Consider the following 1,153,433-nt stretch of genomic DNA (forward strand, 5'->3'; position numbering starts at 1 on the left):
AAAGCGGGCTCACTCTACTGTGGCAATATTCTCCCAAGCACTAGCCAGGTCTGTGAGAATTCTCTCAGTTCCTTCAATGACCTGAGTACTATCCGTAGGCTCACTTCTTAAAAGGCTCCACACTACCTTCCTAAATCACAACAGTGGGGACCATTGTAGCTTTCAATACATTCACTCTTTAGGGACACACTCAAACTACATCCACAGCCATTGCAAGCACTACCCAATGTGCAGGCCAAATTTGAAATCACCAGTTCTCAGAACATCAGGAGTTAGTATTCTCCCCAAGGTACAAGCAAAAGACCTTCACAAAAGGTCAGGTCAAAATGTTTTCCAAGCTACTTTTCATAAAGTATAAAAAGATAGTAATGTGGGGGCTGGAAATATGGCCTAGTGGTAAAAGTGCTCGCCTCATATATACATGAAGCCCTGGGTTCGATTCCTCAGCACCACGTATATAGAAAAAAGCCAGGAGTGGCGCTGTGACTCCAGAGGTAGAGTCTAGCCTTGAGCAAAAAGAAGCCAAGGACAGTGCTCAGGCCCTGAGTCCATGCCCCAGGACTGGCAACAAAAACAAAACAAATAAACAAAAAGATAGCAAGCTGGATTCCAGTGGCTCATGCCTGTAATCCTAGCTACTCAAGAGGCTGAGATCTGAGAACTGTGGTTCAAAGCCAGCCCAAGCAGCAAAGACGGTGAGACTCTTATTTCCAATAAGCTACTCAGAAAAAAACTCAGAAGTGGCACTGTGACTCAAGTGGTAGAGCACTAGCCTTGAGCACAAAGAGTTCACGGATGGTGCCCAGCCCTGAGTTCAAGCCCCTAGATGGGGGGAAGGGGAAAAACACATGGGATGGGATAGAAGGGGGTAGGGAGTAAAATGTTGGTGATTATTTAAAAACTAGCAAATAGGGCGGGGAAGAGCAGAGGGACAGATGTGAACAACAAATGATAATTCCAGTAGACAGCTTTGCAGGGAAAAGTGGATGGAAGCCTCCACCCAGGAAGGATTCTGAGGCTATGAGAAGAAGCCATCACAGAGCCTTACAACGCCTCCCCGCCTTCACCTCTCCCCAGTGCAACATCTGGACAAAGCAAAGGCCACAGCTTCTTGTGGGCTCTAGGGCTAAGGGAGCGTAGAAGCCCTGCTGTGTGGTGTGTACACTGTGAAAGTTTTTCCCTAGAGCTCAAGCTTTTCCTGTCAGACAGGCCTAACAGAATGGTAGAACACAGTTTGCCTATTTCCAGGTAAGGGAGAAAACAAAGTGCCTTTAAGGGCTAGGAATATGGCTTAGTGGGTAAAGTGCTCATCTTGTATACATGAAGCCCAGGGTTCGATTCCTCAGCACCACATATATAGAAAAAGCCGGAAGTGGCGCTGTGGCTCAAGTGGTAGAGTGCTAGCCTTGAGCAAAAAGAAGCCAGAAACAGTGCTCAGGCCGAGTTCAGGCCCCAGGACTGGCAAAAAAACAAAACCAAACCAAGTGCTTTTAAGTGGTTACCTTCCATTTAGCTAAGATAAGAGCAAGCAGAATTTGATTTCGGGGAAGAACAGAAGCAACCACAGTACACTCAAGCTGTGGGACCTGACCATGGATAACGAGGTTCAGATGCACCAGGTGAAAAGCAAGAAACAAATCTGTCCAGGCCTACACACCTACAGGGGACCAGGCCATCCCAGGGTTCTCTGCCACTCTACCTCAGGTCCTAGCCCTCCCTACCTTCCCTGTCATCCAGCCATCATGGATGGGGAATTGAAACTCTCCACGACAGGTACTCATTAAAACAAGAGGTGCTTGAATACAGACAGCAATGGCTTTTGAATGAAGAAAACATCATACCCCCCCCCCAAAAAAAGAAAACATCATACCCCAATATAATCATTTGACTTTTAGGGGAAGGAAAGGCAGGGAACTGACAAAAATCCTAAGGAACAATTTTAAACTGTAGGTTCTACTATTTTATGTTTACTCTCAAGAACCTAACAAGAAAGGTATGATTATTCTCCTTGCTAAAGAGGTCTATTGGAGACCTACCCAGTTTTTATTAAGTATCTAACATGTACCAGGTCCAGTAGGTAACATAAATGTACAGAGGCATGTGACATGGACTGGTTTAGCGTAGCAGTTCTTAGCCTGGACATTCGGGGATCTATAAGCTTTAGAAAAAATTAATGGGTCTTTATTTTTCACTAACTTCTAAATGAATATTAGCACTTCAATTATGAATGATAGCCCAAAAACAAGTAGCATTAGCCACGATACTTATGATTGGTCATGAAAAAAATCAGACATTTTCATTACTTATTACAATAGCCTCAGACATCTCCAAATACTAATGCTCATCACTATGTTAAATAACAACCATTGATACAACTAATACCCAGATCCTTTTATTAAAGGTATCAATAAGCACTATACTGAAAGTGTAGGGGGCTTATAGTATGCTGAAGATGTCATTTTAATTGATTTCTGTTTTAATGCTACATAGCGAATGTATTTTAAAACACTACTCTGAGAAGGGCCAATTGACTTCACCAGAATGCTGATGCGGACCATGGCCCCAAGAGTTAAGAAGCTCTCACCAGTGGTTGGAAAGAAAATACAAAAATTAAACTCTACCACTATGACCCATGGTCTAAAGTATGTTGGCTAACCTTTTATGGCCTTCAAGAAGTATTTTCAAGTACTTCTGAGGGATATGAAAACTCATAAATGAGCATGAATCAAACGTTAGTCAAGTCCAGACTAGGGGAGAGATGCTAGAACAAATGGCATATGTGCAGTCAGTGTGATTTTTTTTAAAAAGAAAGAAAAAGACCTTAACAACAATTAAAGAAAAAAGTTTCAGAGTCAAAGCAAAGGTAAAGAAAACAGTTTATAGATGCAATATGTGTTATGTATATAAAATAGATACACAGATAAGATAGATAATCTTGACCTTAGGTAAACTTAAAAATGTAATCAAAAATAACAGTAGGGCTGGGAATGTGGCTTAGTGAGAGTGCTTGCCTAGCATGCATGAAGCCCTGGATTCAATTCCCCAGTACCACATAAACAGAAAAGGCTGGAAGTGGCACTGTGGTTCAAATGGTAGAGTATTCATTCAGCCTGGAGCAAAAGAAACTCAGGGACAGTGTACAGGCCCTGAGTTCAAGCCCCAGGATTGGCAAAAAAAATAAAACAAATTAACAGGGAAGATATGAGCCAAAGTCAGAGTCACAGCTCATTAATTCCCATAGTCACCAAAGAATGCTTCCTGAAATGCTTGATATTCCAGACATAAAGGAAATGCAAATCAAAACAACACCGAGATTCCATCTCACTCTTTGGCCAGCATTGAGAATCTGGACAAAATCAAATGCTGGTAGGGATTCATTATTATTACACTGTTGGTGAAAATGCAAACTAGTATAACCACTCTGGAAGATAGTTGGAAATTCCTCAAAGTGTAAACATAGAACTACCCAATGATCCAGCCACGTCACTCTGGAGCATCTACCCAGCGTATTCCAAGTCAGGATATGGTGGAGACATTTTCACATCCCTGTTCATTGCAGCATATTCACAAAAGCCAAGTTACACAGACAATCCAAATGCCCTACAATGAGTGATTGGATCAAGAAAACGTGATACAAGCCAGGAACCAATGGCTCAGATCTGTAATCCTAGCTACTCAGGAGGCTGTGATCAGAGGTTCACAATTCAAAGCCAGCCCAGACAGGGAAGTCCATGAGACACTTATCTCCAATTAACCACCAAAAAGCTGAAAGCAGAGCTGTGACTCCAGTGGCAGAGCACTAACTATGAGCCAAAAAGCTCAACGACCACACAAGCCTTGAATTCAGGCCGCAGGTTATAGAAAATAAAAATAAAATAAAATATGGTATCTATATACAATGGAATTTTACTCATCAATTAGAATGAATAATATTATGTCATTTGCAGGGAAATGAATGGATCTAGAAAAAGTTATATTAAGTGAAGTAAGCCAGGCTCAAAGAGACAAATGACATGTTTCCCTCATATGTGAAAGGTAGATATAAAATACAAGCAAACATGATAGGGTTTTAAGCATATACATACAAACTGACTAAAGGATGGTGTACTTAGGAGAGGAATCCAAGGTGTAACTCTTCTGAACAACTAATAAATGGCAAAGGGAAAGGGAGCGGGGAGAGGCGGGGCACAGAAATGAAGGGTGAGCAAGTGCAGCCATTATATCATTGCACATTACCTAAAAAGTTGGAACTACATAACTTGAGGGTAGGGATGGGAGAGAGGGAATGAGGAGAACAATGGAAGGAGTGGCATTGATCAAGATGTGTTGTACTCATAACCTGATACATGGAATTACAACCTCTTTGTGCAACCTTACGATAATTATACCAACAATAATAAGACAAATGCTTCCTGACCTAAGTGGAATCCAGAGAAAGAAAAGATTAACAGTTACAATGAAGATATAAGTGTGGTATAGCCTTGAGCAAAAAAAACCAGCCTCATTATTATATGTTTACCACAGAAAACAACAGATTTATACATTGTGTTGATGCCACTTTGTTCAAATGTGCTTTATCTGTTTTAACAATCACAGATCTCATTATAGGTGGGAAAAAAGTTTATTTGTGATAGTAAATTTATAAGTAATGAACTTGCTACACTATGAGAATACAATTCAATTAATCCAAGATAAACAGATCCAACCATTTTATCCTATTTAGGTATTTGAGTTTAAGATCTATGATGTTTGATTTTGGTTTGGGTTTTTGTTGATAATGATGTTTGAATGCTAGGCCTCATGATTGCTAGGCTGGCATTCTACCACTTGAGCCATTCCTCCAGCCTGCTTTTCCTAGTTATTTTGGAAATGAAATCCCACAGACTTTTCCTAGGTAAACCTGAACCCAACAAAGCTTACTTAAACTTAGTTAAAAATGTGAAGCATAGGGCTGGGAATATGGCCTAGTGGCAAGAGTGCTTGCCTCCTACACATGAAACTCTCAGTTCGATTCCCCAGCACCACATATACAGAAAACGGCCAGAAGGGGCGCTGTGGCTCAGGTGGCAGAGTGCTGGCTTTGAACGGGAAGAAGCCAGGGACAGTGCTCAGGCCCTGAGTCCAAGGCCCAGGACTGGCAAAAAAAAAAAAAAAAAAAAAAAAAAAAATTGAAGCATAGTAAGTGCTTTTTAACACTTACTTTAAAGGGCCAGAAGACTGCTGAAGTCTTGCTAGCTGTGTTCCCATTTCTCCTTTAACTACCAGCACCCTGAAAGAAACTCATCTTTGGATTTGAAGGGTGACCTATGTTAAATATAGTTCAGAAATATTTGAAGGGGAAAGTGCATTGGATGTTTGAAAGGTAACTGAACGGGACTGACATTGAAAACAGGACTATTATTTCCAGATTAAAGTCTCTGTTAAGATTCATTCTCCCTGAGGAAACAAGGAATGGCAGTCCACTCCTGTAATCCCAGCACTTAGGAAGGAAGATGTGGCAGCAGAATGAGTTTGAGCAGAATGAGTTTGAGGTCAAACGAAACTACACAGGGAGAACTCGTCTCAAAAAAAAGACTGTTTTAAGCTGGGAACCATAGCCTATGCCTGTCATCCCAAGCTAGGTGAAAGGCTGAGACTAGGAAGTACCAGTCAGGCAGGAAAGTCAGCAAGACTCAGTAATCTTGGGAAGCTGAACACAATGGCATATATCTATGATCCAAGCTACAACCTTACAAACAGATCACAGGTCCCATACATGCCCAGTGAGCTGAAGGTATGGCTCAACAATGCAAGGCTGAGTTCAAAGCCCAGGACCACAAAACTAAGATAAATAAATAAAAAGGAAACTTGCATGGAAACCATAAGTATAACAGTGTCAAACAGGACAAACTATGTCTTTGGAGATTGTGTTTTGTTTTTGTTTTAGCAGTACTGCAGTATGAACTCAGGATTTTCTATTCTTACCACTTGAGCAATACTTCCAAAATACTTGTATTTTGCTGGTGAATATGGAGATGGAGTCTAGTGAAAATTTCCATCCAACTGGCTTCAAGCTGTGATCCTACAGCCTCAGCCTCCTGTGTAGCTAGTGTGACAGGCATGAGCCTTTAGTGCCCAGCCTCATCTTTAATGCTGATGCATGGTAACAGTAGTGCTACTGTTTGGGTTTCACTCTGGCTTTCTTTTACAGTGCTAGGGTTGAACCCCCAGCTTCACCCATGCTGAGGAAGTGCTCTACCACCTGAGCCACACCTCCTAGAGCATGACTTCGTTGCTCAAGGCCAGCAATCTACCACTTGAGCCACAGCTCCACTGGTAGCTTTTTGGTGGTTAATTAGAATCAGAACCTCATGGACTTTCCTGCTGAGGCTGACTTTGAACGTGGATCCTCAGATCACAGCCTGCTAATTAGCTAGGATTACAGGCACAAGCCACCACCACCTGTCTTACAGCTCTGTTTTGAAAAACAGCTACCTCACTGGCCAATGCTGCAGACGGCTAGAGTGCAAAAGCCACTGACATGGACAACTTGCGGTCAGAAAGTGCACTGGCCAAAAGACCTGGACTCCAAATGGAAGTTTCAACAATAAAGCTGCCAATCCATTCCACTTATACTTTGCTTTAGCAGTCTGTCATTGCTTAAATGATCTTATTGGAACATAAAATAATGGCATACAGTAAAGTTACTGGCAGCTTAGACATGAATAATACAGTTTTTCAAGCACAGACAATGCTGACCAATATTCTCAGAAGTACTGTGAGAAAGAGACGCCAGCCACGGATACCACCACATCTGCTAACCATCCCAGACACTAGGAAGGTTCTTGCAAGCTCGCAGTGCCTGCCCCATTCAATCAGCCATTCCCACGGTCTGTACTATACAAGGCAGTGTCTTCATCTCCTCGAAATGGGCCTCTGGCTCCTAGCAGGGCCGGCAAAGAGCCCAGCATGGGAGACAGCAGGACACACACCCCACACACCAAAACACAGCTGGGAGGTTAAATTGACATCTACCAACCTAGATGGTTCCCTTTCAATTGCTACATTTTCCCCAATTCTCTGGAGTGGCTTTTTTTTTTTTTTAACCTAGAAGCTGCCAGCAGCAATTTTCTGTTGGCCAAGTTACTCTAAGCATAATATGCAAATAATAAAACAAATTACTTTGTAGTAACAGATCTTTTAAAATGCAAATTCTTGTACTTTAGTTTATCTTTACGTATTGGTATCCTATTTTTTTAATCGTATTCATTAGATAAGTATGGCAATACATATCTGTGTATATATATGCATATATCTGTGTATGAGTAAGTATATATGTGTACATACCGAAAATATAAAAATGAATATTTAATGACGTATTACAGATTGGAAATGAATCTTAAAAGAAGACAATCTTTGACAAATGTCCACAGACATAGACAAATAAGCTCATAATTATAACATTATATATTATGATTCAGGTAATAAACATAGCTGGAAACTCATTCACTCAGTGTTTGCCAGGTTAGCAGCATTTGGGCCAAAGACAATGAAAATAGCTCTTATCAAAAAAGCTCACAAAGGAATCTCAGAGGTAGCAGTCTATTCCACCATTGACAAAAAAGAATACTGGAACCTAGAGACATTTAGAAAAGAAAAGAAAGAACCCTTGTCCAAGGTAAAAATGTCTTGTTCGGTAGAAGAGCTTCACTAATTTTATCTCTATTTTTATCTCTACACATGTTGTGTGTGTGCTCATAGTACCAAGGCTTAAAACTCAGGGCCTCAGTACCTTGCTCAACTTTCTTGCTCATGGTTGGCATTCTACCACTTGAGCCACACACCACCAGGCTGTTATTTTGCTGGTTAAATGGAGACAGAATCTTCAGATTTCTCTTCCTGGGCTGGCTTTGGATCACAATCTTCTATGGTCTCAGCCTCCTGAGCAGCTAAAATCACAAGCATGAGCCAAGAGCATGAGGGTCTTCAGTCACTATTCAAGTAAGTTCTAGGGATTAATTAGGTCAGCTTCCACGGAACAATGACATGGCACAGTAACACAGCAGTTCCATTAAGGTGTACTAAATCTTCCCTCCTACTCTTAAGTTTCATGGTGGTGAAATGCCATAGCTAATACGCACAACGGAAACAAAAAGAGCACTTTGAAAAAAGCACAAAACTGAATAAACAAAATCTAATCAAAATTTTATAAGCTCATAAACTTTAATTACCACAGCCTCTTCACTTCACTCTCCAGCCATAGTAGCCCACAGCAAACAAGCAATGGAAGAAAGCATGCACTTGATTATCAGCCTGAACCACAAGGAAACTTCAGTGACTACTACATGGTTAAAAATGCAAGGTTTGCCAAAAAGGAAACCCGCCACATGGTTCAGGCAGAAAAGAGTTTATTGGGGAGAAAGCAAACTGCCAACCCAGACAAGATGGAGACGTGGGGAGACACAGGGGAAGGAAGGGAAAAAGAGAGAAAAGAGCAAGAGAAAGGAAAAGAGAAAGGAAAAAGAGCCGGATTATATAGGGAAAGGCAAGAGCTATGGCCAGGTGGGTTGGGGTGAGCTCAGAGGAGGAGGTAACTGCCTCCAGGTGTGCCAGTTACCTAGGTAACTCAGGTACTGGGCGCAGACTTAAACAGATGGGGGGCATCTGCATGGAGCCCTCCCAGGGGTGGACCTTACAAAAAGTATCTGTTAGGTTGACATATGAGTTAACATCTGAACCCAAATGCCAGAGACCAAAGACAGTCTTTCAAGTCTTCTCACCAGGCATATCGAAACCCTGTATAGGAAGGAGTAAACCTTCACTGCAAGCTGGGAAGAGGCACCGACACCTCACTTCTATATTCATCAGTAAAAAGTGAATCGCTATTCATCTTCCCAAGTTAACCCAAGAACCTGCGAAAAGCCTGAAGAATTATTTCCTGGACATCACATACCATGAGGGGCAGAGCAAAGGAGCCGGGTTCAGTCAGGTCAGGGCCTCAAGACATCAAAATCCAAGATCCTTCAGTCCAACCATGGTATTGGCCGGGCACTTACTTGATGGATGTTTCTCGAAACCTCCCACAAAATCTTGCAGTTTATGCCTTGCTCTGTGACCTAGTACGCCCTCCCCTCACACACGGAGAGACTCACAGATCCAAATCAGACCAAAGCACTGAGCAACACACGCTACTTATAAAAGAAGTCAAGAGAAATCAAATATAATGCGTCTGCTATTACAGCCTCTTAAGAAACTCCAGTAACAATCAGATCCAGCATGAGAAAGCACTCACCACCACTATTCCTTGAAAGTTAGGGTGAAAGAGTTTATATCAGCCACCCCAAAACATTCATCTGCAGCCTCCTACTCTTCAAGGTTGGCAATCATATAAAAAAGAAAAATGTACATACAATAATGGTAAATGTCCTAAAGGATTACTCTGGTGATAGAGTGTCAGGAAATAACTGTTATATTTAAGTTATTTGATGATGAATTCATTCACAATTTCTTGTGGATAGATTGCATGATGAATTCCTTTTGGCTATGATCTTTTGTTCATTTTTCAAGAGGGCTACATTTTGCATGAGTGAGCAAACCAGAATAGGAGCTCCCTGCTGTTTCATCAAAACAGAACCTACCAGTCCCTACAAAATGGAGGAGCACCAGAAAATCACATTAAACAATGTACTTGAGGGCACATGTTTTATTAATCTGTATGACTTCATAAATGCTTCAGTATGAAATACATTAAAAGTAAAGTTAATGACAAAGATCAACTACCTAAAAAAAAACTGCAACTACCACTCTTATTCTGAAAACAACAGAAAAATATCAAATCCTTCCTACTGCCCATAACCATGTCTTTTTATTTTTCAAAACAAAGCCATATATTTCTAAGGACAAACTTCCTCGGTGATTCATAAGATGAAAATGGAATACCCAACATTACTACTCTGCTAAATATTAAATTAAGTTACTGCATCATTTCTATGGCAAGGAGAATGAAGTTGTTGCAATGGCTCACCAGGTCCTTGGTCCCCCAACACCAAGCACCTCTGAAAGAGCCAAAGACTTCCCAGAGCTCATACAAGGAGAATTCACAAAGCACTGGGTTGGATCTCTACTCCTGCATACTATATATAGTAAACATGAGAACAGGAGAAAATGCATTTGAAGACACTTGTAAATCAAGTATTCAACAGCCTTCCTGAGATGAAATTTATACCGAATAACATACACACATTTATGATGCAATGGTTGATAGTAGACTCGGAGCTGTGTAGCTATCAGCAGCCCCAACCGTAGATGACAAATCTATTGGATTTGACTGTGCTGGGCATTTCGTATAAATGTGGTCATGTGGCACTGGAGTGTCTCAATAAGCAAATGTTTCTGAAGTTCCAGTTACTGCAAAGAAGCTGAGACTGGCATAGAACCCTTGCTTTCATCCACTCCACTGTCTTCATGCTTGAGCACTTTGAGCAGATGCATAAGGGGTGGCAAAGGAAACAAAAGTTTAGGTCTGTCCTCAAGGAGCTTAATGTCCAATAAAAATGCTATCACAGCCATAAATAAGCATCTATTTTATCACCTGTAGGACCAGAGATACAGACAAAATAATATAAACATCCAGAAAAGATAAGACACTTGCTCTTTGCAAAAATTACACAAGCCAGGAATTGCTATAAGCACAAACCCCCTTCCTCTTATGTGGAAGGACATGCTTTTCTCAGCATTTGCACTAAAGCAAAAGCTTCTGGTAAAATCTTTTTTGTGGGGGAGCGGGTTGAAGGAGGAGTACTGAGGGTAGAATTCAGTGCTTTGCACTTGCTAGGCAAGCACTCTACAATGGAGCCATACCCCAGTCTGGATAAAATGGAATAAATTTTCCTCAAAAAGCAAAAATGAGAAAAAATAATTTTAATGTACAAAATAGTGACATACTAGAGGAACATACATAAAATAACATGTGAGTTTAGAGAAAGGAAAAATAAATACGATCAAGAAAAAGTACTAAAAAAGCAGCTTTTACTGTAAGTCAGTCTCTTTCTTGTCTCTTCAAGTGTTTTAAAGATGTAGGAATGGAAGCATTCCTTCAGCAGCAAATCTCCATCTGCATCTGCATTTAATCCTTATACCTTCATCTCCCACTGCTTATGTGAATTTTAACAATATATAGGCATAATTTCTAGAAACCCCTTACAATTCTAACCAATACAACCTACATTTCCTCTCTCAAGAAATACCCTCCTTCTTTCCCATAAACCTCTACCACATATCCATCCTGCCTGATTGTAAACTCCTATTCCGCCCTTCAGTACTCAACTCCAACATGGCCACTCCTGCTCGTAGGGAGGAGGACGGAGGAAGTCTACTCTGCCTCCCCGTTAACCAGTCCTCTGAGCTCCACGTGCGTCACCACTGCAGCTCGTGCTGCATCACTCTGCTCTCTGCATCTGTGAAACCCAGCCACTCACTGTTACACAAATGTTTCCTGGAATAAGGGCACAGAAAAACCTAGTGGAAGGAAAAGAGGTAGACAAAGCATTTGGCAAAGGTCAGCCTGGAGAGGATAAAAAGTGTCAGTAAAGTTGCAACCGTGGCGGCTGTGCTAATAAAGAAAAAAAAAGGTGGGGGGAGACTCTATTGATCTCCTGGTATATTTCTACACCTGCATGGTATCTCATTTAGTCTCTATGACAACCACGTGAAATTGGCATTAGTCTATCCATTTTATCCTGGAAGAAAATGAGATCACTTGCTCAAGATCAGACAACTGTTAAGTAGCAAAAGCTCTCTCAACACAAAACATACACCACACAAACACACACACACAGACACACACAGACACACACACACACACTCCAAATGCACTCTTCCATTCAGAGGTAATTCAACTACTAACTTTTTTCATTTCCCATTGGAAGAACTGGATTTCTTTCCTCTCTGGACATGTTTGTAAACCACACATCACATTTCATCATGGCCAGCAAAGCAGAAGGGATGATTACAGTTGGCTTTTGTCTGGTTAGAATGGTACAAATCCTACCCACCTGGGTAAAAGAAGAGATGCTATAGCCCTGAGTACAAAGGTGGTCTTTGTCGCAGTTCAATTCTAAGTATTCTACTTCAATAGAGAAGAAAGTGGTTTTCAAATAAAAGACAATGTGAAGCTAAGTGGCTCGCATCTATAATACTAGCTACTCAGGAAGCTGAGATCTGAAGATCAAGGTTCAAGGACAATACAACCCACCAAGACTACATCTCCAGTTAATTCTCAAAATGCATGACTAGAGGCATGGATCAAGTGGTAAGAGCGCCAGCTGTGAGCAAGCCAAGCAAGAGCACAAAGTCCTGAGATCAAACCATGGTACCAGCACCAATAAAAGAAAGAAAGAAAATATAACATACCTTCAAAAAGTTTGAGCAATTAAAATGAGTAGCAAAAAGATTACTATGCTTAAAAAGTTATATTTTGTTATTTTGCTCATGTCATTTTTGCAAAAAGATGGCCATGGGTTATGAAACACTATGTCGCTAAAATTATTGCATTTAATAGGGCAGGAAAAAAAAAAAGAACAAGAGGAAGTAAGTTATCATTTGAATGTTTATCTGGCTTGATAAAAACATTTTTAATTATATAGCTTATGTTTTTCTTAAATATTTTTATTAAAAAACTAATAAAACATGTCAAAGGTCAAAGAATAATCATGAAAAGAGGATAACTTCCCATAATCTTATAGTAAACACAGCAAAACGCTTCTAAGATAGAATATTAATGCTATTATTTTTTTGAAAGGTTTAAATAGATGTCACCAAAGCAGCTTATGGCCCCAGTCCCCTGGGATTCCAGAGAAGTTAACATGTTACTTAGAAAACTTACAGAAACACATTGTACTTAATCAGTCTGTGCTGTCCCACAAAACTAAACAATGTTACTTACCCAGCCTTGTTTCTTCCTTACTGTCCTTAAAGTAATTGTATTTTGTTAAAATAAGTTGTTTAAATCATTAAAAGGATAACGTTCAGATTCCATATCCCCGCTGGTTACATGACAAAACAATACAAAGGTTTTCAGAAAGCTGTTGATCTTCACTTCTGTTTTAATGCTTTTGGTGTAAGAAGTCATGACTGTCCAGAGGACAGTGGCTTTTCATTCCTCAGGTCTACCCTGAAAAAATAGCACACCGCAATTATATATATATATATACATATATATATGTATATATATATATTTTTTTTTTTTTTTTGGCCAGTCCTGGGCCTTGGACTCAGGGCCTGAGCACTGTCCCTGGCTTCTTTTTGCTCAAGGCTAGCACTCTGCCACTTGAGCCACAGCACCACTTCTGGCCGTTTTCTATATATGTGGTGCTGGGGCATCGAACCTAGGGTTTCATGTATACAATGCAAGCACTCTTGCCATATTCCCAGACCATATTCCCAGCCCCTATATTATTTTTAAAGTCACAAGATAACCGTTGTGGAGACAGTAAGGTAATGACACCTGATAGGTACAGTGCTAACTACCAAAAGTAAGTGTGGCATGAAGCCAAGCAGATCATGGATGGGAGGTGACAATGGGAAGCCACAGCAAAAGCCCATGTGAGCTAATTCAAATTCACAGTGGTCTGGCTTTTTCTTTGTTAGTCAGGACTTAGGTGAGTTTCAACGCATTGGGAAGTGAGTCTCCCCAGGCTGACCTGACCAGACACAAGCAGCCAGAGAGACAACTCTAAGGTCAGCTAAGGTCCTTGATACAGAAGCTGAGGTCCAGCAGAACGCATGATAGGGAAGAGCTCTGTTCTCAAGGGTCCCAACATTTCAGCAAGAGGAAGGAAGGACAGCAGTGGTCCAAAGAGAGCAAGAGGTCAAGGAACCAGAGCTCTAGGTCAGAACCTACTAACCTACCTCAACATTTCAGGGATAAAACATTCATGTGAGGTATATTTTGCCCTGATGGAAAACAAAGTAAGGAGGGCACAAGGCAACAACAGTACAAAGACCCAAGAAGGGAAACCCCACACTTGCTTCAGCCATTCCCAAATCTTGGCAAGTCTATAGCAAGGCTTATTCCCTTTCTAAATCAAATCAATAATTAGAAGTTGGTTCACCATCCCCACATCAGTATTTCCAACTGAGAGCCCTACTCTCTAGCTACCACCTCCCCAAGCTCATCCTTTTCCCACAATGGTGTTCAAACCCCATGCCTCGTCCAACAGGGCCTCTGTCAGTCTTCTGCAATTGAGACCTGAGACTGCCCAAAAGATTGTGCCTGGTGAAGACTCTCACATTCATAATACAACCAATCCACGAGAAAGACCACTTTTCTTCCGATTCTAGAAGATTCATGCACTTACACACTTATCCATCAGGCTTTCTTCTCCGACTTGATTTAGTTCATTCATCCCACAACCACTTATTGAGCTTCTAACGTTATAGCACAGTTCCTGTGGTTAAAAGTACAGAAGATGTGTACCAAACATTTCCTGCTCTCAAAGGCTCAAAACCACATTTAAAAAAAAAAAAAAGGCAAGAATACATGTGATTACAACACAATAAATAAACTCTACAGCAAAGATCTGAAGAAGTGATTGGTTCCCAGTCCACAATGGGAACATGAGAAAATGCCCCTTGAGAAGAAATGTCTCTAACCTACCATGATATTCTGCTATCCCACCGCTCCTAACCATCCAGCCTCAGCAAGCCCCTATTTCCTGGTATGATAAGCAGAGTTCTGAGCCTGCTCTTCACCTCCACGAGAAGAAGAACACAGCAAAGCAACAGGAAATGCAGGGGGGAGAATGTCACTTCTCAAGCAAACACATAAGATAGCAGCTATGCCATCTGAGGGAAAGGGATTAGGAAAGGGCAGTTAAAGTACTATGTGCTACGCATGGTAAGTCTAGATTTGATAGGAAGAGTACAAATAGGGCACACTGCAGTCCAGGCAGGAAAGGCACAAAACCTAGACTGGGTGTCAGGAAACATTTCCAGTATAGTTTCTAGGCAGAAGTCTGAGTAACAAGCAAAAGTGGGCTAGACAAGAAGAGTTAGCTAGTAGAAAGTGAATGGATGGAAGAATAATGTTGAGACAGAAGAAAATAATCAAAACCCCAAAAGGGGCAAGTTCAAGGACTCTCAAGAACTTCAATATGACTAAATGAAGAAGTTCAACAAGAAAGAGGAAAGTCTGGAAGATAATGTAAAAAAAAAAAAAAAAAACTACAGCAGGATATAAACTGCTTAATAAAAGGATTAAGATTTCCTCCCAAGTCATGGGGAGCCTCTCAAATTTTGGATGAAGGAATATTGATTGGTTTCACACTTAGGAATAGCTATCAGATTGCAGTGAGAATAAAATGGGAAATACAAGGCTGAAGATAGAGTCCCCAAGTGCTAGATCAAAGCAAGAGAGAGATGACAGTAACCAGGCTGGGCAGTGACATCAGAATGGGGAGGGGGAGGGGTGGTTGCAACTTGAGACCAGAAAATAGAAACTGCAGACTAAGACTCTACTGTTAACTCATCCAACACAGCAAGGTCTGGTAGCACTGATAGGGAGAAGGGAGGAAAGAAAGGGAAGAAGGTAAAAAGGGAAAGGAAGGAGAGAAGACAGAGGAAAGAAACAAGGATGGGGCTAAGAGGGGGAGGACACACCAGTGACAAGCAGAGCAGCCCCACTCGTGAATCTGAGGAAGGAAATCAGTTCTGCCAAAACTCGAGTGCACAGCAACTGGCCTTAAGCAAGTAAGTACTGCCCACCCAAGCCAAGATGTTCCAGCACCTTCTATCTTTACAGGAACAAGAGTTACCACTACTTTCTGGAACTTAAAAGTAATTGCAAGTTCAAAGCATTTGATGCCGGCTAATTAGAAGCCCTATCTCAAACAGCCACTCAATGAAAGGAATGAAGACACAGAGCTTCATGAAACATGGTTAGTGGGGCTGGGGATATGGCCTAGTGGCAAGAGAGCTTGCCTCGTATACTCGAGGCCCTGGGTTCGATTCCCCAGCACCACATATACAGAAAACGGCCAGAAGTGGCGCTGTGGCTCAAGTGGCAGAGTGCTAGCCTTGAGCAAAAGGAAGCCAGGGACAGTGCTCAGGCCCTGAGTCCAAGGCCCAGGACTGGCCAAAAAAAAAAAAAAAAGAAACATGGTTAGTATGCCACAGGCCCTCCATAAAAGAGAGTAGAGCCTTACCTTAAAGGTCCATGGGGGTACCTAAGGCTTTCTGGGGACCCTGGCGGCTGTCAGCAAAGGGTCAGATAGCCCTGGCAGAACAGGCTTTTAGGGGACATAAAAGCACTTGCTGTTTCCAGGTAGCAGGACCGGGTCCTTGCACACAGCTCTGTAGGCGTACAGTAACTAAATAACCAGGGAGCCAGGAAAGGGTGAAAGGAAGAAATAAAATGCTGTGTCAGGCCTTACTTTTTAAAATGTTTCTCACAAGGAAAAACATCATCATCAACAATAACCTACTATTTGCCTGACAGCTGGAAAGCCAATGAATTGTGAGTACCTCCACTTGCATTCAGAAAAATGCACATTTAAAAGTACTGTAGACATTTTTTAAGAGCTTTAAGGCCATTCCAATGATGCACTCAAGGTCTGCCAAATTCCAAGAAAAACAAAAATATTGTCAACTGTTTATTTTACCATTGATATATAAAATTTAAGCCAAAAACTGTATATTGTTATTATGTATTGTTATGTCTTGAGCTTTATATTCCATTAGAGTAGCTTATATAACAACCAGGATCAGTTATTTTGTTTTATACATCCTGCTGCATAGTCATAAAATTCCTGTTCTATAACTGTTTTCTCCTGAATAATATCCATGATTTACTCATTTGTACCCTAGAATGACATTTGCTCTATTAAAACAAAAATCCACTATGCTTCAATTCACTTTAAAGTTAGCATCCAAAAATCTGCTACAGGAAAAACAGTTTCCTTAAAATACCAGAGACAAACCCCTGCATTAACTTCCAGTTCCTGAGACTGCGGCTCCTGGCTTTACCACATTTCTAATCTCCATAGGCAATGTACCTCCCTAGCTGCAGCTCGGTACCAAGTCCAGCACAACCAGGAATGTCTAACCCTCTTGACTTCAAATCACATGCAAGTACTTACATGCAGTAACTTAAGTAGAGATAGTCAGAAGGCAGGGACCACTGAACATTTCATGATAAAGCAGCTGAGACCAGTGATAAATCCCCTAACTGGAAAAAAATCAATGGGCGGAAGTTCCTAGTAGCAAGAAACTTATAGGCAAGTTTGACTAAGGGACATTTGAGAAGCTACTAAAAACTTTTCCTCCACAGTCCTTCCCTAACCATCCCAGCTTTTTACTTTACATGATGCTCTTTCATCATCCCAAAATGCATTGAATATTAATAGGGCCAATCATTTGTTATTACATAAAAGGGTTTTTTGTGTCCTCCTCTTAAAGCTACAAAAGTGGGTTTGCATTTTTATGGATTTCTCAAAAGCCAAGAATGAGTTATTAATCAGGTGGCACCAAGGAAAGAAATGAAGGACTGCCAGCCATGTAGCTCAGTCCCCACCCCCCACCCCCCAATTCTTCTGTGCCTTTGCTACTTCCATAGGGAAAGTATAATTGCTTTCCTTCCCTATCTATTTCTCAACTTATCCTTACATTATCCTTCCATCACCCAGTCAACTCTCACTTTCCCTGCTCAGACTCATCTGTTACACCCTATACTGTCATACTGCCTCAACCCATGTTCTATGTTTGTTTTGCTATGAGGAAAATTAAGCAGAACTAAAAGTGTTTACAGGGCTGATTATTTTTGTCATTTTAAAGTGAAGGTTGGAATTGGAGGCGTGGCTCAGTTAGTAGAGCACTAACCAATGAGCAAAAGCATCAGTACCAAGTTCTATTCCCAGTTCCAGTCTGAATCTTAGACAAGAAAGGAAAGAAAAGGAGTGAAGGGAAGAAGGGGGGGAGGAGAGGGGAAAGGAGAGAAGAAGTGGGAAAGGAAGGGAAGAGGAAGGAAGAGAGGAGAAGGGAGGGGAGAGGAGGGAAGAAGGAAGGGAAAGGAAGGGAACAGAAGGAAAGGGAAGGGAAAACTGACTTTATTGTGCTACAGTAGAACACACATATTCTTACTGCTCAACTTCTTCATTGAATATAAAAATATCAGAGAAAATCAGAACTTCATTTTTATCCATAAAAATTTTATGAATGAAACCAGACGCTAGCAGCTCATGCCTGTAATCCTAGCCACTCAGGGGGTTGAGATCTGAGGATCATGGTTTGAAGCCCAGCCAGGGAAGAAACGTCCATGAGACTATTACCTCCAACTCACCACCAAAAAGCTGGAAATGCAGCTGTGGTTCAAGTGGTAGGGCATTAGCCTTGAGTACAAGAGCTCAGAGATAGCACCCAGGCCCTGAGTTCAAGCTCTAGGAAGAGCACACACACACACACACACACACACACACACACACACACACACACACATACACATAAAAAGTCTATCAATATTTTGGTATGTTTGAAGAAGGTACTAATGCAACTTTGTCACCTTGTATGCTAAAACTGAAGGGAAGTGCTCAGTAGCTGCTTGGGGCCTATATGGTAAAAATTAAACTCCTTAGCTTTCCTCAACCTACCCATCCATTTGATCCCAAGAACCCTTCATCTGAACTAGTGTCTATAACTCTACTGGGAATGCCAGCACCCTTCAGAGCCCCTTATCCTACCGGTTAGGTTCAAGTGCATTTCCTACACCGGCAGGAGAAGCTCCCCTTTTTTAATTCCTAGATCACCTTCCAGACCTCTTGGCACATGTTCCACTTACATATTTATTCTTTTAATCAAAAATGTTAACAGAGCAAGTGAAAGGTACTATGTTAGTATTCATTCACTACACACTAATATTGAACATGATTTGACCAAACTGATGGCTAACCAGAGTCACAGATCACTATGATGCCAAAACTTGTTGATAGATGGAACTAACCAAGTGAGTTCTTTAACCACCCATTATATATGGACTGTTTAAAGACTAGAATATACTGACTAGGATCAGATTGAATAACTTTAGAACCTATAGGCAAATTTCCCATTATACAAAAAAAGTGCAGAATTGAGATAAGGGTATCAACAAAGTCTTACACATTAGGAGTTGGAAACCTACCTATTACACCTCCCTTCAGATGGTAAAACTCCAGTCAAAGGAATAGGTATACCTTATTTACTCTGAACTCTTCCCCACAGTGCCATGTCTAAATGAGCCTTAAAGAGCTGTTTAAAAATAACTAGGAAAACCAGATTCTGGGAGAAAAATACATAGAACATATAGATGAATCTTTTTCCTTAAATTGGCTGTTTCATTTGGGCTGTGCTATTTCCTGCTCAAATTGGTTTCCTGCAATTTGTTAAGGCTGCCAAATTCTTAGTGATCGCGGTGATATACTTAACACAAATCGGCAAATCTTTCTTATTTTTCACAATGACAAGAAATTTGCAGAGGAACTTGCAGAGTGAGGATAATAATAAAAGCGAGTTCATTTGTCCACTTTTCAAGATTTGTCATTTCCATCTGGTTGTTAGTGGTTTAGGAAATCAACAAATAGCCTGCTAATCCCACTTCCTGTCTAATTTTTTTCATATTGATTTGGGACAGTTTTGAGTATTCTATTATCACTATAAGCAAGAAAAAAGATCAGGGTGAAAAAGGAAAACATCAGTCCTCAACATTGATCTTTAAAATCAAAAAAGGCAAAATGTTAATAAAAAGGTAAATCCCATACTATATACAATGGCATCCCTATTTCAGCCTAAGAAAAAAATTATCTGCTGAAAGAGCAAACCTATATAGTCTGAGATAATTCAGCAGAGAGTCTAAGCAGCCAGCATACAATTTAAGTTCTTAAAGAGCACATTCATTTATTAAAGTGACATTATAATCTGTGGCGTGTCACACAGTATATTATTTTGCCCAAGCAGCTTTACATGCAAATACTTATTGCAACGATTCATTGATCTGGTTCAAGGTTTAGCAAAAAAAAAAAAAACCATAGTTTCAGTAGTCTTCAAAGAAACTTACTTTCTTAAGAGTATAAATTATACTCTCAAAACTATATATATATATATATGACACAACTTAGTTCCTATATTCAGAAATCCTAAAGACTTCAGTCCTTCAACTACATTGCCCTATATTCACACCTATGAATAGCCTACAGCTGCTATGAATAAGAGTCCTGGGAGAAAGAAAGCATTTTAATAAATATTAAAAATTCCAGGGCTGGGGATATGGCCTAGTGGCAAGAGAGCTTGCCTCGTATACTCGAGGCCCTGGGTTCGATTCCCCAGCACCACATATACAGAAAACCGCCAGAAGTGGCGCTGTGGCTCAAGTGGCAGAGTGCTAGCCTTGAGCAAAAAAAGGAAGCCAGGGACAGTGCTCAGCCCCTGAGTCCAAGGCTCAGGACTGGCCAAAAAAAAAAAAAAAAAAAAAAATTCCAAGTTTCATTTAATACAAAATTTACTTCACACTGAAAAATGTAGAAAAGCCTGGTGACAGTTTTTATCCATATATTTTTTGTAGATGTGAAAAAATATTTTGCCACACATCTAAGTTATAAATCATAAAAAAAACAAATGAGTACCAAGTAAAAACCCAAATGAGACAAAAGAGAAGTTTTCTACTTTTACCAACCTATCTTTTCAATTCTAAGAACAGAGCTCTGCTAATTTGTACAAGTATAATTGCATTCTTAACTGAAAGGCAAGATACTTTCAAAACAGCACATCAGTTTTAGTTCCTTTCTCGGCTTAGGTTAAAATAGGCGAAAGGCATGGCACTGTCCTCCAGCCTTGCAGTCTTTTTCATACCTTGGTACAGACAGAAAAAAAAAGCATCTGCATGAAACATGGGTTATGTAAGTGATACAGCTACTTCAGATATAAGAAGTCAGTTTGCTCCTTAATATGCAAGCTGGGAAACTGGGCCAAAGACTGAAGTACAGATACTACATCTTAAAATGTCCCCAGAAGCTTCCATTTATTGCTAGTCCTGAAGCACTGGTAAGGGTCACAAACGTGGCAACATCCAAAGCCATCTAGCTCATAACCTCAGTCACATCATCAAAAGTACCTGATGAGGCCCACAGTGCCAAGCACTGCTGTACAGAAGACAAGAGTTGTTCAACAGAGCCCTCTGCAGTGACAGAAACGCACCTGCTCTGTCCAATAGGGTAGGAGGCACTATCCATATGCAATTAATGAGCATGAAATGTGGCCAATGCAACCGAGATAGTTGCATTTTTATTTTATTTCGTTTCAGCTAACTTTTAGGTCACTTGTAGTAACTAGTGACTGCCCATTCTGAGAGAAGAGGTCTACGTTAATTCCCACATTACACATTCCAATGTGGCTTTCTAAAGTCTTTTGGTGCCCAGGCTGGTGGTTGCTGCCCATGGACCAGAGTCCATCAGTCATGCCAAATGGACTTGGCAAAGATGGTTTCAACAAAGCCAGAGCTTCTCATGCCACTGGTGTCCCACTCTGCAGACCATACACACCACGAGCAAGGCTGCTGACCGACACCTACACTCAAAGGGGCAATTTAAAAGGCCATCCTTAGGAAGGAAAACACTTTGTCTTTTGCAAGGTAGTTAATATGGGAAAAAGCCAGATGAACCAACAAGTCCCTAAACACAGAAGGTTCTTGGTAAAAAAAAAAAAAAAAAAAAAAGGAGAGCATCTCTACCAGGCTCCCCCTTCCTTCCAACTAGTTTCTGCAAGTTATAACATAACAGTGGTTAACAACACTTACTATGGAGCCGCATGGACTTAAACACATCTGTTGCTTCCATTGCTCACAATCTATGTAGACTTGAATCAAAATGATCATTGCAAGTCTCAAGATGGGTTAGTAATAGCTCTTTCTCAGGACTATGAGAGTACAATCGGATAGGGGGTATATAAAGAATGTAGCAGAAAACTACCACATAATAAACATTATTTGTTATCTGTCATATTTAACCATCCAAACTTTATTAGCACAGTAGGTAGTGGTAGCAAATAATAAATATATCTACCTAGAACCATTCAGAAACTTTAATTTCAAAAATACTCATGTATCAAAACATATGCTTAAACCAAAATACTTACAATTTCAGTATCTTTTAGGATTTGTTTCATACTGTCTCTATGTCCCTCATAGTCTTATTATTCTATATTTAGTTCTATCTGCCCCAAATCTCTAAACTCTTTGAAAGGACAGGTCATAGGTCTGTCTATTGTGTCCACTCAACATAGCTTGAAAAGCTTAATTACTTAAAAAGTAAATATTCAACTGTAACTTAAATTTATAGAATTATGTTCCAGAATAATCAAAAGTAGTCACTTTTTAAAGGTATAATGAGATCGGTTCCAAATTAATTCAAGGAACACTTAATAATCAGCACTCACTCAGAAGCCAGTACTACCCTAGGATAACATTTGGGAACAAACAGGCCAGGAACAAAGGGATGAAAGCCTCTGAGCTTATCTTCTGGTGAGAATAACAGCTACCATGGGTGGGAAGAAGGGTGGCAGGCAATGGTAACTGATGGCATGATATTGGAGAGGCAGAAAAGAGCTAGTCATGGTGCCTCATCGAGGCCAGGGGAAACAGCTCTGAGGCATGGACATGACATCTATCAACTGTTTTCTAAAAAATAAATGGAAACTGTGAGAGCCTCTGTGTACACAGTACAGTAGGGGGTGGGAGGCCAGTTAGGAAGATTGTACAGAAGCAATAAGAGATGGTGGTTATCTGGACTGGACCTGAATGCATACATTCAAACCCATTTCACAGATGGAGTTCATAAGATTAACTAATGGCTTGCTATGCATAAGGAAAAAAAAAAAGGCATAGCCAATTTGGAGATCTACCTGTGCCCTTTCTGGGGAAGGATAAAGAGGAGAATAGAGACTGAGGAGGAAGAAAATGGTTTTATGGAATGTAGGCTAAGTTGGAGTTATGCTCACTTGCTACCTAATGTCAATTAACCCTGAACTTTCACAACTCTCCTACTAAACCACACATTTTGAATGAACAATAACTGCTTCCAATTCATGTTGGCATGCCCTACTCTGAACATAAGTTCAATTCACATTTACCAATTTAATCATCAAAAAGGAGGTCACAGAGGGAAAGGGGGAGGGGGAGGGGGGAAATGAGGGAGGAGGTAACACATTGTACAAGAAATGTACCCACTGCCTTACATATGGAACTGTAACCCCTCTGTTCATCATTTTGACAATAAATAAGTAATTATTCAGAAAAAAAATGAGGTCACTAGAATAGCTAAAGCATTCCTAAGAAACCAGTGTAGGTGGTATCACAATACCAGACCTCAAGCTCTACTACAGAGCTATATTAACGAAAACAGCCTGGTACTGTCACAAAAATAGACCCAAATATCAATGGAACAGATTAGAAGACCCAGAAATAAAATAAAACACTTACAGTTATCTGATATTTGATAAAGGAGATAAAGATATACAGTGAGGAAAAATAGCCTCTTCAATAATTGGTGTTGGGAAAACTGGGCATCTATATGCAGTAACTCCCTGTTTGTCACCATGCACTACTATCAAGTCAAAGTGGATCAAATAACTTATAATCAAACCCAAAACTTTGGAACTACTGCAAGGGAGAGGAAGAAAAACATCAGAACTTACAGATAAAGGCAGAAACTTCTTGAAAAGAGTCCCAAGGGCACAATAGATAGCAGAGAGACTTGACAAGTGGGACTACATCAAAATAAAAGATTTCTGCACAGCTAAGGCATAGTTACTAAACTACAAAGACAGCCAACAGACTGGGAGAAGATCTTTACCAGCAATATTTCAGACAAAGGTCCAATATCTAATATATATACAAGAAGCTCAAGAAGCAACCCCTCCCAAATCTAATAAACTAATCATTAAATGGACAAGGGAGCTAAGGAGAGACTTCTCAGAAGAAGAGGTAAGAATGGCAAATAAACACATGAGGAAATGCTCATCATTCCTGGCCATAAAATAAATGAAAATCAAAACAACCCTGAGGTTCCATCTTACCCTGATTAGATTGGGCAACACTGTGAATTTGAAAGACAACAAATGCTGGCAGAGATGTGGAGGGAAAAGGAACCCTACTGCGCTGCTGGTGGGAACGCTAACTAGTACAACCACTCTGGACAGCAGTATGGAGATTTCTAAAAAACTAAACAAACTACAACCCAGGCATACCACTCCTAGGCATCTACCCTGAACATGAGCCAGGATATAATAAAGACATCTGTATATCCATGTTCAATGTCACACTATTCACAATAGCCAAGATATGGAAACAGCCCAGATGCCCCACAATTGATGAGTGGATCCAAAAAATGTACTTACGCACAATCGAATTTTACACAGCCATTAGAAAGAATACAACAATTTCATTTGTAGGGAAATGGATGGAACTAGATAGAACAAATCATCTCAAGTGAGGTAAGCCAAGCTCAGAGAAACAAATGGTGCAGGTTCTCTCAGATTTGCGGAAGTTAGATCCAAAGCACAATGAAATATGATAAATTATACAGGATTCTAGATATTCACACAGTGAGATCATAAGAAGATAGAAATACAAAGGCACAATGCCTACATGCATCTTGATATTAACATAAAGTTATATATGTAATTTTGTGTATATATGTGTATTAAAAGAAAAAAATTATATATATGTGAATATACATACACACACACAAACTCCAAGATATAGAAGCAAGAGATCTCTTTTGTCTTTTAATTTTTTCTTTTTTATGTTTTTATTTTTTATATAATATATTTTATTTTTTGATGATTCTGTCTTCTTTTCCTTATGCATGGTGTAGTCAAGCATATATCTTCGGGAAGGTTGGGGAAAGGGTACAGAACTCAAGGGGAAAAGGGTGAAAAAGTGCCACAGTGTAACTCACTGGACACCGGTGAGAGTGAACTACACAATTTGTGAATAGAGACGGGAGGGAGAGACTGGAAGAAAGCGAGGGAACAGAAGACGTTGTGTGAAAGGAAATGTACTCATTACCTAACACATGTAATCTGTACATCACCTCTGTACAACACCTCTATAATAACAATAAAGTAAACTAATTTTTAAAAAGGGGGGGTCACAACCTCCAAATAAATGGCATGTTGGCAGCTTTTATCTCTTTTGATTTCAAAATCTAATGCCATATTTTCCCCTTTTCAAATAAACACAGAAAATTCTCAGCCCAAAACTAATAATCCCAATTATTTCCCTAGGCATTATCAAGAATACTATTAGACACATGGCAGGTACTAGGTAAATGTTTATTGGATGAACAGATGCATAGGCCATAGGAGAGAGTACAGTGAAGGGAAATAGTACTTAGTCTACCTCTTTCTTATCCAGCAAGACCACCTGATGAATACTGATTCTCTACACATTCCATTTAACACAATATTTTCTCAGACTAGGATTGACTATAATATATCTTTTTTAACTTAAATTTACTAGAAAATAAAACCAGGCCAGATGCCATGGGCTTACATCTGTAATCCTAGCTAATTAGCCAGGCCAGTTAGAAAAGTTTACAAGACTCCATCTCTAATTAACCAGCAGAACCCCTGGCTACAGGCATGGTTCAAGTGGTAGTACACATCAGCTTTGAGTAGGAGAGCCAAGCAAGAAATGAGGCCTCAATTCAAGCCCCAGAACTTGCACAAGAAAGAGAAGAGAAAAGAGAAGGGGAGGATGAGGAGGAGCAGCATTTAGTAACTATCGGTATTTTCTAAGTTCAATTGTTATATATTTACTCCTAAAATTCCATTATTCCTATTCTTTTACACAAAAATAGTACCATGTAGCCTTTCAAAGCCTAAGAGAGTTCAGGAGTCAGCTGAGGAATAAAAATTTCCAGAGACTATTTGAAAGCAGTGTTAAATATTTTAAAAGAAACCCTCAAGCCAGGCTCTCACCCATTATCCTAGATAATTGGAAGGCTGCAATTGAACAGATCACAGTTCGAGGCCAGCCCAGGTAAAACATTTAAGAGACTCCCCATCTCAACCGACAAAAGTGGGGCCTATGCCCCACTTTTGGTGGCAAGCACCAATCATTCCATATACAGTACGAAGCATAAATAGAGGATCACAGCCCAGAACAACCTTGGTGTTAAGTCCTTATTCAAAAAATTACTAATGCAAAAAGGACTGGAGGCATGGTTCCAGTGATAGAAAGCTGGTCTAGCAAGAGCTAGGCCTTGAAATCAAACCACTGTACCACCAAAAATGAATGAATGAATGAAAGAAATCCTGAGATTCATGTCTAACATTTCCTATAAAAGCTGGCCATCTAAATAACAAATGACAGGGAGCAGTGGAACTTACTTGAATGTATTTGTACTTTCTTTTACTTGTTTTTTTTTCCTTGAACTGATATAAATTTAGTTGCACTTATAATTTTTCAATTAAAAAAACAAACAAAATTAAAATGCTGCAATACCTGATGTACCATAAATACCAGAATACCGCCGAGGCTTCGGGCCAGGTGGAGAAGAGTCTTTCATTCGATCAATCACATTTTCCGAAAGCTGCAAAGCAACATTAAAATGAAATCAATGCTAAAAGAACAAAAAGGAAAAATAGTACAATAACATCCAAGTCACTCAATCAATATGTACAAAACAATGGCCTTCAGGAATCAGGCAAACTCAAACAGCTATAAAAGTAGAAGCAAGTAAGAATGGTTTTAAAATTTTAAGACACACCCTGCAGCCCCACTCCTTTATTTCCTCTAATGCACTGCTAATTGCTCATTACATCTTGCTCTTCTTGTTTTATGCTGTGTGGTAAATTTTACTTTCAGAAAAAAATATGAGCCATAAGAACTCCTCCAACTTTTCTCCCTTAGCCCAACTAATTTATTTTTGTGCTAACAGCCCTTAGCTCCTTCCTTTTTGTCAGTCCCTAAGTGTCCCCTTCTTTCTCCCTTCCTTTTGTTGAGGACTAGGCATATATAGATCAATCCTTCAACAGATTTTATTAGGCACTAACTCTGGGCCAGGAACTAAGCTAGACATGAATTCAAGATGATCACATTGCTTAAAGTGGAATAAATAGACAACGGTTGGGCATTTAAATACAACACAAGCTAAGGGTGCTTCAGGCTGGAAGCCTGTGACGCAAGTCTACAGAAGCATCATGGGCAGCACTGCCAGTGGAGCTGTGTGGTATGAAGGAGTGGAGCTGTGTGGTACGAGGCGGGAGCAGAGGATCAAAGAAGACTTCTTACAGAGGTTAGGAAGAAAATGTTCCCAAACAAAGAAACCACATGAAGAATTGATGAGGATTGATGCCACCATTAGACATCTAAATGAAGATCCAAAGGGAGAAGCTGGCAGCAGGCTGGGAGCTTTGAGGCGCACAGAGACCTAGAGATTTCAGTCATCCACCCCAGTTACTACTATACCAATGGTTATGTACTTTCCTTATAGTACATACCCGTACCTGATTTCTTGTCCTCTGTCCTGTCTTTCACACTAGAAAGTTTCATGAAAGCAAGGATTTAGCTGCCCTATTGAATATCCCTGAGATTCAAGAAGCCTGATTAATAGAAGGAATTGTTAAACAACAAAGAAAGTGCACAAATGAATGAATTAATTAATTAATTTAAAAAACTGAAGTGGGGCCATAGTGAGAGAGAAAATGTAAAGGGAAGGTATTCCAGTTCAGAATTCAAACTCTTAGTAAACTCTGTAAAGTGCTTGAGCCAGTTTCATGGGGACAATGAACACTACTGAAGGATTTTAACAGGATGATGACCAGATTTACATTTCACGAAGATCACTCAGGCTACAAGAGAGAGAACAGATTGGAGAGGGATAAGAACAGAAGAAGAGCCCTTGAAGGAGGCTAAAGGACCATTTAAGAAGCTATTAAGCATATGTCCACATGAAGATTTGCTCAGGGTGTTCAAGGCAGTATCATTCATAATAGCAAGAATGGAAACAAACATCTATCAAGCATTTATTTACATCAGAATATAGTTCAGCAGTAAAGAGGAATGCAATTCTAATACAAGCAATAAAAAGGATGCGCCTAGAAATAAACTAAATGGAAATAGCCAAATACAAAAAGATTACATTCTGTATGATTCTTTTTTCTTAGTTTTTGTTTATGCATTTTGAGACTAGGTCTCCCTATGTAGTATAGGCCTCAAACTCACCATCCTCCTACCTTCATCTCCTGACTCCTGGGGACTACAGGTGTGCACCACCATACCTACCCCTATGATTCTACTTAGATGGAATGGCCGGAAAAGACAACTCTAGAAATATACTGTATATTATCTAAACATGTTATCAATATACCATATCGTATACTGTACTATTACATATCCATATATGTATATGTAAATGCATAAAGCTGGTATATAGAGCCAATTGTTTATATAAAGCCAATGATTCCTTTTTTTTTAAGTAATCCTGAGTTTTGAACCCAGGCCCTCATGTTTGCTAAGCAGGTACTCAACAAGGCCACTTGGGCCACCCCAGCAGCCCCTTGGTTTACTATCTACTTTTTATAAAGTTATTTAATTTTGTTTAAATTTTAGATTTCAAGTCAAAAATCAAAGAATTCCAACATTAAAAATGTATTCTACTTAATTAGGAAGTCAGCTATAAATCAAGTTAGCTATAAACCTCCACCTGTTCTAAACACAGGCCACATCCTAATGCCACTTTATTTCTCAAAACCCACACCTTACTATTATCTACTTCTGCTATGAAAAGTCCTTTCAGTCCCTAATGTAGCCTCGAAAACATTACCCCTTCAGAGTGGGGGAAATGAGAGCTGGCCCAGAATAGATGGAAAAGCCTGTCTACCTACTAACCATAGAACCCCAGAGAAGTGACCTCACGTCTCTCATTCAAAAAATGAAAATACTCACCTCGAGGAATAATGAGAGCTACAGTTCATGCACCATCCAGTATAATTGGCTGCACAGTATTTGGTGCCGTTATTACACAGCTGTAGCCATGGGGACTTTCACTAATTTTTATTTCTTCTGGGTTCATCCTCACCACCTGAGCCTGAGCGTGTACTCTGTCCTCTGATCATGGAGTGCAAGGACTTGGCCTACAGCTACGGCTGGCAGCAGCTATGTAAGTCCTGGTGAGGGTATGGAAGATGCCATCCTCTTTGAGTGAAAAACATGGACTGTCTCCTTCAACCTAAAATGTCACTAAAATGTTTTCTCAATTTCTCACCTGATTTTGTGACTTCTCTGATGCACTAGAATTTTAGTGTCACTTTTGAGTATCAATCAAAACATTTCACAGCCAGTAGTTAGATGTAGTTCGGTAAATTTATCTGCACATCCCTAAGGATGCAGGTATCCCAAAGGAACTACAACATAAATATATCACAGAAGGGCTGGAGATAAAGCTGGAGCCACATCTAGAGTTGAGTGCTTTCTGGGAGACTTAGCTCCAATTAACTAGCCCAAATCTGGAAGGACAGGTATGGCTCAAGTGGCAGAGCATCAAACATGTGTGGGAAAACTGAGGTGTCATTCATGCCTCAGTATTGGCACCAAAAAATATTTTTAAAAATTTTAAAAGGCCATGTGTCCATGTTTACACCTGTAATCCTAGCTACTCAGGAGGCTGAGATCTCAGGATGGAGGTTCAAATCCAGCCTGGGCAGAAAAATCCATGAGACACTTATCTTCAATTAACTACCAAAAGATCAGAAATGGCAAAAAGCCCAAAGTGGTATAGTGCTATCCTTAAGCATATAAAGCCTTGAATTCAAGCCCTAAGACTGGCACCAAAAAAAAAAAAAAAGTGGGAGGGGGGGTAGTCTGTCTTACCAGTAGTCAACCTTTTGTTCTTACCATAATACCACAACTAAATCCTCAGGCCCTGCAGAACACCAGTGGTAATGGCAGCCCTCAGATACAACTCTGGCTTTGAGCATTCTTACCTTTCCCCAGTATGAATGCAATTCTGATCCAAGACAGCAGTGATTCTGTGCTATCATTTGTACTGGAAGTCTATGCTGTCTGAGCTGAGCTGATCTTCACTGGCAGTAGTAAGTTCAGACCTGCATGCACCCCTGATCTCCACTGGGAACAGAGGACACTTACTCAGGGGGCAGCTGACAACATTTAGAGAACTAACAGTAATCAGGGTGATAAACACAATCTATAACTGCAGAACAGCTCCTCGGTATAACAAAAATAAACCCATACAGGGGTAGTAAGGGATGTCAACACTCAAGAGCTGGATAAGCAGCCTCCAGTAAGAGGCAACTTTGCCAGCAAAACACATTTCTCCTTAAATAGGGCACTTCTTTCACAAAAGCCTTTTTCCCACATCTATGACACCTGCTTTCCAGCCACCTCTCTGGATCCTACATCAAGACAAATAACAAATGTAATTTATAAAAATTATCAATATTAACAGTGAAATAACCCCCCCCCCCCACACACACACACAGATGAGAAGAATTACAATCAGAGGCCCATAAACTGCATAGTCCATGGATTCATTCTTCAACTGTGGACTTACACTGCATTGCTTGGGGCAGAGTCCAGAGCTTAAGACTCACAAAGTTCTGTGCGTTTGAAGTTAACAACCACAGTTATACTATGAGGAGAGGTGATCTTTGTGTGATCTTCCAGTCTTCCCATTCCTCTCTTCCCACCCACTTTGGTCTCATTCAAACTTAGCACAAAGAGACCATCCCCAGGTGCTGAATCCAGTATTTTCTCAGAGACAGAAGACTGGATGAGAAGCACAAACATAAATAAAGGACAGAGTAAAAGGAAAAGAAACTTTTTTAAGTTGCTCTTCTCAGAGGAGAAGCCAGGAACCATGAGATAAGAAACAAACCAGAACGCCAGCCCAACAAGTTCTCCAATCTTCTAGATATGTCTTAACAAGTTGATTAAAGAACTCAGACTCATTTTCATCCCTTGATCTTTCTTCTGCATAGGAATGTCAATATAGGCTTCCTTTTCAATTATTTTTGTAAGAAACAGGCTCTAGACGGGCACCAGTGGCTCACACCTATAATCCTAGCTACTCAGGAAGCTGAGACCTAGAGAATCATGATTTGAATCCAGATTGGGCAGGAAAGTCTCCAAGGTCCCATCTCCAGTTAGCCAGAAGAACACCAATGACAGATGTAGCTCAAGTGATAGAGGGCCAGTTGTGAGCAAGACAGCCAAGCAATCCTATTAAGCACGAGCATGAGGCTCTGAATACAAGCCCCAATTCTAGTTTAAAATTTTTTTTTAAAGCAATAGGCTCCCAAAACTGCCATTATTATTTGGAAGAAATTACTCCCATAAACTTAAGGACATAGAGTGCTGTGGAGAACGAATACAGATACATAATTATGAAATAATTCATAGCTTATGTTTACAGTTTGTCACAGTGTTCCTTTGCACTTGTTATTAGCAGATAAAACATGAACCTCTGTCTTTCCTAGATTGTCAAAGCTTAAGAGGGTAGCATGCTCCAGAGATTCACAGAATCTAAAGTTAAAAGAGTCCAATCATCCATCAGTTAAGTGAATTACTTCTACAACTCACAGCAACTGACAGAATGACTCTGTAGTCTTTACTATTTTCTCCAGACTCTTCCTTAACACCCCACATTGAGTAATTCCTTCTTTAAGGAGCTTATAACTGCCAATACCTCCCATGTAAGTATTCATCCAGCCACATTGGTTCCTGTGAATTTTAACTTGCAACTTCAAGGCCAGATGCAGAGATCCATCTATGCCTGGAAACCACGATAAGTAGTACTTTGAAAACGAGACTCAGTGAAGTTGACATTTACTCTAGAAGAGTTCACTCACAGCTTTGATGTTTAAGATAAACTTGTGAGATTGGGTGCTAAGTCTACCTTCCAAGCAGACACAGCAGGTGGTCATGAAAATCCTATTAAGCACATGTAATGGGAGTAATAAAAATGTTCCGTCTTTCTATCACTAGAAATTAATCGTAGACTTTCGAGAGGAAAACAAACCTTTCAGCCAACCTAGGAATGACTTGAGATTTGAAGTTGAAATCAGGTGCATCTACACCAAGTGTGGTACAGCATATCTGTAACCCTCACAACTCAGGAGATGGAGGCAGGAGTTTGAGGCCAGCCCAGACTACACAGAAAAACCCTGTCATGAAATGCCAAAAAAGTAACTAAATAAATAAGCCAACAAACAAACATGGAAGGGGGGACAAAAGAATTTTTAACCCTGTAAATATCATGGAAATAGGACCTGACAGGTGAAAAGCCTATCTTTAAGCTTAAAACTGAAAACAGGTTCATTAGTTGCTACCTGTTAAGGACTTCTATAAGAAAAACATGATTTAATAATAATCTTGATCTAGTTACTGGAGGTTTTATGTTGCTCACTAAATGATATTCTTTCTACATAACAAAGATGAAGCCGAGCATCAATGGCTCAAGCCTATAAACCTAATTCCTCAGGAGGCTGAGGTTTTGAAACTGAGCAGAAACATTTATCTCCAAAATAACCAGCAAAGAGCAGAACTGGAGGTGCAGGTCAAATAGCAGAGCACCAGCCAAGCCAGCAGGAACACCAGTATTGCAAAAATCAAAAAGGAAGGAAGAAATGGAGGGAGTAAAGGAGGGATGGCAGGAAGGAGGAAGAAAAGAGGGAAGGGGAGAGGAGGAAGGGAAGGAGGGAGGGAGGAAGGGAGGGAGGGAGGGAGGGTGGGAAGGACTAGTATTCTTTTTTTTTTTTTATGGGACTAGTATTCTTAATGAAACAGAATTAGTTTTCCAGCAGTGACTATTGAATTGTTGGTACAAATCTGGTTTCTTAGAACTGATGGCATAAATGTTAGAAAATTGATCAAAGTTGGAAATTTTTCTTCAAACAGAACTTTGCAATTTAATACTGAACCTCAGGCCTCATCAGTACTGTCTTAATCAACTGAGATTTAAACTATGCCTTGCTTACATGCTGAGAATGCTGTTCCCGGGCTGCAAGGAGAAATACGATGATTATTTCAAGCCAAGAAAAATATAAAGATTAGCTAAAAGATATCTACAAAAAAAAAGGAAGGAAGGAAAAGAAAGGAAGGAAGGAAGGAAGGAAGGAAGGAAGGAAGGAAGGAAGGAAGGAAGGAAGGAAGGAAGGACCTAGACAAAATTCCCACAGGCAATGGTGCAGCACCTAAGATTCCCCTCCCCTCTCCCCATCCAAACCCTGTTAGGTGAATTCTAAGTTGCCACGTAGGTGTATGCATCCATTCTACCGAACAGCTCTAGTAGGTGCTACCGATTAAGTGTAAATGCTGCCATACATATACTTACATACGTGTCAGGTTCTCACCAAGGTGCAGCACTCCGATACACTAAATTAGAAACACCACTGAAAGAGTTACACAGCTACTGAAAAGTACAGCTTTGTTCCAAACTCAGGTCGGTTTGGTTCCAAATCACACACGTTTTGTACATGAGTCATTTTTCAAAGAATCCTACGGATTTCAGAGGTGAAAGGAACCCTAGAAATGGCTGCCTTTTATTTAAAAATCTATGAATTATCAGATGCTTTATATACCTTTCATCATCTTCTTACTCTAACCAATCAAAGGAAGTAAATGATATTCCCCTTTACAGATAAAAATGTCTCATCAGAAAAGCAATCTGTTGAAGATCACAGACTAAATTCTAAGGTTAGAACTGAAGGTCTACCTAAGTTCAAGTTAACATTCTTTTGACCATGACCTTCAGGAAATCTTAATGACCTCTAGTATTCACAACTCAATAACATGACATTTTTAGAGGAAACTTCACTACGTTGAGTGTGGCTACACAAAAGTTATGGTGTCACTGGGCTCACTGTTCAGAACTGGAAAAAAAAGACCAAAGACTTGAGAGATGTTCTCAGCTCCACCATTTTTCAGAGGAGAAACACAACAGTCAGGGAGGCTGTAAACCATGCTTGGAAAGGGATTTGAAGCAAAGCAGAGTGCAAGGGTAGCCTAGGTGAAGAAAAGCACACAGCCAAAATGACAGAGGGGTTTACCAGATAAAATGTATATATAAAAAAGGGAAAAATGAAAGCTTAAAATAGTAACAATGTGGATAAAATGTATGTACAAGGGGGGGGGGGAATAAAAGTTTCTATCACAGTGTTTGGTTAAAGGACACAGTTTCTTTTCTTAAAAAGAATAAGAAAGTCTTCTTGAAAATTAGTTACCATTTTAGTCATTATGTATCCTTATTGCCCTGCTTACTCTACTCACCCTTGTGTAGTACTTGGCATAAATCTCTGTGCTGGGGTCAAAAATTTCTTATAATTAAGTTGCTGTCATCACCAGACTAGAGCATGAGAACATGGATTTATACGTTCTAACCAATATCTCACCCAAGCCTCCTTTTTTTTTTCTTTTTTAAGCCTTTACACCTTCCAGTGGGGAAGGCAACACCTTTTAATCTCTGCATAAAATTTAAGAGCTTATAATAATTTTCATTTTACTCCAAGGAGTACCAATTAAACCACAATATACCAAAGCATGTAAAGTCTGTTATTTTAGCACAAAATATAGTCCTGTGGTTTGTGAATACGACAGAGAAATAAATGTTGGTCATAGACCAAAAATTGAGTTCAACAGTCTTGAGTTTCTATAAAGAATACTTTAATAAATTCTTTCCAAGATAACAATTTCAGAAGAAAAAGTTTGTAAACACTTTAAATATTGGAAAACTTTTATTTCCTAATAACAAAGGCTGCAAATAGTTTACACATTTACCAACACTGGCTGTGTAGTAACAGAGGAGGGGGAAAAAAATGTAGTTATAAAACTTTCTCTGAAGTCATAAAGCTTTGTTTACTAGGTTCAGACATCAAACTTCCAAAAAATGTGCAGCTCCAAATTCAGGTGCAGCGGGGAGAACCTGTATGGTACGCTGACACCCTAGAGGAGAAAAAAAATCAAGTTTCCAGTTTATGTATAAAGTACACGCACAGAAGGTATATAGTTATTCTCTACAATGTGTCACAGTCAGAACTGTAACTTCAACTAGCCTGAAGAGCTGCACTCCTAAGTCAACCCCTATTCAAGCTGGCAGAGGAGAGGCCTGTGTAGCACCTGGGGCCTAGTCCAACGGGAAGAGCCTGGGGAAAAAACGAGATATCAGGTGAAAGTGAAGAAGCTAGAAGTCAGCCAGCCAGGTGGGCCAGAAAAGAGCGTGTGTGCGTGTCTGTGTGAGTGTGTGTGTGTACACACACGCAAGTGCAGGGGGGAAGAGGTGGTATCCGGAGAGCATTCAATGACACAGGGTAAATGAAGGCCCTTGATCCTGACTTCATTCACCCTGGGCAGGCACTGGGACAGTGAAAAGCAGGGTCTGGGTCTTGAACACGGAAAGCGTTAAGGCAAAAACCCATTCCACGGCCGGCAAGGGGATGGCAGGCGGTGGGTGGGAAGGAGGGGGGGTGTCCAAGAGTGCCCTGCAACTAGTGATCTGTGGAGACTCCAGCATGCGTGCGCTCCTGGCAGCTCCAAGTCCCACCCCCCGCCCCCCGGCACCCCACCCTGCGCGCCCCAGAACCCCGCCTGGCACTCGGCGCACCACCGAGACCCGTCTCTCGGAGTGAACGCTCCAAGTTTGGAAACTCCAGAATTCTTCCCCACCCCGCCCCCACGCCCAAAGCCTAGGACGGTGGGGGGGACCGACCCAGCAAAGGCCCGGGATGGGTGACAGAGGGTCGGCCGGGTCCGGGGAACGTCGGGGCGCTGGGGGAGGGGGGTCCATCCGAGGGCTGGCCCCCCATCCACCCCCACCCCCACCCCCCAAAAACTCACCCGGATGCCCTTCACCACCGTGATGTTCTCGTTCTCGTCCGCCTCGAAGGTGACCCGGCGGGTGCTGGCGGCCCCGCCCATGGCTCCTACTTCGGTCCCCGCGGTCTCGGCGAGGACGCACTGGAGCAGCTAGGATCCCGCGCGCACACCCGCGCGTGGAACCGCCGGGGACACTTCCTCCGCCCTGCGGGGGCAAGTCGACGACCCCGAGAAGCAAGGAGACGGCGCGGGCCCTGGGCTTCCCGCCTCCTCCGGTCACATGCCATCGCTAAAACACCTCGGAGTGGTTGAAAAGGAGAAGGTCCCGCCTCCCCCAGGTTAGGATGCTCTGATTGGGTCTTTGGGACCCGGATGCTATGGCAACAAGTGGTGATTGACAGGGTTTCCGGAGCCCCTGAGGGTAGTGGGAATTGTAGTCTGGGTCTGGCGCAATGGGCTCCGGGACAGTCTCCTTTTACTCTGGTGTACTGAAGCAGCAGGGTATTCTGGGAGTTGTGGTCTTTAAGAGTCGAAAGGCTTCTAACCCCACAACCTTCAAAAAAGTTAATAGAATGCACTGTTGGGTGTAGGAGACACACTCACCTAGTCAACTCATGCCTGCATTCCCTTGACACAAAAAGTTTCCTATTTTACTTGTAAACATTGTCTTATGAAATAAAAAAGACAATTTTAAATATTACCGTTTTAAATATTACAGTTTTTTAAATATTACAGTTTTCAAATCTACATATGAGAAAACTCAAGGGAAAAAAAGTATTTCCTGAGCGCCTACAGGGCATGCATTTGTGTACACTTTAATTTCACTTACACAGAGAGACAAAGATATTGTTAGGCAGAGAAAAGTTTAGTGATTGCCAAAGACGGCTCAAATTAATGAGGAATAAAAGTACATCAAACAGGGTTAAGATTCCCTATTTTGGAAAGCTTCCTGTTCGATATTTCACATTTACATGATAAACTTAAGATTTTCCATGTATATATTTCACCATGTTTTGTTAAATACTGTTAATATTCGGTGTTTTGTTATTTGAGCTTAGACTTACAAAGACGGGGTATCTCCTTTAGAAACTGGATGAATGGAGGCTGCAAGTGTAGACCAATGATGGTGTGTGCAAGGTCCTAGATTCAATCCCCAGTACAAAAGAAGACTGAAAGAAATTAAGTGAATGATGACAGGTTCTTTTGTTGTTTTTTGTTTTGTTTTGTTTTTGCCTGGGGCTTGAATTCTGCCTAGGCTCTATCCCTGAGCCTATTTGTGCTCAAAGTTAGCACTCCACCACTTGAGCCACAGCACCACTTCCAGCTTTATCTGAGGAGTTTATTGGAGATAAGAGTCTCATAGACTTTTCTGCCGGGGCTGACTTTGAACTACAATCCTGAGGTCTCAGTCTCCTAAGTAGCTAGGATTTCAGGTGTGAGCTGCCAGCTGCCAGCAACAGTAGTTTCTATTGCTTTCTTTCAACATTTAAAGCAGTTAGCCACAACATACCATGGCATCCTCTTATACCCAAAGGATCCACACCAAAGAACCTTTTTGATCTTCAGCTATGATCTGATTCAGAAATGATGTCTTCATCTCTGTATTTCCATATCGGTAGCAAAATGCTGGCTATATATAGCTCATCATGTTGTTCTTAACAAATGCATATCTAAACCTCCCTATGTGGTTTTGCAGTTTTAAGAATGCCTGCCACTTCGTACTTGTTCTCAAGTTACATGATATGTTTAAATCCTCTTCTACAGGGAACTAACACACCCATGAATTGTCTGTCATCACCTGCTCTACAAGCACACATTCACGAATTACCTAATGCAATAGCATTTATCAGAGGTTCTCCATTCATGATGCTTAATAAATGTTTTCCACAGCAAAGAAATGAGAAAGTAGAGAGATAAAGAACACTCTTTATTTTGAATATATTTACCTCCTTAGACTATTAAAATGTGTTCTTTTAACCAAATATATTAAAGAGAATAAAGCCTCGTCCTGGGAAGGAAGTGGGGTAGCATGCAAGTAATATTATAAAGTAGACAATCTAGAGATGCTTTGGAATTCCTAACTCTTTGCAATCAGCAACACGATGAAGCATTCCTAATCTAAAAAAAATAATAAATCTTATTCTTGCAAAAATGTCTACTATAATAATATTGCAATGTCCATGTCGAAAGTTCAGTTCTGCTTACAAATGCTAAGTCACCTGAAACTGTGACCTCTTTTTTCCTATAGCTTATTAATAGTGATCTAACCCAAAGGCAGCACTAGTAGCCAGAAGCCTACAAGCTAAAATGCAAAGCTTTGCACAAACAAAAATAAGAGCTTATCATGAGACACTCAGGATTCTCCCTGTCTTCCATTTCTTTATTTCTGGCATCACTTTCTCAATTTGAACTTAAAATCCAAGGAAGAGAGACGTGGTTCAAATGATAGAACACTTGCCTAACAGGCATACTGCCCAGTATTAGCAAACAAAAAGGAAAGAAAAAAGATGAATTTGAAATTCATAGCATACAAAAATACAGAACAACAAGAAGATGTGAAGTTTTGAACCATGAAACATCATGACAAACTAAAGATCATTGAAAGAAGAAATGGTAAGAAGACTAAAAAAAAAAAAAAAATTGGAAACCGATGCTGGATGTAGTGTTACACACCTATTTCAACTACAAAGGAGGCAGAGGTGGAAGGATCACTGTTCAAGGCCAGCCCCAACTAGGGAGTATGACAAAGGAGAAGGAGGAGAAAACTATGAGAAGCCTTAAGCCTACCAAAAGGGATAAAAAGCATAGTTCAGACCCTAAAGAGTTAACTTAGTCCTACAAAGTCAGAGAACTGGTAGAAGGAAGACTCGTGGCCAGAGTTATCTAGCCATCTGCCACTGTCTTCATAACTGTTCGTGCTAGCAAGGCTTCTGATTGTCCTGAGGCCCAGTTATGCTACCTTTTGTAGATTTAGAGGCATACAAATAATTACCAGGTAATCTTTCTCACCACGGAGGCTACCTAAATATCAATAACAAAATAACTCTACTTCCATCTCCACCAAAGAAAGCAGCACTCTAAGGAAGAATACCAGATGTCAACTGGGCCCTTTGATACTGAGCTAATAACAGTAGTAGCTTGATTCCTCACAAGTTTAGGAAAGAAGGAAGGGAGTGAGGGAGGAAGGAAGAAAAGGAGGGAAGAAGGGAGGTCTGGAGGGAGGGAATTCCAATCACCTCTAATTACCTATCTCTCTTGGAAAAGTATCAGCTGACACTGGCAAATAGTTCAAATAGATTTTGAGAAGTTTCAGATGGGAAGAAAGTTTGAATTGTATACTTTCGTGGTTTTAATCCTAACTTAAATTTCCCTCAAAGCAAAGTCCTCTCTTCAACCACCTCCTCCCTTATCAGTTGACCATCTGTGATACACTGGATTGGGAATGTAGAAAGAAATGGATGGAAAAGAGACTCAAAAACAAAAAGGGAAATACATGAGGTACTGAGGAGAGAGACCTACTCCTGGTTCCCAGCCAGAAAAGCTAACCACTGTGTTGTTCATCAAAGCCCAAGAGCCCTCACCCTAGCTCTTCTGAGCCACATTTCAGCTGCATGGTAGAGCACTTGGATTTTATGACCTCTGCTAAAATTGAATATAGATCTAACAAGCATAGTGTCTGTGCTAAAACTTCAAGCAATTGCTCTGACATTATTTGTGTACTTATAGAGGCAATTAATAAGCCCTTGAAATCAGGATTGTCCTAGAAAATCTAAGCCATATAGTTGCCATAGTTATAGCAAACCAATTAAAATTACTGACAAATGCGTAGGGTGTAGTACAATCAATAGAAAAGCACATTGTGAAAACATGGACAAAGACATATTCGGTAAGCCGAAGCAGAACATCAGCTTTAAACCATTTCCCATCAATCCTTGTATACAGGCATATAAAAACAATGAAGTACAGAAACAGTAACTCGTGCCACATGCATGCATTTGAATAAGGCTGTGGTCATGTGCTTAAGTGATGTGCTTTGAATACACAAATTCTGAGCCCACGTTTGAAGAGATTAAAAACTCAGAATAGCACAAAACAAGTCAGCAGTATGAGAAAGCATTCTTCCAAGTACAGTAGAACAATGTGTCTTTCAGGATAAAACAACAGCAATCTCAGTTAACAGTGTAAATCACATAGTCTCCTGTTAGTATCCCACTCCTGCTAGTGTCCTGCTGCTACTAGAGACCTACCTGGTCACAACTACCTATGTATCTAGTGAAATCAGGAAGAACCCCACTCCCTCCCAGAAACCTTCCCATCTGCTTTTACTCGTATCTCACAGTACCTTCGCTATTGACGAAATTCATATTCACAGCAAAACGTAGATGCCATACCCTACCATGTGGTAGGATGGGGCTGGTGACCATTCTGCCAAGTAGACATCACTTAATGTGATATGGCTAAAATAAATTTTACACATGGGTCATAATTTGGCAATGCACCAAGATTTCCTGGTACCTCTGGAATGAAATTCATTCTCGAAGCCTCACTAAATTTATAGCAGGTTTCTAAATGGCCATCTTCTGTCACTGCTTGGACATTCTTTAGTATTGCTTTTATTCATTTTAATGTGTTTTTCCCTGACATCTCATCTCATTTCTCCTCACTCTACGTTCATCAAAATATAATGGCTTGAAATATAGAGTGTTGGCGTAAAGACTTGGAAGAAGGGATGACATAGCGAGATGACTGCATGGGAAGTGAGAACCGAGTTTACCTGAGCAGTGTCTTCCAGACTCAAGCTCTGCCAGGGTCCAAAGGCCCTTTGATGTCCCTTGTGTTGAATTTACACTGATCATCTCTGACAAGTAGAGCACAAGTCAGAAGAGATTCATCTCTCATCTTTGTTCCTTAAACAAGCACAAACATTCCATCTGTCATTTCTCCTGAATGGCTCCTCTGGCCTTGATGAATTTTCAAGCCATTTTTACTCGAGAGCACAGGGACATTCTCCTAGCCTTTTAACGATATCTGCCTGTCACAGGATTTGAGAGATTTCTGAAATGCAGGCTGTTAGCCACTTTACTTCCAAATAATAAATGTTTGAAATGCATCAAGGTTGTACGAGCACTTCTGCTGTGATGTTGGCGATGCAGGGAAATGCCTGTTTGTCAAGTCTAATGGGGGAGAAGGTCCCCAAGCACACATTCGACACAAATGGTTCCCCACTCTGACGTGTGGAGTTGTTTTGAGTCTGCTTTTGTCTCAGTTCAAGACATTCAAGGTGGGACCTCTCAACTCCAGTGAAACTCCATTTTTTGCTCATATGTTCTGAAGCAAAGTGTGTTCTAACCCTCAGCCCAGAACAAGAGGCTACACGATATATTCTTTTTTTTTGGCCAGTCCTGGGCCTTGGACTCAGGGCCTGAGCACAGTCCCTGGCCTCTTCTTGCTCAAGGCTAGCACTCTGCCACTTGAGCCACAGCGCCCCCTCTGGCCGTTTTCCATATATGTGGTGCTGGGGAATCGAACTGAGAGCTTCATGTGTAGGAGGCAAGCACTCTTGCCACTAGGCCATACTCCCAGCCACAGCACGATATATTCTTATGTGTGAGAAATCATGGGATTTCAAATAGAAGCAACCTTGACAACCATCTCACCTCCTCTGTGTTTCCTCTTTGTGGTTGTTACATGGATGTATATCTCCCTAAAACTTCACTGGGTTGTATTCTGACGATGTGTGCACTTGTCCGTAAGTAAGCTTCTCTGGAGGACGCATTCAGCGTCCTCCAGAGACACAAATGAGTTCCCCACACATCAGAACCTGGCAAGATTCTAGATCTCCAGTCTAGCACTGCGCCACCACCTCATGTTCCCTGAAAGCATAGGTCCCGGCCATCCCAGAGGACTATGCAGAGATAATCACAGGCAAGAGAAGAAGGTTCATAAGGAGGTTTAATAGTGGGGCCATAGTTCCCACGGGAGAGGGAGCTACATGGCATCTGCACCTTATCCAGGGGGCAGCTTCTCTCTGGGGGTAAAGGGGAAGTAGTTAGGTAGTGAGTAGGAGTGGCTCATTAGGTATGGGTGGATCTGGGGGCTAGTGGGAGGAGCTGAGGACCTGAGGCTAGGGAAAAGCTAACATTCCCCTCTTATGGGAAACTGCCTTCATAGGTCCCACCTGTCAGGACTCTGATACCAGATAAAGGAGACTGCAGTGGCCACGGAAACCAAGGAAAACATGATTATTAAGTGGAGCTGGTTGGTAATATGCATGAGATAGTAATGTAGCACTTCAGGGCACAGGTGACTAGATGAGGCATTAATCAGGGTACCTACCTCAGGGGAATACTAGCAGTTTCACCCAATTCACCCATTAACCATATGTGAGCTAACAAACAGCAATTTCATTTCTGGGGATACACATAATAGAAATGAGTGCTTATGTATACCATGTAGACATGTGCAGACATGTTCCCACACATGTAGAAAAACCCATTACAGCTTTATTCACAGAGCTCAATGGAACGAATAGCCCAAATATGTATCAGCTTTTGGGTGTGTATGTGAATGGCCATAAATTCACACAATGGAACACTGCAGTACTATAAAAAGAGAAGAAACTACTACTATACCTAACAACCTGGCAAAATGTCCTAGGCATAATGATGATCAAAAGAAGGAAGATTCACAAGAATCCATAAAGTATTTCATAAGGCTATTTACACAGCATTCAAAAACAGTCTAAGCACTAGGGGAGCTAGCATATACAATGTCTTGGGTTTGATTACCAAATTGGGGAAAAAAAATACAAGGAATAGGGAAAAATTCGCTTGCATAAATCACTTATCAGGGAAGTAATGTGCTTTGTGAATGGAGCTGACCTGCAGAAAGGGAAATAATGGAGTCTCATGGAATGGAGCTGACCTGCAGAAAGGGACATAATGGAGTCTCATGGAATGGAGCTGACCTGCAGAAAGGGACATAATGGAGTCTCATGGAATCCTGGAAATATTTCTAATCATAAACTTTGTAGTTGTTACATTGATGTATATAGCTCAAAAAAGAAATCACCACACTAGATGCTTAGGATTTGTGCACTTGTCTGTAAGATAAAAGCTATTTTTCAATTAAAAATTAAATTTAAAGGGAGAGAAAGAGAGGGCTTTGCTTGGTGGAACATATCTTAGGGGATGAATGACTCCTCTGTTGGAAAGCTGGGGTCCAGAATATTTCATAATTAGCAAGAATATTCTGAATCTAATATGCTCATTCATCTGTGAAAAGAGAACATTGTGAGATGGAAAAAGAAGGAGCAGTAGGGCAGATGTGTGGAAGATAATACCAAATTAGGGAAATGTCACAAGGAGACTAAAAGCAGAGGCATGCTGGAGCCAGTTACCATTGCCTTATGAGACCCAAGCTGCATTCCACGATTCTCATCTGTGCCTTTAGAGATGACCATGGTGGAAACACTTTCACTATCATGGAAGAGGATATATCACAAAACAAAGAGCTTTCATCATGCACCGGTAGTACATGCCTGTAATCACAGCTACTCAAAAGGCTGAGGTCTGAGAATCCAGGTTCCAAGCCAGCCAAGACAGGAAAGTCCATGAGACTTTTATCTCCAATTAACCACCCAAAACCCAGAAGTGGAGCTGTGGCTCAAAGTGATGGAGTGTTATCCTTGAGCAGAAAAGCTCGCGGACAGCATTCTGGGGCCCCAAGTTCATGCCCCACGACCGATTAAAAAAACAAAAACAAAACACAAGATGCTCTCATCTTTTTCAAGATGACTATGAATGTTGTCAAAATTGATTTAACAGCAGTCTATGTGGGTTGGTAATGCACATGTGTCTTAGGCATCCAGGATTCAAGGACTAGGCATCCAAGAATAAGTACAGTTGATCCTGTGTTCCACAGGTTCTCCATCCACAGATCCAACCAAGTAAACATCAGAAATACATTTTTAACAGTGCATCTAAGCCAGGCACCAGCAGCTCACACCTGTAATCCTAGCTACTCAGGAGGCTGAGATCTGAGGATTACTGTTTGAAGCTATCCTGGGTAGAAAAGTTTGTGAGACTTTTCTCCATCAAACTACTCCCCACCTTAAAAAAAAAAAAAAAGATACATGTAGAACTCTTTCCTTGAGTTTCTTTTGCTCAAGTAGTAGAACTCTAGCCTTGAGCAAAAGAAATTCAGGGAAAGCTCCCAGGCTCTGAGTTCAAGCCCCAAAATCAGCACCAATAAAAAAAATGCATCTGCATGAACATGCAGAGGCTTAATTCTTGTCTTTATTCTCTAAATAATAGAAGACAACAATGTGTGTGTGTGTGTGCACTCACACGCATGGGCGTGCAGGTGCACACATGCACATGTAGCAGACCTGGACACTTGAGCCACAGCTCCACTTCAGGCTTGTTTGTAGCTATTTGTAGATAAAGTCTCAAGTATTTTCTGGCTTGGGTTGTTTCCATCCTGAGATCTCACCCTCCTGAGTGTAGGATTACAGATGTGAGGCATTGGCATTCAGCGAATATAACAATTATTACATATCATTTACATTGTATTGGGCTATTATGAGTAGTCTATAGATGACTTAAAGTGTACTTAAGGATATTTGTAGGTTATAGGAAAAGACTACATTATTTTATTTAAGGAACTTGAGTATCCTCAAACTTTTGTATCTAGAGGGGTCTTTGAACCAACAGATACTACTTGCAATACTACTACCCAGTAGATACTGATTGACATAGTACCAATAAATAAACTGCATCTGCACTCTGTTCCTTGGCTACTTACCAATGAGTTACGGATTGATCCTAGATAATCTGTCTTCCCAAATAACCACCATTTCACCAAACACTTTTACCATCTCAAAACAGTCCAGAGCCATTCATAGCTCCGAACCACTCATCATGCTGGTACCTCCATCTATGTTCACTCTGGTCTTTCATTCTAGGAAATATTTTCTATTTCCTTCTGGTCTTTAGGTCATGAATTTCCTTGAACCTCCAGCTTAAACAGACCCCACTCAATGAACTCTCCCCAGTTTTTCCAAGGTGTTGGGAGACAATGTTTAATGTTGCTTCTCCAATATCTTTTTATACCCTCTATATTCTTATTTGCTATTCATTATCTTCCTTGATAAGCCTTCAGAGTTGAACAAGATTGCCTCCACCCTCAACTCCAGCAAGAGATTTGAATAAGTAAGCCCAGGGATTAAGCCTATTAGCATATCTCCTGGTGCCTTTAGGAGAGAAAAATGCCCTTTTTCTGAGAAAAACTATTGAAATAGACACCCAATGCCCAGAAAGGAATATGTGTAGCTGAGGGTGTCCCTTTTTTGATCCTCATAGTAACCTGCTTGGAAATGGAGCTAGGAAGACAGAACAGAACAAAGAACTAGAGGGAGAAACAGCCCTGGTTCTATCACTTGGCTCCAAAGTCAGATTTCTTCCTGGAATTTAAGTTGTATGATCAAATAAACATCAGTCTTCTTTTTTGTAAATGGCCACAGATAACATACCACTTATAAACATTTTTTTGTGAACCATCATCCACAATTTTTAGCATAGCATTGGAGGTATTATTGAAATAAGGAGACTGGGTCTAAGTAATAGGCCTTGTCCTCAGAGCCATACTGGTGCTTGCTGGGTGCAGGGGACCTAGAGTCTTTGAGTTGTAGGTGTCATGCTGTTTAGCCCCAGGAAGGCTTTGCTACAGGGTGCTCAACCAGGACTGTTTCCTGTGTGGAAAGGTTTGCTTGTGCTGGGCTCTGAGTATTTCCTTATATGATCTGCTTTTGTTGGGTTTGGGTCTTCACCCCAACCATGTACTTTTTGTCTTGAAAAGTTTTGTTCAAGCTCAATTCTGGGATTCAGGTTTTTGAGACAGGAGTCTAACTGCAATTGCCATCTCTCCAATAAGGACTCCCAATTTGACCTCTCAAGTTGTGTCTCCTCTCTTTCTTGAGACTGGACTCCCATACAAAATTATCATTATGCAAAATCAGGTCAATTTTGTCTCCTAAATTGCTTATGTGGACTGGAGAATGGATTAGGAGTTAGCTAGGGAGAGGGGAAAGAGATCATAGGGATCTGAAAGGAGATGGAAACTATTAGAATGAATTGGAGACTAAGAAAACATTGGCATGTATTTCTTCTTGAAACATGGTGAATGACAGAGAGTCATTTACCCCCAAACTTGACTGTGATAGGAGCTTCTCCTAGAGGAATGGATCATCAATCTAGAAGCTGCTATAAGCTAAAATACCCATGACATGGCACATGATTCTGCCTTTTTCTCACTATTAGCCAATAAATCATGTAACTAAAGAAATACTGTATCACACAGATTTTAGATAATATATGTAAAGCACCTAGCATAGACGACATCTGGCATTCACTAAAAACTCAAAAAGTAGTGATTTTTGTGTTATTCTGGAAATGCTTATTATATTTTCCTTGATTTCAAATACATTATTAATGACATTTCCAATCTCTCCAAGTTGTATTTTGTTTGTATGTTTAAGATATCTAAGTTCTAAATGGATCCTATTTTTAAATTCTTAATTTATAATTATTTGTAAACTGTTTTTCTTTGTCTTTCTTAAGTAACTTTTGCGTATTGAAAATAACATGTGCTCACCATAGTAATCATAGATAAACAAAAGACTGAAAATTTCACAAAATCTACTGACAACTTATAAATAAAATAATGACTACTAATATATTAAGTACATACACATACTCTTTTTTCTCTAAAATAGATGTGGTTACAGAGTATATTTTATTCTTTAGCTGCTGAGTTTTCTGCTTATCATGTTATAATTCTCTTTTATGTCATTAAATATTCTTGAGAAAAGGGAACATCAAAATGGAGACACAAAGGGTAAAAGGCGAACCAATATAACAGCAATACTTACAAAACTATTAGGTGTAAACCAACTGTGTACAACTTATGGGGGGAAAGGAAATCGGAGAGGAGGGAAGGAGGGAGAAAAATAAGGGAGGAGGTAACAAGCTTGATAAGAAATGTACTCACTGCCTTATGTATGAAACTGTAACCCCCTCTGTACATCACTTTGACAATAAATAAAAAAGGAAACAAATAGTGTTTTTAATGATTGATAGCATTCCTTTGTATTAGAAACCTTAATCTATTTGTCAAATTTGCTACCATCAAATATTTAGAATTTTTCCACCTAATTTTTTAAAGTATCACAGCAATGATGATGATGATACATATTTGTGATTGCCTACATAATTTTTTTTTTGTCAGTCATGTGGCTTGAACTCCGGGCCTGAGCACTGCCCTTGAGCTCTTCAGCTCAAGTCAAGAACTCTACCATTTGAACCACAGCACCACTTTCAGTTTTCTAGTGGTTAATTGGAGATAAGAGTCTCACAGACTTTCCTGCCCAGGCTGGCTTTGAATCCTGATCCTCAGATCTCAGCCTCCTGAGTAGCTAAGATTACAGGCATGAGCCACCGGTGCCCAGCTTTATTTAATTTGTGTGCTAGTTCTAGGGCTTGAATTCAGGGCCTTGGTGCTATCTTTGAGCTTTTTGCTCAAGGCTAGTCATCCATCACTTGAGCCACAAGCTCCACTTCTAGCTTTTTGGTAGTTGGTGATAGGAGTCTCACAGATGTTTCTGCCTAGGCTGACTTTGAACTGCAATCCACAGACCTCAGCCTCTTGTGTTGCTAGGATTATAAGCATGAGCCACTGGCACCTGGTTATATTTTTATGTTATGTTATTTATTTATTATCATCTGCTTGTAATAAGTTTCTAGTGATGAAGTTACCTAGGAAAACAAGATGCATATTGTGGGCTCTCTCATATCTTGCCTGCTTCTGTATGCTGGAACGATTTGCAACTTCACCTGTGGGACATGAGGTAATTGTTTCTTGTATCCTTTCCTGCATTGACCATCATTATTTCTCAAGCTATTACCACCTTGAAAGCAAAACTCAATGGCTCATAGTTTAACTTGTACTTATTAATAATGAAGCTGAACATTTTTCCATTTACATGTTAGTTGAATTTCTGCCTATGTAAATTCACGTTCTTTGTCCATTTTTCTACTGGTTTACATGCCATTTCTAAAATACACTTTAATTAATTATAGTTTTTAAACTTAATACTATTTATCTCTACCTTTTTGATTGTTAATCTTCAAATGTATAATTAATTGTAATTTACTTTATGACTAACATTCGTTGCAATTTTGCCTTCTGTTGTTAATTATGACTTTTTACTTGAAGCTATTTTATATCTACTTTGATTGCTAATCTTACAAATTTGTTCCCTTTTTTAATATAATTGCTGTTATCTAATTTGAGTCTTTCTAAATACTTCTTCCAATCATTCTCATTGCCTTATATAATCCTTTTTTAATCCCCCTCCCTATTTCTCTTGAACATTGTCTCTGCTTTTAATTATCTTTCAAAATGAGTTTCAAATTAATACAAAGAAGAGTGGGAACAGCAATTGGGAGGCTGGGAGAGTCCATGAAGCTCATGGGAGTCTGGAAGCCTTTTTACTCAGACCCCTGAGGTTAGTCTTCTACTGTGCTTTCTTCTCTTCCAAGGTTGATTCCTTGGCCCTTTGGGGGGAGCTAACAGTACAGTGCTTCTGACCACAGAAACAGCTTGCTTGTGCTTGAGGAGGGATGACCCTACCTCTGAACTCCGGACCCTGCACCCACAGTCTTATGTACAGCTATGAGATGATACATGGAGTCTCTGACATATTTTTGGGTAAGCTGATTTTTAACAACAATATTCTATGATGGAAGAGGTTGAAGAAAAGAAAAGGTGGAATATAACATCTAAAGGACGGCCCTGCGCAAAGTGTCTCCCTCCCAACATGGGTGAGAAAGTAGAGGTCATTACACAATGTCTGTTCCCACTTTCTCTCTCTTTCACCCATGAACTCTTTGAAGGTAGAACTATGTCACATAGACCTTTGTATTCTGCCCAGAGAGGGTCCCTAATCTTTGTAAATGACTCGTAAAAGTTTAATGTGAACTAAGTGTAGTCTCTTTTGTAAAGAGCCCGCATGGTGATGGAGAACCTTAGGGTAACCACAACTTTGTATATAGAAAGGTAAAACCCAAGCTGAGACCTTGGGTATTGCTTTGAATTTCTGAAGCTGGAGGTCTCCGTAGCTCTTATGAGGGTAAAATATGTGTAGCTTTATCAACAGTTATGCAGGTTCCAGGAAAGTTCTCTTTAATTAGTTGATCTTAAAAAGCAGTTTTTTTTAATTACATAGAATTTAATATGCCTTATCCAGACACAGTACAATAACAAAATTCAGGCCCAGTTTGATCTAAAGTAACGCAATAAACATTATTTCTGATACTAAGATTAGGAATAATATGAATTCATGTGTCCATACATATCAGCAGTACAGAGGCATGGAGCTGCAGCCAAGGCCATTCCAGTATCACATTCCAGGTGTCATACGTTTTCCTGCATCACTATGCTCTCTCTGGAAACTAGGCTCCTGGAGGAAAGGAGATGTTTGCTCGGTTTGGGATTTGCTACAACACAGAGCAGTATTCAGTAAAGAGTCTCTTATGGTCTAGATATAGTTTGTTCCGCACATGTTCATGTGCTGAAGGATTGGTCCTTGATAGAATGGTAGGATTTTTTAGAGGTGGGCCTAACGGAAGGTGACTAAGGGTTTTCCAGCAGGCCCATGGCATCATGGGACCGTCATACACAGTGCCATCGGCCATGTTTTGACATTGCAGGAGGCTAGAAGCAACTAGAGGTTGCCTGTGAACCAAACTCTGAGCCAAAATGAACTTCTTTTCCTTATAAAGAAACCAATCTCAGGTATTTTGTTACAACAATAAGAAATGGACTAAGATACGCCATAGAATTTGTGGTATTTAGTTAAATGGGGAAACAATATAAAAAGCCGACAATCATTAATATGACAGTGGATCTAAATTTAGATATTCAAACAAAGTGATTCTTGCCTATTCTGGAGTAAACTGTTAGGGGAAAAGGGAAGAGACCATTAGACCAAGTAATAGCACTAAAACCTTCAAGACTATGGAATAGTAGAAAGAATCATGGCAGCTTTCGTCAGTGAAAATGACTGGAATTTAAAACATACTTTAATGAGAATACTTTGTCATTGACTTTAGATGAAAGACACTTGCATTTTTAATCTGCAACTGTTGTGTCGTCAGGACTCTGCTCCTTGCTCAACAGGCTTTAGATGCCACTGCACTACTAACTCTCCTGTGCTTTTGAGACAAGTGTTGGACATATTCTCTTCTGTTGGAAGTCCTTGTGGCAGCTTCAGGGGCTTGATTCTTATCAAGTGCTTGTCTATTTTCAGTTTTGCATTCACCAAAGGAATGTTCTTGTGGACTTGAGGGGTATGTGCCTTTTGTAATCCAAGCATCTTTATAATATCTTTTTCCCAATATGGACGTCTTTGTGTACTTCTTATTCTAGTAACAATGTGTAGCTTGTGAAGATGCTGTGGATCCCCGCTATACTTTTCATAATCTTCAGGTGAAGCCTGAAACACTTTATCTGGAATTCTTGATCTGGTAAATTTATGACGAATCCAATTTGTACAAATGAGAGACTCCACGTCTTTTGTCCCAGTCTGTAGTTGGCCTGGGGGTATCTGGACTACTGAGCGCAAAATCCCTGCCATAAAGGTAGTACTGTTCTCTTTAGAGGGTCAGGGTGAAGAATGCAGCATTTACAGAGCCCAGCGGGCCGCAAGTCCAACTGCCATTGCCCACCGAGGGGACGCCAAACAGAGGCCAGGCTGTGCGTCTTAAAAAGCAGTTTTTATAGTTTAATAGAAGACAACTAAGATCTAGGCACCCTCTTTCCTCAGCCTTCCTGAGTGTATGAGTGGCTGGACGCCCAGAAGCTTCTGCTACCGTTGTCCTTATGTTCATACCTGGACTAACAGGCCTGGTCTGTGAAGGCAAAGGCACTAGGATGGCTGGCCTTCTGTGAGTAAACTATGGCTTGACTCCAAGAGAGACAATAGAAGTGGGAGAAAGGAAGAAAGGGAGGAGGGAAGCAAGGAATGGTAAGTACTGAAGAAGGTTTCTTTGAGGGAGAGGCAGTGCTACCCCGCCTAACATAATATATGTGGGGATTGGAGAACAGAGTAACAAGAGAACAAGAGCAGTAGGAAAATTCAGTGAATGTATGTGTGGAGTATGCATCTTCTCCACTTTATTCTCTGTCAGTGGATGCCTCTCTAGAGACACAGAATATTAGAGAGACAAACAGATGGTGTGGATAGGAGAAATGGATGTAAACAAACACAGGAACATAGACATACAGATGTACTAAAGAGATCATACATGTATTACTACGTATTTCAAAGAATTCTCTTCTATAATTGTGTGTGCCACCAAATCTGAAGCGCACAAGATAGATGCGCTATCTTTAAACTCTGTGTCAGGAACTGATGCAGCTTGTCCAAAAGCAAGATTTCTCCTTCCTCTAGAAATCTTCTGCTTTCCCCTGAGGCCTTTCAATTGAGGCCCATTGTTGAGAAAAATTTTCATTACTTAAAATCATCTCATTATAGACATGCTACAGAGTACCAACACAGCAAAATGTCTAGATGAATGTTTGGATCCTAGGCTGCTAGGACCTACTCCAGTTGGCATATGAAACTCCCCATCCCACTGGGTCATTTGGATATGCTTCACCCTTTTGTAGTGAAGTGGTGTCTTTAAGTGGGACACTGACCTGAGACTGTACTACATAGGGCCACAGGACTCATTGCTGATAATAAATGTAAAGGCTCACCCTTCCTACTGTCTCCCACAGACCTAAGTACCCAGCACCACTCTGAGGATAAAGAGACGCTGTGCAGGCATTCTTACTGATGACGACTGTGGGGAAGGGAAAGATGAGAAAGGAGTTGGGCAGGTGGGCATTTTAGCTCTTCTCATACAGGATTCTGGGGACATAGCCTTCCTTCAAGCAAGCTGGCTATGTACATTCTAGAGAGAGTTGCTGGCTGGAGACAGTACACTTGGGTGCCTGGCATGTATTTTCCTGCACAGTGACTAAGCTCATGTATCTGCAGAGTCCAAGTTCTGGGTCTACTTGTAAATGAAACCACTTCCCAAGGGGAAAGAAAGGCCAAGAGGATGCTGGGAAGCAAGCATATTTCAGCAATGGAGGGGAAAAAAAAACTGTGCTAAAGGTTTCTTTGTGTAACTAGGTCATCTGAGGCAACTCCACTACATGTCGTAATGGCTCTGGTCTCTACCACCAGGTATGTAGGCTGAACAAAGCTCTGTGTTCCATGGCTGTCTTCATTGTGGCAGGCTGGGGAAAGGGAGCAGGTATAGCCTGGACCTTGACTCCACCCTTCCTCCAATTCCCAGGTAACCACGTCCTTCCAGTTAAGCCCTACATCATCCATCACCAAGGGAGCACTGACACTCTCTCAGACCTGCTGGAGCAGATTTCCTGGATGGAAAACAGTCTTCCAGGCACCCCACCCCCAGGCACAGACTATAAACTGAATCCTGACCATGGCACATGCAAGCTTGCTAGCTCACAAATCACTTTTAATGATCCCTGAAAAAAAAACATCAGTAAACCTCAGGCAGAGAGCTGGAAACCTGGAGGTAGAGCCCCACGAGTGCAAGGTGAGAAAGGGGACATACACTGGCTCATTTCACGTGGGCAGCATCTCTGTTTCTTTTACGGATCATTGTGTCCGCCTTTGTCTGCTGTGAGGTGGAGTTGTATCTCACCTACACACATTAGGAGTTTGCAGTTCATCTTGAACGGGGACAAGCCTTATCAATCTCAGTATTGGTGCTTGCCCATGATTGCACTGCCGGTGCATTAGGATAGAAGGATTTAATTACAAACAAAATGCTTGTGACAAATGCCAGCTTTCTCCTGGCATCATGGTAAATGGTTGGTGTATATGGGACTCTGTCAATCCCCCTCCCCCTCCCCTCTACTTTTCTTTTGTCCTTTCTTCCCCAAGAGAGGGGCGATATGGTGATAAAAACTAAGTCTCAAGCTGCACCTCCCCCAGCCGCTGTCTCCTCCCAGTTAAATGCCCTTCCATTCAGGAGCCCATCTGACAGTGGGTACAAATGGATCAAGGGTTACAGCACTGATTTATGCAATGATGATGCCAAATTGGGTTCTGAAACAAAGGCCACACAGCCAGGCACAGTGGTGCACACCTGTAATTCTAGCACTAAGGAGGCTGAGGCAGGATGATCAAGAGTTTAAGACCAGCCTGGGCCACATAGGTAAAACACCTTTCCTAAACACACACACACACACACACACACACACACACACACACACACACACACGCACACACACACACACACCAAAGAAGCACAAGAGGTCTGTGTGTGTGTGTGTGTGTGTGTGTGTGTGTGTGTGTGTGTGTGTGTGTTGCCAGTCCTGGGGCTTGAACTCCAGGCCTCAGCACTGTCCCTAGCTTTCTTTTGCTCAAGCCTAGTGCTCTACCACTTGAGCCACAGCGCCACTTCTGGGTCTTTCTGTTTATGTGGTGCTGAGGAATCGAACCCAGAGTTTCATGCATAATAGGCAAGCACTCTACCACTAAGCCACATTCCCAGCCAAGAGTACTTTTAACATTTCTCATCCCATGTGTTTCTCCAGTCCCTAGAAAGAGATAGACTTGGTTCCTCCTCCCCTTTAACTTGGTTGGGTTTGGAGAGAGCCGCAAATGAAACATTAAATGACTTCTAAGAGGCTGGGTCATAAAAAGAAGCACAGAAAGCCAGGGATATAGCCCAGTGGTAGGCTGATTGCTCAAATTGGGCAAGGTCCTGGGTTCCATCCTCAACATCACAGAACAGCATAGCTTCCATCTGACTCTGTTTTTCAAGTTGCCAGTGTTTGGAACCAAGCTACCATGCTTCAAGGAAGCCCAGCCACACAGAGAGGCTAGGTGTAATTGATCTAGCTTCAATCCCAGCCACTCGCTAGCTTTGAGAGCCAAACCCAAGAGCAAGACTTCAGTGGACTCTGGCTTTGGCCCAGGGTAGAATAGACTGAGAAGAGCAGAGACGAGCCCTCCCGGCTATGCCTTAACCAAGGGGCACCTAGACAGTAAAATGAATGCTATGTTGTTTAAGTTATTAAGTTATAGTGATGATGCAGACATCATGGTAACTGGAACACTACCTCTTCTAGATCTGGAATCAAGGGGCTTAGAAAGACTCCTACACTCCACACTAACTCAAAATTCAAAATTGATGGTACCACAGCTTGGCCTTATTCAAGTCAGCAAGCTCTGCAAAAACACTGCTACAAATAGCAGGCATGAATTCATTACTGAATTGAATTCAGTATTGAATTCATACTGAATTCATTCATTCATATACACACATACACACACACACACACATATAGAGAGCAAATGCTATTTCAGAATTTCCAAAACAAACAAAATTACAACTCAATATGTGGAAAAGGTTGACACTTTGATTTCAAGATTAAAAGACCTCATTCGACTACCTCCTCTGGCCTTTGGTCTTTACCTGGATAGGGAAGAAGGGGCAGTATGGGGAAATTCCCCTTAGACTTCCATCTATACAACACTTAAATACTGAGTGTCCTGTAGTCCATAGACCCTGGGGTCATTGAAAACTCTCAAGTAGAAGCAGCACTAGGCAGCCACCTGAGGTTTCTAAGAAAGTATGATAACAATGTGATAATATTTTTCTTTGAAAAGGAGGACAAAACTTGTACTTATTTGTAAAAGCTAGTAGATAATTTACTTCTAATTGTTGATTCAAAAATAGGAATGATTTTTTATAGAATGCCTAGAAAATAATCTCCAGGTGTTTTTTTGCTTGTTTGGTTGCTTGGTTGGTTTTGATTCTTGTGGCAGTACTGGGGTATGAATTCAGGGATTCAGGGCCTCATACTTGCTTGACAAGTACCCTACCACTTGAGCCATTCTCCCAACTTTTTAAAATCTGGACTGGCTTCAGAATACATCCTCCTACCTGCATCTCTTGAATAGCTAGAATTACATGCATGCACCACCCTCCCCAGCTCTTCAGATTTCTCTCTGATAGTCACAGGCTCCATTTGGAGAGACAGCTGGCTAGAATGAGGAGCAGTGGTATAAATTCAATAGCAACAGTTGTTGGTCATTTCAAAGTGAATTTAATAAGAAAAGATATTGGATTTCCCCCTTGTTCATTAAAAAAAACAAACCAAACACGTGGGTGTGCTCCCTTCTGCCCCAGAATGTCTTGCCCCTAGGAAAACAAAGATGAGAACATAATAATGCTGATAGATGAGTGGCTTGTAAACCCCAAACTATTGCCTTTTGCCTCAAATGTGCCTTGCCTGGTCTTAAGGTAGTTCAAGTCAAGTCATGGCTGCTGAGAGGGAAGCTTCTATGTGCAGCAGGCAGGCTGTGCCACAGAAGTGGTAGCATCAGGACTAAGAAGTTGACCGGTTCTCTTTTCAGGCTATAGCTAGAATTTATCTAAAGAGAATTTTGACTGCAAGAAGGGTACTGAGACTGAGTTGAGTATTATAAACCACCATGAAACTCAAACAAAACCACTTTTCTGTCAAACCACATTGGCAATTTTAGAAAATGATGCCATTAATGAGCACCCAAACCACCTGAGGTGCTTGCTAAACAGGTGTCTATCTGGCTGTGATCCATTAGTTCTGTGGTGCAGCCCAGCATCTACCCGTTCATGGATGAGACATCTAGAGTTCACCTGCACAGAGGCACAGTGGAGTGACAGCTGTGGACAGGTAACAGCCAGTTTCTCTGACTTGGCATTGCACCGAGATGGAACCCTTCCATAAGGGTTTTTAACATAGTTGCGTATCTGATCTTGTGATGCCGCTTAGCTAAAAATTGGAACACTTGGTTGATACTTAAAAACTGTGCTTCTTTGAAGAATATATTTAAAATTTCCTCCATTCTTTTATTTATTTTACCCGTTGAAACACAATCTGGGTGTTTCCTGATCAAATAACATTCTTAAAAAAAAAAAAAAAGAAAAAGAACTAATCTCATGCTAAGCATTTCTGGCTGTCTTTCTACAAAGTAATCACATTATGAAGAATGAAATTGCATTGCTAATTTCTTTATCTGTTCTTATGAAGGTTGAGCTTTGCAAAGCATCCTAAAATTCAAGTGCTAAGTGGTTGTTACATACCCTTAGTAGGATATTGTGTGTGTGTGTATGTGTGCGCGTGCGCGCCAGCACATGTCATTGGTGGTGGGCAGATAGAAGCATTAACTTCTGGCAGAATCACATAGGGGGCTTCCTTACCTGGTCCCATCCTCAGAGCTCTGATTCGTTAAGTCTAATGTACAGCCCAGCACCTACCTTTAATAAGCATCTTTGGGGATTGTGATGGAACTGTTTATAGTCCATGCCGCTACTTCAGTGGTTAAAATCTCTCACGGGGTACTTGCCTTACTAGGCTAAAAACTGTCACCACACAGCATTTGACATCCAGTTGCCATTTTTTTTGCCTTTCAGTACCAGTATACATAATCATGACATTTTAATTTTTGCCTTCATGTCCTACATATCCAGACTTGAGATGAGAAAGGTTAAGGGCAGCAGGACAGTAAGACAGTGGTGTTGAATGTCTAATTAGTATCTAATTTTGTGGTCAGGTAGAATACTTATTCTCTAAAACAGCAGCTTAGGTATTCTGTTCTAGGAAGTATTCATTTGAAGAGGAAAAACCAAAAATCTATTGTGAAAGAAATGACTTAGGTGCTATTTTCTGAAAAATCATCCTCCAGTTCATTAAGGCATTTAATGCTGGAGAGAAAATAGTCCCGAGGCCTGGTGATGAAAGTGTAATTGCTAAAAGTTTCCTAACAGAGCATTTCATCCCTCCAGCCTCCAGGTTCCCCTCAGCACACATTAATAACCTAGCTGACTGAGCACACCACTTGAACACTGAAAAGGCCATTACACCCTGATTCAGGACCTCAGTGCTAAGGAATTGATTGTCTTATCACCAGGTCAAAAAAATTTTACGTCTATTTTGACCTCCTAGTCCTTTTCTCTCCCTAGACTTCCTCAACATAAAACAGAATTGAGACAAATTAAGTGGAACTAGAACTATCACTTCATTGCCATTCCCTGAGTTTCTTAAAGATGGCAGCCAAAGTAAAGACAATTGCCATTTCTCCTGAACTGGAGTATATAGAGATGTGAATTTCCCCTCTGTAAGTAAAGGTCTGCCATTGAGAGAATACAGCGAAGTAGGAAAATGGATGGTATTGGATGATCATTGTGGTTTTGCCCAGATAGCACCCCTTTCTCTGTCAGATTACTGATTCATCTGTTACACATGGTTGGATAGAGGTATTCCTGCCTCTCTTCCTCTCTCCTTATCCCTTCCCCACCCTAAGCCTACATTTGGGTTGATGAGAAAGAGATATGTCAAGAACCACCAGGGCTGGGAATATGGCCTAGTAAAGTGCTCATCTCATATACATGAAGCCCTGGGTTCAATTCCTCAGCACCACATATATAGAAAAGGCCAGAAGTGGAGCTGTGGCTCAAGCAGCAGAGTGCTAACTTGGAGCAAAAAGAACCCAGGAACAGTGCTCAGGCCCTGATTTCAAGCACCAGGACTGGCAAAAAACCAAAACCAACCAACCACACAAACAAAAGAACCACCCTACGACTTTTCTGCCCAAGTTACAAGATGCCTCTTCTTTGTTTCTGTTTTTTTTTTTTTTTTTTTTTGACCAGTCCTGGGGCTTGGACTCAGGGCCTGAGCACTGTCCCTGGCTTCTTTTTGCTCAAGGCTAGCACTCTGCCACTTGAGTCACATCGCCACTTCTGGCCATTTTCTATATATGTGGTGCTGGGGAATTGAACCCAGGGCCTCATGTATACGGGGCAAGTACTCTTGCCACTAGGCCATATCCCCAGCCCAAGATGCCTCTTCTTTCTATTGGGATTGTTAAATCAGCCAAGTTGGGAGTCTTGAAGGTTCAATTCATCATTGTCACTGCAATGAAACAGACAGGGAACGACAAATGGATTTGAGCCCTGAATGTAACTACATTTGATCTTTAATTATGAGTTTGTGGGGAAAGAAATCCTTCCTTCACTTTATTTGTGTATAGGTTCATTAAAGGCAATTTTTCTGTTACTAGTAACCAAAAGAACCCTTGATTAAGACAGATTATATATTTATCCTTGAAGATTGCATATTTACCCTTGAGACTGATGCCATTGTGGTTACATGCACTGGATGTCTTGCCCTGATTCCCTTTCCAGAAGTACACCCAGTCCCCAGTTGCCATTAATGGTACCTATGAGCTTGATGTCCTTAGTTGACAAAGCAATATTACACTGAGATGCCTGTAAAGATACATCCTATCTGGAAGATGTATCTGTCTAGGACAGTTATCCTGTCCTTAAGGCAAGACAATTTTGTAGAGCAACTTACTGCCCATCACCACTCTATGGATCTGAAAAGGCAGATTTTACCTGAGGTCACATGCTTGTTCAGTGTCCCTCTTCCTTAACCTGTTTTTCTTGCTCCCTTTTAGAATTGTCCTGGAAATTTTTCCTTTGTAAAGAACCAGACACCTTGATAACTGCTTTTAGAAAATGCAATCTAAAATATGCAGTATTGACTTTTAAAATTAGTTCCTATTTTGTCAAAAGAAGTATGTCCCATGGGTAAGAAGTTAAAAAGTAGGGCCAAGAATGGTGACTCATGCCTGTCATCTTGGATACTTTTTTGAGACCATCTGTCTCAACAATTAAACTAGGTATGATGGTCACATCTATAATCTAAGTTACATGGAAGGTATATGTAAGGTATATGTGAAGTCCAAGGATATGTATCAAGTAGTAGAGCATCTGCCTCACAAGCAGAAACCCTAGTAGTATAGACCCCCAAACCTAAAAGACCTCACCCCCCTCAAAGCCTAAAAAGATGAAAAGGTTTTTACTAGTAAACAGCAGCCCCTGTACAACTCTTCTCCACCACTCTTCTAGTCTTCTTGTATTTACCTTGTCCATTTCAATATTATACCTCTTTTATTGTTACTACCTTTATTCTTACCTCTCTCTATATATTATTACCTCTTTATTCTCATTCTTCTCCATGCCCTGGTACACTAGAACTTTTCGTTCTATTAATAGTTATTTTTATATTCCCGTGAGTATTATGAACTATAAATAAGTGTCTTTTATCAAATAATATAGGCACTAATAGTAAGGGATCAGGAGTAAGTAGTACTCTACAAGAAGAGAAAAAGTCACCAATTAGGCATAGCATGGTATTATCGATTATATGGTGTCTTCCAGTTTGAGAAATAACATGAAAAGTTTCATCAATCTACATACGTTAGACTATCCAATTCACAGAAGCAAGATCTTGTACTGGGTTAATCACTACTGGAAGTATAGTGACACAGAAAAGGAAGAACTCAGTGAAGGACTTAGAATGAATATGTGAATATTGTCTCTTTTTTAACCAAACCACTGACCATTCACTGTATAGCTTGATACTGCTATAACCCATTACCTAATTTCCTAGAAACCTGTCATTGGTACTGTTAAAGAACAAAACTACAATAACCTTAGCTTAAAGATCTTAATTGGCTTTATATTCACTTCCAGATTCAAGCAACATTTCATCCCATAAAATAAACTAAGTGTTCCAATGAACATAAGTTGTCTTTCTAGATAGGAAAGGGTTAAAGACAACCAAAACAAAGAACAACAAGCTGATTGTTCATTTCAAAGTTACTTTATAAGTAAGGGATAGAGCAATAGAAAATTGCTTATTGGATAACATCAAATTAGCCTTGATAGGAGGAAGGAAGGCAGAAGGAATTTCATCACTATATCAACCAGAAGTAGCCAGTTTTGGGAGATTAGTTATTTACCTTAGATTTTTTACAAGGTCAGATAAAAACTTAGTTTGGGTTTGGTGACACTTTAGCATAAGTAGCTATGACTTTCATCTTTGTCTGGTCTCTCCAGTAAAAAAATGTCTTGTCCAACACAATGGCATTCTATATTTTGCCTATCACTTGCTCCCAAATGTCCCAACACCAGTGTTACATGTCCAATCATTATAGTCTCCTGTACTCAAATGTAACAGCCCTCTTTTCTCTGGGATACTTAATAGGTCCCATCTTTTCTCACAAATCTCTACATCACTTCCCTCATCCAAGATTCTCTGTACTGCTGTCTGTGTAAGATGCTGTCCTTGGTCCCATGTCTTCCCTGCTTTTGAGTTCCTACCTCGTTCTCAAAAAGAAGCAAAAAGGTCTTCCTGATCTTCACCTTTTTCTCCAGCTACTCCTGGTTGGTTACTTGTCTGAAAATATCTTTATTCTTTCATCACACTTGATGGATACTTTAGGATAGGGAGAGAATCCTCCAGGCATGAGGAGAGTTTTCTCTGCTAATCAGTCACGATCACTCCATCTTCTTGACATTCCCCCCCCCCAAAGAAGTCTTGAAATCTATTTATTCTTGTTTCACCTCCTATTCATTTTTGTCTTGGTGTTATGAATTTAATGAGTTCATTTTTTAAATTCTTTATTATTTTACATAGTTTTTTGAGAAAGATCATTTCTGATCAATGTTTTCATGATGATCTATTTTAAATAACATTTACTTATTTCAAAATCAATGTGTTTATTGAATAAAACACAAATAAGCAAAAGTAGGAAAATTAAAATGACCCATAATCTGACTGCCTAGAGAAAAATAATGATTAATATGGGCTATATTTTTTTCACCATTTTTTTCCTGTCACGCACAGAAAAATTGTTATTGCTGTTGTTTCCCATTGCCACTGTAGCTACTAAGATCTGCAGAACAGGGGCTGGTAACAGAACACCCTTTTCTTGATCACTATATTGGGAGGAAGATGCTGAAGCAGAGAAGATTATTCTGAATAAGTAAAAAAGAGACAAATTATTTGGGGCAAAAGGGAAAGCCAAGGGGATAGATAGTTATATGACAGAGAGATAAATTGATTGATTGATAGCTATACAATGAAGTGTGTTAGCACTGTTAAAGGGCAAGTGACAATAATTATATTGACATCATGGAAAAAAATATGGGCAAAATCGGTGTTTGCTTAGGGGTACAAGAGGTAAAACTGTTCTCTGTGCTTATGTTAGTGGTTGTTCACTGATACTTACATAAATGGATTCTTCACAGAAAATTCAGGAATTACATAGGCAAATGCTAAATTTAGCCTGAGCCAGGCATGGTGACACATGTCTGTAATCATAGCATGCAGGAAGACAAAACAGAAAGATCACAAGTTTAAGAACATCTTGGGAAGCATAGCAAGATCTAGTCTTTAAAACAAACAAACAAACCAGAGGGACTAATATGTAGAAGATGATATGGCATATTGATATAATGGATATTCAATAGCACCTGTATGCTTTCATAACAAAAGTGAGGCAGGTTTTGTACTGTGATCTTGAGTGTCATGGTTTTTTTTTCCCCACTAGTAATTCAAATCAATAAAAGTTCATCTGCTGTGCTGGTAGCAGTGGTACAAGCCAATTGTCCCTGTTAACTCAGAAGGCTAATGTGAGAGAATCACTCGATTCTCAGAGTTTAAACCAACCTGGGAGAATAAGATTTTGTCTCTTAAAGTATATGAATGAATGAATGAGTATCTCCTTACTGGGACAACTGCATGCAAAAGAAGGTAAAAAGACAACATATAAAATGAAAGGAAAACAATTGCAAACAGTATACCTAATATTCAGAGCATATTAAAATATTAGAAATTAATAACAAAAGTAATATGTAATTAAACTTAAAATGACTGCAAGCGACTTGAATAGACATTTCTCTTAAGAAGATATGTAAATGTCCAAGAAACACGCAAAAAGATGCTCAAGTTCACTAATCATTAATGGAATGCAAATCAAAGCAACAGGGCAATATTCTTTTATACCTGCTAGAATGGGTATTATAATAAAAAAAAGTGTTTAATGGGAAGTAAATGTCAGAAAGGGTGTAGAGGAATTGGAACCCATATATTGTTCTGATTGCAATCTGTGGAAAAGAGTTTTACAATTCCTCAGAAAGTTAAACATAGGATGTGTTAGGTTTTTAAAGTAGGTAGCCGGTAAAGGAGAACACCACGCGGTATTCAGGCAGGAAAGAAAGTTTATTACCGAACTGCTGGCCTATGGCCCGAGAGAAAGGAGAGAGAGAGAGAGAGACCCCCACCCAGCCCTGCCTTATATCTAGGGCAGGGGCAAGGGGTTTGGCCAGGTGGATTAGGATGTGACCTCAGGGAAAGGGAAGGTAACTGCCTCCAGGTCTGCAGGTTACCCAGGTAACTGGGTGGAGACTTAATGAGGTGGGGGCATCTACATGGAGCCCTCAGGGAGAGGACCTAACAGGATGCAGCAATTCTGCTTTTCTAAATATACCCGAAAGAATGAAAAACTAATCCATAGATATCCATGTCAAAGTCACACTGTTCACAAGAGCTAAAAAGTGGAAACAACTCCCAATGCCCATCGACAAATGAATGGATAAACAAATTGTGGCAAGTGTATTAGAATGTCATTCAACCATTAAAAAGTAGTCATGTAGTAGTTTATAGTACAACACGAGGAAACCTCAAAAACACATGTGATAAATGAGAGAAGTCAGACATATTGCAGGATGAATAACCCAGAACAGGTTAAATCTACCAATAGGCACATAGAGATCTTACGCTATATCCCACAGTAACTGGTGAGGTCAAAGCAAAAATTCAGGACTTCTATATCCCTTGGTTGGCATCTACCATTCATTTCCCTCAGCTTTGCAGAAAATTGTGTAAAGCCAATCCCACTTTCCAACTTTTTTTTTTTTTTCAGATTTCTTGAGACAAGGACAAAGCACTGAATAGCCTGCTACCATACAGAACACACACGCACACGATGCTTATTCGAGAGATGTTTAGGGGTTTGAGTACTCAATAAAAAATTATTATGGTTAGCATTGTTTCCACTTTTAACAGCAGAAATGATAATAACCTCTCAGCAGTCTGCTTTAAATAGGTTCAAGACACTGAAATACAATTTTAACAGTGTCTTTCATCAGCTTGCTCCCCGGAGAGATGAAATGAGTTCATAATGAGATTCCTGCAATGAGTCAAAAAGCAGAGGGAGCGAGTGGAGGGTTTGGCTGAAGTAGGCACAGATGTCTCACTGGCATTTGGGAGTCCATTTTATCCTTGGTTACTCGGAGCTGGCACTGAGCCCCGGGCAGTGGCAGTAGCATTAAGATCCTGTCCCCAAAACTGAGCTTATGCTCTCTTTTCTGTGCCTTTCCCCTTCAGATCCAGTTAACTGTGGTGGGGATTGATAGAGAACTGCTTGTCTCCAGACTAAATGGAGTTTGCTACCAGCTCAGGGAAAACATTGAAATCCCTCCCAAAATAACCCTGATTAATTGCCAGCCACAACAACAGGTTATTTTCTCAGCAAGAGAGTGGTGTTGAAGACTCTTTATTTCAAGTCTCTGCTGTTAATATGTTCAACTTGGTTGGTTTGAATGTGCTGGTTAACACTCTCTGGAGTTGTTCTGCTTTGGGAATGAAAGTGTGAGTTCCCTAGACTCTGGGTAAGAGGGAACCAAAGCAACAAGTGAATGAATGGCGTTAGGGTTTCATCATTTCCCTTATGCAACCAGCAGATCATGGGGGAAAGGAATAGAAAGCAGAAAACCAAACAAACAAGTTCAAGCAGTCACCTCATCCTCACCCAGCAATACCCATGCTGCTTCTCCATGCTGGAAGGTTCCTGATACAGTATCTTTTACCCTCAAAATCAAGCTTGATCAAAATCAAGCTCATCAAACCCGTTAGCCACAGACACTTGAAATAACTATTCTGCTCAACGACAAACTTTCACAATGCTACCCTATTTTTTTTTCAGTTCAACAAATCAGTTTTTAAGTTCAAGGCATCTTGACCAAAGTCATATTTTCATTCTCTTCCATCTTTCAATACTGTCCTATTTAGGCCCAGTACTGGGGTACTGTATCCAGGAGTCTTCCTTACCCTAAATGACTCTTAAATAAAGAAAGGCCACCAGTCTGGGAATGTGGCTTAGTGGTAGAGTGCTTGCCCTGCATGCGTGAAGCCCTGGGTTTGATTCCTCAGCACTGCATAAACAGAAAAATCCAGAACTGTTGCTGTGGCTCAGTGGCAGAGTGCTAGCCTTAAGCAAAACGAAGCCAAGGACAGTGCTCAGGCCTTGAGTCCCAGCCCCAGGACCTGCAAAAGAAAGGGAGGGAGGGAGGGAGGGAGGGAGGGAGGGAGGGAGGGAGAGGGAGGGAGGGAGGGAGGGAGGGAGGGAGGGAGGGAGGGAGGGAGGGAGGGAGGGAGGGAGGGAGGGAGGGAGGGAGGGGGAGGGAGGGAGGGAAGGAGGGAGTAAGGAAGGCAGGCCACCATTGCCTGGACAACTTCTGCAATCTTGCCACTTCCTTTCTGGCTTCAGCTAAGGTCTCCAAACACTGAGCAGCTTTAGGTTCTTGCCAGGGTAACAAGGTTGTTTCCTCTGTTTGGGAACCCTGCCCGCCCCCATTCACCCTTATTGCCCCTCAAGTCATCTCAGCACTTTACTGCCTCCCCTCACCCCATAAAACATGCAGCAGAAATACAGAAAACAAGTCAAAGTCTCAAAGCTCTGGCTAGTTGTATCAATTTTGTCAATTCTTCTGATAAGAGAATGCTAGCCCATGGGGAAATCTGACAAAGATTCCCCTCTAATTTCTTCTCCGGAATCATTGTCCTGTCTGTCCTACTGAGGAAACTCTGCAGTGATTCACAGAGCAGCAATTTAGAGTTCCTCTGCCTTCTTCACTTTACATTCTCACAGAGAACTTCCTTAGGCATCCATCTTCCTTAGAAGAGAAGAGCACTGAAAATGGCAAATATTTCCTCCTTTGTCACATTAACTGAAGGGGAGTTGTTTCCGTGGATGTTAAGTATAGGGGACTTAGAATTGAATGATATATGGTTCCAATCTAGCTAGAGCAATGTTCTCAGGGCTTTTGAGTTCAGAGATAAGCTATTAGCCGGAGCTAGTCTGATGGTACACACTATAATCTCAGCACTCAAGAGACTGCAATAGTTCAAGGCTAGCCTGAGCTACATAGCAAGATCCTGTTTCAAGAACAAATAATATATATTATATATGATATAGGCAACAACAACCACAACAAAATAACTGCCTGGGAGTTTAGACCCATGTGAAATGACTTTTCATCCCTTCCTCTTCATAGAAAAAGTGATGCTCATATTCTTTTCCCTTCCTTATCTTCTTTTTAAATTAGGATTCTAGATGAGAAAGCACTAGCGAAATAATTATCAGAGCTCATGAAATGGCATTGCCCTGGAGATTCTATGAATCCTTTCCATATAACTTGTAGTGGTTTATTTATATTGATTCTAACTGTCTCTTTTGTCCATCATGACCCAAGCAATCAAACCCAGAAACATACTCCAGACAATGGAGCTTCCGGAATTATAAACCCATTGTGAACTATGAACACCTTGGATCATGTCAGGGAACCACTTTTCTGACCAGCTTCTTTCCCTGGCCTCTCTTATTTCCATTCTTAGTTCAATTTCTCTCCACTAAGACTGCTTTTTCCTAAGGTTTCTAAGGAAAGTGCCTGGAATAATAGTTACAGTGGTAAATTGAATTGCTTTTCTAGTGGAATGAGGGTGACTCTCAAATTTAAAAAAAGTAACTATGTAGGGATATCTTACATTATTTTTAGCAAAAAGGAAATCTTTCTTAAAGGAGATTTCACCCACAGAGTTTTCTATTAACTCGATACCTGATTTTGACATAACACACATGCAGAAGACAACAAAATGAGGAACCAAAAATTAAATTCAATTTTGAGGACCTTATTTCTCCCTCTGTCTTTCTCTTAGGTTTGCTGTGAGTTATTGTGCTGATGGTGGGGAGATGAACTTGTGTCTCAGCATTTCTCACTTCTAAGACAGAAAAAAAATGATGGCGGATAGAACTTTTTCCTTGATGCCAGATTCTTTGTCACTGCCTCTCAGAAGGACATTAATGCTTTCTTTCATTTCCAGAGAACTCTTCTAAAAAACATAGAAGCTTTCCACACTACCCAAACAATATTCCCAGGTATCCTGGGATTCAGTATGAATTCGGAGACCAATTCCTAGTCATTGCTTTCACACTCAATAGACCTGTTGATTCTACAACATGCCAGCACACGAATCCATCTGTCATGGTGGCATAGTGCCCTTTCTGCAGGACAATGTGCCAATATCCACCAGCCCTGGTGCCAGCCAAAGTGGCATTAGCAACAATGCCCTGCACGACATAATAAACTGTATACCGATTCAGCAAGAGAAGGTCTTCGCTGGAAAGGGGTGGGCTGCCAAATGAGGAACATTGTGCTCATTACAGCAAGTCACGCGTGACCCATTTCAGCACAGACTCTGTCCCAGGGGGAGCATGAGCTCTGGCTGTATGGAGTTTCTCTGATAGAAGGCAATTCCTTCTTCAAAGAGCGCAACCACACAGCAGAGCATACCCTAGAGAGGGAACTAACCATTGTTAAATGCCCCAGTGTGTCAGGGACTGGAGGACTTCTTGGCATGCTGGATTGCAAGTGCTACAAACAAGAAAGTCTCAAACTAGAATAAGTTGGCCACCCTGCCCCACCCCAGGCCTCATTAGGCAAATTCCTCCTTGTCCTGTATCATCATCCAAACTTGTTTTCATTTCTTGCTTATGCTAGGCATCTGAAATTGTCCCAACGATTCCCACAATGCTTGGTACTCGTATCCGACTACAATCTCCTTCACTAGATTGAGTGGACTAGAAGTGTTCACTCATTTCTGATTAGGACACATGTAAAAGGATGTCTCTTAGATTACCTTAGGGGGGAAAAACCACACTGTGGCTTCCATCTTGGCTATTCTCACATCTCCTTTCCATTTCTTTCTTCCCTTCATTCCCATCCTCTTTCCTACCTTCTTTCCACCCTCCTCTATTCTGAGGGCAACTAATATTGAAGCAGCACAGATAAATCCATGCAGATGATGACTGATGTCTGCATCTTATAGCCAGCAAGGATTCAAGCCCCGCCAGCAGCCACTTGCCTGATGATGTTGGAGGTAGAACCACTCTCCTTCCAGCCTTGAGATCTCTAGCTGCTTCTCTCAACATCTTGATTGCAGTCTTTGAGATATTTTTAGCCAGAGCACTTAACTGAGTCTTATCTGGATTTGTGGCCCAAGAATCTCTGAGACAATGAGTATTTGTTGCTTTCAGTTACTAAGTTTGGAGGCTAGTTTGTTACATAGAAGAAGAAAATCTTGACACAACCTCAAGATGTGAAGCAGCAGCAACAAGCTGGACTCCAAATACCACTCATTGCTTCAAAAGACCAGTGGCTTTTAGAGATCAGTGTCTCAATCCCTTCATTTGGCAAAGGAGTTCAAAGGAGGCCAAGTGATGTGATATAAAGCTGTCAGCACCCGGTAGACTTGGGCCTGGATCTTATGAGTCCTATTTTGGTGCAAAGTCTGCTCAGTCCTACTGCACGGAGAGCAACCTCAGACCCCAGAGTTCCAGGCTGCACTTGGTGTCAGAATCCTGCTACCCAAGTAACAGGTTCATAAAAAGAAAATGAAAAAAAAAGTAGATTGCCTTAAAAAGATAATCAAAAAAAATTTTAATAGATAAGGAAGGGCTAGACATTGGAAAACTCGGTATTTGGCACTGAGTAAAAATTTAGAGCCAGAATTTAAAAAAAAAAAAAAGCAAGAGAATAGAATGCTGAATGTAGTATATCATTAAGTGGTATTCTTCACATAAAGAATACAGGGTAAATATGAGTGGAGTTACTCAGGAGGCAGGAGTACATTGTAGAAGTCCCTACCTCCATGTTCCCATAAGGTACTAATGGAACTGAAAAATCCCTGTCACTCGGTGACACCTTAACACAGTAGTACAAGCGTTAATCATGTGTGTGGTGGTGCTGGCATGAACAATCTGCTTCTCTGCCAGTCACATAAAAGTGGAGCACATACAATTAGGCATAGTCCAGAATACTTGAAAGATCATATGTGATGATGTTACTGGTTTGTGACCTCCTACTATACTTTCTACCATTACTTTCAAGCATGTTCCATCTACTTTATTGTAAAACTGAATGTCTGTTGTATCATTAGCAATTTCATCCACCTTGTGTTTACCATTTCTCTTGATTACACCCAGCGGCCTCACTGAGTGACCTACCATCTGGGTCTGGGTAAATCTAGTTGATGCTGCCACCCGAGGATGGAATTGTCTAACAGTGAGTTTCTTAGAACATAATCTAGTTGTTAAGCGATGCATGACTATGGTTCATACAAACCATATGGAACCTTTATCTCAGACAGCGGGACTTGAGTACAGAGCGATATCTGAGTGATATTGCAAAGAAAGAATTACTCCTTCAACCCCAAGAGCAAGGACTTGGGTTACACATTGGGAAAGCTCTTGGTTGGGAATGGCAGCCTTGTTTTTTTGTTCAACATTTCTGGAGAATTGAGTTGTTCTGGTCTGTTGATGCATGAACAGATTGTGAACATGATCTCTCCAACTTTTTGGTCTTGGACTTGCAGTGGAAAGTTTGATCTGAGCTCCTTAGTCGGATAAGTAGGAGGATCACGTGCAGGACTCAAGCTTCCGGGGGCAAAGAGCTGCTGCACAGATGGAAATTTCACAGAGTGCACAGTACAGCTCACTCCAGCATTTACAAGATTTCCGTCCTCCCTGAAGTTCCTTCCACTCTTTGAGAAATAACAAAAGAACTTGTGCCATATGCTTCAAATATCACTGAATTCTCCAGGACTTTCCAAAAAACATTTAAACTACTATCCCTTCTCAGCTCTGTATTTCACACCACATTCCTTCATAGGTAGTTTAGGTTTTGTTTTAAAAGAATAGAGATTTGTGAATGTTACCTCTGGGGAAAACAGGGAAGAAGGAAGAATGACAAGACTTAGACTATAATGTACAAATTCTAGTATATGTGTATATGTGTGCATACATACTTATCTAGTATACAGTGTGATAATTTGGCAAACACTCACAAGCAAATTAGTATGGCCACAGAGCTACTTTTTGAGGGAAGGATCACAGCCCAGGCAGACCCTGGCAAAAGAAAAAAAAGCAAGATTATTTGTAAAAAAAAAAAAAAAGAGCCAAAAGGTATGGTTCAAGTTGTAGAGTGCCTGCCTACAAGTGCAAAGCCTTGAGTTCAAACCCCAGTGTTACTGAAAGCAAGAAAACAAACAAGAAAAAAAATACTGAAGCCTACTCTGAGTAAATTTAAGTATACAAATATAATACAGTATTAACTATAGCCCTCATATTGTATATTAGATCTCCAGGCTTATTTTCCCACATAATTGAAACTTTGTGCCCTTTGACTTCTACTTCCATATTTCATTAGAGGAAAATGTTCATCAGTGACTCCATTCAATTTATTTGATGCTTCTAGGACCATCCTGATTTTTAATGCTCTTTTTCAGTTAGCTTTTCCCTCCCAAAATGCTATTTTATTAATTGCTAGCCCTTTTTCTACTTTTAAAAAATTGAAATCTAATTTACATGGCATAAAATTCACCCTTTTGAAGGATACAATTTAGTGGCTTTCAGGCTATTCTTCAGGTTGTTCAACTATTACTCTCCACAGGAAACCTGGCCCTATGTTCCCATTATCATCACACCCCAGCCCAGCCCTGGCCACCAGTAATCTCTGTGGATTGGTCTGTTCTGGACATTTAATGTAAGTGGACCCATATAATAGGTGGCCTTTTGTGTCTGATTTCACATAGTGTTTTCAAAATTCACCCTGGTGTGGTGTGAGGTAGCATTTTTTTTATAATGCCTGAATATATTTCATTGATGAGCATTTAGGATATTTGAGCACTTTGATTCTTGAGTAATATACCTAGGTGTGGAATTGCTGGGTTGTATGGTAACCCTGCAATAACTCTTGGAAGAAGTTTGCAAGACATTTTCTAGTGTGGCTCAAGTAGTCTTCCCCCCCCCCCCTTTTTTGAGCACTTGTCCATTCTTTCTAATTTTTTAAATACAGTGTTACAATATTGTTGGGAATATCTTATCTACTCCTGCAGGAGCCGTAATTAAGTCCCTCTTCCCAGCTACCCCAACCCCATTGTCATTCTTACTTATTTGCTCTCTTTTTTTATATTTTTCTTTTTTATTAATTAGTTTATTTATTGCCTAAGTGATGTACAGAGGGGTTACAATTTCATACGTAAGGCAGTGAGTACATTTATTATCCAACTTGCCCAATTCCCCTCCCCTTTCCATATTTTGCTTGTTCCAATGTTTTCAATGAAGCTTGTCGGTTTTATTGGTCTTTAAAATCAAGTTTTGTCTGTGTGGACTTTTTATTTCATGGTGTGCCATTGTTAATTTCTTTACATACTTTTATTCTAATTTTCTTCCATTCTACTTGAGTTTATTTTGCTTAACTTTTCTAATTTTAAGTTACTTTAAGTTAATTGCCTGACTAAATTAGTTAAATTTCTAATTTGATTCTTTTTTATGGTTATATATATTTTTTTCAGTCCTGGGGCTTGAACTCAGGGTTGGGCGCTGTCTCTGAGCTTCTTTTGCTCAAGGCTAGTGCTCTACCACTTGAGCCACAGCACCATATCTGGCTTTTTCTGTTCTTATGGTACTGAGGAATCGAACCCAGGGCTTCATGCATGCTAGTCAAACACTCTACCACAATCCTAGCCCCCGATAAATTTTTCTGTTGTGTTTGAATGATATCCAATACTTCAAATTATCCAATTGAAAAATATCTTCTAGTTTCTCTTTTGATATCCTCTGGGGTCTATTGATTACTTAGAAGTGTAATGTCTAGAAATGTGTTTCTTAATTTTCCAGCACATGAGGACCTTTGCTATGATGCTTTTTAAATTGATTTTTGTTGCGTGTTGAGACAGGGTCTTGCTAGATAGTCAAGATTAGCCTCTAACTAGAGATTCTCCTGCTGTAGCTTCCTGGGCCTGTCATCATGCCTGACTCTAATTAACTTGTTAAGTAATTGATTGCAGAGTAAGAATCTGCTGTGAAGTAAACATTGGGATGTATCTTCCAAATCATTCTTTTAGTTTCCATTTTCTTTTCATGTCTAGTAATTGTTAACCAGATGCTAACATTGTATATTTTATCTAACTAGATGCTAGATGTAAGATAAATAGATAGATAGATAATACAGACATACAGATATATTGGTATATAGATATAGATATACAGTACCCGCACTGGAGCTTGAACTCAGAGCCTTGGCACTGTCCCTCAGCCTTCGTGCTGAAGTCTGGCACTCTATCACTTGAGCTAAGCTCCATTTCTGACTTTTTGGTGGTCAGTTGGTGATCTCCTGGATTTGTCCACCTGGACTGCCTTCAAACCACGATCCTCAGATCTCAGCTTTGTGAGTAACTGAGATGACAGGTGTGTGCCATTGGCACCCTATCTGTATTTCTGTAAAGAGTCTTTGAGCTTTTTCTCTGGTGTATAACTAAGGAACACAGGAACCATTTGATCTGTTTTGCTCTTGCTGTACATGTTGTTAGGGAAGACCAGAGCCAGATTCATTCTAGCACTAATTATTTCTCACTGATGAAGCGACGCCATTGTTAAGTTCTCTATCCAGTTATCTGTGAACTGTCGAACTTCAAGATAAAGGTACAAACTATATCCACTTCCATAGGAGAGTTTGTGCTGTTTTCTGTTGTCTTTTCACATGGTTCTTTTGCTAACCATTTCTGTACACACATGTGATCCAAGCCATGTTGAATATGTCCGTACCCTCTGGAGACACCCAGAGCTCTCAGCTCTTTCCAGCACAATTCTTGTCCTACAAACTCTAACTACCTTTGTCGCCCCATTTCATTCACACAGAGTCATTGACTCTGCCAGCGTTCTCTCTCCCTCCCTGGCAACCTGGGAGCTCTTGAGATGCCTTGGCCTCATTTGTTTACTCATTTTCTGATGTCCAGTGAAGTGAAGGCAAAATTGTTTCAGATGTTGTGGTTATTTCTGTTGTTCACTTCAGATGAAGGGTTTCCCTGACCCATGTTAATCCGTCATAGTGGGAAGCAAAAGTCTTTCTCTTTTCCTTTTGTATGTTTTTGTAAATAATACGTATCTGGATCTTTAAGAGATAGCTTCAAAGTCTTTATGTTTTGGTTGGCACATTAGTCCTTCTTTTTTAAAAGCAATTATTGATCCATTTCTGGTTTCTATCTGCCATCTCATCTTTGTATTCTTCCTCTCTGTTCTACTTCTTTGTTTTTATCATTTACCCCTTTGCATTCATTTAAATCGATTGCTTTTTGCTTTTCTTTTTTTCCTTTTTTTCCAGTCCTGGGGCTTGAATTCAGGGACTGTTCTTGAGCTCTAGTGCTCTACCACTTGAGCCACAGCACAACGTCAGGCTTTTTCTTTGTATGTGGTACTGAGGAATCCAACCCAGGGCTTCGTGCATGCTAGGCAAGCCCTCCACCACTAGGCCAAACTCCTGGCCCTGCTTTTTGCTTTTCTTATGGTTTCCTTCTGAACTAGTTTGGATGGTACTGAGACCTTAGGAAAGCAAATTAGATGAAACTGACATTACTATAACTAGATTTGGGATTAGGATTAGCTCCGAATCATAACAACAGGCCTCCGAAAAGAGAATGTAAGGAACCAAATGCATACAGCACAGGTACCAAGTACAATATGGGTTAGTAATAGGATTGAAGGTGGCTAGAAGAAAAAAAAAGAGCAACATTTTGTATCAGCAAAGGCTCTGGAGGAGAGGTAAAATAGCTACTGCTGCTGTACACGTGTACACGTCTGACAGGCATGAAGCAAGCAAGGAATTCCTGAAGAAGGCCCAGGATGATGTGAAGTATGTGTATAAAAATCCAAGCTATCTGCTCCTTGCTCTTCCCCTAAATAACCCATCTATTCCTCAGCAACAACAACAATCACAGAAATGGCAGAGAGCCAACTGTTAATTCTGCAGTGTACAATGCAGTTTGATGTGGTTCTCTCATTAAACCCTCTCAACAATCTTTTGACTTGGGTACCATGACTTGTACCACTTTATACTCCCTCAGCTAACCCCATATCACCAGTCCTGAAGACTCCAGCCAGCTTCATACAGACGCTCCCTTGTGTCCTGTCAGACACCTCTCCCTTGCTTTGTGCCCTTGTGGATGCTGCAACGTGAGATACTGAGAGAAAGCCTGTGAGCATGTCATTTGAATAGATGGACTCAGACCTGGAAGAATCGTCAGCTAGAGCTCTAACTCATAGGAAATATTCTAGAAATAACCACATAGAAGCTGTGGTGACTGTTCTGTTTTGTGCAATCGTGCAGAGATTAATGCTACCATCAAAGACTTAGAAGATAGTGGGGTCATGGTCCTTATAATTATTCCATTGAACTAATCTGTCTGGATGCTGCACACAGCAATGCAAGAAGATAGATGGTGGTGTATGGCGATCATAAGTGCCATCAGGTGGTTGCCCCAAAAGCAGCTGTCGTGCCAGCTGTCCGGTCTTCACTAAAGCAGATCGTCACAGCCTCCATCCCCTGGTCTGCAGCTATTGATCTGGCAAATGTCTTCATCCCTGTCCAGGTCAGTATGAGAAGGATCAGAATCAGTCTAAGTTTGCATGAGAGATACAGAAATGTGTGCATTGTCTTGCCACGGGAAGACTTTAGCTTTCATGTTCCTTACCCAGTACAGTTAGCAGAGATTGCATCTTTTCTTCTTCCTCCTTCGTGGGGGTTGAATTCAAGGCCTGGGTGCTATCCCTTAGCTTTTACACTCAAGGCTGGCACTCTACCACTAGAGCCACAGCTCCACTTCTGGCTTTTTGGTAGTCAACTAGAGATAAAGAGTCTTGTGGATTTTTCTTCCTAGGCTGACTTCAAACCGCAATCCTGATAGCTCAGCCCTCTGAGTAGTTAGGATACAAGCATGAGCCATTAATGCCTGATGTATAGTCTTTCTTTTGTTTTGTCGACTGGGACTCAAACCCAAACTCAGTGCCTGACACTTTCACTCTTTGGCTAGTGCTCTACCAACTGAGTCATGCTTCCAACCCCAAAGTACAGTTAAGGGAGTAAGCACAGTGAGAAGCAATAAATGACTTAATCACCCCATTTGTTTTCTAGAAGGAAAGGTGCTTTAAAGTGTGGATTAACACAGATTCCTGAGCAGTAAATGCTCTACTTGGTTGGTAGTAACTTGAACAAAACCATAAGCTATGAAAGAAGAAAACGTGAGGAAAAGTCACATGGATACCATTGTGGGACCTTTGTGTCTTGTAAGGTGAGAATCAGAGAACATCCTTTGCAGAAGAGAGTCTCAATAACCAAGTAGAGACACAGGACGACTTGTCTTATCAGGCGTGTCAATAGCCAGGTGGAGGCACGGAATGAGTTGGCATACCGATGCCAGCCAGCTTCTCCCCTAAGTTACTCCAGCTCACAAACTTGGTAGTCATGTAGTAGGGATGAAGACAATCCATGAGTTCAACAGCATGGGCTCCCTGTCACCAAGGCTAATAATATTACTGAATACAATACTATCACCTGCCCATCCAACAAGGACTGACCTGAACAGCTTGAGATGGCAGCTGTCTTCAAGGAAACCAGTCAGATACTTGACAAGAGGCTAATTACATCAGGCCCTTCCACCTGAGAGAGAAAAAAATTTGCTCTTAACGGAATTGATGCTTACATCATTTTGCATTCCCACTCCACAGTCATCCCCGCCCACCTCGCCCCCCCCCACGAGCAGAGCTACCATGATAAGTGTTGGGGTCAGCTGCACCTTTAAGGGGCCACAGCTGACCTCAGCCTGTCCCTCCCCTTCCTGTCTTTAACCAGAAGAGAAGGAAGTCTGACATCACTTGAGGGACAGCTCCTTGGGACCAATCAGGGGCCCCTCTCTTGTGCCCGCCTTTGGAGTATATCTTGGAGGTTCCTCATTTGAATAAACAGAAGCCCTAGAGGTTTTCTCCAGGGACCCACGCGCCTGTGTCATTCTTGGCGGCTTTGGGGCACCCTGCGACCACACGCCACCGAGGCTACCTGTGGCCATCGCTCCCACATGAGCAATAATGGACCACCCAGGAAGGGGCGGACAAGCCCCTTCCCCCCCCCAAGCGAGGGGAAGTCGAGAGAGAGAGCCCACAATAAGTCTGCATGATGTTTGAGCTCTCAGCACAGTGTGTGTAGCACCACACGGTTCAAAAGAAAGGGTCTAGTTTTCAAGCAGAGAGATGTAGTACTGGATAGCTGGCCACAGGGCCTTCTGACATGAATGTGTACACTATTTTTCAGCCTAACTGCATATTCGAGTGTGCCATCCCCAGTAAGGCTTTATCTCAGGGCTGGATTGTGACATCTTGATTTAAGTTGAAATATGTATAGTGAGCCCAGAGGAGATGAGTACTACAATCTCTCCAACAGCTAGTGTAGCTAGCTGGTAGTGGGGTAGGTAAATGAATGCCGGATAAGCCAGTCTCTGAATTGAAGGCTGTTGGTTCCACCTGATCACCTTGGGATCCTCCAGCCAAAGGGCAGTCATGCTAGCAAGGCTAATTGATCCTGATTGCCACAAATAGCTTCCACTACATGATTAAGTGGAAACCCAGAGGATTCGGTGGAACATTACTTGGTGAATGGTGGATGGGAATTTTAGTGATTCCTTGCCTGGCAAGGCAACGAAAGCTTAGACTATTCAGAAACAGATATCAGACACAAAAAGGTAGACACTAAGGAAGAAATGTTTCCTTCCCCTTCTATTTCCAAGGTGACTAAATCTGAGATGCATTCAACATAGCTTTTCTGATAGATATGTAGTCACCCACAGTGGCAACCAGCACTAAGCTACATCGGCATGTGGCTGAGAACAGCTCTGCACATCTGTGTGTGTGGCTTCTTCCTCCTGTCCTACTTCAAATGTCCCATGCTTTACTTCTGGTCTTTGAATGACACTCCCCAATCTAGTATTTTCCCATTGGTCTCTCTTTTTTATGAGACAGTCAGGACACCTGTTATTTCCATTCTGTACACGGCAATTAATTACTTCTCCACTGTTATTGACTACTGAGTAGGGGAGCTGGGATTTGGCTCCATTCTCCATAACACCTAAGCCCAGGCTCTAAGCCAAATGCTGTCCCATGGAATGTTCCATGATAACAGACATGTCTTCTACCTTCTTGGTCCTGTGGAGAAGCCGGTGGCAACTGTAGCTACTGAAGCTTGAAATGTGATTAGTACAATGGGAAAAAAATGGAATTTTTCTCTATTTTAAGTTGAAATTTAGTTACCTATGGCTAGTGGCTATCATATTAGACAGAACAGCTCCAAGCCACTATTCAATTGCCTCCTGAGGGAAGGTTTACTGATTACATATTTATAAAACATTCTGCAAGCATAGTAGCTAAAATCCATAAAGGTGCATTTGATTGTTGTGGCTGAAATCTAATTGCAGAAAGAAAAAAAAAGCTTTCCATCAGAGACTAGAAATTCATTTGAAAAGGTAAGCACAAATTTGGAGCCAGGCATTGTGCTAGCACTGGGTGAAAGGAGTCAACGTGACAGAGGAGATCCTATCGCATTCACTGGAGAAAACCGAGGCCAGATGTGATATGAACAATATGCCTCCCTTTGTCTTCTCCTATCACCCATCAAGTAGTCTGTGTGTATTATCCATCTTGACTGCTTCCTTGACCTTCAGGGGACTCATCATTGAGTTATCTCACAGACCAGACTTCTCTAGCATATATGGGGAAAGGAGTCGTGCTTACCAAGGCAGGAGTCAGGTACATCTTGTAAGGACCATTCTATCCTAGGTGATTACTTATTTCTCATAACCTTGGGTTTCTCATCTGTTAAATGAAATTGTGAGGATTAAACAAAGCAATATGCATCTTGGCATACAGTAGCCCTACAAAAATATCAATTCTGTCTTTTTTTCCCCATTTTGATCTTTACATTTCTATCTAGGTCTCCTTAAACATTTATAAGATATTTTTTTTCTACAAAGCCAGCAGGAGAAGCCAATTCTAAGAGGCCATTGGCAGTGATCGGTTGGCAGGAAGATAATATTTAGAAGTAATTTACAAGGGGAAATGAAGTTATAGTCCTGATGAGGACATAGTTTTTTTTTAACAGACTGTAATCCAAAGTCTAGCATATTCCTATGTTGGTTTATTAACCATGCAACCATGGTTTATTAACCATGTTGGTTTATTAACACATGCAAACTCCACTAAATAATAAAAAGTAGATGATACTGGAAACTTTGAACATTTCATTTTATATGCATAGCACTATTCACAAATGATCTTTGAGTACAACTGTGTGTATATCACTATATACTTCCCTGAGGATGGAACAATCAGTATGATCGTACCTTTTCTTCTGATTGAGGTGTTGAACTAGCATTAGAATGGGTATCACAGGTTACATAGGACAAATGCCAAGCTAGTAGAACACCTGCTTTGCCCTGGGCTGCCTAAGTGGAAGTGGACCAGAAGCAGGATGGCCAAGTTGACAGATCATAGCAAGACTCTGGCTTAGAACTACAATGATACTAACAAACGGTTGTTTGAAGAGACTTAGTTTGCAGAGATTTGAATAAATTTAGCCATAGCTCAATTAAGCCTCTATCCTCATGGCTTCCAAAAGCGTTGGCCAGAGCTGTTAGAAAATTCTGGTAGAAATCTTATTAGAACTTCAAGCTAAGCCTCTCAGTTGATCTCTCTTGATATGGAGTGGCTGGCTGCATCTGAACTTCCATTTTGTTCCCTTATGGCAATGGCTGAGTCCTTCTCGGCCCACCGTGAGGAGGTTTCCCATGGGTGTTTGGTATTGCTGAGGGGACTGGATTTTGTTTGTGGAGACAAAGCTCATCTGGGGTCTTCAGGGTTTGCTACTGAGAATCTTTTGGAGGAATATGGTTGTTTTAGAAGATTGGTGGCTGGGCTCTAGTGGCTCATGCCTATAATCCTAGCTTCTCAGGAGGCTGAGATCGGAGGATCACAGTTCAATGCCAGCCCAGGTAGGAAAGTCTATGAGACTCTTACCTCCAATTAACCACCAGAAAACTGGAAGTGGTGCTGTGGCGCAAAGTGATGGAGAGCTAGCCTTGGGCAAAAAAGTTCAGGGATAGTGCCCACTCACTGAGTTCAAGCCCCATAACCACCACTACCACCAACAACAAAAGAAATTTGGATCAGAGGAATCTTTGATAGCATATTGGAATACACCTTAAAGGGACATATACTGAAGACTGAGGAGATCATGAAAGGCTTCCCAGAGTTGGTTAGCCAGTCACACTATGACCTGTCCAAATGGAGCCCTAACCTGTGTGGTATACAATGCATTTGACTGCTTAGGGTATCTCTGTGGCCATATGTAATGAAGAAGGGGAGTGAACACTGCAGGAAATGAAGAAAGCATGAACAAAGACACCAAATATTCTCATTTTGATCTGCATTCCTTTGTTACTACTTTAATCTAGGGGACATTCCATAGCTCACAGATGTATTTAACTCATTATTACATCATTAAGTCCCTCCATGTCACTGGGGGCTTGGTTTATGGAAAGTATTATCACCCCAACAAACAAATCTCTGTAGCGACTTGGATTCAGAGAATGGATTACTGGCAGAAGTCGGGAATGAGGGCTTCTTATTCTCAGGTTCTAACTCCTCTCCTGTCCGAAGCTTGTCTTTTGTCAGATAAATGATTTCAAATCCACCCACCCGATCTCCTCCCAGAGTGATGGAAGACAAGTAGGCTGGCCAGAAGTGCACTCTACTAAACAAGGGCCAATGCTGGGGAAAAGCATTTAAAAATCACTTATCCTTGTGCACGGACACACTCAAGTTGCTATAAATGCCAAGAGAAAACAATACAGAGGAAATGGATGGGGTTCCTAGAATGTGTTCATCAATTTATGCAGTAAAAGCACTGCCTATTCTTCAATTGGCAAAAGTCTGATATAAACACAGTATTAAGCTACTGTAAAAATCTCAGCGACTATAATATTTCCCTAGCATAGTGTTTAGATTTATTGCTCAAATTTTATGGGTTTTAAACAGCTTTTTCTTGACATTAAATATTTAGCAGTTCACAGTTAATTTGTCATTTTAATCTCAAATTGTTTCAGACTACATAATGTGAAAGGAGTTGGGAGAAAGAAGTGTGGTGTGGTTATGTCTTAAATTTGTGAGCTAGCTTTGGAGGGGATAGCAGATTGGAATATTTCAATGTTGTCAGAAAGCTCTTATACTTGCATTGATGAGTGGGGTTGGGAGCCGTGCAAGGTCTTCTCTAGCATTGCTCCTCCCTCCTGTAGCCAGGAGAATAGGCATTGGTGATCTCTTTCCACATACGGCAAAAATTAAGGGACCACAAGCAAGTTTCACATGGTTGACAAAATACTACACCATTGCTGGAGCTGGATGATAATAAGTACATAGATGGTGGATGATCACATCCTCTCCCCCCTTATGTATTTTAAAGCATTCATTGTGAAAAGGAAAGAAAGTGAGCGAGAGAGCGAGAGAGAGAGAGAGAGAGAGAGAGAGAGAGAGAGAGAGAGAGAGAGAGAGAGAGCACCTAGAGAAGAACCTTACAAAAGAAAAGGAAAAAGCTCTTTTCATACTGTGGCAAGTTTTAGCTGAGTCCCAATACCTCTCTCTCAAGCTTCTCCTCCAATTTGTTGACAGTTCCCGGTGCTCTTCCTCTAGGTCTGGAGTCACATCCCATCACCAGCCCTGCAAATCTAGGATGGAGTCTCCTTTAAAATGTCAAGAAGAATTAAAAGTCATCACAGTTGCCATGCTTTGAGCTCTTGCTGAGCTCTTAGTGAATACTAAACTCATGCTACTATATATATATAAACTATAAATGCTCTGATAGATCTCTGGGTGAGAATAGCATATCATTATTTTACAGATAGAGAAACTGAGACTTACAGAGGTAATTAATGTGCCCAAATTCACAGAAGGAAGTAGATATAGCATTAGACTCTGTATTTGCTACCCCTAAAGCCCTAGCTGAACTCCCATGTTAAAAGTGGTCCAAAAATTATTATCTAAGGACAGAGTGAGGGGGAACTATCTGGGCTTAATATTTGAATTTGAAATCACCATCCCATCCAGTGTTGAAAAAACACGAGGATTCAGGTTTCCATCCTCCACAGTCACATACACAGGAATCTGGGATGGGAGGATAGAGGGAAAGGCATGGTACAGATGACATTAAAATGTTGTTTCCATGGCAAAGGCTAGATTGGATCAGGTCGTCACAATGGAGACTTGTCCAGAATGCATCTCAGCTGCAAGTTAGATAAAAGGGGAAAAGCCACACACAAGTTTGCTTGGAATTGAGTTATGAATTAGGAAGTCTGGTTGATCTTCAAGGAAGGGTAATTAGTAGTACTATTCCTGAGAAAAGAGCAAAGGAAGGAAGGATGGGAGGGAGGATAAAGAAAGAAGGGAGGAAGGAAAGGAAGGAAGAGAACTTTGTAAAACTGGAGCTTCAGTCCAGTCCTCAGATCTCCTGTTGTAGACAAAGCTTCAGTCGCTGGGATGAAGAACTGGACAAGACATAAGAGTGATCAGAATTGCTCTCTGTGGATCTGTTTCTCCTTCCCAGAGTCAGTGATCTCATTTCATGAGCATCCATTGTATGACTACCAGGATCCAGGCTCCAGTCACACTGAGGGTAAAGAGTTTTTAAAAAAACAACTCAAGAACCTTGAATCCTTCTTGTTTCAACAAGAAAAATCAAGGGAGCAATACCCGAGCTGGGTTCAACTCTGACAACATAATTGAAATCTTAGTGAATTTCTTTTTTGCTACTTACCACATTCCAGGGCAGCTTTGAGTTAAAACCAATCTGAACTCTGCAAGCAGTTTCCTTAGCAACAGTGAGGCCATGTTACTCAGAGTCAGGGCCCTTCTGCTATGGAATCAATATTTGAAGCTGTGCCTGGCTTCCTGTTTCAATTGGACATCCCCTGTTTATCAGAGTCAGGGCTGTGTGGCCACCAGAGGTGAGAAGATTTGGGCTTCCACATGCTAGCTTCTGCCAGGTATCTTCTCTTCGGATGTATGGGGCGAGCAGATGTATGGAGCAAGCATCTTGACAAAGGATTGTGGAGGGGTTGGAGTCACTAGAGAATCTGCTATGTCCCACCATGCAGTAAAGGAGCCGCTGCCCAGCTGCTAGAAGCAGTTGGCAGCTTGCAGATCCCTTTGGAAATTGCTAAGGAAAGCCACCTTGTACAATGTTGTGCTTCCTTTCTAGGGCAGACTGCATCCCATGACTGATCAGAGTTGAAAAAGCAAGGCCCTATTGCTCCAACTAGAACAGCTCTGAAGATCTTTCCAGGTTCCCACAGGGTTAGCTAAACGGCTGTTGATTTGCATCATAGTTTTATGCCCAGATGTTCCTTTTTTTTCCCCATCTTTGTCAATCCTGACAGAATGCCCTATGAAAATCCCTGGACAATCTGTGACCATTCTCAAACCCCAGGTGGTATTAGACTTGCAAGGGCCAGCTGCTGATGGTCACCATTAGGGCATGCTCCAAAGGGACCGGGCTTGATGGAAGAGATCATCAGACATCAATCCTCAAAGCCACCCCAATGCAATCCCTTGTTCTCTGTTCTCCTTTGGATCCACTCCATCTCTCTGTATTCTAATTCCTGAGACATCTGAGAGTCTTCCTGAAGGGCCTAGGAAACCTGAGCAGGAAAAAATTGAGACAATGCTTCTTTCTAATAAGTCCATTTCAGTGATGTTAAAGGCCCCTCTCTTCCTTGGTCTTCTGAGTTACTTGCACTAAGGATGCATCTCAACTGAATTTGAAAATTGACTTTTGTTTCATTTCTAAGTCATGTGAGCACCTGGCAGTCAAATTGTAGCTGAGACAATAGAGATGACTGTCCCCAGAAGAGAAAGAAAGCAGAGGGCTACCTTGTGTATGCTACCACTGTGCTGAGCCTCTCCAACAATCTGGTGTGCTGATGTGTTTGAAATTCTTTCCTTCCTTCCTTCCTTCCTTCCTTCCTTCCTTCCTTCCTTCCTTCCTTCCTTCCTTCCTTCCTTCCTTTTTTCTTTTTGGCAGTCATGTGGCTTGAACTTGAGGCCTGGATGCTGTTTTGAGCCACAGCTCCACATCCAGTTTTCTGGTGGTTAGAGATAAAAGTTTCACACACTTTCCTGCCCAGGTTGGCTTTGAACCACGATCTTCAACTCCCAGCCTCCTGAATAGCTAGGATTATAAGCATGAGCCACCAGAGCTACATTCTGCCTCAACTGTTTCTGAAAAAAAAAGTAGTATAAAAGAGGCTTTCCATGCCTCTGCAGGGAAAGAGATAATGGAATTAAGTATACTTAAAATTTGGGGCTGGGAAGGTACCCTAGTGCTAGAGTGCTCGCCTTGCATGCATGAAGCCCTGGGTTCAATTCCTCAGCACCACATAAACAGAAAAAGCCAGAAGTGGCACTGTGGCTCAAGAGGTAGAGTGCTAGCCTTGAGCGAAAAGAAGCCAGGGACAGTGCTCAGGCCCTGAGTCCAAGCCCCAGGACTGACAAAAAAATTACTTAAAATTAATATTTAACAATATGTGCCCAGGACTGAACTGTGCATGTCAGTTTATAAATAAACACAAGAGAAGGCCAAAGTTAATCTCCATATACTGACTCTTGACTTTGACAAGAGCCTAAGAAAACCCATTAGCTATTTCTCTGTTTTAGGGTATCTATTAAAGAAGACATAGGGGATATAAAACAGGCTCTGTGGTTGGGGAGAGGGGGTGCATATTTGTTAGATTGTTATTCTCAGGAATAGGGAACATCAAAGAAAGAGAAAGCAATTGACATGAGACATGTTGCTTACCACAAACTCCAAATGCAGCAATGGTAGAAAAATCTTAAGTAGCAGATCTGTGACTGGGGGTTTAACGCTCGCCTTTGATCTGTGCTTTTCTGTAAGAATGGTGAGTGCTTCCACTCATCAGTGTCTAAAACAACAAGGAAACTTAAGAGATTTATTCTGGGTCGGAGGGTTTCAATGCTTCAAAACATAACAACAACAAAAAAAAGTGCTTTCTCCAAATGGCAGAACCTCAGTAGAAATGCTCCTAATTTCCCTGAAGGAGAAAACGCAATTGGAAGGTGAAGGAGTGAACTGGTGAACTGGTAGAGCAAGAAGGGAAGTGAGATTGTTTCAAAGTACTAATGGCCTCAGCAATGGCCATTTCTGAATTCTCACTCCAGTTCACTGTGAGAACACTAGGTACTTATGCCCTGTATCTCCAAAATGGAATTAGTTAGACATGATGGCTCTCTCAGCTGAGGTGAAGATGGATTTGAGAAAAATAGATCTTTCTACAACATTTTCACTGAGATGGAGTCAAGAGAATGACAAGTGGTGAATTCTAGATGTTGCCTAGCTCCTACTGCTCTCCTTTCTCTTTGTACCTGGCTCATGTGTGAATACCTAGGGTACAAGCAGCATCCAGAGATGCTTCACTGTTCTCCACCTCCTCCTACCCCTTCCCCTTCTCCATCTTGCTTCTTCCCTTTTCCTCTTCCCTGTTTAGTTTTCCTTTGGATGCGCCTGCTTTCTGTCTAGGGGAGGGATTTGGCTTATGTTTAAGAGCAACAAGATATTGTTTTCTCCCCAGATAGTGCACAAGTAACAAACACAATAAAACATCAGCTGCTTGGAAATGTGATCAGGGCCATTTTAAGGGTCCCAGGAAACAGCATGCTATGACATGAAAGGGTTCACCATCTGCCACTTCAACATTTCCTGATCTCCATTTTCAGAAGATAGAGTAGCTTTGGGCTCAGAAAAGTCTCACATGTTCCTATTTTGTTTTTTAAATTTCAAGGAAAAAATATGATTACGAGCTGGGCACCAGTGGCTCACACCTGTAATCCTGGCTACTCAGGAGGCTGAGATCTGAAGATCATGGTTCAAAGCTAGCCTGAGCAGGAAAACTCATGAGACTATTATCTTCATTTAACCACAAAAAAGCCATTAATAGAGCTGTGGCTCAAGTGGCAGAGTGTCAGCAATGAGTAAAAAAGCTAAAGGATAACACCCAGACTCTAAGTTCAAGCCCCAGTATTGGCACATACACAAAATTGCACCCTAGCAAGAGTTTACGTGAGGGAGAGGGGAGACGGGGTGGGGGGAATAGTGGGAGAAAAATGAAGGATGTGGTAATCATGCTCAACAATAAATGCACTCATTACCTTACTTACGTAACTGTAACCCCTCTGTACACCACCACCACCAAAAAGAGTTTACATGATTCAACAATGTTCTCATAGATGATTATTGGTGGCTCATACCTGTAATCCTTGCTACTCAAGAGGCTGAGATCTGAGCATCACTGTTCAAAGCCAACTGGGAAAGAAAAGTCCTCATGAGACTCTTATCTTCAATCAACCACTCAACAATTGGAAATAGAGCTCTGGCTCAAAGTGATAGAGGCAACAGAGCTTAGGGACAATGTCTAGGTCATGAGTTCAAACCCCACAACTGACAATCTTTTTTTCAAAGATAGCAATATTTCTTGCAGGTTTTCATAGAGACCTGAAGTTTTTGATGCCTGGAAGTTGAGCTGATCAATAAAGAGATGGGAAATCACAAATGTATCTAATGAGGCTGCCTTTGGATGGTTCACACCTGTAACTCTGGAGTTACTAGCCACTCAGGAGGCTGAGATCTGAGGATCAAAGTTTGAAGCCATCCTTGGCAGGAAAATTTGAGATTCTGTGTCCAATCAACCACGAAATACTAAAAGGCTGGAATAGTAGAGCAACATCTTGAACAAAGAGGCTAAGAGACAGTGCCAGGACCCGAGTTCAAGCCCCAGCACTGGCACAAGAGAAAAAAAAAGTATGCATCCTAGTTCAAGCAAACCCCTCAAGCTCACAGAGGTCAACTTCCACTGCCAAGAAGCACGGAATGCACAAGCGTAGGGGCTCTTGGCCAGCAGCTAAAATGTCTTCTGTATTCAACAGGAGAAACAAAAGGGGACCCCTGATTGAAATAGTAGCAAGCATATTATGTTTTATGTGACACGCTGCTCTTTTGAAAAGTTTGAAACACGTTTAATCTTTATCACAAATGTATGAGTTAGAAAGGGCAGTATTTTTGTAGTCAGAAAAGCCACCTGGCATACTCGTGTTAGATGGAATCAAGACCTTCCCTTTCCCAGAACTGTGTTCTCTCCGGCACAGAAGGCACAGGGATGCCCTCCAGAGCTGCAAAGGCCCATGGCATAGCTGAGCAACCAGCAGCCGGAAGCCTTAGCCCATAGCCTAGGGTGAAAGCTTGTCCCTGTTCCTTTTGGCCCTGTGGACATCTCTGTAGCAGATGGTGCAGATGCCACACCTGCTTGATCCACTTCCTTTCAGCACAATGATGGTGGACAGTTCCGCACATGCAGCAGCAACCCACTCCATTCAACCCAGGGTCTCTGCTGCCTTGTTGACTCAGGATGTCTGAGGCCTAGGCCCTTAGCAGCCACCTGCAGGTGTGACATGAAATGCAGAGGGATAGTGGGAATTTAGCCAATGAGTCAAGGACCTGAGATGAAATGGTCCAGCATTTGGGACCTGCGGGCAATGGAAGGCAAGGGAAGGTTCGTTTTGTTCTCTATACCCTCTCACTTTTGGTTTTTAATCTCTCTCTTTCAGACTCGCCCATTGCTCGTGGCAGTTGTAGATGACTGACTCAGTGTCTTTACTGTCTAGAGTCCTACAGACAGGAAGTTGTGGGCCTGTACTTTCTATCCTCTAGTACTTCAAAGTGGTCCTTAGATCATGGTTGTCAAGCTGTTCCTTTTCAGGGCTAGAGAGTAAACGCTGAGGCTTCACCAGCCTGTACAGTCTCTGTTGCAAGTATTCAACTCTGCTACTGTTACCGAAGAAAGAAAAAGAGTACGCGGGGTGGAGGAGGGGCATCCCTCAACCCCAATTCCCATGGAATTCATGGGGGCAAAAATCTCAGTAAAAAAATTCCCGGTACTCACTTTGACAAGGACCCACAGTGAAAGCAAAATGAAGAGTTTCATAAGGTATAAATTTAGCCAGGATCTATCTTAGACAGGATTAAAAGGTAAAAATGGGAAAGACAAGGAGAAACGCCTCTTGTTGCAGAAGCGGGAGATGCGATTGGAGAAGACTCACAAGGTGATTCTGGTCTGGAGTCTTTATTCTTTCTGAGCTGGAAGACTACCTGTGTCCATAGGAAGCCACCAATTTGCTAAGTTTCTAAATACTGCGACAATGGGTTCAGGGTAAGTCTTTATGCAAACATGGAGACTTCTATTTATCACACACCCTCTTTGTCTCCTACCTATTCACAGCTGGTAGCTTCTTAATACCTAAACAGAGAAGGGAAGGTGATGGGAATGGCAGCTAGATTACTGCTTCGGGTTCTATTTTATTATCTGACCTTTTAATAAATATTTTATTGCATTTAATATCCCAGTGACTTCATTCATCTGTTCTTTGTCTCGTTATAACAATGAAGAGCAACTCATTCCTTACACAAGAGTAAGGCCGTGATCTGGTCAAACTTTCCTTACAGACATTGAAATCCATATTTCATATCATTACACAGACCATGAAATATTTCTGTTGCCCCACCCTCAGGCTGTATGACAACATAAGGGGAGACAGACTGGTTTAGTGTACCCCCCACCCCCACTCCTTGAGCTCCTTGCAAGAGGGAATAACTCAAGCAGCTTTCCATGTGTGGTCAGCACAGTGCCTACCACACAGTTCACCCTCAGCCCTTACTGGACAGGTCAATAATGGATAAAATTCTAGTCATTTGCTTCCTAAAACCACTCACAAGTTTAGCCTCACACCCTGTCTCCGTGTAAAGTGTCCACTAAGATAGATACTTTCCCAAGCTTAATGCCCCTCAGGCTGCCAAAATACATTTTTCTCTGCACCCAAGGCTCTCTGAGAACTACCTACATCCTATGAGTTCATGTTCATTGCCAGAAGCATAAAACTTCTCTCTAAGCCTTGATTCGTTAAAAAAAAAAATCCTAGTAAACACATAGGTAAACAACGAAAATGTGGATGTTGTGAAGAACAAAGGTAACAGGTGCTTCTGTTTTCACCTGGAGAAGGGGGCAAATGAAAGCTTTGTTACTGGAAACACACACACACACACACACACACACACACACACACACACACACACTCCAACATAACCATCACAATCAGATCAAGCAATATTACCAGCCAGCTTTAGTACATTCCCCTTAGATGACTCCCCCATTGATTTCATCCTCACTGTTAGGATAACCATCTGTGGACTCAGCCTGGAGGATTTATCACCTCCTGGTTCTTCTGCCGCTAGAACAACTGCCCACCGTTGATAAGATCAAGAGGCTGATTTAACGAATTGAACTTTAATATGATTTTCCTAAGAAAATTTATCATCTCCGGGTCCCCTCTGGCTTATTGAAACAGTCGCCAATGGAGATAAAAAGATAAGCAAGTACTGAAGCAGCATGGCCCTGGGGCTCAGCACTACCCAGATTCTTGGATGGCTCTTGGTGGCTGTGTGGGCACAGGCATGACCAGAAGCACCCTGAGAATCTGGGGGAGCTTGGGAAAAGAGGTGACTCAGAGACATCAAAGCTCAGGCAGGACATGTCCTGTCTTCCCTTCTTGACCTCAGCCAGTCCTGGAGTTTTTGCTATTCTCTCTTTCCATCCAAACTTGCTCTCAGTGAGAGTAGCCAGTGGACTTATCAATGTGCGATGTTAGGCCCAAGAATGATGGCAACTAATTGCTCATGGTTTGTACCTTCCCATTAGAATATAAACTCTAGATACTAGCATGTATATAGGCCTTGACTTAACAGATTCTCCATAAATCTTTTTTGAAAGAACTCATGATAAGCATTTCCACCAAACTATGTTTTACTTTTTTCTCATTTAAGGCTAGAGCTACTGTTTATTATTAAGCTTTTGTAGAGTGGGCATGTAAGGAGTGGGAAAGGCCACAGCCTCTCTGCCCTTTGGGAGCAGATCTTCTAAAAAGCCCCATGATTAATAAGCTCCTGAGCTAGTCCTGCTGCATTTTAACAGGCTTGGACTAAACAAATGCCTCCCTGAAGGGCTAACTTTGGGGACAGTTGATGGAGCCCAATTTGTCCCTTTGAGTCTCACCAAAAATGTCAATACTTTATTTGTAAGATCAGGTCTCATGAGTCACTTAGGAATTGATTTCCTCCCTAGCATGGTGATTGCTATGATGTAGACAAGAAGATGATGGCAAGATATAGTAGTGAATATCTGTCATCTTAGTACTTGAAAAGTCTGAGGTAGGATGATCATAGGTTCAAGGCCAGCCTTGGCTATATAATGAGCTCAAAGTCAGCTTGGGGTATGTTACAAGATCTTGTCTTATATCAAACAAACAAAAAAACATGCTAAGAAAGATGAAGACAATGATACCAATGCAATGTGTTAAGTTATACATTTTTTTCAGTACTAAGAGATCTTTTCTGATTGGTTACTTCGCTTAATTCTAGAAAATGGCTGCCCTTTCTTATATCCTTACTTCATAGACTTAAAGAAGCTTCTAACTCTCTAAGCTTTTAACAGCTTGTAACTGACAAGCAGAGATTCCAATCCAGTTCCATCTTCATTCATGCATTCCCTGCACAGGGCGCTGGGCTAAAGGACATGCTTACATTATCTCCAAGGCTTGCCAAAATACAGCAAGAGGTATTGGTGTCCCTTTTTGTGTATAGCTGTGACAAATGAGGTTCAGAGAATCTAAGTGACTTGCGCAAGGTTATAGCTGCAGAGAGATGAAGTGGGTGTTTGGAGTCAAAATGCTCAAGTTCCTTCAACACGTTGTTTTGTTGCTGCAGGACTATGGGTCATTTTTATTTTCTCATTTAAAATTTTCGAATGTTTATAATCACACATATTACTTTAATTTTCATCTTTTTATGGTCTTTTAATTACAAAGCAACACACAAGTATATGTTTATTATAAACCATTGGACACTGTAGAAGTTATATATTGAGAAAGAGAGATTGTAAAATGATGTTATTGCATATGCTTTAGGCTAGTTCTCACTAGCAATCCTTTCACAGAAAAATGGAGTAGGCCTGTGGCCATCCTCCCCATTATTCAAATGAAGACCCTGATAAGCAATGAAACTTCACCATTCGTTTATATTGGGAGATTAAATACGTATCCAGTTCTACAACTTCTACCTGGTCTGGAGACACTGGGGCAGGTAGGGTTGGCTTCAAGAGTGTCCAGTGGCATAGTGGTGCATGCCTGTAAGCCGAGCTACTCAGGAGGCACAGACTGGAAGAACTCAAATGGCAGGCCACTCTGGGCAAAGATAGTGAGACCCTATCTCAAAAGCAAAATAAAAAGAAAGGGCCCAAATGTTAAGAGCGGTTGCTGGAATAAGTAAGACTGTGAATTTAATCTTCACCATTGAAAAAAATGCAAGGCACCCTTTTCATTTTCCCCCCCACAAGCTCGGAAGACTATAGGCTTCTAGATGTGGATGTGGGTGATGGACCGAGCATGGAGGGGAGTCCTTCCTACTGGTGAGCGTCAGGTTTCAGAAGCCTTTGTATCAGTAGGATCCAAGCTGGACACAGGTGGGTGGCACAGTGGGGAAATTGGGGTGATTTTAATGAAGCTATTAGTTCTAAAACTTTGGGAAGGGGTTAAAAAAAAAAAGAAAACAGTAAGTAATGGTAAAATAGCTAAGGTGGCCATATTTACCAGCCTAAGCCTGAAGGAGCAAGAATAGGATAGGAGGTAACGGTTAAGGAAGGCTTGAGAAAGTCCAACAGTGTGTTTCAGATGGAGCTCTGGCTGTTAGTAATATAATGGTTCTTTTTTTTTTTTTTTTGCCTGTCCTGGTCCTTGGACTCGGCCTGAGCTTCTTTTTGCTCAACGCTAGCACTCTGCCACTTGAGGCACAGCGCCCCTTCTGGCTGTTTTCTGTATGTGTGGTGCTGGGGAATTGAACCCAGGGCTTCATGTATAAGAGGCAAGTTCTCTTGCCACTAGGCCATATCCCCAGCCCCAGTATATTGGTTCTTAACAACCAATAGTACTCTCTTCCCTCCTATTTAATCAACCACCCCCTTCCATTTACAGAAATCAAGGGGCAAAGTAGCTAGTTGGTGCTATTTGTAGTGGTTATCCACCAGAGGTAAAGAGAATGGCAATGAATGGCTCAAGAGAGGCAGGCAGAATTACATGCAGCACCTCCCTGTCATTCTAGCCCAAGGTAAGAGAGAGCAGAGAAAAAAAAGCTGGAAGTTCCTGGAATGTGAAGCATGAGAGACAAACACCAAGATGGTAGTCCTGATGACACCAGAGCCTGCCATTTTTTATTTTTTTATTTTATTTCAAGCCTGAGGCTTGAACTTAGGGTCTAGTGCTCTCCCTGAGATTTTGGACTCAAGCCTCGCACTTGAGCAACAGATCCATTTCTGGTTTTTTGGTGGTTATTTGGAGGTAAGAGTCTCAGGGACATTTCTGTCTGGGCTAGCTTCAAACTGTGATCCTCAGATCTCAACCTCTAGAGTAGGTAGGACTATAGGCATGAGCCACCAGAACCTGGCCTTTCTTTTCATTCATTCATTCATGCATGCATGCATGCATGCATGCTTTTTTTTTTTTTTGCCAGTCCTGGGCCTTGGACTCAGGGCCTGAGCACTGTCCCTGGCTTCGTCCCGCTCAAGGCTAGCACTCTGCCAGCTGAGCCACAGCGCCCCTTCTGGCCGTTTTCCATATATGTGGTGCTGGAGAATCGAACTGAGAGCTTCATGTGTAGGAGGCAAGCACTCTTGCCACTAGGCCATATTCCCAGCCCGCATGCATGCTTTTTTTAAGGCAGGGTCTCCTGAGATACCTAGGGCTATTCTGGAATTCACTGTGTAGCTCAAACCAGCCTCAAGCCCCCAACCTTCCTCCTGCAGCCTCCTGAGTGCTAGGACTACAACTGTATGCCACCGCCCATTTAAAAAATAGGCTAATTTTTAGAAATATTTTTAAATGACACAAAAATATTGAAGATAGTTTAATGACTTCTTGTAGTAGGTAGTTAGAAATTGCTTTTGGTAAAAAGCACGAGCTCTTTACTTTGGCCTATAAATTAACTGAAAGCAGGAGAAAAACTTGATGGCCCTGTGTCCATTTTTGAATTAGTCTTTGCTCTGAGCCATTCACCTTACCATCTTGGGAATCCCAGGACAGGACTGATCAATCAAATGTTTACAAGAACAGCTGGAGAAAACTATCCCCAAAGAAAGAAACACAAAGAAACAAAAACAGCATGATTGAATGAGAGACTTAATTGAAAGAAGGACAGACCACTCACCAGGCAACAATGGGTTGCTTATTTGACCAGATTGCTCTACTCAAGGGATGATAGTGAAAACAGCTTCTCCCTAACACTCAATGATGATCAGCTAGGCCAGGACTTTGGTAATTGTGCCTGTCTTTGCCCCCTTCCTCCATTCTTTCTGTAGCCAAAGCTGAAGTGCTTATTTTACCTCTTCCTATATTAGATAGGCCTGCTCTTCACCATTCTTTATGTCTTTATTTGGTGTGTTAGAGTGGGTGATCAGATCTAACATGTGGAACCCATGAAGTTTGGCTTGGGACACAAGATTCTGGTTTCATTCTCATATACCCTGTAAACAGCTTCTCTTATTATTAACATCATACTTCAGGATGGAATTTGGGTTAGAATTAATGAACTAATATTAATAGATTATCATTGACTAAGGTCTATAGGTTTTTTTTTTCTCTCTCTCTCTTGGCTATCCTTACTTTTTCTCCAGTGCTCTTTTTCTGTTCTGTGACCCCATTCAGTATATCACACTAAATTCAGTTGTCATGTCTCCTTAGTTTCATTTCAGCTGGGACACTTTCTCAGACTTTCCTGTTTTTGATATTCTTGACAGTTTTGAACAGTATTAGTCAGGCCTTTTAAGGAATGTTCCTTTTACTGATATTTTTCTGATAGTTTTCTTGTGCAGACTGGGTTGATAAGACTATTGGAAAAGCAAGCCACATGGGAAAGTACCATTTTCATCATATGATGTCAAGGATCTTTATGTATGTTGATGCTGATCTTGATCACTTGGCTGAAGTAGTATTGGCTAAGTGTTTATGTGTAAAGTTACTTTCTCAATATTATACTCTTTGGAAGGAAGTCACTGAACGTAATCCATACCTACAGAACAGAGAATTGTGTCTTCCTCCTTAAGGATAGAATATCATGTAAATTGTTCCACACAGATTTTGCCTTGCTTCTTTCTTCTTTCCCACTCATTTAATTAGTTATTTCAGCATGGCCTTTTGATTAGAAACTTCGGTTTGTAATCTATTACTACCTTATCAATCTTTTTATTCAAATCATTTGAGCCTTGGCCATTGGAAACTCTTGTTGGATCCTGATTTCCATTGATATATTCTTATCAATGTCTCTCTCTCTCTCTCTCTCTCTCTCTCTCTCTGTGTGTGTGTGTGTGTGTGTGTGTGTGTGTGTGTGTGTGTGTGTAATTTCTCCCTTCATGTTATTACAAGATACTTAAGGCTGATCTTGTATACTTCTTGCCCTAGTCCCAGAATCTGTCACTTCTATGAAAATCTCTGGGTTTTTTTTGTTTGTTTGTTTTTCTTCTTCTTCTTCTTCTTTTTGATCAGTCAGGAGGCTTGAACTCTGGGCCTAGGTGCTATCCCTGAGCTCTTCAGCTCAAGGCTAGCGCTCTACCACTTGAGCCATAGTGCTACTTTTGGTTTTCTTGTGGTTAACTGGAGATAAGAGTGTCATGGACTTACCTTTCCAGGCTGGTTTTGCGACTTTCCTTCCCAGGCTGGTTTTGAGCCACTGATCTTCAGATCTCAGCCTCCTAAGTAGCTAGGATTACAGGCATGAGCCACTGGTGTCCAGCTTCTGGTTTCCTTCATTGGAAAATACTAAAATTCAACATCTAGCAACTAGATTGTTTATTCTTTGAGGCTCTCCTGGCTGACAAAGTAAAACACACCATCCAAATCTACATGGAACTAAATGTGAATTTATACTGATGTCTCTAACTTGAACCTTCCTGTGTGATTCATCCTAAGTTCTTCTTTTTCTGATCATTTCCAGTGGAAATTAACCTTGACTCTCACCATCATTCCATCACACTATTCATTCCATTTATTGTTCACCTGAAATTTTCCAGAAAGTAGTACTAGAGCTGCCTAGTCAGATCCCCATGGTTAACACTATAAAAAAAAACTGGCATATGTATATATTTATATTTATCTGTTAGACCATACAGCATTTAAATATTGCAGATTCCTCCAGTTTCCAAGTTCATCAGGGTCAACACATTTTCCCCTGTCCCCATCAATGAAATAATTTCAAATATTTGCAGAACAGTTGGAGTTTCCCAACCCAGTCTGCACTTCTTCACATGACCCTTTAGCTCCCTGTGTGAGTTGTTTCATTTACATACACTGCAGTTTACTCTGTGCTATAAAGTTCTATGACTTTTGATGCTTGTACAATGTCATGTATCTATTATAATAAAATGCAGAAATTTTCTATTGCCTTAAAAGTCCCCTGTGTTCACCTATTCATTGCTCTCCTCCTCCCCCTTTACTTCCTAGGAACCTCTGGTCATTTTACTGGCTGTGTATAGTTTTGCCTTTCCCAGAAGAATATCATATAATTGGAATCATACAATATGTAATCTCTTTAGCTGGCTTTTTTATTTATGAACTCTAAGGCTCCTCTGTCTATTTTTCCTTCATACATTTGTCTTGATAGCTCATGTCTTGTTATCACTGAATAGCATTCCAGAATATGATATGCCATAGTTTGTTTACCCATTCACCTATTGAAGGACATCTTGGCTGTTTTCAATTTTTGACAATTATAAGTAAAGCTGCTATAAACACTTATGTGCACATTTCTGTCTACACATAAGTTTTCAAATCAATTGGGTAAATATCCAGGAGTGTGATTCCTAGGTTGTAAGGGAAAGACTATGTTTAGCCTTGCAAGAAACCACCAAGCTATCTTCCAAAATAAATGTACCATTTTGCATTCTAACAATGAAGAACAGTTCCTATTCCTCTGAGCCTTCTCTTTCTAGTTCAAGCATGTATCTTGCAACAGAAGAAAAAGCTCCAGGCTCATTTGCTTTGTTATAGAATGCAGACTTTCCCTAAGAAGGGATTGTGAGTCCTCAAGATCTACTATGACTATAGTTCTAAGGCTATCAGTTCACAAAGACATTGGAAACAACAATATCATTGCAATGATATTGCAATGAGAGGATATGTAGAGTGCATTCAAGATATTTGGTATTCTCCTTACACAGCCAAATAGTACTTCTGTAATATAGAAAGGTAGCTTCACTGACTAATGCTTAAGCTGGACCTAGATAACCCATGTTCCAACATATCTTCCGATGTAACATCAGTCAGGACAAATTAACTTGCAGGAGTTATCAACACATACATATGTGACATAGCAGAGAAATTAAGAACTTGCACCAGATTTTTTCATTTCCTTGAACTTAGCCACAGAGATCCACTGGGTCTGTAATATAGGCCAGTCTCTGTGCTGGGTGACTAGCCCTCCAGGACTTACAGGATGATGGAGGAGAGACCACACGCCCGCAACTTATCTCTGTCCAGTGCAGTATTCTTTTTAACAAAGGGACATACACTGATTTTGGAGCTGATAGTACGAATCTGGTTACTAAAAGTAGAAGACATTAAGCGACAATTTCAACAACAGCAATTGCATCCAAGGAACCAGGCCAGTCAACCTAAGAGGCTATAATTACTTTTCCAGGCTTATGTTAAATTGCTGCAACAAGCTTTTTGTAGATGCATGTGAAAGAAGGGATAAATTCCCTTGTGGGTTTTTTTTTTAGGCTATTGTGGTAGAAAAGATGACAGGAGGCAAAGGAAGAAGCCCAGAGTTAGAGCAGCCCTGGGCAGAGACAGAGAGGCAGGGATGTTTTTATTACAGCAGCAGCTGCACCCCACACTTAGCTGTTCCCAAAGTCTCCCTGTCATTTGGAGAGAAGACAGCATACATTTGAAAGACACAGTGGAATGCAAGCGATTGATGGGTCAACACGGCTGGCTGGGCTGGTGATTTTGTAATTACGAAGCAGATTTTTTAGACAGAATGGTTACCCCAACTGTGTAATTAAGAGGATCGTTAAGGAATGTAGCTGGGCCTGTGCACCACCCTGGGGCTAGAGCTACCACATGGTTACAATAGAAAAATGCAGTCAGGCTTCATCATTGGGCCATTGCTAATTAATTGAAACAAATATTTGTAATAACAATTCCTATAGATGATGTATTTGTAACAGTTGAGTGCTGTTGAAAGAATCTTAATAGGTGGATCTGATCAGGGATGAATTTAATAGAAAAACAGGTGTTAGGCCCCAGGTTAGAGAAAAACCAATGGGCCAGTTGAAATGAGATGGCCTTGGTACAGATTTAGTTGAATCTAGCTCTGTAACACTGGATCTTATTTTGTCCAGCATATTTACCCTAGAACAAGTGTGGGTAAATTGGAAACTTTCCAGAAAGTAGCAACAGTGATTTGAGTAGGAAAATAATATGAGATACAGAGGTGAAAAAGATGATTCAGCATGGGCTAAAGTCTGAAATTTTTGATTCACTAAAATGTTTTAAATTGTGAGAAATGTTCTTGTTTTTGTTTGTTTGTGTTTTCCACAAGAATAGAAATGAGAAGCTCTCATCTCTTCTGAGCACCATGAAATAATAAGCTTCAATTGCAATATTTTAGATTCCAAAACAAGAGAGGGAGACTTTGATTTAATTCTCTTCACACTTTAGAGTTATACAGGAATTTTTGTCCTAACATAATACCTTCCCCCTTTCATGTCTTGTACAAATTTTCATTTTTCTTAATATTGTATTCAGGGAGTCTTCCTAGAAATCATTATGTGGTCTTTGTTACAAGACTGGAGTTTGGACAAAGTAAGCCAAATGGTAAACAAAGAACCCAGTCACATGTACCATAAATGTGAAGTCAGTCCATAGATTACAAAAGACCCAGCCACATGCACCATAAGGGAAGTCAGTCTATAGATGACAAGGGAGTCTATTTCTGGCTTAGGGATGGTTTGTGTATTCTTTTAGATTGTTTACAATCTTAGGGTTCTAGAAACAGTTACTTACTTTATATCTCCAGTGTCTACTACTATACTCAACATATAGTAAATAAGTGTCCGTTAACTGGAGTCCATGGGTAATATTATTACTCAGGACTCTTGTTTACTATGTAGATTAAATCAGGATCTCAGGGGATTTCCAGTTTTAATAACTTCCCTGGGCGATCTCGAAAACTCCTGCCCCAAGTCAACTAAACTTCAGCACTGGGCTAGTCAAAATCTTCCTAGCAGCAGCATCTGGAAAACAATGTCAGGATATCAGGGATCCATTGGGCCAGACTCTGTTATGTGGTTAACAAGTTCAATCTCTGTCTATTCAGCCAACGAGGTTATCATAGCAGGAGAGGGGAGAAATAGCAAGGACTTGCTGAAATGACTCTAACTCTTCCCTGTACTTTACAGTGCCTCAGTGGGTATGGATGGAGGTTCTGGGAGAAGTTGGCACATGGATCACTCTTAGGGACTAATTATGAATTGCTTCCTTCCAACAGTCTCTTCCCTTCTGCAGTAGTTGGCAAGGCAGGAAAGCTTATGACTGGTGACAGACAGACAGCAGCAATACCCTCAACGCTCCATCAGCTGCACTTCCTCCAGCTCACTCCAATATGCCACGGAACACACCCAACACCTCCCTGCTTTGTTAGTTGTATTCAAAGTTTGACATTTAAATCCTTTTCACATTAAAGCAAAGATATATATCTATATAACATATTTATGCTATACTATACTATACTATAGAATGAAAACTTCACATGAGCTTTTAGAAGAAAACGAGATATCAAAGAAATTCTTCCCCTGCTCAACTTCTGGCAGAAACACCAGAATCCCAGGGATAGGCATTTATCCTCCTCTATCAAAGAAGTATTTTAAGCAATGTTGTACGTTGTTCTCTTCATCCCATCAATGTTCTATATAGACACATGTGCTATTGAGCACTTAAAAGGTGGCTGGTGAGACTGAAGAACTGAATTTTTAATAGTATTCCATTTTAGTTCATTTAAATTTTAATAACCACATGTGGCTAGCAGCTACTATACTGGGAAACTGACTGAAATAAAAAGTTTACACTTTAGCCCCAACTTCCCTTGAAAAAGAAAATATTGGACAGGTTTGAGATGAATTAAGGAAACAGAAATAGGGCAGTGCGTAAGGTTTCTGTGGCATTTTCCCCTTTGATGGTTGCCACTCCCTTCTGCATTCAACCCAAGGCTCACCTGAAAAGCCCTTTTCCAACTGTGTAGAAACAACATACTTGAGGTAGAAAGACACAGTGCATAGTCTAGATAGGTTTGTTCCCCCAGGGTTCGTGTATTGTAGGTTTGGCGTTGTTGAGGTGCAGCCTAGTGAGAGGTCCTTTGAAGTGTGCCCTTGTATGGGATTACATTAGTTCTGACTACGTTTTCAAGTGCAGGTTGTCATAAAAGAACAGGTCTGGCCACTTCCTAGCCTCCTGGGCTTTGTGTTTGGTGATGTGATCCCACACACTGCCATCCACTATGGAAAGGTTGTTGCCAAAGCCAACACTATGCTATTGGACATGAAGCCTCCAAAACCATGAGCTAAATAAATCTCTTTTCTTTATAATGGTCTCAAGTATTTTTATAGTAGTAGAAAATGAACTAATATAATCTGTTTCTGTGGAAGAAAAAAATAGAGTATAGAGGAAGTGGGAGGAAGCCTGGAATGGCGTTCTGGTGTCCTGTGATGCTTTGACAAGGTGTTAGGGAATCCTAGAGGAGTCCTTATCCAGTTCATCTCACAGAGAGGACGCTGGGGCTTGCAAGGGGAGATAGTATTGTCTCAGTGAGTTGGTGGATGAAACAGGAGTGGCACGGCTGGCTTCTAGGCACCAGCATGAACCTGTGTCCTCAGGGGAGAAGGTCTGAGAGGTTGTGAAGATTTCAAAGCAAGATAATATCCTTGTAAATTTGACCGTATGTATCATATCATTTACAAATTCCCTTCTGACCAGCTGACTCCCGAGATAATAATTTATCTACAACAATGCACAGAGAAATGTTAACAATGTTACATTAAGTAGAAAAAAGAACACAATTATATGTGTGTATACATATATACATATAAATGTATATATTTTACATATGTAATCTCAGGACGTTCTTAATGTGATTATTTCTATTATAAAAATTAAAAGAAAATATTCAGTTATTGTCTGAATAATAAGATCATATATAATTTTAGTTGTTTAAGGACTTTTCAATTTTTTTTTTGGGTCGGTTGTGGGGTTTGAACTTTGGGCCTAGGAACTGTCCCTGAGCTCTTCAGCTCAAGGTTAGCACTCTCCCACTTTGAACCACAGCGTCACCTCCAGTTTTCTGGTGGTTAATAGGAGATAAGAGTCTCATGAACATTCCTGCCCAGGCTGGCTTTGAACCACTGATCCTCAGATATCAACTTGAGTAGCTAGGATTACAGGCATGAGCCACCAATACCTGGCAAGACTTTTCACATTTTTCTTTCTTTCTTTTCTTTTTTTTTTTTTTTTTTTTACAAACATTACATGTATAATGAAGAAACAGGGACATTTCAGAGCCTGCAGCATTCTCTCCACTGTGCTGGACAAATATTGGCCTGTGCTGGTGTTGCTCTTATCTTAGAGGGTGGGTGTTCTAGAGTATATGAAATTTTAAGTATCTCTTTTATTTGGTGCCTTAAGCTTTCTCTGAAGAGGGCCCTGCACCAAGGTAGGAATGCTCAGGCAACAATTCTAACAGGCAAGAAACAGGGGGGCTGGGAATATGGCCTAGTGGCAAGAGAGCTTGCCTTATATACTTGAAGCCTTGGGTTCGATTCCCCAGCACCACATATGTAGAAAATGGCCAGAAGTGGCGCTGTGGCTCAAGTAGAAGAGTGCTAGCCTTGAGAAAAAGGAAGCCAGGGACAGTGCTCAGGCCCTGAGTTCATGGCCCAAGACTGGCCAAAAAAAAAAAAAAGAAACAGGCACTTGAGCAAGAAAAGTCTTCTGGAGAGAGATTGACTAGAGACCTTTTCAAGGGACTGAAACCTACAGTTGCTCTGATTAGCAATGAGCTGTTGTCAGAAAGTGTGCAACCTCACAGTCACCTAGAAGAAAAAGAATATTCTCTTCTAATTTCTACAAAGGTGGCTTCTCGCCTCCTGTGCAGGTTCTTCTGTGCAGCATTGGCGACTTGATCATATTCAGGGTAAAATACAAACTTGAAAAACACATCCAGGAGCTATGTGTACAAAAAAAAAAAACCCTTCACAAAGTCAAGGCAAAAGCCCATCTTGCAGGCTCACTTAATTTCTAACCACAGATGTGCAATTCCAGGTTCATCTCTTTCCTGAGGTAGCTTTAGGTTCAAGCGGATGGGCTTCATTTGGGGAAAGCAATTGCTGATAGAAATGGGTTTTTTGAAAACAGTTGCTGATAGAATGCAACTTAGAATGAAGCGGTGGTTTCTGAGATGCTGAGAGAGCCCATTACCAAGGTGAGTGTGCCCCCCCCCCCCAGCCACTGACAAATGCAGAATGGGTTGAGAGAAGAGCTTTCTGTTGCGGTATGCTGCTGCTCCCAGTGAGAACACATTGCTTTGCAGGCAGGACACGTAACATGGCATTATACATCTCCCAGCTTGCCACATCCTGTTACGTTGCATCCCATCAGCCTAAACCATGATGGAGGTGAATACAACCTGGGGTGACATGTAGCACTTTGTAATGCATCATAGCATTTAAATCTACATTGGCTGAGTTGCACACATCAGCTTGGATACGAGATGCCTGTTATTCGCAGAATAGGATCTCTTGGGCAACATTTGTTGGCTGAGGGCAAAAAAGGCATCAAGGGGCAGCTATGGTGTCACAGTCTGAGAATCAAAGTTTATCTTTTAGTCCTTCACTGGGAAACACTACAACCATTGCTTTCTTAAACATGGGGGGTGACCAAATTTGGGGGAAGAGGTGGTACCTTTAAAGTACTGTGGGGTGGCTAAGGCCCTGAGGAGATCTTCAAGCCTTGATGTTGAGAAATGTCCAAAACAAGTCATTGATGAAGCTTAAGATTGGATTGGGAGGCAGGCGTTGGTGGTTTACATCTGTAATTGTAGCTACTCAGGAGGCTGAGACCTGAAGATTGAGGTTCGAAGCCAGCCTGGGAAGGAATGTCTGTGAGATTCTTATCTCCAACTAATGACCAAAAAGCTGGAAGTAGAGCTGCTGCTCAAGTGGTAGAGCACCATCTTTGAGCAAAAGAACTTCAGGGACAGCTCCCAGGCCCTGAGTTCAAGCCCTACAACCCACAAATAGAAAAAAAAAAGAGACTGGATTAGTAGCTGTTGCTTCAATTCATAATAATATCTGAGAATTAACAATAATGTGGGGTTTAAACTTAGGTCTTTGTTATCACCTTTAACCAATATATTTATATTCATGAGAATTTTCACATTCAGTGACAAATGGATGAATTAATGGCCTGGATCCCTAAGCCAACCTTTTACTAAAGTTTCACACCAGATTCTACAGCTATTTTCTCCACGTGCTTTCTGTATAACTGGAGCCCAAGAGTCATGGAAAAACTCATGTTCTCCAAATCCAGGTCACACAGAAACAAGCAGTATTCAGCCTTCAGAGATGGAGCGGTGCTGGTATTTAGTTCCAGATGTCAATTTTACAGCAAGCTGGGAACCCTCATTGGTTCCACTTAAGAAAAGAAGATTACTTCAAAGAGATCTTTAGAAGCTCATAATCTCCCTCTAAATTACAAGTGTTTCCTAGTATAGTCTTTAAAAATGAAAATCCTGTGCTCTCCCAGGTATAGTAGCTCACACTTGTAATCCCAGCAATCAGGAGGCAGAGACAAAGGATGGTGAGGCCAGCCTGGCCTGCAGAGTAAACACAAGACCTACCTGAGCTTGTGAGACTGCCAAAACAAACGAACAAGGGCTGGGGACTTAGCTCAGGGGTAGAGCACTTGCCTAATATCCTCAAGGTCTTGGAAGAAAAGCTCTAAGAAGAGGAACCAGGGCTATACGTCTAAGGAGAAGTATACTTTTTTATTACTAGAATTAGAACCCTCCAAATGGCATATGAATGACTACGGGGTTAGTAGAAAGCCCAATGCCATGGTAACTTTAGGGAATACTCTATCTTGCATGTCTTTCCTCATGTGACTTGATTCTTACCTTCTTCTTCAATTAAGACTACTCATCGACAATAACAGGAGCCTGCTGGAACTACATCATTTGAGAAAGCATAGCTTGGCTTGTCCACCAGTAGTGACAAGCCCTCTCTCTAGGGCCACATGGCTGGTCACATTGACCTTTGCTTTCCCAGTGATGGCTTGTCACCTTCCCATCCTCCAGTTTTCTGTCCGTCCGTGTGCACTTAGATAAATGTGGCTACCTTAGCCCATGTCAGTTCTTTTCAACTGGCTGACAAAATAGTACTAGTGTCTTGTACCAGTACTACTCCCCAAGCCCAATCAGTATTGTCCATTTGGATGGCCAGGATGATAAGGTCATGCAACAAATATAAGAGCTACTTTCCTTTATTTCTGTCTATAAAATGTTCTCAGGAGCCAGGCACTGGTGGTTCATGCCTGTAATCCTAGCTACTCTGGAGGCTGAGATCTGAGAATCATGGTTTGAAGCCAGCCTAGGCAGGAAATTCCTTGAGACTCTTATCTCCAATAAAGTATTCAGAAAAATTTGGAAGTGGCACTGTGGCTCTCATGGTAGAGTGCTGGCCTTGAGCAAAATGAACCTCAGGGACAGTGCCCAGGCCCTGAGTTCAAGCCCCAGGATTGGCAGGCGTGCTTACACATGCGCGCGTGCGCGCGCGTGCGCGCGCGCACACATACACACACACACACACACACACACACACAAAACAAAACAAAACAAAAAAACTGTTCTCAGGCAAGGGAACTGTGGACTGCCAGGCACTTCGATAGGCAACTTTCTCATGTCTACTTCGCTCTCCTTCCTCTAATAACATCCTCTATCTTCTCTATCTTCTGACTTCTAGGCTTGGAAGTCACACAGACTTGAATTTAAATTCCTTCACTGCAATTCCCAGCTCTACAACTCCAATTAAGGAACATAAACCTCAATTTCTCCATAAAAATAGTGGAAATAGCATTGTCCACATGTGGTGATTTCTAAGGAATAATGATTCATTTTGGAAGGTCATATAGATTCTGGATTCCTGCATCTTCATCTTGTGTTTACACTTACTTATGTCTAGTATCTGCTTCTATTGTGACCTTGAAGAATTGTTTTCATTAAGGTAAGCTTTGTATGTTGCTAATATTTGTCCCAATCAGTTTTCATCCTATTTTAGTATTAGCATTATCAACCATTACTACCTTCTGGAAAATAGTCTTTCTACACTTCTAAAATAACATGTTCTGCTTTAATAAGCCCACATTGGTTTCTTTAAACTTATTTACATATGCAAATGAACAAAAATATCAATCCTTTGTATCATCACCTCAAATTAATTACTTTTAATATTTTTATTCATTTCTTTTTTAAAAAATCACTCCATTATTTAATAAGAGTTTATGTTTCTCTGTGATATACTCAATTAATATGAACATGTAAAAATTACTTAAAATTTTTAAACAGCCCAAATTTCTCCTGCTTTATTAAAGTGAACATAATAAAATCTTTTACTCAGCGCATTTTCTAAAACTTCAAGGCAAAACTTAAAGTCAAAGTTGGAAAATATATTTTTATATGTGTGCTAGTCCTGGGGCTTGAATTCAAGGTCTGGGTACTGTCCCTTAGCTACTTCACTCTTCTACTTGAGCCACAGCTCTACTTCCAGCCTTTTTTTGTTCTTATTTGTCATGGGGCTTGAACTCAGGGCCTAGACACTGTCCCTGGGTTCTTTTGCTCAGGAATAGCTATCTACCACTTTGAGCCACAGTGACACTTCCTGTTTCCTGGTGGTTAATTAGAGGTGAGACTCATGGACTTTCCTGCACAGGCTGGCTTCAAACTACAACCTTCAGATTTCAGTCTCCCCCCGAGTAGCTAGGATTACAGGCCTGAGCCACCAGTTCCCACCTTTACTTTCAGTTTTTGGTTGTTAATAGAATCCATGAGTCTCATGGACTTTCCTGCTTGGGCTGACTTTGAACTGTGATCCTCCAATCTCAGCCTCCTATGTAGCTAGAATTGCAGGTGTGAGCCACCAACTCCCAGCTTGAAATATATTTTTAATAGGTTAACACTATTTTAAATGGAAAGAATTAAACTTAATTTGACTTTATTTTAATAGATGTTGAACAGAAAAATTTTTGCACTTCTTGTGAGAATTTTCTTCACCACATTAGGAACAATTTCTTTTTTTTGTTTTTACATTTTAAAATTTGTAGTCACTCTTTTTTTTTTTCAAATTTTTATTATCAAACTGATGTACAGAGGTTACAGTTTCATACATTAGGCATTGGATACATTTCTTGTACTGTTTGTTACCTCGTCCCTCATTCCCCCTTCCCTCCTCCCCCTTTCCCTTTCCCCCCATGAGGTGTTCAGTTCATTTACACCAAACAGTTTTGCAAGTATTGCTTTTGTGGTTGTTTGTCTTTTTTTACCCTGTGTCTCTCGATTTTGGTATTCCCTTTCAATTTCCTAGTTCTAATACCAGTATAGACGGTTTCCAATATACTCATAAGATTACAGAGATAGTGTAGATACAACCGCAGGAAGGTGAAACAAGAATATCATCAATAGTAGAAGCTACAGATATACATGGGATGTTGAAAGTAGTTACAACTGTGATATAACAATCGTTTCCATAACATGGAGTTCATTTCACTTAGCGTCATCTTACGTGATCATAAGGGTATAGCTATTGGGCTCTTGTGATCCTCTGCTGTGACTTTCCTAAACCTGTGCTAATTATTCCCAATAAAGGAGACCGTAGAGTCCATGTTTCTTTGGGTCTGGCTCACTTCACTTAGTATAATTTTTTCCAAGTCCTTCCATTTCCTTACAAATGGGGCAATGTCATTCTTTCTGATAGACGCATAAAATTCCATTGTATATATGTACCACATTTTCCTGATCCATTCGTCTACTGAGGGGCATCTGGGTTGGTTAGGAACAATTTCTTTAAAAAAAAAAAACTCCCTCGAAATGAAGGATACAACCAATATTCAAATGATAGTAGGAGGCGAGAGTCATTACACCTCTATTTCAGAAATCAGCATATACATTTTTGCCAGGCTTTCTTCTTCTACCTCTTGATTTTTGTTTGTTGTATTATTATTATTATTTTTATAGTGCTCATATCAATAACTTGTGGTTTAATTGATGTACACCTAATTTGCAAGGTTACTTGGAATCTAGTTTAGTTTGTATACTAGGCTCTACATTTAGATGTATTTTATGGTCACAATGTGTCCCTTTAACTTGGAATGCTCACTCTTGAGGTTTTTGTCTTGGCTGGTATCCTTGGGGAATTTTGCTACTAACAGATTTTCCAGCAGGCTCCTGAGACTTCCATGTGCTGAGAGGTCTGTCTGAAATTTTTCAAATGTAGGCTTACTGGATGACGGCATTGTCATGGACCACACTTATCCATACAATTTTGATGATGCTTCTTCCTTGTCTTCTAGTCCTGAAAGCTTTTGTGTGAAAGTCCGAGGCAGCTTTATTTACTACTATTGCCTGGTGATCCACAACAGGAGCCTTTATATGTGTATTATATGACTTAACTAGATTGTGGTTACGTTGGCCAATGACCTATGTGTGTGTGTGTGTGTGTGTGTGTGTTTGTGTGTGTGCGCGCACTTGTGTGTATATATATCCTTATTAGACATAGCATGTTAATGATATATTTATACATTAATTATATAGTATGTAAGTATATATTATATAATATATTAATAATGTAATATGTTATATATAATAAGGGCATATATAATATACACTCCTTGTATAATAACCTTATATGTAATATACAACCTTATTGGATATAATAGGTTATTGTATATAACATATACATATTATAACTTCATATATTATATGTTATATAAATATGTATTAGATATATAAGATATGATAGATTACTATGTGTCATATAATACATATAGTAGCACATTATATAGAGAGGTTATTTTATATATAATACTGTTATATATTTTATACATATAAGGTTTTCTTAGCATACACTTATGCTCACTCCTTTATGAATTACTTATGGCTATCATGCTGCCTCAATGGTACAGTCAGGTATTGGTGACAGAAAGCAATTGATCTGTCAACCATGAAACATTTCCTATCTGTTCCTTGACAGAAAATATTTACCAGCTCTATTCCCCAGTACATATACTTTGTCCTGTAGAACCAGAAAAACTGGCTATGCATTAAATACATATTTAAATCTTTTCAGTATATGGTATTCTTTTCAGTATATGGTATTCCTTAATGTTATTTGATTAATTTTAGATTGTGAAAGAGCAAGGATTTTGTTTATATGTATAAAACAGTTCTTTCATCTTGAGTATGTTGTGCTAACATAGAAATTGCTGAAATTTTGATTTTTTTTTTAAGATTTCATATTGATATGCTCTGGAAAAAAACAAAAACCTAACTATGGAAAGCAACTTTTCCCTTCACTTTCTTGTCTCACATTTTGTTTCCTTCAAGAACAGTTTCCATAACATATCTAGATGTCCCAACAATCTTAACGACCTCCAAAGAAGAGAAATCCATGTACACACCATAGTTTCCATTTGACATGCTATTATCTTTCTTATCTTCTTTTATTTTTTCTCTTCAGCAGTCCTGGAGTTTGAACTCAGGGCTTCATGCTTACCTGGCAGGTACTCTACCTCTTGAGCCATGCTTTCAGCCCTCTATGGTATTCTCTTTCAAAGATAAGCCCACTTCCACATCCAGAGGCCCATTCACAATTGAAGCAGAATGTTGAATTCGAAACTATCTACATTCAGAAACTCTCCCTATTACCTTGACATGGTCAGGTAGATGGCACCAATTATAAACCACAGCATGGTTGTGGCATTTCAAAAATGGGATGTGAGGGGAGAGACATTACTCCTAATTTGAGTAAGATCCAAGAAAATAAAATGATAGGTTCTAATAATGGTGATTTTGAAATTGCTCATGCCACTACTGCTCCTATGGCTTTGAAATGTATTTGAGCAGATTTATCCAGGCCTTCTTCATGAAGAATGGCAGCTTTCTGTACCAGGAATACCAGTAGAGGTGGTTTCTGGCTCTGTGAATTGCCATCTGCATTCTCTCATGTACCAATTTGTGGAGAGTGATGAAGGTGGTGAGATAGGAGAAAGGATTAATAGTTTGCTTCCCAGTGACTGGGAGTGTAAAGAATAGATATTTAACAGAGGGCAAGATAAACAATCTCCATGCTTTATGTGTGTTTGTACATAGGAGACATTATGGCTACATCAGCCTTTCAGATATCCACTTGCCGTGGGTCAGTAAAAATTAGTTGTGGGAATTTTATTAAATCTGTTGTTAACAGAGTTAATAAATTTATTAATTTTGTTATTAACTTTGGTAAGTATTCTTTGCAATCTGAAGTAGAGGTAGGTTAGTTAACATGAGTTATATCTTGATCTGACTATATATTTCATATGTACACAAAGGTCCATATTTTAGTCTAGTTTTTCTTAAGACAACAGCATATATATACATATATATACACATACACACATATTATATACAATGTACAGCCTTGGACAAGTTTCTTAACCTTCTCTGTCTTCATTTCTGCATCTTCAAGATGGATTAAAAATAGTAGGAACTAACATTTTTCAGCTACTGTCTGTGTACCAAATATGGCTCTAAATGCTTTCTATGGTTATGGTTAGTGCTCTTATTATTCCCTCTTGATGAGAAAATGGACGGACCTAGAGAGGATCAAGCCATTAGAAAGAGGTAAACTTGGCACATTGGCTCTGTATACTTAAAAATAGCTAAAAAGGGGCTGGGGATATGGCCTAGTGGCAAGAGTGCTTGCCTTGTATACATGAGGCCCTGGGTTCGGTTCCCCAGCACCACATATACAGAAAACGGCCAGAAGTAGCGCTGTGGCTCAAGTGGCAGAGTGCTAGCCTTGAGCAAAAAGAAGCCAGGGACAGTGCTCAGGCCCTGAGTTTAAGGCCCAGGACTGGCCAAAAAAAAAAAAAAAAAAAGCTAAAATGGCAAGTGTTATGTCATGTATATTTTATAACAATAAAATATACAGAAAAGCATATAACAATAAGATACACAAAAATCTCACAATAAAAACAGTGGTCAAATACAAATAATAGTGACAGGAATTGTGGCTTACACCTATAATCCTAACTCTTTGGAAGGCAGAGTTTAGGAAGTTCTAGGCAAGTCTAGCAACAAGCTCATGAGACCCTCATCTCAACTAATAATGAGCTGACTTCAGTGGAACAACCCTGTCATCCTAATTATTTATAGGAAGCATAAATAGAGGACTCATGACCCAAGCTGGCCTGGGCATAAAAGCATGGTCTGAAAATAATAGAGTAATAGAAAATAATAAAAGCAAAAAGGACTGTGAGTATAGATACTGGTATTAAAACACTTGCATAGCAAGCACAAGACAGTAAGTTAAAATCCCAGTGCCACCCAAAACTCTGTGTGTGTGTGTGTGTGTGCGTGTGCATGTGTGTGTTAAGACTTAGTTATAGCAGTTGCCTTTTCATGCACATCTATTACTTACACATAACTTCATATGTACATTCACTAATGGGTAGGGTAGACAGGAGCCTGGCTAAATGTGTAAATCATCTTTTTTTCCCCCAACTGATCTATATTCTAGGACCCAGAGATTGGACCTATAATTTATCCCAAATTTATCACAAATTTTGGGCAGTCCTGCCTTGCAGCCAATCACCTGAGAGCCCAAAGGAGACCAGCTGAATGGTGTCATCAGCAAATTTCTTGATGACTAGAGCTGGCAAGATGACATCAGAATGGACATAGGCACGCGGAGAAGCCATCTGGGGCCTCACAGAGACTTCATTTGGGATGTGGAGAAGCCATCTGTATGGCTGGCCTTGCAGAGAACTCAAGTGCCTTTTTATGTATGAACACCAAGTGCCTTCTTATATATGAACATCGGAGTAAAAGATGTCAGTACCATGGTGTTGCACTGAGCCTTCTAGAAACCAAATCATGAGACTCTCATTGACCACCCCCCACCCCCAGGCTCCCTCAGGTTGGCAAATCAGGATATGATGGCATGCTAGTCTCCCTACAATTAAACCAAGAATTAAGAAATAAGGATGTAAATTGATAGCTAGTGATTGGCAATATCTGCATCAGGAATAAAGTGAACAGTTATCTGCAAAGGATGTTATTGCTATTATAAAAATAAGGTTCTATCTTCTAAACCAATCAATTCGACAGATATAGACCAACAATCAAATTGTTAAAAAAATGATTTCTATAAATTACCCAGGGTACCATCTAATGGTGCCAGAAACAGCTGGGATATAATTTAGGGCTGATATAACCATACATCGAGAGTGCTTTTTCATTCTGATGTTTTTCTTTGTTTCCCTTCAAAGCAGTGTGCATGGGCTTCATTTAGTGCACCCAGGTGAAAACAAAATGTGTTTTATTCCATGGTCAGCAAAGCCATTTTGGCAGAAAAACTCAAGAATATATGCATTTAATGGGAGAAGAATAATTCAATTTTCTTCCTATTATTTCAGCTACAAGGTTGCAATATCCTTAATTCTTCATTGAACCTTCTGGCTTGTCAGGATGTTCCTCTTCTTTATGAACTGCCATACTTCTTTTCAATGAATGTGGAAAACACCCACCAAGGGCTAGTTATAATCATGTATTTTTCAGTCTTGTCTAACAGCCATTTCAGTGAAATCAAAATGATTTAGTACCTTGGCTTGATACCTGCAGCATTAGGAGATTCCGTCTGTCCACACTTTTTCTCTTAATGTCTAATCACAAAGCCGTGCTAGCACCTGCTGGTGGCCTTTTTTTTTTATTCTTTGCATATTCATGTCAGCTGAAAAAGTAGTTAAATGCTGGCTGAACTGAAAGCAATTTTCTCAGCTGGGAGCCCTGACACAATAGGAATCCATCTTTAGTATAACAATTCCAAACTTAGTCCTTATATTGGAGTTTGTCTAGGAAGCTTAGAAGGTACTCAAGCTGAGATATGGTTTGTCCAGACACAATCAACAACAGAAGCAAAAATAAATAAATAAACAATAGCCATTGGACTCCTATTGAGTGCTAAGTTCTTTCAGAATAATGGAGAAGTAAACATATGCTCTGTCCTCAAGGAACATAATATAACATAGTGAAGGAATAAGCTAAGATTTTGAATGCCTTGTCATAACTCAGGTAATATCAACTGGGCTGAGTTTCAAAAAATAGACCTTTGGGGAAGGGGGTAGAGAAAGTTGCTATTTCTCCATAACATAAAAATAAAGAGATTCTACACATGATATTGTAGAAGACACTAAAGGAGGTATGACTTTGTCAAGGATTTAACAACCTAATTGAGAAAAAAACGTAAAAAACAAGAACTGACAGAATAAGGCAAGAGAACTAGAAAAATTCAGGGGCAGGGACAAAAGAAAACCACTGAAAGAACCTGGAGCTGTGGACAAGGTTTGCAGACCCACGAATGAGACTACTGGCTTTGACATAGCAGTGATGTCCAGACATAATTAAAATCTGAATCTGAAACTCAAGAGAAAAGATAAGAATTAAAATCCAGATTTAAAAGTCCCCATTTTTATTATGTTTGTTTGGGAACTGGTCAGATACATTGCAGAATATCCCTGATGTCCCGTTTCTGATTCTCAAAAATAGTCAATTCTTTACCAATAGGCACTCACTATGAAATTCTAAATTAAAAAAAAACAACACTTCATCTTTCAGTAGTGTTTGACATGCTAAAAATGTTGATAATTCCTAACTGCTCCTTGTAGTGGAGATTCTGTAGGTATAGTTCCAGATTCTCTTTCCATCCTTTTCCTTCCTAGTTAGGACTCGGAGGCTGAGCTCTGTAGATCATCTTGCCCTTGTGATGCTCAATGGGTTGGCCCATAGGAAGAGAGTGAGGTTAGGGTGTACTATTCACCCTGGATCCCTCCTTGCCTAAGCATGGTAAATGTGCTACCTCCTCCTGCACAACTACTTGCTTTAGGTTGTAGTACCCATTCTCTCTGTTTGCTAGCTTGGCCTAAAGGTTGAAAGCAGCTATCCATTGTAGTTTGTCTCTGGAGTATGATTCTACCCTACAAACCCTGCCTAGACTTCTGTAACCAATGCTTTTCATGAAGCTTCCTTAACTTTTAACTTTTAAAAACTCTTGTCATTTACCTAGCTTGAATTGTAAGATGTGCTTTGTGGTTCACACCCCTCCCCTATGGGCTCTGCTGGCACATGCTGATTGATTGACTGATGGATGAATAAATACTGTTGAATCTTCCCTTTAACATACCTTCCTTTAAAAAGTTCTACAACCCAGTTAATGGCATTTCGATTGATTTCTTTTCATGAAAAAAATGCTTAAGATAGCTTTTCCTATCCTAAATAAATTAACAGGCAAATGGTTAAATAAATTATAACTCATCTCTCTATATGATACAGAAAGAAAAAAGAATGAGACCATTCTGTATGTATGAACACAGAATTATCTTCAATACATACCAAATGAAAAAAAAAAACTCCAAGCAATAGAAAAAAAAGACTCAGTAGAACTTGATTTAAAAAAAAACCTACATTAAACAAAATAGAAGTATACATTTCTTTTGAATTTACAATTCCAACCTCTTCCCTTGTTTTATCTCCTTCCAGAATCCTGCTTCAGCCTTATACCTCAGCTGCATTATATAGTAGCTCAGTTAGAGTTTGTGTCCAATGCTTGTTGGATGGATGAACCTACATTTTCAAAAATTCCTGAACTTTCAAGACTTTACCATAGTTTTTGTTCATACTACTCCTTCAGCTTGCAATACCTCGAACCAATTTCATACCTATTGCAATTCAGTTAAGTCCTCCAAGTGCCCCTTAAATATCTAAGAAGTCTCCCCTCAAGTTAAAATTTCCAGGTCTCCACTGTCATTCTTTATAGCAAACTGTAACTTCATCTGAGCATGTGTATTCAGATCCAGCTTCGCCTATTAGATGCTAAGAGCCTCAAGGGAATGTGGGCAATTTGACATTACTACTATGTTGCATGGTGTGTCCCATACAGTAGGCACTCCACCAACAGTTGATATATTGCCTTGAGTTAAATCTAATTGGTTATCAGGGTCCGGTGGGCCAGATCTTTCTGACTACTGTAGATCATTAGTTGAATGACTCCCAAACAAACCAAATTCATTCATTTAATTATGAGCTTGGGTGCCATCAGATTTTAAATAAGTTGCTCAAAACTTCAGGTAATTTAAATCTAAGATGAAAAGCAGATGTAGAGTATTAGAGTCCAACTATAATCAAATTATGTTCATTAGATACCACAATCAATACAGAGTAGGGGAGGATCACCCCCCAAATCTGGCATGGACAATGTAGGAATAAGCAACAGAGGAGAAGTTAGCACATATTTGGCCAGCTTCCTCTTCCCCTTGCCTCTCTCCAGAGAAATAAGCACATTCTCCTGTCTGTTTCAGCAGCAGTTGCTCCCTGGGCAGCAATGAGCGAATTGAAAGCTGCCTCCACACAAACCCACAAAAAATCCACAGCTTCTCAATCCTAATTTATTAAAAACTCATTTATTTTCAAAATACCAGATTTCTGAATAATTCCCAGTACCATAGTTATTTAATGCAGCATATTTCATTGTCATTTCCAATCCTCCAAAGTATTTGATTGATAGAAGCTATTGTGGCTTTAGTCTGTCAGTATATTGTTCACTTGTCAAGTGACAACAAAAAACTTTATTGATGAAATTGCTGGATGTCTCTTTAAAAAGGTAGAAATGCATTATGGCATTGGAGATTCACAGGTGCTAGGCATTCACTAGGGAACCTAAAAATTATGCTTAGAAACTAAAATGCAATGCAGATATTCCTGTCTCTGCTCCATCTACAAAAGTCTATGGTTAATGTGTGCTCATCTGAAGTCAAGGAGAAAAGTGCTTTCTTTTTTCACCTGTTTATGAAGGTGAAGTAGATTCAGAACCATCAATCAACTTTAAATGAAAGCAATCATCATTTTTTTGTCTTTTAAACGCTTTAGAACATTAAAGTCACATTTAAGTCTTAGAAGACAAGAGACAGTCATTAGGATTCAAAAATTTAATTAATTAATTAAACCATGCCGTAAATATAAGCTAGCCACAATGACAAATTGGATAGAAAAGCTGCCAATATCAATATAAGGGAAAGAAGTAGGCTACTTATACGCACTAGTAAAATACTTTTACAATAAGGGTACTTAGTTTGTCAAAGTATGGATACTTTATCTCAGTGTTCTAAATATCAAGGCTACTCAAGGAGGAGAACTGGTCTTTAAGTGGAAAGTCCCATATCACATATTTTTCAAAATTTGGGAGATAACTTTCTAATAAGATCTTCCTTCCTTCCTTCCTGCCTGCTTGCCATACCAGCCTGCCTGCTTGCTATTCGTGCCTGTCCTGGGGCTTGAACTTAGGGCCTGGGTGCAGCCTCTGAGCTTTTATGTGCTAGGCTTAAAGTTCTACCATTTGAGTGTCATTTCCACTCATAACTTTTTATTTGGTGGTTATTTGATGATAAGAATCACAGACTGGTCTATCCAGGCTGGCTTCAAACTACCATTCTCAGATCTCAGCCTCCTGAATAGCTAGAATTACAGGCATGAGCCACTGGCACCCAGCTCATATCTTTATCTTTTAAACATCTCCTTCCACAGTCTTCAGTGACTATAGCCTAGTCATTTGGATTTCCTTCTGTACCATTATTTTTTCTTTTGCATTGTATCTGACAGCTACGATGTTGTGATGTTTATGAAATGTTCACTGTCAAAGAGATTATATAGCACCTTGAACAGCTTAGAGGACACATACTGTGTAAATCTGAGAGCTAAGAAGGCAGGAATCTGAGAAGAAAGCATAACGTAGGATCTGTCTCCCACCTCTGCCTGCCTCCTGGGAGGAAATTCTAAAAAAGCAAACTAAGGAAGAATGGCACAGGATCTAGAATTCTTAAGATTCCGCTTTTCCTGAGCCCTTTATTGTGCACGAACAAACCCACTCACATGCAATCTTCAAGATAGTTCCCAACAAGGGTCTTACAGTCATTTATATACAAATGATTGTGTGCAAGGAGATGCATTTACTGAATGGCTAAATTTAGGATGAATGAGGTATTAGTGCCCTTTACAATACATGTAGTTAAAACTGTGCCATCTTCATTTTTCATTAAGACTGACATTTAACAGCTAAATAGGTTAAGATGGAGAAGGGACACTTTTTAATACTGTTACATATAAATTGGTGCAGAGTTTTTAGAGGGCAATTGGAGACTATCCAAGTTTAAACACGCAATCAGAGATTCTCAACCTTGAGAAGGCAGAGAAAATAATTTTCCCATCCTCTTTTTGACACAAAAATCACCTCCAACTAACAAGTGTAATGAGAAACAAAACATGGATACTATGATTTATGAAATCAGGGGAAAAATTGAAATACATTGAAACAGAGGAAGGAATTTAAATAAAGTAGCAGAGTGAAAGAAGGCTGCATTGTTGGTTAACAATAAGATGTTTAAGACACTAAATAACACAGAAACCGAGATTACAGAAGGGGCTAAAAGTGGGGAACTGATTAAAAGTCTATATAAGGAAAACAAGAATCCTCTAAGGCCAAGCTCCACCATCCTGAGCCAATAGGCGATTACTCCTCACATAGCCTGTACCAATAAGAAATTAAACCGTCGTAGCTTCAGCACCAAGGACACCAGCCCAGAGGAAGGCAAGTAATAGACACCTACACCAAAACCAAACTGTATGTATGTTAAGTAGCCATGGAGATAGTCACTCCATGGCCCATGCCCAGCTGCCAGACAAAGAGCAAATCTTATTTCCGTGGCCCCTCTCTCTACCCAAAGAAAGTACGTTGTAGAATTCTTCTGTAAGATTCCCCAGAGAATACACCTACAGATACAGATAGGTATGGATTCTACAGTAAAAATCAAGCAGTCTGATGATCCATTAACCCACAATAAAGCCAACATCTTTGACCTCACAAAGAGGAACTTCTATTCAGACATTTAATGGTTCTTTTTAAAATATGAACTGGCACCCTGGGGTTATTTGCAAGCAATGTCTTACACTACGAAACACACATATAAATGCACACCTGTGTACACACACACACACATATATAGATAGGGTGGGGAGGGACTAGAAAGAAACAGAGAAAAGGGAGATATTAACAATTATTTTCTCCAGAAATAAATGTAATCGATACTCTTAGAATTGCTGGAAAAAGAAAATATGAACCATGAAAAGACAATCAAGAAACAGAACTCTTAAAAATTAAAACTGTTAAAGCCAAAATCTAATTTTTTTCAATAAAAGGACTTTAGAAAAAGTGCAGGAAATCTCTGACAGATCATAGCAAAAGACAAGTTAATTAAAAAAAAATAAATAACAAGAGAAACAGGGGCTGGGAATATGGCCTAGCGTTAAAGTGCTTGCCTCATATGCATGAAGCCCTGGGTTTGATTCCTCAGCACCACACATGTAGAAAAAGCCAGAGGTGGCCCACACTGTGGCTCACATTGTGGAGTGGTTGCCTTGAGCAAAAAGAAGCCAGGGACAGTGCTCAGGCCCTGAGTTCAAGCCCCAGGACTGGCCAAAACAACAATAACAACAACAAGAGAAACAATTTCGAAATTAAAGTTTCAAATTAAGAGATCCAACATCTGATTGAGTGTTACTTGAGAATCAGAGAACACGGATCATCATGGAAAGGAAATCATTAAAGAAATAATACAAGAAAAGTGCAGGACATGTCTCTAATAATTAAAATGTCCCACAACAAAGGATATCACTGTCAAATTTCAATACTTCAGGAATAAAGACTCTATATTTTAGAGATTTTTTTTAAGTCATGTACAGAAGATCATAATGGTCTTCTGATACAAATGTTACTGTACTTCTTGAGAGTATCATTGGGGATTAAAAGATAATGGTAAAATGCCCTTAAAATTCTGAAAGAAAATTACATCCCACCTATGCAAGCCAAACTGTCAACTAAGAAGGTAAAATAGAGTAATCTGCATGTGTGCAAAGACCTAAAATTGTTTCTTCTTTTTAAAATTAATATCAAGAAGCCACTAGAGAATGTTTCTCATAAGAAGGATCAAAATAATAAAAAAGAAAAAGAGCCATAAATTGAGAAGCCAACATAGGAGAAGGGCACACAGAGAATTGTTCAAATGGTGGTTAAAGTTCAGGTATCTCAGAGAGCTAAGTTGTAACAAGAAGATGGAGGGTTCCAGAAAAAATAAATAAATAAAGGAACAAAACTGATGAATGTGTCAGCATAGAAATTGGATTGAGAGGTCAGAGAAAAAAAAGTAGATTTTTTACAAAGAAAATAGGAAATGAAAAACACAAGGCAATCATTAACAGCAAGGGAAATGCCTGAGAAAGGCAACAATCAGAGATACTCACTGGTGTGCCTACTCTGAACAGCGTCCACACAATCAGAAGAACATGGCGTAAATACAAATGTCCATTTAACCTTAAATCATAGTGTGACCTCTGTTTTTTTAAAAGTAATGATAGCTTTGGGTTATTAGGTAATCTTACAAACTGCCCCTTGCTTTAAAAGGTACTCACTGCAAACTTTAACGGAACAAAACTATTTGAAAGAGAAAAGTCTGAAACGTAACTAGCATGTTCATTTTTTTCTGCATAAGCTTATTCTTTATTCTGCTCTTATGCTAACTCCATAAGGTTTGAACTATTAAAAATGTTTGTATGAAGAGGACACATATAGGATAACTTCCCAAAGAGTAATTTAAAAGAACATAAACAGAATTAACTACTCAGTAATAAAAGGGAACAAGGTTCTGATACATGTCACAACAGGGATGAATCTTAAATAAATTAAGTGAAAGAAACCAAGGACATAGACTGTGGTTTTCTATTTATATAATATTCTAGGAAAAGCAAACTACAGAAAATGTACTGAGGTTAACCAATTAAGCAGTTGTCAAGCTCGTGGGTTTGAAAAGAATGAATTTTATTTTATGTACATTAAATTGGAGAGAAAGAGGAAAGAGAAAGATGAGGAAAGGGAGAAAGAGAGGGGCGGGTAGATAATGGTTTCAAAATAATTCTGGCGCCACAGGTTGTCAGAGGAGACTGAAAAAAAAAAACAACTTTGTACCACCTGGGGCTTCTCTTCTTACTACAATGAGTATATTAACCAGCATTCTATAAGATCTTCTCTCCCAGATTTCTCAGATGGGATATAAAAAACAAAGCCCGAAGTATCAAGCAGGAATCTGTATTAGCTCCACAATCAACACAGCTTTCCTTAGAACTTTCTCCAAAAGTCAGACCTTAAAGAGTACAAACATCACTATGGTAGGAGATACAATGACTTCTCTCTCTGAGTTGATATTACTTTTCCGCGTGTCCTTGCAATTCCTTTCATCAAGAGAAGCCAAGCTCTCTGCAACTTGAATCCAGGCTGGATTAGTGAATTGCAATGCCAAGAGCACAGGGAGGAGGTAACTTTATTCAGGTGGTAAACATGGATCTTCCAAGTCTTCCACATCTCTTGCTAGTTCTCTTGTTCACCTACCATCCTTATAAGCTTGTGCACATGGCAGAAACACAGCCTCATCACAGCTAATAATGGGCTGGCTTCCAGACATTCTACACCCAGTTAATCCGACCACAGACACATAATCAAGCCTTGGCAAGATCAGCCAAGTCATCAGTAAAACCATAGAAAGCATAAAATTCAGAGCAATAACAGAACTGGAACTGTAGCTCGTTGGTAAAGCATTCGGTCTCACGTGTGCAAGGACCTGGGTTGTATTCTCAATACCATAAAAACAATAAGTGATTATGGTTAAGGCTTTCAGTCACTTCTTTGTCATGAAGCAGAAACTATCTGATACAGTATAAAAATAATATAATATTGTGAAAAAAAAGCTTACCTAGGAGTCTTTATAATATTAAAAATCAAGTATTTTAGTCGACAGATGAGTCATCCTAAAGTAAACATAAATAAGACTTCATAAATGAATTAAGTGAAAGTAATATTATATTTTACCTTAAAAATTATACTTTCAAGAATTACTGAGTACATATTACCCATTTATGGGTCCATTTTAGTTACAAAAATGTATTCTATAGATATACTGGTATGCATTACTTTCATTGACTTGTAGTCTAAGTAAGGTATATTAGTTTAAGCCAAACCTCACTAGAACAGGTCCTTAGCCATTCCCCCACATATTTTCTACAGTTGTTTTCATGCTGAAATGGCAGAGTTGAAAAACATTGAAATTGTATGGCTCTCAATGTCTAGAATATTTCCGATCCGGTCCTTTCCACAAAAAGTTTGCTGACTCTCTGGTTTAAGCCAGTGGCTCTTCAGCTTTAAATAGTGTATACTGGATTTACTTGAAGAACCTGTTAAAACATAGATCATTGTACCTGCCTTTGAGATTTCAGATTCAGCATTCTCAAAAGGCCCAAGAATTCACTTTTCAAATCATCCTTGGTAGGCACCTACCTAGGGTTCAGTGTCATCTGTGAGTGGGTAACTGAAGCACCTCCATTCAGATGCCAGACATAACCTGCATGGTGTCCAGTGCCGCCATGCCTGCGCACTCTGCCTGCCAAGCACTGAGATCGAGCCCCAAGCTCTTTGTCTTGTCATTACCCATCTAGTCTTTCCTCCCACACACTTACAGGAGGAACCACAAGACCTGGAAAAGAATGAAGAGAATTGGTTTCAAGTTTCGACTGCACATGCTGTGCCTGCCCTGGGCATAATACAATGCTTTCACTAGGCATCTGTGGCCCACGCCTGAAATCCTAGTTACTCAAAAGGCTGAGATCTGAGGATCAAGGTTGAAATCCAGTGCAGGTAAGAAAGTTTGTGGATACTCTTATCTTCAATTAACCAGTCAAAAAAAAAAAAAAAAAAGAGCCGCAAATGGAATTATGGCTCAAGCTTTTGAGTACAAAAGCTAAAGGATAGTGCCCAGAGCTTGAGTTCAAGTTCCAGGACCAGAAAAACAACAACTACAAAGCCATCACCTTTCAAGTCAAAACTACACTGACGTTCCATCTCATCTCCATCAAAGTGGCAACCACAAGAAAGCAAATAACAAATGCTCGCAAGGTTGTAAGGAAAAGGAACCATTATACACTGTGGATGGGAACATAAATTCTTGTAGTGAATAAGGAAATCAATATGGAGGTTCCTCAAAACTCTAAAAACATAGAGCTACCATGGGAGAAAGCTCTACCACACATGACTATACAACCAAAGGAATCAGGCAGCATGCAATAAACTTATGTGTACCCTATGGTGATTGTGGCACTACTGCTCACAAGAGCCAAGTTATGGAATCAGCCCAGGTGCTCTTCAAAGGTGAATATAAAGCATGTAATATACATATATACATATATATGTAATATATATAAACAAATGCTATACACACACCTGAGTATTATCCAGCCATAAGAATAATAAAATTTGTCATTTTCAGTAATGTTAAGTGAAATAGGCTAGAGTGAAATGAAAATACAGGTTCTCATATGCAGAATCTAGGCTAAAAAATGATGTAAGTATAAAACAAGGGGGTGGGGGGCTTCAAGGGTGGGAATCAGTGGGAGGGAAGTGTGAGAAGGTGAATAGGGGATCAGTATGATCAAAGTACATACACACAGTAAAAGTAGAATAATGAAACCTGCTAAAATTGTGTTTAAAAAGTCTAGAAGGTGCCAGGAGCTGGTGGCTCACATCTGTTATCCTACCTTCTCAGGAGTCTAAGGTCTGAGGATCAAGATTCAAAGCCAGTCTGTGCAGGAAAGTCTCCAATAAGCTACTCCGAAAAGCCAGATGTGGATCTGTGGCTCAAGTGGTAGAGTGCTAGCTTTGAGCAAAAGAAACTTAGACAGCTCCTAAGCCCAGAGTTTAAGCCCCAGGACTGGCCAAAAACAAAAACAAAAACAAAAAAAAAAACAAAAAAAACAAAAGATGGAGGAAAAGAAGATAAATAGAAGGGGTAGATATGAACAAAGTACATTATTTTTATGTGTGGAATTATTACAATGAAACCCTTTTGTCCAATTAACATATACTGAGACGGAGAGACGGGAGGGGGGGGAGAGAGAGAGAGAGAGAGAGAGAGAGAGAGAGAGAGAGAGAGAGAGAGAGAGAGGTGTCATTGCCTGCTAATGACCCTCAGCTCTGTCGCAGACCAGCCTGGAAGTTGATGGAGAACTTGACATCCCTGGCCTCTCCAGCTGTCCAGCTCCTCAGCGGCTGACGGCCACTGGCTGGCTGGTCTTCTAAATGTCTTTTCTCCCGTCTCACTGCTGTGCTTCTTGGGAGGGGAGCCAGAAGTGGATGCTTCATGTTTGCTCTTTCGCTGTTATTTCAAGGTCAAGGAAACCCACTAATATCCAGGCCCCCAGTGACCTAGAAGTTGACCTAGGTTGCTGCTGCCCCGAACTGAAGCAGAGTGCCTACCCATGCCACACTTCCCCAGGAACAGACTCACTAATCCTGGTGTTTGTGGCCTCCTAGCAATTGTTGGTGCCACCTAAACAGTAAAATCAGGTGCCCTCCCATCTTAGCATGGAACTTGAATAAGCTTCCTTGAGGACTCTTGGTGAAGGCCAAGCCATTCAAATCCCAACAGCCTGTGCTAAAAACCCTGAGAGCCCACCAGGGCTGCCAGGCTACATGGGAGAAACAGGAGTGCCAGCCCAGAGGGAGGAGAAGCCTCTGATCCAGCCTCATTAGGAAGTCAGAATGCAGGCAGCCTTACTCTTGGAAGGCACTAACAAGATTGTCCTGACAAGGGCAGGCCACTCTGCAAGGCTTCTAATTAACAGTGGTTTTCTCCTCTTGGAATGAGGGAGGGAATCAGAGACCTGGATCTGGTCCCAACTCTGCTACTAGTTTACTCTGGGACCTCACTTCAGTCACATGACCTCCCTGGGCTTTGCTTGCTTCCCTCTTTAAAAAAAAAAATGGAGGAACAGGCCATGGTGGCTCACACCTAACATCCTAGCTACTTAGGAGGCTGAGGTTAGCAGTTCAAAGCCAACCAGGGCAGGAATATAATTGAGATTTCTATCTTCAAGTAGCCACCAAAAGAGCCACACATGAGGCTGTGAGAAATAGTCTTACATATGTAACTGTAACCTTCTGTACATCACCTTGACAATAAAAAAAAAAAGGAGGAGGAACTTGCTTTATGATTTCAAAGGCTCCTTTCAGTGTCAAGTTGTTATAGTTCTCTTGAACTCCTGGGATACCATTCCTAGTCCTCCTCTCCCCCATATGTATGGGTGCATGTGCACGTAAGTGTGTGCATGCACACACACACACACACACACACAAGTCATGGAGAATGCAAACAATTTTTTAATATGAATCGGAGCAAAATGTAATAAAGAAAGTAAATTTGCTGCCCTAAATTTGCATAATGTATTCTCAAGCCAAGCAGAAATGGCATTTGGATTGTTTGCTGTTTTGAATTATCTGCACCACCGCATTCCTGCATTTGTGCAGATAATTGGGAGGTGGCTACATAGGAGGAAGCTACACCATTGGCGTGTATGGATCACGTCACAGTAGCGTTTCTCACAGTGTGGGTTAATATGATTAACTCAGTCACTGGAACTCAAGGAAGAGTCTGAGTCAGATTTCTATTATTCTATATATAGAAATTTAATTTTTCAAATGTCCCTCATTATACCCAATGGCAAAAGAAATAAAGAGGGTAAGAAAATACATATTAACTAAAGTCTAAACAAGTAGACTTTTGCACTCATGAATTTTTGGCTTGTGATCAAAGTTACTCCAAAAGGAGGGGAGGAAGTGTATCATTTTGTTGAAGCCTGGGTTTAGGTCATGAACGGTGGGTGACAAGTTGTACAACAGAGATGGTGATGGCACTTAGCCAGTCCCCAAGCAGTCACACTGCAACTCAGCATTGTCTCCTAGACTGTATGTAACACATGTGAATGCTGAGAACAAATGATTTCGTCTGATGGTTTAATAAAGCTAAAAAGTCCCTAAGCTTGTCTGTGAAGATATGCAAAGGAAGTAGGTGATTGGGAATGCACACCAGAAGAAAGCCTGGAGCTGGTACAAATGTTCCCATTCACTCACATTCAGAAATGCGAACAAATCCTGGTAGTGCAGGTCTCGGGGGCTATTGAGGTAGAACCAGAAAGCTGTCTCAGTTAGCTGGAAAGGGGTGGTTTTAGGACAAATACAACAAATTACTCCTCAACAAAGCAAGTAGTAAAGCAATGAAACATGTTGCCCCTGAAGGCTATATAGGCTGGAAATCGAAATAGGTTCAAAAATTGCTCTGGATAAATTCAAGACGTATAAATCTACAACCGAGGTTTCCTTTGTAATAGGAAAGCAAGGTGCGCTTGACACCTGACAGGGAATTGCTGTTGCTTGCCTGTAAAGCATCCTGATTGCCACTCAAACCAGCTGCTTACCAAGACCTCCAAGAGCATTATCTTATTTAATCCTCATGCACCAAATATAATTGTCCCCATATCACAAAAGAGGAAACTAGTTTTACACACCTTCTGGATATGACCCCAAAACTCTACTCCTACTTATATAGGCTACAGGGAGACTCAAATATTCAAATACAATTCATATTTATAGTGATATTATTCACGATTACCAAGAAGTAGAAGTGACTGGAGTATCTACCAACAGATGAAAGGATAAACAAATTGTGATATATCCATCCAATGGAACATTAGTCAGTTGTATAAATGGATGGTTCGGATATATACTACACTATAGATAAATTATACAAAGTAGAATGAGCCATACATAAAAAATAGATACTAATTCCAATTACATAAAATATCTCCCTATAGTAGGTAAGTTTCCATTATTGCATACAAAGGTTCTGATGAGGGTGCTGGAAGTTTGGGGGAAACATTGTGGTTATGGTTCATCCACATTGCAAATGTAACTCCTGCCACTGAATTATACAGATAAAAACAGCAATGCTGTATATGTAGTTTACCAAAATGAAGAAAATGACAATCCAAGAAACACTTTCTTCAGCTGGCTCCCTAGGGCTGCCTTCGAATTTATCACTGGATTGTTTAACTGACAGGACTTAGTATCATTGCAAAATTTTTCTTTTGCCATTGAATTGGCCCAACTAATCAGAAGGGTCCAGGTTTTGTAAAAACAACTTGCCCATAGTCTCACACCTTCAGAGTGTCAGAGCAGGATGGGAAGCTACATGCTCTGGCCTCAGGTAGACCTCAGAGTCCAGGACTTTAACCACTGTATCACTGTGTCAGTTCTGCAGTGCTCTGTTCCTGCCCTCTTCATCTTCTAGAATGCAAACACTCCAAGAGCATGACAAATGAATTCATTCATCCATTCCCCCAGCCATGACAGACAATCTGTTAAAAGCCAAGTATTTATTGAGCAGTTAATGAATGTGCAACACTATACAGTTCATTCACAGGGACAGAACAGAAGAGGACAGGAAGGGAGAGGAGTGGGGAGGAGAAGAAGAAAGGAAAGAAAATAGGAAAGAATGAGAGAGAAAGAGAGAAGAGACAGAGACAGACACAGAGAGACACAGAGAGAGAGCGAGAGAGCAAGCCCATGTTCCAGCTGTGTGATCAGCTAGGGACAAGCTCATGTGTACACAATGCTAAAACAACTAGGCAGTGTAACCAAGGCTTCAAATCAAAGCATCTAAAGGAAGAGGAACTGCATGAAAAGAAAAATCCATTCTTTATGGATTAGCTTCAGCAATAAAACTTCATCTTGGTGAACAGTCTAGGCCTGATGGAGAGGATTATTTCCACTTGGCTTTTATAGCTCAAGAACCTTAATTATTGTCCCCAAAGGTATTACTAAGATTTACCCTTTGCTGCTTTCCCTCAGTGGTCACTAGAGTCCCTTGTACAATGCTTCAGCCCCACCCATGTCCTAATGTGTCCGCTTATTACTTCTCTTTTCTCTGATTTACTGAGTCTTAATGTAAAATGTCTGGACCAGATAAGATTTTAGAGACGGGGCATTCAGTCTTCAAATCAAGTAAAGGCCTGCTTTATTTCATGAACAAAATTGATACCGAAGCTAATGACATTGCATTTCATTGTTTATTTAATAAAAGGAAGCTCTCATAACTCATGACACAGGACCTCTTCACTTTGGGGCACCCTTAAGCCCAGCCTTTGCTCTCACTTATTACTTTGGATGAGCCTGATTTATCAGTGAGACAGCTCAGCAACCAGTTAAGAGTAATCTCCAAAGTATATCTTAAATTTAACCTGATAAGTTTCACTCATAACAGACACAGGAAAACATCCTGGTCTTTGGCTCCAGAATGAAGAAACAATGGTGATGTCTGACAATCCGATGTCTGTCTTCTTTGTTCTGATTGGTAAGTGATTGATTGATTGACAAAAGAGTTCACCACTGTCTTCTTCCTTGGCTCCTCCCACCGTGGGAGTCTCTCTTGAGGCTGAGACTGAGTTTGGCCATTGAGATATGGGTGGGTAACTTCTAGGCCAGGCGTGGGGGAATTCTGAAAAAGAAACTTGTTTTCCTAATCAAAATCACAGTGCCAGTACTGAGATCAGCACTACCTAGAGGACTGTGGAGGTAGTCACATGCTATGACAGCCTGAAGGAGATGGCAGGCAATTGCTGAGGATGCAGAGTAGATGTATGCAATGAGATTTCTGTGCCATGAGTGAACACTAGACATCATATAAAAAGCATGGCAGGGTGCCCGTCCTGCTTTTTTTCTGTCTTGATTTCTAGAAAATGACCCTCTTTGCCTCTAACACTACAAAAGTGCTGCACTATAAGATCACTTTCACTTGGTTTTGCATTTTATCTTAAGTGAAATTGTAAGGTGTGCATTATTTTGTGTTTAGCCTCATTGGCTCAATATTTATGAGAATCCTCCATAATGCTGTGGGTAATTTTATTGTGTTCATTTTCTATTATATCTCATGTGAATACATCATAATTTATATATGCATTCAACTATTATTGATGAGCATTTCGTTATAATTTAGTTGCTGGTTATTACTGGCGAACACTTTTACACAGTCCAATGATAAAACACAAGTAAGACTTTCTATGGGGTGAGTGAGCTTACTAAGTCACAGGCTATGCATTAGCAAGCACTTTTGCAAAAAAATGATTATGTCAGAAATCCTTTTATGCAGAAAAAACTTTGTTTAAACTTGAAGGTAAATGCATTCCTAATCAATATAGCCTTGGCAATGTTTTAAAATATTTTTTACAATTAGTTCAAATATACAAAAATCACGAAACATAACATGAAAAATTATATTTCGACCTTGTCTTGAAATAGTATATGATCTAACAAGACAGCAACCTTTCCTAGATGAATACAACTGGCTGCTTTAAAAAGAATCATCAATCCAAGTGCTGCTGGATCATGCCTGTAATTCTAGCTACTCGAGAGATTGGGATCTGAGGATTGTGGTTTGAAGCCAGCCTGAACAGGAAAATGTCCATGAGACTCTTATCCCCAATTAACCACCCAAAACTTGAAAGTAGAGTTGTGGCTCAGGTGGTAAGGCACTAGTGTTGAGCAAAAAAGCTCAAGGACAGTGCCTAGGCCATGATTTCAAGCCCCAGGACTGGCACACATACAAAAATAATCAATATTTATATTATTTACTACATGCCAAAAACTATTCTAAAGGCTTTGCATATTTTGAGTCGGTGCATTGTGAATACAATGATCCCACAAGGTAAGTGCTAGTGAGTGGCATGCCCATTTCACAGGGAAGAAACCGAGGTGCAGAGATCAAATGGCACACGATCCCACTGAGAAGGAACAGTAGAATCAGAACTTGAACCTGTGCTCTTCCCCACCCCACCCCATCAGCAAAAAGGTCAAGAATGCTCAACTTTGCTATAACCCCTCTCAGTCATAGTATAGTAGCTAACTCTGGTCTCGGTTCTATCAGCCTGCTATGTTGTAGATATTTTAAGTGTGTGCCTTCAAATATGATCTTTTTAGAAAAGATAGCCCATACTATGATCTTTAGGAGACTTACCATACAAATTCCAAGGATATACCTAAGTGAAATAATTTAAATTTTCTTATTAATACCTATTATAGTAAAACTCCCATCCCCAACCAAGCATCCTGTGGATTTTTGTTTTTGTTTGTTTCTGTTCCAGTACTGGGGCTTGAACTTAGGGTCTGGGCACTGTCCTTGAACTCTTTTACTAAAGCCTACCACTCTACCACTTGAGTCACTGCTCTACTTCTGGCTTTTTGGTCGTTAATTGGAGAAAACAGTCTCTCACACTATTCCTTCCCAGGCTAGATTCAAACTGCAATCCTCAGATAGCTTTCTGAGTAGCTAGGATTAGAGACGTGGGCCACTAGTGGCCGGCCTTGTGGATTTTTTTAAACTATAAATAAATTAAGAATATGATGTATGATTTCAGGAAAATACTTTTCCTGGTAAAATTTATCTTTAGTTATTCTAATAACCTTTCCTTATTATAATTTAAATTATTGCTTATTATCCTAACTGAAGGCAATGCTACGAAACCCCTCCCATTGTAACAATGCTTATAGAATCCTCTCGATTATTAGTTACATGTCAGTCTCTCTATTGATGTGTCAGAAATGTCTGGAAGCAATTGGATACTTCTTACAGTCTTAAATAATATATATGTATATTAGTCTTCCTTTTCATTGCCACTGTTTTTCTCAAAAATCTGAAGTAACTTGAGTCAGCCATTCTTTTGTAAATCTCTTTTCCTCTGTTCTCTCTCTCTCTCTTTCTCTCTCTCTCTCTCTCTCCATTTATTGAAAGCCTAGGTGCCAGCATTGTTAATTCAGAAATGACACTAAAATGTCCCTTACAGTTAACTGATAGTCACTCTTGTTCCCTATTATTTGATTTAATCTATTGAGGGACTAGTTTTTTTTTTTTTTTTTAATTTCATTGCTGGAAATTTCTTAGCCTCTGATTTCCCCAGGGGATTACGTGTTAAGTAGAAAAAAAATAGCCTTTCCCCCAACTCCCTCTATCTAAGTGAGTTTGAAGGCCGATATACATCACTGAGGTTTGCTATTAACGTTAAGTTAGTTAATTATAGCAAGCACATAGTTGGCATGCTGTGATGATGAAAGAGAAAAAGAACAGCCTATCCGTCATAGGCGCTTCTGAATGATTTTTCCATAATCTCGGGATATTGAAATTGATGGGTCTCAGCCTGTCAACCAACCAAACATGGCACCCGGCTCTTACTGAGGAAAGGGGTCTAGAGTTTTAACATGCAAAAATCAAAAGGCTTCAGGGGAAGGGATGCGCACCCTGCTTCGCCTGAACAGAGACCCATGTCCATCTCTATCTTCTAGTTACTGTGCTTGTCATTGTCATCAGAACAAAGCCACCTGTAGTTCCCACTCTGCTTATGTTGCCTTCTGTCTTTTATGTTTATTCCATGGCTTAGACATTTGGCTTTGGTCCTGAAACTTCTCATCTGAGATATGAGTGGTCCTGACACTGAAGATGTCCCCGCCTCTGCCTCCACACCAAGTCACAGGAGGAGCCCAGCCATTATCCTGTAAATCCTGAGTCTCTTTCAATTCCTCCCTCTTCACAGAGACTTGCTGTCTCTTGCTGTGAGCCAAGTCACTCTCCTCTTGGTAGAAAGCTTACACCTAACAAGGTAAACAGGTGCAGAGCCTAAACTGCATTGAGCTCAACGACTGGCATAAAAAACTACTTTTGAATTGCTAAGCATAACATCAGTGAACAGCTGGAAGTTATTTGAGAAGAAGGAGATGGAGAATACAGCCATAATATCTAATGTGAAAATGAAACTAAAAGTTGAGGGGATGGGGGGGGGAGGGACAGACTGAGGACAACAAGGGCAAGTGTGACAGTGACCAATACATTGTACTCAAGACTGACATGTTGATGGAAACCAGTTTGTACAACTACTAAAAGATCATAAATAATAATAAGATAATAGAAAAGAGAAAACCCAGTCTCCTACAGGCCTTCACATTCTCAATATCCCTTCTTTCCCTGTCTCTTCCTTCTGTCAACTCTTTCTCTTCGTTGCATGCAAATGAGTGCATATAGAACTTCCTGACATGCTTCTGGAGTCCCTGGCTTGAGCTCAGTGCTATTGCAGTGAGCTTTATTAGCAGCCTGGAAACCCATAATGGTCATTTTCCTATCAGAAAAAGGGTTTCGTGTTTTGGTTTTTGTTCCCCCCAACCTGTCTGTCCCAAGAGTTTTTCTCAGAGCATGTCCTGTCTTCCTCTGGTCACACTTTGTATCTTTAATCAGAGCTTTAGCCGCCTTGAGTGGTTAATTTTTCCTAAGCTGACCACTTCTAGCAATAGTTCTCATTAAAATTACTGCAGATCATTTTCTCTGAATAAAACCGAATATTAAACAACGTAGAGAGGGTTTGCACTGAACAAGATGACAGTATTTCATCTGCAGAGACACAGTGTGTTAAAATGTTCGACAGTTGTGTACCAAGGAAATTTCTTTTCCCTCACACCTCTGTGAAGCCCAGAACTGGGTCTAACAAGCTTTCAGTGCCACATTTAACACATATTTACACTCTCACAGCTCCTATGCGGGCATCTCATCTCATGTGAAAACAAAGTCAAGCCGGATTGGACCACCTTATCCATCTGACCCTATTAAATCTTATTTATTTCCCAGCTGCTAGAAATTCAGGTAATGGTTATTTATGTAGGAATTTGGCAAATGTCAGACAAACCCAGTGATGCTTGTCTGCAGTCTTATTTGCAAAGGATGGCAGCCAGAGGGTTGTATTGCCCAACCTTTTCTCTTCAAATAATCTTCCTTGAGGTTTTAGGCCACAAGGTATCTGACCCAGAGTGACACGAGGAGCCCAAACATTGCACTGAATACTGAGCACTTCAAGAAATCATTATTTACATCACAAGTATATCAATTCAAGGCACAAGTATGTTCACAGTTGTTCTGTTTTCACATTATTATTTGCCCTACAGCACAACTTCCCCATGGCAGAAAGCCTGGGATCTCTGTCTTGAGTTCCACTCTGATATCTTGAGACTGTCAATGTATGCCAAAGACTTAATGCCTGGGGAAAGTGTTGACAATGGCAATGACAGTCCTTCTAGACAACTAGTTTACAGCAGGCCACCACCCAGGAGCCAAGTTGACTGTGCTTTGACAATCTGTAATTGTGTGAGAGCCAAGCCTTCCCCTGAGCGCCATCCTACTTCCTCCATCTATGTTTTCCTTTCAGGGCTGTCTCTCATCTGTGTCTGCGCCCCAACCCTTCCCTCAGAGACCCACCTTATCCAAAGACATATCGACTTGGAGCTGTCTTGCCAGAGTGCCTCAGAGCCACAGGTAGCCTTTCTCCGAAATTTACAAGTGTTTTTGCAGAAGTAACTCTTCTTTGATAAGACAAAAACTGTCTCTCCAGGAAAGATGCCACTTTCAGTGGCACAGTGATGGGTACTGTGAAATCTCTACCTTTCTGGGACACACTCTTCTTAGCACATCACATGGACAGGCTTGTAAAGTAAACCTAGGACCGAAAAGCTCCCTGAAGTATCCAAAAGGATCAAAGCCATAAGCGTATGATCAAAAAATAAGCTTCCATTTGTTTAATACCTTAGACCACCATACCTCTGAGCCCTACTTGCCAAACCTCAAGATACCCATTATTTCTCTTGGGAGGCTGTCACAATGTTTACAGTTGCCAGAAGCCTGAAAAGATAACACAGACCTTGAAGCCATCTGCCAGCCAGCGGCAATGGGACATAACAGTCCATCTTGTTGACCTGAGTCTCCCCCTGCCTCCTTGCCATAAGGCTAAACAGAATATCAAGTCATTGATTTCATAGTCATTTCACCATGGAGGTCTCTGAGTGTTTGGAAGGCCAGGTGAGAAATAGTGATACATGGATTCTGCTCTAAACCAATGCTTTCTTCTGAAAGCCAAGCTGCTCATGTTAAGGCCAGGCTAGCATCCTAATTTTGTTTTCTTTTTATCATGATTTTCTCTGAATGACTTTGATATTCTGTATCCTGTCCCTTATGCTAGCAGCCATGTCTACCTACTAGACTAGTCTGTCACATGTCTTTTATTCTAGGATGGAAGAGGATAGGATGTAATAGAGTTTTCCTGTGTGGCTATGGTGCCTCTTTTGTTTATTCATTTTTTGTAGTACCAGGGTTTAAACTACGGGTCTTACACATTGTTAGACAGACACTCTATCAGCTAGCTATGCCTCCACCTTTGTTTTGTTTCATTTCATGATGATACTGAGGCTTGAACTCAGGGCCTCATTCTCTTGCTTGGCTTTTTTTGGTCAAGGATGGCACTCTACAACAGTTGAGCCACAATGCTACTTCCAGCTTTTGGCTGGTTAGTTGGAAATAAGAGTCTTGGATTTCTTTGTTTAGGCTGGCTTCAAACCTCAACCCTCAAAAGATTCCAGCTTCCTGACTAGCAAGTATTATAGGCATAAGCTACTGGTACATGGCCACACTTTCGTTTCTTATCTTGTCTTTTTTTTTCTTTTCTGTAAAATAACCACCACATGCAAAGTGGCAAATAATACCTTAAAGGTTACCAATTATAGGAAAACATCATAACTATAGAAAACATTTCTCACCTATATTAAAAGAAATATCTACAGATTTTGTAATATGGTAGTGCAGTTTTAACTCCAGGCACTTTTTGAGTGGTAGCTGTCTACAATGCCTGGATCTCAAGGTTAGTTTTTGTCACAGATCCAGAACAAACTGGGCCTGTAGATAAGAAGAAAGCCAGACTCTTCTGGAAGCAAATATGCTCATAAAAAAGTTCAAAAGAAAGCCCCTTACCCTCATTTGGCAGAAGATTGCTTTCACTGCAGTGTGGGAAACTCACTGAGCTAACATCTTTGACCAGTGAGCTTCCAGGGTGTAACATAAGTGTAGAATTAATACTCTCCTTAGAATTAATACTCTTCTTAGAAAAAATGCCCAACATTTCATTTATTGCTGTGTGTGGCAAGTGTTTTTGATAGCAAATACAAAAAAATTCTCTGGTGAAATAAGTTCACAAAACTCTGAGCTGAATCAAATTTGCTGCTCTGTCTTTGGTATATTATAACTCACCAGGAGCTAAGATGTGGCATACCAATTTCCAAACTTTATTTGGCTAAAGAAAAACCTTTTCCTTCTGGCTTTACATGGATTCATATGACATGCTCTTTGAGTGGACTTTGAATCTAAAGGAAGTTATTTTATTTTAATAATATGAAAAACTATGAACCAAATTTCCTTTTACTTTAATTATTGTGCATTCTCTCTTTTTTTTTCCTTTCATAGCTTGTATCATGTTGGTGTTTGTTCTTGCTGAAATGAATGGCATAAATATGATCCTATCCTACTTTCCTCTTTACCTTCTGGAGAGTCCTAAGGGGAGAAATGGGCCATCCTGTGGCTTAGTAGCACCGGTTCTCTTAGTAGAATTAATTCTTTTCCTAGTCCCTGAAACTCATGCTGGATATATTGGTGCAACTTTTAGATGAACTGGGTGCATTTATCTTCCCTAGGCAACAGGGAGATAAAACATCATTTTCTTTGATGATAGCATAGTCTTATGCTCTACTGTAATCATTCTAAAGCAAATAATCCCATTGATTAACTAATAGGAAAAATCTCAGCTTGGGGTGTTGCTCAGTGGTGCTTGCCCTAGGTTTGATGCATAGTGCTGCAAACAAAAAATAGTTCATCAATTGTATAAAATTCAATATAGAATCTACCATGGACAGGTGGACTTCAGCTTCCAGACTCGCCAGTTTCCTTATTTAATGTAGTCATCAGAGATACTTAGTTTTCCAAAATTGATTTTTGAGAAAAGCTGGGCACTGCTGATATGGACACCTGAAACTCACCCAGGGCACAGATATAGAAACACCCTCTCTCTAGATGATCATCTTAATCCAGGTCTTTAGTTTCTTGCTAAAATTTCAGTTTAGCCATAAATACAAGATGCCTGAGGCACACAAGCCTTCTATCAACAACATGGAAAGTCTAAGCTTTTGTTTGTTTATGTATTTATTATTTATTTATGTATAAGGGTTTGAACTCAGGGCCTTATCCTTGCTAGACAGGTGCTCTGTCACTTGAGACACACCCTTTTAGGTTTAAATTACCTGGTCTTTATTGTTTAATAATTACTGATATAAGAAAATAAGTAATTGGAAGGAATGTTCAGCCTAAATTCTATCCCCATACTAAATCTAAAAACCAACAAATAACATACCTGTGTGCCACCTATGAGGAAATCTTAACAATGCCATGATACAACATTATTCTTTTGGCATTGATACTTGAGAAAATTCCACATAAAAGAGTTCTTATTTCTCAAGTAAAACTAAAAATAATAAATCCAACACCTTAGTTGGATATTTCCATGACATATAAATTCATTTTAGGGCATAGTAATAGCAAAATCATTTCAATTGATATAATTAATTCCTCAAGTAATAAAGACGAATATTGTTTTCATTCTTATCAACTCTCTTTTTATTTTTTTTTAATCTTGGCTTCCAGGATGCTCAGAGCTATCTTTTGAGATCAGTTGCATTTTTGTTATGTCTACATTTTTATGACACAGCTATAATCCACCTAGTGGCTGGCTCTCATTTTGTTGCTATCTTCCACTGGTTCTTTAGGATTTTAGGCTTTGTTGTAAATCATTTAAAACCCTGTGGGGCAATAGATAAAAATCAAAATAATAAGTAAACAACACATAATTCTTACATTACCATTCTAGGAATTTGATAGAGTTTAGTTAGATTGGGGAGATGATGAATTACTATAGATAAAGAGAAGGAAAGTATAAAAGTAACTTGTGCGGAGGGAAAAGCAGGAAGAAATAATCTGATCAATAAAGCTCACTTGTTATTTTTTTTAATCATTAGTATTCGTACTCAGTCTGAATAGAGAAAACTTCCTACCACAAACTATTAGTCTTTTAAGAAAATGTAGCTCATTTTTATTTAAGGTTTTAAATGGTATAGATGGGTTGCTTGCTTGTTTATTGAGAGGTGGGAATTCTTCCTTTCTCTCATTTAATTCCATGGTTTCTTCCTTGGCTTGTTGTTTCTAATGTCTTAGAGACCTGAAGTAAGAGATACCCTCTCAGCCCATTGGTCCCCATGCTGCCTCTGTGCCCAGACTTCTCTAAGTCACACCTCCCAGGCCAGAATGAATTGGCGAGGTGGCAAGTATTTCTGACAATTCTCATTTGACTTGGGCTGCAAGGCTGGGCTGTTGCCAGTCAACAAACTGGATGTCAGGCTCAGCTGTTTCAGCGGAAGAGATTGATCCTTTTTAAATAAAATCTGTTGAGGTGAAGAGTACAAGGCTGTCTGGTGGCTGTGACAAGGAAGAATCCCTCTAGAAGAGCAAAATCAGGTCACAACCAGTGGGGGAAATTCATGCAACAGCTATAGACATCACTAATTGAAGAAAAGGGATCTCAGACAAGTTGGGTGTGGGGGGGGGGAAATTGCAATAAAGTTGTTTTTTCTTAAAAAAAATACTGGGCTAACAAGCCAGCTGACTTTGTAATATAGTGATAATATAGAACTGAAATGATACACATAGTAATCAAATTCAGGTTATATTAAGTGACATTCTATGAGATGCCTCAAAATTGAAAGCAGTATTCTATGAGTATGTGCAAATGTTCATTTTCTTGGAAAAAGGAGTCATATTTTCATTAGATTTCCCAAGAGGTCAACAATCAAAAAAAGAAGAAAAAAAGATGTCCAGAACCTCTCACTGAGATAATTCAATGCCCTCATTTTCTCTTGGCCACCCAATCATAACTAACTCAGGTTACCGTGCTCACACCCGGCTTCCAGGTGAGGGATTAGCCAAGATCAAGCACAGCAAAGGAACTTCTCTCATAAGATTTTCTTTGAAAGCCCTAGAGCTTGCAGGGCTAAGAGATATTGTGAAAGGACAAAGAAGGCCTACACCAGCTAGAGCTCTGTACACAAGGCTTTGGGTCATAGTATTTTACACAGCCTCTTTTTCAGGGATCATTTTATGAGTTTACAAGTATCATTTTCTTGGCAGGCACTGTGTCATTCATAATTCAGAAGTCTGCAAATAAGAGACACTGGTGTCAGCTGGTAACAAGAATACATGGAGGTCTCACTCCATATGATAGATTTCTTAATTGCCATAACATCAGTACATATTTGTAACCATTTCTGTGTAGCCATCTACTTACAAGGTCTCATCCCTAGATCTTGTTGCCACCTGGCATTTCTTCATTTTGGAAAGGTCTCCTTCATTCAAAGTGCTTATTCCCTGGCCATCTTTGCTCTCCTCTTGTTTCTCCAACATCTGTTAGTTGATTACCATTTTCCCCTTATCCAGCAGATCCAATTCCCTGTCTTCAATGTTTTCACTTTCCTCCAATCTCGTGTTGTACAGTGTCCAGTTCCACCACCTGAGCCAATAGCATCCATCAATAAGGCACCCTCTGTATTTCTGCATTCTCTGTTTCTAGGCCTGAACCACTAATAGACTTTAACTTCTAGTAGGTCCTCAAACATTTCTCTTCCATTTTTACTTGTAAGAAACCTACTTCAGACCCTCCAATCTCCCACTACTGTACCTCCCACACTATCCCTCTGCATTCAGCTGATCTCTCTCCCTCCTTCCCTCCCTCCCTCTGCTCCCTGAACTCAAGCCTAGTACTTGCTAAGCAGATGCTCAACCACTTGTGACATGCTCAGGTGACCTGGAATGTAATCTTCCTGCTTATACATCCTGCTTTCCATAGAGCTGCAAAATAATCACAGGTCTCTGGGCACAGATTTTTATTGGTTGAAATGAAGATGTTGCTAATTGATATATTTGTTTACTTATTTGCCCAATCTAGCCTCAAACTACCATCCTTCCAATCTCTCCCTCAGGAGGAACTATGAATGCAGGCATGATCCACTGCACCAAACACCTTGTCTTTTACTATGAAAGAAAATAGAGGCTGTCAGGCAGGAAATTTACCAATGTCTTACATCTACACTGGGTTTTTCTTCTTCCCTTATGACCCAGTAGAAGAGATGTTTGGTCTTCTATTTAAGGCTAATTCTTATTCCTTAGTTCTAGATACATTCTCTTTACTTCTCTTAGAATTTCATTTCATTTACTATTCTACTTTATCTTCCAGGAGCATCTACCTGCGTTACTCCTTCCTTGACAAAGTACTCTGATCTAAAAAGTAAAAAAAAAAACAACACTCGACCTCAGATGTAACAGAAATCAAGCAACCTTGAAATCCTGTGCCTCCTAAAGTCACGTAATTAGACACCTACAGAATCAGATGTTGATGTTCCTTCAATTTTATTTCATTTTCTTTTTTTAAAATTTTTTATTATAAAACTGATGTACAGAGAGGTTACAGTTTCATACGTTAGGCATTGGATACATTTCTTGTACTGTTTGTTACCTTGTCCCTCATACATTTTCTAGCTGATCCTTTTCTCCATCTTTACTGTGGCTTCCTAGGCCTACTTTTTTTTTTTATTACATACTCATTTCTCTTCCTCTTTCTCTTCTTCTTCCTTTTCCTTCTTCTCTTCTTCCTTCTCCTTTTCTTCCTCCACTCATTCCCTGCTTCCTGTCTTTCTCCCTCCCTGTTATTTTCAAACTTCTTGAAGGTGGAGCTGGAGATCCTATCTTTTCACCTTTCTAGCCCAATTCCTTTTCATGGGTCTAAATAAATAGATGCTAGCTGAGCATCCAATTAAATTAATGATTCACTTATTGCTTGGACTTCTGCAACATGTATTAACTAGTCTACTAGCTAGTTTCCTCCTCGATTGGTCCCTCCAATAGTCTTAACAAGGCAGCTAAAATAGTTTTGTTCAGCAAATATGATGAAGTGCATTTCCTTTTTCTGTTTTGTTTTGTTTTGGGGTATTTTTTTTGCCAGTCCTGGGGCTTGAACTCAGGTCCTGAGCACTGTCCCTGGCTTTCTTTTTGCTCAAGGCTAGCACTCTACCACTTGAGCCACAGCACCATTTCTGGCTTTTTCTATATATGTGGTGCTGAGGAATAGAACCCAGGGCTTCATGTACATGAGGCAAGCACTCTACCACTAGGCCATATTCCCAGCCCTGCCTGAACTGGCTTTGCTTGTTTGGTTTGTGGGGTTTTTTTTTTTGTTGTTGTTGTTGTTTGGCCAGTCCTGGGGCTTGAACTCAGGACCTGAGCACTGTCCCTGGCTTCTGTTTGCTCAAGGCTAGCACTCTACCACTTGAGCCACAGCACCACTTCGGCTTTTTCTATATATGTGGTGCTGAGGAATCGAACCCAGGGCTTTATGTACATGAGGCAAGCACTCTACCACTAGGCCATATTCCCAGACCCAGTGCATTTCCTTTTTAAACTTCGTGAATAGCTCCTGATTATCTTCAAGGTAATGTGCAGCTTCCTTAAATTCATTTCCACTCCTCTTTTTGATCAGGCCCATACTTAGTTCCTAAGCATAACTCTTATTGGTAGCTACATCCTTAACATGGTACACACATTCTGTTTCAGCTTTTGATGTTCACACATAATATTTGCTGATGAAACCAATGTTTTTCCTCACCTATTTGTTCCTCCTTTCTGTCAAGTTAATACCTAGTCCTTCTTTAGGCTTCAGTTGAAAAGCCATCCTTGAATCTACCACAGCTAGGTTAAACGTTTTTCAAAGTTGCTTCCAGAGCACCAGGGATCTTCACTTCTAAAAATAAAAAATCTATATACTTATGCATCAAATGGAAGACTCTGTGGGAGCAAGACCTGGGACCATATGTAGCCTCTAATGGCGCATAGTGTCGCATATCCCGACTGACATGTTGTGTGGATTCCACAGTAACACTGTTTTGAATTACTCTTCTATAGGTGCAAATTTACAACTTTTTTTGTTGATATTATGGTTGTTTTGGAGGTGAGTTCTCATGGATTTTTCTGGCTTTGAACCATGCTCCTCTGAATCTCAGTCTCCTGAGTAGCTAGTTTTACAAGCATGAGCCACTTGCACTGGCTCAAAACTTTTTTGAACAGTTCCTCATAACACAATCATAACACATTTGATAAAAGCTTGGTTTTGGTATATGGAATAACTTTTAAAGAAACCAAAGTCCAAACCAGTGCTATTTAAATATTAGTGTACACAGCGTCACTTGTCTTGGACTCTATTTCAAGAATCTCTGACCCAGTATATCTGGGACTGAGACAAGGGACCTACAATTTGAATTACCTTTGTATTAATTAAGGTAACCTAGCCAATACTAACTCACAAAAAAAGATGATCAACACAATGAAAGCCTCACTTCTTGTTCAAAGCCTCATCCAGCTTTCTATGCAGAGATTTGGAGGTCCACTCTACTTACATTTCATGGTTTTCCATCTTTAGGGGAGACATGGAGTCCTTTATGATGAACCCTCTGTCTCTCCTTAAGAATTAGAGAAAGATTGAGAATGCAATTGGATCGTACACAAGAAGTTCGGGAGAATTATATAGGACACCATGTCATTGACCATAATATGTCCAGAGCTAAATTCAGACAAGAGGTCATGCCTAACTACTAATTGGGAAGGAGTTTATAGTCTCATGGTCTGCTCAGGTAGAGCAGATGAGGCTTGGCTATTGGTGAACACTAACATGCCCTTTGCTTCAGATGTACTGACCAGTAGGAAACAATTGGAAAGCAATCTGGTATATAATAAAGCTCAATTCATTATTATAAATTCCAAGCTTTGTCACCAATGTCAGTTACTTATCCTAAGACTTGATGATAATTTTGGACTTTCACTTCAATCTGTATTTAAAAATGGGTTCCTATGCCACTTGGGTTTTGTTTATGGTTCTGTAGGTTGCCTGAGGAGGAAAATTGCTTTTATAGCTTCCATCAACTATTTGCTTTATCTTAGGAAATTATTTCAGCGTCTCTCCTTTTCCCTAGTTCTGCTGAAGTAGCATCGTGTATGTTTCAGGTCTTATCATTGATTCTTTCCACAGAGCAAGAAAAGAAAACTCTGAGCAAGTAAGGCAGCTTTAGCTCTTCAGAAGAAAAATCCTCTTGGTAATTAATTCTACTTCTAGGTATCTCTTCACTTGAGTGCCTTTACATCTTTGCATTTCATTTTTCTTTTTATGGGAGAGCTCACTCTAAGTTATAACCATTTAATCGATATTTTATTTTGCACACAAATGATTTTCCTTAGTAACTTCTCAGCAACTTACAACTTTTATAAACTATCTCCTTAAGTAATCTACTTTCTGAGGAAGATTACATATGAAAACTGTTTGTAAAGATTAAATGTGGTAAAAGAGTCCTAAAAAAAGTCATTGTGCGCAAGTAGTTTTTTTTGCTCTCAGAATTGACATTTTGGATTACCATTTTAGTACCTCAAAACACTATTCAAAGGAAATGTAAAGCTTTTTTCAGAAAAAAAAATAAAGCTTTTTTCAGGACTCAAGGAGGGCAGTAATTATTCGGATAATTTGAAGTGGAGGGAGGAGGGGGTGTGGAAGTGTTGTTTTAGCCTCTAACTTATGTTCCCATCTTCTTTTCTGCACTGAAGAAAGAGCTTCAGATGGAGTCTGGAAGTAATCATTGTAAGTTGCTGAGGAATCACTGAAGGGAAGAAGGGCAAAAACAATGTGACCCACCTAGCTATATTTCAGCTCATTGCACAGCCGCAGGCTTTCAAATTCCCCTTCCAACAGTCTTCAGTAACTTTGACTCTATCCTGCCCCGCACTCTCCACTTTGCTTTTCCCATTTTATGAGCCAAAAAGTTCTGAACTAATCTGTGAATCATAGATGAGAGCATCATAGGTCAGAGGAATTATAGGGAATCTGAAAATCTCTTTGAATTCTGTTTGTTTTTTTAAAAAAGAAGGAAAATGAAGGATGAACATATTGTTGGCAAGATGAAATTCTGTCTCCATTTATTAAAGGAATCCTTCTCACTCTCAGACCTTTCTCAAATAGCCAGGGAAAAGGGTCATGAAGAGGCTCGGCCTCCTTCCAAATGAGCAAATGTTAGCTCTTCTAATGCAATCTAAAGTTCAAAGGATAAGCAGGTGGGACACATCTGAGACACAAGGGCAGGGCTCTGTACACATCTCCAGGAAGGAGAGTCCCTTAAGCCCTCGAGAGGGTGAGAGCCCAGAAAGCTGTTAGCTTGTCCCTCTCTCTCATTGCTTGGCTCACAGTTGTAATGCCTTTCTGCACACCAACAGATGAAAATCTCAACAGTATTTCAGATGAAATATCTTCCCAGCTCCCATGCTATGGACCGCACTGAGATTGGGTGTCAATAACTTTGGATTCTGGTTCTGGTTATATAGCGTTAGTTCTGGTGGGTCGTTGAGAGTAGATTCTACACAATGGAAAGAGCTTTGACCTAGAAGGTTCTAGCTTCTCACTCATCACTGATCCTGAGGGCTTAACTTCCTTCTCTCTGCCTTTGTGTTCTCGCTGAAGAATATGGAGGGCACTTTCTGCTCCTCCAAATCTGACAGACAGATGCATCATCTGGCGCAGTGCCAGCTGCATCCCTGAAGCAGCCATGGAAGTCGAAGTCAATGGGTCTGGCCATCTTTGACACCTGATAACCAGGGCTGATTTTAACGATGGCAAACTAGACCTTACCACCATGGATGACCCCCTTCATTAAGTGCAACTTCATGGGCTACATGTTCTGGTATGATGCTGCCCATGGCAAGTTCTATGTCACAGTCAAGGCTAAGGTCAGGAACCTTGGCATCAATGGGAGTGAGATCCATCTTTTAGGAGTGAGATCCCACCAACCAACATCAAATGGGGGTGATACTGGTGATGAATATATTGTGGAATCCATTAGGGTCTTCACTATCATGGAGAAGGTCAGGGATCACTTGTAGAGACCAAAAGGTCATTATCTCTATCATTTTTGCTGAGCCTCCCCCCAGCTATGGTTTGGGGGAGTATAAGCTATGAGAAGTTGGGCAACTCCCTCAAGATCATCTGCAGTGTCTCCTGCACCACCAACTTCTCAATCCATATGGTTAAAGTATACCTGGGACATCAAGGAGGGATTCATGACCACAGTCCATGTCATTAAACTCCCTCAGAAGACCATGGATGGTCACTCTGGGAAAGTGTCGTCATGATAGCCATGGAGCCACTGAGAACATCCTCAGCCTAGCCTCCAAGCACTGCCAAGATCGCGGGCAAGGTCATCAGGGGCCAACAGGAAGCACAATGTATGTTTTCTGTATGCCTACCCCCAACATGCTAATCATGGATCTAATCTACCCGCTGAGAAAGCTGCAAAATATGATGACATTAAGAAGGTGGTGAAGAGGCATCCAAGAATTCTTTTTTTTCCAAAATTTTATTATCAAACTGATGTACAGAGAGGTTACAGTTTCATACATTAGGCATTGGATACATTTCTTGTACTGTTTGTTACCTTGTCTCTCATACCCCCACCCTCCTCCCCCTTTCCCTTCCCCCCCATGAGGTGTTCAGTTCATTTACACCAAACAGTTTTGCAAGTATTGCTTTTGTAGTTGTTTGTCTGTTTTTACCCTGTGTCTCTCGATCTTGGTATTCCCTTTCAATTTCCTAGTTCCAATACCAGTATACACGGTTTCCAATATACTCAGATAAGAAGATTACAGAGATAGTGTAGGTACAACCACAGAAAGGTGATACAAGAACATCATCAATAATAGAAGCTACAGATACACATGGGACGTTGAAAGTAGTTACAACTGTGATATAACAATTGTCTCCATAACATGGAGTTCATTTCACTTAGCATCATCTTACGTGATCATAAGGGTATAGCTATTGGGCCTTGTGATGCTCTGCTATGACTTGCCTAAACCTGTACTAATTATTCCCAATAAGGGAGACCATAGAGTCCATGTTTCTTTGGGTCTGGCTCACTTCACTTAGTATAATTTTTTCCAAGTCCTTCCATTTCCTTACAAATGGGGCAATGTCATTCTTTCTGATAGAGGCATAAAATTCCATTGTGTATATGTACCACATTTTCCTGATCCATTCGTCTACTGAGGGGCATCTGGGTTGGTTTCAGATTCTCGCTATGACAAATTGTGCTGCGATGAACATTGTTGTGCTGGTGGCTTTACTGTGATTTTGTTTGTGGTCTTTTGGATAGATACCCAAAAGTGGGGCTGCTGGGTCATAGGGGAGCTCTATATTTAGCCTTCTGAGGAATCTCCATACTGCTTGCCAGAGTGGCTGAAGCAGTTTACATTCCCACCAACAATGAAGTAGGGTTCCCTTTTGGCCACATCCCCTCCAACATTTGTTATTGTTAGTTTTCTTGATATAGGATATTCTTACTGGGGTGAGATGGAATCTCAATGTTGTTTTGATTTGCATTTCTTTTATGGCCAGTGATGTAGAGCATTTTTTCATATGTCTCTTGGCCATTCTCATTTCCTCATCAGAGAAGTCTCTTTGTAAGTCTTTAGCCCACTTGATGAGGGGGCTATTGGTTCTTTGCGGTTTTGTTTTGGAAGAAGGTAAGTTTTTTAGTTCTGCATATATTTTAGAGATGAGGCCTTTGTCTGTTGAATGTCCGGTAAAGATCTTCTCCCAGTCTGTGGGCTTTCTGTTTATCTTGCGAGCTATGTCCTTTTCTGTGCAGAAGCTCTGCAGTTTGATGTAGTCCCATTTGTCCAACCTTTCTTTGATTTGTAGCCTTTCTGGGTCTTTGTTAAGGAAGTTCCATCCTGTGCCAAGGAGCCCAAGTGTTTCTCCTACTCCTTCCTTTAGTGTTTTCAGGGTGTCTGTTTTGATTTCGAGGTCTTTAATCCATTTGGAATTGATTTTGGTGCAGGGTGATATATAAGGATCTAGTTTTTTTTTTTTTTTTTTTTTTTTTTTGGCCAGTCCTGGGCCTTGGACTCAGGGCCTGAGCACTGTCCCTGGCTTCTTCCCGCTCAAGGCTAGCACTCTGCCACTTGAGCCACAGCGCCGCTTCTGGCCGTTTTCTGTATATGTGGTGCTGGGGAATCGAACCTAGGGCCTCGGGTATACCGAGGCAGGCACTCTTGCCACTAGGCTATATCCCCAGACCCAGGATCTAGTTTTATTTTGTTGCATGTGTTGAGCCAGTTTTGCCAGCACCATTTGTTAAAGAGGCTATCTTTCTTCCATACTATTGTTTTAGCTCCTTTATCAAAGATTAAATAGGCGTAGTTCTGTGGGTACATTTCTGGGTCTTCAGTTCTGTTCCATTGGTCTTCAGGCCTGTTCCGGTGCCAATACCAAGCTGTTTATATTACTATAGCTTTATACCAAAAAGTCTTTAAGGGGCATCCTGACCTACATGCAGGACCAGGTTGTCTCCTGTAACATTAACAGTGATACTTGTCTTCCTCCTTCAATGCTGGGGCTGGCATTGTCCTCAGTGGCCCTTTTTTAAACTTCATTTCCTTTGACAGTGAATTTGGCTACAGCAACAGGATGGCTGACTTTACGATACACTTGACCTCTAAGGAGTAAAAGCTTCTGAACTACCTACTCTAGCAAGAACTTGAGAAGGCCCTCAGCTACAGTAGAGTCTCTACCCCAAATCAATTCTCAAAAGCAACTGAGAGTCACCCTTCCATCCACAGTTTCCATCCTGGACCACTAAAGAAAGGAAGGATTTTGGAAAGCCCTACTTTGCCACTTACCATCAATCACGTCTACTGAACCCAGACAACCCAAAAACCCTTGGTACTGTCCAATTATGGTTATCCAAGTACTTCAGTATGGTTGCACAAAATGATAAGCCCACATTTTGTCTGTTTAGAAAATGTGAGTCAACACATATTACATTTACTGCCCTCGTTTTAAGTGGATGTATCAACAGTATTAAGTATATTCACACTGTCACCCTATTAGGTGATTCTTAGGTTAAAATAGAAATTCAAGTACCCCTGAGATATCACTTGGATATTTAAATAATTTCTTTAAAATATTTATCTAGCAATATTTTTTAAATTTTCATTGTTAGAAGGGTTACAGTGTATGTAAATCAGATAACAAGTACATTTTTTTGTACATTGTCATCTCTTCCCTTGCTCTTTCCATGATTTCCTCCCTCTACCCACTTACAAGTTGTATGGTTCATTTTCAACATAGTGTCCAGTGAGTACCATGGCTAATTAAATTACTAATATTTCTATCTAATAAGTCTAATTTTAAAAAAAGACATCAATACAGAGATCACAAATTTGTGAGGAGTGGCCATAATAGCCCACATGTCAGATGGATGAAAGGAAAATTTTTAGACTTAAATCATACTTTGGAATATATTAATATATATTGGAATAATATACTGTATTTGGAATGTATAGTAATTGAAAACGTGAAAAGTAGAAACAAATGAACTAGCCATTCATTACAGGAACTTTAGAAGTTAACAAAATACAAAGAGGAACTATAAAAATAAAAATAGAAATTAATGAGACAGAAAATATAGAAGACTTGATCAATATAAACACAAATGAATTGTTTTAAAAGAACAATGAAATAAACACATTTTTGCATTCTTATAAAGACAAGAGAAAAAAAGAAAGACAATAGGGCTAGGAATATGGCTTAGTGGTAGAGTGCTTGCCTAGCACGCATGAAGCACTGTGTTTGACTCCTCAGTACCACATAAACAGAAAAAGCTGGAAGTAATGCTGTGGCTCAAATGGTAGAATGTCAGCCTTGAGGAAAAGAAGCTCAGGGACAGATCACAGGCCCTGAATTCAAGCCCCAGGACTGGCAAAAAAACAAACAAAAACAAAAACAAACAAACAAAACCGACAATAAACCTTAAGGGAAATTCAAAAAAGAAAAATAGTGTGACAGTATAAGCATTTTATAGCCGTATGCTTGAAAACATTGGTTAAATAGGTGGTTTTCAAAAATATATATAAATCCACCATAGTGACTTAAGGAGACATAGAGGAAGAAAATTTAATAGGAGAATACTTTTTAAAAAAGTAATTTTTTCAGATAATCAAATACCTATACTTTAAAAGGCTCAGGCTCAGGCTCAGACGATTTTTGACAAACCCCATGACATAAATAATTCCTGTCTTATGTAAATTTTTCCAGGAATAGGAAAAGATGTAAAGCCTCCCAACTTATACACACATAGATAGGACAAGACATAACATGACCACAAATGAATGTAACCATTCTAAATGATTTATTATAAAGTAAATGTGCAATCCCACATTATATGACTTAGTCCCATGCATACCATAGAATATCTCTTTATATAATGTTACTCACTAACAAATTAGGAAATTGATATGAATCTATGCTTTAGAAACCTTCTCGAATTTAACTCCCGTCTGTTAGTCATAAAAAGTATATCTTCTGTGGAAATAATAAAAGAAGAAAACACTTTAATCTTGGCAAAAGATACCTGCCATCAATCCAGCACAAGCAATGAAACATTAGATCAATTCAAACCTCACTGACAGCAGAGACAAGCAAAAGCTAAGCTACTCAACTTGTGCTGAAGCTCAGAGCCAATACAGAACTGATTATTTTAAGTATAATACTGAACCATAAAGTGCATATATTCGTGAGAGATACTCTACTATTTTCCCTATCATAGTACTGTGTCAAGTCTGTCTTCAGTATTCTGAATATATACATTCTGTTCATTTTCCTGAACACATTTTTGTTTCACCTGTAATTAAAAATATAGTCACAGTCTCTTGTACTTAATAGTCTTTGATTCTATACTTAAGGTAGTCATGCAATCAGAGAAATGTAAAATGCCACTATAGGGACTTTTCTGCGTAATGTGTTAGGAAATTGATCCATTATATTTTTTCTTTCCCAGAAATATTTCTTTTTGAGCTGCCCACTCCAAATCAGATGCTCTCTAGTTCAATTTCTCTAGAGAATAATCTCTCATCTTATGCACAAACAGAAGAGCGTCAGTGTCTTGGATTTGAAGTAGAAATGGGGACATGAGTATTGCTTAGAGGCTTTAAAACTGTCTTCCTGCTATTATCCTTCCAAATTGTGTGATACTGTTAATTCTTAGCTTCGCTAAACTTTATCAAGCCATTTGTATTTCTTTAGCTGTATTTCCATCTTTATGTAGTGTTGCTTGGGGTTATAAGTGACATGATGGGATTTTTCATGGTTCTCATTGTATTGGGGTGATTCTCAAGAGGAAAAGAGAGGGATGTTTTATTCAGGGTCTCAAGAGGAAACCTACAGCATAGTTAACTTAGGGTAAATGGAATGTCCAATAAATTAACTATCCATGAAGGTATAATTTGGGTGTAGGTAACCAAGGGGTTACTGTAGAATAGATGCTATTCACTCATAGCCCAGGCTGAAAGGGAAAACAGGAGAAAAGAGAAGAGAGAAAATCACCCCCAAGAGAGTAGCAACACTTTTGATTGAATTGGCTCCGGATAGTGACAACTCACAGACAGCCTCATCTTCTCCTCTCCTATCTTGAGTGTGAGGCAGATAAAATTTCCCCACAGGTGAAATTCTAATAAGAGCTAGATGATAAAAGAAGTCACTGAGGGCTCTACATACACATTGCTATAGTTTGGATGTGATGTATCCCACAGAATTCATCATAGTTTGGTTCCAATCTAACATGATGGAGATGGCAGAAACTTTAGGAGATAGGACCTAGGGAGAGATGATCTAATCTTGAGGGCAACACCCCCAGAAGAGCTTCACATCCATTTTTCAGGAGTAGGCAAAGTCTTCAATGACAGGATGCAGAACTGAAGAGCCATGTCAACCCCCGTTACGCAGAAAGTACAGTAGCAAGAAGAGAGTGGCTCTGGAGTCAAGTAGAAGATTTCTGGTACAGGCATAGAAATCCTTTCCACAACAGAATTAAAACTAAAAGTCTAATCTCCTGGCTTTAAATAATATCTCCCAGTTGACACCTAAATTAGTGTTATTAAGGCCTAAATTTATACCTCAAGCCAGACTTCTGTAAAGTTTGGATTTATAGCTTTCACTGCCTACTGAATAGCTTCACTTGTGTGACTAACTGACATCTTGAATATAAAATGTAGAAAACAGAATGTGTGATATTTTCACCCCCAGATGAGTACCTCACCTCTGCAGCCTTTCCAGAATTAGAAATAGCACTTTCAATTTTCTCAGTTTTTCAAGTCAAAAGCCTAAGAAACACTATTGATTACCTCCTTTACTCACTCTTTATAATACTGTTGACGTTACCCTCACAACACTATTCTTCTCTCCATTTTTGTGGCTGCTACCCAACCCTGAGCTCCCACTATCTTTTGTCCTCATTGAAAATTCAAATCTCTATAGTTCCTATACTGCCTTCCCTGCAATTTATTTTCCAACACAACAGGCAGTTCAATCTTGGAAAGCTACAAATACAAGCCAGATGACAACCACATTAAACTTACTTGATGGCCAATGCTTCATGGTGTAGAATTCTTGAAAGAAATTTCAGAATTTCAAAAATAAAACTCCAGCTACCCATCAGCTTCCCAAGTCCTTGCAAGCTCTAGTTCTCTCATTTTTATCATGTGCTTCCAAATATAAGGTCAATTTTTATTGATTGCCTGAGAGCAAGTCTTAAATGATGACTATGCTCTGTGTGTTCTGTATCATTTCCCAGAATTTCTTGATGAGATTCAGTTTCTGTCACCCAAGTAGTACCCTTTATTGCATGATTTACCTCCCCTGTTGCACCTCCCTACAACCTTGTAGAAGTTTTGTGCCCTTCAGAAATACACTGCTTACGCGTGAATGCTTATCTCAAGGATTATTTCTGGTAAAACTCGAAGTACCAAAGACAACACAGAGCCAAATTATACATTTCCTTTTTTTTATTGTAAAGGTATTATACAGAGGGATTACAATTCCATAAGTAAAGAAATGAGTACATTTCTTGTCCTTTGTCTTGCTTTCCTTGTCCCATTGACTCCCCTCCCCCCAAGTTGTAAAGTTCATTTCCAACGTAGTTTCTTGTATCACTGTTGCATTGATTACGCTTTGTCCTTTCTCTCACCATTTCTGTGACTTCCCTTCCCCAAATCATAAAGTATATACTTCTTAATCTTCTGACCCACTCATCTGTCCCTCCACAGAGGTTCTGTACAGTTTTGTTTTTTTTCCAGTAATGGGGCTTGAATTCAGGGCCTGAGCACTGTCCCTGGCCTCTTTTTGCTCAAGGCTAGCACTCTGCCACTTGAGCCACAGCGCCACCTCTGGCTTTTTCTATATATGTGGTACTGAGGAATCGAACCCAGGGCTTCATGTATACGAGACAAGCACTAGGCCATATTCCCAGCCCTCTGTACATTCTTAAGACTGAACTTACAGTAGATCCAGCTGCCAGGTATATATAGTAATGTCATAGTGGAGCTAACTGGACTCTAGAACATATCTGCTTCTATATGCCACGGGTACATATGTCTACCTCTGTGTATGTGCATTTTCTGATTTCTGTAGTGTCAATACATCTAATCCTAGCTAAGGTCAGGTAATCATTGTGATGTGACTGGATCTGGCATTGAGCAGCTGTATGATAATTTAGTGCATCATTTAGTGGCTTTTCCACTGTGCCTGGCAGCCTCTAAGATGCCATCCTGGCATTTACGATGTGTAGTTCCTTCCCATGTTGTTCCAGGCTTGGCTTGTATAACCAATAAAAGGTGGCATAAATGATGGTGTGAAACTACAAGTTTAAGATAGAAAAAACACTGAAGCTTCTGTCTTGGTTTCTTTCTGTCTTAGATCACTCACCTTAGGAGACATTAGCTGGTAGGCTAGGAGCCACTTGCTGGAGCAGCCCATTGGGGGAGAAACTGGGGCCTCCAGTCAACAGCTACACGAGTTAATGTTCTTAGAAATAAAATCTCCAGCTCCAGGCAAGTCTTGAGATGGCCACGTTACCCAGCTGACTGCCACCTTATGGGAAATCCCAAGCCAAAGACACCCTGCTAAGTCATTCTCAGGTTCCTAACTTTAAAAGTATGGGAAAGAATTACTGTCCTTTCCTTTAAGCTGGTTAATGGCTTATTTTTTATACACCAACAAATAACTAATAAACCCAATAGAGATTAAATACATGTAAATAGCCTCAAGGGCATGGATAATAGTAGAGCAATTAGGAAATGCTGAACATCAACTATACACAGCATAAGTTATATAATTATATTTCTATACTTAAAAATTTAGTAATAGCCATGTTTAACAGTTTTGAGTTTTCCTAAAACTTTCACAATTAGATCTCCTGAGTCTATACAACTCTTGTTTGTTTGTTTGTTTAGCAGGATTGGGGATTGTACATGCCAGGCAAGTGCTCATGAAATTACGAAAGCTAGTTCTAGCAGGCCACTGGTTTTCACCTAAAGACTACTAAATTGTTTAGTTGAACAGACTTATGAATAATTATTCTTTGAGCTTACAAATTGCAAAATATTTGTAGTTACTTTTATGTGATGTTCTCTCACTAATTTAGCTATATATGTGCATATATGCATATGTGCCTATATTTCATATAATTATATATAATTACTGAGTTATATTTTTGGTGGTCCTGGTTTGAACTCAGGGCCTCACATTTGCTAAGCAGGTTCTCTACCACTTGAGCCATGTTCCCAGCCCTTTTTGCCTTAGCCAACTTTTAGATAGGGTCTCATGATTTTGCCTAGTCTGAGATCCTCCTATTTATTTACATCTCATGTAGTTATGATAACAGGTGCATACCACCATGCACAGCTTATTGATTTGAGATGGATCTTGCTAACCTTTGCTTAAGGTAGCCTCAAGCCTCAGTCTTCCTCATCTCTGCTTCCTGAGTAATTGAAGTTATAGACATCAAGGAAAAATAATACTTTAAAACAAGATTTCCTTTATTTTTCTTGTCAGTGGAAACATACTCTTTTAACCCAAGAGGAACATGCCCTTTATATTAGACCATCAGTGTCTTTACCTGTAAGTGGGCTGAAATTGAGTTCCAGGAGTAAAAAACTATCAACTCTGCCAACGTCTTGTCTCCTTATGCTCTTATTATTAAAATTCAGCTCACTTCAAAATCTCTCCACAAGACTATCTTGAAGGGACTTCTTCATTTTGTGGATTAAAAGTAAATAACATAATCTGCAAAACCATGTAACTGTTTACGTGCAAATTGCAACATCATTAAAGAATTCTATTTCTAGGAAGAATGAGAATGGGACCCTTGTCCAGGCCAGCTCACCATGGAATCCACTCTTTCTAGGACACTGGGCACATCACTGCTGACAAATGATTGTGTAGAACAAGTGTGGAGTGGTAGTGTCAGTTCGTATGCTAAATGAGAAAGCTTACCTCTTTTCATTTAAAAAGAAGTTGATGTTTTATTCTTCCATGTATGGAAGAATATGGATGGATCATTTTACTCAATCTCCAACTCCTTAGACATCCATGATCTTATTCTTTACTGGCAACCATACTGACAAATGGTGTTAAGTGGAGAGTCTCCAACAAGGGCTCATCAGAGGTAGGGAGTCACTATATAAATCCAGATGAAAATGCAAGGGATCTAAGAACATAAGTAAGTAGCCAATACAGATCCATCAGTAATGTTGCAAACAGGAGACCACAAGAGGATGGTGTGTGTGTGTGTGTGTGTGTGTGTGTGTGTGTGTGTGTGTGTGTGTGTGTGTGTGATGTGAATATGTGCATGCATGTTTGTTCTTACTAGGGCTTGAACTCACACCCTGGGTTCTGTCCCTTAGCCTTTTCTCTCAAGGCTGGTAATCTACCACTTGAGCCATACCTCCACTTTTTGGTGGTTAGAGATAAGAATCTCATGGACTTTTTTGCCCATGCTGACTTTAAACCACAATCCCCAGATCTCAGCCTCTTGAGTAGCTAGGATTACAGGCATGAGTCACAGGTGCCCAGCTGAAGAAAGATATTTTAAAATAAAAATAAGTAAACGTATAGCAGCAGAGACCCACCATGGCTGATGACTGTAACCATTACCATTGTGGTGCTTTGTTAAAGTGAAAATCTAAAAGAGCCACTGAGATAAAGAAGGAAACTTCCTAGGCATCTTTGGGGTCTCTGAAGTTTCCTTTTCTGGGAAGATTTAATAGAAGGAGAAGGAGGAGATGAAGGAGGAGGAGGAGGAGGAGGAGGAGGAGGAGGAGGAGGAGGAGGAGGAGGAGGAGGGCGTCATCATTCACCCTCTGACTTGACATCTTGACATCTATAAATGTGTTATTCTCTCTCCTTCAAAAAAAAGGTGTTTTAAGATGATCATTCAAATGCGTTTTTCTCTGCATATTGTAAGGCAATTTGTCACTTTCTTTTTGTGTTTTGATAAAAGTTCCCTGGTGTTTAGCTCCAGAATATTTCTTTTCAGCCCTCGGAAACATTGTACTTTCGTGGAGTCTCAAATACAGCTTTAAAAAGAGAATATCACTGTTTCTTCCTGACTATCCCTGTTCTCCTCAAGAGAACAACGCAAGGAAACTGAAAGGTCCTAGAACTTTGACTAAGCTTTCTTATCACTGCTACAATACCTTAGACCAGCAGTTAAATTTAGGATTTGGGGAAAGAGTATATTGACAGCTTTTCCTGTAATGACCTCAAAGCCTGTACTGATTATAGTATTGCAACAAGAAACGAATTCCTGTAATCATAACCCTTATCCTTTTAAAAAGTACTTTCCTACCCTTTTCTCCATGGAACCTACCTGCAGTTCTAGGTTGAGATTATTTTTATTTACTACTGAAAAAAAATGAGGTCAAGTGGCTTATCCAATTTATACAAAACCTGTTTCCACAGTAAATATCATAGACACAGCAGGTCCAGTATTCTGTGATATATGACAAAGAGACAAATAAAACACATTTTTTTCCTCTTCTCTTTTGCTTCCTATGTTCACTGTTCCTTTAACTCTACCTGGCCCTGCTTGCAGTAAGTTGACAGTTCTCATTTACTTTCTGCTTGTTTTGAGAAGACTCCTAAACAAAATTAAACCTCAGGGGCAGGATAAGAAAACAGAGAGAAGGAGACAGGTTTGTGGGAAGGACATAAACCAAGAGGATGATTGTCAAAATGGGGACAGAGGAGGTTAACTACATGTCTATGTGGCTGCAAGGCAGAAAAGATAGAGACAGTTCAGGAGACCAAAAGAGTCTGACTAAAATAAACCCAATGCTTCACACCACAATATTATCTTTTCCTTTTTCTTTTTATAGTATCTTATGGTAAATGAACAATGATCTTGTTTCACCATGGTGGACTATATCTCTGAACCTCAGCTTTTCCCTTAAATGTGCGCGTGCGCGGGCACACACACACACACACACTCACACACACACACACACACACACACACATTTAGAGGCTTGAACTCTGGTTAACTTTTTCACTCAAGGTTGCCACTCCTTCACTTCCAGGTTTTCACTGGTTAACTGGAGATGAAGAATTCCCTGGACTTTTCTGCCTTGGAAGGGGCTTCAAACCATGACCCTCAGATCTCAACCCCTTTAGTATCCAAGTTTCATTGAGAGAGAGAGAGAGAGAGAGAGAGAGAGAGAGAGAGAGAGAGAGAGAGAGAGAGAGAGAGAGAGAGAGGTGCTGGGTATCAAATCCAGGACCTCCCACATGCTAGATAAGTACTCTCTCCCTGAGCTGAATCCCCCAGGCCCCAAGGTGCATTTAATGTTCAACCTTTGAGTATATCTGCAGCTTTGGAGGCTGTTACTATAAATCTAGGTTGGTTCGGAGGTGGGTCTCTCTTCGGTGGTTCCTTGCCTGTCCTTCAGTTGGACCACACAAGGGGACTCATCACTTCTTGCCTGGTTATTGAATAAGTGGCCATCATAGGCAAAGCAAGGCAAAGATCTGAGATCCACCAGACTTCGTCCCTGACATGGACTTACAATGTCACCTGGATCAGGGATGTTTAGAAAATGCCTGGATTTAAAACTAGGAGTACTCATTGCAGCCCTAAGACAGGTTTTATCTCATTATCCCTGAACTATCAGGTTGCTATGGAAAGATGTTGTCTTCTAAGTAAGAAAAAAAATGGAGCTTTAATTTTTTTTTTTTTACCATAGAGTATTGGACGGGTTTGTTGGAGTGAAAATAGTTTAAGACAGAAGGCAAAATAACAAAGCGTTCTTACCTCCTCTCACAGCACACAATTCCCTTCCAGAACTATTGCCTTATAGACTTAGTGCACAGAGCAAAGCCTCTGGGAATGAGCACTTACCATGAAAAATGGTTTATTACCATAATGGAGTATTCAATTAGTTGCTCTGACGAGAGGTGTTGGGGTTTCTAAATTCATTGTATTAATTTAGAGTTTTGGGGGGGGGATAATTAAAAAAATATAGGCCACCTATGGGTGCTGCATAAATGTGGATGATATAGTGTGATTATAATGGGAATATGATGTATTTTATTTATACAGTCTCTAGCTACAAAGAGTATATTAGGCATTTTGCAGTGAGGCTTAGAAGCCTAAAACAAACAAGATTAAAATCAGCAATAAAGCAGATCAGGAGAAGCCAGTGAAATTCAGCAATAAATTTGATGCAAAACCAATGCGATCTGCCTAAGGCCTTTTAGAATTTGATGTAGGCTGATGCTTCTGTTTTCTTATTTTAGTGATAGAGGAAGATGAGGAGGTTGATGACTGTGAGGGAAAGGTCAGCTTGGAAGAGCTTCTTATTGCAGGAAACACAATTCTACTGTTGTTGTTGCAATCAGACTTTTCCTAGCCTAAACACAGTTTCCCATATAAACTCTCTCTTTGTGTGTGTGTGTGTGTGTGTGTGTGTGTGTGTGTGTGTGTGTGTGTGATTATGTCACTCTTCATAGTCACTTACATCCTATTTTCAGTCATGAAGATCTTCCAACAAGCCACCAAAACATTTTGTTGTGGTTCTTGGTAGAATCCTCTTTGGTTTCTCCTAAGCCTAATCTTACTTCCCAATCTTTATAAAGTTTCTGTACTCTGGCATTGTACAAGTACATTTCTGTACATGGACAGAAATAAGGCTGTAGAGGTCAGATCCTGTGAGGGAAGCTTCAGAGCCCTTTGTTTGCCTAGAAGATTACGGACTTAACAATGATATGGGGTTCATTGAGTCCAAGTAGCCCATTGTAACAGTATTTAGAAAAGAGCCTCATTTCAGAACTTTATGCGAATGGCCACAGGATTTGTTGACAAGAATAAATGTGTTCTCTGTAAGGAAAAACCATCATTTTTCTCTAGGCACTTGTACTAAACACACACTAAATTGTATTGCTTAAGGCAATAAGGGGAAATCCTTAATTCCTGATGTTGAAGAGGATGGTTTGGGTCCAGTCTGTGCTCTGTTCTATGTCTTAGTTTTGTTTGTTTTTTTTCCCTTTTGCTGCAAATGCATGTGCATTAGCTTGGCAATGCATCATCTCTAAGGACTGAATAGTACATATCTTCTGCAGAAGATCTGCCTACCTACCATGTATTATACAAAATTATTTGCTAGTTTCCAGCTCTCCTGTTGAAAGTGGCACATGGTAGGAAACAGAGCTCCTCTCTCAGTCTGTGTTCATTCTTGCACATGGTCATCCTTGGTCTCTTTAGCCCCTGTTCCAGCCTTAGCATAGTCCATGTTCTCTTTTTTTATTATATTTTATTTTTTAAGTTTTTATTATAAAACTGATGTACAGAGAGGTTACAGTTTCATACGTTAGGCATTGGATACATTTCTTGTACTGTTTGTTACCTTGTCCCTCATACCCCCCTCCCCCCTCCCCCTTTCCCCCCTGAGGTGTTCAGTTCGCTTACACCATACAGTTTTGCAAGTATTGCTTTTGTTGTTGTTTCTCTTAATTTACCCTTTGTCTCTCAATTTTGGTATTTCCTCTCAATTTCCTAATTCTAATACCAGTATACACGGTTTCCAATATACTCAGATAAGAATACAGAGATAGTGTAAATACAATCCAAGAAAGTGATACAAGAACATCATCAACAGTATAAACTACAGATACACATGGATGTTGAAAGTAGTCCATGTTCTCTTTCCCCTGGCAATCTCAAAACTCTGTGAGCACATGGGTGGGAAGAATTGTTCTCAGTTTGAAAGCTATGGCTAAAGATGTTGCTTTGAGGTTTATGGGTGGTACCTATAAACATCATCTTCCTCTCTGTGCCAGTGACTCTAGGTGTTAATGCTTAAATATTTCATTTCAAGCCAGGTCAGAACATCAAATTGTAATGGTGTCTCATGCTTGCAATGGTCCCCAGCTTGCTGGGATTCCTCACTAGGGCAGAACTACTTTCACATTTCCCTAAAGAGCCAGACCTGGTTGTTATACAGGCAGTAGTAATCAATAGCTACATGTTTTCCATCTATAATTTATATATTTTCTTCCTCCCTCAACATCTTATTTGGAAAAAATTCAAGCCTACAGAGAAATAGAAAGAACAGAATGGTGGGAATCTGTATCATTTTTACCTAGACTTACCAAGTATTAATATTTGGCCACATTTGCCGTATCTGTTTATAAACACTTCGTTTTTTCTAAACTGTTTCCATATCATCTGTACAAATCATGATGTTTCGCTTGCAAACACTCCAACACACATTTTCCCAAAATAAAGATAGTATATATCTCATATAGATGTAATCTTGTATACACAAAAGATAGCTATAAGAGATAGCTATCTGCCTATCATCTGTATCTACCGTCTCTACAAAAACATTTCTCCAAAGTAGAAGACATTTTCCATATAAAGAACACAACATTCTCCTGGGTCCCACTGGCTCATCACCGTCCCTAGCTATGCCTGTGGCTGAGATTGTAAAGTTCACAGTTCCAGGAACGTCCAGGAAAAGTTCATGAGACACTGTCTCAACAGACAAAGCTGGGTATGGTGGCATGTGTTAGTCATTCCAGTTATAAAGCGAAACAGAACATAGGCAAATAACTGCACACATTTAGGCTGAAAATGAGACATGACCTCAGAAGTATCCAATACAAAAAGAGAACTGCAGGTGTGGTTCAGGGGTAAAAGTGTCTGCCTAGGAAGAAAGAGGCCCTTGGTTCAAATCTCAATACCACAAAGAAAAAATAAATCAATAAAATAACTCAACATTCAGTTCTCAGGTAGACACTATATTTATTAATTTACAAATGTTGGCACTAAACAGGTAACAGGTGGTAATGACTGTTATTAAGATGTGTGTGTGTGTATGTGTGTGTGTGTGTGTTAGATCATTTATTTACTTAAAATTTTAAACTAAATTTAGGCATTTCACAAACCTATAAAGCAAAACAAATGCCAGCTATTTTGCATGACTCGGCACATTCAGGTGAAAAGTGGTGCCCTGGAGAAATGATGTACACAAATGAAAGCACTTGGTGAGATTTCCCCCAACATTCCTCACTACATTTCAAAAGGCTTTTTTTTGGATGGGAAAGTGACTGGCCCGTGTGTAGGAATCCTGAGGAGGCTTTTCAGAAGTGCAATTAAATATTGCTAGAGGTTTTTCAGATGGAACATGTAAGGATGAAGGGCTGGAAATAAAACATGAGATGGTGCTAAAGGTCAACAGGCTGTCCCCACCTCCTGGAGCACAGGAGCTCCTGGAGGACTGACAAAGTGAAATTCAGTCTGTCAAAGCAAGAATGCCGAACATGTTCAGTCTGTCCATAAAGTTGTTGTAATGACTTATTTAATTATAATTTTTTGTTTTGTTTTGTTTTGTTTTTGCCAGTCCTGGCGCTTGAACTCAGGGCCTAAGCACTGTCCCTGGCTTCTTTTTGCTCAAGGCTAGCAGCAATCTACCACTTGAGCCACAGCGCCACTTTTGGGTTTTTCTATATATGTGGTGCTAAGGAATCGAACCCAGGGCTTCATGTATACGAGGCAAGCACTTTACCAGTAGGCCATATTCCCAGCTCTTAAATTATAATTTTAAGAAAATAATGTCTATGTGCTTCAAAGTTTAAGAAATACACCACTTCCCTTTAGCTAATAATTCCCTCCCAAGGAAGGCAGAATTATTGTTTTGTCAGCATAATATGCATCTATACATACTTGTATAGAATAAGATTGTGGTTTTTCATAGTATCTACAGTTTTGGTCATACATGTGAAAAATCTGACAAAACAAGGCTTTTACCTGAGACAATCTGAGAAAGTTCAGACGTGAAATGATGTTGCTGATTCTGTTTTAATATTCTTTCTAATGTTATCCATTGTAATGAGTGGTAATTCATGAATCAATCAAACATGAATTCTGTTTTTGCTATTGTTCCCAAAGGCAGCTTCTGTTTGAATTAATTCATGGGAACAATGAAGTCTTTTTAAAATGGCTAAAGAAAACACTATGTTTAAATCACTTATCATTAGTTGGATGACTGCAGTGACTTTTACCAGTCTCTCTGGTGTAATTTGCCTTAAAAATAATGTTTTTAAAAAAATATTCGATCTTAGTCCCATGGTATATTAAAGCAGTATAGAGAATGCTTCTGTTCAACAAATTCTGTACTTTGTGGACGCTCTGCTTGCTGTGTGGACATTAAAGGATGAGAATAAATGATTTCACGAGAATAATTTCATGAGAATCAATGCTTTCATACTCAAGTTCATGAATGAATGAGACACTTCCTCTATAATAATACCAACCAATCACAAGTAATACTACTGGTAAACTAAGAAGTCCATGCTGTGTACTTGTGTAGTATATACACACTAACAGATGTGAGGGTGTGAGCACATAGGTGAGCTATTGACTTTTGGCACTTACATAGACATTTAAGAAGAGAAATTGAAAGACATTTTTTTGTTAAAATAGAACCCAAGTGAAGGACATGCTGTCTAGAAAAGTGTCAGGTGACAATACCATGACCACTTCTGGATGTGTCTGGTTAACCAAGCACCCCAAATGATTCCTGATGACTCTGAGACCACGCTCAACAGCAAAACCAATGACCTGATAACAGGGTCCTTCCTGGACAACCTTACACAGTCCCATATCACCCCCAAGGGAAACCTTGTCAACCTGAGAATGGGACATCAACATTAGCACACCAAGGAGGGTGGCCGAGTTGCAAATGAAAAACAAAACAAAAAACAGAACCCATTGTTGACTTTCCCACATGTGTATCTTAGCATTTCCAAATCTCATAACCATGTGGAAGCAATTTTAACATGACCACATTTTAACAGACAACCTGAACTTCAGAGACGTTTTATGTTGAGTGGAAGTATGGAAAAACAAAGAAAATATAACAATGCCTGGCATTTCCAGGACTTGGATAGAGAATGGCAATGATTAATTATTCTCCAATTAATAAGCTGGAAAAGGAGGAGGAGGAGGAAGAGGAGGAGGAGGAGGAGGGGGTGGAAGAGGAGGAGGAGGAGGAGGAAGAGGAAGAGGAAGAGAAGAAAAAGTAGGAAAGGAGGAAGAGGAGGAGGTGGAGGAGGAGGAAGGAGGAGGGAGGAGGAGGAGGAGAAGGAGAAGGAGAAGTGGGAAGAGGTGGAGAAGGAGAACTAGAAAGAGGAGGAGGAGGAGGAAGGAGGAGGGAGGAGGAGGAGGAGAGGGAGGAGGAGGAAGAGGTGGAGAAGGAGAAGTAGGAAGAGGAGGTGGAAGAGGAGGAGGAGGAGGAAGAAGAGGAAGAGAAGGAGAAGAAAAAGGAGGAAAGGAGGAAGAGGAGGAGGTGGAGGAGAAAGGAGGAGGGAGGAGGAGGAGGAGGAGGAGGAGGAGGAGGAGGAGAAGGAGAAGGAGAAGTAGGAAGAGGTGGAGAAGGAGAAGTAGGAAGAGGAGGTGGAGGAGGAGGAAGGAGGAGGGAGGAGGAGGAGGAGAAGGAGAAGTAGGAAGAGGTGGAGAAGGAGAAGTAGGAAGAGGAGGAGGAGGAGGAGGAGGAGGAGGAGGAGGAGGAGGAGGAGGAGGAGGAGGAGGAGGAGGAGGAGGAGGAGGAAGAGGTGGCAGGAGGAGGAGAAGGTGGCAGTAGGAGGAGAAGGTGGCAGCAGAAGTGCTGTGCATGCCGAGTCTGGTGGTGTACATGTGTTATCCAGTCCTTGGGAGGCTGATGCAGGCAGATCATGAGTTTGAGACACCATCTCAACTCCTCATCCCCCCACCCCAGGCATTCCAAGGAAGTAGCACTGTGTAATTCTGCTTATATAATTCCACTCCAAATACAATACAATAGGTGTGTGTATTAAAGTAAATTTACCTTTAGTTAAGTTTTATTGGAACCCACGTAATTGAGTAGGTTGGTATAAAATGTACGTTGTTTTCCTGTGATATTACCATTGGCTTTTTCCTTTAGTTTATAATCTATGTCTCATGTATAGATTTACTCATCCTTGATGACAGCACTTAAAAAAATAGGTCAGCTGAGTTGCTGCTCCCAAGCAGGCAGTGTTGATGGGGGAAAGAAATAGCTCCTTTTCTAGAGTTCTGTCCCCACGTGGAAGTCTCGAGGCTCTGGCTTTGCAATCAGCTTCTACACTGGATTTTCTGCAGATACCATGGGGCTGGATGGACTCTTTTTATGAATCTCTGGGAAGCCATTCTGCTGCTCAGCTAGCTTTACTCACACATTCCATTTATCCACAATAATAAGAATATCAATATCCTGGATTTATATAGAGCTGCACATTCAAAGAGGTCAAAGTATTTTCATTTAATTGAAATGTTCCTGTAGCTTTAAGAGCCTCTGGGTATATTTACAAATGTAATCATAAAAATATACAGGCTCTCCTAGTTTACAAAGTAATAGACATCATAAAGTAAGACCTGCACATACTCCATTTCTTGCCCTCACTGTACAACCTTATCCAGTTTGGGGGATGGGGTACAAGGTCTTTTCTGAGATGAATCTCATATGATGTCTTTGTGTCTTTCAGTTGATGGCATCATTCACATGTTTGTTCCAGGCAAAGTAAATCCCTGAACATAGAATACATGCCTTTCACATTGTCCTTCCATTTGTCTTATGATCTAGGATTCCATGAAAATGTCTCTAGTCCTTCTCACCTTCACTGATGGTTTTCCATCGAAATATCTGAAACATTTATGATCTCACTCTTCGAGCATTCAATAAATATTTTTGTTTATGACTGTTTCTACAGTTTCTTCACTTTTTATGTCCTTCTTATAACATGTCAATGTCTTCACACAGCAGCGTGTGTAATTAATCTTTCAGCGATTCATAAATATTAGCTGGCTTCAAGTAATCTAGTGAGTTTGGGAGTCTGTGTTAAAGGTGAATGTTTGTAAGTGGTATACTTGTTTGTCTTGCCCTAGAATGAAAAACAAAATTGTTTTCATAGTCTAGTGCAAGTGGGAAGTTATCCTGTGAGTTCACTGACAACAGAAGTGGTATTAAAGAGTATGTTTGTACCAGGTACAGGGGCTCATGCCTGTAACCTTAACACATGGAGGGCTGAGATCAAGAAGACTGTGGTTCTAGCACAACCCTGGCAAAAAGAAAAATACAACTTACCCCACAGAAACAACAAAAAAAAAACCCCAAAACACCTACAAACAAACAAGTAAAAAATGAATTTGTGAGACACCTGATCTCAAGAGAAAAATCATTGTGTGGTGGCATGTGCCTGTCATTCCAGTTTTGGAGGAAAACATAACTAGGAAGATCACAGGCCAGGAGCCTAGGCAAAAAGTGAGACCCTGTCAGAAAAATAATGGAGAGCACAAAAAACTGGGGCATGGCTACATGCAATGCCTGCCTAGAGCTAGAGCAAGTCCCCGAGTTAAAATTCCAGTACTGACAAGATAAAGGATATGTTCATCACTTAAAGATGAAAGATACATTAGGCAAAATTTCCTGAGGTGAGATGTGGAGGTAGCAAAAATATCAAAACAATTTATTTAATGAAGATTTTATTTTGATGTGCTAACTTAATTACACTTGATTGCATTTCCAATATGTAATACAAGTGGCTATTAGTTTTGACACTTACCTAATTCTTGCTTTCAAACAAGTATTTCTGTATTCCTGTTTATAACCACTGGGAACCACAAGTAAGTATGGAGCAAAAGGAAGACTTAACCACACCATTGTGCATTATTGCACCTCAAACAACTTCGTGTAACTGACAGGTGAATTTTCAAATTAATTATTAATACTACTAAGTAGTTGTACAAAGGAGTTATAATTTACTAAGTCAGGTTATGAGTACAATGCATCCTGGTCAATGTCATTCCTTGCTTGGTTTTGCCTCTTTCCTCCCTGCCATGTAATATATTTTAAACAAAATTAGTACCTTGTTTAGTAACGATAGTCATTATTGCCATGTGCTGCCATTCCTCTCACTTACCTAAATGAGGTAGTGCTTTTAAAGGCTCAACAGAAAGCCTGGTGCTCATAACTGTAATCCTAGCTACCCAGGGGTTCTGAGATCTGGGGATCATGGTTCAAAGCCAGCCAGGGCAGAAAAGTCCCGAGGGACTTTTTTTTTTTTTTTTTTTTTTGCCATTTCTGGGCCTTGGACTCAGGGCCTGAGCACTGTCCCTGGCTTCTTTTTGCTCAAGGCTAGCACTCTACAACTTGAGCCACAGCGCCACTGGCCATTTTCTATATATGTGGTGTTGGGGAATTGAACCCAGGGCTTCATGTATATGAGGTAAGCACTCTTGCTACTAGGCCATATTCCCAGCCAACCCCCCCCACTCCCCCACCCCCGCCCAGGGACTCTTATCTCCAATTAACCACTAAAAAAAACCGGGAAATGAAGCTGTGGCTTAAAGTGGTTGAGCAAAAGATCTCAAGCACAGTGCTTTGGCCCCCAGTTCAAGCTCAAAAGAAAAAAAAAACAAAACCCAACGGACAAGGAAACTAGAACACAGAATGGCTTTCCAAAGGTATGCTAGCCAATATGTAGAGGCTTGAGATCAAATCAAAGCAGTCCTACAGTTATGTAATTATCAACACTGATACTGTGAAGTTCTAGAACATTTTAGCACCCCAAAAAGAAAACTTGTATCCATTAGGCAGCTCCTCCCAAGCTGGAAGCAATGACTAACCTGCTTTCTATCTGTATGAATTTGCTTCTTTTCAAAATCCTGTTTTTCCATAAATAGCACCAAACACAATGCAGCCTTCCTTTCCAACTTCTTTGATTTAGAGCAATATTTGAAGGTTCTTTGCTGTTGTAGCCTGTATCAGTAATTTTAAAGTCATTGTAGGGGTACTGCAAATTTGTTTATACCACAATTACAGGATATATACCAAATTCTATTGTGAATAGTGCTGCTATGAATTTTCAGTTATTTTTTGAACACTCAACTTATTTGGGAATATGAGTGAAATTACTAATGAACATGGTCATTTTATGTTGAACCTGTGTGAGAAGCCACCAATTGTTTTCTGAACAATGGCTGAACAATTTCACATTTTCAAAAGCAATGCGCAAATATTCTGATTTCTTCATCTATTTGCAACATTAATTTTCTGTTTTTAAAACTGTAACCAACGCAGTGAATATAAAGTGGTGACTCCTTAAGTGTTTTTAATTTGTATTTCCTTAATGTTCACTAATGCTGAGCATCTTTTCAAGTGCCTGTTGACCATTTATAATTCATGTATTTCTTTCGGAGAAAGGTCTATCAAGCCTATTTCCCAGCTTTATTTATTTTTTAAAATCTTTATGTTGAGTTGTAAGGATGTTTTGTTTTACATAATCTGGATAAAAGATCCTTACTGGATATATGGTTGTCTCATTCTGAGGTGGTTTTTTTTGTTTTTTTACTTTTCTGCTAGTATACAATGATGCATAAAATTTTAATTTTCTTAGATTTAATTTTATTGTCATCGTGATGTATGGAGGGGTTGCAGTTACATATGTAAGGTAGTGATTATATTTCTTGTCAAATTTGTTACTTCCTACCTCATTTCCCCCCCACTCCCCCTCCCCCAACAATTTTAATATTGTTGTACCTAAATATATTTCTTTTGTTGCTTGTTCCAAATATATGCTAAGCAAGATTTACTCCATTATTTTCTTCTAAGAGATCCATCTTCTAAATTTACATCTTTGATTCATTTTGAGTACATTTTTGCATATGGTATGGGATAGATGTTCAATTTTGTGTCTTTGCATGTAGATATCTAGTTTTCTAGAAGTATTTGTTGAAAAGAATTTGGTTTCCCATGGAGTATTATAGGCAAGCTTGTCAAAATTCAAAATTCAATTGACTATATATTAGTGTATTTCTGGGTTCTTAATTATATTCCATTTACCTATGCAATTATCTTTACATTAATATATCCCTAATTGCTATAGCTTTTTGGCAAGGTTTAAAAATGGAAAAAATTGAGTCTTTCACATGTATTCTTTCTCAAGATTACTTGACTATTGGACTCTTCTCATTTCCACAGGAGTTTTAGGATCTACTGTTCCATTGATATAAAAAAGGCCATTGAATTTTGATAGGGATTGCATAGAATTTGGAGATCATTTTGGGGTTTTCCTATCTTAAAATCAGTGTTATCTGACTTTCAAATATGTTTTTCTATTGATTCTTAGTTATTTTGAAATTTCTATCAGAAGTGTTTTGTGGTTTCTGACACCCTTGTCTTTAATATCCTTGATTGCATTTTCCTAAATATCTTATTTAGGTAAAGCTGTTGAATATGGATTTGCTTTGTTAATTTTTATTACTGATATCTGTAAATCATCACTGATTTTCAGTTGTCAATTTTGAATACTGAAATTTTGCTGAATTCTTTTGTTAGCGCCAATAGTTTTTCTTTCTGTATGCTTTATGATAGTTTCTATGTAAGAGCATGTCATATGTAGAGATTATTTGTGCATATTTCTTTGTTTAAAACTTTGATGCCTGTATGTTTCTTTCTTGACCAATTTTCCTGATTATACTTCCTGTACTTCATTTAATAGAATCCTTGGAAGTAAGCATCCTTGTCTTATTTCTGATCTTAGTGAGAAAGTTTTCCGTTTTTCATAATTGAGTATAATGTTCATCATGTTTTAAAGAAATTTCATTATTATATGTAAGAAGTTCCCTTCTATTTCCATTTTTTCTGAGTATTTTTATTATGACAGAGTTTTCCATACAATTGATTATATTCTACCTTTGCATTCCTAACCACTAGGAAAAATTCCTTTTTCTTTCTCTATGAATCACTTAATTTATAGTCTATTTTAAAATTTATGCCATAAAAATCATCTTTTAACTGAGGAATATTAAAATAACAACTTCCCGTGGCTATATGTATTTTTACTCATATGAATTTTCCATAACTTACTTAATACATTTATGTTTTCAAAGGTTTAGTATTTTATCCATATTTCGATTTATTTTTCAGAACTAAGTTCCCAGGACTGGAATACTAGGAATACTTTTAAGTTATGATATATAGATATAATTTCCAAAGAATTTGTAAAAATAGTCAAAGTAGCTGTGTTCTGAGCTTAGTGCTGTACAACTCAGGACCTCTAAGTCTACTTACTATTTGTCTCTATAGTTCCCTAGTTTTTGCTGCTACTAGGCAAATGTTCTCCACTTTCTTTTCAATAATTTTTCCTCTTCTTGGTCTTTATTCTGCCCTCTGCCCTTTAATCATTTTGTCTATTTAGTCTTTGAAATGAATGATTAGCCAACAGATGTCAATGCAGTAAATACTATTATCTCCTGTAAAATATTAATTGAACTATTTATAGTAAAACTTACCAGTGAATCTATAAAGAAAGCATTAATACGCATTACCACGATCTGTATTTTACCACCTTGGAAAAAAAATGGAATCTGCAATCTGGTTATCCTTGTTTTCCAGTTTTAGCTATATTCATTTGTGTGTTCCAGTGTGCATTAAAAAATATTATCTAGAAAAATAGGCAGAATGGAAAAAAAATCGAATTCACATATAATGTGAATCTAGAAATATTTAATTTGGAAAATACCGAATAAAAGAATTTCTATGCCTATTAATTTTTGCATTAGATTTTAAGAAAAGGTTTTAAAAATCACTTGCTTCGAAGGCGTATCAAACATGCAGCCCCTTATCTACAAATACATTAGATTAGCACTATCATGTAATATTTGACTGAAAAACTTGACAGCACTCTAAAAGAGAGTGAACTGAAAAAAGACCACGGTCTATGCAAGTGAAGGTGCTCTTTAGACACTTGAAGTTACCTTTGATTTACGTATTTGTAAAAGAAAGAACTACAATTCCCAGAGTGCCTAGGAGCAAACACGCTTGCCGCGGTCAAAGCACTTGCAGCCTTAGTCCCACCTCCTCCCTTCCCTGATTGGGTTGTTCACTTCCGCATGTCTGGAATTCTCTTCTTCCCATTGGCTTCTACTCCAGTGGCGTCAAATACGGAATTTACGTTCGCCAGGGTCTGTCAAGCCCACCGGCTCTCTCACCACCCGTACCAAGATGGCGGCAGAAGCAGCTGGTGGGAAATACAGAAGCACTGTCAGCAAAAGCAAAGACCCTTCGGGGCTGCTCATCTCAGTGATCAGGTGAGGGTGGCAGGAGGCAGGGCCAGGGGTCAGGGGACAGCGGCTCGACCTCCGGTTTGGGAGGGAGAAGGGAGCCGGGGTCCACCCTGCCGACTCTTCTCTGCGCTCCTGGCCTCCCCCCACCCCTCTCCCAGCCCCTTCCAGGACTCCCGTGGTTACCCCCTTCTCGGACCTGGGCACCTCCGGCGCCTCCCTTGCTTTTAACCGCTGGCCTTGGGTTCCCGTGGGAGGAGCCTGGCCTCGACTGTCTTCTGGAGCAGGGAGCGTTTTCCAAGGGTCTCAGGGCCCTGGCAGTGGAAAGGCTGGGGAGGGCGTGCTCATTGACGACCCAGTGATCGGTTGAGGACACACGTATCCACACACGAAGGCGTCCCGTGGCCCCTGGGCTTCTGGACTTCCAGAAGTTGAGACACTTGTGTCACGAGTTTCAGAGTGTCCAAGTCCCGACACGCTTCCCTTACCTGTGAGTGGTGGCCCCGGCCTCCACTTCAAGCTCTGCAGCAGCGAGCTGCTTACCACTGTGGGTGTTGAAGGCACGCACTCGGGTGTGATTTTCCTTCTGTTGTTTTCCTGTCCTTCCTATCCAGGTCTTTTCCTTAAACAACAACAACAACAATAACAAAAAACTAAACTGCTTTCAAATTCTCTGTGCACTCTTCTTCTCCCCGCCCTGGAATATGAAGGTGTGAATGGAGTGGGGGGGTCTTTTAGAGAATCCTTTTGTTGTTGTTGTTTAGAAAGTGAAAATAAATTGAGCACCGGTAAAGATGACACAGGAATAACTAAAAACAGTTTGAAAGAAATGTGTATATGTGACACATGTCACATTGTTGGCACTGGAATTTCAAGTTTGTGTGCGTGTGTGTGTGTAAAATGTACATCTCATCTTCCCCTCACAACTTTTGTTTGAGGATCCTGTCCAGTCCTGATGATTTCTTTAAAACCTAGGGCTCAACAGCATTTGGTAGGTAGTAAGCATTTGAATGTATGAGTTTATCAAACTTGAAACAACTCTTACCAGTCATGGACTGATAAAAGAACTACCCTGTGGATTATTATGAAGGGACTGTAGTTTAAGATTATTATGGCTGTTATCAATTGTCTTTTACAAGTAATAGTAGTTCTTTATTGAAATAATATACTTGATAGGCCTTGCAGAGGGAATGGTTGTGTGTAACTACGGGCCCACTTTCTTACTTGGCAATACATAGCTAGTAGAGGTGGATCTCATGGTACTAAAACTCCAGCCAGAGTACTTGTAGTTTCCTACCTTAATCCTCTGTGGAATTACATTTCATGTTTTTGTATTCTTTGAACTTGCTTATTTTTTTCCTCTGTCTTATAGTTAACATTTACTTAAACAATAGGTTTGCAGTTCTAGTTTACAGTATGGTGCCTGGCACTTATACTACATACATACTTAATAAATGTTGAGTGAATAATTGGAATGCCCTGAGTTTTGCAGAGATATTTGATAATTATATTACTCTTGAGGAAACTATATTTTACTTGGAAATAAAATATGTATAAACTTTATGATGTAAGACTGTCACGGAGAGATGAAATGATAGACTTTTTCCAGTTCTTGGGGGAAGGTACTAGAGTTTTGAACTCAAGGCTTCAGGCTTCCTAGGCAGGTGTTTTCCTGCTTATGCCAGGGCTCTCCCTTGACCTTTTTCATTTCTATTATGCTATGTTTGTTTTCTTCAGCACTATTTAAACTTAGTTTAAATAAATGTCTCATCTTACAAAAACAATCTGGAAACCAGTGTAAAAAGTTTTTACTGATAGGGATTCAAAGATATTCATTGCTTTTGGTGGACCATTCATTTGTGTTCTCCAGGGGGTATCTCTCTCTCTCTCTCTCTCTCTTTTTTTTTTTTTTTGCCAGTCCTGGGGCTTGGACTCAGGGCCTCATCACTGTCCCTGGCTTTTTTGCTTAAGGCTAGCACTCTACCCCTTGAGCCATAGCGCAACTTCTGGCTTTTTCTGTATATGTGGTGCTGAGGAATCGAACCCAGGGCTGCATGTATGCCAGGCAAACACTCTACCACTAGGCCATATTCCTAGCCCCAGGGGCTATCTCTTATTGCTGTCTGCTGCATACCATGATTTTGTGGTTATCCATCCATCTCTTACGCTCATCAGTATTATCTTCACTGTATCACCATGATTTTGGCCTAGGTATCTTTTACTTGGACCTTTGTTATGTATTGTTTTAATTTTTTTCTTCCTTAGCTTTAGCTATTCTGAACATTTGACTAACATCTTTATCTTATCATATTTGTTACAAGCTTCGTATTAGGGAATATTCAGACCTAGATTCTGGGCAAGTTTAGTAAAGATTGGTTACAAATGAACATAGTCTGATATTCTCATAGCTTTAGAGTAGTTGTTTGTCTTTTACCTTTGTTTATTTTTTGAGTCAGAAAAGTTTTGGTCTGGAATGAGGATGTTGCCAATACAGTTTCCTTTCAGATTTGCTTTTGCACTTACTCAGTTGTTTTCATTTTATAAGTAGTGTCAGTGAACAAGATTGATAGAATGACTTTTTCCTTTGTGATATGGGGTGAAGGATCCTGCTTGGAAAAATGGCACTCTGAAATGTATATTTATTAGGGAATTGGGTTAGCACTTTGAAGTTGATCCTCTTGTGCCTCTGTTTAATTTGTATCCTTTGTGTTACACGTCTTACAATTTTATATTAATTATTGTTCTGTTTTGTGTACTTTGATTACCTTACTCTGCACTTAAATCTTTTAAGTTCTGTCAAAGCCTAGTTTTCCTGGTTGCTTTGGCAACAGTCCTCAAAAAGGAAAGCTCATAGTAGGCTTTATAATGTTTGAATGTTCCTGAAGATACACCTGGTACATTCCAGTTCTCTTTGATGTTTCCATGGACCTGTTATTGTCACAAAGTATATTGCTTCTTAGTGATGGAGCACAGTGTTTTAAAAATGTTTGATCAGTTTAGCTTTATTATTTATTTATTTTGTTTGAGACTAGGACTGGAGCTCAGTATCTGGTGCTTGTTTTCACTCATTTAACTGGCGCTCTATGATCAGAGCCATGCCTCTAATCCCTTAGTTTTATCTTTTTTAAATCACTGAGCAGTTGTTGGTTTGAAGAATGTTAGAAGTTATCCTTCAGTTATCTTGCAGAAATTTTTGAGACAGTGTCTTTTTGCCCAGGCCAGTGTGAACCATGGACATCCTATTAACATTTCTTGCTGTGGCTGAATGTCAGTTGTGCACTACCATGTTCAGATGTTTTTGTTAAGTTGGAATCTTAGAACTTCTTTTGTCTGGGATGACCTGGAACCTTGCTCTAACTCTCAGCCTTTGGTAATTCAGATACATTAAATACTGCTTTAAACATGCTTTTCCTAATAGCTGGAACAGCACTTACTGTTGCAGACATCTTTTAATATTGGATTAGACAAACCTTCAGGTAGACAAAAGTTTATCTTCAGGACAGAGTAGTTATAGACAAAGGGAAGGAATATCCAAATCTTATTGCTGTGTCTCATCATAGTATTAAATTATTAAATGATGACTTTATATTTTACAAGCATGAGAGTTCATTACCTTTGTGTGCTCATCCTGGGACTTGAACTCCGGTCCTGGGTGTGGTCCCTTAGCTTTTTGTTCAAGGCTCTATTCTATAATAGGAGCCACACCGCCACTTCCAGCATTTTGGTGGTTCATTGAAGATGAGTCATTGACTTTCTTGCTGGGGCTGACTTCAAATCATGATCCTCAGATCTCAGCCTCTTGAGTATCTAAAGTTACAGGCATGAGCTACCAGTACTCTACTCATAGTTCATTGTGTTAAGATATTTATAAGCCAACTTTTAGCAGTGATGAGGCTGAGATTGGGAGGATCACAGTGTAAGGCGAGCATGAGTAGAAAAGTTTGTGAGACCTTTTCTCAATGGAGAGCTGGGTGCAATGGCATGGGCCTGTCATCCTGGCTATGATGGAAAGCCTAAAATAAGTGACTGAGACTCAGGTGTGCACCTGGACAGGGAGACTCTATCTCAAATATCATTAGCCACAGAAAAGCATGGAGATATGGCTGAGCATATCAAACATAGAATGTTTGCTTGGCAAGTGAGAGACCCTGAATTTAAGCCCGAGTCCTGAAGAAAAAAAAAGAAACCAGAATTATTTAGTATAACTTCATGAATTATGTTTGCTAGATTGATAGATTTTTTTGGTTGTTTGGATAGTTTTTTTTAAAGGCAAAGCTTATTTGTTAAGTATGTTGGCAAAGAATTTCACTGGATAGATGTTTTGAAAGTAGATTGAGACTCAAAAGTAAAAAAAAAAAAGAAATCATCTAAGAAGTACTGTGTAAAAGTATTTCAGGACAGTGCGTTGTATCAAAGGTAGACTCCTAAGGTTTTACAGCAGTTCTCAGACTTGTGCGAAGGGCTCTGATGTGGAGGTAGATACTGGTTGGGTTATAGTCTGCAGGAGGTCACTGCTGACTGCCACCTTTTAAGTTTTGCTACTGGCCCTTTAAAATAGCTCACTGGGTGGACAGTATCTTGATCACTTGTTGATGTACAATTTGGACAGTTTTACACATACGCACACACACATTCTATATTTTCCTTCTATTGATCTTACCAACACCAATCTTTTGTTTGGGAATAAGCCAGGTGACATTTTTGAGAGGTTATTTTATTTTGTTTTTGTGAGTTCTTGTCAGATTTTTAATTGGGAAACGAGTCCACCACGTACTGTTAGGTGATCTGCTTTCCAATTATATGTTGTCCTTCTCTCCTTTGTAAGTTGGCCTGTAATAGCCAGTTTAATTGGGAGACAAACTTTGGTTGTGACTTAGGAAGACCTAATTGAAACTTTGCAGCAGAGCTTTTGTAGATAGACATTGGCCAAAGATGTAAGGAGAGTTGGCGGCAGTGGAAAGCTCATGTTTTCATCAACTTTTATGTCTTCTCACAAGTTGAGATTTCAAAAATGTAGGAAATCCTTTATCATAGATACCTGTTAAAACTTCCTTCCTCTGCAGAATATATTTTGGTCAGCCAGTAGTTAATTCAAAGTCAACTTTGTTGAAGGGGTCCAGGCTTTGATGCGGACTTTGAACAGATTGCTTTGAGGTTTGTGACAGTTTGTGGCAGGAAAGGAACATGGTCATCCCCTTCTGAGCCAAGTCCTAGAAGGTGTGGCCAGGAGTTCATGCTGCTTCCAGCACCATCTCCTCTCTCCATTTGAACCCAGATCATAATGATTTTTAGGTTTCTAGCCTGCAGAGTATAGGTGCTGGTGATGAAGCTGTGTGTTGTTCGAACATTAGTATCAGAAAACTTTGTAGACTATTATCAGGAAGTTCTAGCACATTGAGGGGAGATCACTTTTTTTTTTTTATTGGCTATGCCGAATTAAATTAGAGACCCATGTCTTGGTTTTAAGCACCATGTGTAATTAGTTATGTTGACATGTCTTGAGAGCTTTGAAGCATGCAGTTTTAGAAGTGGATGATAGGAGCAAGTTTTTCAAGCCATTATTTGAACATAGTTATGGGTATACCCTTCAGCCAGAGGTTCAGTACGTATTTTAGTGTAATAAGTAGAAAGTTAACATCTTACTCATGGAACTTGGAATTGGTTACTTAAGATCTCTTTCTCATTTGTAAAGTGGGATAATAACATAATCTGCAGTGGTAGATGATAATAAGAACATGTTAAAAGTGTCAACAATTTGGAATAGAGAAGGTGCTCAAATGTTCATTTCTTCATTTCTAGTATTTTAGTTTCTTTGACTACAAAATTGATTTGGGGATAAATTCACATGTAATGTTTTCTATCAGAAATATCCTCTTTGATGATCTGAAATAAAGCTAAAGAAGCTAGGTTTAAATATGTGTATGTATATATATATATATATATATATATGCTGATCTGTATGTGTGTAAAACATAGAAAATATAAACACCTAATACAAAAAGTTTCATGGCAATCTTTTTCTGTTGTAAAATTATATTGTAAAAACTTGTGAAAAGAGTAGTCATAAAAGAAGAATGCCGTGCAACAATTCCATTTCTCAAAATATTGTTTTCCTTTTTCCATTTTCACATAGGTACTACCTTACAGATACAAAAGTTTAATAGTCATAAATATAACAAAGTTAACAGTTTTTGGCATAACAAAACTTTTAATGTCCTTGTTATTTGATAGTGTACTGTTTTAAGTAGAGGAATTAAAATAAGTAGAAAATTACTGAGAAGGACTTCCTGTCCTCTTTTCCACTCCTCCCATTATTATGTATCCCTTATTTTTCACTTCCTCCTCCCCTTCCCCTTTTGGCAGGATCTTGTTATGTAGTCCATGCTGTCCCTGAGCTTGTGCTCCTTCTGCTTCAGCCTCTCATGTGCTAGGCTAACAGCCATGCCCCATTGTGCCCAGCTTCTCCCAGCCCAGAATTAAACACTGATAAGACTTTTTTTTTTTTTTTGGCCAGTCCTGGGGCTTGGACTCAGGGCCTGAGCACTGTCCCTGGCTTCTTTTTGCTCAAGGCTAGCACTCTGCCACTTGAGCCACAGCGCCACTTCTGGCCGTTTTCTGTATATGTGGTGCTGGGGAATTGAACCCAGGGCCTCATGTATATGAGGCCGGCACTCTTGCCACTAGGCCATATCCCCAGCCCCCCTGATAAGACTTTTCAACAAAACTTCAAATAAAAAAATCAGTCTACTATAAAAAGATCACACTAATGAGAAATAAGTCTAGAAATGAAAATGCCAAAAAAGGGAAGATAATACTAAAAAGGTAGATGGCTAGATAGAAAAACATTTTAAACAATTATGGACTCTAACCCTGTACCCTCACCTTATTTGCCTCTTTTTGAGGCATACATATGTGTAGAAATGGGTGTGTGTGTGTGTGTGTGTGTGTGTGTAAGTAAGATGTAAGTATACAATCTTAGTATATGACTTGGTGAAGATAAAGAGAAATTCTAGCATTCTACAGTGTTCTTTCTTGTGGCTTTTTTCTTTTTCATACTCTACTTAGTGCCCTATGCATTATGAGACTTTTCACTCTGGCTGAGGGAGAATAGGCACTATTTGCAGCCCCATGTAGATTTAGATTATTGTTTCCTCGAATCTTTCAGGGTATTCTTTTTTTTTTTTTTTTGGCCAGTCCTGGGCCTTGGACTCAGGGCCTGAGCACTGTCCCTGGCTTCTTCCCGCTCAAGACTAGCACACTGCCACTTGAGCCACAGCGCCGCTTCTGGCCGTTTTCTGTATATGTGGTGCTGGGGAATCGAACCTAGGGCCTCGTGTATCCGAGGCAGGCACTCTTGCCACTAGGCTATATCCCCAGCCCCCTTTTCTTGACCTTCTGGAGTTCCTTCTCATACATGTGATGCTCCATTTTAAGTTGAGGACCCACTGCAGATGTAAGGGTTCTCTGTGTACCTCTCTTTCTTCCCCCTTACTTCCAGTGTTTGGAAAACTTTTTATTTATTAATTGCTTTGTTAATCCCTATACCCAAAGCAGAAATCCATGAATAAGTTTTATTTTAAGAGTATCTTTAAGATTCATGTTCTTTGGGCTGGGAATATGGCCTAGTGGTAAGAGCGCTTGCCTCCTACACATGAAGCTCTCAGTTCGATTCCCCAGCACCACATATATGGAAAATGGCCAGGAGGGGCGCTGTGGCAGAGTGCTAGCCTTGAGTGGGAAGAAGCCAGGGACAGTGCTCAGGCCCTGAGTCCAAGGCCCAGGACTGACCAAAAAAAAAAAAAAAAAAAAAAAAAGATTCATGTTCTTTGATACCATTTTCGGTTTCATATGGTCTGAGAGGAAAAAATAAGACATTTAAGTGTGGTATTTGAAGTTATGGTGTGAGCGTGAACTAGACTTATCAATGTGGAGGGTCCTTCCTAAGTTTTTACGGTATTGAACAATTGAACATGTTGGCTTCCTTTAGTACTTTTTCAGGAACTCTTCTTTTAGAACTGAGAATGCCTTGAAACTATCATGCATGTTTGTTTCTTTAGTTTTATAGTTCTGTTTTATTCAACACCTGTAATAGTATTGTAAATTGTTAGCCTGCGGTTTAATGTGGTTGGAAATGGGTTTTCTTTGGGCGGTGTAATATTTAAGAATCCATTTGTTGGGGCTGGGGATATGGCCTAGTGGCAAGAGAGCTTGCCTCGTATACATGAGGCCCTGGGTTCAATTCCCCAGCACCACATATACAGAAAACGGCCAGAAGTGGCGCTGTGGCTCAAGTGGCAGAGTGCTAGCCTTGAGCAGAAGGAAGCCAGGTACAGTGCTCAGGCCCTGAGTCCAAGGCCCAGGACTGGCCAAAAAAAAAAAAAAAAAAAAAAAAGAGTCCATTAGTGTTTTTGTTTTGTTTTGTTTTTGTTTGCCATGAAATGTAATGCTGCACTCTGCTCTCTGTTACAGTCTTATACTTTGCTGCTTCTTACATTTTTGTTAAATGCTTTTAAGCTATGAAATGAGTTATGGTCTTGACCCTTACTCTAGTAGCCAGTCTTTGTTTCCTGGAGATTTTGTCTTGAATAACATGGAAAGTGATAACTTGAAGTAGTAAAGGAAAATACGTTACTTACCCCCCTCCTAAAACAAAACAAAACAAAAAACAGTTGAACATTTCAAGATTCTTATGAGGACCTTTTCTGACTTTTACTTATTTTAGCCCTTGTCAAAAAAAGTAAAGTAGAATGCAATTCAAAAGGTTAAACATAATTCTTTTAAGACTTGTTCTCTGTCAGTTTGTTGGGAGACATTACCTTATACTCAGCAGGTGCCTTGGAGAGCTTGCTAGGAAGGCAGTCCCAGGCACTGATTGACCTCATGGTGCATTTTAACCAGAGTTCAGGTGATTGATTACAAAGCATGATTAAGTTGAAATAGTCATGGCTGGGGATATGGCCTAGTGGCAAGAGTGCTTGCCTCGTATACATGAGGCCCTGGGTTCAATTCCCCAGCACCACATATACAGAAAATGGCCAGACGTGGCGCTGTGGCTCAAGTGGCAGAGTGCTAGCCTTGAGCAAAAAGAAGCCAGGGACAGTGCTCAGGCCCTGAGTCCAAGCCCCAGGACTGGCCCAAAAAAAAAAAAAAAAAGTTGAAGTAGTCTTAAAAACATAATTTAGGTGGAGAATTGCTTCCCATATAAGAAACCAAATGGAATTGTTAAGTTTTAGGGTTATTGTGCCTATGCTTAAAAACATTCTTTTTTTTTTTTTTTTTTTTTTGGCCAGTCCTGGGGCTTGGACCCAGGGCCTGAGCACTGTCCCTGGCTTCTTCTTGCTCAAGGCCAGCACTCTGCCACTTGAGCCACTTGAGCCACAGCGCCACTTCTGGCCATTTTCTGTATATGTGGTGCTGGGGAATCGAACTCAGGGCCTCATGTATACGAGGCAAACACTCTTGCCACTAGGCCATATCCTCAGCCCCTTAAAAACATTCTTAAGATGTATACATATATACTGAAATTTATTCCAATAAATAGTTACGTTCACTTTGGAAAGCAGTATGGAGGTTCCTCAAAAACTGAATGTAGAGCTACCCTATAACCTAGTAATTCCACAAATTCCAAATTCGGCATTTATCCAACAGAACACAGACAAGGCTGGACTAAAGTTACCAGCACAACCATGTTAATTACAGCATTTTTTGCCATAGCCAAGATAAAGATAATTCCAGATGCCCCTTAATAGATGACTAGACCAAGAAAATGTAGTATGTATACACAATACCATTCTGTTCATCCATCAAATACAATGATATTGTACCATTTATAAGGAAATGGCTACAAGTAAATTGACTTAAGTGACTCTCTGGAGAGCACAAATAGTGTACTTCTTTAAAAGGACTAAGTCAGAGCCTAACAAAATAACTATCAGGAAATGGTACTTGCAGGAGGGTAGGGTGGGTCCCAGGGGAGAGGGGTAGAAGAATGAAGGGCAGAAGAGAGGAGAATGCAGGCAAGAACTCATTTTGTATGCCACAGAGTTGAGAAATACAAGGGAAGTGGTGTGTTGAAGGGGGGGGCAGTGAAGATGTTGAAGCGATGACACAGATTAAGATGCATTGTACATATAAGTTGCTTGGCTAAAAGACAAAAAATTAATACATAATCTAAAAGTAAGGTTAAGTGGGTTTGGTGAGGTGGATGAGAATGTTGAAAGGGATGACATTGATGAAGGTGTACTATATTCATAAACTGCTTTATTGAATGACAACTCCTTTCTACAACTACTTAAGAAGAATAAAAATACTAAAAAAACCCACATGTCTACAGTTTGCAATGAAGTAATTGGAGAGGAAGTTAGAGTCATTCCAAGATAAGAATGTGTTGGTAGGAAGCTGGGTTTTTTGTTTGTTTGTTTTGACAAGTTCCTTAATTCTCATACATGTCCCAATAAAAATATGTGTGAAAGGGCTGGATGGAGTACAGCTCAATGATAGAATGCTCGTCTAGCTGTCCAAGGCTTTGGGTTCAATACCTGAGTTCAATGTCCAACACTGGAAAAAAGAGGCATTTGTGTTTATATGTGTACATGAAGATGGGGAAGTGGATGAGAAACAAGGTTCTGTTTTAGCCCCATGACACTGACATGGTGAAGTCTCATGGATATTGGCAGTTAATAAACCTGCTTCATCTTGTTGTAATCCAGAATCTTCAAAATCGATTTGACTGCTTTATACTACATCTCCTAATGACTTATTTCTGAGGAACTCACCAGAAAACAAACTTCTATGATGTAGGGCTTAAAAGGGAGGTGGAAGAAGAGGTAGAGCGTGGCTAACAGTTGGGGATAAGTTTTAAATTCACTTTGTTAGTCTTGAACTCAGTGGTATGCTTGATTGAGGGTGATTTTACTTCACTTTAGGCAGTGGCCTTCTTTGTTGACTAAAAAATTTATAGATTTTTGTCCTCATGAGTTTTCTGTATAAATTCGTTAACTGAAATGTTGAAAAAGAGAATCTCTGTATGTATGTGTTGGATGTAGTAATTGACTGTAATATATAGTGAAGCATGACAGTGAATTTTCAACTAATTTTAAAAAAGAAATTGTTCATTGTCATTTGATATTACACAAATCTGTTTATTTGCATTAAAACTTTTTCAGAGGGACTTGTCATTGTTAATTGCTATGAGTTGGGATGGGATTATCTTGTATTTTTTTTGGCTCTAATAGGACATAATTAAGAAGCAAGCAATTGGTGTATAATTGAATAGAATAAAATCTGATTTGTTTATGCTTTGAGTGAAGCCATATCTTATGTGATTATTTAATGATACACATCTCAAGCATTTCTTTAATGTATGATCTTTTATGGAAACTCAGAATTATGATGAGAGTCTCTTGTTTTTATAATCCACTGAAAGCATTTATAGGCTATTCCTAGTTAGTATAATCATCTTGGAAGTCTTGTGTCCTAGCTTCTGTAGTTAGTGTTTAAATACTCAGCAGCATTTTTTCTTCCTCTGCATTTTTTTTTTTTTGCCAGTCCTGGCTCTTGAACTCAGGGCCTGACCACTGTCCCTGGCTTCTTTTTGCTCAAGGCTAGCACTCTACCACTTGAGCCACAGTGCCACTTCCAGCTTTTTCTGTTTATGTGGTGCTGAGGAATCGAACCCAGGGCTTCATGCCTGCTAGACAAGCACTCTACAGCTAAACCACATTCCCAGGCCTTCCTCTGCATTTTGTACTCATACTCTACTCACTTGAAAAACTGTCTTAAGATCACCTGCTGAATATAGCTATATGTTGTCATTGGGCATTTCTTAGTTGGGATGTTTTATATTTTAAAGGAAAAGAAAACTTTGAAATAAGGATTTCACCAAATATCTTCTGGTTAAAAGCAGTTTAGAATTCTCACTTTGGAGAATCTCCTTGGCTCAAGATTTTGGCTTTGTATTGGAATCAGTAATACAAAGGAATATTATCTTCTGGAAAGAACAATAAACTGATACTTAATCTTTTTCCTGAGAGAGAGGTTCTGAACCTAGTTAATCCTTGAACAGTTGTTAAAAGTTTAACCATGATGTTTGTTTATCTATCTTTGGGAGGGTAATGGGACACAGAAATAGAAGGATAAAGGGTAAACAAATGCAGCTGTGGTACTCACTAGATGCTGTGTTGAAAACTATACAACTATGCAACTGTGGGTGGGGATGGGAGGGAAGAACTGAGAGAGAGTGAAAGTAGGGGTTACATTGTCCAAAAAGAAATGCACTTATTACGTGACTTATGAAACTGATCTCCTCTGTACATCACCTTTATAATAACAAGAAATACCTTAAAATGTTTAACCATGCTTAGTTTCTGCCTTGTGATTATGTGTTAGAAAGTAATGTTGACTGGGGTGCTGAGGTGCTTGATAGATAAAAAAATGAGAGACTCTGGTATCTAGTTGGTCTCTTAGGCCTATTCTGAGTGCCTGTCAGAACGGAGGTGACTGAAGAGGTTTGATTCTTACTGTAGATTGTGCTCTGTAGAGATGTCTGTTTGCTGATACTGATTTTTAGATATGTGAAGACTTCCTCGTAATTAGGTTTTCTCAGTAGCTTGAAGGGATTTTCATTAATTGTTTTGTTAGTCTTTATTATTTCTGGAAGACAGGTCAGTGGAGCCAACAAGAAATGCTCTTGGTAGACAATTTAATCTGTTTACAGAAAACACGATTTAATTGAATCATTGTACAGGTGTCACCAGAATTCCAGGTGTATCATGTTAAATATTTCTTGTAGCAAGTTAATTAATTTAGTTATCCATGGTGTATCAAACAGCTAATTCTTGTGTATTCCCTAAATATCCGTATGGGTTTTGGCTAAGGAGGTTGACTAAATACCATTTGCCTTGAGAATTTAACCAAACTGGATATGGTATAAGCTCAGCACTTGGGCGGCTGAGGCAGGATTGCTAATTTCTGGCCAACTTGGTCTACATAGACTGTGTGTGTGTGTGTGTGTGTGTGTGTGTGTGTGTGTGTGTGTAGGAAGAGAGAGGAAGAGAGAAATATACAGAAACACATACACAGAGAAAGAGAGAGTGGGAGAGAGCGAGAGCGAGAGAGTGAGAGCTTAGTCGTAGGCTCCCTGTTAACTTTGCAAATGTCAAATACTGTCATATTGAGGGTTGAGCTTTATACACATTATATGGAGAGAGACAGTTAAGGTTGTAACTGAACCAGATAATTTTTCATCACTTTTGTAAAATACCATAAACAGCCAAGCACTGGTGGCTTATACCTGTAACCCTAGCTACTCAAGAGGCTGAGATCTGAGGATTGCAGTTCAAAGTTAGCCTTGGTAGGAAAGTCTGTGAGACTCATCTCCAGTTAACCACCAGAAAACCTGAAGTGGTGCCGTAGGTCAAAGTGGTAGAGAGCTAGTTTGAGCTGAAGAGCTCAGGGACGGCACCCAGGCCTAGAGTTCAAGCATAAGGATTGACAACACACACACACACACACACACACACACACACACACACACACACACACAAAACACTATAAACAACTTCTCTCAGAGCATAGTCTGTTATCACCACTTACAAGTAATCTTGAGGCAATGTCATACATAATTTGTCTCTTAAATTATCTAGGTCAGTTTTTCAACCTTAATGCATGCTTTCTAGTTGATGTGATATTTTGAATGTTGTTATTACCAACACACCCTTGAAAGACTTGCTTGCTTGAACTATTAAAATGTTTACCTAGAGGAGGATATTAATAAGTGTGTTCCATTTAGTTCTAAAAGTTCCCCAAGTTCTGCTCTTAGATTAAAATGATTCATTGGTAAACTTTATAGTTGGATTAAATTTAGAGACTTTCAAAATCCCTGGGATTGAATTATTTTCCTTTGTTCCTGAAGAGATTTAGAAATAGTGATGTAAAATTTATTATTTTGTTTCCCGAAGATTATTAAGAATGTCATTAAGTGTATTGTACAGTGTCTCCCTTGTTGTAAGCGAAAGATAATCTTTTGGAATCTACTACTACATAAATTTGTTTTCCGTAGAGGAACTAGAATCTGTCTTTTTTTAGGATAAAAATTATAGTACTCTGTGTTCCTTTTTGTCTGGGCTAATGGGAAACTCCAAATTTAGATTAGGGACTCATTTCATATAAACTCTGCTTGGCCATGTGACGTGCTGTACTTTGTTTTATCCTACATTTCCTTAGTTCTACTTTTTTGTGCATATTTTGCTTTTATTATTTACATTTTTATAGAAAACATAGATTTTTTTAATTTTAAAGAAGTAACCACATTTAAGACAAGACTAATGTAAATATTATTTAGTTTCACCAGTACTGGCTGATAAATTTTACTTTTAGGCCAGGTGCTAACCTTCTAGTGGCTTAACAGAATATGTAGGGTAAAAACCCATCAAGTTGTGCCTGGCCTAGTTCCCACTTTCTTCCCTGACCTCATCTCTCTCTCTCTCTCTCTTTTTTTTTTTTTTTATCATTACACAGGTATTTTTGTTGTATATGTATATATTGACTACACTGTTAAGAAGAATAAAATCCTTTCCACAAGAACATAGTAAATAAAGTTATTACACAAATGAAGTGTTTATAAAGAATCATATTACAGTTACTGATATCATCTTTACAACACCTATTTGAAACTATAGAATTGTTAGAGGATGTTTATCATTTTAATATTAGTTCGGGGCTTTATAAAACAAATTTATTGGTGGTATTTACATGTGGGTAGCAGAAAACGGTGACAATCATGTCTCAAACAAACATTATTTAGCAGTGACACTTTTTTTTTTTTTTTTTTGGCCAGTCCTGGGCCTTGGACTCAGGGCCTGAGCACTGTCCCTGGCTTCTTCCCGCTCAAGGCTAGCACTCCGCCACTTGAGCCACAGCCCCGCTTCTGGCCGTTTTCTGTATATGTGGTGCTGGGGAATCGAACCTAGGGCCTCGTGTATCCGAGGCAGGCACTCTTGCCACTAGGCTATATCCCCAGCCCGACACTTTTTTTTAATGACGAAGGAAACAACTGTTTTTTATTTTAAACAACTCCATTTCAGTATAGTTCCATTTAGCTTTAAATGAAGCCAAATAGAAGTTAAAATTTTGACATTCAATGTAGTCAAGCTTCAAAAGGAATGACTAGACTTTGAAACTTTCTTACACAAGGTACACTTTCTTAGAAATGGGTAGCTAACTTTTCTTTGAGGCCTCAGTTGTGATGAAAAGATTGACCTCATCTTATTACCTCCATTCTTCCTTGCCTCTCTAAAGTTACATTGACCTCCTTGTCATTCCCTTTGTGCTGAACAGGCCAAACTCATCCTCCTTCAGGCCCCTACCTCTTCTGTTCTCTCTGAAACAGCTTCCCCAGATAATGTATGTATTTCCCCTCACTTCCCAGTAAACTCTGTCCACATGCTGTCTTCATCTAAGAGGTCCCCTGTGATGTCATCTAAAACACCTCTCATCTTCCTTTCCTGTCTTTACTTTTCCTTAGCTGCTACCTTCTCTGTCTTCTCTTGTCCCCCACCCCCATTTGCTTTGTTGCCTGCCTCTCCCCACTCATGAGGGAGAGGAGGGTTTTGTTCACTACGGTATCTCTAGCTGCTTAGAAATATTCCTGGTAATAATGAATGAATCAGTACCCATTTAATTCTTTTGCTTTTCCTTTCCTAGGAATTTTCAAACAGGTATTCTTTGTGTGAGACAATTTCATAGCAGTTGTTTGTTAGGGCAGCTAACTGTCCTCGATGACCTCTCCCCAACCCTGTAGCGTCTGCTGCTCATTGTGTAGCTTTTCCTAAACATCTAATAGATCAGGCAACATAAGAATCTAGAGCAAAGATCTGATCTCAGCCCATAAGTAGATATCCCCAGGAACTTTTTAGAATGAGGGAGGCTAACCATATTGTGATTCATACATTATTTATTTTGATTCTAGTAACAGATCAATCAACATCTTCACAGCACATTCATGCACTTCTCCACTTCTTAAAACATCCCTACGAGCCAGGTGTTCTTATCTTTCCTGTTTTACAAGGGGAAAACAGATCCAGACAGGTCAAATAATTCAGTCTTGGTCCAGTAGCTTAAAGTTGCAGATCCGTGTGTGTGTGTGTGTGTGTGTGTGTGTGTGTGTGTGTTGATTAGGGGGCTTGAACTCAGGGCCTGGGCACTATCCCTGCGCTTTTTTGCTCAAGGCTAGCACTCTACCACTTTGAGCCACAGTGCTACTTCCGGTTTTCTGGTGGTTAATTGGAGATAAGAGTCTCATGGACTTTGCTTCCTGGGTTGGCTTTAAATTGTGATCCTCAGACCTCAGCCTTTTGAATAGCCTGGATTACAGGTATAAGCCACCAGCACCCAGATTCTATTTGTTTTTCTTTTTCACATTTATTTGGTTTTGTTTTGTTGTTGAGGCAACGATTTGTTATGGAGTCCAAGCTGGCCCGAAACTCAGGATTCTACCACCTCAGTGCTGGGATGCCTGGTAGCAGAGCCCTGTTGGAGCCTGGGTTTTTGCTTTCCATACCTGCCATTCTCTCATATTTACATAAATACCTCTTGTTTGACATGTGTGATGATGTAGCAAGGAGGTTTTCTTCTGTATTCATAATAGCACTCATTTAGATCTGTGGGGTTTTTCCTTTTTGCATCCTTTTATTCTGTGTTTGATTGAAAGTTATTGCTCCCCTTGAGTGTTGGGTCACCTTTTGGTCACTAACCTTATTTTTATAGGTGTACTTTTTCCTTTATTTGATCTTCCTTTTGTCTTTTTAAAGGATGATATTGACTTTTATGTGCTTTCTCCTCTCTGGACTACATTACTCTATTAAGTCCAAAGTGAAAACAAAATTGCTCTGTAGAAGGAACCAGGAATGGTGACTGGTTATTTTCCTTTCAAACCATTTGATGGGCCAACTGAAATACAGAGACTGGTATTAAAAAAGGAAACTGACAAACCGTTTTCAGTCTTTACTTATTTACTCTTAAGTTTAATGCTTGTACCTAGGACTTGTCTGGAGCTGGTGGCTTGTGAATCCACTGGAATCACTTAATAGCCACTTATTCAATTAGATGCTGTTAACAGTAACTCAACACGTGTATAGTGGCCCTTTGAATCTATTAAGTAAATAAATGCCTTTCTTGGGATTAATTAGTCATGGTTAGGGATGTAATTCATCATGCAAAATACCAGTGCTGTCTTAGTGAAAAATTCTTAGTGATCCAGAAATGTCTCTGTGTCCACCTTAACTGCAGTTTAGCTTACCCCTCCCCCCTTTTTTTTGTTCTTTTGTGAACTTGAAAGTAGTTTGTAAGTCATAATAATTTTGAAATTGGGGTGGAGGAAACCTAAAAAGAGTGGTTCAATAACTTGAATTTGTCTCAGAGCAGTAACTATAAACCATTTGCCATTTACTCATTTCTTTTAGCTCCTGCTTTCTGGAACCTTTTTATGTCGACTTAAGACTGCTCATATTAAAGAGCTGCTTGTATACTGTGTCCATTGCTAGCTGTCCATGTGATTGGGGCATGGTCCTACAGCCTGGGACCTGAACGCTGGAAGGCAGAATTTTATAACGATGATGGTAGAAAGAGTGTGAGATATGAAGTCAAGTATACTTTGCTTTAATTCTGCTTTGATATTATTAGCTGATATTATTTGATTGTTTATTATTTGATATTGCTATGTGCAGATCACCTCTCTGAACCTCTGATTCCTTACCTGTAAGTGGGTGTTACCACTATCTAATTCACTGGGCCATTTTGAGGATATTTTCGATTACGTGGGCTAAGTAACTACTGACTACTGTATTTGGTTACTCCCAGTAATTTTTACCTCGTGCCCTCCCTTTTCTTAGTGTGGAGAACACAGAGAGGATATGTGAAAGCTTGCTTCCCAGTACTCACTCTCAAAGGGATCTTGGATAAGTTTTGGACTCTGTTCTTAGAGCTATCATGTCCATGTTGTGAGATGTGAAACCTCTTTCCAATTGGAAATATTTTGTGTTCCATTTTGAACACACCTTGAGAGAGATGCTAGTGAGGCCATTATGAGCTGAACTTTGAAGCCAGATTGTTGTAGGTTTGAGGCTAGCTCTGTTACATACACTTCTGTGCCTTGAGCAGTATAATATCTTCATTTCTAGAAAGAAGGAAACTATGGTACCTACCTCATAGGGTTGTCAGGGGTTAATGAACATTTGTGTTTAAAACACTTAGATTAGGGCTGGGAATATTGGCCTAGTGGCAACTGGGTTCGATTCCTCAGCACCACATATATAGGAAAGGCCAGAGGAGGTGCTGTGGCTCAAGTGGCAGAGTGCTAGCCTTGAGCAAAAAGAAGCCAGGGACAGTGCTCAGGCCCTGAGTCCAAGGCCCAGGACTGGCAAAACTAAACCAAACCAAACCAAAAAACCCACTTAGATTAGTGCATAACCCTTGTAAGTTTTGTGTGTTCTGTATTTCTGAGAGGACTTCGGTTGAAAGCAACAAATACCTGGGGTGCTCAGAACCATGATATGGAAGAAACAATGGGAGGAACAGGACATATTTAACTTGAGAAAGGAAGAGCTGTTGCCTAGTGTCCTTTTAAAAGGAAGAGGAAATATACCTACTTTGTCTTACCACAAAAGATGGACCTAGGATTCATGGGTAGAAATTCTAAAGATCCTGATTTTCTGTCATTAATTTATTATTTTTTTTGAAAGGCTTTGTCACAAGTAGTGCGGCTGAGTATTTCAGTGAATTGTGTGAGTTACTGAGCTTTTTGCATCACAGGAAGGCTTAGAAGGCTGAAGAGAGGTTCCTGACCTGGCTGGTGGGGTGAGCTAGATGACAAGTGTTCTCTTCTACCCTGCTCTTAGTTCAGGTCAAGTGACAGGATTAAAGTAAGATAATCACATACTGAAACTTACTTTTTTTTTTTTTAATAGCATTTGCATCTTTTTTATGTCTAGACTTGTCTACTTTTTCAGTCTCCTGTGATCTATCATTCAATCATTTTACAAATATTTGTTATCTGAGGCATTTCTGGATTCACTTTGCAGCGTAGGGGAAACAGTTTAGGAATGAATCTTTGTTGCCTGCTATTGCTTGGTGCACCACACCAACATTCCAATCCTTGAACGATTTTAGTGACTTTATGTTTCATTTTTGTGTAGGGGCAGTTTTCCTTGTGTCTGTGTTTTTGGGAGCGTCTTAAAGTTTTGGGAGCAAAGCACTGAGCATCGTTTATATCGGTCTCTGTTTCTCAAGAATGGTTGTTAGAGAAGAGCCTTGGTAGATAGAGTGGGTCCTTCTTACTGAAGTCATTATAAAAAATTTGCCTTCCTGGGCTCTGGATTCCTCTCTGATAAGTGCCTGCAATGGGGAAGGCATTTACTTTGGGTCCTTCTTTCTGTCTGAGATGCATGGGGACTAGTGGACAAAGAGACCTGATGTTGATGACACTTGCTTTTGCTGTGGGTAATGAGGCCTTTAGTCTCTGATCTGGGAGTTTGGTTTCTTCTTTCAGCACCCATAAAACTATGGCAGGTCCTGTGTTAGACGATAGTGTAAAATCTCAGACTCTTCACAGTTCTTAATATTAAGGAAAAGTAAGTAGAACTCAGAGAGGTTAAATCTTATGTCCAGAGATACCTAATCTAGCATTTGTGGGTCATGAAATTTGAACGTTTTTCTCTAGAGGATGTGCTTTTCATTTTTATATGGAAAACTGCTACTGCTTTTGTTGTGTTACAAGTTAAGCATCTCTACTGTAAAAATCTGAAATCCGAACTATCCCCAGATTCCAACTTTTTTGAGTACTGACCCACGATGCTGCAAATAGAGTTCCTTTGCATGAAACCTTGCTTCATGAATAAAAATTTTAAAATACTGTGTAAAATTACCTTGGGTTATGTATATAAGGTATATATAAAATATACATTTCATGTTTAGACTTGACTTAATCCTCTGCACATCTCATTGTGTGTAATTACTATTCTAGGATGTAAAGACAAAATTAAAAATCCAAATCACTTCCAGTTCCAAGCATTTGGAACCAGATGGACACTTGATCTGCTATCACAATAATAACTACCACTGTTATAACAATAATAGCCTACAACTACAACTGACATTTGTTGCATGATAACAAAACACTAGGGCCTATTTGACCCTATTTAAATACTTTCCAGTACTCCTAGAAGTGTTTCTTTCCATTTTGTAGATGAGCAAAAATGAGACGTGATTACCAAGGTCATATGGGTGATAAATATGGTAGAGCAAGTCTGACTCTAGAGCCTACAGCACTGCAGTAGTTCAAAACATCATCTGTGAACAGACTCAGTTGGGTTTAAATCTCTGTACTGTCCTTGCCTTCATTGTGTGAGGTGAGGCGATTTAATTTAACTTCTTCAGTCTTACCCACTTCCATTGCAAAGAGGGGGAAGGGAGAGAAGGCAGGACTGCTCCAAAGGGATTTTACATACATTTTATAAAACATTCAGCACAGCTGGATCCTGGCAGCTAGTAAGCCTCTCTAAATATTAGAGGCTATTATTGTTTTTATTATCCTTACTGCCTTCATTTTCTGTAATTAAAAAAAAGACATTATAGTTTTGTATTCAAAGTTCCAAAATGTAAGTATTTTTAATTCAGGACAATTGCCATTTATTCCTGGTTATGTGACGAGGATAGATTTCTAGTGTGGAGCACAGGCTGTTCCTTGTATAAATGTTTTCTCTGAAAATGAAAACAGTAGCAAAAAATCCCCTATGGACTCAGTTTACTCTCTAATCTTCATGATAGTAACCCTTTCTAGTTTCTAAATAACTCCTAATGACCCAGTAATGTGTTGCGCTGACAGCTGATGCCAGAGAAGGGATCCACTGTGGGCCTGACATTTTCCTTAATGGTAATGCTACCTAGTTAAGGTAAACAATGTGAGATGCTTGGCAGGTTTGGTAGTGGAGAGAGGAAATTATGAAAAGCCTTGCAAATGTGGCAGACAGACACAGTGTGAGTTCAGAAACCTGCTAAAAGAGGAAGTGATAGAGTTGACTATTTAGGAACGCTTACCTTTGGGGCAGTTGATAAATTGAAGGCATTTTTTCTGATTGTGTTTTACTTTAGATTCACAGCCTGGAAGGTTTCAGATTTAAAGTGCAAAGTTATATATCATTAAAACAACAAGAAGATATACTAAGCTATTCTATATTCAAATATTACTAGTAATCTTGGTACTCTGTCAGGTTTTATCCAAAATTCCCATTTTGGCTTACGTTACTAGTGAACTATTTGCATGGCGTTTTCTACTTGAAAATAACCTTCAGTTATTCTGGTTTAGGATCACCAGTTTGCGAACAAGGAAACAGGATCTGGCACAGAAAAGCCTTAATTTAAGTCTTGTAGTTTTAAGTGATAATTGCTTTCCTGAATTTCTCACACTGTCCTTTGTAGCTTTTGCATTTTTATTCAGTGCATTTCTCTTACCCATGATTTCATGCAATACATGATCTCTTGGCATTCCTAATACTTTTGCAAAGTTTATTTTGGAGGTTAGATTGAATGCAAAGACTGGTCTCCTGAATTCCCCTCTAAATTGAAAAAGGAGTTTTATGTATTGTGTGGCACACGAATTAAGATCTTGTGGTGTGACTGACAGTTTGGAGAAGACTGTTGTACAGTATTTTGCTTGCTAATATCAAGAGGTGTATATGTGATTGATTTGCTGACAGTCCATCTTTGAAAGCAGTTCTAATGATGGACTTATAATTGATTGCATCCATCACTGAGAGCCTAAAATGCACCCCCTCCAAATTAAAAAAGATAAATGAAGTAAACTAGAGTGAATGTATAAGCTGACAAATCTGAGGGAATTTAATGAAACTCTAAATTACCTCAGCCAACAGATAAGAGGAAAAGGTTTCTATGTTACTGATTATAATACTAAATTAAAAAAATCCAGGAAAGATAATAGAGGAAACAAAAATCTGTGGCTCATGTATCAAACCAAGTTATTGAAATATTTTTAATAAGTGTATCTCATTCCCTCATTATCGTTGATTCATATCAATCTTGTTAGTGCTGTTTGAAGAATAGTAAATGCAGTCTGTCTTGTAGCATAGCTTAAATTATTCCTGTTGTAACCGATTTTAGAATAAATATAACCTTATTTGCAGGCTGTTCAAGTCTTCATATCAAATTTAGGTAGTTCAGATGAGCTCTTTGGAAGGTCATTCCTTAGTGTATGAATGATTTTTCCATTGGCACACTGCAGCTATATAAAAGAAAGTTATGTAAACAGTGTATTTATTATCTTCCCTAACAAGAAGTTTTGAGGTAAGAGGCAGCGTCAGCCCTAGCTCCTTCGATGGCTCCATGAGGTAATTTCAGTAGCTTGGCATTTCTCTTGGCTTTTCCTTCCATGACCATGAGATGGTTGAGTATCTCAGCTTTGTGTAACAACATCCAGGTTTGGGGAAAAAGTACCTTTTTCCGTTATTCTTCTTGTAAGAAAAATAAGAAGTATTCAGGAAGAAATCAAACAAGGTTTTAAGTTTCATTGCCAGCTATATTTCTGGTTAAAACATTGAATGATCAGAAGTTACTGTGATTCCCATAAATGACTGAATCAGCTGCCCAGAAGTCCAGGCTCACCTGCTATCTGACTGAAATCATTCCACAGGTTAAGGGAACCTGGGAAGGACTCCTTGGAGTGGGAACTAACAAAACCACTTAAATGGCCCAAATAGAATTGACTAGTTAGTATGTTATTTCATCTCCTACTTTGTGTATGGACTGAATTACCTTTCTTTTGCTTTTTAAGTTTTCTCAGCTTTACATATTCTCTCTTCTTCAGGACTCTGTCTACCAGTGATGATGTTGAAGACAGAGAAAATGAGAAGGGTCGCCTTGAAGAAGCCTACGAGAAATGTGACCGTGACCTAGATGAACTGATTGTGCAGCACTACACAGAATTGACAACAGCCATTCGCACATACCAGAGCATCACTGAGCGCATCACTAACTCCCGTAATAAAATCAAACAGGTAAGCCTGTGGTACCTTCCATTAGTACAGGTGTTGTGGCTTGAAGAGGTGTCGCAGTGACTAGTGGTCCTTAATGAAGGCTTCACAATGACAGTTTCAAGAGTTTTGCAGATATCTAGAAAGCCCATCTGAGGAAGACCACTGAGGGCATCCTGGCCTGGCTCCTGCTCCATCTCTGTCTCATCCATGACTTCAGCCATTTTTTCCTCATTGCAGAATGAAATGGGATCAGGCAGACAATCTCAATTTGAGAAACTCTTAAAAGAATCTGAGCCTAAGAGGGGTCCTCCTTAACACTTTAGACATCTCATTAGAGTCTAGCAAGTGTAGTTAATATGTGCACATTCCACTTTTTTTTTTACAAGTGTTAGTGTATTGCTGTAGCAATTTAATTTTTCGAATCAATGCATTTTTTAATGTTTTTGAGTTTTGACATTGAGTATGTAACTGAATTTAAGGTTGGTTGTAATTTCTCTGTAGTCTTGGTATTTTTTTGTGAAGAAAATCTTACAAATTACTTAGGTCTAATATAAACATTTCATGCTGTGAAAGGGAATGCAAAATATGAAATATTTCATATCATGAAGTATTTATGAAAATAAATTCTGTTTAGTTGTTTGTTTTTTTGGGGGCTTGAACTCAGGACCTGGGTACTGTTCTTGTACTTCTTTGCTCAAGGCTAGCACTTTACTACTTTGAGCTCTACTTCCAGTTTTCTAGGAATAAATTGGACATAAAAGTCTCTTGAACTTTCCTACCTAGGCTGGCTTTGAATTGCCATCCTCAGATCTCAACCTTCTGAGTGGCTAGGATTACTGGCATGAGCCACCAGTGCCTGGTTAAAATTCTTGAATATGATGCTTTAGCTGTGCTGAACTGATGCTGATTTTCATTTTGTTTTGAGGTTGTTTGTTTTCTATTTTTCACTCCTTTTCTCTTTCTCCCTTTCCTTCTTTGCCCTTTTTTTCTTCTTCTTTCCTTCTTCCTTGTTCTTTCTCTCTCAGCTCTTCCTTTCCTTTTGTGGTAAGTCCTTGAAAAGCTCATGGTTACTGGGTATCTGGCCTTTAGTACCTAAAGGATAAAGTGGGCTTCTAAGAGGTATTTTTGTATTTGGCTAAGGAGATGAACTGATCAAAGATGGCTTACGTACTGTCATGTCACAGTTATATTTCTCTCGGCTGTGTATTTTGAGTACTACTCCTTTAATTCTTTTTTTTTGGTACTATTTGATAAGCTGCAATAATTACCACTTAGAAATACTGATTCTTTGCCAGGCATAATTGTGTCTTTAGGCTCAATAAATTTAGAATTTGAATTTTGGCCTCTCACTTCTAAAGCTTTTGCTGCTGGAGATTTTCATTCATTTTTAAGGCAGCACCCTTTTCTCCTTTAAGAATATTCCCTTTTAAAAACATTAGGAGGGGCAGTGTTCTCCGCTTATTTGGGGTTAGATGTAGGGATCCAGATAACATACTTAGTTTCCTACTAGCACGCAGTGACTGCCTCTCAGGTACCTATTGGGGGTGATGGGCTTCACAGACCATTATATAAAACTTGCCCTCATTATCAGCAAATTGAGCACACTGGCCTGTTCCTAACTAGAAATGGCTGTGCTTATGTCCTTCCATGTTTTATTTCCTGTTCTCTTCACCTTATATTGTGATTTTGTAAGTAGACACACAAGCTGTATTTCTAACAACACTGTTGATATATCAGTATCATGTATCTACCGCTAGGAATCCAGTTCCAGAATTAGTAAGCTTTTAACCTTTTTTTGTGCAATATACTGACCTCTTTACATAAAAAAAAATAACTGGGAATTTTTGAAAGGAATACTATACTTCTTAGCCTTTGCAAGTGGCGAGTTCATCCTATGGATTTATCTGTGACATTGGGTAAAGCTATAGATCAGTTGCTCTAGATTTAAAGTAAACTGTAGTCCATTGTGATCCAATATAGTAAGCTCAAGAGGGGTCAGAAAATGAATGTATAGAGCTGCTGACCTCTGGCTTTGCCTCAGGTAATCACAGCAAGGGTGAAAGACCTTTTGGTATTTGTGTTTTTTGATTAGTTTGACTGAGTGAAAGGACTTTGTCCTAATCTCAAGGGGAGCACCAGCAGCGATTTCTGTTTTGCTCCCTACCTCTCTGAGTCGATAGCATCTTTGCTGCAAACAAAGAGTGTTCGCCTGGTACTGGTACTGAAAAAGAAAGCCTCTTCTTGAGGATTGTGTGTACGGTTTAGCAGCCACAGCCTTTTTACCAGCCTTATTTTCAGTATTCTGGGGTTGTGAGCAAAAGAAAACAAACAAAAGAAACCTTTATTCTATCAGACAGTTTGTCAAGAAAGTAAATGTCACCTAATTCAGTATTATGAATTAGCTTCAGTTGGGAAGAGAAAGTGTGAAAGCTCTTTGCAAAAAAGCCTTTAATAATTGATTAATAGGAAGGGAAACATGATGGGGAAAAATGAAAGTGAATTTGTTTTTATTGCATAATTTGACGGTTTGTACTATGAAAGTCCATTTCTTATCACCAAGGAAACACTGATGTTTCCTCAGTGATCTTTTCTTGTCATTTTTGTTTTTTAATTATGCTTTGGGTTATACGCTAAGTATATGCACACATTTTTCTAAAGTAAAGATGTGGATAATTTAGTCATCATTAAGTTACATTTATACTAGAGCCAAATAAGATGTTGAGAGTGCCGAGATATAGTTAAAAGTTTCTTTCTGTGTTCTACCAAGTGACTCTAAAGAGGCATTCAATAAGTATTTGTCAAGTGGAAGCTCTGTGCCTGGTTCTGTTTTAGGTGCTGGTGCCATGCAAGTGGAAAATACTAGTTTCTGTCCTCATGGACCTTCCACGAGCACAGGAACAGATGGAGAAACAGGTAGCACTCGCCAGCATTTACTTAGTCTATATATCTGGAGTGTCTGCCTTGTGCTGAGAATATTGTTTTAGGCTCTGGTATTTAGAAGTAATGGAAACAAAAATTCCTCTCCTTGAAGGGTTTTCATGGTTTTCATGGTAATCTGGAGAGACAGACTCTAAACTAACAGATAGGAAAATAGATGGAATAAAGATGATAGGAAGTGCCTTGGGGTAAAAAAAGCAAGCAAGAAAGACTGAGGATTCCTTATTTTAACTAGGTTGTTCAGGGAAGGCCAGTACTTGAAGGAATGAGGCAGAGGGCCAGCGAGGACACTAAAAAGAATGGATAATGGATGCGGAGATCTTGAGGCGGGGCATGCTTGGAAGTTAGGAAGAGCCAGTGCAAAGGCCAGTGAGATTAGGGTAAAATGAGGAGTAGGGAGAGTGCAGAGAGTGCAGAAAGAGTCAGTATGTAAGATGGGCTCAGGGGGTCAAGTCTGGTGTGTGAGGGGTCTTGTAGGACTGATTTTAACTCTCAGTAGGATGGGAAAGGATTGTAGAGCTTTGTGAATAGAAATGGCATAATAAGAGTATAAGCTTAATAAGGCCACTCTAGCTGATGATCTAGGGATAGTTTTAGAGGAGAACAAAGCAGGTAAAGATTAGTTCATATTCATGCATCCCCATAGAAATGTTTATACTTCTTAGTCTTTATTAGCAAAATTAACTGTACAAAGGGATTTTATTATGATATTTATACATAAGCACATAATATACCACTCTGAACTAAACTCCTCATCTTTTTTAAAAGATTTTTTTTGTGAATTGCATTATGCTATTTTCACACACTCACATACACATATATGTATGTGCATATATATATATATATATGGAGAGAGAGAGAGAGAGAGAGAGAACCTTTATAATATTTATCACTTTATCCTTTTCCTTATCCTCACCCGCTGGTTCTGCCCCCAAAAGCCTTTCTTTTAAAATCATGGGAAGTTATTATTTAATTTTTTAAGGTCTATCTTCAGCATATGATCTTAACATGATCTCCAGTTCCATCCATTTTTTTCTGAAAATAACATCATTTCATTCATGTTTATGGCTGAATAGCATGCCATTGTCCATATGTGGCACATTTTCTTTATCCATTCAATGGTTGTTCCCTGTCTGTTGTGTTGTAATGAATATGAATGTGCAGGTAGCTCTCTTATAAGTTGGTTACATTCCTTTGGATATATGTCTGAGTGGTACAGCAAGACCCTATGGTATTTCTGTTTTTATTTCTTGAGAAATCTGAATGTCTGAACTTTCTTTCTCTTCCCTCATCCTTACCAGCATTTGTTGTTGTTTTTTCTTTTTCTTTTTTTTTCGGGCAAAAGAGAGAACTTTATTTGGCCGAACTGCTGGCCTGCTGCTAAATCCAAGGCACGTGTGACAGGCTCTGTTGTTGTTTTTTTCTTGATGATCTTCATTCTGACTATGGTAGTTTAATCTTGAATTGTTTTCATTTACATTTCCTTTATGGCCAAGGACATTGAAGATTTCTTCATGTCTCTTGGATTTATCTACTTTGTCTGGCTTCAAATCTTGATCCTCAAATCTCAGTCACCTGAGTAGTTAGTATTATAGGTTTTTAGCAACTTTTTCATACACATATTTATGTTATACTGTCAGAACCTGTGATCATGGGGGTCTATCTGTAAGATAGATTTGAATTTATCCTACCTGGCCAGATCCATTAAAAAAAAAAAAGTTTTTAGTTTAAAAAAATATACAGGGGGCTGGGAATGTGGCTTAGCAGTAAAGTGTTTACCTAGCATTCATGAAGGCCTGGGTTTGATTCCACAGCACCACATAAACAGAAAAAGCCAGAATGGTGTGTGGCTCAAGTGGTAGAGTGCTAGCATTGAGCAAAAAGAAGCCAGAGACAGTGCTCAGGCCCTAAGTCCAAGCCCTAGGACTGGCAAAAAAGAAAAAATGTACAAATGAAAATCATGGATGGATTATAAGATAATGTGGATAATAAGTAATATACTTCAGTGGTTTTATTACTTTTGAGTATAGTAGAAAATGGTGAAAACAGGATGCTGTTTGCATTAGGAAACCTCATAATCTGTAGATCCTGCAGATGAATATGAATGAACACATATTGGAGAGGTGGGCCATGTAGGTGGTGTTTATTGGTATTTGAACTTGAAAGTTTTTCCTTGATGTACAAGGTAGACCAAATGAGCTCAGCCTAAACTTCTTTAAAGATAATAGCCTAATACTGTTTTAGAGGAATAGGGTTGGCTGAAAGGAAGGCACAGACTTGGCTCTGCTGTGATATATGTACACAACTTTTAACATTTCACCCCATTTTTGCCTGTCCTCTTGCTACTAGATCCATCTCTGAAACTCATTAACTAGAAACTCCCTAACTAGAAATAACTACTTCAGGTGAAGTTGTTAGGTCTTAATTATTCATTCCTTAACATTTACCTAAAATAACTTTTGGGTTTTATATAAAAGTGTACCTTGAAAGGTAGAATTAAAGTGAAAAATAGTCTTAATTAATATAAAGAATGTCATAGTAGAATACTGTGGTTTTTGTAGGAAGTTATTTACAGCCGATATATGATATGAAATTTCCTAGCAGCTTATATGAGAAAGGGATAAAAGCCTCACTCAGGTCTTTAGCAATGGATGTGCCAAACATTGGGCAATAATGAGATGCCATAATTTTAATAGCTGGACAGTAGTCTGGAGTCCATTAATGTTGTCTTAAGAATCATGAGATGCTTGTACTATTAAGTTCCACTATTTCTTCATTTGTATACTGAGTCCAGACTCAGAAAGGCATTCATTGCCTTTAGATTGGGTTGAGAGAAGATTCTCAGAGAACTTAAGACATTAGAATGTCAGCTAAAACCAAACCAAACAAAACCTAAAGTGGGGGGAGAGAAAACATGGGAAATAAAAATGTGGAGGTAATTTAAAAATGATTGTAATTCCAAAGGGCTTTTAAATAGAACAGTAGTCCACGTTTCTAGGTGCTTCCTATAAAACTCTTTGGAAAACATTCAGTTTGACAGTTTTTGCAGGCAGATACATGTGGCAGCACTTATCAGTGGGTTTCCTTTCATTACCAAAAGAAAGGAAAAAGTAAAAGATATAACAATATTTTGTGCCTTTAAGATTAAGAAAGGTAATGACATTAATTTGCAATGACTATCCCTTGCTCCAAGGGAACTTTTCAGGATCTTTCTGTTCTCCCAGTACAATAAGCTGTTTGTGCATTTGTGTTTTATTATAGATAGTATGCAGACTTAAAAAGGAGACACTTCTCACCTGTTTATTTCTCCTTGGTCTAGATTCAGTGCTTTTTTGTTTTTATGACTTAAGGTTTATGGCCTTTCATCATTTCCTCTGGGCCTATATCCATCAGCTACTTTGAAGTGTGTGTCTTCTCTTTGGAGAAAGCTAAGGGAATGCTGCTTACAAACTATAGTTAGTTGCAAAAATCTCTGCCTTCTGTATCATCTCTCATTTCTTTTTACTTTGGCTTCTTGGGCCCTGCCTTCCTGATGTCTTATTTTCTAAAAGTCTGTAATTAGGGTGACTTGCAGTTCTTGTATATTGATGGAAATTCCTAGTACTGTTGAAGAGGTGAGTAGGAGCAGGTATGAAATTACTAAAATTCAGAGAAAGCAAAGGATAGTTGTCTCTTAATATGATGTCCTAATTTGAAGAGCTTGATTTTGATGAATTTTTTTAAAGGATGGAGCAGACAGTCATGTTAATTTTATTATCTTAATTATTCTTCTAAATTAAATAAATAGAATGGAAATACTGTCATCGCATTTACAAGAGTAAATGTTTCTCTCATTTGGATGTTACTAATCAGTGGATAGATTCCTTTTTTCCCCTTGCCATTAAAAAACTTCATTAATTTTTACTTGAAATTTTGTTAATTAACAAAAAATATAGATATATAGCATGAAACATGGCTTTTGGAAATATTTATACATCGTAGAATGCTTACACAAGTAGCTACATTACCCTAATGTATTTATTTCCTTATATATTTTACATTTCTTTGTATTGAAAACACTTAAAATATCTCTTACACCATGTTTCTTTTTTTTTGTTGTTGTTGTTATGATCCTGGGGCTTGAACTCTGGAACTGGGACAGTCCCTAAGCTTTTTGTGTTCTACCACTTGAGCCACAGTTCCACTTGTGTCTCTTTAATTGGAGATGCGAGTCTCATGGACTTTTCTGTGGGGGCTGACTTTGAACTGCAGTCATCAGATCTCAGCTTACTGATGACATAGAATTATAGGTGTGAGCCACTGGTGCCCAGCTACCATATATTCTTACACACTTTAGTTCATATGTTTTCCAGTGGATTTCTTAAAGTTATTTTCTCTTATTTAACTTAATTTTGTGTTCTTTGACCAACATTTCTCTAGTTCTGTCCCTTGGTAACTACCATTTTATAGTCTCTGACACTTTATTTTCTTGTGTTGATGACCATTTTAGATTAATTCTCCATTGAGGTTATTTGGAATCGGAGTGCATGAACATGGGAGTATACTGACTACATTTCCTTTGGATGCCAGATATTCCTCAATTTATGATGGGGCTGCATCCTGATACTCCCATCATAAATTGAAAACACCAGAAATCAGACTTACTTCATACATCCTATCAAACATCCTAGCTTAATGCAGTGCACTAGAAGGATCTGGTGTTTACTTTTGTGATTAAATGACAATGAGAGCTGCTGCTCACTGCTGCTGCGCATCATCTTCAGAGACTATCAAACAGCATATTGTTTGCCCCAGAAATGATCAAGATGATATAATTTGGACTATGGTTTCTATTGAATATGTACAAATTCTTCACTACTGTGAGGTTAAGCTGGCCACTGTCTGTATGTGATTATTGTGTGATACTATTTTAGTACTTTAGTACTTTTAGTACTTTTAGGAGCCTCTATACTATTTTCCTTAATGGCTTTATTCCTATCTTTATAGAGGTATAAATTACATATAATATTTTGTTGAGAATTTTCGCATCAATGTTCATCAGGGAAATCAGTCTATAGTTATCTTTCCGTAATGAGTCCCTGCCTGGTTTTGGGATGAGGTTTATACTGGCTTCATAGAATGTGTCTAGTAGTGAACGTTCTCTTTCAATTTCATTGAAGAGTTTGAGAAATATTGGTGTGAGTTCTGTATTGAAGGCCTTGTAGAATTCCGCTGTGAATCTGTCTGGACCTGGGCTTTTCTTGGATGGGAGATCACTTATTGCCGTTTCTATTTCAATGCTGGATATGGGTCTGTTTAGAAAGTTTAAATATTCATGGTTGAGTTTGGGGATATCAATTTTTTCTAAGAAATCATCCATTTCTTCCAAGTTCTCGAATTTGTTGGCATAAAGGTTTGCAAAATAGTCCCTTATTGTGTTCTGAATTTTGGTTATTTCTGTGGTGATGTTACCTGTTTCATCTCTTATCTTGTTTATTTGAGTGTGCTGCCTTCGTTTTTTGGTTAGGTTTGCTAGGGGTCTGTCTATCTTGTTGATTTTTTCAAAGAACCAACTCTTTGTTTTGTTTATTCTTTTGATGTTTTTTTTTTCTCTAATTCATTTAATTCTGATTTGATTTTAATTATTTGCTTCTGTCTATTGACTTGGGGTTTGGCTTGTTGTTCTCTTTCAAGGAGATTAAGGTGCTTCCTTAAGTTGTTGAGTTACTGTTTTTCCAGTTTGTTGATATAGGCACTCAGAGATATAAATTTTCCTCTGAATACTGCCTTTGCTGTGTCCCAAAGGAGCTGGTACTTTGTGTACTCATCTTGGTTGAATTCCATACACATTTGAATTTCTGTTTTAATTTCTTCAATGACCCACTGATGGTTCAGCAGTGTGTTGTTTAACCTCCATGATTTGTAGGATTTTCTGTGGTGGCTGTTTGAGTTGCACTCTAATTTTATTCCATTGTGGTCTGAGAGAATGCAGGGAATGGTTTTGATACTTCTGAATTTGTACAGATTTTCTTTATGCCCTAAGATATGATCTGTTTTGGAGAATGTTCCATGTGCTGCTGAAAAGAATGTGTATTCTGTTGTTGCTGGATGGAATATCCTGTAGATGTCGATTAAGTCTAGTTGGTCTATGCAGTTGTTTAGTTCTGTGGTTTCTTTGTTCAGTTTTTGGTGTGTTGATCTTTCCAGAGGTGACAGTGGAGTGTTAAAGTCCCCAGCTATCAATGTGTTTGGGTCTATGAGTGTTTTTAGAGTCAGTAGTGTTTGTTTGATGAAGTTGGGTGCTTCTATATTTAGTGTGTAGATATTTAGGAAGGTTATATCTTCCTGTAGGAAAGATCCCTTTATTAGTGTGTCTCTTCTTACATTTTTTAATTTGAAGTCAATTTTATCTGATACTAGGATTGCAACTCCAGCCTGCTTATGGGGGCCATTTGCTTGGTAGATTTGATTCCAGCCTTTCACTTTTAGAAGATGTTTACTTTTGCTGGATAGATGTGTCTCTTGGAGGCAGCAGAAAGATGGATCTTGATTTTTTGATCCAATTTATGAGCCTATGTTGTTTGACTGGAAAATTAAGTCCATTAATGTTGAGAGTTAAGATTGAGAGATGATCATTTGTTCCTTTCATTATAGCTATCTTGTTAAAAGCTGTGTCTTCCCAATTCTCAACAAAATTCTGGCCCATCGACTTCAACAGGTCATCAAAAAAATCATACACCACGATCAAACTGGATTCATCCCAGGAATGCAAAGTTGGTTCAATATATGCAAGTCAATTAATGTAATACACCACATCAAACGGAGCAAGGTAAAGAACCACGTGGTTATATCTCTGGATGCGGAAAAGGCGTTCAATAAAATCTAGCACTCATTTATGCTAAAAGCCCTGGAAAAACTGGGATTCCAGGGAACACTCCTGAATATAATCAAGGCAGTTTATGACCAACCAACAGCAAACATATTTGTAAATGGTGAAAAACTTAAGCCATTCCCTTTAAAATCAGGAACAAGACAGGGATGTCCGCTCTCTCCCCTTCTCTTCAACATAGTACTAGAATTCCTAGCCAGAGCAATTAGGCAAGAAGAAAATATAAAGGGGATCCAAATAGGAAAAGATGAAGTTAAACTTTCTCTCCGCAGATGACATGATCTTATACCTAAAGAACCCCATTGACTCTACTCCCAAGCTACTAGACCTGATCCAAAACTTTGGCAAAGTTGCAGGATATAAAATAAACCCTCAAAAATCAATGGCCTTTCTATATGCTAATGACCCGAACGCCGAGGCTGAAATCAGGAAAGTAACTCCTTTTGCAATAGACTCAAAAAACATAAAATACCTAGGAATAACCTTAACCAAAGAAATGAAAGACCTCTATGATGAGATCTTTACAAACATGAAAAAATGAAATTAAGGCAGAACTAAGGAAATGGAAAAACCTCCCATGCTCCTGGATTGGGAGGATTAAAATAATCAAAATGGCAATATTGCCAAAGGCTATCTGCAAGTTGAATGCAATACCCATGAATATCCCAACACCATTTTTTAATGAAATAGAGGAAGCAATCCAGAAATTCATATGGAACAATAAAAGACCTAGAATAGCAAAAACAATCCTAAGCAGAAAGAACAGTGCTGGAGGAATTACAATACCCAACTTCAGGTTGTAGTATAAAGCTATAGTAATAAAAACAGCTTGTTATTGGCACCAGAACAGGCCTGAAGACCAATGGAACACAATTGAAGACCCAGAAATGAACCCACAGAACTATGCCTACTTAATCTTTGATAAAGGAGCTAAAAAAATAGTCTGGAAGAAAGATAGCCTTTTTAACAAATGGTGCTGCCCAAACTGATTCAACACATGCAACAAACTAAAACTAGATCCTTATATATCATCCTGTACCAAAATCAATTCCAAATGGATCAGAGACCTCGAAATTAAACCAGATACCCTGAAAACACTAAAGGAAGGAGTAACACTTGGGCTCCTTGGCAACAGGATGTAACTTTCTTAACAAAGACCCAGAAATGCTACAAATCAAAGAAAGGATGGACACGTGGGACTGCATCAAACTGCAGAGCTTCTGCAGGGCAAAGGACATAGCTCGCAAGATAAACAGAAAGCCCACAGATTGGGAAAAGATCTTTACTGGCCATATGATGGACAAAGGCCTCATATTAAAATATATGCAGAAGTAAAAAAATTACCTTCCTCCAAAACAAAACCGCAAAGAACCAATAGCCCCCTCAACAAGTTGGCTAAAGACTTAAAAAGAGACTTCTCTGATGAGGAAATGAGAATGGCCAAGAGACATATGAAAAAGTGCTCTACATCCCTGGCCATAAAAGAAATGCAAATCGAAACAACATTGAGATTCCATCTCACCCCAGTAAGAATGTCCTATATCAAGAAAACAAACAAGGGCTGGGGATATAGCCTAGTGGCAAGAGTGCCTGCCTCGGATACACGAGGCCCTAGGTTCGATTCCCCAGCACCACATATACAGAAAAAACTGCCAGAAGCGGCGCTGTGGCTCACGTGGCAGAGTGCTAGCCTTGAGCGGGAAGAAGCCAGGGACAGTGCTCAGGCCCTGAGTCCAAGGCCCAGGACTGGCCAAAAAAAAAAAAAGAAAACAAACAATAACAAATATTGGTGGGAATAACATTGTTGGTGGGAATGTAAGCTGGTTCAGCCACTCTGGCAAGTGGTATGGAGATTCCTCAGAAGGCTAAACATAGAACTCCCTTATGACCCAGCAGCCCCACTTTTGGGTATCTACCAAAAAGACCACAAACAAGAACACACTAACCCACCAGCACAACAATGTTCATAGCAGCACAATTTGTCATAGCTAGAATCTGGAACCAACCCAGATGCCCCTCAGTAGACGAATGGATCAGGAAAATGTGGTACATATACACAATGGAATTTTATGCCTCTATCAGAAAGAATGACATTGCCCCATTCGTAAGGAAATGGAAGGATTTGGAAAAATTACACTAAGTGAAGTGAGCCAGACCCAAAGAAACATGGACTCTATGGTCTCCCTAATAGGGAATAATTAGCACAGGTTTAGGCAAGTCACAGCAGAGCATTACAAGAGCCCAATAGCTATACCCTCATGAACACATAAGATGATGCTAAGTGAAATGAACTCCAGGTTATGGAAACGATTGTTATATCACTGTTGTAACTACTTTCAACGTGCTATGTGTAACCATAGCTTCTATTATTGATGATCTTCTTGTATCCTGTCTGTGGTTGTACCTGCACTATCTCTGTATCTTATCTGAGTACATTGGAAAACATGTATACTGGTATTAGAACTAGGAAACTGAAAGGAAATACTGAAATCGAGAGACACGGGGTAAAAAAGACAAACGACTACAAAAGCAATACTTGCAAAACTGTTTGGTGTAAATGAACTGAACAACTCATGGGAGGGAAAGGGAAAGGGGGAGGGGGGAATGAAGGAAGAGGTAACAGTACAAGAAATGTATCCAATGCCTAACGTATGAAACTGTAACCTCTCTGTACATCAGTCTGACAATAAAAATTAAAAAAACAATATATATAATACGATGCACATATTTTGATAGTGCAGCTCTGCAGTTTTGGTGAATGTATATATCCTTGTATCCTTGAGGGTTTTACCATCATAACCTGAGAATTCTTTCTTCTGTTTTTATTTTTTCAGACTGAGAAAGAGTTTTGCTAAATATCACATGTAGGTCTTTCATTTGGGAAACTCCTGCCTCAGCCTCCTTAGTGCTAAAACTAAGTGATTCACCTTTATACCTAGCCTCCTCCTGCTCTCTACCACCAATGACGTCTCTTCTACAAGTGGCTCAAGTGGTGACTAATTTGGATTCTAATGCTATGAGCATCTAGCTTTATCTAGCTTCTTTTATTTGGCATAGTATTTTTGAGATTCTTTGTTTCTTTTCTGTTAGTGACCCTATCTCCCAAGTTTTAGAATATCATTTCATAACTGTAGCTTTTAATAAAAAAATATATACCCTCAAGACAACTTAGTAATAAAAAGTGTTGTAGATTCTCCTGTCTGCGACCTCATTATCTCTGTTAAGGAAATAATTTTGATGATGCTCATTTCCTCCATAGCCGTATGCCAATGTATCTTCCATAAAAAAATTCTACCTTTTACTTTGCTTTCCTATAGTGAGCAAAAATAAGAAATGAGCTTATTTTTTTATGCTAGTGTGAAATTCCATAGTGGTCCTTTGCCAATCATACAGCAGTTTGCCAAGTTTTATTGACACTTTGTAAGTTTATCCCTTGCTTTCTTGATCAAGAGCCTAGTTGAGTGTTGTATGACATAAAGTTTAGTTTTATCTGTTTTCATAGTAACCATTCACGTAGGAAAATGCTGAGAATTATAGAACTGAGATGATAGAAGTACAATACTAGAAAACAAATGCTAACAGATTTTAACTAAGATTTAAAATGCATTAAATTTAGTATCTGAATTCTTGACCTAGAGATCAGTACCTCCACTGGAATCTTGGCATGGCTTGGGAGATATGCTTAAAGTCCAATAAACCACAAGTGATAATAAAACGAGGATTTCTTTATCTCATACTACCCTATTCCCAATTCCAATAATTCAGAGAAACTATCTTTTATTGTTCTAGTTTTTCCCTCTAAGTATTCCCGTTTCCCCCAATGCCAGTACTTGAGCTTGAAGTTAGGGCCTTACACTTGCTCAGTTTTTTCTGCTCAGTGCTGGCACTCTACCACTTGAGTCACACCTCCACTTCTGACTTTTTACTGATTAACTAGAGACAAGAATCTTTCAGATTTGTCTGCCCAGATTGTCTTATTTAATATCTGTTGTTCAAAGTCCTATTTTGAGGTAACTCTGAATGTACCCTTTTTAGATAACTGGGTTATTTTTGTTGTAGTCAGTTGAGAAAAGTGCTCTGATCCTTGCTCGTCAACTTTTCCTAGAGTTCTAGAGCTAGAAGCATGGACCAAGTGGCTTATCAGTTGAATAGGACATCTGCCAGGGGGATTGGGGAAATAATAATAGCTTTGTACTTTCAGAACCATAATTCTCCTCTTAAATATATTAACTTTCACGTGAAGCTTTATAGCTATCTGGAGCTTTACATTTATTAAATGTTTATGTGGAGTTCTTTGTATACTTAGTAATTATTTGTGAGTCCACTCAAAGGCATGTTAGGAACAGTTTCCTCATTTCATGGAAGAGAAACTACAGGCACAGAGAGGTAGAAATGCACTCAAGTGAGTCAGTGCCAGAACCAAAATTAGAATTTTTCAAGCAGACCAACTAAGGGAAGTAAATGGGAGTAGGTATTAGAAACTGTTACATATAGTAGGGCCAATTAAGAATGCTAAGCAAATTATGAGTTTAGGCTGCTAAGATTGCAAACTGACCCCAAACTCAATCTGCTTTATTGTAGGTGAAAGAGAATCTGCTTTCATGCAAGATGCTGTTACACTGCAAACGGGATGAACTTCGGAAACTGTGGATTGAAGGAATTGAACATAAATATGTCTTGAACCTGCTGGATGAAATTGAGAACATCAAGCAAGTGCCTCAGAAGCTGGAACAGTGCATGGCCAGCAAGCACTATCTCAGTGCCACAGATATGCTGGTAAGGGAACAGTCTGTGTGAAGGGCCACTTCTGCTAAGATGCAAAGACAAAGACACTCTCTTTTTTTGTTGTTCCCTCTTAATCCTGTAATACATATAGCACAATAAACAGTCCTCTGGGACTCCCAAGTCCTTATGGAAGATACTTCTTCTTAATTGCTGTATTTGAAATGGTAGGTAGTTATTAATTATGTCTTGTCTGACTTTGGAACGAGTGGTTAGAAATATAGCGGAAAGAACCAATACTTCAGTCGTATTGGAATGTAATGAGAAGTGTTTTTAAAGGATGAAGTCTACATGATTTGAATAATCTGAAGATTTATAAAGTAGGTATCTCACAGTTTTTTGAAGTTATTCTTGCATGATAGCTTTGTTCTTTTCAATTGATAAGAAAGAAAATGGATTAAATAAAGAATCATAGAAGTATCTTGGTTGAGCAAGAGAACTTTACAACCTACTTTTTATTAAGTCCATTGGGTCTACTTTTTGAATTAGTGAACGTTCCTAGAAGGTTGCAATTAGTGGTGAGTGTCAAGCAGATGAATTGAAATACACATTTTGGTACCTAAAGAGAGCCCATGCTGTCTTGCTCCCCATTCTGCACTTTATACATGCTCACTTTCATCTCATTCCAGTAGACAAGGACTGCAGAAGTCCCAGCTGTATTAGAATGTGTTTAAACTGTTTTCTTCTCTAAATGCTGCAAAGCCCTTTATCGTTGTTTCACCAAATTAGATTGGTTCTAGCACTGGTAAAAACACTGAAGGGTATTGGAGACACAAGTTAAATGCTGTGGTTCTAATTAATTCAGATTTCCAAGAAGTTTGCCAAGTACCTTACATAAGACATTTTTAAGGAATTGGGTAGCCAAAGGGTAAGAAGCACTGTAGTATCCTGGTTTTTCCAACTCTCAGTGGTCAGTTTCTATAGACAGATGGAAATAGGGTAATAATGGCCTGTTTAGGGAGTAGCAAAATAATTGGTTGTTTCCAGCCTTTTGTTTCAGGTGAATAGTAATTTTACTTAATATGACTTAAAGTTGTTTGACGGAAATTAGTTTACTTTTCAGTTTTAGTGTTGATTTCTGCATATTTGTGCTGAACTATTAATATCCAGAAATCAGAATAGATATGATTTATACATATTTATATAACATTTATATGTTTATTCGGAGAATGATATTTTGGAATGTGCTTGCTTGTAACTACCAATAGGTTGCTAACATGCATTTCTATTTATTTAATCATATTAATCTTAGTATTCCAGATTTTTATATTATGGTTTTATTATGTAAGGGCTAATTTATTTACTTAAATATTCTTTTTCAGAACTTTATTAAATAGTTTCAGTATTTAGGGAACTTTGACTCTAGTTGTGTTAGTTAGCTCTTCACCAGTATAATAGATACCTGAAGGAAATCAACTTATAAGGAGGAAAGGTTTTGTTTTGGTTCATGGTTCCATGGGCTCTTTGCTGTTAGCGTCTGGTGAGGCAATATTTCACAGTGAGAGCATGTGGTAGAGAAGGCAACTCACCATATGGTGGGCAGGAAGTAAAGAGACAGGAAGAGGCTGAGATCATGACATGTCTTCAAAGGCATGCCCCCAGTGGCTTAACTCTCTTCTATTAGGCCCCACCACCTAAAGGTTCCATCATCCATGATTTTCCAAAAGTGCCACAGACTGGGGACCAAGCTTTCAGTAAAGGTTAGGGAAGAAAACTTCTTGACACATAAATAGACAGGAATGTGAGTGCCACTTACATGTTTCCTCTGTGTCTTCATCCTTGTCCTGTAGTCTGGTCTTTCCCAGATGTAGGGAAAGCATTAGGTCTTGGAGAAGAAGCTGTATAGTATAGGCTGTGTTTGTTTTCTGTCTTCAGCATAGTAGAAGAAAATATCTTCCTTTTTCCTAGTTAAAAAAAATCTAGGTTTTAATTGCAGATTTATTTTTCAAAGGGAAAGAGTCTTCTTAAAAATTTTGTTTTGTTAATTAAAAACACCCTTGGTATTGTATATATGTTTGTCTAAATCAGGGAAAGGAAGGGGGACATCAAAACGGTGAGACAAAGGGTAAAAGGCGAACCAATGCAACAGCAGTACTTATAAGACAATATGTAGTAAACCAGCTGTACAACTGGTGTGTGGGGGGGGGGACTGGGGAGGAGGAAAGGTGGGAGAAAAATGAGGGAGGAGGTAACAAGTTTGTCAAGAAATGTACCCACTCCCTTGTGTACATAGCTGTATCCCCTCTGTACATCGCATTGACAATAAAAATTTAAAAAAAAATCCCTAGATCTAGGATTGGCTTGAGGCAGTTAGGAACTGTGATCATCAGTTCTAGCTGAAATCATGTTGGGGCACTGTGAGGAAGAATGGGGAGGAAGGGTACTTCTGTCATGTATATTTGCCAGCAGTTTTATTCCCTTTTTTTTTTTTTAACTATTTGTAGTTGTTTATGTATTACTACTATTAATAATTCCTTGTCTGCTAGATAGATTTACAAGTATTTTCTTACAATTGATGCTTTATGTTTTTACTTTGTTTATGGTCTCTCTTGGTACACTTTTCATTGTAATTCAGTGGAATTTTTTTTATGTTGCATTGTTTTTGCTTTGAGAAAAAATTTTAATCCCAGTTGAGAATCTATTGTTTTCTTCTGTAATCTATTGAAGTCCATTTTTTATATGATATGAACTAGAGATCTAATTTTACCTTTTTCTTTACAAAAGACAAGGCAAAGAGAAAGAAAAAGGGGGAAAAAGAAAACTTTTTATTTGAACTCAGGGCCTTTTACTTGCTTAGCTTACTTGCTTAGCCGGCAGTCTACCACTTGAGCCCTGCCTCTAATCCTGCTTTTTTGTTGGTTATTTTGGAGACAGGGTCTCATAGATTTTTCTGCTGTGAGTGGCCTTCAACCTCACTTTTCTGGATCTGAGTGTCCTAAGTAGCTGGGGTTACAGGGTTAAGTCATTGACACCCAGTGGGGGGGAAAAATATTTTTCAATTTTGTAGCCAGTTGGCTCAGAATGGTTATTGAATCCTTTTTTCCGTTGATTTATAATGTCATTTCTCACATTCCAAGTGTTTACATATGTATGAATCTATTTCCAGGTTTTTTATTTTGTTCAGTTGGATTCATTTATATACCAAAACCATGCTACTTTAATTACTATGAGTTTATATCTTGATAGGAGGTAAAGATGTTTTTCTTGGCATTTTACTTTTCCACAGTAGTTTTGGTTTTAGTTTGTTAAATTCCACAACACGCATGATAGGATTTTCATTGCATTTGAGAGAATCACTATGTTGGCAATATTAGCTTCCTGTAAGTGGACAGGATATGCCTCACGCAAACTAAGCTAAGCTCTCATTCATGTTCTTTGATAAATTTAGGGATCTGTTCCTTAGAGGTAGTACATATATTTAATTGGATTTAATATGGATATCACTTTTTTGTGGGCTTTAAAAATAATAGCTCATATTTAATAATTGCAGTTTCTAGTTATTGCTGGCTTATAAGATTGTATTAGGCTTTTCTCTTTCAATTGACTATTTATTTCCTTGGGCTGATTCCTAATATTTGTCTTTTATACCCAGATGCTTTCCCTTATATTTTCATAAGCTACCTTTTCTCATAGTAATACAGTTGCTTTATTTATGTGGTAGGTCATTCAGTGTAGGAGTTGTGTCTTAACTATTTTTTTTCTGCCTTTACCTACCTTAGTGTAGATCACATTGAGTTTACAAATCATTAGCTAAATGTGTAACTATGTGAACCTTTACTACTAGCATGTGAAGAAAAAGCTATTTCTTTCCCAGGAGCACTGCTTTGTATTTTTGCTTTTGCTTTTGCTTTTCTTTTCTTTCCACAAATTAAAAAATTGTTTATTATATTTAAGTAGTTGTACAAAGGAGTTTCCATATAACAAAGCAGCTTATGAATACAATGCACCTTGACCAGTGTCATCCTGTCACACAGTTTATCTTTTTAGCTGACATTAACTATACAAGTGAGGAGTTTCTTTGTGACATCCTAGCTATGCTTACAATGTGACATCCTAAGCTATGCTTACAATGTGTCCTAGCCAAACTGAGGGCCTTTGCCGCGCTCTTCTCCTTTGCCCCCTACCCTTTTCTGACCCTCATCTCATTTAAGCTTTTCTGTTTGCCCCTAGACCCCCATGATACTACCTTTCAACACAGCCTGTCATTTTTTCATTAGTGTATATTAATTTTACCAAGGGGTTTTATCATGGTATTTGAATGTGCCTTTATTCAATTTTAATCAGAACAACCCTCTCTATTGCTTTTTCTCTGCTCCTCCAACCCCCTACTGATCAACAGCTTTCATTGAAATTCTTCATGCCATCTTTTTCTTTTTAAATGACCAAGTTCTCTCATGAGTCCTCTCATCCCTTTTATGGATAATATATAAATGAACAACATTTATTATGTGCTGATACCATTTTAAGTATGTGACATTTGTTGACTCATTTAATTCTTACAAAAATCCATGAGAGAGAAAGAGAGAGAGAGAGAGAAAGAGAAAGAGAGAGAGAGAAAGAGAGAGATTTCTTACATCTTTGCCATTTTACAGTTGAGTAGATTGTTTGCATGATCTGGGAAGTTGAAGTCCCAAACAAATGATGATTTGTCTATCTCAATTCCAAAGATTTTATAGAGGTAGGATTTAAAGTGTACCTAAAAGGTTGTAAGTATTCTCTTGCTCCTTTCTATGTAAGAGTGAAGAGTAGGGTGAACAATTACCCTCTCACTGGAATTGATATATATAAAAAAATCACATTTTCTTTCCCCATGGCTATGTGATATTAGAGGTAAGATCTACTTAAGTAATCTTGAGGACCCAAAAGGAAATCTTTGCTAAAGTGCATCTTAGGAAAGTAAAGACAAAGCGATCTAGTCTTTTAGGCCCCCCATCCCCCTAATTCCTTTGGATATGTTTGTCAGAAAATTTTGCATTTTCATCTTAGGGCAGGTGCAGATTCAGATATGTAGTAATTTGATCCCTACTCAGTATTGGTTAATAAACCCAGAGTATATAAATCAGTGGTGACCCGTTCTTGCTATCCTGATTCACCGTCAGGCTGGTCTAGTAGCTATTGTCTTCTAGGTGGGAATATTTATTTCTTCTTTTGATATGATAACCTTAGCATTGCATAAAATAATTAAATTGTCATGACTGGGAATGTCTGCAAATAGGCCTGGCCTTTTGTTTTCTTCTGCAAGGTAAACAGCTGCTGTTGGCTTATGAAAGGCTAAAAGTGATCCAACAAGAAGCCTGTATCCGTCACATTGAAATCAGAGACTTGATTAATATTGTAGCCTGTAGCTTTGTGATATGTATGGTTTAAATTAGACCTTTGCAGTCATTGTGCTGGGTTGATGCAAGCACATTAATGACATAATTTCTGGTTGCTGCATCACATTTCTGCAGTCTATCCTTTGTATTCCACTCACATTAATTGAAGTAATTTTGCCAGTGAAGCGTGTTTCAAACCTCTGCATTTAAATTGAAATTTTAATTCCCTTATTGTCTTGAAACGACGGCTGAAGATGCCTTGTTACAGGTTTCATTATCACTCAAAACACTCCAGCTGCTGGTTCTAATGTACAATGACTGATTAATTCTTGGAAGAATTATTAATATTAGAATAGCTGCTTCTTCCCAGTGGCATGAGCTAACCGGGAAGGTATTTCATGATAGTTAATATTTTTATAAACTTTTTCCCAGGGAAAATTTGTGTGTAGAAGTCTGCATCATACTAAATTGCACAAGAGAGCTCTGAAAACCACTTATACAAGTTCTGATTTATCAGCCCATAGAAGTCAATTCATAATTGCATTCAATCAGTAGAAACCAAGCTGGTGTGAGTAGTTTTGAAGCACTTTAGCTGACAGTCACAAGACTTGTAAACTAAAATACTTTTTTTTTTATTGCTAAGCCTTCTTGAGATTACAGAGATTTTGAATGTCTTTTTAATCATTTTGTCTTTATATATAGGTCTTAAGAAAGAATCCATATCAGAGTAGTCAGAGAAGGATGATTATGATAATTGTAATAATAACTTATATTTATCTAGCTGCCTTCTTTCCAGTGCATCTCAGAGTGCTTTTCTGAGAGAATTATTTGACTTACACCTTGAAAATGGGACATATCTAGGATAAAGAGAGTATAGCAGCTATTTAGTTGAATAGAATTCTGCAATAAGAATAAGTGCATTTGTAGTATTTTCAGTTCACAAGATTATTGGATCACATTGAAGGTTGAGAATGTCAGCAAGGATCTTTCTTTGAGTTTGAGTAGCCCTATGCTAGAACCCCAGCTTTGACTCTCTTAACTAGCTGAATTAACTCATAGCTTATTGTTTATATTTGCTGACATTTGGGGTGAAGAACAATATAATTATATACCTCCAAAGGTAATTGAAAGGATTAAAGGAGATATTGAACCATACATAAAAGTATTTGCACTATACATGGTAGATTCTTTGAAATTTTGTACTTTGTTTATTTTTATTGGCACTGTTAGAAAGGATATGGAAATAACTTCAATGTTATAATCTTGAAAACTGCTCTGTAGATAGACTTATTTAAGCAAATAAGAGAGGTGAAATAAGAGTAGGTTAAGTGTTCTTGACTTCCTTTCTAGTTTAGCACTTAAAAGATTATTTTAATTGTACATGTTTATGACATACAGTGTGATTATTATACATACATATATTATGTGAAAGATTATTTTAATTGTACATGTTTATGACATACAGTGTGATTATTATACATACATATATTATGTGAAAGATTATTTTAATTGTACATGTTTATGACATACAGTGTGATTATTATACATACATATATTATGTGAAAGATTATTTTAATTGTACATGTTTATGACATACAGTGTGATTATTATACATACATATATTATGTAAAATGTATAATGATCAAATAAGATGTGTTAGCATTTCTGTTTTAACATTTTTTCACATACTTTTTTTTCTTCTTCTTTTTTTTTTTTGTCAGTCCTGGGGCTTGAACTCAGGGCCTGAGCACTGTCCCTGGCTTCTTTCTGCTCAAGGCTAGTATTCTTCCACTTGAGCCACTGCATCACATCTGCCCTTTTCTATATATGTGGTGCTGAGTAATCAAACCCAGGGCTTCATGTGTACGAGGCAAGCGCTCTTGCCATTTGGCCATATTCCCAGCCCCTCACTTACTTGATTATCATAATTGTACACATTTATGAGGTACATTGTGATATAACAATACATGTATATGATGTATACTCATCAAGTCAGGTAAATAGTATTTTTATCTTATTACTGTGTATTTGGAGCTTTTGAGTTCCTATCTTAAGGGTATACATGAATATATGCATATATTATAGTCATGCATAAAAGCACATATTAGGTTATTGTAAACCCTAGTAACTTCTTTGTGTTGTTGACCTCTAGAACTTCTTCTTTTTTTTTTTTTTGGCCAGTCCTGGGCCTTGGACTCAGGGCCTGAGTACCTTCCCTGGCTTCTTCCCACTCAAGGCTAGCACTCTGCCACCTGAGCCACAGCACCCCTTCTGGCCATTTTCCATATATGTGGTGCTGGGGAATCGAACCGAGAGCTTCATGTGTAGGAGGCAAGCACTCTTGCCACTAGGCCATATTCCCAGCCCCTCTAGAACTTCTTACAACTGTATGTTAGTATTGTTGCCCAATATTCTTCTCCCTTCACACTTCCCAGCGTCTAGTAACCTCTTCTGTTTTCATTTTTTTTATTTTTTATTTTTTTGCCAGTCCTGGGCCTTGGACTCAGGGCCTGAGCACTATCCTTGGCTTCTTTTTGCTCAAGGCTAGCACTCTGCCACTTGAGCCACAGCGCCACTTCTGGCACTTTTCTGTATACGTGGTATTGGGGAATTGAACCCAGGTCTTCATGTATACGAGGCAAGCACTCTTGCCACTAGGCCATATCCACAGCCCCACGTCTTCTGTTTTCAGACTGACTTTTTGTATCCACATATGAGAAAAAAGATGACATTTGTCTTTCTGTGATTTGTTTCATTTAAGATAATATTCTCCAGTTCCATTCATTTTGCTGCAAATGATAGTACATCAACGCTTTTATGGATGAATATGAACAAGGAAGTATCTTTCTTTGATATGCTGAACCTCATTGGTTTAATAGTCTCCGTATGTTGCTCAAGGCTTGTCTTGAGCTCCTGGATTTCAGTGATCCTCTTGCTTCAGCCTCCTGAGTAGCCAGAAATATAGTTGCACACCATCACATCGGGCTTATTTTTAGGCTTCTGAGGAAACGGTTCACCAAAAACCATGTGTAAGCATATCAATTATGTGTAAGAATTCCCTCTTTGTGTCCTCACCAGTGCTTTTCTTTTTCTGTCTTTTTTGATAATAGCTATTATAACTAGATGAGTGATATTGTGGTCTTGGTTTATTTCTGTAATTGTTAATGTTGAGCATTTTTCATAAATTTGTGGACTTTGAATACCCTCCTCTCCCCTCTCTTTATTTATCTTCTTTTGTGGTATAGGGTATGGAACCCAGGGCCTCACACATACTAAAGAAATACTATGGTTTGAATTCATCTGTAACCCACCCCTGAATGATCCCTTTTCAGAAGTGTGCATTTGTTAATCATTTACTTGTTTTTAAAATGGATTTTTTGTTATTTGTTTTAAGTTCTTTATATATTCCAGTTATGAATCTTTAATGCATCCAATAAAGAAAGAATGGTACATATTTTGAAGAGTGGAGAAATGATTTGGCATTTTTGATCACTTCTGTTATTGGTAGATGTTTTCTACAAAAGTGGGCTTAACCTTTAAGGAACATATATGATAGTAGGGAGAGACAGATGGTGAGCAAATAAACATTGACTCATGGTAAGTATAATGTGGAAACCTGAAATTAGAAAGCAGACTGGGAGGACTAGGGGTAAAGGAGTATGGTTTTGAATCCCCTTATTCCCTCACACTTAAATCTGATCATCTGGTTAAAATGAATTAATAAAAAGGAAAGTTATTAAACCTTGGGTTTGTGTCCTACATTAACAGAGTAGGTTTGTGCCAGCTTTATTTTTATCTTACAGATTAAGAGTGCAGAGCTCTGTAGGAACTATTTTTCATGCTATTCAAAGCCTTTTTTAAATTCGTATTTGTTTTTGAAGTCTGAAGTTTCTAAAAACTAGGCTGTTTGATGGATACCTGTGTATGTCATTAGTTTTTCTACTCTTTTATTTTGCTGTTTTATTTACTATTCATTTGCCTCTTAATTTAAAGCCAATAGAAATTCTGTTTTATTGCACTAAACCTAATAAAGTTTAGCAATTTTCATTTAGCTTGCTTGGCTGTAGGGCAGTGATTTCCAAACTGCACATTAGGGGATCTTTCAAGAATTCTGAAGCCTAGACCACATCACAGACTTACTAAATAAAAATCTCTGAAGGTGGAACACTGACTTCAGTAAATTTTGAGTCTCTAGGTGATGCCAGTGTGCAGGGAAATTTGGAATTGTTGGGGTAGACTTTAGCTTGTCCTGTACAATGGAGCCAGACTCATTGTCCTTGTCTTTATTGAATACTATCTCTGAGTTGTTGGACATCAAGTATTTGTGTATGACACACATAATGATATTCACTTTTGGGTAGAAATATTGCTTGAATATTTTCCTGTGCTGATCCTGGGGTTTGAACGTGGGGCAAGGCTAGTGTTCAACCACTTGAGCCACAGTGCTTCTTCTGGCTTTTTCTCAGTAATTTATTTATGGTAGACTTTTCTGCCTGATCTGGCTTTGAACCATGATCCTCAGATCTCAGCCTCCTGAGTAGCTAGGATTACAGACTTGAGCCACTGGTGCTTGACTTTGAAGGTGCTTTATTGCCATTCTGTATTGCACAGAATGGTTAGTACTTGGTTTTAATTCTGATTACTTGTCAAAATAAGCTTTGCTTAACAGTTCAGCTAGATGACTCTGAAGGTTTGGTTGCATGACTTGGAACTCCTAGAGCTGTCATCTTGATGATCTGATTCTTGGTTCTTTACTGTTTGTCCTCCTCTTACTCATTGTAGGGTTTTCATAAATTAGCGCCCAAATTTATGAATTGGCAAATGGTGGCTATGTGCATTTTGGAGAAGTGGAAGCAAAATGGATTTAAATGTAAGATGTTCTAGCTTTGATTCAACAATTCACCAGTGTGATCTTAGATAATTATGTTCTTTCTCTGTTTTTCAGTGTCCTTATTTGTAAAGAAGATAGACATATATTTACATTATTAAATGTTTATGAGACTGAAAGTGAGCTTTTGTGTGGAAAAAGTGCTTTGTTAAATATACAGCATTGTACAAATTTAAAATGGTGTAGGCACCATTGTCATCAACATTACCTAGTGCCAGGAAAAAGAAAAGGCAGGAAGGAGTCTTGGGCTTGTTTATATTGAGCAGCATTTCCAGTCTGTGCCTCTGTTACTAATGCATATATATCTATATTGTTGTGTAGGAGGAATGCTCTTGATCAAGATTAATACTCAAGTCAGGAAAATGGAACCCTTGCATATTTTTAATGGAAGTATAAATTAGTCTAGCCACTGTGGAAATCAGTATAGAGGTGCTTTGCAAAATGAAAAATGCAATCCAGCTTTATCCTTCCTGGGCATATGCCCAAAGGAATCAAAGTTAGCATAGAGTAGAGGCACTTTGACACCCATGTTTATTGCAGCACTGTTCACTACAGCCTGGTTCTCAAATCAGCTTGGAGTGCCCATCAGCAGATGAATAGATAAAGAAAATGTGATATATATATATATATATATATATGTATATTGGTATGCATATGTGTATGTGGGTTAACATGCAATGGAGTATTATTTAGCATTAAAGAGTGAATGTTGTTTGCAAGAGAATGGATTGAACTGGGAATCCTCATGTAAAGCAAAATAAGCTAGACTCAAAAAGACAAATAACATATTTTCTCTCATTTGCAAAATCTGAAAACAAATAAAACAATGTAACATAATAAGGACGGTACTGGAGGAGGACAAGAGAGCATAATGGGAGTTGAATATAATTGAAGTCCCTTGTATACATATATGAAAACACAATGAAACACATTATTTTGTAAAAGAAAAAATAATACTCAAGTCATTTCCTGTCTTCCATCATTCTTCTGACTTCAACTTCATATGTGGGCTTCTTGATCAGGTTTTTAATCGATCTGTCTTTGTCGATGTGCCAATTGCAGCAATGATAACCTATGTTATTGATAGGAGTCTTCTGTCTTGATGGTGGTTTAAGAATGCCCACTAGTAGCTTTTGTGAGCTTGACAGGATAGGAGGAGTTTGCCAGAATCTATTTTCTTGAAGGCTCATTCCAGTACTAATTACTTGTGGTTGCCTAGCTCTTAAAATGAATAGTCACATTCCGCCTGTATTCTATTATCGGTTTTTAAGAGTTCATATTAATAGAGAGTATATAAGTGCCGAACATTTCTAATGATTTGGGGGCTCTTGCTGAATGTGGGTGAAATTGGCTTTATTTAAGTATGAGCCTGAAGTGATTCTTAGAGACCTCGTTTGCCAATTCTTAAGAAGAGAGTTGTTCTGAAACTTTTTCTTGTCCCAAAATAATAAATACAATGATAGAGGAAGTGACTTTGGGATGCATGTTGAATAAAAATGTCTTTTTCTGATGCTCTCATGAAATTTGGAGGACAAATTAGGTTTTAATGCTTCCTTTATAGAGTACTAACAAGAACTGCAAATTGAAGGGATCATGAGGCTTGGAAAAAGGGAAGCACTTTTCCCCTGAGATTTTTCTAAAAGCAGTTTGCAATGTGTACCTATCTCATAAGATGTTATAAATAGTTTAATTTCCTCAAGAAAATAATTGGGAACAGGTCTGTTTTAAGGTCTTTTAGATAAATGAAATTCTCAATTTGCCATTATACCTTAGAGCCCCTAAATATGTGCATGATTTTAGGCTTAGAATTCCACTTGTAACTTTTTTTTTCTTTTTTTTTTTGGCCAGTCCTGGGGCGTGCTCAGGGCCTGAGCACTGTCCCTGGCTTCTTTTTGCTCAAGGCTAGCACTCTGCCACTTGAGCCACAGTGCCACTTCTGGCTGTTTTCTGTATATGTGGTACTGGGGAATTGAACCCAGGGCTTCATGTCTACGAGGCAAGCACTCGTTGCCACTAGGCCATAACCCCAGCCCTACTTGTAACATTTTTTTGTTTAAGGAAGAAATAATATTTTTGGTTATTCTGGGTTTAGAATTTTATTGTCAGAATTATAAAAGTTAAAAACAGCAATAAGTTGAAATACAGAGTTTAAGTTCTTTGAATATTCACATTGTTTTGCAGATACACAAAAAATCATGTATTTTGAGAATAGACACATGTTGCCAATGTATTGCCAAATGAGAAGTATTTAAAATATTATTATTATTTTGGTAAAAATTGTTTGGAAAGAGAATTGGATGGAATGAGGTTAAATACTATAAATTATTACATCTGATAAATGAGGTTATATGTACATGATTTTTTTCCTTTGTGTATTTCTGTGTCTTTTAGGTTTTCTTAGTTAAGCATGTATTTTTGGAATTTGGAACAAAAATTAAGTTTAAGAAAAATGTCTCATTGTAGGCATTGCCTTTTTTTTTTTCTTTTTTCTTTGTAAAATTGAGGTGGAATCGTAGTCTTGACCACTTTTAGAGATCTTCTACAGTATAGTTAGTTCTTCTCTCAGGACTCTAATTTTGTTTATCTTGGGCTAATGGATTATCTTAGAAGATTTGGTGGTCCCTACTTTAGTAAGAAACAAATGGTGACTTTTGTTTTAATAAAATGTTGGAATTACTTGTGGTAGCATGCTGCATGTTTAATTGGAACAAATAATAAAAAGAGGTAGTGAGACAAAGAAAGCTTAAGAATAGCATAATGAAATGATATGCTTTTTAGAACAAGTCTGTTTTTCATGTCTGTAATGGGATGAGATCTTTGATGAAGCTGGAACTGTTTGATCCCTTGAATTTTATTGTGTAAGATAGACTTGAAGAAGCTTTAGAAAGTAATTCACTAGTAAAAAGGCTCTTTTCTTTGACAGCATTTTATTTTACAGACTCCCCTTCCTTCATTCACTTATCAATAACTCCATCTCATTTGCTTTATCCTGTAAATTCCATTATCTCCTGGGCAGTCTATGGCTTTAAGCCCTTAGTACCTAATATCTTCTCATTTACATTGACACATGCTTGACCTCAGCCCTTGTTCTTTGTTAATGCACCAACAAGCACTGAGGTCTCTCTGGAGCATTATCATTTGGCTGTTAGCTCAACTAATAACAACCCTTCATTTGGGCTGATGAAAGTTTATTAAATAAAAACATGCAATAACCCTGCCCTTAATGAAGGGAGACTGGAAGTAGACAGCTTCCTGTTTCTAATGGTGAGGAGAGCTGGCCGAGTCTGCATTATAGGTATTGGGTTTCCTGAGGGAGATGGGGCACCTGAATGGGTCTGATCAATATTATGTTATCAGACTGATTTAAGAATGGGCATTTTTGATTGCCCATTTGATCAGCGTTGATTAGAATACAGGCTGTAGAATTGGGGGGAAAAGGGTGTTCTTGCTCCAGGCACTTGGCCTTGCTCTGTGATATAGCTGTTATTTTCTTGGGGAGCCCATCTTAAGTACCATATTGTCAATAGCCTCCAGGCTTTCAAACTCTAGCTAGGCCCAGACCAAAAAAAAAAAAAAAACCCTCCTTAGTTGTCCTCAGTAAAGCTAGGATCAGAGATTGTTTTTTCTGTAGATCTCTTAGGACTCTCTTAAACCTTTGGCTATAGCCCAGAGCCTTGAATGGATTCTCTTTATTCTTCTTTACATGTCCCTCTCTCCCTCCCCTCCCCCCCTACGATTTTTTTTTTTGCATGAAATGAGTCTAGCCTCTGTCAACCCCCTTCCCCAGTCGTGCTATAAACAAAAAATTTAAGGATTACTGAGTTCATATTTAACTGTTAGGATTTTTGTGAAAGTTAATTCACTTGCTTGTACTTTTATGTCATTTACAAATACTATGGTATTATATTCCTTTAGTAAAATTGTTCTCAATTTATATGTTGCAGTTAAACATTCAAGAGTTCTCTAAAATCTATAGTGTTCTATATGAGTGCGATAATGTCCCAGATTTACCTGAGCTTTCTGCTTATCCCTAAAACTTTGGTGTGTCAGCTTTAGAGAGTGGCTCTCTAAGGAAATGAATTTATTCAGGAAGAAACAGACGATTACAATCCAGGGTAGTGCATGTTATATGACAAGTCATAGGCACATCCAAGTGGTAGTGGAAGTCGAGTTTTTAAAAGTAAAAGGAATAACGTTATGCCTTGTTTTGAAACAGTTATTGTTAGTTACAAAGATCAGTAACAAGAGTATTGCCAGTCCAGGTTTAAAATAGGCACCTACTGGGAAAGTGTCCTTTCAGAAGTATTCTTTGTGTAAATGCTGTAACTTGGAGCAAGGTTGTGCTTTTCAGTCTCCAATAATTTTTATCAGGCAGTTGTTTGTGAGATGGTCTCCTTTATTGGCTCCCTATTCTTTTTAGTGAAGTTTGCCATAAGTGACTTCATTTTCATTCTGACAATTTTCACAGGTTAAGCAATGTGAAATAGCCAATATTTGATCACTTTCAACCTGTAAAAATGTTTTTCATATAGTTGAAATTAATACATGAAACATGCAGTGTTTGTTATCTTTCTTAACTCTTCTCTGCTTGCTTAGAGGTGCTTTGACTGACAGTGCTTCACAGGGAATGTAGGGAACTTTGTGTGCCCCTCTGGGACTTCCTGTGTTTGGAGGCAGGCACATTGGGGCAGAGGGTAAGCTAGAAGATAGGGGCCTGAAGTCACTGGAGATTGCCTGCACATTCATGAGTAGAGAAACAGCAAACAGATCTGAGCACTAAGTTGATCATAGTTGATGGTGTTTTAGAGTTCTGATTTCATTGAGACTGTCCAGAAAGGTTGCTTGTTTAACTTGTGATTTAGATGGGCCTAGGAAGGGAGAGGTATGAGTTCTCTAGAGTAGTGAAATTTCATTTTTAAAAAATTTCAGTCATATGCTGGACACTGGTGCCTCATGCCTATAACCCTAGCTGCTCAGGAGACTGAGACCTGAGGATCACATTTTTAAGCCAGCCCAGGCAGTAAAGTCCATGAGACTGGTACCTCCAGTTGGCCACCTAAAAACTACAATTGGAGCTGTGGCTCAAAGTAGTAGAGTGCTAGCCTTGAGCAAAAGAGCTCAAGGATAGTGCCCATGCCCTGAGTTTAAGCCCTACACTGACAAAACAAAAACAAAAACAAAACACCCCAAATTGAAAACATCCATAAACTAGAACTTTGATAACATTTTCAGAATGGTTGTTATCTTACTAAGAAAATGCTCTTTTATGGAGGACTTAATGCTCTATTTTAATAGGTAAGTGTTAAAACATTTTGGAGCTATATAATTATCATAGTCTTTTTTTGTCTTTTTTTCTTTTTTGGTACTGAGGATCGAACCTAGGATGTTGCAATTGCTAGGCAAGTGCTTTGCCACTGAGCTACATCCCAGCCCTTATCACAGATATTTTTGAATCATTTATGGCTTTCTTCTTGATTCCACAGTTGCTTTCTTCCAGAACATTATTGTCAATATAAGCTTTGCATTAGCTAGCTGATGGTTTCATTGTCATGTTGGTTTATTGTTTACTTACTTTGTTTACATATGGGGAAAGAGAGAGAGAATTTTAAGTTTTGTCCATTTTAGTAACAGTGATGTCATTTAGCCTTGTGAATCTCACCTATTCCCCCCCCCCAAAAAAAAAGTAAAAAATGACAATAGTTTTTGTTTTATTTTAACTAGCATTTTTTCCCAGTCAAACAGCTGCTGGGAATGGCTAACTTCATTGTTTCTTCAACATATTCCATTGGTTCATGACAGCACAAAATTAGACCTTTTATCATAAACCTTCACTTGGACTGGTTGAAGAGAAGCACTTAAGTATGAAATTGTCATTTCCTATTCATTACTCTAAAATTCAGTTGAGAAATGAAATTTGGGAAAGAACTTACCAGTATGATTGTTCCTAATTATAACGATTTTCCTTTGTTGTAAATTTATATTTCAACTTGAGACAAGCATTTAAGAATTCTCGATTAAATACATTTTAAATGTATATTTGATTCTGATTTTTTTGTTCTTACACAGATTTTTCCACCCAGAATTTCTGTTCTTTATATGGATAAGTTTCTAAATAGCAAAAAATATGCTATCTGCTCAATATCATGCATTAAAATATTTTGAAAAGGTTTGCTTATCTTCATAATCCTAGAGGAAATATTTGTTTTCAGCTCTAAGCCAGATTTTTGTTATCTCTGTGTGCAGTGTCTAACTGTGTTCAGAACACTAATTCTGGTAGATGATAATGGTAATAAGTATTCTGTGAAAAAATTCTCTGGTAGTAGTGTCTTTTTTTTCTGCAATGTTCATTTGAATACATAGATGTGAGAAAAATCTCAAATGTAGTTAGTTGCCTCATATGATGTAGTAATCTCACTTTAAGGCATGGAGATCATTTGGGGTGTTGAATGCACAGTGTTTGTTTTGTGAATAGATGCCATAAACAGCACTGACCAATTCACTGTACTCTGTAGGGTGTCTCTGATCTTTTATCTGCTGAGTCTCATCATTTTAAAACTTGTAATGTTAGTCAGTTGTTGGCTGTCATATTTATGAACCCAATGTTGATAACTTTTTATTAGCTTATGTTAGTTATACAGGAGGTTTTCATTGTTACATTTCCATGCATTTACAACGTATTCCGACCAATCTCACCCCCTCTATCAGTCTTTTTGCCCTCCCTTGGTAATTTTTTTTGAAATAGCAGATGACCTGTTGGAAGCCTTTTGTTTGATTAAAGCTTTCTTCTTTAATCCAACAGCATCTCCTAAATACTTGGAGATTTATCAGCATGTTATTCAAAAAGTACTCTTTTGCCATTAAATCGAGAAAACCCAAGTGTTAAGATGTAGCTCTTGAATGTCCCCAAAGGCTCATATCTAAAGGCTATTAGTAGCTTGTCTCTAGCACATTTGGGAAGCCTGGCCTGGGATGCAAGCCTCCAATTTGTGTCTGCCCTTGTCACTGAAATGGCAGGGGAGCACCGCTGTACACAACCATTGTGTTTTCCCCACAGTTTGGAGTGACAGGCCCATGCCACCATGCCCAGCCACTGACCGTGACAGAGTCGTGCCAACTTGTATGTTTTGGCTGACTTTTCAGCTTCTATCCCTTAACCTCTACCTTCCAAGTAGCTAGGATTACAGGCTTGAGCTACTGTACCTACCTTCTTTTTCCTTCTGAGAACTATCTTGTTTTTCTCAGGGATTTTTTCTCCTGGGCTAGAAAGCTGACCCATACGCCCAGTGAAATAATTTACAAAATAACCATATCACATATATTAGAAATAATATTTGTTTAGTATATTTTTACATAAAGATCATTTAGTGACTTCTAGTAAACCTTAATACTTGGAAAGATGTAGGAAATCCTGGGACACAGTAGAGTTGACCATCAGTGTTGGTTTGTTGATTGGTGCCTCTCTAAGTTTTATGTGTACGCTTTGTACTGGATACTTAAAGTCGGACAAGAAAAATGTCAGTTTTTCAAACTGATATTCTAGAGATCAAATGTTGCATTGGTAACAATTTTTCTTTAAATTGACTTAAGTACCATCAAGATAGGGACAAACCTTGCCTACCTTCCATAATACTAGGTTATAAATATGCTTTTAATAAATTAAGGCCAGAAAACAAAGTACTGTATTTTCTTACAGAAATAAGAAGTGCTTTTCTATTATTTCTTGAGGCAAGGTTTTTCAAATTTTAAAGATCTAAGAATGTACTTGATCATATATATATATACACACATATATTATTGGGCTTATGTTTTGTGTCAGAAAGTTTGTTATTTGAATGAGCATGGTGGCTTGGTGAAGGAAAGAACAGTTGCTGAAAACAATGCATTAAAACGTATGAAACTGTAACCTCTCTGTACATCAGTTTGATAATAAAAATTTGAAAAAAACACACACCATGCATGTCATTTCTATATGAGTTATTAATTTCTGAACACCTAGTGTGTATAGGCTTAAGAGTTTAACTTCAGTTTAAGACATTTCAGTTAGGTTTTTTGAAAGTTGACATTGTCATATAAAATTTTATTTGGAACAAGAGCTGTTTGGTTTAAAAATCTTCATGCAAATTCCTGCAGACAAATCAAATGTCGATGTGCAGTGGGTGGTTTTTAAGCTTAAACATCTCAGCTGGATTTAATTACCTTAAGGGATAAGGCTACATGATGGGCCAGTGGTTTGCCAAATTATTTTTCATTTTCTAGATCTTGATGTCACTGAAGGTTAATGCATCCTCTTTTCTTCACTAGAGACCAGAGTTAAAATCCATTTTAGGCCATAAGTGTAAATGAATTTGTTGTTGTTTTTCCTCCTTGGGGACATGTTGGTCATTTTGTGAGGCTGTTTTTCCATTTGGAATTGCTGGCTTCTCCCACAGAGCCCAGGGGCTGTCGTGGCAAGGGCAGTTGCAAGTCAGCATGAAAATGAACTGGCAGGCTTCAGAGGGCAGCGTGGCCCACGGCTTGTCACTCTTCCACTCCTCAACTCTTTCTTGTTTAACTTAAGGGAATTCACTTTGCTACTGACATTTGATTATAGCCTATCACAAAGCAAGTGATGTGTTTGTTGGTAAGACATTGCACTTTTTTTTTTTTTAAAAAACATTTCAGTCTGGTTTGTATTTGGCTCCTAAAAGCTATCCATAAATTCCTAGATGACTTCTTAAACTATTGTGGATTTGTGGTCAACATTACTGATCACCAGTGTGGTTCATGGCTTTCTCTATCTGTTTTACATCAGTGGTTTTTCTTAAGGGCTTGTTGGTATCCATAGTTGTGTCTGACAGTTTTACCCTGAAGTAGGTAGTGTTCATTAGTTATTGCCACTACCTATACCTGAAACCAGAGTTTTAGACACCTCCTCTCCCCTGCCCCCAAATCCAGAGGTTTTATTAGGTCTACACATGGTGAAGGACAAAGGAGTTTTATTATGTGGCAGCCATGGGAAGCCAGCACTTTAGTACATCTTCAGCCATTTTCAGGGGTACAGGCATTGGTTCAGGTTATATAGAATTGGGGATAGGCGGTAAGAAATATATGCTTAGTTAAAACAGTCATAAGTTGTATGTATGGCCTGCCTATTAGGTCAGCCTTTGTCTCTATAGGTGTTCTAGAGAAGCTGTTATGATATTATTATTGGGGCAGAGAAGGAATAAGTTGTCCAGTGAGTGATTTTCTGAGCTTTTGGTTGTTTTCTTTAAGATGATAAGAGTATGTCAGTGCTTGTTTGAAGATACTTATTGGTGAATGCCACTCTTTCTGGAGTCCAAGGTGATGATAGAGTAACTGCAACAGGGAATGGCTTTGATCAAAGAGCACAGATGAAAAGGATAGAGGTGAGGGGGGGGGGCAAGTGCCTGGTTAATTCACAAGGCCCAGCAAAAGCATATTTCAAGTTGCCTCTTATATTACCTATTAGGAGTATTTAGAAGCATAACCTGAGGGAATAGCAATAGGTGTTAGTTTCTTAGTGAGGCGATTTTCTTTCCAAATCTGGCTAGTAATTTCCCCTTTTGCTTTCTTTTTAATACTTTAAAAATAGTTTTATTATCCTTAAGTAGTTGTACAAAGGAGTTGCCACTCAACAGTGCAGTTTATGAATACAGTGCATCTTGATTAATGTAACGTGTTTCAGCATTCTCAACCATCCCTTCCAACCCAACCCTTCCTATGATTTTCTTAATTTTGTAGGATATTTATTGATTTTTTTCCATTTAACAAAGCTGTTTATGTGTACAAAGCATCTTGATCTCTGCCATTCTTTTGGCATTTTCACTCCCCTTCAACCTACCTGTTTTTTTGTTACATACAAGAGTTTTTCTCTGCGTTCTCTCCACTTCCCTCTTTATTATTCTTTCCCTCTTTCCTTGGCCATACCCTTCCCTCTTGCCATTGCCCATTTCTTGGTATTCATTTTGTTGGGCTTTGACTTAGTCTTTCTAAAGAATTATAGTGTTAGTGAGCTATCAATAGTGTCTATTATACTTCAGTTCATGCTTTTTAAAAGAAAGTTCTTTATGTTGTTCTCTCCATCTTGTTTTTTCCCTCGTAACTAATAGTACCCACAGAATGCATTTTACTTTTCCTTTTGAAAGATATAAGAGGTCTATCTGTGCATATATGCATACAAACATACAGAGACATAGTTTCATATACATGAATAAGTGAGATTATACCATACATGCTTTTTTCCTTTTTGTACTAATCCTTAGAATCTAAAAATTAGTGACTTTAGGTTCCTAAAATCTTTCATCTTTCCCTTTATTATGGGCATCCTATACCAATTTGATTCATCCAACTTTTTCCTTTTAAAACATTTCTCAAGCCACACCAGGAGTGTCTCTCTGTAGTTTTTCTTCTGTTACCATTCAAATCCCATATCTTCTATCACATTAGGCCAGGAAGAGGTGACGATTGCTATTTTCAACCTATAGTATTGATGTACAAAAAAGTCATTCCAGTCTGTGTGTATTGTACATGACAAAAGGTAGGAGCTCACACTAATCAAGCTCTTTGTTGGTCACCAGGAGAATTAGCTGTCAAGCCATTCATATAGTGTGTCCTCATCAAGCCTAAATTTAAAAGGCTAACTTTGATTAAAAGTTGATTTAAACCATTAGAATGTAGGATTCTTGAAATAATAGGAGTGACATATCATTTAATTGGGGAGCTTGTCTTTTGACAAGCTGTGTGTGTGTAAATAAATATAATTTGTAGCCATTTTTTTATAGCTTGAGGTTGGTCTATTTATTTTTCCCTTTATTGTCAAAGTGAATTAGAGGGGTTACATTTTCATATGTAAGGCAGTGAGTACATTTCTTGCTCAACTTGTTACCTCCTCCCTCATTTTCCCCTGCCTCCCCCTCCCCCTCCCCCCATGAGTTGTACAGTTGGTTTACACCAAATGGTTTTGTAAATATTGTGTTTGTCTTTTTATCCTTTGTCTGTCGATTTTGGTATTCCCTTTCCTTTCCTGTTCTAATACATGTATATACAGTATCCATGGTACTGAGATCAGATACAGTGATAGCAGGGGTGAAACCACAGGAAGGAAATACAAGAGAAAAAAAAGGGTACAGTTTCACATGACATGTTGAAAATAATTACAACAATGATATAACACTTGTTTCCATAACATGGAGTTCATTTCACTTAACATCATCTTATGTGTTCATAAGGGCATAGACCTTGGGCTATTGTGATTTTCTGCTATGACTAGCCTAACGTGCTAATTATTCCCTATGACGGAAACCATAGAATCCTTGTTTCTTTGGGCCTGGCTCACTTGACTTAGTATAATTTTTTCCAAGTCCTTCCATTTCCTTGCAAATGGGGCAATGTGGGCTGGGATGTAGCTCAGTGGCAAAGCGCTTGCTTAGCAAGTGCAACGTCCTGGGTTCGATCCCCAGTTCCAAAAAAATAAAAAATAAAAAAAGGCAAATGGGGCAATGTCATTCTTTCTGATAGAGGCATAGAATTCCATTGTGTATATGTACCACATTTTCCCAATCCACTTGTCTATTGAGGGGCATCTGGGTTGGTTACATATTTTAGCAATGACAAATTGTGCTGCAATGAACATTGTTGTGCTGGTGGCTTTAGTGTAGTCTTTCTTGTAATCTTTTGGGTAGATGCGCAAAAGTGGGGCTACTGAGTCATAGGGGAGCTCTATGTTTAGCCTTCTGAGGAACCTCCACACTGCTTTCCAGAGTGGTTGAACAAGTTTACATTCCCACCAACAGTGAAGTAGGGTTCCCTTTTGGCCACATCCCCTCCAGCATTTGTTATTATTAGTTTTCCTGATAATGGACATTCTTACTGGGGTGAGGTGGAATCTCAGTGTTGTTTTGATTTGCATTTCTTTTATGTTCAGTGATGTAGAGCACTTTTTCATATGTCTCTTGGCCATTCTCATTTCCTCATCAGAGAAGTCTCTTTTTAGGTCTTTTGTCCACTTGTTGAGTGGGCCGTTGGTTCTTTGAGGATTTGTTTTGGAGGAATTTAATTTTTTGAGTTCTGCGTATATTTTAGATATGAGGGCTTTGTCCATTATATGGCTGGTAAACATCTTCTCCTCATCTGTGGGCTTTCTGTTTTTCTTGCAATCTATGTCCTTTGCCCTGCAGAAGCTCTGTAGTTTGATGCAGTCCCATTTATCCAACCTTTCTTTGATTTGTTGTGTTTCTGGGCCTTTATTAAGGAAATTTTGTCCTGTGCCGAGTAGCCCAAGTGTTTCTCCTATTTCTTCTTGTGTTTTCAAGGTATCTAATTTTACTTCAGGTCTTTGATCCATTTGGAATTGATTTTGGTGCAGGGTGATATATAGGATCTAGTTTTAATTTGTTGCAAGTGTTGAACCAGTTTTGCCAGCACCATTTGTTGAAGAGACTGTCTTTCTTCCATCCCATTTTTTTAGCTCCTTTATTAAAGATTAAGTAGCCATAGTTCTGCGTGTTCATTTCTGGGTCTTCACTTCTGTTCCACTGGTCCTCAGGCCTGTTCTTATGCTGGTACCAAGCTGCAGCCATTTTTACATGTCTTTATGTTTTTCTTTTTGAAGAGTTTTATTTTTTTCTTTGCTTTATTTTTGATGATAAATCCTGTAAGGACAAGAGTAGTTCTATCTACATGGTACTCTATAAAGTCTGATGTATGCTGACGTTGTGATAAACTCTCTGGTAGTATCTTAAAAGTTGTCTTTCTTCTTTTCTATTGTACAAAACAGTAGTTTAAAAAATGACTTGATACATATATATGATGTAGTTTGATCATGTCTTTCTTGCTTATAACATTTTTTCTTGTAATCATCATTTTTATTAAAAATGTAAGAAATATCACCGCAGACCCATTTCGCTGTCACAATCTTCAATTTCGTTGCTTATAACATTTGTAGGTTATTTACTTGTAATTTGATGGCTCTCTTTCCTTCCCTTGTCAGGTGTCAGCAGTAGAGTCTTTGGAGGGCCCCCTGCTCCAAGTAGAAGGACTAAGTGATCTCAGGCTTGAGCTTCACAGCAAGAAGATGAACCTGCACTTGGTTCTCATCGATGAACTACACCGACACCTGTACATCAAATCCACTAGCCGAGTTGTACAGCGGAACAAGGAAAAAGGGAAAATGAGGTTGGTCCAGAGCCTTTTTGCTAGTGGCTATGTCATGTACTCTATATTTTCTTTAAAGCTAAGTCTCTGAAACATGAAGATGGTTTTATAGTAGCAAATAGTCCATGTTCTGTGGCTGACATCAGAGTTTGCTCATGTATCTAGTGCTCATTTACTGTGAGGGCATATAAGAACCATTTTTTATGGGTCTCTTACATTCTGTATTAGAGATACTCTTGTATATCTCAGAAGGATGTGAAAAGAAAAGTCGTTAAGTTGGACAATAAGTTAGCCAAATTATAAACTACAGATAAAAATGAACTAAAGTTATAAGATTGTTTGTTACTTAGAGTTATGTTTAGCTTTAGGCAATAATTCTTCAGAAATAGTTAAGGAGAGGTTTAGAGAGAACACTTTTCTTTGATTCTGTGGCTGCTTGTATCATCATTACCTTAATACTTAAGAATATAGATGGCTACAAAACATTCATTAGGTTAGTATAGACCTAGGGAATGACTGGATCTTAAGATTTGTTCATTGGAGTTATTATATATATCAGGTAGCTGATATGTGTTCTTCCAGCATATCTTTAAGTAAACATTAGATTTTTTCAGATGGGATTTTAAGCATTATCTACTGAAATACACATGTTTGTGCCTTTTCATCCAGCAATATATCAGAAAATCACTGGAAGCAATGTATGCTGGGAATGAAGTCTTTCAAGTCCTATATTTCAACAAAAATTGCTAACTTCATGTGTGATACTTCAGTTTAGTCAGATACCCTGGCAGAAAAAGAAAAGTTTCTAGCTCTTTTCAGCAGATGCTCACTAGAAAAATTGGACTAGGCACATAAATTTTGCTAGGTACTCTGTATATACCTGAGACTTAACTTCAAATTTAGATCTGAATAGGGCAAGTGAATAGGTAACTTGAAGATTAAATCTAAGTAGTGTTATTCTGTCAATATTTCCTGCAGCAGAGTATCAAGTAGTCTCTGTGGATGTAAATAATAAAACAAAATCATTATGACCCTTGTGTGAATTTCTATAGAAAATGAACATTTCCTTGGGATCTCAAAGGAAGAAAATTTATTTGAATTTTGTTAATAAAGAAAATAAGGACTTAGAGACTAAGCTTGAGGTTTCTCAAATGATTCAAGAAACCTGTTGTGGTACATAAGATGATTGTTCCAAATAACCTCACATTCCCTCTCCATTGTAGTAAAAGAAATCTATTTCCTACCCTTTGCTTTTGGAGCTTTTGCTTTTGTGGATCATTAGGACATTGGACACAGATTTGAAATGTGCTGGAAGGTGTGCTTTCTCATGCATGACAGTGAGAGTGGAGGAGGAGGATGAGAGACATGTGGAACCATTCACAAACCAGCAGACCTTCACAGCCTGGTTCAGATAGCCATCACTGTAATGTGCTTATTGTCACACGTCATTGAATTTTTGTAGTTTTGTGCAGCAAACAGAGTTTTGTGAAACAGTAATGAGGAACTATAAGAATGGTGTACAGAGAGATGCTGATAGACATAGATCAGTAATGCATTAAAAATTAGAAAATGTATATCTTGATTTAAAAGACCGAGATATGGGTAGAAAATGGGGCTCATCATAGAGAGGAAGAGGACAACGTGATAAAGGTAATAAATATGAAAAAGAAAAATGTAGTGGTTGATTGATTTTTAGAATTTCTAAAGGATTACATTAAAACAGTGGGTTGAATTGTGTCCCTCTGAAAATCACATGTTGAAATCCTAATTCCAGTTATCTCAGATTATGACTATGTTTGGAGACACAGTCTATCAGGAAGAACTAAGAAAGAGATCATTAGGGTGGCTTCTAATCCAATGGGAATATGAAAACAGATTGGGAAACTGGCATCAGCCTGTGAAGACTGAGAAAATACACATCTATATGCAAAAGAGCAAGAAGCCAACTCTGATCACATCTTCATCTCATATTTCTAGCTTTCAGAAATGTGATGAAGTCCTGGTTTTGTTTTTGTTTTTGTTTGTTGTTGTTTTATAGGCCACAGGGTATTGTCCCTGAGCTCTTTTGCTCAAGACTTGAACTCTACCACCTTGAGCCACACCACCATTTCTGGTTTTGTGGTGGTTAATTGGAGATAAAAGTCTCATGGACTTCCTTGCTCAGGCTGGCTTTGAACTGTAATCCTCAGGTCTCAGCCTCCTGAGTAGCTGTGATTACAGGTGTGAGCTCCCAGTGTCTGGCTCAAGATCCTCTTGTTTACCACCCAGGCTGTTGGGCTTAGTTGTGGCTCCCTGAGAAAATTAATGCAAAGAGATGTAGAAGCAGTCATTGGAATGTATTTACATAGAGGAGGGAGACTCAGACAGGCAGGAAAGGACACAGAGAACATCTCTAGTCATGAGATCTGGATTTTTTTTGTTTTAAATTAAAAATGAATTCTAGGGGCTGGGGATGTGGCTTAGTGATAGAGTGCTTGTCTAACATGCATGAAGCCCTGGGTTTGAATCCTCAGCACTGCATAAACAGATAAAACTGGAAGTGGCACTGTTTCTCAAGAAGTAGAGTGCTAGTCTTGAGCAAAAAGAAGCCAGGAACAGTGCTCAGGCCCTGAATCCAAGCTCCAGGACTGGCAAGAAAAAAAAGAAAAAAGAATTCTAGCCAGCCTGGAGGAAAATATTGAGCAAGCCCTTCCCTCCATATCTACTTAAACTGGTGGGACAAGCCATTATCTCAATGATGCATCAGCTTAGGTAGGAGTATCTTAGTTTGAGGCCAGCCCCTGCAAAAACTCAAGACCCTGTTTGAAAAATAACTAAAGCCAAAACACTTAGAAACATTTCCCAGTGGTAGAGTGCCAGCCTACCAAGTGTCAGTTCCTGAGTTCAAACCCCAGCATGACCAATCTTCTCCCAACAAATCATTTGCATGAAAAGAAAAATACCTTCTGTATATGATATAGTTATTTGCCTAGCCAGTATCCATTTCCCCCTTCATTTTAAATAGTATTCCTTCTTTTGATCCTGACACCAAATGAACAGCCAGTAGACTTCATTTTCTATTCTCTTATGTGGTTAGAAGGACTGTTATTATTGGGACTTATACTTGAAAATAATTCAAGACTCAGAGACAAAAGTTGTAAAGATGTCAACCAAACTGGTTGGTATGTTCCCTCTTTTGCCCTTGCTTTGTCTCTTACCTTTCTAGTCTGGAACACGGACTGATACCTTGAAATTGTCGTAGAAATGACATGGCCTTGAGGATAGAAGCTACATCCTGAACTTTTTGATAACATCTAACCTCTTTTTGATTCCTAGGTGGGCTGCCTCATTTATGAGAGGAAAGGAAAATCTTTTTTGTATTCAGAACACTACTATTTTGTAAAATATAATTAACCTCAATTTTGATATATAAAGGAAGCTGAACTCAGGTGTAAGAGCATTTAATAAACATTAAACATCAAAGACAGTAAAGTCAGCAGTGTTGAATAAAGAAGTTAGAATTACAGATTTCTATACCTTAGCTAAGTATACATTGATAAGCGTAGGTAGCAACAAATGTTTATCTAATCTTTAGATAGATATTTACAAAAAAGAAAGAAATTACTAATGTTTTTATTTCTAAGAAAAATACCCAAGATGAACTTCAGACATAAATTTATAACTTAAGAACAATAAAGTTATAGGTAGGTTAAAAATTGTGATGACCATACATATGTAATTAAATATGTATGTTTTCTGTGTTTGTGTGTATGTCTATGTATGTAAATGGACACATTTCTGTACAAGATCAAAAACATAAACTGAAAACTATTGTTGAAAAAGAAAGTCTACATGGTCAAGGAATACTCAACATAAATAAGATTTATATACCTATATTAAAATAGTAGAGATTTGGAAATTTGAGTAGGCAAGAAATAAAAAGGAATGTGTTTTTTTTTTTGTTTGTTTAAAGTGAATCAGAGGTTGATTTATTTTGGATTTTTAATATTTAAAGAAAATATCTTTCATTTGTTTAATTATATTCCATATATATATTTAGAAGTTTCTGTATTACTCAAAGATCAAATTATAGCAAGTACAATATAGATGGAATACTTTTCAGCTAGAAAGAGAACTGATTGATGTATTTGTAGAAAAATGGGTAGCATTGGAGATGATCATATTAAGTGAGATAAGCGAATCTTGGAATGACAAATACCTTGTTTTCACTCATATGTGAAATCCAAACTGAAGAAAATAATGTGATGTGATTGTAAAAAGGGACTATTGAGAGGGGAGTAGAGGGAGGGCATAAGGGGGAAGGAGAAGATGATGAAGAGTCCTGTGGGAGTGAATATGATAGAAGTTTGTTATATGTATCTATGAAAACAGCAAAATGAAACCCACTAAAAATTTACTAAGGAGGGAGGACAGGATGGAAAGTTAAGTGTAGTATATATAGCATGGATTTTATCCAAGTACATCACATGCATGTATGTAAATATCACAGTGAAACAAAATGTAAGAGTTGAAGAATCAAGTAGAACGACATAAAGCATACACTTTCAAAGGGATGGTGTGTTTGCTAAAGTTCTTGATTACAAATAGTGGAAATGACTCTAGATAACAAACAAGAAAGAAATTTGTTGGAATGTTACCAGGTATTATACAAAATTGATGGGAAATTTGTGTAATTAGGTTTTCAAATCAGTAGGGTCAAGGTAGATTAAAAAACTGAGCAACAGGACAAGGGTAGGTAAGAGTTACTGCTTCTGTGGATAGCATGCACATGCCTACAACAGCTGGATTTTAAACTCCCTGTAAATGATGCTAATGTTCTGCTTCTTTCCTTTATCCCTTCCCAATTCAAATCCTGGGTAGAAGCCTCTAGTTTGCTGAGCCACCTTGGCCAGATCTGGCTTCCTTGACTTGTCATAGGAGGAAGTGGGCCCTGATATTGTTTTGACTTTGACAATGGGGATTCTGTCCAAAATACACACTGTTCAGATGGTTGGTTCACAAAGGAATAAAACACATGACGACAGATTTCTATTGCAGAGAGAAATAGAAGAAATCACATGAGTAACAAAGATTTTTGAAGTATAAATTATATATCCATTAGAATTGACAAAACTCATATTTAGAATAAATTAATGAACACTCTGTTCTTAGTACATAAAGATGTGAGTTCTAATAATATTATAGTTGAGATTTTTGAATCTCAAGTTTTTCATAGAAGTTCATAAAGAAGAATAAATATGAATGACTAAAAATTGAGAAATTATGAAGGAAGCTCTTTTTTTTTTGTTTTGTTTTGTTTTTGGCCAGTCCTGGGGCTTAGATTCAGGGCCTGAGCACTGTCCCTGAAGGAAGCTCTTTTATGATATCAAAGTGTTTAATAAAGTTGCTTTTATCAAAATAGTACTAGCATGCACCTAGAAAATGAAATTGCTAGGACTACATTGAGTTAAGAACCCACCTCCCAGAAATCATGGCACTTCAGCATTTCTTAGACAGTATTTGAGACCAGTAGGTAGTGGGATAGGAGATGTATTGGTTATTTTATCATGATTGTATCAAAATGCCTGAAAACCAACTTCTACGGGGAGGAAAGACTTATTTGTATTTTATCTTAGCTCGTGGTTTCATTCCATCATAGTGGGGAGGGAGTGGTGGGACAGAGCTGTTATGGCAGTCATGAAGCAGAACAAGGAGCCTGGCCCCTAAGGATATGCCCTAATAACTAGGCTGCACTTTCCACAGCTCTCTCACCTCCCAATAGACTGTTCAGATTTTTGAATCCACTATTCATTGTGTCAGAGCCTTCATGATCTAACTTCTGGAAATTACCACATGTATGTCCAGAGGCATGCTTTACTACTCTAGCTGCTTCTTAATCTTTCCAAGCTGGCAATTAAGATTAACTGTCACAGGAAATGAGCCCAATTTGGCTGCTTATTTGAAGAAAACATGTACGATACACTGTTGAAGGGAAGAACAAGGATTTAGAACTATCAGGATGATTCAAAGAATGTTGACTATGGTGTGTGTGTGTGACTTTTGTTTGTGTGTGTGTATTTGTGTGTGTATTGCCTAAGGGTAAATGGATGCTTTTCTTCTAATGTATTTAAAATGACATTTCACCAAAATGATATTAGTGGATTAAATTTTTTTTCCCTGTTTTCAGAACAGAACTTTGACCTATATAATTGCATTAAGCCATATAAAATGAGAACAGGATTGTTTTGAAGTTAATCCTTTTACCCATTGCGTGCTCCCTGGGTTAGTGCTTGTTGTGGCCTTGCTTTTTTGGACATCCTTAGACATCCTTCGGTATTATTTGTTACCTATTTTTAAAGGTTTTTTTTGTTGTTGTTTTTACGATCTTTTAATTCTTTTTTAAGAAAATTGCATAGATTTGAAATTTTAACTGCACTTAATTTTCTATCACTGTGTCTTCACTCTTGGTTATTTGAACATTTGGACATTTGAAATCATGATTCTGTTTTTTCCCCCTCACCTTTATATCCTCTAGACCACTCAGTGTTCTTTCTGTTATGTTCATCTAGATCTTAGAATTGTACAGAATCACTGCACCAGCCATTCCCATTTTCATTGTCTAGTTAAATTTTCTTACTAAGGGCATATTATCTCTGACAGGTATTTCTCAGTTCAGTTTGATTTACCTCACTTTTATGAGCATTTGCCTCCTTGACAGGCACTGCACCAGCTGCTCTGGTTATAGAGGTGAATGTTTTAGTTTCTAGATTTACAACTGAAAGTTCAAACCACCTCTGTCAATCTTTGGTTTGACAATAAAATCAGCCAGATGATGTGCAGGTATAAATTTTGGACATAATTGAAACTACTTATTACTAAGGGAAAGAACAGAAATGCACTCTGATTAAAAAGCAAATGTTTAATAAGCTGAAGAGCAAATGTTTAATAAGCTGTCAGCACTTATAACTCTTGTTTTAAAAAAGAAAAGAACAGGGTTGGGGATATAGCCTAGTGGCAAGAGTGCCTGCCTCGGATACACGAGGCCCTAGGTTCGATTCCCCAGCACCACATATACAGAAAACGGCCAGAAGCGGCGCTGTGGCTCAAGTGGCAGAGTGCTAGCCTTGAGCGGGAAGAAGCCAGGGACAGTGCTCAGGCCCTGAGTCCAAGGCCCAGGACTAGCCAAAAAAAATAAAAAGGTCAAAAAAGAAAAGAACAGTTTTCATGGGTTGAAATTTTGAAATCAAACATATTTAGAAGCAGATTCTAATGAGCTGGGTTGTTGTTTAATGACCATAAAGTTCTTAGGGTTGTGGTGGATGTGGCTGTTGTTGTTTTGGTTGTTCACCATATTGTTAGTAAATAGTGATACATTATCTGCCACAGCACAGATACTGGTGGCTTTGGTGGCACTGTCTTACACTAGGAGAGATGTAGTCTTAACTTGTCATTTTCATCTCTTGACTATGAGTCTGAGTGGATTTTAAATAAAAATTTCTAATGTCATTATTTAAAACGAAAAAAAAATCCTATCAATATTTCGTTCAAAGTTAATCAGCCAGAGCATTTGAATTAATCAAAAAATTCAAAACAAAACTATTTTTATTTCTTAAAATACTTTGAGAGATTTATAGGTCTTTGAAGGAATCAATAAATACCTTTCCAACTTTATCTCTGATATATGGCTAGAGGAGGCCTTTTTCTCTCTTCTGGGATGAAATCTAAGGCAGAGTATTTCAGTGTGATACTTTGTCACAGCACCTAGCTCTCTGCTAAGCCTCCTGTCTGTAGTCACTAAATGAGTGGGTGTGCCCTATTTCTCTCTGGACTTTTAAAGCCAAGTCCTCCATAAGAGAGTAAGGGGAAAAAAAAGAAAATCATTTCCAGAGTTACTTGCCTTTGGGTTAGTGTTCACAAAGGAGAAAATTGAGGCCTGAGGGAAAATTTTAGAGAGAGAAAGATGACTCTATGAAAATAGTTTTGCAGTAAATTGACTTTCTAAAAGTTTATTGGAGTTTGAGGACCCTTCTGGCTCTGATTATAAAGTTGGGAGGTTATGTTTTTCAAAGTTGAAATGGCAAGTCATTTATCACCCTATGTTTAACTGAAATAGATTTTTTGGTTAAAGATGAGAAAATAATAGCGGGTTTTAATCTACTGTGAATCATGTGCACATCTGTGTGCAGAGAGGTATTCACCATTCCTTGCAGTTCTCGTTCTGTGCGTACACAGGTACTGTGTTGCTTTATTATTAGGCATGTTAGGCTGTTTTCTAGTAGTACTCTAGCCTGAATTTTTCTAACTGATATCTTTATTTATCTTGCTTTATAAATAGCTTCTTTGTTATTTAACTATTTATAAAACATTACATATTATTCACATATTTCCTGTCATTTAAATTGGAAATTAGTGATGTACACAGAGGTTATAGTTTCATATGTTAGGCATTGGATACATTTCTTTCTTTCTTTTTTTTTTGACAATAAATAAGAAAAGAAAAAGAGAAAAAATAAAAAAAATTAAAAAGAGATAAAAAATAAAATAAAATGACGAACAAAAAGTAAAAGAAACTTCTAAATTAATTTTTTATTAATTAGCAGGGGCACTGTATACCTCAATGACAATACTGTCTCTGTGGGCTTGTTTGTTTAAGGAACTAAGGAGCTCGCTACAGCTGGTTTTCCAATAGTGGTTAAAACAATAGTGGCTAACAAAAGTAGTTGAGAATAGGAAGTTCAGAAGACAAGTGTGATGGCACATACTGGAGGATGAGATTTGTGACTTGTAGAAAGTGACTTGCTGAGATCCTGCCTTAAATACCTGTGGGCCAAGGAGGAGAGGGAACACACAAAAGTAGTCATAAGAGATAGGTAAATCTGTGATCAGATTGATTTTTATAGAATACATAAACTGTTGCAAAGCCATTGGATTTGAAGACTGTTGGATTTATGTAAGATACCTTAGGCAATTAGAAATTTGAAGCTTTATGTTGCTGGCAAAGAGTTATTAAGAATAACTCAGTCTTATAATTCCTGATAATTACCCTTTCTGTTACTTGTATATCTTATTCTTCACCTGAGTTTCAGATTAACCTGGGAGTGACTGTAAGTACTAGAATTCTGCTAAGTTTAGTTTAGCTCATATCTTGGTTGTACTTGTATTCTCAGTATTGATCACCAACCATTCATAGATGATCAGGAATTGAGTCATCCTCCTTTTAATTGTCAGTTATCTTCAAGTCCTCAGACAGTGGATCACACCTATTCACACTTGACAAAAATAATATTGCTTTAAGTGGTAATTTCATTTTTATTTGTTTGATCGTTTCTTTTTTTTGCCAGTCCTGTGCTTTGGACTCATGGCCTGAGCACTGTCCCTGGCTTCTTTTTGCTCAAGGCTAGCACTCTGCCCCTTTGAACCACAGTGCTACTCCCACCTTTTTCTGTTTATGTAGTGCTAGGAATGGAACCCAGAGCTTCCTGCATGCTACATGCTAGGCAAGCACTCTTACCACTAAGCCACATCCCTAGCCTGATAATTTCATTTTTAACAAAGCTCTTTTTTTCAGAGTTTCTGAAAATAGTTTTTAAAATTAGTTAAAAAGTAAATATACTGCTGGTGTAGTTTAGTGGTACAACCCCTGCCTAACATAAAGTTTGATTCCTAGCACTACACAGAGTAAAATAAATAAAATAAATTCCATGAACAATTAGTACTTTTATTCTAAAAGAGACTGTTGGAGGTAGCGTGGGCAATTTACTGTGGGTGAAGGTCCTTACATTTTTGCATTCTTTTATTCATTTTTATTCTCTTACTTCCAGCACACCCTGTAAACAAAAATCCCACTTTGAAAATCTATTCCATAGTCATTCATTACTCCTGATGGACTTTGGGACTGAAATAAATGAGAGCTTTTCTGTGGTATATGAAGTGAGTCTCGATGATTCTCTGTGTGTGTGTGTGTGTGTGTGTGTGTGTGTGTGTGTGTGTGTATGTGCACATGCTTGAGCACCTGTGATTGTTTGTGTGCTGGTCCTGGGGCTTGAGTGCTGTGTCTGACCTTATTTGCTCAAGGCTAGCCCTCTACCACCTGAACCTCAGCTCAATTTACAGCTTTTTTTTTTTTTTTTGACGGTTAATTAAAGATAAGAATATCACAAGCTTTTTCGGCTAGGCTGGCTTTGAGCCATGATTCTCAGATCTCAGCCTCCTAAGTTACTATGATTACAAATGTGAACCACTGGAACCTGGTTAGATGATTCTTGGTGTTTATTTTCTGTTTTGTCTGTCCTGGGGATTGAACTCAGAGCCTGGGTACTATCCTTGAGCTTCTTTTGCTCAAGGCTAGCACTCTACTACTTCAAGCCATAGGTCCACTTCTGGTTTTTACTGAAGAGTTTATTGGAGATAACCGTTTCAAAGACTTTCCTTCCCAGGCTGGCTTTGAACTCTGATCCTCAGATCTCAGCCTTCTGAGTAGCTAGGATTACAGAGATGAACTACCAGTCCTCGGTGCTGATTCTGTTTCTTAGAAGCAGTGTGGCGTTTATTTGTCTTAGCATTGCCTAAATTCTTGTACTCAGCAGGTGCATTCATAAATGTTTGTTACCTTGAAAATTTGTTTGTATTCTTTATGTCATTTAAAATCAGTGTGTTATCTTGACAACTTTAAAGTAAATCATTAAGAAGAGAGGCTAGGTTTTTTTTTTGTGTGTGGGGGGGTGGAAGGTAGTAAATGTTAAATAAACTTGTATGAGATTTTTTTTTATTTTTAAGAAGGCTAAATAACTTTTATTTATTTATTTATTTTTAAATTTAATTTATTTATTAATTGAACACAAGTTTTTTTGACAAGGTGTTGTGCAAAAAGGGTACAGTTACATAGTAGGGCAGTGTGTACATTTCTTGTGATATCTTACGCCCTGTTTTTCTTTCCCTTCTCTACGCCAGGTAGACATATATACAATATACAATGTATCAAGAACATATACAGTAGCCACGTGGCCAGGCCCAGGAAAATTCGCCTAGGGCTTTAAATGTAATATCGATATTAGACAATATGTTGACAGTAGTCTTATATGAACGTATATACATAACTTTTGAGCTATTGTATTCCACTCAGAGGTCAATTTTTGACCTTTATATGTTGAGTAGTTGTTTGGTTTTAGTTACATACTGTTGGGTTGCTCCCCTAATCCTGTGGGAAATACTATTTGACAAGCAGTTTTTGGTTTCACAGACCTGGTCTCTACTGTCTCTCCGTCTCCCTTTCTTAACAGTCATATATCAGGGAGATCATGCCCCTTTGTTTTCTGTGTTCTAGGCTTGTCTTGCTCAACATTATTTGTTCCAAGTTCTGACCATTTCCCTGCGAATAACAATATTTCACCATTCCTAATCGCTATGTAGTATTCCATTGTGTATAGGTACCATATTTTTTGGATCCATTCATCTGTGGAGGGGCATCTGGGTTTCCATATTTTGGCTATTGTGAATTGTGCTGTGATAAACATGGAAGTACAAAGGACTTTTTGATATCTTGGGACTTGCTGTTTAGGATAGATGCCTAGGAGTGGTATGGCTGGGTCATAGGGTAGGACTATATTGAGCTTTTTGAGAAACCTCCATACTGTTCTCCAAAGTGGTTGTACTAATTTGCACTCCCACCAACAATGGAGAAGGGTTCCTTTTTCCCCGCACCCCCTCCAGCATTTGTTGTTGCCTGAGTTCAGAGTATAGGCCATTCTAACTGGGGTGAGGTGGTATCTCAGGGTTGTTCTTATTTGCATTGCCTTTACTACCAGGGATGTTGAACATTTCCTCATATGTTTCTTTGCCATTTTTATTTCTTCTCTTGTGAGGTCTCTCTTTAGCTCCTTTGCCCATTTCCTAATTGGTTTATTGGGCTTGGAGGGGCTTAGTTTTTGAGTTCTCTGTAGATGACAGATATTAGGCCTTTGTCTGTTGCTGTGCTGGTAAAGATCCTTTCCCATATGGTTGGCTGTCTTTCTGTTTTGGTGGCTATGTCCTTAGCTGTGCAGAAACTTTTTGATTTGTAGTAGTCCCATTTGTCGAGTCTTTCCCCTATTTGTTGTGCCCCTGGGACTATATTCAGGAAGTTCCTTCTTGTGCCTATAAGTTCTAGCGTCTTTCCTACTCTGCCCTTCAGTAGTTTCAAGGATTCAGGTCTGATATTGAGGTCCTTGATCCATTTTGAGTTGATCTTGGTGCATGGTGATAGGCTTGGGTCTACTTTGAGTTTTCTGCATATGGCTGCCCAGTTCTCCCAGCACCAGTAGTTGAAGAGGCTATGTTTATTCCATTGTATGTCTTTAGCTCCTTTGTCGAATATTAGCTGACCGTAAGAGTGCGGTTTTATTTCTGGATCTTCAATTCTAATCCATTGGTCTTCCAATCTGTTTTTATACCAATGCCAGGCTATTTTTGTTATGATGGCCCTGTAGTAGAGCTTGAAGTCTGGTATTGTGATACCTCCTGCACTGCTTTTTTTGCCTAGAATTGCTTTGGCTATTCTAGGTCTTTTGCTGTTCCATATGAATTTATGGATTGCTTTCTCTATTTCAGTGAAGAATGTGACTGGGATTTTGATGGGGATTGCATTGAATTTGTATAACAATTTGGGCAATATGGCCATTTTCACTATATTGATTCTGCCTACCCATGAGCATGGGAGGTCTTTCCATCTCCTTGTATCTTCTTTGATTTCCCTTATTAGATTTTTATAGTTTTCATTAAACAGGTCCGTCACGTCCTTGGTTAAGCTGATCCCTAGGTACTTTATTTTTTTTTTGGCTACTGTAAATGGAATTCTTTCCATAATTTCTTTTTCTGCTTGTACATTGCTGGTGTACAGAAACGCTGCTGACTTTTGTGGATTAATTTTGTATCCTGCTACTTTGCCAAAATGGTTTATTAGGTGTAGGAGTTTGGGGACTGAGTTTTTTGGGTCCTTCAGATATAAGATCATGTCATCTGCAAATAGAGATAGCTTTATTTCTTCCTTGCCGATGTGGATCCCTTTGATGTCCTCCTCTTGCCTTATTGCTATGGCTAAGGATTCCAGCACTATGTTGAACAGAAGTGGGGAGAGTGGGCATCCTTGTCTTGTTCCTGAGTTTAGGGGGAATGATTTAAGTTTCTCTCCATTTAATATGATGTTAGCAGTTGGTCTGTTGTATATGGCTTTTATTGTTTTGAGGAATGTTCCATCTATTCCTGTTCTCTCCAAAGCTTTTAATAAGTATGGATGTTGTATTTTGTCAAAGGCATCAACTGAGATAACAATGTGATTCTTGATTTTAGTTCTGTTTATGTGGTGAATTACTTTGATTGATTTACGGATGTTGAACCATCCTTGTGACTGTGGGATGAAGCCTACTTGGTCATGATGTATAATTTTCTTGATCAGTTTCTGGATCATGTTAGCTAATATTTTATTGAGGAGCTTTGCGTCTGTGTTTGCCGGGCTAGATTTACCTCCCCTGGTGCGGGGATGCTAAGCTTACTCCCTTATCAGTGCTCCCCTTTTCACCCTCTCCCCTGGGCACCTGACCAGCAGGTGGCCAATGTGGAGCGAGGGACACAGGCTAGCCTAAGGTGCACGTGGCTGAATGAGATCCCCTTTTCCTCCCTCCTTACCCACCAAGGAAGCCAGGCGCAGAGGGATCTCGGAGACGCTTCGGAGAGCAATCCAATTTAATTGGGAGCGACTCACAGTAATATAGTAGTGATGATGAGGATTGAGCATGAGCTGGCGATAGGCTGGCGAGCTTGTCGAAGAGCAGCTCCAAAGGACCTCCCTCATGGGCTAACGTCACTTTCCATAGTACTGTGGCAAAGCCCACCAAAAAAGGAGCACACTTGCTTGCTGGCGCAAGGTGGGGGATGGTCTCAAAGCTACCCCTTCTGGTTCCGGACCCAGAAGGAGATAGGTGTGGCTCACTTCCACACTGCCCCAGGGCTGGGGGAAGGGCGGCATCTTGGGAGTGCTTCCCCCCTTAAGGCCAAGATGAATCCCCAACATGTGTTTATTAGTGATATTGGTCTGTAGTTCTCTTCTTTTTGTTGGGTCTTTGCCTGGTTTGGGAATGAGTATGATATTAGCTTCCTAGAATGAGTTTGGGATTTCTCCCTCTGATTCTGTTTCGCAGAAGAGTTTGAGGAGTATTGGTATTAGCTCCTCACTAAAGGTTTTGTAGAATTCGTTGGTGAATCCATTTGGGCCTGGGCTTTTCTTTGTTGGGAGGTTCTTTTTTTTTTTTTGGCCAGTCCTGGGCCTTGAACTCAGGGCCTGAGCACTGTCCCTGGCTTCTTCCCGCTCAAGGCTAGCACTCCGCCACTTGAGCCACAGCGCCGCTTCTGGCCGTTTTCTGTATATGTGGTGCTGGGGAATCGAACCTAGGGCCTCGTGTATCCCAGGCAGGCACTCTTGCCACTAGGCTATATCCCCAGCCCCATGTTGGGAGGTTCTTGATTACCTCCTGTATCTCACTTTAAGTTATTGGTTTATTTAGTTGATTTATTTCTTCTTGGTTCAGTTTGGACAGTTTATACTTCTCTAAGAATTGATCCATTTATGTAATATTATTGTTTTTACTGAGTAGAGGTTCTGGAAATAGCTCCTTATGATTGTTTGAATATTGTGTGTACTTGTTGTAATTTTTCCAGTGGAGTCCCTGATTTTACGTATATGAGTCTCTTCTCTTTTTTGTAAGTCTTGCAAGGGGTCTGTCAATTTTATTTATTTTCTCAAAGAACCAGCTTTTAGTCTTATTTATTTGTTGAATGGTCTTTCTATTTTCAATCAGATTTATCTCTTCTTTAATCTTTGTGATCTCTCTCCTCCTAGTCATTTCAGATTCGGTCATTTCTTGTTTCTCCAATTGTTTTAGTTTCATAGTGAGGTTATTCACCTGCTCTGCTTCCATTCTTTTAATGTGAGTGCTGAGGGCAATGATCTTGCCCCTCAGTACTGCCTTAGCTGTGTCCCATAGGTTTCTTTGTGATGTATTTTTATTGTCATTGTGGCTTATGAATTCGTTGATTTCATATTTAATTTGGTCTGTGGCCCAAGTGTTGGATAACTGTGGGGTTTAGCCTCCAAAAATGTGTATAGCCTCTGTGGTAACCATTGTTATTGAGGGTTACCATTAATCCACTGTGATCAGATATAATACATGGAATGATGTCAATACTTTTGTATTTGCTGAGGTTCTTTGTGTGGGCTATGACCTGGTCTATTTTGGAGTGTGATCTATGGGCTGCTGAGAAGAAGGTGTATTGGGTCTCTGTAGGGTGGAAGATTCTGTATAGATCTCTCAGATCCATTTGGGATATGGTGTTACTTAGGTCCTCAGCTCCCTTGCTGATCCTCTGGGTGTTGGATCTGTCTCTTGGAGAGAGTGGGGTATTAAAGTCACCCATTATGATTGTGTTTGGGTCTATCTTGTTCTGTAATTCTGTGAGAATTTGCTTGACATATGTAGGGCCTCTTTTGTTCGGTGAGTGTACATTTATCACCGTGATGTCTTGATTTTGGATTTTTCCTTGTATTAAAATGTAATGCCCTTCTTTGTCCTTTTGAGTTGCTTTAAAGGAAAAGTCCAGCTTGTCTGAGATCAGGATGGCTACACCTGCCGTTTTGGTAGGTGCGTTTGCTTGGAAGATCTTGCTCCATTCTTTCATTTGGAGCCTGTTTTTGTCCCTTGCTGTAAGGTGGGTCTCTTGTAGACAACAGATGCCAACTTTTGTTTGCAAATCCATTCTGCCAGTCTGCTCCTCTTTATCGGAGAGTTTATACCATTTATATTCAAAGAGACCAAGGATAAGAGTATTTTTTGTCCTTCCATTTTCTTGTTGGGCTGTTCCCCCCCCCCCCTTTTTTTTTTCTTGTCTTTAGTGAGCTGCTCTTTCTGCTGGGCTCTGGCTATTGTAGTTTCTATCTGTTTCTGTCTGTGTGTCTTGTACGATCTCTGTTGGGTGGGATTCCCCTCTTAGAATTCGCTGTACGGCTGGTTTTTTATTCACATACTCCTTTAGATCCTCTTTGCTATGGAACGATCTGGGTTTCCCTTCGAATGTGAACTCCAATTTTGCTGGATATTTAATCCTGGGTTGCATATTGTTTGCCTGTAGTACTTGGATGATGTTCTTCCACTCACTTCGCGCTTGGTAGGTGTGGAGAGGTCTGCTGTTATTCGGATCCTCTTCCCATTGTAGAAAATTTCTTTCTTCGCTGTGGCTGCATTTAGAATTTGCTCTTTATTCTTGAGATCTGAAGTCTTGAATATTATGTGCCTTGGGGTGGCTTTTCTGGGGTCTAGCCTGCCAGGTGTCCTATAGGCTTCGGTTACCTGGATGGGGTCCCTTGTGAGAATGGGGAAGTTTTCTGCAATAACTTTATTGAAAATATGATGAAGCCCTCTGCTCTGGTATTCGGCTCCTTCTTCTATTCCAATTATGCGCAGATTATATCTCTTGTCTTTGTCCATTAGTTCCTGGATTAGTCTGCCCTGAAGCTTCACTGTTTCTTGGAGTGTGGTAATTTTCTGGTTGTTGTCTGCTGCTTCAACGTCCAAGGGAGAGATTCTGGATTCCATATGGTCAATTCTTTGTGCTGTGGATTCAATTGCAGATTTTATGGATGACAGAGAGCTATTTATGGTTGTCAGATTAGCTCTGATCGTGGAAATTTCTTGCTTTAAAGAGTTGTATTTTAAATCTACTTTTTCATGCATTTCACTTCTCAGGATGTTAAGGTCTTCTTTAAGGGAGGTTTGCATTGTATCCATTTTTGCTTCCATTTCTTTCTTGGCTTCCTGGATGTCCTTCAAGACTTCCACTCTAAACTCCTGGAATTGTTTTCTGATTTTGTTTCTGACACTTTCCATCATTTCTGTTAACATGGCCTCATTTGCTTTTTTATTCTCCATCTCCTCTTCAGTTGTGCTGCTTTTTGGAGCTGGTGAGTTGGCTTGCCCTTTGATGAACTGTGTTATATTTCTTTGTGATTTCCTCATCTGGAGATCTGTGGGTGGTTTCCCTGGTTTGGTTTTGTGCTGGTCCATCAGTGGGAGCCTTGTGTCCTGGTGTCCTGGCTCTGGGTTTGGGTTTGGCTGTTGCACCTTGCTTCCCAATGGGTGAGCGTGACCTTCTCGGTTGTTGCTGAGGTGGTCACTCTCCCTGCACTTGGGGGCCGGTAGGTTCTGTGTCTTTCTCTGCGGCACAGTGTCCTGCCGCTGTGCTGTGCTGACCCTAGTGTGCCCCTGTTGGGGGTTTGCTGGTCGCTGATTCAGCATGGTGTGGAGGCTTATCTTTTCTTTGGTTCTTTTTTCCACTCTGTATCTTGGCCAGAGGAGCTCACCTCTCAGGCAGTTTGCCTTCCTGTGTGGACCATTCTGGGGCGGGTGTTGTTGAGGGGCGGCCCAGCCACTTGTGCGAAATGCGCCAAACTGAGTGGGCACGGGCCGATGGAGAACTCTGCCCTCCTGTGTAGGCGCGCCTACCAGAGCGGGCGCTGCCGCTGTGGCCCCACCCACATGAGCAGGGTACGCCTACCAGAGCGGGCGCTGTGGCTGGGCCCCTGCCCACCTGTGTGCTGTGCGCCCACTACAATGGGTCCTGCTGCTGTAGCTTCGTCCACCTGAGTGGAGTACGCCTAACAGAGCAAGCCCCGGGTTGTTGGGTTGTGCTTACGCCCTCCCGCGAGTCTGCTGTTGGGGGTGGTATGTGTGGGACCCAGTGGGATCAACTGTCTGGGCGCGGGTTAGCACCCTCAGACTGGGCCTCCGCTGCGATGGCGGCGCGTGATCAGGCCCAGATGTCCCTGCTGTGCTGGTATTGCCCACCAGCGCCTGTGATTTTAGTTGTAAAAGTCTGCAAGGTCCAGGTGCCTTGGGTGGGGCTTGCACTGCCGGCCGTCCCCAGGGCCCCTGTTGGGAAGGGGGTAGGGCCGATTTGGCCAGTTCAGGCTCCTGGGCGGCCTTGGGGCTGCTCCGCCCTTCCCCTGCTAAACTCCTGTGACTTCCCAGTGCCTGATGGGAGCTTTCCTCCTGATTTGGGGGTTCTTTGTTCCCTCTCAGTGGGGAGGGGGAGGGAGGGAGATCTAGCTTCTTTGTAGGGTTTTGGCCTCTGATAGCTGGTCTCCTGTTGGGGGAGGGGGTAATGGGGGACTCACTGGTCCTGGATTGTGTGTGTGTGTCCCGCGCCGCCGTTGGTCCTTCGGGGGTGGAGTTCTGTGGTGTGGTGAAAGGTCGTGGTGGCATCCCCGGCTCTCCCCTTCTGCACTGCTGGGTTCCCCAGCCGCTTAAGTTCGTTCCCGGTGTGGACCCAAACTTCCCGTCGCTGCCATATGTCTTGGTCCACATTCTCCCTGGTGTCCGTGGAGTCCCACTGTCTGGACTCCGTGCTCCCGGCAGTTGGTCTGCCGATTGCCTGGTCCCCTTTCCCAGCCTGGCCCTGTTTGGGCCAGGGTCGGCTGGTGGGGGGAGGGTGCCCTGTAGATTCTCCGGCTACGTGTAGGTTTTTGGCTCTTCTTTTTTGCTCCTTTTTGTTTTCCTGTGTTTCTCCACTGCTTCTGGCTGCTGGTTTTGCTGGGTTCTTGATGGGGTCTTGGGTGCTGGAGTTCCCAGCTCGCTGTTCAGTTGGAGCGAGTCGGGGTGCCTCCCTACTGTGGCAGCGCCATCTTCCTCCAACTTTTGTATGAGATTCTTTAAGTCAACCTTTTTGTTGAAATTTAGAAGCTTCTTTTAGAAAAAAAAGAAAATTTCTGAATTCAATTATGTCAAAACTCTAATGAGAAAAACAAACTTGAAAGAGGTTTAAATACTGTTAAACTGATGGCTCATGCCTGTAATCCTAGCTACTCAGGCGTCTGTGAACTGGAGGATCAAGGTTTAAACAAACAGGACAGAAAAGTCTGGGAAATTCCATCTCCATTTAACCAGGGAGAACAAAAAGCTGGGCTACCAGTGTGGCTCAAGTAGAAGGATACTAGCTGTGAGCAGGCAAGCCCATCAAGCCCCTAAGTTCAAGCCCCCACTACCACCACCACCACCACCACCACCACCAAAAACCCCTAAAGTACTATTAAGTTGGATGCTGTTGGATCACACATACAATCTTAGCTACTTAGGAGGCTGATATCTGAGGATTGCAGTTAGAAATTAGTCCAGGCAGGACAGCCCATGAGACTTTTATCTCCAGTTAACAACCAAAAAGTCAGAAATGGAGCTGTGGCTCATTGGCAGAATGCTAGCCTTGGAAAAAAAAAGGCTCAAGGACAGTGCCCAGGCTCTGAGTACAAGCCTCAGGACCTGGACACACACACACACACACTCACACACACACACACACACACACACACCCCTCAGTTATCATGATATGATTAGTATTGCTTTTTTTTTTTTAAACACATTTTTTATTTCAGAGTAGTAAGGCACAGTAAGGAGTAAGGCCTACTTTCATTATAAGGTAGTCAGTCATATGGAGGATCTTGATTGCCTTTATGTGTTAAACATAGCATTGGAATGAAAAGAGAAAGCAGTTTAAATACTTCAAAATCTCAGAATATATTTTTACACCGTTATCTGTGACAAACAAATACCACTTTGCTGGAAAGATGCTTGGGAATTGTTAAAACTCACAGTGTAGAGGTCTTCTGAGGAAAGGAAAGTGAGAAGGGTTGGCGCTGAGTGGACTTGAGTTGGTTTCGGGCGAAGCAGTAATGTGCTTCTTGTCTCTGCAGCTCCCATGTGAAAGATGTCTCTCCTGGTCCACTGATGGATGTTACAAACCTTCCTACTCCACGTAAATTCCTTGATGCCGCTCAGTTTTCTGCTGCTGGGAGCTCAACTGGTGAGTTTTTTTATTCTTTAGCCACGAAACTTTTTATATAGTGCAAATCCAACTTGAAAACCTGTTGAGGTATTGTGGGGCTGGAGCTGGGGCTGGGAAGGCCTGAACTAAGTTAGTGCCTTGGAGCCTGATGAGTCTGTCACCATCATAGGAAATAAGATATAAAACCATGGGCTGGGCCTGTTGCATTATCTAGGTTGAAAACGGGCTGCTAGTTCCAGCTTTTCTGCACATTCCAGCTGTTGGATGGGTTTTATTACACCAGCACCATTTAATTTCCTCAAGTTGCATTTGGGTGTTTTTTGGAAGAGCCTGTACTTTTTGCTGTCACCTCTAATACTCTTATTGATACTGGATGGCAGGATCTTATGGCATGGAAAATTAGAATTGAGGGCAAACCTTGTATTGTGAACAAAGGTAGGCAAGTCTCCTTTCTTGTAACTTTAGATCCAACCAGTCAACTTGAGTTAACAAGGAGTTAGCATTGACCAGAGGAACTAGGTTACTCTCAAGAATAAGAAAAGCAGCAAACTTGTATTGATTTATTTGGGATAGGCTAAATTTGGTAACTGTCCATTGGTCTTGGGCATGGCTTTTAAAAATATGTTTTCCTCTCTTTGTGCAAGCATTCTGCCTTGAAGTTTGTAGGCTAGCAGGCAGAGACTTAATCCAGGAACTGAGTTCCTTCTGTTGCTAGCTAGCATCATCATCATAGGGCAAATATACTGCTCTTAGAAAGAAACTTTATAAGGATGAAGAACTTCCGTTGCTTGAACTGCTGAAAAAGTATAGCAGTGGGGTAGAAGAAACACATCCCAGCTCCACCATGCAGTAGCCAAGTTAACCCTGCATTATAGTCTTGAACAAAATGTTTCCTAAATTATCACTATATCTACATGCAGAGGTGGGTAGGGTCTGGATGAGAAGTTGAGGCAGCAAAAGGGATAGATAGTGTAAGACCGAGATGCCAAGTCTTTTATCCCATTTTAGTCACTCAGGAGAGATTTATAGACTTGGGAATGTTTTTTCCATGATCTAACAATTCTTTCTTGTTTTTGTTGGTCATTTTTGTAGCCATCTTGAACCCCATGGGTTTTAGTTTGGCTTAGTTACTAGGGGTATTGAGCAATCTGTTACCATTCTGACCTTGGACCTAATCTGGTGTTTGATGGTAAAGCTATTGAAAGCATATTTTTTAATGGGTTACAGCTTAAGGGCCCAGAGTTTATTTACCTTTTGTTCCCTTATGGTAGTTTTTACCTGTCTCACTATGAGCTTTTACCCAATTGTTTAATGTACTACATTTTATGTCTGGTCCTTGAGAGTGAGCATGGTTCCTGTCCTATGACCTCATTCATGTTCTGTCTTCCAGTGGCCTCACATTTGCCAAAAATATCTGCATGCTCATACATAATACATTTTAAGGCAAGATCCACAAATTAGTAGTTTCTTTTATTGGGATAACTCAGTATCTTGTTGAGTAACAGAAAGGAAGGCCATTTTGATCCAGACAGATTTCTTTGATTTGGGGTGTGAATAGTTAGGAGAGTGGCTCACACTTGCCCCTGTTGCACAATTCAGCTTGCCTGAGTTCAGAAAGCTTCTGGAGTATTTCTGCTGTTGTATCATTGAGATGAGGAGAGCAGCATCAAATGTCTTGTACCAGGCTTTCTAGGTGCCCGTATTGCAGCCAAACTCTTGAACATCTTAAAAAAAAAAAAAGCCATAATGTCTGTTATTGCCTTTCAGCTAAAAATTAGTTCTCATAGTTCTTATTAGTTTTATGATTCTACGCAACTTGGAATTATGTAAAATTAGAAAAGATAGAAAAATAATTTAGATTTAATAAATACATTTTTACAACTAATTGAAAGTGTTTCTTTTGAGAACCTAATAATATATTGTTATTTCTGGGGCATATTTCATTATCTTTAAAATGTCATTTAATTAAATTATGTTAGGATTATTTAGACTTAGAGTCTTAACATTTATTAGTTTTACTCTAGAAAAACGTAAGAATTGCTTTATAATAAAGTTTTGCTAGTTTGCTTAGTTACTAGTTTTTAAAAATCCTAGACACTTAAGATACTTTGCAAAGGAAAAATTTGACATCATTTGAACTGTTGCAGAGTCTAAAATTATGGAACAAAAATATATGTATACTTAAAAAATTAATTTTATTTACTTTTTGTTTATGTGGTACAAAGGAATTGAACCCAGGGCCTCATGCATGCTAGGCAAGTCTGTATGTATACTTTTGTTTGTATTTGACCTTTTTAAAGAAATTACAGCTATTACATCTTTCCATTTTTGTAGTGAGCCATTATTATTGCTTACCCTGGATATATTAATTTATGTAAATGTTACTGAGTCAGTGCTCAAGTAAAAAGAAACTGGTTTTTGAAGAAGTGTTAAGGTAGGCTTAACAAGTGAATGTACTGCATTAATATCAAATAAACAGAAAATTCCAACTATGGCAAATTCAAATAGAATTAATTTTGCTTCATTTATTATTCTTATTAACACAATCTTTGCTTTTTGATGGGTCCATTTTAGTTCAGATTGAAGTTAGCAATGATACATAGGGGAGTTCTGGTAATACATTTGACTTCAGCTTTATTAGGAGTAATTCTTGAAGAACTTCAGTTTAATGGAACTAGGACTATTTTGAAAACTCTTTTTAGAGGTGTACAAACCTTTCTGTTTGATGAAAGATTGGAGACTTGATACCATGCTTTTTCTGTGATTGAATTTAAATAAGGGTTTTAAAATTAATACTAGAGCTGAAGATGTGTTTACTATATGAAGATTGTGTTTAAGGTGTGAAGTAATGTCTTTAATGCTTTTCATGAACTTAACTCAGTCCATCAACAGACTTCTGAGATAGTTCCATGTGATAGATGAGAAACTGAGGCACAGGGAGGCTATTAATTGACTTAAGTCTACAACTGTTAAGGAGCAGAATGATTTCAACTTAGGAGCTTGTTTTCAGATGGTTCTTTTCTACTTAGTTTGTTTTGCTGAAAATAAGCTAGGTATGCTGTGTGTTAGTTTTTTAATCACAGTTATGCAGTAGTTTAAGCAATGTGAATTTATTATCTTCCTGTTTTGTAGGTTGAGTTCAGTCAAAGTCAAGGTGCTAGCCGAGCTGTTCTCCTTCCTGGAGGCTCTTGAAAGTGGTCACTTTGTTAGGTCATGACCCTTTTCCCCTTGTTCAAACCCAGTGAGGATTTGCATTTCTCGGACTCACCTTTATGTCTCCTAATTTCTTTTAAAAGAACTATTGTGATGAGATTGAGCCCACTTGGATAATTCATGCTGATCTCTTTACTTCCAAGTCTTTATCCCTAATCATATCTGCAGAGTCTCCTTTTCTATGTACAGTGACCTATTCACAGACCAGACTTTGAGGTTAGGAAATACTTGGAGGAACTACTGTGCTTATCACATTCTTCACTACTGATTAACAGACCTAAGTTGTCTTTAAAAGCCAATGTGTGAAAATTTTGATTTTCTTGAAATAATGTACCGTAGCCTTTTAAAGTCATTGCAGTTCTAGTTTTTATGACTGTATTAATGTAGATCACATTATTAAAGGGGTTACACAAATGAGGAAGATGTAAATCATGTAAAGACTGCATAAAATGTTACTAAGTACATATGAAAGTATGGGGAAGAAATTTTGTCTCAGTCCTAATAAAATGGATAAGTCCTAAGAGTCTGTTTGTGGAGTGCTCTGTAAGTCAGTCTGGAGTGTAACAGACATTTCCAGCAGGGAATTTAACATAGGCTGTTAAACCTTCCCCTCATCTTGTGAAACAGTAGGATTGAGGGTATAATCCATTAGAATGGACACTTTTATAGAACAAATTCCAATAGGGAATCCCTGGGTGGAACCAATTTCCCATTGGGGTGCTATAAATTAAGGTTAGAGGTGATTCCTGAAAACGTCCATGTCATTATTAATTAAATGAAAATTTTCATAACCTTCAAATGAGTCCTTTTTCAGACATCGTATTTAGAGCTGTGGTTGTGAGTGATTTCTCTGCGAGGGATTTTTCTATCATAGTTTCTGAGTGATCATTTGCAAAATATATTTTATTATTTAATGGGTGCAGCAGTCCTATGAAGTAATTAGGGTAGATGCTGTTGTCAGCAGCATTGTGATATATTTGCATTTAAAAATTGTATTATTAAGTAGTTCTACAAAGGGGTTACAAGTCCATAAGTAAGGTTATGAGTAAAATACTTCTTGGTCAGTCTCACTCCTTTTTCTCTACCCTTTTCTCCCTCTTGTCTCTGCCCTCCAATTATATAGTTCATTTTTACATAATGCACATTGAATATAATGACTTCATTTGCTTAACCTTTTTACCTCAACTTATGGGCCCTCCTTTTGCCCACTCCCCTAAAACAAGTTTCTATTTTCTGTAATAGCCTTTAAAGAATACTTTGCATTGAACCTTATCAAGGCGGTACTTTTACAATGACAATTATAAAACTTTGAAGAAGAAATTGAAACAGACAGCAGAAGTTGGAAAGATATCGCATATTTCAGATTTGGTTGAATGAATACTGGGGAAATGACCACACTGCCAAAGGCAATCTTCCAATGCAGTGCAGTACCCAGCAGAATCCCAATGCCATTTCAGACACAGAGAAAACAGTCCTTGAATTGTAGGAGTGGAGGTGCAGGGAAGAGTCCCCTCAGCAAGGATTGGTAAGCTGGGCCCAGGTCCCAAGCTAGAACTAGGCCCAGAGGTCAGACGGCCATCTTGGTTGTGCTCATCACTAGGGGGTCACAACAGTGTGTTGTATCTTTTATAATAGCTTTTATGTTTTTTATTGTTATTTTTTTAAAAAAGGGGAGAGGCTTCAGTGTCTTCCTTCTGAGCACTTCTTATATAAGTACCGCGCGCTAACCGATTGCGCCACTGGAGCTCCGTAAGCACTTCTTTTTTTTTTGGCCAGTCCAGGGCCTTGGACTCAGGGCCTGAGCACTGTCCCTGGCTTCTTCTTGCTCAAGGCAAGCACTCTTGCCACTAGGCCATATCCCCAGCCCCGTAAGCACTTCTTATACACTACTTTGTGTTAACATTTTTTTTCCTCCTTCCTTTTTTTGTACCATTACCCTCGTTTGAACTTGACCTCATGCTCACTTAGGGTAATAGTGTACTTGCTTGGGTGACACTCTACCACTGTGTGTTTCTATCCCAAGTTCTTGATTCTTTCGTTCTTTTTTTAAACTTCATTTTATTGTAGAGGTGATATATAGAGGGGTTAGAGCTACATAAGTACTGTAATGAGTAAATTTCTTGTTGAACAGTTTTACTCCCTCCCTAGCTTTCTCCCACTTACCCTCCTCCCCCAACTCTCCTCTCCCCACTATCTCTGTATCTTAACTGAGTATATTAGAAACCGTGTATACTGGTATTAGAACTAGGAAATTGAAAGGGAATACCAAAATAGAGACACAGGGTTTAAAAAAAAAAGACAACTACAAAAGCAATACTTGCAAAACTGTTTGGTGTAAATGAACTGAACAACTCACAGTGGGGGGAGGAAGGGAAAGGGAGGGGGGGGGAGGGGGAATGAGGGGCAAGGTAACAAACAGTACAATGTATCCAATGCCTAATGTATGAAACTGTAACCTCTCTGTAATTCAGTTTGATAATAAATACTAAAAAAAAAAAAAAAAAAAAAAAAAGAAGTGGGTAGATAATGGTCATTCAGTAGAAAGAAAAATCCAGGTACATGGGAAGATTCACATTTATCTGATGGAGATGAAATAATCTAGATTATACAAAGTACCCCTGCTAATCAAATAAGCTAATCGAGTAATAGGCATATGTATATGAGTATTCAGTTTTTCTTAAGGCAAAACTCATACCAGGAAGTATGCAGAAAAAATACACACATGGATATACATATGTATATATGATATACTACATATATTAAAAACTACTTATACTGCATTTTAGTTAGCCATTATTTTGAAAACCATTTTATAAAAATATAAGTTGATTTCTGAGACATTGAATGATTGGTTCAGGCTCAACTAAGTGGTAATTCTTGGATCCTGGCCTCATGCTGTCTCTACATTTTGCAAGCCTTTCTCTTGTTCTCATCAGCCACTGGATTTCATAATTTTAGGGAAGCAAGCATCAAATTTAGATAAAATAATTCTACTATGACTTAGGTGGAAGGAAATATGGAAAAAAGCCAATAATTGTAGTAAAAATGTTGGTTTAAGCTTTCAGACTTCTTGTCCTTTCATTTGGCAAACTGCCTTTGGAAACATTTTGAGTGAGCAATTACTCCCAGGGTACATAGGCATTTCATGTGTAGCTTCTTTATTCATTTCATTCATGTTCCTGCTGAGATTTCTGCGATTATGACTATAATGAAACTGGACTTCTTGTTTTCTTTTTTATACTGGCATAGGTTAAGTCGTAAAACCTAAGGAGAACACAGCTTAAATTATATATTTTTTTCTTTTGCTACTGTTTTCTTGAGGCTTATTTTTTTTAATTGAAAGTTGTACTTGAGATTTATTTTTTAAGAATTGAGGATCTGGGGCTGGGAATATGGCCTAGTGGCAAGAGTACTTGCCTTGTATACATGAAGCCCTAGGTTCGATTCTTCAGCACCACATATATAGAAAAAGGCCAGAAGTGGCGCTGTAGCTCAAGTTGGCAGAGTGCTAGCCTTTAGCAAAAAGAAGCCAGGTATAGTGCTCATAACCAGAGTTCAGCCCCAGGACTGGCCAGGAAAAAAAAAAAAATTGAGGATCTGGCATTTAAAAATTCTCCCTGCATTGAGGAGGAGCTACTGGTTCCAATATAAGAGAAAAATGATAGTGTTCCTCCTAGAATTCATGTGTATATGACAGTGAAGATAGAACTTACCAAAATATTATGACACAATTTCAGTTACTTTAGCTCTTAGGTCAGGCTTCCCTTGGTATAAGTCAATAGTTCTTAAGGTATCCTTGCATCTATTCTTATATAAATCTCTACTGGTTTCTTATGATGGATCATAACTGTAGCTTAAATATATAAACAAGGATATCCAAATAGAACCTAAAATTAATAATTCATTCACTTCTAAATAAAAATAAAGGCCAGATATTTATTTAAATATGTATCATAAGAATATTACTTTTGGTTTGTTTCTTTTAACTGTATTTTTTTTTTCTTTTCTTTTTTGGTACCGGGGATTGAACCGAGGATGTTATAATTGCTAGGCAAGCACTTTGCCACTGAGCTACATCCCAGCCCCAGAATATTACTTTCTATTCATATTTTAGAGATGAAAATATTCATCACTCTATCAATTTTTATTAAAGTGATGCATTTTAATATTAATTTCAGGTTATACTTTTCATAAAAAATTACACATTACTCTTCAGTAGGGTACAGTTGCAGATCCCTTTGAGCAGTTGACTCCTTCCTCAGTTCCTTTCCTCTGTCTTCTATGCCAGACATGGTTATTTGGAAGTTCTGTATCTTTTTCCTGTGTATCATCATACTTTTGTTACATATGTGTGTGTGTTCACATGTGTATGTTAAAAATATATAGTTTATATATTCATGGTTGTGTGTTTATTGCTTAGATATGTGTGCAAACTCTTGTTTGGACTACTTGAGGGTTAGAAAATTATGACGGAGTGTGCATCACGCTATTGCTTGCATTTTCCTATGTCGTATTATATTTAAACATTTCTGTCAAATAAGTTTTGATAAAATTTAACATCCTTTCATGATGAAAGCCCTTGAGGAAATTAGGAATAGAAGGAACATACCACAGCATAATAAAAGTTATCTAGATCCAACTTACAGCCACATTGAACTAAATGGCGTGTGTGTGTGTGTGTGTGTGTGTGTGTGTGTGTGTGTGTGTGTAGAACTAAAAGCCTTTGTTCTAAAGTCCTAAATGAAACAAGAGTATCCACTTTCTCCACCTTTATTCAATATAGTGCTTACTTCTTGGCTAGAGCAATAAGGTAAGAAACAGACATTACAAATGATATAAAGAGGAAGGGAAGAAATTAAATTATCATGACTTGTAGATGCTACGATCATATACTTAAAACCCCCAAAGATTCCGTGGAAAACTCTTGGATCTTCAGTAAAATAAAAACATAGAAAGTAAACCTATAAAAATCCGTGGTATTTTCTATATGTCAATAACAAAAGAGCTCCCCTCCAAAAAAGAGTCAGCAAAAACAATCCCATTGAAAATAGACTAAAAGAGTACTTGAAAGTAGTCTGACCTCTTCTATATATAGGTGAGACTCAGGTATATTGTGATTTGATTGGTATTTTATTTAACCTTGAAATAACATCTTTATTTCTTTAAGTCGTGTGTTGTGTGTCTTTTATTAGCTGCATTTTTGAGTTCTGTACATTTGAGGATTTTTTGTTATATTTTTTCTATTTTGTATATGAACAGCTGTACTGTCTACAGTTAAGAGCAGTTTTCCCTTTGGAGCTTAAACATTTAAAATCATTTGCCCCTCTGCTTTTCTTTGTATTTATTTATTGATTTTTGCATAGCTGGGAGTGTATGGTATAACTTTCAGTGGTAAACACAGTAATGGGTCTTACCTTTAATGGAAATGCTTCTAAAATGTCACCATTGAATATGACATTTTGCTTTTCGTTTTTGACTGATTATCCAACTTTAATATATTGGGTGAGAAACATATTTTTATTCTTTTTCATTTTAACCTTAATGTATTAACATCAACTGAACTACAGAGATACTTTCACTTTATGGACTTTTTCTTTTCCTTTTTTTTTTTTTTTTTTTTGGTTATTTCAAATGTAGTGCATAGTCCAAACTGATTCTTACCTACAGCAAAAATGAGGCATTAAGGAAGTTGTGTGTGTGTGTGTGTGTGTGTGTGTGTGTGTGTGTGATTCTTCATTGTAGTAGGTACAATTCTCTAGTGATGTACATTTGTAGATTGCTGGTATTACAACCTCATTTGTGGCTGAATATTTTTCTTTAATCTTAGAAATTTCATAGATTTTTTCATAAGATATGTTTCAGAGTTGATTATTTTGGATACATTTGCCCACATATTCAGTGCAATTTTTATTTTCTATCTTCAGAAAACTTTGTATCTGCTAAATTTTCTTGGTTTATAATTTTATGTATTAGTTTTGTCCCATTGTTTGTTTCTTTTGTCTTCTTCTTTACCGTAATGCTGTTATTTTTCATTTTTCCATTTCCATTCCTTTCTTTTGATCTTTTAAATTTCTTTTAAAAAATATCTACTTTTTACCTTGTTCCTCTGTATTTCCTCAATTAGCTATGAATTATTTTTTAGAGCCTATTCTTTTACAGTCATTGTTCTTCATTTGTGAGAGTTTTCTTCCCCATTTATTCTCCAACTTTATTCATTTTTTTATGTCTTCCTATTTTTTATCCATGTCTTGCCTTTGAATTTCTGGCACAAGGATGCATTTTTATAATGCCAAAGTCTTTTTGGAGTATTGTCCTGTTTGGACTATTGCCTTCTAGTTTTCTTCTGTTTCATGGTTGGTTTTTGGAGGGAATTTACCATTATGTACTTGTTGGGTTTTCTGACTTCTAAAATAGTACCTCAATATAAATCTGTGCATCATCTTATTTTTCTGTTAATTTTTATGGTATTGGGAAATTTAAGATTTTTAGCTCATTGGCTCCCTCTTCTGTTGATAGAGCAAAGTCTAGATACTTTTTTTTTTTTGAATTTTTACATTTTTCAATTCTTTTGGTTTCATTGGTAGGGAAAGGTTATACATTCTGAATTTTGTAGGATTCTTAATTTTTCCTTTATGCTCCTTTTTTCTTACTTGCCCAATAGCCAAAAGACATTTTTTTTTCCTTTATTGTCATATTTCCTTCTCAGAAGGTATGTTCTTCAGATAGTAGTGGCCTTTAAGTTTTGTCCCTTAAGTCAGGGCTTTGATATGTTCAGATATTTTATAGATGTTTAATCTTGGCAAGAGTACTCTCTTAGGATTATGGCTTTAGATCAATGTTAACATCACTAATTCTTAGCATTAATACTTTAACTCCACCTTGGTTTGGAGCAGGCCTAGCCTGGGAGATCACTTACTGGGTTTAGATTTTTTTTGTTCCCCTTTTTTATTTATAAGTATTTTGAATTTGGTGAAATTCATTTCCACGTTATTTCAAGAACATGTTTTTATGTAGTCTTAAAAATTCTTCTACCACCTTGCATTTTTTTGGGGGGGGAAGGGAATATTGAAAGATGGAGAACTAAGTACCCATTATTGCCACTTTGACAATGCCCAATGTGGAAAGAGTTTTTAAAAGAAAATTTATCATGCATTATTTATACTGGAAGGAGGGGGATTTCCTCATCAAATTTCTACTCATATATATAATGTATTTTAACCAGTTCACTCTATTACTCTCCCTTCTCCTCTTCCTAAAACATTTCAACCAGTTTCATTGTTCTAGTCCTCCTTCACTCTCCCCACTCCTGCTGGGACTACTCCTTTCCCCCTCTTATTTTCCTGCTTCCCCCCTCCCCCCATTAGTAACTTTCATTAAGGTTCTTTTTTTTTTGGCCATTCCTGGGCCTTCAACTCAGGGCCTGAGTACTGCCCCTGGCTTCTTTTTGCTCAAGGATAGCACTCTGCCACTTGAGCCACCACGCCACTTCTGGCCGTTTTCTATATACATGGTGCTAGGGAATCGAAATCAGGGCATTGTGTATGTGAGGCAAGCACTCCTGCCACTAGGCCATATTCCCAGCCCCTCATTAAGGTTCTTTATGCTGCTTTCATGTATATTTCAAAGGCACAAAATTACATTTTTGAGTATTTTTCTTCCTTTTGAGTTTTAAAAAATTAAATACTTATACAAAACAGTGACCATTCAACAAAGTAGTTTATGAATACAATGTGTCTTTCAACATTCTCGCCCAGATTCTCTGAGTTTTGATGTCACATTATCTCATTTATTATGTACAATTCTGTGTGGTAGTAATATCTCTGCTTTATGGGTGAAGGTGAGATTAAAGATTAAATGTCCCTCAATTATAAATTGATAGGAAAGCTAAAACTGTATGACATTACTCTCATATTCTTTTTTATATCATGCCTTCTCCCTGTGTAATCAGATGTAAAATTGGCTAAGTACTGCAGTGCAATATGTTTTAATGATTATCATTTGAACAATTAATTTATCTACTCTTGTCTCTCCTTTTATCCAGTTTCATGGTTCTATTTCAGTAGCTTTTTTTTTTTTTTGCCGGTCCTGGGGCTTGAACTCTTGAACTCAGGGTCTGTGCATCTTTTTGCTCAAGGCTAGCACTCTATCACTTGAGCCACAGCACCACTTCCAGCTTTTTCTGAGTAGTTTGTTGGAGATAAGAGTCTCAAGGACTTTCTTGCTCAGCCTGGCTTTGAACAGCCATTCTCAGATCTTAGCCTCCTGAATAGCTGAGATTACAGGCATGAGCTACTGGATCCTGGCTTTCAGTAGCCTCTTCTATACCCACTGTTACTCTTTGGCGATGAAGTGTCCTTGCTCTAAATGAGCTAATACACTTTAAATGCTGACTCAAGAGAGAGAAAATATTTGCTTGCTTTTGTTCTAATATAACCGCCTACTTTTCTGTCCTGGTAACATCATTTTCCTCTTGCCCTACTTTTACTTATGGGAGGACCACTCCTTGTGCTTCCAAAAGTTAGTGCAGTGAGAAGGCTTCTCCATCATTGAATTGAAAGTAGTCACCCTGTGGCCTTGTAAACTCCTTCATTCATGGAAATGATAGCCCCCAGTTGCAGTTACCACAGCCTCCAGTAGCCTCTTTTTTGGAGTGAGTGTTATATTGTCTATAGGTTTCTTTAAAGTAATTTAATCTGCACCTTTGGGGTGCTTAGTTAACATTTTTGAAGTACCTTAATCAGGAATCTACACTCCAGGGGTAGTTAGTTAACATTTGAAAGACCCTAATCAAGATTCTGTACTCCAGAGGCTACCTCTGCTGTAGACACTGCTTTCAGTCTGTACCAGTGGGTGTGTTAATTAGAATAAGAGATGTAAGAGTAAATTTTCACTGGAGAAAGGAATGGTATTTAAGACATACTCTTGACCAAGAATTTCCATAGAGACTAGAATAGGGGATAAGGATTTTGAGAGAGGCTTGTAGCCTTCCAGTCCACACCAGAAGCTTGATTTGGTCCTGGCCTTAAAGCACTTGATGAATTTCCATGACTTACCTGGCTTGTGGAGCCAGTCTCTATTAATCCACACTGGCTAGATCCACCATGCTTTTGTCTGCTTCTCTGCCCATACTCTAGCTCTGTTCATCATCTGTTCACAGATATGTTACTCTTCATTTTGAGCCAGACTATTTTAATTTCCTAAATTGTATTTTAGATGTAATTGGAACCACAGATTGGCTACCTTAAGTATTGTGTCATTTTGATCAGAAACACACAGATTACTTTTTAGTAGTAACTTTCTTATACTCTCTACCTGTGAATATTATCAGTGTTCTGAGAATGGATTCCTGTCTGTGAAGATAGTGTTGTAGATAACAATTTGTTTGATACTTTAGTGATCTTATTAGGCTTGGTGATTTGTATTAAAGGTTCCTTTTTATACTGAATTCTGTTAGATAGACAGATTGTTTACATAAGGGTATTAATTAATTAATTACTTCTGGTACTATTCCTGGAGGTTGAATTCAGGGCCTTGTGCTTTCCTTCACTTTTTCTATTTAAGGCTGCCACTCTACAATGTGAGCTGCACCTCTACTTGTGGCTTTTTCTGGTTAATTGGAGATGAGAATCTTTTAGATTAGTCTGCCTGGTCTGGCTTCAGACTTCAGCCTCGTAAATAGTTACCAGCACCCAGCTATGGATAATATTCTTTTTTTTTTTTTTTTCCAGTGTGGGCCTTGAACTTGGCCTGAGCACTGTCCCTGGCTTCCTTTTGCTTATGGCTAGCACTCTGCCACTTGAGCCACAGCGCCACTTCTGGCTGTTTTCTGTATATGTGGTGCTGGGGAATTGAACCCAGGGCTTCATGTATACGAGGCAAGCACTCTTGCCACTAGGCCATATTCCTAGCCCTGGATAATATTCTTAAATACAAGATATTCCTGACTACAACATCAAATTTAAATTAAATAATTGAAGTCATATGAACTTTGCATAATTATATATTATATATAAGGAATGGCGGGGCTGGGAATATGGCCTAGTGGTAAGAGTGCTTGCCTCCTACACATGAAGCTCTGGGTTCGATTCCCCACCACCACATATTTGGAAAACGGCCAGAAGGGGCGTTGTGGCTCAGGTGGCAGAGTGCTAGCCTTGAGCAGGAAGAAGCCAGGGATGGTGCTCAGGCCCTGAGTCCAAGGCCCAGGACTGGCCAAAAAAAAAAAAAAAAAGGGAATGGCATCTGCTGAATGTCTATAGTAAATGTTACTGTTGTTTCATGCTTTCACTAGCATATATAAATATAAATAATAAAGCTAATCTGGTGATATGTTAAAATGTGAAATGTCTTTTACAGTTTGATGTATATAAAAGGTATGGTACTTTGAGGTTTCCAGTTTTGTCTTACTATACATACTGATGAAAAGAAGGCAATCTTGGTCTAGTGCTCTACTTACCTTTTTTGTACTTACTGGAAAAGTAGAATTTTACATAAAATATTTACCTGCATGAATGGATTATTCACTTTATTTACTTATTATTTTTTATTTATTTATTGGAGGTAGGATGTTACTATGTAGCCTTAAAGGCACATTTCTGTCACAGTCTCTTGTGTAGCCATTATTTCAGAGGTACACCACCGTGCTCAACTTTACCTGTTATTGTAGAATATACTATCTATAATATAAATGTCCATCCTTCCATCCATCCATTCAGACAGACAGATAGATGTAAACTAATATTTAAGCTGAAAAGTGTAGATTTTAATCATAGTTTTTAGAAACAGGAAATTACAGAGCTTGAAGAGGTTTTAGATACTGTAATTAATTTGTATATATAGTCACACATAAAGAGATGTCTATAATAAGAAACACTTGAGATCAGTAGGATTCTAGTAGAAATACAATGGTTTCTTGAGTTCAAAGGAAGTAGTACCCTGTTCTCTCCCTAGGATTGCTTGCTTATGGCTGGCACTGTACCCACTTGAGCCATACCTTCTGCCTAGCTTTTGGGCTGCTTATTTTGGAGACAGAGTCTTGAGGACTTCTCTGCTTGGGCTTACCTTGAATTATGATCCCCTGGGTCTTGGCCTCCTGAGCAGCTAGGATTAGAGGTATGAGCACTGGTGCCTAGACCTCAAGGTTTTTAAATATTTAGCAATTTCCTATCAGTCAGAGAGAGTCTTCTAATCTGGATTCAAGAAATTTTCACTTTATTTGATCATCAGGGCACCTCCCCCCGCCCCCCCCAAAAAACCCAAAAGAAACAAAACCAAAACAAAGGTAAAATAATTGGCAAAGGAATAAAGTGTTTTTAATTTCAAAGTATTCAAAAACCTGAATATTGAGTAGATATTTTAGCAGTATTGATACTAGGGAATGATCTGGGATTCAGTAGTTTGGGAAGATGTTAAAAGTGTTGTGTGAAGCCTTACTGAATTATACTTAAATGATTTTTGTGCAGAACATTTTCCATAAAGTTTAAGGACTGCTATCTGACCTCACAGGGTTTTTGTAAATTTTAAACTTGTCATGGTTGATTATATTATCCTTTTATATTGCCTTTTAATTTTTCCACTGATGTTAGTGAAATAGATAATATAAATTAATTAATATTAGATCTCTTCAATGTTTATGCTACAGGAGATTTCAGGAGACAACCCAAAGCTATGACATTTTATTATTCACATCTTGCTTATTTGTTGCTTTTTAATGGGCTATCTATCATATTAGTGTGCATATAAGTAGCAACCTCAGTTCTTATTGATTCAAACTACACTTACCTTCCCACCAATCACCCCTGTGTCAAGTAGCTTTGATGTTTTGGTGGCACTTTGTATATGTCCTATTTGTGATTTCTGTGTGCTCTTTTTGTGATGAACATTTTGTCTCAATACAATTTTTATTACTTTTTTCCCCCGCCTGAAGATCTGCTTATGCTTTAGCTTCATTTTCCTCAGTAACATGTTGAATTGAGATGGCATCCTAGTGCTTTCCTTGCTTGCTGTGGGGTTGACTTTAGAGAATAGAGAATTCTTGTAGTCTGAGGTGTCTAGCTTCTTCATGTTAAAACAAAACCAGCAACTGAAATGTCTCTTCTTAGAATCTCACACTTGGAAATATTGATGATTTCTTTTTCTAAGTGCAGATTTGTTACCTGCTGAGGCTTTAAGGCTTCTGGATTTTGCTACCAGTTTCACTGGTACTAAAAAAGTGTAGTCACTAAGAACCATATTGTCAAGTGTCATCTATATAATTGAAAACCAGAAAACCACATGACATGATCATTCTTTATGTGCTTTTATTTCCTTGTGGCTTTTGGGGGCTTAGGACATGAATAAATACATAGAAGACACGCAAAAAAGTGAATGTATGTAAATGATTGTGCCACATAAATAATTGAAATGCCTTTGGTTCTTATTTAAGTACATGGTTGGGCTGGGATATAGCTCAGTGGCAAAGTGCTTGCCTAGCAAGTGCAACGTCTTGGGTTCGATCCCCAGTACCAAAAGAAAAAGACCAAAAAAATACAGTTAAGTACATGGTTTCATTGTGACAAAATACAGATAATGTTAAATGTACTGTTTGAACCATTTTAAGCCTAAAGTTCAGTATTAAATTCATGCATAATGAATACAGCCATCTCCACTTTTTCATCTTGTAAAACTGAAGCTCTGTACCCATTCTATAGTAACTCTCCCTTTCTCTTTCTCCCTAACCCCTTATCAATGAGCATTCTTTCTATTTTCTAGACATTGCCCACTTTTAAGTGCTTTATTATAAGGGGAATCATACAGTATTTTTCTTTTGTGATTGTTTTTTAAAATTTTTATTTAACATTTCATTCAACTTTCATCTATGTTTAGAATGTGTTAGAATTTCCTACCTTTTTTAAAGCTGAGTGATATGTCATTTTCTGGATGCATAAATTTTGTTTATCTACTCATGTGTTGGGTTCATTTGGTTGCTTCTAAATTTTAGCAATCATGAATTATATTGCTATGAGTGTACATTTGAGTATCAGTGTTCAAAATATAGGGGTTTATGGCTTTCTTGCAGTGACTTTGGTTTTGTTATCAAGGTAATGCTGACCTAAGAATGAGGTAGGAAATGTTTTTCCCTTCAGTGTTTTGGAAAAGTTTGAGAATGATTAGTTTAAGTTCTTTAAATGTTCCATGGAATTCTTTGTGACACTACCAATTTAGGGTTTTCTTTGTCATAGAACTGCTTAGAATTTGTGTTTCTTTATGATTTATTGTTGGTAGAGTTTATGTTTCTAAGGATTTGTCCATTATATCAAAGTTGTGCACATTGTTACACATATTTGACCATTATTACATTGATATACTTTCTTTTTTTTTCTTTTTCCAATTTTTATTGTCAAACTGATGTACAGAGAGGTTACAGTTTCATATGTTAGGCATTGGATACATTTCTTGTACTGTTTGTTACCTTGTCCCTCATACTCCCCTCCCCCCTCCCCCTTACCCTTTCCCCCCCCCTGAGGTGTTCAGTTCACTTACACCAAACAGTTTTGCAAGTATTGCATTGATATACTTTCTTTCTGTTCTTAGTTTATTAATTTTTATCATGCAATGGCATTAAAATAGTCAGATACCTTTTATATATTAATGCTGATGATCATGTGTAACTCTTTCCCTGTAGTCTCCTAATGTGGTATATTATATTGATTATAGTACAGGAATAAGCCCTATTTGGTGATGGGTACATAGTGTTTTCTTTCTCATCCTTCTTTACCCCTCCCTCCTTCCTTCCCTCTTTCCCTTCCTGTCTCCCTTCCCTCCCTCCTTTTTGCTTTATATATGTTGTTGGTCTTTCATTAGATGGTATTCATAATTGTTACATTTCTTTCTATATTAATATATATTTTTATGTCTCTTGTAATCCTTTTTTACTTGAAAATTTATTGTATTTTGTATTAGCACAACTAGTTCTGTTCTCTTTTTGTTACTATTTCCATAGAATATATTTTTCTGTTCTTTTACTTTCAGTTGTTTGTGCCTTCATAGCCAGCATAAAGCTGGCTTATGATACTTTAGTTCATTCTGCCAATCTGTGTTTTATAAATATAAATGGAAAATTAATCCATTTATACTTAAAGTTATTGCTGATAAGGAGTCTTCTGTCTTTGGGTGTTTATTTTCTATGTGCTTTTTAAAGCTTTCTGGATTCTCATCCAAGATTCCTTCTCTCTTTTGTATTTAGTTGTTTCTTTTTTTCTTTTTTATGTAGTGACACATTTAAATTCCCTCTTTATTTCCCTTTTACACATTCCATAGCTATTTTTCTTTGAGGATACCATAGGGATCAGACATTCTCTAACTGGAGCACTATCACTAGCACTAACTGGAATCTATCAGTTTAACTTCATTCAATATCATGCAAAATCTCTGTTCCGTTAATAGTAATGTCCCTATCCGTTTCTTGATGTCATAAAATTGCAGCACTGTATGTTATGTGCCCCAAATCATAAACTATTAATTCTTTTAAGTGCATTAATCCCTTAGATTATATGAAAACAAAATGTGACTTTACAAAGTAAAGTTAAAACAGAACTAGATTGTATTTATTGTATTTCATGGATATTTTTATCCTAATACACATACAAACAAAAAGTAAAGTTGCCATTTTAATTATTGACTTGTACCATTGTCAGTTTTTATTGAGAGCTTTCTTCATATATCTTCTAGTTGTAATCTAGTCTTCTGTTTCAACCATTAGAAATGCCTTGAGCATTTATTTCAGGGAAGATCTAGTGTCTTAGCTTGTATTCATCAGAGAATGTCTGAAAATTCTCTTCATGTTTGAATGACAAATTTGCAAGCCAGGATTTCAGGTAACTATTTCTTTTAGCACATTGCTTTAGCTCAGTCAAAAGTTTTTGATGAGAAATCTGTGGATAATATAATTCAGAATCCATATAAAAGATAAATTACTTTTCTTTTGCTGCTTTTAAGATTTTTCTCATCTTTTGAAAGTTTGATTATAATGTATCTTTGATTTCTTCTTACTTGGAGTTGTGAGTTTCTCAGATGTTCATAATATTTGGGAAATTTTTAGCCATTATTTATTTAAACGTGCTCTTTGCTCCTTTCTCATTTCTCTTGGACCTTCTTCAATTCATATGTTGTTCTGTAGACTTTTTATATTTCCTGTGTCGGTTTTTTTTTTTTTTTAAAGTCCTTTATGGGGCTTGAACTAAGGCCTGGGCACTGTCCCTGAACTTTTTTGCTCAAGGCTAACTAGCAATTTTCCACTTGAGTCACAGCTCTTCTTCTAGCCTTTTGGTGGTTAATTGAAGATGAGAATCTCATAGGCTTTCTTGTCTGGGCTGATTTTAAACCATGGTCCTCAGATCTCAGTCTCTGGAGTAGCTAGGATTACAGATAGATGTAAGCCACCAGTGCCAGCTCTAGCAAGGTTTTTTTTGTTTTTTTTTGTTTTTTTAACTTCGATTACTGTACTTTTCAGCTCCACAATTCTGTTTTGTCTTCTTTTTAGGTTTTGCTTTCTCTTTGTTGACATTGCCTTTTGTTTATCCATCATTTTCTTGACTTTCCACATTCTTTTAGTTGTTTGAGAATCCTTAATAGTTACTTTAAATAGTTGAAAATATTCATCATCAAGTGTTATTGCACAGTTTGTATTTAGTTTTTATTTGAATGAGTTATGCTTTCTGTTTTTTTTTTCTTGTTGTTGTTGAAAATTGGGCATTTGAATCTAGTAATTAGATGATACTGAAAATTAGATTCTCTTCCTTTACTAAGGTCGACTGCTTTTGGTCTCTCTTGTTATTTGTGTTACAGGTTCTCTGTCCCAAGGATCAGCCTGGGTATAATTTAGTGTCTTTTAAGTATTTTCTGTGCCTGTACCTTTCCATGGTTATGCATACAATCTCTTCCTCATTTTTCCTATACATGTAGACTTTACTTTCTAATGCTTTTCTTGAGATAGGGCTTCATTGTATAGATGAGTCTCATACATGGTATCCTCTTGCTTCAGCCTCCATAGTGGTGGAATTATAGTCATATGCCACTGTACCTGGCTTATATGTCATTTTTCAACATCTGTATGCCTAATGTATATGTATCGTGTAGTGGTAATGTAAACTAAGAAATGCATCCTTAGGTGATTTTGTTCTTGTATAAAAATCAGTATACTTAGACACACACATTGAGACTGCTGCCACATCATCAGGTAATACAATTTTATAGATGCACTGCCTTGTATGTAGTCTGCTGTTGACTAAAAACATTTGTGGCACATGTCAGTATTATGCTAGAGATACTGCCAGCCCATTTACTGCCTAGATAAGGAGAGATATTTGTGGTACTTTTTACTTTCCCTTCTTTCTACAATCTTCTTTAGGTACATTTTATGAGTTGGTAGTCCTCTCTGAGGAGGCTGAAAATGACCTACATGTCATTAGAAGTAGAAATTTTAAAGACTTTGTGTAGCAGTCTTACTCCATATACTAGGATATTCTTAATCTTCCCTAAGTGGCTTTCATAGCAGTTCCCTCGTACTGAACAGCAAAGAGTGGCTTACAGGGGCTGGGAATATGGCCTAGTGGCAAGAGTGCTTGCCTCGTATACATGAGGCCCTGGGTTCGGTTCCTCAGCACCACATATACAGAAAATGGCCAGAAGTGGTGCTGTGGCTCAAGTGGCAGAGTGCTAGCCTTGAGCAAAAAAAAAGCCAGGGACAGTGCTCAGGCCCTGAGTTCATGGCCTAGGACTGGCCAAAAAAAAAAAAAAAAGAGTGGCTTACAGCCCGTTTGAACTTACATCTATTAAAGAATTTTAGACCAGTACATGTTGTAAAAAACTTTCCTTTTGTGTTGAGGGATGTAGGGTGCGAGACAGACAGCTTTTAATGGTTAGGCTGTAGCTCCAGGCTTGTGCTCCCTTTTGCTTTTGTCTTCATCTAGCCATTTGTAAAATGAGAAAGTCATTTTTTAGGGTAATGATTTGTAACCTATGATTCTTTTGGCAACTGTGGAACTCCTAAATCTTTATACAGAGTTTCTCAGTATTTGGAAGGAAAATCTTATACTTCTGAGTAAAGCCTCATGTAACCAGCTAATCTCTCTCTCCAACTACCCTCAAGGATCAAGAGCCACTGTTTTAGGAAATTTTTACCTCCTATGATCAGATGTGTTGTCTGTGATTTAAAGATCTATGGATGCTTTTGACATGTAACATTACTTCTCAGATCATTTCCATGGATTATTAGCAAGCTCTTTGTGTAATAATACCCTCCTTCTCATGCTGCCACAGCCTTCCAGTTTCTGGAATTAGAGGCATGTGCCATCATACCCTGCCACATGTATGCTTAGAGAAAAATAGGAGGTGGTTCTTTTGACACTTATGAAATATCTCATCATTCCTTTTTCTCAAAGCTTTGTCACTTGCGCATAATGTTTTTGCCTGTATTTGTCTTCATTTTTTAACATTGATTATAATTTAAACACATTTTTCCAAATGCATTTATGATATATCTCACTCCAGCTGTTTGTCACTTCTAACCAATGACTGAGAACTGGAAGTAGGGCCTGGCTCTTTAGCATTCTATTGCATCACCATGGATAGCATCTTACAATCCATGGTGCTTAATAATACCAGTGGGCTTATCGCAAAGTCATTTGTCAGAAGCTAAGATCCTACCTCTTATTACTAATGGGTATGATTTGATGAATATGTATTTTTTATGACTCCTGTACAGTTATGATATAAATTAATTTAGCCCAAAAGTTTTTTAATTCCTGTAAGGCAGTAATCAAAGCATTGATTATTTATTAATTGGCTTGATTTTGAATTTTATGGTACAAAAATAATGTCTTCTTTATTTTGCAGTGAGGGAGATCAGTCTGCAGGATATCAAGGAGGACTTAGAATTGGATCCAGAGGAGAACAGCACCCTTTTTATGGGAATCCTTATCAAGGGGCTGGCCAAACTGAAGAAGATCCCAGAGACAGTTAAGGCAATCAAAGAGCGCTTGGAGCAGGAACTAAAGCAAATTGTGAAGCGGTCTACTACTCAGGTGGCAGACACTGGCTATCAGAGGGGAGAAAACCTCACTGTGGAGAACCAGCCAAGGTAGATGGGGTACAGTCTGGGTTTTTGAGAACTATTTATTGTTATTGAGCAAGGGCTTTACGGAGCAGATCTGAGTTGGTTATCTGTGAAAATAGTTTCTGTCTTATGGGGATGTATGCTTTAGACAAGATTAAATGATAATGGGGCTTGATAGAGTAACACCAGCATTCCAATGTATACATACATCTGTATACATTTTTGTTTATTATTGGTGCCTTCTTCAACTTCCATATGGGGATCATTTATGTCATGATCCAGAGAAGACAGGAAATGGTTCTAAGTTTGAACTTTGCTTTTGTTCTTTCATTGCCTAGTGCCTGGATTTCCGCAAAGACTTTTTGACTCCTTACTAATGAATACTCAAGAATTCTGCTTTACTATTTGCCCTGTTTCCTCAACTCCCTAGACGAATAGACTGAACTTTCACAGGGAAGTAGCATTACTATAATATATATTGAAAGTAAAACTCAAGGGCACAGATCAATACCTTTTTTGCAGATCTCATTACAGAACCCTTAAAAACACTGTGTCTTCCATAGGATTTGACCTCTTTTCTTCTGTCACCTTAGCCCCTTCTAAGATTCAAGAGTGAAAAATCCCAGCACTTGAAGTAGAAATTTTAGCTCTCTGCCCTAGGAAATACTAAATGATTCTTTGTGAGGAATGAGCAGCAGCCTGGATGTTGGTTGTCTTGTTTTTTGCATTTCCCCTCTTTAAGTTTAAGTCAGTATTTTAAAAAGCTTTTGTAGGCAGGATATATTATTAGGCACAAAACAGTGAGCAAGCTGTTTGCCTCAGCTTCTTCTCCGTAATAGAATCTTATTTTATAAAACTTTTAAATCTAAGAATTTTGGTCCCAAACCCTTTACTAGGAGATAAAATAAAATATCATCAAGGAAGCAAATACTTGGAGTGGGAGAGTCACTTCCTTATAAGATGGAAGATTAAATTCTTGTGCCAAGTTTTCCCATGATGGATTACTTTGAGCTAGTCTCTGATTGCTATCAAATGCCTTGAAATACTTCAGGAATTAGTGCCCTTTAGTTAATCACAGTCATTCCAAAATGATCACAGTGCTTGGCATCAAGACCATCACCACAACCACCACCGCCTTCATTGTCATTGTTCAGTACTGAGGATGGAACTCAGGGTCTCAATCTTGCTAAGTGATAACATTACCACTTGCGCTAAGACCTTACTGTTTTAGCGTTTAGTTTGTTTTTCAGATAGGGTCTCACTTTGGCCTGGGCTGGCTTCAAATGTTGATTCTCTTACCTCTCCTGCTATGTAGCTGGTTTAATACCTAATTGGCCACCAAGCCTTGTTTTTGAGACAGAGTCTCACTAATATTTGTTCAGGGGTCTTCAAACAGCTATCTTCATACCTGCATCTCCCAAGTAGCTAAGATTACAGATATGTAACACCATGTTATCGCTTTTATTCTTTAGCTACTTAGAGAATCTTTTGGTTTAATGTTTAAGTTTTTTTTTTGCCTTAAACAAAATTATAGGCAAGAATCGTATAACTTTCTACCCCATGGTGCATATTCCTTGTCCCTCTCTAATGAAATACTATAACACTAGCATGCCTCTCTAGGCAAGAGACCAGTACTGTAACTCTCTGTAAAAGTTTCATTGTTTATTATGCCTTGTTAACTATATTCTGGTTGTGTTGTGTTGCATTGCAGACCTTTTTCCATTTGTCTTTATGTAATGTATGTCATTTTACTAAAAAATCCTATCTTACTTTAATTCCTATGGAGGCAGAACACTTTCAGAATACTTAGCCAATTTTCAGAAAACACATTGGTGATCCACTTCTTTTTTGTTTATTTATACAAGTTATTTCAACATTTCTGTTCTTTCTTAGCTTATTGATGTCTATAAGCCCTCACATACTACTAAAAGGAACTCTTCAACAACCATTATCTTCAGCATGGCATTAGCATAATATGTACCTTGCTAATCTAACAGAATCACCTGCTACCCATTATTTCCCCACATGTGTTGGCAGTATCTTCAACATTTGATAGCAGATATGGTCTGCAGCCTATGTGGTTCAGAATCAGATCCTTTAATCATGCCTCCTAATGATCGATTCTTTTCCCTATTTAGTTCACATGTATTTTTATACCATTTTCTCGTGTGTGTGTGTGTGTTGAAGAAGCCAGATGAGACTGTAATATTTAACAAAGAAGAAAAACATGCAGAAGAGTTGTAAGCAAAAATTTATCTCAAAGTTGTGAAATCTTATCAAGAATACAGAAAAGAGAAGCATGTGGGGAAATGATTTGATATGGGGAAAGCAACTACTCCATCTATTTTAAAATGGTGTTTATATGTGAAGGCAAAACTCGATTGGATTGGGAGATGCTGAAGGCCTACTCCACTAAAATACTGTTGTCCTCAAGAGGGCAGAAAGAATTGAATAAGATGGAGTCATGGCTGCCAGGGAGCTCTTTGTCCCTATTGGAAAAAGACCATTTTGCAATGTTCATTGACCTTTATTTTAAAGAAGGAAGATTAAATGTCAGCTATGAAGGCAGAGAAAATTACATGTTTTGTGCTCACTGTGGTATGGAAGAAAGTTCATGGGAAAACTAGAAAAGACAAAATTTAACATTAAAAGTAGTATTTGTGGTTTTCTCTCTTTATCCCCATTTTACTGTGTGTTAAAGTATATTAAAACAAAACTTATTGTTTAATAATAAAGTTGTTCAAGTTATTTTAATCAGTGGAAATCATCAAAAACAAAAATACTTCTTGGAGGTCTGTCTACATGTCCATAAAACGAAATTTTGGTAGGGATATGGTGCTAATTGGATATTATTCTTTAAATTTCATTTTATGATAAGTATATGTATCTGTGTGTGTCTGGTTATTTCTTGACTGTTTCTAGAAAGGAAGAGAAGAGACAATCATTTTGCCTCATTTAACATTATAGCTCTAGAATCTAGCAGAGTGCCTTGCCTCTTATCCATACTTAATATTTGTTGGTGAGAGAATGAATTCTACATAGAGTATCATGGACCAGATACTGGACTAAAATGTCAAATAAATCAAACATGTTCTATGTTCTCATAGAATTTAAAGGGAAAAAAGCCTATGCAGACAACTCTGATAAATATTTTACTATAAACTATGGTTAGAGCTATAGAGAACAAACAAAGTCTACAACAAAAATATATGACCTTAGAGAGGTACCTTTTCTAAGTCTGAATAGATGGGCCTTAGGGATAGCTTTATACTAGCTATGGTTGAAAGGCGTTACTTATTTGATAACATTTAATATTTGTTCTTCTGGTTGTGTAGTTAGCATGATGTTAACATCCCAAATGTGAGAAAGCAAGTGGCTAGATTCTTATAATGCCATTTGCACAGTTTTTGCTGACTTCTGTGGTTAAGTGAGTTTTGATGTGTATTGCCAAGTGTACTCATGATACCATGTTTTCATGTCATGGATAAAGTTTGAAGGTGCCTATGTACCTCTGCCAATAGTTTTTTTTTTATATCAAATGTTTTTGTCTTTGTCTATCTGAGGGGTGAAACCTGGTATTTCCTACATTATTTACATTTGCATTTTTTATTACGAATTAGGTTAAGCTTTTAATTGTATAAAAATAATTTGTAGCTGCAATGTCTGCTTCATGTATGGCTATGTTGCTTCTAAAGATTCAGAATGAATAAAGAAACGGACAAAACAAGTCACAAAAAAAGACAATTTTCTGTTGAATAGAGTAGAGGTTTCAGAGTGGTTCATTATAACCTTTACTTTTTTGATGTTTGACACTTTCAATACTATAGTATCTAACTTTTTTTAACTGTTTATTTTCAAAACTTCAGTATATTTGTAGAACATCTTTATATGTTTGGAAAACAATTTTTGCAAGTTATTTTTACTGCTTCTCAATTTCTTTTGTTTGATGATATTTCTGGTCACATAGACATCTCTTTTTACTTTTAAAAGGCTATATTAATCAATGATTTTTTTATTGCTTTCTAGATTTTGTGTCAGATCTATATTTAAATTATGAATAAGCACTTCCACAGTTTTCTTTTAGTCTCATTCTTAGTACGGGAGCTTTGTGAGTGTGATGTTATGTGCGGGTAAACCCATGCTAAATTGAAAATGTCATACACCAAAAATGCATGTAATACATCTAAGCTACTGAACATCATAACTTAGAACACAGTATACTGGAGAGCATCAGTTGTGCTCCCGGTGTTTGGCTGATCACTACCACTCAGTCTGACAGGCCGTCATAGGCAGTTCAGGACAAGATCAAAATTCACAATCTGAAGTTAGGCCATTGAACACATATCACTTTCACACTGTAATGGAATAAGAAAGATAACAATATTCACTGGGTACCAGTGGCTCATGCCTGTATTCCTTGCTACTCAGGAGGCTGACACCTGAGGATCATGGTTCAAAGCCAGCCTGGGCAGGAAAGTCTCTGAGACTCTTATCTCCAATTAACCACCAGAAAAACAAAGTGGCACCGTGGCTTAAAGTGGTAGACTGCTAGCCTTGAGTTGAAGAGCTCAGGGACAGACAGCCCTCAGGCCCAGAGTTCAAGCTCCACGACCAATCAAAAAACAAAAAAAAGAAAGATAACAATATCACACCTTTGTTAAGTTGGGAAACCTTCTGTATTTACAGTAGTACTTCCTTAGCCACAAGGGATACCATGAACCCTGATGGATGCTTGAAAGTATGAAAAACCCTATGTATGTTACATACATTTGCTTTCCTACACACACATATTTATAATAAAGTTTAATTCATAAGTTAAAGATAATAAGGATTGACAATAAGAAGTAAGAAAATAGAATAGTTAGAAGAATATGCCATAAGGTATCTGAATGTAGTTGCCCTCTCAAACTCTTTTATAGTGTTTTTTTTTTCTTGTAATGTGAGATGACATGTAATGAGAAGAGTGACATAAATGATGTATGTAGTTGTGACATAGTACTAGGCTGTCTGTAAAGGTTACTTGACTACAAGTACACCATGCTAGTTGATCGGATAACTAAGGCAGCTACACAGTGACTAATGAGTGTTTTGTATATAGAGTATGTAGGCATAGGCAAAGAGATGATTTCATCATGCATTTTGAAATGGCGCTCCATTTAAATACTATACATTATTTTGGGAATTTTCTTTTAATATTTTAGGATTGCAGTTGAAAAATGAGCAACTGAAACTACAGAAAATAAAACCTTTAATCTTCACTAGATCTGGAATGGAAAGGAAGGCTCACATACTTTTGCTCAGATCTGACATTTCACTGTATTGTAATGGGCTGTTCCTCCCTTTTACTCTGCCACCTGTGTATCTGTCATGTAATTGATTGTCAGGAGTAGCTGCTTCTTGCTGAAATATTCTAATACGGAATCATTTACTTTCATTATAGTCATGGCTCTTTTCAAGGTTAATACTTGCCTCATTTCCCCAAACTTTCCTCCCCAGTTTTCTCACCCTATGAAGGCTCTAGGTTTTCAGAATTTTATTGAATTATTTCTCCTAAGATTTGAAAAAATATACTTACCAACATTAAAAAATGGTAACCTGGATGTCAGTAGAAGGTCACAATGATGTAATAGTGCATTTTTATAAAATAGTTATGTCTGGGAGGAAGTCTGAGGTTAATTTTGTAATGCAAGTATAGTAGCTGTGGAAAGAGAAAGAAGTGAAATATTTCCCATGATTTCTTTTGGACCTGTGGCTTGAGTCATGCTTCTGTTTCTTTTTCAAATAGGTGGTGTTCCCTTTCATCTTTTCTTTCTATATTAGTTACTCTTCTCCTAAATGTCTGAAATGTAGGGCTTGGTAGAAATTGGTCATTTCATTTTACAGAAAAGTCATTTAAGAGAAGCTTGGAAGCAAGGTCAGGCATTTGTCCTTGTGGTTTCTTGTAGCCATTCCCAAGCCCTGCATGTCGCACCTGGACATGCTTGGAATCAGGAAGGGCCTCTATGTAATTTAGATGAGTAGTTAATTCGAATCAAAGCAAGCGGGAAGCAAGTAAATTTAACTTCAGTGATTATGATTCCATTTGATTAAATCTCTACTTTTGATTACACATATCAGTGAGAACATGCTTTAAATACACCCGACTATTAAATATTGAAGGGTATGAATAGGGTGAACTAGGGACATACTGAAAAAATTCCACTGTTCTTTAAGTAGGCTATATCCCCCACAGCTTTACTGAAATATTTTTAAAACAAATGAAAGAAATTAATTCCTTTTCATATGGGACTTATTACTTACTCTAATTGTTAACTAAGGCACACACTTCATTACCATGGATGGTCCCAAGTTTATGTACTTTCTAGTAAGACTTAAACTAACTGACAGTAGCTTGAGAACATGGTAAATTAACAATATCAATAATGTTTACAGTTATTTTGTAAATATGAAATTTGACAGGTATCTCCTGGAATACATGCTGTTCTTTACTTATGGTCTCTAAATAAATAATGTTTCTAATGTTGCAGTATTTCATAACGTTTTGTTTTATATTTGATAAATCTGCTCTTGATTTGTTATTTTACATACAAGACCAGATTCAAATTAAAGATTGGGATAGTTAAGGAAATAATAAATAAAATCTATTTTACCATTTACTTATTTAGGTGGTCCCCTTCATACTTCATTTCCCTACTTGACAGATAGTGGGAACTGCTTCAGTTTTGGACATTTTTTTGTGTACTTGTTAGTGTCAGAATATAAAAGATACCATAAACTCAAACTGATATAGAATTTTCTAATCAAAAACAAACCACATTGTATTAAATGAAACTCTTGTCCTGGTGATGTGTAGGGGTGGTGTCAGGTCTGATGAAAGCATCTTCATTCATATCTTGAGTTATCTGAGCCCTTCTAGTTCATGGCCTTTGTTAAGATGTTATCAGACTGGATTGTGAATTTGTAAAGGGTTAGCTTTGTGTTTGTAGCCTGATTGAGGGTTGTGCCTAAGAATTTTATCAAAAGAATAAATACAAAACTGATGCAAAGAAGGTAATATTTTCATAAGATGAAGTATTCTCCTCCACCCCCAAAATCTCAGTATTATTTGTAGTGCAGTCTAGGACACACTACACCAATGTTACCTAAGAGATAGACATGTAGATTGTCCCCAGGGGACAAGCTCAGCTGACCCAGTATCTGCCATAGCAAACACGACATAGATGTTGCTGATTTCACTAGAATTTGTGAGTGAAGGACCATAGAACTCTGTGCTTTAGATGATTCTCGTGCATGTTACAGTTTTAGAACATTCTTTTTTTTTTTTATGAGTTCAAAATAACTTGTTATATTTTTTTTTAATTTTATACATTGTTGAACTCTCATTGTGCCTGGTTTATCATAGGTGTGTCTGGGAAGGAAGAAGCATTATGGACAGACTCTGCTATCAGTGGTTTCAGGCAGCCTCTAGGGGTCATGGAAAGAACCCCCTGAGGACACATGTATCTAGTTTGTTTGAGCTAACTGTTGCCACCTTTCAGCCTTAGCTCACTCACCATTAAGAGTGCAGTTGCTGGCAAAAGGCTGCACCAGAGCCCCAAGAGCCTGTGTCTTGGTAGCAGCAGCGCCCTGGTTTACCTGGGGGCTCCCCTCTCCGGAGGACTGCTGAGGTCATCTTGCCTCTTGCTCTCCTGGAGCTCTGTCCTAACTTTAGAACATTCTTTATAAGATCACAAAAATCAAAGTTTTGCAGTCTGCCTTCAGTATCTCACCTGAGTGAATCTCACTACAGGTAGAGGCATCATGATTAATCCCCAGATTTATCCAAGGAAATGAGAAAACTGAAATAATTTGATGGTTCACAAAGTGTGTTGCTGGTAGAATTAAGATTAAAAACAATCTCTTTATGCCATATAATTTTGCTATCCATTTATATTCAGATGATGTTTCTAACATTTCCTGGACCTAGTATTAGTTTTTCTCAGAAAAGGGAAGTATATGTACTGACATATATATTCTCTTCCCCATAACCTCCCTCTCCCACCCCCACCCCCATTGTTATCACTAGCAGTCCTCTTAGGATATAGCAAGTAATGGTAAAAATTGGGATTGAAACCACAGAGTAAATGGACCCTAACTAACTCACTTGAAACCCAAGTGTAGTTACCCACATAATTCCTCTAGAGGCCTTCTACATTTTCATACTAAGTAAGAACAATACATAATAATGTAATAAATATGCACATAAAATCTTTCCTTATATTTTTTAATGCTTTACTATGATGAACTACTGTTTTTGAAATAAATAAGAGAAAAGGCTTAAAAAAACAACAACACAGAACTTTGCTACATTCTTGGTGGGAATGTAAACTTGTTTAGCCACTCTGGAAAACATTATGGCGGTTTCTCAAAAGACTAAACATAGAGCTTCCCTATGACCCAGCAATCCCACTCCTGGGCATGCATCCAATAAAACACAAACAATGCCACACCAAAGCTACCAGTACAACCATGTTCATTGAAGCATTGTTTACCATAGCCAAGATATGGAATCAGCGCAGATGCCCCTCAGTGGACTAATGGATCAAGAAAATGTGGTAGAGATAGACAATGAAATTTTCCTCTTCCATCAGAAAGAATGTTATTTTACCATTTGTAAGGAAATGGAAAGACTGGAAAAAAATTATACTAAGAAAAGTAAGCCAGACTCAAAGAAACTTAGCTTGCATGATTTCCCTCATTTGTGGTAACAAGAATATGCCTATATGTCTAAAAGTAAACACACTGGATGGTTTAAAAAAAATACAATACATGGCTGGGGATATGGCCTAGTGGTAAAGTGCTCACCTCGTATACATGAAACCCTGGGTTTGATTCCTCAGCACCACATATATAGAAAAAGCCGGAAGAGGCGTTGTGGCTCAAGTGGTAGAGTGCTAGCCTTGAGCAGAAAGAAGCCAGGGACAGTGCTCAGGCCCTGAGTTCAAGCCCCAGGACTGGAAAGACACAAAACAAAGCAAAAAATACAATACATTGGGACATGATAAATTATACAGGTTGCTAGACATTCACACAGTGAGACCCCAGGAGGATATTCTTAGAAGTGGATCACAAAGACTATGTGCATATCATATATAAATATTTTTTGGAATGAACTCCAAGAAATGGAAACAAGAGAGTTTTGTTGTTGTTGCTGCTGTTTTTGTAGACTTTGCCTTTTTCTTGTTTGTTTGTCTTTGGGAGGGTAAGGGGTAACAGAAAAGGTGGGACAAAGTGTAAACAAATACAGCAGTGGTACTCCCTAGACAGAATGTGGAGAGTGAACTATACAACTTGAGGGTGGGATAGGAGGGAAAAACTGGAAGAGAGTGAAAGAGAGGGTGACGGGGTTCCAAAAAATGCACTCATTACCTTACTGTAACCCCTCAGTACATCACCTCTACAACACAATAAAATTCATCTACAAAAACATAAACAAATACCACGAATACTTTTAATCTGTAGAAAGAAAACCTATTTTTTTGTTTAATTTTAGGCACTGATTGTCAAGATCATAATTACAAGTTCATTTGAGGTCAGATCACTACTCCTGACATGACAGGGAGGGAAGTAATGCAGGAAAGAAGTGACTAGAACTGGTCCCCATTCAATGTTCTTGTTATTTTTACTGTGTTTTACTCTGTATTCCTAATAATTTTTTTCCTGTTCTTTTCATAGTGCAGATGGGAGAATTAGTCAGCAGTCTTCAAATAGGAACTTCTTTTTATATGAAGCTGATTATTAATAAGTGGTGTAAGTTATCTCTTTCCCTTGAAAGCAGGTTTTCGATAACCTTGAAGATGAAAGGAGGTTTGTGCCCTGTTCGAAATGAAAGATATTAGCTCAGCTGAGCTTATTAAGAAAATATGTATGTTAGACACAAGCAGATGAAACTAAGACTATTTTGGTATAATTGCAAATTGATTTTTGTTTTGTTTTGTTTTTGGCCAGTGCTGGGGCTTGAACTGAGGGCCCGAGCACTGTCCCTAGCTTCTTTTTGCTCACTTGAGCCACAGTGCCACTTCTGGCCTTTTCTGTTTATGTGGTGCAAGGCAAGCACACTACTGCTAAGACATATTCCGAGCCCTGATCAATTTCTTTTTTCATGTAAAGAAAAAATGTAAACTCAATCAGTACTTTGTTACCTTTTAGGGCATGTTTTGTGGATATTTTCTTTGTTTGTCAATGGGAAAATATAGAACTCTGATATTAAGGTCTCATCAGACAAGTAGTAGAAGTGATTTTTACCTTGTGTTGTCTTTGCTTCATGACCAAGTAAAGCAGTTTCTTGGCTCTAACCCTGGGTTTTCCAGCCAAAAGACTAATTTAAAGTTTCCTGGATGCTAACTTTAGAACCAAATAATCCTAGCTCACCTTAAATATTGAACATTTTTTCACAGCTTGATGATGTAGCTTTATATACCATGGGTACTTCTCTTTTTTCTTTCTTTTTTTTTGCCAGTCCTCGGGACTGGACTCAGGGCCTGAGCACTGTCCCTGGCTTCTTTTTGCTCAAGGCTAGCAGTCTGCCACTTGAGCCACAGCACCATTTCTGGCCTTTTCTATGTATGTGGTGCTGAGGAATCGAACCCAGGGCTTCATGTATACAAGGCAAGCACTCTTGCCATTAGGCCATATTTTCAGCCCCCATGGGTACTTCTTGACTTGTGCAGATAACCACTCCTTAACTTGTCTTTCATAGCCATTCCTTTTTCATGGTGGCCTTTCAAGATGGGCATTTACAGGGATGGCTGCAGACAGAAAGTTAGAAGTAGGAGAGTAAATTACATTTTATTTATTTTTTAAAGAAGACTTTAAAAAAGTCTACCAGGTAATTGTATGTGTGTGTTTAAAGGAAAAAAATTCTTATTAAAAAATTTTTATTGTCAAACTGATATACAGAGCGGTTACACTTTCATACGTTAGGCATTGGATACATTTCTTGTACTGTTTGTTACCTCCTCCCTCATTCCCCCCGCCCCCCAAAAATTCTTTCTTTACATTGCTATTTTTGTTTTTTCACATAGAATAGATTTTATTGCAATATTACTAATGATAGTTCTGAAAGTGTTTCTCTTTCAGGTTGTAACTGTCCTCCCCTATGTTCTCTTGTTCAGGTTGATAATGTTTCTTGTTAAAGAGCATAGTTTTGTTTTTTTTTTTTTTCTTATGGATTTCTAGAAGTTGAGAGAAGTAGTTCTGTTTGTACTCTTTCCTGCCTTTATTTCCCTGGAATTGCAGAGTTTTGATATATCTCTAACCTTCTTCTCTGGAATTTGTTTGCTAATACCCCTATAAGGGATATTCTCAAATATTTTCTCTTCTTGTTTCTGAGCTTCAGTTTTGTTGTCCATAAAATGGGGAGAAGGGTAATATCTCCCTTATAGAGTTGCCCTGAGGATCTAATGAGCTAATCCAAAGAAAGGACTTTTAACACAGCACTTGGCATGTTGTGTGTCATTGGTGACCGTTATTACCACACATTATTGCTGTTCTTGTTTATCATAATAATCATCATCATCTCTTTTCATTTCACTTTCTTAGGGATGTTTACATAATCATAGCTTTAGTTCACAGCAAAGACCCTAGGTTGGTATCCTGAATCTTGGACTTTATACAAATTAGTCTTATTCATGCACCCAGTTGCCCATAAAACTTTGATTGATTTCTGCATTCTTCGCATTGGTCCACATGTTGGCAGAGAAGTGTGGTTACAAAGAAACATAAAATAGGGAACGATTGTCTTTGCCTTTTGGCCCAGGAGGCTATGCTTTATGTTTATCTCTTATCTAAGTTTTATCTCTTGTCTAAGATCCTTTTAATCATCTGTTTTCCTTTGAAAGGAAAGACTATAGAGTATACCTTGGGAATGTATTTGGGTTATATGGGACAGAAACTCAAATCCTACTAAGTTATAAGGAGAGGGTTTCAATTTATTTTTGTTGGAATGACATAGTACATTGTGAAGTACAAGCAGACCTTTACTAAACAAGTTTGGAAGGACAGAGACAAGTGGGCCTGGGAACAATCTGGAGACTCACTTTTCCCATTAAAGATACAGAAATCTACTTAGTATGCCAAGTTCTTGCTTATGACCTTCACAATCACTTTGAGCCTGGGAAATTGTGATTGAGGAACCTGGGATTTGGAGAAGTCCCATGCCATATTGGAAGTTCCATGGCTGTTTAGCAGACACCTGGCATTCAAATCTATGCTTCTCACGCCTGTGCATTCAACACTGGCTGGCACTCGTAACCATTGCAAATCTCAGGATTAGCTGTATCGTGTCTTACTGTGTACTAGTAGTTTTCTGACTTGAGAAATAGCCTAAAAGAGGAGTATATGTGTGTGTTTTTTCCTGAAGGATATAAATTGCACTTAATTGATATTCAAACATTAAGTTTCTTAGGCCTGTTCCTGTAACAGGCCTTTCCTAATTCAAGTCAGCTTAAAGAATCATCAGGTAATTTAATCATCTTGCCTGCTTATTGTCTTTTAGATCAGTGGCATAAACCTTGATCCACACTGGATTTAGGCAGCTGAGCTCACTGCAAAATAATGTCCCACATTTTCTTTCTTAGTATTCTTTCTTAGTGGCTGTGGGATAGTGTTTTCAGTGATACTTCGTATATTCATTTCATCCTCAATGTCTAAAGCTGAAGGCAAACTCTTGTTTTCCTAATCCTGTGTGGGCAGTGGAAGAGTGCCTATGAATATTGATGACATATTTCAGCTTATTTCTAGTAGCTTTAATTGGGCCAGACTGATACAGATTTATGTCCTGTTTATGTGGGTGATTCCTAATCTCTTTTGTTCTTTGATGCATTACAGAAACATTTTACTCTTTCTTTCCCTGTTTTCAAAAGTGCACATGCTGAGCACCCATGTGCCTTTGATTGACTTTGGCTTCGTTTTCCTTATTAGCCATTCCTGGCTCATCCCGCCTCTCAGTTCACCTTCCAGTGCTCCACTGAAACTCTTCTTGCTCAGGTCCCTGCACACCTGTGAGTTGTCAGTTTCTCTCTTTCCCATGTTTGACCTCTGTGTAGCCCCTGGCTCTGCAGATAAATCTCCCTTTTTCTTTTCTAAAATACTTTGTGGCTTCCTTTCTCTTTAGCAGCTTCTTAAATATCCTCTCAAGATGCAGTTTCCAAAAGGGTTGGCTCCCTGGCCCTTGCTTTTCTGACTCTGCATTATATCTCTTGGTGATCACATCTTCTCAAATATTTATACTTAAAAAATTTTCTCTATCTTTCTCCTGAACTCCTGACTTCATATCCAAGTACCTAAAGGCAAACACCTTAAATTTAACACACCAAGATCTGAACCTCAAACCTCCTCTAAATTTCTGTCTTTAACTTAGACATAAGTTATTTCACTTTCTACTTGTCCCCCTCCTTTTCAAGAAAGATAGTCATCATGATCACTGTTTCTCAAACCAGAAAGCCACAAGGAATCCAGAGCCCCCTGCTTTCTTTAATATTGTAGTTACTTCAACTCATTCTTTCCATTTTCAGACTTGGTTCCTCTAGCAGCTCTACCAGGCTCTTGGAAGACATGCTATTTCTTTGGCTTTACAGATGGAGACACTTGAAGCAGAGATTTTCAATTTTTTAAACTTATTTTTAAATAATGAAAGGTTTAAGAAGCATCAGTTTTTAGAAAGAATGTAATCTTTGCTTCTTACATGCTACTTTTGTAAGAAGGAGAAGCAAACAGAAGCCAAACAAACCAAAAGAGAAATGTTAATATCTTCCCAGTAGTAAGAATTCAAAGGACTCTGCTTTCAGGATACTTCCCATTTTGAGGTCCTAGGCTTCTTTCTTTACTTTTCTGTTTATTCTTGCTCACCACAGGAGATATGTTGGTACTTCACTGATCTCACTCAGAGCCATAGTTAAGATTTTTTTTCTCAAACAACTATATTAAGATGGAATGGACATATCATATAATTACCTATTGAATATATAATTCAGTGTTTTGTAGTATATAGTTTTGTAGTATTCAGGGTTTTGTAACCATTACCAGTGACTAGTTCCAGAGCATTTTTGTCCATTCAGAATAAATCCTTTGTACTTTATCAGTCAACTACTACCTACTCCAAGCAACCATGAATGTGTTATCTATTTCTGCACACATCTCCATCATGACATTTCACTGGAGTCCTACAATATGTAGTCTCCTTTTGCTCTTTTAACAGCGTAATGATCTCAACCTTAATACGCTGTTGGTGGAAATAAAAATTGGTACAACCACTGTGGGAGGCAGTTTGGAGATTCCTCAAAATATGAAACATTCAACTACTCTGTCATTCAGCGATACCACCCTTGGGTTTCTTTTCTTGACAAAGCAGTGCTCCGGATTGCTGAGCTGCTCATGTTTCTAAGTAAAAGACTAGATTTGCTATGTGGAGCTCAGTAAACCTACTCACACTAGAAGGGGCACCAAACTGCTTTCCATTTAGAGCAGCCACAATACCTCCAGTGGGTTTTTTTTTTTGTTTTTTTTTAACTGTCTCTAGACCTTCAAACCACTGGGAAACAGGGTCCTAGTGTCTGAATGTTGTGAATCAATATGCTTTCAAAAAATGGTGAGTATAACATAGACATAGTAAAATTTAACTTTGTCAAGTAGGGACATTTGGGCACATCATTGTCACTAGGATAGAAAATAACAGAAGTTTCCCTCAAGAGAGTATGAGAGGGGCTGGGGATATAGCCTAGTGGCAAGAGTGCCTGCCTCGGATACACGAGGCCCTAGGTTCGATTCCCCAGCACCACATATACAGAAAACGGCCAGAAGCGGCGCTGTGGCTCAAGTGGCAGAGTGCTAGCCTTGAGCGGGAAGAAGCCAGGGACAGTGCTCAGGCCCTGAGTCCAAGGCCCAGGACTGGCCAAAAAAAAAAAAAAAAAAAAGAGAGTATGAGAAATACATCCTTTGTGAAAAGTCAATGTACAATTTGAAAAAAAAAAAAGTAAATAGTAACATGAAAAAGAAAAAAAAAGTCAATGTACATTGTTTTTTTTTATTTTATTTTGGTATTTACCACTGAAAAATACACATATTCTGAAGACATACATCTGGGAACCATGGTCTTATATAATCAGCATCAATCTTAAGTGGTATCTAGTGTAACTGGGTGTTTACTGTGCGTGATGCCACATTTATACCTATTGTTTTCCAAGACTGAATTAACTATTTAACCTGTTATGCTCATATACATAGTTCTGTATTTTGTACTTCCTCTATGTTACTGTTTGAGTAGTTCTGCAATAACACAGATGAAAAAGAAAAAAAAAAGGCATCTGTGAGTCTAAATATGAACTGGCATTTAGCAGGTTAAAGAAAGTACTACTTGAAAGGTAGAATGGTTCTCAATTACACTTTGTGATTTCTAGATTATGGATTGTAGACTAGACATACTACATACTTTTGATTGATTCTGTCTCATTCAAATTACAATGTCAGATATTAGGAATTTATAAGATACTTATGGGTTGTCGCATTGGCACATTAATTATAATAATTGGGCAGTAAAGGAACTATAGGAATAGATAATATGATATATGTTTTGATGAGGTTGTAGTTAGAATCCCTTATTTATGGTAATAATAAGATCTTATTACCTGACACGGCTATCAAGCTCTTTTGCCTCTTCTTTTCTACTTTCAGGTTATTTTTAAAAATCAGCTTATTCAGGAGCTATACATTGAAAGCCACCCAATCAATCTGAAGTTCCAAGATAAATCTGAAATTCTAAGATTTTCTGTGCTTGTTGTTCATAATATAAATATTAAATTCATTCAGAAAATATTTGCTAACCTTGTTCTAAGTGTTCTTGACTACAGAAATGTATAATGCAAGGCCTGCCATGAAAGACTAATAATAGAGAAGGGAGGCAAAAATTCTGCATATGCATACACATGACCCACATTTACTGAGCCAGGTAATGTAAGCCACATATAACAAGTTCCTTCAAAGTGGGATAAAATATTATACAAATTTAGAGGAAGAAATGATGATCCTAGGCCAGGGTGATCAAGAAAGATGTATGCATCAGTAGTTGAGGAATTGCTTTGTATATATGATATAAAGCTGTCTTTAAATATATATCTGTATTCAAGAATGGTAGTGAGAAGTAGGTGGCTAAAAGCAGTGACATGGAAATCAACTTTTGCCCATCTGCCTTGCAACCTCATTTTGTGTCCTTGAGTTCATAAAATCAATGTAGAAATATGTGTCCTGCATATCTCACTATGATAAATGAGATAATGCAGGATGTCTAAGCTGCTCCCTGTAGTGAAAGTCAGATTGCTTGACAGATGTGTACTTTTTTTTCTTAGGCACCTTAGGCCATATATTGGAATGGTAGTTAAGCACAGCTTTCCATGACTAAAAGGATTAGTGTCCTTACCAAAGTGCCTAATTTATTACTAGGGAGTAACATATTCTATGTAACATCTGAATGTAGTCTGAAAGAAATGGCCTGAATTCCTTGGAGAAGCTGCCTATCTGAACAACCACTAAATTAATGTTTAAAGGAAACAGGTGTTTACTGAGTTGCTACTGCTGGCTTAGGGGCTTTACTTTTGCTTTTTTTTAAAGTATAAATTAATCATACAAAGGGGTATTGGTATTGTAATTATACATGTGCACAGTGTACTTTGAACAAGTTTATACTGTCACTTGTATTCCTTTAAACACCTATTATTGGTATATAAAATCTTTTTTTCTTTTCCTTTTTTTTTTTTTTTTTTTGGTTGTGAGTCTTGCACTCAGGGCCTGGATGCTGTCCTGAGCTCTTTTGGTCACAGTTAGAGCTCTAGCACTTTGAGCCACAACTCCACTTCTGGTTTTCTGGTGGCTAATTGGAGATTAGGGTCTCACAGACTTTCCTGGCTGGACTGGCTTTGTACTGTTACCCTCAGATCTTAGCCTCCTGAGTAGGTAGGATTATGGGTGTGAGCTGCCATTGCCCAGCTATAAAAATCTTTAGTTATGTTTATTTTATTTACTTTCTCCAAAGTAGCAGGGTTTGAACTCAGAGCTGTTTGCTTGCTGGCTCTGCTACTTGCTCAGCTGGCACTCTTCTTGAGCTACATCTCCATTTTGGCTATTTTTTGCTAATTGTTTTGGAAATTGAGTCTCATAGACTTTTCTACCTAATCTGTCTTTGAAATTTAGCCCTTCAGATCTCAGCCTCCTGAGTACCTAGGTTTATAGAGAAGACCCACCAATCCTCATCTAATCATGTTAACTTTGTAGCAGAGGATCTGGGTCTTAGATACTAAACTATGAAATACTTAGGCCATGCAACTGTTTGAAATCACATCAGTTGTAATGTGATATTTGTACTGTTTATGTTTTTAGAGTGCTACATCATCTGAGTTTGATGTTTTTCTTGTATTCTAATTATTCTAGTGTAAACCATTTGTGTTTGTGTGTGTGTGTGTATTTGTATAAATATTCATTATTTGTTGGTTTGTTTTGCTATAGGTTACTTCTAGAGCTTCTGGAACTGCTGTTTGACAAGTTTAATGCTGTGGCCACTGCCCACTCTGTGGTCCTGGGGTATCTGCAGGACTCAGTTGGGACTCCTGTGACCCAGCAGGAAGAGATCAAATTGTATGATATGGCAGATGTATGGGTGAAGATCCAAGATGTGCTGCAGGTAAGGACCTTTTACAAAGGCCAGTGTCTTGATTCACGACAACTATTACTAAGTTTTGAGAATAACAAAATACTCAACTACCTAAAATACTAATGTAAGAGTCATAAAGAGGTGAGAAAGTAATGCTTCCATGAATTAAGAATGCCGTTTTGCCATCTTCTGAAAGTCTTTCAACAAACATTCATTTTTCTAGCTTAGGCTTTAAAAATAGAAACATATTCTCAAAATGTAGCAATCGAGGTTGTACAGTATCTGACTTTGTGTTCTAATGTACTTTATTTCACTACAACCAGCCAAATATGAAGATAGTGAAGACTTGAGAGGCAGAGGGAGGATATTTTTGATTGAGAACATGCTGGGCTATGTAGTAAGTTTTCTACTAGCAATTAATATAGAGTATATAGAAGGAGATTTTGTCTCAATAAACCAAACCATTAAAGAATTAAAAAACATAATAAATATGTTCTTAAGCACTATTCTATAAAGTGAGCTAACTTTATTGACTTATTTTCTTATAACTTTTCCCTATACTGGGTTAAATGATAGGTCAAGAGGTTAATTTGAGGAGTGAAAATAAATATGTAAGATGTAAATGCGCCACTTTGATTGGTTGATTGAAACAAGAGAAAATCATATTACCTTTTGGAATGATACTACTGAGATGGCATTTAGAATTGTGTTATATTTTCTTTCCATATTCCAGCAAAACATATTTTATTTGGCCAGGTGAAAATTAGAAATACAATTAAGAGTTAGCTGAAACAAGTTTGACATAGCTAAATAGGAGTGACTTGGTTAGCAGTAGCTACTAATGTGAGAGAAATTAAGTATATGGAGGGAATCGAAAAATGTAACTGTGTAGGAATGAAATTACTTAGATAGCAAATAGGAATTTTTGTGCTAAAAATAAATCATGAATGTAAATTGCAGTTATTTTTGAGAACATAGGCTTGCTCCTGATGGATTGAATGATTGATTCTTAGTTAGGAATTCATTAGATTTTTTTTGGTACGGTGCATTTGCTTTATTGATGATTTGGTGGAAATAGTGTGGGTTGAAACTACATTTTCTGAGTTCCTGTAACCAATATGTCAATTACTATGTGCCTGTAATAGGTGTTTGATAAATATTTCTATAAATATCTTTTATGGGTTGAAGGTAGGTTATTTAACACATTATGTCTTGATTTGTTAATCTACCACATGGAAATAATATTTGTCATTTATGTTACCCGTTTAAGTGTAAGATAATATATTTTAAGTCCATTTAAAAAACAGAATTAGGGACTTGCAATGCTGGCCACAATGAAGTTATCTTTTGCCATGAGCACCTATGAGCCTGGTGGACCCAGATATCGCAGTCAGCAGAGGAAAGAGAACACATGAGATGAGCTTCATTTTCTTCCCTGCTTCTTTTTGGGGCACTTGCCAACCTATAGTGCAAGGAAGTGGTCAGGCAGCAGCAGGGGAGCATAGATCTGAGTTTAGGGATGCAGAGAAGAGTAGGATTCAGAGAGGAGGGAATTGAATTAAAGAGTCCCAGAAAATGTAAAGCACAGTACCAATGAACCTTTGGTTATATATGAAGCTGTGCACATCACAACACAGTTACCGTGGGACTGTGAGCTGAATGGAGATTGAAGGATACCTGGAAGTGTTTGAATTCAGACCAGGTAGTTTCGGTGGGGGAGCATATTGAATATTGTATGCTGTCATCTATGACTTCAGAAAGGTCATGCTTTAGGAATACCCCTGCTTCTAGCTATAATGGAAAGGTTAGTGTATATTGCAGAGAGCAAAACCTCAAACCAAGTCCCTTTGGAATTAGCCTTATCCACTTATAAATAAACTGTCTGATAGAGGAAAACTGTAAAGTAAGAACAACGTAACTACAATTCTCAATAATGAACCATCCACAGTGTCTAGAGTACAATTGCTATGCTTATGAAAAAGCAATACAATATGACACATAGGCACAGTAAAGAAGCTCACAGAAATTAGTATCTGAAATTAAAACCACCAGATGAATTTAGTTAGGAACACTCTAGGTGAAAGGATTGGTGGAAATGAAGACTGATGAAGGTAAGCCATCTAAACGAAATACCAGAAAGAAAAATGGACAAAGCCACACATCCTCTGAGACAATATCATGTATCTTCACAGTCTAATCATCATGGGGTTAGATGTAGGATACTAGAAGAAATAATTGCCAAAGAATTTCCCAATTTGTTGAAAAGCCCTCAGAGCCAAGAAGTTCACCAGATCCCAAGTAAGATTTAACAGGAAAATCAAAATCTAGAAACAGCGTTATCAGTTTGCTGAAGACTAAGAGAAAAAAAAATCTTGCAGAGTCAGGAGTAAAGGGCACATTGCTCATAGAGAAACAGTGATATAAATTATCACTGACTTCTTATCAGAAATAGTGTAAGCCAAGTATCAGTGAGTTTCATCTTAAACATGCAGGAAACCCCCAAAATTGTCAATCTAGAATTTTGTTATCAACTGAAAATATCCTTTGCAATGAAGATAAAATAGACTTTTTTTTTTTTAGCTTTTACATCAGCTTTATTCTCAAAGCTGTGTGAGTTAACAAACCCTCACATTGCTTACTATTGTGGGAATCATATTCTTTCTTAAATGTACCAAAATCTTATATTCAACAGTGAGTCCTGGGTTGCAAAAGAGGATTTACTATTTGCACTTGTCTATAAGGCTTTGTTATAAATTAGTCAAAAGACACACACACACACACAAGTGCTACAAATAGAGACTTTTTTTCAATAAAGCTGAAGCTACACTTCATGAAACAGTTTTTCATGTGGAAGAAGAATAAAGAGCTAGAAAAATAGTCAGAAATGTGAATATGTGGGCAAAGGTAAAGTGCTTTTTTCTTATTATCTATTTATTTGTTAAATTTTTAAACAATTTCAAGCTTGTTGAAAAGTAGAAGTATACATGTCCCTCTTTACTCAGATTTAGCTATTCTTAACATTTGACTACTTTTTCTATTTATTTTCTATGTACATACATAGTATTTTTACTTAAAAAATTGACATCCTTTTATCTGACCTACTAGATGTATTCTAGTTTTGTCATATGACCTAATAATGTTGTGTATAACAGAGTTTTTGTTCCTTCAGTTGAGAAGCCAATCCAAAATTACATATTTCATATAGTTTCCTTTAGACATGAACATTTCTACTTTTTCTTGTCTCTCTATAATAATGATGTTGTTGAAAAATAAACTCTCTTCCTCTTAACCTGTTTTCTGTTTAAAAACATAATTAGGATGTAAAAATATACATAGGTTAAAAGGATATTGTAGGAAAATTTATCATGAGATGCCAGTATATTATTACCTAAACAAAGTAGGCATTACAGTATCAGATGGAATTATGTGTATCATATTGTGACATTTAAATCTTGAGAACTTAAACCCTAGGGAGAAGTGTTGGGTAGACTATGTAACTCTTCTCTGGCAAAGTTGTAATTTTCTGAATGAGTTTATGTTCTTTGGCTAAGTTGGACTAGTACGCTAAAAACATTGAAATGAATAATGACCTTATTTATAATACTATTATGAAGAAGAGATACACCTTTTCTATATAGTTTGAAAAGAGTGATTTTTGGTTTCTGTCTCTGTATTATAGAGTCAGTTATTTTTACCAGCTTTAATGATACTAACTTAATAGTTCAAAAAGTTCACTTTTTTAAAGTGCTGTTCAGTATATTTATGGAGTTGTACTACTATCACCTCTATATAATTTTTAGACATTTTTTATCACCCCACAAATATCATCTGTGTCTATAGTAGTGTTTTCCTATTCTCCAATCCCTTTAACATAGTCCTCGGCTACTAGGCATTACTTTTTCTAAAGATTTCTTATTCTTTTAATTAGTTTGCTTTATTGTTACTATAGAGGAGATATACAGAGGAGTTAAATTTACGTACGTAAGGCGGGAGGTACATTTCCTTTCATATAGTTCCATCACTCCCACTCCCTTCCTCCCATCTCCACCCATGAGTTGTGTAGTTCACTTTCATCAATGTCCAGTGTGCTTCACTGCTGCACTTTTTACTCTTTTCCCTCTGATTCTGTGCTCATTTTCCACCCTCACACAGATAGCATGTGAATATTCTGAATACACGGTATATAAGGTAAAAAATACAGAATCATTGGCAAAAGAAAAAACAAATTACAAAGAAGTCCTTTGTTGCCATATCTTTGGAGCTCATTTCAGTATGTATATTATTTTATATACATAGGAAGAGGCCCTTGATTTTTACACTTTTGTGATTCTCTCCTAATACTGTCCTCTTTTGGTCTCATTGTATGTGAGTATCTAGAATCCTGTGTAATTGGTCATATCCCAGTGCGTTTCAAATCTAACTTTCGCATATCTGAGAGAACATGTGCTGTTTATCTCTCTAATCTATTTCCATGCAAATGACATTGTTTTATTCTTTCTTTGTAAAATTCCATTGAATTTAGTTACCACATTTTTTTTTGGGATCCACATATCTCTTGTGGATATATCTTATTTTTTTTTCATGGATCTAGGTGTTCATTCTTTTTTTTTCTCTAATGCAGATCCTTAAAAAATTTTACAGTTTAAGAGACAGTAGACAAGATCTATTTTTGTGTCTTGAAGAGCCACTAAAGAGGTATCACTTTTTATGTTTATCTGTTAGTAATTTGTAATCCCTGAATAGTGCACTTGGTAAAATTGCTGCTCTTTCACATTAATGCATACTTGTAATAATTCCATAAGCTGTTTGACAAGTATAAAGCATATAAAAACTATTCGAATAAAAAGTTTAATATAGAAAGAATATTTCCTATATTTTATAGTTTGTTTAAGGTTAACATGAATATATTCTTGGTCTTTTCTTTTTTGTTTTCTCTATTTTTCTTCATTGATTTCCCCGTCTTAGGTATGCACTCTTCTGCCCTCTTTTATTTTTCTTCGTAAACATTTTGATAAAATGTCTTCATCATGAATTGAATAGGTCTGTTGTTCTTTTTCAAACTTATTTTACTTATCTTTATTATTTATAGATTTGATAATTCAAAAGTTTTTTCAAACGGAATTCCCTTAATAAAAAGCAAATATTGCACTTGCTATAGAAACTAATTTTTACCTGTTCCTTATCTTAGAAGAAAACATTTACTCTGAGAAAAAGCAGTTTTGAATGAGAAATTCATCTAAATGTTGTTTTTTGGGTTTTTTTTTTTTTGGCCAGTCCTGAGCTTTTTGATGAAGACTAGTATTCTACTACTTGAGCCACAGTTCTACTTCCAGTTTAATCTAAATGTTTTAAATTATTGTTATACAAAAAATGGTTTTACAGCTTTTAAATTATTTTTAAATTTCTGTCTCTTCTAATTCTCATAGTTCTTTCAGGTTGCTTAGTACTGAGAATATTAGTACATCATTAATAAGCTGACTATGTAATGGCATACACTTGTCAACTAACACTGCTAAGTATAAAAAAACAGTTGATGTAATGCAAAGTATAATACATCATTATGATACATGTTGGAGGGATTAGGAGGATTTTTTGGACTGATAACAAACTGTATCAGCAGAAAAATTATGGAGGGAGAGAAATTGGGGAGTGGCACTGTAATGCAGTAGGAAACCTAATGAGATAATATTGGTAGATAGTACAAAAAAAGTGAATGGCCCAGATCTTTAGAAATAAGAAAAGGGAGAATTTAGCTACAACTGAAGGCTTATTTTGCGTACTAGAAGAAAAGGTTCAGTAGGTAGATCCAGATTGCAGTTTCTAGGAGACTTTTTAGTGCTATTTGAGTGGTTTGGAATTTAATTGTAGTAGTTCTTGAACGTGCTACATATCAGATTTATCCCTGGATTGATTCTTAACCCCCTTCTGAATAAGGCATATGGTGGATAATGACTAGATTCTGTGTTGTGTAGCTCCTGAGATGATTCAGATATATTTGGGACTAGTGATGCTTCAAATATGTTTCTTGAATCAGCAATAATGGTATTACTCTGGAACATATTAAAATGCATAATTTCATCCCATCCTTGACTTATTGAACCAGAAACACTGGGGTAGGACCCATAGGGGCAGGGTCTCATAATTTTTTTTTCTTCTTTTAAATTAATTTTATTGTAAAGTTGATGTACAGAGGGCTTACAGTTATATATGTAAGGTAGTGAGTACATTTTTTGCCAAACTTGTTACCTCCTCCCTCATTTTTCTCCCACCTTCCCTCCTCCCCAATTTCCCCCTCATTGTGCATTTTAACAAGCCATTCAGGTATTGTTACTTTGGGGGATTTTAGCTGGGGAGTAATGAGTTGAAAGGAGATTCATGTGATAGCAATGAAAAGAACTGATGGAGAAGTCAACTACCATAGAAGCTAATGAGTCTATTGCTTGCAGTATTGTCTAATAGTAATGTAAGACATTCTTTGATGGTGAACAAACGTAAGAGAGAGAAATGGATTTATAAACTTTTTGAATGTTCTAGAAAATTGGCGAAATGATATAGTTGACCTATCAGCTTAGTTTCCAGTGGACACATGAGTTAGTTTTAAATTACTGGGACCAACTATCTGTTACTAACCGGGGAATGAAGCTGAACGAAAGCTATTCAACGAGAGTACTCCAGTGAGGTGAGGGAGAGCCTGAAATAGTATACACTGTTGTTTTTTCTTTTTTGCCAGTCCTGGGGCTTGAACTTGGCCTGAGCACTGTCCATGGCTTTTGCTTTTGCTCAAGGCTAGCACTCTGCCACGTGAGCCACAGTGCCACTTCTGGCCTTTTCTATATATGTGGTGCTGAGGAATCGAACCCAGGACTTAATTTAAGCAAGGCAGGCCCTCTACCACTAGGCCATATTCCCAGCCCTTAGTATATACTTTCGTATTACATTGCACATTGCACATTGAGTGTGCAAGTGGTAACACAGGAGGACTCTGGCTAGGAACCAATTAATGTTTGCCTGTGTGGAGGATTTAGGACAGAGACTTTTGGTTTGTTTTCATGTAGAGTGTTATACATAGGGCCTATTTAGTTTTCATATACTTGTCGGAGGAATGATCTTTAGGTTAAAATTATTTCTGAATAAAATAATCGAGAATAACAGACACCTGTAATTAAGCATATGGCAGTCTGAGTGGAAATGAGGGCATAATATGTTGAATAGAGTTGTTAGTATTGAGAAATCTAATTTCAATGTTTATTTGAATGGAATGTATTCTGCATATTCAATATTGGAGAAGAAAATAATTGTTGATCTTTTCAGGACTTCAGCAATTTTTGTCCACTTTTGTTCACTAGAACTTGGACTATCCCTAGCAGGCAAAACCTAGGTTTTAGTTGGTAGCCTCATTTGTCTCAGCGTGTTTGTGTCTGGAGACAGACAGTGAGGAGACAAGGCTATAGTTGTCAGAGTAACAAGGTGTCACAGCTTTCTCTTAGTGTCAGCCCTGTGACCACACACCGTTGCACTCCTCTCTGAGTTTTACACTCTTTTGAAATTGTGATAATAGAAATACATGTTTTTGCCCTTCTGAGCAGCAGCAGTACCTTCCAAAATGTCACCTACATGGTGACATACCTGTCATACTGATGGCTACACTTTTTCAAGTGGATAAGATGGTGCACTAGAAACGCAAAATACTCATTTCGAGTTGAATGCTGCATTATGTTAACCCAACCCAAATGCTTCAGCTTTCATAGTTCTGATAAATTTCCAAACCAAATGTGTCCACTTAGGTATTGCTGGGTGACTTGTTTAACCACACCTTGGTGTACTAAACAGTGTCTGCAGATGCAGACAATGGGCTCTGAATGCTTTGTTTACCACTAACAGTTACTTCCAGAGCAAATCTTTTCATAGTTTTAGTTGCCTTGGTTCCTTTTTTTTAAGAGAGTGACAGAGACAGAATGTACAATCATTTTACTTTTGTTAACTGCCACATTAATGTTTAAATAGTGATAAAATTAACCTCATGCAGGGACAACTTACTGCTTGCTGCCTGGTAAGAAAATCCACAAAATGAGTGGTACTAATTGTGACATAGAAGGGATTTGCAAGGAGACATACAATTTCCATTTTGAATCCAGGTTGGCAAGCAGGTTATTCTTAGGTATTGTTGCATTCAGTACTTTAGTTATTTGATGATTCCCTACCTTAAAGTAAAACTGGCTTCCCCCCCCCCCCAGTGTTCTAAGCCAGATAACTTGTGAGAGGTGTTATTTATTTATTTATTTTAGAATCTTCTTTTAGAAGCAGTTATTTTTCGTTTCTTAGCCTTTACAACTTCTTCATGACCTCTGTTTTGGTTGGCCTAGCAAAGCCATACTGTCAGCTAGGCCATAGAGTCTACAATAAGGTACGCCCCCCCCCTTTCCCCCCCACCCCCAGAAGTTTTGTTTTATCTTGTCAGTAGCTAGGTAGCATGCTGCAAAGTGAGTTAAAGTTCATGAGCACAGTTTAATTAACATTTGAAGCTAAAATAAAAAAACTTTTCTCCAATTCAGAGAGAGTTTCTGCAGCCCCAGGACTCTCCCTGTGTTGTTTCATGTTTACTATTAACAAGGAGATTGCTCTGGCTGCTAGTGCAGATGTGGCAGATGCCCAAGTCAGAGTGCTAGGATATCTAATGCTCAGTGAAGCTTGACGTAAATGTGGACAGCTTAAGGCACCGTGCCAAACTTCAGAAAATAGTAGCTTGGCAGGGGATAGCTAGAATAGATAGATCTGGTGGCAAGTCTGTTTTTCTTAAATTTCTAGATGTCTGACATGGCCCTGTTTGTTCCTGATTACATCCTGTGTAGTTTTCCTTCCAATTCACCACCTCCATTGCTTATCTCTGTTTAGTTTTATCTCAGATTTTAGAGGATGGACAGTTATAACCAAGTGTCCCTTCAAGATTTGCTTATCAAGATTTGGCACCTAGGCTTAAGCAAAAGAGTTCCTAGGGACCAAGAGACCACAGGGAGTAGTGGTCATCGATAGTCATAGGTAAAATTCTGTAATAATGGAGGGATCATTCTATGAGTTGAATGAATTTAAAGCAGCAGTCATGACATTTACTGGCATTGCTAATGTTTTACCAGAAAAGAGTTTAGAGCAACACAATGATATTTTTCTGGATTGATCATCTTTTTAAAAAGTTTGCTTTTTTTTTTTTTTAAACCTATTCTGATTGTGGAGGAAATGCATATATCTCAGTTCTTGGCAAGAGTGATAGCTCTTTTGGCTTCATTATCTATCCTGCAGACAAACTATTCAGAAACTTTGTCAAGATAATCACTTTTTATTTCTCCAAGTTCTGTTGAGTAAGGAATTTGTGAAGGTCCCACTGCCCAGTGCTTCTTCTTCAGCTAGTATTGCCATGCATTGCAGTGTGGACTGGGCTAGAAGGAGCAGGACAACTTTGCTATGTGTCTGGTGCCTTCCTCTTCTCCATACTGTCTCTTCCTCCATATGATCTTGTAGCGTGTTGGTCTCAGGGTAGTTGGACTAACATGATAGCTGGATTCCAGACTTGGATGGTATACAGTATCACATCTGCCTCATTCTTTGAGTCACAAGAGCAGCTGAGATTCAGTGGCAAGGAAGAGTAGCAAAGCCATTGTAGCTAACTTTACTCCTGACAACATTGAGGGGTTTGTGAGAATTTACTTTTGTAAATTCTCCAGAGTCCAACATTAGCACAAAATATTGTTACCGAGTCATTGTCACAAGGTAGAAATCAACATTTTTCCTTGTTAACTTTGTTTAATTGATTAGGGAATACTTAATGACTTAAAACAGATTCAGACAAACTTTCCAATTTGATCATATGAAAGATTATCCAATAAAGAAAATACAAGTCTTCACAAGATTGCTTTATTTCTACTTACTGAAGTAGGTAGGGAAGTCTTGTTGTTGTTGGTCCTGGTCATGGGGATTGAACTCAGGGCCTGGGTGCTGTCTCTGAGCTCTTTTTGTTCAAAGCTAGTGTTCTACCACTTTTAGCCACAACACCACTTCTAGTTTTCTGGTGGTTAATTGGAGATAGGAGTCTGTGAAAACTTTCCTGCCCAGGTTGGCTCCAACTGTGATCCTCAGATCTCAGCCTCCTGAGAAATTAGTACTATAGGTGCAAGTCACCAACATCTGGCTAGATTGGGAGATCTTTGAAAGAGAAAATGGACTTGGTTCTTCAGGAAGTAAGCCACCACTGTAGTTCATCCATCCCACCTTCATTATAGAAAGAATGATCAGACCTAGGTAGAGCAGTACAGTGAATCCTCATCATCTCACCAGTTGTCAAATAATAACTAATATTTATCTCTATCCCTCCCTATTTTGAAACAATCTTATAGATCACATAGTTTTTTCCTCCATTTCAGTTTATATCTAAACAATAAGAACTTTCCTTAAAAGACCACATGAATACCTAGAAAAAATATTCTTACAAGTAAATATACAGTCATCATTGTTAATATTTGCATTTTATAAAACATGATAATTATGTTTTTTACAAGTTGAGTCAGGATTCAACTAAGATTTATGTGTTATATAGTTTAATAAGTTTTTAGGACCCTTTTAATCTATAAGTTTCCTGTACATCTCTCATTTTATTTTTGTCCTTGAAATTTATTTATTGATTTATGAGATTATTTATTCTGCAGAATTTCTTACAGAATGGCTTTCATTGATTAGTTAGTGTCATTTGTGATTTACTTTTGTCTTGTGACTTGGGTAGAGAAGATCAGATTTAAATTGATTTGAGATGGACATGATTGTACTTCATAGATGATGGTAGATATTATCCTCTTTTGACCATGGGATAATATGGTGAAAACAGTGTTTTTAGGATGATTTATCTGCCAACAGTGTGAAAAATAAATTGGTGGTAAAAGAAATGGATGGAGAGTTTCTAGTCAAAAGGCAAGTTCGATCCTAGGAAGGAAGACAGAGCAATGAAAGAAAGGGGATAGAGAGATTAGAGAGATTTTGAAAATAGAATGAACTTTCATAACTTTGTTGCATTGACTCTAACAAATGAAGAGCCCTAAGTCAAGGTGAAATTTTGAACCTGAACGATTGAGAATTAAGATTTGAAGACTGGAGGGCTGGGAATATGGCCTAGTGGCAAGAGTGCTTGCCTCGTATACATGAAGCCCTGGGTTCGGTTCCTCAGCACCACATATATAGAAAATGGCCAGAAGTGGCGCTGTGGCTCAAGTGTCAGAGTGCTAGCCTTGAGCAAAAAAGAAGCCAGGGACAGTGCTCAGGCCCTGAGTCCAAGGCCCAGGACTGGCCAAAAAAAAAAAAGAAAAAGATTTGAAGATGGTGCTCTGCTGATGTTAAATTGAGGCATTGTCATAAGAGAGGCTAAAGGAGATAGTAATTTAGAGGATAATATATAGAATTATTAAATGGATTCTTCAAAAATATATACTGGTGAGATGAGGTGTGCATTGGTGAAATAGTTCATCAGCTCAGCCTTCCAAAGCTGTTAAAGACAGAGACAGTGGCCAGAGGCTGGAATTTCTTTTGATGATGGCCACATTTTCCCATTCTTTTGTATGGCTAAGAGAATGTATAGGAGATTTGGCAGGTGAATTTTTTAACAGGACCAACATTCTGCTTAAACTGTATGATCTTTTAGAAGATTGCTTTGGAGATGTAGAGTGATAGCTTGGGAAAGGAATTAATGCTAGTGAGCCTGGAACAAAGTGAAGAAGCAAGCAAGACAGAAAGTATGAGACCAGTCATACAGTAAAAAATGTTGTGATTGGGGTGTTTGATACACTAGACTTAACACTAGTTGTTTCCCTTGTAATCCCTATATCCACCAGCCTGACAAATATTTTAAGAAAATATTCCTTCAAAATATCTGTTGAATTGTTTAACAGCATCATACTCACTCCTCTGTGTTTTATGTATACTTTTGCTTAGTTATAAAAAGATGAGAAAATCAAATTTTACTATCAAGTCTATACCTATAAGTTAATGAAGTGGCGAAGAGAACTGATGTTTCCTTATCAGAGTCAAATTGTGTTCAAATCATTCTCAATTTTTTTCCTTCAGTAAGATTGTATCATAAATCTTGTACCACTCATTCTTTATTTTAAATTATTCTAGGCTTTCCATAAATGTTTGTTGATATTAAAGTATTGTTCACTTAGGTGAGAGTAGCACACGCTTGTTTTTGGTTAGCTACCTAAAAGTTTTGAAGGGTTTTTAAAAACACCAAGTGAGCAGCAACAAAATTTACTGCTTTGGAGATGATTTCTTTGGAAGACAAGTGACAGCAAATGACGAAATCTCAGCACGAAGTAGCCAGCCTCACAGGGGTGATAAATGACAGCACTTAGATATGTGTTAGCAGCATGATATGGCAGTGAAAAAGGCCAGCACTATTCTTGGGTCTTCTGCGCAAAACAGCATCTCACACTGAGCTGGGCTGAGCATCCCTTTCTGTCTAAGTCCTCAGGAGGCAGCATCTGGGAGGCTTCCTTGAGAGCTGGGTGGGCATGTATGCACCAGAAAGACAGACAACTGGGTGGGAGTCCCGAGCAGAGCATCTGCAGTGATTTAGGACTTTAGATGAAGCCAAATATGTTGCTTTTAGAGGAAGTGACATGTTTAGGAATGAGCGCAGCAGCAAAAAGTTGTTAACCTTTGCTGAGATGGGAAAAATCTTGAGGAAATAATCATCATTGGTTACTAAGATGAAAATTCTGATCCTTGTAGTTGATACTGGCTTACTTCAGTGCTCTTAGAAGAAGTTGTACCCACATTTACTGTTTAAAGATCATAAAAAAGCAGCTGTACAAAACATAGTACAAATCTAAGAGGACACAGAATGAGTGGAAAGTGTGTGAGGATAGTAACAACAAAAACAACAACAATAAAATAGCAGAGGGAACCATCCCTACATCGGACACTGAGGAAAGGGAACCAAGCATCTCATGGTGGTATTGGGAAGGAAGGAATGAATGAAGGAGGGAACAGATGCTGCTAAACAAAAGAAACGTAAAGCACATATCACCCCAAATGGGGAAAGTGTCTGTATGGTTAAAGATCATAGACTTCATAAGCTAGAGTAGAACAATTTTCATCATTGTGAATGTCAAAATGTATACTGTGAAATATATATAATAACTTAACCTCCCCCAAAAAGAAAAGAAATGTACTTGCCTTACAAATGAAACTGTAACCCCTCTGTACTTCACTTTGACAATGAAGAAGGAAAAAAAAAAAGCAGCTGAAAAGCAAAACTAAGCAAATATGCTGGTTGGTGGCTTACTCCTTAATACTAGAAGCCAGTCTACCAAAAAGCCAGAAGTGGAGCTATGGCTCAATGGCTCAAGTGGTAGAGCTGCTAGCTTCAAGTAAGAAAAGGTCAGGGACAGTGCCCTATGCCCTGAGTTCAACCCCAGGATTGGCACAAAAACTAGAACAAATATTTGTCTCAAAGGATCAATATTGACAGTGCTTACTATAGTGGGAAAAGGGACACAAAAGAATAATGAATCATGTAGGTGGGGTGCTTTTGATAGAAATTTTGTTGAAAATGTTAAACTTGAGAACAATGGGGATGAGACCTTGAAGCAGTCTTTAGGAATTTATATATGAAATAAAGGAATTATTTATTTTCCTCCACACTACAGGTGAGCACAGCAGAAAGAAATGAAGAAATGAAGAAAGTAAATAATATGTCAGGGAATATTTCTGCAGTAAGAACCATTGGACCATAGAACATTCTTCTTGGAAAATAGCATTGAATTTCATTGGATGTTTGATCCTGACACAATTGAATAAATAGGGAAATAGATAGAATACACCTGTAGGTTCTTTTCATTTATCTTGTATCCAACTCCAGGCTATGTTGATGATATCTTTACCTGCTGTGATTAGAAAGAAATGGCATTTTTTTTCTTTGACTATACTAAAGAATAGTCTAAATGCTTAGTTGATTGACATAGGTATAAAGTGGAGCTTCTTGCTCTGAGATTGACCTGGCACTGTCCCCTCTGATTTTGTAAAATCACTCCTCTCTGTTTGAGATGGACTGTTCAGGATTCTTACTGAGGGTGGCCAAATTTTATGGAATGAGCTGATACGTATACTGTCAGTGTCTTTTTCAAAGATACCTCATAACCTACCAGGGTTGCTAGCTAGTCTCCCTGGCCAGCTTTGGGATCAGAAGAGCATTTGAAGTGAATTCCACTTTTATTTTCCTCAGGATTTTACTTCTAGCAGATTAAATGTTCTTAGACTCCTACCTTGTCCTGTAGAAGAGTGACAATTACAGGTTCCTGGATAGGAAAGGTCTACTGAAAACAAATCTGATTTCTTAGGCAGGGTAATGATGTATGTGTTAGTCTTTGTAGTGGTGTCATTATATAATTAAAGAAGTTACTGAAAAGAAAATTTGTACTCAGATTCAGTTTTATTACAAATAATCTATGTTTTGCATGATAATCCATTCTCTAGGATAAGATTGTTTTCTTAAGTAGGCATTCAGATGTCTCCACAATTTGTGATGTTTATTTTTCCAAGCTTACTTTCAAGCTTCCTACCAAAAGGCCCCTTGTTAATCAAATCAATCTTTCTCTCTGTCCTCCAAATATGACTCTGCTTTTTTCTTATCCCAGTACTTTCGTTGGAACTATAAATCTTTCCTCCTGCCTTTGCCCTCATCCCTGAATACTTTTTCTGATGTGCTACAATCCTCTATCTGATCTGTATAAAGCATTCATTCATCATTTCCTTTCAGAAACTTGATGTTCTTTTGTTTTTTACTTCAACATCTCTTGGTTTTAATCAGGTCACAGTTTCTCTTGAGGACCATTTCTTACACTTCTTTACCTTTCAGTGTTTTTTTTGTATTTGCATTTTTAATTCTTTACTCAGCTTATCTTTAGGCCTTTTGAGAAAGGAGACTGTAACTTGTTTATTATGTACCTTCCATTTACCCACAGACTTTGGTACAGGTTCTTAAATTCACTATTTACCTAATAAATGCTTTTGGAATGAATGAGTAGTAGATATCCATACCTAGTACTGATTGTCTGATTTAAGATTTACAAAAGAATATTTCTTTATTTCACCCTTCAATTCATATGTTGATGTCAAATCCCCAATGTGATGGCATTTGGAAGTAGGGCCTTTTTACAGGGATTAAGTCATCAAGAATAGAATTAGTGTTCTGCCATGTGACCCAGGAAACAGACTTTTGCTAGACAGGGAATTTGCTGGTGTCTTGATCTTGAATTTTCTAGTTTTTAGAATTGTGATAGAATAAATTACTGTTTATAACTATCCATCTATTTTTTTGTTATAGCAAATCAAACAAAAATAAGATAAAAATTTAAAATTTTTATAACTCTGTTGAGCTTTGTAGGTTTAAAATATGTGTAGCATAGAATCATAAAAGAGTTACTAGAATCATAAAAGAATTTCCAGGAGACCAATTCCTCCTACCTTTGCTTAGGATAGCTAGTAGTTAGAGTCTCCTTTTGTGAAGTATTTCTTAACTTGATAGGTTTCAATAAAAGGGGAATGAAATAATGTTGGTAAGAGAAACCACTAATATTTGAGACTACCACATATTATATAACACTCATTGACACATCTTATTATCATCACTAGTATAATAAAAATAGACTTGGAAGAACAGTAAAATATTTGAAATTTGATAGTGAAGTTAAAGTAAAACTAGCTAAGTTTTCCTCTTTTGGAGTCATTCAAAATTTAGGTTTTTCATTTTGATTTTCTTAACCTTATTAGAATTTTTTCTTTTAAATAAAATTGCAAATTCAATCTACTTCGTTCAGTGATATTGTTGGTATGCAATTACCTTCTTAAAGTGTTAGGACTTTCTTTGGTATCACCAGAGCTTCTATTATATAATTCTTTGGAGTAAGTAACTAGTTAATCAAGGCCTGCATTTCACTGGAGGGGCAGCTTCCAGTGAGTGGTCTGGAGGTGTTTGAGAAGCATTTTTGGTCCTCTGAGAGGCAAGGTACTGTAGAAATAAATCTAAGGCTTTTCATTACAACTCCTGACCTACTACACAAAAACGTGCTAACAACTTTGACGATTCTTTTCCATAGTCAAAGAATTAAACAAAAAGGTCCTATTAATTTTCAGCTCCATTAGAGATGCAAGAGTCAAAAAAGATATTTGGCAAATGGAAAGGGACTAAATTAGTAAGAGAAAGCAATTTTAATTTCAAGCTTCAAGTGAATGTTATAAATAATCTAGCATTACAAAAAGACTGCACCATTAAAAAAAAAAAAAGACCATGAAAACTAACAGTGCCCTTTCTATAACACTAGCTATGTTCAAAGAGAGAGAAAGTAGAAAAAAGAAGCTATACAAATTTGAAACTAAAAGAGCTAGAAATGCTTTAGTTTATTGTGGTACATTGTTTCTGAGAGCCTCAATTTAAAGGTGTCCAGCTAGTCTCTGGTAATTACAGTAATTTTGCCATGGCCAACATCTTTATATCATTGTTGCTGATCAAGCAGTAGTACTTCTGCCCTTTTTTTTTGTCTATATAGTTGCAATTGAAGATAATAAAAAAGCTGTTTTGTTTGTAAAAGAGTAAGTGCAAAATTACTTCCTGAGTAGATAGATGTAAAGTGCTCATGCTAAGAAGAGTTTGTATTTTTAATATAAAATAGACTTATAATGTTCTTCTCATCACATGCAAATACCACCCTTTATGTTTAAAGAACTATTGTTCATCTTCTTAAGTAAGTTATTTATCAGAGGTCAGGGAGATGAGGAAGTATTTGCAATCAAGGGCAGTGCTACTTTCTTTGAAATGAAAAGTCAAAGGCAGCCAGAAGAGCTTGGGAAAATTTTTAAAAATTATTTTCTTAGTTTTGTTATGGACTATACTTTATTTCATTCATGCAATGCAAATAGGACAGGAGTACTCCACCATATGGAAGGAGCAACTGACTAGAACCCCAGAACTGGTTCACTTTTACATCCTGTGTGACTCTGGAAGCAGTGGATTGTATTTCTCAAATAAAACAGACAGGCATCCAAACAAATTTCGCCCCCTCACCCCCCCCTCCACACACAGTATTTATGAAGGAAAAGATCATCTGTTCTTTCAACTGCATTTCTGTTTGTGTTTAATGTGACAGCAAAATCACTTAGGCTTTATGCAGAATAAATGTATGTTAACAGTATGTGCAAAAGGGTGGGGGACAACAAAATTTTTAAAAACGACATGTGCCAATATGATGATTTTTTTTTTTTTTTTTTTTTTGTTTTTTGCTTTATGCCAGTCCTGGGCCTTAGACTCAGGGCCTGAGCACTGTCCCTGTCTTCTTTTTGCTCAAGGATAGCACTCTGCCACTTGAGCCACAGCGCCACTTCTGGCTGTTTTCTATATATGTGGTGCTGGGGAATCGAGCCCAGGGCTTCATGTATACGGCCAGGCACTCTTGCCACTAGGCCATATTCCCAGCCCCTATGATGATTTTTAATGTTAATTTTTTTGTAATTCTTTATGGGAGATAGTCATTTCTTTTATTATGGAAATTTCCCAAGGTAAATAGGGGCAGGAGGGGTGACCTCAGACAGACCACTGGTTCTCTGAGTGCGGTTTGCAGATAGATCATCAGGTCACTTGGTAACTGGTTATAGATGTGAATTGAAATCTACTGCTCTCCCTCTAACCTACGGATTAAGAACCTATGGAGGTGGCACTAATGATTTTCCTTTGTCATTTTGATATGCAGGAGAATAAGAGATGGTAGTAAGGAAATGCTAGTGCCATTTCAAGAAACTGCAACCTGCAAACTTGTGCTGGTGAATGTGACCTAGTCCAATATTTAAATGTATTATTTCCTCCAGGCCCGTCCCCCAGCACTTCGAGGAGCTTGCTATGTTCTGTTAGTGACCTTATGTACTAGCTCATATAATTTGTAAGCAAGACTGGATATCACTTCATTGTCTTCTATTGAACAGAAAGATTTGAAGGGGAATAATTTTAAGGGAATGTTCTTGTACTTTTTTACAACTCAGTATCCATCCATTTGGAAAGTACTAAGATGTTAAGCAGTCAAGTTTGTACCAAGAGTAAAACAGTATAAAGTTGGAACTGAGTTCTAGCTCCAGTTATGCCTGTACTTTCCTTCATTCAGCTAGTGTCTTTTGAGTGCTTTGTTCATGGAAGGTAATCATTTCCTCCTGGCTTTTCTATAATTGATGTCAGTATTAGCCAGGAAATGTTGCTATGTCTCAAATTATAATACAAAGGGAGGGATAAGAACAGTCTTTTCTTAGTTTATTACTTCTTTCTGGGATTTTAAACAATTATTTTTTTAAACCATACAATTATTTCACTTACATATATGTATTAGGAAGGTTTATTTATCCACATAGACATGGTAGAAAGTTACTGATTTTGTGTTGTTAGTGTAAGTAACAAGATTCTGCTTTTCCTGTGGCAGCAGGTTAACTATCATAGCTTCATGTTACTTCATCATTTGCCTAATTGACATTGAACCACATTCTGTTCTCAACAACATAGTACCACCATGCTGTCTGTATTCACAGGAGGCAATGGTCTCATACGTTATAAAATGGTTCATATGTGTAATTGTATTTCTGTCATGCTAATCATTAATAATTTTTAAAAGTTTTATGCTATTAAATTTAGATGAAGTTTTTTACTGGCCAATTGCATTGTCTTTGTGGAACATATTCATTCACAACTTTGTCTTGAGTAAGGCAGAGTTTCAGTAAATATATTTGTATTTTTGGCCAAACAGTTTCTTTCAGTCCTGGGCATTTTCTTTTTTATTCTTTCTTTTGCGGGGATGGAGATTGAACCAAAGGCTGTGTACATGCTGGGTAAATGCTTTACCACTGAGCCATACCCCTGCCTCTCAATCCAACATCCTAACTTTTGCACTGGTACATAAACCTTTTACTTTACTTTGTGTTCACTCCTTGTATTTGCTTTATTCAGTTGAATTTTTACTTTTAGCGCAGACATTATTAAATTTTCTCTTCCAGTCTCTCCTTGGTAAGCTTTCCTTAAACCAGTTTTATAGAAGGAATTAATGTCAGAACTAAAAAGTTAATTTGTATTGTAACTTTTGTCTGTTTCAGTATTTCCTACTTCTCAAATGTCTTTTTGTTTTGCTTTTTGTTTGTTGTTTGATTGATTGATTGATTGATTGATTTTCTGGTGGTTCAAGTCAAGGCCTCATGCTTGCTTACCTGGCACTTTGCTTATTTCAGCCCTGCTTTTTGCTGGTTCCTTTGGAAACAGAGTCTCATGGGCTTTTCTGCCTCAGCTGGCTTTGAACCTTGATTCTATGGTCTTTTCAGTAGCTAGAATTACAGATGTGAGCTACCAATCAGCTCATTTGTATTTCTAAGCACAAAAATAACTAGATTGCCTTTCTTTTTTTCATTGCAACTATACCTTGGTGATTTGGTTTTATATTCTGTAGCTGGAAATATTTACATATATTTTGGTGAATGCCTTGTGGCATAATTAGTAACTCTAAACTGATTAGAGAATGTAAAGTGATACTTAAGTGCTTATTATTTTTTAATTACATTTACAAAGGTTAAAATATAGGTAATTCAACCATCATAATCATCACTTAGAATTTGTATACCATTTACATTTCCAAAGTGCTTTATTCATGTAAATTACCTGGTCCTCCTGGCATGCCTATAAATTAATGTCAGTATTCTCCATGAAATGTTGCCATTATAATTTTAAAGTTTTATTTTTATTGTAGTCATACTGCATCTTATTATAAAGGTGAAATGGTTAATAAAATTTAAACGACATAAGATAAACATTCTTAATGACAGTGCTAGTAGTAGTACTATTGAGATGGCTTCCCAACTGACGTTCAAGAATAAATTCACTTACGGGGCTGGGGATATGGCCTAGTGGCAAGAGTGCCTGCCTCATATACTTGAGGCCCTCGGTTCGATTCCCAAGCACCACATATACAGAAAATAGCCAGAAGTGGCGCTGTGGCTCAAGCGGCAGAGTGCTAGCCTTGAGCAAAAAGAAGCCAGGGACAGTGCTCAGGCCCTGAGTCCAAGCCCCAGGACTGGCCAAAAAAAAAAAAAAAAAAAAAAAAAAAAGAATAAATTCACTTTCTATGAACAGATTTTGATGTTAAATTTTTCTTCTCACTCCCTCTTGCACTTTTCTTGTGATACTCACAAGACAATATGTTGGGGAAATTAACTTTACAACTTGGGGTTGGGACAGGGGAATGGGAAAAATGCGAGAATAAAGAGGGAGGGGGGTAACAAGTGTGACAAGAGATATACTCACTGCCTTACGTATGTAACGGTAATACCTCTGTACATCACCTTGACAATAAAATTAAATTTAATTAAAAAAGAAAAAAATTTTAGAACATTTACTTTCATAAACTGAAAAACCCATACACTAAACACATAGGCCAGGAAGCAACCTACACTTCCCTGAATCTCACTGATCATGTATTGTTGAATGACTATGTGGATGCAAGATTCTATCTCACACACTACAGAATAGTAGGAATAGGAGGGTTCATGTAAGGGCATGGTCATTATTTAAATTTGAGAAGTAAATAGTGATCAGAATTTTCAGGATAATGAGTGTCAGCTAAGGTTTCATAGTGAGTGAACCTTACACCATCTATATAGTATCCTCTATACATAGTGAACCCCTATACAGTCTGTCAGGAATAGCCATTTTGTGTTTATGAGGCAAGCACTCTACCACTAGGCCATATTCCTAGCTCCCATTTTGTGTTTATAGGTAAGGCAGTTGGGGTTGTGGAGTAGAAGTTAGTGACGTAGAAGATAGGAACAATTTGTATAGAGGAATGGAGAAACAAATAGGAAAAGCGTAGAACTACTGTGGTTGATCAGATGAGAGATGACACATTTGTGGGTCCTATAATTCCATTATTCACTTACTAGAAGACCTAGACTAAGGATTGAGATACTGGATTTTCTTTGCTATTCTATACATAACCTTAATTTGGGCAAAGTATTTAATGTCACTTCCTAGTATTAATTTGGGCAAAGTATTTAATGTCATTTCCTAGTAGAGTACATGACCATTTGTTTGAGAGTCATCTGACTCGCTGAGGATTTTGCTGTTCATAATGATGTCTTGTACATTTTTCATCTCTTAGGATTTATTTATTTATTTATTTTGCCATTTCCTGGGGCTTGAACTCAAGGCCTGAGCACTGTCCCTGGCTTCTTTCTGCTCAAGGCTAGCACTCTACCATTTGAGCCACAGCACCACTTCTGGGCTTTTTCTATATATGTGGTGCTGAGGAATTGAACCCAAGGCTTCATGTATGCGAGGCAAGCACTCTACCACTAGGCCATATTCCCAGCCCCTCTTAGGAATTTTTGTATGCCATTTTTACAATATCATCTTTATATCCTTCCCTCCCTCCCTCCCTCCCTCCTTCCCTTCTTCTCTCCCTCCCTCTCTCTCTCCTTCTCCTCTTCATAATCTATCCTTTTTGAAACAAAGCCAGATCTCTTTGTGGAATTAACTTTGACCTCTTCCCTTTTAGCCCTTCAGGATCACAATAACTAAGATTCATTTTGGCTTTTTTCTATTTTATCCTCACCGTGAGAGGTCTTGTTCTTCAGTTTTGCATGACATAGTAGGTCAATACACTGGATAGTAAGAATATAAATTTAGAAATAGTTGAGGTTGATGTAGATTGTTGGTGTAGTGTTGGGAAAATGGACTGTGTAGGAGCTATAGAACTAAGAAAAAGAAGCAAGAAATAAAACATTTACGTGATAAAAAAATATGTTAGAGAAAAAATATAATACCTCAGAGTGGTGGTCCAAGGAGAGTTTATAACCAGAGTGCTTGTCAGAGTTCTGACTGTTAACTGGGTTGCTGTAGGTAACAATAAAAGTTATTGAAATGTCTTAAACAAAAACAAATTAGAATATTTTCCTAAAAAAAAAAATCATTGCTCTGAGGTGTCTAAGGTATCCCAGTTAACATCACTGTTTGTGTACAGTTTAGTTTCTGTTGCCTTTGCCATATATTTTCTTTATTTGGTGTCTCGAGAGAGATTGAGCTTCTTTACAGTGGCTTTACAGTACTAATATCAATCTGAATTCAGATGTATGTCTTCTCTCTTCTCTTAATGTGTTCAACTTCTCAGTGATTTTAGTTGTCCTGAAATTTAGTCTTAATGTTTTAAGTTCTTCAATAATTAGAGGATAAACCATTTAAAGGATTAAAAAATAATTAAAGATAGTAGCATGTGTGGAGATTTCTGTATTTTGTTTTGTCCATATTTCAAGTTTAGCTTCCTCAACCTTTTAATCCATTCCTGAATGTATTATTTTAATAGATGTGCTTTTTGTTTTGAAACTGGAATATTAATTACCCTTTTTAAGGCAACTCACTCCAAAACACATTAATTGTGCCTTCTCTAAAAACCCTGGTGACACATTTTTGCCTGACAAAAGGGGGCGGGAAGAAAATTAGCTAATGAAATAGTTGTTCCAGACTGGTATATAATTAGGAGCTTTGCAAAACCTTTGGGGAGACTATAAAACTGGGAATGAGTAGCAAGTATATAAGTTACCTAATGCTCTATTAAGTAAATGTTCAGTGGAAATGGATTTTTCCTGGGAAAAGTATTGAAAACAAAAGCAGACTGTAGTTTTATTAGTTTGCTTAGATATTCTAGCTTACTGAATACTGAAAATTCTACATTATTATTATTACTAATTTTGCCTTATATATGATTTTGTTTTTCCCTGGGCCAGCTTTGGACCTATGCCTCCCACGTAGCTGGAATAACAAACATACACCACCACATCAAGCTTATTAATTGAGATGGGGTCTCTAACTTTTTGCCCACATTCACATTGAGATTCTTGGCTGACTACGGTAGCCGATGCCAGTAATCATGGGATGTAGATTTTTGGGAAGGTTGAGGTTTAAGGGCAGTCCCAAAGTTTGTGAGAACCCAATCACAACTAGTAAAATCTGGGTATGGGGGCCTGTGCCTGTCATTCCAGCTATCTGAGAAGTGTAAATAGGAGGATTATGGTTCAGGCTGGCCCGGGAATAAATGTAAGAAAAATCTGAAAAACGGATTTGGGATAAAGCACACATGGTAAGAGTGCTTGCCTAGCATATGTAGGGTCCTGAGTTTGTACCCCAGTGCCACCAAAAAGTAAAGCAAACCAAACCCCATGTCCTCCAGAGTTTTTAACTCTGGAGCAGCTAGGATTCTAGGTCTACACCTCAGTCTCAGCATTACTTTTTGATTATTTCTACTTGATGCTAAGTACCTGTGTGTAATGCTTTGTAAATGGCATGATTTGAAGGCTGTCGTGGAGTGACTCCTTCAGCTAAGTATACTTTCCTATTGTCCTTGGGGACTTACGTGTGGACAAGTTCCCTATCTAATTCAGTGCCTCTCAAGCTTTTACAAGCATGAGTCACCTGGGATGCATTTTTGCCAAGGTCTCATGCTTGGACCATACTTAGAGTAGCAACACCTGAAGTGTATTCTTGGAACAAGGAAAGCAATTTTCTTACTCCTGGGCAGGATACATGCATACCTCCCTGCTATCTTAGCATTTGTTGCCTTGGTAGCATCACATTTGACCCTGAACTCAATCACATTGTTGACTCTGTCAGTGCTACTAGAAATGTAGTTAGCTTATTGTAGTAATTAGCCGTTAGATTGATGCCACCATTATTTATCTAGTTTTGCCTGTTTGCTTTACTTCTAGATGAGTGCTAAACTAGCTGCATTCTCAAGCTTAAGTTAACTTTTGAATGTTGCTATGCTGAATGTCCTATGTTAAAAATGTCCCACATCTACCACAGAAATCTTAACATTTCAACTTTGTGCATCTGTGATAACTGCTTATTTCTCTTTTTTCACGACAGTGGCTCTAGTTTCAGGGACCCTTTTCTTTTTACAGGGCACTGTAATTTCCTGCTCACTGATCTGACCATTTATTCCCATCTCCATTTATTCTTTACAACCGGGCTCATCTTTGTGAATGACAAATCTCTACTTAACATCAAACATCTTCGGGTTTGGTTCAGACTCCTTCCATGGAGCTTCAAGGCCTTCTTCCAGCCTGGCCTCGAGAACTATACAACTCATTTTCATTCGTTTGAGGCATTTCTCTTTTTCTTCCCAGATTTTGCCTATTCTGACTCTTCTACCTAGCATATTTTGCCTACCTTCCTTCCCCGGGCGTCTCCTTTTTCTTCTACTTCTCAGCTTTGATGTCAAGCTTTCCGGAAGGCAGTTCCTGAGCACTCGGAGCATTTGGTGTCTTTGTTGTGGACTTCTCTAAAATCTTATGTGTACTTTCCTGTTCTTGGCTTCTTGGGCCCTTGACTGAATCCTGTAGATCTGTAATCTTAATTCACAGTGCAATATTGACTAGGTAAGAGACTAGATAGATAATAAAGTTAAACTTTAGGTACTTTACTTTGCTCAAGTTTGCAATGTTTCTGAGGCCATGGGAAGTTTATATTAAAATCACACATTGGGCAAAGTTGCAGAATGCTTGCAACCCTGGGTTCATTCCCCAGCATTGAAAAAAAAATCATAAGACATCGATTCAGTAGTCATTTTAATGATGTAGGAACAGGAAATGTCAATAAAATGAATTTTGTAATTTTGCGTTAGTATGTAGGCAATGAGCCATATTAAATATGAAGGAGGGGGAAAAGATCTGGAAGAGTAATCATAATACCAATAATAAATATTTGAGTTGAGATAGATTATGTGAATTGTTAAAAATGAACTTCTCTTTTTGTGGTTACTCTTTTCAAATTATAATAAAATAATGCAAATATTATTTATAAATAATGGCATTATAGTTTTTTCATTTTTCAGATGTGTGTGTGTGTTTTTTTTTTTTTTTTTTGCCTGCCTTTTGGAGCAACTGCACCAAATATTACCCTAAGGTAATTTCGGATTATCATTTAGCACTAGCCACATTCACTCTTCCATCTGTGTCATGAGGAAATATTTGAGTGTCTGTTATGAATCAGATGCTGTATTAGGTATGGGGATTATGAGTAAGAGGTACATGATTTTAAAGATCTTAGTTTAGGCTGATAATCATTTATATTGACAGTATCAGTTGATAAAAATACCTGGTTTGATAAATGTAATGCAATATCAATGTAAAGTTATATTTGAACACCTCCGTCTTTTGACAGAGAAAGAAATTGTCCATTGCTGCCTCCATGGATTGCAGAGTGTGCAATACCTTCATTCTCTTAATTAGGGAGCGTCCTCTGGCCCACATTTAGCTCATTTTTCCCCCCTCTTTGGTTTGACACAGACCAATCTCCTTGATCAAATTTCAGCTAGACCCCACTGAGCCTTGACCTTCCATGGCAGTTTTTAGAAAATAGCCTCATATCAGATTCCTCACCCTCCATCTTAATATGTAAGTTCTTGTCTTGCCATTAAACAAGAGTCTCATTTGGTTAGTGTAGCAAGAATCTCCTGACCCTTAATGTGTCTCCTCTTAGTAATTAATACTGTTCCCTTACTCATTGCCTGTCAGTCCTCAGCTGTATTTGTTCTGAATGGATTTGAGCCTAGTCTCTCTCCCATAGTGCAGTAATCTTGAATAAAATCTGTTAATGTTTGAACAAGTGTCAGTAGTTTTTTTTCCTTTTAATAATATAAAATTATTTAAATAATCAGGTTTATGACTGGGTTAAAGTCACTGTAGCTTATGGGGTCATTAGACATTTGAAAATATGTGATGTTTAATTAAGCTATGAGGAAATAGCAGTCAGGCTCTGTCTCTTTTTTACTACTAGTCTATTAAATGACAGAGCTTGGATTTGAACCCAAAGTAGTCTGACATCAAAGTTTATATACTCTATTTAAATGTTACTCTACTTCTCAAATTCTCTTCAATCAACCATGTGTAAATTGCATATATTTTTAGATTATAGTGAAAGTTGCCATGAATTCTGGGCATGGTAAGCCTGTAGAAGAAGGTTAAATGATAAGTGTTTCTTTTCATTTATCTTTGTATGTCTTAAAATATATCACTTTATAAGACCAAAAGCCCGTTCTAAAACCACAACAGCTCTATCCTGTGTTAAGACCATCTTATATAAAAAATTTGTTTGTCTGGAGTGACTGCACTAAAAAACAAAAGAACTGTAATCAAAATCAGATAAGACTCCCAGTTGGTTAGTAGAGAGATGAATCACTGTTCTTGCTTATAGGCTGTACCTTTATTGTTCCTAAGGGATTGTGCATTTAACTAGCAAATTTATAAACGTTTAGCTAAAGTACAATAACAAAATAATCAAGTTTTATCACCATATTATTGAGGCTTTGTTTTCCTACAGGACAGCTACCATGTTTATAGTCTGCTAAAACCACAAAAATTTTAGCTGCCTTAAATTTCATCTTTCACTTGAATTTATTCCTCTTACAGAGATTCCTACTACACAGTGAGAAAAGGATTCCAGGATATAGTCTGCTCTACACTCTCCAGTAAATGCAGTGATTATTTTCACTTCATTCCTCTCCAAATTCAGCCTTTAGCTGAATTTCTTGGTTGTTCTTCAAAACCCTTCCAGAAATTGCCAGAGGTGTTGATCTGCTTTTATTTGCTTGACTGTTTTCATTGTAACCTTTGGATTACTAACTCTGAGTAGTGAGTATGACTTTCTGCTATCCTCCTGACCCTGCCTCAGCTCTTCCTATTGTAGAACATATTAACAACTGGCCCTATTCACACATTTGCCAGGCTGAAGTCATTCAATTATTTTTTTTTTCTTTCATTTCTATATATTTTAATTACCCTAGGGATCTGGTACTCTGAAGAATGTTCCTATTGACCAGCTCAGTAAATGTTGGAAATATTTTCTTCTTCATAGCTCTAAGCTAGTTAGCCTTGTAGAGCTGGGAAGGGGAATTGGATTGAAGAATTGAAAATTATAAGACCTTACTTTAGGGAGGCCTGTTGTCCATTAACATTTTAAAATAATTTTTCATTTTCCAGATTCTTTATTGTTAATTAGCCTATTTCTATGATTTTCTTAAGACACTATTCAGAATTATTAGGCTTATTTTATAAATAAAAAGAGACTGAAAATATAGATTTATAGGTGTTCTTTTTGTGGGGGTGGGGCGGGCAGGGAAAAAATGAAACCATAGTTCACGTGGGCATGCCTGCTTAGTGCATTTTATTTCTTCCCTATCTTCAGACAGACCAACCTGCTGAGCCCATCCATAGCAAGTGTACTTGTGAAATGGTTTTATGTCTGTGAGCACCACATGGCTAGCTGCAGGAATCACAGTAATGTGCCAGTAGCACATTAATGTGGTTTCAAGGTAGCTCACGGTCTTCTTATCCACGACTTATATCTCAAAGGATATTTCTCAAGGAGGGAGGGGGAAAAACATTATTAGAGGAAATAGCTTTATAAAAGTTGTACATAAGGTTATCAAATTAAGTTTAAATTTGAGGAAGTGTATCTGTGGGTATGTTATTTTCTCTCTCTGCCTATGGCTATATGCATATATTCCCAGTGCATACACATAGATATCTTATTTTGTATTTATTTGGATGATTCTTCCCCCATATAGTAAGTAAGTTTATTATTTATATATTTTTACAATCATTCAATATAGATTATTTGAAATATGCTAGGCCAACTTCTCTGACCTTATTTTCTTAGAGTTTAAGAGAGACACTACATTGGATGGAACTATGATCTTCAAAGGCTAAAGTTACAGAAGCCAGATATGTATGTTTTAATTAACTTTGGTCAGAATTGTGTGTGTGTGTGTGTGTGTGTGTGTGTGTGTGTGTGTGTGTGAATACCGTGGCTTGGACTCAGGGTAGTGAGCATTCTTACTCAAAGCTGGGACTCCACTATTTGAGTAATACCTCCAATCAGGCATTTATTTTGCTGGCTAATTGGACATGGAGTCTCAGAGACTTTTCTGCTCAGGCTGGTTTTGAACTGTAATCTCCCAAATGCCAGTCTCCCGAGTAGCTAGTATTACCAGGTGTGAGCTACTAGAGTACTTGGATAAGTCCAAATTCTTGATCCACCATCCCAAAGATACTTATCTTTCCTGTGGAAAGGAATTTAGTGAAAGAATGTTTGAGTATTGTAAGCTCATCTACTTCTGTAAAATACACAGTTGGCTACATTTATGATCTTACATTTATAAAGTCAGTATTGCACACAAAGGAAGGAATCTTATTAGTTAAGCTAGATATTGTTGGCTTACATCTGTAATTCTAGCTACTTAGGAGGCTGAGATTGGGAGGATAGCAATTCAAGGCCAGCCAGGGTACAAAGTTCCTAGGATTCCTTCTCAACCAGTACTTGGATATGGTAGTGTACACTTGTCATTTCTGCTACGCAGAAAGCTGACATTAGGAGGATGGTAGGTGTAGGCCAGATCATAGGGGTCAGATCTAGAAAAGGAATTTGTTTTTAAAAATGAGATTCCATCTTAATGGAAGAAGTTGGGCCTGGTGGGGGAGCTTGTCCTCTTCGCTGTGGGCTGTAATGTGAGATAGTTGGATTGAGATCCATCTGGGCATAATGCAAGACCCAATCTCAATCAATCTTGGTACCATCTTAAGTCATAGATCCTCTCTGAAATTACTCTGTCTATTATAGTATATTTTCTAATGATTTATAATGTCTTTAGAAACAAGTTGGGGAATTCTTATCATTAAATAGAATTGTTGTTAGCCATTCGTGCATTACAAGGACACTTCCCATTTCCTGTGTATCTCCTGACCTCTGCCAGTACATTTGGAACATTCTCTTGCAGAATTCTAAGTCTTATCACAGACTGTGTATTTGTAGATTTAATATCAGAATTCAGCATCAGCAAAAGTAGAATACCTTCTTGATCTTTACAGTCTGTTTAAACCCCATATTGACATTCCCAAGAAAGTTGTTTCAACAAAAATCTCACTGTCAAAATACTGTAGTGAAGGTATCTCTGGTTACAAATTATGATCATATTATGAGAGACTTATCTTCAAGGGCACAAAGTGTCCTGGTGTTGGGGAAAGCTGTGTCACAATGTCAAGTGGAACATGCCAGTTTGTATGAAACTCATGCAGTGTTGTTTATATGGAAAGTCTTGTATATATGTGCTTACCAGCTGGCTTTTCTTTTGCCTTAAAAAAATGTGGCTGGGGGTTGGGGATTTAGCTCAGTGGAAGAGAAGAGACTTTCCTGGCAAATACAAGGCCCTGAGTTTGGGCCTTAGCGCTGAAGAAAACAAACACACACACACACACACACACACACACACACACACACACACACACACACACACCACCCCCCCCACCCCCCCCCACAACATTGTGGCCAGGTGTGGTTAACCACCAGAAAACCAGAAGTGGCTAGCTTTGAGCAAAAGACCTCAGGGACAGCACCCAGGCCCTTACTTTAAGCTCCATGACTGGCAATAAATAAATAAATATTATGGACCAAATCAACAATGCAATTTTTTTTCTTGAGTTTTTGGCTACAAATGTCTAATAATATAATTTACCCTTTCCCTCTGTTTCTCTGTCTCCCCCTTTCTCTCCCACCCCTGTGTGCACGGGATTGATCCCAGGGTCTTGTACTTGCAAGGCAGTTGATCTACCACTCGAGACATGCCCCTAACCTTTTAGTTTTTTTTTTTTTCTTCATCTTCTTTCTTTCTTTTTAACCTTTTAGTTTTTGAGATACAAAAGTTTGTGACTGGCATGTTCCCCTTTCCTCTATCTCCTGAGTAGTTGGGATTACAGGTGTATAACACCATGTTCTGCTCTTTGATTTTTTATTAGAAATCCTGAAGGCATTGCTGTTGCTCATGTTTTAATAATAATATTATTCTGGGTTGAAATGTGACCAATACACTGTGGTTAATGCTGGTGCTCCTAGGAGAAGGGTAATTGGCGTTTTAATCATAGCCAGTTTGCAGAACATTTGTGTGAGCGATTGTAGTTTCTACAGTTTAGATTTCCTTGCTTTGTGATTCAACAACACTTCAAAGGGGAGAACTTCATCTACTGAAGATCCATTTCTGAATGCTTCCTTCTGTTGAGTTCAATGATATTCCTTTTCCATAGCTCTTTTCCTTCTGATTTTTGAGCTCTAATGAAGATTATGTTACAACTGGTAAATTTGATCATTTCAAAACCAAATTCCTCATCATGATGCTTAGTGCTTACATTCAAAGGAGTAAGGAGGGAGGGAGCATTTTTCATTCCCTTTGTTAGTGATTTTTTTGAGACCCATGTAAATGGTAAGATGGTTCTTAGGAAACCATTGTTGTAGACAGTCTTTCTTTTGTTCTCTTGCTTGGATCTCCTTCCATGCAATCACCTTGACATTTCACTAGTGATGTTATAGGAATTGCTGACTTCGGTGTCAGATTTAAGGTTGACTTTCACTTTTGCTGTTTTTACTCTAGGAGAGTGTGTTAATGACTTAATGACCTAATTTTTGTAAACTTCAGTTTTTCCATGGGATTTTATGGGTCTTGCTTCATGGGTTTGGCTTTAGTTGAAGGCCTTTGAAGGATCTGACATAGGAGGTGTTGAAATTGTGGTCAAATTGGAATGATTAGGCCCCAGAATTTTAGCTGCCAGTCCATTCAGAGATTGTGGAAACTGCAGCGAGCACATTGCCCAAGACCATGAAAGATGAAAGGAGTAATTAACAAAAGACATTAAAAACAAAATGAAAAAGAAGACCATAGGCTAGGAATACGTATTTACACCTCTTATAAGCGACCAAATGTAAGTCTCTAAATTTGAAGGATGTCATACAAATTAAAGAGAAAAAGACAAAGGACTCCATAGAAAACATGTAAAACATGTAAAAGATGACAAGGCAGTTCATATAGGAAGAAGATTGAGGAGCCAATTATGAAAGATGTTCAACCTCTATTGGGGAAATGAGAATTTACAAACCCTGGTGGGATCCCATTTTACACCTATTGATTAGTACCATCTAATCAGCTTGATAACACCAAGTGTTGGCAAGGATAAGAAGAAACCAGGAACTCTTGTATATTACTGATGGGAATAAATTACTACAATCTTTTTAGCAAGCAGTCTGGAAGTACCTGGTAAAGTTGAAGATGTGTATATTCTGCAAATCAGACATTCAGCTTTTATGAGTTAGTTTTGGAAATGGTCAAATATATAAATATATAAAACAAAGAGACATTTGTAAGAATATCCATTGTAGCCCTACTTCAAGTAGAGGAGTTGATTAGTGCAGTGTAATTTAAAAAAAAATACACTGGAACAGTTAAAATTAACTAGTTGATGTGTATATATTTACATGAAGGAGCCTCAGAAACAATTCTAAGTGAATATATAATATAAATTGTAAAAGTATGGTAATGTATTTATAATTATGCATGTAATATAAAATTATACATACTTTGTAAGTAAAGTTTTTTTTTTTTTTTGGCCAGTCCTGGGCCTTGGACTCAGGGCCTGAGCACTACTGTCCCTGGCTTCTTCCCGCTCAAGGCTAGCACTCTGCCACTTGAGCCACAGCGCCGCTTCTGGCCGTTTTCTGCATATGTGGTGCTGGGGAATCGAACCTAGGGCCTCGTGTATCCGAGGCAGGCACTCTTGCCACTAGGCTATATCCCCAGCCCCTGTAAGTAAAGTTTTATTGAGATATTCTTATGCTATATAGCTTACACATTCAAACTGCACATTTTAATGGCTTTTTGTATATGTACGGAATTGTATCTGTTACCTAGCCAGTTATAGGATATTTCATTACCCCACAAAGAAATTCTACTCTGCTTAGGCATATAACTTGCCTTTAAGATTCCTATCTGTCGTAGCCATAAGCAGCCACTTTCCAGCTTTTTATGTATATTTGTCTTGTGGTAGACATTCATATAAATGAAATGATATGCCACAGTCTTTTGTGGCTGCCTTTTTTTTAGATAGGTTAAAATTTCAACGTGAATCCATATTTTAGAATGTATCCATACTTTATTCTAATTGCAAGATAATTTTTCTTTGCATTTTATTTATCCACTCATTTGTTGAGTATTTGAGTTTTTTTCACTGTTCGGTTTTTAAAATTATTATAAATAATGCTGCTATGAACATTATGTTTTTGGGTGAATATAAGTTTTCATTTCTCTTTTGCTTTTATTTGCTTAATTGTCCTGAGGGCTGAAAATCAGGACCTTGCTTGAGCCACATATACATAGTCCTTTTCCTTTTAGCTTTTTTTAAGAGATGGGATTGTGTACTTTGTTCGGTTCTGCCCTTGAACCACAGTCTTCCTCCTTTCTCCTTCCATATCAGAAACTATAAGCTTTGCCCACTATGCCTGTTCTTTAAAAATCTTTTAGTTGTTCAAAGGAGTTCAATTCTACACATCAGTCTATAAGTACAATGCATTTTGACCAATGTCACCCCTTTTACTACTCTTACCCAGTCCATTTACTTTTTAGGTAGAATCTCACTTTTTTTTTCCTGAGCTTGCCTTCAACTGTGATCCCCCCACATCCCATCCCCAAGTGGCTGAGATTATAAACATGTACCAACATACTGAGTTCTAAATTTTCATTTCTCTTGGATATATGCCTAAGGAATACAATTACTGGATTACTGGCAATTGATGTTAAAATTGGCCGAACTCTTTTATAGAATGGCTGCCTGCTTTAACTTTTCCACCAGCAGCATAGGAGAGTTCCAATTGCTCCATATCCTTGTTACTGCTCAGTGTTTTGATTACAACCTTCATATATATGTGTGTGTGTATATATATATATACATATATATATATATATACAATATCTCATTGTGGTTTAGATTTGCTGTTCCTTGATAGCCAGTGATGATGATCATCTTTTTCACATGCTTTCCCGACTATGAACATTTCTAAAGTATATAAAACATCGGTATTTGTTGTTTTTGAGTAGATACATGTGTAGTCAAAGAATAAATAATAGGATAAAATAAGAAAATGGGAATTTGACTATACTTGTGTCATGCTATTTCTTCAAAAAAGGTATGATGCAGATAATATAAAACTTTACCCTTTTTTATAATCATAATGCTAGATACATAGCTGTCACACATGATTTGTAATCACACACACACACACACACACACACACACACACACACGCGCGCGCACACGCGCGCCACCAGTTATCCAAAAGTGATAGTTGATGCAAAGAGAAGAGAAAATACGTTGGAGAAAGAATCATAACGTAGCAGAAGTCCCAGAAATGCTTTGGTACATGCTTTCATTTTGGAGAAATAGGATGTATAAGAAAGTTTGGTTAAAAAGTTTAAGTTGAAGAATAATTTATTAATACAGAGAACAAATAAGGGCTAGTATTAATCTCAAATGTTCTAGTGGAAGGGGGTGTGGTCTTTTGGAATATAAATAACAAACCTTCATACTTGATAATTAGTGCAATAATGGCTTCCTATATTTTCATTTTGGAAGCTAGATTCAAGTACAACTTGTAGAAGTTATGCAGCAAATACATGGTTTTTGAGAAAAATAGAGACTCAGTGTAAAAAAACCTCAGTAAGGTATAAGTGAATTGAGGGAAAGAAATAGAGCAGTAACTTGAAATGAAAGATGACAAGTTTATTAAAACTTGTTTTGGACCTCTAGCTTGTAGTAGTTGGCAATCATCTGTAGCATATGTGAACAATTTGGAATCTTAGAATGGGCTAGGAACTTAGTTCTGATTTAGGAACTTAGAGTAACCATTTTTTAAAATCCATACCTTCCTTTTTTTCCTTCTTTGTTTATGTCATCAATTTGCATATGTGACTAGTTCTCTTTTGGGTAAAGATATAGTGGATTATTTATTCATCTTGTATCACTACTACCACTTTGCATAAAGAACAGGCACCAGTAATCTACTTAATTTAAAAAGGCACTTCATTCAACATATGGGAACTCTGTGTGTTGGGAAGCCATGAAAAATATGGAGAGTAAAGGCAACAGTGGTTCCTAACAATACCTAAGTCATCATAAATACATATGAGTATTCCTTCTCATTTCTGCCCTTTCCAAGCAGTTGGGAAGACTTAATTGTAACCAATTCCAATAGGCTCATAAAGCAGTGGAAGATGGAAGGACTCTTCCCTGAAGGAAGGGAGAATACAGTGTTGGAATGGAGAAGGAACTGAAGAATCCATGCTTAGGGCCCTTGAACTGTGAGTTGGGGGCAGTCCTACGGTTGATAGAGGGAGCATTTGCAGCACTGCAGGCATTAAAGAACATTTGGAAATGTGGTGGATAAATGCAGAAATCAAAGACGTAACTAAATGCACTGTCTAGCAACATTTAGATGGGATAAGTGATGGTGCCTATCAATTATGTGATTTTTATACATTGGAAACTGGGAGTAAAGAAGACCACACAGTGCTACAAAGGAAAGATTTCATAAAAATACAGTGATTTCCTTTAAGTGTTTTGAACAGTTTCCATATGGAGAAGCAGTTCCTTCAATTCCGTTTTCATCAGAAGACAGAATTCAGGCTAAATATCTGATAGATATATTCCTGACTAATATAAAGAACTCACCAATAATTAGAGCTAGTTACCACTTGGAATATCCTCTTTGGAGAGATGCAGTTTCCTATTTGTAGAAGGATTCAAGGAGAGTCTAAGATGTGAAGATGGAAGGTCTGACTGCATGTCAGTTAAGAAACCTTTTAGCACTCACAGTCTTACAAGGTTTTAAATCAGAACATTGATGAGGTAAGAAGATTTTATTTGTAGTTAGGAGCAAAATAAATTTAGTAACAGAATCCAGGCTAGATTAGACAGCATTTTAGCCAGAAAACAGCCAAGGATGGAAGACGGGTAGGGAATAGTTTGCCACCTTTTTTTCCTGCTTCTATTTTCATGGTATCAAGGAAAGGTCTTTTCAGTAATATCTCCTATTATTGGCTATGATCTTCAACCAGTCTACTAATCAGTGGGTTTTTACCCTCCTTTAAAGTTTCACTCAGAGTGAATCACTATAATTGCCTGTGTTGAAACAGTTTTAAGTACTTCCTGTCCCCTCCCCCCATGATTTAATAGATTTTTGGTTTTGAATAAAAGTCATATTATGACCAACGAAATGTTGTGGGTTTTTTTTTGGCCAGTCCTGGGACTTGAACTCGGGGCCTGAGCTCTGTCCCTGGATTCTTTTTGCTCAAGGCTGGCAATGTATAACTTGAGTCATGGTGCTACTTCTAGCTTTTTTTTTTTTTTTCCAGCATATGTCGGGCTGAGGAATCGAACCCAGGGCTTCATGTATTCGAGGCAAGCACTGTACCACTAGACGATATTCCAAGCCTAAATATTTTTTGACTTGCTCTATAACATAATTTCCCCCAAACTCTTTGTTGTTTTAATCCCCCTTCATCTCCTCTTAGAACAATTTTATCACCTTCACATTTCTCACGAAGAGAATGCCATCAGACATGTCATGAACTGTACAAAAAATAACTATATTAGTTTCTTTTTTGGCTTAGTGCATAACATACTTTCTATAGGATATAAGCTTGTAGGTTTATAACCTCAACACTTTGTGTTTGTACGTGTGTGTGTGTGTGTGTGTGTGTGTGTGTACATTAGTGCCCAGAAGTTCAGTATTGATTGCTGTAGTTTCTCCTACTTTAACTCACTGAGAAAGGAACATAAAGATAGCTTGGTTTATAATGTTGATCTGTTAGCTCTTTTTGCTTGCTATGGTTGTGAATAATCAGTCTCAGAATAATTTTCACACTGCACTGCTGAGACACTACTGAATTAAACATATAGCCTTTCTAACAAATAATATGTCAGAAACTACTAGGAAAAATGTCTAAAATTCATATGTATTGGTGAAGTGCCCGAGAAGAAAAAAGGGTTACTGCGTTGAATGTCTTGGTGTAGGAGTAGTGAGCAGTCTTCAAGGGGCTTTAACAAAATATCTAGTTAAAATATCTAGTTAAAATATCTAGTCATCTCCTGAGGGTCTTCAACTGTCATTCCCACCATTTAACCTTTTCCTTTATCCTACTTGGTGTCACTTCCTATGACTGCCTTTAAGATTATTGTGAATATTAAGAACTGTAATTGTGGCAAACATTCATTAGGGATAGCAGAATAATTGGTGAATTATTTTATATTAAAATAAGATGTATAATATACTATCAGTCAAAGACTTTATCCCCCATAAACTTTTAGATTTTATAAATGAAAAAGCAAATGGACATGACAAAAGCCACATTTGATTACGTTTAGAAGTCATAATGGTTCAGCGTGTTTCTTGTAAGTGGGTTCAGTGCATGCTGTATAGTGGACAAAAACAGGCACGTATGCTGAATGACAGTGATATTTCAAGTAGTTTTGTAAGCAGAATCAAAGAAAGTGAAAGTAAAGAAATGGTTTTCAGAAGACAGCAAGGTGGTTTCAGCTTGAGGGAGCAGCTGCTGAGTCATCTGATGAGAACTTTGGGTTCTCACCAACAGTCAACAGCATGAGATGAAGTTTGGTGGTTAACAGGGTTGGGAAAATGTCAAGGAAGTAAACAAAAGAAGGCTCATTATATGGAGGGTTTATTTTCAGATGCACTGAACAAGTAAGTATAAAATCCTCCTATTCTTTAGGTATGTGTTTATTATTGAAAGAATTTAGTCGTTAGTTTGGAGAACCAACAGTAAAGGAATAAACCACCTAATGCAATTGTTTCACTGTGAAGCAGATTTGAGAGATAAAGCAAATCTAGAATAGATCTAAAAGGGAATCTAGGCTTTCACTGCTTTTTTTTTTGGTTGTTGTTTTTTTTTTTTTTTTTTTGCCAGTCCTGGGGCTTGAACTCAGGGCCTGAGCACTATCCCTGGCTTCTTTTTACTCAAGGCTAGCCCTCTACCACTTGAGCCACAGTGCCACTTCTGGCTTTTTCTGTGTATGTGGTGCTGAGGAATTGAACCCAGGGCTTCATGTGTACAATGCAAACACTCTACCACGAGGCCATATTCCTAGCCCCCCAGAAGAATGCATCTTAAAAGTATTATAGATACTGGATATATGCCAAAGGTTTTAGAGGGAGCAAGTATTTTGGCTTGGATTGATCAGGTAGATTTTTTTTTTTTTTTATGAATAACGCAATGCTTTGTGGTATAAGAGCTCATTCACAGCATTGCTCCCCTTAATAAGTATAGTGTGTGTTGCTTTGGTTATACTGTTGGTCATCTCTCTCTAAGAGTATGGGTTCTTCTGACTTCTTAAAAAAGTTATTCTCTTTCACTATTCTATTTTAGTGTTGGAGGTTGGTAGAAAGTAGCAGATTTGTCCCCCCCCCCACCCCCATGCCCTAATAGCAGATCAACCTCATCGAATTCACCAAACTATCTTTAGGAAGAGTTAGCTTATATATAAATTTTTTTTTGGAGGGTCAGTGTGTGGGTTTGAACACAAGGTTTTTTGTGTTTGCCAGAAAGGTGTTCTACCACTTGAGCTACACTCCCAGCTCTTTTTGTTTTTGTTATTATAGAGTCTTAACTTTTCACCCAGTTGCCTGAATCATGACCCTTCTATTTATATTTAGTCTTCCCAATATCTAGGATGATGGGCATGTGCCCACTGTTTATTGGTTGAGATAAGACCTTGCACAAATTTTTTATGTCCCAGCTGGCTTCCAACTCTGGTGTTCCTTGTATCACTTTTCTGAATCCTGAGATTTATGGATGTGTGCCACAGGGCTATCAGTTTGGTTCCTCTTTTGTTAACAGGATGGTTCTTTGGATTGAGTGAGTGAAGAAGTTAGTTCATTATAAAGTGTTAAATATCATGTAATGTTGTAGTGGACTCCTTTTATGATAGTATGCCTACTTTACAATGCACATATAATTGGATATTAAAAGTCATGATTGTACTTTGATGTGTCTTTCTAACCACAGGCTATCAGAGAAGAGTTAGTTGCCTTGTTGGGGAGTTGAATTTGGTATCAAATGATGACAGTTAAGTCCCTGCAGATCTAATGTAAGGAGTCTGTTTATATTTCTATATCTGTATCTTGTATCTGTATCTGTATCTATGTCTATATCTGTGTCATCTGTATCAAATGAACAGCACAAATCTTGTTGCAGAGTTAGTGAGAGGACTCAGGTCTGCAAAGTAAAGGAAAATCATGGAGAGGGAGGAGACTTGCTCTCAGGGGTTTGTCTCCTTTCCATTCGGTGTTCTTGTTCTGGCTGCATTTGTACCTTTGAGTATATAATATATAACTCCAAACCTGTATTAAATTGCCTTTTTTTTGTTTAATCTATTTTTAGTTGTTTTTTGTTACTTTCAACTAGAGAGCCAGTGAGTATGGTACTTAAAGTGTTTTTAATCCTCTAAGTACTCATTCATTTTCCTCCCTAATGGCTACTAATTTGTTTTTAAAGGCCAATTATATTCCTTCATTTATTGAACAAACATTGGGTATTTTTTTCTTTTTTAGCATACTTCAGAGGTGCTGAGATGAAGGAACATGATATTAGTACCCATAGCTATTTTTAACTTATTGAGGGAAAAGGCCATGGAAATGACTACATATAACATTGGGTAGAAGAAATAAATACGTATGTCAAGCCCCACGACCTTAAAAAAATAAACTTACTAGAGATAAATTTGATATGCAACTTATTTGAAGTAATTTTAATCTTATACTTAGTGTCCTTCCCTAAGGTCATTCATTTTTTCTCCTCCCTTTCTCTCCCCTCCTATCTCCTCCCCTCCCCTCCCCTCCAGTCTGTCTCTCACTAATGCTAAGGTCAGGACTTTTACCTGTGCTTCTGAGCATTCTAAGTAGGTCAGGCAGTATGACTACAGAGGGCTTTATTGAGTAGGTGCAGAGAATTACAGTGATGTAGGAAAACTTAAAACAAAATAGAAGCCTATCTGTGGACTTTGTTGTTGTTTCATTAAACTTGCTTAGCAAGTCATCTTAGCAAGTCACTTATGTGTGGTTTGAACATATCAGTATTTGTGTTTAGGATTAGAGTCTGCATATCCTATAACTTGAATCATGTATAGGAAGGGTAGTTTTTTATATACCTTGCATTATGTAATAAAAAAGGTATTTCCATATGAGATCTGTCCTATAGCTTGCCTTATATAATACAATGGATGCTTCAATTAGATGCAAACCTCTGAAAAGTACTGTTAAAGTGCACAGGGCTGATTTTAGAACCACATTTTCATAACATGGAGGTTATGTAGGTTACATGTTTTACTAGCTCATACAGCTCTTCAAAATGACCCACTTCAGAATGACATTCAACTTTACAAGAGCTGATTGAAATGGGCATTGGAAGAAAATCTCTTAGGGGTTTATGGAGCAATTAAACAAAATAAGCCTGAGAATCCCATTCTTTTTTAACAATAAAATATGTAAGTGCAATTTTAGGAAAATATGGAAAGTTCTTATTATATAAAGACATGATGACAAATACATATATTTTTAATAGGAGGGATGGAAACAATTCTCATTTACAAAATCTCATTAGCATAAGTAATATAATTACTGCAGTGATCCAACTATGAGCTAAATCATTTTCTTGGTGAGAAATCTTCTAGAGACTGACTCTAGAAACTTCATAATACGGTACAACTGATGGTCACTTCATATTCTACCCTGACAGCACACACTCCTGAGGGCTCCCCGCACCTTTGAGCTAGCCAAGCATGTTCTCTCAAGTACTCTTGTTCCTAACTCACAATGCTCACTTGGTAATTGGATGCACATTTCTGTGCACACTTGCAGACATTTTTCAGTTTCATTCTTTCTAGATTGGAAGGTCAGTAAAAGCAAGCACTTTGTTCCTAGTGTTGTCTTTGAATATAAAATGTTCTTAGTAATTGTTGAGTAAATTAATTAATATTTCATACTTATTCATATATCTTTTACGCTACTAACATTACTTACAGAAAGCCATGCCAAGCATATTTTTAGATTCTCAGACGACTGTTGTTTATTTGACGTGAAGTTTAGCATTGAAAATGATCACAAATAATAAAAAAAGTTATCATTTTTCTTTCTTAAGAGGGAAGGGAATCAATGAAAGAGCCATTGAAAGATTTGGAAGTTACACTTTGAAGTGTGATGAGATTGAGATGTGGAGTTGGGATGGGAGATGGTTGGTACCCCTTCCCCTAGATGTGTTTTGTCTCTGGAAATGATGCTTTGGGCAGTGAGTGGATTACTGGTAAACATGCCTGCCCAGACAGGAGAGGTGTTAACTGAATTCAACTTTGGCTAATTCCAGGCTCACTTCACAGTGACTGACATCATGCCTCGGTTGGGGGTTAAATCCGTAATTGCCACAGTCATAGCACTGTGTGTTGTGCCTGCAGATGGCTCTGAATCTGTCAAGGAAAGAACAAGATAAATATTTTCTTATAAATATGAAAGGAAGAGTTAAACATTTATTGTTTAGAAACCAAGCTGATAAGCATATTACATTGTCTGAGGCACAAGAAATAAGCAAATTAATTGCATGCAAATAGCTATTTCTTACAAAGCGTGGGATAATAATAGTATCTGTTTAGATGTTTATGGCAAGTTTATTTACATGCCATAATTTTCTGCTAATTTTCCTGTGCAAAATGATAACTGTTGGTTCCTTTTGTTATTCTGACATAAATACTTTGTTGATATTATGAAAACAGTTATCCCATCTTTCTGTCTTTGCCATGCCAAGGGCAAATTTAAAGAATGTGTTTGTGAATTCATGCTAAAGAAAGAACTGTTCAATATGTGCGTTTTTTTTTAATGCTTTCAACAAATGGTTGCCATCATGAACATAACTATGTAATACAGTTATTATTGGAGATTAGCACTCGATAGTTCTGTTCAGATTGACTTTTTGTTGATCTCTTTCAAGAATGTCTTTTGATGCCAACTTCTTGGTGAGCTTCAGAGGTTTCCTCTCTTAAAGCAATACAGGAATTGAGCAGTTTATATTGACAGTGTGATCCGTAGTGTGGCCTTCTGCCATTTCCAATTATGAGTAATTGCATTCATTTTTCAAGGATGTTTCTAATCTCTGCTGAGTATTCCTCCTATGATAAAAGGAAGTTTGGATTTTTTCCTGCTGTGAAACTCTAGTTGTTGCTTTGTTTATGTTCCTGGAGGTGTATTAGAAGTAGTGAGAAAAGTTCTTTTATTTTTCAAGATAATCAATCTTCTGAGTAATTAGCTTGGATTATATGTCAGATGCTTAAAAGGCAATGTAACCTTTCACTTGGGGGAAATGTTACTGCTTTTACTTTGTATACAATTTTCTAGGCTGGCTTTATTCACTCCCATCCTCCTCAGCAGGGTAAGACACATCTCTACTGTATGCGAAGTCTCCAGCATTTTGCTCCATTCCATGCATTTTCATCAGCTACTCTGACATTTTGACATGATAATTTGGAGATCATTATGCTATGGAATGCCAAACACCGTGATTGTGATTGATTTTTAAAATTTTATTTTTGTTCACAAAACAGAAAGTAGAGCAGAGATGTGATTTTTTTTTTTTTTTTGAGTTTTGGTAGAGCCAGAATTTTTAACATTCAGTCTTAAAGGACAGCAGAACATTTTGTATCTTGTATTAGTTTGTGTCCGCTACTTACTCTCTCTTATAGGAGTGACATAGGAAGGTTGAACCATTGAACTGTGCAAATTACTGTCTTGCCTTTGGGAACCCTCTTTACTACCCTTTCCATTGATTGCCATTTGCAGATGAAAGTTCTAGAGGCTGGTTGCCAGACATTATTGTGGATTTTTTTAGAGGGGCAGGGAAAGGAGTTAGGAGGCACAAGCACACCTTTGGGGCCTTCTGTTCCTTGTTCTTTCTTTCAGATTGCGATTCTCAGGAAGAGAAATCATACTACCTTTCAATAATTCTGATTTAAAGGGAGGAGAAAAATCAATTGGTAGATTTTGAGGAGAGAATCAATTTTTCTTACTATAGAAAAGGATGAGAGACATAACTACCTTGTGTTTGCAAATTATTTGCTTTCAGTCTGTGATGCTTTCAAGATTTTGAGAAATAGGATATTTAACTTTTCAACTTATGACTGATAGGATCATAGGAAAAGTGCTCCAGCCTAATGGAAGGTTAAAATGGAGCTTTCAAAATTGCTGGATCACACTTGACAGCGATTTGTATGTCTATGGATTATTAAACCTCAGCATAGAAAATGCCCTTATTTAAAAATTTCCAATTTTATTCACTTGGTCTAATGTGTGGAACAGCCATCCTTCCTGTTGTTTTATGTGGTACTGTGTAAGTTTCTTAACCACAGTTAAATTTCTGGTCAAGGCCAAAAAAATTGAGCTCTAAGATTTCTCTCTTGGACTTCTCAAGAATTGCTCACATTTCCTTCACCCTTGACCTGCTTTCTTTTGACATCTAGATGTAGCTATTTTGTTATTTCAGCAACCTTGGGCATGTGTCACCAACTGGCACATATGGCTTAGAAAGAATACTCAAGAAGATATCTCAAAAGGCACAATAATCACTTGTGCTATATTTGATTTTATTTACTATGTGGACCCTCATACTGCTCTGTAAGAAATCCCCAAGGGTTATTTAACTTTGACTAATTATATGCAGACTTAATGTTCTGAAATTACTGTTTTAGCATTTATAAATTGTGACATGGATTCAGTAGTTGGGGATTGAAATTAGTTTATACATTTCAGGTTTCTTTAGTCACTTATATATTAGAATATTTTATTGTTATATAATATTTATTCCACAAACACATATTGTGATTATTGTTCATATTTTGTTTGACCTAGGTTGAACCAGGACTTCAAGTTACTTTTGATAAAATAGTGACTATCTTTAGCCTTCTTTTTTTTTTTCCTCCAGTACTCAATTTTGAATTCAGGGCCTTGTACTCTGTTGCAGTTCTGTTTGCTTTTTAGTTAATTTTTTTGTAAGAATTTTGTTTTGTTCTTGTAGGTCACTAATTTTGATTCTTCCAATCTCTGCCTGCCAGGTAGCTGGAATTATAGACATTCGCCATCATGCCTGACCTAGCTTTCTCAATTTTGTGTTTTACCTTTCCTTTTTTTCATTGTGATCAAAAGTTACTTTATAGAGATTATGCAGATATGATATATGAAAATTCTAATTTATAATGAGTCACTAGAGGGGGATTGTAGAAATATTATGTGTTGGAAATGCTGAAGGGGCAAGAGAATATCAACTGAAAGAGGTAAGACTTGAGGTTTGGGAGTTAGATAATTACTACTTTGGATTGGAAAAACAGTGATGATGCTAAGTGGGGAGAATATTAACTTCCTAAGGGCAAAGGTAATGAAACAGGGAAGTCTCAGAATACCAAAGAAAGACCTAGAAAAGAAACATGTCTGATCATAGTGTTTTGATATATTCAATGAGGTAAATTAATGTACAAAGTATAAAATTAGCTAAGTTAGCTTTCAGTACACATTTGAACAAGGTGTTTTTTTTTTTGGTAAGTTTAATTTTTTTTAAATTTAAAATAATTGAGAGTACTAATTTACTTACAGTGAAGTTTACCATATTAAATGATACTGTTAGTAGTTTTTACTATATTCACAAAGTTGTAGGACCATCACCACTTTCTAGCTCCAGAATGTGTTTATCAGTCCAGGAAGGAACTGTCATCCTTGGGTCCTCACTATATCTGTCATTCCCATTCCCCTTACTCAGCTTTTGGTGATCACTAGTTGATTTTCCTTTTGATGGATTTGTCCTTTCAGAGTACTTTATGTAAATGGGATTATACAACATATGGCCTTTGTGACCGGGTTCTTTTACTTAGCACAATATTTTAATTGTATAATAACACAGTTTGTCCTACAGCATATATTGCTACTTAATTTCTTACTATAACTTAATAATGTTACATTTTTTGGACATTTTACTTATTTGTTCATTAATTGGTAGACATTTTGGTTGTTTCTACTTTTGGTTATTATGAATATTGCTCTGCTATGATTTTTTGTTAGTTGTGGGGCTTGAACTCAGGGCCTGGGCACTTGAGTTTCTTTGTGCTTAGTTAGTGCTCTACCACTTGAGCCATAGCCCCACTTCTGGCTTTTGAGTAGTTGATTGGAGATAAGAGTGTCAGGGTGACTTCCATCCACAGGGTGATTAGAAAAGAAGAAAGTATACTAAATGACAAGCTTGCATTAATGATGTCTTCCGTCTCGTTCTCAGCTAATTTGTTCAGAACTTTTTTTGGTTAGGTAAGTGACTCACAAGGAAGGGCACAATTTGACTTCCACAATTTAACAATCTTGGCAGCTATGAAGGTTGTTTATTTATTGATAGGCAACTGCAATTTATCTTCCTTAGGTAAAATGCAGTTATTTAAATGATCTTTCTCTCTTTTTATGAATGCTGGACTCAGCAGTAAACATGTAAATGACTTCACAAGAACAAAAACACTCATTAAATGTCAATAAACTCTCAAAAGCACAGCTATAAAACTATCAGAAAAATTCAGTACTTGGTCAGCAAAGACCATCAAGCTTACTTTAGGAAAGGAGTAAATAGGGGTTTGGAAAAGAAATCAAGAACAGGAATCTAGTCCTTGTTCTCTGTGGGCTTTGGAAAGTCACTTGGCTTCTCTGAGCATAATTTATTTTCTAATTACAAAGCAAGGACATTTGAGTCTGTTTATTCATTCAGATACACCAGCTAAGCACCTATTGTTTACAGTGCTGATCTAAGTAGAGTGGATATAGTAATAAACAAAATGGACAAGGTTCTTCACTCCAGATACCTTTCATCCCAGTAGGAAAATAATCCATTAGAAAGCCTCCAATTCTAACACTATATGATCCTCCAAAGCTTCAGACAATAACTTATCTCAGAATACATGAAGTCCCACAAGGCTGGAAAGAAAGGGCACACTTATTTTTCAACTTTGTATCAGCTACATCTCAAATAATGTGCCTAATGTGATGGGAATGTAAAGTAGTACAGTCAATTTCAAACAAATAGCTAACTACAGAGCTACCATATGGATCCAACAATTCTTTTTTTTTTTTAAAGATTAATTTTTTTGTCAATGTGATGTACAGAGGGGTTACAGTTTCATATGTAAGGCAGTGAGTACATTTCTTATGAAACTTGTTACCTCCTCCCTCATTTTCTCCCACCTTCTCCCCTTCCCAACTCCCTCTCCCCCCAGTCGTACAACTGTTGGTTTACAGCATATTGTCTTCTAAATATTGCTGTTGCATTGGTTTGCCTTTTATCTTCTGTTTCTCCATTTTGATGTTTCCCTTTCCTTCCCTAGTTCCAATAAACCTATATACAATATCCAGTGTAACAGAAGGTGGATCCAACAAGTCTGTTCCTAGGGAATGTGAAATTGTAAATATGTATTCACTGAAAGACATGTACAAAAAATTTCATAACAAACCAGGCGCCAGTGGCTGACACTTGTAACTCTAGCTACTTAGGAGGCTGAGATTTGAGGATCATGGTTCTGTATCAGTCCAGGAAGAAAAGTCCCTTTAAGACTTTTATCTCCAGTTAACCACTAGGGTTTACTCACCATCCCTTTGTAACGGCTATTTACTACCCTTTATTTGTCAGCTGCTTCTGAGGCACCTAGAGCACTAATTTTTAATCATTTATATTTTGAAATGCAATGTAACCCCAAATTTACAACTTGTCATCTTAATTTGTAATTTTATTATACTCTTAAAATAAACATATGCACATATATGTATGCATATATACATACATATACATATACATACATGTATGCATACATACACACACACATATATATATAAATAAAAACTTATGCATTGTTTTATAGATAGTAAAAGCAGGATACCAGATACGGGCAAACAAAACCCTCTTTACATCTAGATTATTGTTCAACAGTTGTTCATTCCTTAACCCATCTTATCACCCATCTCCAACTTGCCCCATTGTAGTGGGCTTAGACAGTGTTACTTTCTTTGGAGTAGGCATTTTTTTTGCACATCTGTCAGTTACCATAAGAACCTGCTTCTAAGTAGCAAAACACAGAGTCTTTTTTTTTTTTTTTTTTTTTGCCAGTCCTGGGGCTTGAACTCGGGGCTTGAACTCAGTGTCTGAGCACTGTCCCTGGCTTCTTTTTGCTCAAGGCTAGCACTCTACCACTGGAGCCACAGTGGTACTTCCGGCTTTTTCTATATATGTGGTGCTGAGGAATCAAACCCAGGGCTTCGTGTATACGAGGCAAGCACCCTACCATTAGGCCACAATTCCAGCAAAACACAAAGGCTTGACCTGATCTGTATCTTGTTATCAATCCCAACCTCACTTACAGTTGACTCCCAAATACCCAGCATACTTGTAAGAAGACAGACATGTTTACTGTTGTATGCTTCCAACTTATGGGGAGGCTTGTTATTCAGTATTGTGGCAATAACTAACAAATACAAAGGGGTCCTGATACTAAGATTTTCTTTGGGTGCAATACTTTGGGAGCTTTAGCTTCCCTGTAGAATCAAGACCTTTGTTGATTCACAGCATCTACGTTCCTGTTTTGTGTCACCAGACATGAGTACATCTACTCAGGATTGAAAGCTTACTTCAAAGCTAGCAATTAGATCAGGAAAAGACTGAGATCTCTGCAAATCTGCTTATCCTTGGAAGTTGTTATTAAGAGAAGGTAATGACAAGTGGCTGCTTTAGTGTTGGATAAAGTAGCTGTATTTTCTTAGTGGTAAAAAGGGTAGTAACTACATATTGATGGTCACTTTAATTATGGGAAAAACCTATTAAAATTCCATTTTTGTCTTTAGAGGTAAACATATAAGGAAACTGGAGGAGGCCAAACACCTCTTTGAAATAATGATTGTCTTAGGCCAATTTCTTCACTTTGCTTTGGGCATCTTTAGATGCCAGTCCTAAGTGTGTAGGCACATTTACACGCAAAACTGCTTTGGTGAGGAGAGGTTGTAAGTCTGAGACCTCTTTAAAAGAGAGGTTTCAGATATCTGGCCATTGTTGAAACTGCTTAGCCTCAGCAGCACTTTTACTTGTTTTCTTCTTTTTTCTCACTATCTTGGACAAGATGAAAAGAAGTGTTTATTTCAAAGGGTTTTGGAACCCATCCTTCAAAAAATAGTGGACAAAGAAAAAGGACAAAAAAAGATACTGTATAAAAACTAGGAAGATTCTCAGCAGTTCCCTTTCTTGCCCATTTTAAATGTGATCTTTCCCTTTGCTCTGAGCTCCCCCCTCTGGCATTCCTGGTACATTTCTCTTTATGTAATTATGGACGTCAAAGCTCCCCCATCAAGTCATTTTGCAGACCCTCTAGACTGCAGGTTTTTTTCCACTGTAGTATTGAGTGGGGATCATGGAATGTAGCAGAATAGCTTGCAACATTTGTTAACTTGCAAGTTAACAGGAAGAAAAGAAAGGTAATCCAATATGCTATTGATGTTGCTTGGAAGGTTCTTTGGTTCGTTGACCATATTTGAGTCTATGTGGGAGTATTAAAATGAAGTACCTTTTTCACAGACCTCATGGTTGTGCTATTATAACAAGCTTTGAATTCTGGGCCTAGGCTGGCCTTGCACCATGATTCTTCTGATCCCTTTTTAAAGTAGCTATGATTACAGAAAAGATGAGCCATTGTGTTCATCTGTTTTCCTGTTGTTTTTTAAGTTGTTCAACTAATGTGTAATTTATAAAGGACGAAACTAAGGTAGTTAGAATTGTCTATAGGAGAGGAGCCAGAGAAACACTGGTATAAAATGTATGAGGTAAAACTATGCATTTTGTAGTATAATTAAAATTTCTAAGTGATGTTTATCCCTCCCTCTCCCCTCCATTCCCTCCTTTCCTCTCTTCTTTTTCTTTAATTCTTATTATTCTGAGTGATCTGAGTTGACCAGCAGTAGGTATTATTGTGCTAATAATTGCACTCAAATAAAACATCTCTACTCAGAGTTCCCTCCTATTCCTCTCCATCTATATTTGTATTTCACTTAAGTTTTAGATAATCCATGGACATGTATTTCTGGGGAAAATGATCCTTTATCTTGTTAATTTCTACAAGTTTCGGGGTTAGGAATGTAGTTTTTTTGGTAAGCCTGCCTTGATTTTGTTAAATGGGTAAGTGAATGAGTATTATGTTTCTTTTGGCAGTGAACCACATGGGTGTTTTCCTTTTGAGTAGAATATTTATTCTTCTTTTAATTTGTTCTTATTGATTTTTGTATTCCTTCTGTTAGTGAAAGGAAGAGTGAAATAGCAAGGCATGGTTACTAAAGCCGGTAATCCTAGCTACTTGATAAAGTAGGGATTGTAGTTGATGTCCAGCCCTGGCATAATTGTAATTTTTTAATGTAAATTTTATTGTAAAGGTGATATAAAGAGGCATTACAGTGAACCTAAGTCAGGTAATGAGTACATTTCTTTTGAATAGTGTTACCCCTCCCTCATTTTCTCCCACTTTTTTTGTCTGCCCACCCCATTACCCCTCAAGTTGTAAAGATCATTTCCCAGATAGTGTCTAGTGAGTATCACAGTTGAATTGGTTCACCTGGCATCATCGCTCTAGATACTCCATGTCATCCAGTGAGTGGGTACAGTGGAATGTGCCTGTTATCCCCGCTACCAGAGGAGCACAGTGGTTAGGTAGAGTTGTCTGTGCTGTCATCCCCAGTGCAACAGGGATGGATAGTAGGAGGTTCACAGTCCAGACCTTCCAGGTATAATGTTAAGACCATATCTTGAAAAATAACCAGCAGAAAAAGGGATTGGAGGTATGGTTCAAGTGGTATGTCTGCCTAGAAGTCATGTAGGCCCTAAGTTCAATCTCTAGTACCTCCCGAAAAGGGTAACGTAGCAGCATCTAGACTATCTTAGTAGTTATTTGTTTTTAGAACATAGAATTTACACTTGCCAGTTGATTCAAGAGATATGTGTTCTTTATATCATTTTTTGTTGTTGTGATGGTTTTTAAAGACAGCTTTGATACATAGCTCTGGATAGCCTGCAAATGGCAATCCTGCCTTCCTGAATGCTAGGATTATAGGCATATACCACGAAGGCCAGCAGCTTTGTTGTATTTGAAGATTCTTTTTTCCTTGGCATGTATACAAATTGTCTGTCTTCAAAGAGAGTCTAACTTGCAGTCACTTGGGCCTTCCTTGTATCCTTTTCTTGCTGTTTCAGCTGGCATGTCTGTACTTAGCCTTCTTTCCATCTGAGTTCTGCCCTGTGCATGAGACCTTGCATTTGACCCTAGTCCTCTTAAGGATGGAGTTCTTATTAATATACAAATGATATTATATGTATAATTCTCCTTTTCTCTATATGAACCAGTGGCTTCTGATTTAGTTTAATCAGCATGTAGTTATTATTGTATTTTGTTGCCATGCCTATGGTTTGCACATAAAGATTCCCAGAAATGAAGTTTCTTCCAACCTCCATTTATTAGTTTAAAATATAAGAAATGAAATGGAACATTTAATCTATTGCATTATTAGAAACTTGCTTATGATTTTTCCCCACTAGCTAGTATCAATCTCTTGGGACCATGTGACTCTATATAAACTTACCTATCTGCCATGTTTACACATTGAGATTGAATCAATGGCAATGTAATTGAGTTTGTAGATGATATCTATATACCTATTGTATGTGTATTGTGTATGTGTTGTAAAACTTTAGTGATTCATTAAACTAGATAATGCTTATAGTTAAAAGTGCTTTTAAAATTTTATTCTACTTTTCATGTTCTCCAAATGCATTAGAAGATGTATTTTTTAAAAGAAAATACTGAAAACTTTTGCCAAACTTAGTATATATATTTTTCCTTTCATTTTAAAGTTTGTCAGAGATACTATTGTTCTAGTCTTTAGGTTTTAATTGTGACTATAGTTTATGATTTAATTATATACCTGATGCTTATGTATTTTGCCTTTTTCATTATCTCATGTCATTTGTGAGAAAAAAGATTGGCTTTGTGGTGCAGGTTTCTATAGAGAAGGCATGGTAAAGCTTGCAACCCTCACTTTGTTCACCACGTTCTGCCTGGACTCATTGAATTCACAGTGTGATGGGAAAAATGTCATAACCATCATTTTTTGTATTCTCACTTTGTAATGGCTTTAAGATTGAAAGAGTATTTCATTAATTTTTTTCTTTCACTCCAGATCTTCTGTTTCTCTATTTTTCTGTGATATTTCCATAATGATGGCAAATGATTCTGCACGTATATGAGTGAATTCCCCTACGAGGCTAAGCTTGCCATCATCCAGGCCTACTGATTGGTATGGGTTCAGTTTTGTCAAGTGTTCCACATCTGCTTTTTGTCAGTCGCTATTTTTGCAAAGTCTTCACTCTCTCTAATTATACAAATATGTCTTCTTCATTTTTCTTGTCAAAGACAAATTAAAAAGAATTAGTTCAGTTTCTGAGCTAGCTTAGTCTTCGTTAATTCTATACCCCACTCCATTTTTAGTAGCATTTTTCTTTTCCTAGTCTATTCCCCGCTCCCTTGATAATTTTAAAAGTTTTCTTCTGTGTCTTAGTTGTGTAGTAGGAATTAATTTGCTATCTCTGGCTTTTTTTCTATATGTTTTAGCTGACTGTAACAAGATACTTCTTCACTTTTCTTAACATTTTTGTCAGATCTGTCTTTGTAGATATTTGAAGACTCATTTGTGAAACTACATTAGGTGTTTCTTGTTCATTATCATTTTCCCCAAGAGGAATTTGAATTCTGTGTGTTAATTATTTAATTATCCTAATGATGTCTCATTTGGTACTCTTAGCCTCTTGTACACGGACGGAAACACTCCTTCTTCCTAGGGCTCTGCAGAATTGTTGATTTTTAATGTTTATATATTTGTATTTAAAGGGTTTGGGAAATGTTGCTGTGGCTTAAAGTGGTAGAGCACCAGCCTTGAGCAAAAGACCTTAAAGACAACGCCCAGGCACCAAGTTCAAGCCCCATGACTAACAAAAAAGAAAGAAAGGAAGGAAGGAAACAAGAAAGGAAGGAAGAGTTTGGGTCTTTGTTTATAACTTTTTCCTGTTTTCTCTCTTTCCATCTAGGTTTAATTGCCTGTGTTCTTTAAATTAACATTTTAAAATTTGTGACATGTACTACTTCCTTTCCATTGCTTCCACTCCAGGTTGTAATTATCTTATACACAGTGCTTTGAAAACTTCAATGGCCAGAATCACCTGGATTGCTAGAAGTCCAGACCCTGCAGGTCAACCCCAGAAATCTGCATTCAGTTGGGTGTGTTAAAGTCTTGGTATTTTCATTTCTAACAAGCATTCCTAGTGGTTTTGATCACACCACTGTTTGCAGCTACTGCATGCTAATGGAGGCCCTGGCTGCCTACATTTGTCAAAGATGGATTCTCTTCACTTGGTCATTCCTTCATAGACTCATTTATGAAATGCTATCTGTAAGGCACTGTGTTAGTCAATGAGCAGAATGGATATGACTCTAGAACTTGCAACACTTAGAACTATTTCATGCCTTTCTCAACTTGAAACATCTCTGATTTATTTTTATTTTTTTTATAAATAGTAGTGGGTCAGTTCATTATTGTTTTACTGAGGTACTGATATCAGGTAAGGACTGTGCACTAGGAGACTTGATTTCAGGGGTATTTTTTTTTTATGCTTTCTGTCTCTGTTTCTCTGTTGGTCCCATCCCCCCATGTTTCACTTGCAAAATGATAATTCTATTAGATCATCTTGTGTTTCTTTTTTTAACTTAAAAAATCTTTCCTTTTTTGGTACTGGATATCTAACCCATGATGGTATACCTGTTAGACAAGTACTTGGCCACTGAGCTGCATCCCAGTCCATCTTGTCTTTCTTTAAGTCAATGTTTGAGCCTCAGTTGTAGTATATGCCCTTCAGTGTCTTTGCATCAAATTTAAAAGAAATCTATCATGTTTTATCAGGTCTTATCTAGGAAGACATTACTTAGAAACCCCTCTCAGTTTTAGAGATGTTAAAATATAAAATAATGTGCACAAAATGATCCATGAAGGAGTGTATTTATTTGCATATGAGTATTTATATTGATGAGGATAATAATATAGAAAACCACCTTCTGATTTCCGATATTTGGTTATCTGGAGCCAAGAAAACTGTACTGCTAGGTTGACACTCTTGACTCCGAATTTATGAAAGTGAGAAAAGTAGCTAAGATACAGGTAGACAGGATTAATGCCTCAGCCCCGATGATTCTTCTTCCCATGTTTTCCCTGGCCTGACTCACTCTAAATTGTGGGTGTCTAAAGTTTGCTAACAGTATCATTGCCAGTGTGACAGTTATTCACCAATTGACTCTTGTGTTTGCTACTCAATTCTGTCAGCTCCAAGAAACCAAACTCAGGTTAACACAATGCATCTTGCAGATTACAGCATTTCTATTTGCTTTTCCTTTAAGTTACTTACATTCACTGAATATATTAAAAATCAAGTTAAATAAGAAGTTTAGTGATCAGATTCAATAATCACTTATTGGCAATACTGTCTGTGTTCTCCCCCCTCCCCATTTCCCCCCTTTCTTCTTCCATTTCCTCTTCCTTTCTTTTTCCCTCCTTCATTCTCTCTTCCTCCCCATTCCAAAGTCAGGCCTAATGGTGAGTAACATCAACTTCCTTTTGAATTTTCAGAAAGGTGTGTGTGTGTGTGCAACTACAAGGACTTTCTTATTTTTCCTCATATTTTCACTGGGTTGTCTTGTTTCTCTGACATATTGAGGGAACCAGGAGAAAAAGCTAGAATCAACTGTGCCTTTGTTCAGCGCCTGTTCCATTATTCATTCTACTGTTTCCATTCCATTCACTTCTCTCTATCTTTTAAGCACTTTTAGCCTTGGAATTAACTTCTTATGCTACATTTGGTCATCAATGTTCATGATAGAACTGGAAGTACTACAGGGGGATTTTGGCTGAAATCTTCCATTTCAAAAGTCATAACTTTTTAACAGCTAGTGGTAAATGCCAAATAAGTGACATGGAGTGTGATTACCATGGGAGTTACAGGAGAACATTTGGAAAATGTTGTTGGAAAATACTTCAGCAGGCGAGGAGTATTTGCAGATGGGTGAGTCAGATCTGGGGAAACAGTATTGGAAGAAGACATCCAGGCAAGTGTGAGTTGTGGGGTGGAAGTTTACCACAGAAGGCAGAATGTGGTGAGTAAGAGATGTATGTCATTTGTGCCACAGAAAGTTCATGCATATGAAGTGTGAGGATGGTGCCAGATAAGGAAAGCTTGGGGTTGTCTCTTGCTGTAGTTTTGCCTTCTGCCAGGACCAAGAACAAGTAACAAACGTCAAGAACTATGTGGTTCACTCAGGAGATAGGGGCATATTCACATGCTAGCCAAAAATATGAGCTAGCATGTAACACATCCATATCCAGTGTATTCAGCAAGTGCTCATTCGTGGGCATTGGGTGACTGAATGTTCTATCTCAGTGTTTTCTTTGTTCAAACAACAGAACCAAGCTGTCTGACCAAAGGATAGAAGTCCCAAATGAGACTCAGCAAAAGAGACCTAGAAGAGGAAGTATGAAAAGAGAGGGTAGCTAACATTCTAATGGGGAGATGGAGACAGTAAAACCACAACACTACATGGGATCAAATCATTGTATGCTTTTTGTGGGAGATGTCATGTTTTAGATCTTTGAAGAAGACAAAAGAATCACATTAAGGTTGGGAGAAGGGAGATTAGAATTGGGGCTTATATTTTGGGCCATATTAAATTGGGAGACATAAGATACTGAATTTGAGGAGAGATCTGGGCCAGTAAATCGACAGGTCTTATCAGATAGATTCCATATTAAGTGAGAGGACTGGATGGATCCTTGTATGGACTCATGCAAACAGCTCGTTTTAAGTCATACCCATGTGCTTAGAGATTAGCTACATAAAATTCTTTCCCTTCCCCAGTGTTGAGGATTGAACCCAGGGGTTTCCACATGTCAAGCCAGTGCTCAACCACTGAGCAACATCTGTAGCCCTAAAGTTCTTACCTTAAATAAACTTTTAAAACATTAAATAGAACTTTATTGGCATAGGTATGATTTGTGTATGCCTCTTCCCTCCCTCCCCCCATTCTTTCTGGATCATATGCGTACTGAAAGATAAATTTCTATGATGTAGCTGATGGTGGAAAGAAAACATTTCTTAAAGATATCAACTTACATCCTGATATAGTGAAATTTTTGTAAACTCATTATAAAATTTACTCAAGTGTGCCTATGCAGTCATAGGTTTCTGATCTTCAGATTTATGGAGAGTCCCTGAAATATTTCTCGGTGTAAATATTGTATTTAAAAAGGACAGCTGGAACATGTGTGAGTGCTTTATAGTAAACACACAGCTGAGGTTCTGAAGCCCTGTGAGCAAGGAAGATGTTCTGTTTTCTCTGTAGGTGTGTCAAGGAAGGCTTTGGATGACAGAGTGACTCACACTGGGCAGCAAAAGTGAAAATTGTTGAGCCAGTCTTAGAACCCAAGACTCTAATTTATCTGCTGGGGCTTCCATTATGTTAGTGATTCTCATCCTTGGATACACGTTACAGTCATCTTGGAGAGTTCAAAAACAAAGCAAAAATAAGGTGCAGGTCCTGCACCAAGGGGGTGTAAGGTCTGGGGTCTCTGGAAGGAGTCTCTGAAGGTTGCAAGAGATGAGGGGCCCTGGGCTCTGCAAGGGGAGTGGAATTGTATCAGAGACTGCCTTAACTTCATCCTTACCCTTTTCACACTAACTCTTTGGAAACACTGTTTTGGAAATTTTCTCTCAGTCCCAAACTTTCTTAAGTTTTAACCAGTCCCTTACTTATGGGGTAGAGGCACCTAAAGGAAGAGACCCTCCCTGGTGGCCATGTAAGTAGGCTTTCTAAAGATGTGGAGGTTGTGCGAAGAAGAAACTCAGAACTCTCTAGAGCCTAGGGGCAGCTGCCCAGGAGGGCATCTGAGAGGAAGCTATGATTTCTGGGGAATCTGAATGCCCCCTCCGGCTTTTCTTTCCCTTCTCCCTTCTGTCCCCATTTCCACCTGCTCTGTCCTTAACACCCCCCACCCCCACCCCCTTTTTTCGTTTTTCTTCCCTTCCTCTTCACTCTTGGTCTTAGGCTCTTGGTCTGCTTTCTCATTCAAAGCTGATGTTCTACCACTTCAGCCATGCCTCTAGTTCTAGTTTCTTGCTGGTTACCTGGAGATTTTTTTCGCCATGCTAAAATATGCCAAAATTTTTACTATAGGATCTGAGAATTACAGGTAACTATTCTTTTATTTTTTTAATTTAGTTTTTATTGTCAAGGTGATGTACAGAAGGGTTACAGTTACATACATAAGGTAGTGACTACATTTCTTTTCAAACTTGTTACCTCCTTTTCCATTTTTCTTCCACCTTCCCTCCTCTCTACCCCTCCTCACCTTGAATTGTACAGTTAATTTCTAGCATCTGATGCCTGCAGGAATGTGACTAAAAGGGAATGCTACTGCACTGTTGGTGTGAGTGTAAACTTGTTCAACCACTCTGGAAAGCAATATGGTGGTTCCTCAAAAGGCTAAACATAGAGCTCCCCTGTGACCCAGCAACCCCACTTTTGGAAATTTACCCAAAGGATCACAAACAAGGCCATATAAAAGCTACCAGCAAAACCATGTTTATTGCACCATTATTTACCATAGCTAAATATGGAACACAGATATCCCTCAGTCAATGAATGGATCAAGAAATTGTGACACACACACACACACACACACACACACACACACACACACACACACACACACTGGAATTCTATGCTTCTAATCAGAACAAATGACATTGCCCCATTCATAAGGAAATGGAAAGACGTGGAAAAAGTCATACTAAGTGAAGTGATCCAGACCCAAAGAAAACATAGACTCTATGGTTTCCCTCATTGGTAATAATTAGTACATGTCTAGGATAGTCCTAGCAAGTGATTGCAATAGCTTTTTAGCTATAGTGATCGCATAGCTTAATAGCTATGTACATAGGATCACATAAGATGATGCTAAGTGAAATGAACTCCAAGATATGGAAACAAGTGGTTTGTCATTGTTGTTGTTATTTTTAGTGTACTACAGGCAGGTATTCTTAAAGAGTAAAGGAATCTTAGGAGAAACAGCAAATGTATCTTAAGAGAAAGCTGATAACCAAGTCACAACCATGCTATGAGCATCTAGAAAGATTGAGTCCTTTATTCTCAATAGTCCCTGCCATTGTTCCTCCTCACCCAGCCTTAAGTATTCTGCCCATCTCTTATGTCCAGAATTGCTAGTGCCCATCAATTTCAGACAATAACTTTCTTCTATAACAGTTATTTTTAACTATGCTCTTTTGATTGTGTACTGTTGTGGATCATTGACAGCAACTGACAGTCTAACAAATGTACCCTGTGGAAACATGTTCTTAGTAATAATGACAGAATGGCCAACAAAATGTTACATATGTGCACTACTAACCTTTGTGCTTTCTGTGAGCGAATGAGCAATGTGTGGACCTTTGAAATATATATCTGTTTAAAATCCTGTCATATGAGGATAGTTGTTCAAGTCTGTGGTGCATTTTGTATTTTTCCCCATGTTAAACTGTTTATAATGGCGTCACCAGTTGTTCATCAATCTCCTTTCCATTATGTAAAGTCTACCAGTGTCCACCCTCTGTCAGTCTGTAAGTTAATCATGACATATATACATGGAAAAGGCTGTTATTTTTTCTAGGAAGAGAATAAACCATAAATATGAACAAGACTTTAAAAGAGCCTAACATAAATCACTAAGAAAAATCTGTACTGGACTGTGAGAATATAAAAATCACCATGAATTATAAATAATATAGCCAGGTAATAGAAATCATTTTATGTGAATGCAAAAATATATTTCTACTTGTTACAATAAGGCTCAATGATTTTTTAAAAATCGTTGGCTGACTACAGTCTATGGTGGAATACTGTATAGGAGACAATACATGGAATACTGTATAGGAGACAATACATGGAATACTGTGTAGGAGACAATACATGGAGACAATAATGTGGAACACTGGTGCTTACTTAGTAGTGCATATTATATTTGCTTTGTATTGACATTAGGTATCAAAATAAATATCTACATTTTTCTTTTTATATTCTTTAATAGCAGTTTTAGTTTTTACAAAATAAAAATTTCTATTGACTATTTCAAATATCTCAACAACGGGCATGCAACTATAATTCCAGCTCTGTGGAGCATTGTGGATTGAGGCTGGCTGTAGGCCCTAAGGCCTAGAGATGTGGCTCAAATATTAGAGTGTCTACCTACCACATCCAAGGCCCTGAGTTCAAAACCTCAGTACTTAAAAAAAAGAGCAACATTTTTATTTTTACTTAATTAAAAAGTAGAACAAAAGACCTTACAAATAATGTCTAAAATCACAATAAATGATGTGCTTAAATAGCAAGCATGAAGCCCTGGGTTCAGTTCTCAGTACTTCTACAAAAGGGGGGAGGGTTACCACCCCTTCCCCTGACGGATGTATCTTAGTAATATTTTAGAGGAAAGTTGATCATAAACTAGGGTATATTACATATCTAATAGGTTAAGAACTATTTTTCTCAATGTAATTTTAAAATTTTTGTTGTTGCAGTACTGGGGCTTGAAGTCAGGGTCTGGTATCTCCCCTTAGCTTTCCCCCCTCAAGGCTGTGACTATCACTTGGGCTATGCTTCCACTAAGAGATTTTTAATGTTTAATTGAAGGTAAGTGTCTTAGGAACTTTTCTGTTCAGGCTGGCTTTGAACTGTGATGCTCAGATCTCATCCTTCTGAATAATAAGGATCACAGGTGTGAACAACCTTTCCCTGACCTATTCATGTACTTCTACCAGATAATTTCTTCCATACTTATATAACATTTTTTGTTTGCTGTCCTGTTTTAAGTTATTTCTACAATACTACATTAATTTTTTGGCTTTGGTTTGTTGTTAGGCTAATGATTGTGACAAATTTTCTTTCCGGCTAAGAAGATATTTCTAAAATGGCAATATATGATTATTATTTCAATATTATTTTCTTACAGATTTTCAACTCATCTATGACAAAAAAATGCTACCGCCCAGAAATAAAGTAACATGTCAAGCATAAAGAACACAATTATATTTACTTAATTTGTTACTCACAGAACATTTTTGGTATTATTAGTCTTAGGCTTCTTTGCAAGTTGTTGCAGAGTTGAATATGAAAACTGCAGCAGTAGATTTAGAAATGAACCTATTGCAGTGGGTATGGTTGAGCCTGTGCCTGTCTAAAACAGATACATTCAGACTCCAGTTTCAGAACTACATATATGGTATGTATAACTTCAGGGCCATTATTTATGGCTGTAAATTACTGCTATTTTAACTGGAAATGGAATGATCTATCTATAATCTTGGTGAAATTTTAAATATTAAAGTAACAGAATTCGTGCAACATAGCAGAACAGTTCTTACCTTGTCTATACTTTTCCAAATTATAAACCTGTATTATTTATTAGTTTTAGAATTATTGACTATAGTAGATTTAATTTAACATCTGAAAACAGGACCTATAAGAAATAAAAGTATATATCCTCCCTTAAGGTAACTAGTATATCTTTGGGTGATTATATTACATTCTTTAATCAGTCAAGCCACATTTTCCATTTATTCATTTAAGGTATTGTTTAAAGATAAGTATCTTTGTATCAATTGAAAGTAAATGCAAATGAAATGAAAGCCACTCCCAGCCTATGCATTGTTGACAATTCTAATTTGTCCTCCAATTTATTATAATTGAATTGTAGCATCACGGTATTTATAAGAGTTGCCAGATTCCCGAGAGGCCAAGAAAGTATTTGGAATCAGGAATTACAGAGCCCAGGGTGAAGGATATGAACAACGGTTTGAGGAAATGAATCAACTCCATTAACACTGGTGATGAATGAAGTACTTAGGTTAGTGTCTAGCACTACCATTGAAACAAATGAAGGGAATTACAGAAATAGGCCATTGACTACAGAGAACAGAGGGAAGCGTAAAGCCAGTGGGTGGAATCTGGTGGTACTTTGAGGTGTATACTTTTTTTGTAATGGTTATTACACTTTGAAGATTAATAATTTGTGCATAGTTATTTGCATAAGCCAACAGAGAAGCTAATTGATACAAATCAAAGAAATAGAAGAATACTGTGTAGTACTACGAACTCCTTATTTATGTGTATGAACAGCACCTAACACTATACCTTGTGTTCAATATATGCTTGCCCAGTGAACACAAAGCATTAACAAAAGGTTGATATAATGTTGAGTCCTAAGAAGAGGCTGAATTCGATTTAGTAGGGCTTAGTAGAGCTTTATGAGTAAAAACAAAGATGGTAGAATGATCTTTGATTTTATGAGACACTGATTGCCAAGTCTATTGGTGGCTTGTGGTAGATACTGTGGTAATAGTTTAAAGAAGTTGTTTTAAAAGACCAGTTTGTAGGAATATTGTGTTCTGTTTTTATTGAAGCCATATGTAGATTATTTATTTTCTTGGGTAGAACTGATTTTTAGAATAGGGTACTAAATCAGACCAGGCTTGTGGGTTTCATCAATGTAAAAACCACTTATTCAGTGGGTATTGATTGAATACACACATCATTCATGACTCTCTCTCTCTCTCTCTCTCTCTCTCTCTCTCTCACACACACACACACACACACACACACACACACACACACACACACTTATGCCAGCTTCTTTGGAAATACAAAAAAGAATAGGACACATTTAGACGGAGAAGTTCTTTCTTTCTTTTTTTTTTTTTTGGCCAGTCCTGGGCCTTGGACTCAGGGCCTGAGCACTGTCCCTGGCTTCTTCCCGCTCAAGGCTAGCACTCTGCCACTTGAGCCACAGCGCCGCTTCTGGCCGTTTTCTGTATATGTGGTGCTGGGGAATCGAACCTAGGGCCTCGTGTATCCGAGGCAGGCACTCTTGCCACTAGGCTATATCCCCAGCCCCGAGAAATTCTTTCTTAAAGACTAGCCTTATAATTCTTAATAAACAGCCTTTCTATTTTGTCCCAAAGGACTCCAGAAAGAAGCATGTGTAGCAACTCATAATGCCTATATTCTGGTCGTTTAGACTAGGATAAGTTTCTTAGTTGGATACTTGTCAAAGCCTACTTGTTGGTTTGAATCAAGTGTAAAACCCTGAACACTGCTTTGGAAGAGGGAAATCCATTTTCCTTTAGTTGGCGTATCATTGTTCTTGAGAGGCAACAGTCTGTTGATAGGATCTCACAATTGATCAGTGCCATTTTTAAAAAGAATCATTTAGGATTCTTTTCTTCCCTTCTTTATTTTTATCTCCCCAACTGTATACCTATTATTTTGTATTACTTTATCAATTATAGATTTCTCTATAACTCAACGCATTGTTCAGTGGCCAAATTTAACCATACTATGTATCTATACTATATCTCATTTTATAGTTACTATATCTGATCCTCATATATATCTAATCATAATAACAATAGCTCCAAAATTTATTCTAAGAACCCATGCTTTAAAATTCATGTCCTGCATGTACTTTGTATTGAACAAATATTAAATTATTTTCAGAGTTTAAGGAAGAAGGAAGAATTTAAAGTATAATTGGGTACAAGCAGTAGGGATTTTTAGAAGTGATTTTCCCCCATTATTCTTTTCATGGGTTGCATAATATTTCTTTTCTTTTTTTTTTCTTGCCAGTCCTGGGACTTGGACTCAGGGCCTGAGCACAGTTCCTGGCTTCTTTTTGCTCAAGACTAGCACTCTAACCACTTGAGCCCTAGCGCCACTTCTAGCTATTTCTGTATATGTGGTTCTGAGGAGTTGAACCCAGGGCTTCATGTATACCAGGCGAGCACTTTACCACTAGGCCATATTCCCAGCCCCCGCATAATATTCCTTTTTACTGATTAGATAGTATACTACAAGATATTTTGTGATGTTAAGTACTGCAGTTTTTCACTTGGAGCACTACATAGCTTTTCATGTTCATTTTGGCACTCAGTGGTTGTATCTATCATCTCGTAACTGGAGAATCTGAGATTGTGTATTAAAGCTGGGATAAGGACCTGACTTTGGGATTTAGGATTGCCTTTTATCCTATCATAAAACACAAGCCTTCACAAATTTTGTGAAGTGCACTCCAAAGACATCATTTTGCTTTCAACCGTGATGACACTATAATTGATCAAATGTATTCTTTCTAGGAATCATAAATTCTTATTGGAGTTTGAGGAGTTGTCATGTTCATTTGTCAACATGTCACTCCAGGGACACAGGTGCAGCATATTTATGGAGGAGTCATCTTGTGTTTCTCCTGAGCCACATAAATAGGAAACAGAGTTGATTGAAAACGTGTGGCTTTAGATTACTCCTCAGGTGGAGAGCAATTAAGATCTTTCTGTAGAAGGCATTCCAGTGTGACATTCAGGTTTTCTTTTAATGTAGTCAGGGGTCAGGTGTGAGAGGACACCGGAAGAATTTTTGGAGACCTGCAGCTGTCTTCTCAGAAAAGAATACTAAGACATTCTTCTCTTGCCCAGAGAATGTTGCACATTTTTAGTCAAGTGCATGATTAACTTTGACATTTGGAAATGGAACTTCACATTAAAATAAGCATGATATTTCTGCATGGTTAATTAAGATGTTTAGTTCCTGTCAAGGCTCATTTTGTGTGTGTGTGTGTGTGTGTGTTCGCGCATGCGTGCATGCGCACCTGTACACATGCGTACCCGTGCATGTATGTGTGTGCATATGTATGTATGTGTAGGGAAATATATTCTCAACTTCTGAAATTGCAGGAACCTATACTTAACCTTTAATCGTCATTCCATTTACATGGAAATCTGCTTAACAACTTTTAAAGTTCACAAGCTTCTGATAAATGCAATTAAGACCTTTTTGGAGTTTGTTATTAAGAGCTGGCATTTAAAGAAGACTGGGGTCTGGCTACTGTTGCTGTCTTCTGTATAGCAGGATGTCTTAAGTAATTAGCAGAGAACATGCGGTACATGAATTGTTCTGTATTGCTTCTGCGTTAACATGGTTGGTATTTAAATAGCATGCTGTCTTTTTCTTCTCTATAACTTGCTTTATGGTATGTGGTTGGTACTGCATGGTAGAGTAGTGCTGAGGTTAATTAGGTAGTCATCCGGCAAGTTTCCTGAGGTCCAAGAGTTAGCACAGTTGTGCCTTCTCTTGTTTTCAAGTCATGTTTATAAACATTCACTCATGTCACATGGCATCAGATTAGCAGTCCTACTTCATTAAATTTATTCAGTCTTTACTGGGTGTGGTAGTTTTTTTTGAGAGTGAAATTTAAAAGATGTGGTTATTGGAGGAATAATTAGACATCTACCTGTTTTCACACACTTAAGCATTTCAGCTATTTGACCATTGCACTTGGGTCATGCAGAAGGAGGGACTTAAGTTTGTTGGAGCAGAAACATATAATGTAATTTAGAAACTGAGATGTGTGCTGATGTGTGGGAAATGAAGGACGAATAATTTACAGTGGAAAGGATCCTCTGGGATCATATGTTGTGTACAAAGCACAGCCCCCCTTCCTACTTGGGAATAGAATTGGGTTCTCTTTTGTTATGGGTGCACACTGTGCATTTCTAAAATTCTTTATTTGTTCAAGACAATGCTTATTAATATTTAGAGTATGGCAAGAGAAAATTTAAAAAGCAAAATATCAGGAGCAAATCAATACATTGCATATAGCCACACTATTAAGGTGAATATATATTTCTGTGCTGTTAAAATTTAAGAACATAAACCCCTCTTAAATCAGAGGTCAAAATAAAACAAATATTTTGAGAAAATACTTTAGTAGAAAAACCATTCTAAAAGAATTAAATTTTATGCCAGAAGTTATCAGTTCTCTATTTTTAGCCTTTGGAGTTTCTTTGTTTATGAAAACTTACCTAAACCAACAGTGTATTTCATTTGGTTAACTTTTAAATTATAGTCTAACCTCAAGTAGAGTAGGTAAATAAAGTAATTTATTCCTTTGTTTTGAATTAATGCAAAACATTTCCGCAGAAATAATGTGCATCAACCATAGACATTTTGTAGATAAGGGATGTTTTCCTAGAAACAAAATGAATACAGAGGGATTTCTTTTGAAATCCCTAATATCACTAACTTGTGATAATTACTTTTTATCCTTTTAATGTCTTGCTCAAGAGGATGTGTGTGTGTGTGTGTGTGTGTGTGTGTGTACATACATATAATACTATATATAACTACTTTCAGATAGAAGAGTTTTATGTTAGAAACATCTTGTAGGTGAAATCAAGAATGGATACTATTAAATGGTTATTTTAGTTATGAAGAATTTTACTAAAATATTTCAGATTGATATGAAATGATGGCAATGTAGCTTAACATTAGACAAAGTTTTCATATGTCATATTGGAAGAGCAGGAGAAAAGTATAGGAAAAGTTCAGTATCTATATTTATGATTCATTGTCAAGTTTAGATACTCATTGATGGATGGTTACTAGAAATCCTGTAAAAAGTTATATGGTAATTTTAGATTGATTGATCAGGATAGATTTTGTGTACAGGATAAGAGCTGAACTGTTTGAGGGAAGTTTAGGATTTAGGTGTATAGGGAGATCATTCTTATTGAATTTAACCAGATCCCGTAGAACCTGACACTGATTAATTCAGTAGAGATTTTTGTGTGTGTGCACTCCTGAAAGAAAGGAACCACTTTATTTCTCTCTGTACCTTGTGCCTTCTATTGTTAGGCTAGGAATCCCATTACTTCCATGTCTTACAATGTTCTATTGTTAGGCTAGGAATCCCATTACTTCCATGTCTTACAATGTTCTTAAAGTCCATGGAAATGTATGCAACATAGTTCCTGGCACTTAACAGATACAAAATAAATATTAATTGAATGTGAATCTGCACTTGTTATTTCTGAAGATTCTATTTTGAAAGAATGACAAGTAAATTTTTGTGTCAATATTCACATATTGTAGATATAAAAGAGTCTTTAGTAACTAAACTGCTAATTGAAAATGCTAGGTCTTAGCCACTTAATTGAATAAACTGTCTCCAGAGAGCAATTTGGGTCTTTTCCAAGATGCATTAACTCTTTCAGGTCATTAGGGTTGTACTTATCTCATTGGAGCAGAAATTTAATAAATGGTATTCCTGTGATGTGAGTAAATTAATGTACCTCAAAAAGCTTGAAGTTTCTCCATGGGTGTTGCAGTTATACTCTGGGGAGCTCATCTGTGAATGTGGAACATCGGTAAGTAACTGCCCTTTAGACTGCCTTACTTTTTTTTTTTTGCCAGTCCTGGGCCTTGGACTCAGTGCCTGAGCACTGTCCCTGGCTTCCCTTTGCACAAGGCCACTTGGGCTACAGTGCCACTTCTGGTCATTTTCTTTATTTGTCTATATATGTGGTGCTGGGGAATTGAACCCAGGGCTTCATGTATACAAGGCAAGCACTCTTGCCATTAGGCCATATTCCCAGCCCCTAGACTACCTTACTGTCAATTTAGGTAACCTACTAGAGATTCTGTGTTTCAATGTTGACAGAGTTAAAAAGAGACTGCAGGGATTGTAAGTAACTGCAAGATATCGTTCTTGAGAGATCCAAGCTGCTGTGTAGGTTTTAGTTACAGTGAGAAAGCAGAGTTGAGTTACCAGTTAAAATCTTCCTTAATTTTTTAGAAGGTAAAAGTCATGACTTGTCCACACAGTACATATTTTCTTAGCACATATGCATTGCAAATATGAACTAGTATATACATATGTATGGAACTTAAAGCATGATCAATAAAAAACATTAAAAATCCTCACATGTCACTTTTCTCTGAGAATATGACTTATTAATTTCTGACATTCCAAAGTGACTATATTCAGGATGAGAAAACCAGAAAGAAAGCCCAGATTTTTTTTTTATTGTGTTTTCTTTCTTTCTTTTTTTTTTTTTGGTACTGGGGATCGAACCCAGGACGTTGCACTTGCTAGGCAAGCACATTGCCACTGAGCTACATCCCAGCTCAATCTTTTTTTTTGGCCAGTCCTGGGACTTGAACTCAGGGCCTGAGCACTGTCCCTGGCTTCTTTTTGCTCAAGGCTAGCACTCTGCCACTTGAGTCACAGCGCCACTTCTGGCCGTTTTCTATATATGTGGTGCTGGGGAATTGAACCCAGGGCCTCATGTATACGGGGCAAGCACTCTTGCCACTAGGCCATATCCCCAGCCCAGATCTTTTTAAAAAATATATTCTCTCTTCCTTGTATCTTCAGTCCAAGAGTCAAGTGACTGGTAAGAATGATCTACTCTACACACCGTGTTGCTCATGTACACTTAATGGGGAGAAGGAAACCACTTATTGTAATCAAAAGACCAAAGACAAGCAACATAGATCACTGCCAAAAGGACTTTCACAAGAAGATGACTGAGATAACACTTGTTGAAAAAGTTAAAACTTCAAAACTGCTGTACCTACTTATTTCCTCATGCATAGTATGGCGTCTCCATGCATATACACTCTGATTAGTAACATCTGACTGGAGCTAAAGTGGCATATTAAACTACTTAGTCACTTTCTTGATCATTCCCCCAGCTTGGAATGGATAAGATACAAGCGGAGAAGGAAAGAAAAAGAGGTAAAATCAGACATGATAAAATCTTTTGAGAGTTATTTAGGAAATGAGAAATAATATAGTTTAATTAGTTTTTAATAATGTAAAACAGCTAAGGAAACTAACTTTACAGATGTTGGTTGGACTATGTTAAAGCAATGCAAGATTTGATTAGAAGAATGATGACTGAGCTAAATCAGGAAATAAGTTGTGTACATAGTGTAAAGTGGGAAAACTATTTGAGACTTGTCATCTATGTGAAGATAATGAGCATCTGATTTAGAGGGGTGAATATAGAATGAATATACTTAGGAAACAGACATGACTTGTATAGTATAAAATTTGTTGTACTTGTTAGGTGTTTTGGAGAAGACTGAGAGGAGCCCCAGCTAATTAAAGATTTTGATGCAGTGGGCTAGAAGTGTAGCTCAGCAGTTACATAATAACAGTAGCATTAGCAACAACAACAATTACAAGGAACTAAGGAAGCTTTCCTTTGTCTTGTCTCTGTAGAGTGAAGAATTTTCTTTGTTGAATCCATGCTTTAGCATTTCCTAAAACTCTGCTATGCTGTATATATTGTGAAAAGGATGTGAAAAACCAGGCACTCTTGTAGGCAGTGGCCATGATGTGAGTAGGATGGAAGAAGCAGATTTGGGTATCATCTGAAATATGGAAGCAATAAAAGGGCAAGAGAAGAACAAGAGTGAAGGTATAAAGTATTAAAGTTGTTAGTATGGACAAAGTGGTAGTCAAAGTCACTGAAGTTTAGAGAATGAATATTAACAGACCTGGGCTTAGTGAATGGGCCTTTATGTAGAACATTAGGATCAGAAAAAAATAGAACAGTACACATGAAATGATGAGGACTTTGTGGAGATAATTCCATATTTAATTCCATATTTAAATATACATATAAACTAAGACAGTGTTCTGAGTGATTTATGGAATGAATTTAATCCTGATCACCTGTATATATTCTTATTTATAGATCAGAAAATTGAGGTTAGAAATCATAGAGAGAGATAAAAAATTATTGAGTGCCTAGAATGTATTAAGAAAGAGCCTCACCTTTAAAGATTAGAACAGTGTATTAAAGGCTAAGCATTTTAGATGTATTATTTCTTTGAATTTTCATACCAGTTTTAAGAAATTGTCTCTGTTGTTATCCCTATTACATAGTATGGTTATTATTATTATAGTTGAGGACAACAAGGTATCAAGAGAATAATTTGGCCATGGTCACTTGCTGAGAAGTAGCAGAGCTGATTTCAAGCCCAGACTTTGTATGTTTCTATATTAGTCTCTCATTTTGTAGTTCTAAAGAGGATACATGATCTCTGTTTCACAGCAGTTGTCCAACTGCTTCCTGTATGCAAATCAGTTTTCCCAGAATTTTAGCACACACTGAAAAGGAAAAGACACATTTGTTTGGATGAGAATAAATAACATTAGTCAGACAAAATGCAGAGTTAACCTCAAAGATGAGGTACTTCCCAAGAACAAAGAATGTTGGAGAATGATAGAGTAGGTCATTGGAATTGAGGAAATGGAAAAATTCTGTGATGACAGGATCATTAACATGGTGTGCTGAAGCACAGGGGTCTTAATACAGAATAAAAGTATATGTGTTAGTTAATTACAGAATTAAACACCAATAGGGGCAGAGAATATGGCCTAGTGGCAAGGGTGCTTGTCTCTTGTACATGAAGCCCTGGGTTCAATTCCCCAGCACCACATATATAGAAAATGGCCACAGGTGGTGCTATGGCTCAAGAGGTAGAGTGCTAGCCTTGAGCAAAAAGAAGCCAGAGACAGTGCTCAGGCCCTGAGTCCAAGCCCCTGGACTGGCAAAAAAAAAAAAAAAAAAGAAAAGAATTAAACACCAATAGCTGAAGTAACCTAATGGTGTAAGCCTTTAAGAAAAGCCTGCAACCTGAGGAATCCTGTTAGTGAGAAAAGAGGAAGAAGAGATGTGACTAAGTAGAATGAACTTCAGCAATTGATTGGATGAAGTAGCTAGAGAACAGATCAAAGTCACAGTTATAAATGAGATTGCATTTTTATTTTCTTCTAGCATGTTCTCTTTTAATTTTCTTCTACTTTTAAGTGAGAAGTTGAAATAACAAGGAACAAAATGTTATAGGATCTAAAGTACTTGTAAGGGACACCGATAGGACTGAAAGAAGTGAAAATTTCAATAATTATATTTGGGGATTTAATACTCTTTTAAAGATAATTAGCAAAACAACTAGACAGACACTGAAGACGTAAACAACCTATGAGCCATTTTGACCCAAACTGATATATGTTGCGTACTGCGTCATGCAGATTACCTCAGAGTCACATTTTCCATAACAGGTCATATATATACTACACTATAAATTAAACCTCAATACATTTTAAATGGATGATCATATAAAGTATATCTTCAGAAAGTAATAGAATTAGACAAAAAGCAGGAGATACATTGTTTCTCTGCAAAATATTTAGAAATAAAAACCTAATTACATCATAGAGGAACAAAAGACATAATAACAATCTCTGTATACCCTAAGAGCTAGCAAACAGTATAAACACAAACCCAAAATCAAGGAGCAAACAGGAAAAAAATAAAGGTTAAAGTAAAAATCAGCAAAATATAGACCAGTACAGTAGAGAAAAAACAACGAAACCAAAAGTTGGAAGTTAGGCAGACCAAATAAAAGAAATGAGAGGTAGGTCATTAGAAATGCCATAATCAAGGTGATAGAGGGGACATTATGAAAGACCCTACAAAAATTTTTAAAGGATTATAAGGGAATATTGTAAACAACACCAGTTTACTAGAAATGCGAAAAGCAGACAAATTCCTAAAAAGACAACATATCAAAACTTACTTAGTAGGAAAATTGAATTTTCATGAAACAAGTTAGTATTTAAATATTTTCCCTACACATTCATAATTTACATGGGTAAGCTATCAAATACTTAAGAATTAACTAATATTAATTCTTTGCAAACTCACAAAATAGATTGAGAGTCTACTTTATAATACATCCTGTTAGATAATATTGCTCTAATAACATAGGTAAACTTACCACAAAAAACTATGCTATACTCTTAGGAACATGATATCTTGAACACAACACTATCACATTGTATATCTATCAACACATCAACTATATTATATGCTGTGATGAAATTTGAATCAAAACAGTTTATGTAGTACACTATATTAATATACCCAAGGTCCAAATTCACATAATCGCCTTAAATTCAGAAAAGTATTCAATCCTCATTGATGATAACAATAAAAAAGAAAAGACTTTCTCAATCCAATAAAAGGCATCTGTGAAAAATGGGTGGTTAACATTAATTCATAACAGGTTTAAAAAATTCAGAATTGTTTTTTTTCTTGAATGTAGTTTTGGGTCTCTTTTGGCTTCAGGTAACTGAAGGAAGCAAAATCATGGATTGGGAGAGTGGTCAGTAGGTGAAGAAACTGAGAAAGATTTTGCTGGGTAGCCTGTTGTTACAATGGTAGTGAATAGCAGAATCTGGATCCAGACATCAGCAGCTAACTCCAGATTTTGGGTTCTTTCTCTGCCACATTCTGCTCTACTTGGCTTTTCTCTGACACCCAGCAACATTTTTTTTTTAACTCATTTTTTAATGAGTTGGAAAAAAGAATTCTAAAATCATTATGTTGATGGTTCCACACTGTAGATTTGCATTAGAATCTTGGATGACTTTTATGATACCTAAGTTATATTACCCATTCTTCTGCATTCCTGATTATTGTTGCTGGCCCTCCTTCACATATGGTACCTTTTGGCCATTGCTCTTTTTTTTTTTTTCTTTCCTTTTCAAAATAACTAGTTGATTATTTCCCTCTCTGTTGACTCTCAGGCTTATTCCTAATTGTATAACCTCATCACCACCACTTTAACTTAAAATTTCCATTATGAGGATACAGTGTTATCATCATCATTATCACCACCATCATCATTTTATTTTCTGTAACTACCTTGTGCATCTCCTTCACTTTCCCTCCTTTTATAATAATTCCTCAATCATTTGTGTTCCCTTGTTCATTGCCTTGTTTTTAAATCATCCTCCCTTAAATACTCTTAGTCATTTCTTTGTCCTGTGGATGTGCCACTTTCTCCTTTGTTTTTTGTCACAAAAAAGTGACTTTTGCTGGATAAACGTATTGAACAAAGGGTGGTTTAAAATTTTGTTTTTATATTCTGCACGATACTTTGCGTATTTTGTGTTAAATAAATGTATGCTTAATTTAACGTAACTAAAAACATTGTTTTGGAAGCAGTTACAACTGTATTTCCTTTTAAAGAGCTCATCTGCTGGAAGAAAAGAATAAAAATAAAAGCAAAACATGACTCTGATCTAGGCTTTGCTGTTCAGATGTTTTGATGCAGCGCCAGAAGAAAAAACATGTGGAATTTTTTAGTGTGTAGTGCTTTTTATTATTTTTCCTTTGAGCACCAAAGTAACCAAGTATTCACAAGAATATTCTAACAGTGGCTTTAATGTTACAATTGCCATTGATAATGAGTATAATGAAACAGGAAGCCATGGCATTTTCAAGATGTTTATTTTTCTTTTGGTTTCCTTACTGTAGATTATTTTAGTACTTTTCTAATAGAGCTGTTAGGCTGTTGTATCAATAACTTAGGTTTTTGTTACCATTCCTTTTTCTATCAATTTTTTGAGGAGAAAACCTGATAGTTACTAGTTATAATAACTAGAAAAATCTCTAGTTGCTAGTTATTAGTAACTAGATAGAAGAATTCATTTAAAATTATTGTTTTATTATTTTACTAGCTCTGTTGAAACATTTCAGGAATCAATGTGGTATTTTTGAGAGATATGTTATATAGGTTTTGTGTCTCCCCCTCTCTGGGTTTTCTTCTAGATGTTTCCCATCCAGTTTCACCAGATTTCCTACTTGAATTTTTTTTTTTCATCCTTAAAGCTGGGATGTATCTTCTGGGAGGAAACCAAAATAACTCAATTATCTTGGTACCTTTCTTCTCCTAGCCATCATAGTTTCCATTTTCTGCCTATTTTTCTCTCTTCTAATCCTAATTTTATTTATTTTTTAAATATAGTTATGAAAGGGAACTAGTCCTTATAAGAAGTATTTTCTAGTTGGATCTTAAGAGGATCAGGAATAATTTATTTTTCATCGTAAGCAAAATTATACATTATGGTCTACACATGACTGTTCTAGTTCATGTGGAAGGTTTCATATTTTGTTTGATTTAATGTTTGTGCCTGACAGAGTATCCCAGCTTGGATAATAAATCATATGTACACTTATTTGTGAGTATTTTGAGCTGGGTGCTGGTGGCTCATGCCTGTAATGCTAGCTACTGAGAAGGCTGAAATCTGAGGATTGTGATTTAAAGCCAGCCTGGGCAGGAAAGTTCAAGACACTCTTACCTGTAATTAACCACTAAGAATCCAAAAGTGTTGGTGTGGCTCTAGTAGTAGAGTGCCAACCTTGAGTGAAAAACCTAAGGTCTAGGACCTAGGCCCTGAGTTCAACTGCTGTTTTGGCCTCATAATATTTTTGGTTTAAGTTGATCTAAATACTTATAATAACATAATATATGTATATAATATGTGTTTATGTGTGTATATATACATATACAAATAGTTATATATGTGTGTATATATACATATATGTATATTGTATACACACATTATTCTTTGGAACTCTGGTGATTTGTGTTCTAAATTTATTATTTTCTTTCATAACAGTGGGGATTTATGTATAAACACGCACACATGTATATGCATATATGTATAGGTATATATATATTCCTTGTTATATATTTTAAAATAAAGATTTAAAAGGAGAATGAAAAATAAAAATACTTTTACTGTGCCTAGAGCACAGATTCTTGGCCATCTGCATTTAAAACTGTGAAGTCTTTAAAATTCTTCAAATTACAATATTTCAAACACACCAAAGCAGAATAGTTCTCAAAAGAAGTTGAGTCTTTGTTCATGTTGGGAATTGGGAGTGACTTTTCACCTTCTTATTGCTTTTCTCTTAGTAGCCTTCTAACTCTCAGATTTGTGAGGACAACTAAAGTGCTGCTTTATTTTAAGTCATTAAATGTGTGAAAATTTGGAAAGCAGGAGTGCTTTCATAAGATACCAAGATTTTACAAAAATGGTAATTGTGGCTTTGAATGTCACACATCTGTCCATTGAGATAGTAATAAAGGAACAAAAATAAATTTATTTAATATAACATAAAGAAAGTGTGTTAGAGAGATATTTGGAACCAAAGTATATAAAATCTAATACTTAATCACTGACTACACATTTGAGATACCAATTTCATGGAAAACATGTAAAGATTCCAACCTTTTAAATTTCTCCCTTGTCGGTCTGTGGCTATCTAGTTTTCTGTGGCTATCCAGTTCATTTCACCTATATTTTCTCTTTGCTGGTTGACTTAATATATTTGATGTTGAAGTAATACCTTATACTTTCAAAATTTTCTGATATGTGTAACCAATGTTCATAACAGACACATACTAACTTTTAAAACTTGTCACCTAATGTTAATGGGTTGTTTCATACGAGTCCCTTGATCACAATGCTTAAAATTGGAATTACTCTTTTATTAAATGAACTAAATAGATTAAGTGAATAAATATGACTCAGAGTTTCTTAAATACTTTTTTATTTGACATGTCACGTAGATCTGTGTACCATAAAATTTTAAGTGGTTAGTGATTTTAAAAGTAAGTTGATTTGCTTAGTCGGAGCTTAGATAATTTTTGGAACCTTGGTAATTGCTATTCTGAATCTGTTATTTTCATTCATAACAATGGGGATTTGTTTTTTATTTTTATTTATTTATTTATTTTTTGCCAGTCCTGAAGCTTGGACTCAGGGCCTGAACACTGTTCCTGGTTTCTTTTTGCTCAAGGCTAGCACTCTACCACTTTAGCCACAGAGCCACTTCTGGCCATTTTCTATAAGTGGTGCTGAGGAATCAACCCCAGGGCTTCATGTATATGAGGCAAGCACTCTTGCCACTAGGCCATATTCCCAGCCCAGATTTGTTTTTTAATTTAGGTCTTAGAAATACTAGAACAGAGTCTCCACCCCAGGCCTTACCTCTGTGGCTCTAAAGTGTATTTGTTTTTAAAAGTAGGAGCTGTTTGCAGTAGTTGATTTGATTTTAAAAAGTTGTTTTTTCTTCTCATCTCAAGATGAGTAGTATCCTTTTAAGTCTTTGTAGATTTGGAGCCCTTAGCTTCCTTTGACCTCACGTTCTATACTGCTCCCTGGCAGATTAGTTGGCGTGCTTGTTACTGTCTTGGTAGACTGAGTAGTAAGAGTTTATACTTGAACAGTCCACCAGAGACCATTTTACAGCTCTCAATGCCCCCCTTCCCCACCAGTGTCATTTCCCTTCTTATAATTGGAAAAGTTAGTAGATAATATTTTCTTCAGTAAATGAGGTAATACATCCAAATGGATCAGCACCTTGCCTGAAACTCATTAAGCCCCCAAGGAAATACTAGAATGTTACTGCTAAGACTGCATAATGAGAATCTAGTTATGATTAAAGAAGAATGTTGTTTAACTCTTCACAATATCTGGCACATAATAGACACTAAATAAAACTGTTCTCTTTATTTCCATGTTCACTTGTCTACCACACTCTGTTACCCATAACTAGGTAACATGGATAGAGCTAGATGTCTAAATCTTTCCTTCAGTCTCTAACTGTAAAAGTGAATAGCCAGAGGTGAGGATTCTTAGGAATATTAAGGCAGAGGTTTCATCGCATTGTAATTAAATATGTAAATTAAACTTTTAATTTGTTTTTTCAGATGCTGTTGACTGAGTATTTGGATATGAAAAACACGAGTACAGCCTCTGAACCATCAGCTCAATTAAGCTATGCCAGTACCGGACGAGAGTTTGCAGCCTTTTTTGCCAAGAAGAAACCTCAAAGGCCAAAAAATCCTCTTTTCAAGTAAGTGTCACTCTTCCAATAAGATACCAAGGTGTCAAGAAGTGTTAGATCCAAGAAGAATGGCTTCCTGTTTTATTGACAGTCATTATTTTCTCAGCTGAGATTGAAGTAATTTATAGAAAGTAAATATATATTCAATTTTGTTTACTTTATTTTTGTGAGGTGAAGTAGCTGTTTTGGATGTTGTCCAAAACAGAACTCTTAATCAAAAATTCTTAAAGTTGCTTCTTAGGAGTTTTATATAAAATTAGGGAAATGAAATTCTTTGGTTGTTTCTGAAGAGGTTTATATGAAATGAAAGAAAGTATGTGTGCCTTGAGAAAGCCCCAAGTGCAAAGAAGTAACCTTTTTTTTCATATTTTTATTATCAAACTGATGTACAGAGAGGTTACAGTTTCATACGTTAGGCATTGGATACATTTCTTGTACTGTTTGTTACCTTGTCCCTCATACCCCCCTCCCTCCTCCCCCTTTCCCTTTCCCCCAATGAGGTGTTCAGTTCACTTACACCAAACAGCTTTGCAAGTATTGCTTTTGTAGTTTTTTGTTTTTTTACCTTGTGTCTCTCAATTTTGGTATTCCCTTTCAGTTTCCTAGTTCCAATACCAGTATACACGGTTTCCAATATACTCAGATAAGATTACAGAGATAGTGTAGGTACAACCACAGGAAGGTGATACAAGAACATCATCAATAATAGAAGCTACAGATACACATGGGACGTTGAAAGTAGTTACAACTGTGATATAACAATTGTTTCCATAACATGGAGTTCATTTCACTTAGCATCATCTTATATGTTCATAAGGGTATAGCTATTGGGCCTTGTGATGCTCTGCTATGACTTGCCTAAACCTGTACTAATTATTTCCAATAAGGGAGACCATAGAGTCCATGTTTCTTTGGGTCTGGCTCACTTCACTTAGTATAATTTTTTCCAAATCCTTCCATTTCCTTACAAATGGGGCAATGTCATTCTTTCTGATAGAGGCATAAAATTCCATTGTGTATATGTACCACATTTTCCTGATCCATTCGTCTACTGAGAAGTAACCTTTATTAATAAAGTTATGCAAATATCCCTAGCTAAGTAGTATTGGCTTTATGTTGAGAGATGTTTAATAGAGGAAGAAACTGGAAGATTTTTTTTTCTTAATTACTGTCTTAGCCCCATTAGGCTATGTGCCCAGTGTATAACTCTCTTAGCAATGGCTAATAGTTAAAAAATATGACTGTTAACATTGATAGTGCCAACAGCTACCATTGATGTGGACTTCCTTTTTATAAGGCTCTATAGTAGTTTTTCTCAATCTCAGTAAAACGTAATTTAATTTAGATTATGCCAAGTCTCAGTGACAGCAATTTGTAACTTACATTAACCAAGTCTTTACTAAGTGGGAGGTGAAAAATTAAGCCATTTTCATGTTTTATCTCATTTGTTCATTAGAGCAATCTCATAACCAAAGGTTCTGTTTTTAATCCTTTTATACGCACACAAATATTTGGCATACAGAATTGAGATACAAAAGAATTTAAGTAAATTATATGAGGTCACATAGCTAACCAGTAGTAGAAGCAAGATTTAAATCCTGGCAGTCTAACAGAAGAGCTGTGTGTCATGAGGGATTAATAAATATTAAATAAATGATTTTTTAAATATAAGCAGAAGTATCACCTCAGTGGTTTAAATTAGTTCTTTTTCAGTAGCTGTGGCTCTAGTATCTTTTGGTGGCTCACCTTTGATATTTGTTGTTAACTTGGATTGATAGCATAGTATTGATAGTAATTAAGGAAAGTCTCAACAGTTAATTATTTTGTAGTTTAATGGAGAAGAGATTTGCAGTGTCCCTGCCTGGAAAGAAGCCCATTTTGTTTATTGAATAAAGCACTTTTTAAAGAGTATTATTATTCATGAGGTAGCCACAAAGCAGTTAAAATACTTTAGGCTGCAAGTAACATAAAACCACACACTGAACAATGACACTATTGGACAGTTATGTTACACATTGAAGATAAATATGGAATTTTCATTGTTCATTGCTACAATAAGGCCCAGCCCTTCCCTTCTCTGTATTTTCTATTGTAATGACTGGTGTTTCCATTAGTTTGACTGTGATAAAGATGGTTCCAAGGAAATAAAAATAGGACATGATTCTTCCTTGATTTTTTTATATTTTATTTTAATATATAGGCTTTATTTTTTTAGTGTGGTTTTAAGTTTACAGAATAGAAGTACATAAGTGTTTAGAGTTACTTTATACCCATCCTCAGTTTTTCCTATTAACATCTTACATTAACATGATACATTTGTTTAAATCAATGAGCCAGTATTAATACAGCCTTATTAACTAAAGCCCATCATTTATCCTAATTACTTCATTGTGTTACTTGTAAGTTATTTTTTGTTTTGTTTTGTTTTTTGCCAGTCCTGGGGCTTGAACTCAGGGCCTGAGCACTGTCCCTGGCTTCTTTTTGCTCAATGCTAGCCCTCTACCACTTGATCCACAGTGCCACTTCCTGCTTTTTCTATATATGTGGTGCTGAGGAATCACACCCAGGGCTTCATGCATACGAGGCCAGCACTTTACCACTAGGCCATATTCCCAGCCCCTACTAAGGGTTTTGTCAGATGCATAATATCAGAATAGGTTCGTTGCATTAAATAACTTCTGTACTATATACCTACCCTTCCTTACCCTCCTCCTTTACCTCTGGGAACCACTGATCTTTGAAGTATCTTCAACATTTTGCATTTTCTAGAATGTTCTATAGTGAATCACGTAGTCTTATTGACTCTACATAGCATAAAGCATTTTTAGACTGGCTTCTTGCATTTACCAGTATGCAGTTAAAGTTCTTTTGCCTCTTATTATGACTTGTACTAATTTATAACTGTTGATTATCTGTTCAATATTATTTGCCATTAGCAAATCCCCAGCAAATCCTGAAGTTCTAGGATTGGAGCTTAGGTATGTATGAAAGCAGTCCCTGGCAAGGGGACGCAGACCACATGGTCGTCGCATACAAGGCAGGCATATCTCTGGAGCTTGTTCTCCAGCTGGAGAGAGACCCACTGTTCTGAGCACATAGCTGAGTAATAAGGGAGTAAGGATGAATAACAGTCAGATGGAATTGCAACATGAGCCACAAGCTTAGCAGTGGAAGGAGATGGTTGATAGCAGCAACCAAGACCACTCAGATGCAATCCAACCAGGCCCTACCTTCCATTTCCCTTTCCCTTTCCCTTTCCTGCCCCCTTTCTGCACCAACAACCATTCTAGGCCCAGGATTTTTTCTAAGTTTTTTAAATTTCATGCTTGTACTCACCACTCCTAGCTTTTAACCTTTCAGCTTTTGAGTTCACATATACAATACATTCAGCCAGTACTTTGAAGTTGTGTTATTGGGAAAAATTCCAAACCCTAATTTGTTGGAGATGAACAAATTAACTTAAATAATTATTACACAGTTATTATTACTGGGCAGTAATAAAACCTTTCTGACACAAAATTAGGTGGTCACTGAAGATTTGCCTCTTTCTAGTCTTGGTTCCACTATTAATGAGCCATAAGTAGGTAAGTCTCTTGTGTTAGCAAGCCTCGGTGCCTTTGGCTATAAAACAAGGAGGTGAGACTGAATGATCTCCAGTGCCTCTTTTGCTATAAAATTTTCTCAATGTGTGACTTGTTACAAACATAAAAAGAATTCCTGGGTAGTGAAAATATATCAAGTCATAAAGGATTAAGATTTTGGAGAGCTGTAATCTGTTTTTATCACATCTGTGAAGGACTTTATTACCTTCTTTAATTGCCCTTAGCCAAGGTTAATTAAGTGTGCTTAAGTTCTCTGCTTTTGTACAACGTGTGCTTCTCTATTTTTGCTTGTCTTTATTTTTTTCTTTACCATCCATCCCTCATCAGTAGTTGGCAGCATATCTTCAGGAGCTCACTGGCTTCTTTTCTGCACTTGACTGGCAGGTGGCACTTTTGAAGTACTGCACACTTTACCTTCCTTTCAACTGTTCATGTCTCTTAGTTCTTGGTAAGATTCAAAGAGGGGATCAGGTAACCCAAGTAATTCCCTCACAGACAAGAGCTTCATCTCGGTATTCATCTTCCTTATCAAGGAATAGGCAAAGGAACATAATTAAGAAAAATGCCTATATTCCTTTCCTTTATGCCAGAGACCTGTCTCATTGGACTGTTGCTCTTGCATTATCCTGTTTACTCCTTAGTGCTAAGACTTTTAAGACAGACTCCTCCTTTTTTTTCAGACTGTTAACCTGCCTTTGAAAATCCCAGGTTTGAAATGAAATCTCTTAGTACCTCAAAGGATTTCCTGTTTGATACAGTAATACCTGTTCTTTCTTCTAATTTTACCCATCCCTTTTTGTTTTTTCTTTCATGAAAGCCTCTTTATAAGACTGATTTGCATTCATTGATTTAGCTTTTAGAGACCCATTCTGTACCAGGAGCCTATCTCCTGTCTTTCTGACAATTCAAACTAGAATGTAATTGTATGAATGAGCATTGTGTAGCTTGATATTTTTGTAATCTTTTGTGAGGTGGCAGATTACAAACCTAGAGCCACTGGGGAACAATATTTTTAAGACTTTCAGAGAGACACCAAAGATGCCTTGCTTCTTTGATGTCACTATCTAGCATCATTTCTACTATATATTGCATACTAGTCCTCTAGCTGAGGGCAGTAGGAAGGCAGGCATATCTCTGTGGTGGCAGCTACAGTCACTGATGATTTTGAGCTGGATAGTAGCATTATCGGAATGACTTTATAGGATCCAAATGATCTTATTGCTGTATGTATAGGAGTTCTTACAAATGATGATGATGATCTGAAGGCAAAGTGGAGTGGGAGCAGGTCAGAATTGTACTAGTTGAAATGGAGAATAAGGAAAAGATCCAAATATTATTTTAGAGGAATATTGACTGGAAACATTGTCCTTACGTCAGGGTTTGATGCATCTGTCTTTGGCCTTTTCATAATCTGGCTAAAATGTCGTGATTGAGAAATATCAAGGAGGGTCACATAGACCACAGTAGAATATGTGGAGACATATATCTCCAGATACTTCCTGTAAGGCTACTTTCTCTCCATTTATTTGGCCTGTTTTCCTCTCTCCTTACAGGTTTGAATCATCTTCCCATGCTATCAGCATGAGTGCTTACTTGAGAGAACAGAGACGGGAGCTCTATAGTCGGAGTGGAGAACTTCAAGGTAGGTGATTGGACTTCCCTGGAACAATTAATTTTCTGGAGGATCAGCTGAAGCATTTGTAGTATGTGAATTTGTGCTCTGTATTCACAAAACAGTTTGAGGACTTGATTATTTCTTTTATCATATCTACCATCTGCTGCCAAGCAGATACAACTAATCATTGCAGAATTGATAGACTTGCTGCCATCCAAGTAAAAATTCTAAGTGGTAGAGGCGAAGCCATATTCTTTGCTTAGATAGCAGATGAGTGCAGTCATATCTTAGCAGAATGGCAGTTCTGTGTGGTGGCCACTGTTACTGTTTTCTAGTTATTATATTTCACCCCTTTGGGGATGTAGCAAACATAACTGAGAATTGGAAAAGGGCACATGCAGCCTCTGTCATTATTTAAAGGGAAGGGAGTGGTGGTGCTTCTAATAGACATGACTTTTATACACAGGGTATTTCATACTTGTTTGTGGTTACGAACAGTTACAATTTACAGAATACTTAGAAAGTAAACAATAAATAAATGAAAGTTAATTCAGTAGCATTTTCTCTGTGGCAGATTTTAATCATGGTAAGCGTAATCTATTAAGAAAGACTTGTGAGAGCTAGTCAAGTGTAAGACACGATAGGTGTTAGAATGGGTGGAATTAAGTTGTAAGATATATAAGATAAAACCTTAAGATCTAGTTATGAAGTATAATGTGTGTGTGTCTGTGTAATGTCAGCCATCTATACCTACTGGCTCTGTGTGTACTTGTATCTGTTATATCTGTTATATCTGTACAATAGATTTTTTTTTTTTGGTTGCTGTTTCCTAAACACTACAGTAAGCTATCATTTCCATTGTACTAGGTATTGTCAATTGTCTAAAAAGGGTTTAAAGTATACATGAAGGTGTATATAGCTGATGAAAATCCATACCATTTTAAATAAAAGACTGGAGCCTCTATGGATTTTAGTGTCCGTGGGGGATGATAGTATGTGTACACACACACACACACACACACACACACACACACACACACACACACACAGAAGTACAGGGACACAGAAAGAAAAAAAAATGTTAGCATCTCAAGTGAATTGTATGCCTTGGATTTTTCAAAGAGTTAAGACAGTGATTTTTAAATTACCCTGGAATTCTGGATGGTATGGAAATGTTTATAATTTCATATACATTGGGAGTGCTTGGAACATTTTGCAGTGCCTAAACAACATAATTAAACATTTAGTTTTTAAGACTCATCCTAGATATACAGCAAAACATCTACAATAACTGTCATTTTGTATTTGAAGGTTATTGCCTAGTTCTACTTCCACCTTTACCATTGATCTAGTAACATGTATAAGTTCCCCAAAGCCCTGTTATTTTGCTCATACTTATGTCATATAGTTCCACACCTCATGTTGTACTCAAAAGTAAAGACCTTAGAAATACATTCTAGGGTCTTAAGAAAACCAACACTTTCCTCAATATTAAAATAGTGTTTTCATACATTCTAGGCAATGTATGGTGAGCTTCCTGTAGGAGTACAGAGCACAGTTGGGAACAAATGCAGGAATGATCCACTCTGTGGTCAGACAGGGAATGGAAAGAGGAAGGTGACCCAGGCTGTGGCAGGTAGCTGCTTCCCAGAAGAATAGGATGAGATAGGGTATAGCATGGAACAAAATGATGGTACAAAAGATGCATTCTTGCAGGTCGTGGGTTTGTACTTGAATTGTCACAGGTGCAGCAGGCTATCTAGGGCTGGCGAATCTTCTTTACTCAAAGGTGTTCTGATTTCTATTCTCTTCCATGTTGAAAAGCAATGCTTTATATTTGTTTCCAGAATTTGTATCTACCTGTTTTCTACTATAATACATTTCTTTCATGGTGACAAAGCAAGCCTACTTTTTTAAAGAAGGCTCCATCCTGATGATTTGATACACATTTTTAAAGAGCAGCTTTAGGTTCCCTTCAGGTCTGAATGGGAAGTTCACATGCACAGCCTCCTCCTCTCTCCCTATCCTGCGCCACCAGGAAGCCTTTCATCTGGCACTTCAAGATGGAAAGGTAGATCGCATAATCAATGGGGCAGCAGTACAGCCTGCCACTCACCCATACTCAAGCATTATTAGTCAACAGAATAAATGACTGATAGTACATTTTTTTCTTCTTTTTTAGACAGGAAGAATAATGAACACTCCATTCTGTAGCCTCATGGAAAGATTTTTAGTTCTCCATTACTGGTCCATGATCTCCTAAGAGACCACATAGTATGGCAATGCAAAATAGGGGTTCTGGGCCCAGATTGCCTACATTAGAAAACAAAACAAAACTGAACTCCCAACTAGCTGGCTTTGTAGCCCTGGGCATATTATGCATCACCATCTAATGCTTCTTTTTCTTTTTCATTTTCTCTAAATGGGAATGTAAATAATAGTAACTACTCACCAAGGAGATTGCTAAAGTTATAGGAATTCAGATGTAACCAATGGCTAAAAAATTGTGTGACATTTAGAGAACATTATGCCTTCCTTGTTCCTCCTCCAGTGTTATATTTCTAGTATTGTGATTTAGTTTTCATACACATTGTTTGTCCTTCATCTTTTATGTCTAAGTCCTGTTTGGCTTTCTAACTTAACTTTAGGGATCATTTATTTCAGTGAGCTTTCCTGCTGAGTCCTCTCTCCAACCTACTACACCTGTATCAGAGCACACAACACATATACACACAAACACACACACATGCATGCATGCACCCCCCCCCCCACACACACACACTGGGGTTGTGGTCCCTGCTATGCGTTCCTACCACATTGTTACTGTTCATGGGTATATGCCATGCCATAGTGGGTCAGTGCTCACATGCCTGAGTTTGCTGTAAAATCACAAGCTACACACATATTTTTTTTCCTGTACATTATTAGCAGTGGTCGGCACAGTACATGTTCCATAGGCACTGGTCAGCTCAGTGACAGGATGAATGTGGGCTGTTAAGGTTTAAACTTGGATAGAGAGATCCCTTGAGTGAGAGGAAGGGACCTGGCAGGAGATAGGGGCCACTGATGACAATGATTAGACAGGCAGGCTTCCATGAGCTTCTAAATTTATCAAGTGGTGGTTAGAGCAGACACATCATGTGCTTGATGAGAGAATGGATAAATGGATTAGATTTTATACAAGTTTGATGTTGTTTCACTCAGGGTAAAAGTCTTTCTGATGAATCCTTTTAAAATTTCAGAACAGAAACAAAAAAAGAAGAGATTATACCTAGCTTCTATTAAAAATAGCCATGCAGTTAAAACACTTTTTTTTTTTTTCATGAATCTGTCTGGCCCAAGGACCATAGTGAGATCTGTATTTTCGCTCCCTGGAAAAGGCATCATTGAATAGTTCAATCCAGACATAAAGAGACTGAGAAGATTTTTGTCTCTTTTCTTAATGCCATATAGCAACAGGCTGCGCTTCCTAGTTGTTTGGTTCATGGGGTCATCTTTTCTTTCTGTGATTCAGGGGCTTGACAAAGAAACCTACCAGAAAGACCATGACAGTAACATTAAAAAGCTCAAAGTTTTTATAGGTTACATCCCTCCTAATGTTTTCAATTTATCATGCAATTAAAAATGTTAGTCTAACAATGCAGAAGGGGATAATGAATGTAAAAATGAGATTTCTTTGATATTATCAGCCCATCTCAATTGGCTCTTACTGTTAGGGTGCAGATGGTTCATTATATAGTCTACTGTTGTCAGTTGAGCTAAAGAGGTAGGGAGGCTGCTACTTCAAAGTGTGTGAGATAACAAGTGGAAATCATAAGTTGTGTATGTGTCTATGTTAATCACTGACTTCCTGTTGTTTTGAGCCTCCCTATTGTTGCATTATACTGCTTAGAATGCAATGTTGTAGAAAGATATTCGTTTTAATGAATATTTTTCTTGAGTATAACTTCTCAGGTAAATGTGTAATTCTTCAGAAGAATAAAGTAATTGATGAACACATTATCTTGTGATGGTTAAAAAAATAAAAATACTGCCACAAGGAATGAAAATAAGTTCATAGATTAACCAGTTTCTTTGTGCCTCAGTTTTCTCAAGTAAAAAAAATAAAGCCATTACTAGTCTTGTCCATTTTAGGGGCTAGTAAGAATATTCAGTTAGATATTTGAACTCTGGAACAATTAGAAGAACTATATTGGTTTAAATGTAAGTAGTGGTTTAAATGTTGTCATTGATGGAGTAGAGCAGCGCATCTACTTTACCTCTTGTTTTCTTCTCAACTCCAGTGCATTGAGTTGACTCTCTTCCACATCACTAGTGACTTTCGTCATGGCAGACTCTGTATATTCTTTTCATCTCACCTGCTCTTCCAGCAACCCTTTTCTTTTTATTCTGCTTTTGGTCTCTGTGAGCTTTCTCAAGAACCTTTTGTGTCAAAGTTTGGTCCTGTGATTTTTTTGTGTGTGTGTGTTCTACCCAGAATTATTTTCTTTTTCTTATAACCTCCTCCTCTCCCCTCCCCTTTCCTCAACATTAGGAGGAATCCTGTCATCACATCTTGTCTCATCATCACTGACTCTCTGTAGTTCCCCCACTGTGTTCACACTAGCAATACATAGACTCCTCGCCTGCCTTGTACTGGCTGTCTTCTGAGTCATATCAATACAGGCAGATGGTCCACAGACAGCTTATGAAAAGCATATGTGGCTGGGCCATCATGTACTCAGTCGTATATTTCCTATCTATTCTGTAATGGATATTTCTTGATTGTCCATTAAATTTACTTTAATTTATTATTATGATTTACTTAACATAAATTTATGATGCTGTGAAGATGCTCCTAGAGTTATTGAATCTTCTGTTACCTTGACAGGGACAGATCAAATGGTTTTGTTGGCTTTATACAGTAGGTGGGTTGGATGTTCCTGTACCATGGTTTCAGATAATACTTGCCTCAAATTAGGCTCATAAAAATATATGGTGGGAGACATATATTCATATATGTATATACAGCTATATATTTATATATGTGTGAGGAATAAGACTCCATCCTTATTTCCTTATTTTCCAGCAGAAGTTAAGAAACTCTGCTTGAAAATGAGGGAGGAGGTAACAAGTTGGATAAGAATTGTACGCACTGCCTTATGTATGAAACTGTAACTCCTTGTACATCACTTGGACAATAAAGAAATGAAAATTAATAAATTATTTAATTTTAAAAAGAAAACCTGCTGGAAGCTTTTGCAAACCAAGTAGAAGTCATTCTCTTGGTGTGTGTGTGTGTGTGTGTGTGTGTGTGTGTTTTATCTTTATTGAAAAGTGATGAGCAGAGGATTTAAAGTTACATAAGTAAGGTAATGATTAGATTTGATTTTGAACAGTTAGCCATCCTTCATTTTCTCCCGCTTAGCCCTTTCTGCTCCCCTCCCCTCCAAGTTGTAAGGTTGATATCCAACCTAGTGTTAAGTGAGTGTCATTGTTGCATTAGTTGGTCCTGTTTCTGTGATTCCCTTTCCTTTCCTGTGGTGGAATAATCTTATGTACCAGACACAGGGTACAGAAAATTAAGAGAAATGAAAGGGGAAAAATAAATTAATTAAAAAAACTATGTACAGGACATAGAACCTGTTTCCATATCTTGGAGTTCATGTTGATATACTTCATTATATATGGTCCTTTGTATTAAGCAATTGGGTTGTTGAGATCCTCTGTTAGGAATACTAGATATATTGTAGTTCTTACAAATGAGGGAAACCATGCAAACTACTTTTCTTTGGGTTTGGTTTACTTCATTTAATATAATTTTTTCCAGGTCTTTCCATTTCCTTATGAATGGGATAATGCCATTCATTCTGATGAAGGCCCAATAGTACCATTGTGTATATATACCACATCTTCTTGATACATTCATCTATTGAGGGGCATCTGGGTTGCTTCCATTTCTCAGCTATGGTAAATCATGCTTCAATGAACATGGTTGTGCTGGTAACTTTAGTATGGACTTGGTTGTGGTCATTTGAGTAAATCCCCAGAAGCTGGATCATAGAAGGGTTCTATGTTTAGCCTTTTGAGGAACTTCCATACTGCTTTCTAGAGTGGTTGGACAAGTTTGTACTCCCACCAACAGTGTAGCAGTGTTCCTCTTTGGACATATCCTCATCAGTATCTTTTGTTGTTACATTTCTTGATAATGGCCATTCTAACGTGTGAGGTGAAATCTCATTGTTGGCTTTTTTTACACAGCTGCTGAAACTCATTTTATTTTATCATATTAAAAAAAATTCTTATTGTCAAGATGAAGTACAGAGGGGTTACGGTTACATACATTAGGTACTGAGTACATTTCTTGTCAAACATGTTCTGCCTCCTCCCACCCTTCTTTTATGGTTGAGAATTTTTAAGAATAATGAGACTCACCAATAGGTAGAATTCAGTAATGTCCATTGATTCTATTAGAAACGTATACTCAGTTTTCATTATAGCTTCCTTTATCTTGGGACTACTTAGGCTTCTATTTGTACTCAATGATATTACCATCAGAGTGGCATTTTTATTCTTGTTAGTTTAATCAGTGGTGTTTCTAGAGCCCTGGCATTAAAATATTCTGTAAAGCTCCAACCACTTGAGAATTGACCTTACTAACAGGATTTGCTTTACACTGTAAATATGGAAGTAGCATCATCAGGGTGAACTAGGCTTTTCCACTGATCTGACTTGAATTTTCTGATCGTTGGTGACTGGACTTGTTCATAAATGACATTGTATGCAGTTAATCTATTTGGAACTATCTTAAGGTAAGACAGTATTTGAGATAAATTAACCTGGGTTGATTATCCTCACAAAATTATTTTTTACCAGGAATTTATCAGATAACACTATGTCGTATAATGGAGCATGTAAAGCAAAATTTTACCCACGTACATATTTTCAGGTATATTTTGGCTTAAGTGAGGTATGGTATTTAGTACAGCAATTTCACACTCACAGCACACATTTGTTCCAAGGCTTTAAATATAAGAATTACTTGTAAAGATTTAGATTCAAAAATTTGATTAGCGAATTCATGCAGCCTTTTAAATCTTTCTTAATATCTTTCTTAATAACTTTGTAACAATATGCAGAGAACATGAAAAGAAGTGCATTTTTTTCTTTAGAAAAATTTGTTATTGTTTTAAATCTTATATGGTTTTTAAATCTTTCATAGTTATTGCTTCTGTTGTAGTCTATAATAAAGTATGTAAAAATGGATTCTTCTTTGTAAAATATATATATATATATCCTCACTTTTTGGAAAGAATGATCTTCTATACAAGATTTGGTTTACAATGAACTTATAATACAAGTTTTATAAATGCTAATTTTTTATTTTATTGTAAAGGGATTGTGCAGAGGGATTACATACATAGGGAAATGAGTACAAATCTTGTCGAAGAGTGTTACCTCTCCCTTTTTTTCTCCCACTCTCCTTTCCCCCCAACTCCCCTCTACCCAAGTTGTAAAGTCCATTTCCAACAATAAATGCTCATTTTTCATCGGTTCTAAGAAGTAGCTAAATTACTTTTTTCAGGTCATGATCAGATTAATTCACTATTTCAACTCATTTAAGAAAGAAAAATATTTTTTGTTATTAGGCATAGCTCATTAGACTCAATCTATGTGACATAGAAATTTATTTGAAAAGTCTTGTTAGTTGTAGATTTAATTTATACAAAATGGATATATTTTCTGAGAAAGTCTTAGCTTACTTCTTACCCTGTGTACCTCATAGACAAATCACTGTTAGTTGAACTACGTACAAGATAGCCTATATTATGTGAGAAAATGGATCTTGGAGGTACATAATAGACATCACAATACCCATTTGTAAAGCCAGAATATATTACTTGAGCTATGATCCTTGGTTGTGTTTCAGTACCAATTGGTGACATGTAAACTCATTTTTTATCATATTTCATTATATTCATCCATCTGTCTATTCATATGCCTAGGAGGAAGGAGGAAATGCTGCTATTAAATGAAATATAATATGTTTGATTTTTAAAAATGATAAAAATGCATTTCTTCAATTCTATATTATACTTTAATCTTAAGGTTTTTAGAGAAAAGAAATATAGGAAGCAACAATAACTTCAAACGTGACAACACTGAAAAGTTTAATATAAGTTGTCTTAAATCTTATGTTTTCCATCATTGGGTTCACATTGGAGTTTTAATAACATAAAAATAACTGCTTTGTTTATATTCTTAGACTTTGTTTAGGACTGCAGAGATTTTATTCTTGGCAAATTTAATCATTTATATAATGCCATTCATTCGGAGTTTTAATAAAATTAAAAAGGTCACAATCATGTGTGACACATAGTAAATAAAATAATTGTTTAAAAGTATAAAATCATAAATAGCACATTTATCTTTGCCTTGATAGAGTATTATTTAGAAGATAATTTTGTTTTCAAAATGAAATTTTGGGGCTGAGAATGTGGCTTAGCGATATGGTACTTACCTAGAATGCATAAAGCCCTGGGTTTGATTCCTCAGCACCACATAAACTGAAAAAGCCACTAGTGACGCTGTGGCTCAAGAGGTAGAGTGCTAGCTTTGAGCAGAAAGAAGCCAGGGACAGCGCTCAAGCCCTGAGTCCCAAGCCTCCAGGACTGACCAAAAAAACCAAAACAAAACAAAATTTGCTTAAGGTAGGAATTATCTTGTATCAAGCAAGTGATCTATTATCAATCCCCAGAAAAATAGATAAAAACAGTCACACAGAATAACACTTAGCAAAAAGAGCAGTAGATTTTAGTAGTAGAAAGTGTTTTAGAACTCATGCTTTTCAAACTTGTTTTGTAGTTGTGCAGTCTTCTATTTGAAATCCTATTGTTTTATTTGAAGATTGAAGTAGAGATGGTTGGAGCTTTTGGTTCAGAATTGCACAGGTCTTCACTTTACCTGGTTCTTTCCATTTCTCTGCTGTGGGCACCATTTGTCACCTCTAAAGACTCATATGTAGATCTCACAGATGGAAATTTGATACAAGAGGTTGATGGCATTATACATTGTGAGGGAAACAATAGACTAATCAATAAAAGTGGCAAGAGAATTGATCACTTCAAGAAAATGAAATGCATATGTAATTCAAATCAGTGTTGTTGTTTTTTTTAATGGATTGAGAACTCAAATGTGAAAGGTAAAACCTATTGAAAGAATGTTCATAGCAGCATTGTTTGAATACTGAAACCTAGAAACTACTCAAAGGTCTATAGATGGGGCTATTACAGTAGAATCCTACGTAGTGATAAAAAAAAAACCTTACTATACGTTGTCTTGGCTGAATCTTGGACCTAATCAAAGACAGAACCAAATAGTTCTGTGATACATCCTATGTGGTTAAGAATATGCAAGGACAAATAATACAAAGACAAACCATTTAAAAAGCAACACTTAGAAACTCTGTGGGGTTTCTTGGGGGGGGGAGGGATAGGGGGAGGGGGGCTATGAGTGAGGAGATAACTAGAACAAGAAATGTACTCACTGCCTTTCATATGAATCTGTAACCCCTCTGTATCACACTTTGACAATAAAGAAAAAAATGTTAAAAACAACAACAAAAAGAATATGTAAAGAGTTAGATAATGGAGCAGATAAATGCGAAACTTAGGAAAGAGATCTACTGGAGACTAGAGGAGGGCATGAGCTGAAAGAAGAGCACTTGGCTCTTCATTTAAGCTAAGTTGTAGAAATACTAGCTTTGGTATATTTTAAAAAACTATATAAATATACTATTTTTGTATATAGTATACAGTTTATAAAAAATTGAAATACAAACAATATTTTTAAAGTTTTTTTAAGACTCCAAAGAGATAATGAAATGTAGTTTATTATCCTCATTTAGAATTCCAGACCAAATTCAAAGTTTCTGCGATAATGGGAAAGTATTTTTTGGCTTATAACATACCAGAAATTCTAGGCCCAAGGCAAAACTAGAGTTGCCCCGAGCTAATACTGTATTGTGGTTTACAAAAAGATTAACTTTTGGGTAAGTTCTTAGCTGATATTCCTAGTCCGTTCTCTTTCTCATCCTCTGAGTAGAATATCAAACATACCTAGCAGCAATCAGTAGCTATTCTGCCTTTTTTCCTTATCTTTTCTAGAGCGGCTTGCTTATTGATTGAATACAATCTCATTGTATGCTTATTTGTCCAGTATATTTTACTAGACCTTTTTGATACTATATTGAACAGAACCAAGGTTTCACTTTGAAGGGGAAAAGAAAACACTATTACTGATTTGTAATTTACATTTGTCTTCTATCATTGTTCTGTCTTTTTTCAGTGTTAATACTGTGCTTGATTTTTACCTAAGCACACGGTCACAGAAATGAACATTTTTAAACTTTTCTTGGAGCCAGCCATGGACATGTAATTTAATTCTGGGAAATAGGCTGTGAGTAAAGGTGATGTGTTTTACTTCAGGTGGTGTTCATAGACGGAAGAAATGTTCTCTTCCAACTCTACAAATGGGTGAAGAGAGTATTATGAGTGAAATGAGAGACAACTCTGACCATGCACTACAGGCCTAGTACTTCTACAAGACAGAAAAAGCTTGGGCCTCTGATAGGCAGGGTTTTGTATATATTAAGCTCAGATATAAGGGAGGGAAAGGGAAATGTTCAGATAAACAAAGAACATTCCGGCATTTCATGCATTGGGCAGGTACAGCACTGAAGAATGTGTGAAAGTGTTTGAGTTTAGGCTATTCTCTCATAATGTGAGTTTCAGAGTACAAATCAGATATGGAATTTTCTACTAATAAGAAGCTCATTATATATACAGACTGCTACTTATTATAATTTGTCACTTTCAGAAGCCAGAAATGATGGGAAGGACACCAAAGCTATTGGCAAACTTTGATCCTACCAATTAAAAAAATTTAAGAATCAGGAAGAACCAACTGTGTGTTAGTGCTGATTAGAAGATAAAGCCATTATCATATGTGGGCAAAAACAAATGGTTACCTCATACTGCATTTTTTTGAATGGTGTCTAAGAGTTTACTAAAACTCCTATAGGAAACATAACTTCATTTTATTTGCATCCATTGTAGTGTGTCCTTTTAGCTTGTGCCTGATAGATGAAGCTGGTTTGGTTGACAAGGACCGGAAAATGAGGGACCCATTGAATCTGTTTCTGAAACACGATGGGTTAAAACAAGACTATTGAGTTTAAATTGCAAGTGAGGATGGCAGCTTGGTTCTCTATGAAGATTGTGGAATTCTGTGTGCTTACATCTGATTTTCAGCTTGTGATTTTGGTGTAGATGAAAATATGCATCAAGTTAGTTTTGGCTTTCCCACAAATTTAAACTCAAGAAGCACATATTACAGTAATATATGATAGTATGTATGAATGCAACATGAATATTGTAATAGTCATAATATAGGATGTTCATTCCTCGAATTGTGATGACATCTACTGAATTGCAGCCAGTTCATTTGCATATTCATGCCCACTTAGCTCAAATAAGTCTCTATTTGTTTGCACATTAATGTCTGATTTCTGCACCAGTTAACTAATTTACATATCCCTGTTCAGTTGGTTAGTGATGTTCATATGTGGAATATTGGTGTGCTTTATTTGTGCTGGGATTAGCTTGGGTAGTATTGCGGCTTAATGGGAAGGAGCACCTATTTCTCATTTCAGTTGTTCAAAATGGACAGGTCACTTTAACTTTCTGAGCTGTATATTACTTCTCTGTAAAATGAAGTTAACAATCCTGCCCAGCTCATAGGGTTATTCTATCAGTTGACACACTGAAGGTCAGACGGTACAGTCAACATTTCTCGGCCAATTTTATTCTTGGCACTACTCCTGGAACATCTCCGGCATAAGAGAGAGCCCAGGTGCTGTGAAAGACACGACAGTCCAATAGTTCCATTTCCAGTGAATTTTATAAGTACTTTGGGAGCATGAAGGAGAAGGCATTTAACATTTCCAGAAGATGAATTAACCAACCAACCAAAGGAAGGGAAGTTAGTGCTGTAAGGAGAAGTTGTAAATCAGCACACAGACAAGGGAGAGTTTCATGAAAATGCAAGCATTTTATTGTAGTTGAAGCATAGAGTATATGAGTAAGATTGAACCTAAATAAGGGAAAGAGGTAGTTAGGTCTCAAAAGACAAGGCATGATGCAGCAAGGTCTGGGTTTTTCCTCTGTGAATATTAAGGACTACTCTAAGGGAGAATAATAGTCAAACTTCCATTTTTGGAAAAAAAATAACTGATGACTGTGTGGAGTATTAAATGAGACCAATGAGCTTGCTTACAAGGAGGCAGGTTGTTTTGTTACTTCAGGTAAGAGCTTGTGGAGACAATGCCAGCTTTTTTAGGACAGGTGGGAAGAGATCCAAATGCTAATTGGAGGTAGAATTAGTTGGACAGGAAATTCTTTGTGGGGTTAGAGGAGGAGATACACATTTTGGCTGATTACCATTTTTACAATCTGGTAACTTGGGTTGATAATGATGTTATTTGTTAAGAATGGAAAGAGTAGTTTGGATGGGGTGTTAGATAAGGATGTAGGTGGTTTTGCACAGATCTATCTAATCTAATTTAATTTCACTAATCTTATGTCCACTTCTTGGTTGGCTTTTCTTGCTAGATATTACCTGCTAATTACCCTTTCTAGGTCAAAGTTAATAGTATTTTCTTTCTTCTCTCTTTTTCTTCTCTTCCCTTTTTTTCTTTCTCTTTCTTCTCTCTTTTTCTTTCTTTTCTTTTTTTTTCTATTGCCTCTCCATGACTTCCTATTTTGAATGATGTTTTATTGATATTAACACTGGTAGAAAGTAGAATTCTGTATGACTCTACCAAAATCTTTTCTCTTTGTGTACAGGATCTGTGACTATGATAAATTGTCACTACAATAATTAGTATATACTACATGTGTTATGGGTCTGGGGGAGGTACCCCAATTGGGACTCAAATCCATGTCCCTCCAGATTCCACCACACAGAGACAGTCTTCAAGCAAAGATGGATTTATTGGGGAAGTAAAAAGCGAACTAACCGGCCAGGGATGTAGCACAGACTCGAGAGCTGAAACTTTGACAGTAAAAAAAGTGAACTGACTGGCCAGGGACACAGTGCAGACTTGGGAGCTAATTCTGTGACCCCTAACAGTCCTCGAGCTGGGGTTTACAAAGGTAAAAGGGTAGCACAGATGTAGGGGGTTGACGCAGGGGGTACAACAAGCAGCAAACGAGTTAAGCAAGCCATTTACAGAAGCAGAATTTGGGGGTCAGGTTGATGTAATATTTAACTTTATTTTAACAATTGCTACCATGTTTCCCTAATCCAGAAGGAGTCAGCTCTACTCCCTCCAACACATGGCTGCTGTGGAGGTTTCTGTGTAATGTGTTTGAAGCATCTAATAATTTGACTTTGAATTAACCAAAAAGGAGATTCTCCTGTCTGGATCTGCTCCAACAGATGAGCCCTTAAAATAAGTAAGAAACAGTAGCGTATGCTCTTTGCCTGGGGTTGAAGAAATAACTTGTGTGATGAGAGTGGGGCATGTGATAAGGACCTAGATGACCCCAGTTCTACCACAAGGGCCAGAATTCTACCAATGACCAGAAGAAGCTAGGAAGTGAGTCTGTGACCTGAGCGAGGATTGTGACCCATCCCTGATTCCTGATCTCAGAAATGGGCCTCCAACATAGGTCTCACCTAACTCATATCTGACTCCTGAACCACAGAAATTGTGAGGTAGCCAAATTATGTTGTTTTAAACTGTGCATTCACAGTAATTTCATACCCATCACTAGAAAAACAATGCACTACTCACTCTTGATATTCTGTGATCCTTCCTTTATGACTCCCTCAGGGTAATGGATGGAAGTTGATAAACTGTTTCTCTTACTATAAGAAAGGAAAATAGGCTGGCTTGATGGTACATGCCATAAATCCCAGAATTTAGGAGATTGACATAAAAGGGTTGCTATTTTGAGTTGAGGGAGATGTTATCTCAAACAAACAAACAAACAAACACCCCTCAAAAAACAAACAAGGAAAAGGAGGAAAAGGACAAGGAAGAGATGGAATCAGGAATCTGAGTAAGAGGTGGAGGAGGAGGGGACAATGGAGGGGGAGAAAGAGGGAATGAACAACAAGAGGTAGAGGAGAAAGGAAAGAAATCAGTCACCTCTTTTTATCCTGTTGTCATTGTATACTCCAGGTATCAGTTTTGCATTTGCTTCCTGTCCTTCTCTATGATTTATGTATTTGCATGGTGAGAGAGACTTTGGGAAGTCTGATAGTCTGTGAGACTAATTAGTTCTTGTTTCTGTGTATATGATGGTATGAAATAATAATTTTGAAAATATCCAAATTTAAATATAATCATAATCCCCTGAGGAAGACAAAACAGATTCTTTCCTTCCTGGGCAGATTCAAAGTCATGAGACTGAATGTGTTTACATTAAACTCAAGGGTCTCCTTTGCTCCCCAATACACCTAACTTTTTTCCCAATTTCAGAAACAGTACCGTTGCCTTACTAATTTCTGATTCTGGAAGTTATCCTTTGTCTTGCACAAGTGAGCTCTCAATAGGTCTTAATGATGCTGCTACCACCTAAGTGTCTCATAAACCCATCTTTTAGGATTTCTTGCATCCTGTGAAGTCAGGGCTGAGGTTTGCAGTCTCCTTAGGCTTTTTGTCTCAGTTCATGGTCTTTATATACTATGGCTCCAGGTCAAAGTAAGATGAGTTCATAGTGTGACAATGGTATAACCTCTGTCAAATGAATACTACCTAGAATGCAGTGTCAAATGAATACTACCTAGGATGCAGTTGCCCTGCAATTATATTTGAGTCAGACTTCTTTGAGTTCTTTATCTTCTAACTTTTTATGGCATTGGGAATAATGAATACTCATTAAATATTGTCCTTGCATATTTTATCACATCTGATCAGTGCATTTAAATTCCACTGCTACAGTCCAGTGTCAATCCTGCATTTAAAGAAAGTTTCCAATAATTTTGTGACAAAAAGGAAAGAGGATAATAGCTATGAAATGACCTAGGGAAGAGATATGCTCCTTGTCCTATGAAGTTGAAGAGTTGGGAATCCATCCAAGAGTGCCAGCTAGGGACAGTTATCCCTTTGGTGCCATAAAAGTCTTCTGTGAAATGCAGGAATTAAGCTATAAATTGTGGATGGTGAAACAAGGTTCCTAACCCTGGTATGATGGCTACTTGCGTATTTCATTGCCTCTTAGGAGTAGGACTAATGCCTATGGATTTCATCTTTTATCATTTACAACATGATCTTTTTAAATGAAAAATTTGCTACCTGTCCATATTTCTAATTTCTTAGGGAACAAAAAGGACTTCTAAAATTGGTAGTAAAGAGAAATAAAATGTTGCAATTCTTTTTTTTTTTTTTCCAGTCCTGGGCCTTGAACCCAGGGCCTGAGCACTGTCCTTGGCTTCTTTTTGCTCAAGGCTAGCACTCTGCCACTTGAGCCACAGTGCCACTTCTGGCCATTTTCTATAATGTGGTGCTGAGGAATCGAACCCAGGGTTTCATGTATACAAGGCAAGCACTCTTGCCACTAGGCCATATTCCCAGCCCAAAATGTTGCAATTCTTAAAAATAAACTTGTTTCTTTAAAACATGTCCCTGTATTTATTATTTATTTTAAATTCTGTGCATTCAGGTGCTAAGTCAAATTAGTTTACTGTAGATATGTGTATTGTACATTAATTATCATGGAACTGTTTGTGTTGGGTGAGAAAGGGGGTGAAAGAAAATGGAGAATGATTTAGGGAGGATAATACTGAAATATACATGGTATCTATTCATGAAGTTGGCATAGGAAGGAGACTGGTTGCAGAAAAGATCAACAGAGGAAGTAAATTTGATCTTAGTATATTTCGTACATGTGAGAAATACCACAGTGAACAGTTAATATAAACTAATAATCAACATCTAATTTAATAAGACCCCATAAAATATTCATGTTTTTTACAAATGGAAAGTTCAATATTATACAGTAACTAACTGGCTGAAATAGACAGAAGTTTAAGTCTTTTGTTTCCAAGTAGGCTTTCTCTAAAATCTTAATACTTGGTAGAAGTACATGGATATATCATAGATTAAATTATATTAAGGTGGAAGATAAGGGAGCTAATGTTATTTGAGAGAATAGGATAAAGTTACTGAGATGGCACTTTTGAGTACATATGTAATTATCATTTCATTCTCCTAATCACTTTGTCAAGTATGCCTTATTATCTAATTTTTTATGGCTAAGAAAACCAGGGCTCATGGAGGTTAAGTAACTTGACCAAGGTCACAGAACCAGTAACTGACAAGGTTGTTCTATATTAGTTTCTATTATGTAGCATTTGCAAAATAGCTTGCATTTGAAATGGCTTTGTCTTTTTCTACTTTTTTGAGATGATTTACATATTGTAAGCTACATTTCTTTAGCATGAGCAGTTCAGTGAGTTTGGATAGATGTATAGACCTGTGAAAATAATGTCAGCAGCAGAATGCACAACATTTTTATCACCCAAAAGTCTGGTTCTCACTTTACCCCATGCCTTTGGTAACTCCTGAAATTCTTTTTTTTTTTTTTTTTTTGGCCAGTCCTGGGCCTTGGACTCAGGGCCTGAGCACTGTCCCTGGCTTCTTCCCGCTCAAGGCTAGCACTCTGCCACTTGAGCCACAGCGCCGCTTCTGGCCGTTTTCTGTATATGTGGTGCTGGGGAATCGAACCTAGGGCCTCGTGTATCCGAGGCAGGCACTCTTGCCACTAGGCTATATCCCCAGCCCCTGAAATTCTTTATATCACAATCAATTAGCCTGACATTTCTATGTAAAAAGATATCCTCTAATATATACTGTGTGACTGGCTTCTCTCATTTCACATCATGATTTTGACATTCATCTTCACCTTATGCATATCAGTAGTCTATTTTCCTTCATTGCTAACTTGTACAGTCTTGAATAGTATACCACCTACTATCTGTATAGTTATGTATAGATGTATTGTTTTGAGCTTTTATTTATTGTGAATTATATGTCAAGAACACTAGTGTACAAGGGTTTTTGTGTGTGCGTGCGTGCGTGTGTGTGTGTGTGTGTGTGTGTGTGTGTGTGTGTGTAACAAATATTTTCTTCAGGTCCACTGAAAATAAAGACGTAGGAGAGCCAGGTCATATCATTAGTTTAATTTCTTAAGAAACTTCCCGTTCTCTCAAGTAAGTTTATTATTTTTTTCATTCCTACATGCAGAGTATTCCAAAACTTGTTGTTTCCAGTCTTTTGCAGATATCAAACTGAGTATTTTCTGGTATCTCATGATGGTAGCTTTTACATTTACAATGTCACATTTTTAATGTTACATCTTACTCATATAGGAAGCTATGAATTTGAGCCTTCTATATCTAAATTAGAATACATCTCAAACTAACTTTGCTTTTTATAATTATTTCAAATCTCCTATTCTACCTTGAAATATCTTCATCAAAAATTTTACATACTTCAAGGTGCCTGTGGCTCATGCCTGTAATCTTAACTACGCAGGAGACTGAGATCTGAGGATTGATGTTCAAAGCCAGCCCATGCAGGAAAGTCATGAGACTCTTAACCACCAGAAAACCAGAAGTGGCACCGTGGCTCAAATGGTAGAGTGCTAGCCTTGAGCTGAAAAGCTCAGCGACAGTGCCCAAAGCCAGAGTTCAAGCCCCATGACTGACAATAAACAAACAAACAAACAAAATAAATAGCGTGAAAATAATGTAACTGTTTTATTAGTCATTTAGAAAGTCACATCTGAACGTATTTGCATGCTAGAAAAATTAGTTCTTAGTAGTCAGTCACGGATGTCTCTGGCTAGTAATACTACCAACTCAGGAAGCCAAGATTCAAAGTTGAAGACCAGCCTGAGCCGAATAGTCTTCAAGACTCAAACTCCAAAATAACTAGCAAAAAGCCAGTTTGGAGGCCTGACTCAAGTGATAGGCTGAGCAAGTGTGAAGCTATAAGTTCAAATCCTAGTAACACACACACACACACACACACACACACACACACTAAAACCCCATTAAAAGTGCCCATGTTTGCCTATTTCCAGAATCTCCTGAAAATCCATGGATTTGTTTTGAAGAAGTTTTGTAAAGCTAAAAATTTTTAATTGTTTCTCTATTAATCACCCCAGGGCTCACACAGAATGCTACTAATTAAGACTTTTCTTTTTATTTTGAGTGCCACCGTGGCAGCAAATGGTGTCTTAAACCCACAAGCTGTAAATTAAAACTTGCAGAATGCGGGGTCTGGTATAGGGGAAATGAAGTTATGTATAGGTGACTTGTTCTATTTGAGTTAATCAAAGGGCTGCTGCTGTAGACCAGCTGTGTACTGTGATGACAAAAACGAATCTTGACATTTTGGATAATGAAAATTCAGTTCAGCACCTCTTAGAGTTATGTATGATAATATATTGTCAGTCAGAAGCATAGGAAAGGGGGAAGCACAAACCTTGTCTTATTAAAATAGACAATGTGACAAGTGGACATTGCCCAATCTCTGGTTTCTAAAAAATATTGTCAAGGGAAACCTCTTTTCAAAAATCACGGTAGGCATAGCTGTTTTATGGAGAGTGTGAAAAGACTTGACTTCTGATGCATGACCTCTTTGACAGTTGCTTTGTTCATGATACCTAGTTTCATGGTTTATTTTACTAGAGTTCAGGGTAAGGCAAGAAAACCCTGGAAAGGAGACTCACTGTTTTGGTTAATGTACTCTCCTGCTTTATACCTTGTAAGCCCACTTATTATTTCTTCTGCGTGTGTTTTTTCTAGTTTAGCAGATTAGCTGCACTGTCTCTTCAAAGGCTATCCAATCAAGGAGGGGTTATTAAAACCAGGGCGATTTATGACTGGGAATTAATTAGAGAAGCATTTTCATGCAAAACATCCAATTTTTTGATTAGCAATGGAGCAGGGCCGCAATTAACACTCTAGGAAGCTTAAATTTCCAGCTTTTTGATTCTCAGGAAATGAGATTATCAAGCCAGGGTCAGGCACTTGACAGCAATGTAGGAGGGGTGGGGTATGAAATAGTATGTTTTATAAAAAAAGGTCTTTTGATTTTGATTCTGATATTGCTATTCAGGCAATGGAAAATTCATAGAAGAAGAATAAAAATACTAAAAAGGCAAGAACCTGTGAATGGCTTGATTCTTTAGGGGCTTATTTTCTATTTAAAGTATCTGTCATAAATGTTTGCTCAGAGAGTGTTTTAGAAGCACACCAATATTTTTTGTTTCATTATTACTTATTATTCAATCTTTCTCTTATAAATTTCTTTTGGATATTCATTGCCTAAACAAATACTTAAAATGTTTATATGTGTTGGAGGGAGGCCAACATTTTTTTCTCCCTCTGGAGAAAGAAGCTCTTTTTCTAAATGATTGTTTGCTACTTTTAGAGTCTATTCATTTTGTTGTGTTTTAATTATTTTAAATCATTTTATACATAGTTCAAGTAGGGATTTATGTCAAGCCATAGATTACCTCAGATTGATAAGAGACCTTAGTCAAGGTAGGTGCCTAAAATTACAAGTAAGGCAGCGCAGATCTGCTCTAGTAAGCAAAGTATATTCTGTCATTAGTATAATTGGTGTTCCCCAAGGATATGAACTACGATGAAAATTCATTTGTTCTGGAAAATATTTTTTACCTTCTCTCCTCTTGATTTAGACATCAAATTTCAGTTGAGAAATAGAGGAGAAATACATATGTATATATTTTTTCTTAGCCCCCTCTGCCAAGTTACAATACATTCATTTTTCTTTCTTATTCATGAGATTACAAAAATCTTAAGTAAATGAACTTTGTTAGTATTTTTCTTTTTATTACTATTATCTTTAAGCAGTTGTACAAAGGAGTTGCCAGTTTATGAATGTTTATCTTGATCAGTGTCATCCCAATATTCTCACCCATCCATCGTTGTTAGTGTTTTTGAATTATTACCATCTCTTTGCTGCCCTCTTTTCATTTTTGTACTAATGATACTCTGCTTATATATAAATACTACAGCATTCATAGTACAATAGTGACATGAATTATGTATATCCAAATATCATAGTAGTTATAATAACAGGGGCATTGTCCACATTACATTCAGTGCTGTGGTGAACTGGTAAAGCCTTCCTTGGTGTGTGTAAGGGGAGAGTTGAAGAGTGGTTAGTAGAGCTGTGTTAATCTGTCATCTCTCATGTTCCCTTAGCCTTGGTATTTCAATTTAATTAATTTATTTAATTTATTTATTTATTTATTTAGGCAGGCCAGTCCAGGGCTTTGGACTCAGGGCCTGAGCACTGTCCCTGGCTTCTTCTTGCTCAAGGCTAGCACTCTGCCACTTGAGCCACAGCGCCACTTCTGGCCGTTTTCTGTATATGTGGTGCTGGGGAATCGAACCCAGGGCCTCAGGTATACAAGGCAAGCACTCTTGCCACTAGGCCATATCCCCAGCCCTTGGTATTTCAATTTAAATAAAAGCTTTCTTTGATATGTGACAGGAACTTTGAACACTGGTTAGTAGACCCATGTTAATCTGACTTCTTTCTTGCCCTCCGGTCACCACCCCCCACCAGCCATCACCTCTGTATAGAATCTCTATTTAAATAAAAAAAGGAGCTTTTGTTTGAATCCTGACAAATAATGTCCTAAGTAGTGTCTAGATTATGCTAGACATGAATAGGAGAGATCATATAGCATCTATCTAAACAGATGTTTGGGGCTGCATTTTTCTCCCTAAAGCATTTCTGATTGTGGGACATGATTCATTGATCTGTTCTATCATTCTTGCAAACCCACTATGGATCCTTAGCTTTGTATATTAGTCTTGCTTAATCTCATTGTTTTGTTGGTGAGAAGGGCCCATCACTGGCTGGATGAAAATTGGCTGCTGTTAAATCTTGGGGAAAGGAAAGGAAGGATAAATTGCCAATCAGAGAATGACAAGTTGAGTTTATCAGATTTGTGCTTTTCCTGCTCAACGCTAATATTCATGTTTTGGGATGTTGTTAATTGTGTTTTAAGTATCCAATGAAATGCTTGCTGAAACGTGTAGTTTTCTAGTTTATAGCTATTTTCTTTGTTTCTACATTTTATGTTTATAACATGAAGGGTTTAAATAGATGAATTGTTGAGTTTTAAGTGTTCTGTGGTATATGTATGGAGGGGTGTTACATGTGTAGCCTCAAAGGTATCTGACACGCCAGCACTTTGCTGATTTGTGAAGAAGTAACAGTGTCTAATTCTCATTAGCTCTACCAAATGCTATTGTAGTGTGTGGATAAAAACACAAACATTGATTGAAAACATACAGAAATAGTTCCTAGCTTGCATCTTAATGTCTGTGAAAAAAATGCAACTTCAGTAAAAATGCTTTAAATGAGATCCATGATTCCTTAATGTAATTAAATGCATATATGTAAATATTTACTAACATTTAATATTAATGATATTAATATCAAAGGTAGGCAGAAGTAATTGAATTTATAAGAATTGAGAAAATTTTAATCAGAACAGGCATATTAATTGTGATTCCTTTTAAATAAAACACATTAGTGGAGTGGAAAACTAAGGCAATTTATTCTAAGCTCTTTTTCCTCTTCTAGTGTGAAGTTTTAAGAATCTGCAGTTAGAAATTGCTCAATTAATCAATTAATTAAAGAACTTGATTTACTTTAAGAGGGTCACATTTGATAATAGCTACATTATCATGTGGAATTCCCAGTGGAGCAGTGGTGGAATCTGCTACTCTCCAAGCAGTATTTCTGCTTTGTTTGATTATCTTTGTGCTTAGTATATAGAGATAGGTGCAGGAGAAGGCTATTTAAAAACATGCTGACAAATGCTTGTACTTTTCATTATATAGCTAGTTTTTAATAATAATAGAGACATTTTATGTATATATGATTATTAAAACCTTTATATAAATACAGATCTTGAGCTGTTGATTTAACAGAAATTTAAATATTGACTTTGTGTGTGTGTGCTGGTCCTGGGGCTGCTTGAACTCACAGCCTGGGTACTGTTCCTGAGATTTTTTTTTTTTTTTTTTGGCCAGTCCTGGGCCTTGGACTCAGGGCCTGAGCACTGTCCCTGGCTTCTTCCCGCTCAAGGCTAGCACTCTGCCACGTGAGCCACAGAGCCGCTTCTGGCCGTTTTTTCTGTATATGTGGTGCTGGGGAATCGAACCTAGGGCCTCGTGTATCCGAGGCAGGCACTCTTGCCACTAGCTATATCCCCAGCCTGTTCCTGAGATTTTTGTTGTTGTCTTTTCTACCTTCCTTCCTTCCTTCCTTCCTTCCTTCCTTCCTTCCTTCCTTCCTTCCTTCCTTCCTTCCTTCCTTCCTTCCTTCCTTCCTTCCTTCCTTCCTTCCTTCCATTCCCTTTCTTTCTTCCTTCCTTTCTTTCTTTCTTTCTTTCTTTCTTTCTTTCTTTCTTTCTTTCTTTCTCTTCCTTTCTTTCTTCCTTCCTTTCTTTTTACTTTTTTATTTTTGTTTTTTGTTTTTTGGTAGCTGAAGGCTAGTGTTCTTCCCTAAGAACCATAGCCCTCACTTCTGGCTTTTTGTAGTTTATTGGAGGTAAGAGTCTTACAGACTTTTCCTATCTGGGCTTGCTTTGAACCAAGATCCTCAGATCTCAGCCTCCTCAGTAGTTCGGAGTATAGGCACGAGCTGTTGACACACAACTATTCACTTAAAAAACAACAACAAAATGTTTTGTCAGTACTGGGACTTGATATCTAGGCCTCATAGTGGCTCAACTTTTTCACTCAGCTTTTTTTGCTCTGAGTTTGTTCCTGGCTTTTTGCTGGTTAGTTGGAGATCAGTCTTTAGATTTATCTGTCTTAATTCACTCTCACCTTCAATTTTCAGATCCTGTCCTCCTGAGATCTAGCAATATAGGCACAAACCACTATTGCCCAGATAATGATTGAATTTTTGTTAGGAGAAAATTATATAACTCTGAAATGGAGTACTTTTTGTTGAAATATTTGGTTTAATAAGGGTAGTCTTAGCAAAATAGTGTAGGAATAAAATCTACTTTCTCAGGACTATGATTAATCTAATTAATGAAATTAGATGGTAATCAGTATAGATCAGTAAAATGAGAGTCTGTTACCTCAAGGTTCAAAACAATGTATTAGAAGAGATTCGAATCAGGTATTGATACACATGGACTATTTATGAAGTAGATGGAAATGTTGGGGTTATTGAACTTTTAAATTAGAACTCAATGGGAAGAAGCACTAAAGACGAGCCAGCAGGAAAATGTTAAAGAAAAAGGCCACTGTTTGGTTGGAGAGGAATAGCTCCTGAGGTATGAAGAGATGAAGAGTGTTTGGAATTAAAAAAAACAAACACAAGAGTGACTGGAATAAGTTACGGAAGGACAGGCAAGTGGACACCTAAAGCTTCTAGTATAAAAATCATCTACCATTACCTTTTCAAAAATTCTCACAAATGAGTTCTAAATGATTTCAAAAACCTAACCATTTTTCCCATTAGGACCTTTCTCTTAGTTTTTGATAAATTTGTTTCTGAGCCTAATATGCTCATACTTACAAGTTTATTTGAATAGTTTTATAGTCTGCTGTTAACTGCAGACTTCTGAGTTAGAATTGGATGACTTTTGCAGCCATTATTGAAATTATCACTGAAAAAGAATCCTTGGTTAACTGTGACTTCATTTCTTTAATAGAGCTGTTTTGTTCCAATGTGATGAGCCAGAACTGTGAATTTTTTTCTAATGTAACACTAAGAATTTTGCTGTCCATCGTCTCCAAACCTTTTCTGAGGCCCAGCTAATTATAAGACCTGCTAAATTAATGAGCAAGCTCATTCTTGTTCAGATTCTTTTAAGAATTTGGTACTACTGCAGATTGCATTAGTGTTTTCTACTTTTGTTGTAATTACTTGATAGTATAATAACAAAAGCTTGATTTCCGTAGCTGGATTCTCTTAAATAATGTAAAAATGGTATAAATGATTAGTAGCTTGGATGACTTCCCACATTCCTCTGTGGGAGTTTTAATTGCTATGATTTTGTGGTCATGTTCAACTTAATTGCCATTAACTACTGCTAAACTCTCCTGCTTCCTTACTGTGCAGTTGGAGCCCACCAGCAGCATTCAGAATGAACAATCTCCTCTTTGTAACTGAAGTGAAATAGCTAAATATTTTAAATGGCCTTCTTCACCTAGAGATTATTTAAAATGGGACCTATGTGAAAGAAATATTTTCGAATATACTCTTTCAGTAGTGGTTGGCTTATTGGTGGTTGTGTTGTATTTGACAATTGGGAAGCAAGTTATGTTTTAGAATATCCAAATGATTAAGAAAGCAATACTTCTTCATATTGGTATATGATTCCTTTAGAATTTAAGTAAAACTCTGTGCTAGTGTTCTAGGTCATCTGAGCGAACTCACATAAGTGTAAAGTTTGAATGGATTCCATGATATAGTCTCCGGTGGGACTTGGAAACACATCCTGAGTTTGTTTAGTCAAGTGGTTTTAAAACTGTATATGCTGTCCAGAACTCTTAAAGACAAAGGCATACGTATTGTGGGAGTAAAGGCATAAGTATTGTACAGTTCCCATTCCTCCCTTTTTATGACTCATCTTTGCTTTTATGTTTGAATTTTCACATGTTGGTAATTTCACTGTTTTAAAAATTCTGCAGTGAGGGGCTGGGAATATGGCCTAGTGGCAAGAGTGCTTGCCTCATATACATGAAGCCTTGGGTTCAGTTCCCCAGCACCACATATATAGAAAATGGCCAGAAGTAGCACTATGGCTCAAGTGGCCGAGTGGTAGCTTTGAGCAAAAAGAAGCCAGGGACAGTGCTCAGGCCCTGAGTCCAAGGCCCAGGACTGGCAAAAAAAATTTTAAAAAATAAAGTAAAATAAAAAAATTCTGCAGTGAGTATTTTTTTTAATACTCTGTTAAATGCCTGATGTGCACGTTGGAGGTAGAGCAACTGCCTAGCTGCATAGAAACCAGAGCTTAAACCTCATTAATAAGAAAAAAATAAATGAAAATAACCTAAAGTGAGTATATAGAAGCGGCTATAAAATACTGATTAAAATTTGATAGATTCCCAAGTTACCCTTCATGAACTTGTATCAGTTTATAGTCTTTTCAAAAGGTTCTTTTAAATAACTTTACAATTACTTACTGTAGATACTTTAGATGGTATGGTTCTTTCAGATGAATTTGTAGAGTTATTTCAAAGATTTCTAGGTAAGTAGATATTCTAATTTCCCTTGGTTTGTTTGTTCTAATATTTTTCTGCTTAGAAACTATATCTCAAGTTCATTATTTAATATGGTAATTATCATCATGCACTAGTTTTGATACTTATCCAGATTTAATAGTTTAACTTTTTTTCATAACATAAAAATTCAAGATCTTATTAAGTCTTTTAATTAATATCAAATCTTTAAAAATTTTTTATTAATTTCTCTTTTTCCCTTTCTTTTTATTTTAAGTTTTTATTATCTAACTGAATTACAGAGAGGTTACAGTTTCATACATTAGACATTGGATACATTTCTTGTACTGTTTGCTACCTCGTCCCTCATTCCCCCTCCCTCCTCCCCTTCCCCCCCCCCCCCATGAGTTGTTCAGTTCATTTACACCAAACAGTTTTGCCAGTATTGCTTTTGTAGTTGTTTGTCTTTTTTTACCCTGTGTCTCTCGATTTTGGTATTCCCGTTCAATTCAAAGTGATGTATGAAGGGGTTACAGTTTCATACGTAGGGCATCATCTCTCCTGTTCAGAAGTGAAGCTGGGATGCTCAGTGACTTGCCGAAGGCCATGACACAGCTGAAAAAGAAATTAGAATCTCAGTGTGGTAAGATGTTCACTCAAGAACAAGTACAAAAATGCCACGTGAATAGCATATCTTTCTTATCAATATATTACTCAGTATGTGCCTTCAACATGTGTCTCTTATAGGAGGCCTGTGAATCATTTCTGTGTTTTGTTCCTGCGTGCTTTTATGAAGAGTTCTCATATGGATTTTTTAAAATTGTTGTTGTTTGTTTTTCTGCCAGTCCTGGGGCTTGAACTAAGGGGCCTGAGCACCCCTGAGCTCTTTTGCTCAAGGCTAGTGTTTTTCTACTTGAGGTACAGCTCTACTTCCTGCCTTTTTTTTTTTTTTTTTTGGCCAGTCCTGGGCCTTGGACTCAGGGCCTGAGTACTGTCCCTGGCTTCTTCCCGCTCAAGGCTAGCACTCTGCCACTTGAGCCACAGCGCCGCTTCTGGCCGTTTTCTGTATATGTGGTGCTGGGGAATCGAACCTAGGGCCTCATGTATCCGAGGCAGGCACTCTTGCCACTAGGCTATATCCTCAGCCCCATACTTCCTGCCTTTTTGTGGTTAATTGGAGATGAGTCTCTTGGATTTTTCCTGTTTGAACTGGCTTCAAACTGCTATTTTCAGGTCTGAACCTCTTGAGTAGCTAGGATTGGATGCATGAGCCACCTTCTAGCTCACACAGTCATTTTTATTAGTTCAGTGACAGTTCTTATCTCATTTGTCTTCAATGAAAGATATGAACTAGGAAGACTGTCCCGAGACAGTGCTCTCTAGTCTTCAGGGTATATCAAATACTTTGAAGAGCTTGTTTCAACATAGACCTCAAGGCCTCGAGTTCCTGACTTTGCACATCTGCGAACTTCATTTCTAAGCTACATAGTAGTTAGTGGTCTGCTTGTCCATGTAACACATTTTGAGAACCACTGCTCCATATTGTAGAATAATATAAAGAAAAAGGATAAAATCAGGATAGTCCTGTTGCCTTTGAGCAGCTATTTTTGTTTCTTCTTTAACAGTATAGCTTAGAAATTACCTTAATTCCCCTGGAGAATATCAAACCTAATAGAATTATACATGTGCAGTAACAGACCATCAACTTTACACCTTTTCCCTTGAGCCTGAGAGCAATTTGAAAAGAGACAGTCCTATGAAATGACAGAAGACCTGTAGCTATAGCAACAAATTAACAATTAGCAGACTCTGTAATTGGATGTTTGCACTAATCTTTTTGACTTGAGATTTACACATAAATCACAAAACTGAAGATGAGAGAATGTTTAAGAAAAAGATGTGAAGGACCCAGTTTCTAAACTCTGGTATTCCAATAGAGAATCCAGACTAAAATTTACTTGACAGTAAGTAGACAGTTATAGTTAGATATAAAGCATTCTTTCTCTTCTTTTTTCTCCCCATTCCCTGGAGTTCCTTTTGATACATATTATTTTATATGATCAGATGCACATGGGCATTGCACCTTTGTGTTCCTCTCTTAAAAACATCCTTCTTTTCTCTCACTGTGTATGAATGCCTAGAGTACTGTATGATTTATCGTGTCTGTGTATTTTAGCTTTAGCTTCTGCATATGAGAGAAAACATGCCATTTGTGATAAAGTATTCTTGAATACAATGTGATACTATACAACAGAAATAGTCTTTGAGCTAGGTATTTACTTGTACTTTAGTGTGAACTCTTTTTTTTAAATTTATTTATTAATTAAAATTTTTTTGACAAGGTGTTATGCAAAAGGGGTACAGTTACATAATAGGGCAGTGTGTACATTTCTTGTGATATCTTACACCCTGTTTTTCTTTCCCTTCTCTAGATCAGTTAGACATATATGCAGTACACAGTGTACCAAAAACATATACAGTAGCCACGTGGCCTATGCCAAAGGAAAGTCACCTAGGACTTTAAATGTAACGTCAACAATAGAGTTTGCTTATCCTTGTCTTATATGAACATGCATACATAGCTTTTGAGTTATTGTGATCCACTGAGAGGTCTATTTTTGACCTTTATATGTTGAGTAGTTGTTTGGTTTTAGTTACATAATGTAGGGTCGCTGACCCAAACCTGTGGGAAATACCATTTGACAAGAAGTTTTTGGTTTTGCAGTCCTGGTCTTTACTGTCTCCCACTCCCCCCCCCCCCCCCCACCTTAAGAGTCATATATCAAGGAGATCATGCTCCTTTGTTTTCTGTGTTCTAGGCTTGTCTCGCTCAACATTATTTAAGTTCTGTCCATTTCCCTGCGAATACCAATATTTCACCATTTCTAATCACTATGTAGTATTCCATTGTACTTTTAGATTGTAAGCAATGTTAAAGGGCATCTCATGGACACCACTAGAGGCGTCATCAGTATCCATTTACTCTCCTTCTCTCCTTTATTTCACATGTCCTCTTTCTTCATTCTAGGTGGTAGTGTTCCCACCATTATATTGCCAAGTGGGTGTGACTAACAAGCTTCCAAGAAGTCTCCTTAAAGCAGGCTGATTCAGCTGTAAGATAACCTTTCATAACCCTTCCTCTTCCTATGTCTTTGGAATATGGGTGTTTTGGCTGACATTTCCATAGCTATCCTGGGCTAGGAGGCCACCCTGTAACTGGAAGCCGACCACTTATGTTGGTATAATTGCAAGGATGTTTAGTCACTGGTGCTCAGTCAGCATTTCAGCCCTAGACCAGGTACCTTAAATGGAGCCAAAAAGAAACCACTAACTCGCTTAGCCATTTTAGTTGGATTATCTGGCACTTGTAAGCAAACCTTACTGTTCATATTAAAGATCACATTTTCTCTCTTTTTACAAAATATATCTTTAAAATCTATGAGGTATTTTTCCTGTTGATCTCAAGATAATTATAAATTACTCCAGTTGTATACTAGGCCACTGTCACTTTACACCTTTTCTTTGTTTCCTTCTGTGTGTAAATACCATGTTTACTTTCTTTCCTTTGTTTTTCTCCACCTGATTTATTTTTATTTTTAAGAATCTTCTTGAGGTATAATTAAAAGAACACAAATTCACTAATTTTAAGTGTTCAATATATTTTTTAGTGAACCAACTGCATTTTATAAATATTATAGCCAAGTTGTAGGAAATAGTTCTCATCAACTTATATGACCTCTCATGCACAGTAAACTCACATAAACTCTCACCATACTATACAAATAATCACAGTAAATTGTGACAAATATTATGAAGGGGAGGTAATTGAGTGCTTTCAAAATGCATAGTTCAGGACTTACTCTATTCGTTAGAGTCAAAAATCCCCTCAGAAGATGATCTCTGAAGAATTCTAGGAGATGAGCAAGTAACGGAAAAGAATTATGAGGGTTCCAAGTTGGGAAAGAGACTGGGGTGTACTGGAACTTTGAGAAGAGGTAGAACAGTGGGGAAGAAATTGAAGACTTTGGGTGAGCTTAGTTCAGGACCATGGTGTTTTGGACATTGTCTTACTGTTCATATAACTTGTGGCGAGTTATTCTTTCTAAGCTTTAGTATATTGTTTTAAGGTAAACAAATCTCATCCTCAGGGAAATAGGATTTAAGAGAAGTACATGAAAACTTCATCTCAACACTGAGTGTTATTTTTATCATTAAAAGCTTTATCTCGGGGCTGGGGATATAGCCTAGTGGCAAGAGTGCCTGCCTCGGATACACGAGGCCCTAGGTTCGATTCCCCAGCACCACATATACAGAAAACGGCCAGAAGCGGCGCTGTGGCTCAAGTGGCGGAGTGCTAGCCTTGAGCGGGAAGAAGCCAGGGACAGTGCTCAGGCCCGGAGTCCAAGGCCCAGGACTGGCCAAAAAAAAAAAAAAAAAAAAAAAAAAAGCTTTATCTCTGTCACTTTCTAAGATATTTCATGTGTTTTCCTGTCTCCTTGAACAGTAGGTATGTGTGTAAATAATTTAAGTTTTTACTGATAACTTCAGGTAGTTATTGAGCAGTGTTCTGCACCTAACTTGGGCCTATTTGTATGATTCCAATGATTTAGCTTCCTGTTGTTCTGTGTTTTGGATCTGATTTTTATTTCATTTAATATTTTTTCCTTCTGTCCGTTTTTCTTATTGCATGACCTCTTTTCACTGTCTTTTAATGCCATTGTCTCCTTCTTTTCTTCAGAGTTAAAAATTGTATATTAGAATTTATTCCATCTAAGTTCCATATAAGTAAAAGTAAATACACCGTGGTGAGTAATAATTATGAAATCTGTAAAATCTATCTTGCTGTCTGTCTCAAGAGACCATTTTTGTTTGCTTTCAGTTCTCAATTACTATCTGGATTCATGAAATTGTTGATTGCGAGCTGTATTTGATTTTAATTTAATGGACAATAATTGGTTAGAGGAGACAATTGGATATTGCATTGAGTGGTATTTTCTTAGCATGTTTGTGGCTGGCTCTGGCATGTTCATTAATTCATGAATATACTGTGATACCTAACATTTACTGAGCAATTATTTCACCCATATTTGATTATCTCTCTCTCTCTCTCATTGTGTGTATGTGTGTGTATATGTATATATGTATATTTACAGTTAAAAGGTTATGCTATTATTTTTCTGCTGTAGTATAAACAATCTGTTTAATTGCCTTAGTTCTAATCAGTTCAGAGGAACATTGATTCACGTAAAACAGGTGGCTGTTTTTATCCTGTATTTTTTCAGAAAGCTGTTTCTAGAATGAATGTTCCAGAAATTTTTATGGAGGTACTTCCAAGCAAGATCAGGTTTCTCTTTAGAATCTAAACAACAGCAGCAACAACAATAATAATAAATGCCTTTTTGCACATCTAGAGATAGAAACTAGGGCTTCACGCATGCTAAGAACATTCTCTACCAATGGACAGTATCTAGGTAGTTAATGAGAGAGTCCCAAGTCTATGTTTAGAGACTGCTGATATAGACAGCAAGAAGCACCAAAGTTCTTTAAAAAAAAGAGACTAATGAAAATATGAAATTTCATACAGGAACACAGAATAATACATTTTTAAATTAATTATTGTCAAAGTGATATACAGAGGAGTTGCAGTTTCCTACATAACGCAGTGAGTACATTTCTTATCAAACTTGTTACCTCCTCCCTCATTTTTCTCCCACCTTCCCCTCCCACCAATTCCCACCCCGAGTTGTACAGTTGGTTTGCTGCATATTGTCTTGTAAATATGGCTGTTGCATTGGTTTACCCTTTGTCTCTCCACATTGATGTTCCCCTTCCCTAGTTCCAATAAACGCATATAGAATATTCAGGGTACCAAAATCAAGTACTGTGACATCAGTGGAATATTCATGGGGAAGAAAGACAAAAGACAAAGGCATAATTTGACATGGTATGTTGAAAATAACAAGAACAATGTTAAACCACTAGTTTCCATAACTTGGCATTCATTTCACTTAGCATCATCTTATGTGTTCATATGTAGTGGCTATTGAGCTATTGTGATCTTCTGCTAGGAATATCCTAGACTTGTACTAATTATTATCAGTGAGGGAAACCATAGAGTCTATGTTTCTTTGGGTCTGGCTCACTTCACTTAGTATGATTTTTCCCAAATCCTTCCATTTCCTTATGAATGGGGCAATGTCATCCTTTCTGAAAGAAGCATAGAATTGCTTTGTGCATATGTACCACATTTTCTTGATCCTTTCTTCTACTGAGGGGCATCTGGGTTGGTTCCATATTTTAGTGATGGAAAATTGTGCTGTGATGAACATAGTTGTGCAGAACATAGTGTGGTCTTGCTTGTAATCCTGGGGTTGCTGGGTCATAGAGAAGTTCTATGTTTAGCCTTTCAAGGAACCTCCACACTGCTTCCCAGAGTGGTTGAACAGGTTTACACTCCCAGCAACAGTGTAGTAGTGTTCCCTTTTGGCCACCTTTCCACCAGCATGTGTTGTTAGTAGTTTTCTTGATAATGGCCATTCTTACTGGGGTGAAGTGGAATCTCAGTGTTGTTTTGATTTACATTTATTTTATAGCCAGTGATGTAGAGCACTTCTTCATGTGTCTTTTGGCCATTTTCATTTCCTGTTCAGAGAAGTCTCTCTTTTCAGATTTACCCCATTTTATTAAGGGGGAAGAAGTTTCTTTGAGGATTTGTTTTGGGGCAATTTAATTTTTTGTGTTCTAAATATATTTTAGATATGAAACCCTTGTCTGTTTTATGCCAGTTAAGATCTCCCAATCTCAGGGCTTTCTAGTTATCTTGCTAGCTGTGTCCTTTGCCCTGCAGAAGCTCTGCCGTTTGATACAATCCCATTTGTCCAACCATTCTGTGATTTGTTGTGCTTCTGGGCCTTTATTAAGAAAGTTTCTACCTGTGCCAAGGAGCTGGTTAGTTAACAACCCTGAGGACTTAGACAAAGGTGCTAGTAATTTGGTACAATAATGAGAAAAAAATCTAAGTCCTATAAGAGAATGTGGTTCATGTTTATCCAATATCTCATGTCCATTGTACTATGGCAAGTCATATCCTTTACCTATAAATATGTTTTTCTCTGATGCATTTTCCTAAGCACATTCTGAATGTTTTTGTTGTTACCAACAGTTTATCATTATGAGAAATTCACATTGATAATCAAGCATTGAAGTATACTTGTTAACACATTAATTTGGAAAGAATTAGTTTTTCTGAACATATTATGTAGTTTTTTGGCACTCTTATTATTCTGTTGCTGATTTTAATTATTATATTGGGAAAGGGAAAATATGGACTTGAATTTTTATGATAACTTCAGGACAAACTTCTTTCAGATGGTTGTTAAATCTTTATGTCTTCCAGTCTTGGAAGTTATTCCATCAGAAACACGTGACACTGAATTTTTCACTCTTGTTTGTTTTTTTCCAACCCAAGTTTTCATAGTTGTAAAAATAGACAGCCTGCCATGGCCATATTCCAGAGTTTTCACTAGTAACATCTCTTCTTTCCATTTATAATCATGATCAAAACAGTGAACTAATGGTATTGATAAGCCTTATTGACAGTAACTGTATCTGAGAGTTGGTGAGCAGCAGACTCTGGCTTCCACCCCAGCATTGGAAAACAAAAGTTAAAATGTAAAATTTTCTGTTGTATATACTGTACCACCATTAGAAGCATTTCAACTCCAGCCTTGAATTCTTGACCACTATCTAAATTGTAAATGGTGGGGTAATTGTCCTTTGGTAAATGTTTCATCTAAGCTTTAGAACACATCATAAGAGAAAATACTTGTATTATAAATAAAGTAGCTTAAATTTAAGCAATATAAGGTCAGTGATCTAAACAAAATATGTGCAGATAAGTACATACCTTCCAAACCAGAGAAAAATTGTTTAAAAATAATCACAGAGGAGAAAAATAGCTAAGCCAAAGAGGAATCCATGTAGACATTTTCCCCACAAAAGACAAAATACTCTGACTGTACCTTCACTGCACCTTAATCTGCTTCTGATGCAGATTGTTATTTAGAGAAATGGAACATTTGTAGGAAGTCATCTCTACCAGTGCCATTAAGAAATAGTTTTTGAAGTTCCAGTGTAAAACAAATCACTACATCAAAGGAAATGTAATCTGTATACCCCGTTATTCTATATTTCAAGTCAGGATGGAATGGATATAGTCACTGTACAATATTATAACAAGTTGGTAAAATTATCTGATTTTTTTTATTTTATTGCTGGTCCTAGGCTTGAACTCAGCTCCTGGGCACTGTCCCTCAGCTTTTGTGTTCAATGCTTAATGTTAGTACTCTTCCACTTTGAGCGACAGCTCCATTTCCAGATTTTTAGTAGTTAATTGGAGATAGGTGTTTCATGGATCTTTCCTGCCTCAGATATCTTTAAACAAGGGTCCTCAGATTGTAGCCTCCTGAGTAGCTAGGATTATAGATGTGAGATACTGACACCCTGCTAATTTTTATTTTTTTGGTTCCTAGGCTTGAATTTGGGGCCTTGTTCTCTCTCTCGCTCAGCTTTCTTGCTCTACCACTTGAGCTACACCTCCAGTCCCAAATTAAGTTTTGGTGGTTAAAAAATAGTAAAGTAGAACTAAAAAGAATGAGAAGGTCACAGTAAATGTTTATTTAGTGCACATATATTTCATGCCTAAAACAATGAAAGACATTAAAAAGACCAAGGATTGTGATGGGTGATTGTATTCTTAGCACTATGAGGCTGAGGCAGGTAGATTGTTTGGGCTTATCCTGGCCGTAAGCCAGCTTATTCAGTGAAGCAGCCAACCAATCAACCAACCAACCAACCCAAAATATACTCTGATAAAAAGGGGAAAATCTCATTTAAAAATCACAGTCAACAGTTAAACTGAATAATTTTGTAGCCAATATGATAGAAAGCCTTAAGTTCTTGCTAGAAACAAGCACCACAGATGAATAAGTGGATCTTATCCCTGTATCTGTCACATTGTTTGATAATTAGTTTTTTCTTTACTTTGACTCTCTTGCTGTTTTTTTTTGTGTATACATGTATATTTATATATGTATGCATGTGTATATACACACACAGTTATGTTTTGATATTTTCTTGGACAAAAGGCTTAGGCCATGAAAGGATTCTGACAAACGTATTCATTACTTGCTGAAGCAGATTTGAGAAAAGTAGAGAAAAGTGTTCAGGTAACTTGTGAAAGTAGAGCATGCATTAACTTTCTTGAGTTGGAACATTTTAAAAGATGGAGTATATATTCTGGTAAAAAAATTCATTGGTTTATTGACAAATGATTAGTCTACACTAATTATGGGAAGATAATTTCTGGTACCACGTTATGTTTTGCCTTTCAATAATGAAACTTTTCCTTTATTCCTCCTGTTGCACTGCTTCTCTCTCTATTCTCCCCTCCACTTCTCTCTTCCTCTTTTTTTTCCCCATTACCTGCTTTTCTCTTTGTTTCTCTTTCCTCTCTTTCTCTTTCACTTCCTCTTTTTCTTTCTTGACAACAAGCTCAGCAAAATAGTGATGTTTTTGAATTTCATTTATGCCTTTTCCTGTTTAGACATTAAAATCAACCAAGTGTGCATTTCGGATAGCATTAGTATGATAGGAAATAAGCTCCCACTGCAGGGTGATTACTGCTGGTGATGATGTATAAAATAAGAAAAGAATGTTATGTGGGATGTTGACCCTTCAGGGCCTGTAAGTGCACATTACATGGTCTGGATGGTAAACTGAGCCAGTTTGACTCTGGCTACTGGAAATGATAATGTTTGTACAATTTCAAAATAATATTCAAATTGGTCAAGTTTTAACTTTTATTGCATTGAATATAGTTACTAACTATATTTTAATAGTGAGGGTCCAATGTTCTTTTCTGCCATGGGAAATACAAGTTAAAGGTTCAAATCCTTAGGAATTACTTGAGTTTTATTGTACCTGGTCTTTCTAGTACTTGTAATTAAGATTTTATATTTGCAACTCAATCTTGCCAAAGTAGTACATGAGAAAAAGGTTGCTCCTTCGTGATTTTTCTCCCTTCAAATAGTTTTTTCATACTGTATTCTTAAATGTTTGAAATGGTAAAAATGGCTCTATTTAAGGCTGGCTGAAGATTACTTATTTGTTAAATTTTATTTTTATAGATTTTGCTCCAAATGCATTTCAAGAATAATGGGGAAATGGAAGATAATCTAGAATTTTATCCCCAGAGCTAAATAAAATCAACTCTTGTGATTTCCAACTCACTTTCATATATTTCTGTAACTTTAACAATATGAAAATAATGAGATGTATTCAGTTTGACTTTAAAATGGAGTATTAGTTGTTTATCTCATGACTCCTCTTGAGTAAATCCAAGTCTGTAAAGATATTTTCTCAAGGCTAATAATCAACCTCTTTGTCTCATTTAAGTAAATATTAAGTAAAAACCTAGTTTAGTACTGGCCTACAACAGTGTATTATAGCTTAAATTTTAAAACCATCAAGCTAGTAAAAGGTTTTCTAAAACATATAAACCTCATACTGAACATATGGGCCATTATTACTGAGTCTTGTGCCTCTAATGTGCTTGGAGTCTCTCTGTGGTGAATAATATGTATTATTTGTTTGAATTTCAGCCATAACTTAGTTGTGATTTTTCTCCATTATGGACTTTATACATAATGAGTTTCAGGAAATACGCAGCAACAGCTTTTTCTGCTTGTAGATAAAGACAGTAATATGATGGAGTGATCAAATACAAATGTTCCTTTAATTTATTTTACCAAGTCATTTATCGATGTTTTATTTATAAGGCAATTGAAGTTATTTATTTTGTATGGGACTCTTCTTCTGAATAACAAATAATACATTATCATATATACTGTATTTGAGGAGGGAATTATGAAAGCCATACTTGAAAATAAAAGTTTAATATTGGGGGCTCATTGGGCACAATTATAATGGTACTATCTTTGTTCTCAACAGGATCATAATTGTGTGTGCAGATTTTTATAAAGTTAGGATGGCATGCAACACAAAGGACAGTGGAAAACAGAAAGTTCTTTGTTCAAGGAGAGAAATACTTGTTTGTTTTTTTTAATCTTCAGCTACATAGAATTTTAAATGCACAGAAATCTGTCTCAGCAAAATACCTCTTCCTAAAATCTTTCCATTCACATGACTAAGTAGTTTCATTTTATGGGTAACTAGAATGGAAGGGGAGCCTGTTTCCAAAGAATCTTGGACATGACCTTAGGAAAGCCATGGGCAGCGGTGTTTTTAACTCTTTTTAGAGACTAGCCCAGTATTTGAATGGTATCAGTGACACATCATTTGGGAATAAGCTTGACCACCAATGTTTTGCTCAGTCACTACTATGTGTTTACTATTGTCCTATGCCAGCATACTATCCACCAAAGCTGCATTGTAGTGATAGTTTATTTTGCCTCAGGGAAAATTCTGCCTAATCAGTATAATATACCAAAGAATCACATATGCTGAATACTTGAGCCTTCTCATTTTTAGGATGTTGTAAAAGATGAAAATCAGCCCACAAAGAGAAGTTTAAAGTTCAGAATTCTTAAAACAGTGACAGATGATTAGTTTGCTAGGTCTGTTAAAGCAGACTCTACATGTTAAAGTCATTAAAGATTTAAGTATATTCATATTTAAATGTGTAATAGTTAACAGCTTTGTAAAAATTAGTTTGTGGAGATTCATAAAACGATGAGATTATAGTTTACTCTTTTCTGTTTTTCAAAACATGATTTGAAACACCTTTAGGAGAGGCATCAAAATTGGAGTATATGCAATCTTTTTTTGGCCAGTCCTGGGGCTTGGACTCAGGGCCTGAGCACTGTCCCTGGCTTCTTTTTGCTCAAGGCTAGCACTCTGCCACTTGAGCCACAGCGCCACTTCTGGCCATTTTCTGTATATGTGGTGCTGGGGAATCGAACCCAGGGCCTCATGTATATGAGGCAGGCACTCTTGCCACTAGGCCATATCCCCAGCCCAGTATATGCAATCTTTCAAATCTTACTATATGATTTACTTTACTAATAAGCTTCTTGTTAGCATTATAAAATATTTGTCATAAGTGCTACTATTTGGAGATGTCTCTTAGGTGCAGAAATTGGATTGCCTAAACATACATGATAATTATAAAATTACTGAGTTTTGACTGTTTTAATATTATGTGGGTCTTCCACACAATTATTCTGCCAGTTTATTTGAAATCCATTCTATACAAAGAGCTTTTGACATAAGGCATATTGAGTGTAAAATGAGCATGTGAATTGTCCAGCATATGTTATTTGCTAATTCCTGCTTTCATATCGTGTGGGTTTTGGTTCTTGGAGTGCTTCATCTTTCCCCTTCATTGTGCCTTAGGTAGGATTCTGGACTAAGGGAGATGTGGTTTCTCATAATGTGTTTGCTGAATTATCACTGAAGCTGCTTTTTTCTTTCCCAGAACAGCCACTGCTAGTGGGGTTAATATTTCTGAGGTCAAACTGATTGCTGGAAATTATTGCTATTGAAACCAAATGGGCCATCTCAATCTTTTTTTAGGAGTTATTGTAGTTTCCAACTGAGAGTAATAAGATAATATTGCTTCCTAACTTGTTTGTTACATTTCAGAACAATATGATATGTATTTCTTGGAGAATTTAAAAAAAATAATTGAGCTTATGATACATTTTCTTCGGCTCTTGCAGCTATCTTTCTATTTTGTGTTTTCTAAAGCATAGTTCTGAGTTGCAGATTCTTCTTGAGTCCTCAAAGAATTTGTTGTTCAATGTATTTAAAATGCATAGGTGTACTAAAGTAATCAGCTACATTGAAATGCAGTTCTTAAAAATAACAGGATATAGTTGCACATATAACCAGGTCATTGCAAAGTAGTTATGAGCATACGTGAGACTTACTTGCTTTTTGTTCCTAAAGAGTAGACTTCTCTAAACCTTAGCAGAAGAGGTTTATAATGCTACCATATTTTTAGTGTCATCTGCCAGAAGAGACATGTAGTTTATGCATTATTATCCTCTCCTCCAATAACTGGCTCATTTTTCACTGAAGATAATAATAGAATACCGTTACTTATGATGGTGTGAAATGTTTTCTTGAGGTGGTAGAGACTAAAGTGTAAATTTTTCAGAAATTCCTAATTCCCTTGGTCCGTCTGTCACTCCTTTCTTCCCTTCTTTCCTTCCTTCCCCTTCCCTCCCTTCTTTTCTCTCTCTGTTTTGTTGCTGGTTCTAGGGCTTGAACTCAGGGCCTAGGACTGTTTCTGAGTTTTGTACTCAAGGATAACACAATGCACCACTTCAAGCTTTTTTGGTGGTTCACTGAGATGAGAGTTTCATAGATTTTCCTGCCCTGGCCCCAAAGCCAGATCCTCAGATCTCAGCAACTTCAGTGGCCGAGGATGACTAGCACTCTGCTTAGGTTTCTTTCTTACGCAAGTATATTAATTTCATTTTATAAATGTTTTCCTTTTCTTCTTTCTAAGTTGATGCAAGGCTAGGAATTTGTTTTTGCTGTAGGATTAGAAAATCAAAATAGACCAGTTTTTCACTGGATTTCTCAATATCTCTTAGAAACAGCAAATTGATTGGTGGAGTATATTGCCTCACTCATTCATGGTAACTATTTTTAATATTTTACACCAGCTATGATACATAAAATGCCTGGAGAGAAGTATTTGAGCACTGTCTGTACTATTGCCTTAAATTCTATAAACCTTAACTTGCTCTAAAAACAGTCAACTTACAAAAAGTACTCAGTACCAACGTATTTATCTGAATGAAATAGAAGAGATTAAGGAATGAAAGCATGTACATTTTGACAGTCGATGGAAGAAAAAGGTCCTGGATGAGAATTATTTTTCTCCTCAGGTCCCATTCACATATGCATCTAACCATCAACAGATACATGACTTAGCATTTGCCCTGGACCTCACTCTAGGGAATATGGAGGTTTTGCATGTGGATTCTCTACTGCAGTGAACTCTGTCATTGTTCTGAACAGCTGGGAATAGAGTATTGCCCTTTAACATTGCAGATGTTACCCAAGCTTCCCCTGGCATCCTGAAGTGCAATGAGTAAGCTTTGCTTTTCTAGATCTAAGTAGATATTTCACTACCACCTAGTGTTCTCTTGCTTTTCCTGAAAAACTCTGTTGGCCCATTGCCTCTTTGAAGGATGCACACAATTTATACCAGCTGTTTCTTTTATCCTCCATCTTTCCCCTTTGGCTTTTTATTATGTTTATGGTATATATTGTAACTTTTATTAAAAAAAGAAAAGCCATGTGTAACTAGTGCATATCATAACATAAAGGGCATATTTTTTATAACAAATCTTTATCATTCAGGTACCCCTTCTCTGTTGGGAATAAAAAGCACAATTGCTGGAAAGGGTGTTACAGTTTACATTCTTCATATTGATTCAGAAAGGGGGCTTATATATAGGCTTTTGTATCTCATGCTTTAGTCATATTACATCATTTGATTGGAGCTGTAAATCAATAATAGAATCCTATTTTGCAGTGGGGTCAGTAAGTATGAGAAAGGTCCCAAAACTCAAACACTAAATTGTGCAGTTAGGATTGAAACCTTGTCTTTTAAAACCTTTTAGTAAGTTAAAGAATGACAATGAGAAGACTCATGTTAAAAATATCCTTTTATCTGGACATTCAGGTTCATATCTGTTATCATTTTTCTGTTTGGAGAATTACTCAATTTTGCAAATGAAATAGGCATGGATGGTCAGAAACAGCAATCCAGGGCTGGGGATATGGCCTAGTGGCAAGAGTGCTCGCCTCCTATACATGAAGCCCTGGGTTCAATTCCCCAGCACCACAAATACAGAAAATGGCCAGAAATGGCGCTGTGGCTCAAGTGGCAGAGTGCTAGCCTTGAGCAAAAAGAAGCCAGGGACAGTGCTCAGACCCTGAGACCAAGCCCAGGACTGGCACCCCCCCCCCCAAAAAAAAGAAACAGCAATCCAGAGGTTTCTTTGTATTTAGACAGAAGAAAATATCATTCTCTACACCAATCTGTATTGAGAGTAGATGTTGTGCTAGCTTTAAACATGAATTACTTCATTTGTTCTCTAGGAGATGTTTAAATAGATGAGGGAAATGATGTCCAGAGCAATTATGTAATGTGCCAAGAATGCATAGGGTACATGTATGCAGTTGGGGCTAGAAGCACTATCACATTGCAGTGTCCAGATTTCAATTACTTGGCTCTACTGCTATGTAATATCAGTTTAACTGTTGAGAGGGTGTGACCAAGGGAAAGAGAGGTGTGTGAGAGAAAACACGTAGCCTCTGTCTTCTTGAACCTGGCCTACTTCACTCTACACGAAGGCTTCCAGTTCTATCCATTAATGTATTCATGTCATAATTTTAGTTTTCATGATAACTGAGTAATACTCCATGATACATCTATACCACATCTTTTTCATCCATTCATCACTTGTACATCATCTAGGCTGCTTCCATATCTTGGCTATTATGAATAGGGCATGCAGAGGTCTCAATGGTATTCTGACTTTTTGGATATATGCCCAAGAGTTCTATTGCTGGATGCTGTGGTAGTTCTATTTTTGTGTTGTGAGTAACCTCCATATTATGTTCCTCCTCTACCAACCATATCCTTTTCCCTTTATGTTCTCTCCAGAATATGTTGTTTCTGTTCTAACTACAGTGAAATGGAATTTAGTCTTAAAAGATGTACATATACACACATAATACATGTGTGCATGTGTGTATACTTCTATGTACACATATACATGTACCCAAATACATAGATCATTATTATAAACATGGGATTGTTTGGGAGGATGTGGGGGAAGAGTAGGAGATGTTGGAGATAAATATTAATAAATACATTGTGTTTAGCCAGGTAGAGCCAATCACCAAAAGCTATTGAATAACAGCAGGAGAGAGAGGTCAGTAGAATGGGGTTAATCTGACTAAAGTATAATATGTATATTTGCCAAATATTATGTTGAAATTCCTCAATATATACACAATAGAAATTTATATGTGCACCATAAAATTTATGTACACCATAGAAATAAATGATAGGAATGTATAATTGATTCTAGATTAGGATTGGTTTCAATAGCAATGGAGGACATGAATGAGGCGGGTGAAGAACAGTAACTGGTTGAAATATTGTATCTGTGTGTATGAAATAGAATAATGGAGCCCGTTGAATTTATTTGAAGAAGGACGATAAGGAAGAGTGGTAGAGGCAGTAAATTATATCAATAATGGCATATGCATTCATGGAAATGAAACCCTGTGCCACCAATATATGCTAAGAAAAATTAACAATAATTTAAAAAATAGAGATAAATTATTTTTAGCAATTGGATACTTTTCCTTCTCCACCAGGAAATAAAAATACTGAGAAAATGGACTGTGCACTTTTTATTAACCAAAGATATTAATTAAATGATTTCTAAATCTTTCTAGTTAGACGCACATATAAGGAGATGGAATTTTGAGAATGAGAAACAAAAGCTAAAGCCATGACAGAGAAAGGCTAGACATTTGCACTTGTAAAGCTTTGGCAAAGGTACAGTGACTCTGTACAAGGTCTCTGATTCAGTTTGTATGCTAAGGCATTCATAAGAAAAGAGGGAACGATTCACCTCTTTTAGCATATTAACTGTTTGACCTTGAGTGTTGTGAAGAGGCTCATGTTTATCTTTTTTTTCTAGTTCAAGCATCTCTCAGGCTATTTGACATTTTGACATCATAGCAAGTTTCATGAGACAGGGCTTGGTAAAAAACAAAATCATCAAATGTGTGGATGGGGTGATAAACATGTCTTGGTTAATACATACAGATACTTTTTAGCATCCATAAAAAGTTTAGGAAAAGCATAATATATTAATAATAGGGAAAGATTTTATTTATGGTATAGTACTCCATTACTTTAAAAATATAGTTGATACTGTCTTTGCATTTTGTTGTCCAAAAATATTCTTACAAATTCTTAAGTGACCTAATCCACCTTCGGTTGCCAGTATTTTATGGAATCTGCTCATCCACATTAAGGAGTGTTCATACTTCCTTAATTAGTTTTGATGTAATACGGGATTTGCTGTTTAGCATTTTAGATTTGTAAGATAATTTACTTGACTTTGCTACAAATTTATTGACTGAGTTGATAGTCTACTTTTGAATTTTTGAAAGTAGGTGAAAAGTAAAGAGGGTAATAAAATAATGTTAAAATAAAATATAGAAGACTTGGTTATGTCTATGGTTAGTCTATGGCATAACCATTTCTTTTAGACCAGTGTAAGAGTTGGAAGCAGATCTACCAAACTGGGTGCCAAAAGGAACAAGACAAAAAGACTTATAAAAATGCTATGTGAAAACTACGGTAGTCCTTATGAACATTATTTTTTTTGAGTTAGGTTTGAAAAATTAGTTGTTTTGCAGTGAACCAGGATTTTTAAAATATGATAGATTTCTGAGTTTAAAAAAAGAACCCTGCTATTGAATTATTTTTAGAAATGAGTTATGGGGAAGAGAGGAGTCTGATAGATACCTAAGTTCTCAGTACTTTGTTATTTCATTTAGAAGATAATTCAGTTTCTTGCAAAAACATTAAGAATTTTATTTCTATTCTACCTTGGCTCTTTTTCCTTGTCATTCATTACCATCTGACCCATCATTATTCATCCTTTTGGGAAAATAACTGGAAAGATGAGTTGAGAATGACATGATTTGGCAAAATATAGTATGTATTCTTAATAAGTGTCTTTCAGTGCCTTTTTCCCACTGTAAATGGAGAAGAGCACAATAATGATAATAACAATAATAATACTGATGATGATGATGATGATGATGATGATGATGATGATGCTGATGCTGATGATGATGATAAATGAGCCACATCTGTTTTTACATTTGGAATAAATATTTTAATTTGGACCTTAGAAGAAGATAGGGAAGTGAAGAGGAAGAATTAGTTACTCTACTATAGATTTGTTTGTAGTCTACAGTAATTGACTTATTTAGCATCAATAAAGTAATTCAGATTATTTTAGAAAACTTACCTTCAGAAAGGAACTCTAATAAAAGATAATTTAGACAATTACATTACTCATGAGAAATGGCTATTTGCTTAAAAGGGAGTAAGGTTACTAATGATTTTTAGAGTTTAGAAGTAGAGATTTGCTATCAATATGGTGTTTTTTTTTCCGTGAGATTTCAGGGTGAAAATTACATGGATAGAGCATGACCCAGAAACAGCCCTGTCAATGATTGCCACTGGGAATACAGTAATTGAAGATTTGCCTGTGTTGATTGACTTTCCCTATCTGATTATAGAACCTCTGAGCAGTGTATCTTGTCATTTTATCTCCTTTGTTACCTCTTTTCAGAAATGCTTGTCAAATATGTCTGATTTATCTATAGATTTTTGGATTTTGTAGAAGTCCTTGTCTGTTTCTGGTTTTTACCAGGAAACTATTTCAGACAGTATCAATATTAATGTACAAAACTTTAATTAGAAATTACCAAAATCATGAAACTAATTTCTGATACATTGATATTCTCTTGTTATTGATTCTTGTTAGACTCTCCTCTATGTGAATGTTACCATTGAAATTCTTCTTGGCCCTAGAAGCTAGAATGATGGCTTACATCAGAAAAAAACTTGTAGATGACAAGACTTAAAAAATAAATTTATTTCGTATTGTTATTTTTCAAAGGAGTTGTACAAAGGGGCTTCAATCCCACAAGTCAGATTACTAGCAAGGTGAAACTTGATCAGTGCTATTCTTTCCTTTTTTTTTTTTTTTTTTCTCTTGGCCTGTCCTGGGCTTGGACTCAGGGCTGAGCACTGTCCCTGGCTTCTTCCTGCTCAAGGCTAGCTCTCTACCATTTGAGCCACAGCGCCAACTGTGGCCGTTTTCTGTATATGTGGTGCTGGGGAATTGAACCCAGGGCTTCATGTATATGAGGTAAGCACTCTTTCCACTAGGCCATAACCCCAGCCTATTCCTTCCTTTTTTTCTCCTACAAATTCTTTTTTCAATGACTCATTGTTACAGATTAATGCTTTGAGTGAATCTATGCTGAAAAATTCAGTATTACTATCAATATGAGTCTGGTCACCTTACTTAGAGCTTAAACAGAGCTGCAATATATAATTGGACTTTTCTTTCTTTTTTTTTTTTTTTAAAGAATACAAGTATGGTATTCTATTCTGTTCTTGCTCTGGGAGCAGCCTGTACAGTCTGGAACAAGTGTGTGTGTGTGTGTGTGTGTGTGTTTGTGTATTTGTGTAGTTTTATGATAGTATTCCTGTATTAGTTGCTATAGTAATACCACAATTGTATATGTTATTTCTGCGAAGGCTTTCTGTTTATTGTGGGATTTTTTTGGGGGGGAGGGTGTGTTATTGAAACTACTATAGAGTCAGAAACATTAGTTAATAAACTATGTACTTTATGTTGGATAACAAGTGTTTTACTGCCTTGACAGGAGTGCTTTAAGTTTCTTATTAAAGGTCATATTCAGTGATCTGTCCCCTTACATGTTAAGTGTTTAACTTGGCTCTCACAGCATGGGAGAAGGCACTGAGAAAAAGGAAGGCGAGGAAGATGATATGCTTGACCAGAAGGCTATGGATAAAATTTCTCATTCCAGGCCTTAGCAAGTGATAATAACGGGAGAACTCCGCATAGCATTTGGTAGTACTTGTTTATGTTAGTAAGATTTGATCAGAGAATTTTATTTCATCTATGACAAGCACTCGGTTTGTGTCTAGTCTGTCTTGCATTTTCATAATCAAACTGTAGCTTCCCAAGACCTCCCATGTTTTGTTCCACCCAGCACTTTGTTCTGTGTATTCCTGTTTTCATTGCCAGTTTTGATTTAGCAATGAATTTGATTAATGGCTGCATACATTTTAAATGATGCCACAGTGAAATGTATATTTGCTTAAATTCATGTCTAATCAGCAAACGTATGTTTTTAGTGTTTCCTTATTCTTAAGGGACATGTGTTTAGCTGCAGTTATTTTCAAAGGCCCTCCATTTTGTCCTAGGTTGAAGAACCTTAGCTAATTTTAATCAACCCTGAGCTGTCATTCTTGTTCATCACTGTCACATTAGCATCATTCCTGTTCATCAATGTCACATTAGTAGCAAATCTGAACTTGCTGATTAGTAAAGTGGATGGAAATCACAGCTCTGTGTGTGTCCAAATAGCTACTCATCAGCAAGGCTTGTGATGGGATCTGATGGTTTAATGCAGGCCTTAATCAAGGGCTGAGGAATGTTTTCTCTGCCATTTAACCTAGTAGTATTGAATTACATTAACATGTATATACACATGCATGCACATACACAGAAGCTGTCTTAGATCAACATTCAAAGACAATCAGGCTGAATCAAACAAAGGAAGAAAATAAATAGATTTTGAGCATGGGTTCTCTTTTTATTTTTATTCACTAAACATGAACAACATATTTACCTACAGTCTCCTTGAGTCCCATGCCACTGAAGAACTACTTGATTAATAATATATATATATATGTATATATGTATGTATGTATGTATCTTTGGAAACACGAGCTACAAGAATATGCAGTAAATGAGGCAGATTTTATGTTGAGAGCAGTCATTATCCCCAAGGTTTAGTTACTTACTTCTCACTGACACTGATGTGGAGCTAGTAATAGATCTGGATTCTTTTGCTTATGAGTACAGAGACTCAGAGATTCCTTATTTGGAGATAACACAACAGATGCATTATACAGGACCTCTGCTGGAGCACTTGCTATAACTATATTTTAGTTTTTGAAAAAGAACCTTTTTTGTGTGTCATGCTCAAATGCTATGCACTGAATGTCCACTATGCAGCCTAATGTCTTGACATTTGGCTTTTGGCAGGCTATTTTTGTAGTACCTGTGGAAGATAATTATGACAAGAACTACATTTTAATAAGATTTCTTATACCTGGATGTTTAAAATGATGTAGAAAGCAAGGATGACACCAGCATTTCCATTAGTGTTTTGTAGAATTTGCCTTCAGACAGAGACCATCATGGGAAGTTGGATTCTTACTGCTTTATAGAAACTATCTGAATGCATTTTTTAATATCAGTCATTTCATACCATTTACACATTTTTTTAATCTTACAGATTTTTATTTCTTTTTGTAGATCCTAACTGTGGAATTATCCTTATGTATTCTTCAAATATATTTTCCTTTTTTCTTTCAAAGCTAGTGGTAAATGTTTAAATATTTCTAATATTTTGTTGCTGTTATAAACTCTAAATAAACATATTCATTTTCTTCCAGGTTTTATATTGAAGTTATGTCATCTCTCTTATTTTTTAATAGCCTAGACTAAAACAGTGTTAACACCTTTGCATCTTTTTCCTATTATGCCCATCTGAGCTTTTTACTTGGCTTCTCTTCCAAATATAGTGAATTTTGCTCCATAATGCAACTTTGAGGAACCATGGTAAGTTACTAGAAAGGTGGGCTTTTGAAACAAACGACTGAATTTAGAGTTTTGTTCTGCCACTTACTAGCATTTTTGAGTTTGTAAACTATTTTGAGGCACATTATGTTACCCATAATGTCACTTGCATTATTGTGAGGTTTAGACAGGGCATCCTAAGAGAAATGAACACCATAATCCTCCCGCCCCCAGAGTAAAAGTTATTCTTTATGTGAGTACTGTTTCTCATGTATTTTCATTAAGTATTTTCTTCCCTCCCTCCCTCTGTCCCTCTTTTTCTCTCCCTCTGTTCAAAGTCTTAGTGATTCTTATGTGATTCACTTACCTACTTGGAAGTTTGCCTTGACTGTGCTCTGGTCATTAGTAATCGGCAAATAGATTGTTAATACTCTTCTTTAGCAAAAAATTACTGGAAGCATTTTTAATTTACTGCTTATTTTTCCCATCATACCTTTGTTTTTCCTGCTACCTTGTTTTATCTAGTCCTGTTTTTTGTCAATCTACTTTCGAGCTCCTGTTATTAAGTTGACAGGCTTCCTGTCAGACATCTTTCTCTGGGCTATAAGAGTAGGTTTCATTATGAATAACCAAGACTCACTGTAAACAAGTTATAATTTTATTTCTGACTCAAAAGTCTGTTAGACTAGTGCTGACTTAGATCAATGGTATCCTCAAATAACGAGGTCATCTGAATGTTTCTATCCTAAGGTTTTCTTGTCTAAGGTAGGTTTTAGAACTCTTATCATCTGATCATATTAGCCAGCTGAAAGTAGATGGGTTCAAAGTAGAATATATTCCTCGAAGTTGTGCACTTTGACTTTGTATTATATTTTGATATGCAGAATTTTATTATACGCCCATACTCAAATGCAAGTAAGACCTAGAAATGTATTTTTTTGCTTCTTCATCTATATGCCTAGATGGAGAGAGGTGTTTGAAGATAGTACATAGTTATCTTGTTAGTTCATGTGACACATGCTGTGTCCTCAACGAAAGTGTCAGGAAATCAAGTACTTCTTCAAGTAACCACTGTGTACTTCTTGTCCCAAACTCCAGTATTTAAGGTAATAGGGAGATACTACCACTTCCCAACTTTATCTTGCTCCTTTTACTTTTTGCCAACAGGTGTGTGTCTTTCAGTCAGATTCTTTGTTCCTGTGTGACACAGTCTTTCTAACTGATGATTGTGGTCTCTCAGTGTGGAGATCCAACATCCTTGGTGGATTTTTCTTCCACTTTCCTCATTGCACATGTGGATTTTAATATTATTTTTAATCAGAGGATTAATGGTAGAGCATGCCTCCGTTTGTTTGTTTGTTTATTTGTTTGTTTATTGCCAGTCCAGGGGCTTGAACTCAGGGCCTGAGCACTCTCCCTGGCTTGTTTTTGCTCAAGGCTAGCACTCTACCACTTGAGCCCCAGCGTCACTTCTGGCTTTTTTTTTTTTTTTTTTTTTTTTTTTTTTGGTATAGGTGGTGTTGAGGTATAGGGCTTCACGTTTGCAAGGCAAGCACTCTACCACTCGGCCATATTCCCAGCCCCAGTTTTTGTTTATTTTTATAAAGGCATATATGGAGATATATCCCTTGAAATGTATATTTCAAGCATATTTGTATTTGAGTGAAGTTGTGATAATACTGAAATTAGTGAATCGCCAAGTGTTTCATAACCACAAGAGACAAAATTAAAAAAATAAACAAATATTGCATTTCTTAAGTGTTAACTATAAGAATCTCCTCTATTTTCCTCATATTTTATTGTAATAATTTGATATGTGAAATCTTACGAATATTTTCTTTTTAAGAGATAAAGCAACTAGGCTCAGAGTTTAGCTAATTTGTCCAAAGGCATAGAAATTCCAGCTTAATTGCTTTCCTGTTGCATTCTTTGATGTACTACATAATTTAGCTCCCCAACTCCCCATTGCTGCCTTTCACTTTGAGGAGTCACTCTTTGTGAACTCCCATGTCCAGCACATTCTTCTGCTGGGGTAGCATTGCTTTGCATTTGCTCTTTGCTTCCCCACTTCTCCCAGCCTTACATCTATAGGTTAAGGAACATCTTCTGTATTTTTAAAATCTTTTTTGTGTCAGTTCCTTATTTTTAGATTTTCCTTCTATGATTTACTTTATAATATAAAAATAAAAATGTTACGTCAGTGCCCTCAAAGAACTTGAATTTCCTTTAGGGTTACGTAATGTATTTATGTATGAAGAAAGGGTCACTTGTCTCATTAAAGTTGTGTCTTCCTTCTTTTACTCTCCCTTATTCAGTACAAGTTTACTATAAACTAATATTTATCTCTTATATTCCATTTTGCAGATATTTATTTAGTACTTCTTTTCATTTTTTCTCCCTTCCCTCCCCTTCCTTTCCCTCCCCTCCCCTCACCTCTCCCTCCATTTTCCCTTTCCCCTCCCCTCCCCTCCCCTCTCCTTCCGTTTTCCCTTTCCCCTCCCCTCTCCCTCCTTCTTCCCTTTCCCCTCCCTCCTTCTTCCCTTTCCCCTCCCTCCCTCCCTCCCTCCCTCCCTCCCTCCCTCCCTCCCTCCCTCCCTCCCTCCCTCCCTCCCTCATTCTCTTTCTCTCTCCCCCCTCCCCCCTTGTACTAGGGCTTGAACTCACCCCAGAGTCTTAAGTGCTTTTGCTAAAGGCTGGTGCACCAACATTTAAACTACAGCTTCATGTCTTCCCTTCCTAGGTACTTTCCATATTCTACTATTTCTGTAGAAATGTGTTTGTGGTGATAGGGTAGGGATCAAACCCAGAGGCTGGCTCTGTCTCAATGAGCTATATCTGCAGCCCCAATTTTAAATTTGCACACATAGGTGTTCTGATACACATACATAAACACTTCATTATCTCATGAGTTACAAAGATTGACACAGAAGGCAACAGCAGGGACATAATCCATTGTTATTGAAAATCTAGGCAAAGACAATGTCCTGCTCTTTGTGGAAAGGGGCATAGTACAATTGTTCATTTTGTCCTACTTCAGCTCTCAGATGTTTTCATTAGGTAAAAGATTTTAAAAAGAAATACAGGGGCTGGGGATATGGCCTAGTGGCAAGAGTGCCTGCCTCATATACAGGAGGCCCTGGGTTCGATTCCCCAGCACCACATATACAGAAAATGGCCAGAAGTGGCGCTGTGGCTCAAGTGGCAGAGTGCTAGCCTTGAGCAAAAAGAAGCCAGGGACACTGCTCAGGCCCTGAGTCCAAGCCCCAGGACTGGCAAAAAAAAAAAAAAAAAAAACAACCAAAACAACCAAAAAGAAATACAGGGTTGTTGTTTGACACCGGTAGCCATGACTCTTGTATCACACTTTCCCCTGAATCTTGTCTCTGGGGTTTTATTTTTCCACTTTTCATATTAGTAATATCTAAACTTTAAGGTGACTGCAAACATGAACTTAAGATCCAAGTTTTTTGGCAAGACTGAGTTGTTTGAGATCTCAGTTACATTTTCTATCTTTGTGGGATTTAAGTGAAACCAGGCTATCTTAGTACTTCATTAATCAAGAACAGGAAAAGCAATTCCCAAATGCATATCCTCTGTAAAAGCTCACTACAATTTCAGTATGGAATGGATAATTTAATAATTTGGAGCTTTTCCTTTCTTTGTGTGTGATATAGAAGCTTTTAAGGACAGGAAAGGAAATTGTATCATTTCGTAAGCATTGAAACTGTCCTCCTGTTTCATTATGGACTTAGCTGGAATTTTCAGCTGGTCTTCAGGAAGAAATTCATTATTCTTTGAAGTTTATGACTCTATGGGCCCAAGAATTACAAACATTATCTTACTAAGCAGAATTATCAGACTTTTTTTCCTCCAGAAGATTGTATAGAAGTCATGCCTATGGGGTAGATCTGTTACAGAGATGATGGATCTTCTCTAGGTAATCTCACAAAAGCCTCTGTGTCTTATAGTTCTTTGACAATTCTACAACTCAAGTTTGTGTGTGTGTGTGTGTGTGTGTGTGTGTGTGTGTGTGTAAAATTATACTCAAAACCTCTACAACTTGGGAGGAGCCTTGAGCTATTTCTTTTCCTGTTCATAGTTTTGAGTACTTTGGAAGGAAGGCATGGATAAACATAAGGCATTTTTTGTTATTACTCTTGCCATTACTTGTTATCATTTATGTAGCACCTGCTTCACTAATGCAATTGCTCAGAGAGCTGCAATTTTACTCCTGATGGCTATTTTTTGTCATTATATCATCTGTGACAAACCACATACCACAAAATGTTGTCATTTTATTTATTTTTTCTTAAAACTCCAGCCCTAGAAACTGTTTCTGTCCCATTTGTCAGTGAGCCCTTAATGGAAAAATTTTAGGAACATATGGTATAAGGTGTCTAGGAAAAGGAAACCAGGGTAATTCCCACTGATCACCACTCATAGTTCTTATTACCTCAGATGGCTATTAAAAGAACATTAATAAGTTATCCATGCATGACCTTTTTTTTCCTTTTATTGCCAACTGCTGAATTGCAACATTGCTTTTTTTCAATTCACTTTCAAATTTAAAAATACAATTTCCAAGTCTGTGCTCTCGTTTACTAATGCATAGGTCGTTGAGTGTATGCATGTGTATGTGTTTTGGGTAAATTGTCATCTCTTCCTTATTTAGGAAGAAATGGGTCTGTTACCCTGAAAGATTCATGCTGGCAGTAATCAGGTTGTAGATTATAAAATCATATGTTGCACTAATAGAATTTGCCAATTTAGCCTCCCAATATAGCTTCCCAATGTAGAATAAAGATTGACTTCCCCAGACATGTTTATCAACTCACAACTTCCTTCTCATAAAAAAAGAAAAAAATTAAAAATATTTTTTCATACAACGTGGAATCTTTTATGTGTGATTAAAAAATATACAATGGATTAAAGCAATCCTCACTAAGTGATTCCCCTTCTCTGACATTTTCATCAATGTTTTGGAAATTCTAAGAGAAGGGAAAGCTTCATCTTAAAATAGGCAACAGTAAGGGACAATCAGAACCAATTCTCTGCTTATTTAGATCTACATAAACATACTAGTTGAGGGAGCAGATACCTTTGCATCGTTGACATTTGTATTCAAATGTATTTAGGTTTAATTAAGTTAATCACAATCATTATTTACTGTCTTTCTTTTTGGAAACGTTTCTCCCCAGTTTGTGCAGCTGTTTGAGATCTGTGCTGACATGGCCTTTCGTTCCCCTTTTCATGCTTCGTGCCCTTTACTGCCCCCTGACTGTTGTACAGCAGTGCTCAGTGGAACTGAGAAGTAGAAGTCAGCAGAACTATCATAACTTTGAAAGCGCTACCTTTTCCCTGGTCATAAACACATGGGAATATTCATATAAGGCGCCCCATTAAACACTTTCCCCATAAATTCATCACCCTCGTAGGCATGACTCATCTACAAGATACACTTACTTTTTAAAGAATAAATCTTGCCAGTCTATATGGGCTGTCTATTTATTTTGGAGAGAGTCGTTTCCCCAGGTACTGGCTCATTATATCATGTGTGAGGCAGTCGTTACTAAAGCAGGGGCACAAAATCCTTTTGGGGTGGTTTTATCTTTGCTCCCTGGTTGACTTGAAGTTCTTCAACTTGGAATTCCTTTTTTTCTTTAAAATATTGAGAATAAATGCATTTTAGAAACTGGGCTGCATTGAGGGAGGGTGAGGCAGGAAGATAGTGAGTTAAGGACAGACCTGGCTGCATAGTAGCGCTGTGGCTCAAGGGGTAGAGCCATAGCCTTGAGCACAGAGAGACTCAGAGACAGTGTCCAGCCCTGAGTTCAAGCCCCCAACTGACAGAAAACAAAACAAAAACAACAAATGTATACACACACAATACAACTTATATAAGTAAAATAATATGTCATATATATTATGTATCGATATGTCATTTGTATTTTTTAATATATTACGGTTTGAATTCTGGTCTTCAGATTTGCCAGTCAGATGCTGTACTTCTATGCCACATCTCCATCAGTTTTTTGCACTGGTTATTTTTTTATTTTGATAGTACTGGGCCATTTGAACTCCAAACTCAAGCTTGCTCAGCTTGACTGCTCAGTTGGCATTCAACCACCTGAGTTACTCCTGCATCAAGCCTTGTTTTTTTTTGCTGCTAATTTTGGCTGCATAGTCTTAGAATTGTCTTCACAGGGTTACTTTTCACTTCAGTCCTTTGGATCTCAGCCTCCTGAGCAGCTAGAACTATAGGGTGAGCCACTGGTGCTTGGCTACAGTGTTTACTTTGGAGGTAGAGTGCATCCTCCTTCCTGTGGTCTCTATTTTACTTGGGATAACAGCTTCTTTCTGTTGTTGCTGTCTCATGGAATTCGCTGCCTGGGCTGCCCTGAAACCTTGATATTTCTAGTCTCAATCTCCCACATATCTAAGATGATACACACATTCTGCCATTCTATGAGTAGAAGGGGTCTTGAAAACTCGTCTGTCTGAGATATAATCCTCCCATTCTACATCTCCCAAACAGCTAGGATTTCAAGAGTAAGCCATTGTTGCTCAGGTTGAGAATGCTAATTTAAATGTGTTCACAAGATGATTTTTGAAATGGTCTGAAATGGATTTAATGGGTGACTTTAAATTTTATATTAGGGCCAGTTTTGTTTTTATTCTGAGTATTCAGAAAAAATGATTTTTTCAAAAAACTTTGATGGGTGCAGAATTAGACATTAGATGTTATAAATATTAATAATAGTAAATGTGCTTAGTCTGGGAATATGCTAATTTTAATAATAAAATGACCACAGTTCCCAAAATGTTTTACAAACATAACAGCTTGATTATATTGGGAATATCAGCTTTTTAGATTTGTCCCTGAACTTTAGCTGCATTTGCAATAGGTTTTCTGAACAATATAATAAAGGATTTTGTATTCCTGGGATTGATGTTAAAAGATATAAGAAGATTAAAGAAATAATTCCTCCATAATTCACCTGGCAAATTGGGCATCCTAAAATAAGCTCTACAGCATAAGATTTTATCCTAAGGTGAACTTTTTAATGTTTCTATTTAATTTAACATTTTTTGGATCTTAGATTACCTTTAGTATCCTCATAAAATTAATTAATTTTGCTGATTTTACCCAGGCTCTTATCAGTTGATATATTTAGTGTTAAATTTCAGATGAGTGCATTCATATATTCAAAGTCTAGCAGTAATAAAAATGATAAAAATCAAAGTGATCCAAATCCTTAACACATTTAACCCAGTTCCTTAGTTCCATTACTGTTTGAGTTACTTTCTTGAACAGCTTCTTCCACCCTTCATACAATAAACAGTCATGTGTGTATGTAATAACTATAATTTGGTTATGTATACTTTCTTTTTTTGGCTAAAATAGTTTCAGTTCCTTGAGGCTTTATTTTTTCCTCTATTATATGGGCCTGAATGATTTTAGTGCCTCTTCTAGATTTTTAGAGAACAGTAGAGTGAGATTATAAAATGAACCTTTGACTAGCAATATGCGTATCATTTATCCTGTGTTTCAGTCAGATTCTTTGAGATCCTCAAACTGAATCTTTCAAGTGAACAGTTATTACTTGTTCAAATATGGCTATAAAAATTGGCTTTGCCATCATATTGAGTCATCCTGAGTTCTGTGAGTGACAGACACTAATCTTATCTGCTGGCTAGCATTTTAAAAATGATAAATGGACCCTAAGTCTTTAGTTGGCCTATAAATGAAATTAGGTTCATCTTATTTCTCCAAGAAATAGTATTATTTAGAAAATGTTGAATTATCTTTTTCAGAATGAAATTAAATAGCAAAAGCTAGGTGCTAAATTTTGATTATTATTGCATATGTATATTATATTTGCCTGGCTTTTATCAAACTAAATAATGGTACTTTGAGAAAATCAAAGTGTTAAGAACTCAGCATATGTTTTTTGAACAGAATAAAAGATTGCGTATCATCTGGGCTTGAGACTTAAAAATTTTATCCAAGTAGACTGAATAATTCATGCTCAAAGCAAATAATACTACATATTCTGCTTTGATTTTCTATTTTAGATCTAAAGTAAAATTTAAAATCCTTAAAGCCTTTGTTATTTTATCTGTCTTTTTTCTACTTGTCTAATCATTTGAAGATCAAGTTAAAATCTCATCCAAGTCCTGCTGCTGAAGTGACTTTTAAAGCATGTTCCGCCATTCATTTATTTTCCCAGTAGGACATTGATTTACCTTACTTTTCCATGTGTCATCTTTGTTTTCAAATTGTCTTTTCTTTGTCAGTTAAGATAAAGGGCATGAGAGCCCATTTTTAGCAATTCTTATAACAAATTAAATTAGGTCATTTCACAGTATCTAATGCCCCTTTTTCCTGTGCATTAGCAGAGGTTTTAAAATCTCCACACTTACACTTTTTTTTGGTCTATTTTTCTTGATATTCAGGACCAGGATAATAAGATTGTTATATGCTGTTTTGTCAGATGTGACATTTCACTATATCAAAGTCATTAAGCTACCCATTTTTTCAATTCTTCCTAAAACAATGGGATATTGATGTGTTGGGTTGATTGGTTGTGGGGAATTTCCTTCTTTTTCCCTAGTCAGTGTGACTAAGGCTTCTTTGTACCTGAAATAATATGGGGAGAAAGTTTGAATAATTATGAAAGTGACTCCTCACTTTTTGTTTTATTTGTTGATTTTTTTGTTTTATTTTAAGCCTATAAATGTTAAAGGGTGTGTGTTTCTCTTTGCAGCTATACATATGCATATAAATGTATTTGTGCATGTTTGTCATTTGTAAATTTATTAGAAGTAGAAAGCTTATTTCTCTGCCAAATACTCATTTTAGTTTCTAGACTCAAATGTAGAATAATGCTTAATTTTTTTTATGTCATTGAGGCATGATAAGTCTCTCAAAAGTGAAATTTACTAGCCAGGTGCCTGTGGCTCATACCCATAATCCTAGCTATGCAGGAGGCTGAGATTTGAGGATCAAAACTCAGAGCTAGCCAAGGCAGGAAAGTCTGTAAGACTCTTATCTCACAGTTTCGCACCTGGAAGCTGGAAGTAGATCTGTAGCTCAAGTATTAAAGCACCAGTGTTGAGGGAAAAAGCTAAGGACAGCATCTAGACCCTGAGTTCAAGGCTCAAGACTGGTTTACATGTACACACGCTTACACTCTGCTTTGCAGATACCTGAATCCTGCCTCCAACAGTCCCACAGACTCCAGGTTTAGATGTTGGACAAGGTATTGGATGTCAATGAGCCTCAAATGCCTCTTTTCTAGAGGTGGTTTCAGAATGTTGTTTTATGATTTTGCTGAGGATTAAAAACATATAAAGTACTATTTATTGCAGCACTTGGCATTTCTGTCTAGTCAGTTTAAAAGTATTACTTTCTTTCTCTTTTCCAATTAAATCCAGTTACTTCTCTTTCTGTTCTTTTTCTTTTTTCTTGTTTCTTTCTCTTCTTAAGATTTTTACATTGAAATAAAATACTTAAAAGTTCCTGTCTGTGTTCACCACAGGTCCCCACTTCTGGCTTTTTCATTGCTTAAGCACATCGTTTTCAGAAGTAAACATTCCTTTCCTTTCCTTCTTTTTTTTTTTTTTTTAAATGCATAGACATAGTTGCTGAAGTTGCTACTTATAGGTTATTCCCAGTTAGGCACACCCAAGCTTTTGCCCTTCTGTGTTTTGAACCACCACACCAGCTTGGCTGACTGAGTATCTCACTGACTTTTTTTTCTCCTAGGTTAACCTCCAATCATTATCCTCTCTGCCTTTGAGTTGATGGGATTACAGGCATTTAATATGAGAGATTTTTATAAATGATCTCGCTTGACCCTCTCAGGCACAAACTCCAGCTTCACCATTTCTTCAAGTTGTTTTCTACTCTGCACCTATTACTTAAATGTACTGGTCCCACTTTGACCCTCTATGAAAGCCACAGAGAATGTCTAATCTCTGCCATATCTGGCCGGCCTTCTAATATATGAGAATGCCTGACATATTTTCATTAAAACTCCATTTTGCCAAGTGAATACCCCAGTTCTCATTTTTATTTCTGGATTTCCAGCATCCTTGACATTCTAGTTTGGCTGTTTCAGTTGGTTTAAATTGCTCTTAAAAGTGTATCTCTATTCTTGATATGACTCCAGAGGAGACTCAGATCATTACTTTTGTTCTGATACTCCTATTAATGTAGCCTCATTTTACTTTGTTTTATAATCAGTAACTGTGATTCATCATAACTTCAAAGATTTCTTTATTGGCTCTGTTCTGAACTACACCTGTCTAATTCTATGTTTTTGTTATGACGGGACTTCTTGGGAGAATTATTTACACACAGTAAAAGTTACCTCTATTAGATGGACAGTATGAGGACTTGATACTGTCATTTAAGTCTTACCACAATTGAGATAGAGTGTTCCCCTCACTTCCTTCCAGCCTGTTCTCTTGAGCCTCTTTGTAGGTAGTCCGTTCCCATCAACCTTGGGAAACCTGATTTCTGTCCTTGTAAATACAAATTTTGTTGGTAATGGCATTTAAAAGTTTGAAATTTATATGAGTGGCAACTATTCCTCATGAATACACTTCTCTATAGTGTATTTTAAGACATTTTTGTCTATGAACTGAAGCCACTTTTTGTTATAGAACACTTTTGTTATGTATGAAACAACTCTTACTGTCAGGTAAGAGGTCAAGTAATAGTTAATTTACATTTAATAGATAAGCTTTCTGAATACTGGCAGCATATCTCCCCTCGATACTGTTGTACCTTCAGGATTAAGAAGAATTCCAGGCAGATAGTAGGTGTTTTGGAATAAGAATCTAACTCTCTTGTAGCAGGATGTTCTGCATTTAGCTGTACCAAAAATCAGAGCCTATTTAGCTTTTTTAGTTATACATTTAGAGCCATTACTTACAGTAACAAAATTAAATTTTCTGCAGGAATTTAAATAATCAACACCTCTTTTAAAATATAGCTGTAAGCTTGAGATTATGAAATGTCCATCTCTAACAAATCTAACATTTAATAGCATCAAGCTTTGTCCAAGGGTAATAACCTTGATGTATTTTTAAGTACCAGCAACTATTATTAGTTGAGGATCTTTTGTAACTTTTTAGACCCCGCTTTTTACAAATTATAAAAGAAGCATCATATGTAGCCTGAGAGGCACCTGCGTGTGTGTCCTGTGTACCTTCCTACTGCTCTGCATGAGGGCATGGTGCCACCTCCATTTCACCTTTGATGGCCTCTTGATGTGTCACCTTGGTTAGGATTTACACACCATTATTCAAGAAAACGCAGGATGTTGCAACATATGTGATTTTTCACATGCGGTTAAATTCCATCATAAGCTGATAGAAGTACTGAGATGATCCTAGATAAGCTGAGAGTGTCCACAGTGAAAGGCCTTTGGCATGAGCTATAGCTGTGGACAGCTGTCTCCACTCCTCACCAGGGCCGAGCTCCTTTCCCGTCTGCCTACCTTGTGGCTTGAAGCCTGGACAATGCACACATTGAATAAGCCATTTCTACGTGATTCAGTTCTTAATGTATCTCTCACACTGTCCCTGCTTCTCTGGTTAAGCTCTGGCTGATACATTACCCTATCAGAGTGGTGCTTCATGATAATTTTACAGGAAGAGCATAATGTAAATCATACTTCCTAATTTGTTAGTCTGTTTCTGTGTCACATGTTGTGCAAGACCCTGGCTCTATGATAAATGTCTGTGTCATACCTACCTTTCAGTTGCACAGCTGTTATAAATGACACTATTTGGGGTGGGAATGTGACTCAAGTTCTAGAACACTTGTCTAACAAGCTTGAGGCCTGGATTTCAGTTCTCCATTACACACACACACACACACACACACACACACACACACTTGTATATTCTCTTATTGATTTTGTTGTTGTAATTTCCAGGTTTTCCTCCTTAAGGGAAATTTCTTCATGTTCTTTTGAGGGACTATAGTGGAAATAATCTGATAAATGTTCAAAATTGCTCTGTTTCTTCTTTAGAAGGAGAGAAGTAGCTACTATGCACTTTGGTTGAGTGTCTCCACTAGTTAGGTGTATGATAGATATGTTAGCATGCGGTTTGAAATGTGTTCTAGAGCAGAGCATTGATACAAAGGGGCTGCCAGTTGCTCCAAAGTTGTGTTCCAGGATTCTGTCACATGCTGTCATAGTGCCAAAGCATATGGGTTTCCAGATGGTGTTTCTTTTGGGGTTTATGCCACCTGTAATCTAGCTGATTTTCATTCACTTAGATTTATTCAAGAGGTAAGCAAACTAAACTTGGAAATGAAAATAATATGCCGGTGTTTAAGTGCTGAAGTTTAGGATGAGCCTACTGTTAGTACAGTAATTACTAAGAGAAAAGTAATTCATTAAACAAGTGAATTGGTTGTAGAGCAGTAGTGTTTCTATCACCTCATTAACATCGGGAAGCTACATAACCATTTTTTACTTTGGGAGTGGAGAGGAATGATTTATTTTATTTTATTTTATTTTGTTGGATCTTCATGAGAAGATGGAGTTAGATCATTTTGGACAATTTAAAAAGCAATAATAGTAATGAATTTAAATATGTTTTCATGGTTCAGGAGTAATGGTATTGTGAATGGCATTTGGCATTTTGATTGAATATAAAAAGTAATAAAACAGATTCTTTTCTGACTGCCTGATATTGAAGTTGTTTTATGTCATTAAGAACCTTTGATTTCAAAAACAAGGAAGAAAAAAACCCATGGCTCTATTGAACCATGGTTTTCAGACCTCATAAAGATGCTTCTCTGAGCTTGAGGCAGAGTTATTGGTTTATGTGTCAGCTTGTGTTGTTTTACATTCCATCTTAAATGTTTTAGCCTCTCCTTAAAGCAGCTTTTTTTAAATAGACAGGGCAGAAATTATTGAAGATGTCTTTGTGTTACTGCTGTCATGTAAAAACAAAGAAGTGCTTCTTGCTTACAGTCTTAATATACATTTAAGACTTTTAACTGAAACTGTTTAAATAATCCCCTGCCTGTTTGGGAAGTCAAGGCATAATTATTGTGTTTGAAATTACTTTAGAAGCTAGATTAGGCGTTTCCTTCTTTGACAGTAGCCACCACAAGGAATGACCACTAAATTCTGGTCTTCTTGGCTGAGATTCAACATGACTCAGCTTGGAGGTAGGAAGAAGATGTGGGGAAAGCTTTGATGCATGAGTGTGGTGAGTTCGAGTTTTCCAACAATATAGAAATAAAGGCCAGGAACACCAATCATAGTTATAGTAGGGTAATAAAGAATTTATTTAAGGAAGAGGAAATAAATGCTACTGAGAAGAAGGAACAGTGGGACGGGAAACTGGTTGTCTGCCTCATGGTCCTGGGCTGTTGCTTTGTGTTCCCCCTACCCCTCCAACCTTTTTCTCCCCCCTTAGTCAGTTTGTCAGATTGTGGTTGGCTTATCTAAAGTAGGCCAGACCCTAACCTAGGCCTTAGCCACAGGACGATGGGCTAGCCTTGCTACATGAGGCTTGTTTCCTTCAGGTTCATTAGCAAGTACTAAGTTCTAGTTTGATAGTATGAAGAAGTTCTGCTTAGTCATTATATATATTATATGTATTAAAAGCTAGAAGATAGGATTTTGAACATTTTGTCATAAATGATAAATTTTTGAGTGAGGAAACGCTTTCCCTGATTCGAACATTATACATGTGCACATATTTGGGAATGCCACTTTGTACCCATCCCATAAACAGGTACAATTTCTATTAATATGAGATTAAAAAAAAAGGGTAAGTGTTGTGAGGGCCGATGGTTCCTTGTGGTGCGGAAGTGATCAAGTGGAGTCAGCAGTTCAGCCAACGTGCCGTGACTGCCACTGTATTCAGAGCACTTGGCATAGCATCTGACTCAAGGCACGTGCCACAGTTTCTCTCCACAGAAGAAAGCTTTTTCACACTGGAAGTTATTGGCAATCAAGGTGCCTCCTATCTTGAATGTAAATGTATTATTGTGTTCACTCTTCTACTAAGTTTTTGATATAAACAAGTTCGAGAAATTGATACACAGAGGAAGAAAACTAATCCTTTATATCTCCTCTTTCCATTGTGAAAGGATCATTTGATAATCATATTCAGAACTCTGGATGACTCGCCATTTGCTACTGGGTTGGTGCTGCTGGCAAGTTACAGAATCTAAGATACTGATTCTTCATCTATAAAGCAGGGTTAGCATTATATGTCCTTTTGACACTTTAAGATGGTTATGAAACTCCAATAAGACAATGGAGATAAATCATTTATAAGCCTATCATATGACAGGTATGTAGAAGTATATTTTAAAATTATTCTTCCTTTTCTCCCTAATTGAGACCTCTTGTTTCCCTGCAGTTGGATTGTGCTTTTGTTTTTTAAGTAAAAATCGTATAGGGTGTGTTGAGTAGTCCTGGAACAAGGTTCTAGATATGTGACTTTCCATTCCCACACACTTGCTGTGCCACTTGTCTCCTCTTCCCAACTTCTCCTCTCTTTATGCTGCCTCCTCCCATTTTATTATGTGGACAGCTTGCTCTTTCTCTTATTGGTGCTTTTGCACCTGCCTAGATGACACTGACCCTGCTAACTAAGTTGTGTCTCTATGTCTCTTCTCTTTAACTTGGTATATCTTTCACTGCCAGTCTCAAGATGACTTTTTTCTTTACTTTTCCCTTCTTTGCTAGACCCAATTGTTGTCTTTTTGTTGTTGTTGTTGTATAGAAGTAGAATGGAAGCTAGGAATTGGAGGTGTGACCAGAGGGAGAATTATTATCCAATTTGATTTGATTTCCTCCTATTCCCAACACATTGTCAGATGATCCTAGGCTTTTGTATTGGTGAAATGAACACTGTGGTAAGATTTTATCTGTCATGTGCTATGATATGACCAGTGTCTCCAATTATATCTATTCTGGGGTGGTAGAATTTGTATTTTACCTAGCAAGTTAACTTTATATAGACCTAGAAACATCCTTATTTTGTAGAATATATATAATAAAATTTTTAAATAAAGTATGTGTAAATTGCTTAGGACATGTGCTGTTTTGAGGAATGGAGAGATGTGCTATCTTAAAATGAAGCACTCAGTTTTTATACTGAAAACTTCACACCAACCATTACGTAAATTAAGCCTTCTGTATCTCAGCTTTTCTTATCTTAAGCTATACTTTACCCCATATTATGTGATAACAGCAATAGGGAAGTAGAAATATTATAGCTGAGGCCTATTCCTGAAAGCAGAAGATCTTCATACTCTTTCCTCCCAGATGGATGAAATTTTGAGTTGTCTCTCTTATTTGTTTACTAATTTAATACCATTCTCTAAAAGGAGTTTCATTTCTTTTCATCAATGCACCTTAGTTGGAAGTTGAGGCTTCATTATGGCATTTCCATACACATCAACAATGTATCCTGATCAACCTAATTCCCTCTGTCACCTCCCATTCTGCTCCCAAACTTTTCCTTTTTGTATGTACAAGAATCTTGTCAGTTGTCCCATTCGTAAGGAAATGGAAGGACTTGGAAAAAATTATACTAAGTGGAGTGAGCCAGACCCAAAGAAACATGGACTCTATGGTCTCCCTTATTGGGAATAATTAGCACAGGTTTAGGCAAGTCACAGCAGAGGATCACAAGAGCCCAATAGCTATACCCTTATGATGACATAAGATGATGCTAAGTGAAATGAACTCCATGTTATGGAAATGATTGTTATATCACAGTTGTAACTACTTTCAACATCCCATGTGTATCTGTAGCTTCTACTATTGATGATGTTCTTGTATTACCTTCCTGTCATTGTATCTACACTATCTCTGTAATCTTATCTGAGTATATTGGAAACCGTGTATGCTGGTATTAGAACTAGGAAATTGAAAGGGAATACCAAAATTGAGAGACACAGGGTAAAAAAAGAGAAACAACTACAAAAGCAATACTTGCAAAGCTGTTTGGTGTAAGTGAACTGAACACCTCAGGCTGGGGAAGGGTAAGGGGGAGGGGGGAGGAGGGAGGGGGGTATGAGGGACAAGGTAACAAACAGTACAAGAAATGTATCCAATGCCTAACGTATGAAACTGTAACCTCTCTGTACATCAGTTTGATGATAAAAACTCAAAAAAAATAAAAATAAAAAAAGAATCTTGTCAGTGTCAACAGAAAGGCTTTTTATGTTTACATTCTAAATTTCTAAGCTCTTTACACTTACAATAGAATTGCTAAATATGTTTCTCAATTTTTAAATACATTGATCACTGGTGGTAAAGTTTTTTGCTTGTACTCTCCATCTTTCATCTAAGGTTGGGCTAATAGCTGCCTTCCCGGTCTGCAGTTAGATTGCCTTATTGTATTGGTATTCTTGCCAATCTCTGGGCTCACTTGAGGTTTTAGACTTTGTGGCCATTGCCCTTTCCTCCTTGCTGCTGTTCTTGAACCTGCTCATCCTGGGCCTGCCTCATTTCAGGCACCGTGCTGCATGCATGCATGACTAGGGATCTCAGACAATTTCATGTCCTTGCTTTCCTATTCTAGGATCTCTTGATATATTAGCAATCATCACACTGCATTGTTATCTTTTATTTATACGTTTTTCTTCCCACCTACACTGTGAGGTCTTTACAGACAAGAGAATTATGGTTTACTAATTTTGTACAAGTCTCTGCCGTGTACATTACATTTCATTCTGTAGAATGAAAAGATGGATTAACAATCATAAGGTATCTCATCTTCTGTCTTCCCTTAGGTATAGGAAAGGAGTGTGTCATTAAGTCTAGAGAAACTTCAAAGACTGCTATGTACAGAAAATAATTGGGGAGGCCACGGATTAGAAATTATTGGAAAAATTGAATCTAGCCTGTAATTCCCCTTGGGGTATGGATTAATTCACATTATACAGAATGGTCTGGGTAAGTTATTTGTCTAAATAATAAAGAACAAATATTTATTGAGTACCCATCAGCCTGAGGGACTGTACTAGACTTGAGTGTAGTAACTAAAATGATTGTAAAACTCTCAGTAATTAAAATGCTGCTCACTGAGTGCATTCTGGTTGAAAGAATGGTAGAACATTAGTCATGTGGTAACTCCCTTCACATGCTAACTGTAACTTCATTCTTTTAAAATTGTCTTTTTATTTATATTTTTAACTTTCCATTAGTCATGCTTATTTGTTCTTTTCAGAGTGTTTAATAAAATGCAAAGATCCTGGATTTGTTTTTTTGGGAACCCAGGATTAGGTTCAGAAGTCCTGTAGTCATGCGAACTATACTGAGGGAGAGAGCGTAGATGGGACTATCAGACTGCCTGGATTTGAATGTTTTTGGCTTTGCTGCCTTATCTGTATGATTTGAGACAGGATTTCTTTAGCATCACTTTGCTAATTGACATGTACGAAATAAGTATACTTGTGGTACCTATCTCATAAGGTAATTCTGAGAATTAAATAATGCCCACAAGACTCTTCTGCCATTTTATATAGCTTTCATGACATACCAACTTTTTGCTTTGGTGGTATTTGAATATTGGAATTTAAATTCAGAGCACTGTGCTCTCACATAACTCTCCCTCCCCTCCCCGCCTTTTTTTTTTGCCAGTCCTGAGGCTTGGACTCAGGGCCTGAGCACTGTCCCTGGCTTCTTTTTGCTCAAGGCTAGCACTCTGCCACTTGAGCCACAGCGCCACTTCTGGCCGTTTTCTGTATATGTGGTGCTGGGGAATTGAACCCAGGGCCTCATGTATACGAGGCAAGCACTCTTGCCACTAGGCCATATCCCGAGCCCTCTCCCCCTTTTTTTGCTTTAGTCTTTCAAACTCAGTATCTGATATTTTCACTTGAAAGTTGCCACTCTCAGCAACTACACCAACAACCTCTTAGTTGTTTTTCAGTAGGGTAGCATTTTTTCCCCCTTCAGCTGACCTAGACCACAGTTCTCTATTTAACATCTTCCACCATAGCTGGGATTACAAATAGGAACTAACCATACCTAGCTTGTTTGTTGAGGTGAAAGTCATGAAATCTTTTTTATAGGCTGGCCTGAAACTATAGTCATCCCAGTCTTTGTCTCCCAAGTACTTACAAGCATGAACAACTACATGTCACCAATTTATAAGAATAAAATCTCCTATATAACATACCCCCTTATATAATAATAAAAGCAATTTTTAATGCTCAAAAACTTATTGGTTGATTGTAATCAGGGCCTGGGCACTGTCCCTGAGCTTCTTTTACTCAAGGCTAGCACTCTACCACTTGAGCCATGGTGCTACTTGTGGCTTTTTCTGAGTAATTTATTGGAGACAAGAGTCTCATTGACTGTCCTCCCCAGGCTGGTAGATCTCAGCCTCCTGAGTAGGTAGAATTACAGGTGTGAGCTACAGCACCCAGGTATTTATTTATATTTTGCTTTTTATGATTAAGCATGTCAATTAGTTATGCTGTTTGTGATAGAAATGGCCTGGAATGTTAGATTATTTCAGCTAGAACTAGGATGGATGCATCATTTAGAAAATTATAATCACTTTAGGTGATTTTTCATTAATTTCATTTTTCCTGTTGCTGTTATTGTTCATATAAGTTAAGTTGTTGCATTGCTGTTCAGAACCTCTGTCTGCTCTTTAACTTGTTACCAGATGTGTTCTTAATGGATTGTTGTAACTTTAATGAAATCTGGTCTGGCTGAATCACTGAACCTGCTTTCTTATAGAAGGCTCTTTATTGGGACCTGACAGATCACCTCTCCAGAGCCTTCAGACGTCCTGACTCTCTAATTCTTCTCCATAACCAGTTTGTGCTGCCTGATAAAATATTCATGTTAAAATAGCTTCTAAACTAATTATGTGCAGTTGCCACTGCAGTCCTGTGCTGTTAGCTTGGCCCAAGTTAATGGCTTGTATTTCAGTACAAATAGTCCCTTCTGGCTCTTTCCCATCGCTGATTTTTATCCTAAAAGGAATTTCCATACATATCTGGAGTTCATTCTTATTTTGAAAGGAGATTTTTTTGCCTTACTTTTCCCATCCTCTTTAACCTGATTTCAGAGCCCACTTCCTTATAGTTCATCTTCTGTCTTCAATTCCTTCATGAGTTTCTGAATTCATAACTCCTACACTGCTGGGAAAGAAAAAGACAGATAACCACCAACCTTACACTTATTGAAACATACCATGTCATAGCTTGAAACAAACCAAAATAATATGCCATCATGAGAACATCGTTTCAGTGTATAAAATGAGCAATTCTGCTTAGGTGCTGGAGACCTACGGATAGATTGTTAGGAAGGGAACAAATCACTTTGGGAAGAACTGTAGGGCTGGACCCAAATGAGATAAAACACAATGGAGTATTTTCCCTATGGATCTTGGTAGGATGATGGATAGAAAGTCTTAAGAGTGGCTGGGTTCAAGAGCAGAGGTCTGAGCACTTGATCATAGGAGAGCTAGATTCTGGCCAGGTAGGAGACTGCCTGACACTCAGTGTCTGAGAGTGGGATGCAGGGTATAGAGTGATGTTAGGAAAGTAGAGGGGGAGCGTCCTTTAGGATTTCTAAAGTGACATAGTCTTTCTGGTGTCATCAACTTGGAAAACTGTTAACATACAAGATGATGCTAAGCATAATGAACTCCACATTATGGAAACAAGTGATATATCATTGTTGTAATGATTTTCAACATGCCATGTGAAACAGTACCCTTTTTCTTTTTCTTTTTTTCTCTTGTATTCCCTTCCTGTGCTTTCACCGCTGCTATCATTGTATCTGATTTTAGCAGTAGTATCTGATTTTTACAGTAGTATATATGTGTATTAGAACTAGGGAAGGGAAAGGAAATATCAAAATAGGGAGACAAAGAATAAAAAGACAAACCATTCCAAAAGCAATACTTAAAAAACCATTTGGTGTAAACCAACTGTACAATTCATGGGGGGTAGAGGGAAATGGGGACGGGGGAAAGTGGGGGAAAAATGAGGGAGGAGGTAACAAGTTGAATAAGAAATGTGCTCTCTGCCTTGCATATGAAACTGTAACCCCTCTATTTTGCATTGACAATAAAGAACTGCCTTACATTTGAAACTTCAACCCCTCTGTACTTTGCATTGACAATAAAGAAAAAAATGTTTGAACCAGGAGAAATGCACCTGTGTTTTTCACAGAAATAATACGGCTTGTATTGAACCTGTAGTCCTCTCTTAAACACTACATGGCCTCCCTTTTTTCACCCTGCACCACCTCCCCAAATGAAGCAAACACAGCAACCTTAGATTGCATATGGATTCTCAGTTCTCCAACTGTAGTCCTGATACCTGCCTTTAGCTGGGATTACGGGTGTCAGCCTCCATGCTTGACCACAGAACTTTACTTTATTAAATGTAATTAAATCCATGCTCATGTTGAAAATGTAGATGTGTATAAATTAAACATGTGTTCTATTTATGGAGTCCTAAATAATAGAAAAAAATCTTCCTGATATCATCTACCAAATCCACTAGACATTCTCTTGTATTTAAAACAGCACAGACATGAAGAATTATTGCAAGTATTTTCTTCTCACAAATTGTTTATCACCTGTGTTATATGTTTGTGAATTCATCTACTCTTTATTCCTAGAACAAAGCAGGAATTTACTTGGTAGAACACCCATGGTGAAATGTTTCCTTAAAGGAACTGTTAGCTGACACTTGGGTCTTTTTCTTTCCTTCTTTCTCCCCCCCCACCCCCCCCCCCCCGCCCTCCTGCCCTCCCTCCCTCCCTCTTCTTCGTTTTTGGAGAAGCATTTTTGCCATGAAATTTCTTCTTCATGTCTTTGCAAATATGTAAAAGGGAAATCTAATCAGAGTATTAGAACAGTGGCTTATTTGATTTCTGCTATACGTGGAAATTATAAGACATGCAATATATTACTTTTTAACATCATTTTCTAGGTACAGAATAATAATCAGTTTAATTAAATGTATAAATAACCATTTAAGTTCATGACATTTCTTAGGCATTAGGGAGACAGGTGTGTCAAATATTGACTAATGTAATTGGAAAATGTATTTAAATTCTCCTCCCTTAATGTAGACAGTGAACTTGAAAATTATACATGTGTTACACATATTCTTTATTTTCTTATTCATTTTTTAGTTTTTCTTGTAAGGAATTGATATAAATTGTAGTTTTTTCTGTTAATTTTCCCCATAGTCTTGGGCTCTGCTCATTTAAGAATTATAAATTGTATTTAACAGTATCTTGATAATGTAAGATATCTGAAAGCTAGTACTTGAAATTCTGTTATAAAATTTGATTTGCTCAGAGAGGAAAGCTACTGTTTCTATTCTGTCTCCACCAAAAAAAAAAAAGCCTTGGGGACAGTAATAGGAAATGCAGTGCCCAGGTATTTCCCAGAGATTCTTCCTTACTATTAACTTTAACTGTTAACTTTCACTTCCTTACTATTTTTAAGGCTACAGATCATCACAAGGAGAAACATACAATAATGTACAGTAGTTACTAAAAATGCTTTTTAGAACAAGATTATGTATATGAGCATTTGAAGCAGTTACCTCAAACTTTGATTCTATTTGATTTACATTTCTACTCTTTTTTTATATACATTTAACATTTTATGTCAGTAGGTCTTATTGATTTATGTATGTTTATTGTTGCTTTGTTTTTCAACCTTACATATGTATAGTATCTGTTATCAGACACGTCCCACCACCTTTTCTTGGCCTCTTGTGCCATTTTCCAGCGATTCCAAACATGTACTGGCTTCCAAATTTACAGTTTCTTATTTTCTCCCTTCTTGATTTCTCCCTTTTGGCTTTAATTTTCTTTTTCACCATAGACTGCTTTTTTAAAAAAATGATTCTAGAAACTCTCATTTGCTGAACTAATTTTTGATCTCGAAATATCAGATTTGGGCCAGTTGCCTTCAGTATGTTCTGGAAATGAAGTCATATGAGACCGTCGGGAGCCCTAACCATACCCGGGAAGATAAAAAACTAATGTTTGCTGAGATATCATGTGCCTAGTACATGGACCTTATTCTAGGCTATCCGGAAATTATATTTCTCTGTTTATTCATGTCTGTTCCATTTCACTGCTGTCAGTTGCAGTGTTTTTCTATTGTGCTTACAAAACTGGAGAACAAGTACTTTCCCCTGCTTTTCCCCCCCTTCCTCCTTCTTTAAAAAAAAAAATATTGTCTGGCACTTATTCTTCCAGATGAAATTTCCAATCAGCATGTCAAGTTCCATTACATATCCCATGTTTTTTCAGGGGAACATATTGAATTTATAACTTTATAAGTGGAAAATTGCTTTTCTTTTTTTTTTTTTTGAGACTTATTTTCAATAATCATGGTTTACTGCTTTACTTTTTTTTTAAAAAAAGCTTTCCTTTATGATATTTACTGGCCTGGCTTAAATATTAGTCCCATTTAAATAGCCATTACTAATTCCTGCTTAATCAAATATAGCTTTAGATAATAATAATATAGAGAACACAAGGGAATAAAAGAAGGCAATGTAAATATAGACTTTCACTAGCCCTGCTTGGTATCCATCCAAGGACCGTTGTTTACATTTACACTGTGCATGCTTCTGTGTCCCCCACCATGCTTACATGTTTAACACACAACACACTATAAGTAGCAGGAAATAATAGTATAGCGCTTTATTATTTTTACTCAAATTCAAGTACATCTGAAGATACTGAGTCAATGGCTTGAAATCATAACTGATTCTGTAAAATTCATTGGTCCTTTTCTGGTGGCCAGTAGATGGGTGCTGCTAGGACAGTCCTTTGTTCTTCCTTGAGCCAAGGTAGTAGGGGACATGCTGGCTTGTCTCCTTGGTAGTGAAATGAATGTTTTTTGGAGGGGGAGGGGTGGGAACTGGGATTGAACTCAGGATGTTGCACTTGCCACTGCTTTGCCACTGAGCTACATCCCAGCCCAGAATGAAAGGTTCCTGTGGTTTATGTCTGTTCACATGACCATTTATTTCTTCATGCAAGTAAGATTAACAAACAAACACTTGGCTTTGTACACACCATTGATGAAAGAAAGGTTGGAGTGAACTTCTCTAGTCAGCCCCATCTGTCTATAAAAAGCAAAGAAAAAAAAAAGGTATATTTCTTATATTGTACATGATTAGTTTTATATCATTGAGAGGTTTTCTATATTTTAACTGGTGTTTCTACATCTTCACTAATTCTTCATCTCCCCACCCCCCCACCCCGAAAGACTGTGAAAAGCTCATCACTCTATCTTCCATTTATAAACAGCAGGAAAGGGGCCTATGATCTTTAAAAATCATTTATGTTTTGTCTTTATTATCTTTAAGTGCTATCCTTTGACTCTTTAAGACTAGGTTGCCTTGGCCATATCTCACCATACTGGAATTCTGACTCTGTGTTTACTTTTTCTTTTTTTTGGTGCCACTTTTAGGGCTTGAACTCAGGGTCCGGGTGCTGTCCCTGGTTTTGTTGTTGTTTTTGTTGTTTTTAACTTCAAGAATAGTGTTCTACCACCTGAGCACACAGCTTTAAATTTTTTGTGTGTGAATATTAGAGTCTTATGAACTTTGCTTACCCGGGCTGGCTTCAAACCTAATCCTTAGATCTCAGCCTCCTGAATAGCTAGGATTGCAGGTGTGAGCCTTCAGTGCCCAGCTGTTTGCTTGTCGTTTACTGTGAAGAAATAGTTGAACATCAGAATGGTGAATTTGCTTAGTCAGCTCTGGCCTGCTCTGGGCAACCAATGTGCAGAGTTGTTCTCTGTTGGGAAATATGTCTTACATGACCTCAGGATTAGACTCCCACCAAGTGGCTCCAATTCGAGTTACATTTTACAAAATTCCTCAGTTTCCCAGACATCATTGTCCTGGTGCTTCTGATCAATATAATTTTCTACATTTCTTTCATTTGGCACTTCCAGACTTGACATTTTTATTAGTTCTCATTGTTTCAACAGATATGTCCTATCCATGACAAACAGAATTCATTCCTAGGAAAAATATTAGCTTTACTTTATCTGTGGCAGATCACTAAGAGTGCAAATAGATGGAAAATTGCAATTAGTTTCAGATAAGCACAGCTGAAATACTCTGAACAATAAACTGGAAAAAAAGATTGCGGCCATTGAGTCATTGTAGTCTCTAATGATACAAGTAATGCATGATGAGATTCATGTATCAGATTGGGACTTTGTTACTTATAAAATAAAAAATAAAGGGATCTTAATGTATCCTCAGTAACCTTCATGCTTCTTAATTTTAGTCCCTGAGTCATCAGAATTTCTTGTATTACTAGCCCTCCTGTGGCCAAATGAAATAATTTTCTAATTAATGTTAGTAATAGAGAGACTCATTAGCAATGCACAGGTCTGCTGGGGTAGACTGTAGTGACGCATGAAATCATGAAATCATGAAAGGAAAATGAGGTCATTTGGGGGCATTTCAGTGCCACTTTTAAATTTAAAATGGCTGTTTCAGGCCTAGGAGGACTATATGTGGTCAGCATTCAGGAGATTGAGTATTAAGTTTCATTTGTTTGATTTTAATTGGTGCATTGTCCTAGTCTGGCATTAGTGGCCATTTTTAATGGCTATTATTCATAGCATATGAAATTGAAAGAGGCTGGGGGAAGGAAAGAAAATGATGTGTTTTAATTTTGAGATATCTTGAGTGAAAAATCAAGTTTAAGATGAAAGAAGTATATGTTTTTAAAAATGTGAAGCAAAATTGGACAAATTAGCTTTCTCTCATGAACATCTATGAAGCATTGAGTATAATTGGCCTGCAGCTGCTAATGGCTGTGAAATTTCTAGTTTTATTCCTCTAGTTCGCATCCATCTTTACATTTATTTCCTTTCCTACTGTTGTCCAGGTCAGAAGCAATTGCTTGTGTAGAAAAATTAAGCTGCTCTAGTTGTTCTTAAGAACCTAAAGACAAGTGTGCTTATCTGTTAAAGACTTTTCCTCCAAGCACCTGTTAACAGTTGAATTTAATGTGCACCAGCTGTAGCCTACTTGTAGCACGAGTAGGAGATTTCTGATACATTATCTGTCTTTCTGTTTTCCTTGAAATGGACTTGGTCAAAGTAGATGTCACTAGTTAGATGGAAAAATGTAGATGAAACCTCCTGAAAACATAGTGATTCAAATGTACTGGTTTTTACTTTTAATATGAATTTCAAATTGTGTGGACACAGAAATTTATTCTTACAAAATTCTCAGGAACGAAATTGCCCATTAAGACCACTGTCTTTATCAACCATTTTATCCCTCTGAATTTCTCACTGAGATACTCTTTCCTTTTGGCATAATAATGTAGAATATAGGTATTTGAAGCATGTTTAGTATTTAGAATATTTTATTCTTGTGTTTGAGTCAACTGGAGCTTTATGGGAATTCCATTTGCTTCAGCATTTTCTTTTTCCTACTTTTATTTTTTATCAAACCAACAAAGCCATAGTATTTACCTAGATGAACTAACTTCTAGTGAACAATTTTAAATAGACAGGGTCTTAGAAAAGTAGTAGAATAAATTTTCATATGATAAGTGAAAAGAACTTTAATTGTGTGGGGGAAATAACAAGCATTTGTTATATTCACTGAAGGTATACAGAGTTTTAGCCACTCTATAGCACTTAAATTCAAGGAAAATAAAAGATTAGATAACTTCAGAGAATATATTAGATGACTTGATAACTTTTAGGAAAGCAAATGACATTCCTATATTATGTACCAATTTGCAGTCCCTCCCTCTCTCCGTCCTCCCTTTCCCTCCTCCCTCCTTCCCTCTGTCCTTTTGCTTTGGGGTTTGAATTCAGGGCCTTCAGTTTTCTAGGCTTGCATTCTACCCTTTGGGTATGCTTCCACTTTTGAATTTGGAAATGGAGTCTAGTAAAGTTTTCTATCCAATCTGGCCTCAAACATTGATCCTTCAGATCTCAGACTTCTGAGTTGGTAATGTTATAGGTGTGAGCTACTGGCCCCCAGCTGCATTGGTTATTTTTGAAGTAAGGTCTTGCTTTATACCCAAACATGCCTGGGCTGAGATTTCTCCTATTCATGCTACCCAAATCATGGGGCAGGACATGGACATGGGAAAATGGGAAGTCATTGTTGAGATGGAGTCTCAGGATCTTTTATGTCCCGGTTGGCCTCTTAACTGTGATCTCCTTATCTCTGCCTCCCAAGTAGCTAGTCATATAGACCTCATCTACCGTACCCAGATAGGCAGTTTCTTTCAACTGGAAAAAGTTATCAAATTATTTTAAAAACAAAGTTTAAATATATATTCTGCATACCATGGTTAAACAAATGTGAGTCCAGTGTCAGTGGGTAAATAATGAATGAAAAACACAGGGCTGAGAATATGGCCTAGTGGCAAGATTGCTGGCCTCATTCATATACATGAAGCCCTGGGCTCAATTCCCCAGCACCACATATATAGAAAACGGCCAGAAGTGGCGGTGTGGCTCAAGTGGCAGAGTGCTAGCCTTGAGCAAAAGGAAGCCAGGGACAGTGCTCAGGCCCTGAGTCCAAGGCCCAGGACTGGCAAAAAAAAAAAAAAAGAATGAAAAACACAGAAAATTGAATAAGGCCAGCCCAACAGTTTTCACCAGTGCTTTTGGTATAGGTCTAATGGAAAACTGAAGGAAAGCTTGAGGAACTGGAGGCAATTGAATAGGGAAACATTTAGTGCAAGCACAAGCAAAAATGGTGCAGACTGGTTCTAGGTTTATAAAGTAGAAGAACAAAGGAAGCTCATGGCCAAGTCCTATAGCATACCAGGCTGGCATTATATAACATTTTGGCCATGAGCTGGGCCAGTGATCTGATGTGTGTATGTGACTTGTGTATTGGCTCCCTTACAAGAAATGTTTCTTAAAATACATGAAAAGTATATTTAATATACATATGAATGTATGTATGGGAATGTGTAACACACCTGTACATACTTATAATATGAGATAGGTTTTGGACTTTTATCATTTTTTTTCTTTGGGGCAGTCTTGGGGTTTGAACATGGGCCATATGTGCTTCTCACCGGGCTTGGCTGGTCCTGTGTCATTGAAACCATGTCTCCATCTTACTGAGATTACTTCTGTTGCTTTTACAGTTTCATTTTTACATGTAAATTTGAATCTATTTGGAAAGCAAAAAGAATGATACACTAATTATTCTTCACATTTTGATAGTCTTCTATGTTTCATGTGTGCAGATTAATACTACTTTTTATTATGATTATCCAGGTTTCCAAGTTTCTTCCAGAGAATGTGTGGCTGCATCTAGAGACTATGTTCTTTTATATGCATAATATTTTGCATTTGTCCCAGCCTTAGTAGGATACTTGTGTTTATCACCTCCTTGCATACTTGTTTTTCTGTTTACCACTAATTTTTACAATAGCAAATTGCATAAATATCAATAATTGCCTCACCACCTTTGTACCAAGATAGCCTCAGATAATTAGAAAGGTGGCAAATTCTCAGGTGACAAAGGGGGAGAGACTTGATAGTATGGGGGAAAGGATAACAAGTTGTACTCTAGTGAAGGTAGGAAAAGTTTTTAGACACAGGACTTACATATGGGAACAATAAAGATATCAGATAAACTCAGAATGTAAGTGATTAGAGAATAGCTTTGCTTTAAAAGAAACATGGAAGTTGACATAGCTTTCGGGAAAGCAAATGACATCCCAGCATATTAGATACAGCATGCTGTTAATTTTATCTGGAAAAGATAAATTCTTTTTAAAGTATGTGTGTATATACATAGATGTATATACATATATATCATGGTTAACATATATGTATATACATGTGTGTATATATACACATCATAGTTAACCATGACTTTTTCCTAGTGTTATTAAAATGTAAAGAAAGAATTAAAAAGAGAACTTAACATTGTACAGTGGAGGGAAAGGCCTCTGTGGATTATCTGGGAAACGCTTGACAGTTCAAGCTTGGTAGGTATGTCAAGTTGGTAGTGTCAATTTATAATGTATAATAGATGACACTGAATTAATGTGGATGCATACATTTTGAGCATCTGTCGATTTTTCAGGTAAGGATATGGGCCACCCAGTCTCCCTAGACCGAAGTTTGAGACTCTGAGGTCATAGAGCCTCAGCAGTTGATCATTACCCAGTTCAGTCACACTATCCTTTAGTGGAGGAAAGTGAAACCTCAAGCACTAATTCTTCTGTGTGTGCATAAGGCAAATTTGGTGCCAGAGATGAATAATTAGATATTCTGCCTTGCTTTATTGCTTTCTTTCTGCATCTTTTGCTTCTTAGCTATAGTGCTTCTCAATTTGATTGCTCCCATAAGATTCTGGGTAAAAATGCAAATTTCTTATCTCTGAACTCAACAGATTTGTTTCAAATTTGGAAAGAATGCTCAAGAATCTGTCGGTTTGTGCAAGTATCCATTCTGATACAGGTGGCCTCATGCCATTCTTCCACAAAGGTGGACCATGCCATGCTGAAGTTAAGGTCATACCTGTGGGGAGTGGGTACTTTACACTTCACTTTCTTTCTGATGTATGATTTTTCATGTTGTAGGATGTTGAGTAACCCTATCTAAGTATATAAGAAGTCAAATCAAGGTGCCACTTTGTATGTATGTATGGTATGTATGTATGTATGTTTGTATGTATGTATGTATGTATATATGTGTGTATGCATGCATGTTTGTATTCTTTGATGGTCATGGGGCTTGAATTCTGGGCCTGAACACTGTCCCTGAGCCTCTTTGTGCTCAAGGTTAGCACTCTACCACTTGAGCCACAGCACCACGTCTACATTTTTTTTTTTTATTAGTTTATTGGAGACAAAGAGTCTGACAGACTTTCCTGCATGGGCTGACTTTGAACCAGTATCTTTAAATCTCAGCCTCCTGTATAGGTGGGATTATAGGTATGAGGCACCAGTGCCTGGCCGATATGTGTATTTTTAATAACCAAAGTAAAGTTGAATAGCAAATCCAGCTTTAAGTTGACATTTAAAAGAAGGCTATGATAACTAAACTGTTGACCGGATCTAATCTGATTAGGTATGCTAATTTAAAGATTGGAATCTCCATACTCCTGCCTTTTCTACCCAGGTACTAGAATTTAGAATTGTTTAGAAAGCCTTTAGATAATATTGTAATACAACATAAATTATGTTTTTCATTAGTATAATTATAATATTTTGTACATCTGAATGTACAAAAATAAATATGCTATGAAAGTGATGATTAAATGATCACTTGTGTATCTCTCGGTCATTGAGTGGTTTGGAAGAGGAAGTATGAGTCTCATTATATGAGCCCCTTTGAGCTTGTACACAGATAAAATATCATCAAATCGAAGTAAGAAGGAGACTGTGGAAATTGCTAGTAAAGTGAACTGCTGTAGTCTTATTTTGATGCTTTAAAAGAATACCATATGCTGGGTAATAGCAAATTTATTTCCACACATGTGATTGAGAAGTCCAAGGTAAGATGCCAGTTGTTTTCGCTGTCTTGTGAAGCTGGTCTTTTGTAGAGGTGGGATTCACCCTGTGCTCACAAGAGAGAAGGCTTTGAGCCCAATCATTTTATAAAGATTCCACTCCTTTTTTTTTAATTTAAATTTTATTGTAAAGGTGATATATGGAAGGATTACTGTTACGTAAGTAAGGTAATGAGTACATTTCTTTTTGAAATGATACCTCCTCCCTCATTTTTTCCCACTTCTCTCTCCCAACTCACCTTCACCACAAGTTGTAAAGTTCATCTCCAATATAGTGTCTAATGAGTATCACTGTTGAATTGGTTCACCATTTGTCTTATGGTTTCTGTGATTCCCCTTCCCTTCCCCAAATCAAATAAACTTATATACAACATGAAGGGAACAGAAACAAAAAGCAAGGACAATGGGAATAAACCAAAAGGGGAAAAGAAATAAAAAGAAAGAACTGCAGAACAGTACAATAGAAAAACCTCCTGTTTCCATTTCTTAGAATTCATTTCAAGAAGCATCATTTTGTGTGGTCATACGCACATAGTTATTGAGCCATTGTGATCCTCTGCTAAGAATATCCTAGATATCTTCTAGTTATTACAAATGAGGGAAACCATACAGCCTGTGTTTCTTTGGGTCTTGCTTACTTTGCTTAATATAATTTTTTTCTAAGTCTTTCCATTTCCTTTGGAATGGGGCAAGGCCACACTAAAGCTTCCAGCACAACCATGTTAACTGCAGTATTATTTACCATAGCTAAGATATAGAATCGACCCAGATGCCTCTCAGTAGATGAATGGATCAAGAAAATGTGGTATATACACACTATGGAATTCTATGCTTGCATCAGAAAAAATGACACTGCCCCATTTGTAAGGCTCCACTTCTTAAGGACATCATACTGATGTAACTATTTGCAGGAGATACATTGAAAACATAGCAGAAATTTAGTGACTTACTAGAATTCACCAGGAAAATAGACATGGAAAGTGACTTTGTTGTTTAGTCACTGTATAAAAATAAACAGTGATTCTGGCCATAAATGAAATGCAAATCAAAACAACATTGAGATTCCATCTCACCCCAGTAAGAATGTCATATATCAAGAAAATTAACAATAACAATTGTTGGAGGGGATGTGGCCAAAAGGGAACCCTACTTCATTGTTGGTGGGAATGTAAGCTGGTTCAGCCACTCTGGCAAGCAGTATGGAGATTCCTCAGAAGGCTAAATATAGAATTCCCCTATGACCCAGCAACCCCACTTTTGGGTATCTATCCAAAAAACCACAAACAAAATCACAGTAAAGCCACCAGCACAACAATGTTCATTGCAGCACAATTTGTCATAGCTAGAATATGGAACCAACCCAGATGCCCCTTAGTAGACGAATGGATCAGGAAAATGTAGTACATATACACAATGGAATTTTATGCCTCTATCAGAAAGAATGACATTGCCCCATTTGTAAGGAAATGGAAGGACTTGGAAAAAATTATACTAAGTGAAGTGAGCCAGACCCAAAGAAACATGGACTCTATGGTCTCCCTCATAGGGAATAATTAGCACAGGTTTAGGCAAGTCACAGCAGAGGATCACAAGAGCCCAATGGCTATACCCTTATGATCACATAAGATGATGCTAAGTGAAATGAATTTCAGGTTATGGAAACGATTGTTATATCACAGTTGTAACTACTTTCAACATCCCATGTGTATCTGTAGCTTCTACTATTGATGATGTTCTTGTATCACCTTCCTGTGGTTGTATCTACACTATCTCTGTAAACTTATCTGAGTATGTTGGAAACCGTCTATACTGGTATTAGAACTAGGAAGTTGAAAGGGAATACCAAAATCGAGAGACACAGGATAAAAAAAGACAAACAACCACAAAAGCAATACTTGCAAAACTGTTTGGTGTAAGTGAATTGAACACCTCAGGGGGGGAAAGGGAAAGGGGGAGGAGGGTGGGGGAATGAGGGACGAGGTAACAAACAGTACAAGAAATGTATCCAATGCCTAACGTATGAAACTGTAACCTCTCTGTACATCAGTTTGATAATAAAAATTTGGAAAAAAAAATAAAAATAAACAGTGATGGAGCGAGTCAATGGAAAAGACTGTAGTGCTCTGAAAATACCAATTACTTAAATGTGCATACTTGTGTTTAGAGTTGCTACAATGAAACATCTCAATCTCCTTTATTCCTACACTATTATAATATTAAATTATTCAAATTCTGGTCTGGAATGGTTTCTCTGTTTTTTTCTTAAATGTACAGCAATAAAATCAACTAAGTCTGAATTGTATCAGTTAATAATTGAGTGGGCTAAAGCATGAACTTGACTGGAAAAGAAGACTGGAACTGAAAAATCAATGAGCTTAGGAAAAAACTAGTAAGAGCTCATTCAATATAAAAACAGCAATAAATCAAGAATAACAAACATCCAAGTTGCTTGGATAATCATTTTACTTTGAACTATAGAAGTAAAAAATTGATAGTTTCTTAAAGATTTCTATGAAAGACTTCTAGCATTTAAAAGGCTATGGCAGACTATAGGAAGTACAAGTAAAATTTATATAAAAGGAATTCCTTCTGGTATAACAAAAATCTCTTTGGTAGAGTTAAAATAGTAAACTTAAGTATTGATGATATTTACTGATCTAAGAAGGTATTGGCTTTCTCACGAAGCTTGAGGACATTGCTAAAATGTGACTCTATAAAATACCATGATTGCAGTTATATGATTATCAACCCATGTATAGTATTATCTGAACATAATCTGTAATGGACAGCATATAAAGAGGATGTCTCCCACTAATAGAACTACTAAACACTTCCAAATATAATAAACTGAGAACCTAACTATGAAAATTGTGATTCTAGGGAAAATTAGTGGAGTTTTGAGCTAAGTGTCTTGCACTCACTAGGAAGCATTTGTAAGATTATAAGATCATGTTTAAGCATATGTACCACAAGTTCAGTGCCAGGTGGTACGGATAGGGCTGTGCTTCAAGCTGTTCTTAAGCAAACTGTCTTCACAATCCCTGATAAGACATTAGCTCAGACCCTGGACCTGAGCCTATCCAGAAAGAATCATTGGAGGCAGCTCCCATAAGGGGGAATTGGGGAATTAGGAGATAGTGGTTAATGTACCCCAAAGTATACAGTCCTGTAGAAACTTGTGGACCTAGAGGCAGGTCTTTAACCAGCCTGGAGGTCATTCATAGTTGTTGGGTTTTATTTTCCTACAGGATGTATGAAGTAATAATGTTGGGGATTTCATACATTTTCTCAAGCCACCTGTGGTTACATGTTATAATGTTTGTACTCATTATTTAATATATTCAAAAATTATATTTTCAAAGCACATAATATTCTTAGATAGTATGTAAATTTTCAGTAAGTTAATGTTCTTAATAGTTTATATGATCATATAAGTATCTGATATAAATAAATAGTGTGTTTACAAAGCAGCTCTAGCTCTTGAATGTGTGTTTGTGGGTGTCTACATGGGTGAACAATGTGTGTTTGCATCTATACAAATATATAATGTATAGTTATATGTCATATAGTGATGTAAATATCACTACATATATAAAATCTTTATATATATATAAATGTATGTTCTCTATTTTCCAGTATTCACCTAGTTATGTGTATGCTTCAGCCTTTAGAGGATTAAACTATCTAACTCATAAGTTTCTTTTCTAGACTAAGTGCTTCCTTAGAGTACATATTTTCATAATCTTTTTGTTATTTGAAAGATGCTAAATGAAAATATTCAGTGATGGCCCTGACTTTGGTACTATGCAAGATGTATATTTTCCGCTAAGGGATAAAACCAGGATGCTTTGTATGTATGTAGGCAGGCCATTTACCAAGGGGACTGCTAAACTGCCCCCACTGTTGATGGCCCTGGTAAGGAAATGTCATGCATTTCGTGAACTTAATGAAAGATGTGTGAAGGATGAAGCTCATGGTTAGCACAGGCATTGCTCCTTAGAAAAGTAAATGTTCTCATTCTTGTTAATATTGTAGTAATGCCTCACATTGGCTCCTCTCTTCTTTTCAACTTTTCTTATTATAATTTTGCTACTTCCTTTTGCACTTAGATGGTCCAAAAAGTCATTATCTATGGATATACTATTTGATGCAGATTTAGATCCTTCTAAGAGTTAAACTTCATCGTTTATATTCAGATTTATTTGATATCTGTTAGAAATAAGTTGTTGGAAAGATTGTTGTAATAAAATGATACCAATATTGAAATGAATTACCTGGTTGTTTCTTGTGATTTTGAATTATCTGTACTGATGAAGGGCTCCATAGGATTAAATAATTGATTATGTGCACTTGTAGAAAAGAAGTAAGCTCAGATCTCAGTGAGGGAAGTTAAAAAAAAATTAAGTAGGTGTACAAGGGAGAAATTACTCAACAAAAAGAAAAGTGATTATTTTCCCAAAACAAAGTAAGTATGTATACATTTTCCCTGTCATTTCCTCTTTCATTTTGATGTGCTTCTTGTGGGTTCCAATTTCACTGCCATGATATTGTCCAAGAGTTCTTAACTGCAAGCTCAACTTATTATATACCTAATACCTGTCTCTCCTAATTAGGATACATTCTATGTACTATATCCTTCAGTGCACATTTATTTAGTGTGACAATATGGGTTGATTATTAAAAAGACTAAATCCAGTATGATCCTTGCCCTTCGTAATGAATTCTGGGAGTGAGTTGACAGTTTCTTGAAATTAACATTTAAATAAGTACAATAGAGCAAAGCTGGCTTAAATCAAATTAGTACCTCTCTCCATCTATTCCTCAATCTCTGATGTTGTAAAATTGAAAATATATTCTGTCCTGTGCTTAAAATTTTCCGCTTTTTTTTTCCCTTCTCTTTCCTTACCTCCACATTCATCTCAAATGAACCTTTCCTTGGTCCCATAAGGCCAGTATGTTTTTGCATTCCTCAGTTCTGATTTCTTTTGGCAGGACGACTATGTGGAGTTGACAGATTATATCTGAAAGGGGCTTTGGTAATTGCTCGTTCTGTCCTGCGCCTGTGTTGCTGACAGATGGGCACAGAGAATATTGAACGTGTTCTGGACCTCCGCATCCTCCATCAGCTCAAGAGTGAGGAACACTGCCAGGAGTTGTGGGGTTTGTTTTTTTTCTATTAGCAAATTTTAAAAGAATCACTTGGATCTTCATATCACTTTTGGAGCTATAACTAACTCAAATTTACGGCTAGATTTTCTCCCCCTTCCAAACCCCCCTTGTTATATGCTCTTTGGTATAAAGAAAATCTCAAGATGTTAGTGCAGGCTGTCATGAATGAGTGCCAACACTTCTTACAGACTTGTTAAAAGATTTATTTTTTGCCTGAGAATTACACATATGGTCTAGAATGATAATATTAGGATCTGTGTTGGTTGAGATAATTGGCAGATCACACCTTAAGAAAAATGATTGGCTGGCTTGTCTCTTTCTCTTTAATATGTTGCCTCCATCACAGTCAAATTACCATTATGTAGTATATTACTATACTTTATAAATGTCATTTAACCCACTTCATAGGGGCATCTGTTCATTGAGTTTGAATTATTTAAAGTATTCTCTTACTTTGTCCAATTTAGTAACAGCCAGCAAAATTAAACTGAGCAAACTAGAGGATCCCAGTAACGACAGATCTATGTGGCTGTCTTTTCAAGGAAGAAAGAATCCACAACTCAAATTGTTTAAAAAGGTAATCTCACTAAGTATAAAATTGAACAATCTGAAGTGAGAAATGAAACCTTGAAACTCACTTTAGTGAAGACTCTGTATCACGCACATGGAGTCAGCATGGTGAACTGCATTGTGCCCTTGGAGGGGTAACCAAAGCATACTTACCCAGACTATAGCCGTTTCACTTTTAGACAATGAGAGGATGACAGTAAAAACACCCATAGTTGTGATAAGTATTGATTCAGCATTGTGAAAACATTCTTTTGTAATAAAACCTGTTATCTTATGATGGTGATGAAAGACATTTATTTTTGCTTACAAAATGAGTGACAGAATAATTTCATACAGAAACTACTTCTGTAGCTACTTCTGTACAAAAGCTTTGACTTGGCCATCTTTTTCATAATATCATCTATAGTAGATATAACCAAAATAAAAAAAATTATCACAAATTATGGAAACAGGACAGACCTATGTTAAAGTCTGTATATTACAAATTAGCAAAGGAAAATGTGCTGCTTGTATTTGCCTTAAAACATTTACTCAATGTATTTCTCAGATTTTTTTTTTTTTTTTTTTTTTTTGGCCAGTCCTGGGCCTTGGACTCAGGGCCTGAGCACGGTCCCTGGCTTCTTTTTGCTCAAGGCTAGCACTCTGCCACTTGAGCCACAGCGCCACTTCTGGCCATTTTCTGTATATGTGGTGCTGGGGAATCAAACCCAGGGCCTCATGTATATGAAGCAAGCTCTCTTGCCACTAGGCCATATCCCCAGCCCCTATTTCTCAGATTTTAAGAAACCAGCAAATATATAATAAGCTTACCAATTATTGTTATTTTTCTTTCATCCTAATGATATTTTTCTTTGGGAAAAATTGTAAACTATAAAGGGCTGGGGATATAGCCTAGTGGCAAGAGTGCCTGCCTCGGATACACGAGGCCCTAGGTTCGATTCCCCAGCACCACATATACAGAAAACGGCCAGAAGCGGCGCTGTGACTCAAGTGGCAGAGTGCTAGCCTTGAGCGGGAAGAAGCCAGGGACAGTGCTCAGGCCCTGAGTCCAAGGCCCAGGACTGGCCAAAAAAAAAAAAAAAAAAAAAAAAAAGAAAAGAAAATATAAAAAAAAATTGTAAACTATGAAAAAACCTGTTAAATCACAAGATCACCATCATAAGGATTTTCATTGTCTTTTTCTGAATCTGACAGCTGTTCCTGTAGTTTATTCACATAATTGTTATAGAGTGAGGTGGTTTCTTCAGTAATGTCTGGTTCAGGTTATAGATGAAATAAGTGAGGGCCCTGAAAGTTGAAGGATTTGTTAAAGATGGTACAGCAAGTTAAATCTCACTCTGGTATAGAACCCAGTTCTTCTCATTCTGCTCCATACTCAGGCTGTTTCATTGTCAGTCTGGGTGGATGGATGCCTGTGAAAGATCAAGACTGCAGTTTTCAGTGTAATTCAGCAGTTGATGTCAATATTTTCTTCACGTTGTAATAATAGAATTATAGAGCTCTAATTTTTCATAACCACATATATAAAAATCTCAATACATATTTATTGGATGAGTGAATGAAACTGGTAATTTTGTTGTACATGTGCTTTTTTATGAGTTCCAAGAACAAGTGGAAATACAAAACAACATCTATCCATCTGGCCTACTTGGAAAGGCCTTGTTCATAATGAAATGGCAAGTCAGCGTTCACAATCGAGCCAAGTCAATATGGTGGAGATGATCGATTTTCAGAATGGTATAAGCCTTCCTTTTGCAGCCACCACAATAGATAATGCAGATGCTTTCCAAATCAGTGTACATTTGAAGTTGTTTTTATATTGTCTTATTTACTTAAATTCTAGTACTTATAGTTAGTTCATAAAAAGATTGTCACATAGGATTTGAGCAGAAAACTTCCTGATTCTGTGTTCTTTTGGTTATATTTTCCTCGGTTACAGTCTCACCTGTGATCATAAAATATGGGACTTTTCTGACTTACCTGGAAAGACTCAATACATAAAAAGAGGAATCTTTTCACTTTGTTTTATGCTACTGAATCTCTTGAATGTAGTTGCTAGATTGCTAATCATTGCGCAATTACAAATCTCACCTCTGGTTCTCAGTCACATACTTGTTTTGATTTTTGGATGTATTTTTATAGTTTAAAATCAACAAAAATTGAATTTGTTACAGAATTTTATACATTATATCATCATGAATACCTTGAAATAATAATCCCTTTATCCATTTAAACCTGGCATGGTGATATACTTTTGAAAGCTCTTTGAATTAGTAGGTCATGAGAAAAAAGGTGCTTTACTTTGGGGAGCTATCAGCTTACTTACATAAATGTAGTTATGGTAAAAATTGAAGTAAAGCACTATTAGTCTTATGAAAGAGTTGGTATGGCTGTCAAAGTTCTCAACAGTCCTTGTATTAGAGCTGGGATTTCCCAGGATATTGAAAGAAAAAGCAAAGAAACAAACCTTTAATAGCATTGCATTCTGCCTGCCTCTCTTGGGCTTGTAGTGAAGAACAGGTGTTGGGGTTATGTTGAAATTAGTTGGAATCATTGAAAAAATAAAATTCAACTCTTTGTGACAACTAGGGCAAAATGACTTTGCAACACCACAATTACTTTGCTCCCATCTGAGAAAAAGCTGCTTGTGTTCAATAGATCTTGTTAACCCGAAAAACTCTAGAATTACATAAATAATGAATAGGCCCAAAATGCAGCAGTATTTTTTGTAATGCAGATGAAGGTAAGATGTCATATCAGGATTGGAATTTGCATATTGGAATAATTTAGTTATCTTGTTCTATAAAGAAAATAAATGGCTATGAATATTCATAGTTCAATTAAAATATTAATGGCATACTGATACTTTAGTTTTAGGTCTCTAGCCATCCATAAAGAGTTTTATTTAAACTTGATTAACAGCCAAGGGATACTCTAGCATACAATAAAATATATTGGCTCTTTGTCTCTGAAATGAAAATGTAATACCTGACATGTATAAATAATTTGTTTATCCATGCAATATATTCTCTCTTCTAAGAAGGATATACTATTGTTTTATAGTTTGGAGCAAGATAATGTACATAGTAAGTTTTCAGTAAGACATGATTGAATGGTACTGAAATCATCTTTTTGTAGATCTAGTCTTCATTTGTATTATACCTTATTTTTGTTAACTTGTTTGCCTCAATTGACTCATTCAATCTGGTCTATCTATCTATCTGTCTGTCTATCTATCTATTTATCTATCTATCTCTATCTATGTCATCACCATATCTATCTCCTTATCACCTTTCTGGTACTGGAAATTGAGCCTGCTGAACAAAGTCTATCACTAAGCTGCACCCCTCTGCCCTAATTTTTATTTTTATTTTATTTATTTATTTATTTTTTGGCCAGTCCTGGGCCTTGGACTCAGGGCCTGAGCACTGTCCCTGGCTTCTTCCCGCTCAAGGCTAGCACTCCGCCACTTGAGCCACAGCGCTGCTTCTGGCCGTTTTCTGTATATGTGGTGCTGGGGAATCGAACCTAGGGCCTCGTGTATCCGAGGCAGGCACTCTTGCCACTAGGCTATATCCCCAGCCCCCTAATTTTTATTTTTGTGGTAAAATACAGCTCAATATTGTATCTGTCCCTAAACCTATATTTATTTTGTTGTACAACCATCACTATGGCCTGCTTTTAGAACTCTTTGTATCTTGCAAAGTGCAAACTCTGTAACTACTTAGCAATAATTCTTCATGACCTCTCCTTGTAACCCCCAGAGAGTTTTTTTGTTTCTATGAATTTCATTACTCTACTTATTTCATGTAAAGTGGGCCATACAATGTTTGTCTTTATTTGAATATGGCTTATTTCACTTAACATATAACTCAACATTCATCCATATGGGGCACACACGTGTGTGTGTGTGTGTGTGTGTATGGGGGGGGAAGGAGGGAGGGAGAGAGGGAGGGAGAGAGATAGACAGAGAGGGAGAGAGGGAAAGCGAGCGAGAGAGAATTGTGTTTTAGGACTGCATAATATTCCCTTTGTATATGTATATATATATATATATATAGTTTTATTCATCCATCTATTGATGGATATTTGGATAGCTTCCTGCTTCATGCTGTGACCATGGGTATACAAAAATCTGTGTATCACTGCTATGAGCATGGGCATATAAAAAACAGATGGATATCCTGATTTTGTTTCTCTTAAAAACTGTAATTACTAGATCACGTAGTACTTCTACTTTCATTTTTTTGAGAGAACACCATGCTTTTACCCCTATATCTGTACCATTTGGCTTTTCATTAATGGTGTATATCAGTACCAATGTCTCTTCATCTTCATCAACATGTGATAGTTTCTGTTTGACATACAGGTTTTCAACTCATTGAAGTTGTAAATTCTTATTGGAGAGACCAAACAATGCAGAAAATTGTGAAACAAAAAATTTTTAAAAATCTGCTTCGCTCTTCCTTTAACTCTTTTTCCAGATGCGGTTTCACATTCTTCTAAAATTCTTCTGCAGAATACTCCTTTCCTCCACCCACATTGTAGGTAATTTCTTCTGTTTTCTGAGCCCTTTCTTAGGTTAGTGCCCCTCTCTAGTAACGTTTGTTTAGTAAATGTTAAGAACATGACAATTTGTGTCATGACTTATATCACATTATATTCAAAATAGACCTCAAAATACTTTGTTAATAACAGCATTTTTAGTAGTAGTATTTATCTGAGTATCATTTTAAAGAATCCTGTGTCCTAGTTATTTCAAATAATGGCTATGAGTTTCCCTGCCAACCAACAAGAGTTTTTCAAGGAGTGAAAGGACCTGCTACATATGGAGTAAGGTGAGTGGTATGTCTATCAAAGAAAAGGATGTGAGGTCACAAGAAGAGATCTGGTAAAGACTTATTGTTTGGAAGGACTAAATGCCATGTTAAAGAATATTACCATTATCCCTAACGAGAGAGGACCTTGGGAGGCTCTTATATGAAAAAAGAAGTCATAAAGATAATGTTGGTTTTTAAATAGAGTTTTGATTTTAAGCAGAGTTTAATCAGATTTTTGTGAGAATTTTGAGGACATATTTAGATAGCTACGGCTAGTGGCCTCAGTGCCTGTGGAGGAGGCTATTGTGGTTGCTCCAGTTTGAGACGGCAAAGTAAATGTGTCTGCAAGGAGGGTGATTGGGCCAGAAAAGAAGAAGGGATGAAGGACAGGGAGGAATGTGAGATGACTCTGGGTAGTGGAAGGGTTGACTCTGAGGAAGAGTGACAGGATCTTATTAAAGAAGAGGAGCTCAGATTGGGCTTATTGAATTTCCATTGTGTGAGATAAGCAATGAAATTTGGAGTTAGGGAGAGTTGGTTGAGTCCAGTGTGGATTTGGGTATCATTAGTAGTTGGATGCTAGTTGATAGCATGCATGATGGTGTATCGATCATTTGAGGAGAGAATAAGAAGAGCAATGACTTGAGAAGAGAACGTTGGGACATTGAGTCTATAAGGGACATTGAAGCTGGAGGAGCCCATACATATTGTCACTGTCTTCATCATCTCAGAATGCTTCCTAAATTGCCTTGTTATCTCAATATAGCAGCAGTTCTCACTGGAGCTGGGATCTAAAATTGGAAGTGCTCTCTGGCAATTATCTTCCCTAATCTGTTACCGAGTTCTTTTGCTTTTTTCCTTATAATACCTTTTCAGGTCTGCCTACCCTTAATTTTTTTCCCCTTTAATCATGATTTTTTCGGGCCTTTGGTTTTTAACCTAGTGCAGTCCTTTCCAACTTTCTTTTTTGTCTTAGACTTTTATTTATTTGATATAACATTTCATATATGGTTTCAGAGGACGTTGAAGAGTTCTGTAGTATAAAAAATAATTTTAAAGCGTTTATTGTAAAAACACAGAACCTAGCATTCAAGGCTACTTGGAGATTATATCTAATTTATCCTTTTGAATATAAATCTCAGCATAAAGTTTAGGTTCTGGCCATTCTGTAACATTGAATCTTCTAGAATTATCATGTCTGCTTTTTAATTATGGTATTTTCGCTAACTATTTATACTTACTCTTGCAAAGGTAAAACTCAGTAATTCTCAAGGCATTTCCTCTTTGAAGTGGAAACAGTAGGTATTATCTAAGAGCTTTATACTGGTCCTTGGGGAACTAGTTATTGTCCATGTAACCTCACATAGCTTCCTTTGGGGAACTTCAGTTCCTACATTTTTAAGATATGCCATATGTGGGTTAAATGTATAAGAAAATATAGGTATAACAAATATGATCACTCGTTTAATCTTCTTATTCATTCAGTTTCTTTTTTTTAAAATTCAAATGCTAGCTTTGGCACTATTCTGGGCAATAGGAATGCAGAGGTGGACTAAATGAAAAGAAATCATTGTGACCATGTAGCTTTATGTTGTGGAAGAAAAGAAAGATGGTAAAGAGACAAATACTATTTTAATAAAAAAAATGTTAAGTGGGAAAGGCAGAATTATCGAGAGAGAGAGAGAGAGAGAGTAGAAATTTTGGGTTAGTTGAATAGGGAAGGATTCTGAGATGCTTTCTCTGTGGAAATCCAGAAGTACCTGATATTCCCTCCCTTGTCAGTCTTTCCATGATGCTGTCTGCACATGTTTATTTCATCTGCTTTGCCCCCAGTTCCATAATTTATGGGCTCCTTGAGCTGACGAGTAATTTTTTTCAGCTTATTGTATTCTTCAAGCCATTTTTATGGCAATGCAACTATATTAGACTATTACGGGATTGATACAATATCAAAATATGGAAGGCAAGATCTCAATAGCTAATTGGAAGTTGGTGACATTCTGTGACACTTAAATATATGGGACTTTTATATAATTTTTTTGTCAGGACACAATTTCAAATGAAAACTAGGAAAGTGGCTAATATCAGTTTTATTACTTTCCCTTTGAAGATATGGATTGGAATGATAGTGCCTTTGAGTTTCATAATGAAACTGATTTGGGGAGAAATTGAACCAAATCAAGTTCCAGCTCAGAGGTTGAAACTGTACTAAATTGGCTTTTAGAAGACAGAATGGATGGCCAGTTTTAGTCCATCATTTGCTTACAAGGTGTTTGCATGCCACTCTGAACAGAAGCCATCAAGGAAAATGCTTAAGTTTTAGCATCATTGTTTGAACTCATCAACAAAATCAGATGGCTTGATTGAATATGTAATTAGCAGTCCAGTTTGTCCACCAGATTTCTTGAGCCTCCAACATACTAGGCAGGAAATTGAAGTCAGAAAAAAGCACTCAGATTACTTTTCTTAAATAAATCCTGAGAAGAAATATGCTTTCTGCCAACAATGACATGAAAGCTGCTTTTGCAACTGGTTTTGTTTTGGACTTTGCAAAAAAGAAAATCAACCATTGATAGTTTTATCAGGTTTTGCTTTTGTTTTTATTTTATCCCCTTAGGGGAGACTACAGACTATAATTCATCACACCAAAAAGTGATGCCTGAGCTGTAACCAAAGTTTGAGTTTGTTTTCCCCTTGGAGATTAGACATTTTCTGTTTCTTGACATTTTTGCCATTGTTTGATACACTTCTTTGTATTCTTGCCCTATATTCATTATCTAAGGAAAATTGAATTTTATCTACTAGAAGGCAGGAATGCCTCTGTCGTGGACAAGCCATTTAATTGTTCAAATAAATCCAACTGTAGGGTAATGACCACTCATTAGGAACTGGGCCATGTGGCAGCATTTAGATTCATGAGACTCAAGTCCTCAGTTCATTCCAAAAACGAAATTACATACCATACAATGAATAACTTCCTTTTCTCCTTCCTTCTTTCCTCGCCTGTTCCCACTGTGCCCTTTAAAAATATTAAATGGCATTCTAAAAGCAAACAAGATGTTATTTGTTTCACTATGATTTGCTGATTAGTGCTTTTCTGTTTGGGGAATGATAATTTACTTACTATATATAAAACATTAATATGACTTTTTGCTATTATACTCTCCTTATTTGTATAAGACAAGATACCCTGATGGAAGGGAAATGATGACCTAGTGTTTTAATGTATTTTAAAGCTATTTTGATATGCTTCCATTCTAAATAACAGTTAATGGCATACACACAGTTATCATATTTCCTAGCAACACTGTTGATTTTCTGTTTATTTTGGTAAAACATATACTTCTAGAACTAACTTGCTGACATAGATTTGTTAAGGATGCTGCTTAACAAATTCTTTGTGGAAGTGCATTCTTCTAGTTCTGCCCATAATGAGTGTGGACATAATGGGCAGCTCTCCAGATTATAAAATGTAATGTTTGTGTTGGAGGGATTGGATGAATGTAGATTTGAGAACTGGTTTGTCTACTTCTGATCCTGGGCTGCAGGAACACTGCAGACAACAGTAGACCTGGGTCAGTGATGGGTGCTATCATAAGAAGTTACTTGGAGACATGTGAGAGATAAGTAATTGCTCTGTATTTTCCATTCAGCATTCTCAAATTCTCTTGGGCAAGAAATTTGTGGGTCGTTCTGAGTGACTTGCAGGCTAATTGTAAAGCATTATGCTTTGGCCACTATAGTGGGCTGCACTGTCTCAAAACAACTTGAAAGAGCTACTGAGGCACTAAATGGCTAGATTTTATCCAAGCTTAAACATTTCAATTTTAGGAAGGTCTTTGCTTTAGTCCTAGTAATTCTTCTCAGTCTTCATTTGTTGTGAAACATAGAAAAGAAAACATGGTATCAACAGTTATCACTCCTCTACCATTGTAGAACTACCAGGCTAAAGTTTTGTTTCATTTTTATAGTGAAGCAGGAGCTGGAATCACATTTAGGCAAGAAGAATTGTCAGGACAAGATTGGAGATGCTTTGTATCATTGTGGTTGTGGGCTGAACGTTTTTTCATTAGTACTTTGGGATCTTCAGTTTACTGTCTGAAATGAGCTTTCATAATCCTTACCAGCATGCATAACTTTCAGAGCTTGAGATAATCCAGCTGGAACTCTATAAACCATAAGCCATATTGCTCCCTGAATCTTTGATTTCCTGTATAATGATAAAGACCTTTCCTTTCTCACTTTATTACTTTTAGCAAGTATTATTGAACTCCTACCCTTACTAGACGACATGGTATAAACAGGGTAAATCAGTTGCTTCCATGGGGTTTTCGGTTGTTTTGTAGACATGAATCGCCACTAAGAAAATGAAGCAGTTAAGTGATGTTGATTTTTTTGTTGCTGTGACAAAATACCTACGAGCAGTGGGTAGGAGGTAGGGAATAACAATTTAAAGGAGGAAAGATTTAGATTCACTGAGTGGTTTCTGTCCGTGGTCATTTGGTTCCATGCGTCTGGGTGTTTGGGGAAGTAGCAGCATCTAACTGTGTTACATGATGGAGGAAAGCTCCTTACCTCATGGCAACCAGAAAGCAGAGACAAACAGACAAGGTGGGTTTGGGGACAAGATGTACTATTTAAAGGCCTACTTGTTCCAGGTAGGAGGTTAATGCATAGAAGTAGTAAAGAGGAGACAAGATGTCTTAACAGTCATTTGCTTTCTTCTCTCTCCTTCTCCATGATGTAGAACACATTTAGTGTTCTCTCTGCAGAATCAGCTGAGGAAGCTACTTACTGTATTTTGAGAGTTTGTTATTGCTTTTGCCATTTCTTCAGGATATTGCCTAAAAACAGAGCTGGTGGTAACATTATGTCAAGCTGCCTGGCACCCTGAACATCTGGCACTTGTGTCTATGGCAAGCAGAGCCTTGGCACTGAAAATACTCTGCCCCCAATTTCTGTTTTGAAGATAGCCTCCAGACCATGTCAGGAGCACGGGAGCAATCTAATCCAGATCCACACCTGCCCACCCAGCTGGCCACCGGCTTTACAGGTTCACATCGTCTAGTGCTGTGGTTGACAGTGTAACTTCGGTCATATGACTCCACACCTGAAAAATACATATGTAAGCAGAGTATTTATGTAGGTGTGCCTGTGTGTTTATGTAAATACACAGTCCCAAATATAGAGGTGCTGCGTAGATTCAGAAACAAATTTGTATCTATAGGGTTTGTTTATGTGTAGAGTGTCTGGAGCTTTTGTAAATTGGGTGCAGCATGCTGCTGACGCACTGACTCTCATAAAATTGGTTTTCATTAAAGTCTGCAGGTTGTTCTTATACTGGCAATGGCTTTGATTAAGCACTGTATTAGGGTCATATCCTAGAATAACAGCATTTTGAAATCCCTGGCTGATTTTGAAAGAATTGTGATTAAAGTTCTGGCTGTTTTCCCGTGATTACTAATGTCTGCTGAGGCTTGAGTTTCCTGGTTGTTATTGGCGATTGAGTCGCGTGGCAGCCCCTCGTGCTTTCTTGCCAATATCAGTGGCATTCTCCAGGGAGAAGTGATTTTTGCATTGAAATGTGAGAACTAAAAGCTGTAACGAAATTAACACAGGGTCTAGGGTGTCTGATGTGACTACAGAGCTAGAATGGGAATGTTTCCTAAAGCCTAATTCATCTGTGATTGAATTTCAGACTAAACAAAGCAGCCATGATGAGAAGGGAGACAAACCCATCTCAAAAAGATTATGGATGAACAGGCTGAGGAATTCGATATGGCAGGGTAAAGTCTAGGGAATCAGATATTTGGGCTTCAGCTGGGCCTTTCTTCTTAACAGATGTATTCTGTGCCTTGGCACACTTGGGAAAACCCTGCTTTTAAACAGAAGGAGTCTTTTGCCCACCAATGGGAAATGGAAAATGAGCACCTTTCTTCTGTGTGTAAAAAAAAAAGTGTGTGTATGTATGTGTGTGTGTGTCAGAGGGGTTGCAAGGAAGATGCAACCAACATTGATTATCTATTGCTACCCCAGTTAATAATATATTGCACATTGGAAAAATTGCTACGTTTTAGGAATTAATAATATATTTAATATGTAATTTTTTCATTTACTACCGAATTATTTTCTGCATAGTTCTATTTTATTTGCTAATTTTTATCTGTAAATATTTTAGGATATAATTATTTCTATTTCTGTAAGCTATCATGCTTGAGAATAAAGCATCCTATCTTGGACTTCTTTTCTCTCTTTGTTCTATATACAAAATATTTTGTAATGTCTCACTAGACTGATAAAGAACCTACCATTTATGCTTTACCAAAGATAATTTGAAACCTGAAGTGCAATGTCATGTAAACACCTATATCAGAAGAATTACTTTAACTTGAGAGAGACCCGAACTTAAGGAATTGAATCTCTTGGTACTCCTCATGAAGCTCAGATTGTCTATTTACATTAACTTTTGGGGCTGATGCCAGGCTAGAACAATGAACTTCTGGTCATACTGCTACTTTGCCTCCACACATTGTTAGATTTCTGTTCATGCTTCTTCCTCTTTCCTCTGTGTTCTCCTTTCAGGTTCCCATACTCTCATATTGATTGTGCCAGCTGTTATTTCTTTTGTACTTACTTATAGTAGTTGTATCATACAGCATGTATTTGCTAGTACCAAAGTACTTTTTTCCCCTCACTTTTACCAAGCACCATTATTAAAGGTTGGTTTTTGTTGTTTTTTTATGATAGCAAAGATGGTTTTTCTCAAGACCAGTTCTTTTGAAACACTAGTAAATATGGAAGATGACAAATGCATTAATCAAGCCTCTGCAGCGCATGCCTGATCTTAAAAAAAAAAGGTGAGAATTTCAGGTTGTTTATGTAGTTGAAAACTTAACACATGTGTCTTGACAAGCTGATCAAATGATAAAGTGAAAAAAATTTGGACCTCAACCTTTTGGGCAACCAGTGAAAGTAAAGCCGAATTGCCGTTTTCTGAGGCAGATGGAATGTGAACGACTAATAAATCAGGTTTTGAAACATTGAAGAACAACTTATTTCAATGCATATGGTGTTGGATCTTAGACAACACAGTATTAGGAGTATAAAGGGATTGGGCAGCAACAGAAAGATAGTTTTGTACCTACACATCACTGTATAACAATATTTAAATTCATTTCATGACATCTAGCTCAGAAATTTAGTAAATAGGTAATTATAGAGTACCAGAAGACACTGTCAAGATTCCCATGGAATTACACATAAAGAAAGAGATGAGTGAAATTGTAGGACCACAATGTTCTCTGATCATTCTAATATTTTGCCTGTTGTGCTTTAAGAAGATCAAAAAGCTGTATTCATTTTATGAACTCATAACAAGCATAAATAATAGAAGTTCAGATTATTATAATAAACACATTTGCATTGAGTGCTTGCTACATGGTGCATCTTCAAATCTTTTGGCCACAGACTGACATCAAATGGAACTGCATAAACAACTTGTGGAAAAGAAGAGATTTTACAAAAGCAAACAGGCATGGCTTTGGAGATTGAATTTAGTATGTGTCAAGAAAAGCTTTGGGGAAAGCACCCCAGCAACAGTTGGTATCATTAAGTGATTTTTAAGTTGTATTATGTTGACTTTTAAAAGTTGTAAGTGGAATTAGATTTGCTTTAAATTTTTTTTAAGTTTTTCTTAAAAAGTATAGTATACTTCAGAATGGAGGTATTTGGGGTTTCATAGTAGAATTTTCCTCTGAGTTTGCTTTAAGCTAGCTTTTGGTGTTATAGAAAGTGTGAAACACTTTAATCTGAGGGGTTTTTTTTCATGGGAAAATGGAAATACATTTTCCCTTGAATAGAAAGCTGAGTCCAATGAATGTCTTCATATTCCTTAGTGGCACAATATCCAAGTTCACCTATGTGGTTGGTCCATTTACATTTATGGTAATAAATTGTACTGAACTTCAAAACTTAAGACAAAAAGGTTGTGAAACTTACATCGTGAGGGACAAGCATTGAGAGGCAGAGGGAACAGAATGTTCAGGAAGCCTTGAATAGAAAACATTTACAAAAAATGTAGAAAACATTTACAAAACATCACAAAGGCCCTGTTACCAGAACAGAGCAAGAGAGGGAAGGAATAAGAAGAGTTGAATTCAGAAAATTACAGGAGGCAGGTAAGCAATTTGGCTTTTATGTACTAGGAAAGAAGGGAAACCCTGGAGCATTCTAGAAGAGTAACCAGATTAAACCAACAATGCATTTATATCATTGTGGCATTTATTTTGAGATTTGACTGAGGTAAGGGAAAGATATATGCAGGGAGGTGAATTAGGAGACCAGGGCATTAAGAGAGAGATGATTGTGCCTTGGAAGGGCATAATAGCGAGGCTGGTGAAAGGACTGGGATTCTTTTCATTTTGAAGTGTAAACCAACAGGAGTTACTACCTGATTTGATAAGATGTATCAGCAAACTAGAAACATGAAGTTCACTCCAAGGTTACGGACTTAACCATAAGAGGGCAATACCTGTATTCAGTTGACACTTAATGAATACTGGATGTATTTGGATTTAATCCACTTCTCTTCTTTTGTTCTAGCCTCTCCTTAGCTCTCCATTGCTGGGGTAGTGCTTGATTGTTGAGACAAAGAATGTTTGCATTGAAGCTGTATTCCATGGACTATTTATATCTGTGTTTATGTTACTTTGTTGGATATCTGCAGAACCTTTTTGTTGGCAACCTCTGCCCATTGTTGCTACCTCCTGAGCTGAACTGACAAATAATTCTTGGGTGCATTCTGTTTTAATAAAAGCCTTGTGTATATTTTAGACTTTTGAAAAACAACAGTTAAAAGAAGAATGCCCACTCTTTAAATAAATACAAAAGAAGAGTACTTTTCCAGGAAGAGATTGTAGCAGTAATTTTATATGATGTATTTAGAAAATGTTGATAAGTAGCTCCTTTGTTCTGTGATTGAGTCACTATTTGTGATCAGCCCAGGAGAGTATTTATTGAATACCAATATTAAGAAATATGTATTATCTTTGATAGTCTCTTCTCTTATACTTTGAAAAGCAGGCTACTTTATAGAGGAACAATGTCATTTTCTCTATCAAACAACTGTGGCTTCCCATTTTTCCATCGAAATATTATTGTGCTTTTATAAGTTGGTTTCCAAATCCAAGAGCAGTAGTTTTTTCTTTCCCTCTTTAAGTCTTTTTAAACCATTTTCTATATAATAGTTTTATAACTTTTGAAATGTCTTTTTATATCTTATCTTTCTTGTGATCATTAATTATGTCCACCATTTCTGTTTATTTTACTATGTATGAGTATACTGCTATGCACAAAGATGCTGAGTGGCTCATTACACATGGTTAATTCAAGGAAAGCATGTTTTCCTGTCAGTTTTTTTTTTCCAGAATTGCTTTTTTGGAAACCATTGATTATAGTGACTTGTTAAAATTCAGATACATTTGGAATGAATAACTGAAGGGTATTCTTAACCAAAATTGCAAAGACATGCCATGACCATCCTACTTTGGTTTTCTGTATTGAAGAATTCTAGTGACAATCCTGGAAGAATCTGAGATGCCTCTCCATAAATACAGGGACTAGACAATAATTATAATTAGATCATATAAAAATGTGAGTCCCAAATGATGCCAATTATTTTTCTTGAAGCATAACTAATATCACAAAACAAAAATACAGTTCATTCTCATTTAAGATCTCAACATAACTATTACATTTGACACTACAATTATTATAACAATCATAATAAATTTCTATTTGAATTTACTATTTTATGCACTATCAGAAAAACATAAATAAAGTATTTAATGGGATATTACCTGATAGAAATGTTATAATCAAGGTAATAAAAATTCATAAGTGGCAGGGTTTTTCAAGAGCATACTTTATTATTCATTCTACTTCCTTTTGGGAAATAGAATGCTCAGAGAGGTTAAGTAGCTTACTTCATACCATAATATTAGCTGATATCAAAGTCAGAAAGATGACTTTATTCTCCTAATATCTGATTTTAAAATCTGTGAACTTACATTTTGGTATATATTGTTATATGTCACATTGTCACTACTGTTATATGTCATTATGTTGCATTACTAGAAATATTTAAGTCAAGCACTATATTCAGCTTTATTACTTCATAATCTTTGTTGAGTTGGTTATAATGGTTACCTTAAATTTCCTATGATAATTGATTGAAAACAAGCCACAGTAATAGGGATCTATGTGTAGAATTCAGATACTTGTACTGAAATATTTAAATTCTGAAAGATAGTTATTTATAGACGGTTCTGTACAGCCAGATTATGTAGAGATTTCTTTCTTAGCAGTGCGATTAGTACCTCAATTGATCTTGCCATAAAAAGCACTAAAAATACATAAAACTTTCAATATACTTTGAATTGCTCTAATGAAGTGGCAAGAAAGGTAGGATCATTGGAGAACATAACCAAGAAGGATATTAGAGGAAATACTGCTAGGCGTGTTAGTATGCACTTTTAATCCCACCACTCTAGAGGCTGGGGCAGAAAATCTTCAGTTTGAGGCTATGTTGTGCTATATTGCTTATCTTTTGTCTCTGCAATTGTTACTGCTATTTTAATTGTAGTTAAATGAGAGAATTTTTTTTTTTTGCTGTTGCTATCAATATAGTATTCAGAGGGCATAAAACTAGTAATAAGATCAGGCATGGTGATGTAGGCCTCTAATTGCAGTGTCTCCAGAGTCAGGGATGGGAAAATTGTGGATTAAAGCCAGCCTAGGAGAATTGGTGCATCTTTGACTCAAAACCAAGTCAGGTATGGCAGAAATAGGAGGTTGGTGGTCTGAGACGGGTGCAGGCAAATGCAAGGGAAGCTATCAAAAAAACTTAAAGAAACAAAGCCTAGCAATTTGGGGGAGGTTGGATAAGCATGGCTCAAGAGTTCCTGATTTCCATCTCCAGTATTGCCCCTACCCCCAGAAAAATATTGAATATTAGAGAGCTGCTGCAAGGCGGATAATAGAGACAAATGATTAAACACACATTAAAAAAAATTCAGTTATATGCTAAACATAGAGTATGCAAAGCATCTATTAATCTCTCTATGTAAATGCCTGTTTAACTAACCGGGTAGACTGATTTTAGTTGCACCAGAATATTGCAAGAGTTACAATATTGCAATCTGCAGTGCCTAGAAAGTTGAATATTACAAACTAAACCTAAACAATGACTATGTTTTGCTGCTAAAATTATTTAAATACACCCGTGTTTTAGTAATCTAGATGCTTCAAGTGAGCCATAGAACAATGCCATTTCTATTGGGATATTAGCAACAATTTTCCTCATTAAGCTAAGTGCAACTCATATTTTGACTCTTTTCTTTGTGCTTAAAGAAACCACCATCTCTCTTACTCTTGGTCCTTTTGGGTTATTATACCTTATGGCTATTATGTTGAACACTTCAAAATAAATGTTTTCCAACTTTGCAAGTATTTTAAACACAACTCTGAGTGTGAAGACAATGGAAGTATTTCACACCATTTCTTCTACAAAACTAGTTTATCTATGAATCATTTATTCTCAGTAAGTTCCATTGGACCATTTATTTCCTAGGCAACATAGGACTGATTTGCTCCACTCCGTGTCTATTGATGCTTTCCCTTGTCACCAATCTATATCATGCACCCTGTTAGCTATCATTGGAAAGCTGCCATTGTCCAAATACATGTAAACACTGAGAGGGGATTAGCTGATTCAGAAATGTTATTGCATTCTGTTGTGTTTCATTCAATGTTGCTTCATTTTAACAAGAACTCGAGCAACTAAAATCTTTTGGAATTAGGAGAGAAGACTCATTGCCTGTTTAAATCATGGCGCTGAAACACCACTGCCACTTGTTCATGCCATGCAGGTAACGGTGGTAGTGTCTCATTTGTGCCAGTTCTTAGAGCGATCTAGTCCAGCCTTTATCTGTTGCATCTGGCAATGCTTCCTCAAGAATCCTCTGGAATAAGCAGGGCTCCCTCTATAGGAGATCTGCTGGGATGCTGGTGGGAAGAGATTCTTTTTGGTACTATAGTGCTCTTATTTTCTGTTTTCTAATCACACTCACTGTAATCCCAGTTTTTTTGGTATTTAAAAACAAGCACCCAAACACTAATATTGGGGTATACTATCTTCAGGAAAAGTCTTGTATTTTTTAATTTAAATTTTATTTTCAAGGTCCTGTACAAAGGGTTTACAGTTATATAAGTAAGGTAATGAGTACATTTCTTTTTGAACAGTGATAATCCCTCCTTCGTTTTCTCTCTCTTCCCCCTCCCAACACCCAAAGATATAAAGTTGATTTCCAACATAGCGTCTAGTATCACTGTTGCATTGGTTCACCCTTTGTGCCACCTTTTCTGTGATTCCTCTTCCCTTCACCAAATCAGTTTAACTTATATCCAAGACAAAGGGTACAGAAATCAAAAAGTGACAACAGGGAACAAACAAAAGGAGATAGAAGAAAGGAAAAAAATTAACTGCAAACAGTACAATAGAAAATTTTTGTTTCCATTTCTTGGAGTTCATTTCAATAAGCATCATTTTATATGGTCATATGCACATAGCTATTGAGCCATTGTGACTCTCTCCTAAGAATATTGTCATTTGTTCTCAGTATGTGACCAGAGTACTGTTTAATAATGTCCAAGTGTAATTATTTGTCTTTTACTGTCCATTGAATTAACTTGTTGATTTACAAACATAGTCTAGTTATTACAACTGAGGGAAATCATGCAGCCTGTATTTCTTTGGGCCTGGCTTACTTTACTTAGTATAATTTTTTCAAAGTCTTTTCCTTAAAAATGGGGGAGTATCGTTCTTTCTGATGGAAGCATAGAATTCTACTGTGTACATATACCAGATTTTCTTGATCCATTCAGCCACTGAGGAGCATCTGGGTTGATTCCATAGCAAAGCTATGGTAAATGATGCTGCAATGCATATGGTTCTGGATCAGAGACCTCAATGTAAGACTAGATACCTTGAAAACATTACAGGAAGGGATAGGGGAAATACTAGGGCTTCTTTGCACAGGCCAAAACTTCCTAAGTAGGGCTGGGGATATAGCCTAGTGGCAAGAGTGCCTGCCTCAGATACACGAGGCCCTAGGTTCGATTCCCCAGCACCACATGTACAGAAAACGGCCAGAAGCGGCGCTGTGGCTCAAGTGGCAGAGTGCTAGCCTTGAGCGGGAAGAAGCCAGGGACAGTGCTCAGGCCCTGAGTCCAAGGCCCAGGACTGGCCAAAAAAAAAAAACAAAAAACAAACAAACAAAAAACTTCCTAAGTAAAGGTCCAGAAACAAGAAATCAAAGAAGGGCTGGATAAATGGGATTGCATCAAACTGAAGAATTTCTGCATGGCAAAGGACATAGCTAGCAAGATAAATAGAAAGCCCACAGAATAGGTGAAGATGTTTACTAGCCATACAACAGACAAGGGCCTCATATCAAAATTATACTTACAGCTCAAAAAACTAACCCCTCCCCAAACAAATCCTGAAAAACAACAACAACAAAAAAATCCACCCCATTAATAAGTGAGCTAAAGAATTAAAGAAAGACTTTTCCAAAGATGAAGTATGAATGATCAATAGATACATGAAAAAATGATTGGTCAACATCTCTGGTCATAAAAGAAATACAAATCAAAACAATATTGAGATTCTACTTCGCTCCAGTTAGAATGTTCATTATCAAGAAAATTAATAATAACAGATGGTGGTGGGGTTGTAGCCAAAAGGGAATGTTACTACACTGTTGCTGGGAATGTAAACTTAGCCAATTTGGAAAGCAGTATGGACGTTCTCAAAAGACTAAACATAGAGCTTCTCTATGACCCAGCAATTCCACTCCTGAGCATTTACCCAAATGAACACAAACCACCCTGTACTAATGCCAATAGTCTTGGATATTTTTAAGGTTAAATATAGACCAATGCTCAGTTGAAAGCATACTTTCACATAAAAATGTTTACATGCATGTTCATAGCAGTATCATTCACAGACTCACAAGGGAGATAACTGGTCAGCTGATGAACATTTGGATAAATTACATATTATATATTCATACACTGAAATATTATATCATATAATATCAATAAAGTACTGATAGGGGCTGGGGGTATGGCCTAGTGGCAAGAGTGCTTGCCTCGTATACATGAGGCCCTGGGTTCGATTCCCCAGCACCACATATACAGAAAATGGCCAGAAGTGGCACTGTGGCTCAAGTGGCAGAGTGCTAGCCTTGAGCAAGAAGAAGCCAGGGACAGTGCTCAGGCCCTGAGTCCAAGCCCCAAGACTGGCAAAAATAATAAATAAATAAATAAATAAAGTACTGATGTGCTACAGCCTTAAAATATACTAAGTGAAAGAAAAAAACAGGAGAGTCATGCTTTCACAAATGCAAATCTCAGTTAGATATATCTGATTAGCCTTTAGAATGCATTTAATAGATTCATGAACATTAAGACCAGTTAACGAGTACAAGAAAGGATCAATGGAATATCTCCATGGAGCCTTAAAATAAAATGAGTTGGAGAATAATGTCACTAAGATAGAAATGTTCTTCAAATATGGTCAATTAAAATTCCCTTGTGCCTTATTGATCAGCCTTTTTAAAATATACATGCAGTGGATATGAATTTTTTGGTAATTGGTTCATATCTTACATTTTTGTTCTTCATAGAGCTTGCCACTTGAGACTCCATTACAGAAACATTCAGTACGGCTACTAATGGGCCTTGAGGAGAGGACCAGGCAAACACATGATGGCCCAGGAGAAGCTATTAGTGATCTTAAATTTTTCTATTTCACTGTATGGGCCATGGCATGGACCAACTTTATTGGGTTGGTCCTTCCTGTTTTATTGTTGGGAAGATAAGAATCTCTCTCTTTTCTCTTTCTCTTTGTATGTTTTCTTTTTTTTTTAAACACCAAGAGAACACAAAAAAATGCTAGATTATTATGAAATTTACTTTTAATTTAGAATATATTCAATTTTAGAACTGTAAAAGGATAATTTTATAAGAATTGTTTCATGGACTTTAAGCAAAAGCTAGGAGAGATGGTCTTATTTGAAGCAAAACTCTGGCAGTCTTCTCAGGAAGACATATCCAGTAGATGTGATACTTCACATCTTCAACCATAGTGTGCTGTTACTTTTGATTTGCTTTTATTATCCTTAAGTAATTGTGCAAAGGAATTTCAATTCACCATGGCACTTTATGAGTAAAATACATCTAGATCAATACCATCTCTTATTCACAACAGTTAATATACAATAACCCTTAGAATAACCCATCATTATACAGTCCCTAGTTTATAATTCCTTTTTTTCCCCCTGATGTCTCCTACTTGGACTTATTCTAAGAAGGATCGAAAAGTCTCACTGTTTTCCTCTGGACTGAGATCTTTGAACTTTATTTCCTTCATTTCTTTATCTTACTCTCACGTCCAAGCTTTGTCATTGAGTGATTCATTGTATATCAGACATCCAATTTCCTCTTCCACTTCTCCACTTTTAACTCAGGAGAGGAGATAGGGTGGTTGCCACCACATGAAACGTGAGGAAGCATCTAACCTCCACTTCCCATTCCCTTTCTGAGTCCTGCCAAAACTATCCTGACCTTATAGAGATCCCCAGGTGTCCATTTCTTCCTCTTGGAGAATGCTCTTCCCGACTTCACTTATTTTCTTATCAAAGACTCCTCCATCTATAATAGTCACCTGAATTTTTCTTTTACTAGAACCTTCCATTCCCTTTCCCTTGTTCTTCTACCTAGTGACAGATAGTAACTCTGGCTCTGAGTCTCTTTTCCTTCCCATCTCCTATTCTAGAATACTATGTATTTATTGTGATGCTACAAATTCAATACTGTCTCTGAGCTCGGCTCTTGGTAGTGTGAAATGGCGATCAAAAAAATCTGTTTTCTCCCACTTTTTTCAAAGCTTAATTCAATTCATTACAGCGCTCCATAAGCCTCCATGGCACTAGAAAGAAATTAAGCATGCATTTACTTAGTTTTCATGTACTCTTTATCCTTGCCTTTTTTAAATCCCACCCCCGTGTTATATGGTAAAACCAATGAGAAAATTTGCAAGGGAGAGTTTTGTTTTTGTTTGATTGTACTGTCTTGCATATGAACCATGATAAAGGAAGACTATTAAACAAGGCATATGGTATTTCCCTAACATAAGGATGCCACTTCACAATTCCCAATGACTACTTTGGCTTCATATAGCACAAAAAATATTCTCATGCACTTTACAATGACTGCATTGCCTGCGAACAAATAACAAAACAAACAAAAATGCCATCCTGAGTGATGTTTATTATCCATACTTTACTGTAACTTTTGAGTGTGAAAATAACCCACAAATATCATTAGTTTTTAATAACAGGGCTGGCATATCCATATTAAATTGAAGGTATTTGGGGTGGTTGGACGTGGAGAGTTATGTCTCATGAATATTACAGTAAGATTCATGTTTAATATTCTCAAAGGTTGATGTGGATGGCAGAAATAGAGACCAGTTTTAGGAAGAAAGCAGGGGAGAGGAGGGGAAAGGAGAGTAGGAGGTGGGGGGAGAAAAGGGAGGTAAGGAAAGAGGGACGTGGGACAAGAGAGAAAGGGAAGGAAGGAACGAACCAACGAATGAACGAAGGAAGGAAGGAAGGAATGAACAAACGAACAAAGGGGAATAGATTATGAGAGCATACATACCCAAGGTAACACTTGGCACCTGTCTTAATTACTGTAGCACAACATTATAGCTAGATATGAAGAAAATATAATTGATCAGAGCAGTCTTGGCAAGGTACTAACTTGAATTGTGGTGTAAATACGTAGTTTATTTCTATTTGAGAGATTTTTCTTCTACATGCTATTGTAATTAATAGATCCTTTCAGCCTCTTTGTAAAATCTCACTGAGTATGCTTCATGTAAAAACACATCTGCTGTTTATTCATAGGCCATTTGTAGTTAGAAATAACTTGATCTAGACAAGAGTTATTCAGTTTCATGTTTGGCCATTTGTTTATTCATATATTCATTCAACAGATACTAAGTGTTTACCCTGTTTTGGAAACGATTTCAGGCACAAGGGGATACATCTGTGAACAAAACGGTATTCTTAATAATAATTATATCCTAGTAGAACTTGAGTTCCTTGTAGGGACTTGCTGGACTTTCTACTCAGGTCTAGAGTTTTCTGCTTACCCTAGAATTAAACAATAACATTGTCATATTTTATTTGCTTGGCTGTACTGTAATAGAAAGCCATCTGAGTATAAGGCTACGTTTTTTACATTTGTTTTCCTCTTGATATAGTGACAAACCACAGGGTTATTGTATGTAGACTCTTATCAGATGTTTTATAGTTGTGGAAGCAGCAGTTGTAAACATACTGATATTTTAGGCACATCATAAAAATCTTTATCTAAACGAACCCCTCTACCAAGACAACAGCTATGAAAACAGGTACCTCTTAGACCATTCAACTAGACTTAAACTCAAAATAAAGACACTTACTAATATGGTACAATAGACCCAGCAGTCCTGTATACTCTGCATGCAATTTATGTATTAATGAGGAAATACATTTATTTTAAAATTCAGTGTACATAGTAGTTCTTTTCTTTCTTGGAAGCCCATTTTAAATCCATGTCACATGAAAAATGTCACGTATTGATAATGTTAGAGTTTATACCTTTCATTTTTGAGTATTTTTATTGAAAAAAGAGGAAAGGCATTTGATTTTGTATGTATTTAAGTAGTTTTCTAAATCTCACACTGTACTAACATTACCTTCAAAATCTAATAATGCAATAAGAGATATCTTTTATACATTTTATTCCAAAGTTGGTCTTACTAATAATAATTATGTAGTGCTTTGCTACCCAAAGTAATAAGAATGGGCTCTGTTGTTTATTTTTACGAGTTCATATTCATATGTTGGGTTTTCTTTGTATGTGCGTATGTGTTTCTGTGTCTTTGTCTGATCAATTGAATCCTTCCTTGTTTAATAATTCTCAACAGGAAATAGTTGGCAGGTTACTCTTGATACTGTATGTCAAACACTGTACCGGATGCCCTTATGTACATTATCACCCTTAAATATCACCACCAATCTTTGTGTTGACTGCACACTTTATATTATAAATAAGAAAGATATGGCTTAGGGAATTTAAATAATTTTATCACAGTTCTACTAAAAATAAACAGGTCAAGTATCTGTCACAGAACATATTGATTCCTCCCACTGTACCATGGTTGTTTCAAAGAGAACATTTGTTTCTAAGGTTATGGTTTCCTTTTCCTGCTTTATTAAGATGGCTGTATTCATTATCAATGACAGGAAATCCTTGTGGGAAAGAATTAAGGAATAAATAAAAATGGAAGCTAATTTCTCCTAAGTAAATGAATTGTAAAGGAAGGGACTAGCCTGCAATCACTTATATCCTGTCACTTCTCCAGTCACTAAGTGGCCTTGGTGCTCCTTGCCAATCATCTGGGAGAGCCTGTCAAATCATCTTCATTGCTAAAAGCAAGAAATACAGCGAGGGCATTCCTTCCCTCCCTTTACACAGTATATTCTATTTGTAATACTCTCATCTGTTTCCCTTCCATTCCAACCATCCATCATCATTCAGCATTTTCTCTGGTACCCATCACTTGGCCTCCACACCTGAGATTAGCCTGCATGCCTGTTAAATGGAGAGCTGTTCCAACCTAGTTGATGCGCTTCTCAGGATTGAGCAACATGCTTCTAACAGTCACTCATGACAGCAGCTCCCAGGCTACCTGATTGTAGAAAGGCAAGGAGAAATGAACTGTGTTTCTCAGTAAGAATACTGAAATGCTAGAGTCTAGCTCAGAAGTTGAGACTCAAGGACTTTGTGAGTTTTTAGTTTTGGCAGATTTCTTCTCAAGAATATTCTCACTATTTAGTCCACTTTGTGCTGTTATAGTAGAGTACCACAGACTGAGTATTTTTTAAATGAATAGCAGTTTATTGGTTATAGTCCTTGAATATGGGAAATTCAAGAGAAAGGGGAGATAGGTCCACCCCCCTTTCCCATCCATTGTGCATGCTTGAAGAGATAGGTTCAAACTCAGTTGCTTATAACCCTCACGTTCCTGGTATAATGGCTGTAATCCATTCATGAGAGTGCTTATAGCAAAGGCTCACCTCCTAAAGCCCTTCACTTGGGGATTCAAGGGGGTGGTCTTTCACACAATAGCATTAGAAAGCTGAATTTTCACATCTGGTTTGTAAAGAAGAAATCCCACATTTGCTGTAGCATATATCTCCTATTACTGGAACCTAGAGAGAGAATGGGGTTCCTGTAGATGGATTTTAGTAAATAGAGGTAAGGAGAACAATCCATTGTTTTTTCTTTTCTTTTCTTTTCTTTTTTTTTTTTTTTTCTGGCCAGTCCTGGGCCTTGGACTCAGGGCCTGAGCACTGTCCCTGGCTTCTTTTTGCTCAAGGCTAGCACTCTGCCACTTGAGCCACAGCGCCACTTCTGGCCGTTTTCTGTATATGTGGTGCTGGGGAATTGAACCCAGGGCCTCATGTCTACTAGACAAGCACTCTTGCCACTGGGCCATATCCCCAGCCCCAATCCATTGTTTTTTCTTAATTTCTACCCAAACTTCACTTTATATTTAGCTTAAACACAGTCTATGCACCAGTCATCAATATCTGTATCTACTAAGGACTTAGAGCAAATGAACTTTCTCTGAGTTTCTACCTAATGTACTCTGATCATACTTTAGGTTTCCCAGCAAAGCCTTTGGTGGACTAGCATTTCTAGTGCTCTCTGCTTTTTTTTTGGTATTATACATTATCTTTTTGTTATCTTAATTCTTAAATCATTGTCATCAACAAGTATTTATTAAGTATTCCTTCTTACTAGATTTATTTGTATTTGTTAGTTTCTTGACAGTGTACATAGGACTTCCACTTATACTGTCTCATCCAATTCAAATAACATTCTTTCAAAGTAGTACTCTGTTCTTTTATTCATCCAGCAATTATGTCCTTGTCTGACCACTTTCTACCAAGTTATATTCCAAATGGGAAAAGGGGTATATAAAAAAAAATTCTAATGTAACAGTAGTAGAAGTGATCTGTGTTATGGAATTTCTCTCTTCTTTCCCAGTAGATAAAAATGAGATTGAAGACAGGGATTGCAATAATTGAATTTCATCTTAATAGACCATGAAAGTGGTGGTAGAAATACTTCTTTCAGTGTTCAAACCTATATATATCTTTTTCACATTTTAAACTCTGTGAAGCTAGGATTTATCTTAAATTGGGTTGTTTGTCCACCTTCATATAGTCATGATGTATTGTTAAAGTATATATGAATTTGGTGGTTACTTTTTGTGTCATTACCTTTTGATATTTTAATTAATCAGAAAGGATAAAAGAAGTCATACAGATCCTGGTCAACATTATATTTAAACTTTCTGGTTAGACATCTAGCTACTCAGGAAGCCAAGATCTGAGGATCATGGTTCAAAGCCAGCCTGGACAGGCATGTCTGTCAGACTCTTGTCTCCAATTAACTACACAAAATCTGGAGATCGGGTTGTGGTTCAAAGTGTTAAAGCACTAGCCTTGAGCATAAAAGCTCAGGAACAGTTCCTAGCCCCTGAGTTCAAGCCCTAAACTGGCAACACAACAGAAAACTTTCCTGGTAGCATAAGAAAGCGTCAGCTGGGAGTATGGCCTAGTGGCAAGCATGGTTGCCTCATAAGAAAGCATCAGTCTTAAACTCTACAGAATGGCTTGCATCATACATCATGGAATAAAATACTGACTATAACTTGGAACATGCCTTTAAAAAACCCATACTCACAATGCCATAGGATGAAACTGTACAGAAAACAAGAACATTAGCAATGCTCAGGCAGAATCATTCAGAAAAGGTGATAAGTAAATAATGTTATAAATGGTTTAATGGATTTTAAAATAATTCCTTATTGAATATGCAAGGGAAATTGATAGCAAACGTTTATTTTTTAAAGTTGTGGAAGCTTTTCAATAAGAAAAAGTGAAAGCTTTAAAGATGCATATATATATATTTTAATACGCAAGATGTTTTTTCTGTAGTGTAACATGTCATAGATAACATAGGGTGTCATGTACTAGTGTGGTCTTAATTACAATGAAACATTGTAATTTGTGTATATGTAACTTTCTCCTCACAGATTTACAAGCTGGCACAACTTTGTCACTTCTTCCATTCTTGAAAGTTTCTTGAAAGATGCTAGTAAACAGAGATAAAAAAAAAATTTAACCTTAACGAAGTAATAACCTTGAATAGTTGCTTTAAGTAGGCTATTTATTTTTCCTAGGCTTCCAACTTATTATCTTTAGTGGACTGTTGAATCCATCATTTATTGGAGTGAGAAAGACTTGAACATTCAAAGCAACTTGGTAGATTTTGAAAAGGGCTTCTCAAAGATGTTTCTTTTGACGGCATGACTTATGTGCATAGCCTTGCTTTTATTTATTTGTAAGAGTCGAAGTGAATGGGGAGGGGGGAGGCAGGGGGAAAATGAGAGAGAAGGTAACAAGTTGGATAAGAAATGTACTCATGGCCTTACATAGGAAACTGTAACCTTTCTGTACTTCACTTTGACAATAAAGAAAAAAGAAAAGAGTTGCAGTGAGCTAAATACCTCTAACCTTTCATCTACCCCCTCCCTTTTCTTTTTTCCTGTTTTCTGAAAAGGAGGCCCTGATGACAATTTAATTGAAGGTGGAGGAACAAAATTTGTCTGTAAACCTGGAGCCAGAAACATTACCATCATATTCCATCCATTGTTAAGGTAAGTGAAATCCTATGATGTTCTTACTGAGTATCAGCATTTTCATTATTAATGCTGGTGTACAAAAGGCCAGTAGTTTAGTCAGAATTGAAATCAGTCATTAAAAAACAGCAATGACAATTTTTTTAGGGCCTCATAATCAATGTTAGTCAAGAGAAGAGATTATGTCAGCCCTACAAATAGTTACTTGTTCTCAGGAGTAATAGTTTCTAAATACTTTTCATTTTATTTTCTTTCTCTCCCATTCTCTTAGCTTGTTTCTCTCTCTCTCTCTCTCTCTCTCTCTCTCTCTCTCTCTCTCTCTCTCTCTCTCTCTCTGCCTTGTTTCTCCCTTCCTCCCCCTCCCTCCCTCCCTCCCTTCTTCCCTCTCTCCCTCTTTCTCTCTTCCTTCCCCTCTTCTCTTTCAACCCATCTCAGTGGTTGGCAAAGTATGTTCCACTAGAGAAATCTAGGCTACCACCTGTTTTTCTAAATAACATTTTTATTGACCACAATCATGCTCATGTATGCAGCAATTATAGTGGTGAATCATTTGGATGGTCCATATGGCCCACAAGCTCAAAATATTTACTCTGCTTTTTTTTTATAGGAAAAACTACTGACCTATATTCTGTCTCACTCATTTTCATCAGTGTCTCAGTAGCCTCTGAAAATTGGCATGTGACTCAGCAAATATAATTTACAAACACTGAACTATTTTATCAAATATGTGGCTAAATATTATGACAGTTAATTTCAATTAAAGTGTATTGTAATGCTCAGTTACTTATTATACTATGATTGTATGTTAATAAGAATGTATGATGCTTCTCTTTTAAAAAGAGCTCTAAATCTTAAATACTTTTAAATGGGTTCTTTTTAAAAATACATAATAAGAATTAGAGATGGAATTTATTTGTACTAATTGGAGAAATTAACCTAATTGTGGCGTTAAAGGCCAATGATTCATGGTTATAAATGACAAGGTTTTGTAATAATCAAACTTCTGGATATGATACATAAAAGTGTGCATATAGCATTTCATAATAACTATACTGTGCCTTGGGAAAGATTAGGATGGTCAATTTAATATTATGAGCCCTTCACATTTATTTTTAGCATATACAAAAATGATAAAAATTATATTAATGGGGCAATGTAGTATTTATATATTGTTTATAATTCAGGTAATGTTAAAATCATGTTATAAAGGTCTGTGTCATTTATTATAGTTTTGAAAAACTTCCAAAATCCTCTAACATTTTGAAATCTATGGTACATAATTGTTACCCATAACTGTCCTGCTTTGCCATAGTACGTCAACAATTCATTCTCCTGGCATAACTCATTCAATATTTGCCTATTCTTACCTCTCTCCTGTTCTCTCAAACTGCTACCACCATTGCACTCCCAGCCTCTATGAGATCAGATTTATATATTCCATATCTAACTGAGATCATGGACCTTCTTTCTTTGCTGGCCATTTTTCCCTTGATGTAATGACTTTCAGTTGCATCCATGTTGCAATGATAGTAATTTATCCTTCTTATGGCTCAATAGTATTCCACAGTGTATGTGTATCATTTTCATTATCCATTCATCCATTAGTGGACACTCTAGGTTAATTCTATTAAACTATTAGATCATTATAGAGTGAACATGGGAGTACAGATGTCTCTGACATTCTGATTTAATTGATTTTGATTATATACCCATTAATGGGATTGTTGGATTATATTGTAGTTCTATTTTTCATTTTCTGAGGAACTTTGATGCTCTTTCCTATAATGGATATACAAGTTGACATTTCTAGTAATATGTGTATCTCTATATATGTATATGTATATATATATATGACACTATTCTGTATTTTTCAAAAGATTAGTCTGGAAAATTTAATATTGTTTTAACCACAATTTATAACAGGAACTTTTAGATCTGGATATCTAATGTAATATTAATAGAATGTTTTGTCCCTAAAGAACCACTCTATATTGCTGTACTTTCATATTAAGGAAGAGACACTTAAGGGTTGACTCAGATTTAGGATTATCTCCGAATGACACGCTAATTTCCTAAGATAAATTTAACACATTCAGATAATGGTTAACCTGAAGCTACCAGATTGGCCAGAAATAATACAGAGTATGTTTTCCCAAAATCTACGTAGATTGTTACTGGAAAATGTCTAGCTTCTTATGCAATAAGACTTACTAAATTGATGTCATAGTGACTAGCTAAAACTCTGAGCTCTCATTTAAGTAATTGTTTTCTTCAGTTATACTGAATTATTTCCCCAGTTGGTTTTAAATGTAAAAACACAAATATATAAATTAAAATAAAAATCTACTTTCATAAAATATGGCATTAAATTTCATAAAGCCTCTTAATAAGCATTTGTAGCAAGTAAATTTATATAATTTACAGCTTACATTAAGGCTAGGAACCAGTGGCTTACACCTGTAATACTGGCTACTCAGGAGACTAAGATCTGAGAATCATGGTTCTAGACCAGCCCAGGCAGGAAACTCTGTGAGACTCTTAAGGCCAATAAACCACTCAAAAAAAAAAAAAAAAAACAGGGTGGCGTTGTGGCTCAAGTGGTAGAGCATTCACCTTGAGCAAAAGAAACTTAAGGACAATGCCCAGGCCCAGAGTTCAAACCCCAGAATGGGCAAAAATAAACAGAAAGTTACGTTAAGATAATCAGCACTTTGTTGGTTTAGTTAATATGTATGTATTGGTTATATACATGATAAATTATAATGTGATATTTGTGTATTAAGTGACACTGTTTATATATGTCAAATGACTTTGGTAATTAGTATTCAGTCTCTTATCCAATTGTAATTGATTTCTACTTAGTGTTGTTAATTGTTGGGAACATAGGAAAATGCCTTAACTGTAATGGTTAACTACTCACCTAGATTTAGTGTCATAATTTACTGCCTGATTATGCTACAGCTTGGACAAATGGATTCCTTTTGCCTGTGTTTGTTTCAACTATGGAAGAAACTCTGAAAGCTTCTTAGAAGTGTAGTCAGTACCCATTGTTTCATGGGATTTTTCTTATAGAATTTTTTTTAATGCGGAGAAAAAAAGAGCAAAATATGTATTTGCACTTGCTCTGTACCCATAATGCATTGATTATAGTAGATTGATAAAGTTTAATAAATTATAGTTCTCTTTTTATAATTATACAAGAGGTTTATTGTGGCATATACATATTGCTGCACTAGAGTTCTCAACAATGGAGATTTTTTGTGTGATATTTATTTTTCTTTGCTAGGGAGTTATTCTAAGTCTTGGTAGTACTATCACTCATGTATTTGGCTTCTGTTTTCATTCAGAATTTTATTATTTGATGAGACCTGAAGAAAGTGTGTTATATGCTACAATTTATTATTCATTCTTTCTACGTGTATCTTCAAATGGAAATACCAGGAATATTATGTCTATGTTAAATCTTGATAGTATATTTTCTGGTGTTGGAGTTTGAATGCAGGGCCTCATGCTTGCTAACCTTGATATGCGTACTACTCATTGGAATCATTCATTGTTCCTATCCCATGCCAGTTTGAGGTGAATGTGATTTTGCTTTTATTTATTTGTTTGTTTATTTTATAGATAGTATAACAGTGAAAGAGGCTGAATGAAAAAGTGAGGGAAAAAGCTGATTTGAAATCTAAAATGTAAACAGCAGGATATCTTTGTTCAAGAGTAGGCTCCTTCACTTAGTTTTACCAACCAGTTACTTGTTGGACTCTGATTCTATGTGAGGTCCTAAGGAAACACAGTAAGGTCATGTTCCTTGTCTCCAAGGTACTCACTGGGATTACTTAGACTGCAGAGGTGGTACCACTGACCAAGTCTGGAAAAGGACAGTTAAGCATGAGTCATGAGGGTTCTTACTCCTGTGAGACAACTCCTCAGACTAGTTGAAACCATACATCTCGTTCCCGATTAGCCACTCACAAGGCATTTGTGTTATTTCTTATCCAATTTTTCTAGACACTTTTCTTAATTGATTATGTCACTTACTTTTATTTATAACTTAAAATGGAGTTTAAAAGTTTAAGAGAAAACTTAACAGAAGTTGACTTATATCATTTCTACTTCAGCATAGACCATTACTTTCTTTTTATATATCTTAGTAGGCTGAACTGCATATTTACTGAACATAGGAAACATTTCCTGTGTTCTGCTCCTTTCCCCATACATATAGTAACATTGGTATTATGTCTTCCCAAACATTTACATATAACTTTGTAGAGTTTATTAAAAGAACTCTTTTCCTATTTTTCAGTCAGCTGGCATTATATTCTTTCCAGCCTAAAGGGTTTTTTAATATTGAAAACCTTAAACTATCCTTCTGGGAACACTAGAGATCAGATTCCTGTTATATTGTTCTTTAGGTTCCCAGTGATAGTGTATACTGTCCTTTTGTAAATTTTTTGTACAGGTTCTCAGTTTTGGTAATCTTGCAAAGTTATATCTGTGCTGTGCTTGTAGACAAGGCAGCTTCATCTCCCAGAAGTCTTTATTGGATGGAGGCAAGTGTACCGGCCTCCAATGTACTGACTGGCTGTTAACTTGTTTCTTAGATATCATGTTTCCTTTCTGGTCACTTTCATCTCTGCCAAAAAGGAAGTATGGTATCATCCAACTTGCTTTAATCTTAGACTTCATTGCATATATTATATTCATAAACTGTACTTAAAGACAATAAAAAGATTTTTTTAAAGCTTAGGGAAAAAAACCCTCAATAAATGTAATAAACCACCTAGTCAGTTTTCCTGCCCCAAGGTGCATCTAAATAAACAAAAATATACTAAAGCAAATAAGTGTCTAGCTATGTCCAGGTAGATTCTAAGACTTTCACAATATGATTACTAATATTTTCTTCATCAAATGCTTTATTTGCTATTGTTCGACATTCTATGGAAACTTTCAAGAGAAATGTGTACATTATAATGAACATAACTTGTTTTATGGACCTTCAGTTTGGAAAATGGAGGAGGAGATGTTAAATGATGAAATTTTAATGATGTAATTCCTCTTTTTGCATAGATCTGACATTTAGGTATCTTCAAAAGTTGCTACTTTTGAATAATTACAGTATGTAAATATTAATCATGATCTAATTATAACTATTCTCTTGGAAATGAAGTACATTTTACTACAGTATTAAGCTCTTTTATAGAGTGATACTTTTTTATTGCAGTTAGTATACCATATAGTCATTACAAGAAATTTGAAATTACTTTGTAGCTGGACTTTGTGGGATTGTCTGGTCTTTGACTGTGAGGAGTGAGAAGTTGTTTTACTTTCACTTTTTTTAAATTTTTATTGTCAAACTGATGTACAGAGATGTTACAGTTTCATACCTTAGGCATTGGATACATTTCTTGTATTGTTTGTTACCTCCTCCCTCATTCCCTCCTCCCCCGCTTACCCCCCTCATAAGCTGTTCAGTTCATTTACACCAAACAGTTTTGCAAGTATTGCTTTTGTAGTCATTTGTCTTTTTTTTTAACCCTGTGTCTCTTGATTTGCTTTTCTTTAAAAAATTAAATGCCTACATACATGTAGATGTTGTGAAGATATAACGCCTGTTACTGACTTCCAAGGTAAATGATTTTATGAGACTTCTTACTGCATTTATACTCTGAAATCCTGATTTTCAATAAGAAATCCTACTATTTTTAATTCTTGAAAAGAGTATATTTTAAGAGTGCTTAATATTTTGTTTGTTATCTGATATAAATAAAACACAAAGAAAAGAACTGTCTTTAATAGTGCATTGAAATCTATCAATTCAGACTTAAAACACACTATGTAGTTTACCCCTTAATAGCTAAGGATACATTCTAAGACCCTAAAGTGGATGCTTAAAATCACAGACAATATTCACCATATATGTGTGTGTTTGTATATATACATATATATGTATATATGTACATATTTACTTATATATACATATGTGTATATTTATGTATATATTAATTTTTCCTATGCACACATTCTTATGGCAAAGTTTAATATATAAATTGAGCACAACAATTTCCTGGGCTCCATCCTCTGCACTACCAAAAACAATAATAAATTGGGAACAGTGATTAACAAAATAGAGGGTTGAGAATGTGGCCTACTAGTAGAGTGCTTGCATTGTATAGATGAAGCCCTGGGTTTGATTCTTCAGCACCACATATACAGAAATAGCTGGAAGTGGCACTGTGGCTCAAGCGGTAGAGTGCTAGCCTTGAGCAAAAAGAAGCCAGGGACAGTGCTCAGGGCCTGAGTTCAAGCCCCAGGACTGGCAAAAGGGGGAGGGGGCAGAAAGGGACAACTTGCAAAAACAAACTGGCCACGTCCAACATCTCTTTTTGCCCAGAGCTGCCCCTCACACAGTTGGTGTGGTGTGCCATTAAGGGACTGGGGATGTGGCTTAGTGACAGAGTGCTTGTCTAGCATGTATAAAGTCCTGGGTTCAATTCCTCAGCACCACATAAACAGAAAAAGCCAGAAGTGCCTCAAGTGGTAGAGTGCTAGCCTTGAGCAAGAAGAAGCCAGGGACAGTGCTCAGGCTCTGAGTCCCAAGCCCCAGAAATGGCATGCATGCATGCATGCATGCATAAATAAATGAATGAATGAATGAATGAATAAATAAATAAATAAACAGATTGTATATGCATGATTTATTTCTGGAATTTTTCATTTATTGTCAGATTGCACTTGACTGAGGTAATTAAAATGATAGGTGAATGTGAGTATTGTGAGTATTGTAAACCAACATTATCTTTTGATAGTCACACTTTTGAACCACACCTTTTCCCCTAGCTATTAACTACTGTGGGCTACTTTCTTTTAAAATGCTTCTGTTTCTATTGTAAATATCTAAATAAAGTTGTTTATTATATGTAAAGTATAGAATTAATATGATTTTAAAACAACTTTGTTCCTACACTATTATCCTATATGTTTGCATTTTGTCGTTAGTAACTATTAGACCCTGAAATCCTTTCTACTTTTATCTTTTCCTTCTCTTATTAATGCATTAAAAAGTTTTTGTTTAAATAAAGTAACTTTTCTTTCATGAATCATGTGAGCTTCTTCTAAGATGCTAAAATACTTGTGAAAATGTCCTATTTTAACCTCACCCTTATTTGGCTTTATGTGGACTTTACTCTGTTTGACTCTAACTTACTTTCACTTAGAAAGTTTATCATTTCTTTTGGGCCACGTGACACATTGATGTGTTTGGGACTGCTTTAAAAGGAAGATTTTATTTGAATATTTAGAATATGCATAACTGCCAGGAGTTGAAATAATTCAACTATTTTTCTTTTCCTAATATTTTTTTCTTTGCAAAATGTAAAAACGTCATTTCACCCATGTCAGTTGGATGTGTACATTCATATTTTGCAGACTATTAAACTGACTTTTCACAGGTATGTGATATTTTCATACAGATACATGTTGCCCTTAATGAGCTAAAGCTTATATAGACATTTTGAAAGATGTTGGTGATTAGACTGTCTAGCAAATAACATTGTGGATCATACATTATTCATGCATGAATGGGAATGTGGCCACTGTGTTGCATTTTTATGAAACACAATGGTTTTATTTCTGTCCTTAGAATCATGAAAAATATAGCTATGTTTCCAGATTATCTGACCTACAAGGCCTGTGAGGCATTGAGTAGGGCTACATTTAGATTCCAAACTCCACATATGAGAAACCGCCCACAAACTCACATTATAAATGTTAACCACTTTTTTATCTTTTTAAAATAAAATTTTACTTTACTGTAAAGGTGATGTACGGAAGAGTTATATAAGGGTTATATTTCCTGTCGAACAGTGTTACACACACCCCATTTTCTCTCACCTTTCTTCTCTCCCCTAACTCCCTTCCCTCCCTACTCCCCTCTCCCCCAAGTTGCAAAGTTCATTTTCAACATTGTGTCTTATCAGTACAGCTGTTGCATTGGTTCACTCTTTGTCCTTTGTCTCACCATTTTGTTATCCCCTTTCCCTTCTCCAAATCAGATAAATGTATATACAAGACACAGGGTACCAAAATCAACAGTGACAACAGGGGATAAACCAAAGGGGGGGGGGAAGAAAGAAAAAAATAAATGATTTCACACAGTACTTAAAAAAAAACAACACCTCTTGTTTCCATATCTTGGAGTTCTTCTGGTTATTAAATAAAATATTCACTCAGTCTTTTTGTATTTTCATGTTTTAAAAATATGTGTTATGAAATATGACTGAATAGTGATTGCAGCTAACATGTGAGTTGAGAACAAATCAAGACTCCATCCCAATTACATATGTACATTTTATCAACGTCAGAAGGTATTAAGACATTCCAGTCCAGTTAGCAGAAAAGTATATTAGACATGGTAAGAAAAACTGGAAGTATTAGTGAAGACTGGAAGATTTTTCTGTTTTCAAATGCCTAAGCATTTATCACTAGGAAGAGAGAATGCAGTTTTGTTCTTCATTGCTTTGTGAGTCTGAATGAGAACAAATTGAATGTCCAAAAGATGTGGCTCTATATTGTGAGATTTTATGTTAATGTGAGAGTTCTGTGATGAGCAAGGCAACAGAAACATCAGCCTTTCCTTGGGATGCAGTGTTCTTCATGAGATGATCAGCAAGGAGTTAGATTCATGGTGTCATTAGAAAAAGGCTGAACTGTTAGGTCCATATTCTTTAAATCTGTGACTATACATATACCTTTCTAATATAATATGTCACTGTAAGTCTCTCTCCCACTCAATCCCTCCTCCTTCCTTATTTCTCTTTCCTTACCTCCTATTTTTTTTTTTTTTTTTTGCCAGTCCTGGGCCTTGGACTCAGGGCCTGAGCACTGTCCCTGGCTTCTTTTTGCTCAAGGCTAGCACTCTGCCACTTGAGTCACAGCGCCACTTCTGGCCATTTTCTGTATATGTGGTGCTGGGGAATCGAACCCAGGGCTTCATGTATACAAGGCAAGCGCTCTTGCCACTAGGCTATATCCCCAGCCCCCTTCCCTCCTATTCTTTCCTTGCTTATGATTTTTACTTTTTTATTTTTCTCCCATGTTAGTAACTGGTACATGTAGTGATAACTCTTCTAGTGACTCTTAAGACAAAAAGAAAACTGTCATCCTTCTTTATTATAACGGCTTAACAAAAGTCCAAAATCATACTTAAAGTCATCTTGACATTTGGAGCTAGATTAAATTGGTATTTTAAATGCTGATTTCCTTTACTATTTTTTAACTTTATCAGTTGTATTATTTTTAATTACCATAGGAAGCTTATATATAAAAAAAAAGTATAGCAAAATATTTAAATTACAAAATACTTACTTGGTTTATGCCTTTTGTTTTTCCACAGATACAGTAATTCTGATTATTTGGGTGGTATGAAGTATTCTGAACATTTATTTGTCTTTTGGACTGCAATAGCCAAAATATGCCTATTCAGCATTCATTGAAATATGTTTACGTCCAGCCACAGGTCCATTTACATATGATTTTGAAACCTAAATTGATAACGCAATTTGGTACCAGAAATAACATAAGCATCCCTAGAGGCAAAATACAGTTTCTTTCTTTAATAACGTACATTTCTTTGAGTATCAGTTGTGTATTATTTCTCTATATATTTTAGAAAGTTATATTGCCATCCACTTCCTTGCTGCCTCTGTACTGTGCGGATTTTCTTATGAGGACTTCTGTGTAATATTAATCTCCTTCCATTACCATTTTCAACCTTTTTACTTTCACTATTTGCCATTTGAATATTTGCTCATTAGCCCTGTCTATTGTTTCTTACTGTGTGCATTAATGTGTTTTCCTTTGCTGTAGCAAAGTGCTTGAGGCTTGATAATATATATGAAGGAAAGCCATTCATTTAACTCCCAATCTTACAAACTCATGGGCATAATGACAGCATCAGCATGGCTCTGCTGAACAGCTCAGGGCAATGGTGGAGCACATGGAAGGAGAGTGATGGCAAAACAGGAAGGCAGAGAGCAAGGAAATCTAGCCTTGCTCTTTTAGAATATGCACTTCTCATAGAAACTAACTGGGGTCCTATGGGAAATGCCTCCATTTATTATGTTGGCAGCGCTTGCAACCATTCCCAAAGGTTCGCTTCCTACAAGTCCAGCATCTCTCATGTAGCCACACTGGAGACCACCTCTCCAATGCATCCACCCTTGGGGAGCAAACAACACACAAACTGTAGTCATGTATCACACAGGCCAAGAGTTGTTTACAACATGGTCAAGAAATCTTATTATTCCTCCTGTAGTTGTAACCAAACAAACCCATACAAATTACAAAAAAGAAACCAACTCCAAACCAAGCAACAGTGTTTTCGTGAGATTTGTTATTTAGTTTAATAAGTGAGGATAGAAAGTTCTTTCATTCAAGTAAGATGAGAGCGATGGAAAAAAACAACATAAAAGATGTGGTTTTTAAGGGCCTTAATTTTATTTTTTGATGAGTGGTTCTGATTGGTTCTTAATTTTGAAATTCTGAATTTCTCCTGCCTGTTGTTTTCCCACATGAAACGGATGCAGCAATTCGTTTCTTGGGTGGTGTAGTTAGGAGTATCAAAGCCTAAGGCCAGCTTGGGCAAAAGCAGGATATCCTGTCTGAAGCATAAAAGACTAAGGTTGTGGCCCATGTGATAGAGTGTGTTCTAGCAAATTTGAGGCCCTGAATTCACCCTTCAGTGATGCGTTCTCTCTAGTGTCTTCCATGTTTAGTCATCAACTTTACTGAAAGTCTGAGAGTCTTAGCAGTTGTTGGTTTGCTAACACTAGTATGAGTATACTACTGAATTTTTGGCACATAAAAGTACTTCATAGATCATTATTTTGGAGTAAATGAGAATTGATAGGATTTTATCGTCCTCACAATTGCATACTATTTAAACTTCTTCAATATGACTTTCCCAGAACTGTTTCGATTTTCCTATCATTTGTGACCAAGAAGTTTGTTAAGCTAGTAAGAGATCTTAAGGATTGGGACAGCATTTAACAAGTCATTTGCCAGGGGATTCAGAAGTAAGGTTCCTTTATCCTGAGAGAAAAAGATAAAGTCAATTAGTGTTTTTTTAATTTCCTGGACATTGATATTTATGGATCAGTGATAAATGATTGACAGGGAACATTACAGTTTAATGCAAGCAATGAAATTTCAACACTAACCAAAGCAAAAAAAAAAAAAACAAAACAAGAAGAAGAAGAAAAAAGAAAGAAGGAAGGAAGGAAAGAAAGAAAGATATTTTAGAATGAAGAACCATTCTGTCCAAAGAGAGGTATTGTAGTTTGATCACTTTAAGTTCATATGCTTCAGCAAGTATTAATATATAGTGTATTAATATACCATATATTATGGTACATAATTACATAATGTTGATATAATATATTAATAATTAATATCTATATAGTAAATCACATGGTAGGGACCATAGTAGGCAATACGTAAAAGCATTTTGAATAGATAATCAGATGGATCATTTCTAAGCAGTGGGGTAGTTTTAGAAGTGCAAGATGAACTTGATGGATACTGAATGTCCTTTCAGCATGACTTTAGAATCTTGCATTTTCATTCACACATATTAAAATTATGTGACCTATTTATGTTCTTCTGATACAGGTTATTCATTTTATTCACACTGGCAACTTGGTTTGTTAGAATACAAGATATTCTGTGTATAGGGGCCCCAGAAACACCTCTCCTGGTGGCCCGAGGGACCACAGCCAACTGCTGTGTAGTGTGTACTGAAGCACCCTCTCAGTGTGTCCTGTGGGATCAGGGTGCGGGCATAAAGGAAGTGCCAGGATCTTATTTGCATAGGTTATTTGTTGTTGTTTTTTTATATCTCTTTAAAAATGGTGGAAATGTTAAAATGTGAAAGTGGAAATAAGAATAGCAAAGAAGATTCTGAGAAAAGCAGTCCTTGAATGTATTCTTTAGAGTGAAATTAGAAATGCTGAGCAGGTTTGATAGAGGTGCATCAATGTTCAGAAATGCATCTAAGTGAATCACCACTTCTTTCTTATTTTGAAGCTCTTAAGAAAATGGAAATGGAGCTTTCACTAAAGAATCAAAAGAAACCAACACACTCCTTGGAAAGTTGGAGGTCTCTCTACTGCATAAGCTTCAACTCATTACCTTTTCTTTCTGCATGTTTTTGATTGACATGTGATTTTCAGGGGCAGGAGGAGTTGCGTATACTTTAAATAGACTGGTTTTAGAAAAAATACTTTTTATTTTGTTACTTTTTTATATCATTTTATTCTTCAGTTACTTATTTCTTTCTTCTCTACAAATACTCATGGAACACTCACTGTGTGCCACACAATGTCCATGCCTTTATAGAGCTGAACTTTTGATTAAGATACTCTAGTAATTTGAGTATCAAAGCAACTCTGTGACAAAGAACTGCATCATTTTATCAACACTGAATTTACTCCATTTTTCTTCTCTACCTTTAGGAAGTTACTTATTACAGAGATACATTTCTTTCTGTGCCCTTTTCCTTTTTCAGAGGCAGTTCCTTCTCTAACATTAAATACAACTTCCCCCCTCCAACTTGGGACTCAGAACAAACACATCTCAGCACCCACATGAAGCACTCTTATCTCAAATCTCTTACATATCCTTTGTCACTAGTTTATTTTGATCCTGTTTCTTACAGGTCTCAAATCACTCCTTCTTTTCCATATCTCTTGGCATTGCTCTCATCTCTCAACTCCTGAACTCATCTACTCTGGCTCCTTCAGCTCTGCCGGACCATTTGATCATTTCTCCCCTCCTTCTGTGTCCATGAAGCTGAATTGCTTATTCTGCAGCACAGGGGCTGGTTCTGACCTTGTCCATGTGAAGGCTCTCAGGCTCACCTTGTGTACTCTAGATTCTGGAGCTCTCTTTTTCCCTATGTCTATCAATGCTGGCATCCATATTTACTTCTTTTTGACACAAATCTATCCACCAATACCAATCTTCTGCCCTTTACCTTTCAGCAGTCAGCTTATATGACATCATGGTTTCCTACTTTCTGAGCTGACTCCCACCTTCCCTGATAAGATATATCTTTTAAGAAGATGATTGTGCTTTAGGCATGTTTTATTATAGTACTTATCACATTGCCTTGAGATGGTTGAAGTCAAAACCCAGTTCTTATTTTGAAAGGGATGTTTCTACCCCTAAAGAACAAGAAAGTAACCTCCCTATCTGGAGGAAATGGTATTTTTTACATCTGTAATTATTAGTGATATTTGAGAAGGAGGTAGAAGGATGGAGATGAGAACAGTATTTGGATTATGTTCAAAAATAAGATTTGCTTAGAAGGTGGCATTGAGCAGTTAGAAGACGGAGAGTGGAACTTTTAGCAAAGTCTTATGAATGGCCACTGTCCCTTCTCCGTTCCCCAAACACATTTGTATCCAGCTCTCTGTTTTGTTTGTTTGTTTTTGTTTTATGGTTGGTAACGGGTCTTGAACTTGGGGCCTAGTCACTGTCCCTGAGCTTTTTTTGCTCAAGGCTCGTGCTCTACCACTGAGCTGCATAGTCCCTTTCAGTTTTCTGGAAGCCCTGGCTGGCTTCAAACTGCGATCCTCAGACCTCAGCCTCTTAAGGATTACAGATGTGAGCCACAGGCGCCCAGCTTCAGTTCTCCTTTGGGGGGTTGCTTTTGATACCCAAATAGGCCAACCAAAAATACACTTCACTAGAGGAGCTTTAAGATGAACTTATCTAAGGTCAAATTCTTGTTTAGGACATTGGGAAGAGGAAGATAAAGCAGAGGAGCAAGTCACTTCTCTTGCTGCCTTAGAGAGTTATATTTGCTGGCAGGCTGCCTCTGTTTGATTTAAGATGATAGTCTGTAAACTTCTTAAGATAGACTATTAATTTCCCATGACAGCACATGGAGCTTGTCCTCCCCCTCTCCCTCATGTGCAAGCACATGTATCAGAGGAGCCTGCTTTTTGTAACATTTGTTTAATGTCACCTGTCAGAGGAGGTTCCACAGCAAGTCAGTCAGGGTTGAAGTTTGCAAACATGCTTCTACCTTACTGAACATCACAAAGGCTGTCAAAATGTTCACTTCCCTATATTTCCTCTTCCTTTCAGAAGAAGTGCCATTATAGAGGTAAATGTTAGGGGAAGTTTTGTGTTGTTTTTTTTTTCCAGGCCTAGAGCTTCAGCAGGAAGTTTTATGTGTAGTTATGATTGATTGTAAGATTAGCGGGAAAGGAAACCCACCACATGGTTCAGGAGAAAAGAGGTTATTGAGGAGAGAGCAAACTAGTAACCCTCACAAGATGGAGGTGTTTTATCCTGTGAGCGAGAATAATCCATGGAGGCACAACTAAAGGGGGGAGGGGTTTTATTTACAACCTAAAACCCAGAACCAGGGTAGCCCTCCACCTCCAAATGCTGGCCTGCGACTACCTTATCCTGGGCTAATTACCCAGCACCCAGACCTGACCTCAGAACCTCCACTTCTTAACCTCCAACCGCTTCAACCTCCAAACCCCCAAACCTCCAGAGGAGCAAGCTTCTTCCTATTCCTTCTTCCTGTAGGCCTTGCCTTTCCTCAGGCCTCCCAGCAGGCCTTAGGCCTCAGGCCTCTCTTCAGACTTCAGGCCTCAAACCTCTCCAGAAGCCTCAGGCTCCAGACTTCCCCACAGGCCGCAGGCTCTGGGCTCCACTGCAGGCCACAGGCTCTGCGCTGACTAGGCTTGGCTCTGCTCTGCAGGCCGGCTCCGCTCGGCTCCCTCTTCTAGCAGACACTGCCCTCTTTCTCTTCCCTCTCCTCTTCCTCTTCTCCTCCTCCTCCTCCTTTCCTTCCTCTATTTCTCCCCCCCCCTCCAAACAGGCAACATACACACACACATACGTATACATACATATGTGTGTGTGTGTGTGTGTGTGTATATATATATATATATATATATATATATATATATATATATCTCCCCTGCCCTCTGAGGCCCACCTCCCCTCCAGCCTTGGGGCCCATTTATAAGTGCCACAGTAGCAGTGAAGCTTTGGGGGGGGGGGGGCTTCCTAGGCTGCCCCTCCCATACTCCTGATGCTCTAGCAGCCTAATGCCACACCCATTCCCAAGGCAACAGCAGCCTATGCCACGCCCTCTCCTAGGGTCCATGGGTCCCTGGCATCCTGCCCTGCTGGTTATTACAGAGGGGAAGAAAGAAGAGAAAATGAAATAGAGAAAGGAGGCAAAAGAGAGTAAGAGAAAACAAAATTTAGCAGGGACTCCTGTTGAGCCAGGTTATATAGGGAAAGGTGGGATTTATGGCCAGGTGGATTGGATGTGATCTCAGAGAAGGAGGAGGTTATTGCATCAGGTGGGCCAGTTATCTAGGTAACACAGGTACTGGGTGCAGATTTAAAACAGGTGGGGGCATCTGCATGGAGCCTTCCTGGTGGCAATTGGAGAGGAAAGAAGCCTTAACTAATACTTTTTTTTTTTTTTTTTTTTTGGCCAGTCCTGGGCCTTGGACTCAGGGCCTGAGCACTGTCCCTGGCTTCTTCCCGCTCAAGGCTAGCACTCTGCCACTTGAGCCACAGCGCCGCTTCTGGCCGTTTTCTGTATATGTGGTGCTGGGGAATGAACCTAGGGCCTCATGTATATGAGGCAGGCACTCTTGCCACTAGGCTATAGCCCCAGCCCCTTAACTAATACTTTTGTTCTATGACATTTATAGTTTTCTACTCTACTAAAGACCAGATATCTTTTTGTTCCAAATGTTAATTTTATCTTATGCTCTGTTTTTGTTTTTATGGAAAAGAAAATGGCTTTGATGTTTATAATAATATCTTTTTAAGTTTCTCAGTTTTATAGATTTTCTACCAACCCCACTCTTCAGAATGGTCTGCCTAAGTGTTCACTTGGGAGCTGGAGGGAATATTGCACATGTGCTATGTGTTCTATACATAGCTCAGGTACTGTTTCTTTTGGTGGATGATGAATATTCACCAAGAGAGAAACCACTTGCCCTTTAAAGTGTGAAGTGTAAGTTGGACTCCGGGCCTGCAGGTACTACTCATGATTATTACTATACCAGGGGCATGCCTTCTGCCACCAGAAGGGTAAGGTAGATGTATTTTAATGAAACCAGGAAATCCCTTTAGAATTTAAACCTACTAACATATTCCATGTAATCCTGGCATTTGGATTTCCCTAAGAGGGCTCAAAGTCTCTCCCAAATAAACACTACTGACCTACCTGAGGGAACACAATTAAGATAGCACTTATTATCCTTAGTAGATTAACATTGTCTCTACTCATTATCACAGATAAGTCCAGACAAACCATCTCTAACATGATAAGGAGTCCAATTACTGATGCAATCCTAGTGATTTTACTAGCATGGCTCATGTCAAATTTGTCATCAAATGTTAATACCACGCAAACCCTGAGTTTTGCAAGTATAAATATATTTCCTGCTTGTGTCTAGAAATAGGAATAAGCACACATATTGAATTTGTCTTTTATCATATAAAAGGGAAATAAAAGTTTTAATTGTGTATGATATATAAAATAGATTATTTTTCCATGTCTTGAATTCTAGGAATGTTAGAATAATACGTCAAGGAATTAATTGTGTAACTCTAAATTTTGAGTCTCATATTTGTAATCCATTTATGGATTGCTCAGGTCTCAATTAATAAGTAATAATAAAAGTGGCTAGAAGTTGTGAGTCCTAATGCTGGGTTTAGCTATGTCATAAATACTTTCTGCTTATTGTTTACTTTAGTCTTTCCAGAAAGTCTCCATGAAACATACTGTCAACATCCCATTGTTTTCCTAGGGACCTAAGTGGTAAAGAGATGAAGTATCTTGAACAAGATTGTGCTATTTGTAAATAATGAAGTTAGGATTTAAGCCTAGGCAGAAGGTCCTAGGGTTCTGAATTCTTACCCCCTGATATGAATAACTCCATTAAAATAGGAAGTTTCTCAAGTTTGAGAGATGTTTTCATGACAGCTCTCACTGGGCTATTGGACTTTAGAATTTGATGTCATTAGGATACTTTGGAAATACCTCATATACCTCATAAATATACTTATTGTATGGGATTGGATTACTTTTTTTTTTTTTTGCTTTAAAGGCTTAAGTTAAAAAGATTTTAAAAAAATATATGACCAGCTCTGAGTCTCAGCAACATCTCAGGCCTGGTCTCATCTAGTCCTCAGCCTTTGCTTATAGTACTCTAGCTAATCACAAGTTCCTTCTTTTCCTTGTTTTGCAAAAAGGTATGTATCTGAAAGGCTGAGCCAATTTAGAAGAAAACACTATTGGTTTAAATGGTTAATTTGGGTATAATTATTTGTATAAGTTAAAGAATTTCATTATGTAAATTTACCAGAGGTAAATTTTAAAGCCTGCTTAAAATAAATTTTAATTTACTTCAAAGGAAATTGTCTATACAGATTATTGCAGGGAGAGTACTCCTAAATATTTTAAGAATAGCACACTGGCATTTCCCAATTAGCTTTGGCTGTTGGTATGCCACGGGAATGAAAACTTCCAAGAATCCCTTAAGCTTCTGGCGGATGGTCTCCTTTATCAACTCATGCTAGTGACATCCTCTGGACAACATTCACTATTACTGTGTTGTGGCATTGCATTAGTGTTCAAATGATTTATTCCTTTGTGGGCTCTTTTTTCCTATAAAGTACAACAAACGTAAGACTGCTCTCAAATATTTCAGTCTTTATAACACATGAATTGTGTTTAAACATACATCTACTGTTGTATGGCATTATTTATTCCTTATTTTATAATATGATGATATAGTTAAGAGTAGTAAGAGGGAAGAAAGGGAATTCTGTCTTACCCAGACAATTTGTTGGAATCATTTTGGTAAATTTTAAAATTTGAGAAATGGATAAATCTATATGCTTACTTAAAAATGCTTCATTAGAGGATTAACTGCAGATCAATTCTTAAACAGCACTGTTAAATTAATTTATTCGTGTATCCTACATTTGTACCTTTCCAAAATGCATGTGACAGTTTACTAAATATGTATTTGAAAAATGGATAAAAATTGAAATTGTGGTAAAAGACCCCCAAAATGAAAAAAAAAAAAAGGAAAAGGAATGGAACTGTGTAATTGTTCACACTTGTTTCTCCTAATCTATTCTGGTTTCCATTTGGTGTCTTTAATACTAGGAAGAGAACAAGGTGAAATAAATGATTGGTCTCCTGGGTGTATTGCAATATCTGTAAGGCGCCTTATTTTATAGAGATGGAAGTCTCTGTTTAACGCCCCCCCTAAAGGAATAGACATTTGAAGCTCATAAATTTAGCTGTGCACTTTTTAACTTATTATTTTTGAAATAATATCACCACTTCCTTCAAAATACTGCTGTCCCAAACTCCTTGTGTAATTTCTTCCCAATACTTGCAAAGTCTCCTGAGAATATTTCTGCTTCTTGGGAATCCCATTTCTACTGATTATGACAGAATCATTAAAGAAGCCTAAAACTTCACGGTTACTTCTCCACCACTTTGCTTACTCTTCACCTTTGTGTTTAGTGACTTTTCATTTAACTTTTCAATGTAAGTGACAGAGGTCATAGCCTAAGAACTCTGAATGCAACTGAGCACCAAGAAGATCACAAGTTGGTCTTGCCCCCTCTGCTAGCGCTGCCATGCATGAAACCTCCCTTCTTACCACTAACACATATTTATTACTTCAATTTCTTCCATACTTGTTTATGTTCTGAAGAAGGGAGGGGATCAAGGGCACATTTAGAGTATGCTAATCGCATTCCTCTCTGTCAATCTCACCCTTCTTTGGGTCAACACCTTCTGTTTCTCCTTTTGAGCAAAGGAGGAAGCTATGGACTTGCTTTGAGTGCCATGCTTCCCTGGAAACTCATTCAGTTACTCCCAGTTATTTCTATGGTTGCCTATTACTAGCTTTAAAGGGGACTAAGGGAGAGTGGTTTATTAGGATTGTACTTCAATGAGTATTTTCCTTATCATTGAAATAGGCCTAACTGGAACAAAAATAAATAAAACTGTGGATGTATTTATACTTCATAACTTTAAAATATAGTTTATATGTAAACTTGCCTCCAACTGACATATCTAAACATTTTAATTAAAAATTTAAATAAGAAAAACAACACAACAACATCAGAAAAAAAGATACAGGTCTAAATAAATAAGCTTTGCTTATTTTGTTTATTTTATTTGCCAGTACTGGGTCTTGAACTTGAGGCCTTGAACTCTCACTTGGACTGGCTCTCTATCACTGGAGTCATATCTCTAATTTGACATTTTTGATGAACTGGAAATTGAGTGACACACTTCTCTACTCATTATGGCTTTGAAAAGCAATCTTCTATACCCCATCTTCCTGAATAGCTATGATTACAGCTGTTGGTGACCAGCATAAATAACTTCTAAAGAATTTGATCCTTTCAAGACGTAGTGAAAAATGATTGAATGGGAATGCATTTAATATCACTACTTTGTAAAGAAAGTTTTAGCTAAGCATTTCAGAAACAAGATGTGTGATGGGGGGTGTGTGATTTCACTCTTTTACATATGGGCAGAACTATCTAAAGTTTACTTTATTAATACTCTCAACAACCTTAAAGTACACTCTTCTGGACAATTTTTTATCTATTAATTTCATAATCTTCTAGCAGTAGATTTGTGATCTCCGACTGAGAGATTTCCCTCATGAGGTATAGTCAGCAGCCCTGTGTTAAATGCTTCTGGAATGATATTACTGGTGAATTACAGCTTGTCTATATACTGTATCTTTTGGCTTGAGAACACTAGCTATAGAAAATATTTCTTCCCCTATGAAAATAGTCTTAATTCTAAATAAAGGCAGATTGTAATTTGTGAAATGGGGCTTTAAATTCAGTTGTTCCCCCCTGGTAGTAACTTAAAGTTGCTGTTTCTTTTCCCTTTCTAGACTGAAAACAGTATTCTCTGAGGAACATTTATAGCCTTGATTTCAAATCTTTAATTTGAAATTTTTCTTGTAAAGGAACTAAAAGTTTATATGGTATGTGTTTATGTTTGTATACGTAGGGTATAAGCTATAAATTATAATTAGTATCTGTTAAAATGAATGGAGTGGCTATTTCAAGGTCCCCAATTATGGTAGTTATCCCACAGAATTCGTTCATAGAACAAATCTTAAGTGCTTGCACTAATAATACTAGCTGACTTTTCATGTAACATAGAAGTCCAAATACACCATTTTATCCTAGCTAAAGATGAACCAGTTAGCAACTGCTGATATGTTGCTGTTTGAACATCTACTAGGTAACATAACTTCAGTGGAAGAAATTTAGAGAGAAAGAGAAGTTAGGACACATAGCCTTATTTCCTAAGGTATTTTATTCTACAGTAGAGAGAAATCATTCACAAGCTTACAAATAATGTTTACTTAGTATTTTGTCATTTCTAGAATCATCATTCATTGCATATTCTCAAAGAATATACTGAGTGAATTACAGACATTGTACAGTGTTATTTGAAAAATTTTGATGCAAGAAAGAAGGCAAGTGGAAAGAACTCGTATACCATGTTTCTTCCCTTTGTTTCTTCCCATCGAGGGCTTGGTGAATTCACATGTAGTTAGACCAGGGTGAGTAAGAAAGCTTCCTGCCTTTCAAATTGATAGAAGCAGTCATGGCAAGAAATGAGTTTCTTCTAAATTCCATGTAATTTTTCCTTTTCTTGGGATCTCATAAAAATAGTTTCTAATATATAGTTTTTCATTAATGAAACTAAAACAAAGAGTACAGTGACTACATCTGGGCATTTGTGACTAAGGCTTAGTAGGAATTTAAAGAATGGCCCTAAGTTCATTAGTTCAGAATAAAGTTGAATAGTCTTGAAGGCAAACATTCTGTGGAGACTCAAGGTTGGAAGTCATCCAATCTAAGGATCTCACTAGTTCTGTTTCTTCCTCTTTAATATAGGAATATTCACCTTTGTTCTGTGAGATTGTTGGAAATCAGGGCAGAAAGCCTGCATGGATTATAATTGCATGTAAAACACAGTTATGGTTTTTGCTTGTTTGTTTTTTCCAGTCCTGGGGCTTGAACACTAGGTCTGGGTGCTTTCCCTGAGCTTCTCCTCTTTTTGCTCAAGTCTAACACTCTACCATGTTGGCCACAGTTCCACTTCTGGCTTTTTCTGAGTTTAATTGGAGATAAGAATCTCATGGACTTTCCTCAGTTGACTTCAAACTCCCTATCCTCAGATCTCAGCCTCCTGGGTAGGTAGGATGAAAGGTGTGAGCCAGTGGCCTACAGTCAGGTCTTTATAAATAATGATTGTAGCTATTGGTGTTACAGCAATTTAAAATAAATGTTTTGGGTGCACATTTTATATGACTTACAAGGCATTGCTTATTGATACATTAAACCGAAGTGAGGAGGGGAATATCTCTTCCTGTTCCTATTAGCTCAATACCAGGCCCAACATTGCTCTTCTGTTCTTTTTGCTATTGCTCAGGGCTCATTCATAGTCAAGTAGTAAGATTCATTGCTTCACTGGTATATTTGTAGTATAGAAGAAAATTGCTTGCATATAAATTATTAAGGGCTAAATTTGAAACTTTCATGGAAATGATATAATGTGGAGGTATTGCATATATTGCATATATATATATATATTTATCTTTACTCTTCCTGTCAAAATAAATTAGCAGCTTTGGAATATCGGAAGAAGAAAAAAAGTTTCATCTTTTGTAAAGTACTCAGCGTATGGGACTCAAGTTTTGAGAATTATTATTTTAGAATTCTGAAAATGCAAAGGTAACAACTTCTAACAGAGAAAAGCTCTAGTAAAGTGAATTGACCCTTGTTAATTAAAGTAACAGTGGAAATGAAATGGCAGCTGAATACTGATGAAACTACTGATTATAGACCTATTTTATATTAAACAAATTAATTGAAAACTGTAGTGAACCCTTACAGATACAGCTTTAAAAAAATTAGGTTACCACTTGTTTTAAAATGTTTGACCCTTAAGCAGAAAATATTTCCAAAAAATAATATCATGTACTAATTGAGTTGGGCCTGACTCGCAATATGATGAATATCAAGTAAGTGCACACCAATTAGAATATTAAAAAATAATATAGTATAGCTCTGTAGCAATTTTTTTAAAGTTTCATGTACTTACCTGAATTTTACTTTTGAAATAATTAAGTCATGATTTGAAATAACAATTCAAATGAGCTTTCCAGGAAACAAAAGATACTTGGGGAAAAACAACCTTATTCATCTAATTTAACACATGCTATGTAGATGTGCTGACAACCCAAGAGAAGTCTAGAAAGTAGCAGATATTATTCCTGCCTTTCTGTTCCTAGTTTGGTACAGTGATATTTCTTCTAGGAACTGAGACATGATTAATATAAAAGAAAGGTATCCAAGGGCCTACAGCTTGTTACCATTCTCTCCTGGTGTCTAATATATTACCTTAATGATCAGGAATTAAAGTCCGCAAATGGGAGTCCTAGGCATCCATGTCTTTCCAGTTGTAATTCATACTGAAACAGAAAAGAAGCTGCAGGTCCCACCTACTATTAAGGAAGCTTTTGAGTTTTGTTTCTGACCACAGAAAAATAACCTTTGAATGCCAAAATTTTACCCTAGAACCTTTTTTCCCCCTGCTATGGGACTTGATCTCAGGGCCTGAAAGCTGTCTCAGAGCTTTTTCTGGTTCAATATTAGTCCTCTACCACTTTGAGCTACAGTGACACTTCCAGTTTTTTGGTCCTTAGTTGGTGCTTAGATAACAATCTCAGGACTTTCCTGCCTGGGCTAGCTTCTAACTGTGCTCCTCAGATCTCAGCCTCCTGAGTAACTAACTCAGGATTTGGTCTGGAATATTTTAATAAATCTATCCCAAGTCTTTTGATAAACATAGTGAGTTTAGTGATATAGGTAAACATAAGTGAGTTTAGTGATATAGGTATTGTAATGAAGGGAGTCATATTTTCAGCATAAGTTGTAGGTATGAACGGAAATTATTTTGAGCTTCTCAAGGACAGCATTTTAGGAGCAAGTTTTGAATTACTTCATTATGTTATTATTTTATTTTGTTTTTTGTAGGGCTAAGGACATAACTTGAGGCCTTGCATTTGCAAAGCAAATGCTCTTCCATTAAGCTAAATCCCTAACTTCACTGCTGTATTATTTTAGATATTTTTGTGGATCCTGCTGTTCAACTCAGCTTTGGGAGATAACCAATTTCCTAAGCTACATGGGGAAAGCTAAATCCAGAGATATGAGCTCTCTTTAGGTATATTTTCCTTTCTTTTTCTTTTGAGATACTAAAAAAAGTCCTAGCTACTCAGCAGGGTGAGATGTAAGGATCACACTTCAATGCCAGCCTGGGAGGAGAGTGTTATCTCCAAATGGAGACTCTTATTTACAGGAAGCCACCACAAAGCCACAAGTGGAGCTGAGATCCAAGTGGTAGAGTATTCGCTTTGAGTGAAAAAGCTAAGGGACAGCACCCAGGCCTTGAGTTCAAGCCCCAGTACCAGCAAAAGATTAAAAATAAAAGGAAAGGATAGCAGTCACTTTCCTCTTCTTACTTATTGTACATGCTTTATAAAACCTCCACTCCTAAGTGATATATGTACACTTTTAACAGTCTTCATTTACATAGTATTTCCTAGAGAAAAGAAGTAGCTAGATGAACTCTATTCTCCAGATAAACTTTTTCCTACTAGCATCCATCTCTCTCAAACTCAAGAGGTCAACACTTTTCTGCCACCAATCTTTGGTGTATTGTGGTTAATAAGGCACTTTTCTTTTCCCTGCCATGGAGTTTGTTATACCCTTGAGGATTATGTCCAGGACTCATGGCCTGAATATTAATAACAAGGTTGCAAAAGTACTGAAACTTCTTTCTATTTTTCCTTTTCTCTTCCTTTTCTTTTCTTTTCTTTTTTTTTTGCAGCCTTGAATTGATTGTTTCAGTTTCCCTACAGCACACCCAGTGTGACCCTGATTTCATGTGGCTTAATTAGTAGTCTGCAGAATGACCAATTTGTTTCTATTTGTTTCTTTACTGAGTATTTTCTTAAGCAAAGGTAGGTAGGAAAAACCAGCCATTCCTGAGGGGGCATTGAGAGAAACCTTGAGGAAGAGTGTGGCAGCAAGTGTGCTTTTTTTGCTGCAATATTGTTTTAAAAAATAAGGAGGAAAGCAGCAAAGATGGTAAGGAAGATGTCTGCCTTTCTAAGATCTTGTTGCTTATACTATAATTGTATGTATGAGATATTTCTCCAGTGTATCTTGTTTTTTTTTTTTTTGTTTCTTGGTTATATCTGCAAGTCATGGGAAATAATATATTCCTATTGTATAGGCCTAGTAAAACTCTACAAATGAAAAAAAATCCAGTACTTAGTGGATTTTATTGTTATTATTTCAGTTGATTACTTAATAGAGAAAGCCAGTGCTAATCGTATTTTGCAGGGCTAAGTAAATATGTCATTAAATCAAGAAGGAAGGATGTGTCGATATGTGCCGCCACCTGCAAAAGCTAAGGCCTAGAAATGGGATCTCCCATATATTCCTATATTAACTGCTTGTTGTATGCAAGCTCCTTGTCATAACTTGCCTTGTTTTAATTTTCTGATTAACTATCTTTAAATAAATCTGAAAAAGACATAAACTGATTTTTCTCAGGATCATATAAAGAGTACCATGGGTGAATTTGAGATCTGTGCTCATGTCCGTCTGATGTTAAAAGGGTTTTTTGGTGTTGTAGTTTTCACCATCATACCTCTCAATCCAACCAGGGAAGTTTTCAAAGGATAGTAGCTATAGCTGAAATAGCAGCTATATCTTGCTTCTGGGACCTTATAACATCATCTGCAGTGGGGCTAGGGTAGTGAGCTCCCTTTACAGTACTACCCTTCCTAGGTCTCTTGCCACATAGTAGCAGAGAAATCGTATATCTGCAGAAGGAAGCTTTAGGAATTACTACTTTCAGAGCCACTCTGCAAGGGAGAGAAATACAGAATTGCAAGGAACAACACACACGTTTTACTATGTAGGTCATTAAGTTCCTTTTTTTCTTTATATAATAAAAATATGTGAGGCAATAAACCTCAAAAGAATAAATCATTTGGACGCTAAGTTTTAGTTTCAGCCCACAATCTTTTTGGCTCATAGCAGGGAGACCATTATGATAGGCACATGTGGCAAATGTAGAAGTAACTTCGTGATAGCCAGGAAGCAAATGGGAGAGAAGATTATTAACATCTGTAAGATGTTGTTATCTTACTACTGTACAGTGGAGAATGAGAGAAACTGTTGGATATAGAGATTCTGCAGTGTTTGACAAAAACAATCTTGAATAGAGCATTTAAATCATATCTTAATATGCCATTCATTCTGAAACTTTAGTTTACTCAGTGATCATCCTTCTATATCACTTCAGGCTAATTCAAGAGCATAATTAGGATAAAAGGTCTGAATCTTTTTGTGTTGTTTTTTTTTAGCGAATTAAAACTATATGACACTCCCTTTACTTCTTTGCCCCATCCTCCTTTCCTCAAATAAATAAAGTACATCCATAAAACAAAGAAAATAATTGTAATGTGGTATCTGCCATGCTGAGAACAGCTGAACAATATCAGATATTTTTCTTCTGTTTTGCTAGAAAAAAGTTTATTGAGAAGTAGAAGATAGGTACTATAGCCATCAAATTTATGGCTTCTCCCTAAGTAGAATTTACTGTTATTTTTACTAAGGTACTCAAAGTATTTCACAGACTTGTTTAGTTATTATCATAAGATATTACATGTGTGGTGTATTTATTTCATTTGTTAATTTTCCTTTGTTTTCCCCAATGAATGAGTTGAATTCAATTCTCTTTTTTTCTGTGCATGCTTTCCTATTGTCCTGTTGGTCCCATCAAAGTATTACTATTGATTTGTTAGAAAAACCATCTGTAGCATTTGTTGGGAATTGTTTTCTTCAAAGACTTCTTTCATGACTCCAAGGTGATTATCTTCTACTTTTCCATCTTACTGGCTGATCCTGACTTTCCTGCTCATGCACCTGTTTACTACCCTGTAGCTCTCAGGGCTTAGTCCTTCTCTACTATAAATACCTAGTCCTTTCTCACTACATTCCCTTAATTAATCATCCTTAACTCCCTGATGACCTTTTTCAGTCTTAGTGCTTTAAATATCATCTTAAGCTTACAACTCCAAAATATCCAGACTAGACCACTTAACTCATCTTAGACATTCCTCTTTTTTGTCATGAAAAATTCTAAAGCTTAAAAATCCCAAGTTGAGGGGCTGGGGATATAGCCTAGTGGCAAGAGTGCCTGCCTCGGATACACGAGGTCCTAGGTTCGATTCCCCAGCACCACATATACAGAAAACAGCCAGAAGCGGCGCTGTGGCTCAAGTGGCAGAGTGCTAACCTTGAGCGGGAAGAAGCCAGGGACAGTGCTCAGGCCCTGAGTCCAAGGCCCAGGACTGGCAAAAAAAAAAAAAAATCCCAAATTGAGATCTACAGTATATATTCAACAAATAGCTCTCCCTTTATCTTTTTCATCTCAGTAAATGGCAATGCCATCCTTATAGTTGTTCAGATCTAAACCTGGGAGCCATTTCCTGACACACCTCAGAAGCTTTCTCTTATTGTTTCCTATGAGCTTATAAAAAAAAAAAAAGCCAGAATATTTTGGGACATAATTCATAATTCATGGAATCCCAGCACTTGAGGGGCTAAGAGGAAAAGTTTGAGGTTATCTTGAGCTGTTGAGTAAGACTGTCTCAAAAATCTAGAAAGAAAAGTAAACAAACATGCTGGTAATGACTGCTTACCACCTTCATAATTACCACTTGGTCTAAGCCACTGTCTAGGCCTCTTACTGGTCTGCTGCTTTGACTCTTGCGTTTCTCTGTTAATCCTAATAATGCTGTTAAAATGCAAATCACATCATCTGTAATTTTGGGGGGAAAGTAGGCTTTTTTAGTAGAATACTTTTTTTTTTTTTACTGTCGGTGACTAGGCTTTAAGTAATGTGACCAGTTGTAGCTAAGTGCATTATCCACAGCTGAATGTTGTTACACTGTCTGCCACCCCGAACTAGCTGTTGGTTGAAATTTCCACATATCTGCGCTACTTCTTCTACTAGACTTCTGTGACTTTGTCTCTAATATCTTTGTAGATGTTCTCCAATACTACCTTCCTACTACTAAAGCCTTCCCTAGTTTTTCCATTGAAATATATACCATCACCTTCCAGAATTCTCTTTTATTACTCACCTTTCCCTTATGAATGTCTGCACACTTTATCTTTTCGTGTTTATTGTCTTTCTTTTCTTCTAAAATACAAGGTGGACAAAGACAGAAACTTCAATGTCTTTGAACACTATTGTTTTCCTGCTACTTGGAGAGGTACATGACATAAAGTAAACCATCAGTTAATTTGTTTAGTGACTGAAGTTTCTGAACTTGGAGTTGTGGAGCCAGAATGCTATATATATTTTGTTAATAAGATCTCTGAGCTACAGTCTAAAGAGAACACTTTTCCTCCTTTGAATAAATTGCTTCTGATGACTAGATCTTCATCTGTGAACAAGCATTGCCTATTAGAACCACACAGGAGAAGCTCTGTTTCCATCTCCAGTTCTGTCTAGTTCCTTTGGCACAGAATGACTTCAAAATGCTATTCCACAAAGGCAAACAAACCCAAAGACCTCTGTAGTTTGTCTTAGCCTCTGCTGCATTAGCTGAAGATAAATCTATACAGAGTTCACTAAAGGGAACAGACAACTGCATTAAGCTGTGTAATGATGAACATTAATGGCCTGTGACAAAATGGGTCTCTATAGGCTGAGCTTCTATTTGAGGTAGGGATGTTTTTCTCTTTTAGATAATGGTAATGAAAAAAAGTAAAAATAAAACCACCTTGAAACATGCAAGCAACAACCTGTAGACCAAATTTAAGGTGATTTTCATGATATCTCTTTTTTTTTCTTTATAAACATGACTTTGGGAAACGATAGATGTCATGGCTGAAAAAAATGCATCTATTGAACTTGGGTAGGAATCACAGTTTATAAACTAAAACGGTGGAATGTGCTTTACACCTACTTACAAACTACCATAGTGCTTGTAGTTTTTTTTCCTGCCACATATTCATTATCCTCCAGTTAATAGATTGAGATTTTTCACATTTACCATTGCAATGCACACTGTTATTTCATTTTCTGGGTGTTTCTTCTATTCTTAAGAGAGAAGTTTATTTATTTCCCTTCCCCACTTGATCTTTGCACTTTTATCTGGATGATCTTCTGTCGGATCTTTCAATGGCATATTGTCCTGAGGATCAAACATATATATGATCTTCGTAACCTTTTGTTAACATTTCAATTAGCACTGTTAATATACATGTTAGACATGTTAGATATCTAAAAATGCTCTTAAGAAAATTAGCAAACTTTCTTGCAGTTTCTATAAATTCTGGTAATTGGTTGTCTGTGTGTTTCTAGGAATGACCAGGAAATAGAAAATATTCTGAAAAGGTTTAGAAATTTTTTTAAAAATTTTTTTCAGAACTCTAGTGTGACCTATACATGTAATGTTTTTAGTGTTTACCTCTAAAATCTTCAGAAACACATTCTTATATGCAGCAGAATTCTTTAACAACACATTTTTTTGCCCTCTGCATATCCATGTGTGACTATGTAAAGCCCTAGTATGTTGCTTTCCTATAAATCTATTTTTATCACCTTCTTCATAAGCAATTCCTGATAATGTAGCTTGAACCCTTTTGTTTATACTTTGGAAAGCAAGTGTTTTTAAATGAAAATGCTTCTCTTATTTTTGAGCTAAGAACAAAGGGTTACCAGGCCACTTTCAAGATTATGATTTTGCTGCCAAATCTACTAAATTAATACATTTTAGGAATTCACTTTTTCTTAAAGATTTTTATTCTTGTATACAGCACCATTTCATTTCCTCCAGCTTTCCCACATGCATGACTTTTATAGCCCCGTATAAAGTGGAGTGCTCTGCCATATTGATTTAATGGTATGTTTCAATAAATTTCCCCTGTTACAGTGCTTGCTCCATCACAGGCAGCCAAAGAGGAAGCAGACTGATATGCTGGTTAACTAATTTTAAAAGAAAAAAAAATTCATCCTTTAATGTCATAGCTGTCCTGCCAATGACCTGATACTGAGATGTATTAGGTCCTAGTGACATATGTTACAGGAAGTAGTGACCCGACCTTTTAAAGCATTTTATTAACATTTATAAATTTGTTTTAGTGTATTACGTTAGGACCAATGATTTTCCCCAGAATGGATTGGGCTGTCCCTGTACAGATTGATACCTATACTATATTTTTAGCTAAGGGACATCCTGTAGCTTGTGCAGATGCTGGCTTCTTGCTTAATCCCTTGCCTTTATGGTTTATGCTAATAGGGACAGAAACATTTAAAAAATGTTCTTCACATATTTAATAAGAAAATGGGCATTTTTATTGTCAGCTGTTGGCTGGGCTTTGATATTTCTTAATAAACATTGAGGCATTGGTATTTATTATGTCTTCCCTAGATGCCTAATGTGTTCTAGATACCATGCCAGTCGTGAGGGATATAAGAGTGATTGCTGCAGTCCTTGCCCTAAAGTAGTTTATGAAGTGATGGATTAGGAGTCTGTGGTATACAGTCAAGATCATAATCAAAGATTTTATTTCTTTTTCAATATTGTGTGCAAAGCCCAGATGAGTTCCTTTATTTCCTCCCTCCCTACTCCTCCTTTCTTTCCCTCCTTCCCTTTTCTCTCTCCCCTTTTCCTATCTCCCTTCTTTTCTCTATCCTCCATGTTCCATCCATCTGTCCCCCTCCTTGCCTGCTTCCTTCCTTCCTTCCTTCCTTCCTTCCTTCCTTTCTTCCTTCCTTCCTTCCTTCCTTCCTTCCTTCCTTCCTTCCTTCCTTCCTTCCTTCCTTCCTTCCTGCCTTCCTGCCTTCCTCTCTTCCTTTTTTCTTTCATTGAACTTTGTAAAAATCATTTATATTCCCTTGTGATTTATAGACAAAAATATTTACCAGAGATTAAAATAAAATTTTATGCAAACCAGTGGAACCTAACTGCATCTTCTGTTTATTGCTTTAGTGATTCTCATCTTTCTGTGCATCCTCTAAGAAACTGAGAAGTGTCTGGCTTCATCAGCCACATGCCTTCCTAACCTGCCTCCTGCAAGAGCAGCTGTGAACAGTGGTCCACATATCCATCCATCATTTGCCTTTTCCAAATATTTCTGAAACTTAAACCTTCCAACTCCTCACTGAGTATAAATGACTGTTTCATTTTACTGTAAATATTTATTTTCTGGACAGGGAAATTGAAGCATTGAGAACTGAAGTGGATGGATTAGTAAGTTCTGGACACTGCTGGGACACATCAGCTAATGTTTATTGAGCTCCTGTGTAGCTTAATACTTTTCTGAGCCCTGTGCAATATATTTTGTTTCTGGATTTTCACTTTGCTATCGTTTTCTTGTTCATTTCATGTTTGCATTTGCATTTTTGTTATACATATTGCTTTTCACATTTGCTATAGAAGATCTGAATAATAGAGAAATTAGCCATATGTCCAGGTTCAATTGCTTGGTTTCATAAAAATCTACTTATATTGTCACATGCCAGTTATCATGCATGGGCCAGAAAGGTGAATTAAGAAATGTTTTTGTTTAAAAAATACTCTAGAAGAGACACTTTCTAGTAACAACAACAGGTAATGCCCCATTTGTTTTCTTGTTTTTAAGGCAGCACTTTTCTGTATTGCATAACTTTTCAGAGCCTTTGATAAAAAATGCTTTGTAAATAGCTAGAGACAAATAGTGTATTCCACATTTTCTGAGCTGATATGTAGAGTATATATTGGGTTGCAGTTTTTTACAACACATTCTGAAGAACTGATGACATAGCTATTTTTTCCCATAACCTTGTCAGCCTGGGCAGACAACCAGACTTTCCTATAACAGCTGTGGAAATCTCATCTAGTCACTCCTGGATGCTGCCTCTCCCCTCAGAGTGAGTATCAGCCAAATAAAAAGGAAGGCACTCCTCCTCTTAGTTCATATTCATGTTTCATCTGTGTAAGGAACTTTTATGCATAAAGGATTATCAGTCTTTCCACCTGTCCTCTCTCTTCAGCTCAAATGACATTGTAGCCAGTGAGTGAGGCTTTGTGATTTTGACCTGGTAGGCCTGCTTAGCAAATGAGACTGAATAAGGCTCAAGTCTTTTGACTCTTCTATTGTCCTACTCTATATTAGATGATACCTAGGTAGAAGTTTGCTACTTTAAAACAGCAAGTCATTTGGTACAGATTCTGACATAACCTTTACAGTGAAATAGACCAGAACAATCTATGGTCAAATGTATTTTCTCACAAAAATGTCTGTCTTTGTCAGCTTTTCTTTTTTGGGGGGGTGGGGTGGGGGGGAAGTTCTGTTATTTGCTTTCACCTCAAGAGTCATATTATATTTGAAGCAATGCTGGGCCTCCTTCTTTCCTGCTCCCTGACACACATTAAGTGACTCCAGGTTAAAATCTGATGTGCTCCAGAGCCCCAAGTAGGTTATTTTCATGATGGCTTTTTATGTCAAGGGAAGTGCAGTAAATACAGGCAGGAGAATAAAAGCCATTATGCGTATGGATGGGAAATAAGTCATAAGGAGCCCTTGTGTTTCTCATAAGTGTGTTCCTAAGAAACATATAAGTGGAATTAAAAGGTATATTTAGGCTGGCCATGGTGACAAATGTCCCTGATCACTGCACTTGGGAGACTGAGGCAAGGGGATTGTGAATTCTAGGTCAGCCTAACCATATGACAATATACACATGTGACTGCCACACACATATTCACACATACATATGTTGTAGAATATTATCTGGGCATCTGTAGGTCATATTCATTGTTATGTTCCAAATTGCTTGTTTTTTCCCCCCAGATTTTCTTTTACATTGTGCTCTGACCTGTCCATAGTTGCATGCTTATAAATAGATTGCACACCTTCAACATTTGCAAGTCATTTGTTTGGAACTAAGATGCAATTTCTCCTCGAAATAATCTTAGCTTATTTGGTGCAAACATCCACAAAACAATTTTGTCTGTAGTGTATTGCTAGTAGTATCTCTCACTTTAACTTTATCAGATTTAACCAACATGAATGCATATGTCCAAGAGTAGATTTATAGTTTGACTTGAGATTCTAGCAGCACACTTCTTCCTATTGAAACCTGAGAGATCACAAAGCCAGAATACAGTTCCCAGAAGACTGTGAGATCATCTAGTCCAACCTTCTTTTTTTTTGGGGGGGGGGGGGCGGTTTTGGTTGTTGTTTTTTTTTTTTTTTTAGAATAAGAATATCAATTCTAAATACACCTGAGAATAATTGCCAATGTTTATGGGCATATAAGCCCCTTTCTAAGAGAAACACAGTGAAAGTGAGAATTTTGAGATGCTCAGTGTGACCTGAAAGGGGTCAGAGATCTGGAGAGAGTTAGAATGGGAAAGGAGGCATAGTGATGTGGGACTGAGGACAGCAGTTCATATGTATGATCCCTCATCCTAAGCAAGATAGCATTGCACCCTCATTATATACCCAATTTCCCTTCCTGGGTACACAATTCCCTTTCTTGTGACAAAAAGCTATTCCCTTCTCTTCACATTGTGATTACCAGCACAAGAGAGCTGATTCTCCTTGAAGAATAAAGCAGAGGTGGCCTCTGATAGCTGCCATCTCAAAAGCAGGAATAAGGAGGAAGAGTTTCTGGGGTGATTCCATAGAAAATGGTGAGGGGGCCTAAATCCAGGGGTGGGCTCAGCATCACCATGCCCCAGGAAGAAGTGTTGAGGTGAGGGAGAAAAATGATGTTTCCGCCATGGCTAAGTCAGTGCCTGTGTATTAACAGAGTTCACACACAGTGAAGTGTTGAAGGGAAATTTCTTTTCTGATGAAACAGAATTTGTTATTTAGTAAAGAAAAAAAAAACAAACATGAGAAACGTAATGAAAAATTGAAGTCTAGTACCCAAATAAATAATACCCAAGCACCATATCCATTGTGACTAACACACAATAATCTGTAGGAATTTATCCCGAGCTGCTAAACATTACATTTTAAAAGAGATATTAATAGGAAAAAGTACTTGTGTTGGCTTGCAGTAAGATGGTGGATGGCAAGAGGAGGGTGCACTGACTAAAACAAGAAGTGACCTGGGCTAGTGTAATTATCCTGGTCACATGTGGTTAGTGGTGACTGTATGATTCAGTATAAAAGACTGCAGATATTAATTTGCAAGTCACAACATTGTGGTACTCTGTGAGGTTGTAAAACAGGGCAAATCCATTTGGAAGGAAGCCTAGGTAAGGAAAAGACTTGTAAATACTCTATGCCTTCAGATGTAGAAGTTATAAAGATAGCAGAACTGTCAGCACAGATTTCCAAAGGCATAAGGAGGAAGGAAAAGGCAGAAACCAAAGGGCTCCCAGGAAACCAGTTCATTAAGGAAAGGGCTAACTGTGTGAATGTTGTCACACTGGCCATCTCCTCTGCAGTGAGTCACTTAAGAACTCAGCTCACAAAGTGTGTGGCTTCCAACCCAACCAAAGTGTTACACGTGAGCAAAGCAAACCAGCTGAGGACACTTAAACCTAACAGAAAAGCAAACCTTTTAGGGAAACAATCCTTTTGGAATTCCTTGTGCTCAACCCTTCTCTTATCTCAGGACAAATTTGATAAGAGACCCACACATCTGCCTTGCCCTAGATGTTCTCGTTTCTCCCGTGCTTTGCCTGGATAGTTTTGATTCTTTCGATGTTTCTAGAAGCCATGTATATACACTTGGCTTCTGTCAAGTTTTAGGGTCAAACAAAGTTAGTGATAAGAAACAGATTGTCAGCCTAATCTCTCATATTATGCTCTGTTCCCCCCCCCCAATTCTTTTAATTATTCTGGACTTGGGGTTTTATAGGCAAATAAGTACTTTTTCTTTCTTCTTTTCTTTATTTCTCTATTTTTCGAAGTCTGTCATTGTTCCTATGTGTGCCTTGACTCAGATTCTTACTTGATCTAGACACACATAGCCTAGCCTGTGCCCTGCCTTTCCTTGATATGCCTTCATTTGGAATTCCTCCTGTGTGTCCAGGCTTCTGAGTTCATTCATGGCACCTGGCTCTAGGTTAGTTTTCATTCTGTATTTGATATACTGTTCCCCTTGATCCCTGAGTTATTAAACCAAAGAGCTAAGGGGCATGCTTCTTTTTTCCCTTGCATTTTTTACTTGTCAGTTATAATTTGTTTGGTAACTCATTTTAGTATGACTATGACATTTTTTAATACTCATTTTCTGTCTTTTTATGTTTATATAGTATCATCTTATAATACTAAGTGAATATCATTTTCATTACAATTGTTAACAGTACTCACAGTGGTGTGGGCATTTTTGTACAACAGTTTGAGGAGGAGCAGATGGGTTGGGTAGTATGGGACCTGACCCTTAACACCCACAGTGACTTTCTCCAGTGAAGTGCAAGGGAGGCAAGGAATTGGTGTCATTCTCAAGCTCTCTGGAGTTTAAATCTGCCAAGGAAAAAATGCAGAGCTGTAGCTTGCCTTGAATCATTAAAAGTCACATGAGGAATGGGGGAAAGAAAATCCCAAGAGATTGGTAGTCAAAACCTACACCAAAAGCAATTGCTTGAAAGTAGAAATGAGAGTGGATTATATATAATACAAAAGACACATGCACACACACTTCCTGCCCAGTGGAGTTTTAATATAAAGACAAAGTGATAAAGGGAAAAATCCACAAAAATTAAAACACATCTAATAAGAGTCAGTGTTGCTGAATTCTCCATTCACTTAATTTATTTCAGATTACTTAGTAAAAATAATTATTTAAGGTATGAATTTTTAACACCCAGCAACATGGGGATGACAGATTGCTAAATGAGTGTCCTGTGTTTAACCTCATCATTCACTTACATCACATTTATATACCCGGAATGTTTGCCTTCTAATGTTTTTCTGTGTTAACCCAGCTGCCTCCCTTTATTGCCATGTATTACAATGAATGTTTTCTGCATTCTTATGAAGAGCCTATTAACAGAGTAGACTTGATTTAAAGAACTTCTCCTGTGTTCCTCCCTGTGAATGAATTTAGCATTTTAATGCTTATTTATTTACCCTACAACATAAAATGCACTATAATAAATAGTTGGTCCTTTGGGCTTATGGTATAACTTAGTGATCATCCTCTCAGCAGGGAGATGCACACCACTTGAGTGGCGAAATAATGATCAAACTTCACCATGCTCACAAGGATCCCATTTATATACCTGAATCTAATAAAGGCAGAATTATCATGCTTACCGCTAGTCTTAGTACTGGCTTCTGAATATAATGAGACTCCAAAAAGGGAAAGACTCTATCATATGAGCAACATCCTAGAAGAGTATATCAACTTCAAATTGGTAATTCAGGTAATAAAATGTTTTGTAAAAGTATGTAACACTTAATTTCATTTGCTAAATAAATGGTAGGTTTGCATTCTTTCCTTTTTACCCATAAAACAACCCTTTACGTTCATTTCACTTGGGAAGATTATTGGTCCCAAATCCCCTCATTGCCAGTTCCATTTGGAGTTACTAAGATAACCCTAACAGTCAGCCATTGATACATCTATAAGCTGCACATCTACAGTCAATTGGTCAGTGTGGTCATTGGTCAGTACTACTGCTCCTTCTCACAGTAGAAGCACAGAGTCAGTTTATGAGCATTTAAATTTCTGCATATAAAGATGTACGCTTGTTGTTCAGAGTTTTAAATATTTATTTACTTGTGTGTTATCTTTGCTTTTATTTGGTATTATTTGCTTCACAAGAAATAAAGATTCACAAATTCAAATGACTCTAATAACCCTATGGGTGACTTAAGCATGAATGGAACCTTAAACCAATAGTCTGCTTACTTAAAGGGCTCAGCTGAAATTGTCATCTAGAATTTAGTCCCAGCATCCTGTGTTTTAGATTTTTTTTTTTTTTTGGCCAGTCCTGGGCCTTGGACTCAGGGCCTGAGCACTGTCCCTGGCTTCTTCCCGCTCAAGGCTAGCACTCTGCCACTTGAGCCACAGCGCCGCTTCTGGCCGTTTTCTGTATATGTGGTGCTGGAGAATCGAACCTAGGGCCTCGTGTATCCGAGGCAGGCACTCTTGCCACTAGGCTATATGCCCAGCCCATGTTTTAGAATTTTTTAAAAATCCAGATAACTGTAATTTTCATGTGAAATTCTCATGTGTTTAATCTTCAACTAGTCTTAAAAAAAATTAAATATATGGTCATAAATCAGATGTCACCATTTTAGCTTTAATTCCTATATCCCCAGTTTGTTAACTTTGTTTTAAATTATCAGTTCATGAAAATGTTTATACAAATAAGGCAAGGCTCCTACTGAACTGTTAGTTGTTGAGTTACAGTGTTACTCAACTCTTGTTCTTTTCTTGCAAGAGGGATGTTGAATAACGTTAGATATTACAAAGAAGAGGTATTTATTTATAGATATTCATTTGTATGTATAAATGTAAACACATTTATATTCATGACTGTGTGTATACATATACCTAAAGATAATCATGTTTCTTTTGTACTAAGGCTTTCACCGGCATATATTCAGTTGTACATACATTCAGCACTACACTTACATACATTCTTTAGTCATACTTACCCCCTGTTTATTCTTTCTAATCTTTCCCCTGCCACTTTTTCTCTACCCTTAGTTGCCCCCTCTTTACTTGTTGTAGATTTACTTGTTTTTTTTTTTCTTGCTTTATGTTGTTTTCCTTTAGCTCCTGAAAATGAGAGAATCCATGTGCTACTGTGTATAGGAGACTGGCTTAATTTACTTGATCCCAAGCTCTGTCCATTTTCTAGCAAATGGTCTATTTTCCATCTTCTTTAGGGCTGAGCAAAACTTCATCAGTGTGTTACCACATACCTGTCAATGTGACCTAGGCTGACTTCCCAATTCAGCTACTGTGAACAGTTCTGGAATAAACATGGAACAGGTATTTCTGTATAAGATGACTGATTATTTGGGGCATATATGCAGAAGTGTTATAGCTAGATCATATGAGAGGTCTATTTTTATTTTTCTTGAAGAAACAGCCCATGGATTTTCATAGTTTCCCAACTCATTTACATTGCAGCTAGCACTAAGAGTTCTACTAAAGCATTGTTGTAAGGTGGACTTTAAAAATCAAAATGTTTGGGCTGGGGATATAGCCTAGTGGCAAGAGTGCCTGCCCCGGATACACGAGGCCCTAGGTTCGATTCCCCAGCACCACATACACAGAAAACGGCCAGAAGCGGCGCTGTGGCTCAAGTGGCAGAGTGCTAGCCTTGAGCGGGAAGAAGCCAGGGACAGTGCTCGGGCCCTGAGTCCAAGGCCCAGGACTGGCCAAAAAAAAAAAAAAAAAATCAAAATGTTTATATTTTATTTTAATGTGTACTAATATGGATAGTAGAGGGAAATACTAAGGTTTTCCTTTATGGTACTGGAGTTGTAGATACGTGATTCAACTTCATTGTTTCAGTATGAGCAAATGATATAAAGATTTGCCACCAACTAGTGTGTGTGTGTGTGTGTGTGTGTGTGTGTGTGTGTGTGTGTATGTTATTTATGCTTGTGCCATGCATATGCAGTGTGTCACCTCTGTTTGGCAAGATTGTATACTCCATAAGCCTACACCTTTGAAGAGGAACATGCCAGACAGAGCATCTGATGTCAATCAGTCAGGAAAGAGATCACAAAATTAGTTCCATGAGATTTATCCACCCCCACCCTGGGGCAGAATCTCAGTATGTAGCCCAGGCTAGCCTTGAACTTCTTGTCCTCCTAGGTAATCAGAAACTGAGTCTCCAGAATTACAGGCATGCAGTACTATGCCTGTAAAGAGTATTTATTCAAAAGTATTTATATTGAGTACCTATAACAGTCACTATTCTAAAACCTAGATTATAGTCATTTTCTCTATCTTACTTTTTGTTCTAGTGTACACTTACAAAAAGAGGGTTCTCATCTAAAACTACCTTTGTCTCTTCCATTTCACCTAAATAACTGTTAGAGTATGATTTGCTTTTTAACCTCTTAAAATTTACTTTTGGAGAATGTGAGTCTGATCAAGGCATGATGTTTTCATATATGGACTTGTCAAAATTAAACTTCCTCGTTCTACTCATTGATACTAGTAAAAATAATAAAGACTCATTATGCTCACTTTGAACAACAGCATAGAGTAGGGCTAATCCTTTATAAGTCACTAAATATTTTAATCACATTGACCTTGTATTAAAGCTAAATAGCAATAATTCTTCTTTTAAATAGTTATTTGTCTTTATACATCTCTTCAATGTTACTGTCCCTTTTTAACTTGAAGCATCAGGATGGGACACAGTATTTGTGAGAGGCTCTGGCATATACAAAGTAGAAGAGAGGAAACTACTTTGTGTGATTTTTTTCCAGAGGGTAATTTAATTAACTCCTAACACCTTCATTTTCCCTAGGTAATCTGCTTTTTTTCTTTCTTACTATGAAAATAAATGATCACCTTTTATATGTCATATCTAAGTACCTATATTCTTATTTTATTGTTGCTGCTGTTGTTGTTGTTGTTTTGCTAGTACTGGGTCTTAAACTCAGGGCCGGAGCACTGTCCCTGGCTTCTTTTTGCTCAAGGCTAGCACTCTACCACTTGTGCCACAGCACCACCTCTGGATTTTTCTAAAAATGTGGTGCTGAGGAATTGAACCCAGAGCTTCATGTATACGAGGTGAGCAATTTACCACTAGGCTATATTCCCAGTCTCAGTACCTATATTCTTGTGCTATGTATTTTCTTATTTTCTTGTTCAATTTCTTTGATGAAAAGAAGTTGGTTGAGACTCTTATTCACCACGGACTTTCTTATCATGTGTATTAGAGATCGCCTTACAAAAACCATATAGAAATAGAACAATGAAACATGCTAGTTGTTTTAAGAATGGGAGGGGAATAAAGGAAACAGATAAAGGGAAAGAGTTTAATACGAGCATACTGGATATATGTATGGAAATGTCACATCTTTTATAAGTCAAAATGTCAATCTTTTACAAGTAATTTATGTTTATAAAAGTCTTAAAGTATTATGTAAAATTATTTTGAGTGCAAATATTCAGTGTATGTGTATGTAAGGCATGAATCAGAGTAAAGTAATGTATCACCAAGGCGAAATAATTCCTGACTCTTTTATTCTGACATTTTTATTTGTACTGATAATATGGCTCATCTTTAAAAGATTTTTATAAGATTAGCCCTTTGAACCTTCTATTTTATTTGAATTCCTGTTTCCTATGTGAAATGTTAAACTTATTGTTTTGGCCATTTTTCGTATCTCCTTTTTCTCTCATTCTTACATTTTAGCAAAAAGAATTAGAAGTCTCTTGTTAACATCTTTTTTGTGCCTAAGATGTATTACTGTTTCTAGGAACAAGTGCCAAATCCCATGTCTTTTCCATTTCACAAGGCTTCTACCAAGTCCTCGGGTCAGAGTGTCGTATCCAGGTGATTTACTATGCCTGATTCACTCCATGATTTTGTCGGTAGACATTTCCATCTTTGTCAAGGCCATTCTGACCTCACCAGGAGGAATATGCACTAGAATTGCTCATCTGTCTTTATATTGCATCAAAAGAAGAAAAAAGAGATTTTCCTTCAGGTTATCAACCCAAAGTCAGATTTCGCAGCTTTAATTTAGAATTACAGGCTTCTGATTCATTTTATTGCTTGTTTGAATATACTTGTTTCGCTTTCAGTTTTGTTCTTTTCCTGATTTAGAGCTTTGAATTCATTCTTTAATTTTGCAAATATTAAATAAATGTTCACAATATCCTAAAGTCCATGGTAATTTCAACAATAGTGGAAATTCTTTCAACCTTCTTTAATCCATTGCCATTATCAGTCAGTCTTAAATCATTTTCATTCTACTGAATAGCATCAGAAGATAAACCTTTGGAGCTGGGAATATGGCCTAGTGGTAGAGAGCTTGCCTCTTATACATAAAGCCCTGGGTTCGATTCCCCAGCACCACATGTATAGAAAACGGCCAGAAGTTGAGCTGTGGCTCAAGTGGCAGAGTGCTAGCCTTGTGCAAAAAAAGAAGCCAGGGACAGTGCTCAGGCCCTGAGTCCAAAGCCCAAGACTGGCAAAAAAAAAAAAAAAGAGGAAGAAGATGATAAACCTTTGGATAAGTTTGAACTGAAAGACTGTATTTTAAGTTTCTTTCATTAGAGGATAAATATATTTGCCAGAGCTTAGTCAATTCGGATACCTTTGGAACTTCATCAAATATCCTACAAAGTGTTTGGCATTGCACTGGAGTTAAAAAAAAATCACAGTAATTGTATTCTTAATTAATTCTTTCAGTAATAAGCATCAGAAAAAGGTCAAACTCTAGTATATTTTTGAACCTAAATAACAGTTCTGTATGTTAAAAACATAAATATTCTTTAGTTAGATTTAATCTTATGTCTAACAAATTTGTTGTACTCCTTTATCCCACATGCTAACTCTAATACATGGAGAGATCTTAGTTAGCTAATTAAAACACTCATTTGTATAAGAACTTTAGCAAGGTTCAGTAATTCTCAATTTCCCACTTTGCTTGCAAAACACAATGTAAGTATGGAATTACTCTCTTCACAGCTTATTACACTGTGTTCACTCACAAGGAAATAATTTCATGCAATTTACTCCCAACTGTTTTCCTCATACTGACCTCATTATTAAAGTAACTAATTCCTTAAGGTTATTTTTATTTTGAGACTATTTTATTCTCCTAGAAGTCATAAATTTAACCACACCTGTTTCCCTTTCCTTTTTTCTCCATGTGTCCCCAATCAAGTTCTTGATGCTTCCTGTCTCTCTCTTCCTACATGCTTGATCTTATACTTTTTGCACTTAGGTGTTTTATTTTTGTATTTTCCAGGCTGTTGTCTATGTGTTTAAATAAATGCTGAAATAGTTAAGACCTTTTGCATACTAATAATTTAGGTTCCTGCTATAGAATGCTTTCCTTAATACTCCCTGAATAGGAAAAGCAGAGCAAGTTTTTAACTCATGGCCCTGTAAGTCTCTTGCTTCTTTGAGTCATTTTGAAAATGTTAAGAAATTCGATTTTCAGAAAATTACAAAGCCTTTTTTTTATTCCTTTTGTGTCCTTCAAATCCTGCCTTTTAACTTTCTCTCAAAGCACTTTTATTAGTGATGCTGTGTTGAAGTTCTCATTCTCATGTCTGGTTCTGACCAGTTCCTGCCTCCTCTCTTGCTGTTCGGTCACCTTGGACATTTCTGCTCAGAGTCCGTGCAAGGGCAGAACCCTGGGCCTGATTTTTTGAAGCTCTTTCTGCAGCTTCTTTATCATGCCCTAGAGCTGTCCCATCAAATGTATTTAGTTTTATTTCCTACCTTCTCCTAGAGTCATACAAATACCATATAAACTATACCATTTCATAATCAATTGACATTGCTAAGAATTATTTGAGATAGGTGTTTGTTGTGTTTACTCACTACACAACAATCTGAAGCTGGATTAAAAAAACCTGGCATTAGATCATAATATATGCATACAAAACTAGTTGCTATTTGTCTATAAAAATAAAGCTAAACTGAAAGGAAGTTTAAATATTCCATACTTGTGGGATTATTCTTTAAATTAGCTGAAAGTTCCCTGTACTTTTTTGTTAATTTTATTTGATATATTTGTGTATTTTCTCCCTTCTACAGAATAACCTGTATTGCTAAATCTAATCCCTGTGAGTAAAAGTCTAAAACAAAAAATCTTTGTTTCACATCTAGAGAAGAAATGGATGTTCTGGTGTCAGTCTAGACAAGAGTGTGATTGATGGCTTTGGTATCAAATTCTGAACTGAAATAAATTTTGTCTCAATTTGAAAGAACATAGTGATAACAGAGGTCCTTGCTGCCGCCCAACCTCAGCATATGTCTTTTGTTTATTTATTTATTTTTGCCTTTCTTCATGCACTTCTACTGAAGATTGCAAAATTTTACATTTTCTCCTAAGGTTAGATAGCAGTATGGCTTATGTTGAAAAAACTCTAAAATAAATACTATAGCACATCTTACTTAACAGACAGCCAACACTTTATACATGTTAGGTCTACTGTTCACCTTCCATAAATCTCCAGAAAAGCTAGAGGAAGGAAACACACTCCCCCAACATGACAGGTTATGAGATGGATATAAAGCAATTACTCTTTGCAGTTCTTAGAGCAGTCTCGGGAATGCTGACCCTCTGACTTCATTTTCAAGCAAGAACTCTCCAGCCCCGTCTTGCAAGGAAAAGTCATTGAGCTGAATTCCTACTAAGAAACAAATCAAAGTTTTGAAAGAATAATTTAGTTGGGGCCTATGGAGCAAATCACCTCACAAACATGCCAAAAGGTAATTCTTTAAATACACTTAAGCCCCTAATCACAAAGGTCTTTGATGAACTTTCCTCACTTTATATACATCAAAGGAAGTAAAGGGAGTAGAGAAAGCCATTAGAAAATCATTATAATAAACACCAACATTGATCCCCTTCCTTCTCCCTGGGAGCCTCCCCCTTTTTTCTCTTATGCTGTTTAGGTGGGCTTTATATAGAGAGGTAATCAAACTCTCATGGGCTATTAAAAAGAAATTTAAGTAATTAAAAAACCTTTTCATTTAAGATCTCCAGGAAGCTGAGGTGTGTGTGTATATGAGTGTCCAGTTTGGGGCTGTGACTTTCAGGTTGAACCTTTTTGATGGTAAATTGCCTCCTGCTTATGCCTGTGTATTTTGGCTTAAAAAAAAAAAAATCAATCTCTGAGAAAATGGGCTTCCATCTTCCTTTCAGCCCTGTCTCCTTTGATGATTGATTTTAATTCAGTAAGCTGCTGACCCAAGAAAAAAGAATTGTTTGTGCTGTTGTTTTGAATAAATAAACTTAAAAAGAATCAATGGCTGTAGCTTAGAGAAATTAGGTTGTGGAGAGCTTCAAGTCTTTTACTGTCGTGTTTCTCATGTAAATAAAGCAGGTAAAGGGCACTGCTGTTCCAGATATCTTTTTGAATGATGGAAACTTGCCTCAAGGGGAATTTTTTTTAATTTAAAAATAAATGTTCTCTCCATATCAATAGTCAAAGGTCTGTATTTGTGACAAAACAAGTACATATTGGCATAATAATTCCAAACTGTCAGTAGCCACAAAATTTGTACATTCACTGGACTTTGGCTTATTTAAAGTTATTGGGTGTGAACATCAGTCTTCCTCTTGTCTTCTAGTGAAACATTTTGAAGGATTATAGAACAGTTTTTGTCCAGTTCTAACATTGGAAGGCAGTGTCATCTGCTAGATCAGTAGAATTAACTCAGTAGATTTTCAGAGTCTGAACTAGCTGTGTCCTAACTGATCATACTTGAGTTATCTTGCTTTTCGAGCACCATTTCCTTTACCTAAAGCATACCACCAAATGTGGGATCATAGAGTGAAAACTGACAGACAGTACCTAAAATGACTGTTCTTTAAGCAAAGCAAATGTAGTTGAATGGAATCCTGCCCATGGTCAGTGTTCTTATAGCATTATAGGCATTCCTGAATGACTGAACTATAAAGGCAGTCTTGGTGGTTGTTTTTTTTTATTTTATTTTTATTTTGGTACTACTTATTCAGCAATGCCTACTAAGGACTTTATTCCTCTTCTCAGTTCCCCGAATCTACAAGACAAAAGAGCAATTATATGTTCACCATACTTGCAGAGTTGGAATTTAACATTAGGCAGATGTACTGCAGTTTTATAAGTTGCAAACATTCTGTACAGCAATATCTAGTGAAGCCAGACACAGTGGCACATCCCTATAGTCCTGGCATATACATAGGCTAAGGCAGGAGGAAGGCTTGAGCCCAGGATTTCCAAGGTAGCCTGGGTGAGACCTTGTCTCAAAAAAGAAAAAAGATGGTATTTTTCAAAAGGACATGGCATGAGTTCCTACCTCATAGGACTAAGAAGACTTGTAAGTTCATCAGTATTGAGCACTTTTTGCAAATATCATATAATTTTTTGCTCATTAATAGTACATTTAAATTATGCTCATAAAGAACTTTTATAAGCAAGGAATATATATGCTTCAGGTAAATAGGAGATTGTGAACACATTGTGATCCTAGTTATATAAGTATTTCTGTAGTTTAACAAATAATGAAAATGATTCTTTCTGGTTATTGTTTTGTACTATTTTTCTGTGTTTTTGTTTTCATACAAGGAACCCGTATGTTGTGATTTTTGTTTAGCTAGGTATGCTCAGGGGGAAGTTCAAATATAAATAAAAACAGTGGGTACACATTAGTTTATCCAAATGTAGATTTGTGGCCTAATTTAGTTCTTTCTTGTGGCCAGTACCTACCACTCTACTAGTTAGTACATACTTGATCCCTTTAACTCTTACTTCTATGGTCACAAAGATGTAAATCATTAGTTTTTGTTTATCTCATTGTATAATGGAATGGTTAAATGGAAAATATATGTGTAAGAACTTCTAAATATTATGGAAAATTGGCCAATATTGTAGAATTTTCTATGTTTTTAGAATTTAAAAGTTATGAAATTTCAAATATAAGTGGTACTACTAAATATATGCACTAACTTTTCACAGTACATGATGACTCAACTTTTATGAAAATAAGTTCATCAGTGACTATGGTAGGCTTCATTCTGAGCTGCGTTCCTCACGGGATTCAGATGTCTGAAGAACACTAGATAGTCCAGAGAACAATTTGGTATTCAGCAAGAGAAACATACACATTTCTTTTGGTTTAAAAGGGGGATGTAGATCGTATGCATGTCTCAAACATCAAACACTTTACTGTCTCCTAACTCATCCCTCCTCATTTTCTGCAGTTGACATTTGGTCTGAAATAGAGTTTCTTAGAATAAGTAGATGCCCACTTTTATCCCAATTTAGTATGAAGGAACTGAAATCTCCCATAATGCTCACGCTATGTAACAGACTTAGCACTGTTGCTTAGTTTTATTGTTCTAATGTGAAATTGGGCATCTAGTTTTTTACTTACAGTAAGTAAAGGATTTTGCTATGCAGGGTGGCTTCTGCCTATAGTTCCAGATACTCAGGAGACTAAAGCAGAAGGGTCACTTGATTAAAACACATATTAAATTAAGTTGAAGATTCTTGTGATGGTTAAATGAAGACTTACATATGTACATATAAATCTTTTGATAAAAATCTAATTTGAAAAAATAATATATAACTTTGAAGTTCATCTTTCAAAGTAGTTATTAATTACTCTGGTAATTTAAACATAAGTCAGCCATTGCTGCTACTCCCTCTAGAAGGTAAGACCTGATTTGCTGCTGTGGACTTGATTAGGACACTGAAGGCATTTAAGAAAACAGCCAATTCAGAAAAGTCACTCTTGTCATATCATTTGTGATGTTGAATGTACTATACAGAGTTGTAAATTATAGAGAATACTTACATGATCTATATAATTAAAAATCTGAGAAGTGGTGGTGTAGCTAGTGTTAGAGAAAGCATTTGGCATGCTGAAGGTCCTGGGTTCAATTCCCAACCACAATGACAACATAGCAATAGTAATAGACAATGATAAATTTGATGAGATTTTTAAATTTTGTACTGTACCAAATTTTGACTGAGTTTTCATTGTAACTACTGTAGGGCAATTATTCTCTCATATTTTGCTGGAATTCTTTACTTCTAGCAGATTTATTATACTTTACCTTTAATTTTATTTTCTTTTGGAAATATACACATGGAACACAGACTTCGATTTACTATGAGGGAGGAAAGTTATACTGAATAATTGAAAGGGAAAGTTATAAAAATGAAATTTACAAGTTTGACAAATGATAACATGTTAGAAGATCAGATAAGTCAGTTATGACAAAGCTAAAGTTATTAAAATAGCCATTTGGGGATAGGATATATCTCACCCTGTTTTAAGAAACTTAAATGAATTAACTTACTAGTGCACTCTTAAAAGTACTTCCAACTCATCAGGAACTGTTGATAATTGAAATACAGAAAATGTCCGAATTCACTACACTGCGAGGGGGCCCTTTACTAGGTTCGTACCCTGGGATTTACTGAAGTAACACTGAAATAGATAATTGCATGGTATATTATTTAAAAAGAATATACCCTGAGTAATTTCATAAGTCACCTATCTCCTAAATTTATGTAATACATTGCCAGCTAGTTGCATGCTAGACTCAAGTAGTTGTTAAAATCAGACCCTTTTACCACTACCTTGGGCTTGAAGCTCAAAGTCAAAATATTTCAAAAGTGGCCCCTGCTGGGTCCAGGATCACATTATTACTACGTTTCTATGCTTTTGAAAGAAAGGACATGGTCTAAACATGGCTAAGGAATGCATGGATTCCTGCTCTTGTGCTGAGCACCCTGAAATGCTTTTGTTATATAAAAGCATTATAAATGTGATTTCCTCATCTTGCAGAGACTTTGTTATTGTGACATGTGTGTGGAGGGGCAAGTGGAGGGTTGTAGCGTTTAAAAGACCACCATTCCTGTCTGGATTTTCTGAACACTATGATAATTTTGAATATCATTTCTCCTCTTCTTTTACTCTGGTCTTGCTTTGTGGAGGCTGCCTCCTTTCCTCCCTCCCTCCCTCCCTCCCTCCCTCCCTCCCTCCCCCCTCCCTCCCTCCTCCCCTCCCTCCCTCCCTCCCCCCTCCCTCCCTCCCTCCCTCCCTCCCTTCCTTCATTATTCCCTCTGACACATTTTGTTAGTGTTATCCAACAGATTAGAAGGAGTAAAATCACTGTGAGTGTTATTTTTCATTCTTCCAGGTCAACAAGCGTACTTTCAAAGATAGCACTCCTTGATTGCTCTGCTTGGGGCAGAATTGATCCGTATCAGCTTTGCAGTTTATTCTACATCTGACTTGTTAAATTAACTCACTGTGGACTGATTCCATGTTCACTGTTGGTTCATATCTTGGGGCTCCTCTCTGACACATATTTTTAAATAGTCACAAGACTAGCAGTACAAATAGGAATGGTTCATAATTTGTTTATCTGAACTGTTATAATACCTGGCATGGGGCATTACCAGGCCTGGGATCCAGAGCTTCACACTCACTTGGCGTTTGCTCTCAAGGCTGGCATTCTACCACTTGAACCACATCTTTATTTCCAGGTTTTTGTCCTTAACTTTTCAATAACTTGATTTGATGAGATAAAAACTTTTCCCATGATACATGAAAAATTTGTGGTTCTAGATTTTTTAAGGGCTGCACAAAAATATTAGAAAGAACCACATAAAAAGAAAATGAAAAGATTTGGTTTCTGGTAAAGTTGAAAGCTAAAATGTATCTAGAAATTTTTCTGGCACCGAACAGTTTGAAATGCTGGATAAAATCTAATAAACTTCCTTTTAAATGTATTGCTGACCTTGTCAGAGAGTAAGAAGTCTCCTGGGGAGGAAAATAAAGAGAAAAGTGGAAAGCAGAGAGTGAGCTGACATTGATACTGCAGCTGCCCTGGGCATTTGTCAGTCTCAGTAACCCTGCAGTTAGTAGCAACTGCGTCAGTTCTGGAGATGGCCTCAGCCTGTGCATGAGGGGATGTACAATTGAAACCTCCATAGAAAGCATAAAAGTTTGGGGAGCGGGGAGATGGCGGGAAAATGAGGAGGTAACAAGTTGGATAAGTAATGTATTTGCCTTACATGTGAAACTATAACCCCTCTGGTACTTCACTTTGACAATAAAGAAGAAGAAGAAGAAAAATAAATAAAAGTTAAATTTTCAAAAAAAAAGTATAAAAGTTTGAGAAGGTTAGAAGAAAGCAAGATCTGCAGTACCACTATGCTTCCAGAGATAGAGATGGATGGAGGCCAATGGGTGGATGGATGGATAGATGGATGGATGGATGGATGGATTGAATATACTACTCAGCAAAAGTACATGAAGACATGACTATAACAGCAGTTCTTGAGGTGTACACTTCAGATTAGGCCTTGGATTTTGCCATGAGTAAAACACATGAGTTCACAACCTCTAATGACAGAAACACACAAGTAACTGCTAAAGTCAGGAGAAACAGTAAACAGTTTGATTCGTTTCTGACCACTTTATAAATGAAATGACTGATTATAGAATACAAAATGTATATTTCAATAAATAAAACGAAGAGAGCAAGGAGCTGATGGCCTATGTTTGTTGTCCTAGCCAACTTGGAGGCTGCAATTGTTTGAGACCATGGTTAGAGGCCAATCAGGGCAGAAAACAATTCTGAGAGACTTTCTCAACTAAGAGCCAGTCGTAGTAGTACTTGCCTGTTATCCTAAATACTAGGAAGCCTAGCAAAGGAGACTATATTAGAATTAGAACAAATATCAGAGCTGGAGGCATGGCTCAGCAGTTAGAGCACCTGCTAAGCCAGCACAAGCTCTAAGTTCTATCAGTGCTATCTTTTTACAAAACCAAAGTACTGAATAGGAACTTACACCTCAATGTTAATTAATCTCCCAAATCTAACACATGGCAAAAAAAATATGCAAGATGCTCCCAATTATGCCATGATTGGCATTTGAGAAAACATTATGTATGTATGTGCATGCTCTAACAAGTCATTCACATAAAGATGTAGTTTTGAATAATAGACATTAAAGTAAATTTAATAGGGAAGCAAAAGAAATATAATCAAATAGGACTGTACTTCTAGGAGGAAATATCATTAGATTCTGGATCATGCAGGGTCTAGGTCCATGGATTTATCCAAGTAAAGATTAAAAGTAATCCAAAAGATGTAATCTGTACTAAATGTGTTCAGCATTTTTCTTGTACAATAAGCATTTGCACATCATTTACATTGAGGAATTGTAAGTAATGTTGTTCTAAAGTGTAGGAAGGGTGCACATAGGTTATTTATAAATATTGTACCACCTTGTAGAAAGAACTTGATCTTCCACAGAATTTGATATCATCAGGGGGTCTGGAACCAATCGCCCTTGGTAGATATCAAATAGTAGAGAAAGAAAAAAAATACAATTGGGAAGAAATATACCATAGTCTTTTGAGACATACGAATGCAGAAAAAGGGAGCTGTGGAGATGGCAGCTTACTTGGAAACTTAGATTTTAAAATCCACTGACAAACTTTTGCCCAGTTTCTTACGGCATTTGTTCTTTGTGAAGAATAAAGACTCATTCTAATGATTACAAGTGTTATAGCAAGTAAAAAATGTAGTTAGAGGCTATTAAAAATTCAGAGGAAGCACAAGAATGGTAGTAAACATTGTTAATCTGAATGGAAAGAGACAGTAAGATCTGAATGACGACTACTCCACACGGTAGTCATCTTCCTTAATGATCTGCCTAATTTTCATGCCTGCTTCCTTGTGGCTTCATTTTTTTGCCAATTAAGGTTTCCTTTAAAAATTCAGCATACTCATTGTGATATTTCCTTCATTTCCCTATGTCATAATCATTTAGGTATCCTTTAAAAAAAAGAAGCTAATTATATCATTTCAAATTTAGTTTTCTGGGACTCAGATCTTAGCTTATTGCCACCCCTTGAGTGACCGCTATTGGATGTCTGCTCTTGGTCTTCCATTAACCATAGTTGGATGATGCCACCTGTGTGGCAGGAAGTCTCCTGCTGGAAGCCATCAGCAGAGACTCTGTGTGGAGCAGATATGCTCAGTGATTGGACACTGATGTGATCCAGTATACCTAAGTATGTATCGTCAGAAGCCTGTGATATTCATGCCATCAGCCAATACCAGCTGACACTTGAAAATTGTAATTTTCGTAAGTCTTCTGGCAAGGTATAGGCATGTTTTGAAGCAAGGGTTTAAAATTTGACTTTCTCTGATGTTCTTATTTTTCCATTTATTTTTGAGTTCTTAATTTTTTTTAATTTTGGCATTTGTTCCTCTCCCGATTGCCTCTTGTCACTATTGTTCCTGATTCTTCAGGACTAAATTATTCAACTTGGCCTTAAAAAATAACTTAAGCAATTGTCCTTTATTTTAGCTTAACTAGATATGAATCCGCTGCTAGAAAATATGATATATATACTGTTAGCTCAGTGTATTTATTAAACATAAATATTACATTGAATCATGAAATGCTAGCTCATGAAAGTAGCAAATTATCCATAGACAGGCATGTATGAATTTTTCTTTTTCAAGATAGGATTAGAGGACGTCTATATTTGCCTTAAAAAATCTCTTAAAATACTTGATGGAGAGAGGAACTGTTTAGCATCAGTTTATATGCCATTGAACTTGGGGTTAGAATCATGATTGAGACACCCCAATAATGCAAATAGAAATGTCCTGGGGTCATTGTGTAATTTTATAGGGAGCTTCGCCAGAGCCAGGAAGGAGAAGGCAATAAGTTTTATAACATGATTAACTCTGAGGCAGCTGGCCTTTATGTGAAGTGGGTTTAAAACAAAACTCCCTATATAGAGACAGAGGCTGAAACAGGAATTCCATTATGTGCATATTTACCTGCACTTTTCATTTGACCAATATTTGTGATTAACTAAGTAGAACTAAAATGGTCTACAAAGTAAAAATATGCATTGAAAAATGTAGAAGCAGTAAAATAATACTTTGGCACCTCTTCACATCTCAATGAATTAATGATTTTACTTAACATTAGAAATCACAGGATTGCTCCTTTGAGACTGATAAGAAATTATATCTTGTTATATTTGGTTATAAGTAATCTCTCTTGTAAGTAGTTTGAAAGCTGTGGAACTAGAATACGATGGCCTGAATATATATTTTAAACAGTAAATTATCTTGTATTGGCAACAATGGCTTAGTAAAATGAAACTGTTGAGCTCTGGTGGTATGTACCTTTCATTAATCTCATCAGTGGGGAAACAGGCAGAAAGATGACAAGTTTGAAGCTAACATAGACTGTATAATGAGACCTTGCCCCGCTTCCCAATTAAAGCCTTTGTACTTTAGTTTTTGTTATTTTAAATATTCCAGAAGACATAGCTCTATGGTCAGAGCCCATTTTTTTTCAAAAGATAATTCATTTGTTCCTGTGCAAATGTCTGACATTTATATCATACTCAAGGAATTCTAATTCCTTTAGAATTAACCAATGATATCTTACGTACCAGTCAAGCAGTAACAGCGTTCTCTGTACACCCTGAAATTGTACTAATGCCTTCTTTCCTATAAATATATTTTTATATTACTATTCATCTCTATAGTTTCTGCTATGTCAGTCAGCCCTTGTCATCTTTTGTTAGCCTGTTCCAAAAGGATTTTGTGGAAAATAAACAATCTTAAAATTATGTTTTCATACCTAAGCAAAGATCCAACTTATCCAGCAATTTTTGATAAATGGCTGTTCTCGTTTAGATAAGAGAATATAGACTTTGTGGGTAATGATGAGACATATCATTCTCTCAATCTTAAGAAACTTAATATTATGTGATACATTGTTATTATTAAATAATGAATTATTTGCCAGTGAGTTGACAAACCATGCCATTAATAGCTGCCATGGGTCTGTATTAATAACTGTGATAGTGGTAGGAACTGGTTTTTTTTTTTACTCATTATTGTTAATGATGTCCATTTAAGTTGTCTAGGCATTTTAAAATTTGTAATAATTCTAAAGGCATCTGAATCACCTTTTTCCTAACGATTATGTTGATCAAACCTTGTAATGGTAGAAACCATGGAGCCATCCAAATCCTTATTACACTGAAACATGGCTATAAGAGGCACTGAATAAATTACTATTGTTTTATTATATGGGGATTAATATATAAATATGTGTCACATATATTCTTCTTTCAACAGCTTCTTCAGACTGTTATAAATAATACATAGTACTGATTAAGGGATATATAAGGCATGGCAGTCTAAATGCAGAATATTCATATATCCACCTAAGTTTTCATCTCTTTTTTTTTTTGTATATTCTGTAGGGTTTTGTTTTGACATTAAAATAACATTGTTTTCTTAAGGCAGTTTTAGACCAGCACCATAATCCCACTGTACTTTTTGCTGCATTTCTATTATTGCATTTATGATCACTATATTTTGTTTTGTTTATATGATATCATCCCTTATTAAACTGTGAAGGCAATAATACCATACTTGTTTTCTCCTGGGACATTATTAGTGTCATTTTGTTGTTTTATTTTCTTAAATACTATTACACATGACAATCGTATGTAATATTTTCATGTAATGAACACTTATGGAACGCCAAATTTGTGTTAGGATTATCTGTTTCAGAAAATCTCTTAGCACAGGGCTGAAATTGGATGAATCTAGGGATCTTTAAATAAAGTTCCCAGTGCTGGACTCTGTGTGATTCTGAGACTATAGGCTAAAGCTTAAGTCCCTGTGGAGATACATAATGAAAGCTCTTAGAATAATCCTAATGTTACTGTAGGAATGAAAGTCTTTTCCCTAGTCATGCTAAGTCTCCTGACTCCTTCTATTTTATCAACATTTTTGTTTGTATTATCTTTTGTTTTATTTTCACTTATTAGTAAAGAAACAGAAAATGAAAGTTGAAGTTGCTTTTCAAACTTACAGGAAGGCTTGGCACTCTAACATCAATCACCTTATTACCTTACAAAAATAATGCTATGATAGTTGGATGAGGCAAAAATTATTCTGCAACATTTCCTCATAGCACATTGATTAAAAGCTTATACAAGGTACAGGCCCTACGCCTTATAATGAAACCCATAGCCCTCTAAGTCCAGAGTGTAAGATTAGCCGGAAAGGAAACCTGCCATGTGGTTCGGGCAGAAAGGAGTTTATTGGGGGCAAACAAACTGCCAGCCCACACAAGATGGAGGCAGAGGGAGAAAGAGGGGAAGGAATAAGAGAAAAAGAGAGAGAGCAAGAGGGAAAAGGAAAGAGCATGGACTATGTTGAGCCGGATTATATAGGAAAAGGTGGGAGATATGGCCAGGTGGATTGGATCTGACCTCAGAGAAGGAGGTGGTAACTGCCTCTAAGTGTGCCAGTTACCTAGGTAACTCAGGTACTGGGTGTAGACTTAAACAGGTGGGGGGCATCTACGTGGAGCCCTCCTGGGGGTGGACCTTATATTCCAGCCTTTTAATAATTATGAAAAAGGGTGCCAACTTTCTCTGGCTACTTCCTGCTGGCAAGGGGCATTGACATTAGGGGTAAAAGGCGGAGATGTGGCCCCTCTGGGAGAAGGCAAGCAGCAGCTGCCCCTTGGTGGTCCTTGAATGAAGCCTGGAAGAAGTCTCATGAGGCAGGGGCTGTAACTTGTTAGGAATTGATAACAAATACATGTCAGCACTATTTCTCTAAAACTACCGGCTTTCTCCCTTGGCTTGTGGAGTAGGTCAAACCCAGAATGTCTAGCCTTTAAGAGGGAACCTAGAGGGGTGTCCCTGGAACCCAGCCCGTGTCTGTCATACTCTCGAGGGCACAAGCCAAAAGGTGGGGCCATTGAGACTGATTTTCTAGCCTATGAAGCATTTTGACTTTATGGAGTAGTCTGGTGAGGACATAGGAGTACATAAGGACGTAGATGGGGGTCCACAAGAACATAGACAGGGGGTCCGCAAGGTCGTAGAGTCATATTCTCGATTCAGGCATCCCTGAAATGAGAACAGATGGCCAAAAAGGCTTAAGGCATCCCTCTGGTCAGACAAACCAGAGGACCTGTAGACAGGAGTCACTCACCAGACGTAGAGAAGAGATAATGTGCTGGGTGCATAGCCAGCAATGGTAAAGGCGAAAGTCTAAGGTGACATTCCTCTGTCTTTTGGCAATTTGGTCCGAGGAGGGATGGTCAAGGAGGCAGATTAATCCTCTGAAGAACAGAGGGAGGAGGGAATCCAGTGACTCCTGACTCTTTCCCCTTCCAAGTCACTGCACCAGATGTAAGGTTCCCTAGAAAGGAAACCTGCCACATGGTTCAGGTAGAAAGGAGTTTATTGGGAGGAAAGCAAACTGCCAGCCCACATAAGATGGAGGTGTGGGAAGACAGAGGGGAAGGAAGAAGAGAGAAAAGAGAGCTGGGACAGGAGGTATGGCCAGGTGAATTGACGTGACCTCAGAAAGGAGGAGGTAACTGCCTCCAGGTATGCCAGTTACCTAGGTAGCTCAGGTACTGGGTGTAGAGTTAAACAGGTTGGGGGCATCTGCATGGACCCCTTGTGGGGGTGGACCTTACACTGAACTCCTCATCTTTTCCCTTGATGTAACTTGTATTAAGGAAACCATTATATGCTTAGCATGTACACATTCAAGTTCCTGTGTTCAGTCCCTAGCATCAAAAAGGAAAATAGAAGAAAAGAAAGACTAACTAACACAACTATTTTAACAATAATTTCAGATAAGTTTATTAGTTCAAAAAAAAACCAAGATTCAACTGGTTTTGCAAACTTTGCCATTTTTTTTTGTTTACTCCCCTGTGTGCCATGGCTCTCTGTGCAAAAAGGAAATTTAGGCTATTACTCTTTAAAATCATTGTGTATATTTAGATAGTGACTTCACTTTTGAGAAAATAGTCTTAAGGAAAATGCCTAGAGATAGTATATAACTTTATTTTTACTACTAGAAATGGTATAACAACCAACCTGCACTCAGTGACCACATTATTGTTTTGTTTTTATGTCAACTATGTTGGCCTTTGTTTTCATATATGAATTTTGAAATTATGTACTAAAAATTTTCACAGAAGGTTAAAGTTAAGAAGATGGTGTTTAACTTGGTATGATGTGATCCTTAGATTTGAGAATTGAAAACGGTTCCATTATAGTAAACTTTTTTAAAAATTTAAAACATGATCATAAAAATACGTTTGTTTTGCCAGTTGAATGCCATGTATACAATAGTTATAATAATATATTTTAACCTGAGATTGCTATTACTGTTATCCTGTTATCGTTTTGTATAACACCTTTATATGCCCTATGAAGTGAGATTCATGCCCCTAAGTAGAACAGAGCCTGACAGCTTGAGAGTTTGTCACACTACTTAGTATGGAGTGCAGTTAAAAATTTAGAAATTATTTATTTCTTAGGTCTCCATTTTATAGTTTGGACTATAACTGCTGGTAACTGGAGCTGCACAAAATGAAACCTCAGGTAGAGGGTACTACTGCATTTGTTCTTCTAGATTAGCAGAAAGACCATCTCTAGAAACTCTGATAAATATAAAAGCCATTACTGAACTGTTGCATATTCAGTGAATGTTTGATTGTGATTGAATGACTGAAATGAATTATTTCTCCTCACATTGAAAAATGTTACAGAGCCACTGATTTCACATTATATGGCTGACATATATATTGTGACTGTTGAGAAACTGAGATATAAGGGGCTAAATAGCTTGCTAAAGCCATACAGATTGTTTTTTGCATTTGGTCTGACACTGTGTTCATTTGTTTCAATCCTGTAGTGTTTCAGTAAACCAACATTTGCCAAATTCTTTTACAGAAGACATTATTTCCCTCAAGAAATGAAACTGGACTCCTGGTTAGTAAGGGAAAGATAGATTTTTCAGGAGAGGATTGAAGGAAAAAAATTACCTTGTTTAATGTAAAGCTTTAATAGTTTTTTTTAATTAGAATTTTCCTCAACTATATAATGTATTAATGTTCTACTATGAGACAGACTAATATAAACATGCAAGGTTTGGTGTTTATTTTTCAAAGCTGATGACCTTTTAAAATTACTCTTACTTTCTGCAAGCATCTTTCTTAAAACATAAAATTTGGGCAAGGTGCACTAATCTATTTTGTGTGATGTGATTGAAGTTCTTTATGTCAAAGTCATCTTGACTTTGTACGTTAACAAAAGAAATGAAAAAGGTATTGGTTGTGGTGTCCTTTCTTGGATTTTTCTCGGATTTGCTCTATGCACTTTAACAAATTCCAAAATTGCAGAAAATTGTTTTCATTCATTCATTAGGAAAAGGATATCTTTAGTGACACATGATCAATCAGTCAATCTTTGGACATGTGATTTTTGTGGCCTTTGTTGTGCTAATAGGCCCTGGTCAAGATGTCTATGTCAGATCATATTACATACATAACAATAGACAAGCTTGTTTTGCTGGATTCATGTTTTTATTGCCTGAAGTAAGTTGACTTGGTAATTATTTTTTTATCTGAACAGTTAGTTATTATTGGTGGTCCAAGAAATATTGCAATAAATTTTGTTAGTATTTTTCTTTTTTGGTCTGTTAAAGAGAAAAAGAGACCCTTCTCTGTATTAAATATTCACCTAATACTGTCTATTTTTAGAAAAGTTAACTTGGTAATAGGTGTAAGCTCACTATAAATTAAAGCTAGATCATAAGAGGGCATTTAGAACTCAGCAAGTCACAATTTGAGATGGCAGCCTCAGGAAACTAACAGAGATTGTGCAATTTGCAGAGAATCAGCAGCATTAGTTGAGGAATGAACTAATTACTGTCCAGCATTGTCAGTGCCAGGGGGTATTTGTGTCATCACTATGAAATTTGGCAAAACATTGAAGGAAGGGGAAAGAGAAGGTGGTGATGGTGGAGGAAAAGGAGGAGGAGACGAAAAAGGAGAAACAGGAGGAGAAGAACATAAAACGAAAAAGATAGATTTATTGATAATGTAATGTTTGAGATGGGGCCTGATAGAGGTAATTGGATTAGGTCCTCTGAACACCACTGTCATGAATTAATTGATATAAAAAGAATAGTGTTGTGTTTTTCTCCCCTAGGACTTGGCTTCTCATACATATAAGTCTCTCCCCTTCCCTCCCCCACCCCCACTTTCTTCTGATCTCTCATTTACCCTTCCACCATGTTAGAATACATCAAGAAGCTCTCACCAGAATTCTTTTAACCTTAATGTGGAAATTCCAGCCTCCAGAACTATGAGAAATAAATTTCTTCTCTTTATAAACTTGCCAGTCTATGATATTATACTGTGATAGCAAAAAGTTCACTAGACAGTGACATTGATTTAAACAGACTTAGTCCTAATTCTAAAATATCTCTCCATATCAGTTAAAAAAATTGAGTTGGCGTTGATGGAATTGACAGTAGATTGGAATGAAGATAATAGCATGGTTATTCATTTATTTCTTCAGTAAACATTTATCAGTTGTTTATTATTGTGTTGGAGAACAGCTACAATTCCTTGATATTGTGGTTCTTATATTCTGATAGGGCAGAAATTTCTGTTTTATTATAGGTGCTATTCTGAGTGCTTTTAACTAATTAATTAGTTGAATTTAATCTTTTGGAGGCAAGGACTTGCTATGTATCCAAAGCTGGCCAAGAACGTGCTGTCCTCCTGATTCTCAAATGCTACGATTGCACTATCATGCCTGGCCTACTGTGTGCTTTCTGTATTCTCTCATTTATAAGCTATGGTATTATCATTAATTCTAATTTGGAGATGACGTAGGGATGGATGGATGTTGGTGGTATAGCACTTGCTCAGCATACATGAGGCCCTGGATTTGATCCCCAATTCTACCAAAAAAATAAAAATGGGGGCAGTGGCATCGAAAACAACAGAGTAAAGACATAGAAAGTTGTTCAAAATTATACAGCGGGTAAACTCTAAACCCATGAAGTATATGCATTAACAACAGATAGCTTTTTGTATGTTAATCACACCTCAATAAAATGATTTTTAAAATAATCTTTAAAAATAAAAAAACAATATCAAGTGGCCTGACTCCATAGTTCCATAATAATACTACTCTACAATCCTCCAGCCAGTGTTTAATGTCAATTTGTACACTAAGAATGGTGGTTCATACCTGTAGTTCTAGCTACCCAGAGGCCACGATCAGGAAAATGTCATGTTTGGTGCCAGTCTGGGCAAAATGTTCATGAGACTCCATCTTTACTAACAAAAGCTTTGTGTCAAGTATGTATCTGTTATTCTAGCTACTCAGGAAATTTATAGTTCACACCAACCTGAGCATACATGCAAGAACTTATTCAAAAATTACCAAAGCAGTATAATTATAAACTGTTATGTTGAAGTAAAACCTCCTTGTACAATTAATAAAGATATTTTTAATTTAAAAGAACAATGCTAAAGCACAAAAGGCTAAGGGTAGGGCTCAAGTGGAAGAGCACCTGAGAAAACAGAAAGCCCTAACTTAGTCTCACAACCATCAACATAGGGAGAAAAATAGTATGTTTACTCATCATCCAGGTTCCTTTTTTTTTTTTTTCAGAGCATTCTGGAATATTAGGCTGGGTTATGTCTTTAGAAGAAATTAGATCTGATCTGCTTTCTTGATCAGGTAGCACAAATCTCTGCTTTCCCTGGGTGATAAGAGGGGCATGTTGGTACCATCTTCAGAAGGGGAACTGTGATAAGTGATTGCCTCTTTAATCGTGCAGTTTGTGGACTAGCAAAGGACAGCCCAATTATGATCAGGCACTGGCTGCCAAGCCTGACATTGGTGGGGGCACTTTTGAAATATATAATTTAACATAGGAACAGACTCCAGGAGTTGACATCAGGAAGGGAAGCAAGTGTTGTTGTTGTTGTGTTGTTAAGGCAAGATAGTTGCATGCTTTACGGATCAGCTACAGCAAAATGTTCCACAAACTGATTATCAGCCGCCACCTGTCAACAGCCTCTGGCCCAGCAGGTTAGAGTTGTTACCTGCCAATTTGTGTAGACACCTCATTTCTTATCAAATTAAGGTGGGAGTACATCTGGTCCAGCCAGAGGGGGGCATGATCATAGTTTTTATCTTTTTCATATTATTGTAATGGTGATGTGCAGAGGGGTTACAGTTACATTAAGTCAGGTAATGAGCACATTTCTTTTTGAACAGTGTTTTAAGGACAGGTTTGGCCAAATCACAGTCTCGGTAGCTGGAGGATTATGTCTATCTACTGCCTATAGTGAGTTTAGCATTATTTTATGATTTTGCCTGATAGATTCATCACTGTCATAATCTGCTTTCTATTTCCTTTTAGAATGGTATGGATTTTTGATGTAGCTGGGGAAAGCCCGTAGTGCTATAGACAGAGTGCTTTGGTGCCATTCTCCAAGTACCTGTGAACACTTGAACAAAAGATGTGATCTCCTTGACTGTTTCCTCCACAGTAAAATGAGCAAGCTAGAAAAACTGACTTGAAATGATTTGTGTGTCTGGTGTGTATGTGTGTGAGAGAGAGAGAGAGAGAGAGATGCTAGGGAACAAAGCCAGGGTTCTTTCATAATAGGCATGTACACTGTCATTTAGCTAGCCTACAGCCCCAAGCACTTGATTGAATTTGTGGATGATGCAATTAGACAAGTGCTTGGTACACCGTTAAGTCATCTGTATTAGCTTGACTGTTGTTATTATTTTCATTGTTCTTTCTGTTATTATCATTACAGAAATATTATATAAACTTCAGATGGTCACTGTTACCATCTTAGCATCAAGTGGCAGATTCTTTATACGTTGTCTATGAATGCTGTTTAGTTTTTATCATCCATAAAAGACCTTGTAGATTTAATAACATAGTGTGTGATAGTAGTCACTAGGCTTCTAGAACAGAACATGTGGAAAGAAGTGGAACAGGAAGGTAATAGTAAGGGTTTTAGGTTACAGCAACAAGTCCAAGGTCTGCGCTTCCACCACCAGTTGGAACAGCCCTTGGGGATCTGCCATGACTGCATCTCATTATTCAGCCTCTTTCCCATATCTTACCTCTTGTTCACTGCCCTGAGCAACTTAAAGGACTCACATTGTGTATGGGGATTTTACTCTGTGGTGAGATGTTTTGGACAAGGAAACTAGTTGGAATACAAACTGGCAATTGCAGATATAAAATGCATGTAAGACTGTTCCAATAGCTTATATTCATTGTATAGTCTGAGACCAAAAAAATGTAGTCCAGGGAGCCTTAGTTAATTTCTTTTTCACTTGTCTTGCTTTTACATGGTTGCAACATTCTTTCTCTTTTTATTATAGAGTAATCACAATCAGAAAACTATTATCATGTTATCTGGATTCATTTTAACAGCAAGGATAAAAGGAGAGAGAGAAGGAAAAGTAAAATCCATGAGCACCAGTTACCAGTATGGCAAACACTTGGCAGAACGAAAGAAGGGATGGGTATATTAAACACTATCGGTAAAGTGGAGTTCAAGGGATGAGGGGTACCATAAGTCATGCTGTCCCCATGGAGCAACAGCAATAGAAAATGAACTATATCATTTTTTACAGACTTGTTCTGTGGGTGATTGAGGCATTTCAGCACACAACCAGGAAAATAATAGGTTACTTTCACAATGGTAGAAGTTTAACAAATGCTCAATCATTCACCCTACATCAGCGCTGTCATTGGTGAGAGCTTTACTGTATGATATTGATGCCTTGCTTCTTTCTTATTGCTGTATTCTTTTCAGATTCAATCTGTCTGCAATGGGCCACTAAACATTTCAATTTGCTACCTGTAGAGCAGGATTGCAATGCTGAGACTGAAATGAGAGAGAAATGGATTTAGTGAAACTCAAAATAGAGAGTTTCATGGATTTTTGTAGAAGGATGCACAAACTGAAACCCACTGATAAGATACACACGATCACTTTTGAGTGTCTCATAAAAGTACATGGTATTAAGCAATTCCTGGATATTTATAGGGAAAATAGACTCCACTGGATACTGATAAGACCCCCTGCATTTGGAGGAACTCAGACTGTCAGCCTGGGTGCACCTGCCTATAGACAGTGTCAGGATAATAGCTTCAAACACTTGTAAAACTCTGCTTCTTTGGGTGTTGTTCAGTGAGCTGAGCTAGCAAAAAATGAGAGAAAAGTCAAACATATTTTCTGTCCCTACCCTAGCATTCAGTCTTTCCCTTGCAGCAATCATTCTGAAGATTGCCTGTCTGGAAGAGAGGATTCCTTTCCTGCCAGTGCCTCTCATTGTGGCCATTTCCTGGCTGCTGCCTAGAGTTCTTTCACTCGCCATTGTGTTCTCTGTCTTACCCCTCCTCCCTGCTTTTGAAAATTAATTTATGTTCCTTTTGAATTTGTCCCTCCTCTGCTCATTGTCAAGATACTCTAAAAGATTCTCTACTTAGCCCTAGTTTCAGCTTCGTAATGTAGAGTAGATGATAAACTTAAAGGATATTCAGAAGTACCCAGCAAGAAATGGAAGTACTAAAAATTAAAGCATTAAAAAAGATTCAAGTAGCACAATGTGGCCTCGCTATATGCACACTAGGATGCTCTAAGGAAAGACTAGAAACAAGCAAGGGTTGACAAGGATGACTGAAGTTGGAGCTCACCTATATTGCTGGTAGGAATGCAGAATGTTTCAGCAGTGGAAAATTTGTTATTTCCAAGTTAAACTTAGAACTAGCATATGATTTCACAATTCTACTCCTAGGCTTGTATATGTATGTGTTTGTGTAATTGGACAAAGGCATACATGGACACACGTTTTATAACAACAACTGTTCCTAGTCGCCAAAGGTAAAAATAGGTTAATGCCCATCAATAGATACATACATAGATAAGCTCATGGAATATATATACAAGTACTCACCCATAAAAAGTTATGAACAACTAAAATGTACTACAAAATGGGTATGCTTCCAAAACATACATTATGAAACTAGAAAGACTACACTGGATCATCTTTTTTTTTTCTTCAAATTTTTGTTATCAAAGTGAGGTACAGAGAGGTTACAGTTTCATACCTTAGGCATTGGACACATTTCTTGTACTGTTTGTTACCTCGTCCCTCATAGCCCCCTATCTCCTCCCCCTTTCCCTTTCCTCCATGAGTTGTTCAGTTCACTTACACCAAACAGTTTTGCAAGTATTGCTTTTGTAGTTGTTTGTCTTTTTTTACCCTGTGTCTCTCAATTTTGGTATTCCCTTTCAATTTCCTAGTTCTAATACCAGTATACACGGTTTCCAATATACTCAGATAAGATTACAGAGATAGTGTAGGTACAACCACAGGAAAGTGATACAAGAACATCATCAATAATAGAAGCTACAGATACACATGGGACGTTGAAAGTAGTTACAACTGATATAACAATCGTTTACTTAACATGGAGTTCATTTCACTTAGCATCATCTTATGTGTTCATAAGGGTATAGCTATTGGGCTCTTGTGATTAGACTGGATCATCTTTTAGAAGCTGGGGGTGTTGTTCAAGATGTAGAGTGCCTATCTCACAAGCAGGGAGCACCCTGAGTTCAAACTTCAGTACTGCCAAATAAAAACATGGTATAATTTTTCTAAAATAAATAAATATGTAGACACAGATCAGTGGTCAACAGGCACAATTAGGGGGAAGTACCTACTAAATAAGAAGTTTTACTTAGAGTGATGGAAATGTTTTGGGATTAGACCAAGGTAGTAATGGTGCAATATTATAAATGTTGATTACCCCAAAACTTTGCATTTTTTATTTTATTCTTTTTTTTAATACTTATTTATTGTCAAAGTAATGTACAGAGAGGTTACAGTTTCCTACGTTAGGCCTTCGGTACATTTTATGAATCTCATTTTAATAAAATGCTTTTGAAAAGAAAAGCTTAAAAATTTTATCCATATGGAAAAGTAAAGGATTATTAAAAACCAAGCCCTCAGGGGCTGGGAATGTGGCTTGGTTGAGTGTTTGCCTCGCATGCATGAAGCACTGGGTTCAATTCCTTAGTACCACATAAGCAGAAAAGGCTGAAAGTGGCTGTATTGCTCAAGTGGTAGAGTGCTAGCCTTGAGCAAAAGCAGCTCAGGGACAGTGTCCAGACACTGAGTTCAAGTCCCAGGCCTGGCAAATGAATGAATGAATAAACAAATAAATAACAAATAAATAAATAAGTCCTCACAAAGCGTGTTTTTGTAGTTATTTATTTTGGGGTACTAGGGATTAGCCAGCAGGTTTCATGAAAAATAACACCAGAAATTGCTTTGCATAGAGTATCAGCCTTTATCTCAGTATATTTGAGTGGCTAACATGTGTAGGGAAAGGTACTGTAGTGGAAGTGATGATGATTGTATAGAAAAGATTCCATCTGTATCTCCAGTTATCCTACACTGAAATCCAATACATACCTACCTAGGAGAAATGAAGGCATAGATTTTCCTGGCCATGGGAAATCCTATTTTTTTTTTTTTTGCCAGTCCTGGGGCTTGAACTCGGGGCCTGAGCACTGTCCCTGGCTTCTTTTTGCTCAAGGCTAGCACTCTACCTCTTGAGCCACATAGCACCACTTCTGACTTTTTCTGTGTATGTGGTGCTGAGGAATTGAACCCAGAGCTTCATGCATTCTAGGTGAGCATTCTACCACTAAGTCACCATTCCCAGCCCTGCCATGAGAAATCTTATAAAGTTAAGTCCAAGTTTTCTGAGAATGTCAAGTGCTTTGTTTCTCCATACCTTCTGAAGCATGGAAGTCACCAGTGCTTGAAATAACTAATCTGGCAGGAAGGTGTTCATTTGACCCGGCCAGTTTGTTACCCTGACAACACTGAATAAGTGCTGGGGTCACCATCAGATAGTTGTGGTTTTTTTGGCTAGTCCTGGGCCTTGGACACAGGGCCTGAGCACTGTCCCTGGCTTCTTTTTGCTCACAGCTAGCACTCTGCCACTTGAGCCACAGTACCACTTCTGGCCAATTTCTATATATGTGGTACTGGGGAATCGAACCCAGGGCTTCATGTATAGGAGGCAAGCACTCTTGCCACTAGGCCATATCCCCAGCCCCCATCAGATAGTTCTTGAGCGGCTAATTGTTTGGCTCTCAGAAGGAGTTACATTAATTAAAATTCTCGTTTGCCCACATAGTGGCTAGGTAACCTTAAACCATTAACTTTTCTAGATCTCAATATTTCGGTATGTGTAGTTGGAGTAACAGTCTATTTTTCACAGAATGACAGTGAGGATTAAGTAGGAATTTAGGGCAGAGTTAATGTTCAATAAATTTTAGCTAATATATGAAAGACACTGAGAAGGAAAATAGTGAGCAAATGTGTTGGGAGATGTAATTCATGGATGATGGGTAGATAATCTTTTGGGAGAAGGAATAGGCCTGGGTATATGGAGGGTGCTTAATGAAAGACTATAGAATCTTTCTCCAGTACATTTAAAGCCCTGAAGGTTTTCATGTCAAACCATGACATGTGATAGGATTTTTATTTAGAAAAATAATATGGTAGTAGACATTCCACATTTATTAAAAGGTAAAGAAACAAGAAGCAAGAGGCTTTCTTAGGCTAGAAGTAATTTATTTTTCAGGGAACTATAAATTGCAGTTGTTTGAACTCTGATTTTGTTCAGTCTGCCATCAACTTTTCTGCCTTTGGTTATAGCCCTAGTTGCACTATGCACCCACACTTGCGCCATCTGCTGTCATTCTGCATTGTGTGTTTAGCGTTGTAAAATGAAAAGTTAAAAATAATACAAAAATTTTAATAATGCATAGTGACACATACAAACAATATAGATGGAATTTCTCGTTGACGATTTCTCAATTTTAAATTGTTTAAAACTTCGAAATAATGCATCTCCTTTTTAAGGAATAAGAATTTTTTGGTTAATGAATCAAGTCATGGTTCTCTAAAGCCATAGCTGATAATACTTTGTTTAGCATTTTCAAAACCTGCCCTGGCATCCAGCTTTCTAGAAAATGTTTGCTTCTCAAGAAATAATGAGTAGATGATAGATAGCCTATAAATGAGTTGAGAATTATTGGCCCTTATCCCATGGGATTGTCACAGAGCTATACTTGATTGTCTAATCTGTCTCCTACTATCATGGCAGTAGATTTAGAACTTACAGGGAAAGCATCCTGGAGCCTCTGTTTTTCTCATTGTATTCACAGTTTCTATCAAAGTGCCAAGAATAGTCTTTTGTGAAGTGAATAAGCGAATCTGTCCCCAAAATAAGAGTTAAGTAAGGATTTTAAAATAGCACAACATCATTAAGAATTGGCAGTATAATCTTGGACCTTGGACCTTTCCTGTATGATCTGTCCATGATCCGTGAGCACTGTTTTTCTTATCTATAGGAATGTGTATAACATCTACTTTTCCAATAAATAATAGGTTAAAGTATAATACAAACTTCTGCACAGTTGCAAGAATCTAATCAGTTGTACATGCAACAGTGGAAAGAATTATGTCATGAATGTTGGTAAGAGATATGACAATGAAATTCCAAGGCCCAGCTACCAATAAGAAAACAAGTATTTTATACTAGGAAACCATAGGATCTTCTTTTCTTTTCTTATTCATGTTAAAATAAAAGAAATCTGGGATATCTCAACTTATAAAATTAGACAATCTTAGAGTATACTGGATTTTGGACCCCTAGTCCAGCAGCTTTGCCCAAAAAATAGACTTTCAGAATGAGAGCAATGGTTTGCTTAATTTGTTGATAATACTTACAGGAACACATTGCTTTGTTTTGCAAACAATAATATTCTCTTCATAGATAAACATAATACAGAGCATTGGCCATGTAGAAAATTCCCATTCTAACAAAAAGATAACTGGGCCAATTGGCCCATCTACCTTCTTCAGCATGCCCCCATAAGAGGGATGTTTGTGATTTGGGCTTAAATTTGATCTGGTAAGTTGAAGAAAGAAATATTTTTCAAAGTGGACTAGAACCTCAGAATGTTAAATAGCAGCTTTCTATTTTCCTAAAGTAAATATGTGGAAAGGAGCACTGGATGTTAAGATGGTAGCTCGTCTCTATTCCTCTACCTTCTGAGGGAATGGGTCTTAAATTTCCTATCCGCATCCAATTATGGGAAAATAGAGAACTTGGGATTCATTCTTCCTGTCACTAAATTAATGAACTAGTTTGAGTTTTTGGTAAAGATGGGGAAATATGGAATTTCACTTTTTTTTTTCATGAGGGTTAGAAAAATATGTCTATTTTGCACATTTATCCACAACAACCTCACCTTGCTATCAACTCTTTTCCATACTCTTAGGGGCTTGTTAAAAAGAAAAATATCATGAAATATCACCAAACATACTTTCTGTGTGTTACCTATTTAGATCTCACATAATACCCTTAGGAAAAGAACCAGTAATAAAAAGTAATAATTGGAACTATTAATATGATAGAGAATCTCCTCTAATACATAGGCCTAATGGCATGGCAGGGGAAAAAAAAGAATATGTTTGGAAGGCAATAGGTCTCATTACTATTCTTAATAGTGTTACTATGTCAGAGGTCATATTTTGACATAGACCATGTAAGATTTGGTGAACTGGAAATATTGATGTAATATAATGCTTGGTACAAGACAGAATCAAGTTTCTGAACCTCTGTAGTCAATCAAAAGTGCCACGTACTTTCCTCTTTCTCTTGCATGCAATCACTGGTCAGATTACCTGATGTAGAGCTTACTTGGAGACAGTTCTCTTCATTTCTTCATGTCTCATTAACGGCCTTTTGTTGTGTACTATCTTCTTTTTTTTTTTTGGCCAATCCTGGGGCTTGGACTCTGGGCCTGAGCACTGTCCCTGACTTCTTTTTGCTCAAGGCTAGCACTCTGCCACTTGAGCCGCAGCACCACTTCTGGCCATTTTCTGTATATGTGGTGCTGGGGAATCGAACCCAGGGCCTCATGTATATGAGGCAGGCACTCTTACCACTAGGCCATATCCCCAGCCCCAATGTACTATCTTCTTGAGGAAGGTTTTGTGATGAAAATCCTTAGAAGAAAGCTAATTGTGTACTATCTCTGTCATGAAAGCAGTGTCTCCTATGAAAGTGATGGAGTAAATTTGCTTCTGACATCCAGTATGAAGTACCATGTTTCCCTATTCAAGCTTTCTCTCTTCGCATGCAAACCAGTAGACAGACAAACTGGCCCACCTCATGTGCCATATGGGCTCTGGGTCTGGGAGAGCCAATACAGGAAATACTTGGCTACTACCCTTGCTCATAACCATAAAATAGGCTTTGTCCTTGAACCCAGTGCTTTTTTTTCTAGCTTGAGTATTTATTTTATTTTTAATTCTGCCAGTGTCCTTGGTAATGTTCAGACTTTTAGCTGGCAGGCAGGGTATAATTTTGGACTCTTTAGAGCTGAGTTTGAACACACTAATTTTAAAATCATTCACATAGATGAAGTTCTACATCTGAAGTCTATTGCAGCTGTATATATGTTCTGCTACAAAGAGGGACGGTTCATATCTAAAGATATGAAATATGGGTTTATAGTATCATGCTCAGTGACTCTTCTATATCATTTAGGACTTGAATGGCTTAAAACTATTCTTGTATAGCAAAGAAAAATTGTGAATTCATTGATAGTGAACTTTGATTTTGAGATTTTTTATAAGCCTAATTTGTACCATTTGTTTGTTTGTTTATTTATTTATTTTGGCCACTCCTGGGTCTTGAACTCAGAGCCTGAGCACTGTCCCTGGCTTCTTTTTGCTCACAGCTAGCACTCTGCCACTTGAGCCACAGCGCCACTTCTGGCCGTTTTCTATATATGTGGTGCTGAGGAATTGAACCCAGGGCTTCATGTATATAAGGCAAGCACTCTTGCCACTAGGCCATATTCCTAGATTTTGAGATTTTTGAGCTTTAAAACTCTAGCCAGGCACTGTGGCTCATGCCTGTAATCCTATCTACTCAGAAGGCTACAATCCTGAGCCTCTTAATCTCAGCCACTAGAAAATTGGAAATGATGATGTGGTACAAAGTGGTAGAGCATTAGCCTGTAGCAAAAAGAACTCAAGGACAGTACCTAGGCCCAAAGTTCAAGCTCTGTGATCGACCAAAAATAAAAATAAAAAAGATATTAAACTCTAGAGTAAACCAATTTTCTCTGGCCATGCATATTCTTCAACTGAGGGTATTAAATTCTTGTCATCTTTGCAATTCTATAGAATTCAGTGAGGAACACGAGGCTCTTTAAATGAAGAGAATAGTTAACTTTTTTCTGCTTTATGAGAGTTCAAGATTCTGCAGATTGGGAAATGGTAAAGAAACAAGGCAGCTTTTCCATAGGAAAGGGGACACTGGCTGTTGGAAACCGCTGTGGACAATCATGCACCTCTTTCTTTTTTCTTTGTTTTTGTTGGTTGTGGGCCTTGAACTTAGGGCCCGAGCCCTATCCCTGAGTTCTTTTGCTCAATGGCTAGTACTCTACCACTTTGAGCGACAGCTCCACTCCCAGTTCATTGGTGGTTAATTGAAGATAAGAGTGTCACTAACTTTCTTGCCCCAGCTGGGTTGGATCCTCAGAACTCAGCCTTCTGAATAATTTGTACTATAGGCATGGGCCACCAGCACCTGACTTTGTGCATCTCTTTCAATAGCCAGTTTGGAAACAATTTTGAAACCTGAGGTCTGTAGTCTAGTACAACTGGTACAACACACAAGAGATTATTGTGCATCCAAAAAGTCATTGTGAATGGAAAAAAAATCCATAAATTTTTACTAGAGTGTGCACTTGAGTCTTTCATGAAAATCAATGTACAATTTCACCACCATTCAAAGTACAAAATGGTGTATATTATTGCCACTCCAAACTTCCCTAAATTGTTGTATTTTTTTAAAAGCATGCTTTGAGTTTTGTCTGTACCACATTCATTCAGCTTCTCAAATAGGATTATTGCCACACAGATGCAGCAGTAGAGAAAACAAATTTGTCAGTCTGAATTGTTCTGCATGTATTACTTAGACTGCTCTTAACCTTTTCCTAGGTCAGTGAGCATCTTACAGATTTGTTTTTATTCATATGCTTCAGAGAATACAAATTTCTTTCCTTATGGGTTTTATTCATAAGTTAAATGTTACTTCTCCATTTACATTAGTAATCTTAAATTATTTACCTGCTTTGGAATTCATACATTAAACTTGCCAGTTGAAAGCTGTCAGATGAGTGAATATATTTATGCAACTTGTCTTTTGCCTATACCAGTGGTTCTTTTGTGATTCCTGTTAAAAATAAAGTGTTGTAGAGAGCAGTGAAGAGACGAGTGGAGGTCAAGTTGTCCATATCAAAGTTTACTCTGTTGTATTGGCACCTCCTGGCCTTGTAGAAATTTCCACTAAACTTTGAACAATTGTATTCACACAAACCCTTGTTTATTATGGCTTTACCATCACTCCCTCTTAGGTAGAATTGGTTAGATTTAAGAAATAGAACACTGCTACTTAAAATAAGAAAAATGGTATCTTCCTGTCTGGCAGAGAATAGTGATCTGACACCCTCCCTCCCCTTGTATTTGCTGGTAATTAGTACCTTGACTTACTAAATACAGTATTTTCCCTAGTGACTTAATCAAAAAAGTGAAGTCCTGAATTGTATAAAGAAAATCATTGATGTAATTGCTAGTGATTCCAACCTAAATTATTTCTAATTATCTCACATAAGTATTAATTATTTAGTTTAATTAGTGATTAAAGATTATTTCTTATAGATTCATAACTAAACCCTGGCTAGTGGACTTATCAATGGTAAGTTCCATCTGGAGTGGTAAAGTTAGTCTGAAACCTTGGCTTGCTAGGTTGCTTTTTATACTTTCTTGTTCTGTATATCCCTCGAGGCAGAATTGATTCAGTTGAAATAGTTGAGGATCCGTTGCTTTTTCAGTTATTCCAAAATCAATTGAAAGGGTATCACAGTCAAACCAACCTTTGGTGGAAACACTGATTTGTAAAAGACAAAATCCCAAACCCTTATCTGGGAGATAGGTCAGTGAAATCAATTTCAGTGTAGAAATTGAAAGTGTAAATCTTGGAAGTGTAGCTCAAGAATGACTCAAATGGTAGAGAAGCAGCCATGAGCAAAACAAATGCTAAATCCCTGAGTTCAGACACCAGGACCAGCACACATACAAAGTCTCAGAGCTTTTCATTCTTCTCGAGCCTCCTTTTCAGGATGTTTCTATCAATCCGTCCATTTAGTCTTTATTTTTCAAACATTTAGGGATACCTCCTATGTATTGTTTTGGGTGTTGTGAGTATATCATTGAAGAATACAGACATTCTTTTTTCTTTATTGGAACTTTCACTCTGAGAAAATGCAGATGTTAATGGCATAATTATCTATTATTTGATTAATGAATTATAAAATATAAATAATGTGTCATTTGATGGAAAGTGCCTTAAGATAGATAAAGTTGACTGGAAGAGTAAGAAAGGAATAGGTACTCAGGAGGATGAGATCTGAGAATCATGGTTTGAAGCCAGCCTGGGCAGAAGAGTATGTGAGATTCTTATTTCTGATTAAACAGGGAAAAACCAGAAGTAGAGGTGTGGCTGAAGAGGTCGAGAGCTACAGCCTTGAATCACAATGACAGTATGAAGTCCTTAGTTCAAGCCCTAGTACTAGCACAAAAAAATAATTAAAGAAAGAAAGAAAAAGTTCTCTGATGGTGGCATCTGAAGTGAAGCCAAAGAAATTATCAGGATGATTTAAGAAGAGATTTGAAGGTAGATGTTCTGGAAAAAGAAAATGGTTACATAGTGCTTGAAGGAAACACATCCTGAGCTTTTTTTTTTTTTCGCAACTATGAAGTGTGTGAGGTGATGAGAAGTGAAGGAAGATGAGGTCAGAGAAGTGGTAAGAGTTCTGGGAGGACTGGAATGATTGTGTAAAGGGCCATAACAAAGCCTTTCACACTTGACAATACAAGAGCAAAGGGACTTGTTCTTACTTAAGTTTTAAAGCACTGCTATACCATACAACTTTTTTCCAACATGGAATCCACTTACCACTTGTGGCTACTGCATGCTTGAAGTATGATAAATGAACCTAAGAAACTATTATTTTTAATGTGACAAAGTTTAACTTGGAACATTTAGCTACTGGCATACTGGAAAGTATGTGGTATTTTTTTCTTATTTATTGTTAAAGTGATGTACAGAGAGGTTACAGTTTCATATGTTAGGCATTGGATACATTTCTTGTACTGTTTGTTACCTCGTCCCTCATTTCCCCGTCCCCCCTCCATCTTTCCCTCTCCCCCCATGAGTTGTTCAGTTGGTTTACACCAAACAGTTTTGCAAGTATTGCTTTTATAGTCGTTTGTCTTTTTATCCTGTGTCTCTCCGATTTTGGTATTCCCTTTCACTTTCCTATTTCTTTTTTTTTTTTTTTTTTTTTTTGGCCAGTCCTGGGCCTTGGACTCAGGGCCTGAGCACTGTCCCTGGCTTCTTTCCCGCTCAAGGCTAGCACTCTGCCACTTGAGCCACAGCGCCACTTCTGGCCGTTTTCTGTATATGTGGTGCTGGGGAATTGAACCTAGGGCTTCATGTATCCGAGGCAGGCACTCTTGCCACTAGGCCATATCCCCAGCCCACTTTCCTATTTCTAATACCAGTATATACAGTTTCCAATGTATACTCAGATAAGATACAGTGATAGTGCAGGTACAACCACAGGAAGTTGATACAAGAACATCATCAACAATAGAAGCTACGGTTCCACATGGCATGTTGAAAGTAATTACAACAGTGATATATCACTCATTTCCATAACATGGAGTTCATTTCACTTAGCATTATATTATTTTTTTGTTTTGTACTTTTTTTTTATTTTGCATTTTCATTTTCACTGGCTGTTTTGAGAAAACTAGTGTGCGTGGCAGCAAGTTGATAAAAGTAGGAAGACTTGGGGCATTATTGTAGTAATGTAGTCCAAAAGTTTTCCAAAAGAATATTTTGTTGGTTTTATTTTTGTTTTTTGCCATTCCTGGGGCTTGAACTCAGGGCCTGAGCACTGTCCCTGGCTTTTTGTTTTTGCTCAAGGCTAGCACTCTACCACTTGAGCCACAACACCACTTCTGGGCCTTTTTCTATATATGTGTTGCTGAGGAATCGAACCCAGGGCTTCATGTATACGAGGCGAGCACTTTACCACTAGGCCATATTCCCAGCCAAGAATATTTTGTAAAGCACTAGCTAATAAAATATTTTAGGTTTTACATATCCTATGAACACTGAAAACTAATAAACATGATTGGCTTTCAATAAAAGTGTTGGTGGTCCATGTGCTGCTGTTTGCTGACCCCTGGTGTAATTAAGCAGTGACAACCAGGCTGTACCACAAAGTTGGAACTGACAAGTTTTCTTGGCCAAATGTGAGGAGTGAATGAGTGGACTAACATAACTTGAAGATGTTTGGCCTCTACATCTACCAAACTGGAATTGCCATATAATCATATAAGAGCAGGTTTTGGAGGAGAAACTGAGTGGAATTGGGCCCTAATTTAAAGGTGTAATTTAGGCATCCAAAGGAGCTTAAAGAGAAGGACCTGGCCTGCAGATATATATGTATACATATATGTGTATATGTATAAATATTAAATATATTAGTATGTAAACCATGGATTTTTACTGTAGTAGAATGATATTTTGACAGAGGACTGATTACTAAGCTAGGAATACCCCTGTATGAAGTAAAACAAATGAGAGCTCAGTGAAGAATGCAAGAGGACGCATGAAGGAAACCAGAAAGTGATATCCTAGCAGCCAAATGAAAGCATTTTAGGACCTATCAAGTGCTGCCTTTATCACATAATCACACAAGTACATGTCTTGAATCTATGCACCATTGAATATACCCTACTCTATACTGACTTCTGTTGAATTGTAATACACAGCCCCTCAATGTTCAGAAACTTTGAATGGCTCCCCATTGCCAACTCCTTGACTACTTTAATATGACTGGGAGCCAAAATCTTGATGGGCCCTGCAAGTTTGCATTTCTCTAGAATCTTCCTTTATGATTGAAATGCTATTTTGTCGCTCATTACCTATTGAAACCTTTGGCATCTATTAAGGGCCATTTCTGATGCTTTTCCTCCAGTAGTACCTGTGGCTCCCAGATCTGAGTCTTCTAAGCAGTCAATAAGCCGTCAGTGTATCCAACTTTAGATTCACTTCCACTTGTTGAATTTAATTTGCACTTATTTTAGCCTCTATATGAACGTTTGCATGACACTACAGTGAAAGGACTGTGAGCATGGGGAATGGCGTATAACAGACATGTTTTTAAATACCAGCTTTTCTTTTACTTGTGACTTTGCTAAGTAGCTTAAATTCTTGGCAGCTTTATTTTTACACCTGTAAATTAAGATAAATAAGGTTTTCTGGAATTAGAGATGTTAGTCTTGTTATGTATTCATTAATTGCATTTACTCTGTATCAAGCTAAAGCTAAAATTTTAAGTGTACATGATTTAACTAACAAGGATATGCACAGGATAGACGTAAAGATTGTTCTTATTCCTGTTTCTGTTCTGTGTAATGTTTGTTTTGCATGTACTTGTTTTAAATTATTTACACTAAAAGGATTAAGCATTAACTTTTATGCCTTAAGTTAATTACAGTCCCATTTCTCTTTTTGCATTTTATATTCCTTTCTGAGGTTCAGGTAAAAATCCTTACCACTTGATAAGACCCATGACAGCCATGACAATCTGGTTCTTCCTTCACCCCAAATGCTACTTATGCTGTGGATCCACAGAGTATCACTGAGAGGAGCTGTATACAACCAAAGTCAATATTTATAACTTTTTCCTCAGACCTTAAAATGCTGCCTGAAAAATGTATGACACTGCAGCAGGTAGTGAAAGGGGAAGTTACATTGGGAGGCTAAACCTACAGGTAATGGCTTTGTGAACCTTGAGCATCAAGAAACATAGGTGCCTTTTTCTGAAACTAACCACTGCAAAGCTATCTTGAGTAGATTATTTCTGTGGGAAAATTTTTATAGAGTCTTTCCATTGATGTTGTCACACAGTGTTTATTGAAGACAGCTTTTTATTTCAGAACAGTAGATAGCATTGGGAGTTATAGACTCAAACCTTTTTGAACATGTTGAATCAATCAAAGAGTACTTGCTTTGTCAGATTTAAGTTGAATTTTCTCTGCTCCCACTGGAAAATGGTAGAATTTGTTGCTGATTTGTTTTGATATTTATTGCTAGCTTCTCTTGGTAGCATTAGTAAAACTTCTACTACATTCTACTATAATGTGATATAAAATATCTCTGTTCCATAAACTCCTTTGGTGCTTTTATAGTTAATTTTAAAAAAAATAGTTAATAGCATACACACCATTATACTAAAATCATTGAAATCTTCTAGTCTATTCACTCTTAACATGCCATGTTTTTCCTGGAATTCTTTTATCTTGAACTTTGTATATTCTAATAGTTAGATTTCTAGTTTCACTACACTCACCACCTTTTGTCTTTCAATGAAATCCCCACTGGAAATTTCTGAATTTAAAACATTCTCACCTGTTGACTTCAGTTAGTTTGGCTTTCCTACAAATGTAGGCTAAAATTTGTCTTCAACAAAGCAGTTTCTCACATATTTGAATGACAGGAGAATTGTTATATTCTGTAAACTTTGTAGTTCTCACATAATGTTGGTTATTGATGAGTGCTCCCTACTCTTATTTTTCATTAGAATGACTTTCAAGAAAAGCTAAAAACAACAAATAAAAACCCCAATTTCCAACTTAAAGCTTGGAGCAGGTGGTTAAGAAAAAAAATGAAGGAATGAATGACAACTGTCTTGGCTGCTCAGTATTGAATTCATACATAATTATGCCTTTTAATTTTTTAAATAATCGTACATTTTGAGTAGACAGTAATTACACCTGTGTAGCATATAATCATTAAAGCAATATTCTTTCCACTAATCATTGGGTTTGGACTCATCATGTTGGCCTAATATACAAATCTTACAAAGTGCTATCTGAGAGAATGAAGAAAGAGAGTTTCAGAAAACACATTGCCAAGTAAATGCTCTCTACCAGGAGGAGGCTGACTGTCAGTCCCCTGCATACAGAGAGCAGGGAAAGAGTTCACGAAGCTCCCTCTGATGATGGAGGTGCTTTCCGAGGCATGGCTGGAAGGAACCGCTTTCTAACAGGATATATTCTGTGTCCTGGGCGATAGATAGGAAGCTTTCTCAAGCTTTGTTGATATTTTATTTTTGGTACTTGCAGATTTTCTTCACATTTAATTTAATGAGTTTTCATTTTCTAATCTTAGTGCTCATATTGACGTTATTTTTTTTTTAAGAATTGAAATTGTCACGAGCAAGTTTTCTAAATCATCCCATGTGCTCAGGAAGTGGATTCTTCCTTTTCTACAGAAGACTTACAGAAAAGAAAGGGGGGGGGAAGGAACCTTCCTTTTCTAGGTCTAAAATAGTCTAGCCTGTTTGTCAAAGGAATGAGATTAATTAAATCTTAATCTGAAAACCTCCTAGAGCATAATAGAAAGTAATTGACCTTTAGAAATTGAGTGTTACAGCAGTCAGATGAATAATCCTTGACTTCTATGTTCCCTTTTTTTAGATTTAGGTGATATGAATTAAAAAAAATATAGACCTTTTACCAAGTAGCTGCTTAACTTTGGTGTTTTTGTTATTCTAATACCATTGCTATTTTAAACTACAAAAGGAGGAAGATTTAAAATTATACAGACAATAATAAAACAAAATACAGTCCTGTACAGGTGGCTAACTCCTAGCTACTCCTGAGGTTGAAACCTGAGGATCTCAGTTTGAAGCCAACCCAGGCAGGAAAATCAGGGAGCCTTTTATCTCCAATTATCCAATAAAAAGCAATAAGTGGAACTGTAGTTCAGGTGTTAGAGTGCTGGCCTGAGCCACAAAACACAGGGGCAATGACCAGGCCCTGAATTCAAGCCCAAAAACTGGAAAAAAACAAAACAACAACAAAAAGGAGCACCAGTGACCCTTGCCTATAATCCTAGATACTCTAGAGCTAAGATCTGATCATGTTTCAAAGGCATCCCCAGCAGACAAATCTGTGAAATTCTCCGGTTAGCCAGCAAAAACTTGGAAGTAGAGATGTGGCATTCAATAGTAGGGTATCAGCCCTGAATGGAAAAAGCCAAGAAAGACTACAAAGCCATGAGTTCAAACCCCAGGACTGGCACATACACACACACACACACACACACACACACACACACACACACACACACGAGTTAGAGAGCGCACACACACACACACACACACACACACACACACACACACACGAGTTAGAGAGAGGCCAGGAGGGAAGGAGGCAGGAAGGAAGGAAAGAGAAGGAAGATGGATGAAAGAGAAGGAGAGGAGAAGGAGAGGACAGAAGGGAAAGAAAAGGAGTTACAACTTCTTAGAGACTTCCCCACATTGTACAAGTGGATGGCTGGAAACAGGATACTAGTTGATGGAGACAATATCGAAACCTTGCTAAATGCATTTGAAATGATATTTTTTTTAGAATTACAGAGAAGCAAGCAAGTATCAAGTCTTGAATTAATTGACTATGATGTCCAGCTAGTGAAAGGTTCTAACTTGATTGTTTAGTAGGATGATGTCAATGATAATGCTGATTGCTTAGCAAGGCTTATAATCAAAATCCACATAGTGAACAACCAAGTGTTTCAAACTCTTTTTGAGTGCCTATTTTGTGATGTGTTTATAAAGTCATTCATTTTCATCATTTCCTTCTCTTCCCTTGTTTCCTTTGTCTATCATTTGTTAAACCTATAACAAAGAAAAAGGTTGAGTTGTGTCTCCATAGAACTTATACTCAAAGATTATAAAACAAGCATCCAAAGTGACCAGTTTGACTATTACACTCTTTGGAATTATCTGGTTTGTTTCTTTTCCTTCCCAGTTTTTATTATGCCATTTGTACATAAATACTATTATGGTGAGCTTTACTCAGTCTGTATGATCGCATAAGACATAAATGTTCTACTGCTCGTAATTAGATTCATTTGACTTTATGTGATTCACAAGTCTTTATAAACATTATAAAATTAATCTAATTGCTCAAATGACAAATAAGGTTTAGTTTTTTTGATGTTAGGTTTTACTTTTTGTAGAGGTCACATTTAATTAGAAGAGTGGCATATTTGACGTGAACTATCAAATACAGTAATAGATTTCACCCTTTATTAATTTATTGCTTGGATATCAGCATCATCTCAATAGCAACTTGGTATGGTTTAAAATTTTTAATAGCTTTTAATTATTGTGATAAAATGTACATAATACCATATTTACTCTTTAATACATTAATGTTATAGTTTGGTGACTTTTAGTATATCTACATTGTTGTGTACCATCAAGACAATCCATCTCCAGAACTGTTTCATCTTTCTGAATTGCAACTATGTGGCCATTAAACAATAATGACCACTATCCTTTCTACCAGAAGAATGTTCACTATTCTTGGCTGTTTATAATCAGTGAAAACTGAGGACTATCATGAGACATAGTAAGAAAATCACAGTGTCTTCTAGAACTGTGTAACTTATTTTATGAAAGAGAAAGACTAAACAGGTAAATAAAATGATAATGCATCTAGTCACATGAAATACTTTTTGCTATAGTGGATTGACATGGATTTTAGAACAAGATCTGAGTTTGACCTCTGGCTCAATGCTTCTTATCTCTCATAGTTGCTTCTAGGTGTGTTTCTTAGCTTCTCTGAGCTGAGTCATGGAATGGAATGGAAAATAAAAAGGATTAATTTTAAGAACCCAGGAATTAACTAAGTCAAACATCCTGAGGTTAAAAACTTGTATTTCAAATGTTAATGTATATATTACTTGTGTCATGTCCCTCTTAATTGCTTTTCCTCATTATGATTTAAAAAACTGCCCAAGTTAACAACTTCTTAAAGGTACTGTTTTACCAATTCCATAATTGACATCCTGTCTCTGCTTAGACTTTATTTCATTTCTGTTTAACTCAATATATGGATTTTCATACAAACCATTTTCCAAGTGGTAGACAATAGTGCCTGTGGCAGATCAAATTTGAACAGGAAAGTTGTTTGTTATCCACAAGAGAGCTTCCTTGCCTCACTGGGACAGCTTCCGTTAGCAACCCGGGGTGAGAGTTGGTGACACTTAAAAACTCAAATTATTGATGAGAACATCCCAAGTACTGGAATGAATTTAAAATTAAACCTTTTAAGCCTGTGCAGTCATTATCACATTAAGCAGGGAGATGGTGATGGGTCATAAATTGGTTTTCCATTTTATTTAAACAGGACCTGGCAGAATATAAATGGAATCGTTGAAGTTCACTTATCTCGTGATAATTCTTCACTTCTTTTTTTCAACTTGAGTATGAGGTTGAAACTGTAGATGATCTCTGATTATTTCTTTTAGACTACATTTATCGGAAAAATTACATTTAGATTTTTCCCCCACAAGTTACTTTTCATTTCTGTGTGTGTCTTCCAAAAGCCCAGAGATTTCTTTGACATTCTAATTTTCCTGAAATGGCTTTTTGAAATTTAGGGATGTAATAAATCATGATTCTCATTTTATTGTAAACAGAATATTTCTTAAAGGTTCTTGTGTTGTATTCTATTTTAAAGTTATTACTTGTACAAAACTTCAATTGTACCTTAACTTTCTTCAGATTTGGTATAGAAGCCAGAACCAGAGAAACAAAGTTTGCATGCTTTCTTTCATTTGTGGTAGGTAGGATGAACCTATAAGTGAAATATGTTGGGTGGTATGCAAGTGATTATAAATGAATTAACTGAAGGATAATGACTGTATGGGGAGCTCAAACAGTATAATCTTTAAAAAAGACTGGGTCAAAACCCAACAAAATCAACACCAGGAAATAGATACATGCAAGAGGAGAGGCAGGGTCCAGGAGAAAGGAGTGGATGAATGAAGGGGTAAAGAGGGGAGAATGCAGTCAAGAATTCATCAAAGTAGGGTGAAAATGTTGAAGGAGGTAACACTGATCAAGATACATTGTATTCATAAGTTGCTTTGTTATATAGCACTTCCTTTGTACAACCACCTAAAGATAGTAAACACATTTTTAAAAATAGAAAACAAAGGTTCAAGCAATGCCTTTCCATTCCATAAAGCAAGTTGTATCTGACTTTGAGCCATATTATTTATATGCAGTGACTTGCGAGTTTTGAGTCCTCTCCATACAATTCAGTCATATTTCTAATTTTTTCCACATGAAGGAATCTAATTTGCTACATTAGAACATTGCCCCCTTGCTTCAATTAAATGGGATCTTGGTATTTTTTTTTTTATTTTCTGATATTGAAGTTTTCCTCTACTTTCCTTGGGTTTGAACCCAGAGCTTTTCATATGCTCACCTTGTGTCCTAATTTCTCACAATGTGGCTCTTCTAGTCCATATAATCTAGATTAATGATCACATCTCCTTGCTTTACGATGGTATTTATTTATCACCCTGTTTTTCCCAAAGAGAAATGGGTACTATCATCATACTTTTGTTTTTGTCATCTTGCCAGTTCAGATCTGAAGATGAAGAGAGCCTTTCCCAACTATACTACTATATGCCTTCCTGTACTCTGTTCAAAAACGTCTGTTTTCCCCTTCTCTCCCTTTATTTGTTTTGGCCAATGATTAAGTTATCGTCTGCTGGAAAGCTAAGCTCTCCATTTGTGTGTCTGATTTTATGCTCTCCCAAGATTTTCAGAATCTTACTCTTAGTATCTCCCTCTTTCACTCCAACCCTGTCTCCATTTGATAAGAAACATATTTTCTGTATGAACACTGCTGTCTTTTTACCTTTGAGCATGTTCATTCTCTCCATGTCCTAATTAAACTTTCCCTAACTTGAGGCTCCCTCAAAACACTACCTTCTGTTTTCCCTGAGTACCCACCAGCTCTAGTCTACTTTTGAATATCCGTACTTCACCATTCTGTGTAGAACAGTACTTTTCAACCATGACTACATTAGAAGCTGAGTTGTTTTTTAAAAACTACTAATGTAAGATAGGGTAGAATGATGGGAGGGATGACACTGATTAAGTTGCCTTGTATACATAAGCTGATATGTTGAATTGAAATGCTTTTAAAAGATAGTGAAAATGATTAAATTTTAAGACATTACTAACATTTGGGTACTATCCTGACCGTTTCTGATTTATTTGATTGGTGATAAATATTCACATTATTTTAAAACTTTCCAGAAAATTTTTCTGTAGCCTGAACTGGGAATAGCCTGAACTGGGAATCACTACTCTAATTAATCATTGTAGTAACTCCCTAATTGTTAGGTTCAACAGGGTTTCTGTGCAATATTTATTCTCCTTGGCTTATTAGTTCTTACAGAATGGTGAAAAATGAATCCATATGCCCATAAATGTTAACAGTTGAACAGTTTGTTCTACCATATTCTGACTGCTCATTTTCTCTGTCTTCCTTATCCTCCTTGACTCTATTTCTCCCTCCTGTTTCTAAATTACTGTTCTACCCAAATTATCGCTTTTAGTTGGCTTTCAGTGCTACAAATTAAACTCAGAGCCTTGCACATACTAGGTAAGTATTCTGCCACTGAACTACTTCTGGATCTGTGCCTACTCATTAACCCAGGTGGGTTTTCTAGTTTATATAATCTAGATTGGTGGTTTCATTTTCTTACTTTACCATTGCTACTTTAGGTCATAATTGGCACACGTGTCCATAGAAGAGTTTATTATCTGCCAAAATATTGTTGTTGTTTTTCTCCCCTTTATGGCTTGCATTCCAGCCACATGCCTCATATTTATCTCAAACTTGATCTTTTCTTGTCACTCTTAGTTATCTACATCCTGTATGTTCTATTCTCAAAATTACTCCTAAATTTGTTATTTTTTAAAATATTTCTGCAGTCATTAATCTTGTCTGGCTGTAACTGGACTATTATAATAACTTCCTAGCTGATCTTTATTGTATCATACACAGTACTGTCAAATTAGTTTGCAGATACCCCTCCAATCTTTTTACTATCTTTTAACCTTCTAAGAGTCCCCATTGACTATAATAGAATATAAACAATTAGCATGAATTTCCTAGAACTTGATAATAGGTCTCTGCCAGCATTTTTTTTCTATTTCCTGGAATTAATTTTGACAAATATTACTTTATATGATCAGAGGCACAGAGACATTGCACATTTGTGGTCCTCCCTTAATATTATCCTCTTTGGGTCTGTCATCATTTTTTAATCTGCTCCCATAACTCTTCCAAAAAGTATCCATTTTCCACACAGTGGGCAGCTTGCTGTTGTTTCTAAGTTCTAAAACTTCTTTTTAATTTTATAAAGCATATTAATTTTGTCCAAATCCCTTAAGCGGGAAATTTTCTTTTTTTCCATGTAAATTCGAGGATTTATGGGTCCTTGTCATGTTATGTGATTTCTAATTTCATCATGGAAAGTCTTAGCTTAGGGTTTCTGCTTGTGTGTATCTTCTTTAACCATAATGTATGTATCTTTATATCAAAAAATAATTTTGGGCTGATTGTGGTATATGTGACATCCAGAGATTTTTGTATAGCAAATTTATCTTTCCTTAAAACTATTCAGGATCAATATGATCTTTTCTTATTGTTTGGTTTGCTTGTTTTGTTTTTGAGACACTTCCCATTTTCTTGCAGACCATAGTCCCAGCCTGGACCTTCTCTTAAAAAGCGCCATTCAACTACGGTGACAACAGGGGATAAACCACAGGGGGGTTGAAAACTAAAGAAAAAGTACATTAATAACAACAGCAACAAAGAAAAACCTCTTGTTTCCATATCTTGGAGTTCATTTCACTTATATGACCATATGTACATAGCAATTGAGCTATTGTGATCCTCTGCTAGAAGTATCTAGACATATACTAATTACTACAAATGAGGGAAACCATGGAATCTATGTTTCTTTGGGTTTGGCTTACTTCTCTTAATAAGATTTTTTTTCCCAAGTATTTACATTTTCTTACAAATGGGACAATGTCATTCTTTCTGATGGAAGCATAGAATTCCATTGTGTATATATATGCCACATTTTCTTGGCCCATTCCTCTACTGAGGGGCATCTTGGTTGGTTCCATATCTTAGCTATGGTAAATAATGCTACAACGAACATGGTTGTGCTGGTAGCTTTAGTGTGACCTTGTTTGGGGGCATTTGGGTAAATACCCAGAAGTGGAATTGCTGGGTCACAGGGGAGTTCTACATTTACTCTTTTGAGGAACCTCCATCCTGCTTTCCAGAGTGGTTGAACAAGTTTGCACTCCCACCAACAGTATAGTAATGTTCTCTTTTGGCCACATCACCACAAGCTTCTGTTGTTAATAGTTTTCTTAATAATTGCCGTTCAAACTGGGTTGAGGTAGAATCTCAATCTCAATGTTGTTTAGATCTGAATTTCTTTTATGCCCAGAGATGTTGAGCATTTCTTCATGTCTCTTTTGGCCATTCTTATTTCCTCTTCAGAGAAATCTCTCTTTTAAGTCTTTAGCCCACTTATTAATGGGGCAGGGGTTTCTTTGAGGATTTGTTTTGTGGGGATTTAATTTTTTTGAGTTCTAACTATATTTTAGATATGAAGCCCTTGTTTGTTGTATCGCTAGTGAAGATCTTCTCCCAATCTGTGGGCTTTCTATTTATCTTGATTTTTGATAAGCTGGGTATTGTATTTATCTGAATTAAGGAAGGAAAGGGGAACAATAAACTGGGGAGACAAAGGACAAAGGGTGACCAGTGCAACCGTGATACTCAAAAGACAACATGTTGGAAATGAACTGTACAACTTCAGGAGGGGATTGGGGGAGAAGAAATGGGAGAAAAATGAGGGAAGTGGTAACAAGCTTGACAAGGAATGTACTCACTACCTTATGTATGTAACTGTAACCCCTCTGCACATCATCTTAACAATAAAATTAAAACAAAAAGTACCATTCAGTCTCTGATATTGTTGATAAAATAAATATTCTAGAAATTGGGACCCATTTACTCAATGCTTTTAATTTTGTATGCTTTCTGTATCACTCGATTATTAAATTCAAATTTTCCTTCTGCTATCTTGAAAGAAATGAAATTTCTCGCCACTATCAGACAACAGAGTCATTCCATTTGAGAGTGTTAATGACTCATTTATAACACCAGCCGATACATGAAGGCTGGAAAAATTAAATGTACAGCATCATTACCTCTGTGGTTAGCATTGCTGGAAAGAGCATGGTGCTTAGTGCAACATTTTAAAAGATGAGTTTCTCTTTAGGAGAATAAGCTTTTGTAGTGTAATGTGTGGATAATAGAATGACAAATTGATGACTTTTTGCTGTTTGAGCTGCCTTCTACCAGGCCTTTTTTGGGATTAACTACCAGACTCAGCATGTATACAGAAGCTCAGTTGTTCCATTTGTGGTGACCTACTTGGCAGAGATAACTTTAGACTTCTTTTGAGTTTTGAGAATATCATTTCCAGAGAGCACAATTTTAAAGTTTCTTTGAAGAAATACTTACTAGAAGTTCTCTAAACTCTTAACCTCTTCTAATTTGAAGATGGTATTACTGACATCTCCAGGGAGTGTGCATCAGCAGCTTGGGTGCCATGTGAACCTGCGTGGATGTAAGTTTCCCTCCAGTGCCAAGTTGAGTGCTTACGTTCATTCCATTTCCGTGGTTGTTGAGCAACTGAAATGAATATTCTCAAAGCCTAGTGTATTCCTTTCTTATTCCTATAAATAGAAGACATTTGTAAAACAAATGGATTGTTGTGACAGTTTATAACTGGAAGAAAATGATACTAACTGGTCCAGTGGAGATTGAACCAGAAGTTTGAAATCCAAAGGTGCAATTTGGCCCATGTGGAGTAATTTAAATGCAAATTATTTGGAATGGTCTAAGACCTGATACTCCTACCTCTACTGTTTTTATTTTATACCTTCTTTATTGCAGGACTGCATTTTTTTCATACAGGGCAACAAAGACATTTTGTGAAAGGACAAAATTAAATGTCAATTCTTTTAACTTTGCCTGCCTTCTGTGTCCCTCAGTTATTAAATCCAAATTCTCATCCTGCTATCTAGAAAGAAATAAAAATTCACAGCAATAGCAAACAGTAGTATCAGTTTCTTTAGGACTGTTAATAACACATTTAGAATACCAACAAATACACAAGAGCTGGAAACATTGTGTGTGTATATGTGGGAACACACACACACACACACACTGAGAAAGAAACTTGTTACAGTGACTTCATCTTGCATGGTTGAAGAATCAGGTTAGACAGTCACTGTAAGGTTGTTTTCTTCATTCCTCATACTGGATAGTCATAGCTAAGCTGGAACCAATGAAAACTGTCTATAGTTCATCTCAGTTCTTACTGTTTCTAACTGATAATGGGAGTGCCAGAGAAACTGGTGTCCCTTTCATAGAAAAGAGTTACAGACATATGTGGCCTGGAGTCAAAAGAAGCTGAAAAGTTGTTGCTGATACAGATTGGGCAGCTGCCAACAAGGAGTTGAGCCAGCAGTTAAGTGAAGCCACCAAGGCCACAGCTGCTGAGTGTACAAAGCACAGACACTGCCATCCTTTATATCTCAAGCAAAAATATCTCTCTTAACACATCCTCATCCTAAAGGCATAGAGCCAGGAATTCTGAGAAAAGCAGCTCAGCTTGACCAGTAGTAGTACATAGCAAATTACCAGGATAGCAAATTAAGCCTTAACTTCTTTATCAATTCAAGGACAGGTTGGAACCACAATAATTGGTTAGAACATGTGTTATTTATCATTAACTACAAGTCAAAGCTTCTCTTGACCTCCTCAGATAATCTGAATTACAAAATGGCAGAAATAACTTGTATGTATAGTCATATCATTATTGCTACTTTGGTGCCACAGACCCTAAACCATAGCTCTTTTTATTTAAGGATAAATGAGTCTAAGAAGCAATATTAAGAATAAACAAATGATGATATTAGAGGGAATTCCTTTGGAGAATTTCATCATTCACTGAATTCACATTGGCAAAGCAGAAAAATGTATAAGCTCATTAGGCATTAAACTTACTATCTTCGAAATTGTATGAAATGAAATGCTACTGAAAGTATAAAGTGTTAGAAATTGATATGCATTACCTTGTACAACTGCAGGCAACAAGTGAGCATGTGACCCTTTGAAAAGTCTAGGACCATGAAATTTCCATTTATCCACACAGTTTACATAGACAGCCCACATGGATATTAGCATCGACATTAATACCAAGCCCTGTGCCTTTAACTCCACATTTTTTATCTTTTTTTAAAATTGCTAACATAGGGGTTAACATACTTCATAAGTGTAATCTACCTTTATCAACATATTGCTCACAATGAGTCTGTTAAGCACAAACAAAATCATGGAGGGAAACAACTCAACATCATTGGGAAGTTTTAGGCATCATGATTTTCTTGCCTATAATCTAACTTCAATTTCCTACAATGACAATATAAAATGCATCAAACACACACATCTCAACAAAGTACTTTTCCTGTGATAATTTTTCCCCTTATAATTAAGACTTCAGAGAGAGTGGTACTTCTTGAAACAAAGGTCTCCTTTCTAACTCTACATTATAATTGTAGTTTACCTAATCTACAGAGGTTTTACTTGGGGTACTTCATGTAGCACAATGTTGTCTCTATTGGATTGTAGCTGTTACTTATCATAGGAATGATGATTATAGTTGTTATGTAAACAGATATTAACACCTTTGAGTTAAGATTGAAAGTAGACACTGAGTTGAAGGTAAGCCACTTGACTCAAGTTGTTGATTGCACTCATACATCCATTCCCATCGCCCTTCCTCCTACATGTCAGATTCCAGCTTTGTTGAAGTGGTATTCTTTCCAACTTCATGCATTCAGGGAAAGGTCTGTTTCTTTCATTCTTAGAGTTCATCGTGATTTGTCTAGTGTCGATGATGCTGTAGGAATTGGAAATATGTTACAGTCCTGGTCAGCAAATGTAACAGAAACTTTACTGAATCCATTTTCAAAGGGATTTCTCCAATTAGAAGACACTGTACACAAAAGTAGTTGTCCTATTTGTTCCTGCCAACAGTATCATTTGTGTTTGTATGAAGCTGCCATTTTTCAGTCAAGAGGAAACAGTAGGTAACAAACAGTAGAAGAAATGTATCCAATGCCTAACGTATGAAACTATAACCTCTCTGTACATCACTTTGACAATAAATAAGAAAAAGAAAGAGGAAACAGGAAGGAACAAGTCTCTGATGATAAAGAATCAAAAAAAAAAAAAAAAGAAGGACCCTGAGTCCTTGATATAGAGACCCATGGAATTAACTAATTCATAAATTCCCCTGTCTTTGGGATTCGTGCCAGGAATGCAAGTAATGGTCCGAAGTGTTTAACCTGACAGTGTTGGCTGTGGTAATTTGGCAACTCAGGAATCTTTCCAGGCTGCCTTCAGAGTGCCTTCATGGCCGTATTTCCTTCCTTACTCGGGGTGTAGGGGACCAGTCAGGTTCCTCCTGCCAATGTGCTCATGTGATTTTTGGAAGAGGCACTTGTGGTGGAAATGGTTTTTTCTTTGTTTTTGTGGCAAGGTTGCTTTCTTTCTAAGTGTTTAGATGTTGGCATTTTCAAGTGTTACAAATCATTTGATAATTTTCTTTCTCTCAAGAGGTCATGGTAGCCCCAGCAGCTGACTAATTCCTCACTTTGTTAATAATGGCAGGTGTGTAACTACTCTAGTGGGTCACTTTTCCCATGTTGTTTTGGAATAATTCCTGGAAATGCAGCTTAGGTCCAGCTCTGCTAGCCCATTTGAGGACACTGTATGCACCAGATTCCCAAATTCCCAGAATCCTCTCTGCTTAAATAACTGGAGGCTTTTCTGTTGCTTACATTGAAATCCTATTGACTGCTTCTGGTCAATTTTCTAATACTTGTAGCTGAAAAAATTCTGGTTAAAACAGTCCCATACACACTGAGGAGTTAAACCAAGTCACCTGACAACACAATCAAACCTCTTGATGACATTACACATAAAAAGCCAATAGAGCTAGATAATTTAATTTCTGAAAACTGACTTCACTTTTTTAAACCTTTCCCTATGTCTCCTAATGTGATCCTCTAGATATAGCCCTCTCATCTTTTCCTTGTCTTTGCAAACACAGGTCTCCTCCCATGTTAGGACTTGGTTGATTTCCACTATACAATGACATTGTAGGGGAAAAAAAAAAAAAAAACAGCCCAATCTGTCTTTGAATTCCACCCTCAGAGATATCGTGGCCCTCAGGAAATGCTTCCTGAAGTTCTGGAACACTGTTCAAGTTCTCTAATGATGCTATGTGCATAGTTGTGCTAATACTCATTGGAATGAGGTCATTCACAGTTGTAAAGATGTTTTTCAGCTCTTATCTCTGAACCTTAAATATTATATAAGGAAACTAAACCAACAATTCACTAAAGCATGTTCAGATATCTATGGCATTATCTGATGAATGTCTGTAACATCCCATGCTTTTCTTTACTGTTGTACACATTGTAGGAAGACTCTGTCTTGGTGCCTTCCAAAGAATTGTCCTTTCCTAATCTGGATTGGTGAAATACTTAAACCTGTTACTGTCTGATTGCAATAGTTCCTTGGAGAGAGATAAAATTTTTTTAATAAAAGTCTATTTACCCATTTGCTAGATACAACTTAGTCTATAGAACTCTCACTAAAAAGTTGACATGTCTTTATTGTTATTGCAGCAAAAGACTATATAAGCACTAAATTACGGATGCTGATTCTGGTGTTCATTCCTGTTCTCTGAAGTCTTCCACCTGCTTTTCTTTTCCCCTGTGCCTAATAATTTTTTCATTCGACTATTTCTTTGTATCCAATGGGTTTTCCATGCCATACATCTTGGACTTTGCAATCTGACATCATTTCTAGAGCTATTATTTGTGTCTGAGAATTCTCCCTGTAGATAGTCTGATCACTTTAAGCATTGCTCACTGCTCCTGATTTATTTATTTATTCTCAGAGTAACTGGTAAAATTGAATACAACATAATGCCTTCGTGTAGCAAGGTCACCTTGACTCCAGGAAAACTTACTAGCACACAACTTTGTGTGCTAACAGTTTGCTAACAGTGAAGAAACACCTTAATTTAGGATGATTGATATGCAGAATTCTTAGGTTTTAAAAACAAAAACAGAAAAGCTTTAAGTAACATAAAATAAGTAATTTCTAAAGCAAATTTCATACCCTACAGCAAGAAAACTACATTCTCCAAGACAAAAGAGTCTGGATCTATTAAAAGCAATTGTGGGTGAAGCGCACTCAATGTTACCCAGTTTTGTTTTGGTTTGGTTTGGTTTGGTTTTTAGTTTTCCAGCTAAGCCTTTAACTAACAGCAGCATTTATAAAGGCAAATGCAGTTTAAAAAAATGCCACTTCATTCCTGGGTTATTCATCCTCCTGGAGTTGTTGAGTTGGGAGTTCTAATAGATTATGTGCACAAAATTAGAGAAAAATGTCTTATTTTAACATCAAAGGAAGAACAAAGAAAAGGGAATTGTTTTCCTTTTCCCAGCTGCCCTCTGGTGGCAAAGACACTTAGAGCTTCTTGCTTAGAAGGGGCTGCTGGTGATGCTTATGAGGGTCTCAAACCAAAGTCTTTGCTGTACATGTGTGCTTCAGAAAAGGAAGCACAGAGTATCGGGTCTCCTAATTACATTCTGCTTCCCAGTGGCATCTGTTCTTATCGTACTAGCACCAGGCTCTACCAGCTCAGTCAATACTCATATATTAGCAGGAGACAATCGATGGAAAAATTAAAAAGGAAAGTCAAGGTAATTAGGCTAAAGCTGCTACTTATGAGTTTTCAATAATTACTTTAGCTTCCTCTTGTTTTCCCATCTCCAGAAAAATAGGGCCTGATTGAAGGACTGGGTCGTGTTTGACTGAGGACATGTCAAAATTATACAAAGCATGGCAGGAAATAAAATTAAGCTGTGTTTGTTTTAGAGCAGTAAAGGGGCCTTTGCTGATGGCAGGGGAAGAATAGGCGTTGATTTAGATGTGCCCATTAGCAGCTGTGCCATTGTTGGTACCTGTTTCGTGTCATCACTTTCTGCACCACTGGCAAAGCCCACTCAAAAGCGCCGTGACATGTCATGTAATCAGGCTCCAGAGGCAGACAGATGATAAGTTTCTCCACAGAAACATCAGGATCTTTCTGGAAATTAGATTCTGCCCTTTACAAAATCATTATATAAGTAAAAGCCTCCTGGCTGCCATTATGTGCCATTGTTCTTTAGGGACATAATTAACAACGATCATTGTCAATTTGTGGAGACTTTAGAAACAAGCTATCCACATTAGGTGAAAGAGCCTAGTCTTTGGTTTTGAGCTATTCTGGTAATTTATTTGTGCCCAAAGCCACCCACTTTCCTACTGCTGCCGAGTCAGTTGGCATTCCTACCTCATAGGGGACGGAGGAAAGCAACTAGGAATACCTAGTTTGAGAGAGACAAATCTAAGGATTATCTCACTTTGGTGAGAGGGATAATTCATGTTTTATGTCCATTTACAGTCTTCATTTGCACTATTTCTGTCAGTCCAAGTACTTTATAAACTTTACAACCAAATTATGTATCAACATCTTTTCATTCACTGCTGATATGACTATTAAACATCTGGCCAGATACATATTTCCTGGAGGGAAAAAAAATGTAGAGAATTAGGCTTTGTTAAATGTACAAAGGAATACTTACATGTGGGGAATATAATACAAACATATTTGCTGAGCATCTGCTATGTCTAAAGCATTGTAGAGGGCTGGGAATATGGCCTAGTGGCAAGAGTGCTTGCTTCGTATACATGAAGCCCTGGGTTCGATTCCTCAGCACCACATGCATAGAAAATGGCCAGAAGTGGCGCTGTGGCTCAAGTGGCAGAGTGCTAGCCTTTTCTTATGCCTTGTCTCACCTTCTACCCGTAAGTTTAACCAACAGAATTGAGGGATGGGACCAGTGTGCAAATCCAGGACAAATAATTTCAAGGTATATGCATGTTCTTCTACTATTTATTATATTGTATTTTTTCACTTTTTAAGCCTGTTATTTCCTTTAGGAAAAAAAATGAAATGTATGATGTATGGTCTTTACTCAGTGAACTCAAAATCAAACTGATGTTAGAGATGCTATCTATGTGTTTGGAGACATGAGATAGTTAAATATATATGCCGAAAGGGATTAAAAAGCGAGGCACATATAGAATGGGACTTTGGTGGGTATTTTTCAGTATTTTTATTTGTAAATAATTGCTGTTAATTATTTGATATCATAAATAGTCATATTCTATCTGTATATAAAGTTCTGTACATAGAACTTTCAGGAAGAGAAACCTATCTTAATTGTCATTGGAGTCTGCCATTTTATAAGATGAGGCCAAGGCTTTCAGAAGATTCCCTAAGTCTGTACAATGTAATCCAAACCAGACCAAACTCAGCCACATCCAAATAGCTGAATTCTTTGCTACACTTAGTAATGGTCTCAAATGTCTAGGAGCATTTAGCTGGTACTTCCATGATTACTTTCTAATACTAGGCACCATATTTTCACTTTGAAAATTTTCTCTGTATGTAAAAGCACTTCTAGATTAGTAATGTTTATAAATTTGCCAAAGGTATAGTGTATTTATTTACTTACTGTTCCTGTTTTGTTTTGAGACAGGATTTCCCTGTGTAGTCATGATTGTTCCTTGTGATCCTCCTGCCTCAGCCTCCTGACTATAGTCATGTCTCATCATGAGTGGCCCAAAGACTGATTTTTGAAAGCTTGTTTTTTGTCTCTCTCTTCTCCTTGCCCCTTTGTATTTAGTCCTGCCAAGGGGCTTATCCTGATGCTTTTGCTTCCCCGCTTCCTATATTTCTTGCTTCCTTTGTACTATAGTTGTGTACTTAATGTTCTCATTTTTACTCTACAAATTTATCTGCCACCTACAAAATAGGAATGATGGAACAGTATGCAACTATTAGTGCAATATAATTTCCTAAAATGAATCTAACAGCCTGGTTTGGATTTCTACTGTTTTTTTATTTCTATTTTTTATTATTTATTTTTTTATATTTTTAAGATTTTTACATCTATGCTTTAAAATTAACTGTACGATCTTTAGCAATTTTCCTAGCTTACATTTTAATCTACAAAATGAAGATAATGGCAGTGCCTATTTTATGAGCATATTATGAAGAGCAAATGAGCTATTTGCACAGAAAATGTAAACCATGTTCTGTAAATATTAGCCTGGAAAAAATAGAAATATTACTAATATTAGATCCATGTATGTATAGTGACATAGAACATGTTCATAAAAGAAGTTTATATGTAAGAACGAGGGCATTAGCCAGATGCTGGTGGCTCTGCCTGTATTCCTAGCTACTCAGGAGGCTGTGATCTGAGGATCGAGGTTCAAAGCCAGCCCAGGCAGGAAAGCCTATGAGACTCTCATCTCCAGTAAACTACCCAAAAAAGGCCTGAAGTGGAGCTGTGGCTCTAGTGGTAGAGTGCTCGCCTTGAGCAAAGAAGCTCAAGACAGCTCTCAGGCCCACAGATCAAGTTCCACCACCAAAAGGAAGGGAGGGAGGGAGGGAGGGAGAGATGGACGGACGAATGAATGGAGGGAGGTATCTAGTGACATATGAACATAAGGATGTAAAATAAGCACTAAACATTTTTTATAGGACCAGAATAACATATAACAAAATATTACAGTCCATTTTAGGACAATTTCTTCTTATTGAGATTTGTCTTTTTTCAATGTTATGTGCTTGTTTTCTTCAATGTAATGTAATTGGGTTTTTTTTCACAATAAACAATTATAGAATTGGTCTTTTGGTTTTTGGTTATTTGTCCTTCTAGAATATAAATTTTATGAGAAAGACCTTATGTCAATCTTGTTTTAACTTTGTATTTCCTATGTCTAATTCTAAGTGTCTGACACAGGATGTCCCTTCAGTAAATATTTATTGAGTGAATATGTTTGCCTTCTTAACGTCAGAGAGCTATTTTGAAAGCATGATGTTGGCCTATCTAAAAGCATATTATTTTCTGTGCATAGTAAGATGTTAAAATATAAGAAAAGAATATTCATGGTATTTATGCACATGCTTTTTAAATAATTGGCCCTTTCAACTCACAGGTTTTATTTCAAATTTTATTGGTAGTTTTGTGTTTAGGCTTAAATCAATCAAGTAAACCCCTTGGTAGACTTAATTTCCAGTGTTAGTCCAAGTACTAATGCTCATATTTTTTGGTTATGATTCTTTTCAGCTCCAGTTGAGACAGAAGGCCTTAGGTATTCTGTGGTCATATTTTTACCTGAAAGGATTTTAGTAAATAAAGAAATATATCTCTGAGCTGGAAGTGGCATTGTATCTCAAGAGGTAGAGTGCTAGCCTTGAGCAAAAAGAATCCAGTGACAGTGCTCAGGCCCTGAGTCCAAGCCCCAGAACTGGCAAAAAAAAAAAAAAAGAAGAAGAAGAAGAAGAAAGAAAAATATCTCAACTTTAAATTCCGAAAATTGTAGGACATTTCATCAACTCTCAGACTCCTCTAATGATTTATTCACAAATTTTCCCATTGCCATGGTCTCTACGTAGTATGTTTTTCCCGCGCTCTATCTTGCTGCATCCCTGCCTAGGATTCGTGACACATGCAGGCAGATGAGTGCAGGAGCATGCTTGTTTTTCTGCCAGAGATTTTGCTTTCCAGTAAAACTTGGCCTTGGCGTTTAGTGTTGTGGTGCATGTGATTCCCTGGGAGCTCTGTAATTCAATGCTTATTTCTAAAAGGAATCCCCAGTGAAGCAGAATTGTAATGATACATGCAGGTTCACACAGAGAGGATTCAAACAGAATGCAGAAAGCTTTTCATCTGCTGCTCGAACATTTCAAAGTCAGACATGCAGTCCATCTTTGCCATGGGTATTCATTCAACTGCCAGTCTGACAACAAGAAAGTCTATCACAATCCTTATGAGTCTGGACTGTATTTCTCTTTTCTGAAGAGGGTCTCAGTGAAGCACTTTAGAGAAAGTAAAAAGCAAAAGAGATAAGAGGGAAAAGAGAAAACAAGTCAAGAAAGAGAGTCAGAGATTGAAAAGAAAAGCACTACCCAGTGCAGGTACACCTGGGAATTGTTATAGTTCAGGTATGTCAAGACAAAGGAAATGTTGGTTCAAACTGCATTTAGGAAAGCATCTACTGTTGAACTCGGTGGTTAGAGTGCCATAAATTGGCATCTGCAGTCATCACCTCTTGGCATTTTGTTGCTCTAAATGACTGAGACTTCTTGTCTTTGAGTCCTTAAGTAATTTACGCCAAGTTGCTAGCAATGTAATTTTCTGAAATGCTGTTATTGCTCTATATTAAAACCTATTGTTTGTTCATTTATTCATTCATTCATTCATTCATTCATGTATAATAGTGGAATGCATTGCATTGAATATATCTAAAAGAAATTGTTATTACTAGCAACGCACTCCAGAATAAAGACAGCAGCCACTCGTAGTAGACTATATGCTACAGGCCTGTGTTGCTGTTAGGGCAGTGTTAACAATGGTAGTGATCGATTGCTGTCACTGATACTATTTTATTTTTCGTAGAAAACTTACATAGAGCATGTCTAACCTGTAGTAAATACTCTAACATGATAAGTAAATAAGATTTTTTAAGTCACACCAAATAGTCTCCAAAATGGTATGCTATGAAGGCCAAATGAAATAATTGTTGAATTGGCGTTGGAATTCACACATTTTGTAATGTATGTGGGTATGGGTAAAATGATTGTGATGACATCCCTTTCTGGTCTTTATATGTTGAATTAGTGTGGTAAAAATAAAATTAATAAGGGTGGTTAGGTTATTTCACTTCTCCTAGGTTAAACCTACTTCCCTATTGCTCCCCGCTTCTCCACCCCCAAACCTGATATAACTATCCCTAGTCTGTAGCAACGTTTTGAATTGGTGTGACTCAGCAAGAAAAGCCAACAATCTGGGAGAATATTAATTATTTCTTGCTTATCAGCTACCAGCACATAATTGCAACATCTACATCCTGATTGAAATTTTCCTTTTTCAGATTTAGAATGTCTCATTAACTTTTGCATCCTGTTTTCACACTGAAAAAGAAAAATCTCCACAGTGAAAAAGACTAGAAGACCAGCAGATTTCCTCTTCCTAGGAGCATATGCTCGAAACCTTTTCTTTGTGCTAGACAAGTCCTATTTGGAGATCTAGGGACCTGGTGTAGTCTAGCTCTAGATACTGAGAAGCCTGTGTTGCTCCCAAGTATTTCTGAAAACTGATCAGTTCTTTTTTTTTTTTTTTTCCTTTGCCAGTCCTGGGGCTTGGGACTCAGGGCCTGAGCACTGTCCCTGAGCTTCTTTTTGCTCAAGGCTAGCACTCTACCACTTGAGCCACAGCCCTACTTATGGCTTTTTCTACATATGTGGTGCTGAATAATCAAACCCAGTGCTTCATGCGTATGAGGCAAGCACTCTACCACTAAGCCATATTCCCAGCCCAATTGATCAGGTCCTGAACTATCATTTTTTCATCTGCCTTTAGATTTCTACTAACAGAGTTAACACTTTGGATAATATAATGAACCTGAGCTTACTTTTTTTTTCCCTAAAACTCTAGTCATTGAGAACAATGTACTTTTGAAGGGAGACTTCAGAATGACTCTTTTCACTAATATATTTATCAATAAGCTAGGAAGATATGAAGAGCTATGGCAGATGGCAAGACAGGACCAGGGCAACTGAAGCTACCAATGAATAAGCCCCAGTGATGAGAGGAAAGACATGAAGCCCTAGGTGTAGGACGCTTGCAAGGGTTGTACTTGGTTCTCCAAGAACACACACGTTTAGTGACTCACTTACAAGACTTCTGTCAGTGTGTAATTTTAATTGGCTGAAATTTATTACAGCGATGTAGTAAGGTCGTGTGAATGAATGATACAGGGGTACAGAACAGGCTAATGCAAGCATGAGATCGTTATTTCCAACACCACCACCTCCCTGCCCCCCCCCCCAAAGTACACACATTGAGGCACAGTGCAGCAAACTTACCAGTTAGGAAGTGGCAAAATCACCTCTGAAAACCAAGTTCATAAGCCTTAGTCTGTTCAAACAGGCCCTCATCTTAAGGTTTCACCTACAGGCTTGCTGTGTTAAGCCATGTGCACAAGTAAACTGATGTCATTTATTTTACTGGGTAGCTGAGAGTCGGCGTGGTGGAACTGGCTGAAGAGCCAGGACAGCCAGCTTTCTTCCATCTGCTCTCTGTTGTTGTACAAGCAAGAGAAACCAAACACTCGTAGCCTTGCATCAGCAAAGATGACTCACAATGGTGGTAACACTGGAGAACTTCATCAACCAGAAATTAAATTCAAGGGGTTAGGGTTTACCGCTTTGCTTTTCAGAATCTCTGTTCTCACCATTAAACTCCTTAGTGGAGCCCAATGAGGTAACAAAAGAGGCCATAGTCCCCCAGCTGGCTGCATTCTACTTTTATCCATGTCTCCAAGTCCTGATGGTTGGTAAAGTATATTTAAAAGCTTTCTACTTAATGAAACTGAAGAACTGTAAAAAAAAAAAAATTGACTTAAATGTTTTAAGTCTTGTTCAGTCTGTGTCATAAATACATCTAAGCTTTTTATACTTCAAGAGGCTATTACTCCAAAATATCCTAGTTCAAACACTAAGCAGCATCATGTATGCACTACTATTGTGACACCAAACCAACGTTTCCAAGCTGAATACCATCACCTTTTACAGGACCTTGAGATTCAGTGGATGACAGTGGACCCCAGCCACTGTTTAAGCCCGTCTTACCCTTCCTGGTGCCTTCCCAAAGATAGCTGACTTCTTTATCAGAAGATTTGGGTCATAAGATCAAAATAAGATAAAGCTTTGAGCAGATAAGGCTCTGAGACCAAAATGAGAATGCTAGAAACATACAAAGGAAACAAGGGAAAGTTATAAGGCTATCAGTAGAGAAGAGAGGATAGAATTACCTGATGATTCGCTTATATAGCCTCTATTTCCCTTTGTCTTCATTCCATTCCCCATTCCTCAAAACTTGGGGATTCTTCATTCTGTTGCCCTTAGCACTGACCCACTATTATTTATATTTTATGTTTCAAGCATATTTCCATGCCAATATATTTAATAATTGCTGGCCTAAAACACTTCTTTCAAGATGTCCATTGAACTCTGATATTTTGGGCTTTATTCAATATTTTCTGAATGGAAAGTTACAATTGATAACTCACTGCCTCTTCTGTAATAAATTTATAGGTTTGCTGTCCCTTATCTGAAATACTTAGGAACACAACTGTCTTGGATTTCAAAATATTTGCATATAATATTTTAAATACCTTTGTGTATGAAACAATGCTTCATGGAATATCAGTCTATTTTTGTCACTTTAACAAAAAAATGCTGAAGTCAGCTAACTTTAGGAAGTAAAGAGATTCTTTTAGATCACAGTCCTGGCAGTTCAAAGATGTCTGCATTTACTCAGATATGGTAAAGGCCCCACTGGCTGTGATCTTACTTCATGATGGACAGCAGTAGTATAAAGATGCATATGAAACTGGGGGATTACTTCTCAAACAGGAAATCAGTGGTGGGGGGGGCCAGCATTACTTTCTTTTTAAAACACCTACTCTGAAGAATTACCACAGAGTCCTACACACCCATCTTAACCCCTCTCAAGAGCACAATCCCAATTGCCTAAAAGCCTCCTAACAGTTCCTACTTAAAAGTTCATCCCAGTTCAGTTCTGTCATGCTGAGGACCAACATGTGAAGCTTAGGGACACTGTATGGAATTTCCCATATATAACTAGGGACCGTCAGAGGAGTCCTAGTCCTCTATGGAGTTTCCCACTTACACCATTATGTTGTCGCTAAAATGGTTTGAATCCTGCAGTGTTTAGTACTTTGGAATTTTGAATTAGGCTTGCTCAACCTGTATTGGTGAATCTGAATTATTTGTCATACTTAATATTATTGGTCATCCAGCTATGAAACTATTATCAACATAATATAATGCTTGACAGAAATGTGGCTGATATGTGAGGGAACTATGGAACTGTTTTGAACTCTTTCATTGGCAAAACTTAAGAAAGGCCTATTTTGAAGAACACAAAGTTCTCCTAGTTAAGAATGAGAATACTGCATGTACATATTAGCATGGCACAGAAGACTATTTTGGCACAAAATACTTTTCTCTCTGAATTAGTTTACTGAATCTCTAGATTTTTTTCCCCTATTTCATTGAAGATCATCAAAATATTTGTAGGGCAGCTTGTATCATAAGCACAAAGGCACCTTTAATAGTATACATTGAGTAAGAGCTTTTTTTTTTTCCTTTCCTGACACAGTGACATTTATTAGCATTTCCTTGGTAGTTATTTGTAATTTCCCTAATGTTCAGCATTTCCAACTGTTACAATTAAGTCATTTAAGATTCTAGTCACATTTCTAAGCAGATGTGCCAAATTACAGCTTAAGATTTCTGCTTGAAATCTATAGAGTTCCAATTAGGAAAATATCTGGGGTGGGATGGGTTAGCAAGGGAAAGACCTGAGAAAACAAATAGCCCAAAATAGTTTGAAATTTCCATGCTACATTGCTTCCACCCAGATTTGATTCGTCAGCATGTAAAGAGGGTGTTACATCGTCCAAGAAACTACTTGGTTTCCTTTTCATTCAAATTTAATTGGTTTTCATGGATTGAATTAAATTAGAGAAGCAGAAGTTAGGTGGAAGACATGAGCAAGCAAATGACATCTTGATATGGATTTTGGTGTGTTCTTCGTTGCCTTTATTTTCATCGGAATCACAGGTTCATTTATAGCTGCTTCCATTATAGAAATATTTACATATTGTTGTTAAAAACTGAAAATACTTGCATCTTTTTCCATTGAATTGTTTCAAGAGCCCTGAAATTTATTCCTTTTACTTAGAATGACTATGACATCCACTGACTTTTCCAATCAATTTAAGACCAAGGTACAAAATATTTCTCCAGTCAATCATCCATTTCCTAGATACTCCCATTTCTTCAGCGCTTATGAGTTTTAATTTTTCACTTGCCTTATTATGGCGTCTGCATGATCCAAAGGAAAGAGTATGGGTAGAGGGCAGTCTATGCTCTCATGAATTCACAGTCTACCAGGAAAAGTAAACAGTAAACAAATAATTACAAAGGTGACCACAGTTTAAAATAGTTTAAAAAGCTTGCCATATGAAGGTTAAGTGCAGTAAGGAGAAACTGTCAGAGAATTTCTTTTTAATGAAAAGTGGAATAGGTACCAAGGGTATCTTTGCCTAGCATATAAGTATTCGTTTCATTCAGGCAAGGTAGTTGCTTGTGGAAATCTTACCTTCTCAGGCAGAGATTGGGAGGATTATGTTTGAAGACCAGCCAGGGAAAAAATTAGTGAGACCCTCATCTCAAAAAACAAACTGAACATATTGACAACTGTTTGTCATCACAGCTATGCTAGAGGAAAAAGGATTACAATTCCAAGCTGGCCCACACAAAAAGCTACTGAAAGCATCTGAAAAATAACTAAAGTGAAGAAGACGAGGGAGTTGTGGATCAAGTGAGCTAGAGCTCCTGCCTTGCAAATGTGAGGTCATGCTAACAAACTGTAATTATCACATGCTTAGTTAATAATAGCTTTCTTCCTTTCCTGGACTTTATAATTTATTTAAACTCATTGAAATTGTGCTTCTCGCCCCCCCCCCTTTTTTTTGCATGTATAACTTCTTTTCTTATCAAGGAGGGGTAGTCCGCATTTTGCAGTCTATCGGCAAACAGTCTTATATTTGGTGGTCAATAGATATACATTAATGATTACCATTTTCTGACTGAAAAAGATCTTGGCATGCAGTTTGAAGTTTATGCATTTCTTCCATATGCTTTTCTCTATGTATTTAGTCTGTTTAAATAGATGCTGAGAATCTTACTGAATAAAAGCTACAATAGTTGTAAACGCATCCTCTGTTTATCTGTGTGAGTTCAACAAGAAGTACTTGTTGCTCTATAGATTCCTGGCCCAACATTGGGAAGCCATTTGAAGTAATCAGTAAGCCATTTGTTGAGAATTTTTGAAAGTAGATGAGAATAATAACAACAACACCCAATCCCATTTGCCAGATGCCTGCTGTGCTCTAGGTTCTGTGTAAATAGACACAGTACCTGTCTTCTCTTATACCTTGACTATGAATTCCATCACTCTGTACTTCTCTTATCATTTCTCAGATGTTCCCGGTTTAATTTTATCCTGTCTTCACTCTAAGGAAAATATTTTCTCTGGATAGTTTACTCTCCTGTCTGATGACTCTCTATCCTTTGTAACTTAGCTTGTATTACCAAAGTCTGCACAGTGGTCTGCCCAATTAAATTACTGGTACAATAGTAGGATACTAAATAAATATTGGAGTAAAAAATTAAAATGTCAGTTTGTTTAAACACACTAACTTCTGTTAGTTCCATATCATTTTCTCTGTTGGTTCTATACCTTCATACTACCACACATCCATTTTTTTAATATTTCCATATCACTTTCGTAATTGTCTATTGCATAGAAAAGTAAATCAACCACAGTTACTATATTAATGACAGTTGTTGTTGTTTTCTCTTTAGTACTTGTTTTATAATTTAAGGTATGTTTCATCAGTTAAAGAAACCTCACTAGCCTCTTTATTTTGATAAAGTCATCCCAATAGTTATTTCAGATATGCTCAATCTCTCTTTATTTCCACTACTTGACCTGTAGAATGAGGGCACTGAGCTTGATTGTTTCTAAAGTCCTTGTATTCTCATACCAGTCCATGACTATGATCCTCTCTAAATGTAATAAACCTCGAAGGAATTGCTAGATCTTCACTTTGTATGTAATATACACTATTAAGAATGTGCAGAAACCTTTGGACCCTCTCCATTAAATTTTCCTATGCACAAACATATAAAATGTCTCATGAAATACCGTGCAGGGACCAAGAGTCTTGGCCTGCTCTAAGCACAGGAATGAAAGAATTATGGAAATGACATACAAGTCACGATATATTTCCTATTTGAATGTTGGAAGCAGTTTTTTTAAGGCAATATTATGCAACCAAGGAAGTCAGAAATGGGAAGAATGCTGAAAAACATGTACAAAGCACATTGTAAAATGTAAAATATTTACTCAAATGAACTTAAAATAATTTCATCAGATCTGACTATTTTTATTTAAATTGATTTATTTGTTGTCAGAGTGCTGTACAGAGGGGCTACAGTTTCATACGTAAAGCATTGAGTACATTTATCAAACTTGTTTCCTCCCCCCTCATTTTTTTCTCCCCCTTTTCCCCACCCCAAGTCACTCCCTGCACCACCCCCTACCCAAGTTGTACAGTTGCTATGTACATATGAACACATAAGATGATGCTAAGTGAAATGAACTCCAAGTTATGGAAATTAGTGGTTTATCATTGTTGTTGTTATGTTCAACGTATCATGTGAAATTATTCCATTTTCTTTTGTCTTTCTTCCCCATGGTTTTACCCCTGTAATCATTGTACTGATTTTGGTACCCTGGGTATTGTTCAGACATTATTGGAAGTAGGGAAGGGAATGAGAACATCAAAATGGAGAGACAAAGGGTAAAAGGCTGACTGTATTTTTTAGGAGAGTCACTATAGTCCAAGATGCTGACACTTGAAGTTTATACATGGAAATGCTATACTCCGACTTCTACAATGAGATGAGAAAAATGGGCAAGATCACAATTATCTGGCCATTTCTTAAAAATGTGCATTATGAAACTAAATATGTTTTGTAGCTTCACAGTACATTATTTTAAAAACATAGCTGTGAAACTGACATTTTTCCCCATGTGTAAATAGATAAACAGACTCTAAAACTGCCTTAATACTGATGGCACCAACCTTCCTTCTGGACCCTCTTACAGGTCATGATAGTGTAGCCTGCTTTCAAATGCAGTTACAGTGGGGAAATGGTATAATGTTGGATGGAAACCATTAAATGTAAGTTTTGACTCTAGTTATATAGCTCAGGGTTTTTCTGCTAAGTTAAAAGTATCTGGAGCTGCTGGGTGCTGGTAGCTGAATGTTTGAATCCTAGCTACTCAGGAGGCTGAGATCTGAGAATCATGCATTGAAACCAACTTAGGCAGGAAAGTACATGAGACTCTTATCTCATAGTATCTAGTGGTTTCACTGGTCAATTGGTTCACCTTTTATCCCACAATTTTTGTGCTTCTCCTTCCCTCCCCAAATCCAGTAAATGTATATATAAGACAAAGGGCACAGAAATAAAAAATAGCAACAGAAGGAAATAATCCAAAGGAGAAAAAAGAAAGAAGTGAAAAAAGAACTATAAACAGCACAATAAAAAATTTTGGGGCTGGGGATATGGCCTAGTGGCAAGAGTGCCTGCCTCATATACATGAGGCCCTGGGTTCGATTCCCCAGCACCACATATACAGAAAATGGCCAGAAGTGGCGCTGTGGCTCAAGTGGCAGAGTGCTAGCCTTGAGCAAAAAGAAGCCAGGGACAGTGCTCAGGCCCAGAGTCCAAGCCCCAGGACTGGCCAAAAAAAACAAAAAAAAAATTGCTTCCATTTCTTAGAGTTTATTTTGATAAGCATCATTTTATTTGATCATACACAAATAGCTATTGAGCCCTTGAAATCCTCTCCTAAGAATGTCCTCCTTTGTTCTCACAGTGTGAAAGTTTAGACTACTGTTTAATGATCATGTCCAAGTGCAATTATTTGTCTTTTACTATCCATTGAGTTTACTTGTATATTTATAGGCATGGTCTAATTATTACAAATCAGGGACATTTTGTCACCTATGTGTCTTTGGGTCTGGTTCACTTGTTCAACCACTCTGGAAAGCAGTACAGAGCTTCCTCAGAAGACTAAGCATAGAGCTTCCCTGTGACCCAGCAATCCCACTCCTAGGCATTTATGCAAATGACTACAAATGAGCCTTCACTAACGCTACCAGCACAACCATGTTCATTGCAGCATTGCTTACCATAACCAAGATATAGAATCAACCCAGATGTCCCTCAGTGCACAAATAGATCAAGAATATGTGGCAATATATACACAATAGAATTCTGTGCTTCTAGAAGAAAGAATAACATTGCCTCATTCATAAGGAAATTGAAAGGAAGACTTGGGAAGCATTATACTAAGTGAAGCAATATTTGGCTTCTTGATGATAATTGAGAGAGAAAGAAATCAGTAAATTAAAATTTTAGTATTAAGCTGGGTACTGGTAGCTCATACCTGTAATCCTAGCTACTCAGGAAGCTGAGATCTGAGGATTTCAATTTAAAGCCAGCCTAGGCAGGAAAGTCCATGTGACTCAACTCCAATTAACCACCAGAAAACTGGAAGTGGAGCTGTGGTTCAAGTGGTAGAGTGCTAGCCTTGAACACAAAAGCTCAGAAACATAGACAGAGCCCAGGCCCTGAGTTCAAGCCCCAAAACTGTCAACATGTGCATGTGCGTGCACACACACACACACACACACACACACAGAATTCAGTATTAGCAGTAAGTCTACTGAGATTTCAGCCTTCCCTAATTAAGAAGTCTTAAAGGGAGATTAGCATTCTTTGTTGTTATTTACCTCTAAAATTTTGAACAAAACAGTACGAGCAGAAGATACCCAAAGGAACGTTTTTTGAAAAAGCCCTACTATTGCATCGAGCCACACGGATAAAATGATTTAATTAGCTTGGATAACACTATTCTTCTAACACATCTGAAACTGACTCATGAAACTCATAAAATGCCTTGTATTTTCTAGCATATGTGAGAGTTTAAGAGTGCTTAAGAGCCTACTTTGAAAGTCTCCCTTGATAAAAAAACATAGTACTGCCAGTTAGAAGGAAAAGAATCTATACTATTATCCAGTTGTCAGCGTCTTCATCGAATTCACAACTAGAAAATCTTTTCCAATGTGTCTGTCCTTACAAAACAGTGAACCGATTTCAGAATTCTTACAGACTCAGTCACCTTCAGTGACAGAGAGCTAGGCTAGACTGCAGGCTGCCTGAAAGAGAAGCTCCGCCTCTTTCTCTCCCACTACATTGCCTTAACTGGTTTTTGATTGGCTTTTTAATGTGCCAACAGATACTTCTTTACGGGATTTCGTTCATTTTTTAACCATGTCCTTGTGTAACTTACTAAGCAATACAAATCATAAGCACAGTGATTTGTGCCTAGACTCACCATGTGGGTTGGCTTTCCATGAAAGGTTTCTTCTTCCACCTCTTGAGGGACTTCACTGAAGAGGTTTGCCAAAGAGGAATGAGTCACGTGAAGAGATAAGTGAATGCTTCTCACTCTGTCCCCTTGGGTTCATTTTACTCAATTTTGTCTGTCTGTAGATGTCTACATCTGTATTAAATGTAATCCTAGCAAGTACTTGGTTGTAGTAAGTACTTGAATGGGACACAACAGAGTGCTGATGGTACTGATGTGTATTTTTCCTTTTTCTTTTTTCATGTATGTGAATCTAGAATTTCAGCATTACTAGGAAACAAAGTGAAAACTTTTTCCTTATCTTTTTCAAGTAGTAAGACAAAAGCTAGTATGCCATTCCAATATAAAGGACAATGATTACTTCAACCAGAAAACATAGAAATGCTTAACTCAGTGCCTTTCATTTATATACCCAGGTAGCACACTGATATGAGAGTAAATATTTTTGTACAAATATGTTCATCACAGCTTGTGTGTAACAGCAGAAAATTGGAAACAAAACATAGCAGTAGGAAAATGGTAGGTTAATCATAAATCCACATTGTATAGTCTTACATGGTAATTAAAATTAAATTAACCTAATGTTTTTTATGACATTGGCAAGTGGTAGAAAAAGGTAAGAGAATACTTTTAGAATAGACTCTATATTGTAATCATAGTTACATAAAAACTATCTATAATCAGAAAAAAGGAAGAAAATACACCAAAAACTGACAGTGTCTTACAACAAAACTAGCAAACAGAGATTGTTGTAACTAAACATGGTGGCACACACCTGTAATATCTGGTACTCGGGAGACTGAAGCAGGAGAATCAAGCATTAGAGGAAAGCACAGGCAAAGTTAGTGAGCCCTTATCTCTCAAACAAAATACAAGGAAAAGGACTGGGGCCATGGCTTAAGTGGTAGAGCCCTTGCCTAGCTTGTGTGATGCCCTGAGATCAACTTCCCAATACTGGAAGAAAAAAAATAATTCATTTACACTTTTGATGTGCTGATACAATTAGCATGTTTAAAGAAACTCTGCTTTGTAGTATTCGAACATATTTGTCACCTTAACACCATTATTTATAAAATGGAAAGACATATAAAATAATTGTCCATCAGATACCAATTTATTACATTAGTATACCTCTTTAGCCGGAGGTCAGCACATTCTCCGAGGGAGGAGCTTGGGCATCTGCATCTCTCTTAAGTTTTCAAACTCTCTGCCTTTGGGGACCATGCTTGGAGAATGAGTCATATGGGGAAGCAGGCATCAGGGATTCCTCCTGAGAGAAAACCAAGTTCCCTCTGTCCTCACGTGTCCCCTGCTGCTGTCTTCCCCTCAGGCTCTGCTGTTGCTTGCTTGGTGCAAAAACATCTATTAATCATTTTATTAATCATTGGCTTTCGTTAACACAGTACGGAGTACTCAGCAGAACACTGTCTCTGCAAGTATGCAGCCTCCAAAGGGAGAAAGTTTGAGGTATCTTTTGTTTAATGTCCTATAAATGTGCCTATCCTGAGGGCTCAGAACTGTCCCATTCCTTTCAGAGTATAAACTCTAGTACCGTGTGAGAAAAAAAAAAAAGGCAACATAACCTCTGACAAAATAATCTGTCCAGTCAAAATACAGTCTTTCTCTCTCTCTTGCAGTAGAAGGGGAACCTTGATTCTTTATTATAGCATCTCTGAGTGAGAGCAACATCTGCTTCCCCTTCCTCAAAGGTTCTAGCAGCACAGAAGTAGAGTCTTTTTTGGGGGGGTGTGGTGGGGGGGTGGTATACAAATAAGCCTTTGGAAGTAGTTTTGTTTTAAGAACTTCATCCCAGAATTTCTGGTTTCCTGTGTAAGAATTAGGAAACACTGACTTCTTTGAGCTTAAAAGTGTAACTTTACACTTGGACTTACCTGAGTGGTCAGTTTAACTTGATGTCTGAATTCTATTTAAATGGAAGTGATTGCTGACACTCATAGCCATCATGGCCCACCTGTCTTTTCATTGAATTTTTGGTTTAACTGTATCCAGTGCCATGTGAAACTGTCAAAAAGCCAATTAGGTTTGTTTCATTTCTTTTTCTGTACTGGTGATTGAACTCAGCATCCAGAACAAGCACTCTGTTAATTGAGACCTGTCCATAGCTCTTTTGTTTGTGTTTTGTCTTGGAGATAAGGTCTCCCTAACTTTGCCTAGTTTGAGCTAGAACTTTGAAGCTCCTAACTCTGTCTCTTAGATAGGTGGAATGACATACCTGTACCACCATGCCAGGTTGAATAATTGCCTGTTTTTTTAATGAAGAGTAGATCAGATTTTCAAATGACTCATTCTTTTGAACACCCAAGATTAACAGGATTGTTCTAAGGATTTGGGTATTACAAGCGGCCTATTTCTCCACACATGGGTCTCAGATGCAGTGGATAAATCTTTTATTTCTTGCTAACTAAAAATATAATAGTTTTTGTATATATAAGATAAAAATTTTAAAGGGACTGTACTATTTTAAGATCTTTATATAGTATTTCATTGTAATATTAAATTTTATACTTGTTATTTTAGAGATGACCTAACTAGAAATTTTTCTTCTCTGAATTAATCACTTTCCTCTTCTATTGTAAGCTATCCTATAAGGAAACTCTCAGTTGATCCAACGTATTTCTTTCCTCAATATTAAATATGAATATATATATTTTATTTTGTTTTTTGCTTAGTTTCGTGCATCAACCTCCCACTTCCTGGGATTAAAAGCGGTATATACTACCATAACCAGCTCAGGAATATACTTTTAATTTTTTATTGATATTGTAAAGGTGATATACAAAGGGGTTAGTTACATAAACCATGTAAAGAATACATTTCTTTTTAGACAGTGTCACCCCTTTCCTTGTTCTCTCCCAGTTTTTCCTCCCATACTTACTCACAAGTTGTATAGTTCCATTTTCGACATAATTTCTAGTGAGTCCCACAAAGAATACGTATTTAAAAGTTTACTGTGGATCCTATTTCTCTCCTTTTGCTAATTTGCCTATTTCTTTACCCTTTGGGGACTTACTATGACAAATGATTTCTAGATGACTTGCTTTCTAAGAATAAGCAAGGTTCTTTCTAAAAGGTAATGACATAAAACCAGTCCTTTAAAAATACAGCTTTATCTCTCCCTGTTCAGGGGTATAACCCCATAAGACTGAAGTGATGATGGTCGGTGTGGGGCTGTGCAACCTAAATCAACCCAACTTTTACCAGGTATTTGGATTGGCATCATTTATTACATCCTTCAGTGCTCCCCTTTTAGTAAGATTTCATGTATTTACTTTCTTTTACTTGAATATGGCTTTTAGGAGGCTTATGTTTAGAACGTCTGTGCTTATGAAAAAGAGATAGCTTTATAATTGCTATGTAAGAACTATGAAGTGGGGAAGAATACATTGGCAAGGCATATTACAATTACTTTGTCATGCATCTGGTTATGTTGGCATATTTGTTTAATTAAATTCCCTGCTAATTATAACTGTATGTACTTGTGTTAATTATTATTTGCTTAACACAGGCAACAGCGTAATTCTTTAAAGGAAAGCAACTCGCTTTCTATTTAAATTAAATTCCAATTTAATATGCTTCCTAAAATAATAGTAGTGACATTTCATTAGAATAGTATTTGAAAAATATTTATCTTCCTCAATGAAGTTTGAATGGGCTAAAATTTAACATAGTTGTTTTCATGTCAGATTGCAATTCAAAATGTCTACCTTTTACAGTAAAATAGTTTTCATTGTCAAAAGGTCACATAATGTAGTACATAATTCTTTTGCTGAAAGATGCTCTCACCCTTTAAAAACAAAAACAAAAAAAGATCCTCTGTCCTTCCTGACCTCCTGATCACCTACCCCAGAGGAGAAAGGAAGAGAATTAATACTTGACAGTGACTCCCCAAAACCTGACAAGTGCACTTCATCTGCTGATACTTTCCCTGAAGTCTTTAAAGGCAGACTGCCCAGCTCACAGGATTATAATCATCCGTCCATATATTTGATGGATTCGTAGGTTTTTTTCACTGTTAATTTTTTCATTGAAGTTCAAATCAAATTTTCTTTGCATTTGAATAATCACCATCTTCATTGTCTTTATCTTCTCAGTTTCAAAATTCTTCTCCCTCTATAGATAGCCTATTTCACTCATCCACCTGGTGTTAGATTAGACATTGACTAGTTAAAACAAATGCCCCACTTAAAGAGGAACTAGGAACGCTTATCTACATTACTGCTCCTTTTCTTTCCTTCTGAAATTTTGGGGGGGCTTGGCTATGTTAGCCTGATTGATCTGAAACTCCTAATCTTCCTGTTTTCAGCCTCCACAGTGCTAGAGTTACAGGCATGAGACACCATGTCAGTCTACTCCCATTCTTCCATGCATACTTGGCATCTATTTAACAAATATGACTCTTAATTAAATTTTCCCTCTTAATATAGTATATCACTTTCTCTTCATAAAAGTACTATTTAGCAGTATTACTTACTCTTCCTAATTCACTGAGACATGCCTTCAGCCCTGTTTTTACTGCTTATTTTTGAGATCGAGTCTTGCATGCTGTGACATCTGCCTATTAAGCTTTATGTCATACTTTGGATAATAGGTCTGTGACACAAGGCCCAACTCTAGATTGAAGGGGTCTTGAGAAACATGTTAATAGGTTGGCCTTGAACCCTACTCCTTCCAATCTCAGCCTCCAAAGTAGCTAGAATTACAGGTGTGGATCACTGGCTGAGCCACAGAAGTTCTTATTTACAAGATGGTGCTGTCAGTGTTTACTGTCAAATTGGTATAGAGAAGTCAAATGACAGCATATGTAAAGCATCTCAGTCATACCTTCAATTACACGTGTTGAATTAAGGCATCATATGTGATATCTTAAACTTTCTGTATACACACAGCTGCATTTCCATTGCCATATCTTCTCAGTCTATTTCAGGAGACAACTATATTAACAGCTGAGACAGACAGCATACAGTAAAATCAGTGCTTTTCAAAATTCTATAGAAAATATTGTCAGTATGAACTCTTCCATAAAACCATGTGAGACTTCATGTGAAACAAGACATAATTGTTCTCTCTTAAATGTGAAGTCTTTTTGAGACTTTCCAAGTCACACATACCACACAGCAATGTAGACTGAGGTTTGTTTGGGTTTTTTTAATCCTCAAGGCCTGCCACTTCCTAAACTGTGTTCCACCACTTGAGCCAATCTACTAGTCTGACCCATTATTTAAAAGTCACTGAACCATAGTTTTAAATTCATTCATGTAAAGTGTGTAGACCACATATGGTGCTGGAGCTGCAGATGAAAATAAATCAAGTGACAGTCCCCTACTTCAAAGAGTTCCCAGTCCAGTAGATCATTTCTTCCAGTTTTGATATTCAGCAAGTCTATATTCAAATAAAGGTATCAATAGCTATAAAACAGCATGCCTGGCTAAATAAGATATGTAAGTGTACAGGGTTATGTGCATCCATCAACCCATCTGGGAAGGTTTTCTCTGGCAATGGCTTGAACATTTTGAGTATAGAAGAATAGAATAGAAATTCTATGAGGATTTCTTCTATGGGCCTGTGAAGAACTAAAGAAAACACCTTAGAAACCCTGGATAGAGAGCAGCAAACAGAGTGGTCAGTACATTGACCCACTTAACTGGGGAAGGCAAAGTAGGAATTTGCAAATGAGATAGAATGAAAAGGACAGAAACGCTTGGGATGGTTTGAAAATTCAGATCATGACCAATCTGAGGCAATATAGCTGCTTTTAATGAAGACAAAAATGCTATTCAGAAAGAATATTAGTTTTCATCTTGAGAGGGTTTGTTACCACCCCCACCATGTCAAATGAAAACAAGCAAGCAATAAGAGAAAATAGGAGATTCCATACACTGTGTAAAATGTCTGAAATGCGCTCCACAGTCACAGCTGCCCTGTAGGCACCTGTATGTCGCTGCCATAAAGGTGAGAAAAGAACTTTAATTAGCAAAGTGGAAATACTGCAGTGACTTTGGAAAGGGATTCCTGTTATACACAGAAGAGAACAATTATTACCTATATAAATAACTTTAATAAATTTCCTAAAGTTTAATGCTGAATGTTGCACATGTGTCCAGTTCAGTTCAGCACTTACCACATACCAGGCACTGTATATACCAGCCACTCAGTGGCTAAGTGACTAAAATGGAAAGATGCCTTCTCAGTCAATGTACCATATTCCCGACACTTTAAACTGACATGTGTTTGATGTTTGATTCATCAAATATATATATATATATATATATGTCTGTATATGTCTGGTTTTTATTCTTATTTTAGGGTCTATCACATAGTGTGCCTTAAGAAGTGTAGAAAGTAGAAAGACTAATTATTTTCTTCTTCTTATCCCCTTATCAGCAATGATGGAAACAGTAATATTTATTTAAGAAAGAAAAGATGTTGAGGGTAAATTTTGGTTATGGTCTAATTAAGGAAGGGCTCTAAATGTAATATATCAGTCCTGTATCCTAAACAGCCTTGTAAATCTGAGACTGTTTTCGGTGTTCCCTTTACTTTCCTGTCCAGGATTGAAGGGCTATTAGCAGTCGCCACAGGGAGCCCCACACTCAAGTTGTATTTGCCAGTGCTTTTTTCCAGAACAGAATCATTTTCCATGGAGTTAGAGCAAAAGCCTTTGTTGTGCTAGCATCATCTCCTATATTTTCTATTTCTATTTTAATATAAATATATATTTACAATATACATGTTTTCTTCCATACTTTATATTTTAAATATGCTTACCTTTGTCATGATGATACATGAAGAATCTAACATAAGTATATATTGCTAAAGAATAAATCATTGCTTCCAGGAGCTTGGTGGAACCATTGTGGGTAGTCTTGTGTGACATGTGGGCTGCCCCCTTGACCCTTCCTTCCTGCAGTTATTTCAGTGATAGCATAAAGGTTCTTACAGTCATTTTATAATTGTAATGTTAGTGCACTGGTAATGTTTTTAATTTATCTAATGCCAAACACTCAGTACGTGTTACTCTATTTATCTTTACAATAGTCCCATCTGGTAGATACAAAAATGACTTCTAGTTTAGTGTATGTAGAAACTAAGGCTCAGGAATTAAGTGACTTGCTTTATAATCTTGCAGCTAACAGGACTGAGATCCCAACTCAGGTCTGCCTGATTCCAGATGCTCATAAATGCCAGGCTAGACCACATCTCTCGAGTCCTTCTGCCCTCTACCAGAGGAGCCTTTTTGAGTGACACTTCTTACTGTAAATCCTTAAGATGCTCTCTTGTTCTAGTGATTTTTGGCTTATTGATAGTTTTGCTTTGAAACATTGAATGAGCAATTTATTAAGATATTTGCTAAGCAAATATGTTTAGCTAAAATAAGGCAGACATCACCCACATAGTGAGGATATTTTGCTTTGCTTTACTTTAAAAACTATTTCTTAACATTTAGAAGGTCACATCTGGTTGGGAAAACATACAAGAAAATTATTGTTATCTAATCTCTTATAAGTCTCACTTTCAAAGTGATCAGAGAGATGAAGTCTTAGGCTTCTCTTCAGGCTTTTGGCACTAGGATTTCTCTGTACTCTTTCATTACCTCTATAGAAAAGAGCTTTGTAATGAATCTGTAGTATCTGGCCAGTTTATTCACCTCGGTTTGCTGTAGGAGCCTCTGTTTATTTAATGAATATTTGTTGACTGATAGCTTTACTGCAAAAATTTCAAAATAGGGGTCATAGCTAAAGACAACATGGCTTTAACTACATACTGATATCTTCTATTCTCTTTTGTCTCCCTTCATTCTAAGATGGTTTGGACTCACCATTTGAACAATACAGTTTTACTCATTATCAAAATAATAACTTAAGCAGATACCGAATTTGGCCCCACTCCTAGGAACTCAAAAAAATGGTTGTAGGCATGCATCAACCACTCAATCTTACTATGGCCTGGATAGGAGTTGCCAGGAACATATTATTTACAGGATACCACACAACTCTGTCCATTGAAGTCTTTTCTCTTATAGCTTTCAGCCTTATTCTCTAATGTTGCTGACTTAGTTATCATGGAGCCATTTGGAGAACCTGATGAGTAATCTTATGAATGTAAAAAGGGAACTAAGGGAAATCACTTAGCTACTATGTTGATTCAGGCCACATTTCTTCCTAGCCTCCTACTTAGAGGATATCAGTGATGATTCTGTCTCTGCAACTCATTCCTAAATAAAATTAATTGGAAGCTAGATAACTCCCTAATAACCATGCTTGTTTTTGCATAATAGAAGGAGAAAAAGGATTAAATCCTTTGTTCTAATTAATAGGAATGAAAATAGAATTGCAATCTTGTGCTATGGCAAAATGAGAGAAAATAAGGCTTGTAAGTAATTTTCATGGTTGTTTAGGAATAATTGTTTCATTATTGAGTTAATAGTTTTTACAAACAGCTTCCATTTCCATATCATATTTCTGCAGTCATTCTTTATTGAGATTGCCTAGGCGGATGATGACAAGATGTTGTTTTAAATCTATCACTTGTCTAAAATATGAGCTCCAAAATAGTTAGGGGAAGAAGATGTAGCAGGAAAGAATGAGGTATAGGAGGGAAATAAGGGGTCAGATCGAAATCACTTGATTAAGAAGACAACAAAATTCATTCACCAGCTTGTTTCAAAGGAGACTCTTATTATTCTGGAAAGACATTAGACATCAGATCCCACATCGGCCCCAGGCTCTGACATGTGTTTTATAATGACAGTTAATTAGATACTGTCTGCAGCAATCATAGGCTGTCATTTCTAATACATTTCTGGGAAGTTGAAGGACAGGAGAAGTTACCCCTCCCCGTCTTCCTCCTTCCCATAACTAAAATCAGTTGCCAAAATTAACTGTGAATATATGAGGCAGGAGTTCACCAATTATACAGCCGTGCTGCAAATGCACATCTTCTATTTAGTATGTGCTCTGCATCCCAGGCGTGCAGTTTGCAGACAGAGACCTTCCTGCAGCTTTGGAAATATTTAGCAACATCTCCCACAGCAGTCTCCAGCACCTGGCACCGTGGAAGATGCCACTTGTCCTTGCAGTGTATGCACTAGAACGTAACAGACCTTTAACACTCCAAATTCGGACCACTCTATCCCCTCTCCTTTACTAAAACAGAACTTGCAATACCCTGTTTCTTCTTATGATTCCCAAATCCTTAAATTTTGGTAGGTCCTGCAGTAGCACTTAATCTAGATTTTAAGAAACAAAGCCACGAGATAGACACTTTCCTTGTGTCAAATTAAAATCATAGATTACAAAAAGTTGAAAGGGTCTTGGAAATTAGCTAGCCCAGTCCCTTTACATCACAAAGACATTCATGTTCTGGATTATACAGTTGATATTTTGGCATGCCTATGTTGAAACTTAATTCTCCTGAGTTCTAGCCTGTTATTCTTTCCCCTTAAAAACACTGCCTACTATCTTACTGCATTGGTGACTCTGGGTATATCATTAGAGGACTGACCTTGAGTCACCTGGTCTGTAAAATGGGCACATGGAGAACACAAACCTCACAGAGTTGCAACAAGCAAACATGGAGAAGCCATGTCACAGTCTGTATGGGCTCCAAGCACTTCTGTGCTGGCCTCTCACTGCCTTGGCCATTATGTCAGCAATTCACAGCCTATTACTACAGCTCAGATATGCCTAAGGAGGTCCGTGACCCTTTTCGCTTCACCCTGTGTTTCTGATTCCAATTTAGAGGCATGCAAACTCAAGACAAATGTAGACACACAAGCCCTTTCAGCCCAAGATATCGAAACTAATGTCTCTATAGCCAATACTTGTAAAAGTGTAGATTCCAAGAGTGGAATTGCTGGGTCATATGGTAGTTCTATGTTTAGGGTTTTGAAGACCTTCCATATTGCTTTCCAGAATGGTTAGCTTATATTCCCAACAGTGTAATAGAGTTCCCTTTGGGCCACATCCAGCATTTGTTATTATTATTTTTTTAATGTAGCTATTGGTCATTCTAACTGGGGTGAGGTGCATTTCCTTTATGGCCAGAGATGTTGAACATTTCTTCATGTGTCCATTGGCCATTTGCACTTCTCCTGAGAAGTCTCTTCTTAAGTCACTGGTCCAGTTATAAATTGGGTTGTTGTTTTTTTGAAGATTTATTTTTGGGGGGTTTAACTTTTTGAAGTCTAAATATATTTTGGATATTAGAACATTGTCTGATGCATAGGTCAGAAAATTCCCCTCCCATTCTGTGGGCTTTCTATTTAGCGTGTTAGCTATATTCTTTACCATGCAGAAACTTTTAAGTTTGATACAATTCCATTTATCAAGTCTCTCTTTGATTTGTTTTGGGAGCCAGCAATTCCATTCCCTGCATTTACCTAATAGAACACATACAAGGCCACACTAAAGCTACCAGCACAACTATGTTCACTGCAGCAATATTTAGCATAGCCAAGATATGGAATTAGCCCAGAGCGCCCTCAATGAATGGATGGATCAATGGGACATATATACACAATGGAATTCTACTCATCCATCAGAGAAAATGGGGGGGGGGGGGGTGGCAGCAGCGGAGGAGGAATTGTATTAAATGAAGTAAGCCAAACCCAAAGAAACAGGGTGCTTGCTTTCCCTAGCTAGAATGGGCCTATCAATCTATAAGAAATCACACTGGGTGGTAAACAAGCAGTTACAAATGAAGTAACTGAAGTATAATAGACTCTAAAGAGTCTTTAGAAAGACCAAGTCAAAGCCCAACAAAATAAGTTCTAGGAAATGGGTACTTGCAATTGCCCCAGTCAGGAGAAGAGAGGTAGAAAATTGAAGCAGGGAAGAGGGAAGAATGCAAGCAAGAATTCATTATGTATACCACAGAATTTAGAAAACTAAGGGAAGGGGAGAGTGAAGATATGAAAGGGATGACACAGACCATGATGCATTGTTTACATAAACTCTTTGTTAAATGGCCAAAAAAAAAATTCAATGCATGACCTACAAATTAAGAAAAGTGAGGAAAGGGTGGATTGGGAGAAGTGTGGGAGAATTTTGAGAGGGGCAACATGGATCAAAATCCACTGTATTCATGCACTGCTTTGTTGAATGGCAATCCTTTGTACAACTACTTAAAGATAATAAAAAATATTCAATGAAAATATAAACTCCCACTCCCCACCCAATGACTACCCTTCTATGAATTCTTCTTGAAAATAATAAGAGTAATCACTACTCTGCATGGTTTGGAACAGGATCTGTTCATCTGTTTGCTAGGATTTTCTTTGTTTTTGTTTCTAGAGAGCTCACTGTAATTGTGAAGAGCAATCAAATTATTGAGTCACTGACAGTATAAATTTTCAGACAAGTGGCTTTCTTTTCTTGCCTTTCTGTATTGTGATATACATAAAACTATTTACATATGCTACCAGCCCTGAGTCCTCCTGCCCTGTGACCTAAATGGATTAGATTATAGATATTGGATGCATAAGCCAGCCGACCACACCAATAGAAAACATGCTTAAGATTTGGTTTTTTTATAGTGTTTCTCTTCATCTTTGCATGCCCTGCCTTGTTACAATGGAGCCAGACTTGGATTAATACATGTCTACTATCTGGTCTTCACCTGATAAGAGATACTCACATTCAAATCTTGTAGCTAATGTTAAGAAAATAGTATATTGAATGCAAATAAAACTGGTAGATTCAGCAATGTCCCCTACCACAGTGTATTACTTCCTCCCTAGTGAGCTAACCAGCCAGGGCAAAGTTGGAAAGGCTTCCAGGCCCTTGGCATCCCTGAAGATCTAAGCTCCTATCTTGAATTATTTTGAGGCATGGGCAGAAAGTGTTTGCATAGCCAGTTCCATGTGCAGCTATGTTGGTTCACTTCGTTTCTAATTGAATACAGCTTCCTCACCAGCTGTGGACTCTTCGTTTGTAAAGCTTGCAAGATGCTCTAGCAGAAAGGAGAGTGACATTGAATACAGATGTTAGGAATGAAAAAAGCAGTCAAAGATAACGAGGTAATATATGTTAGCATTAGTTTAGACAGAACTCAACACTTAATAAACTTTCAATAAACGTGAGCCCCAGTTGAGATTATTACTATTGCCCCTGCCATCACAGTTTAACTTGAGTTAATGCTGGTAATCAACAGCCTAAGAATTTCAAGATATTTTCACTTGATATTTTAGAAAAAGAATCAATTTAAAATATAGGTTGTTCAAGCTTAACTTATTCTATTTGTGCATATTATAGTATATGGTCCTTAACTTATAGATATTAGTCTAAGTTCCTATTTCCATTGGGCTAGTAAAGTCATTGCTTTTATTGAATTAAATGAGCTGTGTGAAAACACCTCCCTGGACCAGTTTCAGTGATCACTGGGGCTTATAAAAAAGTCACAGAGTCAATTCAAAGTGTTTGACTGTTTTTTCTTAGGGACTGTAATCGTCCACTCCACTCCCCCACACCACTTTATTATTTGAAAAAAAATAAGAATGAATGCATGGTTACCTCAACTAAAGTCTGTTGCCTCTAGCAGTGACCCAGATATATGGCAGTAAAATGGAGTATTGCCTTTACCTCTAGGATTCCAGGTTTAGGAGTTTTAAGTGGATTTAGCTCTCTATAGATCTATAATTGTGGCAACTTTTCAAAAGAGCTGACAACATTTTACTTTTTTTGTTTGTTTGTTTGTGGTTCGTCTTGTCAGAAATGAAGGATTTTATTCCCCCCCCCCAAATTCTTTGAATGTAATGCCACATGCCAAGGTTTCTTAATGTCATCAGTCTGTAGTTTGCCTGTCAATTAAGTCCAGAAAAGCAACAGAAGTCAGCATGGACAAATTACTTAGTCACCATATAGGGTTTCTGATCAGTTAAGAGTATATACTGAAGCTGGGTGCCGGTGGCTCACACCCGTAATCCTAGCTACTCAGGAGGCTGAGGGAAGTCTATAAGACTATCATCTCCAGTTAACCACCAGAAAACCAGAAGTGGCGCTGTGCCTCAAAGTGGTGGAGCACTAGCCTTGAGCAAAAAGAGTTCAGGGACAGTGCTCAGGCCCTGAGTTCAAGCCCCACCACTGACCAAAAAAAAAAAAAGGACCTACTGATAATTTGATAATTCGCAGCTTATGTCATGGAAAAACAACTTCCAGCCACCTGTTAGGTCCTTTAGTACAGTACTCAAGTTGAGAGTCTTTGCTCTGTGGTGTGCAGTGCATCCTCTCCTTACAATGGATATAATGTCGCATTGTTCTTTTTTTAATGTTCTTGTTTGTGTTTATTACAAGCAAGGATGCCATCTTTTGCCATGATCCCTTTAATGTAACATTGTTCTTACATTCATGACTTTGTAGTTTATTGTCCTTAACAAAGGCAGACAAGAAGTTAAATTACTTTCCTCTGACAAACATCTGTCAGTTATATCTAGCAGAATTTATATAACTACACTAATATTTTCAAGAATGTATTTCCTACAACTTTCCTATGGATTTGGCGTAGCAGAGAAAAATAGTTCACAGTATGATAGCAGCTTTCCATCAGTATAACAAAACGCCTAAGGAAACTAACTTATAAAGAGAAATGCTTTGGAGTTTTGTGTTTTTGTTTTAGAGTTTTAGAGATTTATTGCTTTGGGCCCCTGACAAGGAAGCAGATTATGGTTGGAGCACTTAGAGAAAAATACTTACATCACGATCCAGGAAGCAACAAAAAAGAGGAAGAGACTCAATTCCACAATCCAGCTTGAGCACACCCCCCCAATAACCTAAAGACCACTCACAAGGCTGGTCCATTTCCTGACAGTCCACAGCACCTGTGGCCAGCACCACTCTGGGAGTCAACCATTAACATATAGACTCCTCCAAACATGGTATAGGATATGCATCAGAACGTCCAAGATTATTTATAATGTTTCCCTGTTCATGTTAGCTACAGGGAATCCATAAACCCACAGATCTTTTCATTTACTCCTCTGTGCAGTGTCCTGAGCACATGCTTACTTAGTGGGGTTGGCAGAGCAACCTTAATGCAGAAAACTCAGGGTATGTATGGCAAGGATTGCCAAAAGGAGACAGACAGCCATGCTGGCTCAGGCAGAAAAGAGTTTATTAGAAGAACCAAACATCTGCCCAGCACCAGTGTTGGGCAGGGCCGCACTGGAGAACAGGGTACAGAGCAGCACTCAGCAATTAGGTAGAGCACCTAGTGGGTTGCAAATTGTAGCTCCACTGATTTATATAGGGAAAGGGGAGGAGGAAGAAGAGGAGAAGGTGTGGCCTAAGTGGATGTGGAAGGGATGTCAGAGGATGAGGTCCTTTTGCTGACTCACAGTCAGGTGATTGACAGTCAGTTGATTAACAGTTTCAGGTGACTACTGGTTTAGGGCAGGTGATTTGGTAAATCTATGCGCTGTCCTTCATGAAGAAGAGGAGGGGGAGGAAGAGAAGGAAGGTTCATCTTCTCCCAGGCAGACTGAATATATACCATTTGAGACATTATACTATTTACAGAAGAAAAGCTGAGATTTGAAATTCTTGATACTTTTAGAAAGGATTTTAAAAATATACATAATTTGATGTAGCGCTAAAATAATTTTTAAAACAATTGTATACAGAGAGTTACATTTATCTTCCTTGTGCTTATAATCTTAATTTTATTGTACACTTCTGGCTATTCTATATTTAAAATATCTTTATATCAAAAAATAAAGCAGAAGTGAGTTGTGTGTATCGCTTTCTGACTGAGCTATGAAGGGAAGTAAAAGCATCAGTTGGGTTAGCTCCTTCAGAAAATTGAGTTTTTCTGTTTCTTTTCTCTCTATCTCTTTATTGATTGTCACAGTCTGTTTTCTAATTCCACCCTTTGGTGATAAGAATACAGATGGTGTTGTCTCTCTATTGTGAGTCAATAAAACAGCAATACTCCTCAAAGACTGTTCTTTCCTTTTGAGATGCTGCTTGCTGCCATGCTGTGATTTGTACCTTGATTTCAGTTCTGTATTCATCATCTTTCAGGACTTAATTGAACATCTTGTCTCTTATTCCAGACATTTAGCATGTGTTGCCCCAAACCCAGTTCCTTTCTGTAGAAAGAAAGAACCACCAAAGAAGGCTAATTGACCTCTTTGTGAATGAAGGACTTCAGAATGTGAATGATGAATTGGGGTCCATTGTGAATATGGACATGATTCATTTACTCTTCTCACTAATTTTTAACTCCGTGTGTAATGTGTGCAAAATTCAATTCATGTTTGATTTGTATCCTCTTAAATCATCAACATATTATTCCTTAAGAGTTACCAAATGTTCAAGAGTCAACATTTGGCTAAGAGTAAGCCTATTCATATGCCAAATAATTTGGATTAATTCCAGAAAACTATTGATTTGCCTCTTCAAATGGGCTGTTCTCCACACACTACGATCTGAATTTTCATTGCAGGTGATGGGCCATGAATGTGTCTCCTGCTTTATTGATGTCCTCCTAATTGCTTACTAGGAATACTTATCTGTGATTCACTACCATAAGAAAATATGAAACAAAACTGTCCTGTTTAATAAGAGAAAGAGAGAGAAGTAACGAAACTGAAAAAAAAAGAGGAATTGCTTTCATTTTGTTCTAAATATAGGTTTACTTAAGTCCCAAGACAGTTACTTCTTATTTTCATGTATTATTTCATAAATACCTTTTTATACAAATTTATTCTGCTGAAGTTATAGGTTTAAGAGGGTGAGTTTTACCAAAATTTTAAAGGATTCTTATTCTCTAGTGACGTTTTAAAAATATGTTATTTACCAGATTTCTGTTGGTTAGAAACAATGTATATTTGTTCGTTTTTCTAGGCCCCTGGTTGTTCTATGTGGGGTTTTTTTTGGGGGGGTGAGAGAATGTGTGTATATACGTGTATGCACACATGTGTATGTGGATTAAATTTTATTTAATTAAATATATTTTTGGAAGAAATCATTAAGGCAACCTTATTATTGAAATCTGCATATAGTTCTGATAAAAACTGTATGATGGTTGTCTTTTGAGATACAACATACTGAAAAAATATTTTCCACTGAGAATCATATGAGAAATTGCTACTGAGCAGCTCTCAAGTGTTTTCACGTTGTTAGTGCATTTCTGTGGAAAAAACAACATGACAGTATTATGATTTTTAATAGAAGCAGAGATGGCCTAATTTGACGTTTTAGTCAGAAATAGATAAATAATATAAATGAGGAATCACAGCATATATTTGGGAATACAGACTTCATAACAGATGATAGGTTCTAATTATAGCCTGGCCACCTATTAGCTGTGTGACCTTGTACGAGTTGTTAAACCCCTCTATACTTCTGTTTCTCCATCTACATATGGGAGGGGTCATAATAAAATTAATGAAATTGTTGGAAGGGTTAACTTTATATATCTGTAGCTAACAGATATAACAAGGTGTGTATTATATGAATACCAATAAATCCTTAAGAAGATTGTACTTTGCCTAAGTAATATTCTGTTCTCTCTGCAGTTACATCTTCCCTGCACTTCTCTGCTATTTACAGCCTAGATCTTTAGTAGCATTTAATTTTTGTCTTCCTTTAAAAAAAAAAAGTGTGGCTCGAAAAGGTTTACAAAAATATCCCGAAACTTTGCCATTTTAGCTAGAACTAGATATGATTAATGAGGAAACCTCATGAATCCTTCTTACCTTTGTTTGCTTATTTGTTTACAAAGCTAAGTCTCTCAGTAAGCTTTTCTTAATCATATTTTGTTTCTTGGCTTATTTCTTTTCTTTTACTTTCAAACTGATGTACAGAGAGGTTACAGTTTAATACGTTAGGCATTGGATACATTTCTTTTACTGTTTGTTACCTCCTCCCTCATCCCCCCTCCCCCCTCCACCTTTCCCTTTCCCTCCCAAGAGTTGTTCAGTTCAGTTACACCAAACAGTTTTGCAAGTATTGCTTTTGTAGTCCTTTGTCTTTTTTACCCTGTGTCTCTCAATTTTAGTATTCCCTTTCAGTTTCCAAGTTCTAATACCAGTATACACGGTTTCGAATGTACTCAGATAAGATACAGAGATAGTGCAGGTACAACCACAGGAAGGGTATGCAAGAAGATCATCAATAATAGAAGCTACTGTTACACATAGCACGTTGAAAGTAGTTACAACAGTGATATAACAATCGTTTCCATAACCTGAAATTCATTTCACTTAGCATCATCTTACGTGTTCATAAGGGTATAGCTATGGGGCTCTTGTGATCCTCTGCTGTGACTTGCTTAAACCTGTGCTAATTATTCCATATGAGGAAGACTATAGAGTCCATGTTTCTTTGGGTCTGGCTCACTTCACTTAGTATAATTTTTTCCAAGTCCTTCCATTTCCTTACCAATGGGGCAATGTCATTGTTTCTGATAGAGGCATACAATTCCATTGTGTATATGTACCACATTTTCCTGATCCATTCGTCTACTGAGGGGCATCTGGGTTGGTTCCATATTCTAGCTGTGACAAATTGTACTGCGATGAACATTGTTGTGCTGGTGGCTTTAGTATGTGTTGTTTGTGGTCTTTTGGGTAGATGCCCAAAAGTGGAGCTTCTGGGTCATAGGGGAGCTCTATGTTTAGCCTTCTGAGGAATCGCCATACCACTTTCCAGAGTGGCTGAACCAGTTTACATTCCCACCAACAATGAAGTAGGACTCCCTTTTGGTCACATCCCCTCCAACATTAGTTATTGTTAGTTTTCTTGATATAGGACATTCTTACTGGGGTGAGATGGAATCTCAATGTTGTTTTGATTTGCATTTCTTTTATGGCCAGTGATGTAGAGCACTTTTTCATATGTCTCTTGGCCATTCTCATTTCCTCATCAGAGAAGTCTCTTTGTAAGTCTTTAGCCCACTTGTTGAGGGGGCTATTGGTTCGTTGCAGTTTTGTTTTGGAGGAATGTAATTTTTTTAGTTCTGCATATATTTTAGATATGAGGCCTTTGTCCATTGTATGGCCAGTAAAGATCTTTTCCCAGTCTGTGGGCTTTCTTTTCATCTTGCGAGCTATGTCCTTTTCTGTGCAGAAGCTCTGCAGTTTGATGCAGTTCCATTTGTCCATCCTTTCTTTGATTTGTAGCATTTCTGGGTCTTTGTTAAGGAAGTTCTGTCCTGTGCCCAGGAACCCAACTGTTTCTCCTACTCCTTCCTTTAGTGTGTTCAGGATATCTGTTTTAATTTCGAGGTCTTTGATCCATGTGGAACTGATTTTGGTGCAGGGTGATATATAAGGATCTAGTTTTAGTTTGTTGCATGTGTTGAACCAGTTTTTCCAGCACCATTTGTTAAAGAGGCTATCTTTCTTCCAAACTATTGTTTTAGCTCCTTTACCAAAGATTAAGGAGGCATAGTTCTGTGGGTTCATTTCTGGGTCTTCAATTATGTTCCATTGGTCTTCAGGCCTGTTCCGGTGCCAAGACCAAGCTGTTTTTATTACTATAGCTTTATAATACAGCTTGAAGTTGGGTATTGTAATTCCTCCAGCACTGTTCTTTCTGCTTAGGATTGTTTTTGCTATTCTGGGACTTTTATTGTTCCATATGAAATTCTGGATTGCTTCCTCTATTTCATTAAAAAATGGTGTTGGGATATTAATGGGTATTGCATTGAATTTGTAGATAGCCTTTGGCAATATTGCCATTTTGATTATATTAATCCTCCCAATCCAGGAGCATGGGAGGTTTTTTCATTTCCTTAGTTCTGCCTTAATTTTATTTTTCATGTTTTTAAAGTTCTCATCATAGAGGTCTTTCACTTCTTTGGTTAAGGTTATTCCTAGGTATTTTATGTTTTTTGAGTCTATTGCAAAAGGAGTTACTTTCCTGATTTCAGCCTCGGCATTCGGGTCATTAGGGCCATTGATTTTTAAGGGTTTATTTTATATCCTGCAACTTTGCCAGAGTTTTGGATCAGCTCTAGTAGCTTGGGAGTAGAGTCAATGGGGTTCTTTAGGTATAGGATGATGTCATCTGCAAAGAGAGAAAGTTTAACTTCATCTTTTCTTATTTGGATCCCCTTTATATTTTCTTCTTGCCTAATTGCTCTGGCTAGGAATTCTAGTACTATGTTGAAGAGAAGGGGAGGGAGAGAACGGACAACGCTGTTTTGCTCCTCTGATTTTAAAGGGAATCGCTTAAGTTTTTCACCATTTAGAATTATTCTTGCTGTTGGTTTGTCATAAACTGCCTTGATCATATTCAGGAGTGTTCCCTGGAATCCCAGTTTTTCCAGGGCTTTTAGCATAAATAGGTGCTGGATTTTATTGAACGCCTTTTCCGCATCCAGAGGTATGACCATGTGGTTCTTTACCTTGTTCCCGTTTATGTGGTAGATTACATTAATTGACTTGCGTATATTGAACCAACTTTGCATCCCTGGGATGAATCCAGTTTGATCGTGGTGTATGATTTTTTTTGATGACCTATTGAAGTCGATAGGCTAGAATTTTGTTGAGAATTTTTGCATCAATGTTCATCAGGGAAATCGGTCTATAGTTCTCTTTCTGTGATGAGTCCCTGCCTGGTTTTGGGATGAGGGTTATACTGGCTTCATAGAATGTGTCTGGTAGTGAACATTCTCTTTCAATTTCATTGAAGAGTTCAAGAAATGTTAGTGTCAGTTCTGTTTTGAAGGCCTTGTAGAATTCTGCAGTGAATCCGTCTGGACCTGGGCTTTTCTTGGATGGGAGATTGCCATTTCTATTTCAGTGCTAGATAGGGGTCTGTTTAGAAGGTTTAAATCTTCGTGGTTGAGTTTGGGGCTATCAATTTTTTCCAGGAAATCATCTATTTCTTCCAGGTTCTCGAATTTTTGGCATAAAGGTTAGCAAAATAGTCCCTTATTGTGTTCTGATTTTTGGTTGTTTCTGTGGTGATGTTCCCTGTTTCATCTCTGGTCTTATTTATTTGAGTGTGCTGCCTTCGTCTTTTGGTCAGGTTTGCTAGGGGTTTGTCTATCTTGTTGATTTTTTCAAAGAACCAACTCTTTGTTTTATCGATTCTTTCGATGGTTTTTTTTTTTCTCTAATTCATTTAATTCTGATTTGATTTTAATTATTTGCTTCCGTCTCTTGACTTGGGGTTTGGCTTGTTCTCTTTCAAGGAGATTAAGGTGCTTCTTTAAATTATTCAGTTGCTATTTCTCCAGTTTGTTGGTGTATGCACTCAGAGATATAAATTTTCCTCTGAGTACTGCCTTTGCTGTGTCCCAAAGGAGCTGGTACTTTGTGTCCTCATCTTGGTTGAATTCCATAAACATTTGAATTTCTGTTTTAATTTCTTCAGTGACCCACTGATGGTTCAGCAGTGTGTTGTTTAACCTCCATGATTTGTAGGATTTTCTGTGGTAGTTGTTTGAGTTGAGCTCTAATTTTATCCCTTTGTGGTCTGAGAGAATGCAGGGAATGGTTTTGATACTTCTGAATTTGTACAGATTTTCTTTGTGCCCTAAGATATGATCTATTTTGGAGAATGTTCCATGTGCTACTGAAAAGAATGTGTATTCTGTTGTTGCTGGATGTAATATTCTATAAATGTCAGTTAAGTCTAGTTGGTCTATGCAATTGTTTAGTTCTGTGGTTTCTTTGTTCAGTTTTTGATGTGTTGATCTGTCCAGAGGTCACAGTGGAGTGTTAAAGTTCCCAACTATCAATGTCTTTGGGTCTATGAGTGTTTTTAGAGTCAGTAATGTTTGTTTGATGAAGTTGGGTGCTCCTGTATTAGGTGTGTAGATATTTAGGATATATCTTCCTGCAGGAGACATCCCTTTATTAGTATGTAGTAACATTCTTTGTCTCTTCTTACCTTTTTAAATTTGAAGTCAATTTTATCTGATACTAGGATTGCAACTCCAGCCTGCTCATGGGGGTCATTTGCTTGGTAGATTTGATTCAAGCCTTTCACTTTTAGAAGATATTTACTTTTGCTGGATAGATGTGTCTCTTGGAAGCAGCAGAAAGATGGATTTTGATTTTTGATTCAACTTATGAGCCTATGTCATTTGATTGGAGAATTAAGTCTATTAATATTGAGAGTTAAGATTGAGAGATGATCATTTGTTCCTTTCATTATAGCTATCTTGTTAAAAGCTGTGTCTTCCCAATTCTTGATCTAATATTCTGGTTTTCTATTTAGGGTTCATTTCTCAGTCTGTATTGTGATCTTAATTATTTTCCCTGTATAGTACATCTTTAAGGATTTTCTGTAAAGCTGGTTGGGATATATTATTTCAGTTTTTACTTACTGTGGAAGACTTTTATTTGACCTTCAGCTATGAATGAGAGTTTGGCTGGGTACAGTATTCTTGGTTGGTAGTTATTTTTATTTAGGGTTTGGTATACCTCATTCCAGGCTCTCCTTGCTTTCATGGTCTCTGCTGAGAAATCTGGTGTAATTCTGATTGCTTTTCCTTTATATGTAATTGTTTTCTTCTCCCTAACAGCTTAAAGAATTCTTTCTTGGACTCTGTTGATCCTATTTAGATCACAATGTGTCGGTGGGATGTCCTATTCTGGTCAGGTCGGTTTGGGGTTCTAAATGCTTCTTGTATCTGTATAGGCCTATCCTTCTGGATATTTGGGAAGTTCTCAGCTAATATTCTGTTAAATCGGTTGCCTATTCCATTAACTTCTTTCTCTAAGTTTTCCTCAGTACCTATTAGCCTTAAATTGGGCTTCCTGATTGTGTCTTGGAGCTCCTAGAGTGATCTGTTTTGTTGACTGGATTGGTTTTCTATTGATTTTTGATCTTTCTCCATAGATTCTAGGGAATCTTCAGCACCTGAGATTCGATCCTCTGCTTCAGCTAGTCAGGACTGTAGGCTAGCTATTTGATTTCGAATCTCTTTTCCTTCAGACTGGTCTTTCCTGATGATTTCCATGTCCTTGGTATAATTATCTCTTAGGTCCTGCATGGACTTCTTTACTTCATTAACTTCATTAATTTGGTTTTGAGTGCTGTCTCTCAAATCTTTTAGCTGGGTCGCTATCTTTTCATTTGACTCTTGAAGTTCATTTATCTTTCTATTTGTCGAGACCATGAAATCTTCTATTACTTTATGGAAGGATTGCTGTATTGATTTCATTTACCATGTTTATCGGTAGACTTTGTAGAGCAATTTGAGGGTTCTCTTCTATGTCTTTGATTGACTGCTCTGCTTCCTGCTTGTTTTGACTGGGAGATAAGACTCCATTGTTTGCCATCTTTCCTGTGTTTCTTCTGCCCATTTGGATTGGGAATGCCAATCTGCAAGCACCTGTGAGCACCGTTTAAGACCCAAAGCAGACCTTACCAAGCACTGTTGTGTAAATCTTAGAAGGTCACTATTATATACACATACCTTGTATACCTGTATATAAAATTAGATTTGGTGTTCCTAAAGAATACAATTTCGATATAACAACCAATCCTGAGCCCTGTATTCAGTCATTACTTATTTACTGTTACAACCCTATGAGCAATTTTTGTTCTTATATTAAGTTCTTTTTGGACTGGCTTTCTCTATGAACCCCTTTGATTCACTCTGATTGAGCAGGGATACCCTCTATCCAATAACCAGAGGTAAATGGAATCTGGAGATCCTGGAAGTAAATCAGGAGGGTAGGTTAGAGGTAGTAAAGAGAGTAGAGTAAAATGTATGGGAGGAGGGGTGATGATTTTGGTTTAGTTTCAGTGGTGTGTAAATGTGGAGAAGAGTAGAATCAGTAGAAAGAACAGGTTAAAATGATAGACAATGGAGAGTTAGCAGAAAAGAGTGAAGGTATTATTCATAGGAAAGTAATTTTAAAGAAAGAGAATGTGACGAAAGAAACAAATAAAAAATACTGGAAGACATGCACAAAACAGAGAAAAATTATTTTTAAAAAAACACAGAAAAACAAACAACCCAAAAAAAACTTGATAAAAGAAACAAACATGAAGTAAAACAAACCAACAACATCTCAGAAATGAAAAAAAATTTAAAAAAGAAGTTTAAAAAATGGAGTCTTCCTTGTTTGGGTGGGCTTTGTACAGTCTCTGGTTTCCTTGAGATGGTCTGCAGTCTATTTTGCTGCTTGGCTGGTTTGACTTGCTTTCAGTTTGCAGGGGGTGTATCTAATTTGACCCTCTTCTCCTGTTAGTGAAATCCTGGGTCTCTGTGTTTTGCACACCTTGCAGGTAGGTAGGCCTTGGGCATCCTCTGTAGATGGGGGACATGAACAGTCTTAGGAACCGTGGCTCCTCCCGTCTGCTGTGGGGCCGCTGCCTTTAATGTCTGGCTTTGAATAGGCTGTGGACTCAGCAGGGTGGGCACCTCTAGCCTGGTTTACCTGGCTGAGAGTCGCTTCCCTGGGGGAGGTTCCTCCCTTCTGGGCAGGGCAGTCTCTTGGGAAGAGCTGGCTATGTAATTCAGCTCCGCTTCGGGCTGGGAATTGGGCTTCCTCTGTGATGGGACAGTTTATCTGTCTCGGGATCTGTTTGTTCTCCCATCTGGTTGTTCTGTGCTGCCGGTAGCTGCTCACTGCTTTTGGGTTTAATTTAGAAATTCCAGTGGGCAGGGCAGGGCACCTCTGGCTGAGTTCATCTGAGTGTGTGAGCATGGGCCTGGGACGTGCCTCCCGCCTGGGCAGGGGTCATTCTCCTGGGCGGAGCTGGCTCTCACTGGTCGGTCCCTCTTGCCCTTTTCAAAGATGGCCCCTTTGTCCTCACTTTCCCCAGGCCCGCTTTAGTTCCAGTGTATTCTGACCCTATGCCAGTGTCAAAGATGGTGCTTTGCTCTGGCGGTAGGGGAAGGGCTACATTCCAGATGCTGCTCTGTGGGCTCGAGTGAGAATGTCTTTCTTGGGGTACTCACGCTTTCTCTGCAGTTTCAGCCTGTCCGTGCTCAGCCTGCAATCCACGTCTGTCTGCCGCCATCTAGAGGATTTCTTCCTGGTTGCCGCTGTGTGCTTTAGGTGGGCAGAGTGCGGGACACTGTGCTGACACCGGCGCTGGTGTGGCGGCGGGATGCTGCCCAGAGCTCAAATCTGTGTTTTCAGACCAGCAAAGTCGATTTTTCTTACCTGGCCAGAATCTCTGTACTGTTATAACTTACTTGGTCTGTCTTTCTAGGAGTAAAAGTTTCTCTGGAGTGGTAAAACTGCCATGTCGGAGGGAGCTCAGCTAGGGCTCTGCTGCTCCTCTGCCGTCTTCCCAGAAGTCCCTGATTATTTCTTTATTCACTCATTCACTTACTTAGGATAGTAGAGATTGAATTTGAAGACTCTTACATGCTATGTGTGCATTCTTCTAGTTCCAGCATATCCCTAGACTCCTTCTTCATTTTAGATATGACTTGACTTGAGATCTTGGCTCACTGCAGATCTTTCCATTCCTTCCATGGTGCAGAGGGAGTCAGCAGGTTGGGACTGCTTCCTGTCTCCCCACCATTCCTTCTTCCAAAGGTTATCAGGACCTAACCAGAGCTTCAGAGCTGGTTTCCATTCATTGTACCATATGGTAGAAACGGTCATCGCTTTATCTGATTTTTTTATTAGTCTACAATGCAGCCTCTGTCATGTTGGTTTTTGTCTTTTAATTTAACTTTACTAAAATGTTAACAGCATTTCCCTTCTGATTTTACCTTGCATAGGCTGTATCAAAGGTTTTTAAGTAAATTGTTACAGTGTTAATTAAGATTGCATGGTCAGACTCCATTCCTTAAAAGGTATGATTGGATTTAGCCTTCTCTGTATCTTCAAATAAGAATTCCTCAAACATCCTGTGATCTCTCCTGCACTTTAGAAGGTTTGATATAAAGGAGGGATGATGAAGCAATAAAACAAATTCCATTGATTCATCTCTGTGACTATAATTCCTTCATCAGTGAGTACCTTGGATGCAAAATTACTATTGGAGTTTAAATTTCGTCTGCACTGTTGTATTGGAAAGGTGATTTTGTTTTGATAGGCCAACGGGGTTTCACTTTTAGTTGCTTTAAAATTTATATCTTCTTGGCATCCTTAGTATATAAGTGAGAGGTTTAAATACTATGCATTTAATGCCCTTGTCTATAAAATTGAGGTTTTTTTCTTTTTAATGGCTTCTCCAATACTACTCACTCTTATCTTTGCTGCAGTACTAGGTAAGAAGTCTGGATTTATGGCACTATAAAAACGAAGAGTAGGGGGAAAGAAAAGAAAGGAAAGTGAAGTGAAGAAACCAGCCAACTACGTGAACACTGCTCCCTGAAGTTTTTACTCTCACTAAGCTTTTGGGTCAGTTGAGAAATTGACTTCTTGATGTTTAGCTTAGAGAAGAACCTTCCAGACAGTGGGATGATGTGTTCTGGAGGCTGGCAAAACATGAGTTTGATGCTTCAGGGGAGAGTTTGCTTGCCAAGTAGTACTGTCATAGAGCTAATGGTCACTAACTTTTTTTACTATACATATTCTCATTTGTAGTCATCAGACAGTGCCCTAAATGTCTTCATGTTCGTAGTTTAATATACTTTCCAAAATCCATTTTCTTCATATTTGAAATAATTTCTTCTGCCTATAATTGCTTTCTAAGAATCTAAAAGAAAATCACACTTTTAGCTTATAATTTGACAGCATTACCACATCAATAAGAAGGATTTTTTTTTCTAAATCCAGAAAAGGAAGCATTAATGGTATTAGCAGCCTCTGCTGTGTGTTGGAGTGGGAGCCTGAAAATCTGATGTTAAAAGATTGTTATTAAACAAGCTGCTTTTTATAACAGATTTTTGAAATCTGCCTTCTTATGTCAATAGAGACAGCCTCTTGTATGGACTTGACAACTTTCCCAGATTTCCCAGTATTCTACCAAAATTATTTTTTGTACAAACAATCCCTCTATTTGATATGCATTTTGTGTTGGAGCAGTTCACTGTCATAATGGAACACATATTGGGTGGGAGTAACACAGTTGGGCATTGTGGCTGTGCTTGGTCACTACCTAGGACCAAGCAGGGGAGAAAGTATGATGAGACCATGGAGATCTAAAGATGTGCACCAACAGGCAACCATCAGCTCTGCTGCCCACAGCAGATTCTCCAGGGGAAAACCTGCGAGGAGCATGTCCAAGGCTGCAACCACTCCTGTTTGCATTGAGGTGTTTTTAACACTGAGTGAAGTCTTGCTTACTGAATTAGAGAATGTTGAATCCTTCAAGAAAATAGCTGATACTATATGCTCGGCCTCATGGTGATTCATCACAGTCCTCGGCAAATGGCCTTTTATTAATCCGTGAAAGCATGAGGCACTAGCCAATGAGTCAGCAGTTTCAACAGCAGTCTAATACACTGCATAGGTCCCTTCCATTCTTTTATTTATAAAAGAAAAAAAAATGCTAACTTGTATGCTGTTTCTCTTCATAATGGAAATATAAAATATCCAGCAGCACACACACAAACACACGCACGCACACGCACACACACACACACACACACACACACACAAACATGAAGTAAACAAATCAAAATCATTTGGGAAGATGTTCTCCTGGAAGGTGAAAACTTTTAGGAGTTCTTCTAGACATCTGGTTGTTTTGTTGGTGCCCTGGGTGGCTATTAACCTCAAGATCAGACCAAGTCTCTTGGGGAGTTCCTAGATTCACCATAAAAACAATCTGGTTTTCTATAGATTCCAAACTCTAAAGACAGTTTTTCCTCACTGAGATGATATTAAAGGAACAATAGGCCAGATGGTGTTAAACCTGAATTTGGGAGTTGGCACTGCCACATGCTAGCTATGTTTTCTTGAGTCTGCCACCTCATCTTCCTGTGTTTGTTTCTTTTTCTACAGAAGGTACTGTGGAAATACCTGTGAATGCAAAGATCTTTTCCATTTTTTATATTCAGAGAATCAGTCAGTGTATGGATCCAACCTTGAATATTGCAGCCCTCAAAGTTCCACTAACCATATACTGAAGTCTTGTGAATGAGATTAATTACTGTGTCTCCAAAGAATGGTATAAATTGGGCCTTCTTCACCTCTGTGTTCCAGTCAGAGAAGAGACAGAGCCTCAACTCCCACCTCTGTTCCTGCTTACTCACAGGTCTTTATGCCTTTGGACACATTGTCTAGCTTATCTTTAATTTCAACACCTGCAAAACATGAATAATACTTCCACACAGAAATGCCATTTCATGCCATTCCTTTGTAATACTACCCTATATGAGATTTTTCTATCTTCATTTGGAGCCATGACTACAACCAAGTGTCATGACTTCTTGGTTTGCAATGTTATCTACAACCAGTGTCTTAAACTTTTGTTGGGATCATATTCACTTTCTTAGCTCAGAGGAATTCTTCAATCCAGACATGACTAGTTATTTGTCAAAAAGTTACACTAGGAAGCATTATGGTTCTACATATTAAAGGTTCACTAAAATAAATGTAACCTCTGAGGGTATGCAGTCATTCTGAGATCCATACTTGGGCCTCTCAGCTTACAAATAAGCAAATATCCTTCCTGGGTTTTATAAAATTGTTGTATTATTTCAAATCACATAAATATACCCTATCCTGGAGGTCTTTAGGGTAATAACATTATTCAAAGTCAGGCAAAATTCAATTAGAAATTATCTGATGTTCCCTGCATGTTGATTTTGCTGGGCAAGAGTTTCTTTTGCAGTAATCTTCCTGAACAGATGAGGCTCAGATCAGGCAGTTTGAAAGCTGTGGAGGGGTCTGCTTCAACTAAGGGCAGAAAAATGATCCTGACATGGGTGACTGCTTCACCAGGTCATTCTTAGTAGAAATGGAGAAGGGGCAAATCACACTGGACTGCTCCCCCTGAACCATGTTCTTTTGAAGACAAGAAAACTGGTGATATGACTGCCAGTGATAACTGTAACCATAAATGTTCTCAGTACCTGGATACATAATTAACTTTATACTAATGTGTGGGAAGAGGAACATGATATGAAAGTCCAGTGGTTTCTTGTAATGTACACGGAGAGACCAAGTAAGTCTCTGGCTTCAAGGCCACCCACTAATGGATTCTGCCCTGGTTACTAGCCTGAACCATTGGAAACACAGTGGATAGAGTAGAAAAATCCTAAGTTGGGCCATTCATTTGCCTTGTGACTAGCCAAAATACATAAGTATGCCTTGTCTTTGGCAGGAGAATGATGTCAGTGTTGGGTGTGTTATAAAGGTTCATGAGCAAAATTCATATAATCACATGATACTTGATATAGTCACATTTCCAGTAATGATCTTTTAAAGAACCCATAATTCTTTCCTTTTACCTTTTCAACATCCGCTGAAAATTACACTATTTTCAGCTGCTTCCTGGTAGTAGGGAGTTAAGGATGGTCATATTTTGTGGCCTTACATGTCATTGCTGCTTAGATTGTCTAGTGCAACACAAGTTGGACATATGGAAAGATTAGTGTTGGCTGTAGTTAAGTGCATCCTAATCACAACACATGTAGACTGTGTTGCTCACAATAAAGCATTGCTATGTGGGACATCATCATATCAAAATGTGACCCTGGCCATTTTACCATCTGTGGCTCCCTTGGGTCATAACCGTTTTTATTTACAATGAATCTTACAGGATTGGCATCATCAGGGGGCCAGAGTACTCATCTCATTCACCATGCCAAATTATGCATCCATCTTACTGTTCCTGAATTCTGTTACATTAAAGCAGGGAAATAAAGTATGCATTCACTGAACCACTGAATTTAACCACAGAATTTAGTGAATGAGATTATTGCTTGTAGGGAGTTTTAAAAAACTAAGTGATTTAGAAAGGAAGAAGGTTCACACTTGAACAAACTTACAAAGATAGCTTAGTTTTCTTCTTCATTTATAATTATAATGGAAATGCATGTCCTCCAAAACAAGTTAGTACAAATTTGAGAGAGTAATGCTTTCAAATTTTTAGCAGTTCTTATTTCATGGGACATGGCACTGAGGTTTGAACTCAAGGACTTGGATTTAAAGCACTTTTTTCTTGTTTGATAAACAGACTCTTCTCCTTACTCCTATTATTTTTTCATCATCATATATCTCATGAGGCAAAGGTCAAATGGAAGTGCTTGTTTCGCTGCCTGGCAGTTATTGAACTGTAGTACTTAAGACTTCAAGTGACCATTAAGAGGATAGAAAAATGCACCTTTGCTATCTTAATTTGATCACTGTAATTGAGAAAGTACACCTTAATAATTATTCAGTAGGTATATTGACCTGATCATTCATTTGCCTTCTAATGTGGGCCCTTAGTCTTTGCCTTTCTGAGTTTTATCTCCACTTAACCAGGTGATATATGGAGAATCCTGGAAATCAATATTCAGGCGTTGGAACGCCGGCCTTGACCTGGTCCATTTATACTTCCTTCCTCCTCCCTGGAGTCCTTTCTTCTTGTGTATGGCATTGCTGGTGGGCTCCATCAGGGAGCTGATGAGAGGCTACTTATAATGATGCTTTCAGATTCCTTCAGAGTCTGTAATTAAATGACATCACTGAGTCTTAAATGCATCTGCTGTGAAAGTCAGAGGGCTAAATTATCCCATTAAAGAGAGAAAAGTGTTACTTGGTGTTAAAGAATCCCAAGTTTAGTATGCTGAAGGGTTGCTTCGGGAAAGCTGTTGAAAGCTAGTTGAGCATGGAACATAGTGGGAAGATTGGGAGGCTGGAAGGCCATGTGGTTCAGAACAAGCTGTTCAAGAATCACAGCTGCAGTCAAGCTAACTTTTAAAAAAAGAAGCCATTTTTTTTTTTTCCTTTCTCAAATTCGGTTAACTGCTTGGCTGCTGGTTTTTACTCCTAAGCAGATGTGCTATTCCCGGCCCTCCAGAAAATATCTGCAGCTATGTCACCACACAACTGTATATTGTTGTTAAGTAGGCATGGCTTGGATGAGGAGAAGGCCATGTGTTCAGTTCCCATAGGCCCAGCTAACATCACTAGATTAAATTACCAGTAATCGTGTCCCCAACCATAGATAGGCATCTCCTGGGTTACTGCCTCAGAGCAAACAGAACCTCTATTTACCAGTCTCAAAGTGCCACCTCTATCAGAATAATAGCTTGAAATTATGCTTCTCAGTCCTGGTAAACTGAATAATTGCTAGAATCAGAGTTGTCACATATACATTTTTTTCAGTTACAAGTTGCAGTGCATCCTATACACTACAAAAATAGACGTTAGATCAAATCAGCATTTTCAGTAATTGGGTTCTTTGACTTTTCCATAGAACTGAGAAATATTTCAGTCTTCTTTTCTTTCTATTTTTCTGTGTCTGATGACTATACTGAGTCATAACTAGGGACTTTTTCTTTTGATTACTGTCTAGTGTAGAGATGGAGTACGAAGGCAGAGGACCTGAAATGACTTGACCAAAATGACCCATATTCTTTTTCTCTCTAAGCACTTCCTTACTTTCTCCACACTGCTTGGCTCTTTCTAATATGCCAGATATATCAACAAAGGGTGATTTTCTTTGTCAAAAGAAGAGACCAGTGGGTTGGGCTGGAATGTAGGTCAGTGGCAGAACACTCGCCTAACATGTGTGAGGCCTTGGGTTCCCTAGCACTGAAGAGAAGAACAAGGAAGGGGCAAGGAGAACAAGAGGGGGGGAAAGGAGAGAAAAATAAAACCGAATATACCACTCCCCACAAAAGGGGAAACTTTTAAATAAGATTTTAATTGGTTTTTGTTTGTTTGTTTTTTTGCAAGGACACCAAGTATCTCATAACCTTTATCCCTTTAGAAGAACAAAAACCAGAGGATACTCTAAGCAGGGAACCCAGGATGCTGTTCTGAAGGTATCCTTGTTTGCTGGAATTACAGTGAAGGAAGGACCCAGAGGAAACTTGAGTACATTCAAAAATAAGTTTAAGTGTTCTGTATCTGCATACATTGCAGAAATGTAATGCAAGTTCTCATAACCTCTTAAGTGCCAGAAAGGAACATTTTTACTCAGGCTCAGGGCCACCTAGTAGATCTGTACTCTGTCAATTGGCATGTGGTGCAGATCTTTATTCAATTATTTTCTATTTCTCATCTAATAAAAGGCCATATAAAGTCTAACAACAATGCCTTTACCATCCTAGATGTTATTAAATTTGTGGCTTATGCATCTCATACTAAATTTTCCCTCCCAAGTATGCAAGCAGAGGAAAAAAAAATAAAAGATTAAAGTTCCATCTTGTTTTTTGTCCTGTGAAAATAATTTGTCTTCTCATTTGTAGTCAGTGTTTACTACTTAAGCTAAAATTGTGGACATTATATAGAGACAAACCAGTTTCTGAATTCTATTGTAAGCCATAAAGTCCACAATTGTTACAGTTGTGCTTTAGAGTTGTAAATAAAATCCAACCGACCACTGTAGAGATGGAAAGTGCTTTAAGCATAAAAGTGGAAGGACTCACAAATAACAACAATAATGATAAGTAATATTTAGCGAGCACTTTGTCAAGTATTGTATTGAGCACTTTTTATGGGTTAAGTCATTTCATCCCTCAACATATTGGTGTTGTTTTACAAAAGGCTTAATGTCTTTCTCTTCTTGAACAGCTAAACGAAAATGCCATAAACTCAGTGGCTTAGACTGTGGACATTATTTTGTGCATTTGTGGAGGCTGAAGTCTGAGCCTGGGTGTCAGCATAACTGGTTTCTGCTGGACACATACCTGCTTTCTTGGTGTGTCTTCACATGGTGGGGGGAGGGTCACGTGTATCCTGTGGAAGGGATGTAAATATTCATGACACACTTAACTTCCAAATGGCTCGCCTTGTAATACCTACAGTGGAAATGAGAGCTTCAGCCTGTGAACTTGTGGGCAGGGGAACACAGATTTATAACATTCATAGAGGTTAAGGAAATCATTTACCACTATCTAGCTGCATGACTTAGTTAATTCTTCCCAATGCATCCACTCTTACCCATTATGAAGTATATCTCATGGGCTTTCCTGGCATGAAGAGAAATTAAAATGCATACATACTCTACGTACTTCCTCTGGGTTCTTGATTGGCTCTGTTCCTCTCTCACTTGCTGTTGCTTTTTCTCTATGAGCTCTCTGTCTCCTCCTGGTAACTCCATACCTCAGGCTTTGTCCCCGAACCACTCACTCTTTCCTATCAGATCCATCTCTATGTCTCATGGCTTTAAATACCAACTATACGCAAATAACTTCTAAATTTTTATCCACATTGCCAGTCTCTCAACTCTAGACTCATGTCAAACTGTCTCCACTTTGGTTAGCCAGAATGTTAAACTCAGTTTGTCAAAAAACCAACTCCCGGGGCTGGGGATATGGCCTAGTGGCAAGAGTGCCTGCCTCATATACATGAGGCCCTAGGTTCGATTCCCCAGCACCACATATACAGAAAATGGCCAGAAGTGGCGCTGTGGCTCAAGTGGCAGAGTGCTAGCCTTGAGCAAAAACAAGCCAGGGACAGTGCTCAGGCCCTGAGTCCAAGCCGCAGGACTGGCAAAAAAAAAAAAAAAAAACCAACTCCCTCAAAGTTCTCCCTAAAACTGTTTCTCCTGTTATCGCGTTCACCTCAGTTCCATCCTTCCACTGGCTTACACCAAAACCTTCACATCATGTCTTACTCTCTTTTTCTTATCCCACAGGCACAGTACCCCATCCAAATCATGGGTGTTCTACCTTCAGACCATATAGAGAATCTAAATACTGATCATTCTGTCTCTATTGCTACCATGGTAACCATTCTATATAATCTTTTATCTGTGCTCATACCTGGTGCTTTTATTACTCGTGGCCTTATATTCATGTTTCTACATGGTGGCCAACACAATTTTGTTAAAACACATGATAAGTCTTGGAATTCAGTCACGGGAAAATTCAAATTTTCTTTTTCTTTTTTTCATTTTTTCCTTTAGTTTTTTATTTCTTTTTTTTTTTAGGCAAATCATATTTTATTTTTTTTCTCAAATTTTTATTATCAAACTGACGTACAGAGAGGTTACAGTATAAAATTCAAATTTTCTGCCATGTTCAGAGAGCAAGAAAGGAAGGGAGGAAAGGAAAGCATAGGTCAGTGTATATTGTGGACCTGTATTTGTTCTAGAAATATGATAAACTCTTTAATAATTTATTTGGTATATGAAAACCTGGAACACTAGGTTGAGTATTAAGGCTTCATCGAAGCTCTCATTTTTGCTACTCTGCCTTCCGATATTTTTCCAAGTACTCGGTCATTTCCCTCGCCCCAAGAACAAAAAAGTGCACATTTTGCTTTTACATATATGTCCAATAGTTGCTGTCCAGCAGCCCTCCTAATATAATTTTCCACTGATGATGTAAGATTACCAGTTTCTGATTTTAAAAAAAGTGCTACATTAGAATGAAGACTAAAGATTGTGGAAGTTCATTGTTAACCCTCGGGTATAGTCTTGGTTTCTCGGTATGAAGCTCTCTACCTCAATAACTGTATTTAGGTCCAAGGTTAACATTATAATAATTACAGATTTACTAATCCATCTATTTCCCAGCCAATTTGTTATTCTACTGCTGGTGGTGAGGGTATGATGGGAAAGGCATTTTTTCTTTCCAACTTGAATTTCACAGAGTATACCGTTGTTAAAAGTAGTGATAGATTTTACGTGTAAGGTGTGCATTTTAACCCTCATAACCGTATTCCACTGACTCCGTTTTTAACTTCCCATCGTAGATATAGTCAACATATTGATCATCTTGTAGAAAACGTCCAAGGATTTGCCACTTTGTCTGGATAGTGACATCTCCAGCCTGTGGACCACGTAATTAGATGAAATATATATTCTCCTGCAATAAACCTGCCGCCATTAGTGATAGGCAGCTCCTGAGGGAATCGGAAGCTGCCCTTCACCTCCCAAATAATGAGCACATAACACAACCTGATCTTCCCAGCAGAAATAAGAGTCAGCCTACTTCACCATGCACAAGATGGCCAATGAATCCGCGATCGCTGGGTAGACTGCACGTTCCTCAGCTGAAGTAGATACAAGCTTTTTCTTTTCTTTTTTCTGGGAGCAACAGAGCATATAGCACAATGTAGACAGGAAAGGAATTTGACGAATTGATTTTCACTGGAAAAGTCTGAGAGATGTCTTCACCTGAGCTTGCTTAATAGTCCTTAAGCTTTAAGCTGCTAATGAGTCTCTGCCCATCCCACTGGGGGCACTTAAATGTTGCTAAGCAATGAGGAGGCTGAAACAGATGATGCAAAAATGTGATTGGATTTCCTGGAACTGTGGGGGTTCTTACTGTAACACCTTAAATTACACCAAAGTGATAGAATTTAGACAGTTGGTAGAAAATATGTTGAAACTAGATGCCTTTATGACACGTTCACGTTAGCCCTGTTTCACACTGTTTGTATTTTGTGGATGGCTGCATGAAATAAATGACTAGTCACATTTCCAAGGAATCCATCCCTCCTCATTCATAGAGCTAAGGAGTCTTCCTGTTTAAAATTTTTAACTAGCCAGCAAGTGAAACAAAGATGTTCGGACTTCAATGTTCTTGAGTTCCACAAAGCAAGCCTTACACATTGAGATTTGCAGGTAGAATTTATGCTGTGTGCTACCAGAGGGTCTATGGAACCTGCTTCTCAAATAAACAGACCACATTCATTCTCACGCATGTGGTCTCAATAGCTTCCATAAGCATTAAACTCACTTAGAAAATAATTAGTAATCAAAAAAGGCATTTAAACTCAACTCTCTGAAGCATAGAGTGGGATGTACATTACATCAATTGAATTATCAGTTTAAATATCTACTTTAGTTGTAGACATAATTAGGTTTTAGTGAAAGAAGGCATTTATGTAAATGGGAGATGTGGAATGTTTTAATCATTGAAGTATCATTTCTGTTAGAGCTGGATATTAAGGGACTAGAATTGGAGCATGTATGGCTCTTCTCTTCTCCACTGACAGTGGTGAAATGTTAATACTATAGATCTGGAAGGAATCTGGCAACTGATCTCATTCATTAACTGCCTACCCGGGGTGCCTTGTTTCCATAAGTTTGTGAAGTTGATGTTAAGGTTCACAAATTACTCTCATTTTATTCTTGTTATGTATAAATGCACTCAATTTGGGTACAAAATTATCAATAATTGTGTTTATATTTTGGCTGAAGTTCTGTCGGCTTATGATATAACATTTACTGTATGCTCCATAGAGAGAGAGGTTCTTTAATAGCGATTGGCTATTGATGTGGACAAATAGAAGAACAGATTTGTTATTCTTCAGTAATCTGACTTGATCTAGTTTTCTTTAAAAATCCAAAATAAATTGTCTCTTAATAAGGGAAAAGTATTTCAAAACAAAATTTCCACCAGAATTAGTAAAATAAATTATTGGCATGGAAGTATTTTCAACAATTACAAATTAAGACCGGAGAAATTGTGTGCCTTGAAAGAAAACAGTGCAGTGACAACAAAACCAAGATTCAAATCCAGATATGTTGAGTGTGTAGTCTTGCTACCTCAAATGGTGTTCTCTAAAAATACATCTATGCTTCTCCTTAAAAATGTCTTTAAAGTGGTGTACCAAGGAGTTGACATTTAGCAAAACAATTTATGAATACAATTTAATCAATGTCACTCCTTTCACTGTCTTCACACATCCTGCCTCTACACACTCCATTCGAGTACCTACTTCCTGGTGTTCATTTTGTTGGACCTTGACTTTGCTTTGCTAAGGAATTGCACTATTTGAGTTCTATTTGAACCTATATATTTCAGGTAATTCATTTGTATACCACCCAAAATATAAGCTAAAATCTGTGTTCTTTAAATATCTCATCTTTATGAAAAAATAAATGGTACCTCAGATTTAGATATCACACATCTAGGGATTTAACTAAATCGACAGTCATCTCTTACTTTTATTCTTGTATCTCATGATGTGAAGACAATTGAGTCTTACCTTTCATGTGAGGATAAGACTCTGGTTAAGGGAAATTTATGGTTTAGAGAAATTTTGAGAATCTGATGAGAGCTAAAGACCAGAATAATACTAGTGTGCCCAGATTTTTACCCACCGTATCAGGAAATTCACGGAGCCTGCTGTAAGTGTCCTGGCTTAGCAGATCTGCCAGCATTCCTTTGGTTCCTCTCATGATTTAAGATAGTTCTTTTAGAACATTTGCTTCTACTCAAATCAGAGTTAAATAGCTCATACTACTTCATCACTTCAAATTCCCCAAAGGCACTTTCCATATTGCCCATGGAAGCTGATTTCTTTATTTACAAGTCAGGCATTTCACTTGCTGGAAATATAGAAAATAAGAAAACCTGCCAGAGAAGAAAATTGTTCACAAAAATCAAAATTACCATGCCATGATGAAGCAATAAGTGGAGCTATTGTAAAATGCACATTTTTCCCCAAAAGGAAAGTGGAACTATAAAAATCTAAGACAATGTTAATGTTCTGGGAAAAGGACATAATGCGTATGCATTTACAGTGCTTCAAGTAGAGATATCAAATGGCAGAAAGGAGTAGTCAACTTTAGGTGGAGTGGATTTGGAGGTCCTTAGTGTGGAGGGAACTGAGTGGTAAGTTCTTACCACAAGGTCTCCTCCTCCTTGGAAACACCCGCAGCTCTGCTGGGAGAAAGGCAGGTGAGTGAGAACACTCTCAGCTGTTTTGAGCCATCTTCTGCCTAACCCTTCACCCTTATTTTTATCTGTGGAAACAAGCTGATTACTGGCAGAGCACGTGTAATGCTTTCAATTAGCAAATGAAAATATTTGAGTAGAAATGAAGCCTCACAATCTTCCAAGAGCAGCTTGAGCAGGAAGCTTTTTGCCTCATTTTATCATCTTCATTGATACTTTTAATTCTAGTGATCTGAAGAGACTCTAACAGAGACAGAAGTAGCATTCCATTAATCCTTAGCATTTATCTGGTACCTCATGTAACTTTGGAACTGTGGATCTAAAATACTCAACTCCAAGGTAACGATTGCCCTCCTAGCAGCAGTGTAAAGGTCTGCCTTGTGTTTTGGAAGGCCCTTTTCTCCTATTCTCTTGGTATACCGAGCAGCTAATGAGGAAGTTAGGTTTTAGGGCAGGAAAGGGGAGCCATTTTCTCTTCTCATGTCCAATCTTTTACTTCATTAATCAAATGATTGATGAGAGGTTTCCAATCAGTGTTGATCCTTTCATGAGGCTTCTGATATTCTTCAGTTCTAGTCACAAAGACAACTTGTTTTTGTTCATTTATTTGTTAATTGGTAATGGGATTTAAGTTAGCACCATTCTCTTGATAGGTACGCTTTCTACCACTTGATCCACATTCCCGTGCTTTTTGCTTTTAGTTTGTTCATCATATAAAGTCTTGCATTTTTTGCCTGGGCCAGCCTCAAGCAGTAATAATCATATCTTCACCACCCAAGGAGCTGTAATTGTAGCTCACAGTCATACTCTGCCAATAAAACACATGACTCTAGAGAAATCATATCATATGTTTTCATGATCTTTTTATTTTATTGTTCAAATTGAGTCGAAGCCTAATCATCTCCCAGTCTAAATGGTGAATGACTTCAGGAAACTTCTTGGCATTCTATCTCCTTGAATCGTTTACCAGTAGCACTGAAGCGACTTGGCTTCTTTGTGAGACCAGGAACAGAGCCTGCTCTTCCACTTGAGCATTCTTACCTAATTTTCAGGGTTTGTGAAATCTCAAAATTAAATCACCTTTTTCCTGATTTGAACTTACTAGGCTCTTCCATCTCTTCACTTAGCACCTGAAAGATACTGCTTTCAATTCAGTTCTTTCAGTCTTCTTTTTTTTTTTTTTTTTTTTTTTTTTAGCACAGATGTTTCTTCCATCTTTATATTAGTTGCTTGGAAGTGGTCCAGGCTGCTGATAATAGCCTGAATGTGTCCGTGTCACAACTGCCGGCTATGATCATCCTCTCCTCTTTTCAGTAACTAGATTCTTTGGGCCTTTTGAGTGAACACCTTCCAGTGTAACCATCTGCTTTTCAAAGCATCTACTCACTGTGCATGCTTTCTTAAATGCTAAATTGAAGAGATGTTGTATTCAAAGAACCTTTTTGAAAATTAGATATTACACAAGCGAGTTTCTATGGAACCATTTTTTAATATACTGAAGGAATAAGGAATGAAGACAGGAAAGAGACAACAGTTGTTAATGGGTTTGTTTTTCCCTCTAAACACAACCATGAAAATATGATCCTCATTAAAAGGCTGTAAAGTTGTCTGCTTTGGTGGTTCAGCATAAGAATGTCTCCCTGCTTTTAGTTTGTTTTAACATTTTGACCCTCTGTTCCCTGCAACAGGGAGTTTATTAGTCTTTGTACCCTTTGGAAATGAATATTCATAATAAGAGAGCAGTGATGAGTCAGTTTCCATGTAGGGCCCGGAGGGATTTACTGTAACAATTAGGAAAAACAGAGAAAACAAAGCCAAATCATGACAGCATCTCATATTAAGTGCCATGTGAAAGAATCCAGTGACTACACTGAGGCTCAGAGTTACATACTTAAAAATAGTATAGCCATGTTGGAATCTTGGTCTTCCAATTCCCAGGCCATATTCTTGTCATGACATCGTGCTTGTCTCTGTGCTTATCATTCCTACCTGAAGAAAGACTTGAAATGCCAAATACATAGCTAGAATTTGACCATGAGGGTGAGGGTTCTGTGACGGAGCTACCCCAGGAGGATCAAGCCACATTGGTTCTTAGAAGTAAAGTCTAGGTCAATCTTGAGGCATTAACCAACTATAATACATATTTTCCTCTTAAATTTGGCATTGTCATTATTAACAAGTTCTTTAACACATCCTTAACTTTATTAACAGCTGTTATATGCTGATTATTATGGTAGAGTAGGGAATATGGAAGCCATACGTTGCTTCCATTTAAATTCTTTTTTATCCTAATTATATTGTACACATCCAATAAATATGTATAATCCTAAGGTAGTTTTATTAAAATTTGTATGATTTCATTTGAATTTGCTATGGACAGTTATCTAGGCATGGTAGTTTTCCGTGAGATTCCAACCAACTTTCCTCATAGGAGGCTTCTTGTAGTCAATATTTTATATTTTCAGTTTCTTAATGAGATTGGATCTAATGAAAGAACAGTTTTACTTTCCCATGGTAACAGTATTTGGATTCTAGACTGAGTTTGCATTTTTCTTGGGATGAAGTAGCAGACATATGGGGAAAAGGGTTCTAGGAGAAATATGGCCTGAGAGCCACCCCTTCCTCATCCAGCTTTCTCAGGAAGCCCCTTAGTTCACTGAAGGAGAAACTAGATGGCTCTGCCTGTTACAGGCATGGCATTGACATAACATTGGGTTAACAAGATTATTTTTACTGATCTATGTCTGGTTTTATTTGGGAAACACCTGACTTCATAGATGAGCTCCTTCCCTGCTTGTGTGCCTAGGAAGCTAATTATTCAGTCAGAGGGTAATGAAAGACCTTGCCATCTGTCTGCTGACTTAATAGAATGTCAGCCTATCCCAAATAGGAAGTAATTGGATTGACAGACACAAAGCCAGTTATTAGACTGTTATTATCTGATTGGGAAGAAAGCAGGCAGAAAAGCATACAACTGTAGCAAAAGTAATCTGATGGTGTCTGTTGTTCCTGGGAATACACAGTCCTCCACACACAATACCCAGGCTTTGAAACCCCTAACAGGCTTAGGAACATTTAGAGTGCCTTCTCTCAGAATTCATCTTGGCCTTCTTATTACAAATCATTATAATGCAATCTAATAAAACACAGTTTGCATAAAGATGGGGCCCATTTATAAAACTGTCACCACAGCCACTCTATTAATAGAGCCATTTTAAAGATTTATTGTGAGCATATGTTACTTTTTACAGGGGGCCAGATTGAGAGCTGTAGGATTTGAACATGGAAGAATGTGCTACTGGTGATAAGTTAAAAAAAAAATAAATTGAAGCTATTCTCCCCAAGTAATCTCATTAGACTCATCCTTGTCATTTCACTTCTCAGGTATAATTATCAAACAATAATCTTAATGAGATACTAAAAAAAGAAGTGTTGAGGTCTAGAGCAGTATTACATAACCACTTTTATAGATTCTAGTTTTACTTCTGGATGTCACTGGGGATTATGGAGATGCAAAATGGACAAAATGTAAGGCTTTAGAAGAATAACTGGCTGTTGTCAGAGAAGCAGTGAAGACATTGTCTCTGGGCAACACTATTGGTTCATTGACAGTCTTAAATTTACGCAACAAGTATCTGAATATCAACTGCTATGTGCCAGGCACTCTTCTGGGTCCTAGGAATACATGAATTAACCAAAAGCCTTTCTCATGGGGTTTACATTCCAGTAAAACAAATGAGAGTTTAACTGAATGAGCAAATCTTTAGATATAGCATTGAATAGGACAAGTTCTATAAAACAAAAGAAGACAATAAAAGGAGATTGATAGTCATTAAGGAGATATTTTAAGCATTTCCTGAAGGTAACATGCAATCACATTGCAGTAAGACCTTGAGTCCTAGAGGAAGAGTCGTCTTAGACAGTTAATTCTTTGAGATGCCTAAATACAAAATATCTTTGTCAGCTTCCTTGCCTATTGGTAATCCCCATTATTATCAACTATTATTATCATTACTGGTAATATACACAAAAAGGTGTTATACATTATAAATAATACATAAACCTATGATAGTAAGCTCTAAGTAAGCTGTGTACAGTGCCGTAATTACAAACTGAGGCATTCCAAGTCATTGAAGAAATTCATTCTTAACTTTTGTTAGTGGCATAATTTTTATGATACTCATACATAATTGGCCCATTTACAAATAAATGAACCAAAATTTAACTGTTATAGGGTTTTCTTACCATATAGTGAGTGCTACTGTACTGTACTTACATGCATTAGGTAACCTGGAAGGCACTATTCCAAAACATTCATCCTTGGTTAACCTTGTAATAATCCTTCAAGTTAGGTATTATTTCTTCATTTTGCAATTAGAAGCCTGGGTTGTCAAGAAAGTCCAACAGTTAAATATTGGAGAGAACTAAGATGCCAGCCTGGGTCTGTCTGACTGTAATCTCTGCGCTTCCTTCTCTATTCATATTGTCCCCAAGATCATACCTCTGAGTTCCTAATATAACTGGCAGACTGTGATAAGACCCACAGGAAATATAGAAAAAATAAAAAGCACAATTTCTGTGCTCAAAGAAATGAAAATACAGTTGAGGAAAAATAATTTCATTATGAAATAGCAGAGGACAGAGAAAGATGAGGTAGAAACACATGGTTGCATTCCTTAGACTGTGAAAGATTAATATAGACTGCATACAATAAGGTTCTGAACTTCTTAAAGACAGGTAGAATGTAGGTCAGTTATATCATACAGTTCCAATCATATGTTGGTTGTGTTGAGAATCTACTCGTGTACCCAGGGTGATAATGGATGCAATCATGATTACCTATGAAAATTACTTAGAGATAAACTATTGCCTCTCCAACCGGGAAATACAATGCAGTTAGACTTCCTTCCACTTTTCACCCTTTGGTTAAGGTCCCTAAGTATTTTCCTTGTGAAAATAGATACTACAGTGCATAAAAATAAGTATGGTAACATAGTAGGTTACCCAGTCACACTCAGAGTGACTCGATACTGACATCATGAGAGGAGGTCAGCTGGTTCTGACGAAGGAAACTGGATTTTGTGTCATCCTATCCTTCTACCCTGTCACATATTTCTATAGATCATCTGCATTTTTATATAGTATCTCCAGAGAATTAATTTATTGACCAAGATGGAAGAGATTCTTCCTTTTCAATACCAATACCTAAAATAATCACCTATGATGGTCTTAATGGAAGACTTGGAACTCCAAGAATAAGCATTTTCCTGTTTTGTTTCAATAATATAATAAATTTTATTGTCCTCATAAACCAGTACTTAGTTATAGTTACTTTATTAAGTATTGTTCCTGTACTGACTTTTTTAGTCCTCTGATAATATGGGTTCTTTCCTTTGTTTCAAATAATGTTAAGATCAGTTGTCAAAAAGAAGAAACACTTTATGGTGATTTATGGTAATTTTTTTCTTGTTGGCTGAGAGCTAGACATTATTTACTAACTTCCTCTCATCCTCATGCTTACATTCTGTTATTGGACAACAATGTTATATTCTTTATGAATAATCAAAAAGTCATCTCCTATACCCCTGCAAATCCACTTAATAAGAGACACCCATTTGTCTTAGCAGCAATATAGTCTGTAATTTCTGATTATTTCCTGAATGTAGAGGTTTAGGAAAGTATATTCCTTAAAGCCTGTACACATGAAGTTAGGTGTCGTTATCATAGGCAGAGTGATACAAGGACAAAATTGTCTTAAGCATTGGCCAGCAGCAAGGAATGTGTACTTTCTTCATAGAGGCCAACTTTAACGTAGCTGTTTTTAGAGCAAACTTAACTTGTCACTTTATGAAGAAAGTTTGTGATAAACAGCTGCTAATAAATGTGCTATGCTAAGCACTATGAGAATGCAGTGATGAATCTATCCCATCTCATAGTGTCAAAGAGCCTAGATCTGGAGGGGATGATGTGTGTTCACAGAGTGGTATGTATAATTATTAGTGCTGTTAGCTTATCTAGTATTATTCTTAAGTCATTTTTTTTCTGTGTATCAGTGGTTTGAAATTTTTTTTTATTCCCTCTACTATCAGTTACAGTAAGATCTAGCATCTCAAGATCTAGCACATGTCTACATGTGTCTAAAATGAAATAAAAATGGGTATTTATGAAAGTTACGTAAGGATATACCATTAATACATATAGTATGCTCTGATATTTCCTATCAGTTCAGATGCCTTTTCCCAATTGCCCTTCCCTTACCTTCACCCTTGTACTGTTTGAGACCCTTTAGTTTTATTTAATGACCACCAGAGGTAGAAGTTTGGGTTTTGGATGCACGACTTCAATATGAGTTCCCAAAGAACAGGTTCTATGTTTGGTCTAGTTGTCATTCTTACTCTGTAGTGGTGCTTGACACATGTAAGCAATTTAAGTGTTCAGTGAATAAGTGAATAAAGGGCCCCCCCAAGGCTCCTCACAACCAATTTTTGGTCCAACCTGATAAATGGCATAGCTTGCTACAGTTGCCCTATAATCCTGACCTAAAGAAATAAGAAAAAAATTGCTAGTGTCTCATTGTGTCACCTCTAGTGAGGTGAATATAATAGGATAATGAATTATGCATTATCAGGAAATGATGCATACAGTCTTAAGAGCAGGAAAAAACATCTACCATCCTTAACTTTTAATACATTTCATCTCAATAATGGTCTCTTTTATTCAGCATGCTACTGAGGAATTTTCTGAAACCATGACTTAAGGAATGAAATCTACCTTCAATTATTTATGGTTTAAATGAATGCAAATAAGGCTCCCTGGCTTGCTGTGCTGATACTCATTAATAAATATTTCACTGGGTATTAGGAAGATTCAGATTGACTAAATAAGGCTCTTTTTTTTCCAGTATAAACAAAAGCCCTTGTGGTTTTCACTACTGTGCAAGCCCAATTCTTCTGTCTGGCTTTCATTAAGGCAAATGAATGTTAGATGGGTGCATCAACAGAGCTATGGATCCTGTGGGAACAGCAGTCAGCAGGGGCTCTGCAGTGAAATAATCCTCTAGTTAAACCAAATTTAATCTCATTAGCAGGGTAATTGTGCTGTTAGGGGAAGTGGCCAACCAGGTTAAAGAGAAACCCCATTGTCTAATTACTCTTTCACTTTTGTCATTGGAGAATACAGTACTGAATGTATGCAGATTCTGTGCTTGGCCTGAAGATTCTGGAGTCTTTCCTCATGCCGAGTCTCTCACTCTTCCTAGAGCCTGTATATGGCGCTGCTAACATGCCCTGCTCATGCTGGGAAAGCAACACATCAATATTGCAGAGTCTTCTGTGTTACTCCTTTTTATATATCCATTCTACTCTGCTTTTCCAACAAAATGATACTCATTACTTCACACAGGTTTGAAAGCAGATCAGGATACAGTGGTATATAGCCAAAGATTTATAACACTATCAAAATGTGTAAAATTTAATCAGGAAAAACATCATTGAATCTATGGCATGTGTTTGACATTCTTCTAAATTTGCATGCCTATTGGTTTTGCCAGCTTTTTTTGTTTTGTTTTGCCAGTCCTGGTGCTTGAACTCTGGGCCTGGTGCTATCTCTGAGCTTCTTTTGCTCTAGGAGAGCCCTCTACCATTTGAGCTACAGCTCCACTACAGGCCTTTTCTGGGTAGTTTACTGGAGATGAGAGAGAGTCTCACGGACTTTCTTGCATGGGCTAGCTTGGAATCATGATCCTCAGATCTCAGCCTCCTGAGTAGCTAGGATTACAGCATAAGCCACCAGCTCCCAGCTTGGTTTTGCTATTTTTAAGATGTGTTATAAAAGAACAAATATAGACTTCAAGATACAGTCATGAAGCATGAAGGAGTATGACCTTTAGCATATTAGTTAATTGTATGAGTTTCAATTTTCTCATATGTGAAATGAGAATGATTATCATTGTCAAAACAGCCCCTAGAGAAGAATGTGATTCAAGTATGTAAACACTGATGTGCAGTGTAGATAGGAGATTAATCATCTGTCCACTTTGCTTAGGTGACTTGGCATCCCCAGCGCCTTGGGCACAGCTTCTTGATCAAAAGATACTAGTACTAATTGGACTAATTACTCAGCTGTCTGGGAGAGTTATTCTCATGCTGCAGATTGTTGCTGTCTTGGTATATGCATGACTATTGCCAAGAATTATTTTTAAAAAATAGTAAAATGAATAAGAAAAATGTACTGAATACCTTTTTCCACGAGGAGCTTATTATATCACTTCTAAAACAAGGTATGAATGTGAATGCGAAAGACCTCTATAGTGAAAACTTAAAAAATTTAAAGAAGACTTAAGGAAATGAATAGACCTTCCATGCTCTTGGATTGGCAGAATTAACAATGTGAAAATGGCAGTACTGTTTATAAATCCCAACATCATTCTTTCATGAGATAGAGAAAGCCATCCAAAAATTCATATGGAACAACAGAAGACCCCAAATAGCAAAAACAGTCCTTAACAAGGAAAATAGTGTTGGAGGAATAACAATACCAATCTTCAAACACTACTACAGAGCTATACTAATAAAAACAGCATGGTACTGGCACAAACACAGGCCTGAGGACTAATGAAACAGAATAGAAGACCCAGAAAGAAATCCATAGACTTATATTCATTTTATATTTGATAATGGAGGCCAAAACACAGAGCCTCTTGAGCTAATAATGCTAGCAAAACTGAATTTCCACATGCAGAAAATGAAATAAGACACTTATATATCACCTTGCACCAGCATCAGTTTAAAATGGATCAAAGACTTCAGTGTAGGACCTGCAACGAGGAAGAAGTAGGGAAAACATTAGGGCTTCCTGGCTAAATGGATCTGGAGCACAGAAGATGGGGTAGAATTAGTATGTTGCTAAGTTGTAAGTAAGCTACATAGTCCCAAGTCTTGTGGAGAAGCAAGATTCCCTTGAGTTTTGTATTATTAGCCATTGATGAACCGATAGATTGATTCATTGGTTAATTTTGGAGGCAGGGTCGCAGAATATAGGCTGGCCTGTAACTCTCTGTGTTTCCCACACTGGCCTAAAAATCTCAATCCTGCTTCAGGCTTTTGAATGCTGGGATTATAGTCTGCACCACCACACCCAGCCCATTCATTTGCATTTTGTAGGGTTAAGAAAAGATTGCGTGATATTGAGGGTTAGAGTTTGAGTCACTTCAATTCCTAAATTATATGCTTAAAAAATTTAGCAGCTGTCATTTTAAAGAGGCTTACTTCACTTTTACCTAAAGTGCTTTTGAGTCTAGAGGGAGCACTTAACTGTAGTTGCAAATCACTTGCAATATACTCATGGAAAGACTTTTAAAAGTTAAATTTGTTTGTAAGCCTGCAGAGCCCAAATTTCGTAGATAATATTCTTTTCTCCTGTTACTTAATGATTTTCTTTTTTACTTCTTTTCTCCTGTAGTCCTAGGCGTGAATTGCATTCATTACAAGTAAGAGCACCCAAATCCCTGTTTATTTCATTAGTTCAGCAGATTGTCTCCTAGGGGCATGGGGCTGAGGATATGATTGGACTCTACAATGATGAGCTTATTTTGCACTTTTACCCAGAAAATCTTTCTATACAAAAGGAACAGATAGTAGTTAGACTCAGCATGAACAATTACAGACTACTGGGGGAGAGAGAGCCTCTTCCTGATGTGCCATTGGCTTACTCCTATGAATTAAGAGGCAAATGTGCTCCAAAGTGCATTAACCTTTATGGATTTTTCTTTGGTTTTCATGTTCTACTGATTTATGGTCTTAAATATGCCTGTTGCTGCTGTTTCTAAATGATTCCCTTGTAAATCATTTCTAAACGATCTTTTTCCACTCAGATAATACAAGTAAGTTGAATATATCTCAAATCAATTCCTCTCAGGCTTCTCTCCTTTTTTCCCCAAGTTGTTTTTCAATTTGCGCTGTGCCTTTAAATGTCATATGAAGAGCAGTTGCATAATTAGCACACATCTTAAAGGGGTGTTCCTGGGATGTGGTGGGTGATTTCTTTCTGTGGACTGAGTTGTTTTGGGCCTTTTGCTGTCTTCTGAAGTTCCATTTCCCAGATTGGTTGCAATCTTCTGTATAAAGATGGGCCCATGTCTTGGAAGTAATTCTGATTGCTAAGTTGATTTACATATATAACTATAATATAATAGGTACAGTCTTTATACATACAAATAAAACATGGTAAGGATGTCAGATATATTGTGTTAAAAGTCCACTATGAGCAACTATCTTCAGTCAAATAAATAAAGAGCAGCTCCCATTATACCTCCTACAATATAGTATAGGACCTTCGTGTTCAAGGATATTACCAGCTGGCAGCAGCCTCAGTTTTTGATTGAGATGAAATGGGAAAAATGGAGCTTTAGGATCAAATAGAATCTGTGCTAAGGAGGCTGGCCTAAAGCAAGTTGTCTGGGACATTCAAGTAAAATTTTAATTGGTTTTAAATTTCCCTAGATAGAAATTACATCGTGATAAAATTTTAGAAAATACCAGGGGCTGGGAATGTAGCTTAGCAGTAGAATGCTTGCCTAGTATGCATGAAGCCCTGGGTTTGATTCTTCAGCACCATATGAAAAGAAAAAGCTGGAAGTGGCGCTGTGGCTCAAAAGGTAGAATGCTAGCCTTAAGCAAAAGGAAGCCAGGTAACAGTGCTCAGGCCCTGAATTCAAGCCCCAGGACTTGCAAGAAGAAAGGGGGGGAGGGGGGAGAAAAGGAAAGGGAAGGGAAGGGAAAGGAAAGGGAGAAAGAAAATACTAGGTGAAATGTAAGTATGCATGCTCATTCATGCATTCCAAGAAAGGGTTAGAAAGCTGTTGCAAGAAGGGTCAATTTTTAAAAGACAAGTATTGTATATGCATAAACTTTTTAAAGGGCCCCCATTGATAATTCTGAAAAGAAAACCTTTGGTCAAATATGTACAAATAGTAATATTCAAATTTAGGAAATGAAACCCTTGCTTTAAACATTTGACTGTGATGAGATTTGCTTGTGTGCTCTCTTCATTTGCATATTTGGGTTTATCCTATAGGTTTACAGTCTTACATTTAGGAGGCTGGATTGGATAACGTGTTCTTCCAAACCCCGCAATTCGATGCTCTACGTGCCGTATTATGTAGATCCTTTTCTTTGATTTTCATTGTCTTCTCTTCCACGTACACAGATGTATCTGCACTCTGCATTTGTCTGTTCTTCGTGAGCAGGGCTCAGAAATCCCACGTGGAGGCATTTCCTGAGATGCGATAATACCTTTCTGACAGGGGTCCATATGTGTTGGAGTTGAACTTTCAAGTGAAGTACTTTCTTTCCTAATGAGACTCTTCACTGTTAAAAATTCTGTGATTTCTTACTTCCACGTTGCTGATTAGGAGCCTTGTTGGGAGGGGGGGAAATGAGTGTTTTGATGATTCTGTTCTATGCCCTTGTCTCTCCCTTCACCCCACCCCACCCATATTCACCAGATCATTAGAAAAAGAAAACATACTCAGTGAAAGACCTCAGGCAGCCCTGCCTTGAAAAGGCATACTTTGCCTTATGGGAAATAGTTCAACAGAGGCAAAATGAAGATTATCATCATAGTTTTGTCTATAATAAATTTGCAAACTGTATTACTATTAATGTTCCCCAATAGATGATTAGTTTAAGAATATGTTCATTAAAAGGAACTTTCAGTGTTCTGTGAAAGAGCAGGGAGAAAATGTAGAAGGAACAATCATACTGCACAAAATAAGCAATGTGAAATCTGGGGAAAATAAACAGAAAACACTCTTTCAAAAAGAGGAACCATTTAGATTGTTGTGATGGAGATAAGGGGTGATGTTTCTTTCTTTCTCCTTCCCATTTGTTCATTTGGATCTCAGATGTAAATGCATACTGGACCAGTAGGTCACACCACATTTCCTGGAACTACCAGTCAAGATTAAAGACATGTCAGTTATGTTGTTCAATATTTTACTCAAAGTCTTACCAATGCCTGTCCTCTTATAGAGCTAGGCACTGAGGCTGCATTGGGGGCCATTTATACTTGGCCTCTCCCCAGATTGGAACTTGGTCATTCCTGAATCTGTTTGCTGCTGAAACTTTCAAAGTATTAATCTACTGATCTGAATTGATGACTATGGGTGGTAAAGGAGCAAGGTGAAAAAATAATAAACCTATCCTACTTGCCTCTAATCTCCAGCCTTATCAAGTCTACAAAATGATAGTAATAGTAATTGCTATAAAAATAGCAGCAGCCCCCAGGTGCCAGTGGCTCATGCCTATAATCCTAGCTGCTCAGGAGGCTGAGATCTGAGGATCACCATTCAAAGCCAGCCTGGGCAGGATAGTCCATGATACTCTGGATAGTCCATGATACTCTTATCTCAGATAAACTACTCAGAAAAAGCCAGAAGCGAGTCTGTGTCTCAAGTAGTAGCGCACTAGCCTTGAGCACAGACACTCAGGATAGCACACAGGCCCAGTATTCAAGTCCCAGGACCAGGAAAAATAAACAGCAGCAGCCGCTTACTTAGTGGTTAACTCTCTGTCAGTCCCTTTCTGAGCATTTCATTTGTATTTCCTCAATCATGAGAACAATCATGTGAATTAGACGCTTTGGAATTGGATGCCCTCCATACAGCGTTATGTAGACCAGTTTCACCCGCACACTCCAGGTGAAAGGACCCGTCTAGCTCCATGTGCTCAAAGCTCTGAGTACTGAGTGCTCTGCATGACCACTCTGCTTCCTCCCTTCCTAGAGACAGTGAGGTTGATGGCTTCCCAGGTGGCCAGGAATGTCCATTTTCTGTGTCCTTCCTGCCCCCAACAAAGGGCAGTTGGCCAATTTAGCAAATGACTTCTAACTTAAAAAAAAAATGGGGGGCTGGGGATATGGCCTAGTGGCAAGAGAGCTTGCCTCGTATACATGAGGCCCTGGGTTCGATTCCCCAGCACCACATATACAGAAAACGGCCAGAAGTGGCGCTGTGGCTCAAGTGGCAGAGTGCTAGCCTTGAGCAAAAGGAAGCCAGGGACAGTGCTCAGGCCCTGAGTCCAAGGCCCAGGACTAGCCAAAAAAAAAAAAAAAAAAAAAAAAATGGGAGTCAGTACTGGAGTTGAACTCAGTGCTTTGTACTTACTAGGCCATGCCTCCAGCTCTTCCTGCTGTCATTCTTGTTCAGCTAGTTCCTCATGCTTCCTGCTTAGGCCATCCTGGAACAGTGGTCCACCCCTATGACTGCCACATAACTGGGCTTACAGGTATGCACTACCATACCTAGATTTTGAGAAAGGGGTCTTACTTTTTGCCCAAGATGGCCTCAAACTATGATTTGCCTATTTGGGATTATCATAAGGCACCATACCCAGAGCTCATTCTTTTTAATTGTGTTTATTATTTTTATTGATAAAAATCTTTTGTATTTATGATGTGTATCATTGTGTTTCCAAATATGCATACATTTTAGAATGACTAATTGAGTTAATTATACATACTTATCACTCACATATTAGACATATTTCATGATAAGAATACTTAAATTTCTGCACAGTTACTGTCAATTATACAAAATATCATCCATAACTATAGTGGCCGTGGTTACAGTATATAGATATCTTGGATTTGTTCCTTCTGTCTAATTGGATTGTGGATCTTTTGGTCAATATCTCCTCTCCACCCTTCCTCCCCAGCCCCTGGTAGCCACAGTTCTTCCAGATTTCTACCAGAGAAGGGGCAGAGAAGGCAGCCCGCATTTGTCTGTTTTGTTCTCATTCACGTGTTATGTACTTGCTGCACAGTGGGGTGCCTTGCAGCCCTGAAAGCAGATTTGGAAACATGTTGAATAGATCCCCTCCAGTTAGAAATGATAACATCAGCCTCAGTCTGTCATTGGAGACGGATGTGGATGCTTCAGGGACTGAATGATTTGTATGTAAGAGAAATTTCCCCTCTGCCATTGCTGCTTGCGGTGACTTCCTGTTTTATGGGCACTGAACACAAATTCAAGGTTAGAAAGAAAATACCGATAATTTAGATATTTTCATCACTATTTAGGAACTGTTTGGTTAATTTTTAAAAATCTTGTTGTTGGGGCTGGGGATATAGCCTAGTGGCAAGAGTGCCTGCCTCGGTATACCCGAGGCCCTAGGTTCGATTCCCCAGCACCACATATACAGAAAACGGCCAGAAGCGGCGCTGTGGCTCAAGTGGCAGAGTGCTAGCCTTGAGCGGGAAGAAGCCAGGGACAGTGCTTAGGCCCTGAGTCCAAGGCCCAGGACTGGCCAAAAAAAAAAAAAAAAATCTTGTTGTGATAAATGTTTAAGATTTTTGAAACTCTAAGAAATTTTTCTGCTTGAAAAACTTTTTTTCTAAAAGCTGGAAGTGGTGCTATTGCTCAAATGGTAGAGTGCTAGCTAACCTTGAGCAAGATTTTACCTCTGATATCACTGTAACTGATTTTAGATTCTTTTTTTCTTTTTTTGGCCAGTCCTGGGCTTTGAATTTAGGGCCTGAGCACTGTCCTTGTCTTCTTTTTGCTCAAGGCTAGCCCTCTGCCACTTGAGCCACAGAGCCACTTCTGGCCATTTTCTATATATGTGGTGCTGGGGAATCGAACCCAGGGTTTCACGTATACGAAGCAAGCATTCTTGCCACTAGGCCATATTCCCCAGCCCTGAAATTGACTTTAGTACCCTAGATATTGTATATACACGTATTGAAACTAGGGAAGGGAAAGGAAATGTCAAAATCGAGAGACAACAGATAAAAAGACAAACCAATGCAACAGCAATGCTTACAAAACTATATGGTGTAAACCAACTGTAAAACATTGGCGGGGGGGAAATGAGGGAGGAGGTAACAAGTTGGATAAGAAAAGAACACACTGCCTGACGTATGAAACTGTAACCCCTCTGTACATCACTTAAAACAATAAAGAAATGGAAAAAAAAAAAGCTCAGGACCTGAATTCAAGCCACAAAACTGGCAAAAAAAAAAAAAAGTGGGGGGAAGGAAGGAAGGAAGGAAGGAAGGAAGGAAGGAAGGAAGGAAGGAAGGAAGGAAGGAAGGAAGGAAGGAAGGAAGGAGAAAGAAAAGAAAACTTTTTCTAAATCTAAGAAAGTGCATAGGGATTCTGATGAATGAGCCTCGTGATATTAAAATAATGGAAGGGATTGCTACATTTGCTCATTACCAGATAAGCAATAGTTTTGTTTTGGACAAGATTCACCTGATGGGAGTTTCTCTGGGGACTAGTTGAGATCAAAATGGCAGGATGTAGGATTTCAAGACCTTGAAATTCCTCGATGAGATTCCTTATCCGCTTTTAATTCTCCCATTTTTCCTGCCTTCTTCCATTTATCCTCTCCTTAAAGGTTCATGAGATCTTTCTCTAAAACATGCTTTTTCTTCTTTTTCCATGATAATAGTATAGATAAGATACCATTTTTCTTTTTCTAACCTTAATTGCCACTTTCTTTTCCTGAATTCTTTTTCTTTCTTCTTTTGGATAAACTTATAGAAGCACCACTATGCCACCCTTTTCTACAAACCCCCTTGCGCATACTCCAAGAGTAAAAGTGGAGTATATATAGTAGAAACTATGTTGAAAATGAACTCTACAATTTGGGTGAGGGAACGGATGGAAAAATGGAGAGAGAACAGAGAAGGGGTGACATTGTCCAAAAAGAAATGTACTCACCATTTCTGTGTCTCCCCTTTCACAAAGGGTGAACAGTGTAGCTGTGATGCCCACTAGAGTCTGTGTTGAAAATGAACTATACAAACTTATGCAGGAGTGGGGTTGGGAGGGAAAAACTGGGAGAAAACGAGGGAAGACATGATACTGTTGAAAACGAAATGAACTCATTAGTTAACTTATGAAATGGTAATCTCTGTATATTGTCTTTATAATACAAAAAGATTTTTAAAAAGAAGCTGTTTATTGTGAGACAAATGGAAGATGTAACTGACAGTGTAAAAGATTATGTGCAATATATTGATTTATTAAATAAACTATTAGATTAAGCAACTAAGGGAAGTGTATGCCAAACTTTAATGTGGTCTAATTTGAAAGCAATTTATGAAATACAGTCTTGAATAATTTTTTAATTCAATTTTAATCAAGTACTTAATACATTCATAGTTTGTAACAATCAAATGATTATTAAAAGTTGAATTCTTAACTCTTTTCTCAGACTCACTCCCACCCCTGCTTTTTGTCAGAGTGGGGGGGGAAGACTTCCTTGTGTATTGTTATATTAAAAAAATAAATGAGCATATACGCAGAGGTTATTGTAGTAAATACTACTAAATACATAGTATCCTGTATGTTCTCTTTTTTCAATTACCACTATATTCTGGAAGTCTTTTCACATTAACACTTGGAAAATTGTTTCATTTGGTGGTCAGAGGGAGCTATGCTGTATTCTGAGTTGTGGCTTGCTACAGTTTAGTTTATTTTTGCCTGATAAATGGACTTTGGGTTATTTCCAGTCTTTTGCCATAAAAATAATGATGAAATGATCTATGTACTCTATACTTTATTTGACTGAGTAAAAATGTTACAAATAAAATTGACATTCTCCTTTGTCCCCTAACTCGTGTCCCAATTCCTTCCTTTATGTGCAGACCCAGGACCCTTAAGAAGTTAAAGATTAGCTACCATTCTTTTACCCTTCCCTTTCTATCTCCCCATACTTCCCCTCCATGCTCCCTGGTTCCTCCTCTTCCCAAACTTTCCTCTCTATTTAAATGTATACTTTGAAGGTTTCAATGGGGAATATATATGTATATATAATTTTTACCATAACCGTATTTTTTATTATTATCCCTTTTATCTTTGCTCCTTGTACTCCTTTTCCTTTTGTGTGTTTGAGTTAACATGTATTTGTAATATGTAGGGGTTTCATTGTGATATTTCCATATATGCACCTGTGTACTTTGAACAAATTCACTTCTCACTATATTCCATCCCTTCTCTCTCTCCACTTCCCTTTTCAAATAGCATTTGATAGGTTTCATTATTCTGCTTTCATGTATATATATATACACATATATAACATATATGCATATGTATGTATGTGTTTGTGTGGCATTCTTCTATCCTCTTTGCCTCTCAGTATCCCCTTCTTTCTACCACCATCTTTCTTCTCATCCTACATATGTCCTTCTTGAAATAATAAAATTAATTTGTCTATTTCCCCTCTGGTTTAGAAGTCATGCTGTTCTATTTCATCCAATTTCTATTTAAAAGAAACAAAAACAATCACATGTGAATGGACTGATGGTCATTACTTTCTCTGTGAGAACAGCCATGGATGCCTGTGCAGAAGTATTTTTCTGACATGTTTGCCTCTCTTTTCACTCTGTCTTGTAGATTCATTCAGGAGATTGAGCACGCCTTGGGACTTGGCCCAAACAAACAGTGTCCTCTTCGAGAGTTTCTCACGGTGTACATCAAAAACATCTTCCTCAATCAGGTCTTGGCTGAGATCGACAAGGAGATTGAAGGGGTCACCAAAACAGCTGACCCCTTGAAGATCCTTGCTAATGCAGATACCATGAAGGTGCTGGGCGTACAGCGGCCTCTCCTACAGGTAATAATGCACTACAACTTACTATTTTTTTTTTTTTTGGCCAGTCCTGGGCCTTGGACTCAGGGCCTGAGCACTGTCCCTGGCTTCTTCCCGCTCAAGGCTAGCACTCTGCCACTTGAGCCACAGCGCCGCTTCTGGCCGTTTTCTGTATATGTGGTGCTGGGGAACCGAACCTAGGGCCTCGTGTATCCGAGGCAGGCACTCTTGCCACTAGGCTATATCCCCAGCCCACAACTTACTATTTTTGTCAGCACTTTTTATTGACTTGGCAAGACTCATTTCTTTAAAAAAAGAACAATTACCATCTGTTTTCATATTCATCAGGGACAAAACAAGAGGAAATAAATTATATAGACACTAGGGAAATTTAGGTCTAATACAGTTGGATAATGGAAAATCCTTGCAGTCTTTAAGGAAGGGGGGAAAATGGTTAACTTTGAATATGGGAGATGGTGAGTCTCATTAACATGCAGGCCAGGCTTCATTGTTGGCCTAGAATATGTCCTTGACAGGAAATATTTTTGCATGGCTTAAATGCATAACAGAGTAAGAAGGATTAACAGGAAAGAAATTAGTTACTCTACCTAACCTCAATTACCAGTGGGAAACCCTCTATACCTTTTGAGGGCAGACTTATTGTAAAGAACTTGACCAGCTCACAGAAAATTAGAACCAATAAATAGGCTTTTAATAGTCAGAATGCTTAATTCAAGTCATGATCTTGTTTATATTGAAAATTTTACTTCTACCTCATAAAGAAATGGTTTTTATGCTAGAGAAATAAAATTGTCTGTCAGTAGGCATTGTTTATTTGTTTTGTTTTTGTAGCCAGTCCTGGGGCATGGACTCAGGGCCTGAGCACTGTCTCTGGCTTCTTTTTTGCTCAAGGCTAGCACTCTGCCACTTGAGCCACAGCGCCACTTCTGGCTTTTATCTATATATGTGGTGCTGAGGAATCGAATCCAGGGCTTCATGTATACGAGGCGAGCACTCTACCACTAAGCCATATTCCCAGCCCCATCAGTAGGCATTGTTGATTAACAAGTTTGAGGTATGTATTTCATATACATCTCAACTAATAACTTGGACATAAACTTAAAACTAAAAGGAAATTAGAATAAGCGCAAATTATGGCTAGACATTATTACATTGTAATTTAATCTTTGTAGTGTTTCTTTAAAGGAACAAGGGGCATAAAACCACATGTTTAGGGAAGTTGAGCAGCATGAGAATACTCAAGAGCAGAAGATGTGAACTCTTCAAAAGACGCTGCATAAATGAAAAGGATTATATGTGCCCCCTCCCCCTGCCTTCGCATGCCTTTTTATGCCTTTCTCTCTACCTTCCTTGATTTTTCCTTCTGTGTACATTAGAATTATAGATCTACTTAAGTTTCATAGTTATGATCATTCTTTTTATCTTATGACCCAAACTTATCTGTGATATTTAGAAAATTGAATAAATGCATCTCATTCTTGGGGTGTCCGGGACTGAATTAGGTATGAGGGCTCTATCCTGGGTCTGGGGTGCCAATGTGGGGACATGGCAGGGACATGCATTTGCTCATTCTACTGGATTCCTCTTGCACAGGCTCGCTCTTCACTGGCTCTTGGCAAGGCTAGGATCTTTTCTTTGCGTCTTAGTTGCAGTGTCCCTTCTATTGGGTGGTTTTCTGATTGCCCTACCTAAACAGATCCTGGTTGCTGACTTTTTCCATTCCTTCCCTTTATACTTTATGCAGTGTCAGTACCGAGGCTGAACACTCGGGGCTGTGCCACTGAGAATCAGGTAGCTTCTGATCATGTTCTGCCAATGGAAAACACCAGGAAGACCAGAAGGTGAGAGGAGAAAGAGGTTGAGTTACTTCTCTTTCTCTTCCTCCCCACTTGGAATCATGATTTGGGCTGTGGGTCTTTCCATCCATAACCAAATGTTATACCAATCGCGTCTTCCGTGGCCCCAGCCCGCACTGCACTCTGCTGACACCATTTCTTCTCCTTGTCCTGGATTTCTGCTGTTTGCTATTCCAGTCTCTGAATGCTTCAACATCTTTCATGGCTTCTTTGAGCCCTGTCCACACCTCTGTAAGTCATCTTCATTGGTGTTTCTTCATATGAATTATCTAAACACAGTATTCTTTGTGTCAGGGTCCCAAAGAACATACATTTCCTAGTCCCAACACTTAGAAGATTTTTTTTCCTACTTAACATTTTTACCACATCTATAGTTAGTGCTTTTGCTAACTTGTCTCTGTCTTTCCCCAATAGAAGATAAGCCCCCAATGCAGTGTCGTAGTGCCAGGTAGTGGGAAAATGTTCAAGTCATGTATTAAATCCATGAATGGAGAGATGAATGGCTGAATGAATACATGCATTGAATAGGCTTTGAGAGTTACAAATGCCTGCAGAGTCAGGGTGGAAAACTGAGAGTGACAAGAATTTGTTTACTTTTATGCTCTGACCATATATAGTCTTTTTTCCACCAGAAAACCATTTAGTATTCATTTCCCTGAAGCATTATACTATATACTCAGACACAGAGTGACTTAAACATTTTTTCACCGTACTGAACTTGAGAGGAGGATTCACTGCACTACTGAATGAATCTCAAAACTAGAGACTGGCTTTTTAGACATTATTTTCAGCTTGAGTAAGGAAGACACATCAGAACCCCTAACCTAGTTGACCACAATCCAAGCCACTCCAAGCTACTTACTGCCAGCTAGCTAAGTTCCACCTGTAGACAAAATGCCTGCCAAATCTGTTCCCACCATCTCATCAGCCATTTTGCATGTGGAATTGTGCCTCTTCTCCTTTAAATCAATTAACTCCATTCTCAGGCTAGAGAACAATGGCAGTGTTGCCTGTTCTTTCTCTGCCCTTGTCAAAGTATAATTATATGTAAGTGAATAAATCTTGAGACTAAAAGCATTTAGACCATTAACCTCAAAATTTGTTTGTTGAGCTGAAACACCTGCTTTGTTATTTGGTTATTTTGTTGCTCTCCTTTCTCATACAAGTTTTATTATTTGAAAATTCAAGGTGCTGGAGGTGCAGTTAATAAATTCATTTAATTTTCTTAGAGTTATGAGGCTGAAAAAGTCTTCCTTTCCCATCCGGAGAAACGTTCTTGCTTTATAATCATTGTAAATTATCTTCTCTCATGATTTCCCATACTCAAGTTTCAATGTATCTTAATGTGAGTCTATGTCTCCTTGATATTTTTATTCCTAATCATAGGCAGCTAATCTGAAGTAAAAAATAAGTAATTATCGAAAATTTTAGCTGAAAGTATACAAGACAGTTGTTAAGAAGAGCACTTGAGGGGCTGGGGATATAGCCTAGTGGCAAGAGTGCCTGCCTCGGATACACGAGGCCCTAGGTTCGATTCCCCAGCACCACATATGCAGAAAACGGCCAGAAGCGGCGCTGTGGCTCAAGTGGCAGAGTGCTAGCCTTGAGCGGGAAGAAGCCAGGGACAGTGCTCAGGCCCTGAGTCCAAGGCCCAGGACTGGCCAAAAAAAAAAAAAAAAAAAAAAAAGAAGAGCACTTGAAGAAGCAAGAGAAGGCTGCAGATGGGTTGTATATTCAATTACATGCAACCTAAAGATGTCCTTTGAAGTTATTCACTGGTCAGAGAAGAGAGGCTTTGGCTTTCCCCAGAAGCAGCACCCTAGAGTCATTTGGTATGGCCTGCTGAATTCTCCAGACAGGTGGAAGGACAGCTGTCTCTGTGTTCCTTTCATTTGTTTGATGATGGGCAGCTGCAGTATAGAATGCCCTGTGAAGAACATCCCAGGACACTTTGTCCTTGCCCCTCGGAAGTGGCATCTTGATATTTGAGACATTCGTGTGGCTAGGGGACACAAACATGGGTGTGCATACACATTTGCATAGGTCATTCAGTTTCTGTCCCAGACACCACCAGAAGGGAGAAAGGAAGTTTGTAGGAAGGAAGTGACTGAAGCACCATTTTATGATGCTCCAATAGCCGACTAGAATAGCAGACAACAGAAATCAAAGGCAAGGAGAAGAATTGGTGGCACCAGAGTGCAGTGAGAGTTGGGGGCCACAGAAAACGTCATCTGGCATGACTTTTGGTTATGGATGGCCCAAAACAGCACCGCAAAGTAGTATTAGTTGTAACAATAGAAAAGAAATAATAGTAATGACAGCAATCATAAGAATAGTTTGGAGCTAATCGTAGCATTTGCTGTGAACTTGATGCTTCTGAGTACTATAGGTGCATTGATTTATACCTGCTTTGATTGCATCTCAGAGACTTATGTGAAAGTTTTATGATAAAGAAACACAATTAAATTAACTAGCTTTCCCATTGTCAGAGGTCTACAAAAGTAAAACTGCCATTCACAGCTGGTCATGATAACCCAGAAATCGATGCTATGAAACCAGGTCTGCTTACATCATAGTCTGAAGATTATGGTTGTCTGCAGGCTGTGTATTAGCACTATCCCACCAAACACAGAGGCTTTGAGTCTTTAAATATTGAGGCACTTTGATAGTGGTAGTGGTAATGGTAGTGGTGGTATTGTTTTAGCAATTTAATGTTGTCGAATTGAATAAAAACCCAAGACTTCACATTTTTTATGAAGTTTAACATTTCTTCTAGTGATTCACTTTTATAGTATCTCATAAAAGTAGCTATCTGCAACCAATGGGGAGGGGGCATGGGATTTCACCCTACTTCGAGAACCACTGTTCTAAATTCTTTAATCTTCCATACTGCCTCACAGAGAAATAAGAAAATAGTATAGTATATAGCATAGCATAATACTATAACAGATGCTATAGTATCTATGTATCTGAGTCTGTATAGACATATGTAGACATATATAGACATATACATTCATATATGGACACATATACATGTATATTCATATATAGGTAGTATGCTATAGTGTACATTTGTGTATGTGCATATGTTATATTTCTATGTGTATATGTTTATACATATAACAGTTGCTTAGCTCTTGAACTAAAACTATTCCTAAAATAACTAGAAAATTGAGGAGGCACTCAATGTTTAATAAAGAGATGCCCAAACATAAAAGAATGAATGAGTTGTGGCTTCCTAGTTTAAGGATTTGTGTGCATGTATTCTCCCATACTACAAATTTCATAATCTTGAATTTGAAGTTCTAGACAGTGCTTACATTAGTGTGATGGTAGGATTAGATATATCTCATGGTCTTACTATCTTCCACCACCATCATGTAGTTCTTAAAAATGGCCCTCACCTATTGCAATTCATGCTGATTCAAACTAAACTAAGGAAATCTCTTAGGAGAAATTCCATCTGAGGCCCGTTCTGCACACAGAGTTTGGGGATTCCAGATCCAGCATTCTGAACAATGACCTTGGGAAATAGTTGATTGAGATATGCTTTGTCTCTTTCCTACCAACTACAAATTGTTCCTCTCTCAGACCCAGGGAAAGAGCTAACACTGATATACTTTAGTTACTTCGTATACTGTTTGAATTTGAGGACTTATTTATTCTTTGATTCTTCCATGTTTAAAAAAAAAAAAAACCAAAGATGTGAGGGGACTAATGCCTCATGGTTTTTTCCTTATATACCAAACTGAAGAATGGATAACTATGTGCAGTGGTCCAGGTTCAGCTACCTTTCCTACCCCACTGTAGTATCTTATACTCAAGCTATTTAGATGGTAAACTGTATCTTTTTAAAAAAAAAATCAGATCTCTGAGTCAGAAACTGCCTTTTTATATTGTCAACAGCTGACTTGCTTTCCAATTATGGCTTGAGACACATTGCCCTAGACTAATGAACACAAAACGTGGCCCATGGCGTGTAGCATCAACATCAGCTGGAAGCTGTTAAGAAATACAGATTCCTCAATACCCTACTCTGAGCCTCTGGTCCAACTGGTCCTCCAGGTGATTTGATATATGACAAAGTTTAAGAAACATTTCCTTCACACCACATTCTTATGCCAGCCAGAGGGGAAGATACAGGATCTGATGCTACAAGCTCTTAGTTTGGTGGTGAACAACACCTTAAGGAAAAAAAAAAGTTAGTGTTCCACATTGTGTCATGCAGCCTCAGACATTGTAAAGACAATATTTTCCATGGCAGCTGAAGCTGCTCCCTGGTCCTGGTGTAGCACATGGCTGAATGTTGCAGCATCCTCTCCCGGGTGGGCGGCGGGCTGGAGGAATCCTCGCAGTGTGAGACAGAGCAGCTTTCCTCATGTAGGGCCTCAGATCCCTACCTCAGTGGAGGAACAGAAGCTCTGCACGTAGAAATCGTAAGCAGTCTTGAAATATGAAAAGCATGTTTCATTTTCGTCACCGCCCTGGTATTTGTCACAGTCACTTCTGAGAAGTGAAATAGCTCCAGTCTGCCTGCAAACAGCACCCTCTCACCTCCCCCTCAGCCAGCAGCACTTCCCACGTCCCCCTGCCAGCAGTGCCACCCATGAAGATTCACCCAGCATCTTCCTCAGAGTGCCACTGCACACGTGTCATCAGTTAGCCTGGCCTAGGGCCTGCCTAGGCATCGTGATTTTGATACCCAGACACTGTTATTTTGCCTCCCAAACTAGTACCAGTGGCCTGGAGCTTTGTACTCCATGAAACTAGTTACTGCCCCAAGTGGGAGAACTTAGACAGTTGGTGCTGAAGCATCTGTTAATAGGGTCAGTGTCATTAGAATGTTCTGTTTGGTACTTGTGACTCAAGCTTTGTAAGTAAACCTAGAAATCAGATACAGATAAGCTGAAAATCCAGCCATTTCATTGAACAGCTTTGTGTCCATAACCAAATTGTTTAGCCTCTCTCTACCTCTCTCTTCCTCTAGAGGATGACAGGAGCAAAATCTGTGCACAGAAACACTGTGATGGTTAAGTAATGATTATTTTTGTGCCACGAGTAGGCCTTGACCTTGAACTTAGAACCCCATGCTCTCTCTTGGCTTTGTCAGCTAAAGGTTAGCATTTTATCCTTTTTGAGCCACACTTCCACTTCTAGCTTTTTTTTTTTTTTTGAAGTAAGGATTATAAAATATACCTCTCCCTTCAAACTCATGTCCAATGTGTAGATCAGCATTGATTGACACGTTATCTGCCTATTCTTTAACTGTCGCCTACACGGTTTTGTTGTTGTTGTTTTGCATTACTGAGGTTTAAACTCAGCCTTGACTTGCTAGGCCGGTACACTACCACAGAACCAGCCCTCCAGCCTACTTTTATAGCTTTCTGACTTCTGCTGAAGACTTCTCAACGCTGTCACCACTATCTAGATTTTCCACCTGCATCTCTTCACTCCTACTTGCTGTTTACCTTCTTTTTGCTCTTTGTATTCTAGCAAATACCAGTAACTTCTTTGTCCAGCCCTCCCACTGTGCTGCCATAACTGCAAGAGATGATAGCTTCTCTTCTTTCTCCTTTTCCTAGAGTTTGCCTACTGATCATTTATGAAAAGCAATACCAGCACACAGTGTTTATGACCTTTAAAACTTAGTGGATTAATGTCCAGCACAAACATTGAAATTTATGCCACCACTATAATATAAAAGCCACATTCACACCAGATGCTCTACAAGAGGGTCCTTCCTTGACTCTTGCAGTTCACAGGGGCTCCTGGTATTCTGGATTTAGGTGCCATAACTCCAGGCCCTAACCCCTCCTTTACATGACTTCTCTCCTATACCTCCATTTGTGCTTTCCTGGCTCCTGAAGGACACATTCTTTGGATTTAGGGTCTATGCTACTCTGCATGTTCTCATCCAAATCATCATCTTAATCACGTATGCAAAGACACTGTTTCCGAGATAGTCACATCCATGCAGAATAACTGAGAATGGGATAGGGTAGAAAGACACTATTAAGTCCACTGAAGCTAGAGAGTAAACTAAATTACACAGAAAGAAATACACTCAATTTACATTGTTTTCCAGTGTAGCTATATTTAAATTTTAGCTAATCATCCAAATTCAAAATGAAAGTTCTTGATAAAGCTAAGTGATTGCTGGAGTTGCACTTAAGCCCCATTGAAGGATGGTAGACACAGCTGCCTACAGTAAAATAATTTGCCAGGGATAATTACAGCAAAGTCCAAACCTATTATCTTTCCAGCTAAGCCAAAGCAGTGCCAGTAACATCTTCTGTTGTCCCAAAGAAGTGGGCTAGCAACAAGAACATATTGTTTTCATCAGATCAAATTACGTTAATATGAAGAATGTTGCATTTGAGTATTATTTGCATCAGGGCCAGTTGTAGCCGTTCCACTCTAGTACAGCATAGATTCAGCCTTTGTTAGTGCAAATAAATTAGTCCCATTTAGGGTCTGCTGGAAGTCATCATGAAAATCATTAAGTTGAAAAAGAGCTGATCAATTGATTTTTTTCCTCCCTGTAAGCTCTGAGACATGGTGCTAATGGTCTCACTGTGCCAAAATAGGTCTGAGAACTGAGGTATCTTGGGATCTAAAGCACTAACCACTTGTAATTTTAATTTACTCTGAATTTCATTCTTAGTCTTTTGCTTATTCACAAGAAGTTGTTTTTCTTTTTGTTTCTTTGACCTTTAGAGACAAGTTAGGGACCTCCACTAACCAACCACTTGTGACTATTTCAGACTCTATCCAAGAAGACTCCATACTAGAAAAGGCCTTTCTTCCTGTCATTGATTATTTAGATTATCACTATAGCTTTCAACACACGTGCCTGTTCACTTCCAAGAAAACTGAGCAAATTAATTATTTCATGACTAATGGGGACTTTCAGGATATTTCCATCTGGATTTTCAGATCATTTTATCAAGTTACATTCTTTTTCTTTTTGGTACTGCTAATTTTATTGCTGGTTTAATACATATAATTTTGTAGAATGTTTGTTGTGATTCTTCAGAGCCACTTAGGGAAGTAATTATTGCTGAGCTTTATTGTGGTAGGTGAGAAATGCATAGAAAGCATGGATCTGGCTGATTAATCAGCTGCTCTTTGGCAAATCCAGACACTTAGCTTCCCTGGGAACCCTTTCCTCATCTATAAAAAGAGAGTGACCCTTGCCCAAACTACCTCATAAGACTAAGGACATGGGAATCATGTGTTTCACTGGCCTGTAGGACATGTTCTACATAGTAAGATTTTTGATGGCTTTTTTTTTTTTTTTTTTTTGGTCAGTCATGGGACTTTAACTCAGCGCCTGGGTAATACCTCTGAGCTTTTTTCACTCAAGGCTAGCACTCTACCACTTTGAGCCACAGTACCACTTCCAGTTTCCTGGTGGCTAATTGGAGATAAGAGTCTCAAGGATTTTCCTGCCTGGGCTGGCTTCTAACCATGATCCTCAGATCTCAGCCTCCTGAGTATCTAGGATTCTAGGCGTGAGCTACCAGAGCCCAGCTATTTCATGGCTTTTTTTTGGTCTACATACCCACATGATCACTCTGTTAAAAAAAAAACAACCCATTAACATTAAAGAGACTACTGGTAAGAAAACACCTACAGAAATTTCTTCAGTAAAAATGATGGGCTTCACTAGTCTTTAGCAACAGTTCGTTTTGTTCATGATTACACAACCAGCATAAGGACCTGAGAATTCTCAAGCCAATTTTCTAATGGTTTATATTTGAAATGCTTTAGACATACATAAAAGCTGGAAAAATGTCCAGTGAACAACCATAGAACCTAGCACAGAGTCAACCACAACTAAGACTCTACAGTTACAAACCCTGGGCATTTTAATTCTAGAAGCAAATTTGAAACCATTGCCCAAGCACCTTACCATGGTGTTATGCACAAATCTGAATATACACAGCACTCCATTAAATAAGAGAACTTTCTTAAGAGCATTCAATTTCAAAAAGTATGTTAAGTACATTTTAAATACATTTCCTTTAAATAGTGTCAGAGAATACAAAATTGGCAAGGTCATGCTTGTGATTAATTTGTAAGTAGGTTCCTTATTGAAATAATATAAAGAAATGTGTCCTCATAACTGTTGATGAATAAGGCTGTGAAATGAGAAATTACTTTACGTATGTGTGTGTGTGTGTGTGTGTGTACCAAGCACATTATGATCAGTTCCAGTTTTTATAAATGTCTTTATCTAAAAGTCTCATCTCTAAAAGAAAAAGAAATGAGATCTCATCTGTCTAGCATTCTTAGCAAGTTCCTGGTTAACAAGACTTCTGTAAGTAGCTTTCTGCAAAGCCCAGAGAAGAAAAAAATTAACTATATTTAAACTTACTTATGGGGTACAGATAGGTAGGCTTCTAGGTAGGTAGTAATATGAAGGGGCTAGGAATAGGCATAGTCCTTCTTTCATCTGCAGAAAATTATCTACAGTTCATCCTATATATTTTATAAAGATCAAATTTTCTACAGCTCATCCTATATGTTTTATAAGGATCCTTAATTACTTCACTTTTTTGTGTCATTCTTTTCCCACATGTGCTCAACAGTCCATCATCTCATACAGTTCATTTGGAGTAGATTTTAGGTTAGATGCAACTGTTGAAGAGTTGAAAAATTACAGGTTATGGTTTCATTCTATAAAGAGCAACTACAGGGCTCTCGTTACGAGGTACTACTGAATGGAAGAGTAGTTGCAGCTAATGACATTGGTTTAACCAGCTTTTCTAGATGCTAAGAAACTTGTTTGAGCATGAGGCTGTTTGAAAGTGACATCAATATAGAGATAAGCCCTGGGTTTTAAACAAGGATTTGGAATTTACTTTCTATCATGAGTAAAAGGTAGGTCTACTGACGGCCAGCTTAGTTTGTCACCTAGACTGTTCTACAGATCAGCACTCACTTGGGATAAATATTTTGAGACATTGATTGGCTGCTGTCCATTTCGATCTTTCCTCAGCCCACTCTTTGTTGGATAAGCTAGGGAGAAGGTAATGACTTATGACAGATCTGCTGACAGAGACTGAACTACATTAGCACTCTGTCACTCAGATCTTCAGAGAGCTGGCTTTGCCTGAAATATATTTGACTTCCCTTGCTAACAAAGGCATCTTCGGATTTATTCCTTTTCCTTAAATGTTAGAGAAGAGGAAGAGTACCCCATCAGAAGACACTAGGACGAGGGAAAAAAAAGGCTGGCTCAACAGCCGAGAAAATGATAGTTATCATTCTTGGTAGCAGCACAATTGCTGATGTGGTGAGATTACTGGTAGGAGCCAGATGAGAGTAGACAGAGAACTGCTGTACTTAGGAAATATTTGAGGTTCTTATCCTAAGTAATTTTTGTCCTGTCTGAATGTTGCAACTCTGGCTTAAATATCTTCTGGTTGAGAAAATGAAGAGGCAGAGAAACAAGACTATCTCAGCTTGAAAGTTAAAGGGCCCTTTAAGATGAACTGTTCCAAGAAGGCAGCTTTTTCTCTTCCTGCTTTTCAAGGATCCTGTTCATAACTTGTATGCATTAAATCTCAGCACAGACATCTAAGATGGGCTAACAAAAATCTGATAATATAGCCTCTAAAAAGAGTGACCTGGCACAGTCATATAATTTCCACTGTTGAAACTCTTAATACAACTAGATGCTTAATAATTCCTTGTCAAAGTAAATATTAATGTTTACCACTATTTACTTATTAAGTAAAAATTAAATGCCTCATTTATGGTATCACTAGACAAGACAAAATTCATTGTGAATTTAAGCAAGACTCACACGTCTCAAGAGTTTAGTAGGGAATCAATTAGTGTACCAGAAGTTCTCATACCTTGGAATCTGAGAACAGTAGAACCACTTATAACTGAACACTGAGTGTGGTGTTCAGTGAATGTAGTTGGTGCTGTAAGTATGGAGAATATATTGCAGACTGGAGGATTCTAGAGTCTTTCCCCAGAAGTGGCTCCCAGAGCATTGTGGGATATATAGAGACATGAGGCAAGGAGGAAATGATGCCATTCAGGGACATAAGATATGGAAGGACAGAAAGGCAAACATGACCACTGTTCTCATGACACAGGATGAGTCCAAGAACTGAGTAATGGAATGAATGGTATGTGAGAACCAAGGCTAACAGGGGCCGGAAAACTCAATCACAGTCTTAGAACTGATCAGCTTCCTGTTGCAATGGAAGAGATGCCAAGTAGAAAAGATTTTAGAGAGCAGATGTGCTCAGATGGATATGCCTTGAAGAAAAGGCAGGCTTCGCAGTCTACAGTTGCCGAGAAGATTGATAGCCTGGGTCACAGAGACTGCTAAGGCTGGGATCAAGTTTACCCAGCCCTGAACAGGAGACAGAGAATTTCCTGGAAGAGTTTTGTTTCTCTCCAGACTAAAGCTTTGGATAATGACCTCATGGACTGTGTGACATTTGATGCCAGCATTCTGCTGAGCTCAGCACTTAAATCCATTCCTTTGATTGATTGTCATACGTGACCAAACAAACCCAACAGACTGACTTCCCGGAATAAATATTGTACTCATAAATCTCCATCAGGTTTTTCGTGCTTTGCCTCAAAGGCTGAGACTGGGTGGGGGCCTCATCACCTCAATGCCCACAGGAGCAGCGCCTTCATATTTGTTTAAAGATTAAGCTGTATAATTCTCATTTATTACTTTTTCAGACACACGGGAGCTCTGTCGGTTGAAGTCCTGCTTTGGGGACAAGGCAACATGCAGCTAGCTCATTAGCAGTTATCTGTGTCATTATGTCCTTTTTTGGATTGTGCACTTTAGAATTAAAGTCTTTTGAGGAGAAAAAAATGTATCTAGGCTTTTGGCTTCCTTTTATTTTTCTTCCTCATTTTTCTCTGCCTTTCCCCTTAGTAGTTACAGCTGTTCAGGGAGAGAGGGCCCTATCTGTGGAGTCCAGAGTACCCGGAGTATTCACTTGCAAATCTCTCCAAAGTCAAATTCAGATAACTGCCCTGCAGTGAGAGCCTTTCTCTCCTTCTCCTTGGACTCACACTACTTTTCTTTGCCCCATTTCAACCAAAAGAGCTTAATTGCTTTCTTCCTTTTCATTCCATGAAGCCTTTCTGCAGTTGTTGTCCCTCTGGTCATTCCAAGGTCAATCCAGCCTATCAGACACTTGCAGAAGTATTTTGATAACTTTGCTTGCCCTGTGTCTTTGCATAGCTGCTGAAGGTTTACCTGCCTGAGCGTCTTGTGTGAGCAGCATGCGAAGGGGGACTGGTAATCCATTTCCTGACCTTCACACTAAGAATCATGTTTCCTGGCATTGTTTTAAAATGTGGCTTTAGAGTCCTTTCAAAATTTTTGACACATAGTAGGCACTTACTTGTTGACTGAATAAGTGCGTTGTAAAGGGCCAATAGCTATGTCAAGGGTGTGCTCAGGATTACATGGTAATGGGTAGTGTGCATAAAAGTAAATCTATGTTGTTTGTAAGGAAAGTGGTATTTATATTGATTTGTTTTAAAACTTTCTAAAACAAAAAGGTTTTGATTTACACTCCAGCTGCAGCGCAGTTTGTTTACATGTACCTCACACTCGGCTTACCAATTGTTAACATATTTTAGTTCATTTCTTACAGTTCATGAACTAGTGTACCTAGTTCCCATACATTCCTAAATGCTCTTTTGCTTTGGGGAGGTTGTTTTGCTTTATTTTGTTTGCTTCTGAGGGTTTTTTTGTTTGGTTGGTTCATGGATTTTTGTTATTGTTTTGTTTATCTATATCCTTTTTTACTACCAGGATTTGATTGTCTTTGATATGACAGTTTCTATTTTTTAATAATATTTTTTGGTTTGGGCTAGTACTATGGCTTGACACTCCAGCTTAGGCTCAAACCATACCTCCAGGTCCAGCTTTTTGCTGGTTAAGAACCTCTAAGATTTGTTAGCCAGGGCTGACTCCAAACTATGATCTCTAGTTTTCCATCTTCTTAATAGCGAGGATTACAGGAGTGAGCCACCAGTACCTATCTAGTAAATAATCAGTAACTTTTTGATGCATAGAATACAAGTAAGAAAAAACTCAAACTTTCACTTTAAGTGAAAAAAAATGAAAGGTAAATTATAATTTATAATGTTAGTATTTAGTTGGTGAGTGATTTTAATTAGTCCCAAGGTAGCTATTTTTTTAATCAAGCACATATGAGTTTAACACTAATAAATATATCTCTAAAATGCATTTGAAATATTTATGTGATTGCTTACATATTTATAACATCTGCTTTTTTTTATAGGAAATGTAGTCGTTTTCTAGAAATCATTCTATGTGACTGGCTTGAGAGCTGTTTCTACTGCTTCTCTACTAGTTCAATCTAGGGAAAACCAAGCTAATTGGCTGATGAAACTATTGACTAGATTCACCTCAAGAGTATTAACCCAGTTGCAGACCTTGTGCCTAGGTAGAAATAATCAATTGCTTTAAAGCTAGCTTAGCAAATGCAGACACTTAAAGTAAGAGCAACTTAAATCGTATTCCTATTTCTGTACTTCTTTCTAGGCCTGGATATTAGGCATAAGCTGATATGTGGTGGAAATATAACAGACAAGCAGTATTATAATCAAATCATATACATGGGGTTCATCTTGTTTCTACAACATGACTTTTTAAAATAAGGGCCCAAGTGTGTATAATTAATTGGAATTATGAGTGTTCTCCAGTTAGTAATGGTATTCTCTATCAGACAAGACTTGACTTCAATGGACTTTCTAAGGCCTTAGAGAATACACTGGGGTCGGGCCTTGCCTAAGTTGCCGTATCTACTAAATGGCAGGTTCATCTACTTCTGGCTCAATTCTCTTCCTGTTCTATTTGCAGTATTATTTAAAACCTGTTGACTTTTATGTGCCGAGTGGTGGTCTATTTACATAGGACTTTAGCAGCACCAACATTTTACTATAAGAAAAAAAAATTTTTGAGCCAAACTTTCAATGGTGTAATACATCTGACATCACCTTCTGCTTAGAGTGACTTTGCCTTTGCTTTTGCTCCTTTTTCTACCCAGAGCACGTTTTGCTCCAAAACCAAATAACAAGCATCTCTCTCCTAATTTATGGTTTTCAAATTTTTACAGTGCTTTTTTTCCCCCTCTGCTGTCCAGAATGCTGTCTGAAAAGTCACAATGATTTAAATAATTGATGGCTACTTTATGAAATTGTCAGCCTGGATCCATCCTCTTGTCTCCCCAACCACAAGTCCTTGAGCACTAATCCTTTTATCTTGCAGGCTTTTTTTTCTTCCTGGTTTCATTTAGATAATTATATTATTCACCCTGAAATATAATTGCTGTTATATAGTGAGGGGAGGGGGGCGGAGTAGGGTGGGAGCTGCCTGCTGTTGGCATCTGCAGGTTGTAAAATGTCTGTTAGATGCTAGCCTCTAATTTCTTTGCCATCCCACCTTTTAAAGATTTAATTATACCTGTGTAGAAGCATAATTTGAAATGTGACTTCTGATTCTTTGGGAAGATAAAAGAGAGATTAATCCATTGTTAAATACGAGCAGACATGACACAATGGACTAGAATTGAGGGATGTGAAGTCCACTGAACAAACAATTTCTAGATGCCTGCTGGATGCCAAGCCCAGGACGAACAATGAGGAGGTATAGGGATTTAAAAAGAAAGATAGAAACAGCTGATCTCTCAGAGTGCTCAGCCTGGTGATTCCACCTGTTCATGACATTACTACTGGGACCTCAGTTTCTCTTCACTACAAGAAGTGACTAGGCCTCTTTGGATTCCTCCTACCTCTAATATTTGGTGGTGTCTCCAACAACTTGCTATGAAGAAGCAGCCACATTTCTTCTCTGTCAGAAAGAATGATGAGTAGTCATCATTCTTATGAGTAGTCATAGGTTTAACTATGCTATGACAAAAGTCAGTTTGGCATCTCTGAAATCATAGTCCAGTCTGAAATTACAGAAACAAATGATTCATTTCTAAGGGAAAAAAGTTTTTTGTCAGTTGTGGGGCTTGAACTCAGGGCTTGGGCATTGTCCTTGAACTTCTTTGTGCTTAAGGCTAGTGCTCTACCACTTGAGCCACTTCTGATTTTCCAGTGGCTAATTGGAGATTAGAGTCTCACAGGGACTTTCTGCCTGGTCTGGCTTCGATCTGCGATCCTCAGATCTGAGCCTCCTGAATATCCAGTATATTTTTTTTTTCTCCCTGCTAAGTTGAGCATGGCCAAACCCAAAGTAGCATGACTTTGGGAACAGAAAGTAACAAAGTTAGAGCAACCAAAAATTTTTATCTAAAGAACAGTAACTTTCCCTGTTAATTATTATATGGCCTCGTTGTTGTTTTTTTTTCTGGTTTATAAAGCTGTCTTTCCAGGAAGGATAGTGATTTTAATTTATGATTTTCACAAGTTAAAAGGCTTCTGTCTGTTGGTTACAAGGGAAATCATAATTATATAAAACATACATATGTATATAGTATAAGGGGTTGCAAATTTCAATGTAGTCTAACTGACCAAACCCAAAAACTTAGAAAACTTAAAGATATTAAACATAAGCACAATGACAGAGCTGGCTTTGGTCATGTCAAGAAGAAATGGTATCGGGGCTGGGGATATAGCCTAGTGGCAAGAGTGCCTGCCTCGGATACAAGAGGCCCTAGGTTCGATTCTCCAGCACCACATATACAGAAAATGGCCAGAAGCGGCGCTGTGGCTCAAGTGGCAGAGTGCTAGCCTTGAGCGGGAAGAAGCCAGGGACAGTGCTCAGGCCCTGAGTCCAAGGCCCAGGACTGGCCAAAAAAAAAAAAAAAAAAGAAGAAATGGTATCATCTTTGTCAGATCCTTAGAGGGTTGGATTAAGTAAATCCACAATGACATTGGGTAGCCTGTTACAAATGGAACACAAATCACACATGATAAAATAGATATTTGAAGTGGATCTTATAACATGTTTATTTTCAGGGAGAAAATCAGTGATGTTTCTATTACCCAGGGAAAATGGAGTATTTAAAAAGGAAATGAAAATGACAACCAAATGGACTTGGCAGAAACTAGCAAATTTGTGGGTTTTTTGTTTGTTTGTTGGCTTCCTACTAGGGAGAGTGATAATGGAGCCTAGACCAGCTTTCGATAGTAATAGTTCTTTTATGAAAAATAAGACTAGCCATCTGGGCTGATGTAGCTTGCACATGCCCAATATTCTCTAGGGGTGTGAATTGATGATAGAAATCTCCCCCCTTCATGTATAATATTAATGTTTCCCATAGTTTGTAATCTGTCATCTTTCTTTCCTTCATCATTATGAAAATAAATCTTTGCAAGCAACACTCTCTAGTAATAAAATATGGTTTGTTTATTAAGATCTTCACCTCTTTGGAGGAATATGTTTCTCTTCAGAGCTGTACACTTTAGTGCTTCTAAAAAATTAGTATTCATGTGGGTTGTTTTCTGGCTAACTAGGATTTGAACACAGGGCCTTATGAATCCTAGGCAGATAGTTTGCCACTGAGCCATATCCCCCAACATTTTCAGCTAAGGTCTAGCCTTTTGCCTAGGGCTTACCTCAGACTATAATGCTCTAGGAAGAAAATCCCTCTCGGGTAGTTGGAGTCACAGGCTTCACCTCATGTAGCTTATTGTTGATGTGGGAGTCTGAGCTGGCCTCAAGCTGAGATCCTCCTACGAGATCCTCCCGGCTAGCTTGGATTACAGATATGAGCTACTGTGACCAATGGGGCTTCTTAATATGCTTACTCAGTTCTAATCAGTCTCTTCCATGTTTTTTTTTTTTTTTTGGCCAGTCCTGGGCCTTGGACTCAGGGCCTGAGCACTGTCCCTGGCTTCTTCCCGCTCAAGGCTAGCACTCTGCCACTTGAGCCACAGCGCCGCTTCTGGCCGTTTTCTGTATATGTGGTGCTGGGGAATCGAACCTAGGGCCTCGTGTATCCGAGGCAGGCACTCTTGCCACTAGGCTATATCCCCAGCCCTCTTCCATGTTTTGAGCAAGTCCTCTGATAATACTGATACACCCGGTCCATAAGCCTAGCAGCAGAGGTCAGCAAGCTTTTATTCTAAAGGCCAGATAGTGAGCATGAGTAGAGTGGCTTTTTTTATTTCTATTGGAATAGTGCAAAAGCCCCCAAAGACCATATATAAGCAAATAAGCATGTTCCAACAAAATTTTATTTATTTAAGAAAAGGTGTGGCAGCTAAATTCAAGTTGAGTTTCATCCTTTGCCAATCCTGCTTTAGAATAAGATAGTTTGAAATTATTCATTATCATTGTATTAACTTGGAAGTTTGCATCCAAATGTTTACCTAGGATTGTTTTATAATGTTACGCATATCCGTGTATACATATGTATATATGTAAGTATATATGCCTAACATAAGACATAGCTAGGTAGATCTAGAGAGGAGGAAAAGAAAATAAATAGGTAAAGGTGATTTATATTTTACCTGGGTATTCTACAAGAAAAAACTTAAAATTAGTCTCTCTTCCCTAGATAGGACTTAATAAAGTAAGAAGAATGCTATCTCATGGAATAATAGTGTCAAGATTTTGAAAAATCGCTTCCTTTTTGGCAAATACTGGCTTCCGGTTATATATGGTTTTGTGCTTGCCTTTCTCTGAACTCTGACTTTTGGCTGCCGACATGCATTTCTTCCAGCATATCCCTTGCCGTATCATTTGGCAGTGATCCATAGTTGAGTAATGAGATAGTTTGTTGTGCCTGTAATGAAGAAAGTGATTTAAAATGTTTTTTAATAAGTTAACAGGAGCAAGTGCTGAAATTACTGTAATGAGATAATGACAGTGTAGCATATTGCTTTGAAGATTGTGCTCTGGTGAAAAATGTTTGCTCTTAATAAATTCATTTTCACTGTATTTTCCTTGGGAAGCCTATTTACATTTATTTGTCTACAAATAATAGGAAAATGGTCATATGAGTTAGAGGTCAATAAAGAAGATGAAGCTCCAGCTTAATTAAGAGTGTGGTTGGGTTTTTGTAGGCTATCAATCATGGAAGACTCATGCTGGTACCCAAATCCTATAATGACATGCTTTATAGGAATGGTGAAATCCAGACTTCAAAACCTCAGGCCAATATAGTAGGTTTTTCTTTTTAGTGTACTTTCTTCTTTGAAATGTAAGTGTTGTGCCTGAACCAATTCCCTTTATATTTAAACTAACAAGCATCTTGTGTGTGTACTCAAAGCACAGTACAGTAGAAAACACTGGCACAAAATAGGTGGATGCCAGGTACTGATGGCTCATTCCTGTACCCCTAGCTACTCAGGAGGCTGAGATCTGATTATCACAGTTCAAAGTCAGCCTAGACAGGGAAGTCCATGAGACTTTTATTTCCAATTAACCACCAGAAAACCAGAAGTGCTGCTGTGGCTCAAGTGGTAGAGCACTAGCCTTGAGTTGCAGAGTTCAGGGACAGCTCCCAGGCCCAGAGTTCAAGCCCTACAACTGACCAAAAAGAAGGTGAAAACTAGCTGAGTCCTGCTCTCAAGGTTATTGTTTATTGCATAGAAGCAGGAATAACCAAGACTGGCAGCTTTTGCCTGTCATACCAGCTACTAAGGAGGCAGAGATAGAAGATTGAGGTTCACTGCCAACCCAGGCAAAAAGTTAGTGAGACCTTATCTCAAAAACAAACCAATCATGTTAGTCTACACCTGTAATACCAGCTATAAGAGGTAGAGGTGGGAGAATTGTCATCCCCATCCAACCAAGAAGAGAAAAACTAAAGACAAAAGGATGTGGGGACATTGCTCAAATAGTAGAGTACATGACTTGCAAGCACAAGGCCCTGAGATCAATGCTCAGTAACACACACACACACACACACACACACACACACACACACACACACACACAAATGGGAGTTGTTGGCACTGGTGTTTTATGCCTGTAATCCTAGCTATTCAGGAGCCTGAGATCTGGAGAATCATGGTTCCAGGCCAGCTCAGGCAGAAAAGTTCAGTCACTAGACTCCATCTCCCAAACAACCAGCACAAAGCAGGGCTAGAGGCATGGGAGTGGGAGAGGAGACAGCCTAACCACAGCAGGACCTTGAGATCAGACCCCAACCCTGCCAAGAACACCGCCCAGTTGCCCAGCTGCATGCCCTGTCTATATCCAGTGATCTCCTGGAAGTATTTATACTTGCTTTGCATTTTTACCCAGTTTAATTTCCCTGATTCTCATGCCAGCGTTCCACCCTTGTGCTACCTTCCTACAATGCTTCTCTAGGCAGAACAGCATCTCTAGCTGCTTTCCCTCCCACTGAAACCATGCCTCTTTTCTCCCTTGCAATAGATTTTATTCTATCAAGTATGGATTTACTTATTTAAAAGAGACTTTCATTAGCTCAAGCCTGAAAATCCAAACTTCCTACTGAAATCGGAATGTGTATATGTACATCATGAGAACTCAGTGTGTATTTTCTATGTGTTGCTTTTCTTGTAGCACAATGGCTGCTGTTGCATCACCCTTACACATCCTGCTCCTTGTCCATCTTATAGTGAATGGCCCAGTGGGAACATCCTCTTGAATTTAAATGTACTGTGTATGAACTGGGCCTAATAGCAAAGATTTGGAGGGCAGGCTAGCACTATGGCCTTGGCCCTTTCTCCTAATAGAGTTAGACACATCCTATCTGCTCTCTTATCCCTTCTAAGATAAGCAAAAACATTGGTTTGTGGCTTGGTGGGCTTTCTCCCTGACAGAATCACTTCATGCATGTCACTCTGCTGCTTGTAGCTCCTGCCATACCTCCCAGACACCCGGCAAATTGCACCTTCCTTGGGACCTCTTGGGAACTTGGTTTAAACCAAACTTATACTACATGTTCCACGCAGAGGGGTGGGGGTGTGTGTGTGTGGAGGAAGCCTTACTCACTTTAACAGTTCATGGGTTTGTTTCGTAGTCATGTCATGAACATAAGACTCAATCATCTGGTTCTTCATCACAGTGGAGTCAGAGTGCTGATAGCACACTCTTTTTCTCGAGTAGAAATGAAGTGTCTCTGGTTGACTGGTGAAACTCTTCTGTCTTACATGACAGGAAAGAATATAAAAGGCCAGCATTTGTTCACCATAATAACCCAACAGACTGGCAATGAATTCAAAAACTTCCATCTTCTGACTCGCATACTCACACACACAAGCACAGGAAATTTTAATGTATGCCCCTACAAAAGTGAGTATCTCATTTATTTTATATCTATGAAGTTGGTCTTCAATGTAGCAAAGAAAGAGAGGATAAAATAAAAGGAGATTGGAGAAAAGGCAATGTAAGAAGCAAGGCAAGACTGGAATTTCACAAAATCCATTTCTAGCTCTGTCAGCTGCTTGCTTCATTACCTTAGATTTTCATTTAATCTTTTAAATCTTTCGATATATCTTCCTACACAGTTCTTCTTCAGTTTCTTAGAAATCTTTTTCTTTTAAAGCCAACAACACAAGTCATATCCAATCTGAACTCAGACGAGTATTTGTACTAACCAGCCCTTTTACAAACCTTAACTGAGCTATGTCAGTAGCACATTTCCTATGATTGATTCTGATAGAAACTCCCCTCTCTGTCTGTCTCTCTCTCCCGTGTGTGTGTGTGTGTGTGTGTGTGTGTGTGTGTGTGTGTCCCTACTACATACATCCTGCCCTGAAAGAGTCCATACTTTTTCTCCAGAAATTTAGATCACTCAAAACTAAGGGGAGTAGACTTGTTCCACAAAGGGGCAGGGGGTGACTGTGTTTGGCTTTGAAAGCACCGTACCTCTTTCACCTACAAATGTCTCCCAACTTCGATCATTTGGTCTGCCATTGTTTAGCTTTACAATGATGCAAAAAATGTTATACTAGAGTGGACGCTAGTGGCCCATATCTGTCATCTTAGCTACTCAGGAGTCTGAGACCAGAGAATCACAGTTCAAAGGCAACTCTCAGGCAGAAAAACCCATTTCCTATTTCCAGTTCCAAAGCCAAAAAGACAGAAGATCTGTAGCTCAAAAAATGCTAAGGGACAGTGCCAGGCCCTGAGTTCAAGCCCCAGGACAGGTGCATACACACACACACACACACACACACACACAGAGTGTTACACATTCAGTACAATAAATACTTGCATGGTGGTTGTTGGGGGGGAGGGGTGTTAGTCCTGGTCTTGAACATAGGGCCCTCTGCTTGCTTGGCTTTTCCCCTCAAAGCTGGTGCTCAAACACTTGCCGCAGCTTCCCTTCCAACTTTTTGCTAGTTAATTGGAGAGAAAATTCTCATGGACCTTTCAGCCAAGACTTGTTTCAAACTGTGATCCTCGGATCTCTACCTCCTGAGTAGCTAGGATTGTATGCGGAGCCACCAGCACCTGGCAGAGATTATACTTTGAGTTGTGAGCTCTGATCTCCTCCAACTCTCCTCTGTGGTTCAGTTTTCTCATCACACTGTACAATAGCAATGAGCTCAGCTTCCAGGCTGCCAGGGAATCCTGGAGCACATACAACTCAGTAGCATTCTCTACACTCTCATTAAATACATTATTGGTTTATTAGGGGGAAAAAACATCATCAATTTATCATTTTAAATTTACTGAAATCTGGTACTATTTCTAATTTAAGTCTGGATTCATCTCAGAGCCTTTCATATGGTAAATTGCTCAATACACGATTATTGCATAAAAATGTATTTCAGTAAAATAAAATGAAAGATACTTTTGAGCCTTTCTGTAAACGAAGTGTCAAGTTATCAAAATCTTGTTTGGTAGCTTCCTTTGTTTTTGTGATAGTGTCTTGCCATATAGTTCAGGCTGACCTCAAACCTGTGTTCCTCCTACCTTAGCCTCCCAAGTGCTAGACATACACGTGTGTACCACTGCAGATAGTATTTCCACCTTTTAATGGAGATATCTGTTTCTACTTGAACATTGTATACACAGTAATGTTCTGTTAAATGTTTAACAATATGTTCTCTGGAAAAGAAGTGAGATGGAGAGGTGATTAATAAATTAAGCCCCGATTTGTAGGGTGTACCAGTTCCTGTGGTGTAACTATTCAACATGGCCAAGGATTAATTCACCAGCAAAGTACTGTGAAAGTCCTGAGAAGAAGTGCACATTATATAGAAGCTCCATCGTGCAGATATAATCAATATAAATAACCTCAAAAGCATATATAATAGGAAAAATATGAAACAACTAAGAAATGCTATGTTTTGACTATTTGTGAACATATATTTTTAAGAAAATGTACCTAATTGTACATTTATATAATATAGTTTATAGTTTATAACAATGGCTATGTCTACCAACTGGCCCCCAGAAATCCTAACAGTGTAATATTTATTCCATTCTTAATTGCCGATGAGATCCAGCCCCAGCACATCACTTTCTTATCAAAGATTGCTATAAAGGATTGTCTGCCTCCTTCTCTAAATAATGAGCCTCCGAAGGGAGTGAAAGTGTCTTCACTTTCTCAACATTGCAACTCTAATGCCAACCACATAGTAAATGCTTGAGTAGTCGTTGACTAAATGAATTTCTCCAGGCTTTTCTCTTCTCACCTAATTAATACAACCTAAAACAAAAGAAGGGTTTTCTTTTCCAAAAATCAAATTCTGATGTTTTCTGTTGGGCCAGCTTTAACATTATACTATGAAGGCTTATCTCCAAGCACTTCAGCACATGAAATATTAATGTTTTCAGTATCTTATAACTAAGTGTATGTGAGTTATTTGTGGGCCTGATGCTCAAAGAAATAACTCTTAATGTAAATATGTTCAAGAACTATTATTCACCAGAATGTCAATTTCTTTTGAACTACTTATGTCCTTTTAAACCAACACAACATTTTCAGTTCCTGTGATATGTACATTATTTGTCTTTATGAAATTGCATAACACTTTAAATTCTTTTCTAGGTACTATATATCTTTCATGTTTTCAGCCTAAAGCTTTGGCACTGGCCAGAATGTAGAAATAGAAAGTCTGATGTTTTTCTACTTCCGGGTGATCTAAGAAAATAATATTCTTCTCTTAGTGTAAGCCAACATTTCCCAAAATGTGTTTTGTGAGATCCAGTTCTGATGGATACTAATAAGCATTGTGTGAGAACTGCTTTTCATGATAGGTTGAGAAAAAATTAATTAAATATTTAGTAGGATTTGTTTTACAGTAACATATCACAGAAGTAAATATGGTGTATATACTGTTTCCCAAATGAAGGTTTTTTTTGTTGTTGTTGTTGTTGTTTTTGTTTTGTTTTTTTGGCCAGTCCTGGACCTTGGACTCAGGGCCTGAGCACTGTCCCTGGCTTCTTCTTGCTCAAGGCTAGCACTCTGCCACTTGAGCCACAGCGCCACTTCTGGCCATTTTCTGTATATGTGGTGCTGGGGAATCGAACCCAGGGCCTCATGTATACGAGGCAAGCACTCTTGCCACTAGGCCATATCCCCAGCCCCCCAAATGAAGTTTTTAAGAGCATCACAGACCTCATGTCCCAAAGATTTCTCTGGAAAATATAGCATTCAAATATGAACAGGCCTATAGAATCATAGACTGCGTAGAACCACTAAAGCTTGAAGGTTATCTAGGGTATTTTGCCTCCCACCCACAAATGTCAAAATCCATTCTATATCACTTCCGACAGATGGCCGGCCAGCCTCTGCTGAATACAAGCCTTAGCAGGAAACTTTCTCCTCCAAAAAAAGCCGTCCACTCCACTGTTAGCCTCCTTTCCTTTTTTTAAACCAAGTTCTTCTTTATATGGAATGAAAAAATCTGTTTCCCTGTAAATTACCCATTCCTTCTAGTTTTGCCATCTGGAATATGGACTCAACAAGTTTGCTTTCTTTTCTGTAAGATGACTATCGTGTTTCCTGTTACCCTTCTCTTCTTTGCATCAAGTATTATTTACTTCTCCCAACAAGGCAGTGTCTGGATTTTTCACCATCCTGGTTACTCTCCCCTGGAGAAAACCCAGTATCCTCTCTCAATGAGATACCTAGAAATAAACACAGCCTGCTAAGATCTGACAAACACAAATGTCTAACATTCTATTCATCAAATAGTTCTGGAAGCACTGTTCCATTCGGGGTACTATTCTAGTTGCAGAGGTTGAGACACATATGGAGAATCACCATTTCTTCCTAGTTCTAATAAATAAAGAGACTAGTAAGGGAAAAAAAATGTGGGTTTATAAACACACACAGGAGAAACCTCCAAGAAAAAGGGTACTTTAAACAGTAGAAGTCTAATTTAAGTAAGGTCTGCAAAAGAGGACAGTAAATTTCTGAGCCATGACAAGACAAAGGAAAGCTACTCAGGCTTTCCAGAGATGAGAAGGCCTGTGGAGGTCAAGGGAAGGGAAGAAAGTGGTGAAGTGGTGCTTGTTCACAGTTTGCTCTAGTGCTGGGTTTGAGCTGATAAGAGTTATCTTCTCCCCTTTGTTCAGAGAAGGCTTCTTTCTCAAAGGAATTTTTATGGCTTCCTACAGGTCTGGGGTAGTTCAGATAGTGCTTTCTGCAACTGCTGTTTCTCAAGTGTCCACAGCTCAAAATGATAAGCATGCTGCCAATTTGCATGTCCTGGTGACTTTCATGGGCAAGGTCATGGATTTCATGGAGTTTACAGTCTAGTAATGGGAAAGACAAAACAAAACTAGCCAATATATAAATAAGCAAGATGGTCCCCTGTAGTCATAAAGGTTATAAAGGAAGTAAGATAGAATGATGCAGTAAGAGGCGCTTGGGAGATGGTGAAACTCCAGTTGTCTCCCATCCATGGAAATAGAGGAACCAAGAGGTAAATTAGGATCTGAGGGGAATACTTTGTTCCAGGCAGAGGAAATAGGAAAAGTGCAGGCTCAGTGGTGTGAACAAGTCAGAGCAACTTGAGATGACATCAGAGAGGAAGGCAGAAGCTCACTTACTTAAAGTATCATGGCCATCTTACTAGGGCTTGTGGAAGTGTACACATAACAAATCATAAAGAGCAGCCACTGGAAGATCATTAAGAGACAGACACCAACATGGAAAAAGTGATTACAGTTGATATGCTTGTCCCAGGAGCCACCGTACTGCACTATCCCACTGTGAACTCAATACAAGAATTCCAATTGTTACTACTGGGTTCTTTACTGTGATTATCAACATCATCCAAACCAGCTTTGAACTTTCAGTCTTGCTGCCTCTGTCTCCCAGTTCTGGGATTACAGGCATGTACCATGTGACTGGCAGATTTCTGATTCATACTAATTATTGGTGATTTTTAAATCTTTAGACCATTTTTTAAAAATGGTTATTATTATTATCCTGCAAAGCCAATAATTTGGAATCCAAGTGAAAAATATTTGTTATGCTTAAATTTCTTAATTCTAATCTCATGCTTGCCAGAATATTGTTAAATCCTGACTTTGTCATTGGTGATACTGGAGCATTACCAGCTTTCTAGATTTGTTGAATTTAATGGATACATGATATATGCATTTATTCAAAGTTTTCAATAAAATTTCCATGCAGGCCAATTTGAAAGACTGTAGTCTACTAAGGCTACGCCTTTAGATTGAAAAATAATTCAGCATAGCTTTTCAGTCACCTGTTAATACTTGACACCATGAGTTGATGTGTACTTTATATTTTTGTCTCAGTATAATTCAAAACATATAAGCCATTTATTCTGCTCTTCCTAAAGAAAAAGTAACATAGTACTTTGGTGAGTGCACTGACTCTTACACTTAAAATTTCCTGTCTAAACTTTCCTAACCCAGAAAATGATTGCAATCACTGGCCTCTAAAATCCATTCTTGGCACTGATAAAGATATGATGTACTCACAAACTGACATGTTCAATTGAAACCCCTTTGTATACCTTTAAAAATGCCTTCCATCCCCCTTTGGAAAAACATGTCTTAACGTTTCCCTGATTCCGGTCTTTGGGATGGAAGTTGAGGTGTAGGCAAATAGAAAGAACCCATTCCCTCTAAGGTTCCAGAATATAGCATCACTTAATGTCCTTTAAAACCCAGACCTGCATAAAGTCACTCATAGCAAGTTTATTGAGTATTCTGGCAATGACATAGACTAAAGACTTGGAGAAAACACCACTGAAACAATAAACAAAGAGACAATCAAGCCTCTCTGCTACTAAGTATTCCTGGAAGGTCTGGCAGGATCAGAGAAGGATTCTGTTACTGGAGGGTAGATTGAGTCAATTACCTGTCTTTTTGTTCCTAATGTTCAAAAGGCAGTAAATGGTTCTACCCCACAGCAGAACAGAATCGGTTAAAATGTAATTTGGCTGCGTTTTAGGCAATCACAGTCATCCCAGGCTTCTCTGGAATGATGCTATTCTTTAGCCTGACACTGGAGGTAACTGTGTGCTTCTTCAGCAGCTGGAACACCCGCTGCTTCATGTAGCTCACTGGGCCCTGCCGCCATCTGCTTCTCTCTTCTCCACAGCCGCATTGTCAAGATTTCATCCATGTTTCCACCATGACCATCTCTGTTATGGTGAAAGAAAGCCATTCTTCACCCTCATACCTAAGGGGCTCTGCATGAGGCTGACTTTGGCATACCTGACAATCCAGAAGCCATTCCAAAGAATTGCCATCCCCAGACATCCTGACTTAGTTTCCTGAGCCCTTCCCTATGCAGTGGCACAGAAATCCTGTTCTAGGGTCATCACCCACCCTGCTTGCCACTAACACCTGAGAGGCACCTGCTGGTTCGTGTTAGCTGAGTGGCAGGTTTGTGCTGTTCCTTTTTCCCAAGTGTACTTTCCAGCCAGCGTGTCTGTCAGCACCGAGTTCCCACAAGTCTACATGCCATAATGGGTTCAGAGATGCTGATTGTGTTTCCATTTGTCTTCCGGGAGTTCTTTGCCTTCCGAGAGATTTTGTGGAAGATGTTATGGGAGAAAGAGCTTCAGCCAGGAGCCAGGGGGGAGCTGCCTCATCAGAGAATCACTGCTCACCGGAAGGTTCATCCCCATTTGGCTGCAGGGACATCTCCTAATGACACATCCGCCTCTCCAGCCCCATTCTGCTTCCTCTGGCCTGGGGGAGGCTGAGATAAGAACCTGTGAATGCAAACTCTTGAATCCGTGGACAGGCCGGTGGAGGGGGAGGAGGAGGCTCGCTCCCTCATGCTTGCTCCTTCCCAAAGGTCTCCCTGTTCCCAGGTATTTGAAAATCTTCAAAAGATTTGAATTCTGTGTTCACAAGCTCTGAAGCTAAAAGGCGTAGAAGAGGATGGAAGTGAACATCAGATCTGACAGTCTTCCTGATCACTGCTGAGAAAAACCAGCAAAGGGAAGAGTAATCAGAGCCTGGGAATTCAGTTTAGGCCTTTAATCCGCTCAGCAGATATTTTATTTTGAAAACACAAGCACAGCCATCAGCAACATTGCCAGGCGATGTGGGACCCCAAGGCACTTTAAACTTTGGAGTCTTCTCTAATCCCACCCTGCCCCCCCTTGGATGGTTCACCTTAGCCGTTTCCTTTGCTTAGGTATATCCTCCTTGCTATGCATTTCTTTATTTCCTAGAAACCAATTTTAAAAAAGAATGTGCCTGTTGGCATTAATCAAAGAAGGAAGATACCTTATGATCTAGACAATCAGCTAGAGATTTGTGCAGTATAATTATTTCTACTTGTTATGATTCTCTTAATATCTCCATGTTTTTCCATTTGTTGGAAGTTGATAGCACCGTGCTGCCCTCTAGCTGGTTATGGGATTGTGCATGGATGGCTCCGTGGCCCTTCTGTTCCTAAGGCACTGCCATATAGAGATGTTGTTCCTCATGAGCGGCTTACCCCAGCCCTTCACTCCAGAAAACCTCTTCTACCTTAAACTGCCCTCTCAGTCCTCCTGAACCACGAACCTTCCCAGAATAATCTCATGAACAAAACCAGAAAACCCACCTGCAGGTAGAAACTTAAGTTCCCATCATTCCACCTGCAAGTTTCAATCAGTTTACACTACAGCTGGTAAATGAACTTTCTTCTAATAATATATGGGAATAAAACAGACAAACCACCATGTCTATGTGTATTTCACTTACCAAGTAGACAGGATTGATTCTTTATCTTCTTTCTCAAAATACTGGCACAACAACATGTGGAGATAGGCGAATTTTAATTCTGAGACCTTGAGGCACATATTGTAGCCTGCAAACTGCAAACCACCAAATTCCTTTTTTTACCCTAAGTCAAGTGCTGGTAACATAATATAAAATGATGATGATTCTTGTAAACATGCTATATACTCTATCCTTTGGGAAGACAGCAGAAGCAATTACTTATAACAAAAATAGATATTAGGTCCGTTTACATTGTTTCACCTACCGCCCAAAGTAGTTGCCCCTGAATGCCCTGCACACTCAGTTAGTGAACAATTATTGTTTAGTGTACTAGTTATCTACAATTTTAATGCTTACTATGCATAGTGTAGTAAGAAAAGGCATTAATTTAGATCTGGCACAAGTTTTAGCTTTGTCACTTTTAGACTTGTAAACAAGGCTCAATTCTCTGAATCTCAGATTCTTTCCCTGTGATCTGAGATATTTAGCTCACAGAATTGTCAGGATTAAATGATGGAGACATGTAAAAGCACTTCATAAAGTGAAACTCTATGCATGCAAATGTTAAATTTAAGGAAACTGGTCAATGAAGTTAAAGTGGCATGGACTTTGTAATTAGATATGAGATCGCATCCCAGAGTTCTCTGCCTCTCCTTAGGACCTTGCCTAGGATGCCGAACTTCCTTGAGCCTTAGTTTTCTCATTTGTAAAATAGAAGTAGAGTGTGTGTGAATGTGTGTGGGTGTGTATGTGTGTGGGTGTGTAATGCTTTAGTGAGTTGTGGAGATGGAGGAGAGAGCATCCTAACAGTTAAGCATGTGGGGGCTAGCTCTGCCTAGGCCTGATTCCTGCCTTTGGGATTGACTAAAAGTGTGACGTCACCTCTTTCATAATTGCTTATTTACTTTTCCATCACCCCAAGTCTTCCTTCCTTGACTACAAAGACAGTATCTTCTCACTGCCTGTAGAAAGTGTAGCTGGAGCTCAGGAAGTGTCTCTCTGTGTCTTTCATCATTCTTACCTTTTGCATGATGATTCCTCATAGATATTGTCTGTTTCTAAAAATGGCTCTAAGTTGTGATTTCCATGGCAATGACCAATGAACATAGGTGGGATGCAATTTAAAGTTCTGCCTCTGTGGACTTCTCAGTCAGTGGCTTTTGCTTCAAGTTGCTTGATAGTTTCTCACTTAAAGCCAGAAACACTGTGGGAAAATACAATAAAAACCTCATCTTCCTTACTACTCTGAAACTAAACAATTTTGATTGTCAGATGGGCTTTGAGGAAGACCTTTTGACTGCCTTTTGGAAGTCACACTTAGCAGAAACTTCTTGAGGTTAGAGGCATGACTTTGTGTAATTGATCAGGAAATGTTGATTCTTAAATTGAATAGAATTCTATTCAGCTCACAGACATCAGGGAACTTTCCTATAATTTACCCCATGACAGTTAATTGAAATGTGTCATACTCAGTTACTTTCAGGTTAGTCATCATAATGTCTCAGTTTCAAGCACCTCATACGTATACTTCATCTGTTTTAACAGCAGCTCTGCATCTTAGAGCTTGTTGTCCAATCCCAGAAATGTTTCTGGTCACCTTAAATGCCTTCCCCTTCCTTGCCATTGCTGGCACCAGCTAGGTACTGCAGTCCCCTGCCTCCACATTCTGTAAAACCCCACCAAGAAGTACCAATTGGATTCCCCAAAAACCTGACTCTACTTTTCTCACTGTCCCATTTTCAACTAAGTTAAGTCTACAACCATTGTTTCTGTAGTCTTCATTTTTTCCAAACAGCCATTAGAGACAAATGGTACCACAGCTCCTGCTCCATTTCAACCACATATCCCAGAGGCAGCAAGACAGAGCATCCATCTTCAGTGCCACCTGGCTCCCTGATAAGCTTTTGTTTTATGTGTGGCTATGTTGTCAGGAGCTTTGCTCTCTCCAGTCCTACTGTCTCACCCGGAGAGCTTTTCTGAATATGACAACCATCTAAAGACGAATTATCTCCTCACAAAGTTAATTTCTGTCTCTCAGCAGGGAGCCAGTGGTTCCCGCTGGGTTTGAAAGTGCTGCTGTTTGGTTAATGGATGAACATCTCTTGGATTCTGGTACCCACACTGGAACTGCTGCCGCCTGGCTCTCCATTTGCTTTAATTTCCTACTTGCAGCTGGCATTAGGAGACCTAAATGGGTTTATTCACAGAGCAGTGGCTTACAGTCATTAGTACAGAGAGGAAATGTTATTGAAAACAAGGACTAGAGAGCTGTGTTCTTGCCATCTTTCATCACTTGAAACAGTTGGGTTGGTTGGTTGGTTGAGTATTTAAGAGGATCAATCCACAAAATCCTTCTAGAGTTAGAATGTAAGAAATTCATCTCTGACTTCTAAGAGCTGAAAAAGAATAGCACTTTTTGTGTTTTCAGTGCATAAAATTGTAGAGATTATAATCAGAAGCTAGATGAAGGTTACTTTAGCACTTTTTTCTTTTGGCTGGACCTAGGGCTTGAACTCTGGGGGCCCAGTACTGTCCCTGAGCTTCTTTTGCTCAAGGTGAGCCCTCTACCACTTGAGTCACAGCACCACTTCTGACTTTCTTGAGTAGTTTATTGGAGATAAACTGGGCTGGCTTTGGAGCATGATCCTGAGCTTTTTGAGTAGCTAGGATTACAAGTGTGAGCCACTGGCACCGGTTTATTCTAGTACTTTCAGGTATAATAATCAACTGTCACTAATGTCTTATAGTTGAAAACTCTTAAAGTGCAGGAAATGTAACCAATAGTTTTATTGTCATCAAGAAAGCTGAGTCTCGGGGCTGGGGATATGGCCTAGTGGCAAGAGAGCTTGCCTCGTATACATGAGGCCCTGGGTTTGATTCCCAGCACCACATATACAGAAAACGGCCAGAAGTGGCGCTGTGGCTCAAGTGGCAGAGTGCTAGCCTTGAGCAAAAGGAAGCCAGGGACAGTGCTCAGGCCCTGAGTCCAAGGCCCAGGACTGGCCAAAAAAAAAAAAAAGAAAGAAAAAAGAAAGCTGAGTCAGTCCAGCCTAGAAAATTCTTAGGACACAACTGGAGTATTTCTATGAGGTTATAAAATTGCCACTTTTGTTGGTCAAACAAGGTCCAATTGGCAACTTTCCTCAGTTTCAGTTTCTACAGTGTTGACATTTTGGAATTCTGAAGGCCAAACCAACCACCATAGGTATGTTTTTCTCTCTGGAAACATCCAAAGCCTGTAGGCCACTGCCCATTTGTCTGAGAGGAGCCCAGCTCTCAAGCTGTTAACTGTGTGTCAGAAATATGCCCCTGAGTCACTCTGCTCCGGGAACAGCTGGTGACACAGACTGGGTAGTGTGGGACAGCTCACTCTCCAGCCCTACGCCTGCCTCACATTACACTGTGATACCAACAGCACCAAAGACGCCCACACTGAAAGTTCTGAGCAAGCAGTTTCTAATCCCCCAGAAGTGCCACTCACTATCAGAAACTTCTGGTAGTTTTGCAATTACATTTTATCGGCAGTTTGTGAAAGGAAAGAAAGAATTGTACACAGCAAACATCATGGAATTCTTTCTACTCTTGTATCTGTAGTAAAGGTCTTCATATCTACTTGTTTTTGTTTCATCCTAGGGAAAAATAATATTTCTGATGCTGGTGGATTGATAGAGATCAAATAGTTAAATATCCAGAGTATAGTACTTAGTATAATGTGTGTATCATGTTTGGTAGATGTTCCTGCTTTTTCCCTTTACTGTCAGCTTTTAGTCATAAAATATAAAATGTTACTTTTAGACCAATGAAATAATAATACCAAATACAAAATCCTTTAAACTTTTAAAGTTATCTCTACATACTTGTTTTCATGCTCTAGCTAACTGCAGGCTTTGCATGTCATTAGCATTATGAGCTCCACATGCCTGTGTTTGTTTTCTTATCTATAGCTAGAAATAATTCAGACACTCTAGCCAAACTCAGTTGCTCCCTGTTCCCCTCTTACATGCTGAGAGCATCCCACTTTTGTGTTCCTACTCTTTCAGTTTTTCGCACTGAGAGTGCTCTTTTCTGATCCCCAAATATCCAAATAGTACCACCTCAATTTCCACAATTTCTGCTTCACAGAGAGCCTGCTCACTTGAGAGTAACTCAGCTCTCCTCCAGCCACCAGAAGGTGAGGCACACCAATTCACAGAGCTCCTCAGAGGTTTTCAGAAACTGAGAACAACTAGTAATAGGAACAGAAATGGTGGGTCTCAACTTGGAATATTCAGAATCACCTGGTCCTTGTTTTAAAATGGAAATTCCTAGGCCACACTCCACAGGTTCTGATCTCTGGATCTGGAGCAGTCAGGAGTCCGTGTGTGTGTGTGTGTGTGTGTGTGTGCGCGCGTGCGTGTGTGTGTGTGTGTGCGCGCCACTTCTGGGAGTTGAACTCTGGGCCTAGGTACTGACTGTGAGCTTCTTTTGCTCTATTGGCTTTTGGGGGAGATGCTTAATTTGAGATAAGAGTCTCTCTGCCTTTCCTACTTGACCTTGCTTCAAACCATAATCCTCAGATCTCAGCCTCCTGAGACAAATAAGTCAACAGCTGGAAATGTATGTACCTTTAGAAACATTCTAGAGACCCATAGTCTTTCACCAACACTGGCACATGTGCTTCATTTTCTTTACCTTTCTTTACCGTTCATTTTCTTTACCTTAGTTTTTTTCCATTTTGTTTGGTTCAGTAAAGAGTTTTATTCCCAGGGCATTTTATTTCTTAGATTGATTGATTGGTTAACAGAAGTACTAATTACAGCCTAAATGATGACCTTCAGTTAAGCTAACTCATTACTTCCAGCTGTGAAACTCATGCATGGCTGTTTCTAAGATTTGCAGGGATATGTAAAAGAAGTTAAGGTGTACTTTAAGCTATAGAGATAGGTAGATAGATAGATAGATAGATAGATAGATAGATAGATAGATAGATCTTTGCATTGTTTATATATGTACTATATATAGATATACACACACATATATATACCTATAAATAGTGTATATGTATGTGTGTGTTGCTAGGACTTGAACCCAGAGCCTTACACATGACTAAGCAGATACTATACCACTGAGCTACATCCCAGCCACACAGATATTTCCTTTTCAAAAACTGAAGTGAGCATTATATTGGGAAGTACTTCTTCCAAATTGTTCCAATGTGTTAACATTTGGTGATGTGACAAATTTATGCTAATGATGAGAAATTATAGTAGGGCAAAGACACATGGGTAAAACTATTAAAAATTGAACATCTCCAACAGCAGTTACCAGGCTGGGAGCCTCTGAGTAATTGCAAAGATGCATGAATCTGAATAATTTCTCAGCACAGACAACAGTTTTGTAGTTTGTATATTTATTTAATTTAGACACTTTGCCATGCAAATAAAAACTGTATGAGAGGATTCCATCTAGTATAAAATACCTTTCTTGTTTGGAAAACTCAGCTTTGCACTGGTGACCAACAGTAAGATACCCGTCATTTTTACTAGAATTTAGTGATTGAACAGTTGTATAAGTGAACAGAGTTTACAACAGGCACATGTGGCCCTTGAATGGTTTTCTAATTGATCTGTTGAGAGTGATATTAGTACAGAGAAAAAGTGTGTCTTCTCATGTTAGTTCTGGAGTGTGCTCTTACATGACTAGGACTTACTCAGAACCTTATCAGTTTGTGTCGTGGTGACTTCTACCCATGTCTCCGCCGCCACCTCTCTAATAGCTGCTTTAATCTGTGGTGAATGAGTACAGAGCATTGATTGTATGGCTATGGTGGCCCTTTGTTCACAGGCTCTGAAACCTGATTGGACCAGGCCCATAGATTTATAACTTGAGAGCCAATGCATTTGCTGGCTACTTGCATTGCATTTTTCCTCTTGCCTTTGTGTATGTCTTGTGCTTTATCACCTCTTGTTGTTTTTTCCATTTTACCCAGAAGGAAACTATATGACTTAGTGGTAGGATTAGGATGTACTAGCCAGCTCTTGTAACTCTAATTCTATGCTCACCTTACTCCACTGAACTTCTTCTTTGGGATCAAAAAGTCTCATTAATTTATGAATTGGCCAGAACACTAGATGACTTCTCCATCTCCCAAACTGTTCCAACTGCCCTAAGTATTAAATAATTGGCCAAGTATCCACTCATAACCTATTGAAGAACAGTCCATGTGACATCATTTCCTTCTCTCTCTTATTTGTTCTCAAGTTAAGAAATGGAGCATGAGCATTTCATGCCATAAAAATATAGCGAGGCCAGATGATCAGATTCCTGAGAGCATATACTGGAGTCTTGGCTAGCTTCTCCACGAAGCTCATCTGATGGCCTGTGACCGTGGAAGAAGCGATCTCTCTGAGCTCCATTCTCCTTCAGCTCTGCATGGTCAGCCTTGCGTTCCTTCTCTGCTATCTCAGTCCCATCCTGCAGTTATGTGTGCCCTCCTCATCCTGTGTTCTGATGGAATCGTATGCCTATACATGTACAACTGCCATCCTTACTGAAGACACTTGTTATACTTAATGAAGTACCCACAGCTCTTTCACTTTTCTTATTTGAGAAAATAAGTAGTTGATGGTGAAACTATGTGCAGGGCATAATATTAGATGCTAAGGTGTACAGAAACAAGTGGGGTCTGGCTTTGTTTGCACTGAATTTAGAATTCAGTGCAGTGATATGAAAAATACATCACTGTCATGAATCATGTCTTATTCATCAAAGTATTCATAGTACTTTTTTTGCACACCTGATTTGGACACTCTTAATTTGATTAGCAAGTACCAACAGTGGATTAGTCTAAGTAAAATGGAACTTCTGGTTTACATCCTAGAACCCTCAGTAAAATCTATTTATTCTAGAAAATGTTTGCTAATCTCCTTTCTGGTTCATACTATTATTCTTTTTCCAGTAACATACTAGGTAAGCACTCTTTCCCATTACATTAAAAACCAACATGTTAGTAATTTCAAGAACTGAAAACAGTAGGTATCTCCTGCTACTATTTTTTCAAAGCATTAATAACTTTTAGTCTGTATGAGAAAAACTACAGAAAATCATGAAAGTGCATGTTAATTTAGAACCATTAAAGTGGGGTACAAACCACTCTCTGTCACAGTAGCCTCTGGAGACATGGCTTTGTTGCTGAACACAAAAGTTAATTTTGATAATAACAAGTCATTAATTTGTAGTGAGTCATTATGTTCATACATTAAGGTCTATGGGTTTCACTGCAAAAGACAGGCAAATATATTTTAGAACAATAATCAGTGGCAGGAGTACAAAAATCACATAAATTACATAAAGTATTTAGTTATACTGGGTTTTGTTTTATTAAGTATTGTTTCAAAATAACTACCTTTTAAGAATTGGAATTTTGTGAAATCCTTGCCTGAAAAACAAAGTGAATAGTGATTATTCATGCATGTAATTTTAAGGATATTTCACATTACATAACACTTCAAAATTTTCTTCAACAAATTTCATGCAATAGAGTTGTTATCTTGATTAATTTTGTTCACCCAATCAGATTTTGAGTAATCGCTAGATAGCTATTTTTAATAAAGTTTAAATTTTCATCTTCAAAAAAAATGGAAATCTGAGTCTGCGCTTGGTAGCCCATATCTGTAATTTTAGTTACTAGAGAGGTTGAGAATTCATGTATTAACCTAGCCTGGGCAAAATGTTAGTGAGACCCCCATGTTAACAAAATGAGCTGAGCATGGTGGCCTGCACTTGTTTCCAGGTTTGGGGGACACATAGGTAGGGGTGTCACAGTCCAAGCCTGGTTTAAACAAAAACTCAAGACCATACCTGAGGCTAAAAGAGCTGTAGGAGTGACACTATGAACATATGATTGTATTGTGCTGTCTTACCATCCTTTGTATTCCCATGGTTATTTCTACTCATTCCTCTAGAAATATTTATTCTTTAATTAGCTGCTACCTTAAGGTACCTGTAATGATGACCAGTCACTGTGATCTTTTCCGTATGCATATTTTACTTATTTTAAAATTTACTGTCAAGGGCTGGGGAATATGGCCTAGTGGCAAGAGTGCTTGCCTCCTATACATGAGGCCCTGGGTTCAATTCCCCAGTACCACATATACAGAAAACGGCCAGAAACGGCGCTGTGGCTCAAGTGGCAGCGTGCTAGCCTTGAGCAAAAAGAAGCCAGGGACAGTGCTCAGGCCCTGAGTCCAAGCCCCAGGACTGGCCCCCCCCCAAAAAAAAATTTACTGTCAAAGTGATGTACAGAGAAGTTACAGTTCCATACGTAAGGCAGTGAGTACATTTCTTATCCAACTTATTACCTCCTCCCTCATCTGTCTCTCACCTTACCCCTCCCCATTTCCCTCCCCCCCAACAAGTTGTACAGTTGGTTTACTGCATATAGTTTTGTAAGTATTGCTGTTGCATCAGTTCATCTTTTATCCTTTGTGTCTCCATTTGGATGTTCCCCTTCCCTTCCCTAGTTCCAGTACTATGCATATTTTCTTACATTGGTCTCTCAATATTGCATGGGAGTTACTGTCATTCAACCCACAACGATGAAGGATGAAGGAGGACTACTAAAGACTGCCACTGGCCTGAGCTGTGGGTTTATTGTAGACAGAATCTCCTTTAATCTCTGAAACAGTCCTGCTTTGAATATGAGATGGAGAGAAATTGGGTGGCTTCTCAGGGTCACAGCTAAGTCAGTGGCAGAGCTAGGGGTGAACCCTAGACTTTTCACTCCTGCTTACACCCCACCTCCCTTGGTCATAATGGGTTCCAGACATTGGCAGTTTAGGGAATGCAGGGTCTCAAGTCTAAGACCTCCTTGGAATGAAACAGATGGTTAGTGACAGGGTGGAGGCCAAGGTGTTCTCTTTACTGCCACCACGGACCGTGGAGGAAGTTGGCAAGAATGAGAATGGCCATGTTGTCCTGTTCCTGGGGCGGGCACTCTGTCACAAATGCTGCTCACTGGAAACTGGTTAATAGGAGGCACCGAGCTTCCTTTTTCCACTAAATCTCAACTTTGACACATGCACTCCTGTTTAATCTTTCATCTACTTTTTTTCTTTCAAAATTGAGCTCATTTGATTCATCTCTGGATCTGACAGCGTGTGTGCTCTGAAGCTTTGAGGATTTTTCCCCCACATTTATTGGTGTATAATTTACAAATAAAAATTATATATAGCTAAGGTATACAGCCTAATGATTTGATATATGTATACATTGTGAAATGATTACCACAATCATGCTAATGAATACCTTCATCACCTCAAATACTTACCATTTGATGCTTAGTTTTATAGCTTTGCAATACATATGCAGCTTCTAATGAAGACAGAAATGTGCTTGCTTGCTCCAGCTGAAATAGATTCTGTCCATCCCAAGTTCATTTGTGAATGCTTTTAGTTGATTTGAGACTATCTGGCTCAGAGTACACTGTGATTTCTCTACTGGCCAACCAAACTTGAGCATTGGTCCTTGACCTGGTGGTAGCACCACGGACAGCAACACATCACATCATCAGTGGTCTGCGGCCCTGTGTAACAGCAGATTCCACACTTAGCACTACATACAGCACTCCTCACTCAGTCCAGACAGCCCCAGACTCTGGGCACCAGACTGACTGCCTGGTTCAGTTCCTGGTTTTTCTACATACTGGCTGAATAGCTTATAGCACATTACCTACCCTGTTTGGGCCTCCATGTTCTGTTTTACAAAATGACATAGTCTTCACAAGACTCCCGCAAGGATTAAGTAAATTCTATGTCAATTTTCAGCTTACATGGACTGTCAACACTCAGTAAACATTGGGTGTTGTCACTGTGATGTCAGCCTTTCAATCACAGTGTACAAAACCTCCCACCATCGCACGGAGGTGGCTCAGTTCCTTCTGTCCCAGACCCGGCTGGCAGATTTCCACCCGCAGGAAGGAAGGCTGTGATTCTTTCTCTATTGAATTCAAGACATGGTTATTTGTTTCACATGGGGCAAGTTAGTAGAAAGCTTACTTTGGGGTCACCACTCCCCACGTTTCCTGTCACAGTTCGATTTGACCTTCATGTTAACTTAAACATTATAGGACCTAGAAGGTAGCAAGAGAAAATCCAACTCCCTTCCTTAAGCCTACTAAAGACCAACTTCTGGGAACTTCAGAGGTTGAAGCTGCATATTAGAAGAGAACATGTCCTTTTGGTAAAACCCTGAGCAAATTCAAATTGATTAAGTAAAGGATGACTATAACTTATGCCTTGTATTCTGCTTGTAATCTAACTAGAGACTGCATAGTTCATCTAAGAGATGTTTAAAGCATGAGTGCTAATGGCCTTCTCATTTCAATGTGTGTGCATTTGAGCGTATTTCATCCATTTGGTAATCAAGTAATTGCTAAGGACATGGAAGGTGAAAAACAAGATTTTCTTCTTAGAAATAAATCAGAATGTTCTAAACTGTTTTTTGTAATAGCTTGATGTGGATTTTGGCTCACAGAGATTCATCTGTGTTTCACATGTTAAGAATAAGGCTCATTAGCTTTTGTTTATTTGGATTGCACTTTGTGGCTTGGGCTGGGGTCATGGACCATAATGATTTGGCCAGCCATTTACTTGAGAAACCTCCAATGTGTTCATCTTTGGGTCATTCTTTTTGGAAAAGACTCCACTAGGGAAAACTCCCTAACCTGCTTTCTGGAGAGCAGGGCCTGGCCATCAACATCCGGGACACCACATGGAGAAAGGTGGAAAGAAGCCTGGGCATCTGACAAACATAAGTTTCTTTTCATTCCTGCCATTTCTCGGTCCAGAGGAGCTCTATTTTATTCTTTTCTGAGAATAAAGCTGCAAGGGTTTTGCCAGCTCCAGAAGAGGTCTGAGAATGTGAATACTTCTTAACCACACCTTCAGGTAATTCTTTCGGTATCCATTCATCCGTGCCCTCTTGCCCACATCCAGATGTACCTGGAGCTCCTAGCATCTCAGAGAGACCTGGTGACTGCTCAGCTTTCCTTACGAGCTGGCCATTGGAGGCATTTGCCCCTCTAGTCTGTTTGCCAACTTCAAAAATTGGGGAGCTTTTTTTTTCCCTCCCTTGTCCTCCTGCCCTTGTTAAGTTTATATCTTTGTAAGACAAATCTTACTGTTATTTCTTTAAGGTTTTGGAAGAAAGAACATGTTGTATTTGTTCAGTCTGCTGTCTTTGCCTTAAATTCTTTCCTCAACACGCCTCTCATTTCTGCTACCTGGACCTTCTACCCACAAGGCCTTGCCTTCCTTTTCCTGACAGATGTCTGAGAGGAATACAGAATCGCTGGCCCTTTCTTTTCTTCCCACGTATGCTGTAAAGGTCCTGCTTTTCCACTTAAACTTCCTAAAGGTCCAACCCATATCCTAAGTTATTTGTATCACAATAGCCTCCAGGCCCTGATGAATACCTGGTGCAGTATGTATCGCCTGTATGTGCCTCTTTTCCATTTCCTCCCAGAAAACTAAAACTAGATGTTGTTCCTTTGTGCTTGGATCTGGCCAGAGGACTTGTAATTTAAGTTGCCCTTTGATATAATGGAAAGAACAAAGCCTGAAGTAGAATAGCTTGGGCCAACTCCAGGTTCAACCACCCTCCAGCCATGTTTTCTTGGATGTTGAACTTAAACTGTCCTAAAGCTCCTTGTCTTCCATCTATACAGTAAGCTCCCTGCGGACTAAGGGATACCAAGCTTACACCAGCTTAGAATGATCCCTGGCATACAGGTAGTAATTAATAAAAAGTCTTCTACTCCTTCTATTCTCATCTCTTGATCCCAGTGCTCCCCTACTGGTAGACATTCTAAGAAATATTCACTAAATGATTATTCAGGAAAATGGTGCTTAGGAAAGATTGGTTCTTCAGACATTTCCTCTTTTTGTCTGCATCCAAACTGCGTCACACCAATTATGGCAGGAAGCTACAATCCCTTCCTAAACTAGAACATTATGGCAGGTAATTCTTAGCCCTTGAGTCTGGGTACCTCGGAGCAAAAGCAGTTGTTCCCTCAAACAAAAGGGCCTCCATATCACTATGGGCTTTACCAAAGCCATCCTGAGGCTTGCAGCTGTGCTTTCTCTTTGCATTTATAAAAGTGAGAACTGTGTTAACTAACTTCAATTCGGTCCACAGCTTGCCACTTGGGATCTGGAAACTAGCTGATTTTTTTGACCTAAGGCGCTCTGCTATGTAGGGTTGCCAGTTATAATTACATGTTCAGGTGTCAATTAGCAAAACAGCCCATTATTTGGCAGTTTGAAGTAATGAGATGGATCTTGCCCTAATCTTTCAATTCAACAAGCATTTGGTAAAATTCTGTATAGTGTGCTACACTTAGTAAAAGTGATCGAAAAGAGCTGGGGGTCAAAATTAAATGTGCATTCTTTGGGGAGGTGATTTTCAAGTAGAATTGTGAGCCATTAAAAGGAAGGATGTTTTCCAGTTAAAGTGTTTTATTTTGTCTTTCACACACTTCCCCACATCCCTTTGTAACTCATCACAAGAATCGTATTTTGTTTATTTGCTTGTTTTGTGCTGCTACTGGGACTTGAACTTGGGGCCTGGGAACATTCCTTGCTTTTTCACTCAAGGCTGGTACTCTACCACTAGAGCCATAGCTCCATTGTTGGCTTTTTGGTAGTTCTTTGGAGATAAGAGTTTCACAGACTTTCCTACCTTGGCTGGACTGGCATTGAACCTCAGTCCTCAGATGTCAGCCTTCTGAGAAGCTAGGGTTATAGGCGTGAGCACCAGGTGCCAGACTTAGAACTTTCAGTCCATCATAGAAGTCTGTTTAGTGGGAAGTCCTTCCGTGGTGTGATGGAACTGGTCTCCGTGGGTGACCCTAAGACCTGAAGCCTGGTGTCTGCTCCTTCAGTTGCTAGTTGATTGACTTTTTTCTTTTGTCTACATCAATGCTTCCCACGCATGTTTTCTTCACTGTCATGTCCAACTTGATGCGTATATTATCTTCATTCCCTGATCGTGTTTTCTCTTTACACAGTTTATTCTGTGACTTACCCAAAGTGAAATATCCTCTATTCCTTTTTGACCTCTGATTATCTCCCATGATTTAAACATCTCCTGAGAACAGGAAAAGAAGGTACAAGCCATGGCTTAGTGAATAGAGAGTGGGTGACACTCACAGCTGGAATCAGGGTAGAGAAAGTAGTCAACCTTATTCTGGACTTCACTTTGCGAACTCTCTTTCATATCAGACCTCTTTCTCCACTCATTCATCTAGCATGTGTATTTTGCTTTTCTCCATAAATTTTGTCTCTCTACATCCTCCTGTATTTATTTCTTCATAGCCGTGAGTTTACTATGTTTTCAGATCAAATGTCTAGACCAATCTCTGTTCACTTATTTGAGAATTTATATATTTGAGTACTCAGTCACTCCCGAGAGCCAGCTCTGAATTTTTGAGGAATTTTATGAGCTAGTTAATAAGCACAGCCATTAATAAAAGGTAAAGTTTATAATATTAAAAACAAAGATAATAAAGATTCAACTGTACTGTTGTTTTATTACAGTTTATTCCAGGTCCTACCGTGGAGGGTATCCACATGCATTGTAGCAGCTCAAAGCAATACTGAATCTCCAAGTGTATTGAGTCTCTTCCCAGATCAAAGTTCAGTGACATTATATCAGCTGCCTCAAATCCATGATAAACTCTATAAAGTCCAGCAAACCCTATAAGCCAGTACTTCTCCATCTCCTCAGAGCTCCTGTTATGAAATACCCACCAAACACCAACCAGTCATGCTCTTCTCCTCTGCTCCCTCCATCTGCCAATGACCTTGAGCCACCCAGTTACCATTTGCCATCAGATACAAGAATTCCCTCCAAGGTCATCATGCCCTCTCTACACCACTAGTGAACTTGAGGATCAGATTTACTATTTTCATGGTCTATTCATGGAAGTTGCCCTTCCCTCTTTGACTCTGCCATTCGCTTCTCTGTACCCCCTCCATTTCTTCTTCCTGTTTCTCAGCATTCTTCTTCCTCTTTGCAGATAAGAGCAAGTGCTTTAGAGACTTAGGTGGCTTAGAACCCTGCTGTGCCCCTCTAGTCATGTTATCTTGGGCTTCTTACACAAGTTTTGCATCTGTTTTATCCATAGAGATAATGGTAAACAATGGGTACATATACACACACACACACACACACACACACACACACACACACATATATGAAAAGGACAGCAATGAGAGAACACATGAAATAAAAGAAGAGGAAGATGGCCTAGGCTTGCAAAACAAAACAGTAGTATCAGGAATCTAGGAAAAGACTGGATGAAATAAAACAGAAAGGATGCTTATCAAGGTGGGAGAGAAATAAGGAAACAATATTTCAGAATACTCTGAAAAAAATTAAAACATGTATGACATGAACTTTTAATATTCTCATTCAAACAGATGTACAAAGAAATAAAGGAACATTCTGCCCCCCCCCTCTTTTTTTAGCACTGGAAATTGAACCCAGGTCCCCACCTCTGCCAGGCAAGCATTGTACCAAGAGGAGTATTTGTCCCGAAGGAGTATTTCTCACACTGCATGGAGAATTTCCACTTTGATGTTAGCAATTAAATCCATTGTGGTCTTCATTCAAGTAAGAAATTTGTCACATATTTAAGGTACTTAGGCTAAATCAAATGTGTATTGAGCAAGAGCCATGGAGATAGAGTAAGAGATGAGTGTCCATATCTATGAAAAACCCAAGCCGGGAAGCCAGCGTACTCATTTGTCTGACCATCTGGAAATCTCGAGTGATCTAGGCACTTAATTTTGCCCTCATTTTTAGAACAAAAGGGAAACAATAAAAGAAGAAAATGGGCAGCAGGGACATTCTACTTTTCATTTATATAATAAAAAATAGAATTCTAGTGATAAAAGGAGCAGAGAGTTTAAAAGGAAAAAAATGAGAAAAAAATTAAATGATTTGAACACGCTGTCTGTATTTTGCGATGGGCTCTATTGTTCCCAGTTACATGGAAGCTGTGGTAATTTTATGAATCATTAGAGTTTACTTTTCAAATTATATCTGCAGTTTTTCAAGTGCCTTGAAGTTATCCACAGCAAAAGGCTGTTGAACAATTTTATTTAATACTTTGGAATTTTGTGCTAATTTGTGTTTTAGAAAATTTACACTTAACAACTCCAAGATAAAATTATGACAGCTGAGACTTTGTATATTTTATTTCTCCTACTTTTTAAATCATGTGAGCCTGTTTTGCTTCCATAATCTCTCACCAGAAACTAGAAAATAGGAAGCCATGGTTTGGTATAATGACAACTTAAAAGCAAGAGCTCTAGCCTACAACCCAGTCTCAAACAACTGTCTTCCTGGATATATGTGGCATAGTCATCTGCAAAACTTGGACTCTTTTACTGATGCTAACACCTCTATGGTCCCCAGGGCTGGTCGTTCACCTGTGGCCAGACAGGCCAACTTGGGATCCACAAAGAGTTAATAAAGTAGGGGCCATGAAGTAGGTGTCTCCTAAGTTATCCACAGTAAAAGGCTGTGTGGGTGTACATGTGTGTGTCTTTCTGTATGTCTGTGTTGTGATTACAAGCTTTCTTGGACAAAATTGGTTTTTTTTCTATTATTTTTTCCTATTTTATGGAGTTAAAGTGTTCATACTCTTTTGAGTGCAATAATACTGATTCTCTGTTTTACATTTTATTTTGTTTCAAGCATCTTTTCTTGGTAAAATAAAAACTTGGATGTGTGTTAGTCTAGCCTTTTCCCTTGTTGGTAAAACAAAAGTCTGGAAATAATTGTACATTCTAAGCATTGGCTGAATCCTCTCCAGAGATGGAGACGTTCCCTGTGTGAAGAGACTATCTTGGAAGGAAATATGCCAAAGCTTCAATAATTCTGATTTGCACCCTGAAGTGTTATACTTGGGAGGAAAGCTGCCTTCCTGGGCCTGCGTGGGTGGTTCTATTACTGTTCCTCTCACGCCAGTCTGGTAGGATGCTGTGGAGTTTCGTTCCATCAGAATGTCTTATCCAAACTCAGATCAGCCCACTTCTTATGACCAATGGGCTTCCTTCACTGACATCTAGGAAAGTTAAGTGGGAATGACTCATGTCCTAAACTTAGGAAGGTGGCTTAAAGCCTAAGTTCTTTGGATAGTGGAGAGGCTGTAGGTGCTTCATGAAGAAAACCCTACCCTTACAAATGAAGAAAGGGAGAATGATTGTTCAGCATCCCTAGGTCAGTTAGTATTTAAGCCATGTTGGGAGATCAGCACTCCTGTTGGCTACTTAGGTGGTTTGCACCTGTAGTGCATTCTGTTTGGCTCAACATAGCAAGATCCTGTAGAGCACGTCAGTGCATTACTGAAGTGAACTAGAATTCTGGGTTTACAACTAACTACTTAAAAGTGATTAGTTCTCAAGTGTTATCATCACTCCCACAATGCAGCATATCTGAATTGTATCTCTTACCCTTGAACCAATTTTCCTCGTGTTCACGCTTGCTTGCATGCTTGCTTGAGTGCTCTTTCCCTCAAACAGTTCCATATGTTCTATTTTACTAGAAACCCAGCTCCCTGCTCATTCTCCTCCTCAGAGGGCTCCATATCTCACCTCTGAGCTACACGGGGAACTGAGGCTGAAACAATTTGTAGAGAAACTTGTCAGCATAATTGATTATTATATGGTGTGCACCACCAAAGACAGGTGAGCCTTCACAGAGCGGAACAAATGTGTGTGTGTGTGCAGCTTCCCCTGGGTCCAGCGGACTTCCGCCTCTGACATGTTGATTTATAGATTTGTAGCTCTTCCCTGATGAATCCTGTCCCACCGTGGGTAGTCCCAGCTTCCTGCTGAATAGCCCCTGCCTTGGCTAGCAAAGAAGTAATAGTAAAGCTTCTGCTCCGAGAATCGGGAGGTTTGGGAGTTGGCTCTAAAGGAATCTGCAGTGGGCATTGGAATCTTTAAAAGGCCCAAATAATCAGATAAAATGCTTGAATAACGTTGCTACATCAAGAAAGGGGCTCTTGTGACTACACATGCTTTCTGACATGGTATAAACTAGTCAGAGTGATATAAAAAAAATCAGAAATGTCAGAAAAAGAAATCATTTCCGACCACCTTAGGTGGCAGCTTGATGTTCTGGTGTTCTTTGAAAACCTCTTCCTAAGTGTTATCCTCCTTCCTGGAAATGCTGCTAAGTGTTAGACTTGCTGTGAAAGAGGGAACATAATGACTGCTCGGCTTTCTCACAATCTGTTGGGATATTGACTATTTGCAAAGTATTCTCAGTTCTCAGAAACAGGAAGAAGAGTATTAGAAAATGCTACAACAGTGTCATTAGCCTGGCGTGAAAAATGATGCTAATGTACAATTTCAGAAAGAACTTTCATGACAGGCTGCATTTCTAGCCTGAACCTGTTTGTGAATACTTCAGTGCCCTTCTGGTGTCTCTATTCATCTTAAGCACTGGCTCTGAATAAATTAAGAGACCTGGGTTTCAGGAAAGTAAGCAGAGATGAGGGTCTCTAGGATTTGTCTCCCTGAGGTGGCCTCAAACTTCAACTCTCAGAGCTGAGCCTTCTGAATAGCTAACATAGATTGGAGGTCAAATGCCTTATATGAAATTCTTAATTTTTGTCAAAATTCTCATTTACTGGTTTTTCTCTCTTTTAGCAAAAAAATATGTGTGATGCGGTGCATATTTATCATAGTGAAATTTGAATGAAAAATTTCACTTTCCAGCATGAAATATTTCAGGGAGTCTATGAAAACTGTAAGTTTCAACTATATACATCAACAAGGGCCAAAATTTACATCCTCTTATTTTTTTAAGCCAAATAGTTCATGTGAATATTTAGGAGGCTTCCAATTGTCCCTTTAAGGAAAGAAACTGAAATATCCTACAGTGTGTTTTACATCTACTTGACTAAGAAATCAAGATGGATTCACAGCCAGACACTAATACACTACTCAACCTACATATTATTCAAAACAGAAGAACAAGTCAATATATAAGAATAATCAAATATGTAATTTTCTATGTTGAGAACAGTTTCCAAAATATAATTCAGAATTTTATTTCTCTTGCCTGGCTTTTTATTAGTACAGTGAAGGTCAGTGACATGGCACAGATATCAGCAATTCCAAATATCAGGGTCTGTTGGTTTATGTGCTTTCTAGTATCGGCCTCTACCCTGTGTATACTTAGGCTTGCCCTGCTATTACAACTGAACAGTACAATTTCTCTACTTCCTGCCATGTATCCCGAACCTAAAAGAAGAAAGCTAGAACACCTGCTAGAACATCTTTTGTTGTCTCAGAATAGAAAGAGAGTAGGGCATAGGTAGCTCATGCCTATAATCCTAGCTACTTAGGAGGCTGAGATCTGAGCATTGTGGATCAAAGCTAGGCAGGGCAGGAAAGTTGGTGAGACTCTTATCTCCAGTTAACCACCAGAAAACCAGAAGTGGCGCTGTGGCTCAAGTGGGAGAGCACTAACCTTGAGCTTAAGAGCTGAGGAGCAACACCCAGGCCCAGAATTCAAGCCCCATGACCGGCCAAAAAAAAAGAAATAGCAAGAGATTACCTACTTTCTTAAAAAAAAAAATCATGCACAGTGCATACAATGCACCAGACAGCAGATAAAACTACACTTTCAATAGATCAGCTCGAGAAGTACTGACAAGCACTCAAAAAGTAAGAAAATATGTCTACTATAAGAGAATTTTTAAAATATATGTTGCCAAATATTTCCTGAGCACTGCACAGTACTAGAGATGATAAAACTACCAGGCCACAAAAGTTCTAATTGATGATACTCACGTCTCCCAGTATTTAGTCCCATCTGCTAGAGAAATAATCTAATGTCGGATATAAACACGAAACATTCCACTAGAGGAAAGGCCCCTGGAGTCCAACCCTTCCATGAAAGGTTTAAGGACACCTCCAAGCCTCTTGTTCTTCCTTTTCCAAGAATTATCAACAAGAATCAATAAGTATTCTACTCCATCACTTGCTATTTTTTTTCAAATTTTTATTATCAAACTGATGTACAGAGAGGTTACAGTTTCATACATTAGTCATTAGATACATTTCTTGTACTGTTTGTTACCTTGTCCCTCATACCCCCCACCCTCCTCCCCCTTTCCCTTTCCCCCCATGAGGTGTTCAGTTCACTTACACCAAACAGTTTTGCAAGTATTGCTTTTGTAGTTGTTTGTCTTTTTATACCCTGTGTCTCTCAATTTTGGTATTCACTTTCAATTTCCTAGTTCTAATACCAGTATACACGGTTTCCAATATACTCAGATAAGATTACAGAGATGGTGTAGGTACAACCACAGGAAGGTGATACAAGAACATCATCAATAATAGAAGCTACAGATACAGATGGGACGTTGAAAGTGGTTATACCCCTATGAACACATAAGATGATGCTAAGTGAAATGAACTCCATGTTATGGAAACGATTGTTATATCACAGTTGTAACCACTATCACTTGCTATTTTTGTTCTTGTAAATTTGCAGTCCTTAAGTTCACTTACCTGGACCCAAATTTCATCTCACTGTTGACATGGAATACCTCTCAACACTACTGGTAAAAGTAATTAAAAGAAAGTCCAATGTAGGAAAGATCATCTGGTTATCCAGCTGGAAGTTTATTAGTAACCTGAAAATACCCCTTGCATTAGGAGTAAGGTTGTATAAGACTCGTCAGGCAACTACATAGTAGACATCTACATTATTTAACCAGAGGAAATTGTTATAGGTTTTATTCTTTAGGAAAACTGTACATAATAGCTTCATACAGTAAAGCTAGTTATCAAAGCTCTGCTTGAGCCCATATGGGAACCATAGAGGTGATCAATAGATGCTGTCAGGCATGTAGTACCCAAAGATGACAGCTGTCCAATAATTTAATAGGTCTTTTTATCTCTCAACATCTGGCTATTCAAACTATGAGCAAGAAGGAAGAGATCTCTTTAAATTTGTTTATTATCTCATATAGCTGATCCTACACATACCAGAGAGTACCACTATGATGAAGCATTTCTTGTTAACATAATGCAAGCCAGGTTTCACTCTGACCATGAAGGGAGCCATCAGTGCCTTATGAATGTAATCTTGCAGCCTAATGGTTCAAATCCCTCCCTGAAATCTTTCATAGAACCTAAACCACAAAGCATTGTCAAATCTATGTTGTAAATATGGCACCTATTTATGAAATACATTTTCTTTTTTTTTAAAGTTTTTATTATAAAACTGATGTGAAATACATTTTCATATGGCTGATTTAGTTGTTTACATTTGGAAAAAGGGAAAACCTTCCAGATAATTTCTGTGAAGTTTGGTGATCTGGTTTTGTCCTCTTTCACTTCTACAGTGATTTGGCAAAAGTTAACACTTTGGAACTGCTGTACGCTTCAAGCATTCCTCTATTAAGCCACTTCTTTTGTCTCTCTGTTTTCTTTGGAAGTGTTTCTTTGCAGGCAGGAGCTGAAATCACTGTGTACTGAGTTCAAACTATTTTGCTGCACATGATGGCATTACTCCTCTTCGTAACCCCACACAGTCCCATCACCTCCGTTTCAGTGGGAATGAGACCTGGGCTTAGACTCCAGGGTGGTGTTAACAGAAACTCACGTTTGTCATTCTTCTTTAGCAGCACTTTGAAATAAAATGCCCCTTTCTACTTTGAGGGATGATTAGCATAATTTCAGGATCTTTGTTGAAATGGAACTGAACACTTTTTCTTCTGTTGTTCTGAAGCTAATTTAGCTCTCTTGTCACAGTATTTTCTATCTTGTGAAGAAAGGCCTTTGTTTTCACCATCTCTCACAGAGCCATTTTTCCAGGATCCGTAGTAGCTCTAGGGCATAGAGCTGGCACCAGCTCCACTGTGAACACAACCCCTTGGGCTGTGGCACATGGTAGATGCCTTCATGGTGGGAGATGTGCGTGAGAGAGAAGTCTCAGAGTGCGGACACCTGAGCCATCTTTCTTTCCATTGGCCCCTTTGTCAGCCCCTTTCCTTCCCCTTTTTATCTCTGCCCATTCCCTTTTTTCTCCCTTGAATGCTCTGCCTCCTGCCATCACTGCCCAAGCCATTCATTCTTCTGCTCATGCCATAGTCACCCCTGGGCTCTACATTCTCCCTAATCTAATTCACCTCAATGTTTCTGCCAGTCCATCTTCCTCCCATGGAGAGTAATAGGAGTGAATAAAGAGAACAGCAACCTAGCAATCAAAAGGCCTGAGTTCATATGTTTGTTTGTTTTTTCCTTTCAAATGTCTCTTTTTTTTGACATTTTAAAGATTTTTCTATTTACCATTGGTTTTCAGCAACTTGGTTGTAATATGCCTGGCGTATTCTGACCACCTGTTTGAGGTTCATTGACCTTTTTGTGGACTTGTACTTTTCATCAAATTTGAAAAGTCTGCAGCCAGTGCATCTCCTTTTAGGACTCCAGGTGCCTGTATATTATATTAGTGGCTTGATATTGGCTCACTGTTCATTGACACTTTTGGTTTTCTATCTCTCTTTTTTTTTTCTCCCTCTGTATCTTATCCTGAGTGGTTTCTATTGCTGTTTTCCATTTCTATTCTTCTTATGTTCATGTTTTTTTTTCTTCACATTAAGAAGACAGCTGCTTCCAGGGCTTAAACTCAAAGCCTGTGCACTGTCCCTGAGCTTTTGTTTGCTCAAAGCTAGTGTTCTCACTTGAGCCACAGCTGTACTTCCAACATTTTGGTGATTATTTGGAGATTAGAGTGTTATGGACTTTCCTGCCTGCGCTGACTTTGAACCATGATCCTCATATATCAGCCTCCTGAGTAGCTAGGATTACAGGTGTAATCCACCAGTGCCTGGCTTTCCTTTTTTTTTTTTTAACATAGAATTATGTCTATAATAGTTTTAGCCTCTTGTTTACTAGTTCTGTTATCCGTGTCAGTTCTTGATGTTTCTTTTAACTGATTTTTTCTCTTTATGTATTTTGGAGTAAGGACATATGGTTTTATTTGTACATGGCCAAGTCTGAATCTTGTTACAGTCCTTTGAATATTGTTGAAATTTCAAGGCACATATGGGTAATTTAAAATCATGTCTCACCTTGCTTCTAGACTTGGTCAGATTTGCCAGGGTATATTCCTTGGTCTAGAATTCAGAGTTCCACTGATCTGATATAAATGCCAACAGATATTTCTTTAGTATCTAATATCAGCTAGAGAAAGAAAGAAGCCCCTGGGATCTCAGAGTATAATTACATACAAGTACTGTAGACTGGCTTTCTGTTGTTTTGTTTGGAATATGAAATCTCAAAACCTTAAATCTCATGAAGAGCCCAACATTGTCAGGGTTCAGTAGCTCCTGCCTATAATCCCAGCTACTTAGAAACATCTTCTGATTTAACTATTCAAGGCCAACCTGGGGAAAAAAAAGTTAGTCAAGACCCCATCTTAACCAACAAGCCAGGCATGGTGCTATATAGCTGTATATAATTAATAGCTATGTGAAGGGAATAAGTAGGAGAATCATTGTCTGAATCTAGCCCCAAGCAAAAACCATGAAAACATATCTGAAAAATACCCATAATTTAAAAACAGTTGGGACATGATATGTGGTAGAGTGACTGCCTAGCAAGCCCAAGGCCCTAAGTATAGACCTCAGTACCAATGAGAGAGAGAAAGCAAGCCAGATGTAGTAATAAATGTTAGACATAGATTTTATTCACCCATTAATGACCTCTCCCTGAAAGGGTTAAAAATATATAGTTGACAATTTATATGACATATATTTCTAAGTGTTTAATGGACAAATTTTAAATCTCTTATACTGCCTTGTTTCTCACTCTTTTTAAAATCAGCCTACCTCACCTGTTTTTTTAGCCTGATAAAGAGTTTCAAAATGTTCTTCCTTCTCTAGTATATAAGTATATTCATCTCTTCTGAACAGTAGATCTTTCTGAAATTATCTCCCTATACTTGAAATGGATCACCTAGTGATTAGTGACATCAAATTAGATTAATTTGTTAGAATCTCTATCTGAAAAAGAGTCTCAATGCTCTGAGAGGCTTGGTATATAATGCCTTTCTCAGCTTGCTGCCTCTCATACCAGCCTTTCACTCCAGACTCAATGATTTGAAATCCCCTGGATTCCATAGTTTCATGTTCATGTTGCTCCATTGACCCATTTCAACCTTGTTCAGCCTGCAAATCACTGTTTTCCTTTGAGGACTCAGTTCAGTTGTAGCCTTCTTTCTCGCCCCTGTCTCCAGCTACTCAGTCCCTTTTTCTTTTCCTGTGCCTCTACTGTATAATACACAGATGGTGACCCAGCACTCATCGGTGAACTTGTCTCCTCATCTCAGGTTTTGTACCTCCCATAGCTCACCTAATATTTAACACAGAGGAGCTATTTAATTAATGTATTCCTTTGATTAATCAGTTAAATTCCCCTTTCATCCTCTCTAAAACAGTTCTCATCTGTTGGTAGTCAACAATACTACTATATCTTCAACATGCAGTCTCTTGACAACCTCAGTCTCTTGACAAAAGTTGGGTTGTTGTTTTTTTGTAATCACAAATTTAAAATTAGCAATATAAAATTTAAAATTAGCAATATAAATAAATTATAGGTAGACAAACTATAGAAAACAATGTGATCAGATAAAAATAAGAGTATTTTTTATGGACCTATCTAAGACATTCAGCCACAATAAATGTTCAATCCTTGGAATCTGAGACTAAGATACAGTAATCTCACTAACAAGAAGGCTGTGGTCTGACTCCAGTTTGCCAAACCAAGTTCTTGATTACCACTGAACATTACAGTTGTGTATTTGACTTTTCATTCAGTCCCAATGTCATGTACATTAGCTCAGTTATTAAACATTTATAGAGAATCTGTAATGTGTCAGATGCCTGGCTAGGTATTGAGGATATGAGATGTTGTTACTAGTCAAAAGAATGTAGTCTTGTGGAAGAGAAAGCCAAGTAAACCAGTGATTGCCCCACCCTGCCCAGGTCCTCAGCTAGGGAGACTAGAGCACAGAAAAGCATTTACATTGATACATTGTGCTGACTCAGAAATGAGTGGTGTAGGCATGAAGATGAGGAGGCACCAAGGCACCTCAGCAGGGAATGGTCTGGTGCATGCAAGGAATGACAAGTAACATAGTTCAGTTAAACTAAGGGTGAACATGCTCATTGGAGTGGGAGAGAAAGACAGGAAGGTAGCCAGGCCCACAGCTTACCAAGATTCAGGGACAGTTATAGAAAGATGGAATAACCCTGAGTTCTCCTCATTTCTAACCAGTGCTGTTTCTGTTTCTCAAGGGTATCATTGGTCTTCAGTATTAGTCATGTTCTTGCCAGAGTTCCACTGGAACCTTCCCAAACCATGTTTTGGAAACACTATTTCAGTAGATCGAAAACAGATGAACTATGACTGGACACCCAAGGCGCATACTTGAGTGGCTCAGGAGGCCAAGACTTGTAGGATCGTGTTCAGTATCATTCTGGACAGAAAAGTCTATGAGACTTCATTTCACATTGACTAGCAAAATACCAATTGAAGGTATTGCTCAAATGGTAGAGCACCAGCAAAGTAAGAAATCCTGGAAAGAACATGAGGCTCAGAGTTTAAAACTAGTTACCAGCACCCCGCTACACAAGATGGTCTGAATCTTGTTTAATTTCAGTAGTTAATGAGTATTATATCTACCTCTTTATAATTCACAGTGACCTTAGCATATTAAAGGTTTTCAGTCTTCTAGGACAGAAACTATTTCTGTTTTCTTTAACTTATCATTTTCTAAATTATCTTAATTTGCAACCACTTTTATATTAGTATCATTTTGGCAAACAATGGGCTAGATCTCAAAAGGTCAAATCACCTCCATTTGTTTGTTTTTGTGGTGCTAGGGATCAAACCCAGGGCCTTATACATGCTAGGCAAGCACTCATGTTATACCATTATCCCTTCATTAATTTTTTAAAAGTATGGAACCAAAGAGATGCTTTTCTTACTGCTATTATATCCCTGTCATAAACTACTCACTTATATATTTTTAGTAATTTTTTATATTGTATCAGCTGTCCTGGGATTTTACTCTCCCTCACATTTTATGTCATGCTCAGACTTTTTTACCTTCTAATATCTTGCAAGAAATGCAAATTGAATTGCATCTAAATAAATATCAATCATTTTAATGTGCTTATTAGAAAATGTAATGAATAAAATCAAGGTTTTGCATATTATGGAGTCCTTATAGTTAGCATTGGCAAACTTCAAAATTAGTAATGAGTCAGTAAATCATTTGTAATGCTGAAGGCAACAAATAAATAAAAAAAAAGATAAGACCTTGTTACAAATTTCATATATTCAGCACTTATCTGTCAGAATCACTGATTTGGAAACTATTATAAATCCTTGAAAAATAAGAAGACTGGTTTTTTTTTCTTTGTTGTAAAAAAAAAAATTCTCATCACTTTGCAAACTGCAGTGTCATTTTCCTTGAGGAGAATGTAGTGATTGATTACTCAAAGTACAACCATGACAAGGTAAACCAACCAAATAGCTGGAAAATTGTATGTAATCACACAGCATTGCATGGGCGCTGTGTTGAGCACACCGTTGGAATTAAACTGTGCCATTCTAATCATTTCCTGCTGCTACTTCCTGTTCATTCCCAAACCTTAACCTCCAGGGGAAACACCGGGGTGCTCGCTGTCATCCCTTCCCCTCCACGTGCCCTCGGCCCCATTCTTGTTCCCCCCAAAGCGCTGCAGTAAATGGAGCAAATCTCCTTCACTGGGGGAGGCTTTAAAATGCAAAGACATCTGTCAGATATGTGACACTCAGACAGAGGTTTATGTTTGGGTGTTAGCATTCCTCAATGAGCCAGGTCATCCTGAAGATCCTGAGAAAGTGTGAAACAAATGGAGAAAGGGGAGGATAGGAGATGGCCAAAATGAAAAAGAAAGTTCCAGGCTGGACACTGCCGTGGCGGGAGGGCAATCACACAGAAGCAACTCACACACTGACCACAGGAGTCATGAGGACCAGAAAAGGGGTGTGATCCAATTAGCCTCTGCTATTAGTGGACTCATTTGAGTCCTGTGAAAGGAAAGGGCTTCCAAAATGGCCTCAGAGATGATTATCAGTAATGTTATTGGAAGTAGAAGCAGGCCCTTTCTCCTAGTCCTCCATACTTTCTCCCTGCTCATCTCCTCTCAGTGCTTTAGATTTCAGGCAGGCTTTGTTAGGATGGCTGAACTCTCTTCTCCTTCCTTAATTGCTGTCCACACGCTGTAGGATATCCTGCGTTCTGAATCAGGATGAGGATTTTAGATTCTTCGTAACATGGGGACATATAGCCAGGCAGAATCAATTCCTGTCACTCACACACAAATACAGAGGAATAGGATTATAGATCAGGATGAAGCTGCAGTGCTTTAATCTTAAAATCAATACGGAAAAGGAAGTTGAACTTGTGGGGATTCTATAGAGACTGTAATTTGGTTTCCTGTGAGGTTTGCCGTACAGAATATAATGCTCCCTCCTTCCCTCCTAATTATTTTACTGGGGCTGGAAGGGAAGGGAAGGAAAAGAAGACAGAAACCTCTATAACCTAACAGTCTTGAATAGAAATGCAAATGTCACTCATAATCCAAGCTAATCCTTTGTGGTATTCAAAAACAAAAAAGCTTTTGTCCGTTTTATTTTCAGCAGAAAAAATTAGCCTAAATCCTGTGCCCCATCCATAGCCTGTATTGAAGCATAATAAAATGTCTTTGCTTTTTTTCATAGGTCGCTGTCAGCCTGGAAAGTCTGCTTAATGTTTACTTTCTTGGCTAGTTCTACTGTAGTCTGTGCAGTTTTATACAGATAAATATGCAACACCCTAGATGCTGATCGAAGGACTCCAGACTGCTAAGCGTGTGATTAATATTTACTCCCGTGTAATGCTTCCCCTTTTGAAATAGGGATGAACTAATGGTTTAAACAACTCCGTCTTTTCTTAATCAACGCTTTAGAGTTTATTGAATATGCCTCTTTTCAGCTACCAAACTGATTTGTTGCCTAGTGCTTTCTTTATCTAGCTTTAAGATAGGCTTATTATTTTTTTCCCTTTGGATAGTTCTTTAATTCAGTTTTAAAATATGTCTGAGACTGCACTCTGCTGGCTACTGCTATAGTTTGGATGTAAAATGCCCCCTCTCCCCCCAGGTGATGTGCTAAAGGCTGATCCCCCGAAGAGATGCTATTGGGAACTGTGGATGGTAGAGGGGTGGGGCCTATTGAGAGGTCTTTAAGCCCCTGGGGACATGTGCTTAAAAGGGACTAAGGAACCCCAGCCAGCTTTCCCTCCCTGAGGAGAGCAGTATGATTAGGCCACACATTTCTGCCTCACCACGCCCAAAACAACAGGGCTGGTAAGCCAAAATAAACCTTTTCTTGAGTTGATTATCTCAGTTACTTTTTTTTTTTTTACAATCATAGAAAGTTGCCCAGCAAAAATACAGACTACTGTGACCTAAGAAAATGATGTAACTGTGAGCTGGAAAATGCAGGTCTGATTCTAAGACAGCACAGTGGTAAAAAGAGCAAAGCCTAGGGCACCTGCTTTCTTTGTTTTGCCTTTCTAAGCCTCCTTACTCAACTTTTTCTTGGAGAATGATTATGGGATCTACCTGGTAGGTAAGGGGGTTGAGAGGACTAGGTTAAAGCATGCAAGGTTGTTTACACTGTCGCCTCACACTTGTCAGAGTCCTATAAATATTTGTTCACGATGATTGTGATAGTATGGGAGTTTCAAGTGAGGTTAACACACTGTGTATGTGCAAACCTACTACAAGTTGCAAAACACAATACAGATACTAGATGTCTTCCTAACAGACAGATTACCGTAAATTAATTTTTCTTTGTGTACTGCCCGCCATAAGTTGTTCCTATATGCACAGTACAGCCCTAAAGGTGATTAAAGCTCCCAATGCTATTTTTTTTTTGTCCTTAAGAGCCACTGAGCAGCACTAGCATTGTAGTTCATTTGGCTAATAATCTTCACATTTAGGCGGCTCAGACAAGGGGACCATGACTTTAAGACCAGCTTGAGCTCAATAGAGAGACTCTGTATCAAAATAAACAACTGAACACGGGCAGTGAATGTAGTTCAGTGATCGGAGGGCTTACCTCTTATGCGTAGCATGTGCAGGTCCCGGGGCTTCTATCCTAGCACCATAAGAAAGGAGAGGGAGAGAAAAGGAGAGAGAAGGAAGGAGAGGAAGTGAGGTAAAATGAGAGGAGGAAAAAAGAAACTACAGAAATACCTTGTAAATCTCAAGAATTCTGTGTGAAATCAATTTGAAAAATGTTTATCCTAAGCTGTTCTCACATCTTTGGGAGGAGCAGTATGTAAGATATTTGCTTCGTGGTTGAATTTAGTACACATTTTTAAATGCCATATGCTTCAGGAAAGCCTAAATGTCTTAAATGGTTATATCCTTTCAACTATCCTCCTTGTCGCACACATTTCCTTAGTACAATGTTCTCATGGGTGCCTGTGTCCTCTTCTTTGCTCTGTTCATTCCTAGAGCACAATCATTGTGGAGAAGACAGTGCAAGACCTCATGAACCTGATGCATGACTTGAGTGCGTATTCGGACCAGTTCCTCAACATGGTGTGTGTGAAGCTCCAAGAGTACAAGGACACCTGCTCTGCGGCCTACAGGTACAGCTCCCTGGGGACTAAGCAATCTCTATGTGGCACGTGTAGTGGTTCTGATTGGTGACTGTGTTCAGTGCCTCACTTTCCTCATTACAGCAAAAGAGTATTCCTGGATCTGACAGGAGGCCTGGCAAGAACATGCAGCATGGAAACCATTTTCTAGATCCTTGTAGTACTAAGTGAGACTGAAAAGAAAGATACTTGAGACTGCCATTCAGTGGCTCAGTGGGCTGTCAGCCTTGATTTTCTGGAAACGTTGAATTGGAAGAATTGTCTTCCTCTAGGAAACTCCAGGTCTTGAGTTGCTCAGCTGGTGGGTGAAAGCCATTTGAAAATCTTAATCTATAAAGTGCTTCTTTCTCATTCTTACAAATATACTCTTCCCGGTATTTGATCTATAGCTGCCTTACTGTCACAAAAAAAAAAAAAGGTCAGTCTACCTCTTTTCAGCATCAGTAGAAATGAAAAAAAAAAATCAATGTTATGAACTTGAAAACTGTTAGCCTTCTGATTTCTGTCAGTGCAAAAAATTTCCAGGCTTATAGGAGAGATCATACCACTTCTCATAGCAAAATGGATAATAGAAACAAATTATGGGCTGGGTGAGAAGACAGAAACAATTACAGAAGGAAAGAATCTACAATAAGACTAAATTATAGGTGATATATAATTAAGGATAGAGGGGTACAGCTCAGTACATATCCTAGTGCTACCTATACAATAAAGACTATAAGGGCAGAAAAAAGAAAACAGGAGAAAGGTAGAGATGGAGTAGTAGCATTCTGAAATGCTACAAGAAAACCAAAAGTGGTGCTGTGGCTCAAAGTGATAGAGCACGAGCTTTGAGAAAGAGAATTCAGAGACAGCATGCAGGCTGAGTTCAAGCCCCACGACTGACCACAACAGCAACAACAAAAAGAGTGATAAGGAACACAGGTGCCTCTGGCTCATAATTTGTAATTCAAGCTATTCACCCTTCTGTGATTTGGAGGATTGAAGTTCAAGGACAGCCTGGTAAAGCATCCAGAAGCAGGGCTAGAGGCAATGGCTGGAGTGAGAACAGCGGCCAGCCCAGTCAGAGCAAGACCGTGAGATCAAACCCTAGGCCTTCTATGAATATCGCTCAGTGCCTCCAATTATTTCAGCATCTCAGAAATCTTTGAATCTGTCAAAATATTTTCTGATCTTAGGGTTAACATATTTGATCACCTTGTCCTTGAAACCATTCATTTACTTGAGTTCTAGGATTTCATTTAATCAACAAAATCTTGATGGAGTACTTACATAGGAGCGCATAGATTGAGCAACCAACCAAATACATTAAATATCTGTTTTCATGGGATATATATAGATATAGGTATAATCATGTGTATGCATAGGAAATAAATGATGAATTTTAGAAGGTAAGTACTATGGGAGAAAAGATCTGTAAAGTAGAGTAGGAAACTCAGGGGTATGAGGCAAAGGGCTCTAATTTGTGGAATACAGTGTGTGTCTCAGGAAGGCCCTGTAGAATTGAGATCTCAGGTTAAGCTGGAGTTGGGAGAGTTACAAAGATATGTGGGTAAAGAATGGCCTGGCAGGGCTTGGAAGATGGCCTAGTGGCAAGAGTGCTTGCCTCATATACATGAAGCCCTAGGTTCGATTCCTCAGCACCACATATATAGAAAATGGCCAGAAGTGGCGCTGTGGCTCATGTGGTAGAGTGCTAGCCTTGAGCAAAAAGAAGCCAGGGACAGTACTCAGGCCCTGAGTTCAAGGCCCAGGACTGGCAAAAAAAAAAAAAAAATTATAAGAATGGCCTAGCAGAGAGCCAAAGCCCTTAGGGGAGATCCTACATGCCACTCTTCAAGAACACAGGGCAGCCATCATAGTTGAGTCATGTGGCCAGAACACTGCTGGGACTAGAGAATGGCCCAGAAGAAATGGGGATGCTGAGGTCTGCTCTGAGTCAAGTGGGCTACTGCAGGAATGGTGCTCAGAAGAAGCACAAAACCACTCAAAAGAACCTTAAAATATAAGCACTGTAAATAGACTATCAGGAGACTAGGCTGGGAGCAGGAGGACCAATTAAGAGTTATCATAGTGATTAGATGAGACATAGTGATGAAATGAAGGCAGCTCACCCTGTGAGTAGCAACAGAAATGGAGACCACTGATTGACTGCTGACCGTACTCTGAAGTGATAGACAATAGAATTCCCTGCCAAATTGAATATACTGTATGAGAGAAAGGTATCAAGCAGGGTACCCATGGCTCAAACCTGTAATCCTCGCTACTCAGGAGGTTGATGCAGCTCAAACCAGCCCAAACAGAAATGTTCACAAGACTCCATCTCTCAAATAGCCAGCAAAACACAAGACTGGAGGCATGGTTCAAGTGATAGAGTACTGGCAGGGCAAGTGAGAAGGTCTAAGTTCAAACCTCCAAGACTGCCAAACAAAAAAAAGAAAAAGAAAGATGTTAGGAGTTTTCCTTCCTTCCTTTCTTCCTTTTTTTTTTTTTTTTTTTTTGTTGTTGTTGTTTTGGTACCCATCTTGGGGCTTGAATTCAGGGCCTGAGCACTGTCCCCAAGATTCTTTTTCTCAAGGCTAACACTCTACTACTTGAACCACAGTGCCACTTCTGGTTTTTTCTGAGTAGTTTATTAGAGATGAGAGTCTCAAGGACTTTGCTGCCATAGCTGGTTTCTAACCACAATCCTCAGATCTCAGCCTCCTAAGTAGCGGAGGTTACAGGCACAAAACCACCAGCACCCAGCTCTATTTTTCTTACTTAAGGGGAGGAAAGATAGAGTTGTAGGTCTGAGGCAGGCAGAGCAGGAATAAAGTTTAGAGTGTTTATTAAACATCCACAGGAGGCCTGGAGTGGAGAGTTGGATGTATGTGTCAGAAGGAAAAAACTCTGACCTGGAGACAGATATTGTCAGCCATCAACCTATGCATACAGTGTATAAATGGTACTTTCTGGAATCTCCACGGGACGACTATACATTGGTGCAAGAGAGAACCGTGGACTTTCAGGTTACTAGATAAAGTCAGCAAGCAGTGAAAGTAGGAGGGAAATCAAGAGAATGTGATGTAAAGTATAGTAAAGGGAGGGGCAGGTGGCCGGCTGTGAAGTGCTACTCAGAGGTCATCTCTAGAACCAAGCAAGGTGAGGTGTTAAACATACTGACCTGGCAGTATTTGGAGATCATCACAAGAGCTGGTACTGTGGAATAGTAGGAAAACTAGACTGATATGGACTGAAAGGAGAATGGAACTCAAGAAACTCCTCCATTGTTTTGCCACAAAGGAAAAGAAAAATGGAGTAGTAGCTGGAAAAGTGAGGTCACATAATGGCTTTTGTGTTATTTGATGTGGCATTTTAAAAAGGAGGAATAAGTGCATATCCATTTGAAGAAAACCATTTAGGAGAGAGGAAAATCTGTTGGTGTAAGAAACGACAGAGGACATTGCAGAAGCTGTGTTTTTGGCTGCAGATGTGGTTTTGGTTCTTGATGTTGAAAGGGTGGGATTGCTGCACAACTGGAGTGATTGGTTTTAGGCAGAAACAAGAATACTTTGTTTCCTGCGTTCCACCTTAACTGTAGGAATCAAGGTATTTTGGTGCCCTTGTGTTTCGTGGGAAACCTGTGTCCAATTTGTTCTACTTCTGGAACACAGCCAATTATATTTGGTTTTTGGCATGTTGGGAGTCATCAGAAATTTCTGGATTCCTTACCTCATGAGACTGGATCACTTCGACGTTTCCCCTGGCCGAAGTCTCAGGAGTAGTGACCACTTCTTGATAACTATCTCTTATTCCTCTTCCTGGGAACTGTCTGGGTCTAGCCTGAACTAATCTCTGGGTTGAGAAATCGATTCTCTGATGCTTTGAAGGGTAGAAAACCCTAAATGCTTGTTATACGACAATGCATACATATGCACGCACGTGCACATGTGCGTGCGCATGCACCACACACACACGCACACACACACACACACACAGAGTGTATAGCCTCATGAGACATGTTGCCTGTTGCTTAATCAGATTTCTCAGGCTCAGGGGGAAAAGTGTTTTCTTGTTGTGAATCTGAAGATGCAAACTGTCCTCACTTCCTCTCTTCCGTTCATTGCCCTCCCCCGGATTGGCACCTGCTGAGGAGTAATTAGGGCAGTCCTAATTTGGACAGCCAAATCCTGATTACAGTGAGAGGAAAAACAGGAAATGTTCCAGTTTTGCAGCCAGCAAATGAATGACTTAAATAGAAATCCATATACAATTCAAATGATCCAAAATGATATAACATTGGGGGAGGAGGGAGGGTGTGGGGGGAACACTGCAACTCGATTTTCTCCCACACGATTCTCAGCAAAAATCTTTCACAGAAATGACAAAATCCCCAAGCTCACAATGCCCTCTGCTGAGAATCCGTTTGTCTCCCACATTTTCCATGAGCCACTGAGCCACTGCTGGGTGTTGAGAGATCTGAGGGCAGGTTAGAAACATCCCACCTTTTTGTGAGCACTTCCCTGTGCAGAAAATGATTGTACCGTGTGATGATGTCACCATGTCACGTGGCATGCTTTAACTACAGAAGTTCCCTAAAGGGAAGATGAGGGCTAGAAGTCTTTTCCTCATTAGCCACACCCCTTGAGGCTTAAAGGAAAATGCAGCTGTGAATTTGCAGTGCACTGCATTAACGGTCTGCACTGCTGTTCGAGCCTGAATGCAGCTCTCCTCTTGCTTGCCCTTGCTGCCCCAAGTCAGAACCAGCAGCTCAAGTGTAGGCAAGTAGTAATACAATGATTGGAAATACAGTTTCTGAAATTTCTGTCGGTTCTGATGTGGCCTCAGTTCAGGGGCTGGTAGAGAACCTCTCCCACCCACCCCCAAAACAAAATCATGAAACATACTGTTGGGCCTGACTCTATTCTGCTCTAGAGGTTCCATTGTTGAGACATAGCATATGGAGAGGGGGACAGAATATCAAGTTCTTGATGTTGTCACATTTAGGCATACATCAAGGTGGAGACCAAAAGAGTCCATTAGTAAAACAAAGCAGAAGATAGGACCCAACCCCAGACATGGGTGCAGACATACCTGGTAGCAGGTGCAGTGAGTGCTCTTAACTTCACAGGTATCTATGGCAGAAAAGTGGGTTGGGGTTTGGTTTAAATTCACCTTCAGTTAAATGCTTTCCTTTGTTCTTTGTCCTTTGTGCCTTTGTTCTAATGTCTGCCATGTTTTGTCATTATTGCTCTTACATTGTTGAATTACCTGGGGTCAGAGACCTCAAGGTTGGACTGCTGGTCACTGATGAAGGTGGGATTTCTCTCCAATCTTGAGTCACTGATGTGTAGACTTCTCTCCAGACCACGCATGGATTTGTCACACATGTTCAAGACAGGTGCTCTTTCCTGAGATAAACTCATTTCTCACGTTTGTGAGAAATAAGGCATCTTTTTCCCAGAATACATGTCTCTCTTTGCTCAACTGATTAGCATGCTCATCAGCTAGACATGTGAGCAAGGTCATTTGGAAGAGAGCTGATCTTTTCCTTGGTTTTTTCTTTCTTCTTACTAAATATTGCTGCATAGGAAAGTAAGTAAGACATGAAAAAATAGTGCTTCTGTGCTTTAGAACAAGCTATTCATTAGTACAGTGTTTTTCTCTGAATTCCTGGGTGCTGTCTTCCATGCCTCATTTTTTTCCCTATCTCTGACTGCCTCACCGTCTCTTCCTAGAGGAGCTGGAGAGCAACCTAGAGTATGAAGAACAAGTGAGATGTGCCCTTGGAGTGGGTGCAGGGCCCAGTGGTAGAGTGGGAGTGGGGTGCAGTGTTAGAGCACTTGCCTAGCATGCACAAGGCCATCTGCTTAGTACCCAGTGCTAGAGGATGGGGTTGGATACACTTGTGATCTCTAATGGCAGAAAACAGGTCTGCACAGAGCTGGAAACCTGACTGGGATTGATGAATGAAGGAGAAAACTGAATACAGTAAGCAAACCATGGAGCACCATTTATGAATGTGATATGTGGGGGAAAGGTGACGAGACTGAATAATGTGGTTAGGAATGGGTAAAAGGGGGTACATAATATGTAATATATATTCATTTATGTTAAATAGTAAGTATATACAAATGGACACTATAAACTGCATATTGTCTGCTCGATAGAAGGCAGCTAGTGAGCCTTCGTTATATATTCTGGTTATTTTGTGTAACTCTTCTGATGTTTATCCTATTGTATTTCAGGTTAATTTGTGTGTGCGTTATTTGATTATTAGTTTGCATGTGCTACTCTCTCCAACACTGCTTTTCAACTGTCAGTTCTCATTTAGAGTTATTAGGGAAAATACTAAGACACATGTACTAGGTTTACCACATTGGGTCCACTGAGAGTTAAGAAGCCTGAACAAGTATACTTTTATAACATTCCCCACAGCAAGTCTCATGTGTGTCACTAGTTTGTAATCACTCTGTGAACTCACAGCTTCCACAAGTTGTTAGGATTTTTTTTCCACATGACTGTCTCCGATATCAACGATGGCGTCTCCACATATGCCTTCACTCAGGTTTTCCTGGTCAAGGGAACTCCTTCATTTTACTTTTCCAGGGCACCTCAGCTGTTCTCCTAGCCCAGTGCAGATGTGGCTCCCTAACCACATGTTCTACACATTCTGCAGCAAGCAGTCTTCATTCCTCCTGCCTGACTCAGCCCGCATTGATCAGATAGGAGTCTATTGCTATGACCTTGATGAACAGTAATAAGGAACCGGTCTAGACTAGAAACAAACACTCCGTAAAGTACACAATCACTGTGCAGAGGACTTTATTGTCATTAGCTTATCTAGACTCTCAGAGCTCTGTGAAATTGGATTCTCCTTACAGATGAGAAAGGTTCAGAAAGGTTACTAATGCAGCAAAGGTCAGCGCAGGGGAGATTGTAGTGCTAGGGTCTCTCTGACTACAAAACTTTCGAGTCCAAATGAGGCAGTAGGATGAAAGAAAAAACTGGAAACCTAGAAAATGTTCCACATGGTTTAGAGAGACAATACAGACCAGCAGATGACAGGGGTGCGCCCACTTCAGGCCTTTTCTCACCAACCTGTTGACCACAGTCAGGTTCCTTAACCTCTCTGTCTATCAGATGGGAATGATGGTAGTACCTACCACATGGAATTGTTGTATCAAAAGTTAATTTAAACAAATGCTTAGAAGAATGTTGAATTTAGTGTGAGTTAGTATGATCATTGTAGCTGCTATTTGTATTTTTCTTACTTTAAAAATAATTCATTGGTAATGTTGACAATTGCTAATGGCCCAAGAAATGTGTTTTTATGTGTCCTGTTATTTCCCTGTTGTTTAGTGCTTTCATTTTATCATATCATCTGTTACTTTATTTATTCAGCAATTACTGAATTCAGCATTGCCCTGATGCTAAAACTAGGCAAAGACATCACAACAAAAAGAAACTACTATCATCCAAACAGATAGAAAAATTGACAATTAGAAAAATGCCCCACAAAATACTAGCCATTTGAATTCCACAACACATTAAAAGGATCATTCACCATGATCAAGTGGGATTTATCCCTAGGACGCAAAGATGCATCTGCATTCACAAATCAATAAATGTGATGGATCGTATTATCAACAAAGTCAAGGACAAATTCTTTGTGCCATTACATTAAGCAGAAAAGCATTTGACCAAACTCAACATCTCTTCATGATAAAAACACTCAACATATGAGGCTTACCAGTAATATACTTTTCTACTATAAAGGCCATATATATTACAAGTCATGGTTAATATGATTCTCAGAACTGAATGAACATTTGAAGCCTTTTCCTCTAAGGTCTGAAATAAGGCAAATCAGTTCACTCTCACCACTTCTGCATTGGAAATCTTTTGCTGGGCAATTAGGCAAGGGAAAAAAAATGAAAAGAATTCTAATAGGAAAGAAAGAAGTGAAACTGTTGCTGTTTGTTGATAAAATGAACTGCACCAAAAAAACTATTAAAACCAGCAGCAGAGTATGGTAACATTGTAGGATACAAAATCAGCATGTTAATCTCTTTAGCATTTCTACCCAATTACATACAATAAACATTCTGAAAAAAAACAATCTAGAGAACCAATTGCAATAGCTACCCCCACCTAAATACTTACAAATAGGTTTAATGAAGGAGATAAAAGACATATATACTGAAAACAATAATATTTTAAAGAAAGAAATCCCACTTCTCAATATTTATTTACCCAAAATCTTTGACATCAGCTTGTCACAAAGAAGTCTTCACTCCCATGTTCACAGAAGCAGGTAGTGTGGAATCCACTAAGCGTCCATCAGCAGATGACAAGGTGAAGAGAATGTGATATGTGTACACTCTGGCCAGCATATCCCACTACTATTCAGCTTTTTTTAAAAAGTATCATTTGTGAGGTGGAGAAGATTGGCAAACATTATGCTAAGTGAAATAACAGACACAGAAAAACAAATGTTTCATGTCCTCACTTCTGGGTAGAGCTTAAACCATCAAACTCCTAGAACCAGAAGATAGGATGGTAGCTCCAAGATGGTTGGAAGGAGAGGCGGATAGAGAGATAGTGATGAAGGATAAAGAGCCTTTGTTAGAAAGAAAAATAAGTCTTTTTCATTGAACTATATTGCACAGTCTGGTGAAGGCACTAAATAACAGTCTTGGTTTGAAAATCATTAATAAAAGTCACCGGTTTTTTTACCACAGAATGATACAAATCTATGATGGTGAGTATGTTGGTTAATTAGCTGATTTGGTCATTTCACACTGTATTGGTAAATCATAGCATCACATTTGGCCCTCATAAAAAACATATGATAGTAATTTATCAACTTACAATTTAGAAATTAAAAAATTGACGATATGTTCAATGATTTATTGAAAGTTAAAGGTACAGAAATGAATCAGTTAAACAAGCTCCTGCCTTCACACATTTTACATGCTAATGGAGAGGGAGAGATCATAGTGAAGTGACAAACAAAATTAATTTCTCAGTAATAAGGAGGAGGAGATGAACAATAAAATCATAAAGATTCTGGGTAAGGAGCTGAACTAGAAAGACCTCAGCAAGAATGGGATGTTTGAGGTGCATTCTGAAGGTTGAGAAAAGACAATGAGGAGGGCCATTGCAGACAGGAGAGAGCAGATAGAACATAGGAACTAGCTTAGAGTATATGTGCATTCAGGTTACTGAAGGCCGAGTGAGCTCACATGAGAATATTTGAAAGCTGCATACCACTTCAGATTTGGAAATTGATATTTTTTAAATGCTTCTCAGGTGTTTTGCTGGCAGCCAAGATTAAGAACCATTGCTGAAGGATTTTGAAAGCAGATAATTTGAGTTTTATTCTAAATACAATTGTAAGATTCATAAGGTTTAAACAGACAGCTCTTTGGTCTAGTATTTTTTTTATAAAGATCTTGAGGACATTCAAACATAGAATACATTGAAATTTGCTTATCATAAGAAAAAAATCTGATCATTAACAGTTGAGGCAGATTTTATATTAATTTTTGGTCCACTACCTGTGCTTCAGTACAATTCTTAGGCTTTTAAATGCCATACAGTTATGACTGTAAATATGAGAACATATCTGTTTAATGAGGGTTATTAAATTATACTCAAGAGTTACCTTCCACAAAGTCTCAGATTCTTCCTTGCCTGAGTCCTGTTGAATGGTTTCCCACCATCAGTCTACAGTAGAGCTGTCAGATGTTTTATCTGTGATTCCTGGATAGACAAATACATTGCCACCTGGGAGAGGGCTGATGGTTCTCTACTTTTGTCCTGGGTATTCTGTCTGGGTCCAGCCTATGTTAAAAGATGGTTTTCTTTGTTTGTTTTGGGTTTTGTATTGGTTTGGGTTTTCTGCAGCAGTATAATGCCAGCCCTTATTCTGGATACCTGATTGTCACAATCACTCAGTATTTGGGCATCACACTGCAGTTGCAGCCCGGCTTCTGAGGGCTCTATCATGCACAGTCTACACTGGACCAGCACTGTTTCATTTGGACCAGCCTTGCGCCGAGTACATGTGTCTAGCTTGGCTCCCAGTTTCTGAAGTGTCGGAAAGATGCAGTCTGGGAAAGTCAGCGGCATGCCCTGGCTGTCACCGAACAGTTGAATCCAATTAGCCCCACCTGCCCCCTGGTTGTTTCCCTAATGAAAGACTCAGCCCCCCAGCTGTGTCCAGAGACCCTGCGCACTTGGCTTCCCAACTGTTCCAGCGAGGAAGCAGTGCCCATCAGAGCCAGTTGACACCACCAGATGTTTTCTGAACAGAATCCACTCAGCTGTGTCTGGAGGAGGGTGGGGCTCTTCCCAAGGCAGCCTTCTCACCTGTTTTAGGAGAGACACCTATTTTCCATCTCCTGAGAACGGGGACAAATAGGTTCGCAGATGGCTCTGTCTATGTAGCCCAGTGAGCTGTGAATTAATTAGGAGATTATTGTTCTGGTTGATAGGATTAACCCTACTCTTCTTTCAGAATACTTGTAGGGTGTGTTAATACTCCTTTTTTAAAAGCTGTTTGCATATGTTTTGGAATGTTGTAACCTACATACTCCTGCTTGTCATAAAATTTCAAAAACTTTCACTCTCAGAATAAGTTATTGATACTCAGGTTGAAGAGATGAGGGTAAAACCTTGCCACTGGAATGGAAAGGTTCCTTTTGGGTGATTGTTATATAATTGACATTTGGAATTGCTTTGGGGGTTGTTTTTCATTCTGATACCACCACAGAGCTTCTCATTGCTTAGTCTTGGGTATAGCCTCAGCATTTAGTTTATTACAAGATCTCTCTGAAGTGATTCCTTGGCAGTACTAGAATTTGAACTCAGAGCCTTGCACTTGCTTCCTAGGCAAGTACTCTTCTACTTGAGCCACACCCTTTTTACTCTCTCTTTTTTTGTTTGTTTGTTTATACCTGGACTTCAACCTTCCTATTTGTGCCTCAAAGAGTAGCTGGGATATCAGATATGCACCACTGTGCCCAGCTTTTTATTGGTTGAGCTAGAGATCTTAAACTTTTTACCCAAACTGGCCTCAAATCACAATCTTCTCTTTCTTTGCCTCCAGAGTAGCAAAGATTATCCACCATGCTGGGCTTCCCCAAGTAATTCTGATGGGGCAGTCACGGTTGAAAGCATCGAGTGTTGGGGTCATAGAAGACGAAATAAAGGACTAGCAAATAGAGGAGTAGCAAAACAGAGCCAAGTAATACCTGAAAAGTAGAGGCAAACAAAGAGAATGAGGGAAAGGCTCTTTAGGCAGTGATCACACAGAGATGCAGGAACAATAAATCAAATTAAGAAACTTTGGAATACTCGTTAGAGAGAATGTGAAGCTGGTGTGCACAGAAGAGCGGCCTACAGTGCTGAACGGAGACAAAGTGGGAAAGTGCAGAGGAAATCCAGCTGCAAGCCATGTTTATGCCACGCTAAGTCTGTCCTTGGCCTTACATAGAATGAAGAATCCCAAAAGAGTTCTAAGAAGGGGAATAATGTGATTGTGTGTAGCTTAAAAACATGGCTTTTATGATTGGTGTGTAAGTTGGACTGATGGTGTAGTCACTCCAGGCAAGAAGCCCAGCAACAAGGTCATTGCCAAGTCCAAGTGAGAAATAATGAGGGCTTAAATATTGGTTAATGACAGGGAAGGTGGACAGGAAATGACAGGTTCATAAGATATTAAGGAGATGGAATTGGCAGGATGTGGTAACTGTGGATGATTAAGATAGCTTTGTTGCTGACTTGACTAGAAGAATGACTCCAGTAAGGGAAATGTGGTGCTTAGTTCGGAGACAGAAGTAGAAAATAAATGAATTCCTTTTGATTCGTTCACATTTTGTTTTATCTTGAGTTTGGATGTTATCATTACTGATTTGGGGTTTTTGTTTTGTTTTTGTTATTTTTGAGAGAGGAACTCAAGGATGAGTTAGGGGAGGCATTTTGTTTTATTTTTTGAAACAAGACTCACTATGTAGCCTTTCTAGCTTGGAGCTTCCTCTTTTGTCCCTCCTTCCAGGTACAGGATTACATGCATGTGCCACTATGCCGTGTTGACTTATTTTAATGTCAGATACTGGTAGGACTATCAAATAGAGTTCCCAGTAAAGCTTTGGATATGTGAGCCAAAGATGAACAAGAAAGGCTGGCATGGAAGTAGGAGTTTATGAGTCATCAGAATATAGATGGGTCAAGTCTGGCAAGAAGATAAAATTGCCAAGTGCAGAGTCATGCAGAATGCAGTGTTTAATACAGGAAAAAGCCATCAGTTTAGTTAACAGCAAAAATAGAATCAAGAGGAAATGATCTTGTGCAAATCAAAGAAATAATATTTCAAAAGAAGAGCAACTGAAAATAGGAGATGCTTCAGAATGGCCAAAGAGTATAAAGAATAAATCATACGCAGCGCACAGGGGAACAACATCATGGTACATTGGCTCTAGAACTCTCACTGCAATTGTTTAAGACTGAATTTTAACTACCTATCAAAAATGTGAAAGATACAAAAAAAAAAAAAAAAACCAACCCTGTATAGGATGGAAGCATGGCTCAATTGATAGATTGCCAGCCAGTGAGTGAAAGCGTCAGTATGGAATTCAAGTCCCAGTCTCAAACCTACAAAAATGAATACAAATGTGGAGTCACCAGATTTAGGCAGCCCCTTTTCTGGTCTGAATTTACAAATTGAATTTTTAAAAAGTATAACTTTGCATGTATTTCAAGTAGGTAACCACACTCAAAAGGAAGGAAGAAAATTCTCAAGACACCATGAATAAAAAATGAATTTAAGGGGCTGGGGATATAGCCTAGTGGCAAGAGTGCCTGCCTCGGATACACGAGGCCCTAGGTTCGATTCCCCAGCACCACATATACAGAAAATGGCCAGAAGCGGCGCTGTGGCTCAAGTGGCAGAGTGCTAGCTAGCCTTGAGCGGGAAGAAGCCAGGGACAGTGCTCAGGCCCTGAGTCCAAGGCCCAGGACTGGCCAAAAAAAAAAAAAAAAAATGAATTTAAAAGCTTAGTAATAAGCACATGTTGAAAATTGAGAGGCCCAGAGCTGAAGTTGAAGTTTAGGTATAAGACAGGGCCTGGGTAGACAGACTGGCATGTTTAATCCCTACTAGACAGCAAGAAAGGGATCTGCATCTTACGCAAGGCACTGTGCTATCCTCAAGGGGGACCAGGAAAAATTACTCATTTGGTGAGGTCTGTGAAGAAGAGAGAAGAGCTAGAGAGGAATGTTGAGTTGACGAGAATTATTTATTCATTATTTGGAAAGCCAACGTAGACATCTGGAGAATATATTGTAGAAAAAAATGAAAATACGTGAAAAGAAGGAATAATTGAGCATCCCCAAGATCTTCAGTAGAAGGACTGGGGATAAGCAAAGAGGTGATAAAGGGGCAAAAAGGTGGGTTTTGTTGTGGTTTGTTTTGTTGTGGTTTGTTTTGTTTTTTAATACCCCCTAAGGGAAATGGGAACAGGAAAATGATCAGAGATGCTTTTGAAAAAAATTCCATAATATAAAAGCATAGGATAGTTCCTGTCTATAATCTCAGGTACTCAGTAGGCTCAGACAGGAAGGTCACATTTCTGGGGCAGGAATTCATATCAATCAGTAAGCCAGAAGTGGTACACATCTATAATCTCAGCTATGAGAGGGAAGGTCAAGGCCAGCCCCCTGCAAAAACATGAGACCTGGTGGAGCTCAACAGATAGAGTGCCTACCAGAGAGAGCAAGGTCTGAGCTCAGACCCCAAGTACCAAAAAAAAAAAAAAAAGAAGTCAAAGACTATTGAGGATCCCCTTGCACTGTGATATCGTAATCTGACGTATAAAATTGCACCCATCACTGTAAATAAGGTTGTGAAAGTTAGATTGCTAGAATAGTCTGTATCAGAGTAAAGATGCAAGGACGTGACCAAAGAAAAGGACTCAAGAGAGGGCAATTTGAGAGAATAGAGGGACAGTGTTTTGCTACTTATAAGTTTACATCTTTATAGACAGGTATTGTTAGAACAAATTTTGCTAGTAGTCAGTAGCACAATTCCAGAAGGTACTCATAGTTCTCTTACTTACAATAATGTATTTTAGAAGAACCAGACAATATTGCTGCCTGCAATATACAGCCCGGGTTGCTTTCAGTCAGGTGTCAGGAGTCAAGATTCTACACATCCCTTGTCCACAAATGTCAAATTGTCTGTGGGGAGTCCAGGGACTTTTATTACCTATGCACCATATAGATGTATTAAGAGTGTGTAATGTATATCCATATGACTCTTAACAACCAAAGTGTATTCCTATCTGTAGTGGAAGGAACTTCCTGGAGCCTTGGTCCTCTTCAGAGGAGAATCCAGCTAATGAGACTTCCCTTCATATGTAAATGACATTTTGTCATCAGTGTTGCTGAGGATTTTTAGGCAATTGGAATTAGTTACAGTGGCAGAAATGTTGAGCAGAAAGAGAAGCTTTCTAATTAAGTTGGAATTGAACCCTTAGGGGAATTGAAGCTTCAAGAGTCATTCTGGGAAGAGCAGGGTTAAAAGTGAACCCAACCCGTGAGCACTATTAGAGGACTCGAAGCTGGTCAATCCTAGGTCACTAGCCAAAGCCCACTGGAGTTAGAAATGATCAAAGCATTTTTCTGCCTGATATTGGAGCACAGGATTTCTTTATGATGGTAGATTTGCTTTAAATAGAGGGTTAGCCACAGTTCAAAGACTATTTTTGAGTAGAACTAATTGATAATCTAAACCTAGAAGCCAGAGAACCACCTTGATAACACTTTTGTCACTTTCAGATACCATTTTCAGATACCATTTATATTGTCGTATATTTATAATATCATATATATACTTTTTTGGAAGATCCATTCCTCAGACCTACCAGGCACTCGCATTTGTCCCAAAGGATTAATGATGATAAGAGGCACTAGGTAATAGTACTAGCTTTCATGAATTTTACTCAACAATTAAGAAACTAAGAAATATAGAAAGGATGTTCCCCAGTAATGTGACCTACTAATGGGTACCGCTGCTTTAAGCCCAGTACTGAGTTATGTTAAGAATAGAGATGAGTCTAATATCTTTTTCCTGCAGCAAAGGTAGATCAAAAATGCCAACTAAATACCAGACATTGTGCTAAAGTGTCTCTTTCATGTTGGATTTTTTTAGGGGCATTGTCCAATCAGAAGAAAAACTTGTTATTAGTGCATCTTGGGCAAAAGATGATGATATCAGCAGACTCTTGAAATCTCTACCAAATTGGATTAACATGGCCCAGCCCAAACAGCTCAGGCCTAAGAGAGAAGAGGAAGAAGATTTCATCAGGTAAAGATCTATTTTCTAAGTTATATTAAACTAAACAGGAAAATTTCATGTGTAACCAAATCTTTCTTACATGAAATTTTAACAGTCCAAAAGATCAATTACTTGAACTTGAAAATACGTTTACCCCGTCCCTTAACCTTACTTTTCATCTAAGTATGTCTTAAGCTCAGATACATTAGAAGGAAGAAACTGGCAGGAGTCCAACCTGGACCGTTGCTAAGGCAGGACAAAATACCATTTAAATACCATTCTCTCTACAAAAGAGACACTGTATAATTCATTTATTCCGCACTTCTTGACCATGTGTGCCTGTGAATATGACAATAAGATAAGATTCCTGCTCACATAGAGTTTGTCACTGTTCTAGATATGTTTCTTCAGGTCAGATTATTAGTTGGACTTTCTGTAATATACAAACAAATATCTCCCATGTTTATTTACACAGGTTGTGTTGGCCACTCATCTTCTGCTTGTTTTGACAACAATAAGGTCTCTCTCAACAGTATCACTCGACATTTACTTGTGTACAATTTAAATTATTTACTTAGCTATGGAATTTGATGAAGCTATTCATTTTCACATGGCTGGCTTGTCACAGTGAAAGACGTTCACCTCTGTCATCTTAACTACATAAGGAGATAAATGAGTTGGCAATACTTTGTCACATTAAAACTGGGTTCATTCTTACTGTCTTCTGATTACCAAAGTAAAGCAATAAATGGTATAAAATAGAATAAAATTTTTAAAAATAAAATAGAATCTATTTATAGAAGCAAGGACCAGGGAGTAAAGGAAGCAATGGACATTATTTTGCTTTCAATTTACCTTAGAACTGTGGCTCACCTATATCAGAATGTAGATTGCAACTGTAAATAAATAACGCTTACAAAGTTAACTGTGTCATACAATAGATTCTTTTAAAAGAAAGAGAATACCCCATTTTTTTCAAAAAATATATTTTAAATAGTTCATCATGAATAAGAGAAATGCATATGAGATAAATGCCAATGAGATACTCTTAGCAACCTAATGATGGACCATATCAAACATCAATGAGATATGTGTGCAGTTCTGTTCAGTATACGCTAGGAGTAGAATTTTGGAGTAGTAAGTCTATGCAAATGTTGAGTTTAATTCACAAAGCTGAACCATTTTTGACAGTGTTTGTAAGTTTATACCCTCACTGCGGGATGAGAGCATTCCAGTCACTCCATATCTCACCAACACTTGTTCTTTTCCATCTTTTTAATTGTAGCCACTCTAGTAGATGTGCAGAGGCATTGTGTTGTCCTTTAATATGGATCTCTCCATCAATGAGGAAGTGGAACAACCCTCAGTGTACTTTTACATATTTATTGGCCATTTAATATTCTCTTCCATAATATACATTTTCAAATCTCTTTCTCTATTTTTAATTACTGTCTTTTCTGATTTTGTTATGAGTTCTTTGTTGGTTTGACACTTCTTTGCTATAGATAGACCAATCATCTACTTCTTTTTAAGTTGTTTTTTGTACTCTCTTGGTGGTATCTTTTACTAAAGAAACTTCAAAAACTTTCACTAATTGGGCAAATTAATTATTTTATGGATAAGACATGTTTTAGCCTGTCTAAGAAACATTTGCCTATATAAAAGCCACAGAGACAGTTTCCTCTAAAACTTGGGATATGATAAGTATGTATTCCCAGCATTCAAAATAAATCAAACACTATTGAATTCCTGGTACTTCACTTTAGATCACATTATCATGGCTTAAATAGTACAGAGTTTCTTCATGATGTGTTCTGTCAGGAGAGGTCCAATATGATCGAGAGATTGATTAACACTCCAAATAGAAATAACAACTGACCTTAGGACAAAAGCCAGCTGTAGGGCTTGGGTTTTACACAGAAATGCCATCGTCTTATCCTCTTGCCAGATTTTTAAGAGATCTAGTAGCCATAATAGTTGTCTTAAAAGCAATTACTGAAGGATAATTTATTCTTTCCAGCTTCACAAGTTACTTTAAATGAATGTGTGTGTCATTCTTCCTCAGTTTATTATCATATAATTTCCTAATCATGTTTTCTACTTGCAGAGGATTTTTAATCAGTTGTATCAATTATATTGAATGGCTTAGAGTTAAAATTATTTCTAGCTCTATTCCAAGAAGAGAATGCTGACCCAAGAGATGAACCTTCATTCTTTGAATTAAAGGAAGTAGAACTAAAGAAAGTACTGGCTTTCTTGACTTTTTATGTCTTCACTGGAGTGTTCAACTTCCCATCTTAAACTTGAAGATGGAAACTTAAACCAGATTATGCAAACATTTCTCTTTTTTGTGGTACTGTGGTTTGAATTCAGGACTATGCACTTGCTAGTTGAATACCATTTGAGCCACACCTCTGTCCTTTTTTGTTCTGGTTATTTTTTTTAGATGGAGTTTCATTTTTTGCCTCAACTGAACTTAAACTGCAATCCCCCAAGTAGCTTGAATTATCGGTGCGAGCCACCACACCAGATAATACTTCCTCATTTTTAATATAATTTACATGTACTATAATTTACCCATATAATGCAATGACATATTCTGTAACTACCTCCCAGATCAAAACACAGAATTTTTCTAGTGTCTCCAGAAGGTCTAGCCTTAAGTTAACCACTATTCTGCCTTCCTTTCATCATAGTTTAGTTTTGCTGGTTTTTAAACTTTATATAAGTATAATCATAGTAACTAGTTTCTTTTACTGAATAGTATGCCTGAGAGATGGCTCATGTTTTTACATGGGGATATTGTTTTAAAAACATACTCTATTTGCTTTAACAAAAGAGAAGTCAAATTTTAGGTCTGTTTTGTTTGCCTGTGATTGATTATTTCCTCTTAAACTGTCACATTCTTTCTCCAGATTAGAAGTTGAGAGCAGGAGGAGTGAGGGCACTTCATTTATATTCCAGTGTGGTAGAGTTAACAGCCAGCCTTGATTTAGTACATTAGAGTACCTCAGAACATGGCATGAGCCAAAGGACTGAAAAAGTCACACTGTCCTCCCATAATTAGTTTGTAAAGCTTAGACATCTATTTGGTGAACCAATGAATATGGAACCCAATGCCCTTTACATTGAATAAAGCTTATGTCTCCCTCATTACTAAGCAAGACCCTTTTCTCTACTTGTTTTTTTTAACTAAAAAATAAGATGTATTATTTCCAGTTTTAGCTTTGAGGAGACAGGGAAGAAAACTAGGTCAAGCCAGGACTTTAATAGATAAAAGAGAAATAGCAAATATCCTTTTGTTCTCAAAGAAGCTGAAAGCAGGCTGTCTGGCCCATTGTCTTTGCACCTGCCATATATTAGCTGTATATTTTTCCTTTTGAGATGGTGAGTGTCTGCTGATAAAAGACAGCCCTGCTTTCTGAAGGTGTAATTAACAGGAAGAGGAAGGTGTTAGGGAGAGTAGGGAGGAAGAGAAGAGATGTCTGGGAGCTGGGGAGACCATGTGTGTACGTTAAACAGCCCTCCCAAACCTGTCACCCATTGCAATGAGGGCCCCTTGATTAAGAAAAAAGATACCTAGTGTTTCTCTAGAGCCACCTTTGAAAGCTCTTAAGTGTGACTGGTAGAATTAGGACCTGAATTCTAAGGAGTAAAGTTAGATCAAGCAATATATAAAATCTACAAATTAGTCTCGAACTATAGCAGACAGAAGATGAATGATAAAGAATTGAATTTCTGAGCCAGGTACTAGTGGCTCATGTCTGTAATCCTAGCTACTCAAGAGGCTGGGATCTTAGTATTGTGGTTCAAATTCAGCCCTGGCAGGGAAGTACATGAGACTCTTATCTTCAATTAACCTCCAGAAAACCAGAAATGGTACTCCAGCTCAAAGTGGTAGAGAGCTAGCTTTGAGCAAAAAGAGCTCAGGGACCGTGCCCAAGGCCTGAGTTCAAGCCCTATGACCAATCAAAAATAAGTAAATAAATACATACATACATACATACAATCTCTGGACCAGTTTGTGCAGTCTCTTTTAACAATCCTAACAGGAGTTGTCAGTGCCTAACAATGTGTGGCAGCATTATAAGTTTCCAGGTGTTATTATTGTTACTCTTTAAGTTCAGAGAAAGTAAGCAACTTCCTGAAGTTCACAAAGCCATTAAGTGACAGAGGAGAGTGTAAACCTAGGTAACTGGCTCCCAGAGGCACTGTGGTCAACCAGTACAAAAATGGGTCAAGTGTGGGGCTGGGGAGATAGCCTAGTGGCAAGAGTGCCTGCCTCGGATACACGAGGCCCTAGGTTCGATTCCCCAGCACCACATATACAGAAAAACGGCCAGAAGCGGCGCTGTGGCTCAAGTGGCGGAGTGCTAGCCTTGAGCGGGAAGAAGCCAGGGACAGTGCTCAGGCCCTGAGTCCAAGGCCCAGGACTGGCCAAAAAAAATGGGTCAAGTGTTTCTAATTTTGGAGTTGTGAGTCATTGCTTTTTTTTTTTTTACTAATCATTACAATCTGGACTGATAAACAAATTTTTTTTTCTAGTATCACAGACATATATCTCATAGGCACTTTGACTCTAGATTTTGTGTGATGTTTGGTGTTCATTATATTATATGTGTTTTGTGTGGTTTTTGTTTTCGGTTTGGTTTGGTGCTAGTACTAGGGCTTGAATTTAGGGTCTAAGTGTTATCCCTTAGCTTTTTTTTGCTCAAGGTTGGCAATCCACCACCTGAGCCACAGCTCCACTTCTGGATTTTTGGTGGTTTGTTGGAGTTAAGAGTCTTTTCTGGGGCTGGGGATATAGCCTAGTGGCAAGAGTGCCTGCCTCGGATACATGAGGCCCTAGGTTCGATTCCCCAGCACCACATATACAGAAAACAGCCAGAAGCGGCGCTGTGGCTCAAGTGGCAGAGTGCTAGCTTTGAGCGGGAAGAAGCCAGGGACAGTGCTCAGGCCCTGAGTCCAAGGCCCAGGACTGGCCAAAAAAAAAAAAAAGTCTTTTCTGTCCAAGCTAGCTTCAAACTTCGGTCTAGATTTGAACCTGCCGAGTCACCAGTAGTGCTTGGTTTATGTTTCAGTACCACATAGTTAAACAGAATAAATATATGTACATTTGGAAAGAATGATGAACTGAAACCAGTTCAAAGCAAAGAAAATAGAGGTAATTACTGGTTAAAAAAAGAAAGATGAGGGGCTGGGAACATGGCCTAACGGCTCGAGTGCTTGCCTTGTATACATGAAACTCTGGGTTCGATTCCTCAGCACCACATATATAGAAAATGGCCAGAAGTGGTGCGGTGGCTCAAGTGGTAGAGTGCTAGCCTTGAGCAAAAAGAGTCCAAGCCCCAGGACTGGCAAAAAAAAAAAAAAAAAAAAGAAAAGATGAAACAAGGGACAAAATACTTAAAAATTATGTACTAGTGTTCAGATAGAGAATGATTAGGGCAAAGATCTTTAAAGAGATTTTATCTGTATTTTAGCTTCCTGAGTAGCTTTTTAGTTTATCTAGAGTATCAAATTAGTGGTATGTTCATATACTGCCTTTTGTTGCTTTACATAATTATTATAAAGTCAAGAAGATTAATAGGAAAATGTTTAGCATGAGCTCTATACTATGATGAAAAGAAGCGTCCAAATAAAAACAGTAGAATTCTTAGGGTGCAGAGTAGACTTCACCTTTGGAATCTCATGGGCCTGAGCTCCTCATCTTGCTTCTTTCTGTCATAGTTTATACTGTCCAGTCACTTCATGATGTTCATTCAGATTGGACAATTAGAAAGGAAGTCGGTATCTGTCCAGAGTAGGAATATAGTTAAATATAAAAGTAGTCTGATAAAAGGAGAACATAATGTTCCAAGAGTCTCTCTTTAAAAGGTTCCCAACATAATATAAAGCAATAGCTATTAAAAGGTTCCAGCTAACTACAGCTATTAAAGAATCTTCAGATAAATGTGAGGAAGCAATGAATGAGGTAATACTGGGGGAAAAAGACAAGCTATCTTGAACAAAATGTTCATTTGAATGGAGACATTTCTTTCACTATCTCTGGATGCTTAATATGACTTTTAAAATGTAATTATAAAAGGAAAGATTAATCAGAAAACATGAATGTATTAAATAAGTCCAGAAGTAGAAAAATGCTTTGCTAACATGTTGGGTTTTTCTTCCTCCCTTCCTCAATTAAGCAAGAGGAAGCTCGTGGATCAGTGTGGGACTTGGCCAGGCAAGTCAGAATGAGAAGCATGAGAATGAGAAGTTTTTATAAAAAGGCAGTTCAGTAGCTGGAGACTCAGCTACACACACATCATGTAATGTCCAACAAGATTGAATCAGGCTATTATATCAAAATGGTATTACTTGTTTGCAAAAGACTGTTGATTGGCAGTACATTTATTAACAACCATAGACTCAAAATCTCCCTTTCAAGCTACACATATGCTACTCCTTTGACATGACTTGAGAATTATCATCCTGTTAGTATCATTTAAAAGGCACTTGTTTGTTGGTTTCTTTAATATTTTATTTCTTTTAAGATTTCAGATCATGGAATTACTATTCTTTATTTAGGTGTTCATTTAACTCTACTAGTTTTCTTTCTCTGTGTGAAGTTTTAATAAATGGAAAAAGTATTGCCATTCTAATTTAGCCCCTCTTACCCCTTGTGGCTGATGAATGAGCTGTTCCATCATGGTGGTGGGCCAAGAGCCTATGGTAAAACTTGCGTGGGTGAACAGGTTGAGGACAAGTGATAAAACTTTTGATGAATCTTGGGCTTGTTGCCATCTCGCCCAGTCAGCTGCAGGCTGAAATTGCCTGTCTGGTGATAAAAGACTTGCCTGCTTACGTTCATCTTTCTTTGCCCACTTGGATTTTTTCTGGTGGCTCTTTTACCCCTTTCTGTCTGGCATGTCCATCCTTCGTGGAATAGTGCTAACCAGCCCACCTACCCTGTGCCTGCGCAGCTCAGCTTGCAAGATTCAGCTCAGGTATCAGATCCTCCTGCATCTCCTCCCAGTAACATCCACCCCTCCTGCAAACCATCCTGCTTCCTGCCCGACCAAGAGCTCCCAGGCGGTGGAGAGCCACATTGTAAAAGGTGTTTAGAACATTTTATAGTGTTAGGATTGGAACTGCTAGAGGGGAAAGAAAATATTATGATGAGTCAGAGCCAAATAGAAAGTGAACATTATAATTACACTAGAGAGGGGAAGATGATAGAATTGAGACCGAGGAGAGGGAAATAACTTCGCTAAGTCCTTCACCCATCCATTGAGCCAGAGGTGAGAATAAAATGTCTAAAATCAATACATCAACAGGTAGCAGTCTCAGCAGATTATTTAGTAAGATAAATGAAATAAATAAAATGAACTGTGTGTGTGTGTGTGTGTGTGTGTGTGTGTGTGTGTGTGTGTTTTATAAGGCACAGGGTGGAGACTGGGAGGAGTGGGATGGGTCATCTCTCATCATTATGGGCAATTATTACCTTGGTTTAAATTTTTCAGTTGCTTTAAAAAAATTCCATACATCCTCAAATCAGATTGCTAATTCTCCACAAATACACACTACTCCAATATTTTTATGCATGAAAAAGATCTTTGATTCAAGTTTACTGTTCTGCTTGTTTTATGCACAGCAGTGAACCTGCTCTAGAGCGTGGCCTTTGCCTATCTGCCCCTGTGTCTTCCTTCCAAAACTCTTGCCCAAGCCACATTCTTCATCCCTTCTCCCTGTTTTAAGAGAGCTGCCTTGAAGAGCTGGCACTTTACTGTTAGTGCTTAAAATGGATTGTTGAGTGGCTCTTGTCTGAGCAGATTTTGAATCTTAAGAGAAAACTAAATGATAATTTGAGAAATAACTAGAATATTTAATAAGATGGAATATTCATAGGAAGGTGTTCGGTGCTATATCAGTTTCCACTTTTAAACCTTTTATTATTTCCTGTAGTTGACAAGCCAAGATATGTCACATCCAACTTACAATACATGATTACTGATTATGTTCATCTTTCATTGATATTGTTGTGAAGTTTAAGAGTTATTATTGATGGGTGACTATTGTTTGTATGAATACATAACTTATAAGAGGCTCCTGGAAGAAAACCTGCATTCTTCCAGATATCCCATCAACTGAAAAACTGGGTGGCATAGAAATCTTAGAGAATAATACAAAACTATTTACCTAAAAACTGAACTGCACCTTTATATTAACGATTGGAAATAAGTCAGAAATAAAATTGAGTTAGCTATTTAATGTATGGAATATATTGCTAATGATACGGGCAAAGATTAAAAGTTGTGCTGCTAGGGGAAAATTGTAAAGTAAAACTTTAGTGATAGAGAAACTTTAAGGCATTTCTTCTCATAAATTATGCAGGCCTGAGTCTAACAGTAACAAAGTTTTTTTTTAACATAATGAATTTCACATGATAATGCATTTGAACTTATCACAAAGCTAGCTACCCTGACCTATGATTAAAATCTTGACCTTTAATTGGAGAATAGCTACTTGAACTTTAGTGTTTTGCTACCTATTCAATTCTCTAAGGATTCTGCCTTTGTGTCTTTCTTTTAAATAGAGACCCCTATGTTAGCGGAAGCTGCCTTCAATGGAATAGTGCCTGTAGTTCTGTCTCCAGACCTCTGCTCTCCTCCCACGCTGCCTTGCCAACTACTGAATATTTTCTTCTTCTTCTTCTAGAAAAGCTTCAAGTTATGCACAATAGTTTGTGGGGGTTTTTTCTGGACTATAGTTACTCTGAATAGTTCATGTGAGTAGTTAATCTGAATAAACTAATAAATTAATAAAACTATAGTTAATATGAATAGTTCATCTGGATAACAAATAAACCTCTGCAAAATGCTTCAACAAGGACAGAAAGACTAGCAGAAGAAAATGTGCATTTATATGTCCATGGATTTTATATATCCAAACATGGCTGAGTGCTATTCTATGCTTCATCTCTCTGGATCTGAATTTAGAAGAGCAGAAATCGTTTCCAAGAGTTCTGATTGCTTTAGGTAATTCTGTTCAAGATTTTAATTTGGGACATTAACTTCTCATCACACATGTTGTTTTATACCTTCTATAAAGCCTTTATTCCCAGAAACTCAAGACATTGATTAGAAACTCAGTGTGCCACTGGGAGATGCCTCAGAGGTGACTTCCTGGAGACTGCTGGCCTAGCTCCTGCTTTGGACAGAGGTAGAGAGATGCTAATTTTTAAATGCCCAGCAATCGCCTTCTATTTCTCATTCCTTGTTTTACTTCCCTGCTCTTAAAGTTTTCTCATTGCTTGTAATCTGAAAACTTGTAGAGCCACAAAAATAAGTCAGAAGTCTCATGAGGCTAGCTAGAATCAAGGGAGGTGTTTATTTATTTGTCTGCGGAGATGTATTTATTTCCAGAAGTTTTAACAGAGAATCCTTTTCTTTGCCTTTCTGCTTCCTAGAGGCCAGCCTCCTTTCTTGGTCTGTCTCCATGATCAATTCTCTCTCCCAGACCACAGCTGGAAAGGATGTCCACTTTTCAGACCCAGATCCTTAGATTTGGCACCGTTAGGTTATCCAAAATAGTCTCCTTATCTCAGGGTTCTTAGCCTCAGTCACATCTGTAAAAGTCCCTTTCCCTTAAAGTGACGTAATCATAATTCCTATAATTATTGTGCTTATCACACCGCAGTTGACAAAACTGACATTCTATAAAAGCTGTACTGAATATTTAGTCATACTTCCTCAGTTGCACCACCACAATATCAGCTATGTTTTGTTCTGAGGAGTGTGTGTGTGCGTGTGTGTGCGTGTATGTGTGTGTGTGCTGATCCTTGAGCTTTTCACTCAGCTTTTGTGATAATATCTTGTCCTCTGCCACTTAAGTGGCCTTTTGCTGGTTAATTGGCCATAAGAGTCACTCAGCTTTTTCTGTCTGGGCTACCGATGAATTTTGATCTTTGCATCTCAGCCTCCTGAATAGGATTATAGGTATTAGCCATCTGCACTCACCTTAAGTAGGTTTTTTTTAAATGTCAGATACAATAAAGAGCACATGTTATATTATATCTCTAGTTTCCGCTAATGCACAACAGTCTCAACAATTCCTTCCATTTTTTCATGTCACTGAATTTGTGGACAACAGTCTAGTCCAGCTGCCCACCAATAACTCATGCCTATAATTCTAGCTATGCAGGAGGCTGAGGTCGGGAGGATCAAAGTTCGAGGCTGTCCTGGGAAGAACAGTCCGAGAGACTCCATCTCCAAAAATAACCAGCAAAATACTAGGCTTGAGGCATGGCTCAGCTGAAAGTTGAAACAAGCAAGTGCAAAGCTCTGATTTTAAATATTGGTACCAGGAGGGGAAAAGGTCAGATTTCAACTAAAGGTCTGGATTTATCTAGTGGTTTCATTGTGATTGTATCTTCAGCTATCCCATGAGAAAATTCTATGAGGAGCATATTATGGGTGATATTCTATATTAATCCTCCCATTCTATCACTTAACCCAAAGCTAAGCCTGACCATTCGATTAAGGTAGTGACTGCCAGATCTCTCTTTCATTTATTTCATTACTAACTAGTAATCTTAAGGGTGATTCCCAGAGACTTTGTGATTTTCCTAGTCTTAGTCAACACCCATTGATAAATGTCATCCATACAGATGTTTATTTAAAAAAAAAGCTTACCCTCCACTTCCTGCTCCCTCTTTTAGTTACTTGTTTATGTGTATCCATACATTTTTAGTTCCATGAAGTAAAGTTATGACCATTTTTCTTTTAATTTTCTTACTGAGATGACTTAACTATATAAAGCACAACAGATCTTAGTATTCCGTTGGATAAGCTTTGACAACACTATACACACATGTAACAATTCGTTATTCCACTCTCTTACTAATGAGCATTTGGGTTGTGTCCAGTTTCAGTACTTTATAAACAAAATTGCTCTAAATGATGCCGTATGGCTAATTAATTCTTAGGAAAAAAAATATGTATATTTTTTTTTCGCCAGTCCTGGGGCTTGGACTCAGGGCCTGAGCACTGTCCCTGGCTTCTTTTTGCTCAAGGCTAGCACTCTGCCACTTGAGCCACAGTGCCACTCCTGGCCATTTTCTGTATATGTGGTGCTGGGGAATTGAACCCAGGGCTTCATGTATAGGAGGCAAGCACTCTTGCCACTAGGCCATATTCCCAGCCCTTAGAAAATATTTTTTGTCCTCATATGCTTTTATTCTTTTGAACAGTAACAAAGAATTAGAATTGCTGGATGATAAGATTATTGTAAATTTAATGTTATGTGGAACTTGAGATTTCTCATTACTTCATATCCTTGTCTGTATTTCATCCTATTCTTTATTTTCTGTAAGAACTTGCCTGCGACTGGTTCTTATTTCTTCGTTAAATATTTGATAGAATTTAATAGAAATTTGCCTGCTTTAAGGGAAGTTTTTCTTTACTATTTCAATCTCCTAAATCTAGATAGGGACATTTGTAGTTCCTAGTTCTCTAGCCCATTTTGCAGATTGAGTAATTCAAGGAATTTGTTCATCCTGTGTTACTGAAGTCACTGACACGATATTAAAATGTTCCCTAGTTATCCTTCTAAAAGCTGTAAGGTTGGTGGTAGTGTCCTCTATTTAGTTTCTAATATTGGTAATATATGTTCCCTCACTTTTTTTCTTGATCAGTTTATTTAAGGTAAAAAATCACTAACTTTCCATAAGTAGACAAAGAAAGTATTTTATGTTTTGATGACCACAACCACTTTGGCTGTGCTGCTGTACTAGGAAAGTAACCACAGACAATGTGATTTCATCTGTAGACCGTAGTTGACCAGTTTCTGTTTATATCAATTTTATAAACTGCTGAGGTTTTCACTGTTATTGTTTTCAAACATCAATTTTTTGCTTCACTGACTTTTCTCTACCCTGTAGCTGTTCTTCATTTCTCTGATTTGTTTTCTGCTTACCTTGGATTTAATTTGCTCTTCCTTTTCCTAGCTTTTTCTAGAGAAAGTTAAAAATCACTGTTCCTAATTACATATTCTTTTCTGATGGAGTTATACATTTGTTTCTAAGCAGTGCTTTAGCTGTCTTCCTCAAATTCTGATATGTTTTCATTAACATTCAATCCAAATGTTATCTTTCCCTTGTGATTTCCTTTTATGAACCACAGATTGTTTAGGAGTACATTGCTTAAATTGCAGATACTCAGAAATATTCCAGATACTTTTTTATTCTGTGTGTGTGTGTGTGTGTGTGTGTGTGTGTGTGTGTGTGTGCATGCCGGTCCTAGGGCTTGAACTCAGGATCTGGGCACCATCCTTCAGCTTTTGTGCTCAAGGCTAACACTCTACCACTTGAGCCACAGCTCAGATCTCACCCTCCTGAGTAGCTAGGATTGTAAGTGTGAGCCACTGGTGCGTAGCTCCAGATATATTCTTGTAATAGCTTTGTAACTCAATTCTTTTGTGTACAGATGAAACCCTGTCAAGTGAATTCAGTTATTTAAAATTTATTGTACTTATTATAACCTCCCATCAACTGTCAATTTTTGTCCAAAATATTGCCTATTTTGGTCTTTGAGAATTGTAATTTATATAAATTTTATTCTAGTTTAGTGATATAATGTATAACTACCATTTATGTACTTACATATACACATACATATATAGTATGTATGTACATATACAATACAGATATATTGTATAACACGTAAGTACTGTACACATGCACACTGATCTATCTGTAATATATATTTGCATATATATAAATATCTGCATTTATACACACGCACTGAAGTCGAGATAATGGCAGATGATAAACTGAGATGTTATGTACTGCATTGTTCTTCTCCAAAGGGTCAGTTTTAGATTGCCAGTTGTTCAACATCTGAACAGTTCATTATTTTACCCCTTTTTGTAGCTGGCCCATGGTATGAGAACTAATTTAATACCAGTTTCTCTATCATGGCTGAAAACAGAAGTCATTATTACTGTTATTTTACTTATTTATTTTTTTGAGACTCAAATGACCCAGAGATAGCCAGGAAGAAATCTCATTTTCTTTCAACATGACCCCATTAATCTTTTATCACTTCTAATACAACAAAATAGATAACACCCACCTGGTATTTTTCATTTCTAAGTCTAGATTCAGCCATTCCTTCTAAATATTTCAGTTCCTTGACAGAGAAATGTCTTTTAGAAACTGAAATCTGAGCACTAAATGTGCCCAGTGCTGTTGGGATAGTTTAGAACCCACAGTTTGGTTTACAGCCAGGCCTTATTAAAAGCAAGTTTCTCATAAATATCTGCTCAAAATGAACAACTTGATAATAAAAAGTATATCCAAATTTTAAAAAATGAACAGACCCAGAATAGATATTTCTCTGAAGATGACTTGCACATGGTTAAAAACAGATGAAGAGAAGAAAATGCAACAAAAGCCACAAGGAAATATTACTTCTTATACACTAGCTGGTTGAAATTTAAAAGGCAGATAATACCAAGTATTGGCAAGGATGTGAGAACCTGGAACCCATATATGCCACTAGTGAAAATGTAGCTGGTATAAACTACTGTGAAACATTTTGGTTATTTCCTCAAAATGCTAAACTTAGAGCTATCATATGCTCTGACAATTCAACTTCTAGGTACATATTCTGAAGACAAGTGAAAACACACACACACACACACAAAAAAAAAAAAACTTAAACAGAAATGGTGGCACACATCTAGAATCTCATCACTGAGAAGGCTGAGGCAGGATTGCTAGTTCAAAACCAGCCTAAGCTACATAGCAAGACCCTATCTCAAAACAAAAATATACATAAATATTCATAATAGACTTATAATTGGCAAGGAGTAGAAGTGACCCAATGTCCACCAACTGATACCTGCATTAATACCCATATGATGCAGTCTTATCTGTTAACTTCAAGAAATTGAAGTAGTGTTTCATGCCTGAACGTGAATGAACTTAGAAAATACACCAAGTGAAAGAAGATAGCCACAACACAGTACATATTGTTTCATTCCATGCAATGAGTAGGAATCATAAATAGATGTCCAAAGTAAAAAAAAAAATTATAGAGACAAAGTAAATTATTAGTTACTTAAGGCTGGAAGTTTGTGAGTTGGTAAATGTGGTAAGTGTGTGTAGATCATCATAAATCCTCAAGTCTGGTGTTTTGTACCTATTCGAGCAACAAACTGACTTAAAAGCACTAGGGGACATCTGATACTCTGCCAACCACCCACACCTCAGTGAGGATTATGGGTAATGTTTCTAGCTATCATCTCTGAATGAGTAAAAAAAAAAACCCAAAATCCAATTTCCTCCTGCTGGAAAGAGTAGAATAGAATGTTCTAGGTCACTAGCAGAATGTGAGGAACGAGAAATTAGTGATGCTCTCCCCTGTGCAAGTAGACTGCAAAGGATACACTTTGGATCTCTACCCTTCTTCCAATCCTGCTCTACACACTCAGGTTGCACAGCCTCGTGTAGCAAGGCTACAACATGGCAGGTTCTTAAATGGTAGAAGAACACGGGGTAAAGAAAACCAAGGCAGAATCCTTCATCATGATCATTGAAGGAAGAGACAAACAGAGAGGAGCAATTATAGTAAATAGAAAGAGTAGCTGCTCGCAGGGTAGTATATATTGAAGTGCCATTCAATGAAAGATAGAGTCAGTGGTGAGTTCCAGCAGTTTCTAGGAGGAAAATAAAATAATATAGTAATCAAGATAATGGGACAGTTTTATTACTTTCTATTTATGAGAGGTTACAAAAATGATTTTAAAGAAACAATTTTTGAAAACTTAATTGAAGAACCCATCAGTATGGTACTGCCCCCCATTATTTTTGAATGGGTAAATTAAGCTTTGAAAGCATTGAAGACTGAGTTAACTATAAAGCAGATAGGATGCTAAATAGAATGTTCCTTATCAGTGGTGTTATTAGGAATCAAGATAGGTGACCTAACCTTCATCGGTTTAAGCTCTGCCTAAGTGATGTTTAATAAGGTCATCATTAATTGTCTCGTTTTCTCTACCTATACTTCCATCAGTTGTTAGTAGCATTTAATACAATTAAATATAATTATTCTATCTTGTGTAAAGCAAAGTCTAATGTGGAATATACAAAATTCCTTCAAGTGTTTCCTTATCTCAGAGAGACTATAATGCAGGGAACTTGTGACACGGGGAAATGAGGAGCTGAACACCACACAAGAAACATGAAGATAATGGATAGATTAACCACAGTTAGAAGCCATTATCACCACCACTAATTCATCCCACCACCCCACCCCTTAGCTGCAGTGCCATGGGAAAAGGTATGTTGGCAGTGCTCAAAAGCATTGAAAGGTAGTTAGAGCACAATAGAAAGCCAGACCATGGAGGAGATGGAGCCACTGCTAGAGCTATCTCTCAGTATGGATAAAAAGGATATAAACACCCGGGCTTTCCCTTTCTCTGTGTCTTTCAGCTTTCCATCAAGGCTTCTTACTGTCAGGATCCTTTGCGGAACCTGGGGAACAGCCAGCGAGGGTTGGGCTCCCCTCCCCCACTGTGAGGGTGTGATGGCTCTTAGAGCAGAGCACACAGGTCTCCTGTGAGCCACCCCTTTGGTTATTCTGCATCCATTCTCACCCTCCTTGTATTTTATTTTTTTTTTTTATTTTTTTTTTTTTGGCCAGTCCTGGGCCTTGGACTCAGGGCCTGAGCACTGTCCCTGGCTTCCTTTTGCTCAAGGCTAGCACTCTGCCACTTGAACCACAGCGCCACTTCTGGCCGTTTTCTGTATATGTGGTGCTGGGGAATCGAACCCAGGGCCTCATGTATACGAGGCAAGCTCTCTTGCCACTAGGCCATATCCCCAGCCCCCCTCCTTGTATTTTAGAAATTCATACTTTTGCTTAATATGAGGTAACTGTTCACCACATATAAGCATTCCCTCTCTTTCCCTCATAAAGAGTCATGGCCTTGCAATTGCACTCATCCCAAGTCCGGTTGGCTCCATGGCCCTCCGTTGCAAGTCAGATAGGGTTTTGCATAGATGGTGACTTCCAAACTATAAATTAGAAGTTAATCACTACAAATGTTGCTCAGGGAAAATGCCATTTAATACCACTTCATACCCATTAGGATGGCAATTATTTAGAACAAATAGGTGAACAGGAAATAGCAAACGTTGGCAATGATTAGAGAAACTGAAAGCCATGTGCAGTGTTGGCAGAAATGTAAAATGTTGTAGCCACTGCAGAAAACAACTTTTTTCCTCAAAAACGTCAACTAGAATCACCATATGAGATATCAATTCTACTCCTAGGTATGGAGCAAAAAGAATTTAAAGCAGGGACTGTAACAGATACACACACATCAATGTTCCTGTGAACATTAGTCACACAAGCCCAAGGATGAAACAAATCAGGTTTTGATCAACATATGCATGGATAAACAGGATATGGCATGCATATAAGATGAGATTCTTACTCAACCTTAAAACAGAATGAAAGCTTGGCACCAGTGGCTCACGCCTGTAATCCTAACTACTCAGGAGGCTGAGATCTCAGGATCACAGTTTAAAGCCAAGTTGAGCAAGAAAGTCTGAGAGACTCTTATCTCCAGTTAGCCACCAAAAAGCTGGAAGTGAAGGTGTGGCTTAAGTGATAGAGAACCACCTTTGAGCGAAAATGCTAAGTGACAGCACTCAGGCTCTGAATTTAAGTCCTAGTCCTTAGCACTAAAAAACAAAAACATATATCAGACAATTAATACTAAATATATCAAACAAAATTTAGATGCAGAATACCTAAGTTCAAACCCCAGTACCAGCACAAAAAAAAATGGGGATGGAGGGATGAAATTCTGATATACCCTAGAGCAAAGATGAACCTGGAAACATGCAAAGAGAAATAAGCCAGACACCGAAGAACCTATATTGTAGGATAGTTCATTTATATGAACTCTCTGGAATCCACAAATTCACTGTGTGAATCAGTAGAAAGAGGGAATGGAAAGTTTGTGTTTGATTAGTGCAGAGTTTCCATTAGGGATAACAGGAAGCTTTTTGGAAAGTGATGGTTGCATAAGCATTGTAAATGTACTGCATGCTACTGAATTGTATGTTTCTAAGTGGTTGAAGTGATAAATCTGCCTATTTTAAGTGATAAATCCATATCAGGATACAATATGCACTCTTCATTTCTGTGTATTTGAGCATAATTAAAAACAAACAGAAATGATGATCAAAAGGAAACCTACCTCCCTGCACATGCTAGGATGTATGGCTGCTGGAGTCTTCTTTCCTGTTATGATCATGAGGCAGCTTGGGTGCCCGTCTCTGCGTCAGGCACTTACCCTGTGTTGTCCTCACCTTCTCCCAAATCTGCCAGCTTGTCAGGGTTCTTACATATTTGTGCTGACTCTGCCCTTTGTATTTTGTTAAAGTAATAAGGTCTTAAGTTTTTGCTCGGGGCTAGCTTTAGACCACCATCCTCCTACCTATACCTTTCATATACCCAGGGTCCCCATTTGTGGGCTTATTGATCGAGTTGGGGTTCTTACTAACTTTTGCTGGTCTCAAAGTGTGATCCTCCAACAAATCTCTACTTCCAGAGTAGCTGGAATTACGAGAATGCCCAGCCTAGCCTTATACCTTAAACACAATGAATTCTTAGTGGATCTGCCTTTGTTGAGCTGCCATAGTGTCTATATAACTTCTCCTATAGATGTGGAAGTAAGAAGGGTCCCAATGAATTCCACATAGGCCTGTGGGCCTCTATTGCATACAGACAGCTTACTTTTCCTTTGGCAAATCACATCACTCATTCCAGGCACCAAGTGACCAGCTTTTCTGCTTATGAGAAGAAGTGTGAGAAGCTAGAAACAGCCAATGCTTCTTCCAATTCCATTGTCATATTTCCCAGTGAAAGTATTCCTGAATGCCAGTGTAGCCTCAAACTACAGGAGAAAGAGCAAAAAGACTAGTATCACTAATGAGAGAAGAGGTGGTTCCAACTTCTAATCCTAACTTGCCAGACACACTTTTTTGATATTGGGGGGGGGGGGAAATAGAACTATGTATTAGTTTCTGAGTCTAAGTATCCTAGCACTGTAGCCTTATAAGGTGTTTCCCAATTGGTGTTGTTGCTGAAGTCTGCCTAGTCTATTTCACCCTTGTCAAGCCTGCTCACATGGACCAAGCGGACTTTTAAGAGTTTGGCATCTTGCCTCTCTTGTTTTGCCACAAAAATAAGTGTCTGGGTCAAACACGTTGTGGGCTGGGTTGCCATAATTGGCAATAAGACTTTTCATAGATGTTCTGATAGAAGTCTTCCAGGCAAGGAGTATTCCATGCTGTTTCATACCTCAAGTGCCTGTGAAGTGTGAGTGCCCTGCCCACTCCAAAATACAAGGATTCAGACCATCTGCTCCGCCACTCAAACGGGTTCTTGCCTTTCCTGACTCTGTTCTGTCACAGGAAATTTGCCCCTTAGTCAGCATGGGCCAGGCTCCTGCAGCCATTGTCTCAGAGCTGGGCCCTGCGTTAGGAAGCAGTGTTGGGAGACATGGAGAGGGGGACAAGGAGAGAAAGGGATGGGCCTGAACATGTTTGTCATGTAGCAGATATAGCACAAATCTGCAAATCAATCACTACTGAGACCATTTATAGTTCTTCCATAATTTCATTTAGTCTGCTGAAATGGCAGATTTTTCTTCCCTTTCAGTGGCTAACAGAATTATTTAAAGACTAAATGGAGACAATTTTTGTGCATCTTTGGCAAAACTCTCTGAAATGAATTCTTGTCAGATAGACTTTATAGATTATAATTGTGTGGTAAAATTCAGTTAAACAGGTTTAACACTCTTGGCAAAATTCCCTTAAATGAATTCGTGTCAGACTTCTTTATAGATTATAATTGTGTGGTAAAATTAAGTTAAACAGATTTAACACTCTTGGCAAAATTTTCTTAAATGAATTCTTGTCAGATCAAGTCCTTTAAAGATTAACAAAAATGTGTGGTTAAAAATGAAGATTAAGAGGCCTATGGGTGTTCAGTTTCATAGTATTCTTGTGCACTTATTGGCCCACATTTATGAAGGGGACTGTCCCTGTGGGGTTCACTACCCCAAACATTTAGTTTACTGTTCCTGATGTGTCGTGTAAGTTCTTAAGACATATGTAATGTTTTCATTAAATACCGTTATAATAAAAATATTAAAATTATGTAAAACTCCAGATCTAGAATGAGAAAATGATTCTCTTTCTAGACAGCCATTGCATTCAATGACAGGCCCACTGTCTTTGCCTCCCCAACTTAGCTTCAGTATCAGTAATACCCAGGTATGACTGTTTGCTTTGCTGGGGTTGAAAACACCCCCCCCCCATACAGTACTTCCTGTTACCAAAAAATAAACAATGTCAAACCCATTGGCTCAAGCATGTAATCTTGGTTGGTTAGGAATGGGAGAGCTGGTGATTGCAAATTGAGTTCCTGCAACTCCAACATACCCCATGACTGGGCCCTGTGGTACCTGCCTGCCATCCTGTCAACAAAAGGAAGCATAAAGAAGAGAATTGCAGTCCAAGCTCACTTGCACATAAAATAAGACCCTATCTTAAAAATAATGAACACAGAAAAGATTGGCTGAGTTGTTCAAATGTAGAACACCTGCTTAAAAAAACTTGAGGTCTTAAGCTAAAGCCTTAGCACTACCAAAAAAATGTTAATCTGTTTTTGAAAATGTAGAAAATATAGAAAAGCACAAACTCTGCTCTAGTTATATGATTAACATTTTGGTGATATAGCCATTTTAAAAATCAGTTTATATATAATTATTAAACAGTATATACAATTTAATGTTTATTTTATTCAATTGCATATATATGTAAAATAAGTTGTACTAAACTTTTTCTGTGATACCAAGTGCTCTCTGCTATATAATTTGTATTGACTTCATAATTTTTCATAGCCTGGATGTGCTATGATTTCATAAATCAGAAGGTTTAGAAAAGAAAATCTTTAGTCAAGCAACTAAACCTATCCCTCTAAGGTTATTGAAACACATAAAAATCTTCCACCAAGCTTTTTCACATACACAAATCCTCCAAGGAATGATTTTTGTGTGTACGATGGTTATGGTGTCAATCAGTTATTCCCCGTGTCACGGTTTCTGTGCTCTTCCCAGGTTGTTAGGGGGAGATTATAGATTCCTGTCAAATGAGATGTCTGCTATGTATTCAACATGAGGCAGTTTGTATTTTTCTCAGTCTGCTGCTCGCACATCAGAGGAGGTGAAACACATCTCAGTGAGCCAAAGGGAATGGGCTCATCACCCAGCACAGACATGGGCACCCAGCACAGGCATGCCTGGGGCCCTCAGGTGCCCACGCTGCGATCCCACTTCTGAATAAATGCACTTGTCTTGATTGTCACATTTTACCACAGTTACACCTACGTGCATAAAGATGCCTCCAAGCCCAGCTTTCAAAGCCTTTTGCCTCCCCTGTTGCTTTTTAACCACCAGCTCAGAGGCTGTGTGTGTGTGTGTGTGTGTGTGAGAGAGAGAGAGAGAGAGAGAGAGAGAGAGAGAGATAGCTATCAAAGATGATTAAGGGGCTAGAAGAGTTGATTTATAAGGGCAGATTAAGAAAACTAAATATTTACAACTTGAGTGACAGCCCCGGGGAAGATACTATACATGTCTTGTGGACTCGGCTCAGGACGGAGACACGGTTTTTGCTTTTCCCAGTAACTAGATTTTAGCTTCATCTCATCTCTGAACAGGTTTTTAGAGGATGAGATCACTTATGCTAATTAGAGGAGTGTGTCGGTTAGAAATTGCATTTAGCACCTAGTAATGGAAACTGGAAATAACAGTGACAAAGAGGATTCCATTGTCTCCCCAATGACATGCTGCCTGGAAGCGCATTGTCTGGGATGCACTGGGTCTCCATGATGTCATCAGTGTCTGCTGCCCTCTTATCTCCTGGCTCCGTTATTCTCAGCACTGACTTCACTCTCAAGGTCACTTGATGTTTCAGAAGAGCTACTGCAGCCCAGTTGCCATGGCTGCATTCCAGTTCCAGGAAGGAGGGAGGCAAGGCAAGTTCCTGCCAGCAAAGATCACTGGAGACAGCCTTCTTGTGAGCTCATCTGATGTCAGTTAATATGTGCTTGGCCGTCACACCAGTAAGAGAGGCAGGGAAATTTATCAGGGTCTTTATTATGTCTCATTTTGTTTCTAAGTTGGGCACACTGTCCCCCAACAATATCAGGGTCATTTTTCCATGAAGGTATGGAATAATAAGTTCTGGATATGCAGCTAGTGTGTTCTGTCACAGTAATTTACCTCTTAAAGATTCAATGAGATGCTATGATATGGTCCCACTTGTAAAACTAGCCTGGAGACTTATTTCCTACTGTTTGCTCCCTTGTAACTAACTTTGTCAGCTCAACAGACATCAGAATACTGATAACCTCAATTCAGGAGCAGTTAGCCAATTCCAAGCACAGTGTTCTGCTCTTTAAAGCGTCACCTCAATGACTCGGTTCAAAATGTATTTGAAGACAATGGACTTTTTTAGGAAACATACCTGTTTCTGTTTTACCTGTTAGTAAAAGAACTCCAACATTGTTTATTTGTTTGCTTTTTTTCTTTCCAAAAATATCTTAATGCTTATCATTTCTTTGCCTCACATCCTCCTTAGCATAAATAAATGAATGAAACTAGTCACCCTTCTCAATTGTAACCGGCTCTCTCAAAGAGACTGGGTCCAGTTAGCCTTTAAGCATTGATAAAATATTTTCTAGCTCCCAGATTAGCTTGGTCGTTCTATTTTTAAACTGAAAAGCAGGTATACATTTGGCATGCTAAGCTGTACATCAGATTCCGCAGCTGGAGAAGCAGCAAAGAAATAATCTAACCCCTCTTATGCTAGAGAGCTAGAAGCCAGCCTCAGGGCTGTCACTATAATTCAGGCCCATGCTGCTCCTGCTGGAGATATAGCCATTTCATTTGTTCTAAGAATTCTGTCTCCCTACTAGAATAATTTGAAGCAAGCATGCAATCGTTTCCTCCCGAAGTTAGACCTTGGAGAGAGAGCATGCTGTGAAACAGAGATTGTGACAGTCATTGTGCTGTCCGTGCCATAAGAAGCATTGTCCATCCCTGCCTTTGCCTTGCTGTGAGTGAAATGTGTTTCTGATTTGTGTTTTTTTCAGGGCAGCCTTTGGCAAGGAGTCCGAAGTTCTTATTGGGAACCTAGGGGATAAACTGATCCCCCCACAAGACATTCTTCGTGACGTCAGTGACCTCAAAGCCTTGGCCAACATGCATGAGAGCCTGGAATGGTTGGCAGGCCGAACCAAGTCTGCGTTCTCCAATCTTTCCACATCTCAGAGTAAGTGTTCTGCGAGGGCATTTTTTTATTGTGAGGATGACAGGAAGTGAGTGGCTGAAGTGAAATCTGTGTAACTTTTGCCTAAGCTGGCCTCCAAACACAATTCTCCCCCTCTGTCCCTTCCAAGTAACTGGAATTACGAGTATGAGCCACCAGGACTGGCCACGATCCTCTTAGATCTTCTATTTAAAATGTTATTTTTGCCAGGTACTAGTGGTTCACCCCTGTTGTCCTAGCTACTCAGGAGGCTAAGATCTGAAAATCAAGGTCCAAAGACATCAGGTAGGAAAGTCTATGAGACTCTGATCTCCAGTTAACAAGCAAAAAGCCAGAAGTAAAGGTGCTTCTTAAGTGGTAAAGTGCCAGGCTTGAGAAAAAAAGAGCCATGTAAAGCACAAGATCCTGAGTTCAAGCTCTGGTACCACCAAAAATGACAACAAAAGGGGCTGGGGATATAGGCTAGTGGCAAGAGTGCCTGCCTCGGATACACGAGGCCCTAGGTTCGATTCCCCAGCACCACATATACAGAAAACAGCCAGAAGCGGCGCTGTGGCTCAAGTGGCAGAGTGCTAGCCTTGAGCGGGAAGAAGCCAGGGACAGTGCTCAGGCCCTGAGTCCAAGGCCCAGGACTGGCCAAAAAAAAAAAAAAAGACAACAAAAATGTTTGTATTTAATGATGAAATTACACATATTTTTTTCTCAAAAATAGAATAGAAAACTGTATACTTGGGGATTCAAAATGTGCATTATAAACCTTTCACCATGTGCGCATGTCCATGTTCTCAGAAGAACCGGGTTAGAAAGTGGTTAGTGTTGCATCCACTCTGTTCCTTAAGAAGGAGTTTATCTCCTTTCCCTGTATGGACTATGGGAGGCCAGGAAAGGCTCACGTTAACATGGCTTAACGTTAAACCGCACAACATAAAATCCTGTGAGATCAAACAGTGTCTCAAGAACAGAAGCTATGCCTGTCATCCTCCTTACACCTTGCCAAGGGCAGAAACCATCTCAGCACTCAGGCTGTATTCTCACATTAGCTTGATATAATGCTAATCAAAAATGTCTAAGAAGACAAAAACAGAACTGGCTCAAGAAGTGTTAGAAAATGGAGGTAATGAAGACAACAGTGATTCTAGAAAGAGGTGGTGGAAAGATAACAATTACGGATTCCAGAGACAGTAAGGAATAGGGTATGAATAAGAACAGGAAACCTCCGTTCTCTGTCAAGGACCCATGACTCAGAGAAAACTAACTAGAAAACTTTAGGACATACGTACTTTAATAAATATAAAAGAAATTCTTTTTAGAAATTTACTTCAAGTGTTTATGTATAATGCAGATAGAATAAAGACCAGGAAAAACTAATGTAAAGAAGGAAGAGAGGAAAGGCACGTGTAGATTTTTGAGTAAGAAATTGACAGGAGGGGCTGGGAATGTGGCTGAGTGGTAGAGTACTTGCCTAGCATTCATGAAGCCCTGGGTTCGATTCCTCAGTACCACATATATAGAAAAAGCTGGAATTGGCACTGTGGCTTAAGTGGCAGAGTGCTAGCCTTGATCAAAAAGAAGCCAAGGACAGTGCTCAGGCCCTGATGAGTTCAAGCCCCAGGACTGGAAAAAAAAAGAGAAATTGACAAGAAATGTACCCACTACCTTACGTATGTAACTGTAACCATTCTCTACTTCACCTTGACGATAAAATTAAATTAAAAAACAAAAAGAAAAAGGGAGCAGATGAACAACCTGAAGAAGGGAGCAGCAAAGCTCCACCTGAATGTGTTCTGAGGGTGTCTGGCAGGTGAGCTTTAGGAAGGAAATGCTTGTGTGATCAGTGAGTAATGTTGCTGTCTTTTGAGAAGTTGTTTAGCCATAGTTCCAGGGGCGGAAGATGAGAGGACAGAAATCGTAGGGTAAATTTGTCCCCAGAAATATACACCCCATAACCACACTCTACAATTTACCTTGAGTACTCACTGCTTACAAGGTTTTGTACTGGTTGTGCCCCCATCCCATGCGCCCCAGCAAGGTGGGGAGATGAGACAGAAGAAACAGCCTTCTGGGAGAACTCCTATCATCTGCTTTAGAGGTAAACTACCACTTTCTGTTTATGATTTTTTTCTTCGGTACTATGGTTTCACAGAACTCAATCAAGGCCTTGTGTTTTCCAAACAAGCATTCTGCCAGTAAAGCTCTGACTCCAGCTCTTTCACTTTAGTTATTCAGAGTCTCCGCTTTTTGCCCACGTCCAGCCTCAGACCACAAACCTTCAACCTACGCCTTCCTCGTATCTGGGACTACAGGTGTGCCAGCACTCTGCTCACACTAGGCTCGAGCCACAGTTCTCTCCAGCTCCACTCCCCACCCCCATAGCTGGAATAATAAGTGCGACCACTATAGTCTTATACATTTTCACTTAAAGTGTTACTTTTATTTGATGATGAAAGCATGCATGTTTATGCCCATAAATAGGAAAGACAATGTGTACAGCTACTAAGGGTAATTTGTATATAGTATAGACATGAGGAAAGGACATACCCTTGAAGGGCCTTTTCAATTTGATCATCCCACAATACCAGGCAGTTATATCACAAGCAATACTTGAAATTGGCTTTTTTTTTTTTGTCTCCTAGACCCACTTTTTCCTCCTCTCTCCAAAAAAAAGTCAGAAAGAGCTCATTTTCTCTTTGCTAATTGCAAATGAACAGCTCTAAAAGAAACCAGATGCTTTTTTTCCCCCCGTTTCCTTTAGTTCCTGAGAATGCAGTGGAGGGAGAGGTGTTGGTGATGTTTAAAGGATGTGCTTTCATTTGGTGGGCCACTAGGGTCTAATATTTAATGATATGGTCTCATTTTAAATGGCACAACGTTCAAGATCTCGATGCTGTCCATTCTCAAAGCTCACAAGACAAGATTGTTCGTGACCTTCATTGCCAGCCGCCAAGTGAGTCAGACAGGCTCACTTGGCATCAGCTGTTTTCAAAAAGAAAAAAACCTCTCTCTGAGTTATGTTTAACTCTATAATTGTGCAATTTAGCTGTTGTGTTCATGTCAGTAAGAGTACCCAATAGAGATGAGGTCTAATTTGTGTCTTTAATCAATCTCTGTGGTTCGGACAAACAATCTCTTCTACCACGCCCGTTAACACTTCTGTCTCATGTGCTCACTTCCATTTTGTAATCTAAGTCCTACCCTCTCAGTTCCTTTTAGGGCGATTATTCCACCCAGTGACTGGTTTAAATGACTGTCAGCATTTTGACAATCAGTGCAAAACCCAAGTGAACTGGAATCACTATTTCTGATGCCTTTGCTACAACAAAAGTATCAGGCCCACTTGTGTTATCCAGCTAAGAGCCAGCTTTGCTCCCTCTGGGAAGTCCTGGGAGAGATGCCCACTGGTGTTGATATCTGAGCAAAACAAGGGAGTCTCTGTTAATAGGTTACTTTGATTGCCGCATGACACTGGGACTGGACAGTGGGGATAAGTGATAGCTCTTTATTATTCTTTTCAAAAGCAGACTGAATGATGACTGGAGCTAAAGCATTTCTGAGTCTGGAGACCAAAGAACATGAAGGAAATGCTGGCCTCTTGTCCAGCACTCCCACACAATCAGCGGGTTCGGAAAAAAGTATCTAGAGAGGATTTACACATATTTCCTCTCCCACATCCTGATAACTATTTGGCAGGTAAATGATGTATTGCATTAAAGTTGAGAAACTATAAAAGCCAGGCACCAGTGGCTCATGCCTGTAATCCTAGCTATTCAGAAGGCTAGAGATCTGAGGATCAAGGTTTAATGCCAGCCCAACAGAAAAATCCAAGAGTGTGGTGTAAGTGACAAAGTGCCAGCCTTCCGTGGAAAAAGCCAAATGACAGAACCAGGCCCTGAGATCAAACCCCAGTCCTGACACACACACACAAAAGAAATCTGTAAGTATAATGGACCAGAGAATACTTGGAGAAAGTCATTTCATAGTAGGATGTCTTTTCTGTTAGTACAACAGAATTCTCACCCCTGTTGTATTTCATGTCATCCTAAAGAATGTGTTGCATGTGGCAATGAGGAAGGTCACCAAGATTAATATTAATGATATTAATAGATTAATGTTCTAATCTTTTTGCTATTTGCCTAGATGTCACTCTGTTTCCTCCTGTAGAAGGGTCTTCTCACCTCTTCTAGATCTGGACTGTAAGAACAATGCTCTTATTTTCTGCTACTACAGTGCAAACTTGTTCCTTCCTCATGGGTGTTGTTCTTCTCAACTTTGGCTTTGCTTGCCCATTTGATATTATATTTTTCTTTTTCATTTTTTTGCTGTTATTATAAAGGTGATGTACAGAGAGGTTACAGTTACATAAATCAGGTAAAAAAGAATACATTTCTTTTTTAACAATGTTATCCCTCTCACACGCACATGCGCTCTATTTTCCTCTCCTGTCTCCACCCACAAGTTTTATACTTCATTTTCTACGTAGTGTCTAGTGAGTACCACTTCTATATTTGTTCACCTTCTGTCTCCACTTATCCTCCCAAAGACAAACAAACAGAACATAAAGAAAGCCTCAACCAAGAACAAAACCTCTTGTTTCCATTTCCCAGAGTTTATTTGAATACAAATTACATCCTTTACTTGTAAGTCACGGGATAATTGAAATAAAAAGGAGTTATTGACTCAGAAAACTGATTAATTCACAGGCCTCCAGGTATGGTGGGATCCAGACATTTAGAAGGCACCATCCAGTCATGATCCTGCTTGGGCACCTGCCCGCTCTCTGTCTCTTGGCACTTTGTATTGGTTTCAACCTCGGGTAAGCACTGTCTAGTGATAGCAGTCGTCCCAGGATGCTGCGGTCCCAGTGCTCCAGGGTGAACCTTGATTGACCAAGTTTGACTTTGTCTAAATGTCTGCTTTTCTCTCAGCACCACCCATGCCACTGTCTACCCCTCCCACCTGGAGAATACCTTATGTTCAGCATCTGTTTTAACAGATGTGTTTCAGTGCAGGCAAGTTGAGCAGGATCACATTTAGTATGTTTTCCCTAATTGATCACAATTTGAACCTTAGATAAAAGCACAGACTTATTTGTTTTTTGTTTATTTGGTTGTTGATTTTGGCTGGATTGGGATTTCATTTCAGCAAGTACTCTGTCATTTGAGCCACAGCTTAAGGCCCTCTTCACTTTCCTTTTTATTTTTTATTTTTTTTATTTTATTTTATTTATTTTTTTTTTGGCCAGTCCTGGGCCTTGGACTCAGGGCCTGAGCACTGTCCCTGGCTTCTTCCCGCTCAAGGCTAGCACTCTGCCACTTGAGCCACAGCGCCGCTTCTGGCCGTTTTTTGTATATGTGATGCTGGGGAATCGAACCTAGGGCCTCGTGTATCCGAGGCAGGCACTCTTGCCACTAGGCTATATCCCCAGCCCTTCACTTTCCTTTTTAAAAAAAAATATTTTTATTATTGTTAATAAGGAGTTGCCATTCAATAAAAGCAGATTATGAATAGAGTGTCTTGATCAGTGTCACCCCTTTCAACGTTCCCCCCACCCCTCCCACCCCACCCCTTCCCTAGCTTTACTTAACTTTTTTTGGATATGTATTGACTTTTTCTTTTTTCCAGTTAACAAAGCCTATGTATGCAGTGCATCTTGATCCGTGTCATCACTTCAACATTTTCACTCCCCTTTGGCCCACCCCTTCAAAGCCCAGTGAAATAAGTGCCAGGAAATGGGTACTTGCAAGAAGGAAGGGGCCGGAGGGAGAGGGGTAGTAGAATGAAGTTGGAAAAGGGAGAGAATGCAGTCAAGAACTCGGATTTTTTTAGGTAGGATCTGAAAGTTTTGCTGTCCTCAGTAAGATTCCTGTACCTTACAGGGACATATCACCACACCCATGGTATTATTTGATGGGAGGGAAGTCTTATAATTTTTTGTCTGGCTGGCTTCACACTATTCCTCTCCATTTCTGCCTCCCCAGTAGCTAGAATTACAGATGTGTGCCACCATGCCTAGCCTTATATTTAAGGCTTTAATCTATTTTTGAATTGATATTTATAACTGTCAAGAGATAGGAGTCTCATTTCATTCTTCTGTAAATGGATATCCAATTTTCCCAGCATCATATTTTGAAAAGACTGTCCCTTCTTCAGTGTGTGTTCTTATCACCTTTATTGAAAATCAGTTGGCTGTAAAGGTATGGGCTTATTTCTGGGTTCTTTGCAAGGATGCATTGCCTTGAAAAGTAGACAACACAGAACTGAGAGGAGGGTGGACTGCTGTTTCACCTAAATTTCTTTCTTGAACTTTAAAAAAGAAAAAAAACTAAGACTCAAAATTCTACAGCTTTTTACTATCTAATGGATAATAGGATTCTATGAAAATCCCTCTGCCTTAGTTTAACAATTTTTTTTTGCCAGTCCTGGGGCTTGAACTCAGGGCCTGAGCACTGTCCCTAACTTCTTTTTGCTCAAGGCTAGCACTCTACCACTTGAGCCACAGCACCACTTCTGGCTTTTTCTATATATGTGGTGGCGGGGAATCGAACCCAGGACTTCATGTATATGAGGCAAGCACTCTACCACTAGGCCACATTCCCAGCCCCTAGTTTAACATCTTTTCTATGTTATATTTCATTTCAAAGTTAACCATTGGATACCTTCTCTTTTAAAATGACTTAATATATTAAAATCATTTCTCTGGCCCCATCTCTGGATTGTAGAAACCTATAGACTATGAGACTCTTATCTCCACCAAAAAAAAAAAAAAAAGCTGAAAGTGGAGTCATGGCTTAAGTACGTAAACTTCCATCCTTCTGCAAAAACACTAAGGGATAGTACTAGACCCTGAGTTCAAGTCCCACTGCTGGCACCAAATATATATATTTGTAAATCATACTATTTTTAGTTGCAGTAAAGTTTGAAAGATTTCCATAAAACTCACAGTTTTCCCATTGTTAACACCTTACATTAGATTAGTACATTTACACAACTAATGAACCAATGTTGGTATATTGTGATTAGCTGAAATTGATGCTTAGTTTCAATTTCCTTGGTTTTAGTCTAATGCCCCTTTTCTCTCATAGGAACCTATGCATGTATCATAGTGCATTATTCTCCTTAGGCTCATCTAGATTGACATAGACAGTTCCATAGATTTTCCTTGCTTTTGATGACCCAAACAATTAAGAAGAGTGTTATGGGTTGGGTCCTTGTAGAATGGCTTGCTGAAGTCTGCATGCTTAGACTGGGCTAATTTTTTCCACTGTTTCTGTAGTTCTTTATACCTAGGAAGTGGTTTGCAGTTAATTCGCCAGTTCTATTCTCAGAGGCATGGGGTTGACAGGATTCCCCTTGTTGTTTCCAGGTGGGAACAGCAACCATTAGAGGTGTGGTACCCTGTCAGGGACAGGCATAGAGCCAGCACCAGAGCCTCTTCCTCATAGAAGTCATTCCCTAACAGTGCTTCAATGTGATTAAAAATGGAAACACTTCCCACCCTCCTCAAGCTGGCTAAATGAGAAGGACCAGGAGTCATTGTTTCTCCTAACACAAAAGGCTGCAATTCCCAAACCTAATAGTGAATTGGCAGTGTTTACATTCAATGATGTCATTGAAAATAAAGATGGAAAAGACCCAGGTGGCTCTCCACCCCACCTCCTCAATACCCAGTTGTGTAACAGGCCGTGATGATTATAAAATTATTACCTACTATAATTTTATATTTTCAGAAGGTGGAATTTGAATTCTTTCATGCTAGAGCTCACTATCTTGGATTTTGTGTTGATGGTTTAAAACAAAAAATCAATCTCCTGGCTATTTTTCTGCTTTGGTACAAAGGAGAATAAAAATTTCCTAGGTGGACCTCCTGGGAAACCATCTTGTTTCATCTTTGCTTTTGTCAAACCATTAAGCTTTCGTTTTCCTTGTCATATTTCATCTGCTTCTTTTTAATTAGAAGTCTCTGTGTGGTAATTCCTCTCCCGCTTCAGTATTTACAAGTTTCAAATATTTGTAGACAGCTATCAGCCAGCAAGCTCAGCCCTCCTCTGCATGTGCATGTGTGGTTGCTCTAATCACTTGTCCATGGCTAGGTCCCTCCTTCATTTTTTACCTTGGAAGCTGGACTGTCTTAACCTGACTCATTCTGTGACTCTATTCCTATTGCTCTTCTTTTAATTGATGGTAATTTTCAAATTTATTGTCGTTGGTTAACCTCATGGTCATGCTGTTTAGGAAGGAAATTCAATTACCATTGGGTCGAAAATAAAATTAGTTTCGTTCATGAGCTTCCCACCTGCCGTCCGACTCTGGATTTATTTTGGTCTTGTCTAGTCAACGTGCCTTGTACTTCTGTGGGAGCCTTTCTCTCTCATAAAATAATATCCTTGTCCATTTCCCTGTTATACTCAGTTTTATAGCTAATTGTGTGTCATAGGAACAAAACCACCAACTGATCATTGTATTATGGTTCCGTTTTGTTCATTTTCAGTCTTAATTGAAGTTTTCATAATGAAGAAAGAATGGAGGCTGCTGTGCTCAGGGTGCCCCCCCCCCCGATTGTTCTTAGGACGCTGTACCCCTGTGTTGTTCCTGGGAATGGAGCGCTGCATTTTCTTAACATTCCATAAGGGACATAACCTGGACCCCTCTCCTCCTACACACTGATGCACTGTTTATTTGACTATCCAAGCTGCAGGCTGACCCCAGTAGCATTCCCTACAGTCCTTTGCTTCCAGCACATTTTAAATGCTGATACACAAGGAATGCCTCCCCCCCCCCCCATGAAGCATTCCCACTCTACTTCCTTCCTCCCATTGAGTGCGTTCTCCTGGCTCCAAGATTTTGCCTCTCCTCATTCATGTACATTGTACTGTCATTCATAGACTTCTCCTACTCTTCTTTCATGTTCTAGGCAGCATATAGGATATGCCTGACTTGGAAGTCAGACACATTTGAGGACAAACCAAGCAGTTTATTATACTACCATGGGGAAAGTATTTAGCTTTTCTGAGCCAAATAGGTTTCCTCACCTAGTAAAGAAAAATAGTGAGGGCTATTCTCTGAACCACTGTATCCTTTAGATAAGACAGTGAACTCGGATGCTTAGCTGTGTCTCACACACAGTGAGTGCTCAGTAATAGATTCCTTGGCTTCCTCCTACCATGCTGGCAACCCTGTGTGGTGGCTTTGGAAACTCAATAAACCCTGTAAATATCTGTGCTCCCAAATCCTTTGCAGTGAATTGTGGTTTTCACCCCACCACTTTCCAAATGTGATGGTAGTCCTGGGAATCTATCTGAAAGTGGACCCACATCTGAAAACCTGCTGGTGCCCATCTGAGAAGCCACAGTGCCTTCCTGCTGTTCAAAACTAGGGAAAGATTCAAACCCAGTTCCTTCCTGTTAGTCTTTGGGGGGTCATCCATAGACTTCTTTGCCAGTGTCACATCCTGATTAAAAAGCAGCACCTCCTTCCCTTCCCCCACAAGTAGGCGATTATCATCTGCAGAGCTAGACAAGGCTAGTGCTGTGGGCATTCTAATGTAATTATGGAGTTCTAAGTCTCCCCAGAAAGAATTATGTGGCTGTTTCTTTGAAAGTGCCAACATTTATATCCATAAGGGAAATATTTTATTAAAATATGATAATATCATGGATGCTTAAGTGTGGTCGCTAGGAGCTTCCACCCGAATGATTGTATCTGCAAACAAAATGAGAAGATGGAAACTGGAAAAATAAATATAAATGAAAATCCTTGAAAAAGATAGGAAGCAGAATTTGGAAAGCAAGAAGGCTCTAAACTGGCATGGGTGAAATTGCAGAAGCAGGCTGAGAAGGAAGCTGAAAGCCCTGAGTCCCTGCATCTCACTGAAGAGGATGGCTTCCATACTTGCATGACTTGAACTAGAAGTCAGAGTCCTAGCTACTCAGGAGGATAAGTCTGAGGATCCCAGGGTGAAACCAGGCTGGACAGAGAAATCTGTAAGACTTTTATCTCCAGTGAACTAGAAATATGTCAGAATTGGAGCTGTAGCACAAATGATAGAGCACCAGCCATGAGTGGAAAAAGCTAAGGGAGAATGACCTGTCCTATGTGTTCAAGCCCCAGTAATGGCACAAGCACACAAACACACACACATAAAACAAGTCTGAGAGGACAAATCTGTTTTCAGGGAGAAAGGGGTCTTACAATGAGGAATGGTGCAGAAGATTGTATTGTTCAATCTAAGCTCTTATCTAGAAAGCCCTTAGTTGGTTAGGTGCTTTAAAACTAGAGATAAAGCCTAAGTACCCGTGTGAATTTGTAACTTAATAAACAACTCACTAAAGAAAGCATGGGGGTTTTAATTTCTTTACCTTTGATGTGAAGTTGAGGTGTGTTACAAATACAGTGGGCAAGGAGAGCTGAATCTGAACAGGGAAACCTAAAGGAATGTGGAAGGCTGGCTAGTTTTGTGGAAGATTTCTCCATCACGGAGTGGGACTGAATGTAGAAAAATGTCCTCACCGTAAACTGGATATGCTTTTACTGACAGCTTATTTATTCATCAATAGTGCATAAGGACTTTTCCCAGACTGCCGGCCCCGGGAAAGTATGGCAAAGGAGCCTGTGTGTGTCTATGTATGCATGGGCCAGTCCCAGAGGATGCCATGATAATGTTAATGGTGCTTCACAGTTAGATTGCATTTCATACCTTTGAGGACCTCTGTGGTCATTAATTCTTCATCACTTTATCCCCTGCCTCAAGCTGTAGTTGACAGACAAGCCTTTATTCTCTACAAAATGTGGTCCTGAGACACAGAACTTTGGCCATTTGCCCAAGGTCAAAGTGAGTCAGTGACAAAAATCTAGACTAACCCTGACTTTTCAGAGTGAAAACAAGGAACACTGGAAAAACAACACAGGCACTTGTTATAAAAGCACCTCAGATACCCAACCAATAGTCCCACTTCACCACAGGATCAGACAATTCTTTAGCTGTCTGTAAAACTGTAGCAAAATGAAGGCCATGCAAAAATCTCAGAAGTCAGGCTGCCTTCCTGCTCTTCAAGATTGGAAGAAGAAGGCTCAGCTCTTAGAACAACATGCCAGATACAGCAGTGGCCTGCGTGCCATTGAGGACCTTCAAGGAGGGGAGGGGTGATCCTGTATTATTTCACTTGCTTTAAGAAGCAGTACTCCCTCACCCATCCATAGGAACTGTTTTTAAAACCAACTCTCTGATAGTCACGCATTCACAAAAAAGTCTAACACAGTAACTTAAATACTGTAACTTAAACCATAAAAATGTAGACGTCCCCCTCCTCATTTGAGGAGCAGGTATATGTCAGGTATAGATCTCTAGGACTCAGTGTTGCTTAGTAGCAGTTAATTTTGCATACCATCATCCTCAAGCTCTGGCTGTTGAATTCCTCGGTAGTTCTAACTAGGTTCCTAAATAACAACTTAATTCAATTTTTATGAAAGGAAGAATAATAGCGACTTTTCTGTAAGACTTGATGAAAAACCTAAATGTCTTTGTAGAAACCCAGAATATCTGATCCAATTCTTCAGCAAAGCAAAAATCCTGTAAATGTCAGAAAGATGTTACAGTCTGGAAAACCCCTTTGGTCAAATTCATCTAAAGCAGGTATTATTTGTCAGTGGCTTTTTGTAGCAAGTCTGTCAAAAGCTAGCTCTACAGATAAAAATTCAATAACCTTTCACTGAGGACGTGCCTCAATTATCACTCATTTAAAAACAGTTCCTCTAATAGAGTATTTTATCATGCTGGGCAGTCTCTGCATTGTTCATTATTTAGTGTTTGCTAAAGCTGATGGCACTTCCACTGCACTTTTCTTATCTCTACTTCTTCAGAATTGGATTTTATATTTCCAAACCAACCAGATATGACAAGTCATTTTCTGCCCTCTTGTCTTTTAAGAAATGCAAACTTGATTTCTTTCTTTAGCAATCACCACTTAAAGATTAAAGTTATTGGAAATGTCTGTATTAACTAGCATTGGGATGTACACAGGAGGGTGGTTGCATTTTAATTACAGTTGGGATTTTCCCCTCTTCTTTTCCTTTCTTTTTATTTTCTAATGTATGCATATTCTGTATCTCTTTGGGCCCCACCCCACCCTAGTTTGCAAAAACACACTGTGTTTGGCCAAGATGAGGTATTAGGCAGCTTGATGTGGTTAGAGGACAAGGCAAGGAAGGTATTATCGGAATTATTATATTATAGAACCTCAGTAAGGTGATGATAAGCCATGTAAGTGGATCTCTCTGTAAACATAGACAGTCTTTATATGAGAAATTTCCTGAAAGGGAAATGATAAAGTCATTAGCCTGACACCTGGGGGGAGAGATCCCAATTCAAACTACATCTCTGTCTATCTATACCTCATTATTGAGATTTTTTTTTATTTCCACACTGAAAATGTTCCACTATCTGTGATTGTAGAAACATTATTTTTTAAAATCTCTATACACTTTACCTGAGCTCTAAGACAACATACTTTGAAGAGTTCTTTTGTCTGAGGTTCCATCATGTACTCTTGTAGAATAAACACCTTTTTAGTTGAAGACTGTGTCTCTAGTCTTCATAAGGAGAAACCCTGGGAGATTGAGGCGAGGTGTTCTGCGCATGCGTCTTTGTCCCTGAGCTCTCTCACCTGAGGCCTGCAGTGAGGACCTGCTGAAGAGTCCCTCTCATTCTCTGAGGAAACAATAGAGCTTCATTCAAGAACTTTGATGACAAGATCTTGAATTCTCGGTATAATCTTTTTAGTAGTGATCTTAGAATACTGAATAAAAGATTGTGTAAGAGAGAAAATGTCACCAGAGTATTAATTTTAAGATCTCTAGATTATGAGCGTCGAGTAGAAATAACATTGGAGTCCTTCCAAATGCAATGATAAGAGGGGCTGTACTTTCCATTGGCTATATGAAGAAAAATGTTTGCTCCCCCTGAATGTGCTCAGAGCTTCTCTTACGATTTTCCAAAAGAAGGAGAATGACTAAAATCCACCATCGTATTATCTGTGTAAAGGTAACCACAAGCCCAATTAACGCATTTGTTCAAGCCAACAGCCTTTTAGCTTTTCACAGAAAACTTGGAAGTATGCTAGAGAAACACCCCCACAAGAGGTTTGCATATGCTGCTGTATCTGCCTCTCTCCAGGAAGCAGAGTCCGGGTCATTGACGGACAGATGGTGTCCGTGGCCTTGAAGCACCAGGAACTCCTCTCTCCACCCTACCTCCAATCCCCACAAGACAAATAGGGAGACATGTTTTTGTTTTTGTTTTTTAACCCGGAGCCTAGTGTTTCACTGTCTTGCTCCAGCTCTGCCCATTAATTATTGAGGCAAACATTCAACATCTAATGTTATACCTTTGCCTTATTTCTGTCTCTTAGCCACCAGCACAGTTTAACAGAGGAGTAGGATCAAAGTACTTGACTGTAGGTACCATCTATTCTTTCAGTTCTTCCTAGGGTTTTTAGAAGATCAAGCCAACTAATACAAGATGCAGTACCTGATACAGTGCCTGGAAAGCAGTAAATTCAATAGTGATAGTTTCCTTTTTCTTCATTTTAAAGCTCTTTTCTTGATTCTTAGCCTATTTCATTTCTGGAGCTCCCATTTTGTCACTCATGTATGGCCATACCAGCACTCGATCTGAAATGCAAGGTCTCCATCCTGTTTCTTTTCCCATCCCCCATCCTTACCATTGATGGCTGCTGGCCTGTTCTGCTTGATAACTTAATTTCACTGTCATAGAAGCTTTGATGTATTGCATTTGAAATCAGATTTTGAGCTCTTAAGTTTAAAAGCCTTCCAAAGTCTGCATTGCCTTTGAACTTTGGCACAGTTTTATATATTTACTTATATATAAAGTTTTATATATTCTATTCAGAGCTACCAGGATGGAAGCTTAATGTTCAACCTCCAGCTCTCATAAAATAACTTGCTCTGTAAACTTGAACTTCAGTGCATCAGGACATATGGAAATAAAGAAGCTACGCTATTGTGGCTTCAGTAAAGAATGCAGTATGAAATGATTGAACGCCTAATTCTAGAGCCGTAGTAGCTCTGTGGGTCTTGCTTGTTTTAACATCAGAAGATTGATCTGTATTGAAGCAGGATATGGAGTACCTCTAGATAAAACTCACCAAAGCCTCCTTTGGTCAACCCAACAAGAGTGACAAATAATCTGGTTTGCCGCTTATTCGTCTTCTGCAGCCTGTGGGATGTTAAAGCACTACAGAAATGCTAGAACATCACATTCCACTTAGATTGTAGGAATATTGACTAGAACTGGATATTAGCATCATTTTAAAAGTATCACTTTATTTTTCAATGCCAAGTTCAGTAACTTAAGCACATTCACATTATTTTAAAGCCATTACCATTACCCCATCTGCAGAACTTTTCTTACTTGTTACTTTACACAATAGCTCCTTCTCCTTCCTCTGACCCCTGGAAACCACCAGTTTACTTCTGACTGTTTGAGTCTGACTCCTGTTAGTACTCCCTATAAGTGGAAATAGACAGTATTTGTCCTCTTGGGACTAGTTTATTTCACTTTGCATGATGTGGCATGAGTAGAGTATCTTTCCTAGGGCTATGTAATATTCTAGTGTAAATGGTACTGCATTTTGTTTTCAGCTCATCCATCAGTAGATACCTAGGTTGCTTCTACTTTTTTGCTGTTGTAAATAACACAGCTATGGGCATGGGCATACAAATCTCTTTGAATTTGTGTTTTTGATTCTTTTACTCATATACTCAGAAGCGGAGCTGCAGAAATGGGACTTTTGAGATCAGATGTACTTCATATTTTTATATTCATTACCTCCCTTAACTCTCTGATTATATTGATGAAGAAAGAATTCAGCATTTTTGTAAGACATGGTATCACATGATAGCAACAATCTATGCCAAAATCTTCATATTAGTCTTTCCAATCTTCCTGCCCCTCCTGACCATGTGATGTTCTTTTCTCTGGTTGTAAATGGTGGAGTTCCTGCAAGCCTACATTTACATGACACTAGGGCCTATGTCTCTTACCTCTGATGCCTTCAGAAGAATCGTTATTTCTTACCACCTTTTGAAATAGGAGGTAAGAAATATCCTCCTCCACCTATAGGCAATCCAAATTTTGCAATTAAAATTCAAGTTTACTGTCCAGTTCTCTTATTAAGCTATTTCTCGTGATAAGTAGTAGAGGACTGTATGTTTCCTTGGGGATTATGTAATGTAACATATGGTAGCTGGGAAAGAAAACATGGGGTCATTAGCTTGTATTTTTAGTAACATAAACAATGTAAGATTTTCTGATATTGAAGCTAAGAGATGACATGGAAGCCTTCATTCAGAATGAATGTCAATCATTGCATAAGGATCCCACAACAGAAAGCTGATTTGGGCATCTTCCACAATTTACATTTCAACATTTTGTTTAGAGTGCATAGTACAGTGAATTTGTGGGTTACATTTTCTAGAATACACTCATCTTTACAAAATAGATCCATAGGGCTGGGAATATGTCCTAGTAGCAAGAGCACTTGCCTTGTATACATGAAGCCCTGGGTTCGATTCCCCAGCACAACATATATAGAAAATGGCCAGAAGTGGCACTGCGGCTCATGTGGCAGAGTGCTAGCCTTGAGGAAAGAGAGAGAGAGAGAGAGAGAGAAGCCAGGGACAGTGCTCAGGCCATGAGTCCAAGGCCCAGGACTGGCAAAAAAAAAAAAGATCCTTATCTTTAAATAGAAACCATGAATTAAAGGGAAACCGTAGATTAAAGATAGAGGTGAGAGTGACCAATGAGAAAATGGCAAAGCTGGCAGTGATCTTGCTCCTGGCTGGGTTCTTCATCAGTCACATAATCTTGTATGTGAGTAGTAATAGCAATCTAATCAGTCCTCTGAAAATTATCAAAAGAAGTCAAAGTTGTCAAGAATGTGATGGATTGAAATACGTATTTATATCCATAATCCTTAGTGTGAACTTGGTGCTGGTGCATGAGATAGCCCACACCATTTGGGAGCTAGCATTGGGGAAATGTTTAAGATCATTTGCCTTATCTGTCATTATTTCTTTCCTAGTTATGTTAAACGTGTATGGCATGTTAGTAACATAATAAATGTGTGTAATTAATAAGTAACTATATATACTGATGATCAAGACTTAACTATATTTTGCTGCTGGGATATGTAATCAGGGAATTTGGAAACCATCAGATCCAAATCTTCCTTTGGCTGTTTCTGGTATCCATTGGATGCTACCTTGCATAGTACTGTCTCTAGATGGAGCCAAGGTGGGACCAGAGAGACAACCCCACCATGGCTTGTTTCTGATTTATCATTAGATGAGCACTGTGAATTGTCTCTGACAGTCTGACCTAATTAGGACTTTATCAGTCTCCAGATTCCTTCAACACAAAGTGACTGGTGGAGGAGAGAAATGACTCAAATTTGAAAGGATGTTAGACAGGAAAACAATTCTTCCTCTATGGAAGCTCTTATGTCTATTTTAGTCCCAGGACGACTTCCTAGTGGAAAAGAGTGGCCACGTTTATCCTCTTGCACTAGTGAATTATGAGGAAACACACCAGGAAAGGTATATTGCTTATTTATAATTAATCAGTTTGTCCCATACAGAGAACGTGTTTTCTCAGTGTTATACCCAAAAAGGTCTTTATATTCATGGTTTAAAATTAACTGAATAAAGTTTTTAGTCCAAGTGTGTTTCCCGAAACCATAGCTTTTCTTCCTGTCTTCTCTAGAGATTAAATTATAGTAAGTCTCATTGAAATATTTGTTCATTGGGATTTTTTGCTCTGTTATAATTTTATTTTAGAAAGGCAGAATAATTGTAGACTGTTAAATTTCTGAATGGACCCTGGATAGGGAGATGTATTGAATACTGGCAAACCAATAATAAGCTTACATACTGGAAGGTTAAAAATGAATATGCATTGGGGCTGGGGATATGGCCTAGTGGCAAGAGTGCCTGCTTCATATACATGAGGCCCTGGGTTTGATTCCCCAGCACCACATATACAGAAAATGGCCAGAAGTAGCGCTGTGGCTCAAGTGGCAGAGTGCTAGCCTTGAGCAAAAAGAAGCCAGGGACAGTGCTCAGGCCCTGAGTCCAAGCCCCAGGACTGGCCAAAAAAAATGAATATGCATTAATTTAAAATAATTGTCATAAAACTTTTAAATGCTTCATTTTTCAAATGCAGTCTTTCATCCTTAATAAATTCCTTGAATTGATTTATGATTTTTCTTACAAGGATCCAAGGAATCTAAGCCATCCTTGCTTTAAGACTAAGAACTCTTAATGTTAATGAGGTATTTTCTTTGTCCTCTATTTGGATAATGGCTATTCCATGATTTTCTTATCAAGACTTTACCTTTTTTGGGGCAATATTGTGGTTTGACCTCAGGGTTTGACACTTGGCTAGGGCAACTACTGTGATGCCTGAACCATTCCCTGAAGCTCTCTAAGGAAAAAACACAAGGCTTCAGCAAACATCTCAGCAACTGAGAAATGCTTATGCACTTGCGAAGATTGAGAAACATGAATAGTGAAAATAGCTGTTTAGCTTGAACTACCTACCCATGCTGCAGTTCATCTACTTCTCTACTTCCCAGATGGAAGTTGACATGCAAGTTGCCTGACAATCCAGCCACCACCCCTATTTAGCTCTGGGGTTCCTTTTCCTCATCAGTACTCATATGGACTTAGATTGTAAGCCCAAAGTAACAGGCTAGAATCATAATCCACCTGGCTAGGAAGTGTACGGCTGCAGGATACTTTCTGTCGATCTGACTGTTCTTAAAGCCAGTGTGATTATTTCTCTCTGTGATTAAAACAAACAAAAACAACTTGTGGCATAACTACACACACACTATGTATACTCAAACCTTTTATCACACTGAATCAGACTAGCAAAGTGCTTCCAGGGAGAGCCTGATACCTTGCTCCATTTGCAGACCTGGCAGCAAAACCAAATGAAACAACCTCTTTTTTTCTGATTTTTTTTTTGCAAGCATTCACATCCCTTTTATTCTCCTAAGATTTAAATTGCTAATAACAATTGTAGCACAGGAAGTCTCTTTTCTAGACATCCATTTATCTTTGTCAAGAATTTCACCTAGGTGTAGAGAGTATGATTACTTTTGAATTCCCATAGTATTTCAGTTATTTGACTGTACTGTTTGAAAGCAGTATAGGTACTTATATGCCTGCTGTATGCCTTGCTAACAGTGGATTTTATTCATTGAATATGTTCACTCTGACTTCCTGCTTCCTACTTGTCTTTACTCAGTCTTTCCTTCACTTCCTACTTGGCTACAAATACTCACTCGGTGAAAGGGTGGGGATTGGCACAGCTACTTACCATTGAAAGATGGAACAAAGATGAGGTTAGAAATAGGAAGGCATTGTTGAGTCTCTTTAGGAGACTTTAGTAATCTCAGATTCTCTCCCCCCACTTCTAGTTACATCACTGCTGATAGCAAAATTGTAGCAGAGCAACAGAAGTTTCATCTCTAAAGCTGGTAGAACCATGATTCCTTGAACTGAGAGATGTAGAGTAGAGCTGACTATAGGGCTATCTAACTTTGAAGGTAGGAAAGGTTTATTAATGACTATTGGCACCTTCCTTCTTTGCCTTATGACCCACATCTAGGGGATGAGGAAGATAGAAAACAGACACTAACATCAATAATCTTTTTTTTTTAATCAAAAGATCAGCCATATCACCTACAAGGTGTTGGCCACCTCACCAGACACAAAATTATAGCCACTCTTAAATATAAGCAGGCAGCCAAGGGTAGTTTTGGAAACTATTTTTAGTATGAACTATAGCGATGAGAACAAACAAGAAAAGTAAGCTCAATTAAACAGAGATTATCCTGAAAGAAAAAAAAATACCAGAAAAAATTATACTTAAAATTTCTCAAAAAAGAGATCCATGAAATAAGAACAGAGTATTGTCTGAAAAGAATACATTCAGTATACAGGAAATCTTGGACATAGAAAATAATAAAGTGAAATAAAAAATCTCAGAAGGGCAGAAGATAAGAGCTGATGAAATATTCCAAAAGCAGAAGCAAAAGAACAGCCACTCGTGCAACAGTCTAGTCTGTTTAATGGTGGGTTTAAAGGAAAGAAAAGTGAAAGGGTGAGAGACATCCAAAAAGTATAAGAAAACATTCTAAACTGGAAAACAAATGAATTTTCAATCCGAAACAGCCAAATGCATTTTTAAAAAGAGTTTTTTCTAGAAAGGACCAAGAAGCAAGAAATCCATACAAGAAGCAACATAAAAATAGAAAAAAATACCTTTAAGGAAAGCTATTTCCTATACCTAATTCAGTGTGAAGGATGAAAATAGATATACAAGGCATAAAAAAATTAATCTTCTGTGCAATCTTCCACAGAATTTGACAAGTTGAAAGATTTTACATAAAAATAGGAAGACATGGACAACAAGAAATGGAGATAATGGGGAAAATCTCCAGGCTGACACCAGGAAAGCAGCCCTGCCACAGGCCTAAGAAGAACTAACTAGTACCAAACCAGGTCTCAGGAGAGCTTTGCTCAGGAAAGCGACATGGCTGGAATACCCACTATGTCTTTAGGGAGAATTGTTCAATCTGTGAAGAGCTTGAGGTGAATGACCTCAAACAAAACAACTAATAAGACTGTTGGAAACATCAGAGAAAACAAACATGTTGTAAGGAGGAAAAAAAACATTGAATATCACACCACTTTTGATGTCAATAGCATTGATCTAGTCACAGTCATGTTGGTTTAACCAAAGTTAGGCAAGATCTGTGGTAAGACACTTATGGGAACTGTATATATGTAAGGGAGTTAAATCCTCATCATTCATGGTGGAAGGGCAACAAATAAACACCTGAAATTGAAAATCACGAAGTAATAGAGGCAACTTCTTTTTACAGAGGTAAAGTCCAATGAATCGAACTAAAATACTAACTGACCACCAACCCTTCATCTGGCCATAATAATGTATTTTTTTGAAATTGAATGAGACAATAAAACTTCTACTATTAATCATCTAATAGTAATAGTAGCAATAGTAATATAACCTATTAATTACTGGGATCCCAGGTTGCTTCTTCTTCATTCTGCCTTCATCATGAACACATTCTCCTGACCAAGGTTTTCTTTGGTTTCTCAAGGACATTGATGTTGGTGGCACATGACTGTAATCCCAGCATTTGGTAGACTGAGGCAGGAGAATAGCTAGTTCAAGACAAGCCTAAGCTACATCATGAGTTCCGGGCTAGCCTGGGAAAGGCAAGGTTAAGATTCAACCTAGGGGCTCTGACACCTGACACCTGTCACCTGTCTACGTCAAGGAGACCCATGTTGAGCTTCAGACAGTTGGATACTGTGTAGTAATTTGACACAAAACAGTCTTTGGTGTTGCCTCCATTTTTTTCAGATGACAACAATAAGGGTCAAGGGTAAAATAACTTGTAACATGAGATGAAATTGAAGGAGGGCAAAGGTGGGCCTGGAACCTGTGACTCCCAGACCAGACTCTTTGAGGTACAGGGGTAACTGGCATTTATTGAGAAGCAACCAAGTGAAAGGTGAGCTCTGCTGTGTCATCTTCTGTAGTCTTTACAGAAACCAGGGGAGGAAGTTGTGGCTGAAGATGGTGGAAATAGGATTTAGAACTGCATGAGCTCCAATGCCCGTGGTGCTCTTCATCTCAATGCCTCCATACTATCTTCTTGAAGATTGTGAATGAGAAAGCAAAATGTCCCTTGTTCTATCACACAACCATCTGGTGCCACAGCCAGGCATAGAACCCTGGTGAACCCCCACTTGTCTGGGCCTTTATTTTCCTGAAGAATGTGTGTAGTGTGGAAACACCAAGTCAAGCAAGAGATGTTAAATAGCAGCCCAGAATACAAAGGGATGTGTTTACTGTCTTCTTGCTAGCCTGAGTTACAGCACCTTCTTGCTAGCCTCAGGAAACTCTGTTTCCTGAGAATTTTTTCTTTTATGCAAACCCAAAACTTGTCAGTTAACACTCATTTGCACACTGATGATCTTACAGGAGGCTGAGACAAAAAGATTCCAAGATTAAGGCTTTTAGGGCTACGTACAGCAAATTCAAAGCCAACCTGAGCTATACAGCAGGACTGTGTCTTTGGAACAAAATAGCCTGGTTATATTCCTGCCAAGTAGCTGTCCTGACATATTTTGTTCTTTGGGCACAGTTAACATTCTTTCACCTTAGATTACGCTGAACTCATTCAGTGGATCAGTTATTACCTTAGTGTGGCTGGATTAGCCTAGTGCCTCAACTTTCTGCCTCCTCACCCTGCCTCTGAGGAGACCCAGCCCAAGACGTTTAAAAGGCTGTGTTCTTATTTTTTGTCACTCTTTATGCACAATCGCAATCTTACCACACAAACAACACTTATCATGCAAGTTAAACAGATTTAAATTTACGCAAAATTGAGTGTCACCACACGTGTTTATGCCAGATCTCTGTAATTCTTTTGAGGCTTCTGGAAACATGAACCAAGCCATTTATGCTTCATAGGAACAGATTATATCATTTGAAATCCTCAATAAAAATGCAGTCTCATATTCTACAGATGGGTGTCATTTAATTAGAATATGTATTTAAAATGCAAAGGGCTACATTAATTCTGCACTGTGGCAGAGATTTTAATTGCACTCAAGTTAAGAAATTCTGAGTTAATGTTCCCCTGGCATCTCCCATTCAGTCTCTTAGAACAGATGTATTGTGATCTGGAGAGTATTTCAATATGTTTTCACATGCTGTACATGTAGGGATGTGTCTGAGCCACTAGGGTTGCTTTACAGTGGCAAGAGCTGCAAGGGCAGGAAGGCGATCCCCCGCAGAGAGTATAGAGTGCCTGGCTACCTTTCAAGGTTCCTCCATTTGACCAGGCCGCCGCCATCCCCTTTCTACACGTGGGCCTCCTTTTTCTTCCCAGGTCAGTATCACAGAATGTTGTTGAAGGGCTCCTACTTTGGTTTCCTTGGAGAAAAGGGAGGAAGTCCTACTTACAGTGCTCATTTGTTTCATTTTATTTTGTTGTGTGTGTAGGGGGGCATTGGAACTTGAACTCAGCACCTCATGCTCTGCTGTACCTTTTTCCCTCAAGACTGAAACTCTACCACTAAGTTACAGCTCCATGTCTTGCTCTCAGGTGGCTAATTTGAGCAAAGCATCTCAAACTTTCCTGCCCAGGATGGCTGCAAACATCAATCCTCAGATCTCAGCCTCCTGAGTAGTTGGATTATTGGCAGAAGCCACCAGCACTTAGATTGTTCTTTTTTTTTTTAAATAGTTAATGGCTTTAGTATATTTTAGAGTATATGTAACTGTTCAGTAAATGCTTAATTGGTGACAAACCTTTAGCTTCACTTAGGTGCTTTTGTGCTATAAACTAGACAATACAGCTATCTCACAGTGAAGCACTGGAATTTCAAACTCTTTGGAACTTCTCTGTAGACTGTAGACAGCCCAAGGGAAGAAGAATTGCCAGCAGCCAGGGATGTTTCTGACAAGCGAGAGGCTCGGAGTCAAAGGGAAGAAATGAAACGGTAGATGTTGTGGGTATCGGAGTCCCAGGAGATAACTATCTTGTCAAGGATTGGAGTGGGGATGGGGAAGAGGAGACTAGTTTTATACATGAATTCTTAGTAAGTAACAAAAAGGAAGATGGGAGGAGGATGGAGAGGAGAACTCTCGTGAAGGGAAAGAGGAAGATAAACTTGAAACCAAGTAAGAAAAGATATTATTCCTAACTTACTCTGTTCTGTGACTTTAGTCATCCACATCTGTGTGCCCAGGCTCGGGTCCTGTACAAAGATTCAAAACAAGCAATAGGGGGCTGGGGATATAGCCTAGTGGCAAGAGTGCCTGCCTCGGATACACGAGGCCCTAGGTTCAATTCCCCAGCACCACATATACAGAAAACGGCCAGAAGCGGCGCTGTGGCTCAAGTGGCGGAGTGCTAGCCTTGAGCGGGAAGAAGCCAGGGACAGTGCTCAGGCCCTGAGTCCAAGGCCCAGGACTGGCCAAAAAAAAAAAACAACAAGCAATAGATATGTAGTCCTGGCCATTATCTACATAAGGCATGAGCAAAATCAGTTCAGAGATTTTTCTTTTATTTTTAATAGGGTTACCCAGGAACTATTGAAGAGTGTGGCGAGAAGAAAGAGCTAGTTCATCTTGAAAGGATGAACGTTAAGAATGCTAAGCATAGAAATAGGAACTTGTCTTATATATTTTATGAGAATGTTTTTATTATGTATGTATGCCCCTGTGAAATCTCTTTAATTAAAATCTGCAAAGCTAATAAGAAGTAATATAGAGAAAGAACTTCCAGTTCTTAGGAAAATAGGCAGTATGTAAATCTTTGGGGAAGAATAAATCCTAAATCCGCCTAGAAAAACGAGCAAAAGAATGAGTCATAGAACTCATACCTCTTGACTTCTTTATAGTTCTGTATCTCAGAATCATAACTTTTTATATTAAAAAAGAAAGAAAGCTAATTTGGAGAGCCAACCATATTTTTCTTAAAGGCTTTTAAGCTTAGTTTTATGCCGGCGAACATCATCAGTTACAGAGCAAACAGCCACCACCAGGAGACTAGTTGCCAACTTCCCAGAGACCCTCAGTTAACTGGAAGAGTCCTTTGTAAGGTCAGAGGCCCCACATCCCAGAAAAACAAAATCTGTTCATGTGCATCACGGACCTAACTTGACTTGTGAATTCTGCAGAGGTAAAGGAAGTTAGAAGATATTGGAAATGGAGAAAACCTTAACCATCTGAGTCATCATATAAAACTCAATGAATTAAGAAGGGATTCGTTTTTCTTTATTATTATGAAGGTTGAGTAAATAGGACTTTAAAGTTATTAAAATATATGTTATATATACTTTATCTATAACATTACATATTATACATAAAGCATATATAAAATGTGTTATATCATAATATATTTTATATTATTATAATAATATATAAGTATATATTATGTTATATAATATATTATAAAATTATAATTTTGGTTAATATTTTTTCTCCATTTATATTTTATTACCACTTTCTTTTTTTTGCCAATCCTGGGGCTTGGACTCAGGGCCTGAACATGTCCCTGGCTTCTTTTTGCTGAAGGCTAGCACTCTACCCCTTGACCCACAGCACCACTTTCAGCTTTTTTCTGTTTATGTGGTACTGAGGAATCCAACCCAGGGCTTCATGCATGCTAGGCAAGCACTCTACCTCTAAGCCACCTTCCCATCCCCCTACATAGTGTATAAACTAACATAGCTATTGTATGTATTATATATAATAGACATATTATATATCACAGAAATTTACATGTAATATATTTATGAATACTTATATAACACATTATTTTATATTAAATATATAATCTCTGGGCCTTTCCGTAGGACGGGTGGGTGGATGGATAGAGAAGTGGACGGATACCTTCATAAGGATTATTTTGCCTATTTTTTTCTTTAATTCATATAAAAACAAGCTAGACAGATGAAAAGACATAATTTGAGACGTTTCCTAAGGCAGGATGCTTGCAGGAACTAACAGAAACAAATCTAATCAAAGGAGTGATTGCCTTCCTATAAGTACTAATTTCCATATAAAACGTATGCATTCTTGCAAAATCAGTGAGGAGTGTCCCAGGCGGTTAGAAGGGGACAATTCATTACTGGTTAGTGTACACATGACCTGAAGGACATTAATTCACAAAATGAAAAACTAATCGAGTGTTTAGCTGGCTCTTTATCACTGGTAGCATTCTGCACTGTCTCCATCTTTGGTGTTTACTGAGCTGATAGGACCATGGTTTTTGGCCTCTTTATCAGTCCTCATCTCAAATGAGTTTGCATGAATTTCTGAGCTTCACTGGACATTGCTATTTTCTTCCAACATTCCAGGGATCTCTGGAAAGCTGTGAAATCACTGTGCGCATTTAGAAATATTTCCTCCCTTTCTTTTTGACTTCCTGATGTGCCTCCTGCCCAACCTTTCTAGCCTTTTGCATGTCACTATGGCTGTCCATCAACCAATCTCCACTGACATCTTCTGAGCAAATTAGAAAGCTATTATTTCTATTCTCATTTTACATATGAGAAGACAGAAGCACAAATGATAGCTGAGTTTACCCAGTTACAGTTACAATACTGATCTAAGAGCTGAATTGCACATCCCTAAAGTAAGATGAGAGCTTGCCCTGCTTCTCTTTCTCTTCATCTGTACCGTCCGTTCCTTTTTTCCATCCATCCATTACAATTCTCATCTTCAGAGGTGACAAAGATTTCTGCTACTTTATCCAGTATGCAGTAGAACGATTATAAACCTCAAAGGACATTTAAAAATAGTAGGGTAGTACATGTGGAGGGGTATTTACATCGTTATGTCTAAGTAAAGCACCTTCTAAATGAATACTGTTAATGCAAACCCTTGGAGTTTTTACTCTGTACATTAGGAATGTTTTATAATTTTGTGTTATGAGTTCTTTGCATTGCAGAGAATGGGAAACTGGCATTGTGTGGCAAAGGAAATATTTTTCTACTTTTGCCTTTAACTAACTCTGACTTTTCTATTGTCTTCTTGGGCTTTTCCAGCTGCTCTCTGCCTATGTTCTGCAGAAAGCATCCCCACAGAGCTCAGACAGACACATAGTCAATCAACGTGACAGTCACAGTGGATATATACATAGATGGCAATTCACAAATCATGTCATCTATAGAACTTCCTCTAGAAATTAAAAATCAGTGAAGCACTGTCTTATGGGGTCATCAGAGAAGATATTAATCCATTTAGAACATAAGTGCAGATCAATTCAGGTTAACAAATGGCAAGACCAGCTGTGTGGTAGACTTAGAAACAGGCATAAACAAGACCCAGCCTCAGTTTGCAAGGTCTGGAAAAGACAGACATGACATTAGTTATAATCTGAAATGATTATTCACCTACAGAGAAAGCATATTTTGGAGATATGTGAAGTACTCAGCTGGAGAATCAAGTGTCAGGGAAGATAACTCACTAAAACTAGGTCCTCCACCTGCACCAGCTGCCAGTTTCTAGGTACACAGTCAAAGGAAATGAAACCCACATTATCAGAGAGAAACTTTCATGGCCATACTAATCACAGCACTATTCATGGAATGCATCTAGGTGCCCATGAAGGTCTATAAGCTTCAACTTTGAACTTATTTAGAAAGTAGTGGAGAAACTCATGACTCATTGTGCTGAACAACTGGAAAGCAAATTAGTCCTGTGAAATAGTTCCTGAAGGAAAGTCTGAACCTACTTTGCAAGGAAATTTTACAGTGTGTTATTAAGAATTAGAACAATTCATCTTTTTTTCAGTACCACATAGATACAAAAACAAGACCCTAGAGATCATATAACTAAAATGATTTTAATTGACAATGAAAGTCATGTGTTTCCAATAAATATTACTTATATAGATCTTCCTGCCACTCAGCCTTTATCTCTAGGAGCTGTGCCCTTAATGAAAGGTTTGCCATTCATCTCTACTTTGGCTAGCAACTGAAGAGTGGAGGAGAGTGACTTTTCTTTTTGCTCATAACATTATCTTTCAGTAGCATTTTACTGTCACATCTTATTTAGGAAGCAAATAGAAATGGATCTTCCATGATTAAGGTGGGAAGTAGAGAAAAGGAGGTTAGAAGGTCATTTTGTCTGCAGAGAACCTTCCATCCTTGCATTAATGGAGCCCAGGGATTCCTGACAACCCTTCATTTCACCCCTCACTGATCAACATGTGCCTTAGGTCACAAGGGTCTCATGAGCAGAAGGTTATATTCTTTCCTCAAGGCTCAGTGAAGAACAGAAAAAACCCAGTTTCAACATCTCTGACAAGATGTTTTAAAAGATATTTTAAAAATCACTGAAAGGGCTTCGAAAACAGTTAGAAGGAAGTGGAAAGCAAAGGAGGGTAGCTGCTGGCTTTCAGGAGATGCAGCCTAGGAGTTTGTCTACCTGCAGGGAGGAAGCAGCTGTTGGCGGGTCCTCGTCAAAGCTGCTGCAGGCTTCTTGTTTGCCAGCTGTCTGAGCATCTTGCCTCCACTCTCAGAGAGTGATGCTTATACATCTTTGGAGAACAACATTCAGTGGCAAAATCAAAACCCCAAACTCCACTGCCAAGAAGTTGGGAAATACGCCTTTGCCTCCAGGAAAGCTGCTGGGGAGAACGCCACGTTAAAACACACAGATGCTCCACGGGGTTTCCCTACTTCACATCCCACAGTGGATCTGGTCCAGGGTAGTAAGAAGAGAACCAAACACACAGACAAAATAACAAAACCGCTGTGGTAGTACATATAAAGGCATCTTTCCTAAGTAATCCCTATTCAGCTATTTTAAGCCATAATAGGAGACCTGATTTATCATTGTCTTTATGTGCATATTACAATAATGTATAACCAATTGTTGTGTCTTTGGGTGAAAACAACACAATTTTTTATCATTTGGGGTAAAAATTGTACACGTATTAATAATGGCTACTTAGGTTCATCATCATTACTCCCTTACCTGTTCCACGCCGAGTCACACACTCACGTTCTTTCTCGTCTCTGTGCATTTGGCAGAAAGGAGGTCACTATGGTTGGTCGTGAAATGAAATGCTGATTCAAAGTATAAACATATGCATCACCTTTCGGGTCAGACATGATCTTTCAAACACGTGAACAATTCCAAGGTGTTGTTAAATATTCTCTTGAATTCATCAATGAACTCCTAGTTTTAGTTTGCTAAGGAAGGGAGGTCTTATATACATCCTTTCCTTAGCAAAGCAGATGCCTTCCCAAGGAAGGAACCTGAGGTCATCCTGCCTCACTATAATGTAATGAGCATCCCCCCCCCCTCCTCTTCCTCTTTCTCCTCCTTCTCTTCCTCCTCCTTCTCCCCACTTCTAGCTGTATTAGTGTCACTCATTGCTTTTCCCCAATTGCTACTTGCCTTGTGCCTGATTGACATGCCACCTACAACTAACGAGACAACACTGTAGATGGAAAGATGCAACTAAAACCTCCTTACATATTCCTCTCTTTCTCCTTTGTATCATTGCTGATTCGAACATTGCTGGAATTCTGTACTGTTCTCATACTTCCATTATTCATCATTGTTAGTTCAAAATGTCAGGGTTTTAAAAAGTAAATATCCAGAATTACCTAAGTATAATTTGCTTTCTGAGCAGTAGTTCTCTTAGCGGCTAAGCCCACCATACTCAGATTTTTTCCAAGGTCCTTTGGTTAACAAGTGAGTGAATCTAGGATCTTATTCTTCCAAGATTTCCAACATAAGTTTGGCAAACATAATGTACATATGCTGAGCACTTAGCATTTTTCTAAATGCTTGTGTATTTTTAATCTCACTGGACCCATAGTGACCCCCGAGGATGACTTTTTGTTGGGGATTCACAGGTTTAATGATGTCTTCAATGTTATTCAATGAATAAGTGATTGCAACAGAACTTAACCACTGCTTTCTGGATTATTCCAAAAGAAATGGTAGTCAGCAAAAATAAAAAAGTTAAAGATAAAAAAATTGTTCATAGTCAACAGGAGAACATTCATATCCCTTTATTTAGACATTGTTTCGATGTTGAAGCAATATCTTGGAATTCTATAATCAACTGATGCATAATTGCTTCTCTATGAAAGTTATAAACATTTGAGTAACATTTTGGTTTTTAAGAAAGTGGATTCTTAAATTATCTTGAATTGTTCATTGCATTGGGAATCATGTGACAAAACGAGAACAAATGCATGAATAGTATTCAAATGTTTTTAATGCATAAAGACAAATATGGTGAGATATTAGTAACTTTCACAAGACATTAGTCACTATGCGTATGAAACCAGCATGTCAATTTAGCCTGCCCAGGGAAAACCAGCACAGGAGAGATTACAGGGGTTTAACTGCTGTTCTTCCCACATATACGCTGTCTCCACTGAGGAGAAGGTGTCTTAGTGGGGTTTATTCCTACAAATTCCATATAGTGTGTCAACAAGTTCATACTTTGTTTTTCTTCCAATAAGCTTCAAAGGAGCCCCTGCCAGTTAGTGACAATGATGGCGGTCCCTGGGGCAGGTGCAGCTCCATGTTTCAGATGTCCAGCTGTTGTCCATGAAATAAGAGGGTCAGAGTGGAAAACTTTCTAGAATTCTGGTTATGCTCCTGTGCCGTCTCACTTTCTCTCAGGTTTTGCCATTAAATGCATAAAGCTACTCTACTTGTTCCCATGCCTTCATAAAAAATTAGGTAGAGGAGAAAGTGCATCCAATGCATCTTTGTTCAATAAATAATATTAGCAGTAGGAATATTAATTGCCACAAAGTAACCTTTTTTTGTCACATGCTCTTTGTATACTTTATCATGTGTTGATTTCTGAGGTAGCTATGTTGACCCTTCTTTTACAGACAGAAGCTCTGTTATAAGACACAGGTTATCCTAGATGGTTTATGATGAAGTCAGAATTTGAACTCGAGCCTATTTGCCTCTGGAAGAGCATATGGGTACTTGCAGTATACTTTGTGACCTTTGCTTTTAAAAACCACGCTATGTATACTGATGATCTAAAAATAAAAGTGAGGGGCTGGGGATATAGCCTAGTGGCAAGAGTGCCTGCCTCGGATACACGAGGCTCTAGGTTCGATTCCCCAGCACCACATATACAGAAAACGGCCAGAAGCTGTGGCTCAAGTGGCAGAGTGCTAGCCTTGAGCGGGAAGAAGCCAGGGACAGTGCTCAGGCCCTGAGTCCAAGGCCCAGGACTGGCAAAAAAAAAAAGAAAGAAAGAGAAAGAAAGAAAGAAAGAAAGAAAGAAAGAAAGAAAGAAAGAAAGAAAGAAAGAAAGAAAGAAAGAAAGAGAGAGAAAGAAAAGTGAGGTTGTATGTGCTGTCAGTCAAGAAGGTAATGATTGGGGCTGGGGATATGGCCTAGTGGCAAGAGTGCTTGCCTCGTATACATGAGGCCCTAGGTTCGATTCCCCAGCACCACATATACAGAAAATGGCCAGAAGTGGCGCTGTGGCTCAAGTGGCAGAGTGCTAGCCTTGAGCAAGAAGAAGCCAGTGACAGTGCTCAGGCCCTGAGTCCAAGCCCCAGGACTGGCCAAAAAAAAAAAAAAAAAAAAAGAAGGTAATGATTAGCTGGGCCTGTAATGCTGGTACTTGGGAAGTTATGACCAAAGAGTCTCAAGTGCAAGTGGACCTTGGCTCCACTGCAAGTTCTAGGCCAGCCTAAGTGACATGGTAAACACAAAGGAATGGGGAAGGAGGGAGGGAGGGAAGGAGGGGTATAGTTCATTTGAGGCCAGTTTTATGAGCTATGCAGCTGCCTGGAAAGGAAACTCATTAAAAAAGGCAAGGGAAAAAGTTAAGGGGGAATTCCATCTAGGACTTTCAGCTCACTCTTTGAGCATTCTCCTGGTTTATGGTTTGCAGTGCTCACTCTAGCCTATTGAGAGTAAAGCATGCTTTAGGCTCTTTTGTAAAAGAGACTAACATTTCTAGACGGCCCAGTAAATAGTCCATCCCCTAAGGCACTGTGGAAGATTTACAAATGATAACACTAGGTTCCTGTTTGAACACAGACAAAAGTTTTATCTCTGCCATGTAATATTTTTACCTCAAAAATATTCCTAAAACTTAAATCTGTCACTCATCCACCTAAAATGCATGGTGAGGTACTTGTTTACACTTTATAGTACTCTGTGATGTGAGGTTTTACAGAAACACAAAAGGCCAATGAAGTCGTGGAAATCGAATACAACTGCACTAGTGTCGTTTATCATACTTCCCGCCCCACCTTCCACTTGACTTTCATGTCTGCCAGGAGCTGAACTGGCTGGACCATAAGGCTTTTTAGTAGGTGATGAGGTTTTAGCCAAGCCTCTGGGAGGATTATTTGGGGAAAGGGGGGAGGAAAAACAATCTTAATGAGTCTCCTCTAGATTGAGGGCTACACTATCCATCACAGGGTATAAAACTCTGTGCCTGCCAATTTTCACTATTTGGAGATAGGACCCTAAAGCTACTGGCTTGAGAACCAGGGCTTGCTCAGACCAGTTTTCATTTAGCACTATTTCCTGAGTAATGAATGCAGTTGTCTTTCTATAGCACTGTGCTGGGATAGTGTCCGGTTGACGCAAAACCGGCCTCTTATTGTGGCAGTAGCCTAGGGAAACAACTGTTCAATTTTTACTTGGCTCCTATTTTTTGTTTGGCTCTTTGGTACATGCTTTACACGAATCTCTTCTGTTCTTTCTGTGTAGCTCAGTGTGTGGAATAATTCTTCAGTTTTAGATGCTCCAACCCCTTCTGGATCTACAGTCTTTTACCCTCAAACACAGCAATAGTCCAGACTAATAAACTGTTTGGAAGACATCAAGTTAAAAAGCATCATAGAGATGTGATTTTAAACATGGATGTAAACCTCTTTAATTTGCCCTCTGCTCAGTGTAAGCAGGAACTGTGAGAGATACTGAGAACTAGTTCTTGTGTTTAATGTCCCAGATCTTATGGGTTACTAGGAAAACTGTGAGAAAATAAAGTGCAAGATAATATGTCACAAGTCTGCAAGAGAGAGAGACCGAGTATTACCTGCCTGTGCTTTGATGGGTGGAGTGCTAAGTGCTACGTTCCTCCATCTGTCTACACTACAGCTCTCTGAGTTTTATTTATCAGGGAACAGAGGCTAGAAGTTATCACATTTATTTCTAATGATGGTAAGAAGTGAGAGAATCAATTCTATATCTTTTGGGAGTATCCTTCAACTAGTGTTCAGTGTTTCTTGGGGGAAGGGGAAGCACGGTTCCTAATAGAATGCTGTCAAATAAGTATTATTGAGCATCTAAGACTTTAACCTGAGTATTGAGTGGGACAAGCATCAACTGCCTTCTGCAGAGCATTACAGTTTCTATCATATGTGACATTTTAGAGAAGGCATTCTACATAACACAATGAAGACATACATTATATGTAATCACATGTATAATACTTAGAAGATATATATATGTACATATATAAATACACAGAGATATTCTATGTAGAGATATAATACATAATTGCTTCAGTAAGCAAGATTACCATAGAAAAGAAAGTAGGTCTCTGCCTCCTTATAGTCAAATGTAAAGTATTAATTTCATATTCAGAGAACACCTATTTTTCTATGGATACACACACACACACACACACACACACACACACACACACACCACTTTTCTTTGTCTTCCAGTTCCAACAGCCTTATCCTTTTTAACTACTGATAAATATTCTTCTAGATTTCCCACACTCCAGTGTTATGTTTTAGTATTCCTTTCATTTGCCCTTCTTCCTGTGGGAATGGACAAAAGAAAGCTCCCATCCAGAGACAGCAATGAAGTCTCGCTTTCCCACTGCATATGAAAGGATTCATTGGCTAGGATCTGTATTTGCTCAAGTAGGCTATATTTCTGTAATTAGTTATAAACTAGTCCGTGGGTGTACAGGATCTAATCTAAATAATATGTAGTATGTTCCCCATCCTTCCTAATCAAAATTCCATTGATCGAAGAACAATATCAGTCTACATGTTGGTTTTCAAAATTCATTGACTGCACTAGTTCAAACCCAGTTGCTAGTTATTATTTGGGGACAGAAGTAGAATAGAGAGTAAAATGAAGAACATTTCCCAAACCTATGTCTTAAATTTCATCTTTGTGTAGAACTAAAATGAACTCAAAACTAGGTTATAGATGGTTTGCATGGTAAGAAGGTACCACTAACTAGGTAGATAGACATCAGAGATAGAAGCCAGTGTCTGTTGGGAAAGAATGAGTATAAAAGACACTATCTTGGGAAAGAAGGCAATCAAAAGGACTTACCAAGAACTTTTGGCTAAGAATAATTAAATAGGAAAATATACCTCCATCCTAAGAAAATTCAAATTAGATGTTAATAAGATAGAAGATACTTTATCAGTGAAGATACCTACCTATTTTAGAAACCAGTAGGCTTCATAAATAATTAATATATTTAACAAACATTTATCAAGTCTATAAGGCTCTGGAGTGAGGAAAGATTAACCGCTCTAGGTTTGCAAATAATTCAAAGGAATGAATAAAAAGTAGGAGTACTAGTACAAAGAGATTATAAACACTTAGAATATAGGTAGCAAGCAGTAAGTCTAACTTGAAGATGTGGTGTTTTAACATCTGATATTGTTTAGTCTGCTCCCAGTGTTAAGGTATCTATTACTATATGCACAGACATTTGGAAAGAGGAAGTACACTAGAGAGGGGAACTAATTCACCGTGACCATCTCTGTCTCATGAATTATATTTGTTTTGTTTGTTTATCTTTTGGATAGTACCTTATGTTTTTTTGCCCTGGGCTGGTCTCAGACCATGATCCTCCTACCCAAGCCTCCCAAGTAACTGAGACTACAGATGTGTGTCACTGTACCTTACTTGTTAGTAGAGATATAATCTCACTAACGTTTGCCCTGTTGATTTCAAACCAGATCCTGCTGGCTTTCACTAAGAGGCTGAGATTCAGCCATGAGCTACCACACCCAGCCTTCAAATTGGTTTATACCCCGGTCTTTATTTGTGTATTGGTGTTTGAACTCAGGACCATATGCTTACTAGTGCTTAACACTTGAATCATATACACAACAAATCATCATTCCTTTTTTTTGATGTGTGTGGGGGGGGGGGGGTGCGGTGCGGTCCTGGGGCTTAAACTGAGGGCTGAGGTGCCGTCCTTGAGTTTTGTTTCGTTTTTGTTTTTTTGTTCAACGCTAGTACTCTACCACCTGAGCCCCAGTTCCACTTCCAGATTTCTGGTGGTTAATTGGAGATAAGAATCACAAGAACTTTCCTTCCTGGGCTGGCTTTGAGCCACAGTCTTCACATCTCGGCCTTCTAAGTAGCTAGGCTTATAGGCATAAGCCATCGTTCCTATTTTTATTTCTTTTGAAAGTGCTTAAAGGTCCTCAAAAGTATAATACCTAATAACATATTGCTTTGGAAGTCAAGAAGATGCTACTGGGACAATTTTCTAAACAGGAAAATTGAAGATTGGAAATCAAATAATATTTCATATTAAAAGAGAGATCATTATGTGGTATCTCTCTCCTCTATACACATATATTAGGAAACTTATTGTATCAAAATTGATCTCCTAAGACATTTCCCATGAGAAAGTCTCATGAGATTTTTCTCATGGATCATTCCAAGTGTCTTCTAAAAAGTTTCAATTCACAGAACTAACCATTCGTTTCCTGCTGCGATAACTGTCTTTCCCTCTTCACTTTATCACTTGCGTGACAGCTGATCCCAGCCTAAGCTAATATTGTAACAATTTTAGATAATATTGCAGATGCACAAGGACATTCTCCTATAAATCCGTTAAGGAAGTCACAGTAAGTTTTCATTGAAAGTGTAGCAGCTGCATCCTTGAAAACAGATGCTCTTCTGGGTCTGAATGAGTCCAATTTTGACTAATTTTAAGACCTAAACAGATTTCAGTCTGGTTAATATTAGGATATGGAGCCATTCGAGACATCCTAATGTCCTCGACTGATTGCTTCCCATGACAGTTAGTAGGTTGTCTTTCCTTGAAAGATGCCAGGTATTTAACATGCCAAGGGTTTTATGTGAGTAGAAATGAGAGGCCCCAAGTTGCTGCTACAGCTTGGTGGACTGACTACTTGTGAAATTTAAGAGGCTTCAAAAGGCAGTGCAATCTGTACAAAGAGTACTCAGGCTATAGAATTAACCAGAATTACTTTATGGCATATTTCTGTAAGATTCCTAAAGAGTGCAGCAAACCAGCTCTAATGAACTGTTTCTCCATTCTTCCACTTTGCACTCAAGAAATGGTGAAGCAAATTATAGCCGTAAGTGGAAGTTGTTCCTTCTTTTTCCTGACCTTTATCAGTCTCTTATAATGTGAATTTCTTGTCATTTAGGGTTTGTCGATTAAAATTCTTAATTCAGCTTTATTTTAGAACACATTGTGACTGAGCTTCTGCAATGCCTCCAGTTTATTCTCCTAGCTTTGACAATAGCTATTATAATATAGGAATATGTGATTCTTCCCCTAAAGTCATTAGTGGTCTCGCTGGAAGACATACTAATAAACAAAATGATGTTAGTGCAATCTGATAACTCTTGTACTGGAATTGTCAGGGGTGGGGGACTCTAGAGGAGCCACTGACCCTGCCCTAGAATGTATAAATAGTTTTGAAAGAGGAGTAAGAGACATTTCAGGTATGAAATACTGAGACATGGTGATATAATTAGGATTGGGATGGGATACATTAAAAAGAAAGAAGAAAGTGGTAAGAGACGGAGAAAAACAGAGAAGTTTTTCAGAGAACAGAAACTATCTGGCAGGGGTAATAAAGCTTTTGCCTTGTATTCACGAGGCTCTGAGTACTGTTGAAAAAGAAAAAGAGAAAAGAGGAGAAGGAATAGTACGGTGACATCATGGGAAGCCTTGCTGAGGCACTTGGTCTTGATCATATTAGCAGTGGGAGACATTGATGTGACTTACACAATAAATCAATGCAGTCATATTTATGTTTTGGATAAGTAACTCATGTTGAATTACATTTTTATAAAAGGTCAGGCAAGAGACAAAGGCAATCACCTTCCTGTGGTTGTACCTACACTATCTCTGTAATCTTATCTGAGTATATTGGAAACTGTGTATACTGGTATTAGAAGTAGGAAATTGAAAGGGAATACCAAAATTGAGAGACACAGGGTAAAAAATGACAAACAACTACAACAGCAATACTTGCAAAACTGTTTGGTGTAAGTGAACTGAACACCTCAGGGGGGAAAAGGGAAAGGGGGAGGAGGAGGGGAGTATGAGGGAGGAGGTAACAAACAGTACAAGAAATGTATCCAATGCCTAACGTATGAAACTGTAACCTTTCTGTACATCAGTTTGATAATAAAAATTTGAAAATAAATAAATAAATAAGAAAAAAAAAGAGACAAAGGCATCAGCAAGGAGACTTCTGCATCAAGACATTGATCATGTCCTGCCCAGATTGCAGTGGTCCAAAGAAAAAAGTAAGGCCTAAGCCAAAGAAGGGGCAATAGATGTACAAAAGAGAGAATAAATATTAAGAAAATATTCAGCAAAAAAATGCTGGAATGGAGTAAAACATAATATGTGCTTGTATATAGTGTAGATGCTTAAATCACTAAATCGCTGATAGGAAGGGAATTCAGAATAAAGAACATATAAAGAACTGAAGGAAATGCCAGAAAGGTCAAAGAGCTCCCAGAAGAATATGATGCACATTAGCCAAAAGAAGATATGACTTCAAGAATGGGCCAGTGAGACAGAAAGCTTTTAGGAAAAGAAGGCTGAAAAGCACTCAGTGCATTTGGTACCTAGAGAACTATTGATCATTATTAGAAAGTAATTCTTAATAGATGAAGGCAGAATTGAAACTATGTTGCATGGAAGAGTTAATAGAAATCAGGACTATGGAAAAAGTAAGTGTTGACATCTCTCAGTCACACTAAGGATCTGAGGGTACAAGGCAGGTGCCAGCGGCTCACCCCTCTTCTCTGAGCTACTCAGGAGACTGAGATCTGAGAATCCTGGTTCAAAGTCAACCCACGCAGAAAACTCTGTGAGACTCCTTATTTCTAGTTAACCAGCAAGATGCTAGAAGTAGGTGTGTGGCTCAGATGGTACAACACCAGCCTTGAAGGAATGCAAAAGACAAGCAAGAATGTGAAGCCCTGAGTTCAAGCCTCTCCAGTACCAATGGGCTGGTGCGCGCTCTCTCTCTCTCTCGCCCTCTCTCTCTCTCATATATATATATATACACACATACATACATGCACACACATATGTACATGCATGCAAACACACACACACACACACACACACACAGAATCTGAGGTCTTTGTGAAAGAATTCTTAGGGAGTAGGTTGGAGAGAGGGCCTGAGGAAAGTGACGTGAATGTGGAAAAATCACTGAGAAAGGGGAAGAGCTAACCAAGCACCAATGAATGGACAAGCAAGGGGCTGGGAATATGGCCTAGTGGCAAGAGTGCTTGACTCATATACATGAAGCCCTGGGTTTGATTCCCCAGCACCACATATATAGAAAATGGCCAGAAGTGGCGCTGTGGCTCAAGTGGTAGAGTGCTAGCCTTGAGCAAAAAGAAGCCAGGGACAGTGCTGAGGCCCTGAGTCCAAGGCCCAGGACTGGCAAAAAGGGGGGGGTGGGCAAACAAACGCTATCAAAGGCTTTCTTTTTTAAAACAATTTAATTGTCAAGGTATGTACAGAGGGGTTACAGTTACATACATAAGGTAGTGAGTACATTTCTTACCAAATTTGTTACCCTGTCCCTCATTTTTTCCCACTGTCCCTCACCCAAACACCCCCCCACAATTGTACAGTTAATTTCCAACTTATTGTCTTGTGAGTATCGCTGTTGCATTGGTTCAAAGGGCTTTCTTTTTTAAAAGAATTAAAATGGAGAGCAGTTAATTGGCAATAATCTGCCCTTTTTTTGTTTGATTCTCCTGCCAAAGGATGAATTGTAGAAATGACCCCTTGGATGGCATTTTGGGGTAGTTGTGAAGAAAGGAGAAGATTCGAGGGAGTGGAAGTTCCTGGTGGAATAACTCTGAGGGGTCCATCCTTGCTGAGAGCCTTAAGGGGGAGGGAATCCCCCATGAGAGAAGTGGGGATTGCAGCATCAAGTAGCGGATTTGAGGGAGTCAAGTGTATAAGAGAGCTGGAAGAACAGTTTTGATCAGAGAACACTGTAAAGGACTTAACATTTCAGAGACTTGAAAACAGGATTTAACATGGCAGCAAGTTGGCTTTTGATTTGCCATGCTTTAGAGATATGTTCATTTTCCTAATCGAACATGACCTCTGAAGGAAAATGGTTCATGATGTTGACCAGAGTAAGACCAGACTCTGTCTGATTCTTAATCTTGTCCTCTCAAGTCAGAAAAGGGGGAAACAGCCTCTCCTCTTATTTTATTTTATTTTATTTTATTTTATTTTATTTTATTTTATTTTATTTTATTTTATTTTATTGTCAGTCATGGGGTTTGAACTCTGGCCCTGGGCACTGTCCATTAGCTTTTCAGCTCAAGGCTAGCACTCTACCACTTGAGCCACAGCACCACTTCCGGTTTTCTGGTGGTTTGTTGGAGCTAAGAGTCTCACAGACTTTCCTGCCCGGGCTAGCTTTGAAACAAGATCCTCAGATCTCACCCTCCTGAGTAGCTAGGATGACAGACGTGAGCCACCAGTGCCCAGCCCAGCTTCTCCTTTTAACAGGAAAAACAAAATCCTTCCCAGAAGATGCTGAGAATGATACTGTTCATTCCTAGCATTAGGAAAACTGTTCAATGTGTGTGTCGTAATAAAAAGGAATCAAAGCACTAATATTTGTAAAGCTACCTGTGCACTGGGCTAATGCACAAAGAGTCCCTAACATAAATGTATAGTACAAAAGGTTGTGTGTACATATATGTATGTGGTCCAGTAACCTAATTTTTTAACTGTAATTTCCCAGGCAGATTCTATCACCATTGCCTTTTTGTAGATTTCTGTTTGACATTAGAAAGTGAGTTGATTGTTTTCTGTTGCCTTTGTTTGGTATGCTCAGCATTTCTCTGCTCAACATATTCATTCTCATAAAGAAAACTTGGTAAATTTCAGTAATCCTTTAGGAGTTTTCAGGCCAGCTTTTTAGTACAGCTTTGAGCATAATTTTCTGTGATGCTTTAATAAACTCTTCATGTTTCTGCTATAGATTACAATCAAACAAAATGTATAGCATGTCACTTCGAAATTGCTCTTAAATTTTTAGTTTTACTTGGCAGCTGAACTTGCTGTTGGCTCACTTTTATTTTTTTAATTATCACATTATGAAATTCAATGTTTATATCATAGGAAAGGGAAATGATTTTTAAGTTTTCTTATTGGACTTTATCCAAATATGTCTTTGATAGATCTTGATCAATTAGTGTAGGTTTGGACCTTCGACCATGAGTGACATCTCAAAGTCTGATTTCTGCTTCTTCTCACTGATGCATAGATAACTTTCCATGTTGTAGTTGGGATCACATGTCAGAGAAACCCAGGGCTTAAAAGCCCTAAAATGCTTTGAAACATTATAATAACATTACTAATAGTTGCTTTCATCTAGCCTTCCATATGAAACATTATAAAGATAGTGATCTTGCCTTGTGATCAAACAACATGAATAATGATAACGTTAGAGAGAGGTAGAGTGTCACTCATTCAGACGAAGCTCGTCAGCATCCAGGATGATACCAAAGCTGATAATAACATGAAATCCATACTCTCACATGCCCTTCCTCCTGTCAGTTCCCTTGAACAGCATTCACTTTTTAATGTTTTCATTATGGAATTTTTACTTATGATAGTCTGGTTCCATAGAAGAAAAGTTAATGTCAAAAGTCTGGATCTCTTTCTTGTTTGGACTGAGCAAAGTCTATAGGCAGAGCATTGAAGGACATATCAGATGTCAACACCTTACCTTGTGCCATGAACCTGCCTCCTGAGTTCGTGTGCCTCACTAGATTAGTTGTGATCTAAGTTCTTGGAACATTTGTACCAAAGGATTCAACATCTTCTGACAGAAAGAAGGATTTTCAGATAGAAAAGCAAAAAAAAAAAAAAAAAAAATATATATATATATATATATATACTGACAGTTGGAAATTGAACTTCAAGACAGATGCAATTATCTTATAAATACTTCATGGCCATAATTAATCATAAGACTTAACCTGGACAAATAAAATGATAAAGAATACTAATAATTGCGTGATTCTGATGTGTATGAATATTGACTATATTTCATGTGCTGATGTAGTGTTTTCCCATATTAATCCATTCAACCTTATAACATATAGCTAAAGCAGAGAGAGAGTTTAAGTAATTAAAACTTTTGGTCATATAAATAAGTCAGAGAGAGAGAGGACTCAAATCTAGACTCTAGAGATTAAAATAAATTTTGAACAAAATAGCCAAATTATTTTTGTGATCACTGCCAAACTATGAGGAGTTTAGCAGAACTCTACCTTCAGAATTCAAGAGATGAATGTTACTTACAGCTTTGCTCTTCAGCCTTTCTTTTTTTTTTTTTTTGCTATTATTATAAAAGTGATAGACAGAGGAATCATAGTTACATAGTCCAGTAAAGTACATTTCTTTTGGACAATATTATCCTAAGTCATCTTCTGAAGAAAATGTACAAGTGTTGTTTAATATTTTTATAAATTATTTTAGGGAAATAACTAAAGTAGCTTTTTCCAAGAGGGTAAGTGATTGAGCATAAGTTAAAAATGAATTAAGTTGGAATGCAGCCCACTAACACACTCATGCATGCACATGCACACACACACACACACACACACACACACACACACACACACAGCAAAGATTTTAAACTTCAGCATGATGCCTAGGAAAAAAGCAAAGTGATCAGTCAGAGCCCTCTGGAGTATTCTTTTTAGTCTTGAGTCCTACATTCCAAGGGAAATGCAGAACAACTGGAATATTTTTGTCAGTAAATTTTAGGAATTTACTTTACCAAAGTAAAAGAGGTAGCTCTGATACTTGCAGTTGGGATATGAGAATTGCAAAGTTTTGTAGACCCTGTGCTAATGATGGGGAGTTAGTGAGCACAGCGACAGAGATAGAACAGGATGCCTTGGAAGGTATTGTGCTTCCTTTCATAAGCATTTATGTGACTGTGCAGTGAAAAGGTAATGAGCCACTGGAAGACCCAGAGGAGACACAAGCAAAGACCACACTGTCCACATGACAGCTAAGGCCCCTTCCAACTGCAAGAGTCTGTTTCGATCCTTCAGTGAACTGATTCAAGCCACATAACTGAGAACAGAATGAAGTACAGTAGTCTACCATGCCTTAGATTTTTAAATTATTTATTTATTGTCAAAGTGATAGACAGAGGGGTTACAGTTTCATATGTAAGGCAGTGGGCACATTTCTTGTATAACTTGTTACCTCCTCCCTCATTTCCCCCTCCTCCCCTCCTCTCCCTCCCCCTCCCATGAGTTGTTCAGTTGGTTTACACCAAATGGTTTTTTAAGTATTGCTTTTGGAATCGTTTGTCTTTTTATCCTTTGTCTCTCAATTTTGATATTCCTTTTCCCTTCCCTAGTTCTAATACAAGTGTATACCATATCCAGGGTACTCAGATAAGATACAGTGATAGTACAGGCACAACCACAGGAAGGGGATACAAGAGGAACAACAACCAAGAAAAAAGCTATGTTTTCACATGGCAACAGTGATGTAACACTCATTTCCATAACATGGAGTTCATTTCACTTAGCATCATTTTATGTGTTCATAAGGGCATAGCTATTGGGCTCTTGTGATCTTCTGCTATGACTTGCCTAAACCTGTGCTAACTAGTCCTATGAGGGAAACCATAGAGTCCATGTTTCCTTGGGTCTGGCTCACTTCTAATGCTGCCAACTCTGACAGCCAAATTAGTAAGAACAGGATGAAAAACCAAACGTTGTACATCACAGCTATGGAGTGAAATGATGGCTGTTCTGTCCGCCCTCTTCTTCCAGTGCTTTCTCCCGCTCTGGAGAGCCACGTGCACATGGACCTCCCCCCTGTGTCTGAGCAGATCATGCAGACGCTGAGTGAACTCGCCAAGTCTTTCCAGGACATGGCTGACCGCTGTCTGCTGGCCCTGCATCTGGAAGTGAGGTAGGACCCAACCAAACACAGAGATTTTGTCATGCCTGTGTCCGGTGGTAGGGGATGGGCTGCTACAAAAATGTTTGGTCATTATTGTTGATATTCTCTTTTTGGTACAGTGATTTTTAGTGTTATTCAATCACCATTAAAGAATTTCAGCACATGCTGCTTTGTAAGTGTGGTAATTCAGAATTTTGTCTGAATGTTCGTGCCAGTTGGCTGGCTAATTGATTTTAAAAGCCCATGGTTTTCTGTGCTTACAAATGAAAGTGGTATTTCCTCACTTAGAGATACATTATATTTGGAATTAAAATGAGTACAGTGTCTAAAATACAGTAAGTACTCAGTGTGATAGCTTTACAAACAGAATTGAATTGTCACTGATATTTTTTTTCTCAGGGAAACATGTCAAGGGAGTTACAGATACAAGAACCCAAGTCCTGTCTTTCAAGGAACCTAAACCCCAAATGAAGAGATTAAGTTAAAAGAATCATGCAAAAACATGGTTTCAAAGATGCCAGATTCTTGGCCTTGTATGCCTTCCTCTGTTGGGTGGATATTCTGATTGGCCTTGGTCTCCTCTAAAACCTCAATTGTTCATTCATATGAACAGTTTTTTTCTGAGTGTCTTCTTTGTGCCAATCGGTATTCAAAAAATTGGGACACCGTAATGAACAGACATTCAAGGTGCCTACTCACATTGAACTACCTTCTAATGGCGAGAAATAGACAATGACTATATAAAAAAGCTAATTTCAGATAAGTACAACTAAAGCAATAAAGTAACATAATGAGACCAATTGTGCTATTCAATAGAAAGATAATGTGAACTATAAGTGGAACCACATAGATCATTTAAATTTTTTTAATTGAGTGTTTCTAATCCAAAAATGCTAAAGGCAAAATTCTCCCCAGCCATTCGCTGATGCCTCACACCTGTAATCCTGTCTACTCAGAAGGCTGAGATCTAAGGAGGAGGATCTAAGCCCGTGAGAGTCATGAGTCATCTCCAATTAAGCACCAAAAAAGCCAGAAGTAAAGCTGTGGCTTAAACACACACACACACACACACACACACACACACACACACACACACACACACACACACACTCCTCAGATTCTGTAACATTTCTTTTTTTTAAAATTTATTGTCAAAGTGATGTACAGAGGAGTTACAGTTTCATACATAAGGCAGTGAGTACATTTCTTACCTAACTTGTTACCTCCTCCCTCATTTTTCTCTCACGTTCCTCCTTCCCCCACTTTCTCCTCTCCCCCTCCCCACCAAGTTGTACAGTAGGTATACAGCATATTGTCTTATAACTAATGCTATTGCATTGGTTTGCCCTTTACCCTTTATCTCTCCATGTTGATGTTCCCCTTCCCTTCCCTAGTCCCAATAAACACATATACAATACCCAGGGAACCAAGATCAGTTCCAGTGACATCAGAGGTAAAACCAGGGAGAAGAAAAACAAAAGAAAAAGGCATAATTTCACATGATACATTGAAAATAACAACAACAATGATAAACCAATTATTTCTATTACTTGGAGTTTCTGTAACATTTCAAAGGATACAAAATCTGGGGAGTTCTGGGGATCTGATGCTCTTAGTAAATTCTATACAAATATTCCAACCTCCTAAACACTTTTGGTCCCAAATGTTTCAGATAAGGGATACTAATCTCACTTGGAAAAAGGAAAAGGGAAAATAAATAATAATAATATATAGTGTACTTTAATTCAGTCTATCCAACTATTATCATTTAACATGCACGTATTATAACAATGATTGAGGTATTTTGTATTTTTGAACTAGGCCTTTGGAATGTGGCTCATGTACACTGGCTAGTGCACAGTGTCTGGGGTTAATTAGGAAAGGAAGGTATTTTTAGATATTTGAAGGATAGATGGCAAAGTGATAAACAGGAGTCATCTGTACAAAGACCTGGAAGAAGGAAGTTTCAGACCAAGGGCACCACACTCCCAAAGGGCCTGAGGCAAACACAGTCCCAGGCAATGTTGAGAAACTGGTAGGAACCCGATGTTTTCGTAGCTGAATAAGCAAGGAAGGTGTGAGGTCTGAAGAATGGAGACAAGAGATAGGTTGGAGTCTGAACAGGTAGGCCATGACACCTGCACATCGGAGTGTCTTACCTGCCAAGTGAAGAGTTGAGATTTTCTTCTAAGTGTATTGATTTTGTTTTTTTTTTTTTTTTTTTTTTTTTTTGGCCAGTCCTGGGCCTTGGACTCAGGGCCTGAGCACTGTCCCTGGCTTCTTCCCACTCAAGGCTAGCACTCTGCCACTTGAGCTACAGCACCGCTTCTGGCCGTTTTCTGTATATGTGGTGCTGGGGAATCGAACCTAGGGCCTCATGTATCCGAGGCAGGCACTCTTGCCACTAGGCTATATCCCCAGCCCATCTTCTAAGTGTATTGAGAAGCTAGAGGATGACTCTTAATGGTTCATGGGAATCTATAAAAAGTGGAGGAAAGATGTAAACGAGTTGACATTTTTTAAAGATTAAGTGGCAGAGAGAAAGAAATGTGAGTGACAGGTGGAAGGGGTAGGTAGGAGCATCAGAAAGGCAGGGGCAGTTGTGGGAAGTGTTGTATTGAGTATTATTAAAGACAACGCTGATAAGACTTGTTGGCAGTTTGGGTGGGATGCAGGGGCTCGAGGTCTCAAGGAAAACTACCACTTTGGGGGCTTGAGTATCACTATGCATGCTAAGGCTGTTAACCTGAGGTGGCACCAGCTGAAGGAGAAGGTTTAGGGAAGGCAGAAATCAAGAATTCCATTTTTGGGATGCTCAGTCGGCAATGCTCAGGTAGGTAGCAGTGTCAGGTAAGCAGTTGGGTGTATGCTTTTGAAACTTCAGGATCAAAAACCTCAATGATATGGTAATACATTTCCTTGCACATTATTCTAGAACATTATTATTGGAAGAACATTGTCTTTTCATTTGAAGTCTTTACTAGACCTAGACTTTGGATCATAGTTAAGCCATTGGGATATGTCGACACTTAGGTTAGACTCTGGGTGGCTTTCAGGGTGTGCCAAGACCACTGTTGTGTCCTTTGGGCCTCTTCTGTTCTTCATGACCTTGCCCAGTGAGTCTCTGTTTTGTTGCTTGAATAGAACAAACACAGTAGCATTGCAGATTTGGAATCTATTTTGCTCAGCATTGTTTCTTATATTAACCTGTCCAGAAATAAAGGCTCTTGCTATATGTTTTCTGATTTGTTTTACAATAATTTTTAGAATTGTTTCCTATTTCCAAGCTGATAGTGAAATAAAGCAGACATTTTCTATGAATAGATAAATGCAGTAGACAGTGGGGTGGGGGGTGAAGCACCCAGTAATATTCTGATGCCTGTTAGCTGCCTTGCAAGAAAAACAAGGGAACACCAAATTAATTACTCTCCAAACTCCCGGAACTTATGCTATTGATTGTGTGGTGCCAAGACGTGTTCTACATTCAGAATTACCTACTTGTGGTGATGTTTAATTCCAAGTGGGATCTTTTCAACACGTCTCAATAAGATCTTTTAAATCCTTAACCTCTGTTCTGTGCTTTTTTATTTTTGTACATCTTGGAAATACTATTCTTATAATGCAGAACATGTTTTAGTCATTATTTATTAACTCTACAAGAAACCATACAGTGCTGTTAACACGCAACGCCATATCTTCCTCAACAATAGTTTAAAAACAGAAAAAACTAATTTCAGATTGGATAACCAAAAAAAAAGATTGAAATTCAGACTCATGGATACAGAATTATCTTACCTTCACTTTGCGAACACTAAACATGTTTATTTTTCCTAAATTAAATTTCCACATTTCCTCTGTAACATGGTTTTGACATTCAGATTGCTTTCTGAAAATGCTTCAATTTGTCTTTATCCCTTTTAAAGCTTGCTTCATAAAAGTAGTAGAATACCTCATGTATGGCTCCGATGGTAAATGTTGACTCACTCATTACAGTGATGATACACACACAGTGAAGGAGCCAGGTCTCACACTGATCACGCTGTGGTGTAACAGTGTGACAGTAGTGGCAAGTGCAGCATGCCAGGGGTGGGGAGCGTCTAGATGTGTCGTGATCGCTGTTATTAAGCAGTCCCAGAAAGTGAACTTGAGCCCTGCATAGAAGGGGCTCAGTGAAAATATAGCGGGTGATTCTTAAGAATGACCTGCCCTAAAACCAAACACAGCAAAATAAATACCAGGAAATGGTTACTTGGAAGGGCAGAGGGGTGGACAAACCAATGGGGAGAAGGAGGAGATTCATTGTGAATACTACACAAAGATAGGGCAGAGGTCGATCAAAGGGGTGTAAAAGGGGTGACACCGATCAAGATGCATCATATACAAAAACTGCATTGTCAAATGACAGAAAAGGGTTCAGTACATCTCCAAAAATTAAGAAAAGTAAGGGAAGGGCTAGTTTGGGAAGAGTTGGTGAGAATGACAACAGGAATGCCATCAATTAACTGACACTAGGGCTGGGAATATGGCCTAGTGGCAAGAGTGCTTGCCTCGCATACATGAAGCCCTGGGTTCGATTCCTCAGCACCACATATATAGAAAAGGCCAGAAGTGGCGCTGTGGTTCAAGTGGTAGAGTGCTATCCTTGAACAAAAAGAAGCCAGGGACAGTGCTCAGGCCCAGAGTTCAAGCCCCAGGATTGGCAGAGAGAGAGAGAGAGAGAGAGAGAGAGAGAGAGAGAGAGAGAGAGAGAGAGAGAGAGAGAGAGAAAGAGACTATGCTCATAAACTACTTTGTTGAATGGCTACTACTTTGTACAACTAATTAAAGATAATACAATTTTTTTAACCCACATAAACTGCTATTCTTCCCAGCAAAAACGGTTGTTCCTTAAGTCTCTTCACATTAGTTCACTTACAAGTTCGCTGTCCATCTGAGATACAGCTAAGAATATGTGACCGGTATCATCCTGTGACAATTAACTACAGGTTGTTTCATTCCCATCCTGCTGTGAAAAACAATTAGAACCAATGACCTGTTGTCCAGGAGCTACCTGATGAAGGCCAGTTAGGTTCCATGTCTGACACTTTTGCCAAGGACTCACTGTAATAAGAGTACACAGACAGCCAGGCACGGTGGCCCACACCTGTAATACGAGTGGAAAGTAGAGATGGGAACATCCTCACCAGCCAGGGCAAAGAGAGTTAGAAAGATCCCATCTCAGAAACAAAGCCAAGTGGGGGTAGCATATAGCTGTAGTCCCATCTGTAGAGGAGGCAGATGTAGAAGGATATGGCCCAAGGCTAGCCCCAAGCAAAAGTACAAAACTGTCTGAAAATTTAAAGCAAAAGGGGTGGAGCTCGAGTGGTAGAACACTTACCCTGCAAGTGTGAAGCCTTCACTTAAAACCCCCAGTACTGTGTGTGTATGTGTGTGTGTGAGAGAGAGAGAGAAACTGATGAAAAAATTCATGTGTAAAATTTACTAACGAGTTATGCCAACAAGTTCAAATTATGAAAAAAAATTCATGTGTAAAATTTACTAACGAGTTATGCCAACAAGTTCAAATTATGAAAAAAATTCATGTGTAAAATTTACTAACAAGTTATGCCAACAAGTTCAAATGCCAAAACTGGGTGTGGTCCCTCCCCAAGATACCCTTGTATCCTTTTTGTTTTTTGGCCAGTCCTGGGCCTTGGACTCAGGGTCTGAGCACTGTCCCTGGCTTCTTCCCGCTCAAGGCTAGCACTCTGCCACCTGAGCCACAGCGCCCCTTCTGGCCGTTTTCTATATATGTGGTGCTGGGGAATTGAACCCAGGGCCTCATGTATATGAGGCAAGCACTCTTGCCACTAGGCTATATCCCCAGCCCCCCCCCCTTGTATTCTTAATGCATATTTTTCTTTAATATTGTTATAAGTCAAGCAAGAAAATATTTTCAAATCAATCAGGTTCTGTGTTGAAGAACCCATCCAGAGATCATGTGATATTTTCCTTGTGTCACTGTAAGTCACATTGAACCGCCAGGCAGCAGCCTCGTCTCCCCCAAGAGATGAAAGACATGGTGAGCCCTTTAAAAGTTGCAGAGTAATTGCGTTGTTGTTGTTGCTCATATTGGAACTTTAGAAGAAGAAATTAAGTTGCCATTTGAATCCAAGGTGCCAGGAAGGTCACCTTTATCAGCTGATTTCCCTCAGCATCAGGTAGGCTCTGCGCGCGGGCTCCACAGCCACTGCCTGCCACCGTTGGGATGCGAAGTGTGCACTTTGTGAAAATCAGCCTTCCCACTGTGCAATCAGCAGTGTTTGCAGAAAAACCTTAATGCCAAAGTCACATTAAGGTCAGCAACAGCATGCTAGAATTTAAAGAAAAATAAAATTTTATTTGAATTAGACATACGCTGAATCCGTACCATTTGGAGAGAAGAATGTAGAACCTGAAATAGTGGTTATCTCTCCTATCCACCACTAACTTTAGGATCTGATTAGCTTTTACCCACAATGCGCAGGAATTTCCTAATTAACCAGTGCTCACTTTCAGTTGGTTCCATTCTCTTCCCTCAATATACCCTTCTTACCTTCTCCTCTCCTCCATACTGTGGATGGGACTCAGGTCCTCACACTTGCTAACAAGCCAGTCTGTTCTTATATCATACTAGCAATCTTGCCAAAGCTCATATCTGTCTATCAGTTATCTATCATCTGTCTTCCTCCTTCTCACCATCCATCCTCTCTTTCCTTCCTTCCTTCCATCTCTCCTTCCTTCCTTCTCTCCTTTCTTCTTTCCTTCTCTCCTCTCCTTCTCTCCTTCCTTCCTTCCTTCCTTCCTTCCTTCTTTCCTTCCTTCCTTCCTTTTTTCCCTTTTCAATACTAAGGCCTGAACCCAGCTCTGATCTTTCCTTTATGTTTACTTTTGAAGTTGGATCTTACTAACTGCCTAGACTAGCCCCAAACTTGTGATCTTCCTGTCTTCCCCTCCTGAAGAACTAATATGCTAACTCCAAAGCCCATATCTTATTACATCATTTTACCTCGTAAAAATCTCCTGAACTTTTTAGCATTTTAAAATTCCTTACATGACCTCAAAGGCTCTGCTTACATGCTCCCGCCAGTCTCTGCAAGTCACCGAACACTTCTGTCATGTGATTTGTGTAGCTGTAAGGAATGGCTCACCGTTGTTCAGAACCATACAGCCTCGTAAAGCCTCGGGTCTGTTCACATGGTATTCCCACCATCTGGTGTTATACTGTCTGTAATGTACTATAAAAGTACTCTAGCATAGATGTTTTGATTTCAACTAAATGCTACTACATTTTAATTTCTGCACAGTAGCAAGCAGTTGCCCCAGAAATGAATCCCACTCCAGTGTTGGTCATCTTTCATTATATCAAAAAGATCATATTTGAGAGGGGCTATGAACAGTGTCATTGCTGACATCTTGATCAAAACTGTACCCTTTACCAATTAGCACATGGATGTCCAAATGAATTTTTATAGGTGGAAATTAGTCACTAGTCAATTAGCAGCTATTAAGATGAGCACCCATCAGTGGAAACAAAAAGTAGCCCAGCTATTTGGATTCTGTGTCATGAACAGAATATAAAACTCCCAAACATCCTATGCACAGTGCATCTCAAAATGGATCATACAGGCTTCATTGTAGAGTTTGTGCCTAGTGTGCACAAGGGTTTGGCCCTCCCTACTATCAAAAAGAAAGAAAGACAGACAGACAGAAATAAAGGAAAAAAGAAAACCAAACCATGACCTAAATGCAATGCTTAGAACTAAAACTTCCTGAAGAAACAGAAGAGAAAAACCTGTGACTTTGTTTTGGCAAAGAGTTCTTAAATGTAATGACCATCCATAAAAGAAAAAAAAAAGCTGATAAATAAAATTTCATCAGAAGTGAAAAATCATTCTTTGAAAGAATTATTAAAATGAAAAGATAATCCAAAAATTAAGAGAAAATATTTGCAAAATGTATATTTGATATGGGACTTATATCCAGAATATGTAACGAACCTTTAAAAACTTAAGAACCCAATTGTTTTTAGTTGAGTAAATGATGGGAACAGATATATCACCAAATGGAAAGTAAGCTCATGAAAAAATGTTTATTCTTATTAGTCACTAAGGAAATGCAAACTAGCTAGGTGTGGTGGCACATGCCTGTATTCCCAGCTATTTCAAAAGTCAGAGCCAGCCAGGAGAAACCAAAAGCAAAAGAATGGGGATGTGCTTCAGATTTGTGGCTAGCACTAAACCCTAAGTTTAATCCCTAATATATTGTCAAAAAAGTATACAATTTAACACTACAATGAGATACCAAAAATAGATCTATTATAGTAACTAATTTTCTAGTGAATTTTTTTTATTTTATTTTATTTTTTTTTTTTTTTTTGTGGCCAGTCCTGGGGCTTGGACTCAGGGCCTGAGCACTGTCCCTGGCTTTTTGCTCAAGGCTAGCACTCTGCCACTTGAGCCACAGCGCCACTTCTGGCCATTTTCTGTATATGTGGTGCTGGGGAATCGAACCCAGGGCCTCATGAATACGAGGCAGGCACTCTAGCCACTAGGCCATATCCCCAGCCCTCTAGTGAAATTTTTCCTTAAGTAATTGTACAGTGGTGTTTTAAATCAGTGTGTGAGTTTATAATCAGTGTCACCATCTCCATCATTCTCCTCCCTGCCCATTTGTCCTAACCAAACCCATCGTTTCAAGTTACCTGGTTCCATTTTCACATATGTACATTGAATATTAATATCCGCTTTTACCCACTCTTCCTCTCTTCATACTTCTGCTCCCCCTATCTCGAGCCCCAACTCCCTCAAACAAAAACTGTTGCAGCTTCCTGGTATTCATCTTGGTAAACTGTAAGTTAGTTGTTCAACGGAATTACACAATAGGAACCCTCTGTGCCCTGCCTGTAGCATACTTTACTAAACTTGTGTATCTATGTATATGGCACTGCCTGTGGTTTTAATTTAGATCTGCCCTCTACATAAAAGAGAAGACATGCATCCTTTGTCTCTCTGAGTCTGACTTACTTCACTTAATACTATGTTTTTCAGGTTCATTCATCTCCCTGAAAATGACACAGTATTATTCTTTCCGATGGATGAATAAAATTCCATTGTCCATATATCCCACATTTTCTTGATCTACTCATTCATGGTAGGGCATCTGGACTGTTTCCATAACTTCACTGTGGTAAATAGCACAACAGTAAACATGGATGTGCCAGTGTCTTGATTGAATCCTGACTTGTAATCTCTTAGGTAAATGATCAAAACTGGTATCGCTGGACTATAGGGTCATTCTAGGATTTGTTTTTTGAGGAGCTGTATAATAAGTATGGAAAGTTTTACTGTAAATTATGTATCACAAATCTGACCTTTTTTTCTGATCTTCACCACACTCTACAAAAGGGATTACAATTTAATGTGTCCATCTAAGTGTCCAGTGCTTCTTGTTCAGGGTCACCCTTTCCATCATTCTCCCATCCTGCCTATTCCCTCTCCATGCTCCTTTCACATGGAGAGGAACTCTAGAACTCATATATCCTTTATCACAAGCATATGTATGAAACAAACAAAGATATCAGAAGGACACTTGCTCAGATCTGCGGTTCTGTAGAATCACTAAGGTGGCGTTCTGCTTTTTAAAACACTGGCAAGAGGAAGACATATGAATTTTTGAGGCCATGCAGTTTCACTTACTTTGGTGCTCTGATCTTGTGAGATCATTATTTTCATTGGAAAACTGTATTATTAACTGATCTGCTCATCCTTTTTTTTTTCTTTTTCAGAGTTCACTGTTTTCACTATCTCATCCCTCTTGCAAAGGAGGGGAACTATGCCATTGTTGCCAATGTGGAAAGTATGGATTATGACCCTCTGGTGGTCAAGCTCAACAAAGACATAAGTGCCATTGAAGAGGCCATGAGTGCCAGCCTTCAGCAGCACAAGTTCCAGTATATCTTTGAAGGTCAGCTCTTCCTGTCTCTGGGACTGGAGGAAGGAAATGTGAAGGTTTCCCCATATTTCTATATTTCTGACATTCAAAACTTGTAGAAAAAGTATTCACTAATTTAGATTAGAGGTACAATATTTAGCCTCTCCCCATGTATGAATAGGTGTGTAACGCGGCTGCCATCTGATCTATTGATAGGGAAACTTAATGCTGTACAGTCAGTGGTTGCCTGACTGCCTACCTGCACGTGCCACTTGTGAGAAGTGAACTACAAATGACCTCAAAAGGAGCTCCTTTCAAAAAAAAGTGAAGAGTCAAGCACCAGTGGCTCACACCTGTAATCCTAGTCATTCAGGAGAATGACATCTAGGGATCACTGTTCAAAGCCAGCTCAAGCAGGGCAGTCTATGCTACTCTTACCTCTAATAATCAGCCAGAAGTGGAGCTGTGGCGCAAATGGTAGAGCACCAGCCTTGAGAAAAACTCAAGAGTGCTTAGGCCCTGAGTTAAAGCCTCAGGACCAGCGTATGCAAAACAGAGATAAGGAGGGAAGGGAAGGGAAGGGAAGGGAAGGGAAGGGAAGGGAAGGGAAGGGAAGGGAAGGGAAGGGAAGGGAAGGGAAGGGAAGGGAAGGGAAGGGAAGGGAAGGGAAGGGAAGGGAAGGGAAGGGAAGGGAAGGGAAGGGAAGGGAAGGGAAGGGAAGGGAAGGGAAGGGAAGGGAAGGGAAGGGAAGGGAAGGGAAGGGAAGGGAAGGGAAGGGAAGGGAAGGGAAGGGAAGGGAGAGGAAGGGAAGGGAAGGGAGAGGAAAGGGAAGGGAAGGGAAGGGAAGGGAGAGGAAAGGAAGGAAAGAAAGAAAGAAAAGGAAGGGAGGGAGGAGAAAGAGAAAGAAAGGAAGGAAGGCTTTCAAGAAAGAAAGAGCAGGGGCTGGGGATATAGCCTAGCGGCAAGAGTGCCTGCCTCGGATACACGAGGCCCTAGGTTCGATTCCCCAGCACCACATATACAGAAAACGGCCAGAAGCGGCACTGTGGCTCAAGTGGCAGAGTGCTAGCCTTGAGCGGGAAGAAGCCAGGGACCGTGCTCAGGCCCTGAGTCCAAGGCCCAGGACTGGCAAAAAAAAAAAAAAAAAAAAGAAAGAAAGAGCAAGGAAGGAAGGAAGAAAGAGAGAAAGGAAGTAAGAAAGAAAACATATACAGTGAAGAGAGAACTGTGAAAAATATTTATTACTGGAAAGGAGAGTTTTCTCTCACAGAATTTCTTCCTATCTAAAAAAGACAAAGGCCTATGGTTAAGCAAAATTGCGAGGTTAACTCTTGAGTTCCTTAAGGGAACAGGAAAAGGATGTGAGAGCCAGTACCATCTAGAGATAAGTGCCTTCCAATTTTTTAAAAATATGGTGCAAACCAAATACATTTTCATGCTGAATTCTTCCTGTGGGACTTAATCTCTATAATAAAATACCTGGGATAATGAAATTACAGAGAAGAGTTTTAGAAGTTCCAGTGCATGATTGGGTAGACCCATTGCATGTAAGCCTCTAATGGAGGTGTCAGAAGGCAACAGCAGGGAGCTAGTGGTGGAACAAACGGTCTCATGATCAGAAAGCAGGCGAGGAAGGAAGAGGCCAGACCCCTTAAAGCTCTTGGTGATTGGCAAGCTGCTAGTCCTACTAGTTCCCATCTCCTAAGGATTCCACCTTTAGCAGTACAAGCTAAGACCCAAACCTTTTAAGTCAAGAGCCTTAGAGAAGATGCTGCATTCTGTTAGGATCCCAAATTACATTTCCTTTTTTCTTCTTTGGCCTATTGACACATAGACCTGGGTGCAGGAAGCATTTGTCTTCTCGCACAGCATAAAACCAGTATTACCTAAGACAATTAAGGAGATACACTATTCATATAAGGCAACAAACTGAAGATGGGAAAGGGTAGCTGCATGGCCAGTGTTTGCTTCATGAAACAGCTGTGTTACAGCAAAGTTGAGACCCCCCCCCCCCAATTCTTGTTCAGTTATAAAAATGGACTCCTAAAGATGGAGCTGTGTTCTGTTGGAGATTTTATTCAAAAGGTACAAACTATGAAAGGGTTAATTCGTTCTATGGCATTATTCATCTGGGAGCAAGTTATTATTTCTCTTTTTTTTTTTTAGCATACTGGGATTTGAACTCAGGGATTTTTGTTTGTTAAGCAGGTACATAAACTACACCTCCAATTCTAGGATTTTCTGTTTTGCTCAGGTTGGCCTAGACTATGAATCTGCCGGTCTGCACTTCCCACTGTAGCTGGAATGATAGGTGCATTCCACCACACCTAGTTTTTCTGTGGAGCTGGGAATCTCATGAACTTTTTCCCCAGGCTTCCCTGATACTGTAATCTTCCTAGTCCCAGTCTCCTGTACAGCTGGGGTAACAGCCGTTGTACTGAGTTGTCATTTGAGATGAGGTCTGGGACCATGGTACTCCCAATGTCTGCCTTCCAAGTAGCTAGGATTACAGGCAGGTGTCACTAGTGCTGGCAAATTATTCTTATGCTCTATGAAAGATATGCCTAGATGGGGACAGGCCATGTTATACCATGGCAGAATAAAACTACACCTGAGTTTGGTAAAACCATTAGCTTAAGAGAAGAATACTGAAACAGCCTAGAAATTGTTCAACTGAATAAGTGGTCTGGCTTTAAATGTAGAGTCTGTAGTTAGGTTTCACTTGCTCTGAATGAAGGCCTTTGTCTTCACTTTAATTAGTAGCACAGACAAGTTTGGGTCTTGAAGCAATGTTGGGCCAGTGTAGCTGAGGCAGGAAAATGACTCCTCCTCACCCTTCTCTGCTTCCCGCTCAGTCAAGGGGAAACTTACTGTGAACCTGATGACATGCCCTTCACTCCAATGCAACCCACAGTTGCTTCCATGAAGAGACTCTGCTTAGACCAGCTTTGCAATAATAAAAAATAAAGGAGAAATTTTTACTTAGTGCTGGTATTTAGAATGAAATCTAACTTTTAAAAACAGAAACTTAGCCTGCGTGCTGGTACCTCATGCCTATAATCCTAACTACTCAGGAAGCTGAGATCTGAGGATTGATTGCAGTTTGAAGCTAGCCTCGGGAAAAAAAAAAAAAATCTGCCATATCTCCAACTAACCACCAGAAAACCGGAACTGGAAAAAATTCAGGGATTGTGCCTAGCCCCTGAGTTCAAGCCCCATGACCAACAAAAATTAAATTATAATAAAATCAAAATATGCAGGTGCTTCACATTGTTCTGAACCATCTTCCTTCAGCTCAATGGCATGGGATATGCTGAAGGAAACAGATTAGTTTGCTGATATTCTGAGCTTCCTTGTGCCAAACTTTATAGAGTGTGAGATAAACCTTCACATATTAGAGCAAGCACTTGTATCTGTTGTCGACTTGTGATCTGCTTTTCCTTTCTGCTTTCTTTCTAGTGACATTCTCTCCTATTAACACTTTAGAATCAAAGACTTCTCGTTGTAACTACTAAATTTACTCTATAATTATTGTAAGATTAGCTGGTATAACCAGCTGGCATGCTTTTCTTTGGTTATTTAAGTTTGGCAAGAATTAGAAGAAATCCTATGCACAAGTTTCCACCAGATGCCACTAATCTGTCTTCTCTTTTCTCTTCAATGCACTGTGCTGACCCCCAGGCCTAGGACATCTCATCTCCTGCATTCTCATCAATGGTGCCCAATACTTCAGGCGCATTAGTGAATCTGGTATCAAGAAAATGTGTAGGAACATTTTCGTTCTTCAGCAGAATTTGACCAACATCACCATGTCGCGAGAAGCAGATCTGGATTTTGCAAGGTATGACACAACCTGGTCCAGTTTCTTGTACTGAAGTTCATTGCTTGAAATAAGCTCTTATAAAATAATGGCTGGGTCTGGCTCACTTCACTTAGTATAATTTTTTTCCAGTTCTTCCATTTCCTTACGAATGGGGCCATGCCATTCTGATAGAGGCATAAAATTCCATTGTGTATATGTACCACATTTTCCTGATCTATTCGTCTCCTGAGGGGCATCTGGGTTGGTTCCATATTTTAGCTATGACAAATTGTGCTGCGATGAACATTGTTGTGCTGGTGGCTTTAGTGTGTTCTTGTTTGTGGTCTTTTGGTAGATGCCCAAAAGTGGGGCTGCTGGATCATAAGGGAGCTCTATGTTTAGTCTTCTGAGGAATCTCCATACAGCTTGCCAGAGTGGCTGAACCAGTTTACATTCCCACCAATAATGAAGTAGGGTTCCCTTTTGGCTACATCCCCTCCAACATTTGTTATTGCTAGTTTTCTTAATAAAGGACATTCTTACTGGGGTGAGGTGGAATCTCAATGTTGTTTTGATTTGCATTTCTTTTATGGCCAGTGATGTAGAACACTTTTTCATATGTCTCTTAACCATTCTCATTTCCTCATCAGAGAAATCTCTTTTTAAGTCTTTAGCCCACTTGTTGAGGGAGCTGTTGGTTCTTTGAGGTTTTATATTATTTTTTTATTTATTTTTTTTTTTTTGGGCCAGTCCTGGGCCTTGGACTCAGGGCCTGAGCACTGTCCCTGGCTTCTTCCCGCTCAAGGCTAGCACTCCGCCACTTGAGCCACAGCGCCACTTCTGGCCGTTTTCTGTATATGTGGTGCTGGGGAATTGAACCTAGGGCCTCGTGTATCCGAGGCAGGCACTCTTGCCACTAGGCTATATCCCCAGCCCTGAGGTTTTATTTTGGAGGAATGTAATTTTTTTAGTTCTGCATATATTTTAGATATGAGGCCTTTGTCCATTGTATGGCCAGTAAAGATCTTTTCCCAATCTGTGAGCTTTCTCTTTATCTTGTGAGCTATGTCCTTTGCCCTGCAGAAGCTCTGCAGTTTGATGCAGTCCCATTTGTCCAACCTTTCTTTGATTTGTAGCATTTCTGCACCTTTATTAAGGAAGTTTCGCCCGCCCTGTGCCAAAGAGCCCAAGTGTTTCTTATACTCCTTTGTGTAGTGTTTTCAGGGTATCTGTTTTTATTTTGAGGTCTTTGATCCATTTGGAATTGATTTTGGTGCAGGGTGATATATAAGAATCTAGTTTTAGTTTGTTGCAGGTGTTGAACCAGTTTTGCCAGCACTATTTCTTAAGGAGGCTGTCTTTCTTCCATCCTATTTTTTTAGCTCCTTTATCAAAGATTAAGTAGGCATAGTTCTACGGGCTCATTTCTGGGTCTTCAGTTCTGTTTTGTTGGTCTTCAGGCCTATTCCTGTGCCAATACCAAGCTGTTTGTATTACTATAGCTTTATAATACAGCTTGAAGTTTGGTATTGTAATTCCTCCAGCACTGTTCTTTCTGCTTAGGATTGTTTTTGCTATTCGGGGTTTTTTATTGTTCCATATGAATTTCTGGATTGTTTCCTCTATTTCATTAAAAAATTGTGTTAGAATATTAATGGGTATTGCATTGAATTTGTAGAAACATGGACTCTGTGGTTTCCCTCATAGGGAATAATTAGCACAGGTTTAGGCTAGTCACAGCAGAGGATCACAAGAGCCTAATAGCTATTCCTCTATGAACGCATAAGATGATGCTAAGGGAAATGAACTCCACGTTATGGAAACGAGTGTTATATCACTGTTGTAATTACTTTCAACACACCATGTGAAACCATAGCTTCTTTTGCTGATGTTCCTCTTGTATCCCTTCCTGTGGTTGTACTCGCACTATCACTGTATCTCCTCTAAGTACCCTGGATACTGTATATACTGGTATTAGAACTAGGGAAGTGAAAGGGAGTATCAAAATTGAAAGACAAAGGATAAAAAGACAAATGACTCCAAAAGCAATACTTGCAAAACCATTTGGTGTAAACCAACAGAACAACTCATGGGGGGAGAGGGGAAGGGGAGGAAGGAGAGGGAGTTGAGTGAAAGGGGAAGGGGAGAGGGGGGAATGAGGGAGGAGGTAACAAACAGTACAAGAAATGTACCCAAGGGGCTGGGGATATGGCCTAGTGGCAAGAATGCTTGCCTTATATACATGAAGCCCTGGGTTCAATTCTCCAGCACCACATATACAGAAAATGTCCAGAAGTGGCGCTGTGGCTCAAGTGGCAGAGTGCTAGCCTTGAGCAAAAAAAGAAGCCAGGGACAGTGCTCAGGCCCTGAGTCCAAGCCCCAGGACTGGCCAAAAAAAAAAAAAAAAGAAAGAAAGAAATGTACCCAAGGCCTAATATATGAAACTGTCACCCTTCTGTACATCAATTTGACAATAAAATAAAATAATGGTTGGCTTGTAAAATCCGAGGGGGCGGGGGGAAGACACAGAGAAGCAGAGAAGGGAGAGAGACAGAAAGAAAAATATTCTTAAATGATAGAGAAGATAATTCTACAAAACTACTGAAGTTTTACATCCCTTTGGAAAACAGTTTTTTTCTGACCTAAGTTGTTCTTATTACAGAGCTTTAGTTAACTTTTTTCCTGAGTACAAACATAATATGCTCATTGCATAAAATATGTAAGATAATAGTGAATAATAGGAGCATCGCTAATAAATCTTTGGTGTAGAACTATGTTGTTTAGTTATATTGTCCCTTGAGTTTGGAAGCATATGCTGTATGTATGTGAAACTTAGTACACATAAAAATGCATATGATCTCTCTGCCTACAAAATTAGAAACATGTTTAAATAATTTTTATTTATTTAATTGCATTTTTCTATAAACAATATTCCTTGAAAACATTTTTAAGCACTCCTTATAAATATTAATATTACATCTCAACATATATTCCATGGTATACTGGAACCATAGTTTATTTTTTAATCATCTGTATCTGTTGGACATTTGAATTTTTTTTGTTTGCTTCTTTGTGTTAAGCAGCAAGTATTTCACATATTTCATTACCCTTTCTTTTTCCCGTCGACGCCCTTCTTCTCTTCTTTCTGCTGGGAAAAAGGTATTCAGCATTGTCATTTTTTTTATGTTTTCTTACTCAATTTTTCATGGTTTTTCTTGTGAGATACATTTCTTTTCAAATCAGAGAATTAATATTGCTTTCTCTTTGTGTGTCATCACTGTATATTAATCTGATTTGGTGCTTTAATGAATGGTCTTGAAGCAAATGGAGGGTGGTTATAGTACCTAAGTGAATTTTTCCATAGATTCTCATGTTTTTTTTTAAAAAAAAAAAAAAACCTTTGGCTAGGAAATCTTTTTTCTCTCAGCATCCAGAATATACTTACATATTTGTGACTTCTGTATTTTATTTTCATGTGATTGTTTTTTATTTCTTCAAGAGTTCATGAAAAATTGAAATTATTTTGGAAGCATTTCAAAGAATTATAGAATATTATGTTACCCTGGCAGTTTATATTTAGATCTTTGCTTGAAAAATGAACTACTTGGGTGCATTTTTTAACCTTTGTTCCCCAATGTATTACTGTTGGTTGTATTGTTACCCTGTTCCACAGTTTCTCTCTCCTCCTCTTACCCTGTCTGTTTCCTCCTAGTTGCAGGAAAGTGTATTTTGACTCTGTGTGTGTGTGTGTGTGTGTGTGTGTGTGTGTGTGTGTGTGTATTCCCTGCGTGTGCATGCATGTGTTTTTTCATTAAATTCCCTGTTTTAGGCTAAATTTGGTGGAAAGCCTTCCTTGCTCAGATTAGGGAAACCAGGTGTGACTGAATGCCGCATTATTTGGCCACTCTTATGGGAAATGATCTCATTATTGAATTAGTCTATTCATAATAACATTGACAAGGGGAAGTTAAGAACATGGAGGCCTGAGGGATACAGAGAACCATTACTAATTCTCTGAGGAGTATAATTCCTAAATTCAATCATCCTCTTTTAAATGATTTTTTTTATTTAGCTGAAGTAAGTAAATTGACATAGTTCTTGGCAGACGGTATGAGCCCAAACATGCACGGAGAAAAAAAAAAAAAAAACCCAGACATGTGAATGGTGAAATGCTGACTGGGCGTGCTGAAGTTGGCATCAGTGGGCCACGTTCCTATGAAGCAGTTCTTCAGGACGAAATTGAATGGCCACTGAGTCTTCCCTTTCATGGTTGGATTTGTGAATTATGTCCAAAGCTGAATGGTACTGGTACTGTTCCTTGTCATTCTTTAATGGGTGGAATGGTAGTATAAACACATAGCATTGAAGGACTCTGGTCTTTAGGTCTTGGCTCAGAAGCTCCAAAAGGAGCTTCTGTCTTGTTTCCTGGTCATTGGACTAGAGTGAGTGATCACTGTGTGTAATGATTGAATGAGTGAATAAATCTAAAACAAAAGCTTACATTGGTTTGATTAGGTTATCTTTAACACCCTGAAAGTTTTAATTACTGACATGATCAATTTTCTTATAAGCTCATAGAAGTTATTTTTTTCTATTTATAGCAGATAATCTCTTGGTTTTTTTCTTTGAAGGTCAAAGAGCATTCAGAAAGCAATCCCGTGGCCCCAATTTCTTGCATCGTTTTCATTTGCTCTGCTCTAGATACACTTTATAGGTAATTTTTTCACCTCTTATTTGTGGAAGGAGCAGGTTTTGTGAAATGGATTCTGCCACTTCTACCAGATTTGAGGCTATGTAAAATAAATATAACAGCAATACCCAAATAGACAGAAATAATAGACTGCAGCAGCATGCCTCAGCATTCCTTAAGCAATGTCTAATCAAGCATGGACAGCATCTGTATTTCCAGCAAATCTCTACAGGAATGTTATCTTCTAACACAGTAATTAATCACTACTTCCCATGTGTCAGAAAACTTATTTAACAAGAAAGTAGCACAATGCTCTTCATGTTTTTTCTTTATTTTTTTTACTGGGCAGTGGAACACATATAACGACTTTCTATACTGAAGAAATGAAGGAGCCCAGTGCTAGTGCTTCACACCTAGCTACTCAGGAGGCTGAGATCTGAGGATTAGAAAGTTCATGAGATTCTTATCTCCTATTAACCACCAGAAAAACAGAAGTAGAGCTGTGTTTCAAAATGGTAGAGTGCTAGCCTTGAGCAAAACAAAAGCTCAAGGACAGCACCTAGGCCCTGAGTTCTCCCCCCAACCAACCAAAAAGAAAAGAAAAGCAAAAAGAAATGAAGAAACTGAAGTGATTCTATTCGTGTGAATTTGTCTGCTCTTGGCATTGTTGTGTGTCTCCTCTGTACATGCCTGTCCTCTGAGTAATCCCTACTAGATGGGTAATACATCTTAAATGAGCAAAAATCAAGACCACTTATCTAAGCTTGGCAGAGTTCCTGAGTGTCCTTGGTCTCTATGGTAATGATCACTCAAGCTCTACTACAGTTCTGACCCTTTTGGCCCCATTGCTACTTTTCAGACTCAGATACTGTGTCCAGGAAAATTATGGTAGATTACTTGTAAAGTTGAAGGGCTTTATAAGTGTGCTTTTTTTTTTTTTTTGGTAGTTCCTTGCACCAAAGATCATCTATACTTGAGCTGTCATGTGCAATTCCAAAAGTAAGTCACAAAAGCAACCTAGGAGTCCAGGGTGTAGGGGTCTAATGAGACATCTAAAGGGGAAGAGAAGTCACCAATATATCTGATTATCTTTGGAGTTGAAGCTTTAGAAAGAACATTTATTTTAAAAGAAGATACAAGGATTTTCTTCCCAGTTCTCTCAGCCCCATTACACCTGCCTCACCCATCTCTCCCATTGCACCTGTATCACATTATTCTTCCATCTGTCCTGTGGCTTTACTTTCGACTTTCCTTCTTCAAGGCTCATCAGTCTTTTTTACCCCCTTCACTTTGGATTTCTTTAGGTTAGTGATTCTCATTCTTAAATCTGACAGGAAGACAAGGTCTAACATGTTTGAAAGCCTCCTTTTTCCTTCCTCCTTCAGCCAACAAGTATTTATGGGAAATATATTTTCTCCCAGTCCTTCTCTTATGGAATGTGCATTGTGGGTCAAGATACAAACTAAAAATATTTCAAATAATTATGTAACCAGGCATTGGAAGGAAAAAAAGTGCCAGCATATAGTAGAGGCAATCTGAAATTTCAGTATGCGTGGAAGTCCTTAATGACACAGTAACATTTGAGGAAAAACCCAAAGGAAAAGAAGAGCTTGTTTAACATTTGCAAACAGTAGAAAGGCCAGGGCAGGTGGAATGAAAAGAGAAGAGGTCAGACATATGAGGAGCTAAGATCTTGAAGACCACTGTAATGGCTTTGACGTTTACTTTAAGGGAGATAAGAAGCTATTAGAAGATTTGAATTGAGGATGTCATAACATGACCCCTCTGGCTGCTGCACTGGAAATGTAGGGACTTGGGAAAGAGGCTGTAGGTGAGAACAGAAACAGAGGATTCATCCATTAGAAAACTGTGACAGTAATGTTCTAGGTAAGAGATAGTAATAATTCAAACCAAGATGACAGGGAACTGGAGGTGTGGCTCAAGTGGTAGAGTGCCATCCTTGGGCAAAAAGCCAAGTGAGCAGTGGATACTCTGAGTTCAAGCCCCACTTCTGGCACCAAAAAGAAAAGAAAAAGAAAAGCAGAGGGAGGGAGGGAAGGCAAAAATGATAGCATTAGAGAGGACAAGAAGAGGGGAGCTTGGGATATATTCTGAGGATCAAGCTGACAGCATTGGCCAAGCAATTAAAAGAGAACCAATGGCCAGTGGACAGTGGCTCATGCCTGCAATCCTAGGTACTCAGAGGGCTGAGATCTGAGAATCAGAGTTTGAAACTAGCCCAGGTAGGAAAGTCTGTGTGACTCTTATCTCCAGTAAACTACCAGAAAGCCAGAAGTGGAGTTGTGGCTTCAGTGTTAGAGCACTAGCCTTGAGCCAAAAACATGCAGGGACTGTACACAGTCCCTGGCCCTGGGTTCAAGGCTTGGCCCTGATTTCAAGCCCCAAGATCAGTACGTATACAGAGAGAGAGAGAGAGAGAGAGAGAGAGAGAGAGAGAGAGAGAGAGAGAGAGAGACATCAGTGTTTGGGTTCTTAGCAATTAAAGCACAGAGATTCAAAAATCCCATGTGTATCCCACAAAATTAAGAAGAATAAGGGAAAGAGTGGATGGGAGAGGAATGGGTGAAAATGTTGAAAGGGGTGACATTGATCAAGATGCATTGTTTACATAAACTGTTAAATGGCAAGTCTGTTATGTAGTTAAAGATAATTTTAGAAAATGGAAGTGTATAGGCAGTTGAGTATGTCAGACAGGGCATCAGATGGAATGGGGGGATTCATAAAGTTAAGTTTCAATTGTTATGTTTGAGAACCCCCCCCTAAAAACCTATCTAGCAATTTAAGAAGAGCTATGTGGACGTAGGAATCCAGAGTTCAGGAGAGAGGAGACGGCTGCAGATAGGTGCTTGGAGCTCATTGGTCCATTGACTGGACTTAAAGCCATGAGACAGAATGAGGGGCATAATCTTGATGGGAGCAGATAGAAAGGGAAAAGGAGAAGCTTTCTGGAATGCCAAAGAACCAACAGAGAAAACTGAGTGGACATAGCCAGTGAAGAAGGAAGAGGATTTGAGAAGGGTTGTGTCCAGGATGTCAGTGGCATTTTCTTGGGTGGCAAATGCTGCTGCGGGTTAAAGGCATGGCTGCCCGTGGCTTGACAAGAGGCCTGCAGTGCTCTCATGGGAACTCCTGTATTCCACCTCCACGATGTATCTGAGTGTAGTAGAAAGCAGCCTCCAGAGGAACTGAGGTCTCACTCCACAATTCTATAGGGTCGTTTATAGCGAGGGAAATGAGATTGCCATGGCGTGTTTGTAGTGTGATACATAAAAGACCAGATCGAGAACCTCTCTCTTCTGAAAGCTAACATCAATCTGGTGAATCACATGGACAGCATGGACCCTGGATGTGACATGATGAAAATGGCACTGTAACTTTCTGGTCCCCTTTCCCCAAAACCATAACCCCAATGGGATCATGGCAAAGACAGCAGAAAGCTCCTGATAGAGGGACAGCCTGCAAAAATGTAAGCAGCACTCCTCCAAACTGCCAAAGTCAACCACAACTGGGAGAGCTGGAGAATCTATCTCAGCCAACAGGAGCCAAGCAGACATTACAACTAAATGTAATATAATATCCTGAGCGTGGTCCTGGGATGGGAAAGGAACATTAGGTAAAAACTAAGGGAGCCCGAATCAACTATGGACTTTTATAATAGTCCATTAATATTGGTTCATTAGTCATGACAAATGTACCATACTGATGTAAGATGTTAATAATAGGGAAACTGGGTATGAATTAAATGAGAACTCTGTGCTAGCTTCTCAATTTTTGTATAAATCTGAAAGTGTTCTAAAAAAAATAAGGTATATCAATAAAAATAGGCAACTGATTTGAATAGACATTTATCCAATGAAGATATATTCATTTTGAGTATGAAAAGATGTTCAACATCATTTGCTGTTAAAGAAATGCAAATCAAAACCATGATGAGATATCAATCACTCTCTACCCTCCAGGACTGGAATAATAATGGAAAAAAAATTCAGCAAAAGAAGTGTCGACAAGGATATGGGGAAATTGGAACTCATTTGTTGCTAGGGGGAGAGTAATGATCAATATTACTCATAGGCATATACTCAAGAGCAATGAGAACAGGCATGTACACACAGAAGTTTATACCCGAGTGGTTCTAGAAGCATTATTTGTAATATCATGGCCCAGAAGTCAGAATAATCTAAATGTCCACCAACTGATAGATGAACAGAATGTGATAAATTCATACAGTGGATATTATTTAGCCATAAAAAGAGATGAGGTATCAATGCATTAACAACATAGATGAACTTTGAAACGTTAGGTTACATTTTAGAAGCTATCTAAAAGCTGTTTTATCTAATATTGGCAAATTTACAGAAAGTTAGAAAGTAGATTAATGTTTACTTAGAGTTTGAAGGTTAAGAGGAAATGGATAAATGGATAAATGGATGCAGAATTTCTTTTTAGGATGATGAACATGTTCTGAATAGGATCATGTGGATGGTTGTTCAACCCAGTGCATATACTATGAAATCTTGAATTTTATACTTTACATGTGCGGATCATATAAATTGTATCACAATAAGTTGTTCTTTTAAAGGATGAACTTTAAAAATCCTAAATGATATGTTAGCGTTTTGTAAAAGAAACATCTGGCTCATATTTTAGTCCCTAATGGCTCATGTGAGGTAGATGATCAGGAAGAATTTTTGGAAAAGGGGCTGATGCTTACGATCAATACCACACACAATTAGCAAACAGAAAGTGCTGTTCAGAGGAATTAGAAAAAAAATGTTGAAGGAAGCAGGCAAATAAAGATGAAAGCCTCTCGACCTACACATTCTACCTCTCCCACAGTTTCAAAACATACCTTCCTTCCTACCACTGCCACTGCTCATTCTCTCCCTGATTTCTTTTCTTATCAAGCACCTAATATATTTTATATTTACTCGTCTGTTTGTTCCTTCTCTCCTCCCAGTAGAATAGAAACTACATAGGAATGGAATGTTTTTCTGTTTTTCTTTTTCTTCTGTCATTCATGGGCTTGCACTCTGGGCCTGGGCGCTGTCCCTGAGCTCTTCAGCTCAGGTATACCACTCTACCAATATAAGCCACAGTGCCACTTCCGGTTTTCTGGTGGCTAATTGGAGATAAGAGTCTCACAGACTCTTCTGGCTGGCTTGGGACCATGATCCTCAGATCTCAGCCTCCTGAGTAGTTAGGATTACAGGCATGAACCTCCAGCACCTAGCAGGAATAGACCTTTTTTTAAAATTATTATTAAATCCCTGCTATGGTCTAGACCAGTAACTGGCACATGGTGGGCATTTGCAGAGTCACCTATAATCCTTGTTACCCAGGAGGCTGAGATCTATGTATTGAAATAGCCCAGCCAGGGGGAAAAAAAAAATTCCATGAGACTCTTATCTCCAGTTAATCACCAAAAAGCTGGAAGTGGTAATGTGGCTCAAGTGGTGGAACACTCACTAGCTTTGAACAACAACAAAAAAAAGCTCAGGAACAGTGCCCAGGTCCCCAAGCAAATACTTGTGGGAAGATACAGTTGTGAAAGTTTATCTGTATGTAATGCAAGGGTTTAAACACTGGAATGTGATAGTCATATCTTTGCTCCTCCTGGATAATTTCGGCAGCTATGTGGCGCGTGGATTTGAGGGAGATGAACTCCCTCAATTAGAAGGCAATGGCTAAGTGAGGAGAGGGCTAGAGCCTGGCTCCATTCCGTGCTAGTAGAGACAGAGGAGACAGACATGAGCAGCGTGAAGGAGATAACTCACAACACCATCAAGCAAGAGGAAGAAGGAGGAAGAAAAGTAGGTTTGGTATGGGAGGCTCCTCAGGTTATGATTCTCTAGGACACCTGTGGAATTGGTAACTAGAGACTCCGCATGTGCAACTGGCTATCTAACAGAGAAGCTTGAGGAGAGGCTAGGATTGAAGAACCAGATGTAGTGAAGCATCAGCATGGAGTTACTTAGAACTTTTAGAGAAAATAAGCAGCGTAGATGGAGACGGCATCTTTCTCTCCAATAAACAAAAGTGTGTTGTCATTTAAGTCCCTTATAGCTTATTTGAGGTCCTCTATCCAGAAGCCTTCTGCAAGGTGGTAGCCTAGAAACCAAACATACTACTTGAGACCCTCTGCTTTCTTCCCTGGCCTCAGACCTTTTCAGGAATGATCCCTGGCCTGGCCGGGAATGTGGAGTCCCTCCCAGGGGAGCTGTTTTCATACCCCTATTTCCTACAAAGCGATTGCACAGGAACATTACTTACTTGGTTTTCGGCAGGAAAGGTGGTGAGTCGGCCTTGGAGTGATGGGGGCTTAGCTTGAGAGAGGGGGATTCGCAATGCCATGCTGCCACCTACTGGCTTCGCCCTTCGCCATCCAGGCAGGTGAGCGTCAGTCGTGATGGGAACCCCAGGGCTAGTCCGGAGAAGCATTCACGTGTAACTTAGCTGAAAATACCACCTGCCTCTTCCTCTCATACCATTTCCTTTGGTGTGTTTCTGAGAAAGCAACAAAATCTGCTCCATATCTTGTTCACTGTTTATGGTTTTCCCCCGCTTGATTTTGCCCTAAGTCTTTCCTGCCATGCCGATGAGCAGTTCTGATTCAAGGTAATTAACCACGTGGCTTTGTGGTTCATCTTGTAAAAGATTAGTCTAGGCTGGGGATATGGCCTAGTGGTAGAGTGCTTGCCTAATATACATGAATCCCTGGGTTCAATTCCCCAGCACCACATATACAGAAAATGGCCAGAAGTGGCGCTGTGGCTCAAGTGGCAGAGTGCTAGCCTTGAGCAAAAAGAAGCCAGGGACAGTGCTCAGGCCCTGAGTCCAAGCCCCAGGACTGGCAAAAAAAAAATAAGATTAGTCTACTGCCAAAAAATGTTGTAATGATCTTGCCCCCTTAAATAATCTGATAAACCTCCTGGATTTACTCGTGATAAAAGCTAGCCCTAGCTTTCCCAAGAGCCAGTGTAAATTAGTAAATGTGATAAGCTTCTGCTCTCTGATCAAAGGAGATATGTTCATTCAATTTAATAATAAAACAAAATTTATATTCCTCATCTCCGAGATAACTTCCTAAAAGACCTTCACATAAGTAGATTTAACTAATGTTATGTTTCTCTAATTAAACTTTCTGACTCTGCTACCTCATTCCTGCTCAAACCACTATCTTCTGGTCTCTTTTTTGTTGTTGTTTATTGCACTGGAAGTAGGTTCCAGGCGCTGCAACAACTAATTGTGCTCTACTTAATTGTTTAATTATGTCTTTTTGAATGCAGATGAGCATTCCTTACTAGTCTCCTTATCCTCCATAGAGAACCGTAGAACAATGGATAACTTAAGCCTGAATTTCAAGAAAAATATCTAACTGTAATTGAAGATTGATATCTCTTGTGTGGCTTTGGTTAAATGAAATGTTTTTATTATGTTCAATTAATATCACTATACCCCATACATATATAATGTCAATGTATGTTATAAGTTTCCCCAAGATTACTGGCAGACAGTGGCAGTCTTTCCTTTGTAGCTCACTTCCTAGAATTGGGATTTTTCAGAGATTAGCATGGATGGCAAGTGTTATTATTGCCCAATAAAGATGCCAAGGAACAAAAATAAGAAGTGACATGTCCAAAATGTCTCATCAGATTGCACTATTTATGTGTATTGCAATAGCTCTGTAGTTCGTATAGTTAGGAAATTAAATTAACCCACCCAAAGAGGCTGATTTTCTGCAGTAAAGAACTCAGTTGTACTGAACAGACATTAAGCTTGTTCTGTGAATAATGAAAAAGACTGATCATTTACTGGCTCCATTACAGTTCTTACTGGAAAACCTGAAGCTGAAAGCTGACCTTTCTTGTTTTGTAAATAAAGATTTGGGGTTGAAATGTGGATGTTTAAATGTAGGAAAGCTGCTACAATAGTAAAAGCAGGTCTACCACTCCTTACAAACTGTGCCATGGCCTGTCTTTGTGTCCAGTTCCTCCTGCTTTGTCTCTGCTGTGCTCAGCAAACACCTCTTACAACTCTCACCTCTCTCTTTGTTTCCCTCCATTTGTCACACTACAGAGAGCAGGCCGGAGCACTGCTCTCCCAAGACTTCCCTAGTGTCTCTACTTATATTGATTTCTCTTTTTTATAAGCCTTGCTTATTTTTTATATTCTGAAGTTACTATTACATCATGTGCTGAGTTGTTCTTCATTTGTAGTCTTTTTTGGCAGTACTATGGTTTGAATTTATGACTCAGTGCTAGCTAGGTGCTCTGCCACTTGAGTCCCATCTCTAGCTCTTTTGTTCTGGATATTTTTGAGATAGAATCTCTCTAAATATCTTCCCCCCCTTTTCCCACTCCCTCTCTCTCTCCCTCCCTCCCTCTCTTTCGCTCTTCCTCTGTCTCTCACACAAATTGGTTATCAAAGTTTTTATACCTAGCCATATAAACATTTGGCAATAAACCGTTTTTCTTACAATAAGGGAATCTTCTAAAGTACAGGTGAGTTTAGTATGAATTATCATGCAGGCCAAAATTAGTAACTTTCACTGATGATGGTGATGATGATATATATTGCCATTATAATGTGAGTAGTTGCTATTAACATTATATAATTGAGCTCGGTATATGGCAAGAACTATAGTAAGTACTTCACCCACATTGGTTTGCCAAATCTTCATTAAAACTCTACCTGTGAATATTATTTGTTGAGGTTTTATAAGTGAAAAAGCATAAGTTTAGAGAGGTTAAGTCAATGTCTCATGTATATAACAATAGAGACAGGACTTAAGCTTGGGTCTTACTAACTCAAATCTATGGATGATCTTATAATGTATGGGTTTTGTGGTGGTTTTTCTGTTTTTTCGGGAAATATTGAGTCTCTGTTTTCCTTTTTGTAGTTAAAATAGTTTCATTTTTCAAGCAGACTAAGTTCTCATTTTCCTCTTATTCTCTGGTTATATGTCATTCTCCCATGCCTTGGTTTCCATTAAACTGTAGTGGCTAGCAATTTTAATTAGCTTTAACTGGCAATTTGTAGAGAGCTCTACAACAGATTCCTTCCATGCTGAGCTGATATGGGGCCAGTCTTTCTCAGCAACCATAGACTCAGCTGCTTGTCAGACTTCTGCTTATCATACCAGTGCCTGTTAGGGAAGAGTAAGATTTAGCCACCACCCAAGACCTCACGCAGAACAACACCACATTAGAGCTAGCATGTGATCGTCCATGTCGATGACCAACTCTTACATTGATCCACAGTGCTTTAAGATAATAGACAGCTTACATAAGAGTATGTAAGAATTACCTAGGGGCTGGGCACTAGTGGCTCATACCTGTGATCCTAGCTACTCAGAAGACTTAAGATCTAAGGATCGCAGTTCAAAGCCAGCTTGGGCAGGAAAGTTCATGAGACTCTTATGTCCAGTTAACCACTTAAAAATCAGAAGTAGGGCTGGGGATATGGCCTAGTGGCAAGAGTGCTTGCCTCGTATACATGAGGCCCTGGGTTCAATTCCCCAGCACCACATATACAGAAAACGGCCAGAAGTGGTGCTGTGGCTCAAGTGGCAGATTGCTAGCCTTGAGCAAAAAGAAGCCAGGGACAGTGCTCAGGCCCTAAGTCCAAGCCCCAGGACTGGCAAAAAAAAAAAAAAAATCAGAAGTAGAGCTCGAAGTGGTAGAGGACTAGCCTTGAGCAAAAAGAGCTCAGGGACAGCGCCCATGCCCTGAATTCAAGCCCTCCAACTGACAAAAGAAAAAAAAAGAACTATCTAGGGGACTCTTTAAGGGAAAAACCTTTGACTCTGCCCTAAAAATCTGATTCAAAGACTGGGAGTGGAACTTGGACCTCTGAAGTTCAGTAAGTGCCAGGAGGTCCTGGCACAGGTAGCCAGGGAGACCTCGGGAGAGCTGCAGCATGGGCTGACGTCCTTTGAGCTGCCTACAATATGCACACCACTTCCCTCTCAGTCTCTTTCTCTCTTCTAGTACCCAGCTCCTTCTTTCTTTCTCTCTTCCCTCTTACTACATGCAGTGAAAGTAAAAAATAGCCTGAAAGAACTTCAGTAGATGAATTTAAATCGCCATTAAAACTGGCCTGCAGGGGCTGGGGATATAGCCTAGTGGCAAGAGTGCCTGCCTCGGATACACGAGGCCCTAGGTTCGATTCCCCAGCACCACATATACAGAAAACGGCCAGAAGCGGCGCTGTGGCTCAAGTGGCAGAGTGCTAGCCTTGAGCGGAAAGAAGCCAGGGACAGTGCTCAGGCCCTGAGTCCAAGGCTCAGGACTGGCCAAAAAAAAAAAAAAAAAAAAAAAAAAAACTGGCCTGCAATGCAGCAACCAGTATTACTTTTAGGTTGTTTATGCACAAAGTGAAGAAGAGTCTGGTTGTGTCCTTGGAAAATTGAGGTGAAATAAAAGTCCCTGACTTACAATGGTTTCACTTACATGCTTCACATGATGATGGTGAGAAAATGAGCTCAACCCAAAATGCTATTTTCCTGGAGGGTTAGGGGTTTAGATTTTTATTTTTTTTAAGGGGAGAGGAGAATTTGATGTTGGGGATTGAACTCAAGGTCTTGTACATCCATTGGTTCTGGGTTTCCCTTTCAATAAAATATTCAGTAAAATGCATTACACATACAGCACTTCATTATAAAGTACACTTTGTGGAAAATGATTTTGTTTAACTGCAGCTCAGCGTAAATGTTCTAAGCATATGTAAAGTAAGGTAGATTGAGTGAGCTATGATATTCCATAGATTAGGTATATTAAATGCATTTTTTTCAGCTTGCAATCTTTCCAACTTACAGTGGATTTGTCAGGACATAACTTTATTATAATGGAGGGATAAGGTTGGAGATTTAGCAGAAAAGTGCTTGCACAGAGTGCATGGCTTTGAGTTCTGTCCTCAACATTACAAAATAAATAAATTAGATCTAGAAACATCTGTATAGTGTATGGATAATCAACAAGCTTAATCCTTAAGTACTATCAATTCAAGAAAATCAGTTCAGCACTGTTAAGTGAATTTCCCTCACCTGTGCCATAGGATTCTGATCTGTGAAGATCAATTAGAGCATTCCTTGCAGATGTGACTCAACCATAACATAATGCCTCAAATGAGGGTCAGAGGTCTGGTGCCTCTAGCATCACCTAGTAGTGGTTCCACTTGTAGCTCAGAGGAGATGGAGGAAAGGTTTTCAAGCGAATGGGAACTAATAAGGATACTCTAAAGATTTCTGAGCTATATAGTCCATAGCAGGCATTTTTGTGTTTGCTGACAAGTAACGTTTGTACATATGAACGAATGAAATAGGAAGGAATGTAGGGCTGTGTCCTCTCATAGTGAAAATTGTGTTTGTGCTCACCAGACATACAGAAGAATAAGACAGACAGAGATAGAAGCTAGCTGTTGCTTGTGCATGACCTATAAAGATTTTTCTAAGGCTCTGTACAGTAATTCAAAAATAAACATGTAGGTACTCAAAAGCATAAATGTCACGTTGGCTGTAGTTCTTCATCTCCTTTGCTGTACTATGTTTTTTTCCACTGGATGGAAAGGTTTTATTCCGATCAGCCATTTCACTTTTTCCTGGAGGCACTCTTTACTCTTTATGTCCTAACCTTTACAGATATAGGCTTTGGTTGCTGCAGTAATGATTTCCTGTTGCCTGGCATCTACATGTTTAAATTCCTCCGAAGAATTGTGCACCTTCTGTTTTCCTCGATTGCAGATGAAGTCGAAAGAATGACGGGGGGGAGGGAGGGGGGCTGGGGGTAGGAGAGGCCAGCGCAGAATTGACTTCCCTCTCTCGATTCACACAGTCAGGGGAGGAGTGGATCAATGGCGTCAACACTTCAGCAGGCGTTAGCACTGCCTCTCATTCTCCTGTAGGCAATCTGTTTCACAAAGACGCTGATTAAACATTTTGGTGGTATTGGGAGTGGGGGAAGGAGGGAGAGATTGGGGATTTTTAGTGGCTAGAGCCTTTCATTGACAACATTAAAGGCTTCATGATATATTCGACCAGAAATTAATTATAACCCAGGTCCCCATTTCTCCCTTAGGTGACAGTCTTCTGTTGATGTGAAAATAATAATAGCTTTCAAATGTTTGTGAAAAAAAAAACATAAAATAATTACTTGCTGTGGTAAATCAGTCATGTGAAGCTTCTCCCAGTCTGTGGCAGTCTGTCTGTCTCTTTTGTTAACTTTAATTATAGAGCATAGGAAAATTTTTTTTTCCAGAAATTTGCTTTTCTCTTTTCTTAGTTTCCTAGTTCTCTGTGGAGATAGAAGTATTGAAATGATAATGACACACAACTCACATTTCAACAAGAGAAGCATATGTCTGCCAGGGAGCTGATTGCCTTAGTTAAGTTTTGTAGCTATTGGCTATCAGCAATTTGCCAGTTCCTCTAATGAGCCTTAAATATTTACTGTGTGTTGTGCAGAGAGAACTGACTCTCAGGCATTTTGAGACTCTTGCTCACCAATGGCGTATGTTTAAATTATGGGCCCTCAAGCCACAGTCTGTAACAGCTCTTTTCCCCTTTTTTAAAATTAAAAAGAAAAAGGAAAAAAAAAGAACCACAAATGTAGCATTTTCTAATAGCAGCAGCAGCTCATTTCCTGAGGTTCTTTCCTTTCTATATAGATCTGCTTGGATAATACCTTTGTTTGCTCACCTGAAAATGAGAAAGAAAATTTCCCTTTGACATTCCTATTAGCAAGGATTCTCTCTATGCAAATGCGTAGGGAAGTGCATGTATTGGCAGAAAGGTATGGTCTCACACATAGACATCCTGTTGCTTGCACAAGGTTGGCTGACTTCTCAACATATGAGCTATCTATATTCACATTTTATTACACTTTGACTGATTAATGTTAATAGTGTATTTTCCTTTTCTGTCTAACCTATCTTATCCATTCCTACACAGTTATGATTAAAGCCCTAACTTTAATTCATAGCAAGTGATTAAAAGTCCTAACTTCCAAGGTTTTCTCAAACTCCTAGACCAATTAGTCCCCATCTTAAAATAATACCCTTGCTCTTCCTTTTTAATCATAATCTCTGTCTTTGAATGATTACATGTATTTGGAACCAAATGTAAGAATGGCTATATATTATTCTTCTCTGAAGAAAATCTTTCTCAGTTGGACTTCTCTTTTTATTGTAATGGTAATTGGAGTTCGTGATGTCTACCCCTGAGTGTATATGTGTGTGTGTGTGTGTGTATATATATATACATACAGCTTATATATATGTATATATATGATGTTGTAAATTGTACTGCAGTCTATCTCTGCAAACTGATGAGTCAATATGGTATCTCAACAAAAGGAGCAAATCTGATTTATCCTCATTTTCTTTTCATACCTCATCATGGAATGTTTCATACCTCTGTAACTATTATAGCATTCCATTTTTCTGTAGGTAGTAGTAGCAGACTACTTCAAATAGTTATTTCATATTATTTATTTTTAATATTATCAATCATACTAATAGAGCACATGATTCATGCAAGGAATCCTACTTCTGTGATTTGCACTCATTACCACATTCAAGCCTTACACAATCCTTGTGTGTTAGATCATAGCATTTTCATTTTACAAATGGGGAGGTGGCATTTCTGAAAGAGTAAGTAACTGGAGGTCTCACCTATAGTAAATGACAGAACCATGATTCACAGCCAAGTCTCCCTGAACGTTAGCCTTTGGATGGTATGACTTATGACCATATAATGTGTTACATTAAGAAGATGTGTCACAGGCTCAGTGTTTTTATTGGCTCTGTTAAACAGTAATAATTGGGTGTGCTTGATTGTAAGGACTTAAAGAAGAGGCATAACTCTTTCAGATTATCCCTGAGAGAAACTGGAAGTAGATGATGTATATCAAGCTCACAAAATGCAGGAAAGAAAAACCAAAGGATCTCCAGAAAGGATGTGATGATGATTATGATGGTGATGATGGTGATGGTGATGGTGGTGATGACAGTGGTGGTTTCCCTTCTGCATAGGCCACAGCTCTCAAGGCCCATCGAGAAAGAAACACCATCATCAATGAGCCCAGACAAGGCATGGAGGGCTGTGGAAGCCCACAGAGACCTGACATTCCTTGCAGCAGCGTTAGAAGCCAGCCCTATCAGGAGGAAGACTGGGCCTCCCAGCACAGGGCTGGTAGGTCCAGGACCAAGAGCAATGCTCACCTTCTGCACTAGCAAAAGAATCCCTACATATGTGACAAACTCACCTTAACAACCTAGTCTCTCTTTTTCCTTAGGTGAAAGGCATTCAGAAGGGAGAAGAGGGCTGGGGATATAGCCTAGTGGCAAGAGTGCCTGCCTCGGATACACGAGGCCCTAGGTTCGATTCCCCAGCACCACATATACAGAAAACGGCCAGAAGCGGTGCTGTGGCTCAAGTGGCGGAGTGCTAGCCTTGAGCGGGAAGAAGCCAGGGACAGTGCTCAGGCCCTGAGTCCAAGGCCCAGGACTGGCAAAAAAAAAGAAGGGAGAAGAAAGATAAAAATCTGTCTTTTTGTTCTATCACTACAAAATCAAATTATTGAAAAAAGAAAAGAAAAGGTAATGATCTATGATTGACCTCGGCATGTTTGGGCTCCCTAGCTTGCAAAGCTGTCTTTAAGGGGCAACCTCACCTTCCATCAGTGGAAACACAGACACCCAGGCCTGCGCACTAAGGGAGGACAGCCAGATGTACCTACTCCAGGCTCATCAGAGCGGGGACTTGAAGCTCAGGGAAGCTTGTGTGACAGTGTAACGGCACTAGCAATGTCTACTCATCTACATGCCCGTGTCCTGACCAACACACAGCTCTGCTGGAAGTAGAACAAGATATGGTATCCTGTGTTCTAGAGCAAATACAGAAGTATCTTCAGGAAATTCTTTGAAGAGATTCTGGAGTGATCCCAGCTGATGTCTAGATTTGTTTATTTCTGCTCACTTTCCAAATGTCACTCTACTGAGATTGAGTTTACCCAACGTACTTTCAATAGTGCCTTCTCTCTCATTTAGGACCCTAATATATGAATAACACATGCCTCGTGCAATCTAGTCTCTCCACATTATACATTTGTTAAAAAGTTTTGACCCACGTCTATCTCCTTTTCTTAGTCAATTATATAACATAAATCATTTTTAGTCATTGCATTCCTTAAAAGGAAACAGATTTTGGTGCAATGAAGCCCTGAAGGGTGGCTATCCATATCTGAGAAAATGTCATTATTCAATCCACACTTTTATTTTCCAGTTACCTATTTCTGGTAAGAAAACATCTTACAACTGAGTACCTAACACAGCCACCACTGCGTTGGTTATCTTGAAGTAGATTGGCTGGAGCTCGGCGGCAGGTTCTTCTGTGGACTGCCTTAGAATCTCCCACGTGGCTATGATGGATGGCGGCTGTGAGGCTGGGGTCAGCTGGGGTCAGCTGGGGTATGGAGAAGGCTAGGACCTTTTCCTTGAATCACATACGCACACAGGCACACACATATACACCTCCATCTATCCTCAGTTTCCCATTCTCTATGTTGCTCTTAATTGTAATTCCCCATTGGGACCACCATGTTTCTTATGTGATGACAAAAAAACATGAAACTAGAAAGTACTGGGCCTTAAGACTCAAAGCCATTGGCTGGCATGCTACCACCTGTGCCATATCTTAAAGCAAGTCAGAGGACTAGCCAGATTTAACACAGGCAAGGATTCGTAGAAGCTGCAAGTAACAGGGCGGGGGGTGGGGGTGGGGTGGAGAGGCATAGTTTGTTTAGGTTCATCTTAGATGCACTTAATTCAATCTCTAATGTATCCGATCTATTTTTCAAGACTCCTTTTAGGTTTCAAGGATCAGAAATCTGAATCAAACTAGTTTAAGCCAAAAGCAGATGATTACATCATGAAAATGAGACTTTGAAGAGATAGCTGGTTTTAGATAGATGCTTTTATCCAAAGCTTCAAACCAGATCAGCAGGACTCCTTCTCTTCCTCCAACTCTTGCATATATTTGCATCTGTTTTGCTCACTTGCATAGCCTGACTTCCCATGGTGCCAGAGTACCAGCCCAAATGTACAGCAGAGTGATGTCTGGTTCACTTAGGAACAATAAACCCTCCTTCTTTCAAAATGTATAGAGTCGATCTCGCAAAGAAACTACTGTGGCTCCATCTATAATCAGAGCTACTTGTCATCAACCCCAATCACCTGGCAGGGTGGGGGCTGGAATTTGGCTCCATTGGTGGAGCTCCTAGTTACCAGATTACTTGTCTATACTCATTATAGAGGCTAATAGCACGTGTTCCATGAACATGTTCCAGAAGTAAGGAGGGTTCATTTACCCAAGGAAGAGGAAAGATGTGGAGAAAACAGAAACACTCATTTGCTGTATTCATAAAGTTCTAGTAATGAATGAGTAATGTAGGCAATAAGATACAGAGATGTCATATGACAGAAAGGATAGGCATTTCAAAACAGTTATTTTATGCAGAGTTAGAGATGCTGCTGGGGCCTTATTCAGTGTGGGTTGAAATAATTGGGGAACATGTTGAAGAAGCCTTTTTTGAGCTGTGCTTGGAAAGAATGAGATTTTTAAAAGCAGGAGAGCATTAAAAGCAGAGAAAAGGTTACTTCTCTCCCAAACCAACTGCATTAAGAGAGGAAGTTATAAAGTATAATTTGGGGATGTTTCTGCTTTCATGAGAGGAGATGCCTTAAGACAATGAAAAGCTTCTGAAGGATCAGGTGTGGTGGCACATGCCTGTAATGCCAGCTACTCGGGAGACAAAAGTAGGACATCTCAGTCCAAGGACAGACCAAGCAAAGAGTATAAGCCCTTCCCTAAAAAAATGAACTTTTAAGGCAAAAACAAAAGGGGGTGGGACGGGGAGGCAGCACTAAGTGTGTCTCACATTGTTGAGTGCGTGCCTAGTAAGCAGGAGGCTCTGCATTCGGGCCACAGTACTCCCATTCTGTTCTACATTCTACTATATCATTTTAGATTTAGTAGGTTGGGGGGCTGTTAACCCTGAAAGTAACAAGTGGGTGTTTTAGTGTTTAAGGAGCTCATGCAAAAATAAAAATAAAACTTTCAATGTAATTGCTACCAAAGAAAAAGCCTTTTTAAAATGTACATTCATTTGCTGTCCTGTCACTTTGATTAACAATGCATGCTGAAATTACCAGAAATAATAGTTGCCTGAGTTTATATTCCTCCTGTGAACCTGGTGAAGGTTTCCATGAATGTGAATTAATTTAGCTGCATTCGCATGAGCTAAGGAAAGCAAGAAAGGAAACTAGTCTCTCCCCCCTCCCTTTCTCTCTCGCTCTCTCATGATCTCTCTCTAGCCCTCTCTCTCTCAAAAAAAAAAAAAAGAGACAGGAAGATCCCCTTGATAGACTCTGTCCATTTCTGAAGCAGTTATTGTGGTAGAAAAAGGGGGGGGGGAGAAGCAACAAAAATGGAGCTGGCTTTAAAGTGTTCATGGACAGAAGTAGAGAGCAGAAGGGCTGAGCCAGAGAAGAGCTTTGTGAGAAGGGAAGAGTGCTACAGCATGCTATCCAGAACCTATCAGTCCTCACTAGATAGGACTTCTAGAAGCTTCCATCAAGCCACTTCCTCTTACAGACAGGAAATGGCTGTGAGTGCTAATGTATGATCCTGCTAGAAGGAGAACCCAGATTTCCTAACTGCTCATCTGAGGTTTCTCATCACTATCTCCATGCTTTCTGCTGACTGGTTGGAAGCTCTATCTAACTTACATTCTTCTCAGAGATAGGGATTCCCTAGCCCCGTGACAGGCAACCAGGAGAGAAGGGGATTGCGGCAACCCCATAGTGATTCCGACACACTTTTAAGAGTTCTCATAGCTCCTTCTCTAATACTGGAGTAGTACGCTGTAGACACTTCCTTACAAACAAAAACCCCTAGGTGGCAATAATTAGGACTAATAGTCACTATCTATACATACTGGTGTCCTTGTTGCTAAGCAAATGCAGACACATTCGTTTATTAGCTCTTGATATTGCTATTTCCTTGTTCTCTCTTAGCTATAAATATCTACCCTACATCAATTGGATCTTTATTTCTTTCTGAAGAAAACTCAAGTCGAAACTACGACACAATTAATTACTATCTAAATTCTACTGAACTGTAAGTCACAACAAAATGTAAGAACTGGGATTCGGTGAGAATGAGAGATCGTAGGAGACGTTCCCCATTAGTAAGTAGCAGAAACTCAGATCCTTAGCAGCTCAGAGAGTTTTGGGCTAACCACAGTATGGAGGGTGATGGTCTCCCCTTGCTGCAGTGGGCACAATGCCACTTCTCACACTTGGAAGATGAATATTGCCACTTACCTTGTCAAATGCTAACCTGATACTAGTCTCCTGTCTCCAGTGAACATTTCTCAGTGTGCATAGGTTCTGTTCCTGACTCTGGTGCTCAGGATCGTAATGTAGAAATGTCTCTTTAAAATGTCAGGTCGAAAGAGAAAATTCTATATATCAATGACTAATAGAGAGGACAGCAAATTCTTATGTTCCTCTCTGCTCTAATCTGACTGCCATGAAAGTCTGTTTCCAGCTACACTGGCAAATCTCACGTAACAGAGATGAGAGGACCATTGGTCGCCTTTGGCCATCTTTCTGAGGAACTAGGAAGGACCAGAGGGAAGTAGACCCCCTGAAAATAGGGCATGCATACACAGTGGTTTTCTTTTTCAGTGATAAAGGAACATGAGTAGCCAAAATGGTCACCTTTTTAAGTGGAAAGATGACCACCCTCATTATCCAAAACGTGTCATTTGATGTCTCCCTCACGGGTGGCACACTGAGCCCCTTGCTCACTGTGGGACCTGGGGCTCCTTTGGAAGTAGCCTGTTCTCAGCACTCATATCTTTGGAACTAGCTACCACTGGAAAACTCTTACCCTTGATTTGCTTAGAAAGTATAATTATGTATGACCATAACATGTCACAAACAATTTCAGCATGTGGAGCATTTCTAAAGAATTGCCATGATTGTAACAGACAGTTACATTAGCTATCTATGGAAGATGTAAGAAAGCTACTTAGTCACTGAGCTCTTGCTTGTCCATAGTGCATCTCAGTAGACCTAGTCATGTGAATAGTGCAGTGTGCAAAGAATTGAGGGAGAGAGGTCAGATAAGAAACCTCGTAAGATGTATTTCCATACTGAGTCCCCAAGAGAAACCAAAGCATATGTCCATATAGAAACTTATACACAAATATTTATAACAGCATTGATAGCACTCAGAAGGTAGAAACAAGCCATATATCTGTCAGTGATAAATAGATTTTTATTAAAAATGGCATATTCATATCTTGGACTATCATTTGGCCATAATAGGATTGAAGTTCTGGTCTGTATGGGCATTGGAGAATTGTATAACCATCATGCTATGTCATAGAGGCCAGTCGAAAAGATAACATGCCGTACGACTCCATGCATACAGTCCAGAATAGAGGAACTAATTTCTGTACAAGCAAGAAGTAGACTGGTATTTGCTAGGGATGGAAGAGGAAACATGGCATAGGAATTAAAGGACACAAGGCTTCTTCTCAAAGGGATGAAAAAGCTCTAAGACTGGCTAAGGTAACGATTGCACCTATCTACAAATACGTTGAAAATCATGGAATTGTGTCCTTCAAGTGAGTGAGTTCTGTGTTATATATCTCAATAAAGCATTTTTATTTTTAAAAAAAACTATTAAGAACAAAGGTTGGAAGTAGCAAAAACAAAAACCTCCTATCTCGCTACCCACCAAAAGGATAAATGGTTCTGGTTGAGGAAAGACAGAATCATCTTGAAATAAGGGCATGCACTTTGTGTCCTGTTGATATTGTCATTATCATTGCAAGTTGATTGTGGAGCTGCTAAGACTAAGGAACTTACAGCGGGAAGAAGGGTACGTGGATACTTGCGAGGGAGACAGACAGTGCCAGTTGAGATGGGTCCAGCTCCATGCAGCTGGAAGAAGACACTCCTGTACCAGAAAAGGAGCTGCATTGCAGTAAGCACGGAAGGAATGGCAGTTCCAAAATTACCATGCCTCAAGAAGATACAGAAACGTGTGTGCAGATGAGTGGAACAGAACCTCCTAGACTGCTTCAGTTCAAAGCAGTGCAGGAAGTACAAAAGGTTTCTTTTGTATTTTCAATGAAGATTTTTGTTTTCTATGTTTTTCTTTCTCATTTCCTCGGTTGTGGTCATCTTAATGAGTTTATGAGATGATCTCCATAGTAACCTTAGCTATCTGGAGGTATAAATTATGATGCTCTATTGCCACCTCATGACAACAAGAAGTACAGCCCCTGCCGATGTAGTGATCTTTCTAGAAGCAAATTAACTCCCTCAAGACTGCAGTTGTGATCAGTAATATGGAGATGCTTTTCATAAGATCTTTTGACCTTGGCATGAGAAAGAGGCCCCTTGATGGAGTGTCTGTAAGCATACTGAAGTCTTTGTTCATAGCCACAGTACCTGGAAAGTGATATCTTCTGTACAGAGAGGGATTTCCATTCTATGACACGACTCGAGGTGTGCTGTCTCTGTCAGCACTTTCTCCTGCAGTTGTAGCTGCTGTCACTGGCCACTGTCTGCCTCTCTGGTGTCTGTGGCAGCTGCCAGCCTGGTCTCACTCTTTCCTGCTGTCATCACCATCACCTACAAGCTGTTGCCCCTGCCACCATCTTCCCGCTGCTAATGGGACTGACTGGCACCTCTCCATGCCACATCAAGGTGCAGATGCTGTCACCCTGCCAGGCTTGCAGCCATCTCACACCCTTCCCTGCCACTGCTCATTATCACCCTCGCAGCAGTGACGCCAGCTGGGACCAGCCCAGCCTGGGCTGAGTGGCCTTGTGGTAAAAGGATCGTGGCTGTTGCCTTGCTACTCGGGGAAGCAGGTGGTTGTGTCAGTGAGATTGGGCCTGGGTGCTCAAAGGGCCCTCTAAGTTTAGGGGTTAGCAGAGCAGACCCCAACAGGGTTCTTCTTTGTTGGTTCTGGGGATGAAAGCAATGATGAAGCTGTTCTAGCTGGCATAGAGGAACAGCTTCAACAGCCCCCTTCTCTGTGTGCTTCTGTAGGTACCACAGGTAAACAGAGCTCTCTCCCTCCAACACTGGGGATATTACTGTCTCGGAGGTGATTGGACAGTGTCCTGCATCGTCTTGAATAGAGTTAGCAAAGCCTGTGAGTCTTAAATAATATGCAGGATACAATATGGTAGAATCCCTTACCATACTTACACAGCGAAACACAAAAGGATGAACCCACAACTACGAAGAAATAGAATGTGGTTCACCAGTGACCAAAAGACATCCATGGATTCCTTGAAGACAGAGAACATGGGACATTGTTAATAGGTAACCAGCCTGGGAATGGTTAGTTTAGAAAACTAAAGGGAACCTTTCGTTATCTGAAAGATACTTGAGTTATTTGTGACTGTGTCAGATAAGTTCCTGGCTAACAAGCAACAATTTGTTCCAAGTGAAACTGAGCATAGAAGGATTCATGAAAATAGAAAACATGGTTGACATCTTCCCTCACAAATGGTGGAGGTGTGTGTGTGTGTGTGTGTGTGTGTGCGTGTGTGTGCACGTGCATGCCGAGACTCGTACTTGAATTCAAGGCTTTGTACTCTTGCTAAGCTTCTTCACTCAAGGCTGGCACTCTACCACATGAGCCACACCTGCACTTTATTTCTGGAAGTGCCATTTTCGGAAATAGTCCAAGGTATCAAGGCTTCTGGGGAGGATGTTTGTGCTCCGGAATAAAACCTTCTGAAACAGAACTTGCTGAAAGTGGGCATTTTATCTGCTCCCTTCAAAGAGAAACCTTCTGGGGCTGGGGATATGGCCTAGTGGCAAGAGTGCCTGCCTCATATACATGAGGCCCTGGGTTCGATTCCCCAGCACCACATATACAGAAAATGGCCAGAAGTGGCGCTGTGGCTCAAGTGGCAGAGTGCTAGCCTTGAGCAAAAAGAATCCAGGGACAGTGCTCAGGCCCTGAGTCCAAGCCCCAGGACTGACCCCCCCCCCAAAAAAAAGAGAAACCTTCTCACTCCAGAGGCTCTTTAGGAACATGGTCATCCTCAACCTAGAGACCTAAGAGCCAACAAAGTGGAGTTCTTAAAAAAAGTCAACAGAAAAATGAAAAGCAGGGGAAATTATTTCACAATTATAAAAATAATTCTATAAAGGAAAAGCATGTCTTCAGATTAAGAGTCATTGGTACCCAGATCAGTGAATGTAAAACCAGTCACAGCTAAACCCAGCATTACAAAGACTTCTCAGAATGCCAACAATAATGAATTTACTAAAAAAAAAAAAAAAATCCAGAGGAAGGTACTGAAAAGTCATCAGGCTCTGACCTGTAATCCGGTAGCACTAACTTGGGGAGATGATGGCATGATATCTTCACAGCTCTAAGGAACAAGGATCTCAAGCTCAAATTATAGGTCTGTAGCCAATTTTGAAGGCAAGGAAGATCTTTCCAGATGTAGAAGGATTTAAAAGTTTCCTTCTCATGTTCTTTCTCCTAAGGACCTTAGTTGAAGATGTATTCAAGCAAAACAAGGAAATAAATGAAAAAATTAGAAAACATAGTGTTTTAAAAAAGCTCAGAAATACAGTAACAAGGTAGTCATGAAGTGGCTTAGAGAAGAATCAATCCAAGTTAGAGTAACAAGGTACATTTCCCTTGCAGAAAGGGCTCTGGGGAAAAGAGAAGACTAAGGAAAATGGCTTGGTTGAGAGGCTAAGAAAAAAAAATTCACAGTATGACAAAAAACAAGTAACATAGGAAAGTCAACTGGGAATGTTCAAGGGGGGAAAATCTATACATAAAATTCATGTAGACCTGTTGCCGGTGAGTCACAAGTATAATTTTAGCTACTCAGGGGACTGAGATCTTAGGATCACAGTTCAAAGCTAGCCTAGTCAGGAAAGTCCATGAGACTCTGATCTCCAGTGAACCACGACAAAAACAGAAATAGAGCTGCCTGACCCTGAGCTCAAGCTGGAAGAAGGAAAGGAAGGAAGGGAGGGAGGGAGGGAGGGAGGGAGGGAGGGAAGGAAGGAAGGAAGGAAGGAAGGGTAAACTTCTAGAAACATCTTTGAGAGGATCATTGACTGACTAGTAGATAAAGGAATTTAATTCTCTTTCCATACCTCGCCAGAGCTCTGCCCAGTATGTGCTAAAATGCTGTTGTTTTTCATGAGTCATCATTCAGACAGCACCTGGCTGAGTGCATCGTGTTTACGCATGGTGTGCAAATATTCACCTTCCCACAGTAAAGTAAAAGTGAGAATGAAATTGAGAGACAATAGAAGATAGGGACTTGCAGGGGCTGCAGGGCTGTGCAGGAGAGGAAGGAAGAAAGATTTATTAAGAAGGAATGAATGCCTCATCTTAAACTTGGGCTCAGGCAGGAGATGAGCTCAAGTAAAAGTAGTGACTTGCATGGCTAATTTAAATGACAAAGAATAGCACGTCCCTCAACAATCGTAAAACTATAGGAAGAGAGAAGCATTATGGGTAAGCTGTATCTTTCTTATATCAAGAGATTCATCTATTAGGATATATTTGACTGTATGTAACAGAAAATCCTGAAGTCAGTGATTTTATCTTTCTTTGTTTGTTTGTTTGAGTGGGAGACTAGCTGTATTTCCCAAGCTGGCCTGCCATGAGCCTCCTGTGGCAGAGCCTCCGAGTAGCTGGGCTTGCAGGTGCCTGCCCCTGTACTTGGCTAAAACATTTGTCTTTCTCAAAAGTATTTTCTTTCATAGAATGTGAACTCTAGACGAGGTGCCCTTGGGGGCTGACTAACCCAGCGACTCATGGACATCATGAAGCACCTAGGTTCCTGCCATTTCTGTTCTTCCTTTTCCTTCTGGATGTTCACCTTCCAGCTCCAAAGCTTCCTCTGTGGTCCAGGATTGGCTGGCGAATATCCAAGCATCCTAAACAATCTGTGGAGGGAGGCTTGTTTATTTGTATTGACAAAGTGTTTTCCAGCAATCCCTAGACTTGTTCCCTCTCATACCTTATTGGTCAAAATTGTATCATGCATCCCAGAACCAGAAGAATGGCAGCAGAAAGGGACGGCGCTTTCTGGATTTTGGTAGAAGGTACCTGAGAAAGGCAAAGCTATCTTAGCAGGAACGTAAGACTCTGACATGGCATCTGTTACTCTGTTGATCCCTTCATTGATCAGTTGACCTATTAAAAACAGTGTTATCAAGCCAGGTGCCAGTGGCTCACACCTGTAACCCTAGCTACTGAGGAGGCTGAGGTCTGAGGATCTTGGCTCAAAGCCAACCTGGGCAGGAACATCCGTGAGAGTCTTAGCTCCAGTTAACCCCCAGAAAACGAAAAGTGGTACTGTGGCTCAAAGTGGTAGAGTGCTAGCTAACCTTGAGTGAAAAAGCTTAGGGACAGCACCCAGGCTCTGAGTTCACGCCCCACAACCAACATAAAACACACAAACCAACAAAAGTGTTATCTGTATAATCCTTGTGCTCAACCCAGCTACAGACCCAATTCCAAAGAAAAGATCCTGGTCACTGTCTAGTTCTCCTTTTCAAAAAATTATCCCTTGAGATACAGAGACAGTTTCCTTCCTTCTTCAGGCTAGGTCTAGTCAGTCTCCTCAAGAGCTGCAAGATGAATGTTTCTCCTTTGATTAAATAGCTGTATGTAATTCACAGATCCTAAAAGATCCTTGATCTCTTTATGTATAGACCTTACCATATAGATAGATGCTAAGAGGCAGAAGGGTTTTCTTTCTTGTTTAGTTTTGGTAGTGCTGGGGATGAACCCCAGGACCTTGGACCTACTGGGCAAAGGCTCTCCCACTCTTCTAGATCCCCAACCCAGGACAGGACTCAGTCCTTTGTGAAATTCTCTGTGGTGAACCTTGGTAAAGTACAACAGTAACAGAGAAGAGGTTTAAAAGCCAAGTCTACTACTTACTATGAGCTGCATTGCCCCCCGCCATAGTTTCTTAACCTTTTTAACACTTTTTACCTTCTCCATTGAATGCAGGTGATTTATTTACACTTTCAGGGAGTTATGAGGATTAAAATTAAGCTGCAAATGGACATATGTAGTACAAACACAAGGAAGAGGTCCGCAGTTCTTCATTTCTTTGTCTTCCTGTAATAGCACGTGAGCAGATACCTAGCTCTTGGTTTCCCAGTTTTATCTATCTGATAGTAGGCAGGTATTATTGCAAAGTGAGTCAAATTAGGGGGCAAGGCAGAGGAATTTAGCTCTCATTGAAACACGAATATAGCAACCTGAGGAAAGATGAAAAGCAGCAAGGATCAAGACCAAAGGTAGAAGATACCAGTGGTTTCGACTACGTTTTCTCAATCAAAGCCAACAAACTGCTCCCCCGTCGCTGTGAGCTGGACCCTGCAGAGCGCCCTTCGAGGGGTTTCAGTAGAATAGCTTCCTCCCAGAAGGAGACCAGAGTGACTTTAGTTCTTCATTGGAACACTTTGAATTATTAAAAGAAATCAAATGATCAAAAAGTATGAGATGAGGAATAAAATATGTCATGGAATTGTAATTCAATAATCATTGATTCACTAGCAGTTTTCCCGAGTGCAGAGACACAAAGAAGTTCAAATGTGTCATCTCAATTAGTCACAACACACATGGGTAGAGACCAGGCCTGGTGTTAGCCCTTCCATTCTTCTCATCCCACCAAGTTGTGAGAGACAGGAACAGCATTCCTGTGACACTGGCATCCAGGCTTTGCGAGTTTGCCACCCACATTCTAGGCACGATTTAGAAGTGGCTTGTCCCTGGGCTGGGGATATGGCCTAGTGGCAAGAGTGCTTGCCTCGTATACATGAGGCCCTGGGTTCAATTCCCCAGCACCACATATACAGAAAACGGCCAGAAGTGGCGCTGTGGCTCAAGTGGCAGAGTGCTAGCCTTGAGCAAAAAGAAGCCAGGGACAGTGCTCAGGCCCTGAGTCCAAAGCCCAGGAATGGCAAAAAAAAAAAAGTGGCTTGTCCCCATGTCTCCTTGCACAAAGACTGTCCTGGTCCTGAGAGTCATCCTTCCAGTTTCCACTCTGGATGCTCTGAGAGCCATTACTGCATGTTCAGTGTATAGAACCCATTGCCACATCTAAACAAACTGAGCACTTGCTGTAGCGCTGCACACGTTCTTATTTCCCAGTGATGGCCCAAGGAGTTCTTAAGAAAACACAAGTTTCCACTTGTGAAATAGACATTTGGAGCTCCTGACTACTGATGTCAGTTAATAACAAGGAGTGGAAATAGCTCTCTTTCTACCTTTGCACAGTTGAGGTGGGCACATGATCCAGAGCTGCCTAGGCCTCCTTTGCCACCCAATGGGACTGAGGTGCCATTTCCTGAGGCAGGACTGAGGGACACAGGCCGCCATGGTTGGGGGAGGAGTCACGTGCCTGGCAGCTGGGGGCGCCACTGCGGGAGGGCTGGCACTGCTGAACTGTCCCATGGCAGAGGTAGGACCATCACAAGCAGCCCAAGAGCCGGCAGTCAGAGATTTTTCCTGTGGAGATCTAGTGAACACAAAAAGATGGAAGCACTTAGTAGTTCTAGGACGCGTTCGGTATTACTGTATACAAATATCTTCCCCAAGTACAGTGCTGGCAACTCCAAGTTGGATAGTTGCACATCACCTCTTTGGGACCCAGTGCATGCAGTCAGAGGATCGAAGGTGTTGGCCTCCCTGCTCTGCTCTATATGTCCCTTAAGCTATCTTAGGGTGCTGAGTGAAATAAATCACCAAGAAATCACTTGTAACACATTTATTTTCTATTACTGCCTTCTGGTTCTAGAACTAGTTCCTAATCTCTGCTTTTCACTCATGTTCACCCTGTGCCGCTGTTTCTTCCTCTGCTCCCAGCCTCCTTTTTCTCCTCTGTGATCCCTGGCCCCTGTGCCCTCTGTTTTCCAGACAATGGGACTGCCCCAAATCGGCTTCTGTAACCATCTCAGGAACTAGAGGCTCAGATGACCCCTGGGCCATTCATTAGAGACAAAATCTTCCTAGAACTTGACTAGACAAGTGTCCCGAGCAATTGAGACAAGTGTCCTGAGAAAGCGTCCTGGTAATTCCAGTTACCAAGGCATGCATGCATACAGATACATTTGTGACACTATAATACATCCCATAACCTCTGTTCTAATTCTGGAGACACAGGTTTCTCTCTCTATTTTTCTTGCTATAATATGAAAAGATCCATTCCACTTTACAAGTGTCCTCTTGCTTCCTTCTGGCCAAATAGAAATCCTAATTAATGATGAATAGAAGTAGTCAGTGTGCTATGAGACCTTAATAACATTAGAAAGATGAACTAAATGTATATCTGTACTCACATAGGAACAATAACTGGCATTTAGGAAAAGATGAGTCTATATGTATATGGGTGTGTGTTCATAGGTATATATGTGCAGTGTTTAATTATATAAACTGTAATCCTAACTTAAAATGCATGATGGAACTTCAGGGGTCTGTAAACCCATGGAGACCATGTAAGAATGTGTGTTTCTGTACATGTGAATGTTTTCTGACTAGATAGTCCATGATTAGGCCAAATTTTCAAGAGATGCTATGATCTAAATCCTTCCATTTGGGTCCTCTGAATAGGCTTCTAAGCAACAGCATATCACTGGAATTCCAGAATGGTTGATGAAATTATATCAGCTTACATGGTGTAGGTAGTGGGCCTTTCTTTTAACAAATCAGCTGAATATTTGATATGTGACCATCTAATAACAAATAATTCATCTCCATTCTCTCCCAAAACTGATGGTAAGCTCCATTCAAGTGGGCATGTGCCACCTCTCCCTGTGATTATGGCAACAGATGTTTGGGGACGGTTCTGTTCCAGTTGATCCTAAATAAGAGAACTTTACCATTATAATTTCCATTCCCAAAGGATAACATAAACTCCTGTAGTCAGCAGATAGATGTCATCTTTGCTTGCTATATATTGAATTGCTGACTCTTTCTTCTTTAGAACCTATACTCATTTCTTTGCTTCCTTAATTTATGTATGAAGCCAAAAGAAAAATCACTTCATATTTTTAATAAAACAGCATAAGGTTTAGATAATTTTTTACTATAAGCAGTAAAAATGTAAATGTGTGTGGCTTATTTGCAAATGTAGACATTAATAACCGATATTTAAACAGGCCAGATTACTAATTTTACTGATCTATTTAAGAGATTTTTGCCCAATAATCTGCACACTCAAAATCAATTTGAATACAACATGTAAATTGAATTTAATTTTTTGATATGAAATTGTAGTTATCAGCTTGAACCCTTAAATTTACTATTTAATATATGCTTTCCAGCTCACTTGGTTAGAATTTCATTGCGCCTTATCTATATAAATTTAATTAGGCTTGATATCATCGGTATATTATAGAACTAATTAAAGATTTAGATAAGTGCTGAGGGGGCTTATTGAAAACTCCACAAAGTTCCATTTGGAAAATGAGATATTCTTCCTTCAGTCCATTGTGAGAGAAGGAAAACAGCAAGAAGTATCTCTTGCAGTGTTTCTGAAAAAAATTATTTAACTGGATTTAATGGACTTAGTTCATTCTTTGAAGAGCTTTATAATTACTCTGTATCTTTGTGCAGTCCAAAAACAGTAACAATTGTTATTTAAAAGCTTTAAGCCTATTTCCCCCTTCACCCTGAGCTTGCTGTGGTAGTTCTGTTGCGTGTGAGTGTGTGAGCGAGCACATGATAGAAGTGTACCCGCTTGAGAGCGTAATGCGTGCTGGAAGTCTATCAGTCCTCATAAGTGTAATACAATGGAAAGATCAAGGAGCACCTGCCAAATGTGGAAGGAAAAAAGAGAACAGATAAGAAACACTGGCCCGACCCTGAGTATAGATAAGCAGAACTGAGGTGCCCCACTCAGAGAGCCCATGACCAGGCAGTCATCTTGTAGAAACTACCTTTGAATTCCCCGGTACCTTCATTTCTGCAATACAGTACAAAGCAGATTCATTTTCAAGATTGTGATTTCGACTAAGTGCTTTGTGTCTTCATTACAAAGCACAATAAAGCTTTGGATTACAATGAAGCCACTCTTAGGTTGGATTGAATATACACTGAAGTTAAAGCTTCAGGGGCCACATTTCACCAGCACTCAATGCCCTTGTCAAATTCCACCACCATCCTTTTTTTTTTTTTTTTTTAACTACAGATCGAGTGACACAATGCATGCTAGGAAAACAATGAAAGTGAAAGGACAAATAACAAATGTGGGTTGTCTACAACCAGCCACACTGCCATTTACTGCAAAGGCCCGGAGAGAGCCAAGGAAGCAATAAATTGTCAACAGTCATTGTGGTGTAATGGAAGGTTACAGGCCTTGGGCTCTCAGTCAGAGCTGTGCAGCTGATTAGCTGTGTGACCAGGGGCCTAATCCCTCCATCTAGCCAAGCCTCCATTACACTTCTTGAAAAATGGAAATAATGTTAATAAGCCTTCTTCTTCCCCTACTCCAGCCCTCCTCGTTGGTTGTGATGGTTTTTAGCTGTTAGCTATTCTCTCTAGCCTAATAAGGTATGGAAACTGAGGTACATTGAAGCTCAGTTGCATGATCACTAATGTTCTAGTGGTAGATCAAGGACTAGAATAAACACATCAGAAATGTCCTGTAATGTCTCTACTATCAAATGGAACATGAAAGGACAGCTAGGCACTCTCTTAATGACATCATGGCTATAGATAGTGGAAACAGCAAGGTTTTTTCCCCCAAAGCAACTAGTACTGAAACACATCGTGGCAGTTTGTTTGTCCAAACAGTTTGTTAAAATTTACACAACACATAACACACACACACACACACATACACACACACACACACAGTTACCTGAGAAAACATTTGAGCCACTAACCATTGTTTGTTCCTCCACCACATTTGAAACATTTCTCTTTAAAAACATGAGAAATGTTTGCCAGTAAAATAGCTTCTAAGTCTGCAGTGAGAAGGCCACGCTCAGCCACCTGGCTTGGGACCTTTAGAGACCTCCAGACCACATTTCCTTGTTAACCTTTAAGGAAATACATAACATCTCCTGGAAGGACCTTAGACCTTCACATTCTTTGACTTTAAAATTGAATAAATGTATTGAATGGTGCCATGATTTTGGCGGGGGGGGGGGTGAATTTGGGACATTAATTTAGAGTTTATCGAGAAGGAAGTGGGGAGGGAAGAGACAAGAAGCAGGCGAGAGAAGTCCCATTGAAGGCCAGGACACATTGAGGCTTTTCTTGTTATTTTCTTCTCTTTTTTTCCTATACTATCCAATACAGCATCTACAGTCCCAACATACCAGTGCTAATTGGCTGCAGAGAATTTAGAATAACCTTGTTAGTAGTGCTTAGCTGATCCTGATCAACCGTGGTCTAGTGATGAGGTTGGGAACTTGGAGTTCTGGCAGCTTGGGTTGCATCCTAATTCAACTCCTTACCCATGTATAAACTCAGGTTAGCCACTTGCACTATTGTCACCACCTTCATCCCATTGTTCTCCCACAAATATGAAGGGCATGAGCGTCATGTTCCCTTTAAGCCACAGAAAAGGTGACCACTCCCTGTTCATCAACATCCCCAATGGAATATGGGAAGCCCCTGAGAATGTTCAGTAGGTTTTTGAAATAATGAGTGTATGATTCTGAAGGTAGAAAAGTAGAAGAGATGAGAGAAACCCTTTCTACTCTGTCTGGCCTGCCACCTCCTATATTTGAGAAAAATTCTCGGGGCATTTCTACTGTCTTTTGAGTAACTTCACCCTTTCCCATTTTGGATCAGCATGCCTTTCCTTAAAAAATCTCTGTTCTTTAAAATCAGATCCCAAGCCAACCCACCCTCCTCTCTCCTCTCCAGCACAGCTTCCACTGTGAAGAGTCATTCATGACAACGTATAAAGATTAGAAAGTCGGTTGTGCAGAAGAGCAGACAACTGCAAGATGCACCATCTCCCACTGTGACTCAACAAGTAGCACCACAGTCACACTTTCAGCCATCTGCCCCTCTGCCGTGATTTCTCCATCCCGTGCCCATAAATGTGTTCTTGCCAGACACATGTATGTTTCCATAGCACTTTTCAGTTTCCAGAGGACTGCCACAAATCCAGTCTCCAAGTGTCTCCTGACTAGTTAGATACTTTTGTCTCCCCAAGCTTGATTCTGGTAACTTTGCTCACTGCCCACTCTGAGACGTTTTTGTAGTGTAATTAGAATTAGATAGAACATGGCCATATATTCAGAATCCAATCTGGAAAAAATGCAAAGAATTCAATCATAGTACTGGGGTTTTTTTTGTTTGTTGTTGTTTTTTAAATTTGTACCTCTATTTATTTTTATGTTTATGTTTATTTTTTGCCAGGCCTGAGGCCTGAGTACTGTCCCTGACTTCTTTTTGCTCAAGGCCAGCACTCTATCGCCACAGCGCCACTTCTGGCCATTTTCTGCATATGTGGTGCTGGGGAATTGAACCCAGGGCCTCATGTATACGAGACAAGCACTCTTGCCACTAGGCTATATCTCCAGCCCATAGTACTGTTTTTAACAGGTCATTTTAGGCAGGTACTTAGCATGTATAAATCTCAAGTTATGAAGAACAAGTCAAATATACTTGTAAAGAATCTGATCCCTACTAAGTGTTAAAAGTTAATCATTCCCCTTTATTCCTCCACTTTGATAATAAATATTAATAAAAAATCATTAGTGGATCTTTGACTCAATTATATTTCTATGACTCTGTAGTTATACATACAGAACTGTTCTCAATTCTAACCTAGTTCTTTAGTCAAGATTATCTATTACCAGTTGTCATACTTTTTTTTTTCTTGAGAATAGTATTTAGTGCCAAAGGTGCGTGTGTGTGCGTGTGTGTGTGTGTGTGTGTGATCACTTCGCCTATGAAAGTCTGCAGCCCTGAGAAATGGCTTTCAGCACAGTCCAGGAGCACTTAGTGAAAATATCTCCATATCTGTCAGCTTAGAGAATCTTTTGCACAATTATCATGAGGAAACGGCAGCAAATGTCCAGAATGATGGATGTGTCTTCCTAACAGTATTGCCTGTGGACCAAAGTCTTCTGTATTAAGTCAGAGTTCTTGTCTATAAAATTAGCATTTTTATAATAGCTCTATTGAGTTATAATTTACATACCATAAACAGCAACCCCTTGAAAATGTGCAATTCACTGCTTTATAGTGTAGTCGCAGAGTTGTACAACCCTCACCACCACCTGATTTTTTAACATTCCCATTGGCCCCCAAGGAAACCCCATACCCAGGGGCCACCACTTCAGGTTTATCTGCCAGCTCTGCGGCTGGCAACCTGTAATGTCTTTTAGTATCACAGAAATGGAATTCTGCAGTATATGGTCTTCCACAACTCAGACCTAGTTCACTCAGCACATTATCAAGGTTCATAAAATTAAATTTTCTTAAACTTAAGATATGAGACTTAGCTATAAATATATAGCCAGATACCCATCTCAGGGCTGGGGATATAGCCTAGCGGCAAGAGTGCCTGCCTCGGATACACGAGGCCCTAGGTTCGATTCCCCAGCACCACATATACAGAAAAACGGCCAGAAGCGGCGCTGTGGCTCAAGTGGCAGAGTGCTAGCCTTGAGCGGGAAGAAGCCAGGGACAGTACTCAGGCCCTGAGTCCAAGGCCCAGGACTGGCCAAAAAAAAAAAAAAAAAAAGATACCCATCTCAATACCTGGTTTGCTGCCTACTCTTTTTTCTTTTCTTTTGTTTAATTTTTGTGCAGGTGATAGGGAACAGAAAGTAATGTGTGATTCTTATTATTGTTTTTGTGGTGCTTGGCATTGAACCCACGGTTTCTGGTATGTCAGGGAAGTGCTACAGTACCCAGCCACACTTCCAGCCCTGTGTATACTTACTGTTGTTTGTGTTTGGGAACCATGTAGGGAGGGGCGATTCCTTATTTGTTGAGCTTCTTGGTGTGTGTATAAGCTAATCCACCTCTGAACCATGCGCCCAGCTCCAGGTAATGTTCTTATTAAAACATAGCACACAGAAGTAAATGGCACATATCTTAAGTACACAAGTCGATTAAGTTCTATAAAAGGAATACTTCCTCCTAACCATCACCATGATTTAAAAAAAAAATCAAATATTAAAATTACCCCCAGAAACTTCATTCCCCCCCTCCCGCATCAAGTCCCTGCCCCACCCTGACCTTTTCCATTTGGTTTAGTTTTCTTTCCCTGCCTTTGTTTCCCTGTGCTTCCAAGCAAGCCACACCTCCCCAGCCCAGCTGCCTGGTTTTCTGACTGGGCACAACCTTTCCCTACCCTCCAGGCTCCATGTCCCACTGTCAGAAGTGAACACTCAAGGGCTCTCGGAAGTCCACTTAGCTCTCACTGTTCTGAACCCAGGGGCTCCCTGGCCTTTGTGTTCCCCTGCCTCTGTCCCCTGCTTTCCTGGCAGACATCAGCACTGTCTGAGCGCAGGTCATCACTGGAAGCAGCCGCGGCGCTAGGAGACAGCAACCTCTGTGGTAGAGGCCACCCTGCTCTGAGTCTGGCTTGTCTGCTGTCACCCATCCTCCTTGTCACTGTGTCAGTGTGACTTTGATAAAAAATGGTCTTTCTCTTACAAAATGCCATGGCCTAGCTCACACTTCACAATTTTCTTAAAAAAAATAAATCATTTCCTAAAGAAATTAAGGTTTCATTTTGAATTCACTTTATGGTCTTTGAAAACCTTCAGTTTTTGTGTCCACAGCTATAGGTTAGCATTAGCATTTAAATAGAGGCATTAAACTTGCTTGAAGACCTTCTTCTCATAAGGTTGCCCTTTCTGAGAGGCTTTTTTTTGTTCAAATCAGATACTTTTTTTTTCTTTCTAAAAAAAGCATGCAAATGCTATATAAATGTTTCCCATCAAAGACACTTTTCTTTATATATAGACTTAGGAGAGTGGCATTGTTGCGCAGTCTTGCTATTAGTCTTTTTATACAGAAAAGGCTATTTTTGAAAAATTGCTATTTTTTCCCTCAATGCCTGGTTTATTTTTTCCTGCTGACTCTCAGGATATATTTTCCTATGGCTAATTATATCCTGCTATATCTTATTTCCCTTCAGACACCCTCCTCCCCAATTCCAAACCCAAACTCTATCCTGCATGTGTGTGGTTTTTGTTTTTGTGCGGACCTCACACTTTCTAGGCAGGAACTCGACTGCTTGAGCCATGTCTCCAGCCTTTTTTTTTTTCTGGTTATTCTTGAGGTAGAATCTCTTCCTCCCACTTCCACTTGCTCTCAGGCTGGCTTAGACAGCACCATGTTCCTAACCTCTGCTTCTAGAGTAGCTAGGATTACAGGCATGAGCTACTGGGAGGGTATTGCTGTGTATGACCATTCCTGTTACCTGAGCTGCCAGAAGCTCCTTGACTCCAGTAGAATCTTGGAGCTTGAGTTTATGGAATCAGCACAACCAAAATCTGATTCCATGCAATCACCAGGGATATGGTGTGGCCTTATTCTCTGGCTCTTATCTACCAAATGAAGATGGTCACACCGTTCCTGTATGGGTCCTACAGATAAAATGAGTTCCTAGTCCTGCTCCCAGTTTACACTCTGCATTTGAGGTGTCTGTCCCCTCCTGCCCATTTCACCACACTCGTTGAGGGGCAGGAAAGGCACCTGCGACTCTGTTTCCTGCGTTCTGACTGCTAGCCTTCTGCTTCCTCTAGTGTTTATGTTATCAGGGTGCCAGGCCAGTGCTGACTCGATGAAAGAAATTGAAGAATAGAGCAGCGGTGTGATGTTCTCTGCTGAGATAACCGCGTCCTGCTCTCTCTTGGAATTAGACTTCGTTGAACTCCACACTTGAGAATTTAGGTTTGGGGGAAAGCTTCCAGAAGGCTGATAGGGTTTGATTTAAGAAATTGAGTGTTCCAGGATAAAGATAGGTTGGCCAACAGTTTGAAGCTCTCCTGACCCTCGGCCCTTCATGCTCTGGTAGAAGAACTTTGAAAGCACAGTTGTCATCATGTATGAGTTCTTCCTAAAATCCTCTGTCTTCAGCTTCCTTTCCCCCTCCCCCTTCCCCCCATCTACTACAGCAATGGCTCCCCAAAGCCGGAAATTCAGGAGCTAAAACCATGGAAAAATTAGAAAAAGAATGGCAAGGTAGTACATTTGTGAGTTTCTCATAAAATGAAACATTTGTCCATTTTTGTTGTGAGATTAGTGTTAACTTCTTTTATTAAATCCTAGCAGTAGTAGATAGCAAATGCTTTGTTTTAAAAACCTAAGCAACCTAAACTATTAACAGCTCTTAAGTCTGCCTGCCTTTAACCCCTTCTACTCAGCCGTAAAAGAGCCAAGCCCCAGCGTGACCACAGCTCCGCCATGCTCTGGCCCCAGCTTGCCGGCTCTGCTTTTTCCTTCTTGTCCCTCCTCACCCACCACGTGGTGCAGGGAGGAACAGACAACCTACAGTTCTGTCTAACCCCCCTCTTCTCCCTACTTCCCCACTTCCTGTGCCCTGGTAGGATCTTCCTCCTCATGCTTACCTCATGAGAATGTCCAATAAGCCTTCCATACAAGGACTGTGCCTTTCTATGCTTATGCAGTACAGAGAGAGAGAGAGAGAGAGTGTGTGTGTGTGTATACACACATATTCACACATACATATATACATACATGCATGTGTGTGTATCATCTGGTACATAATCAATGCTTATTTATTGAATGAGTAAGCAAAGAAAAAAGGATTATCAGAAACACTATATAAATCTAAGCATAATACACCATTGTCACCAAGGAGCCTGAAATCTGGGTGAAGAAAATAAATGTACATGAGAGGACATCCATACAATTGGCTATTCTGCTGCCTTTAAGAAGAATGGGGCAGATCAGGATGCACTGAAATGGAACCATCTCCAAGACACATTGTGAAACTGCAAAAGCAAAGTACAAAACAGCATGTAAACATCATTTATCTTTAAGTGTGTGTATATGTGTGTTAATGTTACACACGATATGTATAAGTCTGTTTGCAAGTATACCCTGAAAACTCGTAACAAACAGTGTTTATGTCTAAGAAAGAATACAGGGTAGGTAGCTGGGAGCCAAAAAGGGGAGCGAACACTATGCGCTTTATGCTTTTTTGCATCTTTTGGTTTGCTTATTTAACAAAAATTTATGTCATTATATATTATATGCCAGACCCTATTCTAATCATTTTATAAACATCGACTCATTTAATCCTCTTAAGAGCCCAGTGAGCTATGTAGCTCAGTGTCCTCCTGTTATAGAGGGGGAAACAGGCCAAAGAATGTTTAGTGACTTTCCTAAGTACACAGAGCTAGTAAGTATATCCATAATCATTTTTGCTTACCATAAGCTCAAAAATACTCTTAATGTAAAAACAAAAAAATAATAAATATGCCTGATTTGTGTATGTTAAACTGGGAAATGTGAGTGGCAGAGATGGAATGAGACTTTGTAGGAAACTGCAAAATCCTAAGTAGCGTGGAAGGGGCAGTTTGGCATGAATGGAAAATTAAGCAAAGAGAGAATCAAAGAAAAAGTAAAAATAGGAGCCATGTCCTGAAAAAATAGTTTTTTGGTATTGCTGCTGGGAAACTGGACTTGATGCTAATAGCACAGTAAACACACAAGTTCTGTTTTGTCTTTGTTTTATTTTAATGTAGAGTAGTGATATGTTCCCATCAGAACCGGAAGTTGGTTGAGAACTGGAAGTTGGTTGAGGAGGAGTGAGAGAGAGGTCAATCAAGAGACAACTGATACCTGTAGTGTTCAATAAGAGTTAGCTATTGTTTGTACGTTTATATAGAACATGTTTTGTTTGTTTGGGGGGAGGGGTTTGAGCTCCAGGCTTTACCCTTTCTAGGCAAGTGTTCTACAAGGCTAGTGCTCTACCACCTGTCCACACTCCCAGCCCCTTGTCCTAGCTGTTTTTGAGATAGAGTCTCCCTTCCTGTCCGGGTGTTTGCCTAGGCCACAATCTGCTCCCTGATGTGGCAAGGACCATAGGCATGTGCTGCTGCATCCAGCTCACTGGTAAGAAGGTGGCACACAAACCTTTCCGCTCAGACTGGCTCATGCTGAGATCCTCCCCCTCTCAGCCCCCCAAGTATCAAGATTACAGGCACGAGCCATCAGCAGCACCCATCACAGAGGAGAAATTCTGTCATGACATTACACTTAAGCCTTCATCCTAATCTATGATATAGTGTTTTTTATTTTATAATATAAATCAGGAAACTGAAGTTCAGACAGGTTAAGAAACTTCCAAGCTAATACACTTTAGGTAAAAGGACTGCTAGAGAATGAACAGTGGAAGAATATTACAAGTTGGCCAAAAAATTGATCTCTTTCCTAATAAATCTCTTCCCGGTGTGTTCTTTTCCATTGGACAATCAGTTGTCCTAAACATGTCACCTCTCCTAGTGACATCCTCCTATACATTTTGCCTAGATTATTTATATATATAATGTGTATATATATATATGTATATATACATATATGTGTGTATATATCTAGAGAGAAAGAGTCAGTCATGGGGCTTGAACTCAGGGCCTGGGCACCGTTCCTGAACTTTTTCACTCAAAGTTAGCACTCTACCACTTTGAGCCACAATACCACTTCTGGGTTTCTAGTGGCTAATTGGAGATAAAAGTCTCATGGACTTTCCTGCCTGCGCTGACTTTGAACCATAATACTCAGATCTCAACCTCCTGAGTAGCTAGGATTACAGGTGTGAGCCACCAGAGCCTGTCCAGATCATTTATTTTATTCCTAGTTCTTCCCTCCCTGTGTCAGAAAAATGACAGGTCACTTTTTACATTGCCCTTTATCATCTAAGGACATTTATAGACATCCACTTCTTCCTTTTCATTTATTCAACACTCGAGTGATCTTCACAGGTTGAAGGAGAACAAGTCATGAGAATCCCACCCTGCTCTCAGAGAGCCTATATTCTGCCAGGAAACTGACATCTATTTAAGTTATGCCTACATACCCTTCTCTGGTCACCCCCATCTTAGTCATTTAAGATTTGTGACAATCCCATATTGCCATTTCTCCTTCTCAGATGAAGAAACTGAGGCAGAGAGAGGTGAATAGATTGACCAAAGTCATACAAATAATATGAAGCAGAACTGAGTTTCAAACCCAGGACACGGGAAGTCCGAGTTCATGATCTGAAGTAGTGTACTGTGCTGAGTCTCTTCATGTTAAATACACCCATATTTAAAATATGTTACAATAAATTTTGGCCAGGCACTAATGACTTAAACCTGTAATCCTAAATACTCAGGAGGCTGAGATCTGAGGACCAAGGTTCAAAGCCAATGCAGGCAGATAAATCTGAGAGACTCTTATCTCCAACTAATAAAATCAGAAGTGAAGGTATGGCTCCATTAGTAGAGCACAAGTCTTAAGTGAAGAAGCTAAGGAATAATGCCCTGGCCCTGAGGTCATGTACCTATACTAGCACGCGCACGCACACACACACACACACTTGCACACTTTATTTTTTTAGATATATAGCTTTCTAGGTAGAAATGGATAAGTGTTTGGCAGGTATTATTTAAACTTCACCTATTGATATGCTGACAGTTGAACAAGAAATCCAACTGAATCTCTTCTATTCTTTTATCTTTTCCCCATCTCTCTGTTCTCTTCATCCTATCTGATGCTCTTTTTTGATCGTCTTTCATTTGGCTTGTGGTAAAAAGCCAAAAAGAACTCTGAAGTTCAACAAAGACAGGGATCACCATGACTGGTGCTCTGCCCCAATGGGCTGTCTCACCCTATTGTGCTCCCAAATGCTGAATACAGGACATAATAATTTTCTAGACACTCTCAGTTGGGTTTTTCTAAAATGAACCTCTTCTAGTTATTGCTTTCCATAACTCTACAATCTCTGGGGTCCCTTACATTCTCTTTGTTGCTCTTTGTGGTCCTCAGGTTTGCCTTCTCTACCACGTTCTGTGTCTTCCTGCACACTAATTAAGGTATTAAGTGAGATCAGTTATAAAGCCAGAGTCCTTAGCATTCACTGAATGTTCTCTCTTCTGAATCTGTTGATTTACCTTTATTATTACCCTTTGTTTGGTTTTTCAGCCTGTGTCCTATTGGGAATAGCCATTCAGAATAAATTCATTTTGCTAGTTACATTTTTTAGAGGCACTACATCAAATGGTTTGCTGACATCCAAATATGTATCAGCCACAATGGTCTTTTCATCCACCAAACTCACATCGCTCCCACAGCTATCCATCACATTTGTCAGACTCTTTGGATCTTTAATTAAACCCTGCTGGATACTGTACATATTTCCATTAGTTCCTTCCTATTTACACCATTAGTTTTCTAATTGACATCCATTTGGAGTCACATGTCCTAGAATCTCAGGTGGCCCATTTTGAAGCTTTGGTTTATTTAGATTTTCTCTCTTTCATAAATAACCTAATGGTTTAGTTAATATATCCACAAGCGTTTGCTGTTGGGACCTGCTGATTTACATATGCGCTCATACTTTCCAAATAATCCTCTGATTTTGTTGTTGTTGGTGAGCTACCAACACTTTATTTTTTGGAGGACAAACAGATGTGATCTATTGTATCAACAAAGAAAAGAAATCTTAGAATTTTGAGAAGTATACTAGAGCCACTAAATAAGACCTAAAAGCAAGTCAAGGGTTGAGGAACTTGAGCAACTGATAGCTGCCTCGCAGCCTGACACTGTAATGGGGGCCCTTGTTTAACATAATTGTGACCTACTAGACCAGTCCATCACCTTAGCCTCTTTGGCATGTTGTATTGCAAATGATTTCCCAACAAAGGCATGTAATCCACACCTATTCCTACTGACCTTTCTCCTCAAACATGGCCAGATAATCTGGCAGGCTCTACATATTGTAAGTGCAAAAGCCAGTAGTAGTAGAGAACTTGCCTAGCACATATAAGAAGACCCTGTGTTCAACCCTCAGCACCAGAATGAATGAATGAATGAACAAATGAATGCAGAAACCTAAACCTGTTCACATCTCCATTCCATCATCAATGCTAATCATTACTTGGAGCCAGGCCTTGGTTTCTTTCCCTTGCCTGGGGCCCTCCATCTGGTCCACCCTTTCCCAAGTACCAAGAAACGGGAAGCAAATGGACAGGCAGATTGAGTGCCAAGCCCTGGTTCTGCTTTACTTTAAATTAAAACATTTATCTCCTGCCTTAAATACCTTTGGTCTGGACATACACTGGTTGTTTTTAAGAGTTAATGAAAGAAACTTCTTAAAGCCATGACTGTGCCTTTCTATGTGATGTTATCATTTTAAAATAATGCGGTAGGTTTTCAGTATGAATAATAATAATGCTAGGTTTCCCTCTGAATAAACATTGTGCATTATTTAGTGAAAAGTTAGTCATTCCATTTTGTTACTTAAAACTAAAAAGGCCATGGGTCTCTGAATTATTTTTTATTCAGCAGCTGTTTCTCAGATTTCTAATCTAGGATAATAGATGATACACAGTAGAGGAGTTTTATGCTAATTGGTAAACAATATGTACCTTTGTGGCCAGCAAAGGGCATGATACTATGCCCTTTTTACATACCTGTGATATTAGATAAATTATTTTTAAAATTTGAAAGGGCTCTCCAAAGTGATCCACTCTATTTTTAAATTGAAAAGGCTAAAGTGATATTCAACGCCGGGTAACTCTCCTTAACCCAGGCTCACCTTTTGGTACTCGAAAGAGCATTTACAGAAACATGAGACAAACACAATTATGAAAGTAAAATGAAGGACCTAAATAAAAAAATCACAGAACAAGAGGGTAATTCTATTCACTCTTTCATATTTCATTATTTGATAACATCAGAAGATGAATCCATCAGAATTGCTTTGGCAAGTGCAAACAGAAATGGACCCGATCAATATTTATTAAAGCCTTCAAAATGGAAGTAGGAGTTGGGCAGACTTCATAATGGACTGAATAATTATTCACACAAATGAGCTGCGACCAAAAGCAGTGCCAGACCAAAGAGACACAGTTTTAATTGTACCCAATTTAAAATGCAGATTTTCCTCTAGCCCCATTGTAGAAAGCCAATTTTTTTTTTTAAGAATATCTGCTGTAGAAGGGAGTGACATAGGAATCCTTGTGTTGTTGATGTGGAAATTTTCAACCATAGATATTCATAAATATAGAACTTATTCCAAAGGTGGAGGAAGAACAAAGTTTGGAGCTAAGAAAACACAACATTTCCTCCCATCCCTTTGTTTTGAGCAACTGTTGTTTTCTGAAGAAAATTAAGCCAGACTCTTGACTGCTGCTGACTATGGGATGGTGCATTCCTGACTGTAAGTTGTCCCAGGAGAGATCCCCAACCCACTGCCCCCACTGCTGAAGCCTTGTCGATATGAGAACTAGACCAATGTTCTAGATCAATAGGTAGCTGTTCTTCCCCCAGTCACCTCTATGCTGGTGACCGACCCAGGCCTGGCCTTACATGGCCAGGCAAGTGCTCTAGCCCTGAGCCATGGTAACTGCCATTTAGTTGTAGTGCCATTGATACAGGGGAGATCATCTTAGATAAAGAAAGTGTAGGTAGATGACCAAAGAAGTTTGGGAAATCCTTGAAGCCACAGATTCCCCGGCTATTTTTTTCTACCTCTAAAATGATTGCTGCTATCACCAGCAAGGGAATGTAGGCAAGGTGGTTTGGGTTTTATTTTGTTTTGTTTTATATTGTTGTTGTTGGGAGGTGGGGGTTCCCATCTGTTATAAGCAATGTTAAAAAAATATATATCCCAACGGAGACTATTCATCCAGTTCTACCTCTTACTGTCTGAAAATTATTTAGCACTTCTCTACCTTAGTTTTCTGATTCATGAAATGGAAATAACTTCAGCTTATTTTAAATTAGAATTTTCAATCATGATTGTAATAAACTCTAAGCTCTTTCAAGGGGAAGACAAATAAGAACAGTTGCATTGTATTTTTAAACAAACTAATTTAGTCTCCTGACAAGCAGGATTGCCATCCACTGTATTATTGGTCTGCAAAGTACATCGCAGCTACCATTCACTTGCTCAGTGTTTCCAGACCACTCATTCATGCGTCTGCCAACCGTTGCTCCAAGACAGTTAGCACTGGTTCTCATGCAAACCCAAGATGTTGAAGGACCAAGCAGAGGTGTTAGTAAGTTTGGAAAATCTGGAAATGCCACCAGGCATTAAATAGAGCTGACACCGTTTGGCCCAAATTCATGTCGCAAGTGAAGGCTCTATGTGTGAAAGATACAACCAGAATCAGAGTTTTGTTTATCACTAGAGTGTTTACAGCTCTAAATCTTTGTCCTAGCGCCAGCTTTCAGTTATGCATAAATGATTTAGTGTATGGATTATTTAACTCTTTGTTCTTTCTTTACATTTCATTGCTTATTATCATATAAGGCGGCAGAGAAAACAGGAGGTATATGTTTTACCTTATAATCTAGTTGCCTTCTTTGTACTGTTTTGGTGTGTTTTACTACTAATTTTTTTTTTTTCAGGAAGAGAGTTGGTATTGGGATTTGAATTCTGGTCCTCAAGTTGCTAGGCAGGTGCTCTACTGTTGAACCATGCATTCAGCCTTTGTCACTGGCTATCTCAAGGTCCTGGTTCCTGCGTGGGCATGGGCCTGGACAGTGGTCCTCTTACTTTCCATGACGTGCTGTAGCTGGATTTGCCACCACAGCAGGATGCTTTCCAGTAGATGGAAATTCCTGTACTTTTCTGCCTCATCCAAAACCTGCCAGTTGGCTGCACCTCTTCAAGTTCCCATCATCTTCCAGAACAGCCACCCTGGGGACCAAGCTGAACGCCTGGGCCTTTGGAGGGACCCTCAAACCATATCTAAACCATAACAGGGTTCAGGAAACAAATGAACTTCACGGGTCAACTTGAATCCATCCCCTGAAACACCTCATTGTGTATATGCAGATGTTCTCAATGTGAAAACTCCGGAGCCAAAACATTTCTGGTCTCAGCCACTCCAAATTAAACAGCTAGTGCTGGTGGCTCACACCTGTAATCCTAGCTACTCATGAGGCAGAAATCTGAGGATCATGGTTCAAAGCTAGTTCAGGCAGAAATATCCATAGACTCTTATCTCTTAGTAACCAGAAGTAGAGATATGATCAAGCATCAGCCTTAAGCAAAAATGCCAAGCAAACATGTAAGGCCCTGAGTTCAAGGACCAGTACTAGCACACACACACACACACACACACACACACACACACACACAAAATGCAGGGGAAAGAATCATTTGCACTAAGCATGTACAGACTTTTCTTGCCATTCCCTAAACAATATACTATAAATTATTCTATTTATACTATATTAGTTATTATAAATAATCTGGGCATAATTTAAAATACATGTGAGGATTGTGCAATTTGTATAGTACTACTATGCCGTACCTGGCATCTTGAAACCAACCTCCCATAGAACCAAGGGAAAGATGACTGCTTTAAAAAAATTTAATTTGTTTATTGTCGAAGTGATGTACAGAGGGGTTACAGTTATATATATAAGGCAATGAGTACATTTCTTATCCAACTTGTTACCTCCTCCCTCATTTTTCTCCCACCTTCCCCCCTCCCCAATTCCCTCCACCCCTCCCCAGGAGTTGTACAGTTGGTTTATGGCATATAGTTTTGTAACTATTGCTGTTGCATTGGTTCACCTTTTATCCTTTGTCTCTCCATTTTGATGTTCCCCTTCCCTTCCCTGGTTCCAATAAACGTATATACAAGACCCAGGTATCAAAATCCGTAACTGTGACATCAAGGGTAAAATCCTGGGAAAGAAAGACAAAAGAAAATAGCTTAAGATGACTGCTTTTATTAAGTGTGGTTTCCAGTCAAGGATTTAGCACTCTGAATCCCACCACATAAAAGGAAATGATAGGGTTTTGTCCAGGACTTTTGGCCAGGAGGTCATTCAGAGCCTTGTGTCACCCCAAACCTTATCTTTGTAACAAGCTTAGGGGTATGGGAAGGCGGGTTGGTGCGAGTAGAAGAAACATAGTTTTCATGGAGCTTTCTCCTCTCCATTTCTAAAAAGGAAGGAAAGAGGAAGGGAGGGAGGGAAGGAAGGAAGGAGGAAGGGAGACTACTTGCTGTAATTTACTGAGGTGTAATATTAACTTAAACTGAGTATGGCAAAGTGGAGGTAGAACTGAGATGAGAAACTAAGATTTTCCTTGTTTCTTGCCTATGAAAAACTCTTAAGGATAGAGCAGGAAAAGCACTAAGCCTCAAGGATATAAAGGAGCCAACAGTCTGTTTATATACACGTGCATTTGATTGAAAATCTAAAGGCAACATGACAGCGTTGGACTAATTTAGAATCCTGCGGGGGAGGGGCAGGAGAATTTTAAGAAAATACACCCGTGCATTGTGTCCTCATGATGGCAGTTACATGATTAATCTTTTAAAAACTAATCTTATTGTGAAAACTATATATTCTATATTTACTTGTTTTGATTTTCCTGTCAGATAAAATAATCTTTATTATGAGACTTTAATAAATGTTCCTACTTCCCCAAATCCCCTTCCTGTCCTTCCTAATATAAATGTTTCAAGGCAGAATCCATAGGAGAAAGGATGTCATTGTAATGCCGTTGAAACCGAGGGAGGAGCTGGAGGTACAGCTCACGCACTTGCCTTGCATGGGTGAGGCACTCAAATCAAGGGGAAAAGTGGTCTCTAGGAGGAAGGGAAAAGAAAATGATGTTTGGTCCAGAACAAAGGATCATTGTTTTCATGGTAGCCTGGCCACGTCTCTGATGGCTCAGCCCTTTGCCTTTGGTACCCATAACACTGTGAGAAGAACTACCCGAAGGTACAGAGCAAAAGGCAAGAGAAGGCACTTGCCACTGGAAGGCACGCACTATCTCAGCGTGTGCTGAGGGAGGGGAAACTCCTTGATCTTTACCGTTGGATATTTGGTCTACATCCAGCAGTTGGCCCTTGACTTCTTTGTGAGGTAGAGACTTACTCTGTAAGTCTTGAGTTGACAATATCTAAATAAAACGTGTATTCCCAGATCCTGCCCAGGCAATACTTGGACCATCGTATATAAATCCTAGTAGCCTTGAAAGCCATGTCTGCTATGTAAATGCCTGATGATAAAGACCAAGCTTTTATTTTCCCAAGGCCTCAATAAGTACTGATCAATTATTTATCCCTGTTGGGTTACATAATTTTATTGTAGTCTATCAGTATTTATCACAGCTGCTCATTCTAATTGCATAGTTTGGGGTGTTTGCATACTTTCTCTTTAGGGCATCTTGTAGCACCCTTTACCCACCTCCATGTCTAAATGTTGCTATGCCGATTTATTAGTTGTTGCTACTGGGTATCTTTCTGAAAGATAAATGAATTTCATTCTGTCTTTAAATATTTATGCTTTTTTATGATCTAATATATCATCATGGTTATAGGGGATTTTTCCCCCTAACTGTAGAAAGTACACCATCAGTTACCTGTCAATTTTGTTTAATAACTCAGCTTTGCAATTCTAGCTCAGTGTTTATATCTGAAGCTCTTGAGAATTCTGTTAGCCTCCCAGTTCACTTCAGAGTGTCATTCTGGGATTTATAAAAGTCTCCACTGCACAGGCGCTCTCCAAACATGAAGCACTTACGTGCCATGTCCTTTGTCACTTCTCACACTGGAAGGTCCAGGACAAGAAACCCAGACATCTTTGGCTTGTTGTTTGCTCCCAGCATAGAGCAACAGCCTCTGTAGAAAGCCAGCCAGTATCCCTGGAAACAATTCATCAGGCTTCTCAAATAAAATCCAATTTCATCTGGGCTGATGGGCTCCTTGTTCCTTCTTAATATAAGTGGTGAAAATATCAATATCCTCTTGCAAAGAACCCCAATTCTTTTTGTTTAATCTCCACGAAAAACCATCACAAACCATGTATCGCTTCTACAGCTGCCCGTGCTTTTAGGACCCAGGTTAGAAGAGATGCAAGTGGTTCTGTATCTACTCCCTCCCGGACAGACTCTGGTTCGTTCCCAGAGGCCAACCAGGAACCTTTGACAACCACAGTGTCTGGGGATGGGATCTTGGCACTCTGCCCCTCTCCTCAGTTCTCTGGGTAATTTCTAGTGAGACAGTCTCATGTTTGAGGAACTAGCGTACTGCAGTTTGTAAGGCCTTTCTAGCCTTGAAAGAATCACAAGGCCCGCATTGTGAAGACGCACTTTTAGACTGAATTCATGTTCTGGCTTAGTCACTCACTCTCTTGGTGACGGGGCTGAGTCCCCTAACTTCTCTTGGCTATGCGTTTCTGCATCTCAGAAAAGGGAGTGGCACTTACTGAGAAATATGAGGATGGCCTTCATCAACAACAATGTCCTCCTTATTTCTCTACTTTACTTTTCCTTCTTGTCTTAAAGCTGCTTCAAATGGTGGCCTGTCTACCATTGTATTCCATTAATGCTTTTGTTACCATACTATTAGCATATTAGTGTTTTATTTCCATGAAGTTCTTCTTTATGGAGACCAACAGAGGTAGACACTAATAGTCTCTGACTTTATGTAGTGAAAAAAGAAAAAACAAATATCTCAATAATAAAAGAATGGCAGTTCCATTTCAGTGTAGGTACAAGCATTGGAAGCTGCTTATAGCTTGCCATTGGCAGTACTATGCTAGGCTTGTCAGTGTTAAATCAACTTGATTTTTGCTTTTTAAATGCTTTTGTAAAGCCGAATTTAAGGATATATGGATATATATATATATATATATATTCAGATGTGTTCTGGAATGTAAATGTACCTGTTATTTGTAGATTATCCATTGTTGTTGAGTTATGCCCAACCTATGTGACAAACTATTATTCAGTCAATAGAGGGAAAGTAGCTATTGTGAAGTTTTGTACAAATTTTGTAAAAAATACAAAATAAAGCAGCCAAGATTAAACTTAAAAAAAAGAAAGAATGAATGAATGAATGATTGAAGGGGACAAAACCTGCCTTCCAGGCAGTAAACACATCACCTTGGATGGCTGTCAGCCGCCCCTGTTGACGGACTCACTCTGAGCAGGTTCTGTCTTGCTTCCCCAGGCAGTACTACGAGATGCTATACAACACGGCTGATGAGCTCCTGAACCTGGTGGTGGACCAGGGCGTGAAGTACACGGAGCTGGAGTACATCCACGCCCTGACCCTGCTGCACCGCAGCCAGACGGGCGTGGGAGACCAGACCACCCAGAACACCAGGCTGCAGCGGCTGAAGGAGATCATCTGTGAGCAGGCCGCCATCAAGCAAGCCACCAAGGACAAGAAGATAACCACTGTCTAAGGGAGTGGGCTGCGGGAGGGAGGGGAGGTGGCAGGGGATGTTGTTTTTGTTCCGTCAGAAGTTAGACACGTTTCTTTCTCTACTGTGCTATTTTATTTGTTATAGATCTGAGCTGGCTAAGTTCCCACTGCACTGATGCTTTAGTAGAAAGGTGGTATTAGAATTATGTTCTCTTTCATGTCAGCTGTTCCTATGAACATACAAGGAAAAGTTTGGTCCAGGTCTTGATGTAACAGCTACTTGAGTGCAGTCTTCCCCCAGGGGCTAGGATGGACAGGGCGGAAGAGTGTGCCAAGATATGGGAGACTTGGAAAAAAAAAAAAGATGGATAGCATGAATTACTAATTCATGTTCTGATTATTGCCTAACAAATATACAGTTCCAGCCTGGAAAGCCGGCAACAGCCCAAGTTTGAGGCCTGTCCTCAAACCATTCAATAGAATTCCACCACACAAACAGTAGAATTTGGATTCCCTTTCTTTTGCCAGATTAGAAGGCAATAAAATAAGTGCACATTGCTTTCGATCTGTATTGCCAAAATCAAATCAGTGGCTTCTCGGTTGGCTGTGGCATTCAAGAGATTTCCCCACCAAAACAGGAGCTCCCTTCTCAATCCCTGGGAGACTGCGTATGCTGTAGCTTCCGCCCAGGCTGTAAGTTGGTTGGGAGCCATCTTGTTCTATTTCTTCTGTTATCTAAACCAAGAGTCATAACATTAGGAGCAAGTATGGAAGCATGGAAGGTAATTCAACCCTCTGCTTGCTTTGGGCATCTAAATTTCCAAGAATAAATAATGGCTGGAAAAGTCCCTGTCTCACCTGAAACTTTATTTGGTGGTAAATAATTCACTTACCCTCTCCTGAGCACCTTTGCCGTGTTTGAAAGTCAGGAGATCTGCTCACGGAATTCAAGGAAGACAGCCCCTCGGCAGTCGCTCCTCCTCCGTGCCTGTCTTTTGAGTTGCCCTCTCCCATGCTGTGGGTACTTGCTATGTCGCTGGCATGCCGGGTGCCCCTCGCCGCTGTCCCCAGCTCCCCACCCCCCTGCTGGGAGGCCACAGTCCCCTGACTCACGTATCCTGAACACACGTTGGGAAGGAGAGCAAGAAGAACGGGGAACACTCAAGGCGGCACATCACCCCTGACTGGCATGATTGCTACACCTCTTTGTAACCACATGGGTTTGGGTGGAAGAAACACAACTGAAAACCCATTTTGAGAAGCTGAAATATTGTTGCTTTTCTCATTGTTTTTATTCGGCCAGCGAAGATTTCCTGGAGGCCTCATGGCTGCCAAATGCTGTTAGGCATGGAACAAATCTATAGATCTGTCTATAGACAGAGGACTCACTTGTTATCTCTGGGGATGGACCTGAATTTGAACCCAAACCCCAACAAGTGCACACACGGAAGGGAGGTAGAAATGAAGCCAGATGCCGGGCAGCTGGGCAGGATCCTGCAGGCACTGCATGGAGCCTTCCAGGGGCTTTGGGGAGGAAGCCAGGCTGCAGATCCCGTGGCTCAGAGGCCTGGCTGGAGGACAGTGAGCGTGTGCAGGGCAGAACGAGTACACATTCTGCCCGCCATGGGCTTTGAAAGCCGGTACCCAAGAAGCAGGACTGCGAGGAGGGAGTTGAGGGGTGCTCACACTGGACCACTTCTGTTATCCTTGGCAGCCCTGGTCTCCTAGCTTAGACTCTGTACCTTCTCTTTTCCTTCCTGTCCACTCCGGGGTGAGAGCCTGAGTGACTACCATGAGCCAGAGGAGCCAGGAGTGGGGGTGGGGAGTGAGTGGGCCTGGGTGGAGGAGAATGGCGTGACCACTGAGATCCAGCTCTTCCTGGCTGCTGAGCAGCTTCAGGAGAGCGACTAGGAAAGCAGCGTCCCCGGGTTGCTGGGACAATGAGGGGATTAAACCTGTTAAACCGCACAGAAGAGGGGCTGTAGGGATGGAGACACAAATGTCTTTGAAGATTCGTACATCAGTCTCTTTACACAGCATGAGCAGCCAGTGATCTCTTGATTGGCTGTTTTGGCGTGGATGCTGATGGAGATGCTATGGCCGCGAACACCCCTGACACCGCTTGAGCTACAGTGGCGATTTCTCCAGGCTATGGTCCTACTTGTCAGGGATGTTTTATGAGGCTGGTTTTGCACTACTCACAGCTGTGACTGGAATTGCCGAAGTGTGAAAGTCTGCAATGCTGAGAAAGTGTACAACCATGAAGACCACTTCCTAAAACCAGGCGTTACAAAGACCAACAAAGGCCTCTGCTGCTCACACCTGTCATCCTAGCTACTCAGGAGGCTGAGATCTGAGGATCACGATTCAAATCCAGACATGAAACTTGGCCCAAGTGGTAGAGCACTAGCCTTGAGAAAAAAAAAAAAGCTCAGGGACAATACCCAAGCCCTGAGTTAAAGCTCCAGGACCAGCAAATGTTCACACAAAAAGATCAAGAAAAATAGGCATTCTGGGAAGCGGGGGGGGGGGGGGGGGGGGAGAACAGGAAAAACAATATGCCATTGTCTTGCTCTTTCACAAAGGAGCAAATGAACCTCCATACCCATCATACCCCTGCTTTCTGCATCTGCAGACTCAAGCAACCATACATCAAATGTATTTTTTGGTAATGTAGTAGAGCTTGAATGTGGCACTTGGGAGGCTGAGACCTGATAATAGTAAGTTTGAAGCCACCCTGGACTACATTGAAAGTCCTTGTCTTAAAAAAAGAAAAGTGTAGACATACATGAAACAGACTTTCTCCTTTTTCTTCCCCAAGCAAACCAGTAGAACAACTATTTATAGAAAATTTGCACTGATTTCAGGATTATAAGTAATCTATAGATAGATAATTGACAAGATACAAGAGGATAAGTAGATAGATGATAGATAGATAGATAGATAGATAGATAGATAGATAGATAGATTTTTTAAATGATATACATGAAAATACGCCATTTCGTATGAAGGACTCAAACATCCATTGGCTTTGGTATCCAGGGGCCCCTGGGCCCAGTCCCCAGTTGCGAGTGGAAGATTGCCCTAATATAGCTAATATAGCCCTAATATAACGCTAGTCACAGCATGGTGGAGGGCTCACAGGATAGGACGAGTCCTGACAAAGATGACAGATGTAACTCTAAAGACGGGCGTTGCGGTGGTACCAAGCCTTGAGCACCCAGCCTGGGAGAGCGCAGCCCTCAAGCAGGAGCCGTTCCCAGGAACTTTCTCCTCACCTCTGTCGTCGTCTCTGTGCCACCCCAACGTGGGTTCCCGTATTGTCCTGACAGCCACCCCAACCCCAAGCCACACGTCCTCTTCCCCTTCTACCATGCCCAAGGGATCAGAAGCAACCAGAAGACTCTTCCCCAACTCAGGCACCCTGAGAATCAACTCCTCATTTTAAAAAAGAACCGATGTCACAGGTTGGCTCCAGAGCTGCTGCTCCTGGTTTCCCCTGCAGTTTCCTGTTACCTTTAGCTACCTTATTATCGCTTGTCAGGATACCTTTTAATTTACAAACAAAATTGCTCTTTGGGTGCTATTGTGTCCTTCACCCCCACGAGTACTCATTTAAAATACCTGTCCTGGGGCTGGGGATATAGCCTAGTGGCAAGAGTGCCTGCCTCGGATACACGAGGCCCTAGGTTCGATTCCCCAGCACCACATATACAGAAAACAGCCAGAGGCGGCGCTGTGGCTCAAGTGGCAGAGTGCTAGCCTTGAGCGGGAAGAAGCCAGGGACAGTGCTCAGGCCCTGAGTCCAAGGCCCAGGACTGGCCAAAAAAAAAAATAAATAAATAAATAAAATAAATAAAATACCTGTCCTATTAAATAGCTTCTTCTAGAACTTTCAAAATCTTAGTTGTTGGTTTTTTAATTCCTACCTTACAGTGGGTTTTTCTTTAAGCTTTTTATGGCCAACTAGAACTTTCTCCGCCTCACAACTAATAATATCCCTGATAATTAGTCAAAGAGGACAACCCTGCACACAAGTTCCTTTTAGAGCTATTCACATGTCTCCAGTGCAGGCCTGAGCTCCCGCAGCCCATACTTGAGATGCACAGAATCGGTGGTGAGATGCCCCCTCCCTCCTCGTTCTCTGGCCTTCTGTGGTGTGGCCTCGTTCGCAGAAGCCCCAGACCCTCTCCAGTTCTGCATTCTTGCCAGAATGTTTCCCGAACCCCATAATCGCTGTTCTCTATTTTCAATAGCTTGGGAAAAAAAGCTTCCACTCAGACAAGTGGGATTGGCAACAAAACCCTGAAGATTCTTCCTGTCAAGTCACATCCATGATTTCTTAGCACTAATGCATTCATCCAGTCAATCAGAAAGATATAATTGCCTGTTACAGCTCAGGTGATATGGGATTCGTATAACAGCAATCAAAAAAGACAGTCCCTGTGACACAGAATCTATGCTTCCGGTGGCTTCGTAAGATCTCCCCTGTGATCTTGCTCTTCTGGAGTCCACTCGCTGACACCCCGCCCCCCCCCCCCCCCCAGCTCTCTAAGACCCTCTTTTCATTCAGGAAGATGTCACATAGGACAGAGGACTGCAACCTTCATCCTAATCCCCTGCTTCTCTCTTCGGAGCTTTACCCAGCTCTGGAAGTTCAAGACTGTCACTATTCACTGCACTTTTTGCTAACTAGCAGCCTGATATGTCACCCTTCACCATTTCTTGATGGAACAAATTGATTCCTGCCTCACAGATCCTATCAATGGGCCTAGGCCTTTACATTCAGGGTTCCTGCTCTGAGCCCTAGCTGTGGCTGCCTCCCTAGGACCAGACCAGAAACTTGCCAACCAACAATGCAGCCGTCCAGCTCCCGAGCTCAGCAAGCACAAGCTGGATTCACAAGACTAGAAAAGTAGCTGTCTTCGTACAGGATACAAAAGCAAGGACAACCCTGGGCCACAGGATTTTGCTTAGTAAAACAGAGTGTGTGCTAGAATACGCACACCTGAGAGCAATTGTCTTAATGTGGCAGCGATGTAACACAAATTGGGCATAATTTGGAGGGGAGAGTAATGAGGTACCATGAACAAGAAAACATAAAGAATCACCAGATTTTGCAAAGGTCTCAACTCTATCCTAATTAGACACAGTTGTTATAAGAAGCACATAATTAATAAGCCTATGACCAGATGTGAAATTCAACAGAGGGTTTTTTTTTTCTTTCCTGAAATGTAAGTGGTAATGAACTGTACAGCTGGAAGTAGTTGTCCTGATTTGGCGGAGGTAGAAGGCCTGCCTGGAATTTTGAAAAGGTATAGTAAGATGCACAGCCCAGGTCGATACCTGAAAACAACGAATCCTATTCCAACTGCACTGGGGGTAATGAGAGAGAGCTAATTATGAAGAGTGTAACGAAATGCAAAGGCCACCGGAGCTGAGCTGGCAAGTTCTTTAATGAATGAGCTAAGGTGTAAGGACATGCATGGGACTGAAAGGGTGGCTTAGCCAAAGATGGGTCTGATCAAAAATATCTCCAGATGTTCACACACCTGGAGCGTGAGTCCCTGGGACCCCAAGGTGGCAGTGACCTGTAAAAGCCCTGTATGTATTTTTTTTAATGAATATACAGCTCATGTGTGTACATATAAGTGAAACAAGATGAAGGTAGGCACATTTAGGCGAGCAGAGTTCCCATTAGAGGTGACTCTATAAAAAGGTGGACGCAGATTCCTGCTGACTCCACAATAGATATTGTAGAGAAGAACCTGACTCCAAACACAAAAATCAGGCCAAGTTTTCTATCACAAGGATTTATTTACTGTGAGGGATCAGGAAACCATTACTAGGATTTTGTTATTGTTTTTATTTTATGATCGCTCTTAACGTTATTTTAGGCACCATTTCTTGAACACTTTATGTGTGGCAGATGCTGTCCTAAATGCTTTCCCACGTCATTGCAGCCCACATTTCAGTAATCCCATGACAGAAATGTTATCGTCACCCCCACTTTATAGAGGAAACAGGCTCAGATAAAAGATTGGGCCCTGGGACTTGCTCTGCTTGAAACCAGTTCAAGCTTGGAGCCCATCTTCCTGTTTTGTATTAGGAGTCAAACTCCTCTATTGTGACCAAGAGAGGAGAGCGACCTCATGCTCCCTGAAGCACCAAGTGACATCTTCTGTTGGTTTAGCAACTCTGTTCTTGTCTTGTTATCCTACACTACGGCCCCACAAGTAGCCACTCCTAGACCCATGGGGCAGCCAGTCCCCACTCTCCCCGACTCTCCTCAGCTCCCAGTTGCCTGAGCCTGGTCCTGGGCAGTCCATCTACTTAGGCATTGCATACATAAACCTCCAAAGGTCCAGAAGCAGACACCCAGCTGGAGGCTGGAGATGACCCATTCTGGGGCCTAAGACTGGCAAGGCTGGGAAATTGGGGTGCTGTAGGTCATGATAGAAGACATCTCTTGTGTCTTGGCTCAGGATACCACTTTAGTCTTTGTAGGAAAGAACTGCCATCTTTTTGTTCTACCTGTGCAAGTTTTCTGGGTTGCTTCCCTCGCAACTCCATGACAAAAGAAAGATTAACAAAAGGGAAAGATACCAGTTTTACCAGATACAGGAATGAACTGTTATTAGGAAAGGAAAAGCCAAAGGAACGGTTAAACAGTATTCTTCCTAAATGTGCTCTTTCTCAGATTCCTTAAACTTGGAATATTCGGTAGGCTCAGCTACCAGATTTGGGGCTAGTATGTCCTGCTTGATATTGCACGAGTTATCAAACTCCACAAGTCTCGGTCATCATTTGTGTTACAGTGTTATATAGTAAATTATCCGAGAAGCCACATATTGAAGGATAGAATCTTGGAGTTTTTTATTAAAGCAGTAGCAGTCTGCAGGCAGCCAGATGTTACAAAGGCCTGCAGCCTACAAATACCCTTAACACTGTTAGGAAACAGGCCAGAGAGGGAAAGAAAGAACAAAAACAATACCAACAAACCACTTCAGCTCCAATGGAGAGCTGACTTGGGACGCCATGGTGCCTTGAGAGGAGCCAGGAGCCAGGACATAGGATGCAAACACGGAGACATGTGGCATGGTTTAATGGCGCCTGAGCTGGCCTGGCCCTAAATAGGGTCAGGTCAGGGGACAGGGTCACAAGAAGCTCCCCAGTCCCAAGCACTTACTGACAGGTTCAGTAACCTATGTGTCCACCCCTGTCTCTAGGGATTCAGGAACACCCATCACCTGGGGGTGGGACTTTGCTTCCTCTAGGAATCCAGGCACACCCATCAAGACAAGATGCCAGATAGTACAACTTGCCATGTGGCCAATGATGGCGCTGGGCAGATCTGACCTCCGTATTATAATAGGATGACAATAAATTGTAGCTTCCACTCATGAGTGTTCACTGCCTAGCACGTAATAAATACTACAAAAACATAATAATTCTGTTATACCTTGTCCCATTTCTTTGAGAACTTGTGACCCAACAGTGAGGAAACTTCCTGTTTTGAAGTGACTTTAAAGAAGAGCCACCCTGGCCTGCCCCTATAGGAGGAGCCCGGGGGAGGCTGGCTGGGTTTGGATACATAAAGCCTCACAGAACTGGAACAGAACTGGATGTCCTTGATTTTGTTCCATGACTCTTTTGTCCCCCTCCCCCAGGCAAGCCAGCTGTCCTGGGTGTTTGGTTCCTCATACCTGTTTCCTTTCATCTGCTAGTGAGGACTTTCCATCTCATCAGTGTATTCACGAGCATCTCATTAACTCTGAAGGCTTCAGTGTCCTGTAGGGACCAGGCCTTCACAGACCTAATAGACTTCCTGGGCTGTGAGTTTACTGTTATTTTCCCCACCTGTGCAGAGGAATGTTGGATCCTAGGTTTTTAATAAGTTCTCAAATTGCTCTATGAGATTGAGGTGAGGAAAAAAAAAAGCCACCTCTTTTGTTTTTAATTTTCCTAAATCAAATCCAGCTCCGAGTGTCCACTTAGCCACTCTCAGCAGCAGTCCAAATGCAGGTTTTGTTTTTGTGCTTTCCTCGGGGTCATCAGTGCATCTTGATCATTCTGTCACCGCTCTCTCAAGCCTCTCCTGTGACAGAGCTGTCCCTGGGTGCTGCTGCTCCTCATGCAAAGGTCCTCTGCTGTGTTTCCAGGCTTTCTCCAGCACTGTGCCCCTGTGAGCACGGAGCCGGACATAGACGGGGCCACACGGATTCCACGGCACAGGCCTCTTCTCAGTTTCACGGGCCCAACGCTCCATGTTGGATAATTCTTCCTTCTTTCCTCCAGAAGCCAAAGTCCCTTTTACTTTCTGCCAAATAGAGATAAAAAAAAAACTCTTGGCCTTAACATTTTATGACAGTAGATTGCTAGAGGGAGTTTCCCGAGTGAAAGTAAGTTTCACCTTTCTACTTGTCTCCTATTCACCTTTTTTTTTTTCCTTCCCTGAAACAGGAAGTTTTTTCATCCAACCCTAGAAGTAAGAAGAGCTGAGACCAAAAAAAGCAATCCCCAGATAACATTCCTGTAAGAAGACAGGGGAAGAGTTGTACTTATTATACTACTTCAGATGGGCATAAATTAACTTTCTCAATAAGAATGTTCACCAACTTTCCATCATCTTAACAAATACCTGAGATCAATCAACTAAAAAAGAGGAAAGATTTGATTGGCCTCAGGTTGCAGAGGTTTCAGTCCTTGGTCCTGCAGCCCTGAGGCTTTAGGCCTATATCAGCGTGGTACGTCAGGGTGGGATGTGTAGCAGGGAGGCCAGGAGGCAAAGTGAAGGAGCAAGACACAGGATGCCAATGACTTAACTTTCCCCCACTACTCCTCACCTCTTAAAAGTACAGTATGAACTGAAGACCACTCATTTTGGAAGGCATTTCAGATCTAAGTCATAGCAATAACTTGGCCTACTATGGGCACAGATTTTTTCAGACATTTTGTCCTAACTATAAAACTTGTCAAAGCAGTAAATTGAGAAAGTCCATGGAAAGAGACTGGAGACTCAGTAATGACTGTGCCAGACCCACTATCTTTTGGCTACCACAGCTCAGAGATCTACATTTGGAGATCCTGCATGTGTCTGTTACACTGCAAGGGCAGGAGTGGAAGGCAAATCCTTACCTTTCTGTGTGACCACCTTATTGAATAAACAAATAGGTAATTTGTGCAAATCAATTGGGCATATTAGAGCCAGCATACAAGTGAAAGTGTTCATATTGTGTTCAGGATAAACACTTAAAGGAATCATGATTTTAGACTTGAGTTATCCAAATGTAATGGACAAGATTGTATTCAACCATAGTCTTGAAGAGAATGTGGAGTTAGGAAATAACTGGGGATACTGGAGATGAAGGGATGCATTTTGACAAACCTCACAGTTTGGAGGGCCAAGGAGAGTCATACTGGAGAGTGAAGAAAAGAACACTTCAAAGTATGAGGAAGACCACTAGAGTGTATTTGGGAAAACTTGTCAAGAGGGAAATAAAACCCAGTGTCTTCATCTTTCTTTTATGCTGCTATAACCAAAAGTCTGAGACTGAATAATCTATAAAAAAGAGAAATTTCTCTCTCTTAGCTGTTGAGGCTGGGAAGTACAAGACCAAGGAGCTGGCATCTAGCAAGGACTTTCTTGTGGTGTTATCACATGTGGAAAGCAAAAGGGCAAACATTCAAACATGAATGAGAGAGAAAAATTATAGTGAGAAATAATATGTATAGTATGCATGTCTATACATGTATGCAATGCATATACATGTACATGTGTAATATGTATGTGCATGTAGTTGGAGGAGAGAGGCCAGAGGGGAGAGAGATTGTATTCTGGGAATTGGCTCATTCATATAAGAAAGCTCAACACCTACAAATCTGCTGGGGTGATTTAGTCCACGTGTGAAGGCCTGGGAAGTAGGGAAGCTGACATTGCATTTCCAGGAAACGTGGCCAGGGGTTGGGAGGCTCTGATCTAATCATGCTGTGCAAGCTCAGTGAAGTCCCCACTCTCTGTCACCATTCCCTGATGCCACTTTACACAACACTGGCTGGGAGACAAATGAAACCATTCTATAGTATCAGCAGCACCAGACCTACCTTCTAGTCAGGGCAGAAGGCAGGGTTCTTTGTTGGTTACGGCAATCCAGGTTCTGGAGTATGGTTCCCATTGGTCCATTTTTAATTTTAATCACATAACGTGGTACATGTGGGGCGCACCGACTGGCCCTGCCTGTCCGTGCCCTGGAGGTGTGTGTGTGGCTGTTGCGCCTCGGGAGTGAGGCCCTGAAGAGCCCCGCCTGCCTCAGTCCCTGGGGGCGTGCTTGCTTGCACCGCCTCCCGGAAGAGGGAATCCCGGTTAGCCCCGCCTGCCTTCCGGGTCCGGAACTGGAAAGGCGGCTCTAGTTGGCCACACCTCCCAGCCTTAAGACCATGTGCAGCAAGATGGCTGCCGGCAGTAACCTGGGGGCGGTCCTGCTAGTACTTAGGCCACCCCTTAGGGAGGTCCCATGGCCTTCCGCCCTTGACTGACAGCTCGGACTGCCAATCATCGCCCCTGGCTAGGTATGTTACACCCTCCTCTTCCTGCTGCCATTGCCCATACTTAAGATAGGGTCCGCCCCACTAAAACTGAGAGCAGTCTTGAACTTCTGAGTCGTCTGATTGTCCAACTGCCGGTGAAAGTTTGGGTTGGGCTGAGTGCGGGCGACTCGCGGCTCGTTACCTATTCTGGGTTCACCCTCGGCGGGGTGCACTTCCTCGCCTCTCCCGCTGGTTGGGAAAGCACCCGGGAGTACACTGCCAGAAATCTTGCCACGTATCTCCAACTCATTTCACACTCATCTCTACCACCTTTTATGCTGATTGTCCAACCACATTTTACTGTTCTAATTAGGATTGCAAGCCTGGTGACATCTGCAATGGCCATTCTTTTTTTTTTTTTTTTGGCCAGTCCTGGGCCTTGGACTCAGGGCCTAAGCACTGTCCCTGGCTTCTTCCCGCTCAAGGCTAGCACTCCGCCACTTGAGCCACAGCGCCGCTTCTGGCCGTTTTCTGTATATGTGGTGCTGGGGAATCGAACCTAGGGCCTCGGGTATACCGAGGCAGGCACTCTTGCCACTAGGCTATATCCCCAGCCCTGCAATGGCCATTCTTGAGAATGGTTTCTAGATGCTCCTGAGTCTGGTCTTTAAGGATGCAATACCTTGTTCTTCACTAGTGTCTGACAGTCTTCAGGGAGCCACGAGCATAGACTGACCCATCTGTCCCCCATCGATATCCTGCCCTTCACATTCACTGTCAGAATCTGGGTTCCTCCAATCTCTGCAAGAGGACATCGTCAACCTAGACATGGATCCCGGCATGCCCTGAGCTGTACACATGCCCTTGAAAGCTGCAACTCAGAGCTTTAAGGTAGCATCCAGGCTTCTATCCCAGCCTGCCTCAAAGACAAAAGCATTTGGCAAGTTTTCCCAGAAACAAAGCTTTATTTTGCCCACGTGGCACAATACTTCTCAGACCTACTCTTCAGTCACCCACAATTAGGAAGCCTGATCTACAGTTCCCATGAGCTAGTACATGGAACTTCACTACAAATCCCCTTTACCCCTTCCCCCACACTGAACCCCTATTTCTGTGCAAACAGGCTCCTTCTCCACGAGTGCTGGACTTTGTACTCTTATCACGTCAGGACTTGGAGTCCATCTACTTATGCTATTAATAGCCAGGGCCATGCCACCAGCCTTCAGCTTATTAATAATTTATAGTCACAGCCCCTGACTTAGTTAAGCTACAACTGTCGCTCATCTGCATGATTAGCTCTTACCTTCCTGATTAGAAAAGCTTCATGTCACAAAAAGCTACCCTTTCTGAATGAATGGCTCTTTTAAAGGGAACTAGGAAAAAATGCATCTGAAACTCAGATTTTTAAAAAAAAACAAAACAGTCAACAGCAAAATGAATGTGTCTTCTTTATGAAATGAGAAGAAAAAGAATTTAAGAAAAAATTTGAAGTTTAGCTCTATGCTTACTGATAAAAATAATTGAAAGTAGTTGTGGCAATAAATGGGAAAGAGAAAGAGAGAGAGAGAGAGAGAAGGTTGGAGAAAGACTCTGGGGCTTGTGGGAGATAGTATTTAATGAGTTTGGACTTTACCTTGAAGAATTTGGGGACGATTGTATGGGTCTAAGCAAGAGAGTGGTGCTAGCCCTGGGAGGAAGACGGGTAATGAGATGGAAGGTAAAAGTCAGGAAAACCAGTTGTAGTCCAGAAGAAAAAGTGGTGGAATCTCGAACAATGGTGTAGGCACAGCATGTGGCGAGAAAAGGCAGCCCCGGGAGCTACTGTGAAGCCTGGTGGACTCCACACGGCCGTGGAGGTACTCCGTATCTCTGCTGGAATTTTAGTTTACAAGAGTCCTCATTTGACCATCAATTTAAACAGCAACCCCTCCCTGGCCTTACCAATTTCTCTGCTTTATTGTCATCTGACAGGAACTGAGATTTTTTTTCCTAAATTTTTATTGTTATTATAAAGGTGATCTACAGAGGGATTACAGTTACATAAATCAAGCAAAGAGTACATTTCTTTTTGGACAATATCACCCCTTCACTCTCTCTCTCTCTCCCCCCACACACTTTCTCCCTTCTATCCCCACCCACAAATTGTATAGTTCATTTTCAACATAGTGTTTAGTGAGTACCACTGCTGAGTTGTTGTTTTTTGTTTTGTTTTGTTTGCTAGACAAGTCCCTACCACTTGAGCCTTCTCTAATTCTGTATCTTGTTCTGTATTGAATCGACAGGTGTGTTTACTGGGTGGATAGGTGGGGCTGAGTACAAGGAAGGGGTACGGGAATGCCCCTGGTTTCTAGCTAGGCTAACTGTGGAGGTTCCATCAGTGAGACAGCGTAAACCAGGCAGAAAGGGAAGAAGAAGAGTGGGACGTGAACAAGTGGGTGGATGATCATTCTGAGGCACCTGTGGGGGAAATCTGAGAAATGACGTCATAGATGAACAGGCTTTGGGCTAGAGGAAGAGATTCTGCCGCTTCCATTGTTCACTTAAAATATATTTATCGTGTATCTGATTTTTTTCAGATACTCTGCTGGTTGAAACTGATATAAAGGTAAGCAAACTGATTCCTCATAAGATCACAATGATATCATGCTTTATTAAAGCCAGTATCCCTGAGGGACAGGCAGCAAGCACTCAAAGAAGCTTCTACCAAGAGCTCAAGGGAAGGACCTTCTTGAATGTCACCAATTGACACACCTAAAAACCCTGTTCAGTGACATGCAAGGACAGTTCCTGGGGTACAGCACATTTCTATGCATAGCTCTTCTATCCACCCCCCCACCCCCTTTCCAGGAGAATAGTTTAAGAGTAAGCATCAAGATAGCTCAAAGAAGAAAAATCTAATTCCTGACCACTAGAGATACTGGTTCGATGAGTCTGGAATGACAGCCAGCTTCTGTGCTAATTATGGTTAGACATCTACTGACTCAGACTGTCTCTTCCAAGTGAACTCCTCAGTGCCCTGTCATGTGACTCGATTTAAGGTAAGCTGAAGAGTCCTCATTGGGAATAGAAATAGTCTATGGGTAGGTGATGGAAGATGAGTGTGAGAAAATTGAGCTCCTTCCTTATGGAACACAGGACTGCCGTGGAGTGTAACCCCCCCCCCCCACCCAGTGCCAGGCTATTTAAATTTTGCATGATTTGAGAAGCTGTCTCCTGGTCTAATTCTTTCAAAGGATGGAGAAAGTGATCTGGGCTCCCAGACATCCCTCGCTGAGACAAGCATTTTAGAACCCCCAAGAGTCAACGAGTCAATCCCATGGCTTCTTGCAACTAGCCTAGGATCCAACTCCACAGTTTGATGTGGAGAAATACCCAAGTTACCAGACTATCCTTCTCTTCCAGAAACCTCTCCTTCTGGTAATCTCAGCCCTCCTACCATATTAGAACTTTACACTTGAGTTTGAAAAGTCACTTGAGTCCTGGAAAGTGTGCATTGTGCTATCAGTTCACCATCTGGGAAAAAACAAACAAACAAACAAAAAACCCTGAAGTTACACCATCTTCTGATCAAAACTCAAATGATCAGTTTCATCCACGGTTCTGATAACTACTGTGTTCTCAGATTCCATCGCTGTGACAGACACGAGGACCAAACATAAGCGCATCACAAGCTCTACCATGAAAGGAGGGCTCGTACATATTAATCATCGTGAAATCGGAGACAAAAGTGGAGAGACAGCACCTGATGTTCTTTTCAACCAAGGGCCCTGCTTAATTCCAAACCTACGCTGAAGGCTGGATGTCAGGCAACTGAAGGATGATCAGTCTTAGGCTGGAATTAAAGCCTGCTGTGATGTTAATGAAGAACAGCCAGTGGGTTTGCTGGAAGGTAATTTAGATCTACATAATTATGACTTAATCCCTCACCCCACGACATCAAAAAGGTCTCTACCCAAGTGCAAGCTGCGTGATTTCATGCCACAAAGAGTACAGCTGGGCGACTCCTGTTCCCTTTTGTGTGTAATGCTCACATCGTTGTGATAGCGTTATTAAATGGTGTGACCCGACCCACTTCTTGCACACAGGGTGCTATCTCCTAATCAAAACCACAAAATGTGGCTGAGCAGGCTGTGGAAAGAAATCAAGATCTGCATCTTAAATAGAAGACTAATTGCTCTAGATAGGAAAATGGCTGGCCAGTGGTGAATATTCTCATCCTCCCCAACAACTCCAGACCTTTGGTGGTAGCCAGTGGAGCTGCCATTCGCAGTTGGAGGTGAAGAAGTCATCAGGGTTGTCTTTAGAACCACAGTCCTGGCTTTGGGGACAACTGTCCTGGCAGAGAATTGCCGCTGGGACACATCTTCCTCCCCCTCATAACAGGTTCTAGGGACAAGGAGAGCTTTTATTGAAGCAGTTACGCTACCTGTCCTTCATCCTCCAAGGGGAGACATGGGATCTGTAGAGCTGTCTGGAGGCTCATGGTTCAAAGCCACCCTGGAAGAAAAGTCTGCAAGATTCAATCTCCAAAATAACCAGTAAAAAACAGGCTGGTTACATGGCTCAAGTGGTAGAACACAATTTGAGCAAGAAAGTCCTGCAAGCATGAGGCTCTGAGTTCAAACCTTACTATATCCAAAAAAAAGAAAAAAAGAAAGAAAGAAAAAGGAAGAAGGAGGAAGAGGGGGAGAAGGAAGGGGAAGGGGGAAGAGGGAGGAGGAGAGGAAGAGGAGGAAACTAGATTAAGGCTACTTGAATACTTGAACCAGGTGCAAAGCAAGTCTTTTGTGTCATAAGACATGAAAAAGTTCCAAGTGATTCTGGCCAGAGGAGTCTTCTAAGGAGAGACAGTAATTACATCAAGCTTGAGGTGAAGAGGTCAGGAATGTTTTCAGCAGCAAATAGCATTTGTTCATTGCAGTCATAAATCCCAGTACCTCAGAACCTAACCTTGTTTGGAGATAGGATCTGTGGATGTAATTAGTTAAGATGATGTCATACCAGAGTAAATTAGATCTCCAGTAAAATTGGATTTATTTTTTAAAGGGCATGGGGCTGAAGATATAAGCTACCCCAAAATATGGTGCCTTGGCATTTGAGACAGCGGAAACAGGAAGGCCACTAGAACATGAAACCTAAGAAGGTCACTCTGACTTTCTCCTTCCTTCTCCCTTGCCCCTCATGATCCAAGTGTTCTGACCTATGGTAGAGAGAAGGAATGGCATACAGGAGGCCCAAAAGAATCTTCTCCAGCCCCCATCCCCCTCCCTACCAGATCATACCCTCCAACTGTCCAGAACAATACCACATTTCCCCATTTTTTTGTATCTTCATGTACAAGGGCTCTTACGTCACCTAAGCTTCTATTCACAAAAAAATGTTAAATAAATGTGTTACATTTGTTGCATGGTGAATACATTCGCTTGCTTTCCCTTGTTGATTTGCCTCTTGTTTTAGTGTTAGTCATAAACTATATGCAGTAGATGAGGAGAAAGGATATTACCTTTCTCCACTACAAGGGGAAATTTGGGGAACAGACATACCCATGGGAATTTGTCATATGAAGAATGGAGATAAACTGGCACAAGCCAGCAAGCTCACAGAAGCCAGGGGAGAGGCTGGAAGAGACCCTTCCCCATCTGCACCTTCAGGGGACTGTGGCCCTACTGACTTTAGCCTTGTAAGGGAATCAGTTCATGCTGTTTTCAGCTGCCAGTGTACAGTACTTGATTCTAGTGGCCCAGGCAAACTGGATTTGTGGACAATGAGACAATGGAGCCTCACGCAAAGGAATATGCATAAACCTTCACAGTTAAGAACATGCCCTGGCATACTGAAAAGGAATTGTGGGATGGATATTATGACCAAGCAACAGATGATTATGAATGCTGAGAAGACATGATCTTTCATGGGAGACTTTGCTGCGTTTCTGCCTCAGATTTCACGAGGAAGAGAGGGTCCTGTAGGCAGAGTTGGGCACTTCCTTTTGCCTTTTGCACACACTGTCTTTGAGGTACCCACGATGCCTCGAAGAAGAAGAGTCCGGCAGGAACTTGAACTTGGAAGAAAAGAAAGAAGAAGAGAAAAGGTCATTCACTTCAACAAGAGAAGAGCTGAGGCCAGCTAGGAAACACTTTACACTCTACATTAAAAACTCCTCCATAGTTTGTATGTGTGTGTGTGTGTACGCGTGCACACAGGTGTGCCATACAATTGGCAAAAAGAAGTTCTAGTCACTGCCCAACCTTCGCTGTCAGTAAAGTCTCTTTGTATGCAAGGGTAAAGTCGTGCAAAGTGTGCCCTTGTTTATTTTTTAACAGGAAAAACAACAGCAGGACGTCTAGTGAGTGATGCTGTGGTTGCTCTCTCCCCGCAGGAAGCGGAAGTAGAACCTCTGGGACATGGAAGCTCCTGGCTTCCTTTGGAGAGTTAATTAGTGGGCGAGTGTGGAGCTCTCTGCCCCAGAAGAAGCTGGGTCATCAGAGCATTCTTAATTGATGCAGCTCAGAAAAGGGGACAAAAGCAGCAGCCTCAAGCAGACCTTGGATGCTTTTAGCACCAGAAGGAAAGCCTTTTCTTTAAAGCAGAGTAAGAAAAGCCTTGGTTAAGTTACACAGTGAAGGGTCCTGGAATATGCCAAACCTATACCTAGCCATAACTCCTTCTGTGCTTAAGTACTTATCAGGCCAGGCACAGTGAAGAATACCTGCAGCGATCTCTTGTCAGGAACCTCGTTAAGGCGAACACCAGTGAGGAAGATCACACACAATGGGCTTGTTACCCAAACCACTCACTGTCTCACTTCTATTCAATGAAACTAGAATGTGAGCCACATGTCACTTTTCTAATAGCCCCATTAAAAAGGGATGCAGATGAAATTAATTTTACCTACGCTCTTATTTAACCTAATATATCCAAGTCATTTTTAAATTATTTTTGGTATAAAGTCTTTAAAATCTAGAGTGCATGTTACACCAAAACCCAAAACATACTCAATAGTAGTAGCTGCATTGCAGGTATTCAATGGCCTCACAAGGCTGATAGCCACCCATTGCACAACCCAATGCTTTAAAATAAAATTTTTTGCCACTGTTGGACTTGAACTCAGGACCTTGGTGCCATTCATGAGCTTTTTTACTCAAGGCTTACACTGTACCACTTGAGTCACACCTCCTTTTCCAGCTTTTTGGTGGTTCATTGGACTTACCTGGCGGGCTTTGAACCACAATTCTCAGATCTTCATTTCCTGAAGAGCTAGAATTACAGGTGTGAGCCACTATTTTTTGAGCAGGAGACTTCAGTTCTTTCTAAATTCTCTACTTCTGGAATGTGATCTCAATTTGAAAATGTTATGTTTTTTGTTTTTCTTTTTTTTTTAACTTATGATGAGACAAAGCAAAATAATATAACAGCCATGAACCTAGGAAGGGTTATAGTGAAAAGGGAAGCCAGACTTTCTTATGGCAAGGGCTTGGAGAGCAAGAGAACTACTATTATTAATCATTACCTATATAAGGCACTATATTTACATTATTTCCTTGAAATCTGATGTCAAACCTTGGCAGTACATTTGTTACATTTTTCAGATGAGAAAACTGAAGATAAAATGGGCTAAATACCTTGCCCAAGTTCATGCTCAAGTAATGGTAAGTGTTACCAATAAAAGGTCCTGCTTCTTAGTATTAATAATCCTTTGAGCTCTGAGGAATGGAAAGACAAAGGGCATCCCTACAGATAGTGGTGGATTTCCTTATCTATGGCATTGACTGTGTCACATGGTACAGACCATGTGACATCACATTTTGATGAATTCAAGTGAAAGTACTGGATCCATCCAGTCTCCCTCTGCTCCTGCTACCCCATCCCTACCCTACCCACCCACCCAGATTCCAGCAGCAGAGCACTGAAACTAACAACCTGACAGCGTTGTAACATTGGAAGGGAACTTCATCCAGAGACACAGCCTAAGCCTGTTGCCCTTTCTCTACATGGGAGATTTAGTCCCTCCTTTCATATTAAATACTTGTGCCCTCAGGCTAAGGGATGACTTTAGTTGAGGGCTGGCATGTGCTTTTCCTTAGGTTTATATCTTAGTGTCCTTATCACCATTTTTTTTTTTTTTGCATAGTAGGTACTCCTTGCACGCAGTAGGCACTTCACATTTGGGGAAGTGAATGGGAAAGAAAAATCTCAGGTACCCCATGAATTTAAGGTTGTGAAGGGGTTAAGAGTACAAAGAAGAGAGAGAGGCCATTGAGAAATTTGTTGGAACTCTGGAGCGGAGCTGAGAAGAGCCAAATTGGGAGAAGAGGTTGCAGGCAGGGTGCAGTCCACAGACCCTGGAAGAATCCAGGAGAAATCTGAGACCAGGCATTATCTCATTATCACATTAAAGCACTTGAGCACAGGATGGCTGCCCTTTGTTGATAGATACCTGTTTGATCTTATAAAGGAACAGGGGGAGAGAGGTTTCCTATGGCTTCTTGTGAAATTGCTCTGCCTTTCACAGAGAATGCTCTTTAAATTACAAATGAGAAATGAATGTGAAATGATTAACTGCTCCAGATTCTACGAAAAAAAGAAGAAAAGAAAAAACAACCTGAAGAAAAGTCAAAATAGCTTAAGTAACTATTTAACCATTAGAAACATCCAAAGGCAGTTACCACTGAGATAAATAATAAAAGACTCAAGGTAGCTACCAGTCCTTGCCCTGGACAGAAGGCAGCCATTTTTGGAACTCTAGCCTCCCTCCCACAGATCTCAATCCTGTTCTACTGCCAAGAAGGCTGGTGATATTCGGGAGTTTAGAGTTCAAATTCCTGAACAGGAGGAAAGAAAGGGACAATCCTGTAATCTACTTTCGAAAGTTTCTATAGGAGGGGGAGTCTTTCAATCCTGAAATTACTTCTGAGTTTCCTTGGCAGAGCTCAAAGTTTTTTGATCCATGAAGCTAGGGGCTGGAGAATGTATTATCAGGCCCTTGCTTTAGAGAAAACAAAGAACAGAGCCACAGCAAAGCAACTTCAAGGATTTAACTGCCTAAAAATGGTAGTTTGTGTATACACCAAGAATTTCAAAGATTGGCAGCCCAAAGATTATAAATGGGGAAGCTCAACAACATAGCCATAGCTTCACATTTAGCACCTGTCAATCTTGTATTACAATATCCACCTATCATTATGAGTTTCTCCAACTAGACCATAGGTTAGACTAAACAGATTAAGCACTTTAACTTCCTTCCTTCCTTCCTTCCTTCCTTCCTTCCTTCCTTCCTTCCTTCCTTCCTTCCTTCCTTCCTCCCTTCTTCCCAATCTTCCTTCCATTTTGTGTTGATACTGGGGCTTGAACTCAGGGCTTTGTACTTTCATTTGGCTTTTCCACTTAAGGAAGACACTGTACTTGAGCCACACCTCCACTTCCAGCTTTCTGGGCACTAGTTGGAGATAAGAGTCTCTCAGATTTGTCTAACCTGGCTGGCTTCAAACCAGACTCCTTAGATCTCAGACTACTGACTAGCTAGGATTATAGGCATGAGCTACCCCTGTCCCCCGCCCCCCCCCCCCCCCCCGCAGGCCTGGCCCTCTTATCATTTATTTTGTCTTCTTAAAGAAAATACCAGGAACAGAAAAGCATTTATTTCGTATGTAAATGGCAAAGAAAGACTGCCATTTTCCAACTGTGAGTCTTTTTAGTTCTGTGATGATGTCATGTGATGAGTGATTGCAAAATTAACAGAGCTACCCTCAGAGAAGCCACTGGGAAGGCAAGGGAGGGCTAAGGCTCAAGTCCACATTTCATTTTTAAGGGGCTGCCATCTGTTCTGCTGACTCATCTGTTGCCTATCTCCCCTTCTCTTGGCAGCTCTTTTCTAAATGCTTGCTGTTTGAGAGGGAGTTCAAGTTCCTCTATCCTAGTGAAGTGGCTCAAAATTTATAGCGTCAGCATTCTTCGATTTGCTGCTTTTCTCTAGGAGCTGTGTGTTTACCAAACTTGCTTTATGAAAAAAAAAAGTCTAGTTTTCTAATATGGTCTTGAGTTTTGAGCAGTGATGGCCCTAGCCTTATGTTGGAGTTGTACACATTTCTCGTACTCCCTCCCCTCAATGCTTCAGGCTTTGGGGTGTTGAGCTCCAAATTGTAGCCATGTCAGTCTCTAACTCAAACAGATTCTTCCATGTGTCTCTTCATTGGAATGCTCACCCTCATCCTCTCAGGTAATACAGGCCTACTTAACAATGAAATATATTCAGGTGCTATATTTATTACTGGCAACCAATAATTAGGCGTGTGGTCAGTGCTGGTGACAAAGAGTAGAGCAGCATGATGGGGGGAAGAGGAAAAAAGGATATGTTAAGTCTGTTTAGCCAATATGCCTCCATCTTGAGGCTCCTGTCCAGGATTTTGTATAGCATTAGCTTAAAAAAAAATCCCCTTCTCTTCTCACCACCCCCCCCCGCAAGGTGTTACTTTGTCAAAGTAACTCCTGGCCTGAACACAAGTAGCATCCTGCACCCCAACTGACCACAGGTAATATCCTGTGCCCCAAGGGACCACACACTACATCCTTAGTTACCCCCATAGCAACCCTGAACCTCTTTCCAGACCCCTTCTCACCTCCCAGCAGGTAGCCCTCTCCCTCCTTCATGACCTACTTGCCTGCCCTTATAAAACTCTTCCATCTGTAAGCCATGAAGGGCTCCAGCTCTTTGCTGGAGGCCCCCTCCTCAGGCTTTTCTCCTCAGTAAGTCTACACTGGCATTGAGCCATCTCCTTGCCTATTTCTTGCACCTGCTTGGGTTCTTAACAGGATGGTAAAGCATGCTATAAACCCAAGTCCTATGCCCTGTAAGAGTGGAAAAACATTTTTTTTTCTTCTACCCATCTTATTGTCATTCTCTATGGTCTCTAAAAGAGATAAGCAAGAGAAAAGTGTACCCATGCATACGTTTTCCGTGACACTAAGTAGTTCAACTCATGTGTTAAGGTTTGTATATGAAATGTCTTCATCAGGGGGGCTGGTCCCAGCTGGTGGAGGTAATTGGCACATGAGGCTGCTAACCTCATTACTGGATTAATCCATTTGTGAGTTTGTAGCTGAATATGCTATTGGAGGTAGGGCCTGGTTGAAGAAAGTAGGTAGGTCAATGTGAATGTGTTTACAAAGGTGATATCTTGTGCTTGACTCTGCCTCCTCTTCCTCTTCCTCTCTCTGCTTCCTGGCTGCCATGCAATAAGCAGCCTCCTCTACCACATCCTCTGATTACTATGATAGTCTGTTTTGCCTCAGGCCAAAACAATGGAGCCAGCTGGCTATGGACTGAACCATGTGAAACTGCCAGTCAAAATGGAAAGCTTAGAAATGGAGCTGTGGCTCAAGGGGTAGAGTACCAGCCTTGGGTGAAAAAGCTAAAGGCCTCTTATATAAGCAACTGTAACCCCTCTTTAAATTACCTTGAGAATAAAATTACATAAAAAGCTAGGGGCTAGCACTCAGGCCCTGAGTTCAAGTCTACCCCTTCCTCCCCAGTCCTGGCATTGAAATTTTCGAATTCCCACCTCTCATCTGTATTCTTCTCATTGGAAGCAGAATTTCTGAGTTTGCTCATGCTGTCCAGACTGGCATCCTGTCCTTTCCCCGTCTTCCTTCTCCTGTTCATCTATTCCTGTAGGAAATTCAAAAGACAACCTCTTACTCCAGAAGCAGCCTTTCTGATGAAGACTGTTGTAAAACAATATAGATTTCTATCCTCTTTACTCAGAAAAACTAATGTCTTTTATGGTCAAAAGAAAATTAGCAGCAGCTGAAAGTGGAATTTTAATGACACTACAACCTAATTGTTATGCAGCTTTAACTTTAAATTCTACATCCTCTTCACAAGTTCCTATTAATTCATCAGCTAAATAATGTGGCTGCTACTAAAGATTCTGACATCTAATTCTCTGCCTGCACAGGTTTATTGCCAGGGTGAAAAATACTTTGTCTTTTTTACTTTCATTTTTAAAAACAAGCATAATGAAAATATAAAATATTGTTTAGGATTTATCTAAGAAGATGTGGCAGCTTCTTTGAGAAATGGTTGGATGAGGAGATATGAATCAAACTCAGAAGTCTTCTCTTCTAGCTAAAGTCATTATTTCAATACGTTTGAACTGATTGGTCACGGAGAAAAATTTCTATATTTTCAACTATGATCTGTACACATGTTTATACAGCATGAGTAATTTTTGAGGTGCCAAAAGATTAGCAATTATCCCTGTAACCTTGTAAACAGTGACGGTTGTCCTGGGAATAAGTTGGGTTTTCAAAATACCCCATCCATAGTGCAGCAATTATTTCCATCTGTGACCTGGACCTTATCTGGCTGTTCTAAGAGCTGCTGTTGGAAGGTCACAGGAGGTTTGCAAGGTTTGGGCAACATCTCAGGATTAATCAGCAATGGGGGCAGCTGCCAGGTGTGGAAATATTGTAATTTCAATTACTCACAACCTGCCCCTGTGGTATAAGATTCTGGATATGTTTTATAGAATGGTTTACCTCAAATCCAGTTAGGTGGCAGAGGGCCATTCCAGACTCATTATGTCAGTAACAGAAGCAAACCTGGGTGGGAATGAAGACTATCCAATTAGGAAGCCAAATGCACAGAAGAGAAATGAGCCGGGTGAAGAGAGACAATCCCTTTGAGCAAGGACTAAAGAAGCAAGTTAAAAAGAAACAGAACACATGAACATGTGGGCTGTCTCAAATGGGTGCTCTCCTCTCTCTCTCTTCCCTTCTCCTTTCTCTTCCACTACTCATATGAGGCAAAAACCCTACCACTGAGCTGCATCCCTGCTCAATACTTGTAGACTGGTTGTTTTAACTTGCTGTAAATCTTAGTCACTGCTCAGCAGGGGATGTTTTCACTTTGAAATCTTAACCTTTACAAAGAAAAAATAATTGCCTCCTCCTTTCACTTCTCTCTTGCTTTTCCCCACTTAGAAAGGAAGGAAGGAAGGGATGGAAGGAGGGAATGAGAGAGGGAGGAAGGGCAGAAGGAAGGAAGGAAGGAAAGAAGGAAGGAAGGAAGAAAGGAAGGAAGGAAGGAAAGAAGGAAGGAAGGAAGAAAGGAAGGAAGGAAGGAAGGAAGGAAGGAAGGAAGGAAGGAAGGAAGGAAGGAATAAGGAAAAGTCAGGAGAAGTAACTCTTGGGTCTCTCTCACTCAATGCTCAATTTCCAAACAGGATGTTAAGAACCAAGGTAAATATCTCTCTGGACTAATTACTTCCATGGCTTAGTTCAGATGATTATGTTTACGTGCACTTATCATTCCTATCAGGCAGAGAGGCCCAGCAGCAGCGCAAGACGCACACAGAATTCTGCAGAGAATTTAGCAGAATATTTTCAGAGGTAAGGTCAGGGCTAAGGAAACTAACAAAGGATGTGTGATACACAGGGCTTGGGCACAGCCGGAAGCTGAGGTCAAGGAAGGAAATTATACAATATATACATATATGTATATTATTATCTTTTATCAAAAGCTGCTGGGAATATTAGCATCAGTTAAAATAATATACTAGATAATGCATTTGCATTATATAATATGACTATATTATATTTATATTATAAAACACATTAATATAGTATATATTATAATTTATAATATAAAATATATGTATATTAGATAATGCAAATGAAATACAAATGCATTTATAGAACATGCATTTGTATTATATTAGGTGACTAGATTATATTTATGTAATATATTATCACACATATTTATAAATTTATATACACTTATAAATCTACATATATTTATAAACAGATATTTATATTAAATAATATGGATTACATTAGATAAACAATATAATGTAAATAATATGAATATTGACAAGTAATATAAATAATAAAGAAATGTAATTAATATAAATATAGATAAACAATATAAATATAAAAGTCTATTCAAAATGGATTAAAACTTAAACCTAAGACCTAAAAACTTAAAACAATCTATTAGAGGAAAATATAGCAGAAAATAGTCTTGGTATTGGTTTAGGCAATGATTTTTCAGATTGCAACAAAAGAATAACCAAGCCAAGCAAAGTTAAACAAACTATTGCATTAATCTAAAAAGCTTCATCATCAGAGTAAATGAGAGAAAATATTTGCAAACCATTCACTTGATAAGGAGGTAATTGCCAACATACATAAGGCATTGAGCAAAAGATATGAATATTGTTTTCAAAGAGATGCATGTAAATGGCTAAGACATTAGACAAACAAGTGGTGGCAAAATATGAAGCAAAGGGAATCCTTGTGTGCTCAGGAATGTAAATTGTTACAGCCATGTTGGAGAACAGTATAGGGTTTTCCTAAAAAGTGAAAAAATAGCCAGGTACTGGTGGTTTATGTCTTTAATCCTCGCTACTCAGGAGGCTGAGATCTGAGGAACATGGTTCAAAGCCAGCCCGGGCAGGAGAATCCATGAAACTCTTATCTCCAGTTAATCACAGAGAAAGCCAGAAGTGAAGCTGTGGCTCAAGTGGTAAAGTGCTAGTCTTGAGCAAAAGGATCCCAGCAACAGCACCCAAGCTCTGAGTTCAAGCCCCATGACTGGCAAATAAGAAACCAAAAGTGAAAAAATAAAGCATGACTGAAGTTCAAGGTCAGCCTGGACAGTCAGTGAGACATCTCAGCAAATAAGCTCACTGTAATGGTATACAACTGTAGTCTCTGCTATGTGGTGGTCATAGGTGTGAAGATTGTGGTGCAAGGTCAGCCAGGGCTAAAACATGAGACACCACCTCTGAAAAAGAATGAAAGCATAAAGAGCTAGGGACATGATTCAAAAAGCAGAGCAAGGCTCTTAGTTCCAAAATCTCAATACCACAACAAAACAATTTAAAAACAATTACCTTAGCATAAGATACATCAATCCTACTCCCAACTATATATTTAAAGGAAATAATAGCAGGACTTTTGAATAGATGTTTGCACACCCATGTGCACTGAGATAACCTAAATAATGACCATCAACAATTGAGTGACAAAGGGCTGTGGATATAGCCTAGCGGCAAGAGTGCCTGCCTCAGATACACGAGGCCCTAGGTTCGATTCCCCAGCACCACATATACAGAAAACGGCCAGAAGCGGCGCTGTGGCTCAAGTGGCAGAGCGCTAGCCTTGAGCAAAAAGAAGCCAGGGACAGTGCTCAGGCCCTGAGTCCAAGGCCCAGGATTGGCCAAAAAAAAACAACAACAACAACAACAACAATTGAGTGACAAAGAAAAGTGTGATATGCATGTACGTTTAAAAAAGACAAGAGGGCTGGGGATATGGCCTAGCGGCAAGAGTGCCTGCCTCGGATACACGAGGCCCTAGGTTCGATTCCCCAGCACCACATATACAGAAAAAACGGCCAGAAGCGGTGCTGTGGCTCAAGTGGCAGAGTGCTAGCCTTGAGCAGGAAGAAGCCAGGGACAGTGCTCAGGCCCTGAGTCCAAGGCCCAGGACTGGCAAAAAAAAAAAAAAAAAAAAAAGACAAGAGATCCAGCCACTAGTAGTACTGTGAAAGAACCTGCAGACACTATTCTGTTAAACTGATCAGAACAAATAATTCATGATATCATATGTGGCATTCTTTAAAAAAATCAAACTCGGGCTGGGAATATGGCCCAGTGGCAAGAGTGCTTGCCTTGTATACAGGAAGCCCTGGGTTCGATTCCTCATCACCACATATATAGAAAAGGCCAGAAGTGGTGCTGTGGCTCAAGTGGTAGAGTGCTAGCCTTAAGCACAAAGAAGCCAGGGACAGTGCTCAGGCCCTGAGTTCAAGCCCCAGGACTGGCAAAAAAAAAAAATCACACTCAAGCCAGGCACTAGGGACTTATGCCCGTACTTTGAGCTACTTAGGAGGCTGAGATCAGAGGATTGCAGTTTGAAGCCAGCCTGGGAAGAAAAGCTTCCAAGGTGCTTATCTCTAATCAACCAGCAAAGTGCTGGACTGGAGAATTGTCTCAAAAGATACATAGTGCCAGCTATGAGCAGAAAAAACAAAAGAGCAAAAGCTCAATGTCTTGAGTTCAAGCTCAAGTTTCAATTGCAAAACAACAACAAAAAGTCAAGCTAAAACATCAGGGGGTAGAATTTGCCCCCACCCCCCAGGACTTTGAGTTGCATCATGGAAGTGGACAAGCAAGATGAGTAAATGCTGGAGATCTATGATATGCAATGTGATCATTATCGTTGACAATAAAATGCATTATATATCTAGATTTGCCAAGAGAGTACATCTTAAGTGTTCTCACCCCACATCTCTCTCTCTCTCTCTCTCTCTCTCTCTCTCTCTCACACACACACACACACACACACCACCACCACCACCACCACACTACATACATAATTGGAATATCATATAGACTGGCAATGGAATATTATTCAGCTCTGATACCAACGGCTGCATCATGATTGAAACTAAAAGATACAATGATAAATGAAATAAGCCTGTCACAACAAAGGCAAATATTAGAAGATTCCACTCACATAAGATAACTAAAGTTCTCAAATTTATAGAGACCGAAAGTAGAGTGAGGACAAAAGGTAGGTATTGTTTAATATGCACAGTTTCCATTAAGGACAGGAAACATTGAGATGGAGGTGCCGATAGTTCCCTGGCAATGCCAGTGTACTTAATGCCACAAATGTGTGCACTTAAAGATGGCTAAATCGTAACTTGTATATTGCTTATTTAACCCCATTTTTTTTTGAAGTATAGCATTCAGAGCAGCTGAATATCTAAAGAATTAAATTACCACTTCCAGCTATTTGGTGGTTAATTGGAGATCAGAGTTTCATAGCCTTTTCTGTCCTGGCTGGCTTTGAACCACATTCCTTAGATCTCAGCCTCCAGAGTTGCAAGGATTACAGGTGTGAGCCACCAGTGCCTGGCCTAGAAATGCTTTTATATAAAAGAATTTTGTAAAAGCCTTAAATCACTTACTAAAGAAGTTCAAGGCAAAGATGGACTCTTGAGCAAAAATCTAAACATGGGGGAGAGAGCTGCTGGGAGAGACCTCAATAATTAATGAACTTTGAAAAGTGCCCTAAGCCCTTCGTTATCATCTATATTGAAAATGTTATGCATTCACAGAGCTTTTTGCATCTGTAAGACTCTATAAATCAGATCAATAATTCAAACACAAATTTGCTCACCTGGGTATCTAAGGGCAGTGAAGGGCAAAGGCCAGGCTCTGTCCTGTTCTAAAGGTTATGGATTTTTGTTCTCCGGAAATGTATGTTGGCAATGTAATGTCCTGTGACTCTCTAAAGGCCCTGTGGTGTGATTTCTCTTCTTACCATCCTCTTTCTACTTTGAAATTTTAATGTTTCATTGGGAAGAAAAAGAATTTCAAAGCTCATTTGCCTACTTGTCACTTCTCAAACAAGTACAGCTGTTATTGTTATTGTTTATATAATTAGTATTATTTCTGTGTCCATTGTAGACCATTTATACTCTGTGTGTGTGTGTGTGTGTGTGTGTGTGTGTGTGTGCGTGTGCTGGTGTTGGGGCTGTCGAACTTGGAGTCTTGGTGCTATCCCTGAGCTGTTTTGCTCAAGAATAGCACTCTACCACTTGAGCCACCCTTCCACTTCTGACTGTTTGGTGGTTTGATTAGAGATAAGAATCTCAAGGACTTTCCTACCCAGGTTGGCTTTAAACTAAGATCCTCAAATCCCAGCCTCCTGAGTAACTAGGATTATAGGAGCCACCAGTCACAGACAACTTTGTGATATTCTCAATGGTTTGCATAGATGCCAACGTGAAGGAAGAAATCAGGAGTGCTACCCACACAGTGGTACAGGAAATGGAGGCAGATGTCCTGACAGAGTTTCCAAAGAGGCCCGATTGAGGACAAGACGGCTGCAACCCCAGCCCTAAAGGATGGGAGGTTCTTTCGTAGATTACCAGGCACTTCATCTCTTGTTTCCTTAAAATCCCCCCATGTTATCAGCTATTATAGTTTATTTGTTGCCCGGGTCACAGGGTGTCCAGATAGCTGTCCAAACATTATTCTGGGTGCATCTGTGAGGCTGTGACAGACTACCAGCTTTCATGTGGTGCTTTGTCCAATCAATTGGAACAAGACTTGAATACAGCAAACAGGCTGAGTAGGAAGGGACTTCTGCTAATTGCTTGAGCTGGGGCTTTAATCTTTCCCTGCCCTTGGACTAGAAGTAACACCACCAGTTCTCCTGATTCTCAGGCCCTGCGGTTTGTTGTGGATTACCTGCTCCCCTGGGCATGCAGCTTGCCAGCTGTACATTGCATCAAGAAATTCCCTGTTATGCCTAGCAGGTTTCTACATACCTATCACGAATGTATGACACACATCATTTTGGTTCTGTGACTCTGGAGAACCCTGACTATTGATACGTTTGCATTGTTGGAAAGATCAGAAGCTTTCTTTTCAGAGTTGATAATAGCACAGCTTTCCTGCCTACAGTAGCAAAGGCTAATATGAAACTAGTCACATTTCAGAGTCAGAAAATAAAGATTCTATCCTTAATCTATTAATCAACCACTGATGGGACTCTAGGCAATTCAGGTGGTATGTATAAGCAACTTTCTGCTGCTGTAATGAAAACATCCCTATACGTAAGCTATGCTTCTATGAGTTGCCTGTTCAGTGCTTCTGGCCTGCATTGTCTCAACTGATCTTTGGCTTTGCTCCCTCATGAAATCTTGAGTCAGCTGCCTGATGATCTAGGTACTGGGTGATCTAGGTTGGCTTCATTTATGTCTACAAATGGGAGGCAGGTGACTAAGACTGACCCAAACTTCTTCACAGGGCATTAATCACAGCATCTGAAAGGGCAACAGACAAGAGGATGCAGGACCCAAGCTTGTTCAAGTCTCTCTGCCTTTGCCATATTTGTCATTGTTCTGTTGGCCCAAATAAATTAGACAGCCAGGCCGAGGCTCAACTGCTGGAGAAAGAGATTCTGCCTCTACATGGGGGAAGTCACGAGAACTAAGGGCTGTATTTGTGATCCTCACACTGAATTGGCCACTGTCATACTTCCTCTGCTTTAACTACTCCCAGATCTTATGATGTGGGCATCAGGACTGGTATGGACCACGTCTCAGCTCCGATTCTAAAGCTGCATTACTTCCAAACAATGGCTGTAGGGGTTTCAGAGACCAACTAGTCCTTTTCCACACAAGCATTCTGCTAGCTTATCGCCACTCATGCATGGATATTATTTCATTCAGGAGAACACAAGTGTCAGGTGCATTCAGTGTAGTAAGTAAAGCTAAGTGGTTGAAGAACCATTTATGTTCACAAAGTACTACAGGCAGGACACATATTGAAAGAGAAAGCCCTTAGTGGAGAAAGATGACTGAGGGAATTTGGTCACTGAGTACAAACAGATGTTGTAAAAGATGCCCAAAATGTCAATCTCACGTCTGCCAATGTCATGCCTGTCAATCTCATGGGCAGCCATCCTCTGTCTGTAATAGACATCATGCGAAACCAAGAACTACAAAGTCCCTACTTGCTGCTCATGGCTGTGTATGCCCATCTTTCTTTTCTTCCTTTCTTTTAACTCTCCTCTCCTAGTTTCCACTTAGATATTTTGCCACATGAGGCAATCCCATCTTTTTCCTTAGCCATGTCTCTCTTCTTTAAGGAATATGGAACCTCCCCCTTTCCTAACTTCCTGTGAGCAAGTTTTATTTGCATGCTAGTTACTTCTCAGAGTTGTGCCAAAGCACATCCTAGCCAGCCTCTTTGGCTCCATCTGATGCCACTCCCCCATCAGGATGTCCACCCCTCCTTCTCCTGAGAGCCTCCCTCCACTCATAACCTCATTCACGAAGCTCCCGAGTTGTCTTGGGGAAGATGTTCTTGCATCTGAAGGCTCCCCTAGATTGGCCTGGGTAATTGAGAGTGGTAAATGGCAAGTGATGGCCTGCCTACATCTCCAAAACCTTCCCTCTCTGAAGGCAGGTCACACAAGCCCAGGCCAGGCTAGATGAACTAATATCCTTGTGAATGCTATTGTTATTTTTAAGTGCCTTGCTGCTCAACCATAATGCAATTCTTTCTCATAAAGAGACCAAGAAAGTTTTCACCTTTTCTGTATCCACGGGGCCTGAAACAGACTTCTCTATATAGTATAGGGCCTTCTAGGTTGTAGCAAGGTGGTTACTGGTTACTTGGATGACTCGGGGGCTTTACTCACAGCCTGCATGATGTTCTCTTCCACACAGCAGCACGATTCATCACTTGCTCTTCACTAGGTGAAGCATGTGTCTATCTTCAAAGTGGATGAGGGAAGGGCTATAATGAGATTTCTTGCCTATTATATCTTCTTGTTTTCTATTTGCTCTCTTTCCAGGTTTCTGTTGTTGTTGTTGTTATTTTTCTGAGTGTTGTTTGTGTGTTTTCTGAGACAGGTTCTCACTATGTAGCCCAGGTGGGTCCTGAACACACAATCTTCCTGTCTCAGCCACACTAAGTGCTGGGATTATGTATGCCACCATGCCAAGCTTCCTTCCATTTCCATTATTCTGTGCCATTGAGATGCTGTGACTATTCAATCTGGCACCTGTCAAGCTCTTGTTTGTCCCTGCCATTTCCTTTGATCATTTCTTCCCAGGTTCCTCCTCATCTTTGATCTTCTGAGAAGCCTAGCATCACACCCCTAAATCTTCATTTCTTCACCCAAAGCATTTCATCCCATCCCTGCTGCTCATCATTTCAGTCATTTTGATCCTTTGTCTTTGTGCCTTCCCAAATGGAATATGAGGTTTTGTAGGTAAAGTAATGTGAGTGAGAAATTCTCAGCAATCCCCATCTACGCCTCTGCCCAGACTTTATTCGTCACTGGTTTAACTTGTCTGACAAAGTCTCTGAGCTTTTAAGATCACCTCTTCCCATGCTGTAATCTTTATATTTGGTCTCAATACCAGAATCAGATTCAGGTTCTCTTCTAACAGGGAACTCCCTTCCCTCCCAGTGTCTTTCCTATTTGCTGGGATGGACATGATTTGTCTCCAAGTCCTGCCTGGACTTTATCAGATCTGATTAGCACAAACAATTATGATAATAATAATCTGAAGACTTCTACAAATTCTTCATTTGTTGTAGCATCTTTTCTCAACTTTATTTACAGTCATTGTGATTATGTCTGCGAGACATTTTTGAAGGGCTGCTTCTTGCCATATTGGATCAATACCCAATATGATATTCTCCCAGCCCTTATAGTTTCCATTTTCAGCCCCTGTGAAATTTCAAAGTAAATGATTACTTGTATAATTATTGGCTTAATGTCCAAAACCTACTGAACTATTTTTTTTGTTAGATAATAAGCTTCCTTTTCTGTGGAGAATCGTCCCTTCTTCATAGAAGGGGATAAGAAAACACAAAAGGATGATGCCAACACACCACATTACCTAAAATTGAAGGGTTTCCTCAAAAGATTTTACCAAAACACTTGAGAAGAAGCACAGTGCTTTGATTGAGGATGTGGGTTAGGAAGCTAGACTCTTTTTCCTTTGATTCCTGCCTTGGTCACTGTCTGACAAAGTGAGTTGAAAAGGCTATGCGATCTCTCTATACCTATTTTCTCCATCTGTAATATGGTAATAATCATATGAATCTTTACCTGGTAGAGTTCCTATAAGGACTAAATGAATTCAGATATGTATAGTACTTAGCCAGTTGCCTCGTATATTATAATTACTCATAAACATTACTGTGGCTATATTTCAATTGTTACATTGCTGCTATCTTATTTTTGTGTGTGTATACTGGTAATGGAGATTGAACTCTCTCTCTCTCTCTCTCTCTCTCTCTCACTGACACACACACACACACGGTTTGCATTTTATGGTTTCTGTAAGGGGACAGAAAATACTCTCCTTTTTCTAGTGTCAGTTAGCTGGAGTCAGACCCTATGGGGATGAGGGTGGGAAGAAACCCCTTGGAGTTATTTCTACCTTTCAGAATAAGAAATACACAAGAAGCAAGACAAGCCTAAGCAGAAAGAGATACTTTCATTTCGGCCTTTACATTTATGACTAGCAAGATAATGAAGGGAGGTAATTTTGAAAGCTTTATGTCAGTTTTACTGGTCCCTCAAGCACCGAGCAAGATAATAGTCAATGGCTGGTGTCCATGAGGATTTTTTCTCCTTCTCCCCTGACAGCCATTGACAGGATCATTTTGTATTTGCAATTGCTGTCACTGAAGCGCGGAGGAAAGGCCCCTGTAAGGCCAGAAGGATGAGGGTGATTTCACTGCAAGGATTTCTATTGTCATCACTATGGCAATAATAGTCACTGTAATTTCCATTCTGCTTTTCTATGGAGTGTCTACTTTGTGGAGCTTAAGGCTATGGGATTTGGGTCACATAAAATCAGACTAGCAGAAAATCATGCTTTGTAATCTTGCAAGAGTATTTTATAAAACTGTAAAGAGAACCTTTGTAGCAAGATGAGCACAATTAACATTTTAGGTCACTTGACTACTACAATTATTTATGGGATGCTAATAGATTTTTCAGGAGCTTTCAGATATAATGTCAATTTGACACTCTTCCCCCCCCCCCCCATGTCTCTAGGTTACTAGACCACCGAGTTTTTGTCCCTGAGGATGTGGTTTATAATTTTGTGGAAGTGGTTGCAAATTGCAAATAGGATTTCAGAAGTCTTCTGGTCATTTTTCGTTATTATCCACAATATAACCATAAGGACAGGAGCCATGTCTTCTAATTTCATTTATACATAGTCTCATCTCCTGGCACCCTGGTCTGTACAAGGTTAAATGTCAGTGTTAACTGGCTTTCTAGACGTTAGGGACACCAAACCTTCCCCAAGTATGACTGTGTGGAAAGAGTTGCTTGTAAATCAAGTATGATCATATAAGGGATGAAAAATTTCTAATAGAGGCTGGAGGCGGGGAGAAAAAAGGCTGAGACAGAGAAGAGGGACTGGAGAAAAAGTGATAGGAAAAATGAGAAAGACAAGCAAAAAGAGGAAGAAAGAAAAAAGAAAGAAGGAAGGGAGAAAGGAAAGGGAAATAAAGGAAAGGAGAGGAAAGGAAAGAAAGAGAAAGAAAGAAGAAAGGAAGGAAGGAAAGAAGGAAAGGAGGAAGGAAGGAAAAATAAGGAAGGAAGGAAAGGAAAAAAATAAGCGAAAAATTGACTAGGTGAGGAAAAAACCAGGGTGAGCGCGCGCACCAGGACAGAACTACAACTCCCAGGGTCCCTTGCGGCCCCGCCGCCGCGCACCCCCCCCCTCCGCCTCCAGAGGCCGGTTTCCTAGGCAACCCCCCACCAAACAAGATGGCAGCCCCCGAGAAAGGTCCCCAGAGATGGCAAGTGCCCTCCCCGGGGAGCGGAGCCCAGCCTCCGCACCCAGAAAAAGAGTTCCCGTCGGCTTTCCCCATGGGCCCGAGGCCAAAAGGTAATTTCCCCAAACCCTCGTCCTCCTACCTCCTCCACCAGCTGGTGCAGCGCTACCAGGACTCCGAGGCGGACGGAGAAGAGGAGCAGGGCGAGGGCGACTGGGAGTCCGACGAGTCCTCCGAGTCCGAAATGCCGAATTTGGAGGTGTGCTCCCCCCCCACCCCACCCCCACCCTGGCCCTGGGCCCCGGGACCCTCCGACGCCTCCTTTCTAGAAACTGCTTCTTACACACACACACACACACACCCTCTTTGCCCTCCTGTTCACTACCACGGGCACAGTGCTCAGGGGTCACCCAGGCCCAGGGCTCAGTTTGCCCTGGGCCTGGCCAGCACCCCCGTGTCCCTTCCCTAGGTGGGGGTGGGGGGGTGGGCAGGCCAAAATGCACTCTTTGTGCATAACCCAAGGGCTCCCTCAAAGACTACATAACATAAAGGTGCACACAGCACCCCCAGAGGGAGGCAGGGAATGCTCAAAGCAGCAAAGCCGCCTGTGGAAGCATTTCAGGTGGTGGGGGAGTGAGCCCAGAGGGCCCACCCGTCCGTCCTGGGGTCCTGGGCGTGCTGGTGCTTGGCTTTCCACACGAATGCATCCCCACTCTCCTACAGTGCCTCCTCCTGAGCTGCACCATTGGTGTGTGTGTGTGTGTGTGTGTGTGTGTGTGTGTGTGCTTCTTTTCTTCCACTTGCCCTCTTCCCGCTCCCTTCTTCTGTCCTCAACTCCTTTCCTCTCCTCATCACATTCGCCTTCTTGGGGCTTCCAAGAAAGCATTTGCCTTCTCTCAAGAGCATACACAGGTTTGTTTTCCTACAATACATTGTTAGTCTTTTTTTGTTTTGGCTACCGGGAGTCAGTGTTTTTTCTTGATGTCAGTCGTTTCTTTTATGACAGGTTTTTCTTTTTTTCTTTTTTGAAAGTGTAAAACTGCTTCAATTTTTTTCTAAGTAGCTATAACAAAAGGAAACAGAATATTTGCAATATGCCCCCATTCTGTCTGTTCTGACTTTTTCTTTTAGTTTCTTTGGGTCTTTTCCTTGTCATTTTTTCTTTGAAACCAAGCATGTTAGAGTCTCTCTCTCTCTCTCTCCCTCCCCCCCACCCCCTTGTGTGTGTTTGTGTGTGATGTGTTGGTGTTGGGGCTTGAACTCAGGGCCCGAGTTCAAGGCTAGTGTACTACCACTTGAGCCATAGCTCCACTTCCAGCTTTTTAGTGGTTAATTGGAGATAAGGTGAAGTTTTCTACTTGGACTGGCTTCAAACCTGGATTCTCAGATCTGAGGCTTCTGAGTAGCTAGGATTACAGATGTGAGCCACTGGCGCCCAGCTCTTGTTACTTTCCGTTATCCTGCTCCCTTCACAAGCTCCTGTTTTGGCTTGGCTTGTTTTTCCTTATTCTCCCCTCTAACTGGCAATGTCTTTTGTTACTCTTCAGCGTCACCATTCTACATGATAACTGTTTACCTTCTTCCTTCCTTGGATGATTCCTCTTCTTTCTTCAAGTCCTTTAGCTCACTTTGAACATTTAGCCTGTTCCCCCCCCCCACCTTCATCTGCCCCACTCCTGCCATTTTGTCTTTCCTCTTCTACTGCCTTCTATGTGGATTGCTTAAAACTGACCATAAACAATTATTACTTACTTTATTCATTGTTTGTTCTTTTACTTTGCTCCCATTCACAGTGACTATGGCAAAACTGTAGCAGTGTTTTTGCAACTTTGAAATGTTTGTATGGTTTCCACCGGCTTCCACCCCAGAGGGATTCACAAATGAACCACCAGTATACTTTATTATTCTAATTAACACATGCTCCTTGGCTATGGGTTCATTAGGAGCATTGTTAATCTGTCTTCAGAATGCCATTAACAAAGTATAGAGGAGGTTGACTTGAATGAGTTATTATTCCTTTCTGACTTGTAGGAGGTGATTAGAAAAAGTCCATCATTTCTTCTCCTTATACCACCAATATTAATACCCATTTCATGTGCTGGTGGTCTAGTCTGGATTTTCATAGCATTAAGTTTCAGTATGCCGAATAAACTGAAAAGTTTATGTTTCACAAACATTGGGACGTTTGTGCTCATTGATTTCTATTGCATATTCTTAGCCTAGTTACAGGTTGTAATGCTATCATGATTGAGTACCCACAGTGCAATTGGTCCTAAACTTCTGAAGCCCTAATGAATTTCAGGGAGGCAGTACAGACAGCTGCTCAGAGCACTGCCCTTGGAATGAAAGATTTGTAAGGTCTTAAACGATTTACTTAACCCGTCTCTATCTCATTCATAATGTGGAGATTATAATAATGTTCTAGGACATTTTTGAGGATTAAATGAAATTCTGTTTGTAAAATGCACAGTGTGATAGCTTACCATACTTCACTAAAAACAAGTAGTAACATATACATTTATTTGCTAACTACAGTCACTTAGCCCCCTAGTTATTTTAAGTACTGGAGTTTGAACTCAGGGATGCTACCACTTGAGCCTTTCTGTTGTAGTTAGTTTTCAGATAGGATCTCATGTTTTTATTTGTCATTCCCCCTCCTCACCCCGTACCTCAGTCCTCTTATTTATGCCTTCTTATAGCCTGGATTACAGGCACATACCACCATGCCTCGCTTATGGGTTGAGTTGGAGTCTTACTTTTTGCCTAGCCTGAACGGCAATTCTCCTGATCTCTTGACTACTGTGTTGTGGGAATTACAAGCGTGAGCATCACACCCAGCTTCAATTAAGCAATTCTAATTAGACATCATCGAACAAACATTTATGGAATGACTGCTGGGCCAGGAGCAATCTTTGTATGTGTCTGGGCTCCAGATTGATGCACGACCACCACCATTTGCCAGTAACCTAATGTGGGTCATAATGCCTACTTATGCGGAGTAGTTATGAACATCAAACTTAATGAAGAGATTATACTGGTTATATTCTTAATCGAGTTATAGTGTCTGGAAGAGAGCAGGAGCTCAAGGATTTATAGAGGTGATAAATAATAGCCACCCTGAGTGAGAACTTGATTGAGGACATACACGTCCCCTGCTCTCAACATGCGATGCGATCTGAGTGGATCAGAGCACCCCAGCCCCTGTGGTGGGATGTACAGAGAGATGATATGCAGAGAGATGGAGGGATGATAGCTCAGTCACAAAGGTCAGGAGAAGCCGCTCTTGTCTCAGTGGGGCAGGCTGGTGGCAGCTTTTCCTATGTAGGAGTTACCAGTGAGAGCAAAGTGGCAGAGGCAGGAACCAGGTGACAGAAGATGCTGGACTGTGGTGGACATGGGCGGGAGACTCTTGAGCTGAGGAGAACTGTCCTGCTGGCTGGGGTGTGGGGTGTGGGGTGTGGGTGGGACCGCTTAACAAATAGTATGACTAGGAAAAGTTTCTAGAAACTTCTAGGGGGAGTGAGGAACCAGAAAGATCTGGATTGACAATGGCAGTGGGAATGGAAGCTACTTAAAGAGAAAGGGTTGAATAATAAGGTTGGTAACTGGATAGTAGAGGCCTTGGGGTAACAGGGCTGGCGTGCAGAGGGAAGGGGTGTGGATATGAGGATCACTGGCCACAGGAGGAACCAGGGACAGATGCTGCTGTGTGTGAAGGGATGTGGATGCAGCAAAGAGGTGGGGGGAGATCGGAGTGGACGGTGGAGCCCAGTCAGTCAGCCAGGAAGAGCGAGAAGCAGGGAGGCCAAGAGCAGGAGCACATCCCAGCCACAAGCAGAGGAAGAAGACTCAGGGAAGGAGCCTGGACAGGACTGGTCAGAGATGCAGGAGAAGGAAACAGCTGACGTGATGAAGGAGGTCGAGGCAAGAGAGAGAGTCCCAAGGACACAGCAACGAGTAGGCTGCCAGTAGACTCAATAGGGAGAAAAATCTCACATTCACTTTGCCTGTTTGATTAAGCCATGGCACTACCATACAGCAGGGACCTCAGGGAGGCCGGGGATCGGGGTGGGTGCTGTGCAGAGTCTTGCCTTGGGGACCTCGCCCCTGTCAACAGCTACACTGAAAAACAAAACAACAATACCACCACCAGGATGGAATGTCTTCTCATTTCCAGGAAATATAATACAGAAGGATGGGGCTGGGTGGTCTTAACCTCTTTTCCCACTCAGCCCTTACATAAGTCATTGGAATTCACTTTGCAAGCAGGCTGACTGAGCTGTGGAGTTTCCACCATCATTCGAATGTAACATCTATCCTTTATCAGTAGCACTTGCTGTGTTTGGGGTGCTGCACTAAGAGCTTCACTGATGTTATTTTTTACTCTTCCCCAAAACACTAACAAGAGGTGTTGGGGAGGGAGGATTCTAAACTTTGTAGCTTTTACAGTTGGGGCAATAAAATAAACTGACACAGTCAGATGAACATGGAATTAAGTATATATGTTTATTAATTAAAAATATTACATACATAGGGGCATCACAAGAAACAATAAAATGTTGTTAGTAGGGGAAAGGGAGAGAGGACCAAGGCCACTTAAAGGAGAGTAATTGCTTTTTAGGAAAGATGGGAGTTATAATAGTTTGTGACAAAGTTTAAGTATGGTGTCGACTTTTCTTCTCCTCTCCTGTGATAAGAGTCCATCTCATCTGCTTGATGGAACTGCCCAGGGAGGGGATTTATGACAATTGCATTCCTTTGGGAGGATGTCTTTCCACAGATAAAAGGAGTTCAGAGAAAGCCTCTACTCACATTTGCTGTTTTTCAAGTGCCCTCAGCTCAAAACAATCAATATACCAAAGCAACATATTTGAGAGGCGTGTCCAGACCTCCTTCCTTCAGAGAAAATAACATTTCCTATTTACAGAGGAGGATGTGAGACTCAGAGAAAACTATGCTTCCCCAAAGGCACAGATCCAAAAGGAGAGAGCAAGCGTTCAAATTTGGCCTGTGCAATCCAAAGTGCACCTGTTACCTCCACACGGGCAGTGTTTCTAGGCTAGGAGGAAATCCTGGGGAAAAGAAAACCTGAAAATAGCACAAGCCTGCATACTATAACTCAGTCCCGTTAATGATTGGCTTCTGGATTAATAAAGAACTCCTGGACAGAGGGCATCGTGCCATCATTGTATATGCCCATCACAATTCAAAACGGGGTGACTGACATCATTGCTATAACTCTGTCATCTACCAAAAGTCAGTGTAATGTGCTGATTTTGTTCCAGCAAGTATGCCAGATTTAGAGAAGTAATGGTTTTCTTTTGCTCCTTTTGGGGTTATTTTGGGGTGAGCATGATGGGGCACTGGGCTCAGGCAGATTGGCGTTTTCCTTCCAGCTCTGTCCTGCAGGTAGATACATGCAGCCTCAGGCTAGGCGAGCCTTAGTTTCTTCCTCTGTGAAATGGAGATGACAGCACTTACTTCCGAGCTGTCAGAAAGATTATACAGAGTTGATCCACCGAGCGCTCACACAGAAAGAAGCACAGACCTTATAGCAGCAGTTGGTAAACTATGGGTCTTCCCATGGCTCCTGTGTTCACTCGACTTTGAATGGCTGGTGTAAGTGGCCACCTCAAGTGTCAGTGGCTAAAAAGTAAAAAAAAAAAAAACAAAAAACAGGCATCTGGTAGATATTTATCTAATTGTATGTAGCATGGATGTGCCCTTCCACACGGCATTTTTTGGGGGGCACTGGTTGCGATCGTGTGGATTGTTTCTTTTCTGACGGGGAATCCTTTCCTCATTTACCTCTCTGGGTGTTTTTCTTGCAGGAGGAATTCGATGGGGTCCTGAAAGAAGAGATGGTGGCTGAGGCACTCCACAATTTGGGGCGCTCGGGCCCTGGGACGGAGCAGGTCTACCTCGATCTGTGTTTATCTGTGAGTATGATGATGTCATCACTGGCCACTACACCCTGACACTGGTGATCCCATGCAGGTGTTCTTTGGTCCTCGTTTTTGTGGTGATAGTAAGTCTCAGGGCCTTGCATTGTGAAGAAGGCTGCTGCAGTAGATGTGTTATGGAAATATTAGACTTCAAAGAGCACCGACCAATACAGTCCTCGGCTCCCGCCCCCACCCCCCAAGTTCCTTGTTTCCAGTCACTTCTTGCACTCTTTTATCTTAAGTAGTCTACTTGGTAGTAATCAATGCTTTCTTTCCAGGAGGTTGAATTTGATTCTGTAAAACCAATCAAAAACTCTTTAAGAATGTTCTCTCTGATCAGTGAAAAAAATACTGAAATTTATGTCTGAATACGAAGGAATTAAGCATTTTGCTATTGACTTTCCCCTTGAAGTATGTCAAGAAGTAAGTAGCTTTGAGCTAGACTTCACTTTCCAAAACACACCTGTCACTGAAGAAGAAAAAAAAAAAGATTGTGATGTATCAGTTTTCAAGATTTCTAGTCAGAAAGAGGCACAAAATCTTGGTCCCAATTTTCCCCTAAGAGGCTGTAAGAGAGGACTCCTCAGAGGTCATTCTTCCCTTCTTTTGCTTCCTTCTAGTCTCGAGACAAGTCATTCAACTCTTTCTTCATGTCTGTATTATAAAGCACTCACACGTCCCTTCAAGATCCACAGAGTAAATATAGCTCCGTGGGTGACAACAGAGCTTACTGAAGTTGTACTTCCAGGATTGTGAGCTAGCTCCTTCGTGACATGACTACTTGGTTGCAAGAGTATTCTGTCTTGGATTCGAATTGCTAAACTATTCCCGTAAGGCTGTGCTGTTGTTCACCTGCGCTCTTGGCTTGTCCTTGGAGGTCAGCATAGTAGGGCTCTATCCTTTCCTTCTTGATATTTTACGACTGAAACCGAAGGTGTCTCACCCAGTCAGGTGGTAGCACACAGGGGGACCTTAGGCAGATGGCAGAGTGGATAATTCCCGCAGCCAGTGCAGCCCACGCAAGTCCCTTTCAGTCCATATGCCACTTATGTATGTAGTACCGTGCCTTAAATTCATCTACAAAAAAAAAAAATAAAGCAATCCTTTAAGTCTTATTTCAGCCAGGGGGAGTGCAGCTTTACTTATTTTGCCACTGACCACCTTCCATTTGAGATAGTCCATGTTGCATTCCTTGGTTTTAATGACCTGTCTTTCTGAATACACTTTGTGCTCAGTGGGTTTTTTTCCCCCCATCGTCATATTTTACTGATGTTACATTATAGTTTGTTTTCTTTTATTATTTGTGTACATATCTTCTCTTTGTCAAGATCACAAATTTCTTTCCTTTTTCTTTTGGTTACTTGTTTATATATCTTTAAGTATTTGTACAAAGTAGTTGGGTTTCAGCTCAATATGTTAGATTGTGAGTCTGTTGCATCTTGATCCATGCCACCCCTTTTTATCATTCTTCTCCATCTCTGCCAGGTATAGCTCCAGTCCATCACTGTGTTTCTCATTATGCCAAGCATCATAAAGTCTTCTACATAGTACATATCAAGTATCAGTACTTATTTATGACGGTCAGCAGTCTTCATTAAGCAATCATCATTAACCTGTATGAGAACTTGCTTATAATGACTCTCCTTTGGTTTGTTTCTTTCCTAACATGACATCAACCGCAGGATCCAATTCACCCCACTTGAACTTCCCTCAAAGCAGAATTTCCTGGAATGAATTGTGGACAAGGATCCCCGTGCTTGAATATTTTCTCTCTCTCCCTCCTCGGTGACTTCTGGCTGCTTTTCTACGGCTCTATACTTCATGTTCCTCATCTCTAAATTGGGAACAATCTGCTGTACAGATGTCTTGGTTTTGTTTGATCTGTTCAGATGATTGTGAAAGAGCTTTGAAAATGAGCTCGGGGAAGGTGTAGGAAGTATTGTTATTAATGATCTCCTGATTGAGTGTGAACTCTCTTGAAAACTTCATTTAAATTCTAGGCATTTACTTTCTTACTTCTACTAGATAAAAGCTTTGTCTTTATTGCTATTATGTATTTTTTTAACATAAAACTCTGCTCTAAAGGTCTTCATGAACACTGCTTTAATTTGTCTTTTCATGTTGTATTCATTCTTGCTAACAACACTAATTTTCTTCAGAGAAATGCTTTTTTTTTTCTAATGGAGCCCACAGTATGTTCTTGAAATCCCATTAGTAGTGCACTTTAGATTTTGTTCTCTTGCTTCCATACTTTTGAAAGAAATCCTGGATTTCTTCCATCCACTGTTTTTTTCCAGATGTTTACAAGAGGCTTGGTAGTAACTTGGTAAAGTGATGTTAAAGTCCTTTTTTTAAAAAAAAATCTTTTATTTTCATAGGATTATGATCTAGTTGACATTAGAATTCTGGGTAGATACGTTCACCTACAGAAGTTGGATCTTTCAGTGAATAAAATTGAAGGTATGTAACTGCCATTCTAGTGGCTAGATCATTGAATTGTCTTGAAAATTAAATCCTACAGTATGTTATATACTAAGCTTGATATAAGTGTTATGTAGATCAGTTTGCATATGAATCCTTTGTTTCCCATACCCCCTCCCATTACACACTGGAAAGAAGGGAGGGAGGGAGGCAGGGAGGAAGGGAGGGAGGAACACCAGTTAAAGGCCCAGGTCTGTAGTATTTTGATATGATTGAGATATACTTAGTAAGACCTAATTGTACAAGATGGAATGCTTGCTTTCTTTTTCTCTTTTAGGAAAGTGTTTATTACCTCTTCAGTCTTTCTTGAATGTTTGATGTTTCTCTGTTTTTTTTCTTCTGTTACTTAGTACAAATGAATTAGTCTCTCTTTTTCCCACTTATGGATTCTTTTCTTTGTTTTACTTTTGCATTTTACATTTCAACCTAGGCTAGTTACTTCTGTTATTATTTAAGCACCAAGAACTTCTCCCCCCACCCCATTCTCTGTGTTTAGTTGATTCTTTCAGTATTACAATTTGTACTTCTCGCCATATATTTTTAATGACATCTTTTTCACATTTAATGAAGTTAGTCCTATGATTGTCACATTTTCTTCTGCACTTGATCTTTGGGTATGATTTTCTGATCTTATTTGATATTAATAGTATATAGTTTATTTTTCTTTGGACTTTTGTATAAGTGAGCAAATCATAATTTCTGGCTTGCCTTCTCTGTTGATGACCTCTCTGTTTCCTATATTTATCTGCCTTTTAAAACAGACATTTTCATTTCGTCGTCATATAGCACTAATAATTAAAATATATTCCTCTTAGTAGTTAAGATGATTCTATCCCACTTTAATTCTTAAGATGTTACCGCTGTTGAAAGACTTTGAAATTCTTTTATAGATAAATATACAAACTATGCACAAACTATTTTGAAAAACTACACACAAGATTATAAATTGAGAGACTATTGGGGTGAATATTGAAATTCGATAGGGTTCCATCTATACCTCTCTGTCTACCATTTCCAGGGTTATTTGAAAGCAAATCCCAGGTTATGGTACTCATATGGTCAGAAAGGCTTTCCGCTCAGTTACCGACAGGCGTGCCCTGAACTGCAGCCCAGAGGGCAGGTCTTGGAGCACTGCGGGAAGTCGGGGCTCCTTATCCCTGTTGCTTGAGCAGCGAGTCCACAGTCATGGTTAAAGCTCTCCTTTCCACTCAGGTCACTCCTTATCAGTCCTGTGTGGCCTATTTCCATTCATTATTCCCGGGGGGTTGAGTCTGCTATTTGTCCCGCGCAGAGCATTTTGCTTCTTGTGATGCCAGCTGTTACTGATGCTCTGAGGTAGACTGTACTTCAGCTGGCATCAGAATCACAAGACTGCCGGACCCCAACCTCAGGGTTTCTGATCCTGAGTGGTGTCCAGGGATCTGGATCTGGGTTAAGTTTCCCTGTGGGTTTATGCTGCTGGTCTAGTACCATGCTTCAAGAACCGCTGATGCAGACACGAGGTGCTTCTGCCATCTGGTGGATAAAGTAGTCATTGCACCCAGTAGATACCCTAGACCCGGGATTCTGTCTCCATGATCTCCAAACACGGTCTACCAAGTGTAAAATATACTTACTGGTACTAACTAAACACAACTGCTGTTTCTGCTTTAAGACAGATATCTGTGGTAGTCACAGTTACTGCATATAGTGGTTGGGCTCCAAGAGGGCATAGGGGCTCAGAGCAAGTTCTTAGAGTTGAGCCTATTCCTGCCACACATGCTGGCTGAGCTCAAAATAAATAAATACAAACAGCAAAGCCTTCAGTGTCTTCTTTGGCTTCCTCTCACAAGCTGCCTTCCTTGATTGACTTGTTAATTTTTGACCAAAATGTTAATGTCCCAATGTATGTAATTCTATTTAGAATCCCTGTTAGCACAGTCTTTTTTTTACTTGATATTCAAATTTCAGGATATTTTCTTGGAATACAATGCAAAACTCAGATGTAATTTTGAACCAATCCAGAGCTAAAGTACAATAATGGCAACAATCTAAATCACTTCAAATAATTAATGAGATTTAGGATTAAGTCCAACTAAAACAAAATTGAATTTACAACAAAGGAGAGTTTCCTAATTATATCATTTTCAGTCTTCCAAAACGACTTAATTCTGTTATTTAGGGGCTAATTATCGAGAGGATTATCTAAGGCTTTAGTTTTACATTCTTTTCTCTGAGGCTGGCAGTTTTTGAAGCCGTTAGGTGTTCTCAGATTGTTGGAGAATGAGCAGGGGACCTGATAGAGGCTTAGACCATTGGTTACTTGGCTGTCCTCGAAATAGGTGGGCTATGGTGGAAAGACCATTGAATTGTTACCTTTAAGAGAGTTTTCCACATGGTTTTTGGTATGCTTTGTACATTCTTGATTTTATTAATGTGACTCATCTGGAATATATGTGTTTAAGACTGACATATTAAAATCTTGTGAAATAATATACCTTGCTTTTTTTTAAAAAAAAAGTTATTTTCTCTAGTTATTTAGTTGGCTGCACTGTTTTGTATCTGTTTTCTTTCCTCCAGATTTGTCTTGTGTGAGTTGCATGCCTTATCTTCTAGAACTTAATGCTTCTCAAAATAAGCTGACTACATTCTTCAGTTTCAAGCCACCCAAAAATCTCAAGGTATACTTATCATTATCTTGATTTTCAAAATATAGTAAATAAGCAAAATAGTGCTGAAGTAGAGACATTAGAGAGATCAGATGTTGGATTATATAGTATAAGCGTCTGGATTGAAATCTTAAAAAGGGGTATTTAGGCGTCATTTACTTTGGGGACGGGAGGTAGTCTGTCAACTGCTATTATCTTTTTTGGAAGCTTTGCAGAAACTTAGTGTTCCAAGAATGACTTTTCTTTTATTCTCTTTTTGCCCATATTTAAATAGTCATTATTGTGTTTCTTTTGTGATTGCAGGGCAATTTTATCTAAAAAGCCTGCACAACTTCTTTAGGGACTCAGAGCAAACTATCTCCTTTATTTCACCTTTAAAGGAAACAATGGGTTCAGATTCCCAGCCTTGATGGTGTTTCTCTGAAGCAGGAATGGGCTCTGTGTGAACAGTTCACCTTGTTGGAGTGATGTTTCTTTATTCCACTGGATCCCAGGTCAACCCATGGCTCTTAGGAAAATGAGATTGTCACTGGGCGGTGTGGGAGGAGCCTCGGGCTGTGATTCTAGTCCAGCCAGATGTCCTGGCTGCTGCCCTTGGGCCAGACATACATGGACAGGCTGTGGAGCACTGGTTGCCAAGCTTGTCTATGCATTGAAATCAATTGGGGGGATTTTGGAATCCACTGCCAGTCACTCAAGGCAAAGCCTGGCCTTTATACATGTTAATTGACCCCTCCCCCCAACCAACTGTACTGTACAGACAATTTTAGAACCATCCCTACAGAGCTTGTGCTATGTCCCTTCTATTAGATTCAAATATTTACACAAAAAGTTATTTTAAGGACTAGAGGCAGAGCTCAGCAGTAGAGCACCAGCCTTGCATGTAGTAGGTCCTTACTTCAAACCCCAGTACACACACACACACACACACACACACACACACACACAATAAAGTATTTTAAGGAATGAACAACTAGTATGCATTATTACCTAATCCTTTTATTTATAAACCAAGCTAGATGAGATCTAAATTATTCTACTGAGGCTTCCATGAAGACGAACAAGTATTTGAAATCAAGAATGAGGTGTTCTCTGTGTGACAGTGAGACAGCCTAATTTTTTTTCTATTGTCCCATGTTATTCTATTTTTATCAGTCATGTGGCTTCTCCTCTGGAAGTTTTAGTTGATCTCTGGGTGCGATTCTGTTGTCCAGCCGAGCCACATGAGGTGCCATCTGCCCTTAGTGTGGGCTGTGCCTCCCGGGGCTCTCAGGAGCAATGCTCACAGGGCTGATTCCATTCTCCTCTGCTTCCCCGTCACCTGGCTCTAAGCCCAGCGAGACCAAGTCCCAGACCAGCCAGGGGAGGCATCAGGACCCCATGAGGATTCTGCCCTGCATCGTCGTCAATTGAGGTCTCCCAGTGTTTGTGAATTTCTCCACGAACCCTAACTGCGTGGGCCCCTGGAGGGCACAGAACTGGCCTTTAGCTCTAACAGATGTGTAGTTGATGGACATTCGTGCTAGGGTACACGGATGAAAGGCATGATGAAGAGATGTCAATGACAAGTAGGCCCCTAGAATGGTAAATTTATTCTAGTTTGTCATTGAACAGAAGGAAAGAAATGAGTGTTAAATTCCATCCACACCATACCAAGCTTGCTTCATTGTAGAAGTTTTCTAGGCTTACCATTGGTGCACGAACACATTTCTGTCCCAGTTTTGTTCTCCTTAATGCCATTTCATTTGCACCTTTCTATTTCTTCCTGTGGGTTTAGCTGCTGTATTTTACTGACTAGGTAACCCCACGGTGATATTTGTAATGGTCCTAACCAGTTTACTGTTCCTGCTTTTGAATGGTTTCTAATTTGGTATTTAGTGTAAATTGTAAAATATTACTATTTTAAAGGCTATGAGAAGATAAGACTAGCAAGACAAATGCTTGTTATAATATTCTTCAATGAATTTCCAGAATATAATTGTTGTCATTGCAGTGTTTCAAAACTCTTGGGATCTTTTTTCCTTTTTTTTTTTTTTTTCTTGGTGCGAGTCCTGGAGCTTGAACTTCAGGCTTGGGTACTATTCTTGAGTTTTTCTTCCTAAAATTAGTGGGGTTTTTGATGCTTAATTAGAGATAAGAGTCTCATGGTCTTTCTTGCCTAGGCTGGCTTTGAACTGAGGGCCTCAGATTGCAACCTCCTGAGTAGCTAGGATTATAGATATGAACACTGGTGCCCAGCTCCTATTTTTTTTTAATAGCTTCTGTTTGTTTTGGGCTAGTAGATGAATTAAAGTTATTTCATTTTTGTGTATTTTTAAAAACTAGGAACAACAGAGGTTGCGAAAAGGTCTCTCCCTTAAAGAGTCATTTCTTTCTTTCTTTCTTTCTTTTTTTTTTTTTTTGGCCAGTCCTGGGCCTTGGACTCAGGGCCTGAGCACTGTCCCTGGCCTCTTCTTGCTCAAGGCTAGCACTCTACCACTTGAGCCACAGCGCCCCCTCTGGCCGTTTTCCATATATGTGGTACTGGGGAATCGAACTGTGAGCTTCATGTGTAGGAGGCAAGCACTCTTGCCACTAGGCCATACTCCCAGCCCTTAAAGAGTCATTTCTGAGAAATGATATAGAGTTGAACAGCTGTGACCTAAAGGACAAATAAATACTATTCTGCTAGGTAGTGGTCATGGGGGAGGCTAGTGACATAGGAACAGCAAAGGTAAAGAAGAAATGAAGAAGGGATGTGGCTTAGTGGCAAAAGTGCTTGCCTAGCATGCATGAAGCCCTGGGTTCAATTCCTCAGCACCACGTAAACAGAAATGGCTGGAAGTGGCGCTGTGGCTCCAGTGGTAGAGTGCTAACCTTGTGCACAAAGAGGCTCCAGGAGAGAGCCCAGGCCTAGAGTTCAAGCCACAGGCCTGGCCAAAATGAAAAGAAGAAGAAATGAAGAGATGAAGCAAAGTGGAAACACAACTGAGGTGGATGGAGATGCGAGGGATGCGTTGCTGTGAGGAGTGGAAGCAGGTGGTTGGCAGGGCCGCCCTGTGGCGCACGAGAGAAGCCTGTCCCCCTCAGTGCCCCTCAGCCTGGGTAGACTCGATGGGCATCTTGTCTACAGAATGGTTAGAGACAAGGACTGCTTTGGCCTTAGTGTGCTGTCGGTAATGAATTCTAAGTCTGTGTTCGCAAATCTCTTCTCTAGGGCGAGTCATCACTGAGAGTGAATCTGAATGAAAAGCAACACGTAATCTGTTCTTCTCTTTTCCTTCCTAGAAGGTGGACTTTTCCTTCAACCAAATTTCTGAGATGTCTGACCTGTCGGCATACCATGCTCTCTCTAAACTCATTTTGGACAGTATCCTTTGTATGAGCAAAGTGGGAAGTGGGGTTAATAACATCAGCAAAGAGTACGAACCAGATTACATGGAAATAGTACCTGACAAGCAATTCATTAGGAACATGTCATTTCTAGTGAATCATCTAAACGATTAAGGATTGATAGCCACAAACTGGCATGGTGGCATATGCCTGTAATCCCACCCAGCATTCATGACACCAAGGCAGGAAGATTTCTAGTTTGAGGCCTGTCTGGGCTATATAGTTCTAGACAAAGTTTGCCAGGAAGCATCTTAGTCCTGGAAGCTACACAAACCAGTCCTCCTTCAATAAATAGGAGCTGCCTCTTAATTCTACAACTGGAGCAATTGTTTGGATTTAATGAACACATTCCTGAAAATTTACCTAAACCTGTTCCCCATTTATATAAATTCAGTCTTTGAAAATCCAGAGTTATCATGAGGAAAATGAGGAATGATTCTACAAAAGAATTCCCACCATTCCCTTTATATAGCAACATTTTCCTAGTTTGTTTAGTGATATGTGCTGGGTGGGGTTCAAACTCGGAGCCTTACCTGAACGAGGCAAGTACTAACCACTGAGTTGTCCCTCTAGCCTCTTATGTATATGCTTTCATTAAGGACAGACACAAATCTTGATTGGTAACCAACTTCAGGGATATGTAATTCGTGCTCCCACTAGTCATTTTCTACTTGTAGGGATGAAAAGGTTAACAGTATCTGGGAGTTTAATGAGCTTGAGTCTCTTCACCCCAGAGACTGAGGTTCTCTGGGTAATAGGGAGCAGTACCTCCTCTTTCTTAGTATCCTTCTACTCTCCTGACAATTTGCTGGGGCAGACTGGAACATGAACTGGTTGTCCTGTGTGCCTCATTCCAGAAGTGTGGCCACAGCGTGTTTGTAAGAAGGCTGGGATTACAGAAGCTACTTTTTCCTGGAGACCTATTTCTGTAGAAAAACTCTTTATTCAGATATATAAATTGATAGAAGAAGATAGCAACACTCCCTTTAGGACCTGCATGTGAAAATAAGAAGCGAGGGTTGGGAATGTGGCCTAGTGGCAATAGTGCTTGCCTCATACACATGAAGCCCTGGGTTCAATTCCTCAGCACCACATAAACAGTGAAATCCAGAGTGGCACTGTGGCTCAAGTGGTAGAGCGCTAGCCTTGAGCAAAAGAAGCTCAAAGACAGTGCCTAGACCCTGAGTTCCAGGCCCAGGAATGGCAATGGAAGGAAAGGAAAGGAAAGGAAAGAAGGAAGGAAGGAAGGAAGGAAGGAAGGAAGGAAGGAAGGAAGGAAGGAAGGAAGGAAGGAAGGAAATAAGCAGCTAGAAGGCAGATGGTGCTCTTAAAATGAGTGAGTTCTCCTGATCATAGCTCAGGAGAGAAATCAGAAAATTATCTATAAATGGCAACTCCTTTGTACAGCTCCCTAAAGATAGTAATAATTTTTAAAAAAGGAAATGATCTAAAAGAAGGGTTCAAATGATAGAGTAGAAGCACGAGCATGGGCAGCATGTTTCTGTGAGCCTTCGGCTCGTGCTTGACCACCATTGTGACAATCAGCAAAGAGACAGACGCTGACAGTCCTGAAACCATCAGGCCCAGAAATCCTCTCCATCATATGGAAATCCACCATGTGGAAAAGGGCTTTGGAATCCCCTGAAACTTCTTACGAATGCAGATTCCCGGGCTGCAGCCTTGACTGCTTCAACCACAACCCTGCCTAGGAACAGGATGCCCAGACAAGCCTCATATACATGAAAGACTCTGTAGAGAGCAGCTGTCCCCAAACTCCTGCCTGCTAGAAGGGCCACAGCATCCTGACACCCCTCCTGTCATCCAGGGTGCCCAGAGATGGCTTCATCGAGTTTGATGTGGAGAGCTCTGCCCCCGCCCCCTCCTGTTCCCTCCCAACATGTTCTATATGCAGCCTGAGATTGCCAGAGAAAGCAACTCCCCAGTAGACAGCTTAACACATTTCTATCATGAGAGTTTTAACTCCAAGATAAATTTAGCTTTCCATGTTGTAACTTTGCAAAAATGTCAGATATCATGAAGAAAGGAATTAGGGTTCTTTTTTTTCTTGAAGTTGACATTCAATGTAGCAATTGAGTCTTATCAGTGGAGGTATAAAGAGCTGCAATTATTGCATCAGAACTAATTGAGATGCAGAATGTAGGCATATAATTAGAGTATAACACAGCACTATAACTCACCTGTGTCTGAAAAAAGGACTAAGACAAGTAACCAAAACAAGTGACCCTTTATAGGCTATTAATAAAATAAGCTTAACTAGATCACAGTTTTGAGAAGATAGGTGTCTAGTTTCTAAAGAATACTAAACATGCCTCTTTTTCTTTTGTCCTGTTCAAGGAAATCATATTAACCATGATGCAAGTATTGAAGTTGTATATGTTTCACTGGACAGCTGAAAGCAAAAAAAAAAAAAAAAAGAGAGAGAGAGATTGTACATTAATCTCTTTGGAGAAAATCAAAAGTAATCTTTTTTTTAATTTGTAAAAGACTGAAATATTTAGAGATTAAAAATACAAGATCACATTTTAAATGAGCTTTTTGCTAGTGGATTTGAAGACAGAGGAAATGGACAAATTCCTAGAAAAATATCACACACTAAAACATTGATTTGGAAATAAAAATCCCAAGTTGTCCTGTAATTACAAAGGTAATTTGATACAAATTAAAGTGAAATGAAATTAGAATGAATAACCTTCCTATAAAATAACCATAAGGCCAAAACTTTCAAGAACAAACCTTCCAATGATGAACGCATGCTTTGAACATTAAAGATAGAACATAAAGTCACAATTCATTCTAATCAAGTGTCGTTGATATCCACCATAGACGAGGAAATATAAAAGAAAGGAGAGAACAGGCTTATTCACCCTTGATAAAGATGTAAAAACCCTAAATAGAGAAATAGCCACCGACTCTGACAGTGGTGCTAAGTAGATGAATAATATAGATATTATAATAGATTGATGAATATTACCTGATTGGTTTTGTTCAGGAATGTAAGGGTAGTTTCATATTAGAAAATCTATGAACATCATTAACTACATTAATACATGCAGGGAAGTCCCATGGTCTTTAGACAGCAGCATTCCATAGATAATTTAATAAAATTTAACAGCATCCAGTACCTATTCACAATAAAATTTTCAGTGGTCTAGTAAAAGGGAATTTCTTCACTTCTAGAGTATTTACAAAATTGTTCAAAACAAACTCTATCTGAATTATAGGCCTGTTTAAGAATTCTTCTTTAAGATGGGGACTGAGACCAGATGCCATCATTTCACATCTACTCTTCATGGTGTTGGAATTCTTTTCTTCACACTGTAAATTGAGAGAATTTAAAGGTAGAAGGTTCATAAGGAGAAAGTACAAATCGCTCCTTGCAAATGACATGTTTAGTAACAGAGAACATTAAAAGGAATCTACAATAAATGACTAGAAATAAATTGTTTTGAGAGTTCAACAGGGTTCCTGGATAGGATTTCAATAAACAGAAATCAGTTGTATTTCTCTATAACATAAACAAGCAATTAGAGAGCACAATTTTAAAACAGAGGCAACATTTACAAGAGCAACAGGCATGAATCATTCTTAAGATGAATGAGACCTGTGGGAGGAACATAACAAAACTGTGTTGAAGAGCAGTGAAAACTTTATTAAAGAGAAAAATATCTGATGTCCTCAGATAAGAAGATGGGCAAAGATGTGAAAAATGTTATAGACAATAAACCAGAAAGGGCGATAAGCGTATGAAAAAGGAAATCAGTCTCATCAGTTAACTGCAAGGTGCCAATTTTTTTTAGGTTATCTCACTGAGCTATTTTTTCCTTCCTTATGTGAATAACCAATAATTCATTGACAATGCTAAGTTGTAAGGTTGTAGAGATGGACCAGGTTAAGTATTTCAAGGAACAATGCAGTTTCTTCCTTACCTGTAAGCACGGACCTATTTTAATTAGAATGTATTTCAGTGTTAAAGAATTGTAGCATTAAAAAATTATTCAGGGGGCTGGGAATGTGGCTTAGCCGTAGAGTACTTGCCTAGCATGCATGAAGCCCTGGGTTCGATTCCTCAGAACCACATAAACAGAAAAAGCCAGAAGTGGCGCTATGGCTCAAGTGGTAGAGTGCTAGCCTTGAGCAAAAAGAAGCCAGGGACAGTGCTCAGGCCTTGAGTTCAAGCCCAGGACTTCCCCCTCCCCCAAAAATGATTCAGGCCAGGGACCAGAGGCTCACACCTGTAATTCTAGCTACTCAGGAGGCTGAGATCTGAGGATCAACATTTGAAGCCAGCCTGGGCAGGAATGTCCATGAGACTCTTATCTTCAACTAACTACAAAAAGCTGCAAGTGGAGTTGTGGCTCAAGTGGCAGAGCACTAACCTTGAGCAAAAAAAAAGCTCAGGGATAGCACCCCAACCCTGAGTTCAAGGTTCAGGACTAGCACATGCACACACACACACACACACACACACACACACACACACACACACACAGAATTTCACATCTAAGTCAAAGCAGCTTTCGATGTCTAACCAGTATTTTCTAGTATGGAAGAGGACTCTGAGATGGGAGTGAGTCATCATCTTCCCTAAGATCATGTGATAAATGACTGACCTGAGATTGTTCTTCCGACTTCTGTTGGTTTTTCCCATGTTGCAATTTATCAAGCAATTACTACGTTGATCATACAGCTATTTAAATGATATGCATGCTTTTATTTCTTAGGGAGATTCATTTCCCGGGAAAAGACTATTTTTTCACCAGGAAGTGGTGTAGATCTTTCAGCACTGGTTTTGATTAAAGCCATCATTGTGGCTCTTGCTACTAAGAGAATTGTGATGGATTGCCTACGTATTTCCTAGTAACCGTTTTTGATACACCGGAACCATATTTTATGATTGCAGACAAATGAATAAGAGCAAATACCGACCTAGTGAATAATTCATGACAAGCGTTTATAAACTATGGGACAGTGTTGCCAAAATGTAAAAATATATTATTTTTTCTGTAGTTGTAAAGTTGTGCTAAAGTGCCACAGGGTTCCTTCACTCTGTTTCTACAAGGCTCAGAAATTCCACTCCTAAAGATTTATCTACAGAATGGTGAAACGCGAGAGATACAATGCAATGTGATGGTTCTGACTTGCATGTGTCTCTCTCCCGATAGTCATCTTTTAAAATTATAATAGCCCTAAGAGGATTAACCCAGGCAGCTAATTCATCAGAATACTTTCAGTGACTTATCAGATTATATTTCTCCTTATCAGTAACTCCTAAGACCTAAGAAAGAACAAGAAAGAATAACGTGAGCATAAAGGACAAATAACATTTTGTGGAGGCTCTTAAAAATAAGAAAACAGGAGATTGGAGTGATAATGGCATTTCCGGAAAACAAACTCTACTTGGAGCTCTGTGTGGCCTAGGCCTACATGATGACCATCATTATTGCTGGCAGTGATGCAGGATAGGATGGCCGGGCCCCTCAGATGCCATTCTCTGTGGATGTGCACATCTCTTCTATGCAGTGGCATAGCATTTCCATATGCCCTGTGCACATCTGCTCACGTGCTTCAGTCTGGACAACTCATGCATGCCTAATGTAGTGGAGACAGTGCTATGCAAATAGTTGTTAGGCTGCATTTCCTAGATAATGATGACAAGGAAAGGGTCTGTACACGTTCAGAAAAAGAGCCACTCTTAAAAGTTGAACCTTTTCATTCCAAGATTGACTGATTGACTATGAAGACACAGGCACCGTGTAGAACTCTTTCCTCAAGAGCCTAAAGTAGCCCCTCACGTCTAGGAAAACCACCATGGACTCAGCGTGAAAGTTTTCAGTTCCTTACGTGGCCAATTAGTCTTCTGACCCTTGTCTGCTTCTCAGCTCTTCACCAGCATCTTCTTACCCTGCCAGGACTCAAATCACCTTCCTCTCATTTGGAATAGAGCCCAGGACATTGGTGCTCCTGTAGTAGGGTTTCAGTACTCTTGCTGGGAACTGGTGGCTCATTCCTGTAATCCTAGATACTCAGGAGACTGAAAACTGATCATTGAGGTTCCAAGCCAGATGAGGCAGGAGAGTCCGTGAGACTCTTACCTCCACTTTACCTCTTACCTCTTTGGTGAAAAAGCCAGAAGTCAAAGTGTGGCTCAAGTGATAGAATGTCAGACTTGAGCAGAAAAGCCAAGGGAGTACACAGGCCCTAGTTCAAGTCCCCGTACTGCCACCAAACAGTGTCTCTCTGTGACACATGGAGGTAGATGGCCAGATAGTTTTCACAGCTCAGTTTTTGTTGTTGAAGATTACTTGCTCCAGTGGCTTCCATCTCATGGTCTTTGTTCCTCAGCCACCTAAATGACAGGTATGTGTCACCTTGCCAACCCTTTTCACTTAGTGTTCAAGATTTTATTTCACCCACTCCTGTGTGAGATAGTTTAATCTCTTGATTGCTGTATTTCACATTCATCTTTCACTACAATCCATCTGCACCTTGATCTGGTCTTTAGTCTAGTTCCAGAATAATTATTTAAACAGCCTCAAGGAAATGGAAGAAGAAATGCTTGTGAGCATAACTGTCTGTCTGTAGGGCTGTTCTGGGAGGGAGCTTTATGGAGCAGGCTGGAGAGGCACATTGACTTCAGAGTTAAGTCCTGAAGAGCTGTGTTTCTCTCCGGCCATAGATTGAATCTAAAGTCAATGAGGGAAACCTAAAAATCTCTGGTGCATTTAGCACTATATATTATCCACTTTCCTTTCTCTGGCCTCATTCTTTTCCAACACCAGTGTAGCATTTTTCATTTCCATGCTATTGGCTAAGATTGGCAGAGGATGTGATTGGCCAGGGACAGTGACTCTTTTGACGTCATTGGAATGTCATCATACGCCGCTCCTCCTCCTCCTCCTCCTCCTCCTCCTCCTCCTCCTCCTCCTCCTCCCCCCTCCCCCTCCCCCTCCCCCTCCCCTTCCTCCTCCTGATGGCTCTTTGTTTGCCTGGGCTGGTCTTGAACTAACTACAGGTATGAGCCACCATGCCTGACCTAAGCCTCATTTATTATAAAGACATGAAGTCAATATACATAGAGAACTAAATGAAAGAAAATGGACTGCTATGGAGGATTCTGTAAATGAGCCATAAAGGTATGCAGATGCTACCAGGCACACTCAGAGTTCATGCCTTTAAAATCTAATTTCATGTAGAATGTAGTACACACACTCTCTATATGTATATATGTGTATACACACATATGTAGATATATCATTATCTTGTATTCATGTTACATAGTGAGCACCATTCTTTATCAAAACTGGTGTCTAGCTTTTCTAGCGATGATTTAGCACTTCTTTTTAAAAAAAACCGCTTTCAAGTGATATTTTCCTTAAACATAGCTGTGGTGTACAGACAACGAAATAGAAGAAATCACTGGGCTGGAGAGGTGCAACAATCTGACTCACCTCAGTTTGGCCAACAACAAGATCTCAGTAATTAATGGTTTAAACGCTTTGCCAATCAAAATACTTTGTCTGGTGAGTCCCACAATAACAAGATGTTATCCTTTGTAGAAGTAGTGATGGCTACTTGGGATTTTTGTTGTTGTTAGTTGTGGGGCTTGAAGTCAGGGCCTGGGTACTGTCCCCTGAGCCTCTTTGGGATTCCTACCACTTGGGCCACAGCGCCACTTCCAGTTTTCTGCTTAATTGGAGATAAGAATCTCACAGACTTGCTTGCTCAGGCTGGCTTTGAACAGCCATCTGTGGATCTCAGCCTCCAGAGTAGCTGGGATTACTGGCGTGAGCCACCAGCGCCGGGTATAGTTGGGATTTTTCAGGTGTGTAAAGAGAAAATTCCTTCATGAAATGTATTGTCATCATTCTGTTCCTTTTTAGATCTGTTTTGCATTCACATGAGTACACATAATCAGTATTCCATGATCTTGTGATTGGGTATCCAAATTGATTCTTTGAGAAGATTGACTTACTATACTAGAATAGACATTCTTGTAAGCAAGGATTTAAATATATTTGACAATATTTTTATTGGGTATAAAACATTAGAACATGCTTAAGCAGAATATTTGTTGTTGTTCCCATTTTATTTGTTGTTGTTCATTTACTTTCAAATGACCTTCAGGATGTTTTCTACTTGGCCAGTCCTCTATTCACTCATGCTAGTCTCGCCTCCTAGGAAGTCTGAAATTGTGCTGATGATAAATGAGTAATTACAACCAGAAAGTTTAAATTTGGGTGCTTTTTTTTCCTGTGGAGATCGTTCTTTGTAAGCCCTATGGCATGGCATGTGTCTATGATTCAAATGAAAATAGAAGTCATTTACCCAAAATTCAATACCAGCAAGATGACATAACCAAGATTAGATGTTAACTGTGTGTAGCACCTTTCTTCTTTCTAGCCCCTCAGATGGTTGTGTTGTTCTCTATTACGTCCGTAAGAAGGTGGGTGGGGAAGATCTCCAGGCATGGAGCTGCCCCTTCCTAATTTAATGTGACCAGTCCCCATTGGACTGATAGCTGCACTGGCATCGTGGGCTCTCTGCTGATTTCGGATATAGGTGCCACAGCATTTTCTTGTCTTACTGAGCCATAGCTTGGCTACGAGGCAATTTTTCTTGCCCTGAGCTTAGAGCTCCAAATGCTTTTTCAAGGCCCTTCTATCCCATTGGTCAATTAGGTGAAGGTGCAGCACTGGTATTTGAATACCAGGCCTGGAACCAAGGATGGAAAGATTTAGCCATTTACTTCGTGTTTCATGGCACCAAAGCATACATGAAAGAGAATTGGAGAAATTGGATTGAAACATTTTAAATGAGAAGGGGAAGCCACATCTTCAAGTTAGGACAATCTGAAAGATATGGATAGCACTATAACACTTTTGTGCACTTGGTAGTTTGTTAGAAACTCATCCTTTCCTCTGCATGTGTTGTCTGCGTTGACATTCCACTAGTTTTAAGCAGAGCATGTTAAGTGGAAGGAGATGGGTGAGATGAAGGGAATGGAGACTGAGCTCATTAAGAAGGCTAACACATGGCATTCCATCCTGAGAGTTTGCTTCATTAACTACTTAAGTACTCCATGTTGACAGTTGTGTCTCAAGTATCTTTTAGAAAGAGTATAAAATACTTAATATTTTTCGCACATACACAGGTGTATTGGTTCCAGTCTTCACCCCTATCTCCAAGATGAACTGAAGATACAGGATATATAATTATTCACTTCCCTTACATTTTCTGAGAACGAGAAAGGTCTTTCCACAAATTTCAATAAAATTAATAGTATAAAATGCTACACATTTATTTCAATAATTTCTAATGCTTTTATTTCTAAGTAATGTAATCCATTATTTAGTTACTGCCAAAAAAGAATTCATTTTACAAACCAATCACTAGTTCTTCAACTTGAGTAAGAAATGTAAAGATTGAAAAAGGAGGAATGTGGTTCACCCACACTCTTAAGTAATGTACTTAAGAGCTTCCAAACTTGGGAGCTTCATTTTATCAGCTAGAGACTCTGATTTTCCCTCATAAATCGGTAGGTTAACACTGTTTCTCATTTCATCTACTTAAGAAAACAGCTTCTCTCTAAAAGTTTTCTGCGTGCTAATTGTTGTAGAGCATGCAGGAAGATTGGATGTCGAGGGCTAGGCCAGACCCTTCAGCTTTTCAGCCTTGGACCATGGCCCAAAGTATTTAGAAATTCTGTGATTCTGACATTTTCTCAGTTCTGGTTTCTTTTATGACCATGGACTACCTAATGAAGTGTTTCTATGCCTCATTCTGCTCAGGATCTTCCCATTTGAAAGTCATCAGAGTCTGAAAAAAAATTACAGTCTAACACATCTACAGTTCTCCAAAGTCCTGTGCGGGGGGAAATGTATATTGCGTATAAATTTAATATATGGGCAATTAAAATGCAATATTGAAATATTTCAATGTATTAAATTGATATGGATATCATGTTAAGTTTAGTGTAACTTTTGATCGTTCCCTTTACTCAGGGCTTTCTTGCTCATGAGTAGTGCTCTATAGCTGGACCATGCCTCCAGTAGACTTTTCTGTCCAAGCTGGATTTGAACTGCTATCCTGCAGATTTTAGCTTCCTGAGTACCTAGGATTGCAGATGTGAACCACTGGTACCCACCATCTTTCTCTTTTCTATTATACTTTTTTGTAACTTTTTTTTAACTCTAAAAAGAAGGACATTTGGACTCATTTTGGCTGTTGGAATTATGAGTATTTTTAATTTTCATTTATTTTTTATTAAGTAGGTTTATTTAATTTAGACAATACACTACTATGATCATTTTAATCAACGCTGAGGATTTTCAAGGTTTTTATTGTAAGACTACCTAGTTATTCCTTGAATTTCTTTTTTTTTTTTTTTTTTTGCCAGTCCTGGGCCTTGGACTCAGGGCCTGAGCACTGTCCCTGGCTTCCTTTTGCTCAAGGCTAGCACTCTGCCACTTGAGCCACAGCGCCACTTCTGGCCATTTTCTGTATATGTGGTGCTGGGGAATCGAACCCAGGGCCTCATGTATACGAGGCAAGCTCTCTTGCCACTAGGCCATATCCCCAGCCCCTCCTTGAATTTCTTACTTAATATTTTTTATTGTCTTTAAGTATGTACAAAGACATTTCAATGCATCTTTTTATTTATATAGTTTAAAAATATCCTTAGTTTTACAAAGGAATTTCAATTCAGCATATCCGTTTTATGACTACAATGCATCTTGATCAATGTAATCCCTTCCACATATTTTTCATTTTTATTATTTTTTCAAACATATAAATAAAAATAATTGCTGGATGTTAGTGGCTTGCACCTATAATCCTAGCTGCTTAGGAGGCTGAGATCTGAGGATTGCACTTTGAAGCCAGCCCAGGCAGGAATATCTGAGACTCTTATCTCCAATTAAGCAACAAAAAAGAAAATGGAAGGAAGGGAGAAAGAAAGAAAGGAAGGAAGGAAGGAAGAAAGAAGAGACGAGAAGAGAAACGAAAAGAAAGAAAACAAGCCAGCCAGCCAGAAATAGACATGACTCAAGTGGTAGAATGCTAACTTTGAAAAAAAAAAAAAAAAGCTCAGGTCAGTGCTCAGGCTTTGTGTTCAAATGCCTAGTGTTCAAGCCCCAGGACCAACACAATAAATATATATAAATAAATAAGATAGTAGAATTAGCCCTCATGTGCTGTAGCCCATCTCTATAGATTATGAACAATCAGTTAACATGTTTTAAGGTGTTGTAGAATTATACTGGTGAAAGAAATATGGCTCATTACTAAAGTGGAATTTTATGAATACTTAATGAAATGAGCTCTTGTTTTTAATATACCAGGAAATGTGCAAATATGTGAAATATTGTAGATAGAAGTGAATACTGTGATATGCATTTTCAATCTTTATAATGCATATTAAAAGTTTTGAAAGAGGATAGATGACATTAACCACAACCTCAAAATTGCTCTTTATCATAATTTTCAACTCAAACTAAAAGTTTAATTTTTGCTGTGACATTTTCCTGTCCCTCAAGACTGAGGAAGCCCAAGAATGAAGAGTGTCTTGGAGAACAAACATAAATGAAAATTATTATTTCTACTCTTGTTATGATGGGCATGTAGAAGTTGATAAAGAGGACAATCTTTGAATATGGGAACTTTCTGCTCATTGTCTAAGATAGGCATATGTGTGAATTATTGAAGAACTTAGTTATCTATCATCATATAATGAGCTGCCCCTACTGAAATTAGCTAACATTTCTGCAGCTCAAGCTGGGTTTGGATGGGTGCATTTTCACTAAGGCTTATTACAATTAGCAAGATCTGAGTTAGTACATTACTCTGCTAGATCTCTTTAAATGTGATTTTCTCCTATTCTTGTGGCCTCTGCACAAGTTCTCTGCAGCAAGTTATCTGGAATGCTTAACTTGGCATCATGGGGTTCCTAGGATCCCCAAACAGAAGCTTCCTGGCCTAAGTCTATGACTTGGAATTGACCTGCTTCCACCATATTGTTTTCGTTAGGGGAAGTTATAGGCCAGTTTTACCTTAAGAAGAATCAACCACAGAAGAGCATGAACAACCACAAGAATGATTCATTGGAGGCCTTGTAGTATGATGTGATTATATTTAAAATGTTTCTGAAAATACAGTGTATGTGGAAATTAGTATTCAGGTGGTTTGTTGTAATGTGATAGAAGAATTATATCAAACTCATGGTTTTAGAGATAAAATGGAGTTAGGCTACCATTTAGGTTTTGACTATACAACGTTAAAAGTTTATATTACCAAGTTTCATTTTGAAAATGAAAAATACTAAACATTAAAATGCTAAATGAAGACATGATATTTGGATTGTCCAATTGGAAACCTAGGATTTCTTTCAAATGTATGTTTTTAGATAAGTGAGTGATGGAAATGGTTGGGGGATGATGTATGGCTTGTTGGTTTGGGGCTGTATGCAAGATGAAGGTTTTCCATGACAACTTTTCCTATGAGTGCTTTCAAACGTGTGTGTTTCAACAATTTTAGAGCAATAACCAGATTGAGAAGATCACGGGGTTGGAGAACCTGAAAACCCTGCAGAACCTGAATCTGTCTCACAATCAGATAAGTAGCCTCCAGGGCTTAGAGAACCACGATCTTCTGGAAGTGATCGACCTGGAGGATAACAAGGTAATGGGCTTACTAGCTCTGGCTTCCCTGTTTACATTAGAGGGCATATTAAGGTTAGCACCAATATTTCACTATTGGTTTTGAAGGGCTATCTCATGAAATGCCAGCATAGAAATAATATTCTAGCAAACTGCCTAGACCAGTGCTTGCAGAAGGCCTTTTTAGAAAATAAATACAATGCTAAATAATTTTTGAAATTTGGTGATTCCTAATTACATTATCTAAAAGGTTTTAAATACATATATGTACATAGTTTTTTGGAACAGACATGTTCATGTGAGCGTTTTTTGTAGACAAGTGGCATTAAGCATATTTGAGACATCAGAGCAAGGAGGTTAGAAAAAGCCTCAGGCAGGCATTGTCCCTTGGCTCCTCCATTCAAGGAGGTTGGGGTGATTGTTGAGGGTAGAGATTTGAGGAGATGTTGGTCAAAGCATGTAAAAGTTCAATTAGATGGGAGCAATACATGCAATAAATCTATTGCACAACATAGTAACTGTAGGCAACAACAATGTGTTGTAACCTTAAAAATGCTCAGGGTACATTTTAAATGCTCTAATCACAAAAATGAAAGCTTTATGAAATAATATACATGTTAATTATGCAGATTTAGCCATTCCACAGTGTATAAATAGTTGAAGACATGTTATGCTTGATGAATGCATTCAATGTTATCTGCAAATAAAAAGACCATTGATACCCTAGGTAAAAATTAGGTAGAATATAAAGAAAAGGGTAAGAGGAAGTAAATTCTCATGTCCTATTGGTAACAATAATATATGTCTCCAGTGTGACTGATGGATTGGAGATTAGACATTCAAATTTCCGCATCTGTCCTAATGTACAATTTGCTTTAAAAATTATATACATGGACATTTGCTCTTTATTGTTTGTTTGGTTTTTGGTCATAGGGCTTAAACTCAGGGCCTGGGCACTGTCCCTGAGCCTCATTGTGCTCAAGGCTCATGCTCTACCACAGCTTCACTTCTGGCTTTTGAGTGATTAATCCGAGATAAGAGTCTCATGGGGACTTTTCTGCCTGGGCTGGCTTCGAACCAAGATCCTCAGATCTCAGCCTCCTTAGCAGCTAGGTTCACAAGTGTGAGCCACCTGCGCCTGGCAGTTGTCAGGTTTCTTCATGTCACTTTCTCCAACAAGCTTGCATCATGTGTTAATACTTTGGCAGTGAATGTATGATCTTAGATTGTTCATCCTCACTCCCGTTGCACTTGATTTATTCACTACATTGTTTTAGTAGCTTCTCAAGATGAACTTCTAGGGGGTGACCTCTGTTTCCTTTACTGTGTATTTTAGGAAGTCAGGAAACCTCTGTTTCAGATGCATTTCAGGTCTTTTTTTTCACGAAATTACCATTCAACACTGATTATTATTATTATTTTACAAAATGTCCTACATGAGAGTCTAAACACCTTACATATCTCATTGAATCCTTGTTGTGACATTATTATTGCTGCTTTTAAAATTATTTTAAATTATATTTAAACAAACAGTTGTACAAGGGGGTTTCAATTCAACATATCCATTTATGTGTATACTGCATCTTGATCAGTGTCACCCCTCCCATCATTCTATTATTGATATTTACCAATAAAAATGAGGCATAGAGAAAAGAAGCTACATGACTTTCCTGAAGCTAAATAACTTTGTTACTTAGCAAAAACCAGAGCCAGGATTGAGATAGACAATGATTTGCCTCCAGAGTCAAGTGGTAAGACAAGAAAACAAAGTGCCCGTGGCCCAGCCTTCAGAAACGGGTGTGGGGTAATGCTTGAGGAGAGTGCTTTCTTAGAGAAATAAATCACAAGACATAAACAAGAGCCGTAGGCACAATTTACAACTCTCTAGTGGCTACAATAAAAGGAGAAAGGAAACAGGTGAAATTACCTTTGGTCATACATTTTACTTAACTCAATAGATCCAAAATACATGTTCAGCACAAAATCTACATAAAAATTATTGAGATCTTTTACCTTATGTATTTCAGACCGAGTTTTTGACATGGAGTATGCATTTTATACTTAGAGAATATCTCGCTCAGTTCATCTTAGCCCTGCCTCAAGGACTATGTAGACCCACGTGACTACTAACTGCCATTTTGACAAGTGCAGCCCCAGAAACATCTCACAAATAGAAAATAATTCTCTTCCATGTCAAAAGACTTTTCAAATAACATTTGAAAAAAAATGAAGATATCCTCCAGTGAAGATGGGAATATATAGTTTTCAGATGTTTAAGAGACTACTCTTTAAAAAAAATGGCTATATGTCCCAAAGGTAGCTCCTTTGGCAACTCATGGGTCCGTGACAATAACATAAACCCCTAGTTCCCTCTGGGCAGGTTGGGGAGCAACCAGCTGTGCTTGGAAATATTCTTTGAGCCATCTCAAGTCCCTCAGGGATTTCTCTAGGACGACTGAGATTTCTGTGTCTCAAAGATGGAAATTTTGTCATGTAAAAGAAACAGCATTGCTTCTACTTCTTATATGACTAATTTGTTACTACCTCATATGACTACTCCTTACATGACTTCTACTTCTGATATGACCAATTTATGTGTCTGGTAGTACTTTCATGGGCATTCCTTACCTCTATTGTGGTAACTATATGTGTTCACTTGAATGTCTATCATTGGCAAATGTTTACTGCAGCTGGTAATTTGGTAAGAGGTCTCTCTTGCCTTCCACTGCCCTGAGGCTCTGCTACATTTTAAATCATGCTTAGCACTTGAAAATTAGTCAAAGCCGTTCTCTGTTATCCCCTCCACCCTTTCTTCCAGTGGTGGGATATTGGTCTGGAGATGGACTTAGAGATGCAGGGTCTTGGTGCTTGTCCCAATCCTCTCTTCAAAATCCTTATTAGGTCCCCGCTCACGTTTTGTGTATGATCATGAACAAAAGACACTTTGAGGTAAATGCACACAATCCAGATCTTAAAGTCCACTTGAGGAAGATGATGGAGAGTGATGGAGTGTGGTCAAGGTTCATTGCACACACATATGGACCTCTCAAAACGCAAACCCCTTGTATGACTAATGGACGCCCATAAAAATGTGGGGGAAGATGAAGTCAGCTTGATCTCTCTCTAGATTTACATTTGTTAGGTCTGAGAACAGAGGAATCAAAATGGTTGACTGAGGTCCCCGTGGTCACAGGCTCTGACAGCGTCGAGGCAGAGGCTCTCAGGGCTGGGTGTAGGAGGTGCTGGGAGGATCAGCTGGATCCCTGCCCGTCAGTCTCTGTTCCAGCCAGGCAAGGTGGGCAAGGTACCAGGGCCTTGGATGTAGACAGAATGGAGGCCTCTTTGGAGGCTGTGGCCTCTTCACCTCCAGAAGGGCTGGCCATGTTTGCATAGGTGCCATGTGGTTTCATCATGCAGTAATCTTGGATAATAAGCACTAATGACAAACGAGGCAGGATGGTGAGATGAAGAGTGCAATGTGGGGGGTGGGGTGGGGGTGAGCTAGGCTGGCTCTCTAGAATGGAAAGGCAACATAGCTTCTCTTGGAGGCTAATGTTGTTCCTGCGGCTTGAATTTTGGCATCCAAAGACAGAAATGTCCAATGCTCCCTAGAACCTGAGAAGATGCTCTTGTTTGGAAAAGAAGTTTTTAGAGATAAGTCAAGGATCTTCCAGATGAGATGACGTTGGAATTAAGATGGCCGTAAAGTCAATGTTCTTGTAAGAGATAGAATGAGGTGAAAAGCAGACAGACACAGAGGACAAGCCACGTGGAGATGTCCTCAATCATTTGAAGATAAACACAGACACTGGGGCTATGTCACTAGAAGGCAAGGAATGCCCAGAGCTTCCAGAAGCTAGAAGAGACAAGCAGGGATTCGCCTCTAGAGTCTTCAGAGAGGATGTGGGTGTTATAAGTCCTTGATCTCAGATTTACAGTTTGTAGCACTGTAAAAACAAGTTTCTAGGGCTGGAAATATGGCTTAGTGGTAGTGTTCTTACCTAACATGTATGAAGCCCTGGGTTTGATTCCTCAGTACCACATAAACAGAAAAAGCCGGAAATTGTGCTGTGGCCCAAGTGGCAAAGTACTGGCCTTGAGCAAAAAGAAGCCAGGGACAGTGCTCAGGCCCTGAGTCCAAGCCCCAGGACTGGCAAAACAACAACAACAAAAATTATATTAATCTGGTAGAAAAATGGTACTTTATATTCTATTTCATACAAACTTTATATTATCAATGAAGTCAAACATCTTTTTCTTGACCATTTGATTTCTTTTATAAAATTACCTGTTCATACCCTCAACTCTCATTTATTTTATCATGGTTCTTTTGCTTCTCATTGTGTTTAAAGTACTTTTGATACGTATGTTAAGATAATTTAAATACTCATTCATAAAAGTATGTTGTTACTTACCTTTATTACTTCTATTTTATTATTATTATTTGGTGGTGGTACTAGAGTTTGAACTCAGGGCTGTATTGTTGCTCAGCTTTTTCCACTCATCATTTTTGGTCTACTGCTTGAACCATGCCTCCAATTCCAACCTTTTGCTGTTTAATTGGACATAAGAGTCTCTTGGATTTGTCTGCCTGGGCTAGCTTTGAACCTCAGACCTCAGATCTCAGATCTCAGCCTTCTGAGTAGATGAGATTACTGACATGAACCACTAGTGCCCTGCTTATTTTAAAACTTTTTTTTATTAAGTCATTTCCATTCTGAATTTGACAAATGTACACCTAAACCTGTGGGTTTAAAAAACATCCTCTACTCTTAACCCATAATTTGTTTGGTGCGATAGTTGAAATAATTATTTAAATTTACTTTCCCCTAGTATCTAATAGAGATATATGATGACACACAGCTACTATTTATTGAATACTCATTATATCTCCAGCATTGTGTTAAATAATGTCCATTCATTGACTCATATAAGCCAAGTTAGCCCTACTGGATGTTTTGCTTGCTGATTCGTGGCTTACCATTTAAAATATAATGTTTAATTGGTCCATCTGTTGATTCTTATCCCAGTAATATATTTATCATTGTCATCATTACCGTATCATCTAGTCGGTAGAGACTCACAGTTTGAAAATGTGGACAGATTTTAATTTAAGTCGCAGGGGAAAGCTGTTTCAATAATTGTACTCGATAGTTTCCAAGGAAATATATATATATGTATATATGTACATGTCCACATATTTTTATGTTCATATTAACATTTTTTAAAAGAAAAGGCCCAAATGGGTCCCTTGATATCTGAATAATGATGCTTTTGGGGAGCGTGGTCAAGAAGGAAATGACAGAAGTTAGCAAACCTCTGGGCCTGGAAGGTGGTGACTGGCATTATTTGTTAGGAATTGCCAGCAGGCCATCCGTGGCAGCAGATGGCTGAAGTTCCTACAGGAATGTAATCTTTGGGGCAGTAGTTCATACATTTGGGGAGCCATTCCTGTGCCTTTGGTAAAAGTCCATTGCACACACAGCCTCGAGTCTCTGGCGTCCAGAACAGAAGTCGGCTGAGGAGTAAGGACGTGCAGGAGAGGGGAATAGATGAAAGGCCACCAGTATCTATTATACTTTACTAATTCAAAAGAGAGAGCTGCCCTCCTGCCCACCTCATCCTACTTTTGGGAGGCAGAGGAGGAAAGCTGGCATTTTGATTGGATCTCAAAAACCCCTTGACTTGAATGGACATGTAATCTTATATAGCTCATGATCACTTTAGCCATGGTATTCATAACATAGGAGATTTATATATGTCCATCATCACAATCATCACTATTTTCCAAAATGAGTGCATGGTGTTGTTACTTAGGTAGGACCATGTTTGGACTGATTTACTCAAATAATGATGGAGTTCTTTGAAAGTTAGAAATTTCTTCAATTTTTCTTAATAAGGTGGGGCTGTATATTCTCTTTTCTTTTTCTTTCTTTTTTTTTTTTTTTGCTAATTCTTGGGGCTCGAACTCAGGGACTGGGTACTATCTCTGAGCTTCTCAGGCTCAAGGCTAACTCTACCACTTTGTTCATGGTGCTCACATTCATCCCTGGACTTACCTTTGGAACTAATTTGCCGTTCAGCTGTATTTTGTGGCTCGGGGTATTTCAGGAGTCACTGGTGATCCAGCTGTTGGAATGTATTTGTTTACAAGACTTGCAGAAATGACATGAGGGAAAAGTGGAAATGGAAAAGTTATCTCCTTAAAGTTATCTTATTGTGAAAGTCCAGTTGTTATACTTGAAATAAAACTGCATTTTTGTGAGCCGTAGAAAATTTAAATAAAACTGTTTTTCTTTAGTTTGGTGGGGAGTGTATCCATCCCTGCTGCAGTCCAATCACTAGCCCTAGGAAAATTAAGGAGGTCTTTCCTCTCCCTTATTTAAAAAATCATGACAGAGAGCCTATTATACAGAAAAGTTTGTACCAAATAATTATATAGTTTATCAAAAACCAAACAGTAGGCACCCATCAAACAATAGTACAATTTTTGATTTTCACCTTTCCTGAAAACAATTCTCTTAGTAAGGGTAGGGGTGAGGGTGGGAGGGATGGGGGAGAATGATGAAAGGGGTGATGGCGATCACATGTCATGGTGCTCATATACGACATTGCTGAATGGCAGCTCCTTCGTACAACTACCCGAAGATACAAGTAAAAATGACTAAAATAAAGATAATTATTTTGAGAAAAACCCTCTCTTGTGGAAAAAGTAATAAAGCTCCATATGTCCATGTAAGATGGTCTATAGCCAGTCATACGTGAGTGGACTGGACAGGATAGTTGAGGGGTCTGGCTAGGACAGGCGTGGCTTTACTGTTTCTCTGATTTTATGTGCTATTTTATTTCTACTTAAGCACGGATGGCAGGAGAAAGTTTACTATTCCCTTGCCCAAGAGAAGAAAAGAAAACATGACTGTGTGTGTTCACATTTATCCAATGGACATATAGTAGTAATTTGTGTGTTCTGCATAGCATTGTGGATGTCTCAATAAAGAGCTGAAAATTCAACAGCAGATTTTAAATTAGTTGAATTTAGAGGCTCTCAACGATACTGGCTCCTTTTATATATTGTGGTTCCTTTGTTTTTGTGTGTTGCCTTTGGGTAATTTTTTATTTTTTGATTAAACAGGTTGCTCAACTGAGTGAAATAGAATACATTGCAAATCTTCCTATCCTTCGAATTCTCAATCTTCTAAGAAATCCAATTCAGGTGAAAGGTTGTTTACATTACGGGGTGGGAGGGAGCGTCTTTATTCTTTCTCTCTCTCTGAGTGATTAGAAAGAGCAAGTAAAGCAGCAACTTAAACAAGTTGCTGTTTTTTTAAATAAGATCTTTCATGATTAATAAGCTATTGCTACTCTGTCTGTGAAAGTAAAGGCTAGAATGGAGTGCCATTTACCTGCTCTGCAAGGTTATTCATGACGTATCCTGGACAGCATGAAAGATGACAGGAGAGGATGTTGGAGATTACCGAGGAACATGCCTTCACTTTAAAGAATCCAAGACTCCAAAAAGTGTAGCTATAATATGGCTCCTATTTTAGAACACAAAAGAATAGTTAAGATTAGATCCTTAATTTGCCTGGATATAGCCATGAAACTAGCAGGGTTGTAAAATAATTACTGAACAAAATAATGTATTTCCTAGGGGCTCTGGGATTTAAAGAATCAGGGAGAGTTTTTCAGGTTCCTCTTATTTCTCCCCCCTTCATTGATAGATTCATTGGCTTGACTCCCCTACCCGATGTCCATCTGTCCATTCTGTTTCTTTCAAGTGCGTATGTATCTCTGAGTACCATTCATTTTCTGTGTATCTTAATGAATATTAATAGGTCTAGACAAGTGAATGAAGAAAACAAGAGAAAGTTTAAAAAAGAAAAACAGATGTGGGAACAGTGACACATAATTCAGAATTATCCGTGGGAAAGTGGGGCTTCAAGTGGCCATTATATCCTAGTTTCCCTGAAAAGTGTTCAAACATGCATAAACAATGATCACAAACCTTTCCAAGCATGCTGACTCCCTTACATACAAACCCTCTTGTAGCAGTTATGTGTGAAAGGACATGCGAGAAACTTAAACATTTCAAGTTGGCATAAGGTACGAGGTAAGTAAATTAATCAGTGGTACAAGATTATAAGACTTATGGGATTCAGTGTGATAATTTAGTACATAGATACAAATCAGGGTAGTTAGCATTTCTATCTCCCTGTATATTAGGAACCTAAGTAAAAGACACCTCTGTCTATTCATTTCATGTACATTTTCATCTATGAAAGGCATCATCCACTAATACTTTGCCCTTCAGAAAGATGTAGTTCCTTGTATGAAAAACTCAATTACAGAGAAAATCCTCACATAGCAGATGGCAGGGAGTAATAATACATTTGTTTCCTAAGTGAATGTTATTTTATTACCGTACAGCAAATTCCTAATGAATAACATAAATCAACACAAAGGAACACAAGTAATAAGAACATAATAAGAACTGGTTAAAAAAATCATTATTTCCAGTAATGAAACTCTTTGGAGTTAGAAGATAGGGTCTGAAGAATCTTTGATGAGACGCTTCACTCCTCTGAGGCTTGTTTTTGCTCTTTAGAAATTCAGATAATCCTACCAACTCTGCTTATCTCACAGGGAGATTAATAAGAGCCCCGCATTTGAAGAGCTTTAGAAATTGTAAGGCGCCGCTTGCCCCTGAGTTGCTAATAATACAAAAGGGCTGGTAGGTGTGAGAACGTGGGAGTGACAGTGGTTCACCTGGGCCCATGACAGTCCAATGCCGGCCCTTGCTGATTTGGGGAAAGGATGAAAGTTAAGTATTCCTCTTACTCTTTTAAATAGGAAAAGACGGAATACTGGTTGTTCATAATATTTATGCTACTGCAACTAACAGAATTAGATCAGAAGAAGATTAAAGTGGAAGAGAAGGTATGTAATCCTATCATGTCGTGGATTTACGGGTTCATATGCTCAGGGACCCTCTGATGGTTGCAGAAGCCATACACTCAGGTCATCTAGATGCATGCCAATAGGTAGAAGAATGCTTTATTTTGGGGGCTGTTTCCTTGCACTCGGATCTGTCAGATGAATCCTCTGCAAAGCTGAGCATCAACAGCAGCAGTGACAGGCATGCCACTCGGACAGTAAAGGTGTCCCACAAGGGGCACAGGCCTGCCCCTCCTCAGCTATGCTACGGGGCCAGCCTTGCCTTTTGGACTATGCTATGTGGCGAGGATGTGACGTCTCTCTGTGCTACTCTAAGAATTACAGTAAATATGATGAGAATTAGAGAAAACATAATGTCACCCTGTATCATTGAAATATACCCATTACCACCTTGGCATTCAAATTCCTTTTGTTCTGCTCTTCAAAATAATAAACTCATCTGATCACACAGTCCCAGAAAAGCCAGACTGAACGTTAGCACCTGCCTCTGTCTTTACCCTCGCTGCGGTAGAATTCTCCACTAACGAGAGATTTCTGACACAGGATGCAAATTTGCCCTGGGAAAGAAAGCAGGTATAAATAGGTAGAGAGGCGCCTATTCTAGCTTACAAATGCTTTTCTGCAGCCCAGGCTAATAATAGTCAGAAGAGCTCCCCTATTATTATTCTCACACTTGAAGGCGCTTAGTGGATTTTTCTTTGCCTTTAACATTTTGCAAGTAAAATTTAAAACCGTGCATGCAGCAGTGGTGTGATCAGGAGGGGAATGTATTTAGAAGGATGGCCAAGATAGAAAAGTGTACATTTCAGTGGAGGAACTTGGACTAGAAGAGGAAGTTTTGGTAGAATGTGAGAATTAACTAAGAGGACATGAGGGAAAAAAAAATGCCCACTATCTTCTTCCTAGAATCCATCTAGATCAGTGAATTTCATTCCTTCTTTTCATGTCAAAAGTTGGAATGTTTATTATATTAAAAGTAATAATAGACTTTAGAGGGTTTTCATTTGTTTGTTTTGTTTTTTTGCCAGTCCTGGGACTTCCACTGAAGGCCTGGGTACTGTTCCTGGGCTTTATTGCTCAAGGCAGTGTGGGTACCACTTTACTATAGCACCACTTCTGGCTTTCTTTGGTGGTTAGTTAGAGCTAAGATTCTCATAGACTTTCTTGCCCAGGCTGGCTTCAAACCATGATCCTTAGATCCTCCCGAGTAGCTAGGATCACAGATGTGAGCCACCCACACCCAGCATCCACTTGATATCTTAAAAATAATTATCATTATTGAGGTTTGGGGGAGAGTTGCTACAAATACCCAAATACAAAGGCTCATGGGCACATGTTCAATTATTTTGTATACCGGGCTGCACGTCTAGAAAGTTTTAAACATTAAAGAAGATCCAAACCTTGTTTCTGTTTTGGAAATAGAGCATTTCCCCCACCCCACCCCCATTTCCTCCTCTTTCTGCATCTGGAAAAGGTTGCAGCTGTGAACAAATATGACCCTCCCCCAGAAGTGGTGGCAGCCCGAGATCACCTGACCCACGTTGTCAACAGTATGATGCAGCCACAGAGGATCTTCGACAGGTACTTGTTAAGACTCCCCAGGGCAGAGCTGAGGGAGGGCGAGCAGAAGACTGTACCATGTTCTTTAGCCCTGTGTCTTGTGACCCTCTCGGCTTCTCTGAGGGAGGTGGTCAAGTGTCAGTGATGGCCCTTCAACATTCTGCTCACTGGGCGTCTTCCCCCCGCTCAGAGATGAGCCCATTGGTTTCCACTCTCTCATCTGGCCCTGGTCTGTTGGCCAGCCTGTGCCAGTGACAGCAAGATGGAAAGCAAAGTTTGTCAACTTTTCTGCCTTAGGATAGAAACACAGACCTTGATCTCATTAACAGGAAATTGTGATCATTTATATCCATTGTAAATCTTTCCTTCGCTGGAAGGGATGCTAAATACCCCTGCCAAAGTGCATTGCACAAATTGACATTATTAGGGAGTCCCCAGAAGGAAGCTCAGCCTCCTATGCACTGAGCTGCAATCAGCCCAGCAGGGAGAAATCGCCCAGCTTGGCTGCACACACCAATAGTCTCTCACCTCTAAATTTGAAGACAGATCTACCGTGGGCTCTCCATTTCTTTTTAAACAATCTGTTGGAGCAGATGGCCATTTACTCTATAAGTATAATGCAGAAAGTCTATCAATACCCAAAGGCATTTTTAGAAAAAAATCCTTGGAAAACTCACAGATAAAAATGGCTCCTCTCCTTCATGTGGTATTTGCTCCTCTACCTTCACATGCTTGGCCTCCCACAGAGAGCAAAATGTTTTCTTTTGTGACCCAAGACATGATTTTTTTAAACAAATAATTGAATAATATAGACACCAGCAGTTTTATAGGTTTATGGAGCCCTTGAGGTGAAATGATTTATCATTTATTTGCATACATCTGGAAAAGCACATTTGATTTGAAAGAAGGGCCTTCATGCCCTCATTGTATTTCTCTCCTACTTTATAATGTTGTTACTTGTTTCATGCTGTAGGGTACATATGTATAACAACATATATCAAAGGAATTTATAGCTGTGCTTGACAAACACATTCCTCAATCAAGTTGGCTGAATTATGTATACCTTGACTGTATTAGATAATCACTCTTCCCTGTCTTGACAGGATTGAGGTGAAGATACCATATTTGAAAGGCACTTTGGCTGGCCTGGCAGTCGTCAATAGTTTCCTTATACCCCTCATTCTTCCCCGGGTTCATCTTGACTTAGTCCTATCCCAAATCAGGGATTAGTCAAATCTCCAAGATGCTCAGCAATAAATGGTATTTCCAAGTCCTGATCTAGTAATACTCATTTCTATTGGATTGGTCCTGTTTTCTAGGTCTTTTACTGGGAAAAGCTAGGAGTAGTATTTCAAGGAGTGGATGTTTGGCAGTCAGTTGAAAGACATCTGGGCTGATTCCAGTTTCTGATTGACCCTACCCAAGTGGCTGTGAACATTGATGAGCAGGTGTTTGCTCATGTACAGTTTCAGCTTGTCAGCTTCTGACAGGCACCCAGTGGTTGTCTGGGAGTTCCCTGTCCTCAGCTCGGTCAGATGCCACCCCGTTTTTCCCTTCCTCACCCCTGCACAGACTCAGGACCACACAGGCACGTGGGCTTGTCCACATGGAGGTGAAGACAAATGTGAACTGTTAACATAGATAGCCTCCTGTTATACATGTTTTTATGAGCCTTTGCTCTCAAGTTTTTCCTGGTTTGCTGCAGGCATTTAGAGAGATCAAAAGAACATGTTTTCTATTAGTATTTACTGCATCTGTACCTCAGCTATGTATGTAAAAATATGTTTATTTTAGTCTACAATTCTACCGTTGGTTTTATGAGCAGAGTTCAAAGCATATCTGCTCAGCATGTTACAGGAGATTTTTTGCTAATACATTCATTCTTGAGGTTGGAGATTTAGCTCAGCAGAAGAGTACTTGCTCAGCAAGTCTGAGGCCCTGAGCTGGGCCCTCAGCTCTGCAAAAATAATAAATAAATAAATTACCTAGTTTGGTCTTAGGAGCCAAAATAGTAAATAAGTTGATAGTTTGGTCTTAGGGAGCCAAACCTAGAGTCACACATTGACTCTTCTCTTCCTTTACTCTGATTAGCTTGTCTATACTTTAGTTTCTTAAGATTCACTAGCTTCATATAATAATAAGGGAATACACATCACACTTCTGGAACATGCCTGGTACATGCTGATTGCTCAGAAAAAATTTTGTCACTCCCCTGGAGTTTGCTTTGCCTAGCTGTGGTCTAACTCAGAGGGTATAGCTGTTAAACTCAGAGTACAATTACTTGAGTTTTGTTCCTGGTCCTGGGGCTTCAACTCAGGGCCTGTGCTTGCCCCTGAGCCTCTTCGTACTCAAGGCTAGCGCTCCACCACTTGAGCCACAGCACCACTTTCAGCTTTTTCTGAGTAGTTTTTAAGAGATAAGAGTCTCACAGACTTTTCTGACTAGGCTGGATTTGAACCATGATCCTCACATCTTAGTTCCCTGAATAGCTAGGATTACAGGCGTGAGCCACTGGTACCTGGCTCAGTTGCTTCTTTCATTGTTAAGTTCTGGGAGGAGTATGTTAACAGGTAAAAACTAATGTATCTTACTATTTTTTTCTTAGAAAAATCCTGGTAAATTTACATAAATTTGTATTTTATCTTATTTGTTATCCATGTTTCAAATATTATTTTTAGTATCTTATAATCTCTTTGTTTCCCCAAAGTAGAGCCATTCTTTTATAGTGTCTATATCTGACAGATGCTCATTAATTACGATCGTGACACAGAAACTACCTTGTGGCTTTAGTTAATACACTGCATCTCTGACAGCAGCAGCACAGTAATTCCCTGTGGTCTTGTGTCGTAGCACCCTGCCCAGTCTGGATGCCCCTTACCCCATGTTGATACTAGCTGGACCCCAAGCCTGTGGGAAACGAGAGCTTGCCCACCGCCTCTGCCGACAGTTCAATACTTACTTCAGATATGGGTATGTGTGTTTATTGTCTATGTGTTTGTTTACTTGCAATTCTTCCATGTTTCTGTATGTATCAAGGATTCTTTCCAGCTAAATTCTCAGAGATTGTTAATTTGGGATGTTCCTTTTAAGCCAGCTTATAAATGTACACAGCAACTTAATTATGTTTTCTATAGCAGGGCCAGACGTGGTAAGTAAATTGATTGTTCAATAGATCCATGGAGTCCTGGTAAGGACAGAACACCGTGGGAGTATTAGTCCTTGAAGGTAATTTATTGATAAAATTGGATCAATGTGATTATTTGGCTTGGGAATAATGTAAAAAATCTTGGTTCTCATGCCTTCCTAATTGATGGAGTAGAAATGATTGTTAAAGGATGCTCCTAGTGATAAAAGAGCTTAATGAGAGCAAGAGGAAACAAAATATGTTGTCTTTTTTTGAAACAATATTGAACAATTGTCAGTGAACACTCCCTGAAACAAAGTTTGGTACACCTTTTCTTATATAGTATAAGGCCTGTTATCCTATAATATCTAGTGCATTGTTTTTGTTGTTGGTGGTGGTAGCAGTGGGGCTTGAAATCTGGACCTGAGCACTGTCACTGAGCTCTTTTGCTAAAGGCTAGCACCCTACCACTTTGAGCCACAGCACCACTCCTGGTTTTCTGGTGGCTAATTTGAGATAAGAGTCTCACAGACTTTCCTGCCTGAGCTGGCTTTGAACTGTGATCCTTGGATCTCAGCCTTGAGCTGAGGAGCTCAGGGATAGCCTCAGGCACCTAGTTCAAGCCCCTGAGGGAAGGGGGAAGGAGGAGGGGGGGGAGGAGGAAGAGGAGGAGGAAGGAAGGATTCTGTGAGTAGATAGTTTGGCAGCACCAGTCACAGTGTTGACAAGTGACTCTCCTGGGTTCTGCTTGGGCTATACCCTAGCAGCACATCAGCATCTGAATCTCCAGGCAGGTCCTCCTCTTTCCAGACACATTTTATCCAGAAGGAGAAAGGAGAGGCAATACAAGTATGTCTGTTCCTTTCTTACAGGTTAGCACTTAATACACTCAGAGTTTCCTAAGCAAGTATTTTTTGGTGTGTAACTTCATATGGCCACAGCAGTAGAGAATTGCATCCAAAAAATTAGAACCATCCAAGAAAATCATCCCCCTGGATTTATGGGTTATTTTAGAGGGTTTTTAAAAAGCCGATTTCATTTTGTTCTTTATGTATGGCAAAGGAATCAGTTGCAAATGAACTGAGGATGTGACTACTAAGATATGCCGGGCAGCAGGAAAAATAAATGCCAGTTATTTTTCTAACACCATTCTAGAAAATGTGCCTTCCTTTAAGCTATGAGTGTTCAAACAATGTAAATGTGGTTTTAAACAGGCCCAACTTAAGTTAGGTATCTAGAACTGCAAGCCACATTTTGGACAACTCCAGGACACAAATCCTATAGAATAATTTGATTAATATAGTTTAAATGTTCTGAGCTAACAAACATAAAGTTAATACTAGATTTAAATTGTAGAGTGCCATTATGCTTATGTGAGGGGACTCAGCCTGTTTTAAAAGATAAGGTGAACACAGTGAATGGAAGGTCAAACTCAAGGGGCAAAGGAGTGTTGGTCACTATTATGCTAAGGGTAATTGTGGAGCCAACCTTGAAAGCTAAGGCTTTCTCTGGTTCCTTTCATATCTATGATAATGATTATGATGCTAACAGTTGGTCTCCTGGTCCTTTTTATTTATTGATAAACAGTCCTGCCAAGGCATGCTTAGTTCTGTGTGTTCTGATAGGAAGTGGGGGCAGTAATGGGACTTGAACTCAGGGCTTTGTGATTGCTATGCAGGTACTCTATTGCTTGAGCCATACCTTCAGCCCATTTTTGTTGTGGTAGGGTCTGTCTGGAGTTTTTGCCTGGTTTTTCTCTCCTTCTATTTATGCTTTCTGCCATAACTTGGATGACCAGTGTGAGCCACCATATCCAGTGTCTTTTTCTGAGATGGGGGTCTTGTGAACTTGTCTCCTGTGTTGTCCTCCCAATCTCAGCCTCCTGCATAGCTGAGATGACAGGCATGAGCCACTGTATCCAGGTGTTGGTTGAGATGGGCTCTCCCAAACTTCTTGCCCAAGCTGTCCTGGAACCACAAACCTCCTGATTGCTGCTTCCTGAGTAGCTTGGACCACCAGTGTTCAACCCTCTTGTAGCTCTTTATTGACTTAAAATCAAGATGCTGGTTCAATCTTTCCCTATATTCTTACCTGACTAGACCCCACAATTACTCATGTTCACCAAATCCTGTATTTCCCTTATCTTTCGTCTTCCTCCCCTTCTTCCTCTTCCTCCTCCTCCTCCTACTTTAATTGATTCATCCTATGTTTGTCTTTCCTGCTTATCTGTAAAACCAATGAAAACAGGATCATGTCAGCTTTTTTCACCAATGAGTTCTCAGTGCCCAATACATGACCAGGTGCTTAATGCATGTGTGATAAATACTGCTCGGATGATTTAATGCATTAATCAAGTGAGTGGATGTCTGAATTAATGGTAATATATGAACACCTAGTGGAAATGACTGTGACTTTCCTGATGCATAGAAGGAGAAATGGATGAATTCATTCATCCAGCAATGAATGGGTATCAACCGATCTTGCCATGTGCCCTGAGGTTATGGCGGGAATAGGACTGTAGAGGTACTTTGCCTTCATGATATTTGTAGTCTATGGTGAATTTTGATACAGAAAATTAAGGGTAGGTCAAATTTGTGTTTAAGCCTGAGATGAAGGAACAAAAAGTATTCAAATGGACCTCATGTCTTACACTGTTCATGTTGCCACTGTGGCTTCTTACTTCTGGCTGGAATTAGTAGCACATGGGACCCCCGACCCCCTACCAACCCCATCTTTACTCACTCGCTCAGGCTCAGAAGCACTGAGTAGCCATGGCTGGTCATCTGAGCAGAGGCAGAGACGTGGGCATCTACAATGACAAATCATCTCAGAAGTCCCTCAAGGCCTGGACCAAAATCCATGTCCTTGGATTTTTTTTTTGAAGGAGAATTAGATGGCCAGTAGTTTCATCCACTGATACACAAAGGTAGTCCTACCATTATTATAGACAGCATCTTTCTAAGTAAAAACTAAAGATAAAACCCCAAACACATCTTCAGGGACAAGCCATGGCTCTTGGTTAGGTTTTTTTCTCCTTTATTCTTTATCCAACATGAGTTTTATTGATTCTTTTAATGAACTGGGAGCATGTGCAAGTACAGTCTGATAGTCAAACATAAAAGCATTTACAAAAGTGCTTTCCCTGCAATTTCTTTGAGTCTTTTATCACCCCCCCCTTCATATCATCTTTTCCTGACATTGTACTTCCCTTTTGAATTGCATCTACCCAAGATGGAGAGACATTGCATGAAATTTTCATGTGCCAAGTTCCATGTCAAGACATATAAATTACTCATTGCGCAAATAGGGTGTGTCTAAAAGATTTTGCTCTGGTTTTAGGTTCTGATTTTGCTGGGTTTAGACATTGGTTGGCTACTCTTTCTTTATCTGTGTTGGTTATGAGTGATCTAAAGACATAAATTTACTGCTGCCAAAGTCTGTTTATTTCTACTTTATATTACCACACAAATCAATCACTTTGTGGACAAGTGCTGGATAATGGGGAAATTAGGAATAATACTAGCATGCCTCTTTACCTTCCAGATTTGTGGCCATTCTAGTAATCTGAATAGTCCCAAAAGAAAACCCCTTCCTTCCTTCTTTCCTTCTTTCCTTCTTTCCTTCTTTCCTTCTTTCCTTCCTTCCTTCCCTCCCTCCCTCCCTCCCTCCCTCCCTCCCTCCCTCCCTCCCTCCCTCCCTCCCTTCCTTCCTTCCTTCTTTCCTTCCTTCCTTCCTGTCGTGGGGCTTGAATTCAAAGGCCTGGGTACTGCCACTGAGCTCTTTTTGCTCCAGACTAGTGTTCTACCACGTTGATCCATGGCTCTGCTGTGGGGGTCTTGGGGGGTTAATTGGAGATACAAGTCTCTATGGAACTTTTCTGCCCAGGCTGGCTTTGAACCACGATCCTCAGATCTCAGCCTCTTGAGTAGCTAGGGTTACAGGAGTGATCCACCAGCTCCCTGCCTCTTATTCTCTCTTGTATCTCTCTGTTTTATAGTGGTCTCTGTTGCCACAACCTTCCTATGACATAGACTGCAAAACATATTTTGCATTTAGCACCATGATGAAATCAGACCACAGCTGTTTACCTGCATGAGAAGGTATGAGCTCTAGCAACCACAATGCAGTCTAATGGACCATTCATCCCAATGTAACAAACTTGTGGAAAGGTTCACTTATTCACTCAGTGTTTATTGAGCCTGGTCCACAGGTTAGTAATGACAGAAATGAACAGACATGGTCTTATTCTCTTGGCAGGTTACAATCAAGTGACTATGCGATTATCCAATAAGGTAACTTGGTGTGGACTCTTATGAGGGAAGTCAAGAGCCTTGTAATAGAGCTCAAAGCATAGTGAAGGTGATCTAAGGGACGTACTCCCCCCGCCCCCACAGAGAGCGATAGGGAAGTTTCATTCACTGCAAGTGTATATAAGCACATTGCAGTACAAATTAGAGATTCATGTATGGAAGGAGATGGGCAAAAGACAAGACTGGAAACACAGACAGGGGTTTGATCACAAAGGGGTCATAAGAAGCAAATGAGGTGATTCCAGTTGTATGTTAGAAAACATACCCTGTGGTCAGTTTGGAACAAGGCTTGGGGAAGAAAGGCTAGAGACAAGAAGACGTTCAAAGATGGTGACAGGGGAACGTGGACAGAGTAGCGAGTTCACAGATTCTGACATTCAGACACACGGATAGTTCTAGAATCCCTTATGTTCATAATCCTTTAAGTTGTGCAATTTATTGACATGTATTTGCCTTGAGTGGTAAGAGAAATCTAATTTACCTAGGAATACTTAGGCTTTTGTGGGTGCCCATCGAAAGAGTTTACTTCTTAACAACGTAGCTCACTGTAATATCCTTGAATTCAGATGTCCTTGCAGCCAATTCCCACCTAAATATTAACACTCACAAGGAGTTCATGATTTCCTGAGCCAATCTGGTCCACAATTGAGATTCTAAATCTGTGTGCTTCAGAATCACACTTGTGGGAGTGCTGTACTGCTCGCTCATAGACATCCTTTCTTCCTATTACTTTTTTCCTGGGTATTTTAGTATTCCTTTGTTTGTCCTGGCCCTCCAGGTCTCTTTTCCTCCTGATTATTTCCCATCTGTGGACTTGATGAGTTAGCAAACTTCCTCACCCTTAGACTTTTACAACTAGTCTGGAGTTTGTTTCCAAGTTAATAATTTCATTTGTTAAGTGAAACTAACAGGCATGTTGGCTAATAAGCCACGATTTAGCTAGTCAATGGATTAGTAAACAATAAGCTCATAGAAATACTTCTGTAAAGAGAAGGAATTGGTAAATGATGGCAAAAGCATATTTGTTTGTCTAGTCTTTGACAACCTTTTTTCTAAGTGTGGTGAATCATCGTCTTTGTTGTGAACTATTTCCTTTTCAAGATGGGCATGTTTGAGTGGCACACAGCTGACATTTCTGCATGTGAAATTGGACAGTTCAAAAACCCACAAGTCACCTTAAGTCCTTCCTATTAGAAAGTTCCCCAGCCATTGCAAGTCAGTTATCCTCATTCACATCCACTCCTTTGGTACAGCATCTGTTTGCCCATCCACATGCTTCACAGTGCTTCTTTGTTTTGTCTTCTTTTTAGAAATTCGGGGCGGGGCGGTGGCAGAGAAATATCTCTAGCCACTCAATCCCTTTCTTGGGAAGTGTCAGTTCAGTGTAGCACCTGTTTTGCAACCAGGGTGCACTGATTTCTCTCTCCTGACTGTCAAGGACACAGTAGATTGGGGGGTGGGGTGGGCAGGTCTCTGCCAAGGCATGGGGAGAAATGCCGAAATGCCCGTGCCTTCCAACAGCAAAAGAAATGTTGCGGTGTTTTGACAGTCTTCTTTTAGGCCAGAACATGCCTTCCTGAGTGGACAATTTCAATGTAATATTAAGACCTTAAAATTACAGTGAATTCTTGATCACAGTAGGAAGGGACTACAACTAAAGATTAAACAACAACAACACTAGAAAGGGAACAGGGAACTCTAAATATTGATAGGCCTGAGACTTTTCAGGTTGCAGCTTAACTCTTTCAGTTAGAGGGGCTGACACTGGATTCATCCAGATATTGCTACTTCGCCACATACCTGGGCACTGTAACTCAGTTTCATCATCTATAAAATAAAAATAAAAATAAGTAATACCCGGCTCATATTTTTCCTTATAGACCTTGGTGATTAAATGTAGACAGTGTTTCCACAATTATGTAACGCTACAACTGTGGATCGTTTTCATTATTTAAACTTTCTTTATCCAGAAAATCTTTCCATTTTTGAATTTCAAGGTCATAGAAATTGACAGGTCTGTCTGTTTTGTGATTTCAGGGCTTGTCATACCACGCGACCTCCATATTTTGGAGAAGGGGATCGGGTTGATTATCATTTCATCTCTCAAGAGGTTTTTGATGAAATGCTAAACATGGTAAGAATGTTTTCCTTCATTTTTTACTGCATAAACAGTACATACTCTGTCAAAAATATTAAGGAATAGTGGTTTTTTATAAGAGGGAAAAATAAGCCAGGTGTGGTGGCTCATGGCTATAATCCCAGTTGCTTAAGAGGTGGAGAATCGGAGATGGAGATCAAAGCCAGAGTGGGCAAAAAGTTAGCAAGGTCCCATTTCAACCTAGCTGAATGTGGTTTTACATTCCTATAATACTAGTTATATAAAATAGGAGGATCGTAGTCCAAGCCAGCCTGGACATAAACATGAGACCCTACATGGAATAAAACCAAAGCACAAGGGGATGGGGTTACAGCTCAACTGTAGAGCACCAGTGTAGCAAGCACAAAGCTTTGAGTTCAGTCACCATTACCACCTCCCACAAAGGGAAAAATGAAAATTGTGTGTTCTAAAGATCCTTCAACTTGAGTGTTTTTTCACTGAAGCCCTGGTCAGTGGTAACACACACTGCTCCTACCTTTGGATCTATTTTTATAAAACAGTTTCTTTGTTGCTTATTGATTTTCATATGCCAAGGGAATCCTCTCAGCCCTGTTGAAGGTGCATGCTGATTTCCATACGAATCACCCATGACCTAGCTAGGAGAATCTCATATCATCATTTCCACTAATGAATCTTGCTTTTTTCTTCACCATGGATCTTATTATCTTTGCTTATATTACCAATGTTTTTTATTAGCATACATTAGTTATACAGGAGAAGATTTCATTGTGACATTTCTCCTCATGCATACAATATATTCCAACCTGTCTAATTTCTTTGCCGTCTTTCTAAAACAATTTGAACAGGTTTCATTATTGTATTTTCTTCATGCAAACAACATGCTGTTGCTGTATTCATCTTCATTCATCCTTGAACTCAGGGCCAATGGGCACTATCCCTGAACTTGTTTTCTCAAGACTAGCACTTTACCACTTGAACCACAGATCTGCTTCTGGGTTTTTGGTGGTTGATTGGAGATGAGAGTCTCAAACTTTCCTGCCTGGGCTGGCTTCAAACTATGATCCTCAGGTCTCAGCCTCCTGAAGAGAAAGGATTAAAGGTGCAAGTCACCAGCTCCCAGCCCATTCATTTAGTTTTTTTTTTTTAATTTTTTTTTTTTTTTTTTTTTTTGGCCAGTCCTGGGGACTGGACTCAGGGCCTGAGCACTGTCCCTGGCTTCTTCTTGCTCAAGGCTAGCACTCTGCCACTTGAGCCACAGCGCCCCTTCTGGCCATTTTTTTCTGTATATGTGGTGCTGGGGAATCGAACCCAGGGCCTCATGTATATGAGGCAGGCACTCTTGCCACTAGGCCATATCCCCAGCCCCCATTCATTTAGTTTTGAATGACTAACTCTCTATACGGTGCATGTTTCAGGACTTCCTTATACTCACAGAAAATCCCAGGTGAGAAAATCTGCTACTCTCTCAGCAGCTTTCTCTCTAACCTCGTCAAAAGGACATCTTGGGCATTATAATTTTCACTCCTAGGGCTGTATATTGACAGTTCAACTTGATTTATTAAAAGTACTGTGGAATTTCATATTCCTAGAAGTCTTAATAGAGACTTGAGGAATTATCTTGATTTTGTAAGAAGCATACTCTTGAGACTCTTTAGGCTAAAAGACAGCTAGTTCCCCTTATACATTATTGATGAGCATATCAATTAGTCCAGCCACTATGGAAATCAGTATGGAGGTCCTCAAACAGCTTGGCTATAAACCCAGTGGAATGTAAGTCAGCACGCAGTACCAAGTTCTGGGGTCAGCCTGGACACCCATCCGCAAGTGAAGAAAGAAATGTGGTATAGATATACAGCGGAGCTATGAGGGGAAGGGAATCATGTCATTTGATGGGGGTGGGGGGGCGGCGGAGGTGGAACTGTGGACCATCACATTCAGTGAAATAAGCCAGACCCTTGAAAAATAAATATTGCATGTTTTCCCTCACATGCAGTGCCTAGACTTAAAATATAAAGACCTAGAAGTGGAAGGGGAGTTATTTGAGAAGAGGATGGGGACCAGCGGGAAGTGGTATGAGAACGAGGATGGGTGCAGATCCAATCTAAGTACATTACTGGCCTGTATGAAAATGTCATCAGGGGGCCCATTATTGTAGACAATGAACATATGACAAAAACACACCTGGTTTCTGGTGGTAATGCTAATTTCTCCTGTCAAAGCCTGAAATGTTTTTCTCTGCGGTCAGTTCGTGTGTCCTCAGGGCTCGCCCTCTGGCTCCCCTCACGCCCCAGGCCTTAGCGGGCCTGTAAGCAAGTGCTCCGTTTCCATTCTGATAAATCACTGTACTGCTGTGCTATATTAAACCTCAGAGTTTGACTCCCTCTTCACAACTCCTTGAGAAGCATTCTTTCTGCTAACATGTATTACTTCAACATCGTGTAATTTTCTTTATCTTGAATTTTGCCTCGGATCTCTTTTTCTTTCGTGTGAGACAGTCTCATGAGAGATACATCCAGGGATTATAAATTCACCACACATTAGTCATGATTGCCAGTCACTCCTACATACACATCCATCTGCACATGGAATACTCTTCCATACGTACAACGCCCACCCAGGCAGCCCAGCCCCTCTGGCAGTCCACCTACTGTGGAGAGTCACACCTACCTGCTGGGATAGGTTCAACACCCTCCCACATCCAAAAGCCTCCTCCGAACTCACAGCTCCCCACCACATGTGTCCTCAGACACGCGTCCCTTTTTATAGCTCACAGATAATCGCTTACCCATTGCAGTTGCCCCTCTCTGGAGGAAATGAAATGGCTAGGATAGAGAGTACGACCAGATGAGTCTCCCTGTCTAGAAAGTAAAAGGTTTCTCCCAACCTTATATCCTTTCAGAAAATCTTCTTAAGCTCCACAGAAGAAAATACTTGGATGCACAGTAACTCAGCGTACAATATATATTATAGGATCTATCACATGTGTATGAATCTTCAGTGTGGGTTGAGGCAGCCTAGAGGCCAAAGGGGAGGTGGTGGTGTAGATGGAGCCCAAAGTCTCACCTGCTTGTACTGTGAGGCCTTCAACTGACTGCATGAGGTCCATCCACATGTGAAGGGCTATTACCTTCCTTGGTGGTTTGTTTTAGTTCATTTAATGCCATGCCCATACCAGGGTTTCAACTAGGGGCTTCATGCTCTGGCTGGGCCTTTCTGCCCATAGCTAGTAGTCTACTCTATGAGCCGTGCCTTCAGTGCAGCATGCTGCCAGTTATTGGAGATAGGGTCCCAGGGACGTTTTCTGCCTAGGATGGCTTTGTGTCATCCTCCAGGCCTCAGCTTCCTGAGTAGCTGTGACTATCAGCGAGAGCCACTCAGCAGCACGCAGCGCTGATCACCAGCTTAAATGTTAATGTTACCCAGTGCATGCTTCAAGTTAACAGATAAAATTAATCACTACACAGGTAGCCGTATAAACACACACACACACACACACACGCATGCATGTCTGAGAACCAGATGTCTACTTACATAAATATCACAGAGATAGATAATTATGTAGAAAGGTAGATGTGTATGGAAAGGAGTTACAGTACACCTCCCACCCCAATAACAAAAAGAGTATGCATGCCATTGCCAGAATAAAGATTTGGTATATCTGTTACCAGGTTTTAACTCGGAAGATGTAACAAAAACTTGTCCTGACTAAGGAGGGTGTGTGTGTGTGTGTGTGTGTGTGTGTGTGTGTATTTTCCTCATCATCCTCAGCAGATGGCTAGGTCTCCAGAGACATTGTGTGACCAACCTCCAGAGACATTGTGTGACTCCTGCCCAACACCTTGCCTCTGGCAGAGAGCACACACCAACATCTGGAGCCCGGAGGCTAGCAGCTGACCCTCCGCTCCGCTCCTGCTGTTCTTAATGATGTTGCTGCCATTTGAAGGAAATCAAAGCAACCTTGAGGGCTTTCATTATTTATTTCAAAGACAGGCATATGAGAAGTCACACTTACAAGGTCACCCACATTTTTATTCTTTCTGCTCCTAGTTAGAGGAGAAGGGAGGGAATGGCATCATAAGTATAACATTATCAAAGGCAAAGTCATGAAGAATTTGAGAGATGTGTTTTTACTTTCATTTCTGGCAAGGGAGTACAGCTGTTGGAAGAACTGAACTTCCAGATTACAGACTGTGAATACGGGTATTTATAGTCCAAATAGCTATGCAGCAGGCAACAATTCCATTAAATAACGTTTGGGGCCGTTTCAATAAGAAGCTGTCTTTATGAGGAAAAAACAGGATGGGTCCATTTTTCAAACCTTTTAGGATGTCCCTGTAATTTGAAGCCTTTAGGAATTTCCCATCATTCATGGCTTATCTTGAAACTCAAGGCTTTGGGGAGTGGGAGACTTGTCTGACTACTTGGGCTTCTGGCAGAGCTGAAAGGACTGAGGCACAGAACAAGCTAATAGCTTTGCTCCTTCAGTAATGGAGGTTGTAGTGTCGATTTGACAGGAAGTGAGTAAGAAAGCAAAATGGTCCGTTCTACCATAAGCTTCCGTCTTTATCCCTCCTCTAGCATTCTTTCCATAGATTATTTCTGAACACTGATTTTTTTTTTTTTTGGTAAGCTGATAATTCTGAACAAGTCTCTCCCACCACAGTTTGCTGTTAAATTCCACAACCTCATTGCCATTTTGTGCTTCTTACATAGTGGCTACTATCTTTAAGTTTTATGGCATTGTTTAAAAATAAGACATCAACTGATTTTACTTACTTAGATTCCATCAGGGCCGTGGTTATATAAAAATCTTTGTGATTTTTCAAATTCCAGGGGAAATTCATTCTGACATTTAATTATGGTAATCATAGTTACGGATTAAATAGAGACACCGTGGAAGGTATTGCAAGAGATGGGTTGGCAAGCTGTATTCATATGGAAATAGAAGTAAGTGTTTTTCATTTATCAGGAGTGTGTGTGTGTGTGTTGTGGTCTGCCATGTGTGATCAGAAAGAGACTTGCCTGGAATACCTGGTCACACTACTAGGCACAAGAGAATTGCATACTCAAGTGTGAGTTATTAAGTTTATAATTAGTATGGGGAATGCCAGATGTGAAAAGTTAATTAGATCACAGTCCAAGAAATTACATATACAGTATAAGTCAAACTGCAATTCAAGATTCATTTTCTTTTGCTTCCTCACTAAATGATCCTTTTTCTCTCCACAGCCTGGCCTCTGTTTTGTAGGAAGTGATGTTAGGTAATGCTAGAGCTGCTTCCATGTCTCCCTGGGCCAGGGAAAGGCCCTGAGAGCATTGTTTCTTCTTTTCCTGGGAGATGTGTGGCCATCGGTGTCAATTGACTCCAGTTGCTCACTGGACGCAATACTTTTATATTTCTGACACTTGAATAACTTTTCAGGAGCTTTCTCTCTACTTCCATGTTTTCATGGTTAATTGAAGATAAGAGTCTCCTGGATTTTACTTACTGCCCATGCTGGCTTATGATTGCAGTCATGAACCATGCCCCACCCCACCCTATTGAATTTTTAAAAGGAAGACTTTGAATTGGAGTTGAATTGATGATAGAACTGAGATGGAGTGAGCTTTAGAGGCCAGAATCATTCTTTTACTTCCTCCCAGGAGGAAAAGGATACCCAGAGAGCCTGGTGATTTCAGCAGAGTCCATAGGAATTGTAGAGCTGTGGTTACAACCAAGCTTTCCTGGTTCGCAGACCAGTACCTGGTACTGCTTTAGCCTACAATTGCCAGGTTAATAGATTCATGAGCTTGGCCTTTCTGGCTCTGGCTGTGAGGTATCACTGGTTCTAGCACACCCAGGCTGCTCGCTTAGGAACAGAAAGGGGGCCAAGGCGACAGGAGTAAGGAAGGAACCCTTTCTGCTTGGTGAGATCTCTGTAACCCGATGCTCCAAGAAAACCATCTGAAATAATAGAATTGAAATTGCTTTTCTGTAATAAAGTAGCAGAACTGCAGTGAATGTACCAATGTTAAAATCTAGTGATTTTCTTTTTTAGCAGACATATTCATTAGAATGATTAATTAGAGAACAACCAGGTGGAATGAATTCTAATATTTCCAATGATACTTTAATATTTGATGATAAGAAATAAAGTAATCTAGCCCTGAAATAGTCATTAGAAAATAGTGGATAGTTCTACGGATAAAATTTTCAACAGTGATTATGGTCTCTAAATCTTGTCTCTGTTTCCAACGTTTTTTCATTTCTTTAAATGCCTAGGGTGTAAGAAGTTTGAAATATTCTTACTTTGAGCCACGATATATCTTGGTGGTGCCCATGAACAAGGAAAAATATGAGGGATACCTGCGGAGAAAAGGATTATTCAGTCGTGCAGAAATTGAATTTGCTGTCTCCAGAGTGGACCTTTATATTAAAATTAATCACAAATTTCCAGGATATTTTGATGCCGTAATCAATGCAGGTCAGTAGTATTCACCAAAGTTTTACTTTTTGGTATGTCAGGTCACTGGATTAGAAGTTTGTGTCATGAGGAAAAAATCCTTTGGGAAAAGTTGTATTGACACAGTGAATCACAAAAGAAATAAAAGGTGCAAAATTGGGTAAGAATTCAAAAGACCTGAGTTTCAGCTATTTTAATCAGAGTATTATCCTCATTTTCTCTATAACATGATTTGGTGTGAAATGGGCCTCAAATAGGTTTCCTTAGGGGACATTGTGAAAACAAAGTTAGATAATATGTAATTTCAAAGATACATTTTAAATTATATGAAACTTGGTTTTTATCATAATCTACACTTAGGTTAAAAACCAAACTGCTAAAATTGTCATGATCATGAAAATATCTAAAATGAACATTTTCAAAAACACTCTTAGAAATGGACACTGACTTGGAGCAGTTATCTGAGGGAGAATTTACTGAACTTTAGAAATTTGTGTATTTTAAAATCCATGAAAAGAAATAAAGAAACACTCTATTCTGTGTAGATATGAGGGAAAAATCTCCAAGTCATTCTGTTACTACAAAAAGCCAGCTTCACAGCCATAGATGTAATATGACTATTGTTTACATTTTTAAAAAGAGTTATGTAATTGTATTTCTCAAACTACAGAAAAGTATCTGTGGAAGAATCTCACCACAGTTATTACCTTTTATGGACATTAAAAATTCATCGTATGAATTTTTAAAAAAAATTTTTGGCCAGTGCTAGAGCGTGGGACTCAGGACCTGAGCACTGTCCCTGGCTTCTTTTTGCTCAAGGCTAGCACTCTGCCCACTTGAGCCACAGCGCCAATTCTGGCTTTTTCTATATATGTGGTGCTGAGGAATCGAACCTCGGCCTTCAAGTATATGAGGCAAGCACTCTACCACTAGGCCATATTCCCAGCCCCTAAAATTACTGATATTCAACTTTTTCTTTTTTGCTGACCTTGGGGCTTGAACTCAGGCCTTGATGCTGTCCCTGAACCTCTTTATGGTCAAGGCTAGCACTCTACCACTTGAGCCACAACACTTAATTCTGCCTTTTCCTGAATAGTGTTTTGGAGATAAGAGTCCCATAGACTTTCCTGCCCAGCCTGGCTTGGAACTGCAATCCTCAGATCTCAGCCACCTGAGTAGCTAAGATTATAGGCCTGAGCCACTGCTGCCCAGTTCAAGATTCAACTCTTTGACCTGTGCAAACAATTATATGTGGTTCAACATAATAGTATTTGATCTCTGAAGCATGTTAACATAGTAACACATTCATAGTGGTTTTCTGGTTTCATGGAAATGCTTGCACTTGGCAGCTTAAAACAATACCCATTCATTAGGTTATGGGGCACCCAGGTTGAGATGGGGGTCTGGCTTGGCTGGGTGCTTTGTACACGGTCTCAGGGGACTGAGAGTGAGGTGCGAGCTGGCTTGTCTGAAGGTTGGGGAGGGAAGCTCTACTCCCAAATTTATCTTGTTGGCAGAATGCACTTTCATTGTGGTTTTAGGGCTGATATCCCTGTTTCCTAAGTTGGCTGTTTGCCAAGGATTGCTCCTGGAATTTTCTTTCATGTCTTATCCACATGACCCTCCACCATCTTCTAGCCAACAACAGCACGCTGAATCCTTTGTGCTCTTTGAGGCTCTGACTTGCTCTTCTGTGCCGACTGGGGGGGAAACTCTCCTTTTGTGAGACTCATAGGATTAAGTGGACCCACCTAGATAATCTCTTTGACAAGCTCAAACTCATTCACAACTTTAATTCCCTCTTCAAAAAATCCCTTTTCGGGTCTGGGAATATGGCCTAGTGGCAAGAGTGCTTGCCTCCTACACATGAAGCTCTAGGTTCGATTCCCCAGCACCACATATATGGAAAACGGCTAGAAGGGGCGCTGTGGCTCAGGTGGCAGAGTGCTAGCCTTGAGCGGGAAGAAGCCAGGGATGGTGCTCAGGCCCTGAGTCCAAGGCCCAGGACTGGCCAAAAAAAAAAAAAAATCCATTTTCCTTTGGTTATGGATAAATTAGATAAAACTGCTTTTTTTTTTCAGATATCACCTGGTATTGAAAACATTAAGACATTCTTTAATTTGTCTATAACTGATATAAAAGAATCCCTTCACAAATTTTGCTCCTGAGTAGCATTCTACACTTGAGCTGCATCTCCAGTCAGCTTTGCTGATCATAATGATTAACCTTGATGTGTTACTGAGAATGAGTATTATGCTCAACAGTCACTTTACAGTAGTTTGAGACTTATGTTGAAGTTTGGTGCATTCTGATCCCATTTTGTATTTGCGATAAACAAAAATGTAATAGGAAAAACCCTTAGAATAACCAGTATTTTAACTTTATTCATAAAGCTTGGGACTTCAAAGTATCAATAGAGGATGCTGAAAATGCATTTTACTTTCACTTTGGTCAGATGACTGTGATCTGATTTCTTAATTTCTATATTCAAAACCTTTTGAATTAGGTATATAATTAAAGCCTAACATTAAAAAATAGTGTAATTCAGCAATATAATTCAAGAATGAAGTTTTATTTTCTAGATAAAATATAGTTTATTGTATCAAATTTAAATGTTACTTTATAATGGTAAATTCCTTTAAAAGAATATTTAAACTAGCATACTTCCTACCCCCTCCAAGACATCAAACATTGTAATCATTTATTAACTATGTAAATTTTGCCTTATTAAACATTGTGCCTTACTTTATTAAGTTTTGTTGAAATCCCGCTCTATATTTCAGGAAAATAACAGTATTTTATTCTTTTTTTTGGCCAGTCATGGGGCTTGGACTCAGGGCCTGAGCACTGTCCCTGGCTTCTTTTTGCTCAAGGCTAGCACTCTGCCACTTGAGCCACAGCACCACTTCTCAGTATTTTATTCTTAATGAATAAGAATTTACTCTTAAAAAATCTAAAATCCTCATAATATTTGTATTTGCCTATTATATCATTGCTTATCTGTTTATTAAACTTATTCAATACATGAATCCATAAAAAAAATCCCTTTGCCATAGATGTTATGTAATCACAGACATGATCTCTGATTACTTCCGTAAGTTCAGCCCACACTTAGGGTCTTCTTGGAATTCGGCCTATCACAGTATTCATGATATTAAATGTTGATGAAATCGAAACACTCAGCAGTTGAACACCGACTGAAGCTGATAGGATCCCGTGACATTAATGTGCTCTCTCCTTTACTGAAGATGATCTGGACGCTGCCTACCAAAAGCTGAGTCAGCTCATCAGAGGCTACCTGGGATTGACCGAGGAACCTGCCAACATGTTAGCACCAACTGCAGGTACTATACTAGCTCCTGTGTACCAGATTCTTGTTTGTGTATTTTTTTAATGAAATAAGAAAGATCTGTTATTACTTGGGTGCTTGTCTCTCAGGATACAGCTGGCTCTAACACTCCAATGCCTGTCATTTGTCCGCGTGATTGTTCGTCCCTCTTAACTTGCAACTTAATAGAATTTAGGGATCTGGGCTTCGGGGACTTTGGGATACTTGGAAGTAGACAATAGGTAAGGGTTGATCTCATGATTCAGAACCCAGACTTCCAGAAGTTTAATTCTCGTATGGGGTTGAGGTGTTGTCCTCACGAGGCTTATATTTTGTCCAAGAATGTCAAGAATTTTCTTTTCTTTTTCCTTCAAACTGCCCCAACCCTCAAAATGTTGCATTACAAGCACAGCAGAAAGAACAGTAGCCAGAGCATGTTATCCCAGTCCCAGCCCTGCTGCTCTGCTCCTGTCTTCTGGGTCATGAGCAGCAAGTGATGGAGACTTTAGAAGCGAGCTTCTCCCTGGAATCTGGGAATTCTAAAGCCTTAGCATGTTAGTACAGAACTGACTTTAGATGAATGTGAAAGGCTCCCCCTATGAGCCTCAGACCCATTGGGATAACAAAAATAAAAAATTATCAAAGCCAGGCACTATTGGCTCACGCCTGGAATACTACCTACTTAGAGAGGCTGAGACCTGGATCTTGGCTTGAAACCAGCCCTGGCAGAAAAGTGCTTAAGCTGCTTTCTCCAATTAACTGGCAACAAAGTTAGACTGGAGAGTGGTTCAAGTAGTAAAGCACCAGCCAGGAGCAAGAAAGCCAAAAATGTTGAGCCCATGAGTTCAGGTACTAGTACCAAGACATACTCTCTCTTTCTCTCTCTCTCTCTCTCTCTCTCTCTCTCTCTCTCTCTCTCTCTCTCTCTCTCTCACACACACACACACACACACACACAAACACACACAGTATTAGTACTAGTACCAAGACATACATACTCTCTCTCTGTCTCTCTCTCTCACACACACACACACAAACACACACACAGTATTAGTAAGGATGTGGAGAAATGTGAAACTATTAGTAGGAATGTAAAAGATCATAGCTGCTATGGAAAACAGTCTGTGAATTCCTCAACAAAATTTAAAATAGGTCCCATATGATATAGATACTTCTCAGTATGTATACCCCCCCAAGAATTGAAAGCAACATTTTGAAGAGATCATTATATACCTAAGTTCATGAATTAGTTACATTAGCAAAAGGCTGGAGCAACCTAATGGTCACATGAATGTGTATATACATACAATGAAATGTTACTCAGTCTTTAAAAGGAAGGGAATCTTCACACGTGCTATAGTCTGAATAAACCTTGAAGACATTGTAAACAAAATAAGCTTGTCTCAATGAGCAGCCACTGTACAATTGCATTTATGTGACATGCTTCATATAGTCAAATTCATAGAGACAGAAAGTAGAAGAGTGATGGCCAGAGGCTAAGGGAAGGGAGAATGGAGTGTGAGTGTTTCCTGAGCACAGAGTCTGAGAAGATGAAGAATTCCGGAAATGGATGGTGGTGATGGTTGCATAACATTGTGAATGTGCTTAATACACTGGATGGTACTCTTAAAGTGGTCCAAATGGCTAACTGCGTATTATGTAGAAGATTTTTTTTAACATTTCCTCAGTGGACTGAACTCCATTCACATATTCCACATTCCAAAACATTTACCCATAGCCCCTGCTGCTTTGTAGATGTGGTGTGGCCTTGCGCTGAGGCATTGGTGTCACTTTGCCCAGCTGTGATTTTGTTGGCCTTCAGTTGTATTCTGGCAGATGGAGCGAGGTCAGGTTGCAATTTTGCCAGAGTTCAAACCAATTGTGCCATTTTGCAATTGTGTACACTTTCCCCAGCCGAGTGTCCATGGCACTGTGGAAAAAAGTCAAGATGGTAGCTGACAATAGAGAAAGTAAAAGGTAACCCCCAGATCTCAGCAGATTATGGCTGAGAATTTTCTTCTGTGTGTGTCTCTTGGAAGATACAGTTCTCAAGGGTATGACCTGCCAACTGGGAAACCCTAAAGGTGACTCAACCTGTCACACTGGCGTCAGTGGAGGGCTGCTGTTCGCTACAAAGGAAGGTGGGCGCTAAATTAGGAGCCAGTGTTCCTATCCGGTCCTGGTGTGAGCCTCCACAGCAGACACTGGCTCTTGAGAAAGCCACGATTCTTGAGTAGTGTAGTGTAGTCTGTCTCACGAGGCTGCCAGAGCTCCACAGAACCTTCTCTTGAGGAAATCTGGCTCTCTCTGTGTGCATTCTTTGCTATCCAGGCGACCTTCTGATCTTTAATTTGGTCCCCTGGGTAGACCTGCTCCTGTGGGAAGCCCCACCTTACGTGAGAACAACCCGCCCCGATCCCTGAGCTGAACCCATCTCCCACTGTAAATTAATAAATTGGTGTGCTGGCTGCCACACCAGCCTCTTGTGGGTTTGGAGAAACACACACCAGTCCCCTGAGTCTGACCGGTTCTGAGTAGCTGAGAAATGTGCGTTTCTGTATTTGTGCCTCTGAAGAGGAGCATGGTAAAGATGGTCCCCAGCAAGAAGGACCCACCTGGGATTCTGTGCCTGTCCTTATTCTACAGTAACCAGTGATACTGACTATTTGGTGCAGTTGCCACTTGGCAAATTAATAGACCAGATAATGTATGCATAGGAAAATGTACTCCTATTTTTAACGGGTATAATAAACCTTTATTTATTTAGAATAATTAGGTTAGGCCTATCTGATTTAATGAAAGGCATGAATTACAGAATTTATAAAAATGTTCTTACTCTCAGATACACTTAATGACTACAAGTGAGCCATTCAGTTATTGACTAATAGAATTCAAGTTTGAAAAAGTAGATTGGACATAATTACATTTCATATATCATTATTACTAGCCTCAACGGACCTTTGCTTTTCTGGCAGGTTTAGTATTTTGGAAAAGATTGTGTTCTCTTAAGCCAAACACTTTGTCTTACTTACACAGTTGATTTGCAGAGGGAATTACTTTTTTCCCCCTTCCAGTTGATGCCTAATGTAAACTTGCACATAATGTGACATGGTAGAGGCAGATAGTATACAAGCGAGCACTTAAAATTCTAATGCGCACAGTCTTTCCTAATAAGCTTTTATGGTATCTCTAATGACTCGAGGTTGAGCCAATGGCCCCTCTAAATTTTAGGACTGTGAAGTTTTTGCCAAGGAGCATGGACTGGGCATTTATAGGTTCAGTGCAGGAGGACAGAGCCCGATAAGAATTGCTTACAGGAAATGTCAAGACCTCCTGAGAGAGGGGCTCATTAGAATTTTACCCCAGGAGTGCCAGTGGCCTGCATTTGACTGGCTGCCTCACCGGTGTCTGTGATCTGAGCTGGGTCACTCTGACTTTAAAGGTCTGCAGTTTAGATATATTTATCTAAATGTTAAACAAGTGAGACCCCTAGAAGTTAAAAAAAAACATTTTAATTTAGGGGAAATAATTTTTTTAAACAAATGAGCTATTAAAAGGAAGAAATTGATGTGAAAATTTTAATGTAATTTAAGGTTTTTATGAATGGTTGAGCTGAACAGTTAGAAAACCGGTCTGGAAATGTAAAAACCTTACTTATCTATTCTAAATCTAACCAATAATCTTTAGCCTGGAATAAAGTCATTTTCTAAGAAAAAGAAAAAGAAAGAAAGAAAGAAAGAAAGAAGGAAAGAAGCCAGGTTCTAGTGGCTCACACCTGCAATCCTAGCTACTCAGGAGTTGAGATATGAGGATTGTGGTTCCAAACCAGAACAGGTAGGAAAGTTTATGAGACTCTTTTCTCCAATTAGCCACCCCCCAAAAATGCTGGAAGTAGATCTGTGGCTCAAGTGGTAGAGTACCTACCTCAGCCTAGCTTGAACATAAATACTAACGAACAGTGAGAAGAAGAAGAGGAGGAAGAGGAGGAGGAGGAGGAGGAGGAGGAGGAGGAGGAGGAGGAGGAGGAGGAGGAGGAGGAGGGAGGACTCCTCTGTATAATATTTTGGGACTTTATTAGAATCCATCTAGCTTTCCAGAGCTGAGGCTCTTCCCTCAGTTGCATTAGATTATCAGTGTGCTTAGGCTTCAGTACAAACACAAATCCTCTGGGCAACCACATTGTCTTCCTAAAAGAGATAATCTTGTGTCACTGCAAACTGAAGATAATTTCCAAATATTTGGAGTAATACTATATAACATTATCTTCAGTAATTGTGTGTTGCTATCCTGTAACTGGGAATGCAGTGATAATTTCTATTCTTCACAAAAAGAGTAAAACAGAAAGCCAAAAGTAAGCTGAAGCTCTACCACTTGTTAGTACAGGGTCCAGAAGGTTTGACCCAGAAATGGGAGCCTCCCACCAGTGGACTTAGTTGAATTTTCATTTAATGGATGCATAAAATAATACCTTGGTACAGAGTGATGATAAGCTCTTGCAGTCATCAGTTATGCCACTAACTAATATATATATATATATATATATATATATATATCCCAATTTAGGTATGGAATGATCTTATTTTTTCCCTAGAGTAATTCAAGTAACATTTGTTTCTAAAGCATGAAGATTTCAAGAAACCTGAGTAAATGATAAGTTTTTTTAAAGTAAGAAAAAACTTACTATATTGCAGTTCAGTATGTCTTTTCCTTCCATTGGTCTCTAGACTTCCTGTTTCAGTAAGTGCTTCTAATAAGGCTTTTAGAAAGATGAACTAATAAAAATAATACTCTGAGTTCTTGCTATAAAGATTATGAAATTATATTATTGAGAATTCTGATACTAAGAGGAAAATAATAAGGGTAATGATGAGTCAAACAGAGGAAAGAGGATCAATTTACCAGCCAATACATGGTGCCCTTACAATTAATAAAGGGCTTAACATCATTTGCCAAACTGTGTAAATTATAAAATCATAGAAGTAGGGGAAATTCTATCTGACTACAGAGGGAAGAAAGGAAGCATCAGCATTGGGTTTCACAGTTCTTGAATTTTCTTCTTTTTGAATTGTGGCAAAACATATATTTATCTGTGTGCATATATGTGTGTATTGTGCTTGTGCATGTATGTGCATGTGTATGCAATTTTATCCACATTGAACATAGAATTCAGCAACATTGCATTCCCATTGTTGTGTAACTATCACTCCTGTCTATTTCCAAAATTTATATTACTCAAAACATAAAGTGTGAACCCCTTAAACAATGACTCCCCCCTCTCCCCAGTAACCTCTCTAATCTACTTTCTGTTCTCCGTGGGTTTGCCTGTTTTTGTTTTCTCGCTGTTTTACATTTTAATTTGCCTTGTCTAAAGTATTCTTACTTTGTACTTGTGGTAAGCTAGGACAATAATTTTTAAAAACCTTAGCAAGAGAGGCTTCTCCTTGTGCTGCCTGGTCCCCTCCCAGTCAAATGATGGCAGGGACATCTGATTTGACCAGATACAAAGGAGGCCCAGACAAGGAGGCTCAGGGTGAGCCCAGAGAGCACAGGCCCAGCTGGCTCCTGGGAGGAAGTAAGTATGCCCAGGGCAGGGGTGCTGTTGGGGATGGACCCCTCCGGGTTCACCTCAGATAGACATCTCATTTATTTCTGGGCCTATGAGTATCAAGTCTCCCTCAACGTTTCTTCTAGGATGTTCCAGACTGGAGTCGTCCCCTCCGACCCCTCTGCATTCCAGTACCTTGTCCTCAGGGCCAGGTTAAGATGAGGTCTCGGCCTTTAGATGAGATCAGCTTTCCATCCTAAGCAAGTACCTGCTGGGAGAGCGTAGTTGCCCCACGGATTTGCTCTGGTGGTGACTGGAAGGAGCAACCCCCTCTCTGTAGAACCAGCCTTGCTGGCCACCTCTGACAGCCGTGATTGAAGCCAGGGCGGGCTTGGCAGGAAACCAGGGGACACAGTGTGGGTAGGAGAGCTGCTTCTCAGACCATGTTCTCAGACCATGACCATTTCCACAGAGCCTTTCTTCCCTTGCTTCTGCCATTCATCACTTGCTGAGCTAGCTTCAGGGCCCTGGCTATGTGGGTAAACACGCTCCTCGCAGCACTGGGAGCTTACCTCAGGGACTCTCCCCTAAGCCAGGGAGCCAGTGGGGCCTCGTCAGCCTTGAGATCCACCCTGTGTGTGGCTCTAAGGGAGAAAGCTTATTAACATCTCATCACATTGAAAAAGGTTAACTCCTAAACTTGGCTCTGTGGTTCAGCCTCTTTATGTGTTTTCATGAGCCTCCATGTTTTTGTTGGGCTAAAATGGACCTAAATTCTATTAAATAAGAGAATGGTAGACAGTGTTCCCAAGGAGTGTAAATCTGGTGCTCCTCTGTTTATGTCATTGGATTCTTTTTCAAGGGTGTCTCTCTGCACCCCCAAAGGGAAGGAGGTTTTTGTTGTTCTTGTTGTTCTTACTTTCTAGACTGTGAAGACCATTTGGAGCTAACTTGTTTTTATATCAAAGCAGGAACATCCTCTAGCAAGAAGACCGCCTCTGGGGTACCAGCACACCTGGTCCCCTCCCCCAGGCGTTTGGCAAAACTGCAATCCGATGGCCAGATAAGAGATCACCTCTCTGGGGCGCAGATCCAGGCACAGGTCCCCGAGACCCAGGACCCCGAGCTGACTCCCGAGGAAGGAGCCCACGGGAAACGGCCTCCTTCCACCAGCCGCCTGGACTCGGAGCTGCCCCAGCAACCTCCTCAGCAGGGCCAAGACCCACCCCTGACCGGGAAGGAAGGGGGTGCCCCGCCGTCCCGGCCTTCTCCCAGGCCAGTGGCCGCGAAGCCAGGCGGCCCCGAAGAGGAGGCCCGGCCGCCTGAGCCGGAAGTCGGTGGCGTGGGGCCGGTCTCCGCCCTCGCCGCGTCCGAGGCTCCCCGCCCCAGCCCCCAGCCAGCCCGGGATGCCGAGTCCGGGGAGGCCCAGGGAGCCCCAGGGGGGCCTCCGGCGTCGGAGCCAACTTCACCCGGCCCCCAGAAAGTCCCCGATGTGGACACCAAGGCCACCGCACCCCCAGGCCACCGGCCCGCAGAGCCTCCCCAACCGGACGCTCAGCCGCCGCCTCCGAGAACCGAGACCACCAAAGCAGAAGCTGCCAGGGCGGGCACGCCCTACCCACAGCCGCCCCCGCCCCAGGACGCAGCCGCGAGCGCGGGGCAGGCCCAGGCCCCCGACCAGCCCGCGCCCCTGCCGCCCCGGAGCCGGCTGGCGCCCACCCGGCTGCCCCAGCCGCAGACGCTGGCCCCGCTGCAGAGCCGGAGGCCCACGCCCAAGCTCCCGTCCCCCAGCCGGGAAGAGGCCGCCTCGGGGCCCGGCTCCGACCCGGCCCCGACGCCCTCCCCCAGGCCCCGGCCCACTCAGGAAGGCCACGCCGGCAAGCTTCCACCCATCAGCCCGCCCCACGCCAAGCCAGCCCCGAAGCCGGGCGCTCCGGAGGCCCGCAGCCCTCAGCAGGTCCCGGAGGAGAAAGGCAGCGAGGTGAAGCTCCCTCCAATCAGCCCCCCGACCCAGGACCAAGCCCCCCACCCCGCCCGGGAGGAGGAGGCTCCCCCGGTCCACCTGCCTCGCATCGAGCCGCAGCCGCCCCGGAGCGCGTCGGGCTCGGGCGCGCAGGCCGAGGCCAAGCCCGCCCGGGAAAGGCAGGCTCCCGGGGCTGAGCGTCCCTCCAGAGGGAAGATGCCGGGGCTGCAGGCGGCACCCGGCCACCCGGAGCCCGCCCCACCGCAGAAGGGAGCTGGGGGGAAAAAATTCCCCATCCAAAGAGAGACCTCCAGAGGACCAGCGCGCCCGAGGAACGCGCGGCTTGGAAGCCCCAAGAAAGCCGCGCAGGGGGCGCGCCCTCCTCAGCCCGATCCCCGGCCCCCCGGGCCGCCCCCGGCCCCCCAGGAGCAGCAGGGCAAGCAGGCCCAGGCGCCAGAAGCTTCCGAGCCACTCCCCACCCAGCCCCGGCCCGGAGATCCCCAACCCCAGGAAGAGGGAAGGAGAAAAGTCCAGCCATCCAGAAAGAAGAGCAGCCTCCTTCCAAAGGGCCCAGCTCCAGGAGCAGCCCCGAAAAGAGACACCCGTGAAGGATCACCCCAGGAACCCGAAGCCCGCCTCGGCGGCACCCAACCCACCCATGAAGCCCGTCCGGAGCCCCTGGAGTTGGGCCCTGCCCCCGCGGGGCGTCCGGGGAGAAGGGACCGGCCGCACCCCAAGGGCAGGGCTCCGAAGACGGTGGAGCCGTCGGAGCAGGCGGGCACCGGCGCCCCCCAGCAGCCCGGCAAAGAACCCCAAGGCCTGAGAAGCCCCAGCCCCAGGGACGGCGGCGCACTGACTTCCAAGCAGCAAACCAAAGAAAAACGAGCCCCGCACCGGGCAGGCGCCTCCCAGGACACAGGCCCGGCTGCCCCTCGGCCTCGGGGGCCTGCGGAGGCGCAGGACAGCCGGGCAGGAAGAAGACGAGCCAGGGGCAGCCAGAGCACCAGCGCGTGAGCCTCCCCCGGAGCGGAGCGAGCAGCCTGGTGGTCGGAGCAGTGCTGGCTGCGGCTTCGTCCCGGCACCGCACATGGAAGCCCCCCCCACACACACACCTTGTTCCCGGGTCCCCGGAAAGCAGCCTGTCTGCCCTCCTGGGCTTCTCTCACCTGGAAGGGCAGCATGGCAGAAGACCAGGGCACTTGCTGCCAACACAGTAGGCCCGTCTGGAAGGCTGGTGCGTCTGCCAGGTGTCTTTCCATCTATCCAGGGATCCGCACCACCTCCATCTCTGGCCCAAGCAAGGTCTTAAGGCTTTAAGGCTTCTCTTCTCCTCCCTGGCAACATCCACCACGGATGAACTAGAAAAATCATCTCATGCCTCTGGGAAAGGGAGCCTGGCTGTGTCTGGACCTTTCCATTTCCATTTGTGCTGATCTTCGGGGAAGAGAGCACGGGGCTTCAGATCCCCCTTCACATGTGTTGCCCGAGACTGGCTTTTGTTGGAAATAGATGTCAAAACGAAATATATTCCTTCTCTCTTCGCATAGGAATCCCATGCAAATAGGCCCAGGCCGTTCTTAAGGTAAAAATAAAAACAAAAAACAAAAACACCACTGGGTTGCATCAGGTAAAAGAATTACTGGGAAGAAGATAGAGGCGAATCATGTTTTCCTCTATTTCTTCATACTATTGCTGTTATTTTGCTGGCAAATGACCAGACTCCAACAAAAGCCAGTTTATGGGAATCTAATCAGGGAATCTAATCAGCAGCAGAGACAGAGAGGGGCAGGCCAATGAGGAGGTAGGGGACCAGTCACTGAATATCACCAGGACTCCATGTCTTAGGACTCTTGCTACCTGCAAGACTCGCTTCATTTTTCCTATTTCTTTCTCCACATCGGCTTTATTTTTTGGACTACAAATGGCTGAGTATCAGTTTCTCTGCCTGGCCACTGACAGCTCTGATGTTTACTTCTGATTTTATCTGTCTCAGCTCTTACTGCTAGAAAGGAGTGAAGTTGAATAATCTTTGATTCTATGATTTTAAAAAATATTCAGGGTAAAGCTGGTTGGTCTACAATGCAATATGTTGTAAACGTTTAAGAACAGAATCTTGGATTACTCTGTGTACAGACAATGGGTTAAACCTGCGTTTGGGATTCTGTATTTCAAAAATGTAACCAATGATTAAATGCATACATAAACGAGTCGTATAAAAGTATGTGTCCACAAAACTGCAAGAATGTCAACGGTTACCCCAAGTACCATAGGAAAAAAAATTGAAAAATTTAAACTCCGGGATATAGGAATCCTCTTACAAGGCAAGAATCCTCTCATAACTATGTAACATTATGTAATTATTCTCCCATCCATCTGGTTTGTCCAAGCTAAAAATTATAGGATGATTTTGTTTAAACCCCCCAAAACTTGTGCTTATTAAGTCATTCACCCAATAGGCATTTATTGAGCATCTCCTATGTGCCAGGCTACTAGGTATAGTGAGATGAAGAAGACCTCTAAGTATCAAGTGGACAGACAGGAAGACTCACGGCCACACTGTGGAATGAGGGCATCGAGACACCACGGCATGCTAAGCTGCAGTTGGCATCTCACAGACAAGAAAACCTGCTATTCCCTACCCTTGGTTGTCATGCAAATACTTTTCAGATAGGACAACAGGGCCAGGAAATCCTTCCTAGACAAGTCCCTTCTTCTGAATCTTCAAGGTGGCATGACTGTTCAGCAGACAGATGGGGAGGAGAAATTCCTGAGAGAAGGCAGGACAGACGCTGCAATTGTGTGTTGAGTCTCCTGAGGACCCGAGCAGGGCAGGCTGCAGGCCTGGGTGGATCTGTACCAGATGAAGCCCCTTGGGAAACCTCATCTTAAAACAACAGGAGCCCCTTGAATGGTGAAATATGTACCTCCGGGGCATCTTTTTGGAAGGGGTACGGTGGATGGAGTCAAGTATAGAGGTACTGGAGGTGGGAAGAATGGCAGTAGTTGGGACAGCATGGTTCAAGGATGGTCACACCCACTGTTTGAATGGGCAGTGGGCCAGGAGAGAAGAGAAAAGAGATGAAGGAAATTGGGATAACCACCCACTACCTGTGGGCTGCCCAGGGAGTCTCTAGCGGGCCCAGTGTCTCCTGGGTGGAGAGCTTTAGAGACATAATGCACCTCGTGTCCTGCTGGGCCGCCATTTCTGAGGCATGTGGAGTTGTGTTTTCAGAAAAAGCACTAAGCAAATTGCTGTCTCCTATGAAGAATGCTCAGCCCTCCTGTGTTCTTGTTTTGTTTTTGTTTATTTACATCAGTTGGGGCTTGAACTCAGGGCCTCACTCTCTCCCTGGGCTTTTCCTGTTCAAGGCTGGCCATTTCAGCCTCTCCTTCACTTACAGCTTTTTTTTTTTTTTTTAAGTTTACGTACAGCTTAAGACATTACCAGCAAATTTTAATTCAACAAAGTGAATTTTATTTGGTGTTCCTTTCCTTGTTTCCTTATTCAGTGGAATATTTGTTTCTTTCCTTATTCAAAGGCTAAACTTAAGGCCAAAATGATTTTTTTTAATATTGGTAGAATATGTATGGTTTCTGTTTTCCAGGGTGGCATTATTTCATGTCTAAGAATTATAAATATAACCATTGTGTTTAGTTATCTGTTTTGCTTTTTTTATTATCTTGAAGTAGTTATACAAAGGAATATTATACAATAATTTATGAATACAGTGCATCTTAACCAGCGTTGCCCTTTTTTTTTTCCTGCCATTAATTGGAGAAAAGAGGCTTGCAGACTATTCTTGGGGCGGCTTCAAACTGCACTCCACATCTCAGCCTCCTGAGCAGCTAGGATTACAGGCGTGTGCCACCAGTGCCTGGCTGTATTCCTATTTTTAGTATAAGTTTCTAGTGTCTCAGACCCAGTGCAACATTTTGAACATTTTGTTTGTTCTCCTGTCACAGGAGGAGAAAAGAAAGCAACTTCTCTCTGGTGACAAATTTTAACTGCGGTTATTGTCTTCATGTAAGAAAAAGTTTTGATTTCTTAATGTCTATATAAATAATTTTTATGTCTGTATTGGGGTACTCGCCCTTAGCTTTTTCAGCTTCAAGGCTAGTGCTCTCTAACACTGGAGCCACACATCTAAATTCCATCTTTTTGTTTCTTAATTGGAGATAAGAGTCTCAAAGACTTTTCTAGCTGGGCTGTATTCAAACTGTGATCTTGAGATCTTAGTCTCCTGAATAGCAAGGATTATAGGTGTGAGTCACCAGCACTTGGTCTCATTGGTCTTTTTGGCACCATTATAAATTGACATGTTGGATGGTAAACCCTTTGTACAACTACTTAAATAAAAAATAAAATAAAGTTTGTTGTTGTTGTTTTTTTAAAAGAAGCTAGGCACCTAGTGTCCAAATAAACAAAAAGATTTACCAGGCATGAGATATTTCTTCAAATATTTAAAGACCTAAATCAGTTACTTTCAAAACTTCTCAAAGATAAAGGCATGATTGAGCACTTCACCAAAAAAAAAAAAAGGATGTAAAAACCGTAGGTATGTGTGTGTAGGTGTGAGAAAGTATTTAACCTCATTGTGAATTAAAACAATACACCTTTTTTCATAATACAAAGTTGTCCAAACAAGTCAGTGCTTATTTGGGTGAAATTTCTAGGTTATCAGTGAGAAAGTAAATCAGCACAGCTTTTCAGGGTCGGCGGCGGGGGGTGGGGGTGTGTGTGTGCGTTTTTTAGCATCTGCCAAAGACTTAAACTTTTGTAAACCTCTAATCTATAGCTTGAATCCAAAAATTATCGTAAGGAAATTGCCTATGTGTAAGAATGTTCATATCAAATTTTGTAGTAAAATCTAGAAATAAATCTAGAAATAAATCATCAAACAGGATTTAAAAATAGAAGCTGTGATACAACCCTGCCCTAGAACATGATGTTGACATTATAATCATATTATAGAATCTTAGAGAAAGTACTCTCTCTCTCTCTCTCTCTCTCTCTCTGTATTAGAATGAATAAAGAGTTATAGTTGATATGATTCTGTTAGCTCTGGGCAGTCAGGAGTAATTTCTATTTTCTCATCTATGTGTTTTAGTAGTTTTTATTTTCTTATTTGTGTATTTCAAAATTTTCTGTAATGACTATGTTTATTCATAAAAAGACATAGAATTAAAGTTAATACACACACATGTGCGCACACACACATACACATGCACAAATGGACACTGAAGAGCTGTCAGGTGACAGTAGCAGCTTTAGGGTTTATTTCAGTTTTTTATAATGAACTTCTTGAATCAGAGGTGGTTTGTGGAGAAACAAAAGGCCTTCTCCAAAAGTTAGATGCTCCATTATGGGAGTCTTACACATGCTGAATTATTTCCTACAGTGGATGAAATTTAAGTTTCCTTTTATGATCTATGATCCATTCATTACAGCTAGCTCTATATGTTGGCTATGAAGAATCCAACTGTCTATTTTATTAAATACAGTATATAGCACTGGAATATTGCATGCACTTAGTATTCATTAGATTACTGGCTGTAAAACATTTTTGACCAAGATACATAGCTAGGAATACATTTTATAATACTGTGACCCAATGAATCCATTCACATAGAGGATAGAAACCATCTTATCTTACGTTACTATCCCTTCCTTCCCTCCCTCCCTGCCTCCCTTCTTCCTTCCTTCCCTCCCTCCCTCCCTCCCTCCCTCCCTTCTTGGTTTCATTGTGGGGGTAGGACTTAAAATTAGGCCCTGGGCACTGTCCCTGAGGTTTTGTGCTCAAAGCTTCCACTTGGAGCCACTGCTCCACTTCCAGTTTTCTGGTGGTTGATTGGAGATAAGAGTCTTACAGATTTTTCTTGCCTGAGCTGGCTTTGAACCATGATCCCCAGATTTCAACTTCCTAAGTAGCTAGGATTATGGGGATGAGCCACCAGTGTCTGGCTAGTACGATGCTTTCTGTGGTGCTAATTTTTAAGCCTTCAAATGCAGGTTGGAACCCACTAAGTAGATTTTACTGTGTAGTTTCAGCTTGCTGTTTGAAAAGCCCTACACTGGGCACCCATGGCTTTGCTCTGGTCCTGTCTTCCTCAGAAGCCTGTGTACCTGGCTACATTCAGGATGCATTTGTTTTAGTTGTGCTGAGATGAGGATCGGGTAGGTTGCCAATGATGTCTTTTTTCTCATGTTGGAGCTCAGGATGAGATTATTCCCAAAATCCATATGCAAAGCATGCCTTTATATATAAAGCTTAGTAACAATCAACCTTGATTAATAGTGTTTCTGTCAGTAAGTTGAAAATAATCTTGTAATCATTAAAGATCCTCCAAGTTCTACTTAAAATAACCACATTACTGAGGCAGTGTCTCCCACAGTATGTCCATAAATTAACTTAGTTGCTTAGTTCAACTGGAACTAAGTAATCTAGAAATCACTTTTTGTATTGATCAGCATTCAGAGAAGTGAGCAAAATCCCCTCCCCTTTTTTTTGGGGGGGGGGCAGTTCTGGGCCTTGGATTCAGGGCCTGAACACTGTCCTGGCTTCTTTTTGCTCAAGGCTAGTACTCTGCCACTTGAGCCACAGCGCCACTTCTGGCCTTTTCTATATATGTGGTGCTGGGGAATTGAACCCAGGGCTTCATGTATATGAGGCAAGCACTTTTGCCACTAGGCCATATCCCCAGCCCTAAAATCTTCCCCCTTTTTGTGTTGATGATAGATAAGTAATGTTAGAAGAGTTAACCTCTAATCTTAAAGCTGATTTGGGAAGGACAATCATGAATAGCAAAAGCTGAGGACCTTCCGATTAAATATCAGAATCTTGGAAATTCATAGTTCTAAATCACTCTGAAAGTCAAAATAATCTTTGGAAACTCCAGTCTAAACGTGAACTTGAGCAAGTTACAAAGTTCTCACCTATGAAATGGAGATAATTAATAATACTACCTACCTCAGGTTTTCTGTGAGAATTAAATGAGTGTATTGCGAAGCACCTGAGCAATGTCTGCCTTGATGAATGTTCATTGTTATGAATGTGTAATCAGCAAAATATATTTTATCATGCACTGGAATAGTTCAAACTAGGTGGAAATGTTTGGTAAATGAGATGTTTTTCTTTGAAAATCCTTTAATAGCCTTTGACAGCCTGGAATGAATTAAGGAACTTAAGCATGATAAGAATGGTACCAGGAAGTGGAAGTTTCTAGAATTGGCGGGCAGTGTGGGGGGGGGGGGGCGGGAATCCTCAGAAGCTGGTGGCTTGCAGCCCCATAGTTTGGAGAAGAGAGTAGGGAAACGTGACCCAGGGAGGTAACTGAAAATTTCCTTGTGATACTCAATCATAAGTGGTTGAGAGATGACTCCAGGCACATAGTAAGTGCACAGTAAATGCTATATATTGTTTTCAGTCATTGTATCATCATTCATAAAGTCAGGATCAGGTCCATTCTCGATTTCTCGTTGTTTAGAGGGAAAGTGCTGTCAAGTTAACTTGTCCACATAGTAGGCATTTTGGTTTCCTCTTGTCAGTTAAGATGAACACAGGCTTCTATAACTCTGATCAGCAGATCCTCAGTCTCCAAACATGAAACTAGGAAAGCGAAATGAATTTTAAAAATGGAGAAAGATAGGCTGGGAATATGGCCCAGTGGCAAGAGTGCTCGCCTTGTATACATGAAGCCCTGGGTTCAATTCCCCAGCACCATATATACAGAAAACGGCCAGAAGTGGTGCTGTGGCTCAAGTGGCAAAGTGCTAGCCTTGAACAAAAAGAAGCCAGGGACAGTGTTCAGGCCTAGTTCAAAGCCCATGACTGGCAACAACAACAACAACAAAAAAAAAACTGGAGAAAGCAACTGATGAAATTGTGTCTTTGAAAAGTTGTTCTTCAACGGTAAGTCCTAGTCAGTCCAAGCTAAGGGCATCTGTAGTCCCAGCTGCTTGGAATGTGACACTTGGCACAGCTGGCCTTATAGAAATGTAGATATTCATTATATAGGCAACAGGAAACTACATACTGAAGTTCCTGAAGGTATTTATCCCCTTTCCTGCCAATCATTGTTATTGTTTCTTCTTTTCCTTTCCTTAATTTTCTATATAATACAGATCTTATACAGCATATATCCACCACTCCTGAAATATATCTGCTCTGGCTTATCTCTTTCAAGTGTAAACTTGCTACTTCGTGATAAACTCATTCATTAAAAAAATATTGCATGCTTTAATTGGGCTATTCTAAATGCATCGCCCAAACATCTGATGATAGGTTCAACTCTAATGAAGTCATTACAAAGGAGGAGGTCTAGGAGAAAGAAATGTTTCTGTACCTCATTTTCACTGTGTATGAATAGATTTTCATGTCCTTTTATCTTGTTTGTGGATGTTGTCTCTGTTTACATTGCTAATTATCTTCCTTCAAATAGATGGATGTTGAAGAATATAGCACTTCACTGTCAGAAGAGTTTAATAAGTATGCATTCGCCATATAAACATATACATTATTACTTTATCTTCTTGGACTTAACATGATAGTGTTCTACTGTAAAAGCTCATTTTAATACGGAAAGTTAGCATGGATTCTGTGTAAAAATATTATTTTTCTAGTTGCTATTATGTAGTGCTGAGAAGCACAAGTAGAAAAGACTTTTAAGATGCATTTCTATTTTAGAAAAATAGCTTCCATTTTGTGATAGCACTTCCTAATGGACTAATTTTTCTCCTTAATTTTCCGCCACAAATTGTGTAACTGTTCTAATAAAAATAAACATTTCACAGTCTGTAAAGAGGATTGTGTTTTAATTTGTTTTAAGCCCTTTTCATGGTTACATGTTTTAGGATAGAGACTTTTATAGGAATTAACATTTTATATACAAGTTACTATATACACATACACATTTAACCATCATAGGTTTAAATTACCCTTTATTGGCTCAAAAAGTCACTAAATATGTTTCAAAGCTGGGGGTGGTGAAATCAATGATTGAGAAAATGTCTTGAGACATCTTGGGAAATAATACCCTGTTTTTCAAGGATCCATTTCTAAGTGCTTTCAGAGAAAGATAAACTTTAATGTGGAGACAATTTTACTTAAATACGTCAGTTTTACATTGAAAAGCAATCAATCTTGAGTTTCTGGCAGGAAAATGGCTATGCTGATCTGCTCATAAGTAGTGCTATGAATATAAAAAAATATTGGTCATTAAAATAGAGAGTTTGATTATTCAAAGCATTTTCAACCTGACCTCCAAATGGTAATTTTATTGCTAGCTATTGACCTGGATATAATCCTTTAATGGTAGATCATTAACACCTTTAGTTTTTCTCTTCCTTCATGCAGTAAATGGCCTTATTAGGGTATGAGATGATACAATATTAACTATACATGCTCATGTTTTACTCTTAGCTACATTACCTCTACTGCATTTGTTACTTAGGTTGAATTCTATACTTATCTTTTTAAAATGTCTTCCACAATTAATATTTAACTCATCTAATTTCAAGAGAATAGAAGTTTTAAGGAAAGGTCTTCGCTTTTAGAATTATTTTGGGATGCATCCCTAATTTTCCCAGATACTGTGTTTATAGTTTCCTGCACTTGGTAATGATACTGATCCATAAAAGTAACTTTAAAATCTGCCATGCATCATTTAAATTCACTTATGCATCTTCATTGTAGGTATTTAAATAAACTGAACTTGCCTATGTATTGAAGAACTCGCTTCTTTTCTTTTGTGCACATATGTATGTATGTTGCTTCAAGGTTGACTTTAATTTAGATATTTTCTATAAGAACATGTTAAGAATCCTTGTGTCAAGGAATTATGACATTATTAATTATGTTTTATTTTTAATTAGGAAATAGGATCTTCTGTCCACTGATGTATTAACACATTAGAAAGTATGGTCTTTTATGAAACATGCAAGAATTCAAATCATTGGGATGGTGGTATTATAATGTAAAATAGTCATGCAAACATTATCTTCACTCCACAAGTTTTGTTGCTGAGAATAGTTAAGAGAGGACACTGTTGGAATTACAGCTGCAGGGCCTCATCAGACTGAATGACCCTGACTCCCTTACACCATAGCACCGGTGGCTTAGAGAAAGCTAGAGAGAGAAACAAACATAGAGAATCTGTGTTTTGAAAAATCTTATATACATCAACACAGATATGTATTCGTATATATGATCTTTATGATCTCTTCTGTGGAGGTTGTTAGCATGAGCATTCAACATGAAGCTTTTATTTCACTTCCTTCAGAATCACATGGTCTTTGCCCTAATATTCTGTGCTGTAGGACAAAAAAAATAAAAGAAAAATTAGTACAGCATCTATTCCTTCCCTATCCACCCCCACCCCCATCCTGCAGCTGTGGTGAATTCTTGTCAGTGATACAGTCAAGTTAAGCATATTTGTAGTTCTTTAGATAAGCCACTTCCGCTGCCAGATGTTGATTTCCTGATGTTGATTTCCTTCCTTGCATCTGATGTTTCTGTTCAGATATCCTCGCCTTACAGAAGATTTTGTTTAACCTCCACACTCCCTCTCACTCCATCCCCTTATCCAGTTCCATAGCACTGCTCGTCATCTGATGCTTTTAATGTGTTGTTTGTCTGTTTCCCACATTAGAATGTAATCCATACAAGTCAAGGATGTTTTGTTCATCATTAGTTCCTTAGCATCCAGCAAATAATAGGTGCTCAGTAAATGTGGGTCAGATGACTTTCTGATGGCATCATTAAATTCTTCCCATCAAATCATATTGCAACACCAAACAACAGGACATAAAGTGTCTAAAGGTATAGCTAGACCTTAGACCTTCAGAAGAGAGGTAATAACAGAGATTTACATTTTTATGTTCTAGGTCTCTGGGCTTCTAATACTTTAAAGGATATGTGCCAATCATGGTGGTACACACCTGTAATCCCAGCACTTGGGAGGCTGAGGTGGGAGGATTGTGAGTTTGAGTCCAACCCTGAGTAAGAGAAGCCTAGGCTACACAGCAAGATTCTCTCAAGGGCTGGGGATATAGCCTAGTGGCAAGAGTGCCTGCCTCATATACACGAGGCCCTAGGTTCGATTCCCCAGCACCACATATACAGAAAACGGCCAGAAGCGGCGCTGTGGCTCAAGTGGCAGAGTGCTAGCCTTGAGCGGGAAGAAGCCAGGGACAGTGCTCAGGCCCTGAGTCCAAGGCCCAGGACTGGCCAAAAAAAAAAAAAAAAAAGATTCTCTCAATTAAAGGAGTATTGGACATTGTTGATGAGTAAATTATGCTAAACAACTACTTCATATGTCTCTTCTATTCAAAGTTTCTTCTTAGTATTGCATGTTTTATTTTCATTTTAGCATGTAAGAGAACTTATTGAATAGTAATTATAAGGGAGACTTCACTCAAGTGTTCAGATGCATGGTTTTGCACATGTTTTACTTCACTGTGTAAATCAGTATTGATTGTATACTAGGTATATTTACAGAGTATGTGTCCTCAAATTATGGGCCGACTTTATTATTAATATCATTATTTTATATTTAGCTATTATTTATTTGACTATTTGATTAAAATATTTAATTATGTTGTATTTTTAGATATTTTCAAGTTAAAATGAAGAGATTAAACATACAGTTTCTCGAGTTTAAACAAATATCTAAAACATTCCTGCCAATTTGCAAAGTACTCTTATTCTATTTTTACCTTTTATTTTACAATTTATTTTTTTTCTCTACCAGATGTTTTGGCACCTCATCTGCTGTTTGACGAGTCTCTTGATAAGCCTGCTTCTCTGGATATGAGTGACTTCCTGGATTCTACAAGCAGAAACTACTTTGTTAAATTGTGGGCCAAACTTTCAACCAAAAAAACACCGGTGGTAAGGGAAGGGCAGAAGGGATAACGTGTCAGCAGGACCTCAGACAATGGCAGGCAAAAAAAAGGCTTTAATATGGGGTGCTAGTAAGTGTTCCCTAAACTGTTCTCTCTCTGCTGTGAACTGACCGATTATTCTCTCTCTCTGTCTCTCTCTTTCTCTCTCTCCCTATCTCTCTCATCCCCTCTAACAGTAAATCCTGTCCTAGAAATATAGTATTGATGTAAAAATTTCTTGAGTACTTTTTCCTTGGGATTCCAGTCAAAACTCTGACAACTCAACTCTTCTACTTGGCAAGTATAGACAAGTACTATAATAAGTAAATGTATTAGAGTATGATCTCAAGGAAAATTTGCTTTGTAGGTGGGAAATGTTGAGTATTTGGGGGGCTGAGCCTTCAAAGTGAGTCCATTGAAGGAGTCCATACTTAATAACGTAGCTTGGGTTTAAGTTGGTCGTGTAACTTGGTCCCAATTCATTCCCCTTTTCTCTCCTCCTCTCTCTTCCTTTCTTGTCTTCCTTTCCTCCTCACTCATGTTTTCACTCTTTCCTTCCCATTCCTACCATGTTCATGGGTTATGAACTCGCCTTCTCAATACTGGGCAATTACTCACAGAGCAGACTCGACTAGACACAAGAACAAAACACACACCTGGCCCTTGCACTCCTGGAATCAATTTTCTGGCAGCAGTGTACAACGCTTCCACTCACTGCCTTCTGCCTTGGTTGCAATTAGGTGACCAGACCATGACAGTCCTCAGTAGTGCCAACTCCAAAGGTTCTGACACCTGGGTGTTATTTTCCCCTTATCTCATGTTCTCCGGGGGTGGGGGTATAATTCTAGAACCTAATGACTTGCCTTGTGAGGAAAACAAAATGCCCAAGAATGTCAAATCTGAAAATTAAAAAAAAAAATCGGACATCAGGCTTCTTGGTGGTAATGCCCATCATTGTATCAATCTAAATGCTTTGTGTGAAGATGTTCGTAGGTGGACATGAATTCAGAAAATTTAATAAATAAGATGTTCAATCTCCTCATTTTTTAAATTCCTTGATTATGCAGCCTTTTGCTGTTTTATTTCATCTCTCTTCCTATCTCATCTGAATGGCTACCTAGATACACCAATGTAGTCGTCTCTAAACGATTTTGGGAGAACTGTAACTATAATTTCAATCAGCCATTTACCAGTTTTATTTTAGATCAAATGAAAGAAAACCATAGCTCTTTTCTTACTGTTAAAAAAGTACCTTAGAAACATTGTCCAGCGAGAACTTTTTTTTTTAAATGAAACACAACATGTGAAATATTGGTTCCAGAAGTTCCAGTCTGAGCATGATATTTGTCATTTGTGACTCGAGTTCCTGGCTCTGTATGAACACAGCCCCCTTTGCTTGGTTACCTTTGTGGCGAGCACATGCGAGTCCTGTGCTGACTTAGAGAAGACCTTTCACGCAGAATGGCTGATGTGAGTGGGTCTGAGCCTTACAAGGTGTTTTTCTGCACATCAGTCATAACTATTTCTTCAACCTGCTCTTGCCAATTCCAAGGGAACATTCTTACTTCTATATCTTGCCAAGTCTCAGGAACTGTGTGTGTGTGTATGTGTGTGTGTGTGTGTGCACGCGCGCGCGTGCGCGCTGGTCATGGAGCTTGAACTCAGGGCCTGGTTGCTGTCTCTGGGCTTTTGTGCCCAAAGCTAGCTCTCTACCACTGGGACCATAGCTCTATATCTGGCTTTTTGGTTTTTAATTGGAGATTTGAGTGTCATGGACTTTTGTGCCAATTGAAGCGCTGGTTTCAATTGTAATCATCAGATCTCAGCCTTCTGAGCAGCTAGGATTACAGGTGTGAGCCACTGGCACTTAACTTCAGATAACCTTTTCCTTCTTGATGACCAGTAGTAATAATTTACAGACGAGCTTTGTAACAAAGCCTGTATTTATTATTGTGTTTATTTAGTGAGGTGGCCACTGCCTGTACATATCTAAGGATATGTACCCCCAAGAAGTTTGCCATCTCATTAGAAAGATTAAAAATGCAAGCATGAAATGTTAATGAAATCTATCACATTCTTAGTTAAGTATCAAATAAAATTGATATGTTAAATCAGAGTTGTATAAAAATATTTTGGTTTTATTTGTAATTATCTTTATGCCTGTCGTGTTTGTTTTTTCCTTTTGCTTTCCACATAGTGGACCAACTCTAGGAGAAAAGGAACATAGCTATTTCAGTGATTTGACATACTTTCAACACGAATATAATTTTCTGATCATATGTCTTGCCTAGGAAAGATACTCTCTGTACAAACAGCATGAGGCAGCTCGGCAAGCCCTCATGGGGAAGATACCTCGTGATCACACGCTCCTGTTTCAAAGGTAGTGATTTATGACATTTGTTGGTACTTGGACAACCTTAGATTTTCTAGCAGCTAAATCTACCTAACAAGCCTGAAATCATCAACAGAAACAGAAATCTCCAAAACAGACTCAATGGTTTAGTAGCAAACCTATTTCTTAGAAGTTGTGTGTTTTCTTGTCATTTTCATATTGCTTTAAAAGGCACAGCATACTTACAGCTACTAGGAACTTGATTATTTTTTTTTTTTTAGCTTGCAAAGAGTAATATGTCTAGTGGTATTTGGATACTAAGATCAGCTTTCACAAAGGCTGCTCATGACTGAAGGTTAATTATACCCTATTGAATTCCCTGTATTTTCTGGTCATGACTCTCCAAACAATAGTAATTATTTGGGGGGTCATGTGTTTAGTGTCTACTTTCCACATTAGACTGTAAATTCCATGACGGTGGCGGTGGAGAGCTTTATTAACCTAAGGATTCTTGGTTCTTGGTGTGGATTGCCTACCATGTAGCCAGGACTTCATAGGTACTAGTGGCTATAATCGTTATAGCACTATTAATTGTTATATAGGAAGAGGATTTAGCTAGGGGTTAAACATTGCTTTCATGCTATTTTCCTATTACTGTTATGCATATACTATCTCTGAACTCTTCTTTTGTGATGTTTTGGAACACTTGAATGTTAAATGGAGAAATCTCTGTTTTTAGAAAGTTGCCAAGAACACTGACAACATCTCCTCTTCTTCTGCCTCCTTCTTCCTTCATTCTTCTTCATGTTGTTATTCTTCCTTCCATTTATTTCCTCTGTTTCTTTTGTCCTTTTCTCTTTCTTTCTTTCTTCTTCCCTTTCTCTCTCTCCCTCCTTCCCTCCCTCCCTCCTTCCCTCCCTCCCTCCCTTCCTTCCTTCCTTCCTTCCTTCCTTCCTTCCTTCCTTCCGTCCTTCCTTCTTTCCTTCCTTTCTCCCTCCCTTCATCCCTCCCTCCTTTCCGTCCTTCCTTCCTTTTTCTTCTTCTTCCTCCTCCTTCTCTTGCTTCTTGCTTGCTAAGCAAGTGCTCTACCCCTTGAACAATGCTCCTAGTCCTTTTTTTCACTGTTTTTCAGATAGAGTCTCAAGTTTTTCTGTCCAGGCACTGTCCTCTAACCTATGCCCCTATGGAGGTGAGATTACCACTGTGAGTCACCATTCTCAGCATGCTTGTTGAGATGAATCTTCACTAATGTTTTGCCCAAGGTGTCCCCAACCCAAGTTCCTCCTGGTCTCTACCTCTCAAGTAGCTGGGATTGGAAAGATGTGCCACCTTGCCTGGCGCTGCCAAAGTCATAATTGTAGCATTTTTTTTTTTTTTTTTTTTTTGCCAGTCCTGGGCCTTGGACTCAGGGCCTGAGAACTGTCCCTGGCTTCTTCCTGCTCAAGGCTAGCACTCTGCCACTTGAGCCACAGCGCCGCTTCTGGCCGTTTTCTGTATATGTGGTGCTGGGGAATCGAACCTAGGGCCTCGTGTATATGAGGCAGGCACTCTTGCCACTAGGCTATATCCCCAGCCCGCATTTTTTTTTTTAGTAATGTTAAGAATGCAGTGGCTCAAGAAAGCAGAATTTTTTTAATCCATTTAAAATAATTTTTCCATTTAAGTCTGTAATATCTTTTAAGACTGTATCTTTTAATAATGCACAGGGACATTAAGCAGTTGTAAATACAAGCCCCAAATGGATTATTCCCTGGGCAAATGGGTGTTTAGAATTTATGTACATTTGGTACTTTGCACATAGCAAGACAAATTGCAGGCACGTTTATTCACTGAAAATGATTAGTGCTTCTTTATCTTTCAAGTCATTCTGAGGGAAAAGAAATATGTTGTATATGATATATTGTACATATGGAGAGAATATTTTTATGCTAGGGTTTAGTTCAGCATATAATGTTGTTGTTTTTTTTTAGAAATATGTCATTTAGGATCTGTTGCAAAGCATTATATTCTAAATGAAACTGGAAAATAAACTATTTCAATTTCTCTGGCAGTTGCTCTATTGTTACAACTTGTGTAACAAATGGACTAGGGTTCACAATAGAATATGTGCAAATCACAAAGAAGATAATTTGCCAATACGAATGGCTTAAGAGATAAGGAATATTCACTACACAATATTAGTGTGCTTACTTCAAATTAGGTGCTCATGTGTAAGACAAGTAAGTTCTGAAGTGTATGTTTCTTATTGGGTGCATTTCATTATTCCATTATTGCATTATGATTCTATTGCCATTTGCATGTGTGTGTGTGAGCCAATGATCAGTATAAAGGTATTCCGTGCATTTATCCTTGATATCATTATGAAATCTTTTGGGTTAAGAAAAAAATGTCTAATTTCAGGGGTCCAGTACCATCACCTACAATCAGTAATCAACAATATTTTGCAAGTTTAGAGGAGCTACGAAAAAATTTTGAAATGTCTGAAGAATATTTTAAACCTCCCTTTGGATCATATCCTGATATGAAGTGAGTTGAATTTTGCTGCATAGAATTGGTCATTTCTGCTGGTTAATTAAAAATCATAGTAATCAGGGGTTGGGGATTTGGCTCAGTGGAAGAGCATTAGCCCAGTGCAAATGCAAAACCCTGAGTTCAATCCTCAGCACTGGAAAAAAAAATCACAGTAATCATTCCTAAGCTTCAGAGAAATCCTTAAACATGTCAGTAACAGGGCTCCACCTCCCACCACAGAGCTTGAAAGGATCAGACCAGGCCCTTCAGAGGGCACACTGGTAAAGATGGCTCAGTTCCCATGACTGGAAGCTTCTGTGTGGGACTTTGGGTCTTTAGGAAGGGCCCTAAAGAAGCAGAGGCAATTGGAGATATTCAAGTTATCAATGGCAGAAGAAACAAGTCTGCAGCATCCCTTTGTGGCAGTGCAGTGCAGTGCTAGTCCCGGCTTTGAATTTCAATTCAGCTGTTTTCTGGACTCCTGGCCTACTTTTGTTCTCATTCCTGTCCAGTTTGTGAGCCTGGTTTTCTTAGTTTGCATTATAGTCCAATGGTCTTCCAGTAACCCCTTGGTTAATAGCCAATATAAAAGGCAGCTTCTGAATCCTACTGCTTTAATGCCAAAATAGAGTTCACAATCTTTATATTGTAGACTGATTAAAATGTTAATGAAAAGTTTTAGGAGATACAAGAAAAGTTACAGAAGAGGAATATATTTTTATTATATTCAGCATAGTAAGTTTCTCTAAGAATATAAAGAATTCTTAGAGCTGGACACCAGTGGCTCAGGCCTATAATCCTAGCTACTCAGGAGACTGAGATCTGAGGATACCAGTTCAAAGCCAGCCTAGGCAGGAAAGTCCATGAGACTCTTATCTCTAACCACCAGAAAACTGGAAGTGGTGCTGTGGCTTAAGTGATAGAGCCCTGAGATGAAGAGCCCAGGAACACTGTCCAATCCCAGAGTTCAAGCCCCACAACCGACAAAAAAAATTTTTTTTTAATTAAGGCTAGAATGTAGCTCAATGGCAAAGTGCTTGCCTAGCAAGTGCAACATCCCAGGTTCAATCCCCAGTACCAAAAAAAAAAAAAAAAGACAAAAAAAATTCAAATGAGAAAACAACAAGGTATATAAAGTATGACAGGTGGCGACCATCTAGTACATAAAGAGTTCACATAAATTGATTTGCAAAACACTAATGCTCCCAACAGATGAAGGAACAAAAGATACAATCAGTTCAAAAGAGAAGTAAGATGAGAACTAATTGATATAAATAGTAAAATAATAAAAAATAACGTCTAATCTTACTTGCAATTAAAAATAAATTGCAAACAGTATTTCACCTTTTTTCTGGCTAAATCACCAAAAGTTTTTTTTTTATTATGTATTTATGTCTTCTTGCTCTGTCCTTGCATAGTGTGGGGCATGGAGTGTGAGGAAGCGCTCCCCGTCATCAGGGCACTAAGCCAATTGATGAGAGCACCATCCCAGTCACCTTAGCTTCTCTCTGGTGCCTCACCTCTTCATCCATCACCTCAGGGGCTGTGATTTCAGCATATGAATTGGGGAGAGAGTAATACAAGCATGCTGGCAATCAACAACACTGATAAAATAATTCCCATTGTGGGAAATCATGATATGTAAAGCTATTCATAAGAGCAGAAAGTCCTGCAAAGAACCTGAATGTTCAAAATTAAAGGAATGGTTGAATAAAGTATGGAGCAAATGCTACTGATATCAGGTTTCAAAGAATAGTTAACATAAAATTAATTTCCCCCCTCTCCCCCAAATGTGCACAATTGTGATAAAATAAGGAAAGTAAAACTATATGGAAAAATAAGAGCCAAACCATAATAGTGATCTTTTTTTCCATGCATGACTTTTATTTCTTCCTTCTAGTTTTCAAATTGTCTAAATAAAGTTGTATTATGTTTATAAGAAATAACGACTATGCTTCATTTTATGGAAATTTTAAAAAAATGGTAAAGTTAAGACAGCCCCAACTATTGAACTGAAAACAGTGTGAATGCATATAGGTTATAAGAAACAGAATTACAAGCAAGGATCTTGTGTCACACTTGTTTCTGCCCTGGAAGTGTGACATGTGTTATCTCTACAAAGAGATTCATGTGAACAAGAGGCTGTGATAGTTGGGACAACTGAGACTATAACAAGTGAGGTTGCAAGACTTAGCCAAGGGCGTGTGGCTAAGAATTATAGAGCAGAACTTCCATGCCAAGCCACGTGACTCTGTTGGTGGCAGAGTTTACAACCTAGCAGTGGAGTAAACCACTGAACGGAGAGTAGCCCCACTAAATGTTTTCAAATGTGGGCCCAGGTTCACATTCCAGATCTCCATCTGGGGGATTTCTCATCATGGATACTTGGCCTTTTTGACATTGCTGTAAGCTGGAAATCTTCCTCATTGTGTATATGTATTGTAGGGGGCTTTTTTTTTTTTTTGCTTGACAGTAGAATGATTATTTCTCTAAAGGGCACCCTTTTAATAAGATATTTGTGAGGTTGAGGACACAGTCTGTAATATGCTCAAATCCACCAGCATCTGGCCCTGATGTTGTTAGCCTGAGGAACTCAGAAACATGGTTGGAACAGGACCCCTGTGAGCCATCTCAGGAAACAGGTAACTTCACTTTGGCACAGCACCCTCTCTCTAAGGCCAGAGGCCTCATCCTTTCCACATCCTGCCCTTTTATTGGTCAAACTACCCAATTTTCACCTCTCCCCTCTCTTTAAAGTATCTCCTTCTACCTTCTCCCTGTTAGTTTCCAAGCTAGCTTCTTACTATCATTCCTGAAGTTGACCTTGTCCCAGAAACATCCCAGAAGCATTAAGTTGCAGAAGGGAAACATGGCCTTTATCGAGCATCTTCAGACACAGTACTCAGGAACATCCTTTCCACCTTCCAATTATAACCTCCACCTCACTTCCCCTTTTGTAGTGGTGATTTGTCCTTCAGGAGCTCTGCCTGGCATTACTGATGTGTGGTCCATAATTGCCAGAGCTCTCCTTTTTCTCACTCCTTCATCTCACACTGAGAGCTGCACTTGACATCTGACCCTGAACATGGAAAGTGCTCTGCTAATGTCCAGCTCCTTTGTCTTGCCTGGCCATGGATCTTAGTGGTTCTCATTCAGCCAACTAGCTTTAAAACAATGTTTGAGCTGCCTCAATTCTCTCAATTTATTTTTAGTATGACTTTCTGTATAGTGTCTTTATCTTTTTTTCTTGTTTTTCAGTGTGCATTATTCTTGACTTTGAAAAATGTCATTGCTGAATTACCACAGTGTTCTTCGTGCTGACACTGCAAATGATTCTATGAACGAGTGACAGAAACAGGGCAAAGCCATGAACTTTGAGGGTGCAAGGTGGGGTGGGGGTGTATGAAGCTATAGGGTAGAATATGATTACATTTCAGTCAGGATGAAAGCTGTCCTTCCTTTTGGGGGGCATTTATTGAGGAAACTTTATGAAATAAATATTTCTCATTCTCCTGATAATGCCTGAGCATCTGCCATGAGAATTATATTCTCTTCTTGGAAGTCAATATTTTTCCCAAAACTAATAGCTCAAGTGTCTCCACAAAGTAAAGATTCAAGTACAATGAGTGTGATCATTTTCAGATTCTTTGGCAGCAAAGTTGGTGGGAAGGAGGCTTCACTGAAGGAGTGAAGAATCCAGAACCATGAGGCCAAAGAATCCAGAACCACGAGGCCAAAATTCATCTACTTCAGAGGCCTTGTACTGGGGCTTCCTAGGAGAGACATTTCCCCCAAGAAGAACACCAGGACATTGATCAATAGGAAGAACATTGACCCATATGCAGTGATTTTAGGTGCCAATTATACCCCCAACCTCATCCTGAAAGGGGGAGCAAAATCACAATCGACCCCCAAATAGCACAGGCTATAACAAACATGTGTCCAGATCAGGCCATCTAACGTTTCATTTTCTCTAAATTTGAAATCACAGAACTGCCATATGTAAGTTGTACTTGGCTCTGAAGTCCTCGATACTAGGATTTGTGTCTTATCCACTGTGTTGCCTACTCTTCACTCACTGCAGTGCCTTACCCTAAGCAGGTACCCAGCCAAGCCTTGTGTAATGGATGAGGAATCCCTGAGAGTGTGTGCAGTTCTTGATGTACAATCTGCCAGGTCACCTGCTATATGGCACCTCCTGTAGACACCACTTGCAACCAGCCAACACAGTCATGTTGTACACTAGTGACCTAATTCCACACAGGCAACCAGGGGAGTAAGGTAGGGTCATGGGTAAGGTAGGTCCGCATCTCAAAAACATTTTTCACATTCCTCCTTTCTATTCTTTTCTTTCTTTATTTTTTAGAACCAAGGATTCCCATGTATCCATGAAATATTCTACATTGCTTTACTCCTATCCATGGACAAGAGAATTTTCTTTGCAGTTTCCAGAGGGAACTATGGTTTCATGGCCAGAATCAGGAGGTGATAATAAGGCAGATCAAGACATAGACGGTATGCTTTGTTCCACATATGGAGTATATATGTAAATAATATGTGTATATAAGCTATATAATATATTTCATATGTATGAAATATATATGATAGGGATATTCATCTATAAATAAATATTTATTTATATATGAATTATATATTTTTTCCTTTTCTTGCTAGTCCTGGGGCTTGAACTCAGGGCCTGGGCACTGTCCTTGAGCTTCTTTTGCTCAAGGCTAGTGCTCCAGCACTTGAGCACCACTTCCAGCTTTTTCTGAGGAATTGAACCCCTGGCTTCGTGCATGCTAGGCAAACACTCTACCATTAAGTCACATTCCCAGCTCTGTGTGTGTGTGTGTGTGTGTGTGTGTGTGTGTGTGTGATTTTTAATGTGTTCCAGGAGCTCTGGAACACACATAGCATAAAAGCTCACTGTCATTCTGGCTTCTCATAGGACAGTGTTTCCAGACCTTCTCCAGCCCTTATTTTTCTCTCACTAAATGAGAATTTCAGAATGAAACACTGCATCCTAGTGTTGTCTGGCCAGAGCAAGGTGGGCTGTTGTCTGTGGTGTGGTATAGTACGAGGGAACTTTAGGAATCAAAGAAAGAAGTACTGGATACATACTCACTATGTGACTGTAAAGTTTTATACATGCAGATTAAGATGATAGTAGTTTTTTTTTTCCCAGCAATGGTCCCATTTATTTTATTCCTTTGAATGGACCATGTTTTACTGTCAATGTCACATTGTCTTGTCTATTAGTTACTTTTTCTGTTATAAACAAGTCACAGGAGAAATTCATCCTGGAATACAGTTTCAGACCATGGTCACTTGGCTGCATTTCTCTAGGGGCCTGGGAGAGGCTGATAGAGAGTGAGTGACAGGTGACACCATCGTGGGGAGCATGTTGGGGAGCAAAGTCATTCTCTTCATTGTGTACAGGAAGCAGGAGAAGGAACGGGCAGGGGCCACCCCAAATCTGTTGTTAAGAATTAGACCATTACTCTTCTAGTTCACAGAAGGGAACTAGGCACCTGGCTTCCCTTCCCCCAAATCACACTGTGATATTCTGGGGGAGTCAGTGGATCATGGTGAATAGAGTGATACGGAATTCCCCTCCATTCTGAATGCAGCTTTGACTTGCATGGGCATTCCTTTGGCTGCATGTACAATGATTATGAAAGAGAGTTATATGTGAGCATTGTGGAAGGGCAGAGTCACTGGGGCTCACTGTAAAAACTTTCAGATTAGATCTACACTTGTCCAGCTGTGCCTGTGATTTCATCCTGTTTCCCTTGCTTGGATGTCTTTTATTCCTTAGAGGTGGTCATGAATACATTCCTCAGCTTAATCTGATGCTTCTTCCCCTTGGTACTTCCTTTGTGCAGTATACCTAGGGATTAACAATGTGTAGTGTCTTAGCTATGTGTACTGTATCTTAACTATGTGTACTATATTTTTCTTAATGTTTTACAGCACTACGTGGAAAATTCTCTTCAGTGGATAAAGTGTCTGCTCAACACAGGAAACACTCAATTTTAGTCACGAGTCGCCCAGGTTCCAACACCAAACCCACCCTCCCTTCAATCCCAAAGGGTCGCAGATAGACCAGCACTTGATATCTGACCCTGAACATGGAAAGTGCTCTGCTAACGTCCAGCCCCTTTCTCTTCCCTGGCCATGGCTCTCAGAGATTCTCACTCAGCCAACTAACTTCAAAACAATGTTTCAGCTGCTTCAATTCTCTCAATTAATTTCTAGTATGACTTTCTGTATGCTGTCTTTATTTTATCTTTTTTCTTGTATTTGTGTGTACATTATTCTTGATTCTGAAGAAATGTCGTCTTGGTTTTCCTCATAGCTACACATGATGTTTCCAGCTGTTCCCTCCTTTGAAACATCCGATGGCATTCATATGGGTGCAGAGATGTTTGGACATATCCAACTGGAACTATTCATGTCAAATCTCAGTGTGCCCATTTATAATGTTACTGTATATATCTCAAGGCTTGAATTATTTTCTTCTAATTATGAAAGACTTGTAGAGTTCCATTGAACTTGGGCTCACCACTAACTCACCACCTACGTCTCTCAAAGGGAATTCATTAATGTGATTTTGGGAAGTTCTTGACTTGGCTTAGTAATATGAAAGAATGAAGAGCAACAGATAGGTCTTTTATTTGCACTTTCTAGACTCTGTACGGCTTGTCATTAGAAATATTTTAAAATAATTTTCATCATCTTTGTGATTTCACTCCCTGCCTTTTGCAGAAAAAAACCTTCATTGATAATTTATAGACAAACCATATCGAAGATCTCACTTTGGGATTGATGGGAGAGGGATGGAGGGTCAAATGGAGGGAAGGAAAAATTGAGGGAGGGGTGGATCCCTATACCCCAAGAATCATCAAAAAGGATATAATTTCCACAAACACATTTTTAAAAATTATTATGAAATACTTCAGATACACTTAAAATATAAAAACAATGAATCTCAGAAAGCATGGAATATTCACTTTTTTCCATCACACCCACTGAATACAGTTTAAATGTTAGACACTATTACAAAATAGAGAAATGGAAAGAAGAAAGAAGGTCATAGACCTCAAACCTCCAACACCAACATGGCTCAACATGACAGTGGGCTCTTGGGTTTCCTTTCTGGCTCCTATGTCCCATGTCCTATGTCCTATGTCCTATGTGGCAGCTGTAGAAGCTGCCATCCTAGAATGCCAATGAGCATGTCAGCAAATCACCAAGGGATCTTGCCTCATCTAGCCCAACGAGCAGGGAAAGAGCAGTGTTGTAAGATAGACAGTGTTTAGACAATGACTTCGCTGCCACAACCAAACACTATGAATCAAGCCATCAAACTTTTAACCTCTTCTGTCTATATCAAAGTTCTCCTCTTTCTCCTTCTTGCCAGGATACTGCCAATGGTGTTATGGAGAGCCAGGACACAGTATCCAATTTTGTGTGTGTGTGCCTGTCCTGGGGCTTGAACTCAGGACTTGGGTGCTGTTCCCAAGCTTTTGTGCTCTACCACTTGAGCTACAACTCTTCTGATGTTTTTGGTAGTTTATTGGAATTAAGAGTCTCACAGACTTCTTGGGCTGGTTCTGAACTTCTGAAGATTTCAGCCTCTTTAGTAGCTAAGGATCACAGGCCTGAGACACCAGCTCCCGGCACTATTCAACACTGAGAACATTCCCTGTGTCATCAAAGGCCACCGGGGAAGCATAAACTCCCACCACCCTGTCTGTCTGGTAGTGAAGAGAATCTCTCTCCCTTTCCCTGGAGGGTAGGAGAGAAGGTCTGTGGTGAGCTAGGACTTTCACTGACTATGCAGTGCAAGGGGAGATGATACAGGAAGCAGTAATGAGGTGCTCCTTTCATCTTTTCCGGGTGGCACCAGCCAGGGCCTCAGCAGGCGCTCTAAACTTCAACCCCACCCAGTATTATTGAGATCTCATTTCCCTCCTTTATACCAGCTCATCTATTGATACCCAAAGGACCACTTGGCAATAAGGAGTCAGTGCTGCTGCTCCCATTAACATTGTAAGAGACTAAGGTAGCGTTTAGATAGGACCTAGAGTCTCAGGGCTCACTATCCAAAATGTACAAGATAAAAATAACACACACACACACACACACACACACACACACACACACCTCATGAAAGAATCAGATAACTTCAACTTGAATGAGAAGAAACACTCAACATGCTCTCACCAAATGTTGGAATTATCTGTCAGGAATTTTAAAGCAGCAGTCACAAAAATGAATCAACAAGCAATTGTAAACATGACTGAAACAAAAAGAAGGCAGCAAAGACATAGAAAGTTATGGTAATGATATAGAAGGGGTAAAGAAGAACCTAAAGGAAATTTTGGAACTGACCAAAACAATAACGAAAAATTTTAAAATTGGCTGGTGGGGAACAGCAATGCAGTGGAGAAAATATTAAAAACAAGTCAGTGGAACTGAAGGCAGCTATTGATTACCTATATGAACAGAGATAAGAAAATGAGGCTTGAGGGTGTAGGACTCTGAACATAAAGATTAAATGTTTGTGTCATTGGAGTTTCTTGAGATCAAAGGAAGTATAGGGCTGAAAAACACTTGAAGAAATAATTTGAGCAAATTCCTCCAATTTGGGGGACAATTGGCAAAAATCAAAAACCTAGAAGTGGAGTGAACTGCCAACAGGGCAAATACAAAGATAACCACACTCATAAACACTGACAATGACACACTCTAAACACTGACAATGATATAATTCTTAACGCAGTAAGCAAAAATTTAAAAAGATAGGAATAAAACAAACCACATGATGGTGAATTTCCCATCAGGAACCTGGGAAGCCATAGTTTATGTTAAAAGAGCAAGTAACATAGAATTCTACCATCAGTACACAGATTCTTTAGGAATGAAGGAGAAACCAAGACATTCTCAGATGAATGAAAACTAAAACTCCCTGCCAGCAAATCTATCTTAAAGACCCACTAACAGGAAATGGAACAATAAGAGAAAGATACTTGGGAAGCCAGTAGAAGGGAGAGTAACCACATGGATAAACACAATTAGAAGTTGCTTCTCACCTTGATTTTCCTAAATTATGTTTGGTTCTAAGCAAACATGATATCACTTTCTGATTTTCTATTCGTCTCTCTTGTGTGTTAAAAAAAAAAGTGTGCAAAATTAATTCTATGTTGAAAAAGAACCATGGCACTTGTAGGTGGGGATGGGAAGGAAAAATTGGGAGAGAGCCAGGGAAAGGGTGACATTGTCCAAAAAGAAATGGACTCTTTGCCTGATATATGTAACTGTAACCCCTCTGTACGTCACCTTTATGATAACAATTTTTAAAATGTTAAATCACTTATAAATGAGCTAAAGAAAGTAAGGCTAGCACTCAAGGCTAGCACTTGAGCCACAGCGCCACTTCTGGCTTTTTCTATATATGTGGTACTGAGGAATCAAACCCAGGGCTTCATGTATACGAGGCAAGCACTCTACCTCGAGGCCATATTCCCAGCCTCATATTTAACTATAAATGGCAAAATACCAACACCAGCAGACCACAATAAGTTATTTATAAATAATAAAATACCTTAGAATAACCACCAAAAATGCTATGTACTTTCATCTCAATTGTGCAGTGAACTTAAATCTGCTCTTTAAAAAGAAAAGGCAATCGGTTGTGGCAGTTCATTCCTGTAATCCCAGCACATGGAAGGCTGAAACAGGACTGAGATGAAGGTTTGAGAGTCAGTTTCTGAAGGGTATGATTTTGTCATGTGTTAAACTTTTCTGCCTTTAGCAGGTAATGAGTGAATGTTTCACTGCATCCTCATTAGCACAAAGCATCATTTTTTAGCATTACTAAAGGTAGCTGAAAATGTGTTGTTTTACTGATTGGGTGTACTCTTTTTCATATACTTGCTCTTATTAGCATTTCCTTTTTAGTGGAAAATTGATTCACATCCTTATTACATTTTTATCCTGAGATGTTATTGTTGGTGCTTATGTTGATTTTAGAGCAGGTCTATTAAATATTTGGTCCCTATTTGTTACAAATACCTATCTCAATCCAATCATTACTCTTTATGTAGAGATTTTAACTCTGTTTTCTTATGGGATGGTTGTATGTATATGAATTGCTTGTTTGTTTCTGAAAGCAACATTCACCGTTCAAAAAAGATTTCTGTGATGTAAGAGGCTACAATTACCATGGTTTGTGTTCTTTTAAGCTATGCATGCCATTATCAGAAGATTTTTATTTTCATTTAAGTTCTAGTTCCACTGAACAATATTGAAGACATGAAAATATATAATTTACAAACTTTATTAAGCCTACCTATGCCTTATCATGTGTTTAATTTTAAAAAATCATTCATGGAATTGAAAATCCATGATACAAAATTTTGCCATAGCTACTAATTAAATCTTACTAATTATGTTGTCTTAACTTCTAGATACAGCCTTTGATCTTTATCAGTTTTTTCCAAGAATAGATGCTGTTGTTGATATTTTGGTATTTTGCTACTCTGCTATGTATTGTGTTTCTGTCTCTTTCTTCTTACATATCAAATGGTTTTTTTGTTATATAAATTTTGATGCTATGCTAATATGCTCATAAATGTTTAGGACTGTTATTATAAATTCATAGATGTCTTTTTGTTTTGCTTTGAACTTCTCTTTGATGGCATTTGAACTTTTTCTCTTGCCTCATATCTGTGTGATTTTAGTCTGGCTGTTATTATTTAATTTAATCTAAGTCTTCCTTTTACTTCAGTTATAGAGTGATACTGCTTTTATTTATTTTTAAGACTTGATAAGGTCAATTCTGTCTCTATCATTTTGTTCTAATATATTCTGATGAGTTTGACACTTTTGTCTTTTGTTTTTCTCACGTATGAGAGGTATGTCTTCCCCTGTTCTAATGTGTAATTTAAAATATTCTTATTTCTTTTTGTCTTTCACTCCTACACTTTGGCATTTAATTAAGAATTATAGGCTCAATTTGTTGAACCTCACCATTTTTTCTCAAATAAAGTCTTGATGAACTATTTTGGCTTTATACTCAATATTTGTGTTATTTTACTCCTCTGTGTATTTCTCAGTAGTTTCAAGGTTTGCGAGCAATTGTTTTATATAACTTTCTCATTTGTAATTTTAAAAAGGAGGGGAAAGGGAGGGAAGGGAGAAGTTCAGAATATAGCTCTATAGGAATGGAAAAATCCATTTGATTTCTCTCTTCCAACCAGAAAGATGGAAAGTGACAGGTGATTGTTTATCCTTCTATTCCCAGGATATATTTTCTTTCTGACAGGAAAGTTGTGCTCAGTGGAAATACTAATAGTTACTTCAGAATTCACTGAATGGGAACTTAGGAAAGGGAGCTGATAATATGCTGCTATGTTAACCTAGACATATGTATTCCAATTTCTACAAAACACTGGTTTCTCAAAAGGTCAGGAAGATCTGTGTGTGCATATACATATTTGCATGCCATCTTGTTCTGAAAAGGGTTGATGGCACTTACCGTGGTAAATTCAACTCAGTTATATGAAATAGGAAAAGGAAGGATACTAGGACAAAGAAATAAAATGGTACTTAATATATCAAATGTAAACCCTATATGATAGAAGTGGTTGACCCCAGTAAAGAAAAAAGCAAGATCCTTCTGGTACTTTTAAGATTCACGGTAACTTTAAGATACACTAGAATGAGCTTGTGCAGAAGTAGCGCTTCTTGGTTGTGGTTTTTTTTTTTTAAGTTTAGTTTTTGGGGGAAGGGTGGGACAGGCAGTACTGGGACTTGAATTCAGGGCCTTGTGTTTGGTTCTTTTGCTCAAAGCTGGCGCTCTACCACTTGAGCCACAACTTCACTTCTGGCTTTAGGGTGGTTAATTGGAGAGAATGGTCTCCAGCATTTTCTGCCTGGGTTGGCTTGAAACTGTGATACTCAGATCTCGGCTTTCTGTGTGGCTCACATTACAGGTGGAAGCTACCAGAAACTGTTCGCTGGTATAATGTCAGAACACGTCCTTCTCTGTCCTCCTGCAGGGCACAGTGTGAACACAAGGATCCCACGCTCAGCGGCCACAAGCATTAAATACAAAGCCATTTCTTATCATGTCCTCCAAGGTAGTCTATGAGTACAAAACCACATTCCACCTCCCACTCCAAAGCACTTATTAGAAAAGCTCTGATTAAATCTGCTATCAAACAGTAGCTCAGAGGCTGGGAATATGGCTTAAGGACAAGAGTGCTTGCCTCGCATACATGAAGCCCTGGGTTCAATTCCCCAGCACCACATATATAGAAAATGGCCAGAAAGTGGCGCTGTGGCTCAAGTGGTAGAGTGCTAGCCTTGAGCAAAGAGAAGCCAGGGACAGTGCTCAGGCCCTGAGTCCAAGGCCCAGGACTGGCAAAAATAAATAAATAATAATAAAATAAAAATAATTTTTTAAAAAAAGAAACAATGGCTGCTCATTTTGGGAGACTGCTATCAGAACTCTCACTTCCAAGCCTGGGTAAGACATTTACTAGGCATCAGACAAGAGAATTTACTCAGTCCTGCTAGGCTCGGTCATGGTGGCATTGATGGAGATGTCATCTCACAGAATGGGAGGTGGGGGAAAGATGGGAGATGTAATGAATCAGGCTAAACAATAGCAGGCAAAGCAAGCCTCTAGCCCCAAGTCCCTAACCTCTGTGGCTGGGTCTTAGAGGAGAATTAATAATCAAGTAGCAGAAAATGGAAGGGGGGAGGGAAGATTATATTGATTCTAAGACCCATTTTTCACCTTTTAATACCTGTAAAAATCAGAGTACATTTTTAAATGGATGGCATGCCATAGTTGAACTGGCAGTATTGTTTTTCTTTCTTGGTAGAATATAAGATGGTGGTGTATATTATAATTTATAATATCCTAGACTTGATAAAACATAGTAGCAATAATTATTCTAAGGAGCCAGCTGCTCCACAGAGGCAGCCAAGGTCTTTTGAGGGAAGTAGAGTGGGTCTCTTGAAAGCTCTGGGAGTCTCTGAGAGCAATGGCTGTCTGAAGAAGGTTCTGTTAGATGAGAAGGCCTTTAAAGAGAACTCCCTGCCAGATGCCAGTGGCTCACGCCCATAATCCCATCTACTAAAGAGGCTGAGATCTGAGGATTGAGGTTCAAAGCTAACTGGGGCAGGAAAATCCAAGAGATTCTTATCTCCAATTAACCAGCAAAAAGCCAGAAGTAGAACTGTGACTCAAGTGGTAGAGCTCCAGCCTTGAGTAGAAAAAGCCAAGAGAAAAGTATGAAGCCCCAAGTTCCAGTCCCAATACCAGCACAAAAATGAATAAAAATAAATAAATAAAATTTATAGGACAAATTAGAGACCCTGGAAATCAAACATTTAGATTTATAGATGAAAACAAATAGAATAAAAACAGGTGGAGGACAAACCAACAGCAAGCATAACTCTAAATGGTGAAAAACTAAAGCCATTCCCTTTAAAATCAGGAACAAGGCAGGGATGTCCACTCTCTCCCCTGCTCTTCAACATAGTACTAGAATTCCTAGCCAGAGCAATTAGGCAAGAAGAGAATATAAAGGGGATCCAAATAGGAAAAGATGAAGTTAAACTTTCTCTCTTCGCAGATGACATGATCCTATACCTAAAGAATCCCATAGACTCTACCCCCAAGCTACTAGAGCTGATACAAAACTTTGGCAAAGTTGCAGGATATAAAATAAACCTTCAAAAATCAACGGCCTTTCTCTATGCTAACAACCCGAAGACCGAGGCTGAAATCAGGAAAGCAACTCCTTTTGCAATAGCCCCCAAAAACATAAAATACCTAGGAATAACCTTAACCAAAGAAGTGAAAGACCTCTTTGAAGAGAACTTTAAAAGCTTGAAAAATGAAATTAAGTCAGAACTAAGAAAATGGAAAAACCTCCCATGCTCCTGGATTGGGAGGATTAATATAATCAAAATGGCAATATTACCAAAGGCTATCTACAAATTCAATGCAATACCCATTAATATCCCAACACCATTCTTTAATGAAATAGAGGAAGCAATCCAGAAATTCATATGGAATAATAAAAGACCTAGAATAGCAAAAACACTCCTAAGCAGAAAGAACAGTGCTGGAGGAATTACAATACCCAACTTCAAGCTGTATTATAAAGCTATAGTAATAAAAACAGCTTGGTATTGGCACCGGAACAGACCTGAAGACCAATGGAACAGAATTGAAAACCCAGAATTAAACCCACAGAACTATGCCTACTTAATCTTTGATAAAGGAGCTAAAACAATAATATGGAAGAAAGATAGCCTCTTTAACAAGTGGTGCTGGCAAAACTGGCTCAACACATGCAACAAACTAAAACTAGATCCTTATATATCACCCTGCACCAAAATCAATTCCAAATGGATTAAAGACCTTGAAATCAAAACAGGCACCCTGAAGACACTAAAGGAAGGAGTAGGAGAAACACTTGGGCTCCTTGGCACAGGACAGAACTTCCTTAACAAAGACCCTGAAACGCTACAAATCAAAGAAAGGTTGGACAAATGGGACTGCATCAAACTTCAGAGCTTCTGCACGGCAAAGGACATAGCTCTCAAGATAAACAGAAAGCCCACAGACTGGGAGAAAATCTTTACCGGACATTCAACAGACAAAGGCCTCATCTCTAAAATATATGCAGAACTAAAAAAATTACCTTCTTCCAAAACAAAACTGCAAAGAACAAATAGCCCCCTCATCAAGTGGGCTAAAGACTTACAAAGAAACTTCTCTGATGAGGAAATGAGAATGGCCAATAGACATATGAAAAAATGCTCTACATCACTGGCCATAAAGGAAATGCAAATCAAAACAACATTGAGATTCCATCTCACCCCAGCAAGAATGTCATATATCAAGAAAACTAATAATAACAATTGTTGGAGGGGATGTGGCCAAAAGGGAACCCTACTTCATTGTTGGTGGGAATGTAAACTGGTTCAGCCACTCTGGCAAGCAGTATGGAGATTCCTCAGAAGGCTCAATATAGAACTCCCCTATGACCCAGCAGCCCCACTGTTGGGTATCTATCCAAAAGACCACAAACAAAATCACAGTAATGCCACCAGCACAACAATGTTCATCGCAGCACAGTTTGTCATAGCGAGAAGCTGGAACCAACCCAGATGCCCCTCCATAGATGAATGGATCAGGAAAATGTGGTACATTTACACAATGGAATTTTATGCCTCTATCAGAAAGAATGACATTGTTCCATTTGTAAGGAAATGGAAGGACTTGGAAAAAGTTATACTAAGTGAAGTGAGCCAGACCCAAAGAAACATGGACTCTATGGCCTCCCTTATTGGGAATAATTAGTACAGGTTTAGGCAAGCCATAGCAGAGCATCACAAGGCCCAATAGCTATACCCTTAGAAACACATAAGATGATGCTAAGTGAAATGAACTCCATGATATGGAAACAAGTGATATATCACAGTTATAACTACTTTCAACGTCCTATGTGTATGTGTAGTTTCTATTATTGATGATGTTTTGTATCACCTTCCTATGTTTGTACCTACACTATCTCTGTAATCTTATCTGAGTATATTGGAAACCGTGTTTACTGGTATTGGAAGTAGGAAATTCAAAGGGAATACCAAATTCGAGAGACACAGGGTAAAAAAAGAGAAATAACTACAAAAGCAATACTTGTAAAACTGTTTGCTGTAAGTGAACTGAACAACTGGGGGGGGGAGGGAAAGGGGGGAGGGAGGGGGGCATGAGGGACAAGGCAACAAACAGTACAAGAAATGTATCCAATGCCCAACGTATGGCACTGTAACCTCTCTGTACGTCAGTTTGATAATAAAAATTTGAGAAAAAAAAAAAAAGAAATAGTATCAAGAATTGACAAATGGAATTTTAGTAATATATTGATAAACATGTTTAAAGACAAAAAAAAAAAACAGGTGGAGGAAAAACTCACTGAAGCAATACATATGTCTATGCCTAACATATGTTTGTATATATATTTATATGATATAATTGCATATACATAATATTATCCCCTGAGCAAAATATACATAAGCCAAAAAAAAAAAAAAACTGAAGGAGAAATGGGGAAGCTTGAAAATCACCCATACTCATCCAATAGCAACAGCTTGTCGTATTCTGTGGTCCAATGGTATCACAACACAAGGTCCAGGCAGAGCCCAAGGGTGGGGGAAAGGAAAAGGAAAAGCCAGTGAATTACTTTACCTTCTCCCTCTTAGTCAACAAAGACTTTCCCCGACAGTATCAGCAAGAGCCTACATGCATCATTGTGTCCATGCTACCTAGATTTCAAAATGTATCCGCACTCTAGCTTCTAGTTCTCATGCTCTCTTGAGAAATGATCCTCTGTAAAAACTCTTTCCTAAGAATTCAGCTAACTAAACCAGCCCAATCCCAAGCCACAGTGAAGCACAGGGAGTTGTTTAGAAAGCTGATGAAATCAACACACGAAGAATAGCCAGCTACTCAGTGTCACCATTAGCCTAGCACCAGCCAGAATCTATCAAATCACTGTGTTTAAAAGGCTTATGAAAAAAAAAAAAAAAGACAAAAAGCACATGCAGTGAATGTTGTTGAGCTGGAACCATGACAAATGAGAGCAATTTGATCCACTAATTAGAATGCCTCCATCAAATCAAACTGGCTCCATTGAGGTCACGGGCAACTTGCTTGCATTTTAAGAAGGAGACAAGTCTGTAGTTTTATGTGTTCTCTTATTTATTAACATTCAAACCCCTTCAGAGGTGGGTTTTTTTTTGTTGTTGTTGTTGTTTTTATCAACCCAGGCCGTTGTTGGCATGAGAGATTATTTGAGCAATTGGATGAGGTGAATTTCATAACATGCTAAATTAGAATCCCAGCCACTGAAGACCCAAATCGAATTTCTCTCCTGGTTTATAAGATTCTCTTGAAAATTCTATTATCCTAATGAATGTCTCTCATGCTTCAACTCTTACAAGAAATAGTACTTCCTACCAATGGTAAACCCCCCAAATATTCTCAATTGCCACTATGGAATACTCAAAATTTATATTTATGAGAGCATTGAGCTTAATACAGTGATCTAATCTATTTTCCTTGCAATTGCAATACTTATAAGTTTTAGCAAAATTCCTAATCTAACTATGAATTCTGCACAGGAAAGATTTTCTCCCTTCCTTCCTTCCTTCCTTCCTTCCTTCCTTCCTTCCTTCCTTCCTTCCTTCCTTCCTTCCTTCCTTCCTTCCTTCCTTCCCTTTCTTTTTTTTGTCGGTTGTGGGGCTTGAACTCTGGGCCTGGGTGCTGTCACTGAGTTCTTCAGCTCAAGGCTAGCACTCTACCACTAGTGCCACAGAGCTACTTCCAGTTTCTAGGTGGTTAATTGGAGATAAGAGCCTCATGGACTTTTTTTGCCTGGCCTGGCTTTGAACCTGGATCCTCAGATCTCAGCATCCTGAGTAGCTAGGATTACAGATATGAGCCACCAGCGGGCTAGGAAACATTTTTTTCTTGCACCATCTAGTTTACCTAAAGACTAACTATATTCGTTTGTTCTTGGGTCAGGTCCTTAAAGATCCAGTCAATACTATTATTATGTTCCTGGAAAGACAGGTAAAGGAAAACAAACAGAGTTGATGTAGGATGAAAGAGGTGGGCTTGTTCCATTGCACGAACGCTTATAAACTGACCTTCACTTAGGACATGAAGCTTTTCCTGAGACTGAATGCCCTTCCCATACTCTCCCAGGTACTCTTTGCCCAAATAACTGCAGGACTAAGCTCCCTTTACTCTTCACACAGAGACCTGACCATGGTGCCTAAAATTACTCTGGGAATCTCACCTGTATCCAGAGCAGGCCCTTCTTCTGCCTCATTTGCCTGTAGGCCATTTTTTCCCCCACCAACTATTTATTTCAGCTATCTATCTTGTTTACTGTATTTCTCCTTTATTAAAATGTCAACCCAGAAAGGTGGAGATAACAATTTTGAATTTCCAGATTGTCATTACCTTGCGTTTTCTTAATAGGCTACATTGCTTGCTGGATGTTGCTAATTGTTGAGCTACTTTAATGAAACCACTGTCATTCTATTTGTTGACTTCTGGGACTGGATTATTTATTGTTATTACTATTGTTATTAGATGCCAGTCCTGGGGTTTGAACTCAGCACTCCGTTTGGGGGCTTTCTTTTAAAAATGAAAAAAAAATATATCCTTTAGCCAGAAATTCCATTGCTAACAATAAAGTTACACATGTGCCCTGCTGGGTATATTTACAAGACCATCATAGAACTGCCTGCTTAGCCAGGTGCTGGTGGCTCACACCTGTAATCCTAGCTACTCAGGAGGCTGAGCTCTGAGGATCGTGCTTCATCAAAGCTAGCCTGGCAAGAAAGTCCTTAACCACCAAAAAGTCAGAAGTGGAGCTGTAGCTCAAGTAGTAGAGCACAAGCCTTGAGCACAAAAGCTCAGGGTCAGTGCGCAGGCCCTGGGTTCAAGGCCCAAGGCCAGCAAACGTGTGCCCATACTGTGCTCCTGTGTGTACACACACACATACAAAAGTGTCAGGTTCTTTTTCATCTTGGTATGACCAAGTTGTAGCACTGTATGAAAAGCTCCTGTTGATAAAAGCTCATCCACATTTGATACTGTCTGACTTTTAAATTTTAGCAAGTGTGTTGAATGTGATATAGTACATTACTCTAGATTTAAGATGCATCTTCCTTCTCATTTAGTAGCAACTGAGTGTTTGTTATTTCTTGGAATATTTGTGAAATACTGTTCATATCCTTTTTGCCTGTTCCTTTTTTTCAATTGTTTCCTTACTGATTTCAAAGGTTCTGTGTAAATGCTGGGTATTAATGATTTATTAATCATACATATATGAACACATTGTATTTGCTTGTTCCCTTATCTTCCTCCTTTCTTCTCTTCCTTGTTATATTTTTTCCCTAGACAATCTGTGGCCTAGAAACAAAAGGTAAAACCATCCATGTGAGCTCAATCCACCTTCATTATATAGAAATTCCTAGTGGATTGTCTCCTCTTAAATTTCTCCATTCCTAGAGTTTTGGCAGTTTTTCCCTCTGATAGCTTTGTGGAAAATAATAAATGGACAACCCCCTCTGTCGTGTAAATTATTCCTTTTCATTTTTAAATTAGGAAGTAAAATAATTATTTTTATTTCTCCCTTTATGTACCATTTGGAGTTAAACCAATTTCTAATATGCCTCCATAACCTTAACTAACTGAACATAATGCATAATTTATGGGTACTTTGACAGCTGCTCTAGTGCTTAGCAAATTTTAATACCATTTGTTTGTTGGAATTATTTGCATATGTGGTATTCTGAGAGTGAGAGCTTTCTTTTTGTTTGGACTCTTTATTTACCCCATATTATTAATTCTGCATGAAATTTAACCCCAAATTTTCAAAGATTCTTGTCTTGTTAAGTTCTGGAATTACATGGACCCTGTTGATTTTGCTTATCTAAGCATTCCTAGTTAGTAGGGACCTAATGAATATTTCCCTACTTACTCATGTGAAATATAAACCCACAAAATTCTGGCCATATATGTTTAGGTATTTAAATGTGTTCATATATATCATCCAGCTAACCATAGGGCTAAGCTCTCTCCTTTTCAAAAGCTACTGTATATGAACCTGTGAACCAATCTATTTCTGGGCTATAGTTTAAGAAAGAAATGTGCTAAATGCAGACAGATTTATATTAAAAGATTTTCATGTGATCCTTATAATAAAGTTTGGAAATATTAAATTATTGTTAAATATTAATATTTAATAACAACATAAATATTAATTTAAACACTAATGAATTTTTTTTTTTTTTTGGCCAGTCCTGGGACTTGGACTCATGGCCCGAGCACTGTCCCTGGCTTCTTCCCGCTCAAGGCTAGCACTCTGCCACTTGAGCCACAGCGCCGCATCTGGCTGTTTTCTGTATATGTGGTGCTGGGGAATCGAACCTAGGGCCTCGTGTATCCGAGGCAGGCACTCTTGCCACTAGGCTATATCCCCAGCCCCTAATGAACTTGTTTTAAGCAACTTGGATGCATGAAATAATCAACTACCATGAGATCAATGAAACTCATCTTTTCAAAGAATATAAGTGCATATAAGCCAGTGTTAACAAAAAAAGCATAGAACTGTATATTTACTGTGACCTTAATTTTGGCATATGGCATATAAGCCTAGAATAAAACCAGAGAGAAATGTACTATTTCTCAGTAGTCGTCTCAGAGTGTTACCCGTAAGTAGTTATCACAGTAGACGATAAGTGACTTGAAATTCGTGCCAACTGTCTTCAGCTGTGTATTTCTATAGCTTAGCTGCGTGTTTGGGAATTGCAGTGGTCATCAACTAACACGAATAGCACCCTTTTTATAGAGTCAGAATTCTTCATTTTTCAGAGCCCGTTATCAATAATTTGTCGTTGACCATACACTCCGAAACTTGATTTTTCACCATATACTCCTCGTTACAAAACAGGAAGTTGGCTTCATCTTCCAAAGCACTCTGAGCACCAGAATGGCGGAGGCGCCCTCCCTGCTTTCTGCCCGGCTCAGAAGCCCTCGGCTTGTCCCACGACAGCGTGTTGGTGGACCTCAAGCCCTGGCTGTCTGAATTGGACTTCATTCAGGATGGGCAGCACAGTGTGGCAGTTTTGCAATAGACGCCTATCTTTCCACTCTCAGTGGGAGGTTAGGAGACACAGGGACTGACTACACTGAGCACAGTGATCTGTCTTCCATAAATTAGCCACCTCGGTTACATTTAGGCTCTTGATGATGATTTGGGAGCCGTGTGTGGGGGTGGTGGTGGTGGTAATGATTTCACCAGGCAATAGTCTTTTCTGCATTGCTTATTGTCTGTCAGAGTCGGTTCCCCCCAGCGGGGGCTGCTGTGGGCTTCTCATTGGCATCGTGCGTTGCTGGAATCTTCACCCAGAGCAGTCAGACGTCCTTTTGTCCTAAGGACTTGACACAGCTTCCATTCTTTTTCCTTGAGTGGCTTCCTAGAGATGTCCTGGCAGATTGCATGAGGATTTTAGGGCGTTTAGATCTTCTAAGATAGACTGAAAGGTGTGTGGCCACCCAGGGAAGGGACATTCTCCTTCAGGTCTTCGGTGAAGGAGCAGTATGGAAGCAAGTAGGGAGGAGGTAGATCCCATGTAGCCCAACAGCACCAGGCCATGTGACCTCCTGGAAACTAAGGCAGCGATGCCTGTTTCTTCCTCTGCCCCAAACTCTACACCACCAGTGATTCACTAAGTGCAATTCTACCTCTGCCTTCCCATCCCATGTGTGCATTGGAAGCCCTTGGCTTGGCTTTCACTGGTCCTTTGTGCTTCTTGCTTGAGGTAAGCCATAGTTTCAGACCCAGGGAATGTGAAGGATGATGCCCCCAGGAGAAGCTAAGAGAATGTTTCCAAGGGCAAAGTTTCAGGGGGGGCGGGGTACAGCAGACTCCAGAACCTGTCATTCACTTTCGAAACTTCACATAAGCCAGGAAGGAGACTTGTTGCACCCCAGAAAGCTGAAGGGGCGGCCGCAGAGCCAGGGAGTGAGGGCATCGTTGGCCGGGCAGAGGGGGAGCTAGGAAGCAGTTTTCTTTGTACCACCGACATGTGTCCTTTCTGCCACAATCCAGATGATGGTCTAAAATTCATCGCCATTACACTTGCACTCTGGGGCGTAGGGAGTATGATTTTATTTATTTTTGAGTAGTGATAACAAAGTTTGGCTTCCCTAAGACTTCAGGTACCAAATATCACATATCAACAAAGATCTGATTCCTCATTCAGGCAAGAAGGAGGTGACAGCCAAGTGTTAAGCCGAGAGATGGTGAAGTACTTGCTGTCACTGCCAGCTGCCTTGGTTTTCTGTTGGCCCCTGAAAGCTACTCACAGTTAGAGCTTCCATCAAGGGTGATTTGCTACGTAAAAACCCATTGTCTGTAGTGAGTAATGGCGGAGGGGAAAACCCTCCAAGGTGGTGATTGTAACTCATCACGTGTGTCCCACAGGAAGACACATGTTTCTGTGCCAAGAGCAGGCATGACAAGATGGGCGAATTTACACTTGGTCTTTCTAGAATAATTTATTAGCAAATTCGGGTGTCTATTATTGTAAACTGCTGCCTGGCGTGTGATTACAAGATTAAGGAAGGAGTGAATTGCTAATCTTGTCAGTCCAACTGTTTTCTTCCCTGATAACATTTACGTTATTACACTTTAGGCGATGAAAGACTGTAATTGGTTGTTGACATTGATTGAAGGAAAAAGATGTGGATTTTTTTCATAAAGAGAATTAATTAGGTTGGGGGAGGAGGTAACACCATTCAAGTTGAAGGTTCTCTCACAAGTGATCTGCCAGAGGGGTTCAGTATCTTTCTTCTCCACCTGTTTTTCTCCTTTTAATAGCATCTTTTCCTCATTTTAACACATTTCAAATGGTTCCCACCAAAGGAAGGGGGAGGCTGTGGAGTCTTCAAAATGAAAAGAAAAAAAAATGTAGCATTTAGGGTTGGTAGTAGAAATACTGAAAATGCATGGGTGTTCCACTGGCATGTCTTAGAGCAGAGCTGAAGGAAGAGGTCAAAGGCAAATTAAGCTAGGCCAGATCTTGATGCCATTCAAACTCTATTAAGCCAGTAAAGCATATCTGAGACCCCATGGCAGTCAGAGCAAAGGATTCAGCTAAGTTGATGGGCCCCGGTTTGCCTGGCTCCTGGATGGAGGCGGGGTGTACCGTCGATGGAGAGCTGCATCCTACAGGGCTCCGTGTAGGTATATGCTGAGGACCTTGTCACTCACAGGTAGGAAACATGCGTCTAAGAATTAAAGGATAAGAAGTCAAGGAATTTTTATTGCTCCTTAAAACACACATGGGGCTCTTCCGTTTCTTCTCTCCACAACTTGAAGTGTTGGTGTCTGGAACTTTATGTTTGTAAGAGAAGAGCAGTCACCCCAGCATGCAGTAAAGGCTCATGAGAGGAGGGAAGTGAGACAGTCATCTGGTAGCAGTGGCCATCTTAGGCAAAGAGGACTGCTATGGCTGCTGAAGGAGTAGATCCTCACTACTGAGGGAACACAGACCTGGCCAAGTGCAGAAGGGATCATCACATGAGACAGGAGGCGAGGTTTGAGAGCCAGGCTGACTTTTTATAACAAACCCTTTTGGCTCCCACAATGACCAGACCACCTGCCACTCGTGTGTTAGTCACATGTCAGAAGACCTGAGAAAATGAACTTATTTTGGTTCAAGATCTACCTCTGAATGTTGAATTGGGGACCAGTGTTCACCATCTGAGCCCTTTCATTTCCAAACCACACCACACCACCTCACCACTGCCGCATTGGGGACCAGAATTCCAGGCATGAATCTTTGGGTGACATGCTCACACCACAGCATCTTACTATGCAGAAGCATACCGTTAGCTCTATTTATTTAAATCTAGAAGTGAAATGTGATTGTTCCTAAGTCCCCTCTGGGGCAAACTGCTGTATCATTTATTTCCCCATCTAACCTTTCCCTGTACCCAAGCACCTGGGAGTCCTGTAACCTATATTTGCCATAACCTTTGGCTGCAGGGTTCTGGGATGGATTTCTAATGACAGGTACTCATCAGATTTGGGAGGCAGAATGACACAGAAGCAATGGCTTCTCTGGTGTTCTCTGGCGTTCACAGGCATCCATGTGGCCTTCCTTGACAACTTCCTAGAATGGCTGAACCAGCCCCCACCTGCCTCTCTCCCATGAAGAAGGAACTATTAGGTTAAGTGACTAAGCTTGGGTTTCAATTACGTGCAGTTAAACAGAATATTGGAAAAAAATGTATGAAAGGGATGACAGTTTTCATTTGCTCACAAAATTACATATGCAAACACATCTGCAGAGACAAATGTTTTCTAGAACTAAAATTGGAGCAACACTATAACACTGATTGTATTTGAATGGAAGATATTAGGCAATCTAGTGGGTAATGGATAATGCATTAACCTGCGGTGATGCCAAAGATACTGAATCGCCGACACCGAACACTCTTGTAATAATCCTTGTATAATAGTTGAAGGTTTGCTATCAAAGGATAACTCAGGGGTGGCATTTATCCAGGTACATAACATAATTTAAATGCTTTCTGGGACAAACTTGGGGAAATGAAAAGAACAGCTAACATATACATTAAACATTATGCAAATTGGAGGTACTTAAGCAAATCATTGGGAAAGGCTTTGTGATTTAATTAACTGTTTCTCTACTGTATATTTGATATTGTTGATTAGCCTGAAAGTTACATGTTTTCAGATATGTACATTTTAATGGGGGCATTTAAGAATGAGAATTGTTTCAGTCTTGTTTTGCTGTAACCTTTCCAGATTTTATTTTATTTTTCATGCCTATACTATAGAACAGACCATAAACTCTGTTGAGAGGAAATAGGACTTTCTGGTGAAAAGGCTGAATGGAGACATCTTGATGACATTTAGCAGAGACCCACACCAAGCAACAGGGCAAAAGATGTGCAGTTCCCTTACTGAGATTTTAGAGGTAGTGCTGGGCAGGGATTAGAGCAGATGCGTTCTTAGTTTTCCAGGGTTCATGTCTCCACTCAAACATAGGAGTAACTGAGGAAAGTTAAGAGAGCAACTGTGTGTTTCTGTTTCCTTATCTGTAAAACAAGGCTAATTCCCTTACAACAATCTTTTGTCATAAGGATTAATCTAAGCAAAATGGCTCATACCTGGCAAATTTAAACTTACTATTATGACTGCCATTCCACTTAATTGCTGGAATGAAACTGAACAAGGTCAAGAAATTCTGGGCATCAGATATAGATGTATGGCCTTCATGAAAGGAACATATTCACGTAATAAACTCCATTCAGTTATTATAAATTCCAGTGACTATAACCACAAGCTTAAGTTTCAGAATGCCTTTGTGCTTCATGGAGTCACACGTAACAATGGAGCCATATGCTAGATCTTTGAAATGCTGATTAAGAAACAATCACATTAAAATAACTTAATTTGAATGAAATGACTTTATTAATTTGCAGATAAACACTGCCAGACTTAACACATACTTACATAGCCAGATGTGCTTGTCTTTCCTTGTAAAGAGAATTCTGACATGAACCCACACTTACTGCAATGATCTACCCTCGTTTCTTTCCCCCATGCTGGTCCTGAGGCTTGGGCTCACGGGCTAGAGCTGGCTCTGAGCTTTTCTGCTCAAAGCAAACACTTGCATTTGAGCCACAGCTGTATTTCTGGCCTTCTCATGGTCTCACTTTCCTTCCTGGGTTGGCTTTGAATCGCAGCCCTGAGATCTCCATCTTCTGAGTAGCTACGATTATAGATGTGAGCCCCTGGCAACCAGCTGTACTCACTTCCGGTAGCTGCTTGAATGCGGAAGGTAAGGAGCACCTAGAAACCTGATCAGAGCAGACATTTACCTAGGGCGCCATCGCCTTACCTGAAGTGTGGCAGCTACCAGGATCACGAGGTACTGTGCAGAGTACTTACTCCTAGGTGAGATTATACAATTAGCTGACGAGCTCCACCAAATTGCAATTTGAGGTCTCAAAGGGCTCTTTACCTTTTTTCAGGGCTGCAGTCATAGCACTGTCTTTAACGTGTTGTCTATCTGCCTTGAGTGGAAGGCCTTCACAGTCCACTCGTTTGTAGCTACAGGCTGAGTTAAGGACGCCCAGCTCTGTCTTGACAAAAATAGGCTTCCATTTATTTTTATTTTTTTTTATTTTTTATTGCCAGTCCTGGGCCTTGGACTCAGGGCCTGAGCACTGTCCCTGGCTTCTTCCCGCTCAAGGCTAGCACTCTGCCACCTGAGCCACAGCACCACTTCTGGCCATTTTCTATATATGTGGTGCCGGGGAATTGAACTGAGGGCTTCATGTATAGGAGGCAAGCACTCTTGCCACTAGGCCATATTCCCAGCCCCTAGGCTTCCATTTTTAAAGAGAGGAATTTGGCGTCCGCTGCTAACAGACGGGGTGTGAGGTCTGAGCCACGCACTGATGGACGGAGCTGGCCCCTGCAGCACGATGAAGATTCAAAGTCAAGTGCACTTGTGCCAAGGTTAGGTGGGTTGGAGAGATTTGCAATGGAACCTTACTGCCACGAACCTCCAGACCTTTCCAAAGTAGACTGATCCTCTTCACATTTCGGGAGAGGATTAGACCCACTGCCTGAGAAGTGGCCGCTCATGGATCCAGATGTGAGAAAGCCAGATGTGTGGTGAAGTTTCCAAAGGTTTAATGAATAGCTCTTTAGACAAAATGACAAAACCGCTCCTTCAGTCTGGCAAAACATTTTATTCAAGAAAATCTTTCCTCCTCAGCTCAGAAGATGGAAGCTGCTGGTTGGTGTTTGCACAGCTCAGAGTCTGAATACTCAACTGTCTTTTGGCTGCACTACATATTCAGTTTCTGCCTCCCTCTCCACCCCCTCACCTGTATCCTCCTAATGTGATACTCAATGAAGAGCTCAGAGGCTGGATAAAATCTTGCCACTCCGGGAATTTGTCAGAGAAGCCACTTTTACAGTCATCTCCATTTTTGGAGGATAAGGCCATTCTCTGAAAGGAAACTGACGCAGGAATTCCTTGTGAGGCTGGGTGACCAAGACATTTTTGTGGGGCTGGGGCATAACCACTGCCACCTCTTTGGTTCAGGGAAGTCCTCTCCAAGGATGACAATAACTGCATGTGCTAAAGGAACCATCACAACTTTTTTGTTTTTCTGTTTCTACTTCAGGACCCCCTGGCAGCCTGCCTTTTGGTAGGACAGGTGGCGGTGTCAGTGGGTAAAGCTACAGGAAGGTGTGTCTCAGCGTGAAAGTGACACCAGTCCTCCCCACACTTCCTCTCACACGAACTGGGAAAGACCAGGGTGGGGGAGAGCTGGTCACCCCAAGGCAGCTTCAGAATCAGGGAAGGATCTTTCAGGCATCTCCTTCTACTTGCTCCCTGAGTAGGGGCTAAATATACACAGTAATCTCTCACCAATGGCGTGGTCTCTGGAATGTAACTCCTGTGCTAGGTGAGGGATCACTATTTATGTATTTAAGAAACCAACATGCTACAGTAAAGCTGCAATAAGTGAACAGTGACACAGCAAGGGACAACTATGATGTACTTGCTGCTTCTGAGCACCAGGCACTCAAGAGGGCAAGGAATGGGAGGCAGGCTGCATCCTACAGCCACCTCCCGGCACCTCTTGCTTGGAAGCTCTGGAACATTCCTCTCTTCTTACTTGTTTCTGGCCAACCAGCTGATGAAGAATAAGGACAGCTTTTAGGAGCCCTTGTTTCTCAAGAATGTGAAAGAGGAAGAAATCTTGCAAAGCATTCCTTTATTCAAGTAACACGACAGACTCTACGCCAGGGACTGGCAATACACAAGTGAGTTTTAGACACGATTCCTGGAATGTCTACTGAGGAAGTTTCCAGAAAGGAAGAACAAACACACTACAAAGCACAGAGGGGCCAGGCTCTCACCCCAGCTTCGTCATAATATTCCAGGGTTTATACTAGTTCTAAGTCCCTAGAAATACTGTTCATATTTTCCAATGTCATTAACAGTCAATTAATTGCCAATGGATTTTATCTCCATTGACAGTTCTCTCAATCTACCAGTGAACTGCCACGGGTAAAATCCACTTACAAGAGTTTGCAATTGAAACCAAAATGCTTTGGCTATCTAATGAAAGCAGTGTTACTCATGATTCCACTGAAGCCCCAAATAGACAAAATACAAATGTTAAGAGCCTGGCTTTGTACCTCTGCCATGTGGTTTGTCTCCAGTGTAGGTGTAAGGTCACTGCTTCAGAATTATCCCTGACTTGGTACCAGCACTATGCAGTGAACCGCTGAGGAAGAGCCAAATACGTACTGCTTCTCAGACACCAAAGGGAACGGGAGAGGACTTGCCCAGAAAGGAGTGGCAAAGGTACTCAGCCCCTCATTCAGCTGTCACAGAAGATACACACGTTTCCACACTCACCCTCCATGTTCACACTTCACACATATGCCCATGCACCCTGCCGTCCTCAGCCATACATATGCACAATGTTGTTTTACTTTGAGATAGGATCTCACCATGTGGCCCAGGCAGGCCCGGAACTTGTGACCCTCCCGCTTCTGTCTCCCAAGTGCTGAAATTACAGGCCTACATCACCACACTCACTGGGCTACAATCTTTAATAGCAATACTTATAAGCACATAAAACAAAATGTGTGCCTCGCAGATATAAACACCCTATAAAACTCCATGAAAACATCAAGAGGCCCCAAAGAATAGAGGCATAAGCAGATTACAGCTATAGTTATTGCTTAGTAGGAAACAAAAGCGAATAAAGGTTGTAGTTATGAAATGGAGGTAAAGTCAGGAAGTGGGGGGGGGAATGAAAAGAGGGAGAGGTGTTTAGGAAATAACCACCATATTTATTAAAAGTCTATTAAGTTACCATGTAGTCTTCCCAGAAGAACAGGGGAGCAATGTGGAGTGACACAGATCAACTTGGCATTCAAGGTTTTCTTCACGTTCCAGCAGTGACCAAATTCGAATTCTGCAGTATTTCATTTTGGTCAACCGAATAGGAAGGAGGAAAAAAAAATAGCAAAAACCAAAACAGCAACTATTTGGATTGTGTCTAAATATTGTAGAGCTTGATATACACTCATGAAGCATATAAACAGCTGCACGAGGTGGGTGAGGAAGAATGAAAACAAATGTGCAATGATGGCTCCTGTCAGCAAATCTCAGCAATTCAGGAGGCAGAGATGGGGAGAATTATGGTTCAAGGCCAGCCCAGGAAAAGGTTTGCTGAGATCCCATCTCAACAAATAAAGCTATGCTGGAAGACATCAGTAGGAGGATCTTGCTCCCAGGCCAGTTCTGGGCAAAAATATGAGATCTTACCTGATAAATAACTAAAGCAATAAAGAGCTGGAGGTGTGACTCAAGTGTCAGAGGGCCTGCCTAACAAGCGTGAGGCTCTGAGTTCAACCCCAGTACTGTCAACAAAAGAAAAGTAATCTATGAGGCTCTGGATTCAACCCTTAGCACTGTGAAGAACAAAATAAATAATGTGACAACATAATTTTGGCAAACGATATATAGATGTTAAATTAATACAATCCAAACACTCACTGTCCTCTCCTGTTATCTTATTTATTATACCTGCCAGGATGCTAAGCTGCAGTTTCATGGGCATGGTAGTTTCTGGTTAGTGTCCTTGGCTATTTGATTTTTTTACTCTGGTTTTGTATGTCTTAAACATTAAACTCCATTATAAACAAATTATATGGCTCTTCCCTGAAAATACAAAATCCTGTGACCTTGACTCAAAGAAAGAGGAAAGGTATTTAATAGACATTTCCTCCTCCATTTATGTATGAGTCTGATCGTCTATAAAATGTTTTTTTTTTTGACCCTTTGTCGACCTGTATTGAAAAACCAGCCAGGCCAGGGGAACTTTTTTAAAGAAGGATTAAAAAAAAAAAAATTAGGGCTTGGGATATGGCCTAGTGGCAAGAGTGCTTGCCTCGTATACATGAGGCCCTGGGTTAAATTCCCCAGCACCACATATATAGAAAACGGCCAGAAGTGGCGCTGTGGCTCAAATGGCAGAGTGCTAGCCTTGAGCAAAAAGAAGCCAGAGACAGTGCTCAGGCCCTGAGTCTAAGCCCAGGACTGGCCAAGAAAAAAAATAAATTAGATGCATTTAGCTATCTTTCTTTATGTCTAACTACTCAGGAGCAAACCACAGAGCATTCCCGGCAATCTGCACCCACAACTCTCTTTGTGGTGTGAACACAAACATCCTTTATTAATAACTGGCAGGCTATCCATCCTGAGAGGAATAAGTACATTAAAACCAGAACCTAAGTCCAGCTAGGCCCAGTTAAATCCTGTCTATGAATCTCAATAAATATAAACTGTAATATTTCTCATCAACATAAAAAGGGTGGTAGTGAGTTATGTAAGGCTATATCCTATGTGGAGTTACCAGACTCCAGATATACAGCAAATTGCCCCTAGGGGCAAATTCTTCTATTAAGAATAAGGAAAAGGAGCATTTGTTGTTTTCTATTTTAAGAGGGCACTTAACATTCAGTATTTATAGCACCATCAGTCCGAGGAACTCCACATGTTTCAGAGCAATAGCTTTTGGAGTCCATAAATGGGTTCACATCTAACTCAGCATCTTTGAGAACAATTGCTAGCATTGGAAAGCAGTCAATATCCAGAACAGTAAGTCAGTCTGCAAACCCAGGGACTTAGGTGGAGAACTGTATCTGTATTTTATGTAACAACAACGTGAGGCAGCTCGAGTGCTTTCCCATGTGACCCACTCACTGGGCTAGGAGATGCCGCTTGACTGCCATTACTTAAGACTATAGAATATTGTATCTCTGTAAGCCTAGGAGTCTCAAAGAACACAGTTTGTACCCAGCAAAACAGGAAAGGCCTTTGTCTATACTTAAAAAACAAAGAAGGGGCTAGTGGATTTAGCTGCTGACAGAAGTGTGCAGTTGTGCAAGGTTAATGAGGACCTCGTGAACACCAATGTCCACGCTCCGTGTGCTACACATTTGGTGCTCTTGTGTCTTAACTTTATCCCGTGAGAACTGGACTTTGAAATGATCAGCAAAGAGGCATGATCCTACATGCAACCAAGCACATAGAGCCTTCCCGGCACTGCCAGCAAGAACATTCACGGCAAGACAAGGACTCTCAACTCTGCTATGGACTTCACACACACTGTACATCCTAAGTCTACCTCCCACCTGGCGAGTGATGATGAGACCCGCGGCCAGGCAAAGCGGACTTCCGGATTATGAACTTTTCACAGCCTCACCTCCCCACTTGGGGGCCTGCACCCTGGGCTACAGGGGCGGCTGTGGCTTTTAGGGTGCTGAGCAGGGCCAGGCGTCCTGGCCAGGCCCCATCTTGTACTTCATGTGCCAGACGAAGGGGACAGCCCCCACTTCCCAACCCACATACCATCTTCCTTTCTAATTCCCAAGAGATGTTGCAGGATTGTTCTAAGCAGAGAAAGTGATAGGCAGGGAAAACACGTGACTTTTGCATGAGGGAGGGGGAGCTGGACTTTGACAAAGGGGGCCCACCAGTGAGCTCTGGGATCACCAGGGCTTGGCTCATGCAGCACCGGTTTCTTTCCCAACACACCAGGGACAGTCTAACCCCAACATTGCTGGGGTCTTGGTTCACTTGACCAGCTGGTTCCTCAGCGGCTGGTGGTGGTCTGCAAAGTGCTGCTGAGGAGTGGAGGGGGACAGGAGGAAATGGGATGCACCCAAGGACGGTCATGACCATCACAGCGGAAAATCACCAGGGCAGTAACAAAAGGCATCAACTTCTCTGAGGCCACAGATAGAAAAGTAGAAGTCCCGGGACTTGGTATTGAACCAACAAACATAGCTCTAAATCTTCTGGTAAATGAAACAGAAAAGCAAAGGTGAAAGCTGTCTGATAGTGTAGAACTAGTTGTGTGTGTGTTTTTTCCTACTTCAGGACTGAAGGGTGTCTACTCAGTCTACAAATGTGCGGATGGCCACAAGAGGTCATCTTATGGCCTCTCCTTCTGAGATGCCCCCTACCTCTGAATTCCTCTGGAGCACGTGTGCTTCGATACTGGGAGTAATTCCACATAACCAAAGTGACAGGGTGGCCGGGCCAGCAGCACAGGCCTCCCGGACCACCAGCACTGGTCTGTCTGGCAGGCGGAGCTCAGTTCTTCTTGTCATCCTTCTGTGGCTTACTTTTTGGGGTCCCCAAGTTGTTCCACACTTCTGTGTAGAGTAAGGTCCCGCAGAAGACAAATGAGGTGCCCAGCCAGTGCCACGGCGTGAAGGGATTCTGGAAGTACCAGATGGAAATCATGAGGCTCACAAACTTGCGCAAAGTCACAACCAGCGTGACGGTGAGGGAGGCACATTCTGTTGTGAGGATGAACACACCCCGGATGCACACGTACCTGGAGGAGCGGAGTTAAGGTTAACTGTGAACTGGGCTTGGAGGAACCTTCTGGCAGAATTCTCAGCTTACACTGTCACATTTGAAGAGAACACGAGTCTCCGCTACAGCTGTTCTGAGGCTGTTTCACAGAACACCCTGTCTTGCCATTCCCTTCATGCATCCCAATTCAAAACTACCTAAAACGCTCCCATTACTGCTCTGGATTCCTCCCTCCACAGTAACGAAGGCCCTCTCCAAGGGAAGGACGGAGTGGGACTCGCTCAGGCAGGGTGGTGCTGTCCACCATCCTGCTGTCTTGTCCACAGTCCCTCTACTGACTCCTCCTGACTTCAGAGGAACAAGGTTCATCTCAATCCGTTTCATTATTTCAAAGACTTTAGAATTTTGATAATGAAGTTTAAATCATTCAAAATAACTACTTTAAAAAAACCTGTCTTGATTAATTTTAAATTTCTTTCAGAACTTCATGACACAGTGGATGACGAGAAACATCCTAGGATACCAAAAACCACAGGTAGGAATGACAAAGTCATTCAGATTGTTGTTTTAACAAAGCAATGGGCTCTTCACTTGACCCCCTTCATGTGACTTACTGGTCTACTATACCACTGCTATCTCTTTTGCTCCTGCAAAGAAGTTCCCTGGATGTGTCCCGACTCCAGCTTACCGCAGAAAAACCGAGTTCATGTGCTCACATAGTTAGAAGATAACATTCGTATGCTAAAATAACAAGAAGGAGATAGGAAAATGACGAGGACCCAAAGGATACTGAGTGATGACATTCATGAGGAGGTAGAACCACATGATGGGCATCGTCACACCGATGACCGGAACTTGATATAACGCTGCACAGATTAAGAGAGGACACAGTCAGATCATTTTCAGATAGCTAAACCTTGCATCATGTGAACAAGATAACACAGACAAAGCATAATGGAAATGGCAGTGTTATTTCTCTCGCCATTAGATTTGGACCAACCATCCTTTTATCTTAGTCAGTCTCTATCAGCCACACTCTGGCTCTGTGGGGACTTGTGGAGCTTTCACAACTACGAGTAATACAGAGCCCTACAAACTTCCTTACACACTCCCTCCTTTCACCATACAGTTTCTGGAAAGTGGCAGAGGGCACACTGCACATGCAGACAGCAGTCATAACTTCACAGCATTCTTAGACGGTCACTACCATTCTTCAAAATGCACTTACCCCTGAAGGTATGAGGAACGTAAGTCTTGATTAGAAAAGTGCTTATATGTTCCGCGTGTGTTCATTTCTCTGTGAACCACTTTATTTTTATTAGTTAAATATCAGAACACCTAAGTAGTTTGATTCCTTGACTGACCAGTTATAGTTAATCAAATAGCCTCATTAAAGAGTAATAGCGAGCTTATTCTGTAGACACTTAAGGCCAATTCTGCATACTCTTGTTGCCAGTCTAACCTGTCGTTAGGAAAGAAGCTCTGTGATCATATGCTACTGCCTTGCTTGGTGCCAAGGTGGCGGAGCCCTGTGAGAAGCTCTGCCTTGCATAGCAGGAAAGTATGTCCAGCCCCTCAGAGCTGGACTGCTGCCCAACTTTGCAGGGCTCTGGTCTCTGCTGGCTGCTGTTACTGTTCCTTTAAAAAATCTCATTCCAGGGCTGGGAATGTGGCTTAGCGGTAGAGTGCTTGCCTAGCATGTGTGAAGCCCTGGGTTCGATTCCTCAGCACCATATAAACAGAAAAGGCCGGAAGTGGTGCTGTGGCTCAATTGGTAGAGTGCTAGCCTTGACCAAAAGGAAGCTCAGGGACAGTGCTCAGGGCCCTGAGTTCAAGCCCCAAGACTGGCAAAAAAAAAAAAAAAAAAAATCTCATACCATGTTCAAAGACAAACAGGCAGGTTCCAAAGCCAAATAGAGAACTGAAGATACTCTCTTCATTTGTAAATAATAGTGAAAGGCTTATAAGAGCTTTTGTTCTCTAACTACCAATTAACAGCATTACGTACATTTCTAGAAGTCCAAAGGGAGAAGGATAACTGACAAAAATGTAACAAAGACAAACTTGAGGCATCTTTGGAAACTGGAAGGCAATTCTACCCTGTAGCCCTAAACTCACCAGACTTGTTGAACAGAACTGCATGGTCATAAATATCAGAAGCCAAGAAGATAAAACCAGGAAGTGGAAGGGCGTGCTAGGGAAAGAAGAAGTTTACAGAAAATTAAATGCAAACACATTTGAGGATAATCACAGGAGCTTCACTTACAATGCTGAAAGCTGGACACGTTGATAAGTACACCAAGTTAGGCTTAAGTGAATGCATATATCTAGTGTCTTTGTCCATTTGACACTGAATGACACAACATCACCTCAAAGGATGGACACTGCCCTTAGCATTTCGGGAGTCAGAATGGATAAACCCAAACAAGCAAAGGAATGGGCATCCTGCCCTCCATGAAAGGCAGTGGAGAAATTTAAACAGTCATTCTGCCCGAAAGATTTGCTACTGCTTACTATTTTTCAGAAAGGTTAAGCAAACATACTACAAATAAAGAATGCAGAGGCAGGTTTTAAAGAACTGAGAAACTAGTGGGAAAGAAATGTGAGAACAACATGAGGTCAGGGGAAAGGCCGGAGCAGGAGGAAATGAAAGAAGAGGGCAGTAGGTAAGACAAGCTAGCGTGCTTCACCACAACCATTCACCCCACTGCCACAGTAGTAATGAAACTCAGGTAATACTTCCAGAGCAGACACTAGGTGCCTGACATTTTCCAAATCAAAGGCACAAACCAAGTCAGAGGTTTAACACTGAGCTCTAGGCATATTCAGTAGCAAAAAGGGAGGAGGAAGAGGAAAACCATGAGAAGCGTTAGGTCAGTACTTTATGTTCTCAAGTACACATAATTCGTTAATTCAACTACCATATGAATAAATCCTTCTTGAGAACTTAGGCCTCTGGACTCCCCCCTCCCTAAAAGTCCATAGATATCACCCTGGCCTGATGCATTTGGAACTGATTTTCCCTTTCCAGGTTTCTATGCTAGGCTGAACCTGATTCCATCTACAAGAATACTGAGGCTGGAGTTCCTTGTCCCTTTGCGTTGCCCCTGGTTAATAGACATTTCACCGGCTGATCATGACCTCTTCCTGTAGACAACTATGACTTAGCATTCTACCTAAGTACCTCAGTCTGTGGGTCTTGAAGCTGTGTACTGAAAATAATCTGATTTTTCAACTGTATCAGACTAGCTAGCATATTACCAGGAAGGAATTTCATCTTGTCTAGATTCAAGAAGTTGCTTACATTGTAAAATAAAGCCTCCTTGGAGTGTTTCCCAAATTGTTTGTATAGTGTCTCTTGGAATATACCCATCCTTGCTGACATCAGCAGAGCAAAAGTCAATGCCCCAATACCTAGAAAACAAACATTGGTTAGAAGACAGCTGTGTTTGTGACTTTCTACATTGTCCTATTGAAGGACCGGAGAGTAGGGATTCACGCACATAATCCTAGCTATTCAGAAACACAGATATGAACGATTGTGGTTTGAGGTTAGGTAAGATAAAGTTAGCAGATCCCTATATCTCAACCAATATGCCAAATGTGGTGACACACCACATCTGTAATCCCAGCTGCAATCTGTAATCCCATCTGTAATCCCAGCTGCACAGGGGGCATAGGTATGACAATCACAGTCCTGGCAACAATGATTGATCCTATCTGACAAATAATCTAAAAGCAAGAAAGGCTAATGAAGTGGATCAAGTGTTAAGAGCGTATGCTTAGCACATGTGAGGTCCTGAGTTCAAGCCCCAGTATTGCAAAAAAAAAAAAATATTGATTATATACAGCTCTGAAAATATTGTAAGCTAATGATGACACATACAAAAACTTAGAAGTAAAAATTAACAATATTACCACCCAATTCTTTCTAGTTTTCTACATCTCGCTCCATACTTATTTGTATATTTTTATAGTAAGACGTAACAAGAATCTGCATACTTTTTCCTTTCCTTTTTTTTTTTTTTTGCTGGTTCTGGGGCTTGAACTCTGGGCCTGGGTGCTGTCCCTGAGCTCTTCACCTCAAGGCTAGCACTGTGCCACTTGAGCCACAGTGCCACAGCCCCACTTCCTGTTTTCTGGTGGTTAATTGGAGATAAAGAGTCTCACAGACTTTCCTTTCCTGTCCGGGCTGGTTTTGAACTGGGAGCCTCAGATCTCAGCTTCCTGAGCAGCAAGGATTATAGGCATGAGCCACCAGTGCCTGGCTTCAAAGTACAATTTAATGACTGTATATGATCCTATTATGTGGTATAATACTTAAATGTCTTACAATAAGAGTCATTAATCCAAATAATTACACTGTATACAAACATTAAACAAAATGCCAATTATTTAATTCTTTAGCATGAATTCTCATACAGTATGGATTTGAAGGTTGTAGACATTTAAAAATCCTAATATTCAATAGTCTCCTAGAAAGTTTATGCCAATTTACACCTCTATAATATGAAAATAGTTCTTACTGAACCCTCAGCAGCAATGAGATAATCATGTATCATCTTGCCAATAAGACTGGCCCAAAGTAAAAAGGTGTCTTTTATTTTAATCTGCATTTCTTTGACTATAGGACTAGTGAGGTTGAATATAAGATTACTAGACATCATTTTTTCCTTATTAATTGTATATTAACGTTCTTTACAAATTTTCTCATTGAGTAAAGTATGCTTTCTAGTAGCTTATATCTCTCTATGTTAAGAATAGCCACCTGAAGAGTTAAAGTTTGAAGCCCAGAAGTTAGAGAGACAATAGTTCTTTCACTGATATTTCTCTTCCATTGGTTCAGTTTTAATTTATGCTTGCTATTACAATAAGAAAAACATGTGTTCTTTTGTCCAACACCATGCCATGAGCATGGACATTTTCCTTTTTTTTAATTTCTTGAACACTAAAGTTCAGAGGTATATTGTCCCTCTCTTCCATGGCCTAATTTGTTTAGCTAAAGTTTCTCACCAAGAAACATGTCCCTTGAGAAAATTAAGCAACCACAACTGCAGAAGCTGTGAGCTTTATTGTAATTACCATACTTGCCTAGTAACCACCATGCAAATGCCTGGAACCCATCGTTCTCACTCAAGGTGGACTGGGAAGTCTAGGAGATAAGAAAATATAGTAGGTACAGAGGCCAGATCTGTACGCAATGCACTGAGATGAAAGAGAAATGCTTATGTGATCCATTTCCCTTCTACTCTTCTCTTTCAGAGATTGGAATCCTTCCATTATGCCAACATTTAAGTCATGTTGCAATTCATAAATGCCTGGTCAATAGGCCCCGATGGCAAGCAACGACTGTGGATGATTTGAAAGCTGATTCTTACCACTTGCTTTGCTGACATGAAGGTGCAGATAAATATCCCTGTGGACACCAGTGCAATGGAGGTGTACTTGAATATGCTGTATCTGAAAAAGAACAAAAACACCTTAGGAGAGCAAAGACATACAGTTCCAAATACTGACAGTCAGATGGTCTATGCGTGTACCAATCACTAGACTACCCCTGAGGGAACGGCTTCCCAGCAGACCACACAATGATGTATCTGCACCAAGGAATCAAGATGCCGGCAGGTTATACCTTACCCTGGTGTTGCTTACAACAGTTTAGGGCCAACGGTATCAACAGATATTGTGTCATCAGAAAACAGCAACAACAACAACAACAACAACAACAACAACAGCAAAAGACTTGGTTTACTGGGCCCCAAACTGAGTTATAACACACACTACTCAAAAGGAATAAGAGCGTATCAAGCTTAAAGAGTGCGATACAATATTTAGGAAATCATGAATATTCATTTTCTGAGGAAGGTATTTCTTTAATGTAGGTCTCTGAATAACTATTTTTCGTAAATGTTGATATACTGTAATTAAAGTGATGTGTGTGTGTGGGTAGAACTACTGGCAGCAATTATAGTAATGTCATAGTAACAAAAATACTATCTTCCTTAGATTCTTAGTGGTCAAGCAAAAGGTCTTAAGGAAAGGGCTGAAAGAAATTAAAACTTATAGAGGACATAGTTAAGGAGGTTTAGTATTTAAATCTTGGAATGAGGAGCACACTATGAACTCAAAGGGCTATTGCCCAAAATAAAGAGACAAGTTAAATTCATTAGATAGTTTACTTGCATGAGTTCCTGTTCTGTGGGTGATAATACATAGAAAGAGATTGTAAATGCTTTTTTTTCTTTTCTTTTTCTTTATTTTTATTATCTTTAAGTAGTTATACAAAGGGGTTTCAACTCAACAAATCAATTTATAAATATAATGCATCTTGATCACTGTTACTTCTTCCCTTATTTAAGATGACAGGCGCAAGGTAAGTCACTAAAGGAAACAGATGTTTGAAAAAAGCCAATGGCATGTTAAGACACTATCAAAAGAACCAAGTTCCTTTCAGGATAAGCCCTTTTTATCCCTGTTAGAACTAAAATCAAAGGTTGAGAAGGACAGTTCTCTCTCAATGGGAATTCTATGCTACAACAAGCACGTGGTCACTTCAGATGTAAAAAGCATCTGACCTTCACAAATGAATACTCAAATGCAGAGAAAAGAAAACCTGATTTACAGTGGCAGTGATTTGGGGAATGCTAAGCCTCAGGAGAAAAAGGGCCCATGATAAGGAGCCTAGTGACACAAGACAACTGTCCCTGTCATGACACAGCCCTGGTTAGGAACTCTAGGTTCCCACCCTGGGGACTGACGGCTACCTTCTAAGCCGGAACAGAGAGTTCTAAGACCGAGGCTGAGTACTGAAAAACTGCATCAACTTGCACACTTTTGAGCTTAGAAAAGAGGGCAAATTTCTCCCTAAAGGTTTCCACATTGTATGTGCTGTCTCTTTTTTGGGCAGCGAGAAGTGAGACTGAGAATGAGGGTAGGAGACAAATATGTCGAAGAAGCATCCCTGGTACTTCTGCCGTTTTCCACCCTGACTCCAGAGAGTGACATGGGTAATAGTTACAGAGAACCATTCGGAACCTGTCCTTCCATCTTCATGGCTACTGGGCCTTTGTTGGGAATTTAGTACATGTGAATTTTTCCCCCCCAGTCATTATGACATCCCTGTAAGCACCTTCTAAGACAGGAGTACGTCACAAGACATCTGTACTGCAATAAATGTTCTGTAATCCGGGCTTTCCAAACAGGGCTGCCACCAGCCACATGTGTTTCCCGAGCCTTTACAGTACAAATCAAATAGAGAAACTAAGTGATGTGGGGCACACCTGGAAGTCAACTAGCTGGCCCCGCCTGTTTCTCAGTCTTGGGGCCACCTGTGGCTAAGATGGCTGAGCCTAACAACAACGGGAAACTGCTACAAGTGTCTTTGGTTATGATCTGGAGGCGGTTCTGTGGGCGGTGACCCCCCCCCACCCTCCCCGGCTCTTCCGCCCTTGATGGGCTCATGCCTCCCCTTCCTGCTGATCTTAGACCTGATTGGCTCCTGTGCCTTACACTAGTGGCACGTACTTCCCCAATAAACGAGATCTTGACTCCCAGGCCGTCTGACTGTCCTCCCAGTGAGGGAGGGCTGGGTGCGGGTGTGGGCGGTCTGCCAACCCTTCTCCTTTCTTGGCTTGTCCAGTCGGGGCGTGCCTTCCCTGTCTCTCCCGCGGGTCGGGGGAGCGCGGGGGGCTAAAGACCCCGACAAGTATTTCATTTTATTTTGTCTTAAAAAAAAAACAAACTTGGGGCTGGGGATATGGCCTAGTGGCAAGAGAGCTTGCCTCGTATACATGAGGCCCTGGGTTCGATTCCCCAGCACCACATATACAGAAAACGGCCAAAAGTGGCGCTGTGGCTCAAGTGGCAGAGTGCTAGCCTTGAGCAAAAGGAAGCCAGGGACAATGCTCAGGCCCTGAGTTCAAGGTCCAGGACTGGCCAAAAAAAAAAAACAACCAAACTTAAATATAAGTGGCCACATGTGGTGAGTATAGGCCATATTGCACAGTGAAATTCTCACTGTGAATCAGTTGGCTCCACAGACTGGCATGGCACGGGCACGAATGCTTTAGTTCTATACCGAGCCACAGGTGTACGGCTGTGACCTCAGGAAACTTCATGACAATGCATCATTTTAGATGAAAGAACGAAGAAAAAGGGTAGATGGCCAAGAGCAGGATTATACAAGGAGGGAAAAGAAACCCAGCATTCTTAGTCTACAGGTATATTGCTTACCTTTTCTTCAAAATGATAATTCCCAGAATCATGCTAGCAATTAGAGAACCCTATAAAAGGAGACAAGAGTAAAGAGTTTTAGTGCACCAGGAAAAGAGCACAGCGTAATTCAACGGAAATACAAACAGGGACACTGGGGAAAGCTGGGGGGTCAGGAGGTTAGGACAAAAAAGTTAATGAGGTTCAGTTGTTCTCATGATGGCAAAAAGCAGAGACCAAAATGGGCTTTATTCATCACATGCTTAGGCCTGAGATAAATAAAAGAGAGCCATCTACTCTCACAATTCTCCTTTTAGCCTGGCTTCTTAGATGAAGGCCACCTTGTTCTCCCATTCACAAACCCATTTCTCTGTCCCAGACTTCACTTGGTGGAAAACAGTTGTGCTTTTGTCATAACTTCCGTCTACCTGCTCGGTTTTGCTTTTCAGAGGAGCACGGAGGAGAGCGGGCAGCACTTACGGATCTGAAGATCATGTGCAGGGGCATGGCGATGTTGAGATTGAGGGCATAGTTGTTCACCACACTGACCGTGAAGAACATGGTCACCATGATGGCGTAGTACCTGCAACACAGAGAGCAGCATCTCACACACCCTCTAGCATTTCCAGACAATCAGCTATGGAAGGAAACACGGGTGGGTGGGGCCTGGGGGTTCAAAAGCATTTTGCACATTTCCTCTTTATTAAAAGACTGAATCACCACTATCATGTGAAGTCAAGTACTAATACATATAAAGCCATTCCACCAAGTCAGAGAAACGTGGGAAGAGCTTGAATTGCATGCAGAGTTTTCAGAAAAAAGGGTTGTCTAATTTGTGAAGTACACATAGCAACCTGAAAGTAGGTTTTAAAAATGTTACTTAAGCAGGGCCCCCGGGGGCGGGGGGGGGGGTGCAGGCTTGTAACCCTAGCTACTCAGGAGGCTGGGATCTGAGAACCACAGACTGAAGGCGGCTTGGGCAGGAAAGTCTATGTGACTGTCTCCAATTAACCAAACAAAAAAAGGAGCCTGAAGTGGAGCTGTGGCCCAAGTGGTAGGCCTAAGTTCCAGCCCAAGGGCCATACACACACACACACAGAGTCGCGCATGCACAAATGTTATGTAATAGGTATCAATAGGGTTTTTAAAGGTGCAACCATACCATTTGGTATATCTGATAACTATGCCATCACAGAGAACAGACTATACACGACTACAAATTTGTGTTCCTTTCAGACTTTTCTTCTTTTCGTTTGTTCTGAGACTAAGTTGGACTACAAGATCCTTCTGTTTCCCCCTCCTACAAGCTGGAATTGGATTATGGGCATACACCACCATGCCCAGCTAAACTATGCCTTCTGAATGACCCCATTATTCTTCCCTTTCCCCCCAACATACTCTATTATCTCTGTAACAGTTATTTCAACTGTGGTGGGCAGGATTTTTATCCTAAAAGTAGGCCCCCCAGAGTCTCAAAATACATTAAATTTGTAAATTGAATTATTCTGCTGATACCTTCAGCCTAAGTCTGAGAAACGGACATAGCATACAGTCATAACCTCTCAATTTCTTTTAAAAAGACCACCTTATTGGGATGGCTGGAGGCTTCCTTCCCAAGTCGGCTTCAAAGAGAAATCCTTCTATAGCAATAAATAAGAATTGTGCAAACGTCACGATGTTCCCACATCCTGGATGCTTCCTGTACAGTGAATAACAAAAAGAGGAAAATAAGGCACAAAAAGTGAGATAACAGGCATTAGAATGTGTTACATTTATAGCTCCAAAATAAAAGGAAGGCTAGATTACTGTGGCCCACTGGCTTTTGTATCCCATGGTCCGGTGCACTTAGCACTATACCTCAGAATACCGTACTTCCTCATGCCATTCTTCCCTGAGTATGGCAAGCCCCGAGTGATAATTAGTCTGCCACCTTCATTGCTAAAACTATGATAACAGCTTTCCTAGGACTCTGAAGGAAATGAGATCCTCATTTCACCAAAGGCCTTTTAGTCAGAGGCCTACTCAGCTTAGGTAGCAAAACTGAAGTTGGAAACAATGCTGGAATTTCTTCTGGAATGTTCACATCCCTCCTGACCAGGGGCTGACAAGCACCTTACTTTAGATAGTGTCCCCAAGGGCTCAAAAACGGAATCCTGGAATAGGGAGAATCTCACTGCTTTTAAATGAGGCACAGATACATTTATCTGCATATAAACCAGCATAGGGTACCTCTGTGGAGGGGTAACTAAAACAAAAAGGTCTAGAAAGAGTCCTAGGGTTTGGGGACAATAAAGACTGAGAAACATTGCTAGAACATACTCATCTTCACACTCTTAATGCCATATTTCAAATTTACTAGGCAGTCAAGAAACAGTTGTATAACTCAACTGTTCCTCTTCAGTGATCTATGTAACAGCTAGGGAGTCTTCTACACTATTAGGAACAAAATTACAAAGCTGAAAAATTCCTTCTAACATCCTCTCTGAGGCACCCTGTGAAAATTAGTTTTGTGAGATGTTGACTGTGTTGTTGAGCTTGTCCTCCACTCAGCCAAGTTCAATCACTAGAAATTGACAGTTTAAGCCCCAAATGAGGTCTTTGGTTCCTCTAGGAATTGAGGAACCAATGATATGAGTTAGCAGAAAGGCAGACAATCAAGGAACTGCAGCCTAAATAACCTGCAAATGGCAAGGTAAGGGGCTGGGGATATAGCCTAGTGGCAAGAGTGCCTGCCTCGGATACACGAGGCCCTAGGTTCGATTCCCCAGCACCACATATACAGAAAACGGCCAGAAGCGGCGCTGTGGCTCAAGTGGCAGAGTGCTAGCCTTGAGCGGGAAGAAGCCAGGGACAGTGCTCAGGCCCTGAGTCCAAGGCCCAGGACTGGCAAAAAAAAAAAAAAAAAAAAAAAGGATTTAAATGGCAAGGTAAGCTGATAAACTAATACCAGGCTGGGCGCAGGGGGCCGCAAAAGAACGAGGAAGGGAAAAAAATGAGGAAACAAGGGTGGGAAAGACTCAACCTGACAAGAAACAGGAGACTACCAACCAAGAAAACCATCCAATTCTTACTATTTAACCCAAAGCACTCAACCTGACAAGAAACAGGAGACTACCAATCAAGAAAACCATCCAATTCTTACTATTTAACCCAAAGCCAAGCTCGGTAAAGAGGAAGATGGCCAAGATGGCCCAGGTGAGCTACAATGGTGTCTGCCTCCTGCCGTCTATGTCACATGCTCTCTCTCTCTCTCTCTCTCTGCTATATAATCTCTTCCTAATATATGTTCCTATCACCTTTATCTATGTTCCCAAATTGTCTGAATTCTCTTGTCAGACGCAAGGGATTGCTTAGCTGACCTAAATCTCTAGTAACATCTGGTGCATTGGTTAGGAAGTTAGGGATTAAGTATTTTTTTTTTAATGGTTTGGTTACACCAATAATAAGATTAAATCTAGCCCAAAGGAGACTTTCATTCTTGGCAAAGAACAGGGGTATGGGAGAAAAACTTGCAAATCAGCTTTGCAGATCAGGAGAGTAGAGAGGTTAGAGTCAAAGAGTAGGTTATATAAGGTGAAGACTATTCATGTCTTTTGGGGGAATGGGTGATTTTCTAGGAAGCTGGGCTCCGTTTACTTCCACTCTTTTTATGGGTCTTTCTAGTAGTCACTGGCAAGTGCTGACCTATCATTGGAGGGCATGTTATTCTGTATGAAGATGGCACTTTAATGAAGTTACAAGTTGTATGGCAGTCTCTTATAGCCGTCTTAGATCGAATCAATGTCAGCCCACCTGAAAAGGAACTTCCGGCCTTTAGGCAAACCTAGGTAGAGCTGGGGAGAAATTCAGTTAAGCTGACTGTCAGTGTTTCACACCTGTAGTCTTAGCTTCTCAGGAGTTTGAAATCTTAGAACCAAGGTTCAAAGACAGCCTGAGTGGGAAAATTTAGGAAATTCTTATCTCTAATCACCAAAAAGCCAGAAGTGGAGCTATGTGACTCAAGTGGTAGAGCACTAGCCTTGAACACAAATGCTCAGGGCAATGCAAAAGCCTTGAGTTCAAATCCTAGAACCAGCACTTAAAATAAATAAATATGTTAATTTTTTTAAATTAGAATTCAGTTAGGTCACCTGGGCAGCACTAGGGGTAATATTACCAACTGAGCATATCCAGCTTTTCCTTAATACCAAAATTCACCACCTTCATTTCCTGTCTTTTCATCTTGACTAGAGCCATTTACTTGAAGCCAGTAACTAGAGATTTAACAGTATTACATATATTAATATGATAGAATGCTATTTGTCAAAACCACTGCATTCTCTACTGGAGCTAAAAATAATAAATAGCAATGCCAAAATATACAAATTCTTAAACACACTCATCAAGCATAAAAATAGACAACTCAGGCCACCTGTTGTTATTCTTTAAGCTCCTAGACTATGAAGGTGTCTTTGAAATCTACTCCATTAGATGTAATTCAACATTCTCTTCAGTATTTCTTACGCTCAACAAGCAAGGTTACACTTTGTAGGAACCCATAATCACCTAAGACCTTTATGTCAACTACGGAGCTAATTAAAACCATTAGCCTAAATAAACAGGGACAGAAGGAGAAAGAACTTTAATGCTAGGAGGTTTGTAGCAACAGTCAGTGCTTTCCAATTCTGTCCTGCATGCTCTTTATAGACTCACAGATGCTTGAACCAGAGAATGCAGTTATATCTAAGAGACTGTTGTTCTTGTTAGTCGCGAGGCTTGAACTTGGGCCTGGGCACTCCTATCCCTGCACTCTTTTCTATCACTTTGAGCCAGAAGCACCACTTCCGGTTTTCTGGTAGTTAGTTGGAGATAAGAGTCCCATAGACTTTTCTGCTCAGGCTAGCTTTGAACTACAATCTTCAGATCTTAGCCTCCTAAGTAGCTTAGATTACAGGTGTGAGCCACCAGCACCCAGTTTAGGAGACTCTTATCTCTAACCAGCAAAAAGCCAGAAATGGAGGTATGGCTCAAGTGATGGAACACCAGCCTTGAGCACAAAAAGCTAAGAGGGAGCACCCAGGCTCTAAATTCAAGCCCCAGTACCAGCACACACAATTAAAAAAAAATTCACTTTATATGAATATTCTTCATGATTTTTCTTTCTCTCTTTCTTTTTTTCTTTTTTTGGTAGGACTGGGACTTGAACTCAGAACCTTGTACCAGGCTTGTTTTTCATTGACTATTTCCTCAGGGTTTCAATCTGCCAAGTAGCTAGGATTAGAGAGTTGAGCCACTGGTGCCTAGCACTGTATGATTTTTTTTTAAAGCCAGTCACAATATTTTTGTTTTTTGGAGATAGGTATTATGATGTCTATTTCATTGCTAGACACCTAAGGGCCACATGGAATGGAATTAAGTGTTTCCCAGGCCGTCATGACAAATAAATCGTGTTTGCATATAGCTATTATAATTGTTATTAACCTTTACTAGTTTTCAGTATGGGCTTTCAGCTGTACAACAATCACTACCATGTTGTTCCTTCGTTTGCTCATTCATTCATTCATCCATTTATTATGGGTCCTAGGTCTTGAAGTCAGAGCCTGGGTGCTGTCCCATCCATTTATTCATTCATTCACTTTGGTGCTGGTCTAAGGACTTGAGCTTAGAACCTAGGCACTGTCCCTGAGCCTTTTTGCTCAAGGCTAGCACTCTACCTCTTGAGACACAGTTCCACTTCTGGGTTTTGGGGTTTTTTGGGGGTAGGTAACTGGAGACTCTCATGAACTTTCCTTCCTGGCTGGCTTCAAATCAAGATCCTTCTATCTCAACCTCTTCAGTGTCTAGGATTACAGGTGTGAGCCACCAGTGCCAGGCTACCAAGTAATTTTATTGAACTTAGTAATTTTATTGAACTTAGGGCCTGAGCACTGTCCCTGACTTATTGCTAGCACTCTGCCACTTGAGCCACAGTGCCACTTCTGGCTTAGGAATCGAACCCAAGGCTTAGTGCATGCTAGGCAAGCACTCTACCACTAAGCCACTTTCCCAGGCCTTACCATGTAATTTTAAAACCCCCATCTTCCCAAAATGAATTGTATATCCATCAGGAACCATTTCCCTTTTCTCCCTCCCACCAAGTCCTCTGAGAATTCAAAACTACTTTTCATTTTTCCTTAAGATTTTAAAATCTAGCTAGTATAATAATAATCCAGGTTTAAATTTTTTCCCCCCTGTCACTGGGGTTTTAAACTTACAGCCTGTAAGCAGGTATTCCACTAACTGAACTACACCTGGATACTGGCCCTGAGCTCTTTTGCTCAAGGCTAGTGCTGTACCACTTTGAGCCACAGCACCACTTCCAGTTTGCTGGTGGTTAATTTGGAGATAAGAGTCTCACAGTCATTCTTTTCTGCCCGGGCTGTCTTTGAACTGCAATCCTCAGATCTCAGCCTCCTGAGTAGGTAGGATTACAGGTGTGAGCCATGGGTACCCAGCTCGTTTTTGTTGTTGTTGTTTTTTAAATAGGGTCTCACATTTATGGTCAGTCCAGTTTGGACTGAGATTGTCCTATTTATGCTTCCCCTGTGGCTGAGGTACTGCATACATGCTACCATGGCCAGCTGTTATTGGATGAGACGATCTAGGAAATTTTTAGCCCAGCCTTGAACCATGATCCTCTCAATCTCAGACTCAGTGATTTGGATTACAAGCACAGCCCCCTTCCCCAATCCAGTATTTCAGAAATGAACTAAGCAAGTTTTTATACTGTTGTATAGTTCTCAGTGGATTTATTTTAACATGAATAATTCATTTGAAAACTTCAGAGTAAGAGTTTGAAATGTGTTTTTTCTAAGTCTTTTGTACTCTCAAACCTACTCCTCAGGAACTGAAGACGGCTTCTCTTACTTTTGAATTCTCTTTGGCAAGAATCTAAATTAATTAATTTAAAATAACAACTTGAGAGAGAACAAACTTGGCAGGAAGTTTATGCTTTTTGTACTACTTTTCTAGACATAAAAAAATTTCCTACCCAATGCCACATCTGACTCTTGAATGAAAAATTAGATGCAAAAAATAAAATGCTTCCAACTGTTTTCCTGCTGGAAGATATGCAACAGGTTGCCAAGTTGGTTAGCTGGCGTGCGTGCTTGTGTAACTCCTTGTGAATGAACAGGCCTTCACACCCTTGTGTGTCTGCCTAGTGAGTGACAATTTACCATTTATTTTTATTGGTTTCAATTACACAAATTAGAAAGGAAAAAAACCTCAATTTATTTTCTACTTTGGGAAGATGGTAAAAACTGTCCTTTCCTTTCTGCAAGTCATTTTACCTTTCACATGTAGAGTTCTGCTTGCTGCTCGTGGTGGCACCTAAGTGCTTTAATGCCAGTATACAAAGCACAGCTCCAGCCCTATAGAAATTTATAAAGCTTTCCCTCATGATGTCCTAAGATTAAAATCACAAATTCCAAGATCACATTTAGGAAAAAAAAAAAACAAACCAACCCTCAAAAGAACATCTAGCTTAAGCAGGCCTTACTTTATTCTTCTGTAAGACGAGTAATTATGTAAAGCTGCTGTTCAGTCTGGTGTGAGGTTGATTTGATTAATACATCTTAGTAATCTCAAATCAGGAAGTTTTACTTCTTTACTACTTCATGAAAAGCCACCACTGTATAATAAAATACAGATTTGCAAAGAAGAGAAATAAGGAGTGATGATAGACTTGAGTGTTGATTTACTTATAAATGATTTGAGGATTCCAGAATAGAAGCACCTATAAACAAAAACATTTTTAAAATGTAGATTTATCTTCAGTTTTCTGAAATCTATCATCAAACAAGGCATACCTGTACTGAAACAAAGTTTCAAGAGAGGAAGGTAAGCCAACTACTGGTGTAGCTCAGGGTTTCCTCACACATCTCCTTCAGTGCTTCAAGACCTTTTAAGACCCATAGAGCCTTGGTTCCCTTTGACAGCTAAGGTTAAGTAATTTAGTCAAGAGCCCATAAACTAGTAAAAAGGGGTTTCAGTTGCTAGCATATTCTGACATCCCACACAGCCTTTCTCAAGATTTAATGACATACTCAACACACATATTACACCATTACTTTCTGACCTTCATTCCCTTATCTGGCCTGATTATATACTTCATACACACACACACACACACACACACACACACACACACACACACTATAAATTTCCAAATGGGCCTTCCTTTTAAAGTGAATCAGAATTATAGCTGGATATACTTGTTTTCATTTTCATATCCATCACTATCTACTCTCAAGACAAATAATAGATCTTTATCAACATTTTCTGCATACTAAAATTTCAAGCTCTGGAACAGTAAAACTTACAGAGTAAACTGCATGTCAACTGGTTGCTTCAGAATGATATAATTGATGATACCATATAAAATACATTTCTTCTAGATATCACAAGAAAAACTGGATGACCAAAATCTATGGGCTGTTCATGTTCAAAAATAATGGAGAGGGAAGGGGAGGTTGTTGTTCAAGTGGCAGAGGCTAGTCTTGAGTAAAAAAGCTATGGGACAAGGCCCAGGTCCTGAATTTAAAGTCCCATTACTAACACACACACATAATAATAATAATAATAAAATAATAGTAATAGGGAAATGGGAAAAGATTTGTGCGAGGAGTTTAGACTCCTAGATCCTAGTTCTTGCTTTGCAAGTTCTTTAGATCCACTTTACTTTCTGCAAAACTAACTATAATTCTTTTTCTTTTTTGTGTTGGTACAGGTGCTTGAACTCAGGTACTGTCTCTCACCTTTTTCACTCAAGGCTGGCACTCTGAACTCCACTTCTGGCTTTTTGCTGTTTAGAGATTTTAGAGATAAGAGCTTGACAAACTTATCTCTGCGGGCTTTGAATAGCAATTCTTAGATCTGCCTTCTAAGTAGTTAGGATTACAGACATGAGTCACTGGCGCTCAGCTAAGAACTGTAATTCTTAAACATAGGTCTGGTCACATAGTCAATGGAGATAATACATAGGTTCAGAAACATGGAACTTGGTATTATTTTACAGCTGGGGGGGCTAGGGACGAAGAGCCCAGACTGGCCAAGTAACTTGAAGGTCACAAAGGCAATGGATGACAGAGCCAAGAGTGAAATTCTTAACTTTGAACTCCTATGTGGATGACAGAGCCAAGAGTGAAATTCTTAACTTTGAACTTCTACATCCAGAGCCTTCCCACTCCACCTGCTGTCTTCTGTAACAGATTCTGGCGACTGAACTTTGCACATTCTTACTCAACCTTATTCACAAGACACCTCAACAAAGCCAATCTGCTTCTCTAGAGGAAAGTGTCTTAGCCATTCTCGATTTATAAAGCTAAGGCTCCACGTACATGCTTCCCAATTAAAAACAAAACAAGAAAACAAAAAGGCGCATCACAGAAGCCGGAAATGCTCCTGGGTCATTTTGACCTAAACTCAAAACGTACAATTGTGATCTTTCTACATGGCTGAGATGTACGTGTGGGGAAGGCTCCTTCACACGGTTGAAGGCCCATAGAAACAGACCGTTCTGTGGGACAGCTGGAAACAGATGAAGCTTGGCAGCGGGCGTGTGCAAGCACGGACTGCTGGTGCACACTACTACTGTCTGAAAGTTTTGCTCAAGTCAGGCGTGTGCTATTATTAACTGGCCCCAGAAGGGCTTGAGTTTGATAGGGAGGAAGGGAGAGAGGGAAAGAGGGAGACAGGGAGAGAACAGAGATGGGGTGAGGGGAAAGAGGCGAGAGGGAAAGTTAGAGGAGAGAAGGAAAGATGGAGAGAGGGAGAGAGAGAAAGAGAAGGGGGAAGACAGACAGGCAGGCAGGCAGGCATGCAGACAGGCAGGCAGGCAGACAGGAGGAGAGGGCTTGGCAAAGAAACCTAAGCTCTTGCCCGCCACGGCTCCCTACTGACCTTGGATCAGCCACCTGGAGAACTTTCCAGACTCCCACCCCCTAGTATGTTCGCGGGGGGAGGACAGCAGCACCCGGAGTGTCCCCCTGACGGGGATGCTGCGAGCCCGTTGGGCGGGATGGGCAGCGGCGCGCGGTACGATCGACAGGGCCGATCCTGCGGGGTCCCAGGGATCCCAGGGGTCCCGGGCTGCCGGGCGCAAGCGGGGCTCGAGAGGGAGCAGCCGGGGTGGGGAGCAGCCATGAGGGGCGGGGGGGGGGGGGGGATGCCTCTCCTCTCCTCACCTCCGCCCGGGATCCACCCCCCCCCACCCGGAACAGCCCCGGGGGATCCCGGGCCCGGCCGAGCGGGTGACTCACCGGACCAGCAGCTCCAGGAAGACCACGTTGCTGCAGCAGCCGGCGAACACCAGGCCCACGGCGAAGACCGGGCGCATGGCCGATGCAGGCCCCGAGCAGCGAGCGCGCAGAGGAAGCGCCCGTCTAGATCAAACCGCTACCCCCAGCAAGCCGGCGACGCACATCGCCGCTGCCCGGAGCGCTCCTCTTCGCAGGGTCCGCCGCGGTTCCTCACTCTTCTCCCGGGACGCGACCCGACACTCGAAGCCGAAGAGCTGTAGTTCGCCGTGAGTCCCGGCCCCATTCATCCGAGGGGGCGTCCGAGCCGCCAGAGGACTACAAATCCCAGCATGCCACACGCCTTTACGTCAGGAGGGGGACAAATCGCGCCTCCGTTCGGCGGCCCTGCTAAAGGAGCCCGGTACTAGCGGTCTCGTGAGTATCGCGTGATCAGCTGCCGTGAGAGGCCTGCTGGGAAGTGAAGTTCCACGGCTGTCCAGGTTCCTTGGTTGATGAGGGAAAACTACAAATGCCAACTTTTCTTTACGTTCCTGACAAACTCAACAAACTTAGAGGAACTGCAGGCCTGTGGCGGTTCGGTAGAGGTGTACGAGCATCTGAAACACGAGTGCACTGGTATCCTCAGTAGAAATGCCTCTGAATTTACCGCTAGAAAGTGGGGCCCAGAGTTTCTGAGGTGGGTCTTGGTTTGGCAGCACTACGTCTCTGAGCCTCAAATCCCAAGTTAGGTCAAGATGGGAACTGCAGTGTTCCCTTCACCTAGTTGTGGTGAGAGTTAAACAGATAAGCACACACAAAGGCAAGCATGTTCTCTGCCTTGAACCACCATCCTCCTCAGCTCTGTCTCTCAAACAGTTGGGTTTACAGGAATGAGCCAACATGATTCCTGGTTTGAGCAAAGCTTTGAAAAGTCTTTAAAAAAAAAAAGAACACCTTATATTCCGTGTCAACTTGGTTGTTTCGTGCTAATTACAAGCTTTGGCAGCTTTCACTTTTCTTTTTGGCGAGAAACTTAAATATACTACGTTTGGAGGCAGCCTTCTATAACGAAGGAAGGTGTTCTTGGTGCAAAGATTGGAAACCATTATACTCTGTGCTTAGTGAAGATGTTTTGGGTTAGTGCCATGCTTCATCTAGGTTCTTACCACTACTTTATTAGATTCAAGAGTTACCTGCTAAATGAACAGTGATTTTTTTAATCTTAAAAATATATTCTATACCAATGCCTAACGTATGAAACTGTAACCTCTCTGTACATCAGTTTTATAATAAAAACTTAAAATATATATATTCTATAAAAAGACTGGTACAATAAATATATGGCTTTTTATTGCATTTGTTGTTAAGGCATCCCACAGGCTATTTGACCCTGTTTATGCCATCTTTATGGTAAGGATTTTCTATCAGTCTTTATTGTCCTTTGCCTGTCTTGTGCCAGCCCAAGATGGGTGCTCCTTAAATATGGAATTTAGTTGGTAGTGAACATTAAAATTCATTTTAGTTTATATTCCTTCTGGCTTTCTTACTGCAAACATTCATGAAATTTAGAATGCATTAGGATGATCTGTTTTTTAAAAAAATACTGCTTTCTAGACTCCACCCGCAGGATTCTGATTCAATAGGTCTGAGGGGGAATCCAGTAACTGAATTTATAAATAGCACCCCAAAGGCTGGGAATGTGGCTTAGTGGTAGAGTGCTTGCCTAGCATGCATGAAGCCCTGGGTTCGATTCCTCAGTACCACATAAACAGAAAAAGCTGGAAGTGGCTCTGTGACTCAAGTGGTAGGATGCTAGCCTTGAGCAAAAGAAGCTCAGGGACAGTGCCCAGGCCCTGAGTTCAAGCCAAGACTGGCAAAAAAAAAAATTAAGCATTCTAAATAATTTTAATGTGGTCTCCAGACCACAAATTGGGAAACACACACACACACACACACACACACACACACGCCATTTTGAGTCTGAGTGAAGACTTCAAAATACTCAGGACTCAGATGAAATTAAAGCAAATGTAGCATGGTATTCCAAAATTCTACCATGTACTTTGCTATTGAATTTAATCATAACTTAGATGTATGAAGTGTTACAAACTCTAAGCAGTAGTGATCGCATTTTATACGGAGGAACAAGGAACAGAAAGAAATGTAAAAACAAAGCTGCCATCAAAAACCAGTCTTGCCGGGTTGACAACATGTTCACATGTATTTTACAAATAAAAAGCAGCATGGCACTATCCTTTGTACACAGATTTTTACCAAATACCATTTGCTGCTGCTGACTGGTTAAACTGGATAGCTCGGGATGCAAGTGCTATGAGAATTCAACTTGTCGACAGAAACGTGCCTCCTTCGTACCGTTAGAGATGTGAGGACTGAAATGTTCTTTTTTTACAGATGTGACTGGGTATTAGTAATTCTCTTTTTTTTTTTTTTTTTTTTTTTTTTTTGCCAGTCCTGGGGCTTGGACTCAGGGCCTGAGCACTGTCCCTGGCTTCTTTTTGCTCAAGGCTAGCACTCTGCCACTTGAGCCACAGCGCCACTTCTGGCCGTTTTTTTCTGTATATGTGGTGCTGGGGAATTGAACCCAGGGCCTCATGTATGCGAGGCAAGTACTCTTGCCACTAGGCTATAGCCCCAGCCCACTAATTCTCAAACTCTCCCAGATTAACTATGAAGCTAAGGTTCAAAGCCTCTGCTTTATTTTATCTCTCAGTGGTTCTCAATTTGAACTAGCAAATAGAGTCACTCATGGGATTTTTTTTTTAAATTATTGAAACAAAAAGAAATACCAGTACCACTTCAGACAAAATAAAGCAGAATATCTGGGCTTGAGGCTCAAGTAATGACAATGTCTTCACCTTCACCTTGGCTGTAGATAATCCTGCCTAGATAAAAGTTGAGAACACCTTTTCCTCTGATTTCACCAGAGATAAGTTCTTATCCTACAAGCCTTCACTTTCCATATACCTAAACATTTGGGAGCATCTAAATAATATTCTCAACATCGGTCATTTTTCCATTAAGGCAAAATATACCTAAGTAATTAAACAAAGAGATAGCTTTAGTACTGTAAGGTCTATATGTGATCTATGTGATCTGCACCTTCCTTCTCCTCCGATACTGCTGGCCATTCCAGTGCATAGCTAATACTGCATGTAATTATAATGATTCTGGTTCACCAGGTTGAAGGTGGAGCCTGAGATTCAAACAGGTTTCCAGATGATGCTAAGGACCCTAGACCACCTTAGAAGAATGGAAGCCTGAAAACCTACATCGCTCTGGAGGCCCCTCTGTCCTTCCCATCTCAGTGGTTTGAAGACAACATGCCAGCAAACTCACCCCATGCCTCTACTTCCCCCTAGCTTTCAATCATGCTAAAAAAAAACAAAAACAAAAACCAACCACACGAAACTTACTTTTCTCTCCCCTTCATTTGTATACCAAATATCCTTAAAGACAAATCTATATTCGCCATCTGCTTTTAAACCTCCAATCAGCTCTTTCACCTACTCAGCTCAAAGCCAGATTATTGAAAATAGTCCCATGAGAAGCCTAATGATCACGACCACTTAGCGGGCAAAGCCATGATAGTGTCTGGCTCTCCCAGTGATGTCTGACAACAAAGGCCCCGTACTTCTTGACAGTCCCTTCCCCTCGAAGGCAGAGAGGTTGGTGATCCCTTTTCCACTTCTCTTGTCTCTTTCTTTTGTGAAAACTAAAAAATAAAAATAAAGATAAATCTCTGACCACGGGGTTCTCTTCCAATTTCGACCATTAGCCTCTTCCTTTTATTGCCCTGAGCACTTCACCCTGGTGATTTCACCCCTGTGGCTTCCATTGGCAGTTGTGAGCCTGTGTTTTGGATATGTTTTGTCCCAATCTCTCTTGTATCCTCATACCAAAGCTTCCATTGCTTTATTATTTCTTGTCACCCCTTTCATATCAGTAGCTGCAGGTGTCATCATCTGCCCTCCCTTAGGAACAATACTAACCACATGAGAAAACCCCATTTTTCTCTTTTGGGGAAAAAGAAATATCCCGAAAGATCTTTCAGTCTTCCTGTCCCCTACCTCACCATGCATTTGCTTGCTCATTGTAGTCTGTGGGTTCTGCCTCACATGGAGGTTTCTCTGGATTCCATCCTCTCCTTTCCATTCCCATTGGAACAGAGTAAACTGTTTCAACGTGTATTATTTCAAGGGCAAAAACGAAGCAGAAAATATTTCACAAGCTGAATTTAAAGCAACAACAACAACACTTTTCTCTCTTATAGTTCTGCTGTTCTATTCTCTTTTGCATCAGATATGGGCTGAGGTTGGATTCATCTTGACTGGGCTGATACCAAGATGGCTGGAACGGCTCTGTTCATGTGGTGTCTCTTTTCTGCTTCCCCCCCCCCCCCCGCACACACACAACATGGTGGACACACAGCAGGTAGATGATGATGATGATGGTGATGATGATGATGATGATGATGATGATGATTACTATTATTATAATTATTTCATGGTGACTGGCTTCCCTCAGAACAGCATTCCTAGAGAATACGGCAGACACTGCTGTGTCTCAGAGTCACCCAGAGCTTCCTACCCCATCTTCCATTGATTCCAAAGGCCAGCCTGGATTCACCATGGGAGGGAAGGAACAAATGTCTTGGGTATGGGAGGGAGCACCTTTGAAGACTCCTTCCTGCATGTGTACGATTCATACTCGCTAGAAGGCGTGCAGGCATGCACAGACCTCATCCACCTCCAGTTTTATGTTCTGTCTCTCCCTCCTGCTCTTTGGACCCCAGCTATTGACCACTCTCTGTTCAATGACTTTGCAGTAACTTTCAAAGTTTGTATCTGTGTGTATACGTGCTGTTCTGTCTGCTACTGATTCTTGTTTCTCTTTGGCCAACTCCTGTTCCTCCTTTTATGGCCCTAGAGGAGAAGTCCCTACACTGTGCAGGAGCAAGACGCAAGATGCAGACATCCCCTTTCTACGTAGCTTTTCACCGTACTATTCATGGCTCCCTTTGTATGCTTCCAGAGCCCCATCCATTCACCCATGGATCCATTTCTCATGTCTGTTGTCATTGTCTGTTGCTATATCAGTCTCCCTCCTTCTAGACTTTGACTTTTGTGGACAGGCACCATGAGTAACCAACTTATCTATGGATTGTCACCTTACATGGTGGCTGCTACATAATAGGTACATATATATTGTGTTGACTATATGAATGAATGGAGCTAGACTCAGCCAAATCATTCACACCTCATAAATATGTGTTATTTGTCAGATCAATAACATTTTATACCTAAGTGTCAAGAATGTATTTCTCGGGGCTGGGAATATGGCCTCGTGGTAGAGTGCCTGCCTTGCATACATGAAGCCCTGGGTTCGATTCCTCAACACCACATATTTAGAAAATGCCAGAAGTGGCACTGTGGCTCAAGTGGTAGAGTGCTAGCCTTGAGCAAAAAGAAGCCAGGGACAGCGCTCAGGCCTTGAGTTCAAGCTCCAGGACTGGCAAAAAAAAAATGTACTTCTTGATGAATATGCACAACACTCAGGTAAAAAAAATAGGACATTGCCACCACCCCAGAAGCTTCTTATGCCCCCCTCTTACACTCTAATCTCCTCCAAAGGTAACTGTTGACCAAAGCTTTCCTTCACATTCTAGTATTAGAGATTAGTTGTGCTTGTTTGGGAACTTATTGTAAATAGAATCATACTGTACCTTTTCTCTTGTGTCTGTTTCATCCATTCAACACTATGTTAATCACCCACACTGTGGGATGTGTATTTGTAATTCATTTATTATTACTGTCCATTGCTTTCTTACATAAATATACCATAATGAATTTATTTGTGACGGACACTTTGGCAAGTATCAAGGGTGCTATGTGTGAAATATTTTATTTCGACGAACACATCTTTGTTGGAAATCTGTATGCTAATCTATGTCTATGTCAGGGGACAGCCATTTGAACAAACATCTTCTTATTAAAAGAAATTAACTAGTACCAGAGCTAGTGTAAGGAGATAAGAGAGCTGCCAAGATTAGAGGACTAGCAGGCACAGGGACTGAGGGGCAGAACAAATTTGGAGTAATTCTTCTCTCCCATCCCCCACCTAATGATCCAGGATTCATGGAAGAGGCTGGAGCTGAAGTGCCACGGGCAAGAGAGAAGAAGCAGTGAAGAGCTCATCGGACTTGCTAGGAGCCACACTCCAGGGCCTGGCTTGAGCATCAGGAACTCCCTGGGAAGCCTCCCATGGAAGCGAGCTACTTGCTTAAGGCACTTGTCTGGGTCCCTGGTAGAACTTTCTAGATACCATCTGTAAAGGTGCTACTGAGCTCACTAAGGTGAATGCCTCAGGGTCTCCCACACAGTCAATGAGCACACTGGGAATAAAAGGAGAACATACTAGAAGCAGGGGGAGGAGTGTCCCCTCAGCTCAGCCCATTGCAAAGCCTGGCATCTGACCAGCAGGTAGAGGAGAGACTTGCGCTGATCCTCTGGCACCACCAGGGAGCAGGCCATGGAGGACGGATGTGGAGCTTGGAGGCTGTAAATGAACAACTGAACCTCCAAGAGGTGTGTGTGTATGTGTGTGTGTGTGTGTGTGTGTGTGTGTGTGTGTGTGTGTGTGTGTGTGTGTGTTCTGGTCTTGCATCTTAACTCAGGGCCTGGGTGCTGCCTCTAAGCTGTTGTGCTCAAGGCAAGGGCTCTACCGCGTAAGCCACAGCCCCACTTCCAGTTTTCTGGTGTTCATTGGAGAAGAGTCTCGCTGGCTTTTGCTGCCCTGGCTGGCTTTGAACTGCAATCCTCAGATCTTAGCTTCCTGAGTTGCCAGGATTAAAGGTGTGAGCCACCTGTGCTCAGCTTCCCAGGAGTTTTTTTTTTTTTTAAGGGGTCACATCGACTAGAGTTATTCACCAGGTACTGGTAACTCATGCCCATAATCTAAGCTACCCAGGAGGCTGAGATCTGAGCATCACAGTTTGAAGCCAGCCTGGCCCAGGAGGATTCTTATCTCCAATTAACCACCAAAAAGCTGGAAATAGAGCTGTGACTCAAGTGCTAGCGTGCTAATCTTGACCATAAAAGCTGAGAGACAGTGCACAGGCCCTGCATTCAAACCCCAGGACACACACACACGCGCGCGTGCACGCACACATACACGCACACACACACACACAGGCCAGAGTTGTGAAGGACCGTTATGTCATTACGGCATCATCTCCTGGATCTTTTTTTTTTTTTAAATTCCTTCTCCGCTGAGTTCATAATCTAACATTTTTGAATGAACAGCGGCCTCAGCCAGCTGCCTTGCCCCAGGGGTTTAAACCTCTGCACAGTGCTCCTATCTTGCGTCCCTCTGGGACCATTCATCATCTTTGCTCTAGGGTTGTCAAGTGGGCGGAAAAAAAAAAAAAAAACCACGTCAAGGTTGTTTTAAAAGCCATTTTGTTCCTCATTTCAGCCACTCAGACATATTTCGAATCATTTATAAAATCCACTTAAGCAAGTTGTTGACAAAAAAAATTAAGTAAGATGAGTCCCACGGGGAATAGCTTGATACCACCTGCCAATCCTACAGAGATCTATCATTTGATTTAAAAAAAAAAAAACCCACCATATTTTTCCATATCCTATCATGAGGATGATTTTTTTCACCTCTGCAGCACATAAATCTCACGATGCTTGAAGCTGGACACTGGAGAGACACACTATAAATAAACTTGAGGTACTCTTTATCAAGTCAAAATAATCTTGTTCCTTGTTTCATAGGACATATTCAAGCAATGCCCTGGTGTATTGGTAGGTGTGTCGACTCTAACTTCTTCAAGCATTATGCAAAGTCGGCTTTTTCTTTTTCAGATTACTAGAACCAAGGAGCACAGAAGGAAACCTTAACCAGAATGTGTGTTGCCTCAAGCAAAGGACTTTCTTGTGTTCTTGGCCCGTGGCAGTATCCCTTCTCTCCCCCCTGCTTCTGTGATATGATTTTGGGTGCCTCACAGAAGTGGGATCGCACAGTGTGTCCTGTCATGGCTGATTTGTTTGTCTAGCATAATATCCCCAGGGTTTATCCATGTTCCTGCCTATGTTAGAATTTCCTTCCTTTGAAGACGGAATAATATCCATTTTTTTATATACAGACCACATGGTATTTCTCTGGTCATCTGTTGCTATGGTTGACGTATGGCTTGAACGTGTCTCCAAAAGATTCGTGATCCTGGTCTCAGTGAGGCAATGTCGTGGGAATTGATGATGTATTTAAGAGAGAGTAATGCTTTTCTCTCATTCTAGTAGGAAGTCTTGAGAGAATGGGTTGTTTCAAAGTAAGGCTGCCCCGTGCACTTGACCCCTTCTACATATGCCAGTTCACTATGGGTTTTTTTTCTGTCTTGTGGCACAGTCAGATGCTAGCACCATTCTGTTTGGGTTTTCCTGTCATGAGGAGCATACACGAAACAGACCTCTTTCCTTTCGTGTAAAGCCTCAGGTACTGTGTGATAGGGACAGACACTGGACTATTCTATTCCACCCATGGAAGTTGGGTTGCTTTCATCATTTTGCCTATGATGAATGAGGTGGTGAATATGGGAATGTAAATGCCCCTTCAGGACTCTTCTTGTTAGTTGTTTTGGGGATATGATGAGAACTGGAATCCCCGAATCATGTGGTAATTCTATGTTGCCTTCTAGGAGTTCCCTCCACTCTGTTCCAGAGCAGCTGTGCCGTTTTACACTTCCACTCAAAGCACGCAAGTTTCCAATCTCTCCAAATCCTTGCCCGTACTTGGCCCTTGCCCATGCTTGCACTCCCCTCCGTTTTTTGGTACTAAGAATGAGGAGAGATATCATTCTGGTTTTGATTCGCATTTGTCTAATGATTAATGCTGTGAAGCATCTTTTCATGTGCATTTTGGCAATACGTAGCTCTTCTTTGGAGAAGCTCCTCAAAGTCACATTTTTAAACCATGGTATATACAACAATGGCTGAGCCAGATTCCCTCCACAGGCTACGTGCTTCTGAGTCCTAATTTTGTCCCAAGCAAGAGTCAGAAAAAAGGAGGGTGCCTGCCTTCCAACAACGCTCACTTAATACCTGCTCACTGTGTTCCACCATCTTGATACCAAACATGCAAAATAAAATAAAGACCAAGCAGATATATTTGCTTTGTTCAATATTTAAAAAAAATCAGATATTGGGGCTGGGAATATGGCCTAGTGGTAAAGTGCTCGCCTCATGTACATGAAGCCCTGGGTTTGATTCCTCAGCACCACATATATAGAAAAAGCCAGAAGTGGCGCTGTGGCTCAAGTGGTAGAATGCTAGCCTTGAGCAAAAGCTCAGGGACAGTGCCCAGGCCCTGAATTCAAGCCCCAGGACTGGCAAAAAACAACAACAACCAGATATTTCCAGGTGCTGGTACCTCACACCAGTAATCCTACCTACTCAATAGGCTGAGATCTGCGGTCCAAAGCCAGCCTGAGCAGGAAAGTCTTCAACTAATCACCAAAAAGTCAGAAATGGAGCTATAGCTTAAGTGGCAAAGTGCTAGCATGGGTTAAAAAGCTCAGGGACGGGCTGGGGATATGGCCTAGTGGCAAGAGTGCCTGCCTCGGATACACGAGGCCCTAGGTTCGATTCCCCAGCACCACATATACAGAAAATGGCCAGAAGCGGCGCTGTGGCTCAAGTGGCAGAGTGCTAGCCTTGAGCAAAAGGAAGCCAGGGACAGTGCTCAGGCCCTGAGTCCAAGGCCCAGGACTGGACAAAAAAAAAAAAAAAAAAAGCTGAGTGCAAGCCCAGGCCATGAAGCTGTACACACACAAAAATAACATTATATCTCCTACATCATCTGAAAACTACAGCCTAATAGTAACACCGTACAGATCCAAGATCACTAGAAAACAACTCATTCGCATTGAGCAAGAATGTCCAGAGAATGAATTCAGTTTTAAACGGATCAGGATGCATTGTACACGTAAAACTGACACGTTTGAATGGGAGATAATCAAAAGTTTGGTCCTGGGCAGAAGGGGTGTGGGGGGTGGGGTGGAAGAGAAAATGTGCTGCAGTGAAGTAATTTCGAATGAAATGTTTCATCTGCCTTACTGTCGTGGGCTATTCTGTGGACTCCACATTACGTTTTTGAGCTTCGGATGATGTAAAGCTGGTCCTTCCTAAGCCACAGAACTATTCTAAATCCAAGCACCCAGGGATTAAATGGTCCCTGTTCTTGCGGGAAACCTTGGGTGGCCCGGGTCTGATCGGTGCTCCTCTAGTGCCCTCTAGTGGCCAGTTCTCACCCTTGTCCTACCACCATTGAAAACTTCCCTCTCTCTCCACTCTACCCTAACCTCGGGAGGGCAAGGAGCATGGTCTCCTCAACTTTTATGCTCAGCTCCTAACAGAAGCACTTTGTCTGCAATAGCCACCCCTAAATATTTGTTGAGTGGACAAAAAGTAAAGGCTCAAATGAGTTCTCTCTGCGTTTCATAGCTTTTGTTTGCATGGTGTTCCACGAGGACCATGTTTACACTTAGCACTTTGCACTGTGTCCTCTTCTAACTCAATGCAGCCCCAAGAGCTCAGTGGGCTGAGCCTGGAAAACCAGGCTTAGCCACGAGTCAGGAGCACGGGGCTCTTTGCAGCTCGAGTTTATAAATTAGTGCTTCATCTTCCTGACGGGCGGCATGGGAATTCGAAGCCATATTTTGTTTCCCTCTCGGCTCTGAATTGAGTTGTTAGTCTACTGCTTGCCGGGTTCAAAAGTTCTTGCTGTTGCATAAATCTGCAAGAATTCATTGAAAGTCTAGTCGTTTAGCCAGCTCAAGGCCAGGAAAGAGGGGTTCATCCATCGCAAGGCGCACACAGCCAGAGCTTCCCATATATTTCCTAAGCGAGAAAGAAGAGCTCAGAGCAATGTCCTCGTGTCTTAAATAGTACTGGTAAAGGAGCCCCCAAACTGTCTCATTTAATCTTCATAAAACTCTAGTGAGACAGGCACTATTCATGCACTACTTTTATTGTACAAAAGGGATTCAATTCAACATGTCAGCTTATGAGTAAGCTGTATCTTGATCTGTGTTGCCTCCTCCATCATCCTCCCATGTACCCATTTTATAGCTGCAGAAACTGAGCTCTTCATTGCTCTAAGTTGTTTACAAGTTGGGCCTTTGTCTAACACCCAGCTCTGTCCAATTCTAGAACCCACATCAAAACTGCTTTACTCTCCTCACCCAAGAGGATTTCAGACAAGCCAGACAAACCCCTAAGATTCCCAGGAAGATTTCTGAAAATGCTCTGGCTTGCGGCCTGGCCACTGGTATCTCTCTCCTATTCATCTCCCTCTTGTCGATGGGCAACATTCTATCCAGTGCTATGGAGGTCCTTTCTGCTCTTACAGCATGCTGAACTCATTCTTGCCCCAGGGCTTTTTCACTGGCTTTTCCCTGCGCTTGGAACACTTTTCTCCCTGCTGTGTCCATAGCTTCCTCCTTCTTTTCATTTAGCTTTATTTTTTTGATGTTATTGCCTTAGGCCTTTCCTGACCATCTTATCTATAATAGCATTTCCTGACATGATATCAGAAATTTCCCTGTTGTATTTTCCATTACCAAGTAGAATATGAATTGCCACTTTATAGAGTTAATGTTTGTTGTCTGTCTCTTCTATTTGATAGTGAACATTAGGGGGCCAAAGACCTCCAGTGAACCCCAGCCTCTAGATCAGTGGTAGCAGGTAGTCCTAGGTCTCTGCTCATCACGTGAATAAATTTATTTATTGTACGCAGCATTCTTTAAGATAGTTGACATGTTTTGAACAGCAGTTTGGGGGCAGGCATTTTGCCAGATGTTTTATATTACAGTATCTCATTTATTACTTTGCCACAGTTCTGAGAGAGAGGGGTGCATGCTTCATCTCCATTTTTCCAGACCTGGCTAAGGAAATCAAGTCCAGACGGCTTGAATAACTCCACTCCAAGCCTGAGTGCCACAGCCTGGCTTGCTTTTTGGGGTGCTCCCCCTGTGGATTCTGTCCTGAGAGTTCACCCTGCATTTATTTTTTCTGCAGTCCTACAGTCCATGTGAACAAGGCTTTTTATGGCTAGTCGCTTCTCTTCCTCTCTCTCTCTCTTTAAAATTGTTTTGCACTGATGGCATGTCAGTCAGTCTCTAAGGCAGGGAAGGAAACTGGATCTGGGCTTTTCGGAGCTGCAGCCTGCCACCTATAACATAGCCATACAAAGTCAGGACGGAGCCGTATAAACCCAGAGTGGAGGCTCATCCAGGATCAGATCGTATCTGGGACCCAGCCAGTCCCTCTGCTTTTCCAACCACCACAGATGGCTTATCAGATTGAAACAACTTTGTGCCTGGTTAATGAAGAAAGTGAGGAGCGTCAAGTCAGGGGGATGTTAGGTTAAGTCTCTACTGACCTCCTTCACAAAGGAAACCTTGTTTTTTATGCAGTTTCCAATAGGTTGTTTGGTGGCTCATCCCTGTAATCTTACTCAGAAGATGGAGCTCAGAGGATTGAAGTTCAAAACAAGCCCAGACCAAAAAAAAAAAAAAAAAAAGCCCACGAGACTCTTATCTCTAATTAATCAGAAAAAAAGTCTCAGAAGTAGAGCTGTGGTTCATAAGGTAGAGTGACAGAGCAAAACAACAGCCAAGTGAGATTACAAGGCCCCAGAGTTCATGCCCCAGGAATAACACCAAGGAAAAGATGGCCTGCTGTAATCTACTTGTCCAGAATGTGAGCCATGATGAATGCTTCACATCTGTTTATCCTCATCTCTTAGCTGACCAAGCCCAGCACTAAAAGATGAAAAGATAGAAAGGTTTGTTCAGAAGACACAGACTTTTTGCCTTAAGGAGTCCACAGATCTGATGGGAAAGAGAGAGGAGGTTCTGACATTGACACGTTCTCATTTTAACTTTGGGATGGTAGTGCAGCCTGAATGCTTATCATCCAACCTTTCTCCTTTTCTAGTCCCCTAAAGTATTCCTTCTAGTCCCAGCTAGGAGAGTTGTAGACCTGCATTTCAAGCGATGGCCTTCATTCTTGCTCAGGTCCCTCGTCATTCCATCAACTGGTTGAGTCCCCTGTTCTATTGAAGGTCATTCCTGATTTTCGGTTAGCACCTGCAGGCCACACCATTCTACTGCCTTGAGAGGCAAGCCCCAGTCTCTGTGGTATGTCCTTTACCTTGCAGACTTCATCCGCAGCAACCTTTCCTACACCACCATATCATCGGAAAGATTTCCACATACTTATTGACATTCTGGAGATGCCTCAGTGACAATATTGAGCTGATGGAAGGGTCTTATGCATAATGAATATGAATATCGTTATACAAATTATGCTGGTAGATGTTGAAGATAAAAGGCAGTGTTTTATTTTGTGTTCATTAAGCACTAGAGGGTATGTTTCCCCTGGCTGTCGACTCATTATGCCTGTTACGGTTAATGGGAGTTAAATCCCAACATCACACCAAGGGGGAGTGATAGTCTCTCAAGTATTGGGAAAAATTTTTCTCCAAATTACAGATCAAAGCTAGGTTATGAACTTCTATGCAGACTTGCTAATAGATGAGACTAACTGTATTCTTTGAATTTTTTTTCTCCAAACACTAATTTTTTTTTCCCTAAGTAGAGATGATTATAGAAATTTTGTAAGCAGGAGATTGTACGGCCTACAACAGCCAGCTACCAATACCAGTTTTTTCTTCAGGGTGGAAAAAGTAACAGGGCCTACATGGCTGTTTTAGATCAGGGGCTTTGATGACTGACTGTCACTTATCCTAGGCAAAATCCCAATGATTTATCCTATGCATAGGGAAGCTGAGGTAAGGGAAGGTTAAATCACCTACCCCAAATCACATGGCCAATAGAAGGATCCAGTAACAGGCCCATGCTTTCTGGTTCAGAGGAAAGGCCAATCTATTACATTAGCTGTTCTCCCAAATGTCTACCAGCTACCTACGATGTGACAGATGTTGTAGATATAGCTGGAGAAGACACCTAGCAAAAGTAAATTTTAAGTTAGCAAATTGCCAGAGGGGCACTAACTGATTGACATGATGTTGTTCAAGCCTATCTGCTTACGTGGCTTTCTCCTCCTCCCTAAAACTTCTAAGAAAAACACGAATTATCCAGGTGCTAGTGTTTCATGCCTATAATCCTAGCTAGTCAGGAAGTTGAACTCTGAGGGTCATGGTTTGAAGTCAACCTAGGCAGACAAATCTGAGTGAGTCTTATCTCCAAGTAGGCAGCAAAAAAAAAAAAAACTAGAAGTAAAGCTATAGCACCAGTGATACAGAGCTAGCCTTGAGAGAAAAAAGCTAAGGGACAGCTGGGTCCCTGGGACAGTGGCACATGCCTCTAATCCTAGCTGTTCAGGAGGCTGAGATCTGGGGATCGTTGTTCAAAGCCAGCCTGGGCTGGAAAGTCTATGAGATCTTTATCTCCGATTAATCACAAAAAAGCTGGAGGTGGAGCTGTGGCTCAAATGATAGAGTGCTCTCCTTGAGCACAAAAGCTTAGGAACAGGCCCAGGCCTTTGAGTTCAAGCCCCAAGGCTAGAAAAAAAAAAAAAAAAAGCGAAGGGACAGTGCCCTGGTCTTGAGTTTGAGCCCCAGCACTGGGGAAATGTTCCTTTCTCTGGCTTGAGGGAGAGAAGGAACAGGAGGGAAAGGAAATATGGGCAAGAAAGAGTAAGTGACACATGCCTGTCACCAAGCTTGCGGCATGAGAGGCTGTGTGTAGCAGAGGCTTCTGGTAACTTCCAGAACAGAAATCCTTACAAGCTCAGCCCTTTGCAAGTGTTCATAACATTTCCGACAAACTGTTGACTGCTGCCTAAGGTTCCATTCTGTCCTTGTCACTGAAGATGGGTGAGAGTACTAACCTCTACCCTTTTCCTTGATTGTTCTGGACCCTCAATACAACATGGTGTCTCTTCCTCACAGGCCTTGTGTGCAGGCTCTGGGTACTCTGTTGTTTTGCCTTTTGTGTTCTTCAGTTCGGCTCTGTCTGGAGTGAGATGAGAGGCCCCTGGAGGAAATGGAAATGGATTTGCTCAGCAACACTTGGAGCAACAGATGACTCTGCTGAGACCCCACCTGGAAGGCTCCACTCGGCTCCGAGGCCTCATTACCAGCCAGGTACAGACAAATGGGCTGCATGTGTGTGGGAGGGGCAGCAGCAAGAGTGATGGCGGGAGACAGCTTGATTGATGAAGCCAGATGAAAAGCGCTGAGCAGGTAGAGCGCCGTAAATGATGATGGTTGGGAACGCAGGGACCATCGCCTTAGATGCGAACGTTGTAAACAGTCAGCAGAGTAAGAGTTATTTTGGTGGGAGCTAAGAAGTATAACAAAGAGTAATGAAAAGGAATTTATAATAATGGGCTGTAATTTTATACCTATTCCCAAACCAAGAACCTTCGAAACATTTTATAGCTAAGTATAAGATACATGCTGTCACGGGGTGTTTTCAGACTGTAAAGTGGCTGGTAATTTAGCTAAAGCCTTTACAAGAAATAATATTTAGTGAAATGATAATGGGCACTTTGTGTATAGGAGAGACCTGGCTTTGATTTGCCTGCTACCCTTTCTCCAGGCATGGGGTAGGTAGAGAGTGGTGTGGTTTTATAGGCCACTTCCCAGGTTTTTGAAGAAACACTCAGTTCAACCTGCATTTTTGCAGAGGAAAAGGAGGAAGATCTGTAGACTCAGAGGAATGCAGGTCAGAATATACCGTGGAAGGCTTAGCTCTTAATCTAGTCTCAAGATTTTGGCTGTGTGATTTGGCCCATTTGGGCGGCTATGAGAACGGAGCCTAGGCTGCGTGGCTCATAAGCTGCAGAAATGTACTGCTCGCAGTCGTGAAGGCTGGAGTCCAAGATCAAGGCGCTGATGGATTTGCTGTTTGGTGAAGGCCTGCCTTCTCGAGGAAGGTCTCTTTGGCCATGTCTTCAAGCTCTCTTAGGCCTCTCAGCTATTACTAATTCCCTTGATCTTTAGGAACCCATCACCTCCCCAAGTCCTGCTTCTTAGTTGGGATTTTCAGTCTGTGAATTGGGGAGGTGGGGCACTGATCTTCAGGTCACAGCACTGAGAGAGTAGGGTGGCGCTCTCCACTCGGTTCCTGTGCAGACTGTAAAACTGTAGAGTTAGCCAGATACTTTCATACACGTGTACTGCATACTTTCAACAAGTTCACCACCATTATTATTGTTGTTGTTGTTATTATTATTTAGTAGTAGTACTGTCATCATCATCATTATTATTATTAGGTGGTCCTGGGACCTGAACTCAGGCCCTGGGCACTGTCCTTGAGCTCTTTCACTCAGGGCTAGCTCTCTACCACTTTGAGCCACAACGCCACTTCTCATTTTCTTGTGGTTAATTGGAGCGAAGGGTCTCACAGATTTTTTTCTGCCCAGTCTGGCTTTGAACTGTAATCCTCAGATCTTAGCTTCCTGAGTAGCTAGGATCACAGGTGTGAGCCAACCATGCCTGGCTACCGCCTCTATAATAGTCCTAGTTCTCTCCTCCCACCTCTCCCTCTTTTTAGTGCTGAAAAATTGTATATGTGTATTTATACACATAACACACATATAATTTAAAAGGAGTCTGGAGTACAAAATGACATCTTGAAATAAATCAGGCATGTCATTAGCCTGATTCACACCCAAAATTCCTGAGTTCTCAGAGCTTTGTTTGGTCCTTGGGCATCGCCTAACAGAGTCTCAATTTTATGTCTCTAAGTTCCTTGCTTTCCCACATTACACAAACATATAGAAGTCATAAAGGGACTATCAAGAAACTTTTCATGCAGAATTGGGTAAGTGCATAAAGTAATGATCTCATTATAGAAAAATCTATATATCTGGGCCAACTCCCCTTGGCCACTAATTACAGGTAGCTGAAGCCTCTGGCAAGGGTTGTTTGCACAATATATACTTCATGGGCTGTGAACTTCAGTGTTGCAAGTAGCTGGGAGAGAGAGAGGGGGCTTTGTTGCTGTGTTTTTTTCTGTCTTCCATCTGGTTAAGATTCTTAATGGCTATACACATGGCTAGTGAGGCAGTTTTCAGTGATCATTTTCAACCTGTAATTTGCTGATGCATCAAGAGAATTTGAAGATTTCCTCCTGATTGGTTGGTGTCAGCATCATTAAAAAAAAATTTTTTTTTTGTAATGAATCCACAGCAGCTGGGAAGAGAAATACTAGGCAGCAATGTGAGGAACTTGAGGAGGCAGACATAGTCCTTAGCCAGAGAGGCCTTGTGAATGTTTTACAGGGGGTTGACAGTGGGTTCAGTCCTGGGAAATGTGGTCAGGATGGGCTGCCACGTGGGCATCGGGGGCCATATTTTCATTCACAGGGAGTTCAAGGACGTCCTTTGATCAGGAGTGACCCCCAAGGGTGGACCTGCCACAGGAAGAGCATGCTGTACCCATGAAGAGAACATGAGGGGTTGGCTTTTCCTCCCTGACCAACCGGACACTCGTTCCCATTCATTCACTGCTTCATTGTTGCAGACAGCTTTCCTCTGCCTAATACCTCTGTTCATAGGCCAGCCCATGTTGTCCTTCTGATGACCATGAGATGCAGCCAAAATGAGAACAGAACCAAGATTCCCGGGTCTGTTGGCTCCCTTCCCTTTGCAGTGAGTTATTTCCTGTAGAGACCCAGATGTCCTTTGGGAAGATTACATTAGAAATGTAAAACAAATGAACAACAATAGCCAGGTGCCGGCTAGGAAGTGTCTGGCACGAAAACACGAATAGACTCCACCTTGGACTCTTGATGCGGACTTCCAGAACAGGTGGGCATTGGGTAAGGACCCCACCTCTGCGTTCTGGTTAATTGGTGACTTTTCTTTGTTTTTGATCTCTTAATTCTCAACAAAGAGAGTTTACAAACTCAGTGAATGAAGGGAACACATAAAAGAAAAAACAAACAAACAACTAAGCCTAGTCCTTGCCAGTGCTTGAATTGACTGTCCAGTGGCTGGGAAGAGCCATGCCATTCTGGTTTGGTCTAAGCCTCTGGGGCACAGGGCAGGAGACTAGTCTCAAACAACAGCCTACTGTTGCGCTTAGCCGATGCTACATGTCTGGGACACCAATGACACATACAGATTTATTTTGGCTCTCCGTTTGTGGAAGGACAGGGTTTGAACGCACAACTATCCAGCAGGATTTGAGCATTGCTGTTTCCTGAGGACAACTGCTCTGGGTTTGTGTCCAGGTGAGCTGTGGCCCACCATGATCTTAAAAAGAGAGCGCTCCCTCCCCCCTTGGCAGGAGAAGTTACATTCGATGTATCTATCCAGTGTCACATCTGTTTGTTCATGTGCCCAGGAAATAAAGAAAACCAGAGATGGAAATTGTCAGTGTGTCTTCAGTGTTTGTCTTTCAGCGACAGGATAGGTTGATGATTGTAACTGAGCTGGGTATGTGTGGTTTACTTTCTCTGAAAAGTGACTTTTAAATTTAATTGACAGACAGTAAGTGTCTTCTGGAGGGGTACAGTGTGATGTTTTGATAGGTGTGTACATGAGGACTGAGGAAATCAAGCTAATTAGCACATTTATCTTCTCACATACCTATCTATCAAAACTGATTTGGGTTAGAGTCTCTCTAGCAAGCTTTCATTTAGGGTTGTATAAAGTACAGTGTTTGCACTGTGTTTCTCCCTATACCTACTTTAACTTAATGAGCCACAATAAGAGAAAAATAATAATACGAATGGGACAATTGGAACAATATGCTATAATGAAAGTTATGTGAATATGCTCTCCTCCTCCCCAACTAAAGGATGTAATTCTATTTTTCACCTTTGCACTTTTTTTGTAGTACTGGAGTTTGAACTCAGGGCCTTGCACTTGCTAGACAGGTTTGCTTGAACCACTCCTCCGACCTTTTTTATTTCAAGGTTATTTATTTACTTATTCAATAATTTATCAAGAAATAATAAATTAATGATAAAAATTAATAAAGAAAATAATAAAAAATATCTCCCCAGGGCCTTTCTGGACCTCAGTTTTCCTACCTATGGACTCTTATAAAGCATATGCCACCATGCCCAGCTTATTTGTTAAAATGGGGTCTTGCTCACTCTTTCCCTGAGATCCTTTTGCTCTTTACATCCTGTGTAGTTGGAATGAAAGGTGTGAACCATGGCTGGCTTACATTTTCACTTCAAGAAAGTACTTTATAGCCTCTCTCTGACATGTCTGAATTGCCAGCATCATAGCTCTTGCATTGTGGAGTCATCATGAAGTAAGATTGGGGTTACTTGAACACAAACACTGGGGTACCCCAGTTGTCAGTTTGAGGATGGAGAGGGCTATTCATGGAGGCTAAGTGACCTACCAGCAGGTAGTGCATGCAACATGGATGCATTGGACAAAAGGATGGCTCATGTCCAGGCTGGGATGGAACAGGATGGTTCAATATTTCATTGTAATACTTGGAAGAGCATACAATTAAACGCTTGCCAGTTACTTCTTTCTGCATCTGCCTAGGAGTAACTGCAACAGTGGAAATCAAAACCACAGTCTGTTTTCTGCTGCCGAATGCCATTTTCAGGCAGGTAAGATATTTGTTCTAAAGTGTCCTGTGGGACCAATTGACTAACTTTTTTGTTTGTTTGTTTGTTTTCTGGCCAGTCCTGGGGCTTGGACTCAGGGCCTGAGCACTGTCCCTGGCTTCTTTTTGCTCAAGGCTAGCACTCTGCCACTTGAGCCACAGCGCCACTTCTGGCCATTTTCTGTATATGTGGTGCTGGGGAATTGAACCCAGGGCCTCATGTATACGAGGCAAGCACTCTTGCCACTAGGCCATATCCCCAGCCCAATTGACTATCTTTTGAGGACAGTCTTGTGCCAAGATGTGCCTTCCACAGGACTGTCCAGCCAAATTCAGGGGGAGTGGTCAGTATCTGTTGCATGTGTCCAAGACACTGCTGAACACTTAAAGAACATTTTGTTCACCCGCATGACCCTTGCTGAGACCTTACATTGCACCCCATTTGGCCACGGGAGAAGCTGGGGCTTCGTGTGGGCCACGCAGATGTGAGACAGTGGTGCTGGACTTAGGTAGACCTCCGGGGTCTGTCTGAGTTCAAAGGCGAGGCTCTCTCCCTCCCTTCCTGGAGCTCTTTTCCTCCTCTGTGTCTTGGGAAGGCCGCTATGCTTTTCCCCTCAGGTGCTGGGACTGCAGAGGCTCAGCACACAGCACACAGCTTGGCAATGCCTGTGGAATGGGAGAATCGCTTAAGCAGTGTGTGCATTCATCCCATCATGCACCTGCGCTGAGCCAGGGGGTGAGGTCAGTCCCCTCCAGCTTTGGCATTCGGGAGGCATCGGAAGAACGCGCTTCTGGGTTCACAGTTACCCTCACCAGCGAAGAATCCCACGGCTTAATTATTTCTCCTGAGACTTGCAATGCCTCGGCGAAGGGATTGAGTGCTCAGAACTTGGAACAATGACCAGGAAACATAGGAAAGCAGCAAATCTAGTCCCACGTGGTCACATGTGGCACTGGATAAATAATTGTCATTCAGGGATAGAAGTAGAAGGGCATCAGGTTCCTGGATTGAGTATATACTCCAAAGAATGCTTCCAGTAACTGTGTGTGTGTGCGCGTGTGTGTGTGTGCTTCCAGTAACTGCGTGTGTGTGTGTGCACGCGAGTGCACACACACACACACACCCATCCTGGGGCTTGAGTCAGGGCCTGGGGACTGTCCCTCAACCTTTTGCCCAAGGTTAGCTCCTTACCACTTGAGCCACAACCCTATTTCCAGTTATTACTATTAATTAGAGACTTATCTCACAAACTTTCCTGCCTGGACTGTCTTAGAACCGTGATCCTCAGATCTCAGGCTCCTAAGTAGCCAGGATTACAGGCATGAGCCATTGATGTCCAGCTTCAGATAACTTTGGATGGGTTTACAAGAAGTTCTCTCACCCTAGAGTAGAGAGGATGGGTGCAGTCCATCACGGACATAATTCCATCCACATTTCTACAACCAGAAGGTCACGTCAGAGAGAGATGAATAGTCGAAACTATTTGAAAGTTCACCTAATCTGTTCTCCTCAGTCATCAGAGGCAGGTTCATTCTGTTTTCATAGACCCTCCCCACCCCCATCCTGGGAAAGACATTCTGCAAGCTCTCTGATAGAGCAATTGCAGTGTTAACAGCTCTCACTGGCTGGAAGTTGAATCTCCTAATTCATGACCCACCACACCAAACACTAGCTGATGCATGCTGTTGAGGAAGAGTGTATGCCCATTACCTTCTTCAAAATTAGGCAGCCTACTGATAGAGTTGGCTCAGAGTTTAGGAAAAAGAGGCTGCATAAAACTGAGTGCTTGGCTGAGAATGTGGGTTAGTGGTAGAGTGCTTGCCTAGCATGCATGAAGCCCTGGGTTCCATTCCTTAGTACCACATACACAGAAAAGGCCAGAAGTGGTGCTGTGGCTCAAGTGGTGGAGTGCTAACAAAAAAGAAGCTCAGGGACAGTGTCCCAAGCCCTGAGTTCATCAAGCCCCAGCAAAAAAGAAGAAAAAAAAACTGAGTGCTAATAAGCTAACCTAAAGAAAGATTGAGAATGACTTCAGAAGGCAAAAGGTTGGGCTAGGGGGGGAGAGGAAGAGAGAGAGACAGACAGAGAGAGAGAGAGAGAGAGAGAGAGAGAGAGAGAGAGAGAGAGAGAGAGAGAGAGAGAGAGAGAGAGAGAGAGAGAGAGGTGAGAGGTTGTAGCCAGGGCAGAGTTACTTTGAAACAAGTTAGGGAAATTTTCTGGAAATGGCAATTCTGACCTAGTAGGAGATTTGAGGAAGGACTGGTAGGGCTATTCAAGAATATGTAAACCTAGCCAGGCTCATGCCTATCTATAATCCTAGCAACTCAGGGGGCTTACATCTGAGAATGGCAGTTCAAAAACAGCTCAAGCCAGAAAGTCTGTGGGACTCTTATCTCCAATTAACCACAAAAGTCTGAATTGGATGTGTGGTTTAAGTGGTAGAGCACTTGTGTGGAAAAGTCTAAGGGGTAACACCCAGGCCTTGAGTTCAAGCCCTAGTACACACACACACACACACACACACACACACACACATACACACACACACTCACGAGCAGCGCGCGAGAAGAATATGCAAAGCTATGTGGGGGAGTTGTGTTTCCAAAGGTAGATGAATACATTGCATATAAAAGGCGAGACCTACAGTAGCAGGAAGAAGGAATTCATTGTGAAAAGGGAGAGCTTGGGTTAGAAGTTAGGGAGGGAACCCATTCTGGGCAGGGAGACTAAGCAAGTAGCACAGGCAGCAGCTGTAAGATGAGAAAGAGGCCCACTGTCAAGTAGAGCACAGCAGGCTTGTCTTGTAGAAAATAGTCTCATCAGTCTTTGTGACGCTACTGTGCTGACCTTTAAGGCATCACTACAGAAGAGTTTTTCATGCTGACAGGCTGAAAGAAAATGCAAATATTGAAAGGAACCGAGTTAAGGGAAGGGAAGTGGCTTAAGTGGGTTAAAGGCAATCAAGGCTGTGAAAGCTCAGAGTGGGTGATTTGGAGGAGAGATGTATTCCTTCTCATTGTTAGAAGGAAGATTGTTTTAATCATGGTGTTGTTATTATTACTATTATTACTGCCACCACCTCAACGTAATTAAACTGGGATCTGAGATGCTTTGCCAAGACCAAATACTAGAATGGATATCATTGTGTTTACATAAAGAAATCTTACACAATTTCCTCAGAGCCAGAAAACAAAATCCAGCCAGGAAAAGATGAAGGAAAGAGAAAGAATGAGGACCAAGGACTTCTCTTTGTGTACCTTTGTGTGTCCTGCCCCTTAATGGAGCCTCTGGGACTTGGATGGGGTCATGGATGGACAGGTGCATGATGTTTGCATGCACAAATTCATGATGTATGTGTTATACATGCATGATGCACACATGGACACATGTGTGATGTGTGACTGCATGCATGCATGAATGTATTTGTGCATGATGTAAGTATGCTGCCTGGATTGCATGCATGCACACGTGTATGGATGAATGGGTAGATGGATATAGGTAAGCGGGTATACACACATGCATAAATGAATATAGAGATGCAGGCCCACATGAACACATGAATGCATGTATGATGTATGCCTATATCCGCATGCATGATGCATGGATTGATATATGCATGCACAGGCACACCTGTGTGATGTGTGTATACAGTTGTGTCTGTAGGATGCATGGGTTGATATGCCTATGCAAGTGTGCATGCGTGTGTATGGATATATGTATTTATTCATGGATGGATATTCGGAGGGAGGAAGGGAAGAGGCAGATGGATGAGTGGGTGGGTAAATAAATACAGAGATGACTGGATATTTGTCTTTACAACTAGAAACTTGAGTAAAAAGTTTCCCTGCAATTGTTAACAAAGCATAAAGGAGTGAGAAGGAGACTAGGGCAAGTGCCATCATTAACAATGTCTATACATGTCTTCTGAGATCCTTACCGGCCCCACACTTTTGTAAGTAAGTTCTCTGGTTCAGTGTTGGTTTTACCAACTAAGTCTCCTAGTATGTTGTTATTTTTTTGCTTTCCTTGCTGTATGTCTGCCTGCGTGCCCCATTTTCTTTCTTCCTCCTCACCCATACCTCTTAGACTTCCAGCTGATCTTTCTCTACTTAACCCCTAAATATTGGAGTTGTCCAGCCACTATCCTGGGCTCTGTTCTCATTTCACTCTGCACTTTCTTTCTGGTTGACCGCATCCATTTCCATGTTTTTTTTTTTTAAAGCTCTCTTTATCCTGGTAACTCTGAAGTTTATTATTCTCAAACATACCTCTCTGTGGAACCCTAGATGGTTGTATACAATTGCATGCTCTTCAGCTGTACTTGGAATTCTCACAGGAGGTTGAAGCGTAAACGAGTCCAAAACCAGAGCGGTTCTCCTGCTGCCCCATCTGCTTCTGCTCCACAGCCCCCTCCTTGCACTGGCACCAGTGCCTGCCCAATTGTTCAGACCGGAAACCCAAGGAGCATCCTTTCTTCTCCCCTTTACCTCCTCGCCGCCATCCCATGCTCATAAACTCCATTCCCTCCACCTGTTTGTCCGAGCGCCCAAATGGATCCTGAATCCTCTCCTCTTTTCTCTGTCTCTACTGTTGTTCTCTATCAGTTCTATTCCTTTTCAGGGTTCACCTTGGACCTGCACAGTTTCTCCTCTGTAGCTTGAAATGGGCTTCCAGCTCTTGTTGCTGTCACTGTCACCTCCTATTTGTATCAATTCCCCATCATGGACAGAATGCTATTTTAAATCAAACTAGCAACACGATGCACCTGCTTAAAAAATCATGTCCTTGTTTCCCATTGTCCTTCCAACAAAATCCCAAACCTTTAGTTCTGATCCACAAAACTCAGTACAAGTCTGGCCCCCGGGAGCCTCTGCGGCTCATTCCGGTTCACCCTGTGCCTCCTTCATCACACTCAGGCCACACTGGCATGGAAGGCCCCGAGTAAGATTGGTTCTTTCCAACCCCAAAGCTTGGTGCATACAGTTTCTGGCCTAGAATAGTCTCTCCCCTCCCCCCCCCCCCCGCACCTCCACTCACTTTTGAGTGGCTAATGCTTCTCTTTTTCAGGGTTCACCTTAAACATCATTCCCTGAGATAGCATTTCCTGGCGCTCCCAATCTTCTACACAAGCGCCCATACACCATCGATTTAGTAAGCTATACTTTGGTATATGATCTCTTCTACTTTATGCTTTACCTATGTGTGTGTGTGTGTGTGTGTGTGTGTGTGTGTGTGTGTGTGTGTGCGCATGTGCACGTGCACATGTGCTTGAACTTAGGATCTGACACTCTTGCTTGTTTTTTGTTCATGGGTGAAGCTCTACCACTTGAGCCATGCCTCTAAATTGGGCTTTATGCTGGTTAGTTAGAGATAAGCTTCTCTTGGGTTTGTCTGTCTGAGCTGGTTTTGAGCAGAGATTCTCAGACCTTAGCCTCCTGAGTAGTGAGGATTACAGGCATAAGCCTTTGGCACCCTGCCTTTATATGTCTATTTTCAATAGCATCTTTTTCCTTCTCTCCAAATGATCACTTCCTATGGGCTGGAGGGGTGTTCTTTTGGTTCACAAGTTTATTTATATTGTCTGAGAATCTGGAGTGGAGGAATCAGAGATGAATCAGCTCCTGCTACTTGAAGCTGCACCGGGGATAAAGCTGGAATGGTGGAATTGAGTCTCCTGCCAGAAAAGAGAAAACAAGAGAAGGAGTCGAGATGGGGAGAGAGATGGGGAGAGACAGTCCAGAAAGACAGCGAGACACTGAGGGGTCCAGGCATAGAGATGGAGGGTCAGATCCATCCCTTCCCACACTTGGTTTTTCCTTGTGAATTGTCAAACTCCTTATACAGATCAAATCCCCCGTTAGCTTGGGTTAGGCCAAGTTCATTTCATCATCTGAAACCAACATGGAATGGAGATAGAATGAATGGAAAGAAGTCCCTCCAGCAACTTAAACAAAAGGTGTACATACCCAAGAAACTATATTCTGAAGATATACAGCCTAAAGAAATCCCTTTGGAAGGCTTCCTAGCCCTGTCTTGGTGTTAGAGGGTAGCCATGGGGTAGAGAAAGCCCCTCACTGTAGAGTTAAAGGTAAGCCTTGGAGCCTGTTCTGGTTTTGTTTTTTCCTTTCCAGATGCATGAACATAGAGGAAGCTGTCCAGGGCAATGATGGATTTTGTGTTTTTTTCCTTTGAAGGACAAGGCTTAGCTAATGCAACACATCCTTCCTGCGAATAATGCATTTCTAGGCTTCTGGCTTAAGGGTATGTGATTTCTGAAGGGTAAACATGGCCTTAAAGGGGGAAAATTGTTCTGCTTAACTATGCAGAGAATTCCCAGCAGCTCCTTTAATTTGGTTTTCTGAATAGGGCACATTTGCATTCACTGACTGGTGGCTTTTTAGAACAGCAAATGCATCTCTCTTCTCTATGTTTCATTAAATGACTAGATGGCCTCCAAGCTGCACCAACATTCACCAGGACCCCTGAGATTGGAAGTACATTGATCTAGCTAGCTCATTTCTCATTCCTTCCTCCCTCCCTCCTTCTCCTTCCTTCCTTCCTTCCTTCCTTCCTTCCTTCCTTCTTTCCTTCCTTCCTTCCTCCCTCCTCCTTCTTTCTTCTTTCCTTCCTTTCTTTTTTCCTTCTCCTTCCTTCCTTCCTTCCTTCCTTCCTTCCTTCCTTCCTTCCTTCCTTCCTTCCTTCCTTCCTTCCTTCCTTCCTTCCTCTATCCTTTTTCATTTTCAATTCCCTTTCCAGTGCTATGGCTTGTGCCTTTAACCCCAGGTTCTCAGAAGGCAGAGATGAGGAGGATCATGGTTTGAGGCCAACCAGGCAAAAAAGTAGTGAGATCACATGTCAATGGACACACCAGGAGTGGTGGGATGTGACCGTGGCTCCAGCTATAGGGGCTGCAGGTAAGAAGATCTCTACTTGAAGTAGTCCTGGGGTAGGGTTGTGGTTTGAGTGATAGAGTGCCTGTCTAGCAAGTGAGAAGACCAAAATAAAATGAAACACAATCTTTTGGGCTGGGGATATGGCCTAGTGGCAAGAGTGCTTGTCTCGTATACATGAGGCCCTGGGTTCAATTCCCCAGCACCACATATACAGAAAACGGCCAGAAGCGGCGCTGTGGCTCAAGTGGCAGAGTGCTAGCCTTGAGCGGGAAGAAGCCAAGGACAGTGCTCAGGCCCTGAGCCCAAGGCCCAGGACTGGCCAAAAAAAAAAAAAAAAAAAAGAAACACAATCTTTTTCCTCTGTGAGGACTGGATCTCAGAGTTGTATGTGCACGCATGTGCATGCGTGTGTGCACGCGTGGGCGCGTGTGTGCACATGCACTTGGGCTGAGGACATACATGCATGCAGCAGCAGAGTAGGGTCAGGAAAGGAGGGCGGGGGGAAAGCACAGTGAATCTTGCTTAGGATAAAATATCACCTTGGTCTTAGATAAAGTTAGAAAAGGGAGGGGGAGAGTTGTTTCTGATATTTTACAATTACTTTTTTATTGTTCGCATATCCCAATGTGGCAAGCGGTATTTAGTGACCCATGCTCTTAAGTGGCTGCTTCTCCCAATGGGGAGGAGCAATTCCACAGTTCTGATCAGGTCTTTGTCATTCCCTGGCCACAGCTCCATGTACGCTGTCCCTGGCCTGGATGTGGGCGATTGGTGGCCCTGGCTAACTGCCTGGGAACTCACCTTTCAGAGTTCCCAGCGGTGAACTGAGGAAAGCAAAGTTTTCCATCCTCTGTGGTTGGCCAGGATCTGATGGCTCATGCTTGTAATCCTAACTACTCAGAAGACTCAGTGGTCTGAGGGATTGCTGTTCAAAGCCAGTGTGGGCAGAAAAGTCCCTGGGACTCTATCTCCAAAATAACCATCCAAACAAGCTAATCCGGTGAGCAGGAAAGCTCATGAGACTCTAATAATACCTTCTCCCAAAGGCTGATGTGGGATTGTGGCTCAAGTGGTTGAGCACTAGCTTGGAACAAAAGAAGCTCAGGGTCAGCGCCCAGGCCCTGAGTTCAAGCCCCAGAACTGGCACCAAAGAGAAAAATTGTCTGGAGACATGGCTCAAGTGGTAGAACACCAACCAAGCAAGCTCAAGACCCTGCTTCATGTTTGTTGAACTATATTTTGTCAGGCCCTTGCTCCATGAGACATAGAGTGTTAGAATCAACAGTCCTGGGAGACTCCTTTGCCAGCGATGTGAATAGGGAAGAAGTGCCTTCACCAAAACAGAGGTCTGGAGGCTGTTGATGCTTCTGGGAGGGAGCCTCTGGGCCCGTGGGATTTCTCCTTGATTATACCTGGAGCACCCACCCCCCCACTCCCCATTGATCACAGCAGGTGGTGCTAATGAAGTGACAGCAGAAGGGATAGGATTTCCAAAGAGATCAACCTTGTGAGGCCAGGACCGGAACAACTAGGAGAGTGAGGGGGCAGGACCAGGTTGAATCGTAAGTGCAATGAAGGCCCTCCCAAACAACAACAAAACGATGACCACTGAAACCTCCCTGAGCTTCCTGGGTTGGTAATACTCTATTTACACAGTCACACGTCGGTGTACCCCTAAAACAGGGAGCTTGCTATTTGTGATCCCAAACTCTGTCCTGTGTGCCTCTTCCTTTGGTTCATTCTGCCTTGTATCCCTTTGCTAGAATAAAGCAATGATCAATTCTCTTTCCTTAGTAGTGAATCACAAAAATGGAGTTGGTATCAGGAGTCTTGGGGCAAACTTGGCATAGTCTAAGAGAACTGTGTGTCCTTGACCTTGAATGGGCCTAATACAGCAGGTAAAATGTTTGCCTTTTTTAGCTTGGGCTGCCATTACAAAGTGCCATGGATAGGGAGCTTAAGTAACGAACTAATTTCCTCACACTTCTAGAGGTCAGAGTGCCAGCATGGTCCAGCTCTGGCCACCTTCCTGTCTGACAGATGGTGGCCTTCACATTCCTGTCCATCCACGAAGACTTCTGGCTCCCTGGATCGGAGATGTCAGACACCAGTGAAATTCCCATCACCACTCTGTGGGCTAACATAGGGTGGTCATTATACAAAGAAAAATCTTGCCAACTGGTCGTAAAATAATCAAGGTTGATCTACCTTTCAGAATCAGCATCCTTTCATGAAGAAAGGGTGTTTTAATAATAAAAATAGCAAGAAGGGAATAATCACAAAATAAAGGAGAAACTCCTAAACTCTCTCAGTATTTTGCAAACTCTCCAGTCTTGGTGTATATATGTATATATACATACATAGATAGTATATACTTAATATATGTACTGTGTGTGTGTGTGTGTGTGTGTGTGTGTGTGTGTGTGTGTACTAGTAGTGGGGCTTAAATTCAGAGCTTGGGAACTGTCCCTTGGCTACTTTGCTCAAGGCTGTTGCTCTACCACTTGAGCTACAGCTCAGCCTTTCTTCTTTCTTTCCTGACTTTCTCTTACAACCTGACAAAGGTGCTGTCTGGGCCTAAAGATTCTTCACTGTGTAATTCTCACTATTCACAACCATAATTGAACCCTGAACTTATCATCCTTACTTACATTAAAGACTGATATCACCAGCTCAGAGGAAAATATTAAGTAAAAACGTAGGCACGCACGCATATATTCACATGAACCTAGGAGATCTCCTAGGAATGGACTAATACAAGTAATATTAGTACAAATAACTTAGTGGAGCAGGAGGAGTAATCAGGAGAACTTGGTGACCTCCTTGCACCTTCTCTGAGCGCCTGATCCTTTCTCGCATCCTCTCTTGCACAGATCCTCCTCCCCAGTCAACAACGGAAACCAAAGGCCCCCAGAGGAGCTCCTTCCGGTGTGAGTCTGTTGAGACTCTCCAGCGATGCTTCCTTGGTGTGCTGAAGAGGCAGCCACATCTGCTCCTGGCTGTCCTTGGTCCCATTCCATCCCAGCTGAGCCGGGGGTAATCCATGACCATGTGCAGCAAATCCTTAGCTAATATGTCATGACTTGACATAAGTCCTGGCAAAGATTCTGGACCTCTTTCAGGTCACGGTCAGAAGGTCTTGGCAAGTAGAAGGCCCTGCTGACTGTGGCTGTTGTTTGGTATAATATTGATTGAGAACCCTACGTTTGTGCTTCTTGAAAAATTGTGAGATGCATAACAAAATGAACTGTGTTAAGTCAGCGGCGTTCGATGTTTTCTGAATGCTCTATAGCCATCACCACCATTCATTTTCAGATCAAATTAAACCCTACCCCCCCCCCCCAACCCTTGCCTCTCCCCTCCCCTGGCTACCACCATTGTACTTCTGTGCCTGTGGATTTGCCCATTTGAAGTACCACATGTAAGTGGAATCATACAATATTGGATTGGCTTATTTCACTCACTGTGATGTCTTCAATTTTTGTCCAGGTTGTAGTATGGATTAGAATTTCATTACTTACTAAGGCTGAATAAAATTCCATTCTCTGCACAGACCATATTTTGTTTGCCCACTCTTCTACATGGGGTCACGTAGGGTGTTCTCATTTTTGGCAGAAGTGAATGGTATGAGCTGCTATGAGCATGGTGTGCAATGTCAGAGTCCTCACGTTCAGCTCATTTGGGCATAAACAGGGTGGCTGGGCTGTGTGGGAATTCTGTTTAACTCTTCGAGACCATGGCATACTAGTTTGTTTGCATAGAGGGGCAGCATTGGACATTTCCACCAGGGGCACACAGGTTCCAGTCTCTTCGCATCCTCACCAACACTGATTTTCTGTTTGTTTAGTCATAGTCATCTGAATGAATATGAAGACGGTGAGATTTGTATCCCTTTCTCCTTTCTTGCCTCTTTGTCTCAGGACTAACAAGAACTGTGATGCAGGCGGGGGATTGACTTGAGTACTGGGGTATCTGGGGGATTGACTTGAGTACTGGGCTATCTGGAGGGCCTGACATTCTAAGAGGCTTTCCTTAGGGGAAAATTAGCCTTTTATAAGATAGAACTTCCTGGCATGGATATTCCTCCCAGGTTTTGTGCTCTGTGGGATGTACAGCAGCTTCCCTGGGATCCCATTGTCAGTCGTGACAATCATAGGCACCTTCAGACCTTGCCAACTGTGGATTAGGGGACAAAACACCATCCCAAGGCACAAACTAGCTTGAGTTAGTTTGACATGCAACAGGGGATGTAAGCGTTAACTGAATTACTGGGAGCTGAGCCTTCAGATCCTCAGGTCTAACTTGCTGCTCAGTTTAATGTTGTGTTGGCCTCCATCATCTAGAAGTTGAGCTCAAAGAGAGCTGGGTTTTTGTTGTTGTTTTGCCAGTCCTGGGGCTTGGACTCAGGGCCTGAGCACTGTCCCTGGCTTCTTTTTGCTCAAGGCTCGCACTCTGCCACTTGAGCCACAGCGCTACTTCTGGCCTTTTCTGTCTATGTAGTGCTGAGGAATCGAACCCAGGGCTTCCTGCATGCAGGGCAAGCACTCTACAGCTCAGCCATATTCCTTGCTGTACTATAGAGAAATGCAGAGTCTGTAATGTGCCACTTGGGGGCCTTGCTAATCAGCAAAGGCTTAAGGGGTGTGTGTCTGTGTCTGTGTGTCTCTGAAAGGGATGTTTTGAATGAACAGTTACTATTCAAAAGACTCAATTTCACATACCAGAAAATTCTTGGTAACTCATCCACAAGCTGCCTCACCACACTCATTCAGACACCAAGACCTGCTGGTCCCCCACTTTCTCCCACATACCTGTTAGGTTATAGTATGTCTTTCTGGGACATTTACTTCACTTTAAGGATGATTGTGAAGTCCATCATTAACTGTAGCCAACTGGGAAAAAAATATCCAATCTAATCCAGTCTAGACTACCTCAGAGAACTCACCACGCCTGGTTGAGCCTACTGACGGCTCCTGGTTGTCTCATTAGAACTTTTGAGTCTGGGTTCGGAATAATGGCAGCCTGTAGATGCTTTGTGAGCAGGGTCTGTTGAGCTTAGAGTTCGTTTCCATCTTTGGTAGGATTCTCCTCAATATTGCAAGGGAGGAGAGGGCCCCTGATCTGCCTTTCCATCCATTGTTAGAGCTAGGGTTCTATGTGCAATGTAGATTGTGCCATTTGCATGGGGAGTTGAGAAATATTCAGAATCCACCTGCACCCAGTGGGAAGCAAGGTCAGTTAGAGGTGAATGCTTGTGGTGGCTCAATCTCTATGTCCCCGGTCTGGCCCTTCCTTTGGAGATTGGAGGAAATTGTGTGGTTTCATTTGTAACTGCACCGTTCTAGCTTAGGGATCACAGCTAGAATAATTTGATCTTGAAACCACTAGTCTAAAGGTGTGCTCTTACTTCTAGCCACTCAGTGATTCCAGGCATGCCCAATTCTCTAAAAGCAGCTACAGTTCTGTTTCCTGAACGGACTCTGGTTGATGGTATGTGTGCTCACATAGGCATCTATATTCTTACTTAAGCTATCCCTGTTAGCCTTCCCACTCTGCTTATTTAAATTTGGCAATTATTTGTTTATCATCTGCTGAATGGCAAAAAACCACTAAGGGATGCTGGGTGTTGACATCTGAAAAGCTCTTCTATTGATCTTGTCTGAGGAAAATAGACTCTAAATTTAGGGACCAACACCCACACAATAACATGAAGCTAGTAAATAAACAGTTGTTAACTTGTGTGGCGTTGGATATCATTATGGGAAGTAAGAAGAGATTTGGACAATGGAGTTCTTTCATGCATACATGTCTAAAGTAGATTTGAAGTAAAAGTCAACCTTTAGTAGCTGAGGAGAAAGAGAGTGGTGGTTAATCTAAGAAGGAACAGACAAGGGTCACATCAGAGTCAAACAACTGATAATGTCCTTGCTCTATCTCTTCTATTGGGGTCAGTGATTTGACCTTAGAGATTCCAAGATGCTTCCTTTGAATGATGTGAAAGCTGATATCCAAAGCTCTGTCTGTGTATCTCTATCTCTTCCAAAGGAGATACCTATTTTCTGGGTATTTTCTGTTTGCCCCTGAGATCCAGTGTGATCCTAGGGAGTACCCATCGGCAATCTTGCCTTCTTGCTTCTTGCTAGAGGCATCTGAAGGGGATTGAAGGATATGGGAAAAGAGGTCATGGGTGTTCTTCCATTCCTTTACCAAAGGCCATAGCTTCTGGCCACATCCATCCGCCTCTAAGAGCTGGGGCTCCAGTAATGGCTTCAGTTCTGGTTTTAGCACTGGCAATTGCCATTCCTGAAGTCTTACAGTCTCCCTTGCTGGCTTCTGTGTACTTTGCCCACCCCATCATCTGCAGTACTTTAATCATCTTTCTCCAATATCCCTTTATAATGTTTCCTACCATGTTACTGACGGATAGAAAACACAAACTGCTGTATTCAAGTTTTCCTCTCTGTGAAGAACTGGTAATATTTCTCTGTTATTCATGAAGGACAATTCTGATTCTATTTCAATAACATATGAAAAGTATAATGAAAGGAAATCTACATTACGGGATTTGAGGATTTTGCGTTTCTGCTCCCAGCACCCATAATCACAATGATGCCCGGGTATGATGCCCGGCATTGGGCGTGGGCACCTGAGGGGGAGACAAGTGAGTGTCCTTCCATTGCTTTCATTTCAATTATCTATCTTTAAGCCAAGCAATTCCAGAACACACCTTTTGCCCCTTTTAGTTCCTTTTCTCCAACTCTGCACTGCATTTTCCTCTTTTGAAACACACAGAGGAGAGGCCTGATTTTAAAAGAAGACACATTTTTCCACAATAAACCAATGGAAAATTTCTTAGCCACTGGAGCTCAACAGTTTGCTGGACAGCTAAACCACCAGATGAAAGCAGTGACTGATGACTCACATGGGGCACAGAAAGCCAGAGTGGAGAGAAGGGTAGATAAGGGACACGTTTCAGAGTGGCTGTGTGGTCTCATCCTGACTCAGCACCTGCCTGACTTTTGTATATTCTGCCTCCTTCCTCCAAAGTAAAAGGTCAGAGAGTAAGTCTCCATTATTGTGAACTAACAGCAATGCCTTTTGCAAATGGCTATGATTGCCTAAAGTGACTTTTAAAGGTACTGATGATAGTGACATCACAATGAAAGGTACTGGTACTCTGAACAAGGTATCACAGCCAACGATGGTGATGAAGGATAGATTAGACATGGATACAATACACCCTCCCCCATCCCATCTCTTTCCACCGGTTTTACTGAGCCCCATTCCTCTATGGAACCTTTGGGATTCTGGCAGGAGAGCGATTTTCTTACATACAGCCTATACTTTGGCTATGGCTCACGCTCCAAGTATACCTCCTTCCAGTGGCCTTTGCTAAAATAGCTTACTTCAAGGACCAGTTGAAATCTTACCCCTTCCTTTTTACTCTGAGTATGGTTGTGGCCCTTTTTAGGGTGCTAGTACCTGTCATTCTAGCTACTCAGGAGGCTGAGATCTGAGGATCCTGGTTCAAAGCCAGCCTGGGCAGGAAAATCCATGGGACTCATATCTCCAAGTAACCACCAGAAAGCCAGAGGTAGAGCTGAGGCTCAAGTGATAGAGTGCTAGTTAACTTGGAGTATAAAAGCAAAGGGACAGGGCCTAGGCCCAGAGTTTAATCCCCCAGGCTTGCGCACACACACACACACACGCACGCACGCACGCACACACATGAATATGCACAGAAATGTATATGTGAGTTGAAAACGTTCTCAAGAATGGCTTGTCCTCAAACACCTCAATTTCTAGCCTAAAAACTGTCCCAGAAAGAAATAGACTCAATCAGGTAATTACAAAACTTGCACTCGAATCCAGGTCAGTTTCTGTGCAATTTTGTAATCTTCCACTAGACTTCTGATAGCTTGGACAACTGCCCAGCCTGGAGCTGGTTTTAGCCACAAGTCACCTCAGAGGGTGGGAGGGGAAGAGGGGCAGCTCACGGAGGGCTGAGTCATACCAAGCCCATCACTCCTCAAAGGATTCAGACTGTGCTGGGATCTCATAACTCTACCTCTGAAAAGATGGTAGAACAAAACAAGATACTGATTCACGAACACGAATATTCGTGTAAAGACACTTCCCTTTGGCACCTGGAGGGAAGACAGGGAAGGCTTGTGGTGTCCTTTCCCTGTCATGGCTCCTTTTAACTCTCAAGTTATGAAGGGATCAGGTCTTCATATGGTGTATGGCAGGAGTCATTCGTTCATTCCTGCACTGCTAATTCATGAGCATAGAGATATCCTATTTACAGCGAGCATTTCCATCTACTACATGAACTTTTAGTTTGATAAGGAATGCATGTCTCTCTACTCTCCGTAGTTGCCCATTAGCTGGACGCCAGTGGATCACATCTGTATTCCTTGCTATTCAGGAGGCTGAGATCTGAGGATCTTGGAAGGAAAGTCCATTAGACTTTAATCTCCAATTAATCGCCAAAAAATCCAGATGTGAAGCTATGGCTCAAGAGGACTAACCTTGTGCAAAAAAAAGCTCAGGGTCAGTGCTCAGGCCCTGAGTTCAAGCCTCAGGACCAGCATACACCACACACACACACACACACACACACACACACACACACAGAGTTGCCCATTCACCCACTTGAACATCTTGTCGTTTCTGTTAATGTGTATTATTTTCTAATAAGGAGGAAAATTCTTCAAGAAAAATAGCAGCTCCTCCTAGATCCTGGAACTTTCTCTGGTTTGTTCAGAGCAGGTGAGCAGATCACATGCTTTCAACATAAATAGTATTCTGCACATTTGATGACTATCCATTCCTTGCTTGCCCTATGCCAGACTTGCAGCAGCAGTGGAGGATACAGGCAGAATGGATACAGTCGAAGGCAGTCTCGCTCTTCTTCTGATGAACAATGTTCTTGCGATGGATCCCCAGACATTTCTTCCAAAATAATTAGTATAAGGGCAGAAATTGAAAGTAGGAGTTCATAGGGTTAAGTTGGGTCATGGAAGTAAAGAAAGTAGTCCAGAGAGAGGACTCTGAATACTTCAAATTCTGAAGACCTTCTTGAATACCTAGAAAATCACAAGTCTTACAGAGTTGTTAGGGCAGAATAGCAGGGAATAAGCCAGAGCCAGTAAACTAGGTGAGCGCATGCGTGGCCTTGCACACCACGTGGAAGGGACTGCACCTAGTTCTCACAACAACGCAGGAACCATTAGAAATGCCAGGAGGGATGTGGTAAGCTGTGATCAGGGGCCTAGGGGAGAAGTTGTATAAAGGTAGAAGTTATAATGAAGATGATCATTATTAGTATTTGTGGTCCCTCTACTGAGAGGAAGGAAATTTTCCCAGCCACGCAAGGGAATGGAGACTGCTTAGCCTAGAATCTAGATTTACAACCTTAGGTGGTTCTAAGATAATCTTCATGGCATTTTCCCGGGGAGAAAGGCAAACAGAGTTTCAGGCACCAGGATATTTATCAAAGCATTATAAGAATACTCAAATTTTACCAAGAGAAGAGGATTAGATCAATTATAAATGAAAGGTCAAGTAGTCATTGACATAAAATCATATAGAGCTCTGTGTATACGTGTGTATGTATGTGTGTGGGTGTGGGTGCCAGTACTGGGGTTTGAACTCAGGGCCTGGTCATTGTCCCTAAGCTTTTTTCATTCAAGGCTGGTACTCTACCACTTGAGCCACACCTCCATTTCTGGCTTTTTGGTGGTTAATTGGAGATAAGACTCTCACAGACTTTCCTTTTCTAAGCTGGTTTCCAACTGTGGTGCTCAAATCTCAGCCTCTTGAGTAGCTAGGATTACAGGTGTGAGCCACCAGCACCTGGCTGAAAAGTCAGTGTGTGTGTGTGTGTGTGTGTGTGTGTGTGTGTGTGTGTGTGTCTGTCCTGGGGCTTGAAATCAGGTCTGGGTGCTAACCCTGAGCTGTGTTTTTGTAACCAAGGCTAGTGTTCTGTCACGTGAGCCACAGCTCCACTATTGACTTTTTGGTCGTTAACTAGAGATAAGAATCTCATGGACTTTGATGCCCAGGCTGGCTTCAAACCATGATCCTCAGATCTCAGCCTCTTAATTTGCTAGAAAAACAAGTGCCTGGCTTTAAAGCCAACCTTTTGTGTGTGTGTGTGTGTGTGTGTGTGTGTGAGAGAGAGAGAGAGAGAGAGAGAGAGAGAAAGAGAGAAAGAGTGAAAATTACATCCTAGTTTTTATTTTATATTTTAAAATGTCTTACAATTGTATACAGTTAACACAATTTCCCTTATATAAATGTGCTCTAAATGTGATTTAGAGCAAAAGTATTTTAATAACAATGACCATCCTTGGACCTCCACAACTGCTCAAAGAGTTCTGAAACCCATTTGTGGACTAAGGAGGGAGATATTTAACAGATACACAGGGCAGGTATTCATTGTATTTATTACCAACTTCTTTCTGATTGGCCTAGGCCCAGCCATAATGGTGGCTAAATGTTTTGACTATCACCCCTAGAGACGAATCTGTGTCATCAGAAACTTTATTTTGAAATACATATCTTCTTTAGAATGTGTTTTGTGGAGAAGTCATGGGTTTTATTGTTGGCCTAGATTCTTGCCCACTGGGTGAACTTAGGCAGATTACTCTTGTCATTACAAGTCTCATGTATAAATATGAGAATAAAAATTCCCAACCCAGGACCTATGTAAGGTATTTATGAGAATGCATCAATGTAGGTCAAGTCTCTCACCCTAAGGAACATGAGTTAGTTAGCCTTATGTTTTTGTACAGGCACATTGAAGGTGCCGTATTTCATAAGACTGATAGCTAGTCTTAGAGTCATGATATCCCCAACTCAAACACTGAATTCAGCAAACACTGAATTCATCATGTACTTGTGAAGTTTGTATATCTTCCTGTGCTTCCCAAACTCGGGTGACTCTTTGCCAAGGTTTGTTGATTGCACTGTTGGTTTGCACGGTTCTCGGCTTCATTGCTAGCACAGGAACTTCTTCATTCAACTGGTGAAAGTTCCTTCAACTGCAGGAACTTTCCACTGGTACTTTCCACGAGCCTGCTTATAGCACAGACGACTTAGCTTGTTTCTGATGGGACAGGTACAACACCTAGAATATCTGTGAAAGCGGACTTTATCCTGACATTTTCTGTGGAAGCTACTTTCTTGGTTCTCTTTCATCCAGAACAGTTTTGGTTTTTTTTTTTCTCGTGGGGATTTGATATTTTCACGAAGTGACGTGATGTCTCAATCTATTAAAACGGAGAATGCTGGTGATATCTAATGATTGAGTTCAAATTCCCTGTGGGAGCATGACCGCTTGTTCATTTTTACAGTTATTCATTGTACAAGCAATGATCGAGTTTATTTATAGAAAAGAGCAAATATTTAAATATTTATGTGTGTGTGTGTGTTTTGTATTCATTTAAAGAAATCTGAATGTGAACTTGAAGGCCAGGGTAGAAAGCGGGTTTGGAAGTAGTTCTGTGATGTATACAGGATGGCAATTTTAAGTTGCCTGAGAAGGGGAGGTTTTCTAGCCATCAGGAAAGATTGTCTTGTATGGATGGGGAAAGCTCGTGTCACTCAGTAGGTATTTCTGAATTTCAAAGACGAGTTGTCTCATTCATTCATTCATTCATTCGTCTTGATCAAGTATGGAAAACTAGAGCCAGGAGTACTGTGTAATTGTACTCACGATCTGTCACAATAGCCCTGTAACTCACTACAATCACCACAGCGCACATGCAGTTTTCATAATGATTTTCAGATGTCAGTAAATTTCTTTCTTTGCATCATTTCACACTGAACAGGCACTGCCTTTACGTGCCCCAAACCCTCTCTGTATATGGAGGGAAGCTGGCCTTGTGTACCTACCCGACAATCTTCAACCTGGAGATCCGGGCGAAATGGTCTCTGAACTCGGGATATTTCCTTCACGAAGCTGCTATGTAAACAGCAAGCACCTACCTGATGCCTTCTACACCTCAAACCAAACCCTGGGATACTGGATTTCCAGCTTGCTGCAGACTGTAATCTGGGAGCTGGAAAGGGGTTTGTCGTATGGGGAGGAAGGCACTGGGGGTGATAGGGAGTGCTGGCTATCCATCTGACACCCGAGCAAGAAGACAGAAGTGTAAACTCAGCTCGGAATTGTGACAGTCTACAGCGCCATCAGTGAGATCCAGGTCTATCAACTCCTTTCTAGAAAGAGGAAGGATAATATATTTCAAAAAGTGTGGCAGTGTAGTTATCCATGACAAGGGAAAGTATTATTTTATTTTTATAGGAAAGGCAATTATCAGGTCCTGGAAGAAATATGAGGCAGGATGCCTACCTGGGAAGGCTGGGATTTTGTAGGTAGGAAAAAGAATTTAAAATGCAAGGTGGCTTCTGCAAAGTGTCAAATAAATGATGTAAAGGATAATTGCCTTGGAGCTGAAAGAGAAGAAAGTAATCAAGGCTCCTCAAATCATCCATTTCCTGTGTGTGTGTGTGTGTGTGTGTGTGTGTGTGTGTGTGTGTGTGTGTGTGTCTGGGGGAAGATATTTATTGCAAACATGATAGAATTGTCAAAAATCCAGAAATCAATTACATGAATTGTGAAGTATAAGCCACAATGCTATTTGTTCTGGAAGAGTGTAAAACATACATTTTTTTTATTAAGATGGGAAATAAGAACTCTTCACTGTTTTCCTCCTTGCCAGAAGCATCCACTTCTCCCTTGAGACTTTCCCTTTCATTTAGTTGCTCTGTAGTTGTTGCTAACATTTATTCTAGGAGGCATATGCGAAGCCATTGGTCCTTACATTAACTCAAGGATGGTTTTCTTTATGTGTGTGTTGGTGTGTGGTGATACTGAGGTTTGAAGTTAGGGTCTAGGTGCTGCTGTTCCTTGGCTTTTTCACACAAGGTTGGCTCGCCACCACTTGAGCCATAGCTCTACTTTCTGGCTTTTGGTGATTACTTTCTGGTGATTAATTGGAGATAAGGATCTCATGAACTTTTCTTCTGGGGCTGATTTTGAACCTTGATCCTCATATTTCAGCCTCCCGAATTGCTAGGATTACAGATGTGAGCCACCAGTGCAGTTCTTGCATCTTCTGGTAAGATTATTATTCCTGTCTTTTATTTGGTGAGACAATTAAAAAAGAGGAGGGTAGAATGATTCTAGAAAAGTCAGATCATAGATTCCACCTGGAACTTGCAATCCTTTTGTCAGACTTGCCCTCCTGGGTCTTAAACACCTTAGGCAGGGAGAAGTCAAGGAAACTCTCCCAGGAACAGGGAGATGACTATGAAGGAAGTGGGGATGGGATCAGGTGGGACCACCTAAGCACAACTAGAGAGAGAGAGGGTGACTTAGGCAGAGGTTTCTTTCTAGGAACATGGGAGAAGTTAATTTAGGGTCGTGGATGACATGAAATTCTTCTGAATTGGGGCTGGGAATATGGCCTAGTGGCAAGAGTGCTTGCCTAGTATACATGAAGCCCTGTATTCAATTCCCCAGCACCACATATATAGAAAATGGCCAGAAGTGGAACTGTGGCTCAAGTGGTAGAGTGCTAGCCTTGAGCAAAAAAGAAGCCAGGAACAGTGCTCAGGCCTTGAGTCCAAGCCCCAGGACTGGCAAAAAAAGAAAAAGAAATTCTACTGAATTGTTATTGTCTGAGTGTTTTTCTTTTATGGGGGGTGGTGACCTAGGAAGGATAGTGAACAAGTATAAGACCTGCAGTGGGATTGAAGAAGCCACCGAAGTGATAAGGAGAGGTTGGAACTGTGGGTACCAGGACCTGGCCCTGTGGGAATTGTCTGAGTGACACAGGATGACTCCACAGGACTGTTCCACTGAGGTCAGAGGAAGCAGAGGTGGTTTTTGTTTGTTTGTTTTACAATTAGCCAATGTGAATCCCGTAAGGGAGTTTCCTGTCCACCAAACTCATATCTGCTGGAAGGCTGCCCTGACAGCTTTAACTCTCTGGGCTTCTGGCATCTGGCAAATAAGCCAAGCAAGATTTTAATGTGAAGAGCTGGTTGTAGTCCGCATGTCTGAGGGAGGTGCCCATCATACTGTAGGTGACTCCAGGTGGCCAAGAGGGTACAGGTAGAACACCGTCCGTTTCTTGCCTTCAAGGAAAATGGTGGTTCTTTAATCACTGGACCATCCTCTCTCCCTCTTTCCCCCCCTTTGTATTATTAGTGTTTATATAGTTGTCCAAAGGAGTTAACAAAGCAGTTTAGGTATACCATGTATCCTGATCATTCTCACACACCCCTCTCCTTCCCACTCCTTCTCTCACTCTTCTTAGTTTTGTAGGGTAAATGTTGGATTCTTGGCTGTCCTCCCCAGCCCTTCTCTTCTTCAGTCATCTACCCCTTCCCCCTTGACCCCACCCCACTGCTTTCCGGTATCTTGTTTCTCTCTCTTTTTGTACCCCACATGCTTGCCTCCTTGTTCCACCCTCCAGAGTGCCCACTATGTATCTGAATGGGTACTTGGATGGGAATGGAGGCTCAGAGGTAGTTCTTGCCTTTCAGCAAGTCACCAAGCAAGGGCCATTCAATTGTGAAATTTCAGTTGATTGAGAAATATATTTGGGGAGAGAAAAAGCCTTAGTATCAAAATTACCTTCTAGGGTTTTGCCAGATAACTCATAGCCCTATGGACAGTGAATTTTTTCTTTTGTTCCTGAAAGGATGAATCAATATAATAGTGATACTCAATAGATACTATGTTGGAAATGAACTTTCCACAACTTGGAGGGGAGGTGGGGGGGAGGAGAACTGGGGGAGGGAAAGTGGGAGACAATGAAGGAGGGGGGTAACACAGTTCAAAAAGACATGTACTCATTATCTTACTTATGTCACTGCACTGCTCTACACATCACCTTTACAATAAACTTAAAAACAAACAAGCAAACACTGGACCAGTTTATTTCCTGTAAGGCTGGAAACTCAGAGGTAATGTATTGGTATGTAGAATTGCCACACTCGTAAATTGCCAGTGACTGTCATTGGGCACCATCTCTATGAGTTGAGAGTAAGAAAAGGACAAAGTAAGCTTTAAAGAAATATTAATCTAAAAGACTCTCTCCGGCAGATCTTTCTTGCTCTCACAAGAGCAGCAAAAGAACCCAAATGATCACAGAAAAGTATGGGCTCGGGACGGAATAAGTCATCCCTCACTGAAAATTATGAAATTGTCTATTCTTGACACACACAGTCATCACCACAGCAACTGGCTGTCATGTCACAGCGCGGACAAGAGTAAGAACACAAAGAAAAATGGCACGAAAGGATACACGGTGATTCCGTTTTCATGCAAATAGCCAGTCAGAAATGTGAATAGAAGAAAATCACTTCGAAAGTAGAATTCCCCAGGAATTGATTTCCCCCACCTCAGATAGCATTTCTTTACATGTAGATCATTTTAAGTTGATTGCTTGATTACTGGTATTATTTTAGTATAGTAAAGGACAAGCCTGTTAAGGTCCAGAATAACGAGAATCCTAAGTGTGTAAGGAGCTCACCTTGCTGAGCCTCTGGTTTCCAGGCAGAAATGACCAATAGCAATGGCATACCTCCCAGAATCTGCAGGAAAGATGATCCCCAGCTTGTATACTTTAACCCCTCCAATACAACAGCCCCTTATATCAGCCCAGTGTCTCTGTGCTGAATTTTAAGTCCATGCTTTGTATTCTGGGCTTGCTGGCTCACCGAGAACAGCTGGGCGCCGAGAGGGCTGCAGTCTGCAGCTCTCATCATCTGTCCGCCCCGATACTGTGTGTCCCTGCCCTTTCTGGGCCAGGGTGTTGGGCCCGTCATGAAATTACCAGGGAGCTGGAAAGTAGGGTTGGGGGGGGGCTGATTATGGGATGGGGTAGACTGCACATTGTTCCCTCTATGTGTGTGGCGGGGCTCAAAGGGGAATTGCTTTTGCTAAGTGTCTCTAAGTTGGATGGTAGGTGTGGTGGATGGTTCTGGTGTGGCTTGTCCCTCAGAAGGTCATGTGCAGTATGGAGGTGCTGCTGCCTAGGAGGCTTCACCCTGATGGGTGGATTCATTCTACCTCCTGGGAGTCAGATCTTGAGAGTGGGTTGTTACAAAGCCTGGCCACCATTTGTGGTGCCTGTCCCTTCTACATGTGGCCGGTTCCTTTCTTGCTTCTCCACCACGTGGTGACACACTCAAGGGCCCCTCGCTAGGATGCTATGCTAGCAAGTTCAGGTCCCCCAGTCACTGGGATCAGGAGCCAAATAAACATCTTCACTTATACATTACCAAGCCTTGGGTATTTTGCTATACAGCATCACAAAATGGACAAAGACAGGCATAGGGGCCTCCCTACCCTACCCTACACTAGGGAATGGTGGAACAATGAAATGGAAGGAACTGCACGTAGCAGAGCTGCTTCTCCATTCTGGACCTACACTTCCTCAGACTAACATCTGCTGATGAGAAGCTTCCAGAGCCTTCCTGCACCCTCACTGGTGGGTGTCACTCCCACTGACCAGACAGGAGACTCCATAGCAAAGTTCTTTCTCTAGATGGAGTCTCTGCTCTTTTCTTTTGCTATTGTAACAGACAAGAGGAGCAGCAGTCACGTATTTGAGGCTCTCGTGGGCAGACTCAAAAGAGCGTCCCCTCCCCCCACTCGCAAAATCCAGTGGTCAAGTAAAGCCCCACAAATAGTTCAATGTGCTTGCCTTCTGCTCATGTTCTTTCCTGTCTCCAGACAGCTTGTAGCTTCTTCATCTACCACCCCAACTCTTCCAGAAACTTACCTGATGGCTTACCCATAGGTAGTGATGTGTGCTGAAATACATAAGCTCACTTTCCTTGCTTAGCCTTTTCCTGAAGGCTTGGCTGGATAAGGACTGCTGTGGGAATTGTCTTTTGAAAGGAAGCAGGAATGATGGGGAAGAAGAGGGGGATATGGAGGAGGAAAGCCAACTGGAGCGTGTCCTCACGCTGGTTGTGGCTGTGGCAGCTGGGGCTTGGTCTCTCTGGGAATTCTCGGAGGAATCTTATAGATGGTCTCTTCAATTTCTCTCCCCAAAATGGCCGCTGAGGCATTTATCCTTTAACTGTTCCCCACCACTGGCTGCAGATTGCTCACAGAGCTTCAGTACTTCTTACTTGTTCTTCCAGACGGAAGGAGGCCCTGTGGCTTTGGAAGGCTTCCCGTAGGGAGACGTATGGGGGTGTCTGATGTGGGAACTCTAGCATCAATGTGCAACACGGCGATGGCTGAAAGCAGAGGTGAGCTCAGGGCCTGGCCCCATCAAATGGTCCATCTCCCCACTGTGAAGTGGGGTGGAGTCAAGAGAAAAATGGCAAGTGAGTGAAAAGACAAACAAGGGGATGCCTGAGAGTGAAGAGAGAGGGGGAATTGGCAATGAGGACTGGCTGGAATCTCTGGCTGCCAACTAGCTCCTCTTCCAAGGAAGAGCCTCACTTGTAGATTGAGAAGATTGAGCCTTAAATCCTACGGCTGCAACGGTCCAGCTGTGTCACCCAGGACAAGAAACATGACCTTTCAGCAAGTCAGACAAATAATTCCATTTCCTGCATCGACTGTAGTGCTGTGAAGCTCAACGGAGCTCATCGATGCACACAAAGAGCTTTGGAGGCGGTGATGTGCTAAGTGTAGGCAAACTGCCATCATTATTAGACAAGGTGGTGGAAGGGCTACTTGGACCCTGTCTCATCTCCTTACCTTTCCCGTTTCTAAGAAATAATCCAATTTTAACCTACAAGATTCCAATACTCTGTTCCCAGAATTCTCCTGACTTTCATTACCAATCTTCGTTTATTCTCTGTTACATTGCTTTGAACATGCTTGTTTCATCCTCCCTGACATGGCTGCAGGGGGAGAAATTGGTAGAATTCTTGTAAAGCAATATTTATCAAAATGAGAAGCATTTTTTACCCTTTGGGCCAGCAATACCACTTCCTAGAATTTATTCTCTGGATTAGATGAATACACAAAAACTACGTAAGTATGAAATTATTTGTTGCAGTGTTGTTTGCAATAGTGGAAGATTGGGAAGAGCATAAATATTTGCAATAAGGCATTGGCTAGACAAACCATGATATACCCAATGCAATGGAATCCCATGTGGCTGTAATAACCACAACAAGAATCCCAGTTTTATGGACTCTATGGTCTCCCTCATAGGGAATAATTAGCACAGGTTTAGCCTGGTCACAGCAGAGGATCACAAGAGCCCAATAGCTATATCCTTATGAACACAAAAGATGATGCTAAGTGAAATGAACTCCATGTTATGGAAACGACTGTTATATCACTGTTGTAATTGCTTTCAACATGGGATATGAAACCGTAGCTTCTATTGTTGATGATCCTCTTGTATCCCCTTTCTGTGGTTGTACCTGTACTATCTCTGTATCTTAACTGAGTACATTGGAAACCGTATATACAGGTATTAGAACTAGGAAACTGAAAAGGAATACCAAAATCGAGAGACACAGGGTAAAAAAGACAAACAATTACAAAAGCAATACTTGCAAAACTGTTTGGTGTAAATGAACTGAACAACTCATGGGAGGGAAAGGCAAAGGGGGAGGGGGGAGGGGGAATGAGGTAGGAGGTAACAAACAGTACAAGAAATGTATCCAATGCCTAAGGTATGAAACTGTAACCACTCTGTATATCAGTTTGACAATAAAAAAAAAGAATCCCAGTTTTGTTTTAATATAGAAAGAGTCCTATGACATATTTGTTAGGCTACACAAGCAAGGATTACAGGACTATATAAGAGAGCTTACCATTTGAATATGGAAAGAAAAAAACCCAAATACTTAAGAAAACATAAATCATCAGTGAGGAGTAGGCTGAGGACTATGGTAAGTCTGGGGATGAGATGATCAACGTAGAAATCATTTCTTGTGCCAATATTGGGGCTTGAACTCAGAGCCTGGGCACTCTCCTGAGCTCTTTTGCTCAAGGCTAGTGCTCTACCGCTTGAGCCATGGCTCTACTTCTGGCTTTTGTGGTTAATTGAGAATGAGTCTCATGGACTTTCTGACTGCTTGGGCTGACTTCAAACTGAGATCCTGAGATCTCAGCTTCCTGAGTAGCTAGGATTACAGGTGTGAGCCACCAGTGCCCAGAAATTTAGAATTAAAAAAAAAATCATTTAGATAGTTAACCCAATAAATTGCCTATCCCAAAATAACAATTAAAAAACACCAGGAATAGTCCTATTCCTGGGATTTTTTTTTTGTCAAGTGAAAACTGGGAAACACACCAGGAGATAGAAGGTGACCTGCTTTACCAAATGATGGATGATGACCGGAAACTACAAACAGAAATCCTAGGGACACTCACACCTGTCCTATGGCCTTACTGCCCTGTTGAACTTTTGAAACAAGGAACCCAAAAGTGCTTCAGTCAGATGCATTGATTATGCAAAGGAGATCAGGAGAAAGATGAAAGTTTAATAACATTATCATCGTTTATTACGATGATTATTTATCTAGAGCTTTTATCTGCAACAGTCCCTCCTCACCCACAGAGAACATGGCCTAGATTCCCAGCCAGTGCTTGGCATCATTTAACTCTGCCTTTACTGTTTTCTCCTATACATACATTCCTATGATTAAGTTTAAATTAGGCACAGCAAGAGACAAACAACACTATCTAACAATAAACTAGAATACTTATAACAATATAGAAATTCTGTGTGCATATTTCTTTCTCTTGCAAAAATAACTTGGCGTGCTCTTCTCAGCTGTTCTTGAGGTCATGTGAGATGACTCAATGACTACAGCCCAAAGTAGTTCAAGGAGTCACAATGTGAATCAGCTCAAATCACCAGGGCTTTGTGGGCTCGTCAAGGTTAGCTTATCTCAGAATATGCAAGGCTGGTAATAGCACAGGGCTGCAGTTCCACATACCACAATCGGATGGCATGATGTCTTGAGGAAGAAGAGACACTGCCCATTTTGTGTTTCATACTTAAAAGAACAGGCTTCCCCCCCCCCCCCACCCAGAAGCCACTTGTCATTGGCCCGAGGAGAGTCACATGACCCATCCTGAAGCAACCATCGATGAGAAAGATAAGAACCTGTGACTGGTTTAGAAATGCAGTCCAAGAGTAAAACAGCCATTGATGGGAGGAATGGGGGTGCGGGAGTCACTTTCAGGTGTTATCTCTGTTTCCTTTCACAGTCCAAGAGGCTCTTGCTTTTATCACAGATCCTGCAGTCACTTCCCATCTGCTTATGGCAGTCCAGGTTTTTGTTCATTGCACTTTTTGAACTCCTCTAGACCAGGATTCGCAAACCCTGATCTCATCTATCATCCCCCACCACTTAAGTTCAATGCTTCTGTCTTGCTTTTAGTTTTAGATTCTAAATGGTTGTTGTTGTTTTTTAATCACACTTCAATATCAATATGCTACTCCCGCCCTTTAGAGTGTTCTCCCTACTCCTTCGCCACCACAAACATTAATTGGTTCTTGCTGTTTAGATCGTCCTATTCCATCTTCTCTACCTGCCTAAACCCTTCACTTCTTTAAATACTCACCCCAAGAATGCCTTCTTCAATTGGGCTTTCTAACTCAAACCAGCACTGGCCTCTCCTCATCAAAGTCCTATTTTTGATACAGCCAAGACCACAACTGTGATCCGGAACATATGTTAAGATGCTCTTCCCAAATACTTGGGTTATGTCTTGAGAGTATAGAGCAGAAATTATACCTAATTTCTGTCCTAGAGCTCCACATACACAATCATTGGCACACTTTTTGTCCATTAGCAAACAATTACTGGGTCCTATTTCTTACGGTCACACTGTAGCTTTAGCACAGATGGGGTCTAAACACTTTAACAGAAAATTGTGTACTTCTTATATAAATGTACACACTCATATGAGACTCAAGGATAAAAACCCTTGAGGAAATTCAGTGACTGGGTATGGAATGTTGTATCTGGACATTTCCAGCTCACTTCTAACATCTCAAGTGTGTGGATCTGTTTAGAAGGTCGTGTTTCTGGATTTAACATTCTGGAATGCATGCAGAAGGTTGATAAGAGCAATTCTTATACAACAGAGTTGCAGCTACCCATATGTTCCCATGGAGGCCCTAATCTGCAAAGATTAAACTAAACAGACTAGACCCTTATTTAGTTTTGCACTTAAAATGCGGAAATGCTTGTAGAGAGAGTCATGTCCACATGATTCTTTCTCTTTGTGATTAGTCATGTGCATTTGCTGACCTGTCCGACTTCACTAGACCCAAGGACATGCACCAGTGAACAGAGAGGAAAGGGAAGTAGCCCCTTGAGGAACCATTATGTCACGGTGTGCTTTGTGAACCAGGTCTGGTAAGACCTTCTGGACATTGGGCGGCCCGTGTTATGTGTGAGTGTGTGATGGGAATTAACACTTAATTCTGTGCCCCAGCTTTATTGCAGGGGTCTGTAATGAGTCAGGATAATTAAGCACCATTTGCCTGGTTAGTTAGTTCAGGTGTCTAAATCTGTCACAATAACGTATGTGATGTTAAACATGTTTGGATTAGAACCTTCTGGAGCCAATACCAATGCAGACAGCTATATTAATCACATGGGAGGTTATCTTATTTGAGATTTTTCTATGCACCTCTGAGTTACAGTGTTTCATCCATCAAGGGCTTGCTGAAGACATCTGTAAACTTTGATTTATTGCACCATTCCTGGCACAGAATTAAATAGCATTATACTCAAATATATTGGCTTAATTGACAGGTAGAGATTTAATCCCATTAATTATCAAGCCTGCTTGAGAGCTTCCATTAACCCTTTGCTGAATTCGCAGGATTCAGAAGAAGTATCTTAGGACCTGTTTGGGGCCAAGGTAGACCCATCATTGTCTTTCTCTGAAAAGTGTACTCCCACTGACCCCATGTCACAAGTGACCAGGGATAGCCATACAATAAATGCATCAGTAGTAACTAGAAGTTACTACTAGGACAAAGATTAAACTTTGTAGTAATAGTCTTTTTAATGTTATAACAAAAGTCTAAGTGCAGAAGTTAAACATTCTTATAGAATTTGAGACACTTTTCTGGAAACTAAGGTAGCAACAGGAAGGGTAGGGCAACTTATTGGTCACAGCATTCAGAAAAGTTGAATGCAAAAATGCCTCATGGAGGTCAGAATTATGCATGCCAAATACAGACCTCAAAGGAAATCTTCGCAGCACCAGTTGGCTAGATAACAAGGTCAAAATTATGCCTATGCTGTCTTTCAGCAGGAACCATGATTAGAAAGACAGAGCGAAATCTGGGAGGGGAAGTGGGACATAATTTCCATGGTTAGGAGGGAGAGGCAGCTCCCTGACACAAGGGAACAATTTTAGAAGGAAATTTGACCTTGTCAGTAGCATGTACAAAATCAAGGCCTCTACCACAAAAGAATAAAGCAAAGAGAGAAGCAACTGTGCAGTGAAAGTAACAGATAAGATGGCAAGGGAGAGAGGGTGAACAGGAATGGAAAGGCAAAAGAATTTTTTTGTTGTTGTTGGTCATGGAGCTTGAACTCAGGGCCTGGGCACTGTTTCTGAGTTCTTTTGCACTCTACTACCTTGAAACACAGCTCTGCTTCTAGTTTTCTGGTGGCTTCTTGGAGATAAGAGTCTCATGGACTTTCCTGGCTCGGCTGGCTTTGAACCACAGTCCTCTGACCTCGGCCTCTTGAGTAGCTGGGATTATAGGCATGAGCTATGAGTGCCTGGCTTGCAAAAGATTCTTTTTTTTTTTTTTTTTTGCCAGTCCTGGGCCTTGGACTCAGGGCCTGAGCACTGTCCCTGGCTCCTTTTTGCTCAAGGCTAGCACTCTGCCACTTGAGCCACAGTGCCACTTCTGGCCGTTTTCTGTATATGTGGTGCTGGGGAATCGAACCCAGGGCCTCATGTATATGAGGCAAGCACTCTTGCCACTAGGCCATATCCCCAGCTCCCAAAAGATTCTTAAAGACGAACTTTGAGGCAGTAAAGGATAGAGTTGGAATTGTGGAAAGTCGGCTAAGAATAATCGATAGAAATTGACAGAAGAACAATGATAGAGATTTTTTTAAAATCAAATTTCTTCCTCTTGGATAAAATCAACAATACTAATTAAGGCAAAGAAAATGTTAATGAGGGCTGGGGATATAGCCTAGTGGCAAGAGTGCCTGCCTCGGATACCCGAGGCCCTAGGTTCGATTCCCCAGCACCACATATACAGAAAACGGCCAGAAGCGGCGCTGTGGCTCAAGTGTCAGAGTGCTAGCCTTGAGCGGGAAGAAGCCAGGGACAGTGCTCAGGCCCTGAGTCCAAGGCCCAGGACTGGCAAAAAAAAAAAAAAAAAAAGAAAAGAAAAGAAAATGTTAATGAATAGCTCTAGTCCAGTGGTAACTGAACAGAGCTTGAATTAAGGAAACTGTGAACACTACCAAAGCTTATCTTAAATATCAGGCTCAATGAGAACCTTGATAAATTCAAATGACTGAAAGCCAATGCAGAAACTTTTGGGTCACATTTCTGCTTGCTACCTGAACTTTGGTTTCCTAATCTGTACATGTGAATACTTAATAATAGCTACCTTCTTTGGACATGTCAAAAAGCAAACATATACAAAGCTTATTATAGTGGTCAGCACATGATAGGATTACAATATTTCTTACCTGTTGATCACATTCTTTACCTGCCCACATAATCAACATTTAGAGCAATAAATCTAAATACCCAATCAATTAAAAGAAAAGAAAAAAAACTACTGTTGAGTAATCATATTATTATACCTATACACAAAATACCTATACATAAAAAACAAGGGGAAAATAATAAATCATCACATACAAAGTGTAAAGGAAGGCAGCCAAAGCTCTACTAATTGGTAAATTCATAGACTTAAGCAATTTTGTTTTGAAAAATAAAAGAATACTAAGAATAAAACAATGCTTCAGGAGACAGGAAAAATGAAATGGCAAGAGGCAACAGCAGAAATCATTTTTGAAAGAAAGCAGAAAATAAGCATAATTCACTACTTATAATTTAACATTTAAAAAGATAGAGACATATGCCACATGTCTAGATAATTAGACAAAGCACTGCAAAAATGCTAATTCCCCTCGAATGAGGGTGTTCATTTTTTCAAGACACAATCAGTATTCTGATAGGACTATTTTTTAATTTGGAACTTGGCACTCTAATTATAAAGTTCATCCCGAGAACAGGTGAGGATAGCTAAGATCATTTTGAAAACATTCTAATAATATTAAACTCATCGGCACAGTCTAGATTCAGAAGAAAAGTTATTCTGAGAGCAGATTGACATCACCATAAAAAGAACCCAAGGTACTGTGCATGATTCAGCCTGATGGGAACACTAATTGCCACCCGCCTGGTACTCACACCTACTCACCTCAACCCTAGGTGTTTTCGCCTTTTTATGCACAGTTTGATCAAACTACAGAAATAGAAGCTGAGACAAAAGTTTTTCTTTAAGTTCTGCCTATGAGTCCCCTCCCCAACCAAAATTCTAAAGCAAAAACATCTCCGAATAGTATTCAAATGGGAACCTATATATTCGTTGAATGTTGTTACTTATCTCAAAAACCAAAGTCAAAAAATGTTGGCCTTAAGAAGAATTTAAGGTCAGGTATTAGTCATGGCAAAATGTCTGTAATATATCCAAGCCATAGGTTTTGCTTGGGTTCACACTTAGATGCTGGGGAGGTCATGTTCAACTTCTGGCTTTGTTGGTTAAGGACAGACATTCCTATCGTTTATAAAGAGTTTCTAAATTAACTGGGATAATAATGATAAATGTGGGCTGGGTTAATGCTTCAGATCTAAACATGAACCTGATTGGCTCTCTAGGACATCTGAAAGGAGGAACAGGAGTTCTGATGATGAGAGAGGTAGAGGTAGCACAGGGAGGCTGTTGAGCAGGACTGCTCAGGCCCAGGATACCTGGTGGAAGAGGGTATACAAAGATTACCCCCCCCCCCCAACAAAACACTACGAAGAGGGCGAGAAGTCTAGAAGAACAGGAGGGGGAAGGCAGCAACCACACACTGGTGTCAGGACAGCCAGGTTAAGGGAACAGGCTCCACAGTCAACCAGGCCATGAAGTCCCGCCTGCACCCCCTTTCCAGCACTGTTCCTTGGACACTGATTCACAATTTTCTCATTTTAAGATTACGGATTACATGGATCTAATTTGTAGCCAATATTACCATGAGAAAGAGCACTCACCTTAGGTTTAAGGTTTTCACCACAGGGTGTGGAAATGAAATGAGACAGGAAGTGAATTGTAGTAGTAGGTAGAGATGTTTTTACTCTCCCTCTCTGTCTATCTCTGTCTCTGTCTCTCCCTCTGTCTGTCTTTCTCTGTGGTGATTGTGCTTATGGAACAGTATAGGAATAAAAAATATGAAAAATCACAAGGTACAGACATGGAAAACAGCTACAAATGTTGATATTGGTTAAAAACACATAGTTAAGAACCTACATAAGGGAAAATTCACAGAAGTTTGGTGTGGAGAAAAGAAAGCAAATAGAGTAGATGGTCCAGAGAAGTGTTTGCATTTCAGCTTCGGGAAGAAAAAAAGATGCTGGTCTCAAAGCCTTTGAGAAACTGATTAGAATGCTGTGCCTGGCAGGTAGAGTAGGGCACACCTGTAACATCAGTACTTGGGGCACTGAGATTAGAGGATTGTGAGTTTGAGATCATATTGGTCTGCATAGTCCAGTTTATCAGAAAGACGAGGGAGGGGAGAAAAAGAAGAGGAAGAAGAAGAGGAAGAGGAACAAAAAGAAGGAGGAGGAGGAGAGGAAGAAGAAGAGGAGAGGAGGAGGACAAGGACAAGGAGCAAGAAGGAGGAGGAGGAAGAGGAGGAGGAGGAGGAGGAGGAGGAGGAGGAGGAGGAGGAGGAGGAGGAGGAGGAGGAGGAGGAGAAAAGGGGAAGGAGACAGAGAAGAAGAAAGTTGAACCTTTCTAGGAGAAAGTCTGGCAAGCACAGAAGAGTCTTCGTGAAACCCCAAGACTTAGGTACATGAATTAACGCCATTGGCACAACAACTTCCTTTACTCTTTATACTTATTCCCACATAAATAATTACACGAAACAAATTAGTATTGACATCCAGTAAAGCTTGCCACTGCTCTGAACTCTCAACTCTCTTTCAGTAGACTTCTTATCTTTCTCAATTTGTGACTCATTTATTTACAACTTGAAGAGATTAGAATGATATTGATGACACCACAATGAGATGGGAGAACGGACTATAGCTTACACATCGTAAAAATGATTAAACTACTCAGCAAGATGGAAGGTTACTGGCTTGCTCTGAGATTTATAGAAGCAGGGATGTGTGTGTGTGTGTGTGTGTGTGTGTGTGTGTGTGTTACTTATTTTCACTTCATCAGCAAAATGCCTGAAGTGGAGGTATGGCTCAAGTTATGAAGTGCCAGCTGAAAGCAAACAAAAAGCTGAACAAGTGCTCAAGGACTTGAATTCCAGTCCCAGTATTGGCACAAAAATGTAGCACATATAGGTGCATCAACCACATTTCCTGGGAAGGCCTGGGAACAATGGTGGTATGAGGGAATTCAGGACTCAGAGGTGGTGCAATATCTGTTCGTTGCCCATGATTGTGTCCCCCAGAGAGCAAGGAGAGAGGCAGTGGTCTCTCCCTTAAGGCTCAATGCTTTGTAGCAGAGGCAGGCTGAGTTCCAGAGGAGCCATGAATTAAAACAGCAATAAGCTGTCACTGCATGCCCATTAGAAGCTAAATACTGACAATACGAAATGTGGGTGAAGCAACAGGAAGCCTTTTGATGGTAACAGTGAAAACTCAGTGGTGTGTCTGCTTTGAATGGCAGTCGATCCATGGCTTGAAGAACTACCCATGTTCTTACCCATGTGACCTACATAAGGCAAAAGCCTATGTCTACACAAAACTCACACATAGATGCTTATACTTTCCAGAAGAAAAAGGTAGCAATCAAGATGTAGGCCCTCTCTGAAAGTAATTAATGAAAACCAAGAGGGGTGCAGGCATGGCACAAGTGGTAGAGCACCTTCTAGCTCAGCGTGAGGCCCTGAGTTCCAATGGGAGCAGCCAGGTGAGAGATGATGCCAAATGGCGGGTCCAGATAAGATGTGAGACTAGGTAAGGCTCAGGGCTGGTGGTTGGTGTGGGGGTCCGGCTGGCCCGAATACACAGATCCTTGTGGTACTCCCTATCAGGCCTGGTTCTTAGAGACTCTTAGCATGGTCCCAGGTTACCTCCAGCCAGAGCCGAGTGCAGTTGCAAGCTGAATGTATTTACTCAGGTTCCCCTGTTTCCAGGTGCCATGAACTAATGGAGGATGGGTGGGACAGGCTGGCAAAGGGATTCCAGATGGCAGATGGGAGACGTTCCTGGGACTGATGACATTCCTACAGTGGGTCATTAGGTCATGGGGTTATCAATTCCCAAAGCAGAAACACGATGTTTGTGCTAGAAGGATGTTCACAAGGTCTTCTGTATCCCAGATCCCAAAGGTCATTTTAATTCGCTTTCAAACAGCTTTTGTACTTTTCAGTCTTTAAGTTTGTGCTTGGGGCTGCCCTCATCACCCATTCACACCTAGTCCCATCAGAACAAAATCAGGAACATCAGCATTGCTAGTTATCAGTGTCTCATTAAAGTGGACATCTCTTGCTTTTTGTGGAGCAGGAAGAGAGAAGCTACTTTGTAGTTTATTAAGTGTTCTCAATTATTTAAAGCAAAATTTCCACAGTGTGTTGTGCTGGCGACTAGAGGTCAAAAATTAATATTTTATTTTATAATAGACAACGAGGGGTATTTTTTTTTCTTTTCCAACTTCTAAAGGAAGCTGCCAAAGAAGGTAAGGCCATGACTAGCTTTGAATACACTATCAGATTCCTGGTTAAAAATAGCCATGTTTTTCAAAGCATACTGCTAATATTTAGAGTGATGTTATACATATTTATGGGAAGGAGTGATGGCAAGGGCCATGCCAAAGGAGCAGGGGGGAAGGAATGGATATCCAGTTGTCTTGGGATGGACATTAACTCTGCAGTAGAAAGGATAGACTGCAGAATGACACATCAAAAAACACACGGGGTCACAATGACTTAAATACCTGCAATATTTCTGCATGAAAGCATGAGGAGATTTCTGCATGAAAGCATGAGGAGATTAGGCTGGGGTGGTGAGAGCTAGCTACTGAGGCAGTCAGCCAGTAGGTTCCCCCAAGAGAGGAGGCTCCCAGGGCTGAGAATGAGGTTGCTGACCAGTGGCACAGAGAGAAGGAAAAGGAAGGGGCTGCTTGCAACCTGCCCACCTGCAATGAAGGTCAAGGACAGACTGGGTTGGTGGGCAGGGGAGGGCGTGTTGAGTGGTGGATGTCCAACTGAGGCTGTCTCTTGAAGGGATGGAGATGGAGGGTGAGATGGAATCATCAGCCAAGCTTCCCAGTGGGCTGGTGAACTGGTCACGTGACAGTCGAGGGGTGTGTGTGTGTGTGTCAGCAAAGCTGATACTGATGAGCACTTGAAGTTTCCCTAGTGGGATTCTTAGTGAGCATGTTGAAGCTATCTCATACGCATTCTGTGAAGTGATTTTTGTCTAGTGTCTGTGTCTTCAGGGTCCCAAGGAAACAGACGGCACTCAAACTGGGTAATTGAGGAGAGCTTGAAGGGACTGTGTGCAAAGATGTGGACCACATGCCATGAAGAAGCCCATAGGTATGATGCCCACAGCCAGGGGCAATGTAGAGAGAGGCTCGCTCTTCCCCCTGTGGGGTCATGGAAGTCCTGAGGAGGGTGGAGGATGGCTGGGTACACAGGCTGTGGGAACTAAAACACAACCTCTGTCTAGCCTCCCTCCCCTATCACTTTCTGATTCCCACTGACCAACCCCAACCCACTGCTGTGGGGGCCAACAAGCCCAAAATCCCTCTGGCAGAGAGTAGCTTGGAGATGTTGATGTTGCGGTATGAGACTAAAGTCTGGCAATGAAGGCAGGATTTCATTTAGTTTGGAGGATTAATTCTTCGGTATGTGTCTCTGCTCTGAAGACATTCAACTCAGTGGATGAAGCTTTAAAGTCAACTAACTGCAAATGTCAGCCACATTACAGAAAAAAATATTCTTTTGTTGCAACATCAAAACATACTGGACAACTGGTCAACTTGGCCGGCAAAAATGAGCCACCACAGCCCCAGGGGCTGCAAAAATAGAGCGCTGTACTGAGGTTTCATGTTACTGGTACCCGTATAGACTCGTCTCTCGTAAGGGCACAGAGCTGGAAAACTGTAAGACACACATTCAAGTCTTCTTATGGCAATTCCAGAGGATTTCTAAGTGGCTCATAAAGATATTTTAAACCCTATTATCGACTCCTGCCTTATTCCCCCAGGTCAAGCAATATACCAGGTGCACATAAACAGGCCTGACTACATGCTTGTCTGCAGGCAGGTTATTCCAACTTGGGCCTGGCTGCAAGTTTCCATCACCCCAGGCCAGACATTCCATTCTGGATCTAATGGACAGTACTCAGCCCTAGCCCCCAGTAATTACAGCCTGATTTTTAATCCTTTTCTTTGTTATACCCATATAAACTCAGCCCCCAAATCCAGTCCCTCACCCAGCCTACAAACTCGTGGGAAGGTCTGGTGCCCCCTCTCTGGCAATAAACAGTCGTGGTTTGTTGACCATCAAGTCTGGCCTATTCCTTTTCAGTTCTCCCCCATTTTCCTAACAATTATGAAATTCCATGATACCTGGAAAAATAAAATGTGGAAGTGAGTGTGGAAAATGATCTTCAGTGTGCTGTATCTCTGCCTATATTTTGGAATAGGAGAATCTGCATAATAAATGTTTCTACCACCTTGTGGCTTTGTGAGTGGTTGGATGTCTAAGTGGAGCCATCTACTCCTGCCCTTCTTTGGTAGCAACTATGTGAATCAGAGCTCTTTGGATCCTATGTGAAGGGTGTTTTTTTCCTCACACTCACTGATTTCTAAGGGTGTTCTTTGCTGAGGCGTGAGTCAGGTTTCAGTAGCAGTGTTTGCAATCTCATTGCACTGAGCACCTGCGGGTGACTTGGAGTGCCCTGACTCAGTCAGGTCTTGCCATAGTGTGGTGGCCACCAACACAAACTGCTGCTAGACTCTGTCCTTGACTCCTCCTCTGTTACTTCCTAGCTGTCTCATCAAGCTGCCTAACTACTCTGTTCCTGGCTTCATCATCTGGAAACAAGGCAATGATAATCCTATCTCCTAGCTGTCTTAGGAGGGTTGAGTGACCAGTGTGTTCTATACAGTGTGTACTAGTTCAGTAAAAGTGTAGTCAAACCTGTGAAACTGGATACCTGAGAGAATCTGCTTTTAGCTGTATGTGGTTCCTTTATCTTCTGAGGCCAGAAGAGAAAGTGATAGATCAATCGTTCATTCAATCAATGATTACTGAAGCCCAATTTCATACCTACTATGGTGATGACCACAGACTTTTTTTTTGCCAGTTCTGGGGCTTGAACTCAGGGCTTGAGCACTGTCCCTGGCTTCTTTTTGCTCAAGGCTAGCACTCTACCACTTGAGCCACAGTGCCACTTCTGGTTTTTTCTATATATGTGGTGCTGAGGAATCGAACCCAGGGTTTCATGGATGTGAGGCAAGCACTCTACCGCTAAGCCATATTCCCAGCCGAGATTCCACCTCACCTCACTAAGAATGTCCATTATCAAGAAAACTAATAACAACCGATGCTGAAAGGGATGTGGCCAAAGGGAACCCTACTATACTTTTGGTGGGAATGAAAACTTGTTCAACCACTCTGGAAAGCAGTGTGGAGGTTCCTCAAAAGGCTAAACATAGAGCTCCCCTATGACACAGCAGCCCTGCTTTTGGGCATCTACCCAAGGATTACAGGGGTAACTAAAGCTGCCAGCACAACTACATTCATCGCAGCACAATTTATCATTGCTAAAATGTGAAACCAACCCAGATGCCCCTCAGTAGATGATCAAGAAAATGTGGTACATATACACAATGGAATTCTATGCCTCTACTAGAAAGAATGACATTGCCCCATTCATAAGGAAGTGGAATGACTATGAAAAAGTCATACTAAGTCAAGGGAGCCAGACCCAAAGAAACAGACTATATGGTTTCCCTCATTGGTAATAATTAGGATAATCTAGGACAGTCCCAGCAGAAGATCACAATAGCTCAATAGTTTTGTACATATGATCACATAAAACAATGCTATGCAAAATGAACTCCAAGTTATGGAAATAAGTGGCTTATCATTGGTGTTGTTTTCAACATACCATATGAAATTATGTTATTTTCTTTTGCCTTTCTTCCCCATGGTTTTACCCCTGATGTCACTGCAACTGATTTTGGTATCCTGGGTATAGTATATACACATCAGAACTAGGGAAGGGAAGGGGAACATAAAAATGGAGAGATAAAGGGTAAAAAGTGAACCAATGCAACAGCAATATTTACAAAACTATATGCTGTAAATGAACTGTACAACTTGGGGAAGGAGGGGAATTGGGGAGAGGGGGGAAGGTGGGAGAGAAATGAGGGAGGAGATAACAAGTTTGATAAGAAATGTACTCATTGCCTTATATATGAAACTGTAACCTCTCTGTACACTACTTTGACAATAAATAAATAAATTAATAATAAAAAAGAGCCTTTGACAACAAAGAACACAGCTTAGTTTAGAGAGCCGGGCCATTAGCTGAATCAATAGTTCTCATTGTTCATTAATTCACGGACCTTTAGAGAGTAGTATGAAGGTTATAAATCATCTCCACAAAATACTGATGCATGAAAATTATTGGATATAATTTAACCATTGATATTAAGTTAAGAACCTCTATAATAAACAATTAAGGATATTATAGTGCTCATATTATAGTGTTCACTGTACTTTCAGGAGACATCACCATGCAGGTCCCATGATCTTTGATGGCACACCCCAGCATATTCCTCCTCCTGTCTAATTTCTACCACCTTCTGCTCCTCTGTTCTATTATAGCCAACTTCATTCAGCTCTTTACTGGTTAAATTTATATCATCTGTCTCTGTCTTCTTGTTTTCTCAACAAAAATAAACAAGTAAAAGTCTTGAGTGCTCCTAGGATGGGTGTAGACTTACGTACAGTCTTCAAGAGATGTGTGTTTATTTATGTAGCAATACCATTAACCAATATCTCCAAATGATATATATACAGAGAGAGAGCTACAGGTAGATCAAATTCAACATTAACAACAGGGCATGTCTGCATAGTTCAGAGAGACTTGGTGATAGTTTTGTACTCTTTGGTGAAACTCTGGTCAGATATGATTAAACCGTGTCATAATATGGTTGACAATGAGCCTGTAAGTGGCAAGGCCCCTGACAGCATGAAGGAAATCCATATCTTCCTGCACTTACCTGATTCACATCACCTTCTGCCTGGGACTTCCCCACCGGCTGCTCTGGAAGCCATGTCCCATTTTGTGAAGGTTGGGTGACACCAAGCAATGCGGCCTGTGAGCTCAGAGACCCCAGGGAAAGACTGTACTACCTTCAAGGCATGACGGGCACCTGCAGTGACCTACTACTAATGCAACCACTGGGCTTAGCCTGTTTGTTATGCCTTCATTTCTCTTAATTCATTGCAAATAGATCTGTTTTCTTCTTCCTCTCTTCCTGCTGCATTGTTTTGGGTCCCCCTGGGACATGGCTACACTACTACTAGACCCTTTGGCTCAAGAACATCTTCCACCGAGAGTCTTCCTGAAGCTGTATTTGCTTCTTGGAACACTTTTGATGCCCACTTGTTCTTAGGGCAGCTCCTCCATTCCCTACATGGCCCCGTATTTACCATTTTCCCTGGGAAGCTTCCCTAGTCCATCCTAAGACAGACTAAGTTCTTCTACTTTTCATTCCCATACCAGTTCCTCATACAACAAGTACTTGATGAAGTTACATTATGCCAGGTTTATCTAGGTGAGCGCAGCTTTGCCTGCATGAAGCTTACATTCCAGAGAATTTTTTTTCAGTAATGATACAAATAAGTATGAATTTATAATTATGTTAAATGGCTTGATGGAATAGTATAAAATATGACCAAAATAAAGGAGGGGATTTGATGTAGGCCAGGGGAAACTGATTGACTTCAAAACGGAAGAAGTCCTAGGCAATGCAGAGGCAGCCACATATGCCAAGGTCTTGCAGTAGAAAAGGGCACTTATCTGAATAATTATATTATTTATAATTCTTTGCAAAAGCATCTGTCTCTCATTAAACACTCAGCTGCCTTGTTTGCAGATGTATTATAATTACCTAACAGGATATCTATCACATAATAGCTTCTCAGTAAATATTTTGTAAGTGAGTGAATGGGTAAGCCCATAAGAAAGACAATAAAACCAGACTGGGGGGTTCAGAGAAACTTAACTCAGAGGAGACTGCACCTAAGTCAAGATGTACAGGAATAGAGTTTCACTGGAGGAGGGAAAGAAGGGCGGGAGCAATAGAAACAATAGCAAAACCGGGGCAGGTGGGACAAAGGGTGAGGCTGAATGGGAAGAGACTGGAAGAGTGTGGAGAGCTGAGCCTCCTGCCTGGTCCTGAAGAGGACTGAGAGGCCCTTTCACATGGCTATGGCAGAACGGGCTCAGCTTAGGAAAAGAAGATGGGACATCTGAGGAAGTCATGGATGGTTTGACCACCTGCATGGCTGTGGAGAGTAAGGGAGTCTCAGGCAGAGAGGACCATATGCAGGTGGCATGGGAAGGTATGAACTCCACCTGTGCTTCCCCAGGCCCCCTGGATTGCCTTCCTCATGGTCAGGGTACCCCTAGGTCCCCCAAATACCAGGCCTTTCTGCAATGATAAATGCCCTGTTGACTAAGAACTGTGAGAGTTGATCAGCAATTGATGGCTTGGTGGTCTTCAGTTCTTACAGGACAAGGTTCCTTCCATATACCTTCCCTTGAGCTTTGTGCGAACTCCTGGCTTTTACCAAGATTCTAGACTCCTTCCAGCCCAATTTCCCCCTCCCCCCTTCCCTCAGCTTCCAGCCCTTTCTTCCTTTGCCCTCACATGTCCTGTGAGCTCCAAGAGGCTTTGATGTAAAGCACATCCAGTTGGTGGCTTTTCAGCTTCCTCCAAGGCATCTTTGAAACTTTTCTGGTTCCTAATGACTTGCTCTGTGTCTGTCACCCTTTCTATGTTTCCCAGATGTTAATGGATAGAACTTACCTGGTCTACCTCTCCCCCTTTGTGTGGGGTACCTAGCATGGAAGGGTTGGGTTGCTTCCCCTTTTTGCTGCTTAGAACAGAAAATGCAGACAAGGATCCGTATATCCTACAAAATTAAGAAGAGGGGAGGAAAGGGTGGGGCGGGGAGGGTGGGGGAGAATGATGAAAGGGATAACACTGATCAAGACCAATTATATTTGTAAACTGCTTTGTTATAGCTCAACTCCTTTGTACAACTACTTAGAGATAACAATGAAAAAATATTAAGGAAAAGAAAATGGGCAAATTATACACATTAGTAGTTGATTTCGCTCATGGTATTGGGAGCTGGGAAAGTTCAAGGACACAAGACGGAACCACAGCTTGTAGAATGTATCCAATGTCACACAGTCAGGGTGGGGACATGGAAAAATTTCCCCTATTGCCCAGAGTTCACTGGCACAGCCATCCACCCGCCCTCACAGTTCTGCCATTAATCCATTCATGGAGAAGGGCCCTTGTATTCCAGTCGCCACCCACAGTCATCTGAACACTGACGTGATGTCAGTTAAGTTTCAACGTGAGTATTTACACCATGGCCTAGTCCTATGGGTTAGCTTGTTTGCAAGCACGTAATTTAAAGAAAATGGGAAAGAAAGGAAATGCAGAACGGGATTGAGTCAAGGACCTGTGGTCAGTGAAATGGCCAGTCGGGTCTTCCAGGAGTAAAATGGTGGCTTTGCAAGGAAGCTGGCAACGCCCTGTTTGTTTACACCTCCCCAGCTCACCAGGACTCCATGGAGGATGCAGTCTGTGCTAAGTGTCAACTGGAACAGTTATTGCAAATCATACACTAGCCCAGATCTGAGCAGTCCTCTTCCCTTAGCCAGGGCCAGGGCCAATGTTAGAGGAGACAGCCTCATCGTGGGGCAGAGTCAGAAGGCTCCTGGGGCCTCAGAGGAAAAGCTGTCCATTGCTATGGACTTTAAGAACGCTTTGGAGGATCTCATTCTTATTCATTTTTCACCTCTTTGCTGTCTGACAGTGGTGGCCGGCTTTCATCTACCCATGATCCAGGTAGTAATTAAAATGGTATGAAGCCAGATTTAGTCATGCATGCCTGTAATCCCAGTCCTTTGAGGCTGAGGCAGGGGAAGTGTGAGTTTGAGGCCAACCTAGGCTACATAGTAGGATCCTTTACCGTCCTCAGACCTCTAAGGTATCCCTGGCCTTTAGCTCTGGGGAGCAATTCTTGGAAAAATTCAACTTGTAGTTGTCTGTTTAACATGAGAAAGGGAGCCTCTGGGGTGGTTGTTTGTCTGATTCTCTGGTCTTTCTCTTAGGCCAACCATGCTTGAGTGGTTAGGCCAGATGATGTCTAAAGTCCCTTCGGCCTCTTTTTAATAGTTGGCCTGGCCCTCCAAGTGAGGAATGCGCTGAAAACATCACCTATGTTCACCTGGAAACAGCTAAGTTTTCAGTAGATCCAAGGGTCAAGCAGAGGAAGAGCCAGGCTGGACATAGGCTGTTTCCAGTGAAGAATCTGGCAAGGTAGGAGCCACCATCTATGATCAGGAATTTGGGATTAAAAAAACTGAAGGATGGAAAGCCAGATATGGTGGCACATGCCTGTAATCCTAGCTACTCAAGGGGTATAGGTAGGAGGATCTTGGGCAAAAGCCTGAGACCTTATGTGAAGAGTAACTAAAGCAAAACAGGGGTGGGGGCATAGCTCAAGTGGTAGATTGCCTGCTTAGCTAGCTCAAGGTTTTCAGTTTAAACCTCACTGCATGTACAGATAGATGGAGGACAGAGAGAGAGAGAGAGACAGAGACAGAGATAGAAGGAAAGACAAAGACAAGACAGAGATATGCACAGAGACAGAGAGATCCAGCTGGGTGATGGAAGCCTGTTCTTGAAGCTGAAGTCCTTGAAATCAAGGCTAGGATTGAGTTGGCACTGAGACTGATGGCAAGGAATTGGCCAAGTGGACCAAGGCAGGTGGAAATGGTTGGAAGTGAGGGACTGATAGCTGGGAGGGCTTCACACTGACATTTCCCGTTGCCTGGGTACCAGCAGGAAAGGATGAGGCCAATAACTCTGACATACTGCCTCCATTTTTTTTAAGTAGCGATTTCAGTTGATTATGAAGGTAAATTTTGCAGGATGAACGTTAAAAACCACAGGAAGAGTGATAGAACCGCATAGACTCTCTGAGAACATCTGCACAGACAGCAACGCCAGCAGCCAGGCAGTCAGGACGCGCTTTCCTATCTGCATCTTGCTTCCATCTCCAAGATCCCTGAAGTGCGACTTTGCATGGAGAAAGAGCACAGGGTGAAGAACCTGTTTGGCCTGCCATCCCGGGGCATCATAGGAAATGAAGGCGAGGGCCAGGGATGCTGTCAGCTGGCTGGGAATGAAGGGCCTCCCATGATAGATTGGTGGGTGCAGAATACAGTGTTTGCATCAGCATGGCCAGAGGTCAGAGAGAGTCTTCAGAATGGCACACCACCATCTGGGGGGGTGGGGGGGGCAATCCTCCATGTCCAAGTCCCAAGACTTGCCAGTCACCCCATTCCTGCCCTTCTTGGCTTACACTCAAAGCAGCTGTCCGGGAATGCGAGTTGCTTCCACCATGCAGAGCATCCTGTCCTGCAGTTCCTGTCACAGTAAAATGCTGGACAGCACCAGGAGAACACTCAGAGATTGGGCCACAGGAGCGTGAGAAAGCAGCGTTCCACCCAGGCCTGGGCTAAAGGAGGAGGGAAGCAGCTTAGCCCAGTGGGAGCTCTGGATCCGGGGTGGCGATTCAAGGGCTTCCAATGAGGGACTCCCTTAGGCTGAGGGCCATCACTCCCACAGTCCCACCGGCCTGACATGTGGGGGGAATCTCCTGCTGCCTCTGCAGGCTTTGTGCTCCTTCATCACAGATGACAGCCACCCCAGCCCCTTGGTGGACAACAGGAAACTTGGGACATGGGAGGCTTTGCCCAGAAGGAATCGAGTGGGCTCTTCTGTTCATGGGCGTCTTCGCCACAGGACGGATCCTGAAGGCCTGAGGGAGAATTCTGCCTGTTGTGAACTGGAGGGTTGACACGTTAATTTCACAGCGCTGTTTATTTGGATTCAGCCAGCCTCTCTTCTACAGCGTTTAATTGTCATGGACATCATGTAGCAAGAGGCAGCTGAGAGATTGAAATGAGCTCCCAATCTGTCTTTGGAAAATTTTCTCCATTATGAGGTCTGGAAAGATTAAAGGGATAATAACACAGAACTCACAGCGTGCCCTCCTCCCAGCAAAGAGCTTCCCACATACATTATCTCATTTGAGCCTCCCGATAGTCCTATGGGGTAGTTAGAGCAGGAATTATTATTCACTTAAACCATGAACAAAACTATAACTTTGAAAACTGTAGTTTTTTTTGCCTTGCTTATTGCTTGAATTTTTATTTTTTTTGGTGCCAGCACTGGGGACTTGAAGTCAGGGCCTGATCACTGTGCTTTAGCTCTTTCACTCAAGGATGGTGTTCTTCTACTTGAGCCACAGCTCCACTTAAGGCCTTTTGCTTCTTTTTTTTTTTTTTTTTTTTTTTTTTTTTTTTTTTTTTGGCGAGTCCTGGGGCTTGGACTCAGCGCCTGAGCACTGTCCCTGGCTTCTTTTTGCTCAAGGCTAGCACTCTGCCACTTGAGCCACAGCGCCACTTCTGGCCATTTTCTGTATATGTGGTGCTGGGAAATTGAACCCAGGGCAAGCACTCTTGCCACTAGGCCATATCCCCAGCCCCCCTTTTGCTTCTTAATTGAAGCTAAGAGTCTCCCAGCTTTGCCTGCTCAGGCTGGCTTTGAACTGCAGTGTTCAGATCTCAGCCTTCGGAGCAGCAAGGGTTACAAGCATGAGGCACAGGCACCAGTTCCTTGAAATTTTTTTGACCAAGACCCTTTCCATTGCCTCCAACTCCCAAGAAGGCCACAGAAAGAAAAGAGGGCAAGCTGGACAGGCTGGTGCATGCCTATAATCAATTCCAGCCACTCAGGAGTTGGAGGCAGGGGGATCCAAAGTCTAAGACCAGCCCAGGCAGCAGAGTTAGGAAGACCCTGTCTGTAAATACAAACAAGACACGGTTCAAGTGATAGAAGACGGTCTGGCATGCACGAAGCACAACCCAGTGCTCTTACCACGTCCTTCTTCCATTTCTGATGGCATGAGAGGAGTCAGGATGGAACAAGAACAGATGGGCAGCGCCAGCTTCCGGGACTACATCATTTAGTGGCATCCCTACGAGATGAAAGTCACTGTGTATGGCATGCTAAGCATGTGGAGGGAAAACCAAAATCACAGCACGGGACTCACCACCACTGGGAAAGGTGTGGCAACATTGGGCAGCGGTGTAGAGAGAGCATAGATGTAGCTGCTTCCGCAGGGGAGGGAGCAGGAGAGCTATTCCACAGGGATGAGCCAGACCCCCTCAGCAGGTGATGGGGTAGTCATGGGGACCTCATAGCCTCACAGGGTTCCCACGCTGGCTGCTCACCCAGCACTGGGCTAAAATGGAGGGCGTGGCAGTCGTGTGTGTGGTGCATCTAGGGCAGTACTGAACCCCTCGATCACACATGACTGCCAGTCAGCTAACTAAACAGCTCGTGCCTGCTTGGATGGGGCTCCCCTTTGTCTGTTTTCCAATCACATGTTGTGCTCCCAGCATTGAGGCAGAATTTGAGACGACTGGAATTGCAAACTGCTTGGCTGCAGCTTTCCTTGAAGGAGAAGATGTCTCCAGCTGGGCTCTTGGGGGGGTCTTTGGGATATGCATGAGAGCAGCAGGTGTTCTTCTATCTGCACTGAGTCAGAGATCCTAGCTGTGTGCAGGTGATGGGTGCATGGTTCCTCCAAGGAAGCATCAGCCTTTCAATGAGGGGGTGGGTTGATCCCCCAAGATTGCCTGTTTGTCCTACTTTTTTTTTTGTTCCCCCTTTATTCTCCTCCTGGAGGGAATATTCCTAATAGGATTAATAAATGAAAAATGTAAATAACATGACTACTAGAATACAGATTTTTCTAGGAATGCAATTCATTCTTGGTGTTGTAGAGGCAAAGTTATATGAGACCATCTGTTAAATGACCACCTCAGAGGCTGCCAGGAGACGTTGAGAGCAGTGTGGTTGAGCTATTTATGGCCCCCAGGGTTTGGGGGGCACAGATGAAAGGAGGGGGTGCTGACTCCATTCCTGAGGAGGTAGTGGTTACTCTCAAAGATACCTAGGGGCAAGTAACTGATTGCTAAACGGCCATGATACTCTGCCTTCTTCAGAGGTCTCTGTTGACCTGCAAATGAAGAAAAGGCCTCTCTCTCTCTCTCTCTCTCTCTCTCTCTCTCTCTCTCTCTCTCTCTCTCTCTCTGAAATCAGGGCCAGGGCTCTGTCCCTGAGTTCTTTTGCTCCAGGCTAGCATGCTACCATTTTGAGCCATAGTCCCACTTCCAGTTTTCTAGTGGTTCATTGGAGGTAAGAGTCTCACAGACTTTCCTGTCCCAGCTGGCTTTGAAATGCAATCTTCAGACATCCTTTTACTTTCTTATAAGTTCCATTTTCAAGAGCATAGGAGTCTATATGCTGACAGTACAACCATGTCTAGAACTCCTTCCTTGTTCTTCCCTAAGCACAGACCAGTTTTCTAGTAGCCCACCTGTGCAGAGGCTTTTCCATCCTAGATGCTCAGTTCTATTCATTATTGACATCTTTTTTTTTTAAAACACCCTATTGAATCATTCCTTGTGCTATCTGTGGTTAGTCAGATCATACATCCACCATATTGTAGAAGCTGATGGCTCATAAAGACACAGCAGTGTTCTAGGTAGTGTGGATGGCTAGATAGGGTTGAGGCAAAAGAATCTATTTCCTCATCTGTAAAATGCAAGTCAGGATGCCTGTGCCACCATTCCACTGTCTACTTGGTTCTCCAACATGGTGGCCACTGCAACACAGAAGCAAACTTTTAGTGACTAAGTTAATATTCAGAGGAACCTCGTCTTCCTAGAAACACTTTCCCTCCGCTGCAGCGGAAGGGAATGATGTTCCATCTCTGTGTTTGAAGCCTGTGATGTAATATTTGGCCATCCTTGGGGATTGTAGGCTTGCTCTGTAAAACCTTCCATGAGTTGTCATAGTCAAGAGTGATTGGTAGCTGACAACTTCCAGCACCGTCTCTTCTAGTTATTTGTTTCAGATCCTACAAGGCATCACTGGTGTATGCTATATTTTCTTTTGTTTGTAGGTTATCTTTTCATCCATTATAATGTCTATTAAATTCACTATTATTCACAAGTTGGGAGATGTTCTAAGTCCTGCCATGAGCATTGTGTGCGAATACTTTCTGTGGTTTTATTTCTATCCTACTTTTGAAAGTGAGTTGTTAACCCGTGAGCTTCATGGATACAAAGAAAGGATACGATGATCATTAATTTTTATCAATGGATTGATTGACCAACTTCTTCTCAACCTTTTTCTCCAAGTGAACATATGCATGTAAACAAAGAATTGAAGACAGGCTAGAGTACTTGGGGTTTGGACCTGGGCCTACTACTACAGAAATAGTAAATGAGGAAGAGAGAGAGTGACACATACATACAGAGAGAGACAGAGACAGAGAGACACACAGAGAGAGACAAAGCGAGACAGAGCGAGGGGAATAGTGGATAGAGTGGAGTGAGAGACAGAGGGGCAGAGAATATTATACGTGTTGTAAGCCTTGGGGCCTTTGGCTTGCTCCTTCTCTTCTTATCCTGACATGTTGAATCTGCTTGCAACTTACTCTCAATGACATCATGTCATCCCCAAACTTAGCCCCTGTAGATTCTTTTTTTTTTTTTTTTTGGCCAGTCCTGGGCCTTGGACTCAGGGCCTGAGCACTGTCCCTGGCTTCTTCCCGCTCAAGGCTAGCACTCTGCCACTTGAGCCACAGCGCCGCTTCTGGCCGTTTTCTGTATATGTGGTGCTGGGGAATCGAACCTAGGGCCTCGTGTATCCGAGGCAGGCACTCTTGCCACTAGGCTATATCCCCAGCCCCCCTGTAGATTCTATTTGTACCCTCACTAACCTGGAGCTGTACCTTGCCCCTGTGTCCTTATTAAATAAGAAAGAGAAAGGCAAGGGTGTGGATATATATATACATATATATGTATATATATTGCATGGCCCCAGCTGGACACCTCTTTTCAGGTGTGAAAGAGTCTGGAATTCTCCAGATGTGAGTTGCTCAGTCCAGGAGGCCTGCAGTCTGGCTTGCTCAAATGCCATCTATTTTTGCCTCATTGATTTTTAGCTTCAGCTGGGACTGTGTTTACACATTCATTCGAAAGCACTTCGTTTCCCTTCCTTGCCTTTCTTTCTTCCTCTGCTCCGCCTCTGGTGGTGGAAGTGAATTAGTCCGGTGCTCACGCCTCAGCCCAGCTGCCGAAGGCTCAAAAGCTTTCTTCTTCATGGGTGCAAGCAGCAGCTCCGGGGTCCACTGGTTTGTCCTTGGCAAAGCAGCTTTGTTTATCCATGTCTGGTCAGAGAAGGTGCAGATGGTACTGTTTATGGAAAGTAGGTGGGGTGTGAAGGTGTTTCTCTGGGTCTTACTGTCCTCGGATCTGCCGTTTTCTCTCCTGAGAGATGAAGGAAATAGAAAGGATGTTGGTGATAATTAAATGAGGTGATGCAAAAAGTAAATATTAGGTCTCTTTCCTTACACTGTATATGGGATTTCTGTATTAGGGCCTGAGGGAAGGCAGACAAATGAGTTCCAATGACTGAGGCATGGTCAGGCTTTTCCAACTAGGTTGTCATTGATCCTAGTTTCTGTGCCTTAGACCATTTTCTTTAACCCAATAAAAGAACATACACTTCTCCGCCCCTCCCCTCCCCCAATAATAGGAGTGAGATAAACTCCTGGAAATCTGATCCTCATTGTGTCACTGCTATCTGAATCAAAGATTGTAACCGAGAATGAAAAGCAGATCAAAACACAGTTCACCTTAAACTATCAACACAAAAGTCAGAACTTGCAGATTGCCTAAGAGGATGCCCGCAGGCAGAGCAATAGTGCCACCAAGTGGAAGGACTTTGAATGACGGTGTTGACAGCTGGCAACATCAGCCTGGTCAAGTTAACCCAGTCTCAAACTTCATCCAAGACTGTGCATGAGTCTGTTCACGCAGAAACGCACGCATGTGCAGCTGTGATGTCTCATTGGTTCATCCTACACAACATAGTAAATGCAGCACACAGGAGGAAGAGTGATTACATTTATAGGCTAGAGATACTTGAAGGGAAAGAAAGTCCTTAGCATGATATTGGTATGTGTGTGTGCATGCACACACAAGCTCACGCACTGACAACATGCAACTAAGTAAGTATGTCATTTTTGTTTGCTGGGCTGAGGAGTCAAACTTACCTCTCTTTTCTGTCAAACCAAAAGTTAAGAGGCGAGTAGGGGAGGCATAGGCAAGACTGTTAAAAGGGGTGACATGAATCAAAATATATTGCATTCGCAAAACAGCTCTGTTGAATGGTAGAGTCTTTGTACAGCTAACAAAGATAAGAAAAAAGAGAGTTTCTAGGCTTCAACACTTCCCAACACATTGTAGTATGGATTAATCTAGTTTGATCCTGGGGTTGTTTATCCCTATTAAAAAAATCTTCCCCATGAATAAATAGGTTTCCAAATAAATGGATTCCCGAATAGCTTTCGGTAGGCTCTATTTGTTCCCAAAGAGAGAAAGACATTGTTGGAACATAGTCATCTGTTTTCTCCAAGAGCCATCAACCTGCGTGTAAGCCAAGACACCCCACACATTCTAAATCTTTCCATAGCTATTAAACCTAAACATAGAGCGAAACTGCTAATTCCTGTCATGTGCCTGTTTACTGAGTGTAAATACTCTTGCAGTGGTCCGTCAGAAGCCACAGTGTGGCAAAGTACAACCTGAGGGGGGGCAAAAGCCATATGCAATACTTTGCCACACCGGTATAATCCTAATCACCCCCCCTCCCCTCCAAGAGCACAAATAAATAGCAGCATGTAGGAAAATAATTAGGAAATGATGAGGGTGTTTTCCTTTTTCCTTTTCTCTCTTTTTTCTTTTTTAGTATTTGCTTTTGTTTCTAATAGAATTGACTTACCAGTGCTATACAATCTGCAAAATAAGTCATGCTTTAGGTAGGATTTCCTGAAACTGCTGCAATCTGCTCTCATGAGGTGGTAGGATGCAGATCTGACACCGTCAATCCTGACACCTGTGCTGTGTACAGAACAGAAGAGGGCAGCAAGAAGCTATTGACAGAGCTGCCGAGCCGGCAAGGCCGGCCACTGGGGGGCAGCAGAGTCCCATTGAGGGATTTTTTTCCCTCTTGGGCTCTGCTGCTCTGGGCTTGGCCACCTCCCCAAAGCCCCTCTGGTCAGCTCCTTAAAGCTTAATGGTAGATGGCCTGCATGCCAATAACCCACCCTGGGCCCGTGGGCCTAGATATCAGGAGAAGTGGGCTGGGTTCTGGTCCTGGTTCTGCCATGACAGGGTTAGGCAACTTTGGAAATCTCTGAGCATAGGCAGTCCTATGATCCAGAAGTCTCCACAGGATCCCAGGATGTGCTCTGTTCTGGGGCTAACCCTGCCACCCCACCCTCAGGATTTACCTTCCCTGAAGACCAGGCACCTCTGGGCCTTCACAAGGTGAAGGGAATCTGGACCAGTGAGGAAAGTTTGTGAAACATGGAAAACTTCACCCAGCACCCAAGCTGCCCATCCGTGGCAGGACCCAGTCTCATGGGCAGGGAATTCCAGAGTGGGGTGCGGCTGTGCCAGTGGGTTAGCCTGGGGAACCTCAGTGAGGGAAACTTCCGGCCTGGGCCCTGGTTCTCCCTTCCTGAGGAGATGCCAGCAGGTTGGGGAGTCACAGCACACAGCACGAATGGGTTAAAAAGAAAGACCACTTTCCAATGGTGAATCTTATGTCCAATGAATTCAGTGAGCTCTATTTCAATTTTTAATAGCGTTTGAGAGCTTAAGGATAGAGGAGTAAGAGAGTGTTCTAAGATGTCTTCCATCTGGTCCTGCTAGGGGATCTTCCTTCAATAGAATCGGGACTGAGTGTGTTCATCCTATTACTTGAAGTAATGGTGGAATGACGCAATGGATTAGACCATCAGGGCTCAAGTGTTGAGTTCTAGAACAAAGGCGAGTCAGGTAGCAAAAGCTTCATCCTGTGTGTGGCGAGGGATGGTGGGAGAGGAGGAGAAGGCCCCCTGTATATCCCCAGCCCAGCTGCCCTAGCTCGGCCTTTCCGTCCATCCATCCTAGCTCCTGGTTCTTGATAGCATTCATACACACGGCACCTAAGGGTCTTTGTAATCCAGATCTCTTGTGGAAAAATCCCTTTTCTCTTTCTTTCAGCTGAGGTTGAGGTGGAATTTTCCAAAAGGAATTTTTCCTCAGAAATCCAGGGTGTGTGTGTGGGGGGGAATATGTACAAAGGCTTAGAAAAATCCTCGTTTCATCAGAATGTAGCTTTCTATGAATATCAAAGCACAGGCCAAGGGGAAGGGAAGGGGGGGGGAGGGCGGCTTTCTTGGATCTCAAAACCCAAGTAGGGTGTCTGCTCTTGGAGCCCCTTCCTCTAGGGTTCCCAGCCCTTCCTGGGATGGGGAGGGAATTCGGCCCCAGATGCTGGGCCTGGGCTGCCAAGAAGGAAGGCCATGTCTTCGTCCAAGTCTGGCACTTGGCGATCAATTCTAGGAACCTTTGTTGGTGCGGTTACCCAAGTCAGTTCCAACATCACAGGGGAACAGAGCTAGTGAAGATCGCAGCACCCCTCGGATAACTCATTCCTCCCAGCCATTCTCCATTTTCCAAGGAAGACACTTGTAGACCCAGAGACAGGAATTTTCTTGCTCCAGGTCTCCCAGGGTGTCGGGCTGGAAAGTACAGGCATATGGCTTCAGAGCTGGCTACTAGGCAATGGGAAATTTGGGAGCTAGGCTGGACAAGCTCCTCGGTGGTTCTGAATGTCTGTGGTTTCAGAGGGGACTCCCTTGGGTGGAGAGAGTTGGTTCTTGTGAAGCAGAATAACCTGGGTGTGGGCTTGCTGGGCAGAGAGGAAAGCAGCTCCATCAGGATGGGACCAGGGACCATTGCTCTCTGGAGTCTCCATGAGCACCGGCAGTGGCTTTGTGAGTGGATCTGGGTAGGAAGGATCAGGAAAACCCAGAAACTCCCATGAGGCAGAAATACGGAGGACCACCCCTGAAGACCCAGCATTGGTCAACCTGAAGTTGAAGTTCAGCTAAGACAGATGTCCCAGGCCCACACTCGTGAGCCCAGATCTGCGCAGCCGTGGGAGGCCAGTCTCTCGTGGGATTGGCTGGCAGTGCTCAGCTATCATTTCCACAAGCCAAGCTCATGCACGGCTGTGACTAGCCGTGAGCGTTGCTACTGGATGGAGCATGCTCTCGAGCCTGGAAATCACTGGCCTGCGGAGACACTGAGTCTACCCTGGCTTGTACCCACTGCCCGCGGGACACACCTCAAAGAAGTGCCCAGAGTCTGGGATCACTTCCTAGGTGACACCCACTCAGTGGCTTCCCATTGCAAGGGGAAAGTCTGGCTTAGGGGTCTGGCTTTGCTTAATGGTCCAGTCTCTGTCTCTCTTTCTCCTCTATACACACACACACACACACACACACACACACACACACACACTTTCTCTCAAGGTTGGTGCATCAGAGCAATGGAACCCAGGTGACCAGCACTCCCTTCTTCTACCTCTGGGTTCTGCCTGAGTCTGGCTCAGCCAACAAAGTCCCACATTGTTCCTCCCTCAGAAGGTGTCCTGGGGTCTATTCAGGAACCTTCTCTCCATTTGGCTTTGTCTGGAGCCCCCACCCCGCCCCCAGTTACTAAGCCTTCTTTTTTTTTCCATTCTTTTTATTTATTTATTTATTTATTTTGCCAGTCCTAGGGCTTGAACTCAGGGCCTGAGTACTTTCCCTGGCTTCTTTTTTGCTCTGCCACTTGAGCCACAGCGCCCCTTCTGGCCATTTTGTATATATATGGTGCTGGGGAATCAAACCTAGGGCTTTGTGCACACGAGGCAAGCACTCTTGCCACTAGGCCATATCCCCAGCCCTTTTTTTTCATTCTTGAAATGCACTGGAGGTTAGCATCACGATCCTAGTTTTCATTGTGGTTGTGTTGTATGTTGTCTTGTGTGTGTGCTCTTTGGCCTCATCCTGTGGGTGGATTCAAGTTCATGGGTGTAGAAAGGAACGCAGCTCCATGTTGGGTTGCACGCACCCCCCAGCAGGAAGATGGAGGGCATGAGGAGCAACCTCAGAAGAAGCTGCCCCCCGCCTCGGCCGCCAGCTGGCTTCCCATCAGGTGTGGGAGGGAGGACTTAGCACCGACAGTCTATACCTTCTCCACAAGGCCCCGGCCATGCTCAAATGCCCTTGGGATGGAAGGAAATAACCCAGTAACCTTGTGATTCTAAACTTTGTGGTTATTGGAACTGCTTACCATTGGCCTGAGGTCCTCCCCTTAGACCACGGTTAGTCCTAAGAAGAGATCGAAGAACTATGGGTTTGTGGGATTATCTTCCATGAAATCCTTTTTAGAGACTTTGCAGCCGCAGGCATGCGGCAGGCCTGGCAGAACCAAGAGGGCAGAGGGGAAGATAGAAGCCCGTGAGCCAGCCACTTCTAGACAGAGCCCATCCCCTTAGGTCATGGCTGTCTGTGGTGACGAGTCTGCAAGTGACGAGTCTTCTCGCTTGACTTTCCTCCATCTGGCTGCGGCCTCTTTTGAGGTTCATCCTCAGCTCTGGCTCTAGAATGTCTGGTCCCTAGTGTGTTGGTGATGCATGCATCTTCTCATATGTAGTTGCCACGTGAACAATGTAGACATGTAAGCCTCGTGGGGGGAGAGGGGGCTCTCCCATGGTCTAAGTAAGACAAAGCATGGTCCGTGTGTGAGACAGTGCCTACTCCCTCCAACGAGGCCCACTTCCTCCTCTCCACCACCTTCCTGTAGTGACGTCATGGTAGGAATCCATTGATGAGATCAGAATCTTCAGGATCCAATCCGTTCCCAAGAGCCCCTCTGCTAGCAGTGCAGCCCATACATGAGCCCATAAGGGACAGCTCATAGTCAGGTTATAACAGTTAGAGCGAAAGCCCCCTCCCGGCCCCAGGTGGGAAAGGAGGGGAACAGACAGAGAGGTCATTTCAAGGGGAGGCTGTTTCATGAGTCTGGGGCCTGTCAGGCTTGGGGAGGCCCATGTCTATTCAATCTCCAATGCCATGCAGGAAATCTCAGTCCTGGAGTGACCATTTAGCTGCCAGCTTCCCTTCAGTGTGGGAAAGCATTGAAGAAGGCCCAGAAGGGGCTGGGAAGCACAATGGACCTTCTGCGCAGATGCACAGCAGAAACTAAGGGAGAGCCCGTCACCCCATCTGCTTGCCTCTAGCCCTAGGCACACCTGGCTGGCATTCTCGCAGCACTTCCCCAGTGCCAAGCAATGTGCTCAGCAGTTCACCTGCAGATGAGATTTCCGAGATACAGTCCAATAAATACCTTGATAGATGCTCCCTTTTATAGATACCGATGCTGGCGTGCAGGCAGGCTAAGTAACATTCCCAAAGCTCCACCAGCAAATGACACAGTCAGATTCAATCCAGGACTGGACTCTAAGCAGCCCCATTCGATAGCCCAGGCAGGGGGTAAGGCTCCGAGGGAGGAGGGCATGAGCCCAGGAAGTTCCACTAGAAGTCCAGCCTCAACTGTGTGGAGGGTTTGGACCCAAGTTCATGGCACTGAGGGCCTTGGAGCAGATCAGAAGAGCCTGCATGTGCGGGGCGGGGGGGGGGGGCGGGAGGTAGGGTAGATGGGACTGGCTGTGTCCTGGCCCCCAAACCCTCAGTAGTACAGGGCAGCCATCGGGATGTTGGTGGGCAATGCTGCTGCTGGATTCAGCACTGTCAATTGGAAGATATGTTTTAATGGGGTACTGTGGAATTGAACCCAGGGCTTCATGCAGGCGAGGCAAATACTCCACCACTAAGCCACATTCCCAGCCCCTGGAAGATGATGTTTATTTATAAATAGAATTCTATAAACCAACTAGTGGAAGGGAAGCTGGGATTGCCTCGGGGAAGTTTCTGAAGCTTTGTCAGTAAATCCTAATTCCTTGATATCATTTTAATGATCTTTTACTTTGGGGCCAAAGACCATGGGCAAAGCAACAACTTAAAAAAAAAAATCAAGTGTTTGTTCTTCCATATTTCTTTCCGGTCTTGTGCCTGATAGTTTTATAATTCTTAGGCGGTTGTAACCAGATATCAGACGGTGGTGGATTGCGTTTCCTAAAAATAGTCCTGACAATGTTCCACTCAGGCATACTCTTCCAGAAGCCTGTCACCTTTTAAAACAAATCCTAGGTGGCATTGCTTTTCCTTCTCATTGCAAACCAGGTGCGCCGTTGTGACTCACATGAATAGGCACAGAAGTGACCCCGCACGATTGCCAAGGCTGAGTCCAAGGCCCTGAATGAAACCCAGGCTTTCCTGCTGGAGGCCTTTGCCCTGGGAACCCAGCCATGATGCCTTGAAGAAGCCACAGCCAGAAATGATGTTGTGGCCCACAGAGCCGGCCAAGGGCTCAGCAGAGAGCCAGGAACCAGGGCCAGACAGCAGTCAGCACAGGCCAAGGCCCCAAGGTTGTGGGCCCAGATAAGCCGTTCTGAAGTAAGAGGCCAGAATCGTGGGTGTTTCAGACCACTAAGATTCCAAAGATTTTCCCTTCTTTTCTTCCCTTCACGTTCTCACTTTTTCCTCCCTTCCTGCCCTCCCTTCCTTTTTTCCTCCTTTTCTTCTTCCCTCTCTCTCTCCCTTCCTCCCTCTTTAGAAAAGTTGATTGTTATTATTAAATAATTGTATAAAGAGGTTACACTTCCATCAGTCAGGTTATGAGTACAAGGCTTCTTGACAATGTTACCCCTTCCTTCATGCTCCCCCAATCCCCCTTCCAATCCCTACCCATAGCTACTTAGTTTATTGTATACATACTGCTCATAGAAAAGAATGCCTTTACTTGATCACTCTCCCTCCTCCTCCCCTCCCTCTCTCCTTCCCTTCCTCCCTTCCTCCCTCCCTTCCCCTTGCTCCCTCCCCTCCTATTGTTCTGGTAAACAGTCTCACACACAGGCTGGCCTCAAACTCAAGGTCTTCCTTTCTCAGCTTCCTGAGTGCTGGAATTATAGGCATGGACTACTTCCGGTTTAGTGTAACTTCTTAGGCAGTCCAGTAGCTGGAACATACATACAGTTTTGTTTTATAACTCTTTGAATTTATTAGCATGAACACTTTCTTGTGTTACTTTATAGTCATCATAATTAGTTCATGGGTTACAAAATATTTTGAGTTGATCATTTAAATATTGTATCGTTCATATGGCTTTTCGTTTTGTACTAGTTAAGTGATAGTATTTTTTTGTTGTTGTTCGAAAAGCCATGCCTAAAGATGATTCTTTTCATTGAATAGCTTTGCTGGGACAAATTCCCAGAAGTGGAATTAAATTCCAATATGAACATTTGTATGGAATCCCAAATGCACTACCAAATTACTTCTCCAAATTACATCAACAGATCCTACCATCAGTTATATTTGATAATTTCAGTACATAAAAGCACTTCAAATTCATTTTGAATCGAAGTGAGATATAAGCCTGTAAGTGCATAAAGGAAAGGCTTTACTGTGCTGTCATTGGCACTAGACAAACTAATTTATTTGAATTTTGCTAATTAAACCAGTGGAAAGTGTATTTTATCACTGTTTATGATTTGAATTATTTGTATAATAATTTATAAATTTATAATTGTTTATAATTTGTATAACTCAGGTGAGTACTGAGATTTTAGGAACTGTTTTCATAAAAATTTGCATATATTCACTATCCAGTCATATAGTTAACATATATTATATATTATAATATATTTACTATGTATTTTATTTATGTTTTAATTTTGTTTTGAGATAGAGTCTCTTTTTGTAGCCAAAGCTAATCTTTAACAATTCTATCTCAGCCTTCTAAATACTGCAACTGCAGGCATGAGCCATACCTGGCTTGTTTTCACTGTTTTGTAAACTGTAAATCTCAATTAGTAGACTGTAATGATTAACAGGCTCATGACCAACATTAGGAAGAAAGTAGAATAAAACATTGGAGCCTTCTTCACATAGTAATTTTTTGTGTAAAACATACTGCATAAAGTAAAAATATAAATGTGTATTGGGTGTGATATAAAATGTTTTTACTAGCGAAGCAGCAAAAATATTTTGAAAAGGTCAGCCTCATAAGGCATATTTATTAACTCTTTTTAAAAAATCATATTAACACAAACATTTCCCAAGCAGGGGCTTTCCTTTTCTATTAAATTATCTCTTTTGCTGTACTTTAATTTTTCATGCAGTGAGGCCCAGTGATATCCTTTGTCATTTCTTATGTCAGTTGAAACAAACGATTCATCTTATTTCTGTTACAATGATAAACGATCCACTCCATGTCTTGCCAACTCAGCCCTTACTGAAACATTCTCCGGACACCCCAAAACTTAGAAAAATTCATGTTAGCTCAGCAAAATGCCAGGGCAGGACTCTAACCCAAATGTGGCTATGGAAGGTTAGGGTTAGGGCTAGGGTTAGAAGTTAGGGTTAGGGCTAGAACTCAGACGATGGTGAGAACTCACAATTGTCAGTTTCTAGGGCCTCAGCAAAATGAGTTCCTGTGTAAATGCTGGATAAGCAAACACGGTGTGAGTCATCCAAAGATCACTCCAGAAGGAAGGAGAAGTTGAAAATTCCAGGACACACAGAAGTACTGAGAATACAATAAGAGAGCTGAGTTTGGGGGCGAAAACAAAGCAAAGACTACTCAAAGGATCATGATCATCATTGTTATAATTATTTATATTGTTCATAAATATTTACTTGTATATGGTTTCTAAATAGTCACGGTGATTTACCATTATTTGTAGTTTATGGTGTGTCTGCTAGGCTTGTCAACTTCTACCTGGGAGGGTTATAATTATTTTCATTTTACCAAAGAGGGAGTTGCAGGGCAGCAAGGCTAGGGGATACACCCAAGGTCACCCGCTAGTAGGAGTGTGGAATTTGAACTTGAAGCCAGTGCTGTACCTCTTGGCCCATGCGGCCCTCCTATTGGGAAGTAAAGCTTGCAGCTGAGGAAAGGAAATGACTGCCTGGAGTTAGGGTGGCTTACAACCCGGGCATTTCTGGGGGATATTTCAGTTGTTCTGTGGGAAGCTGCCACGCTTGGATCCCATTCAGATCGCAAACATTCCTAGCACGAAGTGGTTTCCGAGATGTAGCAGGGTTGCTGAGCACTCTCACATGGGCTTGATAGCTCATGTGCACAGGTTGCTCCCCAGGATGAAGGGCAAGTCCTCCTCATTCTGAAAGTCAGGATCTTTAGGAGGTACTGGAGACAAAGCTCCGTCTGTGATAAGTGGGACATTAGCATTCATGATGTCATAATTATATGCTATGATTATTGTTTTGAAGCTGATTGTGATTGCTTGGATCTATTTTAGTAGCCGCAGAAAGAGTGAGGTTATATCTATTTATTTTGTGTGTGGTCATACTGGGGTTTGAACTCGGGGCTTTGAAAGAGCAAAACAAGTTTCAATCCCTTGAGCAAATATTTTAAGCTAGCTGTACACATCTCACACTCTTCCTGTCCCTGGATCTGTGGTAACAGGTGGACATAGAAATGGTGATGCAACTTTCTGCCTGGGGTTGGCTTTGAATTATATTCTTTCCAATCTCTCCCTCTTCAGTAGCTGGGATTAGAGGTATACACTGCCATTCCTGGCCTTTATGTTATTCTAGATTTAATCACCTGGCATTTTCTTATTTACTTCTTCAGTTTCCAGAATGTATGCTAGTGGAGTGGGTTGATGGGAACTCCTATTTACTCCTGCTAATCCATTATACCTGTTCATGGTTTCCCTTTCCCGTCCCAGTTGGGACGAGAAATGACATGACTGGCCTGTTTGGGGAAAGGCAGCTCCTCTATCCCATAATCACTGTTCATTGAAGGTCAGAGGCCCCAAACTGGTGTGCAGAATCAAGGTTCTTTCTCATTTTCATGCCAAGGCCATTTCGTCAAACCTCAGAACAAAGTATTCTCAGTACAAAGGTATTCTATTGTTGATAGAAAAAAAAAAACGATGATAGATAGAACTTTGATTTTGCAATCAAAATATTGAAAGGAAACCTCAAGTTAGCTATACTTTTTAAAAAATTGATGAACAAATAATAGATGTAGTGACATGTTTGATAAGTACTGTATTTGCAAAGTCGTTATGAACATCCATTTGTAACCATGAGAATTTGTAATGGTTGAAGGGGATGCAGAAATAGGTACGAATTTTCTATTAGTGACAAAGTCACATCACCATTTCTAGTGTTGTTTGACATTCACAATTGAATGTAACTTTTTGCTCTGCCCCAGGTCCTTGTTTGAATTCTATCCAGCTCTTGGTGGTCCCTGATCTCAGAACTGCAGACAGAGAGCAAATACTCAGGGCAGACAGGAAAGAAGCAATATGACACAAAAAGACCCTGGGATGGCTATAGGTTTGGATTTGCGGGGTACAGATGGATAGAAATATCAGGGTACGACTGGGCTGTTGGATGTCCATTGGCTGGGCAAGCCTTCTGCTAGAAACATGAATTTTCCCAGTGGCTCAAAACAAGGACCTCAAAGTCTGATAGCTGAGTTGGAACCTCATTGCTACCACTGACCTGCCGGTGTTTTTCACAACTCATTTAATTGCTCTGTGCCACAGTTTTCCTTCTGTTTCGTAGGAGCAATTACACATTCTTGGCAAACTCACTCTGAGGATTAGGGATGGAGTATGCCTGTTGTGATCTAAGCCTTCTGCCATGGTATTGTCACAGTAGTATTGTTGCCTTGTAATTAGGAATGTCCCCGAGAAAGCAAGGATTTTCCATCAAGTCCCCAAGAATGACACGTGTAAGTGGCCAGTAGGGGGAAACATACACCGTGTTATAAGCTTAGGAATGTGGATGGAGGCTTATTTCCTTCAGCCCCTTTGCTTGGCTTACAGCACCCCAAAGAACATTCATCCTGTACATGCTCTCAGGGGAGAGAGAGAGAGAGAGGGAGAGAGAGAGAGAGAGAGGGAGAGAGAGAGAGAGAGAGAGAGAGAGCCAGGGACCTCCAGGGTGCTTATGTGTGTGTGTGTGTGTGTATATATATATATGCAAACATATATGTACACACATATTCATATATATGCATACATATATACATATACATGTTCATATATACATATGTGTGTGTAACATATGCATATATACATAGGCAGAAATCTCATACATTCATACATGTATATATAGCATACATGTATATACATGCACAGGCGGAAATCTCATACATACATATATGTATATATATAACATACATACATAGGCAGAAATCTCCCTTTATATGGTAGAAAGGTAAGAAGTTTCTTTCTACTCTCATGGGATATCCAGTCAATGAGACACACTAATGAGAATGGTAGGAACACCACCCAGAAAACAGTTCAGCTGAAACATTGGGGATCAAATGGTTTCTACAGGAAAATAGGTAGCTATGGAAGAATTCATCTACTGGGGTGTAGGACTCTTCTCTTTGCCTATGCCTCTTGGCATGAGCCCTCAAATCTGGCACCCATGAATGTCATCTTCAGTCCAGATGGATGGATAGCTGGAGTATCCAAAACAATGTACGCAGGTCAGGCAGGCACCAGTGTGGGTGAGTTAGAGAACAGAACCACGAGAGGATCTCTGAACAATACGTCCTAGTCCTGGCTGCATTGCTAAGACCTGCAGGCTGCTTTGGACGTAGTCACAGGACTCTTCCCAAACCATGAAGGACAAAGGCTGGGGCCACATGGGCTGAGTGATAGGGACCCAAACATGCTGATTCACGGTGACAGGGCAGGAGGCCCATGCACTACCCCATGGTGCTCAAGCCCGTCCTAGGAAGCCTCTGCCATGGGCCCACGTGGACTGTGCAGCTGCCCTTGGCCCTGTCCCTTCATTCCATTTCCCAGTTTGTCCTGTGTTCTAGCCCTCAGGTGCTCTCCACTGTGCTGAGCCATGGAGGTTCTGTCCAGGGGGTCAAAGGCCACATTTCCGGGTTGCTTTGGACCTGTGCTCTAGTTTCATTAAAACTTGAAATTAACCCCTATGCTAGACCCTGAAGGAAGCCTCCCTTCCTAGGGTCTCTGTGGGGCATTGCTAATTACAAATCTTTTCTTTTTTTTACTTTTGTAACCAATTCTCTCACTTCCTTATACCATTATCATGACTTCCAGTCTGGTAGCTCTGGAAACTGCTCATCACTAGTGTTACGCAAACACACAAGAGGAAGGTGTGTGTGTGTGTGTGTGTGTGTGTGTGTGTGTGTGTGTGTGTGTGTGTGTGTATGTGGGTTGCTGGGGTTTGAACTTACTTAGGGCCTTGGAGAGTGAGCACTCTACCACCTGAGCCATGGCTTCAGCCTGTGTGAGAGAGATTATTTTCAGAAGACAATTCTGTTAAAATAACTTTCTCTTCCCCTCCCCTACCCTTTTGCTCACTAGCATGCAAGTAGCCACTTGAACTTTTCTGGGTCAGGAGTTAAGAAGACAGAAACAGTTGCAATAACTGACTTCAATGTACTCCAGTAGGGTGATTTTAGAATTAGGATGTGGAATTAGGATGTAGAATTAGGGTGTGAGATGTTTGTCATATCAGTGAGTTTTTCATGATTTAAGTTCATCCGCTAAGTCTTAGTCATGATACATAAATCTTAACAGGATTGTTGAGAGATCAAATGAGGGTATTTATGCAAAAATTTGTTTATATGGAGTGTGTACATCCATATACACAGTTGAAAGAGAATAGGAAATCTCTGAGTGCCATTTAAAGATTTAAAATGAACACAAGTCCTTAGGACCCCCCGATAGCAAGATTATCTCTCATCCTTGAGTGTTGAATAAATCATTTTCTGGCTTTTACGTATACTTTCATGACCTATAGTTGAATCCTAAAAATGTGTCATGTTGTTTGCCTATCTTTAAGCTTTCTGTCAATGGAAGTTTACTATGTACTTTTTCTGTAGCTAGCTTTTTCTTAAATCTAGGATTCTGTTCCTGAGATTCATTCATGAGGAAGCCAATGGCTACTGCTCGTACATGAGATTGTACTATAATAGATTTATGCAGATACACAGGTGGATGCCCTTTTCCAGGCTAAAGACATTTTCCTTGTTTACCAAGAGATTCTATAATGAAATGATATTGCACTTTCTTACATATTTTTCTGAGTATATAATTTATGTGGTGGGTTGCTCTATGTTTAATAGTAAATCAGTAGTGTATTCCTCAGATAAAATCCCACTTTTTAATAATTATTGAATGTTATTAGATAGATTTTGCTTCGGATATTTGCTTCTGTGTTATTTGGTGAGAATTGGGCTGTAATTTTCCTTTCTTGGAGTGTCTTGGTCTGATTTTATTATCAAGGTTGTGTTGACTGCATAAAATGAATCTGAAAATAGTTCCTCTTAGTCAGTTTTCTGGAAGGATTTGTGTTAGATTGTATTGTCTGGACTAGCAATGCTGTACACATGAAAGGTACGGATGCTATTAAAGTAGATGAATAATCTAGTTAGGTTTACTATCTTTTGATTGAAATGACTATTCTTTCTCAGTATTTGATCAATTTGTTTCCTTACTGGACATTTTAGAACTTACAGAAAAATTGTGAAGATAGAGTTCCCATATATCTAACACTTCCTTTCTAGTTACTACCATGACATTGCTGATACATTTGACATAATTAGCCAATATTGATAGTCTATATTAACTTGTCGACTACAGATTATCTCAGCACCAACCGGATGATCTTTCTCCTGCCAAGGATCTTTAGTCAGCCTGTCTCTTTAGGCAACTTTTAGGGGTGATAGTTTCCAGACTTTGTTTTTGTTTATCTTGACTGTTTTGAATAGTACTGGCCATATAACTTTGTAGATTATCTATTCATATTTGTCTGATATTGTTCTCATGATTGGGCCAGGATTTTAGTTTTGAGCAAGTTCATAGATTGGGTGCCAATTTAATCACGTCAGACCGAGTTCACATTATTAGCATGACCTAGTGGTTGCAGTTAAACTTTGATTACCTGGCAATGACATTTTATCACTTTTATTTTAATGGAATATCATTAGCATACAATATAAAAGGCAAAAACCCCAGAGAATTTGATTCTAGGTTCATTTCTACCACTGAATTGTATGTGAATTTTGGTCACCTCTGATCCTGTTTTTCTATGCAAGTAATTTGAGATAAATTATCTCGGATTATGTGTGTTGTTACTTCTGGCATGCTCTCCAAACTACAGGTAGTTCTCAGGTTGCAGGTTGTAGGGGAGCCAGCCACCTGAAGTGGGGCACTGAGGTCCCCTGCCCATACCAAGCCCTGAATTGCCTGTGCTGGAGGACGCCATCTTGGAATCAGATCATTTGTTTCAGTCACAAAGCTGTTTTCACTATTACAGTGCAAGATGTCACACTGTAGTACCGGCTGAGTGTGGACTAGGCGGCTGATTTGACCTGTTGGAGTCTGCTTTGGGTCTTTAGGGGGTGAGTTAAGGCTTGCAGTTTAGTTTGGGATTAAGGTAGGACCTGCCTACTCCAGAAGGGAAACTAAACCAATGTGCTGAGAAGACGCCAGGAAAGCTCAGGCAAAGGTCGTGGGGTAGGGAAGGGCCGCCTGTCGGGTGAGGCATAGGATCTCCCCACAGCTTCACAATCACTTTTATCTTTGGGTGAGGCCTAGTAAACACTACTGCCCACTTACACCTTTACTGGTGTTTGTGTGAGGGTGTGTCCTCAATACCAATAGTCTGCAAAGCAGTTACTGTAACCTGATCAGATAGGTTTATAACCATCCCATCATTTAAAACCAGTTACAAAACACACGACTCCTATGTGTCAGGTCAGTATTGTGTGTCCTTATCCATTCTTCTTTATCACAGCTTAATCAACACACGATGTTGGTCCTTGGTCCTCATGAGCAGGAGGACCAACCAGATAATCTGTGGAAACACATGCGGGATTATGCCCTAGATCGGCTTTAATGCTGTGGTACACAGCGTGCTGTGCGAGAAATATGTGGAGAGTGGGTAACTCCTGAAGGCCCCGGGCTGGATTTCCTCGTCTCCATCCTCAGCCACCCATGGACAGCCTGGCCCCAGAGCGAGGTGGTAAAGCTCGGAGGGAGGACTCTTGGTCAGAAGGAAGAGGTCGTGTCCTCATTCCTGCTGTTTCACTGGCCCGCTCTGTTGGGTACCAGAGAGTGAAGCAGAGACTGTTTCAGAAAATAAGAAAGAATGACAAAATGGAACAACTTCAAACTCACAGAAGCACTTTTTATTTGAGGCAAAGAGAAGCGTGGCTGAAAGGATTACGGTCCAAGCAGTGAGGTCAAGTGTTGGTGGCACTGTGATGACTGTGGGTTTTGCTTCTCTTTGGTCACGAGGGAGGAACTCACGTTCTTTCCTCAGTGGGGCAGGAAAAAAGCAAAGACTGGCAGAGACACCCAGTGTGAGGACGCTGCTCTTCAGATCCTCTATCAAGCTAACTACTCCCCGGTGTCTAGCCTGCGGGCGGCTGCTCATGTCCAAGGGACGCAGGTCTTACTTCATTGGCAAGGACACACAGCAAGGAGGCCGGAAGAATAGGCTGAAGTCACCCGGAGAAGATCTGGCGTCCAGAGCCTCAGAACTCGGCATGGAATGGGTAATCCTTGTGGCCGGCACAGCTGTTGGGAGGAAAGAGAACACAATGGCTTTTTTCAAGGAGCTTTGGACTGTAACAAGTTACTAACACAGAGAAACGGACAACAGTCTCCATCATGGGCAGACACAGAAGCCTGGGAGGCGGCCAGCCAGCTGTGAGTCTTCAGACGCCATGTCTGCAGCTGGCGACAGTGGCTCGGCCTCCAGTCTCTTCTACCAGGGGCTGGCATCGAGCAGCCTCCCTGGTGTGTGATGGACTCGGCCCTGCCTGCTGCCCAGAGCTGGGTGGGACACGCAGGATGGAAGGACTCTCTTCTGCCTCCTGCTAACTGAGGGCAAAAGATCATCTTATGATCCTCAACAAGAGGGTAAAAAGAGCAAAGAGGTAATAACACAACAGAGGTGTGAAAGGCTATGGGAGACAGAATTCACTGGAATAGCAGGTGCTCCCGGGAGGCAGAGGGAGGACACAGGCATGAGGCCAAGGCCCACAGTCCATTTGCTGGAGCCAATGGCAAGAGGACTGGAAAGACTGGCCAGGCAGGGTGTGGAGGCCCAGGGTGAGGATAGCCATTCAAAACCACTTATACGCTGCCCCGGGCCTGCCTTTGGTCAACAGCAGCAGTCTGTGTGGGCATGGGCAGTTTGGCCAAGCTTCCCAGGAGCATTGGAAGGTTGGAAGTATTAGAACCAGCCAACCAGCCTCTTCCTTCCTGTGCTATTGCTAACCTGGGCCCACTTAGCAGCCAGGGGCCACAAGACAGATAGCAGAATAGCCTCGGGGTTGGGGAGGGAGGCATCCAGACGTGAAGGACCCATTCGCAAGGGTTGTCAGCTCTGAGAGCTTCAAGGCGGCACAGGAGCAGTGAGGGGGGCAGGGAGAACCACGTGATTTGACAGCTGACAGGTTCTAAAAACAGAATGGATGCACCCCCACCCCCATCCAAAGATGATTTGCATGGGTTAGGTGTCGTCACTGATACAGGCAGGGACGTTGGTGATATTTCACCATCTCTGCTTTTTTTTTTTTAACCCAGGCTGGCTCTGTTGGAGCTCTCTTTAGAAGCAGACAGCGACATGCTCACAGGCATACTCGTGCCCAGATGCACATGTGGGGGCCCCTGCCTGAGGCGGGGGCCGTGGGCATCACAGTGTGAAGTCTGAGCAGCAGGGAGAATAGAAAAGCAGTGGGCACTCTACGCTGACTGCCGAGGGAAAAAAGTACTAAAGGAGGCAGAGATTGCACACGCAGGAATAGGAAGGAGAGGGCAGAGGCCTCCTCCGTGCTGCTGAGCAGCAAGTTGCTTCTCGAGAGCAGAGACGGAGTTTTATACCGTGTCACTGCACTGGCAGGAAAACTAAACAAAACCAGCCCACCACACCGCTAGTGATTGCCAGAGAATGTGAAGGGGAAGGACTCAGGCAGGTGCAGCCGGAGAGGCCTTTGTGACTGACGTTCTTGGAATCCCAGGGCTTGGAACCCTAGAGAGACTGTCCTGAACCCCCCACTCCCCCGACCCCCACCCCGGGTCTCCCTACTAAAGCCTTTTATTGGCTTTTAGACCAACAGTGGCAGGCCAGTTCTTTCAGGAGGAAGGCACAGAACCACCTGGCATGATCTTCAATCAGAAGGGCCACTGAGATCTGAAAACTAAATGTCCAAATCTGTATCCCTGGGCGGGAGAGGAGGCGCTCTCAGAGCAGCTCTCAGCCCCTCGGGCTTCGGGCAGTTCAGCTAGGACACACAGGTGGTGCTTCCTGCTTGGTGGGCAAGAGAAGCAATGGGGTGTGTGCAAGTGTGAAGGGCTGGAGAAGAGGATCAGGCCGCCGAGGCTGAGGCCCGGTGGAGTGATCTGGGACTTCTCCCACGGGCCCTTACTCACCTCACCAAGGCACAGACCCTCCAGTTCCTGTTGTAGCTCATCAAAGTAGCCATGTCCTCTTTGCTCAGCTCAAAGTCAAAAACCTTAAGCAAACAAAATCACAATAAGCTCTGTAATAAAAACCAGACAGTAATGTACAGGATTGGATGACACGGCTTCCAAAGCCTTGAGGAGAGTAAAATGAATTTTGACAACCGTTACTGTGTGATGCCTCTCAGGGAACACATTATATAACAGTCCCTCCCTTCCAGAACTCCCAGCAAGACGATCATTTTCATCACATTCACTTCTGTGCACACGAATGAGTTGTTCTAGTTCAGTAAGCACCGGGAAGCATTGTAATGGTGGGTCAGAGGTGTCTTTGTCTTCATTTATTATGGAGCAAGGGACGGGGGTACTTCAGTAGCTAGAATGCACAGAATAATCAATTCAGTGTCCTGTGATGCACTGTAAGGCACGACACACAGAACTCAGGGGATCCAGGGACATCAGCGATGGACTCCCTAACTGAGGCATCGAAGGACAAGGCCAGAGAGGAGACAGTACTTGAGATGACCTAAGACACATAGGTTTCGACAAGAGCAGGAGAGGTCAACGGGGAGGAGAGAACACAAGACCAGGCAGGAGAGGCAGGCAGCAAGCATGGGTGGGCGGGCTGACAGGCCAGTCAGCCTGCAGCAGAACTGGGGAGTGACCCACAGACCCAGAGCACAAGGGGATCCTGGATTCCAGAATGTGCTGAACAAGACTCTGCTATACAGTGTGACTACAACTGTGGGAAAACAGGCAGACAGCATGAAGTAAAAGGCAAAGATAAAACAAGGTTGGGCTGGGAATGTGGCTTAGCAGCCGAATGCTTGCCTAGCATGTATGAAGCCCTGGGTTCGATTCCTCAGCACCACATAAATAGGAAAGGTTGGAAGTGGCTCTGTGGCTCAAGAGGTAGCCTTGAGCAAAAAGAAGCCAGGGACAGTGCTCAGGCCTTGAGTTCAAAGCCCAAGGACTGGCAAAAAAGCAAATAAATAACATAAAATAACAAGGTTGTTAGTGTTTTAGATAAGGCATTTACATCTTATCTCTTCTAGTAACTTATGACAGTGAACTATGAAGCTAGGAACAGTGGCTTGCATTTGTAATGTCAGCTACTTTGGAGGCAGAGGAAGGAGGATCCTGAGCTTAAGACCAGCTTGGGCAAAGATAGAGATCCTATCTCTAAAATAAGATACAAACAAAAGGGCTGGAAGCACGGCTCCACTGATAAGAGTGCTTGTTTAGTATGCAGGAGCCCCCGAGTTTAAACCCCAGGACTGAAGAAAAAACAGAACACTAAAATGAAGCCACCAAAAAAAGACAATGGATTATTAAATGAAAACTTCATTTGTGGTAGGACACGCCTTTCCCACTGTTTTGTGATTCTATAAAGATTCATTTGTGGTAGTACATGCCTTTCCCACTGTTTTGTGACTCTCTATATAAAGATTCATTTGTGGTAGGATGTGTGCCTTTCCCACTGTTTTGTGACTCTATGTTGAGCAGTTTCAAGGACTACAGTTGTGAGGACGTTGTGTCCTATTTCATGATAAACTCCCTTCCCTTCACTCAGCATTGCCTGGCTAGTGGACCCAGGCAAAATGAACTGCTGGCTGTGAACCAGGGCCACCTCAAGCTGGGACTACCACCTGCAGGGGGACTCTGGGGCTGGCTGACACCACCCCCACGCCCCCCGCACCTGGGCTGTGCTAAACTCTGAACCAGCCCTCAGGGAGCACAGATTACCCTTAGCACAGTGGCTCTGCTCAGAGGACAGGGGCTCTCAGGTCTTTGGGACCATTCCGAAGCAGCTGTTCTCTCAGCTGGTCCCCAGGCCAGAATGAGAGGTGGTGGGAGTGGGGGACTGGCTCTGCTGAGCTATTCCCCAAGGCACTTTGAATGCCCACATTTCTGGTGCCCGGATACCAGCCCAGGCTTTGCCATGACCGCACAGGCTCTTTGCAGAGCTAAGCAGTCAGCAGGTGGCCCGGAGGGGACCCTGCATCAGCTCAGTAACATTACCTGCGCGCTTACTGTGAGTGCACTACGTGAAGTGTTCTGTGCGTTATCTAATCGAATCTCAGCAACCAGCCTAACAGGTTATGGCTTTACTTGGCCTAAGTGACTTCTGTCCCAAAGTCATAGAACAGGGAATTAATGCAGCTCCAGGGCCAAACCAGGCATCTTGCTCATCATGGCTAACTCCTGGTATCCTTGAGAACAGCTTTCTGAACTTGGCACACGAGGCAGGATGGGGGCAGGAGGGACAGGGCAGGGCTGTCCCTACAAAGACTTTCCCGCCCCTATGCCACTGGGGAGAGCCAGGCTGATGGGCTGAAACCTGACCTTGAAGTTCTCAGCGATTCGTGCTGGGGTCACGGACTTGGGGATCACCACCAAATTCCTCTGCATGGGGAACCGGATCAGCACCTGTGGGCCCAGAGAGGATCTGCATGTGTGCGTGTGTCCACATTATTGTCTCATTCAATCACACATACACACGCACGTGTGCACACACACGCGCGTGCGCGCGAGCATGACCCGCTAGAGATGGGCACACTACAAGTGCACAGGTGACAAAAGACACTGTGTCAGCGTCCCTGGGGGCGTCGGCAGGCCGCTCTGAGCCATTCACGGCCCAGGACCCCTGGGAGAAAGAACACTTTCCACACAAGTGGTAATGAAAGCACTGGCATCTGTGCAGGTGAGTTTCTATGTAAATGAACAAGTCAGTGCCGTGCCGATCTCCAGGCTGTCTATACAGACAGCCAACACTGTGAGACTGCCTACATTACAAGTCCCATTCTGTGCCAAGTCCCACTTCCAGGAGGGATTTGATGGCGCAGTCCACATGCTCCTGGCCAGTGGGGACCACCAAGAGTGCAAGGAGCTCTTCCGGCAGTCCTCAGTTCCTAGAAATGGCTGTACCTGGGCTGTAGTTTTGTTGTACTTGGCTGCGATGGCCTTGATGTTGGGGTCCTCCAGAAGGGAAGGGTCCTCGGGCTTGGCCCTGGAGTAGAGAGAAGGCTCAGATCAGTCACCACCACTGAAGGTAACAGTGATGGCTCCTCCCCCTCCCCTGAACGTCGGGTAACTAACTGCCCAGCCTCCCAGGCCCGACACTGGGTCAAGATCCGCTGGACAATCCTTTCTGGAAAAGACTCTCTTCTTCCTGCTAAAAATTTCAACCTCCCAGGAAATACAAAAGGCCTTGGAGGATGTCAGTGGCCCCGCCCTCAAGCATTTTCCTTGAGTTTAAGTTTTCTTTCCAGTTCTTGCTTCTTTATCTTCTCCTAGCAAAAGAGAATCAGGGCCCATGAAAGGCTCAGCTCACCAGGGCCTGTCCGGGGAGCCCAGGGGACTGTAGGCAGTCACCACAATGCCTTTGGACTGGCAATACTGGACCAGCTTCTCCTGAGTCAGGTATGGGTGGCACTCGATCTGCAAATGCAAAGAGGAGGGCTGCCAACTGCACTGTGGGCACAGGCTGCTCGACACAGGCCAAGCTTTCTCTGCTGGGTCTCTCCCACCTCCGCGGAGCTATCTGTTTCCCAGATAAGCTGTAACAACTTTCTACATTTCCCAGCTGGTGTCCTTGACATTGAAAACAATCATCTCATTACCAGTGTATCCTGGCCAGAGGCCCTAAAGGCTTTTTCTGGCCTGAGACTGTCACAGGCCAGAGGATGTTGGTGGCTGTGTACTGCTCCTGCATCCTAGGCCAGCCCAAACCCTTTCTCCTAGGCATGCAAGCTCCCGCACACGGCCATCAGGAGAAAGTCCAACTCAGCTCACTGGCACACCCAGGAGCTGCCTCCCGGACAATCCTGGGACAATTTGGGACAGAGGAAGGGGCTAAGACGCAACAGTACAACTGTTGGTGCCACCAATGTCGTGCCCTTGGGGGGAGGTTTACCTGGTTAACTGCTGGCTTATGCTTCAAACCAGGTTTGTTCAAGAGCCTCTCAATCTGGAGATGGTTGAAGTTGGAGATGCCAATTGCTTTGACTAGCCCCTCATCCACCAGCTGTTCCATAGCCTATGGAGAAAAGGGGTGAATTCAAAAAGTATAAACATCAGAAGCATCTTTTGTACCCCCAAGTTGAAGTTTCACAGGCCTGGCCCTCACTCTTCCATGCCAGTGTGTTAGATCTTCGAGAACCCACGAGGTGCGAACACCAAAGCCAAAGCTGGCTTTCATGAAACATACAGTAGCAGAACTGACCCCCCACACCTAGCCACTCCCGGGAAACCAGCCCAGAAGGGTAAGGTCTCGGAGAGGACATCTTACCGTCCAGGTGTCCAGGAAGTCTGTGTCACTGGGAATCACGTTGCCTGACGAATCCAGTGGGAAGTAGTCATCCCCATGCTATTGTTATAATAGAAAACGAGACAGTAATAGCCCTTCACCAACCTGCTGGGAGCTCTGTCTACAAAAACCATTCTCATCTTCTACCAATGGCTAAGACTTCAGTGGAAGGTAAGGGGCGCGTATAGTAGGCAAAAAGGAAACAGGCAGATGACCCCTATGTCCCTGGGGGCTGCTCCAGTCAAGGATAGAGCTGAGAGACTGTCAGACGGAGATGTGGGCATCTGTCAGCCACTAGACCAGGTACAGCTACCAACCAGCAGAGTCTATGGGAAGGTGAAGGACTCAAGGTCGGACTCATGGGGGCCAAAGTTCTGGCTGGTTCACCGGCCCGTAATAACGCCACCATAACCACTCGCCAGCCTATCAGTAGACCCAACTGCTCCAAAACAGAGTTATAGAAGAAAACTCAACTGTTTTTCAGCCTGACTGACCTTGCAGACAACTGAGCCAGGGGCTAGTAAGCCAAAACACACAGTGACCTGGAGTTCTTTTTTTCAGCATAGATTTATACAGGAATATGTATAATGCTAATGCAAGCACACAGGTGTAGGGTGTTGTGTGAGCGTACTCGTGAGTGTGCTGGGGGGGAGGGGCGGCTACATTTCCTGGCCTGTGCACTGCAGCCGTATTCACTGTCAGTACTAAATGATTTAACCACCAGTAAGAAGCACACTGCTCTCCAGTTTCTGACATGATCACCGTGGTCACCTGTGGCTGAGAATCAGATGTCCTGGATGGGGGCTGGGTGGTGCTCACACATGCTGGGCGATGCCACTGCTGGTCTGTGGGCCACACTCCCAGCCAGAGGGACAAACTCTATCCCAAACCACATACTCACAGGGGACACCTGCACCACAGGAACACGGTCTGGACTGTGTTCTTTACCTTGAAGCCCGTGGGCCAGTGAATCAAGTAGAGGTCCAGGTAGTCCAGCTTGAGATCACTGAGCGTCTTCTGGCAAGCTCCCTTCACCAGGTTCTTGTCGTGGAAGGTGCACCACAGCTGTAGCCAGCAAGAGCACATCTTACCACTGCTGTACCCCTGCCTGGCTGGGAGCGGAACAGCTCCAAGACAGAGGACTCACTCTCCTCTCCCACAACCCAGCCATTTCCTGGTGATGCTATGAGTGGTGGAGCGAGTTTCCAGTTCACACTGTGGTTCCAGCTTTCCCAAGGAAGACAGGACATGCAGGTCAAGGCAAGCTCCCAAGAGCCCCAAGGCAGGCATGGCACAGAATGGACAAGCCAGCCAGCCCTGGGCACTAAACTAGGGCTACCTTCCTACTAGGCTGCTCTATCAGGAGCTCTCCCACCTCCGTCCACGCAGAGCCCTTTCTGTACCAATAGCATCCGGTTCAAAAACTATGGCCAGCACTGGAGGCCAATTCTGCCTCTGAAGTAACTCCTTTGAAAGGGAGAGCGGACCAACAGGCTCAGCCTCCACAGCACTGGGCCACAAGGCCCAAGAGACTCAGGTAGACAAGCTACTGGGGCCCCCTGCTGGCTGGTGTAACCGGATCTACTGCACTCCTACACTGTGGCCCTGACTGCCCCCTCTCCCCTGCCGCAGGCTCCCCGCAGAGCAGCACCTTGCTGACGATGAAGAGGTCCTGGCGCTTCACCACCTTCTGCTTCAGCTTCTCATAGAGGGCGGCCCCTACCTCCTTCTCATTCTGGTACACGTGGGCGCAGTCGATGTGGCGGTAGCCAGCATCAATTGCTGCTTTCACAGCCTCGGTCACTTGGCCTGGAGATGACTACAAGCAGAAGGAATATAAACCATGAGGTTAAAGGCAAGAGAGGACAGAGCCTGCGCAAAGCCAAGGGGGAAAGGAGTGGGGTAACCGTGGCTTCTGGCAGGGGCTCCTGTTCTCTGAAGCTCAGGGCTGGCCTGGGCATACTTATAATAAAGTAACACTGGTGAAAAGTCGCATCACTTAGGAGAATCTGGAAGCCATGTCCCAGCAGCACGGACCATGTGCCAAAGATGTGCTTTTCAAAGAAGGCCTGGCAACGAAAAAGAGGTGAGAATTTTCCAGAACAGGACATTCCATATATTTACACAGTGGTGGTTATATTGGTGATAGCATTTGGCAATACAACATTAAGCTGGACATTTATGGTTAACCTATTCTGTTACTAGTAGGTTTTGCCACAATGAATAAGTAATGAGTGACTATTACAAAAAATACAAAGTGAGAAATAAACAAAAGAAGCCTGGCACATGGCTATTAACCCCGGATCTCCAAAGGTGGGGGTAGGGGTGGTCATGGATGAGATCCAGGCCAGTCTGGGCTATCCAGTCAGGCCTTGTAATAATGGGAACTATTTTCTGAAAATTCAAAATATTTTAAAAGCATATCTAGCTGTAACTCCATTCCCATTTGGGTTCATATCGGTCAGGGAAGAATGCCTGCCCCCTGCTTTTCCCTTCTAATGTATAGATCTGATATCGCAATTGCTGTGGTTTCACAGTTCTGGGCAGCAGTGTCAATTTCTGGCCCTGATATGGAAGCCCACAAGTCAATTCTCAGTGAGTGAGCGCCTGCTTTAGACGGTGGGGACGGGGAGAGAGCCCTGCCGAGGTAGGAGCAGACAGTGATGCGTGGAAAGCAGAGGGGAAGGGGCTACCACAGGAAATCACCGGCTGAGGAACGGGAACGGGTGTGGGAGGGCTGTTGGTGAGGAGGAGGAAGGGCTCACGCAGACCCACGAGGCCCCGCGCTTCACCAGCACCCAGACAGACTGCAGACACCTGCCCCATCTCACTGCTCCTGCTCAGCTCAGAAGGCTGAACAAGAAAAAAGTGTGCAATGAGCTGTGGCGTGAACAGAGGCACAGAGGCACATTCCTCTGAAGAGCCGGAGTAGAAACAACTGAACAGGAACACTCTCCACATCTGTGTTTTGACGGTAGCTTGTGTGAACAGTCTGGGAGAAGGACTTGGGCAACCGGCGGGTCCGTGACTAGTGCCTGTCTGTGGCTGAAGGAAGGTACCTGCGAGGTGGGACAGCCCCGTGCCTTTCACAAATGGCTCACCACAAGGCTGCCAGACCATCAGGCAACCTCGGCTGTCCCTGGAGAATCTGAGACACCACCCAGCAGCCTCCCTGCGCTGATGGCTGAGAGAACAGCACAGAGAGAAGAGTGTCAGTGTATCTCCAAGAGAAGAATCCTCTCTAGGACATCCTAGACATGGCCACGACTGATGTGGGCAGCGAGGGCAAGAAGAAAGCACAGTGGACCCGGTGGGGATCCATCTGCTCCACCTGGGCTGACCTCTCTTCAGCTGCAGGGCGTCTTCTCTGAGAGGCATTTCTGCCTAGCGCTTGCAGGCCTGAGTCCTAGGCAGAGCAAGGGACCCGTTGCCCAGGCCTGGCCTAGCCAAACATCTGCCACACCCACTCAAGCAGGGGCAGGAACACACCCCAAGCCAGGCCTGGAGACTCCATCTTTGGATCTAGGTTGACCTGTAAAGGAGACTCATTATGCTGGGATCCGGTACTTGGGAGACTGCAGGCCTGTGGACTTCAAGAGTCTGAATCCTGAAGTCATCCTGTCATTTAGGGGGCTGTTAATAAACCCACATAGCCCTACCTAAGTTGGTTTTCCTGTTGCTCAGAACCAGAGTTAGGATGAATCAAGGTAATCAGACAATTAGCACAAACCAGAAGCAAAAGTCCATGGTGTGTTTCTGCAGAAAGACAAGGACAGAAAAGGCCTTGAGTGGTTATGGAAAAGTTGCTGCTTCCTGGCAGCTCAGGGCGAACAGTTGGTATATGCTATGTTCCCATGAAGCCTGACAGAATATGCATTAGGGAAAACCAAGACATTACAAAAACGCCACATTTCCTGCACTATACATGGAGGGTGTGTGTGTGTGTGTGTGTGTGTGTGTGTGTGTGTGTGTGTGTGTGTTGAGACTGGGATTTGAACTCATGGCCTTGAGCCCATTTGGCATTTTCTGCTCATAGCTCTGGTGGTCTACCACTTGAGACACACCTCTGCTTCTGCTTCTTTTTGTTGGTTAACCGGAGATAAGAGTATCACCAACTTTTCTGTATCAGGCTGGGTTTGACTCAATAATCCTCAGGTCTCAGTCTCTAGAGTAGTTATATATTGTAGGCAATGAGTCCCCAATGCCTAGCTTCAATATTGTTTGATGTAACCTAACTTGGCTTGGTGCAAATTCATTTCATAGCTTAATGGCAACAGCAATTCTGAGTGATTGTGTTCTACTATGACAAATCTGCCCTGGTTTCAGAGATGGGGATAGGGCAGGATTGGTTCTTAACAGGGAGCACTTACTTGGGTATCTTTGATCTGGAGAGAAAGAGAACAGGGAGACCAACCATGACCAATAAACCAAGCTCCCGTGTAACTCCTCTCCCCATCCCCAGCATACAAACTCCAGTTTGTTCCACTTGGGGAAAGGGACAAGGAGTCTTTCTTGGCATACTTTTTTCTACCTCATGTGTTCTTATTCTGTCCAAAGGCAAAATTCTGACTTGGAAAAAATAAGTAAGTTTACAGGATAAAATTTGACCTTATGAAAGGCTTTGGGATACTAATAAACAGCTGTAGGATATTACCTGATATTAAAATTTAGGTCAATTAAGAAAAAAAAAAGGTTTTCAAAGGCTCCTAAGTGAGAAGGGGAACAGGCGTGGGGCAAGGAAGGGGAACCCAGTAAGTGTTCTCAGTCTCGGTGTGGGAGTCACACACAATGGCCTAAAACAATATCCACAATAGGACACTGGCTTACACCAGCGGTCCGCTGTCTTACAGGCCTTCTAGCGATACAGTACTTATTTACTGTCTAATGGGGAAGGCCAGCCTGTCAGGAAGAAGCCATATCCAGGTTCTGAAATGAGTGCCTCCCACTTGCCTGAAATTCTCACCTATGAGGAGACCTTCAATGGAACAGTGGTCGAGACACTACTGAGCGAGGACCTACACCCACCTGCCATCTCCTGCAGTGGGCAGTGGTCATAATGAAAAAGCAAGTGAACACACCTTTTGCTGAGTCTCTGTGAAGGAATGCATACACCCATGCAGGGGAAAGTAGTAAGTCATTAAAATATTTGATGTGGTAGCACATGCCTGTGATTACAGCTACTCAAGAGGTGCAGATCAGGAAGCCTGGGGGTTGAGGGGTAGCCTGGGCACAAAGTTGGCAAGAATCTCTATCAACAGACATGCTGATAGGTTGTACATGGCTCTAAGCCCATAAATTCAGATCATATAGGAAGCAGAGATAGGATGATGAAGGTCTAAGGCTTGCTTCAGGCAAAAACACAAGATACTCCAGAAAATAATACCTTAAAGAAGGGCTGGCTGGAGGTGTGACTCAAGTGTTACAATGCCTGCCTAGCAAGTAGGAGGCCATGAGTTCAAAGCTCAGGGCCATTAGCCAAAAAAACAAAGAAAAGAGGAGAGTGCATTCCAGGTCCATGTTTGCTCCACCATTGATTTCAATTCTACCCATTTCTCACCTTCCACATAGTTCTTTACTGATCTCATTTCATCTCCAGAAACACAGGTGGCTATAGATTATCTCCAAAGTTATTTTATTCCTTCATAGTAATCAAGCACTGAACTGCTGGCTATTCACTATCTTCAGGCCTTGCAGAAAGTGATCACGGAGAAGGCCAACAGTCTCCTCCTAGTTTTCAGCCAGAATTAATGATCTAGCTGTACAGATTTTATGTGATCTTAAAAAAGACACAATTCTTGGGGAATTGTTGCATGCTCAAAAACCAAGCAAGTGACCTAAGCCCTCTTTTCAAATGTTTCCTCTTGAGTAATCATGTTCAAAGGATGAAATTACCTACTTAAAAAAAAAACTTTTTTTTTTTTTGTGGGCCTTAAACTGAGAATCTGGGCACTGTCAATTAGCTTTTCCTAAAAGTTGGTACTTTGCCACTTGAGCCACAGCTCTACTTCTGGCTTCTTGCCCAGGCTGACTTCTAGAGGAAGTCAGGACTCTTGTAAAGTTTTGACTCAATTTTTTTCTTTTCTTTTTTAAGTGAAACAGGATGAAATGATTGGAAAGCATCTCACACCACAAGGTCAGGGATTACTGTGTGCTGCATCAAGGTACAGCTGTATTTGCTTTGACCAAGCAAGCATCCTGTCCATCGTTCCAACCGAAACGATTTAACTTGACCTCATGTATCCTCAGTTACTACAGGACCTTAAAGGAAACACGAATGTAGACATACTCTGACCATTGGGGCCAAGAAATACTCTTCCAGGGAGGGAAATCATACCCTTTTCTTACCCACCTTCCATTCAGTCCATTTCAGCTGCAGGTTTTAGTAATGGAGAAGGAACCACCGCTGCCCTATTTCAAACTATCTGCCCCGGCTCCCACAAATTCCAGTCGCAGAACCCTGACACACCAAGTCCTGAAGCTACACCACACGTGGTTTACAAACACCGGGTTCAGTCTCAGCTCACAAGTGTTCCCTAGGATTCCAACTACCCAGGAGATCACTATTTTCCCCCCATGCTATGCAATCTTATTCGTCTTATCTTATTCTGAGTTCCCTCCCGCGTCTGTGTCATTTTGGTCAGCTGTTGGGATTCGGGGAGTATTCCCCCCCCCCCACCCCTTTCCCCCATCTTGGCCGGCTGCTGGGTCTTGTTGGGTTTTCTGAGAGCTTTTCTCCCATCTCCCTCCCCCTTGCCTGCTGCATTATCCATGGTGGGTGCCCAGATTCTCCACGGAGCTCGCCCTGCCTGTGCCTTCCGGGACCGGGCCACACAGCCTGGCTCTCGCAAACCCGAGTCACCTAATTTAATTATCCGCCCCCCCACCCCGCCCCGCCAGGACTTAAAGCGTATTCCTAGGAGGGCGACCATGAAACCCAGGCGCCCCGGAGGAGCCAGGCCCGATCCCGACCCTGCATCCCGCTCGGTCCTCCCAGGCGACTCCCGAGGGATCTTGGGGAGCCCACGGGACACCCCGTTAGGGGGTCGTCCTCCCCGCCCCTCGCTCCCGGGGCAGCCTCCCCCCGGACTGCGCCCGCCCCCCTCCGAGGCCTCGCAGAACTCCCGGACCCCCGGACTCCCACAGAACCTTCCGGACCGCCGAGGCTCCGGGGCCCCGCAGACCGCCCGGACCCCCCACAAAGCCGCCCGGACCCTCGGACTCTAGTCGGTCCGGAAGCCGAGACCGCCCGCAGGCCCCAGCGTCTCGGCGGCGCGGACCGCACACGGGGTCACTCCGGGTCGAGCCCCACCCAGGAGGCGCGGAGCCCGAAGGGATGGGTGGAGACGGCGCCCCACCCGGCACCCACCTTCCAGGTGCCCAGGCCCACGAGGGGCATCTTGGCGCCGGTGTAGAGCTCGACGTGGGTCGCCCCCATGGCTGTCTCCCGAAGCCGACTCGCGGTCCCGCTGCCTCGCGGCGCACCTTTAAATAACCCGAGGGGCCTGGAGAAAGGGAGGCCGTGATTGGTGCGCGGCGACGAGAGGCGCCTCCTGATTGGCTGGAGTCGGAGGGGGTCGGCGGGCGGGGGGATGCTGCTCCCGCCCGGTCCTAAGAGGCGCGGGGTTCTCCCGCCCAGCGGTTGATCCGCGCCCCACGTGGCGGCCCAGCGGTTGCAGCTTTCGCAGCAACCGGCGTCCGACCCAAAACCTTCCCTGGAAAGGAGTTTGGGTTTTCATGGAAGTGCCCAGATGAATATCTTTGTCTATTACTAGTCCCGTAGGATGCTTCTTTTTTCTTTTTTGGACGGGGGCGGGAGGGGGGGAGGATGTGGGAGAATATGACGAATTTCATAAACGAAGGGGCAAATCAGAGGGGGGTCGGGAAATTCATGCCTTAACAACTTCTTTGCTCAAAGGTAGACGCGCTGGGCCCGTCTGCAGCCTTCTAGGGGGTGTCTGTCTTTACACACCTGCGGCGAGGTGCTCAGGGTGTGGCTTGGCAAACCTTGTTACCCCAAAGCCAGCGACTTTTGAAGTCGGGGATCCCTGACCAACTTGATTCAACCACGGAGGGCTCCCAGGAAGCAATACTTTTCCTTTCAGAATCAGTAGGGCGGGTTCCATACTCCCCAAGAGGCCATATCCAGTGCGGTCGCCAAACTCTCTAGAAGAAGAAAGAGCAAGCCCCACGGGCAGAAATGCAGAGTGAAAAGCGTCAGCTCTTACTATTGTAGCTTCAAGTATTCCAAATGAGGAGGCTCTAAGGGATAAATACATCGTCTCTACTGAGCAAGGCAGAAAGACACATTTCCAACTCTCCCCCTCCCCCCCCACCTCCCCAGATAACCAAAGGAAAGTTGCTCCAAGAACCTGGAAGACAATTTGGTATATTTCCAACAACTTAACTCCATGGTGCTCTGCTTCACCTCCAACCTACTCTTTCTGCACCATCACTCTCCGATCTTTCTGGAAGTTATGCAAGATTGGTAAGTGGAATCTGTCAGGAACTAGGTGTCTCTAAATGCCATTCTGGTGATTTTCCATTTGGTGCCTTCTTAAAAAAAAAAAAAAAATGTCCCCCTCTGGGGAAAAATTTACACAGGACAGACTAGCCCAGATATTTTTCCATTTGAATTTTGTGAGAAAAAAAAAAACAAACAGACACCAAAAAAAGACCTGTTAACAGTAGGGGGAAATTCTAAAGCTATTTGTCACTAACTAGTAGAATCGGGATGTGAGCCTAAGGCAGGGAACTTGGTTTTGTGAAGAACAGCAGATAGCTCCCTACTCTTCCTCACTGATGTAAGGTTTGCTTGCCCAGGTGAATACTCTGGGTGGATTCCAAAAAGCTAGAGTTAGGTCATGAAGGTGGTGGTGGTCTTAAACACAGCACTGGGAGAACTGAAATGAAATAACCGAGATGGCACAACTCTTAAAATCACTATATACTTTAAAAGAATAAATTCTATAGCATGTATAATAAATATTATACATAGCAAACAGCTATAAGCAAATAGCTCGACCAAAGTCCTTGCTACTCGCTCAACCCACTCTGGCAAAGGTGAGATGGGCAGGAGGCTCAGCTTCACATAGGCGTTCAAGACCCAGTTTATGGAGGCTCCAACTCACTGTGTCATTGCAGCCTCCAAAACCAGACTTTCAGGATTTGTCCCAGGAGAATGACACCAAAGGATCCAAAATGAGCAATCACTGCTCAAGTCTAGATGGGGCATCCATTACTCTTTCATCTATAGCCAGACCTAGACATCAGTCTCTGCCTAGCTGGCAAGGCGATGGGAAATATTACTGTTCTGTGTGCTAGAAAGCAAAGGTGGGAAACACCGGAAGTCTCTTCCCCAATGATAAACAACCACTGAGTCTTCCTTGTGTTTCAGGAACTGTATTAAACATTTTGTGTACATGATATGAAGTAATGACAGTGATATAATAGCTTATATCTACTGAGCTTAGTGTGTACCGCATTGTTTCTACAGTGTTATGTGTACTGTTACTAATCCCTTTTACATACAGAGAAATAGAGAAACGAGAACAAACATTAATGTCTCACATAATGTAACTTATGCTCAAGATTCAAACCCAACCAACTTGACTATAGCAGACAAACGCTTAATCACTATATGGATGGCTTTCCAGTTTTTAAAAAACCATGTGTCACAGTAATAATTAGGTTATTCCATGAATAGGACACCTAAGTGTGTATAGAAGAACTTAAAGAGTTATACAATATTCCTCATGTTTATTATATGTGGCATAATTCTGGCGTTTCATATTGTTCTTTTCTTTAAAAAATTTAGCACTAAGTTGTAGCTTACTAGTGAACCCTTGGTAAGTGATTTCATAATCCAGGAATGAGTTGTCCTCCAGTTTATAAACCTCTGCCCTTCTTTTATTCCTTGCCTCTAGTCCTAATTTCAGACATTAGGAAAGCTATGACAATCACTCGCAAGGGACCTGGTGATTCTTCCGGGAAGATCTGCCAGGCGAATTTTCCTGTGATGTCCACAAAATTATCCCTTTCCTCACTTCTGCTTATCTATCATAATTTTGTCAGGAGGACAGGTGAGATCCGACTCTGTAGAGAAGAAAGCAAGAGACAGCAAGGAGGTAAAAGAGGAAGAGAGTGAGGGCCCCGGGAGTCCCCAGGGCCTCGGCCCCTGTCTTGGGTGAGATCAAAGATACAGGGAACCAGTCTTCCTGGGGTGTGATCATAGTTATTCATGTTTGTGAGAGGAGGCAAAGACCACTGAGCTGATATTGCTATTAATCTGCTAATAGATCAGGGAGGCTGACAAACTAGTAGGTCAAACGAACAAGCAAGTTCTGTTACTTTTGGCATGGCTGGTTCCGTGGAAAGCAGCATGTTCCGCTTCCTCAGTTTGTAATACCAGGGCTTCGCTATACATTGTCGCTTTTATCTTACACAGAGAAACTGCTGATATTGTCTGCTTCACTTACTTTTCACGTTGAACAAACTGTGAGGTCTGTTAAGATTCAGTTGTTCATCACTAAGAAATCATCCTCCAAATGACCTTTGCTTGAAGTTACTGTGTGATTCACCAGGGATTTTTTTTTGCACCAATTTAGATTTTTAAAAATTGTATCACAGTATTATTTATCTTGATTATTCACATTTCTTTTAATTTTATTTATTTATTTTTGCCAGTCCTGGGCCATGGACTCATGACCTGAGCACTACCCGTGGCTTTTGTTTTTTTGCTCAAGCACTCTGCCACTTGAGCCACAGCGCCACCTCTGGCCGTTTTCTATATATGTGGTGCTGGGGAATGGAACCCAGGGCTTCATGTATACAAGGCAAACACTCTTGCCACTAGGCCATATTCCCTCACATTTTTATTTTTGAGACCTGATTTTGCTGGCCTCAAACTCTCAGACTTCCTGCCTCGACCTCCTCAATACTGGATTATAGCATGAACTACCACACCTAATCTGATTATTGAGATTTTTGGTGTCTCCTCTGTTAGGAAAACGAAGGAGAACTGAAAAGCAATAGGCTAGACTCGATCATAAACAGGCAAAGACTATTGATTGAGGAACAGTGAGGGGCACAGACCTTCTCCTGGGTTTGGAGGTTGTTCTAGGGGGTGAGTTTGGAACCAGGCTTATATGGGGTCTGAGTAAGGAGGCAGAAGTTAATGAAGGTGCCACTAGGTCTAGGAAGTTGGTGGCTTTTTCTTGGGCCCACAATAGATTGTTTACAGCTGGGCCTAGGTGAATTGCCCTGCCTGCATGTCCAAGCTGAGGTTTTGCCTGGTGTCTGTATCCACCTGGGGCAACAGAGTGGGGGGGTCAATCCTTCATCCTCAGTGTCTTAAATTTTACTCTGAGGCACAGGTTTCACTTGTTTTAGGCTGCGTAAGATCATCAAAAGTCAAGGCACAGTAGCAAGGTCATTCACACAGCAATCATTTCTCACAAGGTAGTGATTCATGGCTGGCATGTTACTAACTGCGCATCTGAGAAGATCTGCCTCATTCCCAACTCCTACAGAAGTAAGCAACTTCCTTCTGCTGTGGCTACAAAAACCCAAGGGAAAGTGGATGAATCAGGAGAGTAAATCTATTGTAGACTAGGTCTCTGCCAGCAAATGGATGTCCCACATCGTGCAATAGTAGGTTTCACACCTCAAATGAGAGCAAGAGCGAGAGAGAGAGGGCTATAGACAAATTTCTTTGATGAACATAGATGCTAAGATCTTCAACAAAATTGAATTTAATCATAAATCATAAAGATAGTGCACTGAAATGAAATTGGATTTTTCCAGGAATGTAGGAATGGTTCAACACATAAATCCTTTAACATATTTCAGCACATAAGTAGAATTAAGTACTAAAAATATTATTATTGTCTCAATGGATGCAGGAAAAGTCTTGTCAATATTCTACATACCTTCATGATAAAAAGAAAAAAAACTAAAGAAACTAGGAATAGAATAAACATATATCTCATCATAATAATGGCTGGGTATAATAATCCTATAGTTAGCATTACATTGAATGGTGAGAAATTGAAAGGACTTCCTTTAAAATAAAAAACACAAAAGTGTACATGTACTACTTTACTTGGCAAAGTATTAGAAATACTAATCAGAATAAAAAGCAAGAGAAAGTAATACAGAGATACTATTACAAAATGGAATGTCTAATCATTATTTTTAGATATGATTCCCTACGTAAAACATACTAATGAGTCCATCAGAAGACTATAGTATCTAAGAAACACTTTCATCAAAATAGAATACAAAATCAGTATATAAAAATCAGGAGCTTAAATATATACATATGACAATTAAGGGAAAATCATGAAAATATCCCATTTAAAAAATCTCAGGGATGAAATAGATGAAGTATGTGAAGGACGTATACAATAAAAATCCCTTTTAAAGAAACCTTAAGAATGAAATAAATGAAGAATGTAAAACACCTATACCATGAAAACTATGATACAGTAAATAAATTGAAGAGGTGGCTAGCTGCTGGTGGTTCACTCCCGTAACGCTAACTACTGAGGAAGCGCAGATCTGAGGGTCTCAGTTTGAAGCCAGGTCAGGCAGAAAGGTCTGAGAGACTCTTACCTCCAATTAACAACCAAAAATCCAGAACGGGGGATGTGGAAGAGAGCTGACCCTGAGCAAAAAAGAAACTAACTGAAGTACAGTGCCTAGGCCCTGAGTTCAAGTCCCAATACCAATACGGGGGGCCAGGGGTGGGGGATGAAGAAGACATAAAATGGATAGAACTTCTGTAGTCACCGAAGGTTGAAATTCTGATTTGGAGCAAATTGCAGTGCTTATCTGAAAGAGGCTAAAACTGAATCAATCTGGCATTTACCTACTCAACCAGATTAACTAAACGTGCGTGCTGAGAATGAATCAGTGCTAAAACAAACAGGGCCCATACCCTCTGACCCGGGAGGCAATGGGAAAGACAGTGCACTGAAGGAAAGAGAGCCACAGAAGGGAGTGCCAACACAGACCACCATGAGGACTGGTAAGGAAGAAGGTATCTAAAGATGGCCCCTGGAGCCCAGTGAGAGTGAAGCTTCTGTTGAGGGAAATGGTGAAGAAAGCAGAGAGAAGACCTGGGAAAGAGACCCAAGCTTACCCCAAGAAAAGCTCAGGGATCTGCTTCGGGGATCTCTGCCTTAAGACCAAATCCTAGGAACACAGCCAGGGCAGGAAAAGCTGAGTGATTTTGGTCACATTTTATTTACAAGTCCAGTGGTTGCTTGAAAATTAGTGCTATATGCTTGCTGGGAAAAGCCAGAGTTGGAGCTTTGGAGTCAGAAGTGGCCCTGAAATAGCAAAGCAACAAGGGTCCCATCCGTAGGGCTGAATCTCAGTTCTCCAAACTGCTGCCTGACTGAATGCTCAAAGAAGAAAATACCCAAATGGCCCCGAGGAAAGCAGAGGAATTTAGATTTGTATATTCACCTTAAAGGTGCCCAAGCCCACAGTGGGCATCTTGGCATCGTTCCTGAGCTTCAGAAAGCTGGCCATGGTTGGTGCAGAAATGATTCTGCACAAGCAGGTCCTGGTGTCCTGGTGAAGGAGTTATGCTGGGGAATTATGTCCTGATAAAGAAGGGCAGAAGGGCAGGCCCTGACTACAGTGGGAGTATCTAGAACCGAGGGCGGGCACTACAACAGGTCACAACAGTTTGTTTGTTTTTTAAAAAATTGATTGCTAGGATAAATATTAAACACAGCGACCAAGTGCAAAATTTGTCAGGTACAAAGTGTATGAGTTAATAAGAAAGAGATACCTAGAGGACTATAAATCAAAAACCATACAGAAGATTAGCAAATCAGAGCAAGATAAAGGGTGGCATTGTCCAAAAAGTGATGTACGCCTTACCTGACTCATGTAACTGTAACCCCTCTGTACATCACCTTTATAATCAGAAAAGTTATTTGAGATGTACACTGGGTGAGAGGTACACATGCTATTAGGTTTCATCATAGCAACTAGGAAGTCTGAGACTGGAGGACTGGAAATCAAGGCCAGCATGTAGAACATAGTGAGATTCCAGTTCAAAATGAAATGAATTAGATAGATAATTAGATAGATAGATAGATAGATAGATAGATAGATAGATAGATAGATAGATAGATGAATATGGTAGGTAGGTAGGTAGATAGGTAGATGGACAGACGGACAGACAGTTACATAGATACATAGATTGATGAATACACTACATAGAGAGCCACAGGGTTACTTAAAGATGCTGAAGCAAGGAAAAGATTCTACATGGAAACTGAGGAACACTGTCTAAAAATTCGGCGGGGGGTGGGTTGAAGTAGACTGTCAGTCTGCGTTTACATAGATGGCATCAGGCAGATTCCTTCCAAACGTTAATTGGGTAAGATTGCAGTGGCACTTGGTAAGCGTGATGCTAGCAGTCTTTTGTGAACAAGTCTAGTAATTAGAGACACATATGGGAGAACCTCTCTCTCCTTCCCAAACAGCCACAGCTTGATTATTCTTCATGGAAGGGACTGACACAAGTGATTCATTTTGAATCTGAAGACTTTCATAGGTGTTACCACCTTTTCTTTTTCTGGTCTAATCTATGGAATAAACATACATATATTTTAATCTGTAGCTATCTAATAATAATAAAGTAGTTTAAAAAATATTGTCCCAGAGAAAAGGAAGTACCATTAAGCAGCTGGATGGAATCTTTTTTTTTTTTTTGCCAGTCCTGGGCTTGGACTCAGGGCCTGAGCACTGTCCCTGGCTTCTTTTTGCTCAAGGCTAGCACTCTACCACTTGACCCACAGCGCCACTTCTGGGCGGTTTCTATATATGTGGTGCTTGGGAATCGAACGCTGGGCTTCAGGTATATGAGGCAAGCACTCTTGCCACTAGGCCATATTTCCAGCGCCTGGATGCAATCTTTTAATGCTACATTTGAAGTAGTCAAATTCTTGAGCCTAACTGGGAAAAATAACCCAACTTTGTTATTATAAAGTATGATGTGTTCTGGGAGAAGTAGAAAATAGAGCAGATTATAAGTATTGCAGTGTAACTTATTTTATTCCTGCCAAGATCCATTGCCTAGTGCAGCTTGGAGCTGACTTTGAAGTAATGACAAAGGAGTATGATGTCTGTCTGTCTGAGATACTTCTGCTCCAGTGGCTCCTCCCCTAAGGAGCTCACTCCAAATCCTGCCTTGGGTCTCCAAGACCAGTGAATTCTCTGTATAAATAGCTTCAACAAATTTCTCCACTTTTTCCTTAAAAGCTTTTCCCAGCCTTCCATCCTTGAGTACGTCCATAGTCTCTTAGAGCAAAACAATCTTATTGCAATGTTCTGCCATTGCCATACAAATATTATTTTTGAGGGAATCTCTCTCCAATTGCTGTGTACTTTGATAATTATTTCTTCATTAGGCCCTGTGCTCCATTGGTTCTCTCTGGTAGCAGGTGCCATTATTTCCATTTCACTGATGAAGTCTTAGCATACAAGATGTTAAGTAACTCGGTCGGGGAAATGTAGAAGCAGGAATTTGCCTTATCTGGGTGCAGGTCCATCTCTTTTCTGTTTGTGTACTGTTAGACACTATGCTGGCTTATCCGTGTTCCCTAATTCGGTAGTCACAATGCCATATGATAATTAACCAGCTTTTGGAGAGCAATAAACTGAGAATTCAATTGGTCCAAGGTCAGATGTCAAAGTGATGATACAGTAGAGGCTCAGGACATAATTCTTTTGCTATTCTGACACTTCACATCCCAATTGTAGAATTTTACTTCTTTCCTACCCCTGAGAACTCCCCCAAAAAGGAAATGACTGTGGGATTAGTCAAGTAATAAAGCAAGCCATACAGCAGCAGTTCTTCTAGAAGGAGTGGCAGGTAATATAAGGTGATCCATGTGCATAAAAAGGATGCTCTCCCTGGTGTATGAGCTATCTATTGCTGTATAACAGCCAGTGCCTTGTATTTTCAGCTAAATACGTTATCCAAATACAACGTATATCTGGGTAAGTGTCCAATACCTAACCAATTGCTAAGAAAGCTCATGAAGTTAATACTCCTACACCAAGAAGAGTAAAATGCCTATTGTAAATTAACCAGATATATAACAAGAAATAGGATTGAAGCAATAATAGTCTCCGAACAAAGGATCTCATGGATTCACTGGTGAATTAATACATTTCAAGAACTAACCACAGTAACACCTCACTCGCTCCAAAACCAGACAAGGACACAGCAGAGAAAAAGAGGGTGAGACTGAGGGAGACAGAGAAAGAAGAAGTCTCATATTGATTTCAGTTGAGAGTGAGTCAGGAATGGGTGTGATGCCTAACTAGACGTTCATGCCTTGGAGAGGCTCAGCGTATTGGTAGAAATAAGGCCATGACCTTCTGCTCAGGCCTGCATCCATTCAGAATTCTCCAGACCTCTTCCTCCTGAGTAGCTAGGATTAAAGGCATGAGCCACTGGTGCCTGGCTGTGATTGCATTATTATAAAGCCCACCCTAAGTAGTCTGTGTTAATTTTTAAAAACTTGGCATTAACTTAAACTCTTACATGGAAATCAGAAATGTATTTCCATGATGAGATACATGATTTGAACCTCATGTTGGCTCTTAGCAAAAACATGTCTACATGACCAGCAAGAACGACATTCCAGCTTAGACTACGTGAGCATCTGAGAACTGGTGTCTTTAAACTACCTTGTTTGGCCTCTTTTTGTACATTCAGCAGGTGGCATTAAACAGCAGGAAGGATGGAAGTGATCATGGGAGAATGGGGTCAGGTGGAACTTGTCTCTCTTCTCGATGCAGCGAATGTCTGCAAACATACAGAGATCCACTGCTGACTTTGAAAGAAGGCTGCAGACCTTCTGGAGAGGAAGGAGAGGGGGCAGAAGTTTTGAAAGAGAGTGGGTAGCAAGGGATGGAGAGCAGAGGCTGCTGTGAATTTGTTCTCACCAATCTGGGTTTTTGTTTTTCCAACAGCCCCTCTCTTCTGTTTGCCTGTAGATAGCCATGTCGTCCTGGCCTTTTCTTTTTTACCCTTTTCCCCCACACATAGCCAGCACACCCCCTAATGGCCCTGTGCTGAATCTCTTAACTGGGTGACATGCAGGAATCAGGTGCATGAGGAGCCCGGCAGGGGTCGCCCTCTACCATGAGATGGAAATGGAAGGATGCTGTGTTTATTCCTTGTAAAGAGGGTGAGTATGGCCATTGCCCATTCTCTCTTCCATCTTTGTCTTTCATGGAGGTCTTTAAGCAAGAGTCCTGGGGTGGAAATTCCCAATTTGGGATGTGCTGGTGATGACCGTAACTCAGCTTGAGAAAGACACACTGGGATCAGCCCTTAGCACTGGTACTTAAATATCCATGGTAGGGCCCTCCTCTCCTCCTGTTCAGGAAGCCAACTTTGCCAAAATCATTTTGGGAGCAGGAGCACAGGGATGAACCTCTGGCATCATCCATCTTGCTCTTGAAGGAGTGTCACACCTCCTGGCACAGAGTGAGACGCTCGCTACTGGTCATACATGACCCGGGAATCCTGCGAGGTTCCTTTCTGTTGTGGTTGTGGCTTCTGCTTCGCCTCCATGAGCCTCAGTTTCTTGGAACGCTATTTCAGCATGCATATATTCCTTCTGGTCTCTTTTGGGGGGGGGGGTCAATATCAAAACTAATTCTGAAATACCTATCACCCCAAATATTAAGGATTCACAAATGTTGTGTGTAGCAAATCTAACTCGTACTCTGAAGAACTCAGTCTGCACATAGTAAGCTGTGGCAAAACTTCAGAATGTGTGAGGCATCTGAAGTTTTGCTCCAGAATGAGCCTGCCGGGTTGCAGAACTGAATCCCACTGCTCTTCTGGCTTTGAACTGGTGGTGACTGAAAACCCCACCCGCCTTCAGGTCCAGGTGGAGGAAATGGAGCTGGGATGTGCTTCGGACCAGCAGAGAGCAGCACAGACCGAGCACCAGGGGTTCCCATAAGCACTAGAAAGCTTGCCCTGAGGCCCTCCTTCCTGAGTGAAGCAGAATTGATTGAACGTGTACTAGGACGCATTACATTCAGCCACATAGAATACAGTGAACTCGAGGGAAGATGGCGCCATCACAGTAGGGAGGCACCCCAACTTGCTCCAACCAAATAGTGAGCTGGGAACTCCAGCACCCGACACCTCATCAAGAATCCAGCAAACCCAACAACCAGAAGCAACAGAGAAACACAGGAAACAAAAAAGAACATAAAAAAGAAGAGCCTATAACCTGCACGGAGCCAGGAAAATCTCTGGGGTGCCCCCCCACCCCATCTGCTGTCCCTGGCCCGAACAGGTAAAGGGGACCCAACGTTGGCAAACCAACAGCCGAAAAGTCACGCCAGGAATGCAGAGTCCAGACAGCAGGAGCTCCACAGACCCCAGACGGAGCACAGACCACCGAGACAGACAATCATGCAGGACCGGAGGTGCGGGGCCCGAACGGCCCAGGATCAGACATAAACAGCAGGGGAACCGGGGGGTGCAGGCGGGGAGAGCTGAGCTGGATGGGGAGAGCCGGGACTGCCACCACCAAACGACTGATCGCCACACCCCAGCACCCCAGCCCTGAAAAGCTCACAGCAGCGCGGGACACACACACAACCCAGGACCAGTAAGTTCCCCATTACGCCCCCTCCCCATGGGAGGCCAACTCTAGCAGAGACCCAAACCCTACAAAGAAGCTAGAGCTCCCTCCCTCCCCCTCCCTACCCCGAGGGAACAAAGGAGCCCCATATCTGGTGGCTCTAGGGCCCTACAGCCTCTGGGAGGACACGGAAGCTAGCAGAGGCGGAGTAGCACCCAACAAGGGGACCGGGAAACACCTTAGTCAGGCATCCCCCCCAAAGCCCCAGCAGAGGAGCCTGAACCTGGCCGCACCAGCCCCGCCCCCTCCCCAGCAGGGGCCCGGGGACTGGTAGGCATTGGAAGCCCCACCTGAGGTGCTTGGTCCTCGTGGACTTTTCGAACAACAGTCACAGGCTTGCTGGTGTGCAATACCAGCCCAGCAGGGACACCTGGACCCGAACACACACCCCCTCACAGCGGAGGCGCAGAGAGTCTGTGGGCACCAACCCACGCCCGGACACTGGAACCTGCTGGGGTCCACACATACTGCCCCCCACAGCAAACTCGCAAGAGGGCACAAGCACCCTCCAACAACTTGGGGCAGCACGTCCCCAAAGGAAGCCCTAGAGTGCACACGCACGTGCCCCCTGGAGGGCCAGCGTGGGCCAGCGTGCTAGCCCTCCAGCAGGAGGATCTCCTGCCCAATCCCCTGTGGGAGCACACAAGTGGGCAAACTACAACACCCATTCTGATAGGCGCACCCCGCACAGGTGGCAGGGCCCCCCAGCGACAGTGCCCGCTCTGATAGGCACACTCCACACAGGTGGGCAGGCCGCCCCTCAACAGCAACACCTGCTCCAACAGGAGCAATCTACACAGGTGGGTGAGCCACCTCTCAGCGGCAAATCTCAGTCTGAGAGGTGAGCTCCTCTGACCAAGGTACCGAGTGGCAAAAAGAACCAAAGAAGAGAAAAGTCTCCACGCCATGCTGAATCAGCGACCCGCAAACCCCCACCAGGGGCATGCTAGGGTCAGCACAACACAGTGGCAGGAAACTATCCTACAGAGAAAGACACAGAAACTATCCACCCCAAAGTGTAGTGAGGGTGACCACCCCAGCAACAACTGAGATGGTCACGCTCACCCATTGGGCAGTAAGGTTCAATAGCCAAACTCAAACCCAGAGCCAGGACACAAGTCTCCCACTGACGGACCAGCAGGAACCAGCACAAAGCCAACCCAAGGACGCCACCTACAGATCTCCAGATGCGCAAATCACAAAGAAATATTACAAATTTCATGAAAGGGCAAGCCAACTCGCCAGCTCCAAAAAGCAGTACAACCGAAGAGTAGATGGAGAATAAAAAAACAGCTGAGGCTATGATAGCAGAAATGATGGAAAACCTCAGGAATGAATTCAGAAAACAATTCCAGGAGTTTAGAATGGAAGTCTCGAAGGACCTTCAGGAAGTCAAGAAAGAAATGGAAGCAAAAATGGATACAGTGCAAAACTCCGTTAAAGAAGACCTTAACATCCTGAGAAGCAAAATGCATGAAAAAATAGATTTAAAATACAACTCTTTAAAGGAAGAAATTTCCATGATCAGAGATGATCTGGCAACCATAAATAGCTCCCTGACATCCATAAACTCCTTGCTTGAAATCATATCACAAAGAATTGATCATATTGAAATCTAAATTTCTCTTTTGGATGATCATGCAGCCAATAAGGACCAGAAAATTACCACAGTCCAAGAAACAGTAAAACTTCAGGGCAGTCTAATCCAGGAGCTAGTGGACAAAGACAAGAGATATAATCTGCATATAATTGGAATAGAAGAAGGAGCAGAATACCAGAGCAGAGGGCTTCAACATATTTTCAATAGAGTTATTGCAGAAAACTTCCCCAATCTCACCAGGGACCTCACCCAGGTAACTGAAGCCTATAGGACTCCTGGCAGACCAGACCCTAGAAAATCCTTGCCCAGGCACATAAAATTCAAGACTTCAGATCTAAAAAATAAAGAGCAAATTTTGAATGCAGCCAAAGTGAAGAAAGAGATTTATTACAATGGGAAAAGGATCCGAATAACAGCAGACCTCTCCACACAAACCTACCACGCATGAAGAGCGTGGAAGAACACAATCCAAGTCCTACAGACCAACAATTGCCAACCCAGAATTAGATATCCAGCGAAACTATTTGAGGCGAATTTATTTGCAGTCCACAGGAAGCCTTTCTATGGGAGTCATGGTTCTGCAGACAGAGTCAAGCATGCTGCCTAATGACAGATAAGGAGGTGTGTGGGCTTAGACTGTGGTTTAAATCCACACTATGGGACCAGTATTGTTTGTTATCTTTTCTCACTTCTGTAATGCTAACTGCCCTGGAGGTTGACATATGAGGATCAAAGTTCAAAGCTAGCCCAAGTAGAAATGTCTGAGAGACTCTTATTTCCAGCTAACCAGCAAAAACCAAAAGCAGAGATGTGGCTCAAGTGGTAGAGTACCAGCCTCAAGCAAAAAAAGCCACTTGAGAGCATGAGGCCCTAAGTTCGAACCCCAGTACTGGCACATACAATGCATCTAGGTACAATGACCAAGAGTCCATTCCTCAAGTTAATGTGGTATCCATCCATTACCAATTTCATTGCACCTAAAGAAGATAAACAGTAGCTTATACCATGTGTGGCCTCATTGCTCAGGCTGTAATAGGCTTTTAAAAATTGCCTTTTTTTTTTTCTCTCATCATTTGTTCTCTTTACACACCTCTCCCCTCTTAAATGACTTCAAAATTCCAACTGGCAGTACTTCCCTAGCTAGAATTAGGATCTACTAATTAAAAAAAAAAAGGCAGCAAAGGGTAGAAGTACAATAGACTGGAACCCAGAAGACTCAAAACTTAGATTCCAGCTTGGAATCTTATTAGTTAATGTGAGATTGCACCACACAAAATTGCAAATATTAAGTTTTTCATAAGATACAGAAAAATAGCAATTTCCTGTGGCACCATGATCTATGCTCATTGGAGTAAAGTACATGGTATGTGTGAGCAAAGTTCTGGCGAGGTTGAGGTGAAATGAGTTTTTTTGTTTGTTTGTTTGTTTTCTCTGCTATTTTTACTGATTCCCAAATGGGGGCTCAGGGAATTTTCCTGAAGGTTACAAAACTATGGGGTGGTCAAGCTAAGGTGTCAATCAGGTCTCTATGGTTCCATAGACACCTCCTCAAGACCTCACTTCTGCCAGGTGCAAGTGCTCATGCCTGTAATCCTGGCTACTCAGGAAGTGGAGACATGAGGATCAAAGCCAGTACAGGTGGGAAAGTCTGTCAGATTCTTATTTCCAGTGAACGACCAGAAAACCAGAAGTGCAGTTGTGGCTCAAAGTGGTAGAGGGCTAGCCTTGAGCAAAAGAGCTCAGGAACAGTACCCAGGCCCCAAGTTCAAGCCCCATACAACTGGCAAAAAAAAAATAAAATCCTACCTCACTTCTGACACAGGCCAGTCATTTATGAATCATAGCTTTTAGATGCTATCTCTTCTATTTGTCCTCAATAACAAAGGCTTCTCCCCCTCCCCCACTCCCGGCTACTTATCATCAAAATGAAACTTTGAGGGGCTGGGGATGTGGCCTAGTGGCAAGAGTGCTTGCCTCCTATACATGAGGCCCTGGGTTCAATTCCCCAGCACCACATATACAGAAAATGGCCAGAAGTGGCGCTGTGGATCAGGTGGCAGAGTGCTAGCCTTGAGCAAAAAGAAGCCAGGGACAGTGCTCAGGCCCTGAGTCCAAGCCCCAGGACTGGCAAAAAAAAAAAAAAAAAAAAAACCACAACCAAAATGAAACTTTGATAATACACATAAGTCATGGTAATAAAATGAAGTTTAAAGCAGGTTAAAGTGAAAAGCCAAAGAAAAAAATTAACAAGTAAGAACACAGATACCTGTGGCATAGCCTAGTTTTACTAGTCATGGTTAACAAACTAGTTAGTCAAATACGAGTGCTTTTTATACTTCAGATTCACTAAGCTGCATTTTTTGTTCCTTCATAAAACAAAGTGACAATATGTAAATTGCTATGGGCAACAGAAGCAAAGATTCCTTTCTAGATGGTTATTTAGCTCTTTGCTTCATGTGGTTATAAGCTTTTCGGTTCAAAGCAAGCCTGGGTAAAAAAAAAAAGTCCCTGACCCCATTTCCCAAATCACAAGCAAAAGCAGGCTGAAGGCATTGGGCAATATTAAATTTGCAAAATTCTACGATTGATATGTTACTCTTGAAAACCAAGTTAGGTAACATTTGGTTAAACTCGGACCTCCAGAGGGTCACACTGAGGCTCAGCTAAAAGACAGTTTAAATCCAGAAGAGTGTAGACTTTGTAGTCACATTATCGATAATAATGACAGTAATGAACATTTTTTTTTATCTTCAAGTCATCCTTTATGTTAGGACAACATGTCCGTTAGGATCAAAGAAAAGTGTCTCCAAGCTTAGATGTCATTAAGCACAGGCCATTTGGCATCTGTCCCTATGTTTCTGGAGGTCTTGGTGTTCTCATGGTTTTACTGGGAGCCTTTGGTCCTGGGTGCTGGGTATGGATGAATTTCTAATGCCTGATTTGCTGTAACTTCTTGTGCATGTTCTTTCTAGGAACAGTTAGGGAGATAATAGTTGCATAACCAATTCTCTTCCGGGAAGTTCATGCTTGCAGAAGTGTTATCACCACAATTGACCCGGTCCATGGGTGTTTATTCTTATTGAACTCCTCTTCCTATTACTAGAAAAATTCTTTGGGTTGGACTTGTCCTTTTTTGTTTTTTTTTTTAAAGCTATGTTTCTTTATCTCACCTTTCCATGTCTTACAAACAGTTCTTAAGCTTGGAATGAGCTTTATTGGTCTAGGGGAAGGGGGACAATTTGAGAGGCCTTCTCATCCCCCAAGTCCCCTCCTTGCAAGTCCTGTTTCAGTTACATAATCAAGTTAGTGTTTCTAGCTTCTATCTCAGGAAAACTGCCTACTGCCTGCACTCCAAAGAATGAGGAAGGAGCCTTCTTCCTTCTTCGGTCATACTGGGAAGGAAGTTTTAGTCATGTGAGTGGAGATTATCTCCAAAATGCTGTATCATGGGTGTGTCCAGCCATGGGTCCTTATTCCATTCACAGAGAGCTGGGCTGAGAAGGGGCCTGGCGCACTGAGTGGGTGCCCAGATGTGCGTATAAGACCTTCTCAGGATCAGTTACCTGTGACCATAATACCAACCCACACCTGTAGCCACTCCCCAAACCCCAGCTTAGTTGCATTGACATATTTTCATATTGGCATAAAGACAGAGAAGTTTCTACCCCCAAGATGTCCCTACAATATGAATATTTCTGTGATCTCATGCTCACCTGCCTCTGCCATAGGCAGAGTTTGTTTATGTACACATCTTCTAATGTTATTTAATAATAACTGATGATGTCAGGAACTGTGCTGAGATCATGGAGCTGTGCTTGCTTCTTGCTCTCAGCTCCCAGGCTAATGGAGGAGGTTATGGTACAAGTAGGGTTGATAAAATGTTAAGAACACACCAAGGTTTTTATTTTTATTTTTTATGACTAGCCACCCAGAGAGTCAGAGCAGGGCTTCACAGGACAGAAACGTGGCAGTTAGACCTAGATGGATGGAAGGTATGGCAGCGATACAGCAGTTTAGACCTAGGTAAGTAGAAGGGCCTTGCTCAGGTAGAGGAGACAAAGATAATTACCATTCAGGGACCTTGTCCATAGCAGAAGTTACTATTCATGGCAACCTTTGACCTCCGACCCCACAGTGATAGCATGAACAGATTTATGATGCCCAGTAACAATAGCTGCCTCCTTCCCCCATTGCGTGTAGGCTTTTTCTTTGGGTAGCATGTTGAAGTGATGCTGCCTGGAGACTAGAGAAAGCAGATGACCGTGGTTTTGTTTAAGACCTGTGGATCTGCTATTACCATATGCATTGCACTGGTCCAGGCCTTTTGGAGAGATTAAAGAAGCATAAGTTCCTGCTTCTGTGCAAGAAGATCTAATGGTTTCCCCGGGGATGGTGCAAGTATAAATCAAAGTTGAAAGTGTGGCTCACGGAAAGAAAAGCCACAGCTCAGATTCATTATGGGTGGATGAGGTCTTTCAATACAAGTCTGAATGTCATAAACACTAAAAATAGCTCTCTGATTTTTTTCCTAATGTTCATTAGGAAATTAATATTATCTTGTTTACAGGAAATGTGCTCATACTGGGGGGAAAAAAGCATGTTTGTTTCTAAAATTCAAGGACCACAATTGTGGTGCTGATGGCAATATCAAGGTATCAATAATGCAGGGTCAAATGCATCCGTCATAGGTCAAGGCTAAGTACACCAGTCATTGCCTTTGTGTGTCTACAACCCACGTCACCACAATTATAGTTTTGATGGTTTTCAGCACTCTGAAAAATTAGTTGAATGAAAAATTAGTTGAAAAATTAGTTGAATGTCTCTCCTATGCCCAGAAATTTCCCAGAGGATATTAAAAGATGAAACAATAAGAAGAGGCTAATCGTTCTGAGATGGGGGACATACTTAGCATCCTCTTCCCACCTTGTATCTCCTTGGGATCTAGACTTCTCTGTTGATAGAATAACACAACACTGTATCTCTAACTTCTCCATCATCAACTCACTCTCAAGAGCTCAGCTCGGCCCCAAGCTTTTTAACGCCAAGTGTCCTGAAAGGGGGTCGGGATGGGTCCATAGACCATGTAAATAATGTTAAGGAAAAAGGTATTCAGTGAGCTGGGCACTGGTGGCTCATATCTGTAATTTAGGAGGCACTGGGTACAGGGAAATCTTTGAGGCTCTTTTCTCCAATTAACCACCTTTAAAACTAGAAATGGAAGTGTGGCTGAAGTGGTAGAGCACCAGCTTTAGGCAAAAAAGCTAAGGGACAACATCTAAGTCCTGAGTTGAATCTCTAGTACTGACATATGCCCCCCCTCCTTAAGTATTCAGTGATACATGTTAAAGCATGATATGGAAAAATTTCTTCAGACCAGTAGACACAGGGTCTCTTACCCAAGTTCACGCTAGGGAAGAGAGGTTTTCTGGACCCTGTATATAACTTGGGTAGTGGAAGTTGGTAACTGAAGAACAGGGTTGGTTTAGTAGATGGAAAATTACTAAGACCCATATGATGTCAGGGGTAAGGTGGACTCCAGTTAAACCAACCTAACAGGATTCTTTCTGAGGAGAGGTCAGGGTAATCAGACATGCCCCAGGGCATAGTGGAGAAGGGAGAACATGAGCAGATATTAAGGCTGAGGAGTTCCCATTGAACTGACTTAGCAGAGTACTTTGCCAACACTGGCTTTGACAAGGAGACCAAGCAGAAGTTTCAGACACCCATCCAAAGTGTGTCCCATGGACACACCTAAGCCTTTGTCCGTAGTTTTTAACGACAAAGGTTTAACTCTGAGGGAGGGAGCGGGGCACACAGGGGCACAAGGCTGGGCTTGGAAGAACTGAAAGTCAGGAGAGCCACAGACAGAGGAGGCACAGGGAACCTGTAGACCAAGGCAGGCCCTCTTCATGCCGTGTGCTGAGACCATCATTGCTTCCTAGCACAGAGGAAAACCAGAAAGCACCTAGTATGCAGAGAAGGAACACAGTGGAAGAGGAAGAGAGTGGGGGTAGGAGGGAAGGAGATGGAGAGGGGGAGGGGAGAGAGAAAAATGGAGGACCAGCGGCAACGTGGAGGCTGAAACAGAAATGTAGAATGACAAAGTCAGAGCAGTGGGTGGGTGGGTGGGTAGAGGGGGAGAGAGCTAGAAAATGCACCTATCTTAGGCATCCGGGGAAGCTGTAGTTTCAACTCGTGGGATTTACACTGAGATACTTTTTCTGTAGTATGCTCTGTTGTCTTCACTTACATAAAGGTGGAGGCAACGTCAGGGTTGGAGTGGAGAGACAGGAAGGGAATCAGTAGGGCTTGCTTCTATCTGTCCCATCTCTCCTAAAACCAGTGTCTTGAATCCCCAAACACCTTCTAAGAGGTGGTTTGCTTTTGAGCTCAGTGCTGTCAAGGCTCAAATCACCCTGAGTTGCTGCTGGAGACAGCCCTTCTTCCCGAGGCCCACCACCGAGTGCTGGGCTCACGTGCACCGAGTGCAGGGGCAATAGGGTACGGTTGGGTGTCCTTTCCACTCTCACTACTCAAAGGTGATGCTGTGAACAAGTCACTTAGTCTTCAGAACCCCAGGAGGAAGCCATAGCTTGCCTAACAACCCAAGATGTAGTGTCTTAACGTTTATCATCTCAAGAAAACAGCAGTGGCCTGCTACAACATGAGAATATGAGTAGCTAAACAGACATTCTAGAAAAAGGCCCTTCCTCAAAGAAACCTCTAGCACCCAGAGAGAAGCCTGAAGCAATGACAGCAAACAGGGCCGAAGGTTTACTGATTCAGGGAACTAGTTACCAAATACCAGTAAGGAGAGGAATTGTTGTATACTCAAGAGCCGTGTATTTCTGTAATTATGCAAACCAGCTCCGGGCCATGGGCTGTGGTTAAGAGTTTGTTCATCTCTTGGGGGCATCTGGTCTCAGTGATCCCTTGTAAAGATGTTCCCCCAAGACACTGCAGACCCTGGGTTACCTCCTGGTCAACCTCAAATCTGTGCACCACCTCCTTCAAGGCCTGAAAGCAGCAGGAAGTTCCTCCTGAGCTCTGGAAGGTGCAGGGGTAAGGGGAGGATTTGAACAGGGGGCAGAGGGGGGGTTTCTGAACACCAGGTGTGCGGTCAAGCTCCTCAAACTCCCTATGGAGAGGGATCCCTTCTGAAACTCAGGAAACTGGCCAGGGTTGGGGACGAAACGGCTCTTCTGACATATTCCTGGATCCTGCCAGTGAGGTCAGTGCCTAATCAGGCTTTGAGAAGCAAAAGAGAGGCATAGAAAGGAAGTGGAAAGGCTTCAAGGATGCCTTGTTCCTGCATCTGAAATCTATTTTGGTCTGTTTTGCATCTGGCTCTGAGTTCACTGTATTCTGTGTGGCTGAATGTAATGCGTCCTAGTACACGTTCAATCAATTCTGCTTCACTCAGGAAGGAGGGCCTCAGGGCAAGCTTTCTAGTGCTTATGGGAACCCCTGGTGCTCGGTCTGTGCTGCTCTCTGCTGGTCTGAAGCACATCCCAGCTCCGTTTCCTCCACTTGGACCTGGAGGTGGGTGGGGTTTTCAGTCACCACCAGTTCAAAGCCAGAAGAGCAGTGGGATTCAGTTCTGCAACCCGGCAGGCTCATCCTGGAGCAAAACTTCAGATGCCTCACACATTCTGAAGTTTTGCCACAGCTTACTATGTGCAGAGCGAGTTCTTGAGAGTATGAGTTAGATTTGCTACACACAGCATTTGTGAATCCTTAATATTTGGGGTGATAGGTATTTCAGAATTAGTTTTGAGATTCACCCCCTCCCCTCAAGAGACCAGAAAGAATATATGCATGCTGAAATAGCGTTCCAAGAAACTGAGGCTCATGGAGGCGAAGCAGAAGCCACAACCACAACAGAAAGGAACCTCGCAGGATTCCCGGGTCATGTATGACCAGTAGCGTCTCACTCTGTGCCAGGAGGTGTGACACTCCTTCAAGAGCAAGATGGATGATGCCAGAGGTTCATCCCTGTGCTCCTGCTCCCAAAATGATTTTGGCAAAGTTGGCTTCCTGAACAGGAGGAGAGGAGGGCCCTACCATGGATATTTAAGTACGAGTGCTAAGGGCTGATCCCAGTGTGTCTTTCTCCAAGCTGAGTTACGGTCATCACCAGCACATCCCAAATTGGGAATTTCCACCCCAGGACTCTTGCTTAAAGACCTCCATGAATGACAAAGATGGAAGAGAGACTGGGCAATGGCCATCCTCACCCTCTTTACAAGGAATAAACCCAGCATCCTTCCATTTCCATCTCATGGTAGAGGGCGACCCCTGCCGGGCTCCTCATGCACCTGCTTCCTGCATGTCACCCAGTTAAGAGATTCAGCACAGGGCCATTAGGGGGTGTGCTGGCTATGTGTGTGGGGGAAAAGGGTAAAAAAGAAAAGGCCAGGACGACATGGCTGTCTACAGGCAAACAGAAGAGAGGGGCTGTTGGAAAAACAAAAACCCAGGTTGGTGAGAACAAATTCACAGCAGCCTCTGCTCTCCATCCCTTGCTACCCACTCTCTTTCAAAACTTCTGCCCCCTCTCCTTCCTCTCCAGAAGGTCTGCAGCCTTCTTTCAAAGTCAGCAGTGGATCTCTGTATGTTTGCAGACATTCGCTGCATCGAGAAGAGAGACAAGTTCCACCTGACCCCATTCTCCCATGATCACTTCCATCCTTCCTGCTGTCTAATGCCACCTGCTGAATGTACAAAAAGAGGCCGAACAAGGTAGTTTAAAGACTCCAGTTCTCAGATGCTCACGTAGTCTAAGCTGGAGTGTCGTTCTTGCTGGTCATGTAGATATGTTCTTGCTAAGAGCCAACATGAGGCTCAAATCATGTATCTCATCATGGAGATACATTTCTGATTTCCATGTAAGAGTTTAAGTTAATTCCAAGTTTTTAAAAATTAACACAGACTACCTGGGGTGGGCTTTGTTTATAATAATGCAATCACAGCCAGGCACCAGTGGCTCATGCCTTTAATCCTAGCTACTCAGGAGGAAGAGGTCTGGAGAATTCTGAATGGATGCAGGCCTGAGCAGAAGTTCATGGCCTTATTTCTACCAATACTCTGAGCCTCTCTAAGGCATGAACATCTAGTTAGGCATCACACCCATTCCTGACTCGCTCTCAATTGAAATCAATATGAGATTTCTTCTTCTTTCTCTGTCTCCCTCAGTCTCACCCTCTTTTTCTCTGCTGTGTCCTTGTCTGGTTTTGGAGCAAGTGAGGTGTTACTGTGGTTAGTTCTTTTTTTTTTTTTTTTTTTTGCCAATCCAGGGGCTTGAACTCAGGGCCTGAGTACTGTCCCTGGCTTCTTTTTGCTCAAGGCTAGCACTTTGCCACTTGAGTTATAGCACCACTTCTGGCTTTTTCTATATATGTGGTGCTAAGGAATTGAACCCAGGGCTTCATGTATATGAGACAAGCACTTTACCACTAGGCCATATTTCCAGCCCCTGTGGTTAGTTCTTGAAATGTATTAATTCACCAGTGAATTCATGAGATCCTTTGTTCGGAGACTATTATTGCTTCAATCCTATTTCTTGTTATATATCTGTTTAATTTACAATAGGCATTTTACTCTTCTTGGTATAGGAGTATTAACTTCATGAGCTTTGTTAGCAATTGGTTAGGTATTGGACACTTACCCAGATATACGTTGTATTTGGATAACATATTTACTTAGCTGAAAATACAAGGCACTGGCTGTTATACAGCAATAGATAGCTCATACACCAGGGAGAGCATCCTTTTTATGCACATGGATCACCTTATATTACCTGTCACTCCTTCTAGAAGAACTGCTGCTATATGTCTTCCTTTATTACCTGACTAATCCCACAGTCCTTTCCTTTATGGGGGGTTCTCAGGGGAAAGAACTGAGATGTGAAGTGTCAGAATAGCAGAAGAATTAGGCCCTGAGGCTCTACTCTATCGTCACTTGACATTTGACCTTAGACCAATTGAATTCTCAGTTTATTCCTCTCCAAAAGCGGATTAATTATCACATGGCATTGTGACTACCAAATTAGGGAACAGGGATAAGCCAGCATAGTGTCTAACAGTACACAAACAGAAAAGAGATGGACCTGCACCCAGATAAAGCAAATTCCTGCTTCTACATTTCCCCGACCGAGTTACTTAACATCTTGTATGCTAAGACTTCATCAGTGAAATGGAAATAATGGCACCTGCTACCAGAGAGAACCAATGGAGCACAGGGCCTAATGAAGAAATAATTATCAAAGTACAGAGCAATTGGAGAGAGATTCCCTCAAAAATAATATTTGTATGGTACTAGCAGAACATTGCAATAGGATTGTTTTGCTCTAAGAGACTATGGACGTACTCAAGGATGGAAGGCTGGGAAAAGCTTTTAAGGAAAAAGTGGAGAAATTTGTTGAAGCTATTTATACAGAGAATTCACTGGTCTTGGAGACCCAAGGCAGGATTTGGAGTGAGCTCCATAGGGGAGGAGCCACTGGAGCAGAAGTATCTCAGACAGGCAGACATGATACTCCTTTGTCATTACTTCAAAGTCAGCTCCAAGCTGCACTAGGCAATGGATCTTGGCAGGAATAAAATAAGTTATACTGCAATACTTATATCTGCTCTATTTTCTACTTCTCCCAGAACACATCATATTTTATTTTATTTATTTCTTTTCAAATTTTTATTATCAAACTGATGTACAGAGAGGTTACAGTTTCATACGTTAGGCATTGGATACATTTCTTGTACTGTTTGTTACCTTGTCCCTCATTCCCTCCTCTCTCCTTCCTCTTTCCCTTTCCCCCATGAAGTGTTCAGTTCATTTACACCAAACAGTTTTGCAAGTATTGCTTTTGTAGTTGTTTGTCTTTTTTTACCCATTGTCTCTCGATTTTGGTATTCCCTTTCCAATATACTCAGATAAGATTACAGAGATAGTGTAGATACAACCACAGGAAGGTGATACAAGAACATCATCAATAGTAGAAGCTACAGATATACATGGGACATTGAAAGTAGTTACAACTGTGATATAACAATCGTTTCCATAACATGGAGTTCATTTCACTTAGCATCGTCTTATGTGATCATAAGGGTATAGCTATTGGGCTCTTGTGATCCTCTGCTGTGTCTTGCCTAAACCTGTGCTAATTATTCCCAATAAGGGAGACCATAGAGTCCATGTTTCTTTGGGTTTGGCTCACTTCACTTAGTATAATTTTTTCCAAGTCCTTCCATTTCCTTACAAATGGGGCAATGTCATTCTTTCTGATAGAGGCATAAAATTCCATTGTGTATATGTACCACATTTTCCTGATCCATTCATCTACTGAGGGGCATCTGGGTTGGTTCCAGATTCTAGCTATGACAAATTGCGCTGCGATGAACATTGTTGTGCTGGTGGCTTTACTGTGATTTTGTTTGTAGTTTTTTGGATAGATACCCAAAAGTGGGGCTGCTGGGTCATAGGGGAGTTCTATATTTAGCCTTCTAAGGAATCTCCATACTGCTTGCCAGAGTGGCTGAACCAGTTTACATTCCCACCAACAATGAAGTAGGGTTCCCTTTTGGCCACATCCCCTCCAACAATTGGTATTGTTAGTTTTCTTGATATATGACATTCTTGCTGGGGTGAGATGGAACCTCAATGTTGTTTTGATTTGCATTTCTTTTATGGCCAATGATGTAGAGCACTTTTTCATATGTCTCTTGGCCATTCTCATTTCCTCATCAGAGATGTCTCTTTGTAAGTCTTTAGCCCACTTGATGAGGGGGCTCACATCATATCTTTTTTTTTTTTTTTTTTTTTTTTTTTTGGCCAGTCCTGGGCCTTAGACTCAGGGCCTGAGCACTCTCCCTGGCTTCTTTTTGCTCAAGGCTAGCACTCTGCCACTTGAGCCACAGCGCCACTTCCGGCTGTTTTCTGTATATATGTGGTGCTGAGGAATTGAACCCAGGGCCTCATGTATACGAGGCGAACACTCTTGCCACTAGGCCATATCCCCAGCCCCTCACATCATATCTTACAATAACAAAGTTGGGTTATTTTTCCCAGTTAGGCTCAAGAATTTGACTACTTCAAATGTACCATTAAAAGATCTGTCCAGCTAGTTAACAGGTACTTCCTTTTCTCTGGGACAATATATACTTTTTTTTTTTTTTTGGGCCAGTCCTGGGCCTTGGACTCAGGGCCTGAGCACTGTCCCTGGCCTCTTCTTGCTCAAGGCTAGCACTCTGCCATTTGAGCCACAGTGCCCCCTCTGGCCGTTTTCCATATATGTGGTGCTGGGGAATCGAATTGAGAGCTTCATGTGTAGGAGACAAGCACTCTTGCCACTAGGCCATAATCCCAGCCCTCTGGGACAATAGTTTTTAAATTACTTTATTATTATTAGATAGCTACAGATTAAAATATAAGTACGTTTATTTCCCATAGATTAGACCAGCAAAAGAAAAGGTGGTAAAACTTATGAAAGTCTTCAGATTCAAAATGAATCACTTGTGTCAATCCCTTCCATGAAGAATAATCAAGCTGTGGCTGTTTGGGAAGGAGAGAGAGGGTCTCCCGTATGTGTCTCTAATTACTAGACTTGTTCACAAAAGACTGCTAGCGTCACGTTTACCAAGTGCCACTGCAATCTCACCCAATTAACATTTGGAAGGAATCTGCCTGATGCCATCTATGTAAACGCAGACTGACAGTCTACTTCAACCCCTCCCCCAAATTTTAGACAGTGTTCCTCAGTTTCCATGTAGAATCTTTTCCTTGCTTCAGCATCTTTAAGTAACCCTGTGGCTCTCTGTAGTGTATTCATCGATCTATGTATCTATGTATTTATCTGTCTGTCCATCTGTCCATCTACCCATCTACCTACTTTCCTACCTACCTACCATATTCATCCATCCATCTATCTATCTATAGTTCATTTCATTTTGAACTGGAATCTCACTGTGTTCCACATGCTGGCCTTGATTTCCAGTCCTCCAGTCTCAGACTTCCTAGTTGCTATGATGAAACCTAATGGCATGTGTACCTCTCACCCAGTGTACATCTCAAATAACTTTTCTGATTATAAAGGTGATGTACAGAGGGGTTACAGTTACATGAGTCAGGTAAGGCATACATCACTTTTTGGACAATGCCACCCTTTATCTTGCTCTGATTTGCTAATCTTCTGTATGGTTTTTGATTTATAGTCCTCTAGGTATCTCTTTCTTATTAACTCATACACTTTGTACCAGACAAACTTTGTACTTGGTGGCTGTGTTTAATATTTATCCTAGCAATCAATTAAAAAACAAAACAATCTTGAACTGTAGTGACCTGTTGTAGTGCCCGCCCTCGGTTCTAGATACTCCCACTGTAGTCAGGGCCTGCCCTTCTGCCCTTCTTTATCAGGACATAATTCCCCAGCATAACTCCTTCACCAGGACACAGACATCTACCTGCTTGTGCAGAATCATTTTTGCACCAACCATGGCCAACTTTCTGAAGCTCAGGAACGATGCCAAGATGCCCATTGTGGGCTTGGGCACCTGGCAGGTGAATATACAAATCCAAATTCCTCTGCTTTCCTCGGGGCCATTTGGGTATTTTCTTCTTTGAGCATTCAGTCAGGCAGCAGTTTGGAGAACTGAGATTCAGCCCTACGGATGGGACCCTCATTGCTTTGCTATTTCAGGGCCACTTCTGACTCCAAAGCTCCAACTCTGGCTTTTCCCAGCAGGCATATAGCACTAATTTTCAAGCAACCACTGGACTTGTAAATAAAATGTGACCAAAATCACTCAGCTTTTCCTGCCCTGGCTGTGTTCCTAGGATTTGGTAACACGTCTTAAGGCACATTCCGGTGAGCTGTGAAGCAGATCCCCGAGCCTCTCTTTGGGTAAGCTTGGGTCTCTTTCCCAGGTCTTCTCTCTGCTTTCTTCACCATTTCCCTCAACAGCAGCTTCACTCTCACTGGGCTCTAGGGGCCATCTTTGGATCCCTTCTTCCTTACCAGTCCTCATGGTGGTCTGTGTTGGCACTCCCTTCTGTGGCTCTCTTTCCTTCAGTGCACTGTCTTTCCCATTGCCTCCCGGGTCAGAGGGTATGGGCCCTGTTTGTTTTAGCACTGATTCATTCTCAGCACGCATGTTTAGTTAATCTGGTTGAGTAGGTAAATGCCAGATTGATTCAGTTTTAGCCTCTTACAGATAAGCACTGCAATTTGCTCCAAATCAGAATTTCAACCTTCGGTGACTACAGAAGTTCTATCCATTTTATGTCTTCTTCATTCTCCCCCCTCTCCCCATATTGGTATTGTCTTGAACTCAGGGCCTAGGCAATGTCCTTTAGTTGGTTTCTTTTTTGCTCAGGGTCAGCTCTCTTCCACATCCCCCGTTCTGGATTTTTGGTTGTTAATTGGAGAAAAGAGTCTCTCAGACCTTTCTGCCTGACCTGGCTTCAAACTGAGACCCCTCAGTAGTTAGCATTATGGGAGTGAACCACCAGCAGCTAGTCACCTCTTCAATTTATTTACTGTATCATAGTTTTCACGGTATAGGTGTTTTACATGCTTCATTTATTTCATTCTTAAGGTTTCTTTAAAAGGGATTTTTATTGTATACGTCCTTCACATACTTCCATCTATTTCATCCCTGAGATTTTTTAAATCGGATATTTTCATGATTTTCCCTTAATTGTCATATATGTATTTAAGCTTCTGATTTTTATATATTAATTTTGTATTCTATTTTGATGAAAATTTCTTTAGTATGTTTTATGTAGGGAATCACATTATCTAAAAATAACGATTAGTAGACATTTCATTTAGTAATAGTATCTTTGTACTACTTTCTCTTGCTTTTTATTCCGGTTAATATTTCTAATACTTTGCCAAGTAAAGTAGTACATGTACACTTTTATATTGTTTTTTATTTTAAAGGAATTCCTTTCAATTTCTCGCCATTCAGTGTAATACTAACTATAGGATTATCATACCCAGCCATTATTATGATGAGATATATGTTTATTCTATTCCTAGTTTCTTTAGTTTTTTTTTCTTTTTATCATGAAGGTATGTAGAATATTGACAAGACTTTTCCTGTATCCTTTGAGACAATAATAATATTTTTAGTACTTAATTCTACTTATGTGCTGAAATATGTTAATGGATTTATGTGTTGAACCATCCCTACATTCCTGGAAAAAATCCAATTTCATTTCAGTGTACTATCTTTATGATTTGTGATTAAATTCAATTTTGTTGAGGATCTTAGCATCTATGTTCATCAAAGAAATTGGTCTATAGCGCTCTCTCTCTCTCTCTCTCTCTCTCATTTCTGGGGGTTGAATTCAGTCAGTTATTGTGGGTTTGTTAACTTTCAGAAAAGTGAAATTACCTTCTTTTTTTTTCTGTGTTGAGATTTGCACTTTGGTGCCAAATAATCAGCTGGAAATTTTAATTTCCTGTATTGCTCAAGTTGGGAGTGTTCAATAAGACTTGGTAGGTCTAGTTTGAGGTTGAGCTCAGGTGCAGTTTCTCACAGGTGTCTAAGGATGGCTGGGGAGAACACAAAACCACCAGCAGCAGGATCACTCTGCTTTCATCTTCCCTGCGCATACTATTGTTGCACGGACATTGGTTATAGTTCTGAGGCAGACCAACATCGTTAAGTATCTTGTGTAGTCTGCTCAGAGAAGAGTGGTGGTGCGGAAGGAACTACTATTGGATGCAACCACTGCACAGGGGGCGGGGTGGGGGTGGGGCAGCAGATCTCACTGGCACCTGATGCATACACATCCTGTGCCACTCTAGTGATGCGAAACTTCATTCCTGCATCGAACCACTTGGAACCCCTATGGCTAGCTTCCCAAATGGATGGTTCCAAATGTCAAGTAACTTTCGTTCTCTGGTGTTTCCCATCATGTGCAGCTCATGCTTTGGATACAAAGTCCTTCTTCATAGCAATAGTGGCCCTCAAAGCTAACTAACACTTGTGAGAATTGTGCATTTTTTTTTCTCTATTGTACATCTGAAGTAAGAAAAAAAAAAAAAGGAGAGAATTTTGACCTCCAAAGCAAGAGAGCTCAAATGTATCCCAACTAGGGTTTCCCATGTACCATGATTACATGTTGGAAAGAAGACAATTTTTTTTCTAGTGGCAGTATTCTAAACAGATTTCAGGTCCCTTGTTTATATAGGCTGTATTCGTGCATGGTACAGAAGTTGATGCTCTGTGATTTTTTTAGTTTTTTTTTTTTTTTTTTTTTTTTTTTTTTATTCCTTAGCCTTTCGCTATCACTCTCTAGGTCCTGGGATGCTCTCTCTTATATTCTGTTCCAGTCTCCAAAGTCTCTGTGTTTTCTCCTGTCTGTGGCTTCACAGACTTGAAGACACTAAAACTTCCGTGCATTCCCATCATCACCCACTTCATGCGGTTGCACACTTCCTGTTGTTTTGATTCTATTCCTACACAAATGTGTTCCCCAACCTGGTGCTCTCAGGAAGCATCAAATACGCGGTTTTAGTTCCTAAAATGGGAGTATTTATTGTCCTCTTTCCTTTTTTTTATTTGGGGGTGAAAGAAAGTCCATCAATAGAAAGTTTTATGTTTCCACTTTTCAGAATCAAAGAAAAATGCCTCATTAAAATTGTATGATGGATCGCCATACTGGATGTTAGATGATGTGTTAAAGTGTTACATTTAGTGAGGCATGGTGGGTTACACATAGAGACCTTAGCTATTCAGGAGGTGAATATTGAAAGGATTGTAGTTCTTGGCAAGCTTGGGTTAAGTGTTAGTAAAACTCCATGTCAATTAGTAAGCTACATGTGAGTGACATGTTGCCTGTGATCCCAGTAATGTATGGACTATAGATAGGAGAGTTGAGTCATGGGGCTGGCCTTTGGCAAAAGCATGAGACTCTGTCTGAAAAATACCCAAAGAAAAAGAATGGGGGTCTCAAAAAGTAGCAAGCATGAGGCCTGAGGTTCAATTCCCATTTCTACTGCAATCATCATTGCAAATTACATCAATATACAAAGTCCTCACAAGGAAGGGACTATTGTTATTATTTTGCAGAAAATGTTCAGAGAGATGAAGGAGTCTGTTCAGTCTTCCAAACCTTACTTATGTGTTAGAGATTGAATTTATCCTGTCATCGCCATTTTCCAGGTCCTTAACACCTTCTGGGACTGGGAAATTTTTCTAGATCACTCAAGAGTCCCACTTCAGGCTAACTCTGAACAAGTTGCATGTGGAGTCATCTGCCATCTCAGCTACCTGGAGACCCCAGGAGACCCCACGATTCATCTGCATGGAGTGGGACTGATTTTTGGCTAAGATAGATCAAGGCATCCTAAACACACAACCCATCATTCATTTTTTTAAAATTTTATTTTAAGGAAAACTTCTAAAGTGTATTTTCCTCCGAGGTGTTCTCTTGACAAGTGGGATGCCATGCCTTGGTTTTCAGAATTTCGAGGCTGTCTTGGAATTAGAACATGGGAACTGTGTTTTCTATTGTGTTCCAGGCTAGCCCAGGCAAAGTGGAAGAAGCTGTGAAGGTGGCCATTGATGCAGGATATCGCCACATCGACTGCGCCTACTTGTATGAGAATGAGGCTGAGGTGGGAACAGCCATTCAAGAAAAGATTCACGAGAAGGTGGTAAAGCGGGAGGACCTCTTCATTGTTAGCAAGGTACACGAGCCCATTTGGTTGGAGGATTATTTATTTATTTATTTATTTTTGCCAGTCCTGGGCCTTGGACTCAGGGCCTGAGCACTGTCCCTGGCTTCTCTTTGCTCAAGGCTAGCACTCTGCCACTTGAGCCACAGCGCCCCTTCTGGCCATTTTCCATATATGTGGTACTGGAGAATTGAACCCAGGGCTTCATGTATACGAGGCAAGCACTCTTGCCACTAGGCCATATTCCCAGCCCATGGTGGGAGGATTTAACTTCAAGGAAAGTTGAAATTTCTGGATGTGGTAAGCACCGAGAAAAATATACATACACGCATACATACATATATGTGTATACACACATATGTCTCTGTGTGTATATATATGTATATTTATATCCTCATCTACATATTCTCAATCCTCTTTCTCATTGCCTTTATTACATACCTGGTTGCAAATGTTCACACTAAAAACTAGTATGTTGAGGACATTGTTTCTCTCTTTCTCTCATCCTGGATTTTTCATGGTTGAGGATGGCTCCTTTCATGGTGGGCGTAAACATCCTGGTCCTCTTGACTTCCGTTTCTCTATCAGTAGAACCCATCTGTTCAGTGGCATTCAGGGGCTAAGGGTGCAACAGGAATGAATGCTGAATCTGCTTGTATTGATGGTGGTCTTGATGGCCCTGAGGTTCTCAGCCATGGGCATTTTGGAAAATGGTGGGAACTTAATTTTCATTATATCTGGACTTCTTTTTAATTCAGTTAGATAAGATCTGAGCTATAAAATGTTTTAAAAAAAGAAAAGAAAAGAAGGCAGGAAGTGTTCAGTGTGACAGTGTTTTGAGCTGCTGGATCTGTCTTATACACAACTTGCTAAAAAGTACTAGCTCTATGTAGTTTGACAGCACATCTGGTGGGAAAAAGTGAACCACTGTGTGTTATGGACATGTCTAGATAAATATCTTGTAGCTTATCACTTGGGCCTGATAGTCTTGGAGATGCAAAAGACAGAAAGGGGGCCACTTGCTTTCAATTATATAAAAATGCTTGGATTTTATAAGCTAGACACAATTCTCAAGAAGTAGGCAACAAAGGAAGAGGATAACAGGTACACACACACACACACACACACACACACACACACACACACATTCAATCAGTGGCCAAATATGATAAAGAAACAAACTGACCTATGTAACAAAAAGAATGCTAAGAAAATTGAAAATTCAGGGCTGGGAATATGGCCAAGTGGTAAATGTGCTCACTTTGTATACATGAAGCCCTCGGTTCGATTCCTCAGCACCACATATATAGAAAAAACCATAAGTGGCACTGTGGCTCAAGTGGTAGAGTGCTAGCCTTGAACAAAAAGAAGCCAGGGTCAGTGCTCAGACCCTGAGTTCAAGCCCCAGCACTGGCAAAAAAAAAAAAAAAAAGAAAGAAAATTGAAAATTCCTTTTGACTTTCTGAATCATGATGACTTGCATAATTTGGCTTATCTTAACCAAGATGGGATTAATAGATAATCTCAGGTTAGATGGGTTGCAAATCTCAAGGTTTGGAGAGTCAGTGTGATGTGGCCCTTTCTGTCCTCCATCCTTATGACTCATTGTTCATTTGCAGCTGTGGCCTACCTTCTTTGAAAGAAACCTGGTGAAGAAAGCCTTCCAGAAGACACTCAAGGATCTGAAGCTGGACTACCTGGACCTCTATCTTATTCACTTTCCACAAGGACTGAAGGTATGAGCTCTTCCCTGCTTTAATTCTGGCTTCTGTGCAAACAGATGCCAGAATACAGTAGCTGTGTCAGGTATGGGGAGAAGCCAGAGTTCTTGTGCAGAGCATCGAGGCACTGGCCCAGAGGCCTGCAAGGAAAAGACCACATATGGTTGTTGGGGGCCATGTGCTTAAGCTGTCTTATAATTAGAACCAAAAGGAATTATAGAAACTATGAGAGAAACATAGATAAGCTACAACTGCCATATTGCCTTCTTCTTGGTTTCATCCAGAGTCTCCTTCTGGGAAAACTCTCCGTATAATGCTGTAGATCATATTGTAGGACTGTACCACCCTGTGGACCAAAGCACACCTAGAAAGTGACACCTTGGAGAAAATTCCCAAGTATGGCGGTGCTGTAAGGTAGCTGGTCCTCACTGTAGAAACAACCGTAATTGTCCAGGGTTCTGTTCTTGAGTGGTTAGAAGGACACAAATGGTTCGGTGATGGCATTTCCTCTCTAACTCCAACCTCCTAGAAGCTGTAATGACAGAAGTTGGCTATTACTACCCCGCACCCCAGACCCAGTAAACCAAACCTAAGATTTAAGTAAGTCTTGTCTATAAATTCATGAAATTAAAGTTTTCTCCAAGTTCATATGGGGCCTGGGTATGTGAGGAGAATGTGCATTACGATACTGGAATAGCCAAGATATAGTAATATGCATATTAAATTCCAATAGTTTCTGAAATATTGGAATGTGAATGCTACAACAGATTTATGTACAGATTTTAATCAAACTTATTGTCTTCAAGCATAATCTCAAAGCCTGAAAAGTTTTATGCAAATTTGAATGTTTACACCAGACAGTCATCTAATATCTGAAACATACAAAGAGCTCAAGAAACTAAACACTCAAAGAATCAATAACCCAATTAACCAAGGGGCAAAGGAGCTTAATACAGACTTCTCAGAAGAAGAAGTAAAATTGGCTAAACACATAAAGAAATATTCAACATTTCTAGCCATAAAGGAAATACAAATCAAAAAAATACCAAGAGTTCATCTCACTGCAGTATGAATGGTCATTATCAAGAATATAAACAGGCAACAAATACTGGTATGGATGTGGGAGAAAAAGGAACCCTGTTACACTGTTAGTGAGAATGTAAACTGATAAAACTACTGTGGAAAGTAGTTTGGAAATTTCTCCAAAAACTAAACATGCAACTACCCTATGATCTAGCCATACCAATCCTGGGCATTCATAGATCTTTTGTAATTCAGAAGATTACATGTTAGAATACAGTAAAACCACTCGCACAACCATGTTCATTGCTGGACTATTTACTACAGCCAAGTTATGGAAAGAGACTTGATGCCCTTCAGCAGACAAATGTATCAATAAAATATAAATATAGATACAAATGAATGTAAAGAATACATGTGGAAGTTAGATCCAATTTATAAATCTATATGTAGGTCATATGCATACATACACAAGTGTATTAACTCAAGTATGATATATGCAGAGGTGAATTCAGTAGTGTAACTCCTTTGCAAAACGAACTTACAGTCTAACAAAGTGGATTCCAGGAGGCTGGTGTCATTGGGGGTGGGGGAGACCAAGAGAAAGGGGCTACACAAATGAAGAGAGGAAAAGTGAAACATGAATGCATAATATTCAAGTATGGATGTGAAAATGGAACTAGTGAAAATGAGGGGATAGGTGGGGTGTGGAGAGATGAGGAGAATAATGAAAGGGGTGACATTGATCAAGATGCATTATATTGATAAACTGACACAGAATTGAAGCCGCTTTTGTATAATTACAAAAAAAGATAAGGAAAGAAAGTATATTTAACACAAGTCCTGGGTACTGAAAATCTGTCCTGACAGAGACTCCAATGAAATTTCTGTTCTCCATTACAGCCTGGGAAGGAGTTCTTCCCCAAAGATGCTAATGACCAATTGATCATGTGCAAAGCAACATTCCTGGATGCCTGGGAGGTTAGTTCCAGCCTTTTCTAAGTGTACTGCACAAAGAATTTTCCTTCAGTTGTCCCAGAGACTCCACTGTGGTATAAAGATCCCATGTGTGGCTGTCTAGTTTCACCTGTTTTCCTTCAGTTTTCTAACTTCTCCCTCATGATCTTGGGATTTAGGGGTCCATTTGAGACGACTTATATTGAAGGAGACTGAAACTATGTTGTATGTTGGGGAATACATGTACTGTTCTGAAACCATGGGAAAGGTGGAAAGTCATTTGGAACAGAGAGTTGACCTGAAATTGCAGGTATTAGCTGAGTCACCTGAGGTAAATATTTGAAAATCAAATTGAGACCAAGAATATTGCTGACTTGTCAGGTCATGGAGCAAGTGTATGGCACAACTGGGTTGGGTGGACCAAGGACCCAAGTTTATCTGACTCATAAGTCCAACTACATGGCCTTTAGCACAGAGTTTCACAAACAGTGACCACACATCTAAACATCAAAGAACACTAGGAAACAATGACTTCTCGTAATTCATGCTCAGAACTGAATTAACGAATGGAGGACTTTCTCTGATAATTTTACTTAAATCATTTTATAGTGTAGCAAGTGTAAGAAGAGAATAAATCTTAAATAGTAACTAAGAACTATGTTGTATTTCATAGAATTTGTCCATAGAACAATGCCAGAAAAGAACAGACTCGTGACAAGTGGGAAAATTCTGGGTTTTGTTTTAGACTGACATATTCTTTCTGCTTTGCCATGCAAGATGTGTAGTTCAACCACACAGTCAAAATACTTGTTGTATAGAGCCACAAAAGAGTTTATAAAGCTTAAACCATCTGGAAAAAGCATTACTCTGCTAATGATACAAAGCAAAGCTATACCAACAAACAAAAACAAGAACAAACCCCTTGAATTCTAGCACCTATCTGTAAAAATAGATCAACTGATTTATTATTCTGACAAAAAACACTTTCTGTTAGAAAAAAAATGTCAAGATGGATGAAAATTTTGATGAACAATATAATGGTCTATAACCAACACAATAAATATTTTATTATTCTTGAGACTGGAAAGTGTGTCTAGATTTGCAAAAGAGCCTACAATTTTAGCATTTATTTTTTGCATTCAGTTGAGGGCATTAAGTTGATATGATGACTTTCTCATATACACTACCGTGATAGAGCATGAGCACTTGAATAATGTAGTAATTTGTTGTGAGATGTGGAAACTAACATGTCTAATGCTTGTCCCATTGGGTTATTTTGCCCTGGCTCTTGATAGTTGTATTAAATATTGCAAGCATCTCATAATCCTCTGCTTTTGGGGTACTTAAGTACCCTGATTTTCATAGTCCTGTGCCACCTAAAAGAGGGAAAGAATGACTGCTAAATAAATCATTCTAAAGACATCAAAACATATCAAGATTTGGGTTAGAGGCTTTGCTCTGATGCAGATAGTACCCAGTGTGTCAGCACAGATTATTTTTGTACTGAAACTTCCTGGGTCACCCTTGAGAACAGGGTAGGGGGGAAATGTGAAGCAGTGAAGAAGGATCATGCATCCAATCTAAACTTGACCCAAGACACAGAAATAAATATATGCTACGTCATTGTCTTTATGGGAGAGCTCTCTTGTTAGTGTGACATCTTTTCTTATCAACTGTGGTAGTTTTCAAAATTGTGCACAAAATTACCAAAATTACCAGAGAAGTATGTCTGTCCCTCCCTCCCTCCCTCCCTCCCTCCCTTCCCTTCCTTTCCCTTCCCTTCCCTTCCCTTCCCTTCCCTTCCCTTCCCTTCCCTTCCCTTCCTCCCCCTCCCTCCCTCCCTCCTCCATCTCTCTGTGTCTGTCTGTCTGTCTGTCTGTCTGTGTCTGTCTGTCTGTCTCTCTCTCTCTCTCTCTCTCTCTCTCTCTCTCTCTCTCTCTGTGCCAGTACTGGGGTTTGGGTGCTATCCCTGAGTTTTTGTACTCAGGCTAGCATTCTAACACTTGAGCTATAGTTCTGTTTCCAGCTTTCTGATGGTTAATTGGAGATAAAAGTCTCAGAGACTCTGTCTCAGGATGGATTTGAACTCAGATTTCATTTGTCTTGGTAGTTGTGATACAGGGGCAAGCCACCAGCATCCAGTTACCAGAGAAAATTTCAGAATCCCCATGCCTGTGCTGCATTCCACAGGAAACCAGGAAGCAGCTGTGGGAGAGGATTCTGGGCATCTGTTTTAGAGCTTCCAGAGGATACCAAGGCAGAGGACCACTCGATCTAAGAGTGTCCCTTACAAATGCCCTGCTGCTTCTTGCCTCAAAACCTTTGCTCCTGCCTTTCTCCCCAGCCTCCCAGCCTGCTCATGTTCTTCCTCTTTACTCCATGTCATTTTGTGATACTGAGTTCAGGTCCAGTTGTGAAGTTCCACGTGAATTCCTTCCCTCTTTTCCATCCCTGATATGAGGGATGTGCCGCTGACAAATAATCTAAGACAGGGTTAGCCCTCTGCCTGATTGCTCCGTAGCAGGGAGCACTAGTATATAACTGAAGCCCTTGGACTGTAGGAATCTTAGAAGCAAGATACTTACTTTTTATGTCATGTGTGAAGTGAGAGCAGCAAGCATATAAACCACCAACTTTTACCTTGTTAGATTTGGGCTGCCAAGGGGCCGGAACCAATACTTGATATATACTTTCTTTCTGGACTGAAATCTTTTCCCATTTCCCTGAGCCCAGGGAGGCAGTAAACAACCCACTCCACAGTCTCTCCAGAAATGGACAGAAAGTATTCCTTTCTACAACAGGTCATGGAGGAGCTGGTGGATGAGGGGTTGGTGAAAGCCCTTGGTGTCTCCAACTTCAACCGCTCTCAGATTGAGCGGCTCCTGAACAAGCCTGGATTGAAACATACACCCGTGAACAATCAGGTAATTTGTTAGTCAGGGCTTCTTCATCAATATCTGGAGGCAAATTAAAAGCAGCACTATTCTCATCACTGTGACATAATACCGGATGTAAACATTTTAGAGGAAGAAAAGATTTACTTTGCCCTATGTGTTCAGTCCATGATTGGCTCTTTCCAACATGAGCCGGAAGTAAGGTAGAGTACTAGAGCAAAGTAGTGCCCAGTGAAGGAGTCTGTCCACCTCACAGGAACTAGAGAGGAAAGAAAGATGTCTTTGCTACTGGGTGTCATCCTTTTTCTTTTTCTTCCTCGCCAAGTCATCAGGATATTGAATTTTGCAACCCTCACTTGGGCCAGGATCTCTTCATTCAGTTGCTACCCTGCATGCTGGTGATGTTGGAAATGCATTCACAAACACAAAAGTGGGCTTTACTAATCTACTAGGTATCTCTCAATCCAATCCAGTCAAGTTCAAGGTCAACCTTCACAATGCTGTGGATTGACGTTCAGTCAGGGACTGGTGAGAAGGATCCTTTGAGGAGAGGAGATAGAGAATTCCAGGTCTGGTGTATTGATCAACAGGTTTAGCCTTTGTCTAGCAATCATTTTGGGGTAAGAGGCAATGATAAGAGGCAATGAAAAGCAGAACAACTTGTCTAGTGATGGAGACTGCTCACTCTTACAGGTCGAATGTCACCCATACCTGACTCAGGACAAACTGATCCAGTACTGCCACTCCAAGGGCATCAGTGTCACTGCCTATTGCCCCCTGGGATCTCCAGAGAGACCTTGGTGAGTCTTATGATTGGTGGCTATTTAGTTGGATAGTTTTAAATATTATTTTATTACTCATTAATGTTGGTATGAATATGGAAATAAATATGCTTAAGGTTACATGTTTGGCCTACATACATGTGATTCTAGTGGGAAAACTGATTTTAATAATGCATGACTTTCTGAGAATGTTTCAGGTCAGTCACCCAGTGAGGGACCATCTTTGCAAGATGTAGAGGCAAAGAACCCATGGGTAGCCTCTAGGAAACATACAAAGCTTTTGCAACCACCTCCTTCTCTTGCAGATGGTTCAGGCCTTTGTGCTGTCAATCGAGTGATGTCATCTGTATGTTGTAGGCATGAAAATGATTCACACCGGCCATCTTTCTGCCTCTAGGGCCAATCCAGGGGACCCTTCACTGCTGGAAGATTCCAGGATTAAGGAGATTGCCGTAAAGCACAAGAAAAGTGTAGCCCAGGTACCATATTTGTATTTTTTGCTTTTCTCCAGAAATACCCTCTTCCTTTCCTGTTTTGCTTTCTGTGTTGTATTTACTAACCCTTTAGAGGGGAAAAAATGAGAAATGAAGTCCATTGAAATGCATTGTTTGCAGTCTACTTTAGCTTCCTGTCATTGTTCCCAATCAAGTCATGTGACTCTGGCTTTTAGTTCAGATGCCAACTGTATAATATCACAGCCTTGGGATCCCAAGCTGTTTTCCTATCATCTCTATTTTATCACTATTTCTATTTTAGCTATTATCTCTAAAAAAAACAACAAAAAAAAAACAAAAAACAAGGTTGCTTTTAGGATTAAAAGAGATAAGAGAACTAGTAAGTGATGAATTGTTAAGTTCTTAGTCCATATTGGCTGTTGGAACTAAAACCACAAAGGGAATATGTTGTTCTTTTTACTAGAACAATGGCTCTGTGTTGGTGGGTGGGCACACGCTGCTTCTTCTTCCTCTGCAGGTTCTGCTCCGCTTCCATGTCCAGAGGAATGTTGCGGTGATCCCCAAATCCGTGACGCCAGCACGCATAATTGAGAACTTGAAGGTGAGCTCACAGCTGGTCCTCTGGATTCCTCACTTGTGAAGGGGTAGGGAGACTCTGGCTGGATTTCTTATTCTGTCTCTGTGTTGCTGGCAGAATGCTGCTTTTTCATTACCTCTTTTGAAATCTGTAGCTAAGGAGCTGGCTCTCGTAGAGCTGAGGTGAAAGGCACTTAGCCCAAGGAAAAGCCAGGGCCAGTGAACAGAGAGCTCTGTCAGGCTGAGCAGAGGACGTGCCTTAGGCCAGCGAGAAGACCCTGGACTGCCCTTGAACTACACGCAAGGGTAATGTAGCCTGGCCTATAGGCCCGCTGTATTGCAACCTAGGAGCTTCAGACTAGAATCGAAGAAATGTCCTTCTGGAACTGTGTTCCTAAGGGTGGACAGATGCTATACACACCCTTTAGGGTTTTAGGTCTACAAACCCCGCAGCCCTGCTTTTGCAGTTCTGATAAATGCTGTGGTCTTAGAGTAGGCCAATATTTAGAGTTTTTATGTCTTTGGTAGACACAATGAGAGACATTTTTGTAGCTTGTGAGGGTTATGACTGTCAGCTCACTCCCTGCCAGAATCACTGGAGATCTCAGATCCCACATAGATTGAAGGATACTGTGGAACTCTCTCCTTTCCAGGTCTTCGACTTCACATTGAGTAATGAGGAGATGGCCACCATCCTCAGCTTCAACAGGAACTGGAGGGCCTGTTCTTTGTCTCTGTAAGTGGCTCAAATGTTAGCTCGAAGAATCAAGTTTCTCTAATGTAGGAGAGGGGTAGCTGGAAAGATTGGGAGGCAGCTGGGATAAATTTTTTGTTCAAATACTATTTTATGAAACTTTTCAACCTTGAACTTTGACTCAGATAGTCAATATGAGGAAAGGTGCATCCTCAATTGTTCATTACTGTCTGAACTTCGTGGTGTAAATGTAGAATTTTAAGAGAAGGTTGCATTATTAGCTCATAGGAGGCAGAGTCATTCATTCATTGACTCTTTTCACTAAAATTGTGTATGTACTATTGTCAGGCATATTCTAAGTGCTTCTGTTATGCTACACAAGGTTCCTACAACCATAGACTCACATGCTAGAGTCAGATAATAGAAGCAAATCCAGAAGCATATGCCAGATGAAGAAAAGCCATGCCTAAAAAGTAAAGTAACAGTGATAGTAAATGGCGGGTCATGATGTGATTGTTACTTCACATGGAGGGGTAAAATGATATTGGAATTGGAACTGAAAGGAAGGGAGAGAGGAGCCCTGTGCACATTGGAGGCAGAGCCTTCTTGCCATGATAGCAGCAGGTGTCACGTTAGAGGCCCCGAGTAGGAAGGCCAGTGGAGCTGGAGGAGAACAAAAGTAAAGGGAATAGGAAGTAGGTCTGGAGATGGCTGTCCGAGACTCAGAGCATGAAGGCCATGCAATCATAGTAGGGACTTGGTTATATTTTTCTTAAATCTTAGAATGAGCTAAGAAGTCTTTGGAGGATGTTGAGTAAAGGAGTGCCATTGGCATGTTTTAAAAGACCTGCACTGACTTCTTGTTTGACATACCACAGGGAGATGGTTATGATAATGTCAGGGAGAGATGGACAATCACTGGGCCTGATAATGGAGGGGTGAGGACTAATCAGATTGTGGATCTATTGGGAGAACAGAGCCAAACAGATTTGTGAACAAATTCATAATATTGGCTTTGATTGTTTATTTTTCATTAATTTATTGTAATTATTTTGTATGAGAAACACAATGGAGTTGGCATTCAGAGAAAGAAATGAGTTTAGAGAGAGAGAGTGTGTGCGTGCGTGTGTGTGTGTGTGTGTGTGTGTGTGTGTGTGTGTGTGTGTTGCCTATTGGACAGAGGGAAATCAGAGTCACATCTTCAGTAAAAATAGTGGGCACTTGGGCTCAGGAGTAAACCTACCTCGCTTTCAATCCAAGCTCAACTACATATGCTTTAGCTAGTTGGCCTTTAATTTCTTAATGTTGTGTCTCTCTCCTTCAGTGTTAGCTTAGGATGTGTCAGCTATTTGCCTGTATCATGGTCTCATTAATACTGCAATCACAAAACTGTCAATGACAGTACTATTTTCCACCCCAAGACACTTCACTTAGAAGGCTTCTTCTGAGCCATGATTATAGCTTCCTTCTGGTGACTCGGTCACTACTTACTTGTCTGCCCCTACTTCTCAATTACCTACTCCCAACAACTTGAGGAAGGGCTTGTTGTGAGCTCCATTAAAGTGCTCTTACAAGTTTGGGGACGGGAAGAAGCTGAGAGAGCACGAGGATGACAGAGTATAACACTGAAGCATACTTCTGAGAGCATCCATGGTGCTTTTATGGACTATATTCCCAAAATACTCAAGTGAGAAAGTTAATGGAGGGAGAATTCATTTTGGTTCATGGCTTCACAGGTTTCCTTCCATGATTGGTTGGCTCCATTGGTTTTAGGTCTTAGGTGAGGCAGATATTCATAGCGCTGGCAGTAGGTCATGCAGAACATTTGGCACATATTAATCAGAGTCGGGAAGACAGGAATGAGCCATGAAAAATATATTTCTCATGCACGCCAACGGTGACCTAGTTCCGCCAGCGTGGTCTCACTTTGTTTCTATAGTCTTCCAATAATATAATCAAACTATGAATCCAGCAGTGGATTAATCCACTGATTAGGTCAGAGCTCTCATTATCTTTCAAAGTAGATCCTGAAGTTGGGAACTGAACATTCAATATGTGAACACCATTTGGGGGATACCTTCTATTCAAAGCATAACAATTATCCTTTTTATGTTTGATATCACTACAGGTTTTCTCATTTGAGTGAATATCCCTTCCATGACGAATACTGAAGCTGAATGGCTTTGAGGTTGTCTCATGGGCTACCTCTCTCTGCTGAAGTGGAATTTTCTGCCTCTGACTATAATTTTAGCAAAGGCTATCTGAAAACATACACTGTACCTGGCTTTCTTGTTGGCCAGAATTTGGTGTTAGGTCCTTGGAGAGCCATGACTGACCAGCACAGGGACAGATACAAGCAACACATTTTTCCCCCACTTATTTGATTTGATTAAATGCTTGTTGAATACCAGCGACTCAGCATACAACGATGAACATAATGAAAATTATGAAACTAGTTCAGGTGTATTGAGTCTCTTATGCACGGACACACTGAGGTACTCTTTGAATGGGTGACTCCATGAAATCTAACTCTTACCCTTCACATTTCACAGAAGAGGAAAGAGGACTTGAGGGGAGGTTAAGGGAGATGCTCAAGGTTACCTAGGTGGTATGTGACCGAATCCAGTTCCAAAGGAAGTCAGTCACACAAGGTGTCCCTTTTCTTACTCTTCCTTCCAAGGAAGCAGGAGGAGAATAACAGGATTAGGCCAGGGATAAGACTCATTCTTGCTTTTTGTAAGTATTTTGTTATTATTAAGGTGTTGTATAGAGGGATTACCCCTTCATAAGTCAGGTAACGAGTACATTTTGATAAGATTCATTCTTAAAACACATGTTCCCAGTAGCTCATTTCTCCTTGCCCTGTGCCTTTCCCCATCCTCATTTCTCTCCCTCTTGCACAGACAATGCCTGTGTCATCTTGCTCTCTACCAGTTCATGTCTTTCCATTCCCTCATTATGCATGGTTATGTTGGAGGGCACCCCTACACTTCAGGGCCTTCTGGTCAGATAGCTTACCCTGGGTTTCCTCAGTTGAGTTCATGTTAGGAAGTTGAAGATCCTAGAGAAAGGGAAAAGTGGAGTGTTTCTGTCTCTCTGTTTCCCTATTTCTGTCTGTCTGTCTCTCTCTTGCAAGTAGTATCTCCGATAGAAATCACATGTTCTCTGTGAGTCTCCATGGCGATTCTGCCTCCTCTCACATGACATAGTATCTGAGATTAGGCCACGTTATTTTCTCTCATATTATTTATCCCTAAGAAATAGAGATCCATCACCTCTTCATACTGCAGATATCTTCTGAATTGCTTCATTTTCTTTCATTGATCCTCTCTCTTCTATAATCTTTATAAGCAATTGTATCAGCGAAATATATAATACTGAAACATCTTGTATAGTTTATCATCTTGTGTCTTTGGTGTTAACAAGAAAATTCATTAAAAAATGTTAACCAGAAGATTCAAAGAAGAACCAGAAAGTTCTTTTATAATAAAATAAAGACTTTGAAAGTAACAAGGATTCACCTTGGTTAATTATTTCTTCCATCCACCGGGCAAGCAAATAAAACAAATATACTTACATGAAGTTATTTACATGCAATTGTCCATTCAGCCAATGGGTATTGACATCCTTTTCTTCATTTGTTGTCAGTAGAGTAACTTCAAAGTGTAGGGAGCTTTCTTTCATGATTTTTGTTGATTCAAAAGGTCAGCCCAGGATAAGTTAGAGAGAGTTGGAAAAGACAAACAAGACTTTGTCATTTAAAAATTACACAAGGTAGGCTGTTCCCCTAGCTAGTATCCCTCCATAGGATGCTCTGCCCAAACTATCAGGACATTTCTCTGCCTTAGGCTTCATTTCTTTGCTCATTTATGGACCTGTAGATGACTCCTTCCCTTATCACTCTATGTATAACCAAATGATGGCATCTGATAGTGCCTCTTGCCTCTCCCAGCTTGCTTTTTCTGCAAAGCATTTGTTGAACATATTGCACATAGAGTGTCCATACGTCCACTAGAATGTAAGCGCTACAAGAGAAGGCATTTCCTCCCTTTCTGTCTTAGAAGAAGTTACAGAGGATCTTAGATTCCTTAATTGCTCTTTTCCTTGTGTCTCGATAATATCTGCAAGACACTTGGGACGAGATAGACATGCAAGCAGAGCATTTTATATATATATATATATATGTATATATATTATCAAACTGAATTACAGAGAGGCTACAGTTTCATACATTAGGCATTGGATCCATTTCTTGTACTGTTTGTTACCTCGTCCCTCATTTCCCCCTCCCCCTCCCCCTTTCCCTCCCCCCCCATGAGTTGTTCATTTCATTTACACCAAACAGTTTTGCAAGTATTGCATTTGTAGTTGTTTGTCTTTTTTTTACCCTGTGTCTCTCGATTTTGGTATTCCCTTCCAATTTCCTAGTTCTAATACCAGTATACCTGGTTTCCAATATACTCAGATAAGATAGAGAGATAGTGTAGGTACAACCACAGGAAGGTGATACAAGAACATCATCAAGAATAGAGGCTACAGTTACATATGGCACGTTGAAAGTAGTTACAACTGTGATATAACAATCGTTTCCATAACATGGAGTTCATTTCACTTAGCATTATCTTATGTGTTCATAAGGGTATAGCTACTGGGCTCCTGTGATCCTAGCAGAGCATTTTTATCTGTAGTTTATAGCTCAGAAAACTGAAGCTAAAATATAGAACTCCCCTATGACCCAGCAGCCCCACTTTTGGGTATCTATCCAAAAGACCACAAACAAAATCACAGTAATGCCACCAGCACAACAATGTTCATTGCAGCACAATTTGTCATAGCTAGAATCTGGAACCAACCCAGATGCCCCTCAGTAGACGAATGGATCAGGAAAATGTGGTACATATACACAATGGAATTTTATGCCTCTATCAGAAAGAATGACATTGCCACATTTGTAAGGAAATGGAAGGACTTGGAAAAAATTATACTAAGTGAAGTGAGCCAGACCCCAAAAAACATGGACTTTATGGTCTCCCTTATTGGGAATAATTAGTACAGGTTTAGGCTAGTCATAGCAGAGCATCACAAGAGCCCAATAGTTATACCCTTATGAACACATACAGTGATGCTAAGTGAAATGAACTCCATGTTATGGAAATGATTCTTATATCACAGTTGTAACTACTTTCAACGTCCCATCTGTATCTGTAGCTTCTATTATTGATGATGTTATTGTATCACCTTCCTGTGGTTGTACCTACACTATCTCTGTAATCTTATCTGAGTACATTGGAAACCCTGTATACTGGTATTAGAAGTAGGAAATTGAAAGGGAATACCAAAATTGAGAGACACAGGGTAAAAAAAGACAACTACAAAAGCAATACTTGCAAAACTGTTTGGTGTAAGTGAACTGAACACCTCAGGGGAGGAAAGGGAAAGGGGGAGGATGGAGGGGGGTATGAGGGAGGAGGTAACAAACAGTACAAGAAATGTATCCAATGCCTAACGTATGAAACTGTAACCTCTCTGTACATCAGTTTGGTAATAAAAATTTGAAAAAAAAAAGAAAACTGAAGCTAGAAGTCTTTATTACCACAACTGGGGTTTTACTCACAATAATCTAAAGCACTTCTTTGGAGGGCTCTACAACTGACCATACGTTTCAAAGACTGTATTCTATTATTAAACAGGAACTGAACAATAAATTTTGGAGTATGGAGGATGCTGAAAATGTCAGTCTTGATGACAAAATAATTATTTCTGTGCTCACCAGAGATGGTGCAAGATGAAATAGGAAGTGAGGGAGTGCCAACCATCTCACTTCAGTTCTGTTTATTCTACTCCATACAAGAAATAAGTACCTTCCATTTATCAGAAAGTTCTTGGTGTGAGTTGAGCTTGATTACAGGGCATCATGTCAAGATCCCTTCTTACCCAGGGCAAAGCTTCCAGAAAGCCAGAAATGCAGCAAGAATAGGAAGGCCAGAGTGCTACTGTGATTGAGCCAGATAGATCACTAGCTCAAGCAACTGGCCTAGATTTAGTCTTCTAGAGGACATTTGCTATTTTAACTGAAAAGAGCATTACTGCAGTGCTTCAACCTTGGTATAATACTTGAGTTCAAAAGCAGAAAATGATTCCTCTGTCTTTACTGATGTGTAGAGTTCCTATCATTTCTGTCTTTCCAAGAATAATAATAATCAGATGATTCCAGCTTTTATTTCTTCTTTGGAGTCTCTTTTTTTTTTCTTAAGTATTCTGTAGCAAAGTATCACATGCCAGGAAGCTTATATATAACATCAACAAGCTATTTCCAACAGTTTTTGAGGCGGAATTCCAAAATGATGGTGTGAGTAAGGGCTAGGCTTTCTTTGGAAGACTCTAGGAAAGAGTCCTTTCCCTCCTCCTAACTCCTGGTAGTTACTGGAAATTCTTGGGGTCCTTCACTTGCAGCCATAGCTATAAGAGCTACAAGAGCTGCAAGAGCTACAAGAGCTACATAGCTCTTCTGATGCTCTGCTATATATGTGGTGGTGGGGAACTGAACCCAGGGCTTCATGTATACGAGGCAAGCACTCTTGCCACTAGGCCATATCCCCAGCCTGAATGCTCATTTATGAATATTTTGGAACAGAGCTTATTTTATATTCATTTGCTGCCTTCTAGTGCTAAAATAGCATCTCTTAACATCATCTACAAACATGATTTACACCCAGTTTTTCTCAGTCTCTCTGGGCCTGACTTACTTCACTTAACATAATTTTTTTCCAGGTCTTTCCATTTCTTTACAAATGGTACAGTATCATTCTTTCTAATGGATGAGTAAAATTCTATAAGGTCCATCCCCCCCCCCCCCCCCCCCCCCGCAAGGGCTCCATGCAGATGCACCCCACCTCATTAAGTCTCCGCCCAGTTATCTGGGTAACCAGCAGACCTGGAGGAAGTTACCTCCCATTTCCTGAGGTCACATCCTAATCCACCTGCCCTTCTCCCCCTTCCTCCTCCGCCCCCCTAGATAAGGCAGGGCTGTATGGGGGTCGCCCCTTCTCTCTGGCCAGGTCATGCATCATCTCAGCCACAGGCCAGCAGTTCAGTAATTAACTTTTCTCTCCTGCCTGAATATTGAGTGGCGTTCTCCTTTACTGGCTACCTACTTTAAAAACCTAACAAATTCCAGGTTTAAAATTTATAGGCAATGGGGGCTGGGGATATGGCCTAGTGGCAAGAGAGCTTGCCTCCTATACATGAGGCCCTGGGTTCGATTCCCCAGCACCACATATACAGAAAACGGCCAGAAGTGGCGCTGTGGCTCAAGTGGCAGAGTGCTAGCCTTGAGCAAAAAAAGGAAGCCAGGGACAGTGCTCAGGCCTTGAGTCCAAGGCCCAGGACTGGCAAAATAAATAAATAAATAAATAAAATAAAATTTATAGGCAATAGATATTTTGTTTCTTCTGGAACTCAACACTCAATAAATGCAGTGATTATTTTTACTTTTTGGAAAAACAAAAACCATCTGAGGTTAGGTTTTCATTGTCTTGGTAACATTATCAACTTCAACTCTATCCATACTGGAGACACTCATGAACTTCTACTTTGTGTGTGCTGTTACTAGGGCTTGAACTTGGGCTTTGGATGATGTTACTTAGCTTTTTTTTTTTTTTGCTCCAGGCTGAAGATCTAATAATACATCAGCCCCAATGACTAATCAGTGATAAGAGTCTGGCTTTGGTGGGTAAGCCTGGGCTAGCTTTGAACTATGATCCTCAGATCTCAGCCTCCTGAGTAGCTGAGATTATATGCACGAGCCTCTGGTGCTCAGCTGGAGTTCTGTGATTTTGATGAGTTTTTCTGCACTACTATTCTGACTTGTAAATCTAGTCCATATCAGTTGTGGACTTGGGTGAGTTCCCAGCACCAGTAGGCATTGGCTTCATTCTGTCTTTTGCTCTGGAGCTTGTGCTTTCTGGCTAAGACACATGGTCATTATTCTTCATTCCACCAAGGGCTGGATGTAATAGGGAGGTCAGATCTGGCCAGTGCCATCATTAACTGTGCAGAAGCCAACTCCCATCTCCACTAAGATCTCCCCAACCCTATCCAGGGAAGTTCCCCTTCGTTGTGATAAGATTGTGTAAACTGTTTGATCACCTGAAGCATGGAAGTTTCAAGGAACATTCAAGGTTAAACCCGTGCCCTCCTATGAGTAGGCGTATCCACCTGCATCATGTGAGCCCCGCCAAATCCATGCGCCAATTCTAACTAGAATGATAGGTTGGTGCAAACAGATACTGTGAGACAGACTGTAACTCCATTGGCCACCTGCGTGTGGCAGGCTTGACCATGTGGTGTTTGCCTTTATAACCTGACCCTGAGTGTGGCCTGTTGCGCGCGGTTCCAGCTCCAAGTCTGGGCGGTGACCCTGGCCAGTCAGTATACTTTTTACTTCCCCAATAAATCCATCTTTTACTTGAGACTGTCTGTGAGTGGTGGACTCTTGGAGGGAATGGGGATTCCCCCCCCACCCTCGGACCCTGTTACATTGTGGTCCCCTCCCTTGGGGGGGGGTCCCCATTACACTGGACTGTGGAGTCTTAGAGGGGAGTAGGCTACTGACAAGCATAATATCTACAGAAAGCCCATTCTTTCCCCAGTGTTAGTTTTTTAAAAAGTAACATCACCCACAATGAATCATCAGAATAAATCATATTCTGTGCTTGTAATCCAACCTACCCAGGAAGCTGAGATCTCAGGATCATGCTTCAAATCTAATCCATCCCCCAAATCTGTGAGACTCTTATCTCCAAGTAACCATCAAAAAGCCAGAAGTGGGACTGGGGATGCGCCCTAGTGGCAAGAATGCTTGCCTCGTATACATGAAGCCCTGGGTTCGATTCCCCAGCACCACAAATATGGAAAATGGCCAGAAGTGACGTTGTGGCTCAAGTGGTAGAGTGCTAGCCTTGAGCAAAAAGAAGCCAGGGACGGTGCTAGCCTTGAGCAAAAAAGTTAAGGGACAGCACATACACCCTGAGTTCAAGCCTTGCTACTGGCATAGAAGGAAAGAAGGAAGGAAGGAAGGAAGGAAGGAAGGAAGGAAGGAAGGAAGGAAGGAAGGAAGGAAGGAAGGAAGGAAGGAAGGAAGGAAAGAAGGAAGGAAGGAAGGGAGAAAGAAAGAAAGAAAGAAAGAAAGAAAGAAAGAAAGAAAGAAAGAAAGAAAGAAAAGGGAGAAGGAGGGATGGAGGGAGAGAGGGAACAAGGGAGGGATGGAATAAATTAACAAATTAATGAAATTAGAAATCTCACTCTTTCTAAAGTATTACTATTTCCACTTCTCCTCAAAAGAGCTCTCTCTCTTCAACTTCCCTCCGGCATTACGCAGACCCAGCAAGTGGCTCCTTCAGTAGAAGGGGATTTCAGGTGACATTTCCGTAGATGCATACAATGTCCTATGATAAAATCCAACCCCCTCCATGCTATCCTTCATTCTGCTCTGCACTGTAGAAACAATTGATTTAATTGTTCTCCTTTCATATGCGCATACAAAGTATATCAACAATATCCACCCTTCTTCCTCCTCCTTCCTCTCACGCCCCACAGAGCCCATTATACATTCCTAGTCATTCATTTTGTTTTTACTTGATATTTATTGTGAATAAAGAGGTTTTATTGTGGTAGTTTACATATGACTATATTATACTTTAATCCCTCTATTGCTCTCTCTTTCCGTATCTTCCTTTTCCCTTATCATTCAACACCTTTCAGTGGATTTCCTTCTGCCATCTATAATTTGCTCTTCGTCATTCTGTTACCCTCTGCTTCCTGTTCTACATCCAAAGCAGTTTCAGAGTCACAATTATGTTCTCTATGTGTTATGTGTATCTATCTATGTATATGACTTAGGACTAGACTCTGCCTGTGAGAAAACACATGTGGCCTTTGTATTTTGAACCTGGCTTATTTCTTCAACATGATAATCTCCAGTTCCATCCATTCCCCTGGAGGGGAATTTCATTGTCCCCTATAGATGGATAATACTCCATTGTGTATATATTTCACTTTCTCTTGACTCATTCCTTAGCTGTAAGAAATTTAGGCTGCTTTCATAGCTTGGTTATTATGAACAGCGCTACAATAAACATGTACATGCAAATGTCTCTATTATATACAGGTGTATGCCACCATGTAAAGTTTTTTGACTCTTTTCCATTACTGAGTTGCCTCTACAAACTTGAGGATCCTATTAAAAATCATCAGTTTGACAATAAAAAATATAAAAATAAAAAAAGAACTTTGAAAAAAATAAATAAATAAAAGTAAAATAAAAATAAAAATCATTTCCTTGCCTGACTGGTACCTGAGCAACCTGGATACTTTTAGGACTCTGCTGCCACCTAGTGGTACCTGGCCACTAGGTAGCCATGGTGCCGAGGCTAGGAAGGAAGCAAGAGAAATAAAAGACTGCTGAAAGATTTAGATATACAATGATCTGCAGTTTACAAATGATCTGCAGTTCACCATGAGGGTAAAGAAAAATGTATTAGGGGCTGGGGATATGGCCTAGTGGCAAGAGTGCTTGCCTCGTATACATGAGGCCCTGGGTTCAATTCCCCAGTACCACATATACAGAAAATGGCCAGAAGGGGCGCTGTGGCTCAAGTGGCAGAGTGCTAGCCTTGAGCAAAAAGAAGCCAGGGACAGTGCTCAGGCCCTCAGTCCAAGGCCCAGGACTGGCCCCCCACCCCCCCAAAAAAAAGAATAAGAAAAATGTATTAATACATGAAAACCAGAATACTACTAGTTTGTGGCCTAAAAGGCTTTTGAGGTTGGAGATCTTGAGAGTGGAGCTGCATTACTTGAGAATATATCCAAGGAAAGGTTATAGTTGTAGATAAGTGGAAAAGACATTCAAGTTGAAAGTCAAGGAATTCCAGGTCTGCTAGTCATAATAGCAAGAGGCCTGAGCTAAAACCCAAAGAATCCCAGTTAAGTTTTAGAACTAGTAAGTTAAATTGTACGCAGGTTGGCCTGAAACTCTCTAGGTAGATCAGGCTGGCACGAAACTCACAATGTTTGTGCCTCAGCCTCCCAAGTGATTGGCTTACAGGTATGTTCCACCATGCTTGAATTTGGTATCTGTACTCCATCCACTGTATTTAATAGGTGATTCATAAACATTATCCATTTGTAAACATCAATAATGTAACTGTCCTTTAAGCTGATCTTCTTCCATAGAGACAATAGCCAATAAAGTTTTTAGTTCAACCAACCCACAATCTGACTAACATCTGACTAACCTCTGACTCACAGTGAAAACAAAATTACAGACAAACTCATCAGTGCTACATTCTTTCCTGGAGACTGTCGGGATGGGTCTATTTTCTTGTATTTCCTGCCTCTAGAGGCCACTTGTCTGCATTTCTTGGCTCCTGACTCCCTTCCTCCATCTTTAAGTCAGCAGTATCTACCCTAGCCACCAAGACTGGAAGAAAATAAATGTTGTTCTAAGCCACTTAGGTTTGGGGCAATTTGTTATGCAGCAATAAATAACAAATACATCAGAGAATATCCCTCACACACTCACAGATACAACCTGCTAGTCATTTTTTAGATTTCAGTGCTTCTTTCAGTGATCCCACGGGAACTTGGAGGAAGTGTCACTGTGTTTGGGCAATGTCTGCCCTCTTCACCGGGATCAGAGTCCACAAGAGTCACCAGGACAACCTCCAGCCGAAAACTGTAGTTTCTTTCCTTTTCTGGTGTCTATAGAAGTGGCAAGCAAGTGATATACTAGTGTTGGGTGGTGATGGAAAAAACCAATGTAATAGTCACCGAAGCTGTAGAATACAGTAGATTTCCATTGTAAACTGACCTGCACTTAAGGATAGCCCAATTTCTGAGTTTTTTCTTTCTTCTATAAAGTTGGGTAGACAAGCAAACAGATGAACAATTGTATCTGGAACCACACAACCAACATTTACTTGGAGCAAATTCCAAAACATCACTACATGTCCTTTCCTTATGTATGCAATGAGGATAACAACGGCACCTTGCTCATAAAACAATCTATGCAGGACAGGACAGGACAGGATGAGGAAATGAACAGTTATCAAAGTAGCAATCAAAGGTTCCCTGAAGAATGACGGTATTTACTTGGGAACGAGAGCACACTGTAATGGAATCACCTGTGCTCTCCATAGTGAAGGGAGTGAGGACAGGGAAGACCTTTGAAGGCAAAAAGGGGAATTAATTCCCAAGGCAGGCATTAAACTTAGCTTCACTGGTGGAGGGGCTACCACTGGGGCATGTGTGCTGTCCAGAACTTCATGTCTGAATTCTTACAGGCGTAACCATAGTGAAGATAAACTTTGTTACAGAAATCTGTGCTCTGAGACTTCAAAATTAGAAACATGAAGAACAAGAAGAAACAGAAGAAATCTCTTGTAAGACTTCAGTAAGCACTAGAAACAGAGAGGGAACCATGGGCTCTCCTCTGTCACAATTCCCAGTTTTCTCAAAGTATGACAGGAACAGTTTTGTCCTGGAAGCATCAACTTTCACTCACCATAGAGAGCCCAAGGGCAGGAGGACAGATGAACGGAGAGAGGAGGATGGGTGCATTGTCATAATATTGAATATACATATGTGAAAATGGAACTAGCTAAATTAAGGGGATGGTTGGAGTAGGGAAAGATGGGGAGAAAGATGAAAGGGGTGATATTGATCTACATGCCTTGTATTCACAAACTGACATGTTGAACTTAAACTCACTGGCACAACTACTTAAGGATAATAACAAAAAGGGATAAAAGTTTGACATGCGCAATAGTTTTGAAACATACAACTCAAAGGAAGGCAAAGGAATTCACTAATAAGTGAATTAGCCCTGAAGAAAATAAAAGAGAATATATCAAACTCCAAATGAGGCCTCTCTTCATCTAACTAAGGCTTTTCTATTTGTTTTTGCCAAGGCCAGCCTATTCTTGGATTCTTCTTTCATTGACATCAATTCTAAACTAGGAAACCTTTACGTTTATCATTAATATAAAGCCAAGTTTTTAAATAAATGAAATTAAATAATTAATTATTGATATGTAGAAAGATGGGTTAGTTAAAAATGAAAATTAATAATCAGTTGTTGAAGTCATACAGAAAAACTGCTTTAACAGATGGTGTAGTTGGAAATTTTTCTGTGTTATACACTCCAGGCTATTGATAGAAAGTAACTCTGCTTTCAATGAAATAAGGAAGTAGCTTATTCTGACCAACCACAGACTGGGAGGAAGTTAACCTGAGTGTCATGTTTCACAAGGAGGCTGCTGAATGAGCTTCTATAGGCATGGAACAAAAGAAAGTCCTAAGCCAATACATTTACCAGTTACTTGGGGGCTGGGCGGGGTCGGGGGGTGGGGGCGTCATGTGGATAGGCAGTAGCAAAGCAAGGAGAATCTTCCACCGGATTCAGGTGTCATCCATTACACCCTCAGCTTTAGGGCAAAAAGCTAGGGGTGAGCAAGGATAGTGCTGCATTCCAAGACTAGTATCCAGGCGTCACAAAGACGACAGTTCAGATACAGAGGTAGATAGAAATCCACCCCGAGGCCAAGACAACCAAGGCTCTAGATGGGCCACATTCCATTCCTTTACAATCAAGATGTCAGCCAAGGACAGTCTGCAGGTGTATCCTCCGTGCAGAGGAGGCTTTTCCAGCCTCCATTCCCATGGCTGAGCCTACCTTCTCCTTTATTTCATGTTGGCTTCTGTTGATTTCAGGATTTAAATATTCATATTTCAGCTTTTCTTCTTTTCTGGACGTCCGTGGAGTTTCTGGGGAGACCTGTAAGAAGCAACAGTTGTGGGAATCAGGTTTTGCCCTGACCTCTGTCTGTAGGTTGGCTTTATCTGACATGTACCTTAGTTCTTCTGCTCCTTCTGTGTGTTCAGGTAGCCAAGATCTTCCTATCACCATTACATCCCTGGCCAGCGAGTCCTGGTCTCGATCCACCTTGCCTGAGCATGCTGAGAAGTGTGCATGCATGCTCCTTTCAAGGTTTTCCCCTCCCGACTACGAGGTATTTGTGGGCTGCTGGCTCTCTCTTTTCAGTCAGCTTCCACAGTACACACAGACAGATGGACTTCTGTCCCTGCACTCTCCTGAGGCTACTCGTAACCACACGTGTAGTCATCTCCCAGTGGTTGTGATTTTCTGGAGGTCTGGAGCTTCTGTTCCGGGTATGATGGAGTTTCCCTGGGCTCCCACTGGGAAGCAGAATGAAGCTCTTCTGTTCCTGGTTTCTCACATCAAGCGGATGTTCCAGATACACCTCCATGATATGAACCACAGTCATTTCTAAACTGAGAATGTGGGTGATTTTATTTTCCTGCATACTATTCTTTTACTCTGTTTTCTTTCTTTCTTTTCTTTTTTTTTTTTTTTGGCCAGTCCTGGGGCTTGGACTCAGGGCCTGAGCACTGTCCCTGGCTTCTTTTTGCTCAAGGTTAGCACTCTGCCACTTGAGCCACAGCGCCACTTCTGGCCATTTTCTGTATATGTGGTGCTGGGGAATCGAACCCAGGGCCTCATGTATATGAGGCAGGCACTCTTGCCACTAGGCCATATCCCCAGCCCCCTCTGTATTCTTTTTCTTTTATACAAAGAGCCACATATTGCTTTTATAATCCTAAAACATAAAAGTGTGAGCACTTTTATAAATTATTATGAAGACATTGTAAGTGGGGGTAAAATGTGTTATTCTACATAATTAATCTAAGCTAAGAGACTACGGAGCAATGGAGAATGTGTTATTCTATAAATGGCAGTGGGAAATTTTTCCACTTGAGGGAAACCATTAAGTTGAATTTATATCTCACATGATATATTCTTCGACCACATAATCCCAATTCTGGAGATCTTGCCCAGAAAATTTAGCTAAGATGTGTCTGCTGCTTTAGCTATAAAGACATACCTTGAAACCTCACTAATCTTCAAAAAATTATCATTAAGTTTGTACAAAGAAGTTACAATTCCATAAGTCAAGTTCTGCGTGTAATGCATCTTGATAAACATTATCCCTTCTGTTATTCTCTTCCACTTCCCTTTCCCACCACTCATCTTAATTAAAACCTAATTGTCTAAGAAGAGAGGAAATGGCAGAATGAATGAGCACAGAAGAGAATCACTTGTGGTCATGAAATTGTGCAAGAGCATTTTGAAAAGTTTTTTATAATTATTAAAAAAAATTGTTCTCTGGGATGGTTTAAAATTGTACATTCAGTGTATTAAAAATTCAAACACATATGCAGAGAAGAAAAAAGGACGAAAATGACAGGGATGGTTTGTTGACTAGCGGGAATGAAAGTGATTTGTATTTCTAATCTTTTTCCTGGTGAATGTTTAGCATTTGAGTGAGGGTCTTTTAAAGGCAGGGTCTGAATACATTGTCCCAGCTGGGCTTGAACACATGGGCCTCCTGACTCACTTTCCTGTGAGGTGGGACTAGAGGCTTATTATGTAGAATTTTGTAATCAAAATCTTTTCTTTAAGAGGGCACTGTTGGGCTGGGGATATAGCCTAGTGGCAAGAGTGCCTGCCTCGGATACACGAGGCCCTAGGTTTGAGTCCCCAGCACCACATATACAGAAAACGGCCAGAAGCGGCGCTGTGGCTCAAGTGGCAGAGTGCTAGCCTTGAGCAGGAAGAAGCCAGGGACAGTGCTCAGGCCCTGAGTCCAAGGCCCAGGACTGGCAAAAAAAAAAAAAAAAAAAAAAAAGAGGGCACTGTAATTTCAATTTTAGTTCATTATAAGAATAACTATCCAGCCTCAAATTTTAAACACACACATAAATGAAGAACATTATCCCAAAGAGATCTAATCCAGCTGGCTAACTGATAATTTCTACTAGGTGGGGCTTGTTGTAAAATCTTAGAACAATTAGATGATTGTAAGTCAAAATAATGCACTATTTGAAGCACAGTCTTGTAAAATCTTCCATGAAGAGCACACCAGTTCTTTTTAATCTAAAAAAAAAAAAAAGACAGAAAGCTACAGATAAAAATAAAATACAACTACAAGGACATTTCCCCAACAACTCTGTTGAATCTCCGACAGATTCCCTTCAACTCTCTTACCGATCCTTGTAGCTTCTGATTATTGTTGCAAAAATATTTAGGCAAGCTTCCTCATTTTGCTATAACTAAGCACAAGGTTGAGCACAGCATGTATTTTGTCACTGCACTGGCCTCTCATTTTGGAGACTTTTGCTTACAAACCTTTAAGGATTATTCACAAAGCAATTTGTATATTGTGGACCAGGGAAACTGTACTAGATGGTTATGTTAAATATTCACTCAAAACAGTCTTACAAAAGACTAAAAGGTAGCCAGGTATCAATGACTCATGCCTATAATCCTAGCTACTCAGGAGTCGCGGATTTGAAGATCACATTTGGAAGCCAACCCAGGCAGGAAAGTCCTAGAGATTCTTATCTCCAACTAATCACCAAAAAGCCAGAGTGAAACTGTGGCTTATGTGGTAGAACATTAACCTTGGGCAAAAATACTGAGGGACAGCACCCAGGCCCTTAGTTCAAGTCCCAAGGCTGGAACACACACACACACACACACACACACACACACACACACACACACACACGCGATGAAAGGTGTTTCCCCTTCAGGAGCTGCTCTAGGTGTCGCTCCTCCCTCTGCAGCTGGGACCACCTCCTTAAAAGGGACAGAAACCCTTGGCCAGCAAGCAGACCTCGAACTGCTTGCTTAGAACCATTTCCGCATCAACCATGGCCAACTTCGTGGAGCTCAGTACCAAAGCCAAGATGCCCATTGTGGGCCTGGGCACCTGGCAGGTAAATGCAAATCTTGGGACACTGGCTTCCCTTGGGGGTCATTTGAACATTCATTTGGGCATAGGTTTGGAGAATTGAGATTCCGCCCTAGAGGGTGGCCCTTCGCTGTGTTCTATCTCACGGTTGCTTCTGATCCAAAGGTAGCAGGCTGGCTTTACCCAGCGTAGATAAGAGCTTCACTAGCAACTTTCTAGTGGAAAGCAAATGTTGGACATCAAATCGAAACTGTTTCCAGGGGAATTACGTGTCTATCAGGCTTCTCCCTACAAATCTTTCCAATTTGAGGATCATTAACAGGAGTTGGCTTTACAGGTTTTTTTCCATGGGTTTTCTGTAGGCTGAGTGATTGGGAGAGAGGACACTGAGCTCTGACTGTCCTGGCATGCCTAGCGGCTCAGGTTGTGGGTCTTTGTCCCACCCCATCAGTGTGGCCTGTCAGCTGGGTGAAAATGCAAGAGCTCAGACCCCAGCCCAGGCTGCTGAGTCCTGTCTGCTCTTGGCCAAGATGCTCAGGTGCTTTCTGTACACCGCTAGGACGGCAGAGGATTTGGGCTGGGCGTCGGGAACTCTGTTCCTGTCCTGACCGTGTTATCATTTGACAAAATGCCCTAAGACTCATTCTAGTGCCCTGTGAGGCAGATTCCGGAGCCTCTCTTGGGATAAGTTTGGCATTGTTCCTTGAGTTTC

The 1,153,433-nt window shown here is 39.7% G+C and overlaps 8 protein-coding genes, 5 long non-coding RNA genes and 1 pseudogene across 16 annotated transcripts in view; 6 read left to right on the forward strand and 8 right to left on the reverse strand.

Moving 5' to 3' along the window:
• Window positions 1-36,098, reverse strand: part of Chchd3 (coiled-coil-helix-coiled-coil-helix domain containing 3) — a 270,667-nt gene extending 234,569 nt beyond the window's left edge. The window contains exons 1-2 of the mRNA XM_048340244.1: window positions 35,852-36,098; window positions 26,504-26,591 (exon numbers count right to left, since the gene is read on the reverse strand). Coding sequence (XP_048196201.1) covers window positions 26,504-26,591; window positions 35,852-35,932 — 169 coding nt within the window. The 5' untranslated portion in view covers window positions 35,933-36,098. The remainder of the gene's footprint in view (window positions 1-26,503; window positions 26,592-35,851) is intronic.
• Window positions 22,693-23,387, forward strand: LOC125347156. The gene is made up of 2 exons (XR_007210115.1): window positions 22,693-23,146; window positions 23,299-23,387. It is a non-coding gene; the product is annotated as an uncharacterized LOC125347156 (long non-coding RNA).
• Window positions 36,099-49,949: 13,851 nt separating the features above from the next.
• Window positions 49,950-50,644, reverse strand: LOC125347155 (39S ribosomal protein L30, mitochondrial-like). The gene has a single exon (XM_048340246.1). The coding sequence runs from the start codon at window positions 50,523-50,525 to the stop codon at window positions 50,043-50,045; it is 483 nt and encodes a 160-aa protein (XP_048196203.1). The 5' UTR covers window positions 50,526-50,644; the 3' UTR covers window positions 49,950-50,042.
• A 113,246-nt stretch (window positions 50,645-163,890) lies between these two features.
• Exoc4 (exocyst complex component 4) lies at window positions 163,891-833,117 on the forward strand. Of its 3 annotated transcripts, XM_048340247.1 has the most exons (18): window positions 163,891-164,031; window positions 186,878-187,067; window positions 201,433-201,627; window positions 224,825-225,009; window positions 244,733-244,842; window positions 265,912-266,155; window positions 283,664-283,838; window positions 357,438-357,583; window positions 362,730-362,818; window positions 471,478-471,574; window positions 628,867-629,086; window positions 686,679-686,815; window positions 702,024-702,179; window positions 724,370-724,548; window positions 766,247-766,388; window positions 776,185-776,363; window positions 780,012-780,171; window positions 832,073-833,117. In XM_048340247.1, exons 1-18 carry the CDS (start codon window positions 163,946-163,948, stop codon window positions 832,308-832,310), a joined length of 2,928 nt encoding a protein of 975 aa, XP_048196204.1. In that variant the 5' UTR covers window positions 163,891-163,945; the 3' UTR covers window positions 832,311-833,117. The 3 variants fall into 3 exon arrangements, with proteins under 3 accessions (XP_048196204.1, XP_048196205.1, XP_048196206.1); XM_048340248.1 differs by lacking the exons at window positions 766,247-766,388; window positions 776,185-776,363; window positions 780,012-780,171; window positions 832,073-833,117 and adding an exon at window positions 733,361-733,899; XM_048340249.1 differs by lacking the exons at window positions 628,867-629,086; window positions 686,679-686,815; window positions 702,024-702,179; ... (3 more) ...; window positions 780,012-780,171; window positions 832,073-833,117 and adding an exon at window positions 472,164-473,168.
• On the reverse strand, window positions 286,460-286,596 carry LOC125347451 (annotated as a pseudogene).
• LOC125347161 lies at window positions 315,707-331,450 on the reverse strand. The gene is made up of 3 exons (XR_007210119.1): window positions 330,509-331,450; window positions 329,330-329,337; window positions 315,707-315,718 (listed from the first exon to the last, which is right to left on the reverse strand). It is a non-coding gene; the product is annotated as an uncharacterized LOC125347161 (long non-coding RNA).
• LOC125347163 lies at window positions 519,673-533,740 on the reverse strand. Its single transcript, XR_007210120.1, has 3 exons — window positions 533,729-533,740; window positions 526,257-526,260; window positions 519,673-520,798 (listed from the first exon to the last, which is right to left on the reverse strand). It is a non-coding gene; the product is annotated as an uncharacterized LOC125347163 (long non-coding RNA).
• Window positions 642,165-666,089, reverse strand: LOC125347160. The gene is made up of 4 exons (XR_007210118.1): window positions 665,921-666,089; window positions 649,373-649,378; window positions 649,269-649,279; window positions 642,165-642,175 (listed from the first exon to the last, which is right to left on the reverse strand). It is a non-coding gene; the product is annotated as an uncharacterized LOC125347160 (long non-coding RNA).
• A 33,008-nt stretch (window positions 833,118-866,125) lies between the features above and the next one.
• Lrguk (leucine rich repeats and guanylate kinase domain containing) lies at window positions 866,126-953,656 on the forward strand. Its single transcript, XM_048337707.1, has 20 exons — window positions 866,126-866,392; window positions 871,965-872,072; window positions 874,457-874,538; window positions 877,119-877,219; window positions 880,475-880,556; window positions 887,996-888,120; window positions 893,132-893,275; window positions 900,386-900,466; window positions 902,104-902,190; window positions 903,683-903,789; window positions 906,619-906,738; window positions 913,240-913,336; window positions 918,155-918,268; window positions 919,584-919,785; window positions 923,013-923,108; window positions 942,349-942,488; window positions 944,773-944,861; window positions 947,214-947,339; window positions 951,691-951,839; window positions 953,298-953,656. The coding sequence occupies exons 1-20, from the start codon at window positions 866,126-866,128 to the stop codon at window positions 953,426-953,428; spliced, it is 2,448 nt and encodes an 815-aa protein (XP_048193664.1). The 3' UTR covers window positions 953,429-953,656.
• Window positions 953,657-972,057: 18,401 nt separating this feature from the next.
• Window positions 972,058-977,301, forward strand: LOC125347165. Its single transcript, XR_007210121.1, has 3 exons — window positions 972,058-972,068; window positions 973,597-973,612; window positions 977,175-977,301. It is a non-coding gene; the product is annotated as an uncharacterized LOC125347165 (long non-coding RNA).
• Window positions 977,302-978,635: 1,334 nt separating this feature from the next.
• Window positions 978,636-998,225, reverse strand: Slc35b4 (solute carrier family 35 member B4). The gene is made up of 10 exons (XM_048340250.1): window positions 997,892-998,225; window positions 989,197-989,310; window positions 988,092-988,194; window positions 987,633-987,682; window positions 984,779-984,860; window positions 984,492-984,552; window positions 982,705-982,814; window positions 981,519-981,594; window positions 980,191-980,266; window positions 978,636-979,419 (listed from the first exon to the last, which is right to left on the reverse strand). Exons 1-10 carry the CDS (start codon window positions 997,966-997,968, stop codon window positions 979,173-979,175), a joined length of 996 nt encoding a protein of 331 aa, XP_048196207.1. The 5' UTR covers window positions 997,969-998,225; the 3' UTR covers window positions 978,636-979,172.
• An 83,972-nt stretch (window positions 998,226-1,082,197) lies between these two features.
• On the reverse strand, window positions 1,082,198-1,096,322 carry LOC125347166 (aldo-keto reductase family 1 member B1). The gene is made up of 10 exons (XM_048340251.1): window positions 1,096,167-1,096,322; window positions 1,090,452-1,090,619; window positions 1,089,749-1,089,865; window positions 1,088,783-1,088,860; window positions 1,088,408-1,088,530; window positions 1,087,826-1,087,932; window positions 1,087,420-1,087,501; window positions 1,086,838-1,086,921; window positions 1,084,462-1,084,544; window positions 1,082,198-1,082,601 (listed from the first exon to the last, which is right to left on the reverse strand). The coding sequence occupies exons 1-10, from the start codon at window positions 1,096,233-1,096,235 to the stop codon at window positions 1,082,559-1,082,561; spliced, it is 954 nt and encodes a 317-aa protein (XP_048196208.1). The 5' UTR covers window positions 1,096,236-1,096,322; the 3' UTR covers window positions 1,082,198-1,082,558.
• A 26,191-nt stretch (window positions 1,096,323-1,122,513) lies between these two features.
• Window positions 1,122,514-1,138,341, forward strand: Akr1b10 (aldo-keto reductase family 1 member B10). 2 transcript variants are annotated; one of them, XM_048340253.1, is made up of 10 exons: window positions 1,122,514-1,122,655; window positions 1,126,632-1,126,799; window positions 1,128,407-1,128,523; window positions 1,130,432-1,130,509; window positions 1,133,287-1,133,409; window positions 1,134,073-1,134,179; window positions 1,134,559-1,134,640; window positions 1,135,134-1,135,217; window positions 1,135,846-1,135,928; window positions 1,138,015-1,138,341. In XM_048340253.1, exons 1-10 carry the CDS (start codon window positions 1,122,590-1,122,592, stop codon window positions 1,138,055-1,138,057), a joined length of 951 nt encoding a protein of 316 aa, XP_048196210.1. In that variant the 5' UTR covers window positions 1,122,514-1,122,589; the 3' UTR covers window positions 1,138,058-1,138,341. The 2 variants fall into 2 exon arrangements, with proteins under 2 accessions (XP_048196210.1, XP_048196211.1); XM_048340254.1 differs by lacking the exons at window positions 1,122,514-1,122,655; window positions 1,126,632-1,126,799; window positions 1,128,407-1,128,523 and adding an exon at window positions 1,125,007-1,125,067 and having other exon boundaries at window positions 1,130,487-1,130,509.
• A 14,312-nt stretch (window positions 1,138,342-1,152,653) lies between these two features.
• LOC125345657 (aldose reductase-related protein 2-like) overlaps window positions 1,152,654-1,153,433 on the forward strand; it is a 7,362-nt gene continuing 6,582 nt past the window's right edge. The window contains exon 1 of the mRNA XM_048337709.1: window positions 1,152,654-1,152,746. Coding sequence (XP_048193666.1) covers window positions 1,152,681-1,152,746 — 66 coding nt within the window. The 5' untranslated portion in view covers window positions 1,152,654-1,152,680. The remainder of the gene's footprint in view (window positions 1,152,747-1,153,433) is intronic.

This window comes from Perognathus longimembris, chromosome 2 (genome assembly GCF_023159225.1).
Source record: "Perognathus longimembris pacificus isolate PPM17 chromosome 2, ASM2315922v1, whole genome shotgun sequence".
NCBI lineage: Eukaryota > Metazoa > Chordata > Mammalia > Rodentia > Heteromyidae > Perognathus > Perognathus longimembris.

What these genes read in the sequence shown, in the direction of transcription:
- LOC125347155 (XM_048340246.1), bottom strand. Translation starts at nt 50,525, where the DNA reads ATGGCAGGGATTTTGCGCTCAGTAGTCCAGATACCCCCAGGCCAACTA.
- Exoc4 (XM_048340247.1), top strand. Translation starts at nt 163,946, where the DNA reads ATGGCGGCAGAAGCAGCTGGTGGGAAATACAGAAGCACTGTCAGCAAA. An exon ending in TCGGAGTGGAGAACTTCAAG is followed by an intron (nt 362,819 to 471,477) that starts GTAGGTGATTGG and finishes TTTTCTGAAAAG; the next exon opens with GAGGCCCTGATGACAATTTA. An exon ending in CAATCTTTCCACATCTCAGA is followed by an intron (nt 724,549 to 766,246) that starts GTAAGTGTTCTG and finishes CTCTTCTTCCAG; the next exon opens with TGCTTTCTCCCGCTCTGGAG.
- Lrguk (XM_048337707.1), top strand. Translation starts at nt 866,126, where the DNA reads ATGGCAGCCCCCGAGAAAGGTCCCCAGAGATGGCAAGTGCCCTCCCCG. An exon ending in CAATCAAAATACTTTGTCTG is followed by an intron (nt 888,121 to 893,131) that starts GTGAGTCCCACA and finishes CAACAATTTTAG; the next exon opens with AGCAATAACCAGATTGAGAA. An exon ending in GTATTCATATGGAAATAGAA is followed by an intron (nt 918,269 to 919,583) that starts GTAAGTGTTTTT and finishes TTAAATGCCTAG; the next exon opens with GGTGTAAGAAGTTTGAAATA.
- Slc35b4 (XM_048340250.1), bottom strand. Translation starts at nt 997,968, where the DNA reads ATGCGCCCGGTCTTCGCCGTGGGCCTGGTGTTCGCCGGCTGCTGCAGC. An exon ending in TGCACATGATCTTCAGATCC is followed by an intron (nt 987,683 to 988,091) that starts GTAAGTGCTGCC and finishes CTCCTTTTATAG; the next exon opens with GGTTCTCTAATTGCTAGCAT. An exon ending in AGGAGGCTTTATTTTACAAT is followed by an intron (nt 981,595 to 982,704) that starts GTAAGCAACTTC and finishes TTCTTTCCCTAG; the next exon opens with CACGCCCTTCCACTTCCTGG.
- LOC125347166 (XM_048340251.1), bottom strand. Translation starts at nt 1,096,235, where the DNA reads ATGGGGGCGACCCACGTCGAGCTCTACACCGGCGCCAAGATGCCCCTC. An exon ending in ACAACAAAACTACAGCCCAG is followed by an intron (nt 1,086,922 to 1,087,419) that starts GTACAGCCATTT and finishes CTGGGCCCACAG; the next exon opens with GTGCTGATCCGGTTCCCCAT. An exon ending in AGGGTCTGTGCCTTGGTGAG is followed by an intron (nt 1,082,602 to 1,084,461) that starts GTGAGTAAGGGC and finishes TCCTCCCAACAG; the next exon opens with CTGTGCCGGCCACAAGGATT.
- Akr1b10 (XM_048340253.1), top strand. Translation starts at nt 1,122,590, where the DNA reads ATGGCCAACTTTCTGAAGCTCAGGAACGATGCCAAGATGCCCATTGTG. An exon ending in CATTCCTGGATGCCTGGGAG is followed by an intron (nt 1,130,510 to 1,133,286) that starts GTTAGTTCCAGC and finishes TTTCTACAACAG; the next exon opens with GTCATGGAGGAGCTGGTGGA. An exon ending in GGATCTCCAGAGAGACCTTG is followed by an intron (nt 1,134,180 to 1,134,558) that starts GTGAGTCTTATG and finishes TTCTGCCTCTAG; the next exon opens with GGCCAATCCAGGGGACCCTT.